This window comes from Anser anser, assembly GCF_964211835.1.
Source record: "Anser anser genome assembly, chromosome: 10".
Classification (NCBI taxonomy): Eukaryota; Metazoa; Chordata; class Aves; order Anseriformes; family Anatidae; genus Anser; species Anser anser.
This window is the reverse complement of record NC_139730.1, coordinates 13,283,436-14,428,737: the sequence shown is the minus strand read 5'-3', so window position 1 is coordinate 14,428,737 and position 1,145,302 is coordinate 13,283,436. Positions and strand designations below refer to the sequence as shown.

General features: G+C 44.0%; 21 protein-coding genes and 5 long non-coding RNA genes across 99 annotated transcripts in view; 16 read left to right on the top strand and 10 right to left on the bottom strand.

The window, feature by feature from the left end:
- Window positions 1–13,121: 13,121 nt before the first annotated feature.
- Window positions 13,122–25,134, top strand: CRABP1 (cellular retinoic acid binding protein 1). The gene is made up of 4 exons (XM_083850945.1): window positions 13,122–13,280; window positions 13,405–13,583; window positions 16,406–16,519; window positions 24,807–25,134. The coding sequence occupies exons 1-4, from the start codon at window positions 13,211–13,213 to the stop codon at window positions 24,855–24,857; spliced, it is 414 nt and encodes a 137-aa protein (XP_083707071.1). The 5' UTR covers window positions 13,122–13,210; the 3' UTR covers window positions 24,858–25,134.
- A 20,235-nt stretch (window positions 25,135–45,369) lies between these two features.
- IREB2 (iron responsive element binding protein 2) lies at window positions 45,370–71,319 on the top strand. The gene is made up of 22 exons (XM_083850839.1): window positions 45,370–45,526; window positions 46,621–46,710; window positions 49,952–50,117; window positions 51,274–51,411; window positions 53,285–53,506; window positions 55,088–55,157; window positions 56,373–56,556; window positions 57,058–57,197; window positions 57,905–58,076; window positions 59,297–59,397; window positions 59,966–60,082; window positions 61,210–61,369; window positions 62,192–62,327; window positions 63,037–63,121; window positions 63,703–63,859; window positions 64,161–64,285; window positions 64,548–64,652; window positions 64,926–65,068; window positions 66,200–66,347; window positions 66,430–66,552; window positions 67,229–67,414; window positions 68,070–71,319. Exons 1-22 carry the CDS (start codon window positions 45,508–45,510, stop codon window positions 68,178–68,180), a joined length of 2,898 nt encoding a protein of 965 aa, XP_083706965.1. The 5' UTR covers window positions 45,370–45,507; the 3' UTR covers window positions 68,181–71,319.
- Window positions 71,320–72,155: 836 nt separating this feature from the next.
- HYKK (hydroxylysine kinase) lies at window positions 72,156–78,849 on the top strand (the record flags this gene model as incomplete). Of its 3 annotated transcripts, none has more annotated exons than XM_083850850.1 (5): window positions 72,156–72,928; window positions 73,809–74,161; window positions 74,841–74,995; window positions 77,518–77,701; window positions 78,386–78,849. In XM_083850850.1, exons 2-5 carry the CDS (start codon window positions 73,816–73,818, stop codon window positions 78,847–78,849), a joined length of 1,149 nt encoding a protein of 382 aa, XP_083706976.1. In that variant the 5' UTR covers window positions 72,156–72,928; window positions 73,809–73,815. The 3 variants fall into 3 exon arrangements, with proteins under 3 accessions (XP_083706976.1, XP_083706977.1, XP_083706975.1); XM_083850851.1 differs by lacking the exon at window positions 72,156–72,928 and adding an exon at window positions 73,024–73,303; XM_083850849.1 differs by lacking the exon at window positions 72,156–72,928 and adding an exon at window positions 73,325–73,630.
- Window positions 78,850–79,030: 181 nt separating this feature from the next.
- Window positions 79,031–84,521, top strand: PSMA4 (proteasome 20S subunit alpha 4). Of its 3 annotated transcripts, none has more exons than XM_083850854.1 (9): window positions 79,031–79,079; window positions 79,428–79,476; window positions 79,572–79,614; window positions 80,420–80,582; window positions 81,912–81,989; window positions 82,193–82,281; window positions 83,152–83,282; window positions 83,512–83,635; window positions 84,117–84,521. In XM_083850854.1, exons 2-9 carry the CDS (start codon window positions 79,474–79,476, stop codon window positions 84,269–84,271), a joined length of 786 nt encoding a protein of 261 aa, XP_083706980.1. In that variant the 5' UTR covers window positions 79,031–79,079; window positions 79,428–79,473; the 3' UTR covers window positions 84,272–84,521. The 3 variants fall into 3 exon arrangements, with proteins under 3 accessions (XP_083706980.1, XP_083706982.1, XP_083706981.1); XM_083850856.1 differs by having other exon boundaries at window positions 79,073–79,159; XM_083850855.1 differs by lacking the exons at window positions 79,031–79,079; window positions 79,428–79,476 and having other exon boundaries at window positions 79,608–79,744.
- Window positions 84,522–86,956: 2,435 nt separating this feature from the next.
- On the bottom strand, window positions 86,957–90,391 carry LOC310905129. The gene is made up of 2 exons (XR_014588795.1): window positions 90,252–90,391; window positions 86,957–89,794 (listed from the first exon to the last, which is right to left on the bottom strand). It is a non-coding gene; the product is annotated as an uncharacterized lncRNA (long non-coding RNA).
- A 233-nt stretch (window positions 90,392–90,624) lies between these two features.
- CHRNA5 (cholinergic receptor nicotinic alpha 5 subunit) lies at window positions 90,625–106,408 on the top strand. 4 transcript variants are annotated; one of them, XM_083850846.1, is made up of 7 exons: window positions 92,601–92,671; window positions 92,765–92,876; window positions 99,770–99,921; window positions 100,753–100,797; window positions 102,186–102,295; window positions 103,278–104,109; window positions 106,123–106,408. In XM_083850846.1, exons 2-7 carry the CDS (start codon window positions 92,831–92,833, stop codon window positions 106,282–106,284), a joined length of 1,347 nt encoding a protein of 448 aa, XP_083706972.1. In that variant the 5' UTR covers window positions 92,601–92,671; window positions 92,765–92,830; the 3' UTR covers window positions 106,285–106,408. The 4 variants fall into 4 exon arrangements, with proteins under 4 accessions (XP_083706971.1, XP_083706972.1, XP_083706973.1 ...); XM_083850847.1 differs by adding an exon at window positions 96,322–96,513 and having other exon boundaries at window positions 92,643–92,876; XM_083850848.1 differs by adding an exon at window positions 96,303–96,513 and having other exon boundaries at window positions 92,643–92,876.
- Window positions 106,382–119,554, bottom strand: CHRNA3 (cholinergic receptor nicotinic alpha 3 subunit). Its single transcript, XM_083850840.1, has 6 exons — window positions 116,700–119,554; window positions 114,749–114,888; window positions 114,627–114,671; window positions 113,329–113,438; window positions 111,323–112,334; window positions 106,382–109,889 (listed from the first exon to the last, which is right to left on the bottom strand). Exons 1-6 carry the CDS (start codon window positions 116,752–116,754, stop codon window positions 109,761–109,763), a joined length of 1,491 nt encoding a protein of 496 aa, XP_083706966.1. The 5' UTR covers window positions 116,755–119,554; the 3' UTR covers window positions 106,382–109,760.
- A 2,481-nt stretch (window positions 119,555–122,035) lies between these two features.
- On the bottom strand, window positions 122,036–135,597 carry CHRNB4 (cholinergic receptor nicotinic beta 4 subunit). Of its 4 annotated transcripts, XM_083850841.1 has the most exons (7): window positions 134,643–135,597; window positions 130,147–130,204; window positions 129,797–129,902; window positions 129,155–129,199; window positions 128,919–129,028; window positions 124,883–125,855; window positions 122,036–122,834 (listed from the first exon to the last, which is right to left on the bottom strand). In XM_083850841.1, the coding sequence occupies exons 1-7, from the start codon at window positions 134,695–134,697 to the stop codon at window positions 122,694–122,696; spliced, it is 1,488 nt and encodes a 495-aa protein (XP_083706967.1). In that variant the 5' UTR covers window positions 134,698–135,597; the 3' UTR covers window positions 122,036–122,693. The 4 variants fall into 4 exon arrangements, with proteins under 4 accessions (XP_083706967.1, XP_083706968.1, XP_083706970.1 ...); XM_083850842.1 differs by lacking the exon at window positions 129,797–129,902 and having other exon boundaries at window positions 130,059–130,204; window positions 134,643–135,593; XM_083850844.1 differs by lacking the exon at window positions 134,643–135,597 and having other exon boundaries at window positions 130,059–130,182.
- Window positions 135,598–219,314: 83,717 nt separating this feature from the next.
- UBE2Q2 (ubiquitin conjugating enzyme E2 Q2) lies at window positions 219,315–262,192 on the top strand. 2 transcript variants are annotated; one of them, XM_083850852.1, is made up of 13 exons: window positions 219,317–219,794; window positions 232,999–233,103; window positions 237,001–237,105; window positions 238,502–238,558; window positions 240,657–240,797; window positions 248,271–248,355; window positions 254,472–254,532; window positions 256,013–256,103; window positions 256,438–256,496; window positions 257,716–257,764; window positions 258,784–258,879; window positions 259,533–259,599; window positions 261,199–262,192. In XM_083850852.1, exons 1-13 carry the CDS (start codon window positions 219,609–219,611, stop codon window positions 261,228–261,230), a joined length of 1,134 nt encoding a protein of 377 aa, XP_083706978.1. In that variant the 5' UTR covers window positions 219,317–219,608; the 3' UTR covers window positions 261,231–262,192. The 2 variants fall into 2 exon arrangements, with proteins under 2 accessions (XP_083706979.1, XP_083706978.1); XM_083850853.1 differs by lacking the exon at window positions 232,999–233,103 and having other exon boundaries at window positions 219,315–219,794.
- Window positions 262,193–262,311: 119 nt separating this feature from the next.
- Window positions 262,312–268,597, top strand: FBXO22 (F-box protein 22). Its single transcript, XM_083850825.1, has 7 exons — window positions 262,312–262,485; window positions 262,614–262,746; window positions 263,102–263,189; window positions 263,598–263,693; window positions 265,064–265,228; window positions 266,222–266,387; window positions 267,609–268,597. Exons 1-7 carry the CDS (start codon window positions 262,382–262,384, stop codon window positions 268,036–268,038), a joined length of 1,182 nt encoding a protein of 393 aa, XP_083706951.1. The 5' UTR covers window positions 262,312–262,381; the 3' UTR covers window positions 268,039–268,597.
- A 4,184-nt stretch (window positions 268,598–272,781) lies between these two features.
- On the bottom strand, window positions 272,782–296,642 carry NRG4 (neuregulin 4). Of its 10 annotated transcripts, none has more exons than XR_014588792.1 (8): window positions 296,459–296,642; window positions 294,720–294,807; window positions 291,671–291,736; window positions 287,624–287,717; window positions 282,350–282,499; window positions 276,747–276,826; window positions 276,572–276,658; window positions 272,782–275,659 (listed from the first exon to the last, which is right to left on the bottom strand). XR_014588792.1 is itself a non-coding variant. In XM_083850835.1 (8 exons), exons 4-8 carry the CDS (start codon window positions 291,678–291,680, stop codon window positions 276,642–276,644), a joined length of 351 nt encoding a protein of 116 aa, XP_083706961.1. In that variant the 5' UTR covers window positions 291,681–291,736; window positions 292,874–292,937; window positions 294,720–294,807; window positions 296,459–296,638; the 3' UTR covers window positions 272,782–276,641. The 10 variants fall into 10 exon arrangements, 9 of the variants coding, with proteins under 9 accessions (XP_083706961.1, XP_083706958.1, XP_083706962.1 ...); XM_083850835.1 differs by adding an exon at window positions 292,874–292,937 and having other exon boundaries at window positions 272,782–276,658; window positions 296,459–296,638; XM_083850832.1 differs by adding an exon at window positions 295,861–295,931 and having other exon boundaries at window positions 272,782–276,658; window positions 296,459–296,637.
- A 127-nt stretch (window positions 296,643–296,769) lies between these two features.
- TMEM266 (transmembrane protein 266) lies at window positions 296,770–375,376 on the top strand. 6 transcript variants are annotated; one of them, XM_083850819.1, is made up of 13 exons: window positions 296,797–296,969; window positions 314,749–314,922; window positions 320,639–320,739; window positions 321,783–321,888; window positions 324,112–324,300; window positions 335,476–335,630; window positions 340,186–340,259; window positions 349,618–349,674; window positions 351,229–351,367; window positions 352,676–352,791; window positions 363,369–363,555; window positions 371,774–371,824; window positions 374,296–375,376. In XM_083850819.1, exons 4-13 carry the CDS (start codon window positions 321,875–321,877, stop codon window positions 374,886–374,888), a joined length of 1,575 nt encoding a protein of 524 aa, XP_083706945.1. In that variant the 5' UTR covers window positions 296,797–296,969; window positions 314,749–314,922; window positions 320,639–320,739; window positions 321,783–321,874; the 3' UTR covers window positions 374,889–375,376. The 6 variants fall into 6 exon arrangements, with proteins under 6 accessions (XP_083706942.1, XP_083706945.1, XP_083706943.1 ...); XM_083850818.1 differs by lacking the exon at window positions 296,797–296,969 and adding an exon at window positions 312,507–312,677; XM_083850816.1 differs by lacking the exon at window positions 321,783–321,888 and having other exon boundaries at window positions 296,770–296,969.
- LOC310905120 lies at window positions 351,275–352,777 on the bottom strand. The gene is made up of 3 exons (XR_014588793.1): window positions 352,663–352,777; window positions 351,634–351,796; window positions 351,275–351,411 (listed from the first exon to the last, which is right to left on the bottom strand). It is a non-coding gene; the product is annotated as an uncharacterized lncRNA (long non-coding RNA).
- Window positions 375,377–375,567: 191 nt separating the features above from the next.
- ETFA (electron transfer flavoprotein subunit alpha) lies at window positions 375,568–411,327 on the bottom strand (the record flags this gene model as incomplete). 3 transcript variants are annotated; one of them, XM_083850829.1, is made up of 12 exons in its annotated part: window positions 375,568–375,774; window positions 376,679–376,759; window positions 380,791–380,856; window positions 392,350–392,432; window positions 393,479–393,547; window positions 394,321–394,422; window positions 395,694–395,804; window positions 396,956–397,055; window positions 398,677–398,759; window positions 398,860–398,941; window positions 400,825–400,974; window positions 411,292–411,327. In XM_083850829.1, 12 exons carry the CDS (start codon window positions 411,310–411,312, stop codon window positions 375,736–375,738), a joined length of 987 nt encoding a protein of 328 aa, XP_083706955.1. In that variant the 3' UTR covers window positions 375,568–375,735. The 3 variants fall into 3 exon arrangements, with proteins under 3 accessions (XP_083706955.1, XP_083706953.1, XP_083706954.1); XM_083850827.1 differs by lacking the exon at window positions 411,292–411,327 and adding an exon at window positions 407,775–407,882; XM_083850828.1 differs by lacking the exon at window positions 411,292–411,327 and adding an exon at window positions 404,106–404,216.
- Window positions 411,328–416,060: 4,733 nt separating this feature from the next.
- ISL2 (ISL LIM homeobox 2) lies at window positions 416,061–418,688 on the top strand. Its single transcript, XM_083850826.1, has 6 exons — window positions 416,061–416,211; window positions 417,139–417,328; window positions 417,430–417,692; window positions 417,807–418,090; window positions 418,181–418,351; window positions 418,431–418,688. The coding sequence occupies exons 1-6, from the start codon at window positions 416,154–416,156 to the stop codon at window positions 418,545–418,547; spliced, it is 1,083 nt and encodes a 360-aa protein (XP_083706952.1). The 5' UTR covers window positions 416,061–416,153; the 3' UTR covers window positions 418,548–418,688.
- A 2,077-nt stretch (window positions 418,689–420,765) lies between these two features.
- On the bottom strand, window positions 420,766–662,579 carry SCAPER (S-phase cyclin A associated protein in the ER). 7 transcript variants are annotated; one of them, XM_083850812.1, is made up of 33 exons: window positions 577,703–577,741; window positions 575,947–576,022; window positions 573,553–573,670; window positions 567,498–567,759; window positions 564,913–564,983; window positions 560,620–560,814; window positions 551,476–551,576; window positions 550,250–550,366; window positions 548,302–548,462; window positions 543,096–543,355; window positions 542,408–542,632; window positions 540,677–540,847; window positions 540,105–540,180; window positions 539,528–539,645; window positions 539,098–539,209; window positions 537,962–538,102; window positions 535,806–535,961; window positions 532,535–532,677; window positions 529,856–529,937; window positions 528,497–528,649; window positions 526,104–526,211; window positions 510,881–511,017; window positions 505,777–505,842; window positions 495,590–495,716; window positions 475,597–475,712; window positions 465,514–465,637; window positions 459,956–460,185; window positions 454,177–454,332; window positions 444,229–444,466; window positions 441,025–441,174; window positions 425,562–425,753; window positions 422,877–422,928; window positions 420,766–421,201 (listed from the first exon to the last, which is right to left on the bottom strand). In XM_083850812.1, exons 4-33 carry the CDS (start codon window positions 567,508–567,510, stop codon window positions 421,107–421,109), a joined length of 4,086 nt encoding a protein of 1,361 aa, XP_083706938.1. In that variant the 5' UTR covers window positions 567,511–567,759; window positions 573,553–573,670; window positions 575,947–576,022; window positions 577,703–577,741; the 3' UTR covers window positions 420,766–421,106. The 7 variants fall into 7 exon arrangements, with proteins under 7 accessions (XP_083706938.1, XP_083706937.1, XP_083706936.1 ...); XM_083850811.1 differs by having other exon boundaries at window positions 542,390–542,632; window positions 577,703–577,739; XM_083850810.1 differs by lacking the exons at window positions 567,498–567,759; window positions 577,703–577,741 and adding an exon at window positions 661,692–662,579 and having other exon boundaries at window positions 542,390–542,632.
- On the top strand, window positions 581,196–593,704 carry RCN2 (reticulocalbin 2). 2 transcript variants are annotated; one of them, XM_083850821.1, is made up of 7 exons: window positions 581,196–581,548; window positions 581,644–581,749; window positions 583,548–583,744; window positions 586,224–586,337; window positions 587,543–587,639; window positions 589,910–590,052; window positions 592,894–593,704. In XM_083850821.1, exons 1-7 carry the CDS (start codon window positions 581,441–581,443, stop codon window positions 593,044–593,046), a joined length of 918 nt encoding a protein of 305 aa, XP_083706947.1. In that variant the 5' UTR covers window positions 581,196–581,440; the 3' UTR covers window positions 593,047–593,704. The 2 variants fall into 2 exon arrangements, with proteins under 2 accessions (XP_083706947.1, XP_083706948.1); XM_083850822.1 differs by having other exon boundaries at window positions 581,201–581,548; window positions 586,236–586,337.
- On the top strand, window positions 604,141–658,799 carry PSTPIP1 (proline-serine-threonine phosphatase interacting protein 1). 2 transcript variants are annotated; one of them, XM_083850824.1, is made up of 16 exons: window positions 604,141–604,192; window positions 604,870–605,106; window positions 622,024–622,124; window positions 625,431–625,505; window positions 636,770–636,804; window positions 638,227–638,333; window positions 640,243–640,305; window positions 641,350–641,448; window positions 643,306–643,351; window positions 644,210–644,289; window positions 647,596–647,694; window positions 648,416–648,512; window positions 651,531–651,615; window positions 653,176–653,246; window positions 655,948–656,045; window positions 657,768–658,799. In XM_083850824.1, exons 2-16 carry the CDS (start codon window positions 605,074–605,076, stop codon window positions 657,897–657,899), a joined length of 1,221 nt encoding a protein of 406 aa, XP_083706950.1. In that variant the 5' UTR covers window positions 604,141–604,192; window positions 604,870–605,073; the 3' UTR covers window positions 657,900–658,799. The 2 variants fall into 2 exon arrangements, with proteins under 2 accessions (XP_083706950.1, XP_083706949.1); XM_083850823.1 differs by lacking the exon at window positions 604,141–604,192 and having other exon boundaries at window positions 604,210–605,106.
- LOC310905121 lies at window positions 605,113–611,309 on the top strand. The gene is made up of 2 exons (XR_014588794.1): window positions 605,113–607,142; window positions 607,859–611,309. It is a non-coding gene; the product is annotated as an uncharacterized lncRNA (long non-coding RNA).
- A 7,771-nt stretch (window positions 662,580–670,350) lies between the features above and the next one.
- On the bottom strand, window positions 670,351–693,423 carry TSPAN3 (tetraspanin 3). The gene is made up of 7 exons (XM_083850807.1): window positions 693,233–693,423; window positions 682,598–682,789; window positions 681,483–681,557; window positions 677,636–677,737; window positions 676,374–676,526; window positions 676,042–676,125; window positions 670,351–671,308 (listed from the first exon to the last, which is right to left on the bottom strand). Exons 1-7 carry the CDS (start codon window positions 693,293–693,295, stop codon window positions 671,216–671,218), a joined length of 762 nt encoding a protein of 253 aa, XP_083706933.1. The 5' UTR covers window positions 693,296–693,423; the 3' UTR covers window positions 670,351–671,215.
- A 144-nt stretch (window positions 693,424–693,567) lies between these two features.
- LOC310905111 lies at window positions 693,568–799,380 on the top strand. 5 transcript variants are annotated; one of them, XR_014588790.1, is made up of 4 exons: window positions 693,568–694,475; window positions 733,043–733,108; window positions 764,856–769,416; window positions 772,800–774,805. It is a non-coding gene; the product is annotated as an uncharacterized lncRNA (long non-coding RNA). The 5 variants fall into 5 exon arrangements; XR_014588789.1 differs by lacking the exon at window positions 733,043–733,108; XR_014588791.1 differs by lacking the exon at window positions 693,568–694,475 and having other exon boundaries at window positions 730,705–733,108.
- PEAK1 (pseudopodium enriched atypical kinase 1) lies at window positions 713,557–832,385 on the bottom strand. 30 transcript variants are annotated; one of them, XM_083850773.1, is made up of 16 exons: window positions 827,110–827,192; window positions 821,856–825,700; window positions 821,200–821,253; window positions 815,689–815,894; window positions 810,079–810,311; window positions 807,042–807,122; window positions 806,587–806,665; window positions 805,769–805,892; window positions 805,235–805,325; window positions 805,050–805,119; window positions 804,314–804,389; window positions 748,638–751,901; window positions 741,816–741,932; window positions 739,684–739,880; window positions 729,949–730,697; window positions 713,557–720,976 (listed from the first exon to the last, which is right to left on the bottom strand). In XM_083850773.1, exons 12-16 carry the CDS (start codon window positions 751,787–751,789, stop codon window positions 719,816–719,818), a joined length of 5,376 nt encoding a protein of 1,791 aa, XP_083706899.1. In that variant the 5' UTR covers window positions 751,790–751,901; window positions 804,314–804,389; window positions 805,050–805,119; window positions 805,235–805,325; window positions 805,769–805,892; window positions 806,587–806,665; window positions 807,042–807,122; window positions 810,079–810,311; window positions 815,689–815,894; window positions 821,200–821,253; window positions 821,856–825,700; window positions 827,110–827,192; the 3' UTR covers window positions 713,557–719,815. The 30 variants fall into 30 exon arrangements, with proteins under 30 accessions (XP_083706899.1, XP_083706923.1, XP_083706900.1 ...); XM_083850797.1 differs by having other exon boundaries at window positions 805,797–805,892; XM_083850774.1 differs by having other exon boundaries at window positions 805,797–806,665; window positions 821,856–825,046; window positions 825,630–825,700.
- Window positions 832,386–832,553: 168 nt separating this feature from the next.
- HMG20A (high mobility group 20A) lies at window positions 832,554–867,540 on the top strand. 2 transcript variants are annotated; one of them, XM_083850805.1, is made up of 11 exons: window positions 832,554–832,850; window positions 834,127–834,245; window positions 849,483–849,575; window positions 851,601–851,748; window positions 853,099–853,314; window positions 855,751–855,883; window positions 856,227–856,258; window positions 859,700–859,775; window positions 860,622–860,837; window positions 861,473–861,616; window positions 864,783–867,540. In XM_083850805.1, the coding sequence occupies exons 3-10, from the start codon at window positions 849,487–849,489 to the stop codon at window positions 861,607–861,609; spliced, it is 1,047 nt and encodes a 348-aa protein (XP_083706931.1). In that variant the 5' UTR covers window positions 832,554–832,850; window positions 834,127–834,245; window positions 849,483–849,486; the 3' UTR covers window positions 861,610–861,616; window positions 864,783–867,540. The 2 variants fall into 2 exon arrangements, with proteins under 2 accessions (XP_083706931.1, XP_083706932.1); XM_083850806.1 differs by lacking the exons at window positions 832,554–832,850; window positions 834,127–834,245 and adding an exon at window positions 834,828–834,846.
- A 14,771-nt stretch (window positions 867,541–882,311) lies between these two features.
- Window positions 882,312–999,888, top strand: LOC310905110. Its single transcript, XR_014588786.1, has 12 exons — window positions 882,312–884,438; window positions 890,167–890,271; window positions 897,583–897,731; window positions 905,730–905,892; window positions 912,042–912,206; window positions 924,456–924,548; window positions 963,276–963,359; window positions 976,814–976,827; window positions 977,521–977,706; window positions 988,266–988,376; window positions 993,561–993,795; window positions 995,228–999,888. It is a non-coding gene; the product is annotated as an uncharacterized lncRNA (long non-coding RNA).
- Window positions 997,593–1,133,686, bottom strand: LINGO1 (leucine rich repeat and Ig domain containing 1). Of its 5 annotated transcripts, none has more exons than XR_014588785.1 (5): window positions 1,123,432–1,133,672; window positions 1,108,590–1,108,711; window positions 1,080,500–1,080,542; window positions 1,047,401–1,047,559; window positions 1,045,982–1,047,300 (listed from the first exon to the last, which is right to left on the bottom strand). XR_014588785.1 is itself a non-coding variant. In XM_083850803.1 (4 exons), exons 1-4 carry the CDS (start codon window positions 1,083,712–1,083,714, stop codon window positions 998,030–998,032), a joined length of 2,064 nt encoding a protein of 687 aa, XP_083706929.1. In that variant the 5' UTR covers window positions 1,083,715–1,083,729; the 3' UTR covers window positions 997,593–998,029. The 5 variants fall into 5 exon arrangements, 3 of the variants coding, with proteins under 3 accessions (XP_083706929.1, XP_083706928.1, XP_083706930.1); XR_014588784.1 differs by lacking the exons at window positions 1,045,982–1,047,300; window positions 1,047,401–1,047,559 and adding exons at window positions 1,047,566–1,052,887; window positions 1,056,804–1,066,088 and having other exon boundaries at window positions 1,123,432–1,133,686; XM_083850803.1 differs by lacking the exons at window positions 1,045,982–1,047,300; window positions 1,047,401–1,047,559; window positions 1,108,590–1,108,711; window positions 1,123,432–1,133,672 and adding exons at window positions 997,593–999,883; window positions 1,043,536–1,043,621; window positions 1,083,634–1,083,729.
- Window positions 1,133,687–1,141,044: 7,358 nt separating this feature from the next.
- Window positions 1,141,045–1,145,302, top strand: part of CSPG4 (chondroitin sulfate proteoglycan 4) — a 24,286-nt gene continuing 20,028 nt past the window's right edge. The window contains exon 1 of the mRNA XM_083849783.1: window positions 1,141,045–1,141,835. Coding sequence (XP_083705909.1) covers window positions 1,141,745–1,141,835 — 91 coding nt within the window. The 5' untranslated portion in view covers window positions 1,141,045–1,141,744. The remainder of the gene's footprint in view (window positions 1,141,836–1,145,302) is intronic.

Sequence of the window (1,145,302 nt, the reverse complement as noted above, 5' to 3'; positions counted from 1 at the left end):
TCGTGTTTTGAAACATACAGCACATACTGAATTCTGATCAGACACGTTTATCTGAGGGTTAAGATGATCAGAATGTTAATATCACTGATGTGCATTCCGATACAAACATATGCGCTCAGATAAATTAATGCAATAGACGCAATACTTGTGACTGAGGTGCAAGTTTCCTTGCAAAATTGTTATAATTGGAAGCCCTGATATCATAAGCCCTGGAATATAGAACTGGAGTGGTCTAGCTGGTGTTAGTGGGCATCCAGAGATTGCATACAACCCATTCTGAGTAGGGGAAAGAAAATCTGTTCTCAATTATTATTGTATAATAAATAATCTCCAGATGAAATCACTGGATTGATTTCAAAATCAGTATCCTCTGAAATAATAATGTAACAAGAACAGATGTATCATCGTGTTTACACGCATTACAAACAAAGTAAATAAATGACTGTTATAACATCCATCAGCTTCTATCTTGTAATAACAGGGGTAAGAAATTATGGATAATCAGCATAATTACATAAATTCACATTCAATGGGAACCACAATATTGCACCATTAGCTAGTTTAGAAAGCTTTCAGAGGCAGATATGGATAGATTTAAAGCTGCACTGCTGAACCCATAAGCTCATCTATTAATCTTTCATCTGTGCCCAGGGCTGCCTTCTTTGCAGTTAATAGTAGTTGTTCTTGGTGATGATGAAACTGTTTAGAAATGAGCATTGGTAGAGACTTAATTAAATACCATTAAAAGATCAGAAGTAGCTCTTGTGGCCACAGAGAATCATGCAATCATTGAGAGATGATTGGATTTAACAGCTTCGCTGAGCAAAACGCCTCCTTTCAAGTCTGAGTTTTAGGCTTTCCTAGGACAGCAGTTGAAATTCCTTGTCATGAGACCATGCGTGATGAAGAATGGCATTTCCTTGTTTGGTTGTTCTTTTGTTTGTACAGTGGGTAAAGCTCTGTTTCTGTGTGTATTATGCTTTATTGGAAAGTTTGAACTGAAAAATTTGGAGTAGATAATAACCAAAAACCTGGAGATGATTAAAGTTTATTTTGAAGATGGGGAAGGGTGAAAACCAATGGCATATGTAGAATTCATGAAGTAAAAAGGTATCTTCTACTCTGAAAGTGGCACAGATAAGTAATTATCTGCTTTTCATTGTATTTTCCCTTTGAGTACATACCCCTATTTTCAATTACTCTAAGACTTTATTCATTAAAAGTACCACTCTAAGTTGGTGGAAAAAAATTGTTTATGAATGTGACATGCATTGCATGGAAATTACGTCAAATTGTGCAAAGTTCATAATGTTCCAGGTAAAACTCTGCCTTTTATAAAAGCTTGCTTAGCAGTGAAATCAGTCTCATAGATACAGTATTATCATTCTAGCTGTAGGATTGTGCAGTTCTGTTTATTAGGGAACAATGGTGAAGGAGGTGCTGTATACAAAAAATATAGTGCTTTTTGACAGGCATAGCCAAATGCCTGTCAAATATAGTGCTTTTTGACAGTGGCATCCATTCTGATAGGAGATAATCTTCCCAGAACTGATCGAAGTGGTAGAGAAATAATGATTTCCTAAAGCAGCAGAGCATATTAGCATTTGCAGTGGGAATTTATGTTTCTCACACATTGCCCCTGCAGTGCTTTATACCGCTGGGGTTCCTCTGGAGCTGTGAAGTTCCTCAGTAGTCTCTTCTTTATTTTCTGTTCCTGCCCAGCCCAGAGGCTTATTTTGTCAATGTGCTTTCCTGTGAGGATGGGGATATCACAAGGATTTTAAAAATTTGATTTCTGTTTTGTTTTGATTTGTTTTTTTCCTTATTAAGTTCCAAGCCTGGCATCTCACGTGTACATGTGAGCTTTCTTTCATGCTATCACTGTAAATGCTTACCCTGGTGAGATACAGCTGGCAGAAAACAGTACCAATTTCAAGCAGTAAGTTTAATACAGAAGTAGGTGCTGCACGGAGTCTTTCTGGAGATCTGTGGCTTTGCTACCACTTCTCTTACTTTTTAAAAATGGTTTTCTTTACGTTGTAGCTTTGGTAAAGATATAAAAAGGAACATGGAATGATTAAATGCTGTGGCATCCTGGTTAGAATTTACAAGATTTCCCTCTCTTCTCCAAACTGTAACTAACTCAGTAGAGCAGAGCTGGCTCCAAAGAGAATTTGAAGAAAACATCAGAACATACTGGATGCTGCAATTCACAAAATGAACAAGTTGAAAAGAATATCAGAAGAATGTATTTTTTCCAGTTCTTGTCATTTATAGGAATTTGTAAGAAAATCGCAGACAGATATCATTTTTCTTCTTTTTCCTTTAAATTATGTACGTTTTATGTAAACATAATATTCAGATTATTTCAGATATTAGAACTTTAGATTCCTGCAGTACTACTCTTTTTATGTTACAAGATAGGGGAAGTGATTTTTCTTTACTTTCTTCTGATAACATTCCAGATACCAATTTTTGTCCCACAAGTGAAACAATTAGACTGGGAGAACTGCCAAGAGCTTAAAACCTCCTCCAATATGTTGGCTTGTACATCTGATAGCTTTGCTAAGTAAATTTTTTCTAATATGCCCGTCATTTTTCTGCATATGTACACAGTGCTATCCTAATATTCTCATCTGCTACAACACCACATGGTGTCTAGAGACCGTAAAGAGTCAATTGAGCAGAGTTGCTCCAAAACAAGCAGTGGTATCATGAATAGATGACCACCTCCCTTCTATTGCTGTTAGTGCCCAGGGCCAGGAAATGATAGGTTTTAATCTGAGCTGAAACCAGAGTGTGGATGTGCTGCTACTGGGCTTTGACAAGCAGCAGTAAACAGTCTTCTGGCTACAATATTCAGGACTGTCATGCATTTAATTAGGGCTATATGAGCCCTAGCTGGCCTTACATACTATTTACCTTTCACTTTTGATACACCTTTACAATCATGAGACCATGATGCAGACCTTTTTTTCCAGCTTACTCGTGGGTGTACTGGTAAGAGTTTGTCTGTGCCAAGAATCATGTTACAGATTCTGCAAGGTGTGGAGGACTTCTGATTCTTGCTTCAAAGAGCATAGCTGCCTCAGTATGAGTCCCACACAAGTAGTCTGTTGTCTGTTTCTCTTTTCAGTGCATCACTTACCCTTTCTGCTCCTGTCTTGCTTTTTGTCACCATTGTGATTCTGTTTCATATCTAGCATGGTGCCCACCTACTCTTCTCGTCGGGTGTAATTAGTGTCACAGAGTCCTGAGGAACGAGCGCCATCTGTGAGCTGGCTGTACCGACTTGTTCCCTCAGTACAGTATGCCTCGTCAGATACTTTACCTATTTCTTTGCCTAGCTATTTCCAGGCTTGGGACTCCATCTGAAATGTGTGCCAGCTGAATTGACTGTGAATCATTTCAGATGTGTGAGATAATGGCTTAAGCCAGTAATACATTATATATATTTATGAGGTTTCTCCCAACCAAAAGAGGTTAGTGGTGTGGTGTACTATATATAGTCACTGTCATGCTGCACAGTGCATGTGAGTATGGTACAACTAAGCCCTTCAGAACTGTCAGATAAAACAGCATTTGAAACCTCTAGCCAGCAGCAAACCGCTCCGTCACACTCATTAGACTAAAAACATGGGAAGTGCATTAGAGATTATTGCAAAAGTATATTCTGTCTAATTACAGCTGCAGGCAGTGTGTTCCTTAAGCAAGAAACAAATCAGGAGAATTAAGGTCTGATTTAACAGCACCAAGTCAGAAGGAGCTTATATACTGTTTACTTTAAAAGGCCTGGTGAATCTTGTTTTTTGTGTCCACAATTGTTGTAATGAGTCAATGAAAATGTTTCCTTATTAAGTTGTGCTTAGTCCATTTCCTAAAGGCAAATACTGTTTCTGGAACTGTGATATCTCAAAATGATAAGCAACAAGGTATTGTATTGCAGAGAAGTTTGCTGTTGCCACTTGAGAAAATCAGCAAACCTCTCACACACATAAGAGTGCATAAAGATAGCTGTAGCCTGTGCCACAGTCTGGTCTCGTGCCCCTCACCAGGAGGGCGCCACTCCCTGTCACTGAACCAAAATGCTGCCTCCTATCCAGTTCAGTTCCCTCCATCACTCAGTGCTCCTACCTCTCAGTTTCTCGCAGGTGCAGCTCCCACATCTGGCGTCTGGAAGCAGTGGGATTCGGTATCCCACAGACCGATTGCCTTAACACTGGGTCACCTATGCCACACCTATGCCACAGTCTACTGAAGTCCTTAGTGTATCAAATTATTTGTTCTATTTCTTCCGGAACCTTTCCTGCTGTGAGATCATTGATCGCACAGTTAAACCTTCTGCATCAGGAAACTGGCCGTTCAGTCTTTGAAAAGGAATTTCTCAACCACAGTAACTTTATTCTAAATAGACAGTGAGTTTGGATTTCCAAAGCACAACAAGGTCCTGAATACAGTCTGGTTGCCTTGATATCTAACAGCTTTTCCCTGTTGATTTAGATCAAAGACAGCCCTCCTAGCCATCTTGCTTCTGGCAGTGGGACATCTCTTTGTTCAGGAAGGTAGCCTCTCTCTCTCTATGGCAGTCAGTCAAAGTTTTTTCTTTTCATTAACACTACTCTGGCAGCAATGAATTTAAACCAAATCAGAAACCAAAAAACACACACATCAGAGAGTGCCCATTCAAAGTCAGTGGTATTATGTGCAGAACCTCTCTTGTTTGAGAAAGAAAAGTGCATTCACCCTAGTGGCTTTCTATTATAGCTCATTAAGGAAAATCAGAATTAATGAATATACTACAATTTCCTCGTTTCCAACTGTGCTAATCAGAAGTTATGTCTCTGACATATGGGCTCTGTTTCTCTTTAGAAATTCCGCTTAGGCTTGTAGACTTCCTTTTAGCAGAGATTCAACAATCTGGGTCCCAGATATATACATTGATTTGTTTGTGCCAAGAAAATATCATTCACAATTACTTATGAGTGAAGAAAAGTAGACAAAATTAGATCTATAGCACCTGGCATAACAGTGACTTTAATCTTTGGAAGGCCTTTTGAACGCAGTATTAAGAAACAATACATCATTGAAAAAGATGAATGTTTTATGTGTCCACAAGCCCTTTTATGATGTAGGTCCAGCTGTCTATGTGGAACTATTGAATTTTTCTTTTTGATGTAGACTTAGTGTTGCTTTTAAAATGTTCGTATAAAGCCAGTTGTTCTCCATTTTTAAACTTTATCTGCCCAGACACAAACACTTTATATGATAGAACAAACAATGTTCTATCAAACAAGTTTAACGATTCCCCTTTAGTACTGCGCCTATATAATAATCCTTCTATTGTTTGTGTCAGCTTTTATGAAAACGCTCTCCTGAAATTTAGTTGCAGTATCTCTGCAACTAGTAGTAACCCCTACTTTGGGGGTTGATACCTTCATATTACTTGACGTAATATCTTGTCTTTCTCCCATGTTTTTCCTTTTAACATTAGTGATGGAAGATGCCCATAGGAAACTGCTCAAGACTGAACGCAGCTGTGATTCAGATGGAAGGGCTACATGTGGGTGCGATGACATGGAGCGTGCTCTGCACTAGGTGGTGCTCATGGGAGCAGCTATAGCCTCCTGAGAGCTTCAGGAAATTTACTCCCACTATCTTTAAAATAAGAGAAGTACAAAGATGTTTTGAGACATACAGAACAGAACACTTAGATTTTGAATGGACTGTTTTGAGGACAGGACTCTCAAGAAATATGAGACAAATTCCATTGAAAGTGACTTATTTGTGCTAAAAGGTTACATGAATGTCAACATATGTCTGCTGTTCCTAAGGGACTAGTAGTATGCAACTGTATCTTGGCCAGAATTTCTGCTTTTCCAGGGTATATTATACAAAGATCCCTCAGCCTGTACGACCACTCAGAACATCAAACTTACTACGTCTTACCTAAATAAAGGGAAAGAATTGTCAAAAACAGGTACTTCACTCAGAAGTACTGTTGAAAATCATGTGGATTCTAAAACTGTAAATTTAGAAGTCTGAATACAGCATCTTCTTTTGAGAATTTCGTTCATACTGTCCAAATTTCATTGCTTTCAGCTAGTTATCTAAATGCATAGAGGCATGTAAATAAAAACATTGCTACTCATAGAGGTGCTGAGCCCTCTCTCTTTTTACTGACATCAGTGGGAGCTTAAATTATTATTAATTCAGAAGACTGAGGTTCTTTTATAAACTTATAGATACCTTCTCATATAGTTTGCTACACGTTTCAGCATAGAAGTTTGAAAACTGTGGCCATAATCACCTAGGTCCCTAGAGATGACCCCTCAAATCTTTAATGGTGTGGAAGTGGCTTGAGTTATCTTGATGCTTTCCAGATAATTTGTAGACAAAGAATGTCTGCTTTATTCCTTTTCACTCTGAAATCTGCAGATCTAGTACTAGGGAGGAAGCCTGGAAAACAATGACCTCCTTGTCAGAGATGCTGATTTCAGTTGGGAACGGTCACTTGGCCTGTTTAGTTAATAAGCCCCAGAAACCTTCTGAATTAGAAAGAGCAAAGGATATTAGTTTAGAGGGTCAAAGGGTTAACAATGGAAGGAGCAGTTGTATTCAAGGTCATTTTCTGAGCAAAGTCTGGCAGGACAAAACAAAGAACGGAGGAGGATGGATAGGAGTTAGAGCACTTACGGCTTACATATTTCTGGACCTCATCTTCTGACTACATAAGCTGACATAACTTCACTGGAACTAGTAGAATTACAGTTACTTGCACTGGGAAGGAGTAACTCCAAGCCCTTAGACTTATTATTGCTTTGAGATAGGCTGATGAAAAACCTTTGAAAGTGCATTTGGAATTCTGAATTGAATTAACAGATGAGATTCCTATTTCCTGGTTCTAATTTACATGGAATGCTAAATACTGCATTTTGCCACGAAAGGGAAAATGAATTTTCTTCATCTTTTTGTCTGCCAGATGTAGTGGAAAGCTTTTGAATTTAACATACACACAAAGGTCAGGGCACAAGAGTAAAACCTAGGATTGTGCAAATGGTATGGCCCCTGTAGCTTCAGGACATGGCCCTGTTGGGAGTTCAGTCCAGACCTAAATGAGAATATACTCCTTTGAATTCAGTCATTCTTCTTCTGGACATGTGGAAAAAATAACATGGTCCTCTATCCCTGGGGACAAAGATCCTTTAAGAGTCTCCAATATCTAAGGTAATCCATGCATCAGCTTGGTCCATCTGCCTGAGTAAGTAAATCTTAATAGACCTGGGTCATCTTCAGAGAGGAGCTGACACAGGTTGATTGCTTTTATATCGACAGCTTTATTAATGCCTTTTGTTCACACAAAAGAGAATTGCAGAGCTCCTGAAAGCCTCTGTGAAAATCACTGATTTCTAATTTAATGATAACCGTTTTATGAGAAAGAAACAACTTTTCTGCATTAGTGATTGTGGGGAGTATTCCCAATTTAACAATCACATTTCAACAATGTCAAATGTGAAATATCAAATGAAGGCTGCGTAACATGCAGAGCACTGCTCTCACTGTTCAACACCCCTCAGTTATTTATCATGGGCACACAGGAAAACTACCAGGCATAGCTCAAAGGAAGGTTGGGTTTTGAGCTTTATCAACATTTCTATCTGTTGCCTGACTTAAGTGCACATTCAGAGGCTTCTATTTAAAACATCATATGAGGTATTAATTTAAATGCCTCCAATAGGGGAAGAGTAACTTTGTTCCTCACTGTTGAGCATGCCTACAAAAGCTTAGAGCAAGCAAGCTTGGCGAAGGCTTGCTTTTCTTTCTTAGAGAGTGATGCAGACCAGTGTGATCTGACCTTGGGAGCCCAGGAGAAAGATTTGGGCTTCAGCAGCCTCTGCTTCAGGTCCTCTGCTTCCCTAGCCTAGGTCGCCCATGAGCAAGTACAAGAAACTCTAGTGCTTAAAGAGCTCTTCATCATCTTATTTGGGGTGAAGGTACTTGTCTGGACAGAACCAGCCCCCAGATCAGTTGAAAGAGTCTGAATAGACTATTCTGTTTAGCTCTCTTCAACAAAGGATACGCTGGAGAAAGAGAAGAGAAGGCTAGAGTCTTATTTGCTAGTATGTCATTCAGAAAGCCATCCTTGATTCACAGATCCACATAAAATCCACTTAAGCATGTATAAGGCTCTTCACAGAGGAGGACTTTCACTGACAGGCCATTCTCATGAGTCACGGGTTCTGAAACACTTTAAATTCTTTTTTTTTTCCTTCCTGAAGCACATTATTTTACCCAACAAAACATTAAAGCTCTTTTTAATCATGTGAATAGATTTTTTTTCCTGTTCATACAAGACTATTTGAAACTTGACAGATTGTTAGTGTCCCTTCAAAACTGTTCCCTTCTACCATGTTGCTTTGTCTGAAGCAAAGGAGATTGGGGACTTATATCTTCTTTGCAGCAGTCAAGACACATGCAGAGTCTGACTTTTGGGAAACAAGAACTGAAGTCTTGTGCTGAAGTCAGCTGTTGATAGCTGGACCATTTAGACAGAAGGTAATGTCACTTATGCTCTGAACACTCTCAGTCAGTACTCAAATTCTGTGCATGTCAGTTAAAAGGTCCAACTACTGAAAATCTGTATTAGATGTTTGTTATTCAGTATGACCCTTCTGCATAAGGATTAGGCCATTTGTAAATGGGTTTCCAAAGCAGTGATTTAAACTATTACAGATAGAATATTAATCTGAGACTGAGTGATCTTGATCTTCCTCCCCACTGATATCGGTGGTACTGCCCTGAGACAACATGCCTGTGAGCACCTCTAAACCACAGTTAATACTTACTGTGTTACTGTTGTTGCTACTGCGCATTGCTGGATCCGAATCAAATTGCTCAGTGGTCTGCAGAATTAACGTGCAAGTGAAGAGACAATCAAACTCTGTATTCAGAGTAAGAGCAGCAAATTATACGTTAGTTAAGAAAACATTCTCAATTTTATTGTATTCTTGTAGCAGTTCATAAAAAAGATAGAAAGAGCAGGTGGCCAGCTTGAAGCCTGAATGTGGGAGATGACACAGATCAATTAGTGCCTCTTGAAAGGGAATATCATAGGGAAGGAATTAATGTGATATTTATTTTTCTTAATGCACATAAGAGTGGCAGACACTTTACTGCCCATCTTTAACAATATGAGTATTCATTTGTGTTCCTGTGAGTTAGGTCTCAAAACCCCAAAGGATAACCTGGGACTGGAAATCCCTCCAGCACTTTAGCCTGGGAACAGTGGGTATTCTTTCAACTGTTAATGAGAGTGCAGTAGACAATGCAACACTGCAGAAATGCTTTTTATTCTGCATACATCTGTATTACATTTCACCTATTGTCATGCTGGAGGCTCGTGGTAAATTAATTTGGCAGATAAATTTATGACGGCAATTTGCCTTCCAGTTGTATAATTTATTCATGTCAGAAATAATTCATTATATTCTCCTTTAAACCATTCTTTTTTGGAGGTACCACCTTAGTAAATAAAATTTATTGTTTACCCTGAGCCTTGTGTGACTTCACAGTGGTCAGTCAATAACCTCAAGGGGATAGTTTTGGTCACATTACTGGTCACTTATTTGGATGGATGATGGAGTACCCTGGTCCCATCTGTACATATATTACTTTCTTTTGTCTTAGGGGCACTGCTGGAAAGATTAATTAGGTCCATCTGTGGGGAAAGATAAGCCTTAGGGGATTCAGGTAAATAAAATAAACACCAAGGGGAAAAAATGGCTGAAGGGGTTGTTTTGGAAATCAAACTGTTTCCCATATATGAATTGGGAAATTAAATACAGAAGGAGACTGAAAGAAAAGTAAAACTACTTTTTAGTCAGGGTTATTTCAGCATGACCTGATAAACATCTCCTATTGCTGCTGTGCTAGGATAAGGATCTGTGATGAGGGGTAATGTCCAATGACAATATTCTCAGCTAAGGTAAATCAGTATAGCTTTATATCTCAGTGGAACTACCCTTACCTTATGACAGTGGAGATTTGAGTTGTATCTGCCACAGTGATATTATTTCTCTCCTTCATTTGAGTGATCCAGGACATGAAGCAAGCTGATCCTGATTCTCATTGTCCCCTCTTATGTATGTATGTATTTATTTATTTATTTATTTATTTATTTATTTATTTATTTATTTATTTATTATAATGGTGCTAGATTCTTTATGGCTCTTACATCCCACATCCATTTTCTTTTCCTTTCTCTTGCCTTCCTTTAAGCTTCTTGCCATATTTTCTTCTTTACCCTTTTCTTCCTTTTTTCCCAAGAAGTCCAGCATGCAGATTAGTCTAACATCATTGAGCTAACTGGTATGATCACAGCTTGTAACATAGAAACTCAGCTCTCCCTGACTTTTATATCCTTATTATTATATGTGTAGTTAATTGGTGTAACTGGTACGTAAGAGGTGAAATTTGTTACAATTTAAGTTATATCTCTTTCTGTTGCCTTATCAGTCTAAGGGAGGACTTGTACACCACAATGAAAGGGGATTACAATCCCAATATTTTCATAAGACAGGAAAGGGAAAAGCAAAAAAAACCCTCATTTTTCTCACTGAATTTTACCTGTCTTAAGGGCCTGGAACGTGAGAGTTGTTTTGCTTTTAAACTTTTTTTGACGTGAAGTTAGATTCTTTATGAGATTGCACTTCAACTGCTGCTGACGGTTAAATGAGTTGGTAAAGACAGAGGAACGGGAGGGCATATTTTTGAGATAGAAAGGGAAAACGTAAATGATTTAAAAGGAAAGAGAAGACGCCTAGGGGAAGGCTACATGGAAGAATGTAGCTCAGAGGGCAAAGGGGAAATGGCTGTAGGTGATCAATTCAACTTCTGTATACATATGAAGCACTTGGGATAAGAAGGAAGGCGTGTGCTCTGGAAACACATGTGCCTGTCTCCAGCCCTGTGCTAGCAGCACTGCCAGGGACCAGTCTCAGAGGGACAGTTCCTAGGGGGTTGAACTTTGAGGTCTAATTCTAAAGAGCTGGTGAGCCCAGTCTGCACTGCTTGAGGAAAACTCTGCTCTGTGTATAAATGAGGTGTGAAAGTGTACACATGGCCAGACAAAGCCAATTCAACACCCAAGAGCATATCAGGGGTTTTGTTTTAGAAACTGTACTGTATAGGTGGATTGGTACCTCGCTGCCTGTAGAAAAGATTATTGTCTGAATGAAAATGTAGTTCGATATCTGTGTATTTGGGTTGCATAGCTTCGTGCACTGCCCTCGCAGAAGAGAGCCTTTATCACCCATAGGCACTTGTTCCTTTGGCTTGCTGTGCTCTCTAGATGAAGGGTATTCTGAGGACTCTCTCCTGGTCAGCATGAAATAGGTCAATGGCCACAGTCCGAGCCAAAAAAACCCAGTCCTCCGTCTTAGGAACACTCTCACAGAGCGTGAGATTCCAGCTACTGGGAAGGGTGTATTCCACCTACTGGAACGCTTCTTGTTCCAGCAGTGGTGCAGCAAATGAAAGAATAGTAGTGGATCTTAGGTGGTCCTTTGAAGACCAACATGCCCCCACCTTAACATCTTCTGGGCCAATTTGTTTTCTCTGGTAGAGATAGATGGTTCCTTCCAGTTTATGCTGCACATGTTTATTATCATGAAGCCGTTGTCCTGCAGAGGCCGTACCGCTCCCACTGGGTCCGTGTGTACATGTTCTGTGCGCTTCTGGGAGCAAGCCTGGCCCGTGGCAGTGTGAATCCGGCGGTGCAGCTGGGAAGCTGAAACTGAGGGACTGAGCAGGGTTCTTCTCTGCGTCACGGCAAAACACAGACTTGGTACAGGCTCCCTGGGCCTGTGGCTTTTTGTTCATTAGATTCAAGCCTACCTGCAAGAGGGTTGTGATCTGTGTGTGATCTGTGTGTCCGTTTTGTGTTTTCTTCCCCAGGTGTTTGGTTTGGTGGTGGTGGGTTTTGCACTTTATTTGTGCTTTTTGCCATTTTTTTTTTAAATGAGGTGACTGGGAACCTTAAAGTATTTCAGATGGGGATTCATTCTCTTGTCATTTGCTAAAAGCTGAAAAATGCTTTGCAATTTTGCAATTTTTTTTTTCCCTAGAGAAAACATGTTACTGAAAACAGATACTCCCCACTGAAATTTTTGTTTCTTGGAAAAAAAACACAAACAAACAACAAAAGAAAACACATTTTCCATCAGAATATTTCAGATAAAGAACCGTGCCAGGTCTCCAGGGTATGCTAAAAAGACAGGAGAAAAGAATCGGTAGAAAAAGAGGGACTGTCAACGGAGAAATGTTTTGTTCTGCCCTATGGTTCTGCCTCCCGGCTCTTCTTTACTTGAGTAAAACTCTTCCTGGGGTGACAAATAGAGGAAGAGGAGAATGCTGCCTAACCTATGGCTGAAGTAACTCCTAGATCTGTACATTTTCCAGGAGTGAACACATTTTAAACGTACCTCAAGCAACCAACTTGTCCATTTTACAGAGCAAGGCTAACAAGTGAAGGATGGTTGTGAATGTACCTTGAAGCTGGCTCAGCAGAGCTTTTCCTATATTTACAATACATCTGGCTCTGGTCTGAGTGGGAAATCACAGACCTCTGAGCGTCTGGAGTATTTCCTTATGCACAACAGCAGCAGAAAAACTCCGTCTGCCTTAACCGCCAAATCCCGCTCCCCTTCGATTAACCGTGTGGGTAAATCAGCTGCAGCTTCAGCCCAGCACCCCGGACCTGACACCGGGATACTCGAAGCCAGACACTGGAGGTGGCGGTGACAACCGGGCGAGGCGCAGCGGGGCGCTCCCCCCTGTAGCACACCGCTGGTGATGGCAGCAAGCGGGGAACACCTCGGGGGGCTTCCCCGGGCGCCTCGGTAACGAGCCGGGGGGTGCCTTCCAGCCGGGCAGCCCCACCCCAGCTGCCCCCTTCCAGCCCCCCCAGCCGCGGGACGATCTTACCCCCCCTTCCCAGGGACCCCCCGGGCATGGCAGGGGGTGGCGCTGGCTGGGGGCTGCGGGGCTGGGCCGGGCCGGGGGGGCTGCCCCTGCCGGGGGCCGGGCCGGGGGCCGGGGGGGTGTGCCCCGTTGTGCTGCCGCCGCCGCGGCCCGCCCCGCTCACAACGTGCCCGAGCCGCAGCCCGAGCAGCAGCGCCGCGTCCCCGCCGCCGTCCTCAGCGCCCGCCCAGCCATGCCCAACTTCGCCGGCACTTGGAAGATGAGGAGCAGCGAGAATTTCGACGAGCTCCTCAAGGCGCTGGGTGAGCCGGGGGATGGGGTGGGGCCGCGTCCCCGGGGGAGGGGTGCAAGGGGCAGCCGCGCTCCGGTGCCCGGTGCTGGGCGAGCCGGCGGCTTCAGGCTCTGCTTCATCTCCTCTCCGCCCAGGTGTCAATGCCATGCTCAGGAAGGTGGCGGTGGCTGCCGCTTCCAAACCTCACGTGGAGATCCGCCAGGACGGGGACCAGTTCTACATTAAAACTTCCACCACTGTCCGCACCACTGAGATCAACTTCAAAATCGGAGAGAGCTTCGAGGAGGAGACGGTGGATGGCCGAAAGTGCAGGGTAGGAGGAGAGCGCGTGTGTGTGTGCACGTGGGGTGGATGTGTGCACGCTTACAGACACACAGTTGCTGCCCTAGCCATGAGGGATGCTGTGTCCATCCAGCTGCATTACCAATCTCTTCTTAGATAGGACAAACACACCTGGTGCCAGCATCTCCAAACAGTGCCATCGCTGCCTTCCACCCGCTTCATACTAGAAAACACTCTGGGGGGGTTCGTGGTGGTCGCAGCACTCTTCTTCCCTCTTCCAACATTCTCCGTCATGCAGGACAGGGTAAAACTGAAATCTGAAGGCAACAGAGCATTGCAGGTCCTGAAGGCACAGCTCAAGGATCACCATGCCAGTTCCTTGGCTGGCAGGGTTTTGTACAGTTCTCTTTGCCTCCCTCTCCCTTGGACACCTCAGCTGCAGTGAAGGATCACCCCGATCTCCCTCCCTGGTGAGAACACAGGGAACGGTGGAGTGAGAGAGACCTCAAGAGTCAGGATTTAGTGCACAAGCCTGACATAACTTTTGTCCTAAAATCAGTCGGACATCTTCACAAGCAGGACCACAGACTATTGGTAGTTTTGGGCTGGAATCATCTCTCATTCCCTTTCGAGTGCATGTCTTCAGTTTGCTGATCAGATAAATCTTTAACAGTGTAAGACAGACTTTCAGCCAGAGTTATACCAGCCATAATTACACCATCTCCTCGTGCAGAAGTGCATCAGAGGGCGTTCACTGGAGTGTTTTGGGTTTGATTCTGAGTGTGTGAGCCCCTGCTCCTCTGCCCTTTGTAACCACTTCTGTGGCTGTGGAGGGGATATAATAGTGGTGCTGTCAGTCAGCAGCATCTAACACCGGCTTCTTGCTGGTGTAGATACATGGGACCGGGGGTACTGGAGAACTGGGCTCTAATCATGTCTGTCTTGGAAAAAAGTTAACAAAGACATGCGTTTGTAATCCTTTGCCAAATTGCTTTACTCTCACTGACATTTATAAGATTGCCTGAGAGAGAAGAATTTGTAAAGAGTACCAGAATGTAGTCCCAGATAAAGAGTATGGGTTTTAAAATATCTTGTGATGTTGAAGTAATCTTCTTGCCAAGCTATAATCTCTGTTGATTCTTGGGCCAGCTTCTGAGACCATTTGAACAATTAAAAATTCAGCATAAACTTGCTATCTTCAGTGCAATTGCTATGAATTTAAACTTACGAAAAAGGGAGACAGATCTTGGGAGATGGTGAAGATCTAGAACATCCACTTCATCTCTAGGATGAGTTATCGTATATTTAACAGTTTGTTCAGGAAATGTTGCTGGCTTTGGTAGTTTATTTTGTTCAGCAAAAGTAGTATTCTAGTGTCTTAGTGCATAATGCACACACAATAAATGTGACCCGCTTTCTACAGAGGGATTTATTGCTGCAGATGGAAAAACAATAATTACGGCTGTAAGCTTTGAAAGTTGGAAAAATCTGAAAGAAATGTGTTTTCTGAAGTAGTAAATTTTTTCCATGTGTTGTGAAATTGTTTACAGTCCAGTCTCAGGAATGAGTTGTACTGTTGTGTATATATTATCAAGATGTGGCCACAGTGCAGAAACTGACAGATAATAAAATAATACTTCAGAATATAATTTTCAATACCTGGCAAAATTGTGGGCTGGTGATAGATCGTGATACACTTTATGGAGTGGAGGGTTTTGTTCTGCCAACTAACTTGATCCATTGTTCAGACAGACAAAGAAGAGTCTTACACAGTTGAACTGAAAGGCATAGCTTCTATAACTGCCGCTTGAGACGGCTTGTCGGCCTAAAAAAAGTACTGTTTTGAAAATAATATTTATAAAGTGAACAGCTAATTCTAAATCAAAGGACAGAGTTTTTATTTATTTATTTATTTCCCCGTTGCAAAGTCTGGTAAGTGTTAACTTGGATTTATGCATACATATGTGCGCACACAGTATTTGTATATAATCACAGACTAATGAATGTCTCCCATGTGCTAGTTGTAAAGCAATTACTTGCACATTCATTATAGGGCATCCTTCTGCACAGCTGTTCCATTGCACCATAGAATAATAGTTCGATGCTAGAATGAAAAGCAACAGAAAATCAGGGCTTGCCTGTTTGTGAAAGCTAAACAAAATCCTATGTTTTCTTAAATTATTTTTCAGTAGTTTCATAGTCATTATTCAGATGCTTTGAAAAATGCCCAAGGGTATTTCAATCTCCAGACCCACAGCCTTAAAAAAGAAATATTGCAAACAATAGAATCCTAACAAAGTTTCTTTAATTTAGTTGTGATTTATTCTGGTTTGATAGCACAATATGTGCTTAACATACTGTTAACTTGGCAGAATGCCATATAGCATGAAAGGTTATAAGAGGAAGATACTGCATTATTTATGACCATAAAATGATACATACGATTCTTGATGCTTTTACACTAAGGGGACGCTGTAGTGATAAATAATATGTCACATCAAACATGTACAAAGATGTTTGGGAATGTGAACACTACATTACATTTTTAAAATATTTTTCAACATCAGGCATTTTATGAAAATGGCTTTTTAATTTAGAAACAAATGGTGATCTACATTGAAAAGACACATCTACAATTACTTTGCTATTAATATATACTTATTCCCAGGAAGCCCACTTACACTTTAATTTTGATTTCACCACTTTCTACTGATGCCTTTTTCCCTTTGCCTTTATCTATGTGTTGCTCCTTTACTGCAGCAATTATTCTCACTACTGCTCATTGCTGTCTCTCTGCCTCATGCTGCTAGAGAATATAATTAATGTTATTCCTAATGGTTTTCTTGCCCGCAGAGTTTGGCCACTTGGGAGAATGAAAACAAGATCTATTGCAAACAAACTCTTATTGAGGGAGATGGTCCTAAAACATACTGGACTCGAGAATTAGCTAATGATGAGCTGATTTTGGTAAGAACCTTGAACCCACCCAATGCATGCACCATATTAACAGCTTTCATTGCTGTGTAGCATGATGTAGTATTTTTCCTTACCCAAATCTGTCTGGAAAACTGCTATTTTCAAAATTCTCTGTAGTATAGTTCACACATCAATCTTTCCTTTCTTTTTGATTTTTTTTTTAAGAATGAATGAAAATATATGCAGGTTCTCACTTGCATTTTATTGTTATAGCTTTCAACATACTTTTACTGGTAAAATAATCACAAGAGGGCCACTTCTGCTCCACAATAATGCCAAAGAATTTGCTTGATTTATTGCAGATTTTCTCTGGTGAAAGTGAGATCAAAGCATTTGACCTCATTTCTGGAGAACCTTCTTCTCCAGAAGGCATGTGTTTAATGTGTTGCTTCTTAAACACAGTCACATGGTGTACAGGAGAAATGTGGCATGTTGTTAGTATGCTCTAATCTCATTTTGTTTATGAAGAACACACAGTTACTCCCTTTCTTTGCCACCTTCCCCAGTTCCTTGATCATCTCTGAATCCAGTTCAGAGTTGCCCTCATGAGCTTGTCAGAAATCCACCCATTTACGTGTTTGCTGTCAGCCAACATCCCCCCACTCCTGTGTAATTTTCCATGTGGCACTTTGAGCATTCTGAGCAGCACCTCTGCAACTGCCCATTGTGCCATAAATCATATGCAGTTTCTTTATTTATATTGCACTTATTTCTGTTAGAGTTGAGTTTTCTTTACTGAATATTTCCTCAGTTGTCAATTGACTTCAATGAAACAGTATCCAGAACCGGATATAGACAACAGTTTTTCTGGGTTGCAAGTAGCACAGTTCAGCTAGAGTTCAGAATCATTTTATTGCATATGTTCTTACAAGTTAATTCTGGGTAAATCAGCAGGTTGAACTCCTGTGCCTCATCAGTTTGGACATGGAAGACAAGTTGCTGGAGTGACAAGTAAGACATCAAAGCAGGGAGTTTTTATTTCGAACTATCCAACTAACTAAACCCCTGCACTTTAAAAAACAAACAACCTCACAAATGTTTCTCTAAAGCAGTTGGAGCTCTGTTTTAAAGATTGCATCTAAAACAAAAACAAGACCCAAACCTAACCAAGTATAAATAAAAAGCTTTTAAGGTGTTAATATTATTCCAGACATCTTGGAACTGTTCACCCATCCCTTATGAGGAGGTGTATGCTGTTAATGAAATCAGACTGGTTTCCTTTGAATTAATACTGTAATTCTGGATCTTTTTTTTTTTTCCCACTCAACCACTGAAATTCTTTATATTATCCAAAATGTTTAGGAGTCAAAGTACTTTGATCTCTGCTTCATCTTTATATGTAGTGGAATGAACAAAATGTATTCTCTGCTATAATTTTTCCAGCCTTCTGACAATACATTTTTGTAGTTTATTACTTAAACAACAAACTAGTGAGGTAGCTGTTAAACTAAGTGAACTGTTCCCAAGCAAAGCAGGAAAGCCAGTTATAATACTACTGCCTCATGCAGTCAGCAACATTAACTTACCCAAATGACGAAGAGGAATGACATTGGTTAAGAAACAAGAGCAATTCAAAGATTATAAAGCCTCCAGCCTTTTTTCTTGCATAATAGAGCCTGTTGAGCTTTTCTGAATGAATTGTTTTTCAAATTAGGATATAAATTAGAAAAACCTCCTTCTTATTAAAATATTTCAAGTTATAGGAATACAAATGTAACTTCTGATAAGTTGTTTTACTGGTTAATTGCCTTGCCCCTAAAATATACACATTACTTCTAATCTGTACATGTCTAGATTCAACTTCCTGCTGTTACATATTGTGTTCATAAGAAGATAAATAATATTCCTAATGTTCATTATTGCAAATAATTTTCTTAATATCACCAATGAAGCCACCTCGTAGAAAAACCTTATTTTTGTTAGGCGAAATCACTAGAAGACCTTGATCCCTTCAATGTAAAACAAACTTTCTTTGAATCATTCCTCCAGTGCTTCTGTAAGCCCCTCCGATTTATCAATTCACTTTCTAAACTGTGAAAAGTAGAACTGCACATGCTGTTTTGCCAGCAACCACAGTAGCACCTGATGCAGTAGTGACTTCATCTCCCCACTCTTAGCTGAAATTCTTCTGATTTATATGCAAATACTTTGTTAATCTTTTTTTTTTTTCTGGAAACTCTTGCTTAGCTGATCATGATCCCAAGTGATTTTCCTGGTTTCTGATTCCCCGGACCAATCCCCTTCCCCTTTTCTGCAAGTTAGGAACATGTTCATTGGTTGCTAAATAGGATTTTACTGTGGCCATTATGAAAACATAGTGTATGTTTCCAAGTGATTGAGATCATTCCTCCTGTTTTTCACTATTTAATATGATTCTATGATTCCATTCTTCTTTTCTGAAGCATAATGGCCTATTTTATTTTATTAAATATTAGGGCATTGCTAGGTCCTCAAGACAAATTTTCAAGCCCCTTCATGAGACATTTGATGAGATTGAATGTCCAAATCTTTTAAATGCATGGGTCAACATGTTCAAAATCTTCTGTCACCCTGGAGCTCAGTAATGAGGTTTTCCTGAGAGTAATGGTGGTAAGTGTGAGAGTCCATTTGGAGAACTAAAGATGGACAAAATTAATCCTTTTGGGAGACCTTCTCTTTGGTGGAAGACAGAAAGGAGTAAGGGATGCTACATTTATTGTCTCTAGCTTCTCATTGTAGAACCCTAGAATATTCCCTCCAGTCTGTTCTTTGGGCTTTAAAAGCTAAACTACCCAAAGGGTTTGACTGAGGTGCATCCCTTGACCATGACAGGGAGCAAAGTAGGAATAGGAGCTCTTAGTGGGAAGACTGGGGAATCCCTTTTGATCTCTTACGTCTCAGCTGTGTTTGGATTTTTCATCACTCCAGTGGAGAAAGGTTCAGCTTGGACTTTTGTTTTATTATTTTATGTCTTGCTTGGAAATCTGCCTTGTGTCTGAGTCTGCAACCCCTCATTTATGTCTTAGTTCTTCCAAACTAAGATCACGCTGAGAAGAGATCTTGTCTTTGTCTTCCCCCCTTTTCTCCTTCCATTATCCTAGCTTGTTGAGGGTTCTTTAGGACCTGAAATTCACTCTCATGCAGTTTTGCTGCCCATATCAGTTCAAACGTTTAATGGTTCCCATCTTCACACTTTTCAAATCTTCTTACTTACCTAAGAAATACTTTCTGGTCCTTCACTTTTCCTGAGATACTTTAGTAAACTTTCCACATTTCTATTCTGGCAAAGCTCCCTATATAAGCAGAAGGAAACCACATTCCTATGAACTTCTAGATGACTGCAGCTGGGAAAATGTCATTTATGAAGCAGAGCCTGTGATGTAGCAGTTCAGGAACTCTGTAAGGCTGATACTTCTCACACTCTCTGCTCCTGCTTCTCCAGCCAAATAAATCTTTCAAGAAGTCCTGTCTCCTTCCTAGCTATTACATGCATTTGCAGAGGAAATCAATAAAACTCATATACCATGTGCAAAAAGTTGCAAGAAGGAATCTAAACTGTGTTAGACTGAGGCATTAATGGGAAATAGGCTTGGGGCAACAGGCAGGGGGTGAGGAATGAGTTTTACTCTGCTAATAGTGGCTGTATAAACCTTGGAAGTTTGCCACATAATTTTTGATCTAATGTGCCACATTGCTTAGGGGGTCCATTAAATTATGACATTTCCCTAGTGGAAGGATATATTTTTCTTTCCAACACAGCATGTTAAATAAAATGCATTTATTAATCCATATTTAACAAAAAAAAATCAGCATTGAATTGTCATGACTACCACAGAGCTAAAATAGAAACCTTATTACTATATAATTATCAATCTTTTTTGCATCCTGGCAGAAGAAGTTCCTTGTGTTCTTCAAAGATACACCCTTGGAGCAATATGATGGTCTTTCATGACACCTCTGTTCCTCTGGTACACAGATGCTGGGAACAAACTATTTAGTTAGCGAAGGTTTTCTTTACCTTCAGGTGCTAGTTAAGTTTGCCTTTAGTTCTTCTTAGTTCCTTGCAGCATGGAGAGTGACATTCCTCTTTCTAGTAGCATAAATAATATTTGGCTCACAGTATGGCAGATGTATGTCTGAAGTCCCATTAGAAAAGAGACCTTTCAGCTAAGTGAGGAATTCAGGATCAAGCTCTGCTTTATAAAAAAGGTGATGCAAATGTGCTAGAACATTGCAACTACTTTAATCAGTGCCGTTAATTATAATCTTGTCTGATGCACTTGCTGAGATTTCAGCATTTCTGATTTTCAAAACTACTGAATAATCTAGATAAAAAAGATTACATGGAATATGTAAGCAAAGGAGGGTGGAAAGGATAGATCCCCATCTAAGTCCACATCTGCTTGTCTTGACTGTATTCTTGAGTCAGCATATCCTTGTTTACAACTCCACTCAGAAGCCACTTGGATTAGAGCTTGGGCAATCAAAATTGGAATCTAATACAAAAGTATGTTTTTCATTTACTTGTCTTAAAATTAAGACCTAGTATTTAGGCTGTTGTAACATGCTTTTTCATCCCTTAACTTTGCTTTTATAGTCTGTAGCATTTTTGCTCTTGCTGTGTGTTTTTGTCAAGGACATTAATGAGCTATCAATCACTTGGGTAAGTCAGAAGAACAAAAGGTCTGCTCTTACAAAGTTAAAGGATACTGCTTCCGAATGTTTGCTACTCAAACGAGAAATATCTATATATTCTGAATTTATCTGCCTTGCTGCTTTCATAGCTGCTCATGCCTCTGTAGAAGTTTAATCTATAAAACAAATATTTTAAAGTGGATGGTTACTGAAGAGGGGCTTTAAAAACAGCCTTAGACCACATTTTGCACAGTTGATGTATCACACAGGGGTTCTCAGAATCAATTATAGCAAGGGTCAAAGATCAGAACATTAAGGGAGCGGGGGGGTTCAGGCATGGTTTATATCCTCCTTTCCCTTCCCAGAAAAATCATGACATAGTTGATTAAAACTGGTGAACTGTGAAACTTAGATGAGTGAGTGAACATTTTTTAAATGATATTGCTGGCTTCTAAAATTAAACATAGCAGGTGAGAAAAGTCAATGAGGATTGGGAAAGATATTTTGCAGCTAAATGCTGAGATTTGTGATGTGCCTAAACCTTGTACAGAACAGTGATAAACTACCTAAGCATTTAACTTTTCTATAGTTCTTGAAGAGTGATCGTAGAATCATAGAATGGTTTGGATTGGAAGGGACCTTAAAGATGGTGTAGTTCCCACCCCCCTGCCATGGGCAGGGATGCCACCCATTAGATCAGTGTATTTAAGTGATCTTAAATTCAATCAGTTAACAAAAGGAGGGCCACCTCATATGGAAGTCAGTGTGGTGGGGTGTAAAGTAGTGTCTCTGCTTTATAGTATGCACGTGTACACATGGAAGTCTGCACGTGGATCCGTGCAAAGCCTTTTCTGAGGATGGAAAGATACTACTCATTTAAGTGGTATCTTCTCTTTTCCATTTGTTTGCTGATGTCTTCTGTCTTCCTTTTGAGAGTTGGCTCTGCAGCTTGTTCGGTCATGAGCAGATAACAGGATTTTTGCATATGGCGACAGAATTCATGTTAGCCAGTGATTGTTTCAGTGACAGTTTTCCTGATTATACTGTTTCACTTATCACAAAGGCTCCTAAGCAAATGTTTATAAAGGCCTTAAAAAAGCAATTTACTCATACAATTATATACTACTGCCCCATAATTCTCATTTTATCTCTAATGATGTCGTCATCAGATCTTGAGGGAACTGAGAGAGAGCAGTGTATTGGATTATCCCCTTGTGCAGGGCTTTTTTTGCTCTGTGCATTTGGACTCTTTTAGCCACAGATTATGTCAAGCTAAATGAAGAAAACTCTTCTGTAATTTGCAGTCATTGCACATTAAAAACCCTATTTTAGATTTAGATAGAAGCCTGATCTTGTAGCAATTTGTAAATGAGTGGGTACTTTGCAAGCTGGTGGGAGTGTGGTGTTTGAAAATCCTGCATCTTCTTGTTAGATTTGATTTCAGCTTGGTAGTGTTGCATTCTTTTGAGTTGCAACTTCACCACCAAGTAGCCAGGATTGTTCTCTCTCTATTAAAAAGTTCTACTCCTCTGAGTCATGGGAACCCCTAAAGTCTGCTTGTTCTGACAGGTACTAGCACTTTTTGCCAGTCTGGAATTAGAACCTTAGATATTAAACTGCTCCATCCTACCCCTGAATACAAGGATTTAAGTGTGAAGGATATAAGAGTAACAGTCTTTTGATTTGGATCTTCCCCTGAGCTTGGGCCCAGCTGTACAGTAGATGCTTCTGCGATTAACCACAAGAAAAGGAATGCAGCATGTTTGAACGTGTTCCTCTTTGCTTGGTTTAGCAACATGTAGTGGAGTTTTATCAACACAACTAGTAAGTTACAGTAAGGTAGGGAAACGCCTTTTACCTAAGTCCACATTTAAACCATGTACGTAACAACAACAATCACAGCCATTTCTTTATGTGCTTCAGTATAGAAATAAGAGCAGCAGGGACCAAAACTTAAGTGTGCTTAGCAGAATCTGAATGTACCACAGAAAGACTATCACTGTCAGTGACCTTCTAGTCTATACAGACAACCTTAAGCCCTGCATGGTCTTGATTCTGACTTCCTTTCTCTGGCAAAGCTCCTGCTGAAGCAATTTCACATTTGTGTATAATTTTGGAAATGCTGAAGGAAGCCATAGTGGGGGTGTTTGCAGCTGGTGCTGTGGGCAGTAGGAAACTAGCCGCATCCTTTTCAGACATTTTCATGTTTAAGTTAAAAATCTTACCATCCAAAATTTTAACAGGCCTTTTTCTTCAGTAAAGTGAACAAAATACATGCCAGAGGCAGTTTTAAAGCCAAATCCTTTCGAAGTGGTGTTGGCCAAAGCAAGCGTAGGAAGCGTTAAAACAAATAAAGTCCAGCTGAATTTTCATAACACACCGGGGTAGGTCTTAATTATATTTTCAGTGAGACCTTGGCAGTTATTAGAGCCAAGCACCCCACCTCACAGCTCGTTAGTAGTGAGCTTGAAACTGTCCATGTCAGTGTAGCTGGACATCTACTGTGCATGTAGTCAGTATTTCCTCATTCTTGCACACTTATTTCCTTTATGTTTAATTGTTTACTTCAATTTTAGCCTGCCAGACTTGAAATCACATACAAACACTTTGGGTTTAGGTAGCTTTCTCAGGCAGCTGCCACAATCTCTGTCATGCCTAAAGGCCCTGATAATCTCTACTGCAATATTGGTGTCATTGAATTGCCTTTTACTTGCAGGACTAGAAGGTGATTTGAAAGCAAGCAAGCAAGCAAACAAAAATGAACCAACAACACCAAAAACAACTCAGGTTTCAGATACGTATGAAACCTTATTTCAGTCAGTATAACATGATATAAGACCAACTCTAGGTACCTGGAAAATCGAAGCATTCTAAGGTACTGAATCTGGCATGAGAAATGGGATGGTAATGGGACATTGTATTAAGTCAGTGACTCTCAGATGTGTAGTGATCAAATATTTACGAGATATCATAGTTTTTTCCTCACGTGAAATGAATTTGATCTCCACAACATTTTTTCCATTATGTGACCTCATTTCAGACTCTTTCTGTAGTTAACTAATTCACTGGTTAAGGTCAACATATCCTGAAAGAAGGCTGTGATTGACACTGTCCACATTACAGCTTGGGAGTGAAGGTTTCAATATCCTAGTACGGTGTGTCAACATCTTGCAGTGTTATGTTCACAGATTATACATACACACTCACCAACTCTTCAACATTGCTCCACTGACTTCATTTGAACTACTCTGATTTATACCTGCAAATACTAGAGAAGACGTTTTGAACATGCCATCTGATCTGAATTCCACCCCCACCATTTCCAGTTCAAAGTGTTGCAAATGTGTCTAAATATAACAGCACTACATTCCAAATTGTCTTTCTTTTCTCATGTTTATTTATAAATGCATGCCATGGAACTATAGAAAAAGGGAATTTCTGGGTCATTTATCATTCTGACAAAATTCATGGTGCCTGGGAAAGAAGGTCACCTACAGTGCATTCCTCGTCCAAAATGACTCCTTTCTTTGCTCTCATCTGTCAAAAGGCATAGGAAATTGCATTTCTGCTGTAGGACTAGCTACTATAGTAAAAGTAACATTAAAAATTGTGTTAAGCGTTTGCTGATTCTATCTCCTCTGATTGATTTCTATTTCTTTTCCAGACCTTTGGTGCTGATGATGTTGTGTGCACGAGAATTTATGTAAGAGAGTAAAAAAAATCCATTTACTTGTCATCTGGGATGAAGTGGAGAACTGTGAAAAGCCCCAGTGTAATGAGTATCCATGTGTGCTGTTACTAATGCGGTGTTGTATGTGACCGTGTGTGTTATATATGAATCCATATCCTGTTAAGTGTATTTCACTTTATTTTTCATCACAGACACTACTCCTTCTCATTTTTATGCCATCAATTTTTTGTGTCTGCTTTGTATTCTGTAGTTGTCATTTGCTATGGTTTCATCTATTATTAAACTTATTGGGCATAACTCAGAGCTGTTTTGGGGTGTTTTTAATAGAAAACCCAAAAGTGCTTTGATTAGGATTGAAACACTTTTTAACCTCTGTTGAAGTCAGTGTGGAGTTTCACTGCTGTTGGCTAGACTTTTGCAAGGCCTTTCACAGAGCTGCAAGCTGCTTTCTCAAACTGGGATCTCTGCCTCTTCTTTTTTCTGACCTGTCTCCTTTGGAGAGTCACTGAGGAACAATTCCTGTGATTGCTGGGGCTGTGATTCAGCGGAACCAGACAAGGAGAGCTCATTGCCCTCTTTCCAGCTGCATCTGTGAAGAATGACTGAGTAGAACAACCATTTTTCTTTTTGAATTGTCATTGGTTCATTTTCTGGGTGGAAACACTCATTAACCAAATACAAAACCCAGCTGTATCTACAGGACAAATAACATTGTGATCATGACTAATACTTATTGTCATCGCACCCAAGCATCTCAGACCTGGTTAGAGAGCCAGCAGAATCTGGTAGACTTTACTTATTTTGGTCACAAAAAGATAATGCTGGGGAAAGCTGCTTTTCTCCTACTTTCTTACCTATGATGGGGAAAACTTCTGATGGCTTCACTCCCATTCTCAGTATTACAGCTCTCAATTTTGTCAATTCAGTATTTCATTTGTTGAAAAACTGAGTAAATTCACAAAGCAGGGCCATAGCTCAGTAATGAAAGAAACACCAAATTTAACGTACTTATTCTGGCGCAAAGTTCCAGCCACAGCACTATCAAATATTAGATTCAATCTGAACAGACATTCCTATGATGAACCAAGAACTTCCCTGTTCTTCAGTGTGTGAAATATCTAGAGATACATGCTAGGAGCACTACTTCGTTCTGTGCAGTCTCCAAGCTTATCTGACCAATTTTTAGCTTTGCAAAATCATTTATCAGCTTTGCATTACCCAATCATAGCAGATTTTGAAGAGGTTCAGAGTTAGCAGAGTGTATGTCCTTTTCACTGGGCTGTGCTCAATATTCGTAACAGTAAAATATGTCCAAATCTTGATTTTCTTGGGACATCTGTGTCAAAAAAAAAAAGAATTTGTCTCTTCGTAGCTAAGCAAAAGAATCCCCTTGACGTGATTCTTAAACTGCTGTGGAGAAAATAGCCACCTGTTCTATATATCACGCAGTGAGCTACAGCAGCGCAACAGGAGAGAAATAGGATGTTTCCTGTCTCCTCTGCTCCCTGACAGGTCACACCTTCATCCGGGATCAGCATTCAAGATGATTCAAGTTCAAGATTATTCAAATTCACATATTGCAGTTGAAGAGAGGGATCTTTTCCTTCCACACTCTAACCTTAAGCCAAGCCCCATTTTCACAGTCTTGGTTCAGTTGGTACCAATTATACAGCGTGTCAGCTTGCACTGAAGCATCAACTGAAATGAGTTCACTTTGGTTTGGATTTATGTCATGCTGCCCACTGATGAGAATGAAACCATAAGGGGGGAAAAACAACGATCTATCTTTATTTTTTATCTTCTTTTAAGATACAAATTGTAATTTTTCCCCACATAAATTCAGTTTAAGGAGTATCTGGACCTGCTTGTGTAATCAGCTACACCAAAGGGACTCCACAAAAAGTGCCAGGCAGAACTAGCTCAAAGCGTCTCAGTGATGTGGACAAAACTGTGTATTGCCACATCAAGGCTGAGAAGAAAAGAGCACTGTGTTGTAGAGCATGCTGGCTCATGCCGTATCTCTGCATCAGCAGGAGCCTGCCAACACTGTAGGGTGGGTGCTTTGCTTCCAACTCCTGACTCTGGGGTGGGTGAGAAGGTGGACAGTGGATGTGAAGGCTGGTACAAGCAAGAGGGGGCAAGTACCAGAGTCAAGGCTGGTAGGTTCAGGACCCTTTTGCCTTACCAGAAAATTGGCAACTACCTTTTCTGCCTGTATCTAAAGTAGCCCTCGTGTACAGTCTGTGAGGACTCAGCAAAGTATTGGTATGAACCTCACTCACACTGTCTAGAGCATGTGAGTGCACTTAATGGAAGCAGTAATGTCTATGTCTCATTTCTAGGAAGGATCATGCTAAGCTGTCATGCCGCTCCAGTAAATAGCCTTCAGAAAGCTTTACCATCAATTGGAAAATACCAACTTACGTTTCCATCCAGTTGGCAACTGCTGTCCATGCAGTAAAGCATGAGCTGTGAAACTGGGTTGTAGAGGTTATGATTAAAAACAGACTCTTGAGATATGAGCTGCTCAGCGTAACTGGGAACTTTCCTCTTCCAGGATTTAAACTGTTCCCCCAAGCTTTGTTTACAGTCTGGCAAGAAAGAAGTTCATTTCTTTAGTAATTTCAGTGTGGAACCTTCACCACTTGATTACCTTTCATGGAGTTACATTAGAGTTACTGGTGCATGGGTAAATTTGTATGAACAGAGACTAGAATTGGTCCAGAGTTAGTTTTATGGCTCATTCTTGAAACTCTGCAAAGACCAAATTGCATTTTGTGAGTCCTCCTGGATTTTAAAGCTCTTCAAATCTAGGCACACAAGGATTTGGAATGATTTTGCTGGCCAAAAGCCTTGCAGTCATCTCCTGCCCTTTCTTTCTTTGCTGAGATTAGGCCCCTTGGGAAACATGGGAGTTGAGCAATGCCAGGGTGGCCAACAGAGACAGTTTTATACACTTTTTGGGAAAAAAAAAATGAATTCACTTCTCTCCAGATGAGGTGATGGAAGCAGAGTGGAGTGACTGTAGCCAGCATCCACAAAAGGTTGCTGTCACAGTGTCTGAGTGTTAAACAGTTGCTTAGCAGAGTAAGATCCTCAAAGCTTCAGGTGGCCATTCTGTGCACATGGGAGTGAGGGACTTCTATAGACAAAGATGTCAGGACAATGGAGCACCTAAGGGTTACACAGAGGGTTTGTTTACTACTTGATCTCACTTGGATACCTGAAAAGGGTCCATGGCATTTATGGATACTGTTTTCCACATCCAGATCAAACAGACTCTCTGCATCTCTAGGCTTTTAATCAAGCATGTGATGGAGCAAGCAGTAGGGCCTGCTCACAGCTGTGTGTATCAGCAAGCAAGCTGTGCTCCTCCAGAGATGAAGAAACTTCCTTCCCCTCGTTCTGTTGTGTTCTAGATAGTGCGTTGGCACTTGGCCTGGAAGCACCCGGTGGTTACAAGCATATCGTGGTGACAAACAGCTCACCTCCGTCCGGCTGGTGGTTGCTCAGTCTCTGTATAGAAACCACTCACTGCATGTCTGCTGTCTTGCATGTCTCTCTGCCCAAAGAGCTCGACTTCCGAGGTCTGCTGGTGGCCAGTCGTGATGGCCAAATGCCCTTAGGGCTTTGTTGCTGTGAACCGTACAAGTGAGTGTGTTCGGGAGCTCTCCTCTGTAATTTTATTCCGTGCTGTTATTTATGGTTAAGAATATTTCTCCACACAAAGCCAGCTGGTTACAGATAACTAAGAAGGTGGGAAGACTTCCTCTCCGGAAGACACTAAAATAGAAATGCCTTGACTTCAGTTGCCTGAGCAGTCCTGCTGGTTTAAGGGGCCAAGGGAGTATTCCATTGCCTAAACATAGGTGCCTGTAGCTGTTTTAGATAACCTGTGTATCCACAAGATCTGCACCAGGCTAGCGTATAACACAGGCTATGCATGAAATCTGTGCCTTTTTTTGGAGAGGCAGAAGCAGACTGGGGACAAAATGTGAGAGCATTACAATGTAGGTGGCTGTGATCAGGCAACTGACTTCCAGCCAATGTGTCTGCGGGCTTGGGGCCATGCTGTGCACTGCACGACTGATGATAACTGCCTGCCATGGTAAGACAAAGAAGGGGCTACACAGCTATCTGCAGCAACTTGGAGCATGTGTAACATTTCACAAAAACAAAGCTTCTCCACATGAGTGGAATACTAGGATAGAGCAGCCATGTTCTCTTCCCTAGGCAAGAAGAGTTCATTTTAGGATTTTCCTTTGGTTTTCCATACTTTGTTCTCATGCCGCTCTCATAAAACATGTATTGTTTTTCTTTTCTCCATGAAAAATAAACATCCTAACCAGTAAACAGATCAGGCAGTGAACTTGGATTCAAAATAATCCACTGTAGGAAACCCAGCATAGGGAAAAAAGTCTTAGCCAGAAATGTGATATTGCTTTGAATTGTTCAGTTTGCATATATCTGTCCCAGCAGCTGCTATTGTATGAGAACAGAGCTGTCCCCCTGCATGCTGCATGCCCTGAAGAGCTAGTGCTGCGTTAGCTCAAGGGATCAGTTTTTGCATTCGTAGTGCAAAGAGATCTGTTCCCGCTGGCAGGAAGCTCCAAATGCCATAGGGCTGCAGAATCCAGAGTCTCCGAGTCCTGTTAAAATATGGGCTGTCTGGATGTTGTCCTGTCAGAAGCGGAACAACCTAGAGTTTTCTCTTTGATACTACAGATGGCTGGCTGGCTGGCTGAGGAGAGTGGTGAAAAAATGCTGGTTTTAATAGTGAAGGCATAGGTGGGAACAGATGTCATAGTCCTTTCGGCTAGTCCCTTCATTTCAACATTCCCCATGTTACCTCCCAGGTCATGAAGCCAGTTTGGATCAGAGGCAAAAAAGCCCCACCAGGATTCTTGAAATTTTAGTTCGCTCTTCCCTGACTCTTGCTGCACGCTGATAAATCCAAGTTCTGAAAGTTATGAAACTGAAAACTCGTCCTCTGTCTGTCGTCCTGCTTCCATCTGAGGCCTGCCGGGGATGCTCCACCAACATAATCTGTGGCAGGCACTCAGTTGTTTCACCATGTTCTCAAAACAAAGACGAATCTGGCAGCCCCTTGGTTTTACAAGCTTCAGTACAATTTGCTGTTAGAATTTGCTGTATTGTGTATTGTGTATATTGTGTGATCACACAATGTGACTGGAGAAGAAGATGGCAAGGCTTGAGATGGTTTCAGTCGCAGGCAATGCTTCAGTCTTGTACTAGATACTGCGACCTCCTGCACAAACCAGCTGCTCACTGGGAGAGACAGTTCGCTTGCTCAGGGGGAAAGGAGGTGAGAGTCCCGGTGACTGACTGAATTACAAATTTCTTAAAAGCTCTGTAGATACATATCTCAGTGTTAATCTTCACAAGATTTCATCATAGGTCTGATGAATTCACAAAGTTTTCAAAGGGCTGAAGCTTTCATGGCTAAGTAGCTGCCACTGCTGGGAGGTAAAGGTGCATCTGGAAATTGAGTGATCCCATGGAAACTGCGGATAGGAATAGCTGTAGTGGATAAGAGCAAAGATTCTCTCTCCCTGTGTGTCCACTGCCTAAGACCCTTCCCTTAGACCCTGATGAGCCTGCATATCACTTCAGCAGGCTGAGAGACATACAGCTAGTCTGCCTCTAAACCAGGCCTTGGAAATCTGTGTGCTTGTGTCCCATTCTCTCAGTTTCCTCACCTTTGTGTCCCACCTACACAGAAAAATGCAGGACCCTTCAAAAAGTTGAAGGGGTTTTCCATTGAAACCACCTTTTTAAAAGCATTGAGAATTTTGGGCATCTCAGGCTGGGCTGAGACAAACAGCATCTCTGAAATCTACAGTAGTTTTGATGACCAATGACTTACAGTTTTTACCTAATGTGAGTAAAATAAAAGCTTTGGTATCCTTTTGTGTTTGGCTTCTGTTCTGCCCTGTGACACAAACCCAGAACATACACCTATGGGGTAAGAGTTTATCTTAGCATCTCTGGAGAAAGATGAGTAATTTAAAGCAATCTTGATAGAAAGCAGTGTTATCAGTGTGAGTCAGGAAGACCTTTTGAGCACTAATTCATTGTCCTTGTAAATGCTGAGATTCTGGTGCTATTACGAGGTTACTGATTGCTGAAACTATTCCTTTCAATTTCTCTTGCTGCAGCTGGGAGATTTTTAAAATGTTCCGTATGTGGAAATTTATGTAAAATTGACACTGTGTGACTATGGTGCACAGTGTGTCTGGAACATCTAAATAATGATTTTAATTTGCAGACGATCCTGCACAGGGTGTGCCAGGACATCAGGAATGACTGCAGTGAGAAGTCTGTGTCTGAAACAAGCACCTAATAACTCTTTTTGCAGCAGTTTTTAACACTGAGCTTATGCAGTCTGTGGCAAGGCTGGAGACTGTGAACATATTGCAGTTATTACAGACCCTGAAGTCCAAGTTCCTTTTTAGACACGTCACCAGTAATGCGTTTTAATCAAAAGTATTTTAGTGAAGGAAATTGGAATCATCTGGACATGGCTGGCATCGTGTTCTCTCAAGTGTGATTTATTTCCTAATTCCCTTAATGATCTTGATATCAATACTTTGTGATGAGCATGAAGAACACTAAAGACCTGTAATGCGGCCATTAGCACAGTTTATACAGCAGTGTTACTGTCCTTGGCTTTGTTGCAGCAGCAGAATCTTCAAAACGGGTCACGAAGCCATAGGGCAGCTATGAGAATGGTCAGAATGCTGTGAAAAGGCCATTCTGGGGACAGAGCTGTCTTCTTTGCTAGTGTTTAAGTAACAGCAGGATGAATTAATTCACTGCTTTACTGCCCTCAGTTCATCCTGCTGGAAAAAATACCTAGGATGATACTTTGGGACGTGGGGTGGGGAACATAGTGCAATGTTTCCCCTCACCCCGTAGCCAGAGTCAGAAGCAGGATGAACACAAAATTACATTTTCAAGAAAGGGAAAAAGTAGGTGAGAAAGGTGTAGTGTGTGCCTGCGTGTCTGTGAAACAGCCGTCATGCCAGAGGACCTGGTTTTCACACAGCTCTGGCAGTCACAGCTAAAGCTGAATGCAGTACTTTTTTGCCTTTCTTCCAGTTTGTTAAAAAGTGACCAAATTTGTTCAAAAGTTGCTTCAAAAGACAGGCTAAAATACAGCGGGAGATGTACAGCTGACACAGCTGCAGTGACAGAAGGGAACGCGATACGCTCCCGTAGGCAGCGCCGTGATACGGATCATTACGTTGTTGCTCCCAGAGCTTTGTGATTTGAGCGTGTCGATCAATGCTGTGGCACACAAGATTTCCTGTACAAAACTCAAACAGCTCTTTCTCCTTTCACCCCAGAGAGCATTCTGTGTGTTATGTCATTAAATAAAAGTGATAAAAATCTAAAGTGTAGTACTTGGAGGCGTAGAAAGACCTCAGAATAAAGCCCTGAATCTGTTCCAAGGTAGGGAGGAGGAGAGAAGGAGTTTATAACTTTCTCCATCATTTTTTTTCTTCTTGATTTTGGCTGAGGAACAGAATTTAAGGAAGAGTTTGAATTCTCTGTTGTAATTAGAAGCCTGGGAAGAGCTTCTTTGTATGCTTCTAAAATTTGATGCAGTTGAACAAATTGCTGTTTAGGTCCCTAAATTGTTTGGCATTTGCTCATGTTAAGGCAAATTATGGTTGCATTTACTTTTGACCCCAATACCTTGTGAAAGAATATGCTGCTCTCTACCAAGTTTAAACATTTACATGTGCTAAATGCGTGTAGTAAGTATAATGGTCTGTTAAATTAAGCTTGAATGTATTCAGAATATGTTAATTTACTTTGCATAAGTAATTATCATTTTGCCTGAAGCCTATCATTGGGATGCTGCAATAATTAGGGTGCCCCTTAGCCAGGTTTTATCATAGAATAACACAGAGCAAATAGGTAAGAAAATTGCTGGGTGAGAAGAATAAGCTTATACCTTGAAGAAGATGATACTGGGTTAAACGTAAAAGACATGTCTCCATAAGCAGACAGGATTTAAATAAATTTTTGGAGCTGATTCGACAGTGGCAGAGTGACAGAGCTCCTCTCAGAGAGCAGCAGTCACAGCTGGGTGGCTGGAGGCAGCAGTGGGCAATGGCCCATGGAGACAGTTGGGGGCAGCCGCTCATTGCGGCGGATGGAGCAGAAGAATCCAATGGCAGCCTGCTAATGTGCATCTGGTAAAGAGAACAGTGCACATAAATGGGTCATAAATAGATGAGATCAGCCCCAAATAAATGATGCGAACGTACAAACATCCTGGTGTCTGCTGGCTGGGAATGGTGCGAGTCTCCCTCTTGTTTACCCGGTCCGGGAGGCGTGCAGTCACTGTGAGGCACTGAGATCCGGGCAGCAGGTTCCTACAAAAGTGCATTATGGCCTGGCAAGCAGTTTATGACCATAGGTACCCATGCATATAGTAAAGGTGCTTTTTAAAATAAACTTTTAACTCTGTAGATATGGCTTATGTTCCCACCAGAGTCCACTGAGTGTCTGCAGAAGATGGAAGGAGTTAGCTGGCTTTAGAGGGATATCCGCAGAAATACAATGTGAGAAGATATATGGCACACCGTGAGGCACCGTGGAGCAGCAGGGTAGGGGACGCTGTGCGTGGAGCCAGTGCAAATTAGTAGACCAAAACAAGTTGCCTTTGGGCGAGGAAGCAGCTCTTGTTCCTCCTCTGCCTCTGCTTGTGAGAGTCAGGATGTGCCTTTCCCCACTATGTCCAGGGGTAAGGCACAGGAATGCAGGAAATGACAGGAAGGTGGGTGGTCAGGGACTGCAGCCATGAGTTGCTAAAATGGAAGGTGTTTGTGTGGGACACAGGTTTATCCTTTGGAAATAGATGCAGGAGTCTCCTTAGAGTTCTGGGTGCCTTGCCCAGCCCATTCCCTCCCCCTCGTTAAGGCCTCAGTCCTGCCATCAGGATGCTGGACGGCTGCTCACTTGAAAGCAAACGGCATTATGTGCTCAGAAGCTGCTCAGCACATGTGGGCTGTGTGTGCACACTTCTGCAGTAGCAGATCGTGGGACAAGACTTGAGGAAAACTACTGACATGGGCATAGGGAATTTCTTTTAAGGTTCGTCTGTAAAGTACCAACTGCATTTCTGACTATAAAAATAGCAATAGTGCCCTTTGTATATGTGACTTTAAGGGTAGCATTTGTCTTACATTAGTATAATAACTACTGTCTTTGCATTCTTAGTGTTGCAAGAATAGCCAGAAGGCATTCAGCCTGCATGAAGCCTGCATGAGAGATGCTGTGTTCTCCATAACATGTGGTAAAGTTCACTATTGTTTCTGGAAATCTTTGTACTTTGAACGCATCATTTAGCTGCCTGATCATCTGTGTGCATGATAAACTGTGTGCTTTTGACTACTCTTTTATAAAACTGTGGCTATGAAAATGCAATGGCCTTTTATTTTATTTGGGCAACAAAGTGGTGTATGGCGAGACACACCCATTTCCCTGCTGGGAAATTACTGGGTGCTTTATGCCCCGGAGCTGACTGTGGGCTGTGACTGTGCCTTTGCCATTGTTACTCACCACGGGCACCGTCAGAGGGCACAGGAGGACTAAGCCCTTCTGTTGCCCCGGCCTGCGCTGTGCTAGGTGCTCTACAAAGGCAGTTTGAGGATCTCCCAAACTTCAGCCTCTGTATAGGTGCCCGAGGGCACACTCCTTGTCCCTATGGGGTTCAGACAATCTACATGTGGGTTTCCAGCTCATATTTTAGTGGTAAGCTGGCGGGACAGGAGTAGGATTAGGGCAGCACAGAAAAGAAGCCATTCACACAGCCTCATTTCAGGGCCCCCCCTCTCAGCGCTCTGCACAGCAAGGCCCTCCTCCAGAGCCACACCATTTTCACTTCACTGGGTTTTTGGCACAACCTGGGCCTGGCAGAAAAGGCATGGCAGCGCTGCCCCATCTGTGCAGTCTGCGGGCTGGGTCTCAGGACAACCTCCACTTGTGTGAAATGAAGCCGTGCTCAGCGTTAATCTGGTGTCACAGCCGAGCACCTCCAGCTTGCTTTGCTCATCCACGATAGCTGGCTGAGCCCACTAGGCTTCGTCTGGTGAAGGATACATGACTGAAAGATGAAAACAGGGCTTGTTAATTGCCAAGCCACCTGAATCAATAGGGAGCTCTGCATGCTACTTCGCATGGTCTCCATGGACCCCATATGAAAGATGAAGGCAGCTGTGACCTCGCTTCACCACCCTTGCCTCAATCAATAGTGACCAGCTTTTAAAGTCCCAAAAGGTGTGATTAAGCCTCTGCTGCATGAAGTTAGCATTTCTTACCATACAGCCCATTGTCCAGAATGAAAGGGCCTAAAAGCCCTTATACTGTGAGGGTTAATGACCAGATGTCCCTGGAAGGAAGCCCATCAGCCCTGGCCCTCAGTGCCAGGAATTACTGCAGCAGATTTCATTCCTCTTTGCATCCGTGTCTTAGCTTCAGTGGGCACTCCACTCGAGTAAACAAGTGTATGTGTGCAGGACTAGACCCAGAGGTGTCCTGGGAGAGCACTGGGAGGAGAGTTGTGTTCCTCATTTCTGTGGCGTGAAGGATGCTCCTAGTCAATGACAGGAAATATCAGAGAGTTGCAAGTTCAAACCCTTCCATACCTGGGAGGAGGGTGGCGCGTGTTTCTAGTCCATATATCCAGCACTTTCTCTGGACTAGTCCCTCTTACGAAGTGAGTGCTTGCATGAATGTGGTAGTGGCCAGCGAGGCTTAAATCAGACTGTCCTCTTGTAAAAGCAAGGCTTTAATAATGCACGAACAGGACGATAGATAGCAATGTCTGGGGGAAAACACTAAGGACAGGTTTGTGGTTTGCAACAGCAGATGCACAAGCACCTTTAACAGGAAGGCAATGGGCAGCATTGTTTGGAGAAATTAATGAGGAACGCTAAAGTTGTTTCATATATGATCTATGTAACGTGCAGATTTAGCGGTGCTAATACTGACACACCACTCTCCAAGGGCCGTTCCGATGTCGCTGTTTTCATGCAGCAAGCCACCTGTACATATGCCAACTTAAAAGGATCCTTTGAGCAGCTGGCCTTCCTACTTGCATTTTTCTGTCCCCCCCCTCTCATTATTGATCCCAGAGCTCAAGAGGCAGTGAGGATATCTCACTCCAATGCTAATACTGATATCTTGCTGTCCACATGGGGTATTATTGACTGTATGTTACTCCACACAATTGGACGGGGAATTTGGTTAGCACAGTATAACTGGGGTCTGTGGTGATTGCTGCGGTGTCATTATCAGTCTTCTGTCATGCTCCTGCAGTTGCTAATTAAGGCTTTTATTTTACCGTAGCTATTTTGAATGTTAAAATTCTGAAAACCTCTGAAAAATATGTATAAACCTCTGGTGCCTATAGCCAGCAGCAGTTTTGCTTTTGGAGAAAGAAAAGCCCTGTAAGGCTGCTTCTCCGCAGTCTGTGCCTTTGCAGGTGAGTTTGTGCGTAAGAACAGGTCGTTAGCGATTTGCTGCTCAAGGATGGAGGCAGAAATAAACTTTTTCAGGCACAGATGAATCTGTTCGTAATTCACTTTGAGTGCCAGATTAGTTTCCTCTGAAACACCATCAGAAAGCACTTGGTCACAATCTAGGTCACAGCAACGAAGGCTGTTGGAGGGACTGACTGAAGGCAATGGGAGTGAGGCTGAAATTACCTGTGTACAACAGCAGCCTGAGTCTCAGCTAGATGTTTGCAAGGATAAATATTGTGTGGGAACAGAGGTCTGTACCCATGTAGACTCTGTAGTGGGAAGAAACTGAATTGCATGTTTAATCAAGTCCACACAATGACCTCGTAATTGTTTTACCTGTGCTATTGCAAATAATCTCTGCTTCTGCTCTTGCTAAAAGTATGCTGAATGCTCATTTTTACAGCTAGCTCATACTGTGTTTTTCCTACAGTTTTACTTCCTTACCCTGAATAATAGATTTGTGCTTTGAGCTCAGTACCATGAACCAAACCTTGATACAGATTAACATGACCAGCAGATGATGTGAAACAGAAAATCCAGCTAGACTCATTCAGCATAAACAAATATTTAGAGGTGCATTGCTCAGACAGTGATTAGTTTGCCAGCTGTAAGTGGAGCTACAGAGGAAATGAAAAAGATGGAGTATGCTGAAAACTGCAGTGGGAAAGAAACTACATCAGGGTATGCTGATTCATAATGCAGCCGGGAAATGGTGGGGTTTAGACTAGGATCTGCTGGGTTTTAAGATTCTTGCCTCTTTGAGAGTCAGCCCATCTGTGAGATGCTTGTTACGTTGTCAAGTCAGCAGTGGAGTGGAAACTTTTTTTTTTTTTCCCAAATAGGCAGGAGGAGGGGGGAAAGCCCTGCATAAAAAACAAGCTCCCATGAGAGGAAAATATTGTATGTACCTTTTCAAAATCCTTCAGGATGCAGCTGCAGATATTGAAGACAAATGGTTGCTTGAAAATGCCAATAAAGAGAATAATGGAAACAAGCTATGCCTAGAATTCACCTCAGCCTTAGATTCTGAGAACAACAAAGATAATAGCATAATGGAGCCTATTAATGCACTAGGAGGCTGAAATATACAACAGCTAGAAAGGTAAAGAGTTATTTAGAATCTGAAAGTGATATGTACAAAAGTCTGAGGTGGCAAATCATTGCTGAGATCATGAAAACACAAACAGTAGGTGCTGAATAATGGAAGTACACTATGGCCTCCCTGCCTGCTCTTGCAGGTAGTATGAGGAGCATCTCTAGTGCCCTCTCCCAAATGAGATATCTCAGCGAACTGTATTAGGTGGAAAATAGTCACAACATTTTCAGAAATACAATTATTTTTGCCAAGGAACATCAAATGGGCGCCAAACCTTTCCTGTCAGTGATGGAACTTTAGCCAGGAAAATTCAGTAGCTTTTGCGCAGGGTTTTAACTGTAAAAGCAATCACTTACAGAAAACATCCCAGTAATTTGGGCACTCAACAGTATTGCAAGAAAACTGGTTGTAAATTACTCTTCCTATTTTAGATGATGCTGTGAGCTTCAATCTGATGATATGGAAGGTGCCTGCTGATGGTAAGAGCTTTTTGATGGCATGGAGATTTCTCCTAAGGCCTAAGAAATGAAGAAAAGATCTGAGAGAAATTAGTCTAAACTCTTCTGAAACAGAACAGGATACTAGTCCCCTTATCACTTCACATCTATGCATCTGATATGTGGCAGGGCAGGAAAGTGTCCAGTTGTCCCACTTCCTCTGCTTTTGAAGAATCCTTGGGACGCAAATTCTGTGCAAAGGAATAGAAAGAACATATTTTGAGCTAGCAGTTCTGGAGAGGGGACTGAGAAGATTGAAGGATGGGACACAACAGATAGGAAAACAGAAAGGTTGGTTCATTTCTATCAAATTCATCACAGGTTTCTTGGATGCTAATGTGGGCACTGTCTGAGTCTGGGTAGGCCTGTTCTACGTACAACAAAATACAGGTGGTCACTGAGGTCTGCTGAGAGCAAGGCTGTAAGTGTATGGGGCGCACACACCACTGGAGCAGTGGTACTTACAGAGCAGTGCTGAAACACAGCTAGCAGCCTGTATTAATTAGGTTAGATCCGTTATCCAAGGAGACCATAGGTATATCATGGGAGTCTGTGACCTCCCAGAGAGACATCAACTACTAACTTCACTAGGATGGCCTAGAAATGATCCTGTAGCCCTTCATGGCCTCTCCTCTCATGTGCTATTGAGAATCTATCTCACACCTGCCCTTGAAACCTCAGCCTGCTCCCTTTTGAACTTGCCCTGGTCGCTCACTTAGGCTTTCTAACTACACATCTGCAAAAATCCCCAGAGCCACAGCATCGTCCCTCCTCAGGGAGCCTCCCGTGCCAGGGAGTCTGTGACACACGGGGCAGTGCGGTGGCAGCAGAAGGGCTGTGCTGTGCCACTGCTCCTGACGGCCGCTGGTACTTGGGGCTTCCCCAGCTGTCTGTCATCTCTCAGATGCTAAAGCTGTTGCAGCAGGAGCAGCCTCTGTCCCACACGCACATCCATTTTACAGCAGGGCCTCTGGTTGGAGGCAGCAGTCCATTACCTCTAAACAGAAAAATACCACTACCAAGAGAACAAAGGCTTTCAGCTGAGATTAACATTTTATTGCATAGGCGGTAGGTATCAAAGGGCTTTATGGCTCTTCTGGAGGCACTTCAGTCCAGTTGGATTAAAATCAGCACAGCTGTTCCCCAACTGGTCATAAGAATGCTTCCAGCAAGCGCCACATCCTGCTGTCGCTGTCCCTCTTCTGGAGGCTGCGCCATCCACTCCACTCCGCTCAGGCTTGCTCTTCCTCCTCCTCCCCCGCCTCCTCCTTGCCTAGGGGTTTGGTTCAGGCCTAGCAGCCTTCATCCCAGTGTCTTCATCCCAGTGTCCTCCCTGCACTTCCCAGCAACAACCTTCAGCATGAAACTGATGAGCAGGGAGCGGGGCGTGGGGTTACCAGTAAACAGAATGAAATTGCACAAAGGAAGCGATGCTGTGAGGATGGGAGATGTCAGGCTCCTCTTGCGCTCCTCTCCCCTTGACACTGGGCTTGTAGCCAGCGACTCACCTGCCTTGGGGCTGCTCAGCAGAGGCAGCAGGGCAGGCACTGCTTTGTATGGGCTGCTCTGGAGGTGAGGTGGTGAGGACTGCACAGCCACCACCACTAAGTAATTGTTTCTGCCTCTGCAGAAAACTTTGGTAGCAATGCAGCGAAGAAGAGGGGCTGAAGACTCAGGCCTCTGATCGCACCTGGAAGCGAGCAGTAGTGCGTGTACATTTAAAATACATGAGAGGCCCTGTGCTGAAGTGGCCAGGACAGCAGGGCTGGAGCAGCTCCTCTTCTGCTACAGAGCTGCAGACGAGTGATCCTGCTGGGAAGCAGTGACAGAAAGAGGGTTTGGAGTTGGTCTAAGCTTCTTTGATTGCTCTGCGATGTGCTGCATCAAATGAGACTCTTGCTGTGCTCTAGCCTGGATTTCACTCCATCTCTAGGATGCAGATGCCATCTGCAGGAGCCACTCGATCCAGCCTCCTGGAGGCCACAATAGCTGTGAAGGGAAGATTTAATTGTAGCAGCTGAAGAGGCGTCAGAGAGGAGACTGCCTGCATCCCAAGAAGGAAGCACAACCTTTTTTGTGGCATGAGCTGCAATGGCAGGTGGCAGCAAAACTGCCCTCAGCCAGGGGTTGGGAGGGAGACTGCTCGGCTCGGGCACGCTCCTGGTTTAGGTCATAGATTGTAGATTGCAGGTCTCTCCTGGAAAAGCTTTGGGTTTCCTGCCTCCACCAAACATGTTTGATAGTGTTTAGACAGGAAGACTGGAGTCCCCCAGATGACTTCCATCCCTGAATACCTCTTGGGTTCTCCTAAATGCACAGGTCTCTGGGACTCTTACCTAATCATGACTCGAGGACCATTTTCTAACATGGATGATATGGTGTTCTTATCTCAAAATAATACTCGGTCTCTACTAAGGATGGGTATGGTTTTGATTGGTCGCTAGCTTTATGAATTGGATTTTATCTTGCTAAAAGCCTCATTCACTTGCTGTGAATGAGCCAGGTCCCACTAATCAGAAAACAAAATGCAGAAAGTGGCTTGTCCTGCTGTGGAGTTTTTGGTGGATGACTGAAAATTGTCAGGTGGGCATAAGCTGTCTTCATATTAGAAGCATTTAATAACAATCAGCAGTTAAAAAGAGCTTTAATTCTGTCCATACTCCCCTTGTGCACTAGGGAATTGCAGTGCCTGGTGCTGAAGGGCACAACTTTGCAATCATTCCTGTGAACTGTCTCACTAAATAGACCAATTTTCTCTGTTGTGGGTGTATGAAATGTGTTTCCTGCTGGTGTCCCTCTCTGAAGGCATGGAGCTGTGGCTCTCTGCGGCCCGGATGTGCCCAGCAGCGGTGCCCACATTCAGCCCTCCTGGCTTTTTTTCCCTCCAGCTGTGAGAAATGCACATGGTGGTACTTGCAAAAGTAAGAGCCCCCCTGCAGTGAGTGAGGAGCAAGCGATTTGGCTCTCCAGTATGCATGGGAGCAGATGGCAGGTGAGCCCTACCTTCCTGGGTGGGAAAATACGTGTGCCCCGAGGTTTTCGGGTGAAAGCTCTGCCAGCAATGTCCAGGCTTGCGAAACTCCTGAGGTAAGAAAGCTGAACTGTGCCTCCCTCCACAGTTTCCAGCAGCATTTAGGAGAGAAGGCAACAGATGCCATCCATTTAAAACAAGCATGTCAGTAATAACCACAGCCTGAACCAAAACAGATGTCATCTCTATGGCTGTTAAGCCTGATATTTCACAGACTGCCACAAGCACTGGACAGTGTAGCTTGAGGTTCCCCAGTTGCTTGTACTTCCTGAAATGAAGACCTCATGCTCACAACTCAGAATCCAGTTAATCTGCCAGCAGCACAGAATATCCCTTCTTCTTCCTGACATCTCTGAGAAAAGACTTTGCATGTTTAGACTCTAATGAGCAACTAGAAAAAGAGATTTTCAGACTCCCAACAATACAGCAGGACCAACAGTACTGTAACCTGAAAATAGACGTCTGCTGTTGGAATAATAAAAGTTCATCATCTCATTCTTTTATTACATGATTTATTTGGAAGTAAGCATGTTTACCCTGCTGAATTTCCCCTTTGGTGCTAATAAACTCTTCACAGCAAGGCTATTCTCCCAGACGCCATTTGGACTATGAAATATAATGAGCCCCAGAATTAAGTTTTGAAAAGCAGCTTCCATGATACTTGAACCTCTCCTTATACTCAGCCTGAACTCGAGAACAATTCATGTGCTATCTGCAGATATTTATAAGACAGCATTATCATCTGATTTACTGACAGTCTGCTGAATGTTTGGGAGGGACTTTTAGAGGGGTTTTAGTGTTGTGTACATCTGTGTAAATGGCAGCTCTTGTAAGAGATTAAAACAAACTTTTTGACTTCCTGAGTGCCATCATTTCAGAGGAGAATTTACTGAGGCAAATGGAATTGCTATCAGTGAATCAAGTAATAAACACCAGTCTGAGATAATTAATATCCCAGGGGACGAGAAATCAAAGGAGTGTTATTTCTCAGTGGAGCCTAAGCATGGGTGAGGAACTTGATTTTCAGTGTCCTTTGTGAAGCTGGCTCATGCAACACAGATTCATTGCCACACAGTTAGTGTTAGCAGTAAATGCTTTTTCCTCTGGAATTTATTTATTTACTCATTTTAATACTAGGGATTTTGTGTAGGGATTATTAAACAAAATGCAATTGAAAGTAAAGCTTAAATTCATATTCTTGAAGACTACATGACGGCACTGAAGATACTGCAATACAAACAAATTACAAAAGCTAAGATGTATCTCAAACCATGTGGTATCAAAACAAAATATTCAGTCGGGTTCTTGCTGAAACATTCAACCTGCCTACGTGTCAGGAAGCTACATTCTTTGTTCATTTACAGCTAACCTAATTCCTGCAACTTTGCTGCTGTAGCACAAGGCATGGGAACATGTAGTATGTATACATATATATATATATATTTTTTTCTTACAGGCTGTCCAATAAAAATTGTATAAACCTTTTCTTTAATTTTTTGTTACTAAAAATATGCTAACGTCAAAAGAGCTTTATGATCCTATTAATTAGCTGCCCCAAGCTACAACTTCGACACAGTCTGTGCATAGATTACTCTGTGTTCTACCCATCTCTGTAGATTTACTTGTGCATTTTAGACTCCTGATTGATTGGTCTGACCTCAATTTCTTAAATATCCTACACGGGTTTCTCAAGTTTTCATTCTTAAACTCCTACATTCTCACATATGGAAAATAAACAGCAGTTTTTCTGGTTTTCAATGTACTACAGCTAGATATGGAAATTAAACATTATGCTCTTCCCCTAAATATCCCTTACTGCTTTAGACAGGAGAACTGTGTAAGGTTTACTGCATTCAAGCTCTAAATACAGCAGTCACATGAAGCCTGTATGCAGCCAGGATTAAAAGAGATTTGATTCAAAGGCCTGTACTTCAAACTGCTGGACTGGTCTGCTTCTCCTCGAGCAGAACGTATGGGAATGGTGTGACTGCTGCATGGCTGCTCCTGCTATTGCCTTTCATCTAGCTTTATAGAAAGGGGAGAAAGGCACAACCAGAAAAGTGTCGTGCATTACACTGGGTTTTCTCTTTCTTAGCATGGTCTCTCTTCTTTATTATACTACTCTGGGACACAGAACTGAAAGCATTATTTGGCTCAGCTTTTTCTGCAACAAAACTGTGTGCACTGGCTGCCTTTTGTAGAAGTAGCACAAAGTGCTTCCTTCTATTTGCGTTCTCTTCTTCACTAAGACATTTCCATTTAGCCTGCTTCTGTCAGCTTCAATTAACTATAAACCAGCAGTATCTATCCCCATTTTTCTTCTGGGCAAGCCCTTCCTTGAATTTGACTTATTTTGGGATGTTATACTCCAGCTGGGAAATGGAGAAAACATTCTGGAAACTGCAAAAACACCTTTCTTTTTAGACAGTCACATAACACCTTAAAGGACACCCTGATTCTCAAAGAATCACACAGAATGCAGAACAGTGGGGTAACCCAACTGCTACTAAGCAAAGAGAAAGAAAAAATTTCAGTACAAATTAATACCATACACCAAGTGGCCAAACATTGTGTTAAATCAAAATATATATGGGATTTGCTATCCAAAAATCCATCTGATTTGATGGATTTGATGTTCCTTTCATGTGAGAAAGGAACTTAAAAACTAAGCATTTGATAATAAAGGATTTAGCACATGAACAAGAAATAGAGCAAAGTCAGACTTCAGCCAACAGTGAAAGAAAACCAGAAGTAATTTTGCCACTGGCACCCTGTAGACTCAGCCCTGTGAGACTAGAGGTTTCCTTCAGAAAGGAAAACAAGTGGGTCAGCGATGGTGCAGAGCATCCCTGGAGATGCATCTCCTCTGAATTTGTCAAGAGACAAAGCTGCCATCGTTTGTCTGCCAATACTTCATCTGCCCCTCGTGTCCCTCCCAGCACTGCCCCCCGAGGCTCCTGCCCACGTCCCCGTCCCCAGGAGCTAGCGCGTGGCCAGCACGTGTCACAGCCGCCTGCGCCAGGGAGCAGAGGGTGGCCAGCTGCCCTGTGTGCCAAGGAGCAAGGCTGCAGCCCTCCCTGTTTGAGCTTTTAATGAAAAATGACTGCAATGATCCAACAAGGGCAAAAGCTAGAAACAAGATGCCGCACATAAACAATCTGTCTGAAGAACCAGACAGCTTTCGGCATCGTGAACTTGCTTTATGGAGTGGAATTGGCGGAGCTCCCCTGGGCAGACCTCTCAGCCAGATCCTCCACCGTCTTCCCTCCTGCTGATCAGGGCCTGCCCCTGCTCCCTCAGCAATAATGCAGACAGCACTGTGACCTGGGAATGGCAAAAGGATGCCAGAATTACGGTTCTCAGATGACTTTGAATAAAACTTTTGCAATCAGTGCCTCAAGTCATTCTGTCACAGCTCAGGACGTCAGTGTCAGTTTAGGTAAAAAGGGATACAGACAAAAGGCAGTTTGGAATCAATTAGCGGGCGAATCACAGAATCTCCTCGGCAGCCTTCCTGGGTGCCTGAGCCTGGTGACAGCCTGCTGGGGGGATTCGTGCCCCCGGTGCTGCCTGGGCTTCACGACTGGGAGAAACCAGCGCTGGGGGATGGGGCCCCACTGTGCTGCGACCTCAGGCACCAGCACCGTTGTGCTGAAGATCAAGACAAAAATATTCCAGCCCCCAGCTATGAAGGAAGATCATAATTTGAAAGCAAGGAAAGAAGAAATCGTGAGGTATGACAGAAGAAAACCTCCAAAAGAAGGCTAACATCAGAGGGCGGAGCAGCTGCACATTGCGCCTGCCTTTCCAGGGCGGGCTGGGGGAACGCTCGTGTTTTATGGGATGTGTTTAGTTCGCTGGCACATGTCGGAATGGTTTGTCATGTTACTGTTTACTAAAGAACAGGGATGAAAATAACGTGACATCGGTTGCTTTTGGCTTGATTTCACGAGTAATGGTGAAATGTACTGTTCCAAAAATATTTTTGGGACATTCTCATTGCTGTTGCCTTTCTCCGTTTCTCCCTGAGGCCGTTAGCCGTTAACCGTTAGCCCTCAGCCGTTAACCGTTAGCCGTCGACCGTTAGCCGCCGGCCGTCAGACTGAGGCTGAGGGTGAGGCCGCGCCCCGCCCGGCGCGCCGCGTCACGTGATGCCGCTCAGGGGCGGTGGCCGAGGGGCGGTGCCCGCGGCCCCGTCCGAGGCGCTCCTTGCCGGGCAGCCCCGCCCCTCCGCCTCCGTCACCGGCCCCACGGGTCCCGCGAGAGCACGCTGCCCGCCCTCCTCTTTCCCTTCACTTGCCCACTTCCGCCCGCACCATGACGTCTCGCGAGAGCTCGCACCCGTTTCCCTGCTGCGGCGCGGCGGCTCTCGCGAGCGGCAGGCGGCCGGGCGGGGCGCGGCGTAGTCTCGCGAGAGCTGTGCGGCCCCGCCCGGGCCCGCTCCCCCCGGCGCCGCGCTCCCCCCGCCGCGCTAATATGGTCGCCGGCGATGGACCCTGCCAGGCCAGGTCAGTGCGGGCGGCGCGGTGCCGACACGGCCGCGCCCCGGGACCGGGCCTCGCCTCCGCCCTCCGCACCGGCGGCACGGGCTCGAGCGCGGGGCTGCTTGGCTCTTCAGCCGGGCCGGGCCGGGCCGGGCCGGGCCGCCCCGTCGCCCCCTCCCTCAGGCCGCCAGGCTGCGGCAGCGCTGCCCCGGCCCTGCAGCGGGCCGGGGGCGGTAGCGCGGGGACACCCCCCCCCCCCCCCGGCGCCCATTGTCCGCGGCCACCATCTTGGCGCCCGCGGCGCCCCGCGGTCCTGCTCGCGGGGCCGAGGCCTGGCGGCGGTGCCCGGCTGAGCGGGGCCGTGGTGCCCGTTTGGTGCTCGGCTTCTGCGAGCTGCTTGTAGCGAGTGCCCCGTGGCGGGCGTGCAGCCGCAGCGGGCGGCAGACAAAGGGCCAGCGGCGGCGGCAGGACCAGCGCTGGGTGCTGGTGCCCCCGGGAGCAGCCCGGTCACGTCACGTCACGTCACGTCTGAAGCCTTTCTCCCCGCTGCTCGTGATCCAGATTGTAATTCTTTACGCTCTTGCTGCACGCAATCTGAAGGGCTCGGTGGAATGTCAGTGGTGCGATCCCTTCGGTTAGCTAGTGATGGGACAAACGCCAGCCCCTCTGTGAACCCCTGGTCTTCTCCAGAAGGCGTTTTTCTCCTCACTTAACATCTGTCAGGAGGTTTACTTCTGGCTCTTGCTTGCCTGTCATTAGCCAAACACTTAATGAGTTATGTTTTGTAGTATATCTGTTTCTTATCTAGGTCGGTAAGGTGCATTTATTCTGTCCTGTAGATGGCAAACTGAGACAATAAAGGTCAAATGTGCATTTAGGCCTCCGACTATGCTGATGACTTGCTTGACCTGTACATACCTAGTAATATTAAAATTCATGTTAGTCACACATCTCCAACATTAGGTGTCCCAATCCACTTGGAAGCTTTTCCATTCGTGATTTACTTACAGTCCTAGAGAAGCAATATTTTTTGGTAAAACTAGAAATAAAAATCTGGCCTTCTGTCAGTTATCAAGCCTTCCATTCTTTCCTATCTGCAACTTTTTTTTTTTTTCCAGGAAGCCCTTACCAGCTTGTAATTGAAGCATTAACAAACTATCCACAAAAGAGGTTCTACAATGTCTCGAAGCTTGGAGGCACCAAGTATGGTAATGATAACTTTTAACAGTTGGCAATTAGGACAATACCAGTAGTAAACATGCACCACTTACTGCTGTAAAAGGTTACGAGATGTAGTTGTGAGTTGATGTAGTTGTGAGTTTGTGGGCTCTTATTAGGTATATTTGAAAGCTTATAATTTTCTGCTCTATTATTGCCTTGTGAAGCTGATTAATAGCTCAGGGCAGGGGGGATAATATTTCATGCAACTTTTTTTCATCAGGGGAGAAAGTGCAGCAGGTATCACCAGAGTCATACTCTAATACTACAGATCCAAATAATCTATCTTTTGTTAAAAATGAAGTAACTGAGAACTGGAGTGTAGTGCTTCCAAAAAACTTTTTTTTTTTAACTACAATTTTGTCCTGTTTGTTGGTTTGCTAATTTCACCTTAACAGCATCTTCAGATAGTGGATAACTTTGTTTACTGGAATGTAGCTTTTATCGCAGTTGCTGCGGAAGGATGAGTTCTGGTGGTGTGCAAACAAATGCTTAATCTCAGCATGTCATTAGTATGCTATGTGTCACTAAGTGATATGTGCCAAGAAGGTTTTTATTGGGCGTCTGTCTGGTTGCCTCCTAAAAAATAGAAAGCATTTGTGTGTGTGATGGGAGGAGGGATAGAACTGCAGATGGGGAGAGCTATAGATCACTGTTAGCTGGAATAGGTTTTAATCTTGCAGATAATCAAAGCATACTTTCATTATTTTCTTAGCTTTCATGTTAAACTCATAAAATACTTATACAAGGTATATATTATTAGAGTTATTTGGGATTTTTTCAGTTTTGCTTCTTTTAAGGCTGTGTTTCTTAACTAAAATATTGCCAGTGGATATTTCACTTTAAACCCATGTTTGACAGCAGTAATTACTTGCCTGTCCTTAAAAGGAAAGAGAGGGGAGCTTTTTCCAGGGCAACAATGGCTGCTGCAAATTTTGTGCAACAGCTTTGTGCTCTTGCAGATTTCTACTAATGTAATGCTGCAGTTAATCTTTCAGATAAGCACGTGAAAGGGAGGTAAAATGCTTCTGTTCATGGCTTTGTCTGAGAAGCAGCAGTAGGGTGGTAGCAACAAAGCCAGTCAGTTCTGCTCTAGTTTTTCTGAAGGTCCTTGTGGCTGGAGTGAGAGTTTAAACAGAAGATACTGCTTTCTGTCTGGATGAGTGAGTAAAGCTTGGAACAGCAGTGGAAGTAGGTGGAGAAATTCAGAGAAGACATGTAAACAGAATAGGATAAGAAGGCCTTTCTCTTCCAGTGGAGACTCATGTGCAGAAGTTGGAGGCTTTGTATTAATTGCATATTAAACGGATTTAAGTGCAGTGTGGGACAGCACTAATAAGAAATCCATTATCTGGAATTGTTCATTGCATTTGTTGCTAGAATATTAATTTTGGCTGTTGCTTGTTTGTCCTCTGCCTTAGGGCATCTGACTGTAATCTGACAATAAGTTAATCAGATTTCTAATGTAAATGTTAATTGAATTATATGACAACTTGATAGGAAGAATCCAATTCTTCTAGTGTTGAAAACATTAATCAATTATGGGTAAAATGGTAGCTAGAAAGACCTCAGAATGATGTAGGACAGAAGGGATGTCTGGAGATCTAGGCCCATGTCCCTGTTGGCACTAGGGCTGACTGGGAGAGCCTTTCTCACTTGAGCTCCACCAATCTGCGAGGACGGAGATTCCACTGCCTCTCTTGACCCTATGCTTCACCATCCTCCCTGTCACATCATCTTCGCTATACCCTATCACAGTATCCATTCCTGTGCCTTCTAACTTTTTTGTGTTTTCACTGGACACATCTCGGAGTCAGACTTCGCGTTCTCTGCAGTTCCTGTTAGGCTGTAGAAGATTACAGTTGGTTTGCTTTGCTTTCTTCTCTCAGAATGAGCAAACCAGGTCTCTTACCTGCTCCTGTGTGACAGGAGCTGCAGCCCCATAACAGCCCTAGGAGGTTCTTCTCTGGTTATGCTTTGGTTTGTTGAGGTTTGCCACAACCTCAGAGGCCCAAAGCTACACACACTATTGCAGATAGGGCCTTACTGCTGTCTAGTGGGGAGAAGTAATCCCTTCGTGGCTGCTGGCTGCTACCTGGCCCAATGTGCAGTTAGCTCTTATTGCTGCAAGGGTGCCCTGCTTAATGTTTGTAATCCAGGAAAAAGCAAAGCAGGTTGGTTCTGGTTATTTGGCTTTTAAGTGAAGTGGTGGCATTACAGCTGCTTCAGAATAGGTTTGGTGACACTTCTATATTATTTTGATTGACTTGTCTAATTAGACAACAGTAGATACCTGAGAAAGATGCATGATGAGAACAGTCAGCAAATCCTGTATTGATAGCTTGTGGATGAACTTCTGGACTAGGTTGAAACCACCAGATCTTAACTCTTTTGGCTAAAGCCTAAACTTAACTGTTTAACCCTCTTCTTTCAACTATTTAATATTTCTCACTGCTACCAAGTCATTTGTTTCCTTGAATTATACTGAGAAGAATGATATCTGGAGGAAAATGTGAATTCATCTTTTTTTGTTGTTTGCAGGGAATAGTGACATGCTTTTTTTTTTTTCCTTCCGCTTTTTTCGTTCTTATTTCCAGTTCCCTGAACTTCACCATGCCAGAAAGCTGTTTCTTTCAATACCTTAATCCAGATCAGAAACAAAGTAACTGAAGTTGTATTTAGTGAAATGCTATCCCTAATGTTTTATGAAATATGTTTATTTTTATGGCACGTGTCAGAATGGTTTCTGTTCTTCATACCACTTTTTATCAAAGACAAAGAAAATGATGTGACATTAGTTGCTTTTGGCTTGATATCTCAGGTAATGATGAAATTTACAGTTCAGAGATAGTTTTGGCATATTCTCATTGCTGTTGTCTGTCACCCATTCTGTTTGGTAATCCTGGCCCTAGATGCCTTGTATGCATTTCCTGCTGGCACAGCATACCTCTTAAGTGTCACTGACTTAACACAGTGCAGTCAAGGCGTGGGTATCTTCTGTTCAAATTCCGTATGATAATTCCTCTTCTGCAACGTACGCGCTCTGCAGCTCGCCATTCCCCATCTTATAACGAAGATCAAACCCAAAAGCAACTGGACAGTTGGGTTCCCGTAGCTCTCATCCTTCTAATCCCTAGCAAACTGGACCTCTTTAGAAATGTGAAATTTTAACTTAGCAAAGCATAGAAGCTTGAGGCTGTTGCACTAACTAAGTCACTTTGCCTACCCTAGATGTTCTGCCTTACTCTATTCGAGTGTTGTTTGAATCCAGTATCCGTAACTGTGATGGCTTCTTAGTGAAAGAAACAGATGCTATGAACATTTTAGACTGGAAGACAAAACAGAATAATGTTGAAGTGCCCTTCTGTCCTGCCAGAGTTGTTCTTCAAGATTTTACGTAAGTGGAGTGTGTGCTTACATGTGTGCATGAAATACTGTGAAATATCTGTGTAAACTCACTGAGGAGTAGGTGTACTTCAGCTTGAAAATAGAAGTAGCAGCTAGCCTTTTGATACTGAAATAGCTCTTTCTAAATAGCTCATGCACTGCTGCTGCTGTTCAGCAGATATAACGTAATTGCATGTGATGGAAGAATAGGAGTCGTTCGTATGCTACCCTGGTTTTAGCGCAGGTTGGTGAGGACGAAGCTGTTGGCCTACAAGGAACACTTTACAGGATAAGTGCCAAAACACAGATGGAAGTGACAGCGTTTTGACTGTAGCCAGATGGCTGACAGTTCATTGAAATACATAGTTTGTGCTTGAGACAACTGGAGATAACTATTGCTTGCTCCACAAGAATATGTAACCCAGTTCAAAGCATGAATAATAGATATTTAATAAGTCTTTTAATTTACTAACTTTCTGTGATTTGAGTATGGCTTAGCTGAAAGGACAGTCCTTCAGCAACTTGCAAATATTAAATGCAGGATGTCTTGGTGAATCATTGTCTAAGTGTTTATGAAGAAGTGAGGGAATTAAAAAAAAAAAAGAATTGTGATAGTAATAATAAAAAGTAACTTCTGTTTAGCAAGTGAAATTAAGAAGACTGATGTAGTAGTGTTCTTCCTTCAGTTTTGTACTTCAGCTACTCTTACCTATGTAATAACAAGGTTATCAGCTTCTGTAAAATGCTGAGCTTCAGAAATGACTGGCTCTGTAAGAACAGTAATACATGCTAAAGTATTAAAATATATAGCATGAGCATTGTTTGCAATACAAGATTTTATAAGGTAGTAAGCATCTGAAAATGATGTACATCACACTTCAGAAGCATAGCAGGACAAAAGAGCAAATACAATTATTTTCTTTAAGGTGTTTCTGTACTTTTTGGTATGTTACCTTAAAGCATGCTGTTTGGTGTTGTGAATTAGTACCAATTCCATTAAATTATAAAAATATTTGGACTTCTTTAAAACTTAGAGAATAGAAAAACAGGGTTATATTGTCTGAAACAGAACTCAAATAGTTAGATATAGACTTAGAAAGAAGCTTCTGTATTTTAGAGCATTAATGTCTGATGTTACTGTACTACTTTGCTTTTTCTTCTCGTAGTGGAATTCCAGCAATGGTGGATTTTGCTGCCATGAGGGAAGCGGTGAGAAATGCTGGAGGAGATCCTGTGAAAGTCAATCCTGCTTGCCCAACTGATCTCACTGTTGACCATTCTCTGCAGATTGATTTCAGCAAATGGTAATACTTTATTTTTTTGAGGAAATACGCACTCCTATCTGATACTGAACTGTGGGTTCACTCTGGTCTTTGTATTGTCCCATCCCATTAAATCACTTGTCGTGTCTGGATCCCTGGAAGTAGACTTGATGGTACCTAAAAGAGGACCAGATAAAAGTAGAAAAAAATAATACTTTAGAAGGAGAGAGAGAATGGTTCTAAGGGGTTATAGATGGAGCTGACAGAATACAAATTCTGGGCAGGAGATTGCTGACGTAAATTGGATCTGTCGTGGTTTCCAGAAGATAATGTCTCGAGAATGAGGTAGAGTGTTTGTCATTTTTGCTTTTCCCTGTTCTTACTGATAAAACTTTTTGGAAGTTTAGTATAATAGTAAGTCTCTTGTCACAGCTCTGGAGAGATGGCTTTGCAGTCAGATGTATTGAAGGACTGTAATTTCAGCTCGTAAGTTACAACTGTGACTTTATATAGGCTTTGATTTTGCTACAGATGAAGAACGGTTGTATAGATTTGGGGGAAGAGTGTACTTGGAGTCTGGAAAAGTATTAGGACTAGAAAACTGTCAGCCTGGTTTTCTTCTGACACGCACTGATGTGATGAAAACAGCCTTGGGCTGCCTTTTGCTAGAAACATAATGCTGCAGAAAAGGAAACTTGAATTTTATTCAGTGTATGCTGAAGTTCCCTTCTAATGCAGCTCCCCTCCACCCCTGTTCCCCCTTCATCATGGAGCCTTCCCAAAGGTGTGCAGAACCATGAATTGCTTGTTCTTTGCTCCAGGCTTTTTCCCCTGAATTTTTAGAATTCACAAACCGGGTATGGATATGAGTCATAATTCTGTAGACCTTCCAAGTATGTACAGGATTTCAATTTGGTTAATATCTTACGAGAGTGGAAAGCATGTTGCATATGCAGTTTCAGTCCTGTGGTCTGTCTAGTGTCTGAAGAGACAGTGGACTTAATTACATTTGGGCTAGCCTGAAATTATCAGCAACACCAAGTATTGACAAGAGGTCTCAGCGTGCTGCTTTGTAATGATAAATTGGGTTTCTGTAGTTTCACTTCTGGAAAGCTCGCAGGAACTCAGCAGCTGCTGACCTGTGATAAGAAACCCTTCCCTGCAGGATAGTTTGTGCTGCTTTTTACAGCTTCTATCTCCAGCTGATCAGAGGCTCATGGACTAAGTTGGGATTTAGACAAGGTATCCTCTAAGGCCATGCAGTATTCTGCAGTTAGATAACTACCTATCTTTCTGTGTTAAAGCTGCAGAAAGCAGTGGCTTTACAAGTCATTGATTTAGTAAATAATAATATGTAAGAAGGCATCCATCTTTCACAACTGGTTTCTTGACTCTCGTGGGGAAACTGAATATCCAACAAATAGTGGGTAGTGTGCCATATGGACTTTATTTTTAAAAAAGCACGACTTTTGTCTTCTGACAGAGTTGATTTGAGCATAAAATGTACCTGAGCTTTTGAGAATTTGTATCAAAAGCTTAATTAAATAGTAAGTTACATTTCTTTACTTGAAAAGGCTTTGTCATCTTCCTTAATGGATTGTATGAAACATGTATAGTACTACTGTAGAATAAGAAACATGCTTTAGAATAAGAAACATGCCAGTCCTCTGCTTGCATGAGGCGCTCCCCACCCATTCCAAGTGTAATGCCCTAAGTTTAGCCTTTGCAACATGTTCTTTTTTTAAACATGATCTTTCATGAACGAATTGATGGAGTTACTTGTCTGGTGTTAATCTTTAAGGAAATTCATTGCAGTTCACTTAACTAGTATAGCAGGGTAATACCTAAGTGAGCTTAAGTGGTTTGGAACCAAACAAACCTAATGTTTAAATGATTCTGCTATTTTATATTACAGTGCAATACAGAATACTCCAAATCCTGGAGGTGGTGAGTCACAGAAGCCGACGGCAAAGCTTTCTCCACTTAAAATACAGCCTCGGAAGTTACCTTGCAGGGGTCAGACTGGTTGCAAGGGGCCGTGTAGTGCTGGAGATTCGAGTCGCAACTCAGGACAGTTTTCTGCGCAGATTGAAAACACGCCAATCCTCTGTCCTTTTCACCTTCAGCCGGTGCCTGAGTATGAAAACTTCCTATTTTAATTACTTGCATCTTTGTGTGTTAAGTACTGCCTGGGACAGTTTAGAGAGACACATTTTTCTAAACATACTTCTGTACTTCTAGTCACACATTCTGTAGACTGCTTTCAGCATCTAGAAGGTCTGATGTAGCAGGTTTCAATTAGTCTAAGTTAGTCTAATTAGTCTAAATTTTTGAGAAGGATTTTAGTAAACAGTGCAGATGGCCGTTTGTGTGACTGTTGACTGTCATTTTAAATGACATTGTGAGACTTCCTTTCCTTACAAGGACAACAAAGCACAGGAGCAATCCTGTGTAAGTTAGAAAGTAAATGGCAATGAAACATTGTTTCATGGCTCAAAGTAAATTTTCATTTCCCTATGGGAGCTTTGCAGGAGTTTCTGGCTCTCGGCCTACACATTACTTCTCTCTCTGTAGTCTGGCAGTCTTTCTGTCACTGAGTTGAAAGTCAGCGTACATCCTGCCTTTATGTAATGGCACAGAGGAACCTCATATGTTTGTCTTTTCCAGATTTTCAATATTAACAGATCATTGTGTACTGTTCCATCTATGACAATTACATATAATCATCCTTCTTTCAGCTGCCACCTCTTTTCTCTGATAGACTATTCAGATGTCTATCTCCTTGTGCCTGACAGGTGTAGAATTTAAAAGCTGGTTGTCTTTGTTATTTTATAGATATGCAAATGTCCCTGCTCAGTGCAGGTGCAGTAATACAGAATTAGTGATGTTTTCAGCAATATTGATGTTTCTGGCAGGAAACCAGCAGTAACATTTGTTAAGCTGAAGGTTGAATGATGAGTGTCCCTAAGGGCTTTGCAAGACAATATACCTGCTAACCTTCTGACACTGCAAAGAAGAAAGGAGGAAGGGTCATTATGTAAAATCAGCCTCTGGAGAACTGAGGATTTTTTTCCTTCCTGGTGTAAAACAAGTGAATTCCTTCCTTGTCCACCTTCTCAAAGCAGAGGTTATTGCTCTTAAGTTGTGGGTTATTCCATAATGAATAACAGTTTCTTCATTAATATAACTTATAAAAGATAGTTCATGTTAAGAGACTGTACTAATGAGAAATTGTGAATAAAAAGTAGTGCCATAGAGGAAAAATGTACGGATATGGAGGATAGTTACAATGCCTTAATGTTCTACCCAGTTCCTAAAGGGCTAGTACTGAACATGGAGGGTGTTTTCCACATGAACTGGTGAACACCTTGATTCTTTGTGATAGTTGAAATTTGAGGTGTGCAACTCAGCAGAACATGAATTAGAGGAAAAAGATTCCTTACACTGTAGTACGTGATGGGAACAGATCTTATTTTTTGAGATTAAATGCTTGAGGCAAACTACACCTAAAAATAAATCTGTTCTCAGCACAGATTAAATCAATTATTTTTGACTGTTTACAGAACGTTTGCTGTAAGGAAGGAATTACCTTTGTTTTAATAAACCACTTCAAATTTTGCTGCAGGCTTAAACGAGTCTTTCATCAAACAAGCAAAAATAACTTGTTCTTTTGTACTTTGAAATTATGATAGTGCTTGTAAACTTACTATCTGCCTAGGCCTGAGACAGTATTGAAGAATCAAGAGATGGAATTCGGCAGAAATAGAGAGAGACTTCAATTTTTTAAGGTATGTCTGTGAACTTGCGGGCTTTGCATGGTGTGTGTTTTGGTTGTTTTAAGATCTTGCTCTGTTCTCTGCTGTTGTTCAGCTTTAGGTGATAAAAGAAATATAGTAATTTGGAAATGTCAGATGCTAATTAAATCTAAATTTAATATGTGAACAGAAAATTAGCTAATAACAGGTTTATGGCTTGAAATTTAAAATTGTTAAAAATTGTTAGACTGCAGAGTTTCTAAATGTAGGTGTCACTTAAAGGGGATAAAATATTTCTAATTCTGATTTGAAAAAGTTCACTATTTGATTGGTCTTGCAAATGTGAAGGTAATGGACAAAGTAGATATTTATGAAGCATTAGTCTTTTTAATGTGTTTGAATGAGCTCTGTGCTGTAGATCTCAATGAGCTTTTGAATAAAAGGTTGGTTTATCCCTATTCCTGTTGAAAATCTTATTGAAGTTAGAAGTGTTGAAGAGAAGCTGGTATTGAGGCATTGCTACTCTCCAGCTAGGCAGCCGTGCTAGTAGACATTGTGTTTAATACAAGTCTTCTGTGGCATCAGCATCTTTTTAGTCATGGATCTGCAGGATTGGTATTTGATCCTCATCCACTAATGTTGTTCATGAATTCAATGCAGTGATCCAAAAATCTTTTCATATAAGGAAACTAGGATATTTCTTTCAGAAAAGCTGCAGATTAGCTTTAATATTATTGAAAAGGGGAAACTGCCAAGCTGAATTTTGTTACAAGTCTCCATGGCAGTTTCTTTTATATCTAGCATGCTGAGTTTATGTGTAGCAAGACAGTTTTCTATATTGCCTGTTCAGTATTATACTGAGATGTAAAACCTGAACCGCAATCTGCTATAAATATTAATGGTTAGGTTCTGTTGTCCAAATATTAGTCTTAGCTGTGCTTGAAAATTAGTTGCATGAACGGGAAGTTAAGACTTTAGCCCAAAGCCCTGCTTTGGGAAGGTAAGTATGAATTATTGATGCAGCCTTTAACAGGAATTGAATGAATCGATTCAATTGCTAATCATTAAGAATGTGTAGAATCCAAGGGGCTCGTGTAACTTATTGACAAATGAGCAAAAGCCACTTAGATAAACAGCAAGTACTGTTATATTGCATATTAGCTTTGTCATTTTAGTTGTGTTCTAGTGAGAGTTGGATAAGCCTTTGGGGAAAAAAAAATCTTATTTCTCATTTTATAAAAATCACAGTGGAGTTCAAAGGTTTTCAAGAATATTTCTATAATTCCACCGGAGACTGGAATGGCGCACCAAGTTAACTTGGAGTATCTGTCAAGAATTGTTTTTGAAGTTAAAGATTTCCTGTATCCAGATAGTGTGGTTGGCACAGATTCTCATACGACCATGGTAAATGGCTTGGGTATCTTGGGCTGGGGTAAGTATGCGAAGAGTAACTTGATAGCACTTTGAAAGGCGTACTAAACTGTTTCCTACTGAATATTTCTGTTACAAGCATAACAAACTGTTTTGAATTGTTCTTCAAAATGTTTTTTGTTTAATAGTAATCTGAGCTAGTATATCATCGAGAAACTACTTGAATTTTAAAAGAAAATAGCAAAAAAAATGGGTATTGAAGTGCTTTCTGGACATGCAGTAAAAAATCTAGAGAAAGGTTTCCTTCCTCATGGGAAATAAATTTAGATGCAGAGTATTTTCTATTAGGTTGTGAAGTCCAGCAACTTAAGCAGTCGTCTTGCTCAATGTCTCTCATGTACAAATATTTAATGGAAAATATCTGCATTTCTTGCTGTAGCCTTTAGGCTTAACAGAAGAGCTTTATTAGATTTTTAGAAGAGCTTTATTAGATTTTTAGAACTTAAGTAACAGACTAAATATTTTTAAACTGATGAAAACCAACATAATATTCACCTTCCAGGTGTGGGGGGGATTGAAACAGAAGCAGTGATGCTGGGGATGCCAGTTACTCTCACTCTGCCGGAGGTGGTTGGGTGCGAACTGACAGGCACAGCCAGCCCACTTGCTACATCCATAGATATTGTTCTGAGCATTACTAAGGTAAGAGTTCAATGCCGTCTCAAACCAAGTAAAATGTGTTGTGAGTTCCACCATGGGAGAGGTTTAGAAGTAAATTAAATGCTGAGAGTATTTCTGGTATACCTTTAAACATTCCAGAGTGTTTTTCCTCTGTAGTGGTTTATTTATAAGTCCTTAAAAAAAAAGTCTGTACAGGATAGAGGAACACAGAGAAGCCTTAATTCCTTTTTTTCTTCTATTTACAGCATGTAGGCTTCTTCTCTAGCTCAAACTTCTTCTGGATACCTTTTTTCTTCTAAAATCCTGCTAGACATAAGGCCAATCTATAGTTATAGTCTGGTATGACTGAAGAATGTATTTTCTGAAGCCAGGGTTTTGCCATCTATCCAGATTTAGTAGATGAAAAGCTAGTGTCAAAGTATTTAAGAACTTTGATTGCTTTGAAAATATATTCTGGCGTAATGCTTTGAGAAGCATCTGTATGTTCTTGACTAGGAAATCTGAAGAACTCTGCTGCGAATGGAGGTGTGTGTAATCATGTCAAGTTCCAGTCTAGACTTGAGAACTCAGTATCTTAATGGGGTTTGGAGTATTTTTATTTTTTTTGCATATGTGGGACTTTGTTTTATTTCAGACATTCATGACTTCCTAATTGCGGGCTGTTGCAAGAGGTATTGCTTACATTATCTCTTGAGATAACAAATGTTGTTGTGTGTTCTTTTAAACAGCATCTTAGGCAAGCTGATGTTGCCGGAAAATTTGTTGAGTTCTTTGGGAGTGGCGTTTCCCAGCTGTCTGTAGCAGACCGAACCACAATAGCAAATATGTGTCCTGAATATGGTGCTATTCTGAGCTTTTTCCCTGTTGATAATGTGACATTGAAGCACTTAAAGCATACAGGTAAAGATGAAATTTCAGGTACTGATTCATAGTAATAGAGTTTCAGATGTGTTAATGCACTTGCAGAAAACTCCATACTTAGAACCCTGCAGAAGATCACTGTTTGTCTTGGATTTAACATACAAAATCCTGCCATACAATTACGATCTGTGTTGTGGGATATACTAAGCTAAAACTTCTATCCTGTAGAATCTCATGGCCTATCTTGTCTCCATGTGTTCCGCATATTTAAGTGAGGCTGTAACTTTTGCACATAGAACACTGGGCCATGGAAAACTGACTTGTCCTTGAGGTTTGCATCCAGTCTGGTTCATTTATCTGATAGCTAATTTATTAACATTGTGTTGTTTTTGCTGAACTGTTCTTTTAACTTTCAGAATCGTTGTTTTTGAAAGCATGTGTAAACTTTGAAGTATAAGAAAATTCTCGTTTATATTTTCAAGAATATATGGAATATAGAATGGCTTGGGTCGGAAGGGACATCTATATATGGAATTAATCCCTTAACCACCTGTAGAATCCTTATGAAATCAGCATCTAAAATACTTCTTATGAAGTGAAACAGCAGAAAACCCACAACATGTTTTTGACTTTCACAGTGATTTTTTTTTTCCTTTGAAACGCATTATTTCAATGACATTTTAAGCTAAGGTAGAAGGGTGTCCATTCCTTATTAACCTAGAGCAAATACAGAAAGCCACAGGGTAACAAACAACAAAAGCTCATTAACATTAGTAAGCCTCTCTGAAACTGAAGTCTGTCGTTTTTAAGTACTAGTTAAAACATTTTTAATACCAAATATGCTTTGTCTGGTCAGCACAGAGCAAACAAAACATATTTTCTAACCATGGCCAGTAATATGGGATATTATCAACTAAACACATGATCTGTCTTAAATCGCAGTAGGGGAAGAAATTCATGAACTTAAGGGAAAAATCTGTAAGTTTAGAGCTACAATTGCTAGTGTCGAGATGGCTTATTTTGTTCCTTGATCTAAGAGGGAAAGTTAAATGAATTTGAAAACAAAGAACAAACAAAATGTGTTTTAATTAATATGTCATTCTTGATAGCTCCTAGATGGTGTGATACAGAAGTGGTGTGCCTTGGGAAAAGGACTACTTTGGATGTTCAGGGATAATTTTTGATTGAAACAGTCTCAATTTCTGAGAGCTGTGTTTTGTTTTTATTTATTTGACTTTCTCATGTTTGTATTTACTAAGGTTTTGACAAGGCCAAGCTTGAAGTCATGGAAGCATATCTTAAAGCTGTGAAGTTATTTAGAAATTATGAGAGTTCTTCCAGAGAACCTGAGTATTCCCAGGTATGCTTGAAATGACTTGTTTTCTGTACATTTGTTTCTCATAACAAGTAACAGCTGCTGATTTAAGTGTCTCCTGCTGTAACTTGTATTGCTTTAATGAAGTTGTGTTTAACTCACAATTCTAAACTGGGCATGTTTGCAAAATTTGGGTGGGGGTAGGAGAAAGGGGAAATAATCTTCATTTCAACGAAGAGGTATGTATTTTAATTCCTATTGCTCCCAAGTGATTGTGCAAGTCTTAGGGATGGTAGAAAGTTAGGGGATAATGTTTAAAGCAGTTTGAAGAAGAACCTTTTAAGGTTTGGATAGACAACATGTTTTTACCCCAAAAAGTTGGACCAGATGATCTCAGAGGTCCCTTCTAACCTGGACTATGATTTTGTGATTTCTATAATTTTGTGATTGATAGTCTTGTACAATGAACCATCTTGAAAATGGAAGGCTAGAGTTTTAATGTCTCAGAACATTGGTATTTTAAACAAAACATGTCCTGGGTGTTTCAAAGGAGTGTATTAAATAATGTGGAGCTGGGATTGATTAATGCATGCTTCTTTTCTTTCTTTTTCAGATAGTGCAAATTAGTTTAAGTTCTATAATTCCATATGTCAGTGGCCCCAAGAGATCCCAAGATAGAGTGGCTGTTAATAACATGAAAAGTGACTTCCAAGCCTGCTTAAATGAAAAGGTTTGTACAACTGATGTACTCTTTGAAAGGTACCATAATCCACACAAGTAAATGTTGTTTACTCCTTGCACACCTGCTGAGCCCTAGTTATTACTATGTGAACAGATAATCTAAAGATATTATTTCCTTGCTTGACAAACGTCCCTAGGGTAGTAGCTGGTAAATCATAGGCATGCTCATCACGAACGTAATATTCAAAAGTCCTTATTCTCACAATTTAGACCATACAGAGGGAAGCTTTAGTAATGAGTAGTGTAAGCCTGGGAAGTGTTTTATTTTCCTTTTTTTTTTTTTTTTAAAGAGCTGCATTTTACTTAATTTCCTAAACAGAATTACAAGAGGAGAAAGTCCATCTTGTGTTAAAGGAGATGCAGAAAGACTTTAAAGATTTGAAGCTACCTAGTGGTCTAGGTTTTTAAATTCTGTTTCATCCACTTGCATGGAATTTTTTGCTTGCAGTGTAGTTTGACTTCAGAGGAAGTTGTTTTACTCTTAAGCTGGTGTTTTTGGTTTGCAGTAAGCATAGGCATCTAAGAATGTAGATAATACAGAAATGCATGGTCATTTTTAATGTTGGTCGTTAAAGTTAAGGGCTAGCAACAGTATTTGATCAGAAACATTTCCACTTAGAAGTTCTGTCAAAATTCTTTGGCTTTAGCATTTCTGGCTTGTAATGAGGTATATAAAATGGAATGATCAGTTGTGGTGGGGAAAGAAATCAGAACAGGTTATGGATGACAGTGCTGAAGAGCTGGAGGAGCTAGTTTGCATTTAGTTATCCTTTTCAAATTAGTCTTGGGTATGCCTCTAATTCAGAAACAAGCATTATATAAAATGAGATAGACTCTTAAGGAACTGTTCTTTTGTGTGTAGCAAGAAATACGTGGCATCAACCATCCTTTGACTGGCGTTTGTTCACAGTTGTTGCAAAGTTAATGTAACTACAAAGAAAGGATGAGACTTATATGCATGGCAAGTGAGGTGTGTGAACTGATGACTTGCAAAATCTGCGTAAGGGTTCCTAATGGGACAGCTGAGTATTAGTCCAAAATGGGTGTTCACTTGGTCAGGCTGTAATGTCATACTTAATGTAGTATAATATTTGCTAACATATTTTTGTTATCTAGACTGGTGTTAAAGGGTTTCAGATTGCAGTTGAGAAACAGAATGACATTGTACCTGTTCAGTATGAAGGAAATGAATACAAGCTATCTCATGGCTGCATTGTCATTGCTGCAGTAATCAGCTGTACCAATAATTGCAATCCGTCTGTCATGCTTGCTGCAGGTATGTTGTCTGGTAGCAACCTGATCTTAATGTTGTGCCCATGTTTACACAGCCTTTACCTTCACTTTTGTAGGTTCTCTGTAATGACTGGAAGGCTTCAAATGGTACACTTCTAGCCTTAAACTTGTATGTTCAAGAGGTTAGGTAATGTGAGATTTTCTTCAATAATATGATCTCAAAATTTGTCATAAAGTAGTTGTAATAATAGTAATTCAGAAATATTTCTATTTGGTAGCATTTCAACAGGTAACCAGGTTTAGGGCTGCCTTCAGGTGGATGCACATTTTGACACAAATTGATGCAGAAGGTGGGCTTTGTCATAGATGATAATAGCTTGAACTGCATGGCTAGCAGCAGAGTCTGGAAAGTAAATCCAGTTTGCTGAACAATTGCTCTGTGCCTTAACAGTTAGGTACTACGTGCTATGTCTTTATAAGATGCATGTAATTTTCCTGGAACTCCTGGTTAACTCTTCTCAGACCTTGCTTTGTTTCCTTTAAGATCCCTTGTGGCTAAGGCAAGTTTCACTTTGAAGCTGTGTGACCTTTATCAGTGGAGGAGTGTTGTACTGATGGCCAGCTAGAACATGGGAAATATTTTTGTTATAGAAGTGAAAATGGGCATCTACAGAGCAGGAATGAGAGCTAAAACCTGAATTATATTGTTACGAATAAAGTAACTTTATTCAGACAAGTAGTTACTTTAATAAATTGAAGGTCCCCATGGCCTTTTTTATGCTTGGTTTAAATAAGTTAGCATCGTGTACATGTTATTTTAAGGGGTATACAAAACATAAGCTGTCTTTCTTTTTTTGTCTTGTAGGACTTCTGGCCAAAAAAGCTGTTGAAGCTGGCCTAGTGGTAAAGCCCTATATAAGAACAAGTTTATCACCAGGCAGTGGAATGGTTACACATTACCTCAGTTCAAGTGGAGTATTACCATACCTTAGTAAGCTTGGGTACGTTTTGATTCCTGTTCCATTTGTTATTTCAGAAAAATAGTTCACGTGGGTTTTTGTACAGGTTGATAACCATGCTTGCTATTCACTTTGGGACGGCTAATTCTTAAGCTTGCTAGTCTGTCATTTTAGCTATGTGTTTATTTAGGGTTGTTTCACTCAATTTTATTCCCACCTTAGAATTTATTATGTGTAAATTTTTACTGTAGCTGAGCTCTGAGTTTCAGTAACAAGCTACATATGTGTACGTATCTTTCTCAGGATGCACTAGTTCTTGTATTTTGAAAGTGGAAGCTGGATGTAAATTCTTCAGGGCGGTCTGTTAACATTCAGCCTGAATTGGCCTTTTCAGGCTTTCATGGGGTGTTTAGCATGCTTTTGGTTACTCGGTAGAAATAATAGTTAGATTAGGTTCATAGTTCTCTAATAGTGCCCAGGTGTGCTCTGTGAGGAACATTACTGCCTTTGCTTTGCCAGTACTTAAGGAACTGAAACCTTTTGAGGTATTTTATTTGATTAACCTTGATTGGTTACAAAAATTTTCTTGCTTGCATCAATGAGATGCGATGTCTGCCGTTAAATTCCTAAAATGCCTATATAATAAAGGGGAAGAAAAATCCTCTTAGTGACAACTAATAAAAAAGGCTTTTTGCTAACAAACTGCTCTTAATGATTTAATGTGCTACTTGATTGTTTTTTTTTATTGTAGCTTTGAGGTTGTCGGTTATGGGTGTTCAACCTGTGTTGGAAACACTGCTCCCCTTCCAGAAGCCATCAGGAATGCAATAAAACAGGTAGAGGTCCAAGGCTTGTTGAATACAGAAACGTACTCATTACAGTGTTGAATGACAAAGAAATACAGGAATCTGCAAAAGGAACTTTGTTCGTGGCTTGGACTTAGTAATATTCTCAAGCCTCTGCATTTCAGAAGGAGACCATTGATTGCTATGGGAAATAAATGTAACATAGTCTTCATAGCATACAGATACAAACTGTAAGATAAATACATAGGACCTAATCTTAGGAAGGATGTAATGTGCAAGGAGTTTAAGGAGTTATGTCCTGGACTGATTTGAACCAGCGGTGTGCAAATAGCTGCAGCACTCTTCTCCTGTGAAATAGAAGGAAGAAGTAACAAATTAGGCAGAAGTTCACTGAAGTGACTAGAGGACACATTAGAGTTGAGATAAATCCTTTTGATGGTAGGAGGAAGAGGAGGGGTAGCACTGGAGAATAAAGTGCTTTTGTGTTGAAGAATTAGGATATCTTTTTGAAGTGGAATGCTAAAAGCACATCTTAGTCATCAAAAAAAATAACAGAAGCTGTTGTAGTACTATGAAGTCCTGAAAAAATTACATCTGGATCTGACTTTCAGGGTGATATAATTGCCTGTGGAGTGTTGTCTGGAACAAAGAACTTTGAAGGACGTCTCTGCGACTGTGTCCGTGCCAACTACCTTGCTTCTCCACCGCTAGTAGTTGCTTATGCTATTGCAGGCACTGTTAGAATAGACTTTGAGACTGAGCCTTTGGGTAAGTATTTCCATATGTCTCATATTTCTATTTCTAATGCATACCTAGAAGAAGTTTCTTCCTGTGCATTTCAGCATACTACAACAGGATATTGAAGAGAATGCACAGTTACATTTGACGTTGCTAGCAGCTAAAACAAAACATCCACTTAACTGTTTCTTAAATTCTTAAGATTCTTAAATTCTTTGTGTCTGGTATCTTCTCTGAAGAGCTGAGTGTGTGTACGTATATGAATATAATGTGTATTGACAATCTAAGTATTTTGCTTCAAAATTGTTTTTCTGTTTAAAACCCTCCTCAGGCACTGGCTTTAATGGCAAAAGTATCTACCTACGAGATATTTGGCCCACCCGAAAAGAGCTACACACAGTGGAGGAAGAGTGTGTGATATCATCCATGTTTAAGGAATTGAAAGAAAAAATGGAGGTAAGAATGGTCTTTTGTTCTAAAACTTAGAGTGCATTTCATTATAGTCTTATATTCCAGTTGAATGTGATTGGATTGTCAGTTATTTTCATTATGCTAAAGGAGGATTTGACTGATATGGTTACCTATATACTACAAGTTGCCTTATTGATATTATGTCATATAACTTAAAAAAAAAAAAAAAGTCACGAAAAGGTCTTTGCTTTCAGAATGTAAAAAGACTGTAAACAAATTCTTGTTCGTTTTGGTTACTTTTATGTAGAAGGGAAACAAACGATGGAATTCACTGGAAGCGCCTGAGTCAGCTTTATTTCCCTGGGATTTGAAATCTACTTATATCAGATGTCCTTCCTTTTTTGATAAACTTGTAAGTACATTGGATCTACCCACCAGACTATATGCATTAGATTTAAGTAAGGGAATAGCTGTTCCAGTAAAGCTTTGGTGTGTAAGTATCAAATTTGATCATTGCTAATACTTGTCTTCTAAATATTGTTTGTATATTTGGAATGAGGGGAGCCTGTGTATTCTCTTCATATATTGCAGATGCCTGTTATGTCTAAAAGGCTCTAAGAAGAAAAATGGGTGTTATCTATCTTGTTCAGTTCCTCCTCATCACGTCTCCCCCCTTCTCTTTTAGGCCAAAGAACCAGTTTCACCACAAGCGATTGAAAATGCCCATGTCTTGTTGTATTTGGGAGATTCTGTAACTACAGATCACATATCCCCTGCTGGAAGCATTGCAAGGAGTAGTGCTGCTGCTAAGTATCTGACCAACAAAGGGTATGTTTTTTTCATATTAAACAGCTCTGATTGTATCAGAGGATTGCTTTACAAGTCAAATAACTGATCATCATTGTTGCTTGTCAATATAAATACCTGTCTGCATCAAGTGGAGGTTGTACATGGTTAAGCAAAATAGTAATTGCTACTGGGATTTGTAAGTAATCACTGATCTTGTGGTCCTGTCTAATGTTACATCAAACAACTGAGACCTACTGCAAGAGCTCATTGTTGTAACTGTTAAGGTAACATCTGCTGCCAAATACAGGCCAAAGAAAAAATGACTTCTTAATTTACAAAGTGTGATCTTATGTTAACGTGAGGTTAGTGACTGCTACTGTTATCAGCCTCAAGAAGAGTTGGATAGATGTGCAGAACAGATCAGAAGTTCCAGAAGCATGTATCGTTTGAGAAAGTGAAGCCTGGTCTTACAAATGTAAATTTGGTGCTTTAGCTTATTTCTGCATCAGACAGCATCTTGCAGTGGTAGTGGTGGGTGCCTTTCATCTCTTCTGAAATTCTGTAGAGACCATATAATGAGATGCTGATCTCTTCAGTGTCACAACTCCACTGAGTATTTTGGAAATTGTTTTGTACTATATTGCAAAGATGTATTATGATTAGTATCAGTGGAGCATGACAAAATAATAGCCTGTGGTGTGGACTCCGTGTTTTTAACTTGTATTCAGTCTGAATGAGTAGTATTAAAAGAGAATTAATGGATGTTTGCTTCTAAGATGGTGGTTTGATTTAAGAGTAAAGCTGTCATTCTGGTGCAATATTTATTGATAAACATGCTGTTGGAGGTGAGAGGATAAGTAACCATGCTTCGTGTAAGATAACTCCTGTTTTAAATACCATACTATTCATAACACTTGATAATGAAGTTACAGAAAATGCATTTAAAATTTCAGCTTTCATCTAGCAATGATTTACATGTTCATTATATTATTATAATAAATATTATAATCAAATTAGAAAATTAATTGCATTTGTCAGATAAATAGTTCTTTACTTCTTGTGCTTATAACTTAATGTTTTTGAGATGCCGTGATACTTAAAATCATAATATTGTTCTAAATAAGGTAATCTTTGAAACAACTGATTCCCTTTTAAATGTTTTTATTGTAGACTCACACCTCGTGAATTCAACTCTTATGGAGCTCGAAGAGGTAATGATGCTGTGATGACAAGAGGTACCTTTGCAAATATCAAGCTTCTGAATAAGTTCATAGGAAAACCGGCTCCTAAAACAATTCATTTTCCATCTGGACAAACGGTAAAAATATTTGTTTTTATAGCTACTTTAAAAATGTGATAAAATTTAGAACTCACTCAAATTATTTCATTTCATTCCACAGCTAGATGTGTTTGAAGCAGCAGAGTTGTACCAGAAAGAAGGCATTCCTGTAATTATTTTAGCAGGAAAGAAGTATGGACTGGGCAGCTCAAGAGACTGGGCGGCAAAAGGACCTTTTCTACTGGTACTGCTAGTTGTTTTTCAACACTGTGGTTTTTGGTGCCTTTTGGTACCTTAAAAAAAATAGCTTCGGGTATAAATCTGTTTAGAAACTGTCTTCAACCTCAAATATAATACCACATTTTGTTTGTAAAAATTTGAGTAATTTCTTTGCTAGAACCTTCGTAGAAGAACCTTCATGGAAGAGTGACTGGTCAGAGGAGTAAATCTGAATTTCATAAGCATGTAACTTACAAACATGTAACTTAGCATCCTAGACTACAGACATTGAGGTAGCTTAGATATTTATCTAGTGTTGGGCTCTGTTTGGTTTCTATAGGGATTTTAGCATCTAGCTGTTGTAGACTAATTCCTTGTAATATTCATAATATATTTTGAGTTAGACAGTCATTCTTGCACAAGTCTGGAGTAATAGAAGCAACTATATTGCATGTGGGACTTTCTCCCTGATAACTACAGCATTGTCACTTCATTCTAAAACTGTTTCATACTGTATGGACCTGCTCCAGCTTATTTGCTGTCTAGCTATAAAGCTAAAAGATGTTACCTACTTACAGGACTCATACAAAGCACTCTTTTCTTCACCTTGTGTTTTTTACATAAATTATTTGAAGCTTGTTTCTGTATTTAACTGTAAGTCACTACTATACTGAACTACTAAATTTCGTGTATTTTTGCAGGGTGTTAAAGCTGTCCTAGCTGAAAGCTACGAGAAGGTCCATAAAAGCCAATTGATTGGAATAGGCATAGCTCCACTTCAGTTTCTTCCTGGGGAAAATCCAAATACTTTGGGTCTCACTGGCAGAGAGCAGTTTTCTATATTGTTCCCTCCAGAGCTGTCGCCTGGAATGACTTTGGATATTAAGGTATCTCTGCAGTACTTTTTTAATTTCTTACTGAACGTGCTCATGATTAACTCCTTTCTGTGCTTTCAGTCCTGATGATTGGAAGCAGGGAACAGTATTTGATCTTCTTTGAAAGTAAACTGATAGTCTGGCCTAAAGTTTGTCCTGGTTATTGAAGTTTACCAAAGTACATGTAAACATATTAGGTAATAAGCCTTCCTTCTATGCACTCCTTATGCAGCCTGAAATCCTTCATTTTTAACTTTATAGCATTGCTTTCCCCCTTTATGGGCACTCTGTTAGGGTAGAATTGAGTCTTAGCTCATTCAGGTTCCTTGAAAAACAAGAGTGAAACTATTTGAGGGAGGATTCAGCTTTCCATCCTGTATAAAGGATCTTTATGGTAAATATAATCTGCCATTTTAAGGAAATGGCTTTTTGTTGTTACCAGTAGTGTAATTACAATACGTAGCATGCCCCCAACTGGATCGAAGCTGGTAGAGTAGGCCTTCGTTCTATTCCCAGAAATCTCTGTTCTGCAGTGGCAGATAATCAAATTGAATTTGCTTGTGTTAAGCTTGCTTGTGTAACTTGGGGTTAGAATACTAACTGAGAATAAGCAAGGGGAGGTGAAAGGAAAACTCTTGATTGTGGTCTCTCTGCTTTTATTTTGAAGACAAGCACTGGAAAAGTGTTCAGCGTGATTGCCTTGTTTGAAAACGACGTGGAGATAACTTTATACAAATATGGTGGAAGTCTAAACTTTGTGGCTCAAAGATTCTTATAGTAACTACTGACTCTATGGGTACCTTGCATTAACTGGTAATCCTGAAAATGCCTTGTGTGAACCCAGGAATCTGTACTGTGGAACTGCAAACAGTCCTAGTGTGCTCAAAGTTACTTCGTCCATGGATGTAAAAGATTGTGAATCATTGTAACTGCAAGAAGATCCTTCCTGATTTTAAATAATATTCTAATGGTGCTATTAAACATTGCTAAAATCAACATGTGTGTTGTGGCAGAGAGCTGTAAGTATGGAGGGGATGTTTTATGAGACCATTTTGTAAATAAACTACACGAAATCTGAAACTGATTGTGCTGAAGATTATTATGTAAGATTTTCTGCAGTTGTTTCCACTTAGTTTTTGCACCTGTAATCTGTGTACTGCTGTTTGTTGGTTTAAGGGTAGCAGATGGTATGAAATGTTAAAGGCCAGACATGTTTTTTGGCATCAAAGTCTTAGAACAGATCTTCAGTTTTTAATTATCTGCTCTTTAAATTATGGGCTGAGCAAAAAGCAGTCCACAAGACCCACGGTGTCCTGTATGATAGATCATGATTTACCTTATGGCATTATATCCCATATGGATTTAAAACTGCTCATGCCATGAAGTACTGTGTGCTAGAGGTATGAAGTTTGCATGGGCAACATCTCTGCATTTAACAAAATGCCCACGATGTATTTTGTTCATGCTGATCAAATATAGCACCCTGGCCTTTTGGTAAGCTGCAATTTGTCATGTCCACCTTAAGGTGTGCAGTTTGTCCTTTATGCCATCAGGTTTTTACTGTAATGTTTGATATCATTAGCCAAAGTACTTCCCTTTAGAATTTTAACATTTAAAAAAGTTTATTATGACTGTTTAAATTCCTCTGCTTTAAACGCAGCGTATGTCTAATAAATTCTGCTTGTCAAATGTTAACTAGCTGAGATAGCCATACTGCCTTTTACTGCTTTCTAATATGCTGTTAGTTTGCAGCTCTTCTGAACAAGTATCAGATTCCCCGGCTGAAGATCTCTGGATACCGAACAAATTTGGCTCTTAGCCACTGCAACTCCAATAAATGTAATTATCAGTGTATTGGTGATTAAAAAAAATAATAATAATAATAAAATCCACTGTTGCATATTTAATATTAATGAAAGATGCACAGTTTCTGCATAAGTGCTTTTGTTTTATCACTGCAATAATCATTGATTTTCTAATCAGTGCAAGTGAGTCTTTACTGATAGCTTCAAGATAGCTATTTCTGTGCTCCTATATCTTGAACAGCTTCATAGTACCACTTACTGTTATGCAGAGATTAACTTCTTTTGAAGGGCAAAGTTGCAATAACTTGCCTATAACTTGTCAAGATTTTGCTTTTAGATTTTTGCTCTTGATAAACATTGTCTAAAATGTCAAAACTTGTAAGAGGAGTACGTTAGCTTTACTACATGTGCTTTATTTAAATTTATAACCAGACGCTAAGCCAGTTGACTTGCAGAATAAGATGCTGTTTAAGGATTTGAATGGTGTATGTTTGACATGCCTAAAAATATAAAGTAAAAAAACCTGACAATTATATCAATACAGTATAATTTCTGGACAGTTCAAATGCTACGTTCCATTTCTTTGGCATAATTCTGATATATCTTCTTATTTTACTGGCCAAAATTCCTTAAGGGTTGAAATTCTATATGCTTCACTAATTTGGCTGTTTTTCTTTTAGTTGAAATTAAAAAAACAACCAACATTCCAGTGACTCATACCATTGATGGGTAATAAATCAATGAATTCTTGAATACTGTATTCAACTGAATGCTGAATGAGTTTGTTCTGCGGTACGCTTTTGGCTAATTTTATCAAGAGTTAAGATCTTATTTCTTGTATAACAGCATCTAATACTTCTTTTTCAGCTCAAGGATATATTCTTAGTCGAAGAAAATGCATGTTCATTATTGAGGAGCAAGTAAGACTTTAGAGCTGTCACGTAATGATGCCTCATGCAGATGATAAATGAAAATACAGCTACCAGGCTGTTTAAAAAATTTTTCTGTGACTGCTTATGCTTGAGTGGGATCCAGCCTCCCACCCTCTCTAGTGCAGTAACACTCGTTGTGTCAGACGGAGATAGGGATCCAAGCCATTTCAAGGTAAACCAATATTGTGAAGTTAAGTGCAATTTCAAGGGCTGTGACTTATCCACAAGTTATTGTCACCAATAATAGTAGTCATCTCTTACAAGAGACGTGATGGCTTCATTATCATAGCAACTACTTGAAATCTGCCGCACTCCTATGCCTTAACATCAGTGAAAGACAGCTCAAAGCAGAGATGCTGTTAACCTTGAGGCTCATGCTGATAGCGTCTCGGTCTCTTGTGCAGACTGACTCCTACCCTTAAGATCTGTACGTATGAAGTGTAGCAGGTGCTGAGAGGAACAGCGCTGCTTGTGTAGCCATCTCCTGCTTCTCATGTGGTAGTGAACTGCCAATGAAGGACCCTTGTGTGATTATCCATGGCAACGTGCCTGTCCCCTCTCCCAGTGTGTAGCAGTGAACATTATAAAGTCCAGGTCAATAACTCAGCAGTGAAGGAGGGACATTTGACTTTGAACATAGTGCTAGGAACCTGTGAGCAACAGGCTAGGAACCTGTGAGCAACAGTGAAGTTTGCCTTCTGGCAGTGGCAGTATATACGATACAGTCTGAGGATTGCTGTGATCACACAAAAAAGCATTGTTCAATCAGACTTTATAGCATCTTAAAACATAGGAGGAAGTGCTCCTTTTTGAGGAAGTGACTGTGTTAGATGTATTTAACCTGGAATTGTGTCTCCAGTTTGATTTGGAGAAGAATCTATAACAGTTTTTCTAAACATTTACTCTGTGCCCTTCCCCCCCCCTCCAAATGACAAAACTTTGGGATAGTGTTGATGTTTATACACTTTACACCGAAGTTTAAGGACATAAAATTATGTATATTGATAATATTTAAGCAACTGCAAATCTGTCTGCTGTTTAAAGCCAACAAAGCAGTCGTAAGTTTTAAGTTCAGTAAGTATTGTATAGCTGTATCTTATAAGAAGTTCAGTTGATGACAATTGTGCATAAAATGTTACTGATGCTGTAAATTATTTTTAATAAAGAAAATTGTATCACAGTTCTTGTAGTTACCATCTATTTTTAATAGATCATGTGGAATAAAGTTAAAATGACACGAAGTCTGGAAGTGTAGGGTGAATAAGGAAAAGGTTATCATTATGCATCAGTGTAGTTTTCTCTTTAGGAGTGTCTTGTGTGGTTTCCAAAGCATGCTTAATCAGTTTAGAAGGAGGCTTTCTCTGTCAGCTGAGCTCCAGATATCCCTCTGGATATTAAATCAAATGACTTCTGAATAATCTGCTTATTTTTCTTAAGGAAAACATCTACTTCAATTTAGAATGTAGATCAACCCATGTATTAAAGCATACTGCTGACTAAGGTTACATTTATGGCATGTAGAGCTTACACATGTGACAAGTTTTTTCCAGAGTTGACTTGGGGCTATCTAACATCAGTGCGTCTTCAAAGACGTGCATTCAGAAGAGGCAATTAAACTGGCATCCAGTGCAGATGGACAATTAAAAGTTTATTTTTCTTACAGATAATGGTAGGAGAGGCTGAAGTACAGCTTTAGCCCTGGGGGTTGCCTTAGGAATGCAGCATGCTTTCCACCAGAGTACCAGGCAGGCAAGAAGCGTGCATAACTGTCTTAAATGTTGGCCCTGCTGTCTGGAAACTAAGGCAGGACTAACTGTAAAATGCGTTGTAGTTACTGTTTACAGAGAGAGCGAGTACCTTCTGATTTTTCAGTAACCTGATAGGCACCTTAGTCACAAGCATAGCAAGAATGCTTTCCTGTTATCTCTCAGTTTCCCGTCAGTGAGCTAAACCTTCTGTCTCAGAAATTGAGAGACCCTTCAGTCTTTTCTAGAGCACCTCTATTTTTGAAAAGCTCATTTGTGATTTCATGGGGCTGGGAGGAAAGGGGAAGGAAAATGAGGTGGGTTTAAAGAAGGGGTTGGTCAATCCCTTTGTGTAGAAATATTTGCTCTAAAATGGGGTGGGGGAAAAAAAGAAAGGACCTTGTCTTTGTTACTTGGAAGAAGTTTCTGTCATCTGAATTCCCAACTGCATTAAAATATTCTCAATTTTATTTAATGTTATTCATAACGCTGAACTATTGAGACAGGCTTTTTAAATTGATCTACTTAAAAACGTTAGGATGTTGGCCTTTCTAAATCCAGTTTTTCCTCAGATTCCCCGTGCTGTGATTGTTGAACCTCAACTGTTGTGGATTACTCCATTTTTGTCATGAGGGATTTCAGAAGAGGATTCTATGCTGAAGACGTGTATGTGTGGGGAAAGTGAGCTTTGTCAGCAGGAACAAAGTCTTAAGATTCTGAGATCGCTCAAGTGTTGCCAGCCTGAATTCTGGTACAGTCCAAAGGAGAGAGTTGGCTGATGCATCAAGTTTGTTTTAGGTAAATGATTATAGGTCAAAACAAGAGTTTTCCAAATCTTGTATACTCCTAAAATGATTTAAACACAAACGTAGACCTGTTTCTGGGGCTAGCAGGGGAACCTCTGGACAACGTTTGCAGTTTCTGACAGGAAGCTGCAGATTTCCATGCTGCCAGAGAGCAACCCCAGGAGCCGAGCGGCGTACGGCCTAGTGCCTCAGACCCGTCCTCGCTGAGGGCTCAGCCGCGACCTGTCGTGCAGCAGAGGTGCGGCCTGAGGCCCGCCTCGCCGCGCGAGGGGCCCGCGGGGCCTCCCCCGCCCCGCAGCCCGTGAGGCGCGGCCCAGGCCCGGCGGCTCGGGCGCAGGCGCGGGGTCGGCGGCGCCTCCCTGCCCGGCCGGGCCGCGCTGCCCCGGGGCGCTGGCGCGGCTGCGGGCGGCCCCGCGGGGAGGGGAGCGGGAGTGCCGCCAGGGGCCGGGTCTGCGGCGCTCGGCCGCCCTCCTGGTCCTGCCGCTCCCAGGGCTGCCGGGGCAGGCCAGAGGTCCGGGCAGAGCCCCCCGGCGTCTGCTCGCTTCGCTTCGCGGAGGCTGAGGCTCGGCGCTGCCAGCAGCCGGGCAGGCGCCGAGAGCTGCGGCTGGAGCGGGTGAGACGCAGCCGGCATCCGCGGTCTGTTCTGCGCCCCTGGGCGCTGGAGCTGGTCGTGGCTGGGCTGAGCGAGCAGGCCTGCTCTGACGCGAAGTATCCACAAAAGTCTTTCTTACCTTTTGCGGCTGTGAATTGAGAGCTTTCTGGTTAGGAAATCAGTAACTCCGTTCCTTAGGAAATCATGCCTGGTTAGCAATGTGCCGGGTTAGGCTGTTACTGGAAAGCAGCTGATAAAAGTGCTGATCGTTAATAATTTTGTTCCGTCCGCTTGTTGAGAACAGATTGGGTGCAGCTCACTTAGAAGGCTTACTTCTGGGGGCAACAGGTAAAGCAGTTGGCAAGGAGCTGTGATATAAGAAACGTGGACTTGCTTAGCGTGTTAGGTTTTTTTCCTTGTTTAACACACTCTTCTCCCATATCTGAATGCAGTTTGTTGCATTAACCACTGCTTCCGATGTCAGAATACAGACTGTGTCTTCCAGCATCTCTTTTTTTTTTCCTAGAGACACGATGTCTTCTGGAAGCGACTGCCAACCACAGACATTGAGCAAACCAACATTTGGTGAAAAGGAAGCGACAGAATTGGTTGACAGGGTGTTTGGATTAAAGGTGTCCTGGATCAGGCCTCTCCCCAGCTATGATGATCAGAATTTCCATGTGCGTGTCTCAAGAAGCAAAGGTGAGGCTGAAGGTGCAGATGAATATGTCCTCAAAATCACCAATTCGGAAGACAGCCAGGAGCCTGATCTCATTGAAGCACAAACACAGGCCATGATATTTCTCAGTGCTGAAGGCTTTCCTTCAGCTACACCTTACCTTACAAAAGATGGTAACATCATGTCTCTGGAGCCAAGAGGTGAGCAATTGCAAGGACCTTCACTGCCCTACTATCACCCTTAACTCAGTGGTAACTTTCTCTGTGATGCGCTTGTTGCAACACAACAGAGGGTTTGGATCAGTGATAGTCAGCCCGCATTCTGCTCTGTTGCACTGATGCGAATGTGGAGTAATCTTGGATGATTACTTGCTCATACGTGAGCGAGCCAGAGCAAGTTGCAAGAGAGCCTGTGGTTTTCACCAGGCACTCCGTGCTCAGCTTCCACCTGTAGCGGTTCCTGTGCGTGCAGTAGCGGTCTGGTACTTTCTCAAGCCTGTAGATCCTGATCCGTCTTGCACCTCACCTGTAGCTTTTGAACAAGAACTTCCCTGATGAAATATCTACTTTGGGGTGCAGGAATATCATGGTGAGAACATTGGGGTCAAGCTGCCTGTTTAATTCAGAGTGGTAAATACAGAAAAACATATAGAGACACTGGAGAACCTTGATCAGAGTAAGAGCAGCACTACTGATAAGGTTTGTGCAGTGCTGCAAGTGTCTGTAGGTGTGGGCTTGAGGTATGGCGCAAGATCTTTGAACGAAATCTGTTTTTTCAGCTACATCTGACTTCTGCTCCAGGAGAAGCCATTTTGCCTCTTGTGTTAACTAATACTCAATAGCATGTATTGAAGTGAGTGTATTTCTGTTTGCTTGTTAGGTAGTGGACCTGACAACAAAAAGTACATGGTCAGACTACTGACTTACCTGCCAGGTACACCAGTAGCAAAAGTTGCTGCAAAACTTGCTACAAATCCCCAGATTTTCTATGAGATTGGTAAGCTAGCTGCCAGTTTGGATAAAGCTCTCTCAGAGGTGAGTTTTTGTTGCTCTGGCTTGACAAACTTCATTTTCAATTGATTTTTTCATATCTGTTCCTTCTTGTGTTTGCTGTCAACTTTCCTGACCTGTAAAATTGAAGTTGGTGAATGCAGACTTGAATTCAACTTCCAGGTGCCAGCCCCCATGCTGTAACTGGGGAAGCTGGCTGTTACTAAAGCATTTCCCCAGGTAACACGACCAGCCAGTGCTTATGACAGAGTCTTGGTGATCCTTTTGCAATGCATTTTTGTACCTTGAACAGGGACGTAAGGTTTTATTTTTATTTATTCAAAATTCACCTGTCAGGTATTTCAAGTCTGGCAAATAAGGAGACTGAATCCTAGGCTGCCTGAACTAAAGCATGTACAGCTTGTTTTGAAGCATTTTTGTAAAATGCATATGTCAAGCACAACTGGGTAATCTTTTAATTTGAGTTCATTTTGACTTGCTCTCTTTCTGCTGGTCATTAGAACTGTGGCCAGTTATTGCAGTGGTAGCAGTTGGTTCCTTTTTTATAATGCCACTTGTGCTAGTGAAGAGAGATTTGGGACATTTCTCAGTTCCTCTGCTTCCAGTCAATCTTAATGCATAGTAAGTTCTTTCTTAACTCGGTAACTATGCAGAATAATAAAGCTGATAAATCATCCAGTGATTGTTTGATACATAAAAGAACTCTTGAATTATTTATTGCCTTTCATTAACCTTTCCTTCTCATGTTCTGGCTACCGGCTTCAGACAATTATGAAATGTGAATTGCTAGCTTTACCAACCGCATTCCTAAGTTACAACAGTATTTTTCCATTGGGAAAGATAATTTACTGTTGGCTTTTAATAGTCTGCTCTTGCTCTTATAATATGATTAAAATAATTTATATAGACGAGCTAGTCTCAAAAAAATGTCTGTGACTTCTCCTGCCCAGTAGGAAGCAGTAGATGTGAGTGCAAATTTTGAAGGGAAATGCTCTTCATGCCCGTAACATAAGAATTATTATTTACCAAGTTTTGTCATTTAAAAGAAAGATAATTGCAATTGTTAATGTCAAAACTCCCAGATATCACTGATACCAAAAATAATACCTAAGATACTCTAGGTTTTGATGACAGATCAGAATGTACAGCCTTTTCTATCCAGTTAATTGCTTAGTCAGTTTGATAGCAAAGGAATGTGCCATGCTTTGTTTTGTGCACAAAATAATAATTCCACCTTCTCTTGTTGGTGTCTTCTTTTGCCTGGATGCGTCTCTCATTTTCTAAGTGGAAAGAAGTGGCTGTTAATGGCTTCACAGTGATGAGGGCTCATGAGATTAAGATCTCTGCCTTTTTATTACCTTTCATGCATCTGGTATCTCATAGTTTGCTGGAATACCTGACTTGTGCTGGGGAAATTGCAGTGGTTGCTCACCAGATGGCACCAGAAAGCACCAGGGTGGTGCTTTATATAGCGTTAGGGACCATCTGCGGTGATTTGTGTTTTAGGCTTGGTATTGCTCCATAAATTTTCATATGGCTCTAGTTTTAACTATCATTTAGCTATCTTTAAGTAATAGCCTTAATTCTAAGCGTTAATTTCTTTTTAAGAGGAAGGCAGCAGCTGTAACGGGAAGTGTTTATATGTGCCCTGTGCAGTGGCAGAATCTGGCTCGCAGGTCACCTTAATGAGTGTTAGAGGGTTCAAGGATAAGAGTGGTGTACAGTGAGAGAGATGCTTTTCCTCCCAAAACGTCACCTTCCAAACCACCTTTTTTACTTCTAGTGAGAGAGAGAGAGATCCTGTTTGTTTAAAATATTTAGGATACCTGGATGCATGAAGGCAAAGTCATACACAGCTGATTTGGCTGCACTTCCTTTCCAAACAAGTAAAGTGAGATGCGCATAGCCTACTGCATGTGGGTCAGTTCGCTGGGGTCTTTGTGTACTGCTGGGACGTTTGGATCCTGTAGACGTTTTCATAAGAATAAAATTATCCAGCAGCTCTGTAAAGTACTTCTGTCTTTGGGATTTATCATGTGCCAGTGGATTCTAAGGCTCAACCCCAGAAGCTGCCACCTTTAAGTGCACAGAGTGCGTCTGTGTAACTGTTTCTGACACGCTGGCGCGGTTTCTGTCTCTAACGCTTCGGCAGCTTTTTGTAGTGCCAGCTCAGCTGCACAATCCAAGCTCTGCCTGTGTGCGGCTCCAGCCTTGGCAAGGCCTCAGAACTGCTAGAAAGTCAGTATCACTTGCAGAAACGTTGCGGAAAGCATCAATTTTAAATGAGTTCAGCGGCAAAGGACTTAAGATAACTTATGTACCTAAAGAATAGGGGGAAAAAATAATCATGTTTTGTGTAGATATTAAGATGCTTGCCTGAAATAACCTTTCAGATTATTCTTTTGCTGGTTGATATAAATGGTCAATGGTGTGGTGCTTTTCAGCGAGTCTTGTTTGGAACCTGTTAAAGGGGCTTTGAATCAAGGCATTTAATCACAGGAACAGGTTTTTAATTATGGCCTATTTTCTCTTGTGCTTTTTAAAAGAAATTCCATCATCCATCAGTAAAAAGTCTGCATCGAGGCCAGTTCATTTGGAACCTGGCAAACGTCCCTCTTCTAGATCGGTACATTTATGCCCTGGGCCAGAACCAATATCGTGAAGTTGTGGAACAAGTTATTGAGCAATTTAAAGAGAAAATCATACCCAAACTAAGCAGTTTTCGAGCCTGTGAGTATTTTATTCTCAACAAATTGTGTTGAACTGAGACACAGGTTTCTTACAGGAGATTGGGTTCATGGGAAAGGCAAAAAAAAGGCAAACGAAGCCTCCTTTATCCATAGCACACATGGAAATAATGTGCTGAATTCTGCACTGCTGCTGCTGGCAGTGCAGAACTTGCTGGGGGAACGTGCTGTGCAGTACTGGTAAAGTCAGGTTCAGTTCTTCACCTTTCTGCTGAGGTTGTTTCCAGTTAAGGTGATGACTTTCATGCTGTTTCATCAGCTTAAGAATGTATGGAGTACACTACCTCCTTTCATAAAGGTCTAAATAAATATTTAATATTTTTTTAAATTCAACTCACAATGATATTGTGATAACTTGACATTTGTTGATTTGAAAACTCTGTTTTTCTAGCATATCACAGGTGTTACCAGAGCAGAATCAGATCTTGTACCTCTCCCTTGCTGTCTGGCCACCAGTTAGTGGAATTTCTAGGACCCTCGTATTTCCTAGGGAGCAGCAAGGCTGTTAAAGGCAGCACTTGATGCAGGGGCAAACTAGTATGGTTTTGTAGCTGAGTGTTAATTGCAGCCTCTGTGCATCTTTTAATAGCTGTTGCTTTGAGAAACCGGAAAAAAAAAATCTGTTGATTAATAATTATTTAATACTATTTGTTTCTTCTGTGTTTAGGTATCAATCACGGAGATCTCAATGACCATAATATTCTGGTGGACTCCACCTCTCCTTCCTTGGGGGCTCCTCAGTACAGAGTGTCCGGCATCCTGGACTTTAGTGACATGAGCTACGGCTACTACGTGTTTGAGGTGGCGATAGCCATCATGTACATGATGATCGAGAGCGCGGACCCGCTGCGGGTCGGGGGCCACGTCCTGGCCGGCTTTGAGCGCGTCCTGCCGCTGACGGAGGAGGAGCGGGGCGCCCTCTTCCTCCTGGTGTGCGGCAGGTTCGCGCAGTCCCTCGTCATCGCGGCCCACACGGCCCTGGCCTACCCGGAGAACCGGGACTACCTGCTGGTCACGGCGCGCACCGGCTGGAGGCACCTCACGCGGATGGCCGAGGCGGGGCAGGCCGCCGTGGAGCAGCTCTGGTTTGACACTGCCCGCGCCTACGGGCCCCGCGGGGCCGCCGACTGAGGCGGGGGCTGCCCCTGCGCCCCCGCACGGCGCCCCCGGCCCCGCAATGAAGGTGCGCGGCCGCTGGCGGAGCCGCGAGCTGACGGCGGGGGCCGTGCTGGGGGCGGGGGCCGTGAGGCGGTGCGCGGGCGGCCGTTACGGCCCCTCGGGGCGGGCACGCGCGAGCCCCGCCCTCGGGCGGGCGGCGGCACCGCGCATGCGCGGCGGCCATTTCCGACGCAGCGGTGAAGGTGCGGGAGCGGCCGTCGTGCCCGGGCCTTCCCCGCCGGCAGGGCCCCGCCACCCCCCGGGCCCGCCCGGTCGGCCCGCAGTGAGTGCGGGGGGCGCCGTGACGGGGCGGCCCTGCGGGGCGGGCCCTGCGCCGCGCGGGGAGACCGCGGGGCCTTCGTCCTCCGGCGGGGCGGCGGCGATGACTCCGCACTGCGGGCGGGAGGGGAGGGCAGGGCGCGGCGGGCCGGGAAAGGGACCGGGACCGGGGCCGGGATCGGGATCGGGATCGGGGCTGGGACAGGGGCTGGGCCGGGTGCCGCTGTCCCGCCTCGGGGTGACGCTCCCGCGCCTTGCCGTTTGCCTTGCAGGCCCGCTCGCCGCCCGCCCGCCCGCCCGCAGCGCCGCGCCGGCACCATGGTGAGTGGCGGCCCGGCGGGCCCCGCGCGGCGCCGCGTCCCCTCGGCGCGGCCTGGCCAAGCGGGTGGGTGACGGGCTGTTGTTGCTTTTTGCAGTCTCGAAGATACGACTCCCGAACTACCATATTCTCTCCAGAAGGTACTCTTTAACCCCGCGTTTTCCAATAAGCTCTAAATGTTTTAACCCGCTTTTCAGAACCAAGCATCACACAGATAAGCGTCGCTTCCCCAAAGGCCGGTCGCTGCTCGCAGCGCGTTTCCGCCCACACGTGAGTTGCAGAAATCGTATTTACCTGCCCGGAGTAGTGCCCGATTCTGTACGGACTCCAGAGGTCAAAAGTGGAGGCTTTAAATTCTTTTCTGTTCTAATTCAAGCAGTAATGTGCGTACATTTCCACCAAATTCCACTGTTGCATTTTTTAAATGATTCAAATAAATCTTTACTGTTCATCTTTTGTTTGAGCGTGGATGGGTTTTGTTACAGCTTTGCCCCCTAGCCCCTAGAACATGCATAGCATCCTGCTGGTGTGATCATATCTCCCTATTATTCTTGTACGTGCTGAAGCAAGCACTTGCAAACCATTTTTTTCCATGTATTGTAGAAGTGATTGATATGAAATCTAGTATAATTTTTTTTTCAGTTAAAACTCATTTTGTCTTGTTCTACTGTTTCAGAGTTCTTTATTTTTTTCTGCTTAGTAAATTTTTTTTTCCACACTGACTCTGCCCAAGATTGCCTTATCAGATTTGTGGATTTCTCTTTTCTGACTCCTTCCTGTATTTTAAAAAAATTAATCTGCTAGTGACTGGTGATAGACTGAAGAACTAATCCTAAATTGCACACCAAGCATCTGTCATAGTCTTGCAAATTTAAGTCACCTTTTTGCATATTTGGTCTCATTTAGTGCTACTTTATGGCTGTTATAATTTAAATTGTTTCCTAGGTCGATTGTATCAGGTCGAGTATGCGATGGAAGCAATCGGACATGCGGGTACTTGCTTGGGGATTCTAGCAAACGATGGCGTTCTGCTAGCTGCAGAGAGACGCAACATTCACAAGCTTCTTGATGAAGTTTTTTTTTCAGAGAAAATATACAAACTTAATGAGTAAGTTGAAATGATGACCAGATGTTCACTGATGTTACCGCTAACTATTCAGACATTTTAGCATTGAGCCTGGATTTATTTGAAATGTTTGTATTTGTTTTGTTCAGTGCTACAGGTGCGTATGACTACTTTGTTGTTATTGCCTTCAGCGATTGTTCTAAAGAAGCATCGTGTTTTTATCTCTAAAGAGAATTTTCCAGGTGGAATAGCCTGTTTCTTGTTACTTACCCATACACCATAATGTTGTTACATCACTCTTAAACTGGGAGTTCTTAGGTTACAAAATACCAAGGGGTGGATGGGTAATAGATAATCCACAAATGACTGTGCTGCGTCAGCTCAGCATCCTCTTTTAAGTCTTTTTTCCCCTTGTGTTATTCAAAGATAGTAAGACAAATCAGGTAAAACACGCCTTAGCTTTCTTTGCCGCAGCTGTAGCAGAGATGATGTATGTCACTATCGTGACCTTTTAGCTCTATAAAAGTTAAACCTGTCGTGGAGCTTCAGCCTTATTGTAAGGTGCATATGAAACACAAACAGGTTTTCATCTGTCGTTTCCCATTCTGAATTATTTTGAAAGCAGATGGAACTGTAGGAAGTACTGGATTTCTGAGGAGGTGGTATAGTAAGTGCAGTGGAGTGGTTGCCTAGGCCGGCTCTTCCATCTTCTGAAAAGTTCTTAATTTTGTTAAGAAGAATGTGGATTATTGTCTGGTAGTGAAAATTCTACAGCAGTATCAGATTTGGCAAAAAAAATTAAGACAATTAAGAATTAGATAAAAGGTGTTCGATTAAGAAACAGTCAAGGATGCAAACTATATGTTGCTGAAAAATGAAGATTAATTTTCAGCTAAAGCAGTTAATGATGATTTTTGTAATCATCAATATCTCTAATTCACGTTTATATGAATGCAATGTGTGATTGGTCAATCTCGCTGAAGGCTGTCAGAGAAGCTGTATGGCTCCTTTAGTATTTTGGCATGCTGTCTGTGTCAGGTGGTGCCCAGAATAGATACTTTCATGTAGCTAGTGGCTCTTGTGAAAATCCTCAGGATCTTGTCAACATCGTTGATCATCTTTGGCATAGTCCTCAGAACCGTATGAGTAGCTGACCTGCTTGCTTTCTGCTGTCCACCTCTGCTCCTGCCAAAACAGTTATACTTTCAACGTACTCTAAATGCAGGAGCTCAGCAATCTGTCGCATGTGGCAGCTGTGTAGTTTTGATCAGAGAAGCCCAACAGCAGGTAATCTGCTTGAACTACTACGTGAAGACGGGTATTTCTTGGAGACTGATAGGAATCCAGTTCATTCGTGTGCTTCTCTTGCAGGGATATGGCTTGCAGTGTTGCAGGAATAACTTCCGATGCCAACGTTCTGACAAATGAACTGAGACTGATTGCCCAGAGGTAGGTTTGCCGATAGTTTTTACTTGCCTGCGATGCCAGGTTCAGTTCTGTCTATGTATTAAAGCAAAATGAACACGCACTCAGATTGTTTGAAATAGAACAGCTAGATCGGAGAGGCTTTAACTTAGGAGCTTGCTCTTTTGTTAAATGTACCAGGATACTGTCAACAAAATTTTTGAGAACTCTTTTGTCTTTGATACTAGGTATTTGTTACAGTATCAGGAGCCCATTCCTTGTGAGCAGCTGGTAACCGCGCTGTGTGATATCAAGCAGGCCTATACCCAGTTTGGAGGTAAGGAGGTGTGAGGAACCATAGTGCTTTTAAATGTCTAAAGAAAGATTCTGTTATGTAATTTGAAGCAACTGAGTCTTTGGACAGTTCTGCTGAATTCTTCTGTAACAAGTTAAAGTGAGAAGAACTGTAGCCAAATTTAGGAGGGGAACAGGCAGTCATAATTAGTAACAAACTTGATTTGCTATTGAAGATGCTGCTTTTTAGTCACTGAGAAACTGATGGCTGAGGTTCAGGCCCAGTGCTTTGAGTGCTCTTGAGTTTAGTGAACGCCTTCCAAAAGACCAACAGAAAATTGTTCGCTGTGTAGCCTTTTAAAAGTTTTGGTCTCTCCATTGTAATGAATAGCAAATATGGTTTTTTTCTGCTACATGTAGCAGGGTATTAATATTGTAAAACTTTAATAAAAAAAAGTATTTTGGTATATTGAGGAACATGTTAGAAAATGGCACTGTAAGGAGTGTTCCTTAGAATGTGAACTGACTGTTCTGGTGTGTTATTTATATGAAGTGTGGAAGAATGACCTTTAATGTATTTGCCTTTTGACTCTTATAAGTTAAATGCTTTAAAAACTAAGCTACGTACTTTAAATGCTGAATTTTGAGTTAAAGTTCAGAGATGATAAATTCCAATTTGTGGAGATAGAGATGAGCTGCTTATTGGGGTTAAATGAAATAAACCTCTGCTATCCCCTCCCCCCCTTCACTTAGGAAGAAATAATGCTGTAGTGCTTATCTCAAGTAACAGAAGTGCAGAACAGTCTGTTAAATCCTAGTTCACAGGAAAGGGTTTGAAAAAGGAAATCAAAGAAAATAATTGTGACCAATCTTGTTACTAAATTTAGGTTGCTAATGGCCTTCTTTCCAACAGGAAAACGTCCTTTTGGTGTTTCATTGCTGTACATTGGCTGGGATAAGCATTATGGATTTCAGCTGTATCAAAGTGATCCTAGTGGAAATTATGGAGGATGGAAAGCCACATGCATTGGGAATAATAGTGCTGTAAGTTCTGTGTTTGAAGTTCTGTGTTTTTCCCCTCCCCAAAAGTAATGAAAAAGTAATGAAAACAAAAGCACATAAATTACATTGTACTAATGAATTGTTGATTATGAGTACAGAGCAGAAATGGATAACTGTACAAATACAATTATTTATGTTTTGATATTATCTGGCAAAAAACCTTTTGGTTGATTGCCCAGTGATACCACTTTAATTTCTGTGGAATTTATAGGCAGCTGTGTCAATGCTAAAACAAGACTACAAAGAAGGGGAAATGACCTTAAAGACTGCGCTTGCGTTAGCCATTAAGGTTCTAAACAAGACCATGGATGTTAGCAAACTCTCTGCAGAGAAAGGTAAGCAGTTCTCCAATATGGGATAACACTCTTTCCTTTAAAAAAAAAAAAAAAAGTTGTGAATTCCTATATTCCACATACGGCTTACTGGATTTTTATTGCTCACGTAAAAAATCTTTGACAATGTAGCAGCAATCCTTGTTAACTTTGCTGAGAGACCTACCTATGACCTGGTTGAGGATGATCCACTGTGGTCAGCTCCAGGGGCTAGACCACAGTTTAGGGACTGTAACTAGGCCACATGGATGCAGTAGCAGAAGTGGCTACGTGTCTGGTGGAAGAATCACTGGAGAGGTATTGGGTGTGCTGCTGCGGAAGAGGACTGCTGCCATCTGGCTCGGCATCCAGGCTTTGTTGATTAGGGGGAGGCAGGACAAGAACCTCCTGCTTCGCTGCCAGTTGTAACAAATCTTAACCCGTCTAATGATTGCTCTTTCAAAAGGACAAAATGTAATGCCGCTGTCTGTTCCATATGTTTCAGTTGAAATTGCAACACTGACCAGAGAGAACGGAAAGACAGTAATAAGGGTTCTGAAGCAGAAGGAGGTGGAGCAGTTGATAAAACAACATGAGGAGGAGGAAGCAAAAGCTGAACGTGAAAAGAAGGAAAAAGAACAAAAAGAGAAAGATAAATAGAATATGAAATCAAATATCCTGTAGATAATACAGGACCTGCTTCAGTAAAAGATAATCTGGATTTCTGTTTTGTAGCAGCCTACAAATACGCCATGTGGGACCCAGAATTACTTTTGCTGAACCAGGTCCTTAATCATCATTCAGATAATTAGTTTTCCGCTCCTTATATTGACCAATAATTGCTTTAATTCTTGAACACTCTTTCTTTCATCTTCTATTTTTTATTATGGAATAAAATTTAAGAAGAATAGTGATGAGTGTCTTTATTTCCTCAGTAATGCCTGGTTATGCACAATCTTGAGGGAGTTAATCGCTTTAAACCATTAAAGGTATATGCTAGTTGGTAAAGAACAAATATGGTGTTAGAATTGTTAGACTTTTGTGTGTGTGCGTGTGGGGGGGTCTTTTAAAGTAGTGAAAGGGGCTCCTAAGTTTGGAAAATCATTCGTGATCACTTCACAAATACTGAAATAAAGTGTGCTGGCATGCCAAGTTTTAATTTTGGCCTATTTTGTTCTATAACAGGCTGTGTCAAACTGATGGTCTTGCAAGCAGTAGTATTTTAAACATGCCCTGTAGCAAATGTGTTCAGTTTAGCATAACCTTTCATGAGTGCATGTGTTTTCTACAAAATTAATCATATAACACTAGTTATAGTCACACAAACTAGAAAGACACTTTACAAAGGCCACGGGAAAATGATAAGCTAACTTGTCTAAATACAAATAGTTAAATAATTGTGTGCAATTTTTAGGCCACGTTGACTATTTTACATTTTATCCTGAAAAGAAATATACATGTTTTATATTTAGCTTAGTGTTGCTGATACTTCCCCAAAGAATTCAGTTCCCTTCTGTCTGACAACAGTCTAGAAAACTAACCAGTTAACCACTTGAGAAATCATAATATATGTACATGAATTAAAAATCAGAATAACTTTTGTTGAGATTATTATTTTGCATTCAGAATAGGGACAAAGATTTCTGCTAGTTCTGAAAATGATTGGGAATTTATAGAGGAAATGTAAACAAGTTAGTGAAAATTGTTTTACATCCTTTCAGTTGTAAAAAGCAAGATGAAAAGCCCACTCAATTGACCCGTTCTTAACTGAGAGGCCTTACCTGCTGTTCTTCAAACTGCGCTACTGCTGATTCAGCCTCTGTGACTGACCCGGATTGATTGTGGGTGTGTGCATGCGCGTGTGATATCCGATGTTCACAGGATTTAATATGACCATTTAAAGAAAGTGAGTGAATCCATACCTTATTTTTAACCTATCCCAGACGTTTTCACTGATAAAATGTACATTGTCAACAGGGCCAGAAATTACCCTTAGTCTCAACAAACCCATTTTTGAGCTCATTGCTGTAAGGCTTGGTGTTGAGTACAGAGGAGGGAATCTGGCTTGAGGTGTCTGTGCTACAGCTTGCATAGATGTACCGCGCTCACTTCAGCAACCTCTGTATGGGCAGCGGTGTGGAGTGATGTGGGTTCTAAGCAGGCTGCAGCACTGTTGTTAATTTTGCAAGTCTCAGTGCAGGACAATTGCTTTAGTCTTTTATACTCAGTACTTTGTTAGTTTTCAAATTTTATAGCTAATAAAGGTTAGACTTTTTTTTGTACCTTGTGCAATATTAGATCTTTGCTTCCATATCATAACATAGGAATGATATGTAACAAGTTCTGAATAGTTGCAGACACCATCCATTGAGAAAGGTTTAATCTCCACTATACATGGAGATTACAATCTCCTTTATAGGACTGTATAAATACCTCAAGCTCAATTTTTATGTAGAAAATTTAGTGCCCAATCTTCTTGTGCTTTGATGCCATAAATGCAATATTTCAGCATCTTTTGCAGATTTCTAAATCACTGGGGATGGCTGTTATACAAGAGCTCAGAATATGCCCTAAAAGTAGCAATGCTGAAAGGGACCTTTTTCCACCTTGTCAAAGATCACTTGAAACAGAACGTGATAGACTCCAGCAATGCTTTCTGTCTTCTAGGAATCCATTAGAGCATTTAAGTCACGGTTCACCAATGTATATAAATCATGCAAGGTAATCTCACTGGTGTACTACAAGTATTACTAGATAGTTTAGGTTATAAATGTATTAAAATATTTTTTCTTAAGTTATACTATTTCTAACGAAAAGGGGAAAACAAATACATGTAGGTCTTTGTTTAAAGAACTGCCAATAGTATTTCTTTGCCAAACACTATACCATTTCCCGGTAAAGGGGAACTTTTTAGATACTGTATTAATCAAACATTGGAATGATTTAAATTTTCTCATCTCTACTCTGTTACGTGTAAGGAAACATGATAAGTTGTGTAGTTACATTGCATTTTAAAAGGTCTACATATTGAAAGGTTTTGTTTACTAAAAGTATTCGCAAATATTTAACAAGTGTAATCTTTGAACAGTAATAACCATTTTAATTTTAAAAAGCTCCATCTCTACTGAGTGCTATTATTAGCTGATTGTGAGATGAGTCTCTACTGCCTTGGAATATGCAAGTAACTACAATATTTATAATAAGCTGTACGCTAGCTAACACCCATATCCAAAATATTCAGTAGCATTCTGCTAAACCTCATGTCTGATTCTTGTCTGCATTTGAACCTAGGACAGTAAGCAGATGCTGGAGATCTTCTGTTGAATTGAATCTTCCTGGGACATTCTGACACCTACTGCAAATTTCTTACCTGTTTTTCCTAGAAATAGAGCAGCCTTTGACTGCTCAGGCCTACTGTGTTGATTCTGGCTTTGTGTGTTAAAAAAAAAAAAAAATCACCACTATCTGTGCCTTCTCTGGGAGTGGTTTGGGGATAAGCCGTAAGAACAGAAAAATGATTCTGGCGATACATTTCTTTGCTAATCAAAATGATCTTCCTGTTCTTTGTATTTATTTATTTATTGGGTGTATGTAGTGTTTATGTAGAGTTTACAGTGTATTACATAAGTATTTCAAATATTTAGCTATTGCTGTGGATTAAATGTTATTTTAACACCAGAACTTCACGTGGTGCTGTGGAAGGTGACAAATTTTTCAAATTAGGTAAAAGTATTTACTTGAAATTGTTTGCATAATATGATGTTAGTAAACTTAAGACTGGATAGTTTATATCTCACTTGAGTGCATGATAGAACTTGCTAGGACAGGTACTCACACATAGGTTGTCCTAATAAATTGTAATGTGTTTTGTTACTCTTAAGTAGTTTAACGGATAATGAAACTACTGCTTCTCTAGTAATACCTGTGCTGTCTCTTGCATTTGTCAGTGTTTAGAAAAAAAAAGTTAGCTTGTTTTCTAGATTAATGTATTCTGTTCAAATAAAGTCAATTCAACTTCTACGACTGCTTCTTATGAGTGATTTACTGTATTGTGCACTGAAAGATAGAAGATTCCTTTAGATACACATCCCTATTCATCTGAATGTTTTTCTTGGCGTAGTTAAAAAAAACCCACACACATTAAGATGCTAAAGAACGTGTTAAATTTGACTGCTTCTTCTATTTTGTAATGGATTCTCAAGGTCATTATTCTTTCAGTTCATAATCTTAAAACTAGGGATAATACTTCTCTGCTGTGTGGTGAGAAAGAATATGCTAATTATTACAAAGCATTTAAATGTAATGCTTTTAGAGGCCACAGAGCTGTATGTGATATGTGATGCATGGATTATACATAGCTATGTATACACAAGACATCTAAGTCCAAGGAGTTAATACACTCGGGTACAGCAGAAAAGAGAGAAGTGTTGTAGTTTCAGACTAGATGAGGTTCTAGGACTTCTTTATATGTCTTTCATGTCCTTTAAAGAAAATTTTCCATTACAGTTTTTCTGTAGTAAAAGTTCTTATTTTAAAGTTTTAAATGCAGTTATTTCTATTACAATAGGAAGAACTGCTAAAATAACTTCTCTGAAAGAACTGACGAGTACCCTTTGCTGGCTATATAGCTCTTGGCTTTCATCTGGAGAAAATTCAGCTTCATAGAAAATTTTTGAAATATTTCTGATTTCACAAAGAAAACTGAACAGCTTGCTATTTTTATCTGTGATTAATTCAGCATTCGGCTTTCCAGTTAAAGTACTCTTTGGTGCACAGTAAAAGCTGCCATCAGCCAATTTACTGGAGATTCACAGAACATGCTTCTGCGGGGACCTTCAGACGTCAGCTCCCACTGAGAAGGACCCTTTGAAAGATACCAGACATTACTCATGTAATTGTTTTGCTTTTCACTTAACACGATGCTCTCAGTATTAACATTTTGCTCCAAGTTCAAAGCAGAAGGAAAAAATTGGTTTCTTATTTATTACTACTCTTTTTCTATAACAGTAATAATGACATAATTAACATATGCCAGATGATGTTATATAAAATATTTAGCAAAACATTGGGCATGTAACCTAGACAGTTTAATCCTTTTTTATCTTAGAGCATCTGTTTTTTCTAGTTAGGACGCAGCTGCAAACAAATTCACGGTTATGTAATAAAACCAGTGTGCTATGTCCTGCATGTTTGAGTGGCAGCTATCTTTAGCACTGATAACTAAACGTCATGGCTCTGAAATGCATTTACTGCAATGCACAAATGCTGTTAATAGAAATAGGGATTTTACGTGATAACCTTACGGTAGGAACAGCAGGTGCAGTGCAGTGGTGGACCAGTTGCCATCCAATACTACAGATTTCCAATTTCTGTAGAAACAATGCCGAGTAATTTTGGAGTACTTGGAAAACATCAAAACTCCAGTGTAACACAAGAGAATAGAATGCTTGTGGCTTATTTTTCTTCTTTTCATTGCCTTTTTTATTTTTTTTTTGTGCCACACTTTGGGCTAGAATATGTTTTTATTTATTGTAAAATCTTGGGTCAGCCACTGCATGCACACTGAGCATTTCAAAATAAGAGTCACACGCTGCATCCTTTAACACACGTTTTGATTGTGGAGGGCATGCAATATATAAATGGATTCTCGATATACGGCATGACCGTATTCACTGCAGAGCCTTCCAATCAATACAACATGCCACCAGAAGTGTGCTGGAAGAAACTGCTGCGTAAGCACCCGTTTTTCAGATGGCTTGTACCGCCTGCATTGTGCCTTGCACTGACACGCATAGCCTAAATATGGCTGCAGGACAATGAGACAATACAGAAAAAGATGACTTTAAAAATTAGGTGTGATTGAAATGCTGAAGTACTCCATTTTGGTTGATGAACAGATTCATAGTGTACAAAAATAGATAACTATTCTTCTATAAAATGAATACTTGATACAGAGAATTTTGATAATTGACAATGTGCTTAATGAAATTACTTCTTAGGATAATGTTCATTCTAGGAAGTCTAAAGTTGTAATAAATAATCCGAGTTGAACAAGGTCCATGTTTTCTGAGCAGTCTGCTCTCTAGCACTTCATGTAGCAGATGATGAGCACCGGGTACAGCCATTAGCCCATCTCTCCAAATCTTTTCTCTGTGTAAATGTAAAAATCTTCACGAACAGTGCCTTAAAAACAAAAAATGTATCGCTTAAAGCCAGCTGCTTCCATTTTCTGTGGAAATGTGTAGACTGTACATTAACATCAGGATGATTTAGGAAAGATCACTCATATTTCACAGCTGGTGCTTTTAAAGGTGTCCTTCCTAACAGCTTTTATTTACCTGACATTGAAAAAAAGTTTGTGTTTGGAGCATCCATTATTTGTCGGATATCCATAACACACATGAAGAGGGGAATACCCTAGGTCTTTTTAGCTTGCATCAGGTTATCTGTTGCTGATGACGACTGCTAAAACATTCCGATTTAGAAGCTTAGAAGAAGCTTCTAAGGTTTTTTGTATGGAACGGAGGTTAAAAAGTCGTTTGCTCAGGAATCTCTTTTCCCCTGAAATTCGGCCAAAAGCACCCCTCCCAGACGCCCACGTTACCAGAGTCGAGCTCTGCGCTGCCCCGGGTCGCTTTACCTTGGTTATTCACCGCTCGCAGCGCAGCTGCCGCTGCGGGACAGACGCAGCGATCGCGGCTCAGCCCCCAGCCCGGCGGGAGCCCCGCTGTGACCGCGGCAGCGGCCGGGAGGTGCCCGAGGTTCCCTCAGGGGCACCCGCCAACCCCCGCCGGCCGCGCACCGGCTCCCTCACGGGACACTTCTCCTCCCGGCAGCCCGGGGGGCTCCGAGCCCGCGTCTCCCGAGCCTGGGGCCACCTCGAGGCCGGGCCGCTGGGGGAAGGGGCCCAGGAGGGAGCCCGCTGGGGGTTCGTCCCGCCGCTCCCCTCACGGAGGTCAGACGGGGAGGGGAGGGGGTAGGAGGGGAAGGCGCTGCTGCCCCCACCGGCCCCACCGGCCCCGCGCCCGCCCCTCGCGCCCTCTCACGGCTCCCCGGCGGGGCGGGGCCAGCGGCGCCCGTTGGGAGCGGAGCCGAGCCCCGTGCCCGCCGCGGGGCGCTGAGGCGGCGGGGGCCGTGTCCGAGCCATGGCCGAGCCGGGCACCCGGCTGCGCTGCGGCCGCCCCCTGCTCCTCCTCGCCTGCCTCTTCGTGCCCGTCCTCGGCAAGCCCGAAGCCGGCCCCGCCGCCCGTGCCCCCTACGCCGGTAAGGCGCCCCGCGGGGTGAGGGCGGGAGGGCGCGGCGCGGAGCGGGCAGCCCTCTCGAAGCCCGGGCAGCCGCTGCGCGGGAGCGGCTCGCCGGGACGGGCGCTGAGGGGACCGGGGCGGGCTCTGAGGGGGTCCGAGGGCCCGGCGGGGGCCGCTCGGGTGTGGCGGGGCTGAGGCCGAGCGCGGCCGGGCGCGGGGCGGCCCTTGAGGAGCGCTAAGGAGCCGTGCCCGGCGGAGGGGACGGAGTGCCCGGCGAGCTGGGCTGCACGCCGCGAGCAGCGCTGCCGGGGCTCCGAAGCGGCTCTGCCTCGGAGTCCCGCTCCTTTCACCCCTCACAAAGCCGCGATCCCAGGTCCGTGGTGCCTGCGCTCTGCGTTGGCAGCCGGCGGGAGGGCAAACTTCACAAAGCCCGTTCCGGTCACTGCAGCGGGTCCCGGCGCCCCAGCGGGCGGTGACCCTGCACGTCTGTAACGCGGGTCCTCGCGGTCCGCCACGCGTCAGCCCGAGGGTCTCGGGGTCGGGCCGGGCCCTGACACCTGGAGCGGGTGTGGGGAGGAACCGGGCGTGAGGGGCACGGGGCCGGCGGGGCGAAGCCGACGCTCCTGCGAGGAATTACGGATAAATAACCGCTTCTGAACGCTCTGTGTGATGTTTGGGCACGTTGCTGAGGCTCTCGGAAAAAAATCCTGAAGTCACAACTGCAGTATTCAGAAGCAGAAAGGAAATTAACGAAAAATAAAATTGACTCTTCTGAATGTTAGCACAAAGTTTAAGAATGGCCATAAGTGTGGCTTAAGGACAGTGAATTGTTTTGGCATCTTGTTTTTAGTTCAGCATACAAAACTGCAATCTGTTACTGCTAAATATGGTTTAAAAGACAAGTCCTGGTCTCGGTATTTACAAAAGCAGTGCTTTTCATCGTGGTGAAAGATCTTGTGAAGTGGTATTACTATGGGGCATTATGTAGCACATACGGCAGTGTATGTAAGTACCTGCAACCAGGTTAGGCCAAATTTGGCCTTTTGGCGTAAGCCAGTAGTTGTAACTTTGAGACCGCACCGTACATAGTAAGGATAAAGCTGTCTTTTCACAGCGTTTGATCTAAAATAAAATGAGATTTGCTGTTAAGCTTAGAAAACATTACTGCTGCCTATTATTAAGATATGGGCCAAGCAGAAATAATAACCTCAAAAAGTACAGTTGACATACAGGTAAAATTATTTTAGACTGCTGTTTTGCGTGTGGTACAGCAATCATTCTAATGAGCAGAAGTGAATTATGGATGTGACTTTGTTCTGATGATACTTTAAAAGCAAATGAAAATAAATTTGATGTTTCCTTTAGTTAATAGTCTAGTGATGGACTAACCTTTTATCCTGGATCATTCTGATTTGACAAGATGAAGCATGAGCTGATTTAATATACAGCCAAAATGTAAGTTCTGTTCCTTGCTGTGTATCTTAAACGAGGAGGCGAGATTTAAATGCACGGATTGAGCCAGGAGTTAACCACCACCCAGAGCACTGCTGTGCTGTGTGCGGGGCTGTGGTGGTGTCTCCTTGGGAGCTCGTTCACCCCAACGTGCGCCGCTCGGCTTGGCACAACCGATCCTTCTCCTGACCAACGGGGAGCTGCAGGCCTTCCTCCTTGGAAGAGGCTCTTGGGTTGTTATTTATTTATTTATTTTTATTTTTACCCTTAATGTATTTTTTCTTTCTTTGGAGATTCTTAGGAAGAAAAATGCAAACACTGATTTGTGGAGAAACTTGATTTGTGAGAGGAATAGGAAAAGGAGGTACTTGGGTACTTTCCCACTTTCCACAATGGTTAAACCTGGTTTTTATTTGATATGTTCTGAAATCTCCCGCTCTGCCTCTGTTTTTATCAGAGTTTCTGAATATCTGTGAGCTGTGGTTCGTATGTTCCAGTGTGTCCAAGACTGGAATCAAGCTGTATGAGCAAACTGCTATTGTGGGCGGAAGATAATGCCAGTGTGCAAGGTTTGTAGCACCCAGGGCTGTGCTGGCAACTTGTCAAAAGCCCAAGGCCTGTGTCCTATTTGCATAAAGATTTACATCCATTGATAAATTGTTTACCTAGGTTTGCTTCCATGATACATGCCCACTAAATTAAATCTGTATGAATAAATGGCTTGACCTTTAAAATTCTATGTACTCGCTCTTCCTTTTACTCCCTGTGCAATCCACACTTTCTGTGTAAATGTTTTCTGCTGCTTGCACTCAGCATTCCTCGGTGCTGCCTTTGTGGTTCATCCTCAGTCCTCGCTGGCAGGTCAACAGTCGGGTGAGAACGATGCACATCTCCTGTGGTGAGCTGAGGGCTAAAAGTGGCTTAAGAGAGGTGACAGACTCCTGCATTTCTTAAATCCAACAAAAAAGGGCCCAGTGGCTTCTGAGATACCAGAACGTCTGCCCTGAGGCTCTGCCCACGCTTCTAGGCAGCCTGTTCATAGGCCTGCCCTCGCTGATGGGCAGGGAGGAGGATCAGAGTTCTCTCCCCTGAAAATGGAGCAGAGTGTGGGTGCCAGTGGACTCACAAGGAAGCGCCCCGGACCTGGAGGTGGTGCTTCATCAGGAGACTGCCGCTGGCCCTGGCTTTGCTGGAGCGCACAGGAAGGTGTTTGGCACATCCATGTACTTACCATACAACGTGGGTACTCGGAAGGGGGCAGTTTGTGCTCCAAACAGTGCATCTAAAAAACGCCACACAGGGAAGGGGCACTCTGCAGCTGATCGTGTGTTTCCTGATTAACTGCAAACTGTGTGGCCATACAGTATGCTGATCTGTTATTTATAGAACTTGCACATGCATTCGTTAATGTGAGCAGTAATTATCCCTTGATGCTAAGCTGGTAGGGGATAGCCTAGTTGTACTTTTCAACTACCAAGTGGAAAACTTTCATTAAAATTGAATGTAAGAAATGTCTTTCCTGCTTTCTGTCTGCAGGTCGTGTACCTCTGTTCCTAGTGGCTAGGGCCAAGCAACATCACAGCTCAAAATCCTTGGGAGTTTCATGCCTGCAGTAAGTCACTGGGTGTTGCTGCTGGTTGGCAGGTTATTGCTGTGCTAGGTACGAGAGAAAGTAGAAATCCTCCCAGGAACTTGATAATCCTGAAATAAATGGAAAATTTTAAAAATTTTTAAAAATTTTAAAATTAGCTACTGTGGTAGCTAGCGCTGTAAGGGATGTAGTAACACACAGTGACAGAAACAAAGGGCTGTCGCTCAGGGACTGTTAACCTTTGAGGTATCCAGACAGTGTCTGAAAAGAAGAAAGCAGAACAATTTTGCACAAAGAGCCACCAAGAAGCAATGGTTAAGAAAGGCTGCCTTTCCTGTGCTGGTGGGGTTTGGTTTGGCTTTGGTGTGTTTTCTGTGCTTGTGGTGGCGTTTGGCTTTATTTCTTAGCCAGGGAAGAAAAAAAGGCCCATAGGAAGTACAGAAGACAGGGACTGCCTCTTCGGGCTCTTGCTCGGTAAACTGGGCAGAATTGGTGGTAATCCTGCTTTGACTTAGGGGCATTCTGGTAACATTTTTTTTTGTGCTTTCTTGATGCTTGCTCCTAACTGGGTACTTGAACTGTCAGCAGCTGACAGCAATCCGGTCACTAAGGCATAGAAGGAGAAGTAGGGAAAAATACTGAGGGCCATACAGAAACTGGCTCAATCATTTAAAAGGGGGGGAGGGGAAATCAATGAAAAGATTAACTTATTAAATTGAGCATAAAACGTTTTCACATCTCTTCTGATCAATGAAGTGGTGGCAGGAGGTTCTTGAAAATGCAAAGAAAGCTTTAGACAGAAAGAGATCTGTGTAGTTACTATTGAAAATCATCTTGTTCTGCTTTTTCCTGTCTGCTGCATTATAAACGTGGCTTGCAGTTAAAGTCATCACCAGCTACCCAAACGTTGTGATGTGACCAGGGCTGTAAACTTAGAGGAAAAACACCAATGCTGAATGTAGAAAAAATTGGAGTTTATAGGAAAGATGGAAATATATTTTAATTTCTCTCCAAATGACCACTGAACAGTTTTAGAATAAGGTGTAAACTGTTGCTGTTGCACTTGTAGCCTTCAAGGTGCTTCGTTATAAATCATGTAAAACGTACTAAAAAGAATAGAGTATCATCTTAAAAATGCAAGTGTACTGAAAGCATATGTACTGTGCATATGCATTCAGCATTCTGGTTTGTGGGCAAACTAGTTGTATTGTAGTTCGTAGTAGTTAGATTTGTGGAGAGCCGCCTATACATTATGCTAATGGGCCATTAAAGAGTCTAGCGTTAACCAGAAAGTAAGAATATTTGGCCACAACTATTGTCCTTAGTAGTGTTATTTTCATTGTAGTGATATTTGGTTATATATCTGCATTAAGAATATGTATTTATTTTAAATCTGCACCTTAACATTAGGTTCCTAAAAAGTGACCCTTACTACCCATCTCCCCTGGACCGTGAATCTCTTCTCCAAGCACACCAGGTGGTGATCCAAGGACAACCCGAGGTTGCTACCACTCAGTCCTATCAATTAGGAAATGCTTTGACTTAAGTCATTTATTCCTGGAATTCCCACGTGTTCTTTTTCTAAGGAAGCATACACATTTTGTCACTACTTTTATTACTGCTTGCAATTTCTACTGAGCTTTTCGGCAAACAGGATGCTTCAACTACAAACTATGTCAAAGTTGGTGGCTTTTTGTTTTAAATCATGAGTGTGCTTTGCAGAGAGAGACTTTTGGCCAACATCTAGCGTTTCCTTCTATGACTGAGGGCTCTTTCTGTGCTCGGCGTGGAATCACTCTGGAAAAGATTGAGTGGGGAAGAGTTTCAGGTGTAAATAAAAGTAGACATTGCCACTGGGTTTGTCATGGAACAGGGTGGCTACTACCTTGGATTTAGGATGCAGAACTTACCTGATGTCAGCCAAAGTAAAGCCATGTAAGCACAGGGGTGCTCAGAATGGCCCTTCAAAGGCTGCAAAACCTTCCTGGAGTGTGGGGCAGTGCGCTGGTGGCGGAGCTGGGGGCTTCCATCTCCTCCCTGTCTGGTTTAGGGCGGGACTCACGCTGCGGATCGTCTGCTTGCTAATCACGCTACTCATAGGTTTTATCCTCTTTTTGCTCGCCTCCGACCGGTGTAGCCAGCCTGCTGTCCTAAGCCATTAACTGTATTTCACCTTTCATTCCTCCTGTACTTGTTTTCTGTTTAGCACCAGTTCTTCAGAATCTTCTTCTTGGTGCTAACACCAGTAACAACCTTTAACAGTTACACACCTTATAATCCTAAAAGCATACAGACACACAGAAAGGAGAAATTGAACACCTGCAATTTGTGTGATGGGTGAGCTGTGTGGTCCTAGGAAATAAAACATCCAAAAGTGGGGGGTTATTTATTTTATTTTTGCCAGCTCATTATGCTTTTACCAGCCTGCATCTCCAGCCTGCCTGCCATCTCTCCTGGATGGAAGCTCCTCTTAGCGGCCAGAGTGCCCCGGCGTATCAGGAAGCACAGCAGCTAACCAGAAGTCTGGGAGGAGCGTGGATATTGCTGTGAAAGAAAGAAGTCCGAGAAAACTAGTTGGATGATATTGTTAGTAAATGTGGTCATCTTATTAATTGGTGAGTATACTGTAGGTCTGAGTGAAAAAATGTTTGAAAAACCTTTTTTTAAGCCGGGAAAAGTGTTAAGAGAGCATGTCCTTGTTTAGCACAGCATAAGAGAAGCTGCCCCTGGACAGCGTGTACCCTGGAGGTGCTGTGCTGGTGTACCGGAGGTCGTCTTACAGGAACATGGAAACTGTGAGAGTGCAGCTCTGCCTCTGCATTGCTTCAAGGTCAATTATCAGAGAGAGAATACCCAGCTGTGTCGTCGCTGCAGATTGTTCAAAAATGCAGTACAGTGTCCTAACTGTAAAAGGGAAATGTAATTAATGCTAATACAAAAATCAGGTATTTATGAAACATTAGGCTGAAATATATACGAAACTATCCATAATTCAGGAAATAGGGATATAGAAATAAAGAAATTAAGTTGTATCCTCAGGAAGCATTCTTTCAGGTGTCTGCAAAAAGCAGGACCTGGCAAATCCATGTAGTTACAAATAAGAAGTTGTCCTTGGCTAATGAGGGTACTTGGGGCTTATAAGGTATCAGTGAAAATAAGTACACCTTAACCCAATAGCTGCGATGGGTTGCATGCATGCAATGCCGTGTTGCTGCATCCTTTTGGGCAGCAATCCTTATGTCCGAAGCATTTCCGTGTGTCCAGCAGAGGAGCAGCCAGGGTATGGGGCGAGCTCACCGTTTGCTTCCTGCCTCTACACGTCCCCGTGGCGGCAGGGGCAGGCGACTGTGCAGCATGTGCAGGTAACGGGCAGGCGGCCGTACAACACACGGGTACCAGGGGCAGGCGGCGGCTGTACATCACACGAGTAACGGGCAGGCGGCTGTACAACACACAGCTAACAGGGGCAGGCAGCTCTGCAGCACACGCAGCTAACAGGGGCAGGCGGCTGTACAGCGCGCACAGGTAACAAACAGCTCATTGACCAGCAGCGTGGTGTTTGCCAGTGAGTGAACTACTGCGTAAACAGAGGGGTATTTTGAAACAGGAGGGTGGGCTGTATGAAAACCGAAGTGCTGATTTGGCATGCAACAAGAGCTGTTCGGCTGCACCTTAGCGTACGGTGGGATTTACAGGGAAAAGGGGTCCTGCTGCTCTTGCTTTGCTGATCCTTTGCTGAAGGCACAATTCTATTTTTGTCCTGACTGTAAAGTTTCAGGCACAAACCAGTTAGGGCTCATAATGCTGTTTCTCCTGGGCTGTCCCAGAGCTGCAGTGCAGGAGGTAGGGAGCCCTCACAGGGCTGGGCTAGCAGCACAGTGCTTTGATGGATGGCAGGAAAGGAAAAGCTTTGGTGCCCTAGGTGTCTAGGCCCAGCTAAATTGGTGCCCTAATAGGGCTAGCCAGTCAAATGCAAGCCCTCGAACTGTTGATCAAGTTGTGAGATGGATCCTGCAATTTGTGTTAAAGTGAGAGCTGATGTGCACTGTGGTGCTACCTGCCCAGGCTCAGCTCAGTAATCTGAGGCTATTGTGAAAGTTTAGTCCTCTTGTGTCTGACAATCTGTGGTTCACTGAATGCTTATGATAATAAACTTCAACTAGAAATTGTTTATTTAACTGATCCTTTTGTTTCCTTTCCCTTCTTCAATGAAAAAGCCTAAATACCATGACTGATCTGACTGCATGTGTCATTCACTACTTTGTCTGCGTCTGCTATGTGCACCAAATTCACCTCCTTGCCAAACAAAATAATGTTAATCTTTTAAATCTCTACTCGTGTGGATGTCTGCCTCTGCTTTTAATCCAGTTATGCCATTCTCTGGTGCTTTTCTATTCTTGATGCATCTTTTTTTAGACTGGTAGCAAGCACATCATTTCTAGAAAGGTCGTGCCATGCGTTTATGTAATGGGGCATTTTAAATCTGCACTAAAAAGAGATGATTGTTAACGTCTTTCTTTGGTTTACTCTACCCCTTAGACCAAATGTAATAATTGTGAGGTCTTTCTTGTGCAGTCATGTCAGTCAGGTTAAATCCCGTCAGTGACCAGCAAGAAACCTTTCCTAAAGCAGGTGTTCCTGTCTCCTGCTAGTTGCTCTGACCTTGGCCTGGGTGTCGGAGGCCCTCCCGAAGCCGTTTCTGTCAGGGCAATGCCTGCAGCTTGCACTGCTTCTGGAGGCGGTGCTCTTGTTCCACGCTGCCTTCACCTGAAAGCTCTTCTTACCCAGGTTATTTACTGGGTACGGATCTTTCCTCTTGTCCTCCTCTCTCCCCAGATCTTCCCCATGTTCACCCTTGTCGTGTTATTTGGGGTATATAATTTTTTACATGGTGTCTCACAACAGAGAAATGTGAAGCTTTACCCTAGTTTGGGTAGCAGTGTTTCTACTGATAGTACTTCAGTGAGACAACAGGTGTAAAGGACTCATCTCTCCTGGATCCTTTAAGATAAAGGACAGCAGTTGCTTGATGGCGTATTTGGGATGACTTAGATACCTGCTTTCAAATGTGGGCTGCTCTCTGCCTGCAGTTCCTACATTTACAGTGCTTTTGTCCAAAGCTCTTCCAGGTATTCTGTTTGCTGCTCTTTGTAAGCTGCCCACAAAGATTTTTGGCTGTTCTGGGCCATCAGTTGGTCTCCAGGCCTTGAGATGAATCCCTGAGTGCTCTGAAAATGAACTAACTGCACGCTATTATTTAAAGAGAAAGGCGCCTTCCGGTCTATAAAACATTAGAATAAATAGAGGAATCACTGGTAAATAGATTAGCGCGTGTTTAGAGTACAAAATGGGGTGGTGGGGGGAGTGCTCTTATGCATCTATGATGCATAAGATGTATAACCATGAGAAAAAAGAAGGCGTGGAACATGAAGATAATTGTATTTCAAACAGGAGCACAAGCTATGTGATATACTGAAGACCTGTATGGTGTGGGTGCAGGTTTTAAGAAGTGCCACCTTGGTTTAGAATGATAGAACTTCAGTCTCTTACAAATAAGTTTTCAGTTCTAGAGACTTTCTGTAATTATATGGCACCAGGTCAATGACAAAAGTTCATTTGGCCTTTATTATTGCTGATGTTATCTTGTGTTCGTGAGTCACAGATTTAAAGACTGTGATAGTGGTATGGATATGCTAATAAAAGCAGGTAAGCTATAACATTCTTGCACAACGTTGGCCACGCTTCCAGATGAAAGGGGATAAGATGAGAAATTTAATACTGCATCAACATAATTGCAGCTGTTTGGACACAGGAAGGCAGATGTACTCTGTTCATTTAAATCAATGTTAATAAGTTACTTTTGTTGTATAGGCGTATCTGAACCGTCTTTTATTGCTAAAAGTGAAGATCGCTTGTTTAAACACTTATTTGAAGACTATCAAAGATGGGTTCGTCCAGTGGAACGCTTGAATGATACAATAAAAATCAAGTTTGGTCTTGCAATCTCTCAGCTAGTAGATGTGGTATGTATTTACTTTTTTCCCTACTTCTTACAATTTTTGAATGTAGTATGAGGTGAAATAAGTGTGCATATTTTAGCTTAAACATGGTAGATTAAACATTTAAAATGATTATAAGTGTAATGAGAAATACACTGTAGAAGGGGGCATGAAGAAGTGATGACAAAGTGATTGAGAAAACAAGGGGCTTTTATGTTTAGTAGTTTTCAGCAAAAAAAAAAAGTGAGTGAAGTGCTTAATAAGCCTAGGGAATTGTGTTTTAATATACTTACTCACTAGGGAAAAAAAAAAAGCCAAATTTTTAAGCCTTATCTGTCTCCTCTTTTAAAATTCAGTAACACTTGCAAATACTACTCCTTTTTTCCCCTTCCTAACCAGGAAAAAATAAACAAATACCCTGAAAGGCTTCAAATACGTTGCTTCCATAGTAAGAAAGATTATCTCTTGGCATTACTTGTCATATAAAAAAGATGAACCAGATTTTTTTTTTCTGAGACTTTTCACTTCAGAATATTCTTTTCATGTTGAATACATTGGTTATGGCTGCAAGAGGAATTTTTCGTCTTATAGCTCTTTTCCTCTTAGAAAATCAGTAAGACTGCGTGAAATACAGTCAAAATAAAATGAAGGGAGGAAAGAGACACAGAAGAGGGAAAATGCAACTTTTAAAAAAGTAAAGTTTAAAAGGCTCTCATATAAATGTACTTACCAAAGACTAGAATGTTTTTAGAAGTGCTTTCTGTATTTTAAATTACAAACCTGTATGAACTATAGAGCTTAGTTACTATGAATGTGCTGTGCAATCTTTTTCATAAATGCACTTCATTTTTATAGGATGAGAAAAATCAATTGATGACAACAAATGTCTGGTTGAAACAGGTAAGTGTAAACTATGAGTAAAAAAATCTGAAGTTTCATAACTGCAAATCAAAAGTTGGAAGTAATGTTGAATATTTATGTATTGAGAACTTAAGTGCATAAATTCTTGTTTTATGTGTTATCTTTACAAAATGTCCCTAGAAGAGCTTTAAAGGATTAATTGCTATAAAAGTCAGTTTAAAAAAAAAAAAAGTAAATTGGGAGGAAGAAAAAGTACCTGATTAAAAGAAATCTGACACTGCACTGCATGGCTGCATGCAGACCAAGGCATGTGTATAGCCATAAAAGTTACTGCTTTGGTACATAAGCTTTCTTTTTAAAACTGCATTAAGAAAAGTATGATGGATTTGTGTAATCGTTTGTATTATTGTTTTAATGTATTTCTGTTGTCAGAAGTTGGATAACTAGCACTGAAGAATTTCAGAGTTGTATATGCTTGCTACAGAAAGCTACTTTTTCCTCTTAAGAATATTTGTTTCTCATTAGGAGAAAGCCTCAGGCTTGATAATAATCAAAGTCCAATGGTACACTGAGTGGCCACTATTAGCTTGGGAAATGCTTCTCACAAATCATTCTCAATTTAAGCTTGAGGAATTGTTGCAGACTGTAATTCTACTTACACACTAACTAAATTATTTTTATTTGGCAACTTCCTTTTGTTTTTCTTGGTTCTTCCCATTCTCTTCTTCTCCAGTAACTAAGTTCAGGCATTTATTTTCTGGAAAACCTTGTTGCTACTTAGCAAATATGAGATAGATAGGAATATATTGATGAGAAAACTTTGTTCCCTCTTAGTAATTTCTGCAAAACTTGTTGCAGTTAAACCAGTTCAAATGAAATAAGAACTGACCTGAACGTGTTTAAAATTGTCTTATATCTAACTCTTAGAAACTTGCCTTTTTTTTTTTTCTTGAGCTTTTAGTTCAAACATAAAAATACCAAAATACTACTATGTTTTTAATGGTGTTATTTTTAGCGTTGCTGGTGGAAATAGGATGGTGAGTTGCAGCCAGTTTTTTTTGTTTGTTTTGATGAAAAATTTTATATTGCTTCTGATCAGTTTCCAAACTTCTCTATGTTCATCCAGAAGCTGTTTTTTTCCTTCAAATTTGTTTCAGCTTATAATATATTTTATTTGTGTAAACAAGCTCTGACAAAGGAAATGAATATTTTAAGGTCTCTGCAGAAATACTGTGAATTGGCTATTATAACAGAAAGCAAACGTGGTATCAGTTGTCTGTTCAGCACATTCAGTGTTGTATGTTTTAGAAGACTTTTGGAAGTTTGCATTTATTTATTTTAAATTGCCTTTATATCTGTTTTCATCAGATCTTGTCCTGCCTAAATAAACTTCACAATTATGATTTTTTCATTTCATGCATCTACAGGAATGGATAGATGTAAAATTAAGATGGAATCCTGAAGACTATGCTGGAATAACATCTATTCGTGTCCCATCAGATTCTATTTGGATTCCAGACATTGTGTTGTATGACAAGTAAGATTTTAATCTTTTCATATAAAATACATTTAGTCTTTCTCACTTTACCATCCAAGCTGCTTGTACAGGGCTCGCTGAATGGACCATGCATGTACATTTAATAGAGCTAAGAATGTGTGGAAGACATTAGAATTTGCTTCCAAATGCATATTGATTTTGTTGCTATGTAAAATGCAAGTTTTCGTTTGCTTCTGTATGGCATTTCCAGTCTTTGAAAAGTTTATTTCCACTTATTCATATTAGCTCTTTGTTAATTAGAAGACATCGTTTTGCACAGTGTTTGGTACAAACTAGTAGTGTAGAGGGAGTGTGTAATGGGAGAGGATTAACTAACTCGTGCTGTTCAATATGGCTATGCAAGTCATATTCAGCATGGATTTGAAGTGGAGGACCCTCAACTGTAAGTTTGTTTTCTGTAAAGTAATGGATCCCAGAAGAAATAAATTTTGAATGAACCTTTCTGCTTAATTCAGGTGCGTGTATAACACTTTTACTTTTTATGACTTGCTGAGACAAGAAAAGCTGTTACACTGATTATAACTTGAAGTTTGGAGGTGGCACCCAAGTATTATCTGTTTAGAGTGTTTTTTTTTTCTTGAATGATGATAATTTCATGAAAGTTAAATATATTTCTGTTGTATTAGCAACAGAAACATTGGAGTTTGGTCATGGGTCTAAAAGTCAGGATTTTTATAATCCCTTGCTTTAATCATCAGAACCACCAAAAGTTGTACAGATCTTTTCATGACTTGAAAATGTTCTTCACTATTGAAAAGCTGTCTACCTGTATGAGATTCAGGTTTAAAAAACTAAAACAAAAGAGAAAAAAAACACCAACCAACCAAAAAAACTTGAGAAGTGGACTCTGCAATACAAAATTTTGAAGGAGCAAACAGCTGAAATGACATTAGCGAAACATATTTTCCTATTTAAAACACACACACTCCATCATAAATGCATACATATATCTCTCTTTCAGTGCAGATGGACGTTTTGAGGGAACGTCTACAAAAACTGTGGTAAAATATGATGGCACCATTGCTTGGACTCCACCAGCAAACTATAAAAGTTCTTGTACTATTGATGTAACCTTCTTTCCTTTTGACCTCCAAAACTGCTCTATGAAATTTGGTTCCTGGACTTACGATGGCTCACAAGTTGATATAGTTCTAGAAGATTATGATGTTGACAAAAGAGACTTTTTTGATAACGGAGAATGGGAAATAGTGACTGCAACAGGGAGCAAAGGAAATAGAACTGACGGATGCTGCTGGTATCCCTTTGTTACATATTCGTTTATAATTAGACGTCTGCCACTCTTTTACACGTTGTTTCTCATTATTCCTTGTATTGGACTTTCATTTCTAACTGTCCTTGTCTTCTATCTTCCTTCAAATGAAGGTGAAAAAATTTCCCTTTGCACTTCAGTCCTGGTATCTTTGACTGTTTTTCTTCTTGTCATTGAAGAGATTATTCCATCATCTTCTAAAGTTATCCCACTTATAGGCGAGTACTTGGTGTTTACTATGATATTTGTGACATTGTCCATTGTGATAACTGTCTTTGCTATCAATATTCATCATCGCTCTTCGTCTACACACAATGCTATGGCACCTTGGGTTCGCAAGATATTTCTTCACAAGCTTCCCAAGCTGCTTTGCATGAGAAGTCACGTAGATAGATACTTTGCGCAGAAGGAGGAAACAGGAAATATGAACGGATCAGAATCATCTAGGAACACCTTGGAAGCAGCTCTAGATTCTATCCGGTATATTACGAGGCATGTTATGAAGGAAAATGAAGTTCGTGAGGTGGGTGTATTAGTCATATTACGCTAATTTTGTTAGAAGTAAAAATTAAACAAGTAATGGTTTGCTAAGTGGTCGCATATTAAATATGCGCTAGGATTTCCAATTTTTGTACTTCATGGGGAAGAAGTATGCTACAATACGGAGATATTGGGCTGTCCTTGGATTCTTTATGTACTTCTGTTTTTTTCTAGAAGTAAACTCCTGTTAATTATACGGTTTCAGTCATTTGTCTGTTATAAGAGCATATACTGTAGCTGTTAACATCCAGCAGCACTGTAGGTATTTTCATGATGAAAGAAATAGGTATTTCTCATTTTAATTTTGTACCTGAAGGCTACCTGAAACATACATTTGATTTACATCTTTACAATAAATACTGCTAAGCCTTATTTTGGAGCTTTTGATTCTAAATAAAAGCATTTTTTTAATTCTGTAATTTGTATTACTTCAAATACAGGCTATTACTGTATATTAGCCATTTTGTGCTGAGATTACACATGGACTCAACAATCTCAAGAGATTTCTTGTAGCCCTATCATTATTGGTTTTTAAATTATATCGAAAGATGTCTGAGGGTTGTTTTTTCAGTCTGTACATTTGCACTCTGAACTATCCTTAGTGGATATTTGCACCATGCAGGTAAGAGCATTATGAATTTATTTTCTTTCCTTGCTTTGAAACTGGCACCACCGGAGCATGAGAGATCGACATGCTATTTTCAGGCCAGTATAGAAATACAGAAGTTTGCTGTCTGGTCTCATGATGTTGCTGCATGTTTCTGACAGTGAAGTCTGAGATTCTTTCCATTTACACAGAAATGATTGTCTTCAGAAGTTGCTGGTTGTTGAGACGTATGTGCTCCTATGCTAGCCTAGGAGTAAGCTAACTCCTCTGATGCAGCTTCTCAGGATTCTAATATTATCGCAAGAGATACAGCCTGGATTTTGAATAACTAATATCTACTGTACTGGTATATCCACTGTACTGTTAAAACAGGATCAGTGTATATGCAATGCATAGTATACCCATGCCTTGTTTATACAAGGCAAATAAAGTAGTTTGCTATTAAATATATAATTTACAGTAAAATGATGGTTAGTTTTCTTTCTCTTACTGAGCCTACTCTGTTTGACCTGTGAATGACAAGAAAGATTTTTTTTTTTTTTTTTTTGTGAAATGTTGCTGCAACTCTAAACCTCAGAACTGAATACATAGATGACGGGGGCACTCACCTGTGTTTTGTTATTTGGCCTCCCGAGAATGCAAGCTTTACCTGCAGAAAGTTGTTAGCCCTGACTGTTGAAAATAAAATGTACACAACTAGTGTTGTAGCCTTGCCTCTTAGGAAGTAGTAGGCCTGGGAAATGTAGACAGCTCCATTTCAAATGAAAAATACTTGTCTGGCAGGGTTTTAATTTGCTTGCGTAACTATGTTACACGTACTTGCAAAACTGTGTATAGATGGGAGTAATCCTATCAAAAAGGAAAACAGTTTTGAAAGTACTGTGAGTGTTCTCCCTGGTGTGTAATTTCCTGCAGTGATAACTTCAGTTTTCAGGTTTTGTGTATAATACAGCAGCTGCTGTGTACTGTTAATCTTATACAACTTTTGCATCTAGCTCCTGCCTGGGAATTCTACTTTATGAGGAGGCTGTGGCATGAATCCTAAATCCTTGTGTGTTATAAAATTGCCTACAGATTTTTCTCTCTATATAGTTGAGGATGATCAATGCTTGTCAGGGTCAGTTGCTCCATTAAAACCTAATATTTGTGCTGTATGGTTTACCAGTCATAAAGAGAAGTTTGTTCCTGCTCTAGGTCATAGTGTGATTCTTATATATATAGTGTGTGTGTGTGTGTTTGTGTGTGTAAATATAAAAGAGGGGTTATCAAATTGACCTGATTGGGAGGGGGAAGCAAATGTGAAGTGGTTAACTATTGCAGGGTCTGATGCTGTATTTCTACCTGCTCTTGCATGCACTGAACAGCTCTTATATGTTCTTTGGTTTTTAGGTTGTTGAAGACTGGAAATTTATTGCTCAGGTGCTTGATCGAATGTTCTTATGGACTTTTCTTCTGGTTTCAATAATTGGATCACTTGTGTTATTTATTCCTGTTATTCATAAATGGGCAAGTATAATAGTACCTATGCACATAGGCAGTACAAATGCATAAAATATTTTTGGATCTGTCTCCTGCTGACGTCTGTCTCTAAAAAGGTTTGCAGTAACTCTGTTTCCATGCATGTTCTTTATAGGCATGTTTCTGGTTTAAAAAAAAAAAAAAAAAAAAGGAAAAACCCCAAGCCATAGAATTATTTTGATGTTAAAGCATGGCATATAGGATACCCAGAAGTCAATTTGCTTAGGGCCAGTCTACTAATATACTTCTAAATCAGGTCAGGCTCAAAAGAACCTTTTCAAGCACTTGCATGTATATGTCAAAAACAGTATATACTGACACCTGCTGAGAAGTAGAAGGATTTAAATTTTTTTTAATGATGATTGCTGTAGTCTCATTATTAAATTACCATGCAAATTGTTCTATTGCATATTAAATGTTTGCAGATACTTACACAGTAGAGTTGCTTATTTCAATTTATTATAGTATGCAAAGGTGAGTTTGTATTGGCATCAGCTGTCTTCAGTGTATTGTAATTGTACAGTTTCTACAGCATAAATTAAAAATGATGATAAAAATATCATCTGAACTTTATGCATATTCAGCATACAAATAGTGATTTGACTGTGTTGTGTCTTTATAAATTTTCAGTGGAATTTGCTGCTGAACTTAAAACCTTTTTAACTCTATCATACTAATGTGAGCATATAACACAGTAGGCCTTAAAACGCTTACAGGATACATGGATATTGAGATCTCTGTATCAGCTATGGAAAGAGAGGCAAAGGCAATTAAATGAGATGTCCAAGTTGCACAACTGTTCTAATAGGTCAGAACATTCAGATTTCTTTATTCTTGATGAAGATTGTGATACTAATCTTAGTTGCAAACATGTTGCTTTTTCCCGACCTTGTTTGTTTTGCAGAATTAAGTTTTTAAGCACAAGTAGCAGGAATTTGGAGAATGCATTTCTGAAGGAAATAGGCTGAAAATGCTTATGCCATATAACAAAGTACAGACGATTAAATTTTTCATGTTTGTTAAACTGAATTTAGAAAATTACCTTTATAGGTTCTATAACTTACAGAACCATATATAACTGAACAGCAAGGACTTAAAGCTTTCCATCCTTTCTTTTTTTTTCTGAGTGTTGAAAACTAAGTAACGTGTATATATATATTGCAACTTTTTAATTATATCATTAAAATATATTTTAATAATGAATTTAAATTCAAATTCATTTCAATGAATTTCACTTTTCTTAAAAGTTTTATTTCTGAAAGAGATGAGGTGGTGTTTTCCTACACCTAAGTTTTGATAGTTACTTACTATGTTATTTTATAACATATTTGTATCCTGCTAGACTAATGGAGTAATGTCAAGGAAGAACAAATCTTGGTACGTTTTTTGTTTGGTTAAATTCTCAGACCAATAATAGCATGTTTAGGTGAAAAGTTTAATGTAAATTGTTATATTGTTAATAATATAAGTAATAGTAGTTATGGATTTGGGGAAAAGATACATTTTTCCTCTATCACCTTTAGCATAGCTCTATTTGACATTGTACTGATTATAATACCGATTGCTTATGTCATAACTTATATATAACTGGAAGTTTATTTCAAATTCTTTCACCTGCAGGATGTTCTTGGTTTTGCATAGCTTCTTCAGTCTCATGGGCAGGGAAATGATGCCAACCAATGTTCTATTTTTTTATAATTTTAAAAATCTAATTTCAAATAATTATGATTGAAAAAGGAATCTCTTCTTCTTCAGATATACAATTGCATCTGTCATTAGATATCAGTATATTCTGTATTCCCACAATAACTTATTTTAAAGTTGAATTTATAATGATTATCTGATTTAATCCATTAATGTAATTTTTAACTTTCTCAGTATTACTAAGACTAATGCATCAGTAACTTTGTGTGAAAATGCAGAAGTACTTTAGCTATCTTCTTTTCTCTTCAAAATCAAAATTTCTTTTTATAGTCCTCCTTGCTTTTGAATTGCTTATTGAAATTTATCTGAACAGAAAACAAAGTAAGGAAAGGTATAGACTAGCTATATATATATATTTATTAACTCCCTTACTGCATCTTTTTGTTCAATGATGACCGGATACTGCCCAATTATATCATGAGATGTTTGGCAGCGTATTGGCAATGGAGTCCCAATCTTTATACTAGTAACTAACAATTTTTGCAAATCCTTGAAATTCTTTAAGGTGTTTCTATAGTCATATGATATGTTTGGATTAGAAAGATGATGCTCAAATCCTTGGTGTCTCCAGACCATCCTGAGGTGTGTTTGAAATGAAAAAAAATAAATAAATAATAGACCCAGAAGCATGCACCTCTACTTATGTAACTCGTTTCTGAATGTGCTGAATTGTACCTAATGCTGCTTTATATGGCTTTTGTCACTTGGTCAAAATAAATGGGAAAAAAAAATCACTATTTTCAACAGCTTCATTCTCTTTATTTTTATAACAGTTACATCATTTGATACCACTGCATTTCTAAAAAGTTTCCAGTTTGGTACAGACAGAATGGTTCATATCTTTACAAAACATTTTCTCATTACAGTATTTTGTTGCATGGTATATTCATTATTTATTATTATTAAATGATTTGCAGATATTAATTAAAAAAAAAAAGTCATATACCCAAGAGACAATTTTAGCATACTTTACAGGAATATTTAATATCTACATGCCTTCTGTTATAATAAAACACTGTGCAGGATGTTTCTGTGTCCAAAATATCATACTGCATTTTGATACTTTGCGTAACCCACTGACTGCATCTTACTGTGTTTGATTTGTATACAGTTTTAAACGTTATTATGTTTAGACAACTTTGACAGACTCCTCATGCAGTGACAATACGGGGATACACAGACACTACATGACAATGCTTTAATTACCATCATCTATTACTCACCTATTTCTTTTTCTTCTGTAATAGATGTGCCCATAGTCCTTTCTTCCCACAGTTTGCATCAGTTTATACACTAGGTGGCAATGTTCTGCATTCAAACAATTTGGTATGTATGCTTTCTAAATCATTTCATCCTCACGAGGGCATTCCTTAAACTAAATATGAGCTTACTCCCAGAAGATCCTGTCAGGAATTAAAGGTATTTAACACCAGACAAAGTTGCCCAAAGTATTCTGCCTGTCTTGACTCTCAGAATATTCATGCAATTTTCAATTTCTTCACTAGCTTCTTAAAACATTCATAGAAAGTTTAATGTACAATCTGCATCTTTTCCAGTTATTTTAAAAAATAGCTGGCAAGTATAGTGCACATTAATTTCGAATTAGCTGTCATAATGGTTCAAAATATTGTTTTCATGTTTTCACATTTTTTAATAAAGCCTTCTTGGTCAAGCAAAGTTGAGGCCAAGAAAGATCCTTATTCTACTACTGAAACACATAGAAGAGAGATCAGGTGCTGGGGTAGGAGTACAGAGTTTAGTTGGCAAAAGTTTTATTTGACTTCACAATATAACATTTTGATTTTTTACATTTCATCTCCAGCCATCAAAGGTTGTAAAAACAATCCTGCTGTTCCTAGAATACATACCAGGATGAAAACCCATAGAAAAATACGATCAATTACCATGGCAACATATTTCCAGTCATCCTGAATCTGAAAAATAGATCAAATAGCAAGTAAACAAGTTTATTAGATAAATAAGTTGCATTAGCCATTAGGAGCATTTCATATAGCAAGCACCGATTTTTTTTTTCCATATGTATGTTTTCTTTTATGTATGTACAACTTTCGTGTTGCTGTTTTCATTGATAAATTAATTCATCTTGAAGAAGCTTTGTTTGAATATGCTACTTGTGCTAAAGCCAAAAGCTATTTCTTCAAATACAAGTTGTTCACCAAGACACTAAACATCAGTAAGTACAATTTCTCCTCTGTATGCTAATACTGAAAGTGAAAAGCCTTAAATTCTTAAGTGATCAGGTTTGCCCAGAAAAAGCTTACTGAAGTAGACTGTTCCTATTGCTCTTTAAGCAGCATGTAGCAGACAAAGATTAATTGGTATATAGTTATTTGATATGTTTCCTATGTAATACTGAAATTTTACCATGTTCTCTTGCAAGATGTAAAACTAATCTCCTTACCTCACATTTAAGAGGGAATGAAGTTTCCAATTTTTTTTCCAGTGGACATTAGAACAAGAGTGACATTGAATATATATGTATCTATGTATGTTACATATTAAGAGTAACTACATTAGGTGATCATTTTAGGTACTCTTCAGATCGTAATTTAAATTTAGACTTAATTTTTCTTCAGGAAGGGTAATATGAAATAGGAATTTTTTTATTTGTTTTTGAAGTCTTTTGAAGCAGTTCTTGAAGGCAGACTTCTTAAAAAAAAAAAAAGGCGTTTTCTGTATCAACTAATTCTAAATCAAGTTCTAATTTCAACATAAAATAACTTCATCCTAACTTTAAGTGCCTTACTGCATAGGATTTAGATTCAGTGATGATTGTGGCGGTGTGGTTGCTGTTCTTAGAATGTTTGAGGAATGCTGATAAACAGTTTTTGTTTTGTTTTTTAGTGCATCAAGATGCAGATTTATGAAAGATGATGGTCCCTGTCTTACAGCAGTTGTCTCATTTCACTTCATTACTTCATTCCACGGCAGCAGAATAGGAAACGTCTTCACTGTGAAGGAAGTTTAAGTCTTATTCTCTCTACTGATGGTCAGGTGTAGGGAGAATGTAACTTTCTAAGGCCACAGAAACAGCAAATTCCACTATTAAGATTATAATTTGGAAAATCTACACTGTAAGTCTTGTAGGAGTTGATACTGAGCAGGCTGTCTAGTTACCCTAACACGCTTCACCCTGTATATGTGTTGTCAATGAAAAGAATGCAACAGAGCTGCTCACCAAACTTATCTACATTCAAAGTTGCATGTATTTGTAATATGGCTTGTGTAATTTACTTGTATAAAATAATGGTTGGTGTTGTTTTTTTTAAAGATATCTTTTTTCTTACAAAATATATTAATTGCAAATGCTGTCTGCAGTTTGAGTAATAGTAAAATACATTCTTACCTCTTTTGCTTCATTCTGCATTTTCATATTTTCTGCGATGTATTTAACACTTTCAATAGCATCTCTCATTTCTGGTGACAGAACTGAAAATGAAAGCAGAGGATCTAGAGATTCAGAGCTTGAACTTCTTGTGAGATTGCCACTGAAATCTGAGAACTTCATTCTCTGATATTGGCAACAGCTGCATGCTGTATCTTGACATACAAAGCCATCTTTGCAGCATTTAGTTTCAGAACTGTTGAAGCAATTTAAGTTTGAAAACTCGGAAGTGTAAAATGGTTTTGACTTCTGATTAGTCTCTTCATCGCTGGCAGGCCTTGTCATAAACATGATCCTGGGAAGTAAGTTCAAGAAGATGGTTCTCACCCACACAGGCATTGTGTGTGTCTTGGGTGTTCTGTAGTGTACATTAAGTACAAATACCGTAATGACAATAGACAGAGTTACAAATATCATAGTGAAAAGGAGGTATTCCCCAATCAGTGGAATTACCAGGGACGTAGAAGGTATAGTCTCCGTGATAACAAGAAGAAACACTGTTAAAGATAGAAGGACCGATATACAGAGTGTCACTTTCTCACCACAGTCTGAAGGCAAGTAGAAAACTAATACAGTCAGAAAAGAAATCAGTAGACATGGAATAATCATGTTGATAGTGTAAAATAAAGGTAAACGCCTAATATAAAGAGAGTATGTGATATCTGTATATATCTCTTCACAGCAGTTGTATTTGATGTCATGTTTATACCCAGGAGCTTTAATAATAGCCCATTCTCCACTCTCCCAGTAATCTTTCAGGTTCATTGTAGAGCCAATTAAAACCAAGTCAATCTTGGCTTTATCGTAAGACCAGGAACCAAACTTCATGGTGCAGTTCTGATAGTCAAATGGGAAGTAGGTTACATCTATTTTACATGAGCTTTTAAATATAGCCGGGGGTATCCAGGTCACATCACCTGTGTATTTCAGTAGGGCCTTTGTCTTGTCATCAACCTGGAAATCCCCAACTGCACTGTAAAGCAAATAAAAATAACAGTCAGAATGTAACTGATCCAGGTAGTTTCATGTAAACAGTTCATATACATTAAATCTTTAATCTGGTTTGTGAAAGGCAGCAGTTACGTGCTGATGTGGAACTGAACTGCATATGCAGCACTGTCAGTGGCTGTCATAAATTTGCACAGTTAAAAATTAAAATAAACAACTGTGTAAATTTACCACGGAGAATTTGAAAGGCAATATTCTCTTTTACAGGAACAGGACTCAGTGCAGTCAATATACAAAACAGCAAATGTGAGATCAAGTAAGTCAGAACCCAAGGGCTGATAAGAGGATGTGCAGTATTGGTATTTCCACCTCGTCTGTGGACCATGGAGGTAGTAACTATAGACGGAGGGATTAGGATTGGGGTGTGTCTTTGCCTGAGTAGTGTATTGGTGTATTTTTTCTTTAAGTCCCACATTGTTATCTTGATCTTATAAGATCCATGTGACAATTTCATTTGTTCATATGAAAAAGTAAAACTAAAAAGGTAGTTAAACTTCTTTGGGTTTGCAGTTAGAAAAGGAGTGTACAAAGGCATACAGGTAAGAACAGCAGTAGGGAGATGTGGGATGTTGAAAAGCAGTCTTTTTCAGCAAGTTCAGTGAACTTGCTGTTTGTTTGGTTTTTTAAATAATAAATATCCTCCCTTCTTCCTAAAGAATACAGTCATAGAATGGTTTGGGTTCGAAGATCCTTAAAGATCACCCACTTCCAACCCCCCTGCCATGGGCAGGGACACCTCCCACCAGCCCAGGCTGCCCAAAGCCCCATCCAGCCTGGCCTTGAACACTTCCAGGGATGGCGCAGCCACAGCTTCTCTGAGCAGCCTGTACCAGTCCCTTGCCACCCTCATTGTAAAGAATTTCTTCCTTATGTCTGATCTAAATCTCCCCTCTTTTATTTTAAAGCCATTACCCCTGAATTAAGCTTGAATTAAGAAGATAAACATGCAAGAGTCTTACTTGTTATATAAAACAATATCTGGCTTCCAGATCTGGCCAGATGGTACTCGGATGAATTCAGCACCTCCATAGTCCGCTGGATTCCACCGAAGCTTGTAATCATTCCAAATCTAATTATGGAAGAAGTGAGTCTACATTATGTTTGTGATGAAATTGAAATTCTGTGGACCAAAGTCAAAACAAGTGCTGTCATATTGATTTTAGGGTTGATTTATTCTGGACACTACAATGATTAGATGTTTCTTAGTTAAACATGTATGTTTAGCGTTTATTCACATGGAGACCATGGGCCCATGGGGCTAAGTATGACTTAGGCATGTACGAGTCCCTGTACAAGGAACGTGTACCCAGTAGATGAGAAAAGATGAAAGTGTAGGATGTGAATAGTAATTTAGGTCTCAAGAAGCCAGGTCCACTGTTAAACAGTGAAAACGAATTGTTAGGTAGCTCCATTTCTAGACAAGAGCATTGAATGAAGGACCCCTACAGCAGATGGGTTGGGAAAAGCTGCAGGTGGCATCATTCAGCTAAGTAAGTCTTGTTCATTAGTGCTCGTTAAGCCCCAGTTTAACCAATTTGAATATTAAGCTGAAGCTAGATATTAAGTTGGTTATTAAGCTGTTATTTACAACAGTAATGATTTGCATTTTCAACCTATAAAGTTCCTTGTAAGTGAAGTTGATACTTTTGCTTTGTTGTCACTTTTGTGGTGGCTAAACAGCACAGCATGGCCAGGCGAGGGACCGCCACGCTGAGGTGTTTCCTGTGTACATCTTCCTATCCACCAAGACACTATTTTGGGGATTCCTGAGGGAAAAAATGTATTTGGAGGCACATTAAGCGTTGGAGGGTTGAGGCTGCAGCTGACAACTCTGAGTTAAACAGCTGCTTCCCGCGGTAGGCCCCGCTTGTACGCGCTGTGGCAGCCGGAGCTGGAGGGCAGCGGGGCTAGCAGCGGGCTGTGCGGCCGGTCCTGAGGGGGCGGGAGGGGCCGGAACAGCCCCCGGGCTCCGTGGGCCGCGGCTGCCGGCGGAGGCGCTGAGGCGCCGCGCGAGCCGCAGGGGGGCGGTAATGCGCCCGGTCCCGCGTCGTGACCGCGCTCCCGGTACGGCAACGGGGCTGAGGGGAGCGGCCGGGGCCGGGGGCCCGGGTGCTGGTGCGGGCCCCGCCTGTCTCCCTTCGACGCCTCTCCGGGGCTGCGGTGTTCCTCGGGGGGGTGGGCCCGGGAGGGCTGAGGTGGCCCCGGCGGGAGCGGGGAGTTCCGCCACGCTGTGGTGAGGGCGGTGAGCCCTACTTACGTGCTTGAGCCACAGGTTGGTTTCCATTATCTGGTTGACTTCGTCCTGTAAAACAGAGCTGCGTCGGGAACGGTGCCGGCCCTCCCTTGGCCCGCGGGCGCGCCGGGGGGCCGCGTACTCACCACCTTCACCAGCTGGGACATGGACACCTCGAACTGGATGATGACGGGGTCCGAGACGTTCTTCACGGGCCGGACGAACTGGTTGTAGTTCTTGAAGAGGGCCGCGTACAGCCGGTGCTCGGCCTCGGAGCCGCCACAGCCTGTGGGGGCACGGCGCGGTGAGCGGGCACGGGGCCTCGGGCCCGCTCCCTCACGGCCTGGGGGAGGCCCGGGATGGCAGCTCCGCCGCCCCCGGTGGGCGCTGGCAGCCACCCGTGACAGGCTTTTCTGACATGCATCTCCCCAAATGCGCTCCAAAGATAGTTTGAAGGGGTTACTGAGGAGTTCGAGGTGCAAAACCGCATTTGCCCCACAGGCCCAGGCCCCCAGGCGTGCGGGAGCCGCAGGGGTGCGGAGCTGAGGAAGGGGAGAACAGAACCGCACAGACTGGGCAGTGTGGGAGCAGCTGGAGGGTTTGCAAAAGATTCCCAATAAAGGGTAACTTTCTGCTTTCTAGCCCCGTCGTGTCAGCGTGATAATAGTGGTGATAGCAGGGTTCTTGTTGAAATATGCAAATAAGGATTAAAAATTGATAAACCATTGTATTCAGCGTTGTTCAGTGCATACAAATAAATGTGGTAATTGCCTGTTTGTTATTCTAAATAATGTTTATTTGCAGTATACTCCTTTTCTACGTTTTGCTGCTGATACTGCTGCTCATGGTGCCTTGTGGCTGATGGGAAAGCTGTAAGTTGGAATTGTTGAACAACAGGCTCCTTCAGCTATTTAGAGTGAGGTAGGTGTGAGAAACTGTGTTTCAAACTACGTTTTTATTCCCAGATCTAGCTAGACAACGAGCATCCTGGCAACTGGACACTATTCAAAAGTCAATGCCCTTTTCTTTTTAGGGGACTCTTTTTTAAAGTCACTGCTGGACAACACATTTTCTAGTACTTCAACCTAAAATAAAAAAACAAAACTATTTTTGTATTTTTTGGCTGTCACTGTGAATTTGGCAAAGACACAGACCTTAAGTCTGTTGAACAAACTCTACAGTTCCTCTGGAGCACAAATACAAATCTACAGATATTTGCAAAGACACTTATTTTTTTTTTTCCTCCAGGCTAGTGTTTTTCAAGGGGAAGCAGAAGTATCTGCAGGTGGCTGATCTGTTAGCAGATGATCTTTGTAAGAGCTTTTCTCTCCCTCAGACAAAAGGTTCCCCTCATGTCAATCTGTATTCAGTGAAAACTTCAAAGACAACTTTATTTTCAGATTAGTGAAATCACTTAAGCCAACTTGCTAATTAAAAAATGAACACACTTCTTTGATACTTTTTAACTGCTAGCCTTACCCTAATTATTTTTTGATACCTCATCTCTCAGATTGAGACTTCCTGGAAGAAATACTCAATCTTCTAGATGAATCATGTTAAAGCTAGATTGTAACTACACTTCATTATAGTCAAACCCAAATTGCCAGACTTTTTATGTGTCACCACCGATCTGATTAATCTAGCACCTGCTTTATCTAGAGAATAAGTGTATTAATATTTTTTCTTCTTAATGTAAATGCTTCTGTGCTTTCTATATCTGCAGATATAATGCACGCTGTTTGCAGCACATATTTAATGCTTTTTAATGTTTTTTCTTTCTTCTAGCCCTTCAGTATTCTACAGTATATCAAACCAAATCTTTACATGTATGGTGCACTCACTTCTTAATGTTAAAATGGCTCTGTATGTCTTGTTTGGCATCTTGATTCAGAACTACTTAACCACTTCACAAGAAGGAATTAAAAACAACCAAACCACTATGTAACAAAAAGCTGGGGTAGGATTCTGAATGTTTCTTTCATTAGTTTGCAATAAGCTTCAGCATTTCTTAAAATAATTGTTACCAAAGCCATCTTCTGCTCACCTCTTTAGTCCCCCCTTTACCGACAAAGAAAAAACAAATTAAGGATCACTCACCTTGAGAGAGAATGCAAAGAGCAGCGGTTAGAAGGAGAGCGTGTATGCTCTCCATGGTGTTACGAATTACTGTCTGTCGACAGAGGCTGCTGAAGATGAGCTGAGCTGCCAGGATTGTACGAGCATAGGAAGTACGGGCAGCTCCGCTCCTCCGATGCGTGAAATGCCTGGAAGCAGCAGACGGCAGGACCCTGAGCACAGTTCTGCGCAGTGAGCTCCCGTTAGACTTGCTGTGCTGCCCCCTTTCCAGCTACCCGGACTGTCAGAGCATTGAAAACAGCAATTAAATTGCAGACAGAATAGATATTATTGTAGGCAAAGAGTGGTGTCCTGGCAAGATTAATAAGCAAACGTCCATAAACTGGTGTGTAAATGAATCTGGTACTCTGACGAGGCTGAAGATTTTTCCCGTCAGCTGCTATGGAGGATTTTTCTTTAAAAAATTCTCATGCCAAGCTACTAGGAGAAGTCTAGTTAATGAAAATCTCATAATTGAATTGTGCTGAAATGGGTATCGGCATTAGGGACACCTGATTTAGCAGTGAACTGAGATCATGAGACCTGAATTTCCAGTTATGCTTTTAACGTTGAGGTTTTTTTTTCTGACTGTGTCTTATCCTTGCTGGTAGTGCTAGGTGTTTGACTGTAGCCTGGTTCTTCACGGTATAAGAAGGATGTTGCTGTTCCCAGGGGTAATTCAGCACAAGCATAACTTCCCAGAATCTAAGCCCAGAGTGATACAGCAGCCAGGGTCTGGGAAGAGCCAAGGGTTTGAGTTGGAGGCCAAACTTAACCAAAGCACTCGAGAATAACTTGGTGGACCATCCCTGCTTTATTGGGTTATAAAGGTGGAATTTGGGAAGGGGAATAAGAGCATAGGATCCCAACCTGATCCCACAAAACCCCGTTGTTAAAGGAAAAGGAGATGGGAGAGAATGGGACACTGTATTTGAAGTTCTGGTGAAGGTTACTTTCAAACCATAACCTTGTGGAGAAGAGATCCTGGAGGCTTGTAAATTCTCACTGTAGAGGAACTAGATTCAATTTTTTCCTATTGTCACGGATTTTCTTCCTGAAGTTAAAAATCAAAACCAAAATGACCCAAAACAAACAAATAAAAACAACTGAAGCTCCCGCCAGGATCTTTTTTAGCAGAGTTTTTATAGTAAAAAGTCTTCAGGGGAGGGAATATTGCACCAGTCAAGAGAGAGAAGTGGGAATATAGGTTTTTGTTTGTTTTTTCTTGGCATGTTTTTCTGAATTTAGACCTTTAAGTAGGAACATGTAGCTGAAGTTGAGGTGTAAGGGATTGCCTTTTTCCTCTTGCCTGGGAAAGGCTTACTGCCAGGGATTATCCCATATCAGCCTTTCAGAGCCATCAGTGTTTGGTTTGTTTCCTCTTCAGTCAAAATCACGGTTTGCAAAGTGGCTCATTCCCCAGGTGCCCATCAGCTTCTTTGTTAACTTGTGTATGGCTTTTTGCCTCCCCCTGGCATGGCCAGGTGGCGCAGGGCTCGTGCACACAGCTTGCTGGACTCATCTGGGCAGTGCACGTGGAGGGAGGAGGGAGAACAGTGGGATTTCATCCGGTTGTGGGTAGCGGTGAGAGGGAAGCGGTGTGGGATGGGGGGGCAGCCCCTGGTGGGTGCTTCTCTCCCTGTTGTTAGGGAAGGATAAATGATGACCCCATTTGGCGCTGTGTTAAGAGGCAGTGCTGAGAGAATGAGCATTAGGCTGGGTTCAGCTGCTCTTGGCACAGAGCTTGTTTATCCAGTTTCCTCTATCTCTCAGAGCATCATTCACTCCATCCCCAGACACATGCTCTCATGATAATTTCTGTAATTCTATTAGCTTGGAGGAAATAGGCTTTACTGTCCATTTGATTTTATTATTTTTTTCCAGAGAACTCAGCCGTTTGGTCTTGCAGCTTAACCCTTTGTGAACACATTTTCTTGCCTTGCCAGGGCATTGAGATCAGCTGTTTTCCCTTTCTGCCTTATTGGTTTCCATGAAAGAGCAACATTATAACTGGGATTTTTGTTTGATTGAGTCCTAACTAGAAATGAGCTAAAGCTTCAAGGATCAGATCCTAGTCTGTGTTCCCAAAAATTCTGTATCTAAAGCTGAAGAGTTCGGAAATGGCTGGTCTGCAGAGGCAGTGAAGAGCCACTGTATCCAGAGGTACAGGTATTTTAGCTTAATTTGCCTAGTTGCTGAAATTTCCAGCTGTGTTTGTATGCATAGATGTTTTATCTCTAACATTATGTGATGAAGCTCCTGGTGAAATCAGCTCAGATTTGAGGTAGGATTATTTTTCTGGCCAGGGAGAGTGATACGACAAGAACACGTCACCATGACTGCATTGCAGAAGTACATAGAAGAATTTGTATGGACAGGGGAAAGCTCATTCCCCCAAGAACATCTGCAGTAACAAACTTTGTAGCCTTTGCTTTTTAGTGATCATGCTACTTTGAAATGGCTTCCTTTTTGTTAAGATTTGTTAAGATCAAATCTTGATCAACTCAGGTGATGACAAAAAGAATACCCTCACATCGTACTAGGGAACGGAGGTGGCACCATCAGAGCCTTTTCTTCACTAGAAGGGAAGCAAAAGCTGGTTGTGCACTTTCATTGAAACAGTTTTAGTGGAAAATATGTTTTGAATGACCACAGTCTTCCTTTTCTAATGAGAAGTATTGCTGTAAAAACCTTGAAAAGTGGGAATGTTAAAGTTTATTTTGTTTGATGAACTGGGACCTTATCATATTCATATTATCTTGCAAGAATACATTTTTAATGTTTCAATTTCTCTGGAAAATTTCTGGTTTTGAAATTTTGTCAAGAAGTCAAGATGGAAAACCCTGTGATTCTTGGACAAGTTAATCTGGGATGGTTTATGTCTTACGTAGGCAGAGCTGCCGAGAGTTAGGCAAAAATAGCATTTACCAATTTGAAACCACAGTTTTAAGAGGTCAAAATTTTGTGAAATTTTAGCAATTGGTAAAATTTTCCATTCTGAAGTTTGCTATGGATGGAATTACTTCTGAAAATTTGACAAAAATGCCAAAGTGGTTTCTGAGAACATAACTTGAGAAAAGCATATTGCTTTACTCGTGATTAAAAAGGAGTAAGGCAGCCATGGTACATGGAAAGCCCCAGAGCCCACCATATCCTGAACGAGGAGCTCGAGCCCTGAAGGGATCTTCCCGGGGCCAGGGGTGTGCCTTCTGAAAGCCCTTTCTGGGTTTGTCCAGTCGAGGCCTGGATTTGCCTGAGCTCTGTGGTGGCTGCTAGCTGAGCTGCCAGATCCTTTCGGAAGCTCTCGGCTGCGCCAGGGGTAATGGAGGTGAAGGCTGTAGGTACAGAGCCAAGCATTACCCGTCGCTGCTGCTCATAGGATCAGACAAAGTGAGACAGGAGCACTGGGGGCCTCGTTCAGATGCGTTCAGGCAGTGCGGGGTGGATGAGGCAAGAGGGTAATTATTGGTAGGAGACTGATAGAGGATGTGAGAGCCAGACGGAGCCGGAGTGCTGTTGGAGGGGGAGAAAAGGAGCGCAGAGGGGTCTCTCAGCATTTGCCTACTGGTGGGCTGCGGGGTCCAAGGACCACTAGCTGCAGCCTCGCTTGCTTGGATGGATGAGTCCCTCTCCCTCCTGCCCTGCAGGTGGGTGCAGTGATTGGAGACAGTGTTCAAGTCTGCTCGTCTGTGCTGCCCCTTCCAGACTGGCTGTTCAGGGTTGTTGTGGGATTAAAAGGGGCTTCACCTTTACACTGTGCAGCACCAGCAGCTGCTCTGGCTTCCCTCTGGCTTCTCTGTAAGCAGAAAAGGCTGTGTAGCAGCTGTGACAGTGTGCGCACATGTGCTTGCGGTGTTCCGTGCCACGGCAGCTTCTGGAGTATAACCTAACATGGGGGAGTGCCTCTCTGCAGGGCACAGGCTCCCCGCTGCTCCCTTGGGGCTGCGTGTGCTCCATCTCATCTCACTGCTGTGAGCAGTCTCACAGTTGCCTGCAGCTAAATAGCTCTGCTATTCGGGTTTAAGAGGGAGAAGACATTTAAGAGGGAGAAGGCGTGAGGAAGGTTTGATCCCTTCCAACTCTACACCACCCACCAGGCACCATGGGAAATTCCCGGAACAGTTAATGTTTGGGGGGGGGGGGACCAGAGCATTGGCACCCTCTGGGAGAGGAGGATGAGGCAGCTCTGGTGGTCACAGGGCACACCAGCACTAATAGGGCCGTCCCACAGGCCTCCTTCACCCTCCTGCCCTGTCCTTCAGGGCACAGCTTGAGGACACAGCCTAAGTGGACTGGAAGGGGGGATGACAGTATTACAGCCTTTCCTTCTTCTAGCCTACGGCCTGGGAGAGATGATGCTGCTGCTCACGGAGCCTTCCCCACCCCACTTCAGTTGCTTTTTCAGTGCATCTTTCTTAAGGTGCTGTGTTGCAGTGCTCAGGCCCCTGGGGAAGGACACCCCTTCAAGCACTCCAGTTGCAGGTGGTGGCACTGGGAGCAATGGGGCTGCAGCGGGGGGCAGGGGTGGCAGCAGTGCTGGGAGTGTTCAGCACAAGGGCTAGGAGCGAACGCAGGGGTCAGCAAATGTCCTGGATTATCTCTGAACAGTTGGAAAGGCTTCTGTGTGACTGGTTTGGCACGTTGAAATGTGCAGTTGTCTGTAGCTGCTAGGGAACAGTGATCTAGGTAGGGATGTCACTTAGTTCTGATGAGGGCAAATAAACCAGAGGTGTCTTCAACGGCAGCTTGCTGAATAATACACGTTTAACTATCTGCTAATCCTCCCCTGGGACAGGTCGGCCTCAGGTCCCTTTCAGAAGAACTAGTAGGTTTTAACAGTTTGTTCACCAGTCACTAGTTGTACCTATCAGTGGTGGTGAAATTGTTCTGTGTCCTGACAGCGTCCCTAGCAAAAGCTGAGGTTGGTTTAGCTTGAATCAGCGGCCCACTTCTCTTTGTGGAGGTTACGAGCTGGCTGGGACAAAGTTTGGTGAGATTGTCCTGTGGTGGGAGTCTTAGGCCCTGATCTGCCCTTTGCTGAAGGCTTAAAGACTGTACGTGTGTTAGCTAATGATAGCTTTCATAGCTAATTTGTTGAGGGTGGTATTTAAACCTGCGTTAACATCTCCTCAGCAAAACGCACAGGTATGTTTGTTCTCAGGTGTCTAGCCTCATTCCAGCCACCTTTCACGGTTGTTGTGTCCTCTAGATGCTTTCCTGGACTTTCTTTCAGCCTTTAGATTCGTGAAAGCATATGTAAACCCTACTTACACGAGCTGTTAAACTTGCAGGAACATTTCAGGACTAAATCTGTATAAAGGAGAAATTTTACATTTTATTTATATTTCATCATTGAACAGAGCATATAAACGTTTGTTAACGATATGTTAATTTGGCCTCTGCTGATTGATCTAGTAGCAGAGATGGCAAGGTGAGAAACCTGTTAGTGGTTACCTCAGAGGTATGGCTCTGTTTCTCTGTTCAGTCTTAAATATCACACTCAAAGCAGCTAAACAGTGATTCCACCTGTCGAGCTCTATATAAATCAGACACAAATAGTTTTGATGCATTTGAAAGAACTAAATACCTTCCTTGAAGTATGGAGAGTGCAGTATTCTAAGGAAAGAAAATGGCTTTCCTGAAGCAATGTATATAAAATACCTTTTAATAAATAATCCTTGTGAGCCAAGCTGGCATATTGTACAGTAAATGCCTTTCTCTGTAATGTTCAGACGTCAAACAATTGACAAAAGGGCCAAGATACCACCAGAAGTACTGAACTTGTTGGAAAAAAAGAAATGTTTTTGGATTTTTTCCTATCACAATAATCTAGCAAGTCAAGTTCTACTTTCCACATCCCTACCATAAATCTGATGTGAGAGCAACTCAGCTGACATCAGTCCGGGTTTAACAGAGGGGAAACAGAGCAAAAAGAGACCCAGCATCTATGTAGGCACTGACAGTTTTAAATGACAACTAAGGGTTCACGGCAGCAATGTGGTTTTGAAAAAGTGGCTGCAGAAATAATCCAACAGTCCCGAGGACACAAACAAGGACGAATATCCAGAGAAACAGCCTGTCCACTACCATGGCAACATACTTCCAATCTTCAATGACCTGAAAAAAAAGCCAATTAAAGGTATTAGCAATTTGTCATATTCTTTTGCTTTTCCTCTTGCTGATGCAGAGTCTTTGATTATGAAAACAAAAGGAAATAAATCTCAAGGTTCAGGGAATAAAATCACTTTAGACTTGGGAAGGATTCTTTCTCCTGCAACCGTTCTGAGCAGTGGAGAAAAATACTGTAAATTTATCTAAGATGTCTTTGGTGCGTCAGTGCCTGGTGTCAGTCCGGAAGGACCCACACTACAATCCAATTAAGGAATTTTTTCTTTAATTTTAGTTTGCAGATGCTATTAATCTCAGTGGACAAATACAAACAGTATTTACTGCTGTTAAACAAGGTTAGCTTCTGAGTTCTTCTCTTATCAGCAGTCTTCTTAATCAAGGGTTTTAATGTGTATTAGTACTGTTGTTTTTATTAAAATCCCTTTGGCCTTGCATGTGTTGAAACACAATGTGAGCCTTAGTTTCTGTTCTCAACCTGAAGTGACTTTGAGGCTATTATTGTAAAAGATGAATACATCAATCTTCATTTGCATCTCGTCTGTCATTGATTCTAGTTACACGTGGGACATCATCACCTCAGTGACTTTACCATACTCGTCAGTTATCTCACGTCTTACATTAGAACATTATATAGATTTCTTTCAGCGCACCCTTCTAATTTCCACTGCTGCTAATGGGAATTGTGCACTTCTGAAAAGAGGCTGTAGGAAATGTACATGAGCGGTTGTTATCAGAGCGTGGTAATGAAGATAGCAGAAATTAAGTTTATGAATCCAGAAAACAATGATACGTAGTATCAGAAGACCCTGTGTAAAAAGCATTCAGTTCATTTTTAATGCATGAAATATCCTCAGAAATTGTTCTTAGTCTCTAGTGGAGGCTCTGTAGATCCTTTAATATGCAACGTATTCTTGCATGAGTTTCTGAGCTATTAGAATATTTTTTTCCTGCTCTGTAAAGCGTGCTTCTGTTCAGTCAGTTCCAATATGTATAGGCTCATGTCTAACATTAACTTCTGATCTTCTTTATTTATATTGACAGTAATTTCAGTTAATAGAAAACATGAACTACTCAGCAGCATATTCCTCAAGGGACTTCTGCAATATCAGAAGCCAGACTATAACATTATTTAGTCTGCTGGGCTGAAGGAGGGAGAGTGCAGCAGGAATAGAGAACCTGGAGTCTGAGTGGGATCTGGGACTGAGCGGGGTCACAGAGAGGATGCCCGACAGTTTTTCCTAACGGTGGTCTAAACAAATCCGAACCACTTGAGTTTTTCCAAGCGTTATGTGCAGTGTATTTATATCAGCTTCAGTGTGCTAGCTAGTTACACATGAGTAGGGTATGTGAACAGGACACCAGCAACACTTGAATCCTGTACTTCTCATAGCTGATAACAAGTATAACTTAACTCAAATGGAAGAAGTAACATCTCTGCTGGCATTAGGGTTTTGATTCTACCCACTGTATTTGCCATAACAGAGCAACATAATGTCTTGCTCAGTTACGGACAGAGATCTTAGGACGAAGAAGGTGTCTGCAAGTTGTTTTCCCAATTTTACTAAATCCTTCTTCTGTGCGTACTTAGGTAAATTAAAGCTTGAGCTGCAGGTACGTTGTTTCTGGTTAACATGGGCTGATCATGTTAAAGTCTTTCTGAATACATTGGGGAAATATATTCTTAAATGGCATTCTCCCAGACCTGGAACTCAGTATTTGTTTTCCCCCTGCCAGACATTACTTGAATGTCACAATGCAGCTTTTTTGAGGATGTTTTCTGATTTACTGGGTAACCACCATTCTCTTTTTTTTAGAAACATCCAAGTTACTTTCTAGGAAAGCATTGGCTTTACCAAATTACTATTCATTAAGTTGTTTTAATGGCAAACGTTATTTCATCTGACAACCTATGGCTAGAATCTCTAAAATCTTCAAGCTAGCTAGGGAATTCAAATCTCCTTTCTGAAGAACAGCATGCTACAGAGGACAAGGGATGAAGTTTGGAAAGACCAGGATGATTTCTCATTTTTACTTACGCTTTGGTCATTGTCATCACTTTTCATGTGCTCTGCTATAAAACTGACTCCATCAATTGCTTCTTGGACTTCAGGAGAAAATTTCATGCCTGTTCTTAACCTGAAATCTTGATGGTTGCTGACATTGTCAAGAGTCTCAGTGATTTTCATATCATATTTTTTGGCAGAAGTTGTGTTCACAAAGTAAGTAGAGTTCTTGTACAAGACGGATGGGTCCATGGAAAGATTCTCTGCTCTCATCTTTTTGCAGTTGCACAGCTTTTGCCGTGGAGAATTATTTTCTGGACGCTTCATGAACAGATAGGCTGGGAGTCTTTCAAGGAAAACCAGCTTTACCCAAGGAGGCATAGTGTGAGTGCTTGGAGATCTGTGGTGGACGTTGAGTACGCAGACACTGGTAACTATTGAGAAGGTCACTAGTACCATTGTAAACATGAGATACTTCCCGATCAGCGGAACATCCAGAGATGTTGGAGGGACAATTTTGGAGATCAGCAGTAAGAACACAGTCAAGGCAAGCAACACAGATATGCATAAGGTCATTTTTTCACCACAGTCTGAAGGCAAGTAGAACACCAGGATGGCTAAGGAAGTAATTAGCACACAGGGAATGATAAGATTGATGGTATAGAAAAGAGGTTTCCTTTTAATAATGAAGTCATATGTCACATCGACATAATTGGGATCCAAAGGATTTACAGTCCGTCTTCCTGGGAGTGCTACAATGTCCCATTCTCCACTGGGTGTGAAGTCGTCCATGCTTGCCATGGAAGTTTTTAGTACCATATCAATTTCTGTATGATCATATGTCCAAGACCGGAACTTTAAGGTGCAGTTTTGTTGATCAAATGGGAAATGCTTAACCTCGATCTTGCAGGCACTCTTGTAAATGGCTGGAGGCAACCAGCGAATGCTTCCATTATTCTGTACGATTACATTTGTGTACAGTGAAACTTCGTATGTGCCATCGGCACTAATGAAACAAGGGAGAAGAAAAAGGAGAGAAGACCATCAAACATTAAAAGGAAAAACAATTCAAAACAGAAAAACTCGCATTCTTTGTCTTGTGGGCCTCAGTTGTTGCTAGAATTAAAGCTTAGGAAGATTTCAGTTTTGAAATCTATGTTGTAGGCAGCTATAATTTGATAGCTGCATTTCTCCCAGTTAGAAAACTGATATTTTGTCCAATGCTTACAGAAAATTATTTTCATAAAATGGTTATTAAATAATAAACTTGCATGTCCATTTTGTCCAAAGAACTGGAAGTACTTTTAAATATTTTTTACAGTAATTAGGGCTTACTACATCTTTGAAGGCTGAGTAAAAATGAGATCATCCAGCAAGAAAACAGAGGTACCTTTGGTCTGGAACACAGCCACTGTTAAGAGCACACAACAACACTCCTAAATGACTTAGACAAGGAAATAAGGATGTGCAGTGCTAGTTAGAAATGCAGGGAGAGTGCAGGCAGAGGAAATGTAATTATGTAGTTTATAATTGATTGGCTTGTTCCAGTTAATGCTTACATATTACAAAACCAGGCCAGACAAGCCACAGGGTTCTTAATGCCCACAAATGATCTTGGCTTTGTATCTCCTCCAAATGCTGAACTTCCACCAGGAGAGTCTCCTGTGTTATGATGGGTCCTTTAATTCAGGGAGAGGATCATTATCAGTCAGTAGTCAGTACGGTTTCTTTCCCAGTGTTTCTGGGCAAACAACATGGGATTGTTTATCCTATGAAGTATCCTGAGGCAGAAATGTGGTCAATTGTGAGAAATTTGATTGAAATCTAGTGTTTTTTAGTGTATTCACAGCATCTTTTCAAGCATGCTATGCAACGCCTTTCAAACTCAGCCAGTCCTGCTACCCAAGGAAATTGTAACAGTAGGGAGGAGGAACTTTCAGTGACTCTTTATTGACGGAAGAGGAAACTCAATTGCTTTTATTAAAAGTGGGTTAGACACTTGTTAGGCTGCAAAAATGAGTCTAGACTAGATACATCCCATTTCCTTTTGGATAAACATCTACATTTGTAAAGAAGCGCATACAATTTAGAGACAATATGTTATCTGCAAAACTAAAATACCAAATTCAAGGTGTAAAGAAAGGAGGTTCAACTGACTGTGATTAAATAGCACCCTTTTACTCCAATGGGAAATTTGCTCCTTGGGAGTTAATAAGAAAGTCTAGTGAATCACCTGTCTGTTGACAAGTCATAAAAATAGAGCTATTTCAGTGCTAAGGTTGATTTTTCTGAGCAAAAAATTGCCGCAAGCATCCAAGGCTTGGCAAATGTATAGCTGCTCTCCAGATTGGTTACACTTGGCGATGCAAAGACGTCCTGGAGCCTAGCACTGCTGAGCTGAGACCCGTGCAGCTAATTCATGTAGGCAGTGAAACAAGTGCAGAAGTGAGAGGCTACAGTGTGTAAGGGTCTTTAGTTGGTTGCCAGTCAATGAGTGTATATATATATATATATATATATATGTATATGTATTTTTAGTAAAGAAACTGTATCTTGTCTCTCATGTCTCTGTTTCCCTGAGTTAGGTTTACAGTTAAGCCATAATACTGCACAGACTTCTGGGCTGAGAATATGCAGGTGATTTTGCTTGCTGCCCCTGCCTGAGCTCGGAGACTGAGGCCAAGCTGCTGGTGCTGTGTCAGTGTCCTCCACAGCCCTCTGTGCAGCCTGCATTCGGGCAGAGCTGTGTGGTGCAGGAATGCTCGTCTGTTTTCCTTGTTAGGACCACCATGGACTGACTCCTGCCTACAAAACACTGCTCCAGCAGAAGAAAGTTACAGGGGGATTGGTCTTCTAAAACTTTAATTTCCTATTTAAAACCTAAAACTTTAATTTCAAGCTTTGTACTGATGTAAAAAAACAAAACAATATGGTGTGGCTAAAAGCTTGTTTCTGTACTTTACGAAGCCTTTAAAAAATGTTCCTTGCCCTTCTTACAATCCACTAAATGATACTATTTGGAGAATAAGGAAGAAAGAAGCCGGGGGCGGGGACACAATTTAGCAGAACAAGATTTGACGAGGCAGAGTACATCCTAATCCACTAGCTGAATTATTTTGTGACTAATACAATAGTTTTTAGTATTCAAATATTTTTCAAATCTGATTTCCAGTAGTAGGATTCCAGGGACTTAATTCAGTTATATATAAACTTCCTAGGTTTCCCATCTGTACATGTTAGTAAACCATCCTGTGTTCATGAATTCATTGGTCTTCAAAGTATCATGAAAGTGTATTATAAGTTTTGGTTATTGTGGTTTTTGTTTGTTTGTTTTCCAAAAAACTTGATATTATCTACTTCAAGGCTTTGCTAGAGACTTAAAAACAAAACAAAAAAAAATCAGCAGTTGTTTGTCTGAAAGAAAAATCGAACTATGTTCTAGCCCCAAGGTTTTATTTTTCTTACTACTGTGAAGCAGTGGGGTCAAATGTTGACAGATTTGTTATGTATTCTTATAATTGACTTTTGAATGCTTTATGAAAATAGAATATAATCTGGTTTTGAACATTAATATTAACTCATGGAGTTCTGTTGTCTGTGAGCTTGAAGCAGATTTATGTCCTATAGTCTGTGGTGGAAGGAGAGAAGAAGTAGGAGATAAAAATGTAGCACAGTGCCTAAGATGTCTGATAGACTTCCAGATGTCTTTGTTGAAACCTGGTCAGTGTGCAGCTGTGCTTGTACTTACAATTCATTCTTTCGAAGTACTCTAATCTGATAAAGACTTGCGTCTCAGTTGTGAGCCTTCTCATTGATCTTCTGGTGTTGTAACAACTCACGCTGCAGACTCGCCCCAGGTCTGCTAGAATCTGTCTGCCTAGAGCCCCGATTTTGCTGAAATGATCTTTAAGGCCAGTACCTCAGTCAGATGTACTTGATACTGGCTAAAAGGTCTACCATTTAGTTTCAGACTTCCGTCAGACCTGTATCATTGGTTCTGATGCTTTTTTCTCAATACGTGGTTAACATTTTGTTCACTGTCTGTATAAATTAGGGATGTTTTACTTACTTATTGTAAAGCACAATGTCTGGCAGCCAGATGTGTTTTGCAGGTATTCTCAGCGTATTTATTCCTTCATAGTCAGAGGGCTTCCAAGCCAAACGATAATCAATCCACTCCTAGGAGAAGAATTATACATTAGCGATGGGAGTATCCAGACCAGCACAAACAAAACAATCACTGTGATGTAGTGAAAGCAGTGCTGTTTGTGGTTTGCAAGATCGTGCCTTTGTGGATTTTGTTACCTGGTTCAGCCAGACATTTGTAGTCATGATCTGCTCCCGTTCATTCTGCAGGGGAAGAGACAGAGAAAAGCTGTCCTCTGAAATGTTCCATTTTATTGCAGTAATGAGATTTATTCTTTCTGGGCTTTCAAGGATATTTCCAACTGTACAGAATGATTTTGCACGGTGTATTTCAAAACAGGCAGTTCTCTGCTGGTAGATGCCCGGCTTTGTGCACATACTGATAATGTATAGTAACCCCACAAGCAGGTAGCTCCAAGTGGCTTTTAACAAGGACAGTTGTGACTGGTGTGTATGCCACTCCTTGGGAACAATTTCTCCCTTGCAAGCTGTTTTTTTTCCCCTGTGGATCTGATTTGAAACAGGAGGCAAACTTTGTCCACCAAAAAGCTCTAGAAGAATTTGTGTAGGGTTAATGTAAGGTTTGCCATGTAAGCTGTTATCTAGGAGGTTCATCTTCATGGAACTAGTAGGAGTTTCTACCAGAAGACCTTATAGCGGTCTTTCAGTACCAAAGGGGGCCTACAAGAAATCTGGAAAGGGAATGATTTGTCAGGGAGTCCAGCGACAGCCCAAGGAGTAATGGCAAGCAGTGACATTATGTGCACAGCCCAGGAGAGATCCTGACCTGGTGTAACTTACTGCAGCCTTACTGAATCCGGAGAAAGATCTTGATTTTTGATCAGTGGGATTGTATTGGATGAAGATCTGGCTGCTGTCCTTAGGCATAGATTGTTGTAGCTGCATTCTGAAATAAAACCTGCAAATTGCACATATGAGCCCTGCCTACTACATGTTATGCAAAGTAGAAAATAGCGGGGACAGAGTAACACCAATCTAGCTTTTACTTAGAGTGCCGTGTACATAGTCATGAACTAAAAGGCATAGCTTAATTTGAGCTTACCACACTGATGAGCTGTGCCAAGGAAACCTGCAGTTCTATAGATACCAACTGGGACGAGTTGACAGCTGGGCGAATTAACTTATTGTACCTGTCAGGACTCAGTAGGTGGTTCATTAGCTTTTCTTCAGCATCTGCTGCGGTGCTTCCTGTAAAACATCACATAACAGGGTTACGGAAGGGACACCAAGTGGCATGATGCAGAGATCACGGAATTCCTGTGCGTCGGATCATCTTCATGAAGTAATGAGGGATTTTGATTTTCTAAAGACCATTGTTTTGCAGGAGCAGAAGGATACGGTGCTTGCACCAGTATCTGTTCTGCTGAAACCAACTGTCTTTCACAGAGCATAGATCAAAAGCAGATAATTCAGGGCCCTATGTTGTTTTTTTTTTCCCCACAGTAAAATGCAAAGCTCAGATTGATAGGTACTTTTGGGAGTGCGTTCAGAAACTAGGAGGAAACCCACCTTCTTAATAACACAGGAAGAATGTTTCAAAGATCTAAATGGAGGGAGTCTGGGTGTGACTTTTCATTGTCACAGGAGACAAGGAAAGAGTTGCAGGCACAAGTATAAATTGGAAGACTCTGATCTGCGTAGGGAAAACCAGAGGATGAGCTGCAGGAGTCATAGGGTATTTTTAAGGAATGGGAGCTCTTTGGTAGCCAGTGATGTTTCTGTTTCAGAATAATTTTATATGAAATCCAGAGGCACTAATATAAGCCTTACTTTAAGTGTAAAACGAAACCTGCTTTATGGACTAGCACAAATGCTTTAAATCTTAGACAGCTAAAGCTGGAGTCCAGTAACTGCAAAATACAGTATCTGCAGGCTGCTGTCAAACAAGCCTGAACATTCCCTGTGGAGCAGGGTGGCTTATTGCACAGCTCAAGAGGTGACTGGGTCCCATGTTCTCGTGTTTGCTTTTTTATGGCATGGTAGTGGACTTTTCAAACCAGTGTTGACCATGGAATAATACTGATGACGAAGGTCCTGGTAACAACCTGCCAGCAGTATTGTCCCTTTGCAGGAGAGAGATTCTGCTGTATGTAGAGTAATTCTGTGTTGTGTGATACACCTGACAGCGATGGACACAGGCATTAATGAAAACAGATTCTAGTCCAGTGAATAGTATGATTCTTCCGTAGGAAAGGGCACCTAACAACCCTTGAAATTGCAGAAATTAAAAGCGTGTCTCTACAGCATATTTGCTTCCATGTGAACTGGGCTGTAAGTTGCTAGAGGGAACAAATCTCTCTTGAAACTTGGTAATTTTGAATTACACTCAGATATAAAAATACCATAAGAACTTGTTTCTGATCCAGTATGAAAGTGGGGAGACATGGAAGAAAATTTAATCAAACAGATCTTTCATATCTAAGAACAGCTTTTACTCAAGCTGTGGGGAAAGGATGAGATAAACAGCAGGCATGCTTTAATTCTCTTAAAAGGCGTATGTGCTACGTCGTTGGTAGCACAGATTTTGTCACACGTCCTTAACTGTAACAGTGTCCTCTAGAACAGGTTTCTCAAGTACATCCCAAGCCATTTGGGAAAATATCTGTGTTTATTGGGTTGGTTTATTTTGTGATTCACACTTGCTTTGTACTCCTGCACAAGTCATTATGAAAACCTTAGTACGATGTGATATTTTAATGTTATATTCATCCCCAATGTAAGCCTGCCTAATCAAAGGCTTATCAAGCTAAAGCTATGTTGATCCTTGCTAAGCTCCAGATTCTGTTTTTTTTTCTTTTGTATTGCAATTAAGATGGAGCTGAGGTTTATACTGTGTAGAAAATGGGGCTTCGTTCCAGGAATGGATTGTTTTGTGTTTACAGGGATAGCTGAAAAGCCTCATGGTAGCTGAAGAGATAATCTTGATTAGTTATTTTTATTTTATTTTATTTTTAATTTTTAAGCAAATACTTGTGCTGCTTCTGCATATATAAGTGACATAAGCTGACTGCTATAATTCAAATATAAATAAATTGTCATTTGGTTTGTTTCATATAGTGGTTGCTGAATGTTGCTAGCAAAGAGTGAATTCTTGTTTGAATTGTTAAGTATGTTTTCACTGTGTTCCCATCTTTCTGTATTTATTCTAGTGTATGGAGTGTTTGCCTAAGCAGTGAGAAAAGTGAAAACTGCAGAATATTTACAGAAATCTAATTCTGAAGTTACAGTAATCACTGCTTGTTCTCTGAAACCTGATTTGGGAAGTCATGGTCATCTGGTCTGCAAATCACAACATACTGGGTCTCCATGTCTGATGAGAACAGCTCAGATTGCCAAGTACTGACTCTGTCAATAAACTTTATGCAACTGAATGACTGCCATGACTTAATTATAAAAACAGTCTGTTAAATAATGAACCCCTTTGAGATACTGTTCTCTGTTCTTAGGGAAGGGGTTCCTATAATGAAGAATTATTAACAAAATTGTCATGCCATCCCAACCCTTAAAGAACTTAATCATCAAAAATTAAGGTCAGAGAGGCTACTCTACCTCACTTAGCTGCCTGTATCACATGCCACTAGATGTCAGCAGTGCCCTGCCTTAAAGGTTGCCAGGACTAATCTGTCTGTAAATAAAGTGTAAAAATGAGTGGCTCTTGAATAATTTTTATAATCTACTTTCCATTACCAATCTTATAATAACCAGATGGCACCTAGTGAAAACAAAATTGCCAGGCATTCAAGTTTGTCCTTATATGCATTTCATGATGTCAGTGGTTGCGCATTTGAAAACTCCTGTCTTTCTCCTCAGAGTTGGAAGAAATGCAAGTGCACTTTTTTCCCTCACAAACTCTTTTTTTCCAAATAGCAGTCGTCACCACAAATGCTGCAGAGAGTAAAACTCTTGCTTTTAGAGAAATGATTTTAACAATAATGATGAAGCAGCCCTTATTTGGGGGTAAAGTGTATTTGTGTACTGAAAGTAGTAATAGGGAAAACACATTGGGATGGATCCTGAGCTAGGGAAATTTTCATAGCTTCACTGAACATGCTACACATCTCCTCCATGACAAGGAAAGCAGATTACACCGTAACTTGCAGCACAGATTCTGCAATAAGTTTGTATTCTTTGCGTAGGGGTATTACCATTAAAAACAAATTGCTTTAGGATGCTTTCCATTTCATAGTAGAAGAAACAAAACCAGACTTGATTCACTACTCTGTGCAAACTTTCCTTTCTACATGGTCTAAGTTAAATATAAAAAATGAAATAACTCCTCAGCCTGTGCTGTATTGCTTATTTTCAGTGTAGTGACAAATACATTGGCATGATTTCCACAGAACAGAATAAGGAGCAGTGTCGACAAATACAGGCAAGTGCACTGTTATCACTGTCTAAATTGTAGAATTTAACATAAGACATGCTTCCCCCATTTCCCTAACCAGTTATTTTAATAACTGTTGAAATAATAATAGTTTAGAAATAATATATTGCACAACCTATTTTCATTTTGGTCTTTCCTCTCTTGCAAATGGCTTATGTTGAAAATGGTGACATACCAAATTCCCACCTATAATTAGGAAAGAGCAAGTAGGATGCAGCAATAAGACAATCCTATTATCTTCTCTGAAATTACTTAGTGATGTTGTTACTTCTCAGTGTACTCCTGAGTAAAAAGATTTATATGGCGTCTTAGGACAATGCACACTACTTTGGAGTGATTATTGTTCCTAAGGAAGTAATAGTGAATTTACTGTATTTTAAAGGCTATTTTAACTTCTGCACTGCAATTAATGTGAACAAAAAGGAAATGCTGATAGATTCAAAAATGTGTAATCTAAAGTAGGCCCTCGCAGTTGTTACTAAGCAGGTGTTTTCTGAAGTTGGCTTTCAGTAACAGAAGAAACAAAACTGCAGGTTGACTAGGTACATATAGGAAAATGTGATTTTTGTCCCAGTTCACTTTCAGCCAGTTTCACTCCGAACAATTCAGTGGAGTCTCTCCGTGGGAAGATGCTCCCAAGGTAAATGCACTATTGTGTGCTGCTGTTGAGCTGTGCATGTTGGCTAAAACATAGGCAAGAAATCCTGACGGACTAAAGAAAATGTTCTTAATGTATGCTTATATTTTTAAATATATATTTATGTATTCCAATTGAAATTAAACATTAATTATGTACGAATCAAACAATTAGGAAATAAGAACTTTGCAAACACAAGCTCGAGTCAATAATTGTACAGAAGGGTGAGATCTCTTTCATTTATGCTTTATGTCTTGGTTCATTTTTTCTTTTTTCATTCTAAACGCAATACCTGCTTTTCCTGTCACAGATAATCCTGGGAGCATCTAAAGGAACATTCTTTACTGGTTATCAATGTCATCTCCTAGTGCTCTGTCATTTTATGTCCAACTTACTGCCTGTCCATATGCATCCTAGTGGATTTGCTGATACCGAATGAGCCAGAAACAACACTAAAACAATCAATTTCATGCGTCTTCGTAAAGTCTGCAGCCTACTGAGGTGGTAGTTACAAATGGTTTGAGAGCTTATATCACCGTCCTATCTTGTAGCCCTGAAAGCTAACACTGTTCTGCAAACTGTATCTGAAAGAAAAGATCACTTACCGTTAAAATAATAGGAGCCCACTACAAAGAGAAAGAGGGTGTATGTATTCCTCATGGCAATAAAAAGAAGAGCTGGATTACTGTTCTTCAATTAAGACAGCTGGCAGTAGGCTCTGTTGTCAGGGTTGCACAAGGAAGAGATGTAAAAGCAAACCTGAATCTTGGAGGTATTAAATCCCTGGAAAGAGACAGACAGTAGGACCTGGCAGAAGCATTCTGCAAAGTGGAGTTTTCATAAGCATAGTGGTCCCTCCCCCTTTGCAGCTGTTTAAAGAGCTTTGTGGAGAGGAAAAGCACATAAGAAGAGGAACATAATGTGATAATGTTGACTAAGAGGAAATGAAAGAGCAAGCTAGGGAACATGATCTGCAAAACACAACTGCTTAATTCATGCTACTAGATAACATTTAGAAGGATTTCTGGTTAATAAATGCAGTGGGTGGGAATAGCTATGTGGGAAGAGCTGGATATAACTTTGTGCCATAAGACCTGTTAGTAAAAGTCATGTCAATTAATTACAGCCCTAGCAGAGGCTTATCTTCTGTGTCGAGAGAAACAGTCCATTGCCTGTTTCCAGCCCTCTTCGACTCCAAGGCCTGCACATGTGATCTCTATAAAATAGACCTCTAAAAGGCTTTTGGGAGCAGCTGGAGAGGAAGGGGGAATTTGCTGTCATTAGCATTTGACAGTATTTGTAGAAGAAAGCAAATGCAGCTTGGTGAGAAATAGCCAATAGCCATAAAGACATTCCAGAGCAGTGTTAGAGGAATTTTATGGAAGTTATCATTTATAGCTGAAGGGTTCAGCAGAGTATAGAGTATCATGTTTTGGGACTTGCCATGGGAAGAGGTATAGAAAGAAAGGATAAGAAGAGCTTAGGTGTCCTTTGGAAGCACTGTAGGACAGACTGAAGTTCCTGGTTAGAAAACATAAGTTGATCTTCTAGTTACTATTTTATCCCCATATTGAGATTCCTCTCTGCATATGATGGCCACAGGATGCAGTTCTGCGCTCGTTCCATCTCCCAGCAGTCTAACTCCCAGTGGAGGCATTCCTTATTTACCAGCATAACCCATGTATGTACCAGACCCTTAATCTTTACTTCTGCATCAAGCACAGTTACTGTCTAACTGGGGCTGTTTGGAGACAGGTAACTGCTGCTATTCTGGGGCAAGCTGTCTGTGTAGCAGTGAGCAATTCATTGCCTTCCCTTTAAGCACTGTAGCCACCACCTATTTTTTTTTTCCTCACTAAACAGACCAGCATGTTGTGGCTTTGTTGTCTTTAAAGGAGCTACCATTAAAGGTAGTACAATAAATAAATAAACTCTATTTTTTTTGTACTATCTACAATCTATGTTACATGTCTGAAGAGTAAATTGATTGGTTTGGGCTCATTTTTTTAGGGGAGGAGGATGGATTCAGTGAGGCAGATGGAAAAGCTCTCACTGCATGGACTTCTGTTTAGATAAAACAAGCTGTTATGAGTCAGCTTTGATGAAGTGGCTTGAACTGTTGCCTTTCCTTACTCTGAAAATTCAAGGTATGTCAACTATACCATATCCTCCACTGAGGCTTCCCAGCAGTTCTTTAAAAAGCTTTCAACCGTCCATCATGAGTAGGATGGCTGGTACCTTCTCACCTTTCTTCACCTGCAATCTCGAGTAATCTCCTTTAATGTAACACCCTCAGTTATAATCTCTTAAGCTTTATGGTATTTTGTTAATTGTTACTTTAAAAGATAATGATTAGGTCCAGCCTGGTGTCAGAGGTCCCTTGTGGTGGCTTCTGCATGTTAGTTGAAGTGTTTTTTATGCTTTCATCACTTCCTTTTCTCTCTTATTCTCTCTGTGTTTGCTGGAGTTGATTTACAGAGGAGGTTAGAATTCTACTTTCAAAATAGTGTGGAAATTGAGGGAGGAAAAGAATGGTTTCAGTGGGACAAACAGGAGAATAGTCACTGTGGGGACATCTGCTTGGATGAAAAAAGCCAGTGCAATCCAAGTGATTGCATATGAATGGACTAACTGCAATGAAAACATAATACTTCAAAAGCTGGAGGAAAGCAGAGAAAGCACATGTTGAAACTGAACTTTCCTACAGCAAATTGCTCTGTTTTAATAGTCACAAACTCTAGTAAGTATGTGCCAAGGAAAGCATTTATGCTGAGCCCTTCACTCCTAGCTCCTCACCATGGTGTGCTTCGCTTGTACCTCATCAAAGGCCTCTACCATCAGACTTTGCTACGCTCTTGTGCCCGCTGCTAAGCAATGTTGTACGGGAAATTGCTCTCAAGGAGCTGCGCCTTTAGTTGTTATGGGTATGGTTGAACAAAGTACCAGTCTGTTGGGGAAGAAAGACTGCATCTGTTTCTCTGTTTTTACTTTCTGATGTATGACCTATATATCCTCAAAGGCAAATCTTACATCTGCCAACCCGACCTCTGGGCTTCAGCAACAGTCACAGGAGTAACAGATGTATGCACCCTGAAGCCATTGCACTTGTACAGTCTACACTGCTTGATGCTTGAGAGTTGAATAGCAGCTCAAGGTATAACAAAACTGACTGGGACAGATTCACCAAAGTGGTGGGTGGTCACAGAGCCAGAGTCACAGATCGTTCACTGATTTTTGCTGCTGAAGCTGAAGATAGACAGGGAGAATGACCACAGCTGTGTTTCTTCTCTTTGGCCATATTCTTTCCTCTGCCATTCATGTCTGTTCATTCCTACCAACAGGTCACTGAAGGGCTTCCTTGATCACTTGTGCTATGCAATCCTTTTCCCTGGGGTGATATTATAGAATTCCACTTGTTCATTAAGTTGATATCCTGAAATGACAAGTCTTTTCATAGACATTAGCATATGCACTATTCTGGATTTGCATGTTAATACACTGTGCAAGCATGAGAATAGCATGGCAGAGAGCCATCCACTCAGGATTGTTCCTGGTGCTGCAATGCTTTGCATGTCTTACAGTCTTAAAGCTTTTAGGTACATGAGGAATATAAGATGGCCAAGTGCACAAGAAAACTGGCAGATCCTTTTCATGGATTTGTCACAGTGATTTGAAGTTTCCACTTGCATTAGGAAAGAACCAGTCAGAAATGCTGGAGCTTCCAAAGCAGAAGCAGCCTGGAGTGCAGTTGCTCACCTTAGTGAGGCAGGTACAGATAAGAGGGATATCACTGAAAAAATAAATGCTTCCAGGTGGAAAGCAAAAATTAGTTTCCAGCAGTTGTGATATTGAAATGAATTTCAGGGCTGAGCTCATGTCTAAACTGGATCAATAAGGGACTTCAGATCATCTTCTAAAATACTGGCCTTACAAAACACAGAAGACCATCTTTATGTTGTGCTTGCAGAATAGCTGTCACTTGCTGGATGAAAATTGCTACAGAAGATGTCAACTAATGGCAAACTTTGTTTTTCTAGCACCTTACATCGAAGTGAACTTCAGTGATACCTGTCAAGGTCTTGGCTCATCTCATCAACATCGAGGCATACTTGGCTTTCTGATCAGTTGAAAAATGAAACTTCTGATACGTGAGTTCTCCAAATAGCCATTGTGGCCCCCTGTAGTTAAAATCATAGTTTTGCCTAGTCAACACTTTTTAAACAAGCTCATTAGAACAGCCGTGTTGGGGTTAACATTCTCCCTTTTGGGAATATTTTTTTCGCTGCAAGCCTACTTACAGTTCCATTAGAGATGAGTGATACCAGAATCACACCAGATTGGTACCTGAGCCATTCTGGTTGCTGATGTTTTTGAGATAAGTTGTACTGCTGTAGCCTCACTGAAGAAGGTCACACGACAGCACTGGTAAGTCTGCAGAGCAAAACAAAACTGTGGCACTGTAGTTCCATTAACTGTCAGCTGGATGACACTAGCTAGGTCCTTCTGCCAGACAACTATTGGTAGGAAGCAGTGGGAGGGGCATGGATGCATGGAATATTTGGTATATTGTAATCTAAAACTTTGGAATTTAATAAGCTCTTTTTTCTTGCCCTTTTTTTTTTTTTTTGATTAGTAGATGCTTTGTATGGGATAATTAGTTTTCATCCAGAGGTATACTCTACAGTGGTGGACCATGTCTACATGTGAAATAATGTCATAAAGTCCACTTCTTACAGCACCTCTGTACTTATATTTGCCTTCCCAAATGGGATCCGACTAACATGGACAAGTATTTGTGATAGGCTGTCTTCAGGCATTGTATCATGGTATCACACTTTTGTAAATGACAGTGTGAAACAGGGCTGTGGATGCTACCAAATTTTCAGATAAATAACACTCCTTTAATGTTTTGAACAATGATGATACTGTATGTTGATGCCTGGTGTATCATCACATTACAGTCTGCTCCAAACCAAAAAAATGTTCCAGAGAATTGCCACTAATAGTACTGTGACAATAACACAAATGATGCATGCAAATGATTCAGTAGCAATGGATGTGATTCTGTCTCTCCTTGTCAAAATATGAATGATTAAGGATCAATGCAAAAGCCACCTTTCTACTTCAGGAATATGTCTGATGGTAGACAAAGTCACTTCTGGAAAAAAATGTTTTCCTTTTTCTGGTTTATTTTTTAAAGTCATCACCATATGCTTTATGAGCTAGCAGGTGGGTTATGTTTGTAGATTCTTTGAGGCAGTAATAGTAAAGCATCTGACACTAAATGATTATTATCAACGTCTTAAACCTACAAACTGCACAAGTGTAACAGGTTCAGAGTGTTTTCTAAAGCAGTGCAGAAGCAGCAGCTGACGGTGTGTTATGCTATTTTGGAGCTGATGCTTTTATTTTTATCAGTCTTTTTTGCTTCCTCTTACATGCTTTGAGATTCATTGCAGGCTTGCCTGTTACACATACAGCCCAATGTTTCAGTTCTGTGCTGAGGAGTACCAGTATAATAATAAGCCAGTTTCACGATGTCTTAATGTATCCACTGAAAGTGTAAATTTTCAAACACACACATATTTATATTGCTTTTTGAAGTACATCTGAGATGTATGTTTGTTGGGATTCAGGAGGTTTGAAGTGGGAGTGAACTAGTGTTCTATTCAAAAAGAGCAGTCTGCTGTTGGATACATCATCTTGGACATGCCTGGGTAGATTCAGGAGCTGGAAAAGGTTTGATGAAATGCTTGAGGATAGTCTTATAATTTAGCCCACTGGCTTCCCTATTTGGGGACAAAACAGTTGAGTCTAATATTATCACTTGTTTGGGGAACTCAAAGCTGTATTTTTCTCCTGCTGTGGTGATCTGTTACCTTGGATATGGTAGAAGTGGGAAGCCCATGTTCATTGTTCACTCATGTAGCCCAGATTAATCAGTGTTTGTGAGTCGTTTAATGTAAATTTTGTGATGCTGTAACTCTTTATCTCCATTAAATCACTCCTCATATAAACTGTACCATGGAGGGATTAAGCCCAGCTGATCAATTAGAGCTTTAAGGGGGTAACCTCATTGAAACACTCTATACCAAACCCCTAAACAACATTACTGAATTGACGCCAAGACATCGTTTGAAATGTTTTTATTCTGAAGTAAAGATATCACATAGTGAAGATCAAAAAAAAGCAAACTTATAAATATGTAGGCAGAATTTTCATGTTGTAAGACAGTGTGATTGTTCAAGTGAGTTGAATAAATGTTAAAAGATAAAAATATCTATAGAAACCATCCTCTGTATAGATTTTGATTGTCTTGAGCAAAGACAGGCAGTTTATAGGGATTTCAGTGTAATAATATTTCCTGATTATCAAACTGAAAATTTAGTGGAGGCTAAAGAAAAAAATGGAGATGAATGTTATCACTAAGATAGTGAGAGACTTTTCTATGTGAAAAATCATGAATGGAATCTGAAAGAAATTCAGACATAAGACTGAATTCTAGTTCTGTTTGTGTTATGTAAAATTCCAACTGATAGGAAAAAAAAAAAGGATGAGAGATTTGGGGATTGACCCTAAATTCTCTTCTCGATTATAGAAAATAACGACTCTGAATAAAACATAGATTTCTCCACTATGTATGCCATGCTTATGTTACTGGCAGAAAAGATGTTCCCAAAATCTAGACAGAAATTTCCTTCAAGTTTGCTTAGGGGAAGTCTCTAGGGGATATGAAGGAAAAGTACAAAACATCTTTTAAAAGATTGTAAACATGTTTGGTGTTGTGGTAATGGAAATAATCTTGTACTTGTTGAGAAGTGAGATGGTGTAACGTCACAGGGAGGAGAGGGGAGGTGGACCTGTGAAAGTGCCGCTCCAAAACAAGGCACAGTAACAGAAATCTAGGTAGCCAGTTCATGTAAGGCAATGTTGTCCTCAGAAGGAGATCTTATTGATTTCTTTAAAAATGTACAGCTGACATGCACAAAAGAGGGAGATGAACTAAAATTCCAACTTGGGGAAGGCGCTTTTAAGGCTTCAGTAGGTCAAGTCTCTCTCAGTGGAAAATGCAATCTGGGAGAAGATTCTAAGTAGAGTAGTCCCCGACTGGCTGACTGCAGTAAAATGCCACGTTTTGTACTGATTCACTGTACGTTTCTTGGTCCACATCATGATGCTCATCTCGTTCCTTAAGATACGTAGTGGATTTGGGTCAGGTAGCTCTGTGACCATTTCTCTCTGTGTTATACCGCAGCAGCTGAAATATCCTGGGGAGTTAATTCCCACTCATCTGTAACTCTCATGACCTCAGTTATTGTCTTCCCTCCAGCCTCCTCCATTTGAAGGCTGTGGTAAACACCGTGATGTCATTTATGTCTGAAAATTTTCCAAATTCCTTCATTCAGGAGGCTTTCAATTTGTATAGAGCAAAGAAACTATACCCTGGTGCTTAAATTCAATTCTGTGACATCAGGTGCTCTAGAAATATCTTCAGATAGTTGCATTGTCTTTTCCAAGACTGCATCTGTGCCCATTTGTTTAAGTCTGTCAGCTGCCTTTGCTATTGCTGACTGCAAGTTTTTGCTGGTATGTGCTGCAGCTCTTGCCTGAGTTTGAAATATGCTCTTAGTGGTTGTTCTGTTCTTTCGGGTGGTGGTTTGGTCACTGATTTTAGCTCTCCTCAGGGTCTCATCCATGAGCTTTGGTCAGTTGTTCTTTCCTGATCACTGATGCAATCTCTCTCTTCATTTCAATCCCAAAACTAATATCTAGAATGAATTTGATGCTTACCTCAGAAAGGCTCACCTCAGCTCAGAAGCTCTTCTCTGACTTTGGTAGGGGTATCAGTCTGGTGGCAAGCAGTTATACATTCTTTTAAAACATTGTAAATGAAGCCGTGGTCATTTCTGTAATGCCTGTATTTTTTTCTGAAATTAATAAAAAGGGGCTAAATATATGGATGTTTAAGAACACATTTTAGCCAATACCAATATGCTCCTATATGCAGTGTAATATTTCTTTGGGCTTGCACTTTTTGAAGTAAAAACTCTAAAAGTAAATTCCAGGAGTAAGTAGCTCTATTTCTTCTGTTTATCTACCTTGCTACATTATTCTGGCTAAGAAACCATGCTTCCTTGCCTTCCAAATCACTGTGAATGTCGCCTTGTTTCCAGCGTTCCTGTGACAGCAATGTGTTACATCCCTTGACAGAGCTCCCGTGAAATGTTATTAGTATTTACAGCATGCTTTGTAGGTTTACTAGAATCGCCCCTTTTAATCCCAATTACTTTATTCTGCTTTATCAAACCAAACCTATGGGTCAGTTAGTAAGGCTTTTTCAGTATTTATACCTGTTCACTGTTTACTCTGGCTGGCAACATTTACAAGTGTGTAACATTCCTGTGAAATAAACCATACCTGTCCCAAGAGTGAAGACAAGAAAGAGTAATTAGGCTGTGCTAAGGCAAATACACATTCAGTGAGGCAGATTAAAATTATGCTTTACTACTGCTTTTTTCTGCATAATTTCTACCAGTTGTGGTAAGCTATTGAGAAGAGCTCTACTGACTATGAAAAGTAGGTGTTATGAGTAAATCACATGCAATATTTTCAATCCAAGTGCATGTGGAATTTAATGGTGCAGGGCCAGACCTACAGATCATGCTCACTGTAGTGTGGTGTGAGGTTTATCTCTGAGGTTGGCAGATTTTGCACCAGACAGAATTGTATTAGGAGGATCCCTGTTTACTTGGCAGTAAAATAATTTTTCTTCTTAATATGCCTCTATATTCTGCAGGGTGCTAATAGCAATAGAAAGCTCTCTGCTACATAAATGGTCATTTGGAAAACCCGTAAGTGCTGTGGTGCAGAGCACATCATTGCAACATGTGAAGAATTTTCCTTGATTTCTGAACATCTCTCTTCTTCACTGGGGCAGAACTGCCCATTGCTACCTCCTTCCTTGCTTTCACTGTGTTGGGCCCATGCCAGGTTAGTAATGGGTGTTTTGTACACTGGGGCTTTTAGGACAGGGCATTGGCATGCATGCGTTATTCTTCTGTCATTCAGATAACCTGTGTGCCAGGAAAAAAAACCCCACAGCTGTTTGTAGTGGAGTCCAAAGGTTTCGGTTTCACACCCATGATGAAGGGAATTAGAGCACCCATGTCTGCCTGTCCCAGCAAACAGAGGAATAGGAAAACAGTGAATGGCAATTGTGCTGTTTGACATTTACCTTTTTATTTAGAAGTGCTGCGTTTCAAGATGACTAATTTGGAAAGTGCAGAAAACAGAAGGGTTTAGGATACAAGACTGAGAGCCGAAAGACAGGGACTTAGTTCTCAGCTCTACCATGAGTCTCCAGGGTCTTGTCTAGATAAATACCATTGCTGTTCGGTGCTCCAGCTTCCCTGGTTGTAACGCAAAGATAAGGATTGCCAGAGAATTAACTAATGTTTGTAAAAGGCTAGGATGGCAAGGAATGAAAAGGAATCATAAAAGCAGAAGGAAGCCCAGCATTACTGTGGCTTTCACACTTAATTTCTAACACCACAGAGGTTTTTGCTTGTTTTTTAATACATGCACTGAACCAGGGAAGGGAGAGCTATCAGCAGAGATGTTTGCCTCCCTCTCGTAAGTGCCCTGCCTCCCCATGGCAGCTGAATAGGTCAGCTCTGAGTTGGTCAGGGAGCATTCCTAAGGGTTGTCACAGATGTTCTCCCAGCAGCTCACATGGCTCTGTGAAATCACTGCTGGCTGCTCTGCAGTGGCAGCAAGGTAGATGCTACCTGCCCCTTACCAAAGGGCACTAATAGGGAGCAAACACAAAGTCGTCTTTCATCAGAGAGCTCTGTTGTTAGCTACAGAGAGCTTTCTGGATTTATTTCCAAATTGATTTGCAGATCTTGAAGGGGATTGAAGGTCTGGAATGGATATATTGGCTCTATCTGTCGTGAAGCTAACCTGGCAATAAATACTGCTTCATCAGGGCTGATAGTCATTAAAGTCCTTTTAACTTTGTAATCCCTTTGCTTGTTTTTTTCTTCTTCTTGAAGACAAAAACCCAGATGTGGCTATAGTGATGAACACATCTTGAGCAATAACCTGCATTATCACTGCTTCAAAGGGAGGATCATTAAAATCACATTAAGAGTTGGCAGAAGCCCATTAAAGCGCTGGGGACTGGCTGGACTTCCAGCTTCAACGTTTCAGGCTTCTGCACTTTTAAAGTACGCAGGCTTTCAGTGCAGCACTGGGGGTTGTTAGCAAGATTCCTTTTTATTTTAATTACTTTGGCAGGACATAAACTGGATTTTATTTGCAGGTAAGGTTTAACAAAGTTTTGGGGGAGGCCAAACAGTTTATGGTTGCTGCCAATGAGAGCTGGATCCCTGTTTGGAGTCAGCTGTAGCCCAGCAGAAAGCTGTCTCATGGCTCTTCCGTGAAACCTTCCTGTGTAGAGCTCTGAATCACAGACAGCCATAAGAACAAAAATTTAGTCAGTGTAAGAAGGCAGAAACACCTGCTGCTTCTGCCTCTGGCAGATACTGAAACTGAAGGTGCAGACAGTGGGAAGGGTCTGAGAAGAGTGAAGCGGATAATTCCAGAATAGTTGTCTACAGGAGCATAGAAATTCAAAGCAGAAATTCTTTAGTTCGGTTTGATGGAACACAGCTTACTGTGATTTTTATGTCAGACCTTCTTAGAGGCACTGACAAACCTGGCTATTGATTGGAAAGTATTTAACAGATAACATGGATGTTTTCGATGTCTATCAACTCTTTAAAAATTAAACATGCTACGTGCAAGGAAATAAGGCCAGGACAGATGTATAGGGCATGTGGTTCTGTAAATACAGAAGTGCAATAAGCTTAAAAATTTCAATATGAGTGACTTCCCTTGAGGTCATTTAAAAGGTATTTGGTATTATTTTGGGATTATTTGGGGAGTGAGAGTGCATTACACATTCTCTATATGAATAGCTGGGCAGCATTTCATTAAAAAAGCCTCCCAGAATTTTTTCAGTCACCTCTCTCTGGCAGGCTGTCTGTGGAAGCAGCATTTGTGCCTGCTCCTAACAATTCCTTAAGACTCCTTGTGACACTGATCAAAATGGTGAAATGTAAACAAAGAAACGGCAGATGGCAACCGAGAGCTTGACTTCTAGTGCATACAGTGCAATGGTAAAATGCTTATAAGGGAAAATTATGCAAGATAATGAAGTATTTCCATGTTCTTGGATTTACAAATTAAGTATTTGTATATCAGCTAACAAAAAAATTTTAGAGCCATATTCCTGACAGCCTTTTTTTTTTCTGGTTGTATTACTTGATCTAGTAAAAGATGCTATCACCCCTTGCAAGCCTTGCCTCATATAGGTCTTGTGAACCTTTCCCAAACACCTGACCTCTAGCATTTCCTCTGATGTTTCTTCTGGTTTGGTCTACTAGGAAAAACTGAAAGAATAGGAAGCCATCTAGAAAGCATTCTAAATGAGATTCTATATTCATTTTTTTTTCCAAGCCACAAATAGAGCTCCCTTGTTTACTAGACAATAACCTATTATCTCAGTTTTGCACATCATTAGATATTTAATGGAGGGATATGAGCATCCAAAGGCAGGCACTTCTATTGTTTTTTTTGTAATTTAGAGCAAGAATGCAAAGTTGAATTTTGATTTTTAAGTATGTGAAGTTTTTAAAGCTCCACCAATGTCCCAAATTTTATTTCTCTCCTTTGCCTTACCTAGCATGCCACAGCCAAATTTGTTATTTCCAAATCAAAGGAAGCAGTTCCTTCTGTCAATTCAGATTTGCTTTTTGTAAGCTCCTTTAGTGCCTCTGGTCCTATCATCTGCGCTGTGCGGAAAGGAATAATTTGTGCTGACATCATATAATTGCCCTGAAGAAAAAATATGTTGCATATCACCAAGTAAAGGGAGAAATTTATCTATAATTTAGGACAATAGTAGGGTTTAATTCAGAGAGTCTTAGAGCATCTTGCATACTGACAGTTTCTACTGTCTTGGGATTCTGTTATGTGGATATAATAAGATGTGACTGAAAGGAAATCGTTATGAGGACCTCAGTTTTGTAACTAATTCTAAGGCTTACTATCCTTTATGGCAGCTGTGCTTTTGAGAACCCTGCAATCATTTGTTTTAACAAGGAAAAGGCCCCCCACAAATTACTGACGTTCGGGGAGGTTGTAATAAGGAGCAACAGGCAAGGTTTGCCTCTCCAGTGGCAAGCCAGTGAGACAGCCTACAGTGAGCCTCTGGACTCTCGGTGGTTGTTCGTAGCTCCTTAGCCTGCCAGGCCTGTGCTCGGGGCCCTGCCTTCAGCGCGGCACTGCACTGCTGCAGATGTTTGCAGTGGCCTTGGGACATCCACTTACTCTCTGTTTTCAGGCCCCTGTAATGTCCCTGGGGAGCTCTGTCTGGCAGCAACTGACCGTATCTTTACCTTCCCTGTGCACCTTATCGTATCTGCATTTTTTCCCAGCAGGTAGCTAGCATGGTCCTCTGTGCCTGGGCTGCTGCGCAGATGCTTGCATGTACCCAGAGGAAGGAAGCTGGAGCTGGGTTTCAGGGTGAACCAGCTAAAGGTGGCACTGAGAAAATGCACAAAGCTCAGAGCCGTAGTTCTAAACTCCAGACCCTCAGCACAGGATGCTGTCTCTTTGGTGGGCTACTGTCCTACAGCTGTGCTGTCCTCCTGCACTACTCACAGCTAGAGAAATACCAGAAGGGCAGCTTTTGGCATTGCTTGTGTGGTATTCCTCTGCTCTAGGGTGTTTTTCAGGTAGTAGACTGTGGGATTTGGGGCCAGACATGCTTTTTGCTTTAATATTTTATATTGTGTATCTGTTCCTTGTGTTTAGCACATTTCACATGCATGTCTGATCACTGGCTTTGCAGTGATGTATACAGTAACAGCTTTAAAAAGTGCTGCAGAATGATGGATGCTATGCTTAGTCTGGGTTGCACAATAGCCATGTGCGTTTGGGAACAGGCCACCTCTTCCCTGCTGCCAGTGCCTTGTGCAGGCTCAATAAGTAACAGCGTGCTTTGACTAAGCTTTGCAGCTAAGCTTTTTCTGAAAAGCAGAGCCACTTAAGCCCAGGGTGGCTGTTTCCAGAGCTCTTGTTGCAAAAGTCTTGCATCCACCTTTCATCATCCAGTTTAGAGCTTATGGTACCCATGTGCTTTGGCTGCATTAGTCAACGCCACAGCTCTCCCTCTAAGGCTTTTCTTCTACTGGAGATGATGAGTCCCTGTTTAATACTAACACAGCGTGTTTGGGGCACACATTGGCTAGGCAGCTGAAGTACAACTAGTCCTGTTTTACAGATAGGGAGACTGAAAGTGAGAGATTGAAATCCAGGCAAATCATGTAGCTAATCAGTGACAAAATTGGGTTTAGTATTAGAATGTAGTTCTCAGTTCTCAAAAACTGTCACGTATCTGTGGTGCTTCCTTAGAGAGTGGGGATGGATTTATATCAAATCCAAACCTTCCCAGTCTTTGAGAGAAAAGCTTCTTTGACTTGTTCCTCAGTCCTAGCAGAGGACCATGTCTGCTTTCAGAAGAATCTGCCTATAAATAAATGACAGGTTTGCTGTAAGGTTCAGTATGCTAATGCACAGCAGGTGGAACGATCTATGTTCTTCGTTCCTGCATGTGTTAATGGAGGCACAGGATTATTCATTTCATAAGAATTTTACAATTATGTATTTGTGTGACAACTGTAGATATGTAGACTCTAAAAGCAGAACACATTATGTGTGTCCTCCCTGCTACAGACCACAGGATTCTTACCTCTCACATACAACTTAAGTTAATCTAGAACATAATGGCAAAACTTCTGCTTTTTCAGTTAGACAATATCCATATCCTTAAATCGCAGAGTTCTGATGCTTAATTATTTTTGTTAAAATTTTACACTTTATTTCTAGGTTTCAACCACTGCATATCATTATGTCTTTGTCAAAGATCCTTTCATACTCTGAAATCTCCCCTACTAGATAAGTTTTAGATTCTTAGCCTTCTTCTGGATGAACAAAATAGCTTGTGTTTCTTGGTGTCTTGTTAATAAAGCAGGGTTCTTTTCCCAGACCATAAGTCATTCTTGAAGCTCTTTTTGTAGTTTGTCAAGGTGCTCAGAGTTCTTGTGTCTGCAGTGTCAGGTAGAGATCTCACTACATGCTTAATGGATTACTTCCACATTTTATTTGATTTTTCCTTGTTTGCAAAGGGTCATCTTTGTTCTTCAAGTTATTGGCTTGTAGCATAGCCTTTGTGTCCTGGGATGTTGTCTTCAGCTAGCATAGGTCTAGTATAGATCATGATGCTTCATGGCATATAAGGCAATATATTGCCTCTGGTTTAAGAAATTGAGGCTCTGTTTGTGGAGATGATATATCTGATTCACTAGATCATACATCTGATTTGGCAAGTAGTAGATATAACTCACTGGGTCATTTATTTGTTTGATAAGTAGTGCATATAAGGTAATTAGCAAACTATCTTAGTTTCTTAATTGCTTGCTTGATACATGATATGATTCTCCTGAATAATTAACATGTGTGTGAGAGAGATTTATCTCTAGCTGTCCTTATAATGTCTGTCAAATTGTTTTTGTGACATGTCTATCCCAGTGCCTGGTTAAACACTATAGTTTCCCTGTTGTCACATAAAATAAAGCAGCAGTCTCTCTGAATGTGAACATGAGTTAAATATAAACATACAATGTATTTTTTTCTCAGTGGAGATAGTGTATTTTTAGAATTCAACTGGAACATTACAATATCTTGTATGTAATTGAGAGTCTCCAGAGACTACTGTGTATTGGAGAGCTAAAAATCTATTTCGAGTGCTACCCAGTGCAGTCTACATTTTCATCTGCTCCATGTTTGGGGAAGTGTGAAGCATGCCAGCATGCAGGAGAACAAAACCAATCCCATTTTCACTAGACTAGAACTGCATCTGATTTCTTTGGTACAGTCCCATTTGAGGCTGTAGGAGTAATTGATTTACAGGGGTTGGCAAAAAACATATCAGGCGAGATCAAAGCTGAACTAATTTATTAAGCATTTCTCATGTGGAGTTTCTTTAAAAACAAGTTTTCATCATTCCAAACAAAATGTTTCGGTTTTATGTAGGTTGAGAACATTGCAGTCACTAAACTGGAGATATTCTGGGGTGGAGTGCTTCCAGTCTCTGATTGCTACTGCTTTGCTTTCCCAGAACTGTTTAAGTATTCATATCCCTCTATTTCTAGTTCCTCTGCTTTGAATGACCGCTTTGCAATACTAGGAGCAGGAGACCTGCCTGGTTTCAAGCGTGTGCAGTCATTTGAAATTCATAGTTAGCCTGGGTATTTCTGCTGGCCCCTACCTTGTGTCGTAAAGACATGCCCTGCCTTGTTATGATTTACACGACTGTTTGTTTCTGCTCAAGTATCCTTTTGTTAATGTTTCAGTTACTTCTGAGTGTAATTAATTTTTGTCAGATTGGAGCTACAAGAATTAACAGCTGTCAGGGAGAGGTTGTTTTTCACCTGAAGACAGCTACTGAATGTGAGTGTCTGAGAACAAGGTGAATCCTTTGCCACTAGAGCTGGGTGGTTTGTCCGAAGGATCACATGGATCCTCTGAGCTCTTCTGGTGACCTGAGTTCCCTTAGTCCTCGCGCTTCTCGAGAATGGGCTTGGGCTGCTGCCATTGAAACACAGAGCTAAAGCAGCCTTAGGAATGGGAGATGAAGGGGGCTGGAAATCAAGGTGTTGAGAAATAGTTTGGTGGTTGGAGGAAAGTTGGACCAGATGATCCTGGAGGTGTTTTCCAACCTTATGATTCTATGAAGGAGGAGAAACTTCCCAGAGCGCTTGGAATGTGGGATTTCTCTATAACAGCTAGATGTGTCAGGATGAAGAATTTAAAATGGCTTCAATATAAATGTTTAAAAAGAAAATGGAGCAAAAGACAGTTTAATCTGAATGTTCTCAACCATTCTATATACAGGAGTTTTAAGTATCCCCTAAAGAATACTTTTACGACAGCAAAGACATATATGCCATAGAAAATGGTACTGTTGATTTAACACTAGCTATTTTCTTCTTTTTTTTACTTTTGGAGAGGGGAGAAAACAAATCTTCCTTAATTAGTGATCAGCTGCATTGAGTTTCTACAAATTTACTGATGGAGCAGGCAGGGGCTTTTGCAGCTTCCATTGACATGAGGTGAATGGGGAGAGGCTGTTCTGCTCTGCACAGCTGCACATTGCTTGATGACAAGTCCTCGTTCCAGAGGCTCGTGGTGGTGGAGGGATAAAGCTCCCAGAGGCCAGGCTGTAAGGCTGTACTTGGTGGGCTAAGGGAGGGTGTAAGGCAGATGAAAAAGCTTGGAGAGTTTGAAAAACTGTAGTTGTGAAAAACAGTAATGCATTTTTTTTCCTGTTGAAAGTCGGTTTTGAAATTTGCAGAACTGTGAGAGTAAATTTTTTCTTTTTCTCATTTAAAAAGCAAGTATGTTTTGGACCAACACAGATATCCTTTGCAAAACTTCCCGTTTTGCCGAAGAGGTTATGTTCTGTTAGAAAAGTGACTGCTGTTTTTGAATAAGTGTAATTAATTGTCTGTGCAGGAGTGGTACCCAGTGATAATCCTTTCTGTATGTGCATCTGGTCCAAGGATGTCACGAGCTGGATTTGCTTCTGCTTTATGTAAGAATGGGTAAAAAAGCGTAAGGAAAAAAGTGCTTAGGGTTTTAAAATCAGGGGAGACTTCCTTTCACTTCTAGATTAAATCTGACTTTTCTCTGTGTTAGAAGGCTGAAGTAGCAGAGTACAAGTGAAATGGCTACTACAAAGAATCAGGAGCAAGATGGCGTAGGGCTTCCCTTCTGCTCATTTAAAGCTAGCATGGATTTTTTGAACTTGCTTTTATTTTTTCTATTCTGAATAATTTGTATTTTGGAGAGAGGAAGCAGAAGTGTGGTGTATGTTAAAGATTCATTATTACCTGCTAACTTAGATGTGGAAATGGCAGAGATGCCAAAAGCTTTGCCTCCAGCAATGTCAAGAGAAACTAGCCTTGATAAAGTGTATCCTTGTAAGGTGCAAAAAAATTCTTTCAAATGTATCCCTTAGGTTTTGATGAATCCTTGGGGGGATGTGGGAAACACAACAACTCACTTTTCATATACAAGATTTATAATCCATTTATAATCAAACTGTATTTTGTCTCCCTGACATCACGATAGGATCAGGGAGGCTGTAGAGTGGCCGGCATGAAAGAGTAGGATTACAAGCATGCAAATGTCTGCCTTGGAAAGGAAATGGGATTTTCAAGCCAACAGAATTTCCCTCTGCTCTCAAAGCCTAACTGTAGGCTTTGTCAGCTGGAGCCAAGAAGGGGACAGGGTGATGCTGTTGCTCAGTGTGCAGAAACTTTAAAGAGGGGGTTCCAAAACACTCATGTTCTGTGTAACAGATTTCTGCGTACAAAGGTATTATTCCAGCCTTTATATGACTAAGTGGATTTCTTCGTAAAACAATTTTGGAGGAAAGTGGTGACAAGTGAGTCCAGAGCATTAGCATGTGATGTAGTAGCTTATTTAGATTTTTTCCACCCCTCACACCTCCCACATTTTATATTTCTCTCTGTCTGTCTGACTGAAGTCAGTTGCTGTGTGGTAGGTGGGGAGAAGTGTCACATTGCCAGCTCCCCCAAGTCCTGTCTCCACCAGCTTACACTCAGAGGACTCTGATATCCGACCTCCTCCCACTACCCGTGTTTGCATGAATCCCTTTGCTGGGGACGTCACCAAAGCTGCAGAAATAGAACTGATCTGAGCTCACACCCCATCAGCATGAAATGCTGTTTCCTGTTAAACTGAGAGCAGTGCTGATTATACACAAGTCATACTCTGCAGAGCGCAGATGAATACATCAGTCCATCCATTTTGTCCTGGCACTTATGTAGGGTCTGAGTGTGGGGCAGCAAGGTGGTGAGCCTGCAGGGAGGTGCAGATCCCACCATGTCTTCCCCACCCCTTCTGCTTTGGCAGGCAGTTATGTTCTTCACATTGAGGTTTATGTTGGCTTCATTGCTGTCTTGTAAATCATTTTTTAGGATGTTCCTTATTACATGCACTTGCAAAATATTCCAATTAAGGCAGATTAGCATTTTACTAATACGATTTGGATACAGGCTGTTTTCAAGCAGCAGCAATAAGAGGGAGAATCTCAAAGCACTTGGTACAGGGGATAAAAGACTCCTGTTTGGAAAGGTTGTGCCTGAAACTTCCCTCTGTGTTGTAGTTAGCACAAAAGATAGCTTTGAACTAACTAGTCAGTGCAATACAAATAATAGAAATATTCTGACATGTTGCTAATCTAAATGAATCTTTGGTCAGTGCTGGAAACAATGCAGTGCTTTCAAGTACAGTTGAGGGGCTGTCTGTGCATGTAGTCAGTATTTGTGCAATAGTGTTTCCCCAGGAAGCCCTTAGCTGATAAAGGAAGCCTCATTATTTTGAGTCTTTAAACTGTATGACAAAATTAAGGCGAAGCTCAGTAGCATCCTGACAGCCTGCTCTGCACTGGCAGCTGCTTCAACCACCTTGTAGCTACTCAGCCACGAGGAATAGTTCGCAAGATGGGGGTGTGAACAAGATGTACAGAGATTTGGGAGGTCATGTTAGTCAGCACTGCAATGCCTATAGGTCAGACAGGTGTCTAAGGAGTCACATTCCACAAAAGTGTAGGTAGTCAGCTTGTGAAGATGTAAGAAGGACATGTTTATAGGTAAGAGCTGTTAGTCCAAAGCTAAATACCAGAATGATTGGGGTACGTTTGTGTGCATGCCTGCGGGAAGAATGGGAGAATCCTTTGTAATTTGCCTGGCAACATTTCAGAGCACCTGAAAATCGTCACAGTACTTTGTATAAGGGTACTCTTTGAAATGATTTGCTTGAGGTCATACAAAGAGTCAAGATAACTTGATACTATATCCAAGGCCAGGCCCCATAGTGCATGCTTCCTTTATATAAAGTAAGCCATACTATTGTATTTGGGGTTAATGTGCAACTATGTTCAATTTTAAGTGGTGCTGTATTCTAAGGAGTTGGTACTGCCAATAAATAAATAAATTATCTAAAAAAAATAAAACCACTCCACAGAAACTCAGATTTGTAGTTGCATCCTTTTTTGTGGCTGGGGTCATTCAAGGAGAATTGCTTATAGTCATGAATAAATTGGAGTTGAAAACTTCAGGACTGGCTGGAAATGGTGTCTAATTCACAAGGCTGTGTTTTGTATAGGTTTCCTGATGCTTTTAATTTCTCTACACTGCTGGTTGCTGTTGCTGCAAATGTACTGGTGTGTTTGGAAGCCTAGCCCTTCTGGTGAGCTAGGCTTCAATAAGCTCTGAAGTTCAAAAGTTACTGGGGGCCAAGTAGACAGGAATGTAACATGCAGAAGTCTTGTTTACTTGAGAAGCAAGGCTACGAATATAAAGCATGAAGTCACTACCCATCTAAGTTGAGGAACTGGGCTTCTCCTCTTTGTAGTGACCCTGTTTTTATTTGCTTTCCACTCAGATGGTGTGGTTTTTATTAGGCTGTTGCTTATACTGAATCTTCTTTCCCCAGTCCTTCCTCTCCCTCTCATTTAAATCTCTCAGCACTGGCTTATCCCAATTTCTTTGTGAATTAACTTTCCTCAGGATCTGTATCACTGTTTAATTTATAGGAACATCCTTTCCTTCTCTCCCATCTTCTCTATCTTTATTCTTTGCACCTTCTTACTCCTCCCTTGCCTTTACACACCTCCTCCTCTTCTGCTTCACACTTCAGCTGTTTCTGCTTCCCATTTTATCACACTGGTGGGGGACCAGCAAGTTGGAAATGCACAAAGTTTCTTCACGGGTGGCTCTCGCTATGTTTGCCACTAGCCAGCTGGAGAACTAAATGCTGGAAAGCCAGATTCAGTCCAGTTTCATTGAACTCCATGTTACAGTTTTCCTTTTCCCTTGTGCCTGTGTCAGCTGGTTCTTTTCTGCTTACTTTATCTCAGAGCAGCATCGATGCTGATTTTGTGCACTTAATGGCTAGACAAGAGACCCAAGCTCAGTGTTGGCAGCTAAGCCTGATCAGGTATTATGTTCTTTGAATACAGCAGAAGTGCAGAGCAGGACTGGAAGAGGGCATAGAGGCTTGTGAACCAGCAGCTAAGGAACTGTAGTTTTGGCACATGATAAGGGGTGGACTTACCACCTGTGTGGTCTTTATTATGCCATATGGTGTCAAGATGCCACCTTTGGCCTAATGCTCCCATTGTGTGTGTGTGTATTGTGCAAAGGAAGTAGTGTCAGCTTCCAGAAGTTGCTAACCTGTAAAACAAGATGCCAAGAGCAAGGTAATGGGGAGAGAAAGCTGGTGAGTCTGCCTGGAGGTGGCTTAAGCTGCCCTGAAGAGCATTGAGCAGGTGCAAATCCACTGGTGGTCCTGAACAGGATGAAGACTGGATTTCAGTGTTTCTGAACATCAATGATTTGCTCCCCTTCAGTTATATTTTCTCTGCCCAAGTGCAAGGGAAATGGAGTCAGCAACCAGAAGCAGAACATAAAAGCTTGCTTAGGCCAAAGAATAGAAAGTATCCTGTATATCATGTGTGTGAGGGTAGGAACCCTGGAATTTCATCCTTTTATTTTCAGTTCTTTTCTGCAAACAGGTACAAAACTCAATCCAATGCCCACAGAAGTCTCTAACAAAATTTGAGCTTGGTACCCAGTGCCTCATCTCTGCAAATTCCTCATCTCCAGCTAAAAAAAACCAGCACTGTTCAGCTGCTTACAGCCCAGAAATGTTATGAGTATTTTTCCATGGCAGTCTGTAGAAGGAGCAAGCAAGTAAGCTAGTGTGCTGAAAAAGCAACAGAGGCCCAGAGCCACATAGAAGGTACACAGCATAGCACACCAAAGCAGTGAGCTTTTGGCCCCTCCTCACACAGAGGGCAAGCCATTCCCTGCCGTTCTCCAGGGGTACATGGACATGGAGCTCTCATTACCTATGCAAAACCGGTCTTTGTGTAAGGGGAAGTAAGTTTACCCTGGCAGTGCCTTTGTTGAGCATCTCCTGTTAAAACATGAGGCTGGGTCTGAGTTTGGCTGTCATCACAGCTAAGAAGTAACTTGTTACTGTTGTCTAATACACTGCTATGAACTGAGCTATTTGTGGGAGGGAGCTCAACTTAAACAAATGTCTGTCAAACTCGGGCACTAACCTGTGTACAGTTTTCCTATGTCAAGGTTGCCTTGATCAGGAGAAGTGAAAAATGTATGCTGTAAGTCTGGCGATGAGATATTAGAATTTCTGGCTGCTGACGCTCTGTTGCAGACATTATGGGTTTAAACGATATGATAGGTCATCTAGTTTTTATTTTTCCTTCTATTCATTTTTCATATATTCATATTTCTGTTCAGAAAACAATTTGGCTCCATCATTCTGATGAATGCCACATAGCAGTCGATGGCTTTTGCAAGGCAAAAGACAAATAGCCCAGCTCCTGAGATATGGCTTGAGGACCAGCTATGTATTCTGCTAGAAAGATTGCTGTCCCTGGACAGCTCGCAGAGGACACAGCCTTGAACTGGTTCCTGGTGCCTGCATTGCAACAGACTCCTTACAGCATGTGCTTCTGAGGAGGTCATGTCATATGCTGCTCCCGTTTGGCTCTCAGTTGTGCGTTTTAATTAGAAGATTTCTTTAATCCTGCAGCAATTAAAAAAATCAAATTAATCTACTGCTATAAAGGATGCTTACCTGCAGGTTGTTTATTGCTGATAGTTTACTTAGTAAGTCATTTAAATAACAGGAAGGTGGGAACAGCCAGAAGGTGATATGTCGTATGTTAATAGGGATCCAATAGGTGCACGTAGGTAAGCACACATCAGTAAAGGTCTCGATCTGTTACACTCTCAGTCGTTTCAGGAGGGGAAGCCTGCCATAGTGCAGTGGTGATTTACACTCCAGCATGCGTAGCTGTCTTATCCCAAACAAAAAGGCAGGATCAGGTAACTGAATTGATCTTATATGCTCTTAAGAGTGAGTTGGAGAGACTTTTTCACTAAAAAATCATGTCACGCTGCTCTTTTCTCACCTCACAGAGGGAGCAGACAAGCAAGTTCTCTGCTTTGCATACCGTTGGTTGTGTTCCTGCTGCGATCACGAAGGGGAAGATTGTGCATTGCACTGTTGGTGTTTCCGTAAAGTCTCCTGTTGCTCTACAGGGAGAAAAAAATGGGGAAGAAAAACCACCAACAAAAATTGAGTGGAAAATGCTTTCTGTCAGTGCTGCTTATAATGTTGCAAGAGAGGATGATTACTTCTCTCCTTGGGATTTCCAGAACAGCACTAGAGTTCACACACAACTTCACGACCTCTGAATGATAACTAGGTGCAATCATTTTGGCAGATACTTACTGATCTCAGATTTAGGAAACCTGGGAAAGGAGGGAGATTTAGACTCTGCTCCTTTGTGCTGTGCTTGAAAGGCTTGCATAGCTGGGTGTAGGCACTGAGTTTCTGCTCTGATTCCCTTTGAAGTATGCAGCAGCAGCATTTAGTGTTGTAAATCCCAGGCTGTCTCCTTTGGATGCAGACCTGCCTAAGAAATCTGGACAAGACTGTCATTTGGTTTGTCTAGGTCACTATAAAGGAAGTTTTGAAGCCTGTCTTGCTGGGCTTCTCTCTCATACTGCCTTTACTTTGGGAGACTGATAGACATGTATAATAAGATAAATATTTTGGCACGTACAGCAGCCAGTGAGGTCATTCTTGGGGAGCAGAGAAAAGTACGTGGTAGTGTTGTATACGTAGGAAGGTGATAAGACTGGGCAAGTCCTCTTTGTTCTTGAACAGCTTTTGGCAAGGGCTGGGTAAACATGAGCTGTAGCTGAAAACAAAACCAAACCATCCCTTCCCTGAGAGATGGAGTTGATTAACTGCTGTGCTTCCCTTGTTCCATTGGGATGGAGTCAGGGAATGCTCCCAGCACCGCTCCTGCTCGTCCCTTCTCTGTTTCTGCTGTCAACTGGAACAGACTTTTGAAGTCATCTCTTTGCTATGCTGTGGGTAGAATTATCCCTGAAACAATGTTACTGAGGTCAATGAAAAGATGAGCCTGGATTTCCAGAAATTCATTTTCTGCCCAGCCTGTAGTAATTTATTTCCCTTGCCTTTGTCCATGACTTCACTCCAAAACAGCGTGGTAAAGTTGGGAGTATTCTGGGACACTCAATTTGTGTAGCAGATGCTTTGGAAGATGCGCAGTGCTGGATTGTTTGTTTTCTCTAGCCAGTGTGAACACTAAATACTAGGCTAAATCCTTTCGGATTAGATAAGTGAGAGGAAGAGCGACTATTTCTAGAGAGTATTTTCTTTCCATGGCCTTGACTTTTGTGTGCTTACTATTTTGCACTCAGTTGGAATCTGCATGTTTGGCACATTTGATCTTTTCAATCTATTACAATTACAAAGATTTGAAGTAGCATCCAAAAAAAGTGCTGATCCCTTCAGGATGGCACTCAGCAGTCAGCACAGCACTTTGTCACCGCTCTGCTTGCCAGCGTGCTATTTATATCTCTGCACATGCACAGAGTGTGGGAGCCTTGATGCGCAAATAAAAGGAACAAAAATCAATATGTTGCTGACATTGGAAAGATAATGGTGGGTTGTACGTTTGGTGCTAGGGTCAGCTCTCCAGTGCATAGTGAGCAGAGATGCTTCTAATGCTTTGGAGCAGTAAAAAAGTATTAATATTTAAATATATATGCCTTGTCCATTCCACTTTCCTGAAAGGCGTGCAATTATATATCTAGCTATCCCAGAGGCCTTTAAGAAAATGGACACACGCAGAGCGTTATGGTGACCTCTTCATTAAAAACTTTATTGTCTTTTGCTCTATCCTGGCATTGCTGGTAGAACTGTCAGACTCTCTTGTAAAAATTCTGATGTGGAAGAACTGACATGAAGAAAAATAATAAATACTGGATAATGCCAGCTCTCGGGTTTTTCACCTGTTTGCCAGAGCTCCCCACGTCTGGGTTGGAAAGTTTTTCTGTGTAGCAAATGCAGAATAAAAGCAAAAGGGTTTTGAAAGTACGTTCTCATGGTTTTTTGGGGCTCCTTACTTGCTGTAATCATGGAATCATTTAAGAAGTCACTTCTGCTTTCAGGGTGCTTAGGGCTTAGAGGACATAAAATAAAAAGCCAGTGGGTAATGGAAATAGTGAAATTTACTCAGTTTACAAATGCATTTAGGTTGTGTGATGCTGTATTTTTTTTTTTTTTTTAAAGACGAAGGGCAAGTGTTGCACAAAATAGAGAGGGTCTGGTCTCTGAAACGGTGTGCGCTCCAGGCTGTAGATATCAGTGCAGCCCATTAATAACAATCAGTATAGAATAGTTTCTAAAAAGTTTGCTCATGGATGACAAATACTTTTTATTTGTAGTGATATGCAGCTGGTACTCTCACACAATGGAGAGCACTCTCCATATAGCATAAATCTTACTCCCCTTACTTCATAAATACAGAAACTGATGAAGAAATGCAAGTGACTTGCCCCAAACTCTCTCTGTAATGTGTGAATACCAGTAGTTCACAGATGAACGGCCAATAACTGGGACTTAGCAGTAAGCACCCTAGTTTTGTGTGGTATGAGATGAAAGTGCACAGAGGAGATCAAGGAGCTGGAAGAATTTCTCTGTCAGCTCCCAAGGCAGAGCAGGGAAGGTACGGTGACTGCAGGAGGTGAGTCATTTTGCCTGCGGAAGCTGGGAATGGTTACAGTGCCTCCAAGGGCAACGGTTGAAGGGAGTATGCTTAAACCTGGTCTAAAAACCACAGAAATCACCATGAAAATTTGTCTTCAGGTGTTTCCTGCCATGCAGGGAGAGTGATTTCTCGGTAGCACCAGTAGGATTAAGCACTGTGTTCCTGTTTAATTGCAGGGGGCCCTGGATACCCGTCTTGGCCTTCTGTCTCTTTGAAATCCTGTTCAGTGGACTGTTGTCTCCTGGTGCTAGGCAGCGAGGAGCAGGGGCACTGCTTTGGGCAATCCTTGTCCAGATACACATTCTCAGGGGGATGCTGTCACTGCTTTGCTGCCACTTTTTGCCAGCTCAGTCCTGCCACATCCGCATAGTCACCCTGTGACTGTATTGCAAGGATGCAGTGTCTGGGAGGGAATGCTTAGCAAACACTGCTTCCTCTGCTGCTCTACCTATGCAACACAATTAATTTGGTTCATTTGGAATCAAATTCATGGCTCTTTACACAGTAATTGATTATTCTTCCTGCATCAGCAGGTGTTGTAAAAGTTGTCCTTAATCCCAAAGTATAAAATGCCAGCATTCCAGATGTGGAAAAGATAAACACATAAATAAGGAATCCATCCAGACACCTCTTGCTGTTCTCACAGTGTTGAAGGTGTTCTCTCTGAACCAGCGTCAGTCCCACTTGAGCACATCTTTGTCCTCCAGGTACGCTCTGCAAACAGCAATCCAAGTGCTCTCAACAAGTGCCAGGGTGGGGGGGAGCAGTCGTGGTGCTGTGAGGCGTTTGGGCAGAGCAGGGTGCGGGCTCCCTGTGACTGTCAAGCCCAACGGGTGCTGTGAGAAACAGTGATGGCTGCTTAGTAGCTTCTGCTATGACATCTCAACTGTGTGCAGGGATTAAAAAAAGGAATTACATTTTCAATTTTATCTTCATTAACCATGATTCCCCCCCTCAAAAAAAAATGTAGGGAGGAAAAGGTGACTAGGAATTAACACCTGGGGTAAGAACAATCATACTGGAGCAACTCATCTATGCTGGTGTCGGTAATACATAAGATGCTTAGGGAAGACTGTAAGAAATAGAGTAGCACTCATATGCAGGTATATCACAGAGGTACAACGTAATCGTTACAAACATCTCCCTTTTTACAGCCTTTGAGTATCAAACTAACATTTTTATTGACCCATTAGTAATTATTCCATGTTATTTTCTTGAGGGGCTATAAGTAATTTAGTCTATTGCTAAGTACACACATATGTAGTTGGTGGTTTTTTACCCTTGTGTGTATTACTATGTTTTAAGAACATTGAATTTGAATACCCAGTCATTTAGTATTGTGGGAGATCTTTCTGAAATTCCTTGCAGTTGCATTTAGATTTAATTTTCCAAAATAACTGTATTTGTACCAAACCAGTCAAGCAACTTTCTTATTCAAGTCACTCAGTTATGTGACCACAAGGAAATTTAGCTTTGAGAGAGACGTCTTGATTGCATGTGTTTTGAATATAAACACAGATTTTTAGGCTGATGCTATTCTGCTAATGATAGTATAGCTTTGCTTTTTTCATTTTTTTCAGATTTAAATGTCTAAGGACTAAGGCTAAAATCCAGAATTAAAAAAAATATAATTTGATTACAGCTATGGAGAATTGGTGAGATAACCTCCTGTGTTTACCATCAAATTTCACATGCGTGCATAGAGACAACACAATCTACTTAAACTCCCAATTTTTGTTCTTGTTAGTTAATACAGTTATTGCATTTATAGAAGAATGCATGTTTTCTATGGAGACCAGGAGGAAATACTGAAAGCTCATTTATTTTAGGTATTTTAATGAGAAAGTGTAGTCTTGCTTTTTACGTTGATAACTTGAGATGGCTATAGTTCAGTATTCAAAGTTGTGATCTAAATATTATGTTGGATTGCAGCAGTAAGTAGGGAGTTGGTAATAGCTAATAATATAGTTGCTCTATAATTGTTTGTACTGGTAAAACTGATCTGAAAAAAGCAGTACTGAGAGAACAACCAAAAATGAACTTCACAGGGCAAGCTTGGTGTCTGAAAGTAGTTTTCAGTCTGGTATGAATTTGAAAGAACAGAAAAGGCTTGATTAAATTTGACAAGCAAAGTATTTTCTCTGTAAAGGTGCAGTAAAATAAGAATAATAAAGTATCAATAATATAAATTTTCTTATGAACTGGTGGCAGAAATGGTTTCATTATGTACAAGAATTGGATGAAAAAGGTAAATTCTTTGGACGACGAATTTCTGGAAAGGGAACTAGATGGTTTTTTACAGTAGAAAATGAGAAATGCCTTTACAGAAATGCAACTGAAAGGAAAGGTGCCCTTTGTGGTCTATAGCTGACTGTAGGTGCTCTGGGATGAACAATTTATCATGGTAAGAGCCATCCATCAAGCCAGTCTTTTCATGTGAAAATTCACTGAAGACATCCTACCTCTTACCCCAAGCACTCCAGAGTTTGTCTGAAATGGAGCACTTAATGCTGTGCCATGAATGAAGCCTGTTTAATGCTTAATAAGTCATGTTGAGAAAAACCTGCTTTGTTGTTTTCTTCCTCCCCAGAGGCAGCTGCATTTGAGGAGTGTGTGCCTATTGTGGGGCTGCCCATAGCTATTTTTAATGAACAGCAGCTATACGTTTCTCTAATCAGAGGCTTCACTCTCTTGCACATGTATTCATTATGACCACAAGTGCGGTTTTACCAAGGAAGCTTCCAGATTCTTCTAGGATATTTGGAAACTTCTCAAAACCAGACTAAACTAAGCTGATGGTTTCCTTTTATAAATTCATCTATGACCCTGGTCCTTTCCTACATCCATCTCAGAATTCAGAAAAGTACGTGGCTAATACTGATGGACGTGCGCACTACACGGGAGCTTCCCTCCTGTAGTTTCTCAACACAGCCACTGTGCTTTTGGTGCTGTGCAGCTCTATGGCAGAAAATGTTGTGTGGTTGTGGGCTGGGCAGAACCAGGAAGGCTTTCCTGAGACCATCTAGTTCTTGCTTGATGTGAGGACAAACCATTTCCTAGGATATGAAGTTAGTTCACTAAGTTACTGTCTCTGCTTCATCCTTTTGAATTACTTCATCTGAAAGTCAGTGGCTATTTAATAGAAATTTAATGTCTCCTTTTCAGTACTTCTCCTGGGGATAGTAATTTGAGGGAAACAGAGGGAAGGATTCTTGACATCACTAATTCACCATTAGCTACCAATTATATTTGTGGATGTCAGTATGATACACAGAAATAATGCAGAATGACTTAATTCTCTGCTTCTTAATGCTGACCTGCTGTGCCTTCTGGTGAGCCCACATAAAAACACTTTAAAGAAGAGGAAGATACTAACCAGTTCTACTTATCTATCTATCTATCTATTTACTACCTTTTGAATGTTTTACCTTACGAAGCAGGACTTGATTTTGCCTCCCAGCTCTGGTGCCAACTCCAGTGACTGCCTGCCCAGAGACCTTTTGAGCCCCGTATGGAAACAGGTGTGGTTCTCAGGCTGATTTGAGGATGGTGTCTTCAGCAGTGAAGGCAGGGGATAACAGAACCAGGGAGACCTTGTTAGTGTTTGTCCACAGGGGCCTCACCTGAACTGTGCTCTGCTCTTGCGTGTGCAGTACTGCAAGCAATTAAGCTTGCTTGGATGGAGAAAGACACAATTTAGTAGTCAGCGTAAGTAACGGCAGCATTAAATTATTGCTGTGACAAGATACTGACCATGGTTTATTTTCATGGCTAAGTTGCAGTCAGATTCGTGTCAGAAGACTCACAGGACTGGTGTGCACTTGGCAGTGCACTAAGTTGTAAGGGATAAAGCAGTTGTGGCCCTCTGCTCTGTTTCTCCCTGTGCCAGAGAGTTTTAAGGGATAAAGCAGTTGTGGCCCTCTTCACTGTTTCTCCCTGTGCCAGAGAGCCGAATGGGCCACAAATGAGCACCTGACAGGCTGTAATCTTTTGGATGGAGTATAAATTCAGCCAAAATTAAATGCAGTTTACCAGGCTGAGGAAGGCAATGGTTTGGGAGTGGGCTTGTGTGCTGGTCTCTGGGGGGAGTGACAGTCCCCAGGGCTGAGCAGGCAGCTGGGAGGGGAAATACAGCGAGAGCAACAGTTTAATCCACCATGTGTTGCCGTCATTTCATGTTGCAGGCCAGGAAACATCGATAGGAAAAGAAGAGATTTCTTACATATGAACTTGGATTTTGTTTCTTATCTGAGAATAAAGAAGTGTTTCTACCCTTCTACAGAAAAGAGTTAAAGGTTTTCAGCTGGCTGTACTGCAAGAACATGCAATTCACGTTTATAGTACAGTGATTCACTTAATTTTTATGTTTTCCCAGATGTGAAAAAAGGAAATTGCAGTATCAGAAAAGATCAGACCCCCCTGATTTCTTCACATGTGCTAAGAAACAGTGAGAAATGCAGTGATGTTGTTGTTTGAGTTACTGCTCTGAATAACAGTCATTTGCCCAGCAGCTTTTCATGCAACTGCTTGTCCGCTAGTTTGTACAAGTCAGTTGCAGTTACTTTGTATGTTCTGTAAAAGGATGCTACTTACCTGAGACATGTGGAATGGAGAACTTAAGATAATTACAGGTAATTCAGTGGTTCCCTTATCCTGATATCTTTATCCTTTCACAGCTAATTGGTTTTAGGTTTTAATATTTTTTCTTTATATCACTTCTGTGTAAAAAAGCCATACAAGTAGTAGAGGAAATAAATAGGCCCCAAAAAAGGGAAACCTTGGGAGGACAGAACGATGTGTAATATGTGAACAAAGGTTAATTTTAACATCAGCAAATAGAAATTTTTCTGGTATACTTGGAAGAAGTTGGTTTTATGATGAAAGACTACTTTTAATTCAGAAGTTGCTTATAAGGTCTCTGGTGTAATCCGGACATACGAGCAGCGGAAGGAAGATTATGCAGAGAGTTATATCCTCTCAGGGCTGTTTGAACCGAGTCTCAGACTGGAAGTCAGGAAACCTGTTGTAGACCTGTCTCTGGTCTGCAGCATGATTTGGGGCACTGCACCTCAACCCCATCAGCTTTCATTTCCTCTCTGACCTTGGGTATATTTTGTCTATTTGGGATGCAGATACATTGTAAGTCAGATTCTCTTTGAAGTACTTGTGCAATGCAGTCATGATCTCTGCTACTGAAATAATCTGTCATTAAATCTGTCTGGGTAAGGGGCCTTTCTGAGACTTTTCTAATTTAGGAGCCATTTAAGATAAGCAGATCCTTCCTCCTCCCCCCAGTGCCAGTGATTTTTAATTGGAACTGAATTTTCAATGCAATCAGAGGAATATTTTAATTTGCTTTGCACTGTTGTCTCTTCCTCATGGTACATTAGCATTGCTGGAATAAGTAATCTTCAAACAAGTTCCCCAGCCAGGAGCTCGGAGCACCTCCCTTGGCCCTGCCATGATGATGTTAACATCACATAACACCCAAGCTTTGCAGGGGCTGCGGTTCTGAGCTTTCAAGTGCCGAGTTCCCCGAACCTCGAACCCCGAAGTCAGGCAGTAGCTGTGTGGGATTTCCTTGTGTTTGTTTGTTTGTCCTCCTTCTGGTGACTTCAGAGTTACTGTTACCCAGTCAGATCCTAAAGGGATGGTAAAAAATGTGACTTTGTCAGTCATTGTGTGAAGATGAACATCAGTGTGCTGGGTTTTGTCTGGGGCTGTCAGAGGGGAAAAGGACTTGCTAATGAGCAGTGAAGGGAGAGGCAAATAGAGGGTGAACTCCTTCTTAAAGTAGGTCAGTCCTCATTAGGCAGCATTTTCCTATGTCACTGTAGCAGATAAATCCACACTTCTCTGAATATAAATGGACTTGTGTTACATCTGTGGATGTGAGAACCATCACTGGGCTGCATGTTTTAATTCGTGCTAATGCTTGCTCAGCTCCTGTGCAGCATGCTGAGTGTTAACTCTTTGGAGAAGTTTGACTTGCCTTTGACTTAGTCTCAAGCACCACAATCCTAATTAGGCTCTGCAACAAACATGCAAATTGTGCTACGAGTGTTTCAAGTAGCATTTTCGTGCTTATGCGTATAGCTCTTGGCTGCTAATCAGTGTGCAGAAGTGCTCTAATGTGTAGACAGCGTCAGGAAACTTCACTAGGATTACTTGCAAAGAGCAAATTGCAACACTGAGCTTCGTTTTGCTGAATGGGCTTTCAAACGCCGGTTCAGCTTTAATGCAAACCCTTCAGATCTGCAGTTGCACCTGCTCCTGAGATGCAGACTGCTGCATGCTGATTTAGCTGGTGTAGGCTGCTTGAGTGACCCCCTGGAGTCATCCGGCGGAGTGAAATGTCAGTAACACTTTGAAGCTAGCAGCAATAGCATTTAATGGTTCTCCTCATGTGTATTTGTATGGAGTATTTTTTTGTTGTTGTTTGTTTTGGTATTGGTGTTAGTAACATCATTAATTCATCTGTTAGCTTTCCCAGTGAAGTTCTCAGTTTCTCTGGACCTGGAAATTTCTTAGGGGGGAGCTTCATACTGGTGCTACGAGAAAGGAAAAAGTACTCAAGAAGACAAATATACATACAGGCATCTATATTTATCTATATATTTGTATGCATAAAGTAAGTGGAGAAAGTGATTTAAATAAAAGCTTCTTCTAGGGAATATGCAGCAGGTACTTTCTCAGGCTGGTGCTTTTATATGCTACAAATGGAATTCCACTCAAGAATACAGGAAGATGTCCGTTAATTTTGACTGGGAGGAGTTAATACCTATTTAATATGCTGAATGATTTAGAAAAAAAAGTCTGTTAAAGCATGTTTTGCATTTAAGATCAGTGATTTACATACAGAATATTTCTCGTAATACTAGAGTGAATTGATGTAGTTACTCGACTGCTGGGTCCCCAGAAATTAAGAACTAGTAGATTTTAGCCTGTCTTACTTGGATTTTAGTCTGGGATTAGAAGAAGAAAATAAACTTTCCAGATTTTTTCAATTCTTACTTAATTGAAACAAAACAAGAAGAAAGTACATTTTTATACACCTGTGTAAGAGACAGCATTTGTGCAGATGTGTTTATGCTGAGCTTCTGAATGTGTTCAGTCAGCAGCCTCCATCACTTCAGTAGTCCGAATCAGTTCAAAATTTTGTAGAATTGTGCATTTATTTTGCATTTAATTCTAACTCATTTAATGAAGGCACAGTGCTATGAACCCTTGATGTATGATGCCTTTCAAATTACATTTTAAATACTAGTTTCAAAAAACATTCAGAAAAATTAAAACTTTGTATTTTCCTGAGTAACATCAAGATACTTTTTTATAGCATCCTTCATTTAAATTCCATTCCAGTATGCTTTATTTAATGAATAATATAAACCGAGGTGCAGTAGGTGGTATTATACATGTAGGGAACACTTGAAAAACTTAAAAGACGGGGGCCCTGTACTACAATACCACAGGGTCTGTTCAGCTGTGACTAAGCCAGAAGCTCTTGACTGAATATTGAGTGTAATCCTTGTTGTGCAGTGACCTCTACAGTTAGAGCGATGATAAAGGCTGCTTTTAGCCTGTCTGCTGGTCCCTGACTGGCATCTGCAGTTGCAACTCATGTCAAAAGCAATCTATGTAACTACTGTAGAAAGACCCAAGGGGTTTCAAATAAAGCTAAACTTGTAACAACCTGTCCCCATTTTGTTACTGAATGAAAATCATGAGCTAGCTTACATGTGCTACTGACATCAGCGTTGTAAAAATACCACAGATTATTCATTCTTGATAAAACTTGACAGAGGAAACTTCCTAAAAATTTACAGTAATGACAAACTTTTGTATGTGCAGTATAGGATTTCATTTAGGCACAATTCTTCCAGAAGTTTAGCAATGGGTTGTTTTAATTTTACTTCACTTTTACATTTTCCTACTTATTATTGAATTTTGTCTTTTATGGCTTCCTTCATTTCCAGTGCAAAGATTCTAGGTCATGTCTTCTGGTGGAAATTAGTGCTGATGCTAGCAGAGGTTTGTCAAATATACCACAGTGAATTGATTTTATTTTTTTTTTAGTGTCTACGGGTGACTGCTGCAGTGACTCTTGTCAAGTGTATTATGATAGAATCTCGGGAATAGATTAAAATCAGGACCCTGTTGCACTGCTGTGCACTCAGGGACATCATCTCTGTTCCGAAAAACATCCATTTGTACTGTCCCACATGGGTCGTGTCCATGAAATGGTGGATGGAAGAGTATCCTGCTCTGTCTGCAAGATAGGCAAGGAACGCCTTGTCCAGCTAATGCAGGAATTCTGATGCAAATACCATTTAGAATCAAGAGCTGGTGAACTGCTGTCCTAACCTCATTGTTGTCCTCTCTCTCAAACATCAAATGTGAAATTCCCCAGCATTACAAGGTTGTTGTAAATGAAGCCAGTGAGGACTCCAACAAGATCTTCAAAGAGTTTAATAGAATGTCCAGCATCTCTGAGCAAGGTGTGAGGCTGCAGGCGAGCATGGTCACGGAGTTCCTGGCTGTAGCAAAGAATTTTAAGGGATGTTAGTGGCAGCCGCAGCACTGATGGTATGGCTTTTCTGTGCCTTCAAGCAGTTCTGTGTTCCCATGGTCTCCTCCGTCAATAGGTTTTGTGATGCTCAACCTCTGATATTCTTGTTCAAATAGGTGTTGACTAAAACCTGCTTTTTGTTTTTTCCTTTCCTGTTATTTCATCCATGTTGCATGGTGCTAGTAGTGTCTTTCCACACTTGACCACGCCTAGAAAAGGCAGACAGGTTTCCTCACAATGCAGGTAAAGTTACACATTGGGGTATGACAAAATGCAGGCCGGGCTTGCAGAAATCTTAACAGCACTGCCTTAGGCACGTAGCACAGTGTGGTGTAGGGTTCTTACACCTGTCTCAGGCTGATGTTCTCTGACACTGGTGCTCATCAGATAACCTTTGCTGTGAGCAGCTGCTCCCTAAAATCTTCCAAATCCCTTTAGAACAAAACAAAGCCTGGAAGTCTGGAAACCGAGAGGCAAATGGCACTTAGAATGGCACTCCCACTTTTGTGTTTCTCTTTTAATGATTAAAAAAATCTTGATCTGCTGTTAGTCTGTGAGTTAGCACTGAGAGAGAAGTCAACCTCCCTGTGAGATATTCCTTCATCAATTAAATATGAGATCTCATTTTGCAGATTAAGTATCTTATAGTGTGTGACAAGGAGCATGCTACAGGTGTTGTCCAATCCTTTGACAGGACAGAATGCTGGGTGGACTCTCCCAAAAATCCAGCTGCTGTGAGATTGCTTCCCCAAGAGCAGGCTTGTAAGTCTGCTGATAACCAGATTGATAGGATGATATGAGGTGAGCCTGTTTGTTGTCCTTCCAAAACCAGAAGCAATTACTGTTTCAACACACACTTTTTTTTTTTGTCTCCGAAAAATCTTTGTTAAAAACCTTTTGTGCAAAATGAAAGAGAATTAGCAAAAGCATAAATCAAAGGTGCTAGCTGACATGCTTCAAATGTTATTTACTGCAGGGATCCAAGGATGCTCAGTGCCTCTTAGTTTCGGATCTCTCAATTTTTCATTCCCTTATCTAATTGTGAAAACATTTTTTACCAAGCAAATGTAGCAAGCAAGCAAGAAGAGGGTCTGGTGAAGCAAATACATGATGTAGTTAAGGGCTCAATTATGCATCAGTGGATTCAATTTATAGAGCAGAGAGCATCCGTCCTGGACTAAGTCTCCCACACAGAGCATTAAAGCATGTGCTGACAGAATGAATTAAATAGAGTGCTAGCCAGAAGTCACTAGTTCCAAAAGGTAATTTGATTCAGTCCTACAGAAATTAGACTCCTGAGGTAGACTATTTACATCTTTTGTTTAAGATAACTCAAAGTGTAAGGAAAAAAAAGAACATTTATTACTGTCTGCTTGTTCTTAGGTGGAAACCTTTCAACTCAGACTGTCTATGATAAATTTTTCCCAGCTGTATTCTGATACAAGTGAGCAATTTGTGTGAGACTAGCTGTATAATGAAGGTGATATACCATGCATATACGACTTGAGAGCATCAAAAATCATCTTTATCTGCTTCTCTTATTTATAGGACCAAGAAAATCTTATTTGTGAAAAAGTGAGTGCCTCCCTGTGCTCTTGGTGCTACATGCACGGAGATTTCTTTAATGCACAGACAGTCACAAGAGAGGAAATAAGCCTTGAGGATCCAGAATGAGGCCAGTTGCATTCCTGTTTGCTCTTGTGTGCCAGTAAAAGCTTTTAGCTGACTGTGGTCTGTCCATAGCAAACTATAATAGACCTGCATCAACAGACCTTATTTTTTGTTGTTGCAGGCAACCCAGTCTGGCCTCTCAAGTACTCCTGTGTGGGCTTTTATGTCTGAACTGGTTAGGTTTGCTCTAACTTTGCTTCCTGTTGGAAGGAGGATTATATTTCAGAACCACCTGACAGATTTGGAGACTTTTGTTTTTCTATGGGAATAGCCTTTTATAGCACCAAACAGAAAAATTAGACATTTTTTTACTTAAAATGTATGATACAGAGGAGCAGAGAGTTGCAATCGAGCAGTCTCGAGTGCTTAGGTTTGACTGAGGCATTGAAGTCCCATCTCAAGTGCTGGATGATGAAACACTGCTTTGCTGCCAAAGGAAGGAAAACAATATGTATTTATGTCTGGTGTGTTCTGCTAGGAAAGCTGCTATCAGTTCCTATTAGCTGACTTAAGAGGTGAGCAGACGCAGAGTTGTGGTGAAGGACTTGGTTTTGTGGCCTTTATTACAAGCTTCACCCTCCCGCACTTAAAAGAGTTGGGGATTGTTTGGATCTTCTCCAAAACGCTATACCTCATCTTTTTCTCCCTACTCTGTTCCACTGGTGATTTACCAGCTCCATCAGAGGTTGCTGGATGCTGCAAAAGTGTGCTAAGACTGTACTTTTCTGCGAGCTGAGCAGTCTGTCTGGCCCATGATCCGAGGGTCAGGCTGATTGCAGTGAGCTTTGCAGTGTGTTTTGCAGATATTTTTCACTTGGTTGCTAGCAGGGCCCCAGGTTGCTGCAGCTCACGCCACTGACTCTCACTTGCATTTCCAATTTTCTGTGCATGAAGGTTCAATCTATCACAGGCAGCCTCTCCACTGGCCGTTAATTCTCACTGACTGGCTGCTTGACTGGGCTCCTGTGCTGCATCCCTTTAATAGGATTACCAGAAATGCAAGAACCTGCTCACCTGGTGACTGGGGGGGGGGAAGGGAAGCAATAGCCAATTTGTCAGGATTGGTACAGGGAGTGAGTTCACCTCCTCTGAGGTATCAGAAATTGCATTTGACTCGTGGCAGCCTTAATGGACCATTGTCATTTTGACTGACAGCCCTACAGCACAGTGTGATGGAGGTGCTGTAAATCAATCGAGGACACAATGACAAGCGTGTGTGGCTAGGGGCTGTCACCAGGGTACATACATCCTGGCTGCAGACAGCAAGTGGGGCCCGAGGCTGTGCTCGAGTCCAGCCCTGCCAGTGCTTCCATGCTCTCTGCATCCATCTGAGGGAGACTCGAGGCTGTGCTGGGGGCACTGTGGACTGAAACGCTTGGCTGCCTGCACTGGAGTACAGGACAGATGTGTCGTGCCTGGTGCACTCAGCACTGTGAGAACACAACAAAAATTAGCCTGAACAAAGAAGGAAAAGGTGGTGTTCATGGTAAGTTAGGGAACGGCTGGAGATTAAAAAATCACATGGAGAACTGTTGAACTATTTTTTTTAGAAATCTGCTTCCTTGAGGTAGAACAAAACTAAAAAATAATTCTTTTCACACTCTTGGCAAGATCTCACAAAAATCTGTATCTCTGTGTTTGTAGCCCAGCAGAGGAGGGGTTTGCATGTCAGTGGATATATGAGACAAATCCAGAAACTACACAAATAAAGTTGGTGATGGCCTTTCTGTTGTGAACCTAGAGAATGTGAAAGGTGGGAAGATTGTCTCCGCGTAGGAAATATGTGAAGAAGTTATAAAGTGAGGATGCTGCAAACCAAATGTTCTTGGGATTTTGAGGTGAATGATAGTTCTTCCTGTTACTTGAGACTTCCACAAGTTTGTTCCCAATACTTCAGGTATTCAAAATATCCCAACGTTGCCACTTTCTTTTTCTAGTATAGTTCAGCGTAGTTCTCTGTCAAGACAAGAATTTCTTTAGAGCCTGTTCCTTAACTGCTGAGTTGGCATTGGTTTGTTTTTCTTTGCTTGAGTCAATCTTGTTTAATGAAGTGATTGAGGGTTTGGTACTGCCTGAAAATAATTTGGGTGTGGTGCAAAGATCACATAAAACACTTCCATGTGGCAAACACATGGTGGTCTTGTCCTTTTGGTAACACCAGCAATAAGACCAGAGGCCAAAGACTAAAGCAGAAAGGATTGCTTACACCCAAAGAGGGATCTGTCTGTGTTGGAGGTACAAAGGGAGCTTTTGGGGGAACCATTCTTGTTGCCTTTTGTTGGGAATTTTGTGCACGCTCCTCTTTTTCTCACAGAATCATTCATCAGATTCAATTTGTTTTCTTTCTCTTTTTTTTTTGATGTAGGGAGGAGATGATTTCTTTACCACCCTTTACTGTCAAGTGTTCTCTCAAGTTAGCAGTACTTTATGTTTTACACCTTGAAGACTTGTCACCATCAGCTTCTGTATCAGCAAGGCTGCTCTAATTCTTTCCTTCTGCTGATTTTGTGAAAACAGTTATGTGTGATCCCTGTGCTGTAACTTGCTGCAGTTCCAAAGGCAGTAGTACTTGTGAGATTTCCCATAGCCACAAGAACAGAACTGTTTTCATATCAGTCATTTCATGCAACACCACCTGCAAATCCCAGAGTGCCTGTAAGCTGCAGAAATTGTGTATCGTCACGTAGATCATGAAAAGTGCTCATGAGGATGAGAAGTGCAATTTTAAAATATAGGTATGTACAACTCCCTAAGTTATCCTTTACCACTCTGTCTTGGAACTGAAGAATAGATCCTTCTTCTCAAAACAGTGCTTCTAGACCTCTCTGCAAGCATAGGTTTTTGTACCAGTAGAACAGTTAGTGTATCAGTGGAAAAAATGTAGGCTTATGTTTTTACAAATATATTTGTATAACAAAACAATAGTCATATAATTCATAATTAATCTGATTAAAATAGAATCAGGTTTCCTTTTATGAAATTTTCTTCCTGTGCAGAAATAACTCTTTCTGATTGAATACACACACAACATTGACCTGGGGACAGATGTCTATCTTAGCATTACCAAGAGCGCTGAAATGCCCCAAATTCTGTGTGTGAATGGGGCTAGGGCTCCATTTTGAGTGGTTTCTTCTCTCTTTAATAGCAGTGTAGCTAACCAGAAAGTTCTTCCTTGGATTCCCACTGCCTCTGTTTTTCCTCTCAGGTTTGTAAGCAAAAGACCATGTGTGTTTTGTTTTTAAAGCTAATTTGCAGGAATAGTAGTAAGCCAGAAGACTCGCATCTCTTACCATGCACAGATTTCATAGGAACATTATTCTCTTCATTTATGGACAGACAGAGAAGGCTGGACTTAGAAAAAAACACGCCAGATACAACTGAGAGTTGAACAGAGGTGCTGAAACTGACCTTCGTTAATATTTTTATTAGGGAAAGGAGACCATGCAAAAGTTCACAGAGTTTCAGGTCAAACCAAGGTTTAAATGGTTTCCTTTTCTATGGGGGCTGGAGAAGAGTAAAGATGAGAGAAAAGCCCTATCTGTGGAGAGGCAGCTAAGTTTGATTTGCTATCTGTAGATCCATGCATAGAGCTGAACAGGTTTTGAAGGTACCATTCAAACGACAAGGGGCTACCACAGTTCTGCGGGTATTTACAATACATCTGCAGGTTGTTTGGGGTGATACATTCCCTTTACACATTGATTTATCACAACTGTGTTTGAGGGGCAGGAGAATTCACAGGAGCAAACCTAACCTTAGAAGATAAAAATTGAGTGGTCCTTCCAAGGTCCATCTGCATACCTCAGAAGGATAGGCACTAGTCCAAGCCAAGCATGGAAAATTGTGTGTGAGATTTAGAGAGCATCTACAGCTTGTGTCTGTGCTGTTAACCGGATCTAGAGACCTAAGAGGTGAGAGTAAGTACACCATCGTGCAGCATGCATATCTCTTGCAAGCCCAGCAGTGTCTGCAGTGCAGCAGTTGTATCAAATAAGCTGGTGGGTGAGGGTGCTGGTAATGCCAGGAGTTTGACAGAGCTGCTCCAGTATGTCTGTACTCAGTTACAAGCAGGACTGTAACTGCTGTGTAGATGCCCTGAATAAGCAACTGCACAACCTGTGCGCTGCAAACGTGATTGCCATTTGACCAGCATTGCTTTCCACTAATCTGTAGTTAATTTACTATTAAATTTATATTGGTTTTAAGGCCTTATTTCCCTGCCAAGAAAGATGATCTGAGGAAACTCCTTTCAGAACAGCCAGAAGCAAAGACATTTTAAGAAAAATACTTCTAGAAAGGTATGTACTTAACCAGGTGTCTAACCACTGTGCCAGTTTTGAAAAGGATCAAATCTTGTTCTCTAAACCATTTCTGTGTCTAGAAATGGTTGGGTTTTTTATTTGGTGTCTTGGATTCTTGTTTGCTTGGGTCCTTATTGTCCAGAAACAGTGAGTCTAATTTCCCCCCCACACACACACGATAAACAGACGAAAGGAAATGGTAGCCCTGTGTTTGCCTTCTACTTGTTTATGGAGGGCAAAGCAACTAGAAGTCTGGGTATAATGCCCTGACCATGTGCTGCATATTGCAGAGCTGATTGTGGTATGTCTGCATATGCAAGGCTTGCGAATTCTGCATCTGCAGAGCTTCTGGTAATGTTCTAATCTAATGGCGTTTTATGGGTTTCTGTTTGCCTTGGTGGCCTCATAAAACGTACGTTAACAGTATAAGGAGATTTTAAAAGGGTTTTTATATATGGCTTGTAAAGTATCTCCAAGGACTAATAGGAAAACAGTTTTTGCCTTGAAATTAAAGTTGGCCTGTACCAAGCTGAAGTTTAATTGCTATTAGAGCAGTCAGAGTGATTTCTCAGTGTCTGATTTATGGCAGTGAATTGTACTTTATGTTGCTCTTTGGCTGTATGCCTTTTTTTTTTTTTTTAATTTTATTTTCATGGCAGTCTTGGAACTTTCCTGAAATGGAAGGAGCATTATACTGAGAAATGAATTTGTGTGTTTTACTTCTTTTTTGGGAAAAAATGTCCTGGACAACTGTTTCCTCTTTCAAATAATGGAACCTTGTGAGATCACTCAAAAATTCTCCACTGTCTTGAAAACAGAGCAACAGTGAAGAAGTTCAAAGTAAAGCAAGGTTTCTGGTTGTGACATGTGCTAATAACATCTTGTGTGATTTGGAGCAATTTCTCATGAGTTCCTGAGTCATGTTTATAAATCCATCCCCTGAGAAGAACAGTACTCAGGTCTGTAACTTCCATGCGCCATCTAAACTCAGTGTCCACTTCTGTATGCATTTTGCTTGATCCTGAGGGAATGCTGGAAGAGCTTAGCTCAGTATATGGTGGGTCCTAGGAAGCTTCTTTAGCACACTTGGAAAAGAAATTAGCGGCGGCCAAAAACCACCAAGTGCACTGGCTGGGCCAGGGCTGACTGGAACGGTTCCTGCTGGCTCGCCTAATGGAAATAGTTTTCAGGCAAACTGTGCTCTTCCTGTCACTGGTTTAAATCCAGAAGAACTTCACTCAGATGGGAGGCGAGCGGCTGAGACTGAAGTTAGCCTCATGGATTGACTCTGGAACAACTCATTCTTTCCTGGCAAGATGAAACCCCAAGGCATGGTAACTGCCCACAGGCTGCTGCCTTGCCTGTGAACTGCCCCACAGCTGGTGTGTTTGCAGCTGCAGCTCATGCTCTCCTTACTGCCCTTCTGGCTGCTGCAACTCTTGCCTCACCTACGCTTTCCTGGATCACCTTTCTGATCTTGGTTCACACCATGCAAATCCTGGCTGTAAATACAAGGGAACTGTTCTGTGTTTCTGAGTGAGACCTAGACACTGCCTGGAGTTTCTGGTAGTTTAGCCACCCTTGGGCGGCAGCTACTAGCAGTTACCTGGCAGCCAGCTGCTAATGGAAGAGTGGGAAGAGTAGCAAAGCAGTTCAGACACTCAAAAATAAAATGGTCTAAGGAAACACTGCTTTTTAAGCACTTTAGAGCAATAAGTATTTGTATACCTGTCTTCTGAATCTCGTGGGAGAAGCAACATCTCTTGCTTGTGTGTTATTTGGGGAGGACAGGGAAGAGTCTGTCACTTCTTTGACTTCATTCCTTTAACTATGTCATTGTTTTCACATCCACTACTTCTGAACAAGAAAGCAACATCTGCCTCTTCTCCCCACAGAAGCTCAGTTTAGCAGTGACTTTCTTTAGGAAACTTTTTTTTATTGCAAAAATAATTTTATGTTTTGCTATTTTTGGTGTAGACATGTAGCTGGAAGATGATGGTTTTTGCATATCTGGAGTGAGACTTTAATTTATTTCAAAAATATTCTTTATTTACACAAAGAGAAAAATACCAAATTCACTTTTTGCCTGCCCTGCTAGGGAAGTGCCTTTGTTCATTCTAGTAATTACTATGTATGTTATTACAGCGTTTCAGCTGCATCTACTGTATTCCTTGCTATCTTACTCAGCTCTCCTTTTTTCTACCCACTATGGAGGAGATTCTTGGTCTAGTCTTGTGCTTGACCAGACATTTTTTATTGTACTCATGCTGTCCCTCCCACTTGATCCCCCACTTTTCTTTATCTGAATTGCAGCACTACTGACAATCTCACTTCTGGCAAAGTCAACAAACATACTGCTGTTGGCCCCACTGTGAGCACAGGATTGTAATAGTTTGTCATCTCTTCCATAATTTTTTATAGTCTCTTGTGTTGCATGGTATCCAAATCTCGTTTTGGCCATAACCATCAGGTGAAATAGCACTAACGGTATTTCTGTGTGGGTGATCTGTGGCCACGTCAGCTGAACATGTCCTTAAATGCCCTTCCATGGCCCCAGTGACTCCTCAACTCTTTGCTCTTTGTTCCTCTTTCTTTCTCACTTCAAAACAGGAAGCTTCAAAGTGCTTGCACAGTTCCTCCTGTGTATTAAGAGATGGGTTGGGTGCTTTTAAGACCCGTTAGTCTAAGAGCAACAAGTCCTGTATGGGAGACAGGGGTTCTGGGAGACCTTCACTGTATTAAATATATAATGTATAAAATAAATATAAATGTATTTACAGTGTTCACAGTGCCATCAACCATAAAAAAAAAATGTAGAGAAAAGTTAATAGTAAAAGGATAAATACTTGTAGCCTTAGTATTTGTGTTTCTTCTAGCTCTTCATCTGTAGCGCAGCACGGAAACTGGACAGTGGTTGTAAATGGTGTTCATTTTTTTTTTTTGTCATGCTATGTTTTCTGTGATACTTCCCTCCCAGATTTCCTGCTGCATTTCCATTGACTTCACTGAAGTTGTTCCTGACCCTCATCACTTGAGGGGGGAGGGGGTGGGGGGGTGAGCGTGGTGGGACCAGAAGTACTTCAGTAAGGTCAGTGGATTTTCTGAGACTGAGGACAGAATGACATGACCAAAACTCCTCCCTGATATAATGACATTTACCTGCTGCTTTCTGTAACTGTGGTATCAGCAGGCAAAAAGAGTCATTGCTCTCCTTTCTAGCATGCAGATTCAGTCCTGAGTAAGTTTTGCTTCTCCCTGAATTACCCAGAGGCAGCCGCTATATCCTGGGTCTCCTTAGCTGGTTATAGAAATGATGATGTCACGGAATCACAGAATCATTTAGGTTGGAAGAGACCTCCAAGATCACCTAGTCCAACCTCTGACCTAACACTAACAAGTCCTCGACTAAACCATATCACTAAGCTCTACATCTAAACGTCTCTTAAAGACCTCCAGGGGTGGTGACTCAACCACTTCCCTGGGCAGCCTATTCCAATGCCTAACAACCCTTTCCGTAAAGAAGTTCTTCCTAACATCCAACCTAAACCTCCCCTGGCGCAACTTTAGCCCATTCCCCCTCGTCCTGTCACCAGGCATGTGGGAGAATAGACCAACCCCCACCTTGCTACAGCCTCCTTTAAGGTACCTATAGAGAGCGATGAGGTCGCCCCTGAGCCTCCTCTTCTCCAGGCTGAACAAGCCCAGCTCCCTCAGCCGCTCCTCGTAAGACTTGTTCTCCAGACCCCTCACCAGCTTCGTCGCCCTTCTCTGGACTCGCTCGAGCACCTCGATGTCCTTCTTGTAACCTGCTTTTCACTTCCCCATATCCTGCTAGTTTGTATTCTTTCCTGATTTATGTTGCTGGCATCTTCCCTACCTCTCTTCTAAATAGTCCGATAGAAGTTAAAGAAAAGTTTTCCATTCTTACATTTTTATTTAGCAGTTCCAGCTACTTTACAATAGAGCACTGGTGTATCAAAAATAAACAGGCAGGAGTATGAGCAATAAATAGCAGTGCTCATTAATGCTATATGTTTTCCTGCCATGTGAATTCTTTTTCTCCTAATTATTTTTCCTTCTTCAGAGCCAATTAGTTTAATGTGGTAACAGGAATTTACAATAGGGCTGCCAAGCCATATGTCTAGAAATCTCCATGGATTCCCAGCATGACTTTTTGTTATGCACTGAGACATGACAGATGCATGACTCTGAAAATATTATTTAAACACGGTCTATTTTTTGTAGCTTTGCACAAGAATCAGTTTAAAAAAAAACATAAGGTTACCAATAACAGTACATACTTTGGGAGTTTCTACGCTTGCTTTCTCATCCCTTGGTCCTGCAAAGATTCCTGTGTGTGCTGGGGTTCAGGTGCAGACAGGTCTTCTGAATTTGCCTGAACTATTCACAGAGGTAAAGGTGAGCCTGAGAGTAAATCATGCAGGAAGGACTGGTACCTTGAACCTGAGCAGAGCACAAGGCTACAGCAACTGCAGCAGTCTGCCCAGGTTGGGGTTCTTGAGTGTAGGGCGCTTCGTAGAAACGTGTGAAACATCTGTGATGCTCCCGGTTTCCCTGTGCTGTCAGTGAGGTCATGCTGTATTGACAGAGATTTTTCCTAACCTCCTCCTGGCCTGGCTTCTAGTAACCAGTATCCGCTATTGAGGACTGCAAAAGAAGTACCCCTCTCTTTGTAGATGGCTAGACTTGTGATACTGATGGACGTTATTATTTTGACTGTGCTGCGCTGTCAGCATTTACCGTACCACATATTTTTGTATGTATTGTGATCAAGATGTGCAGTGCCAGCTGAAAGTGTTGGCAGCTAGCTGGGGGAACATTTGTGATTTTTGGCACTTGGGAGATGTACGTGATGATTTGGGATTGGGTTTGAGCACTCCAGCTGACCATCTCAGTAAAATAATCAGCTGTGACATACATGTTTTGCAGTTTTACCCTTTGCATTTTCATTAGAATCTTTTTTATTTGTTGAAATGAAATGGTGACTGTTCAGGCAGCTCAGGACTCATGTCTGAAGTCATCTGGGAAGTCTAGAAGATAGCACTGGATGTGATGGCTCCGGGATTCATGGTAAGGACTACACTTGAGTAACCTTGACATCCAGGAAGTGCACTACTTAGCAGTCCACATGAACTGTACAGTCATGCACAAAGCTTGGGAGTTGCTGGGCAGGTGATCTTTAAGGATCACAACGCACCTCTGGCCTGGATGGTGGCTGAAGTAATACTGCAGCACGCTGTGGCACAGCTGCATTGTGTAAAGACACAAATTGCTTTGTGTAGGGTAGAATGGAAGGCTACAAGTCTGACCAAGGCTTAAGTGGTTTGATTTCTTGTTATAGCTGTTTCAGTGGTTATATGCTGCCCTTTTTATGTAAATACCTGTTTTCCTTCCAAATAATTGTAAGGGATTTCTGGACAAGCACCAATGCAGCAAGTTATTAAAGTCTGTGATGTATTTGAAGCATCTGTTTGGATACTTACATGAAGCTGAACTCACCCTTGCATACCTTATTGTACTATTTTATAAGCATCTGTGTTTTATAGCAATTCTTTCCAGGAGCAGTGTAGAACAAATGATAGTCCTGGAACAATGGTTCAAGCTTCAGTTGTATTTTCTATTTATATATCTGCTGCGTATGTTTCATGTGAAAACACAGCATTTTCTTAGCAACGTCCATGATGAAGCCCTTTCAGATGTTTTCTGATGTTCTTTATCTTTACTGATGGTGCTGTATCTGGGCATAATGTTTCTTTTTGTTGTTGTTGTTTTTTGGTTTTTTTTTATAGTTATCTGAGCATTTGTTGTTCCAAAACAATTCTGGCTATCCATAATCAGTGGAGTGAAAGTAGCTTTTACAGTCACTGTTTTGTGTTCATCATCTCTATCCCTTCATAGAATGTCTAATAATAGCGTGCCCAATTTTGATGTATTTGAGGCCAGGGGAGGGTCCTGTTGCATTAATTGGAATCTGGAGTAAGATCAAAGAGAAATGACAATTAGGCTTGTTGTGAGCTCTGTGCATCCAACCCTGCCCTCAGCAGTGGCAGTATCCAGGCCTAAGCGTGGGTTTAGTTGTTAAAAAAAGGTGCAGTCCACAATACAACAGACAGTGTGCTTTGTCTTACCGTTGTATTGAAGGCTACTAACACTAAAGAGGAGAGTGTATTAGTTCAAGGATTAGTCTGAGAATGAAGGCTAGGCAAAAGGAGAACTACAGTGAGCATCAGGAAAAATAATCTTGCTTCTGTAGTCCAGCAGAACAGAGAGGAAATGGAAGCACTATTGATGGGGTTATTTCAAAAAGGGTAAGAAAAACACCTCATCAAGAACAATTTTTGGTTGGTTAAATTACCCAAATGTTATTTGCCTTCTCAAATTGATGTAATTTTATCTCATTATTTTGTTGGGCATCTGAAGGATTAATTCCCCTCCTCACACAGATCTTCTACTGATGTCACTGGGAGATATTAAGGGTGCGTAGGGGAATAATTAAGACGTTAGTTCATAGGAGAAAGTAAAACTGATTAGGTATGAGCATCCTATAGAGCCTGCCAGTTCGTCAGTGCACTACTAGTGTCATCTGTCTCTGTAGCGTTTTGGGCCAGTCTGCGGGGTCATGTAATACTATAGGATGGCAAAGGATTATGCCCCTCCTGCCAGTTCTTGGAATAAGCTACTCAAAGCAGGAAGAAAAGTTACAGTCCCCTTTGCAGTAGGATAGCTCAAGCAGAGAGCAATAGGGAGCTCCCTTTTTCAAAAGGGCAGAAAAGGAGTGGCAGAATAGGAAGGAAAGAGGAAGTTAGCGCTAATGGTACCAAATTCTACTGTGACACCAGGATGTACCTTCATGGCAGCTGTATGGAACAGCAAATGAGGGTAATAAAAACACACAGAGGAGTTTTCCTTTTGCATTATGATGCAGTGTATGTCATTCTGCTTCTGCAATATCAGTTAAGTGATGATTCCCAGAAGAAACAGCTGATGATTGACAAAGTGCCTTTGTCCGACAGGACCACGTCCCTCCCAAGAGCATTGTCACTGATTGCAGTGGGTACAGGGTTGATCTCGTGTTATGTCAACACCATTTAAATGAACTGTAAGCAGACCAGATGTGTCAGCAAAATACACTGTCACTAAGCTCCAGTGATAACTCAGTCTGCTATGACATCGCCATCCAGGTGTAAGTAATTCCAATAGAAATACAGTAGCTACAACTTTTATTAAAATGTCTACTTTCTGTTAAAACTGTTTCCAACTCAGTATTTTAACTGAGAGGACTATGGAAATATTATGGGTTTGCAAGTGTAGTTAGTTAATATAAACCATCACAAGCATTGGATTGAAATGCAGGAGTTTCACCACATTTTCTGTGCAGACAGCTTTGATAGTATATAGGCATTTTCCTCTGCAAGGTGACAAAAGTTATGGTCAGACTGCAGTGAAAGCATTAACTGTGCCGTTAAACTGCAGATATTTCTTACCTGGATTATGAACTGTAGCAGAACTCATTTTCCATGGCATCTAGTTTTGCTGAAGATGTGATACGTGAATTGCTGTTCATTGGTCTGGTGTTCCTGTCAAACCACCAAGGCTGGTAATATTCAGCTTGTCTAGACTTCCCTGAATTATACATAGGAACAACCAAACCAACCAACCAATTTTGTGCATGAGTGTTGAAGGTATCTTACTTTATCCTGGTGAACAGTTGACATAAGACTGAAGATTCGTAGATGGTTACTGCCTATAGTTATTTGTGGTGGAGGGCGGTGCTGTGCGTTCTGGTACTACTGAGACACTGCCCATGCAATGGTGGGAGCAGTCCATGCCTCTGAATCCCCTAGAGGGGAGAGCAGAAACTCACGCTCACGTGGAGGATGGGACTGGCCCAAGAGGAGGCGACAGATCTGTAAGAGGTCAGTGGCCTAGCCCTAGCAAATCCCAGGCCTCCTGGCTGCCTCTCCAGTGCCCTTCAGCTAGAGCAGAGGGCATCCTCTTTGGCACACACTGCTTCAGGAACTCTCTCCTGCATCATCCTAGGGGAAGGGGGCAAGTAAGCCATGCACCGTGCAGGCTGCTCAGAGTGCCCCTGGTGCTTTCAACATTCTGTCTCTCCTGACACACTGAAAAGATAAAATGTTGGCTGTAAATTGCATAACGTTACCTAGTACCTGGAGGAAAAGTCTGTGCACCCACCCATGTTAGGACCTGGTACAAATGTCCGTTCACTTTTGGAGACATACTGAATTTTGGATACATGATTAGAATAACACATCTATTTAGAAGGTATGTTGAACTGGGGTCTAAATTTTTAGGTGGTCCGGGGGAATTGTGAATGTTGTGTTTCAGAGCATCCTTTCATACTGGTGCTTTGCATTGCCTGCCACGAGCTCTGCTTGTTAGTGCTTTGCAGCATTTCTGTGGTGTGCTCCTGTCCATCTGGACTTGAATGTCTTGACACAGGTAGTTCACATCCAGTCACACGTTCAGCTCACACAAATACAGTCTGCTTTATTGAGGTGTTACCATCTACTACAACATAGACAATTAACAGGTAACACTTCTGCAGGCTGAAAGTAACGAGCAGCGAAAGTACTGGGCTGTCTTGTTGGTAGGCTTTGCACATGTTTCAACTATGGTCTTTAATTCCTTATGTTATTTTGAAAAACTGTACAAGTTGTTAAGGCTGTCCTGTTTTCATTTTGACTTCATCTTCTGTAAAGATGAAGTGAAAAGGAATGATGATGCCCCTTGTAATTTTATACTGAGATCATCAGTGGGTCCCTGCTGCATTGCACTGAAGTTGTTTTTCCTTGGTAATCTTATATAATAATGGGATCCTAATGACTTCTCTAATAGACATTCGGGATGCAAATTGACAGTTTTTCAGCTTTATGATATTTTTCCTTAGAAGGAGCAACTTAATGGAATCATCAAGACGGTTACAAAAAGTTCTTTCCCAGTTGTTTTGCTCTGGCAATGTGGTCTCTGTGTGCTTGCATTTACATCATGAGATCACCAAGATGGTACTAGGAAATTAGTTTTAGTGCCATTTTGAGAAGGGGGGGAAAGAAAGTAAATCAGTGTATTTGAGAGGTGGAGTAATCTGTGGAATAGTGCTCTAATCCTCAGTGGAAATCCAAATGGAATTATGGGCGCTTGTGAATTTTCAAGATTATAAGCTTAATGATGATGGAGTTTCATTTTATTTTATCTTCTATGCTTTGTGGTTACAGCTACAGGGTTGCAAGCAAGCATTAAAATTCAATGAAAGAGATTTTCCCACAAGGAAGATATATATCTGATAGTGATCGGTCATGCAGAAATGACACTAGTTTTTTTTTATTTTTTTAGGGTGAATAAGGTTAATGGGTTGAAAGTAAGTATAGACAGAAGAACTGTTAGAAAAACAACAATATTATGGGCTGCTAAAAGTGGCTAGGGCAAGTGTGGAAGCATACCGGCTTCAGAACACCTGTGCTGTTCTGTTTATGCCTAGTATAAGTGTAGCTAAAGATGATGTTTCTCTGGCCTGTATAGGGCCAGGTGCTCCAGTATACTGTGAGATAGACAAAATCTTTTCTCCAGTTTCTGCTTTCTCTGATTAATCTCTTCTGTAAAGAACTCCCACAACAATTAACTGGTTGATTACTTAAAAATTTCCATTGAAATTCCCTCTAGTCATTCCTGTGTGTAAGTTGTGTACTTAATCTTCTTGGAAGTCCAGTGCTTGCTTCTGTAAAGTTTGTTTTTTTCTCTCTTCCACTTACACCTATTCATCAGCTTTAGCTTCCAATGGCTGAGAAAAGCAACTGCCAATGCTTTCTGGTTTTGGAAGTCTATTCAGGTGGAAAAGAAATTGTGCTTTTACTTCCTGTCATTTGACTCCCCCACAGTTACAAGGATTTCCAGAAGAATTTTTTCTTCTATTTCTTCTCTCTGTGCCGCAGACGAAAGAGGTGAGACTTTTCTCTTGGCTCACCTCTTTCTATTTATATTTTGTGTTTAAAACCCATAGGAGAATTGCTAGTACTTCCTTCCGATTCCAGCAATTTTGGTCCAAGGCCTTGAGGCATGCTGCAGTCCGGCTAGTAGATAATCTCAAGTTTGCTCATTAAATGCAGATCTCTCAGGCTGTCAACTCTTCAAATCATAGAGTTAAAAATTCTCTTTTCTTGGCAGAAGATCACGGACTGTTCTTTATGCTTCGTTATCTATCTGCTACGCTGTTGCACAGAGACTTGCCTTTGCGTGTTCACTACCACTTCTACCTTAGCAAGGTTCCCTCCTTCCAAATGCTGCTGTGCTCATATGGCCAAACTCCAGATTCTCACGTAGCTTTTACTCTGGCTCCTGTATGGGACCTGGTAAGAAGATACGGCTGCTATAAAAGGCTGAGCAGGGGCTTTTGAGCTTGGGTGTTGTCAAGTGACTTACTGTATGAGTATCACTCCTGGCCATTTCTGTGAGGGGCTCCACAAACTTTCTTGATACTGCTTTGGCTATGTACTTCCCTTCTTCCCTGAGGTCTCCTGCCTCGCAGTCTGCATTCCTGTGGTCCTTACGTCTGCCTTTTCTTTCCATCATAGTAGTCTGCCAGTGTCCTTACAGCACTAAGTGATAGCACCTTTAACCTTTGAGGCAGCATGATGTCTTCAAATGTCTGCCCTTCCTTTCTTATTTAAGTTGCCAAGAAGGTGCACAGCTGATAGGCACTTAGGTAGTCAAACTACACCAGGTGGTTCCCGGAGGTTAATTCCCCCTTGTTGCTGGCCAGAAGCCACGTACCACCATTACGAGCAGGAATAGTTCTCGCTTTGCTTTTCCTCAGGGACTTTTCAGCAAGCGGGTCTTTTGGAGACTGTAGAAGGCTTTGTGTACAAATACAATTTTGTACCCTCTTGTTTTTATGGTTGGGACATAATTCTTTGCTTGGTGTCATTTTTGTGAAGTTGTTCCTCCTTTTGTGTCTGGTGTTACTTGAATGAACTGCTCTAGAGGGTTGGTAAGAGAATGGATGTATTCATTTTTGTTTTTTTCAAGGCAGTACTTCCAAGAGGTAAGAAACCTCTGTTGTCCTGGTGTTGTTTTTTTTTATAGTATCACAGTCAACACTGGGAGAGAAGTTGGTGCATGGCAAGGGTTACAGCTAGCTTTTGCCCTTGCGCCTAGGTATCTGTCATGTCAGGGTACTTCTGTCTCAGACCCTTGGAGCAGGATGTTTCCAGGGAAATGCCCTGGGCCCAGGATCTTCTGGAGCCACCCTCTGGACACAGATGCAAAACTGTGGCTGCAGGTGGAAAGAAAAGACAGTAACACGGTTTGTTCAAGAGAGTGGCTGGGCATTTCAACCAGTCTTTCCTTCCAGAGTCAGAAGAATAATCTTTCCCCTAGGATCATTAACTGAACAAACAGTGTTTAAAAGGAGAGCTGGCTGTGAATGTTTCAATTTGAAAACTTTCCCACTGGAAAACACTGACTATGTCTGAATCTCACTAGAAACATCAATTTGGTGAAAATCTATCAGGAAATTTCTCAGACACAAGATGGAAATTACTGTAAAAGTAAGCGATAATTAGGACATTAATTCTTATACATGGAAGTTGAAGTTTGAGGCCTTAGTCTTTTTAGAGCAGATATTTAGTCTTTCCAAGATTCCCAGTCTGAGCAACTACTTTTGAAATAAAAGTGAAGGTCTTGAATTAGTGCAACAATCAGATAAGCGGACTGTCTTGCTGTGTAAATGATGCAGTTTATAACCCAGTTGTGCATTTCAGAGCTGACTACAGGGAAGTCATCCATCAGTAGCAATTTGTACAACACTTCAAAATCCACTTAAATCAAAGAATTCAGAGTCAGAGCTCCTCCTGTGCAGGGATCTGATAGAACAGATTGAATTTCATTTGTGCAGGTGATTATAACAGCTTTTTATGTCAAAAAGTTGAAATGCTAAAACTATTTTTTTATAATGTGTCTTTCAGAAAAGGAAACAAAATCAGGTGACAGATAAAATTATATATACTTAAACGAGCTGCTAATCCTTTCTATTCAGAGTCGGGGTTAGAAAATTCGGTGAGGAATCAAATAATGTCAAATCCGTTTCTTTCAGAAGCAACCCTTAGTAGAATACTACCAAGTGATGATTTCTGAAAAAGCAGTTTGCATATAGGAGTTCTCCTAGTGAAGGAAACAGCCAAGCTCAAATGCAGAGGGTACAAAGCAGAAGGAGCAGAGGGAGGCTGTGGGAGAGGGAAAAAGCAGCTAGTATTAGGTGCTTGCATTGGGTGTCGGACCTAATATTACTCTGTGGGGTGGGGAAGGGGGAAAGAAAGGTTGGAAATTCCTGGCCAAAGAAACCAAGTTGGGGAAGCTGAGGAGGAAGATTCGACTAATTGGTTGTGAGGTCAGACTGTGACTAGGTCTGGGGACTAGGAGAGAATTAGGCTCGTGATGAGGAGCTGCAGAAAATTAGAATGAAGTATTGAGAAAGATGAGGGTTGTGCAAGAGGCAAGAGATGTCAGAGCAGTAATAGTCAGGACTAAACAGCAGGAGAAGCAGAAAGGTCCATCACTGCCTATATGGGCTTCCCTCCAGGACATGGAGCTGCCTCTGAGTTTCCCAGGTCTCACCTTGCCTTTCCTGCTGGTGTCTGCCAGCAGAATTGGAAGCAGTAGAATCCCTCATGGAAGTGTATCTTTGTCTAGTATTAACTACATGCCCAACATATGTATATAACATATATTAAAATAAGTATTTATTTAAATTTCTTAGTGGAAGAATTCAGAAAGAGAGTTAGGGAAACTCCCATACCTGCTGACTGGGACAAGAAATTTTCATTTCTTTGGAGAAGAGTCAAAAATATTTTTGGTCTTCTTAGCTACTGTGAGATCTTCTTCCAGGTATAGTGAAGAAAGCTTTATGAAAGATAGGCAAAAGCTTGGGTAATACTTATATCTAATATTTCTGGGGTGCATTTTATTAAAAAACAAAACAAAAAAAAAGACAAGATGAAAACATCCACCTGTGAATTATGCATGCACTTCCATGGTTGCATTCTGTTCTTGTTCCCAGCCTGGCCTATCAATGAACAAACACAACATTCAACAAAGTTGAGACTTGCACCTGTGACCTCTCCTTCCTCTTGTAAAGATGTGGTATTATAAAAACATGATCATTACTGTGATTATCACTGCTGCCAAATTGTAGCAACACTGGCGGTCTACATGGGGTCTACGGTGTACTTGTGCTTGCTGCTGTGACTTTTCAATAAGGGACTGAACCTGACAGCCATCATTGGCATCCATCTTACATTCCAATACGTTCCTACACTGCAATAAGCTAGACAGAAAATGTTTTGTCAGCCCAAGTTTATGCCTGCAGCTCTAGGTACTGAGCCATTTAACTGCTTGCAAACGTCAGCAGTTCTAGCTTATCTATTACAATGCTTCGCTGCATTTCAAACCGCTGTCACGAAGTATGAAAATACTCTTTTCCTATGCGAGGTAGGCCAGCTGTGCATTGGTCAACACAATGTTATTTTCTCACTCTTTAAAATGCTTGCTGTCATAGATGAGTCATAAAAGTGAGTTGGTCCAAGCGTTCTGATTATATGCGATGTATTAATTAGTATTCATGGTTTTCTTAGCATTTCTGCAGCCTAAAAATGGAGATGCATGAATTTCAGTTCAGCTGTCAGTCAAGCAAATTCTCTCATGCTGATGTAATGGTAAACATGTGCAATATATCAAAACATTTGGAAAGCAATTTTTAAAAGTCTGAGTTCAATTCTTGCACAGCAGTAGAGAAGCTGGGTGAAAGTATATGTGCATTAGGTCACTTGGAGATCGTGGAAATGGACGTGTTTATGCTGCAGTCTGCTCTATACCCTGTTACACAGGTCTGTGGAATGGCACAGGGGCACCCGAGCAAGATAGGGAAAGAGAGGGGTCTCTCCTTAGGGGAATGTCAAGCCAGACCTAAGCGTTGAATGGTAGGTGACAAGAAGTGAGTAGCCAGCACTCAACAGGGCAGCTCTGGGGGAGCAGCTTCTAAGGAACCAAAGCAAAAACCACTGAGAAGCAAAGCATCAGCTCAGGGGTACAGCCAAATCTTCACGGTCCAGTTCAGTTCTCTCCCAGCTTGAGGGATGGTTTGACCTGGATCCCAAAATATCTCTCCATAGGCCTATCCCAAGGCTGGCTTTCAGCACTCTCCAACAGGTTGTGGGTAGGACTCTGATCTGGCAGCACAGAGCTTCTTAGGTGGAGTTTGCAGCTTACATAGAGCTCAGTACTGCCATGGGCATCAGAGCTAGGTGATGTGAAGCTAGCCCAGAAAGCTGCTGCAGGATGAAAGTGCCTCATGAAACCAGCCCCGTCCCAGCAGTGAGGGAGGTTGCTGTGCCAAGTTCAGAAAGTTCTGTATATTTCTTTATCTGTCCAAACGAACAGTGCTGATTCAGGGTGGTCCTGAGAGATCTTGCAGGTGAGTGTAAAGAGCTGTGAATGAGCATAATGATGCTAATGGGTTTTGTCACTTTGCTCTTGTCCTGGAGAAATGATGTGGAATGAAAGTGCAGTATAAATTTTCCTGGAGGTGACGCAGAGCTCATTCACCTGACTGCAGCAGCAGCTCAGTTTGAGCTTTATGTGTCAGGGTGTTTTCTTTTGCATTCAAATCTTGCGTTTATTACAGGTATTGCATATATAACAGTTCTGAATACCCAGGCTTCTATTGCAAAGTTACTGAGCGAAGGGCTGTCATGTTACATTAAGAGCACCATTATGGCAACTGCTTACTTCATATAGTATATTTGCCAGTCTGTCTCCCGTGTAATCGTGAGGAATGCATTGACTTAAGAATATCTGTGGATTAATAAGTTGTGAAAAAGTCTGGAAGACAGCTGAAAGTCCCTGCCATGATTGATAGCAGGGAGAAATATGACAGAGCAATCAGAAAGGTAGTGTCTTTTCATAATGTATTACAAAAGGTATGGACCAGTATCCCAAGAATTCTTCAAATTACTCTAAAAATTGGCACAATTAGTAACACTTGCTAGTGCTTAAGCCTATGTTAATAGAGTTAGTCCAGGTGAATACCTGTATGGTGTTGCCTAGAGCGCATTGCTGTGCTTTGCTGTAGAAAAAATGGAGTAAATAGCTGTTTGGGCTTGCTGTGGTCATTAAATACTGATGTGCTTGGGAGTATTCCATGTCTGTCTATTATGACAACTCTTCAGAAGTCATCGTCTACAAAATATATATTCCTTGGTTCTTGTATGGAGTAAAGCACTTCAGCTCTGTCCAAAGCCCTGAAGTCTACTTATATTCTGCTCTGGCTAGATAAAACCCAACCAAATAATCTTTTCAGTGGACTTAAGCAGTTTAGAATTGCATCAGGAAAAAGAACACCAGCTGCTTATCTTGTGTACATAAATCAGTGCCAAGGTGCTCAGTCACGTACTTGTCCTGTTGAAAACTGGTGGCAGGCACATTGCTGCTTCTTTTGGATTTTGTCTTTAAAAAATCTTCCTATTTCTTCCTTTCTGCTTTAAGTCATTTTCTATCTTCTCAAATCATCTTACTTCTTCATAAGTCGTCTTATGGCCAAACATTTCATTTTTATTTGTCTCTTCCTCCTGTCACCAGCTGGCATTTCCATTTGTTAAAGGATTTTAAGAAGGGTTGGTTGTGTTCCTCTGGCAAAGATAGAGAAGACAAGAAGATAGAGATACAAGAAGGACATGGAGGTGCTTGAGAGTCCAGAGAAGGGCAATGAAGCTGGTGAGGGGTCTGGAGAACAAGTCTTACGAGGAGCGGCTGAGGGAGCTGGGCTTGTTCAGCCTGGAGAAGAGGAGGCTCAGGGGTGACCTTATCGCACTCTACAGGTACCTGAAAGGAGGCTGTAGCGAGGTGGGGGTTGGTCTGTTCTCCCACGTGCCTGGTGACAGGACGAGGGGGAATGGGCTAAAGTTGCGCCAGGGGAGGTTTAGGTTGGATGTTAGGAAGAACTTCTTTACGGAAAGGGTTGTTAGGCATTGGAATGGGCTGCCCAGGGAAGTGGTTGAGTCACCACTCCTGGAGGTCTTTAAGAGACGTTTAGATGTAGAGCTTAGTGATATGGTTTAGTGGAGGACTTGCTAGTGTTAGGTCAGAGGTTGGACTTGATGACCTTGGAGGTCTCTTCCAACCTAGATGATTCTGTGATAGGGTTTTGCCAAAGATTGATTTAATTAAGTAAATTATCCAGAGCTGTGTGGATATCTCTTGGGGAAGACTACTTATTTTTACTCCTCTTTTGTCTTGGGAAAGGAGAGTTGCAGAGGTATTGTGTTTTGCCCTGTATCTTGTGGTAGGTCAGTGGCAGATGAGCAAGTGAGAGCCAGGATCTTCTTTGGTCCAGCAACGCACAGGAAGTTCAAAACAGGGATAATATGGGGGGCTATTGCAGTGTGCAGTTAAGCTGTGAAATTCCTGACTGTGGGATTCCATGTGCCAAAGATTTCCATGAACTTATTTGTAGAAGTGACCTTCATCCTATATATAGGCACCACCAAATAGTTCGAAACCGGTAAGTCACTGAGCTGCAGTCTGCGAAGGAGCGGCTACCTTCCCGCTTGTGCCTCCTTCTGCATCTAGCTTGGCCGTTGGGACAGGCAGGATACCAGGGCCAGGGGAGTGTTTAGATCCAGTATGGCTGGATCTAGTATCTTCTCAGCTAGAAGGTGAGAAATAAATGAGTTTGTAAATGGAGCTGCCTGGCTCCAGTGACCGCCCCTTGCAAAAAGGGCCGAGATGCTTCATCAGGTCAGTGTCACACAGCATAAGTGCCTGTTTCTCAGGCAGTACCGGCTCTGTGGGCAAACAGCAGGCTGCTGTTCTGCCTGCTGGTAGTCTGGCACCTCTTGTGAACACTAAATTAAATTTTAAAGTGAAAAAGTGCTGAACTATTGCCAAGAAGTTATGAGGCTGGGAAAGGTACATGAGGCTTGGGAGGAAGCTGCACGAAAAGAGCACTAAGTGAGGGATTCTTCTGGACAAGGTCTGTGTGCTGAGCCAGAAGTAACTGCGCTGAACTGGAACATGTTAAATGATTGATAGGAGATGTAGGCTGTCTCCAAGCAGCACAGAGGCCTCGGAGACTGGTAAATAATGAATATAGCTCTACTGCTGTTAGTGCTGTGACTCATGGCTAGCTGTCTGTTGTAACCACCTGCTGTAGGGCCAGAGGAGGACTGGACATTCTCCTAAACATGGACCACAAGAAAAAACAGCAGGGTTTTAAGCTCTCACTGCTGTCTGGTCAGTCTTTATCTACCTGAATATGAAAGATACCAACAGCACTTAATGGTAGAGGTAGCCTGAGAAGGGAGGACATAGGACATTCTCTGGTGTTTGGCAATAGAGGGTCTGGACACAAAAGTTGTTTTTCTTCCTTGGCTTTGCCAGAAAGTAGGGAAACAGGAAGGCGACAGCTGCCATGAAGCTCTCCAGACGCATCTCACACATCTTCTGTCAGCAGGTGCCACAAGGGCTTCCCCCTGCACAAAAGTCTGGGAAAGAGCTGGGACAGAGCCCCTCTGCTAAGGGAAAGCCCCTTGAAGCAGCTGGGTATCTGAATCAGGGATGTGCGGATCAGTAGTGGCACTGGCAAAAACCTGGTGCTTTGTTCTGCCCATTTGACCAAGCCCAAAATAGTCAAAAGTGAAGCCCTCAGTTTTCTCCCCCAGCACCGATGTTTAGAAATCAGGAGCCACGTGTGCCGGACGTTGCCAGCGCTGATGCTACTGTCGGAGTCCGTGCCAGTTCCACTGCACAGGGCTAGGGGCAGCGCAGAGCTTCTTAACGGCATGTGTAAAAACAGCTTTTGTGGTAGCAAGAGAAAGGTGTTGCAGGGAACAGGTTGCCGTGTCCCCCCACTCGTGCACCAGTCTCTGTTCTTTGCTTGCCTGTTTCTCTCTGGCTGTCTTTGCTCCCACATGAGCGTGGCAAACAAATGCAGGTCTGTAGCTGTGATTTTACCTCAGATGTATAAGGCTTGTTACTGATGTGAGAAGAAAGTAAAGAATACTAAGTTAGTCTAATGGTTGTAAGGTTGCACTGAGAGACCAGGCTGAAAACAGTCAGACAGGAGCCGCAAAACTGCATGACTGTATTTCTTCTATAGGTGCCTTTGCATTTTTCTGTTTCACTGAAGTTGCTGTGTAAACAACTCCTAGATTTTACTCTGTAGTAAGCAGTACAACAGCAAAGAGCACCAAAATTCAGGAAATAGCCTCTTCTTTTACTGCATACTAGAGAAGAAGTATTTAGGATTATGTGGCTGTTTGGCAGGCAGCGTGCAGCACTGTGTAATGAGGTTAGGCTTGGTTCCGTTAATGACTTCTGAGTCATTGGCACACGTTGATTAACATTCATACCTCACAGTAATACCATAGCTAAGCCTGTAGAAGGGAATGGTGGGACAGGGCAGGAGAAAAGAGACTGGAGAAATAGAGAAGGAAGAAGGACAAGGACTGAGTGAACTCAAGCAAGAAAAAACATTCAAGGGAAAAAAAATGCCAGGCAGCACACCTCCTGTTAGAGGGGTGTTTCTTGAACACCTCTTAGGACTGCATTTAATGCAATTGTGATGGGAGGGTCTCTGAAGTCTTGGCAGATTTTTTTTTTTTCTAGTGCAGAAAACTTGCCAAGTGAAAGAAAATTCCCTGAAGTCCAAAGTCAGTAACAGGCAGGTGCAGCTGTAGCTGCTATATCTTAATTGCTGAGATAGACTAAATCCTTCTTTCAGTAATCGGACTACTCTCAATTTCAAGTACTTCATCATCTTCCACGGGCTGTTTTGCCTGTTTCATTGATGGAGAATCTGGCAGCTGATGAGTGTAAGGTCACAGTTTAACGTTACATGAACGGAGCTGTTCTCAAGCCATTTAAACCTACTGCACCTTTCCCAGCCTGCCCAAGGCTTGCTGCCCTACCTTCTCCCTCCCAGTGTCAAGTCTACCTGTCTGTTTTTGTGAATGTTACCTGACTGCCCAGGGCTCTTACTGATCAGCTGCTTCTGTGAGATTTGAGACGTATTTGTACCTGTCCAGTGCGGCCTGTAGGGGTGGGGTTGTGGGTTTTGTTTGGTTGGTTGGTTTGTTTTAAAGTGCTTTCTTAAAACCACTATTTGCTGTTGTCTTATTTTCCTTTTTTTCTTTTTTTATCCAGAATAATGTATTGATGGTATTGAGACCAGCAAGCAGGCAAACACTTCACACCAACATCCTGCCTTGGTTTTCGCACCCCAAACTGCTCCATGCTTCTAACAGTCCCTCATCACTGTAAATATTTTTCTCTGGCACATAACTCAGTGCCTTTAGTAAAGTGGATATCTCCCTGTTTAATTCTACTTTATTCTGCAAGAAATTTTTCTTTCTGTTTACAGAGTTGAAAATCAAAATCCTTTAAGGTCTTTGGGAAACTGGATCATTCCCTAGACGAGCCTCCAGTATTTTCTGCTTAGACCATTTCAGAGTGTTTGTTGCATGTTGGTTGTCTGTCTCTTCTCAAGTGAATTTAATGACTGTAACGTGCTCCCTAATTTGCTTTTAGACCTTCAGATAAGCAGTCTTACGCGTTATGAATTCAGCCTTTGACGTGTCCTTCTGGTAATGCTCCTTGGGCTCACTAGCCTAACACTGCCTACAGTCTTGCAGAATAGCTCATCTCTGCTTTCATGCTTTCTGTTGTACTGCCTTTGTGTCTAGAAGCTACATCTGTGATCTTGGATGTATTTGTTGTAAGAAAAAGGGCATGTTCTTCAGAGCTAGCAGTCTAAATAAATGAGGTGGATGACGGATGAGAATGAAGAGGAGGCACCAGCAGCCTGTGTGACTTGCTTGACTTTACATGCACTGGTGAGGAAAGTCCCACACGCAGGGCTTGTGACAAAGCTGGGAAAAAGCTGTCTGGGTTCCTGTCTCTTTGGCGCATCTTCTAGACTAGGCAGTTTCCCAGAGTATCAGGTAGTTGAACCTTATAAATACTAACAGTGCAGTGTGGCTATAAATCAAAATGGTGCAAACATTTGTCAGACCGTGAAAAATTACCAGGAATAACTATATAATCTGTAGAGCCTCTGTATCTTAAAATGGGTTTGCTAGGGATTTACTCTATCTTCTGTCAAAGGTAGCAAAGGTTAAGAAACCATGGAAATACCAGCAGTGATGCAGCTACTTTTGTAAAGTACAAGATCATTCCCAGAGGGAGTGGTTGCTGGAAAGGCAGCATTAAAGTTCCAGGAAGATGTCTGTGGCTGTGAAATAACAGTAGCAGCATGGCTGCTCCAGAGACAGGCTAATTGATAGGGTCTCAGCAAGAATGCTCTTTGGCCGAAGTAGAAAACACTTGGATCATCCTCTTCAGATGTCCGCCTCTGCAGGGCAAGAGCAGGACTGAACAAGCATAGCTGGGAAAGGTGAAATTCGCAGAAAGATGGAAAACATTGCTCTAGAAAGAGGAACCTGAAGAAGATTCCCAGCTTCTTTCCTTTTGCCCAATTTATACACATGGTTCAAAGTCTTGGCTTTATTAGTTTCTTTAAAGTCAAATAGAAACTTCAGATACTGTGTTTATGTGTTATTTACCTAGTTTCCTACTCTGAAATGTACTTTAAGATCATCTGCTGAAAAGATTAATTTCCAAAATAAGCTTTTTTATTATTTTATTTTTTTATTTTTTACAATACTGACAAAGACACAGCAGGCATCTGGTAAGGAATTGTCAATGAAATTATGAGGATATCATTCAGCAGGGTTTGTTAGTGCATTAAAACACAATGCCTATATTAAATGTAGTAAAAAAAGGTGTTCTGTTACCATCCCATCGATTTGGTGTGCTATAAACCAGATTTAACACCGAACTCCCATCTCATTTCTGCCATTGAAGGGCCCTGTGCTACAAATACACATCTACTGCAAGTTTCCTTGTGGAGGAAGACAGGGATATTTGTATTTGCAGGATGTTTATGTAAGGTACTGCTGCCAGAAACATCTGAGCTGGTGCATAGGTAGGTCATTGGCAGGGTGTTTTGCAAAGCATTCACAAACAATTACTTATCCAAGGCTGCAATAAAAGCAGTTGGGACGAGAGTATATTTTGCACTGGATTTAAGGTGTTGTCTACCTTGATACCGCAGTAAGAGGGGATGTGCTTAGTGCAAGTTGCAAGGGTGCACTCTTGTGGCTAAGAGGTGATACGCAGGGTATATAGGTGGAGTTGAAATCGCCTTCTGTTTGTTCGGAAATTGAATACTTTCACAGAAATAAACAGAAGAGAAATCAGCTCTGCCAGGAAAAAAAAACACTGCAGCATCACTATATTGTATTAGTTCCCAGGTTGTGGGAGCCTTGCTTTGCTCTGCTGGAGGGTGCATTTGTAGTCCTGTTTCTCTGAAGTTAAGGCCAGATGCTGTTTGGCATGCCTCGCTGTTTGCTCCCCTTGTCAGCTATCCATAGCTGCATCCCAGACAGCTGTTTCTCTCTGTGTCTTATAGGAGGGGAGCTGTCAAAGGGCAAATATCAGTGGAGACACAGCCAGCTGTCTCCCCGAGGCATGCTGCATGCTTAGTGAGCCTTGCAAACCATGAAGCTCTGTCTCTGCTGCCTTTTCTCTGCAAACAATAGAAAAACGCCACAGTTGAAGCTGCACGTGATTGTCTCCTACCCCTGCCTTGTGATACTTCCAAGGTTTACTGCCAGGAGAGGATGGCATGGAAAGGGGCTGGTGACCAATGCACGTATAAAATATTAATGGTAACTACTGAGCAGCAAAATCAGAGCTAGGGAAAAACAACGGAACAAAAACCAAACAAAACCAAAGCAAACAAAACACATAACAACAACAAAAAAACAAGTTTATGTCAGAGAAGTTGCCAAGAACCGCTGCAGGTTGGTTCAGTTGTCTTTTTTGTTTTCTTTGTCCCTCTTCTGTAACTCACAGGAGATGTGTGCTTCTTTCCCACTGATGCATCTGCCTTGTGTGTTCAGAATGATTCTTTTTTAACTGTTTGCTGGTGTGTGATTTAGCATGAGTCTCCCATCCCATTCCTGCCATTGAAGGGCCCTCTGCTACAAATACACATCTACTACAGGACGGGGATGTTTGCAGGATGTTTATGTAAGGTAGTGCTGCCAAAAACATTTGAGCTGCTGCATAGGTAGGTCATTGGCAGGGTGTTTTCCAAACACTTCTGACCATGTTTTGCAAAAGAAAGAGTAGTCAACTGACTAAACCAGTGAGTAATGTAAAAGGTTAATACCAAATAAATGTGAAGAGTATTGCAGCAATCTGCCAAGCAGTTGGCTTGATTATACCTATGACAGATGGATCCCAGGTACCAATGCCAGTATCTGATGTATGGAGGAAAACAATCTGTTAACACTGCCTGTGCTTGTCATACAATCTCATTCTGAAGATAAGTGGCTCTGCCCAGCTCCCAAGAGACCCAAAGCTACCCTCACAGGGTTACTTTGAGCGGAACTTCCCAGCATAATCAGGAAGCATCATCTGAAAGTGATGATAGAGACACAGGTTTGATCAAGACAGATTTGAATGGTTTCCAGGATTCGTAGTTGAAAATAGGGAAAAAATGAAACAAATAGAATATTAAAAGCAGGAAAAATTAATGACCGTCATTGCTTCTCCAAACTGTACATTTTTCCCCTGTGAAAATGTCAGTTGAATCAAATGGAGTAGATTAGCTTTAGAACACTGATATGAACATATTTTCCTTTTACAACAATAAATTGCAGCTATCGCCAATGGATCTGCACTGGAATCTGTATGTCAGACCGTCTGTGCTGCACTCAGATGGTGAAACTCTTCACCGCAGCTCTGGGTGGCTGTCACACAGAATTAATTCCCTGGTCCATACAAGTCTGAGCCAAAGCGAATACTGGCAAACAGATGAAGACCATCTGACCCACAGGAAGAAAATACACATATATATTTCTAGATGCTTTTTCAAAATATAAAAAAAGTTTTAGGTTTAAAGAAGAGTGAAATGATCGGGGATTTCTAATCCCATGCTGGAAATATCGTGTGTTTTTCCCAACATGTTGAACAGGAAAATTGGTGTGATTTAAATTAACACGAATAGTTGTCTAGAAATAGTACACTTTGCTTGAACTTTAGAGTTCAGTTTAGTTCAGAATGCATTACCTGAACTAACACATCACTTTGGGAGGACAAAAACCGGCCCTTTCCATGGAAACTCATAAGGAATTGTCTTCGAAGGTCCAGTTTTTCAGTCTCCTCTGGATGAATACAGACCCATAGTAGCTGCAGTGATGTAATGAGAATGCTCCAGGTTTACCTTGTTGTCATGGACTTGTCATGGACTTGCTGAGATACCTGGCAAAGAACATAGTGTTTCCCAGTCTTAATGCTACCTCGATACCTTAAAAATATTAAGAACTATTCTCTCCACTCCTTTCCAAGAAGGTTGTCAGATTGTTTTCCTTTTTGTACTCGCATCTTACAAATTTTCAGAATACGTCAAATTTCCAGAGCAAACATGATATCCATTTAATGAGCCAGCTAAACCTGCTCTGAGCCCATGTCTCCCACTGAGGTGGGCATCCCTCCTGCTTTCAAGGCTGGGGTCGGCCCTCCGGGAGTTACTGGCTGAGAGACTGTCCCAGTCTGTGGCAGCCTCAGCTGCGGTCAGCAGGTGATTTTCTTGGAAATATGTTCCTCTCACGCCATCTCCTGGTCAGCTCTTTGGGATTAACTGTATTTGGGGCTGAGAGATCCTCCTCCTCTTAACCCTTCCCTGGACCGCTCCCCACAGGAGGTGAATTGAGATGTTTAGATGTCCTTTTTGGTGAGATTATTACTGTGCTCTTTCTTTCTTGTTCCTGCTGCTTTCCTCTGGCTTTTGATGAACAGCAAACATGCTGACAGCACTTCCTTAGGCATAAATGTGTTGAAGAAAGTTGTTTGTATTAAGCGTTATCTGCTCCTAACTGTACAGGTCATACTGTGAGCTCCATGTGGATACTGAGATAGCTTTCTTGGGGTAGGCTTTGTTGTAAAGGGTGACAAACATTCACATCAAGGAGTTTAGCAAGGTAACTTCTCCATAATTGCTTCCACAGAAGTACCATGTAGCTTCCTGTGACTCAGCTGTCAGATGCTGCCTGTTGGATTAGACTGGTGCCTAGAGAAGCGTTTTGAGCTGCTGGGGGAGAAGGGTTGAAAGTATGGAGGGGTTCTGATCTTACCACTGGGGACTGAAGAGCAGTGAGCCCGTAACTGGATTGAAACATCAAAAGCAGCACCAAAGATCTCGCTTATCAGTAACAGAGTGGAGCGGTGAGAAACTGAAAACAAACTAACAACACCTTCTCCTAATCCACCCTCTTCTCCATCCTCCCCTGAAGCAGTGCAGGGGAACAGGGGGAATGGGGGCTGCAGTCAGTCCCTAACGCTTCATCTCGGCCTGTCCCTCTCGGTCCCTCCGTGCCCCTGCTCCCCACAGGGTCCCTCCCACGGGATGCCGTCCTTCCCGAACTGAGCCTGCGGGGGCTGCCCACAGGCAGCAGCTCTTCAAGAACTGCTCCCACATGGCTCTGTAACATGGGATCCATCCCTAAGGAATGGATTGCTCCAGCATGGGGCCTGCACAGTGGCAGCTCCTGCCACATCACCTGCCCCTGTGTGGGCTCCTCTCCACGGGCTGCAGCTCCACCTGGACTCTGATCCTGCAGGGGCTCTCCGTGGGCTGCAGCCTCCTTCAGGTTAGACCCGTCTCCTCCACCACAGGCTGCACCACATGGGCGCCTCCACATGCTGCAGGGTAGAGATTTGCTTTGCTGTGGTACCCCACGGGCTGCAGGGGGACAGCCTGCTCCACCAGGGGCCTCCCCATGGGCTGCAGGGAACTTCTGCTCTGGTGCCTGGAGCCCTCCCGCTGCACTGCCCTTGGGGGCTGCAGGGCTGGGTCTCTACATTTTCTCACTCCTCTCTCCCAGCTGCTGCTGTGCAGCAGTTTTTTCCTTTCTTAAATCTGATCTCACGGAAGCTCATCCCATATCGCTTGTTGGCTCGGCTCAGCTCAGCGACGGGTCCATTTCTGGAGCTGGCTCTGCTCTGACATGGGGCAGCTGCTGGGCTCTGCTCACAGAGGCCACCCGGCAGCCCTCCTGCTACCGAAACCTTGCCATGTAAACCTAATACAGCATTTCAGCATTGGATGCACTGAATTGCTTTTTTACATTTCTAGTGACAACATCAGCAGCAGACAGTAACGAGCAGATGAAAAGTTCTATTTAGGTCAAGAAGAATTCACTGCCTAGCTCCCATGATAGGCTATAAGCATGCAATGATTACTTTTGGTATCAAAAATATTTGTAGCTCCTTTGATGTATACATGGCACCCAGCATTATTGCCTGGTGCGTGGCTGACTGCCGTTAACTTCCAGATGAGACCGAGCAGTTGCATTTTGAGCTGTGAAGTTCTCATGTGATGTGCAGGCATCAGGTAAGGCTGATAGCCTTCAAAATGGCTATCTGCAGCTGCTAGAAAACCTGTGTCTCCAGAAAGTACCAAATACGTCGAATCAGAATTGGATTCACAAAGGAGATTTGTGGATAAGTGAGTCTGAAGTCCAAGCATTTGTTTCATAGGAAGTTAACAAAGCTTTTAAGAGTCTTCGCAGTTATCAGTTTGTGTTTATTTTTTTTTCCTTTTTTTTTTTTTTTTCTTTCTTGGAGCCAATGCCCAAAGCTCTAACCCCCTGAAAAATGTGTGCAGGCTTGTCTTCCACACAGTCGTTCCCCTGAAGCAGGGCAGGGAGAGGCTGACTCGAGAGATTTGTTTCTCCTGGATGTGCAGTGAAGACAGACGTTCAGTGAGGTTTTGTGTGGCTACTGAGAATGTTTTTAATCAATCCTAGAAAAGATGACAAGAACCTGATGATGTAGCTATCACCGCACCCTTTAAACAAGAATGAAGCTCTCCACTGCTCCTGTAGCACCTGGGCAATGCCGCTGAGACAGAGCAGGGACATAAGAGACCCAGGTCACAGTGAATGATGGCCAGCATCTCAACGTGGTGGCAAAATGGGCCCTTTTGATCACGTTCCTGAGACCGGTCACAGGCCTTCTGGCTGCTGCTGGAGACAGATGACTGTCTGTCAGTGCGCTTCTCCCATCCCTTTTGTAAGTTGTGCTCTGCCAAAGTAACTGCACATACAGGCACTCCCTAACCTAGTTCTGTCAGAATGATGCAGGTTAGGTGAAGGTTTTTTATTTTTTTTAATAGGGGATAAGTAGCCTCAAGGCCAGGTTCCCTCTCTCAACTCTTACTACAATAATAGCATGCGATGTTGGTATTATGCTCTGCAGAAGTGTGTGTGATCGGCTCCTGATTGGACTTTATGCCTCTGTAAATAAAAGAAACACAGAACAAAAAGCTGGAGATTTTATAAGCAAATAGTCTCTCAGAAATCTGCCAGTTCCTGGAAGAGTTAACTCATTTAGAATGCTTTTTGTGAGACACACTGATGACATGGATGCGTTCGCAGCAGCTGTGGATGCTGCAGTAACAATGAGTGGAGGCAGTTTATCCGCACATCAGTTCTTTTCCTGGTATAAAAAGGAGCTTTAATTGGACTAATGATGATGGTCTCGATCTAATGTTGAAGCTATCTGGCCATCACAAAATTATCTTTCAGTGAGCTCATCTGTTTTGCAAGGAAGAAACTCATAATCTCCTAGGATGGAAGATATGCTGGCTATTTATAGTCACTGATTTTATTTGTAAGGAATATCTTGACTTCACAAGCGCAGTGCCACTAATCTCCCTAGTAAAGCATTTATCTTAATGTAAAGGGAGTTGTTTGCTACGGAGCCAGCCCCATGCTTAAAAGGGCCATTGAACAAATCTGCAGCGCTGCCTCTCGTTTGCCTGTAGAAGCAGGCGGTGAATCTGTGTGTCCTGAATGCGGAGCAGCCTGAGAGCCAGCCTGCTCTCTGAAAACAAGACAGTGAAACCGAGAAGACAATGCTCCTACGAACATGGCTGTGACTAGCTAAGGTGAACACGAGTGTTGGAGCAGCTAGGAGAGCTCTGCAGCCAGCTGGCTGCTGGAGGCAGGGTTCATCCTGCCCCGCTCAGGAGCAGGCTGCTCTCACTGCAGAAAGGGCAGGGGCAGAGGTCACTTCTCACGTGTTTCCCGTCTGGTTCCAAACTAGCTAGTCTGGGGTTAGCTGTTGGTATTAAGTGGTTTGTTTTTGCTTTCGGCACCTGCTCCCATGGGATGGAAAGACCTTCCTGGTTATGTTTGTGGGGATTGCTGAGGACCATGGAGCTAGTTGGAGACATCTCCCAGGGAGCAAACCTGCTGGCAGCTGGGGCAAATGCGCCATTAGTGAATCAGAAAGCAGAGGTGGCAGAGGACTAGAGCAAAGAGGGCTCTGCAGAAAGGGATCACGGCACCTGTGTTGCTGCTCTCTATCTGTCTCTTGGCTTCCAGCCTCGCAGCTGCAGTGTCCCTCAGCTGTCAGCAAGCTCCTGGGCTGCTGAAGGCCCTGAAAGGATAATGTGACCCTTAGTCTGACTTTATTTTTCCTCCTTGGAGTAGGCAGGAATAGAGAGGGGAGCAACACTCCCTTTTATGTGCTCTCTTTGCTTGCTTTCAGCCTGCTGTGCTGAGGCCTTCCCTTTCTGCCCCTGGGCTCGGTGATTGAACAAAGATAAGCAGATGGGTGCACAAGGTACGTACACGTTAAGCTCTGACCATGTCAGTTGAAAAGGCCAGATGTAATAGCGTTTCTTTAAAGCATAATCCTTTATGTCATATCACACTTGGTTGTCATAGAAACCGTGACATCACCAAGATTTACAGCTCTGATCTAGCAAAACAGTAGAACATTTGCTTTTAATATAAAGTATGTGCTTAAATCCCAGTTATTTCTGTGGCACTGGTTGTGCATCTTAGACCAAAGCCTACACTTCAGTTTTTTTCCTAGATGCGAATGATGTGGCCCCATAGAACCCTCTGGCTGCTTTAGTTAAGTTGAAATCTGCCTGCATGTGTCACAGTCATCAAAATTACAAATTCAGGACTGGTCTAAAGATAGTACAAATACAGGATTTTTTTAAGAGAATATGTTGGAAATTGAATGCTTGATTAGATTGCATCCCTGTCTCTGCTTCTGCAATCTGAAAAAGTATTACAGAATCACAGAATCACCTAGGTTGGAAGAGACCTCCAAGATCACCCAGTCCAACCTCTGACCTAACACTAACAAGTCCTCCACAAAAGCCATATCACTAAGGAATTGTAATCACTTAGAATAATCTGAGTTATTTTCAGAACTACCTCCAATACTTAGGACATTGGACATTTTTTAGTTCTATTGATTGTATGAAGAGAATACCAATCAGAAAACTCTAGAAAATGTGGAAATTTGGTTGTAATTTCAGTTTGACACAAGCACTCATGCTTGCAAGTTAAATAACTTCTGATGCAGCTGCTCACAGGGTATTTTGTGCTTTTCTTTAGAGGCTCATTTTCTGGATTGTTTAAGAATTGCTATTATTATCTTAAGGTATGTTTTATCACTCAACGTAGCTGAGAAAAGTATGAAAACATTCTTGTGTCTTCAAGAAAATAAACACAAACTGAAGACAGTTTGTGCCAAGGAGACATGCTGTTCTGCACATCTTCGGTAGGTGAAGGTGGCAATAACCCCGCAGTGAGGTCATGTGTTTGTGACTGCTTCTGCCAGCAGCAAAGCACAAAGATCCCAAAGGCATAGGCTTTTGTGGAAAAAAGCAGGTTAATAAATGTGGCTGAGACACAACTCACTTCCAATTCAGAGGATGCTTGTAGACAAATCTCTGCTATTTACTGAGCTCCATCAGCTGGTAAATCACTGTGTGCTTCTAAAAGCTCCTCTTACCAAAAGCTACATTTTTGTGAATGAAAAAGGGACTTGGAAATGTTTCTGGCTTATCTCCTTGCCTGGAGAGGAAGCTCTAAGCCTTTGTAGAACTACGGGAGGGTAAACCAGTAAGTGTGCTGTTGACTTTGCTGATTCCAGAGTACCTGGACAAAAAGACAATCTTACCTCTAAAAAATGTTACTGAGTAGCGTGGTTGATGTGAAGAATGAGTATTTATGGTCAGCCGGCTTGGCGTACGAGGCCAAGAGCCACATGGAGGGATAATTCCCCAGGTTAGTTGTTTGGGCTAGAATTACTGCATAAACTTCCTTTATTTAAGCCCCGATCAGCCATCAAGAATCTGAGGAAGAGCCAGGCAAAGGGCAGAGCAAACCACTTCTCTCTCTTACTTGGGGGACTCGGGGTCATTTTGGACATAACGCAGCTGGGTTTAAGACCCGTGCAGGGTTCCAGCACAATCCGTGAAGTGCATTTTAGGCATCGGACACAATAGCACTGAGTGTCCTGGAGGCGCCAAAGCAATCTCAGATTACCGACACAGCCGCTGCCGCCCTGTGCGGGCATCTCTTGGTGCGGCCTGGGCGCTGCTGGCCCTGCGGGGCGCTTCGGGCTGCGTGCTGCGGGCAATGCGGGGCGCTGGGTGGCGGTGTCAGCTCGCTGCAGAGCACCCGGGCTGCCTGCACAGCCAGCAGCAATCCTTGCCAAGCCCAGGCCTTGCCAGGGCTGCTCATGCTGTCAGAAATTGAAACCGGGTTACTTAGCGGTGTGGTGAGATTCACTTTTGGATGCGTCTGGCCAGAGCAGGTTTCTAAGCAGGCTCTAATGGACATTTCTTGGCTACAGCTCGCCTTGTCCTGCTTGCCTTGCCACCCTGAAGCCGCAGCCTTTTCCTTTGGCCTTCCCCATCCGGCCCACCTCCGCCCCCCTTGCTGGCCGCTCTCGGGCAGCTCTGGCACACTATGCAAGTGCTTCCCAGGGATTTCGTCTCCTACATCACTGCACCAGGAGGTTTGGGCCAGCATTCAGGTCGTGTTTTCTCCTTCCCAGTTTATTTTTCTTGCTTAAATCCCCAGTTGCCTCCCTGTACCAATGCTAAATAATTCCTGTCTTTACTTAGCGTTTGCAGTGCTTGGAAGCCAGAACACAAATGCAGGACTGTGCGTTACATACGCTTTTAGTTATGATCCAGTCATGTGCTAGTGTAGGGAGGGGGTGATAAAGATCCTTCAGCTCCAGCCCTTTTGCTCTCCTCCTGTCCCCGTGGGAATTGGTGTCATCTCTGTTTAACTATCCTTTAGCTGCAGTGTTCGTATGAGGCTGGTTCTTTGAGCCAGATAGCTCTTTCTCAGACACTTAGGGGCATGTTAAGACTCTTGTCTAGAGAAGAAAATCGTCCTGGTGAGCGTATTGCCCCACTGCATTCTTGCAGGTGTCCTACAAATGCTGTGCTGTGTCAAGGTTGTTCTGTGCTGTGCCTGCAGCTAAGGTGAGTGCAAGCCAGATCTAGGATTGGAGCGTGTAAAAGAGGATCTTTGTCCACAGCCGAGGAGCTAGCTCTGGTGTTTAGCCCCTTTAAGTCACCCTTCACAGGTCTGTCCTCCAAGTCCCGCCCCTTGCTCTGATTCCTGTTGATTTTCTGCTGAGATCACAGCGCAGTGTTCCAGGTACAGGTTTGTCTCCGTGTTTATCAAGGAGCTTTCCTTTCCTAATGCCGTGGTACTGACAAGCACCGCCAGATGTTATACCAACCTTGCTCTTACTGCCTCTTGAACGTGTTGGCCTGTTTAAACTGTATTTAATACAAACATAGAATTAAAAAATTACGTTCCACAAACCTTCTAAAACTCAGTGACTGACTAGAGGAGAGAAGCCACTCCCCACCTGGGAAATAGCAGTAGGCCCTTGGTCTTACCATGTCCACAAACCAGAGCTCAACTGCATGAACAAGACATTAGCCAAAACCATGGGACTCCCTTTGGGAGCACTTTTTGATGGGAGAAAGTGGTGCCGTACTTGGTTTTTAGGGTCCTTATTAGGGTTCGGCTCAGTGTTCCGGTTAGAGTGGTGTCAAGGAGGGTCACTGGGAGGTTTTCTGGGGGAGCTGCAGGGCGCTGGCCCTCCCTGGTAGACCTGCGGAGGACGTGGGGAGCAGGGGAGCCCTACAGGAGGCCCCCATGTGCCCGGGGGCGCACCACGGCGCCCTGCGAGGCTCCAGAGGGCACGGGGCTTCCCGGGATTGTCCTTATTGGGCCGCTAGGGCCGGGTGGCAGTCCGGGGCATGCTGGGACGTGTAGTTCTTGGTCACTGGGCTTCCGGGCGGCCATGTTGGTGCCCAGGGCTCGCCGGGAAATGTAGTTCTCGGGCACTGGGCTCCCGGGTGGCCGTGTTGGTTCCCAGGGAAGGCCGGGGGGAGCGCTCCTCGGGCCGTGAGCTCTCGGGTGACCGCGATAAGAGCCAGGAGAGAATGTGAGGCCTCACGAGGCCTCCCGGTGCCGCCTGTCCCTTCCCAAACGTCCTCCCCCAGGTCCCACAGCTTGCTCTGGGGGTACCCGTGAGGCCTCCCAGCCCCTTCCTCTGCACCCCGTGGCGGACTGCAGGGCTCTCGGTGCCCTACGGGTGCTGCAGAGTCCTCCGCAGACCTCACAGTTCTCTCCACTGAGCTCCAGCACCCCCTAAAAGCTTCACCAGGCACTCAGCGCACACTCGGGGACCCACAGTGCAGAAAGAGGCTTCCCACCGTGAGCGAGTGCCTCCTGCAGGCCTTGCAGGACACTCAGGTGAGCTCTGGGGTACCCCAAAGACCTCCTAGTACACACAAGAGGCTACCAACACTCCTCCACTCCATCCAAGAACCTTGCAGGTCTACAGTGGAACCTCTAGAATGGCCGTGGAGGAACCTAGAGGGCCCTGCGAGGATTATAGGAGTCACTGGAACACACTGGGGAGCCCTGTGCAGTCTCTAGGGAGCATTACAGAACACAACGGGGAGAGAAGGGGTCAGGGGCTGAGAGAGATGCAAGGGCTGCATTTCCACGCTGGGAGACACTGGGAGCCTCTAGGGAGACCCAGGGGGGCTCTACTGCTCTCTAAAGCGCACTGGAAGGTAATGGGATGTATTGAGAAGACACAGGAGTGTACTGGAGGGTCATGGGAAGCCTGAGGCCTGCACTGGGAGGCCTCTAAGGCATCCTAGAGGACACTGGGGGGGTCACTGGGAGGCTTTCCGGGGAAGCTAGAGGGTGCTGGGTGTCCCTGGTAGACCTGCGGAGGATCTAGAGTGCAGGAGAAGACTACAGGAGGCCTGCAGTGTGCGCAAGAGTGCACTAGAGAGCCCTGCGAGGCCTCCAAAGGCCACGAGATTCCAGGAAGAGCCCTTATTTTGCCTCTAGGGTGCAAGAGGAGGCTCATAGGGCATCCTAGGGAGGCCTCTGGGGCATCCTAGAGGAAACTGGGGGTCACTGGGAGGCTTTCCAAGGGATCTAGATGGCTCTGGGTGGCCCTAGTAGAACTGCGGAGGATCTACGGTACAGTTAGGGTTTGGGTTAAGGTTAGGGTTAGTGTTAGGTTCAAGGTTAGCGTTAGGGTTAGTGTCAGGGTTAGTTTTAGGATTAGGGATAGCTTTGCAGGGTTAGCTCCACAGGGTTAGCTCCGGATGTTTAGGGTTAGGTGTAGTTTTAGGGCTAGGGTTGCCTTAGTATTAGGGTTAGGGTTATTAGTGTTTGGAGAGAGAGAAGGCGCAGAGTCCTGTTGTGTGTGAGGTTGTGTAAGGGTTCCCAGTGGGAGTTCAGGTCTACCCTAAGGCTAACCCTAATTGTGACCCTAACAGAACAGGTACGTCACCAATTTCTCCCATCAAAAATTTCTCCCAATGGAAGCATCTGCCTTGGGGTCAGATGAGGGGCTGAGGTAAAGGAGCAGATGAGAGTGACTGTCTTAGTGGTGCTGTGGCTTTTGCTGCTGCGGTTGCTTTCTCTTCTGTTTACCAGGTGCCACAGGCAAGGAGGGCTGTGATAGTCTTTAGAATAGGAGCAAGGCAGGTCACTTGAATGCTGCATGGGTCCTGAGAAGGGTGTTGTAGAGGAAAAAGGTTGTCTGGCATGGCAGTTTCTGATGGCAGCCGTATTCCGTAGGTGAAGAGGTTCCTGAAGCCCCATCCTGTGTAGCCTGAGTGTGCCTTGTTGAGGACGAAGCATGCTTTCCAGCGGTCCCCAAAGCCCAGCTCGAGCTCAAGTGCTGTGTCTGTGTTTGAGTTGGGGTTGTGCCTTGGTGAGTGTGGGGGTAGTTTTTAAGTCAGTGCAGTAGAAGGCCAGGTTTCAGTGTCCTGTAGTTTGTTTTGACCCATCAGCATAGCCTTTTGATTTTCAGATAGCCTGCTGAAGTGCCTGATTTCTCCTGCGAGTCATGTTATTACATTGAATTGATTTTTTTTTGGCGTGTAATCTGTTATGCTCCTAGATTATTTTTGCCTATGTAAAGAAAGGTTTGAGCTAATTCCAGTTGAAATAGTTTTAGTTACTTGCTTGGTCATTGTCCTCTCAATATTCAGAGTTGAGGCAAAAGCATGGGAATTGCTGCTTCTAGAAACAGCACAGTTCTCTGTGCTGTGCTTTGCACACTGTTGAGCTAAGCCAGATAAAAACAAACAAACAAAAACACAGCTGCTGCTCCTCCTGCTGTCTTTCTCCCTTCTTGTGCTTTGCCCCTCCCCTTTCCCAGGTGATTGGGGTGGATGCCAGGTAGGGCCTAATGGTGTATGAGCCGCAGGCATCCCATCAGAGAGCTCTTCTGCCTGAGCTGCTCTTTGGGGTACGTGCTTTGTCTTTCCATCAGCCAGTTGCAGGGTTCTTCAGGTGGGTCAGAGTCTATGGGCTGATGCATTTCTAAGTTAAGAGAGGTAAGCACGTGTTTTTGAGGTAACAACTAGTAGGATGTTTTAGAGTAAAGCAATCTATATAATAGTAGGTGCCTTTATTGCATACATCTCTTCTTCAGGTGAGTAATTTTTACAGCATGCTTATTGATAGGAAGATGATGTTACTTTGTGTGTTTGTTCTGTGGTTCTAGGTCCCTTGTGATTTTTGCAGAATTACGGGGCTTACTGTGAATGTGACCTTATGCCTTCACTTGTGTGTCAAATACTATTAAAGTTACAACCTTGGTGGTAAAGTGATGGAGAAGGGTTTAGGGGAAATGTATCATCCAAGTTCCCTGTGCCAGTAGGTATCTGAAAACAGCAGCCGTAGGCACGTAAGGTGTAGTCTTTTTCAGGGTTAGGGACAGCTTGTTATATTTTTGGAGCTTTTTCGTGCTGTTTTGCTGGCTGTAGAGTCTTTAGACCTTGTAGCCTTCTAGATTTTAAGTGCTTGGAATTCCCTTAACAGAGGGATATTTAGCAGAGGTTGCCGGCTAACTTGTTTTTGTGACGTGGTGGGGTAAGCTTCTGTTTTTGGGTTATGTTTTAATCTCTAGGTATATCAAGCCATTTGCGTAACTCTCCAGAGGATTCACAAAGAGCTTCAGTACGCACCGCAAGGGGCTTGACCACATAGGTGCAGTATTACTGCGAGACTGAGCAGGGTCACCTTTTTCAGCTGTAAAGGATAAGTCTGTGATCACCCCTGTTGGGGCTGCTGTGCATTCATGGCCTGTTGGCATTTGTGGACCTGAGGAGTTTTTTGTTTGTTTGTTTTTTTCTGGCTCTGGTCTCTGTGCTTTGGTCCTCTGCAAGGAGCCGTACTGTTTGCGTGTTCGTCACGGACATGACCTTCTGTCCTGGTTCCAGTTAGGACAGAGTTAAGTAGCTCATAGTAGCTGGTAGGGTGCTATGTTTTGGATTAGGATGAGAAGAGCGCTGATAACATGCTGATGTTTTAATTGTTGCAGAGCAGTGTTTACACCAGGCCAAGGACTTTTCGGCTTCTCGCTCTGTCCTGCCAGCGAGCAGGCTGGGGGTGCAGCAGGAGCTGGGAGGGGACAGACCCAGGACAGCTGACCCAAACTGGCCAAAGGGGTATTCCATACCATCTGACGTCATGCTAAACAATATATAGGGGTGGCTGGCCGGGGTGGGGGGCCGTGCTGCTCGGGGATAGGCTGGGCATCGGTCAGCAGGTGGTGAGCAATTGCATTGTGCATCACTTGTTTTCTTACACATTATTATTGTTAATACTATTATCATTATCACTATTATTATTATTATTGTTATTATTATATTCCTTATATTCCTTATATTATTATATTCCTGTCTTAATAAACTGTCTTTATCTCAACTCACCGGCTTCACTTTCCCGTTTCTCTCCCCCATCCCAGAGAGGGAGGGGGGAGGGTGAGCGAACGGCTGTGTGGTGTTTAGCTGCCAGCCGGGTTAAACCACAACACCTTCTCTTTTTGTTTCTCGTAGCCCAGGTCATAGGCACGGGCTAAGCTGGAAATTTGAACGAGGCACAAGGGTGAGTGGATGGCGGTGTGGGCCATGAGTTGGTCGGTTGGTTTTGTTAGTCTGTTTTGCCTGTCGGGCAGGCTTGGCAAGCACCTTGCGACAGCATTGTGCATCTCCTGCCATGTTCCTGTGTCACGCCAGGCGTCAGCGGTTCCAGTTCCTGAAGTGCTGGAGATGCTCCAAGTGCAAGAGGAGCAGCGTCATGCATCTCTTTGGGACGTTAGGTGAGCGAAGCGGTGGTACTGCGTTGGGGCTTGGCTGTTGGGGTAGGGGAGGAAAGAAGAGGACTAGGTATAGGCTGTTCTGTGGATTGGCACATTTGTCTGTTCTTTCTCCTTGGTATGACCCATGTGACCTTGGCTCGGCATGGCGAATGGAAGCGCTAAACCTCAACCAGGAAGGTGAGTGGAGAAAAGTTGGAAAACGGGCATGGGTTTCAGTTTGGTAGTCTATCGGCCCCCCTCTGGGTGACTCCTCTTTTCAGGGGATGGCGAAGAAACTGTCAACATCCTAGTTGGCCTCTGTGGTCCATGCTGAGGATGGATTGTGACCCCTGAGAATTAAATCAAGGGGCAAATACTGTGTGTGGGGGATGGTTGGCAGGGGGAGGCGGGGAGTGGTCTAGCAGTTGTCGATCTGACTGCAGTAGCAGAGCAGGGCAGTTGACTACCGTTCTGTTTCTGAGGAGGGTGTTGCATTGGAAGTTTGGCTGGCGTGCTGGTGCCTGATGGCACTCCGTTTCTGCAGGTGAAGAGGAGCCTTGTGCCTGAAGCAATGTCCTGGCTAGCCTTTGTGTTCCTTGTTGAGGATGGAACCTGCCTCCCAGCATTTCCAAGCTAAGTTGGCAAATGCTATGTTTGGGTCGGGGTTGTGAATGGGCACACAGGGCAAGGGTATATGCTTTGAAGTCGTTGCAGCGCATGGGGCCTCTGAGGATTGGTCACGGTCAGGCAGAGAGGGGGCGTGGGGGGTCTGTCAGGTACAGCATGAGCATGTATGTGCCAGGCAGGGCAGTTCCAGCTTGGTGTCTCTGCTGTGCTGTACGATAGTCTTCCTTTCCTGTTGCTCTTGGTGCTCAGCAAGAAGCTGATGCAGAAGCCATCCTGAGGGTATTGAACACTTCACCTCATGGGAATAACACCAGTTGAGCGCTTCTTGTCTTGCAGTGGGAGCTTAAAGAGCTCATTTCTTTTGTGCGTGCGATTTTTTGTATCATAAATGTTTCCTGATATGGAATATCATATCCATCATATGTTACGCACTCCTCGGGTCTTGTTATCCTCATTGCTTTTTGCATTGGACTGACTAGAGAGGCAACTTGGTAGCCAAGCCAAAGGTTCTAAATGCTTGTTTCTTCACCATAAGGCTGATCAAGCGCTTCTTGTCTTGCAGTCACAGCTTAAAGCACAGATCCGTTCCAGGTCTTGTGCATCATATTCAGTTTCAGATGGTATCCTTTTCCTTCCTTGCCATTGCAGAAGTCATGTGGGCCACATCAGGAGCTCTTCCTTGAGTATTCATTGTCAAAGAGTTTTCTTACAGGGTTTGCACTCCATTCTTCCAGTCTCTTGTCGTAAAGCTGGGCTTTTTATGCCTCCATCATCTCAGTTTTGGCGGTTGCTTTCAGTCACAAGTCATAGCATTTGAGTCTCTCTGGGAGAGCATCTGTACCAACTTGCTGTTGCTGTGGGGCTTCCTTCTGGGAGTCATTCTTCTGGCACCTGGTGTTCTGTGTTTTGTTCGTGATGTTTGTAGCGTGCCTGTGTGTGTGTGTGTTTGGCCTGGAACTGTCCTGCCTGGCACTTAGTGATGATAACTAATGTGGCGGTCCAAAGACGTCTGGTCTGTCTCTGGGCAGGTACTCAAGAGTCATCTCTGTGGTGTTTGGCAGATGTGGAGGGGGAGATTGAGCTGCTTGTGAGCAGCTGTTTGCATAGTGCTTGAATAGTGCTGGAGGAGGTACGTTGTTGAATCTTGAAAGCTTCCAGATGTGGGGTTTTGAAATTCTTTATTTATTTTTTATTTTTTTTTGCCAGCAGTAGAGAAACCTTAGGAGGAACTGGTCAAAGGAAAGAGTGCCTTCTAGAACGGTCACCTTCTGGAACTGTCAAGCTCTTGGTCGGCAACTCAGTGACTGGCTTGATCTACTTTCCAGGTGCTGAGGCAAGTGGACTGTTATTTTGAAACGATAAAATTAAAAATGGGGTCACTTGTGTTGTTGATGGATGGATGCTAATGCTGGCAGCTGAATCGTTATCTTCAGACTACGCTATAATTTGTTACCGCTGAAGTGAAGCATGCAACACAGGACGTCATGACCCGAGCTGCATCTGGCAAGGTGAGTGATGAACAGAGGTAGCAGCTGTTTTTGGGGTGCGGTTGTCACTGCAGTTACTTCACTACATAAAATAAAGTAAAAATCCTGTTTGCTTTTAGAGGTACTGTAGACGGCTTAAGAGAGCAGGTGGAAGCATCTGCCATAGGGGCAGGAGAACAGCTGAGGTAAAGGAGGGGATGAGAGTAACTGTCCTAGCTGTGCTGCGGCTTTTGCTGCTGCGGTTGCTTTCTCTTCAGGTGTACCCAAAGGCTTCTCTTGGGAGAACATTTTGATGGGAGAAACTGTTGCCTTACATGTTTTTTAGGATCCTAATTAGGGTTAGGCTTAGTGTTGCAGTTAGGGTTGTTTGGAAAGAGAGAAAGTGCAGAGTCCTGTTGTGTGTGGGGTTGCGTAAAGGCTCCCCAAGGGAGTTCAGGTCTACCCAAAGGCTGCCATTGGGAGCAGTCACTGCCGCCCTGTGCGAGCATCTCTTGGCGTGGCCTGGGCGCTGCTGGCCCTGCGGGGCGCTTCAGACTGCCTCTTGTGGGTGGTGCGGGAGCTCTGCGTCCGGTGTCAGCTCGCTGCAAAGCACCCGGGCTGCCTGCACAGCCAGCAGCAATCCTTGCCAAGCCCAGGCCTTGCCAGGGCTGCTCATGCTGTCAGAAGCTCATCAGAAATTGAAACCGGGTTACTTAGCGGTGTGGTGAGATTCACTTTTGGATGCGTCTGGCCAGAGCAGGTTTCTAAGCAGGCTCTAATGGACATTTCTTGGCTACAGCTCGCCTTGTCCTGCTTGCCTTGCCACCCTGAAGCCGCAGCCTTTTCCTTTGGCCTTCCCCATCCGGCCCACCTCCGCCCCCCTTGCTGGCCACTCTCGGGCAGCTCTGGCACACTATGCAAGTGCTTCCCAGGGATTTCGTCTCCTACATCACTGCACCAGGAGGTTTGGGCCAGCATTCAGGTCGTGTTTTCTCCTTCCCAGTTTATTTTTCTTGCTTAAATCCCCAGTTGCCTCCCTGTACCAATGCTAAATAATTCCTGTCTTTACTTAGCGTTTGCAGTGCTTGGAAGCCAGAACACAAATGCAGGACTGTGCGTTACATACGCTTTTAGTTATGATCCAGTCGTGTGCTAGTGTGGGGAGGGGATGATAAAGATCCTTCAGCTCCAGCCCTTTTGCTCTCCTCCTGTCCCCGTGGGAATTGGTGTCATCTCTGTTTAACTATCCTTTAGCTGCAGTGTTCGTATGAGGCTGGTTCTTTGAGCCAGATAGCTCTTTCTCAGACACTTAGGGGCATGTTAAGACTCTTGTCTAGAGAAGAAAATCGTCCTGGTGAGCGTATTGCCCCACTGCATTCTTGCAGGTGTCCTACAAATGCTGTGCTGTGTCAAGGTTGTTCTGTGCTGTGCCTGCAGCTAAGGTGAGTGCAAGCCAGATCTAGGATTGGAGCGTGTAAAAGAGGATCTTTGTCCACAGCCGAGGAGCTAGCTCTGGTGTTTAGCCCCTTTAAGTCACCCTTCACAGGTCTGTCCTCCAAGTCCCGCCCCTTGCTCTGATTCCTGTTGATTTTCTGCTGAGATCACAGCGCAGTGTTCCAGGTACAGGTTTGTCTCCGTGTTTATCAAGGAGCTTTCCTTTCCTAATGCCGTGGTACTGACAAGCACCGCCAGATGTTATACCAACCTTGCTCTTACTGCCTCTTGAACGTGTTGGCCTGTTTAAACTGTATTTAATACAAACATAGAATTAAAAAGAAAAAATTACGTTCCACAAACTTTCTAAAACTCAGTGACTGACGAAAGGAGAGAAGCCACTATCCACCTGGGAAACAGCAGTAGGCCCTTGGTCTTACCCTGTCCACAAACCAGAGCTCAACTGCATGAACAAGACATTAGCCAAAACCATGGAATCTTTTCTATAAAATGTTTTTTCATTAGACAGTTTGATGTAAATATGATAGGATATACATGGCAAGATGGTTCTGAAACCAGCCACAGTATCTGCTCTGTCTCACCTAGCCAGAACTGATGGTGGAAGTAGGAGGAAATATGGAGAATCCTGTGCAAAGTAAGAATTGAGAGACATGGGAAGGAACTGGGAAGGGGTGAGGGGATTTACAGCATGGCACCAAGCAAGATGCAGTGGTGTGGTGGTATAAAAACAGAAATGTATAGGAAACCAGGAGTCACTAGGTTTGTGGCTTACAGATCAAGGGGTTGTTTTGGTTTTTACCATTTTTTATTTTTTTTGTGCCTCTTAGAATTATTTTCTTGTCTTCATTTTATTCAGAATGCCTCTCTGTCATCTGATAATTTCATTAGTCATAGTCTCTTGTGGATCGCTGTGAAAGTCTTGAGATCAGCTCTAACACAGCACTGCCATGATCCATTTAAAAAATGATAAATACCTTTCCCTGCTCATTAATTTTTATTCCTTGTTCACAATTGTTAAACCAGTTCCCAAGCTATGTGGGTGCTGTACCAAAAGAAAATTGAATCTTTGTTATTTATGGATTGTTGTGATGCAGTCTTTCAAAATTTTTTAAAAGCCCCATATGTAGGTTCTGCTACATCCCTTTTATTCACTGATTCTGATTCACAGACTTTAATTCTACGGGAACTTCCACTCTTTGTAAAGGGCAAATAAAACTACTTGTGAGTCTTCTGTCCTTCATCTGTTTTAGTGGCTTTTTGTGCTCATAATTTGTTCCTAGTGGAAAAAAAGTGAAGTTTACAGAATGGCAGCTGCTAGGATCATTCTTTTCCGAGGCTTGTTCTTGCATTTGTTTCTCTGAGACTGCTGGGTTTGTGACTTTTCTCAGTAATTAAGTAACCTCTCATGTTGCAGGCCATCTTTGTAATGGAGAGCAGTGTCTTATCTTCTGTCCTTCTTTTACCTGTGAAGACGGGAGGATTACTTTTTAAGATGTACTTGGCCACTTTTTTTTTTTTTGATGCTGTATCACCAAGCTTGTAGTGACATTTGAAGGTTACTAGATGCAGAATATGTAAAGGATCCCTTACCAGCTCCTGGTAGGTCTTGACCTGTGCTGTCTTGGGGCCCTGTGAACTCCAAATCAGAGAGTGGTTGAAGATCTCTGGCCTAGCTCACCAGTATTTTGATTCCTGTGGATGCTGTGTGACCTTGGTAAAACATGGCCAGTCCTGTTGGGATGATGGCAAGAAAAAAGTGTCTATGAGGTGCACTTGGGAGCAACATAAGAACTGACATTAACCCCTTCCCATAGAAACCTTCAGCGTGAGCTCTCCACCCAGCGTCCCCCGTCAGCGTTCCCAGCGCACAGCGATGGACAGCACCCATGGAAGCACTCTGGCAGCTCTATGGCACTTCCCCTGCTCCTCTCGAACAAGGAGGGTGCTAGGGGAGGACTGAATATGGGCAGAGACGGTGCAGTTGCGACTGTTCCAGGTCTGAAGCAAGGCTGTGAACAAGGCTGCTGTGGCACAGGCCCCAGGCTTGGGGTGCCCTGCCTCTTCTCAGACAGCTGGACTCTGCTGACGGACCGCGTAAGCAGGACACATCCCAGCACTGACACCAGCTCACTGTGTAGCCTTGGGAAAGTCTTCCAAGGCTGGGTCAGAAATTAAATTAGCTGAGTTACTGCAGTGGTTAGACTGTGGTTGGCTCCGAAGACTGTCTGTGCACCTGGTTCTGCAATGACCCTGCCTCCCAAAATTTATTTGACCTCAGTGAGGCAGGATCACGTGCCTGCTTCGGTATGACACCCATAATGTTTGTGTTGGTGCAGCACTTTTGACGTTCTGTGGAGGGTTTGACTGGGGACAGCACTGCCATGGGCACTGCTTTGTTCCCCCAAATCTAAACTTATCTACAAAAAGTAGTAACAATAACTGAGGAGCCCTGCACGCTGTGTGTGTGGTTGCTGAGCTGTGCTTGATTTGTCTTTACCAAACGAAGTGAGGCAGTGACATCTGTCTGTGCTTGCAGAGTCTGAAAGCAACAGCTCTGACCTGCCTCGTTAATCTCAGTGTCTGCCAACCTGGATGCCCTGTGCTGATACTCTAAATATTGACTGAGTTAACTATTTTGCTGCCTATCAAAACACAGAAAAGGAAAGGGGAAGGAGAAGTTGCACATTTAGCTATGGTTAAGATTGCGTCTCAGCGCTGAGTCCTTGATCTGGGGATCTGTCCATTTCCCTGTCTCCCCCTCCAGCCAGAGGTGCTCAGCAGGACTGAGCCTGCCATCTGACCTCTGCTCCTGTCCATCCCTTTTAAGCTTCTGTGACGACAAAGGAAGCTAAGCGTGCCGAGCCCTGTAAGGCTTAGGACTTTGTGGATCCCAAGAAGGGGTGGGAGTCCCAGGGAGTCCAGGGAAGGTGTGTTAGCATGCTCTACACAGTGCTCCCTGCAGCCACCTCTTCTCTCACCCAGCTGGGTTTTGGAAATACAGTGTCGAGTTTTCCTTTTTTCCCCAGCTTGTTCTGTTCTGTTATTAAGTAGCATGCCTCAGATATGGCTGCGTGGTTCCTTATTGCCTTCATAGATGTGTTTTTAATCTGTTTTTAAGAAGCTACATGAGCCATAAAGAAGAACGCTAGTTGTGTTCCCTCACAGTGCATTTTTAAATACTTGCATGCAAAGAGTTTGGTTTCTGATGTGTTTGCACAGTGGATTTTAATCCCCATCTGCAGCACTGGAAGACTGCGGTTAATATGGCTTTGCTTTCCAGTGGCACCTTTCTGCTATTAAATGAATTCCCACAACATTCATATGGAACAAAAACATATCATTAACCCTGCTTTGCAGACACTATTCAGCTTTTGACTGTTCTAGAATATACGCTGCTCGGTTATATGTATGTGTATATATATGTCCACAGCCAGAAGTACAAATCTACAAACAGTAATGAAATCTTCACAGAAACGTTATTGTTGTTTCCTGTCTAGATTTACAAATGCTCTTCATCCGCTGAGCAAAAGCACTCTAAGGAGGGATGTATTTGCCAACAGCCATGGGGATGGAGTCAGAATTGTGGCTGAAAACTCCTTCATCAGCCTCAGACCATCCTGGGTAAAACTATGCTCCGTTGTTGTTGGTTGGTTGCTCGGCTGGCTTATGTTAAGCTCTTGGCCGTAGTATTTGGGTGCCTGGTGGCAACTGCTTGCCACCTAGCCCTGAACATCTGGGCAACAGTATCGCTGTTTGTCCAAAGCTGCCTTAGGATGGGTTGGCTTTTGAAATGCAATTCTGTAACTGTTGCAGTCTTTAAATGTAAAGTGGGTATTTGAGGAGGTAAGCAATCTCATGGTCCACTGTATACTGAGTTTCTTGAAACTGTATTGTCCATCAAACGCACTGACACTGTTTTTCTAAAACGCTTTGAAAGTGACTTCGTTACCAAAGCTATGACTTTGATGCTCTGAGCTCAGAAGCTGACATGAAGGCACAGCTATGGTGACCAAGACAGGTTGGATTGCATCTTGGAAAAGCAGGATCCTCTTGACTCACTGTCTTTCTGCCTGTGCCAAGGTTCCAGGTAAGGTTTCCTGCCTTATGCTTCTCTGTGTGGGTGTATCAGCCATTATTTGTCTTTTCTGGTCTCACGTTCTGATGCTGCCTGTGAAAAACTTAAAGTATCTCTTCAATCCCAAGATCAGTTATTATCAAGTTACCCAATAAATATCAGGGAAAAGAAGCAAAGAGGGTTATGAAGGTATGTTATCTTCATAGCAGAGAGATTTGGCCAAAGTGCAGAGCCCAGGAAGAGGAAATCATGATGGATGACATCATGGAAACCACTCTCTATTTATCAAACATCTACATGCAGGAAGAAAGGTAGAAAAAAAGTGGTGCTTGCAGGCAGTATAGATCAAGGGAACCAAAGAGCATCTGTAATTACTGTAATCTCATACAGTGCTCCTGAGGGTCTCTACCGATATTAATTTCCTTTATTACCCAGAGATGTCAGGTCTTTCCCCACATGCATTCATTTTGGTCTTTGGGAAATTCAGGATTTCCTGAGTCACCTTGTGACTAATGTAAGATTCATGTTAAAGCTTTTCGGCAAGTCCCTGAAGGAAGAAATAGGAATGAACCAGACATGATGAACAGCTCTTTGCACCTCTGCAGCAGTTTCTGTATTCCAGACAGCAAGGCATCCCCGATGTGTTCTCAAGGTCTTTAACACAGAAATGAATTCACAGGCAGAGCTATACCCTCCCAGCTTGCACAATGCCTGCTAAACATGGAAAAGCGCAGCAGAATTTAGGGGAGTGGTGGCAGTGCAGCTGCATGTTGCTTCTTGAAGCCTGCAACAAAAAGGCAGACTGAAGGAGCTGGGGAATGTTCTCTACCAGACTTAAACAGCATATGGCTTGCAGGACGCACTTGGCTGATGAAGCAGTTTGTTTGGCCTGCCAGATGGCCGTGAGACACCATGATGTTTGGATCTCTGGGTGCCTGAGAGAGGTTGTTGTGCCTTCCACCAGCTGGCCGGATAGCACAGGCATGGCAGCCTCCCTTCCCGCCAGCACACCCACACCCTGCCACTGCCCAGACAGATGGGGGGTCGCAGGCAGAGGAGGGGCAGCACAGGAGAGAGGCAGGCGAGAATGCTAAAGGAGGACGAGGAGAATGGAAGCCCAGAGGTAGGGATGGATAGAGACAGTTCTGGGGAGGGCATGACGAAAGGTGCAGTTTGAACTTGCTAAGCCTCCCTGCTGCAGTGAGGCATTCTAGGCCAAAATCCTATCGCCTGAGCGAAATAGGGCTGAGTCACCAAATTCATTTCTCTGCTGTTTCACGCATCACATCACATAATGCCTAACAAAGTCTGGTTTGTTTGGCTTTGTTTCCAGTGTTCCAATAGTAAGGCTCTTCCAGGCCTTCCCTTTTTAATAGGTAGACTTGTAATTTTCTGCTGTTTATTTATAGAGTATTTGCCCTTTGCTTACATATTCCCTTATCTCTCAAAGGTCTTCACTTTGCCCGATGACGCGTCGACAGACAGCTGTCATATCCGCTCTCTGTCTTGCTCTCTGCTCTCTTGCTTTGCAGACTACAGAGTCGGAGCCAACAAGACGGTTCAGCCCTTCCAGGAAGGCTGAGCTGCACACACTTTACAACAGGCACCTTTCAATTGATACTTGGAAAAACAAAACAAAAAACAGGTCTTTCAACTCTCTTTGGACTTTCTGGTATCTTTCATTCAGAGTTTTTAGCTAGTGTCAATCCTTCCTGGCTGGTTTTGCAGCAAAGTATGTTCTTTGCAGCTCTCTTTGCTGGAAGGATAGATTTCAAGCCCACAAATCAATAAGACTTCCATATGCTGCCATGTGGAGTTGGGCATGTGCATGACTGTTTTTCTGGATCAAGATTAGAGTTCTCACCACTTGAAAAGATTCAGTTTGTGGTTTGTGATGTGCTGCCAGTTCCTCTGGAATTAAAGATTTATATAAAATATCAATGTTTAAAAAAAAAAAAAAAAAGGAAGCAGTTCCCTATTCCAGCTTTGTGTGTGTGCACGTGGTACCACGTTAATTAAAACTGGTTGGGAAACAAGGACTCCCTGCAACAGTGCTCCCTGTAGCACGTAGTCCCTTGGTGCTGTTCGAGGGTTGCTCCTTGTCCCCAAGTGCACAACCGTGTGTGGACAAAGCGAAGATGGAAAGTGACAAATAAAGGCTAGAAGACGGGGTGTCCCCGAGTGACAGAAACAGGGGCAGCATCGCTTGATCCCTGGACGTAGTGACTATTCACTTGGTTCTGCTTTCAGGCTTCGCTGTGCTTTTCTTTGGGTAAAACGTACAAGCTGTTCCAGAGGCACTGGAGAGCAACGCGAGCACTTTCAACGAGCTTCTGGTGCTACTTTGCAGCTCGCGAAGCTGGACCCCGAGCGGCTCTGTGCGCGTCCCTCAGAAGCGCCGGGCCCGGAGCCGCTGCCGCTCGTTGCCCGCCTGCTGGCAGGGCCGAGGGGACCGGGGGCGAGCGGAGGGACCCGAGCGGTGCGGGGCAGGAGGCGGAGCGGCCCAGGTGAGCACCGCGGGGCGAGGGCAGCGGCGGGGGCGGCCCCGGGGGAGGAGCAGGGCCCGGCCCGGCCCCGCCGCGATCCCCGGGCAGCGGGAGGAGGCAGGGCCGCGCCGGGCCGGGGCGGGGCGGCTGGCGGGGCTGGCCCAGCCCGCCGGGGAGGGAAGGAAGGAAGGGAAGGAAGGAAGGGGAGCGGAGCGGGGGGAGCGGGCTGCGCTGCTGCCCTTTTAAGCGAGCGGGCGGGCGCCGCAGGCTGGTACAAAGGCAGCCGCCGCCGCGCTCGCTGTCTCCGCGCCGGCTGGGGCTGCCCCGGCCCCCCCGCCCGCCGCCATCTTCCGCCCCGCGGGCAGGGCCAGGGCCGGGGCCGGCCCGGGCAGAGCAGCCGCGGGGGCGAGGCGAGGCGGCGCAGGCCCGGGCCCGGAGCCGCAGCCGGAGATGAGGCCAGGATGTCGGTGTCAGGGCTCAAGGCCGAGCTGAAGTTCCTCGAGTCCATCTTCGACAAGGACCACGAGCGCTTCCGCATCGTCTCCTGGAAGCTGGACGAGCTCCACTGCCAGTTCGTGCTCCTGCCGCCGCCGCCGGGCTCCGGCCCGCAGCCGCCGCCGCCGCTCACCATCCACTGCAACATCACGGTGCGGGCCGGGCAGGGGCAGGGACCGGGCAGGGCAGGGGCCGCCCTCGCCATTGTCTGCGGGGCGCGGGCCGGGGGCGCAGGGGGTGACTCAGCAGCCGGGGCCGGTCGGGGGCCTCCGTCCGCCTGGGGCCGCTTCCCCGGGGGGCTCCGCGCTCCCCTCCCCGCTCCCGGCCCCGCCGCGGCGCACGCAAAAGTTGGGAGCGCCCCGGGCCCCGCTGCCTGCCCCGCCGGGCTGCCCCGGGCCGCCGCACAAAGCGGGCGGGAGCCCGGCTGGCGGTGGGGCAGCCTTCCTCCGGGCCCCGGCGGGGCGAGCCCGGCAGGCAGGCGGGGGCCGGCGCTTTGCTGAGTGCGCCACACCGCCGCGGCCTGCGGCCCCGCGGCCCGCTCCGCCCCGGGCCGGGCGGGGAAACGCGGCTGGGGGCCGGGCTTCGTTTCCCTTCCTTCCCTTCCTTTCCCTTCCCGTCCCTCGGTTCTCAGTCCCTTTAGAAGTTTAATTTTCCGTGGCGGTTCGCACGGTCAGAGCGCCCTCACTCCCCTGCCCAGCAGTCGCCTTCTCATAACGGTGGTGGTTAAACTTGTGAGGGGGCACGGGCAGCTCTCCCCAGGCTGAGGGACCCCGATGTGTGCTTTGCTTTGGGCCTTCGCTCCGTTTTTTTCTCAAACTTTACTATAATGAGTCAGGGGGCAGAATAATATGTTCAGTGTTGTTTGCTGTGGTAAAATCCTCTGGTTTTAAAAGTTACTGGTTAGGGCCTAAATTTGCCAAAGGATTTGGATGGGTTGGTATTCGTCACTCATGGACAGGAAAGCGCTGGAGGTTCACTTTTATTGGACTACCTCTACTTACAGGTGAACTTAAATGCATCAGCTCTGTTCAGCTTAAAAGTATTGAAAAGTTCTGACTGGGTGAAAGTACAGTTAGTATGTTTGGGTTGCATAAGCTCTCAAGGCTTCTTTTGTCTGTAAGAGAATGAAAGTTTCAGACAGTGTGGGGGTGGAACCATGCGTGTAAGTCTAAATACCTGAGTACTGAAAGATGAAAGCATGCATGCAAAGCAGGCAGAGCTCATAATCTTGGTAGGATCCTGACTTGCCATACAGTAATAAATTGACAGGGGACGTGTTAAGAGAGCCTTCTCATGACAACTAGCTGTGAAACCTAGAAGTCAGTTCTGTGTTCATAGGACAGGTGTTTGTGTTAGCTGACTATTCTGTAAGACATAAGATTTTGTTAATGGTAAAATGAGCAAGTTACTTTGGTGTTCTTGTTTTTAGGTATGACATATCAGACAAAAATTGTGTGACTTCCTTTAAATATTATTTATTCAATAGAGAGTGTTTCATTACTGAGAAGTCTGGCTGTATGCCCCCCCAGCATGATCTATTTTATAAATATCTTCTTTAAGAATTAAATGAAACACCTGGTGATTGTACACCCTCAGCAGGCAGTTGATTTCAATGGGTTATGTCTTCTTGTCAAGTGACAGCTAACAGGGAAGCCCAGTAGTAAGGTGTAAAGTTTTGGTGCCTTGGGTTTGTGCTGTCATGTATTTCTGCTTCTGCTTTGTCATAAGTACTTCTGATGGTAATTCTTTCTTATTCTGCATCGAGATATGCCCGCATGCTTGTAGGCCTTTGGTTGAGGTGTGCCAGAGCAAGCAAGAAACAGGCTTAGGTCGTGGTTGGTATTTGTATGTGTTGTTGAGGAAACTGGGTCTGCAGTTGGCCACTACAGTTGCTTGTCCTAAAAGTCAAGAGATCTTTTGTGTGCCATTAGAATTGTGGCATGCGTGCTTCCAAAAAGAACAGGAAAAGAGCTGTTTCAAACCTTAGAGCCAAAGCTTCTGCTTTGAAAAGAAGCTGTATCTGAGATTCTTCAAACTCGTGTCTCACAGTTGTCTGTGAGCAGCTTGGTTCTTTCCAGTGTTGACTAATTTTTGGCTCTTTGAGTTAGGTGGCTATTTTCACCCTCTGTTAAAAATAAATGGGAGAGGGCAATTTGAGATACAGAGTGTCAATCAATATATGGTTCTCTTGAAACAAGTGCTAAGCTTGTGAGAGAGCCAAAAAGAGAAAGCTGGCTTCTGGACTTCTGTCCTAGTCTTTTGACACAAGTGTTAAAGCTCAAAGTGTGAAAGAAGTTCTGTTTGTTTTTCTCTTCCCACCCACCACTGAATTGAGTCTATTGGCTCTGACTCCTAATTGCCTCTAGTTTGTTTTTTTTCTGTAGGTACTGTAAATGAAAAGGGTGTAAGTCTTGTTAACTGTGCTTCATTTGGTGTGCAGAGCTTCTGGAGAGCTGAATCAAGGTACTGTGGGAACTAGAACTTCAAATGATGGTACTAAAATAAACTGGTAAGACTATAAAGATAGCAGTAAAGGTTTATTTGAGGAGACTCACTCTCTGCCTCAGAAGCAGTTGCCCTCATGCTCTGGGTTTGTAGTGCAAATATGTAACTTCAGTTGTGTGCTGCTTCTAACCAGTTCAACCGCTACAATAATGATGAAGTCTTCAAGGATATTTCTCTTACTCAACAAAACCTTACATTAGTTTGAACGTCTGGACACTCAATAATGCTATTAAGGGGAAGAAAAAACACAAAGGTGAATAATTGCTTTTATTCTTGTTGGTTTTATTTGGGCGCCTTAATATTCTAGCTAAAGTGAAAGCTGTCTAGCAGTATGTACAGGTGCTGAAGTTACGGGATGGAGAAAAGTCTGGTAGGGAAGGAAGCTTCCAGTAGCTTCTGTGCTAAGTCTGAAAAGAGATGTGATAACTGAGTTGCTCTGATCCTCACAATGGATCTCTTTCTTTTTTCCAATCTAGAGAGAGAGAAGGCAGAGGAAGGAGGAAACATTCTCCTGGAGAGGTGAGGGAGAATATCTGCTTAGGAACTGTATGGATCTCTACCAGTGTCCTTGACTAAATTCCAAGGTTTGATTAGAAGTCTGCCCTGGAATTTCTACGATATTCTGATTGCCTGCATTTGAGTTTGCAGAACTGTCAAAGTTAAGCGTTTGCTGCAGCATCCTAGGGACAGTGTACCTGTGGTACTGAGCAGTGCTTCTCATTGAAGCAAGATACACTTCACTTGATAGCTTTCTGTTTTATGAAGTGACAGCCAAACGTTGTGAAGGTCTGTCCTTCCTTTTTTCTGGTAGTGATCTATGTTGGAATTTAAGTGGTTAATCTGATTATTTTAAGAGGCACTTTAGGGTGGAGTCACCTCTGTCAGAAACATTGCTTTTTATGCCTCAGAACTATCTAATTATTGAACTTGTTCAGGCTGTGTACCTTCACATTCCCGTTCTGTTATGCCAACAGCAGTGTCTCTGTTCCAGAGTTTTATTTCTGTTTTTCTCAGGCTTCTTTTTCATTCATGTAACAGCAATATTCCAATTAATCGAGTTCCGTACACCGGTGTTCTTTACAAAGTATTTTTATTTATCCTGGTCATGCATATCTTTTGAATTAGTGTCAAATCAGTGGCTTTACTCAGAGCAGCGTGTTCTTGATTATTTAGATAAGTGCACTCTTTTTGGTACCTTATCAAACTTACATACCAGTATTCTGATTTCCCTATTACTGGGAGGGGAAGACCACTTTGGACTCCTAAAAGTGAAGGAGGAGTACGTTCCCCCTCCCTAAAGCATATTTTTTAATCTGCAGAGAAGTTTGATGATAGTATCTCTCCACTCATACACAAAATTTCCATTGAATTCTGTGTCCTTAAGTACCACTTGCAAGGTAGGATAGGGTTTGTGCCAGCTCTGTGTAGGTGCAGATTTTGCCCAAACAGATGCCGGGTTCTGATGTGTAATGATATCCCTCATACATTTACAATTCAGTCTATGTGATATGCCTGACTTCGGTATGCTCTTGCTTCCCTGCTGGAAAGAAGTATCTTCTGCTTTCAGTGAAAAATGCCCTGCTGCTAAATCAGAGTTGAAGATCCTAAGAAAGACTTGAAAACGGTGCTGACTACAGGTAACTGCAGTTGATGGGAGGAGGCTGTTTTCCCTTCTAAACCAGAATGGATGAAGACATCTTACCTTTGAAACTTTTGACAGGTTGGGTAGATACAGAAAGTGAGTATATTAGAACATATGATAGTTCTTCAAAGGCGTAAGATTTTAATATCAAACACACTCATAGCTAATGCCTAGACAGCTGATAAACTTTTAAAAAGGCTATTTATTTGTACACGGAACTAACCACGTAATGAATGAGGCTTCCTGTTCAAGCCACAGAGTTGTTTTTTTTTAACATCACCAGATCTTCTGTAGTGAACTTGAGAACTTTGTCTTGCATTCTATGGATACAAAGATTAAATAAAAGCATACAGAGCTCTACCTTCATAATGCATGCTTTTCTGACTCTAATTAGGTATGCTTTCAGTTTTAAAAAAGGCAGTCAAGTAACTTCTCCAAGATAACACTTAAGTAATAGAAGTTGAGAAGTTCAGTCTTGTTTTATTTATCAAAACAAAATTAAATAAAATGCGAAGAGTGAGGATGCTAACTTCTGTCTGTCCCAAGACTATGATTGGAAAGGGGATGTTGTGAGAAGGAGAAATCCTTCATCTCTGGAAGACATAGGACCTTAGTGTCTGTTGCCACAGTTTACTTTTGCTACGTGTGAAAAGCTGTAGCTAGCACTTAAGAACTTTGCAGGTCAGTTGCGCTCTTCCCTCTCTAATGTGTGAAGTGCTCCTAGAAAGCCCCAGTGGTGGGCTTCAGATATAAACCCTAGCATATGTTAAGGCTTTAATCTACAGGAAATTGCCCTTACTACAGATGGGTTGCTTACTGGAATTACTTACATAGTTGTTTCAGGACTGGGACCATTTGTGGTCCTCACGAGAGCTCTCCCTGCCTTTTGATAATTGGAAGAGTTTCATAAAGGAACTATATTCTCTTTATTTGGCATGCTGCTTTAACTGTTCTAGGTTTTTGTCCAAGATTGAAAGATGCCTGGTGATTTTCCTTAATATTCAGTAACTTTAAAGAAACTAAAACTACGAGTGGGGTGACTTCATTGACATCACAACAGTCATTTGATGTTTTGTGATGGTTGTGTTTGATTTGTATTGTCAACAGTATTTGTCAAAATCAGTAGCTGGCATTACCTTTCTTATCCTATAGGAAGGAAGAATACACTTCGTTAACTTTTTTTTTAAATTGGGAGTGGGAGGTAAAATTCTGACTCTTCTGTCAAAGCTTTCTGTCACTGAAATAGGAATAAGGGAGTAGTATATGAGGTGTGTCCTATTCTCCGAACAAGGCTGCACTTCCAAATTCGCTATGGCAGTCTATCTGCAATGGGACACTGTAAAATCAGAAGTTATTAATGGAGTTGATCGCTTGTGCTCGCATAAAGTAACTTCATTCTGTTGGACTTAAACTAGAACGAACCTGCAGGCATTTGGTCTGTCATATGCCTGTGGATATTGGTTATTGATGACATGTTGGTACCCTCAAATGTGTATTAAAAATTAGGGTTGATAGGAAGAACAGAGTATGGTTGGGTCCTGTGCGCTCCGTAATCCTGCTGATCCCATAACAGCAAAGGCTGCGTGCCTTGTGAGGTGGCCAGAATTGATTTTACTGGATTAAGGACCTGGCTGGCACATAAAAATTCTTTACTGGGTCATTGTTAATCTGGATCGCTTCCCAGTCTGGTTCAGCATGTGGCTGCACAGACAGCTGTACCAGCACAACAGAGGGCAAAGGAATGAGTGAATGCTGGGGAACAGAGCTGCTTGCCAAGTGCTGTCTGAGTCCTCAGTGGTACTTGGGATCGCTCCTGTGTGGGAAAACCTGAGCTGGTGTCAATCCAGGGGGTTTACACGGGTGTCTGGTCTGTGACAGTGATGCCTAAATTGAGAGAACTGGGCTCTAACAGTCAAACTGGAATTAGAGTTTACCTGTAAAATCAAATTCATTTAAGGAAAGTAGAAGATGGAGACAGTTCGCTGGATAGTGTTTGAACTGTTTTAAAAATGGCAATAAGAGTTAAAACTTCTGAATAGGAACAAATATTGGTAGAGGCTGATGAACAGAAAGAATTGCTGTTTTAGTTATGCCTCTGTGGATTACTGTGCAATGCTGTCAGGTTGTTTGCCTTTCTGAAAGGTTATAAAACCCTGAATTCCTGGCTGAAGCTGATTTATTTTAGACTATTAATGGGAATACGTCATTTGAAGAGAGATGATTGCTTATTATTTAATAAGCACTCCACTGTAGTTCTTCAGCTGTTAGCTCTGTAGGAGAAGTGAAAATGACCTGTCACCAGCTCACGGAAGACATCTGGAAAACTAAATGACTGATTACAGTAAGGAGATGCTATTTAATGTTCAGATGTTATGTCAACCTGCCTGTATGCAGTGCAGTTGAAGCTAACAGGAACAGAAGAGTTCTCAGTTGCACTTCGCTGGAAGTGAGCATTTAGGATATGTTATGCTGGTTTCCTGTTTCCAGCTGTAAATGTGGTACTAAAGTCATGATATTACATGTTTTGTTTCTTCTTTGTTATCTCATGCATACAAGACATCCTGGTGTTTTAAGTAAGCGTAGAGAAGTTGGTGCGTGATTTCTCGATTTAGTTTGGGCTATATTCTCCTTTCTCCCAGATCTCTTAACTTCTTAACCCCTCTGAGAGAGAGTGTGTTGGAGTTACAGATTTTCCGATGGCTTCTTCACTGTGTATTCAGAAAGACCATTTGTAAAGGGAGAGGGGAAAAAGGAAAGTTCTCGAGTTGTGAGAGGGGCAAGTGCACTATGTCTCCGATAGGATGGGGGTGAGCTATTTGGGCACTTGAAAGGCCTAGATTCTCTGAAGGTAAAGAGAGTGGAGAGGAGGGAGGGAAAGCTTGTACTTCTGGGTGACAGCAGAAGTGACATCAGACTTTTCACATTGAGTATAACTGTCTTAAGTGTTAAAGGCAAGGGCATGTCTGCTGGGGAAGTTGTTCTGAAGTTAGATGGGGGAAGAGTATGGCGTGTTAGAACTGCTTCTAGCCTTACAAGAAGCCATTCTTGGCTACTCCAGCTTTGTGAGACTGATGATGATTCCTAGAAATACATTCAGAAAAAGTGTAGTTACAGAAATAGGTGATTAATAACTCTTAATGGTTATAAGAAATTGATAAGTTTCAAGAAACTGGAATTCCTTCAGCGACTTTCTACAAAAGAACCTGCTAATGATGAAGGAAGAATATTGAAGAATCTGATTTGCAGAGTAACTTTATCTTTAGCACATGTCTAGCTACTTACTAGATAAACCATTGCCAGCTTGAATGCCTATGTAATGCATGTGTTAAAGAAAAGAACCTGTGGTGGCTGAGAGCTCTAAACCAGCCATACTCTGACTGTCAAGGTGAGAGTCCAAGCACACAGTGGTCGTTTTTTTTGTGTGTGAGTGAAGCGAGATGGGTTGATCTGACTGCTGTGAGATGGTGTGTTTAAAAAAAACCACTGGATTCAAGTCTTGGCTCTGTAACCTTCTTCCTGATAAGCAAGTTACCTAATGTTAAACGATAACGCATTCTGTGCTTAATTTTCAGCGTGGATTATCTGTAGCTTTTTCTTGCTGTTAATTAATTGTACTGGAGAAGGAATGTTACTTAGCTCACTTAACTGGGTTGGTTCTCAACAACTGCTTTAATTTTTGGAGGCTACACACTGCTCTTGAACAACCGTCACTTGCTATGCTGTTAGCTAAGTCGTGCTTAGTGTTAATGTTTAGAGCCGTATTTGAGCAGTGGTACGTTATCATTTGGTGGATTTTACTTGGGGTCCTTACAGAAATGTTGAGTGTTCATCTTTTCTGCAAATTTCTTTTAATGGATTGTTAGATGGCATATTGCATTTTGGTGGTGACCTGGAGAATAAAATGTTGCTTCACGATGAAGATAAATAACTTTGCTTCTATCAGAAAAGTGACATTTTTGTATTGAAACTTACAGCTGTTATTTTAATTCTGTGCAGTTAGGGTATACTTGACAACATACACCCCCCTGCCTTTATTCGGTAAGGGGAGTGGATGAAGTTGTGACAACTGATAAGGCAGTCTGATAAAGCTCTTTTTCCAAATGTATTGTGCAGTTTCACGCATCAGAATTGACAGGTGGGGCATTTTTTGTAGGCTAAAGAGTTGGAGGAATTGACTGACTGTGAAGACTTGACCCTAAGAAGAATAAAAACCATGATGTCACATGTGCGTTCATATTTATGACCATTTAAAGTGAGGTTTTGTGCCTTCTCTACTTGGCTTGTGTGTGTTCTGGCTTCTTCTAGGGTAATGGTGCTTGTTTGAGCTGCAAGAGAGCATGTGTGTACCTGGATAGAAACGTGGATGTAAATCACAGAAGCGTGGCTTAGGTTACTTCACAAACTTGGGAATTACTGGCCTCTTGTATGTGCCTGTTTGAAAGCAGCATTTTGTTAAGGCTTTTCTGGCAATCTTTTTTTTCTTTTTCCTTTCCTCAGAATGTCACTTTCTCCTTTATGTTTTCCAAGTCAAAAAGATAAGGATTCTGCAGTAGTTTCAGGAAAATTCCTAGGGCCTGAGTTGAACAAAAGAACTTGTGCAGATGAGTCTGCAAGTTACAAGATTATTGCTTCTTGAAATAATTCTTGCACAAGTGAATTACAATTGAAATACTGGTCCTCTTCTTATTTAGCTATGCTGTGGTTGCTATCATATGAATATTGGCAGTTTCAACTGAATCTGTGTGTTGCAATAAGTGTTTCATTATCTAGGCTTTAAGTTCATTTAAAAATGTGCTGTAGTTCATGTGTGTTTGTACAGAACGTGGCTGTGCAAGGCGCAAAGCAGCAGACTGTTGCGCACCTGTCTGTAAGAGCCTGGTGAGACAAGAGCAAAGGGAACTGCTCTGCTCTGCCCTGCCCGGGAGGCCATCTGTTGTGCAGGTTGAAGTCGTGTCCATAACCTTTCTGCATGCTCTTAGTGGAAATGTTTCCTTATGGTTACTTCTGTGGTAGCCTTCTACAATCAGTAGAACGTGTTCGTACAGAGAAATAATTTATTTTTGCTTGAAACAATTTGTGATTGCAGAGTGAAGTTTACAGGCACCTATGGAGGTGTGGTTTGTTGTGGTCTTTCTGTTCTCTGAGGCACCTGCCTTTGACCCTGCCATCTCAAACGTGGTTGCATTTAATAACATAAACAGTTCTAGAGGAAGAAACGCTGCTCATTCCCTGGAGACTGTGTGGGAGAGAAAAACCACGACTATGTTAGTTGTGTTGTTTTAATGTGCTCCTGAAGGTATTCGGCTGTGTAGCGATGAGCGTGTTAGCAGAACCCACACAGAACAGGATGATGGGATCCTTTCACCTGCCTCCTGCAAAGTCGAGAGTTGATTAATCTATTGCAGTCTCTAGGGGTCTAACCAAAGCATGCAGCTTCATCTTGGACTGTTTTGTAGTGCAGGCTGTCAGTGCCAAGACAGTCGCTGAACTTGAGGGTAGAATTGGAATAATTTTCTAAGTTTAAAAGCTGGCTGTATTGTAGTCAATTGAACTAGGTTCCTTACCAAATGTGGGACCTCTAACAAGTATTCGTACTGAACTGAGCAGGTTAGGCTTTGACTTCAGGAAGATTGTAGGGAAATTAAAACTGATATAGTCTTGCTTTCTGTGGTGTAGTAGCACCTAAAGATCTCTGTTTAACTCAACTCTAGTGAATAAATTATGTCCTGCTGTTTATCTGCATTCAGCAAGTAATAGTGTGTTGTATACAGTCTTAACATCTAGAAAGAAAAGGTGGAAGTTTTCCCCTTATTCAGTAGGGGCGTGTAAAATTGACGTCTCCACAACCACCTTCCATTAAATTTGATTTTTAATGCCCCCAATGCATATAAGTGTTGCTCTGAAAATGAGTTTCGTTTAGTTGTAGCTGATGTAAAAACAATGGAACTAGCTTCTGTCAGTGATGGAGATTTTGCACAATCTTAGAAAATGCAATCGCATTAGAAATCCCATTCGCTAAATTTTGTTCAGCCGGTGTACTAAGGAGATACAAAAAGGGGGAAAAATAAGGCATTCTAAGTTTATTTGAAAATTAAAATGAAAAACTGTCAGTGTGTACTTGCCATTTTAAACCCTAACCCTGCAGATGTGTGTTTAAACGTGTATTCTGACAATTTGTCATGATTAAAGGGCTCTGTTATGTGCAAGGAGATTTGGGTTACTGTATTGCCTAGTAGCAAACATCATATGCAGGTTGCTGTAATCTTAGGAAGGTGAGCAAGATGATTCTTTTTTTTTTTGGGGGGGGGGGCGGGAGGTTATTTGTGGGTTTTTAGTGTTTCTTTTTTTTTTTAATTTAACAATTTCTTCCTTTAAACGGTATTGTTAAAATTTAGAAATAGCTCATTCATTCAAGTCCTTTTACTAACATCAAAGCCGTGTTGCTGTAGATCTGTAAAGCAAGTTAAAGATTACATAACATGGCAAGTAGAACACCCTTATTGCTGAGCACCTATTGTTAAGAATGAGAAAGCTTAGATAGGATGTACTTAGGTGACAGATCGGTCTACCCAGGAGAAGCAAAATTAGTAAAATGTGAGTAGACCATCTTAGAGAAGATGGAACAGAATATCTCAGCGGTGAGATTCTGTGTGTCTTCTCTTCATATGCTATTAGATGACTTGATAGGTTTTTGAATTGTTCCAGTGGCAGGAGCATGGAGCTTTTCTATTTTGTGTGCTTGTTAGTAAGCTTAATTCTTTTGCTGTATTCTGCAACAGAAGCACCAGAAGTGTTTGTGCTGAAAAAGCTGTCAGTCTGTCCTGGTGTTACACAAAGGCTCTCTAGAAATGATGATCCCATGCATTGTAATTATCTCTAGGCTGCTGTAAACATTCAGCCTTTGTCCTCAGGCCTGAGTACATGCTAGGTGTGAGGTCATCCCCGCTTGTCACGGCCTACTGAGCGATTGCACTGCGCTTGCAAGCTGTACGACATGCGTTAGGTTAGGAAAGCTGCCCAAATCAGAGCATGCAGCTTTCATCTCCTGTGAGGAATTTTTGCTTTTGCTTGTGGAGAGTAGGAACGTGTTACGTTACAGCAATTGCATAAAACAGCTCAGCCACTTGATACAGATCATGTCTGTACAGATAAGCTAGACGCAGCATCTCCAAAGGTCAGCTACGTAGTAATAGGTCCAAAATAATGTCATTTTTAGCCACTGAGAAATAATAATTAGCATTTTGAACAGCACGTATCTAGTATTGTAAAAGAATTGCTATTCTAGGGCTCCTTTTATGAAAAGTCAACTTTTTTTTTTAAATTTGTGTTTCTTACGTAATGTAACTTAAGTCCATCTGTCCTCTCTACAGAATGCAGGTACAGAAGAAAAGGCTGACTTCATTTTCTGAACACAATTAGCTCTTGTGAAGTTCAGTTGTCTGACCTCACAAACCCCAAGCTTAGTTCTGCATTGCACACTGTGGTATTACAAACTCATGAGCTTGTTTATATCTCAGGATCAGAATGTTTGAAGTTTGTGTGTGAATTCTGTATTTCAAAATATAGTGACTCATATCCACGTGAAACTCAGCTGTTCCAAAAATACGGATTTTTGATCTAGAAAAACTTGGTGTCAGTTATGTTTTTAAGTTAAAGAGAGCATAATTGTTGGTAAGTCTGAACAATTAAAAAGTGTTGCAATAAGTTGAAAGGTACACTAACTTGCATTTGGCTATTAATATTAAGCACCTCCTCCTAAAAAGTTGGAATATGAAATGAAGTATCCATATTCCAGAATTCCAAAAATTCTGTCTTTTCTGCTGCAGATGAGTGAATGTGCTTACACAGTGTTTAAGAAAAGCCTTTCTGATAAATGCATGGTTCCCATTCATGTTTCAAAAGCTAAAGCGGACTAAAAATAGAATGTCTAATGCATTTGGGGGGGGTACAGTAATTTCTATGTGCTGTACATTCACAAGGCAGGCAGTATCAAATCCTAGTATGTTTTCTCTTATACGGCAGGACTTGGCATTCATTACAGAAAATGGCATGAATTGAAATGAGAGCAGAGAATGAGGAAAGGATTTGTCATTCAATGCAAAAGGCATCAGCATGTTCAAATAGCTGCTGTAATGTATTAAAACACATCATCAGTCCTGTGCTACCAGTCTGATGAAAGATGCTGCAGGTTTTTTGGAGGAGATTATTCTATAGCCCTCCAGACTGGGAATAAGTACTGAATGCAAACCATAAACGGCTTATTCTAGGTTTGTCCATGGTCTTATTTTGGTGGAGAAAGGAGCAACAAGCATGTTCCTAGCACCTTTTGAAGGGCTATCTGATTGGCATCTTAGTGACAGAAAAATCATTTGTTGTGGATCGTGTGAGTGGTTGTTGGGCCGTATCTGTTCCACGGCTCTATGTGCCCTAACCATAGTTTATTCTGGAAAATCAAGTACACTTCTAATCCTGTGAAACCATTTGATCTCACTGTTGCTAGGATTGGTGCCTGCCGAACAACTGTAGGAATCTATTGATGAAAGAAAGGTCTCTTCTGTAAGCTTTCTTGATAGGGTTGTGTGCATTATATTATTTGAGAAATCCTTCAGTGAAGGTTAGTCCTTTATGAGCCTTGTTAGTACAGAAGTAAAACGGTTTTTGGCATTGTGATCTGCCTGTTAACTTGTCCTCCAAGGCAGGAGATTTGAACTGTGTTGCTTCAGTCTGAGAGCTAATGTTAGAATAGTCTGAGTAATCCTGATTAAGGAGGAAATCAGAAGATTTCAGGTTTTGTTGCTTTCACAGATACTGTTTGGAAGAATCAGTATTTCCATGAGAAAAATGGGGTGGATATAATTTTATTCTTTGACATGTACTACTTGTGATTTTTTTTTTTGTAATAACCATTTGTACTGAGTTTCTAAATGTCTTTCTCCTGCTCCACCTGCCCTCAGGGCTTTAAACTTTTTAGTACCGTCTTATGTATGTCCATTGTCTGATCAAGATGAAAATAGAACATAATACTAGGAGAACCTGTTAGCTTGGATTTCTTTCAACTTCTTTGGAGTTGTCGAAAATTACGGTGTTGCTTTTATCCCATGTTACCTGGCTTAGAGTAGGATGAGGTGATGTTACTGTGTTGTGAAATTTTTGGTGTGATTGAGCTTTAAAAGCTTTGTGGTTTTATTTTGTTGTTGTTTTTTAAACAGGAGTCTTACCCCTCTTCATCGCCAATATGGTTTGTAGAATCAGATGACCCAAACCTGACTTCAGTCTTGGAGCGTTTAGAAGATATTAAGAAGAGCAATACTCTGGTGAGCAAGTGTCCTGGTTGCTTTGGGTATATTTTTTTCAGTTCAGCTTTGTCACATTAATGAGCAAATAAATTAGGTCAGTTCAGGGGATGTTTTGGGGCCTTTGTAAACATAAGTTTCCTCTTTAAAAAAAAACATGTACCAAAAGTAATTGTAAAGATTTGAAGCAAGGAGGGAAACATGACTTAAGAATGCTTGTTCTCTCACAGAAGTTTCATCCCCAGAAAGTTTAAGGCTTTCTGAAACTAATTAGTGAAATTCATGAGAACTTAACTACTTGTATAACAACACTTTTAGTGTTTTCTTCACACAGAGATCAACTACAAAGGCAAGAGGACATTTAGAGGAATGTTAAATATAGATCTTAGTCTGCGACCTCTAGCCAAGGAGACACAGCACAGTGCAATAGTAGAACACGTGGCCAAATGAGCTGTCTTTGAAAATGCAATTTTCAGAAGGTTCTCCAGCTTGCAGCTGGTGTGACTAGTAGCTTCAGACTAAAACAAGGTTTTAGACGTTTCCTACTCTTAACTACCTACAGGTTTGCTTGCGTTAGGGTGGAAAGCTTTATCATAAACACGTGTGGGACTTGCTGTGCAGAATTGCACGAGGACATAGACTACTACTGTTTGTTGTAAGAACATCTGATATCAAGATTGTACTTGCCTATGTAAATACTGATGGGTTGATGTAAGACACCTGTGGATGGCCCATTGTCTTCTCAGGAATCCACCCCACATCACATAATGTCAAAAATGAAGACAGATAGGAGTAGTTTAAGAGACAAATACTTACGCTCCAAAATCTGACGTGTTTTGTTCAAAAGGCTTGAGTTTGTGGGTATTGAGTTTTTGTACCTACAGCTTTCCCCCTTACAACACCCCCCATTCAAGGGAGCTGGAGTGACTTGCACACACCCTTCTTGTAGTGGGGTAGAAGCGATAAGGAACTACTTGCAGAAATGAATCCCAGGGTCTTCTGATTTGTCTCCTAAAAAGTAATTTAGTTCAACTTAGGTTTTGTTTTTTTTTTTAAGTTTTAAACCAGTTTCCATTTAAGTTATTGCAGCTAAAGGACCAGTTTTCCCATGTTGCTCTGAAGTCATATTAGAAACATTACTGAAACAGTAAAATTTTGAATGGGAAACTGCACTGGACTCTCCAGGAGCTCAAGTCAGCACAGCAAATATTATAAAAGGCATTTATCCTGGTCTCTGAAATCCTTTGGTATTACTCTGTTCTTTCTGCTTGCTTTGTAGCTTTTGGTGGGTATCAGTTAGGTAAAACAGTTTTCTTTCTACCATGTCAAACGAAAGGCTTTTACATACCTGCCTAACTTTTATGCCTGAAGAGCATGCTCTTCAGTTTCCCTATGTTAAAATCATGCGCATGTTTCTTGGAAAATCTACTGTTGGTCTGAAGCTGATACTTATCTGGGTATCAGCATGGTACTTCTTTCTATGAAAATTCCCCAAACACAAAAGATTGAAAAGTTATTAAGAAGGTAGTAAGCATAGATAGCAGTGGCTTTGGAAGCTTCAGCTGTTTAACTGACTGTTCATAGTGAATAAGATCCAGGCAGCAGATGAAGGGGCTATAGGGTCTCTCTGACCCCTAATGTCTCCTGAGTTCATTATCAGACCCGGAAAATTAGCATTGCTTTAGTCTTGATAGGCAGTTGAAACTGACAGCCACCTTCTTGTGGTTGTGCCATGCAAAAGATAACTCCTACCTCAACTTCATTGTTTTGTTAAATACAAGGAAGGTTATAGTTCCAGTAGGGCTTAAATTCATGTGAAGATTAAAGCTGCCCACAGTCTCCAAACCTTGAGGGCTTAAGTTTGCATGGACGACTTGAAAAGTACAGAATGCCTGCCACAAGTATGTGTACAGCTTGTCCAAGTTGTTGTCACTAGGACAGTACTTCTGCATTAAGAACTTAGATTTAGTCCCACCTGGTGGCATGTCAGGTGAGACTGGTGCTTTCAAACCAGCAGAGCAGCAGCAACTGTTACGTATCAAATCGTAGACACAAAAACACAGAAAGTAAAGCAAAGTTCCTTTTTGAAACTGCCCAAGGCTGCTAAATACGTGTGGAACCAGTACTGTCACAGATAAATTGATAGCTAAGTAGTGGACATGCTCCATGTGATGCTTACTTCTTCCCCGTTTCCTCATGTATCCTTCTTCAGCGGTTTTGTTCAGTGGTAGGCTAAGATTTATTTGTGTATATATACATACATGTGTATATATACTCGTGTAATTATACAGATACATGTAGAAGAGGGTGTGTACACAAGTACAGTACACTGTACTTGAACCCCATGTTTTCTTGGTAATCAGAAGACAAGGTGCTTCATAGTGAACCGAGCAGCACGCTAATATTTTTAAAGGTATCTTAAAGTTACTAATGCTTTCCTACTGCATTAGAAAGATCTCTTCACATGTCCAAAGGCCTCCCGATGTAGCAGGTTTCAGAGCAAATGTCCTAAACTGTTTTCAGATTTGTAAGTTGTTAACACGGGCAAGAAAAAAATCCTAGAGGTGTTTTGATGTTCAGTATCAGCATTGTGGTGTCCATAAGAGCTACTGACATTGCAGAGTTTCTGCAAGTGCTGTTGTAAAAATCACAACAAAATATAACATATATTGATTATAATGTATATATACAATTATTTAGAAATTTCCTATTGTGTATAGTTACTTGAGCATTTTCATTATTAATCATGCAGCCTTTTTTTACACTGTGAGTTACGCATTTCAGTTTCTGTTTAGTTTCTGCTTTAGGCAGTTAATATTCCAGGGAACCTATTGGTATCCTGATGGCCTACTTTTCTTAAGTAGCAGCAAAGCTTGTGTGTTAAGCATTCATTTTCCATTACTCTAGCACATGAAGTTAGCCAGGAAAAGCATTTAAATTATTCATACATGGCAGAAATCTGCTATTCCTTTTGATTTAGTCTCTTTGTGTACCACTAACACACCAAATCATGCTAGGCCCTGCTTAGAGCACGAGGTTGAATTGGATGACTTCCAGATGTGCCTTCTGGCCCAGATTAGCCTATAATTTTTCTTACATATGAGCAGAGCATAAAGGATAATGGTGATGGTGATCCATGGCAGAAGGGGCAAGGGTATGAAAGTAATTCCTTCAGGGGAAAAATATTAAAATATTAGCAGTAACAAAGACTGAAGAAACTGGCATCAAGTGCTTTGCTACAAAAATGAAACTGCACTTTGACAGTTGCATTAAACTAACCCTGAATTGTAGACGCCTGCCAAGGAAGGGGATCCCTCCTCTCAGATGCATGTTCCTGCCTCGTCCTTTATGGTGAAATCGGGGCTTTTGTGCTGAAGCACATTGGGAATTGATCTCTGTAGAAGCTTGTAAGTTGCTGCATGGCTGGGTGATTGCTGGTGCCAATGTTTCTAGTCTTGTTTCTAGTGTGCTGCACTGCTGTGCTCTGAAAAGGGATTCTTGATGTGGGGGATAAGGCTGTTCCTTCTTGCAGTTTAAGACTTTGCTTTTCAAACTGGGAAACTGGAATGCGCTAGCATGTCTTAAAAAATGCTACTGTTTGATTATTCCCTAGGATTTGTGACTTTGAGACCTATGCCTGGAATGGATGATGTTGCCTGTGCAGATTATTCTTTTGCTTATTACTTTCTCCGCTTGACATGAGGGAATCTTCTTTGTCTTGCCTTGTCCTTGGTTTCCCATTATGAAAACTACAGAGAAAAAGAAGTGCCTCTGTTCTAGTACCTGCAGACTTAAATGCTGGGAGACTGCATTGACTCCCAGTGACTGGGAGTGTATACCAACATGTGAAGTAACTTCAAAATACGCTGTTCTGTGGTTTGGTTTAAATAGATGCTTCCATGTTTTTTCTTGTTATAGCTTCTTCAGCAACTGAAGCGACTAATATGTGACCTCTGCAGATTGTATAATCTTCCTCAGCATCCAGATGTTGAAATGTTAGATCAGCCATTACCAGCTGGACAGGTAAATTAAAACTCTGTGAATGCCTTCGTATGGAAATAATCTTTTTTCAAGTTTAAGAAAGTAGATGGTGAGAATGATTAAAGCTTTTGTGTAAGCCAGAAATTAGATATGAAGCAGTGTTGCTTTATGGTGACCTCACTCAGTATTTTGTTTATAGAATCCATTTCAAGTTGTAATTCTGAGGTTATGTGATACTCCACAATTTTATGTGCAGTCTGTGTCACTGAAAGGTGTCTCTGTAATACCAGTGCTGTTAGTTTAATTGCCTTCTAAATCCTGCTCAAGCCAACTACTGCGCATTCCTAATGCTTCCCAAATTAATTTTTTTCCAAAACGTAAATATGATAAAACACTGCTCGTTTCTTCCTTAAAGAGAATTCATTTTACAGTGTACTCTTGGATGAATGTACTACTGATATATTCCTTCCTTTTCAATCCCTTGCAGAGATATAGGATATCAAAACCATATGCTGCTTTGGGCAGGGAGTATCTGTTTGAGATGCCGTGTTTACTTTTTGTGCACTTGACAAATGAAGAGTTGTGAAGGTCTGTTAAGTGTTCTGGTTAACTAAAATGTCTTGTGCTGAAAACAGAACTGGTTACTGACAGTGAACATGTTCTTCTTTTCTTATTTTAATAGGATTATGATATCTGCTTTTGCTTATACATGTTAAGATGACACGATTTCTAAAAACTCTTTTAGCGTAACAGATGGTTTCCTGTGGTGACCGTACTATTGTAATGACAAATAATTTGCTTAATTTTGGTCATGTGCCAAATGGTAATTCTAGATCTCTTCTGCCTCAGCCACCCACGTAGCAGTGCAACTACAAGGCTATAAGTCTGGAGCATTGGGAAGTAGCCTCACTGAAGAGTCTTGCTTGTGCTCTGAAACTCAGAAGTGAACTTACAGAAGGTTTTCTTAGCCAGAAATGTTGGATAATTTGCAAATTAAATAAGAGTGGGCCTAGTAAGTCATATGAAAGATTCATCTAGTACACTACGCTGCATTGTCTACAGCAGTGGCATTCCTCACTTTACAAAGAAAGAGTAAGCAGAAGAGAAGTGTCTGTCACTGTTTCAAAATAGGATGTCCTTATCTGGGTCTTGAGATTCCACTTAAAGTGGAATTAAAGTTCTTTAAAGTCCATTAAAGTTCTTTTAATGTGAAATTAATTGTGACGTTCTACTTATCTTTGGTTCATGCAATTATTTCTTCACTGTTATGTTCCAGGAAAGCATCTCTGTGTATCCTTCCCATTAAACTTCAGTCCTCTGCAGACCTTGATAAGTGTGACTTTGATATTTGCTGCTTTCTGTTTGATAGTAGACTTCCTGATTTTTGAAAGAAAGGAGCATGCATGATTTATGCAGAAACCTCATTGTTGTATTGCAGAACGGAACAACAGAAGAAGTTACGTCAGAGGAGGAGGAGGAGGAAGATATGGGTGAAGTATGTATACATACAATATTGTTGTTCTAAGCTAGCATTTTGCTCTGTGGTGACAGGTTAATTATTAAGCCAAAACTGTAAAATGTAATCTCCCTAGAGTTCAACAGAAAAGATGATAGAAAAAAAATTGAGTGTTTATCTTAATGTCAGTTTTCACTTAAACCATCAGAACTAGTGTGTTTTTTTCTTACACCTAGACCTCAGCTGTGAGCTACTTGGATATAGGAATTGAACATCTGTTTGTGGTTTAGTCAAACAATACATAACATTGTATGCCAAATCGGTAGGCTTGAATTGTAAACTCCTATTTCAATCAGTGTTTGAACTTGCTCTGACATGATTGAAAGTGCCTGGAAGCAGACAAACTGAGAGTAAATGAGTTTGCTGGTTTATTGGGCAGCTGAGCTTTTTTTTTTTTTTTTTTTAAAGTATAATACATTGAGGAAAATGGAAGGACATCTGCAATACACCCTCTAAACTTTAAGGGTCTTATGTCAACGTCTGGCTCTTTCAATGAGCTCTTCGCTGTGTGAGAACCACCCCTTCTAATTAATTCTGCTACATTTTAGAATAGCTCCAGGATGCTTGGTTTTTAAAGCGCTGTAAAGAGCCTTATTATAGGAGAGCTGTTCTGACTTCTTCAGATTTAGGCTTTTTTAATGAAGAAAGTATGTTTTAAGAATAAACAACTCAATCTTTGACTAGAATGTCTTCCTTCAGAAAAGATGTAAGTGTTACCCATTCTCTGGAATGAATTTGAAGCAGCCTTCCTTAAACCATATTTAGCCTAATCCAGACCACGTTGGTTAGAGCCCGAGTCTTTGTAAAGGTAGTACAAACACTTCCATATCCTCTTTCCACAAGGCTCTTTTTGCTTGCAGACTTACAACCTTTTGCTCTCTGTTCAGATGACTTTAGACAAAAAGATTTTCATATCTGTCATGTTTATAAGCAGTCAAATGTGGCACTGATATCTTCAACTCTTAATTCCAGTCCAATTGCTAAATTGAAAAGCAGTTTAGTTTTTTTTTAGGGCTATAGCATAATTTTGAGAAACGTGAGCACCTTAACAGACTCCAGATGGAGTATTCTTTACAGTTGGAGGAAACAGCATTGTCAAAGGCACCGGATAGGTATGTTCCTTTATGTAAGGCATCCTTGAATTTGCACTGATGGCCAGGCTTTCCTGCCGTGCAAACAGATGGCGCTTAAGAGTAGCCTCAGCTGTGGTGGAGCATTCTGCACATTGGAGTATAGCTGATAGTTTCGTACTCGTAGATCACTGGTGTGGCTGCTGCAGTGCTTCCTTTTTCATCTTAAGTTATTTACATCTGTCTACTCCATTCCCCAAATAGCACTGGAATGGCCATATAGGCAGTTGTCTTAATTTTTTAGTGTTTCTTGGCAATAGGATAACCTCTGTTTCAGAATACAGAGTGGAAGACTTTTTAGTATCTTAGTGTAGAACTCAGAACTGAAACATTGGCTCATGTGCTCAGCATACTTGACCATATCATTTTGTCTTGTATCACAATTCCAAAACTGCTGCATCTAATCACTGGTCAGAATGTTCACCTTGAATAAAACACATGCTGCTTTGTAATATTGAACTTTCTTGGAGGGTTGCTGTAGCCCTGCCAGGTATGTTAATCACTGTTTGCCAGAAGTGTAAAGTAGTGAGCCTTATAACAGGAAAAAGAGTCTGCTTTTAGAAAAATCTTAGACCCGCCGTAAGTTTGTGCACTTTTGGATTCTTGATCCCTGTTCAAAATGCCTTAACTTCCTGTTTTCTGTCTACCTGTTTTAGCAGGCTAATTTACTATAGTCTTGACTTCTCACAGAGGTTTAGTTAGCGCTTGTTTCTGTGACCAGAAACGGGTTGTGAATTTGCCTCTCATTTGTATTGAGGGCTCCCTACGCTTTCATTAAATACTGTTGATTCAATGAGTGAAGTCTGAGCAAAACAGAAATGGCATGCAGCAATCACTAATACTTAGTGCTGTGCATTATGCTGACTGTATTCGTAAATTCCCTTAAAGAGTTTTTCTTGAGCAAAGAGCGTGAAGTTGTTTACAGTGAATCTTCCTCTATCCTACAGGACATTGAAGATCTGGATCACTATGATATGAAGGAGGAGGAACCAGTTGACGGGAAGAAATCTGAGGATGAAGGCATTGAGAAAGAGAACCTTGCAATCTTAGAAAAAATCAGAAAAAATCAAAGGCAAGATCACTTAAATGTGAGTTAACAAGATTTTTTTTTTTCCTGTACAGTACTTTGGCTTTAAAATAGAAATGGATTTCAGCAAGTAGAACCTATTGCTACACGCCTAAAGATAAAATCAACCTATAGGTGACTTCCAAAAATGTATAGGACAAAATGAGACCTGTATAGCTCTTCATCAGCATATTTAGTGTATAAAGTTAGTTATCAGTCAACATTCCACAGAGACTCAAAAACTGCTTCAAAGCACTCTGCTTTCATTCAGTCTGGGAGAATGCTAGTCGAAGTTCTTTTGTCAAAATGGATTAGGGTGGTATGGGCCTGTTGGATGAAGTGTCCTGTAGCTTTTAATGGAAGTCAAGTCTTAAATACAAATCCATATTTCACACTTGTTATTTCGAACACGTCTAATTCTTGTGCTTGATGCCCATGTTATAAACTGCTTGCAGTAGTTTTGCTTGCAGAGTAAGCAGAAAGCATGTAGGTTGTAAGCATGACTTCTGTTGCTCAGCTCTTACATATGGGTATCTGTTACTTTAATAAAGTGCACTTTAAGTCATAGGTGACTTGATAGATTTTGTAAACCCAGGAATTTGTGCTTAAACCGATTTTATGAGTTCGGTTTTTTTCCGTAACTTCCAACTTCCACTTGGAAATTACTGAAGCTTTTCTGCCAGATTTAAAGCAAGGGGCTTTCATCCTGCTGCAGCTTTATCATTACAATTTTCTGAATGATCCTGTCAGCAGGCAGTTGTAGAAAAAGGGCGTTTCTATACAGCAGTATCCTGAGGACATGGGTTTCCAGTATTACAGTACAACTGTAAATACTGAGTTGCATGGTTTCTGTTTGTTTCCAGAGGCTTAGAAATGTCTTGTCACTAGTGCAAAGTTCCAGAAAAGCTTCTGCTTCTCAAAGATGCATGTAGGAAAGAATATTCTTGTACAACCTTAATGTTATGTAGGCTGTCTTCCAAGGAAACCAAAACTTCTGTCTCACAGAGGCTTAAAATGTATAAGGCACGAAACTCAAGACTTCTGCTTGAGTTCTAAGACCAAAGGTAAGGGTTCTAAAATTTTCATGTCACCTTTAGAAAGCAGGTGCTTATATTAAATTAGTCCCCCCCATTTGAGCTCTTAAGTATCTTTTTTAATGCTGTTTGGCGTGTCAGCAGACATGTAGATCTTGTCCAGACACAAAAAGTGCTTTCTCTTCAAGCTAATAGTTGAGGATGTGAGTAGTAGTAGCTAGGTGTGGGGTAGCGACCTGAACATATTTAGGGAAGGAATAAGATTTAGGATTGGTAAGTAGGGAACACCTGGATTTTTGCCTGAGGAACCAGTTTTGTTAGTTCTGCTTCTTAAATTGGATGGTTTTTCTAGTAAATCTTTTCTTAAACAGTTAAACTGTTCTTAAAATTAGACTGAAGGGAGCTGCTGTTGTAAACCTCTTTCGATTTGTAGTAAAATCTGTATATATTGTAAGCGTTTAGTGGCAGATGAGCCAGTTCACTGTTAACACTGCATGTGCTCCTGATAGCATTTTCCCTACATGTTTATAACAACTAGATCTCCTTTAGTTAGCAGAAACTTCACTTTTTTGTCATGAATTACTTAACATAAATAACTTCATGTAGTATAGAAAAGACTTGTTCATCTCTTACTGATACTTAAACATGGAGAAGAGATTCAGTTTGTAGCCATCTGCTTTGCAAAGGAAATACACCAGAAATGCGTCTCTCAGAGCTCTTCTGCTGATCTAATAGGACTTGAATGCAAACTTGCCAGAAAAACAAAAACACTACAGAATTATGTTCTGCTAAAATAGGCTCTGTGTCAGCTCGCTAGAGGAGACTGCTCTTTGATTTGTGTATGAATTCAATATTTATCTATCAAGCTGTTTGAATAGAAGTGTACAGTAACGGTCATCTCTTTCAAAAAAAAAAAAGCCTATACCTCGTCAGCATTTCAGTATTTAAAAGCAGGTAGATGTAAGACTCCAAACTTTTTGCTGTATTAAACTAAGACTTGACTAACCATAAGCAGAATGGACACTTAATGTTTTTGTTCAGACTTAGATGTCTCTTCGGGGTTCGAGACTGCCTACTGAGGTTGCGTATATTTCTGTATTTATAACTTGGACCTAATGGTAAAGGCTTCTTAATCATTAACTGAAACCTCTTGCAGCCTGAAAGGCATGGTTTGCTTTCTGTCATCTAAATTGCAGTAGAACTGAAGAAGGTTTTTGCAGTGTCAGTGTTCTTCTTTGGTGTAGAAAGCCCCTTAAAACTGCAGATTTTCTTTTGCTATTTCTTCTTTCCCATTTGGCAAACCTTACCTTTCCTTTTGCTTTTTCCCTCCACATCTAGCGAAGCTGAGATGAATGCTGCTGGTTTTTTTATTTGTTTGACAACAGCGGATTCAACTTACATGATAGCTGTTTCTCATGCCAAGACACTCTCGTTGATGCTGGTGCATAAACAAGGTCAGCTGAGTACAGGGAACAGGGTATTCAGCTGCTGCTGAGGAACTGTGGTAATTTTGTGGGTCACCAGAAATAGCTGCTCTGGTTAAATAATTTCTCAATGGACTTGTGAGGCTTTACCCTTAGCACTTGAGAGCTGAAAACGCTAGTTGTACTACTGACCCAGGAAAGAACTAACCTAGTAGCACTTAAATGCACTTTGCTGCTGCCAGAATGGGTAACTTGTAACAGAATACAGTCTCTAAGATAGCAGCAGTTTGCTCAGCACCCTAAGGTAAAGTGAACTTTAAATCTCTACAGCCCTTCAGTGGGTTTTCTTAAAGGACAGCTTGAGTTTCAGGGACTGAAGTGTACTACCTAAACATAGTCTGTTTTTCACACACACTGCAGCTCTTTTAATATACTTTAGTTTGTAAGCAGAGGGAAGTAAACTAAAACCCATGCCACTTAAATGCTTTTGTTGCAAGAGGGAATGTGAAGCCTAATGTAGGGCTTTGACTAATGCCAAATGCAACCAGAAGACTTAAATTTCTTTACGTGTTCTTTGGCCTAAGTCCACAGGTTGTCTTCTCGCCTTGGCTGAAGAGAAGGTTGAAGATAAGCGATCATACTAAGGATTTCCATAGGAGAGGAGTGCATGCAGTCCCAATTTTGCACCCTCCTAATAGGTTAAAGATATGGTACTCTTTTTCTTATCTTCTTTTAGGGTTTGTGTCTTTTATATAAGTTTAGAAGAATATGCATCTGCTAATTTTGTAAACGTGTTCTTTTCCTTGGCAGTATCCCTAATGTTATTCTTGCCAGTATCAGGAAATAACCTTTAATTTGACTTGATGGACAGTATGTAATGTGGAGCAAGATTTAGCCCTCCTCTTGACATTGTAATACCTTTAAAGAATCACTTGCTTACTGGGAATTAAAAAAGGTCTTTGAACTGGAATCGTTAACTCAAATATTTAATGACTTGCTGCTGCTTGCTTTTCAGAGTTCTCTCCACACTTAGTCATTTAGAGATGAATGTTTTTCTTATTTAGATAATGCTGATAGCCTTTTTGATTTCCTTTTGAGGAGTTTATGCACTTTCCTTTAAAAGTCTCAAATGCCTGTACTTTAATCTTTGGGCTTTATGAATCCTAAGGTGTCACTTCCATTTTCAGCTTAATCCTTGAAATATGAACCTGCTTTAACTTCCAGGAATTAATGTAGTTCGGCACAAATACCGAGAACGTCAAGTAATGCTAGAGGAAACTTGTCTTCCAAAGCTCTTCATTTCATGGGAATTTCCTTTTTTATTTGCTTGGTTTTTGTTTGTTTTTATCAATTAACTTTTGGTATTGCAGCTGAGATACCTGAAATGTATTGAGTGAGGCATTTTACTGTGTTGTTCTGAGGTGTGCAATGTATTTCTGATCAGACAGAAAACAGGCAATCTGGTATTTGGGTTTAACAGTGCAGTGAATTGCACCTCGTGCCTTGGATAACTCAAGCAACAGACTGTGGTTGTGTTTTGAGGGGAGGGAAGGGACAAAAAGGAATGTGCAAAGCAGAAGAACTGAGGCTGCAAAATGCATCACTAGAGATTAAATGCAGCAGACAGCTAAAGCAGTGGCATGTGCAGTGATTTCTGCATGGTTAGGTGAGCACTACTGAATTGTGAATGCTCTGTTCTCAAGCCCTAGCTTTCTTGGAGTTGCTTATGTGTTTTAGGAGTTTTACTCAAATGTGTATGTTCCCACTAAAGCACTAGTGAAGATTAGAAACACTTCTGAAAAAAGTAATGCTTATATTGGCTCGAATGAAAGATTCCTAGTTCCAATAGTGGCAGAAGCATGTTCCCTTAGGGGGAAGAGTTCGAGAACAGGGCAAGCTTGTAGTGGTGCATCTAATGGCTATTTTTCATGTCCAACAGTTTTTGGCTCTGGGAATTCCTGCACCAGGTGTATCTATCATATGCAGCCCTCAGCAAATGGAATGTTGTCCATGTAAAAGTTTACTCCCTTTAGCAAGGATTTCTCCAGTTATTTACCTGTTGTCCTGTAGAACCACCTCATAGGCAGTGTGCTTGCACAGGACAGGATGATTGTGCGAGACTTTCTATGCCTGTTCTTTTTATTTTACAGGAAAAAAAAGTCACTTGGGAGCTTATCCAGTAGTTCTTTGAAACTTTCAGCTTACAGATCAAATGGCCATGCTTTTCTGCTCTTGTCCCTTGGCACCAATTCCACATGGACAGATACTTGTCACGTCCTGTGACTGACCAGTTATTTCTAGGGCAACTGTAAATCTTGCTCTCACGACTGGAGAAATGGGAGTTTCCTGTCCTTTGAAAAGGGCAGTCACTTTTCCAGAAGGATACTTATTTTTATCTGAATTCAGTCTTTGAAATTGTAACTTGCACATAGGGAGTTACTGAAAGGTAATGTTTTTAATTTTAGTATCATTACAGCTAAGCTTAATTCACTGCTCTACTATAACTTGCAATGGTGTGATGCAGGTAGTTCTCTTCTAAACAGCAGTTTAATATCAGTTATAAAAAAATCCATCAAAGTTGTCACTGTGATGAGGACTTTGTTTCACAGCAGCAGCATTTAATGTTAACGCTACCATGAGGTATAACAGTTAATCTCCATAGGCTCCCTCTTTAGTGTCCTCCCAGAGTAGTTCAGAGCAGGTAAATTAAGCTCCTATGCTAAACTTTCTTGGTTAAGCTTCTTAGACTCTTACTTAATCACATATTACTGATCTGCAGTGTATGGATTCATCAGAGGGTCAAATCTAACTTTAATATTGCTCTATGAGGTGTGGACAGCCCAACAGGAAGCTCCTGGGAAAAAGGGTGGAGAAACTCTTCCAAGTCTACTGAGGCTTGCTTAGGCATGCAGGCAGGTGCTTCAGTAAACGGAGAAATAACGTCTCTTGAGCCCTGTCTTTACGTGGGCTTTATTTAATCAGTTGAAAGGAGTTGGCTGTTATTTGCATATTTAATTACAAAGCTCATTCTTCATATCTATCCATTAAGAAAATGAGTGGAATTTCAGCTATCTGTATAATAACATCCAGTGTAACATGAAAATGAATAGCCTAAAAGAGTAGTCTGCAGGTTATATAGTGTGAAGCTAAGCATATTATATGATGCTGCTGAATAGAGAAGACAAAGGAGCATGCGGAGGCTTTAGTTTCAAGTAACTGGCTATAGTATCAAGTGACAATGATTGATCTTTAATCCTTAATAAGAAATAATTTGATCCTACAGTTGTGGAATATATAGTATACTTTTGATTCCAGGCAAACAGGGATGGCATTCCAGGTATAAGGCAATGGTCCTATCTCATTCAGATTCCTCCTTAGTGGAGGAATACCTCTCTGACACTTCTGTCCAAATAGGATCAGTCTGTGGATGTTTATAGTATCTGAAAGGAAACTGAGGGAACCAATCTCTTTGGATTTTTGGAGCAGAAAAATAGACTTAAACTAATCACTCAGGACTTCATATAGAGAGGCTGAACTGAACTTTATTGTACTTTTTCCTTTTTTTAACGTGAAACTATGCTGATGAGACACATGTATTAGCTTGCATTTCAGTGGGAGTGACTGAGGTCCAAGCAGCAGCAGATAACTGCATGAATCTCAGGAGATAATTTTCCTTTGGAAAACCTTCTTCCAGTGAAAGCTAAGAAAAACAAGTGATTTTCAAGTTTTCAAGGGTCAGGGTTGATAGCTCCTTTACCTTATCTGGAATCCTCATGCATCTTCCATGTTTTAAGTATTGTAATGCTAATTTTTTGTCCTGCCGTTATCCAAAAGTCTAGAATGTTAATTGGTATTTCAAGTGGAATATATAAGGAGAGTCATCAGGTAACATCTAAGGTTTAGTATAAAAAATTTTCCCACTAGCTTTGAAATTGAGTTGCAGAGAGTAATCTAGGTACTTCTGACCATTGTGTTTATTCTAAACAAACACGGTAAGCTTGTAAGTGGAAAGAGTACTGACCTTCCTTCAAAGCTTGTAGAGCTGAGACAAGATGGTTAATACTCCGGTCACAGAACTGTCAGTATTGCTTATGTGTGCAGAATGTATGCAATCCAGCAATTGGCCTTATTAGTAGACATCAGTTACTTGATAACTGGTGTGTTCATTAATTGGTGAATTACTGGTGTTTTTTAGAGCCTGTCATATTTTGTATGCCCATCACTAGAAGGTGGTTTTTGCCTTTGGCACATTGCATCTCAGGCAGGGTCAGAAATTGTATGCTCAGTTCTCAGTAAGTCTGAGACACTAAGAAATCCAGTACTGAGCTCTAAAAGAACAAGAGATTTCCGCTCTTGTTGCATAAACCGCAAGAACTGTGACAAATTGTGACAAAATATTAGGTATTTGAAAGCTTGCTTACCTTAGTCTTCCTCTATGTAGGTGTTGATTGCTTTTCTCTCTATTGCAAATAAGTGTTGGTTTTGTTCTGCATTTTCTGAATATATAGGTTGGTCTTGCCTCTTCCAGAAGCTGGCGTTCTGTAGTGGATACTTTCCAGCTCCTGTGTCTTGTGTCTACCACATAAAAACGCACTTCTGAGAAAACAGTAAAACCTTACGTGCAGAAGCTTATACTTAGCAATAATCTTAGCTTTTTTTTTCCTTCAGTGCTCGAGAGCAGAAGCTAAAAGTGAATCCAATGTTAGGAATGTATTGCAGATCCCTGTTGAAAGTCAAAATGCCAAAGAGATTGAATTCCTTTATGGAAGAATATCTGTCATTGTACCTTGCTTAAAAGTTTGTATGGTATCACCTATACCATGTCGTGATACATATTAAGGAGCTGCTATTGAGAGAGCATCGTGTTTCTTTGCTCACTAGAATATGTAACTTCTCAAAAATCTAATGCTAATACAGAAATCAAAATATTCTTGATACACTCAAGATAGTGTAACTTTGTAATGAAAATAAAGCTGTTTATCAATATTACTTTTTGCTTATTTGGAGTCTTTCTTGTTTCTTTCTTGTTTGTTTCAGGGTGCAGTCTCTGGGTCAGTTCAGGCTTCAGATCGACTTATGAAAGAACTCAGGGATATATATAGATCACAGAGTTATAAAACAGGTAACGCACTTCAGATTTCCCTTCTTAAAATGCACTTTAAAAGAATTCTCATGGAAATACTTCCTGTAATCCTTCTGTGTTTTGTAGTTGTGTGTATATGTGTATATATTTATAGATGTGAAAATGCATGGATATATATAAGCTAACTATATATAACAGTGTATTTATGAAGAGAAAGGAAGTCAGGATACATATCTCCTGAAATGTTCTTCCATTTTGTTATGTAAACCTTCATACCAGAATTAACAGGATTGATATAACTGTGGGAATGCTCTTGGGGTGGATGGCTATAAAGAACAACTCCTGATGACTACTGTGGGAGTTCTTGAGTTTTCAGAACTGCCTGAAATTCAGCTTTCCAGGTGCAGGGCAAAAGCTGTGAGCATGTTCTGGTGGGTGGCACTCTAACAAAGAGTATGCTTGCTGTGGAGGAATTTGTGTTCAACAGCAGAAGGTTTTGCTATTACTCAAGATTTAACCTTGATTACCCTCCTGTTAGTTGTATTATTTTGTCATGATGCTAATCTGATCCTGAGCTCCATGTATTCCTCAGAATAAGGATACAAATGACAAGAGAGAAGAAGTTTGTCTTTTAAATTTGTTTGGTTAACAAACATTGACTAGCTTTCTGTAGGTAGGTGGTTGGCTGTTCTCTTTGCTCCATATACGGGCTATGTCTAAACTAGCCCAGCAAAGGAAACAGCATGTTGAATTATATGAGAATAATTGTGCAAGAAGTAGAAGTTACATACATTTCAGGCAAGTTGTATTCCTGTAGGTCAGCCCAATAGCCAACTCCATCACTGCAGCCAGGAATGAGAACCTGCTGGTGCAGGCCAGGATGTGAACAGAAGGAGTGCCGGATTAGAAAGTCAGTCTAAACTTTAATCCTCTATCTTGTACTTGTCTGAATTACTCCCCTAGTTTGTTTCTAGTGGGTTTAAGTCTTGTATGGTGGCTATGGGATTTTAATTTCTGTGTAGAAAGACAGAGTTAAAGAAGCAATAGGCTTCTGTTTTGATTTGGTATGTTTACCTTTCAGGTAAATAGTTTTATGTGCTTAAATACTGTGGACAGTGATAAAATGTTTGAAGTATAAATTTGATTATAATTTACTATTGATCTAAAGTAGCCTCACACTTTCAGGTTTTATCTCAACTGAGTCCTTGCCAGTATACCCTAATCATCATCTATTTGATAGAGAACGGATGAGTAGGGTTAAGGAAGAGCCTAGAAATAGTTCTGCAGTAAGTCTTGGGGGATGCTTTACTGCCCATATGTGATCATGGTTTGCTTATGTGGACAGAACAAGGATTAAGTATAAAAATCTGTTTGATGAAAAACTGTACGGTGCATAATGACACAGATACTGCCAAAGGGACAGCCAGGAGCTCCTGTAACAGGTGTTTTGAGGTGAGGATTCATGTTATGTGAGCCAGCAGTGGGCCCTGGCAGCCAGGAGGGCCAACCGCATCCTGGGGTGCATCAAGCACAGCATTGCTAGTCGGTCGAGGGAAGTGACTGTCCCGCTTTACTCTGCGCTGGTGCAGCCTCACCTCGAGTACTGTGTGCAGTTCTGGGCACCACAGTACAAAAAGGACATTAAACTGTTGGAGAGTGTCCAGAGGAGGGTGACAAAGATGGTGAAGGGCCTAGAGGGGAAGACATACGAGGGGCGGCTGAGGTCACTTGGCCTGTTCAGCCTGGAGAAGAGGAGGCTGAGGGGGGACCTCATCGCGGTCTACAACTTCCTCGCGAGGGGGAGTGGAGGGGCAGGTGACCTATTCTCCGTTATCACCAGTGACAGGACCCATGGGAACGGCGTTAAGCTGAGGCAGGGGAAATTTAGGCTGGACATCAGGAAGAGGTTCTTCACCGAAAGGGTGGTTGCACGCTGGAACAGGCTCCCCAGGGAAGTGGTCACTGCACCAAGCCTGTCTGAATTTAAGAAGAGATTGGACTGTGCACTTAGTCACATGGTCTACATTTTTGGGCAGACCTGTGCGGTGCCAGGAGTTGGACTTGATGATCCTTATGGGTCCCTTCCAATTTGGGATAGTTATGATTCTATGTTGCTTAAATAATGCCATTTCTGGGCTTTAGATCAATTGCAAGTCTTAAGTAGTTACAGAAGACTAAACCACTCATGTTAGAAAGCACACTCTAAATGACGAGGAAAAGAACGTCTTGCTCAACTGTAAAGAAAGTTGAGATACTGAAAGATGATTATGGTAACTTATTATTAGCTTATGACTCAGGAATATCTGAACAGACTGCAACTGGACACCCTGTGTGGAGTCCTGAAAAGTGTTAAAGTCGTCAAGTGAGAGAATTCCCAAGTTCAAGGAACTACCATAGCTTTCTTGATAAAATGTCAGTGGGGGGTCCTTCAAACGCTTTGAGTGGTGTTTTGAATCACTTCCTGAACTATTTTATTTCTGTTCTGGAAAGAAGTATCACTGTCCTCAATGGCAAAAATCTATTCCTTTTTAAGGAGCTAAATGACATACTCTTTACTGTAACGCAGTATAATCCCATGCCACTTCCTAGCAGTCTCACAGAACAAAGTGAGACTATCTTGTAACCTCAGTCTGTCCTAGTCAAGGAACTGTCTTGTTTACCTGGAGTTCTGTAACTCCGTTTCTTCAAATCTCCTTGTATAAATAAATGTCTGATAAGTGTAGTTACCCTGGTTAAACTGGAAATCTCTAACCGAGGTGGAGGTTGACATGGTGTTTCAAAGCAGGATCACTATCCTACTGATCCGCTTATTAAATTGTCAGTAAACTATGCCACTTCTTATGAAAGACACCTGGATTCATTCCTTCTGGTTCATTTAGTCTTAGGGCTTCAGTGAATCAGTGAATATCAGTTCCTCTCCTTTGCAAACAACTGTTTTTATAGCCTGGTTCTGTGTTTTGCTGTCAGACAGCTGTCACCATGTGAGCAGGGGCATGATAGATAATGAACTCTCCCCCTCACCCCGGGGTTTTGATCTGAGTGCTTTCTTCCAGGTCATTTTTCCCATAGTTTGAAGTTCTTGCTATGAGCACACAAAGGGAATCACAGTGGTACATTAAGGTTGTGGTAACTGTTGCAAGGTAATTTAAGGCTGGTTTCATTTTTTGTAATATAAGCCGGAAAATCAAAGGTTGCATAGGGATCGTTTTAGTTAGTGTCTCTGAGGTTACATACTTTCAGGATTGTCAGGGAATGTAGCGATAAGACAAGGAGTAATGGTTATAAACTAAAAAAGGGTAGATTTAGGTTAGATATTAGGAAGAAATTCTTCATAATGGTGATGATGAGGCCCTGGCTCAGGCTGCCCAGGGAAGCTGTGGCTGCCCTATGCGTGGCAGTGCCCAAGGCCAGTCTGGATGAGGCTTGGGGCAGCCTGGGCTGGTGGGAGGTGTCCCTGCCCATGGCAAGGTTGTGGAATTAGATGATCTTTAAGGTCCCTTCCAACCCAAACCGTTCTGTCACTGACAGTAGGGACAGCACTGGGACTTCTAAAGTAAATAATACATTTAGTAGTAGTTCGTTAAAATTTTCTGCTCTGTTAAACTATTCTAAAAAGTAGCATAAGAATAGAATGAAATTGCCTAAAACCAGTGTTAAAAATAAACCCAGGGCACAGGATGGGAGGTGCATGGCAGTCCCCATGGCCGAACAGCAGCCTTTCTCTCTGGCAAGCCAAATGGCCTGGGGGAGCCAGCCCCAGAAAAGGGGCCCTCAGCCCCCCCAACCTCCTCCTTGTCCATGTGAGGGCATCTTCCAGGCTGCTCCCAACACAGCTGCCTTTGGCCACATGTGGAACACTCCATCACAGAGGCTTGCTGAGGTCACAGTGGCCACCACTGCACTGCCTTTGCTGCGGGCCCTATAAAACAGGCCCCCTGCAGCTGGCCCACCATTCGCTGAGCATCTAGGCCCTCTGACTGCCAGCTTGTGCGGCAGGAAGGAGACTAGAAGAGCAAGGTGAGCAGCAGGCGTCCTTGGTGTGCGAGGACAGCCATGCAGTCCAGTGAAGCACCAAGAAGGAAAGCACCTGAGCAGAAGATGTGTCGTGGGCGGAGGGATAGCGCCGGTGGCACAAGAGATACCAGTGCTCAGGGGACCTCTGGCGCCCAGCACACAGACAGGTACAGGCAGTACCATTGGCACCGCAATGATGCGGGGAGCAGGCTGGCCCCTCAAACACCCAGCGACAGGGGGCCTGGGCCTTACCGTAGGAGCAACGGGGATGTGGGGCGAAGGCGGGAGCATGAGGCAGACAGCCGCGGGGTCTTGGACTAGGTGAGGCCGCAGAGGTTGGACTAGGTGATTTGGAGGTCTCTTCCAAACTAGGTGATTCTGTGATCTTCAGCTAAGGGTGTGTGTTCAAGATAGTATCCATTTTAAAACCAAAGTTTCTTCAGTGTTTTAAATAGTGCCCTTGGAGCTCAGGCAAAAGCAAAATATGGCTACAGGCTTGCTGGCAGCAGGAGAGTTGCTGACCTACCTGTAAAATGTAGTTGAACTACCCTTAAAAACGGAGAACCCTTCTCTCATAAACCTCACATAAGCTAACACAAGCAAAAAATATTCCAGCAAATTAAATGATTCTGCTGTAAGTTAAACAGAATTTCATTAATCTTTTGGATAACGGGAATTGCAAGTTCTCCAAAGTAAGAATTATTTGTGGTTTCCAAATACAAAATTGGAAGTTCGGTTAGTTCATATAGAAAAATTCTTAAAGATCTTAACTTATTTTGGGAGGAAAAATAATTTGCTAATATTTAAGTGAAATAATATCTATTCGTGTCTTCAGTGGCTCTGTTGTTCGTATGATTACTTTTATCCAAATACTGTATGTGGTTTACTTTTAGTTACAGTAAGGTTGCTGTAAGCAAGAAATGGTGTCTGTTCCCGAGGGGTTGTTTTTCGTACTACCTTTTTATCTCCTAATTTCTGGCTTGCTTTGTGGTTCTGTTGTGTTCCTTTTTTTTTTTAATTTTATCTCCTCTATGGATAGCCTCTTAGACAAATAAAACAAACCACCACTATCACCACCAGAACCCATTTCACTTGTGTTAAGAGGAGAACCTACCTTGATTCCCTTTCCCACTTTGAGGATCTATCAGGAACCAGTATGTAAATGGTTAGCAGAAATACTTCTTCAGGGTAACTCCTGTATTTTTTTCCTCAATTAAGAAAAAAACATCTGAGATGGTTCCAAATAACATCTCTTGACTATTTAAAAACAAAACAGCAACAACAACAGAAACCAACTATGGATAATGCTGTTAAAAAGCTTCCATATCAAAACAGTGAGCAACCCCCTGCTGCTGTTCAGGAGGACATATAAATACTGCTCTGGTCAACATTTGGGTGCTTGGAAGGTTGATTAAGTATCTTATGTGTTAAGGCTGCATTCTTGTCAGTCCTGAACGGCGTGCATCTCTGAAGAACTGTTTTACAACTTCAGGTTTAAGCACAACACAGCTCTGTAGGACCAGCAGAAGTTCCATCAGAGAAGCAGCTAGTGAAACACAGGGCTCCTGGTAACCGGTAGAGTTGAAGGACTAGCACACAAATTGTGGGTAACAGTTAGGCAGCTGTTCTTTTGATGTATCTTTGAAGTTTTCTGGCTTGTCTGGTCATCTGTTGGAAATGTTTCATCCAATGCAGATTTGTTCTCTTGGGCTCCCACTCCATACACTGTTTGTCCTGTCGTGGTCTGCCAGTAGTGCAGAGAACCTCTGCTTGGACTGTGTGTTAAGTGTTTCAGAAGTGGGCTGGTCATTTGCTGGGTGCAACATTTATACCAAGTACTAAGCAAGCTGCAGTTACAGCTATGTAAAATTTGAAGGGGAACTGGGCTGGGTGAAGAGGGTCTAGAAGCCAGAAAAGCATTCTGATACATGTGGGGTTTTTAATACATAAGTGACAGAACTTTTTTCCCTTGTAGTTGCTCAGAAGTGCTTCTGCTGTTGGAGAAGGGATGTGCCTCAGTATCTTACCCATTGTTTACATCTCCTGATAGTATTTGCACTTAAAAGCAAGGAGTAGTTTATGCTAAATGTTGCCTTTCTAAAATGTTAGTGCATAGCTAATCCTATCTAATGTTTCCACAGGGATATATTCAGTGGAACTGGTAAATGACAGCTTGTATGAATGGCATGTTAAGCTTCTAAAGTAAGTTCTTGAACTTTTTCCATGTTCTGAAGAATCCATTTTAATATTGCTGTGGAAATTCTGGTTCTGATGAATAAGAATCTCTAGCCAAAGACTAAAAAATAGTGTGCAGCTGCAGTTCTGCTATACCGAAATGCATTCAGAGATGGAAGCTGGTAATTGAGCTGGTAAGAAAAAACAACTACCAAAAAAAAAAACCAAAAAACTTTCCACAGTCAGCTCTGTGTGTCACCGTAACATTTATTACTGTCCAGTTCTCCTAAAATTACTCCAAAATATGAAACCTCAAGTGGTGAAGTTCTTTGTCTGGAGCTTTTTTTAAGAAAATGCAAGTTGTAGTTTCTTATGAGACATACAAAGGAACAGAACTGATTCAGTTCGTTATTTCTGCAGTTGAGCAGGCACATAGGGCTCTCACCTGGTCTGGTGAGGGGTGTCCTTGCGTATCGCAGGGGGCTGAAACTAGGTGATCCTTAAGATCCCTTCCAACCCACGGCGTTGTATGATTCTATAACGATATGAAGAACTACATTTCTTCATCCCAGCGAAAAGTGTCCGTAAACAAATGATCGACCTACAGTCTAGTTGAGGGGTAAATATCAGAGAGAAAAGAGCTCTTTAGCCTACAGAACATTCTTGTCGCTAGAACAAGTAATTCTGAACTGGCCTGATGCTGGCTATGGCTGGAAGTGGTAGGTTTCTAAGCATGTAGAGATTTTTTTTTATTTTTTTCTGACAAAGCTTTTCAGCTGTGGGATGGGGACAAACTAAACTGCTGAAGTAACTCTGCAATGGTTTGTAAGCTTCATCTATAGTAGAGGATTGGACTCCTGTGGTCCCTTTAACTAATCTTTTGGCTTGTTACAGGCGTTTTTGACTAGTCTCTTTTTAAAAGCGATGTCACTTTTTAAAAGGGGTGTCAGTGCCTGGGTTGGATTAACCCAGAGGTGTTCGAATTAATGTTCAAGGTTCTTGCCACCAGCATTTTTTAACAAACAATTGTTGAAATTCTGCTGAGAGCAGAAAGTGCCAGCTTTAGTACTTCTGCAGATGCAGATTACATTTAACATCTGATCCAGACCTCTGATCACATGCTCCGTAGAGGATTCAGTAACTCTGTACTGAAAACTAGATCACTATAGCCTTTTTCTTAAATATTTTTACTCTTGGGCCATACATTTCCAGTGAGGTGAAGATAATTAAAATTATTGTTCTAAAATTAACAGCTTTTTTTTCTTAGTTATCAATGTCCAAATAACATTGGATAGTGGTGGGAATGTAGTGCATTGCAGTAAGCTTCCAGGGTGATATCATGGCAGAGCGTTTACAAAGTAAAGGGAGCAAGTATTTTCTACAATTAACTTCAAATTACAAGTTCTAATCTACATATATATAGAGGAGCTCTTACAGAGAGTGATTGTTATTTACAGGTAGTGAAAATACTGACTTCATCCAGGATCTCCCCCTGCTTCTTTTATAGGGTTGATCCTGACAGCCCACTGCATAGTGATCTTCAGGTCTTAAAAGAAAAAGAAGGTGTAGAATACATTTTACTCAACTTCTCTTTTAAGGTACGTGTCTATGGGAAGAAATGCAGGGGGGCAAAAATTGTAGCTAACTGTAGAAGGTAACTTAAAATACCTTAAAATGTACTTAAAATGGGTAAAGATGGAGGTACAATGTTTTTTATATATTTTTTAAAGTTCAACTGTAAGTGTGGAACTAAAGCTTCCCAAAAATTGCTTTTGAACCAGTACTGTGGAAATGTGGTTATTACAGAACTGAAAAATGTTAATGTTTTAAATCTTATTTGCCAAATAAGGCTCCTGAAGTATCTCCTGATTAGGAAAACAGCGTCACAGTATAGTTCTTAATTTGATGGTTTTTTTTCTTCATGCTTTTCAGGATAATTTCCCTTTTGATCCTCCCTTTGTGCGAGTGGTATCTCCTGTGCTCACAGGAGGGTAGGTTGGAGTCCCTTTACAGAAATCTTACTTTGTGGTAAAAATGTTACAATTTGAGGTTGGTCGGCTGGGTTTGCAGGGAACTTTTTGAGATTACCAAATAGACTTGAAGATATTTTCCCTAAATATCCAGCAATGAACTGCTCTAGTCCTTGAGTTCAGTGAAAGGCTCAAAGTGTGATACGGAGATGTGCTTCTCAAGGGTTATAAATGATAGCAAACAACTGGGTGCTCTTTCCAGCTGGGTACAATTCCTTAGTTTGATTAGGATTGCTTAATTTGTGTCCAGTTTGGAAACGCTGTGTCTGCCATAACGTTTAAGAACTGGTTTCTTTGTGGACTGTTAATATTACTGTTACTTCTATTGTTCCAAATAGAAATGCGTTTTGAGTTCTTGCTGAAGGATCCTGTTGCTTTAAACTTGCTGCACAGTATTAACTGTGTGTTGTTTTTGTGGTTTGTTTATTTTTTTCTGGTAACACTGCTATAAATTTTTCGTCTAAAAGTTCCTCTAATGCTAATCAAAAAGCATTCAATCTAGTCAACACTGTGCTCTGAAAGTTATCAGAAGTTATCTAAAACTCGGTTGAAACGTTGCGTGGAGCACCGAAGCTTATATATATATCAATGGAGAGAAGATTAAATTCACCTTCCAAGGCTTTTATGCATCTCCTGCTGACAGGAAGTTACAGCTCTGTGTTTGAAAACGCAGTCTGACAGCTGGTGCTGAGTCTAGTTTAAATTGCTGCCTGTCTTTTCATTTCCCTCTGAAAGATGTATAGATCGTTATTGTTTAAATGCACTGATCACAGGGGAGGCTACACTTTTGGAGTGGCAAATTCTCCCTTCTCAGTCCAGGTTTTGTGCTGGCCAGTAACTGTGTCAGCATACCCATGGTGTAGCAGCAAAAAGCAGCATTCCTTTCCATGGTCTGGGGACAGTTGTGTAAGCATTTGTACGCACCAGCTGCATCACTGATTTCAACTAAGCATATGTAGCAAAGGAAAGCAGTTTCTTTTGTCTTACAGTGCCAGTTAATCTCCTCTACAGAAGTATGATATGGCTAGCTAGTTACAACATATTGTTGGCCAAAGGGCGTTTCAGCTTTCTGTGAACAAAAACATTAACTAGCCTGAGAGAGCTCGAAGTACTTTGAACAGTTTCATATTTTACTAACTGTTGATGTCAAGTATAATTTTGTTTTCACATTTATTTCTAGGTATGTCCTAGGTGGAGGTGCGTTATGCATGGAACTTCTTACTAAACAGGTGAATGCAGACTCTTCCTCTCACTGCTGAAGTGCCATGAGTAAAGGTGCATTTTTTTCAGTAAAAAGGCACTTGATGGTAGTAGCTTTTATCCAGATTAAGTAAGCATTCTTGAAAATAAAAATGGGCATTTCCCCTGATTTTGAGTCCCTGTGTGTAAAAAATAAATAAATATCCATGCTCCAAAGGGAACATGGTGGAAGAAACTTCAGTCCCACAATACTAGTCTTGCTCTTTTTGTGCAAGATCTTCATTTCCACCTTGAATGGGTTACAGGAGGTCTGAGAAAGGAGTCAGAAGTGAGAGCACATCAGTTTTGAGCTCTCAGAATTTCTTGGAGGAGGCAAGTGTAAAGAGTGAGTTCTGAGGAGCAAGACATGTTCTTTTCTTTTCCAGAAGCCTCTGCTACTGCACAGAGTCAGTTTTGGAGAAGTGAGGAATGTAGAAGATTCTTGTGTAGACACAGTGATCAGTTTTCTCTCTAAAGTGTAAATGAGTGGAGTAACTAGTTGCAGGCTCTGGCAGAAGCTTCTGTGAACCCTGGAAGGTAAAACATTGCCAGAGAGAAACTGCAATTTTGAGAGTAAAATCACCTTAGCTCACTTAGTGACTTCATTAGATAGCAGTCTTTTGTGCTTACAACAAAAAGTGTAATTTCTGTTGTGAAGTTGCTGACAATGTGTAAGTGCTGTAACGTACCTTTTCTTGTTTCTGTCTTGCTGTACTCCGGAAATGTGTGATTCAGCCTATTAATTCTTCCTACAAGTTCTTGGTACTAATACTGTATATCAGTTGCTGTTTTTATCTGGGCAATCACAGCTGTTAATAGAAAATGAGTAGTTAAAAGCTAAAAGGTGGCTTACTGGAGTGCAGTAAAAAAAAACAAACTACTACTGCACACACAAGGAGAAAAAAAAAGTAACAAAAAGAAGCCACAACAAAACACACATTCCAAAACAGATTTGGGAGGTGAGCACAAGAAGTATGTGTTACATAGAAATGTTTTCTTTCTCCTCCAGGGCTGGAGTAGTGCCTATTCAATAGAATCAGTCATCATGCAGATCAATGCCACTTTAGTCAAAGGAAAAGCCAGAGTACAGTTTGGAGCCAATAAGGTAAACGCACTGTGTACATCAATTACACAAATTATTGGTAGGCTGCTTCTGTTTCTTTGCTGATTTGCACAGAAGATACTTAGTGACAGAATTGCAGTTATACTTGCATTTTCATGTACCTCAATGTCTGGTGCATGTGTGAGTATTTTATTGGTTGTTAGCGTTGAGTTTAAGGCAACATGAATGTTTGAAGAGGAGAAAACTGTTGGATGGGCAGGGTGTGTAAGTAGGGAGATGTGATGGGGGGGGAGGAGGACTCAGAATTAGAAATGAGGAAGATTTGGAAGGAATTCGTAGAAGCTTTTTATGATTACAGTTCTGTCTAGCCTGGTAACTGGTCAGCTGAACAAGGCAGAATCTGGGGGGAGAGAAGGGTGTGCCTGAAGCGCTGCTGCTTGGGGCAGCTAGCACGTGGTTCTGAGCCCTCTGATAGAGGGGCATGTCCAGCAGCAGGGCAATGCCAGTCCATGTCATCATGATCGAGGCAAAATGAGAAATTAAGGGTATTTGTTCTGAAAATCTTGTACTTGAAAGCCAGGAACATCGTACATTGTTTTGATTTGGAAGTCCACCATAGTTTCTTTCTAACACTCGTTGAGGTCTTGCATGTTTAGATGCAGGTTCTCTCATGCTGTTTTTTTTTTCCCTTTCAGAATCAATATAATCTAGCAAGAGCACAGCAGTCCTATAAGTCACTAGTACAAATACATGAGAAGAATGGTAAGTGTAGCTTGTATTTTCGTCCTCGTCTGCACAGTATCCTGGGATTTGATATTTGGCAGTGATAAAACTTGAAGTGCTGGAATGTCTTAACATTGGCTTGGAAAGACTGGAAGTGGTGTTTCTGTTACTAATCTTCAAGTGTTATTGTCTTTCTTGTTCAGGTAACTTGACTAACTGTAAAGTCTGTCTGTCCACTCTTAAAAAATACAGAAAGTCCAAGGGAAGTGCACTGGCTGGGAAACTACAGCTGATATGAGAGAGCCCCCCCCCCATTTAAAGCCAGTTATTGGTCTCTCAGATGCTTAAAACAAATATTAAAGGGCTCCAGGTATAATTGCATTCACTGTGGCAGGATGAGAAGGCAACAAATGACCTGAGGCTTTAGAAAGGTGTAAGTGACTTAGATTGTATAAAAGCAGTCAGCAGAGTTGGTACCTGGCCTCGTGATGAGGGATTTAGTCCTGGTTCCCATCTCAGTGACCGTCTTTTCCTCAAGGTGGACACAGTGTTCTTTGTGAATTCATGTTGCCATGAAAACAAGAGCATATTTCAGTATGGGTGTAGTGAGCACCTTAGTTTTCCCACCTCTAAAATGAACATAATGCCTTCAGTACTGTTGAAAAGGAGATGATGATTTTTAAATGCTTTCCATTTTTGTGATTTATTGATCTTGCCATTAACAGAGTCTTTTGCTTTTTTAGTTTGCCACAAAAGCCAGCATAGCTGTTAATTTCTAGCCATGTGCTAGGCTTGACTACAGTGCTTGCTGCAACAGGAGCTGTGCACAAAGCATTCGCAGCAGATTTATTGCTGCTGCAAAGTTGTCTTTAACTTCTAGCTGCTACCAGTTCTCTGGGACAACATAACTAGGCCTGGTACCCACCATACAAACACTGTGAGGAATTGTTACTGTAGTGGCTGGGAGAATTAAGATTGGAGATCTGAAGGTGGCCAGGAAGAGCTATGCACACTTGTGATATGATTCAACCGCTAAACATGCCAAATTGTAGCAGGAGGCAGAGTTACTCAGCTGACATTTCTAAGCCCATTCCTACAGCAAGACTTGCAAAAGTGGGATAAACTGTGCAAATGCTTGTGCACACCTAACTCTTCCATGTGCAAGATAATATGTCTATATAAATAACCCGGTGCAGTCATGTTTGTATGGCTAGACATTAAATGGCTGGAAGACATGTTTTGTTTTGCTTGTTTGTTTTTACCAGTATTCCATCTGTTTTTGTTATGGCAGTGTTTCTCCTTCAACAGCTTCTTCTGTTCATGCCCAACTTGTCCAACTAAAGATAGCTGCTATTACAAAAACAAAAAACAAATACACCACCACCAAAGAAAGGACCCATGAAAATTCTGAATTTTCACACACAAATGCTGTGTCTGACCCTGGAATATGCCACATGCTCTATGTCCTGCTGGAGACGACTAAGGCCTAGGGCGCTTTATCTCACAGAGCTGGCCTCCTTTGGGAGGGAAGGAAGGGAGCCAGTCGAGGCTTCCGTCTCTCACAAATCCAGAATGGGCTGGTAAGATCATCTTAACCTCACAGTGTCAGTACCTAACACGTGTCTCTGTTCTCTGTAGGCTGGTACACTCCTCCAAAAGAAGATGGTTAATACTGAGGACTGTTGTATACCTGGACCAATGTCAACAAAACAAGCTCTTTTTTATGTTTTCCAACACACAGACTCAAGCTACGAGTGCCCCCTATAACAGCCGTGCTGAAGACTTTAGCTATTAGATAAGTTAGTGGATAATCTGTCAACTGACACGTAAAGTATAAGTTACAGCCTTACCATTCCGCTCTTCTTAGGTATCTCGGACTGAGCAATTTGGGCCTTTACTGTATTTGTTCTTTATGGATTGCGCATATTTGGGCCACTCCTTCCCTTCTTTTTTTTTTTTAATTTTATTTGAAAGTGTAAGCTCCCTACGGCAGGCTATCAAGTTACTAAAGATCATTCAATAGGAGTTGTTCACACACTTTTTTTTGTGTATTTCTTAACTTTGGCAGAATGCAGACTGCAGACTTGCGTTGTATTGTTTCATTTAAAGGCAGGAAGTTGGATACGTTGTTTAATACTGTTCTAGGCAATGTCAGATCTTGCAAATCACAGTAGTTTTTCTGGTCTGAAATGACAGCGTTTGTAGTATTTCCAAATTAATGATATAGGAAAAGCACATGTATGTTAAGTCATTAAACATTTTTCATGGCCGTATGAGAATATGAACTGGTTCTTGGAAAAGATGCTCTTTTAGATTTTTTTTTCTTCGAGGAGAGCAAGGCTGTGCCACTGCGACCTTCTCCGACTGCCCCCTTCCCGGGGCAGCAGCCCTTGCCGGGCTGGTCCTGCTGCGCGGCGGCTCACCCTGCTTACCGAGAGGAGCCGCGGTACGGAGCTTGAAGTGATTTAAAGTACTAAGGAAAACCAAGCCTTTGTCGGTGTTCCCTTTTATTAACGGGTTGTTGCAATCGTTTGTAAACTAATGAACTTATAAAGCGATCGGCACCAAGCGCGACGGCAGTCGGTGGATGGAATTTTTTATACAGAGGTTACAATAAAGTGCGGAAACAACAGCGTCTGCGTCAGCGGCTGAGGCGCGGGGCCGGGCTCGCGCTGCTGCGCTCCGCGCTGGGCGGACCGAGGGGCGGGGGGGGGGGGGCGGAGGCGGCGCCGCGCCTCGTGCCGCCGGAAGCGGAAGCGCGCGGGCGGCCGGGCCCGTCGCCGTGCGCGTGACGCAGCGTCCCGGCGCCGCCGCCGGCGCCATGGAGGCGAGCGGCAGGGCCGCCTTCGTGCTCAGCAACCTGGCCGAGGTGGTGGAGCGCGTCCTCGGCTTCCTGCCCACCAAGGCGCTGCTGCGCGCCGCATGGTGAGGAGCGGGGGGCGGCGGGCGGGGCGGGGCGGGGCGGGGCAGGGGGCGCCGTTTCTGAGGGGCCGGGGGCGGGGCGGCGGCGGCAGCCGCAGCCGCCCCGTGTACGCGCGGTGTGTGCCTTGCAGCGTGTGCCGCCTCTGGAGGGAGTGCGCCCGGCGGACCCTGCGCACGCGGCAGCGCCTCGCCTGGGTGTCGGCGCTGGAGCCGGGGCCCGCCGAGAGCCACGCGCTGGTGCGCGCGCTCGCCCGGGAGCTCGAGGTGGGTGCGCGCGCGGGGGGGAGGGGCCGCTGCTGGGGGGGAGGCGGCGCGCGCCGGAACCAACGGGCGGGCGGGCGGTCAGCGCCCCAACGGTCGGTCAGCGCCCCAACGGGCGGGCAGTCAGTCCGCGACCCGGCGGCCAGCCAGCCGCAGTCAGTCCGCGCCGCTCCCCGCGCCGCTGCCGCCCCCTTCTGTCAGGGCTCCGGTGAAGGTGAGGGAAGACCCGAGGCGCACCTGCTGCCTTCCATCACCGCCCGCTCAGACCTCTCCTTCTGAGCCTGGCTGATGTCTCTGGGAAAGGGATGGTGCGGGGAGCCGTGAAACAGCACAACCTGCCCCTTTCCTCCTCCTACAGAAAGTGCATGTGCTGCCCCAAACCGTGCTCTACATAGCGGATGCAGAAACGTTCAGCGGCCACGAGGAATGCCATGACCAAAAGAAAGGTAACTGCTCGACTCTTGCTCTGAGGGAGCTGGCAGTTAGGTCCAACACAGAAAGGAAACGTCACCTACCAAGAGATTCTCTTACTTTGAATTTCAAAGCAGAGTAATCTTTTGAAAAAATGTGATCACTTACCCCATTTGTGGTGTGAAACACAGCCCTTGGTTGTTTGTTATTTTACACAGACGTGTATTACATGAAGGAAAGTACAGCAATTTATTTTCTCATCCCGTTGACAAGATTGATTCCATTCCATATGCTATTAGTTCTGCACGCTTACAGATAGTACAGGTTTTTTGTGTTTGTAATGTTGGTAAAATAGGGTGAGGTTACTGCAATGCTTGTTCTAGTCCTGTTCGGAACAGCTTGCTTATACTTCTTTGTGCTTACTCTTTTTTCTCTTTTAACAGCCAGAAAAAGAAACAGTAAAGAAACAGCAATTGCACTTGAAAAATTGTTGCCAAAACGATGTCAAGTTCTTGGACTGGTCACCCCAGGGATTGTAGGTAGGAGTCTTCTTTAATGCTTTGGGTTTTTATTATTAGCATTTTTTTCTCCTTTCTCACCTTAAATTCTCTTTCTACGGTGTACTAGGGTGTATTTTTCTGCTCATCCCTGTGATCACAGAGGATAGATTACGCCTTGTGTGTTGGTAGCAGGCTCTCATATATCAAAAAGTGTAGGAGGAGTCTGCTTAGTATGTTTGCTTTCCTTCTCTGTCACCTGTCTTAAACAGTCTGGACTAATATGTGTCAGGAAGGGCAGCACAGTGCTCTAATGTGAAGGAGTAAGGAGTTGCTTGGGCAACTTGTTGAGGTCATCTCTAGCCATAAATACTTGTGATTCTGCTCCTACTAAAGACTATTTGAGTACTTCTGTTTAGAGTAAGTAGGCTATTGCTCTCTTCTTTTGTCAGCAGGATCCTTTTGCTTTCTTAGTTCTTTTCTTCCTGTTTTCTCTTGCTGTATTTATAAAGTATAACAATCTCAACCTGTAATTACTTAGACAAATCACATAGTTTCTTCCTGAAAGTAAGTTTTTCTGTTCTTTTAGCACAGGTGGCTTATCTTTGCAGTGCGGATACAGAGGATACACCAGTGCTTTGTGCATCAGCTCGTGCTTGTCTCAATGGAATTAGCTAACTTGATACACTATTTTATTTTATTTTATTTTATTTTATTTTATTTTATTTTTCCTCACGTTGATGCTTGGTTCCCCTGAGATCAAGGGGCATTGAAAAGCTTTTTAGTATTTCCAAGTGAGGGCACCCATTGCATAGCTCAAATCCAGGTAATCGGTCACTTGAACCAGATCTCTGGAGCAGTGCCATCTGTTCCGTTTATCCTCCCCTAGTCCCCAAGTTGGTCCACGGTGTTGTAGTATTGCTCTACCTTGATTGTGGTGATTGATTCTTGTCAGCAGTATAATCCAATAATAGGGTGCTGATATTTGTATCAGTTTGCTTTATACTGTCGTCACACTCTTGTACAACACTGTTCCCTGTTTCGTAGGTAGTTCTTAAAAATCCGAGTATCCTTGTGTGGCCACAGAAGTTGGCTGGAAGGCTGAGAGATTTATGTATTGCACAGTGCTTGTTTTCCATTTGATTTGAATTTGGTGTGGCTGGGGGAAAATTTCCAAATTGTCTCCTCCTGCGAAGTGACTTCAGCATCATCTGTAGCAAAGGGGACTCTTGCATGTTTTATCTTTCCAAAACAACAACAAAATTAACACCAGCTATCTTTACATATGTATGGAAATGAGCTGTCATGTTTTATGTCATGTATGCTGCTCTGCCTCTTTTAATCTACATCACAGTGTAGACAAAAACGTTAGAATCACTGAATGTGAGGTGTCTTTTTTTGTGTCATTGTAGTTACCCCTATGGGTTCAAGCAGCAATCAACCTCAAGAAATTGAAGATGGTGAAGCTGGGTTTGCTCTGCTATTTCCCAAAATTGATGGTGTAAAAATCCAAACCTTCCATTTTCCTAAAGACTTGAAGAACAGGGTCTTTGATGAAAGTAAATTTGCTGAAGCAGGTAAGTCCCTGTTCACCCTTTGATCTGGGCTTTTGTAAAGTGTTGTCTGGCTCTTCTGGGCTCCAGTGTGGAATTACACATAGAACTAACAGCTTCTGTGCTAACTGTGTTCACAGAGCGCGCTGGGGCTCTGTAGGGCTGCTGTTGGTCGATCGATCTCTGTTCCCCTTTTTGTCTGGAGTACTGAGGGTAAATTATCATGAGTACTGCTTGCAGATTTCTTTAGGGCTGCTAAGAGGGAGCTGTTATGTTTTGAGCAACCCTCTAACTGTTTAAAAGTAATGATAAGTGAGTTTGTGTCATTGGGAATCATTCTTACCACCACAGTTCAGAAGTGGGTGGGGAGGAGCTGCTGCTTTTCTTCTCCAAGATAACTTTCCTTTTAGATCCTAAGTCAGGTATTGTAGCAAGGAAAGGCAGAAGAAAAGACAATAGATTACAATAAATATACTTTACATTCTTTATGTTGTGTTCTTAGCAGGACACAACAGATCATTTACAAAGAGTAATATGAGGGTTTCGTGAGTATTTGTGTTCTGCAGACTTGGGAGTTTCTGTCTTGGGTTAAACAACTGGCTGATGTATGCAATTTATTAAATTTTTCAAGTAAAGTTATTTACTGCACTGTGGTTCTTGTTGAATTACTTGTATGCTCAATTCCTGTCTGTAAAAGGACAATTAAAGATGTCAAGTAAAACCCAGAAACTGTGCTGTGGTAAAACAAATGCTCTGTGAAAGAAGCTGAAAGCTGGAGGAGCAGATACAATCTTCTTTTCATTGCTAAGTTTTTTCAGAAATTCTTAAGTAGGTGGAGAATGCAGCCCAGCTCCTGGATACGTGACCAACCTGTGTCTTGTTTTTCAGTTGCAGCAATGGAAAGCCGTTAGTAAAGGCATTAGGTATTTAAGGAGAGAGTGAAGAGTGTATATGGGATACCTGAACTTCAGGGGAAGTCAAAAATAAGGGGACTTATGCTTGTGCTTTTATTTGCAGGTCTGAAGAATAATCCAGATCTCCGTGTGGTTCTTCTGTTTGGCTACAACTCCTGGAAGTCTGGAGCTACTCGATTTCTTCATCAAATAGTCAATCCTTTGAATGAAAAAAGTATCATCCTAGCTGGGGGACAAGTGGAGAGCTTTACATCGCTGACCTCTGAGAAGTAGGTATCTTTTTCAAGGTAAATTGTGAATTAAATTTAAAATAGGAAAAATTCTGCAGAAGTTGCAGCATTTTAGCTGTGTCCTATTGGAAATGTCCCTTAGTGGTAGTAGAATGGGAAATTTATTTTTTTTAAGAGAACAAAGTCCAACTACTACACCATGATTCAGCAAGAAGAGCTGGAAGCTTTGTTTGACTGTTACAGTTAGGGTTCTGGAAACCCAGCTAGGAGAGAACTGTGAACGGTTCCAGCTTCAGAAACACTGTATGCGTTTATTGCAGTCTGTGCTTACTCTCTGGCTTGCAGATAAATTAGCACTCATTGTGACAGAGACCACTTAAGTGACTGTTCTGGTTCTCTGTCAGCCTCATCTCGCTTCACATCAGAGTAGTACCTGAACATGCAGCCAGGACTGTTCCCAGGAGCACACTTAATGTGCTGCAGCTCCGCAAGGACGTGGCACTCACAGGAACAGGCTTGATGCGATCCAAGTTAAACCCTGTCCCTCTACCACAATCCCTACAGGGCAGATTTGGGCTTCTCCGCTCCAGCTGCTCAGCTGTATAGGGAGAGCTGCTTGTGCCTTCTGACTTGCTAGTGCCAGTGCATCCTCCCTGGAGCAGCCTGTGCTGGGGAGTGTGGTGCAGACACTCCTGTGGGCTTCTCCTGCCAGTGTAGGTCTGGACTCCGTAGCGGTACAGACATGTTTCTTGCATCTGAGTTATGCCAGCTGCACCGTTATTCCAGATGAGAGAGCTGACCATGTTAAATTATTGCTCATAAGCCATAAATATGTAACTATTAAAACCAGTGCATTCTGGCCAGCCAGGGAGACCTGAAGCACCAGGAATCTGAAGTTGTTCCTGATTGCTGCTGCTCTGGCTTGATGTGTAAATGCTGAGTATCTTTGCTCAAGTTGAACTTATAGCTCAGTTGGACTTAGAGAGCTGTGACATATGCAGAGTGCTTAACGTGGCTAGTATTTGAGAGGCAGGCTTATGATTAATTCCAGGTATTGATGTGAAAGGTTTTCCTTGTGAAAGGTTGCTGTTAAAAGAGGATAAAAATGTTGGAAGGTTTTTTTCTGTTTTTTAACTAAGGCAGCTTTCAAAATCACCAGAATGTTGGTCTGTTTTGCATCTTACTTCTGCGGCAGCAGATTATTCAGGTGTGAAGTGGACTTCCTGAAATGTTCTCTAACTAAGGCCTGTTGCCTTTCAGTAATAACGCCCAGCCCAGTGATGCCTGTGGTGTGGTTGGACTGGCTTTCAGTGGTCCCCAGATCCAGAGTGCGACAGTTCTGTTAGACCAGGATGTAGCTGATGAGAGGACAGCAGAAGCCGCCATGCAGCGTCTCAAAGCAGCAAACATCCCCGAGCGTAACACCATTGGCTTCATGTTTGCATGTGTTGGCAGAGGATATCGGCATTATAAAACCAAAAGGAATATGGAAGCAGATGCGTTTAGGAAGTTTTTTCCAAACGTTCCCCTCTTTGGCTTTTTTGGACATGGCGAAATAGGATGTGATCGAATAGTTACTGGGAATTTCGTGTTAAGAGAATGTAATGACGTAAAGGATGACCTGCTTCACGGTTATACTACCGTAATGACTCTTATTCATCTTGGTTCAACGAAACCAAACCAAGTGTAAATATGTTTTTAATGCATCAGTGACCTGTTTCTTTCATTACAGAAAACAGAAAAGTCTGGCAGACTGGGCATCTTGCAGTCAAAGCACCTTCCAAAGCATAAACATCATTCTCGTATTATCCAATCCTGTAGGTGGAATAGTTTATTATAATAGCTGTGGGAAAGCTTTGCGTTGTGTGTAATCCCACGTACACATCACAATTGCAGGTAAATGGTATTTTAATGGAATTCTGCAATTGAAGAAAGACTCTTTTTTTCTAAAATGAGAATGGTTTGCACAAATGGCAGTTGGAGTCCAAGTAATCAACATGTAGAAATAAACAGTACTTTGATGTGCTCTATTTATGTATCCAAAACAGTCTGGAAAAACTACTGATGCGTACTGAAATACTGATGCATAAAATCCACCATTTCCTGGATTTTATTTTGAGAAATGCACAACCTGCCCAGATTTGAGTCCTAGTTTCAACACTGAATGGGTTTACTAGGTAAAATGAAAGAATATCTTTAGAAAAAAATAAGAAGTGCTCATTAAATAAAAATGAAATTATGTAGAAGCATCCGGCCTGCCATTCTTAGAGGAAAAGCTCTGATTTAGTGAGATGCTGTCACGTTAAAAGCTCAACTCGTTTCACCATCTTGAACTCAATTTGAGTTGTCATAAATATTTGGTTTAGAGTAGTATCTGATAGTTTGTACGTACCAGCAATTTTAGTCTTGGTGTGTATCAGTTTTCACAGTCAAAATGCACTAGTTACCCTTCCTCTTGGATTCTCTTACAGCATGATGCTTGCTGTTACAAACTTCTAAATCCAAAGCGCAAAATATGAAGAATTCATCTGGTATCTTTAAATTCCTTTAAAAATTTTTTTGCTTTTAAATTAGAATTTATGGGCCACACAAGATCTGGCTACGTTCTTTTTGTATAGAGCCTTTAAGACTTGTGTTTCTGCATGTTTTCCCATGCTTTTGTGAGCTGAAGCTTTTACATCAGTCACCTATTTGGAGTGCTGCAGCTGGAATGCCGTATTATGATGTTCAAATAAGTACGTTCAGAATAATTTCAAGTGTAGCTCATAATACGTTTGCTCACTTTTAAATTCTTTCCTCCCTTTTTCTTTCATTTAGTAATAGAATGACAAGAAAATAGGATTTATTTTGCAACATTTCAGCACACTTCCAATTGCCTTATCAGGTAACTAGCCTGTCTGGTTTAGTAAAAAATGAAATAGTTCGCTGCATGTTGTACTATATCGGACTAAATGTCCTATAACTATATTTTGCTTTAATGTAACAACCAAGTCTACAGTTGCCATCTTCTTGCCAATGTCTAGATGAAACTTTTCTCTGACAGTAGCCTAACAGGCTAAGGAAGAGGCATATCTGTCCTGAGAGTCGAACTATTGGTCTCATTGGGTGCTGAGCACTGACAGTACTTCCCCACGGCTCTGTTGGTGATTTGGTGATTATTTTTTTTAATATATATTTTTTATTTTTTTTTTTTAATTTGAAGACAATGGATAGGATGTTAAACTCCCACTGGCTTCCTAGGGATAGGAGACTAGCTACTGCATTTGGAAGAGAAAGTAGCTGGGAATTCAGTGTTCTTGAATTTTAAGAGAAGCATCAGGGTGGGCAGGGGGATACATGTTTTCAGCATAACTGGAATGTCATGTTTGGTCCTTTCTGATTTTGTAATGTTACACATTCAACAGTAGGCAAAGAAAATGTGTGTTTCATTTCTGTAATAAAGACAGGTCTCCTGTAACAGTTAGTATGAGTTAGGCCTAGTTAGCAGCATGGCTGTTAGCATAAGCCTGTGAACTTTACCCAGCTTCTTGCTGTAGTAGAAGTAAATGAATTACAATCAACCACGTGTCTGGAACAGCAGTGCAAACATGTCCAGAAGTGTCCGAAGAAGCAGATTGTGAGCTTCAACAATGGCACAGCAAAACAGAAACTCAGAATGCAGTTTGAAGGAGCTAATCATCAGCGAGGTATTCTCTGCCCAGTCCAGTAGCTAAGGGTGCTTACACATCTTGGAGGTAACCACAGTGCAAAAAAGCGTCTGGTAAGGGAATCCCAAGAGCTTGCACCAGACTCCAGGATCATCTCCAACACTGGGGAATGGGGAATAGCCCAGGGGACCCCAGACACATGGCCTGCCTGGCTGGAATTGCTGTGCTGTCTCTCCTGGACTGCCGTCTCTCCTGTCTGTCTGCCGTGCCAGGGAGGTGGTGTAATTCATTGCACTGCAACGTGTGCGATTAAAGCGTTTTGGTATCCAGATTCGTTTTGCCTCCACATTATCATTTACTCTAAAACCACAACAACTCCTGAGTTAACCCCAAGTATATTTGTTTAAGGCAGTATGTGCCACCTGTCTAGTTCATTGCACGAAAAGGCAGTGCGTGTTCTTCGCTGACAAAGCTTTGCAGTGCAGTAACTTGTACCGCTGTCATTCAAAAGTGATAAAGTGGACAAAGTTAGTCAAAGGACTGTTCAGCAACTCAGGCAAAGTGAGGCAAATGTGAATAGCAATGCTTCTTACAGAGTGCATGAAAACACAAGACTTCTCTAGTAATTATCTGTCCAGTTACCGTGGTGATGGTAATGTTTCCTGCAAGAGTATATAAATCCTAAGTGATTACAACGGGATTTTGTTTTGCTGAAGGAAAAAAGAAAATCTAAGTCACAAGACCTGCAGAGAAGAATGGTGATTTTGCTGACACAAGGTAAAGGACATTCTTTATCCTCATGTTTTGAATATGAGTAACGTTTCATTGCATGTTTCTTAATGCATTTTTCAGTTAAGTGAACTGTAGGTATCAGAAGTATAAAAAGTAATAGGCAAGTGTATGATGTCTAATTTCTTATTTGCACAACCAAAATAGCATTTACAAAACATAAAACTATTACAGGAATTTTTATTTTCAAATTAGTAATTCAATTAGTAATGAATTAGAATTCAGTTAGTAATTCAAAAATCCCCTCTGTAGGATTTTTCTATAATTTGCCATTGTAAGAAAGCTAGAATAGGTCAGTAAAAGCGGAGGCAGATGGTCACAAGTGTACGTTCAGAAAGCAGCTTCAGTTGAAAACTGCAGAAAACTTTTTTTTTACTGTATGAGGCTGTGGTGAATCCTTGTAATAATTCCCACCTTAATACAGCAATTGTAATTCATGCACATGAAGGCAGTTCAAGATGAACGTTAGACTCTAATTCTCAAATTTCTTACTTGAATTTTTTCCTGTTCCTAAGCCCATTTCTCAGCCAGATGCAGGCTCCAGAAGAGGCTGCTGTTTTGGAAGAGGCTCTGGGTTAGCCTCAAGGGTGTTCTGCCTAGGAACATGTCTCCTGATCTACAGGCTCAAAGGTGTGCAGCAAGGTAAACAGCTCATTTCTGGTGGTGGTGTGCCTGGGTCCTGTACCAGAGTTTTAGATGAAATAAATACAAGTTCAAACATTGCAGGACCCTTGCACTGATTACTGTACACCTACCAGCAGTTCATAACAATGTGGGGTATTTTTCTAAACAGGTAACACACAATTAGTGGGAAAAAATGGAAGCTTTTCAAAGGAGAAGTGTAAAAAAAAAGTTTGGATTATTTGGAAGTGATATTACCTGGACATGTGTGTTAGAATTATTAACAGAGAAATAGCTATTTGGAAAATAGCTTTGATAATTTAGGAACAAAACTTTTATTCCTAAATCAATGGGATTTATGCTTCTAAATTGTTTAAACACTTTAAAAAATATATAAATTGCTATCATTACATTTCACAGCTGGATCCTCACTGAGATTAGCAGGTAGCACTGACTTCTTAAAATAACTGTTTCAGAGTGATTCTTATTGCTGAATCAGTGGCAGTCATGTCACCTTCTCAAGATAATTTTTCACAACTCTATGAGTTAGAAACAGCTTTTTTAAAATTAAGCTCATCTTAATTGAGTAGACACTGTGGCAATAGTGAGAGCAAACACTAATCCCCTGAAAACAGGAACTCCAGAACCGGTGAAAATGACTGAATAGTTTGAAACAGCAGTGAATGTTGTGATGGAGAAAAAAAGAATGGAATGTACAACATAGATTCAAATTACGGAGCCCTGTTAAAAATGCCAGTGGATGGTCAGCTACATTTTTACAGCCCACCATTTGCCTGTACAAAAGTAGTAGTGCAAACACCATTATTTATTACTGGGAGCGTAACTTGAAACCAGTCTCTTGTAATGTTCACTGAGAACGTTCGGATGTGGTACAAACTGACACAGAGCTGAATTTAAGTGTTAGAAATTATATTTAGTGTTCATTTGGGGGATGAAAACAGCGCTATCTTGATGTTATTTCAGGTTCTGTTTATGCACCCTTAGCTAGCTGTAGGAAAAATTGCTGGTGAAAGGCTTTTTAGAGTATCTCTCCCAAATATGCAACTGAGCTGCAACCTGCCTGCAAGTACTTCAGTACTTCATTTCTGTTTGGTACTTTGCTGTCAAGAAATTGCTCTCAGACGTTAGAATATAGGTTATGTTGAACAGGTTAAAAGTACAAAAAACAGAAGAAGAACAGACTTTGAATAATCACAAGCGAGTAATATTACATACAATAATGATTATTTTTTTAACATCTTTAGGCAGACACGTTTTTGTTTGCTTGTTTTCCCCTGAAGTGCAGAAAATACTGCAGTACTTGCTTGAAAGAACCTTTTTCACTTATCTTAACAAAAAAAAACACAACAAGTTATGTCTAGATTCTTCTGGTTATTCAGTATAATCAGATATACAGTAATGTTCCATCTCTTCATTTACATGCACAGATGTCAACAGAAGACATTACATCTGAGAGAGAGAGACAATGAACATTTATATCCTGGTAATGTAAATAACATTGCCAGAGAATCGTAACCGGTTTAGCTCTAGTTCTCCCCCACCCCCCAACTCACACAGATACACCTTCAATAATATTCCCGGGTTTGAATATGGTCATAGTACTAGTGAAAACTCCTACACAAACTAATCCACAGTTCTGTCAGTTTTTATCTTAAATAGCTTGGTATCATTTAAAGCCGAAAGGATGCCAAATACCAATGGAACATAATTGAGGGGTGTGGGCTTGTCTTTTAATGTAGAAGAGGTGGTTGTCCCATGTTCCATCCATAATCACCTTGAACAAAAGCTCTCCCTCCCTGGGCAGCCCCTTCTAGGTACATATCTCCTGATACAGAATTTGCTGAACACACAACAGGAAATTTTAGCTTTTTAGCTATGATCACTGTTTTACCTTTCTGCATGGATTCTGATCAGTTGGTAGTTCCTACAGTCACAACACTTGAAACCGAAAGCAGTGGCGCAGATGGAATGTCTGTTGTGGTAAGTTCTCTCCCCCATTTCTTCCCTGCTTTCCATTTTGAAATAACTAAGTCATACTGTCAGAGCCTCTCTACTGTTCTTTCAAAATGCAGGGCCAGGAGGAAAATATTTTTTTGGTGCAGTAAATTGTGAAGGGGTGGCATAATATTGAAGGTACCGTTAGAATGGTTAGTGCTACCAAACGGATTGCCCATTGGTCTTCCCACATGATATTTAACGATATAAATCCAAAGACAGAAAAATCTTCATTTCCCTTGAACAGGTATTTGAAAAAATTTGGGAGAGAGAGACTGAACAACATATAAGCAGCCTCTTACTTAGGTCTATAAAGAGATTTCCTGTTAGTGGTTGGCATTTTGTTTTGCAAATGACCAGAAGGATTCACTAACACATTAAGAAAAGCCCTTTACTATGAGGAAGGAAAGGAAGGAAAACATGATCCTCAAGTATAAGAATTTTTGCTGTAACAAATCAATTGGTGTGTAATTGTATTAGTGTCGGCTCCTAGGCAACCGGTCTTTTCCCGTTCTCTTCCCCCTGTAACCTTTAAACTGGTGGAGGGGTAATTTCAAAGATAGGAGATTTTATGTTTCATGAAAACTGGAGTCAAGCAGAGAAGAGACCGTATGACTCATCCCTGTGTATACACATAACACTTTTTATGCTCCACTGACTCCAGGCTCAAGATCAGATCCATTGGATCCAGTGTTTCTGTAGCTTTCTTGCTCACAGGACTACTTGCTTAATTTTGTAAGCAAGCATTGCACAATTTTATTAAATTGGATGTAATGTTGGCTACCCTGCACTTCCTGTGGCATTTGGCCAGCTTAAAATGAATTTGTAGCCTAATCTCCTTTTGACCTGAAAGACAAATTCCCCAAGCTTGTGAATTGAAATAAATAATTTTAGAAGCTGAAATGTTCTCAGTTGCAGTGGATTAGAAGGAACCTGAATCGCTAATAGGATTTCATTCAAAGATAACATTGTTTCATAAATTGACTTGTTTGCATTTAAACATGGTTTTGTTTTATTCATTCTCATTTTTTGTACAAATTGTTTCCTGGATAATGCAAACATGATTGGTAATACTGAGTAGCTATTCCATGTTTGTCTGGAAAGCTGAGAGGGTTGTAAGAGGTTATAGTGTACAACTTCAGTCCATTTATTTTTCACATCTTCTATTAATATTTCCTTCCCGAATTTCCATTTAAGATGACCGTAAGCCTTTTCTTCTTTCAATGAAAATAGTGTGCTGAAGTTTACTGTTATTAAGTCTGAATGTCTCATGATCAATAACACATGGAAATTATTTAACCGCCGTCCTCTGTGACTAATTTCCACTGAGGCTATACAAAGTATTTTAGGTAATACGGATTCTAATGTAGCTATCATTATTGCTGCACATCTAAACTCTGCATTTAACACTGGCATGTCCATATGTGATGAAAAACCACTTTCATCTTTCTTAGCCTTTAAAACAACATTATCAGCTTCCTCATGAGTATCTGCAAAGGGTTTGAAGTCCAAGAAATAACATCTAAGTTCAGTTAATTTGGGGAGAAACTTATCTTTCAGTGCTTTATATAACATAATAAGGAACTTCTCTGGATCAGGGCCTCTACTTGATTTGATGCTTTCAGATTTTCCCTGTAGATGCTGAGCTTTAACTTGGGCTCCAACTTCTCTGAAATGAATCCTCAGAAAGTAATGTATTTTTCTGTGTTGTTTTCTAATAGTTTTTATGTTATGGTTTTCTCCTTGACTTCTTACCGTATACACTGTAGCACTATGCCTTTTCTTCTCTGTCTTGCTGTACTTTTGTCTACATTGATATAAAATACACAGTATTTTTTCTGACAAAAGAGCATGCAGTAGACACCCCAGGAATTGAAGCTTATTCAAATTTTTCTTTGCACCTACATTTTTATATACCTCCATTTTTTTTATTTCAGAGATGAGATATCTGCATTCAGCATTTTCTCCCCTTTGAAATCCTGAAATTTTCTCAATAAACTTTCTCTTCAAAACAACATTATAAATGCCATACAGTGAACTGCTAGGTAATGTGCCATTATGGAAATAGGTGTGTTTTTTCCTAGTTGCAACCTCCAGTGACAGAAATGAGTTGAAAATAAAATTGTTCAATTCACATTTTCTGTGCCGCTGACTACCCATCCGGTCTCTTTGTGTCATCAAGGCAGAAAGAGAGAAAGACCATGTCATTTGACCTCTCTTTGCCAGAGTAAGGGAATCCTGTAAGGAACCAGATAGCGATATATATATTGGCGTGATCAGCAAATGGTTATGTGAGTAAAACAAAGGGATCCTTAGAGAGGGCAGTGCTTGTCCAGCCAACACACCTGGCTGGATAATGTATCGTTTCAGGAATGGACCTGATGAATGCAACTCCTGAGTTTTAGTGTCTGAAATATCAACTGTAAACCTACGGTAAAATTTAGATCAGTAGTGAGAATTTTAGAAGAAGGCAAGACAAAAATAAAACCAACAAGGAAGGTACCTTGCTTAATATTAGGGACATATACCAAGCAAAGGGTAAATACTCTACCTAGTAGACTACTTATAACCATTACCAATCTCTTCTCTTAGTATTTTCTTTTAATTTGAATTAAAATCTTGTGCCAGAAAGCTGACCAATACACTAGCAGTGGTATCTCACCCTCTTACCTTACTATTAATAAAAAAACCAACAGTATTAGCTGAAGAAAGGTACTTCTTTTCTCCTACATCTGGTAAGTGTATTCTGAAACAAGCCAAATCCTTGACAGATTTCACAAGTATAAATTTTGAAGCTACTGAATGAAGAGAGTCCTCAACTCCTTTGGGACAATCGTATCAAAAGTTCATGGTATTACCTCGTGCTAAAAAATCCTATGATTGTCTCACATTCTCTTTGTAGTGAAAAAAGATTTCATTTTTCTCATGCAATAAGAAATAAAATTATATCATGCTTTTATCTGTTCATCGTTGAAAACAGTATCTCACAAAATTCAAACATAGGTTATAGTGATTTCTGTATAATTTGGTACACCTTTAAAAATACATAAAACTCTACTAAATGCAACTGTTCACGTATTAATTGCAGTTTTCTCTAACACAGAAGTAGGCCTCCTCTTACAGCCTACTTTCTTTACTTAACCCCCTTACCATTTCAACCACTACAACTTTTATGGTTGCTCTGCACGTCGTTTTTTCACCATTCTTCCAAGCTAATGCTTTACTCTGTTATTATTTCTGAAAAACAAACAAAACATGAGTTTCACTAATGAAAGCTTCCTCCCCAGCTTTTGTCACAGAGTCCAATCATTTCAAGTGTACTCACTGTTGCAGCCATTGCTGCTTGTAGTCTCAACCAGGTTGGCACCACACTCTGATGAACTTGTTCTGGGAATGGATGCTTTCCTGACGGTAAGAAACAAAAAAGAGACATCAGGGACGAATAAATAAATAAACGAACAACACAGAGAACAAAAAGAAGTTATCAAAGAAGACACAAATTAATTAAATGACCCTTCTACCAGGGGAGAGTAACACAGGTCTTCTGCAATTACTGTCTAATTAATACTCATAATTTCTGAGAAGCATGTATTTGAGGGAGAACAACAGAGATCAGAGGCAGGAACTGCACTTGGAACTAGACAGCTTCTCTCCTGAAGTTCATGTTCCTGTTCCAGTTTGATTTCTCAGGTCTTTATTAAACAATGAGTAGATACCACAAAACTATTTAATTTATCAGTAACTCTCTTAGCATTTGGAAGTGAAATGTCAATAGTGTGATATTTTCCACGCTTTCTTGAGGAGAAGCAGATCCTTTAGATAGAACTGATCGCTTGTTTCTTTCCCTCTTCCTTTTAATAGTAATTAGACATCTGCGCTCTTGAGAAAAGTCATGAGCCATTCTCTTTTCTGTCCAGTTTGTGTCCTGTGGTGGTATAACTCCTCCACAAAATCTGTTGTCTTGGATAGCTCAAATGGCTTTATGCCTAGACTCTGTTGTTTTGGCTGGCTGAGTTCCCATTCATCAATATAAGCTTATCATACAGGTTATTTGGCATTTCAATATGACTTGCAATAAAGTATAGCAATGAATTGCAGATTTATTTTAGTTTTCCCTAGGGTTTTCTCTACCCCTCTGAGCTGTGTGCGTGGCACTCTGCACTATGATTTTTTTAAAAAGCTGTGTTATGTGAAATCTGTGCTAATCAGCTACCTTTCTAAGTTGTCTTCCAGTAAGCCTTGTACAGTATGTTTCTGGAGTAGGAAAGCCAGGTGGACCTCTACTAGCACCTGAATTGCTTGTAGCAAAACATGCCATTTGTTCCCTTAGTAACAATGTAATAGCAGGGATTTTGAATACTTTCCTGTTTTCCTCAGAGGACAACTGTAGACTTTATCAGTGCTGTTTACAGGCAGGGTGCTGTGTGTGTTTGAGAGCAGCTTTATCTGGTTTTGCTCTACTTCCATGTACTGGATCATGTACTTCCATCTGCTCACAGGTTATGCAGTACCTAAAGAGGCACTGCACCCATACTCCAAGGCCTTTTTAATTATTATTAAATAGCAAATCACTCTTATAACACCAGTTCTGATTTAAAATGTGTATATGTGTGTGTGTGTATATATATATATATATATGGATATATTTTACATTCACAATTTTTGCTAAAATAAGTTGTTGGCATGATGTCCCTTTCCTAGAAGTGTTCAAAGTCAGGTTGGATGGGGCTTTGCACAGCCTAATCTATTGTGTCCTGATATGCGTCTAGATGTCCTTATCCAATAGCTAGACATAGCAACATGCTGAGCTTCGAGAGGAATGCAGCAAGCAGAAGTGAGCATGCTCTTTAAAGATTGGGATTCCCCCTTTGACAGAGAATTGACATTTATTGCCTATGAAACAGCACAGTCCTGGAAATAAATAGGAAGCTAAAGTGCTGAACTGGTTTCCACATTACTTTTGGGTGCGGACAGCACTGTTCTTATGGTGATATAAAATTGTTCTACAAGACTCATTTTTGATGAGGCATAAAAACATAGTCTTTGCAACTGTTAAAGATTCTTCATCATTTTTCATAAAAGGAAAGTAAACCAACTCATTACTACCTAAATAATTACATCGTATTTACCTGAAACTCAGAGAGAGTTCTGAAGTAGCCATTCCTTCAGCAAGTTCCAGCAACAGTAGGAGGTTTAGTCTAGACAACTGTTTATACTTCCCAGTTATAAGCTGTTTTTTTCATCACCAGTCCTTCAGCACTCCTGAATTCCCACTTCCTCTTCCTTCCCTACATTCTCTGCCATTCCTTTCACTCAGGCCTTAATTCCCCTTCCTCTATTGTTATTTCACTCTACTTTCCATCATTCTCACCCTCCAGCCATTTCAAATACTGTTTCTTCATTATCTTTGATTCTCTCTCCTTTGCCTTCTCCTTGTAGGTTTGATTTCTTAAACTATATCATTGTGAGGAATCCTTGTATATAATCAAATACAGCATGAAATCAGCCTAACAGCAGATTGAAAAAAGTAAATCCTTGACTGATAAAAATGCGACGAGTCAACTAAATATAAAAGGAAAGTTGTTTCCCAACGTTCACCCTGAGCTTTTCCTATGCAGCCCTTCTCTTTTACAGGCTACTTCCACCATTGCATATGATTTTTATAAGCAGAGCAATGATATCCTTTCTCCTATCCTTGTATGCTGCATGAATTTGTTTGTGGGGAGCACTAAATGGACGCACACATGCCTGGTCCTGAAATTTGCCACAAGCAGCCTGAGAGGAAGAAAACTTGGAAAGGAGTGCAGATGCAAGTGATGACAGTGACAAAATAATACAGCATTGATTTCCTAAATTCTAAAAGAGCTGATGTATAATTGTAGGGAATCAGTTTCTCTATAATAAGTTGCAACTAATGTCTCCTCTTCTGCATTCTCCCAGATCACATTATGTACTAAAAACACACTAGAATCCTCTGCTTAAAGTGCCACAGAAATGCTTACTTACAGTATAGGGGAAGAAACTCTGCTTTCTTCTTTTGGATCAAATATATTTGTTAACAAAGTGTAGTAGTGGAAACTTGATAGCATAATATATTTCTCTAGAACTTAGATGCAATATATCCTGTCAGAGGACAAAGTCAATGACAACACAAACTTTCAGATAACCCTTACAGGCCTCGGTTCCACCGTCTTCTAATATGTTATGATACAGCTGGTAGGGCAAAACAAAATATATTAATGACAGCTGCTAGCAATTGTCCTTGTTTGTACATCTGAGGACAGGAGAATAAATAAAAGTAGCTAGTTAAGACTCCTCTGATACATTGGTTACATCAGTCAAGAAATAAGGACTTTTGGGTGTAAAGTGTTTCTTTTATAGAAGAGTTCCCTAGTATATGATGATTGTGTTACACCCGCCTTCTGGAGTGTTCAAGGTGAGATAAGTCAGTTTTTAGACAGTAATGTTCTTTTCTGTACTTTAAAGAAGTTAATTCCGATTTTTATGAGATTTCCTAAATTAACCTGGTATGTAAGCTATATTTAAGGGCAACTGTGTCAAGATTGAGTTGCTGCCCTTGTTTCTGTATTAAAGAGGCTCTACTTGTTCTGCCAGTTAAGTAAAGACTGAGTAAATTGATCTCCTATAAGTAAATGGTGTTTGAGGCTCACCTTACAACTATGTAAGAGAGGACTTGTGTAGGCCTGCAATTGCTGTACTTTTAAGCTTATATACTCTGTTATGCAAGGCTCTTTGACTATAAAACTCAGTAGGCTATCTCCAGCCTTCACCTTATTTTACTGTATACAAGACAAAAGGGTTTCCTGAATGGATTAGTCTTTGAATTCTCTGCTCTCTGAAGCCTTTTTTCCTCTTTTCAGAGACAAGATTTGCCTCTAAAGAAGCAAAAAGTTATAATGAGACTTGCATGAATTTTTCTAAGTTACTTAAAACTGTATTCTGTTCTGATAACTTTATAGTAATCTGCAAATACTCTTGCTAACTACTAATCTGTGGCTGCACTGCTGATTAAGACAGGATTAATTTAATTGAAGTGACTAAGGTAAGGAGTATCCTCTACAAAAACTTTATTTAATACAAACTTTGTCAAATACTCTGAAAACTCTTCTCAATGTCCTCAGCTATGGGAAAAACAGGCACCCGGTGGGTTTCTGTGACAGCAGCTCAAGTGAAAGTAGACTGGCTCTTTCCTGAAAGGCATGGATCAGAGAGGTTGATTTGGCAACATGATTATGTAAGAGCAAGGAACAGAATTGCAAGAATCTTAGGATATCATAACTGAGAAATGCAGAAGAGCAGCAACAGAAAGAGGCTGTAAGCGAATGATCGCTAATAATTACAGGGGCTAGCAAGTTGTCTCATAAATACATGTTCACAGCATAAGGGAAAGTAAGCTCTCGCAAACAGCACTGTACCCTAAAAACAAGGGAGGACATAGGAGATGAAGTTGTCTGCTCAGATGCAGAGGGTAAGTTTGGTTGGGTTTGGTGCAAGTCCACTGATATGTATATTTAGTGTTACAGCATCAAATAGATTGGGTTATTTAATCCTAATAACTCTTTATACGTTTTCATTGGGAGTCCTAATATGCCTAAAATGCTACAAAAATAGAACCTATGGCACTTTCTGTATAGCACTGACCTCTTCATGCTACTCCGGCATGACTGATCCTGGGTAGATGCGTTAGCCCTCTGATGTGTTCTAAATTTCTAACTGTTAGTTAATGAATATCTGATTGGGATGGTTCTTGATTTTAATTCTTTACTTACAGCTTTCCTCATTAAACTAGGAGCTGTAAAGGCATCAGTTAGTTTGGCTGCCAACTCAATGCAGTGAAACAGTTTCTAATCACTTTGGTAATTTGCTTCTACTTCTAAATCTTTGGACAACATAAGAATTGACCAATATTTGAAAATAATAACTCTAGGTATACTGTAAAATCTCTCAGAAACTAGTCTACTAGATATGTTGTGGGTTTTTTTTGTTGTTTTTTTTCTTTTTACAAAGCAACTAAAAGTAGAATCATAGAATATCCCGAATTGGAAGGAACCCATAAGGATCATCAAGTCCAACTCCTGGCACCGCACAGGTCTGCCCAAAAGTTTAGACCATGTGACTAAGTGCACAGTCCAATCTCTTCTTAAATTCAGACAGGCTTGGTGCAGTGACTACTTCCCTGGGGAGCCTGTTCCAGTGTGCAACCACCCTTTCGGTGAAGAACCTCTTCCTGATGTCCAGCCTAAACTTCCCCTGCCTCAGCTTAACGCTGTTCCCACGAGTCCTTTCACTGGTGATAACGGAGAATAGGTCACCTGCCCCTCCACTCCCCCTCGCGAGGAAGTTGTAGACCGCAATGAGGTCCCCCCTCAGCCTCCTCTTCTCCAGGCTGAACAGGCCAAGTGACTTCAGCCGCCCCTCGTATGTCTTCCCCTCTAGGCCCTTCACCATCTTCGTCACCCTCCTCTGGACACTCTCCAACAGTTTAATGTCCTTTTTGTACTGTGGTGCCCAGAACTGCACACAGTACTCGAGGTGAGGCCGCACCAGCGCAGAGTAAAGCGGGACAATCACTTCCCTCAACCAACTAGCAATGCTGTGCTTGATGCACCCCAGGACGCAGTTGGCCCTCCTGGCTGCCAGGGCACACTGCTGGCTCATATTAAGCTTGCTGTAAACCACAACCCCCAGATCCCTCTCTGCGGAGGGATCTAAGTAATAGCTTAGAAAAGTCATTTAGAAGGAATACCATAAGCAACAAGTTGAGACATCCACATTAATTATGCTGAATAACCACACAAACCTTATGGATAATGCATTACATACTTTTATATTCAAATAATTAGTACATGATTACCAGAAGAAATTTCTACTTGATTAAATAGCTTCAACACTCTGAAGCACTTTTACCTGCAAAGGAAGTAGAATGTTCCAATTAAAAGAACTCCTAGCAGAAGTAGTGAAGCCAAGAGAACTGCAAACAGGTCACCTTTTGTTTGAGACTTGATGCTGGGCAGCAGAACTTCTTCACAGCGGGCTCCTGTGTAGTTCTCAATACACCTGGAAAACCAAATTTTATATGGATTAGAGTGTATCTTGTTTGTGAAGCCTAAAGGCTGCTTTTGGTCTTAAGTGGTGGTCTTAAGAGTGGGGAGAGATTTATATTAGTTTCAGAGCACACTTTCTTACAGAATTTCCACTTGCTTTGTATTTTCGGAATAAAGGTAATTAGGCATGTCGGGCATTAAGTTTGTATTCTGACCCATGCTGCTTTTATATGTTAAAATGTTAAACTATATCTTTCGTTATACGTTCATTGGATGAGCAATATTTTGCAGTTAAGTGTGCCTTCTTCACAGGCAAACTGAATTAAAGCCACCTTTTCAGTGTTAACTGTGTCATCCCACTGGTTCTCATCTTGCACGCAGTAGTCATGCTTTTTTCTTTTGGTGTAACTTTTTATTGCTCTTTGCTAACAAGCTGGTACTGTCAGCTGTATAGATAAAGGAAATGAGCATTCATTGAGGCAAAGTGCACCTAAGACACTTAACTGGCAAAGGTAGCTTATGAAGTGAAATAACTTATGCAGGAAAATGTTACATGCTTGGGGAATGACCCTCTCATTCATTGAGAGAACTACCCAAAGGATTTCCCAACTATGTTTATTTTACATATTGAGCTTCTGAAAATTTTTTCCAAAGACGATTCAAAATACATCAGGAGCTGCAGAAGAAGTAAAAATTCCCACTGCTTTACTAAGTATTGCACACAGTGTAGAAAAACATCTTGGATGCTTATACTTCTTTCAGGCAAGACTTGTTTGCATGTACAGGTAGTCAAGTGAAGCACTCTAGGGAACGATGCTTCTGAAAAGCTGGAATGAGCTAGCTGAAACTGAAGCTAAATTATTCTTTATTTGTCTTATTTTTTGCACTTACTCTGCAAAATTTTCTTGGAATTTATTGCATCACAGAAAATGGAAAGCACTTAGTTCAACAACTACATTCTGTATGTGGTTTTCTTTTATGTATATTTGCTCCTTTCTGTTTGAATTACTGAAGATCTTGTTCCTTCTTGCTATTTCTGGCACTGAAGTCGTAATAATTGTGCCGTAAGCAATTTCGGGCTCTAGCTGAGGAAAGTGGGCTGAACTCCTTAACGTGCTTAGTGTTCTCCATTGGCAGTGGCAAGGTATACCTTTAGATGAGGGATTAAAAAGTTGAAGGGGGAGGAACAGCCAAGATGTCTAGCTTACTTAGATCTAACAAACGTATTACTGTCAGTATACCACCATGCGTGCCTGGTATGGCTCCCAGCACCAGTTTCTTGTAGCTTATGGACTACTCTTTCAGTACTACTGGTCTAAAGTATTGCACAAAGAATTACTACCATTTCTTTTAATTCTTTGCTTTTGAAAATAAAATGGAAGATTTGCACAGATCACTGGAAGAGTGATCTGGGCCAGGATGGGAACAGGTATCCTTATCATGTATTAAAGCTATGCTGCTGATCAAACAGTCCCCGTTTAATAAGGACAACGTGAGACTATTCAAAGTTACTATATTTGAGTGCTGGGAGAAGGAAAGATAGGCAGGCTGCCCTGATTGCTTGAGATAATATTCCAGATACCTACTGTAAGTGTAGTGGCACTTCAGTAGCCTATTCCTGTACTGTCGAATGCTTTAAGAATAGAAATGTAGTTTGAGTGGGGCATTGTTCTCTAGCAAGTGAGAGAAATGCTTTGTAGAGCTGAATAGAGTAACAGAAATAGAAAATGGAATGTAATATTCATACAAGTATTCTTGAATACCAACGACACCTGGAGAATAATGCAAGGCTAAAATGATACAGGAAAAAAAAAATAAATAGGCTTTGGCATCAAATGAAGGCTTGTAGAAAAGTTCTAGAGAAGGAGTATAAAATGAAGCAGGAGGAAGAAAAGATGGTCCTTGTAGCTAAAGAGAGCTGCACAGGTAGGGTCAGGTTAAAATGTCAGGGATAGAGAACTGTTGTGATAAGGTAGACTGACCTGTCATGAACAGTCCATGGAAGTCACATTTAACATATGTTAAAAAAATCAGAAACGCAATGCCAGTGTAGCAAAAAGGTTGTTAAGATTTTAGCCAGGTTGTACTAAATACAAAGCAGAACCAGATGTTTAAGGCAGTCCTAAGCCCAAAAGAAGCAAAGGAGCTTGACAGCCTTGCATCAGTTTCTATAGGAGGCCTTAAAATACCCTCATGGTTTGTAAAGTGCCGAGCATACATGTTAAAGCATGTTCTGTGTCTCTGGAAAATGTTGAGTATAAAGAGGGGGGGGAGGGAACAAAAACCAACCAAACAAAAAGCAGCACGCAACATGTATCTTGTCTGAAATAAAAAAGATGACTCTCAGCCATCTTTCAAGTAAGAGCACATGGAAGTATCAGAACTTCACCTCAGGCAATGAAATCTTAATTCTGCACTGCGTTAATTAATGATTCTGGGACAGCTGCGTATCAGGTGCTGAGGCAAACATCTTTCAGCCCCGTGTTTGATGATACACCTGATGCGGTTGCTTTTACAGCCTTCTCTGTTCTGCCGCCTGTTTGTTTATGTAGTACAGTTGAGCATTGCCGGGTTTGAAGCTCATCTTGTATATGGTGACAGGTGTGCCTTTTGTTGCTAAGGTCATTAACTCAGTGCTAGAAAAGGAACAAAAGAAGATGGCAGCTGAGCAACTTCATGTTTTAACATATATCAGCTGTATTTAAAAGCTGCTTTGTTGCACGGGGAGGGGGGAAGGCTCAACTAATGTTTTATTTCTATTAAATATCTTCTATGTATATATATCAATTTCTTAATAGTGTAAATAACTGAAATGTCCAAAAGTAAACAGTGGCTCTTAATTTGTTAGCATGCTACAAAATATGTGTTTCTAAAGAATGATGCAATTTTCCGACTTACGCTGTGGAATTACTTCCAATGACATTGCACCAGGTAATGTGGACTATGTTGAGCACAACGCATTTGTCTAAATAAATAGCATGCCAAGGTAAATGTGTTTTAAGATAACTCTTACATTTTGCTGGTACGTTCTTATTGCATTTCCCCCTTCTAATCAATGCTTCACAAACAGTGATGCAGCCTTTGATTCTAAAATTCTGATTCAATTGTTGTGTTGGTGGGAGGTGATCATTTGAGAGCACTTGGAAGCTTTAGGTGGGATCTGCAAGAAACCTGTATCATAGAAACTTTGAACAACTGTGATGATGCCAGTCTTGAAGATCCAGAATGCCAAATATTTTTCTGAATTCTGCTGAATAGCAATGCATTTTTTTTCTGTTGTTTCTATTCACATCACTGCTGATTACTAAGATATCTGTGTGTAAACAAAACCTTTCTCATCTATAATTAGCCTCCTCTGACTGATTAAGGAACATGCTTAGAATGAGGACATACTTAAATAGAAGCGTTCTATTTAAACCCATATAACTTCATAATCAACCATTAGATACAGAGGAAAAATACTTGATAATTTAAATGCTATAGGATTGCCTGAGTATAACAGAAATGCTCTTATAATGGTACTCTTTCTGCTTCAGCAGATTATAAAATCTTCTAGTACCTGAATTACAAATGACTTCATTTGGAGCTCTTTTAAAGTAAAGTTATTTATGCTGACCGACTTGTGCTCCTGAAGATCGAGTTTTTCTGAATACATGTTACTTCATCAGATATACCTTTTTTGTTATGTAGCCCAGCAACAGTTGAGAGTGGGTGCTTTGAAATCTTATCACTGATGCTGTTTAGTCTACTTTTTTCTATTTAAACATTTTAATATCAATAATAAGGGATTCCTTCTTGAAAAAAAAAACATGCATATATCAACATGCATGAAATGCATATTTTACTTTATGTGCACATAGTATTTATTTTACATCACAGAAATTTAAGGTTTATCAGCTAGAATAAATCACTAATATGCAGCACTCCTGTGCTTTATCCTCATTTCTGGATCTGATTTATTATATGACAGTGATATTCTGTGTATATTTTTAAATGAACATTTACCACAAAATTCTTTTCTCACCTACTAGATGAGTTTACATACCTGAGTTTATTTGTTTAGATTGAACTGTCCCATATAAAACAAAAGAAAGAAATATTTGAATTAGACACCTTAGAAAAGACCGTCTCCTTTGTCTGCTTCACCCTATTATTGTTAGATATAGCTCATGATTGGAGATGGAGCAGATGCTGCCATAGGGAGGAAAAAAGGTAGTATCCTGAAGTATATACAGTAGGTGTCTGAATGTCTATTATTATGTTATGTAAATTCATTACATTAACCATAATTTATCTTGATAAACAATAGCTAAGAATTAGTAAATACAGAACCATGACAAACTAAAATTTAATTTGGCATCGTCTTATGTCTTCGTTTAAAAAAAAAAAAAAGAGAGGGCTGTATTTACACAGGAAACAAATATACATGCAAAAGCAGGAAATGTTTCTTTTTCCAGTGTGCAACCTGGGCTCCAAAGGGAAAAATGGACCCATAATCTAATGGCCTAAGAAGCATCTATATGTGCTGTCTAGACGTTTCTTTAGCAAGTGGTCTGTCACTGTAAATATTGCCCTTCAAGTGTTTCAGTGAGATTCAGAGAACACAGTAAATCTTGAGTTACATGTTGTGATGTTTTGTTGTTTCACCCTTAAAAGATTATATTCCTTTTTGCATGCCTCCTCCTTTTGTTCAGGTCAGGCTATTTTTATGTTATCAGAATTTTTGCAATATAATTCATCTGGAAGAAAAGCTGGCAAGGTACTTTGCCATTCTGAATGCCTTTCCTACAGCTTATTCTCCATTATGCAAAGGGTATTTTGTTCCTTTCTATATTGTAATGAGGGGAGGAAACATGGCCCTAAATATAGATATCATTCTGAATGCATACATAACTGAGTACTGTTGCAACCATCAGACAAGTATATCCCAAGTACATGATTGTTTTTCTTCATTGTCATCTCTCTGTGGGCTAGGTAAGTAATCTGAGCGTGAATTACTGAATTTGGGATAGCCAAGGTAACAGGTATTTTCTTTCATGTAATGGTTTAACAGTACATTCTTAAAGAAGCAAAATGGAGAAAGTTTTGAGACAGCTACTGTCCAATATTTAAAAACACAAGTTTTAGTGTCACTAACCTGCAGAATGGACTGGATACAGTAGGAATCATATAACAAATTCCTCCATTTAGACAAAAAGATCCATAACTGGTGCCACAGAGTTCTTCATGATCTTCAAAATAAGACCAAAATAAACACAGTGAAAAATGGAGATTTCTGGATTTTTATCAATATTTATACTTTTTTTGGGGGGAAGGCAGGGGGAGTGAGGAGGACAGCTTCATTTTAAGAAAAACAAACTAGAACAACAACAACAAAAAAAAACACGCTATCACTACACTAGGAACAAATATGGAATCAATCTTGCCTTCCAGGCTAGCCGTGTATGGCGTTATCCATCTTGCAGAATTGTTTTATGTAATTACATGCAAAAAGATCACAAATCTGTCACTGTATCAGATAGAGAACACTAAGATTATGAATAAATTTTAAAAATTTATCTTGTAGGGACAGGAACTTTTGAATTTTCCGTTACTTCATTTGCCTTTTGTGACCACAAACCATACAAAATAAAGGGATACATATAATATGAAGTCCAGTTTGTCCTGTTACATTGGCATAAACCATTTTGAGCTTAACTAGTTTCTATGAGAGGATCAGAGTCAGTACAGATAATCCCAGAATATTCCCAGCTGCGGCCCAGGGCATTTTAAAGCTTCTTCAGGCTGTATTAGGAACTGAATCATAACAGTTGGACACCACCAGTTTTTCCTCATCCTAATTAATAAAGTACCTAGCCTGTGAAGTGTCACATGCATAGAAGACTGTTACAATGCAATTTCCACAGATCTCAAAAATGCTTTTTTTTTTTTTTAATGCAGTTCAAGCAAGAAGCCTAAGTTATGTTTTAAACACAACTAGGCATTCTAATGAAATGTCTAGGACACTGATGCTGGCACTTAGAGAAGCAATTGCACATTATATGATAAATGGAATATCTGACTGCAATTGCACTCTTGTTGACAGCAGTCTAAATTTGGAAGTTGGACTGCATATATTTAATGTGTCAGTAACTCATTTTATATATATGCATATATATTTATACTTTCAGTCTTATGAAACCACAATATCTCAATCAAAAGTAAAATAGAACAGTCTTCTGACATCACAAGCCTGAGAATCATGTGTTACCTCACACTTCAGGTGTTGTTTTTGCTGTTATTTCTCCCAGAAGTTCAGAAAATCAGAACTCTGCTGTGTCACTACTTGTGCATGGAAGACATGCTCTATACAAAATACAGTGTTGTTTACAAGGAATCGAGATTTTAATTTTCTTATTTGTTTCTCAGAAAACAAATAGTTTTGCTTCCTCTTTACTCCTGAAGGAAAAAGGAGGAAGTGTGGTCATAAGACATTCTTCCTTAAAGGGAGCTTCCATGGCTTTGTGCATAGAATAAATCTGACCTTTCAGAGTAGTAGAAAAGCTTAGCTACCCCTTACCCTGTGCAACAAACACATCACGCACCCTGGTACGTACTGGGCCATCTTTAGTAATTCTACTGTCTGTCTTTTCACACATTCTTGAATTTCTACAATGTCATGTTGACACAGGAGTGTGGACGATGTCCATATATCATTTTAAGACCAAGACAGTTCTATGACAAAGATCAACAGGAATTCAGTTTCATGTTGGTGCTATCAAAGTGTTAACATTCAAATGGTAACTAGACCTTTTAGCGTGTGTGCAGATAAATTAGGGAGCTGGAGGAGAGATGTAAGGCTGGAAAGACTGTTGATGTTTGACCTTATTGCACTGGTTCAGGATGTGGCATAACAGATAAGTGTGCTTCACCTACGTTACTAGGAGGTAAATGGAAAGTTATTTTAACTCTAAGGCTTTCTGTGCTTGTCTACTGGCAAATCACTTACTGCAAGTTCACTGTAAAAGACTTAATATTATTTTGCATGAGTAAAAGTATAACTACAATTAGAATAAAATGGCAACAGGAAAAAAAAAGTAGATTTTTGAACAAGAACTACAAATGATTAGATTTTAGCCTTTTTGAACGTAACAGTAGAACTTCTGTGGCAGTGTAACTGAATTGAAGGCCATATCCTTCCTTAAATGGAAAGAGAGGATATTGAATGCAAGAACACTGTATCAGGATATCTATGCAATTATAAGAACTAAGAGAAAAAGCAAAACTCTCAACTTTGACCTGGTCTCAACTCCATTAAGTATCTGAGGGAGTCAAATGTTGTTGACGTTCTACCAGACAAAGAAGTGAGATAGTAGAAGGTAGGCCCCACAGAAAAAGGTCTTCAGACAGCTCAGGGGAAGCCTTAGAAGAAGTTCTTGTGAGAAATTGTTAACTTTCTTAAAATTCTGCCTTAAGGTTCTATGCCTTTTCCTCATTTTTATTCAGAAATGTACCTGTCTTACTTTTTTATACTGGCAGCACAGTAGAGTATTGAAGCAAACTAGATGCCTCAGTCATTCAGGTCTCAGAACATTTGGGAAAAAGATCCTCTCGCTGTTACAGTGTGATCCATGTATTAAGGACCAGCTCTGCAATCCAGCTAGGCATTTCTGTTCTGGAAAAATACCTCAGGCACTCTGTCTTATGAAAAGCAAGGGACAGAGAACAAAAAGTGCCTAGGAAGCCTTCAAACCCTTTTCTATTATAACTACAGACAATTTCCCTACAGGCTGTTTCTTGCTAGTGCTAGACATTTTTTCCAATACTAAGGGAAAAATGGTAACCTTAATTTTACCAGAAATGTGATATTTGAAGAAGCGTCTACATCCATGTGGGCCAGGTGCTCCATTTTCCAACCAACTGTGCTTTTTATTAATCCTATCTTGTGTATTAATATTTTGCTACTACTTAATGAAAGTACCTGAGTAATGCAGTATTAAGCAGAGCACACAATTATGAAAAAGAATAAAAGAAAATTCAGGATGCTACTAGTAGTGGGTTTTGATACAAAAATATGTATTATTGTATTCCATGCCCACTTTACTGAAATACAGTAGTTTGGATCAAATTTGAAAGCTACAGCTCTGGACAGGAGTGTATGAAAGGAACAGTTTATCCCTTTGAATTTAAAATTGGTGATGCAGAAGAGTATAATGGAAAATCAGAAAGGTTTCAATACAAGGAAAAATCCAATTACATTAACATTGGGGAATGTGTTATGATTTTTCATGATGTAAGTTAATATATTAATCTAAAAATGATGATTATATGCTTTGAAAGTTAAATGCATACTACATTCAGACTAGTATAATCAAAATAGAGAAGTTTAACAAGTCAAGTGATGATGGGCAATTAAAAAATATGAAAGCTTTAACTTCTCAATTAATGATTGCAGAAATGCTATCAATATATGTTCTACACAGTATGTCTGTATTTTGATATATCCTTCTATGTGAGAGATTAAATAGAGAAGTAGGACACCAGTTACTTTTTTTTTTTATAAAAAAAAAGTAATTTTTTACTGGCGGGGGGGTGGAAAAGAATGAAACAATGGTGCTCTTTTTAAAACTAGTCTGATTACTTAAAACTGGCAGAGGTAACAGCACCTTCTAAATACACTGATGCACAATTATTTTTTTCAAGGAAGTGCATGAAAACCTGCCCCTAAACTATCTTGCCTGTTCCCATTCAAACTTTTTTTCTTTTCAACTTGGCCATCCTGTCCATTAAAAAGAAAAACAAATTAAGGCTCAGCACCACCTTAACCCTCAAAGAACTAAACTAGCCTTGATAATCCACGTTGCCTCAGCTGTCACGCCTAGTTCGGAGGATAAAATACTATAGACTGCCCAAACCAGAACTCTGCTAAAACACAAGGGAAAGGGGACTGGTGGGAAATGCTGACAAATCAGCTTTGGACTGTGTGATAATCGATTAAAACCTGTGAAGTGTTATGAATGATCAAAGCAAACATCTTAGAGAATTTGTTCCACTGCCTAGTGAACTAGTTTGCTGCCTAGTAAGTGAAGGGAGTCCCACAGAGCAGTTGTTACGATCCCAATGGCAGCTGTCAAAATCAATGCAACTTTAATGAATACTAATTATACACGTATACATATCCAAGTAAATACCTGGAAGAAGTTACCTGTTCGCATATTATTCCAACAACAATTTTTAATCTCGATCAGAGGCTATTCTTCCAAAACAGCACCTAAAAACAAACATGTAAATGTAGCATGTCATTAATCCTACTGACCTTTTCCCCTGAAGAAACAGCTATTGGAATGCATCTTAGAGTGCTGCTGCTAAGATATTTCTTGTACTTTGACAGCAATATTATATGTACATTCCATTAATTCAGAGTTAATGGCAGACATTCAAGTATACTGTCAAGTTCAGTTAACTTCTAAGGGCAGAGCTACAGAGTGAAAGCAAATTCATACTAAAGCATGCTTAAACACCAAGAATTTTAAAAAACAACAAACAAACAAACAAAACACTGTGCCATGGTTATTCAGAATTGTATTCCTGATGCTTTTAAGCCATCTAAATCATTGTTTCTGGCTAGCTAATTAAATTATCGTTTGTACCTTGATAGTCAGTGCACATAATTGACTCAGTCCTCAGACTGATTATTATTCAGTCACGTAAGATCTTAGTGGTAGAATTCTTGCATTTCACAAATAAGAACAATTTATTTCTTGGAGAGAGCATGTGTATTTCACTTGAGTGCTTCTCACATCTAAATGTCAGGTAAAATTAGTAATATAGGCTATGAATTCAGCAGAAGTCAGCAAATCTAGATTTTGACTATTATTTTTAAAATATGGAATAGAAACTGTCTAGACAGAAGCCAACCTTCAGTTTACATTGCTAAAAAGCAATGTAAAGAAATTGTTATTCTGTCAACATGACAGCTCTACAACCATCTACCATTATTGCATTCTCTTTTCTTGTAAGCTGAACTCAAGGCTTAACGTACCAAATAAGTTACTAAACAAGCCTAACATGGAAGTTTTACTTTTCAATGTTTTTATTTTTTTTGTCTTAATTATATTTTAAAGTGCAAATAAAATAAATAGTCAGGCAAACTATCTTGTATTGGAAGGAATGCAAAGAAACACAGTAAAGGAATCCTTATTTCTCTTTCACCTTTAAAGAAGATATAGTATTTCTTCTCCTTGGACCATCTACATGAAAGTTCTTCCTCAGTTAAATGATTTTTGCCCATTAAATGATCAAATAAAATAAATTGCCCATTTCACCAGAAATAACTTCAGCTTTTAGTAGTACAAAGGAATCTTTCTCTAGAGGTGCATTTCAAAAGGTATAACAGGTTTGTACTTACTTCATAAGCAGACAGTTCTATTTTTCTTTGGCCCTTAAATGGCTTCTCTAGCTCTTTAAGTGTCCTGTCCATACAAGAAAATCTGAAATGGCAGTTCCCTGTGATACCAGGCTGTAACAGCAACGTCACCACCCAAAGGCTGTCCTCTTGGGCTGTCTCACAGATACGCAACTTTGCTTTCTTTGTGTACACAACCACGATTAAAACAACATGTGGCACAAAGGAACCAAGCAACGTGATCCACTTCAGAACTAAAATCCTGTTTTCCACAAGAAATAGGTCAACCTGGAGATTATTATTTTCAGCATCTAAGATCTGGATTCTGTGTGTATTATTTAAAAGGCTTCAAACTTACACAGTTGTGTAGTGCGCTGTGGGTGAGGTTACAACAAAGACAAACATGAATACGGAGGCCAAGTATAGAGTAGGGTAACACCCCATTATGCTCACAGAATTGCTTGTGTATTTTATTATGGTTACCAGAGCTGAAATTTACTGCAGAATGCAAAACATTCACACAATGAAGTATATATAAATTGTGTTATAAAAATATGCAGCAGTCAAGAATCTGATTAAAAGCTGCATTTCATTAGAGCAAGCAGTGCTTTATAATTTAACTTCCCTTTTCTCAGAATCTCCCACAAAACTATATAATATCCAATAGCTCTCATAACAGAAAATATAAATAGGATATAACCTACATTTCAGACTATTTCCTTTATCAGATTTAATCAGGCTGTGGGTCCTTGAACAGCTAAAAAACATTGATTTTGCTGTTGCCAAAAGGAGATCTCCTATGTCCTTTCCTTCATCTTACTGCCAGGTATGCATCTCACCATCGCTCTGCTGCTACGGGTATGTGTTGAACCTTTTCATGAGATGCTTAAGTTCACTGATTCAGCAGAAAATAACTTGGAGGAAGCTGACAGTTTTTTACTGCATCAGTGTGTTGTGTGTTGAATGGATGTGCTATGCATCTCGTCAGTTGTTTGGACTAGGACTATACTTGTTCAATGTACTACAAATTTACAAACTGACTGCAGAGAATTAAAGAATTTAAAAGAATACTTTTTTAGACTGTTGCTCACATATTCATGAAAATTGGGGGTGGTGAAAAAGGGAGTGAAAATATCCCCTGAACAATCCAGGGGTATGTATGTGTGTATGTATAACTCTACTTTGTGCTTAAGTTTTGATAACAAGTAGCACAATTTCAGATTTATTTGTTTATTTTTAAGACTTAAAAGTAAATCATTAGGTACCCATGCATTTATATAAGCAAATATTTTTCTCTGAGATGTTTGTTTCACTCTTACCAGAAGTTTAGGTATGTATCAGAGTCTGAAACAGAATAAATCAGGCTGTCTACCTCATTAGAAAAATAAACTGATGTATGGTGACATAAGGCAAAGAAAACAAATTGTTACAGCAGAAATTGTTGCTAAACCTGATTCTAACTTGTTTACATCTGTGCAGTGAATGCCGTGAACCAGTACTTGCAAGACAAGGGATTGTTTGTTCATCCACCCAACACTTTCCAAACTCAAAGTCTTCTTTTAAGACACAGCTGTAGCTTACTCTCAGAGAAACTAGGAATGCGATTCTGTGCATGTTCAAACATTTACATTGCATGCATCTTGGGAGATCTTTGGAAGATTACTTTGTGTATCAGGTTAGAGTATTTTAACCTGAAATTTAGTCTATTTTGCTCCGTGCCAGTTTACTTTGCTGAAAACAATTCAGGTCAGCTCTACCCTTTTTCCTACACATTTGTCATCTAAACCAATATTAATATTAACAATACATTGTTTGAAAGGTTACAGTTTATACATTAAAGTTAGGTCACCTTGTATACTGAGATATATATGCTGATACCGTTTCAACTTCTTCAATTACTTTAAAGTCCTGTCCATCTTCATCTTCATGATCTGATTCTGTTAACAAGGGCTTCAGTTTAGGAAAGGATTTAAATCATGTTTAGAGTTAAAAATATCCTAGTCCCCTGTAAATCACCAAATTAAAGCATATTCAAGTACTTTGCTGAACTGGGCCTGTGAGGTAGGAACTCTGTCTGTGTGTGTCCCCTGCTGAATGCTGAGGAAGCTATAGAAACACTGGGTTACTCTTCTGTACCTGAGAAGCCACAAATTAAAGTGAGCCCTGTGGGAAAATGCATGCACGTTTGTGCTTCTTGGGCGTTGGAGCACTAAGGGAAATAATACATTTTTTCTTTTGTGGGAACCACTACTGGGTTTCTGGGAAGACTGAGGGCTCAAACCCCAAACTGCAGCATGTTCAGCTGTCTAGCAAAAATACGCACTAATGTACAGCCATACTGGAGGCTGGGAAAAGCCTTGGGAACTAATCAGATTTGTCTTTAAATAAACCCATGCGCTTTACTCCCCGTACACTTAAAATAGTGAATTGTTATTACCACTTATTGTGTGTACTTTTAATGACTAACTATTCTAAGCATCTGCCAGATGCAGTATCCCGAAAAGATAACTGGAAGCCTTAGTGAGCAGACAAAAAGAACACGCTGAACAAGGATCTGGGGTTTGTTTTATGGTTCTTTGCTATCCAAACATTCTCAAAATTAATTTCTATAAAAGCTCTCCCCCCAAATAAAGATCATTTTGGTCACATGACTATTTCAAACATACCCTGTTTGCTCATTTAGATTAAGTTGTACCTTACGGCTCTCTTCAATGGGATTTTACCGCATTATGTATTTATGTTTAAAACAAAAGAAGTAAAATCTCATTCTGCCTCAGTGCTGAGCTCAAATATTTGTGTACTGAAAAAGTTTTAGGAATTGCACTATCTGCTAGTAGGCTAATTAAACCTAAATGTCATTCTCAGATGTGTCCTTGATACCTGCCAAGCAACTAGTAGTCTTCGCCTCTTGCTTCCTCTAAGAGCTATCCTGAAGTCTTGTTAAAAGGAGTTAATTTTCTTATTTAGGTGGTAACTGCTAATACCCTTACCACATGGAGCTCATAACTGGTTTTAGTACAGCAAACGATCAGGTGTCAGAAAAAAAAAATCCACCAAATGCCTGAAACAAATGAAGAGCTCAATCAAAAAGAATGACTAAATTTTAGAACGTGCATTACAAAATCACTGTTGAGCTTGGAAACAGACAACGACACAGCCCTGTTCTCTCATTCTGTGTGCTTACGGATTCCTTGTACAGCACTTCTGCTTCCGAGTTTATCGCTGAGCTCCCTGAGCAGCCCGCTGGGATGCACGGCACCTGCCAGCCTCTCGCTCCCTGACTCCCTTCGGCTCAGAGCTCGCGGCGAGGCGCGGTGTCCAGCCAGGTGCCAGCTCCACAGCGCCCTACCTCCGAGCCCCGCGGTACCAGCCGGCGCGCGGGGGGCCGGTTCGGCACACGGACATTTCACGTCAGAGAGGGCACGGCTGCAGTAACGGTGAGGTACGCGCTGTGCCTGCCGTACGGGTTCCGGTACGTACCGGCACCCAGCACAGTTAACGCCTGCCTTCCCGGCTGTTTCTGTATCGTGCCCAAAGCACTGCCCTCTCCTCTGGCCCAGCGTTAGCTGTGCTCAGGGCGCCGCTTACCCCGCAGCTCTGCGCTCTGTGCTCTCAGCCGCGCCGCGGGCAGCCCGCGGGACCCCGCCGTCACGTACTGCCGGGGCGCCGAGCGGGACGGACCCGGCCCAGCCCCGGCACCGCGCCGCCGCCGCCGCAGCGCAGCCCCGCCCCGCCCCGCCCCGGCCCCGGCCCCCGCGGCGGGACCCCCCAGCCGGGCCCCACCTGCCCGTGGGGGCGGGGCCTCCCCCAGGGCCCGGAGCCGCCGCGCCGCGCCGCGCCTCCCCCTTCCCCAGCCCGTAGTACTACAGCGCCCGCCGCCGCCATTGGGTCGGCCGCGGGCACGTGACGCGGGGGAGCACGCGCACCCCCCCCGAACGTCCCGCTGTTTCCTAGGCGACGCGCGGGGAAGGCTGGGCGCGCGCGGGCACGGGCATTGCCCCCCCCCCCCCCCCCACCCCGTCCCCTCACGGCCCCTCACGGCCGCCGGCCCCGCGCGGGGAGCGGAGGGAGCTCTGAGGCAGCGGGCAGCAGGTACCCGGTACGTGCCGAGCCCGGCGCTGCGGGACGGGACGGGACGGGGCGGGGAGCCCCTGTCTCCGCCGCGGAGAAAGTTCGGAGGCGGCCGCCGGCGGCGGGGACGGGGCTGGGGGCAGCGGGGCGGCCTCCGGCGGGGCCGGGACCCGCCGTGCCCGGCTGCGGCCGGCCGGGGCCCCTCGGGGCCCGCTGCGGGGCTCAGCGGGGGCTCGGCTCCGCTCCGCGCCGCTCCTCGGCGCGGGTCCCGCCCGAGAGGTGCCGCCGCTGCCCGGCCGGCTCGCTCGCTGCGAGACCCCAAACCCCCGGCGCTCGTGGGGGCAGCCTTCAGCCTTCTGCCCCCGGAACGCCTCGGTGCCGCCGCAGCCGGGACCGGCCGCCTTGCCGAGGTGGAAGCCGCTCGGACCGCTCTTAGCGGGGGGGTCAGCTGCTTGCCTGCTGCGGGAGCCTAATAGAGGTAACAGGCCCTTTTCGGTTCGTCTGAGGGAGTGCGGTCTGTAACCGTGAGGGCTGCCGCGCTGCAGCAGGGAGGCATGTCGCGGGAACTTCCCGTGAGGAAAACAAAGTCAGCACGCGGGTCTGCTGAGTTCGGGGGAAGAACCCGTGAAATGTCTCCAGCGGGACCTCCTGGTTCTCACACGTGTGTCTGCGAGCTGTGCGTTAGACCAAGCGTGCACCTGGCACCGCTGTAATAGCTGCAAGAGATTGTGTGTGTACAAAGGCAGTAAATGGGCGGTGATGTAGGCTGCTTACAGCTGTCTGCTTATAAGGCAACCAGCAGGCAAGGGAGGTTTGCCTAAACGCGGGGCACCTGTCACCTTCAGCACAAGAGTCAGGAATCCCCATTTTGTGGTGGGACTGACAGGATTCCCTTTTTTTTCTGACTTACTACTGAAATTTGCACAAACCAAGAAGGGTAAGCAATCTGCCTGCTTCTAATGTGTTGTGAAATGTTGTTACCTGAGCATGGCTCAAGTGGGCGAATACTGATACTCAGTGGTTTTCTGGTAGTTCCTGTGTAGGTGCTGCAAGTTCACTCAGGATGGTGGTAAAAGGGTTATTAATAGTGTGACTGTGTTATGGACGTATTGTAAATTGGACTGTATGGTAGTAGCATATAAGTGCTCGCAACAAGATTTTGTGATTAACATCTAGTAATTATCTTATAGAGAAAAAACTGTTACTTGATCTTGTGAACAAGGTCTGTATTGTGAGGCAGAAAAGGGAAGGAATGCTTCTCAGTTACAGAAGATGCTGAATAAGAAGCAAATGTGTACTGCTTCAAACGTGTTATGTTTCCTAAGCACTGTGAGGAGAATGCTTACAGTCAGTGAAGTGACAGTGTGAGTAAAGAGCCCGTATTCTGAAGCAATGCATATGCTTGTATGTTTGGGAAAAAAGTGGAGTTTTTGCAGCTCTGTTCTGATGCTACTCATTGAATTGCAAAACTAACTTTCCTCTGTTTAGCACAAAGTGTTGTGTTTTTTTTCTACCTGAAGGCTGAGAAGAGGTCCAAGTCTTAGAAAATGTTAAACGTTGCTTGCATGTCATAACTACACTAAACGCAATATCAGGCAAAGAGAATAACACGTAGCAAGAGTTTGTACCATCTATTCTGGCTTCTGTACTGGAACAGTGAAGGAGATGAAGATCTCAGCTCCAATGGATTTATGAAAAGGTCAGCAAGAAAATTAAGACACGAGCAGTGTATGCTTGCAGTGCCAGTGCTAGCGAAAGCCTGCTACTCAGCTGAAATATTTTCAGATTGTGACTGACTGTAAATGCAGAACACAGTGCTCAGTGTGGCTCTTTTTCTTGTCACTGTGTCTGTTCTTGAAGGTTAGTAAGGTATTTACCTGTGATGGTAGTTCTGAAGGTGCCCTGTAGCAGATGTGTGCAGCTCTTCTTGCTTGCCCTGGGTGCTGTGGTGCTATTTCTCCAACTTGGGTTCAGCTGAGACTCGCTGAAACCTGGCTAGCTGGCAGCTTGCTGACTATTCCATCTCTGATGGGCTATACACTGCAGTTTCTGACTCTGCAGTAGTATTGCATCACAGGTTGCTACTTCTGTCCCTCTAAGCTAAAAGTAAAATTTCAAGTGTGATCAAGAACGTGGTTACACTGTAGTGTGATTTCTTCCCTGTTAGGAGGAGAAATTGCACTGCCCTATGAGATCCCGATAAGACACAAATTAACTACAATTTATCATCAGTGTTCATCTAGATTTATGTGCGTTACATACCAATAGAATGGTAATTACCTGAATTGTGTTGCGTAGGGTAAAACTATCTGCCTTCTCTCTATAAGAGCATCAAAAGACATGTCATGTCTGCATAGTGCTCAGCTCAGGTGCTCCCTGGACGGCGGGGGTAATTAACAGACAGAATGCTTTGTCCGTGTGAACACTGCAGAACCACTTCTACTGTGACACAGTGAGCTGGAGACCTTTCTGCCTCATGTTATCATCAAAAGCGTCAACAAAATGCTATTTGCAGAATCTTTGTTGCTACTTCGTACATGAGAGGAAGACCACGGTTTGATTCTTCCTTTTCCTCTCCTGGCAGGCCCTAGCCTAATACTGTGTGCTGTTGAAACTTGGTGGCACCACTCTTGTTAGGTTTAGCAGTTTGAGGTGCAAGTCTGGAATGTGCAGGGTTGGAAAATGGAGAGTTGTTTTTTCTTTGCCTTGAAGAAATTCTGAACTCTATCAATACTTGTACGATCGCCTTCGTAGCGGGGGTGGACATCATCACCCTTGGTAAGAATTCCAACTTCAAGTGATATGTAATAGACCTTAGTTTGTTGTCACTGTGGGGTGCTAACAACTTGCCCTGTGTGCTTTGTTTGGTTCCAGAGGCTCATGCTGAAGGTGAACTGAAACCTTCTTTTGCACTTTTTGTCTTAGGAGGTACAGTGGGAGCTAGGGCTGTGTAAAAGGCAAACCAAAGTTCAGTCTGTCGTGTTTCAGTCCACCTATTTGCTGATAACCCCCAGCAAATAGCTCAACAAGAGCTATGCATAAGGGTTTAATTCCTTAGTTATAAGGTCACTATGAGCTCTTGGTTAGATACCTGTAATCCTGTCAAAATCACTTTTTTTCTTGAGTGTAATAAAAGGCTGACTCTTGTAAACCCAAGTAGCAAGGGAAGCTTTAATGATTCTTGTCAGTACCTAAGCAATATAAAATACATCTGCTTATTTCCTTTTTATTCAAGACTATAATAACTTCAACATGAAGAGGTTGTCCCTCTGTCTCACTTTTGTTTCGTCTTGTCTAGGGTTTAGTGTTGCTTTGACATGTTCCAATCGGAAGACTTTTGTGGCGAGTACTGCATCTTTCCCTGCATTGTGTAAATACCTTGTGCACCTGTGGCATTGTATGCTGATCAAAACTACATGTTAAAACATATGTTCAAATGTTTTGATTGCAAAATCAAAGACCCGTAAGTCAGAAACTGTCTGATTTAGAGATGGAGAGACTTGACTCTGCCTGTGTTGTGAGCCACCCTGTACACTGAATGAGCCATTGATTTGCAGAAACATAGCATGTGATTCTAACATTTAAAAAGATGACCAATGCAAACAGTGGTTGTCATATGCTGTACTAAGTGTGATGCTTTCTAATAGTCCAGAGTTTAACTTTCAACTCAAATAACTGTCTTGCAAAGTTAGGTTCTAACACGGAACTTCTTAGTATTGCATTAAAAAAAAAAAAAAGATTACGTAGAGGTATAACTTCCCTCGTTGACCTTAACAAATCCCAAAGAGAGATTTGAGTCTTCAGCAGTAGCTTCTAGTTCATGCAACTGCCTTATTCGGTAAGGTGGTTGTTTTGTGGGTGAGGAAGGACCTCTGGGGTCTGTGCTCTGTCTAGGGAAACAATGGGTAAAGTCTGACCTGTCTTGTCCTCTCTCCTTCCTCTCGGTGTTCTTGCTTCAGCAAGCGCGAAGTGCTCCATGGCACTTGTCTGCTGCTGTTCTGCCAGAAGTGCAAGCTGCCCAGCCATGGCATACATGGAGCTCGTGCCCAGTGGATGTTTTCTCTTAATCAAAAAAAAAAGGCAGGCAAAGGAAAACCATTCAGTTGAATGCATTGCCATGAGACAGAGGATCTGTGCTGTCTCAGGCAGCTTCAAAGGCTGCCTGCAAACAAGGCAAGTGGCAGAGCTTCTCAAAAAGTTGCAAGTCTTTGTAGTGGAAAGTGCTACATCTGAGATTTAAGTGTACCTACCAGCTTTTTCTGCTAAGAGAAAATGAAAATTCATATATAAAAAATAGCAAAGTGCAAATTTCATTGAAGTTGGTGTGACTTTGGCTGTTTACTTTGATGTTTTGCCTTAAATACTTGGCGCTCAAGTCTATCAAATAATGTCTTATAGGAAAATACATCATTTGGACAATCAGTTCATTTAGGTGATAGTACAAATTTTAAAAAATCTCTTCTTAAAGGGAACTAGAGAGCTCCTGTCCGTAATAATTGTCATCAAACAGCCACGATGTAAACAAGAAGTGTATGATGTCTCAGCTAGCGCACAGTCCACAATTTTTCTTTGTATGTAATAGCTACCTGGATTTTATAACCCATGTCTAGTAAGTTATCACATTCTTATCTGGAATGATAAAGCTAGCTTTGAAAGCCTCTTTTGAAAAGGAAAGTGAGATATGGGTCAAGGTGCACTTTAACTTGCACAATGGTCTTAAAAACAGAAAACAAACCAAAAAAAAGCTATTTTTTCCTTGCCTATATTTGGTTTTTTGTCTATTACTAGCTGCCACATTCAGCAATATTACTGTTCTTTTTTGTTGTTGTTGTTTTTTGTTTTAAGAAGGACTTTCTGAGCAGGGAGCAGTAGCGTAACAAAATAGATGTGCTTAACTTTGAAAGGTGTTATTTTTAGGATTAGTTCAAAAGGGCAGGTACTCCTTGGAGACGTAATTTGGCTGAATTGTCTCCTCCCGCTGAAAGAGCAATGCGACAGTTAGGTAACATCGAGGTTTACCTAAAAGTTTTTGACACGTTATCTCTGGGCAAGAAAACCTCAGAGGATGGTGCAGAGCGGGCGCAGCTTCTGAACCTCTCGGCTCTTGGTGGTGTGTTGGAAGAAGCCGCTGCTTCCCGAGAGGCTGCCTCTGCAGCCGTGCCATGCCTGTCTGTGTTCCCTTCTCTTCCCGTTACCCTGGGACCATGGTGCTGCAAGGTCCTTGCCCCGTGCCCGTACAGTGGTTGCCCTTAGGAGCGCAGCGATGCTGGGTATGGCGCAGGCGTGTCCCTGCCTAGCAAGGATCAGGCTGGAGACAAGAGCTGATCCCTAGCACTCCCCTAAGGGTTGCCCTCACTTCCCCGCAGGTCAGATCCTCAGGTACAAGGAATGGAAAAGTTTGCATGTGCTTCTGGGAGGAAAGCGTGTGCATGACTTAATGGGTGTACTGCAGTGGTATTTGTTTCCCCACTCTCCTTCCTTTTTTTTCTGATTCATATTTGCTCACTTCACCCTTCAGCCAAGGGGAGCATATGGCCATGTGCTGTCCATCTGGTTGCCGCTTACTGTGAAGTCGCTATGCAGGCAAATTTGGCCCTTCTTACATTTCTTACGGAGGTAAAACTGGTGCTAGAGTGACAGCTGAAGTGTTTATTCTGAACTGTAAATGGGAATTAAGTTGAGAGTGAACCCAAAGGGTGCTCTATGAACACTTTCAGTCTTCTATCTTTAAAATTACTTGTGCTATGCTTGTCTTTAAGGCAAAGACAGGGACTTTCACTGTGGCATGGACTGCTCAAGTAGAGATAAAAGACAAGTCCTGTCCCGGGGGGTTTATAAGGTAATGTTGTGAATGGTGATAGATGTGTAGGAAAACCTTAGTTATGGAGGTAATACTCTATACACACCACTAAATATTCTGCTGACATTTTTCCATCCTAGCACAGGCTTGTAACACACTCTTTTTAAGTACGTAACGGGTACTAAATTCATACTGTAGTATGTATGAAATAAATTGCATTTAACTCTTCTGTATGGTTTGCTTCTTCAACCGATAGTACTTTTTCCATGTAAGAACATGGAAAATCCTTTTTTTATACTGGAAACGCTGGTTATAAAACCAGAAAGCTGGTGGGAGAATCAGAAGCTAGTAATTTACCTGAAACCATCTTGCTTGCCGGTTAGGTCAGGGATTCTCATCTTTGGCAGTTACCTGCAGGTTCCTTATGTAAGAGTGCTTCAGCGCCCCTGCCATGGTAGTGAAAGTGCTCGGGGGCTGTTAGGAATAGGTTGGGCTTGAGGGGGCGGCGGGTGGAGAGTGGCTAGAGTTGAAGTTCACTGCATTCCTTAAGGTTTTTATTTTGTATGGAGCAAAAGCTCAGTCAAGTTTTTAACATGGCACTGGTATCTTTTGCTTTTTTTTTCCTGCAAAAAAAGGTTTTGCCCTGTACTTAAATACGCAATGGGAAGTTCACATGAAATTTTCAGAGAAAGCATGAGTTTGAGACTTACGTTTCAAACGTAACATCAAATGAAATGTTTTTGAGCAGATGCCCTTTGTATTAATGTATTTTAAAATAGAAGTTTAACCCTCGGTACCCAGTCGTGTAACTAGGCTGACCGTGGGAATACCAAGTAGCGTTTGGGAGCAGAAAGCACGTAGCGGCCTGTGAGAGTCCCGCTGGTGGTGTGCCGCCACCGAGGGCGGGCGGCTCTGCGCCACGAGGCTGTCAGCGGCAGGGCCTGCCAGCTCAGCGCTGAGCCGCACCCTGAGGTGTTGGGGTGGAACTAATTCTAATGGGAAAGGCTGAAGGCCTCTGCTCTGTGTAATCTTCTTCACTTCAAAAGAAGACACGGGAAAACCCAAAGGTTTGCTGTTAGCCTCCAAAACAGAGCTTCAGAGACGAGGCGGTTTTTGTGGTGGTTGGTTTGTTTCAGTGCAGGATGTTGTATGATTTGAGGGGGAAGTCTTATGAAATACATTATTTAAGTACTCAGGAGCTTGCTGAAGGTTAAGTCCCGGATGGATGTAATTGTGGCATGCTCGCTTTTGTGGATATTTTCACCAAACTTGGCTCCCTGCTATTGACTTGTAATGTGACAAAGGGGGGAAAAAATCTTTAGTAGTCTGCGTTTTGTGAGCATGAAAAAACTGATAAGACAATTTGTCTGCGGTCCTAGAAGCGAGGATCAGGTCACCATAGTGACTCGCAAGACTGGTATTAGATGAGGGGTTTAGATGATATATAAAGACACTGACCGTTTTCTTGCATCTGCTGTTCTAACCCTAGAAACAAAAATAACTTGTGCAGGTATAACGAGACATGAGCTAAGCAGGAGTCTATTATTTCTCCTTTTGAAGTGCAGCTCTTCGGCTAGTGCCCAAGCTTCAGGTACTGCCAGACAGCAGAAGAGTTTTGATGTGCAAATGAAGGTATTTGAAATGCTGGGAAGGCCTGGAATGCAAGGCAGAGGATTCCCTCTACAGCAGGAGGAATAGGGGCTCAAAGACTTTTACAACTCCTTTTGAGGGTATTGAATATTGAGCTACGTACTGTCCAGTTTTAAGTTTTATTTCCTTACTTTTTCTTTTGATTAAAAACATTCTTTGGCAACTCACTTAGACTCCTTTGGAGTTTGGGAGCTATGGAAAGAAACTTGGTCCTTCTTACTTTGGAGGCTGGATGTTGCACCCAAACTGAATGTGCTGCTTGTTGTAAGATTAGACGGGCTTGTTGCTTCTGAAGAACTTCTAGCTGCGTAAGATAACTTTACTTTTTGGGGGGAGGGAAGGGATTGCAGCCACAGTAGCTGATAACCTGTCAATCTGAATACAAAAGTGCTGGGTGCAATGAACTAGCAAAGACTAACTGGTTATTTGCTTGCTTGATGCGTTGAGAAATGCAGCCAGGTCTCAGAGTGACAAGGTGACTGTCATCAGCTAGTACCTGGTTGGGGTTTGCTGGGTTCCGTGATGTATACCAGCTCATCTATTGAGAAATGGCCCACGTCCTCATCTGAAAGTACTAAGTAGCACTTTCACAGGCAGCCTTGAACTGTATTCACTTGCTTTGTCAGCTGTGTGGGACAGGAGATTTCTCTCCAGGTACTGTCTAGTGTAACTAAAACCCTTATCTTGGTTACGATGCTACCATAACACAACGCAGGATGCTTTGCTGTAGCATGAAGGTAGGAAAAGGGAAATCCAGTGTTCAGGTTCTTGAATTACATAATGGAGAATTTGGTATTGCAGAAAACACATGTGGTGACGGTGGTGTCTTCCTTGCCTAAAAGGAAAGACATCCCACCTTCAGGCTGCATACTGCTTTTGTTTATGCAGTTTAACAAAGCACTTAGTGGGCTGAAATAGGCTGTGTTTTTTTTTCCTATGAGTTTCACTGGGTATGTAACGCATGCTGCATGAACAGCATTTGGTAGAAGAACGTAATGTGTCTGAAACCTTTAATTATATGCAGTAGACAGCTCTGTCAAGGTCAGAAGACATCATATTATCAATAGCATATCAGCCTTTAGAACTTTGCCATTATCTGTTTAACACAGACCAATTATTCAAGGCATAATCAAGCTACTGGTAATGTTTGCATTCCAAGCCTAGGTTTGAAATGTATCAAATATGCATATTTTATATGTTACATGGCTGGTGGAAGAACTAAATAGAGTTCAGTAAAAGTTTTTACAACACCAGAGACTGCCTATTTTACTACCTTTGTCACACTTCTACTTTCTGCATGGTACTAGAAGTTCTGCAAGTGTCCAAGATGTTCTGTGGTTTATAAGATTTAATTTTGTTATGTGTGTATGCCTGCAGCAACACTCAGGGCTGTACAGACTTTAGTCTTCAGGGTGTTGGTTTTCCTTAATACAGTATGTTTAAAACTGCCTAGAAGTTTACCAAGCTGCCTGGGAGGAGAAAAAGGAGGAAAATAGAAACTTGCTGTCCTTCGTTATTTGATTTAAGGCACGTGAGTGGAATTTTAGAGAGAAATGCTGAGTCTTTCTCTGTCACACGCTATACCTTGTTTTCCTTCTCTGTAGAATAGCAAGTAGTTCTACCTTACAAATAACTTAGTTTTTTAATGCTTTGAAGATTTTACAGTAAAATAGGAAACTGACTGCAGTGGCAATAGCTGATGGTTCCTGCAAGTGTGTCAGAGCATGATCTAAAGTAAGATCACAGGTTCATCGGGGCATGTGAGTTCCTGACTGGAGCTAACTGTCAGCTTGGCAAAATCCCCAGGTGCTTCAGTAATCTGTTTTAGAGCACCTGGGGAACAGGTCCTGATGGACAGACTTGTCTCTGTGGATTTCGTCCTGCTTAAAAGCCAAGCATCTTATTTTCTTTTTCCTAAACTGGAATTTAAAGAAAAAGCAATGATGTGATAAAATGATTGCCTTAAAGGACAGCAGAAGTGTTCAAACCTTCTCAAAGTAGTGGGAGTCCAGCATGTTCAGTTAATTGGCCATGTGTTCTGTATCTGTGACTGTTCAGCCTGCAAAAGATCAGTCTGCCTTGCAGTAGAGAAGCTGTGTTTTCCGAGTGAGCTATATACCTATTTGAGCTGTGATCAGCACTCTTTGCCTTCCCTAAGGAGATGGCAGTGATTGTAGCATTTATCATACATAAAGGGATCTGTCTGGCTGTATATAGCTGCCAGAAGACATGAAAAATGGGTAGCAAGAGGGCAGTGTCCACAATCTCAGTAACCCTTCAGCCAACAAAACTGACAGTGAACTAAGGAAATCATTTGCTTGTGTGTGTTTGTTTTTTTTTACCTGAACCCCATACTTAAGAGCATAGCCATGAGTGGGGCAGATCTGGCAGCATGGCTGTAAGGAATCTGCTAGCAAAATGCTGTCTGAAATGCTGGTCTAGTGGTCTGCTCATGAAGCCATTGGCCCGTGCAGTGACAAGATGAACTTCTCAGTTGAAGCCAGTTCTTGTTCACTCCAGAAACTGAGTACGCAGCTAAAATGCTGTGGGTTGCTTTAAAAATGGCTAATTGGAAATATTGTGGAAGTGATGGGCGAGAGTTTGAGTTAGTGGTGTTTAAATAGCAGCATTAGTAAAAGCAGAGAGTTGTCTGGCTTATTCAGGATTGAGAAAAGGGCAGAATGTAATGCATCTTCAGCTGCTACCAAGCAGCTCTGTGACTGGAGCAGAGACATGAAGCCAAGGGCAAAAGTCTTCCTTAGGGGAGGAAAAATGAAGCAGAGTGAAGTGCTAGAGCAAAGGAAGACAATGAAAATTCGAACTTGGTTTTAGCTTCATCTCTGTGCCTTATAACTTGTAAAAAAGACGACAGATTCTTCTGGCTTGGCAAAATTGGCTGCTTTCTGGGAAATGCAGTAAAAGAGTGTCAGAGGCCTCTCTGGGGATGCTTACGTGTTTGCACTCTTACAATAAGTGTGCATCTTCGCAAGGAAAGGAGAAAGAAAGGACTTGCCGGTAAAGATCCTAGCTGGTATACCACAGAGTGGTACGTGACCTTTTTCCACTTCTCTCCTGTGGGCCGTGAAGCTACATGGTAGTTACATGGTCCAAGCTTAGGCTTTTTTCAGGTTGGTGCTACTGTTTTGTGTTTGTTTCAGAGCATGGATAAGTAGATGTTTAAACCAGTTCTTGTATTTCCCCCCAAGTTTTGCATTTTTATCATCATTTTTAACTGAAGTGTTGGAAAAAAGCTTTCAGGCATGAATTTACAATAAATTAAGATCTAATAACACTGTTCACTTTAGCAGTCCATTCCCCTAGAAAATCCTGCAAGGTGTTTTCATTAAATAATCAGGTAAGACTTCCTGCTCTTCCCCAGTTTTACACAAGTTTCAACACCATATCTACTGAAAAAATGCATAGGTCAGGTTAGGAAAATCGTGTTTGTGCTATGGAATTTTGTCATTATCATGAATGTGTGCATGGCATGGACAGGTGAGTCCCAAGCCTGCAGCTTTCGTGCATTCAGAGCGTTCCTTAAGGTCACCCTGCTGCAGCAGTGGAGGTTGATTCACACTGTATACCAATTTGTCTCTGGGACAGCTTCTTATCCCGCTGATTTGTTGTAACATTTTTATGCTAACTCCGGCAAAAGGAGAACATTTAAGGAGAAATATTTTTAATTGTAGATGTAATTTTCCACTTTTGGGTGCAAAGTGATGTAGAAGAGGGGGGAACAGCATGCTGTGACCAGTCACCTCTGTCTGCTTTCAGTGGAGCACAGTTTGAGAACATCTGGACTGTAAAATGCACCTCTTGAACTTTCATTGATCGGTTCCTTGGGCTCTCAGCCATAATGTGTATTTTTAGATACTTGCAGTAAATCTTCTTGCCTGATAAAGAGTGCCAAATCCATAGTTCTAGTCAGCTGCTGTTTTTCTGGATGGGAAGTAAGGAAAAATGGTTCCTGGTTTAAATAGTTAACCTGCTGCAGCACTGCAGGCTGCAGTTTGTGCAGCTCTACCTGGGTTGGCTTTAAACTGGCCAGCTTGGCGACTGGTGTCAAAGTCCAGCTGCAGCAGTGCTGGCTCAGCATGACCTGCTCTGATCTCTCTCTCTCTCTAATCCTAGGAGAAAAACTATTGGCCTGGACACAATAAAACAATCTCTTTCATTGGCAAAACCATCTTATCTAAGAGCAGAGAAGGAGAAAAACGCGTGGGGCTTTTTCATTTTCGTGGTTTACGCTTTACCCTTCCCTTTTACAAGAACAAAGATGCAATATAATTTAATGTAAAGTGAATGGGTTGACCCCTTATACAGGTAAAAGCTTGATGCATGCTACAATTACGTGTCACGCTATAGCAGAAATATTCACTGGGACTTTAGAAATGGGACACGCTCTTTTTGAAAGAAGGAGAAATTAGTTCTGCCCTATAAATGTGTGCTGTCTGCCATCTGCAGCAGTACACGAGCTAGTGGTGAAATGCTTTAAAAGCATACAGCTAGCCCCAGAAGGTCTAAACTCTCTGATTGTCTTGGTCCCGTAGGAGCCAGAAGTGCTCTGCTCTTGGATGAGGGTGCCCTGTGTCTTGGCCTGCCTGCACTCAGCAGATAAGTTTATTTTAGCCCTTTGGGTATTGCCTATCGCTTCTCTGAGTAGTCTCTGAAGCTCATTACGTTTAGTTTGCACACCTGTCTGTTTTGTGCTTAGTAGGAATAGAGTTTCTGTATTGCCAGCTGTTAAAGAAGGGTAATGTACACTAAAAAACATGCTTGTTAACAGGATATTTTTTTAATTATCAGTTTTGATTCAAGACAAGTCTTGCTGTCTCAAAGCGTACCCCATTTCTCATTCTATCTCTCCTTCAGTTTGTCCTAAAAGTATCACAAAGTATCATGGGTTCTTTAAAACAACTTGTATTTATAAGCCATTGAGCTTGCTCAAAACTGCTCTTAGTACTGCAAACATTGTCTCAGATTAAGCGCTTTGGAGCAGGGCTTATGTTACTTGAAGAAACACCTTATCAAGTGCCTGCTGTACCTCTAAGTAGCGTATGAATAATAAACTTGTGGGCCAACTCCTTCTTGCCCTGGCAGACCGATCACTTCTAGGATCCTAAAAATCAAAGTGTTTGGATTGTCAGCTTTTTCTCTCTCCTCTCCTACTCTTGCAGTGGATGCCTTTGTCAACTTGCCCTGAGAACAGAAGCGTGACACCATCCAAAAGCTCTCTATCCTGCATTTTTCAGTTGTAAGCTCTCAGCAGGTCACGAACTATCAATTGTTAACCTCTTATGTTTGAAATAGTATATTGAGAGTGAGTGCAATAACACAAGGGAAAACAGGTTTATTAAGGAGCAGTGCCTTAGAGCAATGAAGAGGAGAAATGATCACAGGATCCTGCCTCTTTAACGCCCTTCCTGGTCTTTGCAGCCAACAGTTTGTCTCATTTCTGCTGCTTGTTTTACAGGTCAAGTGCAGTAAATGTCTGACGTGAGGCTACTGTAGTCTGAATTCCTTGCAGATATACTGGTTTTGTTGAAGAAGTCGTATTGGTTTTGCGGTGTTTTATATTGCTCATTCAGACAAGACTTTAAAACAATTACTTAGATTTGTGGGAGATTATATGGAGTTGTAGGTATTTAAAAACAAAACCAACAAACAACCTACACTAATAACACTGGAGGCCTTGTTTTCTGTTGGGAAGTGGCATCTTTCAGCTACTGAGAACCAGACCCCAAGTCAGAAACATGAATTCTGACCTCTCTGGCACCATTTTTCTATGCGGTCTTGGACTTGGGGTTTAGTTAGGGAGTATGTATTCATTGCGGTTAGATTCTGGGGAAGGTGCTAGTGCGTCTTTGTCTGGAGATAGCTGACTTAGCAATTGGTGACTGGCTTGAGAGGTTAGTGCAGCGCTGGTGTTAAAATACTTCTCAGGAATTTCCAGCAGTCTGACCGGTTCTTCGTGCTTTCTGTCTGGAAGCGAATGCAGCTGTAACTTGCTGTCATCCCTTTGGGTGCATTTTTCTAAGTTTCCTACCTCTTAATGTTGATGATGCTCTCCTGATGAAGTTTCTTTTTAATTTTTCCTGAAGCAGAATTGATAAATCTTGGAAGTCTGTTTGCAGCTGTAACAGACATCGCTCGGTTCCAAGCGGGAGGACAAGTTGTTAGATTTTAGAGCAAGGGTTTTTAATTCGGCATTTTTTCGGTGTCTGAGGGCTTACATTGCAATGTGGCTCCTTGCCTGAGAACATCCTCGTATCTGATCAGTGTGTAAGCTCCTTTTGGATATGGGCTGTGGGTTGTGAAGCACCAAGTACGGTAGTGCCAAAACAGAGCTGTGGGGGCTGCTGCAGTGGGTCACGTAGCAGGGGCCAAAGCTTCCCTGCCGGGGCAGTGCTGCGAGGGGCAGTGCCCTTGGCTTGCTCTGGCGGGTGCTTGGGAAATACAGCCTGGTGTGCTGGAGGATGAAGAGGGTTCTCCTGCAGAGCAGCGTGGTTGGATTGTCCTGTTTTCTTTCTCATCTTGTTTTAAGGAAAATACTGAGTGAATGAGCTCTTTCAAATGCATCTGCTTTACTTATTTCCTGGTCTGAACTCCGGGGTAGCAGTTTGTTGCACAAATGTGCAAACATTGTATTACATTCCCCCAGCAGCCTGTGAGGTCAGTGTTCACAGCATACTGTTGTATCACTGTTAATAAATGTTTGTTACAAATATTGAATACACAGGAAAAAGCAACTGTGCTCTGATTCAGAGTTAGTGCCAGGCATTTTAAATGGCACTTTGCTCAGCTAGTTATCTCCCTAACATTTTGGGCTATCAAGAAACTATTAGTTCTGTGTTTAAAGAGCAGCCTAGGAAATAACATGTGTGCCTTTTAATTGAAAATATGTGAGGCTTTATATGCTGTTTGTTTCTTCCAATTTCTGCTGTTTTGGTAAGTATTTGGTAGAACAGTTACACAAAAGCTGACATCTGGAATTGGCAGAGAAGCTGCAGCCAGGTGCTTGTCTACGCAACGCTTCCTGTACTTTTGTGCTGCATCTTCAGGGACAGCAGAAGCCTCCCTGGGCTGTGCAGCACCTCTGAGGTTCTCGGTGCCACTTCAGGCAGACCATCTGATGAGGTGAGGGTCTTACATCTGCGTGATGAAGGAAGTTACGCTAGCCCTTGCGCTGCGGTTACTTTTTGCTGCAGGACAGTGTGTGCTTCCTGTCCTGGTTCCAGGTCCAGGGGAAAGGTTTGTTCTCTTCCCTGCGCAGCTCCCTAGGCACACTCCAAACGTACTCCAGCCACATCTCCTCTGTGGTGTTATCTTCTAGAGCTCAGTTAAAAGTGAGGGGGGGAGGTACGCGCTTGGTCACTAAATGGGGAAATGACGGGTTAACATGGCTGTCCTGGAAGGGCTGCTTGCTCCGGGTTGTAAGCAGGTCTGTCAGGGTTGAGCCTGCTTCAGCTCGGGCTGAGTCCCCCACCACCAGTAATTTGTGGCAGAAACCCAGCAGCTGGCACGTAGTAAGTGCATGCCATTGCCTGCTGAGGGAGCCAGGGCTATGCACATGAGTGTATTAGCTGTTTGTTAAAATAATGATTATCAGCATGCTGCGTGCTCTGATAAGGCCATCCAGTCCTGTGGTTTAGGCTCCACGTGGCCAGGTGAGGTTTCTCCCAGCCACGAGCAGTACGACGGGGGTGACCACACGCACTGTGCGAAATAGCTGACTTTCTTCTGAAGTACCAGGCAGGACACGAGATCAGGATTGTCAGCTGTCTCATCTAGCAGAGTGAGGTGTAACCTGCGTGCATCAACGGGACAAAATACTACAGCTATTTGTAGTCGAAACAGCTGGTCTGTTTGTTGCCAGAAGCCAAGCTACAAGGCGTAGCTTTGTGCCTGGGGGAAGAGCAGTGTATTTCACAGTAACGGGCTGGCTGGTACATGCTTGCTTTTAAGATGCGCAGCGAAGCCGTAAATTCATGTAAAGTTATTGTGCTTTGTCTGAAAGGTTGCCTCTAATATTTATCATGAATGACAGAACCTAGATACTTCTCAGAAGTATATCTGTAGTATGGTTGGTTCTTACAGTGAAATCTTTAATCCCAGATGCTGGCTATGACTGGTCCAATGGTGTGACCAGACTTGGTACCCGTCTACTGGAGTTCCTCTTGCTTATGTACTGCTGACTGTGAGACGGAATTGGTCTAAGGAACTTTCTTCTCTGTCTCCTTCTTACATAGGAACATAATATTTACTGGCCTCACAGAGCCTGTATTGGTAAGATGAATTGAGATCCTTAGCTCTGAGAAAAATAAGTGCCAAAAATTTCTCAGATGCTTCTTCTGTTTTTACTCTGTTCTGATTGTAGCGTTCTGAATCTTCTGTGTTTTGGGTGACATTGGCTTCTCTAGAGAACTAGAGAACAGTTCTAACAGTTCCTAAAGGACTTCCAGAATCTGTTGTGCCTAGGATGCTAGACAAAAAGTAGTTTTCCTGAGGAAGGCTGAAGTCTGATGGCTAATTAATGGCTAATGCATTAATCTAAAGGTATGGGCAGATACTGATGCTTGTGTTTATTACAAGGTTAACATCTAAGTAAGATGAGCTACAGATATTGTGGGTGCAAATTAAAATGTAACAAGTCCTGATCATTTTCATGGCAAATGTGGGGCAGCCCTAGGACTTTCACATGCCTAAAACCCAATCCCTAAAACAGCTTGACAGTGTCATTCCCCTGAGCTGAGGGACTTTTCAAAGCAGGGTGACTTTTTGTGTTCCTCTGTCTTGAGTTAAAAAATCCTGTGTGAAATTTCAGCTCTGCTCAAGTCAATGTATTTTGCTGTTACATTCAAGTGGACTTTTTTTACTTCAGACACCATTGGCAGACTGCAAAAAGTGAAGTTCATGTGTGATTAACACCAAGCTAATGAGAGAAGGCAGATTTCTTTATAGCACTAAAATTATTCACACTAACATGTTGAAAAGGGTGTGTATTTTTCCTTTGCTATTCTAAAGAGTGGCCAGACTTATCTTGCTTGGATTGAAAACAAAAGAAAAAAATAACACATGGCTGTGGCTTGAAAACAAAGACATGGCTGCAGGTCTCTGGTTAGTGACTCTTCACTGCAGTTCTGGGGAGTTAAGAAGGAAAAATAAAAAAAAAAAACTTGAAACCAAATCCAAGAGCTGATTCCTGACAGACACCAGCAAACCAAGCTTCTTTGAGACCGAATTGCTCCTTGATTTGCTTCTATTAATAACAGCTGACATCAAATGACTCAGGTAGATTAATGTTATACATTTGAAATTCAGGAATAAATTGTTGCCACCAAATAAATATCAGCCCAGCTCTGTTTGCTGTGGTTTGAAATCTTTATATTCTTAACTATAAAATCTACCTTAGATTTTTTTTCCCCGTTTGAGAACCAGAACTTGTGGCCCAAAATATTGAGGGGGAGAAGGTGCCAGACTGCCTTTATCATAAAGTTGATGCAAGTTGCCTTCTACCCATGTGCTAGCTGAGCCCAGAGCTGTTTAATTTCCAAGACTGGAAAAAAACAGATGCTTTCAGTCTAGTGGAGCTGTTAATGCCAGGCTGATGCCTATCAACATGTGCGGTGGCACATAGCAAACACCAAGCTTTCCAGCTATAAGCCCAGAAGCATTATCAACAGCATCAGGCCTGAGCTACTTATCTGAGTCCATGGTCAGCGTTTGTATCATTGTACTGGGCTGTACAGAGATCATCTCACTAGAAGCCCCCTCTGGTCTAAGTGGTGCTGCTTGGTATGTGTAGATATACCCTCACTCCTTCCTCAAATAGAAGTGCTCTTTCCAGCAGTTGGAGGTACGAGCAGAGCAGGAGGTGTTGAGATGCGCAGTAAAACAATGCAAGCTGACAGCCTTGTGCCTAATGCTTGTATTTGAGACACCAAGCATTCTTTTGTGGTTTCGCTTCTTATTAAACAGACCCAAGCCTTCAAAGACTAGATTAATCTGTAAATGGGCCTTTTAAATACGTAGTTGCTCTCTCCTTCATTCTCTGGACTTGAGAGCCCATTAGTGTGGTTTGTTTTTCTCCTTTCACTTTAACCTCACTGGGAAGCTATAGAGGAACAATGCTGGGGAAACTAATTTACTGCAGGTAAATGGGGATGATGTGTAATGTGATGGGGTAAATAGCAAGCTTGGAGAGTTAATCCAGAGTTAGAGGCCAAATGAGTACTCTCCATACTAAATGTGTGCATGTCCCTTGTTAAGGAGCTAACTTTTTGTTTGGGTGGCCATGAGAGCTGCTCAGTTCTTCCACAATTTTGAGATGCCTCATAACTCTTATTATTTGCCATAGGTTGTTAAAACTCAGCAAGAAGAAGGCCCAGAGAAGTACCTTTTCTTCATCCCCTGATGTCTTCAGATTTAGCTACGTTTTGAATTGCTGAAGTACCTGTTGGCTGTTGTGCTTTTCCTGGAAAATGTTGGTAGTGCATCAGAACAACTGACTGCAGTTGCTACAGCAGCACTGGTATGTACTGTATAGCAATGCAAATCGGAAGGGCAGCACAGGCACGCGCTGAAAGCACGTTTGGGCTGGAATGCTTGTATGTCACATGTCTGTAGGTAGGCCTGCTGCATGGCTCCCTTCCCCTCTCCCCAGTTCCTCAGTGAAGAGGCGGCAGAGGGAAGGATTATAGGAGGAGTCCCTCCATAACCATCCCAGGCAGAGCAGCTCCTCCAATCTCTCTCTGTCTGGAAGTACCACGTACTGCAAAAATCTGCAGGTGCCTTGGAAGAGGTGGGGCTGGACTGGGCTATCCTGGGAGTTTGTATTGACTTAGTCCTCCTCTAATGGGTTTTAATTTGTCCTGAGGTCCAAGTTTGCAGTACTGAAAGCTCCAGATTCAAACAGTGCTCATAATGTGTTGTGGAGAGATTATGATTGTGCAGAAAATTATTTTTTCTCTTCTTTGGCCCGTCTAAACTTCTCTAGGAAGTATAAACTATACTTACGAATAACGAGACAGTTTTTAGTTACATGATTACATGTCTTCCCACCCCCAGCATTCTGCTTAATTTCAGCATACAGGATGATCCCACGAGGGGATGGAATTATAGCTGCATGAGCAAGTTCCAATCTGCCACTTCCTAATTTCTGAATGCCTGATTTTTTTCCAATCAAAATACCTTCCTTGTGATGGAGGGTTTTGTGTGTGTTTTTTTTTAATTATGTATTTAAAAACTTGACCATAGATCACTATGACAAAGAGGAAAGTTTAATGTCCCTTTTTTTTTTCCCTTGAAATAAAAAGCTCTATCTTTTGTACCTCTCTCCTTTTCTGGATATTGTATAGGAATATTGAAGCTACAAATAGAGTTGGGTATCTGCAACTGTTAAAATAATATGAATCAAACATAGTTGGTTTGTTGAGCAAATTATTTCACTTTTTCTGCGAGATCTCTGCATTCATAATCTACTGATAAATGTAATTATTTTTTTTGAAAAATAAAGGATGTTTTAAGCGTCCATATCTAGAGCCATATAAACAAATAATTTCTTAAAATGTTGGGTAACTGAAAGTGGATTTGGGGAGGAGCAGTTTAGTCAATCTTGTTTTTTTAATCATGATGAATCTCTTAAATTTTGTTCAACCTGGAGTGACGAAAGGAAGTATTGCTACCTCTTCTGCAGGAGTTTTTCAGGGCTTCCCTGTCAGAAGAGCAGGCTGCTGGATTTCTAAGGAAACACTGACATACGTGACCATTAAAATTTTCTAAATGCAGATGCATGGAGCTGGTGAAAATTTACCCAGATGTTGAACTGAAAACAGATGTCATAATTGCCAGGTTGTGATCCCTAGGGAACCTAGTTTCTACTAGGGAACTAGGGAGCCTAGTTTCAATCTGTAAGAAATATAACTTTTACTGGTAGAGATAAGTGATGAAATAGAATTTGTGCTGATCTTCAAGGTGATAGCAATGGTGTTAATCACAAAATCCCACATGGCTAGGCTGATTCACAAGTAGCTACCTCTGAATTACACTTCCCATTTCTCTTTGAAAGCTCCTAAGGGTAACGTTGGGTTAGGTATTTCCCCTAGCCCTATTCAAAGTTATTTGCATCTTTCTGGGTAGCTCTGTGGTTTCCTTAAGATTGTCTGATAGGAACTTTAATAGCCATAAATTCCATGTAAACACTAGATGTATAAGAAATTTAATTTATAGACTAAACTAACATAACTTATTTTGCACAAATTAAACAATTCCATTTCCTCATGTGTACTAGATTCAATATAAAAGCTTTTATGTCACAGACACACACACACACACACACACACACACAAATCCAACAAAACACAAGAAAGGAAAAAAAAAACGCCCTAAAGAGAGGGCTGCTTTTCATTTCCCCCTTTGTAAATCTGTTAAGCATTTCCAGGTTGGGTGCTTATTCCAGTTTAATATCACCAACTGCGAGAGCTTGGCACATTATCTTAGGTTTAAGTCTTTCTGAATTAAGCTGCTTTAAGTATTTCTCCACCATGCCATTTGTTCCCGTGGCTGTGCCCACGCTCCACTGCCCTACCCCCCTTTTGCTGACACAGCTATTTTTGGAGCTGTAGTGTGACCTGCACCAGGGAAGCAATCCTGCTTCAAGAAAAGTACAGAAATTAAAAACAAAAAAATCAGCTGCTGTTGTTGATTAAAATGCCATATTTTCCTGATCACGCTCACAGTAATGGTCTATGTGCATGGCTGGGGCAGGGGAAGAGGGCAAGACAGAGGCTGTACAAGAATGCCTAAAGCCTGTTACTGCCCCAACAGCAATGTTGTGTCCACGTGCGGCCTGTTGCATGTACTTTGCCTGCATCTGGTGAGCTTGTTCATCTCTAGGCTTTTGTTAGGGGGCTGTGTGGAAGAACCTTCAGTTAGAAGAACAGGTCAGAATCTGGCTGCCTAGTTACTTGTCAGTATAGAAACTCAGGTGGTTCTCTCTGTGTGTTTCATGCAAGAGCTCACAGCATCATGATGATAACCCGGGGAGAGTGGGAGCAAATAAAACAAATACTGTGAGACATGTTGTCTTGACTTCAGCTCAGCTAAAGAGGATACAAGCTAGCAGGGACTTTGGTATAAAAAGCTTAAATTAAACCATCTTCCTCTTCCCTGTGTCTGTTTTTTTTTTTAATTCAGACTTTTTTGGTACCCTGTTATGGCACATTTTGTGAGATTGTCTAAAGCAGTGCTAAAAGTCAGATTTTAATGCAGATGTGGAATACAGATTTTTTTTAAGTTACTTTTTTTAAAAGCTTAGATAGTACTTGCACACACAGCATGCACCATCTTACACGTACAGTGATTTTACGTACGCTTTCCCAACAGTTCTGTACGTTGCATTGTTTCAGCTGAACTCCATCTGCTTATTAGCAAGCTATGGCTAAGGTGTGGTGACTGACAGCGGAAGGTTGTTTTAAACATTAACAAATCAACTCAGGCAGGATCTGTGCTGGGCAAGGGCAGCAGCATCAACCTTTGCTCAAGCTCTATAGCACATGACACCGCTTTTCATCCTGTGTGATTCTGAGCATAACCCATGAACTGTGAAGCAGTTGTGTGCCTGTGCCCCCACACAGGAGGGGGTAAAAGAAATCGTAATTAAACAGAAGGTACATGACAAATGTCTTGGAGACACCAGTGTGTGTGTGTGATATATGTGGAAGGAACAGAGAAGCTGAAGGGCTTGGGAGGCAAATAAAGCATTTCTAAGCACTTCAAAGACCTTGCTTCAAAAAGAGCTCAGTGAATTGGGTGCAACTTCCTTTGCTTACTGCAGATGGGTGAAAAGCTGAGTCAGCTCTGCCGAGATCTGAACTGTGAACCTCCGTGTTTTAAGCCAGGCTATGAACCTACGAGCTTGACTCTGCACAGAAAACCAGGTGCAGAAATAATGCTTCTCTTCAGACTACACTGTCTTCTCAGTACATACAAGTTGGTGCCTTAGTCAATCCAGTGAATATTTCTGGGTTTTACAACACTTCAAAGCTTGCACAAGAAACCTTTTGGGGGTAATTCTTTCCTTCATGTTGTATCACCTCTTAAAATTAACTCTAATTCTGTGTAACTTGGGAAACTGTGCTCCTTCTACATCCATCTCTCCTTGAAAATACTTGTGCTGCAGAACAAATAGAACTGCTGAACTCTCACAAAAGGGGCATCGCTCGTACTCACGTGGTAGCTCAGCCAGTACCATGTGCTGTCTGCTTTCAGTTCCAAGAGGCAGAAAAAAGGCGCCCTGAAACTGCTAACTAATGCCCTCAGGTGAGACCACGGCAATTTTTGCCTCCTGAGCAGTGACCGGGCTAGGTGCAGATAGGGCAGTACAGGGAAGTTTCCACTCGGGTGGTGGATGGAAGCCCCAAAGGTTGCCTGCCTTCTGCCCCTGCTCATCGCTGCTGGCAGGCAGGAGAGCCACATCGTTGCCCTTTGCCTATGCTGTATCCTAGAGGAATGCAAGCGAGAGATTAAGTACAGGGAAACGAATTCTCTCTGCTGTGCCTTGTTGCCTTTAAACACTGCTCAGTTGCACAGAAATTTCCTGTGGAACTTGGAAGTGTTTTACATTGCTTTAATGAAGTTTTGTACATAACAGCTAGGTGGGCTGGAGTGGATAGAAAGATGAAGTTTCTGCAAATACCAATACATGCTTGTGTATAGCCTAGAAAGAAGCATGAATCCTTCTAATCCCTTTAGGATATAGATACAACCTATTACATTCATTTTGAAGGTTTCTGTTGTGCTGCTCTCTTACTGGGGGCACCATTAACAACTCGTCTTTTCAGTTCATTAAATCAGCTAACACATTAGTCATCTGCATCAGAAATTACTCACTTTTGCCACTTTTTCTCTCAGGAAGGCTCCACTGAGTCCTTTGGAGACTTGACTCCCTTTATCTCCTTCCCCGTTTCTTTCCACGTTTCTCCCCTCAGCTTTGCGAGTGCCTTATGGCATGGTAGCGATCCCTTCGGCAAGGGTGCCTTGGACTCTGCACCCTGGGGAGCCCTCAGAGTTGTCGGAGGGTTCCCAGCCACGAGTTGCTCCTTTGCTCTTGGTGGTCAGCAGACGTTTCCTGCAGAGCTGCCAGCTCCAGGAGGAGGGGGGCAGGTCTGGCTTACTGGTGCTGCTACTGGTCGGATCTGGTTGAGCGAGGAAACAAAGTTCTGCTTGAATGCGAATGTATTTCTAGCTTAAAAAAAAACCACATACGTTGCATGTTCAGGTCATGTTAAGGATTTGCAGTGTTGCTGGCCCCCCTGTTATGACTTAAGTTCCCTAAAAATATTGAGATTAATTTAAAAATAATAATTTTTAAAATCTAGCTGTATGTTTTTAGTCTTCCTGTTTGTCAAAGCTCCTTTGGGAGAGCGGTGGTGAATATTAGCGCTCTCCCAGATAGATGGTGAGTTTTCATCTCTGTGAAAAAATTCCCATCTCTACATCTGTCTGCTTGTCCTTGGAGGTCAGTTTCAATCAGTTTTAGTGCCATTTCCTAAATCAGATGTATCCCCTGTGCCTTTTATTCTCAAGGCTTGCAAACACAAGTGCAGTAGGATTTCCAATTTCTGTCTCAGTCTCACAGGACAGGTGCAGGGTGCCACATCCTTTAGCATTGTCCTAGGCTGACTGCTTAGAGCAATAGGTTTGGGTAAAGCACTTAATTAAAAATAGTTTTGTTCTCTTTTGTTTCTGAAAAGAGTTGTAAAGTTTCAAAACAAGGCTGATAGTGACATTTCGGTTTTGTTGTGTGCCAGTAGGTGTAACAGTTGCTGTTACACAACTGTCATGGGCACAAATTCACTGTATTCCTTCAGCATGTGATTTAAATAAACATTTAATTTGAAGAAATTATTTTAGTGTTTTGCTGCCTTGGGGATATAATGAATAAAATAATTCAAGGATCGAGAGTACAAGGAAACAGACTCCCATTGATACTAAATGGATGTTGAATTAAAGCTGTACTGTATCAGATAAAGTTTATCTGAAAGAAGTTGGGTTGTTGCTCTGACTTTACAGGTATTGAAAGCTTATAGATAAGTGGAGTGTGTGTGTTTTTCTGGAACATGTATGTTTTCTGTTTTAAAGTCAGTTGTGTTTCTTTTCTTCATATGAATAATTAAATGGTTTTTGGCTGCCTTATCTACCTGAGGAGGATGATCACAATCCAGACCCTTTCTTTTCTGTATACCCAGGCACGTTATCTGGAAAATCTGAGAATGGATTGACTATATTTTACATTATTGCAAGTTTACAGGCCATGAAGTAAAGCCTTGGAAATGACGCTACAAATGATGTAAGTTCGGTTTTATTATTTGGTATCAAGTGATTGCTAAGGAGTATACTTTTGTTATATTTATGTTTCCATTGTAAATACTTGACTGATAGTAACAGTTCAGCCTGTTAATGACTCCAGTATAAAGTTCAATATAAGAAGTATTTTCCATCATCATGAAAATAGTTTGTTCTTATTGTCAGTAATATGCTAATTTACCAACTGCTATTTCTGTTAAAGTACAGTAAGAATATCTTTTTGTATTTTAGTTACTGATTTTAATTATTTAGCTTATAACCCTGACAGTAGCTTTACAAAGTCTCTCATGATATCATTTTCTATGAATTTCTATTTCTTATATGGTATCCTTTGCCAGCTACCAAAACCTATTTATCAGTAGGTTTTATTCTCACAAGCTTGTTGTTTTCCATTCTGGTTCCCTTTGGTCTAGGTGCAACACAAATGGAGATTTTGCCATAGGCAAATCTGGTACATTTTCCAAATGTGTTAGTGGGCTTTGTTGATTGAATTATCATCTCGATAACAGCCTATCTAAAATATTTGACAACATGAACTAGTTTTTAAAAGACACTCGTCAAAGTATCAAAAGAAGTCAGGCACACGGTTCCCATTAGAAAATGGAGAACAAAACTTTGTAGACAAAGCTAACGTTCATCTCTATTCAGTATATTAATTTGTAATTGAAAATTGTAACTGTAAATTGTCCTTTGGCTTCCAGTAGCATTTGTGCTCCTGAGGCCCTGAGCTTTGTTTGAAAATCCCTCACCTCGTTATTTCTCTAAACAGTCTAGAAATTTAAAACAAGATACACGTTGTTATGTAAGTTTATATGTGAGCAGGTGTCTATGTATGTACATAAATGCAGTGTAGCTTTACCCCTTCCATAAAGTAGAGGAGTTTACGTGGAATAAGAACACCTGGAAAAAGAATCACAGGGGAAATAAAATAGGCAAACTCACAACATGACCAAAAATGTCAATGCAGCCCTTTGGAGTTCTTTCAACTGTGTTTTAGATTTTTAGACTTTGTTTCTCCTCTTGCAGAAAGCTCATCTTAGAAGGCTAGAACTTCTGTGCAAAAGAGCTGTAATCAGTTAAATACTGGAACCGCTGCTGATTTGGTTGCATCCTCCAACATGACCAGTCCTCAGTAAGTGCCATATAAGGATAGTTACAGCTTATTTTAAATACACCATAACAACTCCTACCTGCAGGAGAATGTTGTTGTGACATTGAGAGAGTTCCATCAGTATTACTGGAAAGTTGCTACTTTGAGAAGGAATAGTAGGATTTGGTCAGTTGTCTGAGGAGTGTGAATTAGCAGAAATAGCATGAATGCAGTGAGTGTTTTGGATGTGTTACTGAGAGCCAGTAGCTGAAAACTACTTTGTCATGTCTATGTCAGATCCATTGCTTTTTTCCTTTCCTTTCACCAAAATTCTTGCAAAGCTGCGTGCCAACACTGGTCTATTGGTGTATTTGTTTTGCTTTTCAGTCACATCAGACTCTGTGTACCATGTAGTCTGTTTAAGAAATACAAAAGGTAAATACTTTTCAGAGGGGGAGGCTGCACTAATCTGTTTTCCTTTTTCCTTTATTATACTGGAAATTGGATTGCTCTGTGGACTTCCATGCAAAACTGAACCAGCTTATCTTGGACTTGTAAACGTAAAGGTCCACAGGATGGCACTAAATGTGAAAATCAAAGAAAGAACATTCTTGCTAGAATTGGCTCCTCCCTCTGGGCTTCCAATTTCTGTTTGTTAAGAGAGAAATACAATTCTATTGGAAATGACAAGAATCTCATTACTTTCAATCATTAGTTAGGCAAAAAATAAACTAAAACCAGCCTTTAGGTTGTTTAAATGGTAGTGGCTCCCTTCATTTCCACTTTCTGACATAGTATGACACAGTCATAGCCTTTCTCTGACAAATACTTGAGTTATAACAGCATTTTCCGATTTTTCAAATTACTTTCTTGTGTAATTCTGGCAGCGATTAGCTCCTTTAAATTTAGGAATGTTTTCCATCCAAAAGGGTTAGTTTAATGGTTAGGCTCTGAGCAATAGGGTCTTTGTCTCTCTTTTGCATAAAATTTTAGTTCCTTCAACTGCATCTTCAGACTTACAACATACATGAGTTAAGAACTCTTCTATTTTTCTGGAAAAATGAACTGTTATTCAGGTTGCTCTAATAGCTGGAAGATTTTAATAAGCTTCTTTAAAAACAAAATCACCACAATGAAGTCACATAACAGAGGGAAGTTGGGTGCTGTGCACTTTTTAACTATATCCCTAAGGAAAAAGCATCTTCACACCTGCTGTTGAAAACCTCTGAAAACTAGCCTGAGATTTCTTGAGAAGTTAATGAGCTTCCCTGGATGAAAGCTAGAGCAGATTATGCTTGCACCCTACTTTGAATCAAAAGGAGCAAGTAGCATTCACTGGGGACTGCAAAGGATCAGTCCCTGCTGGGACTTGACATATGAGGTTTCTCCTACAGTGAAGTCATCCTTCGTATGTACTAGATAGTATGCTAGCTGACCAAGTTTGGGTTTCTAGGTAAGTACTGTCTTATTATGAATGTGGAAGACATGCCTGCAGTTAGACACTTGCATGCAGTTTGCATTAACGTTAGTGGTGTGGTAGCAAAATGTATGTCCGGACTTAAAAGCTGTTCATATGGCTACTTAAGATAACTGTTATAAATGAGTTCATAATTCTCCTGAATCTTTGTTCTGCTTTCAGAATTATTTTGAAATAACTTGTAACAGAATGATATTTTGTGGTTGAATGCAACCAAGTCACCAGCCATGAAAAATCTGACTATACTGACCGACAGTGAAAGAGGGATCATATTGCATCTAGTAACTAACAGCTGATTTGTACATAATTCATAAGCTGAACTATTCATTGTTCCCTGATTTAAGTCACAAAGCAGTGAGTTTTTAATTGAGGTAGTTGCATGCCTTCTTTCTGTTCTTGTCTGTTTTGCACAAATATTTTGCTTTTGGGTTCATACATTGTTTCTATTTTTGTTTGTTTATAACACTTTCATTTCTATTTAGTGCTTCTGAAGCAGCTTCAGCAGAGTGAAATGCTGTTGTCTTTTATCTGTGAGGGTTCTGTTGATTTCAGTGAGATGTACTGAAGACAAGTTTAGAGAGATCTGTCTTTCCCCCTCAACAAGGATGCCTCCCTCAGTGACTTTGCAAGGGCCATTTAAGTTGTCTGCTTTTTGGGGTTCACTGAAGTTATTGTCTCAAACTTATTTTTACTTGTTTGTTTATTTATATGTGTTTATATAATGTAGATGTATATGTGTGTGTATCTGTAGAGGAAGAAGTGTTTTTTATCACTGATTATATTTTCAGGCCTACAATAGAAGGCAGTGTTTCAGAAGTTGAGATAATTTCACAACAAGTGGAAGAAGAGACCAAAAGCATTGCTCCTGTACAGCTTGTGAATTTTGCCTATCGAGATCTCCCATTAGCCGCACTTGATCTGTCTGTGGCTGGGTCCCAGCTTTTGTCAAATTTGGATGAGGAGTACCAAAGAGAAGGGTAAGTACAAAGGACAGAATATTAAATTCTAGTGTTATGTTATAGGAATTTCACAGCCTGAAAAAAAGAAAAAAAAAAAAAAAAAAACAATAAAACATCCAGCTGGAGAAGAGCAGCCAGCCAGTTATCCTCAAACTCATTTTAAAACCACTGTCTCAGAATGGAAATGACTTTTTTTGAATATAACTGATCAATGCTGGTTTGGGGCTCTTTGAAATTACATAATTCATAGCAGCTACTCGACCACAGTCTGGAAACTTTCTGTCAGAGAGAGGAAAGTAGACTAAGCCTCATCAGACAAGCAGAATGGCCTGGTGAAAGCGTTTCATTAGAGGGGTTTCAGGAGGATTTCAAGATAACAGAGGGTTAACTACTGTGATTCTTTTATGTCACAGTACATCTCCTGACCAAAAGATAGTGACTTAGTACTGCTAATTCCAGAAAAGATTGTTACTTTTCGCAGAATAATTTGTATTGTGTAGTTTGCTTATGTGAGAACATGGTCATTGATGGTATGAGCATATTACTCCCATTTTTGTAGAACAACTGCTCCGGTTTTATTGGAATGAAAGATCTTAACCAGTTTATAACATTTGCTCAAGCATAACCCAGTGTAAGCTTATGTAGCATTGTTATTCTGCAGAACATAAGAAGTTGTCCTTATGCCTGATTCAGGCTTTAAGTGGCTGTAGGTGGGCTCCTGTGCTAAATTTTTCATGAAAGTGTTGGGTCAATTGGAAAGAATCTAGAGGTAGGCAGTGGGAATGATGAGAGGTGCAGAAAACCTGCTGTTGGAGGACTGATGGAAGTAACAGTTTGCATTTCACATGAAGAGACTTCGGAGGAAATTATAAGGGACTCCTCAGTGAGGAAGCGAAGTCTGTTCCATCTCCATGGTGTTTAGAACAAGAAGTAAAGAGCTTGAACAGCAGCAAGGAAGAGAAGAATAAGGTTAGCAAAGTGCTGGGGTAGACTACAGGTGTGTGTGGGGAAGAGGGAAGTAGAATTCAAATAACTAGATGTCTTAAAGAAAACGCAGTTGTCAGGAATGATAACAGTGTAGTTCAACATCTGTTGGCATAGAAGTTCAGTGAGCGCTTGTGCTTAGCCCCCCTGATTCTGTGATTACTACGCACGGTGTGTTGCACTGAATGTATATATACTCCAGTGTCGGTAAGAACCATCTAAAAGCACTTCACAGTAAGCCATACAGAGCTCTCATGATGAAGACATTAATAAGCCTCCAATTATTGGTGGCTGAATGTGTTTTAACATGTGCTCAGAAATCAGCAAAGAGACCTGCTTGATCTCTGCTCAGCAGGTATTCTGTATGGTAGTCAGGAAGGAGTACAGAGGAAAGACTCTTGCCTTTAATTTCTTTCCAAATTAGACTTTGTGAGACATCTCCAGAAAGCTGTTACTCCAAACAAGGGGAAATACATTTCAAGTAGGTTATGTAAGTACAGTACAACTGTAACATAAAATAGCCTGCATAGCAAAAGAGGCACTTGAAAATTAATTTGAGTATGCAGGTGTAACCCTCAGGATATTTTGGTGCTAAGTAAATACCAGTTTTGTTCAAATATGCATTTTAATAGATTTTTATGATCTGAAACTCCATTCTTCACTGTGCCAAAGTGCACAGATCTCTCACTGTGACTGTTTGAGCAGCCTTGCAGTCTAAGCGTGGAAATAGACTTATCATTCTTTTCCTCAGCAGAGATCCCTTCTTTCACACAGACTTCTTTTGTGGCTTTATTGCTCTGAATGGAAATAAGCAGGTGCCATCCAGACTGCCCTGCTGTAGAGGGGATTCTGTGAATAAAATTCAGAGCTTTAGTTTGTATATCTCAGTGTATTTTGGCTGAGTAAGTTCCACTGAGTCCTAGGGCTGCATCTTCCTTGTGGGAATGGCTCCTTCTTTCTTTCAGAAGCGCTGGTTGCAGCTGAGATCCTGTGAAATTTAGGAGCAGAGTCGAGCTCAAGAAGGCCTTAAGCAAAAGTAAAATTCTGTCCCCATACCACCTCGTGGCTTGTTTGGGAATATGTCTGGTTTTACGAGAGTGCTTTAATTTCATTCTAGTGGCCTTGTTAGATGTGGCTGGCTCACTTCTCTTCCACCTGGATAGGAAGGATCTATGGTGAGTCAGATCAGCCTGGTACAGGACCTGCCAGCTTCCTCTCCCTCATATTTGAAGAGAATGGTGTGGGAATGGCAGTGCAGGAAGTGACAGAAAATGTTTAAGTCCTTGTATTTTCTGCAAGTATCCATATTCATGACTGTGAAGCTCTGTGCCCCCACCACTTCTGTACGGGTTGCGAGTGGAGATACCAGAAGGTAGAGGTAATGCTGGAGAGTACTAAAAGGGGATGTTGGCCTCATCTTTGTCTCCATGGCAGTCTGCCTTCATCACAGACCTCCAAATGTTACCTGCTACATATTTTCCCTGAGAATTTCAGGGAAGTTGCCAACCTCTCTGACCTGCATATATTCTGTATGGCTCTGTTGGTCTCGATCCGTAGCCGATCTAGACAAACTGTACTTATTCAAATTGCAAGGCTCTGAGCAGGAAAGTCTGGTGCATGCCCCCTTCTTGGGAAGATGCAATAAGAAAATGGTAGGGATTTGGGAAATACTGGGTAGTTGTCACAAGCTGCATCTGTCTGTTGATGGGATGCTTTTATTTATCTGAGAGAATTTCTCTCAATAAACCCAATATTAATTGGCAACCAGGAACAGGTGGGTGATAGCTCAGCTCTCCTTGTGTGCCTGGAAACTCTCAGATGGCATCAGACCAGCTACCCCTCCCACAAGAAATGGGGGGGGGGGGGGGAAGTAAACAGAAAATTATGATCTGTCTTTTATTAGGCAGATCATATGTAAACTGACATCCCATGGCTTTAAAGATACTGGAATCAAAGCCTGATTTTGTGCAGTTTGATGCGGCTTTGCTCTACTGTATCAAATGCTCAGGGCAGGCAGTTTCCATCTCTCAATGTTACCAAAGGAATTATGTAGGAAGTTTGAGCTATTTCCATCAGAAATTCAGTTTACAACTATGATCCATGCACTAAGCAACAAAGAAAGGACTGCAGATTTTATGACACATAAAGTCGGTCCCTGAAGTACACCTGTAAGTAGTACAAGTGTAATTAATTACACAGGAAAAAAACCCTTCTCTGCTCTTCCAGAAATCCTCAGGCAAACCACAAACTGTGCCGTCTTCTGGAGTGGGATAAGCAAAAATTCTCTCTCTGTAGATAAACAGGGAAAGTTAGAACAGTGGAAGCTGGTTAAGTTAGATGGAATATGCTTTGAAGATAGCCATTACAGGTCATGTGTCAGGGCTGGCATTGCCCTCCTCGCAGTCAGAAGCAGTAAGGTGCCTGTGGTCTCTGCATACTGCAGTGTGGGGTGGGGGGGCTGCTGCATCTGGCTTGCTTCCTAGCTGCAGCGAGGCTGCTGTGCCCAGTGTTAATGCAACTGTGGGTCTGCCATTTCAGAAAAAGGACGTGTTCTGATGAATGCCAGCAGTCGGTACCTAAAACACTTTTAGTTTTATTTGACTGTAACGGTTTGTGTTTACAAAGGTCTGTCTCCTCCATGCTGCAGAGCCCTGTGAATAAATAGTAGCTTGGTTCTCAGAACCAATATGAGAATGATGTTTGTTACTCATTAGTCCTGCTTACCTGCCTTGCAGATAACTTGTTTGAATTGTCCTTAGATATTGCTGCTCTGTGATGCGCTTCATGATTAACTCCAAAACTGTGCCTTGGATGCCCAGACCACCGTACGTTTCTAACGTACCTGTAACAGATTAGATGATACATGTATACCAAAAGCAGCAGATTTTCTTTGTGTCTGTGAATTTAATGGAGAGTCTATGTCTGCATTGAGCTCAGTTTGCATGAAAAGAGCATAATCACCCAGAAAGCTAAGGAACTTTTTCAATGTTAACATTAAGTGCCACTCTTAATTTCTTTGTTGTCAAATGTTCTGTCCTCCAAAAAAATACTTTCCTCTGTTTCTGCATCAATGGCCAATAAAAAAATGGAGAACAGTTTGGAAATTGTCTACATGTAGAACGTGGTATGTGCTAGCTTTTCTTCCCATATTTTCTTTAAATGCCAGTTAGGAGGTATCATTCATAATAACCTATAGAAGAATTTACAGTCAGTTGTGTGATAGACTGTATTTTTGGTGAAGTAATAAGCAGTTAGGCAGTGAGCCTGTCTCAGTAAAGATCTGTGTTTGGTTCTGGCTGGGAAGCAAGGGGAGGGAGCTACACCAACTTTCAATTACATTGTATTTGTTTTGGGTTGCAGCTCCTGAATTTCTGTATGCTAAACAACTTCGAAACATGAAGGTGCTTTCGAATGTGGTGTTTTACATCAACAGCTGTAAAGGTTGGGAGTTGATACAGTTAATGTGACTCACTTGACATTAGCTATAAATACTCATGCCATTGTAATTTAATCATTTATGATCATCTGTTGATAGCCTTAGGGTTGTTTGGTCCCAGGTTTGTTTTCCTTCCCAGAAAGTGAAGGAAACAGTTGGAATCACTGGGAAAATAAATGATGTGTGAAGGGATAGAGAGAGAAATAAAAAAGAAGGAAAACCAAAACTGACCAGAGAACACAGAGATGCACAAAGTTTCAGAAGTTAACACAGGAAAGATTCCTGCAAGCTTATCATTTCAAATTGGTAGAAAGCTGTCCTTGATGAATCTATTCACCCATTCTGGGAGAAAAGGATGTCTGTTCCTTCGATCTGTCTTCTGTAATTGCCTCCAGTGTATGCCATTATTTCTGGTTTTCATATTCACACTTCAGTTTTTATTTTGATCTCTTTGAGGTTTTTTACTTATATTTTCTGCAAGGCTTAAAGGTGTTTTAACCAAGTGAACTCAAATGGATTAAGTTCCTGTTTTTCTTTTGTTTTCTGCTTTTCTTGTCTTTATCTGGAAGCATACATAAAGTACAGTCCCTTTTCTGAAAGGTCTTGTGCATCTCATGAAGACCCTGGAGCACGCCATATTGATACAAGGTGAATAATCAGGTCCAAGCTAGAGATAAAGTGCAAAGGTTTTGGACAGCAGAACTGTTTCCTATAGTGAACAAGCTCCTTGTATTTACAAAAGTGACTTCTTTAGACTTACTTTACATGCTGTAGTGCTGATTTGTCCTCTGCGTGGTACTGTATCGCTGCTGCTGCACACAGGTGCTCTGGTCCAAAACCAAGATCTGCACTGCAGCACAAAGTGAGCATTTGATGCTGCGGAGTTTGAGAGGTGCCCAGCTCGTCACTAGAGAATGCATGAAACGTTGGGCTGTGTTAGCGGATGTTCAGTGATTTAGAAACTTCCTTTTCTACTACAGATCCTTTTAAGCTTTTATATTTGTAAAGGTTGTTCTCTTCAATAGCTTGTTACTGTGTTTATCTTAGTACCTAAAGCCTTTGACTCTGTCCCCCTAATGTCGTTCATCAGTAACGCCAATTGATGGAGGGAACGCCTACTATAAATAAATAGATAAATATAGCTCAGTGGTTTTCAAACTTTTTAGGGTTGTCGATCTTTTTTTTTTTTCTTTTTCCAACAGAACTTACTTTTCCTAGGTACTTTTTGTGGATAGAGATGTAGTAGATGTAGCCCACAGACCACTGTTTGCAAGGACTTTTGGAGAGTGGAAGTGATGTGGATTTGACTTATCTGGTTTACAACTGGGAATAATTGTCTAACTTGGAGAAGATGTGGCTTGGTGTAACAATTGAAAGATGGATGAGCAATTGGATAAGGGAGAAATGTGGAAAAGAGGAATATTAGTCTAGAAGGAGAGGTAAGTGCTGAGCAGCAGTGTAAAAACAAACCAAATGGTAGAATTTGTAAAGAAAAGAGTAGAGAGTAAAACAGAGTACATCATTATGCATCCCTATAAATCCAAGCTTTGCCCACATCTTGAATGTGAGTGTGTAGTTCTGGTCCCTGTCAAAAAGGACATGGTAGATAAAAAAAAAAAAATAAACTGGAAAAGATTTAAAGGAAAACAGTGATCCAAGATGTAGAACAACTTCCACTGGAGAAATGACTCCATAAGCTAGGACTGTTCAGTCTGGAAAAGAGCAGGTTGATGTGAGGTTTGACTGAGATTACAGAATCAGTGACACAGACTTTAAAGTATGACAGCTCTGCCCTCAATCCAAGTGCCAGGGTACTTTACTGGAGTAAGGCCCATTTGAAAACAAACAAAAAGGTGGTACTTTACCCAGAGGGCAGTAGATGTGTGGAAATACTTGTTAAAGGATCTGTGGCTTCAATTGCTTATGCGGCCATAGAGAATGTTTGGACAAGTCTGTGGAGAAGGAATTCAATGAAGGTTCCTAAGTAGAGTCCTAGAAACCACATCTGGCTCGGTAAGTCCTCCAGCTGAAAATAGTTGGATGCTGGGAGAGTTTGAATGGGAAGTATATCTATTTGCCTTGTTCTTGTTTATCTTGAGACATCCGCTCCTGGCCTCTACTGGAGACAGGACATCAAACCTCTGTTCTGATCTCATATGGCTGTTCTTGTGCTTCTTAACGGTTGGTTTTAAGTCTGATGTTAATATTTCAATAAAGAACTTAGCATAAGACATTAAAGCCTAATAAGCAGTTTTCTAATGAGGGGAGTAATGTACAAGGTAATCACGGGATGCCTGTGAGCAAATGGTGTCATATGTATCTACGAAGAAGGCAGAAATGAGCCTAAGGGCATCAAGTAAGATGCTTCAGGGTGAGCTGGGAAGCATTCATGTAATTAAACCTATTCCAGAGTATTATGTACCACTCATCTTGTCTGTATTCTCTAACTCCAGGACAATTCTTTAACGAGGACAGTTAGAAAAACTGAGTGTCTGTGTTACAAAAAGCACGCACTTCTTTGACTAAAGTAAATGAGGAGATGTCACTGCTGTATATAAATGCACTGTAGACAAAATGCCAGCAAGGGAAAAGAGCTAACTGTCCTAAAGTACAAGACTGGCACGAGAACAGATATGTATAAACTGGCCATGTGTGAGTTTAGGCTGAAGGCTGGAGGAATCTTTCTGGAGTTGCTCAAGGCCTCCAGCTGCTATTTGTGGCCTCCTATGAGGCTCTGCTGTCTGTTTTGTCTCAGCCAGATTTTGTATTGTTATTTAACCTTTCTGTGTTTCACTTACTTCCTGACCATGGCCTTTCTACTCCTACAGATAGTGATTTGGATCTCATCCATCCTTCTGTTTTCTAATCATATCTGTCTTGTGAGATGCAAACACTTGCTGCTGAGCCAAAAAAAAAAAAAAAGGCAGGGTAAGGTATAATACAGATTTGGGGGGATTTATTTGCAAGACCAGAAAATAGAAACAGTGACAGCTGTTAACAGCTTGAACAAATTGTTTGTAGTGGTTCCTTGCCAAAGAAATGTGTTAAACCTTTCCCAGTTTTGCCTTATGTTCTTTTCTCCAAGCTGTTTATTAAGAAAACTAGCAGTGGTGATGACAGATTGGTTTTCCACAAAGTCATGTGTGAAAGTATCTTTAAAAAGAATTACCTCTGGTAAAATTCCACTACATATTTAAATTTCCCATGACAAAACTTTAGTCGTCAACTGAGATATTCCAATTCTAGTGCATTTATTTACTTCACCCAGGTATTGCAAGACAGGTAAACGATGCTCCTACTATATAGACAGAGTAGCTGAGATACCTGAAGAACCTCACTCAAGTTGTGCAGTAATGTTGTCCCAAGTGACATTTTACATGTATCTTATAGAGTGCCTGGCATCAACAGGCAACACAGTCAGGACACTAACAGAAGCTGCATTTGTTCTCTGAGCAAAATAAGACTTTTTTTTTACTGGCATCAGCAAAAAAGTGTTTTACTTGCATATGGTTTCTATATAATCTCTAGATAAATTTATGAGCTGTATAACAACTTTTATTTTTCTGGAATATCTTTGTGGCCGAATTTCTAATCTAAATTCTAAACTTAGCGTAGCTCTGTAGTATTAGAGGGGAAATGGCCAGGATTTGGAATGTAAATTTAAACCTACTCTAATTCTGGTATGGATTTGTTTTCCTCAAATACCAGATTCCTTATCTGCTGACTGGACGAGTTCTTATACATCAGGAGAAAGAGATACTCTAGTAAGACAGGTTAAAGAGTTGAAGAAGATGAAAAGATCTGTATACTAGGATCCAGTGTGGTTTGTGTGTCACTAGGTTTATCTAAAATATATTTCTAGCTAGAGCACAGTTCCTCTTATTATTTATGTCTCTTCTTTACAGGAGGTAAGAAGAAAAAAAAAGAAAGGAAAAAAAAAAGCCTAGGCAAGATCAGGACTCCATTATACAATTGTGTAGAAGTAGCAGGAGCAATGAGCTAGCTTTCCGGCACCCAGGAAAAAAAACATGCAGTGCTCCTTTTTTAGAGCACGATGTAATCATCTGTGTCAGTGGATTTAGAGGACTTGGAGGAGATCTGTGAAGAGCTTGTTTGCTAAGCAGTGATGTGAAGGTGCTAATTACTGTCCGTTCACAGGACAAGCTTTAAATAAATGTACCTTGATGTAGTAAATTAAAATATGAAACTGGGGGTGGTTTTCTAGGGCTTAATTTTCAAACATTTTTGCATCTTTGAAATCAATTTATATATTTTGTGAGTGATATGTAGGTGTAAGCATGCAGGCGATCTGCTCTCGGCCGCTTAAAATTGTTGCTTTTTCAGTCATAAGCTGATAGTTTCATTCAGAAGCTTTTTGGAATCGGTGGGATACTGCTGCTGCACAGACAGAAGAATAATTCTGCATTCGTTAGCAGTTCTAGGAGTAATGATGAGCTTGAATAAAGATTATCATGGCTGTATGTAATGCATGCTGAGAATCACAGGTGATTTACTCTTAGTGGTATGTTTGGTGTATTTGCAAATCTTGACCACATGGAGTTTTTAAAGGAATGTTTTTAGGCCCTCTACTGATCATTCTGAGAATAGGACAGAGGAAAAACTACCGTGCAGTGGTAAATGCTGGCAAAACAGATCCTTTTGGAAAAGAGAAGATAAACGTAAGAAGGGAATAGAGCTAAAAACTTTTCTAATTAAACAGGGCCATTCTCTAGCATTATTTTTGGAAAGATGTCAGGAAACAAACAAACAAAACCCAACAAAAATACCAGCTGCAGTACGGACAGGCTGTACTGTTTTGAGATAGAGTCAAATAAAATCCGTTAAAAAATCAAGATTGCATGAAGGCTTTATTCCAGACCCGTTTTTCCACTTACATTTAAAAAAAAAACGTATTTAAAATCTAGTGCATCTTATATTTTTTAGTTCTTTATGATTGTTTCATCTTGCTTTTTTTTTTTTCTGGCAGTGTTTGAGAGAAAAGCAACTTTGAGTACTGCTTCAGGCTAGAATACTTCAGGCTAGAACCTTAATGCAATTGAACTAAGGGCAAGTTCCAGATAGTAACACTTGCCAAATCTTCTTGGAGGTTTTGCGAGTCAATTGAGAAGGTCTTTTATGGATAGGTAATCAGGCAGCTCTGAGTACAAGTATTTAGCTGATATACTCAATTCTGAGAAGCTGCTTGAAAGTGCCAAGTCTCTGAGTACTGTTTAGCCTCACTTTCTCCCCCCTTTTTAAGTGTGGCTATGTCAGGGAATGTTTTGTGATGTTTTTCTGAGTGTTTGTTTGTAACAGGAGTTACTGTACCTAGAGCTATTTACGTGGAATTGCTCAGTATCTTGCATGCCACTGATTTCTGCATATTGACGTTTTAGTTCAGACAGTGCGGTTACCGCATCACAGCTCACGTGCTTGCAGTTCTTAGAGCTGAGCCAGTAATTCACGCCAGCTCTTTATTAGTTAATGCGTGTTTACAGGGCTTTGAAAATAGTGTCAGGCGAGCATCAGAACTTCCAGAGTTGGGCCAGTACAAGAACATTACAAAACACTGCAATGAGAAATGATATGATAAATACCATATCAAAGTTAAACTATGGGAGAATTTTAGGAGAAAAAAAAGGCAGCAGGATGGGCTTTATGTTTCGGACCTCCTATGATTACTAATATGTTTCTGAATTTCTATGATTCCTAATACAAGTGTTTTCAAAAGAAAAAGCAGATTTTTTATTTTTTTTTTTTAACAACCACTTTGAAAAATGTGGATCTGCATTAGCACAACGCTGGCATGACATTTATTGTTTTATCAGCTTCCTTCCAGAGCTCTCATCCTTACAGCTGTAGTCAGCAGGAATTGTTGCAGTTTCTCTCTCTAGAACATGCAAGTTTCCTTGTGAAGTTCAACTACTGGTTTTGGTTGAAGCTGCTGATTCCTAAGTTCTGACAGCCTTGCTATATCCCATGGGGATATACTGCCAGCTACTAGGGGAAGTGTGAACCAGGAATGAGACAGAAGATTTCTGCAAAGGTTGAACAGTTCTAGCAATTGGCAGTTGGGAGTTGCAGTGAATGATCTGCACTCTTAATTGGGCAGTGGTTATTAACTGATACTAAAACCAACTATCGTAGTTTTTGCTACAGATCTAAGCTGGTTCTCATACTAGAACAGGGATAAAGATACAAGACAATAAAATTCAATGCCCAGAAAGCTCTTATGAAGCTTCATTGCCTTCTAACCAAATAGCAGAGTCCTGCTATGTCTTGGTAGCCACAGGTAGATGATTGCAGCACGTATGTCAGTATAAAAGTGCATGAAAAATAGTGAGACAGGAAGAAAAGCATATATGATAATCAAGGTTGCATTACTCAGTGCCTTGGAAGGCTCTTGAGCACTGCAATGCTCAGGAGGGTTGGAGAACCTCATTGAAGATGAGACACGTGATCCCCAGAGTGAAGTGTTGGCTGTTACAGGTGCAATTAACCACGCTTATTAAATCAGATGGTGCAGCTGACAGATGTAACCAGGATTCATCAGTGTACTGATTTGGAAGATAGCCCAACCTTAGTAAAGAAACCAACAAAAGTGCATTTAGTAAAGTCTATGTACAATATTAATGGGTGTATCCATAACAGCAGAAGTTGTCATTTTGAGTCCACTGCTCATTAGCGCTCTTTCTTTTTCACTTCTTCTTTTCTTTTCCTTTCTTTTCTTTTTTTTTTCTTTTTTTTTTCCCCTCTTAATTTTCTTTCCTTAGATCTAACTGGCTAAAACCGTGCTGTGGGAGACGAGCAGCTGTGTGGCAGGTATTTTTGCTCAGTGCAAGTCTCAACAGTTTCCTGGTAGCCTGTGTAGTGTTGGTGGTGATTCTTCTGACTCTGGAACTCCTAATAGATATAAAGCTTCTCCAGTGTGAGTAGGAGGATTATTATTTTTTTTTTCATTTTAATGAAATAAAGGCTTAACTTGCTGGGAGGTTTTTGAAGGGTGGGGAAGTTGGTGGGGATTTTCTTTTTTCCTACCATGTAAATGATTAGTAGGCTAGGCAAGAACTGTGTTTGTGGAACCCTAGTATAGTGAAGTCAGACCCTCCCCTATTTTGCTGACCAAATTCAGTATAGGACACATTTTCAGAGGGTACAAGCAGAGTGTACATGCAGATATCTGCACATATGTCATTAGTACGTGAAAAGGTCTGTCCTTCAGGACAGCCACATTCTGTATGCAAAGAAGAAGGTCATCAGCGTATTGTTAATCTCCCTGCTACTTGTCACATGTATGTGGATAGATATGATGAACTTGCTAGGGTACTTGATGCCATCATATTAGTAACTTAGTATACTGAGGTGGATAGGAATTGAAATTACAGTTTTCTATCTGGTGCACAGAAATGATGTAGATTGGCATTCTACTCTGCTAATATACAGTGAGTCAAATAATAGCTTAAATGGAGTTTTGCTATATCTGAATTCTCTGAACTCACTCTACACAGGTTCCACAGTGCTATTTTTCATGCTGTTGTTTTGCTTCCCAATTCATTTTTTTCCTCTACTGCTGTTTTCCTCCATTCCTTTCTTTCTTTTTTTTTTTTGCTTTTAAAGTACAAACCTGATATGAACACACATACCAACTACGTTTTTCTCTCCACTAATTGTTACAGAGCAGCCTTAAGCACCGCCCTACAGTCTCAAATATGTTGAAATGGTAATAATGGGGTTCAGACAATCCTATAAATGCAAGAATACACAACATGAAAGAGTTGCAGTCTGGTATCTTCTATGGCAACTTTGAACTGAGCAAGTGAATGTTGAAGTCCTTTTATTTTCATGATTTTTGTGTTGATATTAATGAAGTTAGATTTCACTGTAAAAATTTAGGTATTACAGTTGTAATAAGATTAGTTTAAGGGACTTCATTGTTAACTGCAAACATTTTTTTATTAGGCCTATGAGATAAATCAGTGACTAAGCTGTCTTTCCACAACATTGCCCAAGCTTTCCCCCAGTCCCCTTACAACCCTGTCTGTCCGTACTGCACACAGTGTTATGAGCATGGCCACTCCATTACATTTGTTATTTTCTGCAGTCTCTGGCAGCTTACCATTTTAGATGAGGAAACCAAAAATTTGAACAAATCTGTAGCTTCTAAAAAAGTCAGGAATGCTAATGATGGGTGTAAGTCCTTAAAAATTGAATGAGGAACTGTATTAAGCCACCACATCTTTCTGTTCACGTATAGAGTTGTCACTTCCTGCAGAGCCAAAGAATTTAAAAGCTGTTTCTATTGATTTGTCTTAGACTTTTAACAGCATTTTGGAGACTTTCCTCTGGAAGCACCTGCTTTCTTAACCATTTATTTTGCTTTAGAGAAGGCTGTATTTTAGGGACCATTTCTCATCTTTTTACCTTGTGCATGTGATACTCTTAAAAGCTTGCCACCTTGTTCTTGGCCTAGAGATGCCTGGAGAAGCCAGGTGATTTCATTGTGCAGAGGCTGCCCCTGCCCTGTATGGATTTTCTCAGCACCTGAGAGTGTGTAGCTCTGTGCTGCTACTTGGCATTTTAGCTAATACATAACCCATCATGCTTCTTGCCTTCACTAAGCTGAACTCTTTCTGTTTTGTTTTAAATCAGATAAGGGTTGTCTTGGTGGGGTAACAGAAGTATTGCAGTTGTGTCGTGAGGAATGTACATCACTTACGTTAAGCTTTTAAAAAGCTGTTAGGACATAATTACATTTTTCAAACATATTATTCTAGTTTATAACGATTCCTTATTCTATATGAAATTGAGCAGTGCATTAGGATGTGTTAGGGCACATCACTGCCAGTTTTGTTTGTAATAACAACTGCTGCTCCACATTGTAGAGGGTAATTAATTACCAGGTCTCTTTTTTTTTTTTAAATGAGGGATTTTAATGGGGTTTGGGTTGTATGTGTAAAACTATTGCATGAGAAGTCAGGTTTCTTTGTGACATTTTGAGAGCATCGTTTTTCTCTCATACTTTTAGTGCAGTCCTTGGTTGCACTGTGCACTTCTCTCAAGCAAAATGTGAAATAAAACACAACTCCTTGGCTTTTAATGACAACTTGTAGGGAAAAGAAAAAAAAAAGGTTACAAGTAAAACAAACATGGAATCCTATTCCAGCTAAAAGTAGCGGCTGCTGACTAGCTTAGGTGTTTTCCCTCAACCTGAATCCCAGTGAGGTATCCAAGCCACCACAGAGCAGGGATGGGCGCCTCTTGCAGAAGAGCCTTCTCCCTTTTTGTAGCCTTTCATTACATTCTTGAAGGGCAGTCTTATGGAAGAGGCAAATGTCCAGTCAGTGTATGGGCTAGTGATTCAGCTCTTGAACAAAGCTTCTGGTTTGGGAGACTTTGTCACATTTACTGTTTACTGGCAATTTGATTGCACACTGTCTGGCAGTGGGTCCAGCATTCTCCTCCAGTTAGTGCAGCATCAGAAACTGATTTTCTTTCAAGAATCGTGGCTGCTATATCTTTTTTTGTCCACTAAGGGGCAGCTGGAGCCTTATATGTCAATTGACAGCTGTTTGAAAAATAGCTTTCAGATGGTTTCCATTTCTTGTTCTTTATGCCACCCTATAAAGACAGTGCCATGGGAAAGGTAAATATATTATATTTTTCCCTGTTGTTTCATCTGTAAGTAGTTCCTCTGCAGCAAACCCTCTCACATCAAGCCCCAGAGGAGCCTCAGTTGTGAGAGCTCCAAAAGCAGCCCCTAGCAATGTTTTTCTTTGTATCCTGATTTCTTCCTCCATTCCTTCCTGCCCTTTCTCATTTTGATCAGTTTTAATTTTAAAACAAGATGCTTGATTTAATGCATGACATACATGTTCCTTGGGACTTAGTTAATTCTGCCGCAGTGTTGCATCTCTGTGTGCACAGAGCCATCAATTGCCTTGAACTTTTCTGATACACCATAGTTCTTTGAAACTGCAGGACCACACATCAGTCTGCTCAAGGGAGGGTAGACTCACAAATACCCTGAAATAAAGTGAGGTTTTTCTATTCATTGCCTTAATCGAAACTTGATAGTGTGTGACCTCCAGAGTAAGAGTTGCCAGTAGTGCAGATACTGGACCCTTTCTGCTTTTTGCTTTTTGTCATTAATGAATTTCAGTTGAACTTCCTTGAGAAATCTTCCACATTTCAAGACATGCACTTAATCCCACAAAGACAATCCTTACCATAGAGCTTCTTAGGTAGTCTTACAGCAAACAAGCAAAGTAAGTTGAATCAAATGAAAGCACAATTTAATGCCAGTGAGTGCCCATGCAAGGCTTTAGTACACTCTCAGTTCATGCTTTTAGTGAGTTCAGGTTAGTTTTCCTCCAGTCAGATTCTGAAAGGACTTTTTTTCAGTTATTCCACTCTGATAGTGGAATAACTACATCACAGTCAGTGTGCATGAGGAAGACATGTATGGAAAGTCTGTGTGCAGTATCCAGCGTTCTATAAATTTCCCCTTTAGTTTACTCTTTACAGACTTCGTTTTATGGAGGAGTTTGAAATGAATTGAACAGAAGTGATTTTCATAGTTCCTATCTTCCTGAAAAAGACTGTAGAAAAGTATTTTTAAACCAATTATCTTACCTGGAGTTTTATCTCATTTGCTGTAGCTTTCTCAAGTGCTCACATGCCAACCTGCTTAAAGACAAAGCTGCCCCTTTGACAGCCACATTTCCTGAAATACACTCTACAAAAGTAATCACATTTTTATGTTGCACAAGTTAGAATCGCTGCTATTTCACAAACTCTTTAAAAATAATACATTGAGATTTGATCTTCATCGCAATTAACAATGACATTCATTCTTTCTGTTGCTGAACTTGCTCTGGTTTTCCTAGAGTCAAACGTGACTGAGGGGAATGTTCATGCCGTATCTGGACAGCTGTGTGAAAGTCCACATAGCTCTGTTATTTATTTAGGTGAAAAGGTTTTTAAAGCCCAGTTTGAGCAGTAGTTTTTAATCACTTGTTCCAGACAATTATTGTTCTTCTGAGCTGAATTGTCAAAGACTGCATGTAAGGAATGATGTGGGAATAATGGAGCATTGCTTCCTTACAGAATTCTAACTGAAGTTTTAGGTACGTGGGATTTAGTCACGCATCTCGTAGTAAAGCAGTGTGTGGAGCAAGAGCATGCAGCAGTGACAGATTGCCAAAGACCTAATGTGTATGTCATTGCTTACTGGCAATCTGATGTGCACAAGATCCAAGGCAATATTGCTGTGGCTGCTGACATGCTGGCCTGAAGTAGGGTGAGCAGCTGACAGGGCTGGAGTTCCGTGTTCCATTACATCCCATTCCCTTTCTGGCACTTCCATTATGAACTTTAAGAAAGAAAGTTTGACCCACATGTAAGTTGTAGCAGTACTAATGATACTAAACATAAGTTGCATTCTACTCCTATAACGATGCCTCATTGTACTGTGTTAATTGCAGTTTCAAGTGCTTCACAGTTTGCAGGAGTAATTCACTGGATCAGCCTAGTCATCCTGTCTGTTTTCTTTTCAGAGGTATGTATAATCAAAGACCTTCATGCACAGAACTGCAAAGTATTTTTATGATGTCACTGGAATTAGCAAGCATTTAACATGGTTTAGATTGTGAATAAAGGTAGTGCAGTGCACTACAAAAACAAAAGAAAAAAAAATATTGCTGCCGCACTTAGCAAACTAGAAGATCTTGTTTGTAGTAGTGCTGTTTGTCAGCTGCCTAGAATTGGCAAGGGAACATGGAAGATACTGCCTTATAAATTACAACTGAACAATTACAAAAAGAGATAATCACCTCTGAATCACCAGACACAGGGCAGGCCTGTTTCATACATTTCTTCTCACAGAAATCTTATTGGTGTCACTGGGAATAAAGAATTAATTTGGGGTGAAAGAACTGCAGATCTATTTTACAAAAAGATCTGCTTTAAGAATGGAATTCTCTCCTCCCAAAATTTATGGAGGTAATTTAGATGCTCTGGGTTGCTGCATGTAAACACAGTGAGAGAATGAAACAAATGGTGAATTTCTTTGGAAATATTTCTATGAATGTGCTTTTAGAAATTGGAAAAAGCTGTAGCAGTGATATAACGACTGACAAAATTGGGAATACCTATTACAGTTTTCAACTTTATTCCAAAAAGAAGTAATTGATACTGAGACATTTAAACTACACCTGAAATATCTCAAAGTATTCATTAAGGCTATTTTTCCAGGTCATAAGGTGTTACTTGTCACCAAAAAAAAAAAAGTTTTTGTTTGTTACATTATACCAACTCGTATGTTGGAAGGCAACCTGGACTTACATATTTAAAAATATTTTTTCTAATTCATTGGATAAAATATTGTTGTCCAAAAAGGAGTTAAATTCTTCACTCTGTGAAGACGCATTGACTTCACTCTGTGAAGACGTGTAACTTTCACATTGATGTGAAAGTTACAAAGAAATTCAGATGAACAGGGAGCTGTGATATCTGCAAATTATGTGGTAGTTCATTGTGTTGAATTCATACTCACCATATTATATCACTGATTATTTTTGTGGCTCTATTATGCCTTTATTTACATATATCATTTTGTATTTCTACTTTGTATTTCTACTCATGACAGGGGCTTTCTAGCTAGTGTTGCCACTGCCAGTGGGAACTTTCAGAAAGGATTCCTTGATAACAGGCAGGGGTCTCAAGACTGCTTTGCATCCTAGCCTCCTGGTGCAGCAGTTATACAAATGGATACAGCTCATTTTTGTTTCCCCCATCCTTTGACAGTGATTGTGGGTTGTAGGATACACGTAAACTGCCTGGAAAAGAATCTCTAAACCACTCAACAGTTTTGCAGAATCTGCTTTGTGTACTGCATATCCTAATACTTGAAGACTTAGGTTTGCTAGGTGGAGTCCATTCCCTGTAAATAAATACTTTCCCCTCTCTCTGAGAAGCTTTCTTTTTCTCCAGTGAGGATTAGCACCCTGGGGTTACCTGTAGTCCTGAGCTTCCCAATAGGATCAGCCTGTAACTCTGCTGCTGGCAGCATGGCTGCACAAACACGCACCTGATCTTCATCGCTGCCTGGAGCTTGTTTCACAGCAGCTTCTCCTGTGGTCCTCGATTTCCTTCTGCTGGGCATAACCTTGAGTTCTGTTTTCTTTCATTTGTGTGACCAAGCACTCTCCCCGAAGCCTGATGCAGCTACTTGTATCCTAGCAGTTCCTTGCAGTGCCTTGTTCCTGTATCCCTTCCATAGTCTGGTTCACATGCAGGCAGTTTTTGTTAGGTTGCTTGTGGCAGTGCAGATAAGGCCAGTTCTCACTTGTCTCAAGGCAGACATTAATAGTTTTGGTTCTGCTCGGAGTACCTGCATGAGCGGACGAACTGTTTCGGAAATGCTTTGCAGGAAAACAGTAACAGAAATGATTCGCACAGCCAAAGCTGATTGCCTGACTTACCATCCTCATTTTGCATTGTCTTGGATATTTTCCTCCTTTCTACATTGGATATTTCAAATTATTTTTCCTTCTCTGCTTGCTGTCCTAATTTTTTATAAATCTCTTTCTGTCTTTCAAAGTATCTTCCTTATCTTCCTCCACCTATTTGATCATGGGTTGAATTTACACCAATGAAAGCCAAGGCCACAAGGCAGCCATGTAATGAGCACAAAGGAGGATAGACATTTGGATATTGGTTCATTAAGTGAATTTTTAGCAGCTCAGAGTCCTAGACTGTATTATAGCAATAGAGGTGGGTCTGCAGCATATCTGGATATGCTTCAAAGACCACAGACCTGGAACAGAATGAAGGTGTACCATTGCTACTGGGATTGCTGGGGTTGGTCTTGTGCCAGGGCGGTTTAATGAACAACAGCACAAAAAACAGTGTATAATCTTTTCTCATCCAAATCAAAAACCTTGATTTTTCAGGGGGTTACAGAATACTGTAAAAACTCCATATCACAGAAATGCTATTTTTTTCATTGATCTTTATCTTATTTACTCTTTTGGTGCCTTCAGAGGCTTTCTTGCCCTCTGATTCTCAAAACCACGAGTCAGCTGTCTTTTTGAGTTACTTGTTGAGAAAACTGTATGTTACAGTGAGACTTTGCAGTCTGTGACTGTTGATGTCAGGATGAGTTTCCAGATTTGAGCAGGCTTAAGGTTTGCTTGGATATAACAGGCAACTACTGAGGATTGATTAGTCTTTCAGTCAGTGCTTTTCTCCCCAAACCAAGGATTGAGAGATGCCAGTGTTCACAAAGGGCTGTTTCCATAGCAAGCACCATGTCCCGGCCTTGGATGTTTATTGGTTTTTCTGTAGTTTGGTTCCCATTAGTTGTAAAGGTGGATACATAATTCTTCAGAGAGGCTTCAGCTCAGATGTGGAGAAGAAATAATAGAAACTTATTAAAATCCAGAAAACTTTCAGCAGAAAATCTGAATGTTTTAGAAAAATAAGACCGATTAAAAGCTGGTGCTGTAAAGACACTGCAAGCACTTTCGGTCCCATCGTGGTGGAGTTAAACAGGCACTGGCTTTCTGCTTGGTTAAAATGAAGGGGCAGACATGCCAGCAACTAGCAACTGCCAGCAGGACATGTGCCAACCAAATTAAGTAGCTACACTCCCAGCATTTTCCATCTCTCTCTCTATTTCTGTTATAGCCATAAGCCTTAAAGGAATTTATTCCACTCTGTCAATTTTGTATTTTCTTTCTGTCACTGTCTGTGACTTTCCAACATTAAAATAGCCTTACTCAAGTGAATTGTACATCAGCTCTTTTTGCTTTTTTCCAAGTATTTTGAAGAGGATTTACAAGTGGTGATGACTGTGTATGTTTGTCTCTGTTTACATACATCACTACGATTTGTCTGTGCACCAAATGTTACCCAGATGTTAAGGCAGAAGAGCAGAAAAAGACAATGGGGGAGAAACCCCAGTACCAACAGCAAAGCAAAGCCAGGGTTACACCCTGTCAAGAGGACAAATTCAGCCTTGGTAATAGTTGGCTGAGAAAAGGACGATGGGGAATGTCACAGTGCTTTGGTAAGTGGGTTGGAGTATGCTTGTATTTTAACAGTCTTATCACATTGCCACAGATAGCTGATTCTGTAGCTGTTCGGTTGTGTTTTTCCACTAAGATTGTTGAGACCGTTTGTGTGCAAGAATCGAGTTCTTTGATATTAGTTGTTCGTGTTGCTCTGTATGTGCTTCAGTCAGCCAAGCACTCAGGCATTCTGCTAGCTTTCAGCACTTGAGTGTTTCCATGGGAGAAACCAAGTCTTCTGGTGTCCTTAAAGTTAGGCAATCACTGAATCACCACTTTTTTCCCGTAGCAGGGTACAAGAAACAAGTTCTGGAATTGAGTAAGTCTGGAGTCCTAGTTGATAAAGGATTTGTTTCATTGGCTATGGCTCACGAGTGCATATTAGATTTTGTCAACAGATAAGCAGAAAGATAATAATCTTCTATTAATTCTGTAATGTTTCCATAAGCTGGAAGAACATTCGTTTCTGAATGTTTGCTTTCATTCTGTGTACATGAGTTTTCTCATGGTGCACAAATGTGCTGCATTGCTGGCTGTGTAGGTTTTGTTTCTTCAGGTGGTTGATGGAGGGGATCTAGGACCAAAGATACGGATTTTCTATGCTAATATAACTTATAGAGGTAAATTGAAGGTTACTTCTCTGTTAGTGTGTACAAATTAAATATTTAATATATTGTGAAATTTATTTTCTAGACTTTTAGTTTTCTTGCTTCATAAAACACTAGTTACCAGGTTTTGTAGGGGTCTAGGGACTTAGCCTGACACCTTCTCTTGACACCAAGAATATATCACACAGGTATGTACAGGGTGTGCTCTATCAGAACTTCATCTGAGCTTTCATCTCCTGATAGCCACAGGCCAGCACCTTCTGCACTGCGCTACAGAGATAAGAACTAACACGAGTATAGTCATGTCCAGAGGGAACCTCTGGTTGCTTAAGACAATTTTCTGTCCAATCTGTCCTTACCTTCTGGTGGCATACTGTGGCTCTAGTAAGCCATTTCCATTCCTGTAAAGCTCTTTCAAATCACTCCAGAGCTTTCAGTTTAAAATTCATTCCTTTTCTCCTTATTCTAAGAGCAGCTATTGCAGGACTACAGTTAAATGAAGTGTTTGTGCAAAGGTGCATTTTGAGACTGCATGATACCACAAGAGAGAATTAGTGGTAGACAATGACAAAGAATGTAGTACGTTCATGTCTATTCGTGTCACCAGGCTTTTGCCGTTAATTATTCCTAAGTGACCACGTGTGCTGATAGAGCCACAGCAGTTGCAGAGAACAGTAAGTGGGGAGTGTTTTGTACTGTGTGATACATGAGGGGAGGGCAGTAGTTATCCTTTTCATTTTGGAGCCTTGCTTTGAAGAGAAACCATGTGAGGAGGATGCCTGTGCACTGGAAGCAGAAGGATGTGTCATTTAAAGATGCTAACATGTTCCGCCATGCTCTGCGGGCAGGGGAATAGCATAACCTAGTACAACTAATGCAGTATCTTGGGACAGGCACACCAGAAGGTGGCAAAAGAAGATTGTTTTGAGTAGTCTATGAGCTAAGGCCTCTGTGGAGTGACCTGAGCCAGAGAGATTATAAATCACAGGCTGGGTACAAGGTGTACTTTCTGAGAAAGATTTCAATAAATATTTGGTCTTATGAGATATACCCTAAAGACAGGTGCTTAATCTTACAGTTTCTGCATAAGGCAGAGGTAAACACCCTCTGTAACACATAGAGAGTTTTGTGGCAGTGGAAGGAGGGAAGCACTCAACTAAAGACCCTTTCCACCCCACTCCATCGGCCTTCCATCTCTTGTGCAATCCTTACCTCATCTGGGAACGCAGAGCTGTGAACTAAATCTGGTGGGCCAGCCTCGGCTGCTGTGCTGCCTCCTTTTTGATTTCTTTACACCATGGATGAATTTAGCGCAGCGAGTCACTCAGTGGTAAATAGTATATTAATGGTGCAAGCAATGACATATTTAAAATTACAAAATGTACAGTGCAGTCAGCTGACAAATGTGGCTAACTCACGCAGGGTGCGGGGATTCACACAGCTGGCTCAGCAGAGGACTTGGCCAAGCTTCCCTAGAAAATTGGACAGCAAACCAGCAGCATCACACAGTTCTTCACAACCTACGCTGCAGGCAGGCGGTGTTGTGCAAGCAGCTGTGCATAACCAAGGGACAAAGTCAACTTGGAAATTACGTTTCTTTCTGAAGAATGGTCTAAGATTTTATTTTTATCTGGCTTTACTCTAACTAAAACAAGTTAACAGAAGTGTTCGGTCCTTTACTTTTATTAGTACACTGGGCAGACTTCTATGTAATAATTTAGCTTTCCTCAGAAAGCAAAAATGTATTTGATACAACTAAAGTACATGCACACACACACGTGTATATATATATATATGGACAGATGGATGGAAGTTAAGTAATTTCTAATTGCAAGTTCTTAGGTCAAGAAATGTTAAAACATTCTTTTTTTTAACTGTTTAAAGGCAGTGGCCTTTAGCAGAAATATACTCCCACTGATATCTAATGTTTGCATTCAAACCTCTGTGTCCAAAAAGCAGAATGCCTGTAGTGTACTGCAAAACTGTGTGTGTGCATCTGCTCCAGTGCTGAAAAACGCCCCCACACCAGGGAAAACAGCAGCTCTTCTCCATTTCTCCCAATTTCTTGTAGATTCTGTGTCAGTTCTGCAAATGGTAAGAGTCACGACTAACATGTCTGTTTCATCTGTGATGAATGTTCAGGTTGCAATTCCTTTTGAATTCATTTGTGCTTTTCAGTTTGGTCCATATACAGTGCGTAGGAAGTTTGTTGGAGTATTGATTTGTCTCTTTTTTTTTTTTTTCTTCAGATTCTGCTAGGTTCTATACAGAGAAACCACACAGACAAATGCAATGGGTGTTTGTCTGAAAGCTATTTCTGACAATTTAGGAAACTTATAAACAGCACTTTAGTATTAACACTAGTGCTCTCATTTCAGTCAAAGTATTTATTGTTTTGAACAGTCAGGGAAATTTGCCTTGAGAAGCCCAAATGTGTTTGGTTCAGACTCCCCTGGGTAAGAGCAATGACAGCCAAGGTGGGTGTGATCCCATACTTTGTGCCAACAGAGGGAGGGCAGAGAAAGCTAAGCCTACTTTGGTGGTACCGGTAGTAAGGACTGGCAAGGGGACCATGAGCATACCACGGCTGTATCTCAGGCTGCACAGCGTGTGTGAGATGCACTTTCCTGGGACTCCAGCTCCCTGAAGGCACCAGGGCAAAGCTGTCTTATGCGTTTTTTTGCAGCAGCAGTGATGAGGTGCTTTGTTTGGTTAAGAGTGACAAGCTGGTGGATAATGCCAGCATGTGGCTTTAAGGCCTTCCATATAGAAGAAATGTTTTTACACCTTACCCCTCAGTTGTGCCTAGAGTTTGCCCTGAAGTTAATGTCTCTCTGAGAGGGAGCTGGGTTCATTCTGCTCTCGTGCTCTCCCCTCCTATAGCTTGCTTGTTCTACCTGTGAGCAGAGATGGTGATCATCAAGGCGTTTCTTGTGAGGGGGGAGCCTGTCACCTAGAGGTAGCACTCAGAAGCATTACTGCAATAAACATCTGCCAGAAAGACTTCCTGACAGTGCTGACTTGTGCTGATTCACACCAGCAGCCTGAAAATGAAAATATTTGTGCTAGCTTCCAGCCCTTGGAATGGCTCAGGCCCACGAATATGACAGTAGTGCAGTCTTACTTAAACACTGCAGTGAGAATTAAAAAGGCAGAAAGGATTTTTTTTTTTTTTTAATGTTCTCTCAACAGTTCAGTGTTAAATCATATTTGGGGTTGTGAGGCAGTATTTCTATTTTCTTTGTGCAGGTATGCCCTGTCATTGCAACAAAAAGATCACTGGACAACTGCACACCTGTCCAAAGGAAGGTTTTTCACCATCAGCTACAGTAAAGATGTGAAGTGTGTAGCCATCCTGTAGTTGTTCACTGACATAGCACTTCATAAGGCTGCCTAAGCATAGAAGAAAATAACCTGGATTTTTCTCTGCTGTCAACAGGGTTGCTGAAAAGGTAGCACCCCACGCTTTAAGGAAGGCACTGCTTTTCCTCATGCATTGGCTGCTGGCTGTGGACTGAGGTTAACTTACACAACTGGACGTGTGTGCTCACGGGTGCCTTGTACTTAGCGTTTTGTACAGCTTCTCCGTGGGGACTGGGGGAGCTGCTTACAGAGGAGCTGGGCTGCTTCTGTCTGAAAGGGCCTGAGCTGAGACTGCAGAAGTGCTGCAGTTGTACAGCAGCGTGTGCACTTACACCTTGTGCTTGCATCACGTCTCATCTCACCAGCAAAACTGGATTTGAGGGGCTGCTGCTGCTGTGCATCTCTTTTTGCCATCTAAACCACTGTGCATACAGGTTCCTGAGGAGATTGCTGCGAGTAACCTTATTCCTGCATTGTGTTTGTGAAGGGCTTTGAAAGTAAAATGTTCTTTTAGGAGCAGAGACCAGCAGCATTAGCAGTTCTTGGTGTCTACATAAAGTCTTACCATTTTTTGTAGAGGGAAGAGAGCACTGCATTTGCTCTTCTGACTAGTGACTCCCTTTCTCAGCCAGACTTGACCAGGGCTTCATGTGTACCATTCCTGAGCAAGCACTGGCCAGTTCACTTTCCTGCTCACTGATGAGCATTTATATGAGACTGGATTTGAGGCAACAGATCTCCCATAGCAATGTCTCCCTCTGCAAAACAGGTTAAGGTTTGGAGTGCCACGACAGAGCTCTGCACAGTCATCCTGGGCCAAATGAGGCAATTGGACTCATGGGGTTTGGCAGAAGCATGCATAGGAGCAGTACCCTTCTGAAAAACCCAGGGCTGTTCTGCAGCTGGGTAGTGCTGCTATGTTTGGCACAAATTCCGAGTTGGTTGGCTGCATTTTTAATGAAGAGGAGATATGTATATTCATCACATAGTCGCTTAGTTTCTTCGGCACAGTTCTTGGCATGGTGACCCCTCACACAGCAGCCTGCCGCATGCCCTCTCAGTTGCGCTGTGGTTTAACGCAGAAGGGATTTCGTCGTCTTTGCGAGTCATGGAGCTCCAGTTGTGTCTGTCAAAATCTGAGCTGATGTTAGGGTGGGCAGAAAACATCCCTACCAGTTTTGCTTTTATGTGAATTCAATCCCAATCATCAGATTGATTTTTTTTTTTTTTTAATGGTGTATCCTAAAAGCCAGATTTAAAAAAAAAAAAAGGGGGGGAACAATGCCCTTGGATTGTTAATAGGAATTCACCATTGGTTCATTCTCTTTTCCATCTTCATTGTTCTTTTCTAGTTACTGATGCTACTTACAGCTCTTTTGCTTAAAGAGGAGTATCATAGAATTATTTTTCTCCCTTATCCTATGACTTTCTGGAACTTCATAATAAGGCAACAGCTCTGAACTCCAGAAGAGTACAGAGAAGTTCAGATGTTCACATCCAGAAGAGTACAGAGAGGGGGCCCAAGAGTGAATCTTTTGAAGGCTTATTTTTTTCTTTTTTTTTTTTTGGTAGTAATCTGAATCTCATAACTCTAAAAAACTCTAAAATGGAAACTTTTGGAGGGTGGAAGGAGTGATGAACATTTGAACTTGGAACTTACTGACTCATTGAAACATCATAAATATGGTGGTTAGAAAACAGTACCTCCTTTTATAATACAGAGACCTAGCTATTTCTGGATCCTCATTATTATTTAGAAGAAATACATTATGCATAGATAAGACAAAAATGTACCCCTAAATAGATAAAGGACTAAGTGTTTATCTATAATTGCAATGACATTCATCATTTTTTCCCCAATCTATTTTACTAGACTATTTTGAGGATTGTGGTCCTTGGCATATGGGATTACATTGAAAACAAAATAGAGGTGAGTAGTCTTACTCTTTGTACTGTTTTCCAGGCAGGCACATTAAAAATATTAAGAACTGCTCTGGGTGTCTTCGTTACAGATCCGGTGCAATACAGATATCTTTTAAATCAGATAAGTATGCACATACCTCTCGGTGTATGCTTGGGTACATAGCAGTATGATTCAGTCCCTTGTTCTGTGAGACTCTCAGAAGAGCGTTATGTTTGGAAATATTTTATTACAGGGGGAGGAAGGGGTTGTAGGGTTTTTGCTCCACGTGTCTGTGGATTTTATTGTTAGAGCTGTGCTTGTCTAACAGTTGGTACCGCTACCCTGAGATAATGAACAAGGTGAGTAAAAAGTGTCATGTGACTTGTGCAACCATGTTCTCATAATCAAGTTGAAAGTAGAACAGATTGAAAAATCGTGTGTAGTTTTCTGATAGACAATACAATTTTGGCAAAAAAAAAAGTATTTTGAAATGATTTTTTAGTTAAATCTGACTTTTGATAAACACTGTCATTTATACCTCAAATTAAAAATGAGGTAGAATGTGCATACTGTTCCAGAGACAGAAAAGGAAATGCGTATGTTAAAAGTAACACATAATCCCAACCTGAGCAACAATCTGAGGAGTGGGAAAATGAAAAACTCTTTCTTGATACTGTCTGGTGTTCACTGTCCATCAAATAAGAGCAGTTAGAAGTGTTTCTTTTCAATACACTGGATTGTTATGCACAGTTCTGAATGTGCAGTGGTTATAAAATCTATGTCCTGTCTCCATATGCAAACCATTAACCAATGGTCTTTGGCAGCTGGGAAGCATCCCAGTAGGAATGAGGACACGGTACTCTGTTCTACCCTGCTAGGCAAGGGTAGCACACGCTCATCTCTATTGCCAGTTTGCTGTGAGATGTGTTTACTCACACAGTGGCCTTCTCTGATCTAATCCACAATGCAACCGACATCATACAAATCATTCTGAATAGTCCCTGTTGCCAAAAGCCTTGAAACCCTTGCTGCCCAATAGCAGTGAGAGCAAAGTCTTACTGTCTTGCCATATAGCCCACACATGTTGTGTAGTCAGGCTGTGGCCAAGAGCCATTAAGTCACTTTGCTCCATCTTTTTCTACTTGTCTTCTTGATCTCTTCATTTAGACAGTAAAATCAGTAGGCAGGGAATGTATCTTTTCTGGGAGGATGGCATCATCCCAAGTAATGGGTAATAAATACCAATGATAATAATACTCTTCAGCAGCAGTATCATTTAGTCTATCACTTCTACATGGAGATTTTGGCCAGGTGGTCCAAATACCTTTCTCTCTTCCTGCCCTCCCACCACAGATTATTTCTCCTCACCTCATAAACTGTGGGTGAAGCACTGAAGAATTCTGTTGTGCTGCCTCACAAGGATGCAGCCTTTGTGGGACTTGGCCACCTCTCGTATCCCTTTCACATACATACCATAATTGCATTTCTTTCTGGGGAAGTGGGAGTCCTTCATGACCTCAGGCAGAAATGGCAGGGCTTGTGATCTTTAGGAAGAGTTTGAAAAAAATCATTTCTCTCTAGGTGTTTGATGGTGCTGTCATAATCTTGTCCTTGGCACCAATGGTGGCCTCGACAGTGGCTAATGGCCCCAACAGCCCATGGGATGCTATCAGCCTTATTATCACATTACGAATATGGAGAGTGAAGAGGATCATTGATGGTGAGTGGTGATTCAATTGGTGACTCCAAGAATTACCTGGCAGGCTGGGAAAAAAGAGGTTTTAAATGTTTGGAAAGAATGCTTGCCTTCCCGTTCCTCTTACAATTTAAAAGCACTGAACAGGAGAGAGTTATGACTCCCATGGAGGACAGTAGGTCTCAAGTTCGTGGTTGTTTCGCCTGTTCCCTTTAAGCCTTTAAAATTGATTGGTTTGTATTTTGTAAGGCCCCTTCAAATCCCCTATCTGGTCAGGAGCATTTTCTTACCATGGTGGTTCCATGCTGAAGGTGCTCTCTGCAGCGCCGGTGTGTGGTACAGCACAGTCGTCACTAAGCATGTGTCATGTGTTTTGCATAGACCTCCGTGGGGAAGCACCAGGAGAGATAAGAACTCCTCGGGAAGTCAGGGTTGCAGCAGCAGTGGCTGTGCCTGGAAGGAAGGACTTAAGTGTAGGCTACTTTATGCGAAGTGGTTTCAGGCATTTCAGGTTACAGGGATAAGAGGTGGGAAAGGAATAAGTGAAGGATCACTTCGGTCCTATATGAAAGATCAGAGTCAATCTGTTATTTTTGATTTAGATGCCCAAACTGTATTGAGAGTTGAGGAAAGGTCATAGCACCATGAGTGAAGTGTCCAAGGCAAGTTCAGGATCTTTTGTAGCTTCATAAAACATCAAGAATTGCAATAAACATTGAACAGCTTTGCTCATTAGTCTGAGTTTGCCCTGATTGTGAGAGAAGCAACATTTCTAAACGCTTTCGGAAGACCTATTGAAAACTGGGCTGTAGCTTAAAAAACAATAGAAGTTGTTTCCTTTTTGTTTTTTAAAGTCTCCTTATTAGTCTACTATTTCCATCACGGACTTACTTCCTACCACCAAGTCTAGGAATTAAATACCTGGGGCTCTGGAATTGTTCTTCTCCCAAGGGAGTGATGCTGTTCAGGTTTAGAGGGGATGGGAGCAACTCCAAGCAGAAAAATCTGCTACCCAGCAATTCAAAAAATCTGTGCTAAGCACTGGGAAAGATCAGTATTAGTGCCAAAGCTAGGAAGAGCAAGCAGGATGCATTTCAGCTCAGCCAGACAATTGGAATTCTGACCAAACGAGAGCTAGGCCCTGCTTATGACCTGTATTTCAGCTGTTAGAAATCCTTACCCAGAAGGAATACTCGAGTTCTCTCACTGCAGTTGAAAAGGGTGAAATTCTTTGGTCTGTAAAGGGTTTCCCTCCAATTTTAAAAATTAATAAATAAATAAATCAATCAATCACAGCTGGGTTAACTTTGAGTACTTACTTATGTTTTCCAGCCTATGTCCTTCCAGTGAAAGTGGAGATGGAGATGATGATTCAGCAATATGAGAAGGCAAAGGTTATTCAAGATGAACAGCTGGAAAGACTAACCCAGATCTGCCAAGAACAAGGGGTAAAGTTCAGTTATGTCTTTATTTGCGTAGAGCTTGTTATAGCAAATCAAACAGTTTACGTACATTGCCACAGGCTAAGGTTTGAGGAATATTGCTAAGATTTCTGTTGCAAGGTGACAGATTTCAGGTCGTTAAAGAAATATTAGCTGCAGCCAGGATATTGTCAGCATGGTATTTGTCAAACAGCAGTTGTCTCCCTCTGCTGCTGTGCGTGTGTTTTTTAAGGTGAGGAGAACAGTTGTGAGGAACAGAAAAGGAATGCTCCCAGAATTTAATTTATTGATAGAGTGCAGTTAGACGTAATATTCAGAGCATGCAAAATTCATGCAAAAAGACTGAAGCAATATTAAAGCAATATTCCTAGGAAAATGTATACATCTGCAGGAAAGCTAGTGAATCTCTGTTCTTTGAATGCAGGAGGCAGCTTCTCTGTAGGTCAGTCAGAGACTCTCTTGGCAGACTCAGTGTTGCACCAGAAGCTTCTAGTTTCTGGAAGAAAGTCAAGATTTTAGACTCTTCCCAGCCCCCCCCCCCAGATGTTTAGTGATTCAGTCTTTGAGATAAGGGAGGTGAAAGTAAAAATATCTCAGACAAATATGTTCGAGAAAAGTGTAAAACCATCACTTGGGGAAGAAGCCAGGAGTTCTGAATTACACTTAATCTCATGTAAATGAGTCCCTGAGTAAGCTGCTTTAAAGTAGAAACCAGCCATGTAAGTTAAGACTCAGACTAAGTGGGGCATTCAGGTCACCACCAACCCACAAAAGACTGATTCCCCAAGTAACTTATTTCAATTGCAGAGATAACTGTGAGGTGTCCAAGTAAGGGCTGGAGGTTTCTAGCATCAGCTCCCACTCCCCACCTGTGACAGGTGCTTTTCACATACAAAATGAGGTTTAAGTCTGAGTGGATCAATCAGTCAAAAAGCTGAAGGGCCTGAGTAGACAGGAGGAGAGGCAACTCATCCCAGAACAGGCCAGCTGTCCAATGGGTGTGTAATCTGAATAGGGATTCAGGTGCCCATCTCTTACCTAGAAACCTAAAACCTGTCAGCAGTCCTCTTCATGACAACTTTGTGCAATGATATTAATATATCCCTGCTTCTGCACTGGTCATGAAATGAACAGGAAATGGTATGTACCCAGTTTTACAGAGGAGAGCTTATCCTTTGACCAAACATGCTAGACAAATCAATGATTTCCTGAGTCCCACTACAGTATTTTGTCTGTCAGACTGTGCTATTAGGTTAAAGTTCTTGACAGACATAAATTTGAAAGCATTCATTTTTAGGAGATGTATTATGCAGTTAGGTAATATTCTCAATAGCTAAACAATGTCCACAGTCTGAGTGAAAATGGGCTCATTATCCCAAGTGGGGTTCAGGAGTAGCTTTTGCCACCCTGTGTTCTGATCCCCATTCTCTTTATCTGCATGCCTAGCTTGCCAAATATCTAACCATGGTAGCCCTAATCTGAGCTCTGATGGTTACAGCATAGCTGTACATCAAGCACAAAGAAATACTGCTTTGGTGAATGAGTAAATCTGTGAAAACAGAGCAGGTTCTCTCCTAGCTTTCAAGTGTCATTAGCTATGGAAAAATATAGACTATAGAAAAGTGACAGCATACTAATATCTCATGTTTTACTGTCCTGAGTTCCTGCCAAACAAATGTCTGAGCTGTTTAATATGAGGTAAATGTACTAATTTGCTGCCGTTAGCAACAGAAGACATTGACACAAGTACTGCATCCTTTCTTCGTAAATTAATAGATTCATAATTCAGTCAAGAACAAGTTGTCAGCATTATAATATTCACATTAACATTGTGTACAGTATCTGGTGGGAAAGATATCTCCTAATGGTATTTAATGTCTAAAATTTTGCCAGGTTTTTGCTTTTTCATTTCATCAGCTTTCCTGACCTCTTAAAGGATTGCTCATTCTTGGAGTTTGAGTGTGCATGTCTGTGTGTTTTCAGGAAGGGTTGCCTATGGCAGTTTGGCTGTTCTTGAGTCTGGAGCCCCGGCAGGGAGGATTCCAGGGTGCCTCGCCTGTGCAGGGCCATATCTGGCGCAGGCAGCCGAGGTAGCTGCCCAGGGCCACCTCTGCTGACCTGTTGCCTCCACTGCACGCAAGGTATTTCCCCTCTGGGTGCACAGCTGGGCACACCAATGCCAGCCCCAGGCTACCTACCTAAGTAGGAAGAAGAGACAAGCCACCGCGGTTGTCTGCATCCCAGTGGATGTAGATACTGCTTCATCCCGAGGCTGCGTCTTTGTGACTACACCGATGAACTACATTTGTTTAGTAATTATAGACAGGGCTGAAAATGTTCCTGTCAGAAAGGTTTCTCAGCACTTTCTTTTCTGAGATCTTGTTTGCTCTGTCAGGAAATAGGGATTGAAATTCTTAAGGTGTGACATCTTCTGTAAATGAAATTATTTTGAATGCTTTAGATAAATACGCAGTATTTCTGGTTTGATCAGGATTAAAAAATAAATAAATGGTGGCCAGTTCTCTGAGAAGTCCCATGCCCTCCTGTTTTGAAGCTGATACTTAACACTTGACAGGTGAATAGCCTTCTTGTCATAGATGAATTTTAACCTGGATTTGTGAGCAGTTATTTCCTCCATGCTAAACCGTGTGATTTGAGTCCTTGTTGCACATCTACACAAAGGGGAGGAATCAAAGTCACAAAAACAGCATTCGTCTGGCATTTCTTTCCATGTAGGTTTGTTGAGTGGAGTTGTCTTGTTTGTAATTAACTTAAACATAGCCAAATGCATGTCATAACTGCATGCTCAGTTGAAGCTGGCCTATGTTAGTACTGCTAACTGTGCTAGAGGCATTCTCCTCTTTCTCCTTCTGCCCAACTGCCTTCTGCTGTTTATTCGCACAAATGCTTTTAATGAAACAGGTCTGGAAAGTAATCAAATTAAGATTAATGTAACAAAACAAAGTATCAGTTTTTATGGGAATAATTTCTAGAGCCTGGTTCACTGCACAGTTGCAGAATTGCTTCTTTTGGCATGAGGCAGGAAATGAGGTAGCAGGAATGAAAGATGAGTGCACAGGAGTAAAAGGAAAGCAAGTTCACCTGTTTGCCAACTTGTACCAGTGTAAGGGTGGGTTTTGTGCATGTCTGCGTTGTTTTTTTTTGTTTGTTTGTTTGTTTTAATCTGTTTGGTTATACATGTGAATAATTTATCTTTTCCTTTTGCTTAAAGTGTAGCTTCCTGGAGAGCCAAATTCGTCAGCACTAAAGTTCCCTAAGCATCACTAAGTAAACCATGTGCACAAGTCTTGCAAATCATTCAGATCTTCCTGTGCTCTTCCCAGTGCCCCCAGCTTGACCTGGCTTCCAATGTCCCTTCCCATTTTCCCTGCGAGGAGAGCCTGGGAGAAGGTTGGGGTTGGCTGTGGCCGTGGTTGCGCGTCCTCCACATGCGGGTGCCTTTGAGCCTGGCCAGTGTCTGCGTGTCCCCCTCAAGCTGTGCTCCTTTTATGACTGTTACCCTACCTTGACAGAAACTCTTGTTGCTCTCATTGTTCCATCTTTTCAACTTCTTCCCTCACCTCTGTTTTGCTCTTTGGTGACCAAACATCTATGACATAGCCTATTCTAATGAGAAGAAGATGGACAGGTCAGATCAGACCAAGCAGCAGTCTGCATGAGGGTCTTTGCCTGTAATTCAGCGAACGGTGCTGCATATAGAGTGTGAAAAATGGAGTTCACATTAAAAAAAAAAAAAGAAAGAAAGAAAAAGAAAGCAGGAAAGATGCAACCTCATTGTCTTGCTTTTTGAATTATGCTTCATTTGTCAGTTGTATATGCTTTTGGCCAGTGATAGGATATCACATCTATAAAGTTATGTTTCCATTCCTGAGCAACATTGGATGTTCCTGAGGATATACTTGTGCAAACATGAAAACTCTTTCCAGATGTTGTTTTTTGGCCAGCTATACATCTGAAAGCCAGAATATATTTTATAAATTATGGGTGCCTGGACTACCACTTTGGTCTCTGTAGTACTCTGGTGAAACTGTTTGAATAGTTTGCTGTTTTATTTATTCTCTGTTGGCCAAGAAAGATGTCATTAAAAGGGAGTGGAGCAGGAAGGTGGTCAAGGCAGAAAATGCCGAAGGACTGAGATGGTTAAACAGAACTTCACAAAACCTCAGAAACATTAGTAATCACAGTAATGGGGATTTCTAAAACTGTGTAATAGTAAAAGCTAAAGAAGTCTCACTGTAATTACTATAAAAATATAGAAAGAGTATATTGCTGATGGTATTGCTCTATCAGTTTAATAACTTAATTAAATCCTAAAACAAAGAAAATCCTGAAGTTTCATTAGAAATGAAAATTCCAGTGAAGGAAGATTGTTTTTTTTTCCCTCTGGAATCACCTGTAGAGGAATTTTCATTTCTGATAATACGTCTAGTTACATGATCTTTTGTGTTTAACTTTCATAAGAGTCATTTGGCTAAGTATTGTGCAGCCCAGTCTATGTATTCAGCCTTATCACAACAGCTCCTTTTCTGTCAGCTCCTACAGAATAGGGTTTTTCATCATTCTCAAAACTAACAAGTATGGAAGCTGTAATTTCTTTCTTATCTTGGAATATAATTTGTACAACAGCTGCTAGCTTAATGACAGGGCTATTTAGCTGGTAAAGTTACCTATCGGAGAAATAACTTATGTTATCCTTTTGCAATAATTTTAATTCATTTCTAACTAACAGTCATTTTCTTGGTGAATGGAAGGCAGCCAAGGTCATCCCATGTTTCGTTCTGCCCATAAATCATTAGTTTGCAACTGTCTCCTGATTTTTATTGTTACCAACAATGACTAAACTAATGGAAATAAACATTGGATTGTATCCCAGTGGCAGATGAGTTTTAGGGCAGGGCGTTCTGTACAGACAGCTAATAGAATGGAGCAAAGTTATTACTCCTGCATTAGACACAAGTAAGCTTCTGGCTAAAATGTTCATTGATCTCTCTGAAACTATGTCAATCATACTGCCTTGCAAGACCATTAAAGGAAAGTACTATAAGATTCACTGTTACATCTATCCCTTTTTGAGTCTTATAGGCATGTTGTAAAACATCAGATAGGATGGGTGGCACTTTTTATACAACCAGACATATAAACTGAGATGTTATGTAGAGCTCCGGGTCATTTTACATACTTATAAATAATTACCTAATGCATTTGTGAAGGGAGGAGGTGCACAAGTGTGCCCTGTAGTTCTTTCTGGTTTGTTTCCTGCCAAAATAGCGCTAATGTTGAGAACAGTAAGTCAGTTTAAATTTCCAGACAATTAGCTTTCTCTTCCAGTCTGACAATGTAGCTACTCGTTCTTTTGTGAGATGAGCTTTATCTCCCTTTTTCTTGGTAATAAGTATGTTTTCACATTAGCCACGTGTATCACACCTTTGTTTTGCACATCTCATCCCATGTAAATATAAAAGCTCTCTCCAGCAGCAGTACATGTATAAAAGACAGAGACATCTTAAATTTTAGTATGGCTTTCTTTTGCCTGCTCTGAAAAAATCATATGTGATTTAATCCTCTGCACCCTGAAAAGTTAGGATTTAAGAAGTGTAGCGCAGTGCTTTCGAGATCACACCTGGAGTGCTGTGGCAGTGGGGGCTCCCCAGTATAAGAAGGACTTGGACACAATTACAACAGTGATGGGTAGGGCTGCAGAACATGGTGCAGGAGGAGAAGCTGAGGAAGCTGGGCTTGTTCAGCTGTAGGAAGAGAAGATGAAGGGGGATCTTATTGCTGTCTTCAGCTCCCTCAAGGTGTTGGACTAGATGACCCTCAGAGTCTGTTTCAGCCTAAATTATGCTGTGATTGTACAAAGTTTTCAAATACATTTTTCCATTGCAAAGTATATTAGGAGCTTATTGATAAAGGAACCCACCAGAAGTTACCAATGTAGATGTAATTAAAGATAATGAATAACATAGGTGTGCTGGTAAGTAGCATTATTCAGTTTGTAATTATCTGAAGTCAAGAGGTAGTTTACCTTAGTCTCTCAACAAGTTATCCTCCACACAACAAATTTATTTGCCCACTGGCGCTCTGTGAGATTTCCACGGTTCCTAACGCAGAGCTGATACCTATGAGTAAGTAAGTCTTAATTAAAACAAATCAAAGCGAGGGTATAAGTTTGCATGCCTTTTTTTGCTTTTCACTTATGATAAGCTTTTTTTTTTAACAGATAAGCTCTTGTAGGCTGAAGTAAAGGTTGTCTACTTCAAAATACGAACCATAGCTTTCTCGGTAGAGCTCTCTTGTAGTACCTGTATTCGAGATGCCCAGATCCATTCAGATAGCTGCATCAGCTCCTACTGCAAATGGAAATTTCACATGTTAAGCTTTGGCCCAGAATTTTTACGGAAAAAAAACATTATATTTTACACCCTCTGTGGATTTATCTAACCTGCCCTGATCTGTGTGACATGCAGTCTGAGCAATCTCATTCGTTCTTTTACAAGTTAGAACTGCCCAAGGTCAGCACTCATTGTAATGTCCAATAGATGTAAGCACCTGCAAAGTGATTTGCTCACTCAGTCTCTCATTGAATCATGCCTGTAAGAAACACGCACTTCTCTTAGGCTTAACCTTTGTTTCTGGCGGGTTGCTTTTAGTGCTCAAAACTGCCAGCTTCTATTTAACTTGGGATATTTTTTAATGCTTGTGAGCAATTAATACTGCACTGGTCTCCTGAGCATCTGCATGCCTTACATGAGCTAAACCCCTAGGAAAATCTGTGTTTCCTGATAGACTTTTCTTAGGTATCTTAATGACTGTCGTACTTTCTTAAATCAATCCTTATGATAAATGGTGATTTTCCATCCCCCAGTTCCTTTTTTGAACACGCCACCGTAGCGTAAGAGAGTTTTGGTTTGCATTTGTAAGCAGTAATATTGAGCTGGGTTTTGACCCTGTCTTGTGCTCTGCCATCTGTGACGGAGCTATGGTTTGCGTCTCTGTGGAGCATGTTGTATGTACTTCACATCACTAACAGTGAATGTGGGAGTGTAACAAACACTGTTATTACAGGGAAATACCCTCCTCTGATGATAAAAAAAAATGGCAGTTACATACACAATAGTATCTAATTCTGATTTGCCACTCTTTTAATGACTACACAGACTTCAGGGCAGCCTTCAGAGACCCGGACACTAACCATCTGAGATAGTGAGACAGTGTAAGGGAGAGCCTGTGTTAACCAGCTGCAGCTGTGTGGCCTTGTAGGCAACGTCGGTTCTTGCTGTTATCTTTCTGAACATCTCTGTGTGCTGTTATTTATCTTTCATGTGATGTTGACGTCCCGAGCAGTGTGCTGCTTTCCTGTGAAGGTAATCCTTGTATCTGCTCTTGCCAGTTGTGTGTTCGGTTCTGAACTTTACCTGTCTAACCCAGTGGTAGACAAACATGTAGATGGTATTTGCAGCAAACAACACAAGAGGGTTCACATAGCACTTCAGAAGCAGTGGGTGAGTGCACTCCATGGGCACTGCATGAGCCAAGATGTCAGACCTGGCTTCCAGTTTATTCTGCAACATGACTGTTGTGCCACCTTCATAAGCACCTGCTTCCTCTGCTGCTGCAGACAAAGGCATGCATTTCTGTCCTTTAAGCATCAGATGGCAGCAAAGCCTCTTCTGTTTCTGTGGTACCAGGGTGAGTAGCTGTTCACCTGGGTAACTGGTGGTCACTTTCTCTGTGGATTCCAGTTTTGCATGTGGTCTGTGTGGTTGGGACTCAACTAAGGCAGTCAGTTTTGCTATCCAAACAGGAAATGAAGAATTGTTTGTAAAAAGTGGAGTTATCCGGTGCAGAGATCCCAGGCAAGAGTTGCAGAATGCTACTTGGTCTCGCATGTCAGGCTGAGTGGTTTATAGCTTGTTGGCAGAGCCATTTTAAACAATAAAATTCATGAACTCATCTGTTAAAAGCTGGATGGTGCTTGTGCATGGAAATTTTAAGGGTTAACAGTCATCTGTGGATTTAAAATATTTGGAAACCGTTGCTTTATTAATTAGGCAATGCAAGGGGGAGTCAGAAAGTTGGTCTCTTCCCCCATTTTTGCTATAGGTCCACCACAGCAGGAAGGATCGCTTGGTTTGCATCCTTTTGCACAGCTGTAAAATGCAGAGATTCTCATCAAGCTTTTGAAGCTTGAAGATTTAGCTACAAGGTTTAGCCAATCTTCATAAATGGTTAAGGTGGCTAAATGGGGTGTGATGCAGAAATAGAATTTTTGAGCTCACTTTTAAGTATTTATCCATTTGTGTTATAAAATGCCTACCATTTTTTCTCTTCCATGAAAAAAAAAGAAATTGCATCTTGTTTCTAGGCCAGAAGTAAGCATTTTAGAAGCACCATTTATTTTTCGGAGACACAGGAATGTTATTGAAGGATGAAACATGAAATGTAGAAAGACGGTAACGATGCCTAATTCTTATTGCCTTTTCGTTTGAGCTAGGATTAAGCAATAGTTTAAAAAAAATCTCCAAATATATTTTTTACCCTTCACTTTGATAGGTGTTTCTCCTTTTATACCAAGGGAGCATTTGAAAGGGTGTTTTTTTCCACTTAAAGGTGAAATATGAGCTATTTGGTGGCTTCTTTTTCCTTCTAAAATTCAAGAATAAAACCTGAAATTCTCTTTGTTGTAAAATCAAGTTCTCGACAGCCCTTTCACCGCTGAATGGCACATTCGTACTGCCACCTCTGAAATGGGTGTCTGAAGCCTCGGGAAGGGGTTGCCTGGGGAAAGAGTTAGCTGTCCCATTTTGCTACCTCCTAGCTAGTAGGTAACCACACAAAACACCAGCTGGAACCTGCCATGGAGATTTCATTGACGGATCAAGGAGCAGGGCCGTATTTTGATGTTTGTTGACACTACCAGACTCTTCTGACTGCCACAGCCAGAGGCCCTTTGATAAGAGCAATAGGCATTTCATGTAGCATTTTCATGCAGCATTTCATCTGGCCTGCATCTGCCAGACCGCTGTCCACTGATTTAAAGAGAGAAAAAGCTGCAAGCTTTGTTAGATCCCTGTAGCAGGTGGTTTGAATGTGACCAGAGAGGTTAAACTGCTCTTTTGCTCTCTAGATTTGAGTTCTCTCAGCGGGCCTTCCGATGACCGTAAGCTCCTTTCTTTATGCTTGGAAAGCAGATAGTCTCCAGATATGGCAAGTTGGAATCCCTTTTTCTTTTCTCTCTCTTTTTTACCAACCTAAAATCTGTGGAAACTGTCTTGTTTCCCCTCCGGTCACTTATGCGGCTTGGAGGAACCGCTGGTGCTCTGTAGCATACCTGGTGTTGGTGCTGTATCTCCTGTGGACCGCAGGGAAGCAAACTAGGTCAGCTGAAGGATTCCAGAATCTGATGGCAAGGTAGATTGGAGTTGGCATCTGAGAGCCAAGAGCCAAGAGCCAGAGCCAGCTTCATTGAGCCGACATGCTGTTACACACTGGTTTTCAAGCATCGAGGTGCTAATTCCATCTCTGCTGTAAACACAGAGTGACAGGTGCAGTGTGGCTGCTGCAGCTTCATGCTCTCCGATGGCTTTTCAGGCCTTGAACTATGGGAAGCCCAGCAGTGCTGCATTTTAAATCCCTTAGCCTGTTACTTGCCTCATTTGCTTTCCCCTCTCAGATTCTTTATAATTAGATATGACTTGGTCACTGCTGTACTACTGATCTTAAAAAGAGTTTGAAGAGGGGAAGGACAGTGGGATTTCATAGAACTTTTATAAGGTTTTAAATGATCTCTGCAGCCTTTCTGGAAAAATGATTTTCCTTCTTGCATTACGGAAGACATGTGGCTGTCAGACACAGGAAAAATATGCTGTGTCCATCAATCAAATTGTACCTGGTAACTTCTGTCTTCTTGTCTGTGTCTGTTTTATAGCATCAGTCCTGAGACAAATCCTATTCTGACTGCAGAATGCCATTAACTGCTGTAGCTCATATATTTCAGGAGAGTGGACAGGAAAGTGGCAGCCTGCCCCCAGGAGTTTCTGCACACTGGGGAGTACAGAAGACTTGAGGCTGGAAGGGTTCCTCAGTGTCCCTCTGCTTTGCCTAGAGTTAGTGGGGGAGGACCAGTGCTGGGTGCTACCGATAGAACCTTCCTCCACAGAAATCCCCGTTATGAAGTCTGGCAAATTAGGGATGTTTATCAAGAATCTAAATACCTAAATGCTTATCAAGGGTGGTCTTCTGTAAAGGTTTTGTTTAATTTGGCAGTTTCATCTGTAAGAAATTGTCCAAAGGCATATCTTCAGGAGGCAGAGGTATACAAGACAAAAGACCAGCAGGAGACGGCCATTATTTTTAGATGATATGAACAACGGTCCAGTCACATGAGCTGCGGGATAGTATCAGCACCTTGGACTCAAATCCCAGCCTAACCACATTGTGTTTGCTTTCCCCAGTCTGTAGTGGTTTAGTGATAAACCAAATAATAGGTACCAAGCTGTAGAACATGGATTTCCGACCATGTTCACCTGACATGAGTACGTGTTGTTGTTTTATTCTTCCAGTTCGAGATCAGACAGCTGAGGGCCCACCTTGCTCAGCAAGATTTGGACCTGGCTGCAGAGAGAGAGGCCGCGCTGCAAGTCCCCCATGTACTGAACAAACAGAGCAGCAACAGATACAAGGTGGTGGCAACTGAAGATTCAGACGATGAAGGCACCGAGAACATCACTGAGTTGCAGACTCCACGAGGTGAGTGCTGTCTGTGTGCTGCTACCTACTAGCACAGCTGTTCCCTTGCATGGAGTGACTGAACCCACAAAATACTTTCACTCTTCTAGTGACTTGATTACTGTCCCTGGAAACTGCATTTTCCCATTTTTGCAAAGAAGCTGTGTCTGCTCCAAAGTGGCAGGAGCTGTTATATTTATGAACAGGTTCTGACCAGAGCCAATAAAATGACTCGGGATGAAAATGACTATGATGTACCTTCCCAGTGTCCTCATGTTTATATCTCTCAAACACTAACGCAGCAGCAGCCAAATTGGAATTGGCAAAACAATAATCACTCAGAGGTAAAAGCAGGGCAATCGAGAAGAACATTGAAAAACAGTTTCTGAGATTGGCTGCTTGCATTTCTGCGGTTTAGAGAGGACCCAGGGCAGTTCTGAATTGATGTCATGTCTCACAGCTTCTACTTTGTCTGTCTGCACAAAAACCTGGTTTGTATATATTCGTAGTATTGTATTTTTTCATACTGTTTTTAAAAGTATCAGGTTAAACTTATTAGGCCAGATTAGCCTCACCTGTAAATATTGTGACAAGATAGGTTACATATCTCGGGAGTTAGTTTGGCCAGTTTTTCACCCTTTATTTTTGGCTGTTTTTTTGAGTCCATCCAAGCAAAGAGTCTCATGTCTGCTGGGAGGTACTCAGGAGCATGTATATACATGTAATAGGAATACAGACATAGATACGTAATTTCAGCCATGCAAATCCATAGAAACCTGCGTGTCACATTTTGTTCTGTGAGCTACGTTATGTTTTGTGAATTGAGGAATACAAGACTGTCTCTCTTCTACTAGTCCCAGCCGTCCTGCTCGCTGCCCCGCATCCCAGCTTGCCTCCCAGGGTTGGGCGATTGCCCATGCACCAGCTGTGAAGCTTGCCTTGCCTAGTGACTACGCTCTCACTCGGTGCTTTAAAACTGCCAGTGCTGGACAGCCCACCTGTGCTTGGACAGGGCAGCTCCAGTGCCAGAAAAGGAGCATTTGCACACTGTAGGCAGCTCCTGCTCACCTGTCTAAGTTTTACGTGCCTGTGGTGAGGAGCAGTCCTGTGGGTGGTCTGTGAGCTGTCTGTTGGGCCAGGTGTGTTGTTCAGGGGAACACTACTGCTTATATTTACCTGGACCTGTGTTATTTTTGTCACTGAAATGCTAGAGCAGAAGGCTTTATTTGAAAGGACAGCTCTTTGTCCTGTGATCCCCCAGCGCTCACAACAGAGGACAGAATCTGTCATGGTTTCACTAATGGTTACCGTAATGTCCTAGAGAAGATAACATTATTCACCATGGTGATACGTTAGTCTTCTCTGGACGTCCTAGTTTGGTCATTTTGGTAGATGAGCAGTATGTGAACAGATATGAATTACAGGTTTGCCTGGTATCTTTGGCACACTCCTTAGAATTTAAGGCACAGAAGTATTTTAATCAAAAGTTTTAAGAGAAAAAGCTCACCAAACTTTTTCAAACTATATTTTTTTCATTCTCTACATAGTAATGAAAGCACGTAGAAGTTGTTGCTGTTTCTTCCTCTTTAATAATAACCGAGCGCTAACCACAATTCAGCTATTAATTATTCCTGATTCGAAATTGTGTTTAAAAGCAGGCAGTTGAGCAGGCTGCCCCCTGAAATGCATTTCCCCCTTTTCTGTAGGATTTGAGAGGTTTCCCCAGTGGATATATTATAATTTATGCATGTGTTCCTTGAGGGTTACATTTGGACAACTGTGCACAACCAGAGAGTGTTGTGCTCAATTATAAAAGGGCTTGCTGAAACTACAGTGCTGTGGAGGTTAGTCTAATTTTTTTTTCTGTGCAAGGTATTCAGTCCAACTTCCAGGTTAACACAAGTACTCATTATTTGTTTCTCTCTGTAAAGTTCTGGCCACACGTGCAACAAAGCAGGAGTGATTTCTGTGTTCAGTAAGGTTACGTGATGAGAGCAATTAATGCTTTTTACTGGAAAAAATATGTCCAGCAAATAAGAAAACGTGCATTACTTCACATAACAGATAAGGTGCGGTTATGCTATATTTAAAATTCATACTGAGAATATAGAATTAATTTCTGATTCCCAGAGGTCAACTAAAAACAGAGGAGGAAATATTTTTTTGAGCATTGTATCATGTATTGCATACAAAGCCTTTGTAGATACATCATTTTGAGTGCTTTTCTTCAGAAGCTAAATTTAGGTCATTGAATGTTTTAAAGTTGTCTTTTATGTTGAGTGAGGCAGGAGTTGAACAAAAGAAATTTCCCAGGGCCTTATAGCAAGGCCTTATACCATCTGTGGTAGTATCCATCGTGGTGGAGTATTGAAAAGGGGGCCCAAGCGCAGATTGCTTGGCTTGTGGTTTCTCATGCAATAATGTTCAGTGCTGTAGTTCACAATCCAGACAGCAGTCAACTGAGGCAGTCAACAGTCAGCATGGATTTTGCATGATTTTTGCATGGGGTACACCTGATGGAAGAGGAGCATGTCCTCAGCTGAAGGGGCCCCCGTTTACACAGCATGGGATGGGTTTATCTGGTTGGTGTAGGGTCTCCCATCAGACCAGTGAGATGCTCATCAGACGTGGCTCTGCAGAGCAGAGGCTATCGAGACATTTCCTCTAGGTCATTTCTGCACCTCCTGCTTCTCACGTGCTGTCGTTACCCTGGCTGTGCTATCTTCAGGGCTTTCCACACCGCTTGTTCTGCGTGGAAGTGTAAGCCACCAGTGTTTTCACCCCTGATTTTTTGGGTTAAAGGTTATATATTGCCAGTTACTACTCCCTCTTATCAGGCCACATGAGGAATTGTTTTGCATCCACTTTCTCTTAGCTGTGTTTTTCCTCCTTAAAGACTCGAGTGATGACTGCAGTTAATCACCCTTTGTGCTACATTTGCGAGCTTTGAAAATCATCTGTAATTGCCTATTACAGTGACTAGTTTGAGGAGAAATAAGGGACCAGGTTGCTAATACTGTTAAAAGAAAAGCTACAATTCAAAGCCACAAGCCAGCAAAACAGGCTCTGGGGGGTCCCTTCTCTTACGCTCTGGCAGAACGCGAGCCCTACGTACAACACCTGAGGGCAGGGTATGGCATGGAATGCATGTGTTTGTGCCAAAAGCTTTGTCAGCCTTCAAAAAATCACCATCTTTGGAGAGCCCTGGGTTCTGCCAAACCAGCAAGCTTTAGTTGGCTAGAGAACATATGGCAAGAGAAAACGGGATATTCCATCTCAGGCTAATCTCATTTCCCCTGTCTGCATTGAACAATGGAAACATTGAGCACAGAACGCTTCATCGTGGACGGGTTATGGAATAAAAGAGCATTCAGCCTTTTTGCTCATTTCCCTACCTAGGAGTTTTATGGGACAGTGCATAAGCTGAAGCTCCTCAGGGGCTGTAGCTGTAGCTTGTACTCCAGAATTTATACCGGATTTTGTGGAACCATTTAGTGCAGCGTTCAATAAAGCAAGCCAAGTAACCCCAGCATCACGTGGTATGCGCAGCACCTCAGGGAATTGTGCAGACACACTGTGGCCTGCACCAGGAGAGTGCTGTACGTACTAGCTTGTTTGGAAGCTTTCGGTACATATTACCACCCAGCTTTTCTTTCTGTGGATCTCTTTCTCTTTGTGATGAAGTACCCTCATTGCTGGTGTGAGACCGGGAGAGGCAAGAGTTCCAGTCTAGTTTTGGCAGCCAGTCACCAGCGGGGTCCCACAGGGCTTAATGCTAAGGCCAGTTTTCACAATTGTTCTAAATGATCTAGACACAGGACTTGAATGTGTGCTAAGTAAGTTTGTGGGTGGGTGATACTACATTAGGAGCTGTTGACTCCCTCGGGGGTAGAGAGGCCTTGCAGAGAGATCTTGGCAGACTAGAGGGCTGGGCAATTACCAACTGGTATAAAATTTACCAAGAGCAAGTGCTGGATTCTGCACCTGGGACGGGATAATCCTGGCTGTATGTTCAGACTGGGGGTGAGAGGCTGGGGAGCAGCCCCACAGAAAGGGATCTGGGGTCTTGGTCAACAGCAAGATGAGCATGAGCCAGCAGCGTGCCCTGGGAACCAAAAGGGCCGACCGTGTCTTGTGGTGTATCAGGCACGGCATTGCCAGCTGGTCGAGGGAAGGGACCGTCCCGCTGTGCTCTGTACTTGTGTGGCCTCTGTTCTTCTCTAAATGATGAAGGATTTTTTTCTTGATGAATTTTTGCCTCATGCAGTATGAAACTGGTCACGGCCAGAATGACATCTAACATTTTCTGCTCCTGCACAAATCATTTTTACTATTTAGTATACAAACCTCCAGGCTCCAGGGAATTCCAGGTTCACCACACACCATATAGCCATTAATACTTCCTTCCAAAATTTATTATTCTGTAATCTCTCCCATAATATATGAATTACAGTCTCTAGAGGAAATTCCTCATTTTCTTGCATATATCATCGCAATTCTTGAAGTTCTGCAGTAGTTTAAAATTAATGTGCCAGCCTTATACTCATTTGAGCAAGAACTGGACCCCCGACTCTGTTAGTTCCCATTGCAGGAGGGTTATTTTAGCTATTCGGAGGTGAATTTCCATGTTTATGGGGTTATCGGTAAGTGGTTTTCTTTGTGGAACTGCTGCAATTTATGTTCTTGCTTAGAGAAAAGTAAAGCTTGCTCTCCCCGTAGGTACTCAGCGTTCTGCAAGTGAAGGAAGTGGGATATTGGCAGTAGAATATGAAAAAATCTGGGGCTTCAAAGGGCTCCCTGTCAGATTATTGATAAGCTGTCTGGGAAGGCAAATTGGGGCACCGGAAAGCATTTTGACAGTTGTTGCTTGCGAGGCAGTCTGAGCTGGTTTAACACTTCTGATTTTTCAACTCTAAAGCCAGTTCCTTTGGTGATCGTCCATTAGTGATCTGAAGAGAGCCCTGTTACAGCAAAGCAATAGATAAAAAACAGGTTTTTTCAAATGCTGAAATGTATCTACTCTGAAGCCTCCACCTGGGAGTGGTTATATCTTATGTGCACTCCACTTGGCCGCTAAACTCCATGAATCCTTGCAGGAGGGTGGCTTTGGCTTCTCCCATAGGTGCCGGTTTTAGGCTTTTGGGTTCTCTGCACTGATATCTGGACAGAAATATAGGAATTATACCTTAAGTAATGGTTAAGTAAATGTGTGTGTAGTTAGTGAAGCGAGGCTCTTGAATTTCATACTCACCAAAGGGGCGGGGTAGAAACTCTTTATCACTTCCCAAAGTAGAGACCAGTCACGTGTGTGAGGTTGAAGCTGTCTCCCATCACTGATGTGTGGAGGTGTGAAGACAATGCTGACAGGTAAAGGAACACAGAACGGGAACACTTTCCACTGTCCAAGCATGCAATCCTTTCCATAATGATCCCTTTTGTAAATGGATTGTCCTCCACATAAATGTAGCGAGCTATTTCCCCTTATGATGCTATTATAGCACTGTTCCAGCAACTCACTTTCATAAAATTATTAGAAGCCTTTTCCCAGTTCCTGGTCTACACTTACTCATTGCCAGTTTATAATATTTTGTTCTTGAATCCTTTTCCTTAAATTATTCTCATCTTACCCTGGTGTTTACCCTGAAAGTTCTTGTTTCATCAGTATCCATATTCTTTGTCAAATTATGGTTTTCTAGCTGCAACAAACGAAGCTGTTTTGCAGAGGCAGACCCAGGCTCCTGTGTTTGCTCCAAGCTGCCTGTCGCAAGCCAGCTCAGATACGGATCTGTCGATCCATATTTACAGAGAAAAGAAAAAGTGTTGAGAGGTCCCCCAGGCCATCCCATGCCCAAAGCCATCAGCCATGGCCACGCAGATGTCTTGGGTCTCAGCCCTGTTCAACTCAACTCACGGTGCTCTTGCAGCACGATCTGCTAAACCAAGGGCCAAACCAACCCAATACCTTGTCAGTTAAGGATTTTGGTTTTCTGTCCCAGAAATATCTGCTAACAATGGATCCTGTTCCATGTCTTGGATTTTCCTTGCAGACAGTGACTTTCATCTCAGGTTCATTTCTTAGTTAGAACCAGGCTGAATCTGTTGCTCTGTTTTCTGTGCAAGCCAACTTTGACAGTTCCTCTCGTGGTGGATTATCTCACGTGCTCAGGCATCCATCCAGCTTCTTCAGAGCCTATGTGAATGGAAGTCATGTGAGCGCTGCAGCTTGCACCAATGAGGCAGTCTGCCTTCATACAGAGGTCTTGTGCAAGGTGCCAGCTGGCTGCTCATATTTCCTATTGGCACAAACTTTCCATGTCGCTAGAGGGAAAAGTGAAGACACCTTTTGGGACGAGCAAAGCAGAGTGGAAAAAAATTCCGCTCAGGTCATCTTACGCAAGACCAGAAAGGTGAACTAGGCACAGCACAGCCTAGGGAGCATGCATGTGCCTTTATAAATGGATGTACAGGTGAGCAGTGAGCTACACTTGGACTGCCGAGGAGCAGAGGAATTAACGTCCGGCTGAGAATTTGGTTACATGTTCAGACGACCAAGGTCAGAGCAAGCGGAAATTCCAGTGCATGGCAATTTGCAGGGGAAAACTCCCTGGGAAGGTTACAGCTTCACCGGGGAATTTTCCCCTGTGGACCACCAGTGTGCTCTCAGAAATGCGTGCATTTTTCCTCCTTTATGTCCCTTCTGTCTTCCTTTCTTACTGCACCCCAGTGGCACAGTAAGGCTGTGTCCGTTTCTTGCCAGGTCACATTGTGGTGGTGTTACTGGCTAGTTCCTGTTGCTGTTCCTACATCTAGAAGTGTTCAGGGGGCAATAGGTTGGTCCTATAGCTTATGCCTTGAAAAACTTTCCTGCTCAGTGTGTCTTTGTCTTTTTTAAGCTCCTTGCTTTCAGTAATGAAGGATATAGTCAGAGATAACGGGAATTGTTTATAGCCTGTGATACCCCAAATAGCTGAGACCCCCCCATATGGCTAAGATAAGTTTGTCCATTGTCAGTTTGCTTTAATATAATTATTCAGAAACTTAATCCGTTGTTGAAATATTTATCCTGCTGTTGTTATTCCAATGCTCTTTATTGCTTTTATTCATGAGAAACTATTCAAGGTAAAAAAATATATATATTTTATACACACAGACATGTTTGTAGATACTATTTACATACATACATAGAAAGAAATGTACACATACATAAAATCACCTAGGGAGCGATGAGGTTAATGGGGCCATCACACAATGACATGACCTGAAAGCAGGCAGCTGTGCAGGTCGTGCGTGCAAGTGGTCACACATGTGGCCAGGCCAAAGGGTAAAGCTTAGAAGTAGACAGTGAGTTAAATATGATGAAAATACATTACCAAAAAATACACATATGCAGGTGTTTTCTGAATGGATCTGAAGGTTCCCTGCCTGAGCAAGAACCGGTATCTCTACAGGCTGGCAAGTTTGGTAGCATTTAGAGCATGAATTATGTATGATAGAAATGAAGTGTATTTTAGTAGCAGATAGCTGAAAAGCCTTGCAATGTACTCCTAATCCAGCGGCATTGCCTTGAGCTACTCTGAGGCCTCTTTGTCAAACGCAGACATTAGCACAAAGCACACCTCTGACTGCAGGCATTTAAAGATCAACAAGGGCCAAAAAAGCTTTTAAGAGCCAATGAAACCAGGAAAATGACCATGTTTCCTTTCAGTGTCAGGTTAGATTGCCTTCTTATGAGTGCAGCTATTTCAGGTACAGAGTGCTTAGTGGTTTGGGTCTTGTTGCATGGAGAACGCGTTCCCCAGAAACATCTGTTTCCTTCACCTGCAAACCGCAGTGTGCTGTGAAAAGGCAGGGCTGTAGCCGCAGGACCCCAGGGGAACGAAGGGAATCTGGCTCAAAGGGATGATGAGCACGGTTTTCTGAAACATGGTATCAGAGGCAGCACTTAAAAGGAGAGAATGCTTTTAGAGCACACCACACACTGCTAATCGGGCAGGTCCAATTCCCATGGAGGTCCAAGAAAGAAATGTACCAAAGGAAAAACCCCGCTTGAGTTGGTTCCTGTCAGCCACTGGGGCTGGCGGGGTGTGGGGCAGCATCCCAAATCACACCTGGTCTGGTCCACAGGCCCGACAACACGCAGACAGCTCAGGTGGTGCTCTGGGCATGGAGGACAGAGGAGTGTGTTTCACGGTCTGCCATTTCAACCATTTAATCAGATGCTGCCTTTTTTTTTTTTCAGAAGATGACATGAATAATTACATCAGTCGATACTACAATGAACCTAGCAGTGGTAAGTCTTGCTTGAAAATGTAAATGTAAACTGAGTTTTTGCATCCTATTGTGTGCTGTAAACCCAGCGAGACTGAACAATGATGTAGCTCTGTCGCAGAAATGAAACCCAACCATGCATCTGGGGGTTGTGGTTGACAGCAAGCTTAATATGAGCCAGCAGTGTGCCCTGGCAGCCAGGAGGGCCAACCGCATCCTGGGGTGCATCAAGCACGGCATCGCTAGTCGGTTGAGGGAAGTGATTGTCCCGCTTTACTCTGTGCTGGTGCGGCCTCACCTCGAGTACTGTGTGCAGTTCTGGGCACCACAGTACAAAAAGGACATTAAACTGTTGGAGAGTGTCCAGAGGAGGGCAACGAAGATGGTGAAGGGCCTAGAGGGGAAGACATACGAGGGGCGGCTGAAGTCACTTGGCCTGTTCAGCCTGGAGAAGAGGAGGCTGAGGGGGGACCTCATCGCAGTCTACAACTTCCTCGCGAGGGGGAATGGAGGGGCAGGTGACCTATTCTCCGTTATCACCAGTGAAAGGACCCGCAGGAACGGTGTCAAGCTGAGGCAGGGGAGGTTTAGGCTGGACATCAGGAAGAGGTTCTTCACTGAGAGGGTGGTTGCACACTGGAACAGGCTCCCCAGGGAAGTATTCGCTGCACCAAGCCTGTCTGAATTTAAGAGGCGTTTGGACTGTGCCCTTAGTCATGTGGTCTGAAATTTTGGGTACACCTGTGTGGCGCCAGGAGTTGGACTTGGTGATCCTTATGGGGCCCTTCCAACTCGGGATATTCTATGATTCTATGATCTGTTGGGTTTCTCCGTGAAAGCCTGTCCCAAAGCAGTAACTCTCCAAGGGATGAGGGATCTCAGCTTTGCATCAAGTCACTTGCAGTAGTTCGAAGATGCAGGACCGGTCAGTACCCCGGCTATCCAAGTTGTTCGGACTCCAGAGAGGTGCAAATGCAGCCGGGAGTGAAAAGCGGGGACAGGACAAACAAGCCGAGGGGGTGCGTAGCTCAGCCCAGCCCGGTGCTGGGAAAGAAACCTTTCAGGCAGGGTAAAGGCAGGGGCAGGCAGCCCTCGGCGGCACCCGTGCTCCATGACTGGAGGCCGGCCTTTGGAGGGCGGGGCCCCGACAGGGCGCCTGCCAGGCTGGGCGCGGTGCCCAGTGCGCCGAGAGGCACGCGGTGACTGCGCCGCACGGTCCTGAAGGTGCGCCCGTGGGCCCCGTGTCTGAAAGGGCGACTCCGGTGGGACCAGGCTGTTAGAGGTGGGAGGGTGTCAGGCCCCGCTGCTCAAGTGTGTCGGTGTGGGCGTCTCTTCACGTTGGACACCTGTGGGCCCCGTCTCTGCCAGTGTGACGGCGTGGGCCTCATTTCCTAAAGCTGTGCCTGGTAGCTGTGTTCTAAGAGGGGCACGTGTGGGCCCTGGGTCTTAACAGTGAGTGCACCCCCCCCCCCCCCCCCCCCCCCCCCCCCCGGTCCTGGCGGCGCCCGGCTCTGGGCTGCCAGCTGTGCACCTGTGGGCCCCGGCTGCGGAAGGCGCACGCGTGGGCCGCAGCTCAGGTGTGCGGGTGCGGGCCCCGCCTCAGGGTGCCCAGCGCCTGGCGGCCCGGCTCTGACACGTGCGCGCCGCCGGGCACCGCCGCCTCCAGCTCTGGGGGTGGCTGCGGGGCGGGGAGCGCGGCGCGGCCCGGGGGCGCGTAAAAGGGGCGTAGGAGTGAGGCGGCCGGGGGGGGGGGGGGGGGGGGGGTGGTAAGGGGGTCGTAAAAGGGGCAAGGCGCTGTAGGGTCTTAAACGGGCAACGGTAACGAACGGCGTTCTTAAAAGCCGCGGGGCTGTGTGGCGGTCTTAAAAGGCGCGATCCCAAACGCACGGCTTACACGGGGCACGGCCCTCGGCTTCTTAAAAGGGTAACTCCAGCACGGGGACTCAGAGGGGACTCGGGCGCGTGCCGTTCTTAAAAGGGGCCCGACAAAAAGTGGTTCGCTAGCAGGGGAACCGGACGGACCGCGCCTCTACGCAGGGCCGGGAGCGAGGGGTGGGCTGGAAACGGGCACGAGCGCGGGAGGTTTTGTCCGTGCGTGTGCTGGCGGCGCCCTCACGTTCGTGTTTTTAAAGTTGCGCCTGTGGGTCCGTTCCCAGGGCCACGCACCTTGCGGCTCTTACAGGGGGTACGCACAGCATCGGCTCCCAGAAGCGGCCCACACGGCTGTTGCTCTCGCGTCAGTGCTTGTGGTAGCTCTTCAAAGAGGCGCATGGCTGTGGCATTTCAGAGGCACAGGTAAAAGGACTTGTAGAAGAAGTGGGCCCAAGTTCTTAAAGCGTGTGCCTCTGGGGTCTGTAAGAACCTTAAAGTTAACCCTAAATGTTTGTAATTAGTCATGTGTAACCCGCGGAAACAAAATGAGCCTCTCACTCTGTATGTACAAACACCTTTTTATACCTCTGGTAACTCAGTTTATGCTTACCCTTCCTGCAGACAGCGGCATTCCCACAGCAGCCGTCTGTGTTGTTACCACCGCCGCCATCGATGTCCATCACCCCAACATCTCTTCCGACATGTTCACAGTGGAGGTGCCGCTGCGGCTGAACAGCACCGGGACATCTGCCAGCATCACATCGGGCAGCGCGTCCCGCTCCACCGTCAGCTCCAGTACCCAGGCGTGCAGCGAGAGCAGCCAGACCCTGGGCTCCTCCCCAGAGTGCAGCGTGACCTGTGAGGATGCTGCGGAGGCTGGCACCAGCCTGCGGGCTGACCACGTGTGCACCGAGCAGCAGGTGGCACAAGCCATGGTGCAGGAGCTGCTCTCCTCCCTGTCAGAAGAGGTCTGCCTGGCTCAGAGGAGTCTGGACCCTGTCAACCTGAAGCTGCCCAGCCCAGGAGACTCAGCAATGGCCAGCCCCAACCTGGGCCACCGGCTCAGCATCTACAACCACAGGAACCAGGACAGCCTTGATGTCTTCCAGCTCAAACCGCTCATCGACTGTCCACAGGGGGCCCCAGTGATTGATGAGAAGTATGGGGCACTGGGGCCCCCCGAGCCGCCGCTGGGCAAGGTCCCCAAGGCATAAGGAGAGCTGTGGGGGCACACTCACTGTGCAGGCACACTCATGAAGCTGGGTCATCAGGCTGCCGCAGGCAAGGCACCAGTATTGGAGGCAACCCTGACCATCTCCTGGAGTAGGTGCCAGCCCTGGGCTAGGCCAGCACCTCCCCACTGGCACCCTCAGGACCCAACCAGCCCACCCACCTCCGTATCTGGGCCAGCCCAGACCTACGGTGTTCTTTGGGCACAGTGGACCTTCCAGCCCTCTTCAGCCCAGACGGACGCTCTGTGCCTGGCGGGGGGAGAACAGACTGCAGCCCCGTCCTGCCCTCAGCCTGGGTCCAGCCCCAGGGTGCACGGACCTTCCCCTGCTTCAGAGCCACAGGGCCCAGGGGCAGGACAGAGAAAGCAGCCAATCTAGGCCCAGCCTGGCCTCCTAGCTCACCACCCTCCCTGCCAGGGGGCTAAGCATAGCTGGGAGGGAGGATGGATGGCAATAAACATTGACAAACACTGGTGCCTCCCTTGTTCCTACCTTCCCTTCCCCTTTTTTCCATCCTTCCTTCTTTCCCATACCTCTCCTTTCTTTGCTTTCCTGTTGTCTCTCTTCAATACCCACCCCCCACTCACCACCTACTGTCCCATCCCATCACGCACCACACACAGAAAAAAACAACAACAAAAAGCACAGCGACAGGCCCTCATTCCCCTACAATCCTTTATTTGGTATTATTCCTTCTTACCACCTGTCTCACCAACCCACACTGCCCAGCAAAAACATATGCTGACACCAGCACTTTCCAGTACTATTTTTTCTTCTTTTTTTTTTGTCATTACCCCCCAAAACGCAGTGCGGGGGCCAGCAGTGTTGCTCACTTCTTCTTCAGGAGCTCCGTCATCTCAGGCACTGCCTGCAAACACCAGTGCCAGGGTAGCACCTGCTCTCCCCTCTGTCCCCCCAAAGTCTCCATGTGAAGCACCCAACCCCCCCCGCCAAGGGCACCCCCTGCCCTCCTGCTCCCATGCGTAACACACAACTCCACGGGCTGTGGGTCACCCCAGCTCACAGCACTCCCCGCTTCCCTCCTGCTGAATAGAGCCTCTTAATTATTTAAGAGCGCTACATTTCCATTAGGTGGAAATAATGCATTCGTACAAAATTTATTAAGGAAATTGTCTACATGGTGTTTCTTCAGAATGTGACTTTGTCTCTGGCTTACAAAAAGGCCCGTTCTCACTGTTGAGCCAGCGGGCATCAGTTCAGGAATGGCATTAAGTGCTGGCAGAGTTTCTGTCCATGCCTCTCCACAGAGCCACTACCAGCTCACGCCAGTCACACACATGGCCGTGCGCACAGGCTCCCACCTGTGAGCCATAAGGCACTTGAACATGGTCTACTTCACAGCTCAGTTTTCCAGGAGAAAACTGCCAGTTCGTCACAAGCTGCAGCGAGGCAGCGAGCCCAGGCAAAAGGGAGAACTGCTACAGTCTAAAGAGACTGCTAACTCTGCATGTTCATACTTTCTGAAGCTTAAAAACACATCTAAGTACCTATGTGCAGTTATTTCTCAGAACGGCACATGGTCCGAGTACCAGAATAGGGGCAGGCTGACTGTGAAACCCACCCCTCAAAATTATCCTGGCAAGGACTGAATTCTGAGACTGAAAATAATGAAGTCATAAAGCCAACTCTTTAAACCCAGAGCAAACACCCTGCCACAAATATCTTTGAAATTTAGTAGATTATATTATCTATTTAAGATACCGTTATGTATCTGAATGAGTTATCCTACATGTTTCCAAGTTTAGCCTTACCTGAAACAAGTCTGCCACCAGTCCGTAGTCTGCCACTTGAAAAATTGGAGCTTCTGGGTCCTTGTTAATAGCAACGATGGTCTGCAAGCAACAGGAAAGTACCATGTGTATTTATAGTGATTTACATCTAGGGTCAGAATTACACAGACAGGTCTCATCTACGAAACATGGGCTAACTTCTCTCCTAGCCACCAGATGCAGAGGATCGCAGCACTTAAAGTGCTTTTCCTTTCCACCTCAAGAAAAAAAAAAGCAAACAAACAAAAAAACCAAACACCTCCAAAACCCACCATCAAGAAAAGTCTCCAAAACTGAGCCACGTGTTCATAACAGTGATTAAAAAGTCCCTTCCTTGCTCATAGGGACATCGGGGCTATCCTTCCTTGTTCAAAATAAGAACCTAGGAAAAAAATTACTACAGCAGATTATCTGCACTATTTAAGCCGTAATATTACAGAAATAAATCAGGTAGCATTTAAAACACGTATGATCAAATGATGCCAGAGGCCCCTGTACTTACAGTGGGCCATGCGATTTACTGTGTTGCACAGTAGAAAAACGCACAGTAGACAAATGTGATCTAAATCCCAACACGACAGTCCATAAAATGCCTTTGTTGATTTCAGCTCTTTCATACAGGTAAATCATTCCGTAAACATCTGTGACTGCTTCAGGCAAAGTAAGTGGGTGTCCACATCCGAATGTACAGCAGGATGGGGAGATTCCATAAATGATGGAAAAAATCAAAACCACGACAGCTCATAAAACGAGCCTGACACCAAATGGGTTTAAACCACAGCACTCCGATAACGGCCTTTCTACCTAAATGCTGCAATCTGAACTCTGATTCGAGGCAACAGGAGTCCTCAGGACAGCTCTAACCCAACATTTATTTCATAGGCTTATCTGCCATTCCCAGGTAACCACAGTTCATGTTTCTCACGTGCTTTACTCCCTCCACTGAACATACTCATCCAACAAAATTAATGGCTCGGTACCATATATCTAATGGCAGTAGCTCAAAGATGCGAGTTCACAAATCCTGTGTTCTTAAGCCCACAGAAACATTCTTTCTTTACAGCTCTTTTGTATCCTGTGACTCGCTATAAAGAAGGACCACATCCTTTATGCAGCAAAGTACCTACAGCAGAGCCCTGCTGCTGCCAGCTTGCCAGCTCACAAGCAAAGACTTGCGAGTATTCCAGTAAGGCTTCCCCTGCAATATTTTCCCCTGAAAGGTTCTATTTCAGTTACCCCATTTGCGAACACTAACTCCGCTAACACTCCGCTAACAGCTCTACAGTACAGTTCTACAGTACAGGAAACAAAACCCAGGTTATGACATCCCAGGATATTAACTCAGTAAAGACCTTCTCTAACCATGCTCTGAGGCCCTACCACGCTTTCCGAGAGCCCTTCGCAGGAGCATGAGGCCTGAGGGGCTAATCCTGGGGCCTGCTTGAGGCCAGCTGTCGGTGACACCCTGGGGGCTGCTGGCTCTGTCCTTAAGGCTGCGGGAACTCTGGCAGGCAGGAGAACGATCCAGCTAAGATGGCAAAGCACACATCTGGGACATCAGCCCAGCCAAACCAGGCAGGAGACTATTGGGCAGGCAGATGGCTCCAATGCCCCTGCTCTCACCTGGCCCAGGTGAGAAACGCACAGGTACAGTAAATTCTCACGAGTTGCTACTTCAACACAAAGGATACCTTCAGCTGCAAAACCAGCTGACTTTCCCTCTGCGTGCTCCCCTTTTCAGCCCCACTAGCCCTGGAAGGCTACTTAAGAAATACTATGCCACATTCACACACACAAAAAGAAGAACCCGTTGCTTGAAAAATATCTATTTTAAAGCTTTAAGTTTGGCAGCCTAGTCCTTCCTCTGCCTCCGTCTGCTCAAGTACCTTTGTACTGAGATCTGGTTCTCTACCTCATCACTAAAGTCAGACTTTCCATAATAAGAAGCAAAAGCATCACCTTGTTTGCAACAAAACTTTTGGAAGTTACACCTCTTGGGAAGAGCAGATGCTGGCTGGAACTACCTCAGGAGGGAATTAAAAATAAGGGAAGAAAGCAACAAGGATTCACCAGGCCTCCTCAAAAGCTGCATTTTCTACCTTGCTGTAAAAGGACAAATAAATTACACATTTCACTTGGTAGAAAGCATCCGACTACTCTGGAAAACATATCCTTAAGTGTGCAAGTTCACAATGCCAGATAATTCACAGTGCTGATGGAAGGCAGGGGACACTCCCAAGACAGTTTCCATGGCTGCATAATTCTTTTATGTTTGTATAAATGGGATCTTTTCCGTAATTACACCTGTAATGCTTTGGCTAAAAGGAATGCAGAATACACTTCAAACATAAGTAAAACAATTTTAGAATGCACATATTTGTTTACAGTAGAAAAACTATCATCTCTGGGTGAAATAAATCTTAAGTATGCCTCTAATATTGACAAATCTTATCTGTACTTATTTCATATAAAAAACCATCTCGAAGTACCAAACACGGCACTGAAAAAGCCAAAAAAGCTGGAGGTCTTACTGTTACAGCACAGCCAATATTGCTGCACGGTATCAAAGGAAATTCTGGCACATAAAGTAATGGGTTTCCAGTATGGCTGGTAGCTTTACTGAGATGAAACAGGAGATAAATGCAAACAGGGTCAAATCAAGACTTAGGCAGCTTTACGTATACCTTTCTCAGTCCATGCCTGATTTAATCCCACCCACCCATTCCCTCCCTCACCCAAATCAAGGCAGGAGACTAAATGCTTTGAAACAAAGACATTTTTTATGCTGCGGCCCATCAGCTCCTACTCCTATCAGAGTCCAGGGGGAGCTAAGGACAATGGGGATGACTGTGATAGTACCGCATCAGGGCTGCTTTAGCCATCTCTCCATGTTGACTGTCCCTGTTGTCTCCCTGTTGCTGCACTGCAAGAAGAAACTACGGCAACCCTTTTTCCATTAAGAACAGTGAGAATACACTGCTACAGATGCTATTATTCACATTGCTCTATCTTAAGAGTGACCTTCATTGCCTCTGCCCATCATTCATCCTCAGTTTCTCATTTTGGTTGTTTTTCTCCACTGTGTTGACTAAGGCAAAAACAGCTCAGCCCCATTGTAGAAAGCTGAGGCCCCAAAAAGGGTGCTGTCTCCCAAATCCAGATGATTTCCCCACAAGATTTATAATATAAATCATATGTTCAAGAAGAACTAAATCCTAAGAAAGCATGGACCATCCTACCACGCAGGCTGGATTGTGAGGACAAATACCAGTCACATAAACTCATTACAGTCTGTCACTGGTCAAACACAAGACAATTTCAAGGATCTGCCTGTAAAGTTTTATAATATTTTCCTTGGTTGGCAATAGTTTTACAAAAGCCTCTCATCAAATTTCTGGGTGCTGGAAAACTGATTCAAAGCCATTAAAACTTGTGATAAGTTCCCTGGATATAGACCAAAAAAATAATTTCTTCTTAAAATACTTAGCAAGAGACAGGACAACCTACGTTTTTTGACGTTTGGCATTTAACAGTATGATTCAGCAGGTAATTCTGCTACTCTTTCCAAACACTGCACTGTGGACTGAACTGGCAATTCCAATTTCAGATGATGTGCTTTGGCAACTAATGAGTTAAACCTTTTAAAGTTTTACTGCCATTTTATAATAGGTTTCCATTTGAATGGCTAAATGCAGAAATGTCACAGACATCTTTTACTTTATGGAATACTAAGTTCATAATTCCAATTACATATTGTTATGCATGAATTAATATGTCATACTCTGAAATAAATGCAAATGGAACTACTGTATAGAATTCAGGCGAGTGTGTGTATGTTGGTTTTTAATAAAAAAGTCAATAAGCTTCTTTTACTTAATACTTCAGGCTTAGTGCAATAGTTGTTCTACCACATTAGGCATTCCACCACAGTATCTTTTTCAGATAGGCTTGGAGGCATGGTATAAGGCAGCAGATAAAACGTCAATCTTACCACAGAATGAATTGGAAAGCTTGTTAAATTACTGATGAAAAACAAAAAAGTCAACTCTTTTCTTTCCTCAAAAATCTCTTCTACCACATCCAACTTTATATACCTTGCTGTCTTTCATCCCAGCCAAGTGTTGGATTGCTCCAGATATTCCCACGGCAATATAAAGTTCCTAGAAGAAAACAAAAATGAGACATTTTTGGTACCCACAGCATAGTTTTAGTAAGCTCTCACAAACCTTACTCAAGATTAATTACATACAGTACTTTTTACATGAGAGTAGTTTTCAATATTAAAGGCAGCTCACGATTGGTTCCCTTTCCCACTTTTGGATGCAATGCAGCTGTAAAAGGAGAATCCCAAAGGAACATCTGCCAAAGACAGATGAGAAAAACGGGGATCTGCATCAAACATAAGACACTGCTTGGCTACAGGATAGGGCAATCAGTGCTACCCATAACCCAGGAGATTCCCAAAACAACTATTAAGCAAGATAACCTATAACCACATAAATGCAGTTCCTAAAGAGAAAAAACAAGGCTCTTTTGCCTGAGGACTCCCTCCATGATTCTCCTAGAATAAGACAATGCACAAAGCTGAAATATGGGTGTTTACACCATTAATAAATTTTTCTATCTGGCAGGATAAAATACTTCAGACACTGGGGGCTGTGAGTACAATTTCTACTTGTAGCGATAGTTTCTATTACTTACCCCAAACCTCAAGGTACACATTCCCTAACACTTTTCTTCCCCTGTTCACTATCAACACCTATACCGGATGAGTAAAGAAGTACTTTCCAGGTAGGCACCACTATGCAATAGAATCGTTACACTTCAGGACTGCCAACCCAGCATATCCAAAGAGACTTGCATTCCAAATACAGGAAAAGTAAAGCGTTCTGTATCAATGGTCTTAATTTGTAGTAGAAAAGCAGTTTTCCCCCTTGGGCTAAAAGTTAGCCAGGCTATAACCTATCCAAAACAAAGTATATTTTCAATTCGGTGGCAGCTTTCCCACCACCACCATTTCAAGTAACAGTCAAACCTGCACTGTTCACCTACCTAATTTTACAGAAGAAAAAATAAAGGAATTACTTCTCACTAAATCCATCATAAAAGCAGCAACTGGAACACACAAAAGTAGCTAGGGGATCATCTGTCAAAAACAATTACAAGGTTGCATTTATACATACTTTGGAAAGATGCAACCTTAAATACTAGCAGAAGTTCTTTTTCAAAAATGCCACAGTTAGTCCCCATTTAAGCACACGCAAATCTGCATCAAGAAATTAAAATGATCTCATCACTGTGCAACTGAAGATGCACATTCCAGCTAAGTGGCTTTTAACACAACAGAACAAAGTGCAGCACAGCTGTAGAACAGGGATGGACTACAGAATAGGCTGGCAAACGAAGGTGTTCAAATACAGAGAAATTGCAGACTATATCTTCTATATAGGCCCGATAGTCACCATATCAATTCCAGAAAACAGATGATTGCTTTCTGATGTTTCTACAGCTACAGATTTCACCTATTATGTTGGCTTTTAAATACAAACAGTGAAATATGAATGAAGAATATTCTATACTTTTTTAGAAAAACTATCTCCTGTAACAACTAAATGGAAGGGTAACGGAGCAGGAACGAAGCATTTTGTATTAAGTTGGCTTGCTTTGAAATTGAAACGCAGAATCTAGTCTGCATATTTGCACAAAACCACACAGCTGTTGAAGATACCCAAAAATTTCTTAGTCTCAGTTGCTTTTCAGTGTGTAGATTAGCACTGGAGATCAACCCATTTCAACCACAGCTGCAATGTAACATAATACGTACATATAAGATCTCGTAGTAAGAATGAAATATTTTATTTATACCATATAAAACAACAGATGTTACAGAAGACATTATTCTAACATCCTATAATCTTTAATACAAGCTCTTTTTAAAAACGCATTACTGTGATTTGATTTTTTAGAGCAATTCATTAAGTGCCAGTCATCTAGACTACCAGATACTCTTATCGCTCTGTTTAACAACGTAAAGTTCAGTCTTTGGAAAGAATCTAGCTAACCAGGAGCCAGAAGCCTTCATATATATTCTACTAAAATATCTGGGAAAGACAAGGGTGTTTCATTAAAAGGACATCTATAAACCACCAGGTTTGTCTAAAAAGCCTTAATTATGCTTTTAAGTCGTGCCCTTCTAGGTTACGGGCTTTTGGCTCTATAGTGAAAATAACTGGTCTGTTCACTAGCTTCTAACACTTCACAGAATCACAGAACCGTAGGGGTTGGAAGGGACCTCAAGAGATCATCAGCTCCAACCCCCCTGCCAAAGCAGGTTCCCTAGAGCAGGCTGCCCAGGTAGGCGGCCAGACGGGCCTTGAATATCTTCAGAGAAGGAGACTCCACAACCTCCCTGGGCAGCCTGTTCCAGTGCTCCATCACCCTCACTGTGAAGAATTTCTTTTGCATGTTGGTGCGGAACTTCCTGTGCTCCATTTTGTGGCCATTGTCCCTTGCCCTGTCCTCACAAACCACTGAAAAGAGGTTGGCCAAATCCCTCTGTCTCCCACGCTTAAGATACTTGTAAACATTGATAAGATCCCCTCTCAGTCTTCTCTTCTCAAGGCTGAACAGACCCCAGGTCTCGCAGCCTTTCCTCATAGGGAAGATGCTCCAGGCCCTGTATCATCTTTGTGGCCCTCCGCTGGACTCTTTCCAGGAGATCCCTGCCTTTTTTGTACCAGGGAGCCCAGAACTGGACACAGTACTCCAGGTGAGGCCTGACCAGGGCAGAGTAGAGGGGGAGGATCACCTCCCCTGACCTGCTGGCCACGCTCCTTTTTCCGCATGCCAGCATCCCATTAGCCTTCTTGGTCACCAGGGCACACTGCTGGCTCACGGTCAACCTGTCGTCCACCAGGACCCCCAGGTTCTTCTCCACAGAGCTCCTCTCCAGCAGGTCATCCCCCAGTCTGTACTGATACATGCGGTTTGTCCTTCCCAGGTGCAGGACTCTACACTTGCTCTTGTTAAACCTCATTTGGTTACTTCCTGCCCAGCTCTCCAGCCTGTCCAGGTCTCGCTGAATGGCAGCACAGCCTTCTGGCACGTCGGCCACTCCTCCCAGCTTTGTATCATCGGGTACTTGCTGAGGGCAGACACTATTCCCTCAATCAAGGTTGTCGCTGAAGATGTTGAACAAGACTGGACCCAGCACCGACCCCTGGAGAACACCACTAGTCACAGGTCTCCAGCCAGACTCTGCGCCGCTGATCACCACCCTCTGAGCTTGGCTAGTCAGCCAGTTCTCAACCCACCTTACTGTCTCTACTTACAGTAGATCACTTCAGTACTGTTTACACACAAATAACACATATGATGGTATGCTTCCTATCAGTAGTCCAATACTGCAAAAGAGATCTGATTGCTTAAATCTTAGTTTAAATCTATTCTACTATTTAAATATGTTCTACTATTATTATTTAGTAAGGGGGGAACAAAGGACACACAAGAACTGAATGATAAGGATTCGGGACTGTTCAGTGCTCTCTAAGGAGAGAATTCAACCGCTCGTTTTCAGGGCTTGTCTGTGTAGGAGACTCATGCCAAGAACAAACCAGCACAAGTAGAATCTGGATCACACCTCTCAGGTTCCAACAAAGATGGCTTTACACCAACACCTGCTTTTCGGACCCTTGGAAGCTGCTCTAATTACTGCTGTCACATGGCTGGTGCACAGCCCACAATTAGAGGCATTTATGGCAGAGTTCAGTACATGGAGTGGCATTTATCAACTCCACGGTGCTTGCACACAGGCCAGTTATCACTGAAGAGCTGCCGCAAGCACTGTGCCACACAAGCATGGCATAACAAAACAGCAAACAGATTCTGTATCAAGGGGTTCACTGCACTGTCTGAGATGAGATGAAACCCCAAAAGTAATTTAAGTGGAGAAAAAGGAAAATCACAGTTTTGGTAAGGGCATGGCATCAAATCAGAGAGTTGTCTTCCCTCACACTAACTTAATTTTGCACAGAAAATATTTATTATACATGTCACCACCATGCCACAAATCTTACTTTGCAGGAACTGGATAGCAGACATAGACGACTGAGAAAAGAGCTAATGGTAAGAAAGAGCAGAAAGAATGACGGAAAGAAGCAACATAGGAAGTTGAACAGACCAAACAGCCTAAGAGGGGATGAAGCAGAGGGCAGGCAGGCACAATCAGGAAATACTTATGTTACAGATGCACTACTGCAGAAAGGGCTTGGTGCATCAGTAATGGGACCACGTGAAGGCAGGAGCATCAGCACGTAACATACCCATTAAGCTTCTCACACAGGCTACAGCAGCAGACAAAGCTGATTCTGCCAGTAAACCGGCACACAGCAACAGAATTATAATTTGTCCTGCCGCATAGCATCCTACAGGACACCAGTGGGAGCCAGGGTCCCAAGTGAGACCTCAAATCTTGTAAGCACAGATTTACATCAGAACAACCCTAAGCAGAAATACAACTCCAAGCCTCAAATGTTTCATATTTAAAGGAAATATTCCAAATCAAGAATGCAACTTCTCATTTGCTATGTAAAGTATTCATCTAAGGATTGCAGTTTTTTTCCACAGCCTTTTAAAAACATGACCCCGGCATGCCTTGGAGGGAAAGTCACTGTATGCTAATCATCTAAATGAAATAATAATTCTTAGTCATCCTCTAAACTGCCATTTCTGATTTAAAGGTACCCAACATACGTATTAGCATGTACAGAAAGTCCATGAGATTTCATGTACGTGAGTTTGCACAACTGGCTCCAGAATCCACAGAGCCACTTACACGCTGTTTGGATAAACATCACCAGAGTGCTCTGTGTGGATGATTATAATTATCAACACACCAATGAAGTTTTTTTCCTGTGCATACTGATTCTTCCAATTATTTATAATTGCTGGTATATAATATTACTTCATTTTTTCTTTGGTGAATATTTTTTAAATGCCTTAGGCTGCCTTGGGGCAGTTAAAGCTACATGTGAGTAAGAGAATAACAAGAACAGTTTTTAGTTGTAACTTACAGTGATTTCGAATGCTGTGGAGCTCTGTTGTGCATCTTTCACTGGTGCAACGCAAGATGAGGCAGTTACTTTGCAGGAGTGCTGTCAGCTACTATCTATTTTCATGCCAACTTTTAAATTGCACTGAAAACCTTTAGTGTACATCAGTTCATCCCCCTACCAGTGGCATGCATTTAAACATGCTAGTTTGATCAAGTCCTTTGGCACGTGTCCTCTTTTCAAAGGCAGCTCAGACATTTTATTTTCTTTGCAAGAGTGAAAGGACAATGGAATTAGAAAGAAATTGTTTTAATGGGAATTGCTTCATACAAGAGATTCCTTCCAATTACAAACTATTAACCCAATAAAATATGTTCTGGCTTGATGCAAGTTCTTATATATTGCACTGTATATCAAACAATTATCCAGTATGTACTACTCAGCGACGCTGTCAAGTACATTCCATTCAAGAAGTACATGTCACTAAACTGCATCCCAACTACAGTTTCTTTTTCACTGTAAGTACCTTTGATGAGACAAGCTATGTAATTACTCTTAAGCATGGTTAGGTTGTCTGCTGGAGTGTGGGGCCATACAGCAATTTCTTTTTGCTCTCTAGAGAAAAGCACATCAATTGCTTTCAGCTAAATGCACTCACATATGAATATTTTAGTACAATTTAATGTTTCTGCACCAACCCCCAAGGAGCAGAGCATCAATTTGTGAACATAGTTTCCTTGGAGTTAAAAGCTACACTGGATAATGCGGGATGAAAGGGGTTGTCAATCCTTAGCTTTTTAGCAAGTCAGAGAAAGGTAGTCTGTAATATTCAGTCCCAGCTGCATACAAAGTTTCCCACTATAAAGCTACTTTTCAACAGTAGCGAATTATCAGAGGAGATATTCCAAAAACAATTTCCCAAGCCCGGTCAGTGTTCCCAGCCTTATTCCCATCTGTGAGCTACCTAACAGCCTCAGCCATTTATACGATGAAAAGCGCACCTGCCGGTCTATTAATAAAACCCACAAATTTAATGCAGAAATAACACATTCTCACAAAGAAGCTTGCTGAAGGTGTGACAAATTAAGTAACGTATCACATGTTTGAATACAGAAACTTTAGTTATCTCAATACTTTCTTCTATGGGTAAGAAATTCAGAAGTAATGAAGATCTTGTCATCAATAAGCAAGGAGAAGAACATTTTTCAAGTCATGGGTTACACTTCTCATGAACCCAAAGAAATTAATTAATTCTTTCTATTGTTAGAGGTTCTAGATAAGAGTCAGAGACCAAAAAGAAAGATAAATACTGGAATAAGACACACCTTGTTTCCATTTCCCTGCACTTCCTCACAGGAGCGAAGGGAAACAAACCCTAACAGACACACTGATTTGAGCAAGCAAACAATCCCTAAGAAAGTAACAGGAAGAAAAATGGAAAAAGAGTTCGTATCCATGTATCCACTCACGCTTTTTAAAGAGAGGAAATCCTGGCTAGGTGAAGTATTTGATTGCTTTGCCACCAAATAGAAACAGAGGAATAACGTTGATAATACTAAATTGCCCTTCACCTTTAGAGCTACTCCCAAAGCAAGGTGGTGACTATCAAATACTTCAAGCCACTCACTGGGCTGAAAAGGACAGCCTAGTAAAACACTGGAGCAAATATGAGCTCAGAACGTGTCCCATCACCTTGTAAAACAAGTGGAGAAACAAGAGTTCCAGGCTCCTTGAAAGACCATTCTGCAGATTCAGGTATCTCACTGCTAGGAAATGCTTTCCTGCTATTCAGCTTGCTTTTTCCCACTTGTACTTTCATCCCACTCCAGCATTTTCTACCTGATACAACACACTAACTCGTTCCTTTTCTTCCACAGCATTTGTGCCTTTCAGCCGTTTGAACCAACATCTCACACTTCAGCATCTTAGTTGAAGCTGCACCTCTTTAACATGTCTCTTTTCCCCTCATTAAGTCAATTCCTGCCAGTTGTAAATCTGCCTCCCACTTCCTGCAATCCATAACACCCAGGGAGAGTCTCTGGTATGAAACTGAAGCTTAAGCACTGAAGCTAAGTGGATCAGCACATTTACTCCTGGTGGTCACATCAGACCTACACTGACACTGAATTCCCACATGCCTCCCCCACATGAGATTTCTCAGCATATGCAATATCCAAGCGCATCTGCCTTCTGTGCAATCAGATCACATTTCTAGCACAACCACCTAATCTGGCGACAATTATTACTACATTGTATATTTCCTAACTTCTGCCTTCCTGAGTTTTCCATCTCAGCTTCTTGTTACCTTCTCTGCTGGAATGGTACGCTGTGCCCAACTTTGGAAGAAACAAGACAACTGCAATGGAACACCTAAAAGAATGAATGAAGTTCTGCCTGGCTGGAAGGACCCTCTGTAACGCATCCTTCTCAGGAAGACAGCCTTGCAACATCGTGAATTACTTGTCTGGCCACGTATTCCTTGTTGGCAGCTAGGAAAACCTATAAGGAAAGCTAAAGCCGTTACAGACCTGAACCCTGAAAGAACACTGACTTCAAACTCTGAAGAAATTAAACCAGAGGGATGCATTTCAGGAAGCAGAAGATCCTTCAAAAGGTCAAGGGATCACAAAACAAACAGCCTGAAATGACACACGCTTTCTGAAAAGGGGAGAATTTGAGAGAGTGAGAATCCCAGCACAACCCCATCTTCAAAAGCTGAAGGGAGAACTTAACCAGAAGAGGGCGGAAGGGAAACCTTGGGAGACCATGGGGAGAATTCTGGTGCCCACACATAGGCACCTAGTGGGACTGTAGACAGCATAGGATTTCCCACCTGAATCCCAGATGCTGCTCCACATGGACAAAGCCTCTAGGTCCCACACAGGAACTCCCAGCCCTGTAAATCTATTTCTTATATCCCAAATGGCTAAAATGGAATTAGGCACCTATTTGTATAGATTCAGTCATCCCCTAGGTGCCTCTTCCTCACAAATCTGTACTGAGAAGGTCCCAAAAGAAAAAATACCAAAGATCCAGTCAAAAATAAACAAAATGCATAAATCCCAACATGAATAACAAGCTCATGGTTTAGAGATCCAAGGCTATTTTGAGAGTGTATGTGTACTGCATAGAACTAATTCTCAATCAGAAAGAAAGGTGAAACTTGTACTCCTTAATTAACTCCATTCTTTCGTTACTTAAACCAAACAACCTGGAACTGTTTCCTGACTGGCAGTTTGTTCATGTATTAATACATCAGCATTTCAGCCAAGTTACCGTGGCCATGAGGTTCTCACGTCCAGTGATACACTGGTGGAACTGCACTCTTAAAAACTGAAGTTTGTTATGGAATTACTGAAGGGCCAATGACCAAAATTACTCTCTCTTCACCAAATCCCCAACAGAAGGCACAAGGGAAGAAATAAGCACATCTTTTAGAAGAATACCTTCTTACCCAATGATCAGCTCAGAAACGCTCCCCACACATTCATAGGCAAGAAGCAGCAGCAAAAGCACCTCCCTTCCTCCTAAATTCGTAATTAACTCTTCTCCCTCCATAGTCTCAAAAATGACCCTGTTCCAGAGGCCTGGAAAAGCAATGCATTCCAATCCTCCACTGAGGCTGAGCGAGAGACTATTAATAGCAGAGTAAGAGCACACACTAAGATCCTTTTCCAGTGGAAACTAACAGCTGCATAGGACAGCAAGTATGTCTCAAACTCCAACTATTCCTTGCATCCAAGATTCTTATCCTGCTCAAATCCCACCTGCCCAGGAGGGCATACACCTTGTGAACTGGAATTCAAAGCTAACCACAAAACTAAGGACTCAGCTAATACAACAAACCAATGTACAAAGCTGTTTTGCAGTTCTCCAAAGAAAACATGAGCTCTCTCTCTCTGAACTAGTGGTATCAACCATACCTCATAAGAAGAGGAAGCAGTCACTTTCTAGAGGATTGTTAAAATAGCCAGTATAAACTTAATCTGATGAAGAAAGTTCAGTTCTACTTCTTCAAGTGAACTCTCTCTTCCACCGCACAGGACTGTACTCTCGCTAAAGAGCCAAAATGACTGTGAACGTTAGGAATGTGAAGGTAAGGATGTGCATCTTCAAGCCTTCTCCTCTTTAAAATGCCTACCCTGCATGCTGAAAAATTAATTCGAGTCAGCAACTCCAAGGGCTTAGTACCAATTCAATTTGTACTTCCATTGCAATTAACATAAAATATTTTCTATCACATTTCTAACCCACCACGTGTTGTCCTTGCAGGTATTCCCAGATCCAGAACAAATATCCGAACAATTGGAAACAAGGGGTGTGCAGTTTGCAGTACACCAGATAACTCACTGCTTATTAAATATTCGTTAAGAAGGATGAGGGGAAATGAGAGAGTAATGCATCAAACTGTTGACAAAAGGATGTAGCACCATGCAATAATACCAGTTAGGATCATTTATTGACACAACAGTTAAATATTCATTAGTCAGCCAGGGAGGTTTCTGACATGGTCCTATGATGTGGCTGTATATTCTTACAACTTTCACGTTGCTATGAACCATCTGTGCTAAGTTTTTAGCACTATTTCTTCATCAAAAACTAGCTTTTTTTATGTTAACATAAACAGTTACGTGCCCTTCCTTGACTCCGGAAAGAATGTTCATCACTGAGCCTTGAGACATAGAAACAAGAGATGAGCTGTTTTCAAATTAGCATTTCCCGCTTCACTAATGGAAATTTGGGTAGTAAAGAGCTCAGGACAGCCAGTCTCACGCCCTTTCAAAAGATGCAGTTAAATGACACTCAGTTTACTTTCCTGGTTTTCAAAGCTTTTGGTATGTGACAACCAACTTTGCCTTCTGAGGAACCTGCAATTTCCATATACGTTGCAGTTGCATTTTCTGAGATAGCACTGATGTGATTAATTGCCAGTTTGCTGAGACCTATAGCAGCTATATATTCGACCTTATGCCTAGTGTGTGATCAAAAGAAAGTGTATTATATTTAAACACAAACGTTCCCTTCGCAAAGAGAAAGTATTACACTGGGGACTATGGCTGGCCTGCGCTATTTCCAAAAAGATAACAATTACATGTTATGCCAAAACAAAGACATCACCAGAAAGAAGAGTTAATGTTGCATTTGTGTTCTGTACCGCTTCACAATTTCCTTGCATAGCAGAGGTTAATATCACTGCTATCAAGATTTTAGAATGACACAATATGCAACCAGACAGACCTTAATTCTTATCTATAGGTTTTATATCTGTTCTTCAGATCCTGTTTTTTGTAGTGATGGGTTATCGTATAGATTAACAGCTTAAACATTAGTGTGCCTAGAAATACCTCCATTTAGCCCTTCTGCAGGGCTGTCATCAGAAGGCCTCCTTCTTGATAAGGACTTAAAAAAGCAAACAAAACCAGCCAGCATCCCTGTTCACATTTCAAGATGAAAGAACTCATAGGCATAGAGTATCCTGTTCAAGAAAACCCAGGAGGCAGAACTGGCAACAGACTCCAGGAACCCCAAACTCCTGTCTTTAACACCTCCAAGTAATGCTCTCTCCTGCTGGACGTATTACCGGAAAAATAATGGTCATAGTTTGACACAGTCTCACTAAGACCTTAACAGGTAAAAAGTTGCCCTTCAGTGCCTTCTGCCATACACACTCATCAGAGGTAACTGCTTACTGAAGGGCCGCACACTTGCTCAAAGTGTGCATCTGACAGATTTCCATGCCCACCCATGTTAGTCACTCGTGTCCTTGCTTGTTTCATTTCAAGACACACTAGTGTACGTTCTACCTCAACACTGAGATGAGCTCCATTTGTACCTCCTTATTTTACAAAAGCTCAAGTGTGCTTTCTCTGTCTATCGCTTTCCCCACATTTTCCCGGGTCGTAAGGAACAATGACAAGTAGTCTCAAAAGCACCACCCCATCCCAGTCCAAAAAGATACGAGGACAGAAATCAGTCCTCCGTGATATTCAGATGCATAGCAGAAAAGCAGTACAGCAGGTTTAATCCCCAACGTTAAGATACTTACTAGAATATCTCCCTCTTGGTATTCCACTCTACAGCAGCCAATCTGTAGATTACTTCTATCTTAAATTTCTCGCACTTTCATCCCGTACAAATAATTGGCTTAGAATGTAATGCAACAATCCATTTACAGTTTACCAAAGCTTAAAAAGAAATCATCATCTAGCCTACTTGCAAAAAGAACATTTCCCAGAGGCCAAGCCACGCGTCAGCATGATTTCAAGTTTACATTAGCAATGACACCTTTCAGCCTATCAATAACGGTTCTTAGAATGCTAAAAAAAGATTCAGCACAGACAACTAGAAAAAAAAATCCAGCATGTAAAACCTCTAACAAAACTGTCTGCAGAACACTTCCAATTGACCTGAAGTTGAGATTTATGTCACAGCTTGCTGCTACAGTTTTCAAATGCATATTCCAGTGACAGTATCACGCTGCACGTAAGATTTTCCTGTTAGGCTCAGTATTAAAACTTAGCTCATTTCTAAGCATTTGCTTTGAATGAACAAGTATGCTTGAAGACATCACAGCTCTTTTATGAAAGGTATTTCCATACTTACTGGTGCTACTATTTTGCCCGTCTGTCCAACTTGCAGGTCATTAGGAACAAAGCCAGCATCAACAGCTGCACGGGAAGCTCCAACTAGTTGAAAGAAAATATTTCCAATGTTTTCTTTTAAAATATTAGCAAGCCAAATTTATACCACCATAAAAGCACATGTATTTTACTGAAGAGTCCCACACACTATGGGCACGTATTTAGAAACTTCCCTCTAAAAAGCTCTTATAGTAATCCCTCTCCATACCACTGGCTGAAACTTCCAAATACTAAGTGCTAATGCACTTCTTAAGCAACAGGAAATCCTTTCTCCCAGCACCAAAGGGCCATATATTTAAAACCAAGGATTTCAGTCTGGCATGTTTCCATTATTTTCTCTTGTTGCTTTGTCAAAAGAGGATTTTCCCATAAATGCCTTCCCATAACGTTCCACCAAATTTGAACAGAACACATGTGCCACCTTATATTCTCGTCAAGCTCAGAAGTCAGGCATAGTAAAGAAAAATAACAAACTAAACTTGAAAATACCATATGGTCATTTAGCCAATGAAGCCACCAATTTAAAAACGAAGACATTCAGGTAAAAAAATTATTTATTATTACATGTAAAATCTAAAGCTAATGTAGTAAGAACCCTAGCACAAACAGCTCCTCCTCCTCTTCCTCCCCCAACCGTTACTTAGAATATTTGGCTGAAACACTGTACACGGTCAGTTTTCTCCTGGTAAAGCAAAAGCATAGCAAGCAGAGAACCACTCACACCATAACAACTGGTATTCTGTAAAGAAGCAGTATATAAGAATGTATGAAGAAAACATCAGCACTTTAAAAGTGCTAAGCCCAGTTTTTTAATTTATACGTTTACAATTTCACTTTCTGTTTGTGAGCTTGTGTTCTGGAGATTTGAGGACAAGGAATAGGACAGTTTACCATTTTGCTTCAGACCCTGGAATTTAAATACACAGTTGAACACCAGGACAAATCAAAACTTTATCCATGACTAAACTGACAGGATTTAAAGAATTTGAGAGAGAGATAAAAACAAAAGACTTATGAACTGTACTGTTTTTCATGGGACCTTTTTAAAAATGTAATTACCAGGATTAAAAGGAGGAGGAAAACAAGTTTACCTGCAGCATGCAATTGATCCGCAAGATCATACAGCAACTTGAAATTTTCACCGCTCTTTAAGCCTCTTCCTTAAAAGTTCAGAAAAAAAAAAAGATGAAGAAAGAACACAATATGCTTTAAGATTTTTTATTGCATATATACACATTCTGTATTAGTATCTGCATTTGCAAAGGCAGAAATACACCCTTGCATAGGCTATTTTTGGATATATTATTAAACAGTGTTTAACATTTTGAGATACAGCTTTCATTTTTGAAATAACTGTTATTTTGCATGTATAAACCAACACCACTCTGACTACTTTGTCAGTACTATCAAGTTCCTGCTCTAAAGTCAGGAAACTGGATTTTTGTGCTCCCTCTGCTGGCTTCAGGCAGAGTTTTAGGTACAAAAGTCTAGTGGGATAACAAAGGATTTTTATTTTTTAAGCTGTAAGCACACAGTAAAAATCACAGTCCATCACTTGATACCTGACCAGCAGAATACAAACGTAACGATTTGTAAAATGACTGAAAACTGCCTGTAATGATTAGCTGTAATTTCAAAAATGACAGATTTGCATCTAAAAATACTTCATATTTCTATCATTTTAAAGAGACTCACCACATATGATAACGCTCTTAAAAAACTTACTCGCGTATGTTAAACTTTCACATTTTGCCTCTTCATGATACACAGATGCTGGATGTCTTCCCACTGTCTCCTATGCCCCATTTCAGAATTACATCATAATCTATTTCAAAAATGTATCAAATTATAATATTTTGCTACAGATACTACTTAATCAAGATGTACCATTAGTTAATAGCACCATAACACATTTTTAATATTGTCTACTTACCACCTGATACAACTACTTTTGCACTGGTAAGCTCCGGTCGATCGCTTTTGGTCAACTTCTGCTCAATCCATTCAGATTGACCAACAGGCGGTGGAGGGGTTACTGTTTTAATCAGATTAAGAAAAACATCCACAAGAAAAAGCATAAAGTATGTACTTTCAACCTTGAGTTTAAACTTAATGCACAAGTTCATCCTAGAACTAATTCTACCACAAGATTTTAATACAACCCTACGTTATTAGTTGTGTTCACTTACTCTACAGTACAAGAAAACACACTTTTATAAACAGTTTCTTTTTTGTACATCAAGCTGCACTGAAGTGAAGGTCTGCTGTATGAGTAATGTATTGATATCAATCCAGCATAGTAAGCGTGGTCCTTTTCAAAGACAGGCAAACAAGCCAACCAAGGAGTGCAATGACAGTACAATACGCTAATCCTAAGTATCAAGTAGCATCTGTTTCCTAACTTCCACAGAAGATGGAAAATAAAGGAAGGTTCAGGGGCACTTACTCAGCCTCACAGAAAAACGCAAGGAGTGGGAACGTGACATGGGGGACACGCAGCATATTAATAATGATTGCCTCTGCTGGATTTACAGCACTGTCATAAAAAGCCCCAAAATGAAAAACAGTAGTCGTGATCAAACACTGGAACAGGTTGCCCAGAGCGGTTGTGGCCAGGAGACATTCAATACCCAGTTTGACAGAGTCCTGGGCAACCTGCTCCACCTGACCCTGCTTGAGCAGTGGGGTTGGACTAGATGATCTCAAGAGGTCCTTTCCAAACTAAACAATTTTGTAGTTTTGAGACTGCAGATTTCTCTGTGATCACAGCTACAGTGGCTTCATTAAAATAACAATTTAAACTGATTTAGGTAAAGCTAATATAAAACAATGATGGAGTGTTCTCAATCCAATTTAAACTGCAGCTAATTTAGCTCGACACTGTAATGACCTGTCTCAACCTAAATACAACAGATTAAACCAGAACTGTGGATTGCCAGACACTGTTACTTGTGCCCAATTCTGCTTTGAAAACCAACCTGGCTATTCAAACAGCTGTAACTTTAAGGAAAAGCTTCAAGATTGCTGTGGCAGAGGTTTAAGCAGTGAGTGAAACAGGCACAGATTTCCGCACAGACAAATAATCTCCATTTCTGGTCAAAGAGAAAGTAGCGAGTGAGATGATAATCCATATCTTCCCTTACCATGCATCAAAAGAAACGGAAGTACCCATATAAAAAGCATAAAGCTAAGATTACAAAATCATTATCAGTTTGCTTTGACAAATACTCCTGTGAAACATCAGCCTGCAGTGAGCAGAACTAACTCTATCACATGAAATGAAGAAATATCAGAACAAATGCTCACCTTTTTCTACACTGGCACTACCACCACTTGTTGGTGCAGCCTCAAAAGAAGTTCCCCGTACAGAAAACACTTTAACCGCTTCATCACATTGGACGGTGCAAATGACATTTCCTAAAAAGAAAGGATCACACTGTTTTTACAGAAGACAATATCACACACACTAATGTAAAGTTACATCCCAAAATAAATGTTTCAGATGATCAAAACTGAAAACCTTCGCACTTAATATACATCCATATCCAGTATTTTAATTTACTTTTTATCTCTATGTTTCTTCATTATAACAATTCCCTTGTTTTAAAGGGATGTAATGCATTCAAATAATCCCTTACATATTATTATTATTATTTTTTTTTTTACATTTCAGAAGGAATAAAAACACTTCATAAGCATCATTCTTAAACATAAAAAGGAGCTATAATTCAAAGTTGATCTTTTACCGTTTCATGACTTCATCAGAACAGAAGACAATGAGTTCTGCTCCAAGTACCTGTGGGTTTGTGTTTCTTCTCAATTGTCTTAACTATGTAAGGTATTTATTTCACAGAAAAGGCTACAGGGAAGACTAAACTGAAAAAATGCTGCAACGCCAGCTATTTGTAAATAAAGTCATCTTGAAACTGTGAATTAATGGGAAGCAGCTTAAAAATGCAACACGAAATCACATACTGGTAACGTAACTCAAAATAAAATACCACCTTGGTACACGTGGTATGATCTTGTACAGTAAAATTAAGAAACACAAGCTAAATTAAAACACAGGGTCATACAAGCTTTAGAGAAATAAGACTGAAAAAAGAATTACAAATCATGGCAGTTTAATACTATAAATAATCAGTTTAGCGTCTTCATAATTAGGAAAAATAACCCTGTGGTATCTTAAATCAGAACTAATGGCAGCCATATTAAATAAAGTTGGACAATTGACTTAATGTTTTACATTTCACAGAATTGGGTCAGAAGTACACTGAACAAAGAAATGGAATATATATATAAAGGAGAATATCAAATTCTATTCATTTAAGTGAAAGACCTAGTTTCTAACTAAAATCATGCAGTACTAAAATCAAAGGTACTGGTATTACGTGGATTCTCACATATGGAGCAATGCATTCATCCCCACATTTGATTTTCATGAACCTCTGTATTTCAGACTGTAAAGCGAAAATTCCTGATATATTCCAAAGCAGGACTCAAAAATACAGTTACCAGCATCAGGTCCTTCTTTGCACAAGCACCATGTACCTTTTGTGATTACTCACCTGCATAGATAGTTCTCACAAAAGTGTCTGGTGACTGAATCTCAATGATGTCAGAAATAGGGGCAACATCAAGTTTAGCAGCCACTCTGGGAATAAGATTCTAAAAGTTAGAGATGAAGAGTTAGCAAAGTAAATGCTGGAATCTGCAAACTGAACATGAGAAAACGTAAAGGAAATAAGGTTAAATCCCCATGTTAAGTAAAGAAACATTTGCTGGCCTAATTTTAACTTCATAGAGTGCTGTCTCTGAGTAAAAAGGCGCATGCGACTCCAAGATTACTGCATGACTACCCATGTAGCTTTAGCAGCCAAATAAAAACCCAGTATTGTAATAACATTATAAATTTTATGAACCTTACAGTAAGTAAACCCTTAATTCAATATCTTAAATTAGGAGGCTTATTTGCTTCAATAGCTTAAAACTATAGATGCAATTTACTCAGAAAATTGACAATTATGGATTGCTGAGTTCTTGTAACAGCACTTCAAAAGAAAAAAAAAAGCATTTTGGAAGCTATTTATCAGAGACAACAAGAGGAAAAAAACAGTACTCTCCCCCTAAAAACCAAAAATGTATTCTTTTAAAATTGATATATATATATATATATATACATATACACTCCTACTCTGAAATTGACTCCAGAAAATTATTTGGCACCTTTGGGAATGGGAAGGAGGATAACAAGAGGCATTAAGAAACTAAGGACAGCAAGAGCTTTACTTGCTTTTTCTCCCCCTCCTATCTGGTACAACACAAAGAGCCCCGACATCTTTACTCGCATTAAGCAGCGTATAACTATGACAACAGTCATTGATTCACTCCTCTAGAAAAGCACTACTCAGTGATGGAAGCATACCCATCACTGATATTAACCTTTACTAAGACACTGCAGATCAAAAATAAGTGAAAACTAGAGGAAAAAAAATACGAATAAGACTTAAGGCATGTAAAGATTTCTCTTAGCAAAATTACAAGTATGTGAATTGACATTGACTGGAATCAAAAGTAGTCAGATGGAAGGCTGATAGCACTGTTCATTCCACATTGGCAAGATTTCTAAAATATTCTTTTTCCCTAATTTAGCTACACTACAACATTGACCAGATTGCTAGTACTACGGCTCTCTTAAGTATGTACCTGTTAAGAAGCACTGATTTATTTTTTTTCCCAGAAAGATCTTCAGTAGAACTTGGATCTGTGTTTTCATGTATTTACAGACATTTCAATCTACATCACAGATGTAATTCCTCCCCGCAAAAACATTTGCTACCAATAGGTCTACACGCCTTCCTATCAACATGGAAATCACACAACAATCTTGATAGCACTAAAAGTGGAACAAGAGTCACCAAAAAATGTTTAATAGGTTTTCATCTCTATTTACTGCATTTTCCCTTAACATTTTCATAATACTTTCAGATCTCTTAGTGTTATTTGGTGTTACACATTTTATATATCCTGCCTTATGCACATAGGACTAGCTGGCTACTGCTTCTGCACTGCTCCTTTGTCCAAGTCAGCCCATAATAAAACTCAGAAGTGAATCAGTGTTTCTAGCTAATGACTCTTAAATGCACTACTTTAACATTTCTTGAAAACTCCAAATTGTCCATGGCTGATCTGAAAGCCCTCTCTCACGTATTTGATTTACACTCATACCTATAAAAGAACCTCTGTCTCTTTTCCACAAGAAATTTTTGATACGCTTTGATCTACTTACCTTCCCAAAGGCAGATGCTCCAGCGCAAATATGGGTGTAATTAAATTGTTTCTGAGTTGCCAAAACCAAGGGAGTCAGCTCCTCTGAGAATAAATAGATATTGCTGAAAATTTACAGTTATTTTATCTTCAGCCAGAAATATAAATACCACTTCTTTTGTCAATAGATAAAAACAAGTCTCACCTGCTAGAAATCCCTTGTATACATCATGCTGAGCCACGAGAACTTTTGCAACACCCTGCACTTTGCTGAGTTCTTGTGCTACCTGTGGTTACAAACAAATTATTACTAGTTTATGTTATAACAGCACATGGAGGCTCCAACTGCACTTAGAGCTCCGTGGTGGCCAGCACCATAAACAAATAGCAGGAGACAGTCCCTACTGCAAATTGCTCACAGACCATAGCTTACTTAAAACTGGAACACAAGAGCACGTGTATTTCAAAATCGGAATAAACCTTACAGAATGAGATGCGGATCTGACTCACAGCACAGTGCCATACAGGGTAGTGTAAACACATTTTTTGAGTAAGAAAACTAGAAAGCAAATCAAACCTGGAAAAGTTTGTCCTCTCTGTGCAAGACTACACAATGATTTCAAGTTTTATCATAACAGCCAATAACAAACTCACTCAAAGATTATTACTCAGTATTCTAAATATAATCATCAAGAAAACAATCCTGCTTTCTTTACATCAGTCAATATCTACAACACAAGAATACAATGCAAATAAAACTGTACGGCGATGTTATGATCTTTGTCCAAATGTTAGGGGCAATTCTTTGTTTGCAGCTGACTCTGCCTACTGATGCAATGTATATTTTCAGCACTGTATTTATGCATTTTTTTCCCTTTAAATTTGCAGAAGTGAAGTTTAAATGATAAAAGGGTTATTGCAGATCAGAGGCAAGAGGACTGACAGCGATGTCTGGAAGCCACATGCATTGTCCTAGAACTAACATAGTTTTACTGAGTTTGCTGAGAATCAGTTTTACCCTTACAAATTAACAAAAGAAAACAAACAAATATTCCATAATAGCTGCTACAGAATAGTCTTTTGTCCTACTAATACAGATTCTTACAAAGCAGCTTAAAAAGAGAAAAAAAAAACACTTCATTTTCTGTGAAGAACTTTTTCCCAGCATGACATACACTGCCAAACAGACACCATACAGTTACCATTAAAAAACAAATAAATGAAACATTCCCAATCATTGTTCTACTATACAAGTGCCAAAGAATAAGGAAACCCAAAGGCAGGAGTATAAGGTGTGGGTTTTTTCTTTTCCTTCTTGATCTAGATAAGTATTTGCTTTCAGTGTCAACGCTGAACACCTGGGTCTCAGTTGAGAATTAGTCTTCAATAACCAGAGAGGTTTCCCCAGCTACTTGTGAATTAGCTGCAATGAATGAATGGGCCTCCTGCACGAGACTGTATGTGCCACTTTCAGAATAACAAGTCATAAGCAATAACCTAGTATAAAAAATACTAAGCATAATTATTGTAACTTTTCCTGTTCACACAAGATGACATCATACTGGAAGAAGAGTGTCACTAACGTACTAACAGTACACTGCCTCTAGATTTTGCACATAACAACGGTTAAACTAACAGTACAATAGCTAACAGAGTTAACTCTAACTTTAGACATACGATAAAGTCAAGAAACACTAATTTCAGATTTTCAGGTTGCAAATGCACTCTCGCTATGCTACTAGTAGCTGACTAGTAAAAGCAAGACACTCAGAAGCTCCACCCGTCGCGATGCTGTTTCATTTTTGCTCATGTCTGTTTGCACGGAACAAGTTTTTTTCTTCCAAATTCTCAGCACCGCAGTATTTATTTTTCAAACATTACAGTGAAATTGAAACGTTGTTTTAAAAGTTAATTGCCGTTTAGTCTTGTAAAAACTTGCTTTCTTAACTTGTAACAGCTTATACTGATACTCTCCCTTGTGAAATCAAAACTACCCCCACATTTCCACTTCAGATGAGAAACAGCTCAAGAGCAGGACATTTCCTGCAGATTAGCAATTCATGGCAGAGTTCCTCTTCACTAGAGGTTATTTTTCAAGCTAGCCAACATACTACTATGTATCATTTCACCGCATTCATTACTTCATTCACATGAAAATAGCATTTCCTACCTTGTCACAGCTGGTACCAGCTACCAAACAAGAAACTTCACCTCCAAGACGTTTTGCCGCAGTGACGGCGTTTAGTGTAACGGGTGTCAGAGTCTCATTGTTGTGTTCTGCTATGACCAACGTACTCTGAAACCGCTGGAGCAGTGATGCCTTTAAAGAAAGAGAGAAGAGAGACAGGAGTTTGACACTTAGCATTTAAGTAAAAAACCTTCCTTAAGAGAATCCAATAATTCACAGAAAATTATAAATTGTACAACCTGTATACTGGTGCTGTCAATCAAAACAGACTAAATCTAGATAATATTTATTAAGTAAGCAAAATACTTAGTTGTTTTTTTTTTAAGTATAAACTTGCTTGACTTCAGCATACTACTTTAAAGCAACTAAAACCTTCACAGGAAAATACTGAACAATATTAAGAAGAAAATTTTAATAAATCACATATAAAATCAGTTGATCAACTGAACTAAGCACCTTAAAGAGTGAATTTAATTTAACGTGAAGGTAATATTAAGATTTCAGGTGTTTGTGGACTGAAATGCACGTGGAAATTTGACAAGCAAGCCTAAGACCCCAGGAAACCAGGGGCAGGAATTAAGTAGTTACTTGTTTTTGTTTTTTTATTTATTTTTATTTATTTATTTTCCCATATGTTTTAGCCAAAATCTTGCTACGGAGCTCATTTTTTTCAATTAGTTATCTGTAACAGCAAAACTGTATGTAGAAGCATGAAGACAGATAAGTAGCCCAGGCTCGCAGTATGAAAACACACTAATAGAGCCTGTTAAACAGCATCAGGTTCGACTGGAAGATAATCTGTTTTCCTTGAAAACATTTGACACTTTTGTCCACTCAGTCTACACCACCATGATGTAATGGTGCTCAAATAATCATTTTCATCAATTCACCATCTACACTGACTTCAGCTTCTAAGGCAAGAAAAGAAAAAAATAGACAAACAAAAAAAAAAATCAAACCACAACATTCTGAGCTCTGAGACTTCCCTCGCTAATTTTCAGGTGAACCTGGAAAACAGGTTATTCCTCCAAGACTAATACTAGGGTTGGGAAAAGGCTAGGGGTAGGGAGGGGAAAATTAATCTTCAAGTTTCTGTTTTTCATACATGAAGCCTGAATGAAAACTCCAGTTATGATCACCGTAATACGGAAAGCAAAATATATTTATTAATGTGACAAGGCACAAATACTAACAAAATGCTAAAGAATGGACAGCCAAATGCTACTTTAAACATACATTCTGAGCCCATCTTCACTCATGCCAAATAGGTAACCCATCATTTAAGCTAGGAAAACAGCTCACAAAAATTTGAGAGGCTGAAATCTGGCTATGGGTTTCAATCATACAAATCCTACCACCATGCTAAGCTTCACAGAGGAAGCGCACCCAAGGACTTCTCTGAAAATAATCACAGTATAAATATGTAAATACAAAGATAAGTTTCTGCAGAATCAGGACCATCATTTGTCATTTTGATTAAAATGATAAGGAATTCTTGTAAAAGTACTGTTTTTCATATTTTATGCATAAGGCTACTTGTTATGATTAAAGATTCTGAGAACGTTTGAAGCCAATTGCCACTAACAAAATATTTATTGCCAATATAGATCACACAGCGTATTTTTGATTATGTTTCATACATCATTTGCAATAAAAGTTATGAGATTTTAGTCACCGTTTGAAGAATAAATCCATGCTTTTGTGGTGAATAGCCCACTTCTTAAATGATTTATAGTTGTGTCACAGGGTAAAGCGGACCGTACTCCTGAAAGATTCTGAAGTTTTCAAATTTCCAAAGGGAGCCCCAGACTCTTTAAAGATTTCTTTAATAAGAGACTGGCTTGGCTCGAAGCAGCGTGCATTTTAAACACACATTTAGTTCTGACTATATTATGAACTTTTCCCTAAATAAGCACTGCACCACCAGAAGTGCTCTGTATCACTGTCATCCAATTCTAAAATAAACTGAGAAATAATTCCTTTTTTAGCCAAAAAGAAGAAGAGTAATGGCTGTTTCTTGAGCACACTGGATATTACAGCATTAACTAAATATTATTTCTAAACCGATAATCCCCCATTTTATATTTGTGGGAACTGTACACCGGAAGGCCACTTGATAGAATCACAGAATCATTTCAGTTGGAAAAGACCTCCAGGATCATCAAGTCCAACCATTAAAATGCCTACATACATGGCATCTCTGAACACAAAGGTACGACCAAATTTAAAACAAATTAAAATTCCCATTCTAGATCTTGGGTAAAAATCCTGGATGACCAAATAAGATTCCAATGTGAGTCAGAATTTTAATATACTAACACAGGTAACACCACTTGTAAAATCAACTAAAGCCAAACCAGAGTTAGCCATAAAAACCAGAGGTTAATTTATCCAGTCACAGATGATCCTGAAAACTGAGAATCTGCAATGAGGTGGTCAGTGAAGAGGACTGGTGGTTATTTTGATCAATTAACTTCTCCAGCTGCATGTGAGCAGGAACTCCTAACCATGTCACTGACAATTTCTCCACCGGTACAGGCAGGATGTCTAGTTTCAATCCCAGATAAAACAGGAAGGTTAAGTGTAAACCTAAGCAGCTGACAGCAAAAGCACACTTAATAACACATACAGAACAACAAAGCTACTGAAAACAATGCCTTGAGAGGGAACGGCACTCAGCACATGTGCCATAGAAGGCTCCTGGTGAAAACCAAGCTCTAGAAAAACAGGCTAGCCAAGAAAACCCATCACAATTGAACATCCCACAAACTTGTGCAATCAAGTGTCTTCTCACATGCACACCAGCATACCATGAACACATCCAAGAGCAACCATCAGGACTGGAAAGTATTTCACCTAGCTTTAGACATCGATCGAAGTTAGGTATCCCTGCTCCCTCTACAGCAGGAACATCTACGTTTCCTTTCTGGAGGAACCTCACGGAACCACACGGTGACTCGGTCTACAGTAAAATACACATCTGTGAAGGAAAAGCGCCTAGAGCTATCACCTCCCTCCTTCCTCCACTTACTGGTGAGTAAACCTGGCATCTGGCTTCCAGATTAACCTAGATGCAGTATGCGCCAATTCAGTCACTCGCAGAGCACCAGGGGCCTCGCTGACTCTATCTGCTCAAATTACCTCCAAGCATCTCTTTGCTCCCCACCTGAGAAACCCAGCAATGTTTTCTGAGCAGAACGTGAAAACCTTAAACATAACCTCAGGAGTTCCGTGCTTCGTGCAAAGTAACTGAGAACACTCACTGTTACTGCCCCAGACAAACGTTTGAAAGCTGGACACACCCAGTACAGGGGCAGAGAAACCCATGGAAAAGGCCAACAACGTGCCATACATCCTAAGTCCTCCTTCAGTCTGCACAGGTGGCCTGCTCCTCACAGCAACACCAACACCAAGTGCAAGTCAGTCCTCCAGCACACGGACGGGTCACCTGTACAACACACAAGTAGGTCAGCACTTCTTAAATGTGGATTTGCTGCTTATACACTACAAAGCACATGTACTAACAGCTAGGAAATCAGAGACAAGAGTGTCATAAATCTTTCGTTGCTGCTTGGTACGACCAGTGAGGAAAAAGGTGTTAACTGCCTCTACAGTCAATAGTTGACAGCGAACAGCCTGCAACCGATCCCTAGACATGATCTTCTTCGCTGTAAAAGCAAACTGGCCAGGAAACAAAGTTCTAAAGCAGCTTAATAGGAATTAAATATCTGATACAGACCCATCGGCACTGGACAAAATTCCCAAGAACGGCCTCCAGGGACAAGCATTCAGGGTACAAATCCTAGAAAAGACAATGGCTACATCCCTATACAAAAAAAAAAAAATAATGCCTAATTGTATTAATAGACAGTCTCACAGCTGCAAAGTTTGGGGGAAAAAAAAAGTAAAAAACTATTTGGAAAGCTCAAGGAGAGGAGGGAGCTCTAGCAATGAAGTTTATACTTCTCCTTGAACATCTATAGAGATCTGGCCACAGAACTGGTCTGAGACATTTAACTCCAGGAAAGGCTATGCTAAAGGTACCTGAGTTAAAAGGGAGGAGCTACAACTGCAACAAAGAAGAGCAAAAAAAAAAAATTAAGAAAATGCTTAAAGATTTATTTAGGAATTATGATAAATTACGAAGGAATTGAAGATGTAATACAGAAGTTCTTCCAGATGTATCCCACGTGAACTGTTAGTAAGCGACAGAGCTGTTTTTAAACACAGACAACACTACTGGCAGTACACTCAGCGTACGTGAATACACTGAAAAAAGGTATCAGTCTGAGCCAGCCAACGGCAGCTGACGGCTACATACAAAGCATTTCCTGAGGCTACAAATAGAACCCTATGCGTTCTGAGTAAGGTCAAAATTCACTGGTATGTTTCAGGCTATTAAATCCATTTATTTGAATTATTTCAGGCTAAAAAAATAAAAAACAACATGTGCATCATGGTGTATATATATACATACATATATATATATGAAATAAAATCTACTGTTTTTAGAAATATCAGGAAATTGAGAGCTCTGGAGAAATCAACAGAAACTGAAAGACTCATCAGCTGTGAAAACTGAGTCATTGTCCCCCAGAACACTGTAAAGACAAGTTATGACTACCTGCTCCATATCACTAAAAATTATGCAAGTGACATTATCTTTATTCAAAAGCTATTCTATGGTAAAATACTACACTACAGAGTGAGAAAAAAAACCTTTCAGTTAAGCCCATTTCCACCAGAAGATCTAAAATAGCTTCGCAAGAATAAGCCTATTATTTCATTTAATAAGAAGCCAACTCTAAAGCATCCCTTTTCAATAAAAAACACATCACAAAAACAAGAGCAAATATTATTCTATCTGGATCTTTAAAACAAAATCAGAATGCTGAAATATTAGACAAAGCAAAGCAGTGCTCTTAAATGGAGAGCCACAATTTCCTTCACTCTTTGGCTCTATTGTTTTCTTTTTTTTTTTTTTTGAAGAAGCATACAAGCGAGGGAGGCCAAGAGATTCATTTATGTCTTTAAATAACCAGGACGAACACTGTTTGCCCTTCAAGAATACCCGAAGGATACACTCTAACTTCAGCACAGGCTGAATGACAACTGGACACAAATTTCAAGGCGCTGGTATGATATCCACCCACAGTGAACTTGGCCTTACACTGCTGTGCAATGTCATGTGAGAAAAAAAAAAAGAGAGAGGCAAAAAGTCAGGCACATGCTTATCTAGTTTAAAAAAAAAAAAATTTTAAGGGAATATGCAATCTGTTATTTCATAGAGGTAGGAATGTTTGACCTCAAGACAATCCTGACGACCACGACCTGATACCACTGCAGGTTTGGAAGCTCACTAGCTCATACAAAGCCATTCACCCTCCAATGATAAGCAATCATATCGATGCTACTTCCGACATACGTCCAGCTCGCTGTTAGAGCATTCCAATGACTCCTAGGCAACCTATTCCAAAAATTGACTAACCTTTCTACTAGAAAGGATTTCTTAATGCCTGCCTTCATTCTTCCTAACCATCTTCAACTGCTTTCTTGCAATTTAACCGTACTGTTATTATTTTACTGTCTGTGGACTGGTGAAATGGCTTACTCCCACTGCTGCACCAGTTCTTTTTGTACTTGCACTCATATCCCTCAGTCCTCCTTTATTTAAGTTATGCAACTCCAACCTTTCCTCGTTGCTTGTACTTTACTCTCTTGTTGCTTGTACTTTTACTCTCACACCCTGTGTCTCTGCAGACACTTTGGAACTGCACAACCCAAAACCCGATGAAGTGCTTCAAGAGAAGTCTTAGTGCCAAACAGAGAACTGCTTCACTTCTCACACCAGCTACTTTGTACCCTGCACGTGGAAGATGGACACAATGTTTGACTGCTTTTATAAACGTATAACTTTAGAGGCATATGGCTGAAACAAGGAGTTGACTTCATTTCCAGGTTGTGAAACTGAATCACGTGGCTATCCGGAGTAAGTTATTATTTACACAGCCAGAGCATATGTTCCAGGAGCTCTTAAGGTCATAAAGACCTTTGCTCTGGAAAGCCTATGGTCTAACAATTACTCAGAGACATCTGTGATTACAACAGCTACAATTTTAGATTCATTAAATCACATATGTCCCGGCGTACCTTTGCTCTTTAAACCACTCTTAGTACCTCACAGCGATTAATAAATATCGTTACTATTTTAGAGCTCTCCAGAACTGTAGTACCTGTAAAAGCATTCAAGATCTCAACTGGAAAGTTGTGAGATTTAAAGCTCGTTTAGTATGGCTATCTGCACACGGTTCAAGTGCACATCTCGGGATGTTCGGGGAGACTTCATCAATCATCTGCTGCAACTAACCTTGAGTTCACCTAGCTGTTAAATTTGGCAATGTGGGCGCAATGGCAGAGCAAGCGGCCTCCCAAGGCCACCGAGTTGAGCAACGCGAGGGTCACCACGGGAAGCGACAGGCTGCGTTTGTCTTCAGCTCCGGCCCGCAGCTCACGGCGCTGTGCACAAACACTCGCGGTTCTGCACGGCACCGGGCGTGCCGGGGAGCGAGCCCCGACAGCCTCTCCCCGGGCCGCAGGCACCTCCCGCCCGCCGCCGGCTCTGGGGCGAGCTCCCGGGGCCGTGCCCGGCTGCTCCCCGCTGGCTGCCCGGGAGCGCTCCTGCAGCGCCAGGCGCCGGCCCCGCGGGCTCGGCAGGCGGCTGCGAACGGCCCCGCGCCCCGCCGGCGGCAGCTCGGCAACTTCGGTCCTGGCAGGGGCGGGCTGGAGGCGAAGCGGAGCCCGGGGGGAGCGCGGCCCCGGCGGCGCCCGCCGCTCGCCCCCCGGCCGCCGCCCCCTCACCTCACCTCACCTCACGGCCGCCCCCGCCAGGCCGGGAGGGGCGGGGGGAGCCCGCGCCCCCCGCCCGCACTCACCGCCCGCCGCGCGCCCCGCGCCGCGACCGCCCGCAACATGGCTCCGCCGCCGCCGCCCCGCGCCGCTCTCGCGAGAGCCGCCCCGCCGCCACCGCCCCGCCGCCTCATTGGGCGCCGCGCCGGGCCAATGGGCGCGCTGCGCTGCCCGCTCCTTCCCTCTCCCCGCCGACGGCCGGCCCCGCGCGGCGCGGGTCGCGCGCGGCGGGCGGTTGGGGAGCGCGGGAAGCGCGTGAGGGGCCGTTGGCGGAGGGCGGGAAGCGCGCAGCCGCTGGCTGGCGCCGGGCAGCTGCACCTCGCCGGGGCGGGGCGGGGCCGCACGTGCCGCAGCGCCCCACGAGGCGCAGCCCCCGGCAGCTCGTGCAGCCCCCCCGCGGCCCTTCCCCTCTGCCCCCGGCATGTTCCTGCGTGGGGCTGGATAAAGCCCTGTAGAATCACAGAACCATCGAATCCTTCAGGCTGGAGAAGAGCTTTAAGATCAGCAAGGCCAACCATTAGCATGGCACTGCCAAACCCACCACTAAACCGTGTCCCTAAGCACGACGCCTGCACGTCCCCTGAGTACCTCCCGGGATGGTGACCCAGCCGCTTCCCCCCGCACAGCCCTTTCAGTGAAGAAACACGCCCTAATATCCGACCTAAGCCACCCCGGTGCAACCTGAAACCATTTCCCCTTGTCCTTTTGCTTGCTGCCTGGGAGGGGTGACAACGCACGATGAGGACTCACCAAGGCCTGAGGTGTGGTCACCACAGCTGTCTCTTGGCTCAAGAAGATGGGTGCTGAGCTTCCAAAACCCGAAGCAGGATGCCAGCACTGCCACCAGACGCCTCCCTTCCTCAGACACCCACCAGTGGCTGCTAAGGAGCCTGCCGGGTGCCAGGAGCAATCCCGCGCAGACCACCGCAGCCAGCCGCTGATGACAACATGCGGGCAGGATCCCCGGGCGGCACTGGAGGACAGGCCAAGGAGAGAGCCTGCTGTGGGGACACACGTCCCGCCTCCTGTCCCTTCCCTGCTCATCAGGAACCAGAGGAAGCGTCCCAGGCCCTGCTGGAGCCATGTGCCCGGCAAAGGAGGAGGAGGAGGGCAAGGTGCCCCCATCTGCGGCTGGGGAGCCAGCTGCCAGCCCTGGCCCCGGCCATGCTGCCCCGCTCCTCACAGCCTGGCTGCCCCCGGGACCAGGCTCGCCGATGTTTCCATACCGCCAGGTTTTTCCCCCCTGTCAGGGAGAGGGATTTGCAAAAACAGCAGAAAGTCAACGAGAATGTTTCAGGCCAAGTGGCCGCTGGGCCCCTGAGAGGCCAGCACCAGCAAGCGGCCAGTTGCCAGCCCCACCGCACCTGGGCCGGGCACATCTCCCTCACCCCCTCACAGAAATCACCAGCCAGCCCTGAGCGCTGCTTCTTCCTTCCCGTCCTGAAGTGGTTTGGGGTAAAGAAAACAGACGGTTACGGCACTTGGCCCGTTCTTCCAAGAATCGGCGTGGGTCTGCAGCACGTCGGTGATTCGTTCTGCATTTCTGAGGCCCCCGCAGGAAAGCAAGAGGCAAGCTGATCAAAAGGGCTCTTCAGCCTTGCCACAGCCTTGGCACCGGACCACCTCTAAAATGCATCCAGCCGCATGGCTTTCACCTCAGATGCCAAGAAGTATTCCGGCTTTACAGCGAAACGTAGCCAGGTCCAGCAGCACAAGCGTCAGAGCGGACACTACTTTGTCTCAAACGCTTTAGGCAGGGAAGAAAGGTGGCTGTACCGCACGCTCCAGCTCCCCAGGCCCAGAACAACAGCAAAACAAGGATGCAAAATAAGAACATCCTGAGCATCCTTAGCTCGGCCGTTATTTCTTTTTAATTAACTTGTTTTACTCATTAAAAGCATGACACGCAATTTCATAATCCTATTGTCAGCTCCAAAAAGGAGCTTCCAACGTGCAGACAGCACATCTCATGGGGATGAACTCTTTAACAAACAGAAACAACGCACGTACACCTAAAAACGCCAGAGCAAAAATAAACAATCTGATCTCATTTGAGTTTGGGGTTTTTGTTCTGTTTGTGAGCACCTCAAACCAAACCAGAAGTGAGCCACTCCATCAAAATTGACCCAATTGCATCCTAGCTCGGAATAAGTTGTTCCTTTCCCCACATATCTGGTTTAACAGCACACGGGTATTTTGACGAGCAGGGTGACATCGCCACCCGCCAGGTCAGACTTCAAAGCGTAGTGTCACCCATCCAAAGAAGTGACAGGCTGTTTATTTTCTGTTTATAACTTTGATTTTAAACCTCAGCAACACTTAAGTTGCACGTAATCTTTATTGAAACTGGCTTGATGCGGATTACACCCTGAAGCACAAAGGAAGTCTATCACGTATGGCCAGTGTTTTAGGAGCTTATAACTGTAATCAGGTAGGGATTATATCAGCATGATCCATATTAGCTGCACGGTGGCAAAAGTCTTTTTTCTATTTGACCTTCCCACCTAAGGCATGACAATAAAAACAGTAAAACATGCAACGAGCAGGTGCTGCTGAAGGTGGAGTCACTGTCTAATGCAGGCAGAGGATCTTACTCTGTATTTTGAATGAAAAAATTAGCCCTTAATTAGTGGAAGCAGATCCATTTATGGTGCATTGTTATCCAGGATTATTTCATTAGGATCTGCTGACCCAATTTCTGCGTTTGAAAGGGAATTACATTTTTTCACACTACAAATCAATAACGCTGATTGCTCAAAATTATATAAATAGGGTTTCAAATGAAAGCAGGTACCTGCACTGGTATCTCTAACAAAGGCCACAAAAGAAAATGAAACGAGCCATTACAAATATGTCATCATGTCTGCATCAGAATCGGATTTCGGTTCCCTTAAAATACATAATTCCTAATTAAAACATATGGAATCCAGCTAATACAGTCTCATGACTATGGGATTTAGAGAAGGAGAGGAATTTTTTTTTTATTACTGCTATGATGGTCCCCTCTGGCAGGGGTCATCCTCAGCTTACTCCTCCCACCATCTCTGGGCATAGCTGACTCCGATAAATTAGAAGAGCTTCATTTGGGAAGCTTCCCCAGCACACGAAAGGATTCACCTCCTAATCTGTCAAAATCCAATAAGGTTAAAGCAACTGCAGCCTGCTTAGAGTGCAGCAGGGTTCTCCAAGCCATGCAAGCGGGACCCACGGCCCAGCACCGGACAGGCAGCCGCGGGGAGAAATGGGGTGAAAACCCACCTGGGAAGGGGCAGTGGGAGAGGTCTCTGCTGCTGAAATATTCCACGCCCACGCTCTGCAAATCCACGCGACCAAAGCAGTTCAGCAGCCCAGGACACTGCCTATCCCCCTGCACTCACCCCTCCCCCACGGAGGGAAATGGAGGCACCTCCCCAGGACCCTGCTCTCTGCTCCCCATCCATCCTGCCCCTGAAACACATCTCAACACCTTTCAGTTCCTTTACAACGAAAGCCCCAGCACAGGTGTGCTTAATGCTTTATCCAGATCACCTTACAGCCTCCCACCTGCGTGCCTCTGGTCAGCATTTTGTCTTTCACACGGCCTCTGGAGGGCCCCCCGGCAGGGACAATATCACCAGCCCCACTTCCAAAGCCCGGGATGGAGGCAAGCACTCCCCCAGAGCCACCCCACAACAGCCACCGAATCGAACTAAACCTACAAAGCCCATTTGCAGGGAACAGCAGGCAGCTGTTTTCCCTTCCTCATCATCTCCTCTCCCATGCTAACCATTTCCAGGTGCTGACTAGGTAGCGAGGGAGCAACACCGCGTTGTGTCTCCTGCAAGTTGTCACTGTTCCCAGAGAGCACAGTCACCAACGGAGTTCAACCTGCCCCTCCTGCCGAAGACAGGCAAAGAGGGGCGCTGCAGCCTCTCATGAAGCATGGGCTGGGGTTCCCTGGGCAGGCAGCTCCTGCTGCCCAAGAGAGCAGCGCCCGGTAGCAGGGGTGAGGGACGGGTGTCCCAGGTCACGCTCCGCTCCCCTCCTGTGCAGGTGCCTGCCACGGCCGCTTGGTGACCTGCATTCCTCCTCTGGTGAGTGCCTCGCCTCCTCGCTAATGGGAGAAGTGTGTAAAATTCACAGCCAGATTGTATCAGCATTATTTTTTAAACAGGGAGCTGCTTTTTCTGCCTGTTACGCTGCCAGGGAGGAACCTGGAGGTTGCGGTGCTGCCACAAGCCCACTCAGCAGCAGGGACACCCAGGGAATGGCCCTTCCCGTGCCTGCAGGAACAGAAAAGGGAAAGTTGCTTTTCCTTTAGTTTCCTTCAGTTTCAGCTCAGTAAATAATACCTTGAGGGCCTGTTTTCAGTGTTTGGGACCTGTTTGATTTTTGACATTTTTCTCCACTGAGAGAGGAGCACCTTCTGGTGAAGCTGCCTGCTGCTTATTCTACCTGGCGGCAAGGCGAACGTGCCTCCTGCACCCCCAACCCCAAGCCTAAGGTGCCACAGCAGACCCACTGCTCTGCAGACACAACACACCCACTGCCCCTTTCACCCAGCAGACAATGGCACAACAAGATTCCCAAAAACATACATGCAGTTTGCATTTCAGTGAAAGTAGCAAGAAGCCGGACGCTTCGCAGGGAGCCGGGCAGCCTCTCCCACGCTGGCAGGCTACATCAAGACCAGATGCATCTCTCCGAGACATGACTGAGGTCAACCAGAAAGTAATGGGCTCGGAGCGGGGGGAAAAAAGAATCAGATGGGCACAGCCCGGTGTGGAGGAAGCTGGATGGGATGGTGGGATGAGTCCTTCCCCTGCCCTTGAACTTTCTGCGTCCCTCCTACCCGGAGGGCACAAAATGGCAAGGACTCCCTTTGCCATTTTACCATGGCTGATTCTTAATCAATAGCAGGGCTGGCAGTAGCTCTTGTGCAATACCACTTTCTGCAGAGCTGGGCCCTCTTCCCCTGCAATGCTCCCAACCCCTGCTGGTCTCAGAAGAATTGAGCCCAAAGCTCCACATAGCAATTCAAATGCATCACCAGACATTAGGCCACCGGGTTAACCACTGTTTAATTTCGTCACATTTGTTTGTGAGTTATGTACGTGCCTTTCTTTTGTCAACATCTCCTTTTAAAAAGGATATTGATTTTGTTTTCAAAGGCTCTCGAAAATAAAATGAATGACTACATTCTAAGGAAGAGTCATTTTCTCAACAGCTGTAAATAATTTATTGTTCGCAACCCACCCAGATCAAAAGATACTTCATCAACTGATGTGGCAAAATCTGGTGCAAGCTGCATTTCTATTATCTCAGATCCAATTAACCATTTGGAGCAGACTAAAACATAACTAGATCAATCCAGAATCAGATTAATAACCAATCCATAATCACATTAATCACAATCTGTCCATAATTAGCCATCAGATAATCCCATTGGACAGGAGGTGACATGCAGTATCCCATTATCTCATTAATTATCTATTTTCAGTATCAGGCATTGTCCCCAAACACGGGGAAATGTTTTCTAAAGGAAAAATGGACAGGGAATTCGCCTTTGGCTACATCCTCCCCACGGAAGACCCTAATGGTTCGACGCTGAAGTTTTACACCCTTTGTTTGTGCGTGTTCTACTAGAACCAAAGCTGGATCTTCGGGAGATGTCATGTTTTTGAATAAAATATGATTATCTTAGGAAGACGGATAAATAAAACATTTGTTTCATGTGAATAAGTTTCTGAAAGAAAAGAAAACCCTTCATCAAAGGTTTTAATGGTAATGTGATAACAATAGCTTTGCAATGCTAAATCTTATTGCAGATGGTTCCTGTCCTTTTTTGTAATGTAAGTGAAATTGTGTTCCATCTGTTTTAATTTTATAATGGACTTAATCCATGGCTGGCTCTGAAAGAATCGGCATTTACTGCCTTTGCAATCTGCTGCAAACAAAAAAATTGTTACCGTTTCCCCTGTCTAGAGGCAACTCGTATTTGTGTTTGGGAGCAAAGACCAGAGTTGCTCTGTAGAGAGCGGGAAGCGCTGCCAGCCTCCCTGCGGCCAGGCAGCCCCGCCAGCGCTCACCCCAAACCCCGCTGGAATTGCCCCAAAAGCTGCTGGAAACCCTGGGTGCTGGGTGGAGGAGAGCAGGGAGCACTCGGGGTGGCAGGAGGGACAGACGGTGCCTGTTTTTCACTCACAGGCACTCCCCTCAATTCCAAGCAACCTGAAGGCGGTTTTCCAGAGGTCCCTCCTGCCCCGTACTGTTCGATGGTTTTGTGATCCGCTTTCCCTCAGCGCCCCCAAAACGAACTGACAATTGGCCTCTTTGTAAAATGGGGCTGCAACGGAATGGTTTTACGCCTCTTGGCATCACCTGGAGTCACTTCAAAGTTTGCCATACAGCACCTACAGGCGGTTCAGGGCTTTCAGCATTTCCCTGGCAAGTCATTTTTCAGGGTTTTCGACGGCACTGCCTGCCTGGTTCCTACCTGCCTGGGCACAAACCAAGTCCTGCCCCACCGTACCTGCCTGCTGCCAGCGCTCGGCTCTGTGCTCACACCCCTGAGCCTGCGGCACGGCTTTGCCCAGGGTCAGAAGCGTTCGGCTGGCTGCTGCTCCTGAGCTGGAGGGAGGTTTGGGAGAGCAGGAGGACCCTGCCCTCGAGTGGGAAAAGGGGTGATGCAACGCGCAGCGTCCCTGCCAAGCTGCTGTGTTCTTAGACGTGTCTCGTTCTCCTATCACCCTGACATTTTATTTTTGCATTTTATTGTTAGCACATGCAGATCCTGACTCACTCGGGACTCGGTGCATTCCACCCCGGCTGAGGACACCCTTGTGGACCCCCTTCTCCGTGGGGAGTGCGGGCACAGGCAGGACTGCAGGGCTGTCACTTGTCCCCGGGGGTAACCCCGCTCTGAAGAGCCGGCGGCACATTTCCAGCCCCCTTTACGCCCCTCACCTCCCAGCTCCGCTCTGCTGCCGGCCACAGAGCCACAACGCCGGCAGCGGCCGGACCGCGAGCCCCGACGGGTGCCGCAGCCCCGAGGCAGGGGACGCGTGTGCTCGCCCGGCCGTGCGGGTGTGGGTGCTGCAGCCCCCCGGTGCCGCGCATCGCCCAGCGGCCGGGCGGGGCGGGCGGGGATGCTGAAATCCCCTGGCGATGCGCGCCCCTGCTGGAGCGGGCACCCCGAACGCGTTCTCCCGCTCAGCTCCTGTTCAGTCGTGAACATCTTGCTTTCAGCACCTCCGGGAGGTCCCAAAGGTGCAGCGGGGGCTGCAGCCAGCTGGGGAGAGTGGGTCAAGCAGACAAACCTATCGGTTTGGCTATCGGTTTGGCTATCGGAACCCTCCTCTCCCCTTTCCGAGCTCCCGGCGTCTCGTACCGACAGGGCGTCTGGCTCAGAAACAAGTGCTTCAGCCGAAAGCCCACCCTGCCTCCCCGCTCCGAGCAGAGCGAGCACAGCCTGCCCTTCCCGGGTCGCAATTCCCAGCCACCACGCCGACCTACACCTGCCCGACGCGCGGGTCGGATGGAGGAGGTGGCTGCACGGAGGGGAGGGACGGGGCCGAGCCCCCAGGACAGCGGCGGTCGCGATCGCGGCGCGGCCGAGCTCTTACAGAGCTCTCGAGCTGCTCCCGGCAATGCGCCGTGAAGTCTTGGGGAATTTAAACCCGAGCCGAAGGCCGCCGAAGCGCTCTGCCCATTTCTTTGCTAATGCACAGGAAGCCCGTGGAGACCGGGGGCGGGGGGCGAGCGGAGAGGATGGAAAGGAAAGGGGAGAGCCGGGGCTGCAGGGGCGCCGCGGCGTCAGGTGCAGCGCCGCACCCCCGCTTGGCCGCTGATCCCGGCCCGCCGGGCGGCTGCCGCCGGGGCCCGACGGCGGAGCTCGGGGCGGCCCCTGGGGCACCTGCGGGGACGGCGGCACGGGGAGAAGCGGGGCGGCGCGCAGCGAGGAGCGGCACCGGCGGGGCCGGGGGCGCGGGGCTGGGACGGCGCCGTGCGCTCCGGGACGGGGCGGCCGGCACGGGGCCGCCGGGGGCCGGGCTGCCCCGCCGGGGGGCCGCGCAGCGCTGCCGCCGCGTACCGGGTGCCGGGGCGGTACCGGGGCGGTACCGGGGCGGCACCGGGGTGCCGGGGGTGCCGGGGTGCCCGCGGTGCCCGCGCCCCGCCGCGCGCCCATTGTTCGCCGCGGCCAATCCGCGCGCGCCCTCCCCGCGGCCGCCAATCGCCTGCGGGGGCCGCGCGGTGAGGTCAGCGCCGCCCCCCCCCCCCGGCCGGTGCGCGCTGACATCACGGCGCGGCCCGGCGGGGCGGGCCCGGGGGGGCGGGCGCGGCCCCCGCCCCGCGGGCAGTGGAGCAGCGGCGGCGCCGTCCCGCAGCCGTCCCGCATCGCGCCCCGCGCGCACGGGGCCGCCCGCATGGTGGACGTCCTCCTGCCGCGGCCGCTCCCGGGCGCCATGGGGGAGCCCTCCAAGAGTAAGTGCGCGCCGGGCCGGCCGGGCGGCGGGGCCCCCGGTGCCGCCGGGTGCCGCCGTCGGGGCGGTGACAGCGCCGGGCAGGGCTGCGGCTCCAAGCCTCGGCCCGGGCGCCGCCGGTGCCGCCGCTCCCCGCGTGCCCCGCGCTCCCGGCCCCGCGGCGCCGGCTGGTAGCGGGCTGCTCCTGCCGCCCGCCCGCCGTGCCGCCCGCAGCCCGCGCCCTGCCCGCCCCGCTCCGCGCTGCCGTTCGCTGCCCCCGTCCCCTCCGCGCCGCCGCTCGCCTCTCTCTCTTTCCGTGTTTCGGTTTTCTTTTTTTATTTCTCTTTCCGTTTTTCTTTCTTCCTTTCTCTTTCTGTTCTTCTGGTTTTGTTTGCTGCTATTTCTCCGTCTGTCTGATGTCTTGTCTCTTTCCGTTTTCGTTTGTCCACGTTCCTGTTTCACCTCTCTCTGTTTTGTTTTTGATTTTCCACGGGGTTGGTTTCCCTTTCTGTCTTTCCGTTATCTTTTCTTTTTTTCTTCTCTTATTCCTTTTCTTTCCTTCCTTTTCTTTCCTTCCTTTTCTTTCCTTCCTTCTTTATTTCTTTTCTTTTCCTTCTTTTTTCTTTTGTTTCTTTATTCTTTCTTTCCGTTTTTCTGCCGTTTTTGTTTTACACTTTCTCTGCCGTTATTTCCCGTTCCGAGGTAACACTTTTATTTCTCTTCCCGCGGTCCTTTCCCTCCGTCGAGTTTCTCCTTTCATTTCTCGCTGCTTCTCCCTCCGCTTTCGGCTTTCCTTCTATCCTTCCCTTTCCCTGGCCACGTTTCTCTTTCGGCTTTCCTTCCTTTCCCCTGCCCACATTTCTCCTCCTTTCTTCCCGTTTCGTCCCCCCGCTCCCGGCGCCCCGCCGCGTTCCGCGCCGCCCTGACCGTGCCCCGCTCGCTCCGGCAGGGCGGCCGGGGCTGGCCCTGTGCGCGGGCTGCGGGGGCCGCATCCAGGACCCGTTCCTGCTGCGGGTGTCGCCGGACCTGGAGTGGCACGTCGCCTGCCTCAAGTGTGCCGAGTGCGGGCAGCCGCTGGACGAGACCTGCACGTGCTTCCTGCGCGACGGCAAGGCCTACTGCAAGCGGGACTACAGCAGGTGACCGGCGTGCCGCAACGAAACCGACCCAAAAAAGCCCCGCGCGACCCCCCCCCCCCCCCCAGCCCCGCGCTCCCTGACGGCGTGGCGCCTCCCCGCAGGCTCTTCGGCATCAAGTGCGCGCAGTGCCGGGCGGCCTTCAGCAGCAGCGACCTGGTGATGCGCGCCCGCGACCACGTCTACCACCTCGAGTGCTTCCGCTGCGCCGCCTGCGGCCGCCAGCTGCTGCCCGGGGACCAGTTCTGCCTGCGGGAGCGCGACCTGCTTTGCCGTGCCGACCACGGGCCGCTCCCCGACGGCGCCGCCGCCGCCCGCGGGCCGCGCAGCCCCGCGCTGCCGCCGGCTGCCGCCGCGCACCTCGCAGGTACCGGCCCCCGGCGGGCCGCCGCGGCTCGGGGAGGGCGGCGGGGGGCGGCGGGGGGCGGCGGGGAGCGGCGGCGGCGGGGCTGACGGTGCACGCTCTCCCCGCCCGCCGCAGAGCCGGTGCCCGGGCGGCCGCCGGCCCCGCGGCCGCCGGCGCACAAGGCGGCGGAGAAGACGACCCGCGTGCGGACGGTGCTGAACGAGAAGCAGCTGCACACGCTGCGGACCTGCTACGCCGCCAACCCGCGCCCCGACGCCCTGATGAAGGAGCAGCTGGTGGAGATGACGGGGCTCAGCCCGCGCGTCATCCGCGTCTGGTTCCAGAACAAGCGCTGCAAGGACAAGAAGAAGTCCATCCTCATGAAGCAGCTGCAGCAGCAGCAGCACGGCGACAAGACGGTGAGCGGAGGGAGCGGGGCGGGCGGGAGGGCGCGCGCGGGGGGGCCGGGCCGCCCGGCGCCGCGCTGAAGCCCCCCGGCGTGCCCGCAGAGCCTGCAGGGCCTCACCGGGACGCCGCTGGTGGCCGGCAGCCCCATCCGGCACGAGAGCGCCGTGCAGGGCAGCGCCGTGGAGGTGCAGACCTACCAGCCGCCCTGGAAGGCGCTCAGCGACTTCGCCCTGCAGAGCGACCTGGAGCAGCCCGCCGCCTTCCAGCAGCTGGTGAGCCCCGGGCGCCGCGGCGGGGGGACGGGGGGGCGGCCGCGGGGCTCACCGCACCGCCGCTGCCCCCCCGCCCCAGGTCTCCTTTTCCGAGTCCGGCTCCTTGGGCACGTCCTCCGGCAGCGACGTGACCTCGCTGTCCTCCCAGCTCCCCGACACCCCCAACAGCATGGTGCCCAGCCCGGCCGAGACGTGAGGCCGCCCGGCCGCCCGCCGCCGCCGCGGGACTTCCGCATGCCTGCGCTCCCTGCATGAGACACCCGGCCCCGGGCCGCTCCCAGAGCGCCGGACAAACGCCTTTGTTTTTTAATTATTCTTATTTAAAAACAAACAAAAAAAATACCTTACTGACGGCCAAAAAGCACCGGGATTCTCGCTGCCTTCGCCAGACCGGAGAGAGAGCCCCCGCCCCGGTTATTTCGTTGATCGGGGGTTTCGCCCTGCGGATTTCGATGTTTCCTTTCCCCAAAGAAACGCGCCTTTCCCCGCTGGAGCCCGGCGTGCCGAGAGGCTGCCTCGCCCGCCGCTGGCGCTGGGGACGGCTTCTCTTCCCTGGCTGGAAGGGAAACGAACAGAAAGGCGTGCATCAGCGGAGAGAACGAGCGGGGACAGGGGCTCCCCCGGCGCACGCCTTCCCGCGGCCGCGGAGCCGGCCCGGCGCCCCCTCTGCAGCCGCTGCCCGGCCTCATCTCACGCCGCTGCCTCGCCCGGGGTCGCTGGAGAACGGGACCCGGGACCGAGCCTTTGTAATGGGGAAACCGGTACTAGTGGTGTTAAGTTATCAGTGGACGGAGGATGGATTGTTTGAGCCTTTAACGAACAAAAGTAAGTTATTGCTATTTATTGTCAGTCAGCGGTTGAATAGTGGGATTAAATATTTTGGACTTAATAAAAAAAAAAAAAGAAAAAAGAAAAAAGAAAAGGATTGAAACGAAAATAAGGGACGGGAGGGCGGCGGCGGGGCCCCGGCCACGGGAGCGGGCGGGCGGCGGGGCGGGGAGGGCCGGGCGGGGTCTGTCGCAGCCCCCAGCCCCGCATCCCCCAGCCCGCTTTTGCCGTCGCGGCCTCTCCCCCCCCGCCGGGGCCGCGTGTTCGCGGCCGGGGAGGCGGAGCGCCGGTTCCCCTTTCGGGCAGTCCCGGGGCCGCGCTCGCACCTGCTGCGGTGCCGGGCCGCATCCCCTCCTGCCGGGGCTGCCCCGGGGCTGCCCCGGGGCTCGGCGGCCCCTCGCACGCCCTCGTTCTCCCCGCCCAGCCGCGGCCGGCGGCCCCTTACCGGCCTCTGCCGTCACTCCGGCTCCCTCCCCGCTCCCCCCAGGGCGGCCCCGCGCTGCCCCTCGCGACCCACCGCCCGGTGCCTGGGAGGGCGCCGCGGCCCCGCGGGGCTGAGGCGGCGGCTGCGCGGGCACCGCTACCGCGCGTGTCCCCTCTCCCCGCCACCCCCTGGGCGAAGCGGCCCCTCACGGCCGGGGCTGCGGCCCGTGCGGCCGCTCGGCGGCTGCCGTCGGGGCTCGCGGGGCGCCTGAGCGGCCCGGGCCGCCCCGATCTCCGCGGGTCTCCGGCCGGGCCGGGCGGGGAAGCGCTGCCCGGTTCCCCGGCTCCCCCCGCTGCGGGGCCCCCGCATTCGTTACCTGCGGCCCGCTGGGCACTGCCGGGCGGAGCCGCGGCCGGGCCGGGTTTCAGCTCCCGAGAACGATCCGCCGGGCCCCGGCCGAACCCGTACCGTTCCTCCGTGGGCGCGGGGCCGCCCTCAAACCGCGCCCGAAGCCCCGGCCCCTTCAGCCCGCGGCTCCCCGCGGGGCCGGCCCGGGCGGGTCGGGCCCCGAGCGGCGCCGCCTCAGGTGCGGGCCGGAGGGGGGGGGGGGGGACCGGCGCGGGACTGCGAAGCGGGGACAGCGCCCGCCGAGGGCGGCCCGGAGCGCGGCGAGCTCGGTACGGCCCCGGCGGTGCCTTCCTGAGGGCCCCCGGCAGCAGCGGCCGCGGCTCTGGGGCCGCCGGGCCGGGTCGGGCCACGCTGAGGGGGCGGCTGGGGCCGGGCCGCGGGGCGCTGCGCGGGAAGGGCGCGGGGCGCGAGAAGAAAGCTCTGAGGCGGGCGGCAGGGCCGAGGGTTTAATGGGGGGGCTCCAGGGGAACGGCGCCGTCAGAACATCACAACGTTTAAACGAGCATTATTAAAGTCTTACCGAAACGTTAAAAACGCGCACGGTTTACAAAATCCGTATTATGCGGGACGTATCAGCAAAACATTACAAACGAAGTTTCCTCAGAGCCAGTTCTGAGAAATGCTTTAGACGTCTGCATAACTGGAAGGACATCTTACCCGCCTCGCTTGGCTGCTTTTTTCCCGTCTCCGAGCCTTGCGCTGCTTATCATAATTCAAACACACCAACATTTGTAACGCAGAAGTCACTCCATAGTCAGAATAAGTTATTTTATTACAAGACATATAGAACATATTTCCTCTATTGGCAATCTCGGTTCAGCAGTTCCGCAGTGCAAGTACCACCACATCACAAGGTAGAAAGTACCCAAACCATGACATAGGATTCATGAATGAAATAAACTCAAATTATCAAAATTACGAAACAGAACTTGAAAGTATCTACAGTACTTATGATATAAATAGTGCAAATTATATATATCTACAGCATAAGTATTTAGAGTATCAAAAATTTTTCGGAATAGCCTTTTAAAGAAGGTAGTCAGCACGAACCAGTCAGCATTACAATGCCAGGGACCTTAAAAACAAATACACCACTTATTTTTTCAAGAAGAACTGCCGAGCTTCTTCCCAGGACTGCCGGGGGAATCTGTTGGACAGCTCAAGATAATCTTGAGAATTGAAAAATTTTTCTGTTGAAGACAGAACATAAAATCACCAAGTTATTCCCTCTCTAGATAAGATGGCAATAAAACAAGAATAATGAACACGCAGCCAATTCGAGATAGTTCAAGTCATTTGCTCCCCTCCCCCTACCAAAAACTTCTCAAATCATGGAGTAATGCTAATGCAGAGCTACAGGCATCGAGGCTGGGCTTTGAAAATGGGAGCACGGGGGCCTGATGAGCAGAGGCACAGGTTTTTAATTTACTGGGTCGGGCTCTCCGTGGCAGGCACTGCGGCATTAGGAATGGCTCTACATACTGCGCGTTCCCAGACCCTGTGGGGACCCGCTCAGCCATGCTCCTGCTGGCGCAGCCTGGCTCGGCTCTGCAGCCCCCTGCTCGACAAAGCGCTGTGGAGGAGCTGTGCTCCCCGATTCCCCCAAAGCTCGCAGCAAGATGGCAAGCGCAGCTTGTACTCCTGCAAGCACTGCTGGTGACGTGAACGGACTACACATGCGTGCGAAGGTTTGCAGGATCTGACCCCGCCAGCAGCATGTTGCAGTGCAGCACTGAACAATGGAGAACTTTCAAATTCTTTTCTGAGCAGCGTTACTGTTCCTATTTTTTTTTTTTTTTATTTTTTTTTGGGGGGAAACAACACTGTCTGTCCTTCACATTAAAATGATATAATAGATAAAAATAATCTTGCTCATACTGCTATTATTAACTCAGCTTTTTGCAACGGGGGAATGTTTAGAAATTACACTCTCATGTCACCACGTAGTCATCTTTGTTTAAAAGTTCATTCAGTTTGAATAATGAAAATAAAAAAAAGTTTTCCACTTGGATTTTAGATATTTCTTCAGCAGATTCTCATGCAAACGCAATCCTGGAAAGTTTGTTTTGCAGACACTGCATGAGGCTGCTTCAAACTAGAAGGTATAATGTTGACAGTAAAATCACCATATGTTTATGTTAATTTTAAATTTTGTAATTTATTTTTAAACACAAAGCTTATGTTTTAGACCTAGAACTGCTTATCTTCTGCCAAGCATTCAGCAATACAGTGGTGAATTTCTGTTTGCTATTAGGGAGAAACAACTGTCCAAGCGATGTACTTTACACAAAATGCGGGTGACTCAAGATGATTTTCCCATCAATGCACTTGAATTTCACATTTGTTCAACAAGTAAGAGCTGTCTTAGCTGAGAATCTTTCAAATGGTTAGTCTAAAATGGTTAACTGCATTTTTACACAATACTTGGAACGGAGGAAAAGCTGCAATTCTTCTGCAAACTGACAAACTTCACAGGATAATTACAGGACAGTATTTTACTAATTTTTGGCTCCTCTGGTGTATTGGTATGGCTCCACGGCTTCTGTAACCTAAAACTTTTGAAGGTAGTCTTTGTGACAGCTAATTAAATGTGTGCACGTACAGGATCACATTTTAGGACAGAATACCACACAGCATTTAATAAAGATTAACAGCCTGAATTCCTGATACTGTGAATAGCAGACTGCAAGCCACACGTTTTAGTCAAATTTCAAGCTAGGGAGCCTCTCCCACAAATGTAAAATCATTCTGCTGTATTCCTTTCATGGTGAGGCAGATTGAAAAAATATCTCATTCACAGTAAAATGTATTATCTACATATTTTGTAGCCTAATTGCTACTCTGTTACATTTCATGGAGACCTACCCCTCTGATGAGATAACTGATTATCCATTTGGCCTGAACTCTGAGCAAAGTCCTATAAAAAAAAAAAAAAGAATCAGGTTTTCAGATCTTGCATCTGAGGAAATAAAACAACTTTTTAAGTATTCACAGTCACCTGAAAACACTAATACATTATGAAATCTGTAAATTCACAAACTGTCTTATTTGCTACACATCATAACAGATAACTGCTAATAATTAAATTCTATAATATACAGTGGACTTCATAACCTTTTTTTTTTAATGACACTTTAATACACATCACAGAAAAACAGCTTTTTAGTATCTTCTTTGGAAATAATTATTTATCATGAGCTTTTAATTTAAGACAATTGATATAGCTATATTTCTTTAAAACAAATAGTGTTTTAGACTTGCACTACAGAGTCCAAACACACACTTACAAAATCGTTGAATGATCCCAGTTTGCTCGGCTGTGCTTCCCGGTGACCCAGGAGCCCGAGATCCCGATTCACTTACTTCACAGTCAGTGAAGTTCCTCCAAGGACGTGATTAACTCCAGGCAGTACTGCGCCCGCTGCTCCTACTAGGCAGGAGGCTGCGTCCTCCAGAGTCGGCAAGGACACCGACTTCGCTCTGAACCAAGCAGGATTATGCAGCTCAACTGCCCCAGTGTGGAGAGAGCTTTGAGGAGCGGATCTTTAGTTTAAGCTCTCCCTGAGCAGAGGTGGTTTATTTGACAGGAGATACAATTTAGCAAATCATAGATACTCCTAAATACGTATTTTTAAATATTATTTCAGCCCATCTAGAAACAGAAGTAACAAAGAAAGGATGATGCAACCTTCTGCAGGAGGATGGAAATAGATCTGTTGGCCAGGAGGCTTAACGTGGATAGCTGTAAAATCCAGCAATCATTTTCCTTTGATTTACGCTGCACACATTTAACACACTGTATTTAAGTGTTATATTCGTACACATGACCAAACTTTTACGTAAACGGGACTTCTTTTTGCATTCCCTGGCACAGGAAGAATCTCATTTTCTAGTCACAGGGAAACATTTTACAGACTTTACCAAAACTTCCACTGAAGCAAACGAGAGATTTGCTTGACGAACTGCAGCAGGTTGAAATAAAAGTGCAGGGGCAAGGCTCTTCTGTGTGTAGGGGGATTTGAGCATTCCTTGGTTCCTTTCAGAATCGTTCTGTGTGTGTGTGTGTGTGTGTGTTCAACATTTGGGATGAGATCTTAAAATGAGTAAAATATTGAAGTATCAGTAAAGCCAGCAAAAACTTGACAGTGTAGAGCCCACGAGGATCTTCTGTATTTTAAGGCAACTCTTCTAAAAGCCTGAAGGAATAGCACAGGGACTTGGCATCTGAGATATAAATACTTCACTAATTATAAATCAAATTAATAACGCTGACCCTTGCAAATATACTTACATTTTGCTGCAGCTACTGGGGATTTAAATGCCACTATTAGACCAAAGGAATCAAGGTAAATAACCTTAATTATTTGATGGGGGACACTATTCCCTACTTTTTTTTTTTTTTAATTGGAACACAAATCAAGCTTGCTGCATTTACTGATAATGCTCATTTTTTGCTACCGCACCTTCTAGAGTGAAATCTGTAGTTTCCATATTAAAATGTTTCAATATAAAAGAGTCAAAGATGAATTATAGCTTTGTATTTAAACAGAAGTTCATTACAATATGGCAAATTCTTCTAATGCTAAGTTACGAAGTTTTTGTTGTCATTTTTAATTTGATATGCAATTATTTTAGTATTGAAAGAATAAAAAGTAGTCCCACTCAGAAGCTTGATAAGTCAGTTATAACTTAGTTATGCTAAGACTTTTAGTAAATATTTAGTTCTAATGCCCTCTCTCCCAAATCTGTGTAGCCTACCCTTTGACTAGCTGTAAAGCATTAGGAACGAGTTGGAGTAACGTTTCCGTATCAACAACGGTAACTCTCAGGTGACTGATAGAGAATCCTAAAACCGTATTATTCTGTAATAGCAAAGTGTTTATGAAAACAGCATTTATTCATTTGAAAATAGATGGTAAAACGTATGGAAAGCATGAGGCACATGTGAAAGCTGATAAATAAAGCACAGCATATAAATTTACACAAAGAGAACAAACCCGCTGTAAATCCTTATTCAAAACAGTATTTGTAATGACCTCAGTGGCTTACTGTCAAAAATAAAGATTGCAAGATTAGACCGGTAACATATGTTCTGTGTATTTTCTGCATAAAATATATACACTTCTGTTCAGTTCTCCCTGTAAATCTGATGTACACAGTATACAACTGTACATTTATATATAAACAGATTAACATACAGATTTCAGATATGCTGTATGTGCAGCCCTTTAAAAAAAATAAGTATTTTAAAAGAATTGTCTGGTAACAGTATGATCTACACCAAATCTTTCTTTCACGTCCAGTAACTTTAATGACAACAGGATGCTGCAGGCGACAGTGAGAACCCGAACTACTCGGTAACCTTTCAGTGTTTTAAGATGTCTCAAGTACAGGCATCATCTGTGGTTCGAAAAGAGCTGCACAGAATCTTAAAGTACTTCAATGCTGTTTACTTGTTTTACCTAAGGCAAGCGATTTCTATATACACTGCAAAGGTGAGAAAAACGGCTGCAGTCTTCCTGCATGCACTGCTCTTACTGACATAGCTACCTGAATGAATGTGGCGAGTAACACACAGCTCATCTCCTGCTCCAGGATGATCTTGTTCTGGGAGTTATTGTAACAAGCAGCTATTAGTGAAGGGAAGAGCACTTTGATTAAACGAGGATCACTGAAATACTGGAAAGGCAACTGGCACAGCTTCTGCAGCACTGTGGGGTGACGGCCAGATTGTACAATGATCTGAAAACACAAACGTAACAAAATTAGAACACGCAGCCTATCTGGTCTTCTCTTCCTGTTAATCATCAAGAGTGTTGAAGTCATGCTAAAAATATGAGCATGGCTGAGAAGAAAACATTTTAGTAAATACTAAAAATAAATCTTAGAACATTTAGTCCAACTAACTTCTGTTTTAGTGTGCAAATATTATTTTTATTGCAGGGGAACACAAAGAAAATAAGGCTGTGAAACTGCTTTTGCCTTTATCACCAAAAAAGACAATAAAAAGGAGAACTGGATTACTCTGAGCATTACGATACTTTTGTTTAAGACAAAGAATTAAAGCAAAGACACTGTTCTAAGTTTAGGACTACAAAAAACCCACCCACAACAACAAAGACAGAAACAACTGCTGCCATTTAAACACAGTAAGCATATCTTTATTGGAAAAATAAAAAAGAAAAAATCAAGAGCGAGATCACCACGACCATAAAAGCCTGATGAAGCTTGCTCATCCTTTACTGGAGTGCTCTCTGGCAATCACAGAGGACTCTGTTTCATCGTAGATGTCTGCTACACATTCTCAGGCACAGAAAAGAAAAGGTGATTGTAAGCTGCACAGCAATGAGTTTCAGTAGAGACTCCAAAAGATCCTCCCATCTGTATTTCTTATCTTAGTTTCTATCAGTGCCATTGACTCTAAAAGGAGAATTGTTTAGATAAATGGGACTGTTGTCATGAAGCAGGCTAAGTTTACAACTGCGTACATCTGGAAAAATAAGGCAATGCTATACTGGTCTCTTACAAAGGAACCTTTCCAATTTACTTGATATTCTTATAAAGTCTTTGTGATAAACTAAAAAAAATTCAAAATCGGATCTGTTCCAAGCAACCTCGATTAGACAATTATAATATGAAAGAGCTGTTTGACCCAAAGTTGGCTTTTCAGCATCGGAGGAAGCTCCTATAGGGCTGAACACTGTAAAACTTAGGGTCATGACTGTAAATTGTACTTGGAAAAACACAATTTTACAGGTACACACCCAGACAAGACTGCATTGAAATTAAAACCAGAAGGACAGAAAGAAGCAGTTGAGACCACAGGAACATAAATTACAGGGATTTACAAGTTTTCAAAGCACTTTTAACAATACCTTAAGAACACACTCTGAGTTGATAATGCAGTTCAGTTTAAAAACAAGATCAACAAAGTAATAGTTTGCATTTTTTCAGTTCACCAGCCTAAAAGGCACTGAAAACCTTTCAGAATACTGGCAGAATTGTCTTAATGCCCTTAAAGCCAGGAGGAATTTTTAAGAGACAAACAAATACGTGACAATTAAGTATATAGTGCTCTTTTGAGGAAAATATCTAGCCCACCACGAAAGCATTTGGATGATGCTGAACTTAGCTGTTGGCTACCATGCTTTGTGCTTACTGCTGGAATTGTAAATTAATCACGGTGGGTATGATCTAACTCTAGGTTTTTCTATGGCAAATCCTACAATCCGAAAAGTGCTCAGAATCAGTTGTAACCGTACTAACATAACTACAATTGGTATTTGTACAGGACAGAGTGAGAGAACTCCACTTCTTTTTAATGGCCACTGGACCTGAGGAACAGACCCAGGAAAAGCAGTTTTGAGGACTTTTAATTTTTCATTTCACACTTCACTTCCTTTACCTGTTCTAGAAATGCCATGGATAATTAGTGAACTCTTCTAAAATGAACAGTGCAGACACCCAAACAGCGCTCATGGAATTACTATTTCATTATCTTTTTCTTTTCAACTTTTTTTTACTAAGATGTTATCAACATTAAAGATAGGGAAGTTATACACAAGAGCTGCTGATTATTTTAATCTGCTATTTATCACACATGGAATCAATTAAATGAGTTCAGTTCATTGTACTAATGCAGCTACACTAAACCTGATACACTGCATTATGTAGCCTGAAAAAAATCATGAAATAACTCACTCCTCACTGGAAAAAATTCCCAAGCAAATAAACCTCTAAGAGCATATTCCTCGTTTCACTGTCAAGTGGCAGAGAAAGTGAAGTCCAGCACTCGACTGAGCAGATGAACATTAAAGAAAACAAATGAAAACCTTGTCTATGACTTTTTTATGATGGAAAAAGTTTTTTTTTTTTTTTTTTTTTTAAACAGTCACTTCCATCTCTTTGCTGGACGATTCTAGGGAGTTTTGCAGACCTGGAATACTCTTCTCATAAAATGCTCTCATATGAGATACAAACCCCTTACTGAAAGGCAGCACAGGAATTCCTGTCACATACTAGAACGCTAGAATTAGCTTTTCTTGTTGCTCTCTCTCCAGCCTGAAAGTCAGATATGCCTGTCAAACGTAACAAGATCTTAATTAAATCACTGCATTTCTGTACAGCCAAGCACTTAAGCACCTGCTTAACTCCACATATGTGCCTAGGTCCCATTAATATTTGCTTGCGGTCTTTTTCTGAATTGAGACCTCTACCAAATTAGTAAAAGCTACTCTATTGTTATTCAGAGCAGTTCATTCATATTGCTGTTTTCTGTATTTTACTTAAAATGTTGCCTACTATTAATTTCAAGATATTCATATCACCTCATTAGTTTTGCCCGTGCTTTGCTTAAAGAAATTGCAGACGATGAACTTGCTTAGCCTAGGTTGGTTTTGACCCAACACAGTAAACATTGGAAAAACCCTGTGAAGACAGAAGCTACATGCAGATAAGACAAACTGCAACTATGTTTGTGAAATACTATTTCATGATGAATTAATAAAGTTTTTCTTCCTGCTACCTGCCAAACTGAAGACCATCTCCGGTACGTTTCGGCAGCGGAGCCCAGCAGATGATGAGGAGATGTGAGTAACAGACAGCACGCGAGCGAGCATTGGCCAGTGGCACACTCTGCTCTCCACGTAGAATCATGTCCAAAATGAGAAGCTAGAGCATCTCAGGTCCCTTACTGTGCCAGACTCAGGCAGCCTCTCCACTGTGTAAGATGACAGTTAGGAAGGGCTGTACACAATGCATGCCACTCTAATACTTGATTTTGTTTACTTTCAAGCTTCGCTAAGAGCCATGTTTAGGAATAGTGTGCTCCTTGCTTGGTCTCTGTCTGAATTTCCAGCTTCCAGCCCGCGTGCTGTGTCTACAGAGCTGCGCTAGCTGACTGTCCAGCACAATGACTAATGTGATGACCTGGGGGAACTTTTTACTGAGCAACACCTCTCAGGGTTGCCTATCTGTTATCTTCTGTCACTCCCACCGGTTACAGCCTCCCGCAGGCCCCACTAATGTGCTTCATATCCAATAGCCAGAGGGGCAGGCACTCACCTCTTCCCTACCCCACCCGGCAAGCCCTGCTCCCGTGTGCCTCTCGAGTGCAATAACCATCCCCATCCACTGAAGCTTACCACTTAGGAAAGAATGATTCCTGTTGTCTCAAGGTGGAATCCATTTTTTTCTCAAGTTTACTTGGGCCAATATTCACTATATAGTATATTGCTTACATATTGCTGCAATTCTTCTAGCTGTGAAAGTCTGAAGCAGTATAAAAGTCAGTCTTTCAAAACAGGCTACAATGACAAAAGCCAGCAATATGCCACACAGCACTTGAGCAATAAAAAAAGGACAATCAATCAAAAAAATTAAAAGCTCCTTGTAGTATTAGAACAGTAATAAAGTTGTGAGGGGAACTCATCATTTTGCTGGGAGATAAGGCTTCCCCTGCCGCTGAAGCGGTGTTTCTGGCTACACAGTCGAGGTGACTGCTAGAAGGCTTTTCCATCCTGGATCCTGCAATTCTTCTTTGTATGCCCACTGGGACAGCTCCAGCACCTTTCCTTTCCCTTTTCTTTTCCCTTCCCTTTCCGGCACCTTGCAAAGCAGATCTTCACAGGACTAAAAGACCCTTGATAGGGAACTAATAAACCACAAGGACCTAAATAATGTAGGTTCAATTTCCTCCGAATAGCTTAGGCAATGTACAGCTCTTTCCTTTCTCTGAGAAGCTTCAGAGACCCAAAACGAACTTTCTGTGGATCCTGGAGCAATGAGAATCTGGAAGCTGTGACTCCCTTCCTTGCTCGCAAGGGCAGGGAGATAACCGCTCGCATACGCAGAGGGAGCCTTTGCATGAGAACTATCAAGAGAAAGACATTTTGGTGAACACCTCATAATTCTTCTTACATACTGTATGCGATATATAAAACATCTGTCTTGGATCCAATCTTTCCCTATATTCCTTTTATCATGAAAAAAATACTTACATGCCTATGCATAAACTTTTGCCAAAGCTACATAGTAAAACATTCATAGCTACCAGGATCCTGCTTTTTTGATTGATACACATCAGCAGCTACATGTCATAATAAATAAGAAGTCAAATCTTACCAAGTCAATGGCTAATTTTACAACAAAATTAAAACAAGAAACCTCTAGTCTTTGGAACAACACTAGGGTAGCTGAGTTTATAAACATCTTACAAGTAATAATCAGAATTTTCATTGAGAAATCTAACGTGTCAGTCAGAAAGTTGAGGAATGGGAGCATGTAAAACATTGAAAAAATATTACCCAAATTGAGGTGAACTGGTGATTCATGTATTCTTTAAGAACTCTAATATCCTGATTTGACTCATAAGTGAAGATGCCTGTGGCTCGGTTTTCAAGAACTAGTTTAATCAAAACGTTTTTTGAAGATTTACATTTTTTTTAACCCATGAGGAAGTATTGCTGCTGACAATCCAAATGTCTTTTTCCAAGTTGTAACTGCATACTTTCTACATGACAAGCATTTGAAAAAAAAAGAGAAACTAACTGAATTTAAAATTTGCCAGCAACTCTTCAGAGATTTAGAGAAGATTAAGATCATAGATGGTTTTTAAATGGTTCTATGCGCACACATTAAATATTGTCAGATATTTTGCTACAAGGAACAACAACAGAGAAAAGAAGGTTCAGTCTTACAAAATGATCTTTTTCACTCCTTCTGTAACAGTCAAGGCCAGTCCAGGATTACTAGAGAGTAGAAGTGGTGATTTTCAGAGCAATATTTAGTTTAGTTCTACTGATGGATTTAGGTTTTCTTGTTTCACTTGGACATTTGCAGATCTGGAAAAGCACCGTTCATGTCACTTATTTCTGTCCATACACACCATAAAAACACAGGAATTATCTTTCAAAAAGCGTAATTAATTTTCTGGTCAGGAGGAACAGAAAGCCTGCAGCAAGCTTTTTGTCTATGCAATGGCGAAACAAAGAACCGAGAAGTAAGTATTCAGTTGATTCAGAAAGCCAGGTTCTCAAGGAAGTAAACTGTGCTAGAGCAGACAAACATCATACTGTGAAATAATTATTATTTACCAAGGACTGTCTATACCTCTGAAAAGCTGCAAGATATCATCAACTGTACTGGTGATCAGCATGTCTAAAATTTGTAAGAGTTTTTGCCATTTATTATTTCCTCAAAGGTTGCTGGCATTTTTCAGTAATTTGACCAAGTATTAGAAGTTGTAGCTCTCGCATCAAATGTAAAGTGAGATGAAATTATCACAGCAACGTGTAATTGGAAACAGAAGAACTTGCTTGAATCTTAAAGTATAAAATTTCCTGAAGTGATGCCTTCCTCAGCTCTTGCAGAGAAAACACTCCTAATGAAGAACTGTAGTCCATAGTCTCTTAGTAAGAAACAACAGCCATTGTCACTGCAAGCTGACTACACTTTCTAGAAATATTTCCTTCTCTCTCTCTTTTTTTTTTTTTAATGAACCAAAGCATTAAAATGTCCACTTAGACTGTGGTCTTCTGCTGTAACCTATTTCAGGTTCAGACGCAATATTCTCCAAACAACGCGGACTACAAGGCTAACGGCTCTCTAAGGGGCACCCCCTGGCACTTCCACAATCTTGCATGACCTACAGTTCCCAACTTGGACATGGCCATTGTAAACATTTGGCTCTTAAAATTGTACTGTTGGTATGGGAACTATTAACGTTTCTTTTCTATTTATAATTTCTATCAAAGTCAGTTCTAATTGGCACAAACAACTAATAGCTTTATTGAACAAGAGCTGAAATGTTGTGCATCGACTCTGTAACTACAGAGAATACATCAAACGGTTAAACGCTTTTGTTTGATGTCAGGTTATTTATAACTTTGTAAAAGAAATAAGTCTTTATATTAGTAGTCCAGAGTTTCTCTTCAAAGTTAGATCTGCATTATTTCTTTGCTTCTATATAAACAGATCCCATACTGCTAGTATTTAATCAGCAGAATATGTCACCACTTAGGCTCTTCTTCTGTTTTAAGGTCAAGCTCTTTTCTTTCCATTTTGCAAACTCCGCTATTGGCAAGGCTCTGAGCAAAGAATGTTCTAAACTCCTTCTAACATTTATCAGGAATCAGAGCACCATTTCTATGCAAAAGCAATGTTCCAAAATGCTACATTCAAATTTAAAAATAAGAATTTGGTCTATTTGAAATATTTCAGTGTTTATTTTCTTAACAGCACACACAAGCTTTCCGAGAGAAGTTGGGCAGATAACAGAGTTCAGAAATAGCATTTGTCTTCCTATAAACCACATTATGAGTGGTGTCCTTTCAGAGCTAGCTCTATGGTTTAAGAGCACAGTGCTTTGTGGTGCTCTGGGCATGCATAAGAAGAGAAAAAAAATATCTGAGCAGTTTTTGTAGGATCATCCAAAGCTCTTTGAACATGCAGATAGGATAACAGCAAACACAAGTACAGTGATATGTTTAAAAATGTAAAAATGTCTATCAACAGTGACACTAGTGAGAAACCTAGATAAAGAAGTTCTTGGTGTGAAACTCTTGAAAAAATGTCACTCAAAATGATAACCAACAAGGTACCTTAGTTAAAAGAACAAAGATTATAGAGATTAAATTCATCAATAAATAAATTTAAAATATCAGCTTGACTAAAAGGTGAGAAGAGAAGAGAATGGAAATGGTTCCAATACGCACTGAGGCTACCTGTGAATTCAGCACATGCCCAGGCTACAGGATAAACTGGTAACCTAACAGCCAAACCAGGAAGAATAGTAAGGAAAAGCTTTACTTGAAAAAATGATGGAATTTTAGCATTTAACATAATGACAAGAAAATAAACATTTAAACACATGAGGTTGTTCTCATGCTTAATGTCATGCACATACTTAAATATCTTGTTAAATTCAAGGGTAACATTACTTTCTAGAAAAAGCTAAGCTTTATAGCTTCCAAAATAATGTAATGGTGGATTTATACGTTTACGTGTTGGAGTATTTATTTATTTATTTTTATCCGAGAAGAATATTATTATACATCAAATGTATTGTGAAATACATGTATAAGCTTAAAAAAAACCCACCAAAATCTACCACGTCTCAGTTCCTTAAGTATGGTTCTGAACACTGAAATGATCAGAATTGGACCTGTCAGCCCTGCATTATTTTTCAAGAATCATCTTCACATTTAGATAAGATCTGCAACTTTGAGGATGCACCACTTGGAACTTTAAGCTGCTGTTCTAGGCATGACCCTCTACGCATTTAGAGGTGAAACTCCACTGACGAAAATGCAGAATTCTTGATTTGAAGCCTAGAGAGGGAACAAGACCTCAGTCAAAAGAAGTTCAAACTGACTATCGGAAGAGGTTTCTGCCATGATCCTTGAAAACAGATCTAGCTGGATCAAAATCCCCAGAAGGTGCGAGTAAATAAACTATTACAGTCTAAAACACAGAAAATACTTTGTCTCTCTCAGAGCATTCTCTCTTTTCAAAACCAACCAAAAACCTACTTGCAAATAAGCTACACAGTCTTAGAATTTTTATTACTAGAACACTTTACTTTCTGGCTTCAACAATAAATGTAAAGGCTTTGTGAAATTATCTGATTGTCAACTAAAAAGACTGAAACACATGAAGCCACTTGACGTTACAGAGCTGGCTTGAGAAAAAGCTTCAGAGAGCAAGAAAACGTACTTTTCTGCCATGAAAAATATGCAAGATTTTCCATAGTATTAACTTTTGCAAGACTTAATCCATTTTAGTTTTTTTCTTTATATTTCAATTATACTTCAATCAAGTGATACTTATTTATTTGAGCTAAACATGATGAAATAGGTTCGGGAGACTTCTTTAGGTCTCTTGCATGTTCCCACCCATACTGCAGCATCCAAGTACTTGGAACAACTGCCAACTGCTGGAGCCCAAAGCTGTGAACAGAGAGCAGGCTGATGTCCTCTCCGTGTGGGGCCAGCAATGTTCAGGACAGTCACTGTGGTTCTGCAGAGACTTGGAAAACTTTAAGTTTATGGGAGAAGAACAGGGAGTTCCTTCACACATGAGGCAAAACAGACAATAGCTCACAAGGCCTGATTAAAGATTTGCAGACTTTAGACTTTGTGTTAAGTTTTGGTGTGAAATTTAATACTCATGGAAAAGAGAGACTGGCACGCTCGATTAGAAAGAGGCAGAGGAAAGACAGGCATCGTGCAAGCTTGTGCAGGCATCTCCACCAATGCATCTCCACTGGCCAATGTCAAAATATTCCAGGTCTAGGTCTTTACTGAGAAGAAAGTGCTTATGCCAAACTTTTTTTTTTTTTTTTTTTTTAAGTGGAGATTAAAAGCTGAGACCACCAAACTCTCTCTTCCTGATCTGAGATTAGGATATAGCCCTCTGGAGGCTGCGACATTAGCCGCTCTCCAGCCCTCTCTTCTTCTCAAGGCTTTACTTATGGACGATATATCAAGGTTGCTGGAAGTACTGCTTTTGATGACACTGGGAGCCAAGTTTATTCTTTGGTGTTTACAATTTAAGAACAATACAATAAGATAAATCCAAATGCATTCATTTCTTCTACTAACTCCTACGTGCTCCCGCTCCCTCTTCTACAGGAATCAGCCAGCCGTCCCAAACTGAAACTAAATACAGCTGATTTCATTTTAAGTCTTTGCTCACATTATAATTCCTTCCCTGCACCCTCTAAAAAACAAATAAAATAAAGAAAAAAAATGAGACACATTTTGGAACGTTAGAAATACAATGGAAACATGAAGCGTGAAATATGCAGTCCACCATGCTCACATCGTATTTTATTTGCTTTGTCATTGATTGCTCTTTAAATGTTGTTGCTCATCAGGAAGCTCAAATAACAACAAAGGTGTCCGGCAAACCACCCCAGAGGCATTCCCAATTTTCACTGCTCAGCCGGCGAGGAATGCCAGCTTTTCTAAAGCCATGGGTTCACTTAGGTGAATTTATGCAATCTGACTATGTAAGGCTGATAGAGAAAAAGCATACGTTACAACGCTGTTTTCATTTACTCCATTTTAAGATGGTGAGTTTAATCCTCTGGGGGCTGAAGTGCTCCTAAATGGTAGTCAAGACTACAGTTTCACATGACTCACTCGCTGAAATCAGCTATTCCACAAAACTTATCTTTTTTTTTTTTTTTTAAATTAAAACTTATAAAGTTTTAAAAGTTTTTTTGGGAAAGACTTAACTAAACCAACAACCTCAGTATGAAATCCATACTCCTAGAAATACCCCCTCTGAAAAAAATAATTATCAAAATCAGAACTAAGTAATTTCAGACACTGTTTGCTAACATATACAGCTATTAAGCACTCAGTAACTACCAATTCCTGCACCTTTACTCTCGTGTTCTGTTTTTTAAAACCTCCACCTATCAGATCAAAATTATTCCAGTCCCAGCCTAGCCCCAAAAGCAACAAAAATAATGGAAGTTTAATGATGGCCTCCAGTAAACAACCTACATGCAATCTTTACATCATATTTTTATAATCATTCTTCTAAGTTTCCCTGTTATTCCAGTTTCCAAGTTCCCCGATTGTTACTTTTTAAAGCTATTTTCTTTATGCTAACACTAGATGAAGCTGGCCATTTACTGAAACTCAGTACAGTCAACTGCACAGAATAATTTCCCTAAAGACAGCTTTTAATCTGAAGTCTTTTCATGATTGTCCCTTACAACTAGCAGTACTTGTAACCACAGTTAGGGCACGCAATATACATATGTATGTGATACATTAATCAACTTCAACTTCATACGCACACTACTTAATGAGAAAAAGTATTGTTATTTTATGTCAGAAATATTTGTCACAAGAAAAATGCTAAAAAGTAGGAAAATATAAGCCAGTAATTTAAATAAAAAAAAGAGGAAAGAATCTATGTATGGAGCCTTTCTTGGGGACCTTCTACATATATTTTTGTGATGAAAACAAGCAATAAATTTCACGAACCTTTCAGAACTGTGCCTTTCATACAACTTAATTTCTTTGAACATTACATTTTTATTTGTTACACTACTTTGTGACGTTCTATATTTTTAAGACAGGAGAAATTCCTCTCCCCAAATATTCTGAAATCTTACTGTTCCTTGTTCCTTTGAGTGGAGCAAGATGGCACACCTGAAACATGCTTTGCAACACATTTTCTACATCTATATAGCATGGATAAATTTCTCGTGAGTGAATGACACTACCAAATATAACTCCGTCTGCTGCTATTTTCAATTTACGGATTATTTGATATTAACACCTCAATTATTTCTAAGCTTACAATGAAAATAATGTACTGTTCGTATAGACACAACTGCCTAGGGATAAAAGGCTTGGAGTGACAGAGAAACAAGTTAGTTAAACTACTGCAACTGCAAGACAAACTTCCCAGAACGAAATCCTTTCTTCAAAGACATATGGTTTGCATATCCCTTTTCTTCCAGCGACACCGATTACTCTAGTCCCTAACTGTATCTACAACAAACCCTACCTTTTGTAACAAAAAATTTAAAAGCTGCATATGCATCTCCCTAGCTCTCACAGAAATGTTAGCGGTACTGCGTTGCAAAACCTATGTTTCAGCTCAACAACTTAGAAGTATAAAGTCCTGTGTCCTACAAATCCCAGACATTAGTGAGATTCTGCTGGAGCACTCTCAAAACAGCGTGTTATGTGTGCCAAACAGTGACAAAAGAAAAAGCTCTATTTATTTAAATCAATTGCACAAACGAACAATGCAACTTCTTTTGGAGCCTGTCAGACAAAGTCCTGAGCCGGAGGATCTGGTGTCTGATGACTTTTCAAATGCAAAATATTCAGTAAGTGCGATGAATATGGAAAGATTCTTATTCCCAGTACAGCAATGTGAAAGAAGCCAAATCATCTGTCATTCATGTTAATTTAATTACAGGACCACATTCAATTATCCAATATAATATGCAAATGAAGTGAGTTGACAGCACATGCTAATTACAGTCATTGTAATAATTAAATCCAAGAAAGGGAATAAAAATGTAATGAAATAGAAGGATATTTTTAATTAACAAGAACATTTTAATTAGCAACTGTAGTCCTCTAGTGCGATTGGTTTATTAAAAGATGGGACATTATTTTTATTACTGTTTTGTTTTACATCTCTACCCTCAGTATCATGGGAACCATTTCGTAAGTTAATAGATTAAATCGTGGCCAAAAAAGGGTGACCACCAGTTCCTGGATCATACTTCATGCAAAGCAGACGCCTAATAAAGCCGAGCCCCGCTCCGGCATGATTACAGAAGGCCGTCTTGTGGAAGGCGGGCTGTCTAACTCTATAGTAAACAGAAGTTCACGTGCCGATACAAAACAGACAGCGCAGTTTAGGCTTGACTAATGATGTTGAACCATTTAAAATATTAAAGAAACTCTTTGCTTTTTGAATTTTTCAGTTTCATAACTGATTTATTTCCTCAGTGACAGCAGCTGCCCTGACAAGGCTTTATGAATGTTAGAACAAAGAAAAAAAAAAAGGAAAGGAATATTACCAATATATTACATGTGGGCAGAGTCAGCAAAATCATAGTCTTTCTAGAATAAACAGAGCGAGCACTATCAAAACACTTGGGAAAGCATTCCTTCACTGTCCATTGTCCTCATCGCTCCTCGACAGAATCATGTGGGCCCCGACCAAAAGCTAATGGCGATAAAACCACGAACTGGGACCCCGCCACAGACACTACACACATGTGTAGGACCCACCACGAGACCCTGCCCTTCCATGGGGCTCCTGCAAGCTGCACTGAAATACCAGGCTGGAAGACAGGAGACAGAAAGGAACTTCCCTTTTGCGTTTGCCACTCGACTAACTGTAAAGAGTTTTACAGATAGCAGAATAAAACCAGACAAACCTGAATTACATTCAGTGAGTGGTATGTGATGCTCTTGGAAGATTTTGCTCTATGAATGTGAAATATTTAGGAAGTTGCCCTTCTATTATCTTGACTGCATGGGGCAATATTTCACCTAGCTTAAATCACAGTACTGCTTCAGAAGGTCAATGTCGAGGTTGACAGACTGTAAAATTTATTTTTTTTAGAAATCTCTCTCTTCTCCAAACTGCAAGTTTTTGAATAATTAATGCTATTTTGTCTTTATTCCAGTATGCCGTTTGAGATATTTTATCTGTTCATGTTGTTGAACAAAGTCATACTGAAAGCTCTAAATAACTCCGTTCTTTTTTTGGTAGCTGAAACGAAAAGTTACACAGCTTTGTAATAAGGAATACAAATGCAGAGAGGAAAAGACCTATTTAAACTACAAATGATTCAAAACAAAAATGGATTTGACTGTAAGAATAATGCGAGTCTGCTGCAAAATACATCAGTTATTGACTCTTTATAAAGTCTGTTCAAATAGTAAATAAAAAGAGCTACCAGGCTCTATGAAAGTTTGGTTTCATAGCTCAAGTCTGGCATATCTATTTTTACGATGCAGTTCTTTCCAGGAGTTCAAGCCTGCTACGTGAAAGCTTTCACTGTGAGACCAATTTTTTATTTTTAGTAGCACTCTGCAGATGATCCACAGTGAAAGAAAAAATTGGAAGCTCGAAACGTAATAAAAAATTAAACCATAAGGGAATGAGTAGAAAGCACTTTGCCTTTTACAAAAGGCATCATATCTTTACTGGAAGTCACAACACTAACAGCACCTGAAAATAATGACCATATGCAAGTCTCCCTGCCTGCCTAGTAGTAAAAGTAAAAATATTATTTTATAAGCTTCCCTACGTTTTATGAGTATCTGTGCGAGCAGGACTCTGGCCTTTTGAAACTTTAGCAATGCTGTCAGGAACAGCACAATCCACTAGGAATACATCTGTGGACTTTAATACGCACAGGTGTACATACAAAGAGTCTATGGTGGGCTGAACACTCCCTCATTACTGCTCATTTTGTTAATTCTCATTGAGAATTGTAATGGAGAAAACTTTCGTGAACAAAAATGCTGCTTTCTCAGTTAAAAGCTAGGGAATAGGAATATTAAACACAAATATGAGAAATTAAGTAAGAAGTATGGCGTGACATCTCTGGAGATAGTACCACCAAAGCAAACCACCATAAAGGACTGCTTTTAGCATATGAAAAGTACTAACATACCGCGGTCGTTTTAACAAAGACCTAAACTTGTCTTGCAGAGCTGCCAAAGCTGCCTTTTAATCTTGAAAATTAACTCAGTTTGGGGGTAGATTAGTGACGGCACATGACCTCAACCACAAGTGCACATGCTGAAGACTCCAAGACATTGTAAAATTACCAGCTGGGAAGGATGCCCACAAACACACACACGATGCACATACTTAGTCTCTTGCCTGCCTGTCTGCAGCCACCATAGCTCGCTGCTGCTGTGGCACCGTGCCGGCTCCTGACAGTCGGACCTCTGCCCCAGGGCATGAGTGCTGAACAGTGACAGGCTACAGTGTGCTCTAACAGACATTGCTGGTAGGAAATCCCTCTTCTGTGCTATTCCTGGCACATTTATAGTCGCAAGTCCTCTCTGCAATGAATCACATCTGTTTATACTTGTGTGCCAGAAAAGAAAATTTGAAACTGCAGAGAAAAAAAAACATTGTATGCTGGCACCTCTGGATGCCAGCACGACTACTTGTGCAGCAGTGGGGATGAAAAAATTGCAGCAGTATCACACGGATTTTCAAAATGATCATGCTAAAAAGTACTGCCCACAGGCAGTCCCTGTTCCTGAGAAGCTCTAGACCGTGGTTTGTACTTTGGGGGCCCGACAGTCTGTGTGCTGGGGAACAGCGCCAGCCAGCCTCTAAACCCTGAATGGGATTTGGCTCCACAGGGTAGGAAGGCTGCAGGATCCTCCTTCAGGTTGTGGCCAAAACCACAGAAACATTACTATATAATTATATTATATAATTATGGAATATTTTTGACAGCATTGTCAGCCTTAAGATATTAGAATGTTCCAATTATAGTCAACAACTGTAAGAACGTTAACTGGACAGCTTTTCTCTAACCTTTGCTGACAAGTTGAACCACATCTTTGTTTTGCTCTGCAGCTGAACTGGGGGGACCAAGCTCCTCATCCTGACAGCAGCCCCACAAACACAGAAAAAATGGGAACCAACTGCTAAAAGTTTGGAGAGAGAACAAACCAAATAACTTCACAAAATACAATACTCAACTGAATCACACCAAAGATGTAGGTGCTATAATGCAGTTTCCACACATCCAGAGTCAGGCTCACATACTCAAAAACAAAGAGCAAGTGCCAACCTCTGCCCTGCCCATCTCCCTGAAACGCTGCATGTAAGCTGAGGAAACCAGACGACTTTTAAGACTAAAGTGTATGAAATAGTTTTCAAGTTTTACAACTGGGTTATTTAATAAGCTGTTTTCACCAGTATGAGAAGTCACAGAGTCCATTAACAAAAGTGGACATCAGGGAAGCTAGGTGGGGATATTCACTGTCTGTTTGGCAGAGTGTTTGCTTTACTAGTAGAAAGACACAATGAAAAGAAGGTTTAAATGTAAATGAGCTCTCTGGGTACCCAAGCAAATGGCTATGTTGGCATCTGAGGACATGCTTTCATGGCAGGCTATTTGGTTGTCTTTAAAAGGTTGTACTTGGATACCACAGCTGTCCAGTCAAGCTGCCATGAACTTAATTTGGAATTAAAAATATCAGTTGCTGATCTCTGCTTATCTTGGCAGAGAGAAGCTAGTTATGATCAATGCAAGGTCAGCATTGTTGTCTGCATAGAACACAGAATTTGCTTACAGCCACATAAAATTAAAGATTTTTTTTGCTAAGATGTAACTTCAGCTTCTGTTTTGCAAATGCATATACTAGCGTTCATTGGAATCCCAAGCGCTGCAAAAGCAGCGTTGAGGGGATTTGTTTTTTTTTTGAGTGATCCAAGACTAAATGTGCATGTGATAACTTCTGATCCCATTTTCCATTTGCCTTACCTGATTATCTGTGTTGTTTACAGTAAAATAGCCCACACAAATAATGACTTCATGCAGCAATCTTTCACAGGTATGCTGAGAACAGTACCACAGCAAAGAGCTGGTAATATGGCGGAACGCAAGGGACAGTCCTTCGGCACCCACAATAGACTGAAAAAAAGGCCAAGAAACAGAAATTACAATCTAGCAGTATGTTACAGAAATTATGTGAATCACATATGCATCAATGGCACACATTTTGGCGCATAGTACCGACTATGTTCTTTGTTGCAAGAAGTTTTTTTGGAGGACAGAAACAACTCTCTTATTTCATTCAGTTACACCTGGACTGTAACATTAAAAGCCACAAAAATAAGAATAAATTCAAATTTCAAAGGGATACAGGAAAATTGGATTCTGCTTAGTTGACATGCAGCATAGCATTCGGTCGACCATTTCATTTGACTTACATGTTCCAGGAAAAGTTAATGCTAATAATATTTCCTAGTAAGAAGCAAAAGAAAACAAATCATCTTCATTCTTGCAGAAGAGCAAAATGCATTTTGCATTAATAATTTGTGCTCTGAATGGAATACAAAGATTAATATGAAATAATGACTTTGCAAACATTTTAAAAACATCCAAATGGAGAAAACATTGAGCTGCAAAGCTTTTTGGGATACTTTTAAAAAGTAGGCAAATTGCTGTAACGTGGAGATTGAGAATTAGATTTTATCTGCACAGCCTACAGCCTCTATTTAATAAACATGTCAAACAGATAGAACGACACAAGGTCAAAGGGGAAGACTAAAGCACAAGGAATGAGCAAGACAGTCTACTAACTCTAATGAAACAGCAATGCAGGCCTGTGAGAAAATTTCTTTCATTTGAGAGTTTTCTTGATTTTGTACCTTGGAGTCTGTGTTAAGTCCATTTACATAAATCCCAATCTGTAGTATAGTTTAGCTTTAGCATACTGAAAGTCTATTCAGGAAAAGCAGAATCCTTGAGAATTAAAACAGGCTCAGCTGTGATTATCCTCCATCTTGCATCTCAAGCATTTTGCTAAGTTAGTATATTTTCAAAATGTAAAGCACAATACAGTGACCATTTACCACTGTCATGTAAATGCCATTCATAAGGCCACCCTTCTTTAATTAGGGCTGTCCACTCATGCTCTGACCTAGCACTCTGGGTTTAACCTTCCCTGATAACAGCAGGTCAAAGGGCACCTGAGTTTGTGTATAGAAGTTAAACTAATTTTTCAAGGAAACTATGCTTCCTTTTTAGCCAGAATTAATATCAGCTCAGGATCCTGTGTTGTTTCTCACTACCATCTTTCAATTGTTTAGACTGTCAAATTAAATGAAATATATACTCATGAGCCATCTGTGCTAATACAAACTTGAGAATACCAGAGGCTCTTCTGTTAATAAAAAAAAACAAAAAAAACAACCCAGCCTATTCTATAGTCCTACTATTATGTGATAAAAGTATTCTTTGGAGATAGCGATATGACCACGCAAAAAATACAGTTTCTCTCTCTCCTGTCTGCTGCAGCCCACAAAGTCAGGATGGACAGTAACTGGCCTCAGGTGTAGGTTGAGCTTTTAGCACTACAGAAACAAACTCTGTTACTGCAGGGAAATGGATGGCTGCTGAGACTACATGAGCGCATCCGTCCCTCACAAACAGGATTATGCCCACCGTTCCTTAAGACAGCTCGGCAGATTGACACTTCCCTGGGTGGAGACCTGTATCAATGCACTGAATGAAATCCACTCACACCAGTTAGCTGTGTCACACTTTACACAATAACTACTACCTTGCCAGTTTCTACGTAGAACAAACTAATGCCGACTAGAGGATACAGGATTTAATGCTGTTGGGTTGTTACACATGCTCAGCTATAGTGGCAGAGGAATAAATACAGGCAGCATCAGTGGAAGCTGACGTTTAAAAATTAGTCGTGGTTTCTGGAAACAGCAGTAGGTTGTGGTGTGATTCTGTACAGCCCCACTACGAGCCTATGCACCATAACTGCCCTGATTTGACCTGCACTCTCTGGTGCACATCTGGAACACCTACAGCAGCAAACAAACTTCAGTCCAAAACCAAGAGCTCCTGGGCGTGCTGTAAAAGAGAACTACTCTGATTTACAGAAAGAAATAGAAGTTCATGGTGTGTGTAAGAGTTGTTTTACATGAAACTCCAAAAAAATAGACAGTCTCTGTGCTCCAAAAAAAAAAAAAAGGAAACATCCCGATTGGACCCGACCCCACAACTGCATCTATACAGATGCGTATTGCTACATGTAAACTGCTTGTTGCTGTAACGAGAGATGCTAGACATACTAAAAATCAAAGTGGAGAAACAAACTGAAAGAAACGTATACTTTATATGAAATTCTTCACTCATGCAAAGCTCTTACTGATTTTAACACATTTCAGATGGAGTCTGTGGTGAAATTTATAAACTAACAACACATTAAAGAGGGAACAGAAATCTGGTCTGATGAATAGTACGAGATTGATGTTGCTAAATGTGTTCTGCAAAGCAACGCTTTCTCTCAGGTGTTTTATATTAACAAAACAAAAGCTTTGCCAATTCATCAAATACAGTATTGACAAATTATCAGTATGGCAAAATGATTCATTTACCATAGTAACATCTAACAAATAAGAAAAGACTTACTAAAATGTGATCTTTTTGATTTTTATGAATAAAAAAATTGAAAAGATACATATCCTTTTTATCAAAGTTTACTTTGATGAAAAGTTTAGATATCAAGTGATTTTCAGCTTCAGAAGTACAATCTTAATAATCTCAATGCAAGCAGCCACTCAGTACAGAAAAATGTGAATTATTGTTATAATATAAGCAAGTCCTTTCTCATCAGAAAAAAATTTGCTTTTGACAAATATTTGTTGTTGTTTTTGCTTTTTGGGTCTTATGAAATATAAAAAAGTACTGTGCTGAAAGTAAGGATTTTTGGACACAAGAAGATTCAGCATTTCATGTACTCGAGTTTTCACTTTTTGGTTGAATTCATTAGCCACAGTCAAAAGGTAGAAATAACAATTAGCAACTTTGCGCAGGAAAAACATAAACAGCTAATTCATAAACATTCCTTATGTAACTAAGACCCAGAAGGCCAAACTAAGTCAAAATATATGCAGTAATTAACATTTTCACACTAAGCAAAAGTTGTAAAACATCTGTTACCTGAAAAGCAGGCAGATCAAGAACAGCAAAACTATTGAAGAAACGTAAACTCTGAATGGCAACCTGGATTGTGTTCTCTGCATAGCTGTCTTTAGGACTTGCTGTGTTTGGATCTGAAATGGTCCCATGGAAAAGAACACAGTACAGCATATGCAAGACTCCAACCAGATCTGTAGACTGAAGAACCGCTGTTAGTCCTGTGGGATCCTGACGTGTATTGTCAAATATGTTCCAAGATCTGTCAAAGAAACATTAAACTGTCTGAAAAGGATACCAGCACACACTTGCCTAGGATGAGGGAGTTATAAGCCAAATGTTAAAGAACAAGTAAACTGTTAAAAAGGAAAAAACTGATGTCTAATGTGTCGAGAAACCACAACATTTCCGCAAAATACTTTCAATGATCTGGGCACTGTCTCATGCTCTCTTTAATTACAGTGCAGCTGTATTCCTTAAATATCTTTCTCCACATACTGGTGTCTTTGCTTCCCAACTGGGTTCATGATACCAATGCAAGGCCATGCAGAAACTCGACAGCTTTCAAGTCTGAAGCCTGGGGGCACTTCCAGGGGCTCTGCGCAAGCCTCTCTCTGCAGCCAGCATTCCCTCTCCCAGCAGCAGTAAGCAGAGGCTGGAGCACCCTGACACTCTCCCTGCCTCAGGGACGGGCAGCAGGCACTGCAACAGCCTGACTACCTATGGAGCAAAAGAAGCTACTCGGACCAGATGATCGTAATTAAATCGTTCTGCAGGAATTGAAGAATGAAGTGGTTAAGCAGTAAGGAAAACACACTACTACTTATTTCAGTCAGATGCTATTATGGAAGACTGTATAGTAGCAAAGCAAAAGTAAGTATGAAATGCTCAAGACAAACCGGCACAGCTTATGCAAACCAAAACTAGGCTTCTTTGGTATCTTTTGGGCATGCAAGTAAAATAGAGAAGAAAATTTTTGCCTTCCTGGGATATCAGGACCGACAAACTACTCCAGATGCCCTTCACATCCTCACATCCAAACTTCCAAGTGCACTTAATGTAATCCCTCAAGGATTTGTACTGTTTCTGTTTTCTTTTTTCTTTTTGTTTTTTTCTGCATTACTAATAATCTACAAAATGATGTAAGATAGTCACTAGTAGTGAAGACTAAGACCATCACCACTCTGGAGGTTAAACTATCTGTAGAAGGCAGGCAAACACAAAATAAAGTGCACAAAATCATCCAACAAGTTTCATACATTTTAAGTCCTAATCCAAACCCACCACAAAACCCACGTGAACTTCATTATGGAAATACAGTTAGTCTGTATTGGCAATCAAAGGAAAAACTAAAACATTGAGATATAAAGAGCAGTAACACTGAATATATAGTACATCAAAATATTGTTTTTAAGATGCAAACATAGCATATGAGGTAAAAAAAAAAGAAATGCCATTATCAAAAGAGACTACAAAGATTGATTCTTTTTTTCCATTAGTATTAAGAGAAAATATAACAGGTGATATGAGAGAGTAGATATTTTAGAAGGACAAACCAGGTGAGGGTATCTTTCCCTTTTATAAGAACCAAAAGGAGAAGGAATGGGAAAACAGTGAATATAAGAACTGGGAACAAGACCCACTTTCTAAAATAATCTGTAACTTCGAAGACCTCAGCTTATTACAGAAAAGACTGGACTCTTAGAAGACTGAGAATACTCCTGTTGACCAGAATCAGCTAGGAGCTTTTCCTCAACCAGAACAGCTCCATATGATCTCAGTATTTGCCTCCGAAGCACCTGTACCACATCAAGTTAACAGGCAGGGCACTGGTCTCCTCATCCTCATGTCACTGCTCCGATTTAGTCAAGATTCCAACTCAAACCCTAGCTAGGTGGACCAACCCTGCTTTTTATGATACAAACGCCTGTCTTCAACAGAGCACCAAACTTCCACAAGTGACAGGTTTTGGTGATCATCACCTTGCTGTCATTTTCCCATCTTCTAGTGAAGCGAAAAAGGAGGCAGGAAAGCACCACCTCCCCAACAGTGGCTATTGATTTCTGTTTGTAATAGCTTCCTTGGATGAAAGAGAAAGCAAAACTGGCAGAGCAGGACAATCATCCTGCATTCAGCACTTCACCAAGAATGGCCTGATACTGACTCATTTCAAGTACAGCTTAAATATTCAAGAGGAGAAGAAAACAGATGCAGGAAGCACACCATCTTCACACTTAGCACAGTAAACTTCAAAGCTAGCATCCATGCATGTTCTTGGGGGGACAAATCTTCTATAAGGTCGCAGGAGAAGGCACTAAAACCATGACCAAGAGCTGCATATTATAAGGTTGATGGGCAAGTCTTTTTGGTACCCCAAACTCCAGCTGTGCCCCTGAGCAGTGGTCACTTGGCAGCTGGGGGGGCGGTGAGGAGGCTGACCTGCTGCAGGGGACGGTGGTGAGATTTAGGAGGCTCAGGAAGGTTATTTTAGCATTCAGGCTATGAAATCTCTCGGCACCTCCTTCACAGCCTTTGAGGGGCCTTCTCAGCCGCACCTGCCCTGAGCCCAGGTGAACACTGTACAGTAAAACAGAGTAAATGCTGTTGTACTCGGTTTACTCTATTGGCATGCCTCTGCTTCCATCACTGTTCTCTCACGTCTTTACATTTAGAAAACAGCTGCTCAAATGAATCGCTTCTGATTTTGATTAGTTAGGTCATACACGTAAGGAATGATTTTATCTGGAATTAGCATTTACGGGTACCATTTCTTTTAAAGAACTTTCTATTTACAGTCTGTGAGTGGCTGATATTACAGAGAAGCTCCAAGTACAGCATTCTCTGGTGACACATCAAGAATTACCTCATGTTCCAGTCCTATTTCAGTGACACTTGTGCTGTCCAAAAAGCCCAGGAGACCACCCAATTACTTCAAAAATCTTTGAAAGAAGCAATCAGATCTCAGATAAGATCCAGTGAGAAGAAAAGCAAGGTAAGGACATCTGTTTTCCAGCCAGCACCTGGGCTGTTACACAAATACCCCACTAGTGTCAGTCCGCGCCAGGCATCCCGCCCAGCCCCACGTTAGAGGCCAGCCGTTTGTAGAGGCTCAGCTGGAGCTTCATGCAACTGAGTTTATTGTACAGGTTCCAAAAATGGGTGTTTGTTTAGTGCTGGCAGCCTTTAACAACCAACTGGAACTCCCAAGAATCCTTAAAGAAGCTCAGCCCCCAAACCAGCCATGACAGCGCTTCAGAAGGCACCCAGTGCAGGATTCTCTCAAAATATGTGTAATAACATTCAAAAGACAAGCTGAAGTACAATGAAATTATACTTAAAATTATGATTTGATGCCCCTTACCTCCTGCAAGAGAAGAAATACAGTCAGCTTGTGGCTTCTAACAGTCCTAACAATCCCAGCATCTACACTGTACAGAATAAAAGAAGTGGAAAAAGTCCTAGAGCTTTGTTTTGGGTGGGGTTGCACTGCACAACAATTTATGACATTAATTTTCTTTTCCTCTGCCTGGAACCTGTGAGAAAGGTTCCCATGCCTGGAAAAGCTTTGATTGGAAGCCCTGTGGTCTTTAAGTGAGTGTGTCTGCATGAAGTCAGCAGAGACGCTTCCTGAAAAATCACCTAAACCTGCCAGCTGTGTCTTTCTGAAGATTCCTGCTGCATAGTTTTGATTCCCATTGGCACGGGAACCTGGCTGCAGGCAAGGAGCTACCGGGTACGGCTGTGAAGGGAGGGCGAGCCAACAGCTCTGGGACCACCTCTGTGCACTCACCCACCCAACTTTGTGTTGTGTGCCTGCGGACTCTCAGGACTGCTCACTGAAAAATTGTTTCTGATGCCCAGCTCTTCACTCTGCAGCATGCAGTAGATAGTGTGTGCTAACCACCCCTGAACTACACCCAGACAAGCAGCATGTTTATTTCCACAGTACTGCAGGAGAGCACGTCTCCTTTTACAAGCAGTATTTTCTGTATTTCTATCTCAGCTTTAACAACAGCATGAAACAGAAAAACTATCAGTTGAAAAATAGTCACATTCAAATAAAGACCCCAAATTATTTACTGTACATGATTCCTCACAAAGTATTTTGCAACTACATGCGATGAGAAGATTGACCAATTTTACCAAAGGTTAAAGTTAGCTTGCTTTCAACTCTCACTCCATCATTATTTTTAAACAACTCCATATGAAACAGCTTATAGAGCTGGACAAAATCCTTTTGCCATTTTGTTCTGCTCTGGAGCAGTGAATGAATCAAAATATACATAAAAAAGTCAATTGTAAAAATAACTCAAAATGCAAGCTATTTTTTTTCCTCCCCCTCGGAAGAGACCAGGAATTTTAAAGTTACACCACAGGACAAAGCTGTTGAAAAAAGTCATCCTGTCTGCTAGGTTTGGTGGGCTGAAGGAACTGTTAGAAATGTTTATTTTTGATTTTGCCTGTATTACAGTTAATTTGTATATGAACAGGCTACTGGCTCCCGTTGGTTTTAAATGTCAGTTATAATCACTTTAAGCCTAAATGTTTACAATAAAAAGGTAAAAGACGTTATTCATACCGGCTGTGGGCTTTAAAGTAGAAAAAACACATAAGATGTGGGAAAATAAAATGTGAACCTTTGTGTATACTTCTTTGAGCGATTTTGGTCAAGTCCATAAAACAGCGGATTTCATATGTTTAGCGGACTTCAAAAACCTTTTTGGTCTACCTCAAATGTAAGCCCAATGAAAACTCTGATAACTGGCAGGACACAGACTGAAGTAAAAAGAAACAAACAAAACCCATACCATAAAAGATGTCACACAAGAAACCTAGTTTTTACTTAACTAAGGCTAAGAGAAGATTCCTATGGATGTACCTCCTTTTTAAAGGAGGTCCTATTTAAAGGAACGTACGCTTTAACTGTGTTTGTAATAGCTGCCAAGTAGAATAGTCCGGATGGACAAAACCCCTCCAATTACTCTCTGAAGGAAAGCAAGACTTACAGCAATTTTTACATGGACTAACGTAGCTGAGTAGAAGGAAAGGCTTTCAAACTTTACCGAATTGCTACAGTTAGCACAGGAAAACAGGCAAATAGTTATATTATGGTCAAACAACCTGCAGGATCTAAATAAAATAAAATAATAATAATAAAAAAAACATTTAGTGAAATGCAAGGCATCTTCATTATGGGCTGCCATTATGATCATCAGATTCTACCATAAAGGAGTCTCAGGAATTGGCAGGAGTTTTTATGACTGGCAAAAAAAGTTTAAGAATTAAAAAACATGGATATATTCACCCCAGGAAAGAAAGATACTAAGCAGTGGTACCTCATTGCTTAAAATACACCACTATTTATTAAAATAGGAATTTAATACAGCTTGATGAGAAACAGCATACTCTGTAGAACAAGCATAAAACTACAATTTCTCCAAGCTTCAATGTAAGCAAACTGTTTATATCTGAAAATATATTGTTTTAAAAACTGACTGAGCTAACAAACAGACAAGCCTCTCTTAGGGTATACATTATATTGTTTGTACGTTTGAAATATATACTCCTGATTAAATACAGGGAACCAAATGGAAACATGGGTTTTCAAAAGGCTTAGAATATAATCCTTTTTTTTCTGTAATATTAGAATTTAAAACCTATCATCTGTACTTTTTACTTCTACATTCTTTCATCGAGAGATGTTGAAAAAGAGGAAAAAAATAATAACAGAAGTATAAAGAAGTATTTAGCACCTGTCAGACTGTTATAAATCCCATTATTAAGCTAGGAATCACATTACTGTGTGAAATGGATGATTTGAAAGCCTTCAGTAATTTCAGGAACAAGTTTTAGTCAGTTTACAGTAATTGCTGGATCTGCTGCCTGTTGGAAGCAGTGAGAAGAACACGCCACATTCAAGCGGGCTTGCATGTGATTCGCCATTCAGCAGCCAAAACAGGCATTATCTGAATTACTGTAATAAAACTGAAAACAGACCGGCCTACTTCCTTGCATATCTGTGACATGACAGTCGGTATTTTCCAGGATAAAACCTTGTACATCTACAGCCTTCTGCTACTGCAGCTTGTAATCCACAACTTCGTTAGCTGTTGACACAGATTTATATGTATCCCAGCACTGTGTTGAGATAACATACAACAGTAACAACTTAGCTACTGTTCTGCTATGAAATACTATTCCCCCAGATTATTAAGGGAGCTTGCAGATGTTGCTTGCATCAAGACAATAGCAAAATTTTGTTTAAGTTGATGCCCCAAGAAGCTTCATGATTTGAGGGCCTATTACTTGCAAGATGCAGCCACTGTTATTTTATGTAAAGTCTACCTAATGCTTTGCTTTCTCTCAGGTAATAAACAGCTCTCTGCTTTCTCTACTCTTAACAGCAAGCAATAAATAGTTAAGCGTTATGGCTGTGATTTTAAAATCTTAGTATCAAATGTCAGGTTCATCTTTTGCTCAGCAAACAGAGATACTGATAATCAGACGTGCTGCGCTTTATGAAACCTTACTATGCAGAATAAGAGACAATGCCCTATTTTCAGCTCCCATACACTTTTTTTCTTTTTTCTTTCAACTCTTTAGGGAGAAAAGAGCTCTCAGCTCCGTTGCTAGTAATGGATGCAACACAGCTTAAGAAAAATGGGACTTCCAATTGGAGGTCTGAAGCAGCCCGTAATGATTCTCACTGCATAACTGATGAGTGCGTGAAAGTTATCAAAACAAGGTTCATGTGGGGTTACAAGTTACTAAGGTTTTCAACAAATGATCTTTTATACATATTATAAAGTGTTTAGAAAATGTGCTATCACATCCACTGCAAAGCTTCAATTAAAATAATCAATCTAGCATTTATTAGCCAGTACCAAAAATGAGCATTTGAGAAGATCAATATCAGTTAAATCTTTTTAAAGACCTTGACCACAAATGAAAATTCTTCTCCTACAATAAGTTATAACATATATTCAGAATGGATTCCCTCATTTCAATAACTTTTTATGATGTTAAAATTGAGAATCCTCCAATTTATGCTCCTACATTAGCAAGACTTTCCTTTATTGTATCTTACTCCATGATTTTGGACTTTTTTTCCCAAGTCCACCATGGGAATAAAAAATGTATCTTAGTTTATGTCTCAAAATTTTATCTTCTACTTTATATCAATCATACACCTCATTTAATATTTCACGCTGACATACATATATGATAAAACTAGAGGATATTCTCTGTTAATCACTATTGTTGTGACATGTTGCCTGCAATCAGTCCAACCTGTAGATCTTCATCAATTAATGGAAACAGAATCAGAACAGTCAAGGTCATCATTCTTTTAAAACAAGGAGGGGGACTGTCCGGCATGAAGTTGCTGATACAGACAGGCAGGTAGGGACTTGGCTGAGAACTCTTTCCAGGCTATAAAATAGTTTTCCATGAAGTAAGTGTCCAAGCAAACACTGGGTATCGTTTTAGAACTTGAGTAAGAACCATTTTGCTAAATTTTGGCGTTTCTTGAAATAGTGTTGTGAAGAAGACAGGAAAATCTGGATTGGCAGCTCTTCCTACACCTGAGCTCTAGAAATATACACTTTGTACCTGCAGGGCAGGATCTCTTAATCGTTTAAAAACTGAGTTACAGTATTTAACTTCTGTCCCTCTATGGATAGCCTAGATTAGAGCTGCAGTAAAGATCACAACAGCCTGGTGCTGTCTGAAAGCAAGTGAGGAGGATCACCCAGCATTTGGCCCTTTCCAGCTCACAGAGGATTTCATTGGTGCAGGCACTGTGGATGGTTTGAGAGCCTGGTGGTCCAGGTGTGAGCAACTCCCTTGTGAGAAAATCCTAGCAACTTCCCACCACGCCACTTGGAGCCACAACAATGCTAAGATCCACACGCAGTACAGAGAGCGCCATACAAAAATACCCTAATGCATTTAGTATGGAATGACAATATTTTATGAGAAATAACAGCCTAAAGTAGTCCTATCAGAAAAACAAACCAAATGAATTGTGCACAAAGAAGTTCCCAACCTGGAAACAGTATTTGTAGGGGATACAACAAAAGATGAATTTAAAATTGCTCTTGCAACAGTGGGGAAAGCCTAGTACACTGGTATCTATTTTGGCAAAACTTCTTGTGCTACAGTGTCAGAGAACTGGTACTACTGACTAGACTTTTCCTCTAGATAACAATATCAAATGCATTATGAACAGATTAGTTAGTTACTCCGATATACAGAGGGGTATGACATGGCATGCTGGTTTGGTGCTGAGGAATGTATCAACTGAGTGGAGATTCAGAAATAGTGCATTCTGACTGAACAGGCTGCGCTGCTTCCTACTGCCATTTGCCACAAATGAAAGAGGCAGCTATTTCTCAGACAGAGAGCCTGTCTTTTGTGCAACAGATCACGTACCACACAAAATGTACTACTTTGTTGTGACATATTTAAGAATTCAATAAATTCGAACTCTGTTTCTGACGCATCAATCTGTGTTTGGCAACCATTTTTTTTCCATTTAAATCATCTTGAATACTATGGAGTTACTAACACGACAGAATTACACTCCACATTCACTTCTTCAATGAGAGTGCACACAGGTGATTAAAAATATTTAACCTGCCTTTCTAATCAGTTACACTATAGCTTTTGATCTAAAAGTGAAAGGCAACAGTTTTGAAATCTGCAAGTTCATTCCTCTCATTTCTTTTCATGCTCAAAAGAACAATCCAACCTGGAAACTGAGAACCACCAGTACCTTTGGATAAAATCAAAAGCGTTGCTGTTATACGATTAGACACATCTTGATGCGACTGTGAAGAAAAATGCTCAACCCTCGAAAATTATTTTGCTACAAAGTACAGATGCTCTGTAAAGAAGTACTTGCACAGTACTGTATTATTTTGGGGTGCAAAGATCTCTAGTATCTTGGGTTAAGCACAGGCCTGCTTCAGAAATTGCAAATATAGTATTACTCACTCTTGTAGCTAGAATTATTATTCCTCTAAGAGAAAGATGAATTTTTTTTAGTATGCATTTGACTTTTGGCAGTGCTGTCCTGGAATGTAAAATGCCAAGTTGGCAGCTTTCAGAAAGGGAAATTTCAGTAAGTTGGGATGGTCTCTTTGGGCTCATATTTCTTGTAGTTCTTTTTCCATGTGCCTGTGTCCCTGAGTTACCAGCAACAACTCTTACCTGCAGCTCTGTTTCTTAATTTATTTGTTATTAATTTTTGTTCTTCAGCACTAGCATCAGTTCTCCCTTCAGACATTCATTGTCAAGTTCTGTCAGCATCGTCTTTCCCTGAAACATGTAACAGTCTAACGGTGGCAGGTTCTAATACATGGACCTTGAAGCTCTGAAATTTAGACTTTGACAGAGCCAGGCTGTCCAAGTCTGCAGAAGTCCAGATTTGCTGACAGAAACGCACCACATGCACACGCTCCTCAGCCTCGGTTAGGTTCCAGTAATGAGCATTTTGCATTAGAAAATTCCTTGACAAATCTAGTAATACTTTTCATAAAATATCATTCCCTTACTGACAATGGTATTTTAAGGAACAAGAGCTGAATTTGGCTGCACAAAAAACAAATCAATTAAGACTTGATTTTAGTTGATAATATCTCTTGAAGTCCTTAGGACTGGCCATTTAAAATCAGTAGTGATAAAACCCTCTCTGTAATGATGAGTAAAGGAGATAAAGTTTTCAATTCTCATAAATGACTTACAAGAATCAAGACACAGTGTAGGTAACTGAATACAATTCAGTGGTGAAAGGGTGAGCAGAGTGAATTTCCTGCACTGTTTCTCTACCAGTTATTGCTGTGCGACTAAAACCGGTTCTCTTTAATAATCTCACCAGAGTGCTCACTTCCATGAACGCTGTGTTGGCAAGGAGTTACACTGGCTGCTGCCTGATGAACATATTAGAGATGAGAGACCAAATGCACCTACCTTCCATTGACAGCAAAACACAGTTGACATATTCCATGCAACACTGCTGTGGCATTCTGTAGAAAAGTTGCTATTTTTGGATTCTCATCAATGGGGCCTTGAACGGAGAGGAAACAGCAACACAACTTGTCTATCAATCCTATGTTCACCACATAACTAGAAACAGATGAGAAATTGTATTAAAAAACAGTCCTGTGACAGTTTTGATGACTTTACAAAGTAATTTCTGCTCCTCTACTATCAAATCATACAAAATGTAGGTTATGATTTCTTAAAGGGTTCAATAAAACAATTCAAATTACAGTAACTTCAAATCTGGTATTCTGTAGCTAGCAGTAGTTTTTGTTAAGAGAACTGTCTGTTGCACGATAATTTATCTTATACTGTACAAGAAAGATGAATGTAAGTGTTTATTTTACCATAGTCCTAGAAGGACAATGGAATTTTGCCATAGTTAAATGATTTATAATAGTCTTGATAGCTCTGCAGCAGCACAATTTCTTTTTAGCATGAAGAGTTGAACTTGGTAGAACACACTAACTCAAGAAGACAATGATGTTACACAGATAACGTTTTATTGCAATACGTATATCATAACAACTACTGCCCAGCTTTTTTTTTATTTTATTTTTTTTTTCTTTTTCTTTCTAGACTATGTGCAACAGTCTAACAGTCTTTTAGTGCAGACTAAAAGAACACACAGGTAACAACGTCCCACTATCAGGAAGGACCAGAAAGCCGCCTCAGGAGCTGAACCAAAACTCAATACAGAGAAAACCATGTTAGTGACTTTATTTCTCTTTTAAAACAAAAAGCTACCTTTTTCTTTCATATTATCAGAGTAGATCAGATCACCACCCTCTCTGTTGCTGAAGATTCCTTGAATTTCTAAGAGCTTGGAAACGCATGCCCAAAATTGTTTGTCCCTGTACACTGACACCAAGTTCTGTCTATACCAGCTACTCTCACACTTGGATCATTATTGATACCACTTAAACTGTGCACACAGGTCTTTTTTTTTCCACATCACTTTGCTGATATCACCTTTTTCTACCACAAACATTCAGCTTCTCAGACTTGACTCCATCTCAACTGTTCATTCTGCCGACTATGTGAGATCAACTTCCTTTGTGGAGACAAATTTCCAGCTTCAATCACCTCTTTCTCCTCTTTCCTCGATTTTCCTTGTACTTTCCTCCACTCCACTTTTAGCAACCGGGAGAAATCTCTTGTCAAAATCTGAAGAACTGCTCTTATATTCTGTGACTCAATCTGACTTCATAAACACGAGGAACTAAGCTTGCTTTCAGACACCAACCGATTTGCTGTTTTTACAATGATAGTCTGTACTAAACCTTCCTATTATTGATATTATTCCATCCTATCAGCTATTCTACCTACTTGCTTGTCAACTCCACTTGTTAGAAACTGCGAGATTCCCTGGGATGGAAACACCATTGTCTGCATGTTTCGACGACATCAAGTGCATCCTGACTCGACTGAAGTATGGAATATTATTAAAGTAATGATTCTACTAAATAAATCATATTGATTAGATAATGAATGTCCCATGGGGCTATACAAATACTTATTAAAAAAAATTCCCCCACATATCTTACAGTCTGATTTTGAAAAAGTGTGGACTTTTAAGATTAGGGAAGAAAGTCTCTCCACTTTCCAGGTATCCTTCTTGCTCAAAGACTAACCTCTCTTCAGGGCTAGAAGTTACACTTTCTGCCAGAACTTAACCTGCTGACACAAAGCTTTTAGAAGCAATGAAAGTAATTAAGAATAAAAAATACAGTGTGTGTAAAGCAAGAAGTCAGTCTGCAATACGAAAGATCATTAACGCTCCTGAAATACAGCAGTTAAAATAGCTCAGGTAAGTTTGATTTTTCTGTTTAGCAACATGAAAGGCTACCAGCATTAGATTTCTTGCAGGTTTTGATCTAAGCAATCCACCTGATCATACAAGTGATAAACACGCTCTCCAGTATTAGCACAGTGATTCCAGGAACAAAGCTGGGTGTTAGATACATCACAGTCACAGAGAAATGCTGAGTGCTGGAAATGTCTCCATGACATAGGAGGGGAAAGGAAGAATGAGAAAATAAAATGCAGCTATCACTGATAGACAATTACTTACAAAAAGGCACAGGTATTCTGGTCAATGCTCTTTTCCTTTTTTCCCTAGGAAAAACGTCTGACTTCTACAAAGTGTGTTCATTGTCCACCTTACTTTACACCCACACCTGGATACCAAGTGGTGTCAGCAGCCACTCTTTTGGCAGAGAAGAAATAGCTGCGAGCTTTCAGTCTATCGGGACTATTCTTTAAGGGCACCCAGAGTAAATGATAAGACACACGAAGCACTCCCTTCCTTGAAGCTGAACATACAGATGAGTAGAATGTCAAAGCTCTCTAATCTATTGTCTCCATCTCAGTATTTTCACCCACAGTAGCATAGTTCCAGCAATTTGGCTACTCTTTTGACACCTAGCATGTAAACAATTGTTTATGCATCAGGTCTAGTTTTCCCATATAGGAAAAAAAAATTTGACTTTCTTCTTTCTTCCCCAATTTTCCTGAAACTCTCATTTAATCAATTCCATAAGGATACATGATACAATGACCTGGAGGTGAAAGAGTCTCATTAATAATATAATCTGTCTGTTTTTGACTAGTTTGAAATGCCTACGCTCTTTTTTCGTAATTGCACTATTACCTTGTCATTGTGCCTTTCTTTCTCCATTTATAAACAGATCCCTTAAAGTGCCTCAGGTGAGGCACCCAACTGGATTCTCACATGTCTTCTTAGCTTAAGGGTATACCTGTGCTTGGCACAGCCAGTGTCAGATGTCTGTTCAGCAGCAGTATCAATAAGCAGACCTCCCACCCTCCCATTCCTAAATGGGGAGAATACAACATCCTGAAATTTCACACTCTTTCAAAACCTGTTTGGGGAGAAAGCAGGCTACATAAGAACAATTAAGTTTTAGAGGTCACTGGTATCTATGGCAACTGTTTGTTTTGCTTTCCTCCTCCAGCTGTCCTTTCTTGTATCCATCAGCATCACACCAGACTTTGAAAAGCCTGAAAATTCTTACTGTGCCACAGTTTCAGTAGCATACCATCAGTATTTCACTTCTTCAGAGGGCTGAAGATGCGCTGATGACTATTTATATTATTTACTACTGAAATGACACACTTTTAGCAAACAGTGTGTTGTTGGATAATGCATTTCTTACTTTACTTAATAGGCATTAATGATAAGCAAAGGGATTTGTCCTTAGCTTTATAATGCCTACACTACTTAATAAAATAATAACAAACCCCAAAGCACACTCACAACCACGAAGTTGATTGAAACAGATAAAGAATGGATCAGTTGGGTTAACCATGACACACATACACTGGAAATTCAGTGAATAGGAGCTTTCCAATTTCATCTGAAGTTGCTGTGGGCCATGAGGCTGTATATAATTAGAAGACTTTAAAGTCGTGATACATTTATTATCATGACAGAGAGTATAGGCAGCCTTAGAAATGTATTCGGAGCATCTGCTAGCAAGAACAGATTTTTTTTAAGAGTTATCAGAATAACTACTAGCAATGAGAAATTGCGGGAATTTAGGATACATTAAGTGCCACAACAAAAAAGTCAGTCTATTAAAAAAAGTACTTGATCAAAGTACCTTTTTTTAAAAAAAAGATCTATATAAAACTATCTAATTTGTAGAATTTGATGCCACAAGAAGTCATTCAGTTAAATATTGTAGCCGGGTTCAAAAATAAATGGGCTAGCTAATCATACAGCTTTAGGGTGTTTGCAGTCATGCTTACCAAATTTTGAGGTAATACATTAGATTTCAGGAATGCAATCTAATTCACTGGTGTGAGATCATCAAGTGTAAGTTCAGAAAGGAATGCTACAATTTCTTATCGTCAAATTTATACTTTAGAAATAAGAGATTTCAAGAGAAATAATTTTCTCACTCACTTTTCTGCAGTACTTCAAGAATACTTTACCTGTAACCTTCACAGTCATGATGTATTTTATTTTTATAACATCCCTGTATACTGAGGAGCTGGAATTACCCACATTTTCCATGTAAGAAACAGAAGCACAAACACACTAAATCTATGTATGTCTTATTTTGTGTATTTGAGAGACCTATGATCTTGTTTTAACAGTATTTGGCATTACATAGGACATCATATATTCTGAAGTATAGCTCCCACTGACTTGCTGTTCAACGTGCTCAGCACTGCTGTAAATCAAATCCAGCTTTCAAGTTAGGACTCATAAATTAGTGAGCATGCATAAAAAGTTTAAGAGATTTTGTGTAGCACTGCATAGGAATGTTATGTCACACAAAGGATTCAATCCTGTTCTCAAACTCAGCATTCAACTATCAAAAGTCTACGTTCTTCCTTTCTACCAACCTGATCTGTCTCCTAAGTACCCTCCCACTTTAGCAATACAAGATGCAGTGGTTTTAAAATCAGTTTCCCTAATTATGTATGAGCTCTCTCCTCCTCAGAAGCTGTATGAAAAACTGTGTGTGAAAATTGTATGAAAAGCTGTGCTCTGAGAACTACCTGAAAAGTAGCATCCAAAATCTAACCCCAGCTGTACTATTGATCTAATAAAAAGATATTCTCTCTACCTTCAAAGCCTGGGGGAAATTCCTTTTCAATGCAGGCAGCTCATGAAGGCTTTAATTACAAACTTGAACATACCAAATTAAAATAGTTATCATGGGGACAGCCACAAGTCAGAAAAACTTTTTTTTTTTGTCCAGGTTCAAGTCTTTTTTTTTTTTTAACCAAAGAACTAGAATGTTTCAAGTAAAAATGAGCAAAACAATGCATTTTCTTTTACTCTACTACTAGATTCACTGAGTTATTTTGATCGAAATTTTACTCAAGGCATATACTTAGAAAGGAAAATTGCTATTAAAATATAGATACGTTTTAAGAGCTGAAATCAAATCATAGAAATTATTGGGTAATCTTTGTAACAAGAAGTACATGTTGTATGGCAAAATGATGTGAAGGCATGCGTGTTGTCCAGAATCACAAGGGGAAAGGGTATACAGTCAGGCACAGAGAATTGAGAGAAAGTATGGAAAAAAGGAACCTGACTCCATGCTAATCAGGGGAAGAAACCTACAGAAAGGACACAAAAAGGAGAAAAGTTATAGAAACCTAAATTATTAGGATGCTATATAAGCCATCCAGCAATTAAAAGTGTTAGGATTAAAAAGGTCTATGGAAACCAAGAAAAAGTGCAGAGAGTATGGAAGAGATTAACACCGGGGCTCATTTTACCTGTCTAATGGTTTAGATAAAAGAATACGACTAAAGTGATTTTTGCTAATAGGACTAATTCCAAACAGCATATGGATGCACAGAGAACTTCTGAAAGCCGGTGTAAATAGATTGATCTATAAAATGTCACTCAAAAAACAATGCATTTTTACCTTCCACAGATATACAGTAATCCAGATATAGAGAAATAGAAACATATTTCTTTTTCTGCATGAATATAAAACTTCAAAATTAAAAAGATTTCTGTTTTTCTGTATTTGTCTTAATTTTTGAAGAACTTTTTTGATTGAGAACTTAGCACTTCAGTAGACTTCTGACTATACCACACACACACTACTTTTACTAACTTAAGAATTAAAGAAGTTTATTCCTTTCTTAAGTCAATGTAATTTTCATCCTCTGTAATAAAGAAGGATTAAAGACATTTCAAAAATGTTTTTTAAACCTGATCAGGTCTTGGACTCTGCCGTTGAAGGCTTCCGCTTGTGAGGATTTGCTCTTCACTTCCTGTATTATCTTCAGTGCTGTAGAGTAGTTGTTCCCATCTGGGAAGCTGGAGATTAGGCATCTGAAAATCATGGCAGTTATCCTCAGAAGTCCTGTTGTTAGACCTTCGAACACCTGTTTATTTGCACTTCTTCCTGAAGTAGCATTATGGTCATCTGGAACATTAACCTAAGAAAAAAAAAAAGAAAAACGACAGCTACAATTCAGTAAGAATAACCAAAGTTCATAGAAAAGCACTAAGAAAGTTGCATATGAGTACAGCAAAATTAAGTAGCATATTCTAGCAGTGCTGAAAGACGTTTAAGTATTTCAGGTAAAAGAAAGGGTCTATATTCCTCTAAACAGATGCTATCATTTGAAATAATAAATCAATTCAAAATAGCATTTAGCGCATGAGAACTGAAGGAAGCTTTACAGTGGTAGAGTATTTCATCAAATTGGTTTTTGTACAATATATATACACTGAATTTTTGATAAGTCACTAGCAAAAAGATTTTTTTAAAAAATAACTGTGAATAAATGAACTAATGAAATAGTTGATTTTGAGTACTACATTGTGTTGTCACAAAGACATATGTCTAGGATACACAGTGTTGAGTAATATACAGAAAAGATAACTCTTTTCTGTGGAAAGAACAGCCTTTACTGTTGCACAGCAATTGCCTGCTTGGCTCTGGAAAAACACAATGTACCATTAACAGGCTACTCAAAATGCCTGCAGAAATAACTATTTTGGAAGCCATAAGTTCTTGTGATAGACCAAATACAACTGCGGTTCTTCAGAGAAGAAGGCAGTACACTTTTTGGCAATAGGAATGATCTTTGCAATGAGATGTAATCCCTGATGGACTTGTAGCAATGACAAGGCATATTGGAGAATGCAATTTTTTTCCAGTCTATGAAGAGGTATTCAGTTAGCTTCCAACTGATGACCATGGCACTTGTCAATCACAGATGATAATCACAGATGAAGCACTACACACAACTCTCACTGAAGAGATCTCAGAGGAACAGAACTTATTTTTCCCAAATCACTAATATTAATGTAGAGCCCACTGCTAAAACCAGCAGAGATGTTCAGATGTATAGCATGTAAATCTGAAGACAAATCTATATGCAGGATCCAAACCTGTGAAGAAACCCTTGTGGAATGTTTTTTGTTTGTTTTCCCCCATTTCTGGAATCCGAGATAATTTAGACCAGCTGAAACTCTGCCCTGTTACACGAACAGGGAGAAACCTCCAAACAGTAAGCGTGGTGTGTGGGGAAGCTGGGCAGTTTTACAGAGCATTGGCAGCACAGCTACATCAGTCAAGACACAGGGGGTCCCAGCTACATTCACTGTGCTTACCAGCGCTGGACTCCATGTACCAACAGATTTCCGCAGAGGCAATTTTAGAAGAAAACCTGAGACTTTCCATAACCTGTAATGAGTATCGGCTGAAATTTTATTTTCATTCCAGGTTAAAATCATTTATACCTGCTATATATATGAGTGAGATCACAGGAAATTGTTCCTCCCTGTATAGGTATCAGTAGGGATTTGGTAACACTTGGTGACAAAGAACAACATGCACATTTCTTTATTATTCATTAGCTCTGAGCCTTGTGTTGGTACTTAAAACTCATTGTAGTAGTCTGTTCCTGGTGATAAGCCAAGTGAGAAGTCTTTAGCTGCTTATTCAAGTTCAATAGGAAAAATAACTAAGTTGCTCCACTAACTTCTGCTGAGCAAAATAATTCATTCATGCCTAATGATTCCAATTGCCTGCTGAATAGACGGATTAGGCTTTGTAAGGTATAAATCAATTTAAATGTGGCAACTTTGTACTAGGAACGCGAGATTTTAAAAACATGGCTAACAAATGTTACTCGTTGCTTTTTCACCTATGCTAAAAAAAAGTATTTATAATCTATTTCTTAAAAGATTTAATAATATCTTGCAGTAGACCCTTCCAGTTGCTACAATGAATAATACTGTAAACAGATAAAGTCTGTTTTTTTTACTTCTAGTTGGATGTATGAGAACTCTATGTTCTAAATATAGAAATCATAGACAAGTTCATGCTTTGGTATAGAACTGTTCCTCCTAATTTGGAAAATAAATAGATCTGACACTTAATATAATCCATTACTTGCAGGTCTGTTTTTTCACATTTGATTTTTGGGGAAAAATGTGTATGTTGTGGTTGTATTAATACAAAATGAGAACAAATGCTTTTTTCCTGTGGTGTATGTCAGAGAGGAGATAAAAGGAAATACTGTTTTACAGAAAATAGGAAAAATTGAGCTTCATTCCTACCTTCATTATTTTCCCTTTATATGAACTCAATGAGCAACAAAAGATCAACTCTTTTACTGAAGAAGTAATTAATGGAAGAGTGTGAAAACCTGTCAAGATTTATGTTCAACATTAACTGGGATGCTTAGAAAAGTGATGTATTACTGCATGTTGATTATTATATTGAGCAAGGGGGTAGGAAATCATAAGATGTAATAGTATAATTGTGAAAGCTTTCAAGCTCTGATTTGTGTTTGTTGATTGTGACAGAAGTTAATGATATTCATAGAAACTATTGTTTGGCTTTGGATAAGTAAACGTCAAAACATTCCCCACTTCTATTTAGGAGGTTTAAGAGGTCTAACAGTTTAACTGACGCAAATCTATAAGTAACTACATACCTAAAATGACCTGTCAAGCAAATTGGTATAAAGCATGTTTTAATTACAAGGGAAACACAGGAAAAACATAACTAGTGTTCAGTCATCTGACACATTCAACAGCTCAACACTACTTTACCATTTATGATGACCACCCAGGCTGGACATAATCAAGACTCTTACTTGCTTTAAATCAGTTCCTGACATGAAAAGCTCTGATGACCAGATTCTCAGTTCTGGAACAGTCTCCATAAAAGAGTTCAGCCATTCAGCAGAGAATTCCTCTTGTGTAGGGAATCCCTTGCTTGTGCAGAGCTGCTGTAAGCTCTTCAGCTGTGCCCAGCATCTAGGACTTAACCCGGCAAGATGCTGAACAACATGGCCCCAATCCAGTAAAGCACTTAGGCACACATTTAATATAGCTAAAAATGCTACTCCATTCTGACTCATGTCACCACAAGTACTCCTGTATATCAATGTGCCTTTTTTTTTTTTTTTTTACTAACAAAAATATACAGTTTCCAGTTAGCAATGTAGAGCTATCACCAAAAACTCATTTATGTTTTTATTTTTCCTGTAGAAAGTATAATCCTTCACGGCCATGAATCCTTTCAAATATTGAGCTGTTAAACCTAAATGGAAAGTTCAAGTTTTTTAAAGCATTCAATTGCTAGTCATCACTGGGCTTGCCTCAAAAACATTCTGGAAAGTGTATGCTTTAAAAATAGTATTTACAGGATGTTGGACTTTCAGTGTAATAGCTAGTGAACAGAAGAAATGGAAACTGCACGGGCACGGGAAGTCTACAGGCTTCAGAAGGTACAGATAAAGCTTTCACTTTTTTTTTTTTCCAGTTGATTTTCTATCAATGATCCTTTGGTATCCATGCTCTCATTGGAAAACAAAAATTTTTGTTCTTCAAGTAGTATTTTCTTTGAGGAGAAACATATTACACCCGTGTAAAGCAAATGAACATTTTGCCACCAATGAAAAATGGTTGTTTTAAATCTGATTCTTTAAAATGGATAGCCCTGAGTTTTAGGAAAAGTGAAGCTGACATTGCATTAGATTTGGAGGCATAAAATAAAAACTATAGTCTCCTTATATTACTTGAAAGTAAGGTTGATACTTGCTGCATTTAAGAATATATTTAAAGCTTTTTCAAAATTTGAATCTTTCTGTATTCAGCAAATATTAGCACACTTGTTTAACAATTCGTTAAAACCTTGCAAGTGTATATTCTCTTTTTTACTCCCAGTATTGGTTGTGGTTTATTTTCCCACTGTATGTAGGAAGATACATGAGAGAGGCAGCACCGTACAGCTCATTAAACTCGGAACACTGCAGGCAGTTAAATGCTTTGGGGGGGGGGGTGTTCTTTAATATTCTGGTGTTCAGAGTTTGATCCAATTAAAAGAAGTGCTTTCCATCTGTCCTATTCTTTTTCTTAAAAAAGGAAAACTCAACCTTGACCTGACTTCTTACATTTTCAAGAGAGAGAAATCGGAGTTAGAAATGCAGCACTGTATTTATTTTGACTTAAAATACATATTCCATAGAATTATGAAGATATCCTAGTTCAAGGGCCAACTTTGCCTGAAGAGAACATAAGAGACTTTATGTGCAGGAAAGAGAAGTCCACTGTGGATCAAGGGAAACTTAAGGCTTTAATTACAGTTTTGCTGCAATTCAACCGTAGTGTTTGGCAACAGACTGAGAACAGCTTTAAGCATAGTAAATTTCTTTTATGCAGTATTTCTGGCTTCTCAGGTGGCCAACATTTTCTTAGAAATACCCTCTGTATTTTTTCAGAAGAAGGGCTGGTCATTTGTGCAGTGCTACACTGAGAAAAGGGAAGGTGTCTGGCATCAGAATGAATCTTGTCACTTGTGAAGTGCTGAAGGATTTCATCTCTTGTGTAATTAAGCACAGAGCCTGTGCTCTGGCTCGCTCTGCAGAGAGCGAGCAGTGTTGTGACTGGCCCAGCACAATACACGCACCTTTCACTAAGTATATTTGAAATCTAATACCTGGAATCCTCTTGGAAAGATTTGCTGAAGAACAATGAGCTGGCACCTACTTAGAGGAGAATGCACAGGTTGCATTCCTGTTTTCTTTGTTTGTGCCAAGGACCTTTGGATTATCTTTTTGAAGTGTTCATCAACAGTCCTATGGCTTGTTGAGTTTAACAGCGTCATTTGAATTATTTAAAGTACGTACATAACTTTTCAATTAACAAATTGCTTGGCTCATGAAAATACATACACACAATTTATAAGTAGAAAACCAAGACTAAATATCTTATGATGAGCAGGTCACTATGAATTAAAAATGAGTTTTCAAATAAAATATTTAATGACATTTCAAATTAAATGAAACACTGGAAAATTAAAACTTTCACAGCTAAAGAGTTCTGCTATTTAAACTTGTCAGTAAATACATATTCAGCAACATATTGAACTGACTTAGGTTTTTCAGTATTGAAACACAGAAGAACTGGACACACACAGACAACTTGTAACATTCTGTACTTCAAATACTGCTACAGGGTGAATTAGAGAAGAAAGCCCCAGAAGGGGTTAAAGCTGGAACACTGTCCACTCACTGGAGTTCCTGGTATGTATGCTTCTGTAGAATTTATTAGGAGAAGCAAATATATCTGTTTGTATAAAAGTATAGTACATACAGCTTACCAAATACATACAACAAAAGAATCTTATTGTTTTAATTTCAGGTTTTATTCTCATGCATCCCCTGGAGCCCTTACACTCCAGGTACTTTAATATGTTTGTGAAACACACGTAAAAAACAGTCTAAATTAAAGTGCTTACGTACCGTCAACTGGTGCATCAATAGGTCCATTAGAAAAGTGATCTTATTACTGAAAAGAATATAGGTGCAGTTTTCTGTGCAATTACTACAGGCGAGGCCGTAAGCATTTACTGTATTGCAAAGTGACCTAAAAGATCAGAAGTAGAGAAAAAAAAGAATATCAATGTTACTCTTTTCTTTGGTCAATTAAGAGCAAATAACTGGAAGACCACCACAAAACTTCCTTTTTAGTAATTCACAGTAATTCACTTAAACTTGGATTCCACACAAAAGTAAAAAAATTTACATGAATTAAGGGGAAAAAATGAAGCTTCAATATACTAAAGCCATACTAGGCAGGACTCTTCCACATTCATGGTTTATATCTAAATAACATGCCTTGGAATACGTAAATTTGAAAAGCCTGAACTCTTCTTGTGATATGTGCTAATTAAATTTATTTTCATAAGTATAGATATGCATATGCATTCTCATTAAACGCATGCAAGCATTCAGAGTAGAAACCTAGCAAATAATGGGCATACTAGAAAGACATAACTAAACTTAGGAAATCAGTTGATATTCTGCATAATTTGGATGTGTAACATTCTTTTTTTGTGGTTTATGATTGTGCCACACACAAGTAGTCTGTGTATGAGGTCCCTCTCCTAGCACAACCTTCTGGAAAAACACCTGAACGAAGGAATTCACAGTATTCTGAGACAAGCTACTCTGCAGCACCCATAAATAAACGTAAGGAGTGGGGAGGATTGAGTAACTTGTACTGAGTAAGCAAAACTGAGCAGGTGAAGTTCCTGTCCAAAAGCTTCTACTGACATACTATGAACTGCACAAACTTGAAGCGTTGGTGTGCACCTTCAATAGCATCACTTGACCTACACTTGTAGCTGATGGAAGAGGTAACAGGTTTACAATGGTCTGAACTGGAAGTCACGAACAAGCCACCAACAGCTCCAGGTGTACAAACCATGCTCAGTTATTCTCTGCACCACTTGCACTTACTTACATCTGCTCAAACTGAAGTGCTCTATGAACAGGATTGGTAGGAAAGCTGGGACCAGTCCTATAAATGTACTCCTAGAGAAGATAAATCTGACCAAGCATAACACCATTCCAGAATAAACACAAAATCCATTTCTTGAACTTTGCTTACCACAAAAGCTATCACTATTACACTATTATTATACAAATACACACACACTACACAAATGCATCATAAATATAGACAATAATAAATACAGAGAGTTAGCAATTCAAGTCATTTGTCTAAAGTAAACTGAAAGGAAAAGAACTTTTTTTTCCTGAACACGTTGGAAAAAGTTCAAATAAGCTCCACAGAAGAAAAATTGTGAGCACTGCCAAAAGGTCTTACAAAAGTGGGACTACAACAACTGACAGGTGGCTGTACAGAATTGATCAAAGCTGCTATCTAACATTACAGCTGTGGACTATTGGAACTTATTTCTTAAGATAGAGTCGAGTGTGATTCTTTATTTTTGCCTGAAACTTTTCCTTTCATTAAAACAAGGAGGTTATTTACATAACAATTGAGGATGGCTGCTTTAGTGACTGTGGTGTTCATTGGTGTGGCGCCTGATTACACAGTGTGGGTCCCCAGAGCTGAAATGGAAACACCTCACATAAAATATATTGCATTTCACAAACCAAGAAAAGCTGCAAATGCTTAGAGGACAAAAAATTCAGAGTAAATATTTTTCGTGTGTATTTCTGAAATGTCTTTTCTTCAACTTAAGAAATAATTTTGAATTTACAAAGGAAGCATTACTTTTGTTTTGATCTGTAAAAATGTAAGGAACGTTTATACCTTTCCTTTCTTATAATTCTGAGTATCACCATATTACCAGTTATATCCATTTTACTGTACTGGGAATTAATTTTACTGTTCTGCCTAATTAAATCAGTTTCAATCTGCCGTTCACATGACTTGAGCACAATACTAAATCATTATTTATTGATAAAAGGCAGGTTCATTTTTGCCTATTTCACCTGATTTTTTACCCTGCAATGATAACACCCATAAAAATTCAATTAGCATGCTTCATATGCAATTTTTTAAACCTCCCTTGCAACAAGACTCTCTTTTCCTATCCTAACGACATATTTATTTCACTTTTCTCAATAATACGTTAAAAAAAAATCATTAGGCACCTCCTTTAACTTTTTATAGCAGATGATTCCCCTGGTTGGGTGGTTGTTTGCCTGGTGAGAAAGATGGAACTGCACCAGTAATTTCTATTTTCAGCTGAAAAGAAAATCAGCACCTTTCGCTTTATGAGCTATTCTGAAATAAAGATGAATTCTATTTAAATATAAACATTAAAGAGTCAAATATAAACTTGGTAGGTTAACTCATTTTCACAGCACTGCAGTCTGTGAGTTGATTTAGTTAACTCCCTGCAATGTTTTTTTGCTATATGGGGATTTTCATAATTGCAAAGAGGACCATTTATTTTGCATTTGAAAACACAAACTTCCCACTTATACACAGAACAAATTCAACTGTAATAATGCATCATGCTTTTCTATTTCCCAAATGAACCTTATGTCAGAAAAGGTATTTGAATTTTCAGAGACTCAAGTAATGGTTTTGAAAAGGTGCTGTAAGCAAATTGATGTCAAATTAATTTTTCACAACAATAAAGAGGGTTCTTTTAATTGATAACGTAAGCTTGCTAACTACAATTCACCTAAACACATTCTGATCACAGCACGTTCTGAGCTATGATTCAGTTCCACACTTTTTTCTAGATTCCAAATTGGAAGTGTCAGCACAGAAGCAGTCCCCAGGTGGTTTGCAGCGTTAAATGGCAGATTACCGAGAGCACAACTAATTTCTTTACTTTAATCTTATTAAGGGCACAACAGCTGTCAACTGTCACCATTTCTGCACAAGGCCTCTGAGACAAGTGCTGAATGCTGTGAATGTCAAGCAAGAACTTTATTTAACTACCAGTTAAACTCTCTGGGATGGAAAACTGAAAGCAATCTTTTTTTCCTTCTTTCTCTCCTGTCTGAAGCGAATTGCTCATAAGTACAAATCCCGTATCTCAAGAGATACAAAATTATTTGAAATAGTAAAGGGGGAGCCTCACACATAAAGCAGCTGTTTATTGATTACTGATGTTGCTCTAAACTTCGTATCACACCCGCAAATCAGCTTTACAGCTATGTTAGACAGCATGCACACTTGAACCACCTAAGTCTACCCTCCGATGTAAGGTTTTCCTCTAGAGTAAATCCAATTATACAAGCACTCCTGATGGTAAACAAACTTTGATCCAATAGAGAAATCTGTCTTAAAACTAGACGAAAACATTCCTCTGTGTGTTATTTTCATATTACATGAATACAAAGGAATAGTAAAAGGTGCCACTTTAATCAACATCTTCAAGCTAGATCTGAGCAGTTTATATGTACATATATGATTTTCTTTGATGCTAGTACATCTTCAATGCCAAATTTACCTTATATGAACAAGTTGACAATTCTTAACTTTTATTCAAAATAAAAGCTCAAGATCTCAAAAAAAAAAGCTTAATTTTGCAATGAAATAATACAAAACTAAAAGTTATCAAATTTAGGATGTGTCAACTCTGTTGTAAATGGCTGATTCTTAACCACTTTGAATATTATGCGGCACTCTGGTGTGGAAAAAAGTGAGCAGTGTTGGTATTTAAAAGCTGTATTGAGAACAAGTGGGAGGTGAGCTGTTACTGAAAAACAGCAGGCACAATGGAATAGTAGTGGAATAGCTAAAAAAAAAAACCCCAAGGTAAGAATATGAGTTGAAACAAAAGTAAAGAAAAAATGATTTGAATGTAAAAAGCCTTGTACTTCACTCTTGGGACCTATGTATTCAGGAATCCTCAAAAGAATTAGAGGCTCATAATCAATTAGTATTTTGTCTGTATTTTGCATTATTTACAGATGCCTGATTAGAAATGTGCACCAGCTGCAAAGTCTCATCACAAATAATAGATAAGACAAAACTCAGCACTAATTCTCCTTCAAGATGCTTCCAAAAGTGGATCATAGATTCATCCTGAAATGTTACTCTACTTATGAAAAAAAAACGTTGCATGACAAGCAATAATTAATTTCCACCAGTGTCTGCAAGTGTGACAGAATCTGAAAGCATTCCACAGAAGTTCCCCTGTCCCTGGCTTATCAGTTATTTCATTGTAGGATTTGGCTCCAGCCAAAAGCTTCCTAACAGTTCACAAAGCTACTTTGAACAATAAAACTCGTTTCTGTATTGCATGGTAAGGCAATATTGCTTTGTTCTTGAGCTCTGTGAGCTTGAAATCCAGCTCTGAGACTGACAGAAAGAGTTCAGCCTGGAAAAAGACAGATGCTACAGGTCTCAGATGTTGTTCTTGCAAAGATGTCATTCTCTTTTGAGTACCTTTATGTCCTTACACCTCTAACTGCTAGTCATCAGTGAATGTTTCTCTAGAGGGAATAACCTTACAAGAAGAAAGCTTCTTTTCCACTTTAGGTCAAAAAAAAGAAGTGAACAATCCTATAGAACTGCTTGAATAGTAACAGCACAAGTTACTTCCTTTAATGCATGCTTATAAAGTAAAAATTACAAAGAATGAGCTAGAAACAGTTCTCAGCTCAATATCACTTTTACTGGAAAAAAAACAAACAAGTTTGTATCAATCCTATCCATAATATTATATAGGCACTATTTTCTACTTTTCAAACACCTAATTATGGTTCTACCTGTGTCACCATGACAGTATTTGCCTTAAGTGAATGATATGACAAGCTGCATGCAAAGAGAACATACACCATAATAAAGACAGTTTCTGTTATGTCTTAACTTGTAACAGAAGTCCTCCTTTGTTCAGTACAACTACTGCTAATTTGTATTTAAAGGTGCTGGTTACCCAAGGAACTCAAAGTACTTTTACAAATGCGAAATAAACAAATCTTACAAGCCTCATTTGTTTGCAGATTTGTTACAGTTTTCAAGGACAGTAATGTAGCATGGCACAAAGGGGATAAATGAGTTGCTCACAGCAAATATGCAAGCAACGCGGGAGACAAGAATCATGTTCTGGTCTTGATCTTAAATCATGAAATTGTTTTGCTATGCAACTCCCATTTGCTTTTCAGTACATGCGTAAGAAAGATGTCAAAAGTCTGAAACTCCTTGAAATTTGGTTGTATATTGCCTTTTTTTCTGTGGAGAACTGAGCAAATTCAGGAAAATTACAAAATGCTAGTTTAAGAAATAAGACAGCTAGACACTAATTTGTATGTTAACACCAATAATAAAACCTACTACAATCCATTGCTTTCTCTTATTTTTTCAGTGTTTTTTTTGAAGGGAAAAAAGCTGTCCCAATACCACATGTATCATCTGTCTTATAAATGTCACATCTTTTCACAGCATTTGCTGTCCTGCTGGTCTAACCACCAATCTGGACAGTAGTACAAAACAGCAGGCATGTTGTTAAATCTTTGATAATAAAGCTTTATCTTGTAGACATGGGATTAAAGTTCTGAGCTGCACCATACTGCCAGGATTTTGGAGAAAGAGAGATGTAGATAATAGCCCATGTAATCTCCTCACCTACTTGTAAATAGCTTAACCTCATCACAAAACAACAGGCATTCCCAATTTAAGATGAGTACACATGACTAAATATTGCATGAGCACACAAACAGTTTTCAGAACAGCGGTGCCCTTTTGCAAAGCATAGCTGGCTAAGGGAAGCCAGGAAGGCAATTAATGAAAGGTGTTAATTTAACTTGTTTCGCCTTTAAGCAGAGAAAACTTGTGCTTCTTTAGATTCTAAGTTTAAGAAGTCAGGATGTAAATTATTTTAACACAAAGGAGAGAAAAATGTCAAACTCATATCAAAAAATAAATAGGCAATACAAATTTTCTTCATTTAAAGAAGTCTACAGAGTCTGATTAGTCTCTGTTTTTGAAACTCCTTCAAACATTCGGTACTGAAAGAAACACATTTGAAGAATCTGTCAAATACTCTCAGTGAAATTACTTTCCATACTAATAAGCATTAACACGCTTTCTCCAAAACAGCCACATTTGGACCCGTTTCAAACCGTTCCCAAGAAGTCACAGCCTCTGGAACTACGGCTTGCTCTTGGCAGTTGAGTTGCAGATTCTGCACAAAATACACTCTTCTATATGGTAAAGAGCACCACGGAAATCAACCACAGAGGGTCTGCATTGCATGCAGCAACACCAAGTTCACTGCAATACCTCTAGCATGCATTTTATTTTCCAACCAAGTTTTTAATACCAAAGAAAAGGTTACGCTAAAATACTTTCTCCTTAGAAAAAGCTAAATAAACATGCACTGCATTAGAAATTTTCAAAAAAGGATCTGGACGGAAAAGCGAGAAAAAAAACAGTATTCCTGAAATCAAACATGAGCTAAAAATTTACTGCCTAAAAAACCTGCATTTAGATCAAGATTCTGTGTTAAATTATGTGCAACCTGTATATCCTCCAAACATACTTCTACATCTACAATAGTTTCAGATGCCTATATAGCTCACTATTTGGTTCTATTTTCACAAATACCATGAAACCAAAAAGAAATACAAATCATACCACCCAAATAAAATGAATAGTAAGGACTTATGATACATGTGTCTATTGAGAAAAGCGTGTAACTTTTTCTTCTTTAAGAGTTAAACATTTGTTCAATGTCCAAACTAAAGGCCAACTGACAATATTGTTGGTTGAACGCTTTGTTATTTCTTAAGAAAAAAGCATTTGCAATCAGAATACATTATGAGAGAGTAATATTTCATTATATCAAAATATTTAAATCAAGCTCAATGTATCAGCTGCTGACAGACCGTCTTAAAAGGCCACTGTCTAGTTGAAATTCTGTTGCCTTAACAGACTTTATTTTTACTACATTTTTCATCTTTACATGAAAAATGCGATTTATTTATACCCATATAAAGGAATAGCTAAGGAAGTACACATATCCACATTTTCCAAAGATGAAAAGTATCAATGTACAGAGGATTCACACGAAGCGTATGAATTCCATTTTGTGATTTCTAGCAGCAAACAACACAGTTGTTTTTTCAAGGAAGTCTTTCAAAATTTCTATAATGTAGTATGGTTATAATCAATAATCTCTTTATGAATTCATCCAAATGTTCTCAATTGTCTATAGTGATTCCTATATGGAGTATTTTTACTGCTACTTTGCAGCACATGATCTTGAGAAGTGGCAATGATAAAATAGAATAGGAGGAGTCTAACAAATACGAGTGGCAATCATACGGAAGATAATGAGGGAGAAAGTCTATCAGCAATAATTAGACCTACAAATGCATGAAGCGCAAACTGCATGATAACTAGGAAAAGGTTTTCTTAAGAAGTTTAAGTGACCTGAAATTCTATTATTACGTTTGAAAACTTCTATTCTCTTATCATTTAGATGTGTTTTCATCCTCAGATTAGAACAGCGTAAGAGGATGAATAGCAACATTTATTTGTATTTAATAGTAAGCTCTACAGTATACATTAGGTACAATCTCTGACTTACGGAATTGTATTGACTTTGATTTTGGCAACTGTTTCATAGGGGAAAAATGCCACGTGGAAAAAGTGTGATGAATGCTGAAAATGTACTGCACTGGACATAAGCCCTAATGTCAAGTCTGTTAGTTTAAATCTAATTGTACACCTATACTTCTCCAACATGCCTGTTAACAGTCAGGGAAACAGCTAAAGTTTGATACTGGCTTCCATCACAAAAACTGTACGCTGAAAAATTAAAAATCTGCTACTTTTATTCGTATGGGTCAAAGATGCAACAGGCAAATTCTTAGTTTCATTTATATAAAATCTGAATAAAATCTGTCATATGCCTACCTATTTCATTTACACCTCTGCCTACAGAAAAACTCAAACTTTCAAACTAATGTCCTCAGCAGTATTCACCCCAACCCATCTTTACTGGCATGGGCTCAGTGACCTGGCTGGTGGGTGGACTACACACTCCTGCCCTTGGCAGTAATGGGACTGTCCTAATGGTGCCTTGCCAAATGCTTCACAGACAGAAAATGGCACATGGCTGCAAGCAGGTTTTGCAGCTGCAGAGCCAAGAGCTGGAAGCTCTCTCTGAGCAGCAATGCAACATGTGAAGATGATCATAAAAGTGGAACCTGGCTCCTTGCAGGTCTCTGTGCTCTTTGCACTTTGCCTACAGAAAGAGGGCTCCCACAAGTGTTCTGAGGAAGCTGCTGCTTACTGCTCAATGACTGTGTATGTTCTCTTAAAATAACTTTGCTTCAGAGTCATTTGGGACATTTGTATTGATTCAACAAATATAATTTTCATATTTTTCAGAATATTAGCATTTAAACTTGAATAAACAGCAGATTTTTTTTTGTTTCAGGCAATGTAAAGTTTCTGTTAAATTTTCAGAGTGCTTTAGTCATTCATGCTAACAAGCAAGGCATGAAATTGGAAGGATGCAGTCTGAAAACACAGCTTAAGCTTACACCCAATAGCAACTGAAACTTTGAAAATGTTTTCCAATAATTCATAGAAAGGCAGGCTTTGTATCTGAGTCATGAATGGAGCAAAGCAAAGGTGCTTCACAGCCTTAAGGACAGCAGGAAATGGAATATAACAGCATTAGTTCTACTGCTTTGCTTCTTCAGGAAACAACGGTAAACCTACTTCACATGTTGCACTTGTTTTTAAATAATATCAGTAAGTAACTTATAGCTATTTTTTTAACATGCTCTCATGGCAGGAATGAATGAAACCATATCAACTGCATTCCCCAAATGTAAAGCCTTTCTGTTTAAAATAATTTTATTCCTGTTTATGTTAAATTTCACACAGTGCTTAAAAGAATGTCACTAATTGCAAATACAGTACAACCCGCTATCTGTAAACAGCTGATCTTAATTTGAGGTCTGAGCTCTGGCAGAAGAAGATCATTTGGTAGTCCTCCAAGTCACAAATACTTTGGTCAAGAGGTCAGTATAATTACACTGTTATTTAAATGCATCATTACAGACTGAGTAGTATTTTTCATTCTCCCAGCAGTTACTGCTGAGCTGCTCACTATAGCACTAATTCACAATCACTCATCAGTGGAACTGGCTGGACTTGCAGGAAGTGCATTCTGCATGGCTTACAGGGAATGTAGGAATTTTGTTCTCTTTCACGAGCAAAGATAGGCTGTTAAGAGCACTTTTTTTCCTAGGTGTTCTTTCCTAGCACTTTACACCTGTCCCATAACATATAATGGACACTACAGATCTAAAACCACACGCTGTATTTGTTAAATTCAAATAATTACAATATTAAAATACATTTACAAAGAAATGATGACAATGGTACACAACAGAGTATCTCAGGCTTGGTTGTTCGTGTACTAAAAATATCCCTAACTCTGCTCTGACAGACAGCACAAATGGCCCTCTAAATGGATACAAACTACGGTCAGAGATTAGGGAAAAAAACATGCTTTTTCAGTTATCAGTTTTTGCAGGTATTCTGTTTAGTCACTACTATTTTTCTTTTTCAAGAATTAGATATTTCAACCCTTCTGCTCTCACGTGCATAAAGAGGAATTCCTCTAATCCGTGAGAATTTGGATTTACATTTGTAGAAGCCCTTTCAGCCAGCAGTATCTTAGAAGAACTTTTTACTTTAAAAGTAGTCAGACTACAGTGAATTAGAAGCCTTCAGAAAGAAAATATAAGAGATCTTCCACTAGAGATCATTACATACCAACTTCAAAAGATACGTACTTCCTCTTTTATAAAAGGTAGCCTCTTTGTTTAATAATGTTTTCTCTTTTCTCACTTTGTACAGTTGAGGATGCCATTGTTCAAACACACCATAGATAGAAAAAAGTCACAAAGTTTGAAAACTAGAAGTTGAGTGGAAATGTCTTTCACCTTCCATGGCAGCACAGAGTAGAGCATGCTTTTTCTTTGAAGTTAACCATTGGACTATGAGAAGAAGCAGTAATGAAGCAGCAGATGTGAAATATTCTAGTGATACCAAGTGGCCAATGAAGGACTGTTGATACTTACTTGAAAGGAACCCGTGAAACTGCATTCAGGTTGGTGGGAGAAGTCATGGCTTGAAGAACATGTTCAAGGGCAGTCAGTCCTCCCGCAGCCCGAAATGCTATTTGATCTGCTGTGTTCTAGACAAACACAAAAGAAAACCAACAGAAATTAATAAAATTCCTGGATATGACAGATGACTGGAAGACAATTGTCCTGAGTTTTCATGTCAGTGTAGGAAATCTTTAATACATGTATTTATCACATTGAGCACTTCTGAAAAAGAGCAATGAAATGTCTGTGCACAGGCAAGAGTATTCTTCAGAAGGTGCAGGAGTTGAAATTCCTGCATTACTTTTTCGAAGATAACACATACATGCCACGTACTATATAAAGGTAACACTTACAAATGAATACCATAAGAATTTTCAGTAATGACATAATGTTTTAGGGATTTTAATGAAGTTAATCTTTACCTGTTGCTGTTACCTTTGTAGCTACACTTTAATGCTTTTCACATCATTTCTTTCCATCATTTATCAGCAGTCCTGGCTATCGGGGGAGGTCCCAGTTGACTGGCGGCTAGCCAATGTGACGCCCATCTATAAGAAGGGCCGGAGGGCAGACCCCGGGAACTATAGGCCTGTTAGTTTGACCTCAGTGCCAGGAAAGCTCATGGAGCAGATTATCTTGAGGGTCATCACGCGGCACTTGCAGGGCAAGCAGGCGATCAGGCCCAGTCAGCATGGGTTTATGAAAGGCAGGTCCTGCTTGACGAACCTGATCTCCTTCTATGACCAAGTGACGCGCTTGGTGGATGAAGGAAAGGCTGTGGATGTGTTTACCTTGACCTCAGTAAGGCTTTTGACACCGTTCCCCACATTCTCCTCAAGAAACTGGCTGCTCGGGGCTTGGACTGGCGTACGCTTCGCTGGGTTAGAAACTGGCTGGATAGCCGGGCCCAGAAAGTTGTGGTGAATGGAGTCAAATCTGGTTGGAGGCCGGTCACTAGTGGAGTCCCCCAGGGCTCAGTACTGGGGCCAGTCCTCTTTAATATCTTTATCGATGGTCTGGATGAGGGCGTCCAGTGCACCCTCAGGAAGTTTGCAGACGACACCAAGCTAAGTGCGTGTGTCGATCTGCTCGAGGGTAGGAAGGCTCTGCAGGAGGATCTGGATAGGCTGGAGCGATGGGCTGAGGCCAACTGTATGAAGTTCAACAAGGCCAAGTGCCGGGTCCTGCACCTGGGGCGCAACAACCCCAAGCAGAGCTACAGGCTGGGAGATGAGTGGCTGGAAAGCTGCCTGGCAGAGAAGGACCTGGGAGTATTGGTTGATAGTCGGCTGAATATGAGCCAGCAGTGTGCTCAGGTGGCCAAGAAGGCCAACAGCATCCTGGCCTGTATAAGAAGCAGTGTGGCCAGCAGGTCGAGGGAAGTGATTGTGCCCCTGTACTCGGCTCTGGTGAGGCCGCACCTCGAGTACTGCGTTCAGTTTTGGGCCCCTCGCTACAAGAAGGACATCGAGGTGCTCGAGAGAGTCCAGAGAAGGGCAACGAAGCTGGTGAGGGGTCTGGAGAACAAGTCTTACGAGGAGCGGCTGAGGGAGCTGGGATTGTTCAGCCTGGAGACGAGGAGGCTCAGGGGCGACCTTATCGCTCTCTACAGTTACCTTAAAGGAGGCTGTAGAGAGGTGGGGGTTGGTCTGTTCTCCTACGTGCCTGGTGACAGGACGAGGGGGAATGGGCGAAAGTTGCGACAGGGGAGTTTTAGGTTGGATGTTAGGAAGTACTTCTTTACCGAAAGGGTTATTAAGCATTGGAACGGGCTGCCCAGGGAGGTGGTGGAGTCCCCATCCCTGGAGGTCTTTAAAAGACGTTTAGATGTAGAGCTTAGCGATATGGTTTAGTGGAGTACTTAGTGTTAGGTCAGAGGTTGGACTCGATGATCTTGAGGTCTCTTCCAACCTAGAAATCTGTGATACTGTGATACATGTTTTAATGAACATGGACAGTATCTAGATAGGTATTTCCTCTTTCTTACAAGCTTTTTTGAAAGGAGACAACCTCCAAACTTGTTCCCTGATTTGTTCTACGTGTGCATAAAATCACTTAGGCAGATCACATTAAAACGTGAGTGCCATTATTATGCTGATGATACCAGGTCTTGCATTTCACAGCATGTGGACCCTGCAAATTCAGTCCTTGCTCTGAAAGAAAGCCTGACAGCATCACCAAGCAGAGTGTTATTTTAGCCTTTAACCTTTAGTTTTGTACAGTATTTTGCTAAAACACAAGTATACTTTGCAAAGCACAAATCTACATTGTAAAGAACTTCCTTTACTGCTGTCTTTCTATCAAGCTGAAGTGAGTTTGTAATTTCTCCCAGTTTAGTATCATTCAGCTTTAATCCCTATTATTCTCCTCTCTAGATTACTTAATCAGCATTTTGACATTTAGCTATCACGGAAATAAATCCCTAAGTATGCTCATGAAAGGGGTGGGGGTGGAACTTAAAAGGAAGAAACACAAACTGGCAGCAAAGCCGGGAAGGATTCTTGAGCAAACTGTTCACCAGGTCTGTAAAACTGCCACCCAGTGATTAGGAGCACGCTACTGATCTCACTGGCTTTTGGCATGCTATCAAACATATTTACCTCCAAGGGTTCTTTCTGGATGGAGAAATCCAAGAGCTTTTAGCCCATTTATTGAAACACAATGCCGACTACAGAAATAGCTGCTGGCGCACGGTGCTTGTGAGTATGTGCCAGTACGTATGCACCATGCAGGCACCCTTCTGCCAACAGCCCCCACTGCAGGGACAGCTCCTCCGCCTGGCCTCGGGTCAGCGCAGGTGATGAGAACTGCTGGGAAAGCATGCCCCAGCCACAAAGGAGCAGAGTGTCACTTGAATATTGCATCACTGACGTTTTCAGAGTGAATGCTGTGTGACTGTGCCATCTGAGAAAACAGTGAAAAATGCACAGGCAACTCCTCAGCTACCCATGATAAGAGACCTCAGGTAGAAGACGAGCTGTGTGTAAGGAAAAAACAGTATTAAATCATCCCAGGGCTGAAAAATATTGCCATACTCTCCTGAAATATAGCAGCCAAATAAAACCAACATGTTTTTAAGACGTCTGAATTAATTTCTACTTGAGATGGTTTTCAAATTTTGAAGTATTTACGTATTCATCTGAAGAAATCTTTCTTAAAGCATAACCATATGAGAGCAGGGTATCTTACTCAATTTGTTTCTTTCTAAAATTAACCTACATGCTTCAAAATATGATCCAAATTCACTTAATGTTCTGTAGTGCTTAATCTTTATGTTAGCTGATACGTTAGAAGTAGGCTGAGGCATACAAGTTACTCAAAGCCCTTGCTCAATAATATTGTTCTTTAAATTGTATACAGAAACCAAAACCTGTTACTAATTGATGCTCACTTATCATTCTCTGTTGCTTTGTATTACCCACTGACCTGTATGAATAAATCAAAGATTTCAGCGTGTCTGAATGAAAGACCCATTTGGGTAATTACAACTTTTACTTTCGCAGCACCAAAAGCACCGAGCAGATCAGGCACCACACGAATATGAAAAATGACAGATCCTATTGGGAGATAACGTTAACTCCCTATCTGGAAGAGCACAAACCAGCATGGCACGTTTTTGCTGCCTGAGAGAATCCTCCAGCCTTCTAACCTAGTCTCTTGAATTACTTAGCTAGGTGCTTATGAAAACTGTTTCATAGCTTCACTACAGAAACTGTTCCTTCAGAGTGGCTGCACAGTTAGATTGGGAAGCTTACTCAGCAAAGGCAGTCAATACAGTGAGGTTCATGTGTTGTAGAAAAGATATTTAAGTTTGGTTTTCAAACAGTGAAACTGCTTTGCCTTGCTCATGCATACTTTCACAAATATGTAACTATTTTAAACAACATTTTTAGACAACCTGATTGCAAGTATAAAAGGATTTCAAAGCTCTAAAGCTACCCTGTCATGCAGAACAGCAGGGGCAAATGAACATGTAGGGAAAAAAATGATTATTACTGTCATCTAAGCATTTCTGGACAGAAAGAGGAGAAGGCACAAAAGCCATGCAGATGCCCCCTAAATTTGTCTTAATCATTGCAAAAATAGCATTGGAGATGTAGTCCTCAGAACAGATGACGCTGCACTCAAAACTAATACAAGAAAAAAAGTCTTGTTTTCTTTGCTTTTCAGAAGTCTGCATCATTGTAAAATACAGTAGTTCTGTTTGTACAGGAGGAAAGCCAACACAGCTAACGTGATATTAAGTGTGCATTTATGATTTTTGGACTCCTATATACTTGTCATTTAGAGCACGCGTTAACTAACTTCAACACAGCAGTGTATGAATCATGTACCTCTTCAGCAGAATGTAGGCACACTAATGCACACGTGGCAAACTGAACAGAAATGACAACAAACCATGTAACAACGTTAAGGATTAATTTTGAACTAAGCATTTTAATAAACTTTTAAAATTAATCTTTTCTTTTTTAAATCATGACAAACACTCAGGAAAGGTCCCTGCACACTCCCACCAAGTGTGGCTGATTTACCTGTTACAAAACCTTAATGGATTTGAATTCCTCTTTTCTCCTCTCCTATGGCTTGAGTGACAACTGACTAATAGGATTACAGGCTCCATTCCAATAATACAGCTCAGCAACATGCCAGCAAAAAATGACAGCCTAAACCTGAATTACATGGCCTGGGAATCCATCCAATTATTAACTAAAGTAACTGTTATTACCTAACCTAATCAAAGGAGAAGCAGCTGTTAATCTTTGGTGGCCTGCAGTGTAGTAGCGGTCAGACTGGATGAACTGTCTTTGTACTTGACTCCTCTACAGACAATAATTACGTCCTTTGTGATCAAGAAGGAAGGGCTTCCCAACCTTCCAGACAGAGGCAGAGGCAGCAGATGGGGAACAACTGTCTGTGTGTTCATTAGCAAGACAGGGTGGATTTTATCAGGGTTTGGCATCTGTGGCACCTTCAGAAGCACCACTTAATGATACCAGTAGATTTGGCAAAGTCAAGAACTAGCAGGCCAAATACAGAGCTCAAAATAACGGTTTCATCTCATCGTCTGACATTTCACAAAGAAAAATAAACACAGCAAAAACAAGTCATTAACACATATGCCTCACAATATCCAATTACTCTGCTCAGACACACAGGCAACAGAAATATGTGAAAGGGCCAGTAGTGTTGTTACTTTGCTGGGGTTTGCTTCATTTGTTGAGGTAGCTGGATAATATAACTGTATGCCTTTGAAATAAAATCAAAACAGGAGAAACATCTTTGAGTTATTTATAAAAGTCAGCGGTTATACTAAGTAACACAGAGCGAAGTAAAGTGAGCATCAATTAGTAACACTTTTTGATGCCTACATAGAATATTCCAGGGCAGAAGAAAAGCCAAAACTGCTACCCTGCTCTGCTGCTCCCGCTTTACACAGGCCATTGGACAAACTGGAAGGTTTGTCAAACAAGCCTGGAGGCCAGAGAAACCTGCCTCAACGTGAGACACTATGGAAGTACAATCTAGCGTATGTCAGGGAAAGTAAAAATATGACAGGATCACCGGATGGAAGCACCTGAATGGGAAGACTATTTCTGATAATGCACAGTAACAGCTGGTATTTATAAGTCAAGACTGGATGAATTCAGATAAAGTGATTTTTTTAATGCCAAGAGTAATTAACGACTACCATAATATACTTAGGATATAGTCGACACTCAATCATTTGAAGTTTTTAAATCAAACCTGATTATCTCCTAGAAAAATATGATCCTAGTTAAATCACAATTTATTAATTTGGTGCAAGAGTTATTGGGTGAAATCCAACGTTCTATACCAAAGTACTCACTTCCATACATTTCTCCTGTTAAAGTACTCTTATTATTTAATATACAGAGAAGAATCAGAAATAACGCAGACCTTTAACATCCAAAATGATTTCATGCCAGCTTTAGCATCTCTGTTCCATGTAACTTCAGCACTTCAGTTTGAATATCAGCACTTGCATCGGAAATCTTTTCAAACTACCTTTAAAAATACTGCTGTGCAAACCACTCCACAGACAGGCATCTATAATCAATATTCTGATGTTGATTAAAAAACATTTTCCTTCCTCATCCAAAAGAACGCATTCTGCTAGTCCCACTCTGTATGTCTGAATAAAAAACTAATCTGAAAAGACATTTTGAAGAGACCTCAGGAACTAAAACTGGTAAGATGGAAAATATTTGTGAATGAAACCCAAGTATTTTGAAACTTTGATTTCTATTTCTGAAAGAACACACTGAACTTGTGTGACTATTCTGCACTTGTTAAACTGTTTACTGAAGGAAGAAGTAAAAACTAATTAGCAAAATGTAATTGAAATCCATCTTCAGAGTGTTCTTCTTTCGTTTTCTTGGCTGTTTGAAGATTCTTAAATGCCAGGAGCTAAGAAATACAGGTCAAAGCTGCCTCAGAAAAAGAAGCCAGATAACTGAATCCTGGGCTGGATCCTTTTTCTTTTTTTTTTTTTCTCCTCTCTTTAAATAAATGCATCATTGTATCTACAAGCACATACAAAATCACAGATACGCTGGTCAGCATAGAAAATCTACACTCCTATTAGTCCTCCAAGAAAAAGTGTTTTTAGTAAGAATCACTGGAGAGAACATAGCAAAATAATATTTTCTACTAAAATACTCAATTTTGTTTTCTGTAATAAATATATCTAGTGAAATCAGTACTATACTAGTATAATAACGCGCTGTTCCCCCTGAAAAATCTTAAACTGGTTTTCAAAATGAGTGATTCGACCTACAACAGAATTTCAGGCACCTGCACATCAGTAGGAAAATGTAAATCTGAAACTAGGTGCGGTACTCAAGCACGAGACAGGACTGGCTTAGTATCATCTATGTACCGTTATGGGGAGGCATTCATTCACATTAAGGACATCTAGCAGGCGTTTGTGCCAACTCCCCCTTCATGAATTGCTTACATGTTAAGGCAGCCAAGCTCCTTAGGTAATGCTATGCAAGGCCACAGAAAGGAGGGCTTGAGTAATGCTCCTTTGCACAAAGCAAAGGGCAGAGCTAGCTGATTCTGAAGCCTTAAAGATAAGCCAGCTCCTCTAATTTCTGTGTTTGCATCCCAAAACAACCGATCTCAGTGCCTTCATCTAGGTGAGGATGCTTACCTAGCATCTGCTTAGATCCTGAGGTGGTAGGCAGGTAAATTCACGATACCTCCCTGCAGGATGTTTGGTACTTCCACACTCCCCTGTAGAGCTTACCCTGCGGCCTCTAAGCCATTTGGACAATACGGTTTGGTGGTGACTTTTTTTCCCCCTTTTCTTTTGTTTTCTTTATTAACAAAGCTATATTAATTCCATTACACATATTTAGCATAAAGGAAGAAGAATACATAGGTACAACGAGAAGAAAGACTGAAAAAGAACAGCTGTTGCTATACCACTGAAATATAACAATAAAAACTAAACTTTCTTTGTTTTCAAATTCAATGAAAAGTTCAAAAAAAAGTCATTTACTACTATACTTTCTATAAGCACATTACAACTGTCATATATTGCAAGCTACTTAAAATCCGTCTAGGTCTGTTCTGAAGACTGTCTTGCAAACACTAAATGTCACGTGCTTATAAATTTAACTTCTGCCTATGCACATTCTTTAATTCATACTTCTGTTTCCAAATGTTGTTCCATATTATAAGGTAAACCACACTGAGTAGGGCTCCTTTTTGAATTACTGCATTATCCTATTGAGGAAGATGAACCTTATTCCAACAATCTTCCCAGTTCTGCAGTTTCTTTTCAGTTCAACAGTAAAATCACAGAGAGGCACTCCATTAATGACTGTGTTGATGTTGAGGACAGGACCGTCGCAATCCTGTTTGTGAACTTCCACAACCCAGTGAAAGCCATAAAACAAAGACAGGTGAAGGTAAACCAGTGAACCACATCATCTGTTTAGCTGCTTTCACTCATTCTAAGGAGTCTAACCAGAAATAGGCAATATTGTTGGTGAAAATAAGATGTCCTTATAAATATTAAGACAGCACTGAGCATTACAGCACTTGTGCTTATTAAAAATAAAAATGTTTATTTATAAATAACTGGACACCCAATGAGTGTATCAATTCAAAGAAAAGCAAGGATAAAGGTTCAACCAGGAACAACTGCTCCTAGATCTCTATGGATGACTCAGTTAGGACCATTTTGACAGTTCCCAAACAAATATACTAAGAGCACCACTTACGTGATCTTCTCCTGTTCTCTCCCAGAATTTTTTTGGACAAGAAATGTCCAGTGAATAGAAACTTTGCAGATCTCTTGCATGATTAATTCATTCTTAAATTCCTATTGCTGACATTTCATTATTGAAAATTTTGGCCACAGGAAAGCAGCAGTGACTTCAGCTGAACTATGAAAACCAGTGCAATCCAGCAAAACTAGAGATATTAAAATTATGTGGGAGAAGATAGAGAGAGGGAGCTACGGTTGTTTGTTTGAAGACCTGCAGGGCAGCCAAAAACTCTTGAATTCTAAACACAGCATTCACACTGATTGCCTTGGGTACTCTCTTATAACCCCTTGGACTGTTTGCCCGTTACCCCATCCACATGATAGTAATAGATGACTGCTGTGTAGATAAAAAAAAAAACGTGGGTTTGTGAAGTATTTCAGATGAGAACACACAACAAAGGGCATCTTTAGGTGATACGGTTTCAAATCAGAAGTGGAATTTAAAAAATATTGAACGTGTGTTAACATATACCAGCAGACTAAATGAAATAAAACCTTTAGTTCTTCAAAAAATATAAAAACAAAGAAAATAATTACTTTAGCCATGATCTCTATCTAAATTGGCACCTGCTCATTAGCAGAAATGCCTAGGGCACTTTCTTACCACCGAATGCTCACTGCTGTGCCTGTGCTCAGTGCTATCACTGGTACAACTGCATGGATGCCACTACCACAGGCAGACAGATGGGGCGCAGGAAAACACAATATGAAGAAAATAATTAACTGTGGTTATTTACGCTGATTTTATGATATTAAAACAGATCTCTTGTCCTGCAAATGCTCAGTGAAGAAATGACTTTGCATATGTTGGAACGTATTCTGATACAAATGGACACAGAGGAAAAAAGAGCACCAGACCGGACAGCAAAAGGTCTCAACTAGTAATGCGTTAAGTGCCTTGGAAGCTAACAACATCTAACTGCATACCACAGAATCAGAAATCACAGCAGTTTTCAGTAACAGACTGCAGAGTAAATCTTGGAATAACAACACTGCAGAGCTTATCTGTGAACTGAACTTGCCTTGTAATACCATTTCCAGCAAACAAGTTAAAAAATAGTCTGTGGCTGACCTCTAGTAACAAGTTCCTATTTATATGTTCATCTTGAGAAAAAGGTTAATCCACAGATTACAGAAACTCCAGGCAAACAAATTATTGATGATATAAAGCTGCCTGGTCCAACTTGCACGAGGCAACACACATCTGACCTATTGACTTCCTCCTGGCAGTGACAAGGAATGTCTGCTTGGGCAGAAAATGCTGTCCCAAGAGCTCCGCCTGTGTTTGCACGCAGCCTGCTCTTTGAACGACAGCCACCGGGGTATTGCTATCCTGCCCACCGCCACCACTGGTCGGATGAGGCGATGTTTCTGCAACTAGGAGTAGTTTGTACCACACAGAGTTAAGATGGCTGATGCAGTGCTCCGGGGGTCTCTGCACGTTGCTGAACCTTTTCACACCATGTGCTTTCTGGCAACATGCATCTCTGACACTCAGGGCTGAATATTCACACATGAAAAGCTCCTTACCTCCCAATTAAAGGCTTTGAAGTACTGAGTTCGTTTTGAGTAGGGTTACTTAGATCTCAGGTTTTCCATCAGTTATATCCATTTGATCGGATGCTGAGTTCATGCTCTGAACTCAATATTCTGTATTTTCCTAAGGACAGCTTTAGTCTTGATTTACGCTTAGAGCAAAGGAAGCATAAACACAGAATTCCCTGTTATGTTCTGTGTTCACAAAATTACTAGATTTTTGTGGTAAAATACAGAGATCCAAGGGCCTGAATTCTAGTTTTAGCTGGTAAAAAAAGACCTGTGTTTAAGTTTTAAAATTCTATGCACTTCATAAACTTTGGATTTTGACTTTAAATCATTTTTAAACTGCTGTAATTCAGCTTTAAATTTGATTAATGACTTCCCTTCCCCAGACATCACAGCAGGCTGAAACTGGCTACTGCAGGAGTATCCGAAGTTGAATACAACTTGTTGAATACAATTTATATTCCACTGGCCACAGGCACACACATCCTGCAAAACGAGGAGCAAGACAAAGCTTATCGGCTGTGCTGCCTCCTGTCCCTAACCAACCTCACCCCAATCCCTGCCAACTGGCTGATTTAAGGAAGGTATTTTGTATCTTAAAGAAGAGACAAATAAAAGGTAAATATCCTCACTGTCAAACACCAGCAGCCAGACACTTGCACTTTTTCAATAAAGGACCTTCCAGGCCCATGAAAAAGAGCTAAGTCCACTTGTTGATTTCACACAGTAAAATTAAAGGTGGCAACTCTCAGTGCTTTCTTCTTCCTCACTGGTATAAATCGAAAAACCAAGGAACTTGCCCTTTACGCTCAGCAATTGCTGTCACTGTGATTTTGGTGAATGCCATTAGGGCAGAAAGTAGGACTCTACTGATACCGAGCTACAGAAAAACGCATTTAAGTCTCATACAAATCAGAATAAATATGCCTCTTTCAGAGCCATTACGACTCACGTTAACTTAGTGTGATCTCCTGGACCAGATCACCACAAATTTCAATCTTAATTTGGTGTCCATGGTACCAAGGTAGAACGAGGCCAATAGAGAAAAGGTGATAGCTTCTCTATCCTATGGCGCCACAAAATAATCTGAAATATTCCCCAAATTTATCCTCATTTCATTTTTTGAAATTTGTAGTTCGCCAGTTGCTACAAACACAAGTTCTTTTCTGTTTGAAAAAAATACTTATTTTTATATTCCAACAGAAAATATTCAAATTATTCCAATAATTTCAGCTTCTGAAAATACTATCTAAGGAAAATATTTGGATGTTACGACTATGATAAAATTATGAACCTTATGACACATAAAACAAAGCTATTACAGATATTTGACCTGCACTGTTAATTTTTATTGGATTAAATTTATTTCTTATTTTCAATCTTCATACAGAACATATCATATGTTTAGCTAAAATGAAGCTTAAAGTTTTAACTTCTGATTACCTTTAAAAATAAGAATAGCAATTGCTTTCATTAAGAACAAAGCCCCAGAACTTGGATGAAAGCAAAGAAAAATTAAGATAGCATTCATTTTTTAAACACTGTGGCCACTAAATGCCCACTGCCCAGTGTAAAAGAAGGCTTTTTGCTGTAAACGAACGAGCCGCGGATCACATTCATTGTATGGCTGCGAGCCAAAAGACACATATCATGTCCCTGAGCGAAGGCAGCAGGTTACAACATGACAGCATCAATGGCCCCACAGGGTCCCACTGCGGTGCTGCGAGGCTGGCGGAGGAGCGGGCATGGGGCTGAAGTCAGGGCATGTCTTGTCCCAGTGCCCTGCGTGGGCCGTGGTGGGGTCAGTGCAGCTGCGGCCCCATGGCACCGGCCTGGCACGAGGGCGCGGGGAACGGCCGCTCGGTACCAGAGGCTGGCTGCCCCTCACCCGCACTAGGGAGTAGCTTCAGGCGTACATCACTCAGCTACACGCCTACGTAACTGCGGGCGTGTGCCACTTTGCTTTGTGTTCTTCATTTTTAATATGAACACTGTGCATGGCGATAATTTTTTTTTTCATATAAACACCCTATAAAGTTGACTGCACGTTTAAGTCCCAACAGGGTGTCTGCTATTTACCTGCGTAAATATTCCACACATCAAAACCAGGAGGCCTGCTGCTGTAAGAAGCTGAGTGGGAAACGAAGCTGTGCAATTTTTAAGCCCACTTGCGCAGTGCCACAGGACTGGCTGGAGCTGCTGGCAGAAAGGCCGAGGTGTGCTCTAATGACAGGAATACCCCAACTGAACGACACCGGGGCTGGTTTGTCCCCTACAAGAGTCAACAGTGCCTGAGTTCCTGTTCTGATGATAACCATAATGCAATTCACTGCACTTTGAAAATTAATGGGCAAACCAATTTAGCAGGTAACACCTCTGGCCCTAGAAGTCGCTTCAGTATTAACCAGATTGAAATCTCACGTAAGCATTTTTTCTTCCAAACCAGAATTTGACTTCTAAATAGAGCTGTGTTACTTGTAAGGATGAAGGGGACGTGCCGTTGTTCCTGCCCGTAGTGTCCTCTAGTGGGGAAACGGGAGATGGTAAGTAAATGGGAAAACAAAGCTCCACATCACAGAAGGTATCCCTTCAAGGAAAAAAATTCCTCTCAATCACAAAAACACCTATAAAAGTCTGGCATTTTGACTGAGCTTTTCATTACTATAATAATGTTCAAATGTCAAAGTTTAAGTAACTTTTGAAAGCTTCAGTCAGACTGAGAAATTACATAGTCGTGAGGCTGTTTACAGAAACCGGCTGAGGTGCACTTCTTGTGCTCACACACCGCTGTGCCTCTGTGTGCACATGTACACAGATGTGAGATCACAAAATACTGATGGTGGGATACAAGCTGGGTTACGTCATATGCCATGACTTAGGCAGAATCCCTGCACCAGTAATTTTCACCCTTTCTCACATGCAATGCCCTATGATGCTCTGATTCACCAATTTTTGCCACCATCTTATTACTAGGTGACCCTTCAATGCTTCAAAAGCAAGAATTATTAATTCTGAAGAAATTAATGAGTCATTGCTTCCACTTCTAACACTTCTGCTTTCTTCAGAGATAATCATCATCCTTGTCCCTAAGTAGTCTAACTAACAAAACTAAGTTAAATCAGGATCACTCATTTTTAGATAAAAAATTAGGTTTAAAATTTGCTACTTCTATTTCATAATGAAGAAAACTTTCAAGTGTGAATTACAAGTGAAACAGCAAGCTATGACTTGCACACTCTAAAGCTAGGCTGATTTTTCTGAACACATAATCTAGCTTAAAATATACTACCTTGTTATGTTACTTTTGCTTAGCTTAGCAATTCTAAATTCCTTCAAGAGTTTGGTATCAAATTGCAGTATCTTGTCTAGTATTCATTCAGTGATTATGTGGAGCAATGATGCCATATCCATTTAAAATATACTCAATAGTAAGTTTAGAAAAGCTTAAACATACATCATTGCCTTTTCAGCTGGTCCAGAATACTTCTGAAAAATAAAATTCAGCTGTTAAATTCAATGTCTTTCAGTCCTTTTGGACGGCTACACTACTCTGCTACACTAGAAATAGGCAGCTACCTAGGTGCTTGAGCCAGCTTCACAAACTATTGCAGCATCAGAACCAAATGTGTAAGAGATGGGGAACCACAATTCTTACTTACTGTGTTCTTATATGGTATCTTAAGTATGTAACATTTTTGAATATTTGCTTCTAAAATCTGTTTGTCTGCATATATGCATTTTACACACACACAAGAACAATTTTATTTTATTTTTTTGTGGAGGATTTTTAAGAAATTTATCGCAAATGGTACAAAAGCTTGCACATGTTCCACTTAACACTGCCGAAGAGTTAGTACATGGAGCAAAAACAGTTTTTAATCTTACTGTTTAAGTTTCTGGTGATTCAGTTTCTATTTTTGGGGGGGTGGGGAGGAGAAGGACTAGCTGGACAGACAACTCAATGTGCCTTCCAGAAACTGGCCTATGAACCTTCACACTGGCTATGGTCACCACACCCAGTGGGCCTGACAGTTTAGAGAACAAATCATAAATAGGCACCCTAACTGTGCTGCTAAGGCCAGCCATTTCTGACAGTCTTTACAATGGCATAAACACTGTCTCCCTATAGTCCCCTTGTATTTGAAAGTTACAACAAACATTGTCCTGAAATGTAAATAACTGACATCATGACTGCTGAAAAAGGAAGACGAAAAATCTATCTAAAAATTGCAAAAACAAAAATGTTGTCTGGCACTAAACAAACCATTAATGGTCATCAAGAGAGCACTTTTTCGAAGTTACAAGCATTGAGAGCCTTTTTAAAAATAATAAAAGTATCGAAACAAGAAACAATTACTAGCTTAGATTCACACATTTTTGAGTTACAAAATCAGACCTTTTCCTAAGTGAACGCATTTTTTTCCCTGAAATCACTTCTCAGGATGAGGACTATTCCAGCTTAATAAAAATAAATACCTTGAAACTTAGCCTACTGAAAAGCAACTACTGTTAGAATTGTGCCAAGAGAGCTGACGAGTAAGCATAAGCAACATGAATGTGGCTCCATTTGTTATAAGCCTCCTCTTCTATCCACTTCAGTTCAGTTTTAGTCCCATACTTTAATAACCTAATTTGCAGTATTATTTACTGCACCTAGGAAACCTGAAGGAAACCGGAACACACCTATCCTCAAAACAGCACAAAATCCTAGTAATTTTATAAACATCAGAACCAGGGAAATCTTGCTTGTTAGGGTTTTGTGCCTAGTGATGAGTGTGAGTTTCAGCTTTATCATTTGCTTAGGCTGGGACATTTATGAAACCTCTGTCCTTCCCCTGTAGCTCTCTCCTCGGCAGCACATCTGTAGGATGCTCCCTGTCAAATCACTTAAGTTAGAGGAATTGTATAACTTGCGTTGTGATAAATACCTTTTTCAAACTCGTGGTCTGACGAGAAACGTTATGAAAAAACCTGCAGTTAAGCAGATTAACTGTTGCACTTGAATTCCAAAAATCCTAAGGTTCCCTTTGTGATCATACCGAAACCGTGTATGTCATATTCCCAGTCAGGAGGATGTGAGATACATTAACAGCTTGTCTTGATGTCACATATACGTATTGAACACATTTAACAGCAGTGATTTAACTGCAGTGTTTTAGCTGCAGCTGAGCCAGGTGAAAAGGCTGCTGCCCTCGGCTGCTTGTCACCACGCTCCTTCCTGAACACAGCATCCAGCCACGGTCCTCAGAACAGCGGGGTGCGTCAGCTGTGGTACCATAAACGTTTTAAAGTAGGGCTTTTAAAAACTGTATCAAAACAAACTAACCGAAATAAACCCCACCAAAACAACACAAAACTAAAAAGAAAGTAGGGAGAATTTTAGGGAAGTGATGTGTCAGCAGGTCTAGGAAGACCATCTGAGTGAGCGGCAGTCACCTCTGACCCAGGTCAGGTTCATAGCCTTAGAAATATACGTACTGCAGGCAGCGGAACACATAATATTTACACAGCAGAAAATAGTGGTTTTGTTTGTTTGTTGTTTTTAAATCAGTAACGATCACCTCTGTACACTGAAGAAAATTAATGATATTAGCAGCTTAATACTGTACCTGTGGTCACACTAATAGGATACACTGATTTCAATCAATTTTTTTTGAATTCCCTATTACAGGACATTTCTGTATGAGTGCTCAAGTCAAACTTGAGCAGTTAATCCTGGGTTCCCTGCATATCTGAAACACACTGCTGCCCTCAGTAATGGAAAGCTTAGGTCTCTTGAAGAATGGTCATGTATAAACTCTGAAGCAGAAAAAACTGCGGCAGGAAAACTGTTTTAGTCCTGCAGTTCTGCCTTCTTTAAGAGGCTACATGAGTTTTGGTTGGTGGTGGGTTTTTGTTTTTTTTTGGTTTTGTTTGTTTTTTTAAGCAAAGGCCAATTCTTAGGAGAATTTAAGATCTGATAACGTTCAGTTTAAGATCTTGAAGAGTTCCACATGACAATTTGCCAACATCAGGCCATGGCTTTTTGGTAACATTTGCATGCATTGTGCTATTGTGTTTGTGTGCATGTTTTTTGTTTGTTTTGTTTTGTTGTTTTTGTTTGTTTAATATTTTTTAAACAAAGTAGAGGTGAAAGTGAATACAGCTTCCTTTCAGGATTTCTGCCAGGAAGGATGAGAGACTGCACAAAACCTCAGGACTGCCTTCCAGTAACCTAGAGCACAACCCAATCAAAGCCCTAACAGTGTGTGTCAGATAGATCCAGGGGCAGCATACTGAGCACATACAGCGCCATCCAGCTTTGTACCTCCGGTCTGATGTCACCAGCAGAAGCAAGGACACATTCCAAAGGGGCATTGGGCAGGAATCTGTTTAAAATTGGAACAACAGTGTCGTTTATGACTTTATAGCACCGTCTATGTTGATTCAATTAAAACGCATGTGTGAACCACAGGCTGTGTGCAACTAATGGCCACACTTCTTGTCAGATCCTCAGAAGCTGCACTTTAACAATCTGAGTATCTAGAGGATATGCTGATGCAAAACCCCTTTAAACTAGGAATAAACGCTTCCTGCTGTATTGGTATTTTGCTCTTCATAAAACAAATCTTTATTTCCCTGGTGAGAAGGCATACACTTTTTTCAGTCAATGTAAGCTACTAACAAAAGAAAACTTAAATGTTTCAGAGTATGACTGAAAAGGTGTTTTTTTTTTTTTTTGAATCAATTTTATTTGACAATACTTGTGCATAACTTTTTCTGAGTCTGAAGAATTTCTAGTAAGTGGCAAGGATCTATTGTTGTTAACTCTGTCCTCCCTTAGGGCAATTCTTTATTCAACCCAGGCCATTAGTAAGGGTAAATCACTGTTATCAGCTCACACACACTGACAGCTTGTGTGGTTCCCACTCCCTCATTCCTCCCCCTACATTATGGTATATTTTTATGTTCTCCAGGGAAATTCAATTAACAGTGTCAGTCTCCTCCTCTCAGTCAATGACTGACACCATCAAGATTCTTTTCACCGCCCATTGACATGTAAGATGTGTCTGCTGATTTCTTGACTCACAAGTTAACAAGAGAATTACTATCCACTTCTATAAATGACTACCTACGATCTGTGCCGTAAACACAGTGACAGCTATTGCAATCAATCTTTCTTGACCTTATTGATTAGGACACTCAGATGTAATAAGACTTCTCCAGTGTAGAATAATGATTTGAGGGTAAAAATCCAAATCAACAACAAAATAATGTATGACTATCACCAAATTTACCTTTTATTTCCCGACTGCAGGCTCAACAAGCAGTAACATTACGAACAATTGATGATTAACATTTAGCTGCAATTCATGTCTTATTTAAAAGAATCTCAGGAAACTACAGTTTCCTGTAATTATTTCAATAACTTCACAAATAGATAAATCTTTTCAGAGACCTGATGCAACAACACATTTTCTAAATTTTCAAATAAATATGAAATTAATGTTTCAGTAATTAACACAAACACTGTACAATTGGAAAATGTTGGAAGTCCTTCAAAACTGCTATTAAACTTGATCAGCAACTCAGAGTAATTAAAATAACACACAGGAGAACAGTATCCCGGCACTGTTCAGTATTTAAAAGTATATGCTATTAGAAGCTGTATTTCACACTGAGTAAGCTGTGAAAACCTTCAAGCATGGCACTTATCTTTACAGAAACTAACTCTGAACCACAATGCTGAAACCCCCTCCTCAGATTTTATTAACTTGGTTTCTCTCAGTACTAATTTTCAGGATATCGTGATTGCAGCTATGAAAGAGAGGTCTTTTCTAAGGGTCAATGAGAGAACAAAATAACCTTCCTTTGGAAAACTCAAATATGGAGGTTCTAATGGTTTAAAAAGTTGTATTACAAGACAAACCACTGTGCCAGCAGGCCAACCACGTTGAAATAATAATAAAGATGAAAATTCTACGCTCTCAATTACAAAAATTCAGCATTTTATCTTAAAGCAAGGCAGGCTTTATAAGCACAGCACTTAAGAGAAAATTCAAACCATAAACACATACAATATATAATACCTCAACCCTCCACTGAAGACCAACCCCAAAAAACAGGCTTAGCAGTGTTCTGGGAAAGCACAACAGCTTTGTGATGTGGAACCTTCCTGAATTTTTGGTTGAGGAGAAAGGACGCCACCAGGAACAGCTGAGGCAAACACTGTCAAATTGCTGAGGGACCTTTCTGCATACTCTAACCAAGCACATTTACAGAAGAGCAAGGGAGCTCTCATTCCTCCTGACACGACACTGACAACTCCTGTCTAAAAAGCACCCCCAGAGCATTTCAGCTCTTTGGTGCTGGGGGACATGGAAGAAGTCTTACGACTCAGTCCTGTGAAAACTTGCTAATTGGAGTGCAGAGTTCTAAAAGTGTAACTACATGGCTCAAACCATTAACAACATCCAGTGAAATATTTAGTACTAAGATGACTATTTAGCAGTCCTTTCATTCGTTCTGCTGCAAAAGCATCCTGAGGACAACAGGCAGAAGGACAAATTAAAGTACAACGGATCAGACAAATCACTTGTAAAATATTTAGCCAGCTAGGTAAAAGCTTATTTATAATATAGTAATTATGTTTATAATAAACCTTATTAAACATATAAAATCAAACCATGATAGCCTGCATGTAATGACAGTCTTGTTTAAAAATAGCATTAAGCCAGATCTGTACTTTCAATTAAATCAAACTACCAACTAATGTCAACTTCTGTGCAACTCTTACACTGTGAGTAAGCAAAAAGATCTCCTACTTACTCTTAACTGGCCACTTTCCTCCCATGGGTGAAGTGCAAGCCATTGCAGCTGTAGGAAGCAAGATGAGAACAGAAAAAACACAACTAGGCAGTCTGGGTTGCAGCCAGACTCAAAATATCTTTGAAATACCACAGCAAGAGCTGTTCTAATCTGTGCTGGGGCTCCTGGCAGAACAGAGCTGGCCTCCTAATTAGAAAGCTCAAAATCTTCCACTGCTTCCTTTGGTTGTACCAAGAGGACAAATGGCACAGGATAAACAAGTGTTTATCCTCACTTTATCAGCCTTCCTCTACTCCTAAGCGCAACTCCAGTTACTAACATAGATTGGTATATGTTAGCACAAACTGGGAAATGAACAGCACACACTTTATTTTACAGAAATATGTCTTTTACATTACATGCGTATTTTTACTAATCTTTAAACTTCAGTAAATATAAAACGAAAGCCTATTTGCCACAATCTAATATAACAAAGTTAAACTTCATGATATCCGTCACAGAAATGTTCAAGCTTGAATCAGCTTTTATACTTTCAGAAATACAAAATCACTTACCTGGTCTTATTTAATTAGCTTAAATTCTACTTAAATCAGACAGTTTTCTAAAATACTAGAGAATACAACTGGAAAACAATCCATGTCAAATCCACTTGTTTAAATGTTGTTTACTTGTGGTAGAAGCACAGACTTATCTAAAGTTACTAATAGATCAGAAATGATGATGCTATAAATCCCATGTAAACAGACTAGAAATTTCATACAAGCCTGTTGTTTGATGTAAAAAAAATGATATTCATCTTCTACTAGTAACTAGAACACATCATTCTGCGTATGCATCAAGCTCATAGCAAGAGTCCTGAACCTACCTGCTGAAAAAAGTGTGGATTTGGGAAAGAAAAAAAAGAAAACTTGCACAGTTTTTCTCTTCAAAGCCTCCTTGTCATAAATTTAAACACTTAAATAAAAAATTGAATCCTGAAGTACTAATACCTAGTAACATAGGAATTCCAATACATATTTATAATTACTGCATTTTATTAGATAACTTCTCAAAATTAGTAACAAATGCATTAATTAATGCATAATGCTAGAAATAGAGCTCTCTCATGAACAGAGCTCTCTGTTCATTTAGACAGTTGAACTCCCTTCAGGAGAACTCCTTTCAGATACACTCTGAAACTTCCAAGCTTCTACTATAGTAGTCATTAGTATTCATCAATACACATCTAAAACATTCCCAAATCCAAATTGATATTGAGGGCAACACAGTTTATAGATTAATCACAACAGACAGTAACAGTCACAATACCTCTTTTTCCAGAATACGAGAGATCTCTCCTAAAGTCCGGTCCAGAGCAGAAACCTTGTTGTTTGCCAACAAACCGCTATCCTGCATCTGGAGGTGCTTGGAAAGGTCTTTTGCTAATCGCTGTAACCTTCAACATGAAACAGAAAACAAAGAGCAGTTAAAGCAAAGAAAAAGTCTCCAAATCATGGAAAATTTCATCTTTGTAATGATACTCCGGTAACTACATTTCAACAAAACAACAATGAAAATCGGTGTAACAATATCATCTATACTGAACAGCAACTAAAATGTGCAACACAGCAAGTAGGCACTGTCAGCTTTGAGTGTCTATGACTTTTCACTATCTGCTTTTTTAGGGAAATGGTAAGGAAATAATGTGAACAGTATAGCCATAAAGGCAATTCTTTATTAGTCCTATGTTTATTTATTTCATTGCTCAAACAAGTTAATTTCCCTATTATCCCTCCACAGTTTATCCTGCTAGTTTTTGTCAAGGAATCACAGAACGGTTTGCGTTGGAAGGGACCTTCAATCAAGATCACCTACTTCCACCTCCCTGCCAGTAAAGAATTTATTCCTAATATCTAATCTAAATCTACCCTTTTTTAGTTTAAAACCATTACTTTTTGTCCTATCACTACACTCTCTGACAAAGAGTCCCTCCCCACCTTTCCTGTTGGCCAACTTTAGGTATTGGAAGTCATCTTACTTTTCAATATGCTTTCAACATGCCCTTTTCCTCCATTGCTTGATTCTTCCCACCCACTTATCTGAGTAGTTCCCTCCTGAGATGAGCAAGAGAAACAGAACAGCAGACTACTTGGCTAATTTCTTATAGGCATCATAAAAGAAATAGCTCTTCAGGTTTATTTGAACAAATGAAAACTAGTGACTCTGCAGGCTACCTCAGAAAGGGCATTCCATTAATAAGGGTCAGTAATGAAGCCAAAATGCAGAGGTGGGAGAGACGCACACACACGTGGATTCGGACTCATTTAAATTTTACATATCTACCTCTGGGCTATTCGCCTATGCTCTCTTGCTAGGCAGTGAGGAACAATACACAGTTACAAGGCACCGCTCATTTCCTCCTGGAGTGTAAAATAAAGCACACTCAGTGCATCTTTCCTTGCCCTGAATGTGAAATCAGTAACTAGCTCACATGTAGACTTCTACCTCTGTAGAGGCATTAGAGGCAGGTGATAAAAATGCTAAACAGGGTCCCTTACCACGGGATTATGAGAAGCAGCGAGGAAGTATCAGTCAGTACTTGCCACGTATTTGCAAGCCACTGTCTTAGTACTACTGGCTGCTCTGCTGTGCTTGCTCGACCTTTCGTTTGAGCTAGTAGAACAATTTGTACTGGAAGTGGGAAGAAGCTGGTAACTGAGCAGCATGAGAGGAAGAAATACAGTTGTGATTAGAAGTAAATACAAACCTGCAGGAAGGATATCAATGTTTATCATAAAATGGGAGACCATCAGTGTGAAAGGGCCAGAAAGCAGTCACAAAGTGACGACAGAGTAACAGGAAAAAAAAGCTTGCCTTAACTGCTCTCCTAGAGGTGAGACAGGAGACAGAATGGCAGGAGAATGAACCACAACAGTCATGTGTTTAAAAAAAAAACAAACAACAAAATACAGAATATTTATTTGGAATGAGACCTGAACAGAAAGTTTCTACTTAATCAGTGGGAAACAGGTACTCTGTATCTTTTCTTTAAAGAAATTAAGAGATTTGTAAGAAGCTTTCAAAAGACACTGGAAATAAAGATATGTTTTGAAAGTACAAATAAAAATGATTTGCAGAATTTTGTGTTTTGGACTTATCATCATCTGGTCAGCTGAGTCCACTAATATTCAGCCTGTGGATTTTTCTATGACAAGAAAAATAAAGGGGTACTAAGGCCAACAAAATTTTCTGCACGGTTGTTTCCTCTGTGGAAACTGAAGTCGGAGGAAACACTCTAACACAGTAAACCAGGAGCTAAAATGGGAAAGAAAATTAAAAGCCAAATAACTGCAGGACTTTGACAATAAATCAGATGACCGCTAACGCTGCTGAGCTTAAGGAGTGGATTGTAGCACTGATGAAAAACTGAATTGCTGCAGTGCAGAAAGACGACTTAGAAGCTAGGTATTTCAGGTATTCTTGTGGGGTTTAAAATAGCTATTTTCTTGGCAATATCCTCGTGCATTAATCAAAAATAAAGAGGACTTCCATTGGAAACATCTACCCAAATTCTATGATTAAAGCATTTATAAACAACAAAAAAACCCAACACACTATACTGTGTGCAACTCCATGACAGAAGATGGCAAGACAGGTTTCCATTTGCTCCATTTAACATCAGAGGAATGGAATTCAACCAGGATTAAGCACAGAGGCTAAAGAAAGGGACTTTTCCTAATCTTAGTATTACAGAGAAAATAAAAACCCCTCTCCTACATGACAAGTCTGAAACCTTTTTTGATGAGACAGAAAAAATGTTTCATCAGCCATCAGCATACAAAATGTGTAAGGTTGATCAAGGCATTACTAAAAAGGAATCGAATAAAAAATAATCATGTTACATTGCCTTGTCTGTTGACATGTTCCCTTTCCCTTCAGTCTCAAAAAGAACTTTCATACATAAATTCCTGTCTTTCCTCATGCACCAGTGGTCACATATTGTTGTGAGAACCAATAAATACTTCATTTTGCATCACGCTGAAGTTCATGTTAGAAAAGTGAGAACATATATCCTCTTTTGCCAAATAATACTTTGTTAGTCTCTCAAGCATTTCCCTTTTCTCCAAATTAAGACACTACCTTAAATCAGTTTCTTCTTCTGGAATGATCTTCACTTACACAACTGGCACTCTTGAGCACTAATAACAAACTACTTCATTACTGGAACATCCCTTCTTTCCAGATGCTGCATTGAATTTTTCTCTTGCACCCACCCCAAGATTTATACACAGTCTAAGACAAAAATATCTAGATTTCTTAAATAATTTTATATGCACATTTTTGAAAGCCCATCTAATCAATGAAGTAGAACTGATTAGGTTCTTGATATTTTCTTTGCTGAAAAGCTTTTACCAAAAGACAGACTTTATGTTTCTTATTTTGATGCTGAAAACACAAAGAACATTTCCAGTTGTGCCGCATTAAAGAATTACTTCTTACATCTTCATATCATACTGTATGTTGGTCTTCTGTCAAAAAAGGGTAAAGTATGCTACATGATCATATGGGGAAGAGATGGGAAATAAAAACCCTCCTCCCACTGAGTGAGTCTTGGAGAAATTAAAATAATTTCTATACTTTATACTGACCTCTTGACAGCATCACAGAGAAATAAGAATTATTTTCTTTAAGACTGTTTCAAAGGACTAGAAATCTATGCAGGATGACTTGTACTTGAATATAGAATTAATCATTGCCACAAACAGATCTGGAAAGAGAACACCCTTTGGGCATATAGTAGATTAATACATTACGGTATCAACACCTGCTCAAGGACTATGAGGAAATACTGTTGAGTCCAAATCCAAACATTTTGAAAACAACAACTTAATTTTCACTCCATCTCAGAATTTGCATTCCTCCAAGGTTTAATGTGCCATGGAGGGAACAATAAGTAAGTGAAAATTTATTTGGCTAAATAAAAGGGAAAGTTAACATTTATGCCTTTTTATCTAAAATTATTTACATCCCACTCATTAAAACGTAAGCATTGCCTCCAAAGAGATAATTCAGAATGTAGAAGAAATATCCTAAAAGACATAAGGCACAGATTGGTTTTAGAATGTTACACTCTGCTAAATAGCATGTTCAGCAAATACAAATACATTATCGGGTCTTTTTGCACTGCAAATAGGAAAATGACGGATAGTCAAATTAAAGGTTTATAGAGAAAATATGTAAATAAAATTACAACGAAGTATTGTAAAATTAAGGGTTTGGTTTTAGCATAGGCTAAATATTTCTAGTAGGTTTAATATATTTTATAGACTAAAGGAAAAAGATCTCTGTCAATGTTTATAGGTCACATTTAATCTCCAAAAAAAAAAAAAACACAACCACCAAACCACCTTGAAATAATAACATCAATTTATTTCAGCACTTCCACATTTAAATCCATGATTTCTTGGCTGTGTGCTGAATGTATGCCCGGAAGGATCAGTACAAGTGGCAGAGACTGGTTACTCCTCCTGTGCGCTCCTGAGGGCGGCCAGAGGCCAGCTGGACACACAGCCCCAATTCTTGCCTGTGCAGTGCGTGCCTGGAGAGAACTGAGAAAGTCTGTGGCGGTTCCTGCCCAGCCCAAAACTGAGTTATGCTGTATCCTCCTAAAGCAACGTACAGCCCTGCTCTGTTCTGTACTACCCCTGCAGCAAAGTAACATACTCAGTGGCACACTTGACACATTCTAATCACTTTAGGAACGCAATGGAAAACACCGCTCTACTTCACAACATAGCTAGATGCCTAAATATGCAGCTTTGTACATCTTTGTTAGTCTCAGAAATGGAAGCTACCTAAAAACTGATGGCAAAATTGCTAAAAAGATTTTCTGAATTAATTTCATTTGCTATAAGAATGCTCTGGCAATTCTCTGAAAATAACACCTACTGCCCATCCAATGAGAGAGCAGATATTTACTTTTGTTTAAATTTAACTGAGTTTTATTTTATTTATATTTCAGCTCTTCTATAGTTCATACAGCTGTTTAAAAACAAGTTTTGCACAAATATTTCCAGATTCAGACATTTTTCCCCACTAATCAGTATTGTGGTATAATATTTTATAATTGACTTAACTGTAAACTGGCCTAGTACACCAAGAAAACCTACAAGGTCCATTTGTTTTGTGAACACACTGCTATACTGCACAAAAAAAAAAAAGAACGAACTGTGTCATTGAAGGCATTTATCTTCGAGGCTCTGCAAGAACAAACTCCACACTACATTCCTGACTCCTTTTTTTGTATTGCAGGCCTTTCTCAGAATAGTGGTTCTTTCATCAGACCGTCTGAAGTGCCCCTTTTCGTAGTTTAAAAAAGGAGGAAGTAAAAAAAAAAAATGAAAAAAACAAACAACAACAAAACAAAACAAGTCCTTCGTGAATGAGAGGAGAAAGTGGCTGAAGTATTAGATTAGGGAGGTTATATTTTTATTTTAAACATTCCTGCAATCGTGCTAACTCCCTTTAGGCAATCTTTCATTACCTTACTTTCCCTGCTTATATTTATGGATGACATTTATGCTTTCCTACCTTCAGACTGCTTTAACACTCAAACATACAGCTTTTGGAATAATAGATATTAAATAAATGTAACTAACACTCTTACTTTACGAAAGCTTTTTCCTTCCCTTTTAAAAACCTGCTCTGATGGACACCAAAGGATGCTGCAAACAGAAAGAGCCATCGCCCATGTGTGTTTTGATGGGCTAACTTTGCGGACTGGACACTAAATAATTACCTTCAGATCAGTTCCCAGAGAATCCGAATTAATACCACAAATGCATCAAATGTCCACTGGCTTTTATAAAACAACCTAAGTACAACCAATGACCAACCAGCTAATGAACAGTTGAAAAAGGCCACGGAGCAACAGAATGGCCATTCCCAAATGAGAATGAGTGCAGCACTTTTCCTTGAAAGGGCTTTCTACAGGAGATTGGTCAGAGACCAAGACACCAAGCAAGTAAAGCAGCATTTGTATCTATTTTTCTGCCTATATTAAGGGAGGCAATTTTTTGGATAGTTACTAAATAGAAAAAAAAAAAACGGTTTCAGGCATCTTCCAAAACTGTTTCTAGAAAAGAAACACTTAAAGCCTTTTACAATCCCCCTCAAGAATCAGTATATCCAGTACTCAAACTGGAAAAGGCACACATACCATGTCTATCAAAGCAAGATAAACATTCTCTGCTTTTTGATATTTGTATTATTTGTGAGGTTTAGAAAGCACTTGAATCACTGCTTCCTCAGTGAATGTTTTTATAAGCCTGCAAACCATACACTAACAAGAACTACTGAAACAATCTAGGAGCTGCCGCAGGAAATCAGTGGTCTCATAATATTAAGGTGGCTTAATCTTAAAGGTGATCTAAAAAGGCTTTTTACCTGCCAAAGACTAATTCTGGGTTCTGTCTTTCTGACATGACTAACAACTAAAATCAGATAAACTGCATTCCATAAATGGTTTTAGTTGTTTACAAAGACATAATCAGGGATAGGAGGAGTTAAAGAAACGAGACATAAGCAAGGAAACATACCAGAAAGTTGTATTTAATGATCTCATTCTAAAATTCATTTGCTTCTGTTAAGTGAACAAACACATCTACCAACCGTGTCATGTTTTAAATGGAATTTTAAAAAGATTTTTAAAAAAATTTTAAGCTCAGCCCACTGATAAAAAAGTTGTTTCTTTGTTCACTAGCAGACTTCCACCAAATTTGAATACCTCAAACCTTCCTTCCAAAGAAACAAAACATAGTGGCATTTGTTTTGACACAAAGAACACATTTGCCTTCTTAGTTTTTACACCCTTCACCCTATGACATGACTTCTCTCATTAAATTTGCAGATCTACTCAGAGCACATGTTGGATAGCTGTTACAACTCCTAGTATTGGCAAGGATTTGCTCTGTCTCAGCCAGGTACAGTAGCAGTTAATATTAGCTCACAGTAGTACACTGTGTTCTAGCTAAAAAGGTAACCGTTAACTATTTCATAGCTTCTCAATACAAAAACGTTTTAGTAGAGATCTAATACTGTTTCAGCTAATTCTTCTTGTTATTTTTCTTAGTAAAGTAGGATCCTGTACTTAGTTCTGTTAAGAAAAATGTTGCCTATTATTCTTTCCTGTATTAATTTGTTTATCCACATAAACAGATATGGTCTGGTCTTAAACTCAGAACATGTCTTGTCTTCTCACTCTATCCTTTACAGAGAGAGAGAGAGAGAGAGAGAGAAGGCTACTCTTCTCTTTCATACTTCCATTTTATATTATCTTAGCTTTGTGATGAAAGTGAGCTACACAGTGGCCACCACAGTAGTTTATTTCTAACAGAGTGCAGCCCTAATGGGTGCTGGTGCAGCACCAGGCGTGCAGTGCTACACTCTGCCAAGACATGGACCATGTGGATCTACTGGTGATTCTACTTGCACCTTCCCTGGGATCATCACTTTGAAAGGGCTCATAACTCCAGCCTCCCTGCACTCAGAACAGGGCCAGAACTATAAACATCCTCAGAATCTGTGAGACAGTGCCTCCTTACCTCAGTGATTCGTCCAGAGGCAGGATGCATACAAGAAACGAAGAACAACAAAAACGATCTCACCAAATGCTATGGCTGCAAAATACTGCAACAGATTGCTGTATAGGCATGTGTGCTCAGAGTGCAACATGCAAATTAAGTCCTTAGTTGTAATTACATTTCAGTTCTCATATTTCTTATTTTTTAGATTATGTCAGAATAAATGTGACACTGGTTTCAAAATAGCAAAATCAATCTAGAGAAAATAAAGAAAAAAACTGAGAAAATAAAGAAAAGTTAAGAGGCAGCCAAAAGAAGGATCCACAAATGTATTTGAAACCTCCTCATATTACACCACCTACTCCATTCAGATACTGAGAACATGCAGGAAAGTTAAGGATGTTCCAAGAACAGAGGTAAAAAAGGAAGGCAATAAGAAAGCAGGTGAAACAGAAGATTCTGCCTGAAAGTACCCTAGCATTTCACTGAGAAATAAAAACTGTAGATTGAGAATCAGTCAAGAAATAACAAACAAAACAAAACAAACAACTTGCTTGAGTTTCTGTTGCACTGCTACTGAAACAACTGAATAAAGCACGTCACTGATGATAATCAGAAGTCAGAAAGAAGCTAACATGGAAAAGCTACAGCTTGTCAGTACTGTCAGTTGCTCAAACACACCACATTTCTGCTGACAACTAGAACCTAATGTTTTTATTTTCTGGTAGCAAAGAAAAGCAAAACATAGAAGCTACAAATTTAAAAGTCCTAATTCGCCATGAAATTAATCTTGAAAATTGAAGTGCTGATAATTAAGAAATGAAGCCAACAGAACCTTCTTCCCCGATGTGTTTATGCAGCTGTGCCATCTGGTGGAGATGTTTCATTTTCCTATGTTAAACCTCGGCAATGTTTTTGATTAAAATACATACTGAGATTCAGCAGCAGGTTTTCAAACTACTAAAAAGACTGCATGAAAGACACTGCTTACATGTTAGTCATACAAGCATCAGGGAAGCCTAAAAGCAAGGATCTGAACATCTTAAAGAATAGGGACTTCTAAAAATCACTACCTTGAAGTGTATCAGCAATTTATGAATGATGGAAGCAACAACAAAACACAGAATCTGGTTATTACCTCATCCTGAAAACAAACATCCCCAACCCAGAAAGTCATCATCATTTCAGGATGAAGGTATTTGAATCCAACTGTTGAGCTGCTACAGCCTGACTGACCTTCCATGGACTTCTTGAGCACAACTGTAGGAATGGTTTACCATCTGCCTGCTACCCTAACAAAGAACTGTAAATGGATGCCTGAGGAAAACTAAGAACTGGGTAAACATATGTAATCTTCTTTACTAATCCTTTTCTTGCCCCCATTTTCAGTTTAGGAATCTCTAGAGCTAGATGTTGTTTCCTTGAACCGCTATGAATGCAAGGTAAACTTTCAGCATCTTTTTGTCAACGAGTCCCATATATCTAATTACACACAGCACTAAGAACCACTGATCTTCATTCCGTGCTTCCTCATTCTGGCCCTGGGAGGGACAGCAGACGATCAGTCACCACCATCTTTTCCACACTATTTATGACCTTGTAAATCTCTGTAACATACATCCTTTGCAACTTCCTCCCGCCATTGCATTTTTCTCCAGAATGAGAAGTACTTAATCCCTAACAGAGAAGTTATACCAGAAGTTGTTTCCTTTCTTTCTGTCTGTGAACTCTCAACAATTCCAGTATATCCTTTCTGAGATAAAGAAGCAGAAATGCACATGGCATTCAAAAGATGTAGATGATTTGTACATAATGACATTCATTATTTTATTTCTGCACCTGTCTAAATAATTTTAATAAAGGATTTGCTTTAACTGCTAGGAGTACGGAGCTAGTATTTTCTTGGAACTATGTATCACTTCGGTAAATTCAAAGCCCATCAGTTTGTATGTGAAGGTAGCACTGAGTTCCCGGGTCCCCCGACACTGTGTAGCCCTTAATATACAGTGAATTTCACCTGCCGTTTTACTGCTTTGTTACTGTCTCTCTTCAAAATTATTATTCAGTATCAGCTCTTGTCCCTATTATCTTGAGTATCTTCACATAGTGGTCAAACTGTGTCGTCTCACTGTTTGCCCTCTAGTCCAAGTCCTTGTGACTATGTTGAACATTGTAGGACTGCAGAACTCTACCAGTAACCTCCCTATTTAGCAAACACTGATCAGGCATCTCCACTTCTTTTCAGTTTTTGAACCTATTCCTACTTACGCAACAGCTATATGGATTCCTCTAAAACCTTTGGCAAGAGAGACCTTGTCAAGAACTTTTTGGAATCCAAATATTCTGCATCTTTTGCCAAACAGTTTCAATGCAATCACACAGAAAAGGCTGACTAATTTTCAGCTTCATACTAAGGAGGAGAAATCTGTCAGTGATAACTGCTTGTTTTAATTTTACTATCTACTGCCTTCATCTGTGCCTTATCTTTGACAATAAAATGGTCTATTCTTTACAAAGCTCAATGCCAGATTAAGACACCTGTGCATTAAAATACCTGTGGTTTCCCCATATGAACCTTTGTTTCTGACCAAAGGGAGGTAACACAAGCTTTTCAGTTCCATAATTCCAGTACTGAACTTTCACAATCAGTGTTGAAGAGTACTAAGCTGGAACCTTCTTGCTTCCAGGTAGGAAAGAGATAAGCACATGCTCTCTTTCTATTGCATCTTACATGGTTTAAGATATACAGTGCTTTCAGAAAAAAAAGGCATTTATAACATCTGACCTTTCGTGTTAGGAATTGATCTGTAATTCAATATGACAGTACATCCCATATTGAGTGGGAACCTTACCACACTCCACTGGAAATTTCAGAAGCACTTCTGCTACAGACAGGAAAAAAAAAGTCTAAAATACATAAAGTTAAATGCTTACTTGGCTTTAAATGGGGAATCGGAGACGGCATTTTTTGCTTCCATCAAACTCTCATATTCCTTTGCCCTGGAGGAAGAAATATTAATCATTTATTGACTATCATCTAAAGCATACTGTATGGAATATCAGCAAGGTAATTCTAGCCTTTGCAATTTTTCTGTTTCATAGTTGGTCATGCCATTTCTGACAATTCTGCCTTACCATAATGCATACAGATATTTAACTACTAGTCACTAACAATTATTATTACTAATTTAGTATAACATCAGTACACAAATGGTGGATTTAATTTGACCTTCAATATGGTGACAAATGTTAAAGCAACATATACAATAATAGGGAAAGAACTGTAGAAACCTACTTCATTATAAAATTAACTCATTCATCTGATAAAAATATTAGTAATTTAGACAGGTGGTGTAGATCAGAATACTACAACACAGACACTATAATGAACAAATTATTTGTTTTATTTACAGCTATAGAGGTATTTTTAATGAAATTAATGTCCATTTTGTAACGTTATGAACCTTGTTAGGCATACGGCACAGAAGTAAATACTTCCACTAATGGCTGTTTTACTGTTAGAAATGGAAACAGGACCTATAATCACATACCTGTTTAGACACTTAAAAGTATTATTTACACTGGCCATATGCCAAAAAGCAGGAAGACAGAGACAGGACTTCTTTTTCACCACTTGTTTTGACTGCAACCAGCCTAAACTAGCAGGTGAAAATCATCAGCAGCTCATCAACCAAAACAGGACTTGGAGTGGTAATCCTGTAACACTTTATAACATCTCCCCAACTCCACGAAGTAAAACTAAACCACACACCACAGTGACACAGAAGAATTAAAAATTTCAGAGCCAGAGCCTTGTGAAAAAACATCCAGCAGACACTAAAAGCATCTGGCTATTAAAAACATTTGATCCATTAAAATTGCTCTTTCAATTTTTATTCTGAAATGAAGACCTCAGAGATGCAACACAGACCTCTAGAGCCTGAAGGCAGAACTGCTGTTCAAGTCTGTTGAGGTTCTGTTCTCAGATGAATGAGTAGCACCTCATTCACGGCTGGGAAAACTCTTCACAAGTAAGGACTTTGGCAAGCTGTACCCACACCTGAAGGAAACTTCACTGTCATGCTGGACTAAACCAAATATGTGATTTGTCTCTACCAGTGGCACCCATAAGAATCCCCAAAGGAAGGTGCCAAAACTCCCTCAAGACAGAAGCAGAAAACATCTGCTTCAGGTCAACTTTGACCCATAAAAACGCTGTTTAGTATTAATTTCCAAAGTATTTTGAATATTAACTGTTGTTAGTTGGCATTCTTGCTTGCTTTACAAACATCCAACTGTTTTCTTTTCTTGGTGGTTTGTTTTCCAAATCCAAGATTTTGCCAATGGCTTCCAATTGGAAATGTGTTTTATTGCTCCGCTACAAAACACCAATTTAGTAAAGATTTAATTCCTAATAAATCCTAAGCATTGATTTCATTTACTATTGTATCAGGTCTTTCCTCATATCTTCCTAAAATAAACATTCCCAGTCTTTTCGTCTTTTCAACTTCTCTTCACGAAAGCTTTTTTTTTTTTCGTAACCTCATAATCTTTTTCTGCATTTTTCTACTTTATCAAAGTCCTTTCAGCTAGGTGAGACAATGTTCTATGTCATTTTTAGAAAAAAAATCATCAACGGAACACAGCAACATGACATTTTGATTTTGGCTGTAACAGCAGTTGTTCAAAGGTCTTTACTAATCTGTAAGTAACAGTCATTTTGTTCCTAGGGTTGAGAGAGCTCATTTAAAATCTGAAAGTTTCAGAAATAGTTCACTATTTCTCTCAGGTACACATACTCCACACTTCTTTATATTCTCTCTTCACCCAAGAAGATCAAGTTTTCCAAAGCTACTCAAATTTTCCCTCAGCTTGCTTAACCTAAACAACTTGTGCCACATGCAAATACTGTTACATTAGTACTAGTTCTGATTTGTGGATCATTAATAAAGCTATTAATCACAACTGAATTTAGTATTAAACATGGAGGTGAGATTCCCTTATTAACCTTTTGCCTTCTTTCCTGTCTCAGCCAGAAACAACATATTTTATCTCTGAGTTTTGTACAGACGAGTCAGTCAAACATGAATAATCACCTAAAATATCTGTTACTAAAGAACATGACAGAAGTGCTTTAAATCCATTGCAAAGCTTATCTCAACTGTGTGCACTTCCTACTTGGTAACTCCACCGCTGTTGCTGGGGGTTAGGTTTCAGCAGGCCTCAGTTTGCCATGCAGGCACCAAAGTATTCTTCTCATAGCAGCACATATGTGTTAACCTGAGATAATTTATTTAGCTATATATCAGTTGTTACTATGGCATCAGTTTAACAGCTTAGGGTTATAAATATTATTAATAAGACTAACAAAACTTCTCAACATATCTAATAACCCAGTGATGACAATTTGTTCCCTCATTCACCTTTGCCCTTCATAGCTTTCATATTATTATATTGATTTAGGAGCAAGAAACTCAGGAGAGAAACAGGACCTATTTTAATGCAGTTAGTTATTTCAAATTTTAAATATCACAGCTTCCTAGGAACGGAAATGAATGTGTAATTTCAAGCCATCGGGTATAGGAAGGTTTGTTACCACTACTTCTTTAGAGAAGAGGAATAGTTGCAAATATGTGCTAAAACACAGTTTATAGATAGCAACCCTAAATAAATTACTAGGGACTTCACATATTCCATCTAAGTTCTCAGTTGATTTTGTGCAGTAACTCCCAGCAATCTGCTTGTATTACTGTTTAGATTGTTGAGCAGAAACATAGTAGACATACTCTAAATTATTTAATTTAGCATTTCACATTGTAATTGTGAGATTATTACTTTAACTGCTTTAACAATCATATAATATCCCAAACGGAAGGGACCCACAAGGATCACTAAGTACAGCTCCTGGCTCCACACAGGCCCACCCAAAAATCAAACCTTATGTCTGAGGGCCTTGTCCAAACGCTCCTTGAACTCCAGCAGGCTTGGTGCTGTGACCATGTCCCTGGGTTCCTGTTCCAGCACCCGACAATGCTCTCACTGAAGAACCTTTTCCCGATATCCAGCCTGACCCTCCCCTGTGCCAGCTCCATGCCGTTCCCTCTGGTCCTGTCGCTGTCCCCAGAGAGCAGAGCTCAGCGCCTGCCCCTCCGCTCCCCTCGTGAGGGAACTGAAGGCCGCCATGAGGCCTCCCCTCAGCCTGCTCTGCTCTGGGCTGAACAAACCAAGGGGCCTCAGGTGCTCCTCACAGGCCTTGCCCTCTAGGCCCTTCACCAGCCTTGCAGACCTCCTTCGGAGGCTCTGTAATAGTTTTAGGTCATTCTTATATTGTAGCGCCCAAACCTGCATGCAGTACTTCAAGTGAGGCTGCAGCAGTACATAACATAACACTTTATCATTTTCCGATTACAGCAAACCTCCAAACATCCAAGGCCATAGTTGTCATTACTAGGCCTATTACTATTACTCAACTGTCAATTATACTAACTGTAGAAGACTGGCAAGCCTCGCATGGCTAAAATTAATCTCCTAAATGGATTTTATTTTTCCTCATCTTTTTTTTGTTTGTTTGAAATAGAACAAACTGTTTCATTTTGCTATTGGACATCTTTATTAGTAAGCTTTTTGTGTTAACGTTACATGGAATACATAAGTTTCGTGGTGAAATCGTCAATTTAATGTTTTCTTCAAGGAGAGCAATGAAAAGTTTAGTCACTCTTTAGTCAACTAAAAACAAGCTTAAAAAATGTAAATTTCATGTCTCTCCAATTTAATTCCTCCAAGATTTTGAAACATCCACTGTATTTCTCATTAGTACATCTTTGTAAAATGATGTCTGCTTTAATTAAAATTTTTATGACAGTTATGCTGACTCACCCAGCAGTCTGAAACATCAGAATTCAAAATGTTCCAAAACCCTTTTTCAACTCCCAGTGCCAATAACAAACTATTATTTGAACTATTAACCCGAGGTCTGGCAAACCTTTGACTAAATTCAACAGAAGTAGTTCTTGAGAAAGAATTAAAATTGGACCCAATAGCTGCATTAATTCAACAGGTAACATGAATAAAAATCCACCTTGAGAAATTAGAAACCTGCAAGAATGTATTATCCAAATTCAACAGTGTGTTCAAATGTGAAGTTCAGACACTAGATTTGATCATCCAAAGAGGAAAAAAAATCAGAAATGATAAAAATTGTGTAATTATTTTGTATTTTTGAGATTAACGTACCATTGTTAACATTATTATGAGCTAATATACTAACTCATTTTTACTGTTGCTCTAAAAATCTACACTTTTTTTCTAATCTGCAACACTTCTTGCTTAAGAACAATACAGAGAAAATATGTAACAATGCACTTTACCACCTGAGAAGTATTTTTAAGAGATAAATCTAAAAATATATTATTTAGTTAAGTATTTACTTCAGCTGGGGTCTCCTCAGCTACAGACTGACACTGCAGTTCATGATATAATGTCATTTTGCATATCTTACTGATCTGGAGATGTCACTTTTTAGGCTAATAACAAATTGCAGGTCTGACAACTCACTTTCCATTTTTAGATATTTTTAACTTTCTGTTGTGACAGGCAACAAAAAATGATTAAATTTAGTCATGGGATTTGACACTACAGCAGGCTGACTTCTATTTGTTGATTACTATTGATTTTCTTTGATACTTCATTTAAAAATCAATAGCTAGAAAGAAAAATAGGCATGGTTTACACAAATTTAAACATGCTATTGTATGCTAGAAGATGCTATGGTTTTGGCAGAGCACTGGCATCCAATTATGAGAAAAGCTCTTAACAGGTGAAACCAAGGGCTCCAGATCGATATTCAGTTTTCTTTCTCAATCAGAGAAAGTGGCCATAAATTAGGCTCATCAGTGTTATTTTCAGGACACTCCCAAAGCAAATAACTTATTTTTTCATTTTTTAAGCCTTCCATGGCACTCATACTAAAGGACAAAAAGTAAAGTTCAGAACAAAACTTAAAACAAAACAAACAAACAAAAACAATAGCTTTTACTACCTGGAGTTCATCCGTGCTTTTAACTTTTTGGCTTTCTTTTTGTTTTTTTGCTTTTCCTCTCCTTCTTTCAATGGTTCCACAGGAAGAGAACTCTCAATCACAATATCCACAATGTATTTTTTTAATGACAGGTGCTCCTGCATAAAATATTGAAATATTTAATCTTACAGTGTATGGTAGTGTTTATAGATTATCTTCCCAGAAATAAGTAGTGGAAAATACTTAACAAAAGGTGAAGAAAATTAATAAATTTAAAACTAAATTTTAAACACTAGAAACACTCCCTCTATTTATATTCCAGAAAAATAACAATACACTCAAGAAAATTACGAGCTAACTGCAAAAACTTGAAGTGGAAAAAAAAAGACTTGAAAGAACAGGTGGAGGACAATATGATAAACTGGAAAATGCAGTTACCTCACTATTTTACTGCAAAATGTTATATACTCTCCAACACTAAACTCCTTATCTGCAGAAAAACAGGATAGGAAAAGCTTGTTCTACGGTTAGAACAGAAGTACCTAACTGAAGATGACCACATACTTCTAAAAACAAGAAATTACCTTCATTTATTCCTGTTTACTCTGAGGTACTTTCAATCTAGATCACCCCAATACAGTTCAAAGTCTACTTTTAAAATAAATATTTCTAATTTTGAGGTGAAAAACTGAAAAAGCTATTCCCCTGAAGCTGTCCCAAATTTGGATTGACCTATGCTACCCATGCATGGACACTCGAATCTTTGTAACAATTCCAGTGACCAGCAGGCTGCCCAGAAACTGCACACTTAAACAATGTCAAACATGCCCAACACCTCTAGAAACACTGGTAAACTGCTCAATACCTTTTTTTTCCTCAGTTCTCTCAAGCCAGAAATTTGCTCAAAGCACTCTATGCATCAAGTTAGTTTTCAATGGCAAAGAGGAATTTCTACTCTTATCCTTCTAGACATACTTTTCAGTTTAATGTGCATTACTTCATTTAACCTCTTCTGAACTGTGTACTCCAGATCCTTGTCAGTGCAAGAAACTTATACTGATTTAAAGACATAAACATTAACAGTGACCCACTTAAACTACTACAACATCCTCAACTAGTCCATTTCAGTTGAAAAATGTGGCTACAAAAGCCAATTTTATCAGATTCATTTTTACAAGTAATAAGAAGCAAATATTTTAATGCCAGTTACTAGAATATACTTACTACATTTTTAATATAACAAGGCTTATATTTGTTTTCTTATAGAATACTGAACACATTATGAAGTATAAGCCACCACTGCTTATTAGGATAATTTGTGCTTGAAAATGAGTGCCACAACGAGAAGCTGTTATTCCTTTTTTTTTTTTTTAAAAAAAAAAAAAAGTATTCTTAAAATTCAAAGTAAAAGTTGAACTGTTAAAAAATTAAAGACAATATTTTGCAGAAAATGACCTATGTTTTTTTTTTTCCACTGGTTCTTTCACTGATTCAGGAAAGTATTATGCTTGTTGAAAACAAAATAAATCTTTGTGAATTTTCCTGGAAAAAGACCATTTAGTTTTTGTAAAGCATTAGAGCATGATATAACCTAGCAATATATATTTGGTCAAAATAGTAATTGAAATTTCTATCTTAAATCATATGAATGCAAAATGAATACTGAATGAATATCAGACATAAAAAATCAAGTACAAAAATCTAAGCAATTTCTAAAACAGTGCCTTTAACTTGGCTACACTGCCTACCCTGCCTAACTCCCAGTATATCTGAGCATTTTCCCTGAATTTATTGTCCAAGTAATTCAATGGAAACTGTATTAGTCATATGTAACAGCAAGTCTAACAAGCTTTTATAAGAATTTTTCCCGTTAGTCAGATCAAACTTTTCCTCCCCACTAATATTATCAACATCATTTTAGCAAGAAGTGCTTCAAGGAAAACTATCCTAAGGCATCTCAGAAGGCTACCCCTCAGAGCATGACGCAGTATTACAAGAGAGCAACACACCCCAACATTTGATGAGTTAGTTCTTAACCAGTTCAGAGTAGCACACATTAACACAGTTGAAAATAGCAGTCACTGACTGAAACTTCCTTATGACAAACAAAAACCTTGTCATAAGGCTCAAACATCACAGGCAATTGATGGTTTCAAGTTTTTCAATATTAAGAAAAGAAAGGACTTTATCAGAGCAAGCTATGTATGATATTATTCAGCTACTAAGCTTCAGGGTACTTAGCTGCTGGCATTTTGAGGGTGTTCACTTACTCAACAAGTCTAATAATTATTTGATGGGATTCACATGCACTCCTGAAGTAGTATCCCTCCACAGGGTTATTTCCTAGCAGTTTACATATATTACATCCAATGAGTGCGATGAAACCCTTAAAAAATGATCATGAACATTAGAAGAAATGTTCTATATCTTTGTTCAACAGTGAAACTGATTTTTTGGTTCGTCAGGTCTTCAAACTATTTGCTGTATCCTTTCAGTGACAGCCAGAGCAAAATGAGGTTAATACTGCCCTTTGAGATGGACACCATGTGAGAAATGGGGCAGAATGTCCTCATTCAGGTGCAGTCAACTTGCTGTCTTCATGCTACAGAAGAGCAACAGCAAGCCTGCCATCAGACTTCTGACAGGCAGAAACGAGGAGTGAGACAAAGCCTTGTAGTATCCCTCAGCAGACACTCAGGTCTGTTTCCCAATCTGATCCGTGGCTTAAGAGAAGACTCACAGAGAACCACAGAGTTCAACAAGCACATTTCATTTATCAGCCTGGGAGGGCGAAAAGAGGTCTTGCTGTAACCACCCTTCGTGCTATTGATAAACCGTTTTGTTCATGTGAACTCACTTTTGTGAGGATATTTCTCAGAGTTCTCAGCTTTCAAAGTGTGGCAGTTTGGATTAACATCAGACTTCATACATACAGCTCGTGAAAGATGGACTAGAGTAATAACACCTTGTGTCACAAAGCCCATCACTTTTTCAACGTACAGATCAAAGCACAGGACTATCACTGCAGGCAGATCACTACTCAGGTGTGAAACGAGTATAACTAATAGCTCAGCATTGAATGACAACTTGAGTCTGGGAAGATGGCTGCTGCCAATATTGTGCTTCAGTGCAGTGCAGAAATATTTATTCCCAGGTATCACAAAGCTCCTACTTGTTACCTGGAAAAAGAAAGGCTTTTAAATCCACTGAGCCATGTTCAAGTACTGTGTGTCCAACCCTTCAAATTAAGTTCATTAGTAATTTTACTTGTACAACCATCGGCCAGACAGGTTAACGTACCAAAAAAGTAATTGCTCTAAGTGTATGAAAGCGAGTCAAGCCAGTACACTGCTTAGACAATAAACTAACTTCCTCTTTTGAATGCTTTTATTTAAGCAACAATTTCATCACTGAGTTTTGGTTATTTTTCTCTCATTTCTAATATAGGTAATGCAGAATAACTAGGTAATCTATTCACTTCTTCCTTAAAGCTTTTTACTTATTTAAAATTAGTATTATATAAGTAAATAGTAAATCCAGTAAGAAATATTGAGACTAATTTACCCACACCACAGAGGCATTCTGGGGTTTGGTTTCAGGACAGCAAGAAAGCACGTTACTGGCCTGATTCTGTGCTATGCTGAGCACATTCTGACAGATAATTAATTACCTAAAACCCTCAGATATTAGTAAACCATCAAATCTTTGGAGGCGTTAGGCTATTATAAATGCAAAGCTGTATTATGTAAATTCTCTAATGAAAGCTGGCTGTTAAGATCTGTATTCACACCTACCACAAAATCAGGTGATTTTCACTGCTGGTATAGAAACCACAGTCTCAATAGTTATGCAAATTCTCAAAAGCTTTGCTTTCAACAATGATGTAGAATATAGGACTAACCCAGGAAAACTACTAATGCTAAACTTTTTAATCCAAAAATAAAAACAGAACCACAGCTCACCAGTAAGCTGTGATGGTCATTAAGTATCAGCTTTCTGCCATCATTTTTCATACTTGATAACTCCTGCTTTAATTTGCGGTGTTGATACCAATTATATTGCAAAATAAGGTATTAACTTTCACGAACCTAGAAGAATCTATGCCACAATCTGGCAAAGTTGGTCTGTACAGGAATTGAATGCTGGTATATTTCTTCACAATGTGCTGTACATGTCCCTCTATATATTCTTGTATGGTGATAGCTCGATAATGCAGTACAGTATAAATGCTCCTGCTATTTCCCTCCAGTGTGGTGAATTAGTGAATGTGTTCACCTAAATTAAAGGTTATTTTTGAAAACCTTAAAGTATACTGTACCTGTTTCTGAGGAGGAGACTCTCTAACTGAGAAAGCTATACAAGAGTATAAGCTACGTGAGAGTAATCTGATAAATATATACAATTTGATATTTAATGGTACTCTGTATAGATGCATGCTGGTATTTGAGGTCTTTAAAAATTGAGTCTTACAGACTTAAAATATTTTTAATATAACACTGAAGATCTTTTTAAAACAAAATAAATAAACTTTCTGTACAAAATTTCACTACTTCATTTACAAGTAGTGATAGAAACTGACATCAAATGCACATGTAAAACTGCAGCCTCAACGCAGCAGAAGACAAAAATAGATTATTTACCAAAAGCGTCTTTGCTTTTCCTCTCTTCTTCCTGCATCTCAACTGTTTTGACTTCTAGTCACTGAGAATCCTGACACTTTCCAAATGCAACAGATGGACCTCATCTACAAACTCCATGAGAAATTGACTTGCCAAAACCATAATATAGCTAAAACTAGTAAGGTCACCCATGAAGTCACATTCTTGCTGGTTATTGCTTAGTCCCATTCAACTGTCTGAAACAGGAAAAGCTACCCAGTTCTTTTCCTGTCTTAAAGCTGAAAAATTATAGTTGATGAAGCACTTCTTATAACCAAACTTTTCTCTATACATCAAATTAAATCTCTTTCTTATATGATAAGCTTCAAGCCCAAGGATTAAAGAATTACTATTATTATTCTCCAAAATCAAGTAAAATTTTCAGACTCCAAAAGAAGCATAATTGAAAAATTTTTCCATGATCACTGCACCAAATCTACAAAATGCTGAGACATTACACAGCTGAGTACACTGCACTTTAGACTGGACGAGGAAAACCACACCATAAGCAGGATTCTGAATCTTGGTGATCTGTACAAAATACAAGAGATGGGGAAGAAATTTTCTAATTGACTCCCTCTTCCTACAATACCCATTCATATGACCAGTACTCTTGTCTGTGTCCTAATTACAGCAACACTACCCATGAGTCTGACCTTGATAGAAGAAATGCTGCATATATCAGTATTTGTCAAATCAGAACACAAGCAACTCCAAAAATTATTTTCCTACCCAATCTCTTTGACACTTCTGTGTCAAGACTGCTATTCATTTGCTAAAGCCTTTTTCCAACCCTGTCTCTGCACATGAAAGACAGTTCATAAAAACCTCTAAATTACCTACAGTGCTTGTCCCCATTACTGCCACATTACATTCTCCAATCACCAGTCTTCTGTTTTCTCATTCCTCACACACTGGGTATCTCAAAAAACTGCAGTCCACTCAACTTTTTCTTTCACACCCTCACTTAAAATTCCTTAATCATAATCCCAAAAAAAAAATAGTCAAAAGCTAACCTGTTGAATGCCAATAACTGTTTTCTTTCCTGCTTCCATATTCATCTGTGTCTATTCATTTTACTTCACCTATTGACTGTAACCCTTCTTGTGATATGACTACATTTTGTTATGTGGCTGCAGAAGTGATGCCAAGTCCAAGCTGCACACGTCTGGAGCTGCGTGCGTCAATGTACGTTATAATTTGACTTAAAGTGTGCAAGCTCTGTACTTAAGCAGTTTTCCAGTATCAGAAGATCATAACATAAAATGCTTCATTACAAGAAAAAAAACCCTGTTCTCAGATCAAGGATAAAATTAACACAGCAACACCACAAAGGTATTCAAAAACAATGGGACACTACTTTTCATTAAAAAATAGCAAACAGAGAGAACGCAAAGAAACATTTTCCAATAAACACTTCTTAATTCAGTATATTTAAATTAGTGGTAAAATCTTAATGACCTACAGAAAACAACCAAAATATGAACTACGTTTATAGTAGCACTATTAGATTGTGATGGAAGATGTGCCAAATGGAATTCTTCCTAACAAAGTTTGCTCGTTCTAAAATTAGGAGTGAACATAACACCAACATTTATTTTTCCTATCTTTTCTTTTTAAATAAGCCTTGTCATCTTACGAATTCTGCCTAGGATGAGATTGTGTAGGTAGGACAATATTGTAGTAAGCCATCTGGATTTGCTCAAGCTGAGAAAAAATGACAGTCTGGCATTTGTTGCTGTAGGGCAGTCATAAATTAAGATCCTGTATTCTCTTGAGCACACAGTGCTCCACGGTAGCTCTCATGAAGCACAATATTCTCCCTAATATGTAGCAGTAGCAGCCAGGGAAAGAAAACGCTGAAAATCCTCCCATCTGAAGCTAGTCAGGCACGGACAGGAGTTGCCAGGATCATCAGACAGTATATCAAGTATTTTCTGCTGGTTTCTGTAAGCTCTGGAGGGACCTGTGCTACCACAACTCAGCACTGCAGTTAGATCCTTCTGTACAGCAACATGCATGTCAAAGCCTGACCCTTCCAACGTATAGCCCATTTTATATGAAATATGACCCAGTGCTTCATTAGCTATGTTGCCATTTTGTTTCAGCTGACCAATTCACATAAGTGGTAAACCCATTTGGCTATTGGACTTCCACCCCCCCCAAAAAATGAGCCAAAATGACCTTCTTAGAATCTGAAAAGTTTAATTTTTTTTTTTTTCTGTATTACTTTTCATTTTCATTCCCATCTGCATTTCTGGGTCCTGGCCAGGACTGAAGCTGAAGTGACAGAATACCCTAAGACTGGTTATTCTTATTATTTCTGTATTCCTTCCAACCTTGAATTCACAAGTTTGGAAAGAAAAGGCATTCTTGTAAGTTTTCTAACCCATTTCTGCAGACCAAGGCAACTCGAAAAATATCTGACACTAGCTATTTATTGAAATTTGATCTTCAGAACTTCCCAGCACTTTTTGTTTTTCCTCTCGTATCAATAGTAAAATAATACAAGTGAGGAAGATTATTAAGAAATACTTGCAGTAACTTAGATCACATCTTAATTGATGTCATTCATTTACCACTTTAATGAAAAAGTCAATAGCAAACTGAGTATTCTATACAAATGTAAGCTACATAAGGCATATACTCTATCAAATCTATAAGCAACTATTCTGAAGCCAATATATATCTTTCGGATTAACTTGCAGAGTTTCTTTACCTGTTTCAAAATAAACAATTTTCTGTAACTGCAGAATATAATTTTAAAAGGTTTTTGATATTTATTACCAGTGCCAGCAAGAACAGTTTCTTACTTGTATATAATCACTTAAAAGATGTATTTGCCAAATTGTGAGGAAATTTTTAAGGTTCAATTCTAAATCACGTTACCACAGGAATATTTTTTCACAATTTTATTACATGCTTCAACAAAACTCCTCAGTAGACTCATTTTTTTTTCCTCACAGCTTAGGACAATATTTAATATGGAAAACAGATGCTGAAGTAGATTGAGTTATATCAAATGCAAAATTCAAATCTTCAATGTTATAGCCTATGACAGTCATTAATGCTGAAATATAACCGTTTGAGATCAAATATTGTTATAATACAAGTGATGATACAAACCCAAATACCGGAAAGATTCAAAATAAGGAAGGTATTTACCTGTTATCATTCATAAGAATTATGACAAGTGCTTTGTATGCAAAGAAACACATACAAAAATGAATAGATATTCCAATATTTTCTCAAAAATCAGTATTTTAATTATTCACTCCGTTTCTATATTAGAATGTGCTTTAGACGATCAGTATAGAATCACAGAATCATTAAGATCGGAAAAGCCCTCCAAGATCATCAGGTCCAACCATCCCCCTACCACCTACCTACCACTAAACCATGTCCCTAAGCACTATGTCCAACCTTTCCTTGAACACCCCCAGGGACGGTGACTCCACCATCTCCCTGGGCAACCCGTCGCAAGGCCTGACTGCTCTATCTGAGAAGAAATGTTCCTTCATTTCCAACCTGAACCTCCCCTGGCACAACTTTAGGCCATTCCCTCTAGTCCTATCATTGTTTATCTGCGAGAAGAGGTCGACCCCTGGTTCCCCACAGCTTCCTTTCAGGAAGAGAAACAGGAGAGCAAATAATTGCAGAGAGCAGTAAGGTCTCCCCTGAGTCTCCTCCAGACCAAACAACCTCAGTTCCCTCAGCCGCTCCTCATAGGACTTCTGCTCCAGACCCTTCACCAGCTTTGTAGAGCATTAAAAAAAAAAAATAATCGTATAGAGCGTTAAACTTTTTTTATACATTCAAAATTGAAGACTGGCCTTTCATTAGAAAAGTGTTTTTTTTTCCACTCATTTCTACAGTTTAATAAATATTTATTTTTTTAAAAGTAAGGGACTGCTTTTTTAGCATGTCCAAACTAAATACTATTCTTACTGCTCAGGCCGACTGTACTTTTAGTCACCTTGCTTGCCTGTAAATTCAATGATATGACAGCCTGCCACTAACATATATAGCAAATCATGTTCTGAACAGTAGGTTCAAATATTCCTTGTGATTTTCAATACCATTCTACTTGTTATTTCAAGCTGTGGGAGCAGAAGGCAAAGTAAAGCTGTTTCTTCCAAGAGAGGGAGAATTCCACTCACTGGACATGAAAAGCACCACTGCAGACTAGGGCAGAAAGCTGGAAGGCACTGACACTGTCACCTGGCTGCACGGACAAGCAAGAGAAAGGGGAAAAGGGAGTACAGTTGGCCCTGCCAGCAGTAGTTTTTCTTGCTGGCTGTGAACATTTGAGATATCAAAGCCAAAAGGAGGAAGGGTGCAGCTGTTGGCAATGATCTATCACAGTTAAAGACACAGCCAATAAACAATTAATCATGTAGATTTTTGCCAAGAAAAACACCACTTTATAATATATTAAATGTAAGAAGCTGTTGCTGCTCAAAGTACAAAAAACTAGTCAATGTATGGAGTACTGAGAGATCTTCTGCAAGCTGCATCATGGATGAAACTTCCTAATTCCCTGACAGCTCATGACAGCTTCTTCTAGGCAAATGCATCCACGGCAGAATTATGAAGCCCAAGAGTTCCTGTATTGGATGGACTCCAGGTATCCAACAGGTATGAAAGATCCATAAACAAATTTGGACCACAGATGCTTGGCCTAATTCCATTCCTCTAGCCACACACAAGCCCTCTAAAAATCTTCCCTTCCTTGGGAGAGGGGGGAAAGAAAAGAGAACATGAGGCTATATTGGTCTGGGCAGGTTTTAATTGTAGGTGATTAGCACTTTGTTTCTGCTGAGCAACAGAGACGACAAATGGGCTACTGTAAACAAAGTTTTCAAACTATCTTGTCTAGATTAACTGTAACAGCACCCTGTGCACTGAGCTTTTCAAAGCTTGCACCTGCTACTTCCCTCTAGTATATGCGACTGCAAATGCATCATCCAGAGCACTGTTCTCCAGTCTCTCTGTGAAGGCTCCTCTTAAAACCTTTGTACCGGATGGAATACACAGCACTGCAAATCTGTCATGAATTTTATCCCCTCAAAAAAAAAGAAAAAAAAAGAAAAAAATGGAATAGTGGCTGCAAAAATGGTGGCTGGAAAACTATAATCAGATGCCAAGAAAGAGTGCACTTGCAATGGAGCCTATATTAATTCTGTGGGTAAAAGAAACAGCAATACTGTTCAATATTTGATCAAGGTGTAGGTACCACTGCATTACTCAGAAATTAGTTAAGTATTATATACCACTAGATCTGAGTCAAGGTCATCCCCTTGTATTGCAGTGTTGGTAACTGATCACTGAAGTCGTAACAGATGTTTGAAAGAGACTGGAGTGCAAATACACAGCAAAGTAAGACCCTAGCTGCACACCTTCAGCACACAGAGCTCATAGCTGAAAAAATCAGAGCCACATGAAAGCCTTAGCCCAGAGCCTTGAGTAATTAACAACGACAGGAGAGCTTAAAGCTGAATGCTGAGAACTTTCATTAGCTAAAGTGAAACTAAGTATTAAGATAGCTAAAAACACCCTTAGCAACACAATTCAAGCTGACATTTAACTTACATGTGAAAGTTCGAGAGGAAAAAAGAGATATTAATCTTATATAACAATTTTGAAAGACCACAGTTATAACTACACCAAACCCCTCTATTAGATTAAATGAAAAAAATTGGTCATCTTTATTGCTATCATTTTCCATTTTGCTTAATTGTATCTTTTGGAAAAGTTACACAATGAGTTCATAGGACAGCACTGTTCATTTGTATAAAAAGTTGAAAGCACTGATTCAGAAAGAAAAATGAAAAGCATTTTTCCCATTAATATTAAGGCTGAAGCAATAAAACAATAAAGGCGGAGAATTTAATTTTTAACAAAAACCTAAAGGTTAAAAAAAAACAGCAAAATCCAGGCATCACGAAGTCTCTAGACAAGAAAATCCCTTTTAAATAAGCAGAAAAAGAGGAAAGGTCAGGCATGAAAACACTCCCACATCTCTTTCCTGCAGTAATTTCTTCTGTAAAAAAATACTGGAAGCAGCATACAACTTTGAGAAAACAGCTTGACTTCTTAAAGAAAAACAACCCCGCACCCCCAAAAAGTCTTAGGAATGAAAACTCCTACAACATCAACTTGGCTAGTGTGCTGCACTAGCTATAAACCTTACATGGCTGCAACAGAACTCAAACCAGCACAGCTCTGCTTTTCCAGTCAGCCTCTTACCACATCCTGGCAGAAGAACAACCTTGCCAGTGTAACAGTGTCCGTACCAGGGGAATGCGCCAGAGCAGTTCGGCACATTGTAAATCAGACCCCACTACAATCTAGACAGACCTACGCCAGAAATCCTTTGCGCTGCAACCCCAGCCAGCCTGACAACCCACACAGCACAGCAAGCTTTAGTCCGTTGGGCTGATTTTTTCTTAAAAGGAACGTGGGTGGGCTCCACCAGTCATGCCTTTCTATAAACCCTCACATTTTGATGCTGTCAATCTTCAGACAACAATTGCTTCTCTCCGTCACAGAATCGTATTTTCATTTGACCTGATCTCTGAGAAGTTATTTCATTCTTATCATGATAAAACAGTCAGTTTTCCTCCCTGATAAATAAAAGCACACATTTTTCACATATGCAAACACAAGTTCGTTAATATTCCTCCATTAAATTCCAGCATTCACCTTATATAAATTAACCAAACCCCTGCCAGGTTACCTATTTTGTTTGGTGTTTAGAAGTACCCTTCACTTATTAGAAACATTCATAGACTGCATGGAATTACATGATTTATACTCTAAATATCCCCTAAAACCATGCTATTTAAATGACAGGAGATAGAGAGAAGAGATAGGATAACAGTTCAAAGAAGGAAGCTAGGATTACTACTGTTAGGAGTACTTCTCAAAGCAAACTAGGATAGACAAGACAGATAAGGAGAAAAAAAGGAAAGAAGAGGAACATAAAAATGAATCCTCTAAAAGCTACAGGTGGGAGCAAAGCACAGAAGGTCCCAGAAGAGACCTACTCCTCAGTCTGATCAGGTAGCATATGTTGTCCTAGGGCTTTTTAAGGGGGCACTGTTTCAGCCACATTAGTGGCCTTTGTATGAAAAGCCTAGCGTCTCCCACAGGCTCTGATTCAGCAAAAAAAAAATTAGTCATAACTTGATTCCAGTGCCATCGATGAAACCAAATTGCACACACTGTTTACATCTTCTGCTGAACTGAAAGTAATATGAATTGTAAGGCAGGGCACAGGAAATCAATAGGACAGAAAACAGCAGTGTAAAAATAAGGTAAAGCAGTAAGTTTGGTGGAACAAAAGCTGCATTTAAGCGGGCCAAAAACTACACAGAGCGGGAATGTAGGCAGGACATTGTTACCGCCCTGAAGACAATGGTGAAATGACACGGGGCAGTGACAGCACTGCAGATTTCAGAAGCGTAACAAAGGAAAGACAAATCCTACCTTGTTGAAAGAGCTTTACCAGCTACCTTAACGAATGTATTTATAAGAGACTAAACTAAAAAAATTAAAAGTTAAAAAAAGTGAATAGACGTTAATTTGCTTTCATGTGATAACCACAGTTTCAAAAGCAACAGAATTTTGCTCTAAGAGAAATCTACATCCTTTTCAGCTGAAGACTGATAAACCCCCAGAAGAAGAAAGCCCCAAAAGCAGAGATAAAATAAAGCTGTCACACAGTCTTAGAAATAACTTCATATTTTTAGTATCTCCATTCATAACAAAACTATTTTCCACGTTTCACCGAACAAATCACATTTACATGTGAATTCATCTTATTGGTTAAGAACCAATACTACCTGTCAGCACTTGCACAATATATGCTTAATTCCAGAACAGAAGAAAATTGCTACAGTATAAAGTATGCTTTTATCTCTGAAATTGTTGAAGAACCTACAGATAATAGGCAAAGGAAAAAAAATCTACATTTTTTTTTTTTTTTAATCTGGCAAGATTAACTAATTAGCACCCACCTGGCCTGGAAAAAAAAAAGTGTCAGTGCTGTGGCTTTTAACTTTTTGCTTACAGACAAATCAACCAACAAAACCCCTTACTGTACCAAAGCATATTGTACAAGCAGGAACTTAAATCAATTCCCAAAGTCTAAAGGAGCTATTTAAATCTTACCTCCTGCATTACAGATATGGGCAAAACAAATACATTTAATTTCCTTCAAGTAATAACGAAGAAATTCTATGGCCAGATTACAATAAAAGAATATTTCTTTCTAGGCAGCTACCTATTATGCTTAACAAGCTTAAAACAAAATGAGTCAAAGATCAAGAGTAAGTTATCTGAGGTGTCAAGTGCATAAGGTTAAAGGTGAAATTTTATTAGGTCAGAGGTGATATAAATAAAATCTTTTATGTCAAAGAAGAAGGGTCACAGACAAGACGTATATAATCAAAAGACATCACAGATGACAAGTAATAACTTTAAGTAGTACAAGTGTGTTCTCACTACAGATATCTTCACTGATTAAAAAACTGAAAAACAATGATGAATAACTAACCAAATATATTAAAGTGCTTCACTGGACTGCAGTTTTACTTCTACATGATAGTCTTGAAATTTGTTTTCATGTACTTCAAAACTTACCTAAAGTTACTGAATGCTTTTACTTGTGGAGGAGACAAAGTATGATATTAACTGTGTGTGCTGAATAAAAAGGTACAAAAAACAGATTGCTCTAAGAAATCAAATAGCTTTTCTACTTCACAGTAACCAAACCTCTAGCATTTATGTCTTACTTCTGTTCCTTGAAAAGAGAAAACTGGGGTGGGAATCAGGCCAAGGTAATTTCAGATTACAACAGTACAGTTCAGAATTGTATACTCAGACAATTTAAAACACAGATACAAATTAAAAAATGTATATATCTAAGAATGGAAGTACTGTTATGTTGCCAGTATGTCAAATACTACACACCAACTGGATTAAGGATATTTAAAATCTGCTTTTGTAATTGTCAGGCTGTTCATTCAGTTAAACTGTTCTCTACTTTTACTGCTGCACTAAGAACTCATTCAAAAAGTACCATACACTGAACCTTCATCTTGATTTAAAGCTCACATTGCTGAAAAAGCAGCAGATTTTTTTTTTCAGTTTTGCTGAAAAGCAGTTCCTTTAAGCATATGGTGCCGGACACAACAAAAATCAAGATATCTGTGCCCTCTAGTGGAATTTCTTTTTCACCAACTGGGACAAATGCAGCTGTTATAAGATGATCCCTGTTTCTAGAAGACAGAATTGTTAAGCTGCCAAATCTAATGTTGCAAACTGTATATAACTACCCTCAGACCAAAGAAAAAGTTCATCTTTTTCCTCCATATTCATCTGAGGTAGTGGCACAGTAAGAACCACTCAGAAGTGGTTAGCTAGATACAAATAAAGACTAGGTAGCTGCATGAAACCTCAGTGTTAGAAATTGCCTGCTCCTTGGTGCATGCATAGACATGAAAGAATTCTGGGAGATCTCACAGCTTACATTTATTTCTAGAAAACTAGATGCAGTATGAAGGCTTCTCCCTTATGTCCAGCTAGATAAACCCAGTACCTAAAACCAAATTCAATACAAAAGAAATTCCACTAACCACTCTAAAAGAGCAGAAAAACAGAGAAGAAAGTATACATACTTTCACCGAAGTTAGGAAGGGGTAGGCAAAATGCCAACTCCGCAGAAGCTTTCCATTTTTCCAGTGATAACTGCCCCTAGGGATTTCAGTACCTCAGTGATTTAACTTTCCAAAGCTTTTTGAAAATGAAAAGAAGGTACTTGTGGCAGTGATGAGCTGTAAAGAGAATATTTCTCTAGGAAAATAGTAACAAGAACCGTGCAGGAAAGAACAAGACAGCAAGTACTTTAAGTACTGAGCAGTAACATCTGAATGGTTGGAAACCTGCTGCAAAAAGACGCTGTGAGATTCTTTACTTCCTCCTCAAAAGCTACTTGGAAGAAGCAAAAGATAAAGGGAAAGGAATAGCTATGGGATTGTCCAAGACGCTAACAAGTTAGATGTGGCCAAGGTGAGATAATAAATAATAGCATTTGAGTTTAGAGGAGACTTGTATTTGACTGTTCTAGTATCTGGAAGCATCATCCTCATGGGTAAGCTATTTTACAGCTATACTGAAGTGGGTTTTATTTAAAAGCAGAGAAGAATATTTACTATTTGGAAAGGTATAAAATGAATGAAAATAAAGACCACTCCTGGAACAACACATCAGACTTTTATGACGAAAAGATAAATACAGTGATATGAAAAATAGCTTTGGATTAGTAGTAGAGCAATTAGTCACAGTTTTATACACAGCCTATTTCAAACAGCAATTGCCTTAAGTATGTGAATCCACAGTTTGTTTCATTCATTTTCATTAGTATACTATACTCAAAAAGGCACTGTTAAACCCATGCTAACACAAATGTCCACAGTTCCATTCCGTTCTAAGAATTTTAGAGACTTTCTTAGGCTACTCAGCTGGATGGCATTATAAAACCAGAAGGAAATTAAAATAGTAAGAGTTACTACACAACATACCACTTCTTCATCTGAAAGCTCTCGTCCTTGTATACTACTGTTTTCTCTCACAGCTTGTTGGTGTTTTTTCCCTTTAATGTGGCTAAAAAGGTAGACTTCCGATGAAATCTGTAATGACAATGAATTATTAGTGACTTTTCTCCCCCCTTGATAATACTATCGTCTATAAATAACAGTATTTTAAATGTAATATATACCAATTTGTCAGAAGTAGGTTCAGAATCTGCCACCTAATTAAAGTGCTATCAGTTACCCTTAACATCTTTACGATGGTATTTGTTTTACTAAAATATATTTTTGATTTTGTCACATAGAATTTCATCACAAATGTGTTTAAAACTAGCAGGTTAACTATATATTACTCTCTACAACTACCTCAAAGAAGGCTGTAGCGAGGTGGGGGTCCAGTGTCTTCTTCCAAGCAACAAGCAGTAGGACAAGAGGAAATGGCCTCAAGTTGGGCCAGGGGAGTTTTAGATTGGATATTAGGAAAACATTCTTCACTGAAAGGGTTGTGAAGCATTGGAACAGGCTGCTCAGGGATGTGGTTGAGTCACCATCCCTGCATGTCTTCAGAAAACGTGTAGATGTAGAGCTTAGTGACATGGTTTCATGGTGGACTCGGCAGTGCTACGTTAATGGTTGGACTGGATGATCTTAGGAGGTCTTTTCCAAACTCAGTGACTCTATGATTCTGTACAAATGTTAACTGGAATTGAAGGTCACCTGAAAACACTTAACTGACAATACAGCAATAAATACCCTGTCACCAGTAGCGAGTTAAGGGAGCAAACTATGTTGATTAGGAAAAAATGATGCATTTTTTCATTTCTGAAGAACTATTTTAGGTTATTTCAGCACACTATTTTCACTGCTGCTTTACTCATTAAGAACCCAAACTGTCTAGACTTCTTCACAGCAATTAATTCCTACTCAAAGGCTGGCATAGTTGCCTATGTATTAACCCACAGGTTTTGTTTTAACATGAGATGTGATACAAATGCTGCAGCTTAAATGGTGATACCAGCAAAAAATTGGCATAAAGATGCAGCACATAGACAGGATTTCAAAAATCCATAAAAGCGATATAAACAGTACTTTTTCTTTTTTCTTCCTTTTTTTTTTTAGCGCACAGATGAATCAAAAATACACTAGAACAAACACCACTAAGATTCAAGCATGGCTCTGTATCTCAACTTTAGAAAAAATCACACCGTTTTTGTTGTAAACATACATACGTAAAGTTCTTCGTAATGGATTTCTATATTCTGAGAGATTGGGATATTAACCGTGTCTATTTAAAAACATCTATCTTAGGCTTTGTGATCTCTCTGATGAATAACCACGGAACTACTATGTTTTATTTCGTTCATGACCTGATTATGGCCAAACCTTAACAGTTCCAATTATAAAATCTGTTTTAGAATAATTACATCAGTAAATTAAGTAATTGTTGAAAAACAATCAAATAGAAACAAACAAACAAAAAAAACCCCGAAGCAGCACTTTCTTCTTCATGTAACCATGAGGAATTCCAGCTGATTGCCAATGGATTGGACTTCCGGATTTTCAGAGCTCAAGCACAGAACTTTATCCCTCAGCCTAATTTACGTAAACATCTTTATTTTAAATTACATAATGACTTGCCAGCTGATTTGCAGTATAGTAAGAGACTTTAAAAAAAACACACCTTGGCTTCTCATCTCATTTTGACTTCTCTCTGACTTCATACACTGGGCTTTCATTCGGAAAGGCATGTTCAGTGAATGTACAAGACTCCACTCTGCTGAACCCTGAGTTTCTGTTTCAGCACTACCTGAAGTAATCCTGTGTAATCTTAATGCAGCAATTAAAGAGAAATAATGCTTATATAATTTCCTAGCTAAGATGTAAGATTTTGTTCAATAATGCCTGGCCTATGCAAGTCAGTAAAAACAATTATCAACGTGAACTGATCTCCCTCCTTCCTACTCAGTGACTGGATGTCTCCCTCTTCTTCACCATGCCAGGGGCACAAGAAGAGACACCCAGTTGAGACCAAACATCTCAAGACAGGTCTGCCAAGCAAAGTACCCAGTTTCTAAAACTTGCTTTATGTCCAGCTTTTAACCAGCTTCATTTGATGATCCCTAATTTTTACTTTTCTTAGAAGAGAGAGCTAGCAACTGTGTACTGTCCACACTCCCCTTCCTGTGATTCTACAATTATTTCAAATCTTCCCTAAACCACATAATTTATAGACAGAAGAATCCAAGCTAAGATGCACTTTCCCAAGAGCAGAGTACAAGTACAGCACGTATGCAGTACTCTCATCTGAGAATGAAGCATAATTTGTAGCTCCAAGGCTTAGGGTAGTCTTGCAATTCTGAGAGCAGCCCCTCTATTCAACTTACCATTACACTGCATAACGAGCACTGTTTTTTTCGTTCATATGGTGTAAGTTTAGGAGCATAATCAGTATTAGCATGTCTTCCACTACTTAATTCAGCTGCTTTCTCTTTTCTTTGTTCAATTTGTTCCATGTGTCTTCTAATACTTTCATCATGCTGAATGCAAAGTAACAAAAGCAAAATAAAAAATGGTATGAAGCAAAAGGTATTAAACTGTCCGTAGAAATAGTGAGTTACCAGTTGGGGTTAGGCATTAAGTCATCACACATCAGAGATTTTAACATTCTGCTACGATTTAAAAATCAATCAGCACTATTTTTGTTTTATAGGTGATTATCAATTCATAAATCCATAACCTGACAATTTCATCAAATTTCATAGAAACTCACCTATTTCGAAACCTTCTGTAAATCTTTTTGTTATATGTAACATCTCAGTTATTCTGTTTTTACTCCCAATTGAATACTCCAGAAGTGCACCTATCAGGGTACAGTTCCCTGGATTCTTTCAGTAGGCTCATATACTTAACCCTCAAGAGAATGGAGCAAACTTTTAACTATTATTTAAGATCAGAGACTGGGGCATACGCCTGTATTTAATGTCAAAACTGCATTTTACAATAGAAGTAAATGTACCTAAGATCATAAGAACAGGATCAGAGGTAATAAAAATATTCAAGTGAAAAAAATACTTGTACACGAAGAATTCTAGAATAAAAATTTAGATAATTTAACAAAACGTGAGACTTCAATATGTAGTTCCACCTCAGAACCTTAAAAATATGATTCATCATTTTAGAAGCGTTTACTTTTCTTGAAAAATAGTGGATCATTTCAAAATTTATGATACCTTTGTTCCTCACTGGGCAGTCAATTCAGCTGAATGCCTGACCTACAAGGCCTTATGTCTCTTTCATGAAATCACTGGAGCCCTCCATGGAAGATGCCACACTCTTGATGGCATCAGTTTCAGTACCATTAGACAGGACCTTGTATGACTGACTGGCAAGTCTTCACTGAACAGTGTGAGAGTTCCTACTTACTGATTTCCCTCACGATTTAACTCAAAATTACGTGTACTTTCCAAGGGAAGTCGAAGTTTATTTGTTCTCACTTCCAAAGCTCTGAAATTAATGTAGTTCAACAGAGCTCAGTCCTGTTCTTTCCAAATTACACAGTGCATGTTATACCGCAAGGTACTGTTTTTGAGCAAAAGTATGAATAAAAATCTATTGTAAAGTTACGTAATTTGGGACACACCTTAGCATACTGTAACATCTGTATTAAATAAAACATACATACATAAATTTCGCAGAAATTCTACATTATTGATTTGTTTTTCAACTGTAATGTGTTTTTATACCTTCAGCTGAATCTTCTTCTGCAGTTCTTCCATGGCTTCTTGTTGAGCTGCAGTAAGAGCTGCCAACCTCTCTTCTCGATCTCTAACCAAAAGATAACAAATATAGGGGGAACATTTAATAATATAAAACATGCATTAATATTGACAAGCTAATGTTTGAAATGGAGAACAAATATCCCAAAAAATGAACCTGAAGGTGGCTCAGTGGAAAAGACAGAGAACAGAAAGAACTTTAGTTAACACAGAATACAGATGCTTTATTTTTGATAATTTAATAAAAGGAGGCACTTGAACCTTTGCAGCAGTACCTGTGAACATGCTTTAGAGCAACCAAGAACAATGGTAGCTAACGTAAGACGGCAAAATAATCTTGAACGTTGTGCCCTGCCACCATTAATATTCTGCAGCCAATGACCGTTTTCAGTGAACCAAAGGGGAAGAGTACAATGGCAAATCAAAGAAAAACGTGCAGCAGTAAGGGCAGTGTATTTTATAAAAATGATGATCACTGAATGTTTGAATATATAAACATATAGAGAAAACTTTGACCAACACCAAATGATATCAGGTATCAATAAGATTGATGCCTAAATTGATGCTCTAAAACATTGCATTTCCAAATGTTCTAGATACCTAAGGATAGCAAAACAATTACACGTATATCGTACTGTTATCTTCTGTACAAAACTGAAGAGTCGGGAACTGATTTTGTTCACTGTACCTGTCTGCCCTACATCCCCCTCCCAAAAACTGAATCACGCCTCAAACATCAGTTGTTCACTTCTAGGAATCCTCCTTCCCATCACCAGCAAAGTGCCAACACAAAATATAAAAGCCAACAGGAAAGACCACAGGGAAGGAAACAAGTTTATCTATATATAAACACTAAGCGAACTCTTCCAAATACCACATTTGTTGGGGGTGGGTAAGGGGGAGAAGAGATGATAGATGAGAAGCATTGTGTACTTTATGTCTAATCTCCCAAGGAACACACAGAAAAACTGAACTACTGAACACACAGAAAGACTAAATCAGTCTTTGATTTTGCCTTTAAAGAACTCCTGACTCGCACCATGAGCTGAAACAGATCATAACTAACACAATCCAAACCCAAAGTCTATTTTAGTTATTTCTTTCAGTATACGTTTTAAAATATTGTTTAATCCTACAAACTGTGAGAAATTAATGACATTAATCCAAAGTATGCAATGATATTTGAAAAAAAATTCTCAAGTTTCCATTTATAGAGCATCAATATTATTCCTGCCCAGGCCCTTCTGAAGCACATACTTCTTACATGATTAGCTTACATTTTACACTTTAATGATTTCTATCGACAAGGAAAAAAAAAAAAAGTATTAGGGATTTTAATTCTCTGGAATATAAAACACTCAGAAATTACATCTAAAACCTTACTGGAATCAAGTTAATGTACCATAAGAGCAGAGGGGTTTTAAAGTCAGTTTTAAATACACTAACCCTTTCATACACATGCTTTAATCACCACCAGATGCACATATATATAAAGCTTATACTGAACAAACTTTAAGCAGATATTTCAAAAATGACTCACTGAAGCAAGTATCAAATCTTCAGGATAAGAGTCAAATCCCAGCAGAAGGAAAAACAACCAAAAAACAAACCAAACAAATAATACTTGCTGAGGTTTCACCAAACTACGTTGAAGACAAAGACAGAAGGGACAGTACAGACAGCTTCCTGTCAAGATCATCTTCTCGCTCAACTTCTGACCCACTACACTTCGAATCTTGCTCTAACAGTACTACATCAGAGAAATCTCAGAACTGTTATTAAGGAGACGTAAGACTCTGAGGCCACTCTGAGGTACCAGAATCACTGGATTGTAAGGCACCATACACACATCCTTTCCTATTCTTTCCCAAAAATTAAAAAAAAAAAAAATAAAGGAAAGAAAAAAACACTATACAATCAGCATCTGTCAAAGAAAAACAACTGCAAACACAATACTGCAGTAGCAAACACAAAGCAATTGAAAACTAAGTGCTACAGAGCACACACAGCCCAGTGCCACCCCCTAAACCCAACAAACCACATGCTTCATTCTCGGTGCACATCACATTCAGCTCAACTGAAACAGAGAGAAGAGCCCATATGGAAACCCCTTTGTGAACTTCTGATTATGGGCACAAACATAAAGCAAGTAGTTCGTAGGTAGCGGAATTAATGAAGCCTGATTTCCTGGCTTTATGCTTTACAAATGTGGTCTCTGGTATCTACAGAAAAGGTGAACTCATATTGATGCCAGTAAGTCCAAAAGTTACTGGAGAATGGAGGAAATGGGGAACACGAGAACATTAATCTTGCTTCCTTTGAAAACTAAACTATGAAAAAGGTAAATTGTTAAAAGGTCTTGTTAGCAATAAAACTAAGATGAAGTAATGTCAACAATATAAAATATAGCATAGCATGTTATATTTTGCACGTACCTAAGCAATATCAAAATCTATTACAAAATTTGTGAATACTCACTTGATTTCTTCTTTCTAACCATTCATCAAGAACTTCTATTAATGTTACTTTTTAAAATACTACGCCTGAAGACTGAAGAAGGTACTGTTGTTAATATAGAGGAGCTGCAGTCTGCCTGAAAGAGTAGCAGTGAAGGACAGGGACCCAACAAAATTATGGCAAAGTTACCTTGCTCTTTCCCGTGCTGCATCTTCCCGTGCTTTTTCTTTCTCTTGCCTCTGCTGCTCAATCCGTGCTTCTTGTTCTTTCCTCTTCATCAGCAACTCTTCAACTCGGGCCTGCCGTTCTGCTTCCAGGGCTCTTTTGCGCTCCTGGTTGAAGAAAAATAAATTCTAACTTATCTTTTAGAAATAAAAATAAGTCTATTTTAACACTTGCTTATAGAATTCTATCTTATTTTCACAATGGAGTAAGAACTGCAGTTCTATTAGACAAAGGACTAATATGCAAATATAAGTATATTCACAAGTTTGAACATACACTGGAAGCACAGTTGCATGAACTAAGCTACATATTAACGGGCCATATATTTTGCTCAGACTGAAGATGACTGTCCACTAGAAGTCCAACAAATTGATCAATGAAAATATCTGAAAAATATTTTGAACATCTACAAGGATATAGGTGATACAGAAACAAAATATGCTCCCACGCAATATTAATACTTAAATCATGAGTATTTAAACAACGATTTAAATATTATCCAAATGTTGTTATAAAATAAAATGCAGCATATTTTTGTTCTATCATTGAATATGCACTTCTCCCAGTGCTCAATTTTTACTTTTTTCCAGACTGTATAGTTCTGAAATTATACATGGTATTGTAAACCTGACAGAATGACTATATTTGAAACAGCAACAAATGTAAAAATAAAGTACATTTGAAAACTCATACTCTAAGACATTTATGAGTAGGCATATTGAGTTGGTTGAGTTCTACTGAAAGGAAATATGACTACACGATTTAGCTGAACAGTCTGGAGAGAGCTGAATATTTTACATGTTCTTTGAATTCTCATCTTACAGTAAAATTAGTCTTTTGTATGACAGATTAAATAAAAAACAGACACATCAATCTATTTTAAATATATATTCCTTGCATCATCTGCAGCACTGTAAATACTCATCGCTGTTCCAGCAAAAAGCTATCTTCCTTTAAGGCAACAGTATGAGGTTTCATTAATACAAAGCAAAATTTGCTGGAATGATAAATGCTTTTATGTGATTAGATGAGGGCCCTGTACTCTATAAATATTAGCTTTACAAAAATTTAGACATAAAAAGGAGAAAACATTAACCTTATATTTCATTTTCATCAAGAAATGAAGAACTACAAAAATAATTGAACTTTTTTGTGTCATGCAAAGCATTTTATGTTAGAGAATGATGCTAACTGCACAGTATTGATCTTCACAGGCAGTACAGCTTGAAAATTGATTATCAAAACTGTGGCTTTCACAGTAACCATACTTTTCCCAGTGTAAAGTTTCAGTAACAGCATTGCATGAATACATTAATTTCCATCTCAATAAAACAAATAAGACAAGATACAGCACGCTTTACTACCACACTATTAAAACAGACAAGAATACAAACTGTTCTATAGGATACACCCAGCGTATCATAAAAAACAAATGCCATTTGTGCTGGACATTCCTTACAATGACCTTTAAGGTTGCATTTAAAAATGGACCAGAACGGCTTGCACTTTTTGAATTAGGTACTAGTGTCAAGAAACAGAAAAGCATGTAAAATGTGGATGGAAAAAAAAAACAACAAAAAACCAACAACTGTAACAGATCCTGTCATTAAAAAATTACAATAAGGCTAATGGAAGAACGGGTTTAAAGGTGTGAACCTGCAGAATTTGGTGCCAGAAAGAAGCAACTAGGTTTTACTGAATGGATCTGTGAAATACCTGAGGTTGTCAAAGACACCGTTCAGGCAAATCAGCAGAAGCAGGGTAGTCTCCATAGGTACTGAAACTAGAGGCAATTTTTAGAACCCTTGTGATTCTAAATGATGTAGTTGTATGTATAGTGAAGCCCCTCACTGTTACAGTACATTTGAAGTAGTTACGTTTACAAGCGTTGTATTCTGATGGGGTTTGATTTTTTTTTTTATAGTTAAATTCATACTTATGGCCCAAGAACTCGTATGATTCATTTTAGTTCGCTTATGTGGAATTATTTGTTCATATTTACACTAACTGCTAAATAAGTTGTTATACCAGGAATGGGTCCAGATTCACAACAGTGCAGGAAAAGCTCTCCTGTGAGGAGGACAGCAGGGGTAGATACGGCATGCCTTTACATTTAGGGCTTTGCTTAATTGTTACCACAACGTGTGTATGGAAAAAGCATAGCAGGAAGCATTAGCTTAATCCTTGGTATGGCAGAAAGGATATGGGCAGGTAAGTTTGGTGATAAATAGGATTTAGTACTGGAAGCTTGTCTGAAGTGCTTGTTCTATTTCAACTACAGTATATCTTAATGCCTATGTAACCTAAGAAAGGAGCAGAACTGTGGCAGAGATAAGAAAGAATTAAAAACACCCCAAGCCCCATAAACTCCAGAAAAGCTCCATTCTAGAATAAGTAACTACAAAAAACAGGGTCCCTGGAGCAAGGGGGTTTTTGGTAAACCATTTGGAAAGGTACGTTTCATCAGTAACAATCAATCCTTGGAAATCCAGGAACTTTTAATAACAGATTCTAGCTCAGGGAAAAAAAAAGTTATTCAGTACTTCTGGGGTACCTTCTGTCTCAAAAATTGCTTCTGAACAACTCATGTCAGTAACAGGTCACATTTTTCAACAAGGAGATAGGATCAGCTGGTAATGATAAATACTAAGCCCTGAAGTAAACTCAACTCTCAGGCCAACTGTAGTTGTGATGATCTCAGGAGAAGAGTTCACATAAGAAAACATGTTTTGGATTCTAACGTAGAGAATAGTGCCAAAAAGTGGATGTTTGAGGTTGGGAAAATTTAGTATTGGAATTTTTACAGTCAAAACAACAACAACAACGAATCAAGGATTTCAGGAACACACAGACATTTCTGTTATAGTTTTCACTGATCTTGTAAAGTGTACGAAAATTATGATATCATAGGCATATAAGATACATTTTTCTGTTTCCTCTCAAAGTTTTACATGTTAGTATAACATGATTTTCTTATAACGGAGTGACTTTTTTTAAAAAAAGTTTAAGACAAGCATGAATCATGCATATGACCTTAGCTATGCAGGCTCTTTTTTAAAGGAAATCCTTAAGACTTACTTTTATCCCTCCTGGTGCTGAAACATAGTAAAGCAGAAACACACTCAAGTATACTCTCTTGAGTTGAGCAAGGGATTTAAGACAAAGAAACAAAGACTGCACTGCCAAAATTGGAAACAAATGCATTTTCCTTGTCAACCTGCAATTACAGATATACCTGAACAGCTTCATCACGTGCTTGCTTTTCCTCTTGCCTTCGTTGACGCTCTTCTTGCAATTCATTTAAACGTTGTTCATATTCTTTTAATTTATTCAGCACATCATGACGTTTGTTCTGAGCTTCCAAGGTGTTTATAAATGCAATTTCATTTACCTGCAAATAATCAAAAAGTATAGGAAAAGATCTGTGAAGTTCAAGTTTTATTCTTGATGGATTCCATCCATTTGTTGATTATCCATTTGTTAATTAATTTGGTGGGTTATTTCTCCAGAATTGTCTGGAAACCAATACTCAACCAAGCTGAACATAAGGCTTTGTCTTTTTCCTACTTTTGTTTGCTCCCCCCTTTTAATTTTTTTTTAATAAAATGGATAGTCCATGGAATATATATAAAAAAAAAAAGAAGTTGAATTATACCAGAAATCAAGAAACACTGGGTAAATGATGGGAAAATATTCCCAATATTCTCAAAGAGACTTTAGTAGTCTATTCTCTCCAATTCATAGAATGTGGAATGCTAAGACCCAGCCGTATAAATGTGTAACAGGTAACAGAATACAAAAGGTCTTCCTACTTAACTCTAACTGTATGGGTACTAACTCAATACAAAATGTGAGAATACACATACTGTGAAGAAGAAAGCTATCGAGGTCATTGTCTTAATATTAGATTTCTTACTAATACAGCCTATTTCACAAAGATAGGCACTATTTTATTCAACCACAGGTGGACACTGCAATACACAAAAATAAAATTTAAACAAAATCATACAAAAATGCTTACTTAAAAGTACTTTAATCAATATACTACAAATATCAAAGAATATGCTTTTCTACTGAGGTTCAGGAAGGTAATAAATATTTTGACTTCTCAATAAAAGCTGAACAGAATTCTTGCCGACTCTAGGCTTTAAAATACAAACGTTTTAGAAATTTATATGGCTCTGGAAAATGCAAACTTTATTTAACTTATCTCTCATTTATCAGTTTGCTGCTCTATTTGTTTGAATCCACAAAAGACATTAGTAGTAAGGATAACTGTCAAACAATAATACATCACAGAAGTTGGAAGGTTTTGTTGTTGTTGGTTTGTTCTGCTTTGTTTAATGACTACAGTTCATTTACAGAATGAATTTCATAGCCCAGTAAATAGTTAAGCACTAGGAATTTGGATAAGCAAATGTGCAGGAACAGTTATCATGGTCTTTCAGCTTTACTCATCAGCTACTATTTCTCTAAAGCTTCTGACCCAATTAACCTTTATTTCTATAACAGAAGAATCTCAAAAGGCAGACCTTACACAGCTGAACATAGACAATACCTAAAACATCTGTTTAGCTGGGGAATTACACTAAGTGTGGTTTGGTTAATATGATTATAGAAGTCACACCATTGTAATGACATAACGAAGGTATATTAGACTGAATTAGGTAATCTGGAAACCACTTTATTCAAAGAGACAGGAAGAGTGAGAAAGCAAAATTAGCTTTGTTGTGCTCATCACATAATAAGGATGAACAGCTGGGACACATGCTCGCTATGTAATTTTAGTCTTAAGAAGATATACGTACTCTTGTATTAGTGTTTATCAGAAGAATATGATTTAAGTAACCAACAAAATAAAAAGCATCTAGTGCTCGTCTTACAAAACTAGGTATTGAAGTCAGAAGGGCAGTAGCAAAACACTTGTTTTCTAGTAATTGTCCTGTGTTAACTGTAGGTTTCTATTTATTTCCAGCTGTTTAACAAAATTAGTAGTACAAACCACAGCAGGAGAAACACAATGAGCTCTCCCAACTTTGCATTCTGCTGGAATACAGAGAATTTATCATGACATCTGCTACCCTTCCAGGAGCACTATTTATCACCAAAAATGCCTCCATAGTCACAGTGAAGAACAACAGCAGCAACGCTATCAGCTCTTTATTTCAAACCATCTTTTCTGCCAGTACAGCCCACCATGATGTCTAATAACAGGCTAATTTTAGGGAAAAAACCTCCCTTTTAGAGATTGACATTTATCTGTTTTTCACGTGGCACATGCCCATACTTGACTTCCATTATCCTTCACAGTATATTCTAGAGCACTCTGCGGTACAGAACTTAAAGAAACTTAATCATTGATTATTTTCCCTTTAAAACAAAATACCTTACCTTAGCTTCTTCCTCTTGTGCTTTTTTCACAATTGCTTGTAGCTGCACTTCACGTTTAAACTCCGCATGGAGTAGTTTTTCCTCCATCATCCTGCGTCTTTGATCTAATAATTCTTCTTTCCATTTACGTACATCTTTCTCCTATATATAATTACTGAATTCATTACTAATACAATAACTGAAAATAGGCCCAGAATTTTCTTATTTTTGAAGCTTTATTTACAGCAATAAAACATTTTGATGCCCTACACAAACCCTGCACCAAGTTTAACCCAAAGTACACAGATTTGCTAACCGCTTCACTGTTAGATATGCTTTACAAAATTCATTTCAATAAATTCTGATCCTCTAGAAGTAAAGTATGTAAGTAATCATAAGTTAGGCTTATAGGATAATCAAGGTTGAGAAGGAACTCAGGAGGTCATCTAATCCCATCTCCTGCTTTAAGCATGTTCAACTATGAGGTCAGACCTGGTTGCTCAGGAAAACCTTCAAGTATGAAGGCACAACCCCTGAGTAACCTGTTCCAATGCCTGACTGTCCTCACCATGAGAAATTTTCTCCATGTATCTGGCTAGACCCTCTCCTTTCAAAAAAATTTATGCCCATTGTCTCTCAACCTACTGCCATACACCAGTGTGAAAAGCCTAGCTCCACTCCCTTGATAATCACCTTACAAGTATTTGAAGGCCCCCAGTACTGAGTCCCTCAATCACAAAAAATCACGAATAAGCTGATAGAGGGAAGAAAATAAACCAATACAGTATCGTGCCTTTCATTAATGAACTCTGAACACTTTTCTCCATTTCTTTGCTCTATTTTCCTTCTTTTTTACTATAACCTTCGGCAAATCATCTGCATCTTCTGAAACATGTATATAGCCCACATCACAACAGGAGAATTAATCTAGAATGAGGTCTTCTTGTTTTGATGTTAACAATATCATTATCTTAGTTTAGAATAAATCCATGTCCTCCCTGTGACACACGAGTCATCTGAGAAAGCCACGTGAACTCAGACTCACAGGAAAATTTCATTTTACTCCAAGTTTTAACACCTAACATTTCTAGACCATGTGGGAAAAAATGTTTTCTGAAAGGCAGCAAACTGCCTACTTTGGATTACAGAAAGCTTACCCTTTCCATTAATTTTTGAAGCTTCAGTGTCTTTTCTTCACGTAACTTTTCTCTCAGCTGTTGAGCTTTCATCTGTTTCTCTTCATGTTTCTTTTTGGATTCTGCTATTGTTCTTTTAATTAAAAACAAAGCAGAGCAAAAACCAGTGAGACAACATCAGCTGACAACATTGCAAACATTTCTATGACATTTTCAGTAAGAGAACATAAACAGGCCACTGGACTGCAATTAAATGTAAATATTGTTCTTCTAGTCTTCAAATATTTATTTCATGGTCAACTAGCACGAACCTAGTTCATTATGAAAATAATACATTGATTTATTTAACACTTTCCACCCACAGACTTAAAGTAGATTCATGAGCAGTTTCCTACAGCCATGAGTTTGGTTGTTTTCACTGCTCGGTCAAGACAGGTAACAATTCTAAGACCTTTTGCGTGATGGTGATGACAGTTTCTCATGCATGTGTATTCCATGGCCAGGTGGACGTGCAGGCTCTTCTTCCACTCTGTCTCCCCAAGAATTACTCTGGCGCCATGACTCCCGGGCTGTACATTATAAAACAGACTTTTATAATTTAAACACACTGTTCTGGGAGAAGTACAATTAATAAGGCTTTGGTCCTCCTCAAGTTCCCTCTCAAATGGGTTCTCTTCAGCCTAGTTAAGGTGCAAACAGATTGAAGAATCTCTAATCCCTGTGCATTTTCAATGCTTAATTATTTTACTAGACTTTTAATCAAACATTAAGATAAAACTGGATAACAAGTTTTAAAATTCTAATAGAAACACAGTAGTAGAGAGCTAAAGAATGACACACAAAGCTGAAAGATAGCTTGAACACACAAATCCATCTTTCCTAAGGAAATAACATCAAAAATGACACAACTTGGAATAATATTTAGATGTTAGGGGCATCTTCCAAATTACATAGGCATAAGTAAAACGGACATTTTTCTAGATTTTGCTGACATTTCAAGTTAAACACAGTAATATATGAAAATGTACCTTCATAATCTGCCAAGACATCATTCCAGTCCATAGACATACCGCAAAAAGATATGCTTCCATTGCCCATACTAGCCTGAAAGTTAATGTGATATGCACAGTAAAAACATAAAACTTAACACGCAGGTGGACACATACATTAAACAGTGCCAGCTCAATGATATCCAACAATGTTTCCAAATTCAATTAGCCATCTCAAAGATGCTGTTCCTGCTGATTGTGATAGCAGGTAGTAGACACTACCACTTCATCAGGAGTAGCTCCTGTATGGCAGCAGTGAAAGTAACACAGCCCAGCTCTCCCAGGTTCCTACACAAAAGCAAGCAGCACAACAATGACAGTAACGTCAGAGGCTCTGTATCGCTCAGTAGCACTGTGCTGTTGAGTTTACTAAGACTAAATACTCCTTAAGACAGAACAGTGTAACTACTACCTGACACTATGTACTTCATTTGCATGTAATACAGGTTGCATTAACGAACAAAGAAATGATTAACAAATTCTACATGAATACTCTGCTGATATCCAAGACAGCTTAAAGTTGGGTACTTTAAAATAAATCAAACACTCACAGAGAAATCACTATCATTGTCAGTCTCAATATTAATGTCATTGTTTTCCTCTGCTTCAATCTCTCTAGTTAATTGCTCTTCTTCTGCAATAGCACTAGCAATAGCTTCTTCATTTGCCTTTTCCAGGCGATCTGCCAACTCTTCTTTCTTAGCAAGGACTTCTGCCATAGACTGTGTAGGAAACATGAAACCAAGAAACACCCACAAATCAGATCCAGGCACAAAAAAAGTTGTTTCCATACAGTTAATATGCATTGTATGACATTTTGTTCAACTTCCGATTACCTGTAGATCCTTCCTGCTATATTTTGTCAACGTTGCATGTGAATGAAATATAAAAAACACTAAAACTGTTAGCAATTATCAACTAATTTAAGGGCTACGTAAATCAATAATCATTCACACAATTCCTAATATTTTATACAAATGTTGTCATTAAAAGCAACCATGACAGTTCGTCTCTAATTACTATCTTTTAAATACCTAGCCTTAGGAACTAAGCAACGCATACTCTGAAACACTGACAGCATGTGCTGTTCTATCTTCAGAAAAGAAATCATGCTCTGAAGTATTATTTAGAAGGCAAAAATGGACCTGCAGATAACCTGTATCTGGAAACTTTACTGTGCTTAGTACTGCTAAATCTCAGGCTACACTTGTTTTTCAACGTGAATGGCAACATAGTTGGTCAGGAATGTTAGCCTGAATATGCTGATTATCGTCATCTTCTCAAATGTCCAGTAATAACTAATTCACTTACACTCTAGATACCAAGCAATGTGCCAAAATGCACAAATCTGAATTTAATACAACTTCATCAGGATTAGTGAAATGCTTCCAAGAGACACGGATCCCAAACTGTTAGCATCCTGAACTGTTAATAATTGAGAATCTGAAACAACGTTAGTAGATGAGATGCTAGAAATCAGATCTTTCTAAAAACAACCAGATACCCGACTTGGAAATTAACATCATTTACAAACTAGACTATTGCTAGGTAAAGGGAAGGTGATTCACAGGAAAATTTCTGTAAATCACAATACTAATCTAGTTTCTACAGATGAAAAAAAAACAATTTTTATTTTATGTGGCATTGCTGCAACTCTCTGCTCAGAGAAACCCTGTAAAGCAGACACATCGAAACCCACAGAATCCAACAGACAGGAAAAGACATTCTTTATAGGAATCCACATTAAAAGAGAATACTGACTTGACATTTGTTATTTCAGAACAGCATTTGTCATCATTGCTAGTTGTATGGGAAGACCCAAGAGAACAGTTTAGTTAGCCTTAAAAGGTAAGGAGGTCTACGTTTGTTTCTAACAGAATTATGACATCCTATGTCTTTCCAGTTTGGATAATTAGCAAAACTGGACTAAGAATTTAATAAGAAACTTACTTTTAAATGACTGATAATGGAAGGAAATGAGAAACTATGGCAATCATATGTAAGAAAAAAAAACAGTCAGAGCACACTAATACTCTTTATTCCAAATAATGCATTTATATATTTCTAGTTTGAATTCAGAAACTTTACTGAAATTCAACCTATTACGATAAGGATGTGTGCAACACATTTTTTTCTACATTAAGTCCTCTATAGACTTTTCTTCAATTTCTACAGCAGGCTAACACTAAACACTGTGCAACACAGAATGAGAAAATCAAGGCTTACAGTTAGTATTTACTCAGAAATCTTGTAAGATTTCTTACCCATCTGGCAGCACTCACATTTGAAATATCTGAGGGATCCATTTCAGTTTCAGTTCTAGCTTTTTCTGTCTGAAGTTGGTCTACACCATCAGAGATCACAGAGGAAGCTTCATTCATCTGGGGAGTCGCTGAAGTACTGTCAGCATTTGTGAGAACTGGAGGCACCTCAGAAACCATTTGTAAGGAATCTTCTTGCAAGAGTGTGCCAGTGCTCCCCTTATCTTCCACTGTGTGTGCTGCGAACTAGTAAGAGACATTTGCAAAATTAACATAAGGTAATACTGATTTTTGAAAAGTCACCAAAGTGAAAAGGATTTTAATAAAATACCTGGCATCCTTACAGTGAGTGATATAAACAACTCCACTTCCAAAGATTTCTAGTGAGTCATAACTTTGCAGAAGTTGGATCTTTATCTGAATTGTTCTTTGCATGAAATGTGCCTAATAATGAGTTCTTGGAAAACAATGGGAAGCCTGTCCAAAGCACTGTAAATCATATGGTTCACCTTATGATTTTTAACTTACCTATTTGTGCCAACATATTAATGTGTTCCCACAAATCTAACTGAAATAAGTCACCATTTTCAACCCTCTTCTAATCTGTTCAGTGAATACAAGCTCTTGACAATACTACTTTCAGAAAATTCTGTAAAGAAAAAGCTGCAAGACTTCTTAAGGCAAGAAAATGGTTCAAAATTTTACTGACCTGAGTCCTCTCAGTAACAGGATGTTCAGACTGATGTAAAGGATCTTTCTGTGCAAGCTCTGTGCTTTTGGATCCACCATCGTCAGTGAGTGAACTCCTATGCTTACTCTCTGACGGTAGCAAAATGACATTTTCTTTGTCACTGTCACCTCTGGACTTCACCGATTCTGCAACTACAGGTTTTGTTCCCAAAGCCGTGGATCGAGATCGAACAGGCCTTCCACGCTGAACTGTTTCCCAGCCCTCTGCATCCTTTCGATCTACAAAAAACAACAACACCCAATTATAAACAACTATTTTATTACAGTATTACACAAGTTGTATGATAAAAATGTTCTCTTTAAAAATAAACACCAAAAATCAATGGAACATTTTGAGCAAAGCTTTTTATTTTCAAGTGCTATTGGTTTCACAAAGACTGAACAACTCTCTTAGTGGATGGCACCAATTCTCTTACTGCTAAGTTACTTACACACATAGCCAGGTGAAAAATGACACGTACTTAAGCATTTTACATCTACACTGCTAATTCACCAGATGGCATATGCAGCAACAGTAACATTAGAGGCCTTTTGTGAAGGCACACATCTCTGCAAGTACAGACATAGTTGCAGGTTTCAATGAAGAAAGTGCTGTCCAAAAAGTGGTTTACTATTGTTCCAGAAATGGTTTGGGGTTTGTTTGTTTTGTTGTTGTTTTTTTACTTTTTTTCAGTTGTTTCATTCTTATATTTAAAATACATTAATCGGTGTCAGCTTTGAGAAAATTTCTTCTCCCAGAAATCCAGCAGGATTACAAACTGAAATTAGAAGAGTAGTTTTCTTCCATTTACTTTAATGACTGGTTAAGTCATCATTTACTCTAAGCTGGTTAAGTACAACTTTCTGACCAACCTTTTTAATCTCTAATCTTGATGTACACCTGAAATGCCTTCAAAATTACATTTGTCTGCCTGAATTATCAGGTCTTACGTGTAATACGAGCATTTCTAGCAACTCAAGGTGAACCTCTTCTCTGTAGGTAACATTTTTGTGGCCTCCAATTAATACCACCATGCAATTTCTCACACATCTTGAAATGACTGGGATTCTTTTGAGACTTGATGATAGCTCAGGAGTAGAAAAGCTAAGTTCACAAGTGTCTATTTGTAGAAGAAAAGCTCAGGTGAGCAACGCCACAAAAAGAAGCCTAAATTCAACTCATTTAAATCAGTTTTAGTTTCAATAGATATGATCCTTTTTACAATACCCACTTTCACAAAGCATATAAACACAGAGTATCTCAAAGTTTAGCACCTGAAAAAACAGTATGGCACAATAAATCATGAGGACAGGTGTTCTGTAAAGAATCCTAATTTTCAGAACGTCTATCTCCATCTTTATGGAAAGGACTATCAATCTTCTTATTTTAAAACAGTTAAGAATAGCAATGTATCACAAGTTTATAAAACAAAATATTACAGTTTGGAACTAGTCTATTAGTCAAGGGAGAGGCCAATAAAACTTCATAATTTAATAAAGTACTGAAATTATGGAAGAAAATAAGAAAGAAGAGCTCAGCATAATAATAAAATCTAAATGGCAAACAAAACTCCAGGATTAGCTATTTCCAGGCACATTCTTAACGAAAAATTTACAAAGCCAATATATTTATTGACAGTAGATCACATAGCTCCTGATCTGAAGCAAGGGTAACACTCATTAGGGCATCATCCTGCCTTCCCTTTTTTTGCATACAGCTGGAACTCTTTTCATATAGCCCAGTAGCCATCTCCGCATGCTAAGTATCACATGCTGGGTTTGATTACTTGCCGAGTTTTGTTAATGAATAATTTATTTGACTACCTTGATCATTCTCTAGTTTCTCTTGAGCTTCCCTGTCCCTGCTTGCTCTTGTGTTACAAGGAAGTGACAATCCATCTGTTATCTTGAGGCCCTTACAGCCACCAGGGCCTTGTTCTTTCCAAGTTACTCCACCTGGAAGCACTGGCCAAGCAGCCTCATCACCAACATCACTAAAATAAATCTGGCCAAGTAATTGCAAAGCTCTTAGGAGTCCTACCTCAGGAGATGTGTACCCCTTCTTAAAAATTTACTTGCAAGTAATATACTACCGTAGTGTATTTGACCTTCCCCATTCATTATTAAACCTTAGCACTTTTTTTTTTTAAACTCTAAGGTAACATTACTGCATCTGAGAGGCACTTTGGAAAACTGATTATTTGAGAAACTGGAAGCAAATCCAGAAGTGTATACTCAGATGAAACAGAAGACAGAACACAGGAAAGCTGCGAAAAAAATAAAAATAAAATGAAATGTAGCGGTCTGTGCAGTAGTAAATTTACAAACCATAACGAGAAGTGGTGAGTCAACATGCAAGACTTTTTAAAGATGTACATTGCCAGACTACTTTTAATGATTGCTTATAAATACAAGAGAATTATTTTAAAAAGAGAATGACTGTAAATTTTCAAAAGAAATTGGGGCTAAGAATTTGACAACCCAGTCAGGAATAAAATGCCCTTTGCTGTTTGTGATGCCATTTCCACAATTTGTTCTCAACGCATGGAAATTATGAGTTCTTCCATAAGCCCAAACTAGGACAGTTACTTTAGAGGACCAAATGTCCTGCAAATCTGAAGTCCTTGCTACACGACAAAGAAAATCAATTAACAACTATGGACATTAGCAACTAATACAGGAAAAACAATTATTAATATAATTAAATTTCAAGTGCAAATGCGGAAAAACCACATTCAATATTTCTGGAAAGTTCACATTTTCTTAACTGCACATTCTCCTGAATTACTTACTAACAACATACAACTGTTTTAACAGTAAGAACTGATTTCCAGTCTTAACACACATTCTAAACCAGTATCACCCATTTTGCCTCTTACCACTGACACCTGGGAATTATTTCCCTGCTATGCTATTGCCTCTGTCTACTACTGTGACCAGACCAACCTTTTCTCATCATAAATTTGTATGAGAAGGACACCGGTCAGACACTAAGGGTAAACTATGTTTCATTTTGTAGAAAAAAAATTAAGACTGAAATACAGATTTTTTTTTTTTAAATTATGAAAATATCGAAGGTAGCAATGTGTTTAATGAGGGAAACCAGGTAAGATGATATAACTTCATTTAAATGTGCATCCAGAAAAAAAAAATCATTTAAAGAAATACCTGGAAAAATCATGCATTTTCTCTCTCCAGTTAAATTTGGAAATCCCCTCAACCTTGAAAAAGATACAGTATCATAGTGCTTGTCCATTTCACAAAAACATTGTGAGGCTTAATGGTAACACTGTTTGAAGCCACTGGAGAAAGTGTTTTAGGCAGATCTTGCCACTGGAAACCCCAACTGGGCTTTAGAGTAGCCAAGAGTGCATTATAGGATAGCAGGAGGAAGTCTCCCACAAGGCCTGAACGTACCTAGCAGCTGTGCAGAGTGCATTAGCTGGTGGACAGGCAGAGCAGATGATACACAAGCCTCATATCTACTTCAATAATGCATGCTCCAGTCAGCAAGATCAATTTGATTTTACTCAAGAGATTCTACCCTCCATATGAAGGAAAATATGCTCCAAAAAGCATCTGGTTTCTTTTATTAAAAAATTGCAATTCAGCCATAAGAAAATCATTGAAGTTCTCCAGGGTTAGAGATAAGAGATTCTTAATAAACAAAGTCTCTACAAGGAATGACTTCTATATATGAAATGTTTCAAGTCTGAATGTTATAGTACATTTGAATTAAAAATTACTGAAAGCTTATGGGTCAGTACTACAGGACCTAAATGGTTTTGCTCTATTTGGAGCTCATCAGCTGCAAGTAACAGCCATTAACAACACACAGAACAACAGGGATTCTTCAGCCCTTTAAGTTTCCAAAGCTAACATAAGAATAAGGTCTTTTGTTTTCCTTTTAGCCTCTTAAGAAGACGTTATCCATGTGGAAGTGCAGACTATTTTTATTCCCTGCATAGTTAATGAAATTGTCCATACTCAGAAGAATGCCTAATGAAGATATTTTAACAGCCTGGAGTCTGCCACTTTAGTATGAGAGATAGTCAATGGAAAAAGATTTATGAATAGTTTCAGTAACACGCAGAAGTTAAAAGTGGAATTCAACTTTCAGTTACAATGCTGAAAATTCAGCAGACTTCTACTACACTCAAACCAGCTCACTGCAACTTCATAGAGCAAGATGTTCTGTTACACAAACAGCACTGATCAAACCCCATCCAAACAACCACTTCTGGAGCATGGTTTTGATTGTTCTTTCTAAGCATAAAAATCAGCATGCTACTGATTCAATTACATTAACTTGCAAGACACTTCAACAAGATTTTAGCTCCTTCATATATCACATCTCTGAAGCACCATACAGGATTTCTACTACCACTGGATTGAAGGTACCACTATGCTAATACATATATTCTCTTCCAGTAATTTTTCTCTTCAAAAATAAAATTTAAAAGATTGTTCATAATTTCATCTGAATATTGATTTCTACACCTTGTCTGCTGTTTTTGTAGAAAGTCAACAGGTCCACACATGGAAAAAAATGGAAAAAATGCAGCTCTCAAGATAATCTCAGAGCTCCAGTGCGTGCAAAAGTTGTCATCTTGTATTCGAAGAAAGAAAAGCCAGTCACCGTCACCTGAGTGCAGTCCTAATCAAGTTGTCTAGCTGATCACATAAAACTACCTTGAGCTCTTTTACAGAATCCTGGACATGTATTGTTCTTTAGAGATGATTTGAAAGTACTTTCTTTTTTGGCCTGGAAGTCACAGCTCTTTGTTTTCTACTATGGTCCTGAGGTCAGTGATGAAGTATAGAAAACATACACAGAGGTTTCATGCCAAGAAATTTTGTACCTCCGACTCACTCTCAGTTAGATTACCAGCTTGTGACCAAAGATTTTTCTTGGGGTGTTACGCACTAATGTTTTAACAGATCAATTTATAGTTGCTGGAAATACACTGGCATGCTACCTACAATCAAAAATACAACTTTCTCTCAAACTTAGCTCTGACAATGATCATACATACCTGCAGGAATCTTTTCTCTCCATACTCGATTCCAATTTTAACATTGTGATATGCAGAATTGGACTTCATTTTGATTTGAAAATAGGTAACACTCTGAACTAACTTTATAGCATGTGCTTTGTGAAAATAAGCCATTTAAAAAAGACTTGCCATTTTTTCGTGATGACTTCTGTGCTGGAGTTGGCAGGCAGGTTGGTGGTGTTGCTAGCTCAGGATTAGCAGCTTTAGTTCCATGGTTGGCTTTTACCTTATCAGCCCAACTTACACCAGAAGGAGCCAGGCGTGTTGCAGAAATCGTCACTGATGGGTTCCTAAATCAAAGTCGTAGTTCTTATTAGTGACTAATCAAAGAGCATAATGGTTCATTACAAAACTTTTTATCATGACATTCCTTATTTAATCTTGGTCTTTATTGACTTAGATTGAAATCTATTTCCAAAAGCTGGAACATATTTTCTCTTTCCCTTGTTTTCAAAATCTGTGTTCCTTGAACATTAAAAACCTCAGTAGATGTCTTATCAGAAAAATCTGTACAAAATTCAACTCATTTTAAAGGTACACATTACCACAGAAACAAGGACACAGCAACAAATCAGCAGGCAGAGGTATCAGGCACTACCTTGATAGCCTCTTACTTATTTCCAGTCACACTGACATCAGAAGGAGATACCAAGCAGTGCTGCAGCTGGAGAAAAATCTCCATGTGAGATTCCTTATATGTAAAAGTCAATGAAACCAAATTAACAGGAAGCTAACTTCCCAGATTAAAATTTATAAACGTCAAGAAGCGAAAGAAACATACAACACCACAGTGATGTAGAAACAGTTCCCATAAGAAACATCCTCTGATACCAAACTGTAACGTCATAACAGTAAATGTCTGGTGACTAGTTACAGCCAAGTATAACAGCTCTTCTATTGTGTCTTCCCAGCTCCTGCCCAGTCACACCAGTGAACTGTACAGAATGGGCTGCAACCATTACAAATATGAGTAGTCAAACTACATGTGCAGCAAGTCCACTGAAGTGCAGGTTTAATTATAAATGTAGATTAGATAAATCCATAATGTACTCTGTTTCACTAGACAGTTAAGTAAATAAATTAATACATCTATTTTCTCTTACCTCCTCCACAGAAATAAACTGTAAGTCTGGAGAGCCATCCTATTAACTTCCAGAAAGACCTAAATGACTCTGCTAAACTTTGAATATCTGGATGGACAGAACTGTAATTGTTTTTCACTTTATTTTTTCTTTTGCCCATCACTTAAAGCAAAACCGTGATACTTTATTCAAATGAACACAACCCAAATTATTTTTATAAACTTGAAAATGGTAACATCCCTTGGATCTCTCGAGGCCACTGTCACTACTTATGGTACATGATCTAGAACTCAATAATCCTGAATGAACTAATAATGCACCCTGAGAATCATTTAGATTGGACATGTGCTCTCCAGAACTGAAACAGCACCAGACGGTGCTGCTCTAAAATGGTGCTTATACATATTTTTGTTGAGCCCCTTCCACAGTCATTTTCATTATACCTAAGTGAAAGATGCGTTATTCTAGTATACAACATGCTCTATATTTAAACTTATATCAATTTTGCTGTTCATCAGAGTCATAATAAACTCACTTTACATTCATTCTTCCTGATCAATACTTGTGCATATTCAGCTGGCCATTTGCATTGTTCATACAGGTAATTTTAGAATGCCAATTACACACATTACATTTAGAATGCCAATTACACACATTTTAACCTTAGTTTTGTAGAAGAAAAAGATTATTAAATAGGTAACATGAAATACACCAACTGGTCATTCCAAAGACCTGAACATAAAATGCAGTAGTTAAATATGTAATAAAATAAGTAAAAAATTAAGTCCTTGATAGGATTTTTTTTCTTTACAGAGCATATGCTCTTCTTCCACTAATGCAAATATTTGTAGGTGTGATTTAATAAAAAGCAAAGCATTACTACATGATTACTAATTACATTACTACATTGATTACTACAGAAAAATACCACATTCATTAACTCAGCTTCAAATAAATCCTTACTTTAGCTTTAATAGACATATCTGTTTTCATACCCAAAATTTAAACTTCTTCGAGCATTTGACGTCACATTAATTCTATCTGTTGAGGGACTTGGTATCACATGGCGTCCAGGAGACATCTTCTTTACTTCCCAGGCTAGTGAAGTAGGTCTGCAAATTCAGGAAAGAAATGGTTAAAAATAAAATTCTCAATAAGTATTCCTCTATCACCTCAGAATGATCTATAAATGCTCTAAAGTATTATGGAATACTGCTGAACAGAATCAGGCATCTTAGCTATTGTTTCCACACCAAATCCAAACCGTACTAGCCAGACTGAGATCAAAAATCATTCACTTTTGAACTACAACGCTTATTTTAAGTATCAGTATGGGACCATCACACATCAAACCAACCAGTAAAGGAAAATGACTAAGGGTAAGACTGGAAATACCCTCTAGTTCTAGTGACTGTAACAATGCACATAAAAGGCCCTGACAAATCAAGGAAGGAACCTACACTGTCTTATCCCATATAACAGAGCATTTGATAGTGTTTAAATGCTGCTTTGGTTAATATATGTAACAAGTATCTCCCAGTATAGGGGAAAAAAAATAAAAAATTAGAACTAACCCAATATATCACCATCAACTCATTCTATTACACCACTGATGTAACAAACAATCTGCAATAACATTTACTGATAAATGTCTACTAGCAAAGATAATTGAACAGGTTGAATTAATTTAACTGCTACTAACATAAAGTATTCTCATCCAAAGAGACAGAGCATGAGATGGAAACCAGAACTGCAGTTTTATTATGCATCTACTTTTTTTTTTTCTTACTTTTAATTCTTGCTCTTGAAGCTAATCTGATTACATGGAAATTACAACCGGCAATTAAGAGCAAAATCAAATTTGTAGAACCCACTGTTAGGGAAGAAGGGCTCAAAAAAAAAAAAATCACATAAGTGACTTTAACTGTGCTTTTTTTAAGGCACAAATCGGGATGATGTAAACAGCTTTACCTTTCTAATACCATCCTTCCAAACTCTCTTCCATTTCCAGCAACACTATTCCTTGATAACTCTACAAGGGAGTAAAGAATCCTCACTACATCCTCACATCAATTACCTCCAAAAGAAAAAAATTCTTCTGGGTTCCCTGCAACAGCTATTAAAAGTGGTTCTATTTGCTAAATGGCTGCTGCAGAATGACTTTTATCATGAGTCTGCATTTTGGATATAGATAAAAGAAAAAAAATAAAAGTCTCATTACCTGCTTTGAGCATCAGCCTTTTCTAGCTTCTCCTGTAGCTGTATCCAATCGATCAGCGCTTTGAAGTCCCTTACATAGTTATCAAGCATCATCAGGACTTCCTGAAAAGCAACCATTACATAAACCTTTGTATTTCAAGAACAGTTCCCATGACCCCAAAAAGAGAAGTGAGTAGAAAGTAGGAGATTTACTGGCCTGCATCCTTCCTATCAACAATAAAAACAAGGGGGGAAAAAAGCCCAAACAGTTAAGATTTTTATGTCAACAAACATTAAAACATTTATTCTATCAAAAACATTGAGGTTTTCCAAGATCTCTCCAAGCACTGACATCTGAGGACAAAATAGAAAAATTTGGCAAGAAAACAATTCCTAATATACATAGATACCACTGTTTGAGGGTTTGTTTGTTTTCTGTCCAAGTCATTATCTTTTAAAATACGCTAGACATACTTCATCCAATATGCAAAAAAAATTGTATACATCCTTATAGACCTGTGGGAGAATAAAAACACACTGCTGGTGATTCCCCCGTTTGCAGAGTGAACACCAAGTTACACAATGGCAACTGTATCAGATGGAGGGAATTCCTTCTGAAGAATCCAGAAATCCTTGCATGAGAAAAAACTGGTTCTTGAGCTCTGAAGTACAGCCAACAGTACCTTGTTCCTACGGTCTTTCAAGAGTGCAGATCTTTCAAAGGGTGCACAGATGGATGCACCTATGCTCATCTGGGTTAGTGACAGACATCCTACTGCCACACTAGATTATCAGCACTATCATACTAACAAAGAAACTTTTAGGAGAATCTCATGGCACTATTTTGAGAGACAGAACAAAAAGTATTGTTGCATTAGATCTGGTTTATAAAATGACTGCCTCTGACAAAATTACTGAGAAATAGACAAGACCTGCAAAATGCCAAGCTTACATTTTCCCCTCCGATTAGTACACCTTAATAAGTGAACAAAAGTCTCTAATTGCAAATCCTCCACTACAGAATGATTACAAGCCCAGACCCTACAACTACAATACCCAGACTATACTTCTTGACCATTACAAACCAGTTAGTTTTCTACCATTCTAAAACTTACTTTTCAGTATAATGGACTTGCTGAAGAATTTACCCATTTTTACACGAGTTAATCACAGAAAACTGCATTCGTGAACATATTTCATGGCTTGAAAGATTTATATACTATAAAATAATACAACTGGAAGAGATCTTAAGAGCAACCTACTCCATCTCACAGCTCTTGGGCAGGTTTAATCATACCCTGTCAGACATGATGTAGGCGTGCTGCAGTTCCGTTCAGAACATTGCAACATCTTGAAGTTAGAAGATTGCAAATTATGTGTTGGTCTCTAACATATAAAAACCATTTAGTTGTTAAGTGTATAACTAAAAATCTTAAAGCATTGAAAACAGTAGAAACATTCTACTACAGTAAAGCCAACTAATGCCTATTTTTGTAGCATCACTTCCTATTCACTTCTACTTGTAATAGAAAAAGGACCTCTAATACATGCAAAACACTTTTCCGTATAAAATGTAAGGATGATTATTCATTTTGTTTAACACACGCAAGTTTAAAAGTCAGCTTTAGCTTGCACAGAAGTATCCTTTTAACTAGGATGTATGACAGGCCTAGAACATATGCTGTTTGTTATATAGGAGAAGTCAGAAGAAAGTCAAACACAGTACCACTGCTGATCTAAAAGTTGCTCTTTGTTTTGAAATACTCCACAAAAAAGCAAGCAAAAATCTTTCCTACAAGGCAGTTAGTTTACAACACTAAAATAATTTGCATGTTAAAGTCTGCTCCAAAAAATGAACAAGTCAAGTATTTTAGCCAGCTCTTTTTTTCTCCAGTTTCGCTAATAAAATTTCAGCTTTCTAATTCAATTCAAATACATTTCAGTTAGCCTACACTAAGTTGTGCTGACTGTTATTAACAATAAGGGCATAGAAAGTAAAATTTAATTCTGAATCATTTATTTTTCAAGTATGCCAATGAGATATTCCTCACAAAAACATGAATCAATCTGAATATGAGTTATATTTCTGAAGTGAGTTGGCACATGAAAAAACTACAATAAATGTTTTACCCTATTTTAAGGAATGTTTAGCTGCACATTATCAGAAATGATCAGAGCTAAACCATGCAGCTGTAATCCGAGTCATGTTTTACGAACAAGGGAATACAAACAAGACAAGCAGCTGGAGCGGCCCCATATTCACTGATGCACATCTTTCTCCCTACAGCTATGAGGGCCATTTTGTCAGGCAGGATGAAGCAGAACAAAAGTGGCTCTGAAAGCGCCGTTACAGGCATCCAGATAACTACATATAGATGTACAGCTAAAATTACCAATTAGTTTACCAATTGGCTGCAACGGATTCGATTGGTTTGTAATTAATTCTAGTTACTGGCGCATACAGCAGGACGGTTGGCGCCATCCCTTTGTCCTACTGACACACAATACCGGCGCATGGGGCTCTGGGGTCTTGGACATCAATACAGCTCTCTAGCTTACCTGCGGTACTGCACGTAGCAGATATACCCTGTGGTGCTGAAGCAGTGGAAACTCGTACCACTTGAGAAGGTGCTGACAAAAAGGAACCTTTATGGGGTAGAGTATGGCTGCACTAGAGTCAAAACAATTTTAAATCCCATTATTTTTCAAGGTCATATCTATCCCACACAATTTTTAAAGAACCAGTTCAAACTAAAAAAGAAAGCAGTACTGTTAAAAAACAACAGTTAAATGAAAAATCAGTGACACACAACTAAAAACACACACAATACAGCTCCTGTTTCCTCCATCATTCTGATTCACAGTCCTGCACATTAAAAAGCTTTTTTTCTGTGCTTTTCCTTTTCTCCAGTTCTTAACCATTGCTTCAGTTTTTATGTACATATATATATTTAAGTTGTGCTTCTAGACTCTTCAGTTGATCATATTAATGCCTTTCCAATCAGAAAGGCTCTATAAATAGCATAGCTGTATCAGAATAATCCTGTATTCCTGAATCGGAACCATCTCGACTTGGGTCCTAGCCAGGTTGATTTAAAACCAGAGGTTCACTTTGCTTGGAAATCATGCAGCTGCTTTGAAACTTCATCTCCACTTATCCTCCTATTCTCAAACAAGGAAGGGGAAAAGATAGAGAGAGAAAAGTACAGAAGACAGCATGTTTTTAAAGTCACTACAATTTAAAATTGTAGAAAAAGTGTGAGAGATTAACTCAGTCACAACATCTATACTGCAGCTTATTCTCATGGCTAGAAATGCACAATTTACAAATTAAGCATGCTTTGTTTTAATTATCTATGCTGAATATTTTAGATTATGTATTCAGCAGAACAAATTCCATTTTCATGTACTCCAGTACATTTTTAGCTGGCAACATAGGTTCCTTCTTTCTTTCAATTTATGTTTTTAATGTTAATCAGGTGTTTTAGTAATTCAGTACAAAATGGCTTCCTTGTAGATTCCTTTGTACTTGGAACTACAAGCACTTAAAGCCAGCTCTGGGTTAGATTAAACAAAGATGTATATAAATATATGAATATATGAATATTTGTGTATATAGATATCTGAAGGGAGGGTGTCAAGAGGATGGGCCCAGACTCTTTTCAGTGGTGCCCAGTGACAGGACGAGAGGCAACGGGCACAAACTGAAGCATGGGAAGTTGCATCTGAAAATGAGAAAACCCTTCTGTACTGTGAGGGTGACAGAGCACTGGGAGAGGTTTCCCCGAGAGGCTATGGAGTCTCCTTCTCTGGAGATATTCAACACCTGCCTGGATGTGTTCCTAAGAAGTGTCACTGCTATGGAAACAATCTTCCTCCAGATGCCAGAGGACACATGCAAGAACTTAAAGCACACAACTTATTTACACAAAAGCAGTATATATGTTATCAAGCACAAAGGGCCAGGAATGGGATCATCCAGACCGCCAGTCTGAAGAGACAGTGGCTTTCAGTAGCTGGCTATCTATTCTAAATCTGCTCTAAAAACAATAAATTATTATCCTGAAATATCTCAACTACTTCCATCTGTGAGGCTGAACGCCCAATCACTACCTGGTTTTCCTATCCTTTACCGTTAGCTTCAATGATTTTGATCCATCTGCAGAAGATGACAATAATGAAAATTTAAGTGTCCAAAAAAAAGGCAAGAGGAATGGTCACAGAACAGATTTTCACTTGGCATTGGCTGTCACAACACAGCCACAAGGTATTTATTTAGAAAGAAATATACACATAACTCTTCCTAAACAACTTCACTCTAGGAAAAATAGCATTTTCTTTAAAACAAGATAGAAGCAGCAGACTGCCGTACTCCTGACATATTCCAACTGCAGAGTTAGACCTTCTCAAATAATTTGAGAATGTTTCAAAATGTATGTTCCATAAAACTCTATTGATCTGAAAGACTCAGTCTTGTGAGAAACATAAAAAGAATTATACATGTTTTAAGACATAAATCACTGTCTTAGGCTTTCAGGGAAACTCAGAATCACCTTGGTTTTACTGAATAAAAAGATATTCCGTCATACAAAATAGACGTTACTTCATGCTGAAATTCTCCTTCTAACAGGAAATGTTCCCCTAGATGTTCAAAAAATGAAGACACCTGTACAACCAGGTATTAAATCAATAACCAAAATGGTTACGAAAGTGACAGAAATACAGTTAATAGATGACCCCCCGATAGAGCCATAATTAGCATTGATAAGAACTTAGATGTAGAAAGCAAGAGATGCTGAATAAACCATAATTAAACAAAAACAAACAAACAAACAACAAAAAAACCCTTGTATTCTGCACAAGCTTGGTTTTGCTTCTGTTTTTTCAATTTCTTTGGAAAGCCAAGATATTTTTTCCACTCAGAGTCAAAGGAAACCAGGACATTCTAACAAGAATAATGTATCTAAACAGAACACTCAGAGACCTGCGTAGAGGAAACAAGATGCTTCATAACCCTTCTTGGGACACCTTTCTTGGGATTTGCAACACTACAAGGAAAGAACAGAAATTCACGTATAACAAATCATTTCTCCTCAAAAGTCAGAAGTAACAAACTCAGATTCTGTATTCTGCCCCTACCACCACTTCCCTGGAACCAGGTACACACAGCTAGAAAACTGAAATGTATGAAAAGAAATAAATAATATAAAACCTTATCTTCCAAAAAGTAAGATGGACAGGGTTGAATCAGCTCTTATGAGTGAAAATGCAGTCAAGATCTGGTCTGGATCCACTTGACCATTATACTGAATCTTTGTAGATTCCTTTCACTGAAGTTAGGAAAGCCTTGTGTTTTTTTCTACCTTCAGCTCCAACACATTCAGAAACAGTTTTATTTTCTTAGCTGTCTTGAAATCCAGTAATCAGCATGGATTACTACGGGTCTCAGTCTGCACGCAGAGATTGAAATCATAAGAATTAGCATATCCTGAACCAAAACCAGCCCTCACGAGACATTCTCAGTAAGAGCCCCTAATGAAAGAAGTTCCTCTCTCCTTCAGGGAGGCCTTCAATCAACTGAAACTATGGTAAATCACTCACAGATATCCCCCTGCTTGGAAGGCCTTCACTAACATTGTTTCAGCTGGTTCTTCCACGTAACACTGCCATACAAAATGTCAAGACTTTTCCTTAAGGCTTTATCCACCTCTTTACAGTATATCTTGTACTTTTCCACTTTGTAGGAGGGCACAAAAATCTCAAGAAGAATAAAACTTTTTTAATTGAACTGTACCCAAGGTGGACTGATTTAACAATGTATGTAAGCATTACAAACAAGGAGAGAAACTATCCTGCTCAAAATCTTGTACAAATATACAAGTAAAGGCTAGGTGGAAAGATAAAAGCTTGTAAAAGTATTAAGTAATGTCCAACAGAAATTTAAAAAGAACATTGAACTAAATTTTTAACATCATGAAATGCAACTTTTTTGAAACAAAAAGCAGCTGAAGCCATTAATTCATCATAGGAGGAAAAAAAAAGACATCCGTTAAATTTCAAGTAGTTGAGAATCCCCTAGACTTAAAGTATACTTAGCTACTGGATCCAGTTGCTCAAACTCTATCACATACACACACACACACTTTATGCATATATATAACTCTTCTCCCCGAAGCCAATTGCTGAGACACCTAAGACCATCAATCAATCGCAGCAGAAGTTCTGTTGCATTAACCAAAATTCCACTGGCAATGAAATCTGCCTTATTCCATCCCCAGATAATTTGGGGCTTAATTCCTTTTAGGAGACAGAAAGAGATGCAAAGGGTACTTGGCATTACTAGTATTTTTGTGCCTAAGCTCACCATCCAAAACTACAAAATACTAGGCAATAAAATTTCATATAAAGATTAGAGACAGAAACCTAGCTAACGTATAAAATATCCAGTGCATTCACATTTTGAAATGCCCAAGGTTATACACAAATCTATTAGACACTATAGCTAATCACTGTCAGATCTATTAGACTATAGCATCACTGGACAAACTGATTCATGCAGAGAAATACTTAAACTTGAAGATCCTTTATTTCTTTTACAAATAATTGAACGATTTTCGTTATATCTTTAAAAGCAAAGCAACAAAGCCATATCTATGCAAACAGTTTGGGAGTTCTCACAGTTAAATCAATAGCAAATTACCACCTACAACAGTGCCCAAAGTTGAGAGAAAATACACACCACCACTGCTGATCTTACACACACTTCCACTGTTTGTATCCTTACCACAAATCTTTCGTCTGCATTTTCAACCACAAGCAGCCACCAGAGCCCTTTCCGATTTGGGAGCATCAAACATTATCTCCAGTGACAACATAATCAATACAACTATACCAACTGTAACGCTACAAAGGAGCAAAAAGTACAAAATCAAAAATAAACACCTTTATACTGGGTTAATGTTAAGGTTTTAAATGCCTGAATTTGTCACATTTCGTTTTTACAAATATCTTTTAATATGACCTTCATACAACTGCAATGTTTAAATAGAACAGCACGTGCCCATGTGACCAAGACAAAGTTGAGGAGGTATCACTTAGAAGTTGAAATGTGAATTGTTTTTTGTATCATAGATTTATCTCAATAGAAAGGATTTTTCAAAGTCCTTTAAAAAAAACTAAGATTTAACAAACTTAACCAGTTTGGATCCTTATTTAATAGTGTTTCTCACGTGTTCAGCAGTAAAAATAAAAATAGTACTTCACGAAAAGAGTTAACAAGATATTCTGCTAAATAAGTTTGAAAAGTAAATAGAAAAATGTAGCAATATGGATTTCTTATTTATCAAAATCCTCTCAGTTCTTTACTTACAGCAGAAATACATTAAACCATTTTCAACAGAGCTGATTTGTCTGTTGGTATTTTTTTGGTAACATTTTAACCAACAGGTATTTTTTTACACACTATAAAAAGTTTCAAAAAAAAAGAACATAGAAGTAAAGCTATTCCATTCTTATTTGTAGCATGAGCTTTAATGAAAGTTTGTAAGCAGAATTTTCGTCTTAAAATATTCAGGAGACCAGTACTGCAATACTGAAAATGAAAAAAGCCTAAGAATGACCTGAACTCCTCCTGTCCGAAGGGGGGGCCGAGTACTGATTTACATTTAACAGCAATCTTTAAGAGAACATGTCACAAACAAAAGACCATGTCACAAATGAATATTCCAGCTGCTCAGTTAGGGCACATTCTTTGTGCTAAAAAAGAAAACATCTTTTAAAAGTAAAAGCAACATAAATGTTTTACAAGTTTTACAACATCTAACACTGGAAACCCTTGTTTACTCATTTTTGTTTGTTTTTTTTTCCACCCATGTTTCGCAAACAAGTAATCTGATGCCCCTGGATACACACATCATCATCCAGTGTCTACGAAAACGAAGACTTTCCACTTAGGCTATGTAGTATCTCCATCTGAGAACAGATCAAGTAGCATGATTAAAATGCTGAATGATATCTAACCCCTAAAATATGTGATAATGACACAAACACACTTCTGTTCTTTCAGTCACAGAAGTTTAAAATGGTAATCTAATTATAATGCAAGGCTGACTTGATTTTCTTAAACCAAAAAAATTCTTCAGAGAAGTTTCCTGAGCAGGAAGACAGTTCAGTAACAACATGTTAAATTGTGTTAGAGTAACCAACGGTTTGGAAGCCTCTAGCTACTGTTCAGTTTTCAAACCTGCTTTCAATGAAACGTACTTGCACGCTAATCTCAAAGTCAATTTGGCTGTGCCTGATTACAGTAGAGAACTAGATACATATGATAAGAAAATGGTTTACTTAAATTGATATAATTTTTTTTACAGTGATTAGATAATCGTTTCCAGAATGTTTTGAGTTTTCAGCTATGTTTAATATGAAAACCAAAAAAATCTTATCTTTCACAATTCTTTGAAAATGTATGCTTCCGGCTTCTACTAATGCTAGAAATGAACTCCATTTCTAACAAGTAAATTATATGTACTAAATGACAATGGTCTTTCTATGGATCTACTAGAAAGTCATCATAGCCTGTGCATGTTTTACATCTTATTACAAATACAGGTTACCCAAAATTAGGAAAAACACCTTACATCCCAACCAGATATTGTCTATGCTTGACCACTCATCACTCTCTTATCACCACAGAGTGAATTAGAAGAGTGATAACTAATTCACTGAAACAAGGGAGCAATGTATAATTAAGGAACTTAACATCAAGCCAAAGAATGGGAAAAAGGCTGAATCTCAACAGTGCCACCTACAGTAGGGAACATGACGGGGGGAAAAAAGGAAAAAAAAATCAGCATTCAGCTGGAAAAAATAATAAAATGAGAACTTGATAAGACAGATATTGATTTGATTAAAAAACTGAGATCTAACAATATGATTATATATCATTAAGTTTTATACACTTTAAAATTAGTCACTGCCTAAGATGAAAGCATCTTCTTAAATCTAAAGAAATATGCCATCAGTTTTACTATTTACAAGCCTCCATTATATAAATGCATGAAATAACATACTTCTGACGCTCTAATTCCTTACTGGCTTTTTTGTAAAGAGTGAAAAACAGCAGTAGGTGTCATTTGATAATAGGCAGAAAGAACAGCTGAAGGCTTACCTTGCATTCTACTACACTCTGATCCGATTCACATGTAACATAGATTTCATCAACTGCCCGTCTAAGATTGTCAAAAAGAAATGCCCAGTATCGAGCTCGCAGATCAACTTTTCGAGGCTGTCTTGTTTTTGTTGGGCTTTTGTCAAAGTTTTTATCTCCAGCTGCTGCTGTTAATTTACAGTCTATGGCAGTGTTCTAAAGAAACAAGATACAAAGGAAAAGGAGAACAAACAGAAGTACAGTGAGGGGTTGGGCTTCTGTGCAGTGCATTTTTTCAAACATATTTAAACATTTGTAAAGAAGACATTTTTCCACTGAAGACTACAGCATCCCACTGATTTAAGTTTTTAAAATAAATTTTTTCATCTTAAACAAATGCAACCGATATGTAGAACCACTTGGTTTCTTTAACATTTTAACTCGACATTCACTTTGCACAATGCATGATATTCTCTTTTGCAAACCATAAAGTTACATTTTCTGACTACATACATACCCCATAGTACTTACTGTGACAAATACGTACATCCAAAAATGAAATTAAAATTTTACTAGTAATCAAACCAGCAATGTTCCACCATAGTTAAATTACTACCAGGGCATCACATACAACTTACTGTTTTTAAGCTCTCATTCTAATCTGTGAGCAGTAACATCAGAGAAATGCTTGTGTGGCTAGCCCTTTGATCAACATGTTATGGCTACACTTCAGAGAAGATGCCAGCAAGCACCGAATGAGTTACAAAGGGAAGCTTTCCTACTCGAGAAGACTACTTGCACGAAGATTTCCACTCACCATACTGCTAACACTGCAAGCTCAATTCAACCCTTGCAAGTGCTGTGCCACTGAATCAAGCTGCTTCTATTTATGCCAAGTCTAAAATTGTCCTCATGCTGCTCTAGTTTGTAATTTAACAGCTTTTCCTGCAACAAATCTGTTGTTTGATTTTCAGTGTTAATATGCAGACTAATTGATTTAGTACTACTTTGCTGCACAGATGCTGAGGACTGCCAACATGCTAAATGCTGTGAGAGCGGAGGGAGAGCATCCAACTGTCTGCATGAAAGCTGGCACAGAGAGGGATCACAAATACCTGCTTGGAAGTACCGTTATACCACTTCAGTGTTCTGTATCCGTTCACCTTGTGTCTTCAGCTTAGTCACGTGGAGACAATTACTCCTTGACAGATACGTGCTGTCACCCATCTACAAAGCATATTCCAAACGATTCTGAAGCACGCCCATTTGGCTGAGAACACCAAGGCAGACCTTGGTCCCATGACACTGAGCTTATTATTGAAATTCTCTCCCATAACAACAAAAAGGAAAAGCTACCATGTCAGAGAAGAACCTCCAGGAAACCCAACATAAATCCCAATTGTGTACCATTTGTGATAGAGGTATTGTATTAACTACATAGCTACAGTAGTCTGCTTTTTGCCTGTGTGTGTGCAGGAAAAGATGCAAATAAAATTAGAACATCAGGGCAAATTTAACCCCTATTTATCATCTATAAAAGTAAACTGCAATGTAAGTTCAAGTTTCCCACATACCCAAAGCAGCACTGTGGAGGTAGTCAGAAGACACAAGGTAGTCACAGAAAGCTAATTAACTACAAAGAGAGAAATGAGAAAAGATTCCTCCCTCCTCCAGACTCAGCAAAATAGGCAGGGAAGTATATTTACAAACCATTTCCTTCTCTAGTACTTGTTTTAGTTTACTTTCCCAGATGGGAAGTACTTCGGTACTCCTGTAGTAAAACAAGTCTGAAGCAGTTCTAGTTTATGGACCTGAGGTCCCACCACAGCAACCAGTATAATTATTTTGCAAGATCTGACACCTTGCTGTGTTTCTACTAAAATACCGAAGGACAATGAGAACAGTAAGAACAGCTGAATCACAGAACATTCCACCAAACATCTGAGTCACTCCAAGTTCAACCACGTACCAGAGAGTCAGCTCTCCAACAAGAACTCAGAATGAGGCATATATTCACTAATTGGTAGATTACGCTTTTTCAGAAGCTGTGCCTCCAAAGCCCCTGCAGGAGTAACTCTTCCCTAATTTGAAACAGGAGAACTGATGCCAGCAGAACACCTTTGACAAGATACAAACCACCAAACTACAAAATCTGTTGTAAACAAAATCGCGGAAGCAGGAAAGCACTGAGTTGGTGGTTAGGCAGTAAAAAGAATATTTAAAATTCCCGATGCATGTCAGTTCTAACACTATGCATTTGAATTTGTCACAGCCTGGCATCTACCATTCAATGAAACAGAAGGGGATGAGACAGGAACCCAAATCATGTCCAATGTTTGCCACATCAGTCTCCAGATACTCCATGAAGATCAAACTCCAAAAGCTATTTTCAAACTTAACTAAGTTTGACTGGCACCCTCTTTACTGAAATGCAAGCCATTGCTAACTAAAATTTAAGAGTTACAGCTGACGATAACAAAGACTACTTTTACCATAAAGACACAATTAATATTTTATATGAACTGCTATATTCTGTACAAATGTTTAATGCAGGCACCAAACACTACCAGGATCTCTGAGTTAATATACACATTGTTCAGCAGAATCTTTATCTGCAAGCATCCTTTTGAATGGATGGCTTATACAGACATGATCTAACAGGCCTACCCTGATGCTTGTCGTCACTAAAGCAACAAAACCCACTCAAAAATGTCATAGATTCTGATAGGCTAGTTCATACTATCTCACTTGCACTAATAGTTCAAAAGCTTCAACTGCAGAAAAGGTATGCTGTTTTTTAAGTTAAAAAACATGGGGATAGTCTTCCTCACATCTCAAGTAACTCAATGTGGATGAAGAAAGTGATTAAAACTAAATTATTATTTTTCCCCAAAATAATTTCACTAAGTTGCCTTGGAGTTCTGTGAAGTATCAAGTGTGTATTTATTCTCAGGATGCCAAAATTTATTGAAAGTAGACATGCCAGCACCCTGGTGAGAGGAAGATGAGGTTGACAGGATCATATGAGAGAGTTTTTGTACATTTATGTTCTTGAGCCTAGTGTCCCATTTGTATGTAGAGGAAAATGAAATCTGAAGGCTCAACAAAGGCAAAAAAAGAAGAAGAAATCCACCATTTTAAAGCAGTATTCAGTGCCTAAAATACAGGAGAAAAAGAACTGCTGGATGCCAAATTAAAGTGCCAAGATACACAAGCACTCAGCAGTCCATTTCAAACCTCAATTGGGCCTACTAGGAATACATTATGTTCCTGCAATATAGCTTTAATACAACAGTCCCACACAGAGCCACTGACTAACAATAAAGTATTCTTTTGAAAACGCAGTATTGACGTGATCACAAATGACTCAAACAGATGGAACTCCCACTGCGTAGCACGTTACTCTTATCCAAAAGGTTCTGTGAGGGTAAATCAACTTGGAGCCCCAACCACCTCATTAAAATCCCACCTTCACAGAACAAGTAAACTAGGACAGTGTTTGTAAGATACCAGTAAGAAAGGAGGGACAAGTTGCTAAACTAATCTGGGAAGTTAACATGCCTATGTTTTAAGGATGCAAACATCCCTACAGAAGCAGAACATCTTTTTTCAAAAAAAGAGACCAGCTTCTATGTGCTATATTGTCAAAATCTGAAAGCCTGGCTCAAAACGTTTGATGGCTATAGACATACTAGCAGCTGAATCCATTAATCAAAGAAATGTTTAAAATATTAAACACGAATAAATACCGAGGTATTACTTTATTAATATAATACAACTCTATCACTCACACAGGAAGAACATGAAGCACCACCATTTCTTCTTGATACTCATCATTAGGACTTGTTTCCCAGTTGGAACTCTCTGAAATTTTACTCACCTGGCCTGATTTTTTTTCTTCCCAAAATACTATACACTGAAACTTTAAACAAAAACTTCTCAGCTGTTAACTCATAAGAAAATAAAGCATTTCCTTAATTTCGGAAATTTGGCAGAATGGTAGCCTTTGTATAAGCACCACACTTACAGGAAGAATTAGTTGATTGTTGAACTGCACTGGATTAAAATAACTTTAATGTCAAAAAGCCACACACCCAGAGGTTAAGAAATGCCAAAAATAAAGACTGAGGAAGGCAGTGTAAATTCTGGCATTTTAAAACTTTGGAATGCTTAACTTTGCAACTCATATCCTTTGAAAATACGATATGTGCACTTTTGTATGTATTATTCAGCAAATAATGCATCAATGGTATCAAAAATCACTTTTGTGTTGTAAATTTTATGTCATAATCACAATAAAAAATGAGCAGATACCTGTTTTGCAGCCTTATGTGTTCCTTGAGTCACCCTCTTTGTTTTTCCGCCAGCCTGCCATTTGGATTTTCCTATGGGAGAAGCATTTTTCATCAAAAATAATGCTTTTCATTAGATACAGCATTCTGAAATGCACATATCACATCTTGTAATATACTGACATGGGCACAATTAGTAAGTTTAAAAGTTCATAAAATTTTACATTCCAAATATATATTCAACAGTTCAGAATGAGGATGATGCTAGAAGACACACAGAAAATGAAAAAAAAAAAGTCAAGAACTACAGACTTCGTTCAACAAGGATAACCTACTTGCAAATGCTCAGTGCCACTGAAAATCACATCACTACAGAGATGTCAGATACAATACCAGTTTTCCATATAAATTTTAAAAAGTCTGCTCTTGAATGACTGTTCAATAATAATGAGATGTTATTACAGAATTAAAACAAGGGATATCTTTCTCAGAAAATAAAAATAAAATCATTCACTTTTCCTTGAACTGTTCTAACAACCCTACCAGTAGATTAAGATATTTTCTGCCAAGAAAGATGGGGAAAAACAAAACTCAATTCAGATTTAGTTCACTTACATTTAGGTAGGCAAAGGAAGAAGGAAAAATAAATAAATAAATAAAAATATTTCCAGAGCATGAGACTGTCCGCTCAAGATCTCAAATTTATTCTCAAAAGCACTGGTCTGTTGCTTATATGAAATGCACTTAACAGCTATGCTTCCAAGATCAGTTTAAATGCCCACAGTTATGATGATTTCAGGTCTCAATGATGTCTGGGGCAATTTCTTAACTTATTAAGAGTTATCTTTGCAAGGCTCTAAATTTCTGTTAGCCTGAACCAACGTGACACACTTACATTTAATCTTCGATATCTGCTCAAGGGTAATTTCCAAGTTGGTTTGTTTGTTTTATTTTGTTTTTTATTCCTCCAACATGAAAATCAGAGCATTCAATTAACAAAAATATGAGCAAGTAAGACAAAACACTAACTATGACAAGAGTACTCTCTAGCACAGATCTAAATAAAAGTTTCAAGATTATTTAGCTTGATGAAGCCAGGCAAATGAATGAACTAATTGAATACAGTTCCTTCACAGATCACAGAGATCATTCCTGAATTTCAGAATTGTTCAGTTCAGTTTTTAGCAGTACTTAGGCCAGATTCCCTAACGCGGTCCAGCTGTTTTACATTGTGCTGGTTATGTAAAGCAGCTGTAAACCTGTTTTAATCAAGCAATTGTCCAGCTGGTTTGCATCACTGGCTGTTCTACAGAACGAGGCCTTTAATTTTAAGGCAAATTAAAAATTATTTGCGGCAAATTAAAAATTATTTGCTTGATAATGAATTTTTGAAATGCTACATAAGCGAAAACAACAGGTACAAATTAATATATTAAGATCAATTTAGCATCATTCAGGAAAAAAATGATTCAGCTACCAAATGTATTAAAACTTCCTATCTACTAAAAAGCTTGAACTGTGGACCAATTCTATGTCATGGTTATGAGAACTGAAGAATTTCAATCACCGAAGTCTCTACTCTGAAATAATTTACATTCTGAAAATATAAGAGGTGCAATGCTTACAGTTGAGTGCAAAGGCACACAGAACTTGCAGTGAAAAGACTTACAAACAAATACCGGTGTGTCAGAACTAAAAGAGGACAGATGGATAAAAACGTTACTGTCCCTAGATTCTACAAAAAAAAAAAACAACAACACAAAAAACAATCCATCATCTAAGAACTGGGAAATGTCTGAACAAGTCACCTGTAAAGATAAAAGCAAGTTTTCAGGCACTTTCTATGTAAGGCATACGTGTAGAGACAAGAAAACTCACATAAACACTGTGTGTTGCGGACTTAAAAGCAAATAATGCGTGGCAAGGGCTAATTTTTCTTAAACAACTTCTTCAATGTATGGGCCAAGAAGTTCCATCTTTCATCAGCAATCAGAGTTCCAAGCTTTTCCCTCTTTCTGCTAACAAATGCCTCTGGTTATTAGAAGAGTACTTCCTTTCTGCTTTTGTCCCTCTATACTCACAAGCAGTGACAACACAGGAGCGCTGTTCGATGGTTATGGATATATTGTGTGTAACCGTACAATACCAGCACTGCTAGCCGAGGCACAGGGATGCAGCGACATGTGAAGGGCATTACCTACTAGGCTTTTACTGAATTTTAAGGAAAGAACAATAGCGACAAAAGATGATCATCTCATTAGCTATTAAGTTGCCAATATGAAATATATAAAGCAGCACAGTTTTGAAGCATTCAGGGAGCCAGTCGTATTTTATACTTGAGGTCCATTTCCTCTGTCTGGTAATTAAATATCAAACACACCGGGTTTATGATTTGTGAAGACTTCCTGTCACAAAATGCTGAAGCGTTAATATCTCCCAAAAAAGGCTACCGATAAACTATTTTCAAAAGCCTTCTGTTACACTAACAATCACCCCTCACATCTCTCTTCTTTTTTGATGAAAGAAGTGTGAAAATCAGCTTTATATTTCTTAAGAGCAGCCATTTCTGTTCTCACTGAGACAGACATATCTCTATTGTTTCAGTACCTTTGTTTATCATCCGATCTTCAGCAGAAATTATAAAAATGTTCAATTTTCTTTCTTTTCACCTCTCTGGAAGAATCTGAGGACACAACTGGGTAATGAACCGTTCTTTTCTTTCCCTCCAGTTCTTACACAGGGCATGAGCAATGTCACCTCTCTTCCTCCATGTAAGGAGCAGGGTCTATACTGCAGGACTAGTCCCACATTTCACCAATCTGTACTCCGCAATCTCTCTTACTAGCTCCAGCTGATGCGTTTTTCCATCCTAAGAAACATTTTTGCAAAAATGAGGCATGGATAAGACCTGGTTGTCTGAAGTTCAAGTAATTGAAGTTCACATCAAGTAAGATGTTTCCCTGGAGGAAGCAACTGGATGATACTGATTACATTCAACCCCTTAAATGAAGAAACATATTGAAATGTATAATATTGCTATAAATCAGCTCTTCTTAAAAGTTTCTATAGTAAGAAAAATTGCATTTACAACTGTACAATGCAAAAAAACTGGAGAAATTACTTTCAAGGATGGATATAGTCAAAACTCTCCATGTTTTTCCATCCCAGCCTGAATTACAGCAATGAATTTTGCATGGAATTTTTTTTTAAACAAATTACTGTCACAGTCTCATCCAGAATATAACTGGCCCAGTATTCACGTAACAGCACTAGACTGTGTCCCATTCATTTCAACAAAGTTCAAGGTCTGAAACTAAGGAGTCTTAAAGAATACCTTTCCCTTCACATTATATCGCCAGTTACAGTCAGGTCCAACGTTGCTAGCGCTTACACACAAGGCTTTCAGTCATGACTCGTAGACCTCCTAGCTTGGCCAAAGAGAGCCAAGTTTCATCTCTTTCATCACACACTGCAAAACCTACTTACTGCACCAGGCTCTTGCTAAAGGAGTGGATTATTCTGCAGGCTCTCTAAAGTGTGCCAGGTACCTTTCAACCAATAAAATGTGTTTCCTTACACTGAAATGCTTAATCTACAAGTGACTTCTATGTGTTGAGAGCCAAAATGATTTTAAACAAATAACGGAACAGTTACACATACAAGATTTTCCAGTTTTTGACACATCCCTTAAGTTATAAAGGTACCCTACATTTTGTTAACATTTAGATGTCAAGCTTCTGAGACATTTTAACTGTCACTAATACCATGGTTTAGATTTTGTAAATAAAATCTGTGTGTGGTGCACTGCAGCATGCAGCACCTCAAGTTTCATGCTGGGCGTATCAAATAATTTAAAAGGAAAAACTTCTGAAGTCCTCTACCAGAATGATCACAGCTTTCCAAATAGGGCAAGATACAATAGGTGCCTGTAATGGGCGATTTGTGGCCATGGGTTTGGAACGGCAATTTAATTTTCGAGACAGAATATCAGACTACTGTTTTTTTCACAATTGTAATAGCACACAAAGTCAACTGCATTGTTAGTCCATCCAAAAACACACAGTCTGCTGCAGATTGATGAATTCTGTGAAGGAATACCTTAAATGCAACGGATGAAATGTGTTATTGTTCCATACCTCATCTAAACTGTTGTCATCACGTTTTGAGGTGGATTTTCTCATGTCATTGATCTGTATTCATAACTAGAATCTCAGATCTGATACAAGGGTGCATGCTGCTCCAACACACGTTACAGAAGTGCTACCTACTGTTCCAGAAACTTCCCTCCTTCTTATGGTATTGTTTCTTACTGACAGGAATTATGTATTTCCCTTAAGGAATTAGAAGGTTTGGATTGCAATTCCTATCATCATTGCCCTCTTATCCATGAGCTCTATGTAAAATGCAGAAGTCTTTCAGTGGAAAAGTTAAATAGCAAGAACACAAGCAAATAAAGAAATCAAATAAGCAAGGATACACAAACGGAACAAATGAGTCCAGAAATTTAATAAGCCTGTGTAACACTAACTCTAGCAAATGGCCATATCTTCACTGTTCCTGCAGAAAAAAAAAATCCCATAATTAGTAACAGTACGTAATATAAAATGTTAAATCTCACACTACTGCTGCCAGTGCAGGATCTCTGAATATTACAAGCAGAAAAAAAACAACACGAAGATAAAATTCTGCTTTGCACATAAGTTGCAGGATCAGCTGAGGCTACCTGAACTTTTGGCCTGATTTACACAGCCCCTGAACGAGTACGAACTGTCCTAATTCATAATATTGATGTATTGTTCCTCTGGGACAAAATACATATTGAAAGATCAGCATAAAATGAATCAGAGCTCACTGACACCGACATATGTGCCAAGACAAGGGTCAAGAGATAAAGGATCTGGCTCTGCCAGACTCTCATTAGCCACAAGTTCCTTTCCACAGGGCATTTTTCCATCAAACAATTATCACCACATTCTTTCTGCAAAAAGCTCAATATATGATTTACTGAAGAAATTTTAAAAACAAGAATTCATCACTGGCAAAAAGTTTAAAAATTACAGTGGTGCTATTAGGCTCAAAAGAAGGAAATGATTATAGCTACCTGAGTTTTAATGTCACACACAACTATTTAAGGGCAATATCTAAATAAAAAAAAAAATCACTTTAACTTTCTTCATGCTGTGGAAGAAAATGTTATACTCAGAGCAAACATTCATCTACAATTCTCATTCACCAATTTTTCAGGAAAAAGTCTTCCTTGAAACTATCTACAAGAATATTACAAGCAAGGTAGAAAATATAACAGACTAAACAAAAACTGAACCAACTCACAAGTAGCTCAAACATACTCTATGTTCCTTTCACCTGTACTCATTCACACTGCTACCTTCCCCAAAAGTAAAACGTACAAACCAGAATCTATAAATACTTCAGGGCCCAATTCTGTTCTGCTTGGAACCAACCTTGTTCCAACCTAGGTTGGAAGAGACCTCCAAGATCACCGAGTCCAACCTCTGACCTAACACTAACAAGTCCTCGTCTAAACCATATCACTAAGCTCTACACCTAAACGTCTTTTCAAAGACCTCCAGGGATGGTGACTCAACCACTTCCCTGGGCAGCCTATTCCAATGCCTAACAACCCTTTTGGTAAAGAAGTTCTTCCTAACATCCAACCTAAACCTCCCCTGGCGCAACTTTAGCCCATTCCCCCCCCACCCCCCACCCCCAAAAAAGAAGCACTCACACAACCCCTGAGAATCGGCAAGAGCTGTTTATTGCCGGGACATCTTGCAGGCAAGTCTGTGGGATGTCCGTGGTGTTTGGTGGCTCCAAGCTAATGCTTGCGATGGAGCCTGAGCAACGAGTAGGGGGCTCGCGGGGCACTCCTGTGATGCTGTTGGTGCTCTCAGATGTAGCAGAGCATGTAGTAGCATGTAGCATGCCGCAGTAGTCCCAGGTCTCTTCTGGCCGAGGTGGATCCACTTCCATCCGTTCCTCCACATCCGGTGGATCCAGCTCCATGGGCTCCACGGTGTTGGGCAGGAGGCTAAGCCAGTCCTTGCCCGGGACTGCCCAAACAGGGTGCCTTCCGTCCGGAATGTTCTCAGGCCAAGGTGCTGAACCAGGGGGTCGTTCAGTTCCACACCTCGGTCCCATGCCACTGTCAGCTTGATTTTCATGAATGGGTCCGACAGTGCCATCTGGTTTACGGCCATTACTGGGTCCAGCACTGTGCTCTGGACCATGGGCACGCCTCTGCTCCCGCCTTCACCCCACATCACCGTTGCTCCTACGGTAAGGCCCAGGCCCCCTGTCGCTGGGTGTTTGAGGGGCCAGCCTGCTCCCCGCATCATTGCGGTGCCAACGGTACTGCCTGTACCTGTCTGTGTGCTGGGCGCCAGAGGTCCCTTGGGCACTGGTATCTCTTGTGCCACCGGCGCTATCCCTCCGCCCACGACACATCTTCTGCTCAGGTGCTTTCCTTCTTGGTGCTTCACTGGACTGCATGGCTGTCCTCGCACACCAAGGACGCCTGCTGCTCACCTTGCTCTTCTAGTCTCCTTCCTGCCGCACAAGCTGGCAGTCAGAGGGCCTAGATGCTCAGCGAATGCTGGGCCAGCTGCAGGGGGCCTGTTTTATAGGGCCCGCAGCAAAGGCGGGGCAGTGGTGGCCACTGTGACCTCAGCAAGCCTCTGTGATGGAGTGTTCCACATGTGGCCAAAGGCAGCTGTGTTGGGAGCAGCCTGGAAGATGCCCTCATGTGGACAAGGAGGAGGTTGGGGGGGCTGAGGGCCCCTTTTCTGGGGCTGGCTCCCCCAGGCCATTTGGCTTGCCAGAGAGAAAGGCTGCCGTTCGGCCATGGGGGCTGCCCTGCACCTCCCATCCTGTGCCCTGGTTCCAATAGTGACAACATACTCAAGAATCTGTAGGCAGTTTTAAGACTAGTAAATAAATAAATTCATCTTCTGGAGACTGCTACTTGTGGTCCAAATCTGTGTTCTACTGTGTGTGTTTTGCTTTGGCAGATTATGGTTAAGTCTTAAACTATTTCTATTATTGTGTCACATCTTTCTATCTTACCTAAAAAGAAAACATGGTAGCTTCATTGCTTCTGCTTGATCAAGAAACCTGTCATGCACTTCTTGACAACTGGATGTTGTTTCATTTTTTCTTCCTACGTAAAGCTAGGAAAGATGCACAGTGCATGTTTTTCTGCTGACCAGCTAGTGCTTACTAGAAGTGTCACTCTACAAAAGCCCTGAGGTCATCTGCTTTGGATAGACAGTCCAAGGCACTAGGTAACTGGGACCATGCTGAAGTTTACTTCAGGGTCAGAACCCAAAACCAACGCTTGTAAACGTGGACACTTGTAATTAGGTTTACGATGTTTAGTTGAAAAATACATGCTTTCTATCATCCTACTTGTCACTGTTAACAAAGGTACAGCTCTGCATTCTCAACTGAACACAATTTCCTTGATGAAACCCATACAAATGCCCACACACAGACAGCTGAACAGGTTTTCATGCACTTCATTCTCTCATGTGACTTCAGACCTTTCAGCTTTAAAAGGAAGGAAAAAAAATCACAAGTACAGCTTAGAGCATAAAGCAAGCCACAAAGACATTTTAAACTTTGCTTTGGTTTGCTGCAGACAGAAGGTTAATTACTTTGTAAAACAGGCACAACTGATCCTAGAAATATCTTTTCCACTGGCCAAATACACAGAATAGCTGAGGTTGGAATGAACCTCTGGAGATCACCTAATCCAACCTCCCTGCTCAAAGCAGGGTCAGCTACAGAAGGCTTCCCAGGACTACATCCAGTAAGGTTTAGAGCATCTTCAAGGATTAAGGTTGCCCACAGATTCATCGGGGAACTTATTCCAGTGTTCAACCACCCTCACAGGAAAAACAAAACAAACAAACAAACCCCACCACTTTTAGACACTCCTGCCCAAGTCTCAAAAGCAGCAGCACCTCCACAGGGACAGGTGAGCTACAAAAAAAATTGAGATGAGGGCCTCAAAAACAGCTTTCAGACATCTGGAACAGCTTGAGCAGTATGAAAATCCAACGTCAATTCCTGTCTGCTTAAGCCATCAGGCCAAGAGAGAATATTACAACAGTAACAAAATTGTTCTGAGGTCTCACATTACAGAAAGCTGTCCCCAAATATTCCCTTTCTTAAAGGCTCTTCACAGATGTTAAACAGAGACTGAAGCGATAGTAAAAGAAGTTATTTGTTTTAGAGCATAGAGAGCAATTTGTTGAATTGCTCTAAGGCATCCCTACCAATCTGAAACCCCAAGTTACCTAAGACTGGCTTTTAACAACCTTTTCCAAGCCCAGTATTTTAAGATAACATTATTATATTACATAGGTATCTTGATAGTATCAGCAAGACAGGACAGTCTTAGATGTCTGTTACAGAAAAATAACAAGTTTTTTATCTGTTACTGAAAAGGTTCTATAGTGAACTGTCAACTGCAGGGTATACATTTTGAAAAAAAAAAGTTTTAAAACTATGCTATGGACACGAAACAATCTTTTGTTTAAAATGAGAAATCCTACGTCAGAAACATGTTTCCATGCAAGCAACTCCAGTGAACAAAGGGACAGGAGACAAAAACGTTGGGGGAAGACAGTTGAATACTTACCATCATCATCTTTGTTTTCCAGTGGAACACTCCATGCAATCAGGTTCCTTGCTGTACGTCCCTCTTCTGCAACTATTTTCCTCACTTTATCATGGCTATTAGAGCGCTGGAAAGAAGCCTGAAAACAAGAAATACAGGAACAGAAAACGTGTGCGTATGTATATGTATACAGGTATAAATTTCATCCAGTATGTGGTTAAACCATTCAAAGGGAGTTTGCAGATAACTTATTTCACTAATTGTTCAAAATGCACTTGTTTTCACAATCGTTTTTCTATCTGATAAGCATCCTGATTCATCAAAATGACATGAGTTCTTACCCCATTGCTCAGAATGGGTGTCTACGCCACACTTTTTTTTTTAACCTCCATTTAACTCATCATCAATGCTGTAAGAACATCACAGCAGACTTCAAAATGCTTTAGTTACCTTGAGTTAAATAGAACTAATTAATCAAGAAAAAAGCTGCATAATACCAAAATACATGTGCTAGGTGACTGAAAAGAGCCTGGAGACAGGCACAGGATTTATCAGAACCATCTAAAAATATATATTAAAAAAAAAAAAAAACGCTTCTGTTTCAGAGAAGACCAGAACCTAGAAAGTATTTCCTGGCAGCTACAGTTAGCTGTTTTTACTAGAAAGCTGCAGCTGTTCACAGAAAATGAGAGGCGCTGAGGAGGAACTTTGCTTACCTAGGAAACACGTTCTTTGCACTTGAAAAAGATACCATCACGAGATCCTTGAAACCAAACATGTTAAGAAATACTTGTATCAGCTGACAGATACCAACTAGACAAAATCTTGCCTCTTCTAAACTGCATCAAGTTACTCCTCAGAAATTAATCTGAAACAAAGCCAAGCTATATACCATAATGTGAAGTCTATATACAGTGATAGCACAAAGCCACTGAGCAAGGTATCTTTAAAACTGACAAACTCACATAGATCTAAACGTTATTTTACGCACTAACAGACTGATTTTATACGGCACTAGTCAGAAGACGCATTCCTCTTTTCACTCGTACCATCATATGACTCAAGCCTGCAAGCACTTTGTTATGCACTTGTACTAGCACATCTTTAGAAAGAAAATGCAGTAAAAATGAATATAAAGGTAAGTAGTTATAATTTATCAGGATGGTAGAAAATGCAATAGAAACAAAAAGCTACTTTTACTTGAATGCTTATATAGCAACATTAGGCTAAGTTTCTCATTCAGATGCCCTCAATTGCTCATTTCAAAGCTGCAGTGTGCCATCTAGTGCCCCACAGAACCACCTTGAGTTATTACTAAATAATAGAAAAACCACAGCAAAACTATTAAGTGAACTTTTGAAAAAGGCGATGAATAAAAAAGCAAATAATATGGTTTGATCCAGAGAAAGCCAAGCAAAGCACATGAATAAACAGGATCTACACTAAATAGGTTCTAGTCTATTCTTGTTCTATATAATTGCCTGTTCTCATTAGGAAATTTTAGTAAGTGTCCATTTCTTTGAATCAAGTTTGTTTGGGGTTTTTATTCCCTTGTTGCTTAACAAGAAATTTTTCATCATCAGAGAGTTAAAGACTCACAAATATCACATAACTATTTTAAAATCAGCTTAACTACTATATAAATCCCTGATATAAATACCTATGGTACCTTCACAACTGAGTCAAATAATTTTGATTTACCTTAACTGTCTCTGAAACGCACCTGTCTTAAAACAAGATAAGAATGTTCAAGCTACATTTTGCATTAATTTATCCTCAAGTAAAGAAAAATCCTCTCTCCTTACCTGGAAGTAGAGCTAATCTATAGCATCCTGCTGCCAAAATGGAGTAAGTATACATATAAATCTTTCCTCATTTACTGGATCTTTTGAATCCTCCACCAGCAGGCAACATTCACTCTGCATGATCTCTACAGCTTTCCTACATAAACCTACTCATTCTTGCCATACATACACAGAGACTTTGAAGCCATTTGAATTTTCTTTTTTTCCCTATTATTTTTACGGTGTTCTTTTCCATTCCATTCTCCATCGGTCCTCCCATCTTCCAAGCTTATTATTTCTACCCCTTTAGTCTTCTTTCACCTATTTTCCGTATCTCAGACTTCAGGTTTTCTGAATCTGAGCACCTAAGGTTTTCTTTCCAAGACTGTCTCCAACAGATTCCATCTTTCTTTGAGACGCTGTGTCCAAAAGTAGATATTAGTACTTCAATGATGACTTTTTAAGTGCTAAAAACTGTGCATAGATTATTTATATCTTACAGATGATACTCCCATTTCAACATCTCAGAATTATGTTTTTTTTATTTTTGCCATATATTATCTTTTCATTACTTATGATATAATCACAACAGGTATGTATAGCATACTGTTATAATAGCTGAACGACTTACCATCATGTTATAGCCTTCCTCCATGTCAACGGGCTCATTTATTACGTTTTTGGATGACCCCATTGAGTTTTCATATCTGTGTCAAAATAAATGCAGTTGATCAACTGTACTTATACCAACTCTGAAACTAATTTTAGCTTCTTAGCAGCATTTATGTCAAGGACATCTAATGAACATTTTAACATTTTCAGAGGACAGTTATTGTAGAGTATTTGCATAGCTCCTTAATAAAAGCAGCCCAAGAAGAAAACTAGAAGAGAATGATCCCACAGAAAAAAAAATATGCCTACGTAATAAGATAGTAAACAGTACAAATAATTTTATGGGGCTTCAAACAAATCACTGCACAGACTGCTCAGGAATAGTGGAAGGCAACAATAATTCTTCCTGTGACAGAGGACTGGGCAAACTATTTATAGGTTCAAAAAGAAAAATGAATCAGAGATAATGAAAATTCGTATCAGATAAGTAGCAGTGAGGCGAAGTAAAACCAAAAACTTCTGTTCTCAAAAAAAAGAAGTGACAGTTCTTATAGAAGTTAATTATGATCAAGTAAATAATTTTAATCTAGTATCGAACTAGGGAACCACTGCCAAAAATGGAGAAGTACATTGGATTAAACGTTTATAGGTTTATCAAAAAATTCTATAATTGCTATAACAATGCTAAAATAAAACTAAATCCTTGGCTTCAGGGTGGAAATAAATCCCAGACAGCTCCTGATTAGTGCAAAAACTCTCCTGCAACAGTCCTTACATATTCTTAAGATTCAGATGCTAAACAAAAGTTAAAAGCACTTCTGAAGTTCTAGAAATTAGATCAGAGAACAAGATTAACCTTTTGCCAGATCCCTAGGGAGACTTTGTTATCAGTTGTTATTGGTACTACCCTAACCGGGCTGTTCCCTTGCTCTCAGATTACAGCTTCCACTCCACATGTTGCTGAGTTTTCTGTAAGCCAACAGCCAAAACCCATGCCCACAAACAGCCAGTTGTTAGGATTTGCACTTGTTTGCATGCCTTAAAACAACCTCCTGATCTTAAGAAAACACTGAAATAATCTGCCTGCCATTGGTTGAAGGAAGCTGAGTTTTTGAAAACAAAGTCCCGTGTATTTCAGCATTACTTAAGACATGAGAAGCAAAAGGAGCCGTCAGCCCCGAGATGTCTTAGCAAACCGCTTTTGACCACCAAGCCTCACTTGACTGTAATAAGGATGTAATAAAAGCTGGCCACATCGAGGTACGTATTCAAGGGAAAAAGTCGGGGCCCACATAACTTCCCAGAAGTGCAGTGCACTTGGAAATCACGCAGACGCAGGAATCTGTATTTAGAAGGAACGTGTGCAGAGGAGAGAAGCTCGCAGCGAGAAGCTCGCAGCGAGAACGCTGTAGGTTTACTGTAACATCACGCTGAGAAGCGGGGTTTTCCCTCAGGCTAAGGGAAGACTCGGCCCACCCGCGGCCCCCCTCAGGCCGGGCAGCCCCCGGGCCTCCCCTCAGGCCGCGCTCGAGCAGCAGCCCGGGTCAGGGCCCGGGCCCCTCGCCACAGGGCCTGGGCGCTCCCTCAGCGCGGCGGCGCCCCCGGCCCGGCCCGGCCCGGCCGCCCCCTGCCCGACCCGGCCGCCCCGTCAGGGGCTCCGCGGTTGCCCGTAGCAACCGGCCTCGGCGGGCTGGGGGGGGGTGGGGGCTGGCCCGCCGCCATCTTGCCCCGCCGCCGCGCCCCTCCCCGGCCCGGCCGCGCGCTGGGGCACTCACGCTCTCCGCCGCGCCGCGCCGTCCCGCCGCGGTGACGTCATCGCCGCCCGCCGCCTGTCCGCCCTCCCGCCCGCCGCCCTGCGCAGCCCGGGCCCCCCCCAGTCACACACACCCCAGTGCTGCCGCCCGCGCATGCGCCATCCGCGCCGGTGAAGGCATTGCCCTCACCTGCCTGCCCGCACCTGGCTGCCCTCAGCCCGTCAGGGAGCGCTGAGGGGCCGCTGGGGCGGTGGTGCCGGGTCCCTCAGCGGCATGCCCGCTCCCCCTGGGGGACAGGAGAAGCAAATTTGCGGGCATCAGTAAATAATCGTGTACATACCCTGCGCGTATAGGCAGCACAGAAAGATTGCACCCTGGGTTTTGACACTGCTGGGGCACCGGGCTTGAAGTCATAGGGGGTTCAGGTCTTCTTCTGAGATCTGGGCAAGCGGGCTTGTGAGGAAATTTTGGACAAGGGGACTATTTAGCCAAAAGGGAAGACAAATGGGGAGCGATAGGAGCGTCCAACATGTAAAAGTATGGTTAGGAATGATCCATTTCCTGTGGGATAGCAATGATAAGAAGTAAGAGGCTTAAATTCTAACTGGGACGATTTAGGTTTCCATTTCTAAAACAGCAACGATAGTTCAAGCATTGGTATGGATTGCACGGGAAATTACACGTGCCTCGGCTGCTGTCACAAGTAGCACAACCACCTCTCAGGAATGACACACATAACTGGTCCTGCGCTGAGAGCTGAGCCAGATGGCCTCTGGAGGTCCCAGCCCAGCTCTGACACTGTCCTTCGATAACAAGCTCGTTTATTGTTCCCAGGCAGCTGTCTGAGTGTCCCCAGCTGCCTCTTTGGTCCCCTGTAGTTGAGCTCAGCACCATGGTACAGGGCTTCAGAAGCTTGTGACAAATCCTGGTACCCTGATTTGATGCCAAATCAGATACCGCATCAGAAGTGTCCTTTCATAACCTGTTTCTTCACATATTAATAACTGCACTAAGTGCAAATAAGTAGAAAAATAGGTCTGTAAAGTCTGCAGAGCCTAAAATACTTCAGGATAATTTGTGAAGGAGTTATTAAATAATTAGAATGCTCACAATGTTGTATTTGGGTCCTACTAAAGCAAATGATGGCCATTTTGAAATCCAAGCACATGGCACTTAAACACAATTGTCTTTATAATTAAATTGTTGCTCGGGTTGTTTTTTCCCTTACCTAAATTCACCTGTCAAAAGCCAGCAACTTTTAAAATGGAAGATGGAGGGATAATCTTTGCATGCAGCTCTTAGATACACTTCACCATCTTACATACAGCTTATAATGTTTACCTGTGATGAAAACAAAATTAGGATACGTCAAAATCAAAAACTGTCTAAATTCACTACTGTGAATACACTTATTCTGAAAGAGTATAAATGACTTGCATTAAAGAAAATCACAGCTTATACAAGTTGAGTAGTGCTTTATAAAATTAAAATGTAGAAATGTAAAAAAAATTGTAGTGAACATGAGGCAGATAGCTTCACCTGCAGAAAATAGCTGTTAAGGAACGGCACTTTCCATTCCTGGACAACTGCTCTCATGCTGACAGTTTAAGAGGAACAGATTTACATTTGCTGATGTCTTAGAGAAGAAATGGTATCATGGCTTCAGTCAAGTCATTAGGAGGAGGCACAAATGAGCCAATGTAGTGGAAATCTGTGTTGAACATGATCTTCTAACATTAATCTGTTTGTGATTGAAAGAGTAGCTCCAAACAGATTTGTGAAAGACTGTATGCAATTTGGCTAGATGGAAGGAGAGATTTGTCAGAAAAGTCAGAAAGTTCAGCACATAAAAAGCTTTTTGTATGACATGACTTGCATTCTGTTTTTAAAATAGCATCACTGATACTCGCTTTTTATTTGCAAGTTACGATAGCAATGCATTCACTACGCACTTGGTTAAAAATATCGAGAGAATGTAAGGCCCTCTTTCATTTTCCTACATCCTTACCAGAACAATTTCGAATTTATGATATGACTGGTTAACTGAGTGCTAGGAAGTGTGGACTGTATTTTGATACAGGCAAACTACGGAGTGAAGAATATGATTTTCTATGCTGTCCTTCTTGCTGAGCTTCAGCAAGTGGTGGTGGGGTGTTGTTTTTTTGTTTGTTTGTTTGGCTGGTTGGTTTTGCTCGCTATATTATTCCAGCTATTCTTATTTCCTTCTGCTATCTTCAGTCATCCTGGCATGTGAACATATTGTTATTAAACTTGTTCTTTGCACATCTATATTGAATTTGCTCTTTGGAAGCTATTACAGTTGTTTAGGCATACGTATACTATATTATACGTATACATATGATACGTATAATCCGATACACTTGTCAAGCCTTGAGATATGCAGCAAAGAATTTTTCTGGAGTGTTAGTAATGCACTAGACAAAGAAGACAAAGTATCTTCAGTACTATTTTTGGAAACCAATCGAATCTTATTTTTGTTTTGATTGCTTATAGGATTTGCTTTATCTACACAAACCACAAGCAGCCTGACTTCATTCACACTTTGTATATATGATTTCCATAAATACTGACGGGAAATTTGACATCTAAACCAATAAAGCATATTAGACTTAAGTCACTATTAGATTTTTTTAAAATAGAGAGACATTTCTTATATGGGCAGGAAATTGCAGTAACACATTTACTGATTTATTACAGTATTGTAGTCTCACATCTCCCAAATGAAGTGTCTTAGCTCTTCGCAGTTAATAGAATTTGAGGTTAACCAGGGAGCAGTACATCGCCATCATCACCGAGGATGAGGGACAACACAACAGACAAAGCTCCATTAATTGAGGGCTCTACTTAAACACGTCAACAGCTCCCTTTCTGGAATTCCAGATAAGCTGGTATCACTTCTTTCTGTTTGAAAGAGGACTTCCAGAAATAGACTAATCTTGAAAGGAGAAGTAACAAATCCAACATCAACCTTACGCAAATCTCAATTAAACCACTGAGAGTGATTAATTTGACCTCAGTGGACTCTGGATCTGAGCAAGCCCAATTTCATGTGACATCTCTTGGTTACGACTTTCCTGCAGAGGCCCCCTGCTCATTTACTGGACATATTTTCAGTCTGCCTGAGTGGTAAATGAGATTCAATTTATTTTACAGCTTTTCTTTCTATTATCTGTGCTGAACAGTTATGAACATTTGTATTGATTCACCTTGCTAACTCATTTATAACGCCTCGCTTCCTTTTCCCTTTGTGCTGTAAGTGCGACTGTGAGTTCAGGCCCACACCAGGAGCAAGCTTTCCTCCTCTCTGAGAGGACACTTTCACGCTGCCAGCTTCCTGATGATCTTCGCTGCGGCAGAGTTTGTTTGAAACAGCCCCGAGCTCTGACAAAATTCACTCTGGCCTGCCAGTCTTCACTGATGCCTGAGCCGACCCACTTTCTGGAAGTGAGAAATCACAGACCTATGCTGACAGCACTTGGTACCTTCCGCTGCCGCGGCACAAAGGGACGCCTGGGCGGGAGAGGCAGGACAAAACTTCGCGGCCCCGGCCCCACGACGTGCCCGACCCCACCGCCGGCACCTCCCCTACCAGGCCCCGCGGCCGGCCGCCCCCCGCCCGGCCCGGCCCCCAGCCGGGGGCAGGCGGCGCCCCGGAGCCCCCCGCGGCCCCTTCCCTTCCTTTCCCGTTCCCTTCCCTTTCCCCGCCCCTCGCCGCGGGTCCCCTCGTCGGCGGGCGCGATGCGGCGGCGGCCGCTGCTGGCGCTGGGCCTGGCCCTGTGGGCGCTGGGCGCGGCGCACGGCCAGCACCGCGCCGACTACGACCGGGAGGCGCTGCTCGGCGGGCAGGTGGGCGGCGGGCAGGGGGCGGCGGGCGGGGGCCGCGGCCCGCCGGGGTGGCCTCGGCGGCGGCGGCGGCTTCACGGCGGTTCCCTCGCCCGCAGGAGGAGGCGGAGGAGTACGCGCGGCTCAGCCCGGAAGAGCAGCAGCGGCGGCTGCGGGCCATCGTCAGGAGGATCGATGCGGACGGCGACGGGCTGCTCAGCAAGGGTAGGGGCAGGGGGCTGGGGGGCGCAAGGGACGGGACGGGCGGCGGGGGTCGTGCTCGTGCGATGGGCCCGGCGCTGGGCCTCACGGAAGGCTGCGGGACCCTCTCCGTGGAGAATCGCCGCGAGAAATGTAACCACCATCTTGCACAGCCTGTCAGAAATGCCGGGAAAAAATAATAATAAAAAAGGATATAGAGGATATCTCAGTCCCCAAGGATTCTGTTTTCCATGACACAAGCAGCGAGGGCCATGGAAAGCAGGCAGGAGGAGCACTACCACCGACAGCAGAGCTCTTCCCACCCTCCACAGTACCAGTTTTGCAGCTGTACCTCTTCCTCACACCTCTGAAACCCCCTAGAATCAAGTGCTTTTTGAAATCCTTTTTGCACAACTAGGAGAGCAAGGCAAGGAGGTAAAGAAGGTACCTGCAGCCATAACATTGAGTGCACACACTTGAACACCTACTAACATTGAGCCACACTGTGGGATCATACGTGCTTTCCATCACAATGTAGCACCAAATGTTATTTCCCAGACGAAGGTTTTATCAAACCTGTAAATTCAGGCACCATCACAACACTTTCTTCATCTAATTGTCAAACTCATTGTAAAAATGTCGGTTTGTTCTGCTGGAGCTTAACAAAAAAAAACATAAGTGTCTTGTGAACGTGCACACAGAGCAAACACAATCCTTGTTCAAACTCCAGAACCGTGATATGTCACTGACATGATATCAAGCATACAGTAAGCTTTCTGGGTGGGAGGAGAAAGTTCAGTTTTAAAGATAAGGCCAACTCTATCTCTTGAATGTCTTCCACTGGATGTGCTGAAACTAATCAGCTGCACACTTAGTTCAGTGTTCCTGTACCTGACTGAGCAGAGGTGAGGTAGTATGTGACTTTGTAAGGGTGGCTAACTTGTAAAATAAACAACAAGCACTTTGCAACGTGAAGGCTGTAAGAGAAGAGGTCTAATATTTTAAAGTGCAGAAATTCCCTCTGTACTCAATCCTGACGATACATACTGCGTCTGGTTCTTAGCCTAATGGAAACTTGCTTTTCCCTCCCTTCCCAAAGGAAAATCACAGTGGAACGCTTTTTTACACTAAGAAACTTAGAAATTGATGGGAACGGTGATTTTTGGATACAAATTTACATTTAGAATTTTCTATATTCAATTTCATTTTCATAAAGGTCTGAAAAGAAAGGTTAAATGATCCTAGAGTTGGATGGCTTCAGGTTTGAAAAGCCCTGGCCACATAATCGTTTCAAGCTGACATAAATGCCAGCAGCCACCAAAAGGGGCAGGCTTGCATTGTTCAGGCCTCAGTAAGCTTGAAATAAGGGTAACTTCTCAGCTGAAAACTAAGAATCTTCCTTATGGGATAAGTTCCTAGTTGACCTAGTTTGCTGTGCAGCTGCATGAACACTACCTGTAATCATTTCTTCCTAACCACTTCCTTTGTGTGTCAGAGGGATGCGTCACCCTTTTTCTGGCAGCACCAAAATACACCAGAGTGAAGTAACCATCTAACTCTAGCCTGAGGGTATCAATAGGGAAACCGTATGGTACGACAGAAGACGAACTAAAAGCTGTAGTTGTGGTCTAATCTCTTACTCGGTTAACTTGAAAAAAAGGCATGGCACAGAGGAAGTAGGCTGTTTAACCAACCTCTTGCCTACATACTTGCATCTGAATTACAAAGTATATTCCAAACTGAATAGACCTGTGGTATCTTTACAGTTTTTATACTATAGATTATTCTGATTTTTGTTTGGTTTACTTTCTTATTTTCACAGATGAGCTGAGCTCCTGGATACAACAGTCCTTTAAACATTATGTTACACAAGAAGCTAAGCAACACTTCCACGACTATGACAAAGATGGTGATGGATTAGTGTCTTGGAAAGAGTACAATTTACAAATGTATGATCGTGTCATTGATTTTGATGAGAACACTGTCCTGGAGGATCAAGAAGAAGAATCATTTCGACAGGTAAAATGTTTCAGCATCAGTTTCTGAAAGCTGCTGGCAATAGGAAACAATATTTGTTTACTCTGACAGAACAGGATGGTTAGAGAAACCATAGCAGCTGGCGCATGTTTTAACACTTTCATTTATCTGAGATAGGGGAGTAATTAATGAAAAGTAATGGAGTATTAAACTGGCTACCAGCAAAACACAAAGACAGAATGAAACTGTACCTCCTGAGTACATTTTGGTAGCTGAGTGGAGTATAAGTCTACTGGCAGTCTTATCACAGAGCAGAGCTTCCAGCAAATGTCTTAAAACAAGATGGCAATCTATTAAATTAGGTCCATGGCCTAACCAGTGTCCTGCCTGTAGCTAGGGCCAGTAGCACTGGTGTTGGTCAGCCTTGTACTGTACTCTTTAACCACCCACATTGCACTGCTTTATCCACTTTTCATTCATTTCTGAAGTATATGGTGTGGGGGATCAATATTGCCTGCTTTTAAATTTTTCTGTCCGCTAGAGATCCACAGAGAAAGCAATAGCAATTCAAATATTTTTAGCAATCCAACCCTGGTACATAAAACTGAATGTATAAACAATCGAAGTTACGGATTAATCTTGTATATGCAATTAAATACTTAAGAATGGAAGGAAGGAGGCAAGAGGGACAGGGAAGGAAGGACACTACAAATCTCCCGTAGTAAAACTTGTTTGTTTTCAAGTTAGACATTTGTAAGTACATGTAAATATTTCCCTAAAAGAGAATAAGTGAGTTCTTAGACTATTCTGGCCTGAGATTTTTTCTGAGAAGGAGTGCTTTGGTGGCTACTTCTAGTAAAGTAGTAGTCTTGAATATAGTGTTGACAGACGTTAAGCTGGAATAGACAATAAGCAATGAATTTTACACACTGAAGAAAAATCAAACTGTAAAGCTTTGGAGGTCACTGAATTACGTAGTTTTTAAATAAAACAAGATTTTGAATGGAACTACTAGTCAAAATCTTAACCCCATGTTTGAGATGTTGCCATCATGTTATGCTGAGGTAGAACTACTTATTTATAATTTGTGATGATTGCTTGCTTGGTTTTCCTACTTGCTGACTTCTTCAACCTACATTGGCAAAAGCAAAACTAGCAGCATTGCACCAGCATCGTGTGTCAGCTGTCTTCAGCCATACTTTTGTAAATTAATGATCCTGCTCTAGTTAAAATGGAAAAGTTGGACTTTGTTACTGATTTTGAATTGACATAAAGTAAACATGAATTTACCAGAGGGTGGCAGTCTTGTTCATCACATCTCAAAACACTGAAAACAAACGTTTCCCCTCAACAGTTCAAGTTTATTTTGCAGTCTAGTACTGTCCCTAGCCAGTCCTTCTGAATTGCCTTCCAGTTTAACTCTTAGCTAAAGTCAGCTTTTCTTTAAACGCAATTAATTATTTTGCAGAATAGTTAAGCTCTTATACTTTATTTGTTACACGTGATCTGCATGAGTCAGATTAGCCTAACTAAGCTGAGAAGATTCAATAAATAGGATAGAAGCTAAGAAGTACAACTTCAAGTGTTTATTTTTAAAGTATTTGTGATCTCTGGTTTGCTGGCCACTGCCTTATCCAGATCAGAGTCATACTGTTTAGTACAATACACTCAAACACAGGACTCCAAAATTTTCACAGCTCACATCGCATGCATTTTGAGTAGAGATTTGTTATCAGTGGTTTGGGTCTTTATTTTGTCTGAAGAGACTGTACAGAATGAAACAAGGGCAAAGAACAAGGGTTTTGCACATTTAGAGTACAGAAGAAGGAAGTGCAAGACATTCAGAAATAGTAACTTGCCTGTTTATTGCGGGTATTATCTCTTTTAAGAAGGCATGCTAATATTTATACTTAAAAGAGGTTACAGAAGTGACTTTGATTTGAAATAAGTTCAGATGTAATGGACAACAGTCTTGTATTAAAGGAATCTGCCTCATCCTTCAGCACTTAAAATGGCTTCAGAAAAGGCAGTTTACATATATGATATTTGAAGACTTTCTTGGAACTATGAAGAGCCCTTGATGTAAATGAGATATAGATTCAAAAGGTTAAATGTCCTGAAAATGTAAATGTTAGAATGTGTGATGGCCAGTCTAACAGTAATTGTACTCCACTAGGTTAGTTTGGGAATTGGTGACTTATTGAAGTGGAAGCATGTATAAAGACAAGACTTCCTGGTCTTTTCATCATCTCCCTTTCATGTTTTTGAAGCCTTGGCTGAGAGTGTTTCAAATGTTCCTAACTGAAATGAAGGAAATTTTTATGGGATTCTTAGAAAAAAGACCTCCTCCCATTAAAAGTGCTATTCTCATTGCTCTGGATGAGCTCTTCTTAGTGAAAATAAGACATCAGTATAATACAAGAAAGTAATGTGAAACAATTAATGTTCTAATGAGTTTACAGCCAACTACTATAATGTTTTTCCTTTTCATTAAGCACTCTAACTAAATCTATTTTCTAAGCTTCATTTAAAGGAGAAAAAGCGTTTTGAAAAAGCTAACAGGGATGATGTTCCTGATCTAAATGTGGATGAATTCATTGCTTTTGAACATCCTGAAGAAGTGGAGTATATGACGGTAAGATTTAGGAGGAGGTCTTTATCAGCTCTGTGTATATAGAGGCAACATCTTTTTAATGTCCCAGTGCTACAGGAAGTGTGCTTTTGAGCAGCTATGTATATTGCTTTTCCAGACCAAATAAAAAAATCAGATGGTATGTTGTGAATTCAGTGCTGGAGTTCAGAAGATGGAGCAGGAGTGCAGTGCTTTTCTTGAAAATTTATTTCAAGAACTATTATTTGTCAAGAAGTGGTATTACACAACTATCTTAAACCTTTGGGATTAGGCTGACATAAATATCTCTAAAATTCTGTTAGGTTGGAAACACATCAGTAAGATTTCAGCTTGAGAAAGTTGCAAGCCTAGTTCAGAGTTCAATTCTAGTTAGAGGGATTCACAATGAAGATGTCTTGATGCAGGAAAAAGGTCAAGTGCCAGTTAGCTTCACCTTACTCAGAGGGTCACAATGGTCACTTTTCTGGCCAAAAAAAATAAAAAAAAAATAAAAACTTTCTGAAACTTTGACTTTTCTGTGCTTGGAGTTTGGGGGATTATTATTCAAGCCAGGACCACTTTGGCATTGGTGATGCGTTTCATCACTGCTGTGACTGTTGGTGTCATTCCAGCTCAATACCCACAGCTGACCCCAGTTAAAAGTACACTGCTGCTTTTCTGCAACAGAGCCTTCAGGTTTGGCTCTCTGATGCTGCAGAGCTAACTGCCAGCAGGAGCTCAGTGCAAACATAGCCTCTGTTTGTGTTGACATAATGCTTAATTATGAACAAACAAGAACAACTACAAGAACCGGCATGCTGGTCTCACTGGGAAACAAAGGACCAAGACAAAAAACAATTTTTCCAACAACTTCAAAAAGTTACAAAATGCAAAGAAATTAGTACATCAAAAAAAGAAATAGGATTATAGTTTTGTGCAAATTCATGTGCTCATGTAGTTTTGAATTATGTTTAAGGATTCCAACTCTATGTACACCCTACAGATTTGATTTTCATAAAACCTGACATCCTAAACTCTAAGAATGGATCCATTCTGTGGCACAGGAACCAGTTACTGCACTAGTTCATGTAAAACAGAGAAGCAGGTTCGAAATGACATCTCATTAGTTTAAAGGACACATTATTTTTCTAAAATGATTTATTTCTGTTTCTCTTGATTGCAAGACTGATAAATTGATATTTTGCCTTTTGTTTGTGTGTATGCAAAAGGACTTTGTCATTCAGGAAGCTTTAGAAGAGCATGATAAAGACGGTGATGGATTTGTTAACCTGGAAGAATTCCTTGGTGATTACAGAAGAGACCCAAGTAAGGAAAGGGTTGGGGGGCAGGAACTGAACAAAAGCTTTTGGAATGGGATGAATTGTATGCACCTTTGTTTTCAGCTTTTAACACCTCCACCTACAGGTTCCAAGTGACATTATCCTGTCAGTCAGAATAATTCAATTTCCTGGTACTGTGCCTAGTAGGTCATTATTTCAGTCTGCCCTGCGTGTATTTGGCAGTAGTTTGTGTACAGCCCACTGTTCCCTTGTAAGTTATTTCTTTTCCCAACCATTGAAGGATAATCCTCATCACTAGGTATGTAGCTAAAATAAGATACCGTTTTGCTAACTGAACACATCTGGGAAAACAGCCAGCATGAATGTAAGGTTAGCCTTTCCTAGTCTTGATCGGCTTAAAGCAGCTGTCAGCCTTGCTGCAGAAGGACTGAAGCTGTATGTATTTTAAGAGAGGGAGAGGGGAAGTGTAAGGAGTCCCTTCACAGTACCAGGTATCGAAAGCCCATCTGCTTTCACCTTTTTTTTTTTTTCATTCTTGCCCTTCCTTAAGCTTGCTCTATTCCTGTGTTAACAAAAAAAAAAAAAAGAGAGAGAGAGAGACATTTACATGGTGTTTATCAATGCTTTTTTGTAGGTAAGTTGTTAATAGATAAATATTTTATACACTGTACTTGACTTGCTACAAGATAGGGCAAAGAACTCTTCTGGTTCCAAAAAGACCAGTGGCTTGATGCATGTGAAAAGTCTGCTTGGTCGTAAGGAGTGCTAATTCTGAAGCATGGAGGGCTTTTTTATATCTTTTTCCTACTCGAACTTTAAAAAAGCCTTTCCAAGCCAGTCTATCTGAAGTTATTAGAAAGGGATGAAATTATTGTTAGGGTCCTTGCAGTAACAGAAGATAGAACAGCCTTTCTATTAAACATTTTTATCAAGGATTCAGAATCATCTGGAACTGTAGAAACTTCAGGTTTTCTTCAAATGACCGTATCTTCTGCAGACAGTGTTCCTGCCGCACACCCTAAAATGACTAATAAGCTACACGGTGGGTCTGGTTTCATAACCGTCTTGTGGCTTTGGGCAGCAGTGTATTGGTGAATTGTGATGTTAAGGATAACTGAGTTGTAAACTAGGTGTTAGAAAGGAGAGAGACTTAGTCTTTTTTCTTTTATAATATAAACCTAATTATTTTAAACTGTTACCTGTCTGCCTTTCATATCAAATAATTTCGACTTCCATAAGGTTTAGGAAGTCTTAAAATCTGTTAATACTTGTTCACAGTATTTATCAGTGATGAACGATCAGCGTGAATTGCCTCTTAATTTCTTGAAGAGTTAGAGACAAGTTTAAAAGCTGGTTAGGTTTCAGGGTGCAAAGTCAGAATATAGGGTAAATATAGAGCAGGAGTACAAATAAATACAAGCAGTAAATGGGACTGCTTTGGATATATTCCAGCTATTTTTAAAAAAAATACAGAAAAATAAAAACTATTTTGAGAGCTTACAGTACTGTTCAGAGTCTGTTGAGCCTGCACTAGGTAAGAACTCTGTCCTCTCTGTTAGCTGTCACAAATTACCTCCCTGGCTGCTAAAGCACAGGAACAGACAGTAGAATGTTATTAAAATCTTGGTATCACCTTACAAGTTTCATAACTGCATACACTGCACAACACTAGTTCTCTACCTACTTTTAGGACACTTGTTGATTTAAAGCTTTTCCCTACTTTCCTGCATCTGTTAAGTGCTGAGATGACCAATGACTGAGAACTACAGTATTGCTCATGTTGCTGTCATGGGATACTATTAACATGCCATCTGCAATGTTACTGCTATACAATGGCTATATAATGGGAGAGAGTAATCTTAACCCAGTCAAAGTAAATAATGTCAAATATCTCCATCATCCACTTGAACTTTTTCCTATTGGTATGTCAGATGTCCCAATAAGTAGGAAACCATCCATTTGGCAGCACATTTTATACGTAGTATGATTTCTCCCCCATTGATTTGGTTAACTTTGGTTAACATTAAATAAGTAGCTCAGTTGATGGTAACACATGACTTTCATGTCCCCTTAGTTCAACTGTAAATGTACAGTCTTAACATTATCTTAGCTTTAAGTTCTGTTTTAATCTATACAAATATTTTTTTAATGTTTTTTTAATATCCTGGGACTGGTCTGTAAGGTCTCTCTTTGTTTAGTGAAATCACTTTTATGTTATGAGACTAAATTGCATTAATTTGATTACCAGAAAAGGTGAATGCGTCGGTTTTAAATGTGACAAATGTTTCTCACTAGCTGCAAGGGAAGATCCAGAATGGATACTTGTTGAGAAGGATCGATTTGTGAATGACTATGACAAGGATAATGATGGGAAACTCAGCCCTCAAGAGCTGTTGTCTTGGATAGTACCTAATAATCAGGGTATTGCACAAGAGGAGGTATGTGTTTTGATTGGTTTAATAATTGCTGTTTAGATTTTATTTAATGCAGCAGAATTCTGGAGGTATCACAACAAAATGATAGATAAATTCAGATTTACCATATCTTAGTAGTTGAGAAAGAGTGCTTAGTAGATGTTTGCATATCTTTTTTAGCCCTTTTTTCCAGTTTGACAAAGAATGCAGGTCCCAGTCTGGATAAGGCAAATTTGATGTTCTTGTTGATTGTATGAATGTTTATTAATTAACAAGGTGCTATCCTACATGGTGTATCTGGTTTGATTTAAGAGCACAGTCATTTTAAAGTTACAGTAGGTAAGGCTAATGAGATATACCAATAAAAGAAGCTGTTATATACAGCACAGTTAGGAAAACAGAAATGGATCATTCTTCTTCTAACTGGTTAAATTGCCATAATTTATACAAAATTTGTATTAAAACCTGTATTTGCATAAGTATAAGAAAATAGACGTACTCTATGATTCAAGATGCTGTAAAGCAAACTTTAAAATGAGAGTGATAATTGAAATGGTTTAATGACCAGTAGAATGCCATAATAGGTTTAAGTGGATTCTCATTTTAGTTGTCTATTTTTTGTAGCAGGTAGTAGAAGCACTGAGCATACCAGAACAGGCTATTTTTGTGAACGGACTTTAGAGTTGCTGATGGCAGTAGAGAAGGTTTCTGCCTTTCTGCTAATAACTTCTTATCTTAATTTGTGCAGATCTCTTTCCTTTGCACTGAAGGGTTTTGGTGTTCAGTATGGCAGACAAACAGGTCCTCCCGTGCCTCCATAATTACTCTTAAAGTCGGGAAACTCTTCAAGATAGATAAGATAGCTCATCTTCTGTGACTGGACATGTCATTACTGAGCTCCCACCTTCCTGCTATTTCAGCTCTGCTGATTACAGAAAAAGCAGCTTGGTTAGCATGTAGCACTGGCTGCTCACGTACCTAACCTTGTAGGAACCTAAGCTACAAAATTGCTATAGGAGTATTTTTGTAAATGTGCATCTGTAAGGTTTTGTGCAGACTTTTTTTAAACATCTGACGCTTGAGGGTGGTTGGTTCTTATTTCACAGAAAAAATACTGTTATAACTGACACGAGTTCTGTGTGTTGTTGAGTTTATACATACCTTGTTGTTTTTTTTATCAGTTCTTCACTATTCATTCAAATTTTAGCTTAAAGCAAGGCCATGGTGTACTAATATCTCAGTTCCAAAAGGTTATTTTTTTTTTTTATTTGTTTTTCTAATGTGCTATTTTTTTCTTCAGTTAATGCAAGGCTTTAGCAAAGTCCCCTATCCTAAAGAGAAGGTGGCATTGACTTGCATTATAAGTTCTTTATTTATATTACAGTTTAATTTTGTCATTTAAAAATGGCTTGAGAAATCTGGTAGCTAAATAACATAAAACAACAGAAAAATACTATGCATTCAGTTTCTGGGAACTGATACATGTTTACCAAGATGTTTTTCTTAATACTCTGTTAGCTTTTGCCATGCAGAGTGTTTTTGAAATCTGTTTGGCTGATGTTACTACCTGTCATTTTCTTCAGCCCTCTTTGCTGATGTAGTCAGCTTAAATGTAAGTAATATTTCATTTTTAATAAAGCCGCTAAGCAGTCACATTGAGCCAAACCAATCAGAAAAAGGAGAAATGGAAGGACCCTGTAAATCATCGTATCTGTAGATATTTTGTAAATAAAAACCAAAACCATGTCAGACTAGGAACTCTGCTATTTCTCAGTAATAACAGCTGCAATAGAGCTGTTGTGCTAGCTTGGTAGCTTTGAGCTGTGTAATTCTCATGAATAACATACAACTAAAGTATTCCACATTTTTTGTTTCATTGCTGAATTTCCCTCCTTCTATAATACATATGCAAGCAAAAAATTGAGAACTGTTGTAACTTGCAGTTTCATTTGACATTGCGTTTGTCTTTTTTTTTTTCCAAAAAGCAAGCTTTGGCTTTCAGGAAATGAGGGAAATCTTTAATTGCTATCCAAAGTTGATGTTCCTATGCATGGATGACTTATCTCATCCACTGTTGAAAGTACAAAATCTTTTCCATGGTGGACATCAAATACTTTCCAGTTACATTTAAACCATGAATTACAGTTATAGAGCTATTTTTGCAAATCATAAATAGATACAGAAATGGCTAGCAGAATAGATGCCTCCAGAGCAGAATAGATACCTCCAGAGCTAAAAGTAACAGCACCTAAAGTTTAAACTGAGAACTGGAAAAGCATATCTTGTCAGACAGAGGGTTAATGTAGAGATAGAGATAACCGTAACTGGTACACACCTATGGAAGAGGATGCTCAACATGAAGACTACACTGGCTCAAATTGTAGTTGAGGTCATGCACACCAAGGACCGTAGCTGTTGCTCTGTGGCTGAATGTCCAGAAACTGAAAACACACAGTCTGTAGCTGACCTGCTAAGCTTGCATTTTCTGCAGGTCGTATGCTAAAGGTATGTATGGCATCAACCAGTGGATTTCAGAGACTGCTGGTACTTCCAGGAAGATGATCAATCTTTGCTTTTTTAACACTGTCTTCTGCCCTCAGAGTAAAGCAGTGGGTTTGACATTCATTTTTTTGGTTTAGAATTGATGATGAGGTTAGAAATTTGATATTATGACTTTGCCACTGAATAAAAAAGGCAAGGGGAAACAAACTGAGGCAAGAAAGATTCTGTTCTGAATGTTAAATGGCATCTAGCTTGTTACAAATAATGGTGTAGTGGCAGGACTCTGACAATGCTATTCCAAAAATGTATTTATAAATGTTCCTACCTATTAACTGTGCACCTGGTGTTCCATTTATTTTAAAGGCTCTTCACCTTATTGAAGAAATGGATTTGAATGATGATAAAAAGCTTTCTGAAGCAGAAATTCTTAAGAACCAGGATTTGTTTCTTAACAGTGAAGCAACGGATTATGGCAGGCAGCTTCATGATGAACGTTTCTACCACGAAGAACTTTAGATTATTTATTTTGTAATCTGTTTTTCTTCCCTTTCTTTCATTTGGAGCTTTTGTTAAATGCACCCACTTTTCAGCTATGTTGCAAGTTTTATGCTGTAATTACAATAGACTAATGTTTGTGTAAATACTTTGCATTCAAAATTAAATTGCCCTCCCGCAGACTTCCTTGGGCCTCTTCTAGCCTGCAAAATTAATCTTAAATACTTACTTCCAAAATTATATAGCAATGGGAAAGAAATTACTTAAGGTATTGTACTGTATTGTGAAGAGTTGTGTGACTGTACTTCAACTAAATGGAGAATTTAAATGATTCTCTGAAAAAATTCAAACCAGAAAATGAGACTGCTATATTTTCTACTCAGTTTAATTAGGGAGAAGAGTAGGGAAGACAGGGGAAGATGTTTAGAATCAGCATTAACCGTGTTTTATTTAATACATTTGGAGAAACACTTAGCTTAATGCCTCAATTGTTTAAGAGGTTTCTACTTAATTTTAAATGGTTTCTATGTGTTTTACTGTATTATAATAAAAACCTACTATTTTTACATCTACAGAAAACAATTGTTTTTATGTACAATTCTACAGCACTGGCAATACAATGGTATTGTACATTGTCAAGACCCTCCTCATTTGTTGGATTAAAACTTAAAGTATTGTGTCTTTGTTTTATACATTTATTACATACTGTGGATCACCCGTAGCAACTCCTTGAAATGTGAACAATTTGCAGTAGCGTATTTATTTGGGAATCACTCCTTTTGAATGCAGATCAGAATACCGAGGGCAACTCACATGCACCGTGTGAAGGGAACAGTATATATTCTTTGGCAACATTCTTAGGTTTTATATGCTAAGGACAGCTCATCGGATCTAGATGTTAAAAAGGATTTAAAAAAAAGTAATGTATGCATTTAGCATTTTCTGGACGTGTTTGCAAAAGCAGTGTTGTTGTTGTTTTCTTAAATTTGGGATATATGGAACTCTAAAGCATCAAGACATCGCATAATAGTTGTAGTATTAAGCTCTAAAAGTTAACTTCAGTTGAAAGCTCCACAATTACCATTCATAAAAGTAAGTACTATCCTGTTAAGTGATTAATTGAAATAACCAGGAAGGTTAATGGCATGACAGATTCTGTTTAGGAAAGTACATATATTCACTTCTCAACTAGAAAGTCGAAGCCTCACAGAATAGGTTGTGTAAAATCTGTTGGTTTTTATTTTATTTTTTTTAAATTCCCGGGTGACTGACTCCTGTAATGTTTTTGCAGTATTGTTCTTGGCTAATGTTTTCCTTCTTCCCAACTCTCTTTTTTTCCAATAGACCATCTCTTAATTATTCTCAGAACATCCAATCTTCCTTTCAATGTAAGTGTTGAAGTATCACCATTAGAAGGCTAGCAGTTTTGATACAAAGCGAAACTACATCTGATTTTACTGGATTTTTTAGGTATCCTTATTATAGTGATAGAAATTAAAAATGCTTCTTCAATTTTAGAGATTGCTTTTCTACCCATATTTGTTTATTCCTGGAAATGTAAGTACAACCATTGCTATGTTGTTGGTTGGATATGATTAAAAAAAAAAAAAAGAAAAAAAAAACAGTGTGATTAAATTTAGTGTGTCTAGGAATATTAAAACAATTGTTTTCATCTTTGTTGCTTTGAAATATACCCAAAGTTGCTTATTTGTTATTATTCTTTTTGGCATTTTTAAACAAGTCTTGACAGAGTCAACTGCATACTCAGCATTAAAAATGGTGTAATCAACTGGAAAATTCAACTCTCGAAGAGAAAAAAAGGATGCCACTGGAAGGATGCCACTATCGTTTGCTCTTTGACTCAGCTTGGAGTCATTTGCGGGATTGCTGTAATTGCAATACTGCATAAACCAAAGGTTGTAGCAAGACCAATAGAATACCAAACGCCACAGAATGTACACATCTCAGAGTCTGTGCAAAACATCCAATTTGCTGCTCATTTTAGTCATTCTGTAAGCAAATTGTGTTAGGTAGTATTAGCGCTTAGCTCTCTGCAAGAGAGAAATGGAGCTGCAGCTTTTGTCACTTTGTAGCTCTTAATCTAATTTTATGGGCATAGAAAACCAGTACTTCAAAAGGAAACTATAATTGTTCATGTAACCAAAATGTGGATTTGGAGAAGTGCTAAGCTCAGTTCCCTAATAACGCTGTATTCTGTTGAATGTTTCAGTAATTCCTGGAGTAAATTAACGTAGACTTCTCTTTTGATTTCTGATAATGGGTTTGAAATTCGACTTGTTTTACTTTAAAAGCCTAATACTGCTTTCATGATCTTAGAAAGATTTGTGGCTTCTGATAGCTTAATCTAGTGTTTAGGTTGTCAAAATTGGCAATGCACCACTTCTATTTAATGATGTCTATCCAAATATTGTAGAAGTTACATGAAAGTGGCTCAGGTATTTTCAGGGTTATGCACTGAAAGAGTCTCTCCCTTACCTAGCATTTTGCAACTGTGCTGAGAAAGTGCAATGAGGTAAAGAACTTAAAACTATTTTACTGTAGATGGAAATTAAATAGAAAACTTTTTTTTAGTGGGTTAGAGCAGAGATTTTCAGCACTCCAGTGTGGCATGACTTATTCTATATATTTATAGAGGGAAGTGCTGGTACTGAATCTGGGATTACCGGAGGCTGCTGGAGTCACACACAGAGTTATGCCAAGTCTTTTTGTTTCCTGTAGGACCTATTTGTTGAAGAAAATTCAGAGTTTCTCTGTATGGTGAAGGCTGGAAGCAGTGTCTAGTAGCTCTTTCCCCTCTGCCAGATTTTACAAAAGGTTTTGCACAACATCCAAGCTTTGGAGATGACACATGCTTAAACATGGACAATGTTTTGAGAGAAACGACTGTCTCTTACGCTATTGTTCTGGCACGTTCAACTAATGCTGTTTTGGAAAAGCCTCCACACATGGCATCCTACAGGTAAAACAGATCTCTAAAAGGCATACTAAATTATCATGGTTTTCCTTACCCATCTCTATACCTACTCTAGCAACACACAGTCGAGAAGACAGAAAAATAGGGGCCTGCTTATGCCTGCTTTCTTAGGGATGCAATACGCAGCAGTCTGTGTTTCTGCCTGTCCCACCCCTACTGTAACCTTGATTCTTTTCTGATTTTCTCTCTAAACACAAACCTAACAAAAAAAAAAAAAACAAGCTGCAGGGGTATCTTAGAAGCCAAGAGCAGATAAAGCTAATGCTACATTTCACTCCAGTATCCCCTCTGGAAGTCACAGACTGTCTGATGGCATCACTTCTACCTTTTTTATGAGCACAGCTCAGGTTGTAGTCAGGTGGGACAGCCCTAAACAGCTGGGCCAAGAACAAAAAAAACAAGCAAACAAAAAAACCCACCAAAATTAAAGAGATCAAACTGAACTGAAAACTTAGCTTTGATTTACAGGAAGAATACAAAGAGAGATGGAGAAGACCGAGTGTCACTTTTTGTCAATAGCTCGTGGTTGGAGGGGAAGAGACGTCCTTCTGAAGGTCCCTCGCCTGTTACACCTGACCTTGCTTTGTAAGCAGTGTGCTGAATATTCCCAATCCAAGTACTAAAGCTGACAAAAGCACTTTGTCTCCATGTAATAACCACTCAGATTTCTTAGAGGCTGAGCTTCCTGTTAGCAAGGTAACCTCATTCCCCAGAGAGGTTCCTGACATCCTCAGCGCCTAACACAGAAGCAGCTCTGGGGGAATATGCATTAGGACAGCTCTTTGGACTGTGTCTAAGTGAGAGAGACCTTCAGAGGAACAAATACTAGCTAAACTCACTGAAGAGAACAAAATTCCTCTGCTTGTTTCAAAATCCTTCCATTTATAAAATCAAGGATCCAGAAGATTGGATTTCTACACAAACACTGCATGTGAAATGTCAGGTGAAGAGCACAAAGGGAGAACAATATGACAGAGAGTAGATGAAGAATCAATATCACAGAGCTCAGATTTGCAAAGTTTTCCAGAACACAAAGCATCTCATCCGTTTAAAACCTACAAAAACACATCCTACCAAACTTAACAGCTCATCTCAAGGCAAGTGGCGGGTGACAGAACAAGCCTAATCCCATTGCTGGTGTAAACAAGGCAGATCTCTCAGAGATGCACAACAAAATGTCGAGGCAAGAGTCGCAAGTTCCAACAAGGGAAATTCTGACTAGATACTAAATAAATTCACAGGAATGGTGGTGAAAGGAGCCAGGAGAGGCTTTTGGAGGGTTCCCCTCAGGAGATGGTCAGAGCTCAAAAAGGTCCTGGGCTGCCTGGAGCAACTTGGAGGTTAGCCCCGCTGTGAGCTGGAGGCTGAAGTGGAGACCTACCTTGTGCAGACCGGGAGGCACAGATAATCCTCTTCAAAGGGATCCTGTCTGAACCATTTGGCAAGGTGTGCTTATTTTTCAATAGACTGTAAGGAATTTTGAGTATGCAGCATTTCCAGCTACAAGCTATCCCTTCCTCCCCTGTCTTAAAAAACAAACAAGCAAACACCAGAGCTTGCCAGAAGTAACAAGAAAAACCTCTCAATGCTGATTTTGAGGTAGAAGTTATTTTTGTTATAACATGTATATATTCCTTCTCTGTGCAGAAGGTAGTGTCCCATGCAAAGTGCACGGTGCCCTTCCCGCAAGAATAAATGTCACACTGAAGGGTAATACCAACACACAAACACACAAACCACACAAGAATTTGGTCCCCAAAGAAGAATCCTTTGCGCTGAATAAATGCTTCTCACATGGATGTGTACTGCAACACCTCTGAATGCCACTAGTGTAAAGGCATAAGGAGACACTTGGTTACAAAGAATGTCATTTTACCAGCCTATCTGGTCTATCAAAGTAGAAGTGAAGATGTTGAAAAACAATCCACAAGGAAATCACTGAAAATAATATTAAAGTATACTTGCTTTGAGAAAAGCTACTAATAATCATTTCAATGTTAACAGCAGTAGAAAAATAAGAATGAGCAATATTAAATATTAGTCAGAATCACTTATAGAGCTGAAGTGTGATTCAGCTGATCAGTATTTCTGGCATTTCAGGATTGCAAATAGCACAAATGCTACAAACGCTTTACCCAGTCCCCCATTCCTCTTTCTAGCTATAGTAGTAGCAGTGTGTGACCAGGGGGAGGAGGATTACAGCGCTGACTGGGACTAAACAGCTAGCTTGTCAGAGCTGTGAATGTTATATTTTGTTAATGGAAATTAAAACAACTACACCTTAGTATTTCAAGCAAGGTTTAGAATAATAAACATACAACTAATTTAACTTAAAAGATTTTGCTTTTTAGTTTTTTAATTGAAGATCTCGCAGATGTTCATTGCTGACTGCTACAGTTCTGCAATTCTACTCAGCAAAAAAGTGTATTAAAACTACCAGGGATGTTTCTAAATGAGCGAGCAAATACACCGAATATTTGCTAAACATACCAAAGGAATCTAAACTGTTGCATCCCATGATGCTAAGCAGCTCACTGTGTTACCAAAGGAGTCACAGTTTGTACAAGGGTTGACCTACTGGAGATGGCATTGAACTGCTTTCTTTTCAGAGCTGCGGTATGCAGAGTCCTTGCTGGGAAATGCTCATTGGTGCTGCAAGCACTGCCTAGCTGGCTAGCAAAAGAATAGTGATTTCCTTTCAATTAGTGGGATTGAGAAAGCAAGCAGGTTTGTAAAACATCAAAAAAAAAAAAAAAAGAGAACTAAAAAGCATCTCTTCACAGCTACACCATGGTGTGACTAAAAGAGGAGAAAGAAACCCCAATCTTTTAATTTTCTCCCCCACCACCTGGCTACACTTCTCTCCAAAGAACAACCGGATACCTCCTGGGACATAACACTCCCCCTCACTTCTCTTCTTCTCTGTATCCTCTTTGAAACACTTTCAGGGGTCAGGTGATGGTAGCTAACCATGTTCAGGTATGTTACACACTCTGGAGGACCCCATTTCTGTGATACAACCAGTCATTTTAGGATATATGTGGTAACATGATGTTAGAGGAAATCCATCCATGTGCTTCTAATTATGGAGAAAACTGTTATTTTTCTACTAGGTAAAACCTCAGGGCCTGGTCCACCTTTCAGTGAAGGCCTCCATTCGAAACCACCCCGAGGCAGTAGGTATTAGTTAAGAAGGCAGCGCGTGCAGTCAAGCTTTATGTTGTCAGTTGTACGGCAGCAAAACGGCGGCAGGACTGTCTCGCACTGAGGCAGTGCTTTGGGACGGAGGGTCAGACGGCTCCTGCCGAAGGAGATGGGGGGATGAGCCGATGTGGCGGGGCTCAGGAGCGCAGTTTGCTCTCTGCCCGCCACCGCTGGGTCTGGAGGAGGTTTTGGCAGCCCAGTCAGGCGCGTGGTGTCTCCCTGTCTTCATGGGAACAGAGCTTGGCTCCTCGCAGAGGGAAAGGTGAATTAAATTTTTTTTTTTTTTTAAATAGGCTCACTTGTGGCTAATTTCAAGGCCTTTGACCTTTCCTGCACTGAAGCTCAGCCTGCCACTTGTATGGCAGTGGCCTGGCAGACGCAGCTGGGCAGCTGTCACACCTGCACGCTGCCACCATGGTCTTCCTCTGGGAGCGGTCTCATTGTTGCTGGTGTCTCTGGATTTTAGGACTGAGCAAGAGGCCAGAGGCTGGGCTGTTTTCGTTTTGAACATGACTAATACAGGGATCATTGTGAAGCTGCAGCTCTTGGATGTAATTTTAGAGAGGCCATAAGGACTAGGTGAGATGCCTTCTCTTTTCCAATCGCAAAGAGTAATTCAGAGGGACTGCAATATATCTGAGGGGTTTTGAAAAATACAATTAGCCTAATTTCCAAATTATGTGGATATTCAACACCTCTTTATATACCACCTTAACAATTTTCATAGACTTCCTTATCTTTTTTCTGTGTAGAATGAAAGGTTTACTCTCTGTATTGTCGGACTACTTGAAATCAGAAGCACAACTGTGAAGAAAATCTTACTGGAAACCTTGAATGAGTACAATCCAGCTTGCAGATGTTATTTTTGTATTTTAACTACTGTTGGGTCCAAACCTACCCCCCAAATCCCTAATAAAAAACTTTGCTCAAAGCAGTATGTAGTTATTAGAAGACAAATGAAAATTTCATTCAGACGCATGCCAAAATTTGAGACTTTCTAATCTGAACTTTTCAAATATAAAAAATCAGACTTCTCATTGCTTTTCACTCCAGAATAGGTTAAATGGTACATTCTGTCTCCAGACAGTTTCAAGGACTAATTTGATAGATTAAGTAGAGTATATTATTGTTGAGCTTTAAGTTACTTTTAACAAATAAAAAACTTCTTCCCCTTACAGCATTTTCTACTTAATTTATTATGAACATACAATATAAACTTAGAGAAAATTTATCAGACATTATGAAAGAAGACATGAAAAAAATCTGGATAAATAAATCCAAAGAGTATACAGCACCTGATTCTTCTTATTGGGAATTCACTTGAAGGAATTCTGGATATGGCTACCCTCAGGTTAACGCATCTTCCAGTACAAACATGCACTGACGGATTTTTCTTACAGATATCAAGCAAGAATTGCTCAGACATAATCAGATTTTTTCTTTCTTTTAGTGTTTTTACTTATAAAACACAGAGGAGTCCTATTTCCTTAAGCGAGAGTAAGAAACAGCTCAAGGGCAATATTCTCCTCCAGAAACTGCACATGTGTTTGGGAGATCTAGGGCCACAGCCACAGCTGGGGACAAACCAGAGCCAAGTACCCACTGGTTAAAGTACCCAGGAAAATGAAAAACAAACAAATAAACAAAAAACCACCCACAATATGAATTACGTTATAAGATCAAAATGAGGGATGCTGAGGAAGCGTCACATGAACCCCCCTGTGAAACCTCAAGGCTAGCCTCCCTGGCAGTGTGGTGTCTGTGGGAAGGAAACCCCAAAACCCACGTAAGGACACAGCAGAGCACTGCCCCGCTCCCATGGGACCCTCAGCCCCGATACAGAGCCCTCCTTCCCGTAATGGAGCATCCTCTACCTTCCCATCCCGCCTGCGGCAGCAGGAAGGTGAGAGATGCAGTTGCCTTGCCCCAGAGACAGCTCTCTTTTCTCTCAGGTCTCACACATATTACTATCATTTTTTCCCTGGCTCTCCTTTTGTACAGGTAGTTTCCATATAGAGGAATGTCAGTGCTAGACGAGGCAGAGCACATAACATCAAGCACCATCTGCAGGTGCTGTGGCTGCAGAGGATGATGAATGCTTCGTTCTACCTTCACCCCGGCTGCCATCCGTTTGTGACCCGCAGGTCTGGTTACATCTGCTACCTACCGTTTGGAAAGACATTCAGCACCACAAACAAGGAGTGTCAGGTGCGAAATTCCATCCTGCACATGTACTGGTGGCTTTTTTCCTCCAGCGCCTGGTGCCACTTTAATCACCTTGTGCCCAACAAGGATGATCGAATCACTCTGCTATCCTAAACGTTAGGGATCTCCCCACTAAAACATAATTCTCAGCCAAACGCTGATACCAATGAAAGGAAGCGACAACTCGACACAACAGGTCCCCTTTTAGATCCTCCACACGCCATTGTCACAAGAACAAGGGCAGGAGCAATAAAGCAGAGTGGTGTTAATGAAAAGGAAAAAAGCACGGGGAGTTAAAGCACTTTTCAGAGGCAAAATTCCTGCAATTCCCTGGCAAGCGAGACATGTGAGACGTGTGTACCCACATTGTGCTAGAGTACGTGCTCTGGTTAGGCTGTGTGTGCTGACAGGCTTTTCAGAGAGACAGGCTCTTACTTGTCTTGCTGTGGATGTACAATCGTTCTACTGACCCAGTCCAGTGGTCTTTTTCATCTTTTTAAGAGAATCTTTGTTTTCTGAAGCTTACATAGCTTTTTGTTTCTCCATTACTACTTCCCTCCACTCTCCAAAGAAAATATGTGTAAGAAAGATTCCATTCAGAACGGCACAGAAAAGCTCACTGACTCCTACAGACGTGGGCTCCCAAATGCCTCTGTGAATCCAGGCTCTGCTGCCCTGTGTGTGCTTCTACAAGGTTAAACTGAGACTTCTAAAGGGACCGACCTAGAGGATATCATGCTCAAACCATCTGAGAAGCTTCCTACCCAGCCAGGCACTGGCACAGCTCCCAAGCTCACTGAGGGCATTTTTACTTTGGAAATCCCAAACCTGCTCTTGGTTGCATCCTGCGAACCAGCATTTGCAGTAGTTCAGCTCCGCGTAAATTCAGTAGATACCCACTGCAAGGCATTTATGAATTCTTTGGTGTTCTGGCTTTGGGCAGAAAAGGAAAATCGAAGTTGCTCACGGCCAGTTTGGCAGGATACCCAGGGCTCTGCAGGCTGCTGTTGGTGCCCTGAGCCACCTGCGGGGCTACGCCTTGGGGCAGGGGCCAGCCGAGGCCTGCTGCTGAGGGCGAAGGAAATGAGCTGAGCATTTGGGGTTGTGGACTCTGTGCAGATGGCAAACAAGATGTCACTCACACCCTGCAGCTGCGAAGCATGGCCACCTGGAAAAATCTCCCCCGTCAGCATCTCCAACCCCTTCCTTCCCAAGCCTCCACCTCTAACACTGACATTTTTGCCACCACCATGTGCTAGAGGTTTCAGTTTCTTCAGCTGCAAGAGTGAGGTCATTTCTTTCCTCCCCCAGAGCCCTGCACAGCCTGGCTGCCCCTTCTCCCTCCGAACACAACCCAGGTGCACTGGGACAAGCGGGCAGCCCTGCGGTCACAGCACAGACCAAGCACCTGCCCAGCAGCTCAGAGCCAGGGGCTACAACTCACAGCAGCTCCTTTCAGACAGCTCATGGAAATGTCTGGGCTAGGAGAACGGCTGCTCGAGGCTCTTCTGTAGACAACAGCAAGAGAGAAACATCCACAGAGCACAGCTACCTGCCTGTGCTGGCAGCACGGCGAGCAGGGTGAATCCCCGGGTGCTGTGCTCCCAAGGGAGGTTACTGAGCACCACTGCTGCTGTTCAGAGGGACATACATGGGGCGTGAGCCCAGCAGGAGCCTCAAACGCCTAACTGGCTTTTTGGTTTGGGGCTGAACTAAAAGTAATGAGAAAGCAGCAAATCATTCTGAATGCCTGAACTCATTTCTCCATTCACTTGATGCATATTCTATGAACCCCAACAGCAGCAACTATCAATTTCAAAACAAAGCTGTAATTTGGAAACAGTAAGATGACAGGTTACATTTTAAAAAGACTGAGACAAAACATTTTTTAAAAGCTCTTTTCCCAACAGATCAAGTATTATAAGCAGTGCCCATGTCCTCAAAACGCACTCTTTTCAGGCAGTTTTCTCTGTGAAAGCAAGCTCTGCTCACTCCCCCTCAGCCTGGAACCCCTGCATTTCTCTTTCTCCCTCCCTGCATGGTGATGTTTTTTTCCTGCCACTCATGACTACCAAAGCAGTTTCACACCCTGCAAACTCTTTGGCCCTCCTCTGCTTGCACTTCATTTTCCCTTTCTGCCCCTTCCCTGTGCCTTGCGCTGCTCATCTTCAGGCTGCTGGGAAGGAGACGTGCCAGCTCTGGGGTCCAACACCCAGCCACGACAAGTTGCTAGTTCCATGACCGCTGATAACTGCAGGCAGCCGCTGCTGCAGACCTCTGAAGAGATCTCTGTGTCCCTCTAGAGCTCAGGGAAGCTGAGAGGTTTCCTCCCTGCAAAAAACCTGCCCATGTGGCTTGTGCCGCGCGGGCACTAAGGAAGAAGAAAGACCAGCAGCATCAGTAGCAATGCTAATTAGCTACAGCTAGTAGTCCTGACACATTCTTGGTGGGGAAGGATCTATTTCTGCATAATGAGTTTTTTCCTTTTCTTACCATATAAAAATATCAGTGTGTAATTAAAAATAGTGTACAGAATCCTTAAAACCTCCTAGGGAGACAGACCAAGTCACTTAGAGGACGGGTATTTTGAAGAGGGTTTCACAGAAGCAGCAGACATGTTACATTATTGTCAATTCTTTGCAGCTGCACTGTAATGAATCAGTTACCTTATTTAACTGTTGGAAAGGCTTCATTTTGGTGCTGCTGGGTGTGGTGCTGGGCATGCTGCCAGTTCTTGAATCTGCTTGTTAAGCTTCACTTCAGGTCCTTGTTCTAACCTCTAACTCTTAGCACAAATGTTTCTAGAGTTCAGATTTTACTTCTAAATTTCACGTCTTGCTTATTCATAGAAACATTTACATAAGGGGATGCAAATCGGAACTTTTCTCTCTATACACACATAAGTATCTCTACTCGCATGTAAAGGCACCTGCACGTTTAAAACGTCCTTATTTTAACCAGCCCTGAAAAGCATTTTCAGTTGCATAAGGCAGCTTTGCAGCCCCAGTTCCCTTGCACCAATATACAGGTCCCTGTCACTCCAGGAGGTACTGGAGAAACGTGGCACACACGTACATTTCTTTCATTTGGTTTGCTATTTTTCCTTCACAAGACCACAGTGTTATACAGCAGCTTGACTCTGACTTCCTCCCCAGTTTATCTTTGTATTGTGCTGGTTTCCTTTGCACGTTACTTGCTCTCTCTCCTCCCATAGCTGATCAGATCACGCCACTGAATCAACTTTTCTTTCTCTTTTTCTGCCCACTGCTCGCATGCACACATGGCAAGGAGCAGACTGACACCATTTGACATCTCTTTGCTTCCTCATTTCAATATTAACTGTTTACCAGAAGAGAAACTGGTTTGGGGGTAGGGTGCTGAGTGCATGCATGTCTCTGTGTGTGAGCAAGAGCTTTTTTTTCTCCTCGGTCCCTCTGCAGCTATAGGTCATTACACAGAGCTACCTGAAACTGCCTAATGCTAGTTTTCACCAGCTTGACTTGAGAAGAGACGTTTCTGTGGATGTGCTCCCCGTTCTGCCTGGGCTGGGGTACAGCAACAACTGCAGGGCTCGGTGTTGCTGCTGCTCTCGTCTGAGAACCGACGTGCTGAGGGATCCCTTCACCCTCCCCAGAGCGAGCAGAATGACACAACTGCAGTTTAAAGACGCGTTTTGGGTAAGTGAGCTTTCCTCCCAGGTTTCCTCTATCAAATAAGTCTGTGTTTAAATATCTTTTAAAATACAATCTGGCTCTAAATACACTTGAGAGCTAACTTAATCCCGCTCTGTGTTTTAAATTCATCCAAATTTGTCTCCAGGCAAAAACATACTGCTCAAGTGTTTGATGGTAGGCAGAAGGAGACACTGTAAAGAATTACATCCAAAAACCAGTCAACTTTTCCAGTTTCTGTGCTGGGTCCAGCATCCGCTTTTGAAGGGGACGTGGCTTTCTCTGTCTCACAGTCCTTAGAGCCCTCACTTGCAGTGAGTCTCAGGTTTAGGAGTGGCTCCTCTTAGCAGGTGAACTGTTACTAATTACAGTCTGAATTCTCTAATGTTTGCTTGTAGAATGTAACAGCATCAGCAAAGCCAGCCAACCACATGCAAAATGCTGTTGCTCGCCCACCTATGGAGTCTGTGCCCACTTTTATGTGCAAAAGGGCATGCACGAGAGCGTGTAGGCACCCAGCACTCCTACAGCAGCACGGGTGGAAAAAACTAGTAGTGGCGCTTGAGAACTAAGCCTGAACACTCAACTGGCTTAAAAAGTGTGAATACTAAAGCATTTGGCTTTCAGTTGAAGAACCTTTGGGCACCTTGTTTTCAAGCTCTTTTTCTGCAGTTACAAGGTAAAAAGACCCTAGTGGTTTATCTCTTGGGTAATCTGAGGTTCCCCTGCAACTGCTTCTCATGTGAAGGTTTTAAGGGGAGGAAAAAAACCATGCTGCAAAGTTGCGTAAACCAGGGTGTTAAGTGGTTGCCTCCTGTCTAGGCAAACATTTCTCCAGCATCTAGAATTGACTTAAATAAAGACATGAAGACATATGAACTCTTCCTGCCATGTTCCTACCAAGCTAATCAGAGCAGACTCTTCTCAGGATATTTGCTTTCCATGCTTTCTTTCTACCCATGCTTCCTTCAGGGTAGTCTCTCTCAGCATAAAACAGACGGGCAGACCCAGGAAGAGGTTTCAGAGCAGCACTTTCCTCTAGGCTCCTCCAGGAAGCCGCCTCTGCCCCCACTGTAGTACCAGGTTTAAAGAGTTTAAAAAAAAATAGTAATGGGGAAATACAAATGGTGATTTTGATGTTAACCCTAACTGTGCCAGAGCAAACCTCCACAGGATTCTCCTTGCCTCTTCTTTTATACAGTTACAAACTGCATGGTCAATGCACAGAGTAAAACACAACTGCAGCCCAGTGCAACTTTGAGAACTTCAGCTTTTGCATTTCTCAACTTCCTTCAACAGTGTACAATCCGAATTTTAGAACTGCTACATTTTGTCAATTTACTTTCCAGGATCTTGGTCTTGAGCTAGAATACATCAGGCATACTTCATGGAGCAGGGGTAGGGTGATTAGCACCTCTTGACAATCTGGCCAGGCCAGTTCTTTGTGGTTCTTCTTCCCCAAGCTTCTCTCCTCTGTTTACTCATGCTAGCATGAATATAATCCTAGCTTGCCTTTTGAAGCTACCGCCGGCTTTAAAGGAAAGCATCTTTGTTTTTAATATTGCTTGGCTGGAAACATGACATTACCAAGCTTGATGAACAGGGCAGATTTATATCCAGTTGTGCTATGGTAGTTTTAGGTATGCAATAAGAAGTCTTCTAAAATGAAAACTTTCAGGATATTGCACAACGTGGCAACGTGGGTACATCTTGTCCCCAAAATCACAAGATCAGCAATTATTTTTGCATTCATAAGGTTCTGTTATGCCCATTAGTGAGACAGAAATATATTTGCTCAGTTTGCTTCAGTGAGCAATGATCTGCTTTATTAATTTGTACCATGAATGGAGACTGTCTCCATGACTGAAAAAACAAGAAGTGCATTTACATCACAGCAGATCACTCCTTACGGGCTCCTGATCTCTAAGCCCTGCCTAAGGACACCGCTGCACCCTCTCCCCAGAATTCATCCTGGTGATGGATACCCAAGCGTCAACTCCCTGGCCTTACCATCAACTTTTGGACAGGCAGAAATTTCTTTAGTGAGTATCACAACATAAAATACGCACATAAATCCAAAAAGCAGCAGATCCTCCTCGACTAGCCCAGAAGGAACACCATTCGTTTTTCTCCGAAGCCCCTCAAACTTAATAGGGTGTGCTGCCTTTCAGGAGAATGCGAACTGTTCCTCATAGCTCATATAAGTTTGAATCTCTCTTTCCGTTATTAAACGTAACAACGACAGGGCTATTCTAAAACTTTTACACTTCTACTATTTTTCTAATTGTCAGTGTATCGTGGCCTGGGCTGAAACCACTATATTTTTAATTACTCCGTTTGGTTTTGTATCTTCCACACACACTGTAATGATTTAAGTGAAATTCACTTAAAGCCTCCACTAAGATGCACTTCTTAGTGGAAGTTTCCAATCCTCAGTTAATATTTTTGGAAAATATTAATGAGATGAAAATGTGAATCAGTTTTGATAGTGCAACACATTAATATTCTGCTGGAGTGCTGTACAAATGCAAAACATTACCTGTCTTCTCTAACATTGCATGAGACGGGTAGGTAAATTCCTAGCTAAGTAGGGAGCCCATCCGTGGTACCACCTGCGTTTCATGTTAACAGGCTTAAGGCAACAGGAAGAGATAGGAACAACATTCCGTTTTTTGTTATAACAAACATTAACCCAGAAAATCTTTCCCCTTCTGTCACAAATACTTTCTCTTTCTTGATTTCCTTCTCTTCTATATAGGCACTCACTGGCATCATTTACTGGATTTGTCTTAGCCACCTGAAACGGTGGAATGAGGAAGATGTTCAAAGGAGGCATTTAATCTTTGGCAGGCCCCAAAGTGCCCAGAGCTGAGAGGGAGCAAAGCTATTCCCTTTGGCAGCTTGAACTCAAACTCAAGTGGCCAAGTCAATTCTGAAAACGTGTCATGGAGACTTAGTGTGCTTGGGAACTTCAACAGAGCTGTAAAGTGTGAAGTGCTCCTTGTTTCTTAGGTGTGAAATGAGCTGAGGGCTTGTGGATTCTCCTAGCTCAGATTTAAAAGCATGCATGAGCTGGAGATATGAGCCAGCAAATATGACACAGGCCTTGAACTTGAGATAACAAGAATTAGCTGCCAGTCCTGCTGCAGACTTCTCTTTGCTACATTCCTTATCTACAGAATACTCAAGGTCATGGTCAGACACTGCAGTCCTGAGAGCCATGTAAGTGTTTAAGATGAGCGTGATACAGACAAAGATCCTTCTAAAATCTTTCTTGTTTTGACTTAAGACTATATACTACGTCATGTTTAATGCAAAATCTACCTCGTAGTTGAACCTCTCACCTCTTCCAGTAGCTTTTTGCACAATGATATATGTTATACACCCAAAAAGATGTAATTAATTTCATAAATAATGTCACTTATTATGAGGGCAGAGCTGAGCGTGGGCAGGGAGGGAAGGAGCCACCGAACCTTCTGTGCTGGCATCTCAGTTTTGCAAGGGGTTCGCCCTCTGACTTTCACTTGGATTGCACTGTACCAGTTGTAGCTGTCTTTACTACATGAGGCAAATTAAAATGAACAATCTCACCACCCACTGGAGCACAGACCAGCCCCGCTGTCAGTATGTACTGCGTCTCTCCGGCCCCACAGACAGCGTGACTAGAGATGGAAGTGTGGTCACCATCACCATGTCCACAGTGGCCCTGCTTACATCCACGGCCTGTCCTCACCATTGGATGTGTGTGGAATGGGGGACAAAAGGGGAAACAACTTGGAAAAGTCCAAATAATTGCCCAGCCTAAGTCTGTGTTTGCTGTGAAGTCAACTTCATCTCCATGGGAGATGCTGCTCTATTCCTCTGTTGCGTGTTATTTCTTCCTGTGTTACCCCGTAAAAGGAAATGTCTGACCTGGGCAGGATGCTTTGCTCACTGGGGCAATGAGGAGCACACTGCAAAGGGGGTTGCCATCTCGGAACTGTCCCTGAAGCCACAAGAAATCACAAGACAAATACTTGATCAGTTCTTGTGGCTGTGGAAACACTGGTGTTTCAGGAGACACGTCTGAGCGGAGCACAACAACTAAGATGAAGCTCAAATGAACTAATACTCCCAGCTCATACATTGATAACAAGGCAAACGCATTCACAGCTTCTTCCATCTCCCACATCCCTAATATGCTACCTAGGAGGGTGCGTGAGGAACCAGTTACAGCATATTCAGGCAGTTCATTTCCTTGGTGAAGAGCTGAAACGGAGGGACTACAGTTTTATGTTTGCAACTTTTGGTTGTATGCTTAGTCAGTTACGGCCTGAATGTGGTGTATCAGGCTGAGCATCTTCCCTGCCAGGAGGAGTACCTGGGGGAGCACAGGGAGCTGGTCCTAAGGCCTTGGAAGACTTTCCAGACCCGGTAGATGAACGGGTTTGTGGAAAGCTCATTTTAGGTGAAATGAGTTTGGTCATTTCTGATTAAAAAAAATTAGATCATTAGGTTTTATTAAATTTTTCTGATGACCATGCTGCAGCTGAATGCTTTATCTAGAGGATTTGATGGCTTGAAATGGGTGATTGATGATGCCCCAGTGACAATTTTATTAATATTTTTACAAAGGTGCATCTACTTTGTTTTAATCCCTCCTGCTCTGCAGCAGTATTTTAGTTTTGCTTGGACTCAGACAACTGGAGAATTTTTATTTAGGCCAACTCTAACTGTGCCAGGGGTATGCATTTTTGATATGGAAGAGGTGACTCAGAGATTCCCTTTTCACTTGCACACACAGAGGCAGCTAACGAGCAGCACACTGAGCCAAGAGGGTGTTTGTCACACAGGGTGTGAAACAGATCCTGTGGATCTGCAGCAGCACCTCAAGCAAAGACCAAAGTGGGTGCCCTCTGGTTTGCTAAAGTAACCCGAAGAGGTGAATTGCATTTCAACACCTCTCTCCCCCAGAACCAGGTGGTTCATTACCCATCCCCTTCCTCCCTCGAGACTCAGGCTGCCCGCAGTGCATCGAGCAGTTGCACCGCTTCTCTTTCTCCAGAATTTAGTCTCTGACCGGGGATGCTGACCCTGCGCTGCTTGCAGACACAGTGGAAGACTCTGAATTTCAATCCAGTTCTACTTATTGCATACTTGCTGGGAAGGCAAATTAGGCTGCTTCATAAAAGAGAGAATTTTTTGTTATCCTTCAGCTCCATTGAGCTCAAAAAGACCTTTTTATTTTGCTTTCATGCCATACTGCAGCAAGGTAGATTCTGGCTGGCAGATGGCGCCTAGTTTTTGTACCAAAACGTTTCTCAGCAGCCACAGCTCAGTAACCTGTGAAGTTCCCTGTGTTGTTCAGTAAGAAGCTGGGGGTTGAGGCTGAGATGAGGTGAGAGCCGGGGAGCACAGCTCTGTGCTGGGATCACTCAGTGTGTCAAGGACAAGAAAACAGAAAAAAAAAAAAATGTTGAAAATATGCATCCAGATCCCAAAAGCTTATCAGTTCATTAAAGAATTGCTCCTTTACTATGAATAGAGTTTACTGCTTCTTCAAAGTGGCGGAAAAGCATCACTGAACAAGACTGAAATTAAAAATGTGAACTAGGTGAGAACTGTCCAGCAAGGGAATCTGTTCTGGCTAGTTTAGAGTTTCTATCTTTCCATTCAGTGACAACAGCAAGTAAATAAGTAAATCCAAACCTTTTCTTTAAGGTAGCAGATTCACACAGTATGATGCTATTTGGGTGCTGCTCTCAATTTTGTCCTAATCAATTCCTAAAAAGAAAGAAAGAAAAAAAAAAGGTGGAAACAAAGGGGAAAAAAAGGTAGATGAAAGCAGTTGGGGGAAGAGACAAAATGGGAAGCAAACTATCCTGAAGTCTCATTCCCCCCTTACTCCCCACTCCTCCATAGCAGGGACAGAGGCTGCTGTGGCAGTTTGAGAGATAAATTCACCTTTCTCCTGTTCTCAGGTGCTTTTTCACATTACTGAGCATCCCAGGGAGTCCTGGCAAAATGCGATCATGTTTTGAATGCTCTGTCATGCTCAATATAACAAAAAAGGGGGAAAAAAAAACCAACTGAGGCCCTACTGTCCTACCAACCTTAACTGGGGCTGTGCAAACTGTCCCTGGTTACAGTGACAGCAACACTGAGGGCTGAGCCATGTCGTTTCATCCTATTTGCAATAGGCGTTGTAATTACTGAAGGGTGATTAACAAGGTGGGACTGAGGAAGAGTCCTGGGGGCTGCTGCACAGGCATGAGAAAAGCCCCAGGAGCACCAGAAGGAAAGCAGGCACCTGCCACTGGGAGCCCCGGCTCTGCAGTTGAGTGGGATTCAGGTTTTTGGCAAAGGTTTTTTTTTTTTTAATGTGTGTGTGTGTGTAAAAACACAGTTTTACTGTTTTACTGGTAGTAGGAGAGCTGCTTTGGAAGATAAAGCTGAGTTTTGATGAAAAGTTTGTATCTGGTGAAGGTCTCATGTCTAATTCCTGTTCAGAGAGGGGGACTGAGCTCAGAAAAAAACAGCAGCCGGTGCTGGGGGCTCTGCCGGGGGCAGGCATAGTCTGGAGCAGGAACTGGAGCTTGTGTTGCCCGCAGCCTGAAGTTCAGGCATGTTCCCCTCTGCTCCAGTAAGTTAATGAACAAGTAAAACAGCTAGAGAAAGGAGAGGTTGCAATTCCTCATCTGTATGTGGACAGTGTGCTGGCGTAGGCAGCGGGATGGCTCAGTCTGAGCTGCTTGATCCAGAGCAAGTTTCTTCTTTACCTAAATGTCCATGTCTCATTTCATTGTTGTTTGTTTGTTTTCATCTTCATTAAGGTGTGAAACATGGACTTTTACATTTAAATTTGCAGGGCAGGAAAACTATTTCCTACCCTGCTGTAGAAATGTTTGCCGTTTGCTTTGTACAAGAGAAGCTCATGAGAAAACAAAAGGCTCCTGGGCAGATAACGGTGAGGCCTTTTGCAAGCACAACAAGATTTCCGTTCTTGCTGGTTAAAGGACAAGGCATTTTCGAGTGAACGGACACCCTGTGCCTGACAGCTGGGCTGAGGTGATGGCTTCAACAGCTCAAAGGCCTCAAAAGCTTCTGTACCCATGCTGGTGTGATCCTTCATGCACCTGCTTTTATAAATCTTGCCCATTTTCTGTGCCCTAGCAGTCTGCTGAGGAGAAAGGAGATGCATCCAACTAAACATCCCCTTGATCCAGCAATTCCTACAAAAATATTGTCAATCCCTTTTTTATTATTTTTGCATAAAAATTAGAGAAATTAACGCAACTGTGAGCAAACTCAGAGAAATGCTTGCCAGAAGGAAATGCAGCACTGGTAGAGTTGTCCTGCCTGAACAAACTTCTAGAATTAACTTAAATTTTACTTAAATGAAACACTCTTTTAAGAATTTCTAAAATCCTAAGGTTGATTTTCGTCTCTCAGATTGCACAATTCCCTAGGACTTGGTGATACATCATACTAATGGATCGTAAGAACACGTTGCATCACATTGAGTAACAGGATATGTTGAAAATGATTAAGTGGTAAAGATCTCTTGTAAAATGGAAATGACAATATATAGCTATTGGAATAGGCCTCAGTAAGAAAAGAACTCGTACAGCAAAACTCTGGGAAGATTTCCTGAAGCTTTACCCCCCTATATACCAGGAAAGACGACCAACAAAATGCCTGTTTTTTTTATAAGGGCCACTGGAAGTGTGGACACAGCAGCATGTCGTTTTCAGTGCCATTTCAGGACTAGCAGGAAACAAATTTAAGTTTTCTAAGAGAGGGAGGAGAAAACCACATAGCTCTTTTTAATTAAGTGAGGTACCAACTAGGCAGGTCTGGCTCCAGGGGCTGTGGATGACCTCCTGGGCAACTGTTGCTGTGCCTGAGCAAGTCAGGATTGTTTCACGTCGCCCTCTCCTTCCCCACAGTGCTTGCAGGAGGAGAGGAGCTCTCTTTGCAAAGGAGACCTGGAAGCAGAAGAACTAAAGAGGAATAGAAACAAAAATAAACTCTGAACATTATTCTGTATAAAACAGAAGTATCCGCTGCTTTAATATTCTATTTCTCCTTATTTTACTTCCAGTTTCTCTTGTGTACCTAATATTATACATTAAGAGACTGAAATGACATCTGATTTCAACTCCGACATGCTTATCTATCTGGCTCCAGAAGGCACCGCAGCTAAATGGTGCTGTGCTTCAGCCCCCGGTTAGGAAAAGAAGGTGCAAATGCTCACAGCAGATCTTTCTGTTGACTCCTGGGAAGAAGCCACCTTACTTTGTAGATTTAGCCTATGTCCAAAGTCACCACATGAAAAAAAAGAAAAAAAAACGCAAAAGGAATGCCACCACCTCAAGCCTGTGTCAAATAGCCACATCAAGCTCTGATTTAAAGCTGAGGAAGGATGTGTCCCATTGCTCACTACCCAAGGAAAACCAGAACAAAACCAAACCCATAAAATGTTGCAATCTTTACAAAATTCTGCTACAGTTTTTCTTCCCTAAGAAACTTTGTGTACTCTGAGTATTATTTAATTATGGAATTAACGAGGAAAGTTAAAATGGAGGCAATAACCACAAGCAGAGCCCTTCTATTAGACTGGAATTGGAACAAGCCTGTTGGAACAAGCCTGTTCCCTGTGTGCCATTAGTTTGCTAGCCAACAAACCACCTGCAAAAGTTAAGAGGGTTTTGTGCAGCAGTCACTTTGTGGGTATGCAAATAATGGGGCGATTATAACGTGAGAAAAGCCAAACTACAAGCCATGACTACAAGACTGCCTTACACCCAAGCCATGGGCAGTCTGGGAGGTGGGTGAGCAGGGCAGGGGCTCAGGAAGCAGAGGAGCAAATCCCTCTTGTCAGCAGAACCCTGAAACAGCCATTTCCTGCTCCCTGAAACCCACCCGTGGTGTCACAGAGCAAAACACCACTGGGAAACGACAAGTTTGCTCAATGCCAGCAGTTGTGCAATGCTGCCATGCAGTTTGTGCAATATCAATTTCACTTTATTTCTGAATGCCGTAGCTCCTGCAGAATCACGGTGTGATGAGGATCTCTGCTTTCATTTTAAGCTCTCCAGCCTACCTCACTGAACGGAGAACGCGAGCTGGCACTCTAGCAACTCAGTAATTAAAATGCTACCAGTGCAATGGTTTTTCTCCCCCTCTGTTTTTCGAAGGCCCCATTCAAGATATGCATCTATGCTGTCTGGCAATAAATAAAATTTGCTCCACAGGAAAAGTAATCTGCATTGCAGATTCAGGTAACAAAGACGGTAGTATAATTGTAAACTAAGCTTTATGTTAAAAATTCCTGAGTCAGATCCTGAAAAGGTTACAGAAAAGACCCAAGGTAGCCCTCTACATCTGTATTGAATGTTTATGTTCCTACAGTGCAAAAAGTAAGAAAAAATTATATACTTAAAAAAAAGTTTTTTTTTTTTTTTCCCCTGATGTTTGTATAAATTCTGTAGTCACATCACATCAGTCTCCAAAGGCACGAACAGCCATCTTGTTTCAGCCCATTGCAACCACTTGCAGCCAAAAGAAAAAAGGAGCTCTTACACCATAATGCATTAGGCAGTACAGACGTACACTTTAAACTCACTAACGGGTTTTTTATCACAAGAAAGTTTAAAAAACAGGACTCATATCACACCAAGCATTGGTCAGAGGAGCCTGCTTTGCTTACAGGCTTCTCCTGCAACACCGCTCTTTCCTGGAGGCTGACCACCGTCCCCGTTTACATGCTCACCAGCACGGCTAGTTTTTTACCAGCGTGGCTAGTTTTTCAGTGGCTAACACCTTTCCAGGACAAGGCAGCAGAGGGTCAGGCTGAAAACCTGGGGTTTTGGTATGAAAAAATGCTCTTTCCTGTTTCACCAGTGTGGAGCAGATCTAAGACAGCATCTCACGTAACCGGAAGCGATACCTAACAGCTTCTTATGGCACCAGGGCAACCCAGAGCCAGGCATCCTTCCTCAGTATCACCCCATGCAGCTGGGTAGAGCTGGGATTTGAACACCAGATTGTGATCAGATTAGTGGTGCTCATCTCTATCCCGTTGTATTTCACGGTTAGGGTAGCCTATGCGGCACAGGAGTAAACATTCTAAACTACAGACACGTAGCATGTTATCACGTGAATCTGTCTGTAGAAACACTAGGAAATTGTCAAGTATCCCAGAAGAAAAAAGGAAACAGAACCAAAAACAAACAAAAAACAATAACAACAAAAAAACAAAGCAAGTGATTCACTTGCAGTGAATGACCATGACATGATAGAAAACACGCAAACAGCCAAATGTACTTTGAGATTATAAAGTTTGTTTTTGGCTCTTGACTACCGAATCTGCCTGCTGCTCACCTACAGCAAATATTCAGCCCATAGAGCACTCAAAAAGGAGACCAGGAGATCCAGAGATCAAGATCACTGTTTTAAAGCAGTGCCAGTGTACGGTGGTGTAATTTGTTGATATAACCCAGTGAGAGCAACTTACGTTCTACCCAGGACTGAGGTATCGTGTACCGTACAGCTGTGGACAACAGGGATTTAGTTCTGACAGTTGGAGAAGGCACTAGCAGAATGATGCTTGTTCAAAACTCACCTGCTCTCTCTAAACTTCCTCCTCACAGCCAGGATTTATTTCATTTTTGAACCAACAAAAATTAATTTTAAGTTTTTGTTTTACAAAAATTTTCAAGAGCTTACCTTAAGTAAGCAGCGTAAGTTATGATGCAAAAAAGGTTGGGCAAAAAAAAAAAGATACTCATAACAGATTGTTTCCTTTTTTTTTTTCTCTCCATTTTGAAAATCTGTATGAACGCCTTATTTAGAAGATTTAGCAATATCTGTCATTTTCAGTCCAAACCTTATCTTTATAATACTTGATAAAAGCCTTGGGAAAATACCATTAAGAACAAAGACAAGGAATGCACTAGCACAGCTAAATATTAAGGTGTTGTGTGGTTGTTTTTTTTTTGTTGTTTTTAATATTTGCAGATAATACATTTCAATTCCTAAATGAAAGACAGGCAAAAAGAATGTCTGATGGCCATGCTGAAAGTGCTGCATTCATACCGTCACTGCTTGCACTAGGCCCACCTTAGATGAGCAAGCCAGGTAACATGCAGGTTTTGATGCAACCTTTAACACTACGGTAGCTCAGAAGCATCCTGCCGTGTACCAAGCAATGCACCAGGAGTCTAAGTCGTTATTTCCTTTCCAGCCCCTCTTCTCAGCCAGGATAGCCATTTGCTGTGCCGTGTCCTGGGGGTTACTCTCCCTGCGTACCAGCTAGGACGTAGTTCCTTGCAAAACCAAGCAAGCAGATGTTGCTGGAGGAGCTGGAGGAGAGCCCTTTCGTGCTGCCAGCTGGCACTGCAGCTCCCCTGGGCAATGCAGCACATTCAGGTGGAGCTGCAGCATCCATTCACCACAAAGGATGTAGATCTTCAGCTGCAAAGCACTTCCCTGGGGAGATGCTGAGCTGCAGACAAGCCAGCTTATCCTGCAAGAGCAGGCAGAGATATCCATTGTGGTACGTAAATTACCTCTTAATGAAGTTCTGGGTGGGTAAGCCAGGTCAATAACAAAATGCTCCAACAAAAACAGTCCCAGGAGAGGAGCCCACAGCTCCTACAGCAAAACTGCAATGACTTAAGCAATTCACATCACTTTCTGAATAACAGCAGGTAGACAAAAAAGGTTGTACAGTTGAGGTAGTGCTTTGCACTCAAGCCTGGATGGTTTTGCTTCAGTTCAATCCTTTCTAACAGCTATTCACCAAAACCACATTTTAGTTACCAGTACAGCATTTTAGTCTTTCCTACTTGATATTATTGCAATAGCACCCTTGTGATATCAAAACAGATTCATGCTCTTCATAAAGCCTTGCAGCCTCATCTCTGGAGGGAAGGGCATTGCTGGTTCCACTGGCAGGAAGCAACTCTCAGAAACAGGAGCAGGAGATGAAATGCTCCCTCTCCATTAGCTGTGCTTCCCCTGATGAGAAGAAAAACCCTGGGCTCCAGGGCAGAGACAAAGTGCATGCGAAGTATTAATGGAAAAATCTCAAACAATACAAATCTGCCTGCTACACCGATATCCCTTTGTCAAACACCTTCTTACTAGGGATTACAGGTCTGTTGGACAACCCAGATTAACTAATCCTTTTTATTAAAGTAACAATGCATAAATTCCCTTTCATAGTCACACATGCTTTGACTAAGTGGGATCACTTTCTTGGCAATGAAACAAATTACTGCTGGTGATTTGAATCACTCTCTTGTAAGCATCTGTCTCTTCAGATTTGTTACAAACAAATGTTTTACACATTTAATGAATATACTTGTTATCTAATTAGAACTTTTTTTCTAGTTTCTGAAGAAAAAAAAATAGTTCTTTGACTTTTCATTAGTTCTTTTGATCACCACAAAGTCCCAGCTGAGAGGTGCCCAAGCACTGAGTGGGGCAACTTTAACAGCCTCTACAAAAATCGGTTGCTGCAAATGCTAATTATAATGCAGAATGGTAAATGGAAAGTAGAATAAAGGCAAGACAGCTTATCAAGGCGAAATAGTTGTTTAACATGATATAATCTCGCTGTCTTGACAAAGAAAATGTGAGGTCAGTTGTACTGTTACACAGGAAATCCTAAAGAAACCAGAGAAGAAAAACAAAACAGGACTTTGCACCGACACAGCAGGAGAACAAGAAGCGCAAAGTAGGTGAAGAGCCTGTTCTGGAGGAAGGGTTCTTTAGAGTTAAGGAGTGAGTTTATTCAATATATTCTCTGAAGATACTGGCATAAGACAATAAGGATAGGCTGGGAACAGCTGTTGTTGAAACAAGTGTGTAGAATTTATTGTACTGGAGGTATCTGATAACCTGCAAGTCTAGGGTAACAGAAAGCAGGTACAATTCTTGTTTTAATGCAAAATGTGCAAAATCAGAGTAAGAGACCAGTAAGAAAAAGGCCCAATATACTCTGGGACCTCATTAATTGCAATGGCAGGAGAGGAGGAAATTTCAGGTATATCAATAGATCATAGGTAGATCTGTTAGGTGCCACTGGTGTTATTTGATAGCGCAAGAAGGCAGATATGGCCCTCTGATGCATCAGAAGTGTCTCTTAGAAAGAAGACATCCATGCCATGGTACAAAGCACCAGCTAGCTTCACAGGAGTGGCAGAATAGGATCCTTGCTCAATAGGGATTTATTCAGTCTTGGGCAGGTACTACAGGAACACACAGGAACCAATGGAATGAGAAACCAGTGCCACAGGAAGCGGCAAAAGGGATTTGTTTGGATTCAAGAAAAGACTGGGAGATACCGTAGTTGTACAGCATATTAAGGAAGAAAAACAGCCAGTGAAATGAAAGGGAAATGCTTGTGTGAGAGGACTTAGGTCTAAATGTCTGTTTTATGGTTGGAAATTACAAACCAACATTGTAGGGTGAGAGCCTGTAGCAGCCTAACCTTGTCCAAAAGTGGTCTGTCATCTGTCCGTGCTTCCTTTCCCTCCTTGCTGAGCCCGTGACATGCCAGGGGCACATGCTGTGGGGTGGAAGCCCAGTCAGCTCCCTGAGCCAGCTGCCCAGGGGCCGAGGCAGCCCTGCTTTAGGGTAATGTTGGCTGCTGTGTTGCTGAAATACGGCTTCCACATTCTTCAGGAACACGTAGGGAGGACAATAAGGCAAATTTTGAGATGGTTTCCCCCAAATGAAGAAAGATTAAATGAGATTCAGCTGGACACCAGAAGTCCTTTTGAGAGCTGTGCTTAGCCAGAGCCAAATGCCCCTGTAAGGGGCAGCCACAGGGACAAATGCCAAATGAATGTCCCCGGCAAGGCCAGATGCATCCCTCAGAGGAGATGCCAGCTCATTCTTCTGTGGCTGCAGCGGCTCCTTTTTGAACGCGTTCAAATCTTACTCCTGCTAGGAGGCAACGGACAGGAAGCAGAGCTGTGAGTAAGGCACTGGCTATTTTGTGCTTTATAAATGGTTCCCAGAGGTACAGATTGTGCTGTCCTTTCATCACAGCATTTGCATCAGTCTAAAAGAGGTGGGGGTAAAACACAGAGAATTTTAGCATTTACTGTACAAAGAGATATGTTGAACAGGAGCAGCAAAGTAACTTTAAAGTGCACCTATCACTCTCCGTTGGTGCTTGTAGCAGCATGCCCGGCTGCTGGGATGATACAAACCCATGTGATATTTCCAATTACCTCTGAGCAGCATTTCTGGGACAGGGAAGCTGTGTACACAGCCACGGGATTTGGCTAATTGCATCTGAAAATATGCAATCAACATTTTTGGGCTGCGAGTTTGCTGTGGAGGGTCTCACTGGAATGATTCTGACAGGCAGAGCGAGTGATTAATGAGAGGTTTTAGAGGAGCAATGCCCTCTGCCCTTGGGATTTCTCAAAAAAGAAAAAATGGAGTAGGGAAATAACAGTCTACTGCCTGAATATTATCGAGAATCTTCCTCATTTCCTCCACGAATGGCAAAAACTCACTTTTAATTTATTTCACAACAGGATCCCTCCTCAGGATGTGCATTCTAACTTGCCCTTAGAAACATAAGGAAAACTGATGTTTTGTTTTTAAAATCCTGTTGCCTTAGGGCTGATTACACGCATCAGATGAGCATATGTAATCCTATCAGTTTCCTGTGGTTGCGACAGTGCTAAGAGGGGATCCATTTGCACTCTCTCCATCACCTTTTATCTACGTTATTATTTTGCCTGGCTCTATAGAGCAGACACTTTGCTGGTAGAGGCATTTGACTATGCCTCATGTGAACCATTATCCTACTGTCTTTCCTTTCTCCCCACTGCACATGACAAGAGGGTCTATTAAGGAAGAAGAAATTACTGCCATCAAGAAACTAGCACTGGGAACATTGTTATGACCTGTAGGATTTCCAAAGATTGTCTGCAGAACTTTTCCTAAATCTTAATGATGCAAAATGCACTCTCAGGTCTACAAAGCTCCACAGAAGCCCTGGGGCAGGGGTGAGTGGCACAGACACAACCATGCCTACCACCCGCCAGCACGTGGCCACCACCATGCGCTGCCAGAGCTCACCCTATTCCTCTCCCCTCAGAGCAGTGAGGAAGCAAACCAAAAACTCAGGTGTCCAACCGCTGCTTGCCAGGTGATCCTTCTGGAGACCCAAACTCTAACATCTGTCTTCTTCACAGTTGTTGTGGAAAGCAATAAGCAAATACAATTATTAAATTATAGTTGCTTTGAAGACAGTGGATAAATGCATAAACCATATTCAGTTTGTATATAAACACCTGTATATAAATTGCTTGAAGGAAGGACCACATTCATTCTCTTTATGGCTATAGAGCGCAGTTTTAACACTGTAACATATAATACATAACACTATAACATAATGCTCACATGACATTCACCACTACATTTTCAATAACATTATCACCATGTACTGATTAACCGAGGCTCTCAGTGTAAAAATGGCTTGTCCCAATCCCACTGCAAGGCAGTGGGGGGACTAGAAGGAAAACAAATCCTCTCCGTGCCACATTCAGAGCATGTCGCAGCTTTATTCCCTTCCCCTTCTGGGCTTCCAGCATTTCCTCAGCTCAGCAGCACCAGCTTCTCTGTGACTCTGATTTACCTTTGAGGCAGTGCAAATCTGGAAGTTAGTAAAAATTATTAAAGAAGTGCAAAGCTAATAGTCTAGGCACTAATTGTTTTTCTTCTAACTACTCAGATTACTCACGTATTTTTGTCTGAGGTGCACGGAGGTGTGCTCTGATGGATGACATGCACAGGGATAAGCCTGGCACGGGGGCTCACGAGCTGGGGAGGGAACTGCAGTCCTAGACCACAGCAGAGGAACACGGCCCTGAGCAGCATAGAGCCCCGTGACAGGCAGGAGATGAGAGCCCTGGCTTTGGGGCAGCAGACTCCACCCAGCTCCATGACCTGGCCCTCCAGGGGTGTCTGCCTGGAAATCTCACATCACCTTGGCTGGCTCCTTGTGGGGTCATGGAGCAAGACAAGCTGCAGTGCTGTGCTGCAAAAATGCCCAAAGGCATATGCAAATCCCATGTGTTGCACAGGGAATTAGGCAGTGAATGAGAAAGCAAAGGAAGCTGCCATCCTTGGACGGTCTCAGAAATACACATGTTCAGTTTCCAGCAGGTTCGATGTCCAAATTACCAGGCTCTCTTCATGTTTATGTTCTACTTACAAACAAACAAACCCCAAACTTGTGTCATGTTGAATTTACACCAACCAGACCAATTTCAGCAATGACAAGAGCTGTTACAGGTACAGCAATCCCAAAGGGAGGCATAGCAACACATGAGAACTCAGCGTTGTCTGACAGCAAATTGCGTCCCTGTGCTACGCACCATCCCCCTGAAACACCCCACCACTGACCAAGTGGCCCAGCCCCTACCCCGTGGATTGATGATATCCATCCGAGCACAATATTCCTTCACCTTTCCACTTGCACCTAGACAGCACATTGCTGTCCTGTGGCAGTGAGCTGACTCTGACCTCTCATTTTAGAAGACATATGGGAAGAGAAGCCACTCTACATCTCCACTGTGCAAAAATCCCCCACACAATACTAAACATGACTTCCCCAAAAAGACAGCTTGCACTGCTTTTGGCACAGCAAAATGTGGGACCCACTTCACTTTTGATCATTAAAAACCAAACTCGATTTAAACAGATTTTACAGATTTTCCTGTTGGAGAAACCTTGCCCTTACTTTCTGCATACTTAGCCCTGTCCCAGATGCCATTTTTCAGGGCAAACCTAAAGGTACATTTGTATTTTCCAGGAAGCTGATTTGTTCAGATGACTGACAGTAGGTGTCTGGTAAGCCTGCAAGTGATGTGCACAAACTATCTCAGCTGCTTCTCTTTCTGTCTTCAGTGCAAGGAGTTCACCTTTCACACCGGCTATGAGGTGCTTGTGCAGCGACTGTTGGATGGGAGGAAGATGTGCAAAGATGTGGAGGATTTACTCAAGCAGAGGTAAGAAAAACGGAGTGGAAAAAAAAAAAAAGAATAGCTTTCATTTTGTCTCCTGTTTTGCATCTGGAAAGGAATAGTAAGCAGTTTCCAAATTCCATAATGATCCTAGTTTGCACAGAAAAACCTGTTTGAGTTGAATCCTGAAGTGGTCACAGCAGCTGAGTCAGGGACCACGCAGTCACCTGAACCAATGGTGACCCATTTCTGGTCCCTGTGCTCCTCAGGGCTGTTTACACAGATCTGAGTATAAAGTAATTTCAGACAAAGAAACAAAATAAATGAGAATTTGATGCCAGTTATATCTTATGAAGGAGGAGACAGAAGGTGAATGATGGAAGTGAGCAACGAGAGAGATTATCAACATCCTAAGACCAGATGACTTAGCACAGCTTTTTTCCATGGGGCATTTTCTAGCCTTTTTACATGATTTGTAAAGATAGACAATAAATAGAAGCCTGAAAGATATAAGGAGAGAAGAGAGGGGTGAAAGAGTAAGAAATCCAGAGCTCCAGTAAGGCTTGTGCGGTTACTGGTCCATAATCATATGGTAGCAGAGACATCCTGTACTGGTTTCAGTTAGGACAGAGTTAATTTTCCTCCTAGTAGCTGGTAGGGTGCTATGTTTTGGATTAGGATGAGAAGAGCGCTGATAACATGCTGATGTTTTAATTGTTGCATAGCAGTGCTTACACCAGGCCAAGGACTTTCCAGCTTCTCGCTCTGTCCTGCCAGCGAGCAGGCTGGGGGTGCAGCAGGAGCTGGGAGGGGACAGACCCAGGACAGCTGACCCAAAGTGGCCAAAGGGGGATTCCATACCTTATGGCGTCATGCTGAACAGTATATAGGGGTGGCTAGTCAGGGTGCTTGGGGATAGGCGGGACATCGGTCAGCGGGTGGTGAGCAATTGCATTGTGCATCACTTGTTTCATACACATTATTATTAGTAATACTATTATCATTAATGTTATTATTATTAATATTATTTTCCTGTCTTAATAAACTGTCTTTATCTCAACCCACAGGCTTCACTTTCCCGTTTCTCTCCCCCATCCCAGAGAGGGAGGGGGGAGGGTGAGCGAACGGCTGTGTGGTGTTTAGCTGCCGGCCGGGTTAAACCACAACACATCCCAACAAGAAGCATTACTAAGTTTACCCTTTCAACAGGGAACAAATGACTTGCAGGTTTTTTTTTTAGAGAGTGCAGTGGCCACATGCAGCATTTCAGTTTCCCGTAACTAACAAGAACAGGCCACCCTTCAAATACAGACAAAGCTATGTAAGATGCTATCAGAGCCCCTTCCTAAGTTTTCACAACTGCCCACATAATTCACACATCTCACCACACTATGAGTAACAACGTCGTAGTTTATCTCCATCCCCTATGTGCTTCCTGGGTGCCCCTCAACAACAGCTATGGACAGCTAACGCTTTTGTGGGTGCGAAAATACATATTACACAGCTGCTCTGACTACTTTGCTATTCATTTTTGTACTTCTGACTTACAAAAAAGATCTGAAATTTTGGTTCTGTTTTAAAGTGGCTGAGTTTCAACAGTTGCAACATGCAGCATGAGGCACATACTCATGCATGACCTGTGAGAAAGCCCCCACGCTATGAATTATATATCCAGCAGGTGATAGTAGAGCAGTTCATCACAGAACTGTCTCCTGAATATTGCTCTGCCTTCCTCAGTCGCAGCCTCCTTTTTCTTCCCACGCTGCCCCCATCTTGTTTTTGGGTTTTGGGTTGCTTTTCTAAAGGCTTCTTCTAAAGCACTGGGACTTTCATGGGGATGCGAGCTGCCAAACTGAGAGCTCATTATTTCAGACGATGAAGAGTCTCCCATCAAAATCCAAAGCTATTTGAATTGCTCTTCTTGATCACCCATGGAAGCATATTTTATTGCCATGTGTCGCAGAGTCCTGAAGTCACATCACTCTGATGGTAGCTTAGCTCTATCTGTTTAAAATAGCTCCTTTGTGACTCATAACTTACCAAGACGAGAGTTGTATTGCAGGCTTCGGGCAGACTGCACTGCAGCATGCATCTGACGCTATACAGAGCCGTGTTTCTGTTCAAAGCCTATTGGAGGGTTTTCTGCAAGCTGCGGGACAAGGTTCTTTCTGTTTGTGGTGGAGGCAGAAAGGGCTTTCCACAAAGGAAAGAAAAAAAAAAAAAAAAAAACAACACTTAGAGTCATTTTACGCACCTGAAAGCTGCAAGAACAAGTGTTTCCATGAGTTTTTGCACAACCCCAAAACTTCCCAGTGAGTGTGCATACGCCCATATGTTTGTATGAGCACGTGTGCTAGGGGAGGAGGAAGAGGACAAGACACGGGGCACTAAACATAGAAAGAAGGTGTTATTTGTAGCTTATTCCTGGAACTTTGTCCTCAAATCATTCACAGGAATGACCTAGGAGGAGGACAAAGCACGGGATGAATCTCTGTTCCTAGAGGCTGCCTATGTCAGGGATTTGATGCCAGAATTTCAACAAGGAGCCCTGCAGCAGCTGCCCCAAGTCCTGACAACAGCTGCTCTGGCTACTCTCATACTTTATCAGCTTTCTAACCAGATCTTTTGCTCCCAAATACTCCTGCCTGATCCAGAGGAGGGCTGAAGAGTTTGGGGAGTGAGAAAGAGGTCATATTCCACAACTAAGACCTAGATTTAAAACACAAAATATGTTCCAGCTGTTGGCTGCTGCAGGGAACCCTAGAAGCTGTGTGCAAGAGTGCCAGAAGGTGAGAAAGGCAGCACACAAAGATGCGAAATGATGGTGTCAGCCTCCTGCCAAACCCCGCTGACGCGGGCTAGTCCCGTCCCACACGTGAAGTGTCAGGAACACTTGACACAAGAGTTTTGCAGGAACTGGCCATGCTCTTTTCCCTTAATATACTCCGTACAAAGCCAGTTGCAAACCTGCGAGTGGGATTTCACCAGAGCCACCAGTCCAGCTGCCTGCAGCGCAAGGTGCTCACTGCCATCACACGCAGAGGGATAGGCGAACGGGGAGCCAGATATTGTCAGAGAGAAGCGTGCCCAAACTGTTACCCCGTAGCGGTCCTGAAACTTGTGTTAGCATGCCGTAGTCTAGTCAAAGCCATGAGGATGAACAGCTGTTGTCCCTCATTTCTTCCACAAGTAGTTCACCCCAAATATTTTAGACTTAATTTAGAGAAATTAAAGAAATTCTGTTTCTTGTGCTTTGTACCTCAGCTGCAAAGGTAGAGTTGCACAGGAAGAGTTTTGTAAACATTATGCTGGTTCTACTAGGAGACACTGAGAAAGTTTTTCTTTTAACAGAGCGCAAGCAGAAGAGAGATATGGGAAAGAGCTGGTTCAAATTGCCCGAAAAGCAGGAGGACAAACAGAAATCAAGTAAGCAATTCTATTTTTGGTACAAATGCAAGCATTTTGGAAGCAACGTCAGACACCTGCTTTGCTTATGAATGGGGTCATAAGCTGCTCGCTTCAGCACTTCATGGTGTAGAAGAAAATGGGGAACACTGGGGTCCTTCAAAACAAGACTCAGAAAATCTCTCTTTGGGAATGGCCAGTAGGCCTGTACTGAGAAAATTCTTAATTTCAGCACTGCTAACAATGTTTAATATTTGCTTCCAAGAGCAAACTGAGCGATGGGGAAAAAGGAAAAGGAAGATGTTGGTAAATGTTTCAGATACTGGCTTGGCTAACCCTAACCCTAACCCTAAACTCATAGAGACAGACGGAACAAACCCAAAGTGCAAAGACACCAAAAATTACCCTCTGCAGCAGGAAAAATGCTTGGCTTAGCTTAGGAATACAATCTTTAAAACTCTTTCAAGGGATTTTACTTGAGACAAATCAATACAACTACTGAAATACACTAAAATGACATGTTTTTCTCTGTCGCCAGTACTATTTTAGATCACGTGTAGATTGTGTTGGGAGAGGTAGATATATGTTGGCACAGAATTTAACTTAATAAACACTGCTGATAAACCGCTACTATTATTGATGGTAGCAGCAGTATTGAGACATTTGGTCATTACTGTAACAAGTAATAACACAGGAATAAAGTGGAAGAGGATGAAGATTTGGGGTCACAGAAGACAGGACTGAAAGAGACCTCAATCTAAACAAAACAGCTCTATTGATTGAGGGGCCCCCTACTCTCACCCACCCTATAGCTCATTTCTTAATCACCCTCTCCTTTTTACATCTATTTATCGCTCTCTTTTGCTATAAGCATGGTTTCCTGCTCATATTTCACTGTAAAACTTGACCCCAAAATCTTTGGACCATCATGACATGCAAGTGCCAGGCAATCACCTGTAGCACTTGCCATTGACTTGGTGGCACACCCAGGGTGATGGGGAACTGGTGCATTAATCCAAGTGCCTGGTAATGGAGAGAGCACCGAGGCTCGCTCCAGAGCGCATGCAAGTCTCTCAGTTTCCTTCGTTACTCCATCTCTGCCTCACCCTTGAACAATGCATTAGAGTATCACAGAGGTATAAGGAGAGGTATAAAAGGGTACAAGGAGACACCTTCCTGGTGTCTCAGTACAGAGACTTAATCAGAGAAAAGGAAATTAAAACAGCAGATTAAGGATGGATGGCTTCTTTCCAAAGCAAATGATAATATTAGCAATTGAGGATTACCAAAAGGCTCCACCTAAATTTCCTTACTGGCAATTCAAGGCAGGTAGAGCAAACACGTTCAGAAACAGAGAGCTTTGGCTGCTCTTCTGTGACTTAGTGGATAACTCACAGGTCTGACTTTTCCTAAGGGATTGTAATGGCTTGATTTAGAGGCAGAGGCAAGCCCCAGGGCTGGGATATGGATCCGTGTTCTCCTAAAGTTAGAGGAAGTTTGGAACCAAGCCCAGCTCCAGTTTGATCCAGCAATTTTATAGCTTGGTATAGAAAGAAGGCTGAATATACCAACAAGGCATGCTGCAGAGCTGATTTACTGTGTTTCCATAAACGCATGCCTGGTCTGGGTAGGGACTAGCACTGCAGTGATATATACTTTTTATTTTATCAGAGCGAATGTTTCATTGTACTTATTTCTGAAGCAGAGGGAGAGCACACTTTGCTTTCTTTCAGCATCCCTCTGGTTGTTGAAGGGGTTACACAGGTGGGCAGTGAAAGACTTTTGTCCAGAGTTCACACTTTAAAATCAGAGAAAAGTGAAATCTATTGAGGACTGGAACTATTCATGGATATGAAGTATTTGATGTTAGTGCCTTGATATTTTTGACCTGGTGTGCAGTTTGTTTAGATGGCATACATTGCTGACAGCAGCGCTGCTCCCAGGGTCAGTCCTCCAGAGAGGCTGGAGGCAGGGAACTCACCTTCTACCCTTAGTAAGAGCTTGAAGGTAGCCCCCTGCGTTGCACCAAGTGCTTCCTCTTTTTAGGGCTCCCTGTTATCCGACAGCACACTGAATACTGGTAGTATTACAAATACCTGACAGGTAGTATTACAAATATCTGAATGGGGCTGTTCACATCTTTGAATGTATCTTTGGGTAGCAGTATTTCTCAAATGAAATCTAACTAAGGTGTCGTGCAGGCATGCAAGTATGGATACTTAAAACTTGCATTCAGCAATCACCAGGAAAAAAGCAGCTTCCTCAACCCTCCCCCCCCTTTTTTTTTTTTTCTCAGAATTTTACAGAACTCCCTGTGCCATGCTATATATCACAGAGGAGCAAGAATTATTATTTTTAGATCACTCACTTATTTCCTTGATAATGTAAAATTATCCTCTCATCTGAATTACAGTCACCTTTTAAATAGTTCTGCTGCTAGAGCTTTCTGTCACTACTCCAGGAAGTCATTTCACATTCCAGTAGTTCTCAATATCAGGAAGGTGGCTGGCTGCCTTTTAAAAGGTTGATAAAAAGAAAGAAGACAACTACTGATAAACTTTCAGTGTCAGAGAACACCCAGAAAACCTTAAGGGAAACAACCGCAAAGCCAATTAATTCTGCTTAGCACATTATAAACAACTGCTGAACCTAACGAATTGGCTCCAAAAACCTCTCATCCCTCCAGCAGGTCAAATCGATGCTCTGTAGCAGGTAGGGAAAGCAGCGCACGGCAGAAGCAGCACAAACCCAGGGTGAACAGCTGTACCTGTCTAGTGGTCCAGGCAAAACATCGGTGGCAAACCCATGCTTTCCTTCACCCCCAGCTTTTGCTTGGCCTGGAGCAAGTTGCTGAATTCATCTGGATATATAAATAGTTTCTGCTACCCATCTTTATTTACTGAAATGTACAGATGAAGAAACGTGCTGCTGACTCAAAAGACAAGTAGTAGGGAAGGCTTGCGGAAATGCAACAGCAGCGTTGGGACCACTCTCTTGCTCTTAGTAAAAATGTAGGTGACAACAGACATTGGGTTTCCACCTGTATACTCTCCAGTGCTTGTTCTTCCACCATCACTACAAAAGTTTGGTATAGAGGAAGGCATACAACGTGCTCCTGGTGACCAGGCTGGGTGCCCCAATAGGATGAGCTGTCCTACGAGGAGATATCGGGGGCCTGTCAGCAAGCTCCCGATGGGGAACTGACCCCTCCAGCCCCAGCCCCGATAGTGCTTGGCAGAGACAACTACAGTCCAAAACTGTAGGGGGACACTTTACTACTGCTGATACTCAGTAGTGAAACATCTGAACCTGGGAAAAGGTCCGCCTGCAGAGTCCTTGGCACTAGAAATATGAGGAAAGCACTTTGACCTGAGAGCTAGCAGGGTATGAGTTTTCAGCGCTGCTTACCAGAGATGCAGCTTGCTTCAGTTGGTTCCTCACTGGTCCTTTTCTAACTGCTATAGGAAATGGCTAAGTTTAGCCTACAGCTAGAGAAAATTTTCCTACAAAGCAAGAGAGGGAGATGAGGAACAACTTTTTTTTTTTTTTTTTTTAATTAAAAAAAGCAAAGGCAGGGCTTCTAAAAGCAGTTGATGCTGGTTACCATGGGCACGGCAAACAAACACTGCAAATCCCATCTCAAGAAATAAAAGTTCCCTGAAAGCGCTGCCTAACAGCCAAAACACACACTCATTCAATAGCACAGCCCGGTTCAAGCAATTTTGGGCGTTCTGTCTTCTTGCCCTTGCTTCAGGCACTGCAGCTGGTAGAAACTACTTCCGACAGGGAAGGGAGATATCCACTTTTGGCACGTGGCACAGACCTAACTCAGCAATTGCTGGAAGCCTTGGGAAGTTCACTCTGACACATAGAAGGAGACACACACTTACACACAATTTTCATACTGCAAGAAGGGTCACGCATGCTCAGACCAAAATCTGTTCAGCCTAATATCCCATCCCTGGCGCCAGATCCGTGTGGAACGGCAGAACAGAGCAAGCATAGGAGAAAGTTTCTCCTAAACAATCTGGCCTTAACAACTGGTGGTTCAGGGACTGCCAAACCAGCAGCAGCTTTATATTGAATAGCCCCCAGCAGAGTTTTCTTGTGCCTTGATCTTATTTGAAATCCTGAAACATTTTATTAGCATCCACTGAATCTCCTAGCAAAGCAATGCACTTGCCTGTTACATGTAGAAGTGCCTTTTTTGTTGTTCGTTTCTAACCTGCCTCACCACACTTGCCATGTTAGCTGAGACATCACAACAGAGGCAGGTTAGCATCCTTTCAGTGAGGTTTCTCAAGGCGTGCCTGCACTGGTAAGCTGCAGTCCCCCTGCTTTTTGGTCTTACACACACACTGAGCACCATACCATCATCGAACACCTGGAAAAGGCTGGCTGCTTCTTTCGAGGCAATCACCTGGCTGTCCCAGCACAGTTGTGAACGAGCACTGTATGTGGAAATATGGGAAGCTGGGGAGTCTTAGGGAACGTGCTGGGAGGAGAACAGCTATCTGAAGGGAACATCCCTCCCTTCAAATAGCAGTGCAGATGTAACTCTTGGGTGGGTCAGACCTAGGAAGGGACAGGGCAGTCCCTGAGGAGTGGGCAAGGCGTGAGGATCACAGCAGTCACGGTAGAAGGATGGATACTGCCCAGAACCAGACCTCTGGAGCTCACCTATCAGAAGTCAGGGCTAATGGGTATTTTAAAATATAAAGTAGAAATTAAGACATTTAAGTTTAAAGCTCTGTTAACCCACTTTTTTTTTTTTTTTTAGTTTATATATTGAAATTTCATAGTCTCTAATTATTCAAGAAATTATGAAAAAGATGATTACAAAGCTATAGCCGTATATTCTCAGCAAAGCACAGGTTATGCTGATTTCCAACAGGGGAGAGGGAACTACATATTATGAAGTTTAAACTGCTGTATATTTTTATAGCCTCCATATTCTGCATAGCACACATGGGAAAGGATGCACAGGGAGTGAGGATTTTCAGCCGAGTTACAAACTGAGAACAAATTTGCAACTGTTTACCGGTAGCACTCCCAGTAATAGATGATTCTCTTCAGAGCTCCTGCCTTTAAGAGGAAACACCTTTCAGGCTGCAAGGTGACTAGGAATTTCCATGCAGTAGCTTTGGGCAACTTTTCAGCAGAAGAATATGAGAAAAAGTATGCCACAGAGCCCAATTTTCAGACACATCTTCTGCTTCAGCCGAAACAGAGCCTCTGGGATCTCAGCTCTTCTGTAAAGCAACTGATGTAAACATGTGGTAGCTGGTTAAATCTGCCTCGTCTGACAACTGCTATTTTTGTCATTTGTCCTGCTTGTCTCTTCTCGTGTATATGATTTCCTATGTTTTTCCTTCCTTCTTTTCCACTAACATCTCCTTCAGACCTTGGGAAAGGGCAGTTCCTTCAAACTTGTGCCTGCTCTGCCCTTCTGCGCAATGCCTGAAATAGAATATTTCAGTGAGCGTGAGGTGAGGGCACCTGTAACGAAATGCCAAGCTGCTGCTTCCTGTGTATAAATATAGTGTGTCTGTCACATAATATACACAATCTTCTGTATTATTCACACAAAGCAAGCATTTTTTAACCGAGGCTAAAAACCTTTTGGAAGGTCACATTCTTCCATGGTTAAATATTTTCCACTCAAAAGTTCTGAACCTGCACAGAGTTTGTACACTCACACACTCATATTCTGAACTTTCAGGATGCTGTGAAAATAGATCCAAGCATGTGCTTGAAAGAAGCGTGCCTCTGCTCAGTTTTTAAATCCAATCTAGACATGCTCTCTAGTGATGAGGACAGGCATTTTTGAGCAGGAGATGGGGAAATTTAGTCTTACATGAGAGGTACATGAACTGTTTCGATTGTTTTACCCATTGATTGGAACGCCATAGGTCATTCTGCAGTCACAAGGGGTCTGTTTGCTCTCTTGTCCCAGCAAAGCCTGGGGCGATTTGTGCGTGCTCCCAGCAACCAGCCCTGAGAATGGTGGTATCGCCCTGTTCCCATTCAGTCCGGGGCTGCTTCCGCTTCTGACACTTATCTGAAAATATGTAAGTAGCAACAGCAAAAGACGTATGCAGACACACCGCAGCATTAGAGGAACTCTCCACATCTGTGGCTATTTTCATGAAAGACATGCTCCATCCCACCTGACACTGAGCCCAGCCTGCTGCATGCTGCAGCCTCCCCTAATAGCTGGCTACTGAGGCTAGCGCCTTGCTGCAGCTAACCTGTAAACAGACAAAAACTTGGACTCCAGCAGACAGAGAAGGGTGCTGCTCATGCCTTTTCTCTACCACAGGTGGTTTAAACATCACACCACAGCTGGTACCTATACAGAAATCTTTCTAGTTGCACAGGGTGGTTTTGCTTTTCTGTTTGAGGACAAGAAGAAAACATCCTGGCAAGCGATGCTAGATGTGATTCTTGCCTGCAATACTCTGCTATGTGCCTGGCATCAGACTGGGTAGTGAGGCGTTATCTCCCTGTTTAAAGAGCACAACATCCCCCTCCGCACCCACACTCCTCCCTCTCCTCGCCCCTCCCCACATCCGTCCCTGCAGAGACCCCCCAGGTGATTGAGACCAGATGGTTTTGGACTTCTTTCTCTCCACTTTGTTACCGCCACTAGGCTTCACAGAAAAAGCGTTGGTAATATCACCTTAGGTCTATCCTACATGACAAGAGGAAAGACAGACGTTAACCGTGGCCTCAGAGGGGGCAGGCAGTGAGTGGGTTTCTGAGGCAGTGGGTGAACAGGACTGCTGGAAAGCGTTCTGCAGGCTGTATCTGGCAGAGACTTCTCCCAGCTTCAGAAAGAATGTTTAAAAAGAAAACAAAAGAAAACCCAAAAAACAGTAAGAGCAGAACAGTGTAGATTGTATTGATGTTAAAATGTAAACCGAGCAAAAAGGAAGACTGAGTTATTTTAGAAGAAGGTGGAGTTATTTTCCACTTCTATTCACCAAGCAAAGATAAAAAAGAAAGAAAATTTTAAAAGAGCTGTGGTTTTCCGGTTAGAAGAGCTTATGTTTTACTTTCCTGTGTACAAGATGTAGAGGGACTCTATGAATTACTCAGTTAAATCAGTCTCTAATTGGGTGAGGAAGCAAAGTACTGAAAAAAAAATGCCCAAGCCAGCAAGCCTACGGTTACAAAAGAGCCGTTCACCAGGGTATGTAGTGAGCCTACCTGTGGCCTCAGCACTGCCACTGAGAGCTCTGCTGATTGCATCTCTGGTGCCATGAAATTCAGCCTGTGATGACTCTGAAGAAGGTACCAGAGCCCCATCTGCAGTGCATTTCCTAGCAATCCTGGTGTCATGCAGGACTGCCCAGCACAGTCTTCTCTCCAGCAACAGCACAGCTCCCTAGCGAAAGCAAGGTCCAAGAGATGAAACGAGGGAAAGCAAATGCTAAGAGCAGCTGGGACAGGTTCAGTTTTAAATGTTGCCACCCATGCTGTTCCAAACCCCGTGCGCTAAGTTCCCCTCCTGAACTGACTATCAGAAAATTTTGCAGTGAGTGAAATGGATTTATGATCGGAAGCAGTGGTTCCTCGCTACTTCTCATACTGCCAAGCAAGGCACCTCTTCTCAAATACAGGATGCATTTCCTGCCTTGAAAACAGAGGCAAGTTCTGCTGAGAGAAAGAAATCAAACCGAGCTCTCTAACGATGCATTCCGTAAATGCTTATCCTCTTAGAGGAGAGCCACAGGGACCTGCAGTCAGTACCCTAGGGAGATCGGGTTGCCAGGTAAATTTGGGCAAGTCTGCTTTGGAAAGGATTTTGAAACCTACAGAGCTAAGAATGCTAAATAATGAGCTTTATTGCCACATGCTTGTGTTCTCTACACCTCTCCTTGGCTGCCCAGGTCCTCTAAAAGCTCTGCTAGTCTCCTTCTACCCCTCCACTTGGAAAAACAAACACTGAAAAGTGCATATTTTACAAGAGCAGCTCAGTTCTGCTGTGCTCGAGTTAGAGGATACTACAGTACCAATATTTTAGCCACTAGATGGCAAAAATCACCAGAGGTTGCTGCAGAGTGGCTGTCACAAGGGCTATATCTGTTCCCCATTTTTCTGGGTTCAGGTTTAATCCTGTCTGCACCTGAAATTCATTTTGACAAACATAATCTTTAAATGTCCAAGGGGGAGCCTTAACAAACAAGCACAGCAAATTCGTGTCCAACCCTATTTCACTGAGACATCTGCAAGGGGCTGCAAGTAAAGATGCCCAAAGGTGTCTTGTCCTTAGCTGGGGTGGTTTAAGTTTTCCTGAATTGGCATGGAAACACCAGATATGAGGAAGTTAAAGAAAAAGGGGGGTGGGGAGGCAAACTGTAATTTTTCTTGAATTATTTTCAACTTCAGGTTTTCTAATTTGGCCAGAGAAAAAAAATCAACAAAAAAATAAATTGCTACCACAATGCCAACAGCACAATATACTGTGAGGATAAAGCACTGCATAGAAGTGCTCCTAAGAGTGAAGACATCCTCACTTCAGTTGCTTTGGAATCAAGCCCTTACCAATCTTATTAGAGAGTCACACCCACGCAGAAGAAAGAGGCAATAGGTATTGTATATACAAGGGTACCGACTGAATTAAAACTCTCATGTACGTCTGCTACATGGGATGCTTCCACGAAGCTCTCCAAAGCACTGACATTACATATTTCACTACCACAATCTGAGCAGCTAGCAGGAGAGAAAAATTTATCTGTAGGATTGCTGCTGCTGCGGCCAGCACATCCCTGCAGCCCAGAAATCATAGAGGAATACCTGATGGATCTGTGGGTCGAGATTTGATTTACTTGTCCTCCCCCCCAGCATAAGCTGTCACAACAACATGGTTGCTACTCCAAGCCCCATAGGGATGAAGGATCTGATTCACTGATTTCAGAAAATTATTATAAAAATAGGGAAGGAAATGGCTTAAGTCTATTTCCGTCTTCTTAGGGACTGTGGCCTTGCCCTAACCAGCAGCTAAGGAACTGCCTGTGCAGATCTTTTATGCCAGGAGCAAAAGGCCAGAGCTTTCTGAAATAGCAACTAAAGACCATGTAGGGGCAAATGGGTTCCTCAGCTCATAGCCAGGTGTGTTATTATACCAGAAAACCAACTGATCCTTACAGAAAGCCAGCAAAAATGAGAGAAGCTTCATGTACTGCTTATCATGATCTACTCTGGTAGCTCTGGTGTCTGGAAAACAAAAAAGCAGCAAAACGCTTTTGTCCTTGATATGTATTGATTATGAATTACTTTTTTCAGTATCCATTACAGCAGCTTTTTCAGCCTTGCCATAATCCAAATCACCAACACTGATGAAAAAATCTCTGAACAACAGATCAATATGTCACGCAAAAACAGTATGTTCAATTTGCAAGTGTCCTCTGTTTTTAAAATGTCAGTATTTACCTATTTCTAGCATGAAGTTGCTAGCATATTTCCCACCTCCCATTGGACAGTCCATACAAAAAAAAAAAAAGGAAAAAATACTTATGGAATAAAATTAGCTTAAGTTTTCAAAATAATCCTTTAAAGCTTTTAGGTGGGGAAAAGCTAAATCAGCTACTGATATTCAACTTGGTTTTTGATTTCAAGTTTTTAATTAAATGAGCTGTAATTAATCCTGTTTTTTTCCTTTGTGTTGTGAAAATTTAGTTTCCATCAAAGTTTCCACTCCAGACTCATTTTGTGTGAACAAGGGTACAGAAGGAAAGGTGAATGAACCTTCAGAATGACCGAATATCGTTAGGATGATAATCTGCCACCAAAACAAATTTAGTTTACCATAGTTATTTCCTTGAGAAGATGCTGAAAGAGTCCAACAGGTAGATGAATGCTCATGGTTTCTGGCTGAAAGCCTTTTCCTTATATTTCCATGGACAGATACAAAGCTAGATTTGGAAGCACTTTGCAGGGCAGCTATCGCTGAGGACAGACCCAGTCTTTCCCATCCCCTGTGCACTTTTCTTCTGCCTGGTAATGTGTTCTTGCTACTTGGACAACAAGCTTTGATTAGGAAACAGATGTTCAGCCTAAATTAACACAGGGCAATTAGGACTCTTCACACAACTCCTAAGCTTCTTGGAACGCACAGGAGATGCAGGATTTCCCTCCCCATCTGCAGTCACACATGGCTGAGGAGTGATACGCATCCTCTTCTGGCCTCTCCCAGTAGCCAGGCTTCAGCCAAGGAGATTTTGGAGGCTTTTCCCCTGGCCTCCTGCCTGGGGCAGTCGGGTGCACTCTGGAGAGCCCAGAACTCTTTCCCTCAGGGAACAATACAGCCTAGGGCCCGAAGAGATGATTTCTGAATCTGAAAAACCTCAAAAATCACTGCACCTACTATCTTGGCTTCTGTGTACGCAAATGTCCTTCCGGCCTGCGAACTCGGAGCTAGAGCTGATTATTAAGTTGAAAAGGCCCCTTACAGACTGTGCTCTTTCCTCTCCTGTCACCTCTATACTGGTCTTTCTGCTGCTTTCTAAAAGGACTCTGGCTCACCAAAAATCAGGACATAGGCGAACTACCGTTACCCCTTCACGTCCCCTGCAACTCCCCACTGCAGGACCGCTCTGCTCGATGCGCGGGTCCATCAGAGGAGCAGTGTCAGTTTCTGCACTGTATATCGCAGCCCGAGGCCTGGTTTTACAGCACGGGTTATTCATGTTGTGCTTCTGGGATGCTGAGAGCCCCTGGCGAGCAACAGTTTCACGGCTCTCAGAGCCTTGTGTCCTTCCAAGGACAGCGAGCTGCACCACACGGGGGTGCTAGGAAAGCGCAGGATGGAGATGCTGCACAGCAGAGCTGCTCCGGCTTCAAGGGTGACCAGGGAGGAAAATTTTGCTGGTGCTGCATTCAACACAGAAAGCGGGGCTGGCTTCTCTCTACCCTTCGGGCTAGTGCTCTGAAACCCAATTTCCCTTGACCATCTTTATTTCACTCTGTTGACTTGCATCCGTTGGCAATGTGCAAGAACAGAGAAATGTCTGTTAGCGCTCTGTTACAAATACAGATTAAAAAAGAGGGTGCACATAAGGAGCACTGCAATTCCTTGCTTCATGGAGCATTTTATTGCATTTCCTAGTGGTAACAGATTGATGCTATTGTGTCTCTTAGCATGGTCAATTTTTACCATAGGACTATTAAGAGCTTTATTTCTGGGTGGATCTTTTGTTTGAGGGAAAGTTTTTCCTCTAGATTCACAATCCATCCTTCGAAGCCTATGCTAACAAAGCACACTTCTTTTTATCTCACAGCACGCTGAAGGCAGCATTTGAGAGGCTTAAGCAACGTAAGTATTTACATCTTTCTTTCTGACCTGGGTTAAGACAGACACGTGATTGTGTTTGCCCCCTCTGGGGTTGTTTCTTCTCTTCCCCCTCACACTTCTAATGTTTCTGTCCTTGTCCTTAGTGTGGAGAGTGGAGGGAAAGGGCACTCAGTAGAGTCCTTCCCCAAGGCTGGGCATCAAATCCAATCTCTGGAGGCACAGAAAATCGCTTGTCCCTCAAACTAGTCTTACCTGGATCAAATCACATAATATTAGCACGGTTCCCACCTCTACAAACCACTAACGTCAAAACAGCACGCTTGTTTACTGTGCCCAAGTCCGAGCTAAAGCCTTTCACACAGGAAGAGCACCACCACCATAACCAACAGGACCGTGCACCTGGGTGCTGGCACCTGCTCTTGGTGTAAAAACAACACCCTTAGAAAAGCAGCTGGTGAATTAAGGTATTCTTAGAGCTTGGGTGGGGGAGTTCAACAGGCTCTGGGGAGACCTTACAGCAGTCTTTCAGTATCAAAAAGGGGCCTACAAAAAGCTGGAGAGGGACTCTACCAGGGAGTGTATTGACAGGACAAGGGGTAATGGTTTTAAACTAAAAAAGGGGTAGATTTAGATTAGATATAAGGAAGAAATTATTTACTCTGAGGGCAGTGAGGCACTGGCACAGGCTGCCCAGAGAAGCTGTGGCTGCCCCATCCTTGGACGCATTTAAGGCCGGGCTGGATGGGGCTTTGGGCAGCCTGGGCTGGTGAGAGGTGTCCCTGCCCATGGCAGGGGGGTGGAAGTAGGTGATCTTTATGGTTCCTTCCAACCCAAACCATTCTGTGAGTCTATAAGTTCTGGAAAATGCAGGGCTCCACTTCAGAGCCACCAAAGCTGACAAATGCAGAGATGTTACCAGCCACTGGCATCAGCCAGGTGGCCTGAAATTCAGCCTGTCTTAGCTGACCCTTGAAAATCCTCAGCTTGCAACAACCTCTGATGATGTTTGTGCAAGGCTGGAGGCAAATGGCAAAGAATATCCAGTGGCACAGAGGAGGGAAAGGCAGACTCCAGGGGGATGATGGGCATCAGTTCCCTCCTTCCCTCACCCCACATCTATGGCTGGGGTAAATGGGGCTGTGAAGAAATGCAGCCAGCCTCTGCATTTGCCAAGGCTGCCCTGAGTGGGTGCTCCAGTTCTGCAGCAAGCTGTCTTGCCCATGTATGTGAAGGCACTGAGAGGACCTGCAAAAAGCCCTGTTCAGGTTGTGTGAACCCTCAGCAATGTCAGGCTCCCTGTGTTTCTGCATGCACTTTTTTTTAAGGCTGCTTTGCTCATGGCAAATTGTACAGTGTCCACATCTCAGAAATATCTCCTGAAAAATGTGACTTTACATTTAAAGACCTTACCACTGACTGCATATGAATTCTGATCTGCTTTAGAAATTGAAAGCGTTGGAAACTCTCACATCCAGCTAGCAGTCATGCTGAAGGATGAACTGAAAGGAATAGAGGAGTTCCGAGAAAGACAGAAGGAGCAAAGAAAAAAGGTGAGGAATCAGCAGAACTTGGAAACATGTTGGGTCAGCGGTCCATTCTGATGACCTGCCTCCAGCCATAGGCTGGGAATAGTGCAAAAGATGATAAAATGCACCCAGCGTATCCTGTTCACTCCATGTACTACACTGTGGAAGAACGACTTTCTGAGCCCAGCTAGAAGTTATGTAATGCTCTGAACTCAGGAGACAGAAGCTCTAGTCACTTCTACTGTCTGTGTAACTGCAGATACTATTCTTATCCCCGTAAGAACTTAATCCATCCTTCCCTCTTTTTATACCTGCACTAAGTACATTGCTATGGCATGATCCTGCATGATCTCTAACATGCACTAAAATAAAAGGATAACACAAACATCTAAAATCATAAATTATCATAAAATCATTTTAAATTCATAAAATGAATGTTATGCTGAATGCAGCACACATGTTGAGTTACAGATACTGGGAATAGCATCTAGTTGATGTTATATAATAAAAATCAGAGTATATTTAAGGCTATTTCATTTTCTAGGGTCTTATTCAGCTCCAAGTCACTTGAAGAAGTAGCTCTTCACAGAAACAAGTGGTCACTCTTAGTCCTCTGGTTCCACAGGCTTGAAGACAAAGAGCTGACAGTCACTTAACACTGATAACAATGACTTAAGGAGCAGTAAAAATCAAATATCCAGTCCTATGCCAATTTCAAACAAACGAAAATATATATGGGCAGTGTCCAATGCAGCAAAACTCAAATCTACAACCCACACACAGGAACTTAGAACAGCACAGAACTGAATACGAGAGTGGGTAAAACCAGCTCTGCTTCTGACTGTGTTGCTACTGAGATCTGAAGTTCACAACAATCCGATAAAGCAAATTATGCATGCAAAGACAGACAGTGTGCACCTCGGTCATCAGCATTCCTCTCCCACACCCACGCTTCACTACTGGGATCCGCAAAGAGAGAGCCTCTCTCTCCTGTGGAAAACAATAAGCCTGTAACTCAAATGGGAACTGTTATAGGGGCCTGGGGAAAAGGTAAAATCTCCTTTGGAGTCTCAGGACCCCATCACAAACTGTTCTCTCTGCCTAGCATGTGGCTGTAAGGAAGCCAACATCAGACATGCTAGGAGGTGTCAGTATTTGTGGTGATCTCACAAAACACTATTTAGTGTTTGTGCTGGCTCTGCTGTAGCTGCTTTCAGGACTGTGCTGTTCAGCCTGATGTCAAGCAAGCCCCTGGGTGGCCCTGGAGGGAGTTTTGCTTGAGCAGAATGTAAAGATCAAAGGACCAGAAGTCCCACTGAAGAAACCCAGCCACTGCCAAATAGGAGCATATCTCTCTGTCACACATGGCTGGGCACACCACAATTAAAGCCATAAAAGAAAATTCAGCACTGTCTTCCCAATGTTGACCAGATTATGTCATGGAAATCACATTGCAGTGAGCATAAATTTGCCAGAAGCAATTGAATATAAATTACAGAAAAATTGTTTGAGTTCAAAATGGACAAGTACCCTTGCTCACATGGGTGAGACAATGGTTTGTTGTGCAAAGACACGAGATCAAGCTCTTGAGCCAGCAGATGAACTCTACTAGCAGAGCTGATGGGCGCCGTGACTAAGTGTTATGCTATTTAATCTCCTTAAGGGGAGAAAAAAAAAAAGGAGGCAGAAAATGAAGACCTACATCCTCTCTGCTATTAATGGAAACCACTGAGGCAGAATTATCTTGGATTTTTTTTTTTTTAAACTGATACCGATGCTCCCTGTGCCACTTAGAAGCCTGTCAGTTATAAAAGCAGAGTGAGGTAATTTTCCCCACAGACCTGTGGCTCATAGGAAGACTCTGACAATGACTTTCTAAGAAAGGGGGAAAAGTCCAAAGAAAGAAATACTTACTCCTGTGTGTTTCTTACAGTACGAGTCTGCAATGGAGCGCATGCAGAAGAGCAAGTTGTCCCACTATAAGAAAACAATGGAGGTAAGCAAGGAGGTCCTGTGCAGGTATCTCAGCGCAAACCAGCTCCAGTTGTAGACAGGGTGAAATCTGTATCACATGTTCCTCCACGTGAAGAAAAGTCAAGAATATGTGTGTGAGTGTAACTGTGTAAGAGCACAAGAAAGCTAATCTTCCCTGCCAAACGCTCTGAAGAGTCCAAAACAGGCACTCAGAAAGGAATTAAGTTAAATTCAAACAGGATTTGACTCTTTCTAGATGAATATACTTGTAGGAGAAAATGTAATTTCCCAGTCTGTGTAAATAGCATTTTAAAAAGACTCAGGGAGTCTTGCAAACTGAAGGTAACCTCTCCAACTGGAAGTCTCGCAGGTACAGGAACTGCAGACTGCTGGGTTTGGTTTCCAGGGGGCAATTGCCTCTAAGGAAAAGTAGTTGCAGACCTGTCAGCACTACAGCTGGAAGGGTACTGACAATTTGTATTTAAACATGTCTGTTGTACCAAGTGAAGCTCTAAGAGAGCTCTTTTGGTGCAAATAAGGATTTACTTGGCTTCTGAACACTCCATTGGGACTGTTACCTGTGTGGGGCTGGCTCTGCCTCACAGCTTGGAGCAGCGGGCAAGACATCCATCAGCCAAGTCACCCTGTGGAAATGACAGTCTGTCCCCATCCGTACCCTGGGGAGCTTGGGCTCTAACCTGGGCTCTGTGCTGTAGCTCAGGCAGCTGCCTGATGCACCGATGGTGCTCGCACTGCCTGCAAACCTGTGCGGAGCAGCCACGGCAGGCGATCACCTCTGCAGGGAGCTGGCTGAGGTTGTACAGAGAAAACAATTTCAGGGCTGTAAGAGGAGGGCCTGATTTATGCTGCTAGCCCCCTGCCCGGACTTTTCCGTTCTATTTTTAATAAGCATCTCTTTATGGTGTCACAGGGAGTTTCCTCCTTTGTACAAACCTGGACACTGATTTCTTCCCCCAGCCTGCAAAAGAGAAAGTGCCTTGAAAGTCAAGTTGGAGACAACCCAGCTCTGTTCCCTAACCTCACATATGATTTCATTTCAACACAGTCAAAGAAGACGTACGAACAGAAGTGCAAGGAGGCGGATGAGGCCGAGCAGTCCTTTGAACGGACAAGCGCTTCAGGCAACCAGAAGCAAACAGAAAAGGTACCTTTGATGCCAGAGCTTTGGGGTGATGCCTAAAAGGGAGAAAGCTGGGGACTTCTTTTTTAAGGTTCAACAGACTACAGTTGAACAACTCATTCCACAAGGTGCCAGGTGTTGCTTTCCTTCTAATTAACCCATTAGAATCAAAATTGAAATGAAGCACCTTCCCAAGGAGATCTTCCTTCACCTTCTTCAGTAGGGCTTGGTAACCCTGATCTTGTCCTGATCAGGGTTTTTTAAAAAGGCAGGGGAGGAACTGAGCTATCTAATTTTATTTATTTCAGGCTGTGACTTAATTGCTTTATGAGTTCTGAAAGCAAACTGAATGAGATTTTTCTCTAAAATTATTCATAAAAAAAAGAAGCAAGTCAGAAGTATGTCACGCAGTTAAGTTTTGTCTTTTGGTCGCTTACATTTAGTAGGCATAGTATCTTACATTAAAACACATCTTTTTCATAACATTCTTCTTCTTATGGTTAGCTTAATTTCAAGTAAATTTACAAACTCAAAAATAAATCATTGGAAATTAAGGCACTGCAGTCCTTCATTGCATCGTCTGATACTTGTAGCTGTCAATTCGCTAACTTTTAATGGGAACGTTTCACAGCAGAACAGATGGAGAAAACAAAATAAACTAACTCCCTTTGGCTCAATAAAATCAGTGCAGCGTAAGCAAAAAGGATCAAAAATCATCTCAAGGAGTTGGGGGATGGAGACTAAAATCAGCAGCAGCAGTTGACATTTTATTTCTAGCATTCCCTTATCTTTGATGAACAAAACCTTCCAGCTTAGCCATAAAGAGGGGATGAAACCCTGGCCCTACTGAAATTATGCCAGGACTCTTAGCAACTTCGATGGCATCAAAATCTGACCCAGCTCCTTTCGTGCAGAAGAATCCCAGGGTGCATCATTGCCATTATTTCCACACACATGCCAGCACATTTGAAATGCACAGGGGCATCTCACAAGAAATGTTGGCTGTTTAATTCTGCTCAGCACTTGCAAACAGTTTGGGTCAGGATGAAAATAAGAATGAAGTTTATGTTCCCAGCTTACTACACATTTTCCAGCCAGCTGTGATGAGGAATACGGTCATGAGAACCCCTACCTGAGCATTGTCTTGAAGGGCAGAAAGGGAGAATGTGTTATACTGATGTCTAGAGCTGTGCCATAATGTACTGTCATCACCATCTGTGCAGAAAGACCTGGGAGAACAGAGCTGTCAATAGTATCTGTATTTTCATTTGTTAAAAGCTGCAGATTAAAAAAAGAAAAAAAAACTGCTTAGAGTGAATTTTGCTTTTAGACTTCTGAGTTGTTATGGGAAACAGCCTGGCATTTGCAAAGTATTTCAAAGACTGTGTTCTTTTCATATGTATATTATATGAGAAGCTTGGGAGATGAAGATTTTTAACTGCCATTTTTTTCTGCTTATAAATATCTATTAGAAAAGCACCCTGGACATCATAAAACAGCAACTCAGCCAGCAGACAAGCTTCAGGCTGGGTCATGCTGGCACTGAGCTCCTATAGCAGGCATCCCTGAATGGACTGGTATAAGTTGACAGATTTCCCCTGAAGCCTGTCAACTTACAACTACATCTGTGAAATCCTGGTCCCTTCTTCTCCATAATCCGTGTTCAACAGAACGGGTGGTTCGATTTGATGATCTTTAAGGTCTTTTCCAACTTAAATGATTCTATGATCCTGAAGGCAGAACAGCCTGTACAAATACAAGAAGTATTTGTACTTTGAGCTTTACCTTACCAGTGGAAAGGGAGGAGGCAGCAAAACATTGGGCTAGGAGCAAAAAACCACAGCAATTAATTTGGGGTGTTTCTTTCTTTTCCTGTTTCAGAGTCAGAACAAAGCCAAGCAATGCAGAGATGCAGCAAATGAAGCAGGTGATACTCTATTTGTCACAGAACTAAGTTTTTTCTCAGCAAAAAACTACCAGCACACTGACTTTGACAGAGCACCACCTGAATCACCCAAACTAGCCCTGTTTGAAGTCAGGTTTCCTGAAGTCACCAATCCAAAGACTAATGGGGAAGCTTCTAAACAACAGCAAACCTGAGACATTTACTTTCACTTGTGGACATGCAAATCTCATGCTGTCATTAAAGGTTTTATAGAAGACCTTCTGTAAGGACTTCACGCAGGAAAGAAAAGCTCTTCTTTAAGCAAGTTTGAAAGCACAATGACACTCAAATTGCCCCAAACCAACCCAAAACAGATACAGAGGCCCCAGGTTCCCTGTACACGAGCACAGTGGCATGACTACATTCTTCAGCCAGAAACACAGTACGTGTCCAAAAGGACATGTCCAGCAACACCTGAGCTGGTTCATGAGATCAGACCTGTCGCTCACTGCTCTTGTAGATGCTTGCATTAAATCACAGGCTCTACCTGACCTGCCCAGCAGGGAAAGAGCCTAAGGACGGTCAGTGCCTAGGTACGGCCCAGGTTCTTGATCTCTTATTTGCACCGTCCCCGCTGTAAACTTTACAGATGATCTGCAAACCATGCACAGAGTCCTTAGTCTAGCATAAAGTTGCAAAGAAAAAAAAAAATATATATATATCCTGGCTGCCCACCAGTTTTAAGCTCACATATTCTTGTGATATACTTTAAGGCTGTGGTTTGACAAAGTAAACACGGCAAAAGCCACAGCAAAATCCTAATGGGAGGAAAAAGAGAAAGATGGTATCATTTTTTTCCCCTAACTGTTGGGTTTCTATTATGTGTGTCTGTGTTTACAGAGAACGTGTACAAACAGAACATTGAACAGCTGGATAAGGTCAGGACAGAGTGGGAGCAGGAACATATCAAAACCTGCGAGGTAAACATTGACTTTTGCAGCAATATATTTGTGTGCTCTTTATTTTATCCTAGTTACAGTTATCGGTCTAAGACTTGAGATATTGTCCCAAGGGTTTTGCTGTTTGCTATACACCAAGTCTCAGCATAAGAGATGTCTTTGCAAGAATGCTGCAAAACCTAAAGTAGATTTAGACATAGTTGCTGGCTGTCTCACTTGCTTATGTGCTCTTTGCTTGTTCAGCATAAGTAAGTAAATATACTGGAGGGAAATAACTGCAGAGGAGCAATATTTGAACTGGTACAACCCAGTTGCAAGCTTTTCTTGCCTGTTTTCAACTACAACGTTACTTAAGAATCCACTAGCTTTAAGGATGGTTCTCTATCACAGCCAAGATAAGACTGTTTCTCAAATAACTGCTTTGTGACAGAATGTAATTTCAGCAGAAGAACAGGAATATATGAATATGCAGTTTTAGTTTAAAAGATACATTCCAAAATGGAGACAAAAAGAATTACATTAATCCATGTTGTGGTTTAACCCGGTCGGCAGCTAAAAGCACCACACAGCCGTTCGCTCACCCTCCCCCCTCCCTCTCTGGGATGGGGGAGAGATTCAGAAAAATGAAGCCTGTGGGTTGAGATAAAGACAGTTTATTAGGACAGAAAAATAATAATAATAAAAATGATAATAGTACTACTAATAACAATGTGTATGAAACAAGTGATGCACAATGCTCACCACCCGCTGACCGATGTCCCGCCTATCCCCGAGCACCCTGACTAGCCACCCCTATATACTGTTCAGCATGACGCCATAAGGTATGGAATACCCCTTTGGCCAGTTTGGGTCAGCTGTCCTGGGTCTGTCCCCTCCCAGCTCCTGCTGCACCCCCAGCCTGCTCGCTGGCAGGACAGAGCGAGAAGCCGAAAAGTCCTTGGCCTGGTGTAAACACTGCTCTGCAACAATTAAAACATCAGCATGTTATCAGCGCTCTTCTCATCCTAACCCAAAGCACAGCACCCTACCAGCTACTAGGAGGAAAATTAACTCTGTCCTAGCTGGAACCAGGACAATCCATTAGAAACATTCCCTTTAGGTAACGTCTTTCAAGAGGTTTCCAGAATGGCTTCTTACTGTAATACAGGATAGGTTTGGGGGTTTGTTCCCCCCAACCCCCCCCCCCCCTTTTTTTTTTATATGTCCCAAGTTCAATGGAGATTAAAAGTAAAATTTTCTTGTTAAGCTAAAAAATATTGTATTGTAGCATTCTGAGAGCAAACATATCTAAGCTTCTCAGAATCTTTATTTTGCATAGCATGTTATATCCACCTGTATTTTCTCTGTGCCTTGGAGTAATCTTCCAACTGAAAGGTGATGGCTGGGGCAGAAGTCTTTATTTCCAGTGTGCTGAGGATGGACACACAGATTTGCACTTGGCTAGTAAGTTTTGCACAATTTATAGGAACTGGTTGACATCCAAATCAGCCACACATTTGGTCATAATGATCCTTCAAATTCATTTGTCCATCTGCTAAAATATGGTTTTGCTATGTTCACTTGTTTCAGGCTTTCTTCCCACATAAAATAAAATGCCAGGAGAATAGCTTTCCTGTTCTCCATTTCTTCTTAAATATTACCTGTCTGGGAGCACTAGAAAGTCCCATGGCTGGCACAGCAGACCTCTCGTGGAAACTCTGCCAAGCCTTAATTTTCCCAAGATGCACATTCCCCCCTTCTCAAAAAGCCAACAAACAAGCAAAACATTCCACAACCTGGAACACTTTAATTCTCCCACATGGTCAAAGTCTTCATAGCCCACAGGGCTTGTGGCCTGCCCACCGCCTAGTTCAAACAGCCGGTCATGAAGGAATGGCATTTTTAATCCCTTCTTTAAAAAGTGCTTGTAGGTAGAACTGGCAGATTTCTTGAGACCTATTGAAGTACTAACGAGTACAAAAAAGCAGCTGAAGATCCCAAACTTCTGGCTGCACAGCAGGGAGGAATCTGGAAGCAGTCAGGTTGCTGAGGTCTGTAGCTAAGCACTAGGCACCCGCAGCCTAAAAGCCTGCCTAGCAAGTGGAAGCACGGGGACAATCTTTATCACAGGGCTGTGCCATCTTCCCTGGCACGAAAAGCCCTGGTCCAGAAGCGGTCTGTTGCACAAGCTGGCAGGGCACGAGGGATACGTCTAATACAACGCCCTAATTTGCAAAGGGCTTGACAACCCCGAGTCACTGCACTTCGCTTTGCTGAGCTGCATTTCCTAACCGGACACCACTTACACTTACCTGGAAAACTCCCAGCCGGCTCTCTGCTATTTCAACAGCCCTCCAGGGGCTATGTCCGTAGGCTTTTTATTCTGCATGGACGCTGAACTGCTCCTTCTCTACCCTTCTGGTTCTCTTTAAAAGCTACTTCTCTCAGAAACTGGTCCCAGCACCAGCTGAGTCTCCCTTGCCTGACTCTTGACTCTTTTTTTTTTTTTTTAAACTGGTAAGATATTCAATGGCAGGCAGCTCACCCAACTGAATGTTCTGCTGAATATTGTATACATTTATGTTGTTCTGGACATAATTACTAGCAAATGGAAAAGGAAACAGATGGCTGGAAGCATCTGAGCTTTTCACACCTCATAGAAAACCAAAAATTGATGTTCTACTTATAACAGTATAACTTAGATGTGTTTTTTTTTTTTAAGTTTTTAAAGAAAGTTCATCTGCTTCTTCCCCATCTCAGTTCACTATTTTCCTCTTTTTTCCCTTTCACTTTCCCCAAATCTAGTCAGCTGTACAACATGAGAAGAATCAGACAGATGAGGGAGAGAGAAAAATGGAAAATGCCTTCTCTTTACCATGAATATAACCTTAAAAATTTGCAAAGGCAACCCTAGAGAGCCTCAAATAGATCCAAAAGAGAAGTTTGGAAAGGCATGTTAGAGAGCAGAGCTAGATGTTTTTGGGTCTACCTCTAACATATATACAACCCTTTCATGACAGTACTCTACTGATCTGTTTCACATCAACATTTCGGTGCAATGGGCAGACAGGACCCTGACTCTGAACTCCTCGACAGCACTCAGCATTCCTTTCCCCTTTCTTTTTGTCTTTTAAAATGTAACTTTAATTTGGTGCAAGCACTTTAAAAAAATAACCCTTGAGTACAAGCAAGTAGATGTAGTTTCTCCAGTAGATGAAGAGATGTCCTCTATGCAAGATCCTTCAGAGTGGTTTGCAGATTTGTGAGCTGGACAGAGGAGCCCAGCCCTGTCACTGCAACACAAATAAATGACTGCTGTGATGCTACCTCACGTCTCTTCGGCTGCAGGTCTTCCAGCTCCAGGAGTGCGACCGCATCACCATCCTCCGGAACTCGCTGTGGGTTCACTGCAACCAGCTCTCTATGCAGTGCGTGAAGGACGATGAGGTAGGGGCACCTGCCAAGGAGCTTCACGTGTGGAGGAAGAAGTGCTAGAGTCCCTTAGCAGCACAGCTCTAGCCTGGCCTTATCTGCATGTGTTGTCTTCAGCAAAGTGGCTGTTGTGCTGTTCTGGCACATTCTGGCAGTGAGAGGGGAACTCTTCTCAATCAAGCTCATTCCCTTTTGCCCAGATGCAAAACAGATACATGCCTGGATTTAGGCAGCCTGTGGCACACGTGCTGACACTGTGCCTCCTCCCCTCAGTTTGCTGGGGAATGCCTCCAAATACCAGACTGCTCAGCTGAGTATATTTGGGCTCAGAAACACCTTTCAGAAAGGCATCCGGTCTTGGGCTCAGGATGGGAAGACAAAGGATGTATCACTCCGTGTTGGTGCTTTGCTTTTTCCCCCTCAAACTTTTTATCTAGTTGGAAGCTCGTGACTCACATCCTAAAAAGTGTGGTCATATTACTCACTCAAGTAGGTCTGAGTTTTAACTCTCAATGGTTGGTTCCGGTGATTTGTCTTTCTCTTATACAACGACATCCAGAACACAAATCAACAACTGTGTTTACAAAAATGGCTGTACAGGGGACAGACCAAAGAACCATCCAGATCAGACATGTACCAAGAAGAGTTTCTTTTAAGGGGAAAACTATTAGAAGAACATTAATTGCTAATTCAACGTGAAACATTTAAAATTAAATTTTTGACTTCTGTTTTGTAGCTGTATGAAGAGGTTCGGGTAAGCTTGGAGAACTGCGTTGTAGAGTCAGACATAGACTACTTCATTAAGAGCAAAATGACAGGAACACAACCTCCAGGTAATTATTCCGATCAGTCTCGTCAGATGAGTCACCCGCTAGCTTCGGGCTGTGGCTGTGCAGCACTCTCCACTGGAGGCGAAGGCAGCTGAAGGAGCCTGCTCGCTCTCCGCTCTGGCTATTCATTCCCACCCACTGTGGCTCACTTCCCCCTCACTGTGCTGTCACCGCTTGCCGTGCAGTGGTGTAACTGGGATAGCTCAATGATCCATGTTAAAAATAAACCTCCACCTCCCTCCACCCCACCCCCCCCAAAAAAAAAAAAAGAAAGAGGTTGGGTTTTGTTTTTTCAGTGATGCTTATTTCACAGCACAGCTGAACTCGCACCACCAAGGAGGTGGCAAACTGCCTTGCAAAATGGCATCCTCAATTTCCTGCAGTGGTGACAAGTCAGAGCCAAATTATCATTTAACTGCACTCTGGTGTCCCACTTGAGAGAGTTAGTGCCTCTTTATTTGTAGCACAGAGAAAACCAGGCTTGGTATTCCATTTTGTTCCACCTGCCTGATGGGGAATAACCTCCTTCATCCCCTCAAGAAGTTGTTTGTGTAGAGGCAAGACCCTAGCTGGGGAAAACTGAATGAAACTGGCTTTGCCCCAGCATGCAGAAGCGACGTGAAGTTCACTGGCTGTCCATTCAAGCCAAAGGAGCCTCTTCATCAACTTCAGTGATCAAAGCCTCTGGGCAGAAACGGAGAGTGGGACAGGAAGAACTAACTGCAGTTGTAAAAGGAAAACATGCTGCTCCGGGGTAGTAGTTCTCCAAACGTGCCATCAGAAATGAGCCACCTAACATTTCACATGACCAAATGCAAACCACACCTTACTTCAACAAGCAATATCAGATATTTACAGGCTGAATGAAAGCCCACACTTTCCTGCAGTGTTGCAGTAAACAAGGATTCACAGCCTTTGTAAAAGGACAGAAAATCCCCATTTCATCACCTCATTAGCTGACGATACCTATCTATTCTGAAAAGACCTCCTCCTCTATTCACTTATTTTTTAGTCAGTGTACAGATACCGCTTCACTTCCACCATCTGCTGTAACACTACACTGAGATGTCAAAGAGAAACCCTCTTTAGTGTGGACTATGGGAGTCTCAACAGAGCTCATTTCCTTTCAGAACAGGGAATAAGCTATACTGGCATAAGAACATTTTATACAGTTAAAAGCCTTCCATGCTATGGATTGTATAGGTACAAACATCAGTAGTACAAACACCATCCCATGGGGTAATTATCTTGTATGGTAACAGCTCAGAGCCCTTGGATTCCATCACAGAGCTCAGAGCTGGCAGCAATTACACCCTAGTCACTCATCCAGCACAGAGCTATCTAAGGCCTGTTTTTCACTCAGTATTTCTGTCATTATACCCCTGAAAATTAAGAATTAGCATTTGGAAGTTTTTTGTTTTGTTTTTAAACTAATAATATAGATGCTGGTGTATTGGATGCCATTTTACTGCTATTCAATAGGGGATTTAAATTTGACTGCTACAGGAGCTTTCACCTAGGAAAAGCTACATTTTCACTGACAGAAGGGAGAACTGTGCTTTGCAATGGCGTAAAGCAACCTCTGTACGAAAAAAGATTTGTAATTCTCAGCTAGTTTTTTTCCTCCTGTGTGAGATTTTTCATTCTCTAGTCGCCTAGGCAATTTTCTGCAAACAGTTCTTGGCTATGTCAAGACTCATTCCTAGTAAGAAATAGGTGGGAACAAACCTTTAGAGCTTTATGAAAGGCAAAGAAACAAGTGATTCTTGCTTTTATTTTATTTTTTGCCACCTTCTGGAAGGTGACATGTTCTGAAGTAACACCCTGGTATCTCCACAGCTCTGGCTAATGGGTCTGCACTGCAGCACGTGGTGAGCTGTTGATCTTATTTGCAAAATGCAGGGGGGAAAACTCATGTGGTTTTGCATTGTGTAGGGGTAGACCTCTTGGTTTCTTGATCCTATTGCTCTCTCCCCTCTTCCGCCTAATCTTAACACGAATTACAGGCTAGAAATGATAGCAGGTGACTGTCTAGAAGGGTAAGAGACAGAACCTTAAACTGGTCAGAAAACTCCTTAAATTCTGAGAGTCTTACTTGTAGGGACTCTTCACACTTACTAGCTGCACGTGCCTGCTCTGCTTATGGCCTTGGCTGATCCAACAAGTCCAAGCTCAATGTTTTTCTTAATTAATTGGTGTCAGAAGTGAGTTAATAAGATATCAGGCCTTCTGAATCAGATTTGACTCATATTTATTTGGCTGTAACACTGAGAAGGCAGAAAGGGTGTCTGGCCACCAGCTCTAAGCAACTGCACTGGCAGCTATGAGATGAAAAATAAATACGTAACTATTTCATCTTTGAAGCTAAACTTGTAAATGGTCTCAATTGCACCCTTAACAACACCATAGGGGAGAGTGAAGGAACGGTAGCATAACTGCGTTGGAGAGAGGGAAAAAAAACATCTCTGGATAAACAGCAAATCAGCTCTCAGGAGGTGGAGGGGGAGATACAAAAGGTAGGAAGACACTTAAGTACAAGCACAGACCAGGAAATTGCTCATTATTGCTGCTGGCAAAGACATTCAAAAATATCCCCAGCTTCAACAGAAACTCCCAACTCAATACATTAAGGAAGAAAGAAACAAAAAACACTGTAGCCAATTGTATCAGGCTCACAATGACCGTGCTCTCTTTCCTTAAAGCTTTGGCTTTTAAGAAAACAGAGGAAACAGTCATGTTCTAAATTAGGGTTAACCACCACTGTCGGAATGGTTATTCAGGACCTTGACTTGGTCCTGAATTTCTACCAAGGACGTATCTGCATACAATCACTTGAATGGCTTTTGGCAAGCCCCAGGTCCCTCTGAGCTGCTCCAAACATGAGACAGGCAAGTGCAGGTGGATGTTGTGTTGCATTTTGCTCCAACAGCCCCTGAACTGCCGCACTGTGTCTGCTGCACGCTGGTAGGGTGAAATAGGTTTTGCCTGATTGAACATCGCCTTTTTGTTGCCCTTTTGCAGGTGCAATAGGATACGAGAATTACTACAGCAGAGAACCAAACAGAGGTAACAGCAGCCCAACCCAGTCTTGTGGGATGATGAAGAGGTGAGCGGTACATTTTTGTTCTCAAAACTAGTATTTCTCCATTGAAACACAGCAGTGTGTGATGACAGGAAACAGGCCTGAGAAGTTATTACTTCCTTCATTGTGGCAAGAGGCAGCCACTTATCAATAAACATAACTCAACAGAAGAGGTAAACCTATTACAACTGGTGCCAGAATAATTTTACTATGGCCTAGTGAGAGGGGAGACAAGAGGACATGTTCCTAAAACAATTAGCTGGCCAGCACTGGAGAACATTCACTTATTTCCTCTTTCCCAGTGAGTGATGGCACACAACAAAACGCTTTGTGCAAGGGAGGACAAACGAGAATCTTGCCGGGAGCGAAGGCTGGGGAGGGCTGTCTTTCTCAGCAATACCTCCTGGCTTATTGGATTGCACCCCCCCGCTGAGCAGAACAAACAACTGCTCTCTGCATCTGGACCAAAGCAAGAAATACTTAGTCGAATAACTGTGATTAAGGAGGCGATTTTTGTTTTTTCTTATCCATTTTTTGCTGGTAAATGCAGTGACATGAATGCAGTTATATCAACACAAGAGCATGATAGAGCTATTGGTTTAAATATTTTATACTAAAATGGCTAATTTAAGGTGGGAATGGCATCATATTTAAAGCAGAGGGGCTTTGTATTTTGACAAGCCTTATTACGTGGCAAAGACAAGGAGCAGGCTGTGTTCTCCCGTTTAAAGCATGGTCCAGGCTTGTGAGCAGGCTGATAAGGTTTATACATAACATTATAGTTTTCAGTTGGAACACGATTTTCTATAATAATCAATTCCAGCACTGCATCCTATGTAATTACAGAAGACAACTGTATAGCCATTTAGAATACAACCATGCTCTGCATTGGCAAACAGCCTAGAGATACTCAATTTCAGTTTTTCAGAAGCTGCTGAGTTTAGATGTCCATTTTCCTGAAACATTGACCACTCACCAGGTGAAAAATCAAATCCTTTATATACATCTTGAGCACTCAATGCTATTGCTATCTGTGCTTGAGAATCCTAAGCCATATTCTCACTTTGCCTCCAGTAGCTGTTCAGTATCCAGCTGTGATATTGAAAATTAAACATAGGATAAATTAAAAAAAAAAAATCACTTAAACTTGCAATTTCTAGAAAGGCCTGTTATACAAGCTTTGTGTTTTAAATTATTTTTCTGTCTGCAAATGAATGGTAATTTCTTGTAAACAACTGAAATTCTCATCATATTGAGTGTGAGTCAATTGGAGTTTTACCTCATGAGCTTTTGGATCCACAACAAAATACTACATGATGCATTTTGTGCACCATTTAATGATGGCTGACAGTTCAACAGGTTCAGTATTTTTATGATTTAAAAAAAAATATTTTTAGCTGAAGATAAGTATATCTACAGCATAAATGAAAGTAGCTCACCACAGGAAGAGGTGACATCCACCCAGCGCCACGGCAGATGGAGGGAGGAAGGTCAAGTCAGACAGCCAAGACTTGCAAAGTGTAAGAAACTCTCCTACCCAGTCTTGTTCACTCATTTTGTCATTGTCTTCTCTTGGCTCTGCAGATTCTCTGGACTACTGCACGGAAGCAGCAAGAACAATGCTGAAAGCATCACTCCTTCAGCCCCTCCTCTTGGTATGCCTCCCCAGGAAGTACATTTACCAGCTGTGTTTAAGATCACTTTGCTAAATTAAACTTTGATATGTAGCAGAAATGGCGCAGCGCATGTTCACATGTTGGTAGACAAGAGAAAGAGTAGCCTGGAAACTGATTTAGTTCAGATTTGTGTTGGGCAGCTTTCCTAGTTTAAAGTGCCAAATCAGCCATGTGTTCTTAGGGTCATAAGATCTTCAAAAGCTCTGAGTGAGAGTGAACTGTACACTCAGACCAACACAGTCCAACCCAGCAAATAGTTTTCCCTAAGCGTGAATATGCTACCTCTAAAAAGCGCAAGGGGGCCCCTAAAGTTTTTAAACAGACCAGCTTCATGCCTTATGAATGCAAATATTCATCTCATTTCACAGTTAGATTGCCTTATCACAATCTTTGCAGCCAGGCATTTACCCGAGGACATTTAAAACATAGTATTTGGACTATACAGAAAGGAACAGCTTATAACATTGTTATTGACTTGATTTAAAACAAACATTTTAGCTGTGATTCCTGCCTGAAGGAAACAAAAAAAAGTTGCTTTAGAACAGCTTTGAAACCGACCCAGACCAATTTCCTTTGTGATGCCTGCCTTGCCTGCTTGGGCACGCAGTAAGGGAGCCCAGACTCTCTCATTTGTTGCGTTTGGTCTCGGGCAGGGGAGACCCTCCAGCACTACCCAGCACCAGCTGGGCCTACCAGGCACCAGCCGCCTTCCTCAGCATGCAGCAGCATCCACACAGATACAACCTGGAGGCATTCAGCCCCCCGCAGAGCTGTGTAACAACCGCAGAAGGAAGATGTTACCAAGAAATAAACAGCAGTGCTACATCATTGTGCTGGATTTAACAGTAGCTCTCAACTTTATCCAAGTGAACAGTCAGCATCTGTGGCAGCACCTTGCGCTCAGGCCTGGTAAAATAATCTCCCTATAAGTGCATAAAAAGCCCTGCTGTTTGCCCATCTGTCATTCAGATGTTACATGGAGCCCAAGCAGACCTTGCCGCACACGTAGCATGCTCTAGTCATCACACTTTGGGAACCCCCTGACTTTGATAAGATAGCTTTTTCACCTGGGCTGACATACGAGGCTGTGAGCATGCAGTTAGAGCCTGCCTTTGCCTTCACCTCTAGCTGGGCCCTGAAGGTTAGAACTGCTCAGTCCCTGACTGTTCTCCTCATCACGCAGTCCTTCTCAAAGCAAAGGCAAGCTTTGGCACAGCTGAGGGGGAAGGAACCCCAGTACATTCCAGAAGCAGCAGCTCAGACCCATTTGGAGCACTGAAGAATTGAAGCAGTGTTGACACAGCTGAGGATAGTCATTCCTTCTGAATTTCCTTAGGCTAGGGATGGGAAGGGACACTGTTTGCTGGACAAGGGCCTCAAAAATGGCCAATGACATCCGCATTCAGCTCTTCTGCCTGCTCCATGGCTTATGTTTCAAAAATCTAAGAAGTCAGAGAACTGACGGTACTCCTGAGAGCAGAATAGCTACACCAAGCATTTGCTGTGGGAAGGGACAGGCACCCAGCTGCCCCATGTGCTGCCAGAGCACTGTCATCCTGCTCACACAGAGGAGTCGCACGGAGGGGGACCTCTGCTCACCTCCATGGCAGGAGAAGGTTTCCAGGTAGCTGCTGGGAGGAAACGTCTCTCTCCCCATCCCAGCACTAAACCAACATTCTTGATTGTGACTACGTGCAAACAGAAGCTTCATGGTGTTTCTCACTCGGTTTTGACCATATTGTTATGTTGCTTTCAAGCAGAGATGTGTATTTAAGGACTCTTTAAGGAGTTAGGCACACACTGAGTCCCTCTTTAAGTCCTACAGTATCCTGCTGGCACTGTGTGTCCAGTGCTTCGATGGGGGCTTTTCACCTGGAGACCCAACTCTCATGCTCAGTCCTGCACCCTCAAAGCCATTTTCAGAGCAGTCCTTCAGCTAGTTCTAAGCTTGTAGTTGCACTCTTGCTGTCCAGGGGATGCAGAGTACGCTAGAGCAGCCTCAGTGGGGATTGTTGTGTTAACACAACAGCATCGATGCTAGCAAGACTTTGATGCTTCCATTTTACTGCTGTGGTCCCAGCACCAGCACTAAAATGGCAGAAGAAACCCAGGCAGTGCTTTTCAAAAGGGCCAGCTCTGTCTCTTCCAGAATAACAGGAGTTTTCCCCAATTATGACAAGCTGGGTTAAAACAGCATCTTCCAAAAAAATCATGTCAGTGACAAACAGCTACCTGGAAACTATATAAACTAGTGGAAAACATCTGATGACCCATCTCAAAGGAAAAAGAAAAGCCCTATGTGAATCTGCTAGAATTTTACACCTCTGGTAGCAAACATTTTAAATCAGTTTAACCACAGTGCTTCCTTTTGGGATTACTGCGATCGTGCTTTAGCAGGGTAAACATTTTTCCCAACCTGGATGAAGCTAAAGTTTTTCTGGCCTCCCACAAAGTTGAATGGGTGCATTGCCATCCAATCAATGGGACACAGTTTTTGTGCAGGATTTTACCTACATTTCATGGCAGCTTTTCTATACATGTACACCTCCAGGCAGAGAACAGAGACCCTTGTATTTGTGAACTCTTGCATATGATCCCATGCATTTCTAAGCAACAGAACCCTTATTTGTTTTCTTTCCTTTTTTTTCCTCCTAATTTCTTTCCCTTTTTTTCCCAACAGAGAAAGCAGATGGGGTCTACGCATCCATTTTTGTAAACGAACAAGCAAGAATCACATCGTCTCAGGACTACAGAGTACTTTATGACTACACAGCCCAGGTAAGCAAAGGCTTCCAACTAAATATTTCATACAGTGCCAGATTTAAAACAGCTGACATTGATCCAAATGTCTTGGAAGTGTTAATTCTGTGAAGGAGGTGTTAACTCCACTTTATAGACAGGGACACAAAGACTCGTTGGTGAAGGTCACTGGCTGAAGGCCAGTTGTTGCCACAAATCACTGGGCTATGCTCTCTCAAGATAACGCAATAACATTTTTTGCAAGTGATTACGTATTAGCATGCTATACCATTGCCTAAATCAGTGTTGTGCTGTTGCACTCTCATTTTAGAGATACAGGGAATTGAAGAGACGAGGAAAACTTTAATTTTCAGGTGATGATGGCTAAGTAAGCAGTATTGAGCATTTCAAACTTACATTTGCTGTGAAATGTTCTCCTAGGGAAGGTGGCTACAGATTCCTCACATAAACTCTATTGTGGCTTTATAGCAGAAGTAAGAATGTGTGACAGATGCTTATTTCAGAACACTTCTCCATGTGATCTCACTTATTATCTGGAGATTCCTGCTCCAGTTTAACACACTGGGCTTTAACTGAGATCTCCTTCCATGCTGGAGAGGACTGTATCCCTATAAACTATAGCATGTCCCTGTACTTCAGTGGTGCAAGTAGCAGAATCACAGTGGACTGGATCTATGTCTATGCACCAAAAGACAACTACAAACAGCAACCTGCATCCTTAACCTGGATATTAAACTCTCCCTGGCTTCAGACCTCTCTAGGCATAATACCATCAGTAAAAATCATAACACTAGTGGGAAAACCACTGCATCAAATATCAAACCGAAAAATACACACTTCTCACATTTACATTTCAAGCTGCCCGAAGGAGAGGTAACATTATTCCTATTGTACAAGTTACCTTCTAAAACACCAGAAAGGACAAAACCCCCTCACCTCCACTAAAATCTGAGCACTCGGACTGAAGGACCCAGACCGTCAGACTGGTCAGGCCCTTGATGCATCCTATCTGATACCTTACTTCTGACAGCAGCCACGTTTCAAAGGATGGTGCAAATAAAACCTACTGCACATGGGACACGGGGGATAATCTGCCTCCTCTTTCCACCTTGTGCTTTTCATGATTTCATCCACATCCAGAGATAGTTCTGTGCCCATAAAAATGAAACTTGAGATTCTTTCTGCATTTTCTTCAGGACTGGTTATAAATGTTTTTTTATTCACACGGATTCTTGCTAAACCATTAGCCTTCCCCAATGGGACTTTCACAGCTTGATTACCTGTCAGCTTAAAGGCTCCTCCACTGGTCACCACTGTTCTGCATTAAGGGAACTGAAAGACCTATTTAAGGCCTGGATTAGTACAGATACTCTTTTTATCTCCCCCGGGAATTAAGCCTCGCACTGTTTAATCAAGCTACCCCTGCAGACTGAGGGAAGGTCAGGGCTGGCTGGGTTAGGACAGTTGCATTAACCCCTTCCAGCCTTCTGCTAGGATGCACCAGTCAGGCAGCTCAGGAGGAGACAACAGGGAGGCTAGGGAAATTTCTGAGGATCTTAAGGAAATAGCCAGCTCAGTAATTGCTTAATCCTTCACAGTCTGGTATTTTGAGTTTATTCCCAACCAAAATGACACTGACAGACTCTCAAAGAAAGGCAGGGTCAAAACCCCACCAGATACATGCTCAAGTCCCCCTGCACTCTCAGGCTAACCACGTTTCCTTTCCCTGTCTCCTCTCAGAACATGGATGAACTGGACATCAACGAAGGAGACATTGTAGCTGTCATTGAAGAAAGCGAAGACGGCTGGTGGACAGCTGAAAGGAACGGGCAGCGAGGCTTTGTGCCAGGGTCCTATCTTGAAAGGATTTGATGAAGAGTAGTCCCAACCCTCAGACTTTGAAAACATTCTACTACTGAAAACAAAGAGCATGCAGGGCTGCTGCAGCTGACCAAGGGCAACCCATAATACTGTCCTCTACAGTTACCAGTCAGGAGATAATCAACTGACCATGCTTTCCTCTTCCTTCCTACTCTGACCCTCTCTACCCCTGGCACCTTCTGGCCTACATTGTCTGCAAAAACTGGCTCCACCTCAGTGAGATGAGGACTTGGGTTTCTTACAGAGGTCCTTCCCACCATCCGCACACTGTGCTGCCATCAGTGTTACAAGTCTTGGTAAGTCTGGGAGAAAAATCCTGCCTAGAACTTAACTACACTAAAGGAAAAAGAACAAAGAAGTAACCATGGCTCTGCTCTGCACTGGACTCTGGGACAGCAAAAATAAGGACAGATGATGAGCCCAAGGTCTGCTTTTGTCTTGGCTGGATAGTTTCTCTGACACCTCGCTGGGATTTTTCATGTTTAAAGGAAGAGGGGAAAGAAAAAAAAAAAAAAGGCAGCCTTCCAGCAGTGCCGCACTGCCCTGATCTCTCTCCTTTAAGTATGGCAAAGAAGTGTCAAGCATCCTCCTTCCAACTTTGCTGTTCACTTGGCTGATCCTTTCCTTCTCCTCCTCTGGCCACAGCTTTTTCAGTCTCTGACTATCTACAGCCTCTGTACCTCTGGGAGAGCTGGCACAGACCTGTCCTGGTTCCTTTCCAGTTCCTTGTGATGTGTTTGCTCTACAACAAACCCTCTTTAGAGCAGCCGCCCTGTGCAGGTTTATTGTACTTCACAGATTACTGCTCTATCAGTCTTTCTAGTCTAGTATTTAGGAATGTTTCCAGCCGCCACTGTACTTATCATGAGATCATTAAATACTTTCTACCACTCCTCCTTCTTCAGTATTTATATATGGTTAAATATATATATGTCAGCAATTTAATCTGAAGCAGAAAGCGTTAATTCTGGGGCCAGAATGACCTTGTTTGTAAAGGTTTCAGATCTTAAAATTGAACTAAGTCAAGGAAAATGAGTTAAATTGCTACTCAAAAAGGCATGGAGCAGGGCGGAACTGTTAGCTAAGACAACAGAGAAACAGGAATATAGACAGGAGGAAAAGCCACGGCATTCAATTCAATCGTCTTAAATGAAACACAGTGAGGGTCAGAAGCACTTGCATTACCTTATTATAATTTCTTGATTCAGAAATCAAATAAAACTTGCTGCAGCCCCTTTCTCTTTATTTTCCTGCAGTCCTTTGCATAGCACACTTGTCCTTCCCACACTTCCCCAAGCTATTATGCAGCACATCTGCATCAATGCTGAAGGGCTCTTAGTACCTCTCATTAGAAGAGGCTCAGAGGCACTGCAGGGACTTGATTGGCATTTATGGCACTAGATTATATGAAGAGTAGTGCTCATTCAGGCTGAGGATGTCAATGACAAGTTTCTGTGAACACATCTGAATTGAACAGCGATAGAAAGATGGTCCACAATAGCCTTCAGCTAGGCCACCACACTGTAAATGGCTGCTGCCAGACAACTATGACAGTTCCTTATGTATAGGGTGAGAGGAAACCTGAAACATGAGGGGTTTAATACATTTGCTTCTTAAGCACTGAGTCTTTCACACAGACAACTGTAATAAACAAAAATAAAATGATACTTAAATAGGTAGTTATTTGGCAGATGATCTTAATTAAAGAGGAATAACCCCCCTCCCCCCCCCCCCCAAACCTTTAAGATGCATCTCCTCTAACTATATACAACACGGACTCAACTGAGACTCCTCATTTCTCTGGGGCCCAGACGGTCTCACACAAGACATGGCAATACCCTGTCCTGGTTTCCCTGAAATCCCGTTACAGACCACCTTTGCCTACACGTCCCATATGGTCTACATCAGCTGGCAGGCAGCTACTGGAACAGTGACTACTATTTCTACTCCATCAAAGCAGTTCATATTTTTGCTATTTAATTCAAAGAACTGGTTTCGTTTCTACTTATCTTTTCTTCTGCCAAGTTAATACTGTTGCAACTGCAAGAGGCTATAGATATTACGAAGTTTACCCGCTGTTGCAGCATTTGGATCCCACATGCTAATTCCAGACTACTCAGGAAATGAAAAAGCAGCAGCGATGTTTGCTCATAATTCAATTCCTCTGCTTTACACTGAAGAATGTGGCTTATAAGTAGTTACCAAGCCATAGCTATGCAGTTTGCCCCATCAGTGTGTCAGCACTTGTCAGAGACAGAAGATATCAAAAAATACCCATACCCTCTTCGCACACCCACACTTTGGGTGTCATCCACCCCAGGCAGGAGGAAAAGCAGGAAGGTCAAATGTAGGTTACTGCCCTAACAACGTCGCCTCTCCAGCTCGGTAACACTTTGGTAACAAAACTGATGCATTCATTTAGTTATCAGGTGAAACCGAAATCGACCCTATACAGTGACACACATTCTTAAACTAAAATCCAACATTTTTGGTTGAAAACCTTTTTTGATGAACACTTCTGATAAGCCTCTACCTCCACCCTGACTACCAATTTTTGGCAAGGATGTACCAAGCAACACGTGTAGCCAGAGTAACAGTGGCACACAAAGCTTTGTTCAGTTAACTCTTAGTCAAGTTAATTCCTAGCACACTTGTGATAAGCAGACTACCTCTTTACTTATGCTGCTTGTGCTCTGGATGGGTTTACACACTAGAACTTGTTTCCAGTGAAAATTTGCTTTTGCCAGCTGCTCTGCAAGGGGGGGGAGCCTAATTACCCCTTTACAGCCTATGACTAGTCTTCACATAGAGTCAAACTAATTAGAGCAAATTTGCAATAAAGTTACTGAGCTGTTTTTGACTAAGCACTGCAGGGTAGGCTTCACCTTGCACAACAAACAATAAATATTTCATGCTGAACAATTTCAGACTTGTAACCTCTAGAAATTTTACTAGGCCATAAGAAACCTGCAGGCTTCTTCTTTCCATTAAGAGGGACAAGAAAGATTGGAGTCATTACCCACACAGACCACAACAGAAAAGAAAGGGACTAAGGTTCATACCTGCTGCTTTCCTTGATGGATTTTGCATTTGAGCAATGCGGTCATGAGACTGCTGTAAAGAAGTGTAGCGGCAATCTGTTTTATTTTTACTTTAGCAGGAGCAAAAATGCTGAAGTTGGAAGTAGGCACCCAAACCAGTAGCACCCTTAGACCAGACTCAGATATGCATGTTATTCTCATTTACCATGTTGTTATTAAGAAGCAGGAAAGCCTGCTTAAATTAATATTTAACCAACAACACCCATACACAATTATGAAACACCTATAAGTGCAGTGTGAGGCCCATCTCTGCACAAAACAGATTTTAGCTGCTGCATGTACCATTAATAGCTCACAAGCCTGTTGTAAAATTTGGGTCAAACAAAGCAGCATCAGACTGGAGACACAGGGATCCCCAAGCCCTAGCTCTGGGATAGCCAGTGCAGTCAGGACTTAACCACAAAAAAAGGACCTCCTGCTTAGCTTGCAGGTCCATTGCTACCAACAGACAGCTTCTGGCATTGTTTGCAACTACTCAGCTAAAAGAAAAAACCATAACCCATTCTACATTAGATAGAACAGCCAGCAACACCAGGAACACAGTAGCTGCTAGAGGTTTTGGAGTGTTTGTCACCTCCTTGAGGAACCTGGATTGAATTTTGTATTAAGAATAATCCCAGCATGCTTGAGCTAAAGCAATGACAGATCATATACCTGAGAAATAAACAGTAGCAACTCTTACCTTAGATTCCTTCTTGTCTTGCTTCTTAAAAGGGTGCATTTGAGGTCTGAGGCTCCTCTCCAGAGGTAGTTTTCTAGGTGAACACTCCGTATTGCAGCTTACCTCACTCCCTGCTGAATGCAATTTAAATGGAAGTACACAGATGCCAAGAATAGATTCATTATAAGCCAGGCATCAGGTGATATCTGACTGTAGCTTGATTGAGCATTTAGTAACACCTAACCTAAGCACTAGAGGTAAATGAGTATGCTTGCTTCTCTAGTACTATGAAATCTCTTGGCTGTACGGGTACTAGCTGGCTTAGAGAACCCAGGAGAGCCTACATCAGTAGTCCATAAACACAGCCTGCTGCACTGAAAGATTGCTGTTAACCTGCAGTGTAGACTGGCAACAACTCCGTACAGTATAGAACAAACTGCCAAGGCTTGAAAATCAGCCTCTGCTGCTCAAAACTACCTGCTCTCCCCTTGCTTTGTTGCTCTCCAGCCACATAGCTACTAGTATTTCACGTGACCTCAATCACAAACTACACTCAGTGCTAGTGAACAAGGAGAGCAAGAAAGCACCCTGAGCTTGGCCTTCACTCCTCAGATCCACATCTTCTTGCTAGCATGGGGTTATGGGCAGGAGTGAGTGGCAAGGCCTCAGAAGTAAATCAGAGATGGCTGTTACAAAACAAAATTAAAAACGTGATTAGGGTCAGTCACTGCTATCTACCAGCAACATTAAGCAGTCTCCTAAATTAACTAGAGTTCCCATCACTGGGGTTTTCTGTAGTGCAGCTGTGGTGTTGAGCATGCTCACTGTAGGGGGGGCTAAAGCAGAGAGGATGGCTGAGGAGTTGTTCCATTTCTTTTCTGTTACTAGGAAGCACCCTGTAGAACACTGCTTTTAAACTGTTGGCTTTTGTGCCCCGCCCCCCCCCCCCCCCCCCCTTTTTTTTTTGAGGAAGGAGATAAAGGCCATGACAGGCTTCTGGAAAGTAAATAATTGCTAGGAGTCTGCAGGGGCTGATTGGTAGGTTTTTATGGTGGGGGAAAAGATACTTGCGTGGAATAGATTTTGGAAGAGGAACAGAACTTAGCGTCCTCCTTATGACTGGGTTATTAACAAAATGAAAACGCCCCCTTGATAGAGACAAAGCTAACACTGGGGCCAGAAAAGTACTTTTAGTCAAACTGCTTGTTAGTGATTATCTGATTTCAGTGGCCAACTCACATTTTGGATGAGAGAAGCTCAAGGGCACAGTTACCTTCAGACTTATGCACTCCTGGCTCACACACAGTGCCAACTGGATCTGTTTTTGGAATGGCCAGATAATCATACTTCTATCACATTAGCCAGTGCACATGGTACAATGTTCATCCTGTCTTTCTACCAGCTGTTGAAGGCCTGATGACACCTGACCTAGCATAAAGTTGCTTGGTGCAAAGTGAAGAGGAAATCTACAGCCTGTCACTGTTGTGTGTCATGTAGCTGCAGCATTTCTGTCTGGCACAAGGGCCCCAAAGCCAGATTTACTGTCTCACTGTGCCCTGATCCAAGGCATAGACTAAATACTAGTTTTAGATATTAAAACTAATAGAAACTACTGACATCTCCCAGCTATCCTTTAGCAACATCAGGAGAAATCAGAGTTGACATGCCTGAAATTTCTAAGGGGAAAGACAAAACCCTTCAAAACCAGTGGGCAAACAGAACTGAGCTTTAAATGTAACTATCAATTTATAGCCCAGGATTTCCATATAACATCTGGATGATGAAGAGGGTATAAAGACACCTGCGGTGCGGTAGAGGGAGAGGTAACATATCCTAAGGGGGTCTGTGAAATCAGAAGGAATTTTACTTATCAGATTTAGAAGAGACAACGTTGTACAGATTTGAAAACATAACAAAGCTTCGCTGCCCCTACAATAATTCAATTAAATGACCAAATCACGGGCAGACATACATACAGAGAAGTAACCAGCAGGTTAAGTGGTACTATTCTGAATGAACTGTAATTGCATCAGTGGCGTTTTGACAACCAGATCCCGTTTCAATTGACAGAAGACAAATGATGTCATTTGTTGTAGCCCCTGTCTCAGGGGCCCTGGACACCTGGGGAAGCTGAAAAAAATCTAGCCTAAACTTGAATGAAATTTCCTGAGTGTGGGATTACACTTCAGTTGTTTGAAGAACCCATAATAAACCCCTTTAAAAACAAACAAAAAACACAATAAAACAAAACAAATGTATTTGCTTTGTGAAGCAAAGGTATGTCTTCTCCAAAGTCTCACACACCAGTTTACCCATCCATCATGGGGAGTTTGCTATTTTGACATCATCACCTGACAAGCCTTCTGGCATGCTACGTATTTCTGTGATTGTTCAGTCCCAGACTCACTCTGAACAAGTGAGTGAGCAGTGGGGGATGGTCAATCAATATTCACAATAAAAAATCTTGTACAAAAGGACAGCTTATGTTATATACACATTGCCATTGCTTGATTTGCAGTGATACTGCATTACTTTTGGGAAGGGGGTTGCAGACATGAGATAACATTCACAGTCACTGTAGGGAGCAGGGGGAGGGGGCTGAGTACATTCCCTTCCACTTCTCAAGGGCACAAATGCTCAACAGCTGCATTTAAGGAAGAATTGTTCTGAAATCTGAAACTGAGAATGGTCTGTGCAGGAACTTCTTGGGAAAGTGATGAACTTTAACCTTCCCAGGATAAGAGCATTAACATAAGTGTGAAAGGGAAAGCTTTCAATGGACTGACAGACATGAGAAATGCTTTGTCTTTAGAGCGGGGCAGCACAGCCCTCCTTGTGTTTGAACTGCTGTGAGGAAGGGAGGCATGGGCAGCAGTGACTTTGTTCTGCTAAGTGGCAGCTAAAGGTTTTACTGCCATCACTGCTCAAGTCCGGGATTCAAACCCAGAAGAGATGCCATCTTCTAGAGGTAGAAGAAATGCATCCTCCCACTCTAGGGTCCTGTGAAAACCCAGCTTACCTATCAGCATCAGCCCTAAATTTATGTTTGTTCCCATCTTGTGTCCTATATTCTCAACACCCCATTTCTTGATGCTGACACCTTTGGTTTCCACCCGTGTGTTACAACATTGCCAGGTTAAAATGGCAGCTTTTGTGCTCTTAAATGGATATTGCATTCAAAGTATAAGATCACAGTACAGTGCCAGGCTGCTCTTAGCAACAAGCATTGTTTCCAGGTATTGGGCGTTTTCCAAATCCTGAAAGTACCTTCCAGGAACAGGGCTGCCTACTGCTGCTATAGAACCTACTGGGAAATAACCTTGTCTGTAGCCTGTTTGGTTGAGGCCTGGGTACAGAACTACACAAGGCAATCTTTACCAAGGGCAACTTATCCTTCTCTAGCAATTGAGAGCATTTCAACACCACCCCACTTCACTTGATTTCACTTCACTTGATTTGCTAGCAGCCTCATTCAGTGGCAAGCATTATTTAATATCTACTGCTTCTTCATTCCAGGTGAGAGAATGAGAGAAACACTTCAGACTTTTGCTCAAAAGCAGTTTTCCCCGACTGATTCCATTCTTGCTTTGGTCTACAAAACAGACTGCTTTTGCATGCAAGGAATCATAGACACTCTCAAGCACCTCAAATGTCAGAGATTTGCTTAAGCACTTAATTTGCATGAAGGAAATGAGTTCTAGTTCTTCAGTCACAGCATAATTCTAGCAAAGGTCTGACAGCAGCTCATCCTGGGAAGAGCTCAAGTTAATCTCTGAAATGGGCAGAAGCCCATTTGGTCAAGGAGGCTGCTGCTCAAAGCACTACACATTGAAGATGAAAGTAAAGCTGTTCCTTCTCCAGAGTGTCAACAGCAATAACTCTTGTGGCCCCACACTACTGTGTCTCAGCAGTTGCAACCCATTTTTGCAGGCTTTCCTCTGGCAGAGGATTTAATCTCATAAAGCTTTGATAGGAAACATGATCACTCAGGATAAGCTGGGTAGAAGAAACAGGTGAGAGAAGTAAGTGTTATCCATTGTGGAGCACTTAAGTTTTGAAACTTTGCAGTAGTCATCCTTGGCTTGCTCTGGCAGGACAAGCTAGATCACCAAGTCAATCCCTGTTAAGATGCCAGACTTGAAATCTCATTTGTATGGTTCAAGTGGTCTACCAAAACCTGGCCGTGCTTTTAGGCTGTGGGTTAGCTGTACTTTACATCCATCTGCAGTGTAAATACATCATATGAGATACAGCTGGACAGCTACACTGGGGTCCATACATGGAGGGAACGACCACCATCAGGCACATATCCAGCAGAGGCTATTGCAGTCACACAATTACAGCCAGTTGACCACAGCAGGACAAATTTAGATTGGACTAAGCACGCATCATGAAACAAACTACCATAGTGAGGAAGTGAATAAACAGGTGGACAAAATGTGCATCCCACGTTTACCTCTGCTACCCCAGCCAGCTGTCAGGATGTTATTAAAACTGCCTGGGATGTAACATATGTGCAAGCAGCAGCTGCACAGCTGTGCTTACCTAGCATTCTGCTCCTCATTCTAGCAATAAGTAGCCTGGGATTAAACCTTCCTTTTGAGCAGTAATCCTAGTGATATGCTACGTGGAAGGAAACATTACAGGACTACTTCAGCATTTTTTGGAGATCGCCCTTTCACCTGGTAGTAGGAAAGAGAGGCAAAGTTTGCACCACTGCTACATATGGGCATGGGTCTTTTTCAGGGCTGCTTGCACACAGGCAAATCCTAACACTGTCACATCAATATCAGATCATACCTAGACTTCCCAACAAAGCAGCATCATAACTTGCATGTATATTGTCACTGATTTTTGCTCTCTCCTGAACAATATCACAAAAACCAAGCTGAACAAATAGCAAATTCACAAAAGACAACCCTACAAAGGAAACAAAAGATCATTGCTGAAGCAGGTTAGAAATACGGGAGAGAATGCAAGACTAAGGGAAACAGGAAAAGACTGTTAGGATCTCATCAACCAACAGCTGTGCACAGCCCTTGGCAGCCAAATACCATTGCTACTTTATAGGCCACTGCATCAAGCTCAGCAGTTTGTCAGGTAGGGGAAGCTGTATCCTAGCACTATTTCAGACATGCCTTGATATCAGTTTGTTTTTAGCAGCTTCCCAAGAATACAACAATTTTAAAAAGATGCTGCCCCAAAAAGACTTTTCCACCTACTCAACGCAGCTCCAGAGGGAACAGACCAGCTATAAGAAGGTACAGAGGTACAGCAAGGAGAATATTAGCAAGCTGAGACTTTAAAAGGAGATTTGGAAGTGGAAGTCAGCTTATATGTAGAAGGGGCAGCTGCTCCAACCACTGACAACAGCAGTGAAGAGTGAAAACTTAAATACAATTTGGAGATTCAAGTGGCAGTCTGCTAAGCACTGCATTCACACAAGTACGTGCATATGCTAGAGGATACAGCGTGCAGGAAAGACTAAGACCCGCTGCACTCAGAGACTTCTATTACTTTTCAGTGGGATTTTATCTAAGGCTTTAACTTCAGTTGGTTACAAACTCCACTAACTCTTTATTGCAGAGGCCATCACTGTATCTGTTTTAACAAGTAGTATCTCAAATGTCTTCTGAAACTCCAAGTACAAAAAAAAAATCAAGACCTGTCATCCTCCTGCTACCAAGACAGATTTAGTTACTTTTACTAACATTAAGTAGCACTTATTAGGTCTTTCTTTTCCCAGTTAACAAACCCAAACCTGACCATACCTTACAGGACTACATGGCTTGAATGCAGCTCTCAGATTCTCACAAGCCACACATTGCACTTCTGAAAGTAAAGCACAGGACTTGCATGCCAAAGTGCATGCCAAAGCATTTAAAAGTAATTCTAATAGCAGCAAGAAGATAGATTTATGTGAAAGAAAAAACACCACCAACCCAAAGGCAATTCTAAATGTTAAAAAGCTCTGGTTCACTTGAGGCTCCCTGATGCAAGCTACACGCTTGTGTACTCCATGGAGCACCTACACATTCAATCATTCTTTGAATAATTTCTTGTGCAGTCTGCACAGGGACCTCATTTCCTCTTCAGCAGAAGGCACCGGACCCAGGTGGTTTGGATGAGCAGCCATTTCAACTATGCAGCTATGGTGAAGTAAACATACTGCTATTTGAAACTGGAAATTGAACTACTGCCAAGCAATAGAGAACAGATCTACCCACTCCCCTTAATGAAAACCCAAACGTTTTGCTATCTGAATCACCCAACGTGGCTAGTATTAACAGTTTCACTGGCTGAACTAACAGTACAAGTAATAGATGCTGAGAAGTGGCTAGACTTCATAGCCTTATCAGTATCTGGCAGTGCAGTGAAACATGAAAGTGTTATCAATGTATTACAGTGTAACTAGTCCTACAGAGCTTCTATCAAGTCTATCAATGGGGTACCAAAAGTCATTTATTAGTTCTATATTTCCTATGCTCTAAGATCTTACTGCACCAGATCTGATTCCTGGTAGACACTGCATAAGTCATATCAGACAAAGTAAGGGGATAAGAACACCCTATTGTGTATTCAAGAAAAGTACACAAAAGAAACCTCTTGGGAGCAGTCAATGTAACTGCATCCAAAAGCTCAGAAATGTGACATTTAACTTGTCAAAAAAACAGTAGGATTGCCTTGTATCCAGCTACAAGATAATCAAGAGGAAACACAAACAGGAATTCCTAGAATGCTGCACTTTTAAACTACTGAAACATATTGATGCTGTGCCTGGAAGAAGAAAGCAAAAAAAGTTAATCAGTGATACTAAATTGAAGGAGAAATCAAGAATTCAGGTTTAAAATGTTAATGAGAATGGTACTCATTCTCATTACTCAGCTTCAAGTATGTAGCTAGCATACACAGGAAAAAGGCTGAGAGAAAACGATAGAGGATCACAGTGCAGACCAGAGAAATACTGAGCAAGACAGATTAACACATGGCTCTGGTAGAACCTACACTGCAAACTACAGCGCTATTGAGCAAACCAAACGGACTGTTACTGGAAGCAGTGTAGCTGTACTTCATTAAGCACAGGCTATTTTACAGTATTTTTTCTCAGTAATATTACGTAGCTGCTAAGTTGTGTGCTGCCATACCTCAGTTCCCTTTAATACTTGAGCTTATTTTAAGCTAGTAGTGGAGTTAACTTTGTACTGCACTGCAGATTCAAGTCCTGCACTAAACAGGATTCAACAGTAACAGCTAGATAAACTAGCAACTGAACATCTATCACAAAACACTACTCCATCCTGCTCGCACAAGTTTCTATTTTTTTCTTAGATGGACAAGAAGCTGTTTTGTTCATTATGACATTGAAGTCAATACTGGAAAATACTGTCTTGAATGTTTACAGGAGCCTGAGTTGTTTCCATGTAACTTCATTTAAGGAGTCGCAAACCAGGTAACAAAAGAAAATCTGCTTATTTAAGTGTTACTTGACAGACAGACTTGTGCTATTAAGACCTTTCCACCATGCTCTAACAATAACGTAGTTTCTTGCTCAACAGCAAAAGCCACCTAATCGTGTTGGGATGTGGGTCTTTGACTCAGGTGAAGACTTCAACACAAACCTTACTTACACTGTTCAGCAATGAGTGAAGCAGAAAGGCATAGAGCTTCAGCAGCTCGCTAAAGAGAAACAGCTCCTAATAGCACGCTTTTTCCCACAGGACAGAAATCTGGTCTTCTGCTGTCAGAGCACATGAATAGTTTGTTAAGAGCACGGTTTTATTAACATTAGCAGACAGCCTGGAATACAGTAATCTGTTTTAAAACCTGCCCTGGTCTGATTCTTACAACCCAGGGTTATCTCAGTCTCATTAGTCTGGGATCTTACCAAGCATGTGTAATATATGGAATACAACATGATGCACATAACCCTTATTCATCCACTCTCCTGATAGTTGATTGTTAGCAGGCTTATTTCCCATATCCACTGAATTTAATACTAGAGTCCCAGGAGGCCTTTCAGGTTATTAACCCACATATAATCCTAAGAATGAAAACCTAATAGCATATTATCTGCAACCCACATTTAGAAATTAACACAGTAGTCCACAAGCATGCTTCTACAGTACTGAAACATCTCTAAAACTTAAATCTCAGGTCATATTGGCCTTAACATCATTAAGGCACATCAGAATTCCCTTTTCCTAAGTGACGTTTCTTTGGGTATCTGAGAACATTACATTGCCATCAATTTGGTGGAACAAATGTACTTTGCATGATAAAGCACAATCAGCCACAGTAGAAGTTCTTAACATTCCTGTCTTCCGCAAAGAATGTTGTAACTGAAACCACTGAAAGCAGAGCAGTGACTAAGAATCTGAATATCATAAAATAGATTAATGTGTAATTAAGACGCAGCAGTTACAATATTCATCCCCCACTGTTGAGAAATGACAGATTCTTCCGGAATGGTATTCACAAAGTGTTTCCTTTCCACAAAGTTTAACTATGTTGTACTGTTTCAAATAAAAAGTAATGTGACAAACAAGCTTCCACCAAACCTTAGATGACCTCACTTAGATCTCTAAGACAGATGCTTTCATATACGAACGGTTACACTTCCAGCACATGAGGATACCATTTGAACATATACATAGGAATCTTAAACAGAAAACCAGACATGTTTATAGGGAGGATATACAGAGATTTATTTAATCAGGTTTACTATTTACAGTTGAGATCACTTTCACATACTACTTCGCTACTCTACATGGCTACATTATTTCCAAACCAGTTTAAGATCTACAGTCTACAGTTCACTCAACACATAAAACTGCTCTTCATAGAAAAAAATGAAATTTCATTATAGAACAGTAGTGCATACATTATACTCCTGAAAAGCCAGCTCGTATTTTAAAACACTAATGCTTGAAAGGTTTGATCTCTGAAGGTCAAAACTTAGTCTTATGTACCTAAAATTTTGGTTAGTTTTTTTGTTGTTTTGTTTTTACCATTATATATAAAGTTTACTGGACTTAAGCGTTTTTTTTTTTTTAAAAAAGTGACACTGGTGATGGGCAAGGTTAAAATATTTTTCAAATTGAATACAGCTGGCTTTTTTTTTTTTTTCCACAACTTCAGTCAAAGAAGTTCCATGTAGTGAAGGTTTAACAAATTCTCTCTATATGCAAGAATCAGTCAGTTAATGCTTAGAGGTAATCCACCAACATAGGCACACATCCGTTGACTTTCATATCAACCAAATCACACAACTTGCAAATGGTTCTGAAATTAGAAAGTTTACTAGCATACTAAAACATTTAGATACATGAATAGCTGGCTAAAACAGTGAAAGTCACAGGTAATTAATTATATGGGTGTGTGTAAAGCTGAGTTTATTTTGCCCGTCACCAGTGTACAGTACAGCTCCCCTCATCTGTGAAAGGTGCGCTTTGACTAAGCTTAGGGCAAGAAAGCTATTGCAGTAAACCTGGCCCATTCACCTTCCACACAAGTGAGATAAGATTGAACCACGTTCCCATTCTCTTCTAGGCGTAGGTTCCGCCAGTGATGAGAAGTTCGTAAGCAGGATCCCGACTCCTTCTACATAGTACTATACAGGCACACAACATGCCCAGAAGCTATGGAGAAAAAAGAAAACAAGCTGAGTACAAAGAAGGTACTTCATGATTTAACCTCTGCACAGAAATTGTCAGCATGCTTCATAGCACCATGAATGTCCATAACAAACGGCAACAAATGCATTGTTATTGAAAAAAGCTGCACTTCCTGCTGCAAAAAGCAAGGGCCACAAACTTCAGCCTTAATTTCTTGAAAGATCCTAGACATGGGTTTGGTCAGCCACTTGGATGCTGCCTCAAAAAATTCAGATGGAAAAATGACTGATTTCCTGAAAGATACAGCTTCAGATACTGCATGTGTTATGAAAGACAATGAAGTGAAATTCAAATACATGAGCCTCAGTTGTTATGATGAAAAAACTAAGCATTCTGTGAAGCTGCTCCACCTTACTTCAAATGCCCAAACTGTTAATATGCTATACTAGAAAGCTCAAGGCCGATGTGAATTATTCACTAAAAGTGAATTTCTTGCCATTGAAATTTCAGAGCTGTAACTATGCAGGCAAGTTTGCCAGGAATTTAGTGTTATGATCACTTGGTATACATTTATAAGACTTGAATCAAATGAATATGATCAGGGATTCAGGGTATGATTTTAGGAAGGTTGCATATTTTTTTGAGAGTAGATTTTTTTTGGGGGGTAGGTATAGACTTATTCAAGTTCAGTGATGTGTTCCGAAGTCTGCAATCATTGACAAATAGCTTCTAGTGATCTAAGAGATTATCCTGATTTCTTCATATGCATACAGGGAAAGAGTCTATTCACAGATAACAGTCTACTTCAAGATGCTCCTGTCATAGCTCTGGATTATAAAGCATCACCCAGGCAGTAAGTTACTTAAAAAGAACAACATGAGAGACTTGATTGGGAAGCACAAAAGAATTAAACTGGAGACCAGCCAACCAAGTATAAAGCATGATGTTTTGTGAAAACACATCACTTGATGGGAAGAATTATTATTTTTTAAATGAAGTCTGATGCAAATGTCACATGCATAACAAGTTTCAGAAACCAAAGCTTAACTGAATGTACATGCAACTTGGTACTTAAGCGTGCTGAAAGATGAAAAGTTTTTAAAATCTCAGTTAAGTCTAAATAAGCAGTGATTAAGAAGCATGATGAAATTTTAGTCCAAGCTCTGTATTTCCTGGAAAGGAACAAGACGTAAAAATTAAAAATATTATTTGTCCATATTTTATTCTCTGCTTTGGATCTATAGACAGATTCAACTCAGGCTATTTCTGGACCTATCAGGAGTAACCTAGAGTATGGCCCTTCAGCCTACTGGTAAAAATGAAATCTTCCTTTACTTTCAGCTAGTACTTGGATGGCTCCAGTTCACAGGCTAACTCCTACAAATGCTATATGCATTATGCTCATGTCAGAGTAAGAGGAAGAACTGAGTTACATGAAAAGCACTCTTCATGGACAGAACCCTTCCAAAGGAAGAGGTAGCATCCACACTTAGAAAAAAACAAGCTAGACTAGCAAGATTTGTGGTAACTCCCTGTGGCTACAAAACTCTGAAGAAGGGTTGTATGCTACAAGCACGAAAACTTTCTTTTATGCTGACGAAAACAAGATAAATCGACGAGTGCTATACAAACGTCTCCTTTATTTTTTTTGGCCATAAGTCATTCTAGCCACGTATTCAAATAGTAAAACTAGTTCCATCACATTTACGGTTATTCACATAAAGAATCCTGGTCAATTGACTGAAGACATCCAATTTATGGAGTTGTGTAAAATCCAAAACAATCAAGTACTGTAACAGACTTATCTAATCAGTTTGAGTCAATATCAAAAACATTTACACACTTTAGGAGGCTAGCAAGCATATTCCTGGAATTCACTATGGGCACAGAATGGACTCCCTACAGTTCTCTTTTCTTCACAGAAATAATTCAGCATATAATTCTCAAAAGATGCGCTGGCATCTCTAAAACCTTCTTTAAGGCATTTGATTCTGTATCTCTTCAATCTCTACTTAATAATATTGTAAACAAAATCTTTTAGAATTCTGTTGAGGCATGATAGATGCATCTTGTAAAGCCTGAACAGCATCAAGAAAAGTTTAGACAGCTCCCACAGTCAGAAATTTGTTTTTAGTTTGCCTGCTAGCATTAACCATGGCCCATCTTCTTTCACCAAACTAATTTACCTTTTTTTTTTTGCTTAAAAACCTCATTGGCTGTATAGATATGCCAAATTTAATATCGCACAAATTATCGCTAACTACAGAAGATATCCTTAAGTATGAACTTTGCAGCTCATCAAGCAGCACTTAGCATGTTGCAATACGTTTGCTCCCTTCAGGTTGCTTCCAATTTATTAATAGTTCAGAGCTGTCACTGTGTTTTAGACAAGGGAATTACCACACACTTCAAGAGTAACTGGAACACACACACACACACTAGAAATTAATTCTATGCAGAAAAGACTGAGTTTTCCCACAAATTAAAATCTTAGAGAAGTTCTATTCTCATCTTCTCAGTCTTTTCATTTTAAAGAAAGGGGTGAAAGCTAGATTTGCTTATTGTAAACTATGAGGTAAATTTTGAACAGTCTTACCGCACTGCATAACATACAAACTAAAAATCAGTTCTGAGTGGACTCTATCCAGCATTTCTAGGAGTGGTAATAGAACTGACCAAAACAGATTATTCTTCCTCTACAGGACACAGCCTAGGTTACAGGCCATTTGCTGAAGTTTACATTTTTATCTACATTGCAATTATCCTGCAGCCCATTTTGCGGAGAATCACGCTATGTACATACTTCAACTCTGTATTCCAAATAGGAGGATGTCACAACTTACATCCTAGTTTTTGGGAGGCAATAAAAAGTATAGTTTGAATGTGATTTAGTATTAACTTGTCTTAAACTAAAGTGTTCTTAAAACATGCCAATTTACAAACATTTGAAATGTGGAGCAAAGATACAAGAATATGACCTCCGATAGACTTAAATCTGATTACCACTCAGTGAATATTACTAGACAGAAATTTCAAAAGTATTCCTAACACCCTGTACTCTATTTTATTCACTTGTTTAAACCAATGTCACAACTTGTGACACGTATTGTTACACTGCAGCAAAGAAAGAAATTGCTTTGATGTTCTTATTTTGTTCCAAGCTGTTTATCCATGTACTTTTGCCAATAGCTTGATTAGTGACATGTGGAGACAAATCAAAGCGTACCCACTGCAGAAAGTATAAAAACACCATGCTTGCCTAGAATTGGTGACCCAGGAAGAACAGAAGGATACGAGTGGTCACATTTCCAGTCTACCTGTGGTAGAAATTCTGGCCCAATCCCAAAGAGGATTATAACAGTGCTGCACTTTAGAGTAGACCTATTGATCAACCTGCAAACTCCAGCATTGGGAATAATGCCTCCTCCTCTCTATTCAGCTCACCCAGCCTCATAACATACAGTTTCTCATACATAATCTGCCACAGTAACTATGGTTGTGGAAATACCTTCATTTTAATTACAGAAATATTTCAGTGTTTGAACAGACTGAATATTGCTTTAACAGTTAAAATTTTAAGAATGACAATTTAAAAAAATCTTCCTTTGGAAGACTAAGCATAGATGTCACCAAATTTCAAACTTCATATCTGAAGAAATCTGGTTCTGGACCATTCAACAACATTACAGTATACACTGTTACCTATGAGTACAGCCTTGCAGCACTGAAATAGAAATTTGGCTATTTCCACAAAACTGTTTGCAAAGGATTATTGACTAACCTTCAAACATACAAACCAGCTCTAAAGCTGGTTTTGAAAATTAAAGTGCTTAAGCTTCTCAATTCAACAGGAACAATGTTTTCTGAATTCAAATGCTATTAAGGGCATAAAGTTACTTTGAAATCAGTTTTTAAATCTCTTGGGATTCAGCATATATAGTAAATTTCTCAGAGACCATAATACTGACACAAACTGAAAATGTGATTAATGTACTAAACCTGCCTGATTGATGAAAGCACAAAATTTTGATTTTACAGAAATGTTTAAGAGACATCATAATACAGGTTTATTTGTTTTCTATCTTAGTAAATAATGAGATGCACATTAGTCTATTTCCCCAGTTACTTTTTATGACCAGAGAAACTACAACCATTTGGATTCCTATGAGACAGCCTTCTTTCAATTTTAAGTAGCTGCTGTCTCTAGCTTTGAGCATTTTTTTTTCAAGTACAGCACCTTCAAGACGATGCAAAGATCAATCAAACAAAAGCAGAACATGCTATCAAAAACCCTGCCTTATTTTGTGGGTGTCGACATTGTACATATGCCATGAAGCATACTTAAGCTGATGTACCTCTAAAACAGCATGAAGTAAGAGCCATCTGTTTCAAAGCTGTAAATTAAATACTATACAAATTCTTCAAGTGTTAAGTGCTTTCAGAGCACATTGATAGATACTTGATGCTTAAAGATAATCAGTTTAAGATGTAACTTATCATTCACATTCTAGTCAATTACTACTGTTAATGTTCAGCTACCTTCAAATCTAACAATGCACATTCTCATCGCAGTAGTTTTTAAACCATGCTTAGTTGAGACGTTCTGTGTTAAGGTGTTTAGGTCCTTTTGACTGAGGCTCATCTGTCTCTCAAACCAAGCACAAACCAAAGCTGTTGACACCCTGTACATAACTGTAATAACCTGGACAGCAGTTCACAATCTGATTTGAGTTTATAAATAAAGAATATTCGCTTACCTGAATAGCAGCAAATGCTAGTGCTGCCCAGATGACATACATCATTATCTCTTGAAGCTTCTTTACAACCAGAGCCTCACAGCCCTAAAACAAGTAGGCTTGTTATATATCCCTCTGGCAAACACATTTAGATACACACCAAAAACCCCCAAAAGCATCAAACAGGGCAGAAATATAAGAAGTGTTTTTCTTCAGAGGACATATTTATTTCCTATTAATCATAATTCCTTTCACCCCAAACTTTACAGTTCCACTAAACAGAAAATTAAATGATTGTCAGCAAAAGCACAGGACTTGTACTTTGCTCTAAGTTCATGTTTTGGCTGTCTTACCTCAGAATAAAGGTCCACTGGACGGGTCAAACTGCCAGTACAATTGCTGAGAGCTGCTTTGCAACAGCTAAGTGGCACACTGTTGTTTTTAGTTTGCTTGAACCAGACAGTGTTCTCCCAGTCTGAGTAGTTATGGATCCCGCAACAGCGCAGCTGAAAACATACAGGTAAAGACTCACCACACTTACCAATCATGAAGTTGGATGAAACAGTTCTAATTGCAATACCAAAACCACAAACATGTTACGGTTTGGTTGACTTTGTTACTTCAGTAACAGAAGTTATTTGACAGCATTATCAAAGTAAATCATGGACTGAATGGATTGTTAAGTGGCCTGCAGCCTTAAGTCATTTAAGTCCTTAGAAAACAGACTGGAAATACCAGTTCTTGGGGAACATTTGATGAGCCATTTTTCCTTTGTGCCCCCAAGACAAGACAAAAAATGTTATTTACAGCTCAGAACAGCTCTATCAATAAAGTTTATGACAGATGCTTGAAAAAACCTACACTCTCTGGATGTAGTCCTGGCATGAACCAGAGTTTGTTCTTCTCACAAGACTTAAATGCAGAATTGAAGTTCATTTTATATGGCCACATAGACATGTGGCTATGCAAAAGAGGAAGCCTTCAAGAATGAACCAACTGAACATAAATACAGTTCTGTTCAGAGTTGGAGTTTCATACGTACAGTACAGTCTCAGAGGTACCGCCCTAAGTATTAGTTTACGAGCCTGTCCTTCTTCATTTCAGGAGACGATTTAAGCAAGGTATTAAGAAGTATTATCATTACTTTAAACATACTAGATATTTAATATACAAATATTAGAATTTTATTGATGCAGTTCTAAGGATGTTGAAAGCTCCTGCATTTTTCATAATTCCCCCTCCTCCCCATCCAGCAACTCACAAGACCAGCATTCAGCTAGACTCTAGAGCAATTTTCTTCCCCAAACAGTTCTAGATGAAACCGCACAGATAAGAGCATGGTGCAAAATCCCATTGCAGAAAAACAGAAGTACTAAATATTTGAATGCAAATACTGATTCACTGATAACCCCCACAAAATACACCTTCCCACCAACAATTTCTTAATTTTACTAATCATAACAGAGTTCAGCTACTTATTGACTGCTGCTTACTAAGTTTGTCAGAACTGCTGAAGACGTGTCACAAGTAGCAGAGTAACATAGCACCTGTGTTTCATGGACAGAACGAACTGAAAAGCTCCAGTAAAATTATTTCATGCATCTGGCAGTCTCACCTGCCTCTGTACGTAGTCAATGGCACGACTGGCTGCATCAGGATTTGTCCCATTGTATCCATTGTATACTTTCTGAATGCTGTGATCAACTTCATCCTCCACCTGCAAAGCATTAGCAAAGCATCAGCATTAGTACACCAACAGAAATAACAGAGGTCTACATAAAATAATTCCACTACTAAGTACAGAACTCAACAAACCAAGACAACTCGCTAATATCTGAAATTAGTGTACTTTGGTGGTATAGCTTCTTAATATTCTGTCCTGACTTCTGCAAAGATATCATGAGCTTACAACCAAGAAAAAATGTGCAGCTACATTTGGTAAGATTTTAGACAAAGTAGCTTTGCAATGCATCTCAGAAAGAAAATGGCTTCTATTATAACACCATGGGCATAACAGCAGACACTATGAAGAGAAGAGCTCTCAATAAGACCACATATTCACCTTTCCGCTTTCTAGTCCTTGAAAGTTCCAAACCAAAACCAGCATAACCATCCAGGCTAACTCATTTTGTTAGGGACCATGAGGATATCATTAAGTCATATGGCCTGCTCTGCCCCTTCTGATCAAGGCATGGGGATTCCCAAAGACAAGCTCTTTTGGCTGATTATTCTAGCTTACAGTGACCAAGGTCGCTATTCAGTCCGCCACCCCCATGCTTTCTGAGAAATGTTGGTGGAAGTACATGGTACATAGCAACAGCTACTGGAATAGCTCCTAACGCTACTGCAGATGAGTCAAGCTGCTAAGGATGCTGTCAAGTACGTGTGTTTAAAAATGGATGCCACCCAGGAATCATCACTTGTCCCCCAACAGATTTCTGATAATATCCACTTCAGAGGAAACCTTACTAGAACCTTTCAAGTAATAAGTTTCAGTGTAAATTGTTCCTTAAATGCACAGAAAGTTTGGTGTTGCCAAAAATTGGTACTAGAGTAAGATTAGAAAAAAGTCAATTCAGGGCTATTGCATTCAGTGGGAATTACGTGCAAGGAATTTTCATCTCAGAACTGAACAGGAACTAAGCAAGCATGTTCTTTAGATTGCAAGTTACAGCAGGAAGATCTTGCCAACACATCATTGCAAAGAGACTTAAACTGTTTGAAGAGAATTTTCTGCAACAATAGCACAAGCTTCATTTCCCCTCACAAGAACGCTGGTTATCTTCACAAGCAGATCTGTATCAAGACATGACTTAAAGTCAATCTAGCCTTTGCAGACAGTTTGTTTCAGACCAGTTTGAAATCAGTTATGATTTAACTAATGATAGTCCTGATTTCAGCTAGGATAGAGTTAGGTTTCCTCCTAGTAGCTGGTATAGTGCCATGTTTTGGATTTAGGATGAAAATAATGCTGATATCACACTGATGTTTTATTTGTTGCTGAGCTGTGCTTACAGTAAGTCTAGGACTTTCCAGCTTCTTGTACTGCCCTCCAGCAAGGAAGTCAGGGTGCACAATGCACAAGCTGGGAGGGGACAGAACCAGGACAGCTGACCCAAACTGACAAAAGGGATATCCCATACCATATCACATCATATGGAATAATTCATATGGGGTGGCTGGCCAGGATGGGAGGGACCGCTGCTCAGGGACAGGCTGGGGAGTGGTGGGTGAGTAGTGAGCAATTGCACTGTGCATCGCTTGCTTCATACATCCTAGTATGATTATCATTTCTCTTCCTTTTCTGTCCTATTAAACTGTCTCTACCACAACCCAAGAGCTTTTACTTTTTTCCTCCTGATTCTCTCCTCCATCCCACTGGGGTGAAAGAAGGGAGGGGGTCAGTTATGAGCAAATGGCTGTGCAGTGCTTAGCTGCCTGCCAGGTTAAACCACAGTGATTTACAACTCTGGTTCATATACCAAAATGTATCCTCAGCTTGTTACATAGGTTTTAAAGCATTTCAGTGCATGCTTGTGTATTGTCTTGTTTCAATTACGGCAGCATGTATGTGAGGGACACGCAAATTACATAAGCATGACTTGGGTGTCTTTATTTATTTTAAAACAAAACTCCACAGGTCTATACAGGCCATGTGTACAGGCCATGTGTGCAATAAAAGAGTAATACTAGCAAGAGACAGTTGCCCTATTTATCTTGCCAAAAATAAAGGCAGATTTCACCTCCAAGTTCACTGGTAGTAAGTTAATTTGACACTTGTTGCACTTGAAAATAATAGTTCTAGACACTGAGTACTAAAGGATAGTAGAAGACAGCCATTTTTACTAACAATACCTCTGTCTCCCTCTCAAGAGACTAAAGATTTAGTTTCCAAATGCTGACTCCTGCAAGACATTTCAGTTAGCATAACACCAAGCTGCCACTGAAAAGATACTCCATTCCCTTCCTTTTTCTCTCAAGCTCTGATTTTGCATTACTGCTTGTGAGGCTGTATGGTAGCAAGACAAAATGAGAGGCCACAGGAACGTACAGTTGGGGCTGATCCAGTTCTCAAGTGGTTCAAGTGTGTAATTTCAGACAGGCTAGAAAAGAAAGATATATGCATCTTCTTTTACATGCTCTGAATCCTGTTAACCAGAGATCAGCAAACCACTTCTCTGTCCAGATCATAGACATGGTAATTCCTGCACCACACTGTAGCACACTAGCTCTGCATGTATTGGAACAGAAAGCAATCATTCAAGCTATCATGTATGAACTCAACATGCTTCCCTTTCTCCAGGAAGCATACAGCTTCCCTCAATTGCTTCTAAGGACTACTTACACTACCAACTAGAGTCCCAGCTGATCAACTCTGCCAAGAAACCTAATGCAGACTGTGAGAATATATCCTTAAATTAAGTATCTTTAATAGAACATTCCTGCTGAAGCAATCTATTCTGTAACAGAGATTAATAACACACAGTTCAAGGTCGTCTTGTTAGCTGCTTATTTGAAGCAGTTTTCTTTCAGTTAACAAAACAAGACTAAATTTTTCCTTAATGCTTGACACTGCTTCTTAGAGAAAAGGCATGCAAGCAGGACTGAACTATAAAGTCCCTTGTTGCTTATATAAACACAGATGGGCTAAAGGAAGGTCAATGGGGCTTTAATTCACCTTGCTAGTAAGACAGGACTATAATGCCATCAAAGTATTTCACAGCTATAACTTTTTTCTGCTGATTTTTTTCCTGCAACATTGACACGTAGACAGATACAACAAGAATCAGTGAAACTGCAAGTTAAACTTTTATTTTCTTCAAACTACATTGTGGTATCTCTAATGGCACATGTTATACTTCTACCACATTATATTGCTAGAAGCCCATTTAATTTCATTTTTCTGGTCCTGTTTTCTGAAATTCCATTAATAAAACAGTGGGAGAAATCAATTTCTTTAGCCACGCCCCTATAGCCATTGCCAACAAGCTGCATAAAGCTAGACAGTATACATTAACACATTCAGTCTATTTGGCTTGATTATTAAGCAGTGTTAATTCATAGACTGTAAGTCAACATTTAGGCTAGGGCATATTGTTTTGATAAGCAATATGTTCAAATACTGTGTAACCTTAAACGTGCACTTAGCCAAAAGCATAAATAGGCTAGAAAGCCATCTGGAAAATTGGAAGGTACTAATTACCAAGACTCCCTTGTAGTGTTCAATTGTCATCGACATGTTCCAGGCAGGTTTTTTTCTTTCCCTCTGAGAAAAGCTTCAAGCTTTGCTTTCAGGAATATTGCTGTTCTAAATTTTAAGATATTGATCTCTAACAGTTCTCCCCTAATGAATATCCATTAACAGTTTCACAATCACATACAGAGAAGGCTGAAAAGGCTACACCTCTGTATTTTGGTCACAGTTCACAACAAAACATTTACTGAAATTGAGAGGTTATTACCTTTGCCCTGTAGATGTATCCAAGAACCACCACCACAACTTCAGTAATAAAAACCAAGAGCAGGATGATCACAAACTGTAAAATACAATCCAGGATATTTATGCAAATAATTTCACCCATTTCCTTTCTAAAAGTCTCAAAATAACCTTTGCTATTTATTATACATCTTTTAGGGTTTTAACTCAGCAACTAACCTAAAGCAGGCAATAAAGTTGACCGAATGGGTCCAGAGGTAACTTAATTCAAGAAGTTTTAGTGCTCATAGCTTTACCAAGTAATACAACTTAAAACTACCTAGCCAGGCAAGTGCTGCTCACTAAGACCAAAAAAATGTAAATTGAATGTTTTAACCAAGTGCTTTTTTCACTCTTTTATTACATAAATAGGACTGCCACATCACACAAGTGACCCAGGCTGTTAACAGAAGTTGTAGATGGATTAAGGAAATGTTTCTTCAGATTAAGCCCTGAAACAATTAACAGCAATAGCAACCTACGCATTCGTTTTGGTACGTTTATGAACACTTAAAATAAATTGTTAAAGAAACACACAGCATCTAAAAACAACAAAATGGGGACAGTTTAAAAGCTGGCTCTCTTCTCTTCTTTCTCCTACCTAATACACAAACTGAATCTGCAGTTAAAATGCTTGGAAACATATGACAAATTCCTAGAAACTAAGTGTTCAAATTAAGCCATACAGAGAAAATTTAGGCATCATAACCACTCCTAGTCACTCTCAATGCAATACACTTAACACTAGAAGGCTCCTGGCTGGCTCATCCTTCTCCCTCTCCAATTTTAGCTTTTCAATCAGAACAGGTATGTGAGATTTAATTATATAATTAAGTCAGAACAAATGTTTTTTTCCTTCTTTTTTTTTTAAAAAGATGTTCACTGTGCTAACAAGTTGAACTTGAGTCTTCTGCTGCCAGAATCAGCAGATTCAACACCATCATTCAAAACAAAAAAATTGAAAGGTGTTCAGAACAAAATACAAGGCCAACATTTAAGACAACAAAACAAGACAAAAAATATTAAAAACCATATTTTACAGAATCAATTAAAGGGGAAAGGAACAAAAACAACAAGCAAACACCATCACACGCAACTTACTGTAGCAAGTCCACAGCGACTTTCTCGAATTGTGGCACAACACCCAATAAGTCCAATAATAAAAAGAAGTGTTCCCACAGCTATGATGATAACTGCTGGAATGAGCGTGTAGACGTCTTCAAAGAAGTGATCATAGTCGTCATATGTGATGAACACATAGGCTCCCACGTAGCACAGTATGCCTGCTGCTGCCTGCAATAGACACAGTAAGTGTAAATTTATTTGAACTCTAAACCTTTGTGCAAGGCTACTTTGCAACAATTTTATCAAATAACATGAACTAGTGCTTTTACCTTTTTTTAAGGCATCATCACTAGATTATAGTGCATGTTTGTTCAGAATATCTCAAATGGAGACCAGCTAATTCCAGCTTCCAAACTACATTTCATCTAGACAGCTTCAGTTTTGACTGCATTATGGAAGCCTTCTGATGCATATAGTTAAGAAATGAGGGTAACCAGGCAATGAACATCAAAATCTTGCTCCCTTCTCTCCTCAAATACTTCCCCTCCTGTGCTATGAACTTAGCTTTTCACACTTACAAACTACATACCTTTGATAACAGGATTCCAGGCCACTCAAACAGTTAAGTTGTATGTAATTGAACAGCTTTTCAGAACATGTATGCAGTTTTTACCTGCCATTTACCTACTACTTATTCCTCCATTTTGCCTACTGACTACTACCTATGATTTAACATTAGGACAGAATAGATATATGCATTGTAGACTAACTTCTGCTAGAGGCAACAGCTTTTTTCCAAGTAAAAGACACCAATTACTGAAAGACTGAATCAAATACCTACAGACTTCTTAAACTGAAAGTTCTGGCAGTGACTTTCTAAAAAGAGCCATTGTATAAAAAGGTCTTTTGTTAAATGTAGAAAAAATGCCACCTCAGGTTACTACCATTTAATAGCAAATAAGGCCTGAAGAGTTATACAGCCTGAACCAAATAATGCCACCATTGCTACAGAGTTGAACAATCCTACCAAACCTTAAAATGAAAATTATATTCTACTGATTTGCAGTGAACGACAATATCATCGGAACGCTTCATGTTACACCCTTCCCTGGTGTCACAATACATACAAATCACACTGCCTTGCTAGGCTAAGCTAAAAACAGCCCACTCAGAAGATGCAAAGACTAAGCCATGACCCGGGGAATTTAATCCTGCTGTACAGAGTAGCAACCCCCCTACAATCCAATCTATACCCCAGTCACAGAAGTACATTCAGCTGGAATATCACACACTTCAGCTCTGACCTGAGAAAAAATACAGCAGGCTGCCTCCCTCCTGCCTTCCTTCCCCAGCGGTTTTGTTACCACCCCTATCCCTGTGCTGGAAAGAAGAGGGCAGACGGATGTGCACACCTAGCTCCAGCAGCTAGACTACTATAAGACTGCATCGTGCTATAGTAGAATCAAAGAACCAATAAATAATTCAGACCAGAAGGGATCTCAGGAGATCATTTAGTCCAGTTTCCTGCTCAAGGCAGGGTCAACACTGAATTCATATGAAGTTGCTCGAGGCTTTGTCCAACATCTTGGAAATTTCTAAGAATGGAGACTCCACAGCCTCCTAGGCTGTTTCACACTCCTGTTCCGTGTGGCACAGAACAGAAGAGGTGATCAGAAAACTGGTGCCTACCATTTCAGCACTGTTTGCTACTATGCATATTTAGTCTGCAATATTACTGCAACTATTTCCCACAAACAACACTGCATAAACACTGCTAGCATAAAGCCTTACATACAAAGCATCCTCAGCAGCACTTTGCTATAGAAACACTAGCTCAAAGAAAAAGGAATTAAGAGCGAGCTCAGAAGTGCCTTCAGTTCTGTGTGGATCTGAACATTGTATTTCTCCTCTACCTTTATGTATGCAGTGAGGGTGAGCGTGTACTCTGCAAGAATCTTAAAGCATCCAGAAGGCTCACATTCATCCAATAAAAGGTGCTATGGAGATACAACAGTAATGGAACTGAAAATTAAGTTAAATACCAGAAGTGAGGCACCACCAGACAAAAAAAAACAAGCAAACAATCTATTAAGACTGCCCCTTTGCACAAAACACATCCAAGTGCTAATCCAACTGTGGAAATCGTTCCATGTTCGGTGCAACATGGTAAAACACAGACATGCAATTTCTGTAGACAAAGCAAAGATTCAAAGTAGTATCACTGAACAATGGCATTGCATTAACTGTAGCCTAGCAACAAAGCATGTGAATGACAGGCCAGTGAGGTAATCTCTCACTTGGAAGAATTAAAATGCTTCTTAGAAATATGTTATTTTGTAAGGTGGAAGAGAAACAGCTGCAGCTGGCATGAGCCATAGAAAATATACCACAAAACTGTAATCAGACCCACTTGTGAGCCCCTTTGTCTTCCTCCACAGGGCAAAGTTTAAGTGGCTTCCCTCTTTTCTAAGAAAAATCTGGATCATAAAGGAAGACTTAAGATTCCTGATAACTGGATGTGCACATACATTAAAAAATATATTTGAAAGAAAAAAAATTATACATTAAGAAGCCATCTACACATTGTAACTTTCCATCCCTGCTTTGAGATGCATACATTTTTGAGAAACTTCTTCCTTTCCAGTATTATGCTTAAGATGAGTCTAGCTAATAGAGTCTAAGATATTAACAAGCGTTGTCAAGTGCATTTTTTTCTTAAAGAAATTATTATTTTATAACAACTGGAAATGCATGTTCCTCTTTAGACTCCTCATCTTAAATGAACATGGTCTGAAGATATCACTAAAACCTTTTCACACATGGAACTATAGCGACTGACCAACCATGACAGCATTCGTCGTTAGGTTTTGCTTCCAAAGGCTGTAGAACTGGTGTTTCTGTGGATAAAGCTGCAAAATTTTGGAAGCAGGAGGGTGGATTCATCTGTCTGAACTGTGTGCTAGAATCACGAAGCAGAAAGTAAAGACACTGCCTCTCTGCTTGATGTGAGCACCTAGTCAATGACGTCAGAATTACGACTACCCCTTCCTCAGAATCACTTCAGCAAATTTTCTAGGAAAAAAAGGCACCTGAAAACAAAGCCTGCCAGACTTTTCATACTCAGATCAGTTTAAAAGCTGTAAAGATTAAAATTCCTTTCCTCCACGTATTACAGTTGAGCACTATGAAAAAATGCAGTGCTGCCCTTCTCATTTACAGGAAAAAAGTTTCAAAGCCTTCCCTTCTCATTCCATGTCAGAAACATGAGGCTTAGTGTTTTTCTGAGCATGCCCTAGATCAACAAGGGAGGGTAAGGGGAGGTACCTGTATCAGCATTTAGGCTAGAATTAGAAGAGTCCTTTTGGAGCAATCCTTTTTGCTCATCTTCTGACAATTTTCATTATCTTTTAGCCAGCATCGCTAAATGGGCTTGGCATGTACAACAGGATCCCATTTAAACGAAACTAAGCCAGAAGATTAGTGCTTCTACTGTGCTACTAACTATACTAATGGATGTTGAATTACTGTGACCAGTGGTGACTCCTTCCACTACTCAGTGTTTTCAAAATCTGGTCCTTAGCACAAAAGATTTTGCTCCATTTCTATAGTATAGCACTATGTTGTATGTTCAGATAAATAAAGCATAAATAGTGTGATAGGCAAAGAGCTAGTTTTACCTATAACAAGTATACATTCTACACTGGTCAGTAGCGTACCAGTTGAACTGCACATTTCCCTCTTGAAGTCCAAGAATGGTAAAGTTGAACCTATGCTTACTGGTTTTTTTTAAACAGCTTCTATCTAAGTTTGAAGCTGATCTGAGCTTCTATCATTTGCTTCACAAAAATGGAATAATGCAGAGAAACTAAGATCTCTATCACAAATAATGACACAAGGATAATTAAAAAATATAAAACAATCCAATTCTCAATGCTTATTATTCTGAAGAATAAAAGGTAAATCCACAGAATACTAAGTATGCTCAAATTAAGCAAAGACGTGAATAAAAAGCCACCATATATTTACAATCATGCATTTCTCCTATCATTAAGTGGTAGTTAAATACATGAACTGCACACAATTCAAGTAAGTCTTTGATAAGCAAGACCTGAAAGAAGAATTCTCTAATAAACTGTTCAAGGCTCTGAATAGAGATGGCAACAGCTCCTGAATCTGCGCCAGGTCACACGCGTGCTCCAGGGAGCCAACTGGTTATTCAGCATTCACACATCCCTTCCGAGCTGTCTGCAGCTAACTTCAGTACTGAACCTGACATGACATATGCTTATTTTAGGATGAATTAACCTTTAAAAAGACTGCTAAGGCAAGTACAGTCAATGAAAACAGTTTGCTGCAAAAGGCTAGAACACGTAGATACCTCTTTCATAAAATTTACAGACAGACCTCATAGATCAGAAAAGCTTTGTATTGCTGCTTTGGCATGGGCCTCTAAGGAATTACTGAAAACATAACAAGTATGCAAGTAACTGGAGGGAAAACTGGAAAATCTGATGTGCAACGCATACAACAATAAAAAGAAAAGTATTATAGGTAAGAATGTTTAGAATCTGGAAGTTCTCCATGTCTCTGGGCTGGTGCAATAACATCCTCCTAAGCCCACATCTGTCTTCCAGAAGTCAGCTTTCACCTTTCACATGCACTGAGTTGTACAAGCCTACTCATTGTCTAGACAAACCCTGAATCATTTTAAGTAGGCTGCAAATTAAGAACTGCCTTCATACTTTCAGTAATCCTCATACATAGCGGCAGTTTGAAAGCTAAAGTTTTTATTGCTTAGGAAGATGACTGGAAAATAACAGATCCAGACTACTGGTTCTGCTGACCATTTGTTTATCAATAGAAAACGCAGCTCCATTTACATACTAACACTTTCCTATACTACCCCACTAATGTTCTTCCCCAACAGATCTAAAGGGAACTCAAAAGATTTTATCTCTACAAAGCACTGTCCTTCAAGTTACTTTTGCTATTGGACACTCCGGGGTCACAGTAAGACCCAAACAGAGACTGACTTTTTTTTTTGGTACTCTTTCAATTTACCTGGGCTAAAGAACACCACTCATCTCTCTGGAATCTTCATTTTATTCACTGTTTTTCTTAAAACAGTCTCTGAACAAGCAAGTGAAAGTAGCAGCAAAGTACTATATGCTAGAAGAAACCACTTTCACCTGATATCTGATTAGGTAAGAAGGTATTTCACCCTTTTTGATAAGGACACTGAACCCTGAAAGAAAATAAGTGCTTAGTACTGCCAACTTTACCATCACTGATGGGTAAGTTTCAGTGGTAATATAGATACCACTCAGCCCAAATACTTGTCATTCCACTTCCAAAGTATCTGTCAAGACTGTGATTGTAAAATACACCTATGGTGTACTCTCACATGCTATCTTCCCAACCTGTCTATTGCTTTCTTTATGTTCAGGCTTCAGTGAATCTTTTAGTTGTCACTGCCCCTCTACTGTGTTGGGAATGTGCATTTTTAAGAAAATGCCATGCACTCGAGACTTTTTAGGGGTCTACAATTTTATCTGTTTCATTCTTCTTAACACCTCCTTTTCTCCATGCATGCCAATAACAACATTTTCTACCTGTACATATATACAGACATTGACATCATGGGTTACTATCCAGTTTTTGGACTTCTTGCAACAGCACACTAAAAATTTTCTTTTTCACAGTACTTTTTTCTCCATTTGACTTCTACTGTATTTCTCTATCATTTTCTGATACAAAAAGTTTTCCTCATGTTTAGGTTTTTTTCACCTTTCTCTCCTTCAAAGTTGAGTTTCTCAGTTTTAACCTCAAAGACCCTAAAGGATAAGGCCCTCTACTGTTTATTTGTCTTTACGTTCCTCTCAGCACTTTGCTACTCTTTATCTCCCTTTCCAGTTCCTTCTGAAACAAATACACACTTGACATTCTTTTCTCTACTTGCTTAAATTGGTATCCATCCACCACAGAGCCCATTGGCTTCCGGACCACTCCTCTACTTCTTTCTCATCAATAATTGTTTACATGGAAAACCGGGCTGTGACTCCCTCTCAAAACCCTTGGGGAAAAGAAAATTAGCAATTCCATCTAATCTTTCCAAGAAGGGCAAGTTTGAACTGATACTTCCTATCTCTACATTTATTTATGAAGTACCTTTAGGCTTAAGTATTCTTTGCCAAGTTATCCAGAACTCAAATGAATGTTTCGTAAGATCTACATCATACTATTCTTGATGACTACCACTTTTTTTAAGTCAGCTGCATGTCCACAGCAGATGTCCAACTTTCTATATGATAAACTACTACCTGTCCTGCTGTGAAAAGGCAGTTTGTCCAGCTCATTTTCAAAAAAAATTCCCTGTAGTAATCCAACATGGGAATGTAGTTAGAATAAGAATTTACAGGCCGCAAAATAGTTTTCATAAGACTATATAGAAACGAGATTTTTTTTTTATTAATGTCAACTAGAAAATGTAATAAATAACAGCACAAGACTTTTCAGAATGTGTAGAATCACTAGTAAATTCAGAGGAGTTTGGGTTACTAAAGTTAGCAGTCACAGATGATGAATGTGCACAGCTATGACCTGGTAGCATGCCGCCTTTTTCAGAAGCCCTGAAAGACAAACAGGGAGCTGTCACAAAATTGTTAGAAATGACAACCTATTTGACTCCAACACTGAAAAACAAGAGAACTTTATTCTTAATGATTTATGAAGGTTTGCGGGTATAACTGAAGGCACTGCTCTTTATGCCTGCTACCACAAACAGGGACAGCTTGTCTTGGCATAAGTCTTTGGCAGTACCATTTAAGCTAGCTTGCTTCTCCCAGCAACTATTTGTAGCAGCAAAAGGAACTTGCTATTGCCAACATGCTTATTCTGTATTAATTTTACAGAAACAGCCTTGTCAGCTGCAGGATTTGTTAACAATATCAAATCATACCTGCACTAACAAAACTTAAAAATGTTTTTTCTTTTTGCCAGTCTTTCTAAAGCCTAGACATTACCAAACAGTACCATCTGAGAACCTCTGAATTAAAAGAAATGTTATGAGCTACTGCAATACATACTCAGAAGCCTGAGGTAAACATCTCAGAGCACACTGCAATAGATTCATACTGAATAGGAATAGTATTGTGGCTTCACACAAGTAGAAGTGCCATCAACAAAACTGTCCAGTCCAGTAGAACAAACCAACATTCTACCTATAAGACAGCATCACAATTTAAGCTGCTTCTTCTGTTCTTAAACACTTCTTCAAAACTGAGGTGTTTTTTGATATTGCTGTCATACCGATCTAAGAGACCTAGCTGTTGCTTAGAGGTGTGGTCCCACAGTGCTGTGCTCTTAGCTTTCTCTTGTTTCTTGCCCTTACCTTATACCACTGTGTCCATGTGATAGCCGTTCAACCAGGATCATCAAATTAAATACCCATAAGTTCATGCCCACGTTTTCCTAGGATTAGTTTTCTCCTGGAAACAGGACTAAAGCAGTTAATTGTGGAGTCAAATGAACACTGAAGCCTGCCCAAGTAAGCAGCAGAAACACAGGCCTTTCCGGTAAGGGCCATAGCACTTCATTCCCCACAGCCTCAAATTATCTTATGGATGGCAGAGATCAACTGATGATAGTATCAAAAATACCTGAAGACTTACAATAGACAAGAAATCTTAAATTTTCTGATCTATACATCATTAGGTTCACAGTATCCGAACAACAGCTGATAGATACTAAACAATTTCCCAACTCTGTTCTAGACTAACAGCCCATCAAGTTAAGCATAACATAGAAAACAGAACTAAAGGAAAAAAAAGGATGAACGTGTTTAATAGTCATGAACTCAGAATGCCAATCATCATTATTATTTTTTAACAAGTTACATTCTAGACTACAGAGCATAACAATAAAAGTCTCTGCTTTTTCTTCAGTCAGCAGAAGTGGTAATTTTCTGAGCATCTCACGTTCATAAGACTCAACTATAAAAGCATTCTGAACATTCACACCCTCCCACAAATTTCAGACCCATGGTAAGGGAGAAGTTATAATCATATAATGGTAAAATATCCTGAGTTGGAAGGGACCCACAAGAATCATCAAATCCAACTTCTGGCTCCACACAGGATCACCCCAAATAAAGGATCAAACCCTATTTCTGGAAGTGTTATCCAAACACTCCCTGAAGCATGATTTGCCTGGCTAGTCTAGCAGAGCTTTCAATGACTTCATCAAAATAATCTTAAGTTTAAATGCAGAAGCAACTTGATATATCTACAGACCATGAAGATGATGATGATCATGATGATGAGATTTATATGTGAAACTCTAAAGAGACATATTAAGTTTATAAAGGAAATAAAATGAGGTTTCTGAATTACTTGACGAATTACAGGCTGTTGATTATTGTCAAAAGTCTCCGCGCAAATCTGAATGATCTAACTACCAGAACTGGAACTACATATGAATGACAATCAAAAGATTTCTGTAACAGCACAGAAGCAATTAACATTTAGTGCCCATCTAGCTGACAATGCAACGTAGACATTCAGCTCAGACACCAAATTAAACGTGCTAGATCAAGAATTCAAATGCTTCCTTTCTCTTCTGCTATTTAAAATGAAGATATACTACTTTTGCTCAGAGTATGCAAGAAGGACAACTGAATTCTTTTCCTATTTTTATCATGTAGCTTGGCTAGAGAGGCAAAACATGGATTTTGCGATTTTCACTTTTTGGGAAACATACTTTTATCATTCTACATGCAACTTAGCAGTATGGCTGTTCCAGCTGCTTCCCTGTCAAAAAACTATCTGCATAAGTTGACTTCTCGCACTGGATATGGTTTGCAGAATACAGCAACAATGACATTTTAATTTGACATGAAGTACTTTTTATCTAAACACAATCTGTCCTGAGTCAAGTTTGTCTCAAAATTAAAGCTATTAAAAATGGTAAAGCACTGCATTCAGCATTACACAAAATAACTTCTGCACTTATCGTTGTTTAAGCTGCATAACTGCACTTGCAATCAAATTATTAAATCCAGCAAATAGCAAGCAATACTTTTCAAATATATAAAACATGAAAACTATCACTGAAGTCTGGGGGGTGGATAAGAAATTGCATGCAGAATGCATTCATTTATTAGACATATAATCTAATTTAAACCAGCAACCAAGGAGAGAAAAACACTACTTCAAGATGCAACTCAGACTACCTACATGTCCAGTGAAAAACTAAGTATTCTGTAGCAGCTACCAAATTGCCTTTTTTTAATGCCATTTGCATGTAACAAAAAGCCACACCCTTCAAAGCCGATTCCAAACAAATGGCTGTACTAAAAAATTGATGCAACTACATGATACTTCAAAGATAAATAATGGAGCTAATACACCTCAATGAAAATGAGCTATTCCTAACATGCATCAAAGTCAAATATACCTCACACTCACTGTTCATCTCTCTGAACAGCTGTATACACAAATGTCGGTGAGACTGCACAGACATGCATTTTGCCTGACCGTGATTCGTGTTTAGGCACCCAAGAGAGGCATTCCTTTGTAAAAATTTAGACAAGAACATTTATCCTCTAACATTTGTTAGCTTTCATATGGCTTTCACTATTAGTTATTCTGCTAAACATAGCTACATTTTTATGTTCTAATATCTTGTTACCTCCTATCCTTTTTTCAAAGATGAAATCTTTGAGCAGCTGTGACAACAAATCTTCTGTTCCTGGAGCTGAGATTAGAGGATGAGAAACACAGGATCTAAATCCAGAAAAGGAATTCTTAAAATACACAGATAGCCTTAAATGTGGTTTCATTTATATGTATGTTGCTCTGACAGGGCACTTGTAACTGTAAGTAAGATGTCAAACTACAGCTTGTTATGTTATGTCCGTCTTCAGAAAGGGGGTTTACAGCAGCCTACTGTTGCACCAAGCCAGCACAGCCAGCTTACATGGTTGTCTTGCTGCCAGCACGGCTGTAGTTGCAGCAGGTTTAAGCAATGCGTAAATAGCATGATGCAGCTGTGCTCACTGGAAGAAACAAACCACCAGACTCGCTGTTAGACTATTAAGTTACATGTCTATCACAGAACTGTGCTAAACCGGTAAAAAAAAAAAACAATGCTACATACTTACCACTAAGTACTTAGAACAGTCGTGTTAGGTAGAAGGCCAAAAGCTAGGTGGCTGTAACAGCTCTTTAAAGTCTAAGCCGGCAGACCCGAAAGCCTCGATAACGCAGCTCAATGTATATTGAATTACACAAGCGTCTCTTGTGCTCGTTAAACCCTCACTACCACGCTGCCGAGGCACCCGACGCAGCTCCCTCCACCTCTGAACTTCGGAGGGGAGGGCGGCTCGGCAGGGACGGGCTGCGCACAGCGCTACAGCACAGGTCCCCAAGGAGAGGGTACAAAGCGCCCCTCACACAGCCTTCAAGCAAAAACGGGACCGACACAGCGGCACGGGGACGCTCCCAGCCGCCCGTAAGCGAGGCCGGGACAGCGGCCAAGAGACGCGGTCCCTCAGGGCCCCCGGCTCGCAGCGCCCCGGCCCCTCAGGCCCGGCCCAGGCCCAGGCCCAGGTCCCGTACCCCCCCCCCCCCCAGCAGAAGCCCCCCCTCCGGCCTCGGAGGCGACCAGACTCACCCAGAAGATGAGGTTGAGGAAGACTAGGACGGTTTTGGAGGAGGTGATGCCGCACTGCCCCATGGCGCCGCCGCCGCCCCTCAGCCCCCGGCCCCACTCCGCTCCCCTCGGCTCTGTTCCGTCGCCGGCCCCGCCCCCACGTGACCCGGGCAAGCCGAGGCAGTGGCTTGCGGAGCCTAAGATGGCGGCCGGCTGCGTCACGTGCCAGGAGGGGGGCGGAGGAACCTAAGATGGCGGCCGCTCCCCCTTAAAGGAGCCTACGGCCGGCAGCTGTGTGCTCTACATCGTGACCGCCCCCCGCCGTGAAGCCGTGACCACAGGGGCGGAAAGGTGCCTCAGGCGAGAACTTTGGTCAACTTTCTCCGTCCCTTCTCTCATGAGATGGACGCGGTTTGCCAGCCCCATTAGCAGCTTAGACTGAAGTGGCCCTTGGAAATCCCCTGTACTAATAATAACGACTTCTTTCAGTGGATGTTTAGATCACGAGGAAAAAAAAAAAAAAGGCGCTCAACGATTGCCCTGGTCAGCCGTATGATGACAGGGCTCCGTGCCTTCAGGAGACTGAAGGACAGTTTCAGGGACTACCTAGAAATCTCAGTCAGTTGAGCTAAAACTAAACGTTTCAGGAATTACAGCTGCACCCTGAGTGCTGCTTAACCTCTCAGAACAGTGGTGAGAGCGCTGGGATGCAAAAGCTGAGGTATGTCCCCACAGGAGAAGCAGCCTGAGAGACATCTCTTCTTAAATGACCACTGTAAGGATCTCACTGGCTGGGTTATCTCGCTAACTATCCCGCTACCAACAATGTGTGTAAAGGTGAAGCATGAAGTGTTTTCCTGTGAGGAATTCTCTGTGCACATTGATGGATTTTAAGATAAACTTGAACCTCTGCTACTGGCTGTCAGTGACTATGTTATTTGTGCACCAAGACATGACAGGCCTAGAGGAGATCAAATGTATAAATGAAGAATGTCATGCATTTTACAAACAGGACATTTGTCTAGCAGGAAGAAGTAAAGCTTCCAGTGAAGCAAGAGAATATGACTTTTTGTCCCACAAGTGAACAAACACTGAGGAAGGTGCAAACCTGGGTAATTTTTAGAACATTTTTGACTCATCTAAAGAGAGTGGGCTTTCCCTGTGAAGAATGAAGGAAACGTTAAGAAATGACAAGAAAACATGCACAGTTTCCACAAGATGCACTTCTCTGAGACTGCACCAGCGCTCAGGGAGCTAGGTCAAGGTAACATCTATCTAATATTTGCTGCTCTTTTTACTTATAACTTTATCTTTAGCACAATCAGGATAGAACTGCTCATTATCAAGGCCTTGTTTGGTATCTCACTAGTCAACCCAAACACCTTCTCGCCCATTACTTTTGGCATCATGATATTTTCTCGATCTTTCTTTTATTGCATTTCTCCTCTTTGTAACCCTCCACTTGTCACAGAAATACCTGTCATCCCTCAGCTGTTCTCCCCAGGCTTGGTGAGCTCATTGAATAGCTTTGCCTTGTTCCTTTTGTGGCAGATTTGCTTCACAGGTGGAAAAGAAATTACCCATGTTACTGAGGGCCTTAACATTTTAGGGATCAGTTTTGTAAATGGAGACAAGTAATAACCAGTTACATTGCACTGTTCTGTTCCCATGGTAGCAAAGTTAGTTTTTTTCCTCTTACAATTATGGGAAGTTATATCCAGAACCAGTTCCTCGATACCATGGAGATAGTAAGTCTTTTTTCAGGCTTCTTTTCAATTCCTTATATGCTCTTGGATGAAACTTCCCAATCTTGCAAGCCTTATCAGAGCATTTTCTGTCTCTACAAATTAATTTATGTACACAGAAGGTTTGCTCAAAATTTGTTGCACTATTAATATAGTTTTGCAATGAATTTGTGTCATTTATAGTGTGTTTATGTCTTGTAATTTCTGTTTTTTATTGTGCCGTTTGAGCTCTCGAGTACCACCAGCCAGACTGGCCGCAGGCGCACCGCTCAGGGCACTTACGGCCAGCCACCTTTTGTGAGGCCATAGGGTGACAGGGACTCTGTGGTCACATCACAAGGGGCTCAGGGTGCCCCTGATGGCAGCACTGACAGAGGTCACCTGACCATTGTGAGACAATGCTGACGTGAGATGGCTGTTCCACGCTGACAGGAGCCATGTCTGCCAGGCTGGGGTTCAGGCCAGGAGGTCAGCCTGCGGCTTGGGAACTGCCCCTCAGAGCTGGGGATGTCCTTGATGTGCAGCTGGACACCCGAGCATTGGAGACATCCTGAAGAGACCATGGAAACAACGAGTATTAAACACAAAATATGTAACAATAACCTGAAGGGATGTCTGAAATTGCTCAAGTGTTTTATCGGCCTCGCATCACGAGAAGACTCAGCTCTATCCCCAAAATCCAGGCTGAAGGTGGGATTGTTCAGCCTAGAGAAGAGGAGGCTCAGAGGCGACCTTATCGCGCTCTACAGGTACCTGAAAGGAGGCTGTAGCGAGGTGGGGGTTGGTCTATTCTCCCACGTGCCTGGTGACAGGACGAGGGGGAATGGGCTAAAGTTGCACCAGGGGAGATTTAGGTTGGATATTAGGAAGAACTTCTTTGCCAAAAGGGTTGTTAGGCATTGTAATAGGCTGCCCAGGGAAGTGGTGGAGTCACCATCCCTGGAGGTTTTCAAAAGACATTTAGAGCTTAGTGATATGGTTTAGTGGAGGAGGACTTGTTAGTGTTAGGTCAGAGGTTGGACTAGATGATCTTGGAGGTCTCTTCCAACCTAGATGAGTCTGTGATTCTGTTTATATATTACAATTCAGTGTCATATGGTATTTTAAAAGCACATATAGGATATATCATCGAAAATGCCATGAAGAGTTGGTGGAAAAAAAAAAGACTAGTCTGACAGAAGAAAAATTCACAGGATTAATGATGATATTTAAAAACTCAAAGATTTTAGTACAACAATGCTGTTACAAAGTTTCAGTGTTGAAAGTTTAAATGGAACAGCCTGCTCTGATGTTCTGTATTAATTTTCTCAACAGCGCATATTTTGTGACAGATTAATAGGACTTGCTGTTCAGCAAACACATTTCAGTTACTTTTTTTGTGGCTAGTTTGAAGAACTGCTAAAAAGGATGTAAGGGAGGACTGGGACTTCATGCGTTCTGGGAACTGGGGAAAAGTGCTGTTATGTGAGGCCCTGATGGGGTTGTCATTTTATGTATGTGAGGAACAAAAGGGGCTTGTGGGGAGGATGGAAAAGAGCGGGAATGGAGAGACTGCGGTCAGTTTTTGAGGGATTGTGTGAGCTGGACTCACGTTACCTGGGATGGCAACATCAAACACCAAGAAAAAGATAAGTGTCAGGTGTACCTCTAAGCATGTCACCTGTAGAAAAGTAAGTATAATGGTGCCTGGCATTCTTTGCAGTACTGTCCCACTGCTCATGTGCGTAGAAAGATAGCTGATTGTGACTGCCAGTGTGGGGGCTTTGCCAGGGCTTTTGTCAAACTCATGTGCAGTGAAATACTCCTGGTTCTTTGGAGAACCCATTCAAAACTTCTGTGTCTCACCGTTCTCTGTAACTTCAAATCCAAAGACTGCCTTTGGTATGTGCCTGTGCTGCATCTCGTACTAAGCAGGGCATGCCAATCAAGTGACATATTGGGAAAGATGGGACCAGTAGTAGGATGCCATCAGAAATTTGCCCTCCTCCCTACATGGGAATGTAGTCAGGACATAATAGCTCTTTGCCTGCACAGGTAGAGGAGGAGAGACAGCTTGCTGAACTGAGCATAGACATTGCAGTTCCCAGGAGGGCAGGGAGCAAGGCGTGTTGGAGGCAGGTTGTAATAAGTGGTTTGAAAACAGGCTGTAATTTCAAGAGCTAGCTTGATTGAATTGGACTGAACTGTCTCCTGCACAGCCCTGATACTTAGATCTCCACCTTTCTTGTGGACAGCTAGCTTGACTGCTGAGGTGTGCTTTTATTTTTAACACAGTTTAAGCCTCTCTGAAATTTTTCAAAGACTGTTTACCAAGCATTTCACAACATTTGGCTTGTAACTATCATCATAGCAATATTTTCAGAAATGTGTACATGGATGTAAGGATATCCTGCACTTCCACTTCTTTTGAGGGAATGAGAGGATCAAAGACTAAGGGCAAGAGTGGCTCAGTTCTCAACTACAGAATGCACGTATACTAGCAAGGCATTTACCACACAGTTTGTGAAACTCACAGAGACCCAGTCTGACTGAGCTCTAGCATTTAATAAGACACCATTGCAGCAGCAAAGACTGCACAGGTTGGCTGCGTGGCTGGTTAAGGTAAGTGCCATGAGAAGTTGTTTTGCAGACCAGCAGCAGACTTGGAATTGCAGACAAATGTGCAGGCACATATGACTATGATCTAGTTTGCCCTTAAGTATAATTATGCCTGATTCAACTCTCCATTTTTTATATAAGCACCAAGAGTCAAATTCTGTGGGTATGGTGCACTTTGCATTTATGCAATTGAGTCTAGACTGTTACAGATCACTGACCTAGACAAGTCTGCATACAATACCACAGCAGTGATTAATTTGCAGGCATGCATTAGAAAAGTAAAACCGTTTTCTTTCTTTTGGGACAAACAAGGTAGTAAATGTAATAGAAATAAGTTAACTCAGTTTGAATGAATTAGGTGGTATAGAAGAATCTCATTATTTTTATCAGCTTCTGAGGAGATAATTAGAAGCTTCTTCAATACTTTGAAGTGTGTAAGAACATGGAAAGATCCATGAAAATTGAAAGATGCATAGTAAAAATGCCTGATTATCTGATAAACATTTCCCTGATGTGTATTTTTAGTTGTTATTTGGAATAACAGTTACCTAAAGAGAACATCCATTGGTCACAGGTATTGTAAACCATTGAGTAGAGGAGGGAGCTGGGACTGTCAGTGTTAAGTAGAGAGGACAGCAATGCTGAAATTCAGTCTTTCACGTGTTCTGGAGCAGAAGAGATCTCTTACCTATCTGATTTCGTAGACACCAGGAACGCCAGTCACAACTTACAATCCATTAATTGCCCTTCACTGGTAGTAAATGATCTCACTGGAGTCAATGCATGTATTTTGTCACTTTTGGATGGACTTGCACATTGTGAGCTTTCAGGCAATGATCAAATGTTGGAAGAAAGGTGCATTTTATTGCCCCAGAAGAATGTAGAAGGAACCATCTCTCATGGTTCACTCATCACTCATGACTAAGGGAAAAAAAAATTGAGATGAATTTATCATCTTCTTTTTATATGATCTCTGTCATCTGAATTAACCTACATAAAATACAGTTTTCAGTAATGCAGACATATATACACACATATAGAGTGCATTTAAATACAATTTTCATTAATTAATTATGTAAAAGTATGCTCTTGTTCAAATACACCGGATGGCATGCAAAATGTTTATGTGCTGTAATTTAATTTGTTCTAACACACAGTTTTTGCCAGTCATTGTGGTGTCATGGTAAGTGTTGGCATGGTGAAGGGAGACTTTTTGTATTTGAGCAGCAGGAAATCAGAATGTAAAGATAAAAGCCTGACGTTAGACAGAATCTGAAACAATTCTGCATATGGATCCAAAAACCTGGTACAATAGTTCAGAAAGCAAGATACAAAAAAATAATAATAATTAAATCCTTTTAGAAACATGTCACTGCTATTGGCATCTTACCCAGGTACATGAACGTTGATTTTATTAAGAAGTAGGTGTGGGTTGGCCTCAAAGTGCACCCAGATGCTGGAGAGCAACTGAATCTGTGTAGTTGATCCATTTCATGCTCTGAAAAAAGGGAGAAATCCTGGCACTGTCCATTCTGCTCTTTGGAGTCGTTAACACTGAACTACAGATAGCTCCTTCTCACTCCCCCACCCTTACATTTTCTGTGCGAGCTCTGTGCCAGCTCCAATCAGTTCACTTTTCAGGATCTACATCCTGGAAAATGGCTTCAGTGTAACATTACTTTGCCTTTGGCAGCAGAGGCTGTTACCACAGCTCTTCTGTCTCCGCACCTGCAGGCATATGCTCCCTTCCCCGTGCTGCCCTCCTCCCTTTCCAGCTGGGCCAATGCAACTAATTTGAAGAGAGGGTGATGCTTTTTTACTCACAAACAGTTCTCCACTGCTGAAGAAGTGACTGGGGGATGTGAACTTCTTAAATCAAGGAGAGGTTTGTGTTGTCAAGGGAGGTTTGTGAAACCTCAGACCACAGTTTGATGAGATTTCCCTTTCTGCAGCAGTGCTGGCTTTAGCAGCCTTCTGTTGGTTTCTCCCTTTTCTTTAACTCTTCTTCACATAGCAGTAACAAATGTACCAGCATAAATATTTATGTAACCATGGAGACCAAGAGGAAGGAACAGATTATGGTAAAAAAATAACTTGGTAAGAAAAATTGTATTTTTAACCTGGATTGCTCCCCAGTCTGTTCAGTGGATGTACCTACCCAGCTGTGAGGGCTGTGCACACACAGAAATGACCAGCAGGCAAGTGTGGGGTGTGTAACTGCTTTTACCACCAACGCTACTGAGACTTCACTCTCCAAGAACTTGAGACTCCTGGAACATGTCTCACCTTACCTAATATTCTCCAGATTCTGTCTCATCTGGGCTGGAAATGTAAGCCCCAGGTTGCTGCTGTAACCAATAGAAAGTGAAAGGTTGGCTCATCCCATCCTGAGATGAAATGGATCACATCCTGGAGGGACCTCTCTCTGTCTATACCTTTTCCCTTCTACGGTATCCAGTTCAAGGCAATTCACAAGTCACCCTAGCTATTTAAGTTTGTGTTTTACCCACTAAGACAGCATTTCACAAAGGAAACAGGAGATTTTAAGGCCAATGTAAAGATAAGACAGTAAGTCAGTGACAGGCAGAAAGACAAATCAAATAAATAGGCTTCCTTTACACTTTGGCCTGTATAAGCACTGCCTGGGCAAATCAACCAACAGGCATGGCCCTGTTTCCCCATAAGGGGACGGGTAAGCCTTCATCTTGGGTATGGGGTGGCATGCCTGGGGGACTTGGGGGATACGCAGCACACAGCCCTCAGGTGCCTCCATAAGGTGTTGTGGGGCCTTGCTGCCTAAGACACTGAGCACCATTGCTGGAATTCATTACATAATCTGCATCTGAAGTGGTTTTGCAGAAAATATCATTAAAATATTGCATCCTTTTAACTGGTGTTGCTCTATCTTATTGTTTGAAAAATTGATTAATCTCGGGAAAAAAAAACAAAACAACACCTCCCTAAAAACAAGCTACAATTCCAAACCAGTTTGCTGGGCTGTCTTTACAACACAGCCCTACCAAACTGTTCTGTTGGTGCCATCTGTAGCTGAGAAGAGCTGCTCCAAGATTTAGCGTCTGTGTTTGTACACACACCTTTTAACAAAGATCTTTGCAGTTTATTAATGGGTAACCCTATTGTACTGAGAAGAATGAGAATGTTGCATTTAAAACATAACTTCATGGATGGAAAACCTTACCTGGATTTACTTTGCAGTGCTAGAGAATTTATGTAACCTCTCCTGATTTTCTCTGAATTTTTGGAGGTTGGTGGTTTACCTCATCAGTGTATTACAAGTCTTGAGTTGATATCTATGAGGCCTAGAGCTTCTGGAAGGAAGAGCTCCTACTGTAATTGTTGGGCTGCCTCCTATGGGTATTCTGCCTACCCTGTTATGAACAGTGAGGATGTTATCTTCATGGTTGTCATTGGGTGGCTTGGAGCAGGCGCTCAGCATAATCCTGCCAGGTGTTAAGTGCTGTGACATAGCTGTAGAGGGGTGTTTGAATATATCCGTACATTCAGCTGTGGTTCCAGTAGAGTGAAAGATCAGGAAAAAAAAAACACTTGGTACATTCCAAAAGGGCAGGATAATTAGAGGGACAGTAACTTGTAAACATCGGTTACAAAACCAATGTTTACTTCTGCACTCTGTAAATGTCTCTATTCCCTTCTAAGCTTAGTCCTCCTCAACTGTTTAAATTAAAGTATGGTCAATTGAACGTTTTCCTTACCAGTTGCAGTTTGCTGAGTCATACTCCAAAATCAGCCCTCTGTGTAATTCTAGCAAGCCAGCTGTGGCACATTATCCAGAAGGAGCAACAAAACAAACTGGTATCGAGTAGGTGAATTCAACAAAAAAAAAAAAAAAAAAAAGAAAACGTTAAGCTTTGTGTAGTACTGTAGGCCAGTTTTTCAGGGAAATAATTGATGTCATCCAATATTATGTGTATCTTAGTGCTCACTTAATGATGACCTAATATTTCAAACAAAATACAACTTCTGTAATGAGATACCTCATTTCTGCCAGGATGTTATTAAGATACCTGCTACAGTGATCTAATGAGATTGACCTTCATTTCATAACAAATTGCTCTTCTCCAGAAACTATTTTTAATGGCCTTCATGATTTATGCAAAAGGACCTATAGCGATAGCCTTAATTTGGGGGAATAAATGATTCAAATAATTATAAATTTTATGAAAATGACAAGTTACTTTAAAGTGCTACTAAATTTTTACCGTGTTATGCACCAGTTGAGGACGAAATTGTGAAAATCTCATATGGCTTTGTTCTCTCTGCAAAGAGCAAAATAAATGAGTTTAGCTCATAACGGGTAGAAGAAAAAAAACACCTAATTGCTAACACTGACTATTTTAGCAGCTCGCAGGCTTTCACCTTCAGGCTATTTTACTCCCTGGAGTGCCATTTGCTGCCATCTACTGGTTATTTCTCAACATTTCAAGGAGACGGTCAAATCTGTGCTCTAATGTATTTCAGCTCTCCTGATAGTCAAAGCTGCAGTGCAAGTGATTTCTGATACCTGTTGTAATGAGAGCAACCGTGCTCTAAAGGGTGATGAAGGGGAAAACGAGGAATCTGTATTCTGAATATTTGTGCTGATTGTCTTAAAATTATTGATTAGTTGAAGCAGGACGGTTAAAGCATTTCAGAGGGAAAATGCTTAGAAGATGGATACACTTGGTGTTTTATTAATAATAGATAAGAATGCTTTGCTCTTCTGTAGTTATTTTAATCCCAAAAGCCGAAGTACCGTACTAGCATTATTTAATCCTCACCACATCCTTGGAAGATTTCTTTTATTACATGGTAGCAATTTTATGGACTAATGTCTTGTACCCACTGTGAAGCAGAAGATTGTCAGGCTTCATTTTTCATATATGTGGCTGTAACTATCATGCTTGTAAATACCCCTTCAAAAATGCCAACACCAGGACTGTTCTGAATAAACAGCGCTACCCAAAACATAATTGGAGGTGAAAAGACTAAGATACAAGTTAAACTTTAAAGGAAAGGCTTCACAAAAGTAAAAAGAACAAAATATTTCCTCAAAGGCCATATATGTTACCATGTAAAGACAAAGAACTTTCAGGTCTGTATGTATGGCATCATTTGTTGACTTCTGTACCAGCAGGATCCCAAAGGAGGGATTTATGTACCTTGCCACGTTGTGAGTCAGTCAATATTCCCCAGCAGACTTTCTCCTTACGTTCTCATTGCCAGGCACAACTTCCTCACCAACACAGAGATACACCACCATTCCTTTTTCCAGACTTTGGCTTCTGTCATTGTTATTTGTGAAGATGAACAGGATTTGTTTGGGCTTGTGGCCTCTTTCTCATGTCTTAACGGTACAGGCATGCTTTCCTCTTAGCGTCTGACAAAGCCTCCACAGGCAGAGCTCCCTATTTACTGTTCCAACCTTGACAGTCACAAGACAAGCACATAGATCGTTATCTGGCACCCAGCTTTTCTTGGCTGTCCCTGCCCTCTTCCTGCCTGGCTAAGACAGCAGTTCAGTCTGTGTCTTTCAGTGTTGCTACCCACTTCTGTTCCATTCTGTCATCTACTTTATTTTGCAGCCATCCCCTGTAAAGCCACATTCACTTTGCTGCAGAACAAATACAGGGGAGATCTGTGTAGTTATGCAGATGGCCACTTTGCTGTAGGGTACGGGTGCTGTAGGATGCAGTTGTTAGTGTTTACATCCACAAAACCAATGAATTGGGTGATCCATTTGTAAGCATCATCCTCCAGTGCCTTAACTGTGGATACACAAATTTTGAGCAGTCTTGTCACAGAAACTGTTAGACTACAAAAGGTTTTCATTTTCCTGTAAATAAAGAACAAGTAAAAAGATATGGAGCTTAACTCTCCAGTGTGTTACTCAGTAGTACCATTGATTCCAGTAAAGTTCGATTTCATCTTAAACCCAATGTAATTGACTGGTATATCAGGTTTTTAACTCAGAAATCCTCTATATCCCACACATCTCAGGCAATCACTGCAGCTGCTATGGATCTCTATCACTTACATATATTTCCATACCATAAAAGAAAATACATTTCTGTTGCTTCAGCCAGAAAGTACTTTTTCTGTAGAACAGCCTATGGACTTAGAGAAAACATTGCATGTCTATGTCTAGTTACAACATATAAGGTTCTTCCTCTAGTAGTAATCACACAAATGCTGCAGGGATGAAATCCTGTTACTAAGTCTCCTTCCTTTCTTTTTCTTTCTCTTTCTTCATGTAGCAGCTGTCTTAATTCATTAGAGAACAGTTTCTTATAATTTGTCACAGTGTAATGAGCTAGTTACAAAATCAATCAGTATTCCAGGTGAGAAATAGTAGGGTGCCAGCAGTTTATCTGATGACCCGTTCTGATGAAGCAGACAGGTGTATATATTTTAGCAGAACATGAAGGATGAGGTTAGAGATCACACATTTGCTGATGATACTGTATTGTATAAAATCTCCCTCCTACAGAGTCCACATCCCTTTGCTTTCTGATGAAACAATGTAGTATGGCATACATGTCAAATTTTGTGGCTGTGAAGCCTGTGAGGATATTTTTGGAAAGGTAGAGAACTTGCTGAATGTTAAAGTATAGCTTTGTACTGAGATTTTATTCAATAAAGGGTGAACACAATTGTAAATACAGAAGCCAGTAGCTCTGTAAGCCACTGAGGAAATCTGCATTTCAGCATTTGAAAGCCCATATTTTCATCTTTTGTTGTTTTAATCCCTTTGGGAACCTCTCTGTAGTGAATGACATGGCATATATTAATGTAGGCTTTTAAAATATATTTATACATAAGCAATAGGGAGAATGTGCTATACAACCGTTATTGTTGATTTGTGGTTAAAAAGAAAAAAAGTAACAATAAAACCCAGCGAAAACAGAGGCAAAAAACTGGGTTAGGAAATTCCTAACACAGCCCCTTTGAAATGTACTTAGAAGGAAAGTCCTGACTGTGCTGGATGTGTCCAGTAAACCTTCCTTCTCTTATTTTCTTGGCATTTGGACTACTAATGCTGCCAATAACCTGAGTGGTACAAAGGGACAGGAATCCTGTTACTCTTTTCTCAAGGGTAACAAGTCTTTCCTTTTACCCACACCTATGGAAAGTGACAGGTCAGTGTGAGGAGAGACGCATTTTACTTACCCTATAAGAAAAGCAGTGTCAGGCTGGTCCGGTTGTTTCTCACTCTTTCCAATTCTGAACAACCAGAACGTGGAGAAAAGGCAGTATTGATACAGGACATCTGAAGCTTTCTGTTCACAGCAATCACCTTGCTCACTGCCGAACCTTTGGTGCGAGGGAGCCCTTTGCTCATCTCAGTTTGGACAGCTTTGCCAGGGATCTGCAGCCTTTTATTACAATCTCCTAATTGCAGAGGTTTTATAGTTAAGTAATTTAACTGTCTAGGGGTTCCTAGGCTCATTACCCTCCTGTTTTACCATCTGACACATTCACCACATACCTAAGAATATGTTACAGCTCTCCTTTCATGTCTTTCATCTGATTTCTGTAAACGTGACTCAGAGATCTTTTAAATTGGCATAGCTTTGTGACCTTCAATGGAACTATCTTAACCAATATTCAGAACACACCCCACAAAAAAAGATACACCTTTGTAAAACACAGGTCTTCACCCAAAACGCAGCTGCCTTTTTGCATGTGAACTCCTGCAAAACCAGAGTTTTGCCACATACGTGATAGAATGATTCTCAGAGCCTGGAGTCCAGCGAGTTGCACACTGAACTTGAATATTTTTCCTGACAGTAATTGCAATTGATTTTTCAGATCAACAAGGTAAAGTCATTCTGTCTTTGATGTAAAACACAGCCACATTTTCCACAAGAAAGGCCTTTTCCAGAGAAGTAAAGCATTCTAGAGCCTAGTTGTTGCTGCTTGGGTAAGCTCTGTGGCAATTGTGTCTTTCAGGGGGTTATGTGCAGTTACTGCCTTTATTCTTTACGTGACCTATCTGAGCAGAAGGAAGTGTTTGGAATAAGGGCAGCTATTTTGAACTTATGATGTGTTAGAGATGGGGGGAATCAGAGTGAAGGATAGAATTAGGTCACAACTTCAAGATGCCAACATTTTCCTCTTGATTTGCTTATTGCTTTTCTAAGGCAGGCTCTCACATTTACCACAGTGGAAGGAATAATCTTTTCTCTGCACTCATTGTATCAAAGTACAAAGGAAATTCAGTGAAGTCATCAAAAATTTAATTTTCTGCATTTCTAGGAGAAAGTCTGGCTAAGAGGACAAACCAATCTTCTCAGCTATGTAATTAAGCATTTACTGTCAGGAGATAATAAACAATCAATCGAGGTTGGTTAAACCATTTCTCAAGGGCAGTTTAGAACCTCACTGAAATGACAAACGCAGTGCAACACAAGCATTTCTGTGATGAAGTCAGATCCAGGGCAGGAACAGCAACGGGATTGTTAATGATTAGTAGGATAAGAAGTAGGATCACAAAGGCCACTTTTAAAGCTGAGGAGCTCAATTCAGTTCAGGCAATGTCCCGAGCCCACTGATTGCTCCCTTTAGAGAGCAAGCTTGCAATCTTCATTCCCTGTGCTCTTCAGAACTAGTAAGTGCATCTAAATAAGCCACTGGTAAAGTGTTATCACAAAATACCCTTCATTAAAACACTTCGGGAATTGTGGGAAAATAGTATTATTGAAAAGCAATCTTAATAACTGTAAGACTGTATTCAATTTGCTTGCAACCTTACAGCTTTGCCTTCAGAGGCTGTGTGCACCCACGTCTCCTGTTCTCTATCACAGCAATCATGTGCACATGTGGATGTGGGCGGGCGTGGGTGAACAAATAGCGCTTCGGAAATCCAGCCCACGTTGTGCAAAATAAGGAATTAGCAATGACCTTGTGGCTAATACTGATAGGATCTTTTCTATTACATTTTATCCCCTTTCAAAATTGCTATGGATTGTGAGCATTTATCTAACTGTATTGAGGATAAGGCCCACTTCCCAGATACAGTTAAAACAAGCTGTTCTTTCTACCTTTAGAGGGGATAACATAAATTCACAACCACGCCACTGTCTTCTCTTAAATTCTGAAGGCAATTAGGAGATGTAGAAAACCTTGCCATCAGATGTTTCTAATTTAATTCAATCCCATGTTATGTTGAGCTCTACTTCAGTCTCAGCCTCAGGACCTAAATCGTTTGTATTAAAAATAACATAATAGCTACCCTTTTGTTTAATCAATGTTGACTGCATTTAGGCAGGCATTAGCAGATAATCTGACTACCAAATACACAGTGAGTTGGCAGTTAGTTAATAACTGATGAGGAAAATTTGGAAAAGAATCAAAGGAGAAAAGAAAAAGAGAAAAAAATAAAAAAGAAAAAGAAAGCCTTACAAAGACATACAACATTAGAGGAAATACTATGGAAAATTTATTTTTGCCAGTGACTGGTATTGGCATAGGCCTCAAAGGTGCACAGCCAGTGGTCTCAGCCACGGGTGACAGGCTCAGCCCAGGAGGGAGAGCATTGACGGGACTCCGAGCAGAATGAGGTCTACGGTAAAACTAACATCATTTCCTCTTAGACTTATTTAAACTTACTAATGGGATTTATAGGTTAGACGCTTAGTGGTATAAGCTGGCATAACTCCACTGAGCTCTGACTGCATCATTTCCACCCTTCTCTTTCTGTAAATGTAGGTGGACACTGTTTACCTGCCCACTAGCCCTTTTATGGGAAAATGATGCTTTTTGTCCAGTGTTTTTCTGGGGCATGTGTGCTCCCAGATTTTTGCCTTGATGTGTGGAGCTGTTTCTTCATTCAGATGGTTCAGCTGGTAGGAGAACCAAAGCACTTGGTGTTGTTCTCGGTGTGTTCCGTGCACTCGCTACATCTGTGATTCAGCTTCCTGAAGTTCCCTGGGGAATGTCCTGTTTGGGGGCATGGATGGGTGGTGGCAGACTGCCTTGGGACAGGAGACAGGTTCTGTTGAGGATGAGCTGATGCCAGGAACCTTGGAAAAGACAGGCTTTCTGGCAGTCCTGGCACAGAGCAAGAGCCAGGGCTGGCAAGAAAACCTCTGGTGTGTAGCTAAACGCAAGCCACGCACTGAGTAGCGTGGAGCAGCTCTGCCGTCGCATCATACCAGCTTATGGGGAAGTCACTGGTCAGGCTCCCCAGCCAGTTCTCTGATCATCCCGACCTGACTTATCTCACAAGGCTCCAGTTCTCTGGATCCTGAGAGCTGCCAGCTGTAGGGCTGCCAGCTCTGATGGCACTTAACAGAGGATGACATGGACTTACATTGAGGGGACTGTGCTGCATCTCCTTTTTTTTTTTTTTAAATACCATCCTGGAAACACGTCGGAGGTAGGTAGCTTATTGCCCACTATATTTTTCTCTGTAAATTTGCAATACTGTTGTAATGACGGCCCTTCTGGTCAGCCAGCAGCTCCAGAGGAGACTTGGACTGGTTATTTTCCACCCGACTCCCCTGTGTCTGCTCCTGATGCCTGAGTGATCAGGCAGAATGGAGCCCAGGGCCTGCTGCTCAGCAGATGGCACCTTTCCAGTGCATCAGTACTGGAACAATAGCCAGCACAGTATGAGGCAACCCAAGCTGTTAGAGCCTGCCTTTCAACTAAAGCAGGAGAGCAAGCCGTGGCAGTTTGCTGTTTTGCAAGTTACCCGGTAGCAAAGAGATGGTTTACACAGTGTCCTAACGTGTTCTACTATGCCCTTATTCTCTGCCTAAGCTCCCAGGGCTCTCACTGAAGCTCCGCTCAGCGGATTTCACACAGATTTGGTAATGAGAGGTGCCACACACCATCTCAGAAGGGACCGCACTGCGCTATTCTTGGGAATAACATGAACTGTATGTGCTAATCACACAAGGGCTTTGAAGCTTGAGTAGAGACTGCTTAAAGTCATCAGCATAATAATAGAGCATATTTGGGACTTAAAGAGAAGAGGATGGTGAAGTGGCAGAGGGCACAAAGTTCTAGTCTCAGTCTGGAAGCCTGTTTGGGCTGAAATGGATGTCAGAGAAGCTACTTCAGTGCTATAGCTTCGAATTCCTTTCTTTTTAGAAGCTATGCAATCTTGTTACTTTCTTGTTCATTTTGTGATAGATTTAAATCGATTGAGGCTCCCAAATCTTAGTGGACAGTTGTGAATCAATGGTGAATAGCGTGTGAGTAGAAATACTGTGGGAGATGGCTTAGCTGAATGGGCACTGAACCCTGGATCGGGATTCTTCCATCCTTTTCCCATTCAGTGCAAAACTCACATTGTATTCTTAGTGAGTAGGAAAAAAGAAAACCCTTTTAATCACAGATAGGGAACAAAAATTCCATAACAAGTACAAATTCTTCAGAGAAGACGGACAACTGTGTCCAAGAACTAGTCTTAGTACAACATTTCCAATTGCTGATTTGCAGGAAGAAGTGATTAATCAAAAAGTGAAATCTTTTCAAGACTAGCATAAATTGCAGGAGATTGTAAAAGATTCCAGATGGATTTGAATTATTTGAAAAAGCAGACGAAAACAGCAAAAAAAAATTGAGTTGAATAAACATGGTCTAATCCCTATTACTAAAAAATAAACTCATTGTTCTGATGTGAACATCCACCAGGATTTTCAGAAGACAAAGCTGTAGGCCTAGAAATGTCTGCTCAGGACAAGCAAATAGGGTGCTGATCTGCTAGAGATAAAAATGTTCTGACATTTCTACAGAATGCCCATATCCTTACTCCCATTCCCTCAGTTTGGGCTGTATCAGCTCAGAGACACAGACCAAAAAGGTCTCTCAGCAGTGAAGGGAGCAGGACTGTATGCTGAGGTTTCTATGGACAGAGACGTTGAAGTCTTCAAGGTGATACGCAGAGGGAAATGCTTCGTGCCACGGGGAAATGATTTGAATGCTTCATTGCTGCAAACATGTCAGGAATGATGAAACTGCGGGTTTTATAAAGCAGGGATGGCATTGTAACATTTATAACTAATGCAATAGAAAAATCGTCATGCGGTATCCCACAACATCATCTGATATCCTGTTGCTCCTGCTTGTCTGAAGCCTAGTCAAACCCTGCGTCTTGTGATGGCAGCTTTAGCAATAACGTCCATGCAAACCCAAATACATGAGCTGGATTAATATTGCAGAACATAAACCACATTTTCAGTAATAAAATGGAGAAAGTTTAGATGGAGACAGGCTCCCCCGGACAGCAGAAGCTGCACGACTGGCTCCCCAGGTTACAGGGCATCCCTTTTCTTCTGGTGGTTGAGGTAGTGGCTGTTACACGGGCAGACTACTGGCCCATCTCCAACAGTAACTTGATATAAATTTAGTGCCTATGTAGGAACTAAGATAATTTTATTACCTTGATTTAATTCTCCATTTTCTTTAGAAGAACATTTATGTCCTTTTGCATTTTGGATAGGTGCAAAGTTAGTAGTTTGCTTCTCACATATAAACTGCAGGGATTTCCTGGTATTTTTTAAAGTTAACCTGCTGATCATTGCAGTTAATCCAGACCACAAAGAGTCCTGTGAAATCAGGAAAAAAACAGGATCTGATATTAGACCTGTAACTGCCCCCTGCCCTGCTGCACACAGGTGCTGCCCTTGGGGCCTTTCTGTCTCTAAATGGCAGCATGCAGGAGAGCGAGGGCTCTCCTGACCCCAGGGTGCCAAGTCAGGTGCCTTAGAATAGAGTAGAGCAGCACAGAATAGAATAGAATAGTTCAGTTGGACCTTCAATGATCATCAAATCCAGCTTTCTGCCCTCTTCATGGCTAACCAAAAGTTACAGCGTATTAGTGAGGGCATTGTCCAAAGGCCTTCCAAACATTCACAGCCATGGGGCATCAACCACTTTGCTAGGAAGCTTGTTCCAGTGTTTGACCACCCTCATGGTAAAGATTTTTTCCTAATATTTACTCTGAACCTCCCCCGGCACAGCTCTGTGCCGTTCCCATGAGTCCTTTCATTGGTTCCCAGGGAACAGAGACTGGCATCGCCCCCTCTACTTCCCCTCCTCAGGAAGCTGCAGAGAGCACTGAGGCTACGTCTTAGTTTCATTTCCTTTCCTCCAGACTAGACAAACCAAGTGTCCTCAGCCTCTCCCCACGGGACATGCTTTCCAGCCCTTTTGCCAGCGTTATTGCCGTCCCCTGTATGCCATCAAGTACCTTTGTGTCCTCTTTATATTATGGAGCCTAGAACTGCACACAATATTCAAGGCAAGGCCTCACCGACACTAAACACAGTGGGAGAATCCCCTCATGTGACCGGCTGGCTATGCTGTGTTTAATGCACCCCAAAAAGTGGTTTGCCCTCTTGGTGGACAGGGCACACTGCTGGCTCACGCTGAGCCTGCTGTCGACCAGCATCCCCAGATCCCTCTCTGCAGGGCTGCTCTCCAGTCACGCACCTCCCTGTCTGTACCTGTGTCTGACATTACTCTGTCCTGGGGCAGAACACAGCATTTACCTTTGCTGAATGTCACGCTGCTGCTGACAGCCCGATGCTCCAGTCCATCTAGAGCCCTCTGCCTTGGGTGACACCAGGGGCACGGCACATCCCAGTACATGTAAAACAGCAGGACACAGCTTGAGACAGCAGCTTCATACGTGTCTGTTGAACAGAGACTACAGTTAAGACTGGCTGGATCTGAAAAAAACAGAGAGTGGTAAATAACTTGGCAATAAGCTTCTCCGTTCCCATTTCTCACCTTTCTGGAGTCTAAGATGTAGCAGAGGATTTTGTGGCTTTGCCTTAAATGACTGTGTTACTTCCAGCATCTGCTGTTGTATGTCCCGACTCTGTCAGCTGCAGTGTGACAAAATAACACCTTAATGACAGCAAAACAAAGAGGTCTTATTGGGGTGTGCGTGGTATAAGAACAGGAGATGCTGACAGAAAATGTTCAATAGCCATAGTTTTTTGTTCTCTGGTTTAATACTCATAAATCTGCTTCGCACTCCTCCAGCTGCTCTCCCAGTGTCTCCCTCAGTGCCTTGTTTTCCAGACAATAGATGCTGCTACTCACTTGACTTCTGTTCTCATCTAAAAGAGATGAACTGATAGCAAGAATCCTGCCTCCATCTTCCGAATGGCTGGGCTAAGCACTAGGCTGTGGCATTGCCTGCTGAGATAGCAGCAGCACTACTAAGTGAAGTGCAGCAGATTTGAAGGCCAAACAGGGTGTTTTAATGCATGCCTTTCTCCACAGATCTAGGAGTCTTAGCTCAGAATTGAACTGAAACGAGACTTTCCCTGCAGGATGGATTGCACAAAATGTTTAACTTGTGCCTTGTGAGCTGGCTGCTCCGATGTAATTCTAGCTGAAGCCACTGCTGGGTAAGGAGGACAGCATGATTCATGTATGGCAGCACAGATGCGTACTAACTCGGCAAAACAGGCAGCCTGCATAGCGTGATGATTTTCTGGAAAATAAAGGTTTGCCGTTTATAGGAACAAAGCTTCTTAGGGCCTGTTTACAATTAAGGTGAATTTCTGGGCTGGTGAAAAACCTGAAAATTCTTGCATCAGCCTAAACTAGGCATCTGCTGGCTTCACTTGTATTCATGTCTGGCACAAGCTGAAATGAGAATGCCAGACTGTGACCACCTAAGGACACCCACCAGAGAGTTTGCACTGATATAACTAAATTCATTTCAAACAGATTTTAGTAAAACTAGTATAACTATCATGTCTTGTCAAGGTTGCAGTCTATTTTTGAGTACCTTTTCCCTCCAGAGTGGTGATTGCCACTGACAAATGGCATAATCTGACTCTGTTTAGCTGAGTCCTTGGCACTTTGTTGAAGTGAAGAGGGATTACTCTAGCAAAGCCGAAATATTTATCAGGCTGTTAAATGTCTTGCATATTTACTGGTATCTCTGGAGTCAGTTAGCTTTGTATTTTTAAAAAGGATGAGGACACTAGCTTTAACTGGTTTTGAAAGGCTTTGAAACCGTGTCTGAGGAATAAATGTGAAAGACATGTAGTAGTTACACTAGACTAATTGTGATCCCACTGCAATTGATGACATTACCTGTGCAAAGCCGCTGGAACTGTGGGAAGAATCGAGCCCTCAGGATGTTGGCTCTTTTAAAAGAGTAGTTACGAGCAGCGCAATTGTCACGCAGAACCACAGCATTGCTCCAATGTACGCAGTGTCATCTGTTCTATGCTAATAAATTAGCATCTGCAGCTAGCATTGCTGCCTATCAAATCTGGGAACAAAATTGAGCTGCTTGATCTCACTACCGCTGAAGTGTGTCTGCACGATCACGGAAGATGCATATTATCCCATCTGTTTCTCACAGACCCTCCATCAGGCTGTATGCTTCAAGGTAACGGATCAGACAAAATGAATTCCACTGCAGATGACTGCCTTGGAGGCATCCGACTTTGTCACAGCATATAAAAATTTCCCTCAGAGCCATTTTATTCCTTCACATCAGGCCATTTAATCCCCATCCACACTAGTGAAATGGCTGACTTTGGCTCAGCTCCTTTAGCAATAACAGTTGCCCCAGCGCGGACACGTGGCTGTGTCCATTTTCATTAATGTGTCAAGTCACCTCTCTCCAAGAAGGCTTTACCAGACAGTTGTTCAATCAGCAGCAGTTGCTGGTGGAGTTTATTTTTGGGCTGCCGCCGCTGCTTGTCAGCATGGAGCTGAACCAGAGCCAGCCATGGTGAGACTTCTGGGGAAAACACCATCAGAGGTGGCAGGCAGCTCTGTGTCCTGAGCCCTGGGCAGCAGGGATGCTTGGCCACAGGTGCTGAGCATCACTCATCAACCAAAGCTCCTATCTGTTGCACTCACACACTAGCTGCTGCAGCAAACCAGCCCACTTTTCTTGGAGGAAAACCTTTTTTTCCTCGACTTGCCATGTGTGTTTTCCTCAGAAGTACAGATTTTAGTTTAATTTCCTAGGAAGAAAAAGACAAGTGAAAGTTTGAGTGTAATAAAACTAGTTTATTTACACAGTAACATGAATGCCACAGAGTACACAGCAAAGTACCACAGCAAACCGGAGTGTAACTGCCCCTGATCACAAAGGAAGGCTTGAAGTTTATATACTTACTTATATAAAAATGTGTAAATGTCAATATGAAGCACCAGATAAAGCAATGCAACCAGGAATTCCAAATACAAATTACCCACAAGAATGGAGTTGAAATTAAAGACAAATAAATCCCTTATTCAAGGTCTTTTAAAGAAATCCCATTTATAAAAGATCATCAATTTTGGAATCCCTAATTTAAAAATAACTTCCCCCCCTCCTATTAAAAACAAGAACATATTCTTAAATGCTCAGCATAATTAAGTTTTAAAAGAAAAAAACCCAAGGATTTCAACTGCAAAACCTGCTATTACCAACAAGCCAAATGATAAAGAAACAGAGGTTAAAGCCAATTTTAAAGGTGTTCTTTATGAAATGACTAGATTCAAACTGACACAGCCCTAAATATATATTATATACACGATATATAATATATATATATATTTGCAAATGGAAAGGGCTAAAGAGTATTTTTGGGATACAAAATTTCATATACATACATATATATATATATGAATGTGCCCACACACACTCATATATTCATGTATATATGTGAACATATATTTCTTCCGCATAAAAAAATTTTCCATCCTCTTCTAAATCCCTGAAGTTTTCCCCTTGGGTGTATGCAAAAAGTAATTTTCACAATCTGAAGTACAGTCCAAATTCTCAAATTCTGTAGAGTGGTAAAATGCTAATGTACAGGTAAGCTGAGTATTTCATTTCTGACTGGCAACTCTGCTTGATCTGAAAGCATTCTGTGGTTTCCAACTAAATGCTGAGTGGAGCACCAACGCAAGGAGGCTTATAGGAAATTATTTAAATTACATTCTATGTCTGTTCAAAACCACCATCCTTCTAATACTGCATCCAGGTGAATAGTAAAATCTATACAAACGTCTATCAGAAATTCACTGCAACTCAGCAGCAGCAAAGACTTGTTCCTCCTTTTGGAGTTGAGGATGCCCTAAAGAAACATCTCCTTAGTATTTCTTCTGAAAAGTATTTTTTGTGTGTTAGGAATCCAGGTGATTGTTTACAGAGTATTTCCACAGGTCTGTTATTATAGGAGGTATTTAAAATTCTATTCTGCGCTTCTTTGATGTTATCTTACTGCATAACTAAATCATCATCACATCTCTCTACACATGGACTGAAGGGCTCTGATCGTGCTCTAGGTTTTACAGGTGTTTTAGCAGAACCAACACTACCTTTGCAAAATCAGAGTTAAATAGATGGCCCAGTCATGCACCAAGTAACAGTTTAACAGTCATAGGCTGTTTCTATGGAGAAACAGACATTTTAATTCTTGTTTGGGGTAAAGGGGAAATGAAAGTGCATTAAAAGGTCTGATTCAGTTTCCATTGTATCCCTCATTAAAGTTGCAACTGATTTAAATAATAACAGGATTATTTACTTTATATTTACATACGAATTTGTTATTACAAACAAAAAATATATTAATTTAGGTGGGGCTTCTCAACACAAGAATCGAGAAACAGATACATTTCATTCAGCAGCAAATACTATTTTTACATACTAAAGTTAGGGCCCTACAGCAGGAAGCTGCTGAATGAATTCTCTAAGCAGCTGATTGCTAGCACACATCTGATTTATTTAAATAATATATTTTTCTCTCTAGTATGCTGGAATTCCCCTGTGTTAAAATGTCAAGATGATCCATTCATACCTTGTGGGTGCTGCTGCGATGTGTGGAGCATACAAGATTTAAGGTGGAGTATTTTTGTAAATGATATGTGCATTCTTGTCTGCAGGCCAGCAGCACAGTATCCTAGCTTGAGTTGTTGATTTAATCAGGTCTGAATATTGAAAAGAGACCAGGCCTCTATACTGGACCTTCTTGAGGCTCCAGAACGAAATTCTGGTTTCCCTCATTCCTGAAAATTTCTAGCTAAGGTTTTACTAATTGATTCTCTTTATCTCAGCTGGTTCTGCATACTGACTGGAGCAGATCTGAGGCTTGAAAGCTAATTAGTGAATAAGTAATTCCAATTTTAGAAACACAGAACAAACCCATTTTCCATAACATCTCAGGAGTATTTTTTTCAGAACTCCTCTTTTACTAGAGGTCTGCATTTCACACCACAGTGCAGTGTGCAGCACATCCACTACTTACATCAGGAGCAGCACACCTTACCTCCTTCCGATTCCTCCTCTCCTAGAAGCCAAGCGCGTGCAGTAGATTGTCAAAGCATTAGACTTGTTTTGATGCAGGAGTCAGTCTGGACCGTTTGACTTATTCTCCCTGTGCAGATTCAGTTCCAAACTTGAAAGCCCACAATTTTGGTGGTTATTCAGGTTTATGCTGTACTGCAAGCAATTTAAAGGAACCTGTTCAAATAACTGAAACTCTAGAAACAAATTTTATTGAATAGGTCAAGTCAGTATTATATGAAGTACAGCTTTTAATTTTTAAAATCTTTTGCATCTTTGCATGGAGGCAGTATTATTTATAGGGCTATTATGGGAAGAATAAGATTTCTACCAACTGACCAGCTTCATTTGAGTTTTTTTTTGACAAGGCACTAAATGTTGTGAATCCAATCACTGTGCTCTCTCTGTAACATTAGAGAGGTTTTTAATGGCTCTAATAGGATCAGAAACCACTCAACATAGTTCAAGCGAACATTTGATTTTCCAGAAATTAGTTTCCACTGGAAAAATCTTTAGAGTTCATGTTAAAAATATGTGAACGACAGCTTTTATTAATAGAAAAATATATATTTACAGTCAATACTGCTATCTGAGATTTGCAGCTCTTCCTATTTCTTGAGATCAACTAAAAGTGCGATACTGCTAAAAGAAAATTCAAGATCTGTGCACATAGTCATGGAAGTTAAAGCATGCACAGCCAGGGGTTTTGTTCCTGTCCTACACAGGATCCCAATTACAGAGCGGGTTTTTTTCCTTTTGCTTAGCAATTATGCTGTAGCATTCTTAGGATTTGTTTACAATCAGTTTAATGTATACATTCTCAGATATTTATGTGGCATAATCTGTTGCTAGGATGGAGGACTTCCACAATCATCAGTTATGGGCACATCTGCAAAGTCAGCTGCTAGCTCCCCCGAGGAATACCTCAGGCCAGATTGTGTTTGACTTCTTTGATCATTCTTTCTTTTTTAAAGAAAACACACACAACATTACAAATTGCTAAAGTTTACCCAGTGCTGCACAAGAAAGAGATTGGTAGTGAACATCTATCCATGCTTGATTATACTGCAGAGTTAAAATGAGTATTGGTTCATCACAAAAAATACTAACTGAAATTAGATAGCTAGAGATACAAAGGCTTTGGACCAGCTGCATTAAATACGTATGGTTGTAAAACATTCAAAATTCAACTTTGCATGTGCGTGTTGACATGAAAGTGACACTGAGAACACATGTCCGTAAACACGGAAACCTCCCGGCCTCAGGGAACGAGCCCACTACAACAGCAAGTGGTCCAAGAACTGCTCACACAGCCTATATGAGCTAGGTGAGAAGTTATGTGCGCACAGGCACTACGAAATGAACACAAAACCAGACTACAGAGAACAAGAAGCCCTACTCTTAGCTCAACATATTGTGACTAATAGCTAGCAGATAGTACGCGTGTGACTTGTCATGCTCAGTGTACTTAAGCTATGAGGGTATTGCCCTCCTGTCTCCAGATAAAGCAGAGCTGCACTGAACACGTGTGTGATTCTTTTAAAGGTTCTACAAGCTGCTCAGCAGTAGTATAGAAACTTTCTTTCCTGATGTAGTGAAGTACCTCAACTACACACATTGCACTTGGGCTTTTAAAGCACTGTCCTCTTCCTCCCCTCCCTCCCCCCCAGTCAATGCTGCCATCCTGACCTTCTTGCCAAAAAGAGAAAGAAAAAATATATATCACATGAAAATATATTATCCTTATCCTTGCCTGATCCTTCACTGATACAGGTGAATCAAACACAAGAATAATCATCAGAAGTTTCAGAAAGTCTTTAGAAAGGTCACAGAGACTGTCTACATACTATGGCACAATCGTTGTAGGCTTCTACACGCTATTCCGCTTAGCTCTGATAGATGCCAGAGAAGATTAATACAAAAATTTCAACCCCTCCAAGTGAATGGTGTGGATCCAGAGCTAGTTTCGCTGACCTTAAGCCTGCACGACTGTTTGTTCAGTTTCCATGCATCTGGTCCAAACATGCATATGCTGTATAAAGTGGCTATTTGTTTCAAGGCTGAAGTGAATTGATTCCTCACAGTTTTAACAATTAAAATGAAATATCAATCCATAAAAAGAACACATGGATATCTGTGCATTTATGTGCCAGGAGAGTAAAAGGAAGGGGCTGCAGATCTAGCATCAGGTAAAGGCTGGTGTGTAAAGTGAACACTGTAATGTACAGCTTTAAAAAATACATACAAGAATTGCACATAGATCCATAGAAGAGAAGCACAGGCTCATAACTAGGGCTGTCTGCTTTCCATCCCCTGGGTCAGAATATTCAGTATCGCTTTTTCTTCTGCATCCAAATGAATTCTTCAGAGTGATTCAGGAAACAATTCAGAGCCTAGCAATACTGAGCAAAAATAATGTCTGTACAACTGCAGCGGTTCTGTAGGAAACATCCATTAGGCCAGGGAAGAAAGTCAGCAGCTGCCTCTAAAAGTGAAAAGCTCCTTCAGGTTTTTTGTTTTTTTTTTTAATTTCCTCTCTTTAATACTCAATAATTCCTGCTCTAGTCCAAAATCCTGTCTGCAATGCTCTTTGAGCTATTTTGACAACATGCCATTTTTAGGGTGTTGTCTGTAGCAACATCAGAAAACACTAGTTACAGCAGACAGGAGACAGGCAGCCAAATACCACTGTGGGAAAAATGGATCATGATACTGTTAGTTGTGGCTGCCAAACTTAACAGCTCCCTCAATAATTAAACAACAGTGTTTTTGCCCCCTTGTTTTTACCCTTCAGAGAACTGTGTCTGCAGTAAAAGCGTTTCTATGTAGCCTGTGAGCTACACACAGACAAGCTCTAAGCATTTCTATCTCCTGCCAACATACCAGCAGAGCCAATTTCAGTCCCATTTTGCAATATGGCACAAGTGACAAGAGCAAAACAAAATAAAACAGAAAAGGTGGTTGTTATTTTCAACCCCAGTTCATAGCAGTGATTGTCAGAGAAGGTTATGTACGTCCTATCCATTTCAAGTCAGGCTTTAGTGCCTTTTGCGATGGAAGGGGAATTTCAATTGCCCACCATGTGTTGTATTTTTCTGGTATAAACAGAATTATAGCTACAGTACATCAACTGTCCAGACTGGTGAGTGTCATGTAGGGGAAATGGGAAAGACCAAGTGTGCATATTCTGCTTTTTAATGCAGAGGTCTTAAGCTAAGGATAATGGTCCAATTAAGGCAGCATGGTTGAAATCAAGGATCCGTGATTAGAAAGGATATGGGCAGGCAGCAAGTCAGGGACAGAGGAGGGAAGAGGACAGAACACAGATGCTTACTGTCCGCCGACATTGCTGCAATCAGCAGGATAACCGTATCTGCAAGGAAAAAAGAAGGCATAAAAGGTAACAGAAAGATCAGAAACCATTTGGTTGAGACCAAAGGGAAGAGGAGTCCAGCCCCACTGTAAGGTGTCTAAGGTGAGAGAAAACTTTGCCTGGGATGTGGATTAAAGGCAGTGGAGTGTTTTGTGGCACGGGGCAATGTGGATCATTCATCTCCCATGTATACAACTCCCATCTCTGCTAATGGTCACTGCTATTCACTACCAATGCTACATACAGAAATGACAGAAACTACCCAGAAGAGGAGGGCGATTTGTTTACTGCAGTGATAGAAATAGTGGTATCAAAGTTTGCTCTCCTTTTCATCCAGATATTAATCTAGTTACAAAGTGTCTGATACAAATGCAGTCATATGTGTGTATAAAATTAATCCCTAAGAGGCCTGGCAAAAAAGTAAAGTTTCTGCCATATTGGGTACGGGATGCAATTTCTCCAATCAGAACTTATTTGCTCAGAGTTGCTGGCTTTGATATCTAGGCCTTTGTTGAAACACTTGTTCAAAGTGTGAGCCCTAGCGCAGGTTAGAGTGTGGGCTGGGGTGGAGGTGCTTCATGAAAAGCAACAGGTTCTACAAACTAGTGCTGCTGCATGATTCTCACAATGCGATGAAGTGAGTCTATAGTGGCAAAAGCCAGATACTGACAACAAAGCCAGTCTTCCAGAATAACTCCACAGTCCCTGTCAAAGGACTTCTCTGCAAACTTGATCATCAGCAGCGTCCTTTTGATGTCCAGCCAGTTCTGAAGTACAGCATCTCTCCGAGCTGGGTTGGAAGATGTTCTCAGAGCATGAAACAAGTCCTCACGTGGACCCCAAAGCAAACACTGAAGGATTCCCTTGGCTTCTGATATCAGGATCCTCTCTGAAGGGTTGGGATTTAGCAGGCAGCTGGCAAGTTGTTGAAGCCCTTGAGAGTAGAGAGAACGGCAAGGGATCTTGGGGAGATCAGCACGAGTATATTCCTTCTCCTTCAGCTCTGGATTCTCATCAAAGGGATTGGGTAAGTGCAGCATTTCGTAGATAAGGATGCCAGTCTGGAATTCATCACACTTTTTGTACTGTGTGGCAGTGATGATTTCTGGAGCCAGGCGGGACTGATCCCTTAGGACCTCAGGATCCACCATATGACTCTTCTGCTTGGCCTGCGAGAAGTTGCTCACTATTAACCTGGCTGGGCAAGCAGTGTTGGGACTGGGTTCCATGGACTCAGAGCTCAGGGGGCTGCCTCCTGGTCTGGAATGAACCAGCAGCAGGTTCTCTAGCCGCAGATCACAGTGTGTGATATGATAGGGTTTCAGGTGTTCCAGCCCCAAACACAGCTGTAAAAGGAGGAGACAGACCTGCCTCTCATACAAATCTGGGCTTTTTGCATGGCGGGGTGCAGACTCTCGCACAAAGTCAGCCACGGTTAAGTACGGGACCTCCCGCGTGATGACTACAACACGGCTGCGTGGCTTGCTGATGGTCCCCTGATTACTTGAGCTGTCCTTCTGTGAAGCCTCTGTATTGGAAGAAGCATCTCTGTTCTTTTGCTCAGGTTCTCTCTCTTCTTCTTCTTGATCTTCTTCTTCTTCAACCTCTGGTGCATCAGTGTCCTCCCATGGAAGGAGGCGAACTGGGACTTCAGCAAGGAAATGGCCACAGTCCTGCTGGATGTTGAAGTTGATAGCCAGACTCTGCCGGATAGATAGGCTGTGATAATACTGCTGGGACTCCTTAGCTTTGCTCTTACAAATCTGGGGAAAGAAAATAAACAGAACAGACATAACTCTTAATATGCAAGTTCTATATCCTGTTTTATTTAATGTATCCATAGTCCAAATACAAGGACCGAAACATTTTTTACTGAACTGACCTTGGCATGTGAACAGTTCTGCACTGGATTGGAACTGCAACTGCAGATCAATACGTGCAAACAGCTCTCCTGCGCATCTATTGCTCAATAGAAAATACTGCTCAGGCAGGTTCTGCTTTCAGTCAGGGGAGCAGCTGATACAAGGTAACTTCACAAGGAAGCTTACTGCACAGTTACTTGTTTATCCATAGCATTTTATTTCCTGTTCTTCTCTCAGATTTGTGTGAAGCTTGAACAAAATAAGAATTATCAAGAGCAATAGGATATATAAAGAAATAAGCATGGAATATTGGAGGATATGATCAGACGATTGCACACGAGTGAACCAGCATGGCATAACAAGTTACCAGCTGTCAGCTGAGCTAAATGACTGGATGCATGCTCCTTGCCCACTGTAATTGGAAACTGAAATCTATTAGCTGAAGCTGTGTGGAGCTAACACACATCATATCTTCAGTGAGGTGGGGGGACAGGGGAATTTGCTGTGGCTCAAGTGATGAATGGAAACTCGTTAGAACATGGTACCTTAATTGCTTTCAATCATTTGTCAACATCCTAAGTATACACTTATATTTTGTCCTATCTACCTATATTTCATTGCTGTCCAGAAATATCTTGATATGTACATTATCACCATAATTATTATCCTTATTAATTGTCTGCACTGTCATAACAACTTACAGCTCTGACCACCTTATGACAGCCATGGGACAATCTCTATTAGGACCTCTGTTCTACGGCATTTACTGATTAAAATTGCAGCCCTACAAAGACTCAGCTGTGTTGACCGTTGCGCATTAACCTTACTTCTGCTGACTTCACTGAGATTGTTCAGAGCCTGTAAGGTTAAGTGCATGTTTTAATCTTTACAAGGTTAGAGCCTAAATATTCAGTTGGTGTAAAGCACCAACAGGTTTAAACTGCAAAGCTCAAAGGAAGTGAAGATAGGAAGATATCTCATTCCAGATGAAGTTACAGCCTCCCTTAGCTCCTTTCTGAAAGCAAAGGAAAGACTGATCTCTAAGAATGAGGTTAGAAAAGTCAGCACTAGTTCTGCACAGTCACAACAATTAAGGAGCCCAGATCTCAGACTAGCCCTAGATGTAAGCAAAAGGTGGCTTTTCTCCTGGTTTTTCCTTTCTTGCCTTCTCAGGAACTCATGTAGGGCTAGTTATAAAGTCATCTTCCACTAAACAAACACACAAACAGTTCATTTAGTCTTCTATGCTTGTTGAGAAGAGAAATGCATTGTCAGATAGTCATATGAAGTAGATACATGAGGTGAAGATGCATGTTTCCATATGAAATGACAATGACAGTCCCCCCCATCTCTCAAGGGTTACAAGTTTAAACAGGTACAGTAAAAATACAGCATGAATCCTTGCATTATGTATGTCAGCTGATCGTCTTGGAGACTGAAGTCCCTGGGTTTATCAAATACTTAATACTGCACAAAAGACAGAGATAGAAAAGTGTTGTATAGACTACCCTTGCTACATGTATCAAATCTGACTGGGAGAACGATTAATGAAAATTAAAATAATTTTGCTTTCTATGCCCTTGAAGTCCATGGCCTTTTTCTTGAACAGCCAGCCATGGAGACAATCAATTCCAGCTGCAGAAAATTCTGTACGTTGCAACCCAGCTTTTCTTGTTTTGTTATTACTTAAAGGACCTAATCCGAAATATAAACTAATCACAGAATCGTAGGGGTTGGAAGGGACCTCTGCAGATCATCAATACCAACCTCCCTGCTAAAAGCAGGTTCCCTACAGTACGTTTAGCAGGAAAGCGTCCAGGTGGACACTCTTAAAATATACATATATATAAAATTAAGCGCTCTTTAATGTCAAGAACAGCACAAAAAAAAGCAGTTGCCCTTAGCAACCATACTATACTTCATGTTACCCCCAGAGGAGTTCTAATGCCACGTGCCAGCTAAAAATGATATTCTATCAGGAAAATATAATCCGCAGAGTATTTGCTCTTAAAACAATTAACACTTCCCAGTTTGGTGAATACAAGGCATTTTTTCAAAAGTTCATGAGAATTATTTCTCCTTGCCTATAAAAAGGGAAAAGAAAAGGAATCAAAACTGATTTCTAGTTCTTAATGATAGTCCTAGGCAGCCCCATTTTCCTACTTACTTCAAAAAAGCACTCTCAAATGTATTACTGAAATTTCAGTTAAAATATTAAGATACTAGTACTTTGCATGTCTCAAACATCAGCCTCAGTTTACTCATTTTTAGAAAATATCCCCAATCCTAGAATTGTACTAGTACAAAAGCACAATTTCAGTAGGTCTCTCTGTGGATGTGGCAATGCTCTCTTGGAATTTAGAAACGACCGATCATGCAAGATATCTGCACCAAAAGGCATGCAGCTGTTAGGGTGCAGTATGCTGCCTTCGCCCTTTTCTTCTGAGCTAGCTGAACAGGCCTGCAAGGCAAATGTATCTGTATGTTGCCAGCTGGATCATCCCTAAGAACTGCCTTCCCAGCCTATTAAAAAACACCCTGAGAGGGAGTTGTCCTTCTCCACCACTGTCCTTCTCCATCGTCTCCCTTTTTCCTACTGTTTAATCCTATTTCACTCTTTTCTTCATTCCTAACCCTCTGATTATTGTTACTCTTTTCTGGTTTCTTCCATATTTATTACATCTTTCTGAAGAATGGTACCCTATGATGAATACAATATTCCAGTTAAGACCTCTTCAGCATCAAGCAGAACAGAAACTTATATATAACGATCCAAGGGTGAAAAAAATCACTGATTCCACTATTTCTGTTGTTTATGAAAACCTTCAAGTCACTGTCAACTCTACAGTCTGAATCCACAGCAGAGCCAAAGGTTCCCAAACATCAACTCTCAAACATGAGATTTTGTTTCAGATGCCTCTCCATCAAGAATGGAGATGCTAATTCCATGCTTGCTACAGTGACTTTGGAGGTTATCTTTGTATCAATAAACAGTAATTGAAGACTAAATGATTACAATCAATACTAAAGTGACTGCATTCACGAGAACAGATTTTCCATCCTTATTTTGTTGTTGAAGAAGATAAACAATTAAAAAAAATCTAATCTCTTAAATACCCAACAATGATGGCTACCAGACACTTTTCTTACTTCTCCTGTTCAATACATGTAAGTATATGGATACAAGAACATGCATGCAGTATCTTCCAGAACAAGAAAGCTGCAATCTGATTAGAGATGTATTTTCTGCTTCTTGCTTTTTGTTTACAAACAATATGATGTGAGAAGTGGAAGAGGCAGCTGCCTTATTTAAACTTGATTAAATTGGTGACTATACAAGCACTAAAATTTGTACACTAGATATTCTGTAATTGACAAAGGGGAATGGAAAGCTAGGCTGTCTAGGAATAGCATCCAAAGGCTGGAGTATGAATCAGACACCCGTCTGAATTCATAAAACTGTTTCTAAAAGGAAGACCTGCAGTAATCTGATGTTCCTTTAAGTGTCTGATTACTCTTCAGACTTTTGCTGTGAAATACAGCTGCATGAGCCCAGGTAAGTACTGGGCTTTGAGACTGCAGAGTTCAGATTCCCTTTGTACTAGTATCTTATTAGAACGGGGAAAATGTACTGCAAGCAGTAGAGACAAACTACATTTTCTTATTGATCTGTTCTGAGACAGTTCATAGAATGAAATTTCATTTACTGACTTTCACTGGATTACCTGGAATCAGAAAAAATAAGGGCCAAGAATCTTGTTGTGCTATTTTATCATTTTCTGTGCTGCACTTTCTACTCAGAACTCTATTTTATATTGCAGTTTTGCAAGAGTAGTGAATGCTAGTCTTTAATACGATTAATGGGTAATAATGCTTACCTTTGCATTTTGTATTGGCATAACCCCACTATCACCTAAAACTATAATCTGAATGACCAAGATTTAAAATTTTTGAGATGGCTTGAGTTCTGGTAAGTTAAGCAAAGTCTACCTTTACCTTTGAAAACATTTAGGGGACAGGTTGTGAAATTTGATGCCCTCATTAACAGGTGGCAGTTACAGGCTGCTTGTGATGAATTGTAAAAGAAACTGATATAGAGCTTCTTTTCTGTTGGTGACAGTTAATGCTATCTCAAAACTGTGAGCAAATATACAACCCAGTTTTCTTTGCATGATATTTAAAGCTTTTGTCTGTTCCAGTCATTGACTCTAAAAAAAAAAAACAAAAAAAAAACAGAAATCCCGTGGCCTTTTCTGAGAGCTATGACAAAAGGGGTTGGTTGATCTGGGCTTGGCAAGCCTTATTTCTAGTGCTGGTAACAGGATGGTTGTTCAAAAGATGAAGCAATGTTGGTAAAAAGCCCTTCCATATGATGCAAGAAAGCAATGAGAAGAGAGATATGAGTACGAAGGAACAGAAATTTTCCATCTTCCTTTTCACTGGTATGCATTGTCATCCTGTGTCTTTCCTTTAGTGCATCCATAGGAGCCAAACTTTGGTCACTTTTATCAGGACAGGACAAGGTTCTTTATATCCTGCCATTTCAATATTTTTTTTCCCCATTCACAAAGAAGCAAGATTTTAATGTTTCAGGGCTTCTAAAAACTTCTGCATTAGCTTCTATTTTTCCCTTATGTGTCCAGTAGCCTACTGTGCCATCAGCTGACTTCCACTTCACCAGCAGGGAATCTCATTTCCACTCTGTCCTATGCATTTTACAGGACATTGGTGAACTTAAAGATGAATATAGCGGGAAATGAATTTACAAGTGCTGAAAATGAGAAACACAGAAGATCACAGAGACTGCACCATCTGTGCTACTTTGTTGTATTACACACAGGGACAACTGCAAATGAAATTCTGTGTAGAATGAAAGCTTGCTAATCCCAAATTGATAGCTTGTTCTTGGCACATTTTTTTTTTTCCAAGGAGGCCAGTTTGATCTCTGATTGACCTCATTTTCTTGATCTGGCCTTAGAACAGAGTGACTGACTTTTTAACAATGTGCCAAAACACAGAATTCTGTGCTGCTATGACTGAACTTGGAATGGGCTAAAAGTTTAATGTATATAGCTTTATTTTGATCTGAAGCATGACATTCGGGGATGACTTCTGAGAACAGTTCTGCCAGGCTCCACTAGGGAACTGTATTAATCAAAAAAACCCAACAAATCTTAACACACTAAGTGACAAACTAAACAAAACTAGAAAATAGTTTCCTAGTTGCAGCTGACAATTATCAGCCATATTCAGCCCAATACTATTTATTTCTGCATTGCTCTATTTTATACTTGGAACGGGAACCTTAGCAAAAATCTTAAGGTTTTAATGCATGAAGAATTTCTGCTATCAAAGCAATACATTTTTTTTAACTGCTCCTTTTGAGCTGTTTGTACCTTTGCAAGTCCCGTTAACCTACCTAAATTGTACTGCAGCATGTGCCTGTGTCCAGAACACGTGTGGCACAGGTACCTCAGCGCTTTGTTTTCTTTACGTCTGCGTTGTTCTGTATGGACTCTGAACCATGACTTCTGTGTGTCTATCTATGATATTGTGCAGTAATTTCCTTGAGAGTTTGATACTGAAAGTAGAAGTAGTTTCCTCCACTTGACTGACACAGTAATTAATCTTGTCTAACCATTATTCATCCTGAGTAATCACATTCTTCCTCTTTCTTTTTTTCTCTGAAGATCCCCATCATATTGCTACCATATTAAGTCTCCTTAGGGATACTAAGAAGTGGACGTGTCTAGTCCACTCTGTACAAAAAATCGGTAGTCACTCCTGCTTTTATTGTAGTGTAACCTTTTCCCTACATATTTGGAATGACTGATAAGAGCGTGGTTTCATGGGAATGCTTACTTATTGTCCCAGATCTACCGGCTACTTAGAAGACGATAGTTGTACTGAGTGAAGGAAAATACCTCAGAGACTGGAATTTTATGAAAACCTTTCTTGTAAGGGAACTTATATTTTTGCTATTTGGAAAAGTAGCTCTCTAACTGTGACTTGTTTTTATTTGCAATGTTTCAATCAAAATAATTTCCACATGGCTTCCTGCAACATTTTGGCACAGGTTGTTTACTAACAGATTAGGTGAAAGAGAAGTAAGAAGCACAATAAAATGCTTTGAAACTACGCACTCCTATAAACTGTGTTTCCTCTAATATCCACACCAAATGGAACAAGCTGCACTTGTTCTTCACCAAATTTATCAGATCATCTTCAGTGATACCACCAGATTTTAAAGTGTGCATGGGCTTATTCACCTGCACAAAAGGTTCATTATTCTAAATTTAACTCAGCAGTAGTCAAACAGTTAAAGCTTACATTTTAACAGTACTTTTATAATTATACTTTTGGAGATAAGGAATTAACATTAATTTTTTTGGCTTGTGCATTAAGACCCATAATACCTTCTGGGGGCAAATCTCTTGTTTCCTACAAATTGAGAAATAGTAATAATAAAAAACATTATTACAATGTTTCTCAAATCTAATGTGAAAACTGGAAAACTTAGAAAGCATCTGAATTGTTAGCCAGTGTTGCTTGACTAGTTCTGCAAAACCCAAACGAACTACACAAATTCATACTGTCAGAAGATGTGGCTCCATATATCCTTTCAAAGTGTATTTCTAAGTCTCTTTTTGCTACTTTCCCGTAATCAAAAGTAATAAGAAGGCTGTATTTTGGATTCATTAAAAACGCCATTAATTTTCATCTCACTGTTTTTGCCATCCTGTTTTGGGGATGAGGGGGCTAAAATGACGGAAATGCATAGCATATTTGTTGGAGGTAGATGATTACGTAATTATTATACAAGAATTACCCATGATAGTAAATCTGGTACATTTGTTGAAGCTAAATTCACAAAATCTCTATGTAATCTAAGAGCAATCTGTTGTTAGGAGATTTTGTAAAAATTATTCTGGATCAATGACCTACAAGTCAAAGTTCAACTTAGCAGCAAATATTAAGACAAAACCAGTGTTAGTACATTTCAACTTCAAGGGGAAAATCCAATAAATCCAGTTTAAAGATGGCTATATAATTCAGTACATCGGTGTAGGGAATACAGCAATAAAAACACGCACCAGAGAAACACGGAACTAAAGAGAACCCAACTTAACTGAATGTGAAATAGTTCAGGTATGTGAAATAGAAAATGAAAACAAAACAGTAATCCCATACGCTGGTCCTGCCTGGTCTGTACAGAAATCAGAGTACATCTGTAGTGAGAGCATCTTCCAATATCACATTAACTGGAAGGGAGGGTATTTCCAAGAATAACTTTTCCTCTTAACATGACAGCACAACAGTTCACTGTGACCTCCCACTCAATGATATTTTTATGGATACTTCACTCACACTTGAGACTATCACACCTATTATACTGTAATAAATTTTCTTAGTCTGAGAACTACTTTTAAGACAACATCTGAAGTATAACAGAAAATAACATGGCACATATTTTTCATGATGCTACATTGCTGTGCTCTCTTCTTACTAGCTTTGTACAAGAGATCTATTCTCCTAAATAACTTGAAGAAAACAACAGCATCAGTCCTGCCTGTGCAGACAGGAATCATAGTAGTGGTAACCCAAACCTGCACACAGAGAAAAATACTACTTGGGATCCCAGAAGCAATGATTTTTGCATCGCTGTATTAAAAACAAAACAAAAAGAACCCGAGTAAGACCAGACTTGATTCTGCAGCTAGACTAGATTAGCAGATAGATGCATGATCATACTCGTGATCTGTTTCTCAGCTGTTTAGTACCACTGGACATGGCATCCACAAGGCATCCAGATTTCATTTCAAATCTTTTCAAAAAGAGAGCCTTGGTAAACTAAAGAAATATAAGTGACTATGCCCACAAATCTGCCTTAAAAAGATGCCACTTCAGGAGAAAGTATCAGTTGAAACAAGCTTACCTTTCATTTATTTATTTTTTATGTCTTTCTTGTAAGCAATAATGCAGGAGCAATAGCGACATTTCATTCCTGTAAAACACCACCTTTCCGAGAACACCAACAGGCTTTATTTGGAATAATGGATTACGCCTCACACATGTGCTGGGTAATAGCTGTTGTATCTCAGTTTCCACAGGGAGGAGTCAGAAGTTCAGTGATTTGCTCAAGGTCACACAGGAAGTCTGACAGAACTATGACTCTCAGCTGTTTTTCTTGCTATCATCCTACCAGAAAACCCTTGAGAACTGCAGAGATGCAGTACTCAGAAAAAATTACCTATATAAACCTCATCAAGTTACAGCACCTAGTGAGATAGCTGCCAACTGTTCATTAATATATTAGCAGTAAGTCTAGTAAATCTTACTTCTTTTTGGCATTAGCTGAACAATAACCTAGACACAAATCAATTGTTTCTTTAGTAAAAGGCAACAAAACCAACACTGATAAATTCCACTTTTTTTTAGTATGGCTTATAAGGCAGCACTGATGGCTAGATGGGAGATTTTGAAAGGTTGGTAATGAATGCTGGTGACAACGTAAGGCTTTGTATGGGAACATAAAGACACACTACTCTAGAGGTTACGTTTAAAATTACAAAGCTCTGAACATGTAAAACTTGAAAAATATTACGTCATTGAGACTGATGATTTGGTATCATCTGATTAAGTATTTGAACATAGGTTCATCTGCATGCAGATGAACTTTCAGTATTGCAAATGTGGTTCTTTATAGAAGGAAATGCCTGTATGTTGGGATTCTTACATTTCACACAGCATTGCAAGCAGCACTTACTTTTATTTGTAGGACCAACCACAAGTGGGAGGGTTGCTGATTACGGTTATTGTCATTACATTCTGTCCCTGATGTCTAGGGTTCCCATTTTTCAACCCCCTCTTACCTTGACTGCATAATTGTTGAGAGGATCTTTTGCGTAAGAAGCTGGGTAGTAAACTGCATCGCCCGCCTCACAACACGGCTTGTCACTGGTTAGCCTGAAATCTGACCAGCTGTCAACTCCAAATCGCAGCTGGTCTTTTTGTCCGGCCATGAACAAGTCTTCACATTTAAGTGCCAGTTTCTTCAGTGAATCAGTGTGAAGGCTTCGGATTTTACCTACCACTTCTTCTCTGTTTTCAATTCCTCGATAAAGTGCTTGCCTTTGCGGCTTCTGGACACCCTTGCCCTGCTTAGTCTGCGAGATGCGTCTCCCCGTCAGAGACTCCATGCTATTGGAACATCGGTCCCTAATACTGATAGTGGTTAGGCTGGAAACACTGTTAGTTGCTGAGGTGGTTGTCCTTAACTTTTCTGTAGGCCTGTCCAAGGAATCTCCTGACTCATTGTCCAGCGCCTTGAGCTCCAAGCTGACTGAAGAGCAGGCACTGCTTGCTTCCCAGTTGGTGTCAATGTCATAGGTGGGGTTGGCCACAATGCACAGATTGTTCTCAAGAGCCTGCTTCTGGAGATCTCTGGGACTTGGCTCTGTGTTAGCTCTCAAAATTGTTTTTTTCGGCAGCGGAGGTGGTGTTGGCTGTAAGTTGTTCGTTGTCTCCTGGTCTACTAGTCCTCCAAAGGCAATGGCATCATCCAATGCTCCCTTCGGTTGCCTTGGCTGTTTTGGAGGTATCATGGCTGCTCTGGACTGTCCTGTGTAATAAGAAAATAATTGGATCAGAAGATTTAAGTACTTTGCTGCTCATATCTGCACTTTTCAACAAAATTTAAGAAGGCGAAAGAAAAAAGCTGACTAGGACCTCCCCCTCCCCATTTGGTGAAAACCTAAATACATACCTGAAATGATGAACTAATAAGAAAGCAAAATGACTAATCAGCATCATGCACAGATTACCACATACAGCCCACCTTTATTTGACCTTGGCCTATAGATTAAAATCAGTTTCAGTGCTGACAGTGCTGGCATTTTACATCACATGGCATTAATGACAAAAAAGTGCAAGCAAAAACCAAAAGTCATTTTTGGCACTCGGGCCAAATTTGTTTCAGTAATGATGCTCAGCTTCCCTTAATTCTGCCTGCAGTCAATCAAGTATAATGGTGTTCTTTACTTCCTATTCAAATGTGCTAAACCTATGGGTGGATGCTGTTAAGTGGCTTTGTGAGCTATTTCTCTGAGAGATGCATTTCTCTGGCAGGTGAGATGATATTTTTTTATATATCCTCATAATCGTCTGTAAAGCTCTTGATCACTTTGATTTGAAATGTGCTAAAGAGGCTGAAAGCATTGTTCCTGAAGTTTTCTGGTTTACGTTCTGATACAAACAATATAATTTAGATACTTCAGCAGTCACATCAGAAAGGCAAGATTGCCCTAGCAGATTCATTAACTGAAAACAAGGAAGTTACACCTACTTTCACTGAAGCTGACAAGTGCATTGCCACTGGTTTCAGTGAGAGTAGGATTATATTTTGAGATTACCCAACAAGTTAAAAGAGCCACCCACCCCCAACCATAAGTGTCTCTAATAAATTTCCCTTACTCATTTGCCACAGGCACCTTTGCTGACAGTGCTGAGTTCATAGATAACGTGATAGAGATTAAGTCGAGATTCCGAGTAGTGGGTCATGTGCACAAAAACATGGGATTTCCTCTGAGATACTGGTTACATTTGAGTGTGTGTGCTTCTAGGCAAGATAAACTTCCCATCCTGTGTTTTGGATGGATTTTAGAGAGGACAATTATGTTTTGTAACTGCCAGAGTTCTTGGAAATAAAGAATAAATAAATGACAGCAATATAAGAGAGAATTGAAAACAAACAAACAATAAACAGACAATACAAGTGATCAACTGGCTGCTGTTTGGGACAATTAAGCAGTTATTACTCATAACAAAATGAGACTTTTCCACTCTTAATAATCAACTGTCATTTTCAGAGAAGTTATTTTATACATTTTCTACTAGTCCTGTTTTTGCAGCTGTAGCACAGCAGACATGAAATGGATGCTCTGCATAATTGCAGTTGAGCATCTTTACCAAGAAGGATAAGCCAGTAGAAAGATGCCACAAATGTTTGACTATTCTAGTAAGATGCATTTTGAATCCCTGTAAAGAGAGGACTACATCCACACACAGAATAACCTCAAGCCTTGAATTCCTAACGATCATTCTCTTTTCAACCATTCCAAGGAGACAACATCACAAGTGAAAGTTATATCCCTATCTTTTGTTTAAACTCAAGAAACACTCAGAAAAGCCTTATGGATTTTGTGATAAGCCTGGATATTCCAATGTTTAAAAACTGAATTTTGAGCAGGAAATTCTATTAACTTTGTATGTGCACTGACAGTGGATCTTTAGAGCCTTATCATTGGGGAAAATTGCATAGGGCTACTCCCCTGTGTCGTCACTTCTTAGCTCACACAAAATAAAACTGCTCGAAGGCTAGAAATACTGCAGAATTCCTGTGTGTCTCTTTCAAACCATTGTAAAGGTCGCTTAAAAAATACAGCACTCAGTACCCTCTACTGCTCCTTTCTGATAGCGGTACTGCAGCGAACGTGCTCTACAGAGGCTGCTCTTCCTGTCAGCTTTTGATGTGCTGCAGCACATAACGCTGGTGCCAGTTGAACAGTACAGAAACTGTATTAGAAATGTACTTTTTGCAGACACGAAGAGTGGCATGATTCATAGTCAAAAGGAGAATTGATATCTGCATGCCAGAATCACACATCCAAATGCCACAGTCTTTTGCACAACCTTGAGACCAGTTCATTTCTGCTTGCCCGTTTTTCTGACTCATCCAAACATATGTCATCTTCCATACCAATTCTTTACTCTTACAAAATCTGTGACCTATGTACTTCTCCTCCTGGCAACATTCTGTGTTACAGATCACTCGTCTGTTTTATAATTCTTCCCCTCTTCCCCACTATGCTAAAATAGACTAACTGTTGGGGCTTGGAGAAAGGCTACAATTTCAGTAGGCAGTTTCCTAATACGCCTTGTCTGTGTGACTTTCTAATCTTGTAACAGCAAGAAAACGCGTTAGAGCAAGATGCACATTTCAAGCAGTAGCAGGCGAAACCCTCTCCAAGAAAGGTAAGATTTGTATGTTTCTTGTTGATTCTGTTTCCTGTCTGATTTAATGGCCCTGTCCCAAAAGCCATTCATACAGAGGGATGTTGCGACTGCAACCAGTGACTTTTGCTAGTTGTAGCTTTTGCGTAGCTTTTGGAACTGACATCAAGACATAATTTGAGAAGCTTTTCATAACCAGAAATTGTCTTTGCATATGTCTGGTGGGGGTGGCAGGATCCAGAGAACTGCATTCATTTGCAGTCTTTATGTAGTTTCTTTTTCAAGTATTCTCAACTGAGAAAAATGAGTTTGTAAAATGTGTCATGTTACAGTGTAGTTTATCCCCACAAGAACCAGGTTTTCCATACTGAAATCTATCCACCTGCATTACGTGTTTGAAAAACTTCATATCTGGACTGTTTTTATGCTGACTTCTTAACCTTGTACGCTTCTTTCATGCCCATACGACCAGGCCTTCTAACTCAGCCTTTCCCAAGCATGGTATGGCTACTGCATGCCCATTCTTTTTTAAAATCAATGCCTAGGAAGAAAAAGTTTGTCTTAAATTTTGAAGACTCAAGAACATTCCTTTGCACCCAAGCAGTACCAAAGCATTTTCCTTGTTTTCTTGCCTGCCACTTCCTTCTCCCCTTGCACACTTGAAAAACTCCATTTCCTTACCTACTGTACAGACTCTCAGACATTACAACATTACAAGGTGAAAAGGAGAAATGGGCACAATATTAAGCTACTGCTTACAAAGATCTTTGAAGTGGCTTCTAGGCTGTTCAAGAAAGAAAAAAATTAACTCTTTATAGAGGACTTTAAGCAATTCTACAGTATAATATCATCTTGCACTGTAGAATCCTACTGCACTATTTTAATATTAATACTTTAAGTCTCCAGAAACCACACAGAGGTATGAAACTCTAAATCAGACCTTAAAAAAATCTTTATTTCTCTAGGTAACTGATTTATCATCAGAGCTTGGCATTACAACCTGTTTATATTAGCTCATTAAACTATCAAATCTGACACACTGTGCTCAGATTTAACTCAATTTTGTATTTCATAAGCATGTTTTTCATACAGTAACAATGCTCAGATTTCTCGCTACCACCATGTATCTATATTTTTTGGCTTAGATCAGATCAGCAGCATGCATTGTTGAGAGATTTCAAAACTGTGAAGGAACATGCTTCTTTAATTGGAAAAACAACTCTTGGTAAATCAGGCAAGCCAAGTAGGTGACATGCTGCATGCTTCCATCCTTCCTTGAACAGAACTGCTCCTGAGACATGTATCGCTCTACAATACATAACATATGTTAGTTCAGTACTGCAATTACAACAGACTGCTTCTGTACGTTCTTCAAACTCTTCTTGCTCTTGATGTTGCAACCTGTCCTACATTTTCCTTTATTCTTGAAAGTAATCTTTTCTGATTTTATGCCATTACCATCTCTGATCCAAGGATAACTCCCCTTGTGGGAACATGTGAATTAGAAAACACTTGAAAACAATACTCTAGTATTCACTATAGTGACTACACTATCACCATGGTTATTAACTGTGTTCTCAGTTTTAGTGACCACTCTGGAACTCTTTAATCTCTAGCTCCCTACAGGAGGGATTTAGATGAATGAACAGGACCCACAGGGCTAAAATGACTCACACCTCTACTGCTCTCCAATTTACCACACCAGCTTGACAAAGATTTCACATTTTGCACTGCCAAGGAAAACAAAAATGAACAATCATCCACATACAACATAGGTAACCAACCTTCCAAGACCAAGTCTATCAAAATCCCAACAGAATAAAGTTAAAACTGTGGACTCTGTACACTGCAGACCATTGAGGAAGAGGAATTTTCAAATGGCTTCTTACATGCCTGCAGGAAACCCCCTGTAAGACAGGGCTGGGCCGATCACACGGCTGGATCTTGGAGTGGTCCAACAGTGTTAGCTCTGGCAGCCTCTGCTTATTTGTTTCTCTCCACAGCCAGGAATGGAGTCAGACGTCCTAGTAATTTCCATGTCAGTATATCCCCATTTCATATTGCAAAACCCAGTCGTAAAGGCTGATTAGAGTATTCATTAAGTAAAATCCTTGAGAGCTACAGGTTGGCCATCTCCAGTGTACACATTATCCCTCCTCTGGCCTTGTTTCTTTGCGCTTAGATATTGATCATCCTTTACAATCTACTTTTTCATTACAGAATAGATGTAATTGGAAAAGATTCTTTGTATAAGTAGATCAGTTATACTGATCTTCCAAACTAGTAAAAATACATCACTCCTTAATGAACTCTCACACTGACTAATATAGATAACCAAATCATGAAAAAAAACCACAGATGCATAAAAGCATCTTCCAACCACTGCAAAAGCATCCAGCAATTCCAGTAAGTGCAGTACATGTATGATATTCTATAAAATTATTCAATACACAGATTTACATGAATGTGATAGTTAATCCTGTATTATATTCAGTTGTTTACAGTTCATTTGATAAACATCTTAGTAGAATGACAATTTACTGAACAGAAAGAAAAACTGACATTTGTTAACTAACATTCATGGTGCACCTCCAGTTTCTCATCAACAATTTGAGATTGCACAGTACTATTCTATCCTGAGGTGGGCAGTGGGTACTAAATAAATAAAAGCTCCAGCTCATCTGCCTTGGTGACTTCTCAGCTCTTACAGCTGCCCGCGCTTATACCATGTTAAAGGTACTACCTGTACTAATACATGTTACATAAAATGCATCACGTGGATTCTGTAATCACCATTTGTCACCGAACCATCCAGTTTTAGTCAACAATGACTTCATCGCCTTGTTTATAGCCTGGCTGAAGCACACTGCCCTGCTTGGACTTACTGACTGAGGAAATACTCCATGTACATGCTGTGATTTGGTATTTTTTCCAGTGTCAGCAAACATAAAACTGAGAAACTTAGCCTCCTTTTCCCCTTTTCTTTAGGTGCAACAAGTAAAATAGTTGAAAGTGAAACCACCTATTCTTTTTTAAAGGATAGAAATGCTACCCTGAATATATATAGAATATTTTAACCTACCCACAGTGGTGCAAATTCAATCAAGTCAATTTCCCCAATGAAATTTAAACAGAAAAACTTAAAGATTTGTCAAGGAAAGGATTTTAATCATCTACTTCATTGCCTTCCTTATCATAAACCACAGGGCTTACCTGAATTAACTTCTGCTACAATTATGGGCACACCTTAAAAGAAAAACATCCAGGTCCCACCTTACAGGTTTGAACATTTGTGTGTTTCTACTTTGAGATTCAACTGGCTGCACTGGATTTTATTAAGTCTGTTGATTGTTGATACCAAAGGTATTCCTCATCGTAGGTCTGCTCACCACATGACTACCCAGACCATGATCAAGACTGATCAGACTCTGTTTCTTTGATAAGCTGAACAGATCCAGCTTCTAGAATCTGTCACTACAAAGTGCCTGTCACAAAGTGAGGCCTTTTCAAAGCTTTTCTTTAGAGCTTACACAATTTCTTTTAAACGTTCTTCAACTGTGATCACCAGGGCTTGACAGTGGTCATGGCAGTTGTGTGGTAAAAATGAGACACACATAACCTCTCTACTCTGATTGAAGCGTCCTCCTGTTTATACATCCTGAATTCTTTTATCCTATCATCATGATGGGTGTTCCTGTTTCCCCCAAATCCTGTCTTTTATGTTGTATCTGATTCCCAAAAGAGAATCCCCTATCTTGTAAGGCTTGCCTGCATTTTTTTAATTTCTAGACATATGATTTTACACATTAGATGAAATAACAAATACAGTTCCTATTTTATAAATGAGCTTTCTCAAGTTTTGCATCTGCCATTTGGTACCTGACAAGTAATTGCTGGCACAGTTTCAGTAATTGTGGACAGGACCGTAAACTGCTGATGGGACAACTTAGAGAGCTGGGGAGGGCCAAAACCAAACATATTTGAGGGCAGTACTTGCTATAAACTACTACCTGACTACAGATGAAAACTTAGCAAGCTTTTCATTTCATGCAATGTGTCACAAGTGAAGATGAGATATTTATCAAACTAAGGATATAATATTGTCTGCTTTTCCATAAAAAAAGATAAGAGTAAGTATTAGAATAGTATTTAAAAAGTCAATCTTGTGCATTATGTTGCAAATTGCTATGTTCATGATATATTTTCCAAAGTACTACACAAACTGCAGTACGTAACCATAAAAAGGTAACTGTAGATACAACTGCAGCTGAAGCAAAAGGCAAATGTAATCCAACTTGATTATCTTACATTTTTTTCTTATTATCCTTCCTTTCAGTTAAACACATCAGATTTTGTTAACTGTACGAAGTGTGTGATTTTGCTGCTTGGGTGATGTAAGATGTCAGAACAAGTAGGAGTTACTCTGTGTCCCTACCTAGTCATTTCTTGATAGCTATCTGAATTAGAAAGTGAGCTTGCTCGAATAAACCAGAAAAAAGTTTGAACAGCAGCCAGAGAACTCAGTGCCATTTAGGGTAGCATTGCTTTTAACAACTAGTAGCAAGCTTGCCAAGCCAGACCAAGACGAGACTACAAGTTCATTTAACTCCTTCATATCTAAAACTTACTCTGGTGACAGTGAATATGAAAAAGACCCTAAGACAAGGATAAGATTTTGAATAAAATGCTAAAGGGTTCAGTTTTGTATGGTTTTACACAGGAACATTCACACAGAGGAGTAACACTGACAAAAGTGATCACAGAATCACAGAAACACAAAAACAAAAAAGGAACCTCTTGAGGCGCTCGAGTGCCCCCCACCCGCGGCTCAGGCAGGCAGGGTCAGCTGGAGCAGGCTGTCCAGGATTGTGTCCGGTTGGGTTTTGTGCATCTTCACAAACAGACACTCTACAACTTCTCTGGGCAACCTGTTCCAGTGTTTAATGATGTGTTATTACATTTCCCATGAGTTTGCTACTCCCACTTTGTGAGATACTGTGGGAAGAAAAGAGGTCTACAAATGGAAGTGCATTAGCTGTGTTGAAGCAGCTGCCATCAGGGTAACGTCTTGCAGGAGAAAAGCAAGCTAAACTGAGTAAAGATTTAAATAAAATACTCACAATGTCATTGCTTTGGGTATGAAATGCAAGTAATCCCTTGACCATAGGAGCACTATGGCTACAAAACAGCAATCTCACCACAAGAAATAACTGGTATTTCACACATTAAATTATATAGTAGAAGCCATAAAGACTTCATCCTTTTATGTATCAGTCTAGTTAGGAACATGGGCTAATCAGGTTTTAAATAGATTTGGTGTAGCTAGATCTACTGTCTGGACTGTATCTGTAATGCAGTTATGTCCTAAATACAGAAAATATATAGATACACACATATACATATATCACAACAAATGGAAAGTAACTCATTAGGTCTTTGAAGAATTCCACCATAAAGATATAATTCCAGTTCTTCTTGAGTTACAATTTCTTGGTAGATGTTCCTATAATTCTTAGACAGGATATTTTCCTCTTTATGCTTTCCAAACAATAAATTTAAACCTAATTAATGTTTCATTAGCGGAACACACTACATGTCAGCCACTAACACGTTTAAGCAAAAAAAATCAACAATATTGCTAAACGTCTAAGGAAAGTATGCACCTGAGGGTTTAAAAACGTGGACCTCAATCCCTCAAACATGTGTGGACATACCATACTCTTATACTTGTGAGCCATCTCAGTGCAGTCAGTTTATTCTCGTCCAAATGCTTAATGTGCCAGTACGCTCGCACGATTGGAGCCTTACTGAAAAACTTGTATTTACATATTCTTGAAAATAAATAAATGAGGGATTTTTGCCCTTCTAGAAGACCTGCCTATAGACATTCCTACATTCACAGTACTCCATATCAAAATGCTTCAGAAAAGGAAGCTCACAACCCTGGGAGATGCTTATTTGTCTTGCTCACTTGTCTTCCAGAGAAGGGCTGCATACATGCACCTTTTTCATATGATTTGGGAATTCAGTGATAGTTGAATAGATTGTGCAGTACCTTTGGGATATTCCTATTTTAAGCTTTTCTGAAAGAGCAAAAGTAAATTCTGAAACTAGGACAAGAAAGATTTTAGTCAACACAAGTGGACTGCAAGTATTTTAACAGTTACTGATGCTATAAAATAAAAAGTTGTATCTTATGCTGCTTGGAAAAATACTGAAATCCAATTACAGTTCTAAAAGCATTAGATAATTTAGTCTGTATTTTAAAGCTGCTTTTTGATAAAAAATCCTCCAAATAGATGAAACAATGTGTCTTTGAAAAGCATCTCTGAGATATTTATCACTAAGGGCAATTAAAAGACTGCCTGGACATAGTTTTAAAATCATAGAAAAGAAAACCTTTGTGTTTGTTGAATCTTCACTTTCTTCATTGCATCTCTCAGAATGAGACAAGAGAATTTAATTTTCTATAGATATTAAAAAAGTGTGTCTTTAAGAACTAACTTTGTGAAAGCATATTGAGCAGTTTCAAAGACAAGGTACTTCACAGCCTAGAAAGATACCCAAATTTTGATCTTTGATGAGTATACACTTACCTAAGTTGCTGTACGTAGCACTGCAGGGATTTAAGTCGGGAGATTGTGAAGCTTCTTCCTTGTCTTCCTCCCCCTGCGGAACGCGGACAGTTGATACAGGTATGACTGAGGCGCTGCCGCCATTGTCCTGCTTCACAAACACAGCTCTAGGAACACGAGGGGACAAATCCTCCAGTGTCGTGTCATCGGGCACTTGGCTGAAACAAACAAAACAAAATCACCTGGAGATCAAAGCTATGTGCACTAGATCCTAATCGCAAAACAACAGATTTTCCATTATGTATCTTTAGTAAAGGGACTGAAATAAAAAAATAACCTTTTTGCCCCCCCCCCAGCCCCTTTTAAGAATAACTTTCTAAAATATTTATTTTTCTTGATAAGAACAAACAAGTTTTGACTCAAACAGTAATAACAGTTCATACCTTTCATAAAAAAAGGATAATAAAATGTTTTCCAGCTGGCTACAATCAGCATATGTACGCGGCAATGAATCTGCATAAAACATGCGTAGAACTCATAGGACATCAGCAGGGATTAAGGTGCTTTTTACCAATGAGAACAAATTTAGCTTAATCAAAAGTACCAGAGTATAGCCAGGGGGCTATAAGTCTTAAAAAATGCGTAACATTTTAATGATACATTTTCATATACTGGTAGGATTTTGGGAACTGACACTTTGGGAAACAGATCAGTAGCCCATTTAACCTAGTAATCTGTTTCCCATATAAAATTCTCCAAGATTAAAATCCATCTGCTAATGTATTAAGGCAGCCACAAAAGGCCATGAAGACATTCCTCTGTACTTGCTCTTAGCTATGGTGTTTTAAATCAAACTATGATTACTTATAGAGCAAAACTGTGAACATCATGGATTCAATCAGCTTCCCTGTGTATATTTACAGCAGTATGATTTAAAAATTATGCATAATATATGAAAAAAATACTCTGTTCAGGCTTAAAAAAAAAAAGTCCTGTTGAAACCACAGCAGCAATTATCAATAATGTGCCAGATAAAACACGTCAGAGAGACCAAAAATATTTACGTGCCTTTATGCTCTCTCATTGACAGAAACAAATACTGATTATAGCCAAATCTCAAGAGCATATGTCCTATTCACTAGTTCTCATTATTCCAGTCTGCTCTAATAGAACAGCAAGAATTTTAAGTATTCGTGACTTCCATAAGGGATAGGGGCGAGGCACTTCCTTCAAAAAGATGGTCGCCACAGGTGAGATCTGTACAGGTGTTTAATTTTCATGGCACAGATTTAAAACAAGACAACTCCTGATAAACAGAAAAAAAAAATTGTGCTTTTTTAAACAGGCAGAGCAGCTGAGTTTCCATGATACAAATCCTTGTAAGTGGGAAGAGAGATGATATCCCCAAAGAGTTAACATACATTATAGGCAAAGGTCTCTCTATTCTAATCTGAAGCCAAACTACTGAAAATCCCGGTGCACAGTCTTCTAGCAATCCCAAACAGACTTCAAAGATTACAACATGCCAATAGTTTGCGTAACACAAGACCCCATGTACGGTGCAGCGCGCACATGCTGTTTCTACTCTCAGACTCATGAATTTTAACTGCAGGCTGATACAAACAAAACTCATTAGAACTTGTTAGTAAGGGAGGAAAAATGGCATAACTTCAAATAGCTGTAGTCTTTAATCAGCATTAACAATTTTGTTCATTTTTAGTACCATGCATAGCAATGGTGTGAAGAACATTCCAAGTGCCCTAAATATATCCACATTCAAGAGTTAACCTAAGATAATTTCAGAGTAAAGCATACATAAAATTAAAGCAGTGAAAAGGCTCTTAAGTTGATGAGAAATTAAACTAACAACCCGTAGTTGCTGTACATCATACGTTTACCTGCATTCCTCAACAAGAACATTTTCTTTCAGAAAAAATAGTTTCTATTAGCTTTATGGTTCTGTCATTGCCACATACCAGAATAATCACATCTCAAAGTAATTTTTTAGTATCGATTGGTGAGGTATAGAACAGACCCATTCTCCATACGAGACACATGCAAGCACATACACTAAACCTAAGCTCAAAAGCATTTTGCCAAACAACGTAAACCAACAGCTAGAAAGGAAGAAAGAAAAAAAAAAGCCAACTCACCCACTATACTCACTCACACAATTCCCCATTAAAGGAAATTCTTTCAGGGCCTTCTTGAGTCTTTTAATCATGTCTTGAAACTCTGGCGAGCCATTGATTCCACAGTGTTCTGATGTGCTACAAGTTGTGCAAGCTGTAAGCAACAGGCTGAACTCTGCACAGAGTGATACACCTACTGCACCTTAATGTTTACCTTAGGGGGTTGGTCCAGGGGCTTGCCAAAGCGCCCCGGGACACCAGTTGGTTACAGCCCTGCCCTCTTAACTCTTCCACTGCCTTCGTGGATGAAAAACAGGTCACACACTGCTACATCACTGTTTTGGTATGACAACTATGGTCTTAGTCATGGTAATTAGCTACAGAAAAGGAGGTTCAAATTTCCAGAGAGGTATGAAGAACTTAGACTAGCCTACTGTTAAAAGTAAGGGGACATCTTGAACCTGTATCCAACCCATTTTAGTGTCTGAAATGAATACATATTAAGTTGCAACGAGAAGATGTCAGGCCATGAAATCTGAGGAAATGCTTCCATGTAGCTTAACAGTGAAGTGGGATAGATCCTGAGATCAAGCACACATACACGGTGTACTGACTCAACAAGCAAAAAGCCAACCTGTAATCATCTCTGACATAACACAGAGAGAACAAAAGGGGAAAACCTCCTCACTCATTAAGCTACAAGAACCAAATGAATAATTGCTTTTGCTTCATGCAGTAGTCTAAACAGTTAAAAAATATATTAGCGTCTGAGAAAAGCAGACAGAGCAGCTGATAAACAAGCCCTTCTTTGAGATTAGAACCATTTAAGCCCCATTTTGTATAAATGTATATCTCCTTGTTGACTGCAAGTGATACTGAAGCTATCCCCTTATTTGGGATATTTATAGCTATTTTGCCAGGGTGGATTCCTTGATGCCGTGCGTAAGAGCACATATTTAGCTTCTGTCATCGTGGGCACAGTCTGCTCCGTCCAAGCCCTTTTCTTTTCCCTTTCTTATTTCGGAAAGGAACTTCAGAGGAAATGAATTAATTACCTTAGAGAACTCTGCTCCTCGGGCACATGTGGCTGAAACTAAACAACGTCCAGGTAATAGACAGAGAAGCCCTCCATACACGGAGAGCACATTTGCTTTCCAAAGAAGCTGAATTATGCATAGCAAAAAACCTGCATTAAAAAGGACTGTCCTTCAGATAACACGCCCCTGAATTCATATGCTTATGATTCACATGTGTACAAGCTCAAAATCATTTTAAAAGCAGTTTTCTACAGGGTCAAATGTCTCTACTTCTTCCCTCAGGTTATCCTCCTCCAGGTTTTGGAAGATGATGTGGTCTAAAACTTTCCTTAATCTTTTGGAATAGTAAGAATCCAGAAAGCAGACTGTGCAGTGTGTTATTTTTTATAAGGACAGTGGAATTACAGCTATTGTGTGACCTATATTTTCCTCTGTTCAGTGCACATCTTCTCAATCAGAGTGATTAATAAACAGCAATGAATACGAGGGAGATAAAGAGGTGAAATACTTGAAAAGAGTGATTCTGAAACCTTGTTCCTGCAGTAGGGTCAGATCTCGAGATCAAGCTGAGGGAGTACAGTTCTGGTAAGGCAGCATTTAAGTCCAAGCGGCAGAAATTTGTGACAAACTCAGAAAAAAGCTGACATGGCCTCGGAGCCTGCTCAGACTGATCTCCTCTGATGTCTACTCCACCAAGTGGACATCAGCAAAGCAATAACCAATGGTAGTCATACAGCTTGAGATGAGAGAGCCTGATAAGGAAGAATATTTTTCTTTTACACAAAATATCTGTGGAATCTGTAGACATATTTAGTTTCACAGAGATCCCTTTGAGACTCCCTCAGGCCCTACCGGTTTTAAGCTAATAAAGCTAAAATAAAACCTAAATTTATTGAATAATGCTTGAGGAAAAATGCAGAGAGGTTAATGGCTTGGGAGGTGGTCAAAGGCCACCTTACAGAGGAACTTTCATTCAGAACCCAGACCCCTGCGTTTCTGCAAAACACTGAGCAGGGATGATCAGTGTTCAGGGTTAAATCAGAACACACTACGGGCACAAAAAACCCTTTCCAGTGGCTCACGCAGTTCAGTTTCTCCACCCTCATTAGCCACACACAGTCAAGAGGAAAGTGAAAGAAACTTCACCAACTGGCAGTTCGCAATAACTAAGCCATAAAGTTTATTCCTAATTCCTATTATTTAGAAGTTGACTTATTCCTGAAGCATGAGAATTGATATTCCATTATTATTATTTTTAAAATCTTTTATCATGCAATGTTGGCATGGATAATGGGAATATATTTCATAATCCAGGAAAGACATCCTGCTAAGCTCTTTAGTGTCAGCGAAACTTAATGGCAACAAGTTCTGCAGATTAACTGCACATTATAAAAATTGTTTATCCATTTTATATTTTCAGTCTTTCCATTTTACAGACTGTATTGGAGAAGTTAAGAACAATAATACACGATTTACCATCTCCATCTAAATTTATGAAATAATGAACAATAAAATCGCTTCGACTTGGTTCTTTAACTGTTCTCAAGACTTACAAAAATCTTCACATAAAACTTCACCTAACTTTTCGCTTACTGAACGTACATAAATTCTGAATCTGTTAGCTTATAGTTGTTCTGGAGAAAGAGTCTCACGGCAATTTTTCCCCGATGAAACAAGATGAGGTAGGTGGCTAACACTTATAAAACATTGTTGGGCACTTGACTAAAGTAAATAAACCTTGCTGATACCTGGAAAAAGCAAATAAAAGTAGATTCAGGGGAAGGGAGAGTTGATAGTTCCACCTGAACTTTCTGGGTAGAAATTTCTTCCACTTCAGTAGACTTGCTTAAGAAAAAGCTTTATTTTCAGCAAAAACATCCCTGAATTCTCCCCACCAATTTATGCAAGCTACATTTAAATAGTTTTGGATTCAGGTGAGAACCTTAGTTTAAAACCAGTACAAGGGGTCCTGCAAACTGGGAAGGAGGACTTTTTTTTTTAAACATATCCTTACAGTGATCTTAAATCTTAAAACTATTTGTATAATGAGAGTGGCACCGGGGTAAGATTTGAAGGATAATAAGACATTATCAAAAGCTTTGATATTGCTGCCCTCTGATATGTATAGAACCCATTAACATGCCCAGTAAAACACCCATGGGCTATTTTCACTAAAAATTGCCTTAAAAGAACCCAAATTGCTGATGTACAAGTATGCTCTTTAAGGAAAATGTTTAAAAACAGATCTTCAAAACATATACATCTGTAGACATAATAGGTGTTTCACTCATTTTGGAAGATAAAACAGGATAGTGACCTTTTCTATCTATGGGTCAACAGAACTCATGCCTGTTGATTGCCAGCTTAGTTTCACGTCCTATTGAATAAATTAACATCAGTTTAGGAATTAGATTCATAATCCCAACTTGAGCTATGAAGAAATGCCTTCTTACCTAAACCAGAGTGAAATGAATATACAGACCTCATTACTTCAAGTATTTCAAGTAAACATGCAATTTTATCTTTAATTCATCCAAGTCTGGCCCAAAGAGCCTATAAAGAAAAGTTATGAGTGACTTGTAGCTATGAAAGGAAACTACTCAATTCGGTACGTAACTGAAATGGAAATGGCTGTGCACAATGCACTTGTACCTTGATTTACGAAGGCAATGCAATCTAAAAATGGTGTCAAAATGTTTTAGTTCAGCTCTGATACGGTTTATGAAGATAGAAAAGGAAGAATCAGAAGGCAGGGCTGCAGTTTTCTTTTAGGAAATGGCTCAATCTAAAAAGTTGCTCCTGGGTGTAAGCAATGATCTCTCAATGAGGAAGAAACCTTTATCTTGTGAAACTCCTGTAACAAGAGTCTGATCCACTAGAAAACAAAGCCTTTGAGGAACAGGAAGATCCTTTCTTTCCTAAACTTCTGTGTGGATTCCACCAAGTGCCACACCACCTTCATCACTGACAATGGCTTAGGCCAGAAATGTCGTTACCGTTGTAGAGGTCAGTTTTGGCATTTGCCTGGCAAGACCTTCTGCATCATAAAAAATGAACCCCAAGAGTTCTGAGAACACCTGATTTCCATTCCAATTACAATACGGCTGACATTATTGCTGATTTTTAGCAAAAACTAATCCATCTGCAAATTTTTGGTACAGTTAATACATTAGTATTTGCTATCTCCTTTGGAACCACCTTATATGCAACCTGGCTCCAAATAGAAAGAAACTACCGCATGGATAAAACCACACCAAGTTCTTTTATATAGTTTCCAGCTTTCCAAACAACTGTGCCTTTTGCCAGTGCTGTTCAAAGGGATGAACTGACCTTTCTTGGTGGTAACTTTAAATACCTTCAGACCTGTTTTGTGGTTATGTTATCAATCTCTAGCAGCTTTGTAATCCATTTCAAAGTAAAGAAATATTGTATATTCATTTAATTTACTTTCAAGATCCCCTAGTAATCTGACATTTTTAAAGCTTATCTTATTTTCCAGGTCATCAGTTTGTTTTTTCAGTGAGCTTACTTGTGTTGGCATTCTCAGGCAAGTGTCACGTTCATTGATTGCTATCTTCATCTCTTCAGTTTTCCTCTATGCCTCTGCAAGCTTAACTGAAGATTTAAAAAATATTTTCCAGGCATATATCTTAGCCTGAATTAACATTAAACTAACCTTTTAATAACATCTGATGAGTTAACACAAGACAAGTATAGCATCACCTGTTATGTCTCCTGCACGTGTGAAAATGGAAGTTGACAACCCTGATTCTCACCTACTGGAATATTAAAAAGAGAAGTCAAAACCCTTTAACTAAATTCCTTCATTTTCTGGCAGTCTAAGGTTTCTCTCTGTCTCTTCAACAGTATTTAATATTAAGTAAAAATACAAAACAACAACTACCTTAAGGCTTTAAATTGCATCAAGGTAATAAAAAATAAAATCCACTGCCTAGTGTTCTAACAATGTATTTCTCAGTATTTCATTTTTTACTTTTATTTTTTAATTTGTAGAAATTTGCCACAGAACAATATTGTTAGGAAGAAGAAATTCCAATTCTAGCATTCAGAGAATTCTGATTTGCACCAGGAAAAATGGTGAGATATGATTTTAGCCAGTATCACCATGACTTGCAGAAAAATTAAAAGTAAAAATACTTTTTGGAATAAATGAGTCAGATGGGACAGAATGACCAAGGGCCAAAGGAAGTCCAGTAACAGTGTAAAAATATAAAACAGGATAACAGCACCATCTCTAGGGTAGTCCAAGAACAAGTGCCAACGATGAGTCTGTTATGGCTGTTTACCACTGAGATAAGCAGCTTCTCCTTTCTGTCTTCCCTTGTCAGATCAGAGAATTGATCTGGCTGAAAAATACCTCTGCAGTTACTTTTCCTTGGATCACTTCCCCAGTCTGTTCACCAGAGGTGACCACACAAACTGTCGTGCCAGCACAAGAGGGTGAGCGAACCTGCTGATGGTGATATATTCAGTAAGGCTGCTGGAACCATGTTGACACAAAGTCACTTTCTTCATGTTCCCCTGGAGATAATGCAAAGAACTTGTTCCAATGCAAAGAACTTGTTCCTCTGTAGGGACAACTGAAAGCACAAACTTCCCTGATTCTTTAACTTGCTCTCTAAAGCTGCTAAAATTTTTCCATGATAAATATATTTGTGAAATTCCCACAGAGGTGACAAAGTTAAAAAAAAAGAGTTTCCTACCAGTATGTTATTGTTGCAATGAATTAAATAATGCAAATTTGAAGTTATTTTGGAATCAGTTTGTATAATAACCTTAGAAGACCTAGTCTAATACATCTACAGCTGTGGTCTATACTCAGTGAAATGCATACTATGCCCACGCAATAGCCTGCAATGAATATCTCCAGTACCCTAGGTTATGCACTGTCATGCATTGTAGGAACTCTGTGGTGTGTTGAAAACAACATGTATCTGGAACAAGCATATTTCTTTGTGTTTGGAGACAACCAAAAAAGCATGTGTATCCTTGAGAATGGAATAAACAGGCCTTTAAACCAAGACCTAAAACATTCAACTACCTGGAATTTATAGGGTAAGATAAACAATCTGACCAAATATTCCTAGAGAAAACAACACATGATTTTAGCAAATTATGATTTAAAAAATATTAAAAATGAAATCACTGAACAAAATTGTCAGGCAGAAATGGAGCAATGGGCTCTGCTGAATCCAGTACTGTTAGGGGGCAGAGTATATTCATTACTAAAGGCCTTGCAAAATGTAGATTTATTATTTTATAGATAATTTAATTCTATTATTACTTTTCACATGGCTTATTTTAGGAGTGCAGCAGTGATGTTGCAGTGTAGCATCAAGTTAATTAGCCTATCTTGTTTTCGTGGGTATGTGAGATAAAGTTAGCACACCACCTTTTATGCGTCACAGATCTTTTAACTTCTATTCTTCTTTTAAATAGTAGCCTTCTATTTCCATAGAGGAATTATTTAGTTCTCCTATAACAGAAGAACTATTTCTTTAACTAGAAATTCAGGAAAATCTGATTCAATGGAACATGACTATCACAATGTATTAATGAACCTGCAAATACCAACTCCAAATAGCAGTTACTGTTCCCAGTAATCTTTTTTTGATTCTTTCTGATATCCAATATAAAGCAAAGATTTTTAGAATATACTTCAAGATACCTAAAATAAATATATTTAGAAAAATTTACACTTAATAAAACCCCTTGATTTCTTCCCTTTTTGGTAGTACATACAGTGCAGTTCACAGCTGAATGAATAAAAAGACAAGCGGATTACCTGGGGATTTTCTTCGGAATCTGAGGTGGTGATGAATGGCTCATTATTTTCTGTTCCGAGCTCTCCGGAGACTTTTCCTGTATTTCTCCTTTGTCTTTTGCTAGTGCATCAGCAATAGCAGACTCCACTCCACTCTTGTATTGCTGGTCAACCTTTGGTTCAGTCTGTGCTGGTTCACATCTATACATGAAAACAATTGATGGCTTCTCACTGGTCTCTGATTTTGCCTCGCTGAACCACTGATGACGTTGAACTGGAGGAGGAGGGAGCATGTGTATTACAGTTCCATCAAGACCCACCAATTTTCCTTTTTCTCTTTCTTTCTCTTTGTCTTCCTCCTCATCAGTTTTTCTGCGGCGGAAGAAGCTCTTAAATGATATCCAGCGTTTGGGTTTTGCGTCAGCAGCTCGTCGACCTTCCGAATGAAGGATTGACTCAGCCTCTGTTGACCTGGTGGGACTATTTGGTTTGGTCCAGTTGCTGAAATGTCTTTGCAACAAGTTACTTGCGTGATAGGGTGAAGATGTGGACCGTGGAGGAGGAAATGGCGGTGCTTGCTCTGTTTTGGGACTTGTCATATTTGGGGTGCCTCTCACTGGCTTTGGAGAATGGGTGGCGACCGGCTGTGATAGCGTATCTTTCTGCATTTTAACGGCTGTGTTTTCCATTGTCTTGGATGGCTCTATTTCAGACTGTGATGTAAAAAGAGATTTGGGTCGTACCAGCGTGTTTTTAGTAGCATCTGCATCAGGGGGTAAGGAATACAGTTCTTCTGCACTGCAAGACTTAGGTCCAGACTGAGGCGTTTCTGGTGGAGACTGCGGAGGCTGGATGGAAGCCACAATCTGTGAAAGCACCGTGCTTGCATTCTCTCTACTGCTGTTGCCAACGGAAGCCTCCAATGTCACATCTGCTGGCTCTTGGGTTGTCTTTTGAATTCTTGATGGGGAGCTGTGGTCAGAACTATGACTTCTCTGTGGTGATATCTGACTTTTACTGAGACAGCTATTAAACTCTTGGACCTTTTGAGCCACAGAACCCAGCCTGCACTCGGTGTTATTAGTTACCCCCTTCGCCTGGGAAAATTCACTGGGTTTGCTCCCTATAGCTTCAGTCATTTTGCTTTCTGTTTCTATTTCTTCATATGTGTGGCTTATTACACTGGTAGTTTTATCTTTGATAGATAGCTCTCCGCTGGTTCCTAGAAAACTTTTATAGATAGCCAGGTTATCATATGCATTTGGATTGATCACAATAGGAACTTTAATAGCATTTTTGGAACTCTTAGCATAAGTGGGCTCATCATGAATGATAATAGGAAAAGGCGGCATGCCAGCGTTATTGTAGCTGTTGAATTTTATCTCAGATAAATTTGGAGACTTAACTGGGATAGTTTTTGAGGAAAGGTTTGTAGCTGTAGGCGAAGTAGGAGCTGACTTGTGGCTTGTCTTCCTGGGAGGAACAGAAGGTCCTGAGCTGTTAGCAATTAACTCTACCTTAGGTATCTTCTGTCTTGGACTAGTACTAGAAGTCCACACTTCTTGATATCTGATTGCACTGGATTTTTTCAGATTAGCGTTGACTCGTGCAGGTGATGCTGCAGAGGATGTAATAGGCGTGCCTGGAGTTACTGGTGAACTTGGGTTAGATGATGCATTTTTGGTTTCTGAGGTTTCAGTTGGACTCTCTTTACATTCATTGGTCATGGCAGCTGATACATCCACTACGGTATATGGCTTGCAAACTGGTTGTTCCATATTCACTACCCTGTAAGGTTTAGCTTGCTCTTCCACAGGCACCAAGTTGATAGTTACAGCTTGACCAGTAACATCTGAAGAACTTTTATTCTCTTGCTTATCAGTCTGTACAGCAATTTTGCCGTCTTTCTCTTCCAGTCGAAGAGCAAGGACTGCCTTGTGGGTTTCTAGGCTCTTTGGAACATTTCTGGAAGCTTTTGACACATCCTTCACTTGCTGACTAACACACAGACTTTCATATTCTGGTTCGATCAATTTGATGTCCTGAGGAGTACTAGGAGATAATCCTCCATTACAGAGTTTCTGTGAAGAACTGCTGGTTGTTCCAGAACGAGACTCTTCTGTCAATGAAGAATCAGGAGACGTAGAATCAGAAGATACCATGCTCTGCATGCTCTCTTGCCCATAAAGAATCACAGTCTCTTCCCCATAACCATTTAAAATTTCATCATAACTATCATCGTAATCGACTGCACAGATCCGCTGAAGAGACTTGTTTCTAAGGGGCACGGTGTTCCATTTTTTGTCAACACAGAACTGAACAGGAGACAGGGTGTTAGCTCGAAAATTAGCAAAGCGAGGTTGGCCCCTCATACGAATTTCCATTGCTAGCAACTCTTCATCACTTTCATCCCAGCTCTCATGCTCTTCCTGCATGCTGCCAAAAAACGTGTCATCCTCACTCTCATCTCCACTAGAGAATTCTGGGTAACAGAAACGTCCACCTTCATTACTTATTACTTCAGTGCTTCCACTCAGAATAACATGCTTACTGTGCGAATCCTTCATTCCACCCATCATGCAGCTTGGAGGGATCTTTCTTTCTAATGATCTTTTATAACAATTATTTATTCTTCCCAAGAAGGTTTCTCTCGAGTTCATTTCATTTCCAGTTAGCTGAGGTGTGGTATCCAAACCTGCAATCTCCTTCAAAACTTCTGTCAGTCCATTATTATTATTATTTGGTATCTTACCTACACCATCGTTGTTGCCATAAGGCCTGTGAACATGGCTATAACCTTCAATTTCATCTTCATTATTATTGTTCAGTGGTTTTTTGTTCAAGACAGCTTTGTTTTGGTTCCAGCTTGGGGGCACGGATTTGTTCTCACAATGATCCGGCGCGCTGATTTCGCCACATACACCCTGCCCATCTACTACCATCATGGTGGGCTTCACAGCTATCGTGGGTTTCTTTGCCACAGGCGGTCGGAAGTTTCCTCTGTTTCCACCACGATGGCTGTTACTTTGGTTTGCGTTGGTTTTCAGATTGCCATGCGAGAGGGTTTTTTTCTCAGATACTGGAGGTAACTGATGCAAGCTTTTTGGCTTGAAGCAGTTCTTACATTCACCAGGTTTCCAGACGTGTTCAGTGAAAGTGTTGCAAGCAGACATTTTCCCAGAGCTTTGCGCTTGATGCTGTGCTGTTCAGTGCATGGTCAGAATTTCATCCATGTGTTTCCTCTTTGTTCACTTGGTATGGCTACTGTTTTAAGCAGTGATCATTCTGAAACACAAAAGAGAGAAGGAGGATAAGAATGGGGAAAAAACAGGATGATCATTATACTTTTTTGAATGCTGCTAACAACAACTCAGAATAACCAAGTAGCCTTTTGCTGATGCCTTAAGCTCTTTTTACTTAAATTTACAAAACTACAGTCCTCATTTCAGCTGGGATAGAGTTAATTTTTTTCCTGGTAGTTGGTATGGTGCCATGTTTTGGATTTAGGCTGAGAATAATGCCAGTAACACACGGATGTTCTAGTTGTTGCTGAGCTGTGCATACACTGAGTCAAGGACTGTTCAGCTTCTCGTACTGCCCTGCCAGCGAGGTACCTGGGGGTGCACAAGGAGCTGGAAGGAGACAGAACCAGGACAGCTGACCCCAGCTGGCCAAAGAGATGTCCCATGCCATGTACTGAGCCATAAAACCTGGGGGGGATGATGCTCAGGGACAGGCTGGGCATTGGACAGCAGGTGGTAAGCAACTGCATTGTGCACCACTTGTGCTGCAAATTCTTTTATCATTATTTTCCCTTCCTTTTCTGTCCTGTTGAACTGTCTTATTCTCAACCCATGAGTTTTTACCTTTTTTTTCCCCTCCCAATTCTTTCCCCTATCCCACTGTGAGGCAGAGGGAGAGGGGGCAGTGAGTGAGGGCTGTGCGGTGCTTAGCTGCCTGCCAGGTTACACCACAGCGCTACTTAGATGAAATGCAAAAAAATGTGGCAAGTATTCTTCTCGGACATAAAGAATTAAAACTTTGTCAGTGAAGCCCTATATTACTCAGAGCAGAGAGAGAAAAATGGCAACGACTGAGAACATAGAGTAATTCTCTTGACTAGTTCAGGACCATTGACCTTAATTTTTGCCCAATAAATCAAATGCCAGGAAAAGGACATAAAACCAAGGATTAGTGCATATTGTCTTCAAAATAACCATTTAAATGTGTGACAAGAAAGTAAAAGAATATACTTTACTCTATCAAATGCAATTTAGATCACTCGTTTTAGCTTCAAATGTCGAATGAGCTGAGCTTAAGTGGCAAAATATGTTCAACCAATTCCAAACTCTGCCATTTAAGCACTTTTTTCAGCGGAGTCAAATTATAACTAGACAGATACTTTGTTTGACAAGACAGGCTGGACTCTATGCTGAAAAATCAGCTAAAATGCTGGGGCAGCCTTTCTAGAAAGTCAGTTTCTTCTTTAGCTTGCTATAGTGGCAATAAACCATTCTTATATCCTCAAAACAAAGCTATGGATGACTTTTAGTTCCTGATTTGTTTCACAAGTAGCTTTTCCACCTAACACCCCCCCCCCCCAAACAACTGAAATATAATTGTAAATCTATTTCAAAATGAGTTGTCTTTTTTCCTGAAATGATCAACCTTGAGTAAGAATCAGGCATGAATCTGTTATACTTCACAGTCATTGGAGTATCCCAGATTTGAGTTTTATGAATTAATGCCTGAAGATTTTAAGCCTTCTAAGCCAAAACCACAACTCTGGTCTCTTCATCACTGTTGCATAACCCAGAAATGATCTGACATTTTACTGAGGTGAAAGAAGCTGTCTGTTGCTGGTTCTGCTAACGCAGGCACTGATAAATCAGTAATTTTATATTTTTACCAGCTTTGGATGAAAACATACTTGCTGTTCACATAGGTACCTTGAAAGTGTAATACCAAACCCACTCAGTGAAAGATGCAGCTTTCTATAAAGCCAGAGGTTAGTAACTCAGCAGCAGGACACTTATGCTGGAATTCACCATGGGCACAACTGGTTTTCATTAGCGGAGCAAACAATAGAAATCATTAGTAAAATTGACACTTGTCTGACTTTCTCAGTCTCCTCACGTACTGCTCTGTGTTTTGGCAAAGGGCTAGCCTACGCTGGAAAACTCTGAAATAGGAATTCTGTTCCAACACCAGATGGGGCTGAAGTCTAACTGTATTATAACAGAGTACATTCAGACACAGTCATGGTACCAGCGCTATCATATTTCATACACTGACTGAATATGTTTCCAGACACAGCTTTTTGCCAAAAAGTCAGTGCCAAAAGCTTTTTCTTTGTATGACCTAAGAGATAGAAAGTCTGCCAGACAGAGTTCTGCCCAAACTTCAGCCTCTGTTTTAAATATACACTGAGTAAAAGGCCTTTGCATTGTTTTGATCTTTGCCAAGATTTGTTGGTTCAACACTTTGTCAGCCTGTGCATTGTAACCAGAAAAATCACATTAAGAAGTAATTCTCCTAAAATATGAGAGAGAAAGAAATAGAGAATACTAGAATTTTATACTGTGGTTAACTCCTTCTTTTCATGTTAACAACTAAAAGGAGAAAAGTTGCACTAAAAGTTGCACAGCTGAAATAAATGTTTTCTTGGAAAATATATTTCTCCATTACATAAAATCTCCACGCAGACAATTTAAACAAAGAGATTAGTGCACAGGTGTATAGTTTTTAAGATTTAACTGGGTGATATTATTTCTTAGAAATGGCACAAAGTGCACTTAAATCCTACCACAGAACAGACAGTTTTATGGCCTTCTAGGCTATGCATTTTCTGCTAATGAGGTTGGGGTAAAATGAGAAAGCACTCTATTGCACACTGCCACATGAAAATATTTTCATGTTTTACCACCAGCTGTACTTACTCCCATTTGCTCAGACACACCAGTACGGATCAGTTTTCCTCTAACCCAAATGAGTGCTACACAAAATGTGTGACTGCGAACTACAGGAGGCTTACCAGACCCACAACCCAAGGCTCCAGTCACAGCCGAAGTACGGCAGGGTCACAGTTCTGTGCAAACGTACATTTCATGTCCCAGGAGTACTAATGCAGCAACTGAACTTCAAATGCTACACACACAGACATGCGTGTGTAAATGCAGGCATGTATCAATACACAGACAGAAAATACATAAGATGCATACAGATGTTTTAAATCTTTTGCATTTCAGCACCAAATGGAAATGGTTTAAACTCAACAACATGCTCTAAACATGACTTTTGACACAGTCTGCAAAACAGTCAAGAGTCACTGACTTCTCACGTTTATATACTACAGACAGGTTTCCAATTGGATTTGGCACTTCCAGGATGAGCAGTGCCTGTAACATGCTTTACACTGCCTGCAGCTGTAACAAAGAGGAAATATGCACCTTCAAACAATAGGAAATGTACGTTAAGAAAAAAAAAATAAAAAAACAACAGTGAACTATTTTCATCCTTTTAAATCAGAAGCAGTCTACTGTAACAGATTAAATTCATAGTGACCTTTATATGTCTAAACAGGTATTTGCACTCTCCAAAAAAATCTAGCATTTTTTTAATTGTTGTACAACTAAAAATGATTTTTCTGATGCTTTCCTCTGCCTTTAAAGAAAACACATTTACTATTTCAACCACATAATTACTCCTATGAGTGATAACGACAGTAAAAGTGAATATGAGTGAAATGAATGAGATCTTTCAATACAAAAAAAATTGAAACATTCTTCACATGTTCAGGATATTGCTTCCATTGCTGTTAACGACAGCTGCAGCTGGATAGGGGGCAGCAGAGTCCATTGAAGGTAATGAAAACACACACAAATTCACAAAGAAAAAATCTTTGGCCCTGATATCCAGACATTGTTCATTTCTAGACTCTTGTCCTACTCTTCAAAACTAAGGAGGTCGTGAGGAGATCCAGGCAGTCACACATCAGATCTCTTGGGCTTAACGGTGCTCCTGGTATCTCTTCTTCCGTAGCCTCCCTGCAGCCAATGACTGCCCATTTACCTGCTAAGGAACTGCTAACTCTGCAGAGCCGCTCGCTCCCCTGAAATGAGTAGTTTGGACAACACAACTTACTTGAAGATACTCAATCTCAGCACTAACAACCTCAGATGTTAAATACAAAACTGCATTAGGCTTCTAAAATGTTAACAGTAAACACGTGGTACATTTCACCCTGCATCTCAAAGCTTTTTATGCAAGTTGATAAATATACCTATTCACAATTTATACACAGAAACACTGCAGTGCAATGACGTTAAGCAACTAAAATTCACCAAGTGAGTCAGTGACAGGAACAAGTACAGACAGACAAGTTCTGCTCCTAACGTGGTGCTGCAGCCAGCAGATCGTGATACTTCATTCACTAGGTGGTTGAGTCAGCACAGTTAGTTTATCAGCTTTATAGGCTAAATCACTCTTTGTATAAATGAGAAACAACACTCTTGTTTCAGCAGATACACAGCTGCACACAGAAGGGCTCAGTCTGGCCCTGTTAAGTTGATATTTCACTTTCCAGGTCAGAGTTAGGGGATGAGAGGTTCAGAGTTGCAGTGCAGAGCTGAAGCAGTCATCAGCAGAGGCATCCTCATGTCAGGAAACTGCACAGAAATGCAGCAGTATTATTTGTTGACATCATCTCTGTTGAGTGCACCAAGATGGGAATAAACATGCATTTCAGGCATTTTCCCTTTGTTCTAAGTAATTTCAGGCTGGCGGGTCTCCCTTAGATGCATGCTGGCTGAATCACAATGAAGGCCTTCGCCAGTAATACTTTATACTAACATAATCCAATTAAAAGGAACTTAATTGGTGTGCAACATTCCCTACAATTTCAACATTTTAAAAATGAATAGTCTCAGTAAGTACCAGATGGTGACACGCACTAATTAATCAGGCCTGCTCAATGAATGAGCGTATTAAAATGAATGCACCTATTAGACATGTGTTTTCAATGCTGTATGCTGCAAAAACTCCCCTTAAATGAATGCCTACTATATTACTGAGCAATATGCACAAGTGTGCATTTCATCATTTGTAATTGTAATTCTATCACTCTTTGGTTTCTTCTTAGATCACTAGATACTTGGTACAGGAAAAGGCATTTAACTTCAGCATTGCTGTTCATGAAAATGGGCCTACAATTTTTATGCTGCAGAATAAATTGCATTGATTAGCCTTCTTAACAGACAACAGCCCATTAAATTGCTAGTGAACAACCCACGAACTTCTCACCATTGACAGGCATGTCCTCAGACTGAAAAATCAGCCATGGGAATCCAGCCTAGTTTCCTATATAGGAGCACCTAAACACCACAAAACCACTACTGCTTTGTGGTTTTGTCTGAAGTACTTATAGGCATCTGGACACTCACTGATTGTCACGAAGAATAGTGTAAGTCTAACATAACAAGACTAAAATCATGGTTATTTTTGTCGGTGTCTGATCTTTTTATTATTATTATTATATTTTTATTTTTAATATAATCAAAAACATTTTAAGAAACTTTTTGAAAAAAACAAAACCAACCCAAATCTGAAATGCTCCAACTTCATACAAACTGTCCGGCTTGGGTGGCAATGGGCTGTGAAAACACTTCATCTCTCAGACAGTGTCAATGTGTACTGACTCAGGGCCACTGATCCACAAATACATCTACCACAGATAACTGGGACTACAAATGCAACGTGCCAATTAGGTTTTGTCTTTCATGCCAAAAAAGAAAAGAAAACAAAACACACACACACAAAAACAACCTAAAAAGAAACAACCTTTTCAAATTTTACATCCTTTGTTCAACTTCAGAGGAGAACAAATCCCAAGTGAAGCTAACTGCAACATCTGTTAGGTACATGAAATGTAACATGGAGAGAAGAGTCTCACAGCCAGAGAAGTCAGGGTCCCAAGCTGCAGGCATGTTGAGAAACACACTTGTTGACATTCAGTGCCCAGAAGCACTGTGCTTTGAACAATCTTGCAGCAGTTATTAATGAAAGTCAAATCACGCAAAAAATCTTATGATACAAAGTACTACAGCAGAGTTTGGAAATAAAACTTAATGTATCGATATTTAAACGTGAGAAGTGCACCCACCGATTTCACAGAACTTCACAAAGGTGGGCAAGCATTTAACAATACAGATTTTGTAGCCTGAAACAGTGACTCAAGGTCTCACTTGAAGTCCTAATTTGGTGGAATATCAAGATTAGAACCCAAATTACCTGCCTCTTAAGTGTGGCACCACGCTCAGTCACAGCACTTATTTCTCAAGAGGTGTGCCAGAAAAGAATGTGAAATTAAACAATGGCACTGTGATCTAACACAGATTTATTCCCGAAGTGGACTAATTGGACCAGTATTCAGCACATATCTGATCATTGTTGTAACAAGCCAGAACTGTGCCATGGCAGGCAGCACAGATGGACATTTCCAGAAGTGTTAAGCATCATTATCATTTTTGTTAAAAAAGAAATTTTGTTTCAGATACTTTTTTCTTTTAGTCAGAACTTTGAGTGCTGATACCAGTCCAACACCATAAAATCACAGTCCTACAGAAAATGTAATGAATCTTCCAGTGGATATCGAGGAGGCAGTGACCTAAACTTCAGGTCCATATAATCTATAAAGTTGCCAACTTACTTTAGAACCACTCTGCAGCACGACGTACTATGCTGCTGACATAAAGGGCATGCTTTGGATGGAGAAGACAACAGAATCACTGCTAAACACAGTTCTGTAAATAAAAAAGTTGCAAAATTGCTGCAAGACAGCATGAAACAATCAGGAAAACAACTTGGAACTATTTCTGTTTTTAAACTCCCATGCTGTATTATCTCTCAGTTAAAGAGTGCTTAAATGACATGAATATTTCATAAAACCAAGGGAGTGAAGGAAACCCTGGAATATGTTTTTTTTCCACCTAAAACCTCTAAGAAAAAACATCATAGAAATAACCAATGAACTGCAGCAAAAACCTGCCTAAGGCTAGACAATCTGTAATGCTTCAGAATAAAACAGGCATTGCTTTACAATTTACCTAACCCAAACAGATAATGCCATACAGCAAGAAAAAGGCAAGAAATATCCTCAGGATCTGTACAAGTAGCCTGATTAGATTCTGCATCATCACATTGACAACACAAAAAAACTATAACAAGGACAAGCTCTCACATTTAGTTTTGAGGCCCAGTAGACTAGCAAAGGCATGCATTTGAATGTGAACTCTTCTAACTTCCAATGAGAACAGATTCTTACCTTGAGAAAACTGTTAAAAATGTAATTCCTTTGGAAAAATCATCTTTTATCATTAATATACCTTAAGTCTCTAATGACCAGTTATCATTTAGACAATTCTGCACAGTATATTCTTTTGGTATGCTTTTTACTTGCACAAGAAATTAGATTCCCCCCCCCCCACCATGCCCATCCCTCCAGTAAAAACGCTAAAACCTGTCAATCTGTAAAATACTTTGTTTACCTTGATTCCTAAAAAGGGCTATGCACAACATTCCAAGATCTTTTAGCAAATTAAGGATAAGCACATAAGTACACTAGCTGAGAGATACTAGCTCGATAATGGTAACTGAAAAAATATCCTCAGGTTTGAGTTTGTCTCAACTCTGTTTAAGCAAAATTATGAGAATCAAGCCATTTGTAGCATTCTGAGAATGCATCAGCAGGACAATAGCTTCTATCATGTAATTACCTTTGAATTACTCTTCCTAGGCTCAATTCAAATCCTGCCCTTTTATCTTTTTGGTCAGTTGTTTAAGCACATGAAAATATCTAGAAGAATAAATATTACAAAACTGTTAAACCTCTACAGAATGTGAGTATTCACAATATATAACAATGAACTACCTGAAAAACATTACGCTGCTGCTGCAGCTACAAAACCTGGTAACGGTTGTGGTTAACCTTCTCCTGAGCACAGCTTGAGAATGAAAACAGTGTGCATTATTACTATAGTACTGAAACCATCAATTCTGCAACTACAACTTAAAACTCTCTGCCTTGCACTACTGCTACGTCCAGCTCCAAAGATCCCCACACAGAACCCTGATGCAGCAAAATGCACCAGTGACAACCAGGTATCACTTGGAGTTTAGCAATGTAACTAGTGGTTAGCAAAATACAAAACAGTGTTCAAAAACCTATCAGCGTTATGATACTCACGAAAAAGTTGCCAAAGACAAACAGAATTCTGCAGTATCAGAAGATAAATAACTTGTTATTAGTGGACTGCAGCCACAGTGTGAGGTCAGCTGTAATACAGAAGATAAAGCACACTACAGAGAAAGAAGCCAGATGATTACTCTCCATCAATCTCAATCCCCTCCCCAAGATCCTTTTGAGTTATTTAATAAAGACTTGAGAGAATTAAGTTTAAAAATAAAACACTATCAGCCATTATATATATAAAAAAAGATATTAAAAATAATGGATAAATTAAGAGCAACAGCTCAGTGGGACTGGACTGGGTAAAGCCAACAACTGGGGAGAAAGTTGAAGTGGCTGAGCTACACACAAAATGATGTGGTCCTTTATCAGAACCACACAATGGTACAGCAATGAGCTAAGTACAGGATGAATGGGATCTCATTTCTTTTTATGGCTTCTGTGAAGAAAACTTGCTCATCTTCCTACCAGACAAGGAAGTAATGGGCAAAAGAGAAACAGTATTTTATTTCTATTTTTTAAGAAGCTCTCACAAATCACTAACTGCAGGGCATGCAAATGGTGCAACAGAATATGCACAACAACCAGTAAATTACATGCTTTCAGTGCAAGAAAATCAGAATAAAACCACACAAAGATATGTTAAGAGATGAGAAGCTTTACGTATTAAGTGAAATGGATAGACTGGGTGTTCCCGTTTAGCCTCTCATGAAACAAGAGCAACAAACCCAAGAGGCAGCATATTTAAACTCATGAAAAGAAAATAGTTCCATATAAAATGCTTTCTGAAACAAGATGGCACTGAGATCAAGAGGTAGGCTGGATTCAGAAAAGGATTAGACATTTATACAGATGCTGAGACAGTCGTTACTAGGTGGGGTAAATTCAAACCTTCCAATCTCAGTGTTTGAATGAAGCCGTAACTATTTTGGTTAAGAAGAAAATACTTGCAGTGGCAGACTGTTCCTTTATTGTCCATTTCAGAAATTTCGGCAGTGTGACAGACACAACCACCACTGGAATCAGGGTGCCAGAGCACCGCCAGCACTAATTCACTGCAGAGTGCTTCCCGTTTCTATGCTGCGTACGAGTTCTCTGTCTCATGAAATCATACATCAGCTGTCAGTCTTTTCACACTCACAGATCCAGTTCTCCCACTCCCCTGCACCAGATCTGATGCACAGAAGAGCCACAGAATCCTAGACATCGTCTGAAAGATTCCTGCTCTTCTCATCCAATGTGCTCCACACACTGTTTCCACCTCTGTATGTCACATCTCATTTAGGATTTTAGCTGTTTAAGCCTTCCTTTGGCAAGGCTCTTCTCAAAATTAACCTCTTGGGTAACAACATGATTCTGTCTTTCCCTTTTTATCAATTCCTACTATTTTGCTAGAGTTAACTACATGTTTTGAGAATACTAACATCCCATTATCTCTCAGTGGTAAGGCCTCTTCCTTCCCCCCTCATTGTTTTGTCACTCTTAAGTCAGGCTTATATATGTCAGCCCTGGAAACATTTTTTGTGTTCATTTCTATTTTTTATGACTATGTTTTCATGTTTGATATGGGGCAACAAAGACCTCAGGCTATACTACTTGGGTCAAGTAACTGTATGTAACTCTAGCATGTCTCTTGCAACGATCCATACAAATCCATAATAATGCATACATAAGATAGTGGTAATTACAAAGGTAAGGAAGCCAGATGAAAGCCTTGTAAAAGACGAGTACTCTTTGAATGTTGTCATACTATAGGACAGAAAAATCAGGGTAAGATGACAGAAACTGTATGAAAGGGATTTCTCTCTACAAGCAATTTAACTCTTGAAGAAATACACATTACTAGTTTCTGGTAGGAAAATACAGATGAAAATAAACCACCTACTAATATATCTCATTCACTACTTGGTGCAGCAGGTGGCTAGAAAGGGCTTGAATCTTTGTAAAAACTCCTTCAGCTTCTCATTCCCGAGTAACCATCTCCTCCCACCTGGTGCAGTCATTTTGCCTTGTTCCTTGCAACTATGATCAAAGAATAACACTCTAATTTGAGGACTTCTTTGATAATCTTGAGAAACTAGCTACAGGTAATTTTCTGGTCATCAAAGCTAGTTCAAGTAGCTCATTCTCACTCAGACCGTTCTTCTAATTAGTATGTCATTTACGCATCCCAATATACCATTTCACCAGACATGATGAATGCAGTAAATTTTAATCCCCAGTCATAAGACACAGCAGTGAAATGAGTGACGAGCTCTAAGTCAGAAGGTTAAACATTATTGTTTACTAATGCTGAAGTTAAAAAGAAAACGATACATTACAATAGATATTCCTAGGCACTCTTAGATATTCTTATCCTTTGCCTAGAATCTATCTCCATAAAATCAGCAACTGCTGATGAGAATGCTATTAGGGATAAAAGGTGAAATTTTATTTAGAAAAGGAACCAGCAGATAGTAAAATTGTGCACTTCTTAGCATTCAGAAAAAACAAGAATTGAGTTTTTAAAAAAATATATGATTAAATGTTGTGTCTGACTGTATTTTAGGATTTCTGATCCTTCCCAGCATTCCACGATAACAAAGACCAGGATTCTGTTCCCTGCAGTTTCTCTGTGCATTACCCTGCATAAATTTCAACCACACAATCCTGCTTGCAAAGCAGTATCAGGGGTACGAAGAGATGCTATTCCCTACCTGCGTTTGCACAGGTTCTCACAGAGAACTCAGCTGTACATACAAAACTAGGCTTTTGTTAATATAGAGCCTTCTGCTTGTTTTCACCGTTTGGTACCAAAAGAGGTTTTACCATAGCAGTATCCAATACAACTACCTACACTATAAATGATTCACCAGTTTAAAATCCTGTTACGCTTGTAACAGCAGTTTGGAGGCACAGGCCCAAAAGCCCAACAAATCAATACCTTAATTCATGTAAAACATTGTGTTGTGGACCAGTCATTTTCATGCTCTTCAGTCTCACTATAGGGGTTAGCAAAGTCACCAGCCCCTGAAAAATTTTGAAGTCCACAATACCTGAGTTTTCCAGACATCTTAAGAGGGGCTCCGTGATGCAGCTGTATCCCCCCATGGTGAAGGAAAAGGCCTAACAGCATGACTAAGGGCATCTAAAAGTCAGCACTCATGTTTTTAGGCTACCGAAGTAGACATGATATCGTGCAGGAAAACAAAAACAAAAACAAACAAACAAACAAACAAAAAAAAAACAGTAATTTTAGTCCACAAAAATCTGATTCCATACTTGAAAATAATCCAGGCATTGAGGATCTATGCAGCCAGCGAAGGCATCACTAAATATAATCAAGAACAGAATCAGAAAGGCAATTTAACAGAAATTCTGTATTAGCTTTTTCTTTTGCATTCAAAGACTTTTTTGTAGCTAGGGAATTTGCTTAATGTACTCCATGTGAAGACAAACAGCCTTCATTTGCAAAGATAGAGGTGTAAATCTATCAACTATGTAAACCACTATAATCTTTACACCAACACTGTAAGAGGAGGAAAGGCATCAAAAACCAGGGGAGGTTGTCACAGAGAGCAATGGCAGCCAGAGTAGAGCAAGGTATCGTCCCGCCCCCCCACCCCCCCCGACCCCCTTCCCACTGCTCTGAGCATTCCTGCAAGCCCAGGGTGCCCACTTAGCTGTTCCTTCCACCTATGAACAGTATTGCTGTCAGAGCTCACAGGTACTAATTAAGAGGCTTCTGATCACACTTGAAAATCGCAAGCTGGAAAACTAGCCAGTGCTCACTCATTGAGTCAGGACACGGTATGAAACAACAAAACCAAAGCACTGTAAACAAGCTTTATCAAAGGAAAGAAAAAGAAAATCAACAGGAATGGTTGTTGTCAGAAATTGTACTCTGGAATTCTTTTAGTTCTTTTTTAAAGGCAAATATTTCCTAAAAGAGCTGATTGACAAACATACATTTTGCTACTCATGCTTGACAGTCTTTAAAATTCAAAGCTTTTTCTATCCAGAAAAAAACACAATGTGATTTTTCTAGTCTTGTACTACTAAGATGACTCAATACTAACCCACAGGGATTTGCAGATAAAAGCAGAATGACTTTCATCTGCATCCTTTAACTTTCGAACAAGGTTTCATGATGGTATCTTTGCTACCACACAAGACCAGGATGTGTCCATCATTGCGCAGGGATGGGTTTCACAAAAAACACGTCAAGCCCAGGGCAATTACAGTCTGCCACTGCAAACCCCAGTAAAATGAAAGGCTGCTATTATTGGCCCTCTTAGACTGTGTCAGAGGGAGCTTTTATTCCTGCTGCATGCAATACTATGCTATTTTGAATGAAATCATTAACAGCACTAAGAACTAGTCTAATGTGGACTAAGAGAAACGGAGAGACTGAGACCTACTCCTTGTCCGGGTAAGAGGCACTAAGTCGTAAAGCAGTAGTAACACTTCTTCTGCTGCCCCCTGCTGAGGTCCCGGGCTCCATCTCTACAGACAGCTCACGAGACGACATCAATACTCCATCCGATCAGGAGAATTGCTCGGGAATCCAAGTCACACTGCCCGGTTAGTGCTTCATAACCGTTATGCACAACAGAGTGATGTGTGCCAGGTCTCAAAAGTATAGCCCATGGAAGAGGCTACATGCTCTCTGCAGTACTTCACCTTGCAATTTATACAGAAAAGTCTGTACTGTAGATTTTAAGGTTGTGGGCTCACATTTGTCTTAATAACACATGCTGGCAGCAGGAAATTAATTACGTAAACAGTACATGGGATCCCAACTGTTAGTCAAATGGTGAATTATGATGGTAATTGCAACAGCTATGCAACAGTGGTAAATCATTTCTTTTGCTACTATACTTAGAAAGTGCTATTGGTTTCTACTTTGACTTTTTTAAAATTAAAAAAATGAGCAAATTGAGCACTTGAGTCTTCTCTGTAAAAAGTGCTGTTCAAACCTTTAATCCCTAGTGTCTTTTGTGAATTGTTATTAGCACCCTTGGACTGTTGCTCTCCAGAAGACAAGACGGCATTCCTGGAGTTTCCCACCACTGACAACCACAATGGAAACAAACTCTTCGTACTCTGGAAATAGATTCCTCTGCACGTGGAATCAAGGCACTGTCCTTTTAAGTCCAGGCTGCTGTCTACAACCCCTATCCCGCTGATAAACAGTCGCAACTTCCACAAGCTTTTGAGGATGCTTGCTTCTCTCAGTTAAATCAGGCAGCCCTGCCTATACTGCTTACTCCCAGTTTACAGTTGTACACAGTAAATACTAATTATTTGTTCAAGCCCTTTTTCAATGTAATCAGTAGATTTATCTGCTTTTAAATTAACTGCTCTCCTAATGTTTGTTACATGTAATTTTTTATTTCCTTTCAGACTAGTGATAAAAAACTTGCCCAATTTTAGGACAAAATCAATACATGGCATCACATGCCAAGTTGGTAACAGTCTCCTGCTTACAATCAGCTTCAGACCTATCACCTAGCCAGGCCTAATCCACATAATATACACAACACATATTTTAGTTTCTGAAAAACATAGCAAAATCTGAAATGTGAATTTAGCCTTTTGTGTACTTGTTAACAGAAGATATCCATTCATAGCTCAGTAAAATCAAACTCAGCATCTAGAAAGAAGATGTAAAGAGATATGAGGAAGAGAGGACTCCTGGTTTTGCCAAGACAATGAATTGGGGTTTTATCTTTAAAGCCATTTAAAAAAGGCCAACCCTTTGGTTTGCAAGTTTACAGCCCTTTTACAATAATATCAGGCAGTTATTCAACAAAAAACAGTCTAACTAATGTGCATAAAGATTGAAGGTTTCATTTCTCAGGTTTCTACAGAGATTTGTGGAAGTATACATACATTATTTTTTTTTATTTTTTGCATAACTGGAGAGTTAATCACTACGAAACTTCACTTTTGTTGGCTGCTTTGAGTACCCCCTACTCAAACCATCACTCAGATAACAGTCACTTGGAAAAGTGTCAGCTGTTTTAAAAAGCCTTTTGTTCAATCTGGGTATGTTAATAGTGCTTCCAAAGCCTCAATTTTGATAGGAATTGCAGTATGTCAAATTCAATAAAAGCACACGAACTTTGTTTTGATGCCAGAATGTGGTATGTGGAAAAAAACCCGAACCCAACAAATGATGAACATCCGTGATAGGATATTTATGAACTGCTTACCACATCTGCATGCAGTTGTTGTAGGACTTGGCTGCTGCATGGCTTGATACAAGCATACTGAGAAACCGAAGCTCTCACTGAAGTGTATTTGCTCTGCACTGTGCACATTTCCCAAATATATATTAATGCAAGTATTTTCACTACTTTTTTTTTTTTTTTTCTGTAAAGAGCGAAATAATTCCCTTACTTTCATAGAGTATTGCAGGGACCGGTAGAGCAAGGAGAAAAATGGAAATAAGTAACATAAAAACTAACAGCATTTCTCAGAAAATACCAGTTATAAGGAGAAGCTTCTTGCATAACTCTCATTTATGTTCACCTCTAGTTCTGCAAAAGCAAGATGCTACTTTATAAAGTACTGAAGCACTCAGCAGACACCACCCTAGCAGAGCAGACCCGCTCTGTTTTACCCCCCTCCTTTTCTTTCTGCTGTGTCAGGAGGCAGGTGCACAGCCAGTTACACTCGCACCATGTCAGTGGAGCTTCTGATTTGCTCCAGTTGACTGTCATTCTGCTGCCAACCCCACCGCACGGTGCCAAATGCAGTGCAGTACCAATATACACCGCACTTCTGTTCCAGCAGAGAATTCCTCCAACTCTGATATAATTCAACATGATTATCAAAAGGACAGTTTCATAATGCTAATTAACATCGTGTAGTCAGAAGACAGACTGTAGGCCTGTATCTCTAATGTCCTATGTTAAACTTGTTCTCTAGACATAAAAAGACTGGTACATTAACCATATCTTATTTTCACATTCTTCTTTTCAGAGAAGCCCAGATCAATCGTAATGCATGCAGATAGTCTGAAACACTCAGCAGATGATTTCGCTTAAATTTCAGTAAGACAAATTAGACGAGATCTTCAATCACTGCCTTGGGATGTGTGGGCGATGTATTATATTTTACAGGCAGCAGCAGCTGAAAATCCAGTTTTCACTCATCATCCAATGTACGCTTTTAATTACACGCTAAAACTTGAAGACCTAAGAACTGGAAAGGAAAAGAGCAGAAGAGAGACTTCACAGAGATAATGAGATGGCTGCTTGCTGAAATTAGGGAACATCATTGTTAATGTCTGCAGTGTTAAGCTAAAGAAGGAAAAAAACAGATTCCTTGTCTTGCCCAATGCATTTTCTTTTAGAAGTGTAGTTCAGTAGTAACAAATTTTAAGACTTGAAACCCTAGCAAGTTGACTATTTGAGTGAGGGGTTTTATTTTATAAGGCACGATGGAAGAGCTAGTTTGAGGCAAAGTAATAAATTCTGCCTCCTATTTCTGTGAACCCTTAATATGCTGTGATCCATAGACAAATGAAAGTCTAAGGTCCCTGGAAACTTACTGCTTGATATGGCTATTCATTTCCTGGTGCCCACTTGATTTTCACGCTCCAAAAATAAAGCTTCAAAAGAGAAATTAGGAAAAAAAAGGTCAAACTTTTTTTATAAAGCCCAATTTCAATCTTTCTTATGAAGAATGTCATTCAAACACTTCATTATTAGTGTGTTTCCTCATAGTAATTTTTTTTAAAGCTGTCTAGATCAATTTGATATGTTATCCCGCAACAACTGGACAATTCCTCTGTTTTCTTGCAGATGAGAACCTTGGATTGTTGCACCAAGTTTCAGCATTACTACTGATACACACACTCAAACAGACCTCAGGTGAGCACATACTTTTCTTACACCTGTACAAAAGTTATGCACTTAACATGTTCAAAGGTTATGCAGAGGTGGCTCAAGCGTTACTGGCTTAGAAGTCTCTCAAATAGAACTAAAGGACAACATCATGTTATTTTCCTTTAATCCTTTTATTGTAATATATGCGGATAACTGTAATATAGCAAGTATACGAGTTTAATTCAAAGATCAACTACTTGTTGATACTGTCTCTTTACGTTTTCCTTCTTTAATCATGACAGGGATGCTAAAAACTGCCGTGCCCAAAACATTTAGGAAAGATTAGAATCACTATCTGAAAATTAAGATTTTTCATAACCGATGACTTCTTTGAAAATACACGTATATTATCTGCATATTTTCTATACTGTAGAAGCTGAGAAGGATATATTATAAATGCATACACACATATAAAAGGGAACAAATTTACTATTATGAAGTACACTAGTATATTCCTGAGATCTTCAGATATCAGATTATCTATGTAAAATGTATGTATCACAGTCAGAAAGCTAAAAATGTATGACTAGATAAAAGTGGACTCAAATCTAAGTTATGATAAAAAATGAAAAAAACTGTATTAGTAATGAATCTAAGGAAAAATTAATTTAGACAGACAGCTTATCCCAGTGAAAGATGCAAACCTACTGACTGTTTAAGACAAGTCTTTACAGAAGCCAGTCTCTCATAATACAGCTCAGAACACAGCTAGCAATGATACATGAAAGCCCAGCTAGACATTCTGGATACCTATTGTAGCTGACTCCACGTGAGCTTATACAGCTTTGCTGACAGCAATGTTTTTATTAGGAATGATTCTCATGGTTGCCTTAGCTGTGGATCTGCTGTACCTGTCTGTGTTAACACTGTGAACATATTACTACCATACCGCTTGAACTGTTCAAAGCAGAATTTTAGCCAGGGGTGAATGTAAGCAGTGACAGCTGTCTGCTGGTAAGGGTGCACTTTGGCTGGTAAGGGTGGCTGAGGGGGTTCTTTTTTGTGTAGTATTTACCAAAATACATGCATTCATATAGACCTCCATAATAGTTACAAAGTTCCAATAAATAACTTCAAATGCAGAAAATACAATCCAGTTTTTAAATAAATACTCTAAACAGTTAATGCAGTAAATTTGTGGACATGAGCACATGCTCATTATGGCAATCTATTTGATTTATTTTTAAAGAGGAAGATGTTACAATAACGTTATGAGCAAGAAACTTCCAAATGCAGTTTTAAAATTATCTATCATCTTCAGCTTTGGTAAGTCAAAAAACTGTATCTCCCGCTACCATAATATGCCTATTTCTGAAGTTTTTCTCCTCCACATTAAAATACCCAAGTGCTTAAACAGATTATTATTCTTTAAGGATGTCAAGGGGATAAATACTGCTATTAACAGATACCAGTTTCCATTTGCTTTTTCAAAAGGGGTGAATCGCACTTTGAGGCCTCATATGCCCTATTAGTCATTCACAGGACACAGTATTACTGAGAGTTAATACGCAGAGGAAGAAGTGGAGACTAAAACATTTTTTTTTGCATTAACAGAAAGATTCTCCAAGTGGTTTGCAGAGCGTGCTCTGGGGCCATTCAGTTTTTCTACAGTGTATTTCAGGCAGAAGATGTTCAACTCTCTTTCTTCCAGGACCCAAGTATAAATGCAGTGAATCAGGTATTTATCCAATGCAGGTAATAGATTCTTAGGTAGTAATTTTCTGCAACTTAAACAAATGTTGCATAAAAAATTTATTCTTACTAAATGTTAAACACAAGTGTTTCAACAGAGAGAAGTAGGGAACATGGCACTGATCTCTGCATTCTGTCATCACCAACAACAGCGGCCCATCTGCCCCCAAGGAGCATACAGCTCCTATCAATCTGTGATCAAATTAAAAAAGAGCAAGTGTAGCTTCAAAGAAATGATGGGTACTCTATTATGTGCATTTGGAAAAAGACAGCCATGAAGCATTGCCCTGTTGAATGTTATAAAAGTTCCTATAAATATTCATGCGCAGCATTTGTACTCTAAGCATTTAATGATTTCTTTACAAAAAAGAATCGGGGATGGGGAAAGAAATTACTGTTTCCCTTTGTTCCAAGGAGTTCAAGGTAACAGAAAAGACGAACTTGTGCACAAGTGCTCTGTAAACTAAAAAGCTCCTAAACAAGAAAACTTACAGATTAGAATTTTTTCAGGTATATATTTTTTAAATCACTCACACTTGATCCACTGATACACATCTGTTGTGAGCTAAAATAGCAGTACTTAAAATCCTACCATCATCCTTTGAAAGCACTGCATTTCTTACTATATTCTAGGACATAGAGCCTCTTGAGATTAAGCCTCTCTGACTTGAAGTTTATCAATACTACAATGAGTTAATATAGATTACTACAATAAATCCTGATGGTACAAAAGCCTGTTTGCAAATGGTATGTGCACAAAAGAGGAAAGATAAAGCAAAAGAATTTCACAATAAAATTATAAACCTAAAATAAAGGTAAAATATGCAGAGAAGTAACACGTGAATTCCTCAAGATGGAAGGAAAGATGGAATTCCAAAGATGGAATTCCTGCAAGATGGAAACAGAAGGGCTTAATGCTATGGTGCTTTAGGTTCCGTCCTGGGTCAGTTAAGTCGGATGCTATCAGATGTACCCGAGTCTTCTCTCAGGTGTGTCAGACAAATCTCAATGGAGCTATTCCAGACATACATACACCAGTTTAGAAATACAAAGCAAAAGAGGAGGAAAAAAAGTGCACTGATGCCTTTTATATCCCTCAGGAAAATTGCCTCTTGCAAATGGTTTTTATCATTTCCATCATTTTCATTACACCTCGTTTGATTTGCTTTACCATCTTGACTGGAACAACAGCTAAGATGTGATAGAGAAACATTTTTCCACAGGCTGGTTCTAATTACATTAAATCTCAAGTGAGATAGGACACTTAAATAAGAAACAACAACTGCAGCAGAGCTGAGATAATAACATACCACGATAGTAGGCTTTTTTAGGGTAATGTTAAAATGATGCATTAAACATTAGAGTGCTCCAATCACATCTCAACATGAGAGCCATTGCTCCAGTGGCATGCCGCTGCAGGAGGGGGGTTAGCAGTTCCTGCAGTCAACAGTCAACTCAGAACAATTATGAGATGTTGTTGCTCATGCTGAAAGTGACACAGCTTTTGCAACATGAACTGCAAGATGCATGTTTTAACTTCTCCGTGAGGTGAGGCAGTTGGGAAAGCCAGGGCATAGTGGGATTAGTGGCTTCATGAAACGGATGCAACGTAAAACTCAGAAAGTTTTTAAGAGCTCCTGGATTTTGTTGAAAGTTGAACCTTTAACATTTTGTTATGATAGCTGAATTCTCTTTTAACATGCTTGGAAAACATATAAGCTTTAGATTGCTGAAAACAGAGAAATATAAACATGATAAATGGAGATTGTGGATACGTGGTCCATAAACACAGTAGAAGCTGTCACAGTTCCCCAGTTTGTGTGTTTAGTGTTATGAGCCACTGCTCAGCTGTGCCTCCAGTATTGGTGGCAAACTCCCCTGTAGGGAACCAAAATGGAAGAAAGGAAATGCATGTCGTGTGTCCGTCCTTCCCCCCCCTTTTCTTTGGGCTAAGCCTAGCCCAGGCTGAAGGAAGCAGAAGGGCTGGCCTAGGGGAAGGCAGGGAGGAGCACAGTTTATCGACTCCCTTTGATTGCAGCTAGTTACTAGGCTGACTTAACTAACATGGAACCACATATAAGCAATTCCAGTGTGGTTTACCAGTGTATGGCTACAGCTGAAACAGGTAGACATGTAGATTTGCTCGTAAGTTACATACCTGCTCAGCTATTTTTCCAAAGTCATCATAATAAAGTTTCAAGGAAACTATCTTGCCACTCTGAGTATTGAGACTTATCTTCAGTCAATAAACAGAATCTATGACTATAAATTCTATGCTCAAGAGAATACTAATTTTCACAGCAGTTCAGTAAATAAAACATTCTTGTCTAAATAGCAGAATGTATATTTATGCTCTATTAAAAAGGTAATCAAGTACACAAGACAAAGTTGAAAAAGTTAATTTCCATGCACAAAATATTTTTTTCTGCGCATATATTATACACTTCTGACTTGCTGCACTAAGTGTACTTATGCTCTAATTACCCATGTTAGTCTAGTGAATAGCGTCAAGGCACCGAGGAATGATTACATGCAGAAAGTTGAACAATAACAATTATGTGGCCACACTGCAAAAACATATTCTAAATGCTGCTCAGAGGTATCTGTGTAGCCACTGCTGAAGATGCCTGTCTGAATTAAATCTGAAAATGAAATACATATAGATATGAAAGTAATCAGTAGAAGATGTGCAACTATGAAAATATTTTGCATTTAATAAGCAAAGAAGAAGGAATTTAACTTGTACATCTTTATTAATGCTTGTTTTTGTTTAGAAATAAGTTCCTTTAGGCCCTTATGCTCATAAGACATTTGTAAACTAAAATTAGTTGGAGATGCTACCCTTCATGTACCCTCATTGCTTCTCTTGTGCTGACTGCTCTTCTCCTGACCACCTCTCAACCAACTCAACTTTCAAACAGCAGCAAAGTAACCTGTGAATGGAGAGGGGGGAAAAGAGGAGTTTTCTGCCGGGTTAGCAAATTTAATGGGCTCATGAAGATTAGTAGTAAGCACCAAACATTCAGCCACAGAGGGATGACACTGCATGGAGCAAGCAGCCACGAGGAAGCTGTTGTACCTCTATCATCTTCTGCATCCCAGAAACAATGGTCAGTAGAGATTTCAGCAGGTGAACAGTAGCAAGTTTCATCTAGGCACCATGGCAGGACAGATGATACTTTTCTGAGGCTCTCCGCCTCACAAGGACTTATTCTAGTTGCACAAAAACTTTAAATCCTGCTCCAGCATCTCTTTGAGAAGCCTTCAGTTACTGACAATTACCGGAGCTGTCTGTCACAACCTCTGCTGCTAGGGCCACACTAGCACTTTTTTTTTTTTAACTTTTTTTTTTTTTTTTTTTCCCCCTAGGGCCAAACTTTTTCCTCGAGAACTGCGAGTAGCTCAGATAAATCACAAAAGACATGACCATGTTTTACCTATTCTGAAGGTACAGACTGGCATACTTTGCTTGGGGCTATGGAGTGGTATTACCTATTTACAGTTGGTCTTAAAATAATCACGTTAATTGCCTTATTTTTTGGTACAGTTTCTGGCATATAGCTTCCACATTGGATATCAATGAATTATTAATGAGCAACTTTACACATAAATTAAACAAAGGCTACTTCTTCCCCAAAGAGAGTAATAATTGGAAAATGTGCTAGTCTTGCTCATGAGTTGCAATAAAGGCTGATAACAGCAGAGGCTGCACAGAGCACAGGCCATGATGACCTGAACACTGAAGGGAGAAAGCAAGCTGAGCAGTGTTTCCTGAAACTAGGGCATCTATAAAGGCAAGTACCAGTAATGCAATGCTAGTAATTCTACAGCATACAGCCACAAAATCAAGGAGACTTATTTCAACAAATTGGATGTAATGGATTGCACTTATAGGGTTTTATCCCATGGCTACTGAATTACTGAATCTTCACTGATGCTTTTAGGTCATGTGCACTCCTGATCTGCTGTCTAAGTTTCTTCCTATGCAGCCTGGTGGTCTCTAAGAACAAGCTTTACAGAACACAGATTTCGGATTTTATGGAACGCACCAGGCTTCCTAAAGATCCCCACTTTCTTCTACTTAACTGAAATAACATTTTTTGTCTACGAGTCCTGTTCTTTTTGATACTTGCATTGTGTATTTCCCAGTCAGATCTCTAAAGATCTAATGGCAAGAGTTACCAGTACAGTGCATCTCTCACTACTTGCCTCCCCTTTAGTTCTTTGAGATACAAGTACTTTTATGTTACAGGAAATGAGGACAACAGAAAGCTGTGGATCCCATGAATATACAAACTGTCTTGAAGGCATGGAACAATCCAGCCCTAATTACAGCCAGCTGGAGTCTGATCTCTTTGCAGCAATACTTAGATAATTAACCAAATACTGACTGATGCAAGACTCAAGGATGGCACAACTATTCAGACACCCAAGGTTAATTTTTGTATCAATCACTGGAATCAAGCTTAATTGATATTATCAGCCAGTCTTCAAAATCGATCAGTGACACACAGATGTATAATTTGGGAAAAATATTTCTTCTTGGTTTGGCACTATCATTTTTTAGCTGCAGAAAAATGTCTTCTCCATTTAAAAGGCAAATTCATAAATTTTGATTAATTTCATGTCCCTTTAATAACATGAATTTTTAGACAGATTCAATCCCTCTGACTTCAGGTTATTTTTATAGAGCTAATTAGTCTTGCACTGATCAGAAGAAAACATTTCTGTCACTGCTTTTTACTGAGTGGTAGCTGCTGAAGCTTTTTTTTCAAGTCAGTCATTCAAGAAATCTATTGAGAAAAATCTGAAACATTTTAGCTTGGCAAAATGACAATGACAAAAAAATCTGGAACAGAAGTGCAGAGAAACCTTTTGTAAAGACACGGTGCAATGAGAAACACAACTGATCAATAATTGTTAGATCCTGGGTAGAGTTATACAGAAGAAAAACATCATGCATCTCAGTAGCATACTTGGAGTGTTTTGCAAAAGCTGGGTGGGGAGGTAAGAATGTAAAGAATTTAGAACAGGGACTCTTTTCATTTTCATTTTTTATTTTTTATTTTTCCCACACCTTCTTATCTAGTACTGAAAAATAAACAATTCCAATTATGTTTGAACACTGCCTAGCATAGTCCTTCAGTAGGAAAATTCTGAATTTTGTTGAATATCTTCAAAATGTCACCCTAACACAACCCACAAAGCGTCACCATAGCAGTTCAAGTACTGTGTGCAGTTTCTCTCTGAAGAAAACAGAGTTTATTACCAAGAATGGAAAATAATGGAGTAAAAATAAAAGCTTTGCAAAGACTCTCATATAAAGAATAACACAAGACACTGCTAAAAAAAAAAAAAACAACAAAAAAAAACAAGCAAGCCAGGTGTTTCTAGAATGATTCTGAAGTCAATTAAAGCCCCTACTTACTCTTCTACGAAGCTTGTTTGCTTGGAATATATATAATTCTAATATATAATATATATACTATATATAATTATATTATATATATTATATATAATATATATATATATAGAATATATTTCATTCTAATTTGTAAGAACAAAGGAAGAAAGACTACGTATCATCGGCCATAATTGTTTCTGAAAGCATTTTCAGAGAGCTATACTGAGAAGAATTAAGGAAAATTCATGTTTGAAAGGAAAAGTTGCATTGTGGATAAATTGCTAAGAAACCCTTTGAATCTGAGGAGCCTCCACCGTTTCTATTATTCTGTGTTAAAAGGCAAGAGAACAAAACCCAATTATACCTTCAGAATAATTTTCTAGATGCGTGCAGCTGCTACAGAGAGTCGGGGCACACGAGTGAGCTTTAGGCACAGTCCCATGGCACTCAATTCCTGCTGCTGCTGAAGCAACCCAGGGCGCGAGGGGAAGACTGCAGCGTCCGGGGTTGAATCTGCCTCTGGCCACAAGCAAGAGACAATGGGATGGGTGACCAGCATGGGACGAAGCGCCGACACTGCCACACGCACCTGGGGGGCTTCACGAACTGCAGGACACAAAGGCATCCTGTCCACACCACGTGCAGCACTGCTCTCTTACTGCCGCTTCTCAGGTATATTTTTAGATGTGTCTGCTTTCTGTTCGCTCGTTCCCTCACTCTGCTCTTAATGTTAACAGACAAGCCAGAAGCATGGTATTTACATAATTGCATATATGCCATTTCCTAATTGGGATAATATGGAGCTAACGTCTTTGATTTACAAGTTGTAGCAAAAAATAGCCCCGATACTACAGGCTACTCCTGGGTATCTGGATAGCATTCTTAAAAGTATATCTTTTTATGGCAACTACGTAAGTAATCTTTTCCAACCCAATAAGAAAGTTATTCTTATTCATACATAATGATTTTTGTCTGAAGCAGGGGTAAGCGTGGAGATCATCTTTTCCAGCCCTAAAAACTGATCATTCTGTTAGTTAGCAGAATCTGAAATATGTTCAGTGCTTTTTTTTTTTTCTTTTCCAAAAGAATGGGAATGCATTTCTTGCCAATGCAACCCAGCATGAAAAATAAAATCTAATAATCACCAACTCAACAGCTGATGAATCAAAATGACAGAAAGTATGCTATTTTCAAATGAAGGAAACTAAGGGAGGCTGAATTTGTTAACAAATATTGGGCAAATGACGATTGGAGACCTCAGTATACACAAAAGGCTTCTAATCTCCCAGTTACCAGAAATTCACTGCTCCCACAACAAGCACTCCCATCAGAAAAAGAGCTAAAAGATCCAATATCCAGAAGCACTTAAGTTTTGATGTAAAGAAAACAGGAATCTGTTCAAAATTAGGAGCTGTAGTGGTTTGGAGCTTTAGAACGTTTGTAAGACGATTTTTCCACTTTGCCAGTCCTGTTTAGCTGAAGTTTCCAGGGACAGCCATCACACCACCAGGAATTCAACACATTCAAGCACCAATCTTCTTTTATCAGATGAACCAGCAGGAAGATAATTTTAACATACCTGTGATGGGACTGATTGCACAGATAAGCATTAGTGAGACTAATGGAGACTAAAGCAAGCTAGTGAAAAATCAGAAATGCCCTTCGGAAAGAGTTGTGTCTAGGGACATTTAATAAGTGTATTTTTATGTTATTGTTGCTTCCTCTGTCAATGTTTCCATTTTGAATCATCATCTTCAGCCAATTAAACTTCAACTGAAAAAGCATGGTCAGGCCTGAAAAAACAGCACGCCAGGTCTCAGGGGAAGAGCAGACTTGTCTTAACCCCCCAGGCCAAGCACATCCTCAATTTCCTACCTCCAACTACTTTTGAGATGGAGCTAAGAGCCTTAGCTGCGAGTCTTGGTTTTGTTTATGCCTAGCTGAAGTTACAAGGTTCCGCTATCCTTTCCTGCCGAAGCGATGCAGTTCTGCAGTTCCTCACACAACGGTGGGGAAGGCAGCCCAGCAGCCTGCTGGGGCCAGGGAGCATGCAGGGCGCAGCCTCCCTGCTCCGAATGCTTTTTCAAACTGCAGGTATGGAGCAGCTGATACAGCTGGTCAAGTTTAGCAAATTGTTCAGGAACGCACAAACGAAACACGCTACGCAAATGTAAAATCATTAAAGGAGTCTTTTTACAGTTATCATGTAATGTTATCATTTTTAAGAAATACATTTAAGCCCATAGCCCCACCTCCTCTTCTGCAGGTACTTGGCTATATCTATAGTGTTCACCAGCACACCAGACTGCTTCGGTGCCAGTACTTTATGTTCCTTCCTTGTTCTTACATGCCAAGTCAAAGAAAAGAAACAAAAGCTGGTGTTGTTTCTAGGAAGAAATGGGTTCTGTATCAATGAGCAGGCAGTTCCTTTTCATGCACACCATCGGCCTGTGTGCTATGTACAGAGGTAGCCTGTGGAAACACTTGTAGTCTAATATCTTCTCAATGGAAAGCATCCCTACAGAAGTGCCTGTGGGCACTGGATATGAGAGAGGCGGCTCCTGGCTCTTTCAGGAAATCTCTTGCTGACAGTAAATCACTGCGTGGCTGGAGAGATGGGCAGGCTGTCGAACAGAGGTGTGCTCAGCTGCTTACGGCCTCTCATTGTCATTGAGAAGGTGGTCATTTCCCCTTTACTGAATCTTTCCCCTTGTTTTGCTCTTCCTTCCTGATGATAAATGCACCTTTTATTATTCTAACCAATTCAACATTAATTTTAGAAATTTTATCACTCATTGAGATTTCACTCAGTGAGTCAAGCGGAAAAAATGTGTTCTCGAGCTGAGAGAGAACCCTCCCATCTGAATTCCCTGAGCCAAGAGCACCTCCCAGGCAGCGTCCTCCGGCTGCTCCCAGAGACAGAAAGCGCCTGGCCACGTGGCGCCCGCAGTGCCTCCGACGGGGAAAGGAGACCAGCCCAAAGCCCGACCCCAGCTCTGCCCCAGCCTCCTCCCGCACGGCCCATCCAGCACGTCCTCGTGCTGTGCACACCTCCCGGTGCTCAGCCCACGAGGTCTTCCCCTGCCAACAGAGAAACCTCTCGTGCAGCATTGCTGCTCCCGTTCCAGCGCCGCTGAACGTCACTTTCATCAGCGAAATAATAGTAATTTGAATACAGGAACAATCATGGGAGACTACTGCCTCGGCTGGACCCTTTAGCCCTGACAGATTTACAGTTACTGCTATTTTGGCAAAGGCTGGTTGCAGAAAGAAAAGGTTGCTCTGCTCAGCAGCGCTGTACAAGGCAGCAAGCAAAACACGACCTTTCAGTCCTCTTAAAAATTCTCCTCTGAAAAGAGGATGTTTGTAAGCTACCTGCATCTCTGTCCTACTGACTAGGACGTGCCAAGGTGGTACATTTTCCTTAGTAAGGATGAGTAGGAGCTTGTGATTAGTATTGCTTTTTAATTTGCCCTGCCAATATTTCTGGGCTGTTAAGCATCTTCTAGAAATTCAAAAGCACACTCAAGAGCCCCAGTTCCACAGCTTATGCAAAATGCAGATGTGAGAACCCAAACCATCTCTTCCTCTTGTTCATTAGGCACGTCAATAAATTGCAGGCCTATGAGCAATGCATGCGCATGCATTCAAAGAGGAAGGACCACAGAGGTAGGGAGAGGATCAAAGAAAAAACATTAAAAAGAGCCAGTAAGTTTGAAAACCTGAAAGAATACTTTTTTCTTATCGTTCTTTGGGCTTTGTTTGTTGCCATAAAAAATTAGTATTCATAAAAAGCTGACACACACACAATAGTAAGAAAATACCCCGTGCCTTTAAGTACAGGCAAAGTATTTGAACATTCACATCTCTACAATTTTCATATAACAAATAAAAGCATAAAGAAGCTAGCGTATTCCTGCTCCAACTTTTAAAAGGTATGGCATTTTTTTGTATTCCTGACTAGTACACTGACAAGGTGAAGACAATAGTACAGTTTTCATATAGAATTTAAATGTATTTTAGATGTTTCATGCCCAACGACAAACAAATGAAGGGCAGAGAATGGGTTTAAGCAAGAACAGCAAAGAGAAAATGAGGGAGAAAGGTGACTTTTGAGGAAACATTCATCATTAACAGAAATAAGCAACCCTCACAGCATACTATACACATGTAGCTTTTAGTATGCTTTGTAAGTTACATAAATTACTTGCCAGATACATGAAAATAGCTACAGAGATGTTTCTCCAACTTGTTCTGAACTGCACTTTTGTGAGGCATTTGGTAGAAAGAGTCAGTAACGCAGCAAAAGCGAAATCTACTGTTGCTTTTCAGCGATGAAGAGAGGCTGAAATTTGTCTAATTCACCAAGCAAGCCAGTAATCCAACTTCTTGATGATAAACTAAACTCACAACTACAAAAACTAGCATTAGACCCTGTTAAGATTGCTCTGTCTCAATCCTGCTAGTAATAAAGCAATACGCTCTAAAACCCATGTACGTTATCTTATGCAGCTGCATTAGAGAAATAAGCGTCTGTCAGGAGGATCAATTACTGCCCAGGTTTGGGGCACTTTGTTCACAGCAAGGCTTCGCGCAGCCACCCGCAGCAGATCCCGCCGGGACCCTGCCTTCGAGGGCACTGGCGCATGCAATACGCTCACGCAGGGCGGGCCTCGTGTGCTGCTAGCCCCGACGGCACATGCGCGTGCCACTTCCTTATGTGGGGCCGTACTCGCACACCCATGTGGCCAACGGCACACGTGCGTGCCGCTTCCTCATATGGAACGGGCCTCACGCAGCAAGCTTCAAAACGGCGCATACGCATTGCAGCTCCTCCAAAGTGAAGAGAAGAACTGGAGAACTATCACACGTACTATACATAATGCACGTCACAAAGAGCTGAAAATAATCTGCCTCTTACATGCTCAGAAATTACGGCATTTTAGAGTGGCATTACCTCACTGTTGATCAGGTAGTGAGAGAAGCTTTCAGAGGGCAATATTTATTTCACTTCAGAATTAGCTCCTCGGGTGAAGAAATACTGTAGACACACTACACCTTGTTTTAAAGGAAAGGAACGAATCGGTGCAGGGAACCTGCCTTCCTTTCTGGACATATTTATGCTGTTAACACACATACGCTGATGTACTGGAATATAGACTCAAAACTAGAGTTTAAAAGTAAAAACTTTTTTTGCTTTTAAATACGCTGTTTAAAATAGAACTGATTCATGGAGAGAAGGGAAGTACTTAATGGCTTGCTCATACTAAAGGACTCTAAAAACAAGTATCTGTTACTCATGCATTTGAAGGATTTGCTCCTCCTGAGCTACTGATTTGAAAAGCTTTTGACACTGCAAGATGAAGACTCATCCCAAAGGGCTGCTGTGTGTAGGCTGAACAAACGTCTGTGTGCTCTCAGAACACTTTCTTCCTTTCATTGAAGAAAAGGAAAGATTAGCAAGGGCAGTGTGTGCCCACATATATGCGCATGTGTTAATCACTTTGGCTCTGAAAGTGAGGTCAAACTAAAGTTGTCTGTCTGCCCAGAGAAAGAGCAAGCCATCCTTCTTGCAGTCTGATCATTTGGGTACATGTTAAGACCAAACTCCAAATATGCATCCACCTATCATTTTGTGACCGCCTCTGGCTGACCCTTTCAATGACCCAAAACCATCTTACACACATAGGAACCATCCTAAAAAGCTGGAAAAAAATAATTATAATCAAAAATACTATCTAAATCTCAAAACACGCAAATTGCACAAGTGACACCATTGTGGGTATATTCATTGAAAATGTATTTTCTTTTACCACACAAAATAGTTTGCCATGGGCTATGAAGATAAAAACCCAAGACCAGATATTAAACATGACATACCTGAATTCAAATCGCTAAAACCAAAACCTGTCCTCCCACCAGGAAACCTCAATGCTTCGTGTCTTGAAGAACTACTTATCAGATGCTGACACCACAAGGGACTACCCAGGCCCTAAGCCCCCAGGATTAAAGCTACAACTTCATGCAATTTTTATTCATTAATTTTTCACTTAATACTACAGACCTAATATTTAATAAGGGTACAAAGGCAGCTGAAAGTGGAAAGAAGGCAATGCTAGTTATCCATCCTTATGAATGAATTATGTGGTACAAACTCTTACAACTTACAGAAATACATGGTTTATTAAAGCTTGGAAGAGAGTTTCAAACTCAGCCAAAAGCTTATTACGTTCACAGCCAGCTGTACAATTGTGTGTGGAAGGCGGGAACAAGAGCAGCACCTGCCAGCACAGCAACAGAAGTCTACTGCATCTTTTTTACTGTTTTTTCCTACAAGAACAAGCAAAATCTCTTATGTCAACGGTTAGTGAAAATCTAAGCTTTCAGTGCTATTTCCCACTGACAATATCTGAATGCAGCCTTACAGGGGATGACTCTTGTCAGAGTGATGGAAGCCTCAGGTAGCAATATGGACGTGGGGATACAGGGAGATGGAGAAACCAGCAGTACTATAGCAGCAGGGAAAACAACAGTGAAATAACTCGCCCAACCCCAAACCCTAAAATGGCCATTTATGCAACTTTCTTTCACAAACCAACCCCCAAACTTGCACTGGAACTACGATTTGAATTTCACTCCACTCCCCACCCACCACCATACTCCTCTGCTGTTTGAAGAGTTTTATTAGAACCATCTGTGCAATCCTCCCCTTCCCCCTTCCTTATGTCTGTTAATCCAGCAGCTGTACTTCATCATCCCTTTAAAAACCTTTGTTTCAAAGTTCTAAGGACAGAAGAAAAATTATCTCCAAAATCAACAAAGCAAGCACATCATATACTGTACTTTACAGATTAAAGAGGAAGAATGGAAGTTAGAGAATACATATATTTTAATGGGAAAATAAGTGAAGGTTTTAGGGATCAATTTATTTTTTTTAATGCACCAATACAATTGCAATAATTTCGACAAAGCCAGGACTTACTGAAGTACTGCAAGCTGTTGCTGCAGAATTATTTCAAGATCACCACTGTCACACATGGACAGAAGCAAAAGAAATGCAGACGAGTATTTCCTTACAGCATCTCGTTAGCAAATGTTACTAAGAGAAGGGGATGCTACTGTTTATTAACTATAGTAGTAGAGAGACTGCCTTTATACAAGATAAAATTATTCTAAGTTTTTAAATACAAAAGTCATGGACTTCAGACTTTCTTCCTCTTTTATTAAGAGAATGTCTGAAAGTAATTGTCACTGCAATAATCTGTACTCGTCCAGCCCTGAGTCCCCAACAGCATACATTAGTATACACATGAAATTGTCTCTCTGGACATTTAAAAAGTGGGTTAATGTAGAAAAACTGTTTGTATACGTACCAGATATCCCAAGCAAGACCTACCCACCAGTAAGAAAAAAGTACAACATGCTTGGTAATGCCACCTTTGGCTTTATTAGCTTGTGTGTGCTGCTGCTTGTCAAGTGTCAGTCATTCTACATAAGCTCTCCCAAACCATATTTGGTGGTTTATACGAACACATACACATAGCACCATCATTCACGTCAAGATGGGACAGAGCTTCTACCTGTAGAATATGGCAGGGCACATCACTGACAAAAAGTGAAAACGCCAGTGGCTCTAATTTGTTCTGATATGTTCTCCTCCAAGCTGTTTCCGTGGAAGCATTTCACTACTTGCATCAGATCATCTCAGATTTTTTTTAAACAAAGAAAATGCACTTTAAATATGAACACAAAATACTCTGAGTTTTAAGTATCCGAGGAACACTCATCCTGCTTTCTGATGTATAACGCTACGATAATTTCCGTTCTTTTCCCCTTGAAAATAAATACTTTCCTCTATGTGCTGGCTATTTAAAAGGTAACAAAGCAAACAGACAATATTAAACTACATACATGCAAACATTATTTGATGGTAAATTTGAAGGAACTGACAAATATTTTTTTCACTGAACTTTATAAAATTTCCCCAGTTACATCAATACTGGAAATAAGTTTTCCTACATACGCAAAAAACTGAATGGCATTTATTTCTACAAGACACATTTAAGACAAGTGCCTTGTGGTCATGCCTCAAGACCTTTCTGATTCTGCTTTATTGAGCTTAAGAGCCCATGCCTTGCTTGGCCCAGTTCTTAATTCCTTGTTTAAATAAACAACATCATTTAAAGCTTCTCAAGGACTCAGAATTTAACTAGACTTCTACAGACTAAACACAAGGGAATTTTCCCTTGTCTCCCCAATCTTCCCTTTCCATCACAATAGAATCTTTTTATTTTGAAATAAGTGTATGGTTGTAACCAAGTTGTAACAAACAACTACAAGTTCACTTATCTGCTCCCTTGAACTTTACCATAAGGTAGTAGACAGCTTTAAAAATGTTTTCCTTGCACAGGCTTTACAAAAAGATGCAAATGTAATCCTTTCCGAGTTGATACAGCAGCCTTCAAAATACGGTTATAACCTGTAACTTTATAATTTTATAAGCAAAACTTACAAAACAAAGTAGACCTGGAAAGATTTACATTAAAAAAAAATCCATGTATTTTTTTCCAATAACAGCATAAAACCAGAAGAACTGCTCTTGAAAAGTATTCTGAAGTCTCTCAGGAGGATTAATGAAATATCCACACACTGTGTGCATGTGTGGATCAGCTAGGAGGAGATTTTTATTAAAATATTTAACATTACTTCTCTTAGTACCTACTTCGCTGGCTTATTAAAAATTTTGGTTAAAGTAAGAACACTGAAGAAAAACAAAGTTTAGGAGAACAAACTGACAACTTCTCTTCCCATTCCTCATCTTTTGTATTTGAGAAAACATCGCTGGGATGAAAACTCACTTAGAAAACCTCTTTTCACACCACCTTTGATCTTTGCAGAATATGTACATTTATAAAAGCTAGAAACAGCAGCGAAAACAGCAAAAGCAATTTAAAAAACTTCTGCGCATAGCCCCCTTTCAGGGCATCATGAATATATTTAAGCAACAATGCAAAGGAAAGAATGCTTGGGACCATACAAATGAAATTACATCCTGCAGCAAATATATTTTTCTTGCCCTTGAACACAGTGCTGATTCCTGGGCACCAGTTCACCAAAGAAACTCTGGTGATCCTGTGCGTCCCTTGAACCAGAGCATGGGCAACCGAGAACCTCACCAGTGTTTAGGACGTGACGAAATGCGAGGAGAGGAAGCTGGTATACAGTTTGACTGACCACAGTCAAACAGGTGTTATCAGAGCATTCATTAGTTCATTATAATATCCCTACAAAAATTCTGGTAGATGGTGATCCAAGGATCAGAAACAATTCATACGGAGGGGAAAAAACTAAAAGCAAAAAAAAAAAAAGCCAACAGAAACCTTTCTTTGATACTGGACTGCAAGTAGCACATGATTTTCTGCTACACCGGGAAGTGGAGGGGGGAAAAAAAGGGAACAGTGCACTTCTAGGAATCGCCTTGATGGCTCTGTCAGAACGGATTCCAGGTGTTCAAGTCTTATCTGCTCATTAACAAAAATCTGAGAGAGATTTGAAAGTGGGGATATCAAGCAGAAGTGCGTAAGCCATCCAGAAGAAGCCGCGTTGCCACGTTCATCCAGAAGAAATGAAACCTTCAACAAAAAGAACAGGAAAGCTGCAGAGCTGCTGCACTGAAGTCTTTAAGGATCATCACAAAGGACCCTCCAACATCCTGTTTTCCTTTTCGTTAAAACAGAAAACAGCATATAAGAATTTCAAGAAATGAAGGCAGATTACTGACAATTTCCTGATGGAAGGTGGCTGAGACTCCTCTGCACAGAGGTGATATGATGCACCATCGAGCCATTTCCCCGGGCTCCCAAAGGCACCATTTCCCAGGTCACTTGCTCCGAAGGACCCTCCTTGGTGTGGGCTGCCACAGGAGCCCAGAAGACTGAGTCAGCTTTAACACAGACATGGCTGGGGCCTGGAAGGGCCACATGCCCGGCAGCGGGCTGGTGGCGGCTCGAGGAGTGCTGGCAGCAGCGGGGACGCTGCTGGAAAATTCCAGCGCAGTCTGCACCGAGCTCTGCCCACAGCCACGGCCAGACAAAGGAAACGCGCTCCAGCAGGAAGCGACAAAAACAGCTTAGCCCCATTTTCAAATCGGAGTCAGCAATGCAATCTTTACTTAAATGTTAAGCCACATACACGGGCCATTAGTCAAAATTCCTTTTCTTTTTAATAGCTTTACCAGCTTTGACATTTTGTAACATTATTATTTTAACTCTGATCTGTTCCAGAATTCACAGTGATCTTTAGAAAAATTGTTTTGAAAATGCCATGCTAAAGCATCTTCTGTATTTTACCGTAATTTGTCAAAGTTTTACTTAAAAGCAGGTAGTAAGATGAATGAAAGTGACCGAAAAAATTGAGTACTTACAAGAAAATAAATAATCCTTAAACTCTGACAACCTCCAATCCACACCTTTTGACTTCTCAGAGAAGTATCACCTGACCTTACAGTGAGAAAGGCAATAACATCATATGCAAATCTCAAGCAACAAAGTCATTGGTCAGAAGAGGCAGAACGCACATTGTTCTGAAATACTGCATTAAAACACATTCTAGGTGTTTAGTTTCTCAGTAGCTTTGGTAATTTTTCCATTGATGCTTAACATTCGTGGTGGTCGTTTTCACCCTGGACAACTTCTTTAGCTAATTGAGCTGTGCTGCTTTGCCCCCATGGCCTGCACCGGCCTGTCCAGGTGCTCCTGCCCAGCAGCAATTCTTACTTTTGATCCAGCATTCCTCCCTCCTTGCTTTTACCATTTCCTCCTTTCTATGTATTCCCAAATGAACTCTTTCTTAGGCAGGGGTTTGCAGCTATGCATGGTATCAAGTGGCTCCCTTCTCATACAAGTTGCCGTATCAACACACGTGTGCAACTCTTAGATTAAGCTTGATACTGAGCTTGGATACCTTTGTTTTCAGAGAAAATGCACTGTACCATGTAGGAGCATGACGTGATGCTGCAGCTGAACTGTATTGTTAGTCTAATGACAAGCTAGAACACAAGCACTGCTTGCTGTGCATTGTCTGCTGGCCTTGGCAGTTTCCGTAGTGCACAGTACGACTTGTTTCCAGCTTGCAGCTGGTTTGTACAGCTCCAGCAGTGTGGTTGCCAAAAACACTTAAAGCCCAACCTGGGTCTAGTGAGAGAGCGTTTTAAGAGATTATCTTCCTTTTTGTGCTTTTTTTTTTTTGAAAGATGGAGATGCTGCAGATCATAATCCCAAATTTTCCTTTTGTATTCAATTTGTATGCTGTGGGGTATTTATTAAACTGTTGCTTTCAATCACTGCAGTACCGTGTTGTGCAAGGTGAAGTAATGAGAAGACAGGGCATGTCTCAAGCAAGACAATTTCAGATAACTTTGGGTAAAAAAACATGGAATACTTCCTGAGATTTTATTGTCATTTAAATGCTCCTCCAGAAAATGGTTTTATTAAATGTTAATTCAGAATAAAACTCTAAAACACAAATTCAGGGAGAGAGTAGATGATTGTCATGGAAAAGTGATCCATCTGTGCATGATAAATTATTAACTTAGAGTATTAACAGAATGCAATAGACCTCATCTAAAAAGGAATGATGCAATTTAGCTGATGAGATTTAAAATAACAGAGGCAACAACTGCAAATTAAGCAAAGCTGCCAACGATCAGAAGGATCATAAATACCACAAGGAAAGCCCTAGAGAGGACAAAATAGTTTAAAACATGACAGCAGCCCTAGCAGATCAGACCAGAAGTCCAGCTTGTCCATTACGCTGCTCCTGGCAGCGGCCCAGCGTGTAAGGACACATGCAGCAACACTTTCTCCAAACCCTCAACTCCAGCAATAAGCAAACTGGAAACTTCCTGAATATTCCTGAATACAGATGGTGTCTTTGAACTTGATAGTCATGCATGGAATTTTCCTTCATAAATTTATCCAATTACCTTTTGAACTCATTTAAAATTTAGTATCCACAACATCCCATGGAAGGACATTCCACAGCCTAACAGCTTTGTCTGAAGTACCTTATTGTGTGTGCTTTGAGCTGCCAATTTTTGTTGCAGAAAAAAAGACCGACCAACCAACCAACCAACCAAACAAACAACAGATAAAAACTCAACTCTTTTCTGTCACCTCTATTTACTTTTTCCTAAGCCATTATGATTTTTGATTTCTATTACACGCCCCCCTCAACCTATCCTGCAGTTAGAAGTGTCCCAATTTCTGTAATCATTCTCCAAGAGAGTGCCCGCTCCCAAACCTTCACCTATCTGCTCCACATTCCTCTTTGGCATTCTTTTCAAGTTAGATTACATGGATATTCAGATGCTTGTGCAAAGAGGGTGAAAGAATTTTAGAGCAGGGAGAAGAGAGTGATGTTTAAAGGTGGAGAAAATTTTCAGAGGGGAAAAACATATGGAAAATAGATGAAGGTTCACTTACTACATTTTTGCAAGCAACAGAACTATCTGAGGAAGTACTCTTTAAAAAAAAAAAGATTTATAGTAAGAAAGAACTCCTTAAGATCTGTAGTAGAAATCCATTTATTTTTCTCTGCCGTCATAATGTTTTACAGAGCCCAGATAATTTATTGGGTGCTATTCCTCCCTCCAATAAGCATTTCACTGCATTTTGTAACCTTCTACACTACCTATAAATAGAGAACCACGCTAGAGGCAGTACACTAATGAGACACTTCGTACTAAGATTGCATTTATATTTGGGAAGGAAAGAAAAGAAATAATGTCAATAAATCGAATGACAAACAAATGGACAGTGGGTGGTAACAAAGGAAGATGAAGAATGATTGCCAGTGGTCTTTGAGTTAAAAGTTGCAAGTATAATACTTGGAATTTTTTTTATTTTCCAGTCTTGAGAAGCAACTGGGATCTTTATCATCCACTTCCAAAAGCACAAACCATTTGCTAAGCATCTGAGAACACGCTTTCCTCTCATGCTGGCCAGCCTTCCAGAGGCTCCCCGCAAATGCGGGCTGCGCTCACGTCGCTCATGCCCGCACAGGAACATGAGGCAGAGAGCGGGTCTCAGCTCAGCACCACCTGACAGTATGCCAGTGGAACAGGAGAAAACTGCTTGTTGCAGGTGCACTTTACTAATACTGCGTTTAAATGAACTGCAGCTGAGGTCAGAGGAGGTCAAGGCAAGTACAATCCCCTTGGGGTAAATGTCTTATCAGGAAAACACTTCAAAATATACCCACGGCAGGCTCTGCGCGCACACACTCAGAATTTTCCTCTTTTGTAAGTTTCTACGCAAGGTCAAGTTTGAGTGCAAGAGCCTTGGTATTTCCATAGACTGATATTGCTCATCTGCTGCTACAAACTGTCTTCTATTACGTTTTTAGAGAAACTACTCGCTTCTGACCTCCAGCACCTCAAACACCAAAGAGTCTACGAAAAAAGCCACAGGATACACACATACACACACGCTGTATTCCATGATTCTCCCTGATAGCAGCTGTAGGCTATAGGAGGCCACACACAACTTTTAGGGTATATTTCTTCTGATCAAAAATGTGATAATCAATTCTTTAAGTTGAACAAAAAGAGGTTGGCTTGCATTATTTAGTAACTACCTACCTGCAGCTGTCATTCATTAGAATATTGAAATTCCTGTAGCCTGCCAAGCATCTACATTACCAGCTCTTACATTCGTTTTCTTGTGCTGTTGTCCATATGCAGTTATTCAACCTTAACTTCTCCAAGCCAGCCCAACCATTTCTTTTTCCTTTTAAGTTGCAGCAAATGTATTTCAGATTTTCCCAAGAGTAAGAGAGAGGAAATAAAAGAAAAGATTTCCCAGAGCTACCGTATCACAGCTGAGGTTTCCTGCTTAGGAATTCAATTTATAATTGAATTTTGGTGGCTGCACAATTTTTGATGTTTTGATAAAAAATTTGCCCTTCCAAATGTCAAAATTACAAAGTTTTGAAAGTCTCCATTTCCACATTCTCATTAGACTATATGAGGTGATGATAAAATTTAGTATTTACCAAACATATTTCAGGACTCTTGGAACTAGACAAGAAGTACTTGCCCTATGACAAAGCAGAGCAGAACCAGAGGAAACACGTGTTTTTTCACATGACTGTACCTAAAAACATGCACATAAATGAGAGAAAACACACCGATATTTACAGACTATGTAATGCACTTCTGATATATATATATGTTGTCAACATGTGACTTCACAAATGTAATACTGCTATAAACAGCTACAGTACATTAGCAGTCAGTGGAAATAAAATGAGCGTATTATGCTGGTGCTCTGCAAAGTTTGCAGTGGGGAATTCTCCCCATCTCTCTGCTGCCCGCTCTGCATAAATGCATCAAAATCTGAGCTGCTGCTCTGCCATGATCTTCTCACTGTTATCTTCTGGCTATTATTCTCTCAAATCCCATCTGCGGGTCATTTTTAAATGAATTGAACTGGTTAAAATTCTCTCTTTTTTTCTTTTAACCTAGGGTAAATTCAGATAGTCCAGGTCTAACTGATGGGAATTTATTGTTACCATTTAAAATATCAATGTATTTGTTTGGCTCCAGCTTAACAGCTCTGACTGGTTTCATGCAGACTCATTTCACTTCAGCTTTTTCAGATAAATGCATTAGTTTGCTGGGTGCTGAGAAGTGTGGCTGAAAGAGTAATTTCCATTATCTTCTTTTAGGCTCAGACCCATTTCCACATAGAATTTGGAGCACTATACAGAATTTACAGAGAGGAAAGAAAGCACATACCATTGTGAAAATAACTACTACAGATTTGTTTATCTTTACTTGTTTACTAAGATAATGGTAAATCCTCTCTCTCTTTGTAACTTAACAAATTTGGATGTGATTTTCATTATGTAAAGGAAGCAAACTGATTATTCCTCTGCCTTTGAGGAAGACAGTATGCAGAGTTAAAAATCTGTGTATGCACAAACTGAAGTTCTTTTTTCTCTGTATGTACAAGAAAACACTGAATAAAAGCATCATACTTGTCAGCATTTTCCTCCACACCAGAGGGCTGAAAGGGAACTTGACCTGGATAGGATAGTTTCCTACATTTTTTTTTTTGAAAATGATGACAGACCACTTAGTTTTGTGCAGACAGCCACATATACTCAAACCGAGCGTTCAAAAAAAGCTGTTTAATGCATTTTTGCTGACTACAGTTTGAGGATCTCTCTTGTTGGAAACCAACAGACTAAAAAACAATGGAAAATTTGTTGGCCGTAACAGAGCTTGCAAGTAATAAAGTTTAATATGGCTTGGATCTCTGTTTACAGAAGAAAGGCAGAAGACAAAACTCATGAAAGCTAATGCTACCATGATAGGCTCCCCCAGAAAAATACAGCTCTCAGGTGCACAGTGACAAAGCTACCTAACCAAAGGTGCTGTACTTGTCTTCATTGCCAATTGTGAATTCGTACTTATGATCACGTTTGAGAAGCTTGAACTAATGGCTTATGCTTCACTGTAAAAATCAATTCCAAAAAGCATCAAGAACATGCATTAGGGTCCTTCCCTCTTTTAGCCAAAAGTCCTTGAGCTATTGTTTTCTACGCTACTAATGCATGGAGACCACTCCTGCAGCACATAATAGTCAAAGATGTAAATACAACGGAAAGACATAATGAATATTTGTGGGGTTTGTTTGTTTGTTCAAATTGGGCTTTTAAACCTGAATCAATTTGCAGACCTGGTTTACCACATGTCCTGGCTACCACCTGCTGCCCAGCAGTTTGGGCACGGGCCATTTCAGCCACCAGTGCCCTGGAAGACCCAAATGCCAAACAGCCCTGCCACATGGGTGGAGTGGGCACGGTCCCCAGCTGCTCTGGAGCTGTCGTGGTTTCCTCTCACAGCAGTAGACAGCTCCCGTGAGGAGATTCCTTTCTCTCTCATGCTAACAAAACTTACTGAACAGTGGATTGCATTATCTGGCATGCAGAATGCTGGCAAAAGAAATTCTGTAAAAAACACTGCTGCTACTTCTCTCCTGTTACTGAGCAAAAATTCAGATTGAGCATCCTTGTTTTGGGTTTCACTGATTATCTGGAACTTGAAGAGTCCTCTGACATAAAAATATATATCTTACCCTGCCTTCTTGCTTCAGAAAAGAAGACTGCAACCTTAATGGGGTTCTTCCTTAGCATAGTATATGAATACCTTCCTCCTAATTCTTACCATTAGTTATGATATCAAAATCACCTAATGACAGTAACTTTAGGACCACTAATGGAGTCTTAGCTTTGATCCAGTGTTATGGGTGGCATAATACAGAAGTCAGCCTTTGCAACAAAAGATGTATGGTTAGATAGCTTACACACACACAGTGTTAATAGTATAAGCAGCACACCTTACCTGTGTTGCCTGTATTGAGCATCAAGTTGCACAGCGCAGTTACAGATGAAAGACTGGGAATTCACTTGTTTCCCTGCCTTTGCCATCAGCCTCATAGTTCTGCTTCCTCTTCTGTGCTCAGCAGCTCACTCATGCAACAGACAGCTAGCTCTCCACTTTTGCCAGGTTCATTTTCTGCCTAGTTAGTGAGTTAAATGAGCTGACAAAGCTCCGAGGTGCTAGCACCAACATGGGTGGGGAGGAAGGGAAAGGGCAGAGTGCTCAGGAACTTCCTTAGCAGCAGCAAGCTGCTAGGTTGGCTTATGTCCTTGCAGATAACTTCACTTTGAAAATACTTCTGAAGTTGCCACATCTTATCTTAACCCTATCACTATTATCTGCAAACCATACAGTTGTTAACTGTGAGGTTGCAACTTTGTCACTGGCATTAGAGAAAACTGAAACATAACTGGAAAAAAATGAAAAAGTGAATATTTGAAGTATAAGGAATCCGACTCCTCTTCCTCACTTGCCCTAACAGACCCAAAGCTGAGGCATGGAGCAATACACTCAAGAACATGACCACTAAAAACCTGGTGGTAGGGTTCAGCTGGCTGGCCACAGTACACAGGGACTGCACAATGTTCAGCTGCTGACTGACGCACCGATACTTCAAGTGTTGACTCCTACAGGGCTCCTGAAAAAGGCTGCAACCTTCTACTCTACTGGCTTTCAGGAATTGCATCGGAAAACCTCATTTCAGTGATGTAAACTTCAGCTATCGAGAAGTTTGCCTAAGCCTCATCAGCATCGCCGGTACGGGTACGCTTTGTTTACTCAAGAATACTTCATTGCTTTAATTTAACTAAGTAAGGAACTGACCTGGCCTAAATCAACATAAGGATTTCAGATAAACTCAAGAATATGCACTAAGAAGTGTCAATCATTTTTAATTAAACCTGCACATGCAGTTCTTTGTGCACTTCTATTATGCACTTCTATTTACCTAACTCTTATTTTTAGGCAAAACATTAGTTTCTAGGCTGTGCCTCCGTTATTATTTGTTCAGCAGAAGAACAAACTTATGCAACTCCTACCTTTTCTCCCCCACAGGAGCTCATTGCTCCCGCGCCAGCCTAGCCACCAAGACGACAGTGCTTCAGGCTGGCTGTTGGTCATTTTTGGCAGGGTTTTCCTTCTCCAGGTGAATCACTTCCCTGACTTGGTTTATCACATGGCTGCACAAACACGTGCTGGCACAACGCAGGTGGCAGTGCAGAAGTGGAAATGAAGGACCGGCAAGGAAGGGAAGTAGGGCCTTACCCAGCTGCAGTGCCACCATATATGCAATCCTAGCTGGAATTTGCTTTGTTCTCACACAAGATAAACTAAAGAAACATTAAAAGACGGGAAAGTGATGAAAAATCAGTAATAAGGGAGGGGTATGACAATCAAGACTAGGAAGCAGACTCAGACTGAAGGTATTAAACCAACTAAATACTGAGTTGATCACTTTTAAGCACCCCACAACTCACACAAGTCCTAAATTCCAGAGAAAGGTTGAACGCATTTCACCTCACAAATGCAAACATACTCTCTGATATCAAATTCTCCAGAACAGTGCCATTTATAGTCACCCAAACTAATGACTTACCACTCAGTGTGGCTTTTCTATAGTTAAATAATAATAGTTAAATTCCAAGTTTGGCCACATTAATCTCCCAAATGAATGAAGAGAAAACTCCCTTTTGTGAATAATGCCATTGCTGAACCTCTGAAGAAATATCAACAAAGTGAAATATAAGAGTTTAAGAAAATGCCTTAATTTAGAACTACAAGTGTTTTTGGAAGAGGGAGATGGGTGGAATTCAGTATTTCATTTCTGCTTTGGTGTTTCTGAGTATGTTCTCAAGGATGCCAAAGTGCCTGCTTGATTAGTTACAGAAGAGCTAAGCAGCATCCTGGCAGCTGCTGCAGCAAGCAACAAACTTGTCACTTGATGCCATTACACATCAGCGGGTGTCAAGTTCTGTGAATGGAAGGGTTTTCCAAGTTTCCAACCACTGCCACAGTCCGCCGGGCAGGATGATGGCAATAGCTAGATGCCTGCAAGCCAAGCTGTAAGAAAACCCTTCTTAATCCTCGAAAGCAAGTTCTGAATGTCATGTTGGCTTGGAAGGCTAAAATTTTCATTTCTGTTCCTCCTTCTGAGATGGTCTACATGGCTAGGTGCCACAGAGATTTGCATGCTGATAGGTAACAGATCTGTCTGGTTTTGGAGGCTTACCTAATGGTCTAGCAAGAAATCTAGGCACAAGTCCTTCACAGTCTCATCTGAAGCTCATCAAAGTTAAAACTACTCCAATGAGACATGTTGACATCGTCAAAATCTTATAGAAGTTTTGCATAAAAGTTACAACATCTGAAATTCCCAATGATAAATACGGTTGACAAGGAAAACCAGAGAACAACTATGAAACTGCCCCACAGCTGTTAGGTACCTACTGCAACTTTGCAGCCATTAAGCAGCATTTGTTTTCCTAGGATTTCATCATTAAATGTCAAAGTGGTCAAAATGAGGAATAGCTAAAATAAAGACTGATGTCCATTTTACAGTAAGCATTATTGTGCTGTGATAACTGAGAGAATTCCTGTTTCAAACTGGAATAAGAAGGTTGGAATATACTCTCACATTCAGTCAAAAGAAGTTAGTTATAACTGATTCCACTAAACTTTTTTTTTTTTTTTGATTACACAGTCACAGTTAAACCTTCTGCAATTTTGGTGGACTCTGAACAGACCATTTATACATAATTTTTGTCCCTATCAGTTCCTTCTAGCCAGTGCAGGCAGACTGCAAATCTTGTGTCCCAGCCAATGTTCTATTGTAATTATTCCACTGTTTCACTTGGCATTTAATAAAAATGCCTTTATATATTGTCATCTCTTTCTTCTATCCATCATTACACTGTTGACTTCCAAAGTAATATGTGCATTTTTGTGTCTTGTGATGTGCTTAGCATGCCACAAATGTTATGAGTAGTGAATAGCAACATTTAAAAATAATAAACATTTAATACAAACATTAGTTGAGCACAACTTCTAAACTGCGTTGTTAGACATACTGGTTATGAACTACAGAATTTCATATTAACACTAAGCTTTGATGACTAAACAGGTTCTTTTATCCCAGCAAACAGAAACTACAATGAACATAGGAGCTGATTACACACTAGGAACTACAGTTATTCTTTTACCTAATCCACAGGATTTCAGCAGTTATAAGCGTACAGTGGCTGAAGCTCCCATTTATGACTCACACTACAGTTTTTCCTCTCCCCTATTGTTTTGCAAATTCTCTACTTAATTTAAAGTACATTTCAACTCAAAACTTCCAGCCTCAGTGGAAACTTGACAATAACATACTCCAAATGAGTGATGTTTCACGGGTGTGTCTTCACAACATATTCAGTCAATCTAAATCTAGGCTGGTATGGTCCTGCCCTCGTCGCTGCTTCTGAGTTTGTGCCCCCATCTGTGTGTGCAGCCAGTGTACCAGCCCCCCAGAAGGCAGCTCAGGGAGCTGAGCGGGATGGAGACCAAGTAAGGGCTGATGCAAGAAGACAGAAGGAGAGAGCATGTAGCAGTGGGGTAGGAGCAATACAGGACACGGCACACAACAGAACTCTAGCAATCCAGATTTAGATGGGTTTAAATGGAGATACATTGTCAGGAGTCGCTAATCATCCTGCATGAGCCACACCTAAAAGGGAATTGGCATTCTGAGGCATGGGTTTTAAGGCACTAATTTATTATCATAAAGCATATTTTAAATCTGCATATAAGCAAAGAAGTTGTCCTACATATACTGGTGATATGAGTACATCATGAAGACCTATTTCAACAAAATTTCATTAAGTGCCAATTTAAACTTCTGGGCTTATGAGTTCAGTCAGAATAATGCCTGCTTTCTCTGCCTTATGGCTAGCAATTATGCTTTTGAAATGCATTTGGATAATACCTGGTATGCTACAGCAGCCATACTGAAACCTGGAACTCTCTTTTGCTTCGTTGCTTTGCTTTGCTTAACAGCCAGTTTTTTTATGGTAAATCAGTGATAGGAATGACAATTTATGGATGAAGATATGCTAAATAAAACTGTACTGCTTGTACAGGAGCACACTTTGGCACATACCAGAGTTATAATCAAAATCTCACGTCTGTAAGAACAGCATGAAGGCAGCAAGACAAGATTCAAACTACTTCCTGTTGATAACTTTTCATGCAGGGTACTCCAGGGCAGAGCCCATTAAACAAACATCTCCCAAAATAAATGCACAAAATGGCAAAACCTTTAACATCATCACACTCCCATACAAACTATTTCTATCAGCCTATCATTCTCTTCCAGATGGGGAAATTCCCACTCAGTCAGCAATAAAAAATGCATTCAGTTATCAGTTTACCTACTAATGAGTAGCTTTTAGCATATAGTGCCGATTCAGAGTCAGGTCTGGAACATGAGAGAATACTCCTTAATAATTTAGAAGACTCATTAATCTTATCGCAGAAGATAAGCAAACAGCATTTGGTATCTACTCGTATTTCCAAACCAAATCAAGGTACAGCATTTCAGAAGCCTTTAGGATACATCAGGTGATAAATATTTGCAAAATGTTCTTCTGTGGAATAACTTGTTAGCAGAAAAATTATTCATCTCAGAAAGCCCGTATTATTAGAGACTAAACATCAGGAACCTTAGGAAACTTGCACTCTTGAAAATTATACCACAAGGTTTGAAAATTATTCAGCGGAGCAGATGCTAAAAATCTTTACAATCTGGTATGTTAAATAGACAATACGTAGGTCTATTCTGGCTGTGCACGGTACAAAACATAAGCATTCTACACAGGTTAAGTATGCCCAGAGACAGAACTCACATTTGGCATCAAATACTCAGCTTGATATCACAATGCAGAGAAGCAGGCAAGAGGAAAAGGTAGCATATAGACTTGTGCTGGGAATAGACACAAAAGTGAAAAAACAGGTTGCCTCGAATTCTGTACTTGGCCACAAGGACGATCCTTGTTCCTACCAGATATTAGTTACAACTGGCAACACAGCAATTGACATAAGTATTTTTGGAAAAGGAAAGTTATACAACAACTGGGTATAATCCCTTATCACTCCCCCATCCCCAATTATGGCCAGAACCACAGCATTTACCTAAAAACAAACACCACCAAGAAAGGAGAACCCAAACATAATTTGCTTTGTTTTCTTGGTGTCTCCTGCTATGAACTACCTTAACACTCTAGAATCACAGCATCACAAAATGGTTGGGGCTGGAAGGGACCTTTAAAGATGATCTAGTGCAGCCTAGAATTGCTTTTACCTCTGTGCAAACCACCACCAGTAATGAGGACTAGCCTACTGAGAGAATTACCTGCTTAGATCTCTACTCATATCTGATCCCTTACTTGTTTGTAGAACAATGATATTCTTTCTTCTGTTTTGAAGTCCTCCTAAATGAGATAATCTCCATGCAGAAGCAGCTGGATGGAGCACCCACTAGTACTCTGGGAAGAAGGGAGGTCCCATGTGCTCCTGCTGCCTTCGTCAGGCAGGGCCGTGAACAGCAGCTAGGGAGCTGTAGGTGCTCCACCGCGTTTCTTGCTCCATTTAGGTTAATTATGTGCTCCAAGTTCCCATGGGTCTTAGAAAGCATTTTTTTTTCCACATGCTGTATATAGAATCACAGAATATCCTGAGTTGGAAGGGACCAACAAAGATCATCGAGTACAGCTCCTGGCTTCACAGGACCACCCAAAAAATCAAACCACGTGTCCAAGAGCATTGTCTAAGCCCTTCTTGAACTCCAGCAGGCTCAGTCCTCTGGGTGCAGAACCTTCCCTAACCCCCAGCCTGACCCTCCCCTGTGCCAGCTCCATGCCGTTCCCTCTGGTCCTGTCGCTGTCCCCAGAGAGCAGAGCTCAGCGCCTGCCCCTCCGCTCCCCTCGTGAGGGAGCTGCAGGCCGCCATGAGGCCTCCCCTCAGCCTGCTCTGCTCTGGGCTGAGCAAACCAAGGGACCTCACTCAGCTGCTCCTTACAAATCTTGCCCTCCAGACCCTTTGGCATCCTTGTAGCCCTCCTTTGGATGTTCTCTAATAGTTTATATACAGGACTAAGCCAACTGTACTTTCTCTTCATTATCTACAAAACTAGTAACATCTCCCTTCAACAACTAAATCAATGGGCAGAATTACTTTACTATGTAGGATAAAAATACTTAAGCAGATGTGCTTTAGAGCCTGTGCCTGTTATATTCCTACAGAAAAGGAGGACACAGAACACCATTTTAGTGTAGATCGTTCTGAAACAGCAGTAATTAAAGAACATGCAATTTCCTTAATTACAAGTCCCTTCTTTATAAAATACCCCCTTTAAACAAATCAGTTTATATTACAAGCAGTGAAGCATAGCACAATGCTGCCTTTTCAAAGATAAATGTATCTGACACTTGTTCTTTCCTGAAGTTACCACACTAATATTTACCTTCCACATCAGGCTTATAAACAGCTTGTCATAACACAACCAGTATTTGACTGATCAGGCTATTCGAAAACATTTTGGGGCCACAAGTATGTGTAGGGGAATGTTGCTTAAAGATTATAGAACAGAATAAACGTGAAATAAAACAAGGAAAGGACAATTATGAATTACTTAAAAATAGTTCATACTTTCTATTCCTGTATAAGCTTATCAAAAGAATATTGATGGTGAGGGTTTTGTGTGTGTGTTTGGTTTGCTTGTTTTTGTTTGGTCTTTTTGATTTTATTTTTTAAAAGGGCTTTCCAAAGTCATTACCCAATTTCTAAACCAGCTTTTTAAAACTTCCACCAATCAAAACATTTGTCAGCATAATGGTGGAACAAAACCCGGGGGACCCAGTCAGCTTCCTTTTCTCTTTTACAAGACAGCACGCTAACAGAAGCGAGGAAGAGCTTGCATAGACTTAGTGCAGCTTTCCAGAAAGGTGTGGGCTTAAAGCAAGGTAATTCAATTATATATACAACCCAACTGCACCTTTCCTATCTCCACTCGTGCTCTTTTCAAACTCTTAGAAGAAAAGGATTGGAATTGCTACTTGGCTTTTTAAAGCACATACTTGAATACTGTAACGTCTATGGAAACCAGCATAGCCAAGAAACAGCAGCTCTGTAACACACATTGCTACTCCTTAAAACAGCAGAAAAATCAAAGGCTGTAGTGCCAAAATACATTGCAGCACGTATGTGTGTAAATGTCTTAATCCTTACACGCAGTGTATCAAAATAAAACAAAAATTTCCCAAGAAATTGAAAATATAATGGCAGCATCTTTACATTATACTAACAGGATATGGTACCTTCCTGTTACCAGCTGGTTTTGTTTGCTTGGTTGTGCTTTTAACCAACTTTTGCACTGCATGTTCCATTCAAACAGGACAAGAGAATTAATGAGTATGTAGTGTCTTCTCAAATCTTCCTTTCCAACTAGAGTGCATCCACTTAAACCTAACTAATGGAGTCTTTGTCAGGGAGTGTAGAGATACAACAAGGGGTAATGGTTTTAAACTAAAAGAAAAAAAGTAGATTTAGATAAGATACAAGGAAGAAATTCTTTACTATGAGGGTGGTGAGGTACTGGAACAAGCTACACAGAGAAGCTGTGGATGCTCCTTCCCTGGAAGTGTTTAAGGCCAGGCTAGATGGGGCTTTCGGCAGCCGGGTGTGGTGGGAGGTGTCTCTGCCCATGGCAGGGGGTTGGAATTAGATGGGCTTTGAGGTCCCTTCCAACACAAACCATTCTGTGAGACTAAATTCAGACCAGCTAACTGCAAACAACTGAGCCATTTCCCACAGCATTCTCCTCAAGAAACTGGCTGCTCGTGGCTTGGACTGGCGTACACTTTGTTGGGTTAAAAACTGGCTGGATGGCCGGGCCCAAAGAGTTGTGGTGAATGGAGCCAAATCCAGTTGGAGGCCGGTCACTAGTGGAGTCCCCCAGGGCTCAGTACTGGGGCCGGTCCTCTTTAATATCTTTATCGATGACCTGGATGAGGGGATCGAGTGCACCCTCAGTAAGTTTGCACATGACACCAAGTTAGGTGCGTGTGTCGATCTGCTCGAGGGTAGGAAGGCTCTGCAGGAGGATCTGGATAGGCTGGACCGATGGGCTGAGGTCAACTGTATGAAGTTCAACAAGGCCAAGTGCCGGGTCCTGCACCTGGGTCACAACAACCCCAAGCAGTGCTACAGGCTGGGAGGTGAGTGGTTGGAAAGCTGCCTGGCAGAGAAGGACCTGGGAGTATTGGTTGATAGTCAGCTGAATATGAGCCAGCAGTGTGCCCAGGTGGCCAAGAAGGCCAACGGCATCCTGGCCTGTATAAGAAGCAGTGTGGCCAGCAGGGCTAGGGAAGTGATTGTGCCCCTGTACTCGGCTCTGGTGAGGCCGCACCTCGAGTACTGTGTTCAGTTTTGGGCCCCTCGCTACAAGAAGGACATGGACGTGCTCGAGAGAGTCCAGAGAAGGGTGACGAAGCTGGTGAGGGGTTGTGGTTGTTAGGCATCGGAATGGACTGCCCAGGGAAGTGGTTGAGTCGCCATCCCTGGAGGTCTTTAAAAGACGTTTAGATGTAGCCCTTAGTGATATGGTTTAGTGGAGGACTTGTTAGTGTTAGGTCAGAGGTTGTACTAGGTGATCTTGAAGGTCTCTTCCAACCTAGATGATTCTGTGAGAGTCAAGATTTTGCTAGGTCTCATTCTCTGGGGTCTAATACAAACCTGTATCACATAATAGTACCTTTTTCCTATTACTTGCACTATTCTGTAAGGATACAGAATCACAGAATCGTCTAGGTTGGAAGAGACCTCCAAGATCACACTAAGGGCTCTAAGATCACTAAGGGCTACATCTAAACGTCTTTTAAAGACCTCCAGGGATGGCACAACCCTTTCAGTAAAGAAGTTCTTCCTAACATCCAACCTAAACCTCCCCTGGCGCAACTTTAGCCCATTCCCCCTCGTCCTGTCACCAGGCACGTGGGAGAACAGACCAACCCCCACCTCTCTACAGCCTCCTTTAAGGTACCTGTAGAGAGCGATAAGGTCGCCCCTGAGCCTCCTCTTCTCCAGGCTGAACAAGCCCAGCTCCCTCAGCCGCTCCTCGTAAGACTTGTTCTCCAGACCCCTCACCAGCTTGGTCGCCCTTCTCTGGACTCGCTTGAGCACGTCCATGTCCTTCTTGTAGCGAGGGGCCCAAAACTGAACACAGTACTCGAGGTGCGGCCTCACCAGAGCCGAGTACAGGGGGGCAATCACCTCCCTAGCCCTGCTGGCCACACTGCTTCTTATACAGGCCAGGATGCTGTTGGCCTTCTTGGCCACCTGGGCACACTGCTGGCTCATATTCAGCTGACTATCAACCAATACTCCCAGGTCCTTCTCTGCCAGGCAGCTTTCCAACCACTCATCTCCCAGCCTGTAGCGCTGCTTGGGGTTGTTGTGACCCAGGTGCAGGACCCGGCACTTGGCCTTGTTGAATTTCATACAGTTGGCCTCAGCCCATCGGTCCAGCCTATCCAGATCCTCCTGCAGAGCCTTCCTACCCTCGAGCAGATCGACACACGCACCTAACTTGGTGTCATCTGCAAAGTTACTGAGGGTGCACTCGATCCCCTCATCCAGATCATCGATAAAGATATTAAAGAGGACCGGCCCCAGTACTGAGCCCTGGGGGACTCCACTAGTGACAGGCCTCCAACTGGATTTGGCTCCATTCACCACAACTCTTTGGGCCCGGCCATCCAGCCAGTTTTTAACCCAACAAAGTGTACGCCAGTCCAAGCCACGAGCAGCCAGTTTCTTGAGGAGAATGCTGTGGGAAACGGTGTCAAAAGCCTTACTGAGGTCAAGGTAAACCACATCCACAGCCTTTCCCTCATCCACCAAGCGCGTCACTTTGTCATAGAAGGAGATCAGGTTCGTCAAGCAGGACCTGCCTTTCATAAACCCATGCTGACTGGGCCTGATCGCCTGCTTGCCCTGCAAGTGCTGCGTGATGACCCTCAAGATAATCTGCTCCATGAGCTTCCCTGGCACTGAGGTCAAACTAACAGGCCTATAGTTCCCCGGGTCTACCCTCCGGCCCTTCTTGTAGATGTTCATTTTCTATAACTCAATATATACTGAATCAAGAATGTAGAGGTACCAATTTTGGAAATAGGAAGAAAAAGATTCCAGTGTAAAAAGTTTTATTCCTACTACCCTAAACCAGGCAACTATAAAAAGTGATAATCCAGTAGGAAGCAGCAGACCAGTATATCCCAAATAATCAAACTCCTCAAAACATGAAATACAAACTTTCATGCAGCAACTACAGAACTATATTCTATTGACATTTATAATACAGCCTAACTCAAGAGACATAGCTGGCAACTAGAAGACATCTGCTCCTTCAATAAACCCTGGATCAACTCCTCAGATATTTTAGCAAAACCCTGATTTAAACTTGCTAAGAACACACAAACATCACTGGGTTTTCCAGAAAGGATGGCATGATTTTCCTCAGTTCCTGTATTCAGTTCTGCTCAGTTATAGCCGTTCTCTCTCCTGAAATAGTAGAAATCTAAAAGTAATAATCAAATGTGGAAAACAGATCTCTTCATAGGAACTTCAGAAATCAAATGCTGATAATTACCAAGATTTCACATTATTTTTGTTTACTGCTCTCTTAAAACACTTTGCTGTGTCTACAAGAAACCAAGCCATTTCCTAACCTTGCTTTCAGGGATTTCTTTTCCCAATGAGCATCTAGCATTCTCATGTCAGTTGCTTCTGCAAACTATTAAGCAGTGGTTCCTTCCAGAGATGGCATTACATTAACCGCTCTATGAAAAACACTTGCAAGGCTGCTCTGCAGTTGCTCTGAGCCACAACATCACTAAGCCCTGCCAGCTGGCACCCCTGACCAGAGGGGCATTTTCCCCTAGGTGCATGCTCCCTCCTTCCCACTGGGTCCTTCCATTCTCACAGCAGGATTAGACCAGTGAAACAGGCTGAGGGTCAGACCTGGGCTAGCAAAACTCATTTTTCTGTCGAGTATACAATACGTGGCAATGGAAAAAGTCTGCTGAAAGCTAGCTTGCATCCCCCTACAGCTCTTCATTTCAAATGGTTTGAAAGCTTGCTCATACTGAAGGAACCATTCGGATACCCAGTGCTAAGGAACAGTAACTTCAGCCCTCCCTTCCAGAGAAGCTATGTCTCCCCATGACAAAAACACAAAGCGAGTCCTTGTTTCATTTAAAGTAGAGTCATAAAAATGAAGCACAAATACTAATTTTTCTCTAAAAGCAAACAGACCTTTGGCTAGTTCTTAAACCTTCTGACTTTTCAATGTCATTTTGATTAGGATTGTTTTAAATTTATTTTGATTGAAATACAGCCCAGTTGGCAGTAGTTGAGATTCTTTTCTTTGACAGTCCATAGCTATTTCATTAAGAGTGCTGGATATCCTGCACAGAGTTCAGGAAGGAAGAGCAGCAGGCCAGTTCAACGTGAAATTCTGTTCATTTAGATTTTATTTTTCCCTAAGATTGACAGCACATCTCTTCTTCATACTATCATAAGTAAAAAAAATGAAGACACCACTGGTAGCTTTATTGGAAATTGCTTTGCTGAATAAAGACTTGCATGCAAACCATTTCAAGGAAGATTTTCACATGCAACTCCTGGCATGTCAAAGAAATGTTCATGTACAGCTGAATTTGGACCATAGTGGTGTTCCCCCCCCCCCCCCTTTCTTTCAGCAGCTGCACTTAGGTATCTCCTTTATGAAAGGCCACATCCACACAACTGCCTACGTGAAATAAAAAATCTAATTTATTAGCTGGATGTTCTGAAACAGTTTTAGCCAGTATAAAGATGAGCATAGACACAGGAGATGCAAGTCTCAGCAGTCTCTCAAGAACTGGATATGCCTCCATTTTTAGTAGATTGGTTTAAAACAGTTAGGAAAAGCAGCTTGTCAGAAAGGTGATTAAAGGGACCTTAAAGATTTATCTGGATATGTATTCAGTTCACACAATACTTTCATCTCAACATGCAAACATTTTTTCTGCACAAAAATTCTTTTTCTACTATTCCTAAGTACCAGAATTTTTGAAAACCATTGTCTCCAAGGAGAGCATTATGATCAGCTTTCCCGTTCAAAACAAATTCCTATCTTCTCTAGCAGCTCCAAAGTAACTAAACCATCCTGAGCTTTCTAGTGTACCTACCTGCCAAAAGAAACACACACACTTCTAAAGGAGGAACAGTAAAAAACCAAGAAGTATTATTTAATGGCAATGAAGTTTGAGTGGGTGAGAAACATTCTTGCTTTTCTTGGAATGACAATTCTCAAAACGCTCTTTTTAATTAGGCTACTCAGACAAGCTGCGTTTATCCATTATTTTCTTCCACAGATTGTTATCTTTAAAGATCTGTCATCTAAATTCTAGCAAGTTAGAGATGATCTTAGTTAACACTTCAAAGATTTGTATTTGAGCAAGTCATAATTACATCATGAGTATGCTATCCCGAATTTTCCAGATCAGTATTTCCTAAAATTTTTATTTACGTCAAAGTCTCAGTCCACAGTAATTTATTTTTGCACATTCCCATCACAAAACTTCTCATTTAATATCTTACAGACAACACTGACCTAGGCACTTCCTACCACACAATAATGGGTCATATATACCAGCTCTTTTGTGCTATAATTAACAAATACATATACCATATATACTTACATGGAAGAGTGCACAAGTATGTACCAGAGTGTCTAACATTTCACCTTCCTGGCTTGCATATGTCACAAGGGATTTGTGCAGTTATGAACCTCATTTTTCAAATATAGCACTCTCCTCATCTCAGCCACTAAAAGTTTTGGAGCAACTTTCCCATTCATAATGGCTCAGAACATTTTGTCTACAGACTATGTCCGCAATGCACAGTGTCACAGGTCAGGTATTTCAAAGGCTACTAACATGCTGCTGTGTAACTTACAAAGGTCACGGTGCTTTCAGCTGTCCTCTGGGAACTGCCAGGTTAAGAATGCCAGAAAGCCACTCTTCCAATCAAACTGCAGTAGAAAATAGGGTTCAACGTGTACATTTATTGTCCTTGAAAGTCACAGCACAGGAGTTAACTTGCAAAGCGTATGCAGAACACAGCGAATGAGTCATCCCCAAATGGAAGACTTCCATGCTTTCTTATAGACAGGTGAGAAACATTATGTACAAGATACTTTTTTTCAATGGGTCTTCAGACCAGCATTTAAATGCTATATTTCAATAGATATTTCCTTCGTTAACTTACTGACAATCTCTATTTTCATTTCCTTTTTTTTTTTTTCTCTTGAAACAGGGGAAGGCCTTGGGAACTTCCCATGGTTCTTAAGTAATCTATAGCAATGAAGCGACTTATCTCTAGTATTACCGGTTTATAACTCATTCCTCCAGAGTTATTTTTCCTCCCCTGACAAAAAACTAACGTAGCATCAAAATTCTAATTCTACACTTCTTCCAGCAAGAAGAAATGATGTGTAAGATACCGGATCTTTTATACTGGAATTTTGTATGGTACTTTGTAACATAGTTTATGGTACAAAACCTTGATGTTTTCTACTTTTTCATCTGATGTGCAGCTATTGTATACAGCAATAAAAGCATTAAGTATATACCATCTTTGTGTTAAGTTCTGCATTTAAAACATAATATATAGCATAAGCTACTGCACATACCAGAGGCTATCTGTAGACACACACAGATTCATCTTTGCACCGCTACTCCCCTCCTCTCCTGAAGAAAGCACTGAAATCAGATAGGAAATGCTCTGAGGCTCAATTGTCGAGGACAGTTTTACAGTACCATTGCTTAATCACTCAATCTTTCTATTTTGTTAATCATGTAGCTGAAGAAAAATGACCTGATAGTAACTGTGCATCCCTTTTAATTAGTCCCTGGAAAGAAATGCCAGGAGCCAAGAATGTCCAAATCTTCTGAATAAGCGGAAAAAACTGCACAAAGAATATAAACATTGTCAGTTTATATACACCAACACTTTCTTTTTGATCATGAATCCCTGTTCTGTTCCCCAAGAAAAAAAAAAAGTTTTACAGAAAGTTGCTCACATGAATATGAATATCAGTGCCTGAGCTAACAAAATCCTTCTAACCCAGCTTCCCCTTCCAAGCTTTAGCATATTAATCTCTTTTCCTTTTAGCTGCTCCAGGTCTTGCATAACAATGCCACTTCCTGAATTCAAATCTCTACCAATAAACCTTAAGGCTGACTAATACTTTATTAAGCTCTGTGAATATTCCCTTAAGCAGGGCATCCGTTTAAAACTGGGATGTGCTGTCACAATTCAGCATCATTTTCTTAGCACTTCCAGAGTAAGGAGCAGAAGCATTACTGCAATCAACAACCTACATATCTTCCTGAAACATGGAACCACTACCATTTCAACAGGAGACTTAACAAGCTACCAATGTTCTGTTTAAATTCTCAGCGCTCCATACAGTAACCATCCATTTCTCTGTTATGTATTTGGGCAGGCTCATAGGGAAATCCTGTACAGGTACCTGGAAAGGTAAAAAGCACAATTACCGTCCTCTGCCTTTCTGTACAGCATGAAACCACAGGCCTTTCCTAAGAATGTTTTTTGAATCATCAGTGATTAAACCTTGACACAAGTGGTTATTCTAGTAAAATATGAAAATAAAAAAAGGCATGTGAGCTCAGTTTTGATGTGCATGCTAGGTAGTTCCTTTTGTTACTGGTATTTCTAGTGAGGGTGAAGCTAAAAATAAATGTATAATTACCACATTTGAACTCCTATTTGAGCTTGATACTCCTACAGAATTTGCAGTGTCTGTGTGTTAGATATTATCTACTGTGTGCTACCTGAAGTGTGACTTGCAGGATGGGGAGGACAGGAGTTGATGGCAATGAAAAATGTAGATGGACACAGTCCACAGGAGAACTTTTGACTAAGAGTGTATCACAAGGAAGAAAAAAATAAATCATCTTGAAGGGCAACTACGACAGTGGGGAAAATGTATTGGACTTCAGAAGGTAAAATTTATTTCACAATGAGGTTCATTAAAACAAACTATTCACTGCTAAAATTTTATCATCCACTCAAGACCCATAAAATACCTTTTCTCGAAGGGGCTGGAGAAGAAAAACTGTGTTAATAAGAAAAGATGAACTACAGGTTGCACATTTAACATTTTTGATGTGTCTTCATATTAATCCCCAGTGAAAAACACCTACCGACACTGAAGAGGACAAAACAGGGTTCTGCACACTCCAACTGTAAAAACTTCATTGCATGAGGAACAGTAAGTAAGGACTTGAACAGGAAACAAAAGGATACAGCCTTTTAATGTCACTTGTCTACTGTGACACTTTTTATGAGCCACACACAGAGCAAAATACATATTACTCTAACCCCAAAAGTACTAGTTAGTCAATGGAGCAAGAGCTAAGTACACTAATAATACCAGTTATTTCACACAGCAAGGGAATGCTGAGACCTGAGTAGCCCGTGGCAAGATGAAATGCCAACAGTGGAAACAGCAGAGCCAGATCCACACCATGCCAATCCAGCCTAAGCAGCACTTTCATGAGTAATGAGGGACAGAACCCAAAGAGAGCTTTAAAAATTGGTCTTGAAAGACATGCAAACGAGGAAACATTCTTGTAGCTCTTGGAGCAGTGCAACTTACACTCAGGATCTTGTTACCTCCTGCTTCATGCCCTCCTTAAGATACCTCAGCACCTGCTTCACAACTGGGATACAACACCTGCTGCTTGGGTATGGGTGGGAAAAAGGAGAGAATTAGTGGCATCCTTCGTGTTCTCATCTTCAGTATCTTTCCCCTCACTAGAAGACTGCAGGCACTGAGGACCCAGGCCTTTAAAATGAACCTCCAAAACTGAACGAAACACAAGTGAAGAATCTAGAATGACCAATTAGATATGGTGATGACCAAATAGAGCCATGAGGAAAAAAAATTCACCAAGTCCATCTCTGTTCAGCTGAACTTGTGGGAAAACAGAAAATGACATTTAAAGTCATCAGTATATGTACACAGGACTATAGGGACAACCCACTTTTATTTTACACATATGTAACAACCCAGGAAGGAAACAAGGAAAATGGAAAGTTACCAAAACACAACAACTATTGCAATGTATTACGTCTACAGGTATTTATAATCATAGCCTACTTTATTTTGTTAATATGTAGCGAATATATTTGGCACATCAAAATGAAATTGCTAAATAATCCTGCCTAAATGTTTTGCAGATAAAACTCCTTGTGACAACCTATCAGTAAGTGGACAGACCTTTATTCTGATTTTAATTATTAATGCAAACCCAGCAAGACCAGCCAACCAACCATCAACTCCGACTATTCGAAATATTAAAAGATGATCAAAATTATCTAAAGGACAGCATAGCTGGAGACAGGGAGACAGCATTTGAAGACAGAGAACATAGTCAGTTTATTTGACAACTTTTGCTTTTGTTTCTTATACGCAGTAGATAAGTACAAGTGTGAAGGTACTCCAACAAGCAGTTTCCTTAGCTCATAAAAAAACACATTTTGTCATACTCCTATTGTGTGAAGATAAAGCTCCTAAAATTGTGAATAATAGCATTATTATTCCACCTACTAACCCACCCAAAGCCTAAACAAAAATGAGTTTTCGAGAACTGGAATACCACCTGCAAGATACGTGGAAAACAAATTCTGCTCGCATTTTCCAGCATTAAAAAGCAGTTGTTTTTTCTTGCATTAACACCACTTGGTTATGAAACGATAAATTTAGCCTCTGTGCAAAGAAAGGAGTGAACATAATGGCTCCCTTAAGGCACAACATTGAGGTAGGAGGGATGTTAGCTCAATTTCTTTTTCAAAAGCTGTAGAGAAGGATGACAGAAAGAAACAGCTTCCAGTTGTCATGCTTCTCATCTGCCTGGTCTATGGCTTCCCTCCAGATTTCTCTAATAAGCTCTATTACAGCACAACCCTTCACTGTCCTTCTAATATGCATGCTGCAGCCTGTGTGGTCTAGTTAGACTAGTTCACGGGAAGCATTTGGGGTTTTGAATTATTTTTTTAAAAACCTGGGATAGCAAAAGAAGGTCATTTCATTTAATGAACCCACAGGAATCTCATAATATTTCAAATATTTCTATTTGTGTGTGAAGATAGACATTTGTGCGGGATGTGGTAGGGAAATTTTGGTTTTGTATATTAGTTTATTTTGGGCAGAGGAAGATTGCTAGTTTCCTACTAGTGTTTTTGCTAGATTATTTTGCAAAACTGCCTATAGGATTGATTGCCTGTTAAAATTTGAAATTTAACTCGAGGAATTCATGAAACAAAAATAAGACAACACTGTAACTAGTCAATAGTAAAAATTAACAAAAGGGGAAATAAATCTGCATTGTTTAGGGATAGGAAAGTAACAAATAAACCCCACTGGTATATTTCAATAGAAGAGCGACCTTTACAGAAACAGACTGCATTCAAGTATACAGGGAAGGAGAGGAAAAACAGGAAGAGGCATAAATAAAGGGCAGAGGAATGAACAGAATGAAGACTGATTGGGTAACACAACTAATGCAAAGTGGACCATCTTGGGAAGATCTGATCTTGCATGCTACAAATTCTTCAGCAGAGGACAGATAACAACAGTCCGCAACTTGAAATTCAAAGCATGCTGTTTCACTAGGCAGAAACATTGAAAGTAACTTAGTTTTAACCACATCCTAGATTTCAACACAAATGCCATGTTTAGCCTACAAATGTTTCTTTGTATTTTTAAGCAATAAATTACTGGCCTAAGGTCTCCAACTTTTCCTCTTAATCCAGATAAAAGCTTCAGAGATGTATGTGCACCACCGGACAGTACAGGTAAATCGTATTTTCTCCTGTGGCAGACTCAACCTAGAACATTTTCATCTCCCCACCCAGCCCTCCCAAACCCTGCTGCTGCCACTCCATGGATTTGCTGTTCCTTCAGGCCCGCTGACACAAGCGATTGTGAGGCGAAGCTATAAAATGGACTGTTTAAACACCTTTGAACTTATTCTGTCCCTACTCCAACCCTCCCCATCCCAGGTACTAAGCCCACAACATTTCAATGACCTGCTCTCCACTGTAGCCCTATGAATTTATTTCAGCACAAACGAGTAGGGTAACAAATTGCAATATGCTGATGGGAATGCCACGATGGCTCAGGAAACTAAAAGAACATATCCCTAACTCATTCTCACCATCACTCAGCCACCTTTGTGGTGCTGACCACCTCCTGCAGGGCTACAGTTCTAACTGATTTGGGTAAACAGTAACTGAGCAAAAAAAAGCTCCACACCCCTGCTCCCTAGCTTTTCTCAGATCCATTTCTTGACAGCTATACCAACAGGCATGCTAGCACAGAGTAAAACCAAGAGACTAGGGGCAGGAGTGTGGGGCAGCTACTTAAGATGGCTTAGGCAATGCCTCTGCCAAAACACTAACTGGAGACCGATGGTGCGGATTCAGGTTACAATTAAAGGATTACACAGCGAGCTATGGCCAAAAAGGATGGTGCCGCTTCCTTCTCACCTGGCCCTGAAGCAAGTTCTCACACCTTCTCACATGCTTCACTCCTAGCACTCATCTGACTAGCATGAGATCTTTCAGGGAGCAAAAGAAACGTAAACCATTAAAGAAAAATCCATCGTAGTTGAGCAGAATCAGCAGCTTACCGTTACTGACTGGGATGCTGCACAGGTCTCTGCCCCCACCATGTTCATGGTGCCCAGGTCTGATTGCTTCCTTTGTGCTGGTTCCGGTGTTTACAAGCAGGACTCCTCACTGAGTTGCCAACTTACTGCTAAAACCTTTGCTTCTTCACTGGATGAACTTTCTGTTCCTTTAGCAAGTCGAATCAAGTTCAGTGGAGTGCCCACAGGTGATGGTGAGAAGCAGAAGCATACAGCTGGGGAGAGGAGGGAAGATGGAAGGAAGAATTAATTTCTGGATTAATTTAGGCACTGTTTCATGCTACAGCTGAAACAGGAAAGGAAATAAAATCTATAAAGAGAAAATACTGCTGCAGGGTAATTAAGACCTAGGAGTAAACATGCCAAATGGTGTTTGCCACATGACAACAAACAAATGTGAATCAGAATGTGAATCAGTACTTGAGCAGAGGAAGGAATGTTTTCTCTGCCATTCAGGAAGCACTTCAATTGTTTCAAAAAGGTGTGAGTCATTAACTACCGCATGTATAAGTGAGACATCCAAAGCTATAAATACCTGACATACTTCAAGGGCTCTTTGGGATGGAACAATGGAAATCTATATGTACTTTTTCAAAATAACAGAAGCATGAAAACCATGCATCATTTCACAGATTTTGATTTGTTGTCTTTAGACTCTTCTGAATTGGATTACCCAAGCATGAAGAGCTATAACCTTCAAAGGACCTGCTTCCTTGCTTCTGACACTAAGGATAGCTAAGCAGCTATCCAAACGTGAGAGGCGCACAGGACTTGATCGTATGCTAATTCCATGCAACATTTTTGTATGTCTGAATTCACAGCTTATCATAGCCATTAAGTGAAGGTACCTTTCTGAGAGCGTCCATGAATCTCACTGGCAACAGCTAGCATCATAAAAACAATCCTCCTCCTCATTCTCTTTCACTTCATGTCTGCTTATTGGAGCTCAGCGCCAAGGCAGTATGTGAGTTTTACTTACCTGCACCATCGATTTTTAAGACAACTGGAAGATTCTGTGGGCTATAACACACTCACACGCTTCTTAACCTGTTTCCACCTCCTAATAGATTTTATTCCTTTTAAATACAGCTCAAAAGGCTGGTCTGACGTCAGCATAGGGAGTTTTCATTCACATGTTAAAACCACTACCATATCACAGATTATCAGTGCATTAGGGTTATCGAGACCTGGCAAAGGGCATGGTTCCAAACCTAGGTGCAGCCAGTCTGCTGCCTAAAGCCAAATATTACCGTAATAAAGTATAGACCCTATTCCTTCAGATACACAGCTTTAACGTTTGCCCCTATGAAAGTCACCTAGTTGAGATGCCATTTGATTCCTATACAACCCTTCTAGAGAAAAGTGTGTTTTCTCCACATACTGTGTTTTTCAAAATAATTTTTGCAACACCTTGTACCTTTGCTAAAAGACACTACAAAGGATGCTGGTGGACTACCCAATATCTTGCTACAGGTGCCTTGCAGAAGAGGATACATAAAATACCTTCAGCGTTCAGGTTAACCTAGGTGTTTGTAACTCTGGTGAGACTGACGAACTCCTAGGAAAAGTGATTGCACAACAGGAAGAGGGGGAAGAAGGGGGCTTAAGAGCTTGGGCAGGCATTGGGACTCCTTCATCTACCCCATCCTCAACTCTCAGAATACAAATGCACAAAAGGAATACAAAAACTATGCGTGGCTTTGTGTAAGCGTATGGAAATTTTGATTTTACTGTATCAGACATTTAATTATACTTTTATACCATCAGTGATATCCTTTCTTAATTCAGACTTCTCTAAAAATTCTTATTTATAAAACTCCTTAGAACTATATTTATTTTCCTTAATAAATAGACTTATGCAATAAATACTTTATGAAAAACCTTCCCCCTCTACATCTATTTATTTTGTCTTCAGAGATTGATTAGATATCATTGTAAGCTAGAACTATATGAATTGATTTGTACAGTCTTTGTGCTTTTGATGGAAGAGGTTTTCAAAGGTAAAAGCCTGACTGTCCAGACTAATGTTGCATTTAAAGCACTGTAGTCATCACACGCAGTTTCACTAGTTGGGAACACAGCAGAGTATAAGGAAATTCCCCTTCCTTTGCTAACAAGTTGCACTAAGATCTCACCCAGTGCAGGCTGCAGTCTTCTCAGAAAGTGAGCGACTTTCCACAGGCTTGGTAAAAAAAAAAAAAGTCAGTTTTAAAAACCTAGCAAGCTGAAACATAAATATTCAAACATAGGCTTCAGAGCCAGTAACTCAAGCAACATTGCCAAGTTCATTACTGAAAATCTCTGCAGCTAGAGCTGCCCAGAGTGCGATGCAATAACACAAAGAACCTTGCAACTACAGCTGGGTTGTCTATCCCAGTGATGTATTTGTACAGAGTCACTGGGATAATGCTAACAATTTGTTCAAGTACAAAATGGTTAGAGAACTTTCAACTAGCCTCTACTTTGCCATTTATGAATCTTACCTTGCCTACCATCCCTGGAAGCTGAAAAAACTCGTACCGTACTGAGACCTGATGCAGTTTCCTTTGCAAAAGCATCTGAAGGACAGTAAGGCTGCTACCGTGAAGCCAAGAGCTAAATTTGCTGCACATTTCATACAGTGGTTCTCTAATGTGGCACCAATAAGAAAAAAGTTAGTTTGTCTCCCTTCCAAGAATCTCAGGTAATGGCAGGGCTTTCCACACTGGAATCACAAATCACTTAACGCCGTGCAATTTAGAAAGAATCCAGAGGATGCAGGTTTTCCACAGCAGCGCCCCGGCAGGCTGCAGAGCCAGCTAGCAATCTCCTACCATCTCCTTGAATGCACATCTTGGACTAAAATGCACAAAGTGGAAAAATTAAACAAGCAATGAACCACTCATACACGTAGAAGCTCATATAAATGTCTAAAAACCTCTTAAGAAGCCTCATTGAAATGATGTCAACACACTGAAGCAATTCTCGGAACACCTCCCAAACCTGTCACCGTGCCGTCCCTCCTGCCTCCCTCCGGTGAGGCTGCATTTATCATCTTCGGCTCACTTTCACACACATGGGAGAATCTGTTTACCAACTAATAAGCTCAAATTAGACACGCATCAAACTGAAGCGACCTCACCCAGGTGAATGCTACAAATCCCCCTGCATTCACCAGTACTTTATTAAGAGCTAGCTTCACATTTGCTTACCATTAAGAAACAGCCTGCTTTATTCTGACAGCCATCCGAACCGGACACAGCTTGCAGCCCTATCATTACATCTGCTTCCACCCTTTCAAATGGAATGCTTAATGAGTGAGGTTTTTCTAAAAGATGATTTTTGAGTCACGGATGGAGCAGGAACTGCCTCACTGTCCATACAGGGCTTGCCCACAACAAAACAGCTTGCTCCTAGGGACCAAAAAAACGTCAACTGGATGTAAACCAACCTCAGAGAGTAACTGCAGAGAGGGCCAGCCTTCTCCTTCCTATTATTTTCATATTTCTCCTGCAGAGAATTTGTGATTTTTCCTTTAAGAAAGGGTGATTAGTGTTCTCTTAAAGGGTACAACTTGATCAGCTAGGGAAGCGTGGGTCTTACCTGCCTTTCCACCACAAAACAGCAACTTTTAAAGTGCTACCGTACAAACCATACTTGCAACTGAGCTATTTGTAGTGAGCTATTGCCCAGCCAACTTCATTTTCCAAATTTATTTTTGATTATGTTTAATAGCATACAAAACCCCTGATTTTAGAAGGAAATTACTCGACTTGAGTGTAACTATAACCACACAACCGGGATAACTACTTCTATGAGTCAGACCTCCAAAAATTTTCCTGTTTCTCAGTTTTTTGAAAGATCACTTTAGAACCAAAAGTGTAATACTTATGCAGTACACAGTTGTTAATCCAATATGTTCCATTACAAAGAAAATACTAAAATTTGAGTCTTTGAAGCTCACTTGACAAATCATCCAAAACGGTATTTTGTTGTAATTGCAAACCTTAAAGAAACAGAAAAACAGAGCTTCTAGAAAAAAAAGCTGACTAGAAGTAAGTTAAAACATATTAAGCGATAAACAGAACACCAGAAAACTCATGTGCCAAATCTCACAATGTATAAACATTCCAGCGAAGTGGAGAGAGAAATGTGAAATTAATTTTGCATTTATGTACTTGATTTTGCCACCAACAGTATTTTAACAACTGGCTTCTGTTTAGGCTTTGCCCAGCTTGCTTGGGGTCTCATCCACTCATGTTCTGAATCTCCACAGACAGAAGTGCCACTACTTCCCTCCAGGGCCCCTGTTCCAACATCCAACCATCGTCACAATGAAGTCTTTTCCCCTTGTATTGCAAGCTAATTTCTCCCTTGTTTACAATCTATGTTTGTTACTTCTTGTGCTCTCACTCCTGAGCAGCTTGACTTCATCTTTTCTACAACCTCCCACGAAGGAGCTGTGGACAGGAGCAAGATCCCTCTTCCACCTTCTCCTTGGTGGTTTGAGCCAGAGTCTGGCAGCTTCCATCCCTCAAAAGCAGAGCCTGGATGCAGGTGCGGCCACAATCCAGGCCTCGTCTGAGTGCCAAAACAGGAGGCCAAACGTATTTCTTGGGCTGCATTCTCCCTACTGCTACCAGAGATCAACTGGGAATGCTGTCTCCTTGAGCATAACACTACTGAAGATAGTTATTTATTATATAATATTATTTTACTATTAATTCATAACTCACTCTCCAAAGTTTTATGAACACATAATTAGGGCTAGTTAGAAACAAGCCTTGCCTTTCAAACTTAACTTTAGTCCCCCAGGCTCGTTGGGTATATGTTACAGGCATTACAGCAAGGGTCTGGTACTACATCTAGCACAGCCCAAACACACCACCATTGCAGTCTCCATATAAACAAACCCAGACAACATACTATAGGTTTGGCTGTGCTTTATGTACTCCCAGTTTTGCAGCCATTTGCACAACACTGGTTCTGTCAGCATTCAGCAAAGGTGCAAGGATTACTTGCAGCAGCTTGCCACAGTTTTTTCTGAGAGAGGCAGGGGTGAACCTAAGTCATGTTGTACCTGAGAACTATTAAACTGCCTGGGCAGACAGAAGGGCATGACAGCATTCTTCCTATGGGAACATATATGAATTTGATGTGCATTGCTGGCAGTGCAAAAAAAAAAAATAAAATGCTTTTTGTCCATGGGGACAGCCCCAAACAAGAGGCAATACCACCCGGTAGCTCAGTTTATGCAGGACGAGCATAGCATCAAGCAGCAGCAGCACACCAGTTGCTGTTCACACAGTCCAACAACTTCTGTCTTCAAGAAGCGAGTTCGTAGATTTCCCTGCTGCACCTGCAAATTGCATTCCCAAATTCCCAGTCACCTGAAGGATGAAACTTACACATCGCTCAGGAGCAGGCTGAAGGTAACAGGAGAGAAACAAAAACTTGCTCTTGTCAGATCAGTGATGTATCAAGCTACTGCCTCTCAGCAAGAAGATGGTGAATGACTGCAAGCTCATTGCAGTGCAAAGTAAAGCCAGTTAGGTTTACAATGTTTAAATCACTAACAGTGATGTCAACTCATCTGTTTCATTCCATACTCACAGTGACTAAGAGGTACTGCAGCTCAGCTCTGCATCCAAATAGGAGTTGGACTCGATGATCCTTATGGGTCCCTTCCAACTCAGGATATTCTATGATCTCAAACACAGGGGCAGCAACCTGTGGACGATATTCCCCTTCCTGTGCTCCAGCAGGACCTAAGAAGTTCACCTGCCCGCACCCAGACAGCAGAACCGAACTGAGAGTGGCTGGAAAGAGTAAGAGCTTCATAAATACCCAAACCAAAAATCAAAGTCCACATCTATTACACATTATGAAAAAAAAACCTTTCTCGGCCACCCTTTATCTTCAGGTAGTAAACGGCCTCATTTTTCAAAATAGCAGTGATAATGAGACACAGACAATGGTCAGCAAGAGCCACCACAGACAAGTAAGATTTTTGGGAACACATCAGTGCCTCAGGCTCTCAGCTTTACACCATCCCATTTTCTCTTTGATCTCAGCAAATTATTCATCTTATTAGTTCAAGCTTTTATCTTTTGATCAAGCTTTTGTAATATGTTATTTGGAAATGAGTTTCTTAGAGGGACAAGTGCTGTCAGATGGTAACCCGTATCAGATCAACCCCAACAAAGCGGTATCAGCTTAGGACAAGTTACAGCCAGAATTAGAGCTTCAGAGTGTACGTGCAAAGTATTATTTTCTAAAAACCACAGTGTTGACATTACAAGGGAAGAAAAGCAAGGAAAGATCGTATCTTCTGAGCCCTCGATCAAATTACTTCATATTTCACCCACTAAACCTAGCCCCTGGTTCCCATAAGAGACAGCAATCTGAGACGGAACAAGCTTGTGGATTTTAGAGCATTAAGGGAGAAAAGGGAACTAACTACAACACTGCAACTAAATCTCCAGATGATGTAGAAGCATTCAAAGATATTTTAAATAACTTCATGGGATTACTTTAAGTAACTTCATGGAAATTTCCAGATATAAAATAGGCGTCAAAATGAAATTATCTATGATCCGAGTAAGACAGACAAACTGGAGCACAGAACTATGTAGTGCCTGCAACTTCCTGAGGTTTCACTCCAACTTTTTTCAAAGTAACTGTTAAAGATATTAGATGCCAGTATTTCTAAGATGTTATGTGATAATTCTTAATTTACCCTAGCTTCTTGTCTTTGAAGCAATTCGGCTTCAGTCTCAGTGTCTAATTTCCATTTTACACATCCTATAATTGTGTTTGTCCTTTTGTCCTTTAAAGCTGACTTCTAAAAGATTCCCATCGTTAACACATTTACAAAGAGCAAGCAAACTTGCTCCTTTTCTAGGTCCTTTAGTTGAGATAAAATTATTAATTATTTTTCTTACATGCTTTGAAAAGTTGGAAATTGCTTTAAATGGTTCTTTTACGACAAGTCACAAGTCGTGGGCTTGGACCCACCTCTGTTCTGGAAGGGACGTATGCTCTGCAGAGGCTTCGGATCCTTAACCTGTAAACTAACTGGATGCATGACCTACTGCTCACTTCATCTTCTGGCAGGTCCTGGCTATTTTTGGCCTTACTTTAATTGTTCAGACTTCCCTTGGCATATTTGGAAACTATTCCTCTCAGCTCAAAAATCTTACACGGGGATTCTAGAATTCCTTACTAAGATCTCTGAACATTTTACTTCAGTCCGTTTACTTTTTTCCCCACTTCTTAAATTTATATTTTTCCCTTCTTATTTCCTTAACAGGCAATACATGGTCTTCTCTATCTTACAAAATGGACACTCTAACACTTTTTAACATGCAAAACTAAAATCTTAAGATAAAAAAAAGAAAAATATAACTCAACACGAACTGAGCCGTGCTTATTTCATGATGCAGACTCTTTTCTGCATATGAAAGTATAAATAGTATCCACAGCTGTGAAATTTATCCTTGGTCATTAAATGTCTGCACAATCTTACAATTTCTAAAAGCGTCTGCATTGCCTACCAATGTGCTGCATTAATATAAACAGCACATGAACAGCCAGAGAGGGTTTAAAAGAGAAGCCCTAAGCAGCAGTTAACTAAACTTGAAAGAGTCACCTTCAGATTCAAAAAGAACCATGAGCTTGCAACTGCTTTGCAGTTGATAAATTTGCCAAGAACACTTTCTAATGTTTTCATCCCACAATCCTGAATTCCTGGTTTATACATTGTGAGAATAACAAAAGCTTGTTTGAAAACCATGGAGCCAAACCACCTCCTGGGTACTCTGACTCTTCAGGGTGCCTGTGTACTGGAAATACTCGGCGTCCTGCAGAAAGTTCGAGAATTGTCTCGTTTGCCCGAAGCACCCACCGCCCTCCTGGTAGAAGGGATGAGGGAACAATAACCTGGAAAGCCTGCCAGATCCCAGCACAGCATCAGCCTAACATCTGGGCACAGCAGCACAACTGAACAAGTTTGGCATATAGGCTGGATTACCAAAACCAACCCAAAACACACAACGTGCTTGCAGCACTCTGCAGAGGATCAAGCAGAACGGAAGCAAGCTGTGTATTGTATCTTATCTCCATTTTAAGAATCAGCAAATTTGTTAACCTCTTTGTCTCTCTGTTTCCAAGGTTACAAGAGAGGCACGACAAAGGCAGGAAGAAAACCCAGATATCTTCTGGCTTCCAAGTTTTTTTTCCTTTTGCTGTTCAGCCATCTTATCTTCCCAAATTGCAGGCTTCACTCTTAAGAGTAATTGATATGCTTAAATAACTCTATGCAGTCTGCTGGGTTTTTTTTGTCTTTTTTTTTGGAGGGGGGTGTGTGATTCTAATCAGTTTTCCTTCTTGCAAATTTGGAGGATTGTTTGGTGATTAAATCTGATCGCTTCTTGTTTAAATCTACTTGGAAATAATCAAGGAAACAATACCCCCACCAGTTCTAGCTGAGGAAAGGACACATACCTATAAAACAAAGTTAAACCAAACTATTTTCAAAGCTACTTAAGTGATGTGAGACAAGACAGGAAACGACATTTGAAGTGTAAATCAAACCTATTGTTTCGTTAAATTGCTGAAAAATCTTTCAATAATTCTCTCCCCCCAGTCCGAATTTCTTTGTTCACAAGAGGAAGCATGCAGGAACATGAAAACAAAGTGATGTCCCTCCTCTGCAGAGGAGTAATGAAGTCTCCTCCCCCTTCCAACGGGGATCACAGTTTGCCAGCTCTTTGGCAGCCACTGTAGTATTTAAAATAGAAATGAATCCCAAAATGTGATTTGGCAAACAGCTGCTGAAATACCCACTAAGTCTGTTTTCCGTCTTTTCCATTTCCTTTCAACCCCTCTAGTGTCATCTAGAAAAGCTTTCAGACCCCTCATAGATGAGCCACACGCGCAGCTGGACAAAGAGCCCCCCAAGCACGTGAACTTTCACACAAATGCAACAGATGAATCAGACAGACTTGGCTTTGTGTGGCCACTGCCCAGACGCGGCGACAGCTCCTACAGCTGTTCTTACGCTGACGCACGGTTTGAGTTTTGAGGCAGGCACCCCTCCTGCCTTCCCAGACCCAAAAGCGTCGGCTGGTTTCTCCCCGTCCATTTGTCACCGGTTAAGAGCCGACACTCGCAGTTTTGTAGCTGGTTCCATCAGTTTTGTGGCACACGCAGGCAGCACTAAGGTTTGCACAACACTATACATTTGCAGTTGCACTAAGGTGAATCGTACAATCGAGGACACGCCATATTTTGCAGATATTTTACAGAGAGCAAACACTGCTGCACTGACAGAAAATACAAGGGCAAGAGACAGCTGATGAATCAAAGACATGACCGCTGCAAAGGGACATCCAAGTGCACTGCCAGACCCAGGCACGCTAGCTGGAGCCAGTCGGCAACAAGCTCCTCCCCAAACTATTGTTTTTGAAAATATAATTTAATATGAAACACAACTTGGCGCAGGGTGGGAGCAACGAGCCAGTTGTCACAGATGTTTGAAGCAACAACAGAAAGCACATTTTGCGAACGTAGGTAGGAAACCAGTGGTGAGGAAAAGCCTCCAGTTCAGCTGTTAGCAAGTGCTCACACAGCAGCCAGAGGAGCAGATCGTGTGACAGGTATAACCTCTGCTTCAGTGGACTTAAATCTCTGAAACCCCTGACTTCTCACCAGGAAGCACTGTATACAAGTTAAACCATCTTAAGCATTCACCAAATAAAAGCAGTTAGGTGTTTCTGAATCAAGGGAAGATAAGCTCCAACATTCAACCAGCACGCTGCTTCTTCATCTACTACTAGCTCCAATTTCTAATACAGGCAAAATATCTTTACTATGTTTATGCAAAATCATCAAGCTGCCAGAACAATATCCTGTTCAACATCCTGCAACACACCTCAAGAAAATTTCTGGATCAATATTTTTCCCTCGTTCAAAGAGTAGAAGAACTTCCCAAGCGGTGGTTTAACAGCAGTTAAAAAACACGCAGAACCATGGTTCTGTATGTTTTCAGTTTTAGAAGTTTTATAACCCAGTACAAGACCCAACAGTGATTTCTGCCTCGCCACCAATCCAACAGTTCTACAGGAGCATCCGGAAGACTGATTTCACAGCTCACTGGGCCGTGCGGTGTTTGTAAGCCGCTGACCCCAAACCATGGGGAACTGCAAGGGCCTCCTCAGTGGAAGGGAGACTTACAGATTGCTGGACAATTGAAATTGATTTGAAAACCGAGGCTGGCCTGCCAGCTTTTTCTAAAAGACCTTTAAAACCCTCAGTGAGTCATATTAGCCCACACAAGCAAACCAGCACATTGTTCCCATTTCCCCTCCCTCGAAACGCATCGCGCTCTCTCAGTACAATGCTACTGTACAAGTAATTAAGGACTTGCCAAAAGCTACCACCAAGCCCTAATCACAGCAGGACCGCTCTGCATATTTTCAAACAAAACAAAAACTAAACCAGGCTGCTATAAAACAGCCAGTACTGCAAAATCTCTGATGCAGATTAAGAAATAAATCTGCGATAAAGCATAAGCCAGATTAGAGTGCTGCAGAACCTCAGTGCAGAAAGAGCTTCATTTCCTTGCTGCAAGACAGGACTGACTGTTCGTGGCACACATACTACTGCTATGCACAACAAGTTACAAAAAGCATCGACTCATTTCACCAAATCCTTTAAATGAAGACCACTCAATACTGCAGACACCTTAATGGTACTTTCCACTTTGCCCTTTTCATTGGTATTCCCAACTTAGAGTAAGAACATTGTGCCCTATTTTATATTTTCTGTACATTTTACAGAAGAATTCAGAAATTGTATGTTTTCAGACTGGCAGGTTTCTGTCAGTCATTCTCATCTCATCTTTACTCAGGATCTGACAATACCAGAAGACTTGAGTGCATTTTATTGTCTTGCAGAGTCTGCCTCACAAATGATGGGAGTGATCTTGAGGTCACTGATGGAACTTTGGAAACATTTCCTTACTTGAGAAGTACTTACTCAGACAGTGACTTGGAGATCAAAGGCGGGATCTTCCATGCTCTGAACATGGAAAAAAAACAACAACAAAAAAAATGCACCAACCTTTTCACTCTGGGTATTCTTCTCCTATGTTCAAATGGAAGTTTCTGATCAGGTCTGAAAAGCAAGCAACAAACTAAGCATCATCCCAGCTCCCAACTTTTTCCTATTGTTGAACAATACAGAAGTTAATTCCAAAGATTACTCCCAGCTCACGTGCTAGCATTCAGGCATGAGAAAAGTAAATACTAATCAGCAGGTCTGACTGCAAGCTTCTGATATGCAGGGTAGCTCTTCCAGCTCACGGACAGACATACTTAACTAGCAAAACCTATTGTTGCTCTGAACAGAGCACACCACGTGATGCAGCACACGTTTCGACAGCAAGTAAAGCGAGAATGATGATAATACAACAGTCACAAACAGCCAAACACAGCAGTGCCAGGATATGCCCCTAGAAATAATTTTTGTGATATAAACCCATAAATCTTTACCATTTGAACTAAAGACTTAAACCTCTCACAAAAGAAGCAGGAGCAGCCTAGCTGCTAGGATTAAAATACATATCCGTACTGTGTTATGGCAACTAGAAAAATATTTAGTGTAGCTTGCTGTTTCCAAAGGGCTGGGCAGCAAACTGAGTAAGACCCTGAGAGTGTTCTGGGTCCTCTTTTGAACTCTGGAATAATTGACTTTAAGCAAGCTTTTCATTTTCTTACTTGTTAAATTAGTGAATGATGGAGCTGTTGCTTATTGCAGAGGGCTTTTCTTGAGATGATTTCTAAAGCCATTTCCCCCAGTTGTCTATCTGCTTCCAGTGCATAGACAGAGGGGATGCTCACAAGCTGCTTCCTAAGCCAGGAACATCTTCAGGTAAACCAAAGAAAATTTCTGCTCAGAGATGGGAACTTCAGTCACACTTCTCGCTGAAACAGTAGGCCGATATGCTGCTACAAGGAGTTTTTAAATCACTGTTGACTTCTACTGTACTACTCTGCAGAGAAAAGCAGACTCATCCTGAAATAGGAATCGAACTGGAGATTTAACACTACTTCCTAAAACAGCATTAACAGCTGGATTAACAAAAGCATGTTTATGTAAGATATATGTGTCAAAGCTGAGCTCAGATACACAACTCTCAGTATGAATAGAAACATCTCCTCCTCGAATCAAAGTTGCAGAAGATTGTATTTTCTTTCCAACAATGCTGACAAGTTGATCTTCTGGATTTTTTTTTTTTTTTTAACCTGGGGGTTACAGAACAACATAGCTTAGAACGATCATATCTGTACCAAATCTTTCTCCTTCATGGCCAAAGGTATCTACAATCCAACAGTCCTCTTCAACTACCAACAGAAATTATATACCTTAACTTTCACAAATACTGAAGTGGATATTAATAACTGTTTTCTGTAACAATACGTAAGACAACTTAGAAGAAGTTTGTACATAAAAGTGCCAAAGCTGACAAGTTTATATAGCCCTGGTTTACCAAAACAAAACAAGCCATAACTTCTAAAATTACTTCTTCAGTTCAAGAACAATTTTCCCCCAAAATGCACATGCTCTTAAGTTGTTGCCTTTTTCCAGATTCCAAAGAAGTCCCTGCAGCCCCATGCCTCTCTTCCTAGGAAGAAGAGGAAGAAATAAAGCAGAGAGAGAGTAATTTAAACTGAAGTTCCAAAAACTAACAACTTCCACAGTGGATGCCAACATTTTCTCAGGAAGTTATAACTTTACACAGAGAAAATTCCAATGATTTTGAAATCTGGAAGCACTATAGAAGACATTTTCTACTCAGAAGACTCCTCACTTAAGCCTCCCATATAAACTATGGTGGACTATGGGTCTTAAGGAGCTCAAAGAGAGGAAAATCTCTTAGATTTTACAGGGCTACAAGCAGCAAAGACTTTACTAAAACCAAAATAAAAACTGAGGTCATGCTTAGAACTTTAAAAACAAAGATTGTGTAATAAAAAGCACAACGCTCAAGAGAGTTGTTCATCTGAAAAATATGCAAAAAAATGGGAAAAAAAGATTTGTTCCAGCACATCTTGAAGAGGCAAAAGAGATTATGTTCCCTCTCTTTTCATGTTGTGTACAGCTTTTCCAAGAGGAACTATTTCTCACAGGTCGTAGCATACCCTGTAAAGCAGAACAGGGCCACTGCTGCATTTAGAAGGTAGTTATAATGGGAAGTCTTCACCTCTGTCTCTCACAGAAACCATAAGGCAGATGTATCTCAATATATTTTTCACTTATAATAAAAGCTAGGTTTCTGATATTTGGGGTACCACTCAATAATTTCAAGAATCCCTTTTGCTCTGCGAATATTTCTGTGTTCTTAAATGACACTGCCATGCACACCCACGGATACTGAAGTGATAAGGCAATGTTATGTATGTACTGTGTACGTTCCCTACCAGCCTGAGAAAGGCACCTTGTGAAGATCGGATTGTCCATTTTCCTTGCACTTTTTAAACTCTCAGAACAGAAACTGAGGTTTAGTTAATCTCACAAATGCCCGGACACGGTTTCTTTTTTGTGGTGTGACAGCCCTCTATTCTATACCAGCTCATAAAACCACTGCCAAAAAAAAAGAAAAACACACAAGCATTTTCAAGAAAAACTGTTAAGAGGTTTTAGATAATAACTTGTTGGACTAATGACTGCAAACAAGCTTCTGAGATGAGGCCCATACCGCTCAGTCCTAGCAGGATACAGGACTTGCTGAAGCTTTCAACTCTCCACCAGAAGTCATTTTCAGAATTCTTACACACGTTGTGCAGGCAGGGCAACTCATGCTGTGCATCATCATCCAATGAATATAAATATAGCTAACACACGTTTCATCTTCCCTGTAGAATCATTACCCTGAAATTGCTGGGAGAGCTCATGGAAAAACAGTGATGGAAAAGAAACCTTGAACCATTGAGCAAAATCATCTGAGCTAAAAGCAGCTATTTTACATCTGTAGATCCCAGCTCAGTTACAGACATTTCATAAAGTAGCAGGAGAATGTGAACCAAAAATTACATGAAATCCACTATTGCTTCACGCTCACCAAAAGGAAAGAAATTACGTTTTTAAACAGTAATCAAAACTGCTCCTGTATCACTTGAAATGCAAGTTTAAATGGATAAGCATCGCACTCATGAAAGGCACCAGCAGGCAATCCAAGAAGCCATATTGTTCTGCTGTCGAGAGACCTCCTTTGATGCGAGACTGTCCTGACAAATGTTCCTCTCTAACATATTCACTAAAAACATAACACCGATTTTTTTGGAAAAGCACAGCACACACTCGCTTATAAGCCCACACTTATTTTTCATTATTTCAACCGTTCAATAACTGTTTCATCCGCAGTTCAGCTGTTTGCATCCAGTCCAACTACTGCAACTATGAACCAGTATTGGCTTCTCATTTTTCCAATGCATTCTCCACCTTTGCTTTATGTTTATAATTAGACGAAGAAGTACAGCAACTCCCCTAGGCAGCACAATCTGAGAAACTTGAGCGTTACCCACATAATACAATGTGAGGGACTATTGGCTGAAATTACCCCCCTCCCTCAGTAAGTACTGCCCGCCGCTGGAGGTAGCGTTATTCTGTATACCAATTCACATTTTCTTCTGCATTCTACAGATTTCATTTTGCTTGGATGTTTACAACTTTCATATGAAGGCATCCAAAGTCAGCTTTTTACGTAGATCATGATTACCTGCAATTGTCTGTGTATTAAGTCAACTCTAGAAGAAAAGATAGCAACAAATTAAGTAACGTTTGAAAGGTTAAGAAATCTAATTGCCACTTACATTTAAATGCTGTTGCTTTAGTGTTTCACCTGCTTACTGTGATTTCACAGATGAATTTAGCATATACATGTGCCTTCCATCAAGTGCCCTGGCAGCTGCATTGGAACATTTCAGAAAACACTGTTACACCGCCTTTTCCGTAATTGCATCTGCAGGGGGTTGAGTAGAACCCCGTCTGATAACCCATGCTGGTTATCTTTTCCAACATGTTTCTATACAACACTGCTTCTCAGCCTGCAAATTTGGCTTCAAAAGGTCTGTCAGTTGCTATCTCCATTGTTCTGTTGATATACATTGAAAAACAAAGATAATGTACAACCATAAGCAATGAAGTCAATCTGCAAAGGACAGAGAAGGAAAAAAGGCTGCAATGTTATCACCATCATGCACTACAAAGAAAAATTACAAAAAGGGTGAGAAGTGGGCTTTTTGCTTTTAATGCAGCACTTCTTGCTATTCACAATATTATGCAATGTGCTATGACTTGCAATGCTGCATTTAATGAATGTATTTACTGAATACCATACTGATGCTGAGTGTTAATACCAATCGGAAAGGAACCTGATTCAGCTGCTGTCTGTGAAAGCAACTGCACAAACAAACAAAATAATCAAACACTTTGCACATTCCAACAAGCAGAAAAACAGAGATAATTATACAGAACACAGGAGAACTCACCATGACTAAAGCTCCAGTACCGCTGAGGAATCTGTCTTACCGCTCCGCAATTCCACCTTGCATCTGCAAAGCTGTCGCAGGAGGATTTTCATGGCAACTGTTACTAACAGTATCTCTATATCTACTGCTAAAAACAGGTACTTTACATAGGGGAGTGCAACATGCCTTCTGATGTACCCCTTTCTGAGCGACTCCCCCCAGAGAGCCACCTTTGGAAGAGCTTCGCTCCCACTGGCCCAAGTTAAGTGGGTTTGCTCACGAGGAACCACGCACCAGCACCCTGCATGCCAACGGGTTCGTGGAGCAAGATGACAACTGCGATACAGCAGCCCAAACCAATGCAGATTGCAAGGCAGATCAAATGTGCTTTAAGCTCTGCTTGGCCTGGCATTTTCTGTAACAGGAATTCTGCCCTCACCGCACAAGAAATTCTTACTAGGCAAAATGCATAGGCACAGGAGCACGTCAGGCTTCAGCAAGCTTTGTCCTAACATGCCTCTGCTTTCCGCACTTCCCAGGCAATCTTTTCAAGCCCGAGATAGTGACCTTTAAACGTGAGCCTGCCTGATTTTCAGAAGGCCTGCCTAATGTTTTAAAAAGTTGTTACAATCTAAAGACACATTATTGAGAGCTTCATTAGCATCCCAGGAAGTCTGAGACTTTCTTGCAGATAATCTGATATCGCATCCCTTTAGACATTCAAATTGTGAGGAAAAAACAATCACAGCATGAAAACACAATTTTACAGATGTCATGTTCTAAAATAGTCAACACGAATGCCTTGGATGCACACTGAACACCAAGCTCAGTGAGTTGCTCCCCTGCTTACAACGAACTGCACTGCTCTGCACGACCAAAGCACGTGGAACTGGCCGAAATGAGGGGCTCCGCGTCCCCCCGTTCTCTGCACCTCCCCTTCAGCTGAGCCATCTCCCTGCTTCCGAGGGCTGAGAACATCCAGAGTTTACAGTACAAAAGTCATTAAATAAACTGCCTTTTCCCAGGATCATTCCAAACAGCACAAGTCATGCTCTTTAACCATATAGTTACAGACCCAAAGTCTGACACCAGAGAACATTGTGCAACCTGTTTTTAAGCAAAATACCCCATCTAGAAGAGGAAGGCAAAGACAATTAGGAAGGCAAATGGAAAACCAATTACACAATAGGGCTTATTCCTCCATGGAAAACTCCTATACTAATATTTATTCTCTCTGAGCTTGTATGCATTTGCATTAAACTTCAAAGTTTATTAAAGCAAAACTGATGTAATTCTGAGCCTTCTCGGAGAGAATCAGTGATTTTAATGGGGTTCCAAACAAGCTCAAAGGTTACTCTGCAGAAGATGATTAGGGACAAATACAAGGTGGAGAAAAAGAATGAACTTGCCTCTGGGGAAAGAAAAAAAGGCTAAAAGACTAATAGCTACACAAGGACACTTTCAACTCAAGAACTGTAAGATGTTTAAGTGTTTCCATTACCTTCAGACACGACCATTTTTGAATTTACTGGCCAATGGGAGGTAGGATTATATTTTTCCTTTTTTAAACTGTTCTCTCTCTTGCTGCAATCAGAAAAAACAACACAGAAAGGACTTTAACAGATAAAGAAGCAATACAGTAATATAAAAAAGGCTACTTAGCATCTAAGACCACAGCAAGAGCATCTGCGATGCATACAGGTATTTATATTAGGAGGCAATATACACAAAGTCAATCTAGAAGGATGTCTAAATTTGATCATGTTTATAGCATACACTAGATGTCTTTTAAACGTGTATGGAGGCTTTTCTAACAGTAAGAGCCTTAGAGCTGGAAGACTGCATATAAATAAATATACATATGCAGTATTTACATCATTCGTACTATGTACCATCTTCCTCCTTTGATGGGCTTTTTACAGAGGCAGCCATTCAAGAAAGAACATTTTAAGATTCAGATACTTATTTAACGGATTTATAAAAACATTTACGGTTCAGCAGTGAATTTACCACTGAATACTCTCCTATAGAGCCTCTATCAAGTAACATAATAATCCAAATCTGCTTAAGCACCAGTGAGGTTGCATTTATCTGGCAAATTTTTTGCTAGTCACAGTACTTCTAAAATAGTACTGGCTTCACGAAGTAAGGATCTTACTCTTTAGCACCACGCTGAACTGTTATCTCAGACAAGATGTTACTAAAATAAGTATCGCTAGAAGCCTACAATGTTTAGCCTGGCACAATTTTTATCCATTTATTTACTGTGATTTCAAAAACTTTGCTAAGAGTGTCTTCTGAAATCAACAGTGACTGCATTAACACAGTTGAGCATTTTTCAGCAATTACGTTTAAATGCACATAAGGTTTTTTTTAACTGAAATACTACTCTCAAGTACAACGTGGGGCACAGCCTGCCAGTGGAAGGATTTAAAAACGTCTTGTCCAGGTAACATTTTGTATTACACCATTTGGTATTGCTACTTTATTCACGCAAAAGCATCTCGGTTAAGGCCAGTCCCGTACGTGACAGGCACGAGTGGATCTACGAGGCGGAGATTTTCAGAACAATCCAGGTAAAATTCTACGTATCTCTGCACATTGCACTGGAATCTGCCACCCAAGCACTCAAAACGGGAAACCAGTCAGGACGAGTCCCCCCCCCCCCAAAAAAACCACAGATTTTTCAAGCAGAAAAATGAATTAAAGGCTGATTACAAAACACTTCCCCAAGTGGTGCAGTTTTACATTGACTTTGCATTCATCGCGCTCAGCAATACGTGATTACAGGGCAGAGAGAAATGGTGAGCTAGGCTGCACAGGGTTTCCACAATTTTGGTCTTCTTGGCCTCATCTGAGCAGACAAACCCAGAACCAGTGGGGTGAAGTTGTTTTATAATGCGGTGAGTTAGCACAGCAACTTTTGTAACAGCCCGTGCAATACCCATAAGAAAATCAATTTAAAGAAAGTGACCTCGAAGCTAAACCGCTGCGTAGTTTGCCTCTATCCACATTTTTTTTCCCAACAATCAGGCGATCTCAAATCAACTCAGTCCACTTAAAGAGATACGGGGGAAGAAATTGCTTTAGTGACTCAGCCACTTATCTTAGGCAAAAGGAAGACTGAGATTTTCTCGCACGGTCGATAATTTCTGCTTACGGTTTGGAAAAACCAAAAGGAAACACGCAGGGTACAATACTAAACCACGATTTATTGAAACTGCAGCTTAAAATATTGGACAGCTAATTAGAGCTGTTACCAAGTAAAAACAAGTAATTTATCCTTGTCACTAACACTTCAGAAATACTAAAGCTCTCATATTCTTTTCAGTGCATACTGTTTACTTCTTCCACTTCACCCTGCTTTAAAATTGTGAAAGCCAACTAGCCAAGTGTAATCCCACTTTCCAGCCTATATTTTTCCACCCTTAAATTTAAAAGCGTACTTCAATGGCAATTCTACATTACTGTGTCGATACATGTGAAACAATGCAACGACCTCAGCTTTAGGTCAATGTAAATGCCAGGGTACCCTTAAACAGTGGCCATGTCTGGGAGAACACTAAAAAAACCCTCAGAGGAGGTCTTGGTACCCCCCTGCCACAGGTCACCGCCATGGTCAGAGGCATCGTGCTTTGCCAACCCCTTCTAGCAAGAGCCTGGAGCCTCTTTCCCTTGGCTGTGATCTGGGGCCGGGCATCTCTTCTTCCTGTGTTATTTCATGCGCATGTAGAGCAGATTTTGCCACTCTGGTGATTTTTGGCTGCCGCTCAGCGCGAAGAAACACTACTCGTGGCTTGCGAACAACTTGACATTATTTCTTCGAACTCTGCTTCAACTAATAAACCAAACCGTGGTTTACAGCTTCCCATTTTCGTGTCCTAAGTAGGTTAAAAACATCTGGAGTTATCACATATTAATAGCAGAAAGATAAGGAAGTTTTATTTTCAGTTTCCCATGCCAAGCGTTCTCGTCACTATCTCTTTTCATGTCACATGGCTGTATAACGTTCAATCGCCAGAGCTTTTCACAAATACAGCACTATCTCCTCACTGTACCCATCACCTGCATCTTGTTATTCTGCCCCTACCCGACTGTCAGCTATGACACACCGACTGCACGGGAGGGAGCAGCTCAGCAGGATTCTTCAGGAGCTGCAGCAGCGCAGGAAGTGGGAACAACGGGGAAGCTGGCAGGAGAAGGCCCTCGGCTCGGATCCATACCTAGAAATCCCCAGGTTAGACCTCTCTGGCTATCAAGCTGGGGAAAAGAGGGTCTATCAGGCATCCACAGAAAAAAGACACTGGAGTCAACACCACCTGAAAGCTGGTCTTGTCAGAAAGGAGTGAGAACAGGAAAAGCAATGACGAGGAGTGAAACCGTGGATCCCTTCGGAGAAAAGGGAAAAGCAAACAGGCAACTCGTGGGGATGGGAGGGTCTAATTCTTAATTGGGATGACGGGCAGCTCTAGGGAAAAGGGAAATCTAACAGCGGAGACTACATAGGAAAAAGGAAAAGGAAAGGAGAGACCCAGGAGTGTTAATCCACTAACAAGGCAGAGAAAAGAAAGCATGTCTCAACTTGTTAACTTGATAGCAATCTTTTCACAGACATATTTTTCCTAGCACAGTACAGAAGCTTAACAGCAATTACCCATGTCTGTGACCCTAAACACTAATTTACAATAGTTATCTTAGTATTTGACTACCCTCATTAGGCAAGAAACCACTTAGGAGCTGTTTGGCCGAACAGCACCGTCCCTCTTGTTTTTCTTTAAGCAATCAATTCCAACCTATATATTTTTTTTTTCAAACACAAACAAATGAATAAGCATTTCAGTAAATATGTTTATAAATAGACTTTTTTTTTTTAAAGAGCCGCAAAGTCAGGAACACAAATTACCTACGAATCTGGAACGGTATTTTGTCTCTTGGCTCTCTCCTTTGAAGCAACTTTAAGACCTGCCAATAAATAGGGAATGCTGTTCTTTTGAAATTAATGCATTTATTTGCATGGCTAATGCACGTTCTGAAACAATGAAAGCCAAACCTCGTGCCCATGAGTGAAGCTCCCTCTGCTATCAATTGCTCACTTCCAGGAGCGCGCAGCTGGGTGGAAGTGCCTGCTGGCAGCGAGGCCGGGCAGGAAGGCGTGCTGCTGGCTCCCCGCTCCGCAGCCGATGCCTCCCACCCAGCCTCGGGAACCGCACCGCCACCGCCGCTCAGGTGCGGAGGAACAAACAGAACAACCCAAGAAAGTCATTTAGGAAGTCTGTGAACTACCTTATCTACGGGAGATAGCCGAACAATAAGGTAAATCCATCACGAAAAGAATGTGCAAGCTTAATCATGGAAAGTTACTCATGGAAAACTGGGTAATTCGCTTCTTGCATACTTCTGCAGCTTAGAGGACAAAATGAGGCTTTCCTGAAAACACACTACAGCAGCAGCTGTGCCAGAAAGATGCTTCATCTGGATAAATCATCTTAGCTACTTCACAGACAAAACCTTTTAAGCCAGAAGGGAATTAGATTAAGAGCTCTAACTAGTCAAAGTGACCAAATAAAATATCCACAAGTATTTCCTGCGCTGCTGAACTGCTGGAACCAAACCGCCTAAATGAGGCTGTAAGTCAAACAAAAGTCCGACAGAATTAAACACGTTTAATCTGTAACAAAGGTAGTTGTTCAGCTGGTAACTTTATACAAGTTTACTCAAACTTTCTAACTACACAACCCAGCTACCGGAATTCCAGAGAGTCCTGGCTCCTGAACAACTGTGTGCCCTCCTTCCCAGCCATACACCTTGCCTATTATTTTCTCCCCCAAACCTCCGCGTACAAAGCGCTCTAGCAGACACCAGCCCATCTTCGAGCCGCAAAGCACGCGGGAAAAACTGCAGCCCCACGCGAAGCCCTCCGAGAAGAACAAAAGCCGAACGCTGCCCGGCGGAACGCTGAGAGCCCGGAGCTCGCAGGGGCTTTCAGGAAGGCTCCCCCGGCAAACCGCAGGCCGGACATCCACCGGGCCACGCTCCCGAGCCTCGCTCCCTCCTGGGAGCAGCCGGGCCAGCAAGCCCCAGCCTCCCCCGGCGCCGGAGCCCGGCCGGCCCGACCCGGAGCGCAGAGCAAGCCGGTGGGGAGAGGCAGCGCCGGCGGGCTGACAGGAGCACGGCGCCGGGCGCCTCCGCACCGAGCCGGGGGGGGCAGCGCTCACCTGGCGCCCGCGGCAGCTCCCGGAGGGGGGCGGCGGGGCCCGGCGGAGCCTCGGCCCCAGGCGGCGCCGAGCCCACGGGGGCTCCCTGCGGGGCTCCGGCCGCGCCCTGCTCCGCCGCGGGGCCCGGGGGCTGCCGGCGGGGAACCGGGGGCACGGAGCCTCCGGGCGGGGCGGGCGCCGGGGGACCCCTCACAGCCCCCCCCGGCCCCCCGCGGCCCCCTCCCGGCGCCCCCCCGGCCCGTCCCTCCCCGAGCAACCCCGACCCCGCGGCGCCGTTACCCGCCCCCCGCCGCCCGCAGAGCCCGGCCCGTCCCCTCACCTGGCAGCGGCCCCCCCAGCCCTGCGACGCCTCCCGGGGGCGGCGAGCGGGGGGGGAGGAGGAGGAGGAGGAGGCGGCGGCGAGGGAGCTCCGTGAGGGCCGGCGGCCGCCGGGCCCCGGCGAGGATCCGGCTCCGGGACGGGGCTGCAGCCGCCGCGCCCGCGCGCACCAACCGACTCCGGCCGCCGCCGGCCGCGGCCCGGCCCCGCCCACCGCGGCTGGGGGCGGAGCCTCCCCGCCCAGGGCAGCCACCGATTGGCTGCGGAGGGGCGAGGAGGCCGGGCGCCGCCGCGGGATACTCCCGGCCCACCGGCGGAGGCCCCGGGGGAAGACTACAAGTCCCAGCATGCCCCGCGCTCGGCGCGCCGCCCGAGCCTTTAAAATCGCACCGAGGCGCTGCGCGCGCAGACAGGCGGTGTGCTTCCGCTCGTGCGAGAAAAGTAGTCCCGGGGTGGTGGTTGAAGTTCGGCTCCGAGCTGGCAGCGAGGGGAAGGGCCACGGCGGGAGGGCGACGTACGGGCAGCGGGAGCGCTCCCGGGCCGTCGGCGGCTTTTTTGGGGGGGGTTGGGGGCGGGCCGCGCTGAGGTGAGGTGCGGAGGGATCCGAGCGGGCTGGGGCAGCGGTGATGCGGCCGTGTGAGGGAGCTGGCGGCGGCTGAGCGGGCTGAGGGCACGCAGCGCGGCCGGCCCGGGGCGCTGCCGCCGGCAGGTCAGTAGGGAGGGCCGCGGCCTTCCTCTCCTTCTCCTCGCCCTGCCCGGGGTTGGAGGGGCCCCGCTCCTGCGGCGCTCAGCTGGGCAGCAGCGGCACGGGCAGCCCCGGGACCGGCCTCCCCCGGCGGGCCTCGTTCCGGACTGCCTGCCGCCCGCCGCCCCGGGCTGCCCGTGTGGGAGGCCGGCGGAGGGGGCCGGGGGCTCAGCCGGAGCGCCCCTCGGGAGAGCTGGGGGTGGAAAATAAAAAACAAACAACCAGAAAATCCCTCCCCCCTATAGCGTGAGCCCGCTGGAGCCACGTGCTTTGGGAGGCAGCGTTCAGCCAAGCCCTCTGAAATACCCGCACTGAGGGCGAGTGGCCTGGGGAGGAGAGAAAGGAGTGGGAAACCTCAGTGGGGTCACAGAGCTGGGTGGTGGAGGCAGAGGAACGGAGATTTGGCTTTCTAGAGCAATGGTACACGCTATCTGGTTGCATGCCCCTATTAGTGTACAAATAAAACCCCAAACGTTGACCAGCCTCCCCCCCAATAACTTTTTTTTCCCTGTTTTTATTTATGTAACCGCGTCACTATACTGATAAGTGTATTATAAAGCATTTACACAAAAATGAAGAAAGGATGAGATAAAGATGAAACAAACACCACTTAATAAATACAATTAATAAACAATATTTCTAATGGCAAAAAAAAAAAGTTTTTCTAAAAATACTCCGTATTTTTAGACCTATACCAGCCTTAGATGCTGGCAAATACTGTAACTTTAGAGTCCACAGAGGTCAAAAAAAAGTGCATGGGTTTTTTTTGTCCTTAGAAGCCTGGAATGCCTCAGAGTAGTCACTGCTACGAATTCTAAGGACATCTAGATTTAGAAAAGCTGGCTAAAGCAGTGTATTCGGATTAAATTTCTTAAGCTAAATTCTGTAAAAAATACTAGCAGTTTTCAAAATAGGAAAACTGAAGTGTGGGGATTTAACTCTGAGTGTTCTCAGAGTTCTGAGAACACTCAGAGTTCTGAGTGGTTTTTTTTTTTTCTTATTTTGGCTTTTTGCAGTGAGGTGCATAGAGAGTAACCTCACAGGTGTCCATTTTATGGCTGACGAGGCAGAAGAGAATCAGAGAATCACGTTTCTACAGGAATGCTTCTTTAGCACCTGAGAATAGTGTTCAATTCTTCTATGTGTATCTGACTGTTAGGTGACTAACAAATTCTTGTCCTTTGCAATAAATGAACTGAGAAGAGAGTTTCCTACTGTCTTCTACCTTCCTTTCTTACAGGACATCTTCCCTCAGCAAGGCCTCCTGTGTCTGATGGCAAGGGGCTGCGCAGCGAACTGAGAAGACGTGCTGTTTTCAGAACTGAGAAGACGCGTGACTTCTGAATGAAAGCAGTAACTGTAAGATGAGTTTTTGCTCTGTATCCATATCACAACCTTATTTTTAGTATCAGAGCATAGGAATTGAGACAATTGTAAGTTAGTATGTTCAAGTTAGCTTTGTAAGCTTTCTTTGTTAGTTTATCTGTTCACAATGTATTTAAAGAAAGATGTATTTAACTTGGTATCACAGTGTGCGCAAATAGCCAGGTAACTCCTCTGCCAAAGTGAGTTCAGCCTTCCATTTGAAATGCTTCTCTGATTATGCAGGGCTGCGTTAGGGCTTTGATTTGGATGATTTTTTTTCAGGCTTGTCACTGACTTGGCTGAAGGTTGCAGACAAATGTGGAGCATGTTTCATTAAAACAAGTGGATACAGGTGTTTGAATTCTTGCTGTAGCTCCTGACCTCCCCAGGCAGTGGTTGATAATTACCCCCACTTGCTGTTACTGAAGTGTGCACAGACTGTACTGATTTTTGGAGTCTTGGGGTGTGTGCTAGGAGAAACTGATAGCACAGGTGGAGAGGCTGCACTTCTAACAAAGGGGACACTTCTGCTAATCCTCTGTTAGAGAGAAGGGTAACTCAGGGGAACACAGTTGTGCTGGTTTGAGGAGACTAGGTGAGGGGAGGTTTTTGGTTTTTTTTTTTTGCTAGTTCATGTACAATAAAAAGCCCTTTATATCTGTAACTGGATTGGCTTTGGAGAGCTTTCCAAACTATTTTTTTCTGCATTCCTTTAAGCTTTTTGTTTTTGTTTTTACTTCCATGAGTTTCCTAAGAAAGAGGGGGGAATATTTCTTGTGTTTATGGGAACTGTTGAACTTAATTTCTTTTCAAGAAATGAGTAGAGGTAGGTAAAAACACTTTGGCATTAAATGTTACTAGGTGTGAATTTACTAAGAACAGTTTTTTTCCAAAATTACTGTTTCTATTTTTCTAACCGGTTCTTGAAAGCATCTAAGGCTAGTTGGTATCTGTACAGTGTGAGTAGCAACCAAAAGCTTTGTTAGTAATGTAGAGTTGACTTAGCTGTCTGTTCTGTCATACCTCTTAATGCAGATATTTCATATGAAATTAGCTAGTGTTTTTGTGAATCTTCGTTTGTTGTTTGAGAAAGTAACATTTTTTCTCTTCAAGTTTCCTTGGCTGTGCTTTCAAAGCCTTGGGTGCAAGATGACATGCTGATTTTTAAGCTTGGAGTACTGTTTGCTGGAAGCAGGTTATTGACACACCATCAGTAATGCAAGTGAACCTTTTTTGGAAGAGTAACCTGTTTTTTCCATTTGTATAAGAATAGGCTAAGTAATAATCTCAGGCTTGTGACTCTGAGGCCATAATTACTTGTTGGTCAAAGGCTGAGTTTCTGATGTAGTGGAATCTAGCATCGTATGCTAGGCTTCAAAATATGTGGGGCCTGGCATGATGCAGAAAGGAAAGTGTCGGTCTCTAGTTGGAAGAGCAGTGGAGAGAGCTGTGACAAAGCAATTTCTGGTAGTAGTATGAAACTTCACAATAGAGAAAACAGATCAGTATCAAGAAAAGTATCGGAAACAGTAAACTGTGAATTTTTGCTCACACTTCTAAATCTGGAGTTTACCAACATTGCAGTTCTGCCAAGATGGGGAGGGGGGAAGTGCTCTCAGCACAGAACAAATGGTGCACCAAGGTAGGAGGAGAAAGTTTGTGTACTAAGCATGTTTCATTTTTTTAATGATATTCCAGACCTTTTTCTTTGGTAGAATGTTCCTCTTCCACTTCTCCACAGCTTACCTTTCTTTAAGAATATGCATCTTCCTCCTTGTGTTTATTTTCACGTATCCAGGGCATTGACCTAGACATCTTCTGATACCTAAAGGATGAAAAATCAGGATTTAAGACTTAATCTAGAAAGAGGTTCTGTTTAAAGCTACCACTGCATCAAATAGACCAGCATCTTGTTGGAATATCTCATTAATCACAACTTGTGTAGAATTTCTAGAGTGGATGAGCGAATCTTTGGAGTCTCTGAAAGTCCTGAACTATATAGGCATTTTTGAGTGTTCTTAAGTCTTCCTACAGGGAGTATTTCTTAAGGAGCAAGTTCTGCATTAGCTCTTGCTTCTTGGCTCTGAATGTCTGTGATAGTCTCCATAAAGGGGGGCTCTCAAACAGGATCTGGAGGTTTGTGATTCAAAACAGTGCTAGATAACCTGGAGAAATCTGGGAAACTCAGTGGAGGCAATGGAGCACTAGATGACACCACGTGCTCATTGTTTCTGTTGAAGTGTAAACTTTGCCAGTGCAAGATCAGCTAATAGCTACAGGACTGAAGATGTTTGTGCGCACTTGACTAGCAGTGTAGTTATCTAGAAACATGACGCAGCAGGTTCTTTTCAGTCCTGACATCTAGTCTGTTACTGGCACAGGTCAGGTAACCACACGAGAATCTTCTTGTGGAGCAGATTTCTGGCTCAGGCTGCATTTACTGCAGTGAGCTTTAGCTGGTGTTGCACGTGACTCCTGCTACTGATGGAAGGAAATTGAGATAACTGATATTTGATTAAATCCTCACGCTTTCAATATGTGGAAGGGTGACAAAATGCATTTCAACTGCTCTTCTGTTCAGTTTAATTAAGATAAAGTATATCTTCTGCAATTCAGATAAGATATGAAGAGCGATGGTAATAAGTATCCCTTGTTAGAAAAAATGAATCAGAATTTGTGGAATTGGTTCTCTATTTCCAGAGTCATGAGAAAGAATCATCTTTCATTAGTAGAATAAATGTTTAGCTTTAGATTGGAAAGAAGAAAACTGAAAATGTCAAGACAACTTATGAGATAATCCTCATTTTTTTTCTGATACTTCCTCATGCTTCTGACTATTTTAGGGCCCCTGGTTACTGGAATCATTTCAAGTGTTCTTTGTCCCTGACACCACATGAATTTTAGGGGGATAGAAACTGAATCTCAGGCTGCAGAGTTATAGAAATGTAAGTCACTAACTCTGGGCTGTGCTACTTGCACCCTTCTTCCTTGTGCCAGCTGCAGTGTCTGTTGGATCCTTTGCTGAGCCATTTTACCTGGCATAAACTAATCTGATAAATCAACTAAAAGCTATTCCGTTTGCTTAGCACATAAATTGTCTGATAAACAGAACTGCCAGTCCGAAGATGATGTGATTGAAGTAGCTAGTAGTTCAAGAGGCTCAGGCTACCCCTGAACTATAGCCTTTGGCAATGGAGAGCTGTTATTTGTTCCTTCTAGTGCTTGGCTTATTTTCATGTGGGCAGGTAACAGCTGCTCTTGATGTGATCTGAAACTCTCCACAACCAGCTGCTAACAGATTGAGTTCTGCCGGCAATAATCTTTGGTGGCTGGGGGTGGCTCATTTAACTTAATGTGAGTCTTCACCACTGGTAGAAGTGGGGGGTTCTGTAGGCATTCATTAATTTTTTTAACAGCTCTGGTGTTTGAGCCTTCTGAGTCCTTTCAACTGTGTCACTGAGACAGTGGAAGATCCCCAGCTTCCCTTCTTCCCTGCAGTGCTCCCGAAGGGAAGAGCTGTGGGGTAGGAGCAGCTCTATGAGGAGTCCAGAGATTGCCATAACCAGGTGAGAAAGGAGCAAGGCCTTCTGTTCCCAGCGGCAGCAAGCTACTGCTCTGGCTCAGTAGTCTTGTAGCCTATCCTTACATCTGATTTATAGCCAAATATGCAGAGGTTCAGAAATGATATCTGAAAATAGTGTTAGTCGGATGTTCAACTCACACCACCATTTTATTTGGCCAGATTCCCGTTCTGCTTCATCAGTTCCAAGGAATGTATACTTCGTTGTGTGCTGTTATTAGGATTCTGTAAGTCTCCACTAACACTAAATGCTTCCACAAAGTGTGGAAGCAGAAGTCGTGTTTCTTAAGCTCTGAGTACAGGAAAAAGGAAGGCAGAAAAAAGCTTGTGAATCATATTAGTTTGTGTTCCATGACTTTTTAAATGTCAGTGTGAAGTCGCAAATAGAGCCTGATTCATTCTGCTTTCTGAAATTTGATGTCTTTGAACAAAATGGCATCAATTTGAAACTTGTTGGATTCTTAGAATGCAGTGACAATGTATCTGGCTTTGGCACAGAAAGCGTCTTCAAATCCTTGTGTAGTGGAGACGCCACTTCTTTTCAGATTTAAGCTCCTATTGTCATACAGATAATCCTCTTGTGAGGCTAGAAACGCAAATTTATCTCTTGCTTATATGCAGTGAAGAACTTGATGATGTTACAGTATCTTGTTCTTGGTCCCTCACTTTTCTGTCTCTAGTGTTGCAGAATTGTGAGCAGTTCATTATGCTGTGTCCTCCACTTGAAGGACAGAACATATTGAACAGGGGACTAATTAGTGGAGTGGCAAGCACAGCAGCCCTGAGTTTTTCAGTTGAAGGAAAAAAAAATATACTTAAAACTGCTCCTGACTTAAACCTACTTGAAATCTCTGAAAGTTGGATTCTGTGTAGTGAGGCTGACATGTAAGTCCTTTATGAAATGGCAGTTCGCCATTGTTTTTTCACAATTCGTTGAAATGGTTTAAATTAGGATAAGTACTACTTGTACTCAGAGCTGAGAATAAATCTGAGCTTAATACAGAGCAAGAGGCAGTCTTTGGAGGGGCAGTGTAATGTTGGAAGTCCAGCTCTACCTTCAGTAATTGGAGAGAAGATCCTAGAATCCTTATTAAGGTGCTCTCTGTGGATTTTTCTTGTTAATAGATGAATCAAATGAAAAATTTCCATACTTGCAAGCTTTCTGTCTCTAGTCTGTTAATAGAAGAATTATTTTTTTATTCTTCTGTCCTTCAAGCTTTGTCAGGACTGGGGGAGGTGTTGCCTGATACTCTTTATTCTTGTGGCCACTGTAAGATATTTTTTCAACTGCTTTTACATGCTGTTTTACATTCATCACTATCGCTATCAGAGAACAAAGAGCTTATTTCTCCAACTTTTTGTAGCCTTCCAAACAAAAAAAGCAATGAGGATGAGGTAGGGGGGTTGGACTCAATGATCTCAGAGGTTGCTTCCAACCCCTAGGATTTTGTGATTTGGTGATTGTAGACATATGCCTGGCACATTAATGCTTTGCTGGGGGGATCTTACTTGGCAAAACTGGTTGGAGTCTTTAGAATTTTTTTCTATGATTAGGGATATACTTTTATTTATAAAAGATGTGATTATCAGGTGAAGTTATTAACTGTTACTGAGAAGCATTTTAAGTGGGACCAAAAACAAGTTGATGGTGATTGAAACAGGGATACTTGAGCAGAAGAAAATGTCAGTGGATAGTAGATGAAAGCTTCTGCTTCTTGCTAATTAACTGTTAGCTGTAAATGAAACACTGATTATCAAAAAAAAAACCCACAATTTTTACAGGCAGACATTTTGGAAAGCCTTTCCTAATTTGATTACTTGGTATAGTTGTGGACTAAACCTGCACGATTCTTCTTAGCAAGCTTACCATGGAGCACTGGAATGCTGTAAGCATATTTCTTCTCCAGCTATACATAGATGACCCTTTCTAGAGGTCAGCAAGCAGTTTCAGGGTGGGAATTAGCTGCTCTGGGGAACTGTTAGAGACCAGGGAAGCCAAATTTCCATTACAGCAACAAATGTTTAATCTCAGGAAGTCTAAGCTTAAATGTAATTGTTAGTTTTCATAGAAATTTAATGTTTTCTGCATTTAAAAAGTAAAGTTTAAAATGCAATGTCATGCTTTTTTTCTCTCTTTTGTTTGGGAGGTGTAGGGAGGAGCAAAATACAGCTGTGAAAGCTTTTTGAGAGTAGCTTTTTTTAAATGAAAAGGAGAGTGCTGGTGACTAGAAAGGCAGCTCTCTAACTGAAAAGCCTCTGAGCTAATGTTTAGGATTAAATGTGATAATGGATCTTCAGGTAATTTCTGTACGTACTTCTACCAGGCTGCAAAAGGTAACCAAGAGAAATAAGTTTCCTGAAGTTGTCGTACTGTGCCTGCACTTGTGTTGGAAAATATTTAGGTTCCACAAATCCAAAAAGACAGAGTATTGCCCAATCTCTTGTTTTTCACCAGTTTGCCTTGTCTCAGTTTCTGATCAAGGCAAAGAACTTCTGTTTATTAGGTTATACTGAGGTGACATCATATGTTATATCCCTTGTGAAAATACAAATATTTTTCAATTTTCCCACCATTTAATGTTGTATAAGCCAGAGTGTTATTGACCTTTTGTCACAGATCTTTTCAGTAGGCTTCAGTTCTCATTTCTCCTTGCGATAAGAACTGCATAATGTGTCTTCCAGTCACACCATCACAGCTACCTCTGTCTGAAACTGAGTTAGGACTAATGGTTAGGTGGCATAAGCAAGATGAAGTGATATACTAAGCAGCTTTTGAGATGTCAACAATAAAAGGGTTAAGGTTAGTAGCATCTTAAAGGCTGCTTTTGAAATTTGGTTGTGTTCTTAGCTCTTACAGATTTCCTATATGACCTCTAAACCAGCTATTCCTCTTTAGCCATATATAGGGATATTGGGATAGCATTTGTTTTAACTCAGAGGAACCATATTTACTTAAACATATATAGAAATGAAGTCATCAAAAGGAAATGTAAAAGCAGTATAAATCTTTGCTGTTTGTTAAATACAGTAAATATTCGAAGTTGAATGCCAAATATCTTTCAGAACATTTATAACTAAACATGTATGAGAAATCTTTTCAAGTGTGAGTGCTTGAGACTTTGGCTGTGATACATGAGAGCTCCACCCTCTTGTCTGCTCAGTCTTCAGCCTATTTGAAAAGATCTGTGTTCTCTTTTAGGACTAGATCTATTGTGTATGTAGATCAACTCTACTTTTTCAGAGCTTGTGTATGTTTCCTGCCTGCAGTTCCTTGTTTCTAGCACCTGAGAAGTAGCAGTGGAAGAGGAAAGTTGAAAGAGCAGTTTAAACTTACAGGTCTTACATCTGTCCCAGGTTCTTGTTTGTTCTTTGGCTTCAGGCTCTGGGTGGTGATGCCCTGTTCTTAGTCACTACTTTCCCCTGGCTTGTTTTGTCGTCTTGCATATGGTAGAAAATGATGGGCACAAAGAAAAGATTGCAGCATCAATAAGACAGCGGGTAGGAGCTGTTAGCAACTGTTGTCAGAGCAATTTGTCCAGGCTGCTATGGGAAATGGCTTGGGGATCCGATGAAGTATTGCAAGTTGAAGTATTCTTCTGCTCTCCTGAACCCAGACAAGGTTCTGTAAGTGTTGTCTACCGTTTTCTTGATAGCTGCTTGAATCTCATCTGTACTGTGCTTGTTGTCCTTATTCCTTTTTCCATCTTAGTCTGAGATCTGTGCAATTCGAATCCTATGATGCCAATGATATGATGTGTGGGAAACCATCCCAAATTGAAGGATCTGTTAGAAGAGGCTTGGCCGAAGAGATTATGGTGTGTTTAATGCAGTTTATACCCAAACTTCCATTTCTGATGCGTGTTTATCCATTACTGGAGAGCTTTAAGAACAGGTTAGAAACTGCAAGCTCCCCAATCAGTCTATCCCAGATATTCATTACTCTTGCTATTAGGATTTGCTAGTATCCATGTGGTTAATCTTTTAAAGGGAAAGAAATAGCAGATAAGAGTGTGAAAATATATCTGCTTTGCACAAGTAACGCTATTTAAAATTTGATTTATTTTAAATATTACAGGTTTTTGTTTGCTCAGACTCATTCCTTGTATGTTGGAATAATGGAACGCAATAACAAGCATAACAAAAATGAGAGCAAAAGGAAGCTGATATGTCATTTTTCTCTAAAGATGAGTCCTGTCTGAAAACAAGCAGAATCAGTTGTCTGTTTTGTGTGAGAATCACTTAGTCTTCCCACACTTCATTTCCTCTAACCTTTGTCCCTGTACCCCTATCAGTGCATTTAAAATATCCAGTTCCATGCTGTCGTTGTTGCTCTTGAGGTCAGAGTAGATGCCTTTGTGTTGGGTCACGAAGCCTGTGGTGAGTCATTCTTTTAAGTGTATACTCAATCCCTTATTCAGTATATTCTCACATCCAAAGTATTCAACCCCATATTGTGTAAAATGGTCAGTAATGATTTGTTTTGTTGGGTATGTGCATGGGAAATTCCAATCCGTATTCCTCTGTGGCAGCAGCTAGTTTCTACTCTCAGAATTTAAGTGAGCTAGGAGTATATGCTGTACATGCCTGACAACTTTTGTAGTAAGGCTGAGAGAGGGCAGAAATGGTAAAACGGCTTTAAAACAACTTTTCAATCGCAGCAGGTGTTTCCACTCTTGAATTATTTTATTTTTGAGTATCTAACTTATCACTTCACTGGTCAGTCACAATCAGGATTCTCTGACATTCAGTTATTTCCAGTTCATAAGGGTTTGGTATTTTAAATCATAATGGTATTCCAGCATGAAGTTATATTGTTTCTTCACTTGTGTGATGCTGGTAAAGGTTAGAGCTGAGCAAACACCATGAAAACCTTTGGAGTCTGTTCATTTACATTTTTTAATAAACTGCTTTGCTCACGGCACTTTCATGTTTGCATTCTCCAAACAGTGAAATAATTGAGTCTTACTGACATAAATGGAATTCAACTTTAATTTTGAAGAAAAGTAACTGTTCACTTGCTGAACGGGAAAGCTAACAATATCTGGTCAAGTCTTGGATGATTTTATAATCACCGTGGTTTCAGAGAAATGTCTGTGCTCAAGGCATGGTTTGTGTCCATTACATTGTTGTGTTATTTTGTTAATGGGCTATCTGTTTTGCCTTGTTAATGCAAAAGTAGCTATTGGAAAACTTGATGTCCAGTGGAAAGTGATCCTCAGATCCCAGAGATTTCCAAGGAACAGGCGAAGAGGTGGATTGCCTCCAGTAGCTGGGGGAACTCAGAGGTTTTTACGGACCAACCTCAGTCATCCCTGGTAGTGAGGTACTGGACTTGCCTGAGGTAGAGTGATGAACTAAATGAAAGAAATCTCAAGTTTTATTCCAATACTTATTTTTTGTGATCTGATTGGGATTTTTCTTGATCTATAGCATGAGGATTAAATTAGTTCTGCAGATGTGTATGTACAGTGACATTACTTTAAATGGCAGCTAACACTGTCACTAAGAAACTTAATGCAGAAACATGAGCTACCCTCATCTTCAGACGCTTAATGCCTCCATTGAAGGGCTGGATGGCAAAGCCTCTCCACTGGTAACCTAGTCTGCAGTTACTCATTTAGCTGTGTAGGGGTGGGTAGAACGACTACTTGTACAGTCTTCTCCATATGGAGTTATTTTCCCTCAGGTGATCTAAAAAGCTTGTGTATTGCCAATGCAGAATTTCTTTTGTGTGTTTCAAGGGAGACAATTCAGCCTGGATCTGTATTTGCTTTTGTCTGTGGAGTTGGGCATACATCTCTTGTCTGTGAATATAAATTCCAGAAAACAGAATGTGGTGTATATGAGATGACTTAAATATGCCCTATCATAATGCGATTTGTAAATAAAGGTAGAATATAGAACTGAACACCCGTGCTTTTTAAAAAGAAAATTTTGCAGATGTTTGGCAGCTGATACTAAAGCTTTAGTATTAATAGCTTTGTTAATGCTTGCCACAAAGAGCCGAGTAAACTAAGCATAAAACTAAGTTCTACATCTTCCCTTCCTTTCCTTAAACTGCTTGGAAATGAAATGGAGGTCTGAAATCTTTTCCTGCGAGTCTTTATTTTGGTCTTTGGTGGTTTTTATTTTTACTGGCAAGAAGTAAAAATAAAAGCAATTGGCTGTTCTCTTGTGTATATACTTTCTGGTCTGACAGAAACCTTCGTCATGTTGGGTTTGACGTGTGATTTTCCTGAAGTCAAAGACCTTTTTCTAATGAGTTGCCTATAGGGGAAAAAAGTCAAATCTGTCTCTTGCAGTTAAGAATGTTGGATAATATGCTTCTGCTCCAATTTGATGGAAGAAAATGCTGCTGTCAGGAGAGAATGTGAACTTTCTCTGACAGATCCAAAATCATTGTGATTTTAATTGAAGATGTACTTGCTTTCATTTTATTTCTCATATTCTGACTACACGTGGACAGACAAAGTGATGATCCTATCAATTTATCTCTCAAAAAATTTTCTGGGTTTAAATTATTTACATTATGAAGTGCTTGTATTCTGATGCTTAGCTAAGGAGTACTGTGGTTCCTCTGTGATGTAGCAGAAGATACTTATCTGCTGTCCTCTGAAAGGTAAATTTTGGAGCTACTTGTTCTGGCAAAGAAAGACACGAGAGGTTAGGAACAGGAAGTATGGGAGGAAAAGCCTCCTCAGCAGCCATGTTTCTAAAACAGAGCTGTCAATGAGGTAATCAGAACTCGGGCAATGCTTTATACAGGCTGAGCATTGGGCTTGTGATGCTGACTTCATATTTGAATATGCTTAACTGTAATAAATGTGTTTTTATAACCGTACCTTTTAATTGGGTGACTAATTTAGTAATTCCCGATTCTTTTGCTTAAGAATCTGATATGCTGTAGTCATTGTAAAGGCAACATTGTTTGGGATTATTTTGACCATTTTTTTCAAGTGTTCAGGGCAATCCCAGGACCCCTCCCATGTGGCCTTGGGCTGGATAGGAAGTCAGTCTGCATCTGACAGTGACTGCATGGCCAGACGTGTGCAGGCACTGTAGAGTCCAGCCTCACTTCACATATGTTGTGCATCGCTTGACACCAGCAAAGCAAGTTACACTTTGTTGAAGCAATGACTATTTTGGAGAGTGTACAGTAATTGCTTTGTTTTGGGTCTGGAACAGGCTGTTTCTTCATTTGGGCTGTGCCAAGAGCCAGCAGCACCCAGTGTTAGAGAAGAAGGGCTGTTTGTAGTTCACGTAGCTGTAACAGTCTGGCTGTGAACGTGTGTTCTGCTCTGACTGATCTCCTTTGAAAAATAAAAATGCAAGTGTGCTGCATCAAGATGGTGTGCTGCTTGAGTGGAATGGCCTGATTCTCTGAAGGGAAAGTTCTCTGTTGCAAATGTTACCCTTTGTTGCACGTGTAGAAGGCTTAAAAAAGGTTTGTCTGGGGTGATGCAGAATCTAGAACCTGCATGTGTAGGTGTGCTGCCCTGTAACAGCACTGTTAACACTGCAACCATAGTAATGATGTTGCAGACGTGTCAGTCATTTTGTCTAGCCCATGTTAGAGATTTGTTTTAACGGGTGATTTAACAATTACCTTCTTCTAACTTTTCCTTCCTGTTACACGGATGTTACTAGAGATTAGATTGTATGGTAGCTTTGTCTACTCAAAATATAACTGACAGCCACTTCATCTTTTTCTATTAGAAGAACATTGCTATTACATGACATGGCCTATAAAAGTTAACGTGAAAAAAGATCAACAAAACTTCTGGTTTTTCAGGTATTTGATGCCCTGCTGTGTATAGGAGCACTTCAGTCTTTATGCTGTGCAAGTTTTTTTCATTTCTCTAGTAATGCTTGTCAAACCGTGTTTGTACACTGTAGTATTGAGTATGAAGTGAAGTGGCCATCCAGGCAGGAAACTTAAATTGGAAGTTAGAGTGCTGTTGTGTAGTTTTTCTGGACCACAACCCTTTGTTTCTCCTGAGAGATAAGAGAAGGAAGGGGTAGGAAAAAGGTAAAACCAAGCTGGTTTTGGTGGATTAGGATAATATACAACCTTTTTTAGGCTCATAGGGGTCTAATGTTAGGATAAGTGGCTGACAGATCTTTGGAAATCTTAGCAATGTTTGAACATTGGGAGCATGGAATGGTCCCGACTAGGATTTTTCTTGGTGTTCCATCTGGGATTTTGCACACACAATGTGGAGCTTCAGTTTGTACTCGATTTCTTTGCTTTTGTGTTTTATCCTTTTAAAATATGGGTTGGTAATGCACCCCAAACCAAGCATACAAAAAGCACTTCCGGCCTCCAGGTCAGGTTATTGTTACTGTTCTGCAGTTGATCACTGTTATGCTGGGTGTAGGAAATAGAAGAGAAAACCCCCTAAATCTAATGTTTCTATGGAGCCTGCATTTGGAGGAAAGTCAGTGCAAAGGAGAGCCTGGAGTGTTTGGACCTCAGGCAAAGTCAGGAAAATGTATTGCTGCTGTTAGCCGTAGTACAGCAGGAGGTTTGTGCTTGCTGCTGGCATTCCAGGAACATTGTTGCTGGCTGAAAAATACCGTGTTTAAAATGGGAGCACAACTGCTGTAGAAACTCCAGGTGGTGGTAAGATGGAGCATTGCAGTCTTGGTTTGGGTGTCCCACCCTACATAAGTTGTAAAGAAATACAGTTGAGTACATGCCAGACCCTTCCAGGTTGATCTATCCCAGAATAAATCACTGTTCTGCAAGCACTTTATCCAAGACAATTGTAAATTAATCCGACTTCTTGTAGTCCTACTTAGCTGGTTGCTTCCTTGAGCCATCACAAGTAGTAGTGTAGCAATGCAGTAAGCTCAGAGCTGCTCTGGTTTGAATCGACCGGTTTTGTTTGGAGATGGTGCTTGCTCGCACTGAATCTGAATGCTTGTAGGGATTTGGAATTTATATCAGTTTCACAGTTTTATGTCTGCATTCAGAACAATTCTAGTTTGGACTTTGCAGCTGTCCTTTTCAAGTCCTGTGAATTCTGCAGAAGCTCAAGTTGAAGAAATAGGAATTAGTTTCTTTTCCTCAGGCTGTTGTTTTGCCCATTTTGTTACATCCCTGAAATGAACATTCAGCTCTACAGTAGCATTGAAACTAGCTGATAGTGCCTTTGGAGCAAAGGCCTGGAATACTGCAAGTACAAGAAATGACTGAGAGACTTGTGTAGGCTGCCATCAGTTCTCAGTCAGCTTTTGGGGAGCTGTCTTGTTTTGTTGCTTCCTGGAACAGATCAGAAGCCATTATAAATTCACTGCTGTTATTGATTTCTTTAGGACTTGGCTCAGAATTAACTTTAAGAGTTCGTAGCTAAAGCATATGGGTTAAATAATAAATAAAGAAATTAAAGAATGAAGCGTGTGTTCTCCCAGCTTCCTGTGTTTGTGTTCTGTTTATATGTTGTTAAGGTTGATGTCCGGGTGCCTCCCCGCAGTTAGAAAGCAAGCTGAGATTGCTGCTGACTAGGTCCAGATGTGCACAGACGTGGGGACCTGATGGGAAGGTCACAGTGGGCATCAGGGACAGGAGCGCTTGGTAAGGAACGGTGTGCTCAGAATCAGGGCGTCTCTGCTCTTTAAGGCAATGTGGGAGTGCTGAGTGCCACCGGATTGATTTAGTGAGGTTGAGAAGAGGTCCGTCCTTGGCCGCTGAGAGGGCTGCTGGAGGTGCCTGAACAACAAAGAAAGCTTTTTTTCAGACATGCGTAAAGCTTTTCATAAACATTTTAAAACACGTTACCAAGGCTTTAGTCCTATTGCTTAAGCTTCCTTTTTTTTTTTTTTTTTGGTAAAAGATTAATTTAGAACTTTTGGCTGCCAAAACTGGAAGAGATTGTGTAACATAAAGCAAAAGTTGATTGCTCTCTTGATAACTGCATGAAGTGATTTACATTGTGTATTTAGTAGCTGTGCCTAAACTGCTTTTGGGGCATCAGAAGAGTTCATTCTTCAAATCATTTGAATTATCATTTTTTTTCTTGTAATACCTAAAGCCCCAACCCTCAGTTAGATTCTTCTCTACATGTGAAGTATGGTTTGCTTATCCTTCTTTAATAAAGAAAATTGTCCTCAACCAGTGCACCTAGCCCCCCTTTCCTAAAAGCTTTGTATTTGAGAGCTTTCAGTCAGTTTTCCTGTTTTTTATGTCAGAGATGCTAGTGTTTGCAAGGAAGTGTAATGTGGAGTTCCAGTTCAGAAAACTGCAGATGTATCGTAGTGGGGACATCTGGAGGTCATCCGAGTTCAGCCTCCCACTCAGGCAGGGCTATTTCCAACGCTAGTTCAAGTGAGCTGCAGCTTTGTGTAACAGCATCTAAACTGCAGGGATACACTGCTCTGCTACCACCCCTCTGGTAACCTGCTCAGGTGCTGGGCTGCTCTCATGGTGATTTTTTTTTCTAGTGTCCCATCTGAACTTGCAAAGCCGCTGCCCATCATGAGAGCTTGGTTCTGTTATCTATGGTGCTTTCTTGCACTTCGGTCCTTCATGTACAGGACGGGTGGTCTTGTTTGGAAACTGAAATGTGTGTTCTGGTGGTAATTAGACACAATCCGTGTTTCACAGAGACCTTCGATTGATCTCCTGCTGTGAGCATTATCTGAGCATTTGCTTAACTGAGCAAATTGGAGGTTTACCAGAGATTTGTTTGTCAGCTAATATCTGTAGTAGCTTATGAAGGTGTAGAGCTGCTGCTAAAGGCAGCAGCCTGTTTTCACTGAGGCAGGAAATGAATAGAGCAGAGCTCACAGTCTTAGAAAAAAAAAATGGAGATTTATTATTGATGAAGGAAATTGTTCTCTCAGCAATTTAAATAGTCTGATTTTGCTGGAGACTCGTTGCTTTGTTGGCACTCAAGGCCAGTATTACACTCCACTTCCCTGATAACAAACTGTGTTTATTGTCGCATTTTGAGTTATCTTTATTTCCAAACCCTCATCTGGGATGAGGTGAGCTTAAAAGGTATGTCTTGATCCTAGAATTCCCCCAGCAGACAACTAAGCACCTGGGTACCACATCTCTTGTGGGACATAGGACTACAGTGTAGGCTTTGCTCAGGTTCGGGCATCCACACAGCGAGGCCATGCCCATGGTGCTGTAACCCCAGAACTGGCGCTGCTTAGCATTACACAAAGCTGAGATGTCCTTGGCCCTTTGGAGGAAGGGCCGATGTATGATTATGCTCTTTGTTCCTGAGAAAAGCCTTTTGAGTCCTTTGGCCAATTTTGACCAAATATAGGAGGAGAATTGTGTAGTAAGGATACACAGTCTTAGGTTCAACTAGAAGGTGGATCGGAAGAATGGGATCTATGTACTTGTGTGCTGAGTATGACGAATGAAAATTTACCTTAAGGGGTAATACAGTACCACAGTGGGATTTCTAGTGACAGTGTGACGTTGGCACAGGGCTCAGTAACAGGCAAGTTCTGATCATCGTTTACGATCTTTCTTCTGTCCTTAAGCATGGCTGCTGGCAGGATCTGGTCAACTAGTTATGGCTGGTCAATTTTTCTAGGGGGTAAAAAAGTCTGTGGTACGTTGTGACATTTAAGCAGAAGCACTGCTGAAGGGAAACAATGAGAACTTAACTTTCTTTTTTTTTTTTAACCAGAGGCATGGAGAACTTGGTGGCTGGCTCCACCCTTCCTCCACTTTTTGCAGATGAAGATGGATCTAAGGAAGGTAGTGATATTACTGTGACTGGGTAAGTGACTCCTTTTTTTAACATTCAGCTGTCTCTAGATTTGCCAGGGAAGCTGTTTCAGTGGGAAGAGTGTATCCCAAGTCATTTAAACAAAACCCAACAAAGATAAATCCTGCAACACTCCTTTGGGCTTGATAGACCATCACATGTCTCCATGTGTAGTAGAAACCAGAACTCTTCTGAACTGATGGAAACAATCACAACATTTTCTTTAACATCCCTTTTATCTTGAAAAGTTTGCTTCCCTAGGATTTTATTTTTTGAGAGATTTGAGGCCTGTTGGAGGGTGGGGAAGGGCTGTGATTTCTTGTAATGATATTCATCAGTTATTCATCACTGATCTCTGGCACTCACTGAGAAAGTGATGTCTTTGCTTTTTGTCAGACTAACTCCGCTTTTACAGACTGAAACAACAGCCTCTTAAAATCACAATGACAAAAGTAGTAGTCCTCCAGGAATACATGGGATTCTTGTTCTGTGTTGATATGTGAAGCTTCTGTTTTGTAAAGCACCAGACAATGAAATTCAGACTTTGCAGACAGGTAAAGCCCTGTAAAAATAGATATGGAGAGACTTGCTTCAAATTTGGTTTTATTTATTTGGGACTTCAGACCTGCTGGTGCCAAATGAAGTTACATGTTCAAAGTAGGTTTGTGTTTAAGAGGTATTAGTGTGTTGAATGAGCTTTCATGTTCCATTGCAACTGGCTACACACCCATTGAAGTTCCTTATACATGTGGTTGGAAAAGCTTCCCTGCTAAGGAGTGACAGGAAAGCTGAAATGTTCTTCAAATCATAACAGCGATTCTGAGGAACTCCATTGTTCCATTTTCTCTTTGACACCTACTGAATGTTATTAGAGGAGTGTGTATTAGTTCTTATTACTAACAATTCGAGAGGCAAGAAGGGAAAAAAAAAAAACAACAATGTGATATCTGAAAGCCAGGCATGGATCTCTCTAGCCCTTGTTTCTTTACTGGTAATTATACCCTGATTGCTGATAATAGTAATGAAAATACAGTGTTCTTTAGTTAAAGGTGAATTTTCCTGTAGGCAATCAGCTAATAATTTGTATTAAATATCTCAATTTTCAAGAGCTGTATTCTACATTTTATTGCAGGAACACTTTTTTTTTTTTTAATATTTAATGTTGGCATGTATGTGAGCAGCTGTAGAGCTGAATAAATGGACAAAGTAGACTTGATGCATATGCTACTGTTACAGTAATTTTCAGGAATGTAACAAGGCAAGGTCAAGTAACCTCCAAGCCTGGCTTAATAAAGAATTAGAATCTGAGAGGAGTCTCAGAGTCTTACATGAATTTGCTCACTGAGCACAGTGGTAAGAATAACTCTGGGGTTGATGCCCCCAAAATATATGCTCATCTTTATGTACCTGCCTTCATAACCTACTTTTTATTTGTCACTGTTTTTGTTTTTCTGGCCTCCAGGCAACATTGTCCTTTCTTAGAGTATGGTCAACTGATACAGTTCTTGCAGCAGAATTAACAGTGGCCGTTCAGGAACCTCTTGGGATCTAGGCATGTTTGTGCTTTCAATATCTACATGTATCAACAGGAGATTATATTGAATGAGATTTAATCTCTAAAGTGTGTTTGTGGGGAAAATACACTAAATGCAATGAGAAAGGTGTATATATTGTTGAAGTTGAAATGGTTTATTTCAAAGATATTTTACTTTTTTTTAAGGAGTAGATTCATGCTTTCTGATTTCTGTTTCAAACAGATTTGATTGACAGTTTGTATAATCAAAAGCTTCACTAAAAATGAGACTAAGTAACACTAAAAATCAAGCTGGCTTTCATAGTAACTGTGGTAGCTATAACAGTTGCTTGGATGGAACAGCCAGTTCTTCTGAAGTGACTTTTTCTAAATCTTTTTTTTTTCTTGATAGTGTCAGAACTGAATATATTTGCAATGTTTTTTCATGTTTTGGAAGTTTAAGGAGGAAGTGATTTAGCAATATGATGATTAATTTTTTCTTCTGCTATTATGTGCTTTTTCAGAGTAGCTCATTCTGAGAGTTCATTCACTGGTGGAGCTTCACAGTCTGTGAATAACCCAGATTTGGTGGAGGATTTGTCACAGGTTCAGCAGCTGCAAAATGAGTCTTCTAATACTGCTGAAAACACTGAGCAGAAGCCTGAGGAGGAGGTGAGCTAAAATAATGGTGATTTGTCAATGAAGCAAAAGCATGGAGTTTGGTCATTACAGTTTAACTACCCAGATTGTTTTGGATAAGATCACGACTTTTCATCCACATGCCATTTTTCATCTTTTGATTCTCCCTAGTTATTTTTCCAGCGTTGCACAACTGTTTGCCATGGCAAGCTAGCAGTCATGCTGTGCAGAGATGGTCTCGTGTCTCTAGCTTAGCTAGTAGGGTCCCCAGACTGGTACTGCCTCTACTTTTCTGGAGGACTGAATGTTCCATGGCCACAATTTATTTTCTCTCTTGTGAGGTGGGAAAGCAAGACCACTGCACTGTTCTGGGAGTAGCTGATGTCTTTGAAAGTGTTATGCTTACTCTTTAGGCTGCAGCTTGTGTACTATCCCACACTGATTTTTGGTGACTAAATCATGAAGGACCTGAAGCTTGACGTTAAAGTGGTTTAGGTATTTTGATAGATGCATTTGATTTTCCTTCTTGTAGTTTGTCTTCAGCTCTGAGGTCCTTGTTTAAGGAAGCAGTAAAATTCTAGAAAGGGAACTAAAACTAACGTGATTTCAGGAACATGTTGATTTGGGGAGAGATTAGAAATACCAGAATAGTTGTGTGTACACACTATAAGAAAATAGTGTTGTTGAGAGATTAGTGTAGTAACGTGAAACCAGGAGGATGAGTGATAGTTACGTGATTCTTTTGAGCTCTGTGCCACAGGCAAATCTTACAATGTTCCCTTTGAAGTTTGTTCATCTCTTTATTGGAGACAATTTGTGGAAAAGAAAGCCTATAGAATAAGCTAGAATACAAAAGCATATCTGCTATTCTGTCACCCACGTTTTGGTCATGCAATGCACAAAGGCAAAGGATCTGGAAGGTGCAAAATAGCTAGGTAGTTAAAAATTGCTAGCTCATTTGCGAACTCTCCAAGTATGATATTGAAGTAAATGCATTAGGAAAGCGGGGGGGAGGGAGCTGTGAGCTAGAATAAAAAATAAATTACTTGCACTTGTTCTAGTTAGGGTGATAGTTGTGTGAGCTATCGCTCCTCATGACTTTACAGTCCGAAGTTGATGCAGATGTTTACTGTATTGCCCCACTGGACCGGGAGTGATACTGCAAACAGCTTTTTACAATGAGGCTTCTTGTCGGGCTTTGCTTACAAGAAAATCAGAATTGCTCTAAGGTAAGGTTTGAAGCTTACTGAAGGACATCCATGGCAAGGATGCGTTACAGCAATATAGTCCTGATGAAAATGTTTGAGAAATGAATATTTATTCCTTCCAGTGGTGGTAATTTTTTACCTTCGATCTGAATTTTCTTCCGTTTTCATTTTGCAGCAGCAAAGAACTAAACGAGGAGGCTGGGCCAAAGGGAGAAAGAGGAAGAAACCTCTTAGGGACAGCAATGCCCCCAAATCCCCCCTCACAGGGTATGTGAGATTCATGAATGAGCGTAGGGAGCAGCTTCGAGCGAAGAGGCCTGAAGTCCCTTTCCCAGAGATCACCAGGATGCTGGGCAATGAATGGAGTAAACTGCCTCCTGAGGAGAAACGGGTACCATTAAACTCCCTTTTCCTTGTTGGAATATGCTTATTGTTAAATGGGAATATTGCTGTTTAGTGAGGAAGTCATTGGCTTTTGATTAAAGTTGTGTTTAGGAATTTGCTTCAAAATAAGGGACACGTGCCCTCCAGAGTTCAAATAATGAACCCTGGTAGGGCCATAGTGTCTCATGCAGGTTTGGTGATTTGAGGAGAGCTGTGTCCTTGAGACAGTAGAAGAATATATCCAGTACAGTGGTGAGTGCTCTGAGACATTCCATGGCTTATGTAATCCATCCCAATGAACTTCTGTTGTAGCTAACTCAGGTACAGCTGAGGCCTACCAGCTTCCAAGGCCAAAAGCCATCAAAAAGCTGGGGCAGGCATTTATTCGCTGTGGCTGAGGAGAATTTGGCAAGATTTTCAGAGCTGCTAGAAGGATCTCACAGTTCTGCTAATCTTAAACTTGTCAATGTAGATGAACATCCGATGTCTTAGAGTCAGCCAAAGAGACCTGAAAGGACAGGTAACTGAAAGAGTCTAAAAGTATATTTATTTTAGCTATGATTTAAAGTGCTGGTAGTCTTAGAAAAAATAATGGTGGGAGTTGCATGTTCTAGCTTCTATATGCATTACCTCAGGAAAAACTTTTTTTCTACCTTTCAGTCAAAATATGGTGGTCTTCTGCACCATTTGATATGTGAACGAAGACAAACCTAATGTTGGGTCTGGTCATATAACTGATTCTAGAGTGCACCCTATTTCTGCTAATGAGTATTTTACCATGTACACATTGTTTCCAGTTGGAGATATGGATCAACCCCAAATTCCTGTTGAAGCTGAGTGAGCTTGGTTTTGGTTAGCTAATAACTAGGAAGTCATTCTCCTAAAGAGAGCAGCAGAGTTCATAGTATACCACTGCTGTACAGGTTAGTGTCCCATAATCCACATGAGAAGCCTGCATGACATTCTTCTGTGGCTGGTTGCCAGTGGTTAGCAAACTAGCTGTCTGACGTGAAAATTGAAGAGAAGGTCTCGCTTTTTTGTGTTCCATCCCTGTAGTCTTGCTACTTGCCTTTGTGTTTGTCTAGCATAAGGATAAGATGATAGGACTGAACTAACCAAATAGTGACACTCTTTAAAACAAAAAACAAACAAACAAAAACACCCCACCCATTACATTATAGTTGTAAAGCAAGCACCCTAATAATCAGTTCTCTTTTTATCGCCTTTTCTGAGAAAATATGTAATGAAGTGTGTAGATCTGCACTAGAAAACCTATGATACCTATTTACAGTTATTACAGCAGAACTTACTGACCCAAAACAATCCATTCAAAAGATAAGCGAGAGGGAAAACTTGTTAACTTGCTTACTGTGCTCTTTCAGTAGCACATTGCTGGAGATGGAAGAGAGGAATTAATGTCATATGGAAGAATGCAGTGTCCAAAAGCGATGGTAGCCCAGCATCAGCAAATTTACACCCCTATCCAGGACATCAACAGTGACCTGAGCAGGGTCAAAATGATATTCCAAATGCATGGGATATGTAATCATTAACTATATGATGATTTCATGAAAATACAAATCATACTAGATGACTGAGTTTGACTCTGATTGAATAATTCCACTGAATTTTAAACTCCTGTGGGTATGGAGGGTGGAACTGGGAAACAGCTTTTTCTTGGAAAGATCACAGTAATAAGCATTGTGACCACTCCTTAAATGGTATTCCTTTCATTAAAGTACCCTAAATAATTCTTCAGTTAAGCTCCTTCTGTTGTGCAGATATTTAATATCTGCAGGCTAGAAAAGAAATAATCTTTTAACATGAATGCAGGTAGCTTAAATTGATAGATCTTCCAGGTTCTTTTGGTATTTAAGCGGTACTTTGCTGATAGCCATAATGTTTTGTTCTCCACTCAGATGTGGGTTGAAGTGTGAGGTTGTAGGAAGGTAGTGCTTTTTGTCTGGAGGGAGTGAAAAAAAAAAAAAAGAAAAAAAAGAAAAAAGTGTACTGGAACATCAGTGTTACACATCTGAACCTTAAATCATGATCTGTTAATAAGACGTTCTTGTTTGGTAGCATTTAGTCCTGGCCACAGAAAGGCGATTCTTAAGCATTTGGTCTATAATATTGAGGTCTGTAATTCAGTTGAATTGAGTAGCCTAATAGAAGATTGTCTCTGGGTTTAACAAAAAAGTTAATAGAATAGTGATCTGGATTTAAAAAACCAAACCAAAACAAAAAAAAAAAAAAAAAACACCAGAGTACAGTAATTTTATCCAGAAATTTTAGCTCTTTGCATCTCACACACATTCTCATCGTTTCCTCGCTCCTTTCCTGTTTGCATAGGTGAAATGGATCAGCACTTCATCTGACGAGTTTTTCTTCCCTTCCTCTGGAAGGGAAGGGAACTCCGTGAAACTCTTGGACTTTTTTGTTTCAGCGATACCTTGATGAAGCAGATAGAGATAAGGAGCGTTATATGCGGGAACTGGAGCAGTATCAGAAGACTGAAGCCTACAAAGTCTTTAGCAGAAAAGCACAGGACAGACAAAAAGGCAAATCACACCGACAAGGTATTGAACAAGACATTAATGTCTTCCTAGCTAGAAGAGAAGATTTCCAGCTAGACATGTAATCAGACACTCACTTTAAAAGCCTTTGTTTAAAAAGTTAATGCATTTATTATGCAGCTGTATCTAAAGTGATAAGATTTATGTGGATTTAACTGTACCTAGATTGTATTGGAGGACATGTATTAAAAGTGTCCAAATTAGACACAAGTTCTATGTGACTCCTTAGGAAAGGTGCACAAGTTTCCTGTCTATAACTGTTTGTTCTGTAACTGCTTTGATTTTTTGGATCTTGTTTTCTCAAATCTTGTGTATTCTTGGGAATTTCCTGTTTTTTCTTTTTCAGATGGAGCAAGACAGCCAGTCCATGATCATGAGGTAAACCTCCTTATCCTGTACATTAGTGTCTGGTGTGTTACAGGCTAAACTTACAAAATTTTTACTACAGTATTTTTCAAAGCAGAGAAGGCTCTAACTATCCCTACATTTTTAATTTGTTTGATATTAAACTCTGAGGTACAACTTAAAAATAGCTTGAGACCTAGATAAAGCTTCCAAGTTAACACCTATAGGTGGTTGTTTTGAGGTACTGATTTTCTGCAACAATGAGAATGATGTGGCTTCCTTGAGGAGAAAATAGAATCATAGAATATCTCGAGTTGGAAGGGACCCATAAGGATCATCAAGTCCAACTCCTGGCACCGCACAGGTCTGCCCAAAAGTTTAGACCACGTGACTAAGTGCACAGTCCAATCTCTTCTTAAATTCAGACAGGCTTGGTGCAGTGACTACTTCCCTGGGGAGCCTGTTCCAGTGTGCAACCACCCTCTCGGTGAAGAACCTCTTCCTGATGTCCAGCCTAAACTTCCCCTGCCTCAGCTTAACACCGTTCCCGTGGGTTCTGTCACTGGTGATAACGGAGAATAGGTCACCTGCCTCTCCACTCCCCCTCGCGAGGAAGTTGTAGACTGATAAATAGATAAAGACTATAGATATAGATATAGACTGATAAATAGATAAAGTAGCCAAATCATTGGGGCATCTCTGGCTTAAACTTTCTTTCCACTTTGCATATGTAAATACTGGAAGAGTAACAAATGTCCAGAGAAAAGGTGTCTATGTTTTAGTTGATGAAAACTATCACAAACCTTGTGCATCCTGCCTGACTATTGTATTTTTCCACCTGAAGTGCTTAAACTTTCTCTCTAGTTCTATTACCTGGGGCCTCAAATTCTTCCATGGTTATCAATAAATTACAAATGATGCCAATGAAAAATCCTGTTTATACACAGCCTCTTCACTTGTAAGCAACAGGCTGTTCTGAAAGATCTGTCCTTTTTGAGTTTTTTTGCCTTGGGAAAGCAATCAAGTTGCTCTTTAATGCGTTTAAGATAATGACATGGGTGCACATTGCTGAGAGGTCTTGTCTAATTCCAGGAAAATAAATTTCACTTTCAGGAAAATGCCTTGGTAGCATGTTTTTCCTGTGCCTTTTATTAACCCATAAAGGCAGCACTTGCAGTACGTTTAATACCTAGAAGTGCAGGATCCTCAGGTTTTCTGATTGTATAGTGCTTGAATCAAAGTTCATCTTGAATTGTACAAAGACAGATTGCTGAAAGCTTCAAGCTCTAGGTTCATGTTATGCTATGTAAACTTTAAATTATACAGGTGACAAACTACAAAATCATGGAGTCTTACCTATCATCTTCCTAAATTCAAGCTATCGTGGCTTGAAATTTTACACTTGATAAATGAAGTTAAAAAGGAGACCCTAAATAACCTGTGGAGCTCTTACGCTTTATCAGGTAGTTACTAGATAGTTGAGCTAGGAACACGTAAGGCAGGTGTTCTCTTACGAAAGCCTGCTTCTTTGACTGCTTAGCTTTTTTCACCTTTGATACAGTTCCACATGCTTATCACCTGATATGCTTTCCCATCTTTTCTGCAAGGTTAAGTATTACAGTATTCCACAGGCAAGGAACAAGGAAAAAGTTTAGATTGCTTTTAGAAGTATGCACTCAAGTCATTACTGGAAGCAAGACTAAAGCATCTTGTCTTAATGCTTGCTTATCTGCATTGGCTATTATCATTGTGTCTCTGATTAGTAGATACAATGTGATGAAATAATTTCTATTATTCTCTCAAGAAATAAAAGTCAAGGAAACCTTTCCTCCTCCCCTTGCTCCACTCAGGTGTTCATGATCTGGTTTCTGTGAATCACTGTTGGACTCGTAAATAATACAGAGGTGACCTCCAGAAAGAATTGCGATGAACACCTCAAATAAGTAATATTAATTACAATAAAAGCAACAAAAGGGTGAGGCTTGGAAAGGCAAGAGGAAACTTAATAGGCAGATATAGCTATGAAAAAAGATGGAGAAGCTGTCTCAGGGAGCTCATCTGTTGGCATGAAGCAGAACATCGTCTTCCTCCAAACCCTAGATTGATAAATATTACATATAGCAATATGTAATAGAAATATTGTGATCAGCAGTGACTGAACCATTGTGACTGTTCTCCACTGTTAACGCTATTCCTTCTTTTCTCAAGCTATTTGGTTCGGTGTACGTAGGCCTAATTTCATGCAGTCAGACAACATCTTACTGGTAAGATTTCAAAGGCTTATAGGTGCACTTCAGGGTGATTAGGCGTTGCCTGGTTGTATCTACAGACTTTTAAGATAGTCAAATGGCTGTCATAGTCTTAGCACACAAAAAGAAAACATTACTCTAAGAACATTTATTGCATGGTAGTGTATTTAGGATATCTGTACCTTGCATGGACTGCACCTGACCACAGAAGGAGGGATGGGTTTAACACCCCCCAAATCTCAGCTTTTTCTTTGCCGTACTTAACGATGTCTCTAAATGCTTCATCTGATTTGTCCTGGAACCTCTGAAGATCAACCTCAGTTCTAATGCGCAGATGAGAATGGCATTGCTGGTTGATGCTCTTATTTCAGGCAAAAGACAGAAACAGTTTTGATTCTCTCTTTAATTTGAGGGGTGACAATGATATGCAGCCTGAACAGATTGTGCTATTTTAATATGAGGTAATCAAAACTTTTATTTTAATTGAGTGAACCTCACAGTGGCTTAAGCACTTCAGAGCTCTCGAGAGGATCTTTTATGTGCTATATAATATATTCTGTAACGGAAGAGCGCTGATGGTTTTCTTTCTCGCTCTTCTGTTCAGTAGAATGTCTTGATTGCCTTTCAGAAGCTGAACAGTTTAATTACTTTATTTTTTTACCTGAAGAGCCTGTATCATGCAGGACTGTAGACAGAATACCCTCTCTGCTTCGTACTACCCTCTCTTTCTCCTTCTGTTCTCCAGGAGCCAGTGCTGAGCCAAGTCATTGTATCTTTGCACATGAGTAGGAATAGTAACGATGAATAATCTAAAACTGATGTCTTAGAAGTGTTTTTACTAAGTTTTAAAACAGTCAGTATTTCTTAGTGGACGTTAATTCATTAATTTTAGAATGTCTGTTGGTTTGATGGGAAAAAGAGCAAAACGTTTTAAAACTGAGCAATTTTGTGATGTGTAATGTCATTAGAGCAAAAAAGTATGTTTTAGTATATTATATGATATTTCTTGACCATGATATTTGTCGTTTTGTTAAGCCTGTGTGTTAAAAAGTTGATCTACCCTTTGACATTTCTTGATAGGAGCTGGAAGTGTTTTCCATCTACTCAGTTCTTTATCTGCCTCTGTATTTGGTCTCCCTTCTTTTTCTCTTTTCTTGATGAAAAACGTTTCACAAAATCCTGAAAACTAACAGTATTTAGAAATGTATTACTCTCTTCTTTGTAGAAAGAAGCAGACACAAAAGAGAGATCTGTTTTTGATATTCCAATATTCACAGAAGAGTTTCTGAATCACAGTAAAGGTAAGTTAAATGTTTGCAGGGGCCCTTCTTTTACTTTTCCAAAGTTTTTGCTAGGTGCTGTCCAGGTGAAGAGTCCTTACAGTCTTACCTCAGCTCAAGTAATAACTTGGATGTAAGTGGTTAATGTTTCTGATATTACTTAACCTCTGTATAAACACAATGGGTACAACATGGCTTTGTCTTTCAAAACCGTCCTTTTTGGAGAATGGTGCTGATGGTTGAGCTCCACATGTTATTCCAAGCTGGAGCTGCTGTTCTGTATGATTAAGACACGTGAGACACGGCATGATGATGATTCAGGCTAGTTAGCAGTATTTAAATTTGTTCTCCTAGTTATGTGGAATATTCCACTGACATTTTCTGCTACTCTATTTCATTTTGGTAGTTGCATGTCACGATAGTTGCAGGAATTTTTGCCAGATTTCCTGGAGACTTTCTTGACTGAACAGTCTTTAAAGTCACATACTTTTCGTGATGATCAATAGCAGTGTGTTTTTGTAACTGCTATCTTGTCCATAGGCCTCTTAGTATTGTTGCTAAGATATATTATACTGAATGGATTTGAAATTATTCTTGTAGTCTTCATTTCTAATCAGTTCGCCTATTCACTTGCACTCAGATGCTTTGAATGTCTTTTAATTTCTAGAGACAGACAAATTGGGTGCTATTTAAGTACTTCTGTAGGCACCGTCAGCACTTTGTGATATGTTTTATTTGTCCTAAACCTAAAACTGCACTGTCTTTAATCATCAGTTGAGCACTCCAGAACATTCTACTTCATTACCTACCAATTGCAGATGTTTTTTTAGCTTTCTTGACTACATGGGAATGGGTTGATATTCACAGCACGTGAAGCGGAGCTGCGACAGCTGCGTAAATCCAACATGGAGTTTGAGGAGAGGAATGCTGCTCTGCAGAAACATGTTGAGAGTATGCGTACTGCAGTGGAGAAACTGGAGGTGGATGTGATACAAGAGCGTAGCCGCAATACAGTGTTGCAACAGCATCTTGAGACCTTACGGCAGGCACTCACAACCAGCTTTGCTGGAGTCCCGCTGCCAGGTAAGACTTTTTCTTAGGACTTTCTGTCCAACCTTATACTTAATTTCTTTTGCTTAGAAGTTTCTGTGAATTTACAACAAGCTGTTTCAAGTCTATGATATTGGCTATTTCTGAGCGTTTGTTATATTAAATTCTGGAATCCTAATGCACACAGGGGAAGGTTTAATATTGGTGCTTAATTTCAGCGTGGTATTTTATTCTTACTATGCTTAATCTTTTTGTTCCTACTAAAATGAGACATTCAGTCCTTGCTCTTTCACAGATTTGTGCAAATGTTACAAAATAGAAAGGACAGGACCCACAAATTTCTTGATCGAGAGAGATGCTGCATCTGTCTTGTCAGATGCCAGGGAATCTGTTTAGATACTCTGAATGCCCAGCTGGAAGAGATTGTTATGATCAACTCTGAGACGCAAATCAAAGGAAACCAGGTTTCATTAGTCCTATTCTCCTTGGAGCTACTCGCTTTGTGGAGCTAGGACATTATTGAATCTGTCACAAGAGGTGGTGTGTGGCAAAAGAAGTTCCTGTTGCTGTTTTCTTGTTGCTGTGTGCTGCCCTTAACAGTCGTATTTTTTTTTGGAATTGTTACAGTCATCTATATATTCTGTGGCTCATTTTACTGTTAACTGTAGGTAGCGGAGAAACACCTACGATGGAAACTATCGACTCCTACATGAATAGGCTGCATGGTATTATTATGGCTAACCCACAGGAGAATGAGAACCTCATAGCCACGGTCCGAGATGTGGTGAACCGACTTGAACGCTAGTGACTGGGTAAGTGCTTGCTCGTAGCCTGCTTTTGCTTGGCATCTTCTCTGCACCTCTGGCACTTATTCTGACATTGATTCTTGTGCTGATTGTACAGTATTGTACAATCAAGAAGTTCTTTTTCCTCAAACCTGTAGGAGCAGGTTAACTTAATGAAAGTCACGTGGAGTTGAGACTATTAAGCAGTGGGGTTCTTAAAGGGTTCTTAAATTCTCCTTAGAATTCTGCAAGACCTTCATATAACAACATAATTAGCTCTTTTGTCCTGTTACTCAGTGTACTCTGTAAGGTAAGAACAGTGACAGAATGCTGTAAGAAAGAAAGGATTATTTACATTCTAGGGGTAGGGTGACTTAATTTAGAAAAAGGTGGGCTTCTTGAGTGAAGTGAATTTGAAGAATTCTGCATTAATTGTAGAATCTGATCTGCTGGTCATAGACAAATCTTATTTGCTTCAGAGGTTACAGGAGGACTGATCTCCATTACAAGCTGAAAATGCTCTGTAAATACCAAGTGGGAAGCACCTGCAGTCAAACTCTTCTGGTTAGGAAGGTTTACATCTTAGAACTGCTAATGTGTGGCTCAGGCTAGATATAGCATTTGCTGAGGCTCTAATGATCATATGGCTTATGCAGAAATTATTACTGAGCTCATGAACAGTTCTGTTCAGCAGCTTAGAAAACTGTAATAAGAAACTGAGTAGAAAAACAAATCAACAAAGAATAATCAGTCTTTCTAAATTGCTGTGCTTCCCTGCATTTCCCACAACATTTGCTCCTCCCCCCCTGCAGTGCACAGCACTAAGCAACCATTAGAAATTTGCCTATTTATATTTTACCTGTGTACATACCTGGATTCTTTGTTGAGATCCACTGCACATCTTGAATGGTGTTTAGAAATGCAAATAAATCAGGGTTGTGCCATCTGCAAATGTGAAGACAGGGCTTTTCATCCTTTCTGATTCTGACCTTTTGTGATACTGTGTAGAACAGTTAATTACACATTCCCCATTATAGTGTGGCTTAAGCTAAAAGATCATTGTCCTTCCAAAGGGTAGCCAGATGGAACGGACTATAGTTCCAAGAGATGACTGAGCTCCCAGCAGAATAAAGAAGTGGCTTTACTGCTGTTATTTATGAAGGGGAACAGCTTGTCGATCCAGGTCTGGGATTTTTCAGTAGCTCATCAACCTCCTCGTTCTTGTATACCATTTTCAATTAGCGCTCTTAAGCTCAGAAAGAGAATTGGGGAGATTTTACAGAGTGTATAAAAAGGAAAGCAGTTTCTCATCAATGAGTTATTAGAAGGGCATGCCAGGCCCTGAAACGTTTGTCTTTTAAGCACCTTGCCAGAAAATACGTATCTCAAGGATACTGAAGTTTAGACTTACGTTCTCATGTCACGGGGATTGTGTCTTCCTAAATAATGGAATGTAAATAATCCTAAATAATCAACGTTTTCTGGGTTCTTAAAAATGCAAGTATTTTCCTCTTGATTAAACTGGATTAGCTGGATAGCTATAGCTGGTTTGAGGAAAAAATACTGCCTTAGAATTCTTCTTCCCACTTTATAATTACAAAACTCCATTCCCCTCTCTCCCCCTCCCCCCAATACTTTCTTTCAGCAGGAAAACAGCATGAGGCAATTAAAAACTTGATTAATAATTTGCTATTTTCATTATACAGATATGTGCATGTGACTGGATATGATCACAGAATCACCTAGGTTGGAAGAGACCTCCAAGATCACCTAGTCTAACCTCTGACCTAACACTAACAAGTCCTCCACTAAACCATATCACTAAGCTCTACATCTAAGCGTCTCTTAAAGACCTCCAGGGGTGGTGACTCCACCACTTCCCTGGGCAGCCCATTCCAGTGCCTAACAACCACAACCCTTTCAGTAAAGAAGTTCTTCCTAACATCCAACCTAAACCTCCCCTGGCGCAACTTTAGCCCATTCCCCCTTGTCCTGTCACCAGGCATGTGGGAGAATAGACCAACCCCCACCTTGCTACAGCCTCCTTTAAGGTACCTATAGAGAGTGATAAAGTCACCCCGGAGTCTTCTCCAGGCTGAACAATCCCAGCTCCCTCATCCGCTCCTCATAAGACTTGTTCTCCAGACCCCTCACCAGCTTCGTAGCCATGCTCTGGACTCTCTCGAGCACCTCGATGTCCTTCTTGTAGCGAGGGGCCCAAAAGTGAACACAGTACTCGAGGTGCGGCCTCACCAGAGCCGAGTACAGGGGGACAATCACCTCCCTAGCCCTGCTGGCCACACTGCTTCTGATACAAGCCAGGATGCTGTTGGCCTTCTTGGCCACCTGAGCACACTGCTGGCTCATATTCAGCCGACTATCAACCAATACTCCCAGGTCCTTCTCTGCCAGGCAGCTTTCCAACCACTCATCTCCCAGCCTGTAGCTCTGCTTGGGGTTGTTGTGCCCCAGGTGCAGGACCCGGCACTTGGCCTTGTTGAATGATCTAGTAATTCATAGGGCTGTTACAGTGATGTTCACTTGGCAATTATTTTGTAACAAAATCTGAGGAGAGAAGAAGGTTGGGCTTCGTAGGTGTAAACCTAAAAAAAAATATAGGTCTCCATATAAGAAAGAGAAGCTTTAGTTAAAACAATTCAGCTGGCATCTGATAAAATTGAATCAGCAGACGGTGACTGTTTTCCCACTGCATATGAATTATATTCTCCTAATTGTGATCTCTATCAACCAAATGGTCTGTTTGAGGTTGAGACACATTACAAATGAATTTATTGGAAAAATCTATTCATTGAGATACTTTTGAAAACCACTGTACTTTACAGAACTGATATGTTTTTTTCTGATGGCTCAGGTGCTTTGTATTTACTGACAATTTGACTATACTGGTGAATGTTTTTTTCTGAACTGCATGGTAAAGAGAATTTATTTGCGCAATCGTATTTGGAAGGAAAGAGGAGGGTTTTTTATTCAGCATGCTATTCTTTGATTGGAAGTAGGAATACAGTTGTAAAATAAAGGGTTATTTTGACATTGTTCTGTGTCTATAGGTTTCTGTGCTGTACTTCTTAATATTGTGCTTTCTGATAAATCATTCACAAAAAAAGGCATGATATCGTATTTAATCCTGACAGCTTGTAGTCTTCTAACGTTTATCTTTCTGTTTCATATGCAGGTCTCGTGACCCAGGGATGGTTTACAAAATTACTTTGGCCAGTGTGGAATAAGAAGCCATGAGAGAAAGACTAGGGGTGGGAGGCAGAACTGCAGGTTGATGCTGATTCCTGCCTTTGTGGTTTGTCAGTGGGACAAACAGATCAATGTTTAGCCACAGATACCACCACTAAACATTTTGGAACTGCCCTCTGTGTAAACCTTTAAGAGCATGTGACTTCTGTGCAATCTTCATTTTCTTATTTTGCTGGGTGTGTGCGTGGCTACATTGTGTGGACTTGCTGACTATGGAGATGAAATCTGTGAAATTAAGTTAGCTTGTGTGTTGTAGTCATGACTTTGTGTTACATTGCTTGATGTCTTGTAGTGTTCTTTAGTTTGTTTTCATGTTTATCTTGTAGCTTGACCTTCCTCAATTTTATTTTTTTTTGATCTTTTTGTATGATACTTGCAGTACTGGATAGCAGCGCTTGTGTTCTTTGCTATAATAGGCAGTCTTCCTTGCTGCACTGTCTTGTCCCATCCTGCCTGCCATGTTTATGTAAAATATTCTTCAGCAGAATCCTGTTTTTTCTGTTAGCCTGCAGCTTCTACAATGTGAGATTGCTCCTTGCTTGTGACTGGCTATGGTTGGTTCTTTGTGACTCGATTCCCCTGGGGACTTCTTCCCTCCCCCTCTCTTCAAGCACCTCTCTTGCACACAGCAACCTGCTCTTCTATGCAGATCCGCTGTTATCTCTTGAAAATGTTTGGTGGGATGTCTTACTACCACACAGGTCATTGATAATCAAGGTAGAAAGTGAAGGGTTAGCTCTTCTCTGTTGGACGGAATCCTCCATTTAGGACTAAAACAAAACAAAATTTGCCTCTTTTCTGTTATGTTGCTCACTCTAATTGTCTGCTTACTTTCTGAGAGAATGATCTCATGGTGAGAGCAGTATTCTATTAAAAAAGAATGGGTGGGGGAATTGCTTTTTTTTTTGTGCCCTTCTGAAATCAGTACTGGGAAGCAATGTGCCTGGAAGCAGCACGTATATTTGCATGAATTATTATATCAGAGAAGGTTGTTAGCTAGGCCCACATTGCAGCCCAGAGATTTCTACATTACAGTGCGTGATTTTCAACTTCCGTACAGCTGAAGTACAGCCTGTGGAGCCTATAGCATTCAGCCTATTATGTTCCATTGTGACCTAAATGTCCTTTCACCTGCATCACGTACAACCTCACATGCTAGAGACTGTAATATTACTGAGTTACGGCTGCAGCTCTTGTCAAAGGTGGCACCTACTGTCTGCACTAACTTATGCAAATCATTTGCTGCCCTTTGGTTCCTGTCAAATTGCTAATTCAGACTGTGGTTGAGCACCTGTTGGACATCTATGGGCTTTATGGTAATGACGGAAACATGCTTTCTTCCACATGACAATCTCCTTGTTCCTCCTTCAGAAATCTTTAAGGATTTCCCTGTTATGAATTGGAGATTGCTTTCATTACTTGAGTGCATTGCAGTCAGGATTGCTTTTGTGCATCTGTAATGTGAGTATTTGAAGATTAAACAGCAGTTTCTTCTTTCCCACGCTATATACATGGACTTCGTGCTTGCCTGAAGCCATCTCCAGGTATGACCTTGTATGTCAGGTCTCTGCTTACTTCTGGGCTTATTGCTGTAGCCAAGCAGCAAGAATTTCCACGTATATTCAAGTCTTCCTTCAGGGAGGAAACTCCTTTCTCTTGTCTTCAGGCTTATTTTCAAGACTTCACAAAAAGAAACCTCGATTTGCTGAGTTGGATCACCATTATTTTCTGTAACATGGACAACACCAACTGAAGTCGACACAAACTTTTTCAGTGGATTCTATAACAAACGTGGGGGAAAAAATCTTACGGATTGATGTCTCCAGAAGAAGCACCCATATCTTTAATCTGTGCGTGTTTTGCTTTGCAGCATTAGTAACAGTTTATTTTCATTTAAATGAGGCCAAAACGGACTGCATAGGCAAAAGTTTGGAAACGAAATTCTAAAGCTGTCTGTGACATCTTATCCGATACCTAGAGTTTCATCCCGTAAAGATTCCAGAAATTGGTATGTAGTGTGATAGTAGGATGCAATTCCAAGCTGTTGCATATACATTCCATAAATAAGGTATGGGTGACTGCAGGCTGCCTTTGCTTATATAAATTCAACACAACTATCAGCTTGTGGCATACTGCTAATACGTCGTTCTGTTGAGTAGCATGTAAGTGTTCTTGGATGGGAGATTTAAGATTATATTATTAGTTGGGAGCTTGACAGATCTTTTGCTTTTTCCCCACAAGGAAGGAGGGACGGTGGTATACCCGTCTGTGGAAAGAGTAATTTCTTGGTCACCACTGATACAACGGATGTTTTGTCTCATTGAGATGCTTCTTATTTACACTGTTAAACCTTATAGAAATGTTTTTTGTCTTTCCAGTGTTTTCTGAGTGTCTTTTCAGTTTACATTTTTCAGTGTTGGCTGATTTGGAGAAGAAGTAAAAAAATAATAATGTTGGTGTCAAGGAGAGGAGCAGGATAAAATACTTTCATCACTTAAAGAAATGTTAAGAGAAGTATGTGAAAAAATAATGCATTTCTTGGATAAATGTGTTTGGAATTGTTGAGATGCCAAGTTTTCTGTAAAATGTTTTTGTAATTAAACTTTTGGAGTCCTTTTCTTTTTAAGAAGTTGATGTGCTGGTTGGACACTTGCTTCATTAAAATTGTTCAACATTGAATCCATTCTGATTCAATTTTAAGTGCATTTTTGTGAAAACTATTAATAGCATTGCTTTCTTGTCTGAGAGACTGTCAACTCCATGTTAATCTTTGAAAAGAAATATTGAATATGCTCCTTCCCGCTCTCCATCCCAAGTGCATCTCCCTCTGAAACAGCTAAAGCAGGTAGTTATTTGTAGTGATGAAAGCTTTGGAGATTGTTTATAAATAATTATCAGGCTCCTTCCTGTCATCATCTGTTCCCAACTTGAGTAAACTTCCTAGAATGTCAGGAACCTCTCAGTCTTCTCTTTGACATCTTTGTCCTCCTCTGAACTCCCTGATTTCTCACCACCATGTTTGTTTTCCCTTCCTTTAAGGACCTTCTATATCATATGTGCTGCTCACTAATTCATTTTGTTTTCCTGATTGATTTTTTTTCCATGCATCTTTCCTTCTGCTTGCTGAGTACGGAGCCAAACTATAAACTTATGAAAATTGTACTTTGAGTGTTTGTCCTCTGTGGTGGAGGAGTTGGAATGATTTCTGCCTGCACTGGTGCACCTTCTGAGTTTGCAGCGCTGTGAGCAACCGCGTGTTTGTGTTACTTTTCTGGTCACATCTCACTTTGATTGCCAAATTAATGCCTGGTATTTCTGTATACTAAGACGATTCAGTTGCATCTTCTGCAGCCTGGGACGAACTGCTTATTTAGGTTTATCGTGCTTTGGACATGTTGCAGAACACTAATTACAAAATGATAAACATATCAAAAATAGGAATATAACGAAGTCCTCAGTATGAGTATGGCCACTGTGACGCTGTAGCTATACCAGAGCTGGAGATGGTGGTAGCAAAATTGGGGCACACCTGTGCAAAAAAAAAAAAAGGCAGCAAGTTCAATATAAGACAGAGGTCTGCTTCCTTTCTAACCCTAAGTGCTGTATGTGGCATTGTGAGCAGGTGGTGGTCAATCACGCTCAATTTAAGATGTAGTCTTAAATTAAGACAATTTAAGATGATTCCAGTTTACTCTGCTGCCACTCAATTAACTGATAGTTAACAATTGTTTAAGGGAAGTGAGGGGGATTTAAGTTTTTGGGTACTTTTAAGAGGAAAAAATAACTTCCTTATTCTTTGGGCAGATTAATATATTTGGAGTTTGAAATGAGAGCTTGTTTTGTGTCAACTGCTTCAATTCAGTTGTATCCTTCAGTGTTAGTAGTGTATTCAGGTTCATCATTTACTTCTCCCACAGAATTTTCTGCTTGTGAACAATGAATAGTTTTGCTGCTTCATTCTTCCTCATTGCTCATACTTTTGAGTTTTATAGGTTTTAGAACATCTTGATTATATTCAAGATTTGTCATCTTAATTGCAAAGTCTGTGGACTCCGTATTGTACCATTTTGGTATGTGGAAAGTATCCACATCCATTTTGTAATCCAAGGACCAACACTTACGAAATTTGACTTACGGGTTCCATTAATAAACTTGTCATTCTTATTTTGTTGTTTTTTGCTGGTTTTTATCATTTGTTGTATGGACACTGATGGTTTGCATATCTGAAGATACGGAAAATTGGAGTTTGGCAGCTTTCGACGAGTGAAGCTTTGAAGCTTACATCTAGCCAAGTAGCTGGCCTGTCTTATTGCTATGAACTGATATATGGAGACCTGTACGATGTTAGTTTTTTAATATATATACCAGGGTTCTGAATATTTGTATCAGAGTAATGACAAGCAAATGCAGCTAGGATATTGTGAAGCACAATTTTGGAAGGAAGAAAGGAGAAATGTGACTTTACAAATCAGACTAGATATAAAAACATGGGGCTTCTTACTCTGTTTTATAAGCTACAACTGAGTGGGAAAAAAAGTTTGCTGATGGCAGTTGTCACTCAACTATGGTTAGTTTGTGGTCTCTGTTTTCAAGTTGTGTTGGGAGGGAGATGGGCTGGATAGTATTATATTCTCTCATTTTCCATCTTTGACTTATGTTTCACCCCAGTATAAGGACAAATGCAACACAGATTTTTCGTGTTTGCATCTTATTTGTAGTTACAAAGCAGTGTTTAGACACTAGGTTTAAAAAAAATCAGTGTTCACTTTACGCTATGTAGATTTTATTTGCATGTGTATCCTACTAAACTGAACTTAGTGGTGAAATGTGATTGGTTCTGTCAATTATTTAATGAAGTGTTGAGGTAGTGTTTGAAAAGCTCTGCCTGGAGATGGAGAAGTGACTTCTTGTCCAGTTGAGAAGGGTTTTAAGTCCTGATCCTGAAGTGCTTAGGCAGGAGGTCAGCGTTCTGTTTGTGAATGGGTCCACTGAGTTGCCTGGTCTTTCATGAAATCGACTTTCCAAATTGCTACATGATTGTTATAGACTGGAACAGAAAGAGAAATGAAAACACCCCAAAACCCTGTAATTATTTAATGAGAATACGTTTAAGAAAGTACCAAAACCAGTAACTCATTAATACGATTTGAAGCCCTTGTATGTTGCTAACCAGATACGCTGCTCTATTTAGAATTTTCATTTTTCCTTCATCTCCTTCATGTTGTGTCCTGATATCTAGGTTTGTGTCTAAAGAGAGTAAGCCCCAATCCTCCTCTGTATGTGTAAATCAGTAATTCACTGGTATCAGAAACTGTTCTACATAGCAAAATTGCCCTAGCTTGCATAGGGAAAAACATTTTTTTGGGAAAGAGCATAATAGTGCAGTGGGACTCTGAATAAGCCAGTTGGAGGCTTTGGTGGCTTGAGTAGTGACATGGGACGTGTCGTTTTTGCAATACCGGAAGACAAGCTGTTTTACATTAGAGATGAAAATACAGATTTCACTGAGGAATTGAGTGTCCATTTTTCTAACTTGTGTGGCAGGTTGCTGCCTAATGAATGAATCTGCTGTTGGATTTTTTTTAACCCATCTGGAAAGCAAAGTTCTGATTAAAGAGTTGAGAAACTCTCTGGTTATAATAAACAGAAAACCTTAATTCTCCTGCTGTTACATGGAAAAGATTCCAGCTGATCACAAGCACTACTTCTTTAGGAAAAGGAGTGAAAGGAATCATGAGAGATATGTGTGATACTCTTCCAGGCTTACTAGCAGGCATACATTTAATTTGAATATCATAAGCACAAATATTTAAGCAATTCATTAGAATTCATTCTCGATGTGCATGTTTACTTAGGCCTGGCAAAAGGATTCTGGTGCTTATTTTTTTATTTTAAATATTTATATATGAAGAGTTCTGCCTGTCCAAATTCTTGGTTGATATATATTGGTCTTTCTTCTTGAGCTGAGTAGAATTATATCAGCTGAATAGCTGGCTGTCTGGGAATTGGGAAGAGGTATATTTTTCAGTTGAAGTTGTAGTACCATGGGATTTCCCTCTCATATGGGCAGTTTTAATTTTATTAAATCTGTTCTAGTGTTAGTCAAGAAAGAATTCCCTCATCTAATTTACTTCAAATAATATTGCTTAAGCCCAGGACGCTTGCAGAGAAATCTCAAGCTGAAAATCTAGGCTATAAACATACCATTTCAACCCCTCACCTTTCAAAACAAATGTTAACAACTGCATTAGTATTGTAATTCTTCTCAGAGGAGATTTCTCTTTTTCCTGTATGGTACTTCAAGTTCCTGCCTCGGTTGTTTTTGTTTTTTTTCATGTTGGAGGAAGAGAGGTAAACTACTCGAGCTGGGGCAAGAGATGCACAAGTGTATCAGAAGTGCAAGCCAGCAGGGAAGGTGAGCCCAGGCGAGTGAAAAGCTCTGGAAAACTCTTGACACCTTTCTCAGAAAGGACTGTGGTTTTTTTAGCATTGATGCTGAATATGCTCCGAAACATGCTGTCTTCCTTGTCTGTAAGTATGGATTATGGAAGGTTGACATAGGCTTAAAATCTTCTGAGGACAGTTACAGCACTTGTACAGAAGAAGTGCATCTGCTCTTATAGAAGAAAGGTAGCTGTATGCAAGCATGTCTTTCAAACACGTGCTATGAACCTGATAAGCATAAGGGAAGGCTGTCATTTTTCTTTTGCATGCTAGCATTAATAATGGGTGGCCCTGGCATATGTAAATGCAGAGTCAAGTTCTGTTTACAAGATGTAAGAATTCTCTTCCACCTCACCCCCTTAAAAATCTGTTTCTGTTAAAGGTGATTTTGTAGGATAAGGACAGCAGGAATAAGAGGATAGAGGAATAGAACTTGCGTTTATTCTTGAAGTTCATGTTTACCTACTGCAGTACAGAAATGGATGAGTTCTTTGCCTCAGTAAGTTTGGATTCGGACCTGACAATTCCAGACATTCTTGAAGTGCTTTTGAGCAGAAAAAGTAGCGAATGTGAAAATGGAATTCTAGCTGCACCCTAATTTCAGGATTTCACAGCTATGTGGTAAATGTACATTTCCAGATGTCTGAAATAACTATCCATGTGAGGAAAAGAATCCATTTTCTACTGGGAGAAGCAGTGCCTCCTGATGTTAGTTCTTGGTATCTCAGGATGAAAATGGAAAGGTTTATTACTGCAAGCCAGAGAGCTTTCTAAGTATGTGAAAACTGAACTCAATTCTGTGGTTTTGTTCTAGACAAATGGTAGTTTCTTCAGCTGTTTTGTTTGTTTGTTTCATGCTGTTACATGGTCCTTTTCCTCTTGTGCTTTGAGGGCTGGTCAGGGTAGAAGCAGTACAGCAAAAGTTCCTGTGTTACAAGGCAATTTTGTTAGGGCAAATAAAACATGAACTCAGTTTACAAGTCTTTGAAGTTGTCATTCTGACAGCAAGGAATGACTGATAAAGGCTTCCAGTTGGCTAAAGCTGATACTGTGTGTTGGCTGGTCTTGTAAAATCAGCACAGCTGGCTTCCCTAGCTTCCTAGCTAGCAGGAGCTGTGAATATGTAATTCCATGTAATGGAAGCTTTAGAGTTGTTGGTATTTACATAGTTCTGTGTCTCTACAGAGTTGGTTTTCATTGTGGGAGCCTGCTATAGCCTCATACTTAGACAGCAGTGCCAGAACTGTGGAGCTAGAGCATATGCAGCATGGTGGTAGCTGCTTCCTGAAGATCTTACTGCAGCCAAGAACATCCCTGCCCATTTGTGAGCTTTGCTAACTTGTCAAAATAGTAGAAAACTACCCAGACTTTTCATTGCTGAATGTTTTCTGTTATTTTATGAATTGGGTGAGCTTATGAGATCTGACAAGCACTGGAGTTTGCAAAAGATAAGAGGAGAGAAGGGGGAATCAGGAACTCCTTTCTGACAGGTACCTTGCTTTTATTTTGGTTCGTTGCATTTCATGAAACTGTACACTGAAATAATATGGGAGCACCAACTGTAGAAAACCATCCACTTCTCAGCATCTAAAGTAGTCAGTAAATATATGACAATGTAAATGAATCTAACTCCTGACTTCTGTGCTGGTGCCCCTAGCTCTGTATGATTTCTCTTCTTTGTGTTAAACTGGTGCAGCTTAGAGGCAGCTAAAATTAACTGTCCCTGCCAACACAGTTTTCTTGTGGAGAGAAAATGTTTTTTCACTGAATTTCATTGAAGAACCAAATGAATGTGGAAGGGGCCCACAATTACTGCAACATAGGAAGTTTTTAGAAAAGATAGAACTATGGAAATCCTTTAAATTATTTTTTCTGTGTGAACTGGGGGCAACAAACCAACCCAGCAACAATGCTATACTCCCTAGTACAGGTTTTGAAACCAGGCTAAGATATTAACAAAATGAACTGAAGGTATAAAATCAAGATGGGGAACACACAACAAGATCATGTTACTGCTAAATAAATAAATTCCTGACTTTCTCCCTTTGGGTATGTGTTCAAATATAGAAAGAGTGTTTATGTCAGAATATGTTGTGCTTAAGCATGCTTTGAAGAATGTATCCTTTTTTACCTTGTAGGAATTTCTAATGGAATTCATTTCCAAACATCTCAGTTTTGTAAAACTGTAGGTCAGAACCGATGTATTTATCCATACAGCTTTTACAGGGATAGCTTAATCTGGGCACATCCATACCTTGAATTTGAAGTCTGTTGTATTTAATAGGGTGATAGCTAAGTTTATTCTCTGGGATTTGTGCAGTGATTTTATTTCCTGCAAAAGGAACAATATGAACTCTAGCAACCCTAACCCTAATTATGACCCTAACTCAACACCTACATTCCTAATTTCTCCCATCAAAAAGTGATCACAATTGAAGCCTTTTAGTAGACCTGAACTCCCTTGGGGAGCCTTTACGCAAACCCACACACAACAGGAGTCTGTGCTTTCTCTCTTTCCAAACAACCCTAACTGTAACCCTAACCCTAATTATGACCCTAAAAAACACGTACGTCACCAGTTTCTCCCATCAAAAAGTACTCCCAATGGAAGCCTTTTTTGAGAAACAAAGTTGTGTTGTTACAATAGAAGGTGTTTACACAGTGTAAAATTCCACTAATCTTGCATATTCAAAAGTGATTGTACAGGCCTATGAGTAGCATAGAAGTGAGGAGTTTGTTAGGAAGCCAAGGAGAAGGTTCCATTGTCCCAAAATAGGGAGGATAGATAAGAAAAACAGGACCGAGCAGTGTGAAATCAGTAAAAACAAAAATTACATAGTAGAAGGAAATAAAAAAGAAAAAGGAGAAATTAACGGTTGGTCAAATAAAATTGTGTATATATGGTATACAAAGGCGTCGACTGGATCGTGAACCTGTAGTACTCAGCCAGTGAGGAAACAGGAGAAATCAGGTGTTGGGTAGCAGGGAATACAAGGTTATGATAAACTTCCACTGTGTGCTCCTGCTTGCAGGATGCCTGCCGTTGGAACCACAAGTAAAATAGCTTCACAGAAGATCCTGTCTGAAGAAAATTATCGAGACTTCTTCTCACAATCTGGGGCCTTGTCCGGGATCTTGTTGACTACTAGAGAGTTCTTGCCACCATGGACAGGAAGGTGCACCCCCGCCGATGTCAGTGGTCATGTCGGGGTTAGTATGTTGTCTTGGTATGGCTGACAAAGGACCGAGACTGATAATCTGAAGACAGACTCTGCGAAGCACTGGAGAGAAGGGAGGCCACTACAGACACACCACAGGCACAGGGATAACTGCTCATAACCTGGACCGGGAATTCTCTGCATGGACCGAGGAAAGGCAAACTTTACCGTATGTTGCCTCAGGGTGGGTTCAGGGAAACTGGAGTGGAGTGTGAATGAGATGCACTTCCAGTGCGAAGCGAGTGTGGAGTCCTATGCCGCAGTTCTGTAGTTCTGTGAGGGGTGCGGCCGGAGACGGACGAAGCGAAACATAGATGACTGAAAGAGAGTCTCAGGGGCTTCTGCTTGCTGGGACACTGCGTTTTCTCTCTCTCCAAACACCAACAATCTAAATTAAATAATCTAATTATGACCCCAAGAAAACACACAAGTTGCCAAATTGTTGCATCAGAAAGTGCTCCCAATGGAAGCCTTCAGGTATACATGCAATCCCTTTGGGAGCCTTTACGCAACCCCACAAACAACAGGACTCTGCGCTCTCTCTCTTTCCAAACAACTCTATAAACGTAATCCTAAACCTAACCCTAAATTGGACCCTAAAAACCATGTACGGACCACTTTCTCCCATCAAAAAGTGCTCCCAAGGGAAGCCTTTGGTTACACCTGCACTCCCTTTGGGAGCCTTTACGCAACCCTTTACGCAACCCCACACACAACAGGACTCTGCGCCTTCTCTCTTTCCAAACAACCCTAAACATAACCCTAACTGGAACTCTAAACCTGACCCTAAAAAACACGTATGGTGCCACTCTCTCCCATCAAAAAGTGCACCCAAGGGAAGCTTTTGGGTACACCTGAACTCCCTTTGGGAGCGTTTGCGCAATCCCACACACAACAGGACTCTGCTTTCTCTCTTTCCAAATCCCAACAACTGTAACCCCCTAACCCGTTGTGCTTCCTTTGTGAGTACTTTCATCCTAGTATATAGAGAGATGGCGCCAGTTCATTTCTTTTTGATATTTCTTTGATGAGTTTGATATAAAACTAATGCAGGGCAGACGAAATTCCTGAGTTGATTAGGTCACTTGCTTTTTGCTTTTTCATTTCTTCATCCATCCAAATGGATAATGTTTGCTCATTTCATTTACATAGAGCTGCCATTTAAAGTGGCTGCCTCTTGTCCAACGTACCAGCATTGTCTAGGAAAAATTGCTGTGTTCCAAGTAAGCGTCTATAGGCATTATTCTGTTTAATCATCTACATCTAGTGGTTGTTTTGGATATTAGGGTTTAATAACAGTATTTACTTTTTAGCCTTTTTATTGTTTGTGAAGATAGGTTTGTGATATCTTTTTTTTTCCTGTTTGAACTGTTCTGCTTAATATTGTCCAATACTTTAGTTGTCTTATTTTCATTAGTAATGGCATCCATGTGAGGAAGTGGTGGCAGAGGTCTTGTGTAGTCTTCTGAAAATGGTCCTTTTCTGTTAGTATGTTATAGTAGTCAAAACGTATCAGGAAGGTATAGTGAATAAAAATTAAAGACAACTGAGTTGCAGAAGCCAGGAATAATCTTTTGACTGGGCTTGTTCACTTAGCCAGAAATTAAAAATATAATCCAAGTGAAAGTTTTAATCATTTTGAGGCATAAAAGTAGTGTCCAGACGTATACTTATGCCTAAATACTTGACTTTGGTGTGGATGCACTGTTGACAAGAAATGATAAAATATAAACACTTACGGCCACACAGTCTCTTACATGATTTATCAGTTTAGAAAGTGATTTTTAGCATATTGTTGAGCACTGTCTTGTCTCATCCTCTCCAGAGGCTGCATAGTAAATACCATACAGAGAAGTTTTCAGGATCGTAAATCCACCAGTTTCCACAATCTGTATCTTCTGTCCATTGGGCTACATAATTTCTGCTGAATTTCAGTCTTGCTGCTCCTCACTTGGCTAAGTGTAAAGTGCATTTCCACTTTTTTTGTAGATGTAGCAGCACATCATTTGTTCTAAACAGGATTTAACTGAGGGGACATGGTTACTTAGTGCTGTTCCAGCTTAGGAAGGAGTGGTTCTGCTAGGAAACTTGTGTTGCAATTAGTAGCTGGTCATCATCCTGGGATGATGGAGCTGTGTACAAAAGAAAACCAGACAGTCTAGATGACCTTTTCCCACCTTTTGCCTTCTGCACAAGGGGGAATTCACAGGTGAGAACTTGTTTTATTAACTTGGTATGAAGCTGGAAGAAGAGGAGAGAAGAGGATAAAACAGATCAGATTTAGGTCACTGGTAGATAGAGAGATGGTTCGGTTGCTGCCCATGAAGGAAAGATTGCCATCAGCTCCAGATCTCCCAAGAGACATTGTTTGCTGAGCTTCTGTGATGAGACGGTTCAGAGCTAGTGTCAGTCTGGATGGTTCATTAGTTTAAATGTCTGGTTTTGGGAGGCATGTTCTCAAGCTAAGGCTTCTAAATATAAAATAGCCTTGTGAAGTTTTTATCTTATGAATATTCACTTGTTGAATTTACATTTTGTTTTTCATCTCTGAGCTTCCAGAACAGAGCCTTACACAGAGGACAGCCCTCCCGTCTGTCTGAATAAACTCTGGAAACATTTTTGTGAAAGTAGTACCTTGTTGTTTTACGTGTCCGTACTCTTTAGTTAATTTCTTTCAGAACACTTTGAAGGTCCAGCCGTTGTCACAGGCAAGCTCTAATAATCTAGGACTCCAGCAGAATTTTGCTCTTATGTTCACCCTTGAATGTGCTTACAGCGGTGGACGTGCAGGTGGAACTGTTAATGCAATTTGACCTTGAGAGCCTGAGATTATTAGGGCAGCTGTTCTCTGTACAGCAAGTTCTTGATAAACTTGGGAGAAAGCAAATGCATCTGATGCATGCTTGTCAGACATCTGGAGTGGATGGTCTGGAACTGCAGGGAGGACCATCTATTAGAATGGAGAGCTATCAGTAAAACTAGCAAAGATACCTGCCTTCTCTATTTCAACCATGGTTGTCACCATGCTTCATGACCTCTTCTGAGAACAATAGCTATTGCAGTTGGTCCTGTGCATACACTGAAATGATTCTTAAAAGAATAGAGGACATAAATAAGGGTACGCATTCTTCACAGCCTCCCTCTCCCTAAAGCCCTTGGATGCTTGATTGCTTCTAGACAGAAGATTTTGTTATTCTTTTCTCATTTTTGTTTCCAGTTATGAATTAAGTTATTTCCTAATATGGATTAATGTGGTGGCTAGTGGAACTGAATTGATGCAATGGCTCCAAAAAAAGACTTTTAGCCAGTAGATTCTAATTAAAGCAACTTTTATTTTTTCAGAAGAGAGAAAAAAATCCTTCAAAGAGCTCACTTGCTTTGTATCAGATGAATATATATGCAATAATTTGCCAGCCTGATAGAGACAGAAGTTGAAATATGCTTGGAGCAGTTATATTCAACCATATGTAAGCGCTGGCACTACCTGGAGCTTATTTCTCCCACAAGGTGATATTTCCACCGTGTAATTTTGCCGTAGGCAGTATTAGGGAGAATGTGTCTGAAAATTTGTCAAAATGGCTTTCTGTCAGAAGATTCCATTTTAGTCTTGCCCATGGGGAAAAGTGCATAGATTTACTTGAAAATTCACAATTCTCGGTTTTGACCAGCTTAAGTTTTCAGGGCAAGTCCATATGCCCGATTGCAGAAGCACTTGCATTTACAAATCCTACCCTCAGGTTCTCTAGGGAGAACGTTTCTTTGATCTTCCAATTTCATCCATGTGTCTAGTTTCTCAAGCAGAGGGGGAGGAGAGGAGCTTTTCCTGGTACAACTCTGTTTTGGGGAGGCAAGAACAAACAAAAGAGGTTGGATATTATGAGAAATTTCTTGTCAGAGTGGTTAGACGTTGGAACAGGTTGCCCAGGGAAGTGGTGAAGCCACTGTTGCTGGAGGTGTTTAATGAAAGGGTAGATGTGGTACTTAGGGACATGGCTTAGTGGGCAATATTGGTGGTAGGTGTACAGTTGGACTAGATGATCTTGGAGGTCTTTTCCAACATTTGATTCTATGAAAAAAACCTCAATCCACTACAAACATTATTTTATTAAATCTAGCTACCAAAATTTCACATGTATGGTAGTGACCAAAGTTGGGTGCAACCATGAAGACAGTGGGAAGGGGTCTAGGCTGAAATTAAGGAGCTGAACTGTCATGATGTGACATGGACGGGCTGTTCATTTTATGCCCTGCATTTAACTGGGGGTGGGGATGGGCGAATTCCTTTGTCTCTAAACATCTCACATCCAAATCTGCCTTGTAATGTCGGACTGGGAAATCGCTGCTTAGGAGAACAAAGAGACATTGCAAATGCAGCTTCCATTGCAGGTGCCAGGAGCATTTTGTAAAGAAAATTTCTTCTGTATGAGTAAATCTGTTTAAGAAGCCTGACCGATTTAACTCATTGCCTGACCCACAGCCATCCTCAGCAGGAGAGGGAGGTGGAATGGATGAATTGCAGCTAACACCTAGTACCCTCAAGACTTAATTGAAAAATGTGCTAGTTAAGTATACAGGAGTCTCAGTAATACAGGAGTATACTGGAATCTGTTTTGTTTTGTTTTGTTTTTTTTCCCCCTATAACTGCCCTAGAACAGCCCTCCATAATTCCTTACCCTTACTGTCCTAAATACTAAAGAGCCTGTTAGTCCCAGTTTGGAGCATTTGGGCTCTCTGTTCAAGGGAGTTGTACCCTGTCGCTCCCTACACAGCACGATGAGTTATACCTCTGAAAATCCTTCCTTTACAACATCCCCTGGTTGTTTAAAACAAACAAAAACCAAGAATACCCTTTCCCTGTTTCTCTCTGGTCCCTTGCACCTAGGCTGGCTGTATCTGTGAAGCCCCAAAACCTGTAAGTGATGCTGTTTGCCTGTCTGTCAGAGAAGCTTTTAAATCTGAGTGTAAAATGAGACTCCTACAGCAGTAAACAGAGCGATCATATACCTCCTTTGAAGTTACCATTTAAATAACCTCCCGGGCTTCACTAATGCAGGAAGCGAGCAAGAGGAAATAATTCCTTCCTTCTCTCCTCCTCCTCTTCAGCTCCCCTCTCTGAAGCAGGAAAATGAAAATGAATTCTGTGGCAGAGGAGGGACACTGGATTTCATGGTATTGCAGAAGAGATGAATGGCTCTCACTTGCAGCTTAGTTAATAAGTCAGCACGTTCATTCAGGGACACAATTTATTAACCCATAAACACTGCAGATGATGGTGTTATCACTGTGATAAAGTATTTTTAATTTGCTGTATAATTTATAAGGTAGTTGCTACATCAGAGGGGAGCCTGTGTCTGCTCATGTGTCCAGGTCCTGGGTTGGTCCTAGGAAAGGAAGTGAGGACCTAAGAAATAAAAAGGGAGAGGTCCCAGCAGAATTATAGGAACAGAGCTGGCTGCAGACCACTTTTTGCTGTTTCTCTGTCACTGTGGGTTTTGCTGGTGCTGCTGATTCCTGAAACGGGACGGATGTCTGTTTCCAGGCCTCCAGTTCTGCACCTGAATTGAACCTTGGACTTTCCCAAAGACACATACACATAGCAAGAGTGTAAACGAGCGTGCATAACATCTGACAGCACCAGGGGTGTTCAGTGCTGTGCTGCAAAGGAGGTCATCCTGTCCCGAATGGGCTGCTGCTGTTTAACGTGGATGGCAGCATTATGTGTTCCTGATATTATAGCATGGTCTTCTCTGGGGCTGATGCCTTACACCTACCAAACAGGAGCACAGCCTTCTGCAGCCGTTGCAGTTAGTGTGTGCAGCAATGCTGCAATGGGACGGCAGGCTTACAAAGTGCTGGAGGGATTGAGACTAAGATACCCAGGACCTTGGAGAAGTAGCACTCTTAATTGCCTGGGTGTTAAATGTTTGCCAGGTAGTTTAAGTAGTCAATATGTAAATGAGTTCACTTCTTTGTTAAGTGATTTTTTAAATAGTAAGATTTGTTCAAATAATTAAGTAGTGTAGCCTATTAACTGGAGAATGCCCTAAAGACATCTCCGAGTAAGTCTGAATCTTACCAAGCTGCCTGAGGTCAATTTCTCCTGGGATCAAAGGATGCAGTACTCACAATTCCCGTGTTTTCACTCTGTTCTTAATCAAGTGTTAGGGGCTTATCTTATGTAAGGAAAAATATGTTCATGCCTGAACATGTTACTACCTGGTCTTTGGCCTGACTGAAAACGTTGGGAATTTCCAAGGCAATTATACCTATGCTAATCATAATTTTCTCCTTAGTCTAGGAGTATCTGTCCTTATGTCTGTGTTGATGTTGAGTTGCTGAACAATTTGATTAGGTGCTTTGAATAAGCTGTGTAATTATGCCACAGATATTCCTGATGCATACATTATTTTCATTATCTAAGTTATCACCACCCATTGTTACTGTTGTAGTGCAGTAATGTTTAAAGGCTGCTATTAGAACTGGAGCTCCATTGTGCTAGGTATTGCACAGACATTTACTAAGCTGCAATCTCTGTCCTGGAAAGATTACAGCTTTATTGTACTGATGTACAACAGCCCATTATATGAATTACTTCATGTAACGTCACTGAGGTTGAAAAGCCCTGCTAGTAAGGGATTAGTTGACTCCATATGCCCAGAAGGGAAACCACCATGGTGCTACCAGCATAGAGCACCTGACTGCTGCTGTTTTTTATTTGTTTGTTTGTTTGTTTTTTAATCCTGGGGCTCTGTTGCCTTACTCTGACAACTTGTAGCTCTGTCAGCTTCCCTTTGTCTGTGGGATGGGAGTGGGCTCTGTAGCACCAGAAACTGGGAGCAGTTGCTCTATAGTCTGGCTTGTCTCCTTCTGGTCTTAATATATCCATTAATCTCAAGACAGGGAACAGGTTGCCCAGGGAGGTGATGGAGTCACCATCCTGGGGGGGGGGGGGGGGCGGGGCGTGTTAAGGTTGGATGTGGCAACCTTACTTACTGGGGCATCTCTTGGCTCTCCGGAGCTTCGTTGGATGGCAGTTGTAATTTATCTACCAGGTCTGAGCCAGCCATAATCTTATTTTTTGTTGTTGTTGTTCTACTTTTATTTTATTTATTTAATTAGACAAGCCATCCCTTCAGCTAAGGAGGTGTTTTTGTGCCAGCAGAAGGCAGCATCAGATCTCAAAGTAGCACCAGCCTCGTTGGTGCCAGTTTCTGATCAGTCTCCTGCTGCCATCTCTCAGCCACTTGATTTACTCTCCTCCCAGCAAATCTACCATAAATTCTGTCTGATCCCTTCCAGAGGTTCTCTGTTGTCACCTTCCCGTTTTAGTTTAGCAGTGATACTCACACCTGGATTTTTGTAGTCTCCTGGTTCAAATGAGGCCTTATAGCTTGAGGTGCACAGTATAGGGAAAGAGCAGTAGGTTGGTTATCGTCCATGGTCTTCTTCCAGCTAGCTACTGGACAGTCTGCACAGTTCTCAGACATTGGATGTAAGACAAGTGTCAGGCATTGTCAGTATTGTAGCCCTTCTTGATATGTGGTTTTAAGTATTGCATGGAGTAAAAATACATATAGTAAAAGGGTTTCTGGTAAAGGCAAGACATTTCCCACATTTCCCACAAACTCACTGTTTCCACAAAAAAGAACAAAAGCAAAAAAATAACATAAAATAAGGTGCTCAAAATAGTTCTGTGGGTTCCATAGTGGAAATGGCCTAGCAGATCCTTTAACCCATGAAGACAGCAGTGATCCTGAGTCCACCTTTGTCCTTATTCTTTGAGTGTTACCAGTTCTGAGGCTTGTTGGACAGCATTTAGGAAGCAGTGCTTTGAAGTGTGCTTGGAACTGGCTGCTTCTGCTTTTTCGGTGAGTCCTCCTGAGGGTGGAAGATTAGAGCCAGGCCATCCTTTCATATCTGCAGCATCGGTTTCTTTTTTATCAAATGCATTTTATTGCAAGGTGAATTCTTTCCCAGCTTTTTGTACTTCGCCAGATTCCCTTGACCTTGAGACAGTCAATGATGAATCATATGAGTCCCCACTGAAAACACTGCGGAAGCCAGAGGAATGCCAACCTCACTGTGTAGTACATAAAGTCAAAATATTTTAAGCCCAAAACTGATGGGTATGATTCTTCCATTTTAATCTGCACCTTCAGATTAAAAAGCTGTTAAAAGCTTCGATTTGTCTTGATGCATCTGCTGCTTCATGACCAATGAATGCTATGTCCAGGACTGGAGGGTATGGGTAGGAGGATGATGTTTTCTGATAAATATATCTGATGGTATTTTATGTTCAAGTAAAAAAAAATAAAAATTAAAAAGCCTGTTATAGAAAATGATTCATCTGTTAGAGAGACTGCTGGAACAGCATCTAGTACTCCTCTGACTGACGGACAAGTAATGTCTAAAAATTCCATAAACCACTAACATATGCACAGTTACCTTTTGCTTCTGCCTCTTAGTTGTGTTTCCCTCTGCTGTGCTAAGACTGTGTTAGATTGCAACTGCAAAATATCATCTTGTAATATGTTATGTATTAGACCTCTTATTCTGTAATTCTTTTGTACAGTTTTGTAGCTATATGACTAAATATGCAAAGTGTTTATATGAAAAACTATAAAGTTACAGGTTATTGGCATTTTTCAGTGTTAAAGGTTCAATGAGTCAAATTCTGTGCTGAGGGGAATCAATGATTTGATATAAATTTATTGGTGTTAGAATGAGGATTTCCAGAGTAAACTGGGAGGCTATAAACATGCTCAAAAACATAGCTGGTAGAGCAAGTCTATAAAACCTTTGAAATGATACAAATTCATAAATATTAGGCTTCTTCCTGTCAGACTACTGTGATCTGTGGTGGCACCAGTGTTAGGAGGAGGAGAGGTGCAAAGGCTACAAAAGGCAAATATTATTTCTGGAAATGGCTGGTGGGACTTGGGTCTGCTTTTAGCAAGCATGAAATTTTGGGACTGAGGCCAAGTGCTATTTCCAGAGTTTGAGGATGACCCATGACTTGGATTAAGGGCTTGAATTTGATTTAGTTTAAATCTGAGGCTGAACTTAGTTGGCATCTTCTGGTTGGGATTCTAGGAAATCGAACCCTCACTGAAGCTTTGTTGACTGAAGTAAAATTCTGTTTTCAAATACTGGTAGGAAATCAAATGCTTTTGAGCCATCTTCCAACAAGAAAAAAAAAAAACCAAACTGGTGGCATTTAGATCTGACCTCAGTACCCTCATTTCTCCTGCATTTTGGACCTGGGGAGGGAGCAAGGAGAAGAGAAAGAGAGCTCTGGCAAATAGAAATTCAATTGGTTTAATATACAGACTATTTTGCTGCAGTCTAACTGGAGCCTCTTATTAAGAATCTGATGGTATTTCTAAACAGGGAGAGCTACTCCCTTGGTGGGGGCAATCTCCAATCATACACTAACATTGCTTTTGACATATTTATGACTCCAATAAAATCTCCCATCTGGTATATTTTAAAATAAAATTGAAAATTTATCACTTTCCTTTAGCTGGTTTGTCGTTCTCCCCGAGAGAAGATAGCCAGGCTGAGATTATTGCATCGGCAGTCTGTCAGCTGAAGTTAGGCAGAGGTGTGATTTAAATTTCAATACTTTCCACATTACAGCTGTCTGGGGTGGGGAAATTACAAGGAGGAAAGCAAAGAATCTCTTATTTGTATACATTAGTCTCCCCTGATTTTTTTCTTTTTTTTTTCTTTTTTTTTTTCTTTTTCCTAGCTGGGGCACCTGGGAAAAGAAAATATCCCCCATTTTTCTGGATTTCCATAACCTTGGCTTGGTCAGAGATGCTTGCAAGAGGATGAAGTAGAACCTGAGTGTCGTCTCTCCTGTTGCTTTACTGTTAGGCGAGGTTGTGACAGCAGGAAGAGATCCTTCTCCATATGAGGTACACTGCAAATTTATGGCATTTATATAGCTTACAGAGCTGGTCTTAAAGAGACTGTGATCTTTGGGAGAGCAGAGCTAAGGCATGTCATTTCCCTGACAAAGGACCAAGGGAGAGAGGTGGGTGGCATTTTGTGTATGTAAGCAAGTCTAGTCATCTCAGCAAAGCAGTAGATGTTTCTGGAGGCAGGAGTAAACATGCTCTGGATATGCTTGCATGTTTCTAAGCCTTTATGATGAGTTTAGGCCAGGCTCTTTAAATGGCATGCGACAGGTAAATGAATCACCTGCCACAGGATTTCTCTGAGTCTCTGTAGCTGAAATAGGTCAGGAAATTGAAGCAACTGAAGCTGAGTCCAGGCCAGGAATCTGGCCCCTAGTGCATCACTGGGATTTCACATGCAGCCTGTATTGGATGGAACCTGTGGAACAGAGATGACACATGAATAAGGTGCTTCCTGGCAAAATTATTTGCAAATCTTTCTGAAGTGGAAGACTGTCTCTTCACCTTTTGGGGCCCAGGGATGCCATGTGTTCTGCCTCATCCTTCTGACTGATAATAGAGCCGTGCCCACCTGGCTGGTGGCATTGCCCACGTCTGATTAGGTGCGTTTGTTCCTGTTGCATCAGCTGAGTGTTATCCAAGATCTTATCCCCCTTCATTCCCTCCAATTGCTTCATTGCTTACACTGCGACTGGAGCTACAGTGAACTTGTGACCAGTGTCCTTTGCTGTAGTCACAGCAGCAAGGCTGGAGGGCAGTGACTGCAGCCTTCACATGGGCATCTTAGTAACTTAGCCCTGCTGTAAGCTCTGAGCCCAGGTCCCCCCACTGGGGGGAGAAATGATGAACCTTCAAATGATCTCTTGGCGGTGCAGTGGTGTGATAGTCCTGACACAACAGCCTAGGTAGTTGTAGGTCTGTAGCTGGCTCTGGGGAATTAAACCCAGCAATGCTTGTGCTCACTCTGGGAGAGAATTAAATGTTATTAGTGGTTTATGAACTGTAGGTGTTGAACCTGTGTGGGGCCCGCTGGGACCTCAAACCCACTGTTCTATGTACTGTGGTGTGCCCTACAGGGAAAATGCAAACCAGTGCATAAGGGTTATTAAATGAAACCTGCACTTAAGACACATGAATTATCTGCAGAGCACATATAAACATTTTGTGCACGAGCTGTGGATTTGTGCAGCATGGTTTGGTTTTCTGAAGTGTGCACTTTGAGCTCATGTGCAATGGGCTTTTGTTCTTACGTGTATGTCTGCAGGTGAACATATGCTTAAGGGTCTGCCCGTGTGCATTGAGTATGCAGTTAATGTATGGAGAATTCTTTTGTAAGTACTGTATCTACGGCGCTGTGCTTTCTCCAGCGTACACGTTGTGTGCATACAACGCATAAATGTCACGTCGTTTGACTGTTCTGTTTTCTGGACTGAACAATTGAGGGTGTTTTTGGAGTGCATCAGATGTATTATTTCCTTTCATAGCAATCGTACATCTGCTAATGTCAAATTTATTCTGAGTTGTAAACTGGCGCAGTTCTTGATTGGATAGACCAAGATCTTTGTTGCACAGAATGAACGGATGTTTTATTTGCATGCTCAGTGTATGTATATTCCGAAAGCACACACGCTTTTGTTGTCTGCAGAAATAACAGGTGCTTTGCACTGAAAATAACCTGTGTTGTAAATGTTTGTGAAGGTGGGGGTTATAGCATTTATGCTCAGAGCCCGCAGCAAAAGTGTATTTTATCTCTAAAAATCAGCGTGCTCTGTGTTATGTTTGTGCAGTGTAAGCACATATTTTCCTGCATTTGCTGGCAGAGTTACAGAAGTGTTGAGTCTTCATATTGTTAAAATAACAGAAGAGTTGTCCACATATTTTCTAATTTTTTAAAATATCCTCCAGGTTCTGTGGTTTAAATTTCTGAGTGTCTGTCCAAGAGATATATGTCAAAACATCAGGAAGGATATTTAGGCAGTTATGTCAGTGGAATGGAACAAGGTTGTGAGTTAATGCTTTTCTGATGCAATAGAAAAGGGAAAATGGTGAAAAAGAGCCACAAATAAAATATAAAATGAACAAGATCAACCAAGGTAAAGTTGAGGTTTGTTCTTAAATTGGAGGCATCTACAACAAAAGAATTGAGATGACTATATTCCTATTTTATGCCATCCTGTGATCACGTCGTCCTGTCCCAGACCTCACAGCCTCTAGGGTCAGTCCCCAGGAACCAGGAAGGATGACGTAGTGCTTCCAGCCTTGTTCCTTCCTCTTTGGCTGTCCTGCCTGGTAGTCAGGTGCCTTGAAAAGGAGTTAAGGCCTTCATTATCCCACCATTTCTTTTCAATGACATTTTAAAGAGCTGACACAGAGTAGGCATGATTGAAGCACCTGCTGCTTTTCTCTGTAATTACCCAGTTTCCTTGTTGGGGCTGAAATTATTGCCCTGCAAGAGTGCAGCGTCCCTATTATCACGTAAGAGCCAAACACAAACCTGTCTGGCTGCAGCTGGCACCATTCCATGTAAAGACAAAAATGATTTTCCTTGGCTGCTGGGCTGTACTGCAGAGTACCCAAGCCCAGATTAAAGTGGTAGAGCTGGAGGGGAGGTGATGTGTGGCTTGAGATGCTTCTCAAACTGTAATTAGTCCTCAAACAGCCTTTGATGTGGATTAGCTGACTGGAGGCCTTGCCTGTAGCCTGGGGTAGGAGTAGAACACAGCCAGGATCTAAAAGGGGCAAAGCTGAGAAAAATTAAGAACGGGTTCAAGTCACAGTAATCAAGTGATGGTTGAGGGAAAGTCCTGGTTGTTGGACACATTCTGCAGCATTTGCTTCTTAGAAGGTATCCAAAGAGGGTCTGCAGCCATTGCCAAGGGAACTGCGTCTGGAGATGTGGGAAAACATGAAAGCTAGGAATAGTTAACATTTCTTGGCTTTTTTGCAAAAGGCAGGAGCGTGCCAGGGATTGTGTGAGACCCCAGAGGGAGTTGATGGGGATTCTTGTAGTATTTGTTGCCCAGCTGCTATTTTGACTTCAAATCCTTAAGAGTCAACAAATTACAAGGCCTGGAGCTTGAGTACTGTCCCCTGAGCCGAGTTCCCCATCTCCACCTGGACTCTAAATTGAGCTCCAAGACGGGTGCAGGAGCGTTAGCCAGTGGATGTGCAGAGGGAGAGAAGGAAGGAAAGAACAGGAGGATTAGGCTGAAGGATCACTGCAGTAAATGACTTCCATGCTCGGAGAGCTCGAAAGCCCTTTGTAATAAAGGAGGAGGCAAAACCAGACTCTGTGTAGCCTCTGAGCCGTGTGGATAAACCTTATCTCAGCCCACTGGGTTTTCGTGGAGCTCAGCTCTTACCCAGCTGCCTGCCCCTCGCTTCCCACTCCCCTTAGCAACATGGGCTGCCTCTCCCCTGCTTCCTCTCCCTCCTGCTCCTTGTGACAGGCGTAGAAACCCTGGGATCCCTGATGCTGGAATGGCATTTGGGCCTAGCTGGAATTGTTTATAAGCACAGAGCTTTGATGCTGTCTCCAAAGCCTCTGGAGAGCTGAGCAGGGCTATTTTTCATGTGATGCTTTTGGAGAACGTTATGGGAAAAGGTCAAGGGACATAGTGGGAATGGGTAGGTCACATACTCGTTGGTTTAGGGCACCGCGACAACATTGCTTCTTTAAGATCTCAGAGCCTGCTTTGTAAAAATAAGCACCTCTCACTGAGCTGCCTGGGAAAGAAGAGGGGCATGTCTCCTGCAAGCGGATGTTCACAGCCTTCCTCTGGGTTTGTTCTCTTGCCTTGGCAGTTGCTGCGTCTAAGTGTCCCTGTGAACCAGACAGATCCCTCAGACAGTGTGCAGCATTTTAAAAAGCTTCCTTGCTTACCACTTTGACCTTTGTAATACAAGGAGAAATTCTGTAAGAGCAGGGGCTGCCTCCTGCACCTGGCACCCGCTGTGGCTGTCCTTCAGCAGGGTTTGGGCACAGCACTGCAGGGTTCGTTGGTCCATCTCTGTGTCCTCCATGCTGGGTCTGTGGGCAAAAAGAGCTCCAGGGTGAAGATCTATTTGACACCTTCCCCACCCCCCTTTTTGTTTTTACATGCTGTCTTTGCTCGTTTAAATCTGGGATGAGGAGCAGTCCAGCAAGGATTGTCCGTCTCCCTTTCTTCCTCCCTGATGCATGCTGTCACACTGCAGATAACAGGCCGGGTGCGGGGAGTGTGTGAAGGAGCGGGAAGTAGAGGGGTGAGGTGCAAGTCATTTACATTGGAAGCAGAAGCTGAATGTGCATTTCCTTACTCTGTTGCCATCAATCACTCAAATTTCCTGTACACTATGGAATAGAGGAGTAGAGTTTGCTCATTCCCCATTTCCCCCAGGAATGGAAGCACTCATTTGTTTCACTGTCTAGAAGTGCTGATCACTCACAACATTTGTTTTTTTCAGACGCGTGCCATTCAGAAGCTGGCCTTTTCAGCTTCTTCCTTCTTGGCCTTCGGAAATATCTTCAGATCTCTGGCAGACCTGGAGAATCACACTGGTGCTCTGTCTCTGTTAAGGGACGGGAAGGTGCTGCTGCAGTACAGACAAGCCCACAGCCTTTAGAACAGGTGCTTTATTGCAGAGCACTGGCAAATACCCTGTGTTCTCCACAAAGCTCGTTGTTTTAACGTGTTCCTCTGATCTTGCACCCAATACAGCATAGTGAGGGCCCAAGTCCTGCTTGTCATTGAAAACCTTTGAGTAACTATTCTATGGGACTAACAAATCTGTTGAGAGAGAATTACAGCAGAGAATTATGTGGAAGAGAGAGACCAGCATGTGTTCACTTTACTTACAGCATACCCCTGTTGGAAGGCATGGGGACAGTAGTAGAAACATAGAGCATGGGACTGGGAAAAAATTAGAGGGAGAAAAAAAGGAGAAACAGAAGCGGAAAAAGGAGTAGGACAAACAGGAAACTGAATTAAAAGTCGTCTGACTCTTTTCGTAGGAAATAGCATAAATGAAATTAGTATGGAAGACAGCCCTGCCTACTGAAGAGGCAGAATATAAGAAATGACCCCGTGTGTGTGTTTATGATAATGTGTGGCGTACATCTGTGGGTTTTGGATGGTGTCTGGTCTCTGATCAAGAAGAAATGCCTTCCTATTATTTAACAATCTCTAATTAGCTATATTCTAGTTCCACAGAGGAGTTGACAATTCCTTTGCGGATGCGCTCAGGCAATGGCCAGTTCTGGAGATAGGGCAAAGCAAAGGGATGGGGTGCTATAAAGGTCTTGTGTGACTTTGGCATCTCTTGGCATCCCTGGGAAGCTTGGTTACAGCATGGTATCTCTGCAGCTTCCCTGACATGGCTGGGAGAGGCGTATTGGTAGGGTTCAATTCAATTGCTGTGACAAAGAAGCTGATGAGGCTCTGTGTCCTTGGAACACAGTCGTGGCCTGGAAATTTTTACTGGCTGTGGGGGGCTGAAATCCCATTCCCTTGGGTTGTGAGCTCAGCAGCTTTTGAGCCCAGCCATTGTGGGTCTGGGCAGAACCCGCAGGGGAGTCCTGTCAGGGAAAACCCAAGGGCTGGAAGGAAATGTTGCTGATGACTCAATAGGCAGAGCTCTTCCCTTTGTTGATGTTGGAGCTGAGCCACACAGACACGTCCCTCCATAATTACCTACTGGTTGCTTGAAGTTCGTGCTTTTTAACCACTGGCATTCTCGTTTGTAGTCCACACACCCAGACGTGTGATGCTGGAATCCATACACGAGCCCGGGTATTGCATCGATGCTTGCAGGCTCTGAGAAGAAAGGACGTGTTTGCCTCCGGGAAGAGGTGCGTTTGGCCCATGCGTGCACGTGTTATTGAGCCTGTACAGATGCTATGACAGTGCAGGAGATGATGTCAAGTGGCAGTGGTTTGGTGTTCGGGGGGGGTGTGGGACGGTTAGGTAGCGTGGATGGGGGAAGGGATGGACTGGGATGACAAAACATCATGACAGAGGGAGAAAAATCTCTGCCGTGTCCCACATTAAGCAACAGAGACCCTTAGTGGTCACCCGGTGTAAAACACAGTGCTGTGTGACTGATTGCTTTTTTTTTTTTTGTATTTGCTCATTTCAGACATGAATTCATGTAATAACTTGAACTTCAGAAACAAAAAGACATTCAATTTCAGTTGTTTTAACTGCTGTGAATAATTTCACTTCTGTTTTTTTTTAAGTTTCTTAATGGTCTATTTTGAAATGAGGAGGTGTTTTGTGAAACTGACACATTTTCAATCCTTATTGATCACCATATGATATTGCTGTATTTCAAGCAGCATCGCAATAACTGTGCTCTATGAAGTTATCACTTCAGATATTTTGGGGAATTTACTTCACCTGGTTTTGTGCTTGCATCCAGGCACACTGACTACCTTACCTCTTCTCCCCTGCTTCTAACCAGCCTGGTGTCAGAGTGAAACTGAATTTGGTGAATTAGCTGGCTGGATTTGCAACACCCTCACCCACCCTGCTAGCAAATGCACAGATAATCTGACAAATATTGCTGTTCCTAGAGGAGTTATTTCGATGTGATTAGCCTCTTTGCTGTGAGTGACAGTGGGGTCAGCCCACCCACACACTGCCTTCCTGTCTCGAGAGGCCTACTGGCGTGTGGGCCTCTGATGGCTCTCAGCCTCTCCGGAATGACTTTGGAAATAACCAGCATCAGGGAAATCATCCCAACTCCAAGGCTTTTTATGGGGTTTGCTCACTGTCATCTCGGTGGTGAGGGACTGCTGCCTTTCAGGAGACCTGTTGTCGCTTGATAAATGAATGACAGGCTGGCAATCAGGCAGGATGGGCTGCACATCTCTGAGGGGTGGCTCATTTGGGGTAAGCCACTTTAGGTAAACCACATGGGGATGTGGAAAACAAGGATAATGGTCTGACTTACCTTTGCAAAGAGCTTAGAGAGCTTGGCTGAAAAGTGTTTTGAAAGAGCTATGCTCTGTTACAGCGACACTACCTTTGCCTGCCCCCACCCCCAAGCTTCAGCGCAGTCAGACTTTCAGGACTCCCTGAGGACTCTGCCAGCAGGATTTCTTATTTTCCTTATTTTACTCTCTTCCAATGATGTTCAGCCACAATGTATATTACAAAATGATTATGGCCATGATTAGGGTGCTGCGTTATCACCACTCAGTGAACAGCCATTCCCTGGATTCCACTGGAATCCACTTTCACTCCTTGAAGTGGCAGGCCAAAACTAAAATGGTCCTGCAAAAAAAAAATAATCCAGAAAGCTGAGATTTCTTCTCAGCCCAAATTCCCTTCAGCATTTGTGTTATTAGCATTTATTATTATCTATCAATGCTCTAAGTAGCAAATTCTCTGAGGTCATGAGTCGTTACTTCATCAAGAGAAGCTGCAAATGAGGCTGCATGCAAACAGGTGAACGGGTGGGTTTAGAGCCTCCTGATCCTGAACAACTCCTCTGTAGCTGGAGAAAAGGTTCTGAGGGATCAGGCCTTGAGGCTGGTGTCTTGATCATCACTGTGAGACCTCTTCACAGAGCTTTCAACTCTTGGTCAACTGTCAGTAGAGTCCATCTGAGTAAATAGTCCTCCACTGAGCAGTCTTCTCTGCTCTTGTCCCAGGGGCCTCCACTGGGAATCTGCCTTATGCTCAAGCCCAGCCTCAGCACTGACAGCTCTGGTTTACGTACTGGTTTGCAGACAGTCTGCATCTGTAGCAGATCATGTATGTAAAACAAGTGGTGATTGTTTCTTTAAGGCCCCCCTCCTCTCTCTTCCCCTCTCTACTACTTCTCTCTTGATAATCCTGCTGATGCAGAATTTTTCTCTTGCTCAATTTCATTGCACCTGCTCATCTAAACCGGGCTGCATGGAGTTTGCTCAAACCAAGCTTCTATCTGACAGCAGAAGCAGCACCCAAAATCACATTCATACGCAGAGAAGAGTCATTACTATGAAGAGTGAAGCCTGGCTTAGGCAGCTTAGATACCTGGCTTAGGTGACCCATAGCAGCTAGACACTAAGTGAGGATGTGCCTTCAGTTAAAGGTCAAATCAACTGTCATGGGAAACTCAGGGATATTTCAGAGAGGCGGTAGTAAAACAGGAGGCTTTCCTATCATCCTACCTGATCTAGATATTCAGCCTGCCTCTGTGTCTTCATTATTGCTTTCTGTGCTCAGTGTGAACCTGCCTGTCCACCTACATATGCTAAAGGCATAGCACTCAGCTTGTCTTTTGTGATACTGAACCCGACTTGAAATTGGAATTACCATATTGTGCTGCACTTGCATCTTCAGGACAGGCTTGTACTCTCAAGCACCTGACATGTAAGCTGATTTGTCTTCATTCCTACTTTACCCTGAGTTAACTAACTTTGGTTAGCCAGCCTGCACTTAGAACACATCATTCCTGTTTTCTTCACCTTTCTGTTTAAACAGAAGGACTCGGAGATGGATAGGAAGGCCTCTGTGGCCAATTTTCGGGAGGCTGGACGTGTGGGGAGTGGTTGGAGGAAGCTGTGGGAAGCTGCCAAATGGACTGAGAAGCCTGAGGACATTGGGGCAGCAAAGGGTGGTGAAGATATCCCAGAGTCTGATACAAGAGAATAGATTTTAGGAGAGTGGTGGTGACCAGAGGCTCTGATTTAACCACAGTATTGGCTTAAGCATTATTGCACTTAAGCAAGCAGGGCTACGAGGCCTGGGCTGGGCCAACGCAGTAGTTCAAGGAAAAGCTGAAGTGTTCCCCAGGCCTTGTCAGATGACAAAATAACTGTGGTAAGGTTCAAAGTTTTACTGCAGGGAAAGCAGGGCTCCTTGGAGTCAGGGTGGGGGTTAATCAGTGTACATTCATCATTAATTTATGCGTGTAAGGGGGTTCTGGAGTACAGTTGCCATGCTGGTTTTGATAATGCTAACTGTATCCACCCCGCCAGCTGCTGCAGTGTCGTGGTAGTCTGTGTTGCTGCATGCAGAATTATGGTGTTTTTGTGGGAATATTATGTTCCCTGAATAGAGCCCCACAGAGCAATTTGCTTCATCCTTACAAACCCATCCAAATAACTGGCAGTGCCTTACAAATACAAAACAATTGAGCAAATAAATGTATTATACTGTACATCTGTGACAAAACAATGCTTTCATGTGCAAAGAGAAATGTGTTTGTTTAACTTATGGTCTCCCATTTGGAAATAAATGCATCCATTTAAATCAAAATGGGACGTTCTTCACTATTACAGTATTTTGCATGCCAGCTGTAGGAAATATGCTGCTTGAAGAGCAGACTCAAAACTTGGAGTGGTATTACCAGAAGCATGCTTGTGCTGGCTGATCCTAGACACCACCTCTCTTTTTGCAAGGGGTCCTCTACATTTGAGTAGGAATTTCCTGGCTTTGCATGACTGGGACAGTTTCTACAAAAAAAATGGGAGTGTGCTTCTCCCTTGTGTGGTAGTCCTGTGTCTTTTGTGCACACTGGGAAGCGTACCTTTCACCTGATTTGTGTTTAGAAGAGAGTGCTAACTGATGGACATGCATCAGAACTTTGCATTACCATGACCATGAGGCAGACTGATTTTCTGCAAGAGTTGTGGCAGTCCAAAGGTTTTTGATTGTTTCCAATTTTTGTGTTAAAGAAACATTAGTTTCATTTATATGCTGCAGTGAAAGTGTTAGATGGGGAGAAAAACAATAATATACAGGTTGAATGTTCCAATATTTGTTTTTTAAAATGTGCCATATTAAAAGTGCCTTATAAATGGTTGAGTTCTTGCAATGAAAGTCTGCTGCATTTCAGTTTACACATAAGCTTAACATCATCAAGCCAAGTTTGTTCTGGGTGTTAACATTTGCATTTTTGAAAGCAGCAGCCTAATCCAGAGCAAAACCAGATGAGAATGCACTTTAATACAGCACATTACCAGCTGTGTGCCGGTAGGTGTGAGCATTCTCAGAAAGGCATTGAAATTTGATTTGGGTAGTTTTCCAAGAGTCTGTGAACTTAATGGAACAAAACTGAAGATCACTGCTACCAGTAGCAGGAGTTGTAAACTGGAATTCCACAGTGACATGATTACTAGAAGGGAAAATAGCCAAAAAATAATCAATACCCCTGATTTTTTCTAATCTGAATTTTGAATATTAATATTAAGACCATTTCCTAGGCTCATGATTCTTCCTTAATTGAAATAATTATTCTGATTACAGGTGATAAGGGTAAAGTTGAGAGTTTTAGCCCTCTGCCCATGTTGGCTGACCTGCACTGTCCCATAGTGGTAATTTCAGGTGTACTATCAGGTCTGTGCAAGCAATGTGATTGTATTGTCCCTTAGTAGCTGAAGGGCCACAAGTGATGGGAATCACGGCTCAGCAAGCCTAGCATTAGTAAATGCTCTGTAGTTCAATTTGGAAAGATCATAGTCTTCATCTACCCCATTTGGAACACAAGTATCTTATTGTTATATCCATCCATCCATCCAGGGAATGTGGTATGTTAGAGCCAGCAGGAAATGTACTGTATTTCTGAAAGCCAGCACCTCTGTATTGATCGATAGCCTGAGAGGGCTGTGCAGCAAAGGTGGTTTGGCCCAGCTCTGTTTCTCCTCTGGATTGATTAATCAAATACTTCAAATAATTGCTGCGATTGTGATTAATGTTGACGGCATAGCTAATTACCCAGAAGATTGAAATAACTTTTTGTTTTTAAAAAACTGTAAATGAGTTTATTTACTCTGCTCACCCTTCTAACCTTGTTATGCTTGTAAATGAATAGAAATATTGATCTCAGGTGCTACCCATCTTGCATCTGTTTAATTAGGGCTTTGGTTGTAACCCCGCTCACTCCTTCTGACCACACATGCTTTGTGCTATCTTTTTGTAGATATCTTGAGGGTGGGGCTGGGAGGGATCATTAGATATAACTGACCTCCAGGACTTACAGGATTTCCCTGTGCTGGCCCCATTACTAACTACTCTACCTAAGCTGCTACTGGCTCCTTGCAGCAGTGTCTTCTTGACCACATCTGTTGGTAGCAGACTCTACCACCCAGTGGCTGTTGCTGTTAAAACAATTTTCTGTTTCCTCAGCGAGGTGTTTCCTTCTCTTTGCTTCAAGCCACATCTTGTTCTTCCATCTTGTCAGTCTAAGAACATTTTTCCCTGTCTGTGCACATGTACAAACTACCTTTTAATTATGTGCCTGGTTGTAGGAACGTGTTTCTTGACCATGGCAGAGCATGTCAGAAGGCTAGAGATTTGCCAGTAGGGATGTCTGCTGTATTTACCACCGTGGGACAGAGACCTGAATGTCTCCCAGACTGGCTGGTTTGGCTAGGGGTTGCGTGCCCCGTCACTTTTCCACTCCCAAAGCAGGGCTTCACAAACAAGTTCCTAACAAAATGTGGACCTCCTTGTCAAACTGACAAAAAGCATGTCAATTTTAGGAACAGTATCAAGGGTGTACCGCTTACTGAAGGGACAGCAACCCAGAAAGCTCCTCTGCTCTTACATTTGTGGAGATATAAATAAAAGAAGCTTTAAGATCAGCCTCTGTTTAAGCTCATGTCAGCTCTCTTCAGTCAGTGCCCTGTGCTTCCATTTCCTTGCAATATGGTTTCCAGAAAAAGATTAGGTGTCCCAGCATATTCTGAAAGCATTGTTTTAGACATTGCCAAGCCCAGGCCTTTCTCCAGTGCTAAGGTTCCCTCCCGTGCATGGCCATCTGGATGATGTGGTGGAGCTGTCTCCCCCTCACTGGAAGACATTCACATTACTTCCACAGCTCTGCTAGAAATTGCTGCCATTTTGTGTTTGCTTCACTACAGCCTGACGTAGCAGAGATGGCTACTGTGCTGCCTCTGTCGGGAAGACTTCATGTAGCATGCTGGTCTGGCTCTTACATTTTGCCTTTTTATCTTTTTTCCTCAAGTCCAGAGCGTATGCACTGTTCGTATTAAGCTGTAGAAACCACGTTTGTCCTGGGGAGCTCTCAGGTGGCTCATGGACAGCTGAAATGGTGGCTATCTCATTTCCTTCTCTTCCCTTTTCCCAGGTTTCCTGAAACTCTGATGTTGCTCTTTATGAAGCGAAAACATGACAATTTGGCCAGCTATCTGTGCATCATGGGACTTGTCTCAACTCTTTTTCTCTTACGCAAGTTGATGGGCTTGAGCAGGCTGGACAGTGACTGTCAGAAACAGTCTTTCAGAAATGCAGTACCAGCCCTCAAATCCTAAACCATCTGTCATGGTCAAATTAATGTAACCTTCTCCCTGCTGTCAGTGAGAGCTGGGGAAGTACAATAGCAGCCAGGGCTTGGTCCAATAGGACTGGTCTGTTCACGTGGTTTTCTCATATACTTGGGTCTGTTCCACTGGCTGCCTCGTGGCAGGCTCAGTTCTCAGCCCAGAGCAGAAATGGTCCATGTCTGTGCTGAGATATCCGAATTTTCCTGTTGTTTTTTTTCAGCAGGAGGCTCAGTTATGGCAACCTCAGGGCTATATGGCCTTGGTACAGGCATGGCTGGTGCTAGTATAGCCCACAAAGATCCAACACAGGAAGCACACCTGCTGCTGGGCTTGGTGGCTTGTAAGTGACTGTAAGTCATGTGCTGAGTGCCAGGCTGCTGCTGGCTAAGCTTGAGATGCCGACGAACATGACTGGTACTGGTGCAAGGCCTGACGCTAGAAAGGGAAATGGTGGTGCTCTGTGCTCCGATGACATGGTTCTGATGCAGTCAGTGCCAGATGCTATCATGGGAAACTGGCTGCAGCTCAGCTGCTTGAATGCTGATAGGTTTTCTTGTAGCTTCTGAATGTGGTTGTGTTTTCTGGCAGCTGGTGAAAATGGCTTTGAAAAATAATAGCAGCTTTAAGTCAAATTGATGTCAACATTCACTCCAGGCTTTTTGAAGCTAATCAGTTTAAGTTCCTACTTGGCAAATGAAATTCCCGTCTTGCTGGCCTCCCTCTCTTTAGCCCAATTCTCATAACCGCTACTTGTTTTTCACTGTCTCTTTCTAATGTGTCTAGTCAAAGAGAAGTTTTGTTGCTGAGATGTTGGTTCTGGTATGTTTTTGAAGGTACCCACGCTGTCCGTGTGAACTTGGGCTTCTCTTTTTTTCCTTACAGGATCTCTCTAGTTAGGAGCAGAGGAGAAAAAAGGCAAAAGCTGGTGAAGCTTTAGCACCTGCCTCAAGCATAGTTCAGCTGATGAGAAACACCAGTCAGTGCTCTCAGCAAGGGACCTGATTCCAACCATCACGCTTGGACTGAGACAGGTGGGTAGTGAGGATCCATGGGGGAGCCATTACAGACTATTCCAGGTGAGCAGAAAAACGAAAGAAGTAAAGCAGCTTCTGAATAGAGAGAATCAGGAGAGCAAGAGGTAGATGGGCTGATGAAATAATGCTGTCTTTAACTGTGAATAAATAACAGCACCACAGGAGGCATTCAGGGCAACAATTTGGGGGAGTTAAAATGGAGGTTAAAGATTACATTTAGGATTAGGAATATCAGGACCCCTAAGGCATGCTCAGTGAATGCTAAAGGCATAGATAAAATCAGATGTGTCTGGAGTAATGTCTGCTAATTAGATATGTATGATGTAGGTATGTATGATACTCTTTATTTTTTCTGTTAACAGCACCCATATATATGGTATCTCTCTATATAAGGTACACTTAATACATATTATTAGCAGATTTGATGGTATAATATATGCAGGCTAACTTGGATTTATGGAAGTAAGTGTTAGAAGTTGCTGAGCCATCAAAAAGGCTTCCTCTGGCACCTCTGTACAGCAGCTCTTTACTTCAGCTCGCGTATGGCAGCAGCTTAAGCGCCAGGCTCTCCCGTTGCACTGAGTGATTAGCCGTGAATGCACCCTTTAGGTTTGATTGGAGCCCTGTGCCTTCGCCTGAACGTTCACAGATAGTGCTGGCTGCGTTAGCACGCAATACAGATGCTGGTGAATGAATAAAGGGGAAAAGGAAGAGAGAGCAAGCTTGTCTTTGTCATCCTTTCTGAAAAGCAGAGGAAGGCATTAGCAACCTCCAGAGGGAGTTTCTCTTCTCAGCTGATCTCTAGGCATGGGGAACTGATGCCTCTGGGAATCTCTTGACATATGAGCCTATTTTCCCTGGTTCTGTCATGATCCTCCGGAGAACATTTGTTTCCTGTTTGGTTTGAAAAGATCGGGCTTACTGTATGCTAATTTTATATGAGCACATCAAGCAGCACAGAGCTAGTGCAGTGCACCAGAACAAGCTCAGTTCCGGCTCTGCCAGGAGTATGTACAGCACCTTGAATCCCAAAGGGCTCTGCGATGTGGGGCTCAAGAGATGAACCTCCCAGTCAGGTTTGAGACTGACCAGCTGTGACTACAGAGTCACGCGTGTGGTACGGTGACCAAACAACGCCATCATTCCTTCCCATTTCTAGAGCTGCATCGGTCTGTTATGTGAAGGTTGACTGAGTTGTTTTGTAAATCTCAGCAATAAAATGTGTCCACAGTCTCCTAAATAACAGAAGAAAGAGAAGAAGGCATAATATGATTGTACTGGTGGAAGAAATGAAGACTAGTGGAGTCTGAAAGAGATGTGGGCAGGTGAGCAATGGGCCTTGTGAAGCAGAACAAAATGCATTATTTTTTATGGAAATACAAAAAAGGGATTGTGGATCTTCTGGACAGAGGATGAGTAGAGAAAATGCTAATTATATTTCATAAAGTTGATGGGAGCGAAGTTGGCTTTGTTCCACTGCTCAGGCAAATGAATGTGGCAGCTGGAAAGGACAAGCTGGCAAGAGATGGGAGGAACCTCACGTGGGGATTGTGCTTCTCACCTGCCAGTTTGTGTTCCCATTTGTGCCACAGAAGTCTGTTGTGTTGCTTTGAAGCTCTGGGTTCCACGCAGAGGAAAGGTGTTTCAGAAATTTCAGTGAGATGCTAATGCCAGGCTTCTTGCTAGCCTTCTGGCTTGAGTCTCAAACCTCTTCTAAATTGCAGTGGCCAAAGCTATGCCTAGCTTCATGTTCATGAGTGAGTTTCAGGGAGAGACCTCTGGTTCTGATGCTGCTACCAGGGAGCAGATGTCCTGAGACATTCACAGACACAGGTCCTCTCTTCTCCTTTCTTCTAGGTTGGGTGCCTAAAGCTCAGTTGGCAAAAGTGACAATCTGGCTAGGATGGACGGCAGTGGTGTCAGGATATTCCTGTAGTGCTCAGCACTCCTTACAAAAATGGTCCCTGTCTCCTGTTCCAGAGGCTGCTAGAGAATGTGGCACAGATAAAATAAAGCAGTCAGTGTCCATGGGGAAAGCATTCCCAAGAAAAGCATTTGCTGAGAAAGCGTTTACTGTGCTTTGAGCAGAGTCACAAGTAATTAAACATCCTAGTGAAGCACTAGGAGTGGGCACACTTTGCAAAAGAGGTTAATGTCCTGGGCAGGAATGCTGTTTTTGGGGTGCAGATGGCCATGTGGAGGGGTGGCCTGGCCTACCTGGAATACTGACTGCCCCATTGTGAACTGGAACGTGCTGGAATGTGCTGCAGCAATGCCCTGTGACTAGCATAAGTTGATTTAATCCCTCTTGGATTTGCAGAGAGGAAAGCAAATAGGTTGAGTATGGGGTCCTCGAGGCACTGAGTTATTTAGATGATCAGCAAAGAATGAGTAAAGGAGTCATGGCTCACAAAAGTTCGAGACTGTCAGAAAAATACTAGAGATCATCTGGAAAGAGGGTGGTATTGGCAGGATAGAGCTGCCCCAGCCTTGGGACATGGCCCCAGTTCGAACAGTTTGCGTGGCTAAAGGAAGGTCGGTGCCATGGAAGGGGACGGGGTGGAGGGGAAGAGATTTCATGTCTATGGCCAGGGACAGGTGCAGAAATGCAGAGCTCAGCTGTGGCTGTGGGGTTTGAGCCTAGAAGTACCAAGAGCTTTGACAGAGGGGCTGAAGGTAGAGGTTTAGAGCCTTAGAAGGAACATGGCTGCAATTCTGTGCATCAGATCCAGGATAAAATAGAGCTCCTAGGTAGGATCCTGTTCAGTTTCAGGAGCTAATGGGTGACTGTGAGAATGCGTGTGAGTACAAATAAAGATTTGAAAGAAAAATCTAACCCCAATGTGCTTTTGTGCTGCAGTTTTTCTCTGATCAGATGCTTGTTTACAAGGAAGGGGCATGCCTTTCTGCCTTTCTCTTGTCTTTGCGAAGGCCCTGGCAATGTGGAGTTGGAAAGAGAGATTTTGAAGTGTGAATTCCATATAATAGAAAAGCACAGATTCCCCAGGGGCTGGCACAGCACTTCCCCAAGGCATCATGTGAGGTTGGTGGTTGACTGAGTGGGCGATGTGGAGAGATTTAGGTGATAGTAATGGTCTGTGATGGTGTTTAATAGAAAACAGTGGTGGGGCTATTTGTAGGGAATTTAACTCTCCCAGATGCATGACCTCGCACAGCATAAGCTTTCCTAGCATGAAGTTATGCTACATGTTGTGGAGGTGGCGAGGACTTCTGAATCATTGCCTAACTCCTCTGGCACAGTTGCCTGTGAGCCAGATGGTGCAGGTGCGGGGTAGGACCACTTGCACCTGGTGAGAAATAGGTAACAAACGATGAAACCCAAGGTGCACCCGTGTACTTGTGCCAAACTCTCTTTTCCTGAGACGTCCCCGTGCCAGGATGGGTTGGACAGTCTTTCAGGCCACGTATTCTGCTTCTGGCTCAGATGCATTTTCCCAGTTCATGCCTGTGCAGTACAGATACCGGGCATTCAGTGTGACCTTCGTCTGGCATTTCAAGGGACAGCCTGAACAGTGCCAGGGCCTTCAGGAGAGAAGTGCTGTGTGTCCTGGTACAGAAACAGGAGCATTTGCTTTTCATGGAAGGCTCTGGCTGGAAGTTGAGATGAGAGGAATGCGTCTGCTTTCCCTACAGTCCACCAACATTAAGCATTTAGTGTGTAATAGCCACTGCCCAAGGCCTGATTTCTATGCAGGGTCTGTAGGGAAGGAAGTGAGAACAAAAAGAGGAGGTTTTAGGATTTGCTTTCTCCATGGCAGTGCGTGTTGATCCTTTGTGCGTGTGCTTGTGGAGCGCAGGAACGGGGGGAGGATGCCACCGCTTCGTTCAGCGCTGCCTGCGACTAATGGACCTTGACAACTGCAGCACAACATGGAAACTATTAAAAAGGGAGGACTGATTAAAGCCCACACCATCCCAGCATCCCCCTGGGCTCTTAACCCCGTGTTGGAGCTGAGCAGCCTAGCAATGCCTCCTCCCTGGCTGCACAATTAACATCTCTTGTCACTAATTGATTCCTGTGGTGCTTGCAGGACAATTAGAATTTAAATTGCCTTTTACAAAGGTCATGAAAACATGATAAAAGACGAATCTATTAGGAAGGATCACTCAGGAGTCTCTCTCCTTTTCCACAACACTGGCTGCTGGTTATCACAGGGACACGAGTGAGGGGAGCTGGGGGGGTGGCTCAGGCCTTTGGCTCATTTCTTGCTGATTGTAGTTCATGGCAGAGCCTCAGCTCGTTGTCACTTGTGCATATTCTTGCACTGAAAGTGGCACTTAATTTTTTGCTATTTCTTTTAGGAGTGTTTGTATGTGTTATCCCTTATCCGCCTTTTTTGATAAACTTTGAGATAGCTGTTTTTCCACTTGACTCCTGAATTCACTGCAGAGGGGAAGGAACCCATTTGTGACGGAGAGTGAAGGGTTTGCCCTCGCAGAGCAAAGGTGTCCTAGTGTCAGCCTGTCTGTACTTCCAGAGAGCTCGTGTCATCGCATCTGAGCTGGGATCAAATCCTCCATTCAGGTGCCTGTGGCATCATGGCTTGTCAAACCGAGTTTTGAGTTTTGCCACTGAAGCAGAATATGACAGTTTGTAGTTAAGTGGGGAGCTGGTATTTTGCTTGCAAATGGGAATATCCAAAGTCCTTACAGTCATGGTAATGCTCCCCTCCGTCACCCTCAAGCCTCAACAGTGGAAAGAGATTTAAAGCCTCACATGCCATGTTTAAGGCAATGGTTTGTAATTGCAGTAAATCGGGCTGAAAGGGATCTTGGAAGAAGATCCAAACATTTAAGACTCTGGGCTCTCAGGTCTGGATGCAGCAAGAAGTCTTGTGGTTTGGTGGTTTCTCTTCTGATTTTTATATCCCAAGCGTGTGGGTTGACAGGAAGACAAGGTTTGAGACACGTTACTGTGATCCTGAACCAGCCTCATGTAGCTACAGCAATATTTCACGCTGAGAGAAAAAAGCCAGGCAGAATATCCAATTGCCCATCCCATCCTATCCCAGTGGCATCCCCCTAATAAAAGAGGCTGGCTGGCTATTTGAGAAACTCGTGTCCTTTCCAAGTTCTGCCTTTGACTTCTTGCTATTCTGGTTATTGAAATTGATTTTGCACTCCAGGCACGGGATTTTCCATTGCCAAGTTTAATGTCGGAGATAATGGAAATTATGTTTCCATTCGTACATAAATCTCAGGGCTGTTTGTGCTCAGATGACTGGATAGTAAGTACAGGTGAAATTGCTCCTGTGATTGTTTCAGTAAAAATGTAATATTGTTGTAAGGTTTTATAAAGTGTGTTTAACTGGTTTACACATTTCTAGCAGTGACTACATAGGTTTTTTTCGTTGTTGTTTTATTTTTGTCATTAGAATAAATATAAAGCTCTAAGCAAGCCGTCTAATTTGTCTTCTTGACAGTGTGGTAAATCAGCTGGTTTTGGATGTAGGCCAAAGAGTGAGCAGCACGACCACCTGGAGGTTGTGCATTACCCCTCTGCTGTGCTTGCACTGCAGGTTTGCACTCGGAGAGGCCAGCCAGTGCACAAGAGCATCAAGGAAATCTCTGCTTTTGCAACCTTCCTCACGTGGGGCAAGCACCAGGCTTTGAACTGCCTGGGGCAGTCTTGTCTCCACCAAGTCTTTCTATTGCTAGTCAGTGCACACAGGACCCGGCTTTGAAAAGATTGGGAAGGAATAAGCAAAGGTGAATCTCTTGAGCTTTAAGGGCAAAGCAGTCTGAGAAGGTTTCTCCAGCTCCCAAGAGCTAAAGGAGGTAAGTGGTAGTGTCAGGCCCACAGGGATCAGGCACTGGATTGTGGCCTGAAGGCTCTGCGGCCTTTAGGGCCTCCGTGCCCTGACCTGTCAGTGTTGTCAGCTCCCAGGAGGAGGAATGGCTTGCTGTAAGATAGTCTTGCATGCTCTGCGAGGATAAAGGAGCAGGGAGGAAGGGTGGCAGAGTGATGGAGGGACCAGAGCCTGCACCCACTTAAGCTACAGGCTTTGCTGGCTAGTTGTGAATCTGCTCAGCTCTGCAGCCCTCACCTGGGCGACATTCCCGTGATCTGAAGGCCTTGATTAGCTTCCCGAGCAGCTCTGTGTAACCCAGCCAGCTGGCTGCCGACCAGCCCTGCTGCCATCTGCTACCCTGCGCCTCTGTTGTGGCTGAGCCCTGGATGCCAAAGATGCTGCCGTAGCTCCTTCCTGAGGGAAGCCCAGACCCTGACAATTCAGGTGTTCTTCAGGCAATATCCTTCACGCAATAATGTGCCAGCCTCCAACAGCCAGGGCGTGCTGGGTGGTGATTAGAGCACTGCAATGAGGAGAACACGCAAGGTATTTATGTGGCTCCCTACCTGCCCTGCCCCTGTATTCTTCTATGCTGTGCACGTCCCGTGTCCTTGGCTCAAGGAACATCATTAGTGCGTGTCAGGCAGTGCCCAGAGTGGTGAAACCTCAGCTTGAGCTGGTGTTTTCGGCACTGTCGAGCAGTTGCATTGTTTCCCTCCTGGAGGTGCCTTCGCTTTGGGAGGGAAGGTGCTCGATTTATCTCCTCCTTACCTTGCAGGGGTTTGGTGAAGCTCAGCTAGCAAAAACTTGTAAATTGCTTGGAGATCATTAAAGGAAAAGTGCTGTAGCAGAGCAAAGTATTATTTATTAATGTGCCTCTGTCTTACAGGGCCATAAATATCAAGGTTTTAATTGCTCAGACTTGTAATCTGAGTAACTTCATGGATCTTTTTTTTTTTTTTTTTGCCTTGGTGAATAATTTCATGGAGCAGTTGCTGCATAAAGCAATGCAGGAGAGGTGTTTAAAAGCCAGGTCTGTTGGGTAGAAGACAATGGGATGTCACAGAACCACTTTCAGCTTTTCTTTGGCTGTTCTGATCTCTCCTGGCTCAGTACTAGCCTCTGCATCTAAACTCGCTTTGACTTGTTTAAAATCCCACCTCTGCTTATGAGTGGAGGGCAAGAAATAGTAGTGTGAAGATGACTGGAGATTTTGCATTGCAAGGGTCTCTGGATCACTTAATCAGCAATATGCTACCATTAATAAACTCTAGCTATGCTTGAAAATTTGCACTGTACGTCTTTTGGGGCAGGACACGAACAGCGCAACTGAAGGGCAGAGAAAGGAAAAAATCCTTTTCTTTATCTTTCCAGCTTCAGCTGGCAGAGGAGGCGTGAGCTGGCGGTGGGACTGCACTCGATGCCCTGCTCTGCACACCACGCTGGCAGCTGCAGCCCGTTGAAGCCGTGGGGCTGGCGTCAGCTGCGCGTAGTTACTCCAGCAGGAGTTTGGCCAGTCAAGATGCAGTTAAATATCTCTGTGCTTGCGAAAGTGCTGAGGCTGGGGTTTTTTCTCTGCCTATAAGAGCTGTTGCCAGGTGGGGATAGTCTCAGGGCCATCCCAGCAGGAACGGGGATGGGATCTTTCAGGTGCTTATCTCTGAGCTTGGGGGAAGGAGGCAGGGCTGGTGTTGCAAGGCTGAGGCCTTCTGTGTGCCTGATCTGCAGAGGGTGGTGGTAAGTGCTGAGCCTGGTGGGATGATAGCAAGCAATCCACAGAGGATGGCATTGAGTGCAGTGGTGAGTGGACTTGAAAGTGAACCCTTTGTGCTGTATCTCTAGCGTACAATAAGGAAATTCTTTCTCTTTCTCACTCTGCCTGTTTGTTTTTTTTAATTGTCTCAAAAACATGGCAAGGCTCAGCCTGCTCCTGTTCCCCCAGGTGGGTGGGCAGCCCGCTGCTACCTTGTGTGTTTCTAAGCTCTGGGATATGCCATTCTAATATGTTGTTCGTAGGCCTCTGAGATTACCTGATTTCATACCAAATGTAGCAGAAGCAGCACCAATTGTGTGTGTGTTGCCTTTACTCCCCAGCTCTGGCAGACCGACACCAGCTTTAAAATGTTTGCTTTGACTGTCAGTGAATTATAAAGCTGATCTGAAGGTTCTCCTTTCTTTTTAGGTATGAGGTGTGAATAGCACAGTGCTTTCTCCCCTTCATGCTGGTCATACTCTGCTACCTCCTGATCTTGATGCAGGACTCTTATGATTCCCATATAACCATCTCATATCAAAGCCAAGTGGATAATACCCCATATACATCATCATCACAAGGAAACATTCAGGTAAGGTGATGAGCATGTCTCTAGGCAGTCCTAATATATTATACCTTAAGATAAGGCAGCCAGACAATTTCTCTGTGGTCACTGCAAAGTCATGGAGGAGACACTATCCACTGTTGTGACCCTCACACTGGGACCCTTAGACCATCACTGAAATCCCAAGTCTCTAAGGAATGGGTGTTTAGTTGCCAGGAGAACTTAAAGCTGCATCCAACATCCCTCAGTCATCACTATCCGCTTGTTTTGCTGCCTCAGATGGTCTCACTTCCCATTCAATTGTCAGCATTCCCCAAGGGACTCAATTATGCCACCTGAGACAGAAGGAGGAGAACAAATGGTCTGTGCTTCAAGGGAGAAAAAGGGAGCGTCAAGTCCTAATTCAAGAACAGTGGCAGATTGGCCCTTTCCTTGGGAGATAGCATGAACACTTTTAAGAGTGGAAGCAACTAATATCCGCTGCAACTAAGCCAAGCGTGACATCCAGAGGCTCCATAATTAAATGTGAATGCATATGCTGAGGGGCTTGAAATGTGGACCAGGGGAAGACCTCCAGTAATGATTGCCCATTACATGGGTGATATCAATCAGGGTCAGTCCTGGTCCCTTTAGCTGTGCCAACGATCCTCAGTGCCAGTGATTCACACATCCTCTATTTTGTTTCAAATATGTGGTCAATATTGAACAGATGCATTTTAAGAATTTAAAGGGCTTTAAAGAGCTGTGCTTACACTTAGAAATTTTTTATTTTGAGGGTGGCACTGGTGGTAACTGCTTGTGCAAGCAGACTTCAAAGTTGTTCAGGGACTTTTTAAGGTAGTTGTTTGAACTGTGTGAAGTCTACCAGGCCTGCTCACGTGCCCATCTCTGACCATGGTAGGTGCACAGAAGCCAAGAGGCAGTAATTTCATCTGGGTTCTTGGTAATGATGCTGGCACCCATCTGCAAGTTGTTACGCTTGGCTATTACTGTTGTTGGCAAAGCGGTGCTGGCAGGATCGAGGGCAGAAGCCCTGTGGGCAGGCTGAGGAGCCTGGTGGCAAAGGAGTGTTGTGTGGGCTAAGGAGTCTACCAGCATTCAGGTGGTGGCGGAACTCCGTTCCAGTCCCTTGAGTATGGTTCTGCCTGGGACTCCCAGCCAGGTCAGTGCTGCAAGAATATGCATATTTATTACTGGAATTAATTGCTTTAATGCCAGAGAGCAGATGGAACAAGGCAAGAGGGAGAAGGGGTGGGGGGGGGAGGGCTGCATGCAGGTTTGGTTTGGATTTGCTTACTGGTTCTCTCAGCAGGAAGAGCTCTGCAAGCCTATGTGGCTGCTGCTGCTATGTTCAGCTGCCTGCATGCAGCAGTGAAATGGTTAAGATGCACTGGCCAGGCTGCTTTAGAAATCCAGTATGGGAATAACGGGGATTCTTCAGTTTGGCACTAAATTGTAAGGATAGGCTTATGTGAACAAAGCCAGTGGGGAGACTTGAATTTCACCATGCTCAGGAGTGGAAAAGAAATGAAAGCTGGCACATGAGTCTGTTTCCACTTACGAAGCACCCATCTGCCTCTTTAAAATTCAATTTATGGGAATGGTGAGTAAGGCTGGGCCAGTTCGTAGCTATTAGATCCATGCCATTAACATCCCAACCGCTTCATTTTATCAATAGCATGCACAGAGCGGGGAACATCTCTCATGCAGGGTTGGCAGAAATTGATATTAATAAGTGGATCTAATATTCTTAAATTTGTATTCCTTCCCAAGACTCGCAGTGAACCCAAAGGGCAGAAGAAATAATAAGTAAAGGCCTAATTCATTATTTATAACCAGGCAAACCAGGAAAGTAACTCAGGGAGATTACCTGGATAATCCAGCATTAGCATCTTGTTTCAGAGATCTTTATTAGGACTCAGGAAAGGCTCCTGGGAGAGAGGAGGCAGTATGGTAAATTCATGCGCTAGCCTTTGACCCTGTCTAGTGCCCTGGCCTTATAATTTACTTTGGGGCGTGTGTGAGTTTAACACAAAGATAAACACTGTTGGCTGAAGAGAGCGAAGGAAGCTGAAGAGGGGCAGTACCATTCTAAGGGCCTCAGAGTAGATGGCAATGCTGCACCACAGACTGTGTCCAGACTGGCTCCTCTTTTTCCCAGTTCGTGGGACCAAATGCGTTTTGGGAGACACTCCTCGAACTCTTGGGCTCTCCTTTTCAGAGTGGAAATAATAGCACCTCCCGGAGAGCCGGCTCATGAGGCTAATGCTTTGCGATGCTTTAAAGTTAAAACAGGTTAGGTCTTGTAGGCCAGTGTCTTTCTCAGTGCGAAGACAATCTAGGCCTTTTGAGAAATTATTACTTTACTGTTCTGTCCATTGTTTCTATTTTTTTTTTTATGCAGATGGTGTTACAGAAGGAGGGGAGATAGGGGAAAGTTTCATGACCAATCGCTGAGTCTGTTGTTGACAAATATTGTCCTCATTGGTTTTTGTTTTCCTGAAGAGGTTTAGAATGGTCTCTGGTTGCAGAAATGAAACCAGCTAGAAGGTCAAAAATAAATTTTTGCAAGAAGATACAGAAGCGTATTGTGGGACAGAGGCAGAGACACTATTTCTGAGTTTCCCAGTGCAGTTTTGCAGATACGAAATATTTGAAAAAGTTACAGTGAAAGAACTTGATGCTTGTTTCATCCTCACAATGCCTTCAGTTCATTAGGCTTTGCCAAGCAGCCCTTTATTGCATAAATAAGTTTGCTTGTGTATTAATGGCAAGGAGGTAGGCGATGCACTTCTTGGAAAATTCATGCGGATTCCCCTCTGGATAGCTTTTTGGTTGGGGCTGTTATTCATCCTAATTCTTTGCAAAGATAAGTAGCCTAGAGTCGGTTCAGATACATGGGCAGATGTTTCAAGCAGGAGCAGAGCAGGCTGTCAACAGTTAATACAGCAGCAGTGTGACCACTTCACGTTTGTGATGTACCCTCCCTCTGAGAATCTCAGAGTTTTTCCAAATACTATCTAATCCCCTCTAGACACCTGCCAGGTTGGTACAGTCAGTAGTAAACCCTTTTCAGATGAGGAAGGCTGAGGTGGAGCTGTTGAACAATTCTGTAACAGATCAGTGGAAGTGCTGGGAATAAAGCCCGGGACTCCCAGATGCCCGGCCCTGGCTCCCATACATTCTTCCTTGCTTCTTTTTCATCTGAATGGATTCACCCATCCCTAATACAAAAGCAGATCAGCTCACCTACCATGTCTGAGTACACAAATTTCCTTTAAATACTAGCTATCGGTGGGCTTTTTTGTGAGATTATGCACACGGAGGAAAGAGAATGCTACCATCTGGGATATCATATCAGCACTTCTAGAGATATTTGGTATAGGATGTATCCAATTATAAATGAGCTAGAAGCCTACAGTCTTAACAAAAGCAGGTGGAATCTTATCAGCAGCAATGAACAGTTAGGAAAGGAGAGTTAGCAGGATTATTAACCCCCCTGAAATAGACTCTGCTTTCCAAAACGGAAAATAATACTGTCCATAACTGAAATAATTAACAGGAAAACAATTTGCAACACTTAATTAAATGGAAAAGAATATGCTAATGCAGAATTAAGTCTGCACGAAGGCTTCTGCTCCAGTGCATGCTAAGTATGCGGTTTCCATACACTCATAACTTTGTTAAATCAAAGCCAAATGTCTTCCAGTTTAGGAAAGCACAGACTCCTCGCTGAGAGTCCTTGTGCCAAGTTTCAAGCACCAGCCGTGCTTTCTGGCTAGAAGGTTTCTTGTTTTGTTTCCCTCCTCCCCCCAGAAGTGTTTTTCATCTATAACTCACAAGCAGCTGAAGTGATTTTTATGAAATGATTCAAAACACTCTTTAGCTCTGGGAAAACATTAGCTTGGGGGGCAGTCTTTCAAAAGTGCATTGCGATGGACTGGGAATGAGGAGGGTCTCCTGGCTGCACCTGCTGAGGGCGCTGGCAGCTCCGCGTGCAGTAAGTTTACCATAAATGTGAATTGCATTACTGCTACAAATTACCTGGAAGCAAGGGGCACTACGCTGCTGCCAGAGCAGTGCTGTGATTCCAGACGTACCTGTACCAAAGGGTACCCAAATTGCTAGGCGTTGATATTGTTGTGGTACCAGCTCTGTGCTGCTATCTCTGGCCCACATGCTGCTGCGGCATTGTCATTTCAGCTAAGGGTTGGCAAGCAGGAAAAGCCCATTCTTTCCCTGAAAGGGCGTATGTGTGTGCTAAGAGGTGGGGGATGAAGCCTAGGACTTTATCTGGGGGCCTAAAAGTGCTGCATGGTCTGCGTGCTGGTCTCTGCCCAGATGTACCGAGGAGTGCAAGCAAGCTGGTTCTGCCCTGAAGCTGGTGAGTGGCTGTGTGGCATGGAGCCAGCTCTGTGACAGGAGAGTGGCAAACTAGGTCAGTGTCTTGTAAGATGTCTATAGGTGGCCTAAAATATACGGTTCCTAAAATGGGGACCAAATTGAAGTAGGCCTGAATTTGAAAGGTGACACTAAGGTCATGCATGAAAAGAGCAGGAAGAGATGCTTCTCGTCCATCAGGTTGAAATCCTTTCTGCACCAAAAGTTGACAGAAGGAAAAAACAGAAGTTTTTAAAGCTGTTTTTGGTATCTTCTGGGCTTTGTTTCCTACCACCATAGGTACACTTCTGAATGTGCTGGTAGTGGATTGGCTGGGTGCATTTTTGGTATCAACCTACAGACGTCTCCCAGTGACATATAAAATGTCTAATCTTTATTCGGCAGTGTGCGTTTTTTGAGGACTTGCCTTGGGATGAAAACTCCTTGGGGTTTAGACTGACTTGCTCAGTGGTGAGGAGATGCCATTCACCACAGAAGAATTTCTCAACAAATAGGATCTCTTGTAGAAGCGAGCTGGGTTAATAATAGTTCAAGCTGAATATACCTCCTTATGTTTGTAGTGGATGCAGTGTGCAGGAGCTGACAAGCACATATGGTAGGAAGAATGTTTTCCATGAAAATACTATTAAATGCAGCCTAGACAGCCGTGTTCTGGACACATCAATATCTGCTTTGGGAGATGGTTCGGATCTTTTAAAGTGATTCCTGATATTGCAGACCCCTCTGCTGTGAGTCATAGCGGCGTTCCTTACATCTGCTACTCTTGCCTGGAGTCAGCTGCTGAACAACTGGTTTTAGGGTTGGGATGTGGGAAGAGGGGGATTTGGTTAGGAAGAATGGATTGGACTAAAGAGATGTCAGAAGTGGAGAGCTGGGAGACTTGCCAGGATGAACACACGTGACTGCTTTTCCTCTGCTGTTCACAACACCCATGCTGACTTCAATGGGTGGGGACTGGAAGGAGAATTGCAAGAGGATGGGAAGAGGAGTGTGGGGTTCTTATGATTTCTTTGAGCTCTGTGCTTACTACTTACTCCTTATGAGAAAGCTGGGAGAGAAATTCCATCTGTGGTCCCAAATAGAGGAATTTTAAGGAGTGCAGCAACAAGAGAGGAGAACACATGAGAATGAGGGTGTTTTTGTTTTTTTTTTTAAACAGCTCATTTGAGTCAATGTGACCCAAAACAGAAGGCTCTGGCTCTAATACGAGATGACATTCCCATGCTGCCAAAATGCACGTTTTTGCTGATGCTGTGTACTGCTTCATGACTCTTTTAAGGCTGAAATGATAGTGAATTCTTTCCCACAGTATCTGATTGCTAGGGTTGCAGGCTGTTGGGTAGGTCTAACACACCATAAGCACAGGTGCTTAGGTAAATATTGCCTCTTCCTTCTCTGAATCAGTACCCGTGCTGATCACTTTGTAAATTGGTGTGCTTTGATGAGAGAAGAGGGTGCAGTTTGCTATTTCACAGTCATTCTGGAATATCTTTTCTTTCTGATTGTTTTGCTTTTATGGGACTCTGGCCCGTATTCTGCAAATAACCCTGCAATTTTCAATAGTTAAATATAGTTGGCCAAATTCTTCCCTTGGAGATACCCATGTAGTTCTCATGGCATTGCTGAGAACCCAGAACACATTTCTGAGGACAAGCTTAAGCCCAACAGAGTCATTTCACTCCAGGCATAACACTGTTCAAAGTCAATGGAAGCATGATGTGAGCACATTGTCTTTATATTTTTACAAGTGCTTTCCTATATTCCTTTACTTCCAGGCTAGAATCCAACAACGCAAACGCCAGCCAGAAAGCTGCTGTTTTCTTCTTAACACTTGTTATCAGTGAGCTGTGTATGCTTGGGGAGCAAAGCACGGTGACAGTGCCTTGTCACACTGGCAAGACAGGATCGTGTTCAGGACTGCGTAAGGTGAAGAGCACAAGGTAGGAAAACTGGCTTGGATTTTCAGAGATGTTAAGGCTGCCATAGATTGCTCCTCTGGAGGTTGGCTTATACTGTTCACTTCCACTATAGCAGATGGAAGCCAGAGTGGAGTGTCTTGTAAAAATCTCACTGCTCCCCACAAAGCGGCCTGTTTCTAACCAGCTAAAATCAGTTTCTTCCCAGGTTAGCTGTCAGAGGTAAGCTGTTGAGTACTGGTGGCCCCATTCACTTGGCCTAAAGCAATGTTTTTCACAATGTTTAACACACGATTAGCAAGATTAACCTGGCAGAGGTTAAAAATTCCTCTGAGGAGACATGCAGGGTGGTGCTTTTCTGTTGCAGTTGGCCTAGGAGGCAGCTAGGCTGGGCCAAGCTGTCAGTGGTAACAGCTTGTGCCCTCCAAGTTCCACCTGTATTGCTGAATCCTCACTGCTTTCTCTTGCCTGAGTGTGCTCAAGGCTTTTTTCATGGCTCTTTGTACTGAGATGTGAGAGCTTTTTATGGCCAATTGTAGGACAATTTGTGTTTCTCTCAGGACAAACTATGAAAAGGCTTTGGAAGGCTACCAGGATGGGAGCAATTTGGACTGCTGAGAGGAAGCAGTGTATAGCATGTAAGCTTTACTCACACCCGTGGTAAAAATATGTCCGGACTTGGGTGTAGAGCTGTGTAGATGATGGGGACATCTCACGCTAAGTCCTGGGTCAGGAGGAGTCCAGGCTGTGTGCATGTTTTAATTGCATAGCCTTCTTGACTCTACTTAGGTTGGGGCCTATCTTGGGCTGTTAGAGCAGCACGAGATGAGTGAGTCCAAGATAGGTCAGTGCAGTTGGGTATGTACAAAGTGTCTGGGCATGGGCAGCAAATCCTGTTCTTGGACATTAAAAAGTACTCTTGGCATATTCAGCTGTCTCCCCAGCTACTGGCAAGGTGACAGGAAAATCGGCTGGGCACATTCCCAACTGGCTTGGTGGCAACATTTACTTAAGACAAATATTCCCTGTCAGACTTATGTAGAAGCTGGAAATATCTATTTCCTGGGCTCTCCTTATATGCTCCTCATTGTTTTGCTGCCCACCATCTCACCAGCCTATTTTTTGTCCAATTAAGGCAACTGTTGGCTAAGGCGACTGCAGCCCACGGTTACACAAGACACGTGAAAGCACCTTGCTCAGCATTCACATAGCAAAGGCATGTGCCTCATGTCCTGGCTTCCCTGTCCCACTGGGCTTGCTCTGGGTGGCTGAAGACTCACTGCCCTTCTTGGTGTGCAGTTTGGGGTGGGGGAACCTTGGTCTTCCTGGGAGGCTGGTGTGGGAAGGGGCTGTAGGAAGGGCTTTGGTCGCTGTGTTCTGGTAGTGTCAGATGTGGGATTAGGGGAAGGCAGTGAGGATGGGCTCGGCAGCAGGCCGTGGTGTTGCTGAGGATGACACTCTCGAGCACTGTATCCTCGGAGTGTCTGTGCCCTGGTAGTACTGCTGGTACTGGCTCTGTGCCACCTTCAGCTCCACGCCAAGAGCTGCTTTCTCCAGCAGAAGGAGCACCTGGGGTCACAGAAATACCCCTGGGTGCCAGCGTGTGCCACAGGCAGCCTGCGGGGCTGCTCTGGAGAGAACCCAACGTGTCCTGCCACAGTTAATCCCCACTGCCCTTAATCTACTGGGGGGTCACCATTGGCTTTTCCTTCATACTCCTACTGTCCCCTAAGGAGGAGCCGGCCCCTTTGCTTTTGGGCATCTGGAGAAATGTAAGTCAGTTGTGAATTCCGGGCTTGATGTTGCAGCCTTGTCCTTGGAGAACTCAGAAGGGCTGTCACTTTTGTCTGTGTTTGTGCTGGACCTTTTGTGTGGGTGTTTGCTTTTGGGAGAGCATGAGGAGCTGGGCGTGCTTGGGTGCTAACAAGGAAAAAACAGTAAGCCAGAATTTACAGAACAGCTCAGCTTTCGAAGGTGCAGCTTTGCAATAGCCAAAGTTTGCTTTACATGGCACCATGGGTGTGTAGGTCCCACTGCCTATCCAGAAAACACTGGAGAGAGTGTTAAAAGCCTGTGCTAATTGTGGGGTTGATGCTGCAGGAGGATGCACTGAGGCTCTCTTCCTCCCGAGTCTTCAACTTTTTGATTTACCCATCTTGAGAGGGTTCTTGAGTAAGGCACAGATTCCTGCAGGATGACTGTCAGTCTTCTGACAGTGGGTCTGCTAATCCTGTTCAGGATTAGTCCCTGGGCTCCAGGGACATGAGGATTATGGGCTGAACCCTCCCTCTGTAGCTGTTACGGAGGGAGGCAGGGTCCTGCTGAAGCAGTGGAGCTGTTATGCTTGTTCCACGCAATTTTCTTATTATTCAGCCTAAAGGCCTTCAGGAAAATGTCAGAGACATTCCAGTGACCTCCTTGCAGTACATCCCAGAGCTCTACAATCTGATATTAATTACACTGAGTCTCTATATTAAAGCAGAGATTTGCCAAGTTACCATAGGGGTTTCAGTGCTTGATTCACGTTAATTTAAAGAGGAACTAGATATTCCCTCAAGCGGTGTTGGAAGTTTTAACCTCATAAAAGCAGAAAGATAGGAATTTTGCTGAATATGCCCTGCCTAGCCAGGGAACTATCTAGCGGTCACCAGCGTGAACCACAAAGAAGGGCAGTCCATGGTGCTCGTTTGTTTAGTCCTTTTTCTCTCTTGCCCTCCCCACATCTGGGCCCAGCTCTGCTGCCTTTCTACAGAGACTGAGAAGTTTTGGCACCTCCATAGCCAGGACCTGATTCTCTCACCTGGCTTAGGCCAGTGACTTGTGCTGCTGTCTTACAAGAATCCTCTTTTTGCTGCCTTGATGTCCTGCTGGCTTGGTGAGCGTGTGCCATGTGGTCTGCCCACGAGCAGGCAAGAGTGTCCTGGAGGGCTGCAGCCATTGCGTTTATTCCCAAGCTGCATGGTGTTGGTGGCAATCCCAAGTAGTACTAAACTCCATTTCACTTGTATCTACAAAAGCTGATGTGGTCATATAAAACTGTTCTGACAGCAGCATTTAATAACCTTGCTGTCTGCAAAACCCCGGGTCCCCATACTTGCTGACAACAGGTGTGTTTTTTTTAGAAAGCTGATTTCTTTTCTGTCTTAGAACTAGATTTGCAACCTAACCATCTACTGAGTACCTGTATACACAGACGTCTACAAAAGACAGTGAGGGAGAGACGGGAGGGGAGAGGTGTTGTGTGTTCAAACAGACCAACAGTAAAAAGCAGCAGCTTTTGTGCATCTTGGCCTACTGAAGTCTGCGTGTGCTTAACTCCTTCGCCCTGCACGTAAGAAAGAAGGCAGTGAAGGGAGGCCAGGCCAGACATCTCTCCTCCATCAGCTCCTCTGTTTTCTGTGGTGTAGGAGGGAGAAGTGACTGAGGACATGCTACAGGCTGCGCTGTGAGGAGCTGTGCCTTGTGCCAAGTCCAATGGGCTCTTCGTCTTCCCAGTGCTTTGCTCTGTCCTTACAATATTCCCAAACCCTGCCATGTTTATGCCAGTGAGGAAAGTGCAAACAGTCAGCAGTGAGGGTGTTTTCAGCATGGGATGTGAGTCTCTGAGGTCTCTTTAGCCCTTGGGGTCACTCATGAGGATCAGTGTGCATCAGGGCCAGTTGCCTGGCTGATAATGAGATCTGAATCTGGTTCTTCCCCTCTGATTTTAGGGAACTTAGGGCAGGGAGGAATTTTGGCTCTCCCTGCCTTGTTTCGCTTCTCTTTTCTGTTTAGGCTGAATATAGCCATCCTCGTTCCTGCCTGAACAGATTAGGTGCTGTCACTGCACAGTTGCATCCCACCCTGGAGGTGGCTGCATTTTGGTGATTCATACTAGCCCAGAGGACTGCCTGCTTCTTCTTCCATCAATTTGATAGAAAGAGGCAGTTGAACTTGTTGTTCATACGATTACTAGGATGCCTGTCACAGCCTGCATGGCAGAAAGCTGTATTTGTAATTAATATCTGTACCTATGGCCTCCAAGTTAGTCATCTTTCATTATTGTATGGGGATTCTCTCTTCTGCAGCCTTGATGGCTGGGCCTTTCCTTGGTCTTGTGGCTATCACTGTCCTTATAGCTTCTAGGCTCGTGCAGCAGTGGTTTGGGTGTGCTGTACTGCAAGGAAGGCATTATGGTGTTCCTCTTGAGCCCTCAGAGGCTCATGCCCCTAAGAGAGGGTTGGGGCCGTTTTCAGAGACCTAGCGAAGGGGCTGAGGCCTTGCAGAACGGCCTGTTGGCTCGGCAAGGAGAAGGGAGGGTGGACGTAGGTTGGGAAAGGCAGTAGGGGAAAGAGGCAGGTGGCGCTGGGCAGGGTGCTGAAGGGACTTGCGGTGTCAGAAGGCAATGAAGGCGATGATATGAGATGAGAAAATGCATCCTTCTGAGGGTGGGAGTCTCGTCACTTGGAGTTCTTGACCCTGAGCTGATTGTCGGGTAGAGGCAGTCACGATGGTGGTTGGTACAGGGCCACTTCTCAGCTCCGTCGTGATTCTCCTGTATGTGACTGCTGCCCAGGGCTTGCGAGGTTCATGCCCCTGTATCAGGGGACTCTGTCCATGGGGTCAGGAGGGGACAGACTCTCCACAACTGAGTTAGTTGTTGGTTTTAGGCCTGGTGAGCAGTGTGTCATCACTTTCCCATTCAGCACACATCTGTCTGCTTGGCCGCCTCTTGCTTTGCCTCTTTTCCCAATCTTTTCTGTGGTTGCTGCAGAAATTGTTTGCTCCTTGTGCGAGGCTTTGGCTTGGGCTGAGGGAAGCACTTTCTGTGGGCTTACAAAAAGTGTTTAGGTCATGCATTACTCACTGCTCTGGGATTTCAGGGGAGCTCAGTGCTGTGGAGACAAGCAGGAGTGAAACACTTAAACCAGAGGTGGGAAAGTCCCTTGCTGGGGTAGTGGTGAAGGGGACGTGGGGCCTTGCATGGGGTTTTGGAGCAAATCTTCCATGGATTACTTCGAGTAAAGCATTTGTGGGTTAGTCCAGTCAGAATCACTCCAAAACTAAAGACTCCTGGCAATAAGCGGGGGACGGCATTTACATTACCTGGGGACTAGAGAGAGGAGAAAAAGAAAGGAGAGCCCAACTTTCTGCAGGGCAGGGTGGCAGTTTTACAACAGGTCTGCAAGAAGCTACTTCTGGCAGGTCTCTGACATGTTCTCACCCGATCCCCTTGTGCTTGTTTTCCCGTCTCCCTCTCCTCTCCACTTAGGCTGAGTGCTTTGGGCCGGCAGTCTTGTCTTCCTGGGTGTTTTGAAAACACTTAATACGTACTTAGTGCTGAGTAAATTACTGCTGCTGCTGTTGTTATTATTGCATTAATTAGCTCAGGGCCCTTTTGCATGCACAAGACCAGATCATTATAACAATTTGTTTATAGCACAGCAGCACAATAATCTGGGGCTCTCCAGCAAAGCTGGAGGGCTGGAGGTGACCGACAGGGACGGGGCTGGCTGCAGCAAGCACTCCTTCCCCCTCAGCTGGCGTGGGGTGGCCGATGGTGGGAGCTCCCAGTCTGCTCCTGCATGCGATAATCCGTTCTGCCTCATCCACCCCAGAGCTGGGCATCCTCCATCTGCCTGGTCATCCAGCTGTCATGGGACAGGGTCTTGTTTCTGCCGCCTCCTGCAGTGCTGTGGTGGCAGTGATGCTGCAGCCCCAGGTGGCTCCTTGCTGCAGCTTTCAGTTTAGCTTACTGAGGTGGTGAGGGCCTAGTTGTGCTTTTCTCTGGTAAGACAGCAATGACATTCATAACTGCTTTGTTTGGGCTTCTTGGAGGACTCCTGGTTGGATCTGGCAGTCTTTTTCTGCTTTTGATGCAGATGGCAGTGGTGAAGTAGACCAAAGCAAAGCCAGCAGTGACCTCGAGTCCTTTGGTGGAACTTCCCGTTGGCAGTATTCCTTGCTGTTGGGTGGTGGTGTGTTGTCTATTCCCTCTCCCCCCTGCCTTCTTCCACAGCTGGCTAAGCAGACAGGATGTGTTAAGGGAATGCGTAGTTTGTTCTGAAGGGTTGATACGACTTGCCTGAGATGACACGTTAGAGTCAGGAGTAAAACCAGACTTTTGCTGCCCAGTCGTGTGTTTTAACCGCTCAGTCTTGCTCCCCAGGACGCTTGGATCCTGTAGGAAGCAAGGCAGATGGAGCCAGGCGGCAGGTCCAGCTCCAGCTGGCTGCCAGGGAAAGGGCGAAGCAGCAGCACCACTGACCTTGCTGATTTATTCATTAGACAGTGCTTAGAAGAAGGGGAGGATTGATTTGTCTGTCAAATGCAACACCAAGCCATGCGGCCTGCAAGAGGCGGACTAATTGTGCCGCTGACACAGAGGCCAGCACCGACTCGCACAGTCAAGCACCTTTTTATTATGTTTTCCTGCTAGTCAGCCCTTCTTCTTTTCATCTATCCTATTATCCTGGGCAATGTATTGATGTGAAACTAAATTGAAGTGGTTATTTTGCCTGTGAAAACGAGGAAAAAAGCCGATACTGAGTGGGGTGAGATGTTGGATCAGTCTGTTACTGCTGTTTGGGACCAGTTTGAAGCCACCTGCCCGTACAAACCACGGCAGCACTGCAAGGGTAGCAAAATGCCTTCAAGAGACTGAGTCCCTTGTTCAAAAGCACTTTGTGAATCCTTAGGAAAAGTGTCCCAAAGCACTCAGGATGGTGTAGGTTCTCGGTTCTTAAATTCAAAGGATTCTTGAAAGCACCAAACAGCCTGCATGCCTTTGAAATCACTGCCAGAGCAGCTATTTTATCCTATGAAAAAGGAGACTTTCTGTAAGTGTGGTGCGATTGCTCTGAGGCTGCAGTTCCTGAAGACAAGCAAGGGATGAATTTAAATTGGCCGCTTCACGTGTAGGTAGTGGTGCTGCTGGGGTACCTCTGCAGGCAGCGTAGTGGGCTCTGCCTGGTTTCTGAGCTGCACAGGCACTGTCAAATCCAAATAGCAGGGTGGTGAGCGAACACGCGCCTGGCTGGGCTGCAGCACAGAGCAGACGTGAGCTCATGGCCCGTGATCCATCATGCAGATATGCTCCGAGTTCATGTCCTTGGTGCGAAACGCTCGGGGTTCTCCCAGGGCTTTGTCTGCAGCCCCTGCCAGTTGGCAGGAGGAGCTGTCGGGGCTCCCGTCAGTCCCTCGGGATGTCAGTGGAGCGCTGTTGTCTCAGCAGTCTGGTGGTGGTAGTCTGTGCTGAGTGTCCCTACTCCGTGGGGCCAAATACCCGCCTCCTTCTGCTCCCCTGGACTAAATGCAGAGCGAGCTGCTCTTTGTCCTCAGCTTTGCAAGGGTGCTCTCATGGGGCTTCCCTGCCTGCATGCAAATGTCCAGCCTTGTGATTAATGAAGTCAGTGTTCCTTTCTCAAACTTTTTTTTTTTGTCTTGTCTGGCAGCTTCACCTACCCTCTAGCAGAAGACTTTGGTCTGTTCCCCATGGAGCTGATGAGGTTTCAGTTCACGTGGGATACCTTGGGAGAGCTCAGATTTTGTCTCGTCCTGGGTAGCTCCTGCTAAAGGCTCTTAATCTGGGCCTGGCTGGCAATCTTTAGGGGTCACTACAGTCACTTGAAAGATTTCCAGTGCCTGCAATGGGTGCTGAGTCAAGCCCGCACTGAGGACACGGAGAATTCCTTGTCCTTACTAATTTGGTTCTTGCATTCTCCCCCACTGTTCTGCTAAATGGACCTCAACCCTGATCTTGAAGCAAGCACTTTGCAGAAATTCACACCCCTACGGGATGAGAATAGCTCCTCCATTTACTTGCAGTGTCTCCTTTCTTTGCAATTTCTGCTGCTCTCCCGTAGTTTTTGGAGGCCGTTTATCCTGTAGTTGCAGAGTGTGCTTCCCCTGCTGTAGCTCCTTGCTGTCATCGGGCTGTTAAACATGATTCCATCTTGTGTGGCAAAAATAACCAGCTTTTAATTATGTAGAGGAAGGGTGTTTGTAAAAGCCCTTCAAAGCCCACTGTCTCTGAGTCCTGTTGCAAAGCAAAGGCGGTGTGAGCCTGGCAGTGTGTGTGCTCACAGTGAGCTGTTCCTTTAAGCCATGTATTACACCCTCCACCAGCATTTAGTCATGAACGAAAATGCCAGCTGAGAGATTCCTGGGCTGTTCTGAAAGCAAAGAGGGATTAATTTGAGCAAGAACTGAATGCCTTCCTCCCGGCTCCTTTCATCCCCACGGAGATAAATTAGGGATACTCTCAGCACGAAGGCTCCACAGTTGGAAAGCCAACTGTTCTGCAGAGAGAGAGAGACTCTGGAGAACGTTGTGGCTTTGGCAGAGGGGACATCAGTGGAAGTAGCCAACAGCCTCCCAAAGGGTAAACCCTACCCGGGGTCAGAGAGAGACTGCTTGCAGCTTGATTTGGTGCTTTCCGTCTTGCTATGGTGCTTTTAGGATGTTACAGGGACTAATGAATCAAGGGACTCCACCTACCCATTCTTAAGACTTCCTTTATGCTATGATACCCCTGTGAAACCATAATAGCAAGGGCCTGTGAGAGATCCCTTAATGCCTCATTCATATTACCTTCAATTTACAGAGTCACTAAATAGGATGCCTGAGAACAGATGCTTTTTTCTTGTGCATTTTTCTTTTAGCCGTGCCCTGCTTCCTTCTCCTTTACAATTCCTACCCAGAGCATCTCTAAGGGATTGCTCTGCATTTGTCTAACACCTACCAGTCCCATGGGGGCCTTTGGGAGAGGCAGTGTACTCTGCCGTGGGACCCTGTCCCTATCCTTTGTCCCAGAATGTATGTTCCACTGGGCTGAGTTATTGAATTATGGTACTTTTTTTTTGTTCTCCTAAATATTCTGCCTCTACCTGTGGGCCTCAGATAGGACCCTTGTGTTTGTGCTGTAATGCAAGTAACAGATGAACGTTTAAGGAGCAATTACTGTCTGTTTCTTACAGATGAGAGACCCTTGTGACCCAAGCCAGTCAGATAATACGGGGCAGGTATAGCGGCAGATGCAGGCTCTCCAGTTGCTAGGTCACATGCATTAGGCTATATCACACTTTCTTTTGGGGTGGTTGGGGGGGCACTCCTAGGCCTGGTTACTTGCCTGGATTTCGGGGGGAGGGCACTGCTCAAATGGGAAATCACACAAGATTCTGTGTTTTCCTAATTCTGTGTCTGAGCTGTGATGAACTTGGAAAAGCTACAGAAATAAATCTTTCTTCCTAACATCCTGGTGAGGCTGGAGTGAGAGAGTCTGGGAATGGGTAAACCTCAGTAAAAGGCGTGGCAAAAAACAAGTAGATGAGCTTTTGGCCCAAAGGTTTGGGGGAAAGGCCAAAAGGAGGTAGGATGGCGAGGGACAGAGAAAGGAATGTGCAGATTTCCATCCCAGCTCTGCTCCTGCCTCAAAAAGCAAACTTTGGTAAGTGTTTGCAACCTGCCTTGCCTCAGTGTCCTGTTGGTGAGATAAGAGGAGTGGTCCTGAGCTACCGCGTGGATGCATTTGTGCAGGAAGGAACAGGTACCTGCATGGTGGTGTGATCTGCTGGGCGAAAGAAGGGCAAAGCCCTCTTTGTGGGTACGGACTGTACCAGCCAGCAACCCGCTGTGTTCAACTCTGCAAGTCTTCCTGCCTCAAGAGAGGCACATTACGAAACCCTTGTCCACCACCCTGAGGGCAAGAGGACCCCGGAGGTGAGACCGCCTCCTCCCGGCGGAGCTGTGCCGCAGGCCTGCGCTAGCAGTCCATGTGCTAGCAGTGCATTTACATACTGCGTGCTGCCGCAGGCCTTCCCGCGAGCCTGGGGATCAGGCAGAGCAGCGATGCGTTCAGCTGGTGTGCCGGGACTCAAATCCTTTACAAGTCAGTTCATCTCTTGATCTTGAAAAGACAAAAGTAATGAACCTCTTGAAAGCAGGTTGCTCTTTGTCCTGTTGTACTGCCGCATTGTTTGGACATCAGTTAGAGGAGGCTGGAGTCAAAGCAGAAACCTGTTGAATGAATAAATCGGCTTAGGGAGCTTTGTAGCGATTTATTCTGCTCTTTGGTCCTTTGGGCTTGTGTGCAGCTCATAAACGAGCTTATTATTCTATCATGATTCATAGCTTTGTGGCAGGAGCAGAGGGTATATGCGCCGCCAGGGAAGACGGGCTGGAGATGGAGTATGTGAAGTGGAGATCAGGCAGAGGTCATGCAGGAACATGGAAGATGAGGGAGAAGAAGAGGGAGAAGCAGAGGCAGCTCCTGCAGCCAGCAAGTAAGCAGCAGGGCTGGTGGATCTCTGCGCGCACGATGCAGGAGATGACCCTTTGTGATCAAGGCTTAATATTGTCGCTACTCTTTGGCATTCATCTTAGAGCTTAGAGATCTCCCAGAGTCAGGGGAATGCTTTATAGATCTCTTACTGATAGGAAGCTTTGTGATGTGCTCCACACAGACCATCTTGAGGAAGGCTTCAACTCTCCCTTCCTTATCCTGGGGCTTCTCTAGTCTACTTCCCACTTTGTATCACCAGTCCCCGCTGCCTTCCCCATCGGTGGCAGGGTTTGGGGATGTATTGCCTTAGCAAAACACCAGGACAACTTACAAGTCCCTCCTGTTTCCCTTAGTGACGTGTTGTCCTACTTGCAGTGTCGCACAGCTGGTTTGTGCATGGTGGGGGCTCTCTGTCACTGGAGATTAATGCTGCAAACAGCAGGCGGCTTGAGATGGGGCTTCAGGATGTCCCAGCCCATCCTCCGTGTGCCTGATCAAATCTGTCAGTCAGTCTCCCTGGCAAGGGAGCGACAGCCCGAGCCAGGCTGCTTGGCCAGATGCTGTGGTATGTTTGGTGTTTCAGAGCTGTCAAGGACAAAAGGAGAAACTCTGGCCTTCAGCACCTCCCTTCGCTCTCCCTGCGTGAGGCTGAGTTGCACCTGAAGGGGATGGTGCGTGGCTCCGGGTGCAGGGAAGGAGTGGGTGTGCATTGTCCTCCATACCCAGTACATGTTGCCCATAGGTAGATCCTGTGCTCCGTCATACCCTGTGTTTTCCCAGAGACCCCCTCAAAAAGGGCTTCTTGGCAGAGCCTGACAGCTGCTGGTGCAGCTGTGGGTGTTTTGTGGATGTTTTCTTCACCATGACCTTGGGAGGCCTCCTTCTGCACATCTTTCTGGCATTGCAGTGGGACTATAGTCGTATTCCTTTCTTTTGGTCAAATGCAGGAATTATTCTGCTGAGGTGATGCATTCAGAGTGATAGAGGGCACAGGAAAGTGATGGAACAGTCATTCCCGTAGTGTTCCCAGAGGTGCTGTCCTGTAATCCCTCCATACATTTTGCATGCAAGATTTAGACTCTGGAGGTGTGATTTTGTTCTCTGCCTGTGTACGTTGCTGAAGTTTGGGTTGATCCCATCCAAGTTAAGGAATGCAGATAAACCATGAGCGCAGTGGTGATGGGGTCACAGCTGGACAGCACGCAGTCAGTGTGCCAGGGGAGAGCAAGAACTCAGCCTGCCTAAGGTCACCCACCTTCTGGCCATGCCTTCTCTTTCTGGTTGTAAAATGAGCTTGGGATGACTATTCTCCTGTACTCGTGGGTGTTTGAGGTAATGGAGTTAAATGCAGGACTCCAAGCCTAGGTAGGAACCCTTTTTGAAACGTACGAGGAGGCAAACCGAATAATTTGTGACCCCGAGGCTCTTTGTGCAGTGTGATGGCTGGCAGGCACAGTGGAAAGACGGTTGTGCAGGTAGTTCAGAAGTGCGGGTGAATTTATGCTTTGTTCGCCTTAGCTGTGTAAGAGCAACCGTGCTATGTGAGATCCAGTGTCCATCTGGTCAGGTTTTCTTTCTCCTGCAGTGGCAAATGGTGGATGCCTGAGGAAGAACATTAGAAGCAGGGCGAACATGTCATGGCACCTCCTTCATGTGTTCTCTCCGCCTCCAGAGATTTTTTTACTTCTTTAGCCAGACATAATTTCATTGTATTCTGTAGCTCTAGATGGCGTTTCCTTCCTTGAATTCTTCAGCTTATGAGAACTGATAGCATCCAGCACCCTGCAGCAAGGAGTTCCACCACTCATGTCTTGTTGGTGTCTAAAACATAAGGTTGCCTGTTGGCTTCATTCGTACAATAATCCTAGTAAATCAAGGAGCTGGAGGTCCCTGGGCAGATATTACTGATGCCTCTGAAAAGTGGGTTTTGGTGGAAGTGTGAGTCAGCACAATGTTGCCTGTAGCTTTGAAATGTCTTCAAGACTCTTGTCACAAACATTTCTTTTTAAAAGGCTCCGGTTTGCATCTGCCTGTGCTCCAGGAAGCTGGGAGTTTGTTGAGGATGGATCTGCACATGGGCATCTCTGCAAATTGCCTGGGAAACGGTAAGGCTAGGAAAGAGAACCGGTTTCTTTTTCTCCTTTATGTAGGGTCACAGTTGCATGCAACTCTGTGTGTTCGACAGGCTCCCTTCACCAGGTACTGAGGAAAGTTTGCTCTATTTTGCTGGAAAGAAATGTAAATAAAGGTTCTGCTGATACCATAGGAGCACTCAGCAGGCTCATCACTCCCTACAGCACTAACATCCAAGCTGAAAAGACTGCGTTTATGTTCAAAGAGGTAGGAGAAATATAGGATGAGGCAGCTTATACATGTAGTGATTCTAGGAGTATGTTAGGCGAGAACTGACTTGGTTTCTCCTGCGCTTTGCTCACATGTGCAAGCCATGAGACAGCTTTCAGAAAGAGTTGGGAGCAAGAGGCCTCCATCAGAGGGACGAGCCCAATCCAGGGTGCACACAGCTTGATGTCACTTTGTCAGAGCTGCACCTGCTTGTGCCAGCTCTGAGGGTGGCCGAGGGCCAGGCAGCGCTTTGTTAATCAGATGGGAGATATGGAAGTGAGTTTGATTAAAGCTGAGAGCCAACATGTGGGGGAACAGTGGGAGGAACCACTCTGAGCCAGTGGAGGAGAAATCTGCTGGAAGAAAATGATGGGAAAGGATTTCTGTTGTTTGGATGGATGAAAGTAATAGGAAAGGAAAAGCTCAGAGAAGGCTGTGGGTCTTTGGGAGATGTGATGGGTAGGGACAGCAGTGGGCAAACAGCCAAATTCTCTTGTCATCACATTTTAGATCTACTATGGGGAAACGCAGCAACTTCTGAGAAGAATGGAAGCTCTAAAACCCAAAGACTTTTCCTAGTAGTGTGCCCCTCTGCTTAGCAGGACATGGAGAATAAACAAGGGGTCTGATTCTGGGACTTGCAGGCTGTGTTCTCTTGTATGCCAAAGATCCTACTGAACTAAGAGTGGAGGATTTGGCCCTATGCTGTGCAGTGCTCTCTGAAAGGCTTGTATGTTTGGAGGATGTTTGAGCAGCTCCTGGTGGGCTTCGCTGCACCCCATCACCAGTTTTCTCTTGGCTTTACTGTAGTTTTCTAAAAGGAGAATGTCTTTTTAAGAGATTTTTGGCAGTAACATTGACCCCCAAAACTAATTTGTTTGTCTTTTTAGTGACACATGTTCCCTCTGGTTGCTGAGATAGCTGTAAGCTGGTAGATGAACAGTGGGTAAGGGAGGAAGCTCTGAATGGACTGAGAACAGTCACCTAACCTTCCTCCTGTCCTCAGGATGTGACTCGTTAAAGCCGTGAGGCTTGGGTAAGAGAAAATACAGGGATGGGGATGGGGAAAATGCAAACTGCATCAGAGGCTTGAGCAAACCATTTGAGACCCAGTATGATTGAGTCACGCTGCAGGGAGGTAAGAGTCTGTCACACGTGCCCACTGTAGAGAGTATGCACAAACCGCAACAGCTGGCTGCAGCATATGGAGCATCCAGAAGGGAACAAAGCTGAAATAATTCCCTTTCCTCTGCTTTCTGCTTATTCCAGCCCTGACTCAGGAGAGCACTGCAGGGACCATTCTCATCTTTCGGCCTGTACTTCAGGTCCCACTGATTTCCACGATATACCGAGTTTTGATTTCACTATTGACTTAACGAGTTTTCTCTACAGGTACTTGGGCCTGAGTGCTGTTAGGGTACAGCATCCCTTAGTCACAGACCCCAGGAAGACTCTGGCTCCACAGTGCCTGGTACTGTCTCCTCTGTGGAGCTCAGAAAGGGTCCAGCATGCAGGTGTCCACCCTTGGTCCTGGACAGGAGATGGTCTGTAAATGCTTCTTCATGAAGCAGGCAGCGAAGAAACATGGGATGGAGATGTCTTGTCACAGTTGGCTAATGGGCCACTTTTTGGGTGAAGGTATTTTTACTTTCCTTCGGAGTTGATCCGGTTTTTGGTTTTGAAATCAAATGGCTTCCCTCATCTGCATGCTACTCGTGTGGGAATAGCTGCCCAGGAAATAGAGGCGATAGGTTTGCTTGAGCCTTCAGAGAATCAGAGCTTTTCTGTTCTTTCATGCTTTTCCCCCGTCTCCGTCAGGAAATGCAGGGGCTGAAGGGCACAAAAATGGATAATTGTGTCCCACAGCAGTGCAGTGACAGCAGAAAGGAGTTGTGGTGTAAGCAACTGATGTGTGTGTGCGTGTAAAAATGAGAATGCAGCATAAGCGATCTCACCTATCCCTTCTGGCTTTAATACCCAAGAGGATGATTATCAGCTGCTCTTACACAGCAATGCAATGGTGGTATTGGGCAGTGTCTGTTAGAAACCTGTAACAGAAGAGGAATTCACAAGAAAGCTGCTTGCTTTTTGTTTAAAATCACTCTGTGTGTGTGCACCTAGGTGTGTGTATGGGTTTTGCACTTGCCTCAGCGTTTTTGGGTGGGCTGTGAAGCAAATTTCCCAAGCAGTCTGCACCTCCTGCTATGCAAAAGCTGGCCAGAACATTTGTTAGGTTAGTAAAATGCATCTTTGTGGTACCCTTTAAGCAACCACCTCATTTTACATAAAAAGGTCTGTTTGTGATTTGTAAGACTCTTTCAGTCTGTTGGCTCCTCTGATATCCTAAGCCTATTAGTTTTCCACCCATCCACAAAATTTTCCAGGAGAAAACAGGAGACAAAAACTGAATTTCTAGTAGAAGAGACAAAACAAACCAACAAGCAGGAACAAAAATAATCAAATAAAAAAAAATCACTAAAACAAAACCCAGCCCAAAGGTTCCAGGCTCTATTTTGGATGCAATGAGAAGGGGTACAAAAATACAGCTGTGCTTCCCTTGCACCTCCCTTTTAAGCAGAGCACACCTAATCTCTATCAAGCTCCCCCTGGGGATGGACGGGGATTGTACCCTGTAAGCAGCTTGTGAGCCCACAGGCAGCCCTCCCTGGAGAAGCAGCCTGAAATGATTTGGAGCAGCTGTACTGCATGGTCATTTAGAGCCGGTGAGTGCTGCTGTTTGGGCTCCTGTGACCGTAGCCCCTAGCTCTCTCTGTGCTGTTGTTGAGCAAAGGCCAAAAGATGCAAGAAGAAACAGAAGCAGGGACAGGAAGGAATTTTTCAGCAGGACCTCATCATTGGCGTTACAACATCTTTCTCAGCTCACAGGCAAAAGCATAGCCTTGCTATTACCTGCTGTTCTCAGAGGTGCATTTTGGTCCTGTTCAAATAGTCATTCTGCACCATTTTTTAATATGGTCTCCTTAAGTCTTTAATGTTAACATAAAAAAGATAATGAAAACAGGCAAACAGACAAATCATGATGCTTAGTGCTCTGCTTCGTCACTGATAAAGCAGCCCCCCCCACCCCCCCCCAAGGTTTTGGCTTTGCACACTACTGGTCACTTAAAGTTTCATTTATGAAAAGAAGAAAAAATAAGTTGCTATCACAGCACCCAAGCGTCGTAAGAAAGGAAAAGCCTCTGTGCATTCTGCATGGGGCTGTGCAAGCAGGTCATAATGTGATTTCTTTCGTTACAGCCCTAAACCTGCCTTCCAGTTTGATTGCAGAGCTCAGAAATACTTTTGCATTTGATAATGTCTCTGTTTGGCTCAGCCATAACTTCCTGCTTTGTGCCGCTTTCCTTCTGCAGTATTTTTGGGGCTGGATAGTGGAACTCTGTCCCTGTCGATGCTGTTTGCATTGTTCCTGTTGATAATTACCTGTATTACAGTAGTTATTAGAGGCCCCAACTGTTAGGGACTCGGTGCATGTACGAGGCAATCTGCCTGAGGAGCTTAAGGTCTAAATAGGCAAGGCAGATAGAGGAAGTGTTATCAGTCTTATTTTTACAGAGAGCTTAAATGACCTGCCGAAGGTCACCCAGGGAGTCTGCGATGAAATCATGACTGGAATATAGATCTTCCATGTTTTATTCAAGCATCTAACCCAGGCTCCTGGCTAAGGCACTGGTTTGTGAGGATGCTCTGTGTGTGTGTGTCTGGGTGCAATTCTGGGTCGTGCAGTGGATTTGCATATGCCCTACTGCTCCAGGCACATCCCCGAGGAGCTTTGGGTGCTGTAACAAATGCATGGGTAGCAAGCAGCAGCTGCACACACATGAGATGCATGCTCACCTGGAATGCACATCTCAGTGTAGTTCAAGGACAGAGCCCTCAACAAGGTGGCAGAAGCTGTTTGTGTTCCTATTGGAGCCTTCACTGTTTCTGACTATGCTACAAGAATATGTCAGTGCTTGTGAAATGGGGTTTGAAAAGAGGGTTGTCGAGCTGAACACAGCAAAAACATTTCTGGTTTTTGGGCTGGCGAGTGCAGTCCCGTGGCTGCTGTGTCTAGTTGTATGAGTCTCGATGTTCAGAAGCAGCTAAGAACCTCAAACTGCACGAAAGCCAGCACTTCAAAATGTTGTTACAAAATACACGCTTAAAATAAAAAAGATCGTTAGGTAGCATCCATCAAGAAAAGTAACTGTCCTATGGAGCTTCCTTCTGCTGGAATCATTGGTGAAGGACTGGAGAAAAATGGTAATCCTTCCTCTAATTCCCTTTTGTAAGGCAAGGAAGTTCCCTGGGCTGCCTCTCTGCTATACCCAAGGGTGAGGAAATGGCTTCTCTTGTGCTGGTTGATCAGTGCCACACAGAGGTCCTCTGTCTTTGTGTTTGGCTGTAGGAATGCCTTACAATAGTTTTGACTGTAATTTCCTGGAAGCTAGGTACAGGTGGAAGTAAATTTTTTTTACAGAATTAGAGCAACCACCTTTCTTAGCTGATTGTTTTAGAGGACATTTTAAACTATTGTTTTCCTTAGCGTTTCTAGTCTACATTTCCATTGCCCTCAAGTACAAAATTCAATTTTCTTAAGAGTCAATTTTTATCTAAAATATAATACTTATTAGCAGTTTCAATGCATTTCAATGTGTCTTTGTTTTTTAAAATTATTTCATAAAACTCTTTACGTGTATAATTGAAATTGACTTTAATTTGAAACTTAGCCTTAACAGAGTCAATATTTCTGCAGTGTGTCTCAGCTTGTTTCTCAAGGAAAATATTATTCCTTTTTTGTCTGTAAAAGGAAGGAAGGGACGTGAGGTATGCCATGAGTTAGGAGGATGAAGACCTAAAATTTAAACAAGTTTGGCCAGGTTTGACTATAAGGCTGTTGAAGCCTGCATTCAACACGCACATTATCGAGTCTCTCATTATATGCTGTAGTCAGGGTACAGTTCAACAAAGCTTGTTGACAAATTTTAGCCTTTGAGTAATGATCATGGTTTCCTGAGAAGTCAACAGTTTTGTGGTGAGTTGTTTTCTCAGTGGCTGAATTGGATTAAGGCAGTTTAGTTAATTGAAATGTGAAGGCAGATATTTGAGAGCTAATGCATTTTGCTGGATGCAATTCCTTTTTATTCTTTTTCTGGACGCTGTGTTCTTAGATTAAAGTTGCATTTATGTTCAAATGATTCGTCTTCAACTCTTTTGTAACTTTTCAAATAATGTGCTTTGCTATTTTAATTTTAAAACTCCATTAAAAAAAAAAGCTTACTGTGGAAGGACCATAAGCAGCATGGAGTTCTGAAAGTGCCTCCCAGTGTTGGTTTGCCTGAAAGAGCTTAAAAATTGCTACCGAACAATCCAATCCTCTTCCCCTACACTAAAGTCTCTTCCAGTAGTCGAGGAGTATTTCAAAAAAAGAAGCCTTTTCAAATGTAGTCTATAGAAATGCCCTGTGGGAATGCTGAGAGATGAGGCAAAAAGATTTCCAACTTTGGAATGCAGCCTTCTTGATCAAAGGATGGTATATCCAGAAATATACTTGCTCTATGAGATATTCTTGTATTCCATTAGCCATGGGAAACAAAACTCCACATACAAATGCATATAGACGTTACCAATTACAAGTGGGGATGCTTTGCCAATATTTAAATAATTTCATTACAGTAAATCTTTAACTTTTGACAATATTCCAAATAAAATTTTCAGTGCTGCTTTCAAAGTAATCAAGACGACAATGGGTTGTTTCCTTTTCAGCTTTGTAGTTACAAATGATTATTGGAAATATTTTGATATTTCCAAAGTTTGTAGCATCAGAGACAGCAAATAAAATTGTCCTTCTCCAGAATGTCTTTATTTCCTGTGCTGAAAAAGAAGTTAATATGTTTTTGTCAATAAGCTGAGATTTTTGCCTTATGAAGATACAATGTTTTAGCTATGGGTTAATCTCGTAGAAACAAAATTATTTAATTTGCTGCTGCATTCAAGAGATCCATGCAAACAACTCTGAGTAGAGCTGTTGTGTGCCTTTGTGGTTTCACAGAAGCTACTTTGCTCCTTTCTGCATTTCCAACCAGTAACCCTTTTCAGATATGTTGTTCTTCGAAGCTGTTCTGCAGTAACCTTACAATGTTTTGTTCTCATGCTGTCTTGCTTATGGTGGACTGTCAGATGCAACTAAGAAACGTTTTCTGCAAAACCTGTTGTGAGTCTTCTGGCAATTATAGCTACCTTCAGTGATTCATGCGAAATCACTTCCACTCATTTTGGAAAATACTAAATCTCCAGGAGATATCTTGAGTTATTGCTAAAAATCTGCCGTTGCCTTCAAGGTTGCTACCTGACCAGGAAAACAAAAATAAGTAAAATCTTAGACTCATTTTTGATTACAGATCTCATTCTGGTTAGTGGGCCTGCAACCCACAGATGCTGGGATTTATAGAGACGGAAATTAGGCCATGAGAAATGTAGGGGGGAGAATCATTATTAGAAATTGGCAGGCTCAGAAAATAGAATATTCTAGGTGACCTTTTCTTTTAGAAGTAGCTGTAGTCTGCCCACTTGCCTTTTGGATCCTAGTGGTGGTTGAGGCCCTGCCTATATAAAATTTCTAAAACAGTTAGGGCACATTGGTCCTGAAGATGCTGTATAGATGTGAATGACTGCTGCTTGAGACCACTTACCCAACACTCGATCTCAAATAACAAGACAGTCTGGGGAAATGAAGCAGCCTTTCCAAGACAGCCTGAGTCACCCCGGATTGCCTCTGGAGGAGTGAGTATGTGAAGTACCTTTCTCAGTCAGCTCCAGCCCTTCAACTCTTACTCATTGATTTTCTCCATTCTCAAGCTGTTGCCTCACTGCAGGATTGGAGTGAGAGGCCTTGCTTGCTTTTAAGAAAGTCTTCTTTCTCTTTTGTCCTCTGAACTCTTGTCCTTTTCTTATCTTAAATTGTACGGGGACTCGTTTTTTCTGCTGTGCTGCTGGCAGCTCTCCTCTTGCAGCCCCTCAGCTGCTGGGGTATCCTACACTCAGAAAATCAAGGGCCCTACCGGCAAGGCTTGCCACTGCATTTCAAGCTCCTATTTTGCATCTGGTAGCATTGCATAGGTGTAATGAAGTGAAATAATACCCTCATACAGCAGGTGTTTGCTTTTCATATCACCATAGCGAACTCCTGCTGAGCTGTTCTTCATTGCCTTTCTCGATATAAACTGGGTTACAAAAATACAACCCAGCTCTGGGGTAAAATCAAGCAGAGCCACCCTCACCCCCTCATTTCTGGCCTGCAACCTGTTGCAAGCTTAGTACAACATTTAACAAAAAATTGTCTGTGCATTTCCAATGAGAAGAAGAGAAAACTTCAGAAGTCTAGGCTTGTTCAGGTTGAACACTTGACTAAAACTTTTTTTTTCTGGTATTTTCTTTGAATCAATCGTTTACTTCCCGTAGTTAAAAGTGAATAAAAAAGGATGTCTTCTAAAAGCAAGGATGGAGGGCTACCCTTTGCTTTGGTATTAGCTGGAGGGAGTGCAAATGTGCCCAGTGGTGTCTGTGTGCTTCTACTGTATTGGAAAAATGTGTTAAATGTGCACCAGAGCTGACTTCCAAGTTTTTTTGTAATCCAGGCAAAATATCTGGATGTCCAAATGTGTCATTACTTAAAGAAACAAAAAACAACTAGGTAAAGAAGTTAGCCTTTGGAAATCTCCTGAGGGAAATAGTTTAAATCCTGTTTTTTTTTTGGATCTAGACTGAACTGGTAAGACTGCTGGTAAAATTCAGAATTGGGTACCATTCAGTCACGTAAAGTTCAAATGATTTTCTGAGAGAACCAGTCACTCGGGCACACCTGAGTAAGAAATACTGCCCAGGTACATACCAATCCTTCAACTCTGTGTCATAAGGCAGGCTCCTGGGGGCTTTTGTTCATTTGTGATGGGGAAGTGCTGGAAACCTGCAGCTTCCCCTGGATTCTGCGGGTCTAGAATGAGGTCCCCAGCGAGCAGACAAAAGAGGACAAGGGTAGTTGAAACCTCTTCCATCCTGGCCTTGCCTGAGGCACTTTTTCTGGCGCGCGCAGGTGTCAGTCACATTTCTGTGTTCTTGGTGGTGCTTAAAATGGAGGCCCAGGCGCAGAGCAGCTGCTGCTTCTGCATGTCAGAAGCCAGCCCAAGTGCTGTGCTGCAGGCCTCGGGTCCCTCACCCTCACAAGTACTGCAAGTTTACCAAACTCATCCCACAACAGAAGGGTGATGAACAGCCACAGCCTGCCCTGAACTCTGGGCTAGTTGCAATGAAAAGCAGAGACGCAACCTCCTCCCTGAGCAGGGGCTGCCCATAGGCACCCGCTGCGATGCTGAGAGGGAAAGAGAGGATGACTTTCTTGCTGATGAAATGCAGCTTTGCTCAAGGGACCATATTATTGCTGTTATTTATTATTTATGCACTGCTGAAGGTGTGTACGATGCTTTATAGTGCAATAAAAAAAATGACCGGTGTGCAGTCCCTCCAGATGCTGTGCCACTGCTGAAGTGTTGCAAGGGGGCAATTGATGGAGCCGGTTCTCCCTCTGCCACGATGCCGAGGTTCACTGGTGTTGCAGGGTGTCCTCCTCAGACCATGAAGCAGGCTTGGCTGGGGGTGTTAGAGGAGCTTTGTCACTGTTTTGCACAGTTGTGTACCAGCAGTGTTTGCGAGGGCATGTACCCTGTTTGATATGCATTCAGAGTCTGGCAGCAGTGGGAATGAGTGAACAATAAAAGTGCTGCTGTCACAGCCCCAGCTTTTTTTTATTTTTTTATATTTTTACAGATTCTCAGCCATCTGGTGCCTCACCAGCTGCTCTCAGTGCAGCATGAAACTTATCTCAATTCAGGAACCCAGCCCCTAAGGAGAGTCGGGGCGGTGGAGTTGAAGGAGCGTAACTGACCTCGTGTGTGCGGTCTGTAGGACACAGACCCAGACCAGGTGCCAAACTCCAGAGAGACAGCAAGTAGAGAGAGGGAACAGGTGAAAGAACTGGAGATCAAACACATGGCCAGCCTCTTGTTAACCATCTTAGAAAACGTTGGCCATGGAGATATGCTGGCTGGGGGCAGTGGGGCCTGGGTAGACCCCAGGAGCTGGCCGTGCCAGAGATCTGACACCTCCTTTAGCTAATATTAGGTTGACAGAAGCAAAGAAAAGATGTTCCCGCCAAGGACAAGGGCGACTTTGTGAGGTTGGGGCTGGCTGCAGCACATCAGTGAGGGAGCACCATTTGCTGTGAGGCCATTTTTGATGGGCAAAGGAATGGAGCCTGTTGGCAATGTAACTGGTGGTGGTGGGGAGAGAGAAGCAAGTCCTGCCTTGGGGGGAAGCTCAGCAGCTACCAGCAGGCAGGGGAGCAGAGAAAGGCAACCATTGGAAATTTGCAGGGCTAGGGGGTCCAAGAAGCCTGACTGCTGAGAAGGGGGCATATATTACTCACTGTCTTTGAGGCATCTAGTTGAGCATTGCCTAATTTCATTAAATCTGATGTTTATAATCCCTGTGGGATCCAGGCAGCTGACCTGGATGCTCTTTAAGCCTACCCCTCGATCTCTCCCATGCCTGCTCTCCAGAAATGGGTGATGCTGGATCAGGTGAGGGAGAAAAGGGCAGGTTGGCCACGTGAGCTAAGGGGGAGTGATCGGGTCCCCTCCTCTGCTGTGTGTGTGCCACTTCAGACCACTCAGAGCACCCTCCTCCCGCTTTTATGCATTTTCCAATTAAATTTTCTCCACGAGGAGGAGAGAGGCACTCGGAATCCATTAGCATTAGTAATTATACAAACGCTTCGGGGAGTTGACTGCCCATCCTTACGTATAATTAATGTTTCTGGTTATGAATGGAGGGTTTGCTATTTTTTTCCCTCTTTTTGTGCTGAAACAGGGCGGGGTAGAGGTGCAGAGGGGTGACGTTCTGTATTAAATTTGCATAATCAGGAGGCCTGATTGGGTATGCATGAGGATAGGGGCCGAGGGGCACCTTCTCCAGTGCACACTCTATTAAGCTGGTGGGAAATCTCAGGAGGGAGATGCAGAATGCAAAGCAAGGGTGAGTGCAGCGCAGTGACTGCAAGGAGTGAGAGACTCGGGTTTAGGAAGTGGGACCTGGGGAAAGGAGGAGGCTTTGGGCTGACGGATATGTGCAGGTGTCCTATGCCTGGCCATGCTTAGCCCATCCTTTTACTTTACTTGCTTGCTAGAAATGACATAGGGAGTCTAAATGGGTTGCATTCCTGGCTTTTATCTCAGGGGCCACAGCTGCAGGCTCCAAGGTGTGTGTCCAGCAAGTAACACAGAGCTCGACCCCAGATACTCCAGACTTGTTTCTCTTTGGTCTCCATCTCAAGTTTACCTCGAATCTTTTCCCCATACCCCTGGATATAGGCAGTCCACCACTGGCCTCCAGCCTTCCTTGGTTTAAGTGAGAACTACTGTGCTCTGTTACTCCTCCACAGAAGGTTTATACCTCTTGGTTTTGACTGATCCAGGATGTATGGAAACATACCTAGTGAAGAGGGATCTACACGAGTGGGCAAAAGATCCTAGAGGAAAAAAAATGGAAAAGTGGAATGCATCTCTTGTGACCTCTCTCATTTTGGTCACCATGGGCAGGGCATGAGCTTTCTTTCCTCAGTGGTGCAGTTGAGAAGGATGTGGACAAACCCTGATTGTCCTGCAGCAGCTCAGCAAAGGCTTCCAGAGTACACAGGGAGAAAATTGGCTTTGTTTCCCAGCCTGTTCTCCCCAGAGCTTGTAGAAATGTGTCAGATTTCCAACACATTCCAGTAACCCTTGAAAGAGGCAAGGAGGAGGGCACACACAAAATAAAGAAACAAAACAAAACCCCTGAGTTTCTGTCTATGAGTTTGTTGGAGTGTGTTTGTGTATGTTTAAAGAAGAAGAAAAGTAGGGAAAACCTGAAATTAATTAAACATGTTTCAAAAAAATAATAAACCAGCTTCTTGATAGTGGACAGTATGAGAGGACACCAGTTTATTCTGAAGATTGGTTTTTAGTACAAGGAATCTGAGGCACAACTGGATTCTGTGCTTGCTGAGTTGTTGTTCTCTGACTGGAAGCTGCGTTGGAGATTTGTAGCTCTGAGGTTCATGTTGCTCAGTATTTTGTAAAGCATTTATACATTTGGTCCGCTGCTCAAGAAAACCACTGGGGAAGACTCTCACTAAGTAGAAGCACCTGTAAAATCTACAACGTACATAAAACCAAAAGATCTGCTGTGCTTAGACCACAAGCTTTTCTGAAGGCTGAGAAAGGTCCCAGTACTGATTGGGAAGGCGATCTCTAACAGGTTGGATGAAATCCCAGAGGGCACTCACTAGAAGTAGAGTGGAGGTCTTGGGGAATTATTTGTTGAATGACTATGGTAAAACCATAGCAGCATGTGATCGTGCTTCTTTATGCGGTAGGGTGGAAGCTTCCCAGCGGTGAAATGGGAAGATGTCAATAGCTCGGCTCTGTCCTCAGCTCCTGTGGCATTCATCCTGCAGCAAGACGTGCCACTGGGGCACTAGGACAGCAGTGAGAGGCAGCCTTACTGGCGAGAAGAAAGAGGAGTTGTCTGGAAGAATAGTTCCCCATGGGAAGCAAGGTCAGCTCAGCCTCTCAGGGTGGTTCCCAGGTCCAAACCTGGGTTTCTGTTCCCTGAGATCAAAGCTGCTTACAGTGTGGTATCAGACAGAGCTGTGCTCTACCCTCAGAGCAGAGGAGACAGAGTAAAGACCTCGCTGGTCCCCAGAGCCAATACTGAGGTCAGGAGGGCTAAAAGAAAGGAAGAGGGGAAACAATTGTCAAAGCAGAAGGAGAGAGACTGTGCTGAGAACAGGGACAGCCTAGAGTCAAACAGAGGGAAGGAAGAAGAGGGGAAGAATAACACTGCTAAGCACACTGCGTCTCAGCACCTGGGGAAGCAAACATACACTGTGCCCGTAGTCCAGCAGGACCATGAACCGCAGGAACAGTTTCCAACACACTCCTGCCCTTCTATAGGGTGTCAGTTTCCTGTAACAGACTGCTCTGTATTCACTGAAGTTACCAGCTGATGGAAGGGTTTGAAAATGTCCCTGAACAATTCTGTGGGAACACGCAAGGTCCCCTCTTAACTGTGCTCATCAGCAGTTCCACAAGGTTCACATCGCTGCTTTGTGTAGTCATGGCATTTTCTCTTTCCCTTCCTTTTTTTTGGTGGTGTTGGGGGAGGATTGGGGTGTGTACGTGCAGCAACGAACACAGAAACACACCCATGGATACATGCAGGCACACTGCGCATGCAGACACCGACGCTTCAGATCGCTGAAGGCATAAGTTAAATCCCACATCAAAGCGGAGAGCTATTGGAGCAGCGCTGTTCAAAGGCGCCAGCTTCCTTCCTGGGAAAGACAGATTGTCACTTTGATTAAGAGATTTTAACTAGAGAGAAAAAAAGAAAAGGAGTGAAAGAAGGGAGGAGAGAAAAGAGACTTTTCATTTATACTTTTTTTCCCCCTTTGGCCATCCAAATAAGGTTTTAGTTTGACGAAAAAAAGACCCCAATTTAAAATAAGTTTAATGTAACAATGAATTATTTAAGGGAGGAGAAAATACAAGCTGTTGCCTACAAAAAAAATAGAAAAAGCTATTATTGAAATGTCAGAACAAATACCCAGCTTGATCTGCATTAATATGATAAATACTAATATATTCATTTCCCCTGGTGCTTCTGGGCTTGCAGAGGTACATCTGCAGTGCGTTGCTTATGGTAATCAGGTCACAGCTTCAAAGGGAGACGTGCAAGGTATTCTGGGGGATGTTGTGCGAGCTGTTAGAGACCTCGTGGATCATAGTGTGGAGGTGAGGAGAGCTCATTGGGGTCTGCTGGAAGATCTCTGGTTGCTGGAGGAAATTGAAAATCTTGTCGTGCACTGGTGGACCACCAAGTCTTCGGACAACACAGGGGTCTGGTTGCTGTCTTTGGAGCTGACGTTTTGCTGTAGACGCCTTAGAGAGAAAGGAAGAAAGAGATGGAGATAGCAAATGAGCTTCTTACCCTCCATCTCCACAGTCTAATTCCTACCGTCTCTCTGTGGCTGGGAATAAATGCCATGGGTGAGCTGTAGAGCACAGCTGCAAATCCACCACCACCTCAGTTTCCACCTCCGGCGTCTCACAATGAAGTTTTCAGGAATGATCTAGTGAAGCTGATAGTTTGAAGCGTTAAGAAACTTCACACAACCGTCTTTGTGTTTTTGGAGTCTTAACAGTCTGGGAACTCCAAGTAGAGTGTTTTCAGTAGCGACCAGCGTTACCTTCTGCAAGGCATCAGCTCCGCCTGCCCCATCCTTCTCAGCTGTTGGGCGAGAAGTTCTGCTGTAAGGTGCATCGGATTTGCTAGAGTCAGCACCACGCATGCCTTTGAAAGAGTAGCCTGGAGATCAGACCTGTTATGGCTTGCATTTCTTGCCAAGGACTAGATTCAGACAATGGTGATGCAACAGGATGTCAGCAGACCCCAACAGCTGAGAATTAAGAGAGCTTATTTGGGAGGGATGTGTTGCAGAAGGGGTTGAACTGCTGTTTCCTGACGTTACAGCTGACAGGTGATTGACGGATTAGTAGTATCATTTAAAATTGGGATGCATATTAATTGAGCTAGACTTCTGGTTGGTAGAAGGAGTAGAAAAGCGTAAAGGAAACGGTGAGGAGATTGAGAGAAGCTCAGAGGCAGGGAGTGGAGGAGAGACATGGGAAACGTGCTTGGTGGGAGGTTTAATAATACAGTTACCCTAAGCATGGCTTTGTCAGGTGGTCAAGCGCCCACCTCAAGGAAGGATTTATTGCACCCAGGGCAATTCAGCTGATTGTGGTGCCTGGAGCTTCCAGGTAGACAAACGCTGTGTGTTCAGAGCCTAGATAAAGCTAGGAAGGGACCTGCAGAAGCTGTACCTGGGAGTCTGTTGGGATAATCTGGACCCACTTGAGAAGCTCCTCTTCTGTGTGTGTGTTCTCAGTGAAATGCTCTAGTTTCCAAGGAGCACTAATGTGCTTTTCCAGTAGATTTTACTCACAAATGCATAGAGTTTTAGTCCATCTGCTTCTGGCTCTCTTTCTCTCCATTGCCTAAATTCGAATGTTTAATGCTGGCTTTTGGGCACAAGCATACTGTGCCCAAGCTACAGACCAGTTCCTCAATTAAAAGATGCATATGCTTTATTATTTATACCATTTTTTTTTCCTGGAGATGCTCCACAGGGTCTGCGGTTTGCTGGAAACCCCCAGCGATAGCCCCTGGCTTTGGACTCCAGAAGGCGAACGCTCCCAGTGGCCATTTTCAAGCCATTCACTGGGAAAATGTGATTACTTCTTATTTATTGGAGTTAAGTATTCCTGCTCGTAGCCACCGTGGCATTAAAGTAAAACGTTCAGCATTTAACACGATGAATGCAGAGACACGAGGCTAAATGCAGTGCATAAAATCTTTATGGGGCTGTAAGCAGACGCCCAGAATATTTTCAGCTGTTCTGTGGTGAGTCAAAGGGGGGTCCCCCCCTCTGCCCCAGGTGCCCCTGGAAAGCAGACACGACCTTGGCCTGCAGAGGGGAAAGGGCCTGGGGAACAGAAAATGAGGCAGCCTGCCTGCCAGCAGGCATCGCTTTTACCAAGGCTGGACTTGGCCATGCTTGGTGGCTGTTACTGCCTCAGTGCAGATCTGGGGGGTAAACAAGCCGCTGCTATCAGCTGTGATTGCTTCAGAGCAGCTTTCTTCGGTGTCAGCCTCAGATAAACAGAGCTCAAGAGAAAATCAGTTCAGAGTGAGTTTTGTCAGCTTCAAAAGAGATTCATTCCTGGTGTTGTCAGTCACGGGAGGCTGATGGCTGAGATTGGTGAGGAAAGCAAGGCCTGTAGGCATTAAAACAGATACTGTTGCTGGAACTCAGGGTTTAAAGATGAGATTTAATCTGGAAAGTGGGTTTCTGTAGACTCACTCCCCCTTCCGCTTCCTCACTCGTAAGGCCCGATTCCCCCAGGCACACTCAGCTTCCTGTGCTCCATGTGCGTTCGTCGGCTTTCTGACCCACCCCAAAATCCCCTTCCTGCCTCCTGCTTCAGCTTGACACCAAGTGCAATGCTGAATAAAAGGGCTGGGCTCTTGGCCTTGCTCTCTGTGGTGTTGTGGTCAGGCTGTGTCCCTGCCTGTGGACGGATGCAGGAAAACCCTCAGCAGAATGAGCTCCTCCCGTGCCCGAGGAGTGCGGCTGGAGGCTCAGGGAGCCAGGGTCAGAATTTGCTCGGCTCAGCAGCTTTTCCGCATGAAAACCCAACCCCTGGGTTGGGGCAGTGGGGCAATACCCAGTGAAATACCCAGTGAAACCCAGATGTGCCACCCAAAGCGACTGTGCTCACGCCTTTACTTGCTGCATCCCATGCCACTATTAGACATCTCTGCAAGCTCCAGGTGTGGTTCGTGGTAACTGAGGAGACAAAGCTGAGACCAAGCTCTCTGTTACTTTATTGCTTTGATAAAAGGCTATAGAAAGCATTTAAAAAGCCTCCTGAGAAACACTGAAAGAGCATTGTTCCCACAAAGTAAAGTCAAAGGCCACAGTCCCATATTTCATGCCATGGAGTATAACTGGTCGTGTTTGTGCTGCAGGCAGGTCAGCACGGCACCAACTGACCTTCCCCAGTCCTTTCCTGCCACGTGTTGGGCTCAACGACACACCTGAGAGAGTTCCTCCTGGGGGCTGGTCTTATTTCTTCTGATTGTTCCAAAACTGTGTCCTGAAATTTGGAGTGGCATATCCTCAGGAAGTTAATATTTTGCAAGCTTTGCTCTTGGTAGAAGCTCTAATGTGCCTGTTGGGAATGCCCCTGCCTATCTGCAATGAAGTGATCAGGACGGCTTTACATCTTTGCCCTCCCTCGATTGCTTTGGATGCTTCATTGCTACAAAGGTTCCTGTCCCACATCCATGCCTCCTCCCCCGCCACCTCCTCTGCCATTCAGTAAGTGTCTCTAGCTTCTAACATATGGTCGGAGCATATTCTCAGCAATGCCGACACTTCTGCTTCTTCACTTCAGCAGCCGCAATGACTGTCGAACAGGAAATCTGTCGTTTAACTCGGCCGTTTGCAGTCACTGAAGAGAAGTAATTACAGTAGCCTTAATTGGCTGACTGCAGAGCCACTGCCCAAGCAGTAGTAAATAGTGCACGCTTAGGAGCTGGGTGAGGTGTAACCCGTCCGGGGTTTCTCCTCCTCTTCTTCCAGCAGGTCTGAATCCACTTCACTTCGGAGGCTAACAGGACGTCAGGCTGCTGCTTTAAGGGTCCAGCCCTTATACAAAAGAGATGCTTGCTGGTCAGCAAAGGCCCAGAGATGTTTCCTGAAGCTCTTTCAAGGGATCCTGGCAGGGCAAGCTCTTGGCAGCACTACTGCTGCCTGCTGCTGCCTGGGTTCCCTGCCTTCCCCTTCTCCCAGTGCTGCCAGGCTATAGCACAGTTTTTTTTCATTAGCAGTGATGCAGGCAGAGCGGGGCCAATTAGTCACTGCTTTATGCTTGCTGGAAAACCCACCCAGGACTGGTAATAGCCATTAAGTGAGGGTGCAGCTTTAACTACGTGCCATTACATTAAGTTTCAAGTTGATATATGGCCAGAGCAAATTGAATTCCTGCTGCTATCCCGTCTGACATTTGTTACATTACAATGCCTGCTCTTTTGTTTTTGAGTCAATAGCTGCTGCTTTCGAGAAATATGGATTATTAGAATTTATAGCCCGTCCTACGCGTCTTTTCAAACACTCATATCCTTTTATCATTTCGTTTTGTTGTTATTCTGCCCAGCACAGTTTGTATTTCTTCAGGTTTTAGCACCTGGGACTCTTGATACTTGTGCTAAATCAATACCCTTTGTCCTCATTGCTTTAATATACACAACCATTTGTGTGATGCATGAATTGCAGTGGGTTTTCTGCCTGCGATAGTCATTTACTCCTCCTGCTCAAGCATTCCTTCCCGTCTGTGTGCAGGTCGTGCTTTGCAGTAAATATAACACATCTACATTTAAATTCCTTTATATGACGATTTGCAGGCACCTGGCTGCACTGGGGAAGGTGAATTTGCTGGCTCCTTAGCAGGCGGGTGTCGCAGCTTTGACAGTACTCCGGTGTCTCCTGGAAAGTGCTGGTGTGCAGAGTTTAAAGAATCCACCTTTCGCTCTTGCGCTGGGTTCTTATTTTAAAAATCCATATTTTATTATAGCCATACCTTTTCATAAAACAGACGTGAAGAATCTCAAGGAGCAACGATAGGGTAAAAAAGGCCTTTGGACTTTTGTTCAGCGTCCTCTGGTCGGTACCAGCTGAAGGTGTTGCTCATCAGCTGGCAGTTCTGGAGACCTGTGGGAGAGGAATTGCAGCAGTAAGTGCCCGCGGGGCAGCCTCTGTGTGGGACCAGCACGGGGAGAGCTGGGCTGGGGGCTGCGTCCCACCCTCCGGCTCGGAGCGGGTTTCCTGTGAGAGCAGAGCACGGCCTGTGCTGTCACTGCGCCCGTGCTGTGCTTACGGAGGTGTTCCCGAGGCCGTTCACCTCATACCTTTTATGCGAGGGGGATGCTGGATCAGGCCCCTGTGGTGCATGCAGGGATTTTTATTGCTTATTCCCGTACTGATCTGCTGTTTGTTTTGGGCTATCTCCCCTTTCCTGTGCTGGCTGGGGGAGCCCAGGATGTACAAGGACAGAAAAGCTGTATGTTCCTTGTCAATCTTACACTCTTGCAAAATCAGGGTGTGCACAGCCTGTGAAGACGCAGGAAACATGAAGGATGAGACAGATGAGAGCAGGGAAAGGGAAGGCCTAGCCTGACCGCTCTGCGTTTCCCTTGTGGATGCCTACTGCTTCTGGGCATGCCTGGTGTGTCTGACGCACAGGTGAGAGCTGCTGCTGGGTAAAAAGCCAGGTCTCTGCGTGGAAGTGAAGCGGGAGAGATGTTTTCAGGTTGTTCATCCAGTGCTGGAAGGGGTCTGGGCAGGGAGCACATGATCTCCTCAATCTTTAGCGTATTTCCATCCCAACAGCTGCTGGAGCCTGGGCTGAGTCCCTTACGGCTCAGACAGATGTGTTTTCTGTGTTTTCTGTGTCCATCCTCGTGGGCCAGGCGCCCAGCGCTGTGGACGTGGCTTGCCGCACCACGGGGCCCGCAGTGCCTCGGCCTAACCAGGTGCCATTTCCCAGAGCGATGAACACAATTTTGAATGTCTCATCGAAACGCGAGGTGAATCCCTCATCCCCAGAGGGGGGTGCGTTAAGCACAGCCTCAGAATTAAATCTGAGGAGCATGAATCTCCTGCACCATGATGCCCTCCTGTGTCTCCGAGTTCCCTGCCATCTCCTGCTTTGCCTCTACCACCGCCGCTCTTCGGGCTCTCCCTCCCTGTCTTGCCTGTGAAAAATGAGATGTCAGCCCTCTTCGGAGCGTGGCGGAGTGGCCTGGGTATTCCTGGCAATATGTATTCCACATAAATAAAGGGGAGTGATTTACTGATCAGGTGCGTTAACTGAAGTAGAGGCGGGGAGCAGCAGAAAAAGGGGCGGCCAGAGCCTCTGCGGGCGAGGAGCTGTGGGGCTGCGCACAGCTGGCCGACCCCGCGGCTTGGGGGGCTGCAGCCTGCGCTCCCCATTTGTAGCAGCATCGCTGGAAGTGGGATTTAACCGCTTGGCTTCAGGGAGAAGGTGAACCAGCCTAGCATCTGACCTTGACTGAAGGTTTCTCCTTGGGTTTCGAGTCCTCCCCTAGATCCCTTTATATTCCCGGTGAGGCCTTTCCCATCGAATGCCTCCTCAGGCCTTCGGACAGAGCACCCACCTCGCGGATCCGGGAGGCAGCACCCAGCAGGGACTTCAGAAGATCCTTCAGAAACCCGTCAGTGCAGGTGGCACGTGCCCGCGCGCTCCTTGCAACATAAATGCTCCCGAATATAAAGATTATTTACATTCCCAAACAAAGCTGCCAAACACTTTTTAAATGCGCTAACGGTGCCTCTCTCTTTCCGCTGTGCTTGCTGATAAAGGGCCATAAACAAGCCTGACACATTTATAATAACCTTTCTACCCTCCCTCTCCCCTGTTCTCTCCTCTTCCTCTCTTGCTTCTCTTGCAGGCTGCATTGGGTAATTCTTTATTCTCCTGCCATTAGCTGGGATATATTGTTTGATAGGGGGAAATAAAATGTCGAATCTTTTTATTTTTATTTTCTTGTTCTAGAGGCAGCTGTTTCACATGCCAACAGTGGAAGTTTGGTTTTAAAATATCGTTTCCCCCAGCTTTTTTTTTTTTTTCTGTTCATCTTCTCCCCCTTTTCCTGTGTCTCCCTTCTAAAAGGTCATCTTAAATGATGCAAGGATACATGCTTTTGCAGGTTGTTTTTATCACTTATCAGCCTATTCCAAAGGCCATTTAGTTTTCCAGGCAAAGGTTGTAGCTTTCAGTCTCCCCTTCCCATTTACAAAGGAAAAATGGATGTTTTATCTCTAGATATATAAATTAGGTATAGATATAGATATAAACCAAAATGCTAACCCATCTAAAATAAAAGATCCTTGTAATTTCTTTGTCTCCAGTCAGAAGAGGTCTCAGGTTCACCTTTCGTCATGTCGCCTGTTCCTTTTAGAGATATTGATGGAAGTGCCACATCTAACGATTCCTCCTCCATCCTGTATTGATGGTGCTGTAGAAAGGCCCACTTGCTGGAGATGAAAGGCAGTGGTGAGCGGTACGGGTACAAACAGTTCCTCTGGGGCTGCTCTTGAGGCTTTTTTTGTTCTGCAGCCCGTGGCCGTGAGAGAGGCTTTTGCTTGCGGTGGGTGTGGGGGCACAGGGGAACACTTCGTGGGGCTCGTGCTGCTGGAGGTGTGCATTTCTGGAGCTGGTGGGCTGGTCCTGTTTTTGTAATCCAGAATTTTGGTATCTATGATAATACAGCATGTCTTCCCTTGAAGCGTTGGCCAGAGGGAGAGAAATGGATGTGGTAGACCTGGCTTGGCAGAGTGGCGGTCAGACGTGGCAGTTTTCTTTGCCTCCTGGAGGCAAATGAAAGCCTGGGGAGGTCAGCACAGGCGCTGTCACTGCATTAGCCTTGCTCCAGGGGCATTGGGATCAGGGAATCTGCCAAAGGGGCAGCAACCCAGCAGCTACTCATGCAAATGTTACCTGAGACGCGACTAAGATGCAGTGAAAATCTCCCTCGCCTCTCCCCACTTTGTCTTGCTTATGTAGGATATATTTTGGTGCCATCTCTGTGTGTGTAAATGTCCAACAGGAGCCAGAGGAGTCTCCTGGTACCACTGTGGGAGCAACGATGGTGTGCAGAGCTTAGATGGAACCGCTTTCACTGCTTGAATCTTTCAGATCAGAGTCGAGGAAAGGGCTTTTTATGAGCGATGCATTAAAACTGTTGCTTTTCCTCTTCATTTGGTATATTCTGTTGTACGTGCTCTATAAATTTGCAGAGATACGGCTGTGGTTATGGAAATCACACAATGGAGTAATGAAGGGGCCTAATTGTAAAGTATATTATAGTCACCAATGCGCTCATTTGCTATTCTATTGCACCTCACAGAGTAGGGCAGTAATTATGAAAAGCTGAGACAAACTCGCACTCAGCCAGTGAATCCAGCCAAGCCCAAATGTGATGAACGGATCCCACAAGCCATTAAGCCCTCCTGGTGGCCTTTGACTTAGTCAGAGGTTGAAGAAAGCGACGGTAGGGATGCTAGCATACAAAAAACAGATCATGAGGTATTTGCAGCACAGGGAAAGGCAGGGCCATCTCTACAGCAGGGAGAACTGATGGGAATTCCCCATCAAATTCATGCCCCAGCCCAGCTTGTTGCCGGGGTGTGATTTTATTCCTCTTGCTGCAGTGGGCCTCAGCCCTGCGTTGTTTTCCCCCCGCCGTGGTACTGGCTGGAGCCCTCTTGGAGCAAGCCTCCGCTAGATGTCCTGGGGCTCATGTCAGGACTGGGGGCTGACGCTGTCTAAAAAACGAGGAAGGAATGAAGTGTCCTCTCTAATATGACACAAAGCCCTCATCACCGAGCCATTTTCCAGCGTATTAATATTCATTTTTCACTAATGCGGGATGAATACATTTAAATGTTTGGCCAGAGCACATTCGTCATTTTTATGTCACACTCACAGAATGCATCAGCGTGATATATTGTGTATTTTACCATAATAGCAGACAATAGAGCTCAGTATTTCATTTGGACAAGTAGCGAGTGTGAGGCAAGGAGACAGCCACTGCTGGACAAGGGGTGAGCTCGAGAAAACAGAAATAAATTGAAACATATTAATCTGGAGTGAGAAGTCATTTCACCACTAAATTAAAAGCAACAGCCTTTGCCTCTTGTTGAGTTGCCCTAGGAGGATGCTCGAGAAAGGCCTGGCCAGCAGCATCTTCTGGAGGTGACTTCAAACGTAGTGAGTTTGGCCATCTCGGCCGTGCAGGTGGCAGCATCCTGTGCAGAGGGCAGTGCCCAGAACTGATGGTGCTGGGTTGGCACAGGGCTGGAAGATCAGAGGGGGTGCAAGTGTGCAATGGGAGGCACCATGGTGCCCGGTGTGTATCAGCCCGTGGCAGGGACGAGGTGCTCTGTGTAGTGGTAGAAGAGGGTCACTGCTTCGAGGAGGATCTGTAGGATGCCCAGAGAGGGGAGGGAGGCCGAGAGGGGCAGGGAAGGAGGGAGAAGGGGCCTGAAAAGTGAAGTCACGGTTACTGAACACGCTTTTCCCTGTTGCTTTATTTGTTCCCATGTTTTGCCCTGGGCACTGATGTTTGGTGATTTAGACCAAAGGGAGCTGAGGAGTTGCTGTAAAGGGTAGTTCAAAAATCAATGGACGTTAGAAAGGGTCAAATGATGCCATAAAGAGATTAACAGCAGCATGGAGAGATAATATTCCCCTGACTGCAGAGCTGGCCCTGAGAGCTTTATAACATGGAGAGAAAAGAGCAGAAGCAGCCCAACACCTCTCTCCCTGCTTGACTTCTCCCCTTCCTAAAAGCTCGAGGCTGTTTGGGGAGAAAAGGGCCAGGACTGCTGGGACAGCAAGAAGGGAATGGCCGTGGCGATGGTAATGAGAGGAGCCAGGCAGGTGGGCCATGCTGCTGCCTGATGAATCCTTCTTCTAATCCAGACAAACTGCAGCTCCATCAACAGCCCCTGCTAAATCACCCGGAGGAAATGACTTACTCAGCATCAGCCCCAGGTTTACAGCACGGAGGTCAGGTTTTATGAGGGTCCCCTGGAGGTGCGCGGGGGAAGCGCTGCGTGGCTGTGTCTCTCCTGGCATCGCACCTGGAGCCAGGGCAGGCAGCGTGCTGGGCAGGGAGAGCTCCAGCTGCAGCAGCCTTCCCCTGCAGCTTGCTCCTCGAACTCATCCCTACGGCCTCCTCGCTGAGCTAGGGAGCAAAATCAGGGGTGCAGCCCAGGGGACCCGAGGGCTGAGGAACAGATGACATTTGGCAATCAACTCAATGTCCTTGTCAGGAGCAGGAAAGCTGCTCTCAGGGGATTTGCTTTTTGCTCCTTTTTCAATTGTTGTTTGGCTCCATGGCATGTTCTTGGCACTGACAAGAGTCCCGTATAGGAAAACATTGAATTAAATAGCTCTGTTTTCCCCTGTCTCGCTCCCAAGGCACTGCTTCCCCCTGCGGGGACAGGCAGAATGAAGCACGGGCATTTTTTACTTCGACAGCACTCTTGATGCACGTAAACGTGCACAGGATGCACCATCTAGGCTCTACCAAAGGCCTGCAGTTGGCTGGGCTCTTTGAAGGGGCTTGAAGGAAGGGAACAGACTAAAAACCCACTGAGATCAGCAAGGACTGTCTGCAAAATCTCAGCCTGGCCCTGCTGGGAAGATTTTCCCCTTGGAGGGTGTCTTCCCGAGGCAGCTTTGCCATGGGCACAGCTCCCTGAGCCTTGTCAAATAAAACTGAGTCAAATAGCAGGAAGGTTGCTTTCCTGGCATCTCACTGTAGATCTCTGTGTTGCAGGAAATTAAAAATCATGCCCAGAGGCACTCGATATTTCCTGGATGAAGGCAAGGACCTGTGCTGGGTGCTGCGGAGCGGGGAAGGGGCTCGGCGTGCCAGGCAGGCAGGAGCCCCGAGCGTGGGGGCTCTGCGGTGGCTGCCCTTGGGATCTGGCAAGGAGCTCTCTGGGATGGGAGAGCCTGGAAATAGTGGGGTTGGGTTTGGTTCTGCACTTCCATGAACCGGTGTGCCTGGAAGAGATGTGTCGAAGGGCTAGAGGACTGATGTATGGCATTAGCAAGCCCAAAAGGGAAAGAAGGAGGCGGCTGAGTCTTGGGAAAAGATGACCTTGGTCCGCTGCCCTTTAAAGCTATGGAGACATCTGTTTGCTTGAAGAGACAGCTGCCATTTTACGTGGGAGCATTTGAGCCAACATGTGATGAGAGGAGCGCGCACGCTGAGCTCTGTCTGCCGTCGTGCTGGGTGGCGTGCGGCCAGCAGCAGCTCAAAGCCCACTTTTCCCCAGGAGGAGCCTGCCGGGCTCCCTTGCTCTCACCCCGCTTCCTTGCCAAATGTAGCAGAGACCCTGGCGGCCACGAGGACGCCTGGTCACACCCAGGGGAGCGCTGTGTCTGCTGGGGACATGGCAGGGAATCCAAATTGCTCCAGATTTTCCTGCACCCCGGGGCAGAGCAGCCTGGAGACCCGGGCAGGTCTTCCAGGCCAGCAGTGTCACCTCTGGTTCTCACTGATCTCATCTGCAAGGAAAGCACCATTTTGCTGCCAAACCTTAAACTTCCTGGTGTGTGTATTCGCCTTGATTTTTGTCATATCATCTCCCCCCTCCTTCCTTGTTACTGCTGTGCCATTTTATCTTGCGTCCTCTCTCTGCGTTTCTCTTCTATAGCTTTGTTTGGTTCTGGATCTTCCCCCCTCCCCGTTTCTCTCCCCTCCTCTGAGTCCTTCTGGTCCCAGCCTTGCTCACCTCGCCGGCCTGGCCCTCTCTCAGACTTTTTTTTCTGGCCTCCCACCCAAGTGACAGCAGATAAGAGCACAGGGTGCTGCCACTGGATTTCTGTGCTTGCTTCCTGCAGCGCCTGGGCGATTATTATCTCGGTAAACGACTGAAAGAAGTATAGTGATAAAAGGATTAAGCCAGACATATTTTATTTTATTTATTTATATCCTCCTCCCTTCCCCCCTAACGAGTTGTGGAGCATATTGTGCTGCAGCTGCTGCTGCTGATCCAGGGAAGAGCGGTGACATGGGGCCGGGGAACGCGCAGCATGGGCTGGGGGTAGGCAGGGAACAGGTACGTGCTTGGGCAGGAGCTGCTTGCGAACGGGGGGGCTGACAGTGCGTGGGGCTAAAGCAGTCAGACCCCCTGCAAAAGGGCTGTGGATGCAGTGAAGCCACCGTGCCCTTTTTCCTTGGTAAGAAAGCCTTTGAGTCCATCTCTTCAAAAAAGAAGGGCCCACAGAAATGGGGTCTGAGCCTGGAGCTGCTCAGAGCTAGCAGCTCAGTGGGTTACAGACCAGAAGGGCGGCCAGAGTGTCCCCAAGCAGGAATTGTTCCAGAGAAACCCCACATGCTGGCCTGGCTTTCCCAGGGCCCCGCGAGCACGCCGCAGCACAGCACCGTTCCCAGGAGCAGCTCCTGTCAAGCTGTTCCCTGCAGCAGATCCTGCAGATGCTCCTCGAAGCAGCCTGTTCCCAGCTGAAGTTTATTTCAGGCCTGTTTGTGTGTCTGTTAAATAACCGACAACCCACAGACTCGCACAGACAACCCAGGCCTGTCTGGGAACTCTCAGAGCCCTGCCTGCATCTGCAGTCTCCCAGATTTCCATCATAAGGGCTCCCAAAATTCAGCTGGTGAGACTTCCATCCCTCCTGATGGCATCACAGTTAGACGACACATAAACCAAGGCAGAGGCTCGGTTACAGAAGGCAATCTACCCTGAACATTTGGGTTTTGATATTGCATCTTCCTCCTGGCACCTTGGCATGGAGGGTTCAGTGCCTGGCTGAGCACTCGTACTGGGTTGAGCCCTACGGGGACAAAACTGGAGATTATATTCCTGGCAAGGACTCCTCTCGAAAGCTCATTTTTACCAAGGTTGTATCTGCTCTAGAAAATATGACAAGCCAGCATCCATTCTCTGGTCCTGAGGGGCAGTGATGTGGTGTGGCTCGTGCCGATACAACTAAATTTTGGCCTCTCCTGTGCAGTTTACTGTTGAGCCCCTGGCTCACGCCATCCCCTGAACCGTGTCCAGGAGAGTGCTGGCTAGCATAGGCCAGGGAGCATGTCAGCAGTTAACCATCTTGGAGGACCACAGTGCCTGAAACCAGCACCTTGGTCCTCTGCTAGCTACCACTACAGACCTCTCTGAGATGCTTTAGCAGAGTAAAAGGAGTTTCAGAGACCCACTGTCTGGAGCCAGGCAGGCGGGCGTCCTCTGGAGCACTGCTCGCTGGCAGCGCAGGGTTGTGGCGGCAGGGAGCAGGAACGGGGGAGAGACTGGGAGAGAGCGGGGGAATGTGGATGGAGAGGGAAGCGTGATTTATGGCAGGCTGGGAAGCCTCAGCACGCAGGAGCGGAGACAGGAGGACCCTCTTAGCCTTCTCCCTGTAGTCTCTGTGCTGGAGTGGTTGCACGGCCACTGCCTGCATCAACGGGAGGCGCTTGGCACCCTCCGTCTCGCTGAGTGCTGTGCGGAGACAAATCAGCTGCTATATTTGTATGACTAAAGAGACCCAGGAGCACAATCATTCAGGAAGTGAAACAAAATGATGGCAGCGCTTGGGCCAATACCTTCAGCAGTGCAGGGATATCAGAGCTCTTCAGGCAGGTGAAGGAGCAACTAAAACTATCTAAAATGATCACATATTGCTCTGGCTCTCAGGGACCATGAACTACCTAAAGGGGCAGCAGCTAAGGCCAGTCCCATAGGTCTAAGCAGAAGCAGTGATTTTGTCCTTTCCAGCAAGGCGTTTGGAAGATGGAACTGTATCAGAAGGGTCCTTCATGGCGTCCCGTCCGTCCCTGGGGAATACAAGCCAGGTGAGAATGCGGGACATCTCTGGAAGGACACCTGAGGGATGTCTTGCTAGGGTGGCTCTTCCCCACAAATCCTTGTTGGCTTTTGTTTTCCCTGCCTTTCTCTGCTCCCCCATTTCTACCTTCCCTTCCACCTGTGCCCACAATGAGCAGAGCAATCCGGCGTGGCCCAGTTTAATATTCCACAGATCCTCCCAGGCTGATAAATGAGAACAAGAGAGGGAAGAAGGGGGTGGGAGCCTGGTGCATGGGGGGATATAAAGCCCTGAGCCTGTATTCAGAGCAGCAGAGATAACAATAAGCGAGAATAATAGTCTAACAAGTCGGAAATGTCACACGCGATCTGGTGCCATTAACACAACATGGATCTGAAATATCACATAATTAGTTTTGTGCCTGTTGTTCCGATTGGGAGAGAAAAAAAATATTAAAGGAAAGAGATTTGGGGGGGCAGAGAGGGGAGTGCCAGCAAAGTGAACTCATAAAAGGGCGAAGCCTACAGCATCTAATGTTTTTGGAATAATATAATAAAGCTCTATCTCCTTACCCATGTTTGAGGCCGAGATTTTATCTGGCAGTACGGGATAAAAAGAAATGAAAACTTGAAAAGGGTAGATAAAATTGCGATTGATCTCTCTAGGACTGCCTTGCCTCCTTCCAGGGAAGCTTGTGGGCCTCATAAATTGCTCCACCACCGAGTCTCACGATCCCCACCCCTTCCCATGCCACCTCACCCAAAGATGAAAAACCCAACGTTTTCAAGGCTTCTTTCCCCATCTCTTTATTATCCAGTGCACAAAACCCACGTTTGAAGGCTGTGAAATGACTCAGAAGCTGCGAGTCCCCCGGGAGCATGCCTAATGTACGTGTGTTTGGGGGACCCCCACTGCTGCCAAGCCGTGCAAGTCCCCGTACTCTGAAGGTCTGCCTGCGGGCTGCTGGGTGCTGTCAGCTGCTGAGCACAAAGCTCCTGCCTCGCTGCACCCGGTCTGCGGCTGCTGGGGGCTCGTGGTGCTCCGAGGGAGGCTGTCCCCTTTCAGAAGAGACAGATGCACCCAGATCTCGGTGGGATGGGCACTTGGGAAAATTGGGTAAGGGACTGGAACGAGGCTGATATTCCTTATCTCAGAAGAGCAAATGCCGCGTGGGACAAACGCTGTCAGTCCCTTCCTGCCTGCTACTGGGGTGTGATGACCCGTTGTGCACGCAACGCCCTCATGAGACTCTGTGGTTGTGCCTGCTGTCCGCCTGACTGCATACCTGGCTGGCTTTAGGAGCAGCTTTAAACCGTGAGCAAACCCTCCTGCTGCCTGGGGCAGCCCCACAGCCTCGCTGACATCGTGCACACCTGCCTTGCTGCAGGAGCCACCCCATTCTGTGGGGCCAAAAGGTGCATTACAAATGCACCCGTTTGGGATAGGAGCAACGGAGCCTGGGGTGTTGCACCCTCTGTCCTGAAACAACTTAGCATCCGCATGGCCCACGGGGTCACACCAGCTCCCTGTCAGAAGGGAACAGGGGAGGATTTCTTTTGCATGCTTTATTTTATGTGTTCTCTTTTCCATGTGGCTCTTTCTGCTTGCAAAAAGCCCTTTATCTCTGGTGGTGGCTGGGACACAAACAACAGCTTTGCCTCTTCCTCTGGTGAGAAAGCTGGAATTGCTTACATCGAATCAAGCATGGATTTCTTTATCTGCTCTGGCAGAGAAATCCCCTTCTCCATCCCGTGGCTGTTCAGTGGCTGTGTGAGGCTGATGGACGCCTCGGTGCTGCTTGTGCAGACGGGTGCTAATCACCCATCGGTTCTCTTCCAGGCGATGTGAGGGGAGAGGCCAAAGGGCCACGTGGCGCGAAGGATCACTGTTTGCCAGCTCCTCCCAGGGCTGTTTCTGGGAGGGAAGGTGGCCCACGCTGCCCCTTTCCCTGGCTCTGCATGCAGAGCAGAGCTCTGCTAACCACAGAGCTGAATTTTAACAAGTAATGAAGCTTTCTGTCAGTTTTTTATGTGCCAATTGCTAATCACTTTTAAGCATATTCTGGGAAAGAGGTACTTTAAAAAAAGCTACGCTCCTGTGCCAAAGGCACGGAATGCTCTGTCCAACTTCTGTCTCCCGAGAACGCCTGTAGGATTGGGATTCAATTAATTCGGTCCCAGTGGATCCATCACTTTGCCCACTAACGGCCGCATACTGACAGCGGGTGCGACAGGAACGGTGATCTATTGCTCGCTGCTCTGGCCAGTTGTGGCAGGAGGCTGCTGTCACCGTGCCGCTGTCAGCTCGAAGCCAAAGCCCTTCACACATGAAATAGGGGATTTGCAGAGGGCCGAAAGGCAGCTGCCTCTGGGGTGGAGCACCGCGGCGACTGAACTGAAGTCTGCACAGCGCATTTACATGGGGAGTGAATAGTATTTCTGCATTTTGTTAGCGCTGAACAGAAGTGATAAATATTAAGACTGGGAAAGAAGTGAGCTTCCCTTTTGACAAGAAAGTCTGCGGCATCAGTTTTTCCTTTGACTCTGAAGCGAACGTTAAAAATTCTGATGAAGCATATGTTCTTCCAAAATTAAACATCCCATTTCTATTTCAGCCTTTGCAGCTTGCCAGTATTTTTAAAATACAAAAACAATGATTTTGTTGGGAAAAGCCATTTCGAACAAGGCATTTTAGGATATCAAAATGCTTTGTTTTGTTTTTAAAAGTTGAATGATGATTGAACAGTCTACATGATATTAGTATTTTTTGAAATGTGTTGATTTAAATGAAAATTGATTTTTCTTGGTGGAAAGCAAGGCTTTGATGAAAAATTTCTGATCTGCTCCGGTAAGATAGGCAAGGTCTGTATTATATATTGGCCTCTATCCAGGGAGTGAGACATCTGCTACCACAAGAGGCAAAGGGAAGCCTGCAGGAACAATGCTATCAAAAAGGCCTTAAACGCCACTCCTCTGTGTCATACATCAATGTAAATAATTAAATTTCTTCAAGCAATTTGCTGGGAGTTTTATCAGGATGATGCAAGCTGACTTACTCCCAAAGCTGCTTCTTCTGTCTTTTTATGACTCTTTAGGACTTTTAAGCCTACCACCTCCAGCTGGATGTGTGCCTACGTTTAAAGATGCATTGCATGCATGGGCACATCAGGTGCAGCTTCTGGAGTTTTGCTTTGGAGTTTTTGAGGTCTCCAGCCCTAGAAATAGGCATCACGTCCTGCCCTAAACAAAAATAATTGAATATGAGGGCAGCTGCCATTATCCCTATCTTTGTGGACAAGTTCCAGGTGGTATCAAAATAGGGTGTGCTGGAGCTCACCTCTAAGTAACCTTGCTCAGCCCTGGGGTAATTGCAAGCAGGTGGTACTGGCAAGGATGGGGGTAGTGATGAAAGCTGATGCGAGGGGTCACAGCACCTGGAGCTCTGAGAGAGGTGATAAATCTCGCTGAGGCTGCATGGGGAGGAGGTAGTGTGTGCAGGGAAGTTTTGGGGAGTAATTCTGGTGTGCTGTTTCAGCCTCAGGGAGAAAAGCCTCTGCAGAAGCTTAAGAAGGCCTTCAAGCAGCTGCTAAGTAGAGGGTGAGTTGAAAGGGAAACATCAGAAATTGGAGGTAGTTTTTGTTGGATGTGTTTGAGTGCAGCGTGCCTGTTTTGCTTGTGATGCTTGCCTTATGAAATATTTTGTGGGTAATGGCCTCCAAATTATGCAACTCAAGAGTTAAAGGGGGAAAAAATAAAGTATAATCTTGTTCTATCTGACTGGCAGCCTTTTGAGGATCAGCTCTTTCACCCTATAACCATGAGGATTAGAAGCAACCCATCTTCTTCAGTTGATGCAGAAAGGCAGGTTAAGTGCGGTGCCTAAGACTCCAGGACCTGAGGGTAGGCAATTCCCTGAACTCATAAAATCATGACTTGGCAAAACCGTGTTAGCTGCAGAGCTCTTCATGCTCTTAACCTGTATTTCTCCTAAGCCAATTAGGCTGAGCTTCTAGTGAGGGCAATAATGGCCGGGCACACTCTTTTGAACCAATAATATAGGTGGATGGAGTAGACGAGTGGCTTGCTAATGAGGAAACGGCTGCCTGCTCGTGATGCATAGCTAATGACCTCTGTCTCCAGCATTCCATGGTCGGGTGGAACAGAAAATCTATTTCCACCAAGTGCTTCATTACCACCCAGCTACACTTGACTGAATAGTTCGGTTTGGTGGAGGGAGTGGGGAGAACGATGTGAGTGGGATGTGGTTGTTTGAGGGACAGGGAACGTGGATCCCTGTGTCACACTGGCCAAGCCCCTCTGCCTCTCTGGGCACTGCTGTTCTTTATCCCCTGCCTGTAATTGCAGTGGGAGGAACAGTGCTGCTCTGTGTGGGGAGTGCACGGGGTTGTGATATGTGCTCTGCGATGTGGTAGAGAGGAGTTACAAGCCCCCATGGTCAGAGCCATGCTTCTGCAATGCCTGCCTGGTTACTCTGTTGCCTCTTCAGCCCCTTTTCAGGGGCTAACATCCTTCTGGGTTTGGGGAAGAGAACAAGAGTTACACAGGAGCTCTGGGAAGCAGGCAAGCCTCAGGATAAGCTGTTTGCAGTCCCTATTGAGAACAAAGTGAAACAGAGGTTTCTCCAGGACTGGTCCTTGGCTGTTGAAACCACAAGGATTAGACTGGCTCTGTGTTCCTCAGTTTCCTAGGGTGTGATGCTGGGAGGGGGGGGAGTAGGTGGGTAGGGTAGAAAAATCTGCTGCAAGATTTCTTCCTATCAGCAGTTTAAACTCTTCTTGTGGAGTTCCTATGCCTATCCCCTCCTACTTGGAGTTAAAAATACATTTTTCAATGTGTTAGTGAACAATTCTAGCTTTCTACAGTAAAGACCCCATCTTCTAACCGGGTCCTGCGAGATCTCTCTGCGTCAGTTGATTTAGCCTCATTGGACTGTTGTGGTTGGGAAAACATATTGAGATGCCTCCAAGATGCTAAAGATATATAAATGGCTGCTGTTAGGCTAATTTATTACTATTTAGCAGAGAACAAATACATTTTAAAGGGCTAATGGCGAATTAAAAATCCTATTAAGCAAATTTGCTTACCTAGTACATAGTAACAACTTGGGCTTAGATCCCACAGTCATTTAAATGCAGGTACAACTTTACTCAAGCATGTGGGCCCAGAAAAACCCTAAATCTCTGTGGGATCAAGAACATGGATATTAAATGTAAAATAATTACTAACCCTCCCACCAAATTAGTCTTTTGGTCTTGGCACCGCTGGTCTCCTCCTGACTCCCTGCCTTTGCTTGGAAAATGAAAATCGATGGGGTCAGGTTTACTTCTGCTTCTAGTCAGCGTCAATCCGGTGACCTCAGCGTGGAGTTGGTTTCGCAGGAGAGTGCGGTATTGATCCTGCTTCCGATCTGCAGCACTTGACATCAGCGCACAGCCACCCGCGCTCGCCCAGGAGGCAGCGATGCTCTGTGCTGCCGGGGTGGGCCCTCGCCCACTGCCCCTGGGTCCTGCAGGATGATGTGCTGTGCCCCTAGTCGTGCATGCAGTGTGTTGGCTGGTTTGTTGCCATGAGCTGGCTGGCTGGGGCAGCCTGAAGCAGGATGTGCTGCTGAAATGTTATTGTGAAGCTTTGCTGCCTTGGGCTGCTGGATGGACACAGCCCAGCCTTCTCCAGGTGTTTCTTAACTGACCTTCCAGGGGTGCACAGCAGTGGTGAACAGCCCCTGAGCTGCCATCTCCGTGTGATTCCCTCATCTTTGAACGAATGGCAAACAACCAGTTAAGGCTGTGAGAATTAGTAGAAATCATTCTAGCTTTTTGCTTTCTAGTTTGTATTGTAAACGAAGGGAATAATCTTTGCTCTGAGGTCAGAGACTGGCATTTATTTATTGTTAGTGACAGTTTTTCATGTGCTTCTGGTGCAGATAAGGGGATGAAGCCCTTCTACTGATGTGTTTTGCTGATTCATTTGTGAATGAATGGATTTGTTCTTGGCAGGGGGAAAGCATCCCACAGGTGGCCCTGGCCGCAGAGGGCTGGTGCTGGTGAGGCGCGCCGTAGCAGGGGGAAGCACCAGGAGTCAGCCACGGTGCTCCCGCGGAAGTCTGTGCACAGATACGAGCAGCACCAAGCCAAATGAGGCCTCATTTCGTCAGCTGAAATACTGCTGGGGTCAGCAACCTGTCAGCAGAGAGCTTGTGCTGAAGTGCTTTGAGCAGGGATGGGTGTCGGTGGTGCTCTACATGAAGATGGCTCAGGCAGGCGTGAGGCCTGCGAGGCTGGCTGTGAGGCCACCGTGTTTTGTCACTGAACTTACTGGCTGAAAAGCAGCTCCAAACAGCGGCACCAGCACAGTGGAGGTGTGCTGGTGTGTGGTGAACCGGTGTGAGGGGCTGTGATGAAAATAGGTGGTTGTGGGGGGATTGTAGCAGATTTTGCGTTGCCAAAAGCGCTCTGCACCACACTGAGGCCCTGGGGTTTCCTCTCCATTGGCATCCACTGTGAGCCAGCTCTGAGGTGGTACTTGCTGGAGTCCTCCCTCTCCTGGTCTGTCTGCATCTGTCAGACCAGGTGACAGTCTGCAGCGAGGCCTGCTGTGCCCACGCAGCCTGGGCAGGCTCACAATTAGCAGGTAATTTGCTGAGGGAGGCCTGCGGGGAGGCTGGAGGCAGTGCTTGCTGCAGGCACCCGCTGGTTTGTGCCTGCTCCGTCCGTATTTCAAATGTGAGATGTGAGCCCTGTGCATGTTCTTGTTGGAAATGACATGTGCTGTAATTCCTGTGGCGAAAAATGTGCTTGTGAATGTGTTGCTCAGAAAAAGGGGTGAGTTCAGATGATGGCTTTCAGAACTCTTTCGTGGCTATTTGTACAACCACTTCTATTTATGTGAAAGTGCAGATTCTGTGAGCACCCCAAATTTGAGCTGAATTTGGTAAAGTTTTTTCAGCTGAGATAAAATTATAATATTCAAAAACTTCATTTCAGATGTACAAAGCAGTTTTAAATGACTTTTTTCGACTGAATTTCCCTGGAACTAATCCTTTCTCTTGGATTTGAAATACTTTAGACTGACAATTGGATGCTTTGATACAGGAAAAGTGTTTGTAGCTGGGGCCAGCTTGAAGCCCTTTTGAGAGGGAATTAGACTTGTTCAGTGGTCAAGGATTTGTACAGCGTGCCTGCATGCTTCTTGGGTGCCAGTGGTCACCATCTTCCAATTCAGCAGCAGTGACCATCCAGTCAAGGAAAAGAAACCGCACAGTGTGACCCACTGCAGTACATGAATAACTAGTAAAAAATGTGTATTGTCCCCAAATTCCACGATGCATTTCTTATCTGAAAGCAGGGGCGCTGCGTGGCCCCTGATGGCCATAGTACATCTGACTACCTTAAATTGCAGTGCACTCTGGTTGAATCGGATAAAAATCAGAGCAGGAGGTATGTTGATGTGCAAGTAACATCTTCTGTGAGAAGGGGACCCCTCTTTCTATTTTTAATCTGCAGTAGTGCTATCACCAGCTTTGTGATTTGTAGCATGCTTTTATTGTGATAAATCTATTGAGCAAATATTCTTCAAAACAGGCTTTTCATCTTCTCTGTCACAAGCAGTTATTAGCCTTCATTTGTTGGAGAGCAAAGAGCTCTTACGGGGGAAAGTGGGAGCCTGCCAGTGCCTCGGTGTCCTCGGCAGGCTCCCAGCCGGGGCGCTCTTGGGGCTGCGGGGTGGATGTGAGTCATGCCTTGCCCTTGTTGTTCCCTTGTTTCCTGAGCCGCGCTCGCTCATCTTTCTGAGCGCAGGATGTGGCTGGCTTTATTTGGAATGTTACAAGCAGCCCTGTCTGAGTTAATTGACCGAGACAAATTTTGTTAAAAAACCTTGACATTAATAATGAGAAATAAGAGCTGGGAGGTAAAACACATGCTCTCTAGACACGCATTAGCAGTGCCCCCACCCTTCCAGTCTCTTCCTGAGGTAGTACAGCAGAGAGCTTAGGTCAGTTAGTTTTAAAATTAACTTCTAGTCCTCAAGGCATCCTTTAAATAGAGTTTGAGCTGTGACTATTGCTAGTCTTTTTAGGCTGCGTGAGGGTGTGAGTCAAGGAGGGATGGAAGAGCACACAGTGGTATAGGAGACCCAGAGAAATCCATAACTGCTCCTGGGCGGATCCTTCACCTCGTCCCCCAGGCCTGCATGCTGAGCTGGGATAACGCAATCCAAAGCAATGTTGGTCCTGCCCCTCTCTCCTTGGGCGCTGCTGTGCTGCTCTAGCCATGCCAAAAGGCAAGAGATGATTTTAAGGGAGGGAATTTCTTCAGATGAAGAAAAAGCCCCAGACACCCTCCAACTCTGGTAAGCAGAAGATGAAGCCCCTGGAAAAACACCTGCTTATTGTTCCACATTGTGATGTGACAGGCTAAGCTGCAGTGGTGTGGCCTTTACCGTGTCAAAGCCTGGCGATACTAATGTGTCTGCTCACCTTCCCTGCATCCTCAGTGGGGAGGAATCCCCAGTGGGGTTATGACTGCTGTAGTGTGATGTAAGGTCATGTCATGTAATGTACATCCTTTGGAGAAGCGTTATCCCAGTTCTCTGCTTGTGGACCCAGGCAGAAATTGCTGATGAAAATACGCTCCTGAGGACAGCACCAAAAGGAATACCTTCATTTGCTTCTGGAAGCAGGCAGATGTTTGAGTCTCGGGATGGCTCCTTCCCAAAGTCACGGTGCTGTCCTGGTCTCCGGGGACGCTGTGCTCCCATGCCTTTCTCTGCTGACGTGGGCCTTACAGGCAATCCATCAGCTCACATCTCTTCTGAAGTGGCAGGACTGCAGCCGTACATCTCTGATCGATACCGCCCAACCTTGACATGGAATCAGTCACTCGTAGCCTGCTCATTACTGCTGGCTAACCATTTGCCTGCAGCAGCCCCTTAATAGCCTTCCCAGGCTGCCGCGGAGTCACAACAGGAGTGTTTAGCAGCCTTATTTACATGCAGCATTTCACCAGTCCCTCCTTCCCCTCGCTCACAGCGTGCCATCTGCTCCGGAGCCTCGGAGGAGCTGGAGGCTGCGGCGCGGGACCGAGCACGGTGCCTGTGTTGTCTCTATGGTGACTGCGTGCCCTGCCTGGTGGCAGCTGGGGGGGCCGGCCACGCTCTGCCCACGCGAAAACCTTTGTTCTTCCAGAAGATTTTGGCCTTGCGCTTTGATTCTCTTCTGGCTTTGAAGCTGATTTTAGTTGTGCTGATTTTAATCTGCTATGTTTCGGTCTTCTCATCTGTGTTTATGCTCTCCGAGGATGGGAAAGTCTTGGGAAGCGCTTCCTAGAGAGTAGCTTTAGGATGGCAACTTATTTATAAACTGGGGGATGGATGAGGTCTGGGAATGGAGTGCCTGTGAGTCTATTAGCTGGGCACGTTGTGCCCTGTCTGACTGCAGAGGCTTTCCCTTGTATCAGCAGCGAAGTCTTAAGTCTTGACTCCTGACCTTGGTCATGAGCTGTTAATGATCTCTGAAGAAAGAAATACACTGACACATGCACTTTGGGGGATATTTGGTACATCTGCTCTAGTGTGCCATTGATTTACATGAGCAGGCTCACAGTACCACTTTTTAGTGGCTTTTACTTAAACTGAAGTCCAAGTTTCAGCTTGGCTTCTGTTTGCTGGGAAGAAACAATTGCACCCTTGGGAGCGAGGATGTGGAAGATGACAAGAAATTGTGTGTGTGCAGGCAGCAGGGCTGGAGAAACACCTGACCCAGGTGGGGAGGTTGGAGCAGCCTCTGTGTGCTTGCTGCTTTGCTGACTGTGGTGTGCAGGTGCTCGGTTGTGGCGTAGGAACCCCATGTGCTGGCACTGCAAACACCCAGACCCGAAATGCAGCCCTGCCTCGTGCTCCTGACATCAGCACTGAGGGTTAAGCGGGTGTATGGGCCATCTATGCTGAATAAAATGCAGGGCTTTGTGAGTCTTAATTAGTGCACTAAATTGCTTCAAGTGATCATTCTGTTAAAGTGGGAAAATCTTGTATTTAAATACATAGAGGGCGAGACTTTATTCTTAGATGCTTGGGGAGGAGCCAGCAGTGCTATAGCATGAATAGTGTAAAGGGAATATTTACTGCAGTGTGAAAAGTAGCAGGGCTTGCTCCAGGAAGCTCATGCGCAATGAATGTTTTCCAGTCCTGTATCTAGAATCACTATTGTGTGAAGGCCTCAGTTTTTCAGTGGTGAGAAGGAAATGGCTGCTTTGATTTCCTTCTAGTAGGAGCCAGGTTTTGAGTGTTGTGTGTGTGCTCCCCCAACCGCCCCTTCAGCCATGTTCATCTCCCACCGAGGGAGCGGCTGCGTGGAGCTGCGCTGTGTTAACCTACAGGATTACAGGGAGGGATTATGGAGGAGAGGCTCTGAATGCTGAAGCCGTGGGAGCACTTCAGTCAGCGTTTGTGCTTCCTGCCCTGGTAGTGTGAGGCACGGTTGTAGGAGATGAGGCTCAGCACAACGCCGTGCATGTGGAACTGCTCCTTTCTGGGGGCTCCATCTCCAGTGTTATGTCCTAGGAAGGACCTTGAAAATGTGGCTTTTAGCTTCAGTACCACACAGATAATCTTTAATGCATTCGCATGTGATTTTGGAAGAGTTGGAAATAATTTTGGAGGTTGGGGTTGCCATTACAGTGAACTGATTTAGGAACACCCTTCTCTCCATAAACCTCCTGTTATCTTCCCCCAGAGACCGTGGGGCGCCATGTGCTGCTCTGGCACACTGCTGGTTTACCTGCCAGGGTTGGTAGTTCCCCTTTTGCCCAAGTTAATTCTTAACTTCTGCCTCTAGACCTTTTTTCTGTGCTTGCCTGTCTCAGTCCTTATCTGATGCTCATCTGCACTGCCCTTGCAGGAGTGCGGCTCATCTAGTTCATCTGGGACTCTGGCCTCACATGAGTTGCTAATGAGAGTGTTGTGTTTCAGGGTAAGATTTGTTTCTCCTCTTGACTTCAAGATGAATATACGGTTTCACAAGTGAGGACTCTGTGTTAGGTTCTCTCCGTGTTCTCTTGCATACAAATGTGGCTACAGAGACTTGGAGGACAAGGGCAGCCTGAAATGGGTTTGCAAACTGCCTTCTGCAGCGAAGACTGCATCTCAACTAAAGTTTAGAAGAAAACAAGATAAAAAAGTCTTCTCTAAATTGGAATTAGACAGCCGTTGAATTTTCTTCCATGTGTAAAAAGTTGGAATTTCTCTCTGGTGTGAAATATAAAAATAGATCTTGCTGCATGTTGTATGTTTGCCTGGATTTTGTTGTTCTTGGAAAAGTTGTTTGGAAAAATGACACTGCCCTTGGCTGGCTAGATAGCAAGAAGATGAGAGGACTTGGCTGGTGGCAAGGTCAGGCTAATGCTGCTGCCAGGAGGCCAGCTGAAGCTTACTGGGGGCTGAGTGACTCACCTGGCTGGGCGATGGGAAATTCATGGAGGAGGTGGGAATGGCAGCTGGCTGTGGCAGGAGGGAGGTGTCTCATGGGAAACTTCAATTCCAAGTCACCATTTTTGTTCAGGATTTCTTCCCCCATTTGATCATGCTAACCTTACTGATGAGGCTGGGGACTTGAGAGGGAAAGCAGGCATCTCACAAATCCCTCTGGCCTGCTTTGTGTTCCAGAGTCAGAAACTGAGCAACCACATTGGTTCTTAGGCTTCTAATCTCTGTGGTCCTAGCAGCTGTCATGGTGCATCCTGCCTGCAGGCTGAGTGCTTCAAAACTAGTAGGGCTACACCATAGCTCTGGGATATAGTTGTCATCCTCCGTCTGAGGCTGAGGGCTGTGCAGTCCTGGTGATGCATGACATCAAGGTCTAAGCAGCTGTCTGGTTCGTCTCTTTCTCATCCTGACCTCAGCCCCTCTGCTATAGCAATCCAGATGCAATCAGTCTGGCACTTTCAAATATTTATGAATCATTGGATTTTTTTTTGAGGTTTGAAGTTGTAGCTTTCATGGAATTTGGTTTGATTAGCTGGAAAGTCGATATTTTCAGTGTGCTGTCTGAGCTGCATTAATTCCAGCCCAGGCAGCAGCAGTAACAGCACTGCAGTGCTAATGGCTCTCTGCCTGCAACAACTGGTGTTTAGGTAATCTGGGATGAGCTTGGAGCATGTGGAGGAGCCTTGGAGAGAAGATGATAAAGCAATCCAGCTCATGGTGTAAATTGGCAGAGGCAGGTAAGGAGAAGGCCTACAGTGATGTTTGGGAATCTGCAAGATGAGACATTGAGGCTGCCTTTCTTTGCATGTCATCTCTTCCAGCACATCCAAACAAGGTGGATTGATCTTTACCAGAATTCCTATTAACTTGTCTTTTTATTTTTTTAAAGAGTACAGCACCTTCAGCAGAGTGAATCAGAACCTCGTGGGACCAGACCTTTATCTTCTTGGTAGATGCAACTATCAATTGATAGGTGAGCAGAGTTATCCTTGTCTTTACAGATGAGGAAGGTAAGCCATAGGGGAATTGTATGATCTCAGCAGAGGCACAAACACAATCCTCTATTCTGTCACTTTATGCCACGACAGTCATTGCCTGAACAGGAGAGCCCACCTCTCCTGCTCACATCTTTAATATTTGTCCTGTTCCAAATGAATTGAACAACTTCCATGCTAATTTGAGATGGATGAACAGGCTGACCAAGAGCATGTAAGCTCTCCGCTGTTCGTGTAGGCTGCAGACAGCTTCCTGTGCTCTCAGGGTGTATAGCTGAGCATCTCTGAGTCACGCATTACAGTGAATGCGTCTGCATCTACCAGGGTTTGGATATTTCAGTGTCTTCCTAGGCACTAAGTGCCTGCAGCGGAGTGTCATGTTCCAAGGTAATTCCTTCACATCCACGCCGTGGTGTATTTCTGTCAGATTAGGTTGCCCTAAGATGCCCAGCTGTTTGCACCAGGAAATGTTTATGAGAACTTGTGTGCGACAGGGGGACTGAGGAGGCTGGCTGCTGTGTGTGGATGAGAGCCCTTGTGTGAGGCACAGTGGTGCTCTGTGATGATCGAGTGTGCCGTGGCCAGCACTCCATCCTGGAGGGCAGCCTTAGCTCTGCCAATGAGGCTATGGGGAAATGAGGGCCAAGGCCTGGAGCGTGCTTTCTGCTGGCTCTCTCCATCAGGAGCCTGCTGTGGTGGTGCTAACAGGATTACTGAGTGCTCAGGAATGCAGAGGGTGTTTCAGCTGGAGCCTGCTGCATGCTGCAGGCTTCAAGGTAAGGCCTGTCATATTGCTGCAGTCAAGCTGGGAGCTGACGAAAGGCGTGAATAACTGAGGTGCTGGTGCTGCTCGCAGGCGGGGGTGATCTGAGATCTTGGCCTTAATAGAAAGTGTTGATAACAGGTTCTCTGACATGGTAGCTTAAAGGCAACAAGGGATGCATAAGCTAAAGACTGAACTGACTGTGCCAATAGCATCGCAAACTGCTGGCTTCCAGCACTCAAAATGCAATTTTTGTGGTGAATTTCCTTAGCTTATAACTTGTAATCAGCCTCCACTGTGGTGTGTTACCTGTGAGCTGATCTTGACTAAGATCTAGGACGCCCTTTTGGCATGGGCATCCAGGTGGATGACAAGTGATGGCAATCCTGTTTCAAACTTCACGGTCTTTCTGGTACTGTTACGTGTGCGGTAGTAATGATCAAACTGCTGAAGGAGGAAATGCAGTGGCAGGCTGCAGAGCCTCACTTGAATGATATGAAGTTGTCCGATGCTGTGAGTCTCCTTAGCCTGCAGGGTGTGTGCAGAGGGACATGCATCAGCCCATCCTTCAGGAAAGAAACCACAGTAAGTACTGGTAAGAGATGACAGACCCTTGTGGATCTATGCTGATCATAGAGGTGCTGATGCCTTGGTTTTATGGCTTGATCTTGCTCCAGTCTTTTATGGTGGCTAATAAATACAAGCCAGTTCATCTATTTGCTTTGTCTCCTCCTGTGACCCATCTTTACACGTCAGGAACTTGACCAATTTTAGATTGTTTTACCCTTCGCAATGAGGAGACCTGCTCTGGGGTGACCCTGAGTCACGTTAATTTCAGCTGCGATGCTTTATTTCTGACTTTATTCTGGAGGGACAAGACTGTATTCAATCATGCTCCACGGGGTGCTAAAAGCCCGTGGTCTGGGTGATGCTCTGTGCAATCTGCCTTGTCGATACCCACTGCTCACGTCCACAGCAGTGAAGGGAGTTTTGCCAGATGACTGGATGCTTCTGAACCTGAAGTGCAATGCTGACTCCTTCCCCAGCCTGCCTCTCCTCCTTTCATTTCAAGCATCTGCTTCCCATTCAGGGTTCTTGGAGAGCATTGCAAATGTGTCATACCCTAGGAGATGCGCACACAGGGAGTGTGGTGAAGGTTTCCCTTGTTACGTGTGAGGGAAGTGCCCTCCTACGAAGGCAGCTGTGGGGGACTGCCATCTAGTCCTCTGCCTTTGCTGTTGGATCGTGTTCCCATTAGTCACCTCTGCAGGAGCCAAATCAATCCATTGCCACTTCTCAGTCTTCCCTGAAATTGGCTGCTGAAAGCAGCTCTTCCGAGGAAAACAAATGCCACTTACTTGGAAGCTCTGCTTTCTTATTCTGGCAGTGAATGAACTCACCTGGAACATCAGGGTTCCTGGAGCTGCAAGGTCTTGTTCCCAGCTCCCTCTTAGATGAACGAAATGCATGGTCAGAGCAGCTGAGACCAGAGGGGAATGCTCAAAGTTTGTGTGGAGGGTGGCTGCAAGCATCTCTTCCCTGTAGGCTAGAAATTCAGCTCGTTGCAGGGGCTTGGCTGTGGCTTTCCGGAAAGCGCCATGCCTGGAAGTGCTGGGTCATTATTTTTGCAAGGGATTTGTGCTTTGTTTTGCTTCCAGTGGCAAGGTTGATTGGAGATCAGAAGTCCTGGTCATGCAGTGACTACAGGTTAAAACGGTGAGAGAAGTAGTGGGGGAGAGGGGGATCACCTGGCAGCTGGCTATGGACAGACGGGGCTTTGGGCAGCTGGGACAATGTCACGAAATGTGTATGGCGTGCACAGCAGTCAGGCGTAGTATGTGCTTAGCTGTCATCGTTACGTGATGTGCTGCTGGTGTAGGAACACCTTCCTGCTGAAAGCAGCTCTCAGAAGAGGTGGAGAATATGCCAGCTGCAATGAGGTGACAGTGATGTGGTACATAAAGAGCGGCCCGAGAGCGGGAATTTGTGTCCTTCTGATCCTGTTCAGGGCCCTTTGAACTTGGTATTGATTCTCTTTGCAGGCTGCTTGGGGAGGAATGCCCTGGGTACATCCCTGCCTAACACAATGTGCTGATATTTTGCTTCGAACCTAGACACTACTCTCATCAGGTCAAGAACAAGAGGTGCTTAGACCACTTGTGGCATCAATAGCTCTTGATGTGCAAGGTTAGTGAAGCAAGAGTCCCTGAAAACTTGTTTTCTTGTTCTTGGGCAGCTGGTTATTCCTGCTTGAGAGAAAAAACTGGCCTTTGTGTCTGCCTGAAAATAGGATGAAATTCAGACCATTCCTCCAAGCTGTCAAGATCTTATCAGTCTAAGCCTGTCTCCTGAAAGTACCGTAAGTCCTTCCCACCTTCATGTCACCTGCAAATTTAATAAGTTTTCTTTTTGCTCCATCATCCAGGTCAGCAGTGAAACCCTGGACAGAGATGGGCTATGACAGACTCCTACGAAATCCTGTTCTTCAGCAGGTTCTTCCTTTGTATTAGAGGACACTGCTGGTATCAGCCCTCTGCACGTGGCTATCTGAGCAGTTTTATACCTGTCCTGTCATAGCTTCTCTTCAGACCATATTTCCCTAGCTCATGGGAATGGCAGGCAAGGCAGTGTGAAAAGCCTTCCTACAGCTGAGACGTTTGACAGGTAGTGCTCTCTGTGCCAAAAGCCTGTTACGCTGTTATAGAAAGAAGATAGATTGGCTTGATGTGATTTGCTCGTGACAAATCCATATTGGCTGCAACTCATCTCCTTGTTATCTCATTGATTTCTTTGGAGGGCTTGGAATTGGGTCCTTGGGGAACAGGGCAATGTGCAGGGAAACACGAGCTTCCTATCATACTGGCAATGGCCAGCAATCCCTTGTGAAGTGCCTCTCCTGTTTCCCAAGTTGTTTGTTGCTTCCTAGCACCAAAATGGCACTGGGGTGGTTATCCGTATGCCCTTGATGTGGTTTTGTCACACCCTAGTGGCTACATAGCATGGTGGTCATGGACGCAGTGCTGCTGCAGGCTTCAGGGGACTTTTGGTATTCTTCTGGAAGCTCTGGTCCTGTCATGCAGTGGCCTGGGATTCAGTCCCTACTTGCTTGCAGCATGCCCGGCTACCTCCCTGCAGGCACTGACAGCTCACATCCCAGCTCTTCACACCACCCCTCTGTTCAGTAGCCCTTGGTGTGTTGGCCTGCTGCACCAAGTGGAGGGTGAGCTTGTTTGTGCTTCTCTAGCACCCATTCTCTTCTCCTGTTTTAGAAAGGATGCTGCTGCTCTCCCATTAAGAGGCTTGGCTGTGAAAAGGCAGGATGAGACGCCATTTACCTAGTTCTGGTCCTGTGAGCTCACAGTGAAGATGTGAGTTGTCTTCTGGCACTGCAGTGATGATGCCAACAAAAATGGCCTCGTGGAGTCAGCACCAGTTCCCACCCACTGGGAGGCTTGGCTAAAATTATTTACTCCTGGGGCTGCTTTGGGATCGTTAGTGTTCAACATCTTCATGGGTCTTAGGGTCAGCACCTGGCTAACAGTACAGCATACAGACCCCAAAGCTGGGGCAGAGGGAATTTGTCACACCTCAGTCACACCTGTGCTGTGGGCTTGAGGCTGTGTGGATTTGGGCTCGGTCCTGTTCCCTCCTGCCTTAGGAAATGGGAGGAGGGCTGTTACCCCATCCCAAACAAGGCATATTGCGCTGTGCGTGCGAGCTGAGCCGCGCTGACTCACTGGTGGGTACAAGCACTGTCACAAGCTCCTTGGTGTTTGTTTCTTTTTTAGAGCTCCCTGAGCTCTGGGGGGGTGACGAAAGCTGCTGCTTTGCAGTGTTTGGGTTATGGGCACTGAAGGAGGCTCTCGTGGCTCAGTTGTGAGACCACTTGTGCACTCTCAGTAATCTGAAATCGTAGGGCTGCTGACATCAGTGCTAGCACTGAGATGCCCCTTTGGGAATGCTGTGCAGGTGGAAACCTTTTTCCTTGTCATGAGGCAAAGCAGGGGATGGTACAGTGAACTGTGCTCAGGTCTCCTGGCTACTTGTCCCATTCCCTTCCTGTTGGAGAATGCTCTGGTACACTGGGAGTAGGCTTCTGGCTCCCTAGGCAGCTGTCTGGGAGCTTGTGTTTGGGCTGGTGGGGAGCTGAAGCTCTTTGGACTTATAAAATCCAGAAATAACCGGAGCTGTGAAAAGTCTGCTTCAAATTCCCATCCACCGATCAGAAGAAAATTGCTGAGTTTGTGCCCTTTCCCTTACAGAAGCAGTGAGCATGTTTTCTGCTTACAGATGTTCACGAAGTCAATGCTGCTGCGATCCCATGTCTTCCTTGCAGAGCTTTTATCTCACCTTTGTCTTGTGCAAGGGATGTAGCTGAATTCTGATTTCCCTCTAATGGGACTCTTGTGCCCTTGCACTTGCCCTCCTCCTCCTCTCACTTTGATCATGCTATCTTTAAATATCCTTCTCCAAAGTGTCTGAGTAGCATCTGGAGTGGATGGAAGACAATATATTTGAACTGGAAAGTTAAATACAGGCTTCTCTCAATGGTCTCTCTACTTGTTCACAACATGCATCTGTCAATTCTCATGTGCTCTCAGGTGAGATTGCACAGATCTGCTGAAGGTTCGAGGGGTTGAACCTGCTGCCTGGTGCTGGCTCAGGACTGTTGTGGGGAGAGGCTGGGGGGCATGGGGACACTGTCAGATGACAGCTGATGAGTGGTACCTGGTGGTGGCTGTGCAGCTAAACAGCCAGTGTCAGAGATCTGCCATACGCATCAGGCTGTGTTTGACCGAGCTGGGCTTCTTCAGGTCATGAAAAAGCCCAGAGATGTGCACAGCTAGCTTTGTCATAAGGGTGTTTGGTAGCAGGAGGTGTGCTGAGAAGCAGGCTGACCCTTGTCTTGGAGCTGGAATTGACTGTATCTGGGGCATGGGGAGCAGCAGGATGGAAGGGAAGGTGAGTGATTCTGTTCTTTAGAGCTTCAGAAATGCAACCAAACCCAGGGCAAAACATCTGGGCTGTCCTTGTTTGGTTTATACTCTTTACCTGTATCTCTGATCAGAAGCAAATCCTGTTCTTCATTCAGCTGGAAACCTAAGATACCTGTCAGTCCAAAGCAGTCTTGAACTCCTTTCCATAAAGGTGGCACTGGTGGTTGATTTCCTCTGGAGATGGCCGTGTGTGTGTAGGGGGTGGTCTTGCAGTCTTGCTGCACGGTGCTCGAAGTAAATGTCAGCAGCTTCAGATCCATGGGGGCAAACCAGGCCTTTGTGGAGGCTTGGTTCCTGGACTTGCTCTGCTGACATGCTCTTGGTTTTCCTCTCCTCCTTAGCCACCGGAGGGCAGGCAGGAATCCTGTAATTACCAGCCTCTGGGGAAGAAAACCACTGGAATAATTAAAAAGCAATTAATGCTTGCACTGTTGGATCTGCCGTGGCCTTGCTCTTTCCAGTTGCATTCTCTGCTTCTGGTCCCCTCGCCACCTACTTGACTTTGTGGATTTTTCTTTATCATTTGCTTTTCATTTTCATTTGAGCTAGCTGTGAGAGCTGAAGTTGAAGTTCAGATTAAGTTGCAGCTGAGATCTGCTTTGCTGGGGAGATTACGGAGCTGGCTGTGATGTGTTAGCTGCCAGATAGGGTGAGCAAAGCAAAGGCTTTAGCAGGCTGCGACCAGACAGAAGCCTCTTCTTCCTAGGGCTGGAAATGCCACCGTGGGGCCAGATGCTCCTAGGCTCAGGACAGCAGTGGTGTAACTCCTCTAACTTCCATCATGAAACTGGTTGATCCAACCTAAACAGGAGAGCCTTGGTGAGCTGGTGCTCATGGACCAGCCCTGTAAAGCTGTCAGCTCTGGTGGAGTTCCAGGCAGCAGCTGGAGAAGAGCAAAGCCTGATGCCAACGGTGCATTTTGGTCTGTTGCAGGTCCTGAGTGTAGTAGAGAGAAAAATTGGAGCTTTGAGATATATCTCAGCTTTTTCAATTGCTTGGGTGAGCTCAATTTCTGTAATTACTTCCTCCAGGAAGCTCCCCGGCCGTGTCTGTTGTGCTTGTTGAGGAGATGCATCACCTAAGGATTAAAATGCTGTGAGGTGGGAAGCAAAACAGGCCAGGGCCAGAAGCTGCTGTGGATGGAGAGGTAGGGCACCGGTGAAGGTTGTGCGTGCAGTAGGGCTAGTCAGAATACACAGACCATGCTGAGTTCAAATAACTGATGCTGAGTGGCTGCTTCTTCCACACTGTCAAAAATACCCCAGTTTTTCGTTGAACCCAAGAAATGCAGCTGCAGTTGCCTAGCACAGGTGTGGATGACTGTCCTTCCTCAGTGCCCTGGTAGGAGCTGCAGCACTTTTACTAACCTGATATTTTAAGGGTCTTTACAGAGTAAATAGCTTTCGTCGCTTTATCTGTAGCTGCGTAGCTGGGATTTAAACCAGTGGGTATAACCAGGTTCAGGGTAACCTGCTCCTTCCAGCAACTGAGTATGAGCTGCCCCTGTGTACCTGTTCTTTCAAGGTGGAAGGTCCAGCCTGGTTGTCTGTGACTGAGTGAATGTTTTGAGCAGTTTTCTGATGGCACCATTTCCCAAAGTGTGCTCTCAGAGCTGGGATGCACCGCTCCCCCAGGAGGGAAGGACCTTCTTGCTAGGGTTGGGAGGAGGCTTTCTTGAATGCACTGACCGGAGCTGCAGAAGCCCATTTGCGTGTGTAATTCCGCCAGACCTTTCTCTTACCCTCAACTGCCTGCACTTTGTCCTGCTCTGGACTGGACCCAGTGCTCCATTTTACAGCTGCAGCATCCCTCACCATCATGCCACAGCACTGGGACTGTGTTGTGGCTGCAGTATAACAAAAGCACACAGTAGCACAGCAATGCTGTTCCTTCACCCTGCCCCTCGTACAGCTTTTCTTGGCAGCCTGCTGCCAGGTGCTGCTGGCATCCTCCCCTCCAAGCCCTGCTGATGGCAGATCAATCTCCATCCTGCTACCTCCAGGATTTTCTCCTCCTCGCTCTCATTTCCCTGTGTTTCTTCAGGAGAATTTCAACCAAGTCTGTTGTTGCTGGAAGGGCTGCCATGTTCAGAGCTGTAATCTCCCCACCTGACCCGCTCCGAGCTCCCTGTGTCACAGGCACAGCCTTCCTTGCTGTGTGCTTTCAGCTCCAGGACACACAGCAGAAGCACTGCACAGGTTAGCAAGGGGCAAGGTGATCTCTAAAGGCATCTGTGTTGTTGAGATAGTGCTTATCTGCTGGGAGAGAGGGAAGGAGTGAGCAGACCTGACCTCCAGAGCACGAATGAGACTAAAACCTCATGGCTGAATCTCTCATCTGATCTATCAGATCTCCCTCCACCTGTAAAAAACATGAAAAATCAGTAAATATGATAGTGAGGTACTAGAAAATGCTCAGATGAAAGGTGCGCTAGTAATGGAGAGCGGTAAGAGGGGAGCGTGGTACTGGCAGCCCTGAAGGATGTTATAAATTGGGTCCTGCGTGATGCTGAGCCACTGCCGCAGCATATGGCAACCAGTGTGGGTTGTAAAGTCTGAGCCCTTCGCTGGGTGCCTGCTGCCACCCAAAATGGCTCAGAGCCATCTGCTGTGCCTACCCCTCCTCCCACCTCCTGCTGTAGTCATGGCCTGAGCGTGTATTTCCTGCTCAGAGCCTTCGTAAAGCGATTGCGTCCTTCTCTTAGGGTGCAGGAGAGTTTGGAAAGCTGTAAAACCAAATGTTTCATGTGAGCCTTCATGTCAGCAGCATGTTAATGTGTTGGAAATGTTACAGATGCTTCCTGCCCTCCTCATTTGTTTGGTCCCTCCTGAAAGGTGTCAGGGATGCTGAAAAGTAGCAGTCCTGAGAGTTCGTGTCCAGGCTGAAATTCTCTAAAACAACGGACAGCGAATGTTTGTTTAAAATTCCCTTCCACCTAATCTTCACAGATGCTAGTAAGATAAGATTTTTGCAGGGTTACTCAGCAACGAAAAAATATTTGGGTCAAGTTGAGCTGTTTACATTCATCGTGGTTTATCCATCTTGTGGGGAATGAAACTGTTTCTGAAGTTTTTCCCCTTCATTTTATTTTTATCTCCGTGCTTTGTATAAAAGTCTTCTGTGTGAATCATGGATATTATCATTCCAGTCATGATGAAGGCCTTGTGACATCCCCTTGCTGTGGTGGTACATCAGGATGAGTAAGCTGGTTTGGTGCAGTGAAGCCCAGCTTGGTGTCTCTCTGCTGCGCTTCCTTGGCTTTCTGGTTCTGAGCACGGTGGCCCCGGTTTGTGAACTGCTGATGGAAATTGCAGTAAGTTTAAGCTCTGTCTTTTAATGAGACGCCCGGTAGCCCCAGGTTTCACACGTGGTTCTTCAGTCTGCATGTGAAAATCCTCTCAGGAGAGCAGACCTGATCTCCACACTCACATTATGCTTTCATGAACTTGGTCTCTTTCTGAGCCTAAGCAAAGGTGCAAATAACAAAATGACTTTCAAAAGTCAGTCTCTGTGTTATATGATTGCGAAGTCCTGATAAAAAGTTGGGGAAAGATTGGCTTTGCTGGTCTTGTGAGAAGCTGAGGTGGGCACCGTGTCTGTGGGGGATGAGTCCTTAAAAAGAAACAGCCCTAGCTGGCTGGCGATCGTCCTCCAGCTTCAGAGGAACACCTCGTGCTTGCTTTCTGATTTGTGGCCTGTGCCCTGGGGACTCGATTGGTCTTGTTGAATTAAAATGTTGGGCTATGGCAAGTTGGAAATGATCGGTCATGGCTGGAGGAGGCCATCCTATCTGTCAGCCTGCCGTGCCCACTGGTTGGGGGAAGCTCTCTGTCCCTGGGCCTCCCTGGAAGTGGGAAGCACAGAGAAAGCATCCTGAAGGCACTGGAGAGGGTGCTGCACCAGCTCCAAGGGCTGCCTGCATAACCAAAGACCTTAGCTGTCACTAAAGCTGGTGGATGTTGCCCCAGCACCCAGGGGGCTGCCTCGTGCGGGGCTCCTGGTGCTGCCGCGGGGCCTTGGCAAGGTGAGGATGGCTCCGAGCACTGCTGGCTGCCGCAGGAGGCGAGAAGCGTGCTGCAGGCACACGAATGAAAAGTAGGTCAGCGGTGGGGAGCAGGTCTCCGTGGGCATTAGCATGCTTGCATGTGTCTGGCAAAGTCGGGGAATGAAAAAAAAAAAAAAACACTTTTATCCTCTCCTTTCTCATGTGTGCTGTGGAAGGAAGGAGGGGTCTTCAGGGACAGCAGGCCAGATTCTTCTCTGGAGCAAATCTTTGTAACTCTGCTGATTTAGTTGGCACTTCCCTGATTAATACCAGTGGAGAAACCAGGCTGGAGTGTTTTGTATGCTTGTAAATAATTGAAGACCATGTGAATACAATGATGTAAGAGAGGATGAGAATAAAGCAGAGACTCCAAAAAAAAAAAAAGGGGGGGGGGGCGTTCAATGAAGCTTTTATGTGGAAACACATTGGTGTCTTGGCTGCGAGGCACTATGGTCGAGTGTGAGGTTTTTCATCGTAATTACAAGAACCAGAGCTGGAGAGCTGTTGAAACTGCGAAAAATGGCAAGCGCGTGTCAGATGGGGAGAGGGAGGCGGCTGCCAGCTGTTTCCCCCTCCCTGCTGCCTGACAAGGTTTGATAAATATGCATTATTTTTTTAATACTAAAAAAGAGGCCTCGTTCTGGGGAGGTGCTAAATTGACAAACCTGGAGATGAAAGTCTTCATTATCTGGGGTGAAGTGGTGACAGCACAAGCCTCCCTCGTGTGCTGGGGGACCCAGTCAATGCTGCGCGAAGAGATGCGACTCGTGGCCAAAATCGCTCCTTCTGAAAGATGGCTTTTGATGGCAGGGGCTGGAGTTTGTAGTTGGGGTTGTCCTGTCCTTCCCCTAACCCGGGCATGCATCAGGGGTTCCTAAAAATGTGTGAGGAGTGGGGCTGCCTCCACTGCCTCTCCTGCTCGCCTGTGTAACGTGGCTGACAGCTCCAACTGCCACTTGCAGGGAGGTGCGAGGGTAGGAAATAATTTGATGTATTTCAACCTGTCTGCTTGTGTGATTTAGGGACAAGAAATGAGCTGAGCTGGTGCCCTGAGACCTGGAAGCTGCCCGTGGCCACCCCAGGGAGTGCAGAGGGCCACTGATACCTGGGCATGAGCTACAAAGCCTGGAGGCTTCCCTGAAGCTCCTTCGGGAGGAGATGGAGCCCTGAAACCGGGGAGTGGGTCTGCATGTCATGCAGGAGGCTCCTACAGCTTGTTATGTATGAGCTGGTCACCAGTGGAGAGGGGCTGTCCGTGTTGCACCTCCTCAGAAACAGGGAAGAGCAAAATGTGAATACTTGGAGGGACTTAATATTCCTTTCAGAGATTAATGCCCGAGTTCCAGAAGGCTTCAGGTTTGGTTAGAGCCCGTGGGTGGTTTTTTTTTCTCCATCATGGGAAGAAATTAATGTCCCTAATTTCTTGTCCACCTCCTGAGATGCTGAGCAGGACGGAGATGGAGGCAGCTGTGCAGCCCCAGGAGCTGCTGCTGCTCTTTGTGCTCGTGAGCACAGAAGCTGGCTCTGCCCGCTTGCAGGAGCAGCTGCCATTTTGTCTCTCATTCCAGTTCGGCTGTGCAGTGAATTGCTGTGCTTAGCCTCTTGGGGAGGCTTTATATTCGTTCTTCTCTTCTTTGTCCCTGTTGTTAGTGTGAAATAAAAGTCAGAAATGCCCATTTTGCTCTGGGTGTGGGACAATGTAACAGTGGCTGCAGGTGCCCTCCATTTCTTGGACTGTGGGCATGGTTCAACACAAGTCATCTTTATCTAGGGCTTGGACTCTTCTTGCTGTAATATTTATCAGCTAGCAATTTGCTGCCCTGCAGATCCCTTCCTGCTGCAAGATGCTCTGTGTGCTGCCAGGTCTTGGCTCTGCTGGTCCCTGGGGGGGGCAGCCTGCGTGGCACAGGGATGGAGAGGCAGGAGCGTTGGCAGTCGAGGTGAGGATGTGCTGGGTGGCAGACACAGCCCAAGCTCGCAGGGATGGATGCCTGAGGGCTGCTGAGGGGGATGGCAGGAGCAGGAGGGCCGTGCCTCTGAGGGCAGGGCAGAGCCTCAGGCAGGGGCTAGTTGGGTTCTGCTGGGGGTGAAGGTTTGCCTGTGTTTTGGGGTGAGGTGACAACACCGCCACTGCTGCACCCACCCTGTAACAAAACAGTGGGTATGGAGAATGCTGTGTAAAACGGCAGCGCTGTCCCATGTGGGCAAATAGCAGGAACACACATTTTGGGGAGCCTGTGGGAGGGGGCTGCGATGCCCTCCCACCTGGGCAGAGGTGCTGTGTCTGAGCACTTGCTTCAGGAGGAAAATGAGAACCGGTGGGGAAATGTCAACCAGCAATTGTTAGAGAACATGATGCTGGAAAAATTTCAACTCTCGCCCCACAAACTCATTCCAAAATATATATTAAAGGTTGCCCAGGGAACCTTAATACTTTCAGCAGTGTGACCTTGAGAATTGCCTACAGAGCAAGAAGCTTGCAGGCAATCTCTGCTGCTGGCCACAAATGGTGCCTGCCCTGAGGGACGCCCTTCGTTCCTCACCTTGGTTTCACTTGAATGTGGCTGCTTTCGCCTGAGTTTCAACTGACACCAGGTTTGGTTCACAGACTTAATGCCACTTGTGAGGGGTGGTCTGCTGAGGCACCTGCACAGCACTGAAATATGTTTGTTTCGTAAGCATCCACCAGGGAAACTGAATTTCAAAAACAAGCCAGCCCTGGGGGAGTACTCCTGAAAGGACATCTGAAGCAAATGTTGAGCTCTCTGAAAGGCTTTTTTTTTTTTTTTAATTGCACTGAGACCTAGGGTGCAAAGCTGCCCATTGCAAGAGCAGCTGTGTTCGTGTGAAGGGAACAGCTAGTCCCTGGGCCAAAGGTTTGCAATCTAATTTAAATACATGAAAATAGAATTGGGTAACTAAATCATCCCGTACCATTCCTCAACCTAGCAAAGACCTGACTTCTTTCTAGGGACCGGAGCAGAGTAGCAGCAGCCTTTCTGCAACTGAAGTACTGGCATTAGGACGTTGCCTTTGGGGAGGGAGCAATGCAGCAGAAAAAATGCTAAAATAAGACAATCACAAGTTGCAAACCCTTTGTCACATGTTTACATTCACCTCAAGCTTCCCTGAGGCTTGCTGTAGTCCGTGAGCTCCCACGGGACATGTCAGGCTCATTGAGCTGTCACTGGCCAGGGTTAGGGATACGAGGTAGGAGATGAGGGTCTGGCAAGTGGATCCACACAGCCCATTGCTGGCCATAAAAGTGCCACAGGTGGCCAGAAGTCAGGGCCCTGTCTCCTCGTGCACCTGCTCACCTGGGTTGTGGCAGCCAGTAAGGCACAGCTCATGTGCTGCTGAGAGCGCTGGTGGAAAGGGTTAGAAGCTGCAGGAGGAAGGCAAAGCTGTTGCTGAAATAAGCCCCAAATGCTCAAGTGGTGCCTTTTTTCCTGCCTGAGTGTTTCATGGGCACTTGTAAGAGCACTATTCTAAAAAGTGAGATCTCTAATCTATTATTCATCCAGGAAAAGTCATTTCAGAGTAAAATAAAATATTTCCTTTCTCAACCTCATTCTTAATATACTCTTTTCTCCTTTCTCTCTCTCCAACCTTCCCTCCACCCTGCAGGGCTCCGGGGAATGGTATGTATGAAATTATTTTGTAAAATCCAATAAAAATTTTAATCAGGTCAACATCATTACCAGTGAGGAAAGTGATGGAGCTTTCCTGATGGGGGGGGAAGGTAAAGTGAGAAGCAAGGTAAACATGCAGTTGTAGAAAAAGAGAGCTCTGTGCCTGGACTCCACATGGTCCCTCCTCCCCTCCCATCTCCACAGAGCGCTGTCTTGCTTTCATCCAGACATGCACCAAGTGCATGGCTGTTCACTGTCTTGCACGCAGCCTCAGCCTATTGTGCACACACCAAATGTGCTGCAGAGGATGGAGATGCATCTTTGGGGATGCAGGCAAAACTCTCTGTTTGGCTAACAACCTTTAGGAGAATATCCGCCTCTGCTTGTGGCTCTTTTTCTGGTCTGTCCCAAATTGCCTCTAACCCTGAAGGTTTCCCCCTTACAGAGCCCTAGCCCCATATGTTCCAATGTCGTCTCTACGCTGTGGTTACTAAATCAGAGGAGCCTGCTAGTTACGCAGCAGCTCCTCTTTTTAATCCTTGTCTGTCTGATTACCATGGAGGGGAATAAAAAGCCCTGGCAACACATGGTCATGCTCAGAGGATTTGCATAGTATATTAAGGTTTGCTAAGATCTCATTCCTGTCCTGACATTTACAGAAACTGTGGCTGGTGAGGCTCCTTTCCATCTTCCCTCTTTCAGATTAAACGTGAACTTCTAAATCTGCCAGGAGGAGCGAGGGGAGGGCTGGGGAATGCAGCCGTCTCGCGCTGACCTCGCCTCATTACCGCCATCGGGAACGTGGAGCTGGGCCAGCGACAGGAGTGATGGATGTCCGTGCGGGTCAAAACCCCCGTGGGAGGGGAGCTGGCGTGCCAGGCTCTGAAAGTAAGATGCTGTTGGCTCCATGGGATTTGCAAAATCCTCCACAAATGAGGCAATTAATGCTTGGAATAATGTCACCACCACTTTTGTTGAGGGTGGGCGGGAGAGGCTGGCAGCCTGTTGCACCTTTCCATGCTGAGGTCAAGGCAGTGACTGGGGAAGGCAATGCCAGCTCGGGAGATGAGCACTGTGCTCTCAGGACCTGCTCTACACAGCGGGAAAAGGAACCCCAAGAGAGATCCAGCAGCTGGTGGAGATGCTCATTTCTGCACGGATAGGACTTCTGTAGAGTTTGCTGCTTCTCCCGGGGAAGCAGAGACCCATGGAGCAGCCGTGGGTCTTTGTGCTTTTTTTCCTGGGCTGGGACAGGGAGTTGACAGGTTTGGTGTGTGCTGTAGTTCATCACCTCAAACGTGTCCCTCACTTCCCCACTACAGTCATGCTTTTCCTGCCATCCTGCAGCAGGTAGCGACAAGGCAGGGCGCTGTCATTTGGGCAGCAGCTGGGGCCGGGCTCAGCTGCCCTGTTGGTGCTGGAGCCCCTCTGCCTGGTGGAGACCCGTGTAGCTCCCAGGAGCATGCTAAAGGCTGGGCTGGGAACGTGAAGCTTGGCCCACGGGCTGGAGCCTCCCCTCTCTGCTGGCAGACAGGCTAAAATAGGAGTCGAAATGCTCAGTGCTCCTGGAAAGAAAAATAAACTCCCAGGCAAGTGCCAAGTGCAGCAACCATTTTGGCACGAGTACCATCTCGCAGGGAGCGGGGATGACAGTCTCAGGGTCGATGGGAACATCCATAAGTGGAAGCAGCCCCAGCCCAGGTTATCTGCTCCCACAGCCCCTGGCAGCAGACAGGCGCTGGCTGTGTGGCCGGAGGCACCCTGCCCACGGCGAGCACCTCGCCTCCTCCCCATGATGTCTCTTTGCCACTCTCTGAGTGTAAGCGCACGCACATCCTACAGCTCTGACGTTATTCTCCTCTGGTTGGTGTGAAAGGACTCAAAAATGTCCATGTTAGGGTTTTTGTATTTCGGGAGTTGGATAGAAAATCTCTTCATGGTCAGTGATGAGCAGCTTATGGGAAACATGAACAACACTTCCAGGAATTCTTCTTATTGCTGCCTGTGTTTAAAATCTAAAGTTAGAAGGAGAAGGGGTGAAAAAATAGAGTTTGGTAGGCTGAATTCCAGTCGAGTGCTATGAGACAGTCTGCGCAGCTCTCCCTGTATGGCTGCAGAGCTCAGAGCGTACAAGTGGGCTTGGGCAGTCTGGCTGGGTGTAGATCTGATTCGGAGCAAGCTCCCGCTCCCCTGCCAAGAAGCTACTGATACTCTCAAAGGGATCAGTCTTTCCTGGAGCCCAGAAAGAAGTGGCAAGTGCACCCAGAGGCCAACCTGCCATGGGCATCCCCATGGGCATCCCTGCGGGGTGCAACCTCTGCTGCTGTTTGCAGAGAGCACCCTGGGGATTTGCTCCTGGGCACCCTGATGGAGCTGGAGGACTTGGTGCCACCCGCAGACACCGCTGCTGTCCTGCTGCAGACAGCCTGCCCGGCATGGCAGCTGTGTCAACGTGGGTGCTACGAGATCAGTGCCTGATCCTGGCCGCTGGGTGTTTTCCGTAAGCCTTGTGCTGCTGCCTGCAGGGCTCTGCCCGGCCGGGTCTGTTGGCAGAAGCTGTGCCTGAGGCTGGGAAGGGAGAGCTGCAGCTCCCCGTGATCGATGGCAAGAGGGACAGATTGCCTGAGCAGGGAATAAATCTTGTGGGCTGGGTGATATAACAAAGCACTTGACCTTTGCCCTGGTGGTTTATTTTGTAATCGGTGCCCAGCGATTGATTTATGGGATAATCAATCTCTCCCTCTCTCCCTTGCTCTGGCCTTGCCGCTCCCCACACTGTGGTCCTTGCTTCTGAGCGATGACTCTGGGTTACAAACGGCACCCAGGGATATGACCACATGCCTCTGCCCCCTTCTCTCAGAAGGGGCTGCGCTATTTACAGCCTTATCTGCCCCATAAGCATTTGTTAGGTAGCTCTCATCCCTCTTGCACGGGCAGTCCTCTCCGCCTTGCCAATCTGCAGTGCTCCTGCCCAGATAGTTGGCTTCCCAGTGCCTCCGTTTTCAAGTCCTGCAACAAATTGTCCTGAATGAAAGGCTTTCATGCCTCGTGATGGATTTGCCTTATGTCAAGTTGGGCTGTGAGCACTCTTGCTCTCCCCAGGGATGCTCTGCAGTGGGAAGCTGTGGCCAGAGCAGGAGAGCTCGTGCAGGGGTGCAGTTCATCCCCAGGACATGCACGTCTGCTGCATGCTCACGGCATGGCTGCTGAGCTCCAGGGCTTTGGGCGACCACGAGCTGCTCAGTAAGACAGGAGTAACCTCGTCTCTGGTGACGATATGCAATTTTTCACCTTCTGTTATTTCCCCTTCATTCTTTTGTACTGGCTTGTGCCTTCCCCATCAGTGCTACCCTGCCTGACAGCTGGATGTGGATGGGCTCAGCCGAGGGGGAAAGGACCCTGGGTGCCTTGGGACGGGGCTAGCACGGGTGGGGGCTGCCTCCTCCTTTGCTGCTGGGTAAATCTGTTCTTGCTGGGCCCTGGTTCCCCTGTGCTCCCTGCCTGGGAGGCTGCTGGGAACCCTGCTGCTCTGCTAGCTGCTGTGTCACCAAGGCTGCCCGAGCGATCGATAGAGACCTTGGAGGGATCTCATAAATACGATACTATAAGGAGTGAGAAAAGAACAAGTGAGGGAGTTCAGCTGTGGCGGAGAGCAGGTTCATCCGGTCAGAGAGAGCCTGAGGAAGGCGTTTAAGTGCCAGTTCCAGCTGGAGGCAAGCAAATGAGGAAAGGTCTGAATCTCACCAGGCTGTGCTAGGAGGGAGGCACCATGGCAAGGCCCTAGGTTCCTGGGGGCTCTGGAAACTACTCCCCTGCTTTAATAGCATTAAACCCGGGCCCGGATTTCTGTCAGAGGCCCATCCTAGCAGTGCCCTCTTACCAAGACCTATGTGTCTCCTACACGTCCGTCATGAGGATATGATATCACGCACCTTGCTGTGGGCAGCCATGGTGAAATGGTGGCACCAGGGGTGCTGTCTGCTTTGATGGGGACCCACAGGATGGTCTGAGGGGAAAGAAATGATAGAAAAAAACTGCTCTGAGCAGGAGGCTGCTGGGCAGGCAGAGCCCAAACCCCACAGTGCATAGGGCACAGCTTCACAGCAGGGGGATGGTGTATTTTTGGGGTGATACTGTGTGTGATACGGGGCTGGGTTGACCAGGCTTCAGTCCCAGAGGTCCTTCCTAGTGTCAGCACCTCAGATCCTTTTCTTTCTTGCGGGGATTCTTTCCTTACATCTATTCCAAACTTGCCCTTCTCTTATTTAAGGCCATTCCTTCCTGTAATACATCATCCTTGGTCAGCCTTAAAGGTTGGTGAACCCTGAGGGAAGAACAGAAAGAGTTATAACGTCTGAGGGACTAAAGGTTTGATTTGGATGCAACCACATTTATTCAGCAGCAAATTACATCTTCAATCAAACCAATGCAAATCAGGCTCACACTTCAGTCTATTTGTTTGGGCTTAGTGAGTGCAAGGGGATTCATTATTTCTTGTTTTTCCTTCCATTCTGCAAAGTCGCAGTGCGCATGTACAGAGTTGCACACTCGAGTCTGTAATAACCCTTTCCCCCCCCCCAAAGTGTTGTGCTGTAGGGAATAGGTATGGGATGGTCTCTGGATGTGGGTTACCCCCGTGTCCCTCAGGAAAGCAGCAGGGAAGCAGAGATTTCTGCCAAGGGTGGCACTGTGCAAAGGAGGCAAAGGGCACCTCGGAGCTGCAATTAGAGCTCGGTGAATAATTCAGGTTTTCAATGGGGTGTCTGAAGTAGAACAGCTGAAAACAAATATATCTGGGAGACTGATGGTGATCCCTTTCCCCTCTCACACACCCTGAGGACGAAACAAACCATGAAAATCCATTTTGTTTGTTTGGGGTCATTTCATTTTGCTTCTTTGTGCGTGCTGGCTGATTTCCTGGGTGAAAAGTGTTTGGTTTCATAAATGGTGAGGAAAAAGACTTTTTTTTCCTAAAGTTCACATCTGACTTTGACATGTATGTCTCTGTATGTCTTCTTGATATGAAGCCTGAGTTTTGGGGGAGAGGGGGGAAGGTAAATCTCTTTTATGAACAATTTCTCCCACCTTAGTCCCAGTCTGCGCTGGACATCTGCATGTCAGTCCATACCTGACCCTGCTAGGAAGCCCCCGTGAGCCCTTCTACTGCACCTCATGCCCTACAAGAGGGTCGGGGACCCGTCCATGCCCCACATCATGCCATGGACAGAGCTGTCCCGTGCTGCAGCTGTACTGATTTGGAGCATGCAGGCTCCCGGCATGCAGGGCAGCAATGTGGTCCAGACATGAAAGCAGCAGTCTGATTTCCCCCGGGGAGAGGGAGGCTTCTTCCCTTGTCCTCATCCTTTGTTTCGGGAATGGCTGTGGCAGTACTTGCTGAGGAGAACCCACTTGTGAGCTTTTGCCTTTCATCTGCTCCAACGTGGCAAAGCAGTGGGGAGGTGAGCGGGTGCACACCACATCCTGCAGCACTCCTCTGCTGCCCTTTGCACACTGAGGCCCTGATCCTGCACAGGCTTGGACATGGGCTCAATTTCGTGCACTGCCAGGTTCAGTAAAACTTGGCCAGTAAAGCTCACGAAGTCTTTGCAAGGTCTGAACTTAACAGTTGTGAGCCATTTGAGGCTGGAAGTGTCTTTACGCTGTATGTGTGTTGCATGGGATTTTGTTCCTGCAGCCTTCTGTTACCCCTGCTTACCAGGTCCAATCTGAATTCCCTGCACAGGGCATTTTGAGCTGGAAAAAACTCAAAGCACCTCTGAAAAAGGCAAGAAAAATTTCAGTGTTGAGGACATTGAATGGTGAGTGCAGAGGAGGGGCACAGCAGAAATTCCTCTCTTCCTAGAAAGCTGGTCTCAGCCTGAATTTTGGTGCCACAAAAACGTTGGAGAATTTGGTGCACTGGCCTGGGATTTTATTTTTTTTTTGTCTTTTATAACTCTTGAATTGGATCAAAGAGTTTTGTCTTTTTTATGGATCCGGAGTTGTACACTATGTTATTTGAAAGGGGCACGTGGCCCGTGGCCTTGTGGGTTGCCCAGGTCCCTGGACACATTCCTCTTCACCAGGCACTTTGCTCACTTTAAGCCCAAATTTATCTCTGTCCCAAGCAGTCCAGGAGTTGTTTCACTTAACTTTTATAAGTTCTCAGCCCTGTAAATATTTCATTGTAAAACTGAAGTTCCGGGCAGTGTTGTACTGAGGAAACTGATTCCACCTTATTTCAGGCTGCTCTGTTTGCTGCTGCCCACGTTGTTTTCTGGAGGCCGGGCCCCTTCCTGGTGGGCAGCTGCTGCTGGTGCTGGGATTTCTGAGCCGGTGTTCAGGGCTTTGTCCCCGATGCCTCTCACACGGCTGGCCCACGGGAGGCTTGGCTGACCTTGTGAGGACTGTAGTCACTTTTTGCTTGCTCCATGACTCCCTACCTCTTTCCCCTTCAATCTTTCTCCTTTCCCTTGGCTCTTCCCTTCACAGAAAGGACGACTTTTCGTCCCTTCTACCTTGCACACCGTCAGCTCTCCCCACCCCACTTTTTCCCCCAGCTACACAAACCTGCTGCCGATGGCTGCCCAGCTCATCTCCCCTGCTTCCAGCACAGGCCTGGCCCCCTGCCCCACGGTTCCGCTGCTGGTAAGCTCTTCAGGGCCGCAGCCCCAAATGTCCAGAGTATTTCCCTCCTCCCAACGTCCTGTCCCACCGGCCTCTTGGAGACCTGTCCTCCCTTGGCAACCCAAATTGTCTCTCCTGGTTTCCTGCCTACAGATTCTCTTGCTGTGCCTGTCTGAAGAGCCTCACCATCATGCCAGACACTTGGGCTCAGGAAGGGCTCCCCAGAGCCCCCACTCGGATGCCTTCACCGTCCTCCTCTTCCCGTTCTGCCCGGCAGCCGTGGATCTCCTTCCATGCTCGGTGGGGTACTGAGGGTTGCCCCCGGGCCCATCTCAGCGGTGCCTGTGGCCAGGAGGCCTCCGCCGCGCACTGCGGCCTGCTCCTGGCGCGGCGCCTTCCCCCTGCGTCGGGTTGCTAAGGGACTGCTGGAGCTCCTCCGGAGTGTCATCGTCTCACGGCTCACTTCCTGCAACATCCTCTTCTCCAGCCTTGACAAATGCAATCTTCTCCCACTTCTGCTTATTTAGAGCTCTGCCGTGAGGATCGTTTTCCTCGCCTGTCATTTTTCTTGTGTCACCCATGCTTTCCTCGCTGTTGCTGGTTCCTGCTGGCAAGCAGCAGTTACCTGTCCCCGCTCTCTGGGCCTTTCACAGCTCCCCCCCGTTAACCCCGGAGTCCCTCTCCACACACGGTGTCTCGCCGCCAGTCAGCCGCCGGTGACAACCAGCGCTCGCTGTGTCTTCAGGCGTGCAGCTCCTAGAGACGCCCTGCGAGAGATGTCTGTCCCGCTGTCGTGTTTTATGGGAGTGCTTGTGAATTCGAGCTGAATTTGGCAGGCAGGGTGGGAATGTGCCTGGGTACCGGAGAAGTTCCTTCTCCAGCAGCCCCGCAGAGAGCCCGGCTTTGCCCCAGCGTGGTGCTGACACAGGCCTGCTCCATCACACCTGGCCTCCTTCCTGGCCTGGGGACCTTCCTGCCCCGATTCTGGACAATCTCAAGCCCCGCTAGGGGCTGAGGGACACACTCTACCTCCTGGGCTAATCCAGGGCACAGCCAGGGGTGCGGTGCCCAGGTGAAGCATGTGGGCCCCGGTCCACACCACGAATGCAGGAGGGAGATAAAAACGCATCAATGCCTTCACCTACCCTTATGGATTTTTCCCCCATGTTTTTTCAGCATTCATTTTTATTTATGTAAGGTTAAAGTCAGTCCAATTTGGAAATCAGCTTGTCTGAGGAGCTCCCCTCAGATCTTATTAGCCTCACGTAGTATTTCTATTCATTTTTGCTAATACCATTCACCAGGCTGGCTGTGGTGGTAGTAACCCTCTCTGTGCCAGTCCATGGTGGCCGGTGGCTGTGGGGCAGCTGTGAGAGCAGCAGGATATGTCCATGCAGCTCCTGGCTTTCCCACTTCTTCCAGCAGTGGGCAGGGGGCACTTGCTGGCATCCACCTCCCCATAGCCCCCCTCGCTGTGCCCAGCATCCCCTCCGCACCTCTTGCTGTGGGCGCGGAGGGCATCTCTACCTGCCTGTGCTGGAAATCGGTGGCTGGTTTGGGCAGAGAACAGTTAAGAAATGATTGGGCTCTCCTTGTAATTAGAGAAATTCCTGGAAGAAGAAGAAAAAAAATCCGTTGAGGGCTTTTAAGCGAGAGATAGGATGCCTGAGTCAGGAAGTCCTTCAGCCGCAGATTGCTGGCGGCTGGAAGCGCGTCCTGGGGAGGTATCAGTGCACGCTTGGCCTGCCTTTACACCCGTCCCCTGGTGCCGGCTGCTGGCCCCTGCCAGTGAGGATATTGGCAGGGTGAGCCTTCGCCTGGGAGCTGCCAGGCTCCGCTTCCCTTCCACAGGCGTTGTTTCAGGAACCCCAGCCCACAACACCCAGTGGAGCTGATGGCAGGGGGAAGGAGTTAAGGTGCAGGTCGGGAGTCGGCCCCAGGGGGAGAGGTGGTGGCCACCAGCGTGGGGACGTGACCCTTTGTGCCATCAGCACAGCGAGCATCTCCCAAAGTGCCCGGCACACGGTCACGGCCATCCCGTCTCTCCCCTCCCTTCGATTATTTATTGAAGTGGTTTGATGCTGGGTGATTGTAATTAAAAGAAGAAAAATACACACAATAAAATGATTTCTAAAATGGCAACGTGCTGGATGCAGCGAAGCAAGGAATGTATTAAATATTTATTGCCACTGGTCTGCTGGGGGAAAAAAATTAGAATTATTTAGCCAGGGAAAAAACATTTTAATTATTTAATTTGAGAGGAAGCCTCCCCCACAGCCCTCCTTAGTACTGAGCCCCAGACAAATGTTGGCATAATGTAAGGTTTGATTAAAATCTGAATGGGACAAAGGCCTGGAGATTGAAACATGGGATGAGGAGCCGTGCGGTTGCCATCCAAGCCTGAGGTGCCCCTGCCTTGCCACAGCAGATGGGATCTGTGGGATGCTGGATCTCACAGGGGGCACTTTGCCTCTCGGGGGTTCTGGGTGGCAGCAGTGCAATGCAATGAGTCCTCCTCTGGCAAGGTGGTGGAGGAGAGAGGGGAATTGCGTTGGTGCAAGTGGGCTTGTCCTCTGTTAGCCCATCCTGTTGCAGCTGTAGGGCTTTGTCCAGGGAGGGATCCAGGTGAGGGATCACAGGATCACAGAGGCTGAAGAGATGCTCTGTTTGTGGTCTGTGGCCTGGCGAGAAGGCTGAGCTATGCAGGAGGTGCCTTTCACCTTGGAAGAAGATCAGTGACACCTAAAGACATCAGAAGTTGACAAAAGGGTGCGGCGTTTCAGAAGCAGAGGGTGGTTCGTGCTTGGCAGCAGTTAGCCAGGGCTCTGCTTTACCCGTGGGAGCCTGGGCTCTGTCGAGGACTTGCTGGGTGCATCGATACTTGTAGGAAATGGCAGCAAATTACCACAGCCCTGTCTGCAGCTGCAGCTCTCTGGGTGTGCGGGTTGCTCTGAAGAGCTCTGCTAGGCTCACCCAGATCAGCCACGGGGCTGTCCGAACCCCTGTGTCTCGTGGCACTACACCCTGTGCGCACGATCCTTCTGCTGAGAGCCTCCCCACTCCGCACTGGGGCAGGCGTCCCTGGTGGCTGGGGCTGAGGATCCTCCAGCCACGTATCAAAGATCCAGCCGAAGCGTGGGGTCTGGCAGCAGCTGATTGTTTTCTGCGAGAGGAGGGGCTGCGATTTTTTCCCGTGTCTCCGGATTGACAGTCTCTCATTATTAGCCCCCTGGAAGCAGGCGCTTTGACTGAAAGAGCCATCCCAGCCTGCGCTGTAACAATCAAAGCGGCTCAAGAATAAACATGGCTTGGCAAAAATAAACACAAATTGCAATGCTTGCTGTGAACAGCGATATCCAAGGGAGCAAACATCAAATGAAGGATTATCCCTGTTTGCAAGGAAGCTCTTCTAGCAAGAGATTGAATAAGGACCAGCTGCAGCCCAGAGCAAAGGGGGCTACCAGGAGAACCTGCTCGTGCCATCAGGAGCACTCCTCTTTGAAGCTTGCATGGTCTCCTGTAGGCAGTGTCTGGTTCTGCTTTACATGCTCTGTTGGCTGCTCAAGCCCCTGAGCTCTTCACAGCTCCCTTCAGCTTGCAGACAAAAAACCACAAAAATACACAAGGAGAGGAACTGTGTAGGAGGGAGTAGAGAGGCTGGGGAGAGCCTTCCCCGAGGCTGGCAGGGAGGGGTGTTTGGGCCAGGTATGGGACCAGGCTGGGGTGGCTGCCAGCAGAAATGCTGAGCTCCTACGTGAGCTGAAGGAAGGCCACATCATCCAAGTCCCGTGGGAAGTCTTGGGGTAAAAGTTCCAAAGGCGGCTCTCAACCAGCGGCTGTCCCCTTGCTGCCGTGGGGAGCGAGCACACGCAAGCCTTCCTCCCCAAAGCCTTGCGGAGAGGGAGCTTGCTTGACATAAATCAGACTGGGAGGCGCAGAGGTTCCATAAACAAGCTTATTTTCTGAAGCCAGGTCCCATTATGTTATCTGTCACTTTATTGGGGTTTCTGAGCCATTTATTTTTATGTATATACATCGGAGCTGGTGAGCCGGCGTTGGCCTGAGAGTATAAAGCTGACAAGACACGGTAGCGGCGTGTGAAACCTGTCAGCAAAGCAGCCGCCTGTGAAATGAACACAAGAGCTGACTCCGAGGCTTTTATTTACGGGGATCTTGGGCAGCACGTGCCGGAGCGGGGGGTCCTGGCACCCCCGTGGTGCTGACCCGCTGCCAGCGGGCTTGAGCATGGGCTCGAGGCAGCTAGAAGCGAGATTTTCTTCCTAAGGAGCATCTTGAAGTGTGGAAATAACTTTTGGCCAGCATAACCTGTGTAAAGAGGCACATTTTCTTGGTATGGAAGGGAATGAAAAGAGTTTTTAAACACCTTGCTTTCCACTGTTGGTCTTGGTTCTGTTCATTTTTAGGCTTTGGTTTTCCTTCTTGTGTCTTTAAGGTAGAGTCAGTATAAGAATTTGGTCTGAAATGGGAAAATCAGAGTTTCCCTATCTGAAAAATGCAGGGCTTTTAAATGCTTTTGAAACTTTTTTTTTTTCGGTTATTTTACCCTCAAAGCAACATTTTGCCAAACTCAATAGTCTTTACAGAAGCCCAAATGAAGAATAGTTTCTGTCATATTCCAGGGGGAAAATATTTTGATCAGCATTTTTTCGTCTTAGTCGCAGCAAACATTTAGGATGCTAGATAGTTTCATGGGTCATTGAAAGCCCTAACAAGTCGTGTATATTGTTATCAGAGTGACGGTACAAACACAGACCCTGCTTTTGACGCTGTGCTGACTTCTCTGTATTCCTCTGTTGTAGCTCAGAGCGGATGTTGCTGTCGTGGTCTGGTCCTTCGGTGGGAGAAAAACACCTCTGCTGCTTTGAAAAGGCGACTCCTGGAGCCTGTGGCTGGTCATGCTGCATGTCGAGGTTGGTGCTCCCTGGCTACTCTTTGCAAATTGTGAGCCCAGATGAATGCATTTGGGCATCCTGCGCCTGTCCTTTCCATCTCATTGACACCCTGGCCAAGCCTGGCACATGGCATTTTCATGGTAGAGAGCAGCGTGGCTATGTGCCACGCCAGCCCGGGCTGCCTTTCAACAACCGGAGATGAATTTTATGGCTTGTACTTGGCAGGGAAGGGGTCAGCAGAAAATGCTGTGCTGCATGCCAGCTCCACTGCTGGAAGGGAAACAGGGCCATGCAGGGCTGGTCCTGCATGAGGGTGTCTCTGACGTGTAAACCCTTTCTTCTGCACACTCTGGCAGCAGAGCTGCTTTCCCCAAGCACCCCACTGGTGTTGAAGCGTTCTTCGTGCTGAGGCTGCTGCCAAAGTGTGGTTCTGCCCAGGTCGAAAGCCACGCAGCCATGTGCAGCTAGACTTGGGAAGAGTGCAGGAGCTAGAAAACAGGTTGGAACCAGCTATTTTGGGACACACCTGTGTGTGGGGGTGGATGTGCTGTTTGACAGGAGTAATAACTAGCAGTTTAATCCAGACTCCCACCCTGCCTTCGTGCTTCATGAGCAATAGCAATGTGTCATCTTCCCAGAACCATTCAAGAAAACTCATCTGGAGCGGCTGCGTGTCTCATGGGTGCCCCTGGAGAGCTGGAGGCCATGGACTAGGTGGCGGTTTTTTCCCTCAAAGCAGCAAGCCCTGACCCATCAGTAGGAAGTTTCCCAATGCTGCTCTGCTGCTGGCTTGAAAGTGAGAGGTATTATTTTAATCCTCAGCTTTCTTTCTGATTTGGGTGAAGGACACGTTTCCTTCCCTGGCTTGTCTCACAAGCTCTTTCCCCAGCACACCCCATGTCAGCCTGCTGCAGGAAGGGCCTTTCCTCCCTTCTCTCCTAGGAGTGCAAGCAGGCAGCTCTGCCTGATTGATCTGCTGCCTTCCAGCCTGGATCATTCCTCTGCAGGTCTGTCTCTCACCTGCCTGGGCACTGCTAAATCTTCCTTGGAAGGAACAGCTATTTGTCAAGTAAAATCAGAAGGTTTGAGCCTCATGATCCCCAAGGCCACTTAGCAGGGCTCTGGCTGTCTCTGGACACCTGTTTTTCTGCAGCAGAGTGGTACAAGTGACAATTAAGGCTGTGAAGCTTCTCTGGAAAGAGAGCTGCCTTCATCCTGCTCAATGTCGGTGCCACTGCTGTGAGCCCTCGTAGCGAGCACTGAATGCATTTTGTCCCCCCCCCGCACCTTAGAAAGGTGCAATGTGCCCCAGGTTTGCCCTTCGTGGAGCGACGTCTGTGGTCCACGTGCTGTCACCTCCTTCCTTTGTGCTGCTCTGCACCAAGCCACTTATTGACTAGAAGCATAATTGTGCTGCATCATGTCTAATTGGTTTGCTCTGTCGCTCTCCATTTGCTTTCTCCGTCAGCACCCTCCCCGCTCCCTCCCTGAATGCACGGAGCTGTGAGCGTGAGCAGGGCACGAGGCCACCGTCCTGATTGCTGGAGAAAAAAAAAAAAAAAGGCACCCGACTTCCTTCTTTCTTCTCCTAAATTCAAATGACAAGAAACAGAGGAAAACAATTTTGCAAACCCTTGGCGGAGGGCCAGCTCTGATAAAGAGCCGTAATTAATCTCCCCAGCTTTATTAGAATATCATTACAATTAACTCAGCAATCTTGTGTTGATCAAAGCCATTGTTCCCCACAGAGCAGAGGAAGCCAGTTGTGAGTGTGTGAGCCTGGATTGTGCCGTGGATGCAAGCACCTAGAGCCGGCTCCTTCCTGCCAGCTGAGCGTTGCCTGCTGTACTGCTGGCAGCACGAGGACTGGTGGAGGTGGCCCACGATGTGGCCCCCGGGCCCGTGTCCTGCCACTTGCAGCTCTGATTTTTTTCAGCAGCTCGTTTCTTGGTGAACTTACGTGGCCTAGATCCCTTGTGGGCACTGGGTACGTTCCTGATGTAGATGCTTTTGGGTCCAGCCTTTTCAGCAGTGGGTTTATTCCTTTGTGTGTGCTCACACGGATCTTCCCGTGCCTGCTTCCTTGTCTCAGCTGGCAATACGGCTGCTGCTGCAGTAATCCAGCCAACAGCAGCAGAGCGGTAAAGACACCAGGGGAAACATTTGTGGAAGCCACATTGTAAAGAAAGGAGAGTTGTCAAAACGAAGCTTCATGAGCCCTCCAGTTAAATAGCCCAAGATGTGTGCTATAGAAAAGCAGGGAAAATGAGCACTGTTAAACTACCCCTTTCCCCCTTTCCAAACTGTTCTCTTAATATCGGGCATTTATCTGTAATTTAAGCCTGTGATTAGTTTTATCAAAAAGATAGTTCTGAGGCAGAGATCTTAGAAATGATTAGGTGTGTGTTTGGAGACAAGCACAGCCACAGTTGCACTGCAGGATGAAGATGTAGCTGCTGGCTTTCTTGAGCATCTATCTGTGGGGGCCTTGCGCCAGAAGGGATCTCTGGGTTGTACACATCTCGAAACGCACTCTGGTCTTTCAGGGCACTTCTCTGCCCCCTTTGAAGGCGCTGGGTCCTCTTAGATGCAGGTCACGGGGCGAGACAGTTTGTTCGTCTGGGGTGATCTGACACCTGGGGCTCTGACAAAGCTTTCTGGCTCACTGACAGCTCTGGGTGCATGGACCTGCAGACACCTGGGACACGAAGACATTTTGCAGTTTTGCCTCAAGAGCAACCCATCAGGCTCGCTGCGGAGCGGGATGAAGAGCCTGCGGCTTCTTTCTGATCTGCTCCTGCTTCTTTCTGCCTGGTAGCAGCTCTCTGCCAGGCTGGAGCCATGCCCAGGAATTCTCTTCGTGCGGAACCAAGGAGGAGATCTGTTTGCTCCAAGGCAAACAGCCTGGCCCTGCCCAGCATAAGAGCAGGATTGTACAGGTGGAGGTGTTATCCCTAGGAGGGTTATTAGGTTTATTCCATATTGCCTGGGCCTTCCCTCTGCCATAGGCACCTGGATTTAGGGTGATCAGGGCTGGATTAGGAAAAATAAAATAAAATTTAAAAAAAAACAACAACCAAAGCCATAAAGGCCAGGAAACCTCTGATGGCATGGGGTTTTGTTTTCACGTGTCGTCTCCAGGTCCTTTGCTGCTCTGTCCCTAAGCAGAGAACTTGTCCTTTCCCACTTTGTCTGCCAGCGCCCCTCACCATGGGTGGTGGCAGGAGGGGTGGGCTGGGGACAGGAGGAGATGCTCAGCATCGACTTGGGGCCCATCGAGAAGTCATTGCTGAGTCCAGGAGGACACAGTGCATGCCTCGGCCGGGCTCAGAGGGAGCAAGAGCTGGGGAGGCATTTTTGAAGAGATTAAAGCGATCCCTCTGCGTGCCCCATCCTGCCTCCCCCAGGAGGCAACAGGCACCATTCCTCCACCGGTGGCTGGGGACATTACTCAGGTCTCTGAGCGAGGCGCAGGGGCTGAGTGTCAGGTTGTTATTAAATATCATCACCGAGTGACAAAACTGTGCAGAGCACTTCAGGCACAGACAGGGGCTGGAGGAGGGATCGCTCGCAGCGTGCGGTGAAGGTCGGAGGCTCCTCGTTCTGTGCTTCCTCCTGCTCGTCTTCCAGGCACGGCTTTCCAGGACACCCTGGGGGTCCCTTGGGGTCTGCAACATGCCCAAGCATGGGTCCCCAAGCTGGCCTGTGCATGAGGCAAAAAGAGGGTCTGTGAAGCCCCCAGATCCTCTCCTCTCAGCCTATTTAAGAGCTCCAGGAGCAGGCTTCCACCCCGTCGCAGTAGTGCTGCAGAGGGAAGAGGCTCCTGTAGCATCTCTTCTACCCAGCGGAGGCAACTGGAAAGGTTCTGCAAACAAATGTCGGTGCCTGGGCAGCAGCAGAGCTCTGAGGAGGAGCTGGGTTTAGGGGCAGGAGCACAAGCTGTAAACAGAAAGCACGTGTGTATAAGGGGTGAGAGGGAGGCAGAGGCACCTCTGGTGAACATGCCCGGACTGGGAGCTGAGCGCTGTAATCATCTTCTTGGAGCACTCACTGGCCATCAGCAGAGTGGAGAGACACTTCCCCGTGTTTATTTAAGGCGAGATGCCCTAGTTTTGTGCTTTCAGTGGAGTCCCTAATTATCCCTCGGTCTTTGTAGTGAGCTAATTGGTTTTGCAGCACTCCAGGCTGATAGGCTTGGGAAGCACAGGCTGGAGGGACGAGGAGGAAGAGGAGGAGGAGGAGGAGAGAGCCGGTGGGAGATGGCGGGCTGGCTGGGAGCAGGGCAGGGTTTGGTGAGCTGTTGGATGGTGCCCTGGGAAGGACGATGGAGGAGGGCAGAGCCACAATGCTGTGTCGGTTGCTGGGGTCCCACACGGTGCACGCAGGGGAGGACAGCGACTGCTGCCCAGTGGGGACAGAAATCCCCTAACCAGTTATATGGCTGCTTCCCTGGGCAGCTCCCTGTGCTGGGGACCTGCTAACTCCTGGGCTTGCAGAACCAGCAGCGTTTTCTGACTGTCCCAGCTCTTTTCCAGCTTAGTGGTGACTCCAGGGAGCCCTGCCAGGGGAGGCCAGCCTGGTCCCCGCCATGTGGAGCAGCTGGTCCCCGAGCTGGGTGCTTGCCTATTCTATATTCTGTATTCCGTATTCCATATTCCATATTCCATATTCCATATTCCGACCTAAGCTGGTTCTTTCCAAGATAAGGTACCGTGCCCTGATAACCAATGTCACTTCGCACAGTCCGTGGTGCTCCTGCACACACAGTGTGCTCTGATCCGTGTGTGCGGACGCCTTGTTGCTCTCTGCCATGCAAAACCATCCAGGCTGGGCTGCAGAGCCCACGCTCCTCCACCTGGGCCATGAGCCTGAGGAGCACAAAGCTCCCACTTCTGTCCTTGCTGTCACTGGGAAGCTCCCCGTGGCCACCAAGTGCAGCGTGTGTGACGACTCCGAAGTGCCCAGGTGGCAGCAGATTTATTAGGGTATTATCCTACTAGTGCTGCAAATGGTGTCATCTGTCTTCTAAACTTTGCACTTTATTTCAGGGAGAGAATTTAGTATATCCAGGTAATATGCTGTAGTTTTACCATATGATAAAGCCCTGCTGGGAAGTGTAGTTTTATTGATTTTGTTATTAAAGTGCCACTGGAATAAATTAGCTCATTTGAATGAAATGTCTTATTACCTGGATTATAACAGGCACACGATGAGATCTCTGGAGAGGCTGGTCACAGGGAGCTGAGGCAGAGCACCTGACGGGGACCCACGGCTGCCACCCTGCTTTAGGTCCCCCCAGAGCCCCCAGCTCCTGCCCAAACCCACCGAGAAACTCAGCTGGCAAACCTCAGGAGGAGAACAATCTGCAGCTGGTCGCAGTGGCGGGGACGCTGTGTTTTAGTTGAGGTTTGTATTGCTTCTCCGATCCTCTGCTCAGGTGAGAGCATTGTTTTAAAGGGAACAAGGAAAAATCTCTGTTATGGGGCAGTATTTCTTTAGTACCACGAGTAATGGGGGTGGATTGGGAAATGAACCGTTCCCCATTACACCAGGACCTAACTGCACAGCCCGTGCTTTCCAGTTAAAATTTGATTGCCTCGAATTCTGAGGATTATGGAAAATAAGAAAAAGGCCTAGTAAAATTTATGGCTCTTAATCATAAACCGATAGAATTGCAGTAAATCTATCATAAGCATGCAGATGTGGACGCAGAAGAGGGAAGCAATAGGCTTGCCTGTTCTGGGGGGGGGGGGTGAGGAGCTGCAGCACCCACAGCAGGGCTGGCTGGGCGGGGAGCGGGGCTGCCCCCCACCATCTCCTCCGGGGTGCTCAGCCCACTTCTCCTCCGTGTCCCGCAGGGCCCTGGTGTCCCCGACCTCATTGCAAAGGGGTGGCAGGGCTGGAGGCACGGGGGGAGCGAGGGGGGGTGAAGTGGGAACAGGGGGCAAGGGTGGGATGGTGGGGGGTAAGGGGATGGAAAGGGGGAAAGCAGAAAAAGGGGCCAAAGCTGGAGGTTTTTTCCTCCTCCCCTCCGTGCCGCAGGCTGGGCAGGGAGCAGGATGGGTCCTGCCGAGGGGATGCGGGAGGCAGAGGTCTGGGGGAGGATGCTTGCAGGGAGCACGTGTGGTGGGAGAGGAGAGCGTCTGGCAGAGGGAAATGGCAGGAGTGAGACAAGCACAGAAGGCAGAAGGTATTTTATTTTAAAAAAAAAAAGCGATAAGAAATAAAAAAGGAGAGAGTAAAGAACTGACTCTGAAGAAGAGATAAGAGAGGAGGGTAGTTAGTGGGAGAAGGAGCAAAAATAAGTGATAAGGCCTGATGGAAAGGGGAAGGCAGCAAGCAGCGGCGAGGAAGCCGGGGAGGCAAAGGGCTCGTGCCTGGGGCCGGGTGACAATGGCGAGAGCCCTGGGGAGCATCAGCAGCTCCGGAGAGAGCTGGGCACCGGTCCTGGTGGGGAGGGAAGTGCCAGGAGCCGGCTGGTGCCCTCAGGGTGGGAAGTGTCTGTCCCCTTGTCCCCAGCCCAGCTGCATCCCACCACAGTGCCCATCGTGAGGCTCCCGGTGTTGGGAGCAGAGGAGGGAAGGCACCTTTCACAAGCTACCTCCCCTCCATGCCCTAAACGCATCTCCTCCTGATTCTTTTTAAGCTGTTTCATAAAGCACTTTGTATTTCTCCTTATTAAAAGACAAAAAAGACTGAAAAATGCTGCCTGACTCCAACACGCAGCCCATGGTTACCTGAAGAGCCGTGGTGAAAGTCAGCCCCTGCTCTCTCATCCCTGATTAAACTGCAACAGAAACACACTGTAAATTTCAGCAAAGAGGAGAAAGAGAGTTTATTCTTTTTTTTTTTTTTTTTTTTTTTTATAGCCATGAAAATTGCTGAGCCGAGATGCTGGCCACTCTAAGATGCTTTTCTTCTGCTCCATCCATTTGCTTTAATCACATGGTGAATGAAAAAAAAAAAAGAAAAAAAAATCCAGTTCACAAAGCATCGAAGATTTAAAAAAAAATGACCGCAGGTAACAAACTGTGTGCAGGCGACAGTGCCGCGGAGCAGCGGGCAAACTCGCTAATGAGGGACTTTGAGGTGTAGCTCGGGCGCCTTTCTCCAGGGCAGGGAGCAGGGACGGAGGGGCTGGGGGTGCACATGGGTTGGGCGGTGCGTGGCAGGGCCCTGGGGCTTTGCAGGGATGTGCGGAGGGTGGGCTTGCCTTGGGAGCCCTCCGTGTGATGCACGGAGTGGGCACGGGCAGGGGGCTCGTGGCAGTGGCTTGCACGGGGGAAGGAAGGCTTGTGGCGTGCGTGTGTTGGGTGTTGGGTGTCCAGGAAGGGGCTGAGGGCTGGGAGAAATGGTGTGGTAGCGCAGCCAAGCCCTTTTGCACAAAGAAAGAATTTCTCTCTTTTTTAAAGCTTCTTTTTAACAGTGAAAGACTTGGTTCCTCCCTTTGATTGCTGGGATACTGCTGTATGCTGCAAATACCTTGTTGGACTTGGATATTACTGCGTGTTTTTTTTTTTAATCTGTGTGTGTTGAATTAGCTCTTTTAATTACAGCATTAAAAAAGGATAACTGGAGTCAATTAAAAAGCTCTTCCAGGCTGCCAGTGTTAATAGCTGTCCAGGAACACAGAGACCCCCCTCCACCTCTCTGCCGTCTGCTGAACCGCTGAGTGAGTTATTGTCAGTCCTGGCAGCAGAGCTCAAGCAGAGATTTCTGCACCTCGTATGTGGCTGGGCACAGCTTGCTCGGCTGTGCTTGGCTTGGCATCGTCCTCTGCAGGGCTGAGGCTTTGCTACAGCCTGGCCCCGCGTCCCCTCCTCTCCTAGGACAGCGCCGCTCCGAAATCGAATGGGATCTGCATCTCGGACGAGGCCGGGAGCACCTGCCTGCAGCTTGTGAGTTGTTATTTGTGGTTTCGTATCGAGCTCGCTGAAAATGATGGTTAAACACAGGTGGGAGGGGAGGCTGGCGAGGAGGCTTTTTCCTTTGGCTCTTTTTAAAAGCAAAGCAAAAGGCTTCAAAAAGTGTTCGGCTTCAAAATTGCAAAGGAAGGATGGGTTGGAGAGGAGGAACTAAGAAATCAAGTGTCTGAAACCTGCTGTGGAGAAAGCAATGCAAAATGTTTTGTTTCAAGGTGAATGGAAAGCTGAAACCAGCAGAAAATCCCCCCCTCCCCATGAGCACAGATGTTTCGGGTTGGTTTTTCTAGATTAGCACATTGCTGGAAGAAAAGAAAATCCATTCTTTTCTCTGTCGGCGCTCCAGGTTGCTGTCGCTTATTTTTATCACGTTGTAGTGACTTTGATCTCTGAAGACTCCTTAAGTGCTTTACAAATCAAGCATGCAAATCTGGGCTCATCCACCTCTGAGATGCCGCCACGGCCAGGGCATCCTGCCGGTGTGGTGCCACACTTCTGAAAACCTCCAGCACCCTGTGCACCTGTGTCACGGGGACATTTTGTGCTTCCAACACAGCCAGGAACTGGTGCGAAGGCCACTGGGCTGTGCTGGGGTCCCTGAGTGGTGCCAGCCCTGCTCCTCCCATGCAAAGGAGGTGGCTTTTGCCCCGCCCTGCACCCGAACTTCTGGGAAATTGCCACAAACCGACCAGGAGCAGCTGAGCTGGTTTGATGAAACGGGTTTTATTTTCAAAGCTTGACTTGAAACACCTCTTTCCCCATCATACTCTCTCTATATCACTCTCTCCCCGTGTGTTTGCCCTTCTGACTGGCAATGCCACCAGGGCCCCCCCCCCCCCCTTCTTCTTTTCCAGGCAATGCAGATCTGCCAACACCGAGCACCAGAGCTGAGCGAAGGGAGGTCGCTCCCAGGACCAGACACCGTGGTGATGGGCACCCTGGGGCTAGCACCGGGGCAGGCAGCGCGATGGCAGCCTGTACCTCCTCCCTGCTGCAGCCCCGGGCCCGTTCTCCGCTGGCTTGGGCAGCGTGGATGTGTGTGCATTTATATATGCGTGTAATGAAGCTAAATTCCCTCTGGGGAGTACCGAGGGGGCCAGGGCACTGCCTGCTTGTGCTGCAAGGTTTGAGGGCTGAGCTCACCACAGAGGTGGTCGTTTGGGGAATCGGCTGGAAAAATACAGCTAGTCCTCAGGAAAAGTCCTCATCTCGTAGCGAGATGGCTGGGAAGTACCTCCGAGGCGACAGCGTCGGAGGGCAGGAACGGAGTACTCGCCAGTGATACAGAGCTGGACAGATCAAGAAGTCAAGATTTTGCATTCCAACTATCTATAGGAAATAGGGTTTTTTTATTATTTCAAGTTTTCATAAAAATCCATAATTATTGAAATCAAAGTTACAGAAGAAAGTTTGTAACTTTTTATTGATTTTATTTCTTTTTTTTTTCTTTCTTTCTTTCCCCCCCTGTTGTTTTTCCCTCTTGGAGTTATATCTGACACCAGAGTCCATCAGACAAAGTCTTTACAAACACAGGAGTCCTGAAGATATCGGCTGAATGTTTTCCTGGTATAAAGAAGAAGAGGAGGAGAAAGAGGTGGTGACAGTGCGGGTGCAGTGGGTTTGGACTGGGACAGAGGACGTTGTGAAGGAGAGAGGTCGGTATGTTTGTAGCAATGTTTTTTTAATTATTTTTTTATTTGTCCATACGTTCTTTTTTAAAAAAAAAATTATTTGCAAATTGTTGCCTGGTTAAATCATTTTCATATTGAACTTGCGCGGTGCATCGGCAGAGCTGATGCCCGCGTCGGACTTGCGTGGCACGTACTCAATTTCAATGTTGTGCTTGGTGTTGCCTTTTCCCCGGCTCCACAAGAAGAGGAGCACCAGACAGAAGAGCACGACGCCCAGGAAAGAAATGAAGCCCATGGTGGTGGCGATGATGAGAGTCTTGATGTCAAAGGGGAAAGGCACGGTGGCACGTGTGCTGTTGGCATCGCTCTCGTTGGGCTGGTTGGAGATGAACGCGAAGGTCTTGTTGGGTTGGTGGGGCCAGTCTGGGGAGTAGCTGCGCACGTGCAGGTGGGCCAGCATGGTGTCGTTGCCACCCGCGTTGCTGGCGATGCATAGGTAGGTGCCATTGTCCTGGATCTGGGCATAGCGCACCTCCAGCGTGCCATCAGGGAAGACAGTGAGCCGCCCGTTGGTTTTGGTAGAGATGAGGTGCTTCCGGGGGGAGAGCCACATGATGGTGGGCGGTGGGTCCCCATCTGCCCGACAGACAAAATGGACCGTGTGGCCTTCGTCCACGAAGATCTGCTGAGGTTTACGGTCTCGTATCCGGGCTCGGCGGCAGGTGAAGTAGTTGGGCAGGAGGACGTCAGGGAAGTCTTTGAACTCCTTGCCCTGGACGAACTCGGGGGTGGAGCAGGTGGGCTGCTGCTTGTTGAAGTTCAGTCTCCATCGCCGTCGGAAAACCCAAAGCAGCCGACAGTCGCAGGCCAAAGGATTGTTGTCGAGGATGAGCGTCTCCAGGTTGCCCACTGAGTGGAAGGCCGACTCCTCCAGGGTGGTCAGCAAGTTCCCCGACACGTTCAGGATGCGCAGGTAGTTGAGGCCGCGGAAGGCAAAGGGCTCGACTGTGGTGAGCTGCCCTCCCACCAGCTGGATCTCCTGGAGCCTCAGCAGGTCGTGGAGCATGGAGCCCTCGATGGTGACAATGGGGTTGTAGGAGAGGTTCAGGAACCGGAGGTAAACCAAGTGCCTCACTGACACGTACGGGATGGACGTCAGGTTGCAGTGGGTGATGGACAAGGAGGTCAAGTTCAACCCATACAGGCAGTTGGACGTCATGGTATCCAGGTAGGGCCAGTGGGAGATCTCGAGGACCTTAAGCCGGTACAGCCTCTTGAAGGAGTAATCCCGGATGGCGTTGATGTTCAGGTGGCGCAGCCGCAGCACAATCAATCCGTGCAGGTGAGACAGGGCCTCTGTGGGGATGGAGGTCAGGTTGCATTTCTCCAGGGTCAGCTGCTCCAGACTGTTGAGGCCGCTGAAGGCCCGGTGGGAGATGTAGACAAGGTCGTTGTCCCCCACCTCCAAAGACTTCAGGTTGTACAAGTCCTGGAACATATAGTCCAGGAGGATCACAATTTTGTTCTCACTAATGTCTAGCTTGGTAAGGTTGCTGAGTCCAGTAAATACCCCCAAGGGGATCAGCTTGAGTCTGTTACTCCTGAGCCCCAGCGTCCTGAGGTTGAAGAGGTTGTTGAAAGCCCCAGGTTCAATGGCACTGATAATGTTCTCGTTTAGCTCCAGCTCCTCCAGGTGAGGGTAGTTGGCAAATTCATCCTGGTTGAGGGTCTTGATGCGGTTCTTGCCCAAGTCCAGCAGCCTGGTCTCGGTTGGGATCCCCTCGGGCACGACCATGAATCGCTTCCTGTGGCACAGGACAGCACGCTCCTGGGCAGAGCACTCGCAGCGCGGCGGGCAGCCTGTGGCAGAACCGGACAGGATGGATCCCAGCATCAGGAGGAGAATTGGCTGCCAGCAGGCCAGGATTGGGCTGCGCATACTCGCCTCCCCAGCTACCATCCTATCTCTCACCTGCAGGCAACGGGAGAGAAAGAGCAAAGCTGGATGTGAGCGAACGGTCAGCAGAAGCATGGCAAAAGGTGCTAGAGCCAACATCACCTACCACCTGATGAGACCAGACCTCTGAAGGCACTTGACCCTGGTATTTCAACAGATTCACAAACGTGCGATGAGATGGGGTGACAGGCCTGCGGGGGGGGGAATTCCGCAGGGTGGGCAGCGGGCCCTCCCCTGTTTCCACTTCAAAAATAAAAATGAACCAAAAAAGCCACCCAAACCCTAACGTGCCATAGTGAGCCAAGGGGGGATGTGACCACGTGCAGGACTCGTGCACGCTGTCAACATGTATACGAAAAGGGGATCTCAGGTCACAGTAAGTGGGCACGTGAAGTGTGCCCCTAATATGGGGCTGCCTCACACCACACCTTGGGGCTCTGGGCACGTTTTGTGCACCCCTATATAAGGGGCTGTCGTGTGCCACACCCCTAGACTCTAACACTTTTCTCCCTCAAAGAAATCAATGTTTCTTTGCAAGGTGCCAGGAGCAAAGATGTTGGAAAGGCCATAAAGGTTTCCACGCACGCGACGTTGGAACCCACCAGCCCTTGGCACACCAGGCGGCTGCAGAGCTGAGTACGAAATGCAAAGGGGCTGCTGCGACCATCATGGTGCCTCCCGGCCTGGGGCTGGGGCTGGGGCTGGGACACGCTGGGGGCAGTGCTAGGGAGGGTGGCAGCACCGCTGGCACTCAGCGAAGGGCAGCTGGGTGCGCGTGGAGGTGCTGCCGGGCTCCTGCGAGGAGGTCACCCCTGGCCAGCGCGGTGCTGGCGGCCCCGCTGCGCTCCCGCAGCCTGCCCTGGCCGCTGTGTCTCAGAAACCAATTCCCGCTGCTCACGGCCGTGCTGAGAAAGCCATCAACGAAAGCAAAACAACTGCCTGCAAAACAAAATACAGGCCACGGGGCTTAATTACACCCGGCTGCAAAGACTTGAGCTCGTCGGGCTGCCAGGCAGCTGGCCTTATCTGGGTGCGCTTTGCTGAAATCTCACCTCTGCCCTCGGGTGCAGCCGGGCATGGGGCCCTGCTGGGCACAGGGGAGCACGGGGCCCTGCTGCAGCGACTGCCCCCCCCCCGGCACGACCCCCCCCCCCCCGGATCTGCCCCAGGCCAACTTGTGCCTCCCCCCCCGCGCAGGGTGCAGGGCGCAGTGCACGTAAATCAGCGTGGCTGCTTGGCCAACGGGTGATTTACACCAGGTCTGAACCCGCTCCTAAATCCCCCGCACGCTGCTCTGGCTGGGCGGCACCAAACAGATGCGCCGTGCCGAGCCGTGCCCGAAGCACTGCGGGCCTGGCTGCCGCCGGGATGGCAATGCCAGTGGATGCCGGGCAAGCAGCTGATGAATGAAGTGCAATCGTCAGGTTGTTAACGACTAGACAAACCCACCTGCACAGAATTAAAGTCTAGACACCCTTCACATGTTAGTAGTTCTCAGCTAAATTTAAATCTGTGATAAATGCAGTCCCTGACAAAAGCAGCTGAAATCTTAACGGCCAGAGTCAGTAAGAGCTGGGGGAGAAAGACAAGGAATAAATTCTGAAAAATTCTGGGCCAAGGAGAGCTTTGAAGCCCTCCTGTCTCCCACTGGGCATTCCAGAGGCCTCAAGGTGAGGTGGCTGGCAAGAGGTGCCCATCTAAAAACGACTGATAAATCGCTGGTGTTTGGTGGCCAGGCTCACTCAGCAGCACCAGATGGGCTCACACCAGGGCAGGGCTGGCCGGGGCGAGGAGGGCCCCAGCTGCTCTGAGTGGGTTTGGGCACGTTCACGAGGCCAATTCTGGGGCAAGAGCTTGGTGTCGGTGGGGAGGAGAAGTCCATGGCTGCCTGCGGGGTACAGGGAGGTGGGGGAGACGGAGCCTCAGCAAGGGCTTTGCGAAATGTGAGGCCTCCCACATTTGCTCCGAGGCAGACCATGAACCCTACCTGCCCTTGGAGCTGCTGAGCCCCCCCCCGCTCCCAGGTGCCAACCCTGGTCAGGATCAGGCCTGACGGCTGTGATACACAGGCCAGGACAAGCCGGGGAGTGCTGCAGCCCTCTGGCATGAATGTGGCTCTCGTTTCTCACATTAAAAAAAAAAAAAAAAGAATCGATAAGAAAGGAGCAGCTGCCGGCCTCACTGGTGTTAGGTAACGACTGGATCAGTGCAAACCAAAGGAAAAACTGTGCCCAGATCCATGGCAGTGGGTGCTCACCCTCACCACCCTGCTGCCTGTGGATGAGAGCTCCAAATTCTGCACGAGGTGAGCAGATGGGCGCACCGGGGCCGCGCTGCCTCGGTGTTACACGTGGCAGGACCCACTGGGAAGAGGCAATGCTGTTCTGGGCCCCCGCCTGCAAACGCAGCCAAACCAAGGCTGATGCCGGAGGGAGCCCAGGCGAGCACCGGGGCTTGCCCCCGAGGCTGCAGGGTCCCTCCTGCCCCGAGGGGCTGGCAGTGCCCTCCGCTATCCCCAGGCTGCCCCCTGCTCGCCACCCTGCAGGGTGCCCGGTGCTCCGCCACGGTGACGGCAAGCGAGCGGCAAAAATCCCCGCGTCAGCGCTAACCCCACCTGGCCTCCATAAATTACCATGCGGGAGACGTTCACCCTTGAACCAGATGCTTTCGAGAGCATCGGACGACCGCAGGCGATTGAGGACGAGGCAAGACAAATCCCCAGGGCCCCGCGGGGCTCCCAGGGGCAGAGCTGGGCCGGGAGGGGAACGTGCGCCCACCCTGCCCGAGCCATGGTGCCGTGGGGTGGTCCCGGCACCGCTCCGGGATGCTGCATGGGCACGGTACGGGCACGGCCAGCCACGGGCTCACCCCGTCTCTGTACCACTGGCTTTCCAGAAAGCCTTAGAGCCGGTGCTCGCCTCTAAGCCGCTCCAGCTAAATCAAATTTTATTGAACTTGACTACATTTTAGAGATAAAGACTCCAGGTTTACAAATAAATATTTAACAACCTTTCCTGCTGCTAAAAGAGTTGCTTATCCAGACCCCGGGCTCTGCACTAAGTGTTCCTGTAGCTATCTGCAAAGCAGCAAAACAAAGGGAGAGGCTTTAATTTGCCAAACACGTTCGTGCCTATTTCCGCCTCGCTCCATCATTCCCTCTGCGTCCAGCGTGCATTTGCAGGCCTTTTTCCTTTCTCTCTCCCTCCTCCCCACCCTTCCCGCTCCCTCCTCCTGCTCTTGCCCCACTCAGCACAGGTACTGGCACCAGCCGCACCCCTCACGGTGCCGGGAAGGCCAGGGGATGGAAGCAGGGCCAGACCCACAGCACCAGGGGGTGGTTTCCCTCTCCCTGCACATAGGCAAAAAGGAACCAGTGGGAGACCCTAAAGCAAGCCCCAAGCAGGCAGAGCACGGTGCTGAGCCTGGGGGCTCCCCTGTCCTGCTGGCTTAGGGACCCTACCAGGCTCCCTGTAGCTCTGTGCCCCTTCCCTTCGATCCTGGAGGCTGCCAGGATTCGGGCAGAGCCTGCCCCAGGACATGGCAGCGATGGGAAGCTGCCTTCATTAGGGGACGGCTTGTTAACAAAGGGCATGGAGGCGGTGCCCATGTCCCGGCCTGACCCAGCTCCTCCAGGGGCAGCACAAAGCGCTGGGAGAGGGGTGGCGAGCAGGGCAGGGGCTGAACGGCCGCGTGCAGGGCCCCTCGTCCTGGGGGGGACGCGAGCACGGGCACGGTGCTCGGCCTGCCCAAGTATCTGCTGTCAGCTGCTCCCAGACGGAGCCTGGAATAGGTGTGCTGCAACCTGATCTGCTGCGGCAGTTGCTCCGAGGCTGTAAATGAGCACCAAGAAGTATTCAAGATGCAAATCCCCTTCCGGCACTCACACAGCCTGGCTGGCACCGCGCGCCCGTGGCACCCAGCCTGTGGGACGGCCACACAAAGGAGGGCCCTTACGGCAATGGCTCTTCCACCCAAAATGCAGCTCCTCCACCCAAAATTCAGGGGCCGCAGTACCACGGGGGGTATGAGGTGAGGGACTCGTCAAGCCAAAGGGCAGAAAAGCCGGGGATGCCCAGGGGAGGCAGAGGTGGAGAAGAGCCCTGCGGTGGGCTGAGGGGCCAAGGGGGTGGTTTTGCCCCAGCCAGCTGCTGGTCCAGGGATCTGCTTGACTCCACAGATGCGAATGCTTGGGGGACAAATGGCAATGGCCCAGAGCCAACCTGGGGAAAGGTTTTTCAGGCCTGTTACTGGAGCGGGGCAGTGGGGAGGAGATCCCAGGCGTCTCTGCAGGACGCCGAAGCCCCAGGCAGATTTTGCTGAGGCTGTCTCGCTGCAATCGCAGCCGTGCCAGAGCCGCTCACCCCCACTCACCCCTTTGCTCCCTCATTTTTAAAGGCTTTTTTTCTCTCTCTTTGGCTGCCCACGCTTCAGTGACCCATCAGCAAAGAAAACATCCTGACAAGGGATCAATAAGTAATTGCGAAGGCAGCTGTAGACGTCTGGGGGTGCAAAGCCCTGAGCTAGCAGGAGATAAATGAGGACGGGAAGGGTGCAGAGCTCCAGGGAGCTCGGGCTGTGAGCCAGCCACGCTCCCCTGCTCGCGGGCTGCTCGTTCGAGGTTTCCCATGCCAGGCAAGTGCCGGAGCGCTGTGTTTGCTGGGGGAACATCTCCTGAGGGTCAGCCTTCGGTCTCCTGCTCTGCATGTTTCAGCCTGGGTCGGCAGGAGGATGGTGCGTGGCTGCGACTGGCTGGGAATGACATGCAGCAGCTGGCTGAATGGGGCTTCTTTTTTTTGTTTTATTTCAGCAAAACTCCTCGCTGAGAGGCCGGTCTCTGCGGATATCAGGTCACCAGGATGTTTTGGGGCTCAACTGAAGGCAGCCAGCTCAGTGAGCACCTGAGTGGCGAGTGAGCACGGGGCAGAGGGGATCCAGTGCAGCACGAGTGTCTCCGTGGGTGTTCTTTCATCCCTGCACGTAGCTGTGGAAGAAGGATGGAAAAAGGGCAGCCTTTTCCTAGGACTATGGAAACTGGAGAGGTGAAGGAAAGGTCTACCAAGAGAGCATCTTCTGGGACAGGTGCCAGGGTCATGGTGACATTGTGAAGGCATCTCCCGTGCTCCGCCTCGGTGTGCAAAGACCCTTCTGGGGACAGTGGGGTCGGCAGCTGCTGGAGCCCGGGCCACCATCCTGCTCCCGATCCTGTGGGGACAAGCCCACCGCCTCCTCCCAGTGCAGCCCCAGGAGCCATCCCCCACGGGAGGCTTGGCTTTCCCAGGGAACAGGCCCCAGCAGTACCCAAACGCTTCCCACGCAGCCCAGGAGCGCTCCAAGGAGCAGGGCAGTGCTGGTGGCTTTGGGGCTGGAGGTCCTGCTGTGCCAGGCTGAGGCTCGGCCACCCCGGCCACCAGCGCCTCACCCTGCCTCCGTGTCCCTGCTCGGTGGTGGAAAGCTGGGTCTGAAGGACCAAACCGCGCAGCTCCAGCAACCGGGGAACAGGGAGCGCATCCCGAGCCCGCGGCGCCACGCGGCGATGCTGCTGCCGGAGGCTGTGGGCACATCCGTTACGTGTTTAATTTAAGGTCAGCCTGTACCTACGGCACCACTTCTGTTCCCACGCCTCATCCCTAAAATACCCCGGCAGCCAGCGCAATATCCTAAAAACAGGTCGATCTGGAGCACCGCACCGTTCCCTGGGAACCTTTCGGATAATAGCCAGAGGACTTCAGAGGACATAAACCCCTCAGCTTCTTTGACTCCCGGGAAACCTGCTGGTTTACCTCCGTGTAGGACTGGCCCTGATATTTTTACAGCGTTGCCTAAAATAAGTGGCCTCAAAGCCTTTTGGCTGACCGTGGAGGAGCCCGGGGAAGCTCGCTCTGTGACAGGCGGGATGAACTGCACGGCACAACGAAGGCACACGTGGGCAGGGGCACGGCTGCACTTCAAGGCACTGCGAGAGCCGGAAGCCCCGGTCCTCTCCATCCACCTGCTGCCCGGACCCCTTCCCGCAAGCCACATCTCTGCCTCCACATCTCCGTTATTCTGGTTTCGTTCAAGCAATAACAAATGTAGTGCCGCAGGAATTTCCAGAGAGAAGCAGAGAAAAAAGGGAGCAAAAGCAAGCATGAGCAATGGCGAGTGTGGCGAGCCGATTCCTCTTCCCAGCCTGGCTTTCTCTGTGCTGGTTTTACACGTATAATTCTTTTCTTCTTTCCCCCGTTCTTGCTTGTTTGATTTTTGCATTATTTATGGCTTGTCTTCAGGGCCTCCATTTGTTGTTATTGTTTCATTCAACAATAAAATAGATTAGATAAAAACAAACAGCGCTGAGCCGTGGCTGAGCCCGCCGGTCCTGCAGTCAGCGGTGCCGCGGGCGGGCGAGTGGCCAGCAGCGCCCGCCGGCCCGGGACGAGGGGCTGGATCCGCACATGGGCACCGAGGCGTACAGCTTGGCTGCGATTTGGGCTCCGGGTGCTGCCAGCCCCACAGACACGCGTCCTTCCCAGGTATGGGGGTGCGCACGAAGCTCCTGGGTCACAGCAACGCACCCAGACCTCAGCCCCACTCTGAGCAAGAAGGAAAACGCTGGTTGAAAGGAGAACCCAGGTTATTTTTAGGGCAATTTCAGGAAATCCAACATTTCATCTTCACTGGTGACGCTGTCTCAAGTCCGCTGGCACCGGCTGTGGATGCTGTGCCACGCAATCCCAGCCCCAGGTGCTTTGGGAAGCCGGGACAGGGGGGATCAGCTCCGTCCCAAAGGGAAGGGCTCGGTGCAAGCCACGCAGCACGGCCCCGTGGCTGCACAGCAGCTGGAGCATGGGCAAAAAGCCTGGTGGGTTTAATGCCTTTAATGAGGGCTGCTAGGCTTCCTGCAGCCTCCGCTGTGCCATGGGGAACCTCACCAGTCCCCAGCCCTTTCTGCCTGGCAGCGCTGTCCCCGTGGGCACAGAGCACAAGGAGCAACCCACCGCGGTGACGGAGCGTCCCCCCCGCTGCCCTTGGCAGAGGGCTGCTTTGGGGTTGTTTTGTTTTGTTTTCCTTGAGCTGCAAGAGATGCTTTCCGCCCCTTCCTCCTTCTCCCCGTGGTGATGATAATAATACAGAGACTGCACTCGGGGCTGCATGCGAGAACAAAAGTAATCACGTGGCCATACGGTGCCTAGAAATTAAATCGGAAACGCAAGGCCAGGGTTTCCATTTCGGTTCAGCCTCTGCATCGTTTCCCATTGAAAAGGAGCAGCAGGCTGAGCACAAAGCAGTTTAATGGCAGCACCTAATGGCAGCGCAATCCCAGGCTTCCCGGAGCAAATCAGAGCTCGAGCCCAGGGCGGCCGCGGCTCCACGCAGGGCGAGGGGGTCCCCACGCTGCTCGGCGCCGAGGCCCTGCCTCCTGCCCTTCGTCTGGCTCTGGAGGCACACATTTCTTTGCAGCACGGCTGAGGCTGGCGCTCAGCTCCTCCAGCTAACCCTCGTGGGCTCCTCAGGGCTGCCCCCAGCCCAGGGGGCGTTGGGGAAGGGACGGGTTTGGGTGCCGGAGGGACAGAGGCGTGCCCAGGTGAGGCCTGAAGGGAATCCCCGGCCCGGCGGAGGCTGAGCCTCCAAACGTGCTCAGACTTTGCTCGGCACCCCCGGCGTGCCTCCGAGGCCTGCGTCCGTCATTCCCCATCTCTCACTCGACGTCTCCGATCTCAACAATGAGCCGGAAGAATGGAGCACGTCAAAATATTTCTGCTTCTCCCTCCTGCGAGAATTCCCCATCGGAGACCAATCCAATTAAGGTGCTGGTTATGAAATTAACCGTAATTACAAGAGCGATATTTAACGTTTTGCATTCTGATGAAGAAACGGAACGGAAATTATGAAAAAAAACAATAATGGTGGGTCCTACTGAGATAACTAAGAGCAACGCAGGGCAGCGGGGCAGGAAAGGAACAAAGGTGCCGGGATGCTCTGGCTCACCCTCAGTGCTGTCCCCAGCTCGGGACACCGACCCTGGCCCTGTGACAAGGGACACAGAGCTTCATGGGGCAGCCCGTGCCATGACACTGGCATCCCACGGGACAGTCAGGTGGCGGAGGGAATGCCTGGGGAGAACAGGGACACGGTGGGTGCAGCTCCAAGCAGACGGCAAAGCAGGGTCACAGGGAGCGGGGACACGTGGCAGAGGCACGGAAAAATCTCTCCGTGCAGCCATTTCCCTCCGCAAGCTCCAATTTTTCCTCCCCCAGGTGGAGGGCGGGGGGGGGGGGAACTGACTTGGAAGAAAATTGAGGCCATGGCCTCCAGTTGCTTTCTCCCTTTATTTTTCTTGGGTTGTTTGATTTGAGTTAAGCATTCGTAGCCCTCTTCTCCCTCCTCCCAGCCTCCCCCCGCGGCTGACAAGCTGTGCTGGCTCTTTTCCCACCAAGAGCCATTTCTGCTCGTGCTAGGATAAACCCCGCTCCCTCTGCTTCCCGACAGACAAGGGAGGACAGCCTCCGACCCAGGGCACTGGACGCATCCAGCCCTCGAGGAGCCGCACACCTCGACCTGTGCCCTCCTCTCACCGCGCCGGGTGACGGGATGGGTGGGCACGGAAAGGGGATCAGACGGATTTGGAGCAGTATGGGGGCGAGCGGTGCTGCGCGGTGCCCCAGCCCAGGACACCGACGAGCGAGGCTTCTCCGAGGAGCGAGGCTCTCCAAGCTCTGGAGGCTCTGCCCCACACGGCCTCCATCCCCGCACGGCCTCCATCCCCGCACGGCCTGACGACCACTCAACCTAATGTGGGGCGAGGCCAGACCCTGGCTCTCAGCTTTGCCTTTGGCAGGAGTGGCCTCCTTGCCTCCGCTCCCCGTGAGCCTCCTGCGGCCGCACGTGGTGCTCCAAGCCGAGGCCAGCTACCTCTGGTCCACAGCACGGCCATCTTGCCCGAAGGGACACGTGTGGGGACACCGAGCTGACGCCAGCCTGGAAGGATTCAACGTGACCAAGCCCCAGCTCCGCTGACCTTCCCCAGTGCCAGCAGTGCCCCAACTCCCCACGGGCCACAAGCCAAATGGGGACGAGGAGCAGCCGGGCTGCGGTGCCCCAGGGACAGCGGCTCCCACAGGTGACACGGGAAAGCCTCTCTCCAGGAATTTCCACCCCGGCGGGGTCCCAAAAGGGGTAGCAGAGTCACACTTCCCACCAGCACCTTCACAGAGACGTGCCCCTGGCAAACATGTCCCCCCCAGCCCGACGGCGCTGCCCCCCGAGGCTGTCACCCCCGGCCACCCGAGGCACTGTCATGGCACCTGGAGGGGTCCCTTAATCCTCACCGAGCCACGACGGGCGCCGGTGTGCTTTACAACGCAGCGGCTGTAATTACACGATAATTACACCATAATCGTGGCGTTATTATAAAGTGATTTATCAAGCCCTGAAATTAAAGCTCAAGTTACAGGATTTTACACTTGTTACGCGCATCGAGCAGGGTAAACTCCGGCATCATTACGGGACTGTATTAAGTAGGAAACTAAAGGAATAATAAGTCGTTCAGTCATGCTGTTAACCTGCCAGTGATATGAAACACTGGTAATTAGAGGTATCGCGGAGTAATTGCGTTAGAGGTGTAGAATAACTGCAGCACGGTACGGTGTTACAGAAACACAGCCATCCGCTTCGAAATTAATCCCCCCGCAAAAAGGTTCGGCGGGTCTGAGTCCCCGGAGAGGAGAGGGGAGGAGAGGAGGAGGAGGAGGAGGCCTGGTTACGGGGAAAATGGCCCCAGCATGTCTGTAGGAAGGCATGGATGCTCAGCCCTGGGATGCATTTCTCTCTCAGCCTCGCTCACCGCTCTCGCTAAGCTCAGAGCACCGAGCCCACTGCTCGCCGCGGTACCAAACTGCCGGCTGAGCACCCCAGGCAGGAGCCAGGAGCAGGAGGCGGGGAGGCAGAGGCAGCCCAGGCAGCTCCTGCCGCTGGCCACAGCCATGCTGCTGAGACGGGCAGGGGGCTGAGCAGGGCTCCCTGCACAGGGCAGCTCGGCGTTTGGGACAGGCTGGGGGCATTTGGGACAGGCTCGGGGCGGTGCTGGCCATTTGCACCTGGGAGAGAGGCAGGAGAGGTTTGAAGCAGGGGGTAGAGGGTGCTGCGGTGTGGGGCTGAGCAGCGACACGGAGCTGGGGGGCTGCCTTTGGGGTGGGCAGCCCTGGGGGCGTGAAGGCGGGTGTGAAGGTCAGCTCGGCGCTGCTCGAGGTGGCAGCGTGGGGAGCTGAGGGTTAAGGCTGGAGGAGGGCTGGGACGGCGAGGAAGGGACATCAGAGCCCACGCCAAGGTGCTGCAGAGCAGGGGGAGATGGAGGGAGGAAGGGAAAGGAGCAGATCCACCGAGCAGGGCTGCCCCGGGTGCTTCACCCCCAGTTCTGTGGCCACGGGGAGCAGCGGGGGACGGGGTCTGGCATGGATGGGCACCGCCGGGCAGGGCTGGCTGAGCCCCGGCTCTGCGATCCGGCACGCACCAGGGCGTGGAGCGAGCGATGACCGCCGGTGCCCACGCTCACGCCCGCCCTCGCCGAGCCTCCCTCCCGGTGGAAATCACTTCCACGGCACCGGTCCTCCCCGGCGGGGGCAACCCCAGCACCTGGAGCACAGCGCGCCCCTGCCCTTCGCTCCGGGCTATGTCCACTTCCAAGGCGCAAGGTGAAAAATCCGATACCCTCAAGGCAGCAGCAGGAGCAACAAGCGCCGGCGCTGCCTGGGAGGGCTCCCCGGCCGGCCAGCAGGCTCCCTGGCATCCTCCCAACCCCTCCTGCCCCGAGAAGCCCCTTCAACGTTAACCCCTTCAACATTGCCCCTTCAACATTAACCCCTCCTTTTTCTGCCGGGCACAAACCGGGCTGGCAGCCCCTCGCTGCCTCCACTCCCATTTTCCCGTGCCGGGGGCTGAGCCCAGACTGGGGGGGGGAGGGGGGTCCCTCAGCGGCTCCCCAAAAACCTGGGGGTCCATCGTCCACCCAACGGGCAGCACATCCCCACAGCCCCGGCTCACCTACCTGCAGGCTGGGGGGCTGGCGCCGGCGGGGGGCAGTCCCCCTTGGCCAAACTGCCCCCCATGGCTCCCGGCTGGGGGCTGGGAGCTCGCCCTGCCCGGGTGAAGTCCTTCGTGCCTCGGTGCGCGGCGTGCCCGGGAGAGGGGCAGCCTCCCCCAGCATCAACCTCGCCGGCCGCGCCGGGGGGCTGCGGGGCGCCCAGGGAGCCTGCCAGGCTGCGCCGTGCCCCACCTGAACGCGGGATCCGCTCGGCTAGCGGGGAGGAGGAAGAGGAGGAGGAGGAGGAGGCTGCCACAGCAGGAGGATGCGGCGCAGGGCGAGGCAGCCCCGGGTGGCCGGGGCAGGGCGCGGGGCTGGGGAGAAGCAGGGGCCGAGCCGCGCCGCGCCGCCAGCCCCCCGGGCAGCCTCCCCATCCCTCTTACCTGCATCTCATTCTCGCCGGCGGTCTCCTTCGGTCCGAAATGGCATCTCCCCCGGCCCCCCCCCTCCTCCGCCACAGCCTCCACCTGCAGTAACGCAGCTCCCCCTCTCCGCAGCGCCGGCACGGGCGGGAGGCGCACGGGCGGCGGAGGCGCCCCCGGGTCCGCCCGGCTCCCGGCCCCCCCCGGCGCCCGGCGTCCGCTCCGGGGCCGCCCTAGGGACGCTCGGCGGCCGGCGGCCTCCCCTCCGCGCCCGCCGGGCGGAGGCCGGGGGAGGCGGCGGTGCTGCGGGGGGGCGGCGGCGGCGGCATGGCCCCCCCCGGCGGGCGGGGAGGCGCGGCCCGGGTCCGCTGCCGCCGGCCGAGGCTGCTGCGGGGCGGCCGGCTGGGAGGCAGCCTCGGCTGCCGGCCCCCGCCTCCCCTCCGGGAGGAGCCGCCGGAGGGAGCGGGGCGGTGCGGGGCCGGGGGCGGCCTCCAGTCCCCTCCTCCCGCAGCCTCGGTGCGGGCTGCGAGGCCGGGCTCTGCTTCGGGGCGGGGGGGAGAGGTGCGGGGCTGCCCCCCGTCCCCGCGGAGGGCCGTCCCGCTGCTGCCGCGCGGGGCTTTCTGCTCCCCGGCTTTCACGGCGCCCCCCGCGCTCTGTAGGGAAAAGGCTGCGGGGCCGGGGGAGGCCCCCGGGCCGGGTCTGAGCGCTGCTGCCCCCAAAGGCCCCGGTTCGGCGCATCCCGAACCGGTACCATCGTACCAGGACTTTCTGAGCTCTGCCCGCGGCTTCGCCCCCCTCCAAAACGGACACTGATTTATCCAGCACCCTCAGGGGGTTTTCCCACTGCCCGCTCTCCCATCGGAGGCTGGCTTCTCCAGCAGAAATGGACACAAACTTTGCTTGTCATGTGCACTTTCCCCTCCTGCTCCCTTTCAGCGGGGCTCTCGGGTGCTTCCTGCTCCACCCCGCTTCTGCCAGCCCTACAGTGCCGCCGGCAAGGCGGGCCGAGGAGCCACACGGGGAGCCAGCAGCCAGGCTGGCTGCGTTGGCACAGGCTGAGGCTCCAAGTCCCCACACCAGTCCCATGAGCCTTCCCTCGGACGGCTCTCTCAGCCAGTGGGAGCTTTTGAGGAAGACGATGGCTTGGCCTTCCTCCACGAGCCGTCTAACAAGCCCAGGGGCGGAGATTCCCATGCAGACAACACCCCTGGCAGCCTCCATCCCTCCTTGGCCTCTCCTGCCCGAGCTGGGTCAGGTTCCCGCGTGTGCCCGCCGTGGGGCACGGGACCCCAGCAGCCACCCCGAGCAAACCCTGGGCTCGGAGCAAAGCCCGGGCCGCATGAGCCTCCCGCCGTGCTCAGGCGGAGGCTGCTGCCTCCCCGGAGCCCACAGAGGAGATAACAGTTATCCTCCTGCTCGGCACACGCGAGCTTCGAGCGGCGCAGGAATAAACAAAGGGTGGGCACCGGGAGCTCGCCAGCTGAGGGCTGAATCACTCCTCCCGCAGCGCCAGCGCCGCTCCCGCACGCGCTGCTGCCCACTCGTTGCCTGCTGCCTCCCCGCGCGCTCCTCCCAGAGCCCCCATCGGGAGGAGGCCTCTCCGCCGGCCCCGCAGCGAGGCAGGACGGGGCGAGGGCAGGGGTGTGCGTGTGTGTGTGTGTGCGTGCCCGCGACCTGCTCCTGCCATCCAGGAAACCCAGCGTGGCCCCTCCGCGTGGTGGTCGGGCCTCTCCGCAGCACGGATCGATGCCTCTCCTTGTTACGGGTGTTTCCGCGGTGCCGTCGATGCTGATGGCACTTTGCAACACGCAGACAAAGCCGGCAAACTGAACACGGCCAGAAAAAACAGAGGACAAAAGACAGGCTAAGAGCTCCGAGCGCTGTTTTTAGAGCTTCCCCCCTCCGAGCACGCTGTGAAAGCCCCGCTAAAGTGCAGGGCACTGCCCGCTCGGTAATAACACTCCAGAATAATTCCCGGCATTGTCTGGTGCCAGAAGGGGGGAATTGCACCTCGGTCCTTCCGAAAGGCCCGGCGAGCACGGCGCGCAGGCAGGGCTGGGCGAGAGCCCTGCTATTCGCTGCCGGGAAGCAGGGGGCCTCCCAAGACCAGCTTTCGGCAGCCGTCCCCACCCCGGCGTGGCGGCGAGGGACCGGGGACTGGGCGCAGGAGCCCTGGGCCGTTTTCCCCTCGCAGCCCCGCGGGGAGCGGCGAGAACATTTGGGCGTCCATCTGCGGGGGGGCTCGTCCCTCAGACAGATGCTCCAGCTCCTTGCCACTGCCGTCCTCAGATGACGACGGGCCGCAGCAGATGGTTCCCTTCTGCTGGCAGGAGGCAGGGAGCTGTGCCGGCTTCCACCTCCCTGCCGGGCTGCGAGCCCCTGCCCGGGCAGCAGGACGCAGGGCTGCCCTTGGAGGGGGCCGCCTGGGGCGTGCTCTGATGTTCCCCAGCAGCATCCCTCCTGGTTTGGGCACACGTGCCCAGGAATCCCACAAAAGGTTCGGAAAGGGCTGAGCTGGCAGGAGGGAGATGGGTTTTAATTAGTGCCATTATTCTTATAGTTCCCTTTCTTTTCAAATTTTCACACTTTTGTCGTAACAAGCTGAGCTGAGAAAATACGTGCAAATGCCAGGCTGCGATAAGATGTACCACACCTTGAAGTGCTGCCAGCAGCGGCTCTGGGAACGCCAGATCTGCTGCCTGCCCCTCCAGCCTCCTCCCTCCGCCCACAGGGACAGAGACCTGCATTTCCCACGAGCCCGGATGGCAAACGGCTCCTCAACCCCACCCGGCACGAAGTAGCCCTGGAGAAGGCTGCCGTAGCCTCCCGGCTGCTCAGGACACGGAGGGGAAGAGAAGCCGGGTGTCTCGTGCACCACGCACACAGCTCCGGTGCCCAAGGGTGGCTGCGAGCACCCAGCCCTGCGGATACGGGCAGGGGGAAAACATGCTGGCGGGTCTCGGGAGTCTGCTTCCCGGAGGCGGTGACATTTCGGGGTGCGTGGGGGGCGGTGGGATGAAGGGGCAAGGCAGGATGTGCCTGCTCCCCCGTCCCCGCGGCCATCTGGATGTGTGCTGCTGCCACCTCGCAGCGGGCTGAGTCAGTCCAGTGGCTTCTCATTATCAGCTGGAGGGAGTCCAAATTCTGCGGCGTACGCCTGCTCCTGAGCGAAATTGAGGATCGTTATCAAGTATTGTCATAATGGTTTCTCTCTGTACTGCCTTGTACCGCTCCTTGCCCTGGCCAGCTGATTGATTTGGAGCACAAGGAGGCGGTGTACCAAAAATCCTCCAGCCGGCAGCCGCCCGCTCGGGATGGCAGCACCGGGAGCCACACAACGTCACCACTGTCCCCACGAGCAGCCTCGCTGGGAGGCCCAAGAGAAAGAGGCCACGTGCCCTGATGCGAGCCTGGCTCGAGTGCCCAGCAGCCCGAACGCGCCGTGGAAAAGGCTCCGTTAAATTTCTAAGCTCATTGACACACATCCAGGAGGCATTAATAATATCAAGCATCTCAGCGTCTATTGTAGCCCACATCCAGGAGATAAAAGATAATTTCTGGGACAAGGAAGTTACGACAGTGACAGCTTTTTAACAGCCTGGCATAAGAATAGGAGCTGCACAATGGGACAAAGCAATGATTAAAGATCTCTGCACAAAGGAGAGAGGGCTGGCAGACCACAGAGGACATCAGAGTCGTGCCAAAAGAGAAAAGTCTGTGCCGGATGAGGAGGACTGCGGGGGGGTGAGGGAGGTCCCGCTGGGCTGACTCACAAATGCCTGGCTGCTAACAGAGCGGGGTCAGGGTGCTTGGAGGGGGTGAAGGAGGCTCCTCACCTCCGTGCCTGGTAGGGGCTCGGCCCTGCCCGGTGTGCCAGGCACAGACGGGCACGGTGCAGCCAGGAGAGGGCCGTGTGGGTGATGCTGGGGAGCTGGGAAGGGAGCTGAGCGCCGCTGGAGGCTGGGAAAGGTGAGGGAGGGCAGGGGCAGGGCGAGGGGCAGCCAGAGCCCCAGAAGCAGAGGTGGCGCACCCAGCACCCGGAGACCCCCGGCAGCGTCAGCATCACGGACATTCGGCCTTCCTTTGCACACATCCACGCTCCCCTAATGCACGCCGCACATGTAAACAGCTGCCTGGTGACATTTGCACGCCCAATTACACCTGTGTATCATTGATTTACATGCACAGTTGGAGAGCAATTAAAACACTGAAGCCTGCTTTGCACTTTCCCACGGCCACCACCACGGGGCCAAGCCCTGGCCCCGGCCCCAGGGCTCGCGCCTTTTGCTTCTCCCTCCCCTGCCTGGCGTGCGGGGAGCCCCGGCCACAGCGGTGCCGCGCGGGCTGGGACCATGCCGGTGCCCCCTCCTGCGACACCCACGTCGGCGGCAACCCTCAAAGCAGCTCGCTGCTTGCTCGGCTCCCTCAGAAGTGGACTGGCGACTTGCCAAAAGGGATTAAAAGCAGGGAGTGAGAAACATTAAAGCTCGCGTAATTACGTGCAAAAAGCCCCTTAATAATTTATAGAGGGAGAGGGTAAATATCTCCGTGCGTTATTCAAGTGCGGCTCGCTGTCCCGTTTGGCTAACACCCAGAGCGCACGCATCACAGCCTTCATCCGGGAGGCCGCTTTGCCTTTAATACCTTTCATAAATTATTGAATTTATAAAGAGGAAAGCAGGTGTCATGTCATTCCTATAAACAGCTTGTTAGTTAAAACTAACGAAGGTGGTGAGCGACACTTTCCTCTCGCCTCTCGCTGTCACCGGCCGCCTCACTGCCGGCAGAGCCAGCTCGGGCGCGAAGCCGACGGACAGAGGGACGCCCGGCACCACAAGCACGGGGAGCGGGACATAGGGCCGGCACGGGGGAAGCCGAACATCTCCCTGCCCCCTTGCTGAGCGAGGCAGGGTGCTAGGAGGCCGCGGCTAAAAGCAGCAGGCGTGTGGCTGACTCAGGCAGCACGTGGCGGCGCGAGGGAGCCGGGCACGGCGCCCGCGCACAGGAAAAGCAGTGAGCGAGCGCGCCCACGCCGCCGCTGCCACGGCCGCCCCCACGCAGCCGGTGCCCCCGCAGCCGGTGCCCCTGCAGCCGCTGCCCTCGTCCCTGTGCCGCCGGGCACGGCGAGCTGGGCTTGGGAGCAGCTGGCTTGGAGGCTCCGCGTTCGCACCCGCTTGGGGCTGAGCCCTCACTCGCGCCCTCCCCAGCTATAATGCATGTGCATTGAAAAGCAGAGAGGGGAGCTACGGGAAGGGTTTTAAACAGAGCCAGCACCGAATCAGGGCAAAGGTGCTGCAACCAAGGGGCCCCAAGGAGGACGGTCAGGGTGCTGCTGCAGCGGAGCCAGCGGTGCTGGCACCCCGACGTGGCACCGGGACGTTCCCTGAGCCGCCCCGGTGCGCGACGCAGCCACCCCATGCTGCCGGCAGCGAGGCGAGGCAGAGCCGCGTGAGGAATGGGGGACCCGGAGAAGACCCGGCAGGGCCTCGCAGGCATGGGAAGAGGGAACTGGAAGTATTGATAATCAATTAACTCCTTCAATTACAGAAGCCTAATGAGGTAGCACGAAGTCACCTCTAATGAACACCAGTTTAATGGAGGCGGTGCCTCGGGGCGCTGGTTTTTGACTCAGTCTTTACGGGGTAGGAAACACAGTGCAAGTATCAAGCAATTAACACCAATAACAAACCCAACCCTCACTCTGGAAGCAGGTGTGGGGTGTCCCTGTCCCCGACCCTCTGTTATGGGGCCGGTGCCCAGCATGGACCCGCCAGTGCCGGGGCAGCCTCGGGGACAGCTCTGCCTTTGTTGGCAGAGCTCAACTCGTTTGTCCCCCCCAAAAGCACGCGGTTTCTGGCGATGCCGTGGACGCATGAGCTGCCAGAGGGGTCTTGGCAGCACGGCCCCGCTCCCCCACGGGGAAGGGAAGGGGCCCAGGAGGAGGCACGCGGGCTCACTCCCCGAGCCCAGGTGCACGCAGCAGGGCTGCCCATGCCTCCGGCTGCCGCGGCAGATGGAGGAGGACGTGCGCTGCCCGCCGGGACCGTGCCAGGGCTTGGCCGCAGCCTCCCTGCCCTCCCGACGGGCTCTGGGAGCGCGGCGAATGGCTGCAGGAGCCCCGGTGCCAAGAGAGGGCCAGGCCAGGCAAGGCAGGGGTGCGAGGTGCAAATGCGCAAAGCCTGAGTGTGGGAACCTCCAAGTTCCCACGAGCAAGTTTTTTGAGACCAGTGTAACCAGTCCCCAGCTCTTACTGGTCCCAGAGCATGGGATACAGATGCCAGGCTTGGGGAGAGTTGGCCCCAGGGGTGTAAAACGCCCAGGGAGGTGAGGTGAGGATGAGATGTACGGGGGATGCTCAGAGAGCAGCTTTCATTAGCAGCCACGCAGCTCCGGGAGCTGGAGATTATTCTCACCTCTTTTCTTGTTTGTCAGACTTACCCTAAGACTATTAGTGGCTTAACTAATATTCTTACGATCCTGGAGCACCATCCTCACTGGGGTTTAGGGATGCCGAAGGGGTTGCTCCCGTGTTACCCTGGAGCACACCCACAGCTGGGCAGGCTTGCCAGGGGAGCAGGAATTGGTGCAGAGCCCTGGCATCAGCCGCTCTCTTCTCCCAGCCTGGCAGGGCTGTAGCCAAACAGTGCTGGCTGGGGTCAACCACGTCAGAGCTGGCAAGGAGACACATCTCCTCCTGCTTCCACCCTCTCTCTCCCGTGGCGTGGTGTGCGTTTTCTGGGCTGGATGTCACCGCGAGGGTTTGGTGACACAGGGGACTGAACCTGGCGGTTTGGTGCCGCCGCTGCCACAGCCTGCCCCCGTGGCCACGTAGCTCTGGGAGCACTGGCCCAGAAGGCCCCGTGGCCATGCCCCCGGCCTCCAACGAGCAACCCGATGGCATCCCAAATTGTGCTGAGCTGTACCAGCACAGTCGCCCCCTCCCCACCCCACTCCCCACCAGCTGGCAGAGCCCCAGTGGTTTCCCCCTGAGAGCGTGCGGTGAGACGCGGCACGAAACAACTGCAGATAATTAAAGGATTGAATGGGGTATCGGAGAGGAGCTGGGAGCTTGCAACATCCATAAATAGCTCGCCTTGCCGAGCTGCTTAACTCCTTGCTTGTTCTTGCCAAAGTGCAGACCCCAAAGGGATGATGCCTGTGTGCGAACAGGGGTGGAAAGTTCAGGAGCGTATTTTTAAACCATTCAAGCTTTACTAGGGCTGGGTGATACATTATTGTGTGTGTGTCGCTTGAAATCTCTCATGAATGCAAAAAAAAAAAAAAAAGAAAGCACCATTTTGTCTCTCTAAACTCCCACCCCTCTGCTCCTACCCAAATAACGTCAGGCTAGACGTGACAGGCAAAAGGAAAGCACCACAAGGTGCAGCAGGTTAAAGCCATTGAAACGCTTTTCTCCTCCTCGGGGGGACCTCCTGAGGCCTGTGGGGAGCTGTTTTGGCCAAAACCAGGACCACAGAACGGCTGAGGTTGGAAGGGACCTCTGGAGCACAGCCAGTCCTGGGGAGCCACGAGGGGCCGTGGGGGCAGCAGGTGGGGGTGAGCGGCTGCCATGGGGCACAAGGGCAGCTCAAAAAGGTGCTGGTGACCCCACGGAGCCCCAGGCGGGGCAGGGCAGGTGCGTGCCCAGCGGACATGGTGTCCTCCACACCACACAGCGTCACATCTGCCCCACACCACGGGAACGCTGCACCCCCAGCTGCTGGGGCATCCCTGGGGGACCCGCACGTGGTGGCAGTGATGGCCGGTGGGTCCCCGGGCTGGCAGCTGGCCCCAAGCTGCGGCTGGAGGCAGGGGGCCACTGGGTCTGACAAGCAGCAGGAGCCCTGGTGAGATGCAGCAGGACAGAGGGAAAACAAACCAGAAACTCGCTAGGAAATCATTCCTCTCTTAAATGGTGCTGAAGTAATTAAGCAGCACGGGCTTTATGAATGATACCATCTCTGCCTTGAAACACATCATTACTTCCCTCTGTTAGAGCAGTATTTTTCAATATGTATTTCTTCCTTAAACGCCTGAGGAGAAGGCCCTGTGGCTGGGACGTCAGGACAAGGCTGCTAATCACCTCCTGTTTCACCCAGGGGCAGGGAAGCGTTTGGTGCCGAGCTCTCCCTCCCAGCACACACGCTTCTGCTCGGAGTCACCGCTGTGCGCCTCTCCCCGTCCGCTGCCTGTCTGTCCTCCCTGCCTGTCTGTCCTCCCTGCCCGTCTGTCCTCCCTGCCTGGCCTCCCTGCCCGCCTTCCCTGCCTGCTCACAGCCCCTCAAGGCTCAGGGTCTGGGTGACGCTCACTTTGGCACCATTTGGGTGCTTCTGCCCCCCCAGGACTCGGCCAGCCCGCAGCACCTGTGCCTCGAACGCTCACCGCGAAGGATTAGAGAGGCCCGAGCAAGAACGAAGGGCTTTTGTGCTAGAAATTGAAAGTTGATGGAGTGTGTCATAGGAAAATGACAACAACCTACTGTACCTCGAAAGACAATTATTTTTCCCTCATTGGAAGTGATTGAATTTCTCCATCAGTGACACTACTGATGCCATCAACACCAACAGCTCTCTTAAGGAAAAGCTTTCTCAGCTGTGCACCTGCAAGTTCCTTGGATCTTCCTGCTTTGCTTCTTCTTCTGCAGGACGTGCCCTGGAACCCCATTTTGGGGTGTTCTGGAGCCGTGGAACCCCATTTTGGGGTGTTCTGGAGCCCTGCGACCCCATTTCGGGGTGTCCCGGAGGCTTTGCATTAAACATCCTGAACACTGGTGCTGAGCACTGGCCTGGGGACACCCTGCAGCCACGTGGGACTCGCTACAGGGCGAAAGGGACAACACTGCTGCCCAGAAGCCCCTTCTCCAAGTGATTTTGGCCCAGAACACAGAGCAGCAGGAGCCCCAGGTAGGTTGGGGTGGGCATTTATGCGTCCCGTGGGTACCAGCGCAATCCCATCCCCAAAAGTCCAGCCAGAAATAATGCCTGCTGGAAGAAAACCAGCCTCGCTGGCGGGGTTTGGGGGGACAGCGGTGTCAGCCAGGCATGTGCCAATGCCATACAGGTCCAAAACCCTACCTGGAAGGGCGGGGGGGCGATGCCACGGCGGGGCGTGGTGGCACTGGCGCAGGCAGGCGCATCCCCCCCCCGCTCTGTGCGCCAGGGTGCACAAGTGCGCACGCTCCGGCGGCTTCGTGCCGCATATGTTGTGGGGGCTGAGAGCACATATGTTAGGTACACACACGTCGACGTGTGTGTGCGTATATATATACACAGACATGCATGAGGGAGACTATTATAGCCACACATTTACATACATAATCAACAGCAGAGATTACTGCAGGGTTTGGAAGGCAGCAGAATCGGCCCCGGGTAGCAGAAAAGGGGTATTTTAGCTCTGCCCTCCCAGCCTGTGCCCCTGGTTGGGCTGCGGAAATGTTCATGCCAGAGCCCCAGCTGGGAGGGTGCTGGGGTGGCCATCTCCAGCCCTGGGAAGGAGCAGAGCACCCTGCCTGCCGCGCTCACCCAGAGCCACTGCGGTCAGAGAGGGACCTGGGGACCCATCTGGCCGCACGCAGCCCGTGCCTGTGCCTGGTCGGACGAATGCCATGTCGCTCACGGAGAGAAAGGGCCTCTCCGGGGCAGGATTAATCTCGTTCCTGCCTGAGAAAGGTCAGATGGATTGCGCCTGGCCATGCCTCTTCTCTCCCCGCTGACTGCAAATGTCATCCAGCCAGCGGGCTCCGAGGCAGGTACCCACAGAGGGGATGCGTGCAGCCGGGTGAAACGAACCCGAGCACGCACCCATAGGTGCCTCGGGGTCAGCCCTGGTGCTAGGCACATCTGCACAAAGGGCGAGCACGTGCCACTGCTCGGGGTCTGAAAGCCGGAGGTATTTGTCCCAGCCACACGCAGGCCAAAAGCTCTTCTCTCGGGCTGGATTTTGGGGCCGGATAAAAACAGAAACTGCTTACCTAACTGCGTGCACCATTAGCTAATTGGCAAAGAGCCGGTGAGGTCTGTGCCAGAGGAGGATTGAATCTGGAGTCTTCAAAGCGCTGGTGATGCCTCTGTGCCGGCAGAGCGCCCTTCTCTCTGCACCCCAGGGGTGCACAGAGCCGTCCCTGTGCCATGCTGGGCTCCCCTCTGCCAGGACCCCCCCAGGGCACCCCACAACCTCGGCACCTCCGAGCTCCCCGCAGAGCTACAACCAGTCCTAGTGCGAGGACACAAGACTCGGGTGCTGAGCAGCACCGGACGCTTTGGCGTGGTGAAATGTGGCACTCGTTTCACCGGATAGCCCCGAGCAGCACCGCCAAGCTGCGAAGCGCCTCGGAGTTGACTCAATGTCGTATTTAAGTGCTGACCGCGTCACAATTCAGGATGCTTCGGAAAGGTTATGTAAACCATTACATCAAATCCCGGGAGAGTTATTAAGGTGAGCGGCGGAGCATGGGAGAATGGGTGATTATCTCACAGCAGTAGCGGGGAGCCACACAAGCAGTGTCCAGCTTAAGGATGTCACTCATTCTCCTTACAAGCCTCATTTTGTTTCTTCTTAGTGCTTGTTAAAAAAAAAAAAAAAAGTAATCTGTCAACAGATTATGCGTTCTGGAAAATAATTATTCTAGAGAGTCTCCAATCCATCAGGTAAGGTGCTGGGGAGATGTGGTTTGAAAAACCAGAAAGCTTCTCACTTTTGGAGGTTTTCTGGTTTTTCCCCCTTTTCGGAATGTCATATTTTAAATTCAGTGTGGTCTATTAACTCCAAATTTGTTTTATTCATCTGAACTCATGCCTTTGAGGACCTGGGGGAGGACTGCATGGCTAATTTTGGAGTTATTTGCTACGGACTCTTGAACCTCTCAAAAGTACGTGGCTTCCCCATGGAGTTTCTCGAGTTTGCAGCACTTGCCTTCAAGGACAGGACGGTGTCTACAGGGGCCCGCAATTTTTCCGAGGTTGGAACTGACCCAGCCAGGTCAAAAGATATCAGGAAATCTTTAGGAGCAGCAAATGCTTTGCAGAAAAGCCCACAGCTGGTCTGCCTGGGTTAAATAACAGGAAGGAGCCTGCAGGGGCAACACGAGCCCTTGGAAACTGCAGGCCTGCGGCAGCCAGTGGAAAGACTCTGAACATCCTCACCGCCGTTGCGCTGAAACAGCCGCCCAAGCCGTGCCAATTGCACAGATCAAGTCCTGCGCCTAACACGTTTTCTGGCGAGGAAAGCCAAGCCCAAAGGCAATCTGTGCCCTCAGCCGGGTGGCCGTGCAGCACCCCGGTGTCCCCTGCCCTCGCGCAGGGGAGGCGAGGAGCTCCTCTGGGTGCCCCCTGCGGCGTTCCTTCCCGCAGGGACCCTGGGGAAGGCACGTATCCAAGGCTTTGGCCCCGCGGCGGTGCTGCCGTCACCCCCTCTGCCGGGTTGCAGATCTAGTACACACCACTGGCATTTTCACGCTCATTGTCATCTCACTGCGCGCCCGGCGGCACGTAATCACGGCCGTGTCCAACAAGGGGGCCCTGACTCACGCAGGCTCCAGCAGCGCCCGGTCACCAGCCAGGGCGAGCAGCGTGACAGCCCTGGCGAGGCGAGGCTTTCTGATGCCTTCACACTCCTCCTCGCATCCCAGCCAGCCCCCGCATGACCGCGGGCCACGCGGCAGGGTCCTGAGCCTGGCGGGTGGGCGCCGGGGACGCCCTGCTGCCCCGAGGTCCTGGGGAAAAAGTGGGGACAGGATCAGCCCCGGCCTGCTCCGCGCATGGAAGGGCTCCGGCCTCCTGGGCTATGAGCTGGCACCTTCCGCTGATGTTAACATTCATTTAAGAAAAATTACAAAAAACCCCAACATGGGCTAATTAGCTAATGACATTATTTTGGCCTGATGTGCCATATAATTAAACAACTAATAAACGGCAAGAGTCCTGCGCTGCTGAGGCTCCTGAGTCAATACCATGCTATTACCACGGTGTAATTGAGTTTACAGAGAGCCTCAGCACAGACGTCCCAGAGCCCATGCGAGGAACGGTATTGAAATAGCCACCAGAGACCCACCTGCTGGATAAAGGAGAAAGACAAATCTTTTAATCTACAATACAGCCTGAAGTCACACGTGGAGAAGAGAAGGCTGTGCTTTGCAGGGCGGTAAATGTGTTTGCTAGAGGAGGGTACAGGCCACCCAGGGGATGCTACATGCGCGAGAGCTTCTCCTCTGGCTGCAGCAGGGACTAGCTGAGCTCCGGGGAGGATGCGAGTGGGATGAAATGTGGCTTGTCCTCACCTCTGCGGAAATGCATCCATAAGTCTGTCTCCTGGTACCCGAAACGTGTACATTTCTCCATCAAAGGGGTGTTTTTGGTGATTGAACCAAAAGGCGCATCAGGGCTACTGAGAGGTCTCGGGGGTGGCTCAAGGTCTCCTCCCGCAGTCCTGCCCTGTGGACACCAAATGCCCCGACCTAACGCTGTGCCTGCAGGCTAAGAACGGGCCGGGAGCTGGCCTGTGGGCTGCAAACCTCCTTCCTGATTTTTTTAGTGTTTGAGAGAGAGGAGGAGAGAAGTGGGCTGGCACCCAAGCTCCCACTTGAGTCGTGAAGCATCTCCTGCTGTCTCCTTTTTATTTGCAGAGGGGTGCAGAGCCCCACTCACTTTATTCCCTGAGCCCCTCGGAGGCGGGTTCATTGCGTGGACGTGTTGCAAATCCCAACCGGCGAACACAAGCCTGGCAGGACCTGTGCACACACACACACACAGCCTGTTCCTCACCTGCTCCCGTGCTCTCCCCTCCCTGCAGCCCTGCTCCCAAGCCCGTGTCCCCGTGTGCAGCCGTGCTCCAGCTCGTCCTCCTCGCCGCCGTCCCGCAGCAGTGCCACGCGAGCACTACGCACGCTCCCGGCCCCCTCGGAACAGGAGGAGGGGACGGCACGGCGAGGGACGGGCACGGTGCCTGTGCAGCCAGGATGCCAGGGACCTGCGGGTTTCTTACGGGGTGGGACAGTGGATGCAGATCCGGAGGCTCTGCTCACATCCAGCAGCAGCTTTACGTGCTAGGGATGGATCCAAGGGGGCCCAGGTGGAAACGCAGTGGGAACTGCTGGAGACCAAGCCATCAGAGAGCCCAGAGGACTCCTCTCAACGTATCCTCTGAGCCTCTGCATGGCAGAAACCCCACCATCCATCCCCCAGGAGCCACTGCATCCAACCACGAGGGCACCTGGCTAAGCCTGCCATCGCATTTAGGACACAAAACTGTGCCCTGGGGCTGGTGCGGAGGGACCCTGGGGCAGCAGGAGCGGGACTGCATCAGAAAAGGAGCAAAACTCATGCTTGGGAGGGCAGAGAGCGGCGCGGTGCCTGCAGGCGGGCACGTCGGCAGGGCCAGGAGCAGAGGACGGCGGTGCCGGGGAGAGGGGGGCGTGCAAAGGCTCGGCGGCGGCAGAGCTGCCGCTGACAGTGAGAGGCAGCTCCTGTCGTCGGTGTGAGCCAGGCTCTGCCAACCCAAATACCGAGCTTGCTGACAACAAGCCCCGTGCTCCCGCGGCGCTGCCGTCAATCAGTGGCGTGCGGGGGGCGTGCTGGCGCCGCGCCATCCCCAGCAGCCACCCGCCACGGTGCCAGGGGGGAGAGGGGCTCGTGGCTTCACTTGGTGGCCTTGGACAGCCCGGACGCGGTCCGGCTGGGGTGGGAGGATGGCTGTGCCCCCACGGTGGGGGTGCTCCGGGGAAATCCCCCCATCGGCTCGCAGGGAGGCTCACGGGGAGGCTCACAGCGTCCTCCCGCGCCCACCGCACGGGCAGGGGCCGAGGAGAAACGTCTGACATCTGCTGCTGCCGGGTGAGCCTTGGAGAGGTGCTTGTGTGGAGAGCGATTCCCACACTCGAGAATTACGCATGGAGCTCTCCAGAGCTGCGCCGAGAGCAGCCGGGGCGTAGCAGCGAGGTCCTGAGTCCCTACAGGGCGCTGCCCGAGCAACGCGGCTCCGCAGCGGCCACGGCTCCTTCCCGGGGCGCACGGAGACCTTTTCAGGTCTCCCTCTGGGGACAAGAAGCTGAGAAGAGGTTGGTTTGCACATCCATCGCCTGCTGGAGGCCACCAGGGGAGGCACCGAGGGGCAGCACCGGTGCTCAGCACCCCATAACACCAGCAGCCACCCCAAAAAGAGCCCGCTGGGGCTGGCTGGGTTCTCCCCTGGGCGCCGAGCTGCCCTGCTTTGTCGGGGCTGCAAAGTTGAAGGAGCCCCCGCGTCTTCCCTTTTATCTCCAGTTACTAAGCTGACATTTTAAGGGACATTTGCTCTCCTCCTTGAAGTACGGAAATCCACATTCAGAGAGCACTCGGGCCCCCGAAGCCGGGCAGATAAACATATTTGGACGTGTGATTTCACAGTTGCTGTGCTGATAGCTTTCAGAGGCCGGGTCCTGTCCGTCAATTACCCGCAATGTGCATTCAGACGTGATGTGGGAGAATAAAACCCGACTCATTAGAGGGGAAGAGAGGTGAGCGAACACCAAGACTGGTTAAACACAGCAGCTCACGTGTCGAGGAGGGAAGGGAGGCATTTCTCTCCCACTTTGTGCACCCCACAGCAGCCTAAACCACCCAAAAGCGGGGCTGTGAGCAGCCCACGACTGCTTTTCCCATGGCCAAAAGGCACAGCACAGACATCTGCACGGCGCACACAGTCTGACAGGCTCAGCCGGGAACGGGGTGACTTTTGGGCAAGACATTTAGCAGAATTTGCTAAACAGACTTTGAAACGGAGCCATTCAGCACGGGATTTTTAAAGATATTCAGGCCCTTCGCTTCCCCCTGGCCTGCAGGTACTTGGGAGCGCTTTGCACATAAAGAATTATTTGTCCAATATATCATGTTAGAATGTGAGATGACATATCCAGGACAGACTTTTGTATAAAGCAGAGTTTTAAAAGCAGAATTTTAGCAGTCCCGGGGGGACCAGGGCATGTAAAATATGCAGGGGAAGTAGCAGTGATTTCTGTTTAGCCTGGCCAAGCATTTCTGCCCCACGTCCCTGTCCCCAGGAAAGACAATTACCATGTGCTTGGTTCACTCTGGCACCTCTCAGCCCTGCGGGGCCCTGGCCGGGGCCAGTCCCGTGGGGCCGCGGGATGCTCGGGGATCCAGGAATTATTTCCAACGCCGTGCAGATGGGAGCTGCGGAGCGGCGGCGCTGAGAGCTGGCTCTGTCCCTCCACCCCGCTGCCTCCCCTTTGGCTTCGGAAGAACCTGAGCACTAACTTTACAGCAGGATTAAACAACAACAGTGCCAACCTTATAGCTGTTCCCGGGGCAATCGGGGAGAGACGCAGGGCAGAGCAGTGGCAGGAGGGTCTAACAGGGGGGACAGGGGTGCCTGGCACGGGGGGTGCCTGGGGCGGTGGGCACGCTCCCACCCCATGCCCTCTCTGCCAGATCTTCCTAATATGCTTCTGCAACCCAAAGCTGGGGTCACAGCCATCCCCCAGGCCCTACAGGCTCCCCCTTCTTGGCCAGGTCTCCCCTCCTGCCTCACCTCTCCCTCTTTTTCCTTTCCCTGGGGTTTTTTCAGGACGCGGTTTCCTTGCCGGTGCGCTCATCCCTCGCCTGAACACAAACCACTGCAGGCTTCAGAGGGGCAGGAAATATTTCTGTTCTGAATATTCCACAGATCCTCCTCTGCATGGAAACGGACACTATCATTATTGGTGGTTTTCTCTTTCTTTTTAACGTCTCAGCTCAGGAAACACTCTCTCCTATTAGCCGGGAGCCTTTGCTGTAGCAGAAATGAGGGGGAAGAGGTGTAAAAGAGCCAGGCTCCCCGCTGCGCATCCCTCTGTCACGCAGCCCGACGGGGAGGCTCCGGGGCTTTCAAGGTGCATTTCTGTGCTGGGAGAGGGTGCGCGACGTGCCTGGAGGCCACCCGGGTGTGTGGCGGCCTGGCTGCAGGTGGCACACGTGTCCCTGATGGCACAGCAGGGCTGGGAGGTTCCGCTGCCGGCGGTGCCGCTCCGATTCCCCATCAGCGAGCCCTGCTGGAGGTGACGCCGAGCGAGGGACCAACCCTGCCCTTCCAGATAAACAGGAAGATGACGCCTATATTTATACATATATACATTTATAGGGATATCATTCCTGTATAGAAAGAGCTGCTCTGCCCTGGCACGGAAAGGAGCCCCCAGGAGCCCCCCCTTGCCCCAGCTGCGGAGGAATTCAAACGAGGCGATCGCACACAGCTCGGCTCCAAAGCCCCGAGGCCAAGCAGTGCCAAATGGTTTTGCCCCATCCCAATCCACCTGGATTACCCCCAGCCCGTGCAGGACTGCTCTGCAGCACCGGCAGAGCCCACAGCCAGGCGTTTGCCCAGCTTTGCAGGTGGCAGGCTTAACGCATCGAGCTGCTCAGGTAGAGGATCACGTTACTCTGGAAATGGAGGCTCAAATTATTCCATTATTCCCCAGGGAGGGGATTAAATTACCCTGGAAATAGAGGATTAAATTACTCACCAAGGGAGAGGATTGAATTACTTTGTGAGACGCGGGATTAAAACGCTCTGCAGGTGGCAGGCTTAAAATAGACCTTCACACAGAAGGCAGGATTAAATTATTCTATGGCTGACCAGGAAAAAAAAAAAAAAAGAAAAGCAAACCACCATACTCTGGAGGAAGCCATATTAAATTATTTCTGGAGATTAAATTGCTCCACAGGCCTGCTGGATCCCAGTGCTCGGGAGCAGACCATCTGCTTGGTGGAAGGTGTGCGGAGACCCGAGCACCGGCAGCCAGATGCCGGTGTCCCACCGCTGGTGCCCAGCGCCTCTCGCCACCGCGCCACCCGGCAGCTTGCACCGGATTTATTCGCGTGCCAAAGCGAATAACGCTGGGCTCTGCTCCCCTGCACAACGCAGGGAGGGGACGGGGTAGCCCAGAGCACCCGGAGCAGCCCTGCTGGGCTCAATTCACTTCCTGAAGCAGTTTTTTCTTTGATTTTCATTCCAGCATAGACGCCCACAACACCGTTGAGTCTCCTCTCCCAAGCAGCGGACCAAAGCCCTCCCTGCCACCAAGCAGAACCTGCTCTGCTCCCCAGAATCCCCGTGTCCCCACTGATCCCTCATCAGCACCCAGCCCATCGCCTCTCCTGCCCTCTCCCACCAGCCCAGCCCTCCTGGTGCTGACGTTCCCATCCCGTTCCCATGCGTGGCCAGGCTCTGCCCGGTGCCGGCGCCACCCGCGGGCAGCCCCAGCCCCATGTTGCTCCGTCCCCTTCCACTTCCCCAGCGCCTGTCGCTGCCTGTCCCCTGCCACGGTGACAAATCGGTATTTGCGACGTGTATCGGTATTTTTTATGCTGATTTCTTTCGGAGGCTCCACCGCTGAGATTTTGAGAGAGAAAGAGAATGAGCGTTTTAGGATAATCTTAAAAGCAGAAAAATTATTACATGTCAAACACCGAACGGGGAGTTTAAAAGGCTCCCAGGTGGGCTGCAGAATTAAATGTTTGGAGGTTTTTTTTTTTTCCCCCGTTGCCATAGAAACTGGAGGGCAAATTCTGGGCGGCAGCTCCGCGCCTGGCGGGGTGCGGAGGGGCTGGGGGCTGGGGGACCCCCGCCGGCACCGGGGTGGGGATAAAAACAGCCTCGTGCACCCCAGCGGGACGGGCACGGGGCAGCGCCCGGCTCCTCGAGATGGTGGCAAGAGGAGGCTGCCGGGAAGCCCCGTCTGCGATGGGTGCCTCCGGGAAGGGAAGCGAGGAGAAATCGATGAATCGCTCGCTGCCGCCACGCCGAGACAGCTGCAGGCTGCCCCGAGAGCAGGGGGGAGCATCGCCACCCCGCTCTGCCCGGGGCTGGGCGCGAGCGGGGGTTAATCGAGTGCTGGTTAACTCCTGGGGCTCTCCTCTGCTCTGCCAGGGTTGGAGTAATTAGCACAACCCGAGCCGGCTCATTAGGCAGCGAGATGCAGGTAGCAGGGGGGTTAAACTGCCCCACTTGCTTCTGTTCTCCCTCGGTGCCAGCTGCTCCAAACGGGTTTGTGGGAGGGAAGCTGGAGCCTCTCCAAAGGAGCGGGATTTGCTCGGGGAATGGGGCCAAGCAGGGGACGGGGCAGGCAGGCGGGCGTGCGTGCAGGCAGCGTGCGTCCCGTGGGACCGGGCCGGGAGGGCAGAGGTTGCTGGAGCACAGGCTCAAGCCCCCTGGTCGCTGCCGTCCCCGTGGGGTGTCCCAGGGACACCTCCCGAGGGTGGACTCCCCGCGGCCCTCAGGGCTGGGAACACCCACCTGCTGCTCAGCACCGGGGCCAGGCACACGTTTAGGGCAGGACGGATTGCTCCCGGCAGCAGGGGAGGCTCCCCTCGGCACAAGATCTACAGCGAGGCCGTGGATCAATCGCCAGCAGTCGCCGACCTTGAAGGCGGCGGCGCAGAGGGCTGCAGAGCGTCTCGCTCCCTTTTTCCAACAGGAGGTGCCCGTGCTGGGGGCCTCAGGGATAAACCGGGGGCAGGCTGTCAATAGGAGCCCTGTCCTTGTCCTCCTTGTCCTCCTTGTCCTCCTGGCACGCAAACGGAGGGAGGGGACGCTGCTGCCCAGCTCCCCGCTCGGTCACTCCCCTGCTTCAGCCACCAGGGCCTCAGCTCTGAGGACTTTTTTTTTTTTTTTTTTTTTATCATGGGCAAACAAAGTGGAAAATGAATTCCTTTAGATAGCAAATGAGTTTAATAGAAATGGTGATGGAGTGGCTCTGTGCCGGGAATGTTAATCCCGCACCCGATGTGGCCGGACTCTCAAGCAGGGCAGGGCGGGAGGAGGAAGGCTGCAGGCACGGGCAGGGAGGTCAGGTCTGTGCCCGGAGGTGGCCCCAGCTCCGGTCACACCTCGGCAAGCCCCAGGAGACACCGAGGGGGTGGCACCGGCCCTCCTAGCCTTGAGGGCTGAATGCAACCAGCCCCAGTCAGCGAATTCAGCCTCTGCCCAGAGCTGCTGGCCTCTTCCAGCAGCACCAGTGAGCAACTGGAGGCACAGAGAGGGGACTGGAAGGGCTGGGGACAAGTGGCACAGACCGCAGGGCGTTTGGACCATGCCCTCCCCAGCAGGGAGTGGGACACAGAGCCCTGGAGCCACCTTGGAGCCTCCAGGCACCCTGCTGCGATGCCCAGTGGTCCCGGCACGGCACTGGGGACACGAAGGGGGACGCTGGGCTGTCCCCCGTGCACGGTTCGGTCTGGTTTCAGCCGTCCTTATCAGCTGCCTGCTGGGTCCCGGGTGAGCTGGGCAGCACTGGAGGCTGCAGCCGGACACTGCCGCACACCAGGGCACCGCGAGCTGCTGCTGCTCCCACCGCTGTTTCCCTCCCCGCTCAGAGTCACCAGGAAAAGCCCACGCTCCTGCTGCCAGAGCATATTTGATTCTTCTGCTAACCTGACCTTATTTAGTTCATTATAAGCCCCCAGGACATTGCAACTGTAACTTAAAAGGAGGAAAAGAAAAAAAAGAAAAAAGAAAAAAAAAAAGCCTAACAAAAACACGAACCTTTTCTCTGATCAATAGTGCAGGCAACTGGAAAAGGTATAATTCAATTTGTCAGCACACAGTTATTAGTTACCGTGATGGAGCCCTTCCTCCCAGCCCCGCCACCCCTGCGGGTCCCAGCACCCCCGTCCCTGGGGCCGGGGAGCAGCAGAGGGGACATGGAGCCGGGGGAGGCTGAGACCCGGCAGCCGCACGGCTCCGTGGCACCCGGGGAGAGGGGAGGGGGGGGGACGTTCAGCAGAGGCTCCTGCAGCAAAAGCAGGGTGAAATTGCCTCTTCCTTCCCCTGGCTTTGCAAATGCAGTTTCTGGAGCAATCGCGGCATGTAAGGGCTGACAAACTTCTGTCCCCTCCCTGAAACGCCAGTGTCACCGCTCCTCCTAAGCGTGCCAGCCCTGCCCTGCCGTGCACCCCCGCGGGATGGTGGTAAAGCCACCTCCATCCTCAGCACGGACCCACTGGGGCCTGATCCTGAGCTGCCTGCCCTGCAGAGCACAGCTGGAGGCAGGCCTCCAGTCCCCAAAAAGGCGCTGCTGCAGAGAGGGCCACGGCCAGGGAGAGGCCGGCGGGGAGGGAAAGCCGCTGGGCCACGCACGGCCTGGGAGAAAACCAATTCCCATGCCAAACAAGGGGCCGGGAGGCTTTGGGGAGCCTTATCGCCTGCTTCTGACTGCGACCTAGCCTGAAATTACCTCCCGGTGCTCCCCAGGCTCAGCAGAAACAGCGGGGGGAGATGCGCAGCGATGGGCAGCCGTGAATACCAAGCGGCTCCTGCGCGTGCCAGCCCTTGTCCATCCTTGTCACACCGTCCCCTGGACCACCTATTTCTCCACCCCGAGACCCCACCAGGGAGCAGGGAGCAGGTCGTGCCTCCCAGCCCCGTGTGAGAGGCATTCCCGGCACCACGCCTGTTCAGCTCCCTCCCCGCTCTCCTCCCCCAGCTCCGGCACCGGGGAAACCTCCGGCTCTGCACCCAGAGATGTCTCTTTCCATTTGTTGACATCGGCAGGCGTATCGCGCACACATTCATTATTTAATCTACCTTTGAATTGGGCTAAATAGTTCTGACGATAATTACGGAGTGTTTGTATTTATAGAAAACCTTCACGCACAATCTGCATCCGCACGGGTAATGCCGCCGCCACCCATAAATAGGGCCGGGGACGGTGTGGGAAGGCAGACGGGGCTCCCAGGCACCGCAAAATGCGACGTGCATGGATGTCGGGAGGGATCGAGGGGAAAGGGAGCAGCTCTGTGCTCCCCAACACTGAGGCTCCAAGAGGGGGAGAAGGCAGAGCAGGGGAGCCGTAGGGATGCGGAGAAGGGCGCGAGGACTCGCTGCTGCTCCTCTTGCAGCCATACGAGCGTCAGAGCAGCGCAGCCAGCTCTCAGGCCTTTATTGCCCACATCAGAGAGGCAGAGCTTCGCAAAGCCGCAGACCCCCGAGTCAAGTTAAGAAGAAAGCTCTCATCAGAAACCAAGGCGAGAGGAGAGGGGCCAGCCCTCCCGGCTGCACAGAAACACCAGGGAAGGCAAAAACGCCCGGCTGACACCCGGGTGGCGAATAAAAGGGAGCCAGCAATCATCACCCGTACCATTTACTTGTCTTTAAAACCACCTGGTGCGCCAGTTTCTCCCCGAGCACCGCAGCCTTTCGGGGTGTTTCAGGCTTTCTGCCCCACCTCGGGGCAGGCAGGCGGGCTGCACGGGTGCCCCGAGGGAGCCCCGAGGCCGTCCCGTGCTGCGCGCGGTGCTGCTCGGGCCGTGCAAGGCGGCATCGTCACGCTGCCCGTCCCCACACATGCACGCACGCAAATGAGGAGTGCTTATATTGCATTAGTGCCTGGAAATTTCATTCCAGTCAGATCCCATTCAGCCAGACGCTGCACAGATACAGCACGAGAAGCTTTTTTTTTTTTTCCTAGAGAGAAAAGCTGGGTTTCTCTGCATATTGGTTTAAAGCAAGCACAGCCAGAGGCTGAGCACGCTTGAGTAATGGCCCACGGCCGTGCCAAGGAGCAGGGGAGAGATGGCAGCGTGTGCCCGTGCTGGTTTGCTTCGAGACCTCCTTGTGCTGCTCCGGTCGTGGCCCTACCCAACCTCTGCAGGAGGAAAAGGCCAACCCAGGCCCCGCGTTTCTTCAATTTGGGGCTTTACATCTCCTGTTTCCCGTTGCTAATTTACAAGCAAATATTTAGCCATCTGGCAGCCCCATCCGCTGGGCAGCAAAGCAAACTGTTTGGCTCTGCCACCCGAAGGGCAAGGACGACATTAAACTTCCCTCCCCGGGCACCGGGCACCCCCTTCCACCGTTTGGCACGCTGCTCCTCCAGCTGCCTGGAGAACTCCCCAAAGGGCACGGAGGCTGCTAAATACAGCAGGGGAGCTCAGCAAACATTGCTGAGCAGCCTCCCCTCAAAGGTACATCTCTGCTGGACTCTCTCCCTTACCCGTGACATCTCCAATAGCCTTAAACTGCTCTGCATTTTTCAGTCCCATTTCCTATCTGGAGTCTTGCCCTTCCTCTCTCTTCCCAGCTCCATTCTCACTGTCACTCTTCCCCTCTCCTTTTACACATGATTTCTCACAACCCTTCCCTTTCACGCTCAGGAAAGGGCTCTAGATGATGCCAGTGCCCCTTTGCCAGCCCTCAGAGGCACAAGGGGAGACCATATCATTGGCAATCTGGCTAAGCCACTCCCAAACGCATCCGTACACACATACATCGGGCCGTCAGGAGCCACTTGCCGCCAGGACATCCCCCAGCACCCAGCTCGCCGAGCCCTCCGCATCACCCTGCTTCCCAAACCTGCTGCCACTGCTCTTCCTGGCCCAGCTCCGACCTCTCCTAGGCCCGCAGGGTCCAGGAGCAGATTTATTCATGGCACCGCTGACCCGCTCGCTTTGCCCTGCACGAAGCCAAAGCTGCTACGAAGGAGGAGAAGGACTGCGCAGTTTGGCCGAACCGCGCTCCTTTGCGCAGGCGGTTTGATCCCGGCGGACCTCTGCTCCCTGCAGAAGTAACAGCCGCCTAGCCGTGTTTTACCGTGGCGAGCAAAGTAAGCAACAGAGAAGAAAAACGAGGACCCAGCAACCTGGACGTGTACAAGCCTGGCATGCAGACAGCCCTCGCTGCCGTACGGGTGTGAATCTCCTGTAGTTTCCTCCTTGGGAGAGCAGAGAAAGGGAAAACGCACTGAAACCAGACCTCTTTAACAATGAACTCTCGTGTTCAGTCAAACGGAAAAGACAGGAGAAGGGGGAGACAAACGCAGAGGGGAAAGGAAGAGAGACAACAGAAGACAGAGTACTATTTCCTCGTCAAATATTTATTTTCAGGTCTGCCTCGGAGTGCTGCTTATTGAGACATAGAGCCTCGGCACACTGCAGCTCGCGAGCTCCCGCTGCATGTGGGCACGGCCCTGCCTTATCTCAGGAGATTTTCCTGCAAATTTCCAAGGATTTCCATCAGCCCAGTGCCAGCCCCTGCAGAGGGCAGCCCTGCTCTCTGTCCCAGCCCAGCACCGGGACCTGGGGAGCTCACCTCCTCCAGGCGCTGTGCTGGTCCCAGCTGGGACATCTGGGCACACAGCCTGGCTCCGTCCCTTGGCTCCCTGGCACAATACACCTGCGGAGCTGGGGGCCTGGCCCTCGAAGTTTTGACCTCCCAGAGTATTTGTGGTGATGCCCCCAGGGCAGCAGAGGCGGCCTACAGGGAGATCAGAGATCCCCCAGCCGGTGCAGCAGGCGAGCTGAAAGCGGTGTCCAAGCAAGGTGGGAGAGAGCCCCGGACTGCTGGACATGGCATGTCCTGGAGGAGAGCCAGAGCTGACATCCCAATCGCAGGCAGCAATTAAGAAATTAAGCTATCAGAGAGGCTTTTGGGGAGGAGCGAGCATCCATCCGCGCTCTGGCCGGATGCCAGAGCGGGTCAATAACATTCGTCCTTCCCCTCTCCGCTGCAGATGCAGATCTTTGTTCCCGAAGCTGGGGCGGCCGCACAGTTCCCTCCCAGCGCCACGCGGCCAGAAGGGCACAGAGGGAGAGCATCAGGGCTCTGCAAAAGGGTGATGGAGGGGCAGAGACCCGGAGAACACAGACCTGGCAAATCCAGCAGCACCTTCCCCTGCACCGGGGCCGTTCCCAGGCAGCCCCGTGCCCCCGACACGCACCCCAGCACCCCGTGGCCATGGCAAACCTCATCTCCTGCTCCCCATCCTGCTCTCAGCTCCCACCCCGGCCTCGTGCCTGCGTGTGCACAGCCTTGCACGCCTGCAGCCGCACGTGCACGGCTTCCTCTCCGTGCCGGGCCTGAGAAATATTGATTTCTTTCCCCCCTGCAATATTTCGCTTGGCTGAGCAGATTTAGAATTGAAGAGCCAGACTCTGCCTAGAGACCAGAACCATATTTAATTCCACGGTTTAAGAAGCCCTGGAGCAGGTTATTCTTATTTTCAACTACCAGTGCATTTAAAAGCGAGTGACATTCGGGGGGATGGGGCGGGAGCTGGCTGCTGCCCTCTGCCTTGGTCCAGCCGACGCTGGGAAGAGTTTTCCAGCCCTGCTGCATCCCCACGGCCCCATCAGCTGCTCCGCACACGCCAATGAGAGGCGAGGGGTGGCAGCAAGCTGCCGAGCAAAACTCAGGAGACTGCTTTCCACGTCTTTTTGACTGAGGAGAAACAAGGAAACGAACAGGGAGGGGAAAGGAAAGGCATGGAAACCTGCGATGAAAAGCGCTCGGTGCACTGAGGTTTCACCATTCAGATGGTCTGGTGCTGCGTCCAGATACTGCTCATGGAGCACGCCATTTGCAGAGAAGGAACAAAAATACAACGTCTTGTGCAGAAAATGGTGGCCCTGGCCCTGCCCATGGCACACAAAGTCCCACAGCCCCAGGCGCTGCCCTGGGGTCCCCGCCGTTCCCAGCCACCCAGTGCCGTGCCCCCGAGCAGAGATGCTCTTTGCAACTTCTAAATAACGAGGGGGAAGGCAGCAGGTGCCAGACACCCCAAGGGCACTCCATGTGTGCACACACGCGTCTGCCAAACAGAGCCCAAAAACACTCGGGGCGCTGCTCTGGGACCCCCATGCTCCCCCATGGGGCCACAGCAGCCTGGCCCATCCAGCATCCCCTGCGCAGTGCTGGTCCTCCAAAGAGGACCTGCTCCTCCTCCTCTTTACCTCGCCAAGCACAGCAGCCTGCCCCTCACGGTGCCGTTTTGGGGAAAGAAAGAAAAACAGGGGCTGGGAGACGGCAGAGCCGCTCCCCCCGCTCACAGACGCGCCAGGCAGGGCTGCGCTTTGCAGCCCAGGAGCTGCAGAGCCCCGAGGGAGCTCCAGCTCTGCAGGAGCCCCAGAGGAGCTCAGCAGGAGCCACGATTCACAGCAGGGCTCGCTGTGGGCACCGGGGCTGGGGTGAAGCAGCCCCAGGGGCTGCGGTAGAGGCTCGGGACAGCTGCGGTCCGGAGAGATGGAGCGCCGACCGCGGCAGCCCGTGCATTAGGCGGCTGTGGTCTGGGATGACACACGGCGCTGCTAGCTGCGGCGTTGTATTTTGACTGAAGCAGACAGGCAGGAGGATGAAAATGGATCCCTTTATCTCAGCTCGCTCACATGCTATAACAGCTCCTGACATCTTTTCCCCAGCTCCGCTCCTTGCTGGCGCGCAGAGCCAGCCTGGATGGCAGCGGGCGGGGGACAGGAAGGCTGCAGCCTGCTCCTGGCCTTGGCACCGGGGTGCCACCTGCTCCTGGTGGGCAAGATGCGCTCAGAGCACGCCACATGACCCGACAGCACAGTCTGGAGCAGCTCCCGGAGTTGGGGAGCACGGATGCCCTATTGCTCCCCAGCCCCAAGCTGCTGGAGGCAGGTGCAGGCAAGCCTCGAAGCTTGCCACCCTCAGAAAACCAAAGCCACCCTCACCTTGCTGGCTAACCCTTCCCAGGGGCAGCTCCGACATGCCTGCACGGTCCCAGTGCGTAATGGGGCCGGGCGGCTCCGTTTTGGGGCCTCATGGGGACCCGCTGCTCCCGGGGCAAGGTCAAGTGAAGAGCAGACAGTCGGGGCGCAGAGCAGGAGGCGCGAAGGAGCGCAATTAGCTGCGGTGAGAGGCAAGGCTCTGAAAGCACATTGCTGTTAGCATAATTATTATTATTGCAATTATTTTTTTTTCCGTGTTTTTGACAATTGGGTAAGAATTAGCTTAACAGAAGAAAGCGTTTTCCTTTAAGTGCCAGTGAATCTAAAAGGCAGAGAAGGGCAATAACATTCCACTTTAAATCTGGATATTTCTAAGGATTTTCCCATTTCTTTAAGTCAAAAGTCAAGGAACTTTACAACCGAAATTTCCTCTGTAAAAGAAAATGACAATTAACATCACAGAGGAAAAAAGCTAAGTGAAACCCTTGGACATTTTCTGTTTTTTCCATTTTTCTGTCCCAAACGAACAACTCAGCAAAACGCAGGCAGGTCTGCAAACTTGCAGGGCTGCTGTAGATGCGCTTTTGTCAGGAACAGCCCCCGTTGCCGCAAGAACAAGCGGCAGCAGCCTATGGAACATCGTGTCCGGATCTGCTTGGGCCGGGCGGCGTCACCGGAGCTCCCAAAAGCTGTGGCACATGCGCACAGCCAGGGCACCCTCCTCCTTCCCCATCCTCCTGGAGAGCAGGTAATAAATCCAAAATGAGCTGATTTTACAGAGTAAAGAGTATTCGACAGCAACGTCGGAATGAATCCAAAAAAGCACACAAATATAACAAAAAAAGCACTGCAATTAGCTAAACTGTTAAATGAATAAAAAGGTATTAAATAAAGTTTCTTGAATGTCAAGTTGACGCAGCTTTTTGTGATGGGGAAGGGAAATGAGTCCCTGGAGTAAATCTCCCTGCTCCAGGGCGAGGCATTAAAGGCTTTCTGGCAGATGTCACCAGCTGAGGTCCCTTTGATCCGGCTGCTGGATGCGCCATGCGACCTTGCCCGGCCGCCGCCATCCTGCTGCCCTCCTCCCGTGCCCCTGTTGCTGCCCAAAGCAGGGCACCAAGCTGTTTGGGGTGCACGGGGTGGGAAAGCAAAGCAATTGCCTCTTCCCCAGCATCGCCCAAATGCCACCAGCAGGCCTTTTTAGCAGGCGCGTCCCTGGCTTGCCATCTCCCCCCCGAGGAGGATGAAACAGCCGAGCTGCTGTCACATCTCTGCCTCCACCTCTCCCGTGGGCAGCGCCACCAGTGTTCCCCCTCCGGGGACAGCAGCACGGTACTCGTGAGCAGAGGGTCCTTCTTCCCTCTGCACCTCCTGAAGCGAGCCAAACCTTTGTTTCCGGGGAGGAGGGGAGATGTTCCCCCCTGCAGCAACCACCACCAGCTCCGCTCAGGTACGAGACCGGGTTCTGCAGAGATGCTGCCCGACTGCTGCGAGCACGGCACCGGCGGTGACTGCTCCATGCCTGCAAGGCCATCGATGGGAGATAACTTCTGAGAGGGACAGAGACGGGTGTGGACGCACATATGAACGTATTCCTCTATTCCTCTTGGGCTTTGTACGTACCTCACCTGGAGACTTAACCAGTGCGGTCCCAACACACACATCAAGCGAAGCAATTTGTCTCAGACAATTGCCTGAGCTGCCTCTGATGTCGCTGTCTCAGCGCTGACGATAAGAAGCTCTTAAGTGTCCTGAAATTGTACTGCAAGTTCCCAGCGCTCTCACCCCCGCCTTCGCCGCCTCTCCCTCGAGCTCCTTCCCGTGTTTCTCCAGCAAAACACTCTCTTAGGCAAATAAACACGCGGGGAGGCACAGAAGGCATTTTGCCTGGGCTTTCAGTACAGCCGTGTGCTTCCCATTCAGATACCCAGCTATACCCTTCAGAGATCAAAAGCACAACGCCGAGGCGAGGCACACACACCCCAAGCCCATAGCTCGAGCTTCATTTCCACCCTTGGCAGGGGACGAGGCGGAGGAACTTGTCCCCACCGCGGGGGTCCCCTGGTGTCACAGCGCTGGGACGGCCACGCGCACGAGCACAGCTCCATCACGGCACCCTCCTCTCCTCCGAATCCTGGAGCCACGGGGCTTGGCGTGCTCACCATATGATGTACGAACTCTCATACCAGTTTTATAAGCCCCTCCTGGCTCAACTCGCATTGTCACTCTAACCAGCCTTAAACGCATTTAAATCCTAATAAAAACACAGCCCTGCATTTGCATGCGCCGGTCCCCGCGGCTGCTGTGACAGCGGTTCCTACGGGATCGATCCCGCTCGGGGACGCTGCGTACAGGAAAACCAGCCCTCGCAGGCGGGGTCGGGACGTGCACTTAGCGGGACGATAAAAAATAGATGCAGGAAATGGACCTCCAGACCGCGTCAGGATGCTGCGCGGAGCAGGCGGGTGCCAAAGCTTTCACAGTGACGTGGGAGAGGCAGGGGTAGCAGTGCCGAAACCTCAGCGTCTCGCTTCCCCTGCCTTTCATCCCCAAAACGGGTACAGGGTGAGGTACTGCAGGCAGCCCTACGAGGGGTTTTTAAGAGAGGACAGGGAACGCCTAAGGAGGCAGCAGCAAGCAGCAAGCGCCGGGGATGCTGCAGGAGCGCCGTGCAGGAGCGGCGCAGGCACCCTGGGGGCGGATGGGGACAGACGCAAGCACTCGCGCCCCGCTTTCCCCCCCGCGCCCGGCGTGCGGGTGCCAAAGGCAGGGCTGCTGGCACAGCTCGGAGCCACGTCATGCCCCGGGGAAGGTGCTTCGCCCACCGCCCCCAGGCTGCGATGATGAAGCACCAGCCCTGCCTCCCCTCCCAGAGGGGGCTCGCTCTGGCTGCGCAGGAGGCAGCCAGGGGACCCCGAGAGCCCCAGCTGGGTGCACAGAGGGATCGCTGCTCCTGCCCAGGGCACCTCTCCACCCTCCCCAGCAAGGCATCTTACTGCTCCTCACAGTGCCCACGTGCCGCGGCACGCTGTGCCCAGCCCTCCGCCCCGCTCGCCCAGCGCTTTACGGCCGCCTGTTCCCGGTGCCGACATTAACAACCTCCCCTGGAACGGGGAGATTATGAGCTGTGCCCTCCCAGCGCTAGAACTGCTAATTATTGCTGAGATAAATGGGAATATCAATGATGAAAGTCAATATTATTGCCTTCTTTGTTCCTGGTTGTTTTATTCGTAGATGAAAAGACCACTCAGCCCGTCTCCCCAGGATGCGGCCGGGAGCTGGAACCGCTCCTCTTGGCACGCTCGTCCAGAGCGGTGCTCGGCTAAGAAATCACACCGCACACACGCCTGCAATGGGCTCTCTAAATCAGCAGCTCTCAAAAGCAGGCATTGTCTTTGATTAATTCATAAAACCCGAGCTGCCTCCCTTCCCCCCTCCGGCACCAGGCGAGGGAGGATTTCGGGGAGGGGGAAGGTGCGACGTGGGTGGCCGTGATTAATTGTGGAACACGGCACAGGAACACTCCTCGCTTCGGCTGGCTTCGCTGCTCACGCTTCGCCCTCCCCACCAGCAGTTAGCCATCAAAACGGGAACGGGGGGGCCCCATACGAGCCCTGACCCCAACCCTGGGGCAAGCCCCCCCCGGCGCGGGCGCTGCCAGGCGAGCTCTTCGAGCAGCAGGGTTCCCTCATTCAGCACGTCCGCTCCCTCCGCATGTTCTGAGTCAGAGCTGCTGATTTCAGTGACGAGACTTTTTTTTTTTAAGCCCTATTAGCCTCGCAGAGCTAACGCGGCAACGAGCAGGTGAATGGGATGCTAATTTGGGATCACGTCTAGCAGGGGCAGGGGGATGCGCTCCCCATGGCCCACCGATGTCTCCCCAGGGCTGACGCAGGGATGGAGAGGTGCAGTGGGGCTCCAGCACCTCTGGAGCACATCCCAGTGCATGAGGGGCGTTTCTCCTGTATATGGAACACACATATTACACCCTAATATGCCACTGAAGCCACCTCTGTTTCCCTTGCAAGTTCCCAGTCCATCCCTGGCAAGCATTTATGGGAAGAAGCCAACCCACTGACCCCAAAGCACCCCTCCCCAAACTCCAGTACATCAGCAGCCTCCCACTACAGCAGCAAGCCAGCCCAGCCCCAGCCCATGCTAACGAGGAAACTTCTGCTGCCTCCCTCCCAACGCAACGAGACCCGGAGAAGTGCAAAAAAGCCTTGCAGGGATAATTATGCCAGTTTTCAAGAAGCCAGCCTGTCCTGAATATTTCATGGGAGGTAATTATTTAAAAAAAAAAAAATCTCTTAAAACCCTTCTCCCCCCCGTCCCCCCTTTTGGGGTGTAATTAAGCAGAAAGGATCAGAGCACAGACCCAAAAAAACAAGGAAAGGAGGTAAGGTGTGGAAAAGCAACTCAGGTGGGGGCTTTCTTGGTGCTGCTGGGGCAGAGGAGCAGAGCTGCCTGGGGACAGCCAGCTACACGGGGCTCTGCCCGCGCTCCCAGGCTCACCCCCTGCCCACACGAGCCCTGGGAGCCGGGCTGAAGCCCCTCTGCAAGAGGATACAGGTTGGGAAACGAAGTGAAGCCCAGCTCCATCCTGCTCCCCGGGCTGCAGGGGCTGTAAGGCACCCAGCACCATCCTGCCCTCCCCGCCAGCAGCTCTGCCGTGCCAGGTGCTGCCGCTCAGCCCTTCCCATCTCTTTCTTCCCTCCTCCTGCACCCCTACAGCCCCCATCCTCCTCCCCTGACCGCCCTTAAACGGGTTTCTGGCTCACTGCAGCATGAGGCGGGGAGCCTGGGGTGCCCATCCTTACAATTATAGGCTTTTCTCATAATCCTGATGCTCAAAACTTGCTTTAAAACATGAAAATCTGAGACACATCCGTGACACTAACTTAACAGAAAACCTGAGCCATTCCAAGTTTGTTCCTGTATCAGAAGTAGCAACAATGGAGAGGAGAGGGAGGATTTTTTTGAAGCATTTACAGCACACACGTTCAGGGAGGAAGAGAAGCATCCCTCTGAAACCACACAGGTTCAAAGATTTGTTCAGTTTAAACAATAAACCTCATGCATTAAAAACCCACTCAGGTTCAGGCCTGCCTCAGAGCCGTGCCAGGCTGGGGAACAGGGCCTGGGGGCACCCGATTGCCCCATTCCTGCACCAAAGAGCAGAGATCAGGCTAAGAAACAGACCACATAACCCTCCGTCATCCCCCATTTCCAAGGCAGGAACTGTTTTTCTTTTCTCAGAAGAAGAGGCATCAGGAAAACACACAAACACCTGTTTTTCTAAATACTATTCTTAGCAAAAAAAAAAAATCTTCAACTTTTGCAAATGGCACTCTGGAAGAAACCACCCAAATTTAAGCCAGAACCACATGGTGCTCAGCGCTGTTTTTTCCAGGGAGGACTTAAACCAGCCTGGCCATTTCCTGCTGGCATTTTGTTCTGATAGAGGAGTGCTATGAATAGACGCCTCTGCCTCCATCTAAATACAGAACATATGGAATAAATCCCCCCTGCCATTGCCTGGCTGGTCTCTGGTACCCACCAGCCCTTTTGGGGTCTCCTCTCGTGCTCACACATCACTTGGCCTTGCTGTACAGGGGCAATGGCAACAGGCGGCTGGAAGCACCTCCCTTCAGAGGCACTAACATCCACCTGCCAGCTCCCTTCCCCAAAAAGGCGAGGCAAGAGGAGGACGCAGGTCCCTCTCCTGCATGCATCAGGTTGATCCCGTGCAGCCTGCTGTTTGCTTTGAGCAAAGGACGTGACGTAAAGGGGAAGTTGGTATCGAGGTGCATGCCTTTGGGTATGAGAGCCAGTTCTGCCTCACTGTTTTGCTCCCCCTTTCTCCAGACCTGAGATGGGGGCAGGATGCTGCCTCCTGGGCACCCCCAAGTGATCCCTGCTGGTGGCACCTAGGGGACAGGCCACAGCACACCCCGCCATCCCATTCCACTTTGGACAATACCTAATCTGAACAATTCCTCCCCCCAGCTCTGGTGTATAAGATGCTCAAATCATCCTAATTTTCTCTTGTTTGTTTCATTAGGAAACCGAATCCCGCTCTTCACCGAGATCCTTTTGTTCTCTCCTGAGGACTGACATCCTGGGAAATTGCCTGAGCCCAGTCAGCTCTGATGTTTGCCGTCTCACGCAGTGCTTGCATCAAGCTGACAGCTCACAGATTTCAGCTGAGGATGTGGATGTACAGTACAAGCTGGAACCTGCTCCTGTCTCTTTTGACTGTCCCGGTGAGGGAGCCGCAAGGAGGCTGAGGCGAGCGCACGGCGCTGGGTGACAGTAATAGAGACATCTCAGGAAACGCCGCCTCTCGCCGGCCCTCTCGCTTGCCCTCTCCTGGAGGATGAAGCTATTTCTGCCCCAAATCCCCAGGCTGCAGCACGCGGCCATCTGTGATGATTTACTCCGTGCAAACATTTGCCCCTCGCCACGCAATCCGAGCAGGAGCAACCCACCTATGCAGCTGAGTGACAAAAGCCCTCTTTTCTCAACAGTGCCATTTGCAAAGAACTGCCTAAAACACGTTAAATACCTTCCTCCTCCACGGTAAAATCCTCTCCTGCGCCAGCACGATGGCTCAGACGTCTACCTGCTCCAGGCACGTGGGTAGGGCTGGCCCAGGAGGACTGGGCAGCAGCCCTGGGCTGCACGGGGAGCGAAGGCATTTCTACCGTGCTTACAGCAACAGCAACCCGACCAGAACCGGTCCCAGCACGACCACGGCGTGTGAGCATCACACACACTGCGATACGTCAGCGACCGAGCTCGCGTGTCACCTACCCGGGTCAGATGAAGGCAGGACGCGGGGGGATCAGGTGCCAGGGGCGCGCTGGGCTTTGGCCGCTCCTCTGCCTCCCGCTCATGCACTGTGGGGGAAATGATATCGCAATTAGGGCTTTAAACCTGGCGTCTGATAGAGGCAAGTGGGAGAGAAATTAGAAAGCTGTGAATACTTTTCCCCTCTCCCTCCCAAAAGGGAGCTCAGCTGAACTTAATCTTCACCTGAGCTGGTATTTAAGAGCTATAAATCAGGCTGCAGAGGACAGGAACACACGACTACCAAAATGTAGTGGACCTGCTTCTGAAAGGACCAAAATGAACTGCTTAATAGAAGCCATTTTCCCATGGAAATAGAGCAGACCTGTACTTAGCAGAGCATCGATCCGCTGACAGCTACCGGGACAGATTTGGGCCAGAGCACTTGGGAATCATTTGCAGGGATCTCTTAAGAAACACAGGCACGCAAAAACCCTCTTAAAAAAGCCCTGTTGTAAATCAGCGCCGTGGCTCCGCGAGGCCAGGCAGCCTCGCTGCTGGGCGCTTGGGCCTCCTCCCCAGGTGACCGGGGGAGCATCGGGAGACACGGGGGGTGCCGGGGGGGGACAGCCCCACTGCAGGACCCCCTGTGCCCCCTGGCACAGGGACACAGTGCTGGGTTGGGCAGCCACCTCTCACCCGCCTGTGAGCTCTCCAGAAGCAGTTATCACTCAGGATGGCCAAGGGAAGCAAATACATCTCATTTCCAGAGGCACTGAGCGCCCTCAGTGCTCGCTGGCTTCCCACCCAGGTGCTCCTGCTCCCAGCCCTTGGCTAGCTCTCCTCACACCTCCTCACGTCCCCATGAGGACGGCGAGGGGCTCGGAGAAGGGGAGCAGCCCTGCTGCCCCGCCAGCCCCCCGCACACACGGCAGCCATAACACAAATCAATGGCACGCCGGTCGCTGGGTTTTATCCACGTTATCGACTGCACTTCCTTATGAAGTCTCATACAGAGGATCTTAGTGATCCCAGAAGCTACCAAAATAAGCCTTTGACGTTAAGAAAACAAACAGGAGCAAACCAGCAGCTCTGCTTCGGGGAAGGTAACCTGTCCTTTGAAGCACGGCTGGGCAGAGGTCCTAATATTGCCCCAGAGCCCGGAGAAAGCACCGAGAACTGGGAAACATCTTGATTAATTTTTCTTTTTTTCTTCCCCTGCTATCACACATCAGTTGTTTAAAAAACCCTAAAAACATGTTTATGAATTTAATGTATTTAAATAGCTCCAAATCTGTTTAGCTAGGAAGGAAAACAACTCTCCCACCCCAAACTTCCCGTGGGCTGGGACCTGCTTTTCAATCGCCCACCCACAGGCAGCATCTCAAGCCCCCCCTTGGGCTGAAAAGCTTCTTTTGGGGACAAACCAGGGAGAAGATGTACGTGGGGAGCATGGGGGGTCCCATGAAGTGTGGGGAGGGGGCTGCTCGGCCGTTCTCTACCAGAGCCCTGAGCAAGCCTTCTCCATCCCCCGGGGGGATTTGGGGACACCTGGGCAAAGGGGCCAGCTGAGAGAGGGGACACCAGAAGTATTTGTATGTGGGGAGAGCATCCGGGGCAGACTTTTAAGGAAAGATAGGGAAAAACAATGAAAAAAGTCTTCCTTCCTCCTCCTCCATCAGCAGCTTTCCACCAGGAGTATCAATGCAGCCCACCGTAACTGCACCGTTGTTCCATTTTTAATTAATGAAAGAAAAAACTAATCATTGAATTAAACTTCTCATTACTCCAGCTGAATACCCACTAAGTAAATTTAATTACTGTACGAATTGGGTTTCTCCCTGCCTGTTTCATTAGCTACTGATAAAGACGGGGCGGGGGGAGGGGGGGAGGGAAGATGGGAACAGGGAATGCAAGACCAGAGGTTAGTGATTCAGCAGGTTTCAGGGGCTCGGGGAAAGACCCCTGCATCCCTCCCAGGGCAGGGATTCCTGTGGGATAAACCCAGCCCTACAGCCCCGGGGGACGGCACACGACAGCCCCGCATCTGTGGGGCTGCCCCACAACCACAGGGTGGTCTCTGTCCCCAACTCCCCCCCCAGCCGCCACTGCCATGCCCTGGGTTCGAGCCGCTGGTGAGATTGCACAGCCCTGACCCCGCTGGCTCCCATCACTGGGCTCGGATCCACAACAGCCCTCGATGCCTTCCGACCTCGCACAGCTCCAAGTTCTGCCTCCAGGACGCAAGCAGCAAGCTTCAGCCGGGAGCTGGCGCTGACAGGAGCACGTGGAAAACACAAGGACGGGTGGCGAGCACCTGCTGCCCACCACAGACCAGGACACCTGCCCGGTCCTTTGGGATTTTCAGCCCTCCTGCCGGAGCAGGCATCCTGTGCGCCCGGGCTGCCAGGAGCCAGGGAGGTGCCAGCAGCATGCCCCTGCTAGGAAACGGGTGGCAAACACGTCCCTGCGGCACAGGTTTGGGTTACGGCACAGTTTGGGGCCTCTCCTGCTCTCTCCGCTAGGATCCAGCTCCTCACTCCTCCTTCCTAAGGGCACGAGCCAGCGTGGGGCAGGCCCAGCCCCACAGCACAGCCCCATGCCAGCCCCCGCTAGCACAGCCATCTCCCTTGCAGCACTTCTGCAACATTAATAGGGTCACATTTGGGATAAGCTGGGGATGGAGAGGGGGTAGGACATGAGAAGTGCAGCCTCCGTCTCTAATGAGGCAGCCTCGGCTTTTTCTTTACAGTAGGAGGGTTTCCCGGGCACTAACAGCGATGGGGTTTGGGGAGTGCAGCCGGATCAGCTCCTCCTTGTTGCTGCTCAATCCTGACGTGGTGCCCAGCAGGGCCAGCACCGCTCAGGTGCCCCGTGGCCACCGTGGGGCCACCACGGCCCTGAGGCTGGGTGCCACGGGCAGGAGGATGCTGGCTGCTGGGTGGGCTCGGCATGGCGCGCTCGCCTGGCAGGCGGGAGCTTTCCGCCAGAGCTAAAATTAGCTCCCGCAAAGCCTCTTCTGCCATCCCCTAAGTCGGTGGTACAACATGTTCTGCCACCGCAGGCTCTTCCCAAGCTCGCTCTCACTCAAGAAAAAAAAATAAACCCGCTGCGTAGCGCATGCCTCGCGGATCAGACGCCCGCGCAAAGCAAACAACCTCGCGGGTTTCGCAGCCGCCGCCTCCCCGCGCTGCTCTGTGGGCACAGCATCACCCTCCTGCCTGCTGCTCGGGCGCCCGTGCTGCCCACCGCCCCAGGAGCTGCTGCAAAACCCAGCTTCCAGCCCCAGCAGCCACGTATTCCAAGGGTCTGGGCTGGGAAACCAGCATTTGGTTGTGGTTTTCTTTGCCTTCTTTGAGTTTTGGTGGCCAAAACGGAGAAAGGTAACGCAGGTCGGTGGAGATAATACATTATTTCCTTGGATAAATTTTAAAGCCCCAGTAATAAGCCGGGGCTGAATGAAGCACTGTTTGGTCTGAAATGAAGCTTTCATTTTGTTTGTAGGTGGCTTCCCCCCCACACACTGGGAGAAAAAAAAAGCTAGAAAATTTTCAAAATGAAATGTCATCTCGAAGCAGATGGCTGAAAGGTTTCATTTTGAAAATGTCAAAATCAAACTTTTCACTGTTTCACTTTTTCTCCCCAGCCAAAACCGCTTGCTAAATACAACCTGAATTCGTGAGCGGTTTCTGTTGACTGAAACCTGAATTATTCGGTGCATAAAGTCTCCAAAGCCTTATTTTCTTTTTTTTTTTCTGCAGGTCTTCATACGAGCCCCCGCTGCGCAAGCTGCAATGGGGAGATGCGTGCAGGGCAGGCGGGGCAGCGAAGCCCTGCAGCACCCCCTTCTCCTGGAAGGGGCACGGGGAAGGCCGACCCCAGGACCTACCGTGGCAGCAGACCTCGGTGGCTCCGGCTCCGTGTCGGGTGCTGGGGGGGCTTCCCGTGCAGCGCAGCGACGTGGGGGTGCCGCGGCCCCGGCTGCGAAGGGCAAGGTCCTGCCCGGCTCATGGACCCGGCGCGGAGCAGCGGGGCGCCTCGCTCAGCCCTGCGAGACAGGAGGGGAGGGAGAGCGTGAGAAGGGGCTGGGGGGACAGAAACCAGCGCCGCAGTCACCCCCCGGAGCCCGCAGCTCCTGGCCCCACGTAACCGAGGGCGTGGGAAGGAGTGGCAGCTGGGGAGATGCCCAGAGGACTTTGGGGTTGTAACGCACAGGAAAAGAACCAAACTATTTAAAACATGCTTTAAGTTTTCTTTCTCTTCCTCCCTCAAGTTACCCCCCAGTGCTGACCCAAAGCCCTGCATCTCCCTGCGCTGCAGCGACTCCTAACGCTCCCCATGAGCTGCGGATTCCCGGGTGCACCAGCAGCGTGTAACAGAGAGGAGCAGAAAAAATCAGATTCAGAGGATGGTCTAAAAAAAAAAAAAAAAGAAAAGAAAAAAAGACACCAAACCTTTAATCCAACCTAAAGTCACGGCTATAAAAATCTGGTTTATGTTCCACGAGAGGCCAAGCAAAGAAATCATATGCTGTAAAACGTTACAAAAACAAGAGCTGACACCGAAGCCCGAGATCCAGAGGCCACGTGCAGAGCCCAGCGCAGAGGCTCCAACTCGTTCCCTTTCCCCTCCTGCCTCTGGCTCCGTTTGGGGGCAGCAGCACGCAGCCCCCCTGGGCAGCGCTCCCCTCCAGCACGAGCATGTGCCACCAGATCCCGAGGCCGGTGTCAGAAAACCTGTTCTTGCGCGATCACTAGCCCGATTGCTGGATGAAAGAGGATTAGACGGAGCTTAGGCTAAGCACCTCAACAGCATCAAGCCATACGGCGATGCTCAGCCATTGCTGCCGCTTCGGTAACACACAGACACATTTATCTGCCCAGAGAGAAAGCCCCTGCTCCAGGGCCCTCCCCCGCATTAACCACCCCGGGAGGGATGAGGTGAGGCAGCCAGGGCTCCCCAAACCTCACGGCTGAGCTCTGGGGGGCGCAGGCAGGGAAAGGGAAACTAAGGCAGGCGCCAGTGGGTGCGGAGCAGGCAATGCCGCGGCAGCTCAGGAGCCCCTGTGCCCGAGCCGGGCAGCCCCCGTCCTGCAGGGGCATCCCATCGCCTGGAACGGGGCTTCGGGAAAGAATATTAAGTAATCCATCACCAGCATTAAAAACGGCCAGTTTTGATGTGTTTGAAAGAACACGTCTCCCTCCGAGCCCACTTTTCAATTCAAGAATCTCCTTTTTTTTTTTTTTTTTTTTTTTTTACCCCGACTCCCCACTCTGCTACCAAGCCTGAAAACTCACTTTGCATCTCCGATGCCTGCTTGGAAATAAATCCTTCGGATCCTAAACTGAACCTTCCCAATTCCCCTCCTCCCTCGAAGGAACACAACACCCGGCCAGCCTGGAAACGTGCTCTTTGCCCAGCCAGGACAGCGGGGTATGAGCAGGATGGGCAGGGAGCGGAGGCGTGGGAGGCAGCAGCCAGGTGGGATTTGGATGCACTGCCTACGGAGCACCTCTTGGTGCCAAGGACATGGAAAATACACAGTTTGTACACAACCTTTATCCCCGAGAGGCGCAAATAAGGAGGGAGCAGGGCTGGATCAGGTGCGGGGAGGCAGCTCCCAGAGCTTCAGGGAAGGCTCCTCGGGGACATCGTGGGCAAGACGAGGGGACTGAGGACGCGCCGAGCACCGCTCGGGGCACTGAGGGGGCACATCCAGCACAGGCAACAGGGCAGGAGCACCGCTCCTCCTGCCTGCACAGAACAAACTCAGATCTAGCACAGAGTATTTATGAGTATTGAAAAAAACGCCACGCCACAGGGAATAGCGGGGCTTTCTTGTGGTTGGCAGCCGAGTGAAATAAATCTATCCACTGGGCATAAATTGTTTAAGCAAAAATCCCTCTCACCGTGAATATTTTGCGTGAAAAAATAGCAACAAAAAGGGAAGGAAAACTCCGAACCCTCATCATTTCTCTCCTCAAGGTCAGAGCTGTTGTTCTCTCCCGTGAAGGAGAAAACCACCTTTCGCTAGCGAGTGTAGCCGGAAGAAAGAAAACGTTGGGGAGGCACGCGCGTCGCTGCCTGGACCGGCCTGCCTGCTCGGATTAGGCTGGATCTCTCTATTTAACAGGGGATTCTCCTTCAGAAGCGAGTTGTGGGGATGCTCAGCAGAGTCCCCAGCACGTCCGGGATGGGACCTGGGGACGGGCAGAGGCACCCGGGCTAAGGGAGGCATCGGCTGCCGAGGCTCCAGCCCTCAGGGAGCGCAGCCACGTGCCAGAGCCACGGATCCAGAGCCTCCTGGGTTATTATGCAGAGCCTGTGCTAAGGCTGCTGCTTTAGTGCACTGCAGGCACTAAATTAAGGGGACGTTTACAGCCCACAATGCAGGGAAGCAGCTGCTGAAGGTGGACACAGTGAGAGGCTTCACCTCGGGGTGGGAGGCTCCACGCAGTGTAAGCCAGGAGGGCGCGAGGAGGGGAAAGGAGCCTTCCTAGCGCCCTGCGGGGCAGGACAGGACATCCCGGGGCAGCAGCCTGCTCTGCTCACCCAGACAGGGCTTCTGAGACATGCCCTGCTCAGAGGGGGGTGCAGAGAGAGGCGAGGAGAGAGCATGAGCACCTAATGTCCCTGAGGGACCAAGGGGTAGGTTCCAGCAGGCACACCCGGGGGCTCCGCTGCTGCCACCGGGCGTTTGGGGGCAGAGGGAACAACGGGAGGGCACCCGAACAGGGCAGCAAGACCCCTCTGCTCACCCGCTGGAGAGCACCAACAGCATCGTCCCCACACCCCTGCAGCCTGGTCCTGTTTGGGGAAGTTAACGTGCTTTAATTTACATCCCGAGTGCTGCAGCGCCTCGGCCAAGAACAACTGCTGCTCCTTCGTGGCTTCGGAGATGTCATCCTGCCAGCAGAGCTGCGGTCCCGCAGCTCCCTGCCTCCGGGAGCCAGCTGCTCAGCCCCAAAAGAGTCCCTGCACTTGGCAAAGCCGTCAGCAGAGGACGATTTTTGGCTTTTGTCCCACAGCAGGTCAGACCACTGGGTCAGGAAGCGCCTCTCCTTTGGCCTTTAAATGTGCAGCGGGTGGAGTTTCGGGGTCCTGCACCCTGAACGTCCGGCCCCAAGCCTGGAGCAAAGGATCCTGCTGCCTCAACCCAAGTCTGGGCAGCGGGCCCCGGGGTGAGCGTGTCACAGGGCACACATCCTACAAGCCAGGGGGAAGCCGAAATCAGGGCCGAGGGCTGTTACAGGGGCAGAGGTGGCTCAGACAGCACCAACGCAGCTTTCCGCTACTTTGCGGCCAGCCACCCATCCCGCAGCCCAGCTGGGACATCCATGGGCCACTTCAAGCGTGCTGGTAACACCGACACTTCACAAGGCCAGCTCAAGCAGCATCGGGAGAGTTATCATCCAAATCCAGGTGGCTGGACTCTAGCCCAGATCCTGGGCAAGTGGTTAAAGTGATCGGCATTTTTCTGGAAAGAAAACTGCTGCGCCATACCCGCCGCCCATCTTCGGGCCCACGAGCTGCATGGTGGCAGAAGCAGGGCCGCCTGTAAGCCAAGGCCACGGCAGCAGTGCCTGCAGCTGCAGGGAAGCCCCTCGTCTCCTGCAGCCACTGATAATGGGGTATTTGGGGCACCGTGGCCCCCTCGAGCATCACCCTACCACACCTGGGCAGCTCTTGCCGCAGGACCGGGGAGGGGAGCACCCTGCAGGGATGAGGCTGAATTGCTGGTCCATGTGCCCAGGCTCAGACTATTTCTCCCCAGGGGTTACATGATGAGTCTGTTCCAGCTGGGAACAGACCCCAGGCTCACAGGATGGTCTCAGCTCGAGGTCTGGGTCCCACCCATGTGCCTTCACTCCTATGGGACACAGTAACAATGCCAGCCCAGAAGGCAGCATCCTTCCCTGACTACAGACCCTGAAATCACGAGCAAAAGAAACTAAAAGCAGACGTGTCCTGGTGAACAGAGCGCTCGAGCAGCTGCTGAATGCTGCCAGACAGACCCCACACGCTCCCCAGGGCAGCTCCCAGCCCCAGACCTCAGTTTTCAGCCCATTACACCACACTTCAAACAGAGGGCAGCTTTACGTGCGGGCACAGGGGTGTTGGAGACCAGTTAGTGTTTAGGAAGAGATGAAGGGGTAACTTCAGTCCTGCCCAACAAACCAGCACAGCCCAGCAGCCCCACCTACTCGGTTCAGTCACATCGCCCTGAAGACCAGTGACCAAGGATTTATAGGCTGGGGGGGGGGGGTTATGGCTTCAGGGTTATTTCACACCGCTCCGGCCCCAAAGAGCGCAACAGGCAGGGACCTCGGGGAACCAAGAGGTCATTCAGGAGTGGATTTATCTTCATGTCCCATACGTAACCAACCCGTGCCAAACGCTCACCTGGGGTGCCAGAAGGGAAGCTGCCAAACTTGCTGAGCCGCAAAGTTGAACCGTGCCTAGCTGGGGATCCCAAACAGGGTAAAATCCACATTTAATACCCATTATCCTAACATCTCCCCATCTGTCCACTTCCCTCACATGCCTGTAACTGCAGTGTGCCAGGGCTGCCTGATATCAATGGCACTTTAATTTCATCATTCCCAACTTATTTAGAGCAATTAGGAGGCAATGAGCACTCGCCGGGGGCCAGGATGCACTTGAACAGCATCCAAGGGTTACCGCAGCATCGCGGGAGACCTTCAGATGGAATTATCCATCGGCAGAAAAAACTTCAACAACAAGTAAGGCAACCCACAAAGGGAGGATAGGGTTTTTTCTTGCTCCTATAGGTCCCTTTTTAATTTGAAGTCAGCTGACAGAAATATAAAGAGATGATATTCCTCATTTAATTAGCGAAAAGACAGCATCTCGGGTTGGAAGACAAAGACGGATGCTCTGCTTGGAGAAACCAGCGGGGGAGCACAGGGATTCCTGCCAGGTCCAGCACCAAACCCCTTTTCGGGGAGCCAGTTTTGCCATCGATTTCTCTGGGTGCAGAGGTAAAAATCGAGCAGTTCTGTAAATTCTACAGGCAGGCAAAGCAAAATGGAAACCATTCCTCCCGTGTGGTCTCTGCTGTGTGACAGGAGAGCTGTGCAAAGCCAGTGCCACCACGAACGCTACCAGAAGGCAGCCAGGCTCCCCGGCGTCCCCATTTCGTGCGGGGCAGGTGAGCTGCCGAGGGAGGGGATGGCTCCTCGCTTCGCCTTTCGCCACATGCCCACACTCCTCCCGCACAGGCTCTTTAAATGCCTGCCTGCGTGAGAAAAGCAGTGGCCTATTTTTTCCCCGAGCAGCTCGGCGCAGCCTCCACCTCGCACACAGGTCTTATTTAGGATGCTTCAGACGCATCCGGAGGGACTCGGGGAACAAGCTGTGGAGAGAGAAGACCGAGTGGGCAACCTGAGTCACTTCATTGCTTACACAAGTGTACATAAGCATCTTCCATTTGAGCAAAACTCAGCGCAGCTCCTGACGACTCCGGGGACCGGAGGAAAGCGCATCTTCTCCGGCACACTCTGGTGATGCAGAAGAGCTGCACAGCACCTTCCTCGTCCGGGCTTCCCCAGAGAGGGACCATCCCCACAGCCCCAGCCTCCGACCCTGGCAATTCCTCCACGGGGAAGGAGGAGCTGAGGGCTGCAGATGAGCTTCCTCCCGAGGAGGGGAAGGCAGAGCGGCGTGCGCACATGAGTGCCGCACGTGGGGAGAGAAGACAAGCACAGGAATTGCAGGAGACCCCAATCCAGAAGAAGGAGACAGCCTCAGCCTTGAGCCCTGGCCTCGAGGAAGACACCTGAGCTGCCAAACAAGGGTCTCCGTGCAAAGATCCCAATCCTGGCGCTGAGCAGGGTCACGGCCAGCCAAGGACACGGACATGCCCTGCCCAGGGCACCTCTCACCTCACCGCTCATCGGTGCTGGTTTACGCACCGAGAGCGCCAAGCCTCTGCTCACCTCCCAAGCAGCACAGGCACTCCCTGTGCAGTCTTTCCAACAAACCTCCATCCTCCTGCAGGGCGGGACTACAGCCTTGGGCTCCCCGGGCTCTCCCAGCCTCACCTTTCTGTTAGGACTGGTCCCAGAGGCACCGCAACTTCAACAGCAAGGGGGGACTCGGATGCCCTGAGCCAGCCTGGAATAAAAGCCCAGCCATCACAGCTGCGAGCACTAATGGCTTCTTGTCGCTGCACCGTGGTGACCAGCAGCTCTTTCATCTCTTTTCATCACCATCTTTTCCATGGGATAAAAGCCACAAAGTGCTATCCCATGCAGCCGACGTGATTTCAGCAGCCACGTGCACAGCAGCTCCCTGGGACGGCAGGGAAAGGGGTCAGGGGAATGTATGGAAAGCGCCAAGATATGAACTGCTAATAAGATGTATTTTCAAATGTCACCAAGTTATCATCCATTGATCTCGCACCAGAAGCTTGACTCTTTTTCTGTGCAGTATTAATCCACATCACTCACACTTTCTGGCAACTGCAGATTGAATGAGTGCCACCATGCTAAAATTAGCTATTACAGTTACTGAGTGCGAGGGGCCCAACCCCACAAGGTGCTGAAGGGCCACTGCAGGGAAACAGGGCCTTCGCCTGCTGGGAGCCCCCCTGCAGGTGTAAGCTCAGGCACCTCGGGTCAGGCCCCTGCAGCGGTGTGGGACAGGGCCACGGGGCTCGGCGGGGAGCAGGCTCTGCCCTCCGGGTCACAGCCCAGAAGCTGACCCGAGTCCAGCTAGGAACAGGAGTTAAGTCCTGCCCCGAATCGTGGAGATCCCAAGGAGGGGAACATTTCCAGCCCCATGTAACTAAGGCAAGAGCCTGCCCACCCCCCAAGCCGCTGCAGGCTCTCCCAGCACCCGTGCCACCCTGCGCTGCCCCCGGTGAGATGCTCCCCCTGCAGCCGCACGGCCCTTCTCCCCTCTGCCCCAGCCAGGGCAGGGACATCGGTCAGGGCAGGGTGCCAAGGACACTGCCGAAGCCTCACAAGTTCCTTCCCCTCCACATCGAGACTGCCACAAACCTCCGAGCACGTTCGGGTAGGGGCTCTAGGAGCAGGGAAGCCAAGTTGTCTAGCAGAAGGTTTCCCAATAGCTGAAAACGCTCCAACGGGGCTTTGGCCAAATATTTTAGATCCCTTTTAAAAACAAGGCCAATCCATAGCTGCTTCTAACGATCCACCTGACTGTTGTGCACTGAGTGCTAATAGAGACAAGTTGTCTCCTTCAGACCACTATATCATGGCTGAGAGCATCAGGAGGGGAAGATGATGGGCTCGGAGAGGAAGAACATCCTTCCTCTGCTCCCCTCCAGCTGCTAATAGGAGTGCCAGAGCTCTCCGAATGCCATTACATCAGTGCAGCACAGAAGCAATAAAGCCCTGGAACAACACATTACATATTCACCGAACTACACGCCACACAAAAGACTGTCCCCAGGACACCGCACGAGAACCTGAAATAGCAAAGCCAAGGGCTGTAAAAGCACCGGGCTGGGCAGCCATCCACGGCGCCTGCAGCTGGCGTTAGGGCACGCGGGAGCCGGGCACGAGGGATAATCCAGCGACTGCAGCTCGCCCAAGGGAGATAAAACACTCAGCCTCCTCTGCCGGAAGTTTGGGCAAGCCCCAGTTTTTGGGTACAGAGTCTGCAGAAAAACCAGCATCCAGACGAGGAATGCAGCGACCAGGGTGAGACCTGGCTGCTGCCTACCTGGCACCGACCCGTGATCCCCCCGACTCCTTTGTTTTCACTTCCAGAACTTAAAAATTTCGCTCCTGTGCCCTGGACCTTTTCCTGCCCGTGCTGCACACACCTGGCTGCTCCCTCGGCACCCCGCTCCGAGCCCCTCGCAGGCTCAGGGCACGCTGGCACAGCCGGCCGTATGGCGAGGTCACCGGGCTCCGCTCCGCCACCACAAAGGCCATCAAACGTACCTCGGCTGGACAGGGGATGTCCCCGCTGGCCAGTGGGGCTTGGCAGAGGACAAGCTGACAGATGTGCTGGGACAGAGGTGGAGAACTAGAAGGGGTCAGAGGCAGCTCAGGGGGGCCCCCATACGCGCTACTGCTGGGGAAGTGCAGCCACTCGGCAAGCTTTGGGCTGCATGTTTCCCCCGGGCTCAGGAAGGACAGTTTTGCTGGGGCAGCACAGCTTCGCAGGAAGGTTCTGCCCTTGCCAGCGAGCAGGGGAGGCTCGGTTGCCCTTTGTAGTTAAGCTGCTGGAGGGGCATGGAAAAGCCTCATCTAAAAGCACCCCCAGCTGGATCCTATCAGGGAACGCAGCCGACAACACGGTGAGTTAGGGCACAATCAACGTGCATGATGGGGAGGGGTTGGGACACCTGCAGAGTCCACCACCGCCTCATGAAAACACCCCGAGGGTCCCTAACCCACCTCTGGGGGAGCCACACAAGCCGGCAGGGCTGAGCTGCCAGCCCCGTGGCACGGGGGCCCCATCCCTGCCTACGCAGCCGGGGGGGCAGCACACGGAAATGCAGCCCCCCGACATTCGGTGAGTTACTGTGTCACACCAGCGGCTCTGACCTTATCACTACTCTCCTTTTTTACTGGCTGCCCGTTTCCTCTCCATCCCCACGGACTCATTAGAAAGCAAACGGACCTGGAGACGGCTCCGGCAGCCAACACGGCGGCACGGCGCTGGAAAGGTCAGAGACGAGGGGGCTGTGCCAAGGCACTCCCAGGAGGACAGCTGAAGCAGGGGGAGCCCTGGGGCAGGGTCCCTGGGGGGGCAGGGACCTGCCCCGCAGCCACATCTGCCCCCAGACAGGCCAACGAGGCAGGACCTGCACCTGCAAGCACCCTGCAGGAGGCTCGGTGGGAAAACCTGCGCCAAATCCCCACAACGCAGGCGCAGAGCCCAGCCCCCCAAGAACACCAGAAGCCATGCCCTTGGCAAGGCTGGGTGTCCTGAGCAGCACAAGGAGGGACCAACGCACGCAGGCTGGGCCGGGCTGCCCACACCAGCCCAGGAATTACACACACAACGCATGAAAAGCCCAGCTCCAAGGAGGCACGCAGGGAACCTCGCGCAGCAGGGAAGCTGGCACCTCTCCGCAGCTCTGCTGGGGCGGCAAAACTCACCATAACACTTCAGAAATGCACCAGGAGGCAGCGAGGGCTGGCTGCTCCCTCAGACAGGAGCCAAGGAAGCCATCAGAGCCAGAGCAGGGGCCACCAACAGCCAGGGACAAGCTCCACACAGGCAGGAAGGGAAGCAGCCCGAGGTGCACCCACCTCCACCCAAGCTCAGGGGGCTGGGCTTGAGCTTACCAGCGGCTCCTGGAGCACCAGCTGGATGGCACGGGGGCTCCAGGGAGGGCTGCTCAGGGCAATTAAGGCCAATTAGCAGGGGCCCAGCTGCCCTGCTTGGTGTCCACCCTCTTCTCCTTGGCATAGCACAAGACCAGCACAAACCAGGTGCATGTTTTGGAGGCGAAGCCACAGAAGCGTTTGCTGGGGCCCTCTGGCTGGCTGTGAAGTGCAGGGCAGCCACAATAAAATAAAATAAAGAAAGAAAGAAAATAAAATAAAAACACCCAAAAGGCAGAAAAAAAATAAAGGGTCACAAGAAACAAGCAGCCTGAAAGCCCCCAAGAGAGAAGGGACAGCAGGAGGCAGAGGTGCCCAGCAGGGGCCAGGAGAGCGGAGCCCCTCGTGATGAACACCAAGGGTTAAACGCTGCAGCAGCGACTTTCTGAGAAATGGAAAATATCACAGCTCTGGCAACACGTACTCTGATTTTTCTAAAATAATGTTACATTTTAATGTTAAAAAAAAAAAATCTGGATCTGGGCAAAGGAGTGCATTGACATTAGTGACAGATGGGATGGAAAAATTTTGTTTGGAAAAAATATCGTCTTTTGAGTCACATGCGTGCAGTAAGGAAAACAAGTTAACCCCTCCAGTCCTCCTCCAGGAGGAGCTGTGCCACAGCACCGAGGAGCCAGGTCCTGGTGGCAGAGGTGGCCCTGTGCCCGTCCCGGTCGGTCAATAGAGGCCAAACCTGGACCTAGCAGAGGAAGGGGGGAAATGCCTCAAAGAAGCCTTTCCTTTCTTATCCAGCCCTCCCCATGAAACCCAGGCGGCCTTGCTCAGGAAAGGTTTTATCATGCCAGAGGTGCTGGGGCTGTGCTGAGCCCTGGGAACCACTCCAGCACCCCGTTCCCACCGGAAGCCCCAGCAACCCTTGGACACCATCGGCCATGAGTTACCTCAGAGCTCTGCAGAGATGAAAAACGTTAGAGACGAGACCCAGGGAAGAAGAACTGAGACGGGACCTGAAGCTCAGGATTTGTGTTTGCTCGCCGAAGGTGGGCAGAGAGGAGGAGAGAGGGGCAGGAGGAGGGCTGGGACGCAGCACGGGGCAGGGGAAGGAATTACAAAGCGTTTGCCCTTGTGGTGCAACCGGCTGGAGATGAACTCCCACCGCTGCTGTTTTGACAGCCCGAACGCAGTCGCTCGCACAATATCTCTGTCTTGTTAAAGGTAATTACAGTTCTTCCTGTGTAATGAGATGGTTTTTAAAGGCCATTCAAAAGAAATTTTCTATAATGAGGTTAAGGGTTTTATGGTGTTATACATCAAGGGAGCTGGTAATTGGTCGGATCCAGGCAGCATCCTGAAGCAGGGAGATAGGAGGGTTGGTGAATAATAGGCTAGCACGGAGTGCAGAGTCTCCAAAATGTTTTGGTTCTGCAGGAGAGGGAGAATAAAAGTGGAGGAAGAGAGAGAAAGGAACAGGCAGAGACTAAGCTGACAAGACTAAAAGTTGGCTGCTGTGCTGCTCTGGGCAGGTTCGGAGGGGCCCCATGGGAGGAGCAGGACAAGACGAGCAGCAGGTCCCTTGGGACAGCGTTTCTGCTCCGGGTGGGCAATGCTGCTCTGCCTGCTGGTGCTGGGTGGCAGCCACCCCGGTCCCCAGCAGGCAGCAGGGAGAAGCTGCACGGCACGGCACGGCACAGCTCGGCACGGCTGCAAGAGCTCGATGTGGCTGGCGCAGCCTCACAACCCCCCCCCATCCTCCCCATGTGCAGGAGGAGGAGCAGAAGGCGCTGCCCATGCAGGGGTCTCTGCGCTGCGCACGGGGGCACGCTGCAGGCAACGGGGTGCCATGGTGAGGTGCAAACCTCTCCGGCTGCTTGCTCTCCTCCAAGTCCTTGCGCAGGAAAAACCCAAGCGGATCTGGCACCCAGCACTCAGCCCGCGCCTTCCCCAAGCCCTCCAGCGCCGGAGAGCTCCTTGCTTGTTGTTATTTCTGCTGCTGCTGCTTCCGCTGCCTCCCATCTCTGCTCCGCCAGTGGGATCATTATTCCTGGGCATTTAGCGGCAGCTCCCCGGCTCTGCTGCAGGCCTGCAACATTTCTCCGTAGATAGAAAAAGCTGGTGGTGGCTCAGCCACTGCTGGGGGTGAACAACGGGGAGCCGAGCTCAAAGAGCGGCTATTTTCGTGCCACCCCCAACCCGCGAGCCCCAGGCACTGGCAACTTCAGAGCAAAGCTTGTTCTCTCGGGATCTCCAGCCCACTTGTTTGCACTGAAGAGGCAGGAGTAGCAGTGGAGAGACAAGTACCTGAACTCTGGGAGGCTTAAGTGCTCGTCTGATTGAAAAATCAGCCTCTAGATGTGTGGAGGTTCACCCACCACTTGTGCTGGCGGTGCTGAAGGAGCCGGACAAGTGTGCAGGTGATGGCAGGGGAGGAGGCTCTTTGCATCGCTCCCACCTCTGCTGCGAGGACTGCTGGCTCGGGTGCTTAGGAGGGAATGGCTGAACCCTAGTCTTGCTAATAAAGCTAAATTTTCCCTCGACACATCAGCTGAACCTTCTGTGAACTTCTGAAGATGTTTTAGTGGGGGCTTTTTCTTGCTTTGTTGCTCATTTCCCAAGTGTTATCTACCCACACATCTGCTTTAGGGGCTGTAACTTGCTCTTAACAACGGCCAGCCCCAAGCCTTGGGGTCTCCTACCGGCGTCTCACTGGGGCAGGAGAACTGTCTTCCCAAGGGATCAACTCCAGCCAGGACGTGTGGGGCTGGAGTTAAAGCCCTTTGGAAACCTGGCACAGCTGGAGGTGGGAATTTGCAGCAAAACCCTCCGCAGATGCAACTCTGCGCTGTTGCACTGCCGCTGGAGGAACTGCCACCACTGTCATCACCTGCAGAGAACAGGGCCACTGGTCTCGTCCCCACCATTTAGCACCTATAAATTGCATGCTGAGGAAGGAGCCAGGCGCTGCTTGCGCGGTGCGAGAGGGGCTGAGCAGCAGATGTGATGCTTCTGCGCTTGGGAGCGAGCGCGAGCCTGGCCGGGCTTCTCCGACCGCCTCTCCATCACCGTGCGCCTGGGCTCGGTCATCAAGCACCGGGCTGCGGGCATGGGGTGGAAGGAAACAGGATTTTTCTGAGCGCTGTCGGCTTCCTGCTCCCGCGATCGCACAGAAGGAAAGGAAACGCTTTCCCGGCCCTAGGTTTCAAACCACACTGAGTGCATTTTGCAGGATGCCACCGGTCGCTGGGTAACAAACACGACTTGCCTTATTCTGCCCGAGGAGTTGCATTTAATAGCCTGCCTATTTATGTGTTTTTAAAGACCAATTAAATATTAAAGGCATTTAGCAAGGTTTAACGCTGCAGCGATTGCAAGAGTTTGGACGCCGGCGATGCCAGTGCGGGTGGTTTCAGCGAGGAGGTGCAACAGGAGCCCTGCGCAGAGCCCCAAGGGCTGCAGAGGGCCCTTTTGGGCATCGTTTTTGGCACCACGTCTGCTGTGGAGCTGGGCTAGGTGGGTGGCAGGGTGCAGAGACTGTCGGAGAGGCACCCACCTGCAGCACACATCCCCACCAGGATGTGGACGCTTTCAATCGTGCACCAAAACCTTCCTCCACTCTGGAAGGCTGAAATCACAGCCACTGCATGAATAGGACTGGTTTGGGAATCCGTCGACTGAGTGTGTTTTCGTCAGTAAATACCGGTTTGTTGAAATTCAAAGCCTTCCCCAAAAGGATCAATTGTGACAAATTACCCATTTCACAAAAATTCTGGGGAAAAAAAAGCTCGTAGGGGTCAAAATGTCCCATTTTTGACACACTCAAGATGAAAGAAAATCAATTTTTTAGGTTAATAAATCTAAGGTAATTTATAGTTTTGCAAAAAGAACTAGAAATGAAAAGCAAGTATCAAAATGTTTTGAAATTATTTAAAGAACCCTATTCAGTGGAATCAAAAAGGTGGGGCTTTTGTGAATTTTACGTGTCTGTGGCTGGTGGGAACCCCTCTCTGACACCTCCTGAATTGCAGGGGTGGGGAGACGCTTCCTCAGCGGGCTCTGGTCTCGCTGGCGTGACCTCGCATTGATTCCTGCTGCTACCGACATCACAACGGAGGGAGGGGAGGGAAGAGGCTCCCCTGCCTCAGCCTGTGCTGGTTACACACGGCGCTGCTGGAAGTCACTGAGAGGGCTCCGGGACCCCATCTGGCTGTCTGGGGGCTCCCGGCTCAGCAAAGCCCACGCAGCTGGACTGATGTCAGCACGGCTCTGCTGAGCAGGTAGCGGCTGTGCTTTCCTTGCCCTCCTCGGATGCGGCTGTGTGTCCCCAACCCCACAGCACCACACCCAGGCACCCGCCCCGGCGGCGCGCAGGTGGGCCGGCGCTTTGCGATAGGCATCTGGGTGAGGATAAAGGCGGCAGAAGGGGAAAAGAGGCTGATAGAAATAAACGAGGCCGAGATAATGAAGCAGCAGCCAGCGTTTCTAGCGATGAGTAATAGGCAGGTAGATCAAACAGGCGCCCTGTTAAGGGTAGAGGCAGCGAGCCGCTCCCCTCCCTCCCCGCGCGCTTCTTCCCCCTCTCCCTCCCCTCCTCTCTTGCCCTGCTCCCCCTGCATAAATCTTTCATCCAGACTAACGTCTCTCTTCATAAGGAGAGAAAGAATTAAATATTTCACGAGACTGCAGTCAATCTTGCGGGGCCCTTCTGTTGACATTTCAAACATATATTTGACATTGCTTTCTCATTCCCTCCTGGTGGAGCGGAGAGCTCTGCAGAAAGCCCATTACCCTCCGCGCGGAGGGGACGCCGTGGGCTGTGTGAGCCGCCCTAATGGGAAACGAGATGGAGGCAGCAGTCCTTTACCTCCCTCCGTACCCAGCCTTTTATCCTCATCCTTCTCTGCCTCTCCCTCCCCGGCTCTGGGAGCACGGGCAGCTTCTGGGCTGTTTTGTCCCTTCCGTACGGCACAGGTCGAGCCCTCGCCGTGCCCCAGGCAGGACCGAGAAGCCCCCAGCTCAGGATCAGGCATCCTGGGGGAACGAGGCGTCTTCCATGAGCCGCCCTTTGCTCCTGACACTGCTCCAGGCTCTGCACCAGTTCCCTCCCAGTGCACCTCACCACCCCTCCTTGCTCAGGGGGTCTCACCCGCCACCGGAGCACCGAGGGCAGGGCAGCCTTCACCCCACACAAGAAACAAGGGAGAAGAAGTGCTGAGGGACACTTCTGCCCCAGCACCAAGATTTCCAAGCACCTCTCAAACACGTAAGCCATCTCCAATAGCTTCCCTGGTACCAGAAACCCCACTGCTCTCCATGCTGCTGCCAAAATCTCCTGTGTCCCTCCTGCATCCCAGGAGGCAAAAAAATGCAGCGCTCCGAGTGTTTGCGGCCAGGCTGGAGACGGCAGGGTGACACGTCCCCTCCAGCCACCACGGGGGGATGCGTGCACGCCAGGACCACCAGCAGCTCGTGGCATAGACAGGGGGAGCCCATCTCAGCCCCTAAATCCCCCAGCTCGGCAGATCCCGGTGCCTGCGGGGGTAACGGGGGCAGTTTCCCCTCTGCAGCGCAGCAGCAAGCGGCCGCAGGCTGGTGGAAGAACGAAGGCGCAGAGCTGGTTGCAAGAGCTGGGTGGATTCGCAGAGCCGTCTCCTCTTTAATGAGGTTTTACAAATTGTTTCTGAGGTCCTACAGTTCCTCTGGTGTGTCAGTTGAACAAATCCCATCCTTCTTTTTAAGTTCTCCGTTTAAAGATACATTTAATCCCCCTGTTAAAATATTTCCCGATTCCTAATAAAATTACCAAACTAAGATTTTTATCTAGTTCTACCCCTCTGACTCAAACTCTCCCTGTAACCTTTGAGTCTTCCTTAGATCAGCGGAGCTTGATGTTTGCAGATCAAAAGGAAAGATTCATGATCACCGGTATTTCCCCTGGAAACACCCGCGACCCACACAGGCTCACGTAATGAGATCCAGTGGCTGGAAGTCAAAGCTGGGAGCTGCAGAGGAGATACCATGCTTACGAGGAGAAGAAATGGAGTGGCAGGGCTGTCTGCTGAAATGCACGCCGCTCTGCCCAGCGGGACCTCGCAGCCCAAAGCAGAGGTCCCAAAAGCGTGATGATCCCCCAGTGCTGCCCACAGTTCAGTGGGGGCGCTGGCTTGGGCAGCCTGCCCCCATCGCCCCCTCCCCGTGGTCCCTGCAGCCTCCGGGGGCTGTGGGGACCAAGCAGTGGCTGCAGGGACACGCGGGGATCGTCGCCAAGCCCGGGGTGGAAGCCTCGCGGGAAGGTCAGCCGAGATGATCCCATCGATTTCTTCTGGCATTAAAGCTCCAGGAAGAGAGGAACGCCTTACGCCGCAAGGAAGTATTTTGCAGCGAAGCGTTTCTGCGCCAGTTCCCTTCCCTGCTAATTTTTTGCTTTGTCAAAGATACTGGAAAGTATTTCTTGTGACTGACAAAGCAGTGGAATTTATGAATAGACAAATTAAGAATAAAGAGGGAAGAAAGAAGTCTGTTGATAAAAAAGCTGAATAATTCAGCCGAGGATCAGTTCCCCGAGTCGATTCCCCCAGAATTTGAATGAAATAATTTTTACTTAAAGTAAGTTTGTCTTTTGGGTTGAAAACCTGCGAGCCGGAAAGCAACATATTTGCATTTTGCTTTCCAATACATAAACTGAGGCTTCATTTTGTAGGCTTTCTTGTTGAATAATCTGCTCTAATTTAATTGGAATTTGAATCCTATAAAAAGCATTTTCTACTTAGTTTTCTACTGATCTTGGGTATTGAGATTTTGAGATCTGAAAAAGCAATATGTCTGTGTTTGCTATTATCATACTCAGAGGAGCTTCGTTGTTTTCGCTTTTTCTACTGAATAATCTGTTGAATCTAAAATGCAGTTTTGACTTAGCTCCTTATTGATATTTTTATTTTAAAATGTTATGATACAAAGAGCAATTTGTTTGTATTTTGTGCTGGGAAGTGCTTTCTGTTGAGTAACAGGGGGGCTGATCCTGTCAATGTTTGTACGGGAGTAAGCAAACCAACAGAATTACTCACACAATTAGCTTTACCTGGCCCCAGCAGCCAGATATTGGAAATGCGGGTGGGCATCTTCCGGGCAAATTAAAAGGATGCAGATGCCTAGTCTTTCTTGGCTTCTCTCTGCATCTCCATGTGCCTAAATACCTTTGTAACTCTGGCCCTACGACTGTCGTTGCACAGAAAGTCGAAAAGGCTGGAAAAAAGAAGTGAGGACACGGGCTGGGGTTGGTTCTGCAATGTGTGCAAAGCCCGTGCCCCGAGTCCTTCGCTCCCTGGCCTTCGGGTGACGCGTTCACGGCGGAGCATGGCTAGCGGGTGTCCACACAGGACCGAGGGGACGCTGTGGGGTGGTGCTGAGTGCAGAAACCGCGCTGGGATGTTGCAGGACCTGTCCCACACGTGCTAGCACGTGCTCAACAGGCATGGGGAGCTGCTGGCATGGCAGCTGGTGCAGGGCCTTGGCCAGCTTAGAACTTTTGCCTATAAAATGGATTAGTTTTTTCTGTTTTAGAAAGGCCTAAATACAAGGCTGCAAACTGTGAGCTAAGAAGGAAACAAGACTGGAGCGGGGCAGCTGGTGTCCCTCTGGTGCTGCCGGGGCCTGGGGCTGCCCCTCGCCGGGCGAAGACGCAGGGCCGTGGCTTTAAGACAGTCGCGACACGCTGACCTGCACAAGCAAGCAGCCACCACGGCTGAAATCAAGCGACTGAACGCACCTGAATCCCTCGGTGGGTCTGGGCCAAAGCCCTGCCTGGAAAAAACAGACCTGTCTCATTTACCAGGCTCATTAAGCCCATGCCTGGATGTAAACCCTGCCGTGGCTTGGAGCGGCTGATCAGTGCCAGGGCAAGTACAACCTGGCACGTAATGTAATCACAGTAGCAATCAGAAGGAATTAAAATGAATTTATACACGTAATAATCGCTCGGCTCTGGGTTATCAATAATACAGCAGCAGCTTGCGGAGGAGCGAGCGAGTCCGCGCCCCGCTCCTGTTCTGCAAGGTAGATCATAACTCACAGCAGCAGGCAAACACTGCTGCCCATGAGCGGTGGCAGCTCGCTGCTTGGAAACAAAATGGACAGCAGGAGTGCTAGGGGGAATAGAGCATTTTATTCGGTGCATCAACAGAAATGGATTAATATAAGACAGTGATCCTTTGAGCAATGGCTGGGTAAAATATCGCCGAGAGGACAGGAAAGCTACATCGACTGTGAAATAACTCCAAAGGGCAATATCATAATTTTGGTATCATTTCTGTCCCATGGGTGTTATTTCACCACTCCTGTCATCCAAACAAAGGTATGCAACGCTACAGACCCAACTCGCCGCCTCTCAGGCTTGCAAACAGGTTCCTGCGTGCCGGGGCCGCGGCGCTGGCGGGCATGGGTACGCGCGGGGCCAGGTCCCTGCTCATGGCCCACGGGAGGCTCGGGGCTGCCTTTGGGTGAAGGGTTCCCAAACAGGGGGCTGCTCCTTCGCTTTGATGCCTCCCTGCTTTGAAAAGCAGGGCTGCGACTCGCCGGGGGCGAGGGGAGGAGAACCACCACGCTCTTCCCGTTCACCATCAAAGCGCAGCGAGCGCCGGCTGTGCTCAAAGGCTTGCAAGGTGACGGCAGGAGGAGAAACGCACCGGGAGGACAGGAGAAAGCCGAGGGGACACGGGGAGGCTGCAGGTGCACGTGGGCCGGGAGAGGCTGCCAGAGCACCACGCTGCTTTTGCTAAGCGGGATTTTGCCCCACCTGCCTGCTCGCACGTGTGCCGCCGCGGCCAGGCACCAACGAAGGACGCGGGAGCCACGCGGTCGGCCTGGATTCAGGATATGTCCCTGGCACGCACGCACGCTCACACGTCTCTGGAACGTGCCGCAGCAGAAAGCCCATGCTCCAGGCTCCAGTCAATAAGCAGATGGCTCCCCAGCACTCCCATTTTACAGCGTTACAGCTTCTGCTCGGCTCACGCAGCAAACATTTCCTGGTTTATTGCGTGAGAAAAGGTGGGCAAGGTGGCTTTGCAAAATTATAAATTTCCTCCTTTATCTGTTTATCGGACATTTTCATGGGGGAGGGAAGAGCCTTTCAATTTTTGATTTACATCCTGCAGGACTCGGATTTTTCCCTGGATCCCAGTGGGCTCTAGCTTCTGTTTGCTTCTCTCCAGATTGTGATAGCTCTGTCGTTCTTCATGGGGAACCGGGAGATGGAAGGCTGTTATGCAGACATCAAGGGGTTGCGATCGCATGCTGGTAAACATGAGAGCAAGAGGGATTTCTGATGGTATTAGAAACCACAAGATATCTGCAGATGGGAGTGTTCCTGGAGGCACTGGCTCTGGCTGTTAGCGGGGAGATTAGACCTGGCGTTATTCCCAGCCCTGGGGTCACCTTGGAGGAGGTCCCCGTGTCCCACCACGTCCAGTGGTGGCACCCCTGAGCCCTGGGCACCCCCACAGGGATGGCTCTGGTGCCTCCCACCCTCTGCCAGAGCACCACTTGTTCCCACTGGGCCTTACAAGCTCGGGAACAGGGGAAGGAGATGATCTGAAGGAGACAGCACCATGCCTTGCTTTACATGTACTGCAATTACCGTGCTGGCATTTTCCCTGTGTTCGGAAGAAAAATGTCAATAAGGAACAAGTTATTAAACCAGCAAGAGAGTGGAAATGGCAAGAGCTCCCCGAGGCTCGGGGCCGAGCGTTATGGCAAACGCAGCCCGTTCCTACTGTCCCTGGGCTCTGGGGCGCGGGGCCGGGGCTTGCTCCCGCTGCCCTCCCTCCGGGACAATCCTGCTCTGCAGCACCGTGAGGCTGTGTCGGGACAGCCAGGTCCTGAACTGGGCTGCCCAGCCCTGCAAGGCACTGCAGGACTGGTGAGAGTCCGGAGAAGAGCCATCAGGATGCTCTGGGGCCAGAGCACGTGGCACAGGAAACGCTGGGTTTTCAGCCTCCAGGCAAGACCTCACTGCCCTCCTCGGCTCCCTGCCATCCTGAGGCTGCCCCAATAACCGGAAAAGTATTTTTCTCTTTTAATGAGACTTTTCTGTCGTTTTTACTTGCCTTTTCCTTTCCAAGCCATTCCTTGGTGCCCCGCTGAGCTTTCTGCCTTCACCAGCAGAGCCAGGAAGACCCCAGGGAGCGACATTTGGAAAGGAAGCCAAGAAATTCCCCACCATCACTCGACCTGGGGGCTTCTGCATCAAGCAAAGCACCTCGGGCACCCAAGATGCCAGAGAAGACTCCACCACGCCACAGGGTGCAAGCAGGGTGCCCGTGGCACCGTCCTGACGGGATGAGGCAGCCCCGAATGCACCCCTGCTCTCCTGCACCCCCAGTGCCTCCCTCTCCCTGTTTTTAATTACCGAAGCAAAACAACAAAAAAAAAATTGTCACCCTCCAGGAATTAATTAATGATTCATGTTGGAGCCTTGGCAAATCTCGCTGTGCAGAAGTTCAGAGAAGGAACAATAAGTCTTTGGCAAGGAGAAGGCGAGCGGCTCGTGCTCGGAGGCGTATGGTGCGGGGCACTGGCGGTGCCGCATTTCGAGCGGGGCCTCCAGCAGGGGTCCTGCCATGGCCACACGTCCCCAGAGCCCAGGGACGAACGGAGAGGTTCCTGCCATCATCACGGGCATCCTGCACCAGCGCTGCCACGTGCCTGTGCCCTCCCGAAATCCTGGGCCTGGGCAACTCTGACTTTGTGTCGCAGAGATTTAGGGCAATGAGAGGTTTTAACTGCAGTCCCTAGATGTCGTGGGACATGGACTTGAGAGGCTGGTGCAAACGGGGCTTGGGTAATTGGCGTTGAAAGCCAGGTATCGGGGAGATGGTTTGTCTTCCCCGCCAGAGGTGGAGGCTGGGACGTGCTGGGGCTGATTCCCTACAAATGCACTTGGCTGTCTGCTGACAGCCTCTTCCAAACTAAGCCGTGGTGTGCAGGACTGCCAGGCAGCCCCGCAATCCTAGCAGCACACAAGCTGTCGCTTGTTATTTAGGCAAAAAAAAAAAAAAGACCTGAGAAGTGTCTTTATCCCTATATGCACACACAACACCGAGGTGCTCACGCACGTGTGCCAGCGATGCCCTGAGCGACGGGCAGCCCGGGCAGCTCTGCCTGCAGCTCCGCTCTGCTCCGCTCAAAGCCCCCAGCCCCCAGCATCGAGGAGACCGCTCGTGCTCGGTCACCTCTCAGCAAAGACTGAGGGAAGAGGTGGGTCATTCTCTCTGCATCAAGGAAAAGAAGACAGAAGTTAACCTCCACCCGAATCGCCAGCCGCCGCGGCCGTACCAGCAAGGGGCAAACACCAGCACCCGGGACAGTCCCCCAAGGACATCTCCACCCCGGAGAGGTGGCCAGCCCAAAGCCATAAATCTTCCCCGACGTTATCTCAGGACACACACGGCTCCCCAGCCCCCTCGGAGCCTGCTCCGGGGCTCAGGTGCCTCTTTGCAGGGAGCGCGTAACAGAAAGGCCACAAATTTGGCAGAAAATGCAATATCCGGTCTGGGCGAGACTCCTAAATTAAAAGTTTTGTTTTGCACTGAGCGAAATGAATCAGAATCATCTGCAGAACAGGACTCAGGAAAAAAAAATCAAGCCCTCACTGGGAAACATTTAGGCATTTTGCTGCAGTAAGGGAAAAAGTATTTCATTTCTCAAACACCGAACCATAAAAACATGTTAAATATAACCTGGATATTAAATTAAAACATAAAAGTCAAAACATGTCGAATCAAAGAGATACATTTGAATTTCCTGGACACTGTCAACAGACGGAAGTCAAAATGATTTGCCTCAGCGCTCTCCCAGCTGAATGCTCGCTCCGTGGCTACGTGCTGGTTCTGATAATGCAAGCTGATAAAAAAATGTATTTTCCAATGGAAAATTGTAGCCCTGGTACCCTCGGCCTCCATTTCCAGAGCACCCAAGGTTCTGCCTGGTGGGGATGCAGCCCTGGAGAGCAAAGCCCTCCCGGCCGCAGGGGACAGCGGTGACATCCCTGAGGTGCCTGGTCCCCCAGCAGCACCCGGAGGTCTCCAGGGGCTCCTGTCTGTGCCGCTGGACGGGCAGAAAAGCCTTGCTGTGGGCTGTTAAGCATTTGTGCACGGCTTTGGAAACGGCGAGCGTGTCGCCCCGCTGCGACTACGGATAAACATGGCGCGGGCAACTGGAGCGCGAGGGAGCGCGAGGCTGGAAGAGGAGACGGGGATGGGCAGCCCGAGGCATTGTCCTCATCGCCCAGCAGTCCCGTTCCCCTGCCCCGGGTGCTCCTGGCTTGCCAAAAACCACATCCGGGACAGGATGCTCCAAGCTGAGCAAGGCAAAGGCGGGGAGGATTCCTCCAGAGCTGCCACAAGTTGCCAGGATCGGGAGCACCTGTGCACGCAGCGGGGAAGAGGAATTTCTCCAGACGTTATCCCGGAGGGGCTGGGATGTGGCATCCCAAGGCCAGCAGGAGCCAAATCCTGCCCGGGGAGATGGGGAAGCACTGGGAGAGCCTGAGCAGCACGAGGAGGGTTAACTCACAGCCATGGGAGCAGAAAATGAGGTTCCAGTTATTAGTTGATTTATTGGTCTGTCCTCAATTGGCACTCAGAACTCAGAAGAAAATGTTCCACTCCAAAGCATTAAGCATCTTCAAAGAGCAGAAGCATTAAAAATTGAAATCATAAAATAGACATGTAAATATAGCAGAGGTAAACGGGGCAGTGAGGAGCGGAGCCGAGCTGAGCCTGCGGGGCAGGGAAGCGGCCACGGGGTGCAGACGCTTGGGGGCACTGGGGACGGGTGGGAGCCACTCACCCCGTGCAAAGACACCCCAAAAGCTGTGGTGTCACACCCAGGGCTCCCCCTTCTCCCATTCTCTTCTTTCCCGAAGGATTTGAAGCATGGCACAAGAGGTGGAGCAGGGCTGGGGGGACAGAAGGGACAGAAGGGGGAACAGCAGGAGATGAGCAGGGAACCCAAGACAAGCTGTAAGCGGGCTGCCAGCCCCTCCCAGCGTGCCGAGGCTGGCCGGATGCTCGGGACACGTTATTTATTTCTGTGAGGTTTCACACCGGGGGGCTGGCGCTGTGCCTGCAGCGAGGCGGTGCCAGCAGCAGCCACCGGGGCTGGGGGCTGCGGCGTGCAGGTCGCACTGCACGGCTTCCCAGCAGCGAGCGTGTCGCGGGGTGGATGACCACGGCCCAGGGCCGTGCACCGGTCCCTGAGCTCCCCTGTGGCTCCAGAGATCCCAGTGAAGTCACCCGGTCACCCAGCTCTACATCAGGGGGCACGGCTGGATGCCGAACCAGCGCCGTCACCCCAACACGCAGCAAGGGCAGCGTGCCACATGCTGTATTTCATGGGATGGACAAGCCCTCAGTTTTACAAACTCCCCCGTGCCCCTCTGGCCCTCTGCCTGGGCGGCGGCGGGATGGCACCATCCCAAAACCAGCCCAGGGAGAGGAGCTGCGGGATGGGGAGGCTCCAGCCCAGCTGGGATCAGCCGCTGCAGCTCCCAGCCACTTCCCCAGCTTGCAGAGAGGTAAAGGACATGATGGAAACCCCTGCCCATGTGCAACAGCCCTGTGCTAGGCCTGGGGGTGTACGCAGGAGCTGGGAGCTGCTTCTCGTCTTGCTCCAGCATGTGGCCCAGCGTAAGGCACCATCTGTCAGCCGGGACAGCGCACCTGGGGAAAGACGTGGAAGGAGGAAAAGGGAGGGAGGGGAGGACGCAAAACCTCCTCACCAAGGTGGGACTCAGCAGCTGGCTGGGGACTGGCAGCTGGGGGTGAATGGGTGGCGATCCTCTCCCCACCACGAGCAACGACCGGTGTGTGGAAACCCCCACCAGGCCACGGGCAGGGCGTTTGAGCCAAAACACAGCGATAAAACCCATCGTGAGCCAGCAAACCAACCAAGGCACAGAACTTCAACCAGCCCAATGCCAACGGACACGCCACCTCTGAACCCTCTCGAAGCACACCATCGCCTTGGTCAACGTTGGTTCTGCGGGGACCTGAGGAACCACGGTGTCCCCAGGGGCTGTCCCCCCAGCACAAGGGCTGGCACCCCATGCCCCGGTTAACCCAGCCCTCTTGGCGCTGGTACCTGTTTTACCCCTCCGCACAGCTTCTCTTAATTGGGAGCTCGTTAATTATCCCAACGCTTTGCGGAGGAAATAAACAGCAATTAGAGAACCGAGCGGGGTTTTCACTCCCCGGCAGCCTCGCCGCCTCCCAGCCGCAGCTCCCACGCGGGCGCGCCGCTGCCCGGCCGCTCGCCGTCTGTTCCCCCGAGCAGGGCACGCGGCTCCTTCCTCCCTCGTGCTCTTCCTCCCTCTCCCCGCGTGGGAAGCGGCAGGCTGTCCCGCTCTCGCCTGCTCTCCCCGTCTTAAATCGCGGGGAAAAGGCGCTTTTCCTGCACGCCAGAAGGTTAGCGTGTTTAAAGAGAGCGCTGGAGCTTTTTTTATTAATGAGAATCGCTATAAAGAAAGCATCTTAATTAACATAATTATCCCGTTTGAGGGAGGCAGCCCGCACCTCGCAGACACTTTTCAAGCTGAAGACGCGGGCTGTCACACTCGGTCACCATTAAGCAAAACGAGCCGCTTTGCCTTGCCGAACTGCCCTGAATGCACGCGTTCCCCCACCGCAGGCCGAGCGGGGACGGCTTCGGGCTGTGGGATGGCGCAAGGGCAGCCAGCGGGGTCGGTCCCCTGCCCCCTGTGCCCCTCGTCCCTGCCTCCAGCACGGCCCCGTTGGCACTGAGGTACGTGCCCTGGGGCACACCCCGCTGGCGCCATCCCCCATCGTGGTGCCATTCCTCCACGGTCACTTTTGTCACGGGGAGAGCCCCCGGTGCAGCCCGGGCAGGACACTGGTGTACACCCTCATCAGCCGCCCAAAGTCATGCGCAGACACCTACTGAACTCGCTTCAGTGTTTTAGCAGGTATTTCCGCAGCTGCTTCGCTCTTTTCCTAACATCTCGCCTTAATGCGTGGTATAGCAGACTGTTAACGATAAGTGCTTTTCATTAAAACCTCCTTTATTTAGGGAGGACAGCTCTGATGTGATGGGTCTGCCCTGAGAACTAGTGCCCCTGGAGGTGTTTGTGCCATGTCTTCAGTGCCAAACCAGTGCCATAATGGAGCCAGAGTCACCATGCCGAGCACCCCCTGTGGCCCTGGGGACACAGTCATGGCGTGGGCAATAGCTACCTGCAGGCAGGGTGAGGCAAAAACCCACAAAAGAGGGATTTTTAGTGGTTTTTTTCTTCCCTTCTGGCTATGGTTTCGTTAAGAAAACACAGTTTATGCAATCACGTGCTCCGCCTGTTGTCTGTCTCCCCTAATCACCCTCCAACTCAGCAGTCAAACTCCACAGAAGGTGACTGACAGCTGGAAATCTCAAAGATATTAAATTCCTGGCGGTTTTGTGAAAATAGGCAGGCAGATAAGAGCTGAGAGGTTTCCTCGTCTCGGCTGAGCCAGGCTGCGGCAGGAGCTGGGGTTCTGCGGGGCTCTGGAGGGCGAGGAGGGAAAACCATCAAAGCCCCAGTCCCGGGGCTGGGCTGGATCAGAGGGTGCCTCTTCCAGGACGCTGAAATCAGCCGGTCTGCAGGTGTCAGCCCCTGGAAAAGCAGCCCTCTGTACTGCTGGTAGGCGCCTAACGACCTGCTTCCAAGTAGGAAATGCAATTTCCATGGGAAATACGTGTTTTTCTTGGTGGAAGAATTAAAATATTCAGAAAGAAAAAAATCAAACACTTTCTCTGCTGCGGTTCAGCACAGACCGGAACATTGCAGGTGGCTGAAAAAGATGACAAAGTTTGGCTCCGATCCCTCCGTGTGCTCACAGTGCCACGTGCCCCCATCTCCCTGGGCTGGAGGTGCCTCCGAGCACCCCACCAGCACACGAGGGACCATGGCCAGGCAGTGGGACACAACCCACAGGTGGCACTTAGATGATTCTCTTGAAACGGTCTGCTTAAAAACCATGCTTTTCATTTTTTATTGCTTGCTTTTCCCCCAGGATGAAAAGACCCCACCGAGCCCATCCATCTGCATGGGGAGAGCCACCAGAAAAAATCCGGAAGCATCTTTAGCAAACAATTTCCACGTGGCACGTGCCTCTCCCCATGGTCTGCTGCCAGCTTCCCGGCAGGGAGGGCTCGAGCTGGGACAGGACATGAAACGGGAGGAGAGCAAGGGGCAGGGAGAGCAGAGCGAAGCCGGGGGCTTGCTGCTGTGCTGATTTTGCACGGCGCACGCGCGGGTTTTTTTTTGCATGCAGGCTGCGAAGCACCCACTTAGAGATGTCTCAAGACCTACTTGCAAGACCAAATAAAAATACCTCTCCTGGCCCTGGATCGCGAGAGCTGGGAAGGAGGTTTCCAAAATTGGCTCCTCTCCCTGCCTGTGCAGAGGCCGGGGCTGTGACTCCGCCGAGGAGCTGTTTGTAGGTCTCCGTTCGCGGGCTACCAGGCACGCAGCCTCGCCGCCCTCACCCCCAGCGCCCGCTCCCCGGTATAAATAGGGCTCCTTCCCGGGAACGTCTGGGTTGGAGGCGTTACACAACGCGGCTCGGCGGCTCTCCTGCCCGCATCCCCTCCCTCTGCTGCCCCGTCTCTGGACAGAAAGCAGCCCCGCGCTTCGGGAAGCCTTCCCCCCTGCACCACACGGGTGTCTTATCAAAAGCCAAAGCTGCGGCCAGCTGAACAGCGATGCTCATAAACGCCTTAGAAGGGAAATGTTAATGAGCACTGAGCGGAGGGTGAGAAAAGCCCTTAATCGCATTAGCTGCACTGCCAGGGCTGATGAGTGTCCCCAGGCTCGGCTCCCTGTCCAGCCAGGCGGCGCGAGCGGCCGGGCAAGCTCCCAGCCCCTGCTCACCACCCCGCCAGAGCCAGGCCGATTCCTTGCCTGACCCCAGGCACCCCTCTGTGGGGACGGTGCTCACGCCACGGGGCTCTGAAGTCACGGGTCCCAGCAGAATTCGGATAGCTCTGCCCAAACGGGAGGAGGAGGCACGGCACTGCTCCCCGGTGAGCTCTGATGGAGCTGGATGCTCTAGGGCGCGGCCAGACAGGGGGATACGGAGCAGAAACGAGCCCTCCCTTTGGGGACAGCCGGGCAGGGGACGCTGTCCCCATGCCAGCTCATGCCGAGCCCCCTTTGCAGGGTGCAGGGAGAAAGGAGCAGGGCCAGAAGGTGACGGAGGCAGACAGCGTGCAGGAAGGCTCCTCTCCTGCTTTACCCGCTGCAATTACCCGTCCAGGCGGCCGGAGGGGAGGTGAGGGTGCAGTTTATGCACTGCAGCTCGGGTTGCATAAAGAAGCCACGTGCTGGGTTTTATGCTGGAAACGCTGCTCCGAGCTTGTGTAACTGTCTGCTTTTTTTTATGCGGCCAGGAAATTACGATATAAAAATATACATATAAAAATCACGGTTTCCCTCCGATTAAACAGCCACGTGAGCTGTGCCTTTTGTGCTGCCCTGCCTTTGGTCCCGCATGCCCTCCACGTGCACGCACACACGTGCCGCTCCACGACACACGGGGCCGTGGTTTTTTACAACCTGCAGATCCCCCTTGGGGGAAAAGGTGGTTTAATTTTTATTATAACCTTAAAAAGGAGACTAGCGAGGCATCTCGGCCATAAATTTTGGAAGCGACATTTACGTCTGGGCACATTATAGATGGTGATGGACAAACCTCGAGCGCAGGGCCTCGGTTCAGAGAAGCAGCCATCTCCTGGGAAAGGCGGCTGCTGCTCCGGCTTGGCTCTGCCTGGAAGATCTCCCTCCTCTGCTTGTTCCCTGTCCCCAGCTTGTGTCCCCTTTTGCCTCGCTGGGGGCTCTTGGGACACTTTCTGGTCTCCAGAGACATTACCTCTAAGAAACCCCAGCCTCCTGGTGCAGAGGGTACCAGCACAGCCACGCTCCTCGCTCAGCAGCTTGCCCATGAAAGCGTTTCTGGCCAGCTCAGATTGCTGCCCATCCTGGCCAGGGCACAATGGCCGTTGCTGTAAGAGCGCAATAGATCTTCTTGGTCACTGAATCCGGCTCCCTGCTAGCCAGGAGCCTGCCAAGTTTCAATTTGAATCCACATAAAAGATCTCAACATCTGGGTGTTTAATTACCGGGCCTGGAAATCAGGCTCCGCAGAGCCCTATCAGGCTGTTCCAGCTCCCTGGAGCTGGCTGCGGAGCACGCCAGGACCGGCTCCGGGCAGCCCGGCACTTCCAGCCCCGGCTGAAGGTGCAAAGGCGGAGGGAAACAGAAAGTGGAGAGAAACCCAAGGCAGAGCTCGGGGGAGCAGGGACCACAGAAGCTCCTGAGCATGGTGCTGGTGAAGCTGCCCCACCTCCTGTCCGTCTGTCCTGCCCTGCCCTGCACCCAAGCTCGCCCAGCCCCGTGCTGCTGTTGTTATTGGGATACCTGGCTAATTGCTCAGGGAAATCGGGCAGCTAAGTGTGATGTAGTTTGTGGCACGGTTATTTGCGCCCAGGAGAAGACAGGTGACAAATTAGGAGGTGGCAGACCCACTGTCACATCCCTGAGCTGGCCACCACGCCGCCCCACTGCCGATGTATGGGGCCACAAAGAGGCATCGTGCATGAACTGCTGGGGAGCAGGAGCTCTTGTGCCCGAAGGCCGAGAGCTAAAAGGCTGCGGGGTGTGGAGCTAATTAATACCCTCCAGGGGTGCCTGTCCTGGCCCCAGCAGCCGTGAGCATCTTTGCCCGTGCTGTATTTTGGGGTCAGCAGCCCAGCAGATGCGCAAAGGGTCCTGAGCCACCGCACCCACAACGGCACCAAATGGAGGAGCTCTGCTTTTGTGCACACGTTTCCATCGGCGTGTTCTGGAGGAAGGGATGGGCAGAGCCAGCAATAAGTACCTTGGCTTTAGCGCTGACTTTAAAAGATTATTAATAGCAGAAGGAAGCCTGATGAAGCCGGCAGCCTTGGCAGGGCTGAGCAGCAGCGACGCCAGCACCAGCTCGGATGGCACCGGGCTGAGCAGTGGCACCTCTGGGACCGCTTTCCCTGGCAGCAGCAGCTTGCTCTGGGCTGTCTGGGAGCCTTAATTCCTCCTCTGCCCTGCCTGACGGCCTCACCGCACCCGACAGTCCCCGGGGACTGAGAATAAGGATGGGCATCAGGGCAGCGGGCACCAGGGGACATGTCAGCAGAGCTCCTCCAGCCCCAGAGGGGCTGGGAAAATCAGCAGCCGCGTTGCGCGCTTGGCCATGCTCATCTGCCTCCCTGGGGAGCTTTGGGATACGGCCACGGGCACAGCCCAAACCTGCCCCAGAGCACGCGGGTGAGGGAGGAGGCAAAGAGAAGGGCACAGGGACGGGCAAGGGGCAACGAGGTCTGGGGACGGTGCTGCGACAGAGATGCTCACGGCCACGGGTGCCCGTTTGCCAGAGGCCCCCCAGGGGGCTGGGGCAGGCGCTGGGAGGCAGGAAGCCCCGAGCGGCCCTCCTCCCTCCCCAGGACACTGTGTTTTCTGAAAGGCAGCTTACTGTGGGCATAAGGGAGCCCACGTCCTTCTGAGTTAAGCTCAAGGAAAAGGTCTAAAGATTTTTCATTGTTTTGTCTGGGCGAGCTGCTGGGAGCACCAGCAGCTCAATTTGTATTGATAAAAGCCTCTCGCCTCTGAAAACATGGGACCAGTTCTGCCCCTGACAGGAAAACGTGGGCAATGCGGAGCCTCAGATCACAAAGCCCAGTTGTTTCTGTGCATTTCTGCAGGGCCACGAGGCAAAAAAACACATCTGACAGCATCTGCAAAAAGAGACGTCGTGAAACCCAGAGACCGGCGGGCAGAGCAGGCTCCCAGCCCCTTCCACGGGCGGCACCGAGCCCGGCTGAAGGACACCCTCGTCACCATAGCTCCCGCAAGGTGCTCTTCTTGCTCGCCCTCATTTGGCACCCCAAAGTGAGCTCCCGGCCGTGCTGGCACCTCCTCCGAGGTGCTGCCACGGACCACGGGGGGACAGAGCAGCGGGAGAGCAGGCAGCAAGCGGGCGACGTCCCCATCACAGAGGGACCGTGGGGCTGGCTGGAAGACGTCCAATTAGTTAACGAGCACTCCAGTGCTAAGCCTTGTCTGCAGTCAGTAATTAATTGCCACAAGACAAGCAGCAGCGCACACGTTTGAGGAGCTCGTGCCTGTCCTAAGGATGGGAGGTGTCCCAGAGGGTGAGTAGGACCCCGGTGCCACACTGCCCAGGCAAGGGAGGTGGCACGGGCGGTCTCCGGTGGCAGGCGAAGGGGACAGCTTCTGCCCCAAACCTGTCCTGAAATGGTGGGGAGCAGCTGGCAACTCTTTGGGATTTTGGAAAAAGGGATGGATTTTGGAAAGGGGTTTTGGAAAGGATGATCTGGATCCCCAAGAGACACGCATCCCCCTGTGCAGCACCAGGAGCGAGCACCACACCGCTCCCCGACGGCTCGTACCAGGAGCTGGCACATGGGGACACGGAGCAGCAGCCGAGCGTGGCCCTGGACCCCACGTTCGTAGCGGCACGTCGCACGCCCGCTGCAGGAACGCAGCCCCTGCAGGCTCTGCTTCTGATGAGCAGCGCTGCAGTAATTAAGCGAAGAGGAGACGTCAGCCAGGCAGGCACCTCCCACTTCCACCAGCCACAATCACCCACTGTGATTTTGGAAACCCTGGGATCATTTCTTCACGTTTCTTTCCCTCCCCAGCACCCTGTTGCTTCTGCTGGGGACACCAGGCAGCTCCGTGGGCATGAGCTGCTTCAGCAAAACACCACCTGCAGCAAACAGCGGAGCCAAAAGGCAGCACCGAGGGGTGGCTGTGCCCACCCCTGCGCCCAGCACGGGGCGCAGGGAGCGAGGCAGAGCTTTTGTCAGCCCTGCTTTTGGCTCTGCCTCCAGCAGAGAGGGCAGGTGTGTCGCTGCAAGCCTCAGCCCTTTGCCTTCTGGATGCGAGCAGCCTCCTGCCAGGCTCCTCCAGTGGAAAAGCAGCGGCAGAGCTGGGGGAAGGAGGAGCAGACCTCCTGCCGGGTGCCGGCACCCGCACCAGGGGGCTCTGCCTGGCACCGCGCGGGGGGAAGCTGCAGAGCAGTTCTGCGCCTGGCCACCGTGATAAATTAGCCAGAGAGCCGGGCATTTCACGCGGCTGCCTCGTCCCCTGCCAGCGTGCCAACGTGATTAATTTTCAGTGCAGATGAAGCTCGTTTATCACGGGCACGTGACGACCACGCAGCCGGCGGGGGCGAGCGGCGAGCGCAGGGGGACGAAGGCACAAGGCAGCGAGGAGCCATGCTCGGGGCAGCGCCGGGAGGAGTTTGCCACGTTCGGCTGCGATTAAGCACGCCGGGGAAGGAGAGCCCCGCGTGGGCTGGGAGCTTTTATCTCCGCTAACACAGGCGGCCGTGCGGCGGGAGGAGAGTAAGAGGATTGGGGAGCAGCAGCTGCGAGCCGATTACTGCGCTTGGGAGAGGCAACACTGCCTCTGCTGCCCTGCAGCCCTCTTCTCCCCTCGCTACCCTCTCCTTGAGGCTGTTTTCCACCCCATCCTCTTTTTTTTCCGCCCCACAGCTCCTGGGAGAGGCACGTGCTCCTGCGTCCAGCATCGTCGCCCCGCGAGCAGCCACGTGGCGGCACGGCTCCGCTCGTGCTCCGGGAGGAAGCGCCAGGAAGGCAGAGCTGCCTGAGCTCCCTGACGTCACCCTGCCCGGCACGGGGAATCGCTCTGCCTGCTCACCGCCCGCGGAAGCGAGTTGCTGCCCGTGCTGGAGCGGGGCCCGAGGCGGCTGTGCTGCTGGCACGGCGCGGCACGGCTCGGCTCTCCCGAGGACCAGCGTGCCGAGGCAGGGCGGCAAACTGTCCCCCGGCTCCGGGGCTTCTGGCTCCGATTTTTGCGCAGAGAATGGAGACACCGAGCGTTACCGCTGGACACCAGGATTGGCAAGCGGATGCGCAACAGAGGAGAGAGGCAGGAGGTGCACAGCAGGCACGGCACTCGGGTTGCATCGCTGCCACATGGCCAGCAGCCTGGGGAACCGGGAAACAACAGCAGCAGGGACGTCATTTAGGAAAAGAAAGCAATTTCCTCCACGCCCGAGCATCTTGTCTCAGCCTACAGAGGCAGCAGCCGTGGAAGCGACGCAGCAGGAGTGTGGCCAGGCCACGCAGGCCACCAACGGCGGTGACAAAGCCTCGGGCCGGTGGCAGTGCATGTGGTGGGACACAATTATCGGCCCTACGGGCAGCGCCGAGCAGAGAAGATGCATTTTTTGCTATATTTAATTCTTAAAGAAAACGTGCCGAGAGGCCAGCCGGGAAGACGACGCGATAGGTGATGGCCCTGCTGCTCTGGGGGCAGCCCTGCTAATTTCTCTCAGCACAGAAGCGGTGCCGTTTCTGCTGGGTTAAATTACACTTAGAAAACCCAGGGTGACTTGGGAGGCGCGAGAACATCACACACAGAGGGGATTTAGGGACCAGCTCAAAGAAGATGGCAAAGGGGGGTGTCATGCTGCCCCGTGCCGACCACAATTCCCAGTCCGTGGGGATGCTGGGACACACGCACACACTCGGGCTCACACAGCGCTCCTGCCACCCTGCTGCACAACCCCGAGCACAGCCAGGGCCCCGTGAGGCCGTGTCCCCAAAGCCTGGCCCCAACAACATCCGTGCCTTCAAAGGCACCCCGACCCGCGCACCCCTGCTGCCCCAGCACCCCCTGCACGTGGGGTGTTTCACCCTGAGAACTGCACCTTTTTCTTGAAGACGCAGTTTCCAGAGATGGTAGCAGCATTAAGAACGTATTTTTTAAAAAAAATAAAGGAACTGAAGGATTTTTGCCTTTGTTTACTGAGCTCCATGGCTGGAACAGGGACTCAGCCAGGCCTGGTGCACCCCGCGAGCACCCTGCCGTGAAGCAGAAAGCGACCAGGGCGCTGCAGCGAGCCCGCTGCGGAAAGGTTGCAGTGACGGCACTGCCTGGCCCGGCACCGTGAGGCCAGGGCTGCGACCTCTGACTTTCACGTTTCTTCCAAAGTGCTCCGATTACGCCACATCCAAACCCTGCTCCTCCACCAGGTCCCCGGGGAGGTTTTGCTCCTCTCCCACCTGCTGCTTCACCCTCTGCTCTTTCCAGAGCTCCCAGTGCCACCCCCGAGCACCTCGGTGCGGTGGTGGCAGAGGCATCCCTGCTTTTATTTAAATCATCATGTCAATTACTCAACAGAAACGCAAAGTTCTCATCCGTCAAAGTTTACCCAGAAGGATCAAAGATGCCCACACACCTTCCCTCTGCAGATTACAGAAAGGCAGCGATGAATGTTTCCCAGCCAGCTTTCACTCGGCACAGAAATAACCGCGCCAGCACGCACGCCTCTATTTGTGCTGGGCCAAAATGCGCCGGGGGCCGCATCCCGGGCTCCTCCCCTGGGAGCAGCACACAGGGAGCTGCGCGGGCCACATGGAGCAGCAGCAGCGGAGGTGGGATGGGGCGACCTCTCCGGAGCCTGGGTGATGGGGAATATAACCCGGCCATCACAACCAACCTGCCCGCTCTGCTTTGGGAGAGCTCCCCGCAGCAGGAGGGGTCCCCTCCCTCGCCCCGCCAGCACACGGAGGGTGCTCCAGCACCAGGCACGCCCGCAGCGAGGAGGAAACGCGATGGCACTTACCGGAGCCGAAATCTTGCGAGGACCTGCTGGCTAGGCACGGAACCTGGAAGGGAGCAGAGAGAGAGACGTGCTTCAGTGGGCTGGCTGCCGACAGCAGTGGGCATTTTAGAAGGGGGACGCGGGAGGGCTGGCGTCGCACCAGCCCTGCGGGGAGGGGTCCTGCCTCCCAGCCACCCCCGGCAGCACGCGGAGCTGGCAGGGGGCTGCTGGCCGCGGGACAGCCCCAGGCATCACCAGGTTCACTCGGTCTGAACCCTCCTGGCTCGGCTCTCAGCCACTGTGCTGGGTCGCTGCCAGGTGCCCAAGCCTAGGAGCAAGAAAACGGAGCTTTCCCCCTGCACCCTGAGCCACGTGGGCTCACACGGGGCTTTTGGGGTGGGCCAGGCTGCCACCTCCTCCCTCCACCTTGCACAGCACCAGCAGCCTCCGTGGGGACACCATCCTGGGGGACACCGTCACCTTCCTGGGGGACACGTCCTGGGGGTCCCCGCCGAGGAGCACCGAGGCTCCCGGTCACGCAGGGCCCAGCATCCCGGAAGACTCGTGCTTCAGCAGAGGAAGCGGGGTGTGCTGGGAGGGAACTTTTACTCGCTTTGAATCCGTAAATTAGTTCTCGCGCCCAGGCTTTGCATCTGCTGAGAGCCTGCTGCCCCTTCCCACGCCAGCCAAGGCTGCGCACCCACGCCGAGGAGCTGCGTGGTGCTCCTGCTGGCTGCTCCTGTCTCTTACCACTCTCCGTGCCAATAGCTGCGATGGGGTGCAGGCACACCCCAAAACAGAGAGATGCACTGCTGGCACCCGCCCTGGTCCAGCACTTAGCGCTCCCCTCTCCAGTACCTCACCAGCCCGGGTACGGCGCTATGCAAATCCATGCAAAGGAGTCACAACAACTATAAATATCCGTGAAAAATCTTCCCATAAATACGAGGGAAGGGGAATTTACAGCGCTTTCTTTGGAGATTTCTCCAGGTGTTCCCTATTAAGCCATTGTGTTCGTTTGCATAAGTATTCCTCAGACAATAACGCACGGGCTGCAATCAGTTACCGGCTCTGCAAACAGAGCAGCGGCGGGCGCACCGCACTCCAGCAGCCAGCCGTAAAGATGACAGACGGGCTCCTGACGTCACCAGCTCTTGGGGGGGGTGTTTTAAATCAGCCACAGCCAGCAACAGGTTGTGCTCACCCGATCCTACGGCGGGAGGACGAGGGGACGAGCTGGGACCCTTTGGTCATGTCCCAAGGGACAGCCCGCTGCTCGGTCCCTGCTCGGGGACGCTTCCTGGCATTGCCCTGCTCCTTCGGAAGAGGGAAAAGGAGCAAAGTCTTCCTCCCCCCCTCACCACGCACCAGGCCTCATCCTGAGCAGCTCTTGCGAGGCTGCTGTTGTGTTTTTCAGATGTGACAGCTCTTTGCGTGTTCAACGCGTCCCTATCACGGCTTCCGTGTCCTTCTGGGGAGATGGGAGGGAGACAGGAAGAAGAACAACACATTTTCTCCCCGCACGAAATTCCGAGCATGTCCTCCGCTGAGTGCAATTACTGTGTATATGACTCCTGTAATCTGGCTAATACAGTTAAGTATGCTGGAGATTAAGGGATTTCGGACTGCAAAGTCCATTTCATCCAGCCAGGCCTGTGCGAGGCAATGCCAGCAGAGAAATGCTCCTGCAGAGGCACCCGGACCGAGCCGGGGCAGGCACACCACATCCCCAGGGGGCTCTCAGCAGGGAGAGCAGTCCCCACACTGTCCTCCCTGGGCAGGGAGCACGGGGACAGCACCGCATCGCCCCCAGCACGACCAGCCTGGAGCTGGTGGTGCCCAAATTCAGCATCTGCAGGAGCTGGCGGCTCTTGATGGCCACGGCCCCAGCTGGGACCCGAAGAGGCTCCTCAGGGCTGCTCCTGACCTCGTGCCCAGCAGTGGGGGAACATCGCTGGCCATACAGCACACACAGCCCGTTAGGGGATGTTCTCCGCTGGCTCTGCGTGCAGCGCGGCCGGCTGGGCTGCCCAGGTGTTGGAGTGGATGCATCTGGGGACACGACAGAAATGGTGAAGGACTTGAGCAGTCACGGCACCGCTGCTTCGAGCGCTCTTCAGGCAATAGGAGAAGAGCCTTTATCTCCGGGCTAGAGAGTTAATAACAGCACAGGAATAAAAACTCAGCTTTGGCTGAAGCAATGGTTTGCAGAGAGGGAAGCTGGAGCACACGGCAAGCCCCAGGGCTGCAGGATGAAATGGACAGAGGGAAATCCTGCCCTGATTCCTGCCTTGTAGACCTCCTGCACAAGGAGGTCCCCCAAATAAACCCCCTTGGGGGTCAGCATCCTCCCTGCCAGGTGAATGAGGGCACAACCCACACCCAGACACTGCTCCTGCCCAGGGGATGCCATGGAGAGCTGCCTCCAGCTCCTCCAGCCCGAAGCAGAGAAGACACGGGGTTGTTCTGCAAGCACAGACGACCGAAACGGAGCAGGGAGGTGGCTTTAGGGGGTAAAAGCTGCCCTTCCAGGGCCGCCCCGTGCCCCCACGCAGGCTCAGCCCCAGCCAAACGCTAGCTTGCCCTCGTGCTTGGATGCCTGGCTCCAAATGTCAGCTTTTACGCAGTGTTGTACAGCGCAACCCCACGTTGTCGGGAGATACCCCAAAGCTATCGACACATCTGGATGCAAATGAGCGTTTTAGCGCCCCACACGGTTCCATGCATACGCAATGGATTTACTGTCGCTTCTCGTAGCGTTAGGAGGGATGAAATAAAGCAGCCGAGCAGCAATGGGCAGGTGGAAGCAGCCACCAGCCGACTCGAGGGCTTCGGCTGGGAAGGGAGCTCTGGAATAAGAATTAGCGGTTCACTAAATTCTCCACCCTACAGAAGCTTCCCCCATATGTACCCCATCTTTTGGCTTCGCAGCATCCTTCTGAGCACTGCTAATTCCCCCGCAGGGGAATTCAGAGCACATACAAAGCTGCCCAAGAAGCAGCTCTGGTTCACTTGGTGCCCATTTTTCACCCAGAAGGATGCCAAGAGGTCTCTGCCCGCCGTGTTCTCCCAGGAACCGGGGCCGTGGGCTCTCATTTCAGACGGGCTGTGCAGGGGAGCGAGTTCACCTCTGCAGCAGAAAGCCCATATTTTACCTGACGAATTGAGCTCGGCCCGAACCTCGGCTTTCCATCAGAAAGTGTTGGCACAGGAAATTTGTGGCCGGCCCTTTTCATCAACCCACGCGGCCTCCGGCATGAGGAAGGGCTTTCGGATAGCGCAGCGCTCCTCGAGGCAGCAGATAAATGTCCAGCTGGGGAGGGTGGCTGCGGGCTGAACCCAGACACGCTCGGACTCGAAAATAAGGTGGTTTTTAGACACGAGTACCAACGACTGGAGCAGGAGGAAATCTCTGCCTTCAGATATCTCAGGGGGAAGACAGGGTTAAAAAAAAAAGAAGAAACAATCCCAGGGAAAGACTACAACACCTTGAAACCTCTTCCTGCTTTGAAAGGCAGGCCTGGTGCAGGGAAAGAAAGCCTCATTACCATCAGAAATCCTCTCTCCCTGCCCTTACCTCCCCGCTCATTTCCATATCACAGGGCACACAATGCCTTTCTTCTCCGGGAAAATGTCCCATTTTGCAGAGACCCGTGCCCAGCACGGCAGTTGGGAGACGGGGAACAAAAGCCCCAGTCCAGGCAGCACCGGTGGGTGACTCCTAAGACCCTTATCGCCAGTCAGGGACAGTTTTTATCATTGTTATTATTACCAGACTACTTTATCTTTTCTTTTTCTTAGCTTCGAGATTCCTTAGTCAGTCAAATAACACTCAGGCGTAGCAGAAGCGGCAGAAAATAAAGCATTGTAAGGGGTTCAGGAAGTTATTTTCATCTTAACGAACGTGTGAGAAAGGTTGACGAGTCTTTATTCTGCTCTTAGGGGATCGTCTGCAGGTTCCCGGCTGATAGGGGGAAAAAAAAATTAAAAGCATCAGAAGAAATGACAAGAAGAAGTAAAAGCCACTAAATGTACGTGATGTGCACCCCTACGAAGGGTGCCTTGGAGCCGGGAGTGCACAGGGTGCTTTGTCCCAGTCAGAATCAAAAATCTGTGGTTTTCCACAGAAAGTGCCCCAAACATGAGCCAGCCCAGGCGGCACCGGTCCCGGCCATCGCTCCCACAAGCAGAGCCTGGAGAGGAGATCCCGTCCCAAACCCTACTGCGCACACCTCCTGTGCGCAGAGGTTGCGATAAGACCAGGAGACGCTGAGCTCCCAGGGCCCTGCTCCTGCCTGGCCATGGGGTGATCCTGGCCTCTCTCGGCGGGGCGGTTTCCGCACTGAGCGGGGCCACCCTGCCATTTTCCCATCCCAAAGCATCGCAGGTGGAGCAGGGTGGGAAAGCAAAGCAGTATGGACATGGAGCAGCATCCCCCCAGGACCCAAGCCCCACGTCACTGGATTCATCCTGCTCCAGTCTGGCTGCTCCGATAAAAGCAAGGCGAATCCAGCTGTGCAGGGCAAGTATTTCCTACGAAGACCTTGGGAAAGGGAGCTGGGGCTCCTGGAGCAACAACAAGCACACGAGGCTGTTTGCGGGGCAAGGAAGCCTCCGAGGACGCAGTGCCGGGGGGCAGAGCTGCGGGGTCCTGGCACCCCGGGGGTCCTGGGGGTGCTGGTTCCAGGGGTTTGGTCCCCCTGCCAGGGGGAGCGGGGGCCATCCCGCACCATGCCGGCTGCCCAGCGGCTGCGCCGCGCCGCGGCGGGGCTGTCAGCAGTGATTGATGGCGCGGTTCAGGAGGAAATAAATTCGCAGGCTTTCGCAGGAGGTGAACTGGGGGGTGTATCCATCTTAAAGATACTTAATGAATGTGCCTCAGCACGCCGAGTGGCAGCAGATACATCTCCGCAGCCAGCGCTCCCTGCGCTGCTCCTTGCGAGGTGCAGGTGCAATTTAACAGCTTCTTATCGATTTGAGTTACGCTCCCGGGGCCCCGGCAGCATCTGTATTGCCCCGGCCCAGCAAGAGCCCTGTGGTCACGGTGGGGTCTTGCCCGGTGCGAAACCACCCGCCGCACACTGCCTCTGGGGACAAAGCCAGCTGTCTGGGCAGAAAAGATGTCCTTGTGGCCTCCTTGACGCACATCAACGTTCCTACGGGATTCGGCTCAGCCTCAAGGGAGAGGACGGTGCTGCGCTGCTGGAGCCTGCCCAGAACCGAGGTGGGACAAGAAGGATGGTCCAAAAGGGAGATGCTGCAGTACTGAGAGAATCACACAATCATACAATCATAGAATATCCCGAGTTGGAAGGGACCCATAGAGAGGTAGGAGGGGAACTGCAAGCAAAATAAAAGAAAGGCGGACCTTACAGATGACACCCTTGCAGGAAAGACTTTGGAAAGCCTTCGCTTTTAAGGCAAGAAAAGTGGCAATCAGCAGTTCTGGTGCATGGCTTTGCTTTGTTTTTCCCTCTTTCCCTCGAGGGGGAAAAAAGAAAGAAAGAAAACAGCACAGAAAAGCAGAGCCCTGCCTGACCTTTCTGGCTACGCGACCTTGTCTGAATCACTGGCTGGTAACAATGAGTGAAATGCCAGTGCCCCGGTTCCTAAATACCAGCCTCCTCTCGGGGTGGAACGCCAGCTTTCGGAGGTGTAAATGCCGCCAAGCAAATGTCACCCTCCCCAAGGTGTCAAATGCCAGGGTGGCTCGGCCTCGGGCGGGCACCAGGGCTGGGGCATGGGGAGGGTGGCCGTGACCATGGGGTCCTGCCCAGGACCCTGCCAGCTCCTCCAGGCCCTGCTCTGCTCCGGTGCTCCCCCACATCGGTGGCACGAGGCGTGGGGAGGGCAGGATCCTGTCCCCTCGGTGTCCCGACAGCACCCCAGCTCGGAGAGCTGCCCCTGATGTTGGTTTTCACCCTTCTCAAGTGCTGCTCCCCAACACATCACCTATCAGACCTTCCAGAGCGGCCAGCTAACCAAGCAAATCCAATTTAAGACTGTTTCGCATCCAGACGACACGGTTACTTCCAGTTTTCTCGGATAAATGGAAAAACAAGCGAGTAGCAGGAGATATTGCCATCTAACGAGTTTACCGCTACCTAGAACTCCTCATTTTCAGCGAGTACTCCTGTTGCTACTCTTAATCCCATTTATTAAACACGAGGAATCATCAAGCACGCCGTCGTCGTGGCACTGAGCAAAAGCAGCACCTATGTAAAGCCAGGGATGTTTGCCACATTTCCTCCTGCAGCCAAGGCCTTGCTGGACACAGAGCCACGTTCTCCAGCAGCTCCCCCTTCCCTTCTCCCCGCTTGGCGTCGGCGTGGGCTCGGGAAACCCATCCGGAGCAGATTTGTTCCCCCAGCCCCGGGAAAAGTCACTGGGGGCTGTACAAACACCGCCAACCTTCCTACCTGCCGCTGGAAACACGATAAGCCACGTCAGGAAATGAATGAAGTTGCTTTTTGTCTTGTGGGATTTGGAGCTTTTCTCTTTCCCCACACCCACACCTTTTTTTTTTCCCCCGTAAATGTGTGAAATAATTTTACCACCCTTTTTTTTTTTTTTTCCTTTCAGCTACTCCTCCTCTCCCCGGATCTCGCCCTTCCTGGCATTTGAAAATAGCTCACGAAAAGGAGGAGGAAGAGGTGGAAAAAAATAAAATGAACCGTGTGGGGATGAAAAAACAGAAGGGGAAAAAAGGGAAAAATACAAGAGTGAAAACATACTTTTAAAAGCGAGTCAGGCGTGGCCGACGGCTTCGACTCGAGCACCCCAGGCTGCCTAAAGCTCCCCCGGGCAGAACAGCACCCCCTGCCCACGCCGGGCATGCGTCCTGGCGCCATCCCCAACGACAAAACCCTGCCCCCTGTGCTGCACAGGTGCGAGCAGGACGTGATGCACCCTCCTGGCGTAGACCAGACAAGGATGACCTTTTAACCTTTTCCTCTGAATTTTGCCAGCTTAGGAAGGCTCTTGGCATCCTGTCATTTGTTACACAATGGATAGAAAAAGTGGGGCATGCACATGTAAGGCACGCACCCTGACACACCTCGGCAGGAGAACAAGCCCCTCCAGTGACTCCGAGCATCGTTTGTGATCAGAGCTGGTTGGGAACCTGCTGTCGAAATGGGTTTCCTCCTTGCACAGTGCTGACTGCCGGAACGGAAATGTTTGGAAAAAACATGTCGGATGTGATAATCCTCTGAGGAGCAAAGGCAGGTGTGTGTTCCTGAGCTGCGTGGCCAGGGGACGGCGCTGGACCGGGCGCTCTGCTTTCAGCACAGCTTGGGTGCCCACCTCCCACCCCATCCCGTCCCGTCCCGTCCCATCCCATCCCATCCCCTGACCCCCCGTTTGCGCTCCCTCTTGGGGAGGGGAGGACCTGGCTGTGTTTGGGCAGGAGAAAGCAGCGAAATAAACAAAGGAGCAAAAGCAGGAACCACTGGGAGACTCCCTAATGGCCTCTCTACATGCTTGCTTCGTATTTCTTATTTTCTGCATGCAGCAGCAGCACTCAGCCTGTCCCCCGGGGACGCACGTGCAAGCAGAGCGAACGCTGTCACCCTGCCTGGCAGGGACAGGGACACCCAGACCCTGCCGAGCCGTCCCCCGCCGCAGGGGCAGGACGGAGGGAGGAGACGCTCCATCAGCGCGCTGGAGTCTGAATGTGAGCAGACGCTCGAGGGACGCTTCTCAGCTTTTTTTCCTTTAAAACGAGATAAATAAGCAACCCTCATTCACCACGAAGCAAACGCCCCGTGCCTGGCGCAGGAGGGGCCGGGGGAATTTCTGCCGGCAGCAGCGCGGAGGGGAACCCGCGGCTGGCAGCGGCTGGGGGCCCGAGGAGCGTCCCTGAGGAGCACGGCTCGGCAGGGAAGCGCCGAGCACCCAAAGGATGCTCCCCACCTTGCTCAGGGGCGCTGCGAGCTCCTCGCCTCCGGCACAGCGGGAGCTGGGAGGGGAAGCACGGCTCGTCCTGTGTGACACGAGCACCTGGACACGTCGGGGAACCCGGGGCTGAAGCCTGGCTCCGACACGGCACCCCGCGTTACGGCTGGGATTTTCAGCAGCGGGGAGGGAGCAGAGCCCTGCCGAGGTGTGGTACTGTGCCAAATCAAGTGGGCTCTGTCCGTCTGCGCTGCTGCCGTGCCCCTCAGCACCGAGCAACCTCCGAAGCCGGCCAAAATCCCGAGACCGTTTGGAATACCGAGTGTTTCTCCGGCTCTTCTCGGGAGCTGTCACCGCCGCGCTCCCCCCTTCCACCCTCCCACTTTTTCCAGCTGAACCGAGGAACAAACAAGCCCTCGCCCACTCCAAGGAGGTGGCTTGGCAGCAGCCGAGGAGAGGATGCTTGCTGCTGGGCGACAAGCCACCGAGCTAACTCAGCACAGCCAGCCGATGGGCAGCGAAGGCGCCCCTTCCACGAAGAGCACCGCGCACAGCGCTCCTTCTCCAGAGGCCTCGAAGAGCTGAGCGCGCACTTCACCGCGCACCCGCTTCCCGCGCGCAGGAGCGACGCTTGCAAAGCTAATCATTTTCTAGTGCATCTTCATTAGCCTGGAAACACTCCGCTGCTGGCCTCCCGCATCTCCACGGCTGCTGAAGGCCTGGGCCAGATTCTGCTCTCGTGCACGTGGGTGTAAAGGCGCTCACTCGCAGCCGAACTGAGGTTGCAGCCTCGGCCCTGTACCGTGGGGTCTGGCGCGGAGCTGGGTTCTCAGCCCCAGCAAACCTGGGGTGTGCAGCCCCAGTCCCTCCCCTTGTCAGCTCACGAGGCATCTCTGGCACAGAGCTTCAGCACCAGGCGTGCACCTTTCCCCTTCGCTTCCATCAAAGCCGCATGCAAGGAGGCAAACACCCCGAAATACACCTCAGTGCTTGCTCGCAGGAGAGCCTCTTCCCAGAGCAGCAAAATTACTGCATTACAGGACAAGCACAGCCAGGCACCACGCAGAAAGCCCTTCCCAAGCCGAGGACAAACCACCGCCCGCTCCCAGCCGGCAAGCCCTGCTCCGCGGCAGGCAGCAGCACCAAGGGGGGCACCCTTCTTCCCCTGGTCAGCAGAAAGGGCTTTGCAAGAGCTCCGGGAATTCCTCATAAATCTCTGTCTGAGAAGCACTGCAAAAGAGCTAACTCTCTGACCCTGCCTTTACCTTTGCCTCCGGGCATGACTGCAAGAAGACAATTCCAAATCCAGGCTGAGGATATCCTGCCCAGCCTGCCCCAAATCTGGCAGAAAAAAAAAAATCCTCCTGTGCTGCAAGGCTAAAGCTCCCGCCTGGCGACGAGCCCGGGCCGGGCCTTTTTGCAAAGCAGGTCTCGGCAAGGCCACGGCGTCCCCGTCCCCAGCAAACCCCATAAAGCCCAACCCAGCGTCCGTGAGGTTAGGAAAGGGGAAAGGGAGAGGATTAAAAATAGATTCCAGTTTTGTTTCAACCGTTGTAAACTAAAAGGTCCCCCAGCAACCACTGCTGAGGCAAAAAGCCCGCCTGCGTTTTGGGCCACGAGGCACCCGAGCAGCGGCTGTATTTTTCACTAAAAGGCTGGTTAATATTGCAGCCTGCCGGTGCGGGCCTCTTTGCCCACGTCCGGCTGCTGTTTCTTCACTCTCCGCTGCCCACCCTAACAAGCAGGGCGACAGGAAGGTAAATAGAAAATAAATTATCTGGCACTTAGGACAAACAAACAAACAAGGCCGGGGAGCACCCGCCCGACTTTACGAGCCCGATGGCTGGTGGGGAAGGGAACTCATTTTCCTGTAATGGGAGATGACTACACTTCGTTAACTCAAACTTTCTCATTAATCACCTTTGCATCGCCTCTGTCTGCCTCGTCGCTGTCAGGCCGCAATAATATATGGAGAACGTTCATTTATTGCCCGGTTTCCCACTCAGTAAAGATACACGGTGCCGCAGCGATGGATTTACCCTGACACGCGGCTCTCGGCACAATAAGGCTAATTTCAACTCGCGGCTGACTCAAACCCCGCTTTCCTCTACCCCTTCCTTTTGTTCCACTCCGCAGGCAGCAGGTGCCGGGCCTGGCAATTAGAGGTGACAGGCGGCTGCCGGCAGAGCACCGCCGCCGCTGTTGTTGTTGTTCCAGCGTGGGTGCGGGTGAAGGCTTCTCCTCTCCTGCCTGTTTCTCTCCCGACAATGCCCAGCCAGAGCCACGTCGCTGCTGGGCAGAGGATGCTGGAAACAGCCGGGATTTCCCCACCAAGGCACGAGGGTGTCGTGGCCACGGGTCCCATCCGAAGCAGGAGAGCTGGCGGCGCCGTCCCGCGGTGCACCTCTCGGTTTCCCCGTGTTGGGTTTGACACCCCCAGTGTTTCACAACCACGTCGTGTTTTGTCGAAATCGTATGCAAAGCGCTCCTCCAGCCTCCCACGCATCTGTTTATTTTCCAGCGGGCTCTGTTTGTTCCCGGCTTGCTCCTACAAGGCGGGGAGGGAGGCAGTGGGAGGGGGACGCGCGGTTGCAGTGCGCTGGCCGGATCCTGCTGCGGGGCCACAGGGGCTCAGGACCAGCAGGGATGCCCCATGGATCTGCCCAGCATCCCGGCCCATCCATAGCTCCGAGCTCCCAAGCAGAGAGGCAGAGGAGGATGCAGAAAGCAGGCAGAGCCGGGGGGACGCTGCCCTTGCAGCCCCAAGGGCTCCGGCAGAGCCCGGTGTCTCCATTTTGCAAACTGCACAGCAGCCCCTCCACGGAGTGACGACCGCTGCTAAAGCAGAGCCTGGCCGCAAACGAGCTGCTCCTTTTTTTAAAGGAAAGGATCTGGGATTAACTAATTCTTAATTAATTAACAGGGACTTAAATGTTGATAGGTGTCGAATGTAGAGGAAGAGAAAAAAAGGCAAAAATCCCTTGTTGGACAGGTTTCTTCGTGCAGAAAAGCCTTTTAGGGGATTAAAAAGAAGTCATGCTTGGATGCAGCCACCCCCCACCCACTTCTTGGCCCCCTCCAAGCTCTCTGCATGTGTTAAATCCTGGGGAAACTGAGGCAGGGCTGGGCATCCTGTCCTTGGTGCCAAGCAGGAGGGATGGTGACCAAAGCCTCAGCTTTGAAACAACAGGAAAAATGAAACCTACGGTGACATCCATTGCAACTGCAAGCATCCAGTAAGGGGAATCTTGCCCCAGAGAGGGGTAAATAGAGCTGGTGGTGTTCAGCCAGCGTTGTGCCGCCGCAGTGAGCAGAGACCCAAGAAATCTTGTGGTTTGCCCCAAAAAGCCAGCAGCTACGCATGGGTGAGAAACAGCCACACACAAAACTGATGACGCAGCTTCCATGGCTCACTAACATCTCATCTGAAAGCACTCCGATGCGTTGCATTACCCTGAACATTAATGGAAGCCATGTATTAAAAAAAAATAGGTGTTAAAATCGGAAATAGCCATTTCTCTGCTCATTGTTGCAACGATCCCTCGCTGATCTCTGAGTCGGATCCACGCTTAAAAAAAAAACCCACATGCGCACACCGGGCCCTGGGAAGCACAGAGCGCTGGCGATGCACGAGGCCATCGATTAAAAACCCACGCAGGAGCTGGAAATCACGAGCAGCAGGAAGCATTGCCAGCCTGGATGCAGCTCTGTCCTCGGTGTGGGGCATGGAAAAGCATCCAGAAAGGTGCTGGGGGTCTCCGGGCCACGCACAGCCTCCATCGCTAGGGGGGACGCAGCACCGTGCGCCCCAGCTCCCCTTCCCGTGCCGGCTCGGGAAAAGGGGCGGCTCCCAAAGGCTTGGTGAGCACAAAGAGGAAAAGGACTAGAGCTTCCACACGTGGCACGGGATTTCCACCAGCGATGTGCACCCCGAGGGTCTGGCGCTGGGCTGGAGCAGGGAAAAGCAGGCGGCACGCAAGCGCCCGGCGTGCAGCGGGGCCCAAGGGAGCCGGCGCTCGTCCTCCGCACCCGGCTCCGTCCCCGGCGCGGCGGCAGGATTAAGCGCAAGTTATAATTAAGACTGGATGTTTGAAGAGAAACATAATCTCCGTTCCGTGGGATTCGCCGGCACAACAGTAATTAACGTCTCATTAACATTCGCCTAATTAAGCAGTTTATGAAAGTGGGTAGATTTGCATACTGCTCCACTTCAGCTCGGCTGCGCTGGCGCCGCTCACACGCCACTGTTAACCCTTCCCCTGCACAGCACGTCTCATCCGGGCCCAAACGCCCCTCGCCACCGCCTCCGCTGCGGGCACAGCCTCCCCGACGGCCATCTATTTTTAAAGCCCTTGGTTGCTTTCAGTGCTTTGCCCTGGATTCTCTCTATGCCTTCATCGCAAACAAAGAAGCCTCGCCAGAATTTCTGAGGACCTGCAGAGTCGGTCTCCTCAAACGCTTCACGCTATGCCCGCTCACTTCCAAACCTTCTTTGTTTAATGATTAAAAACGGTGACTTCAAGAGCAAAGAGCTGCTCCAAATTCCAAACAGCGACTTAAAGGATGTCTCAGCAGCTTCCCAAAATGCTCTGACACAGACCTCATCCCTCTCCGTTAGGGTCTTCCTGTTTCTTCCTCCAAAGCAGCGGAGCAGCTCGGACGGGAGCAAAAAAGGGTAAGGAACAGCTCCGAGAGCTGCAAGGTTTTCCACACCACATAGCTCTAAACAACAGCTTGAAGGCTTGCAAAGGGACCTCGTGGTCATTGAAGGCAAACCAGCGAGGCACTCCCAGAGCACCGAAAAGCCCCCAGCCCCTTGATGTGCCTTCCCTCCCCAAGACAGCAGGCAGGTGGGATCCCCTTTAAGCCCGGGCAGGTCCCGGAGCAAGGAGCCACCGCATGGGACGCACCCCGCACGCCTCCACGCGGCGATGTCACTTGGAGAGCTGGACGTAACATTTTCCACTGCTAATACCAGCTTTCTGCTCTGGTGTTGGATTAGCAAAGCCGCTGCATCCATCACGAGCTTAGATAGAACGCGTGCAACCCTGCCTTTTTTTTCTTTTCTTTTTCCTTTCTCACTCCCCTCCTCCTAAAGGGGGAAAAATGAGCTCTCTCGTTAGCGGTTAATGCCAGGAGTCAAGATGCAACTTTGCAGCAAATACACTGGGAGAGAAAAATTCATGACACAGCCTTTCATTGAAAATCAATAGAGCCCAGCCCTGCCCGTGATATACGTGCTCAATTTATTCCCCGCCCGGCTCGCAGCACCTTCACCGCCAGCCTGGCAGAGCCACCCCTCGACGACAGCGAGGGGAGGGCCCAGCGATTGTCCCAGATGCGCTGGTGCCCTACGAAAAGGGGGCAGCTCTGCGCCGCGGAGAGGCCCCAGGCGCTGTGCGGGGTCCAGCACCCCGCTTTGTGCTGGAAAGCAGCACGGCCAGCTCTGTGCTGCTGCAGGAGACCTGGGCAGCCTCGCCAGCGCCCGAGGAGGAGTTCTGGCCGCCCCAGCCGGCACGCTCAGCTAACGCACGTGTCCCCGCACGGCGTCACGAGCGCGCGGGAGGCGGGGATGGCCACCAGGCCCTGCTGCCGGCACCCACAGCGGCAGAGCTCCGGGCTGGGCTTTGGCAGAACCTGCTCCATTCACCCGGCTGCAAACGCGCGATTCAGAGCCGAGCAGAGCAAGGCAGATTTCATTTTGTTCGAGCTCGGCAGCAGCAGCCAGCGAGGCCAGGTCCTTGCTGGAGGGGGGTAAACACGCAGCCTGTGCTTCTGGGGCAGCTCACGAAGCTGGAGAGCCCTCTTACTGAGCGGCCGCCTCCCCTGGCATGCTGGAATAGCTCCGTTCAATGCCTGCAACGACCGAACTACACCTGTGAAAGCCTCTCCTCACCCTGACGGCCTGCCCCGAAACAAGGCAAGCATTTTGGAGAGGGGCTGGGGCCCCGCATGGCCCCGTGCCCCCGCTGCTGCAAGGCAGCATCCCTCCCCCAGCACAGCACAGCCCTGCCCTGGTGCTGCAAAAGCAATTTCTGAGTTTGCTTCCACCTCCCAACAGGTGCCTACAGCTCGAGCAAGGCGCTGCTCCCCAGCTCTGCCGCCGGAACGCTCCTGATTTGCACTTAAAACACCCCTGCCGTGGAAGCACGTCTTCATTTTCCCCTCTCCACGCAGCTCCAGAGCCTTCCTGGAGGGGCCGCGGCCATCTCCCGCCACCCCACCTCCCTGCACGCCCTGCAACCAGCCCGCAGACCTCCCTTCTTGCTTTTACAGGTTAAAAAGGGGTGGGGGCATCTTCGGTTTTCCTTTGGAAAGGGATGGAAACAGGGTGGAAACATCTCATCCCTCCGAGGGGGCTTTGCTTGCACCTTGAGGCTCCACAAATCACCGCTGCCCCACACCTGGAGCCAGGTGCTCGCACAGGTCGATGCCTCATTCCTTCCTAAACATCCTTTTTTAGGGTTTTTATGGGTGCGTGGGTGCTGGGGCTTGCTGTCCACACCCGGGGCTCTGCAAAACAGCCTGACCTACTTTCAGGGGCTCCTTCTCCTCTCCGACATGCAGACACCGCATTTTGGAGCAAGACCGTGGCTGGGGTCCCCTCCCTACCTCCCCCCCCGCGACGTGCCCAGGCTGGGGGCTCGCTGCCTCCCGCCCCCTTCCCCGAAATATTCCCAGCACATCGCAGCCAAGAGGAGGATTTATTGATCGCCTTATCTGCGCCTAATCCCAGCCGGAGCACCGTGGTGAACGGGGCCGGCTAAACACAGGGCCTCTCACAAGGTCTCGGTGTTGGCAACTTGGGGCTGCAAGGCGGGGGGAGCAGCCCCCCAGAGCCCCCCCAGTGCAGGGGGGAGCACCCCAAAACACTCCCTTAGGGCGGGTTAAAGAGGGTGCAGCAAGCACCCACCTGAAGCTGCGGGCAGGGGCACGGAGGGGGGCACAAACCCAACCCACAGCACTTTCTCTAATCGATGGTAAGCAGTTTACCCACTGCTCCTCTGCAGTGCGGGGAGCCCTAATTCAGCCATGACCTGAATCTCTAACGGGGAGGGAGGTGGGGCCGGCGGGCGAGCAGGGGGAGAGGAGAAACGCCACGGATGCTAATTTGTCCCCGTTCCCTCTCCGCGGGTCGGCTCCTGGGAGAAAAAGCGCCTGCTAAATCAGAGGGACCCCCACGGAGCAGAGACCTGGGGGTGGCGCGCGGAGAAATCCCTCCCCGTTCCCCAGCCAGAGCGGAGCAGGTCGAAGGACGGACACAGACGGAACTACAGCACCACTGGTGTCACCAACGGAGCCTCCGGTCCCCCGCGTGGCACCAGCAGGGCCCGATCCAGGCACCGTGGGGAGGGAGCGGGGGGGACGCGAGCCAGCGCAGCCCCGACGCGGCCGTAGCCAGGTCAGCTCGGGCTGTAAAAGCAGGGGGAGACGCTGGGAGCGCCCCGCGGCTGCGAGGCAGAGGCCGGGGCCACCAGCGTGCGGAGCAGCCCTGCCCTGCAAGGGCACTGGCGTGGTGACGGGCTGCGCGGCACCGCCGTGGGGTTCCCGGCGCAACGCCCCCGTAAGTCAGCAGCGCCCAGCAGCTCCTGCCCATCTGCCAGAGGGAGCAGGGCTGTGGAGGGAGGGGGACGAGCTGCAGGGGGATCCGGGCTGCTGGCGGGGCGCAGGGGAGACGTGCAGGGGACAAGGGGCTGCAGCACAGCCCCAAACGCAGGAAAAACGGGGAAAAAAAATCAGTTGAAAACCCCTTGATTTTTCAAGTTAAAATCAAGTGTGTCACTTGGGTAACAAATTGGCCTGCCTGACTGGCAGAAATAGCTCTGTTAAAATACCTCTCTCTATTATCTTTTTTGGGTTGCCTTTCCCAAATGAGTTCAAGAATGGGGAGGGTTTGCAAGTCCCTGTGGACAGCCAGTCTCTCTTTTCCCTTCCCTGCACGGAGCAAGGTAATTATCTGCCAGGAGCCGGGCTGCTGGATGCCTGGTTACACCGCTAATTAGCGGGAACGAGCCAGTCCCCCAGGGCACGCGGGGCCTCCCATCCCGCTCTGCCTTCCTCGCTGCCCGCTCCTCCTCCTCTTCCTCCTCCGCACAGCCCAGCGGGCAGGGCCCTGCAGAGCACCCAGTGCAGCCCAGCCACGGCCTCCCAGGGGCAAAACGCCCCTTCCCACCTGAGGGACAGGGGGACGCCCAAAACCTCTCCGCTGCTAAGAAGGCCCGAGGGCTGGCAGCGCTGAGGCACCCCTGGGGGCTGCCAGGGCTCGATGCCGCAGGCAGAGGGGACAGCAGCTCGACAGCACGCAGAGAGACGTGCTCCCTGCCCTGGGTAAAAGACTGCTGGGTAAGCCGAGGAGCTCCAGGTGCAGATTAACACTCCGGATTAACACTCCAGATTAACACCCGGGCCTTCCCACTGCCCCAAAGCAGGGAGCGCAGCCTGATGATGCTCAGCCAGGACTTGGAGGGGAAGCCGGCCCCAAATCACGACTCCAGGAGCTCTGCTGGCCTGTCAGCTCCCAGAGGTTTCCCTCACCGTCCGTACGTCCTTCCCCACGAGGACAAACCCTCCGGAGCAGGGTCCCCAGCAGCCCCCATGGGGGTACCCCGTCCCCTTGGAATGCAGCAGCCCCCAGACCTAAGGACCTGCTCGGAGGCTGCACCACCCCAAACGAACGGTAGGAAGAGACACTCACCCAGACACAGGTCCTGGACGACTCAAGCTCCTCTTCCCATGTCCCCCTCTCAACCAAGAGCAAGAGCAGAGTCAGGGTGAGCCGACAGCCGTGGCTCCACCGCTCCCCTGCGCTCTGCGCCTCCAGAGAGAGCCTTGGAGCCGCTCAGCCTTTGAAACAAACTCCCCTCCGCAGCGAGGCATCAGTTGGTGGGTGCTCTGCACGCCTTTGGGATTTTTTTCCCCCCTTCCCTTTCTTTTTTTTCGGAGCGTTTTGAATGTGCAGATGCCCCAGCTTCTTAAAATTCAGCCCGGGGGCGTGGGAAGTGTTTTGGAACTGGCCCAAGCTGTCTGCTCCGTGCGTGCGCGCTGCTAAAAACGAGCCACCTCCAGCCCCCAGCCCCAGCCCGCCCGGCAGCACGCCGTGCTCCGAGACGAGGCCGCCTGCACCTGCCGAGGGGGATTTGGGTGCCGGGGGGCTCCGGGCAAACTTTGCGGGCAACCTTTCAGAGAAGGTCAGCGAGCATCGCGCCGGATTGCAGCCCTCGAGGCGATGTCCCGGAGCCAGCAGCCGTGGGGACATCCATGTTCCCTCACCCTCCCTCCTACCCCGTTATTATTTTGGGGCTGTGCCATTAACACGCGTTTAGGACACCCAGCCTGGGAGCCCTGCCCTCCAGCCGAGCATCCCCGCAGCAGCGCCGTCCAAGTGAGCGTAACGCGTCTCCTCCCAGGCAATTCCCAAGCGCTTCATGAACAAATAAACGAGCTACAGGGATTTAATGACTTAACCTGTGAGGCACCGCTGGCAGAACCCAGCTCGTCTGAGAGCGCAGAGCAACGAGGTAGCACGCAGCCCGCTCTGCGGCGGAGCAACCAGGGAGGGTACCAGCGTCTCACCGGTTTGCAGCAGTCCAGCATCTGAACTGGCAAGATATTCAAAGGAATATAAAAAGCATTCGACCTGCCCTGGCAGGCTGTGCGAGGCGGCAGGGCCACAAGGGATGAGATGCCACCACCAGCAGGACAGCCACGCTCCAGCCTCACAGCACAGGCTGCTAGAAACCAGAGATGAGGCTGCTTTTTTGTGGTCTTTTATATCCCTTCATCAACCCGAGCTCATCAGTTCCGTGAGGGCAGGCTCCCTCCCTTCCTCCAGCATCACTTCTCTGTAAATTTGAGTGAAATTCCTACTTTCCCATCAGAAACACGAGGTTTCAAACACGCAGAACGCTGAATTTGAAGGCTGACTTTTGTTGGGAAGGTGCCTGTCTCCTTGTTCACAAAAGGGCTCATTTTTCCTGGAAAAGGGCCCAGATTTTGAGTGAAAGATCAATAACGTGCAGAAAACAGGTCCTTATATTTAATTTTCCATGATACCAAAAGAAAAAACAATCCAATGCTGAACGAACTCAAAATATTTTGCATTTGTTTACCCCACGGCTGTGCTGGAGCATCCACTCCACCCCAAGGGGAAGGACGCGGCCTTTGGGGCTTCCCTTAGAGCCTCCTCGCCTCCTGCTGCCTCCCCGCTGGGGTCGGCCTCGCTCAGGCTGCAGGCTGCTGAAAATTCAAGCCCTGCTTTCCCGTCCTGCCGCTCTGCCTCCCTTCCTTGCCTTGGATGGGCTCCAAGAAGCATCGACGGTGCCCCCCTGCCCGTGCCAACGACAGCGTGGGGAATGGGAGCCAAACCTTCCCTGCAGTTACAGCCCTTGGGGTGGGGGGGGGACACGAAGGCACGGCATTCAAGATGCTTGTGCAACAGTCATGACATGCTGCATCCTCCCAGATCCATATGGGGGAAAACTAACACTTTGGCAAATTTATGAAGATGTGTGAAAGTGATTATATTCCTGAAAATATCTCAAGTGGAACGGCCTACCTGGCATATTTTGTTAGTCATGAAACACGATCCGTACACCGACTGTATTTTGTGGCTTCCCATCTGTTTAAATACTTTAAATACTGATTTTTTTTTTAATTTTATTTTTTTTAAAGAGCACGACGACAGCAGCGGCACACTGCTGACTCAGGCTCGCGGGGGGCGCAGAGGGGGCCGCATTCGCCATCAGCAGCGTGATGCAAAAGGCGCCTCGCCCAGCCCTAGGCGCGCGGAGGAGCCCAAAACCAGGAGAAAAGAGCATTAAGGCAAGCAGACCATCCCGCACGGCTTTGGCCAGCTTGTGGCACTGGTTTCCAACCACGCCATCTCGCTGTGCTGGAGGAGCTGGCGGTGCATCCCTCCCCTTCCACCAGGCAGGGATTTTACCCCGTAGGAAGCGTGCCCCCCGGCACGGCGCCCAGGCGAGCGCATGGACCTGCTCCCTGCCCGAGCATCCCTCGGCCCGCTGCCTCCCTCCCCTGCTCTTTATTTAATAGCTTCTATTTTAAACCTCGGGCTCGAGCGGCGCTCGCTGCGGCGGCAGGAGGGGATGGCACGGGGACGCAGCGAGCTGGGAGCCAAGGACACCCGGCCAGCAGCCCCCAGCTCCAGCGAGATGCCGCAACAGGGAAGCTCGAGGTCACTTTTTCCTGCTTTCACCAAAACGCCCCGAAAAGGCGGCTACTCCTTTTCTCACCCAGTAGCCAAGGCAACCTGGCTTGACAGGCAGAAAAGCAGCAGGTTTCAGGAAAAGCAGCCACGTTTAAAGCAACTCTGCTCTCCGTGCCCGAAGGAGAGGGGACTTGGGGCACTGCCATCAGCACCCAAAAGCCATCCCGTGCCTTTCGGGATGGAGCACGCCCCCCCCTTCAAAACACACCCTCTTTAGGGGAGAAAAAGGCATTTTTCTAGCCTTTTACCATGGTAATAGCTGAAAAGCAAAATACCCTTTTATGGCACGGTCACCTCGCAAAACCACCGTGCCATTGAAATGAGACTTCAGGTCTAAACACGATGATTTTCCACCCCAACTCCAACAGAGCATTTAGCCACAAAGGGATAATTTGGAGTTATTTAAGCAGTTACCTCCTGGTTACACGAGGCAACGGCAATTACACAGGACAAGGCGGCAGCACGTAGTACTTGCAGCGTAACTACATCGTAATTACTCTTCCCCTGATTATGGACAATGATCAAACGAGATCAGAGCATCCCGGACAAATCCCCTCCTCCCCAGCGAATGTCAGCTGCCATATGGAAAACGCAGCCACAGATCTGTGGAAAATAGAGCAAAGACCAGCAGAATGTGATGAAGGTTTTCCCCAACGGCAGCGCGAAGCTGAATATTAGGTGATTTATGGCAGATTCCCTCAAAGCGAAAATCTCTCCTGCCACATTGGTGGGGTTTTTTGTTTGGTTTGTTTGTTTTTACAGCTCATTTGGCTTTTTGTTTGTTGGACAGCTTTGTGCTGTTTTCTGTCCTCTTGCAGGATGGTGCCTTGTCATTTGTGTTCCCTTACAGATTTTTTTTTTCCTCCCTAGGAGAAAACCACCTCTGCTCGTGTTCTCCGTAAGCCTAATTCTGCGTCCCCACTGGTGTGTGACAGCGCTGGAGTTATTGCCACCTTCCAGAGGGATAAATCACGGCGGAGACAGGGGCTGTTGTTCAAGGTCCAGCACCTGGAGGAGGAGTCTCCTGTTCCCCACGGAGCTAGTTCCCGGGAGGACTAATCCCACTGGAAATAATCCAGAGCAAAGAGGTTTTACAGTGTCTTTTCAAAGGCTCTTTCTTACTGACAACTGATGAGTTCATATCCCCCAATATCCATTATAGGGTTTATTTTATTTTTTGTTAAAAAATAAAAGGGCAGAGCCAGAGAAGAGTAAAAACCAGCAACAGAGGCTGAAGACTGACAGCAGCTGCCTGGCAGACAGTGAGTGAAAATGCTCTGACAAGATGAAATGTTTTTTCTTTCATTGAAATCACTCCCTTTCGGAATGACTAATACGCAGCTATCGCACCATGGATATTTCCAGAGTGATGAGATGTTTTTAAAATATCTCACTGTGCCTCAAAATATCTCACTCTGGCTCAATAGATCATCCAAAACACCACCCACGGAAATCATAAATAAATAGATACTATAGCGCCACAAAAGAGGAGACTGTCCAGGGCCAGGGTGGCATCCTTCATCGGCAAGCAAATGAGGCCACTGAACTCCTCACCTCGGCACACGGCTGCTGCAGCGAGGCTTGCTGGAAGGGCCAGAGGCACCAAGTCGCTGCGAGCTGAGCTCGATGCCTTCTCCTCTCGCCGGTGCTTTTACAAGTCTTTGTCCTGTACGTGTGTCCTTGGAGATGCACACAGCCCCTTGCCTACACAGCAGCTTCAAACCCCAAGTGGCAGTGCCCGGGCTCAGGCACCCAGTCCCAGAAGTGCTCCTGAAAATGCAGCGATGCCAAGAAGGGAGGAATGCGCACAGGGAACTTGGTAAGGAAGGATTAGGCGAAACCACACCCAGGTCCACTGAAAAATAACCCAAACCTCTGCTAATCTGTCCCACAGCTGCGTGGAGGCACTGCCGCTGGAAAAGGAGCTGGAAGCCTTGGGGGAAGAACAGCCCCCTGTGGCTGTTATCGCTTTCCCCTGCGCCCTTTGCTGGGACAGTCCCTTTGGGCAACCAATTTTTACACATCTCAGTGCACTCACGCCAGACTTGGATGAAAAAAAAAAAAGCAGCCAAAGGCAACGCAAGGCAGCTGACTTACATTTTGTGCTTCACAAGCTCGCTGACAACCTAGTGTCCCCCCAGCCATGTGCTGCCCCGAGGCACGGCGCAGTCAGGGCACCCCAAAATCACCAGCCAGCTGCAGCACCGCTCACTCCGTAGGAGCTGCATCTGCTTTTTGTCTTCCCCAGCAATCAGGCAGCACGTTTTGTTTTGCTGATTGAAGGAAAAGGGAGCCAGCATTTCGGAGGAGCAGAAAACGGGCTCCTTTGCTTTTCTCAGCAAGATAAAATTGTTTAGGTCACCCGGACCATGTCATTCGCAAATTGTTTCCTATTTTGAGAGGTTTGCCAAAGTGTGTTTGTAAACTTTCGGAGATGAAGTGGCTTTTCAGAACAGCAAAATCAAAATGCATCACTTGGAAACCCCGGACAGACTTATTCTTCTTTTCCCTTTTTTTTTTTCCCCAAAGGGCTGGACCTAATTCCCAGCACGGCAGGAACTGGAGCTTTTCATGGGTTGGAGAAGGGTAACACCTTGCCCGTAGCAATTCCACCCTGCTGCTGACAGAATTCAGGCCCCAGCAGCAACTGATTAGCAAAACCCAGAGCTCTGCCAGCCAAGAAGGTGCTTTTCCCTTCCCTTCGCTCCCCCAGGAACAGGCAGCACCAGGGAGCTGCAGAGCTGCTGCAAAGGGTGGGGAGAGAAAGCCAAGGCCCCGCATCCCCAATGAAGACAGCTCCAACATCTGTCCTCAGCCAGAAATGTATTCACCCGCACAGACACACTCATCAGATGAGGCTCTAAAATATTTACTGCCCAAATATCAATCCTCATAAAGCGAGGCAGCCATTTGGGCTCAGGGAGGGGGAAGGGGACGGGGCGGGTTGTCAATAATGTCATAAACACGGGCAATTTTATGTATCTCTGGAAATGGCCAAGGAACACGCAGCTTGACAGATGTGCGAACGGGTAATGCAGGCTCCCTAGTTATGAGCATGAGGATGTCAAGAGGAATAGATGAGCAGTAATTCAAAGTATATTGGGCTTAGAGAAGTACAGGGGCATCGCAATGAATACGTGATGGGCACCGTGGCGGAGAGAGGGCTGGGGAAGAGTGAAGCACGTCGATTTGGGAACGCACCCTCCAAGGACAACCCTTAAAATGTCACAGAGGACCCAGGCAGAGCCACGATGCCACAGGGTGTCACTGCGGTCAGGGCCACGTCAGCCTGCCTGCTGGTTCTTGGGGCCGGAGCGACCTCCAGGCTGATTTCCCATGGGAGCCGCTCCGATGTTTCCACGCCAGCCTCTCCCCTAGAGCAGACGAGCACGGGGACACAGCTCCTCAAGGCTCCCGGCCACCCTGCACCACCAGCACTGGGCCAGGGAAGCCCTGGCCCCTTTAGAAAGTGCCGTCAGGAGATTTGCCCCACACCCAGCCACGCTCTGTTTGCTTTGCAGGGAGGCGTTGCTGAGCCCATCAAGTTTCACAGCGGCGTTTTGTGAGGGTACCCAGAGCAGCCTGGGAGGCGAACAGCCAGAGCTGCCTGTCCTCTAAATCCAGAGCGCTGTTTCGTGCGGCTGTGAGAGACCTCCTGCACTAAAGGAAGCATCCACAAGGGGATCCCAAAGGGCAGAGGTTGCTTTTGGAGAACTTTCCTTGGGACTCAGCCTCTGCAGCAGAAGCAGCACCCTAGGGGGCTGCCGGCTGCTCCCTGGGGCTGGGCCGACCTCCAGGCTGACCTCCTATCCGTGCAGGCTTTGCTTTCTTGGGGAAACTGGAGGGCAGAGATCCTTGGCTCCTCGTGCTGAAAATCCTTCCTGAGAAGGTATAGATGAGGTCTGCCTGCCCCCCAAACCCACCCCAGATGCACAAGCCAAAAAGGGGGACTTTGCTGCTCCACCCTCCATCACGCCACCTTGCCTTTCCCACACCCAGAAACACGAAGGTTTGCTCAAACGCATGCCTTTTCCTTCACGTTCAGAGAAGACTCAAAAAAAAACCCACCTCATCAGGAAATCAAAGCAAGTTCAACTAACTTCTTTGCATCCATCCCCAAATTAAAAACACCCACCCCCAGAGCCACAGCGAGGCAGAGGGACACCGCCCCTGCAGCGCGGGCGGCAGCAGTCACCGCGATGACTCGTGGCCGGCATTTCCCCTGCCCACCGCGGCGTTCCTCAGAGCAGCACCAGAGACTTTGAGGCAGCACCAGAGACTTTTAAAAGCAGCACCCAGAGACACGCCGCACCCCCAGCCGCACGCTGCCGCCTCCCGCACGCAGCGCAGGGCTGGCGGGTTTCCAGCCTGGAGCCAAAAGGGGGAAAAATAAATAAAAATAAAGCTGTGCTCGGGCACGCGGCTCCTCGCCGGGCTCGCTCTCCCAGGGGAGAGCTGCAGCACGTCGCAAAGGGGAGCCTCAGCTTGTCCACGCTGGCCTCACCCAGACCTCAACACCACGCTTTTTTTTTTTTTGCTGAGCTTCGCCTCCTTCGGTGTCCCTGCCGGTGAAATTCCCACTGCCCACCTCCCGTGGCACTCTGCGGCGGGATGCAGTCATCGGCACCGGCGCCAAGCACACCCTTCCTCCCCAAGCCCCCCGCCACTCCCCGGGAGAAGTTCATCATTTTCACTCCCCCCCGGTGCCTTCTGCGGGGGGAATTACTCACGGCGGCGAGCAGGCACCCGCGCACCAGCCACCAAGGTGATTTTCCTGGTGGAAAAATCCATGAATCACTGTACAAGTAAGTCTGGCTTCAACTGAGACACAGCGCGCCGTTGTTTATTAAAAATCAGCAATCTTTCCTGGCTGATTCTGGGACATGAGTTATCCGAGCCACTCACTCACAAGTTATTGCAACACCCGGCTGCAAGCTTCCCCTGCTCGTGCTCCGGGAGCTTTTCCTGCCTCTCACGGAGAACCGCAGGGTTTTGTTAGGTCAGACGAGAGCACTGAATAAACGCAGACGCAGAGGAAATGTTTTCTGTAAGTCTCAGAGCTCATCCTTCCACCCCGGTCCCGGAGATGTGTCACTCTGAATAATCCTGAAGCCAGGGAGACCTGGGTGCCATGGCCACCGCGAAGGTCAGGCAGCAGGGAGGGAAGGGACAGGGCCCGCACAGCCGTAGCCACCCTGACACAATGAGACAAGCAAGCGGGAACAGACTGATAATGAGAGCTTCTTTCCAAAAAAAAAAAAAAAAACTGGCTTGCTCTAATTTGACTTTTTCTCCGGGAGGTGCTCTCCTGCGCACAAGAGCTCTGCAACGACGCGGTATAATGGCACCAGACTTCAATGCCCACAGTCACAATAGCAGCAGCAGGAGATAATTGCACCTGTAACTCATCTCGGGGACACTTTCCCCACTAATGAGGCTGTTCGAGTCAAAGTCGGTGCAAGTTGAGAGGGCCGGTCTCGGTGCCAGCCTGCTGACCAGCCACGGCCCCAGCCTCACTGCTTCGCAGCTTACGGGAGCTTGCCTTCCACTGCTAGCCCTGCACCCGCCTTGCATTTATTCCTCTTTAGAAAAACCTCCCTGGGCAAGCTCTTATTTCCTCTGCTTCCATTTGCTGATGGTTTGAGGGCATCTCCTGGCAGAGCTGCACCTGCCCTCCCACCCCAGGCCCCGCAGAGGATTTCTGCATCGCTGCCCACGTGCTCGCGGGGCCCAGGAGCGCGTGGCTGGCACCGCCGGCGGGGACAGGGACAAGCCTCGCTGACAGCCGCCGTGCTGGTGGCTGGGACTGCTACCTCTGCCTTCAGCTGCTGCAATTTGTGTGCTCACCCAGAAGGAAAGGCAGAGTGCCTCCTGCCCCTCGCTGAGCTGCTGTGAAACCTGCTCCCGCCCCGGAGTTAAGCAGCACTCGCCTCCAGCAAGGAGCTGCTCTCCCTGAATTCAAGCAGCTCGCCCGAGTGGTGGCTGCGGGAAGGCTTGGGGAAGTAGAGCAGGAGAAGAGGAAGGGGGGGGGACTCCAAAACCCACGGCAGGGCACGACACAGCGGTACATGATGCATAGCAAAGGCGGTCGGCATTGCTCGGGTCACCAGCGTGACCTTTGGAGGCCGGGACAAGCTGTAAGGACAGGAGGAAAACTCCAGCAGCTGCTCTGTGAGCTGCTGAGGGCCGGGAACCCAGGCGCCACGCAGAGAAGCTGGTGCCTCAGCATGTGCCAGCCCACGGCGGAGCTCGCCAAATGGGTCAGGCTTCAGCCCCTTGCTCAAGAACACAGCTCAAAAGCTTCAGATTCCCCTCCCCAGGCCCCCAGGAGGTGGAGGTTTGGAAGGGCTGCACCCACAGCTGCTGTGAAGGGACCCCAAAAACCCCGAAAGCAGCCAAAGGAGGACCCCAGAGGACGGGCAGGCAGTGCCCCTTGGCTGCAGGCACAGCTGGCAGGATCCCCGCGGGGTATGCATCTTGAAAGCTCAGAGTAAATACTTAAAGGTGGAGGAAAAAAAAACACTGTTCCTCCCTGAAAGCAAGTTCTCAGACTTTGCTCTGGGATTTGAGGCTGAGGCAGACAGAAATATGACAAAGGAGACACAGGTTTCAGCAAATCATAGGCACATCAGAAGCAATAGCTTTCAGCTGCCTGCTTAGCTGTGAGATAAATTCCCTCCCGGCCACGCGCTTGGCAACCTCGGGGACAGCAGCTCTGCTCTCCCTGCATGCAGGGGGGGCTGTGGCGAGCCCAGGCTGCCCCCTCACCTCGCACCCACCCGTGCTGGGGGAGTGCTCCATAGGCAAGGAGAGCCAGGGCATCGCCCAGACCCATTTCTAAACAGCTACAGCCGGCCCCATCCATGGGATGCGTCTCCCCTCCTCGCCCTGTCCCGTGAGCATGCAGGCATCAGGGTTTGGGGCAGCACACAGGTCCCATGGTGCTCAGGGGTGCTCCCAAACCTGCATCCCAGCTCCACACAGCAAGGGCCAGAGGAACAAAGTCCCAGCTTTCCTGAGACCTCAGAGGGGTGACGGCTAGGGAGGATGGGTGGCGACAGCCTCCTCATGGTGCCCAGCAGCCCAGCACCGGGACGTGGCTCAGAGGCGTTGGCCGGAGGAGCTGCTGAGCACGGGCTGTTCTGTATGGCTGGGCTGTCCTCAGGATGCTTTTATTTCCAGAGAGAGCTCATTAGCTCTGCTTGTGCAGGAGTTTGGTTTTTTTCCCCATGTTACCAAGAGCTGGAAAACTCCACTGAATAACATCTCCGAGCACAGCTGGAACAAAGACAGGGCACAGGGGGAGAGCGGCAACAAAACCAGAGATAATCAAAGCTGCTGCTGCAGCCTCACATCACCAACGGGAGGTCCAGATTCCCCAGACGAAGCTTACTCAGGCCCCAGCAGCTTTCCCCTTGCCGGGTCTGTGCCGGGGCTCTTTCGGAGCCAGCTGCAGGGCAGGGCTTGGGGTCAGAGGGAACCAGACTGGACCAGACACATTGCCAGGAGCACAGCCAGGGGAAAGGCTGGAGGAAAGCCAGGAGCTAAATGGGCTCGTGCACGCACTAGGCAAGGAGGCAGGCAGCGCTGCGGGAAGGGTTTAGCACAGGCACATCCTACCAGGGATGTTCCCGCAGCGGTGCCCTGCAGGAACCAGCCCACAGCCACGCCACCTCCTCACCGAGTCCCCGTGCTCCTCGCCCATCCCTGCACAGCCCCAGCGTGCTGCGGCCAAGAAATCATGTAGGAACAGCGGGAGATAAGGCAGCTCCCCAGATATGATCTAAAGCTCCGTTATCTCTTTAACCCTCACGCGATTCATTTATCCCTCCCAGATCTATTCCTCCCTCTCTGGATCCTCCTGCTTTTCCCCTTCTCTCACCCCACAGATGCTCTCGGAGCAGAGGAGGCGGTGGGAGCCCGATTCAACGGGCTGCCACTCGCCACAGCTAATGGGATGGACTCCGATTGACTAGCCCCAGCGATTCCAAGTTAATAAAATGTTAAATGCAGCCCTATAAATCACCTGCCCAGGAAGTGACCTGGACACGAGGCCTAACGAGTTAGCAGAGGGTTTTATTTAAAAGCCATTTGTCTAAGAAGTGCAACACAGAGAGTCAAATAACTCTTAGTAAAGCAGAAGCACTGAAGCTACAGGGAGGATTAGAGAGGGCGAGATATTTATGGCCGAGGATGTCAGCGCTAACCAGCCCCTGCTTCCCCGTGGCTGCCTGTAGATGGGCCGGGCTGAAGCACACCAGGTTTGCAGATTTCAGAGTAGGTTTAAGGAGAAAAGTTGTATTAGACTTGCCTGCAAAGCCTAGCTATGAAAACCCAGAGGGAAATCAGCTTTTGGGTGGGCTGAGCTGGGACAAGGCAGGTCCCAGCTCTAGCTCACTGGAGCTGCTGTGACCATCACTAGAGACCTCCTGCCTTGTACCCTTTGCCACCTCACAAAACGCTCAGGACATCCACATCCTTCTGCTAGTCCCAGCTCATCTGCGCAGGAGATTAAACAGATGGAGAAGTAGCAATGCTCACGCATTAACACACACATCTGACACCTCTGTTTGCAAGAAGCTTGAAAACAAAGAGGTCTAAAAGCCTCAAAACCCACAACACCAGAAACCAAGTTTTCGGCTTCTAAACCCAATATCTACTCCTCAGCTGAGAACAATTTTACGGCCAGCCACACGTATCCCCCGTAAACCTAGCGCAATTTTATTTGAGAAACCTTTAAAACAATCTTATTGCAAAGGGCAGATATGAGAGAAAACAACATGAAGTTCGAGGTAGCAAGAGGACACACAAACCCCTTCCCAAACACCATCTCGGGGAAGCTGAGACAATCAGAAGGCACCAGTCCCACCCAAGCCCAGTTCCTTCCTGGACAAGGCAGAAGACACAACCAGCCAAAAACCAACCAGGCTCCCACCCACATTAGCACACCCGTTTGCTCTTCACAGACAGAACAGCCACAGTCCTTACCTCAGAAGGGATGCAGGAGGCTGCAGCAGGGAGCCTAACAGCACCGAGAGGCTGCACACAGGGCGTTGCTCCAGGGGCTCTGCAGGTGCTGGGGGCAGCTCATGGCTCCTGGGTGCAGGGGGCTGCAGATGAGAAGGCACAGGAGATGTCAGCATGGGAAAGCAAGACCTCAAGCCCCCATCCAGCTTGTGACCTCCATGAGTTTAACCAAAAAGCTAGGATGGCAAAGAACTTACTTATATCAACTTCTTTCCTTGTTACTCTTATTCCCATTGCCATCAGGGAAGCCAAGAGATCAGGTGGGACCCTTGCTGGTCCTATGCACCTCTAGGCACCAAGTTACAGACACCTACACATGTTCACAAGCCCTCGAGGGGCTCCTGACAGCTGTAGGGTGATATCTGGGAGCCTAAACACAGCAGCTCTCAGAAGGAATTACTGTACTTTCACCATCTGCAAACAGAGAGGAGGCACAGTAGAGGTGGAGGTGACATTTATTATCAGGATATCAGAGTATCATGCATTCAAGTACCAGTGAGACAGGTTACAGTTTTTTTCCTGCAACATGGCAATTTAAATACAGTACGGAGGGGTCTAAAGGGAACTGGGGCACTGTCACAGTCCCTCAGGCTGTCCTGTGCTATGGGTGATGTGACTGTGGCCCAAAAGCATCAGTTCTGTGAGCGCCAGAAGAAAAACGTGGGCTAGTGTTGCAAAATCGTTGAGGGCATTCTAATTTCCAGTGACCTGGCTGTTTACAAAAATGGCATTGATTGTCAGCACGCACAGGTTGAACAGGGTTTGAACCTAATTGCCCTCAGGGGCCAGACATTCTACTCTTACTCTGCCTACAGGGGGTGCAGGCATTTTCTAATTGCTGAATTTGTAGAACCATTGATTTAGCTTCACCCCTTTGCTTTCTTAGCTGTGCTATAAAAACATTGAGCAGCTGATAATTCCTTCATGCTTTTTCCTTCCCAGCCAATCACTGTACTTTGAATATTTTCATAAATCTTAGAACCCAAGCCCTGAACAAAAACTGAAACAAGTGCAGGTCTTGCTTGCTTCACAGGGTTATCTATTTCTGCACGTCTTACACAGAGTTCTCAGTCTATCCATGTAGCTGGCTGGATTTTCATCCTTGAACTGTTTGCATGCATAAACTTTAGCCCAATCTGTTTTTCTAGGACATACTTGGAAAATAGCATTCAGAATAGAAACCCGGTGTGATCTAATGTCAGTGTTTGGAATTGGCTGTACTGACCACTTGGCTGTGTCATAGAGCCTTATTAAAGTTTCTCCTGGTACTACACCTCTAAGAAGCTGGTCCATATTAGCTGAGGTTAGGTTATAACTTTCTTATTATCCAAAGCTCCATAAATTCCTCATTTTCCACAGTAGTTTGGGAGGTAAAAAAAACGGTTGCGCTCCAGGGAAAATGGACTGAGACAAGGTTGCCATCAGATCCAGCTTCTCTCAGTGGACAATTTAGTGTAGTTTTTACTGTTTTCTTCTCATTTTTCTTAACATTTTCTTTTGTTGCTGAGTGCTAGGGACCTCAAAATCCTTTCTAGTGGAATTGAGAGGTTCAGACTCAGGGCTAGTGGTGGAGTCAACTTCCTCCCTCTGTTCATAGTGGTTATCTGGAAGATATAGTGGTAAATGAGAAAAATAACCTAGGTCATCTGCAACCTCCAGCTCTATCAAATAGTAGTAGCACAAGAGTATAAGAGAGATACAAATGCTGGGGTGGTTTAGTGTTCTTGATCAGTTAACTTCTCTTAAAATTTTTAATTTGTATTTAACTTTTCCTGGGATTCTTTTAGGCTCTGAGGTTGTGACTCAGTGCACTGTTTAGATGCACTATAACAACTAAAAAAGGCATCCCACTGAGTCTGGGGTACTTTGGTTTTGTTTTCTTTTTGCAATCAAAAACCAAAAGCACTTTAAGGAAAACCGTTTAGGAGGATCATCCTGGGTATAGCAACAGCATTTTTCTTACAAACTTTAGGAGGAGGCATTTTTATACATAAATTGGGGCAAGTTCCCCTTAGAGAACCACGCTCGCTTTGGACTGCATGATGCCCGTCTGGAGTCAGTTTCATTTACACACACAACCCAGGATTAAGTTCCATGGAATGCCAGCATGCTTATAAATCTCCCTGAGAGTATTTTTGTCAGCCCATGATTTTAGAAGTACCTTTTAATTGCTTGCGAGACTCACTCACACACCAAGACAGCGAGCTGGTATTCAAATCGAGGCCTGCACTTCAGGCCCACTAAGATGGCGGCCTGCCCAGGGGCGTCAGCCTGCCAAGATGGCGGCTTGCCCAAGGGTGGTAGGCCCACATTTCAGTCACACTGAGGTGGAGGCCCCCCCAAGGGTGTCAGGCCCACATTTCAGTCACGCCAGGATTGCTTATACAGTGCTACAACACGGGGATGGAGACAACACACAGCAGAGGCCCACTGAAGTCAGACACCTCTGCCTGATCCAGCCATTCCGGCAGAGGTTAAGCTTCTTCAGCAATGGCGCTCAAGCAGCTCCTACAGAAACTGGAGGCCTGAAGGATGAAGAGGACCCTCCCATTCAGTCATGAGGCCAGGAGTGGACCCCATGGCTTTCCAGGCTCCTTCTGGAGCCTGGGTGCACCTGGATCCAGCCCTGGTCTCAGGCTGGGTTACTGCGTTGTGACTGAGAGCTCACACATGTTCACACACACCGCTGACCAGACGGTCAGCGACAGTTGCAGACAAAAACTCCCCAAACAAATCAAGACCTTACCCTTACCCAAACAAATGAGATTTTCCAACTGAATTTATCAATTACAATTAAACTTACTTTAGCCAAGTTTAAGGTTCTGGGCTGACCTGTATTTAAAGTCCAAACAGTAGTGTTCAAGCACAGTGAACAGCTTACAGACAATCCTCACTGAAGCCCCAGTGGGAAATGTTTTAATTTATTTTTAAAGAAGGTGCCTTACCTTTCCATTTTGGCACCTGGGGTTCAGAGGAGATAGCCTGCAGTTCCTCCAAGCTATGGCACAAAACGAACCATCTGAGTCATGGCATCAAAACTGCTGGAGATTATCGTGACTGAGTGCATAATAATGCAAGGACAGGTCAAACAGAAGCTTATTAACCACGATCATAGTGAGAGGCAGTATTCCCCACCCACCCAGGAACTGCAGAGACCCAAATCTCCTCTCTTTGAACAGTATGCAACAGGTAAGGAAAATAAACCCAATGTTAAAGCCAGGTATGCACGCCAGGGAAGAATGGGCTCCAGACAACTGCTTACATGTTAACAAAGCCAAGTAACCATTCACGGGAGGGAATGTTCCTTTTGTTAGGATAAACTTCTTAGCTAGACCTCTCAGATCTGAAATAGCAATAATTTTACTTACCACCACAAGGAGGAACAGAAAGCTACATAAAGCATGCCAGCAGCATCCATCCCACTAGGGAGGAAGTCACAAATAGCAGGGGGAGGAAGCAAGGACCCAATAAGTGCCAGGGCACAACCCCGTGCCCTTTGTGGTGCACACAGAGTGCTTGAGGGACGGGTCCCCAGCTCTGCCGCCCCACAGGGTGTCCCATAAGGCCAGGGAGCCCTCCTCCTAAGCCAAAGTGTCCCGCAAACACCTTGAAAAATGACTTGTCCTTTGCCTGCTGATCGAGGAGCTTGATTTCAGCACTGAACGAGAAGCAAGACCCTTTCCTGATGGAGAAGGAGGCGTCTTCACCCCTCTCCTGCCCAGCTTCACCTTCACACCCAGCACTATCACCTCCAGCCTGGGTTTGATTTAATACATTTGTTTCACTGTGAGGTCCCCGTAGCAGAGCTCACATCGTTTTTTGCATCTCAGTTTTGATCAGCCAGAGTTTAACAAATTAGTAATAAAGAGCCTGAAAAATAGTCTTCTGTCCCTCAGAAAGTGGCTGTGCCTCCCAATCACTCCAAAGGGCACCGCTTTAGACCTCACTGAACAAATGGTATTTAGCTGCAGCCACCTTTTAATGGGAATGATGTGCTCCTACAAGGAAAGCAGTCAAGTGTATCACATCTGAAGATATCCACATGCTGCATAGCAAGAGGGCAGGAAGGAGAGAGGATGTAAGGAAATACCGTTAGTATTTTGCAGCAGCCGTTCCCGGTCCTGTCCCCAGGCCTGACAACCTACCCAAAGTTGCCCATTACATTCAGCATTGAGGTCACAAGAAACGTTTGCAAGGTTCACTGTGGAGGCGGGCAAATATTTGCCAAGGATACTTCCAAATCTCTAGGCCCGCCGCGTGCTTTCTGCAAATTTATTTGCTGATCATGGTCCTTGCACAAATTTGCAAATGAAGAGCAAAGACAGAGCACTGTGTCAAAGATAACTCCGCTGACTTGAATTAGGGTACAGTAATTAACACCCTGAGCACTGGCAGTCTCACTCCCAGCTAGCAGAGCTGGTTATAGCCTTCTCATCTCATCTCAGCTCCTTACCTCCAGCTCGAGCTTGGCCAAGCACCCTGCTAATTTGCTGTGCTAATTAATCACAGTTTCCATTGTTTATTCTTTTGTTCTTGTACAAGCAGCCGCCATGGCTGGGCACATGCCCACAGTGGTAAGCTGGCATCACCTTCAAGGACCAGCACAGCCCCACTGTGAAGCCAGTAGATGCCAAGAGCTCTGCCATCACTCCAAAACACAGGCAGCCACCTCCCCTTGCTAATCCCCCCGCATGCCAAAACCCACCGCTGAGCCAGCATCACCCAGCTGTGCTGGGGACAGAGCTGACAAGCCATTTCCTCTCTGCTTGCTCCCTTTTGTCAGGAATTGCTTTAAACAGGTATTTTTGCAAAAAAGACACCAAGAGGAGAGAAAAGAAATGTTAGTCTGAGTGAGCCTGTGTTGTTAAATATCAAGAAATCCAAGCCTGGAGCCCAACAGAGGCCAAGGTTTCTGGGCTTTGACACAGCTGACAAGCTGCAGCACAATGAGGAAATGCACGTACAGAAATAGCCAGCCAGGATAAAGGATTTACTGGCTCTTTCACAGAAAAGAAAAGAATAAGCTTAAACACTCCATTTAGAAGCAGTAAAAAAAAAAAAAAAAAAAAAAATCTGCAGGAGGAATATTTCAGCAGCAGGATTAGCGGGAGGTGAAGAAAAACCAAATCCTGCCTGTCCTGAGCACACAAAAGGACACTGACCTTCTGCTCCAGCTTGCCCCCATCCCACCATGTCCCCAAAGGTCCCAGCACAGCTCCTTGTCACACCAGCTTCTGCAGGATCAGGTCTGGAGCATTCTTCCTGGACTGATCTTCCATGCTCAAAACCCTTTTCAGGTTGTTGCTGCTGTGGCACCCACTGAAAACCCCAGCTAAGGGGGTCGTGCTGCTCAGAGCGGTGCCACCTCGGCCAGGGCACGAGCCCTTTCCCACCCCAGTCCATGGTCTGAAGCAGAAAGGAAAAGTTTTGACTTCCCTGAAAGTTTTTCCTCTGCCTTGAGATGAAAGAGACAGTCTAGAGGAAGAAACAGGAACCATATTTTTCTGATGAAAGCATTTCAGCTGTATTATTTTTGACTAGCACCAGTCAGAACAGAGCCACACAAAAGGTCTTACCCTTCTCATGGCATGAGACCAAGTCTCTCAGCTGGAGGCCAGAAGAGCAGCAGAACCACCCACCCGCAGTCCTGCTGGGAAGGAAGTTAAAAAATCACAGCCATCATTTCTGGGCTGAAACAGAGCAAGATTCACAAACCCAGCCTGAAAGTGCTCGTGGCAGAGCAGCTCACATTGTACTTCTGGCTCTCCCTGGGTAGACAAGACAATCATTTAATCCCCTTCCCTTGAGGAGCAGGAATTTCACCAAGCCTGACGGACACTGTCAAGCCTGGCCTTAACATCTCCAGCAACGGTGACCCTGCAGCCTTCCTCAGCAGCTTGCACGCTGCCTAATTGCCCCCATAGTCAGGCATTGAAGTTTTATATTGTAAGCAGCAGCTAATTTCTCAGCAGCAACAAATACTTGGGAACGCTTTCTCCCTGGCATACTCTCTCTATTGTTCATCTCTTTCACATAAAGCGTTCCTAATGAAGAGGGAAGGAAGGATCTTGGCTTCTTTCAAAACAATCTGAAATATTATATTAAAAACATGCACTGAGTGTTGACACATTTAGTGCGTTGCTTTATAAAGCAAATTGCCCGAGCTCATTGCGAGCTTGACACTATTAAGACGGCACAGAGCTGCACAACTGGAAGGATGGGGCTGCAAGAAGTCCCACTTCAGAGAGGTGCAGAGCACCCCGAATTTGGGGGCAGCTAAAGCCACCAGCATCACCCAGTCCCTCCAGGACTGAGCCCCCAAAGGGAGCAGCCGAGGGGTGTTTGAGCACCGCTCAACATGCCGAAGTGAGGATTGCAGCAGGCTTCAGACATGTGAAGCCTCCATGCCGAAAAGCCCAGCTCCTCACCTGGAGATCTCCAAACACTCAAGGCTGAGAGGGCACGGTATGCACTGTGCCGGGCTCTCCTAGCAATAGGTACCCACGCTGCAGGAGAAAACCCCGGAGTCTCCACCTCCACACCAAGCCCCATTGCTTAAAAAATGGGCAGAAACCCTAGGTTCTGTAGGTTTTGAGCTGGGAGACATTTGGCTTTCTCTTTTCCTTACTTGCAAGGAGAGGAAAGGAGACAACCCACCCTTGGTTTATGCAGAAGCTGTGAACACACCAACAGAGAGCCAGAATTACCCAAAAGCTACCATTTCTGCCCAAGCTTCAAGCAAAAGCCCAGCCTCAGGAGCTCAGAGCCCCCCAGACCTCAGTCCTTCATGCCGCAAGGCACAGTGGCTGCAAACAGGCTGAAACATGCACACGTCTCCGCACACAGCCGAGCCCTGGTGCTCGAGGCAGGGTTTCCCTTACACATTTTTATAGTGGAAACAAAAAAAGGAGTGGGGCAGCAGGGACTGCAGCTCCTGGGGCTGGACTGGGTGCCTGTGCTCACAGCACAGCAAGCCCCAGGGTACCAAGTGATGCCCCAGGGTACTGGAAATAGGGAAAAGGAAGGAAAGGGGAGATTTGGGGTTTCTGCCCAGCTCAAGCAGCTGGTTAGTGGAAGCCAGCACATGGCTAATTTCTCTCCATGCCTGACATATGCAGAGTCCCTGCAGAGCACCTGTCCTCTCCCTGGGCATCTTTGAAGTACTCCAGGCTCTGCCGCAACAGGATTTTCCAGACATTGAAACGATGCTCAGGAAATAAACAGAGATAGGAAAAGCTTTAATTACAAGGCTGATAAACATCCAAGAGCAGCCAAAGGACCAGACTAAGTTAGGAAGCTATACCTGAACAGCCCCTTGCCAAAGGCACACGAAGGGTACAGCTCTCCACGGACACAAGATCCATGCCAGCTGTGCCTTTGTGTTGCAGAATGGGGGCAGGAGCAACAAGTAGGTTTTCCAGACAGCACCCTGGCTCTCCTCTGGAGTCCAGAGACCTTTAGGTGCCTCCTGAGATTCTGCTGCCCTCGGCCTGAACACCCCTGGGGTGGCCAGCAGGGCTCTGTCTCCAGGGCAAGCACACAGGAAAGGGAACCCCCAAGGTTTCGATTAACACTCGGTATGGGTTTCTTTACCAAGTTCCCAGCTGAACGACCTGCAGTGCCGTTCATTACCTGCTCAGGGAAGTCACCATTTGTGCTGGAGAGGCAGAGACCCCCTCGCATGCGCTCCTCCACGTGGCTGTGCCAAAGCCCCCAGCTTGCAGCCCCGCAGCAGGCGTCAGCCTTTTGAGGCTCAGGCTGGAGAAATCCTGCACCCATCGCCACCACCCCACCATGGTTTTGGTCCCAGTGCTCACAAGGATGATCATCCCTGGGGGGACCCCATCTTCCCCTCCAAGCTGATAAAGAGCCAAGGGGCCTCGGCACAGGGCAGGGAGGCTGCAGCACGCACAGACCAAGTTTAGGTGCATTTACCTCCAACTTGACTCCATTTGCAAGATCTGGTCCTTGCACAAGGTCCTGCTTCCCCAGGACTGGCTAGGGCAGTCAGAGCATCGCACAACCAAAGGCTGTCCTCCATCAGGAGGCGACAAAAGCCACCGCAGCCACCCAGGCAGAGCAAGAGACATCACAACAGACGAGAGGGATCTGGGGCTCCTCCTCATTGATATTCCTCAGCTGCTGTTCAGCTGCTGTTCCTTCGCCATGGCTGAGGAAGGCAAGGCAAGACAAGGCCTACAGAGAACGCCTACAGATTATTTCTCTCAGATTCCAATTTACTCTCCATCATTAATGCTTTTTGAAAGCCCAACACGTCCTGCAAGCAGAGAGAGCATGTTAAACACTCTGGCAGTGGAGTCACTAGAACGAGAGCGGCACGTGCATGGCACACATGCCCAGCCAGCCCAGGAGACGGGACCATGGTCACAGATGTCACGATGCCATCAGCACAGCCAGAAAGCATCACCCTCGCTCAGCAGAAGCTGCGATAGAGGCCGGTCCTCCCCCCTGGAGGCTGGAAGGACGAGGGCATCACCCGGGAGCGCAGAGGACGAGAGGCACCGCAAGGCTCCGAGCGTCGCTCAGCTGCAGAGGGGAGAAGGCAGGGCTGGGGCAGAGCGACTGCAAAGGCTTGCGTGAGGGATGAGATGAGCTGGAGGCTTCCCTAATGTACAGAAAATTGCTTTTGCCAACTATCTGCAGTTTTAAAGCAATTACGGTTGGGGGAAAGCCGAGAGCACGTCTGAATGCTGTACACACGGCATGTGCATTTTAAAATGCAAGAACCAAGTTAAAAAAAAAAAAAAGGTGAAAAATCCTTTAAAGAAAATTATTTTACGCATTAGGTCCTGAGAGGATGAGGTATTTGTAATTGAGAGGACAGAACGCGGAGGCAGCCGGCATCCCAGCCATGGTGAGAGCCCAGAGGAGGTGGGACTCGCAGGCTGCTCCGGGAGCACGACGTCCCACCACAGGCTCACTTCCCAGCCACGCAGCAGGCTGAGGGCTGTCCCCCCTGAGGGCACGGGGGTGCTGAGCTGCAGGCACAGGGAAGTGGCCCAGGAGAACTTTTCCCCAGCTGGAGCAAGCAGGAACCATCTGGAGATGCACCGACACCTTTGCTTGGCTGCAGCTGAGCTCCTTCAAGCTCTAGGAAACATTTCTCATCTTCACGCTGCAGCCTTTCACCTTTCCCCACCCCCTAATCTGCTGGGATTAGAGAGGATCCTAGGCCATTAACACATCCCCTGTAATTACCGAGGGGCTCAGCCACGTGGAGCTGCTGCATCTGACACCCAGCAGGCGCCCTGCTTGCCTCGGGGACAGGTTTGGGAGGCAGGGAAGTGGCATCAGGCGGTGACAGAGCCCCTCTTCAAGGCACCGCTGCCCTGCCATTGTTACCGAGCCTCGCCGAGCGGAATTGAGACATGAAGTAGATTTGTGCCCAAGATAATGGCATTTATTAGACAAGCTATTGAGGAGAAAACAAAAGCTAACAGTGGAGAGCTTCTAAGAGCAACGCTTTAAGAAAATCCATCAAGAATACAAAGAGGAGCAGTGTTAATAGTTGGTGCTTCCCATCGCTGATTAGAAACCTCGAGCAGTCCCTCAACAGCTCTGGGAGAGGGACGGCTGGTGTCACGGGGCAGGAGGTGACAAACACACAAGGGGTGGTGACAGCACCAGCCTGCTGCGATTCACCGGGGCTGCGTGAGGACGGGGCACGCGGGGCTGGCCGTGTCCTTGTCCCCAGCTCGGTGGGGTGCACAGGGTCCTCTGGAGACCCACTCCTGCCTATTTTTTCAGTATAAATATACTTTTCATTGGGAAAGGGCTTCCCTAGGGCCCCTCCATCCAGGCTGGTTCGCTGCCAGCCAGGCCAAGGTTCTGGTGACGCCTGGAGCATCCCCACCAGCACAGATCCAGGCCGTGTTGTCCCACATCCTACTGCCAGCTGCAGGGCAGCTTCCCTGAGATCAGAGCACGTCCGGGACTTGCTCACACAGTGACACAGCCAGCCCTTCTCCAAAGGCAGAAAACCTTGGGAAAACACAGACTGCAGCCACTACACAACTCTTGGTCCATCCCTGGTGGTTTCTTTTACGTTTCCAAACAACATAAGAAACCACCGAGTCCCTGGGGACAAAGGCAGCCCCTGGGAAAGCCGCTTTCATGCCACAACCTCTCCATCCCAAGCCTCCTCTCCTCCTCCCAGGCTGAGGCCAAAGCGCTGGGTCGGGGCAGAGCCGGCAGCAGGGAGACGGGAGCACGAGGGCGTCCCTGCCGCCCCGCAGCTCGGCGGAAATTTATTGCTTGTGACACGTTGTCAGAGTGAGATGCACCTCATTAATCAGAGCCGAGGCAAACAAGAGGGCTCCTTAGCGAATTAGGGGGGGGGTGAAAAAGCAGGGAGGCTCTGCTGGGCTCACCACCACCTCCCCTTCACACCGGGGGAAGCGAGGCACGATGCGTGGCACCTGCTGGCTGGCAATGCTCTTCTTTCTCCCCCAAAAACGAGACCTGAGTGACTCGAAATGCTGCCCCTTGGCAGCTGTGGCGGTTGTGCAGAAGCAATGCAGCAGGCTGCTGCCAGCTCTCGCTACCGCAGGGGTGCCCAGGGCTTTGTTTCCAGCAGGAACCAGCCTGACCCACATGGCACACAACCGGGGGCTTCTCCCTGTCACCAAAATGCCCAATTCCCCCGTTTCCACAAGCAGCAGCAGCAGCTCAGAGCAGCCAGCACCGCCACAAAGCCGGGCTGGAGGCACACAAAGCTCCAGGAGCCCCACCTGGCACAGGGAGCTTTAAAACGAGAGGTTTCATCGCATCCCTCCCCAGGCACTCCCTTGCCCAGCTCAAAACAGAGCAGCATTCTCTGCTAAGAAAAAAAATAAAACAAAATCTATTTTTAAAAGCTTTGCTTTTTCAAGTGATGTGGTTTTCCTTTGTGGGCTAAGCTGAACTGAACACACAATGCTTTGTTTTCCAAGATTTATCAGTGCACAGGGCCCAGCCACGCTCCTCCAGCACCGCAGCAGAGCCCCAGCGTGCAGCACAAACCTGCTGGCCCTACACGTGGAGCCAGGGGTGCCCAGGTCAGAAAGCAGCTTTCCCCTCCCAGGCAGCACCTCCAGCTACCAGCAGGGGAACCCAGAAGCACACAGCTCTCCCCAGGCTGAGCCAGCACCAGGCAGGGCAGGCTGCAGCACCCAGAGGTGCCAGCACCCAGAGGTGCCACCATCCTGGCGCTCCCCATCCCAGGGCTGGGGTCAGGTCCCAGGAGGGCTGCAAGGAGCAGAGGAAACTCACTACGCTGCAGGAAAGCCACCCACGCACCTCCACACCTTGTCCAAGCAGCTCCCAGCTCCTCCCCAGGCCCTTACAGCACCTGTGGGCACTGACACAGGTGTCCCCCATCCCCTGGCCAGCCCCGGCTGCGTGCCCTCCCTGCCAAACCGGGGCTCTCACTGCGAGCCCTGCATCCCCCGAGCAGGGATGCTGCACGTGGGGCACCCCGAGCCCAGCCTCTCCTTCAGCAGGCTGCATTTTCCCTGAATTAAACAATAAACAAGGAGCTGCTCTGGATTTTCCTTACACTGCAGTTCCTTATTAATCCCCACAGTAAACACAAAGGAAAAAAAATAAAAATAACCTAGGAGGGATGCTTTCTCTTTATGGGTATGGATCATGCTGAAAGCTTCAACCCAAAGGGACAGGGGGGTGCAGCCCACCTGCTGTCCCCCTGGCAAGGGGCACCCAGCCCCTTGCACCTGCACCCAGCCCACCCTCGCCTCCCCACAGGTCTTGAGGCTGTGGTTTGGGGGTCTCACAGTGTAGAAAAATGCAATTATTCACCTGGAAAAGGGCCAGGCTGCTACAAGAGGCACCCGGCTCCTGGTGGCTCACATTGTACAGCACCGTGTTAGTGAGAAGGGGTGGCGTGGAGCTGGACCCCTCTCCTGACACCTTCCCCCTCTCTTCCCACCGGAGCTGCCTCCCGCCCACTGCACCCAGCTAGTTAATTACAGAGCGCAATCCAATCAGCCTGGCCATCCTATTTCAGTGAAAGGCATTTAAGGGATAATGCCATCAGTCTCCAGATGGACTGGCCTGGCCCCAGCCTCGGGCAGTGCTGGGGTCCTCCAGGAGCTGCCACTGCCACTACTTGGCCCCAGCTGCAAACCCGCTGCGAACACCTCGGGGTGCTCAGAAGCCTGCCGGGTTTCTGAGCCCCATGGAAATTTGGGGGACCGGAGCACGTGGCGGCATGGCTCGGCACGAGCGCAGGTGGTGGCGCTGCTGCCTGCCCGGGCTCTCGGCGTGACAGAAGGACAGATTTGGAGGACAGATGCCAGCCCGTGTCCCCCTGTGCCCCACGTATGGTCGGCCACGGTGGAGGCTGCCGGGGGGCACCGCGGTGCTGCCGTGCCGGAGCAGCCCCACGGCCGGAGCCTGAGCGTCCTCGGTGCGGGTGCCTTGCTCCGTGCCAGCTGAGCTTGCAGCCTTCTCACGTTCGGTGATGAGAGCGGCTGATTCCCTGATTTACTGATCCTACACTTGGTTAATTTTGCCTGCCCGGGGTGAGGATAAGCTGCTGGATTTGCAGACATTTTGAGGATTGCGGGTTTAATTTTTTTTCCCCTCATTGTACGTGCATGCATCAAAAGCTCTTATGCTTTGATCCGGAGCCCGAAGCCAGCGCAGCGGATATACATCAGGGCTAAATATGCGCCTGTCACAGGTGGCATCAAAAGCTTGTTGCCGGCAAAATGAGCGCGGATTCTGCTCTCGCTCAGCCCAGCCTGTCCCACGGCAGCTTGACTCGCAAGAGGAGCGAGGAAGAGTCTCTGCCCCTCGATCACACCTCCAGGCTGCCTTTGTTGGAGACTCAGGCACAAGCAGCTCGGGGAGGGACACAAACCTCCTCCCAGAGCTGTGCATGGCCAGGCCACCCTGGGCCAGCTGCCCAAGCATCCCACACCAGCCCCAGCACCACCGCGAGTGGCACCACCAGCAGCCGTGCACCCAAACAGCACCCCACAGGTTTTCCCTTGCTGGTGCCACCACCCGCTCTGTCACCAGGGTCCCCAGCCGAGCAGCAAGTGCAAGGTGCCTGCTCAAACCAAGCAGATGCTCTTCACCTTCTAGACCCTAAAACAAAGAACATAACCACTGTAATGGCCAAACACCACGGTTTCATCCAGACAATCAGCGGTGCCAGCTCCCCGTATCCACATCGAGCCCGAGGAGCCAGCAGGAATCCGCACCCCGTGCCAGCCCCGGGAAGGCTGGGATGAGGATGGAGAAGAGCCCAGCACCTCTGGCCGGGCGATAAAATAAACCATTATGTCCTTCCTCCTCCTGCTGGCGTGTCCCCGAGCAGCACTTCGCAGGGGCCGGCCCCGCAGCGGCATCCTTTCGTGGCGCTGATACGGGTCCTGCAGTGGGGGCCTGGAGGAGCCTCTGCTCCCCGATCTGAGCCGGGATCCAGGGCCCCCGAGTGGGGCACAGGCAGGCAGGGGGAAAGCAGACGCTCCGTGCATCCCAGCCCCGCAGCCGTGGGGAGAGGGAAGAGGCTTTTCCCCATGGAGCTGCAAGACCGCAGTCCTTCAAAAGCTTATCTCGTGAGCTCCCATGAAGCCTTTCAGAGATTTTGGCAGGAGGAGGAAAGAGGAGCTGTTTGCTAACCCCTGAGGTCGCCCCACCTCGCATCCCCAGGAGACCGCCGCGCAGAGCCCTGCTTCTGGAGGCAATTCACTGGCTCTCAGCTCCCCGGGTGCCCCATAGGACGCGTCGTCTCCTGACAACCAGGGCAAGGGCTCCCTCGGGAGCTGCCTGCTTCAGCAAGAAAGGATCAGCAGAAACGGCACAGCATCAGCTCCTGGGAGGACAGCACCGACAGGAGGTTGTGCTACCAGCCCAGAGCACCTGCTCTGCGCCCCAGCCCCAAAAGCACCGCAGGAATGCACCGGAGCAAGCCGTCAGCCTTCAGCATCCATCTTCCCTTCCCGGAGCCGTAGCAGGGGGATCACTGCCGGAGCCAGCACCGTCCCATTTTCTCCACCCTGACCTGAACCCTGAGGAGCCGCCAATTAAACCGCCGACCTGTTCTCAGCTCAGCCTCCTGTGCGCGAAAGCCTCCTGTTATTTCGCACTTGCCAAGAGCTGCGTCCCAGCAGATTTATCTTGAACTGACACTTGAGGGTAATTAAACCCCTCTCCCTCCTCCCTTGGCAGCGCAGCGGATAAAAGGAGCGCCCCGGGGGCCTGTGGTCCCTGCTGGGGTGGGTGGGATGCGCTGCTGGGGTGGGATGCTCGTGTGCAAGTCGAGCACCACGGGAGGAGAGGCAGGAGGGCAGCTCTGCCTTTCACCCCCTAGGTGACAGCAGCTGGGCGAGATGTAAGGCAGCGTGCCCCACCTGGGGCTGCAAACCCAACTGGGATCGGATCGAAATCGCTGCTCCTCGGGGGCATCCCCACCCAGATGGTGGTCCCGAGAGGTCCGGGTGTGACAGCCCGGGCCCCTCCCAAGCTGTCCGTGCCAGGGACCCCGCAGAGCCGGTGGCTTTTAGGGGATGCAGCGGGAGGGCCGCGGGCAGCCGGAGCCCTGCCGGAGGTTCCCGGCTGCATCCGACCTCAAAGCCCAGCTTCGATCGCGGCGGGCTTGAGGCGGGCGCGGCGGGCAGCACGGGGGGGGGGGGGCGATGCTGGGGGGCGATGCCGCGGCGACCCCCACCCCTTGGGGGATCCCGACTGCAGCTGCTGGGAGACGCCCCCGTGCCGTGCCAGGCGGTGCCCCCCACCCTTTTCTCCCCCCCCCCCCCCCAGCCCTCCCCGTTACCTCGGAGGTGCGGCCGGGCTGGGCGCGCTGCAGCTGGGCTGGGCTCCGCGGGGCTCGGCGCATCCTCCGCCGCTCCTGCCGCCCGCCTCCCGGCCCGCTTCGCCGGGCGCCCCGGTCCCCCGGGGGGGCGAGCTCATGCCCCGGGGCTGCGGCTGCTGCCGGCCCCGAGCACCGCGGCTCCGGCTCCGCCGTTCCCGGCAGCTCCCCCCCGGCTCCGTCCTCTCGCAGCCGCCGCCGCCGCCGCCGCCGCCGCGCCCCCCCCCGGCCGCCCCCGCCTCCTGCCTCCCTCCCGTGGCCGGCCCCGGTGACAAATCGCGGCGCTGGGCTCCCGCTCCGGAGGGTTACGGAGGGAGAAAGGCCCCCCCCGTGCCGGGATGCTGGGCGAGGATGCGGCTGAGCACCCCTCGGCACGGATGCTGAAGGAGCATCGGCACGGTCGGCACTGATGCTCCAGGAGCAGCGGCACGTTTAGCCTTTGTAGGCAGCGGTGTGGGAAAGCGGGGGGGCTCAGCTGTGTCCCCGCAGTGGTCCAGCCAGCTGGAGATGCCCCCGAGCCCGGCGGGATGGACAAAAGGTGCAGGGTGTGGGGTATGGGCAGCCCTGGTGCAAGCAGGACACAGAGGGCCCCTTCCTCTGGCAAGGAAAGGCCCAGGGGTGCGAGACGCACAGAAAATGGTTCCGGATCCCCGCAGAGAGGAGCTGAATGTGGCTGGGGCCGGGGTTACCTGCTGCTCCTGCCCCGCACCTCCCCGAGCAGCACAGCCTGCTCCCGGCCCCACTGCACCCCACGGCCAGCCAGCCCTCCCTGCCCCCCGAGCATCCCCAAGCACCGCTCTGCGAGAGCAGCTCCCACCACGTCCTGCACGCGTGTGCTCACGGCTGCACGCCCGGCGCGGCGCAGCAGACACTAATCCTTGCAGAAAGGCGTGGAGGGAGCTGCAGCAGCCCCGCTCCCAGAGCAGCCTGCACCCTCTCTGCGGGCCCTGTCCATGCAATCGGCTGTAAAACCCATCGCTGGGTGCTGTGTGGGGTGCTGGCTGCAGCTTTGCACCGTGGGCTGGGTGCTGTTCCCAGACCTTACTGCTTCGGTGCTTGGCGCCATTCACCAGCAGGTACCGGCTGCACCGGGGCCGGTGTCGCTGTGACCTTTGAGGCCGCTCCACTAAGTGTTGTTGTGTCTTACTACGCTCCCAGGCACTGTGCCAGGCTCAAAAAACGCCCGAGGCTGGGAATGCTGGGGTGTCCTCTGGTGTCTGGAAGGAGGGACAGGGTCCAAAACCCCTGCCTGGGTGCCAGGACTGGGTCTGGAACGGTTCCTGTTGCATTACGCAGAGATAAGTGAGGTAGGAAAGCCACCTGGAAGGAGGAGGGGCATAAAGCAATTAATGCATAATATTAATAATGATCTTCTTATTCCAGCTCTGCTCATTATTACAACAAGCTTTGCTCTAGTCCACCATGATGTGCTGCATAAAGCAGCTATCTCCTGAATCTGATTTCCTGTTTGGAGATGATCTCTAGCTGAGAAATTACCTGCTCTCAAAGCTGATTAGAGTCCTAATCAGCAGATTCTTCACCAAGCCTTTAGACAGGCCCCAGAATATACAAGGAATTCAGGATAATTTCCTGCACGTGCTTGATCACCATCCAGGCATGCCGAGAGGACACCAGGGGAGCCAGCAGCAGCAACCTGCCTTCCACGGCTGCCACGGGCAGCACAGCCAGGGGGCTCGGGGCACATCAGAGAGGTACCCCCGAGTCACCCAGGGGGGCCCAGGGACCCTCCTGGGGCTGTTTTCCCCCTGGGGAGCAACACAGGAGGGGCCCAATGCACCAAAAGGCATTTGGGGGGACTCAACACCCCTCCACTTCGTCTCCCTTCGCAGCCGGTCCAGCCCCGTTCCCAAAGCAGGGAGTTATTATCTCTCCTCCGCTTGCAGAGCATCGCGGCTCCCATGGTTAAAAAGTGGCTCCTAATTCCCAGCCTACAACAGCCAGCTTTAAACCTATTTGTTCTTGTGCCAGCGCAGTCTTTTAGCTTAAATGGTTCTTTTCTGTACCTGGTGTTTACTCGCCTGATATATTTATGGGGAGTAATCTTCTCCCTGCTTTGCCTTCCTTTGCGGGGCTAAACAAGCCAAGTGCTTTCAGTCTCTGCTTATAAAACAGCCTCTCCATCCCGGCCATGCTAACAGCTCTTCTCTGCACCAGCTCTGGCGTGAATTCATCTCACCGACGGCCGGGCGCATCGCCGGGTGCCCTGCGCGGCCACCAGCACCCTCCCCACCTCTGGAGCTCTCACCTCTGCGGTGCTCCGGGCTCTGTGCTCCCCTCTCTGCCCTGAGGCTGGCAGAGGACGCACGGACTCATCCCACTGAACCCGGGGGGGCGATGGCATCACCATGCTCTGGTGGTCACTAATAACTTTACCTCTCCTGTGCTATTCTCAGCAGAGATAAACCTCCAGTGTCTGATGAGCCAGAACAGAAATATCCAATGGCTTCTCCTTTCTTTTTCTATTTTTGCTGTGAGCTGGTTAACCCTGAAATCCAATTACTGCTCATTATTCGGTGGAACTTGCCTCTTATCAAACGGGCACATTGCGGGGCCGCTCTGCCAGCTCCGAGCGCTAATGGAGCTGCAAATTGCTGCAGCCACGCTGACGGACTGCCCAGCCTGAACCCGGGACTGCCACCCCGTGTCCCCTATACATGGGGCTGCAGGACACCAGCCCCAGCACCCCGTCCCCGTGCTGCCCCTCGGTGCCAAATTGGAGGGACGTGCCCGTGGGCTGTGGGTGGGTGAGGCAAGCACAAGGGCGCACAGGGCTCGCGTGGGCTTAGCGAGCGATGAGCAGCCTTTAAAGCTGCCAGGATCCTCGGGCACGGTGCGAAATGCACGGGGCTGACCCAGGCTCGCCGCGGGTTAGCCCGGGAGGCTCGGCGTGCAGGGGATGCGCTCTCTGCATCAGAGCCGGGGAAGTGGGCACCCGGCCAAGCCCGAGCGCCGCCTCATTCACATTCGGTGCTGAATTCAGCAGGTGGGAGAAAAAAAAAAAAAGGCAAAAAAAAATGCTTTGCAGTTTTCTTTGCTGATTAAAGTCATAGCACAGCAAGTTTCACCTACGTTCATTAGCAGGAGGGGAGGGAGGGAGGGGGATGTTCCTGCAGCAGCTGCTGCCGACGCCGCTCCCCTGGCACAGAGCATCAAGCATCCATCCCCCGACCCCTCCGCACGGGCTGGATGCAGCCCCTGGGGCATCCCTGAGAGCCAGGAGGTGCTGGCAGGGTCCCCCCTGTGCCCTTGGCTGAAGTGCAGCCCCCATACACCTCCATCCTGTGCATTTGGGGCTTCCTCGTGGCCCCAAAGCAGCCAGGGAGCAGGGATGGGAGCTGAAGGATGGGGATGGGCAGGGAGAAGCCAGTGAAAACCTAAATGTAATACCAAGTAAATTAATATACAGGAGGAGGAGGCAGGTTTTGACTGAACTTATTGCACGGCTAGGATGGGGAATTGCACACAGGAGATGTGACAGCCAACAGGACGGCTGGGCAGGGAGCTGGGAAGGCATTCCCATGCGCAATTCCCTGGGGGGCTGGGGCACGGTGCCCCCCTGCATCCCCAGGGCTGGGTGGCAGCCCTGAAGCTGCCCCTCCTTGTCCCTGCTTCACGTCCCCAGGGCTTAGGCCTGAGGGTTGTGATGTGGCTTTTTAAACTCATCACCACCACCATTTCCTGAGTGTAAAAAGGGAGAGAAGCAGGGAAGAAATGCAGCATCCATCAGGCCTGGCGTCGGCTCCTGGAGAAGCAGGGACTGCCACCGGAGCAGGCGCTGGAGACAAGTTACTGGAAGGCTTAAAAGGCTCCATAAAACAAAAAGGCCTTCCCCAGCCTTGGCCCACGGAAGATGGAAATCAGAGGGAACTGATGAAAGAGCAAATCTAATAAAGGGAGTTTTAATCAGAGCAAAAGAGAGCGGGGACAGGGGGGAATGGATCGGACTTGTAAACTGGCTGGAAACCAGTCCCTTCGTTATCGCCGACACATGATCGGAACTTAATAGTGTTTGACATTTCATTAATTTAAATCAGAAGTCTTGGGAATAGAGAGAGAAAAAGAAAGAACGTTATTAATTTTAAAGACCTCCTCCCGGAAGGGCTCACGCTGAAAAAGAGAAATGTTAGAAGAAAATTGTTTCTTTATGTTTTTTTTCCCTGCTTTCCTCCTCTCCCTTCTCCCCTCCAGCTGCAGGAAGGCTTGTTAGCCACCAAAAAACAGGGGCTGGGCTCCCGGTGCCTTTCCCAGCCCCAAGCAGCGAGTGCGTGGGAAGGATGGACAAGGAGCAGGGAACTTGCACGGACCCGGGCAGAGCCCACGAGGAGACGTGCCTTCCTCTGTGAACACTGCCAAGGCTCCTTGATGGAAAGCAGCCTTCAACCTGTCACCTGGAGCAGGCAGGCATCACGGGATGTCTCATTTTATATAAAAAATGGCAGATTTTGACATTGCCCTTCCCTAAACCGGACTTCCAGAGCAGAGTAAAGGCAAGCAGAGGAATTTCCCCCGCTGTCCCCGCAGCTGAGCATCCCAGGGTGCGCTCCGTGCCAGCGATTACCCGCCTCCCCATTGCACGCCCTGTTTAACAGCGCTCGCTGGGGAAATAATACAAAAAAATAAATGAATAAATCCTGCTCTCAGCCCTCAGGGAGCTTGGGTCCAGCCCCACGTGTGCCACGCTGAGCCCCACGGCTGCAATCCCAGTGCCTGGCTCCTGGTGTGGAGGCTGAGGTCCGGAGGCAGCAGGGAGGCTGAGGCCGGCCTGGGTTTGCCTCTCGCTCTTCTTTATCGCAGCCTTCTGACAGAGAAGGAACACAAAGGGGATATTTATGAGCCCTACAATAGGTTGGTTTGGCTCCGGGCTGCATTTAAAGCACCTCCACCGTTTCCAAGCCTGAAGTGCCTCCGAGATATTTACAGCCTTTGACAGCTGGAGGCAGGCACAGGTTAAAGCTCCCAGCCTTGTACACCCGGACCTCGGGCAGAAAATGTGAGTGCCCACGGAGGGAAGATGCTCTCCGGGTGGCAGCACGGCTGCTGCACCTCTTCGCCTCCACCCCAGCTCTGCCGCCGCCCAGCCCAGGCTGTGTCGCATCCTCCTCCCTCCCCCAGGCTCCCTTTATCTCGTGTTTATTTCGCTGCTCCGCTTTTGCATCCTATTCATCTGTCTCTCCTGCCATCTCGCCTCGCAAGGCTTGTCAGGAGAAGAAAGAGCGCGCCCGGCTTCTCCCAGCGCTGTGCACCGAACAGGGCCTGCAGTCAGGTTTTATTTCGGAGCAGGGAAACCAACTGCATGCAAGTAGGGCAGGAGACGTGCCCGGGAATAACACCGATGATGGCAAGGAGGGGGACACACGGGGAGCAGACCCGCGGGGGTCTGTGTCCTGGTCCCCGGGGCAGGATCCTGCCTGGAGCCCCTTTGGGGAGCTGCCCCCACCAAGCCGCTTCCCTCCCCGCTCACAGCTCCGCGAGAGGCTGCTGACCAGCCAGCTTTTGGGGCTGGGGTCCTCCTTGTCCCCATGTCCCACCTCATGGCGCTGCTCCTGCCAGGCGTGCTGGCACCCCTGCGAGTTCCCAGTTCCTGGAAGAGGACAGGACCGCAGTGCCCCTAGGACACCCCCATAGCACCCCTGTAACTCCCGGGGGGGCTCTTCCAGCCTCGCAGCCACCCTAAGCCTCCCTGTGCACATGCGGGAGCTCTCATGTGCCTTTCCACACAGCTTGGGTGGGTTGTTTGAAGGCAGCTGGATTAAAAAAAAAAAAAAACAAAAAAAAAAAGAAAACTTTAAAAGCTTAACCCTAAAAACCTTACAACCCTAACCCTAAAAACCTTAAAACCCTAACCCTAAAATTAGTGACCCAAACCCCGCTTGGAAGTTGGTATTTCTTTAAACAAGCATGCTCGGCCCTGAATCCCTCTTTGAGTGAGCAGAGGTGGTCGGGGACCCTGAGCACCCAGACACGGAAAGCGCATCGGCTCCTTGCCGAACGTGAATCATTGAGCGCGGGGAACTGGCCATGAACCGGCTGCAAGCTCCTGGTGAATTATTCACAGCCTGAGTTTTTTTGGTGATTCCTGAAATAAAGATACCAGAGGCTGCGCCACAGAGCCTAATGGGATTTTAGATTAAAAGAGTTAACGAGAAATAACAGCCAGCTCCACAAACAGAGCCCTGTAAGGTCAGCTGACGGGTGCCCGGCAGCGGAGCTCTGCCTCCTCCCGCAGGGATGCTTTTCAAGCCTGAGCCCCAGCCCGCAGGTCCCCTCGGCTAATTCCTGGCCTCATCCTCCACAGCCGTGTTTCTGGGAGCAGGTGACGATCCAGGAGCCCCATGGCTGCTGTGTCACCCCGTGGCCAGCGTGGCCCTGGGGACACCCTTGGGGTGACGGTGGGGACACCCCCGGTGGCACCAGGGTGCCCAGCAAGGAGCGCAGCAGCAGCACCAGGACGAGCTCCCCAGCACCCTCAGTCCTTGGAGCAATGCCCCGAGAGCCACAAGCGGGGGTCCCTGGGGACCCTCAGCCCAGGGCCATGGGGCAGAGGACGGCGGTTCGTTAGGAACCAAGCTGATCAGCGAGTGGAAGCGAACCCAAGGCAGGGGCTCCCAGCCGGGGTCCCTCCGGGGAGCGGATCCGGCCCCTCGCCAGCAGCCGCCCCGGGGAAGCAGCCGCGGGCTCTCCAGCGCTCTCAGCCCCCGCTGATTGCAATCAGCGCCTCATTCACCCGCTCCTGTTTACCAATTTTCCAGGAGATATCATACTAATGAGGGAGCCTGGCAATCAGGCAGCCTCCCAGAAGCGGGGAAGGAGGAGGAGGAGGAGAGGATGCTGGTACCTGCTGGCAGCACCCACGGCACCCTCGGTGGAGGCACCGGGCCCCTTTCAGAAGCCGAGGGGGAGGCCGGGGCAGCAGGAGGCCATCCTGTGCCTCCACCTCTCCTACGTCTCACGCCGACACAGGGCAGTCACCCACCAGCGTTATTAACTACGTTATCAGCAATTAATCCACGCAAAGGTTTGGCCTGGCTTGCCCAAAGTGCACAGGGCAGCACCGATGGGAAATGGGATTTTTTTTTTTCCATCTCTCCTTGCAATAGTCTGAGTATTTGCTCTCGTGGGCACAAGAACTGAAGCTTTCCAAACAGATATTAAAAATAAATAAATAAATAAAAGGCTCCAAGAGGCGCTGGAGCTGGCGCCCAAGTCGGGGGATGATTTAGGGAAGGATTTATTGCATGGAAAAGAGGTGAAAGGGAGACAGAGCTGGGGGAAGGCATGGCACGACAAGAGGGATTTAGCAACGAGGCAAAACCAGCCTAAAAATACAGCAAAGGAGCAAATAGCAATGGTTCCCAGCACCAAAAGGATGGGCTAAAATCCTGGCTCGTGTAACTCAGCAGTGATCCCGGGAAGGCGCTGGAACTGCAGTAATTTACAATAACTGCTGGTTAAAAAACCGCTCGGTTTTACAGCTACCAGGGATCGGGGCGTGCGAGAGAGGGAAAGAGGGGAGGCGAGTCGGGAAGGCTTGATTTACACTGCAGCTCAGGAGCTGCTTAAACTGATTTGGAGGCAGGTGAATAATTAATTGCATCTTTGAGGAGCCAAGCTGTTAATAACGCTCCCCACAGTGGCAGTTTGTAAATGGTCCTGCCGGGGTGGAGCAAGCAAGGGGAAGGAGAGAGGCAGAGGAGAAGGGGCTCCGGCTCGGGTTGGGGTTTTCCTGCCATCCAGCTTTTCCTGACACCTGGATGCCAAACCAATATCATAACGACAGCACCACGAGAAGGGGAAAAAAAATCCTATTACAACATGGAAAATATTTATATTACCTCCCACTCTCCGAGGTGCAGTTGTTAATTGAGCACAAAGGGTAGGGTTGCCTGCAGAACCCATCAGAGGAGCAGCCGATGTTGGGATTCTGCTGGGTGAGGCGGTGCTGCCGTGCTCCAGCCCAGCCTGGGGCCACATCCTGCGAGGTGCTCGCCCCCTCCATCCCCCAGACCCATCCCCAGGACCTGCACGCTGCCACAAATCAGATAAATCCCTTTGCAGGAGCACCGACTATTTTTTTTTCTTGAAGCACAGCCTCCCTAGAGCTACTAATAATTACTCCAGACCCAGACTTTAAAGCACCACCACTAAAAAAAAAAAAAGTTTTTAATTAAAAAATTAATTTTTCCTGACAGCCCCACTGGCTTGGCACGGCGTTCAGCGGGGGGAGCAGAGCGCTGCCCTCGCCACACCACCCCCAGGCCGTGCACCAGGGCTTCGTGGTGGGGCTGGGGCAGCAAGCAGCGAGGGGTTGTGATGGGGGGGAAGAAATAAAAGGGCAAACTTGCCCAGCTCCAGCCTCAAAGGTCCATCGCAAGGGGATTGAGCGTGGTGACACCGCTCAGCTGCAACCCCCTCGGCAAAGCCCCCATGAACCCTGCGCACCAAGGTGCTGCTGGAGTCAGGGTAAGCGGCATGGGACAGCCCCCAAAATCTGCCTGCAGCAGCCTCACGCTTCAGGAAATAACACCAAAATGCATTTTTGGGGAGGGGGTGAGGTGACAGAGACCCTTCCCCGAGCAGAGACCTCCCCTCTGCTGTCACCAAGCCACCAGTTCACGCGTGTGGATTGCACGTAGGTGAACATTTCCCCAAAATTTGGGGACAACATTCGGTAATTGCCTACGGGGAGCCGTGCCAGGAAGGTGCCGCCTGCTCCTGCAGCCCCCAGCACCGCTGCTTGTGTCCACGCAGCCCCAGAGGCTGGGGCGCAGAGAAAAACTGTGGTTTGTCCACAGCTGGCTCCCGTCTGGCCCTGCCTCTCCCACCCGCGGCCCCGGTCGAGCTCCAGGCCTCGGCTGCTTCTTAATAATTCCTATTTTCTGGACTCTCGTGAAATTAAACGCTGCTAATTCACTCTGCAGAAAACCCCGCATCCTGCCGCGGTGTCCCTGCCAGCTGTGATCTCATCCCCCAACAACCGTCTTTGGGAGTAAATTAATAGAAGCAGCCAATTAATTAATCGGGAAGAACTCGTGAGGCAAACTGGACTGTGGCTGGTGCTCGTGAGCTGCCCAGGAAGCTCTCCGGGTTCCTGCTCACCGAGCACTGACGGCACTCTCCCTCCAGCCAAGAGCTCTGGAGGGACGCTCCCCAGCACCGAGGTTATTAACGAGCAGCAAACCTTTAATTGCTCCCTGCTCATGCTGACCTGCTGGCCCTGGGACGGAGCCGAGCCCAGCTGAGGATGCTTTTGCTGCAGCCCCGCTCCAGCTAGAGGCGAGCCAAGGCTCCAGCGGAGCCCCGCACGTACATTTTCAGTTTATTCCCTCAGTCTTATTCGCTGGTGGTTTTTCTCTTTTCTCCTCCTTCTCCCAGGGAAAACTTAATAAATCTTTGAAATCATCAAAAAGAAACGCAGCTCCGATGCTCGGAGAGTGCAGTTAAGTTACTCCCTGGCAGCGTAAGGCAGGGCTGTGAAGCCAGCCATTTCCGTGCTGAAACGCAGGACGAAAACAGGAGCCCGGGAGGAGAGGGAGCAGGAACGGCCTTACCTCAGCCCCATCTCAGCCTCCCCATGCTCAGAGCTGAAGCATTTGGGAAAGTCCAATCCAGGCAAGGCTTCCCCAGAGTGCCAGGCACTGTCACCATACTTGTCACCTCCCGCGTCCCCAAGCTGTGCCAGGCACGCAGCGAGGCCACGGGCTCCACGAGCCCCGGTAAGGGACGGGCAGGCACATCAAATAACCCAGAGGATGTCCATCTCTCTCCTTTCCCTCCCATTTTCTCCTTTAACAACATTTCATCCGAGGTTGGGGCGACAGGACCTGAGACCAAAGCATTCCTGGGGGATGACATTGGTGGCACTCACCTGGTGGCAGGACCAAGGGTGGACGCAGGTGGCATTGGGGCAAAAAAGCAGCCCCCAGAGGAGAAATGTGGCTGCTGGAGATGCCGTGGGACGCAGCTCCTGCAGCACCCCCAGGGATACAGGACTCACCCCCCCGCTGCCCTGCTGCAGTGGCTGGCACCGGAGCGAATTGCCAAGCATGTCGCCGAGCCATTGATTGACTCTCCGAAGCCTCCTACTTTTTACGCCATGTTTTATTAGCACTGCCTCGGAGCAGAGCACAATTAGGAGTATATTAGCAATAAAAAAGGCAGGCAGAGCTCACCCCCAGCACTGCAGCAGCACCAGCACCAGTCCTGGCCACCTTCACCCGCTTATATTGATCACCCTGCCAGCTCTTTTCAATAATTAGGGCCAGATGGAGCCCATTTGGATGTTTAAGGGAACAACCCCAGGAGCATCCCCGGAGCTGTGTGGTTGGGGCAGAGGGGTGCAGTCGCCTTTTGCTGTCAGATCTTCCTCCCGCTGTCACTTCCCACCGTGTTGCATCCCTGAGCAGATCAGGGGCAGGCAGCAGCATTAATGCTCTTATTTATACAGAAATAATTGCTGTCGTGCACCATCCCTCATACAAACAGCACTACAGCCACGAGCCCATTGGCAGCACAGAAATGAATCTGGCAATGCATTTGCAGCATGGTGCTGGTGGGGCAGGAGCCTTAAGCACGGAGAAATCGATCCACTGGGGTGAAGCTGGATGGAGCAAGCAGAGCCCCTCAGCGCAGCCCCAGGCCCAGTGGCTTCCCCATGCATGGGGCCAGAGGTGAGCATCGCCAGATGATCCTAACATTTTTTTCCAAGCGTGCGTCACAGCAAGCTCATGGTCTGCAGGTGTTTGTTGTCCGGGAACGGCAGTCGAGCCTCGTTGGGTTTATTTATGCATACTTCCCGTACCTGGAAATTGCTATTTACACGAGCCCGGCGTTCCCATGCTCTCGGGTTGTGCCGGAGCCAGCCCTCGAGCTGCAGCCTGACAGCTGTCCTGCAGCTGGCTGCCTGGCCGGGAGGCCCTGGGTCCCGCAGCCCTTCAGGGATTTTATTCACTCCTCTGTGTCTTGGGAGGGGGCCTGCATCCAACTCAAGCATCAGCCTTCCTCCCTGCCCAGCCCTGAGGAAGATGAAGGGGCAAAGCTCGCCCCCACGGCAGCAGCCGGTGACGTGTCCCACGTGGCACCGAAGCTTTACATTTGGGGCAGGAATCCTAACTGGCTGTGGGAGATAACAGCACCTGAGTGCTGAGTGGCATCGAGCTACGGCCACTGCACGGTGCCAGCCACGAGCGGTCTCGCAGGCACATCCTTGGCCCCCTGGCACGGACCACAGGCACACACCCAGCCCTCGGCACCTCATCCTTTGCTCCTCATCCTTTTGCACTCACCTAAGTGCTCGCTGCCCTGCCTCAGTATTTCTTCCAGCCCTTATCGCGCCAGCTTGCTCTCACTGATACTTTTTTACTGTGTCCTTCTCTATTAGTCACAGGAATTAGGAAAGACAGTTGGTATTTCATCATTAGATGTATCGCATCCAATAAATTGATCATTATTCTCTGCTGATTAGCAGCTCAGTTTCCATCAGTTTAGAGTAGTTATGGTTTTTTTCCTCTCTTCAAGCAGCAGCACGGTTTCTCTTCAGATCTGTTCTAATCAAAGGATTAGAGCTCTGCAAATGTCCTTTGCATACGCAGGAAGGTTTTTCTCCCTCTCGGAGCGAGCGCGCTTTGAAGCCCTGCCTCCCAGCCCCGCACGCCGGCCGTACCTGACCTGCTTTAATTTTAGCCTTGCCTCAATCTGCCACCAGCTCATTTATTTGAAGCTGGGAGCTCTCTGTCTCTCGGCCACTGGGCAGCTCAGATGCTCTCCTTACAATTGTCAAGCCCCCCGTGCTTGCCACAAGATGCCCCCCGTGCGGGCACCGCTGCCCTCCGAACGCAGCAGGCAGGGTCCCCACAGCCCCATCCCGCAGCGCAGGTGCCAGCATTTTGGGCATCACATCCACAGCTTCCCAGGCTGAAAAATAAGTGTGATGGCTGGGAGTTTTAATCTCTTAGACCCTGGAAATCAGCCCCATCTGCACCCAGGCTCAACTGCAGGGTGATGCCTGGGGGATTCACAGCCCCCTCTGCCCCGTGCCACTGGGGGTTTGACTCTGCTCAGGGGTTCTTCCGGCCATTCCCATGCTTCTGAGCCATTTGGGAACACGGCTGAGAAGCAATTTGGAGCCCCTGGAGATGGGACCGGACTTGGCATTGAAGGCGGAGGGGTGAGCCCACTGCCGGGGGGTGGAAAAGAAGCGCCTCTATGCGCTGCTTCTCCTGCTGTGCCCGCGTCGGGGGAGAACCCGCAGCCCTGCATCCTCGCACCCAGCACCCCAGGGCCATGCAGAGGCTGGGGAAGCACCCGGAGAGGAGCCGATGGAGGCTGGGGCAGGAGGCCCCCTGGGGAGCAGCCAGCCCCAGCCCCGTGCCGCAGCCGGCTGCACCAGGCAGCCATTTCGGGCGGCTTCTGCGAGGCGCTGGGCTGCGCTACGCATTCTGGAGTGCCATCTGCTGGCACCTGGCCCCACCGAGATGTCCCCAAAATCAGCTGGGGTGCGGGGCACCCGGAGGATGGCCCCTCCGTGGGGAGCCTCAGACCTTGCTGTGCCCCAAAAACCAGCCCAGGGAGCCGCAGGCAGCCCCAGTGCCCCCCTCTCCACTTCAGTTCCCCCTCACCTCTCCAAAAAGGCAGGTTTTTTACACGATGCCAGGCTCCCAACCGCTTACTCCATTCTGCCGCCCTGGCCAGCACATGCCCATGTGTTTTGGAGAAAATAGCCATGCAGTGATCCCACAAACTTTCATCTCCCTGCCAGCCCCCGGTGATGCTCTGTCAGGGCTGGGATGTTAATTGCCAAATTCCTCCCCTTTTTTATTTATTTATTTAACAGCACAGCACCCAGCTCTGTGGCTGGGGGATGGTGTCATTATCATTTCACATATGTTAGCTTTAAATCCCCAATAATCCCCCCGGACCAGAGCCCATTCCAAGTGAGCAGTGAAATCCAATTTCGGATCCCATTCTCGCCAGCTGTGCAGCTGGAGCCTCCTTCGCGAGGGCACAGAAGTCCCATGCAGCATCCTCACCCCTCCACAGCTGCCCTGGGAGACCTTCCCCAAGAACAGCACCGAGGCCGAATTCAAAGCAAACCCCAGGAATGAGGAGGGAAGAGGCAGCGAGGCCAGGAGGTGAGGCTGCCTCGATAAGCAGCACGAGCAGGGCTTTCCTCGCCCCGCGCTGCCCTCCGGGGAGGCCACCGATTAAAGCTGCCACTCGCATCGATCCAGCAGCCTGCCAGGCAGGGGAAGGGAGGGCTGCCATGTCAACACGTGCAGGGAATTGGAGGGAAAAGGAGCTTGCAGCATGTCAGGAATGTTTCTGTCCCCTCCCCAGAAATTGAGCTGGCATCCCTGGCTTCCCCAGGATGGTGTTCGCCTTGCAGGTCCCACGTCACCAGCTGCAAAATGCCAGGAGCAGGGAGCAAGAAGACAGGAGGGGTGTGAGGAAGGGCAGGACGATGGCCCCGGCCCACCAGAGAGCACAGGATGCCTCACATCTCCAGTCATTTTGGTCTTTGCACTGCAAGCTCACATTTCCCAACCAAAGAAGTCTTTCGAGTTTCCCCCATGACCAATTCCCCCTCCCACCGCTCTCCCCCGAGCACCTGCCACACTTACAGGGGCACTGATGGGAACCACGCACTCCAAGAGCAGCCCCCATCCCCTCACCGCACACATCCTGGCAACACAAAAAATCCTCCAGGAATGCGCCCAGCCCTTTTAACAAGCGTAGAATAAGAATAACGATGTTCTGAGGAAGAATTAAGAAGTGTGATGTGCCTCCAGCATCACCCGTGATGGTGGCACCGCTTTTGGGAGCCCGCAGGCACACCCCTGCGGTGCCGGCAGCCACGTGCCATGCTCACAGCCCACCCTGGCCAGGGGCTCCGGATGCTGGGGGAGCTCCTCAGGGGTAAGCAGACCCCGGTACCCCCCAGCACTGGCTCAGCTGATGAATGCCTGCCGGGGAATAAGGCAGGAGCCTCCCTCGAGTTACCCAACCGGGGTCCCCCGGGAAGCTAGCAGGTGGGTCGGTGGCATGGGGAGCACCAAGGAGCTGATGGGAAGAGGCTGGAGACGTGAGCATGTCCTCGAGGAGCCCACCAGAGGAATGAGATGCTGCCAGGAGCGAGGCTCTCGTTACTATGGCAATTAGCACAGCCTCCCAAACCCCATCGCGTGCCACGAGACAGTGGCAGGCGAGGCGCACGAGCCGCCCGTGCCACCCCGTGTGCCACCCCCGGGCACCGTGCTCAGCTCCAGCCCCCCACGTTGCCTGGCACGGAGCCTCCCGCTGACGGGCAGGTTTAATTGAATGTTGCTGCCTTTATGTTTCCCTTTCCGGCAAATAAAACCAGAGCAAGATAAAAATATATGATGCTTAAAGGGGACACCGCCAAGGCACTTTTATCGGTTTTAATTTGCCTTTTATTCTCCGTTTGTTTGTGGCACTGTCTCGCAAAATAGCATTTTTCCCCTGGCTGAATTCTGTCATTTTTCCAGCTGGCAGCTGCTGATCCAGGGCCCTCTCCCTCCTCCGTGCCCCATGCAAGGCACCGGCTCCAGCACACAGAGCCTGGGGGTAACCCACACAAATCACAACGGGGCGAGCACCACTAGAACCGTGCTTTGCCTTGGGAGACTTCCCCATCAGGCACCAAATTCTGGCCAAACTGGGCAAATCCAAGGGCGCAGAGGTGCTGTGCCTCTCGGCAGGATGCTGAGCACTGCTCTGGGGGTAAGACACAAAAAGGGTCCCCCAGCCAGGAGCTGCCCCTCCTGAGCTAGGGAAGAAAAACGCCATTTGTCCCACTCTTGTGATCATTATGGCAAGCCTGAAGGTTTAATTTATACCCCAGCTCCTGGAATTAACAGCTGGAAAGAGAATATTAGCTTTCGGTTAAAAGCTGGGGATTTTTAGCCCCAGCGCACGAGAAATCCCAGCTACTCTGCCCCATAAATTTTGGGGGAATTTACGGCCACCAGGACCCAGAGGTGGAAATCCCAAGCGCTGCTTTGCAGCTGGGTTTGATAGGATGAACGAATGCAGCATGGGGAAGGGTCTCTCAGAGCCCAGAAATCTCCGTGCCACCACCTCCCCACACCTCTCCCCCTGCTCATTTCACCAGCTGGGTGAGAAGCACCTTCCTCATCCTCCCGAAGGCAGGTGGGTGCCGCAGCAGGGAGGCCGTGTCCCCTCCTCCCCTCCCCGGCTAAGCCGGGCCAGGAGGGGCCACCTCCCCCCGGGACAAGCCGCAGGGACGCCCCCCGCCTGCTGCAGCCCCCTGCCCACCTGGGCCGGGGGGTCCCCAGCTCCTGTCCCCGCAGCCGCGGTGCGCTGGTGCCACCTCCTGGGCGCCGGCATGGGGACGGCACCGGCACCCTCCTCTTCCTCGGTGCCCCCAGGCAGCGGCTCCCCCCCCAGCCCAGAGCCCCCCCAGGCCCTCGGGAACGGCTCTAGCAGGCCGGGGGCTTGCTGGTGCTTGGGGCAAGGAGAGGCTCCTCCGCCTGGAGCAGCTCCCCGGGAACATACGGGTCAGCATTCACCCAGGGTGAGAATTTGGACGCTTCCTGGAGAGGTCCCTGAGCCTGCTGGCACCACAGCGCAGCTCAGCTCCTCTTCCAAAGCACCCCAAATCCAGGCTAAAAATAAATGGGCTTTATCGATTTCCTTTTTAGTGCTGGGAGTGATGTGTTCGGTGCTCGGGGAAGAGCAAAGTGTTTTACTCAAGGGGAAGTACAGCCGCAGCACTCCCAGCCCCAGCGGTGCGGATACAGCCCATCTCACACCAAGCCCCATGCACAAACCACAAGGAAACCAGGAGGCTTTCTGCCCCATCGCCCAGCACAGCTGCTGGGGGTCACTCCAGCTCAGTGCCTTTTTGGGGCTTCAAAACGAGCCCCCATGCCGGTGCACACATGGGGGAACACCCCAAGGCAGTGCCAAACCACTGACAGGAGGTGTTTACTCACCATGCTGCAGGCAGCTCCTGAGCCCCATCCTGACCCTCCAAGAGTGAGGCACGGCAGGACAAGGCTCAAAAGCCAGTAGCAGGCACCACTCCCCAGCCCAGGCACCTCCCCTGCAGGCACGACCCCATCGCACAGCACCTGAGATGTGCAGGACACAGCCCAGAGCTACAGCACGCCTGCCCCTGGTGAAGAGGAACAAAGGCTGAAGGCACCTGAGCTTAAACACATGCACAGGTGAGACCCCACATGGGGTTGATCGGGACAATTAGCACCTCAGGGTGCTCTCGGGGCCCTGAAACTCTCTGGGGAGCTGTTTCTGACCAACACGCTTCCAAACCCACAGTCCTCAGATCCCCACAGCACCCTTTTCCTCGCCCACCTCCCTCGCCCTGAGACGGGAGCCGTCAGCCTCACGGAGCAAGCCTGCAAGATGCGCCCCAGTCCCCGGGGGACCCCCCCACCCAAACCCTTGCACATCTGCCCAGATGTTGCAAGCTTCCCATCGCTTTCTCTCTGAGCAGGTAGCAGAAATATTCCTGGCCTGGGTCAAAAAAACCCTCGTTGATGTCCTACTCCTGCGCCAATGGGACTGTGGCCGCGCTGCACGGCGGGGAGGTGCCCGCAGCTGGCACCGTGCAGCACCCCGGGCCCCTCCAGCAGCCCCCATCCTGACATCCTTTCGGCCAGGTCGGACCCAAACTCCGTGGTTTGGTTCCTATTAAATCGTGGGAGCGCTTGGGAAGGCAGCTGCTGAGCAGCTAAATCCCAGCAGCATTGCTGAATGCGCTCCCTGCTGCCAGCACCGGATGGGACACCCCGGCCAAGGGCCGGCGGCGCGCTCCAAGCACCGCTCGCTGCTCTCCCCCTGCAGCCGGCTCGGCAGGGCTTTATTCCCCGCTACGGCCCTGCACGATGCGAGCTCGGGGCTCCCTGGCAAGGACAGGAGCTGGGACCCCGCTGGGTGCCCCTGCCCTGCCCGAGCATCGCGTGGGTTGGGTCCCCCAGCGCCCCGACCCCGCTGGGTACCGCTTCCCCAGAGCCACCCTGCACCGGCTGTGCCATCGCCTCCGCCAGATGCTGGCTGGGGAAGGGGACAAGAAGGGCTCGGAGGGATGCGGCCTGGAGCTGGCCATGAGTACCAATGGCGGTGGATGAGCCCTGAGCATGTCGTCCCTCCATCGGTCCCAAAAACTGAGGGGGAAAGCCGGGGACGGAGGGGAAGCGAAGCGAGGCAGAGCTCCTGGCAGAGCCGGAGATAAAAGGCAGGAAGGGGAATACTTGGCAAAATTGAATCTGTACAAATCAGCAAGTCTGGCTAATATGTAACCCACAGACTAAATAGAATTAGCTAATGAACTTACCGAGCCCCTGACAATTATTCATAAATAGTCAGTGAGAGAATGGCACATCCCAGGTTTATTTAATGTCTTTATTAATGATCTGAAAGCAAGAGTAAACAACACATTAATTACGTCTGGAGAAGACTCTGAGCCGGAAGGTGTTGCAAATGCTGCCAAAGACAGCAAAGTCACACCACGGGCCCTAAAGAGGTTAGAAATAAACCAGCAGGGAACAAGCCGTGCGTAATCCATCAGTAAAAGGTGTCTCGGGGGGAAAGGGACCTGAAATATTGACGTCTGAGCGGAAGGAGATGTGTGCTGCACAAGGGCTCAGCGGGGAAGCCAGGAGCAGGTTTGGGGAGATGGAGAGAGGGGCTCCAACGTGAGCCAGAGCAGGGTGAGGGCTCGCAGGGTGGGGACATGCTGTCACCAAACGGGTCCGAGCTCTCCCAGATGTGTGCACCATCGGCTTGGCCCCAGGGAAGGTGGATGCCCAGGGAGAAACCACGAAGCCCTTTTCCCAAGCCTTTCCGCCCTGCATCCCACGAGCTGAGCATCACCCCGATGGCCCTAACCCTGTTGTAGGACCCTCGGAGAGCCCCTCCTGCGGGCAGCAGTGGGCAGGAGGCGTTGCAGTGAGCAGAGAGCACCCAGGAGCACCCCGCTTCGCCCCGCAGCCTGGGCACCCTCAGGACAAGCACCGCCGCTCCTCCCCGTGCGTCGCCCCAGCGGGAACAAGGGCGCTTTGAGAGCAGGGTGGGTCGGGGAGCGGGAGGCCACTAGCCCTTTAAGAGGGAAAATTTGTAATCCGAGCGAATTCCTCCTTTCTGACAGGCAGGAGAAGCCGCAGGTCCCTCCCTCGCTGCACTTTATTAAATATAGTAGTAGCGGCAGCCCTCGGCTGGAAGCGGGCGCTGCCGGAGGCTGCTCCGGCCGGGAGGCACCATGGGCACCCGAGGCAGCCCTGCCACGCTGCTGCTGCTGCTGCTGCTGGCCTGCCAGCACGGTCCCCTCCGCGCGGGACCCCCAGGCGGAGGTAAGCCCCCGTCCCACCACCCTGCTGCTGGAGCAGCGAGGGACAGGGGGACGCTCGGCGGTGGAGGCACAGGGCAGAGCGCGGGGCTGGCTGGGCGGGGAGTGAAGGGGACCCAGTGTGAGCACCCCTGGGTGCCCTCCAAGGAGCTGCCTGGTTTTGGGCAGGGTGTTTGCAGCCTGTCCCGCTGGAGGATGAGCTGCTGGGGCTGCTCGGCAGGGCTGCTGTGCCCCGTGTCTCCCGGGGAGCTGCACGCCCATGTCCTGCCGGCTGCTTTCCCAAGGGTGCTGGGTGGGATGGGGCCCGTGCGTCTTAGCGGTGCTAAGCGGTGGGTGAGGAGGGAGCTGAGCAGCTTCACCAGGGCGTGCTTCACCGCCTGGCTCTGCTCTGTCTGTCTGTGTGTCCATCCAGTGCACCGGGGTGGGCGCAGACCCCGGCGTGGGGCACGGGGCTTGCCTTGCACCACAAGGTCTGAGCGCATGGCTCTGGGCACCCCACAGCAGGGTGGGAGCAGTTGCTGGGGGGCTGGTGGTGTTGTGGGGCATGAGGGACAGCAGGGACCGTGGTGGGGTCCGGCCACCCTGGGGATGAGTCCTCCCAGCGTGCCCAAAAGCAGAGAGCAGCCCTGGGGCACCTCGCTCTGCCATCCCCGTTCCCTCCCCGGGGAGCAGGTGGCCTCCCAGGACTTGCTCCTCTCCCTACAGGCTTGTTCCTTCTTTCCTTCATGCACCAAAATATTAGGATGCCTGGCAAGCTGAGTGGAAAAAATCCCTTTGTTAATGAACAGAGTGCTCTTCTTCCTTCCAGCGCTGACCTTTAGGTCCTGGACAGGGCTTCCACCCCGTGGGGCTCTTGCCTGCTCCTGTGCGCGGGAGAGCTTCAGGGGCTGCCCTGGCACCCTCCGGAGGTGCAGACACCCCTGTGGCATCCCAAAATCACTGGGAGGCTACTGCCAGGCTTGAGCATGGACAAGGCGCAGGCATGGCTTTAATTGGCACTGCCAAAACCCAGAGGTTTGCCCCCAAATACCACCCGAGGCGAGGGCGCGGCTCCAGGGGGCAGAGGACATCTGCTAGCTCAGGCCCTTGGGGCTGAGAAGGGGAAGAGGTTTTGCACCAATTTCCTGCCGTGCCCAGCCCGAAATGGGCAGCCTGTGCCCATCAGCTGTATATCGAAAAGGAAAAACACCAGGAAGTTTCTCCTCCTGCCATCAGAGCGCGAAACTTTAGCAAAGTGCTTAGAGAGCAAAAAGCGCCCGGTCCCCCAGCAAGGCCACCAAAAAATGAGTCCCCCAGTCCTCGTGCTGGGCACTCGGTGGGGCCGGGAGCTTCCTGGGAAGGGTGCTGGAGGAAGGGCAAAATGCAGCCCGTGTCCATCCCTGGGCCAGCTCTGTCACCTGCCTGCCACCCGTGGATGTCACCCCCGTGCTTGGAGACCCGGCCTCTCCTTGCTCCGACGCTCAGCGAGGGCACCGCGTGCTTTGAGGTCACGGCTCCGGGCAGCTGGAAAAGTTTCCAGCTGATGGGAACGGACAGGAAAAAGTCTGACAGAGGGGGAATGCAAACTGGTATCGTGGGAATCGGGGAGGAATATTCTTGTCTCACTCTTATATTTAGCAGCGGAGGGCTGCAGGCAAATGTATAATAAGTGCATTCCTCCAAGATCGCAGCTCGGGGTTAACCTCAGCCCGGAGGAACTAACGTCAGGTTGCAGGCTGCCCAGGAACACGGCCTCATGGGCTTCGGCAGAGGATGTGTGTCTAAATTAGGCCCCAAGCACAGCTTGGCCACGGCGCAGCCCTTCCCATGCGCCTGCAGGCACCAGGCTCTGCTTCGCTCCTTTTCGGGACTCCCCTGGCGTCAGCAGGCTTGTGGCTTTCCTCAGCCCCCAGCTTTCCCTGGGAAAGCTCCTCAGCTCGGGCTGGAGCCGTGCCCACGTGCCCGAGACTGCCCTGTGTCTGCACACCTCGTGGAGATGTGGAACGAGAGGCTCCTCATCCCCAAACCATGCCCCAAAACCTTCCCATCGCCACCGTGCCCATCCCCGTGGCTGGGACAGGGCAAAGGGAAGGGGAGAGCTCAGACAAGGAGCAGTGGGAGAGCTTCCCTCCTCCCGAAGCAGATGTTCCTCTGCGCTGCTCCTGGAAAGTCTGCACGAGGACGGAGGCTTTCAGTTAACGCACAGCCCCCGGAGAAAAAGGAAGCCCAGAAGAAAGCAGCCTCAAAAAAAAAAGCCACTAGTTACCAAGCTGCTTTCACACAGGTGGATTTTTGGCCAGGCCTGTGCTTACCAAACACGGCCCCAACATCCCTGGACACCAAGCAGCTTGTGCAGGGAGCAGCACTGAAACGGGAGCATCCATGCGGGGTGTCCGAGGGCTCCGCGCCCTTGGGCGCACGGCACAGCGCCCCGGGGAACCGCGCCGCGCCTGGCGGTTGCTCTTGGCTGCCTGACAGCCGGACAGACAGCCGGTAGCAGACAGCAAGCACGCTGGGGAAGGGCGGGCACTGCTAAAAACAGCAGAGAAAGCCACGGGGAAAACCACCCGGCCTCAAGGTGGCCGGTCCCAGCACGTGCCCGCCAGCGCTGGGGAAATGAAAGCCGCATTCATCCAGTGCCACCGCGCCGAGGGCCCGTGTGCTGCCGTGACTCAAGGGTTATTAAAGGAGCCTTTATGGGCCGTGAGTCAGGGAGGGATGGGCACCGGGAACGTCCCATGCTGCTTTTGCCCAAATCTTGTTTTTCTGGCGGTTGTTCTTCCTCCCGGCCGCACGGTGCCATGCACACCTCCCACAGCCGGCCAACAGTTTGAAGGGGAAACCGTGCAGGCAAAGGTTGTTTAGCCTCATCCCATCTCTTTGGTCAAGACGTCTCTCTTTTATTATTTTTGGTTTTGGGGAAAATAAGCCCAAATCCACACATTTTCGGAGCAGAGCTCTTCCCACATAGACATCTGCCTTGGGATATCAGAGATGTCGCGTCCCATCCCACAGAAACCCGAGGGTCCTGGGGGTCATTTCCTCTGGGAAGCGGGGAACACGAGGCTGCCGGAGCCGAGTTTTGGCCAGCGGTAGCTGTGGCTGAGAACAGCCTTCTGCCCCGGGGGGACCTGCTCACGCCTCCCCGCGCCACCAGCCCTTTCCCCACGTATGTGCTCCCAGCTATAAATAGAGGGCGGGCGGGCAGGCGTTTATTTTCTCTATAAACACCAGCCCTCGGCTTGTTTCTCAGAGATGGGAAAGGCGTGGGGCTGAGAAATCCCGGGCTGGGGTGGGAGGGCAGGGTGGGGAGGGGGCCCCTGACAGCATGAGAAAGGGGAGAGGAAGGATTTCAGCTGCTCTGCTACAGCCAGACCACCCCAAATCCCTTTCCTGGGTGCGCTGGATGGGGAAATTAAACCCGCAGGTTGCTGCTGGCACAGCTTTGGCATCTCCCCCCTGTGCGCCCGCACATTTGCTCCTCTGGAGCTC

What these genes read in the sequence shown, in the direction of transcription:
- CRABP1 (XM_083850945.1), top strand. Translation starts at nt 13,211, where the DNA reads ATGCCCAACTTCGCCGGCACTTGGAAGATGAGGAGCAGCGAGAATTTC. An exon ending in TGGATGGCCGAAAGTGCAGG is followed by an intron (nt 13,584 to 16,405) that starts GTAGGAGGAGAG and finishes TCTTGCCCGCAG; the next exon opens with AGTTTGGCCACTTGGGAGAA. An exon ending in CTAATGATGAGCTGATTTTG is followed by an intron (nt 16,520 to 24,806) that starts GTAAGAACCTTG and finishes TTTCTTTTCCAG; the next exon opens with ACCTTTGGTGCTGATGATGT.
- IREB2 (XM_083850839.1), top strand. An exon ending in AAGCCTGCTTAAATGAAAAG is followed by an intron (nt 60,083 to 61,209) that starts GTTTGTACAACT and finishes TTTGTTATCTAG; the next exon opens with ACTGGTGTTAAAGGGTTTCA. An exon ending in CCATACCTTAGTAAGCTTGG is followed by an intron (nt 62,328 to 63,036) that starts GTACGTTTTGAT and finishes TTTTTATTGTAG; the next exon opens with CTTTGAGGTTGTCGGTTATG.
- PSMA4 (XM_083850854.1), top strand. An exon ending in AAAATATACAAACTTAATGA is followed by an intron (nt 80,583 to 81,911) that starts GTAAGTTGAAAT and finishes CTTCTCTTGCAG; the next exon opens with GGATATGGCTTGCAGTGTTG. An exon ending in CTGAGACTGATTGCCCAGAG is followed by an intron (nt 81,990 to 82,192) that starts GTAGGTTTGCCG and finishes CTTTGATACTAG; the next exon opens with GTATTTGTTACAGTATCAGG.
- CHRNA5 (XM_083850845.1), top strand. Translation starts at nt 90,757, where the DNA reads ATGGCCGAGCCGGGCACCCGGCTGCGCTGCGGCCGCCCCCTGCTCCTC. An exon ending in GACATTGTGTTGTATGACAA is followed by an intron (nt 102,296 to 103,277) that starts GTAAGATTTTAA and finishes TCTCTCTTTCAG; the next exon opens with TGCAGATGGACGTTTTGAGG. An exon ending in AGGAAAATGAAGTTCGTGAG is followed by an intron (nt 104,110 to 106,122) that starts GTGGGTGTATTA and finishes TTTGGTTTTTAG; the next exon opens with GTTGTTGAAGACTGGAAATT.
- CHRNA3 (XM_083850840.1), bottom strand. Translation starts at nt 116,754, where the DNA reads ATGGAGAGCATACACGCTCTCCTTCTAACCGCTGCTCTTTGCATTCTC. An exon ending in TGTCCCAGCTGGTGAAGGTG is followed by an intron (nt 114,672 to 114,748) that starts GTGAGTACGCGG and finishes TCTGTTTTACAG; the next exon opens with GACGAAGTCAACCAGATAAT. An exon ending in GATATTGTTTTATATAACAA is followed by an intron (nt 112,335 to 113,328) that starts GTAAGACTCTTG and finishes TTTGCTTTACAG; the next exon opens with TGCAGTTGGGGATTTCCAGG.
- CHRNB4 (XM_083850841.1), bottom strand. Translation starts at nt 134,697, where the DNA reads ATGAGGAATACATACACCCTCTTTCTCTTTGTAGTGGGCTCCTATTAT. An exon ending in CAAATGTCTGGCTGAACCAG is followed by an intron (nt 129,029 to 129,154) that starts GTAACAAAATCC and finishes TTCTTCTCCTAG; the next exon opens with GAGTGGATTGATTATCGTTT. An exon ending in GTGATGACAATGACCAAAGC is followed by an intron (nt 122,835 to 124,882) that starts GTAAGTAAAAAT and finishes CTTTTTTTTCAG; the next exon opens with GTCATTGAAGATTGGAAGTA.
- UBE2Q2 (XM_083850852.1), top strand. Translation starts at nt 219,609, where the DNA reads ATGTCGGTGTCAGGGCTCAAGGCCGAGCTGAAGTTCCTCGAGTCCATC. An exon ending in AAAGGCAAGATCACTTAAAT is followed by an intron (nt 240,798 to 248,270) that starts GTGAGTTAACAA and finishes TGTTTGTTTCAG; the next exon opens with GGTGCAGTCTCTGGGTCAGT. An exon ending in TGGCATGTTAAGCTTCTAAA is followed by an intron (nt 254,533 to 256,012) that starts GTAAGTTCTTGA and finishes CTTCTTTTATAG; the next exon opens with GGTTGATCCTGACAGCCCAC.
- FBXO22 (XM_083850825.1), top strand. Translation starts at nt 262,382, where the DNA reads ATGGAGGCGAGCGGCAGGGCCGCCTTCGTGCTCAGCAACCTGGCCGAG. An exon ending in CGCTCGCCCGGGAGCTCGAG is followed by an intron (nt 262,747 to 263,101) that starts GTGGGTGCGCGC and finishes CTCCTCCTACAG; the next exon opens with AAAGTGCATGTGCTGCCCCA. An exon ending in ACATCGCTGACCTCTGAGAA is followed by an intron (nt 266,388 to 267,608) that starts GTAGGTATCTTT and finishes GTTGCCTTTCAG; the next exon opens with TAATAACGCCCAGCCCAGTG.
- NRG4 (XM_083850838.1), bottom strand. An exon ending in GTATCCAGTCCATTCTGCAG is followed by an intron (nt 282,500 to 287,623) that starts GTTAGTGACACT and finishes TTGGTTTTCCAG; the next exon opens with GTGTATTGAGAACTACACAG. An exon ending in ACATTCTACTTCCTTTGCAG is followed by an intron (nt 276,827 to 282,349) that starts GTAAAAGTGCTT and finishes TCTTACCGTCAG; the next exon opens with GAAAGCATCCATTCCCAGAA.
- TMEM266 (XM_083850816.1), top strand. An exon ending in AGATATAAAGCTTCTCCAGT is followed by an intron (nt 335,631 to 340,185) that starts GTGAGTAGGAGG and finishes TGTTAATTGCAG; the next exon opens with TTTCAAGTGCTTCACAGTTT. An exon ending in CTACAATGAACCTAGCAGTG is followed by an intron (nt 371,825 to 374,295) that starts GTAAGTCTTGCT and finishes CCCTTCCTGCAG; the next exon opens with ACAGCGGCATTCCCACAGCA.
- ISL2 (XM_083850826.1), top strand. Translation starts at nt 416,154, where the DNA reads ATGGTGGACGTCCTCCTGCCGCGGCCGCTCCCGGGCGCCATGGGGGAG. An exon ending in CATGGGGGAGCCCTCCAAGA is followed by an intron (nt 416,212 to 417,138) that starts GTAAGTGCGCGC and finishes TCGCTCCGGCAG; the next exon opens with GGCGGCCGGGGCTGGCCCTG. An exon ending in TGCCGCCGCGCACCTCGCAG is followed by an intron (nt 417,693 to 417,806) that starts GTACCGGCCCCC and finishes CGCCCGCCGCAG; the next exon opens with AGCCGGTGCCCGGGCGGCCG.
- SCAPER (XM_083850808.1), bottom strand. Translation starts at nt 577,743, where the DNA reads ATGACGTCACCGCGGCGGGACGGCGCGGCGCGGCGGAGAGC. An exon ending in AGAGTGTAGTAGAATGCAAG is followed by an intron (nt 551,577 to 560,619) that starts GTAAGCCTTCAG and finishes GTTGCTTTTCAG; the next exon opens with GAAGTCCTGATGATGCTTGA. An exon ending in TTGATCTGCCTGCTTTTCAG is followed by an intron (nt 441,175 to 444,228) that starts GTAACAGATGTT and finishes CCTTTTTTTCAG; the next exon opens with TCTATTGTGGGTGCCGAAGG.
- RCN2 (XM_083850821.1), top strand. Translation starts at nt 581,441, where the DNA reads ATGCGGCGGCGGCCGCTGCTGGCGCTGGGCCTGGCCCTGTGGGCGCTG. An exon ending in CGACGGGCTGCTCAGCAAGG is followed by an intron (nt 581,750 to 583,547) that starts GTAGGGGCAGGG and finishes TTATTTTCACAG; the next exon opens with ATGAGCTGAGCTCCTGGATA. An exon ending in AGGGTATTGCACAAGAGGAG is followed by an intron (nt 590,053 to 592,893) that starts GTATGTGTTTTG and finishes TTTATTTTAAAG; the next exon opens with GCTCTTCACCTTATTGAAGA.
- PSTPIP1 (XM_083850824.1), top strand. Translation starts at nt 605,074, where the DNA reads ATGACACAACTGCAGTTTAAAGACGCGTTTTGG. An exon ending in ATTTGAGAGGCTTAAGCAAC is followed by an intron (nt 636,805 to 638,226) that starts GTAAGTATTTAC and finishes GATCTGCTTTAG; the next exon opens with AAATTGAAAGCGTTGGAAAC. An exon ending in TTTATGACTACACAGCCCAG is followed by an intron (nt 656,046 to 657,767) that starts GTAAGCAAAGGC and finishes GTCTCCTCTCAG; the next exon opens with AACATGGATGAACTGGACAT.
- TSPAN3 (XM_083850807.1), bottom strand. Translation starts at nt 693,295, where the DNA reads ATGGGGCAGTGCGGCATCACCTCCTCCAAAACCGTCCTAGTCTTCCTC. An exon ending in GATACATCTACAGGGCAAAG is followed by an intron (nt 677,738 to 681,482) that starts GTAATAACCTCT and finishes AATGCTTTGCAG; the next exon opens with GTGGAGGATGAAGTTGATCA. An exon ending in TTGACTACGTACAGAGGCAG is followed by an intron (nt 676,527 to 677,635) that starts GTGAGACTGCCA and finishes GTATGTTTTCAG; the next exon opens with CTGCGCTGTTGCGGGATCCA.
- PEAK1 (XM_083850788.1), bottom strand. Translation starts at nt 751,789, where the DNA reads ATGTCTGCTTGCAACACTTTCACTGAACACGTCTGGAAACCTGGTGAA. An exon ending in ATTCCGAAGAAAATCCCCAG is followed by an intron (nt 741,933 to 748,637) that starts GTAATCCGCTTG and finishes CACAACTTGTAG; the next exon opens with CACATCAGAACACTGTGGAA. An exon ending in TGCTACGTACAGCAACTTAG is followed by an intron (nt 730,698 to 739,683) that starts GTAAGTGTATAC and finishes CTTATTACACAG; the next exon opens with GACAGTCCAGAGCAGCCATG.
- HMG20A (XM_083850805.1), top strand. Translation starts at nt 849,487, where the DNA reads ATGGAGAACTTGGTGGCTGGCTCCACCCTTCCTCCACTTTTTGCAGAT. An exon ending in AGGCAAATCACACCGACAAG is followed by an intron (nt 855,884 to 856,226) that starts GTATTGAACAAG and finishes TTTCTTTTTCAG; the next exon opens with ATGGAGCAAGACAGCCAGTC. An exon ending in AGCCAGTCCATGATCATGAG is followed by an intron (nt 856,259 to 859,699) that starts GTAAACCTCCTT and finishes TCTTCTTTGTAG; the next exon opens with AAAGAAGCAGACACAAAAGA.
- LINGO1 (XM_083850802.1), bottom strand. Translation starts at nt 1,012,024, where the DNA reads ATGCGCCGAACCGGGGCCTTTGGGGGCAGCAGCGCTCAGACCCGGCCC. An exon ending in CCGGCGAGAATGAGATGCAG is followed by an intron (nt 999,884 to 1,011,307) that starts GTAAGAGGGATG and finishes CGTTGCCTGCAG; the next exon opens with GTGAGAGATAGGATGGTAGC.